At 36.3% G+C, this 894,682-nt stretch overlaps 43 protein-coding genes and 7 long non-coding RNA genes across 99 annotated transcripts; 26 read left to right on the top strand and 24 right to left on the bottom strand.

Annotated features, from left to right (window-relative positions):
* Positions 1 to 14,093: 14,093 nt before the first annotated feature.
* LOC138178148 (uncharacterized) lies at positions 14,094 to 23,924 on the bottom strand. The gene is made up of 7 exons (XR_011172614.1): positions 23,460 to 23,924; positions 23,230 to 23,387; positions 22,034 to 22,183; positions 21,042 to 21,307; positions 18,043 to 18,619; positions 14,931 to 15,053; positions 14,094 to 14,852 (listed from the first exon to the last, which is right to left on the bottom strand). It is a non-coding gene; the product is annotated as an uncharacterized LOC138178148 (long non-coding RNA).
* A 145-nt stretch (positions 23,925 to 24,069) lies between these two features.
* Positions 24,070 to 26,228, top strand: LOC138178147 (uncharacterized). 2 transcript variants are annotated; one of them, XR_011172613.1, is made up of 4 exons: positions 24,070 to 24,084; positions 24,617 to 24,862; positions 25,054 to 25,190; positions 25,853 to 26,228. It is a non-coding gene; the product is annotated as an uncharacterized LOC138178147 (long non-coding RNA). The 2 variants fall into 2 exon arrangements; XR_011172612.1 differs by lacking the exon at positions 24,070 to 24,084 and having other exon boundaries at positions 24,216 to 24,862.
* Positions 26,229 to 28,581: 2,353 nt separating this feature from the next.
* Positions 28,582 to 69,608, top strand: LOC138178287 (protein-L-histidine N-pros-methyltransferase). Its single transcript, XM_069109975.1, has 6 exons — positions 28,582 to 29,228; positions 45,202 to 45,413; positions 64,647 to 64,859; positions 67,438 to 67,825; positions 67,895 to 68,003; positions 68,757 to 69,608. Exons 1-6 carry the CDS (start codon positions 29,037 to 29,039, stop codon positions 68,804 to 68,806), a joined length of 1,164 nt encoding a protein of 387 aa, XP_068966076.1. The 5' UTR covers positions 28,582 to 29,036; the 3' UTR covers positions 68,807 to 69,608.
* LOC138178289 (uncharacterized) lies at positions 62,453 to 64,451 on the top strand. Its single transcript, XR_011172670.1, has 2 exons — positions 62,453 to 63,240; positions 63,594 to 64,451. It is a non-coding gene; the product is annotated as an uncharacterized LOC138178289 (long non-coding RNA).
* Positions 69,609 to 70,304: 696 nt separating the features above from the next.
* Positions 70,305 to 74,075, bottom strand: LOC138178286 (uncharacterized). 4 transcript variants are annotated; one of them, XM_069109971.1, is made up of 8 exons: positions 73,909 to 74,046; positions 73,694 to 73,827; positions 73,144 to 73,386; positions 72,606 to 72,990; positions 72,118 to 72,505; positions 71,837 to 71,959; positions 71,482 to 71,614; positions 70,305 to 71,395 (listed from the first exon to the last, which is right to left on the bottom strand). In XM_069109971.1, exons 3-8 carry the CDS (start codon positions 73,383 to 73,385, stop codon positions 71,347 to 71,349), a joined length of 1,320 nt encoding a protein of 439 aa, XP_068966072.1. In that variant the 5' UTR covers position 73,386; positions 73,694 to 73,827; positions 73,909 to 74,046; the 3' UTR covers positions 70,305 to 71,346. The 4 variants fall into 4 exon arrangements, with proteins under 4 accessions (XP_068966072.1, XP_068966073.1, XP_068966071.1 ...); XM_069109972.1 differs by lacking the exon at positions 73,694 to 73,827 and having other exon boundaries at positions 73,937 to 74,075; XM_069109970.1 differs by lacking the exon at positions 73,694 to 73,827 and having other exon boundaries at positions 73,909 to 74,048.
* Positions 73,993 to 78,970, top strand: LOC138178288 (Golgi to ER traffic protein 4 homolog). Its single transcript, XM_069109976.1, has 7 exons — positions 73,993 to 74,122; positions 75,061 to 75,223; positions 75,309 to 75,387; positions 75,761 to 75,995; positions 76,083 to 76,221; positions 76,310 to 76,450; positions 76,541 to 78,970. The coding sequence occupies exons 2-7, from the start codon at positions 75,111 to 75,113 to the stop codon at positions 76,788 to 76,790; spliced, it is 957 nt and encodes a 318-aa protein (XP_068966077.1). The 5' UTR covers positions 73,993 to 74,122; positions 75,061 to 75,110; the 3' UTR covers positions 76,791 to 78,970.
* Positions 78,971 to 79,175: 205 nt separating this feature from the next.
* Positions 79,176 to 82,884, bottom strand: Shmt (serine hydroxymethyl transferase). 2 transcript variants are annotated; one of them, XM_069109969.1, is made up of 7 exons: positions 82,730 to 82,884; positions 81,732 to 81,914; positions 80,822 to 81,015; positions 80,524 to 80,735; positions 80,119 to 80,443; positions 79,537 to 80,036; positions 79,176 to 79,448 (listed from the first exon to the last, which is right to left on the bottom strand). In XM_069109969.1, the coding sequence occupies exons 2-7, from the start codon at positions 81,894 to 81,896 to the stop codon at positions 79,282 to 79,284; spliced, it is 1,563 nt and encodes a 520-aa protein (XP_068966070.1). In that variant the 5' UTR covers positions 81,897 to 81,914; positions 82,730 to 82,884; the 3' UTR covers positions 79,176 to 79,281. The 2 variants fall into 2 exon arrangements, with proteins under 2 accessions (XP_068966070.1, XP_068966069.1); XM_069109968.1 differs by lacking the exon at positions 82,730 to 82,884 and having other exon boundaries at positions 81,732 to 82,030.
* A 1,548-nt stretch (positions 82,885 to 84,432) lies between these two features.
* Positions 84,433 to 96,585, bottom strand: Usp7 (Ubiquitin-specific protease 7). 4 transcript variants are annotated; one of them, XM_069109967.1, is made up of 18 exons: positions 96,079 to 96,585; positions 94,923 to 95,021; positions 94,323 to 94,595; positions 94,098 to 94,216; positions 93,683 to 93,817; positions 93,214 to 93,408; positions 92,930 to 93,101; positions 92,640 to 92,832; positions 92,389 to 92,542; positions 92,044 to 92,238; positions 89,235 to 89,456; positions 88,659 to 88,953; positions 88,285 to 88,504; positions 88,043 to 88,210; positions 87,446 to 87,950; positions 87,277 to 87,348; positions 87,116 to 87,215; positions 84,433 to 86,947 (listed from the first exon to the last, which is right to left on the bottom strand). In XM_069109967.1, exons 1-18 carry the CDS (start codon positions 96,170 to 96,172, stop codon positions 86,823 to 86,825), a joined length of 3,336 nt encoding a protein of 1,111 aa, XP_068966068.1. In that variant the 5' UTR covers positions 96,173 to 96,585; the 3' UTR covers positions 84,433 to 86,822. The 4 variants fall into 4 exon arrangements, with proteins under 4 accessions (XP_068966068.1, XP_068966066.1, XP_068966065.1 ...); XM_069109965.1 differs by having other exon boundaries at positions 84,433 to 86,926; positions 96,079 to 96,317; XM_069109964.1 differs by having other exon boundaries at positions 87,116 to 87,209; positions 96,079 to 96,317.
* A 3,419-nt stretch (positions 96,586 to 100,004) lies between these two features.
* Positions 100,005 to 105,563, bottom strand: INPP5E (Inositol-3-phosphate synthase). 4 transcript variants are annotated; one of them, XM_069132598.1, is made up of 7 exons: positions 105,489 to 105,551; positions 103,812 to 105,350; positions 102,414 to 102,635; positions 101,417 to 101,726; positions 100,781 to 101,340; positions 100,212 to 100,680; positions 100,005 to 100,140 (listed from the first exon to the last, which is right to left on the bottom strand). In XM_069132598.1, exons 2-7 carry the CDS (start codon positions 104,278 to 104,280, stop codon positions 100,026 to 100,028), a joined length of 2,145 nt encoding a protein of 714 aa, XP_068988699.1. In that variant the 5' UTR covers positions 104,281 to 105,350; positions 105,489 to 105,551; the 3' UTR covers positions 100,005 to 100,025. The 4 variants fall into 4 exon arrangements, with proteins under 4 accessions (XP_068988699.1, XP_068988700.1, XP_068988698.1 ...); XM_069132599.1 differs by lacking the exon at positions 102,414 to 102,635 and having other exon boundaries at positions 103,812 to 105,563; XM_069132597.1 differs by lacking the exons at positions 103,812 to 105,350; positions 105,489 to 105,551 and having other exon boundaries at positions 100,781 to 101,322; positions 102,414 to 103,744.
* Positions 105,564 to 105,699: 136 nt separating this feature from the next.
* On the top strand, positions 105,700 to 116,944 carry LOC138190094 (serine-rich adhesin for platelets). Of its 6 annotated transcripts, none has more exons than XM_069132591.1 (7): positions 105,700 to 106,228; positions 109,352 to 110,560; positions 110,663 to 112,771; positions 112,865 to 113,046; positions 113,149 to 113,467; positions 113,553 to 113,762; positions 114,065 to 116,944. In XM_069132591.1, exons 1-6 carry the CDS (start codon positions 106,216 to 106,218, stop codon positions 113,753 to 113,755), a joined length of 4,035 nt encoding a protein of 1,344 aa, XP_068988692.1. In that variant the 5' UTR covers positions 105,700 to 106,215; the 3' UTR covers positions 113,756 to 113,762; positions 114,065 to 116,944. The 6 variants fall into 6 exon arrangements, with proteins under 6 accessions (XP_068988692.1, XP_068988693.1, XP_068988695.1 ...); XM_069132592.1 differs by lacking the exon at positions 105,700 to 106,228 and adding an exon at positions 107,013 to 107,358; XM_069132594.1 differs by lacking the exon at positions 105,700 to 106,228 and adding an exon at positions 107,395 to 107,562.
* Positions 116,945 to 118,056: 1,112 nt separating this feature from the next.
* T48 (FU domain-containing protein T48) lies at positions 118,057 to 141,127 on the top strand. Of its 3 annotated transcripts, none has more exons than XM_069110574.1 (6): positions 118,057 to 118,307; positions 119,962 to 120,096; positions 138,220 to 138,538; positions 138,622 to 138,774; positions 138,844 to 138,988; positions 139,232 to 141,127. In XM_069110574.1, the coding sequence occupies exons 2-6, from the start codon at positions 120,084 to 120,086 to the stop codon at positions 139,844 to 139,846; spliced, it is 1,245 nt and encodes a 414-aa protein (XP_068966675.1). In that variant the 5' UTR covers positions 118,057 to 118,307; positions 119,962 to 120,083; the 3' UTR covers positions 139,847 to 141,127. The 3 variants fall into 3 exon arrangements, with proteins under 3 accessions (XP_068966675.1, XP_068966676.1, XP_068966674.1); XM_069110575.1 differs by lacking the exon at positions 119,962 to 120,096 and adding an exon at positions 126,312 to 126,436 and having other exon boundaries at positions 118,059 to 118,307; positions 139,232 to 141,126; XM_069110573.1 differs by lacking the exon at positions 119,962 to 120,096 and having other exon boundaries at positions 118,059 to 118,307; positions 139,232 to 141,124.
* Positions 141,128 to 141,319: 192 nt separating this feature from the next.
* On the bottom strand, positions 141,320 to 142,610 carry LOC138178594 (uncharacterized). 3 transcript variants are annotated; one of them, XR_011172747.1, is made up of 2 exons: positions 142,390 to 142,610; positions 141,320 to 142,269 (listed from the first exon to the last, which is right to left on the bottom strand). It is a non-coding gene; the product is annotated as an uncharacterized LOC138178594 (long non-coding RNA). The 3 variants fall into 3 exon arrangements; XR_011172746.1 differs by having other exon boundaries at positions 142,336 to 142,471; XR_011172748.1 differs by having other exon boundaries at positions 142,322 to 142,396.
* On the top strand, positions 141,554 to 156,007 carry LOC138178572 (zinc finger protein 271). 11 transcript variants are annotated; one of them, XM_069110560.1, is made up of 12 exons: positions 141,555 to 142,056; positions 142,811 to 142,916; positions 143,698 to 143,805; positions 143,887 to 144,093; positions 145,336 to 145,847; positions 145,927 to 146,068; positions 146,160 to 146,492; positions 146,567 to 146,811; positions 147,044 to 147,309; positions 149,830 to 150,051; positions 151,503 to 151,888; positions 152,402 to 156,007. In XM_069110560.1, exons 2-12 carry the CDS (start codon positions 142,866 to 142,868, stop codon positions 152,873 to 152,875), a joined length of 2,946 nt encoding a protein of 981 aa, XP_068966661.1. In that variant the 5' UTR covers positions 141,555 to 142,056; positions 142,811 to 142,865; the 3' UTR covers positions 152,876 to 156,007. The 11 variants fall into 11 exon arrangements, with proteins under 11 accessions (XP_068966660.1, XP_068966661.1, XP_068966657.1 ...); XM_069110559.1 differs by having other exon boundaries at positions 141,554 to 142,056; positions 143,698 to 144,093; positions 145,339 to 145,847; XM_069110556.1 differs by having other exon boundaries at positions 143,698 to 144,093.
* On the bottom strand, positions 149,877 to 150,597 carry LOC138178595 (uncharacterized). The gene is made up of 2 exons (XR_011172749.1): positions 150,178 to 150,597; positions 149,877 to 150,106 (listed from the first exon to the last, which is right to left on the bottom strand). It is a non-coding gene; the product is annotated as an uncharacterized LOC138178595 (long non-coding RNA).
* LOC138178593 (gamma-glutamyl hydrolase-like) lies at positions 155,901 to 157,692 on the bottom strand (the record flags this gene model as incomplete). The annotated part of the gene is made up of 7 exons (XM_069110600.1): positions 155,901 to 156,385; positions 156,524 to 156,752; positions 156,823 to 156,929; positions 157,002 to 157,156; positions 157,265 to 157,342; positions 157,413 to 157,463; positions 157,550 to 157,692. Coding segments are annotated over 7 exons (903 nt in total), but the record flags the coding sequence as incomplete, so codon positions are not given.
* Positions 157,693 to 158,228: 536 nt separating this feature from the next.
* LOC138178583 (uncharacterized) lies at positions 158,229 to 162,568 on the top strand. Of its 2 annotated transcripts, XM_069110583.1 has the most exons (5): positions 158,229 to 160,397; positions 160,510 to 160,732; positions 161,212 to 161,623; positions 162,057 to 162,231; positions 162,379 to 162,568. In XM_069110583.1, the coding sequence occupies exons 2-5, from the start codon at positions 160,553 to 160,555 to the stop codon at positions 162,518 to 162,520; spliced, it is 909 nt and encodes a 302-aa protein (XP_068966684.1). In that variant the 5' UTR covers positions 158,229 to 160,397; positions 160,510 to 160,552; the 3' UTR covers positions 162,521 to 162,568. The 2 variants fall into 2 exon arrangements, with proteins under 2 accessions (XP_068966684.1, XP_068966683.1); XM_069110582.1 differs by having other exon boundaries at positions 158,229 to 160,732.
* Positions 162,569 to 162,819: 251 nt separating this feature from the next.
* hoip (NHP2-like protein 1 hoip) lies at positions 162,820 to 164,507 on the top strand. Its single transcript, XM_069110597.1, has 2 exons — positions 162,820 to 163,034; positions 163,258 to 164,507. The coding sequence occupies exons 1-2, from the start codon at positions 163,032 to 163,034 to the stop codon at positions 163,636 to 163,638; spliced, it is 384 nt and encodes a 127-aa protein (XP_068966698.1). The 5' UTR covers positions 162,820 to 163,031; the 3' UTR covers positions 163,639 to 164,507.
* On the bottom strand, positions 164,276 to 166,583 carry LOC138178576 (chitobiosyldiphosphodolichol beta-mannosyltransferase). The gene is made up of 6 exons (XM_069110572.1): positions 166,026 to 166,583; positions 165,491 to 165,833; positions 165,174 to 165,421; positions 164,903 to 165,076; positions 164,710 to 164,824; positions 164,276 to 164,562 (listed from the first exon to the last, which is right to left on the bottom strand). Exons 1-6 carry the CDS (start codon positions 166,300 to 166,302, stop codon positions 164,349 to 164,351), a joined length of 1,371 nt encoding a protein of 456 aa, XP_068966673.1. The 5' UTR covers positions 166,303 to 166,583; the 3' UTR covers positions 164,276 to 164,348.
* A 2,622-nt stretch (positions 166,584 to 169,205) lies between these two features.
* Positions 169,206 to 174,063, top strand: elg1 (enhanced level of genomic instability 1). The gene is made up of 5 exons (XM_069110553.1): positions 169,206 to 170,434; positions 170,526 to 170,836; positions 171,078 to 172,257; positions 172,350 to 172,767; positions 172,869 to 174,063. Exons 1-5 carry the CDS (start codon positions 169,536 to 169,538, stop codon positions 173,628 to 173,630), a joined length of 3,570 nt encoding a protein of 1,189 aa, XP_068966654.1. The 5' UTR covers positions 169,206 to 169,535; the 3' UTR covers positions 173,631 to 174,063.
* On the bottom strand, positions 174,053 to 176,023 carry eIF3l (eukaryotic translation initiation factor 3 subunit L). The gene is made up of 3 exons (XM_069110571.1): positions 175,863 to 176,023; positions 174,331 to 175,791; positions 174,053 to 174,245 (listed from the first exon to the last, which is right to left on the bottom strand). Exons 1-3 carry the CDS (start codon positions 175,881 to 175,883, stop codon positions 174,111 to 174,113), a joined length of 1,617 nt encoding a protein of 538 aa, XP_068966672.1. The 5' UTR covers positions 175,884 to 176,023; the 3' UTR covers positions 174,053 to 174,110.
* Positions 176,024 to 176,300: 277 nt separating this feature from the next.
* Positions 176,301 to 178,846, top strand: LOC138178580 (developmentally-regulated GTP-binding protein 2). Its single transcript, XM_069110578.1, has 5 exons — positions 176,301 to 176,465; positions 176,938 to 177,245; positions 177,329 to 177,759; positions 177,929 to 178,130; positions 178,454 to 178,846. Exons 1-5 carry the CDS (start codon positions 176,402 to 176,404, stop codon positions 178,538 to 178,540), a joined length of 1,092 nt encoding a protein of 363 aa, XP_068966679.1. The 5' UTR covers positions 176,301 to 176,401; the 3' UTR covers positions 178,541 to 178,846.
* Positions 178,847 to 179,544: 698 nt separating this feature from the next.
* On the top strand, positions 179,545 to 181,855 carry Rab40 (RAS oncogene family member Rab40). Its single transcript, XM_069110584.1, has 4 exons — positions 179,545 to 180,084; positions 180,610 to 180,803; positions 180,875 to 181,097; positions 181,166 to 181,855. The coding sequence occupies exons 1-4, from the start codon at positions 179,925 to 179,927 to the stop codon at positions 181,471 to 181,473; spliced, it is 885 nt and encodes a 294-aa protein (XP_068966685.1). The 5' UTR covers positions 179,545 to 179,924; the 3' UTR covers positions 181,474 to 181,855.
* A 139-nt stretch (positions 181,856 to 181,994) lies between these two features.
* LOC138178585 (uncharacterized) lies at positions 181,995 to 185,552 on the top strand. The gene is made up of 4 exons (XM_069110585.1): positions 181,995 to 183,683; positions 184,047 to 184,458; positions 184,555 to 184,877; positions 184,952 to 185,552. The coding sequence occupies exons 2-4, from the start codon at positions 184,134 to 184,136 to the stop codon at positions 185,144 to 185,146; spliced, it is 843 nt and encodes a 280-aa protein (XP_068966686.1). The 5' UTR covers positions 181,995 to 183,683; positions 184,047 to 184,133; the 3' UTR covers positions 185,147 to 185,552.
* A 1,156-nt stretch (positions 185,553 to 186,708) lies between these two features.
* On the bottom strand, positions 186,709 to 189,316 carry LOC138178590 (glucose-induced degradation protein 4 homolog). The gene is made up of 4 exons (XM_069110596.1): positions 188,915 to 189,316; positions 188,188 to 188,355; positions 187,888 to 188,120; positions 186,709 to 187,665 (listed from the first exon to the last, which is right to left on the bottom strand). The coding sequence occupies exons 1-4, from the start codon at positions 189,059 to 189,061 to the stop codon at positions 187,602 to 187,604; spliced, it is 612 nt and encodes a 203-aa protein (XP_068966697.1). The 5' UTR covers positions 189,062 to 189,316; the 3' UTR covers positions 186,709 to 187,601.
* A 455-nt stretch (positions 189,317 to 189,771) lies between these two features.
* inc (BTB/POZ domain-containing protein inc) lies at positions 189,772 to 192,136 on the top strand. Of its 2 annotated transcripts, XM_069110593.1 has the most exons (4): positions 189,773 to 190,003; positions 190,370 to 190,666; positions 190,801 to 190,929; positions 192,046 to 192,136. In XM_069110593.1, exons 1-4 carry the CDS (start codon positions 189,812 to 189,814, stop codon positions 192,073 to 192,075), a joined length of 648 nt encoding a protein of 215 aa, XP_068966694.1. In that variant the 5' UTR covers positions 189,773 to 189,811; the 3' UTR covers positions 192,076 to 192,136. The 2 variants fall into 2 exon arrangements, with proteins under 2 accessions (XP_068966693.1, XP_068966694.1); XM_069110592.1 differs by lacking the exon at positions 192,046 to 192,136 and having other exon boundaries at positions 189,772 to 190,003; positions 190,801 to 191,610.
* Positions 192,137 to 194,336: 2,200 nt separating this feature from the next.
* On the bottom strand, positions 194,337 to 195,521 carry Lamtor2 (Late endosomal/lysosomal adaptor, MAPK and MTOR activator 2). Its single transcript, XM_069110599.1, has 3 exons — positions 195,314 to 195,521; positions 194,937 to 195,099; positions 194,337 to 194,628 (listed from the first exon to the last, which is right to left on the bottom strand). The coding sequence occupies exons 1-3, from the start codon at positions 195,379 to 195,381 to the stop codon at positions 194,479 to 194,481; spliced, it is 381 nt and encodes a 126-aa protein (XP_068966700.1). The 5' UTR covers positions 195,382 to 195,521; the 3' UTR covers positions 194,337 to 194,478.
* A 99-nt stretch (positions 195,522 to 195,620) lies between these two features.
* Positions 195,621 to 198,440, top strand: Tgt (tRNA-guanine transglycosylase). 2 transcript variants are annotated; one of them, XM_069110576.1, is made up of 8 exons: positions 195,621 to 195,808; positions 196,486 to 196,623; positions 196,813 to 196,902; positions 197,030 to 197,183; positions 197,265 to 197,397; positions 197,510 to 197,671; positions 197,743 to 197,911; positions 198,013 to 198,440. In XM_069110576.1, the coding sequence occupies exons 1-8, from the start codon at positions 195,764 to 195,766 to the stop codon at positions 198,355 to 198,357; spliced, it is 1,236 nt and encodes a 411-aa protein (XP_068966677.1). In that variant the 5' UTR covers positions 195,621 to 195,763; the 3' UTR covers positions 198,358 to 198,440. The 2 variants fall into 2 exon arrangements, with proteins under 2 accessions (XP_068966677.1, XP_068966678.1); XM_069110577.1 differs by having other exon boundaries at positions 195,715 to 196,173; positions 196,256 to 196,623.
* LOC138178589 (coiled-coil domain-containing protein 25) lies at positions 198,428 to 200,025 on the bottom strand. Of its 2 annotated transcripts, XM_069110595.1 has the most exons (6): positions 199,851 to 200,025; positions 199,681 to 199,728; positions 199,522 to 199,613; positions 199,303 to 199,441; positions 199,059 to 199,191; positions 198,428 to 198,975 (listed from the first exon to the last, which is right to left on the bottom strand). In XM_069110595.1, exons 1-6 carry the CDS (start codon positions 199,873 to 199,875, stop codon positions 198,894 to 198,896), a joined length of 519 nt encoding a protein of 172 aa, XP_068966696.1. In that variant the 5' UTR covers positions 199,876 to 200,025; the 3' UTR covers positions 198,428 to 198,893. The 2 variants fall into 2 exon arrangements, with proteins under 2 accessions (XP_068966696.1, XP_068966695.1); XM_069110594.1 differs by having other exon boundaries at positions 199,059 to 199,441.
* A 207-nt stretch (positions 200,026 to 200,232) lies between these two features.
* On the bottom strand, positions 200,233 to 202,958 carry Kpc2 (Kip1 ubiquitination-promoting complex subunit 2). Its single transcript, XM_069110579.1, has 9 exons — positions 202,820 to 202,958; positions 202,516 to 202,679; positions 202,254 to 202,447; positions 202,017 to 202,177; positions 201,729 to 201,940; positions 201,544 to 201,641; positions 200,793 to 200,983; positions 200,597 to 200,735; positions 200,233 to 200,505 (listed from the first exon to the last, which is right to left on the bottom strand). The coding sequence occupies exons 2-9, from the start codon at positions 202,548 to 202,550 to the stop codon at positions 200,360 to 200,362; spliced, it is 1,176 nt and encodes a 391-aa protein (XP_068966680.1). The 5' UTR covers positions 202,551 to 202,679; positions 202,820 to 202,958; the 3' UTR covers positions 200,233 to 200,359.
* Positions 202,959 to 203,090: 132 nt separating this feature from the next.
* Positions 203,091 to 204,826, top strand: LOC138178587 (coiled-coil domain-containing protein 28A). 4 transcript variants are annotated; one of them, XM_069110589.1, is made up of 5 exons: positions 203,091 to 203,210; positions 203,645 to 203,801; positions 203,930 to 204,140; positions 204,438 to 204,518; positions 204,589 to 204,826. In XM_069110589.1, exons 1-5 carry the CDS (start codon positions 203,164 to 203,166, stop codon positions 204,786 to 204,788), a joined length of 696 nt encoding a protein of 231 aa, XP_068966690.1. In that variant the 5' UTR covers positions 203,091 to 203,163; the 3' UTR covers positions 204,789 to 204,826. The 4 variants fall into 4 exon arrangements, with proteins under 4 accessions (XP_068966690.1, XP_068966688.1, XP_068966692.1 ...); XM_069110587.1 differs by having other exon boundaries at positions 204,402 to 204,518; XM_069110591.1 differs by lacking the exon at positions 203,091 to 203,210 and adding an exon at positions 203,224 to 203,502 and having other exon boundaries at positions 204,402 to 204,518.
* A 1,151-nt stretch (positions 204,827 to 205,977) lies between these two features.
* On the top strand, positions 205,978 to 211,052 carry YME1L (ATP-dependent zinc metalloprotease YME1L). 3 transcript variants are annotated; one of them, XM_069110568.1, is made up of 12 exons: positions 205,978 to 206,197; positions 206,559 to 206,687; positions 206,759 to 207,178; positions 207,251 to 207,470; positions 207,828 to 207,907; positions 208,031 to 208,274; positions 208,781 to 208,913; positions 209,418 to 209,655; positions 209,726 to 209,968; positions 210,036 to 210,179; positions 210,372 to 210,527; positions 210,617 to 211,052. In XM_069110568.1, exons 1-12 carry the CDS (start codon positions 206,171 to 206,173, stop codon positions 210,806 to 210,808), a joined length of 2,226 nt encoding a protein of 741 aa, XP_068966669.1. In that variant the 5' UTR covers positions 205,978 to 206,170; the 3' UTR covers positions 210,809 to 211,052. The 3 variants fall into 3 exon arrangements, with proteins under 3 accessions (XP_068966669.1, XP_068966668.1, XP_068966671.1); XM_069110567.1 differs by having other exon boundaries at positions 205,979 to 206,197; positions 207,816 to 207,907; XM_069110570.1 differs by lacking the exon at positions 205,978 to 206,197 and having other exon boundaries at positions 206,561 to 206,700; positions 207,816 to 207,907.
* Positions 211,053 to 211,595: 543 nt separating this feature from the next.
* Positions 211,596 to 223,798, bottom strand: LOC138178569 (DNA-binding protein RFX7). Of its 2 annotated transcripts, XR_011172745.1 has the most exons (7): positions 223,049 to 223,798; positions 221,174 to 221,428; positions 220,859 to 221,051; positions 220,539 to 220,752; positions 220,325 to 220,467; positions 214,468 to 220,249; positions 211,596 to 213,964 (listed from the first exon to the last, which is right to left on the bottom strand). XR_011172745.1 is itself a non-coding variant. In XM_069110552.1 (6 exons), exons 1-6 carry the CDS (start codon positions 223,387 to 223,389, stop codon positions 217,676 to 217,678), a joined length of 3,720 nt encoding a protein of 1,239 aa, XP_068966653.1. In that variant the 5' UTR covers positions 223,390 to 223,798; the 3' UTR covers positions 211,596 to 217,675. The 2 variants fall into 2 exon arrangements, 1 of the variants encoding a protein (XP_068966653.1); XM_069110552.1 differs by having other exon boundaries at positions 211,596 to 220,249.
* A 468-nt stretch (positions 223,799 to 224,266) lies between these two features.
* Positions 224,267 to 228,309, top strand: LOC138178571 (presequence protease, mitochondrial). The gene is made up of 2 exons (XM_069110555.1): positions 224,267 to 224,497; positions 224,956 to 228,309. Exons 1-2 carry the CDS (start codon positions 224,475 to 224,477, stop codon positions 228,083 to 228,085), a joined length of 3,153 nt encoding a protein of 1,050 aa, XP_068966656.1. The 5' UTR covers positions 224,267 to 224,474; the 3' UTR covers positions 228,086 to 228,309.
* Positions 228,310 to 228,470: 161 nt separating this feature from the next.
* LOC138178038 (methyltransferase-like protein 25B) lies at positions 228,471 to 230,221 on the top strand. Its single transcript, XM_069109440.1, has 5 exons — positions 228,471 to 228,647; positions 228,746 to 228,964; positions 229,056 to 229,638; positions 229,706 to 229,900; positions 229,974 to 230,221. Exons 1-5 carry the CDS (start codon positions 228,471 to 228,473, stop codon positions 230,219 to 230,221), a joined length of 1,422 nt encoding a protein of 473 aa, XP_068965541.1.
* Positions 228,691 to 232,634, bottom strand: MED8 (mediator complex subunit 8). The gene is made up of 6 exons (XM_069110586.1): positions 232,422 to 232,634; positions 232,115 to 232,286; positions 231,785 to 232,030; positions 230,868 to 231,038; positions 230,608 to 230,725; positions 228,691 to 230,522 (listed from the first exon to the last, which is right to left on the bottom strand). Exons 2-6 carry the CDS (start codon positions 232,277 to 232,279, stop codon positions 230,446 to 230,448), a joined length of 777 nt encoding a protein of 258 aa, XP_068966687.1. The 5' UTR covers positions 232,280 to 232,286; positions 232,422 to 232,634; the 3' UTR covers positions 228,691 to 230,445.
* Positions 232,635 to 233,464: 830 nt separating this feature from the next.
* On the bottom strand, positions 233,465 to 236,074 carry LOC138178582 (uncharacterized). Its single transcript, XM_069110580.1, has 5 exons — positions 235,964 to 236,074; positions 235,246 to 235,461; positions 235,023 to 235,139; positions 234,695 to 234,945; positions 233,465 to 234,618 (listed from the first exon to the last, which is right to left on the bottom strand). Exons 2-5 carry the CDS (start codon positions 235,345 to 235,347, stop codon positions 234,177 to 234,179), a joined length of 912 nt encoding a protein of 303 aa, XP_068966681.1. The 5' UTR covers positions 235,348 to 235,461; positions 235,964 to 236,074; the 3' UTR covers positions 233,465 to 234,176.
* Positions 236,075 to 236,099: 25 nt separating this feature from the next.
* Positions 236,100 to 244,546, top strand: gig (TSC complex subunit tuberin). The gene is made up of 29 exons (XM_069110551.1): positions 236,100 to 236,323; positions 236,562 to 236,698; positions 236,813 to 237,006; positions 237,083 to 237,286; positions 237,371 to 237,545; positions 237,644 to 237,844; positions 237,921 to 238,062; positions 238,131 to 238,279; positions 238,356 to 238,528; positions 238,591 to 238,759; positions 238,839 to 239,060; positions 239,198 to 239,459; positions 239,546 to 239,664; positions 239,727 to 239,891; positions 239,980 to 240,145; positions 240,222 to 240,418; positions 240,505 to 240,621; positions 240,699 to 240,880; positions 240,958 to 241,171; positions 241,265 to 241,696; positions 241,764 to 241,935; positions 242,020 to 242,221; positions 242,327 to 242,507; positions 242,625 to 242,807; positions 242,881 to 243,059; positions 243,147 to 243,495; positions 243,566 to 243,706; positions 243,773 to 243,943; positions 244,125 to 244,546. Exons 1-29 carry the CDS (start codon positions 236,245 to 236,247, stop codon positions 244,329 to 244,331), a joined length of 5,484 nt encoding a protein of 1,827 aa, XP_068966652.1. The 5' UTR covers positions 236,100 to 236,244; the 3' UTR covers positions 244,332 to 244,546.
* Positions 244,547 to 245,126: 580 nt separating this feature from the next.
* On the top strand, positions 245,127 to 251,010 carry fwe (calcium channel flower). Of its 2 annotated transcripts, XM_069132920.1 has the most exons (6): positions 245,128 to 245,330; positions 245,416 to 245,536; positions 245,860 to 246,067; positions 246,306 to 246,413; positions 246,941 to 247,100; positions 247,934 to 251,010. In XM_069132920.1, the coding sequence occupies exons 1-5, from the start codon at positions 245,328 to 245,330 to the stop codon at positions 247,062 to 247,064; spliced, it is 564 nt and encodes a 187-aa protein (XP_068989021.1). In that variant the 5' UTR covers positions 245,128 to 245,327; the 3' UTR covers positions 247,065 to 247,100; positions 247,934 to 251,010. The 2 variants fall into 2 exon arrangements, with proteins under 2 accessions (XP_068989020.1, XP_068989021.1); XM_069132919.1 differs by lacking the exon at positions 246,941 to 247,100 and having other exon boundaries at positions 245,127 to 245,330.
* A 1,020-nt stretch (positions 251,011 to 252,030) lies between these two features.
* On the top strand, positions 252,031 to 276,180 carry LOC138190251 (uncharacterized). Its single transcript, XR_011176244.1, has 4 exons — positions 252,031 to 252,206; positions 252,295 to 252,353; positions 274,918 to 275,696; positions 276,092 to 276,180. It is a non-coding gene; the product is annotated as an uncharacterized LOC138190251 (long non-coding RNA).
* On the bottom strand, positions 252,985 to 269,002 carry LOC138190247 (adenylate kinase isoenzyme 5). 4 transcript variants are annotated; one of them, XM_069132915.1, is made up of 12 exons: positions 268,986 to 269,002; positions 264,316 to 264,912; positions 258,386 to 258,553; positions 257,934 to 258,044; positions 257,511 to 257,653; positions 256,951 to 257,133; positions 256,717 to 256,839; positions 256,423 to 256,582; positions 255,820 to 256,088; positions 255,519 to 255,683; positions 255,040 to 255,325; positions 252,985 to 254,730 (listed from the first exon to the last, which is right to left on the bottom strand). In XM_069132915.1, exons 2-12 carry the CDS (start codon positions 264,335 to 264,337, stop codon positions 254,471 to 254,473), a joined length of 1,890 nt encoding a protein of 629 aa, XP_068989016.1. In that variant the 5' UTR covers positions 264,338 to 264,912; positions 268,986 to 269,002; the 3' UTR covers positions 252,985 to 254,470. The 4 variants fall into 4 exon arrangements, with proteins under 4 accessions (XP_068989016.1, XP_068989015.1, XP_068989018.1 ...); XM_069132914.1 differs by lacking the exon at positions 268,986 to 269,002 and adding an exon at positions 266,299 to 266,660; XM_069132917.1 differs by lacking the exons at positions 264,316 to 264,912; positions 268,986 to 269,002 and adding an exon at positions 263,112 to 263,231.
* Positions 270,814 to 275,176, bottom strand: LOC138190249 (E3 ubiquitin-protein ligase MARCHF3). Its single transcript, XM_069132918.1, has 4 exons — positions 275,022 to 275,176; positions 272,859 to 273,022; positions 272,479 to 272,705; positions 270,814 to 272,089 (listed from the first exon to the last, which is right to left on the bottom strand). Exons 1-4 carry the CDS (start codon positions 275,170 to 275,172, stop codon positions 271,963 to 271,965), a joined length of 669 nt encoding a protein of 222 aa, XP_068989019.1. The 5' UTR covers positions 275,173 to 275,176; the 3' UTR covers positions 270,814 to 271,962.
* Positions 276,181 to 276,575: 395 nt separating the features above from the next.
* On the top strand, positions 276,576 to 279,196 carry l(2)37Cd (general transcription factor IIIC subunit l(2)37Cd). The gene is made up of 7 exons (XM_069109238.1): positions 276,576 to 276,750; positions 276,843 to 277,016; positions 277,112 to 277,676; positions 277,765 to 278,340; positions 278,418 to 278,626; positions 278,697 to 278,880; positions 278,949 to 279,196. Exons 1-7 carry the CDS (start codon positions 276,607 to 276,609, stop codon positions 279,113 to 279,115), a joined length of 2,019 nt encoding a protein of 672 aa, XP_068965339.1. The 5' UTR covers positions 276,576 to 276,606; the 3' UTR covers positions 279,116 to 279,196.
* slf (C-type lectin domain-containing protein slf) lies at positions 279,173 to 296,685 on the bottom strand. Its single transcript, XM_069109239.1, has 4 exons — positions 296,577 to 296,685; positions 294,280 to 294,415; positions 283,590 to 283,769; positions 279,173 to 280,161 (listed from the first exon to the last, which is right to left on the bottom strand). The coding sequence occupies exons 2-4, from the start codon at positions 294,413 to 294,415 to the stop codon at positions 279,779 to 279,781; spliced, it is 699 nt and encodes a 232-aa protein (XP_068965340.1). The 5' UTR covers positions 296,577 to 296,685; the 3' UTR covers positions 279,173 to 279,778.
* Positions 296,686 to 307,741: 11,056 nt separating this feature from the next.
* On the bottom strand, positions 307,742 to 314,420 carry Stam (signal transducing adaptor molecule). The gene is made up of 10 exons (XM_069109037.1): positions 314,011 to 314,420; positions 313,117 to 313,277; positions 312,803 to 313,048; positions 312,449 to 312,524; positions 312,160 to 312,369; positions 311,917 to 312,036; positions 311,658 to 311,846; positions 310,932 to 311,158; positions 310,610 to 310,848; positions 307,742 to 310,307 (listed from the first exon to the last, which is right to left on the bottom strand). Exons 1-10 carry the CDS (start codon positions 314,051 to 314,053, stop codon positions 310,193 to 310,195), a joined length of 1,626 nt encoding a protein of 541 aa, XP_068965138.1. The 5' UTR covers positions 314,054 to 314,420; the 3' UTR covers positions 307,742 to 310,192.
* Positions 314,421 to 314,713: 293 nt separating this feature from the next.
* On the top strand, positions 314,714 to 343,839 carry LOC138177821 (ras guanine nucleotide exchange factor R). Of its 6 annotated transcripts, none has more exons than XM_069109026.1 (14): positions 314,714 to 314,740; positions 315,011 to 315,212; positions 315,349 to 315,650; positions 315,745 to 316,856; positions 316,952 to 318,845; positions 319,627 to 319,768; positions 321,346 to 322,212; positions 335,175 to 336,868; positions 337,156 to 337,715; positions 339,887 to 340,002; positions 340,413 to 340,550; positions 340,992 to 341,193; positions 342,048 to 342,269; positions 342,872 to 343,839. In XM_069109026.1, the coding sequence occupies exons 7-14, from the start codon at positions 322,090 to 322,092 to the stop codon at positions 342,958 to 342,960; spliced, it is 3,144 nt and encodes a 1,047-aa protein (XP_068965127.1). In that variant the 5' UTR covers positions 314,714 to 314,740; positions 315,011 to 315,212; positions 315,349 to 315,650; positions 315,745 to 316,856; positions 316,952 to 318,845; positions 319,627 to 319,768; positions 321,346 to 322,089; the 3' UTR covers positions 342,961 to 343,839. The 6 variants fall into 6 exon arrangements, with proteins under 6 accessions (XP_068965127.1, XP_068965129.1, XP_068965131.1 ...); XM_069109028.1 differs by having other exon boundaries at positions 315,349 to 316,856; positions 316,952 to 317,036; positions 317,725 to 318,845; XM_069109030.1 differs by having other exon boundaries at positions 315,349 to 316,856; positions 316,952 to 318,261; positions 318,718 to 318,845.
* Positions 343,840 to 343,943: 104 nt separating this feature from the next.
* On the bottom strand, positions 343,944 to 346,815 carry Vps52 (vacuolar protein sorting 52). Its single transcript, XM_069109033.1, has 9 exons — positions 346,416 to 346,815; positions 346,105 to 346,280; positions 345,638 to 346,022; positions 345,385 to 345,567; positions 345,181 to 345,306; positions 344,905 to 345,089; positions 344,738 to 344,822; positions 344,459 to 344,662; positions 343,944 to 344,383 (listed from the first exon to the last, which is right to left on the bottom strand). Exons 1-9 carry the CDS (start codon positions 346,647 to 346,649, stop codon positions 343,958 to 343,960), a joined length of 2,004 nt encoding a protein of 667 aa, XP_068965134.1. The 5' UTR covers positions 346,650 to 346,815; the 3' UTR covers positions 343,944 to 343,957.
* Positions 346,816 to 354,837: 8,022 nt separating this feature from the next.
* Positions 354,838 to 853,753, bottom strand: stet (stem cell tumor). The gene is made up of 10 exons (XM_069132627.1): positions 852,961 to 853,753; positions 850,177 to 850,418; positions 849,759 to 849,782; positions 849,521 to 849,685; positions 511,541 to 511,653; positions 459,355 to 459,472; positions 386,731 to 386,873; positions 370,036 to 370,148; positions 356,495 to 356,650; positions 354,838 to 355,316 (listed from the first exon to the last, which is right to left on the bottom strand). The coding sequence occupies exons 2-10, from the start codon at positions 850,354 to 850,356 to the stop codon at positions 355,075 to 355,077; spliced, it is 1,254 nt and encodes a 417-aa protein (XP_068988728.1). The 5' UTR covers positions 850,357 to 850,418; positions 852,961 to 853,753; the 3' UTR covers positions 354,838 to 355,074.
* Positions 643,954 to 798,047, bottom strand: LOC138190111 (uncharacterized). Its single transcript, XR_011176205.1, has 3 exons — positions 797,461 to 798,047; positions 719,247 to 719,301; positions 643,954 to 644,010 (listed from the first exon to the last, which is right to left on the bottom strand). It is a non-coding gene; the product is annotated as an uncharacterized LOC138190111 (long non-coding RNA).
* A 1,170-nt stretch (positions 853,754 to 854,923) lies between the features above and the next one.
* On the top strand, positions 854,924 to 856,916 carry LOC138190108 (soluble calcium-activated nucleotidase 1). Its single transcript, XM_069132628.1, has 4 exons — positions 854,924 to 855,680; positions 855,754 to 855,957; positions 856,037 to 856,194; positions 856,272 to 856,916. The coding sequence occupies exons 1-4, from the start codon at positions 855,056 to 855,058 to the stop codon at positions 856,482 to 856,484; spliced, it is 1,200 nt and encodes a 399-aa protein (XP_068988729.1). The 5' UTR covers positions 854,924 to 855,055; the 3' UTR covers positions 856,485 to 856,916.
* A 378-nt stretch (positions 856,917 to 857,294) lies between these two features.
* On the top strand, positions 857,295 to 866,256 carry LOC138190109 (tetratricopeptide repeat protein 39C). Its single transcript, XM_069132629.1, has 16 exons — positions 857,295 to 858,162; positions 858,506 to 858,643; positions 858,865 to 859,066; positions 859,492 to 859,699; positions 860,226 to 860,426; positions 861,045 to 861,213; positions 861,510 to 861,708; positions 861,783 to 862,034; positions 863,937 to 864,113; positions 864,680 to 864,783; positions 864,857 to 864,977; positions 865,061 to 865,192; positions 865,281 to 865,396; positions 865,536 to 865,703; positions 865,778 to 865,870; positions 865,932 to 866,256. The coding sequence occupies exons 1-16, from the start codon at positions 858,007 to 858,009 to the stop codon at positions 866,052 to 866,054; spliced, it is 2,559 nt and encodes an 852-aa protein (XP_068988730.1). The 5' UTR covers positions 857,295 to 858,006; the 3' UTR covers positions 866,055 to 866,256.
* Positions 866,257 to 894,682: the final 28,426 nt, after the last annotated feature.

Raw genomic sequence — 894,682 nt, 5'->3', positions numbered from 1 at the left:
CCAAGAGGATTCGAAGAAGTATAGCGAATGTGTTGGTGGAGGTCGGCACATAGAGAGAGGGTGATCACCCCTCCCATCCATGGCCACCCACGTGTGGGTGGTGGCTGTTGCGGAAGAACTCAGGCAGAGGTGAGAGAGAGAAAAAGAGAGAGGGAGAAGGAGAGGGAAGATGTTGGTTACGAGGTAGTCCTCTCTTAGAGCATTTCAATATATGGCAAGGGCCTTTGAGGTTGCGGGGGTTAGGGTGCTCGAGGGCAAGAGGAGGCACCCACCTTCACGGTGGAAGTGAGGAGCGCAACGATGGTGTGGGGTGAGAGGCGCTATTGATTCTTCTTTTAATCTCGTCGCGACCCATCCCTCGAGTCGACCTGAGCTGTGGGGGAAAGGGAGGAGGTGGAGATTGGGGTGGTGACGCTAGCGAAGCCGGCAAGAGGAGGAGAGAGAAGGCGAAGGAAACGAAAGAAGAAGGACCTTACGGCCAAGGGGTGGCAACGCAAGGTCCCAGGGATGGGTGCCACAGGGTGAACCTCTCCAAGGGGCGAGGGGATGCCCTTACTTATTTGAATGTGTCGTCGCGCGAGACAAAAACGACGCCGGTGAATCCACGGAATCGATGTGCCATGGTGCCACTACCACCGAAAACCTCTTCCACCCGCATCGCCATTTGGCTGAAATCGTGGAAGAGAAAAGAAAAGTTTGAAGACGTAACAGAAGAATAGGCGACGCACGCGTGTACTGGGTGCACGCAGGGGTTCGTCGGGCAGAGGCCCCGCGGAAGGATGATATTTATGTATCTATTGATTGAGTACCGCCACCACCGGCCACCGCTCCAGGCACTTTTGTTTCACGTGAAATCCACCCCGGTGAGAGGGAGCGGTTTTCTCTGGGACGCTTTGCTCCGCCGTGTTCGCGAATCGATGAATGTAAGCGGTATCGGTGGAGATACGATCCACCGTTGGTAGATTTGTAATATCGTTTCTGTCGCTTTGAACGGTCGACCGTTGCGCTTGTGCCGCATTTTCGGTAGGTTTAACGATTGGTTGTATCACCATCAGGTTTAAAATTGGTAATCGACACGGGTTGTTAGGAAAGCGGTTATTCGCGTGATGATCCAAGATATAGATTAACGATTTGTCTGAATCGTTGAAAAGTAACAAAGTTGTTAATATTTCAGTGTCGTACGTTAGCCGCCATAATCTGACAAATTCTTATTCTCGCTCTTGTAACGGCACATGAGTCAATGGAAGATTCGAATCGGGAGAGACTCGTATTGTTGCGCCTTGAAGTGCCAACGTTTGTTTTGGTTTGCTAGGTTCAAAGGTAAACGAACTCCGGACAAAACATTGTCGCCGTTATTTGTAATCGTCAACCGGAGTTACATTTGAACTTTTTACGATACCACCGGTCTATACAAATAAACGAACGTGCTCTCTAGGACAATCATTATAGCGAATCATTATACAGTGTCATAGAGTCGAATAGCAAGCGTAGAGTTGAACAGTAGCATTGAGCAAGCGACGATTACGACCGGCATACGCTATCTCTGTACTTGTATTTTAATATACACTGACTTATCACTCGTCTGTTTAATAAACCAACACGTATAATAAACCACCTCACTCTCATATATTAAAATCTTCACGTATTCTCCCCCGAAATTTGTTTCGTTCCAATCGCTGTTCTTGCAAAGAAATCGTCACTCGTAACAATATGAAAAAGAGCACGATTTTCAGAAACCGGACTGAAAAGCGCTTAAGATATAACCTCGGCTAAACAACGATTCATATTCGCCACTAATCGCATATAAATTACATCCGATGAAAGAACTCTCGCGATGCAGAAAAAACGTACGCACGCGAATCCCCCGAACCGTTTCTCATCGTCCTCTAAAATACTTTAGCATCTTTATTCGCAGTAGATATCGAAATTGCGAGCGTGTAGCACGTGCCAGCTGGGTATTAAAAGTCCATAAGTATGGGCCGCATGCGGCGTATAAAAATTCAGGAAACGCAATAAGCGCAACGAAATAAAGTCGTGCAGTTTCTTCCGTTATCCGCTATACTTCCCCTTCTTCTCTTCCAGTTACGCCACTTCCCAACTCCGTATCCCATGTGCGCTCGCTACTCTTTCATCTCCCTGTTCCATCTTCCTCTTTCGTCCAACATCTCTTCCTTCGTCTTTACCTCCACCCACCAGAAATACAGCCCCAAAAGGGGGTGGGAAGAGCGACGGAGGGGTAGAGAAAAAAATCAGCTCCGTGGCCGAAACGAGCAGGGAGCGACGACTGGAAGACGCGGGGTTGGATTTTGTGGGATGAGAATCGCTGGTGGAAATGACGAGAAGACGGGGGAGTCACCCTATTTTTTTGTGCACCCTGCCCGGGCTAGGGTAAGATATTGATTTTTTTTATTTTATAATTAGGGGCTCGCACCCCTTGGCTGCCAGAAAAACATGTCACCCCGTGGAAAGGCCGCCGCTACCCTAACAAAGTCCTACGTATTCGGCGATACCCTTACGGCCCACGTATGCTCTGGACCATCCACTGTAAATACCCTAACTCCGAGATGTTCCACGACGCGATAGGGTGGCAATTCGAAATAAGATAAGACTATTTTTAAGCTTGAAGTTTCTAGAATTTGTATCTTCATCGAAAGCAATGATTGGCACCGATGGTTATGCAAATGTGTTGACATAATCTTTGAAATTTGTGTCGTAACATATAGCCGGAAATTATCTACGAAACCAGTATGAATTATTTGCTCGTTGTACGTGATATGTACAGGTACACGCGTATCTAACGATTACCTGTAAAACTAGTACGAATCGAAGAGATTGTAGCGACAAGAAGGCAGCTTTTCGTTAATCGAAGTAAAGTAAGAAATACAAACTCAGAGTCGATCAAAATTGTATCAGATTTTGAAACGTGCTACGAATTCATAGCGAACCGATATCTGTAGCAATACACTTTTACGCTTTTGAAGATGAAACTCGTACATCTTTCTTGTTCTTTCAATAAATACGATTTGATCCTTCGGTTGCCTAGTCATCGCGTGTTAAAATTTCGACGTCGCCAAAAATTGCAACCGCATCTCTAAACAGTTACAGGAGGACGATGATCTCGCTATCTTTCAGTGAAGCGCGTGTAACCGTCGCTTTCGATTCCTTGGAAAGAATCAAAGCCACCCCCAGGAGTGCGCTCGCACCACGGCTCCCGGAATTGAACGAGAGCCCCGGTAAAAATCACAACGCGTCGGCTCACCGCCGTTCTCGTTTCTCCATATATAAGATAGCACGGATTCGTAGAAATTCCAGCTTCGCAGGGTGAGAGAGGAAGCTAGGCTAAGGAGCTGGGGGATGGCTGGAAAGCTGGAAGGAAGGTGGCAGCCTCCACCGGCATGGGGTGAGTTCACTCGCGAGGTGGAAGCTGCCGTGGGGTATGGGAGATTGCAGCAACCCTGCAAAGTACAAAGAACCGGCATAGCCGTGCAACCCCTACCCCATCGTCACATTTCTTCTCGCTTCGCCATCCTCTCTCTTTCTCGCTCCTTGCACTCTCCACCCTTCCACCGGTTCCGTCGGAGGTGACAATTCCTCATCTGCCTCTGCTCACACCTCCGCCCGATTCCTTTGCAACCCCTCTACCACCACACGGACTAACATCGCCTATACATACACGCGAGACACCAGTTCATCGTGCTTAGGCATTCACACACGTACGTACGTACACTCTCGTTCAGAAGTATTAGGACACCTGAGCACGATAATTGTACGATAATTCGCCAAGCAATAACGTTTGAAGATTGACAAACTCCAATTTCGTAGTTACGGACCTATTTCTACAAATTTTCTGATTTTCCATCGATTAGGTAATTTGTAAATTTGTAATTTGTAAAATTTGTTCGTGAAAGTCTGTTCTTTCGTTGGCAAACTCGTTGTTATTACACACGTGCAAGAATGTTTATTAGTAACGGTAATTTATAACTCGCGATTAATGAGATTTTATGGATAACGTCGGTTCGATCGTAAGGCTACCCTGCTGCGCTCGTACAAAACACAAAAAAGATACGTAAGATACCCAAGGTAGAGTACACGTTGCAACGTTTAGCAGAGAAAACGAATCTTCGTTTAAATTCTATTTCCATAACTACGTTAGCAAAAACGTAAACTTGTATAAAAATGCGTGATTGAACCGCATATACATAAACACAATGGTGCGCGCTTAAGTTTTCACTTATGAACGGGTGTGTACGTAAGCGCGGTTTCTCGTTCGCCTAAACGCACCAAGGCGGCCAAACACACACGCAGCCGTACGATGGTGTACAGCACACCTCCACACCTACACAGCGGCATACATAACGAGTCGGCTTGTCACACACAGAGTATAATATGCAAAGACCCGCCTCCGGGTTGCTATGGAAACTCTAGGAGCCGGCGTGAGAGGTAGCCGGTGCAGGGTGGAGGGCCAAGAAAAGGAGATTCGAGAAACGGTGGGCCAGGAGGGTGACAGGGAGAGGAGGCAGACACTCTTGGAAATTTGTATAACTACCCCCAGGAGCGGCGAAAGCGGGTAGGAGAAGCTGGGTGACTCTTTCCCCGTGGAAGGCGGGGGCACACACATCGATCCGGGGAACCACCCCGCGCCCGACGCTCCTTCGTCATCTCGCAGAGCTACTGCCACCCATCCGCCACCACTTCCACCCTCTTGCTCTCCGCCAGGCAACTCCTGCATGCCTGCAGTGGCTCTGCTCGCCGAATGTTTATGCCTTGCATTAGAACCACTCTTTCTTCTCCGATGCCGCGCCAAGGGATACGATATTATCCATATGTGGAGCGATCGTGAATCGCGTTTAAGGGTGAGGTGTTCTTGCATGACGAGCGCCCTGGACGCTGAGATTGCACAGAAGGGAATACTTGATCGAATGTAAATAAGGGGTTGATCAGGAAGATCGTTTGAACGAGGAAGAAAGAGATCGGATGGGTGATCGAGACTGGTTTCTTTCGATCGAAAATCTTTTGCACAACTGGACCGATATTGTTAAGGACATTGGATACGTGTTAACCATTGGACTAGGAATCGTTGGGTTGTTAGAATATTTAATTTTAACTTATTTTATTCTGGCGTTCTATATTTGGATAAAAATTATTTTAACGGTAATTGACAATCTTTGCTACGGATGAAGTACAAATTGTAAGTATAAACTTTAAAATCGAATATCTCAATGTAAATTATGATTATTATTGCTGTGCTATATGAACCAATGAATCGATTCTAACTAGTTTCGTTCTAACTATTTAGCACTTATGGAAATACGTATTCTTCAGACAACAAGTGGACTCGGTAGATACATGTTCGACTTAATTCGATTTCAATGCCAGCACGCTGTTATTCGCGTTGCATCTCGAATAAATTTTGTATGATTTGCGATCGATTATTTCGAAACGACGCACGATATAATTTGTCACTGAAAGATCAACCCGCACGATTCCACACGCCGGAATCTCATAACGTCGACTTCGTAACATACGTTTCTGTGAAATCCCTCCGATAAGAGTAAAACTTTTATGTCAATTCAATTTCCAATTCCACGCACAAAGGTCTAGCGTAAACAAAAACTAAAAGGCATCTAAAGTGTTTCGAAAAGGCTAAAAACAAATTTCCATTGAAATAAAAGCGCCCGGTAGCACGATAATTTGCACGCATTCCAATCGTAACCGCGTCAAACGAATTTCAACACGCTCGTAATCGTAATCACGCTCGACCGAATAAAAAATCTGTGAAATCACATGGAAGACAAAACTAACAGTAATGAAATAACAGTAATAATAACGGTAATGATCGCAGCTTGAGTAACCCCGAACGTTGCACGACGAAACGATAATTTCCTTGTCGGCCTATTAAATCAAGATTTCACGAGCAACGCCAGCCGGGACGGTTGTGTTCCTAAATACGAAGGCCATTAATCCGCGCGAAGGAAACGCAAATACCGTGATCGCGGGGCCTAAAACGCGAAAGGATCGAAGAGAGCCATCAACACCAGGAAGTCCGATAATACAGCGCACGACCCCGAGAAAGGAGATTAGCCGAGCGAGCCTCTCATAATCCGAACGTAAAGCAGATCCGCGATGGAGAGTCGCTCACGGCGAATCCTGACCGCGGTTTATACACCAAGCCGATTCTAATCGAATTAACTGAACTTTCACCCGGCTCCGTAGTCACCTAACGACCGGTCCGCAGCAATTACCAGGCCCTCGTGTTTCGATCATCTCCTTCGTTTCTTCCTCTCCCTGTACCATTTACCCTTAGTATTCTATCGTTACGAGTTTTTCGTCCACAATACATATTTATTCGACGCGTTTCTGCTTCTCTTTACACGTACTATAACGCTCTAAAGTCTCGTTCGGACGAGTCGAGTTGCTTGATAGAATACTAACGATTTAAGACCTTTAAATATGAAATCTGTAAACTGAATGATGTCAAAGCTAAACCTTTCTTTTTCTTTCAATGAATACCGTTTGATTATTCCAGCTGTCTGCGTCCAATAAAATTTGTTTTAAAACGATTTAAGTTACTATCCTATCCTGATACGTCAGAAAATGCACCGCGTACGCGAATACCATTCGTACGTATCCACGTCTATAGCGTGTTAAACCTGGCAACGAGTTCCTGGACAGCTCGGGGCGACCGCTTCTTCGGGCCACTCGGTAATAAGTTTTCGTACCGCGAAGAGGGAAAGAGAAGTACGGCGTCGAGGGAAACGCGTTGCCACGCGGCGACGTGCCCGTGGGTTCCATTGGCTCCGTGGCCAGTCATAATCATCATGACGATAATTATGTAGGTAAATGCGGCTACAAGGGAATTACAAGATGAAAAAAAAGGAGAGAGGGAGGGAGAGAGAGAGAGAGAGAGAAAAGAAGATTCGAGGAGGCAAGAAACGAAGATGGGTCCCGATTCCACCGCTGGCCAGCTGCCTCCTCGTTCGATCCTTCGCTAATTATCCTCGTAAGCACCAACTTAATTGCTACACACACTGCCTCTTCTTTCGATCGGTCCTGCTTTTTCATCCCCCTTCCCAAGCAACCGATCGCGATCTTCTTTCGATTTCTTCCTCCTATCGTTGTCTCACCTTTTCTCTCGCTGTCTCGTTCGATTCCATGCGAACCTCTCACCGAGTAGGAAGTAGCAAAAGTGTAACGTGGGACCCGGGCGTTCGTTGCCATTCGGACGTAGATCGCTCGGAGAATCAAGAGCCTGTCCGCTGAAAGGGATACTCGCCTACTTCCTTCGCACTGGATAATTTTGTTTGTTGTTCTTCCGAGAAATATCAAGAGGACGCATTATGCGATTAGCCTTTATGGCTCGTAGACTCACTTTGTCGCTTTAAATAGATTTCGAGAGTTATCTCGAGATAGTGACGTTTATCGATAATGTAGTATCGTAAATATAATAATGATTAGTTTATTAATAATAGATGGATTAAACAGAAAACAATGGTTATTTAACATGAACTAATCGTAACAACGTATTATAATTAACTAACAACTCTCGTTAACACAGATTCAACTCTCTCTCGACAACGCTAACAACACTATCTCGACAACGCAATCCGCACTCTCTGGCTTCTCAACTCATACTGCTGTTAATTCGTTTATGTCTCTTAACGACCCTTTGTCTTTTGTCTGATATCTTTTGTTTAAGCCCCATCATGCACACGCTCAGCAACCGCTCGTTTACAATTCGCACAACACTACAATAATATCCATGAAATCACGAAAGAAAGTCACGTATAAGACTGACGCTAATTGATATCAATATTAGAAATATTAAAAATATCAGAAACTATAACCTGATACGAGAACACATCGGTATTAATCATTTCAAAGGATATTGAACAATTCTAGAGACGTATGAAATTAAACAACCACAGATTTGCATCGTACGAATATCAAAGGCGATAAATCGTTAACGATAGAGATTTTTTAAAAATCCAAAAATTTCAATACATGTTTAATTCGACTGGAAACTTCCGTCGTTAAATGAATAATTACAACGCTGTAGGTAAGAAGAATTTATGCCATACTAAACGAAACTAAAGCGAAACATCACGAGACGAAATTATATGTACGCGTAATATGAAAAAGGTGGATCGTGCGAACTCTTGAATCAATAAAATTCTTCCCGCGGCGATTAAAAGTGCGCAATCTGTTTCTGACAATCATTAATGTATTTAACCTGACTAGTTATTTTCAACGCGTCACCAGCGGTAACAAGACAAGCATTCATTCAACAATTCGAATCAGACGAGAATGATTCGGCAGATTCGTAATCAAGATCCCTGAGACGCAGCTCCGCGTGCATCGAGAAGATTGGTTCCGATATGTTGCGAGGCATGTGATACAAAGTCAAAGGTATGCATTATAACGTCATACTTAATATAAAAATCATTTTTCGTGTTATACATAATCTTACATCGTTATTTCGTTGTTACATGTACCTACTACTGAAAGTATTATTTTCTCCCAGTGTCCAATGAACTTGGCAGAGTCATCCTCGGTACCTATCGTGTCCCGCTAAAAAATAAGCTTAAAGGAATATAACAGTCGTGGTTTCTTTGACGTAGAACTAACAATGTTACCTTATTTTATCGTAACAAACTCGACAATTAGGCTCAACAAATATAAATAATATGAGAATGTAATATTTATATATGGTAGGCAAAGGATGATAAAACGAATAACGTTCCAACTAGAATATAGAAGGTCCGACTCCATTTTCTAAAACTTTCGTAGTTTCAATATCATCAAACATGCCTGATATCTACTGACAAAAAGAGGACATTTAAGATACGCTTTAAAGTACGAAAAAATAACAATTTCCTGGTGCAAAATTTTCCAATTAATCCACCCCCTCCTACATCTTCGGAAAGCGCGACAAAGCCATCCGCGAGCTTATCTCACGCAACAATTCACGGCGTACGGCGATCATAAAGGTGGAATCGGTAGGAATGGTCTTTTGTGAGCGCACGATCGGTCGTGGAGAAGGCAACGCTAGATAGGCTCGGAAACGGCGCGGCACCTTCTCGTGATCCCTAATACTAGATCGCGCAGGGGCGCGAATTCAAATGAGCCGAAACGACCACGGCACGGTTACCGGGCGCAAAAATGCACGGTACGAGAATGATTACAATGTTACCGGCACGGTAGAACGTAGAATTGCAGAATCGAAGGACGGAAGAAAAGGTGGGACGACTGGGTACAGAGCGCGCCGGGCCAACAGATAGAAAGGGACAAAACTGAACGAACCGTGATACGATAGAGGAAGAGGAAGGAAAAGGGAGATAGACGCGGATACGTGGTGTGTGCGTGGCGTGGGTGGAGACTGCCCCACGAAGCCCTACGGGCAGAATTATCATACCCACACACCGGCACGGAGTCCGATCTAATCACACTCCCATATACATAAAATAACTGCTCTACGGGGCCCTATGGGGCACACGGTGTATACGGGGTCCACGGTGAGAGACCAAGCAGGACGAAAGAACGCCGACAAGAGAGAAAGAGAGAGAGAGAGAGAGAGAAGGAGAGCGAGACCGGAGGAGAGAAGGGGGAGAGAGAGAGGTGGATTGTTTTCAGCTGGGACTCGAGTATAAATTGGCCAATTATTCGGAAATAAGGTAATTATATAAGAAGGGAGTGATCTCCGATCGCGCGGACTCGAGCAGAAGGAGATGAAGGGCGAGGGAGGGTAACCGGGGGTAAGAGAGCGGAGGAAGGGAGGGTAGAGAGCAGGAATCGAAGAGAGAAATCAAAGGCGATTATCTGCCTATGAGGTAGGAATCGTCGGTTGGCGTCGGATCGTTCTCTCCTAAGAATTATTCGCCGTGGGCCCCGGATCGTAGCTCGCGGTGCAAAAGCCCTCGTTCGGAAACGGCAGATGTTTTTTCTAAATGGAGACGAATTAGTCGATAAATAACGATCGATCGTGCGCTTCGCGACCGAACCGCGTATCGCGTTTGGAACGAGCGATTGGTACGAAGAGAGGAGTGGGGGCACCCAAAGACGACCGATGGAGTCAGTCTTCCCGGCTGGAAATCGTGATCGGGATGAAAGACAGTTCCGAGACAGGTCTCGAAGTTGTAGAAATCCTTCGACGTGAACTTCGAAGCGTTTCCGGATAGATACAGTTTGGAACGACTCTTCCGTCGTTTCAGGTTTGCGCTTTTTGTTTAGATAAGATGTATCAAACTCGCGAATCTGTATTTTGGTATCTGTCTAGTTTTTGTTTAAAACGTCGTACTAAATATCCGGGATATATGCTCTACCTATAAAAATTAGGTTCCCCTTGCAAATTATATCTTGAAACCTCTGGCATTAATAAATATACACGCGTCTTGAAAATAATCTCGCGAGAGGACCAAACTACTTAACCTCCTACTTACAAGGTGAAAAACGTTCAAGATTTTCCTGTCTTATTTCGCTTATCGTCTTGTAACGAGAAAGGAAAACTAACGATCGTTCGAATGGCACGACTCGTTGCACGAGAAAAGTTTCCTCTATCTCGAGAAGAAGAAGGAGAAGAAAGAGAAGGACAAAATCCTTAAAAGAAAGGCTAAAATAGAAGAAGAAGAAGAAAAAGAAGAGGAAGCCGGTGAAAATGAATAAGTTGGTAAAGAGGAAGAGCAATCCCCGTTGAAAACCGTGTTTTCGAAAACACGGGGTTCCCGGAACCGCAGGATCCCGATTCGTCTGCGTAGGTAATCCGCTCCGTGGATTATCCAAAGAGCGGAAAGTCACGAGCTGAAATTCTGGCTAAAAACGACGGAACGGCGCGCGGAAGAGAAAGAGAGATAGAGCAATCACGCGGCCATTGGAAGCGCACGTATACCCCCGGAGGTATCCGTACACGGCCATTTAAACTCCCTCGCTTAAATACGATAAAAAGTCCCGAATACCTGGAAAACGAGTAATAGAGGAGAAGAAGAGGAAGGGAGAAGGAGAGTCTCGACGCATTATCCCAATTACACGTACGAGCGCTAATCGTCGACATGAGCCGAGCAAGGGGCGCCTCTACCGGGACATTAACATTCCGAAAAACCGGTGATTCTCGCCGACGGTACCATCGACTCCGGGAGACCTCTATAACTACGAGAGATGCACACCGTCCCTCTACGCTGTATATACGAGCGCTAGTTGCTGGCATAAGAGCTGCTCAGCTGGCTATTAAGGGCTGCGTGGTGGCCCGAGGCCGGAATTAGCATACCCTCGAACCGAACTCCACCTCCGCACCGATATCTCGGCTGCACGAGGAGGAATATAACTTAAGTTCAAGCGGATATTATGCCACCATTCTTCCCTTCCCCCCTGTAATCCGGGCCTCCCCTGACCATCCCTTTTATAACCATATAGGTGGGTGCATCGACTGGACCCCTGAGTGAACAGGCGATAGAACGAAGAAGAAGAGGCAAAAGAGGGAGGATATAGCCGGGGCCTAAGAAGAAGAACCCCTCGACACACGGAGGTCTTCTTCCCTTATCGACGACCATCTCTTTTAATTGTAATTATATGCGGCCCCGTACCAGATAAGAATCGAACGAAAGAAGTCGGGCCCAATGAGTCCTGGTTCCAGACCCACCCAAGCGCGTGCCGTTTACGCCCAGGAATCGACAGGGTTACAACCTGATCTCCGTAACTCTGAATCAACTTACTAGCGCGATTCCATTAAAACGATTCGTTTTAATGGAAGCCATTAGAAAGGAAGAATCGTTGATGTAGCGACGAGCAATTATCCCTCTTAAGTGATACTGACATATGTGTGTGTGCGTATATATATATATAGTAAGTATTGCTTTAACCCGTTTGGGTCCAAACTACGTTATCGTTGTCTTTTTATCTTTTATTTTTGTTAAAAAATGGTTTAAATCCGTTCAAATGGCACGTATTGAGCTATATAAATATTTTTCACAAATACAATACACAATACACCTATGTATAATATACGATATACGATATAACGATACTTACGAGTAACGATGGTTCTAGAAATATTAATCTCATACAGAAGCCATAAAATAACGAATTTTATAATATACCTCCTAGTCGTACGATCGAGAAACTTTCCGAGTTAAAAAAATTAAACGTCTAAAATCAACCTGTAGACCGTGGGTCTACATTTATCGAAACCGATTTATTCCCTTTCCGCGAATTCTATTGGCCGGTTACGTTCTTTTGCCTATAATCCCTGAAACACCCTGTATTTCCGTTTCTCGGTTGTTCAGCGATTATCGATGGATATTTAGGATGAAAATAGGGATTTAAACGAAATACGCGTTTCGCTGGCAAAATGCGGCGACGAAAAATTAAACGAACGTACAATCAAAACGAAGAGCAAGGCCGCAGGCGACGAATCACCGTGGCGCCGAGATTCGGGCATATTAAATCATAGCGTAACATCCTTAAAAGAGGTGTATCGCAGCGTTCGATTTATTTTCGTAATCCATCGATTCCGCCACGCCGTTCGATAGCCGTATTCTCTGCTGGCTGTAATCATCCCACTAAGCGGACTATCATTAGGGGCAACATTCGCGTGTAGCAGACGTTGTAATAAGAGCACCGAATCATCCCGCTGACCATTTAAACACGTTTCCCGCGTTCCAGTCATCGTGCGCGCGTGCACATTCCGTGAAGCGGAGAGAAAGAAAAAGATCAACGTGTAATATTTAAATCGTTGCACGATACGGAAATACCGTTTCGAGATGAGTAGCTCTAATACCTGAGTCGCCCGAAGCCAATACCGATCAAAGTTTGACCAGAGAAACTACTTGGAATCCCTTGTTGATGCAACTAAAGTTTGAGCGAAGGAGCTACTTCAAACGTTCTGTATTAATACGAGTTAACCGTCATAATATGCCGTAACACAAAATTTCATTCGTAAAAATTTCTACCACGAACTTGCGATACGACCGACGTCACAGTTTAGTTGGAAAACGATGTAAAATCTACTTTGTAAAAGTTTCGCGAAAATATTTAGAAGAAAAGTAACGTGGATTAAAGCGTAACTGGATAAACTAGTTGTACAGAGTCCTCCGTATTACAAGATAAACGCTATGATATAGAATCGAATTTCGAAAAATTTCGTCTAAATACTTAGAACAGGATGCACGTGACAAATTTTGTATCGTCGCGCGGACGATTTCGAACCAGCACGAGGCATCGCCAAGGACGGTCGATGGGCCGATAGATTTTATTACGACCGCCACGTCCAGTCGTATCTCCCGCGGCAGAAAATTCTTTTATAGCGCTTTTTCCGCGAGATAGGAAACCGGATACGATTAATCCGAGCCCGCCGGGCCTCGATGATATTATGGCTGATAATTGGTCGTTCAGGTATCTCTGGAACACGCGAGAGAAAGAAAGAAAGAGATGGACAAAGGAGAGAATGGAGAGGCAAAGGATGGACACGGAGGCGGCGGGGTGGTTAACCAGCGAGATAACACGGCGCAACTCGGCCTCGACCAACCCATAACTAAGCTACGCCTTATTTAAGGCATTATAAGGGCCCTAATTAATACAATGTAGGGGTAGGCGAGATTTTTTTACGAGGCCGCGAGGTTTTATCGCCAATTAAGCCACGGTGCGCTACGGAGCCGGCTGCGGAATGTAAGTAGAGAGAACTGGAGAGAGGCTCCAGGCCGAAAGCGGGATGAGGAAGAGGAGGGAAAATTAAAAAAGAAAGAAGGGACAGGAAGATCGTATGGCTAAATGTTTCCCTATAACGCTGTGAAACGATCGAAAGGTATTTAAGCGATACTTTCAGTGGCTTCGTATCGACGTTTTACGCTCTTTCCTCGAATTCGTTTATAGTAGCGCTTGTAATTATTCGAATGATTCAGATATTACAATATAATATCAAGATGTATAGGCAGAAGTAACGATTATTTCTAAAATAAACAAACTTAAAGAATAATTTCAGAGAAGATCAAAATAGAAAGGTATCTGTTAATTTAAAAAGCTCGCAGCTTAAACTTTGGAATTAATATTTTCATTCTACAATTAGATATTTACAAATTTCATTTCAAATATACAGCGAGTAATATTTCCAAAAATTTAACGAACGATCGACGTTAAACGAAATTAATGTTGTAATTCAAGAACAAAAAATTCTAGCTAAGCGTGATATTAAAATTAACGAACGCTTACTCGTCGTACAAAAGGAAGAAGAAAATATAAGACGTTTCAGATATTTTCAGAAATATTTTAAATGAATCGCCGACTGAAAACTTCGAAGACAACCTGGCCTCGGAGGAAGCAATGTTCTCGACGGTAATACTCGAAAAAGAAACATCCGTTGGAATTTAATCCACTTTCCGTTGCATTTCCCGCACCAGCTTCGGTTCTAATCGAAGGCTCGCCGATTCTATCGTGGAATTGATTTCCTTCTCATCTGAATATAATTTTCCCCGGACGATCACGGCCGCCGAGGATAATGACGGAGTTACGCCGTAACACCTCCGAGGCATCTCTCTCCCTTTCTTTTTCTTCTTTTATATACATACATAACGTATATGCATTGTGCTCTGCACAGAGAATGTTCAAGCGTACCGTAAACCAGAATTGTACACCATACACGCCATAGAATTGGCCTGTGTTTATATTAGTGTTCGTACACTCGTATACTGGAACAATAAACTATCATGCTCGACCGACTACTCGAGGTGAGCCTCGAAATTTGACAGACATGACTGTAACGAATTGTAAGATATGCCGCGCTGTTACAATCGAAAGAGATTCAGTGGACAGTTTGTAACATTGCAATTTGCTGCGTGTCGTTAAGACATGTAGTCCATACCTATTCGATCCTAAAATAAAATAAAAAAATGGTTTTGTAGTATAGAGTCAATTTAAAACAAGCAAAATATATGACTTATTACTCGTACCTTTCTTTCTCTACCTTCGCGTGCGTTGTAGAAAAGCTACAAAATCTTGACTCTCACCATCCAAGTCTTCTTCGCTCTTAACACGTTCGTTGCTATCATCGAACCATTATCGATGTACAACAGCTATAAAAAAAAAACAAAAAGAATCTCTTACCCATCGTATTACTCCCTAGCGATCATCGTAAGAAAGTTTCAAAATTCGACTCTCTAAAGCCTTCTTTACCCTTGACCGACAAAGAGGATAAAGAATCAGTTAACGATGCAACAAATTTTGAAATTATTCTACTACGAGAAACGAGAAATAGACTTATCGCGTTCTCTCGTAGCATTACTCGCGTACATACGATCGTCGTGAGAAAGCTTCAGAGACCTAACCACCGAACACTTCTCCACCCTGAAACAACAAAGTGGCATCTCGCGGCGCGTAACCCTTGCCGTTCGTCCCCACTGTCCATCGTAATCGACGTTTCGGATTCTTTACGGAACAACGGACCGTTCTACCAAGATTTATCGGCCGTTCGATCGTATTTCATTACTCGGCTGACCCTCATTGTCCGGCGTGCGCGACATATTTCCATCGGGCTGTAAACGGTCGAAGGAGCCGCGCGGCGACCGCACATTTCGTTCGGTTAGCCTCGTGGCTAATTCCCGAACGTCCAGCCGTGGACGAAGTGCATAAATAACCGGGCAATCGTGGGTGACGAGTTTTCGCGTCGCGTACGACGAGCTTAAATCTCCCCGGGGCCCAAAGTGACGCCTCGTAATGCGGGGTTTGCTCCGTTCGAACGACGACACAAGCGCATCGACGTTACGGTCCCGCATTGGCAGGCGTTTGAAATACACTCGGCTGAATTATGAACCGTAAAAACAAGTATAGCGGCCGGAACGAAACTCCGTAGGGCTTTAACCCGACTGGTAACCGTAGGCCGTAGGTAACCGTATTCACCCTCGCCAAGGGTTATTACCGTGCGTGACTCGGTGTGGTCTGCGGTCCAAACACCTCGCCAGGATGCCTTCTGCAACGTAGAATAACAGAAAGAGAGGTGAACACGGTTAGGAAATGGGAAAGAGAGAGAATAGAACGAGGTGAACACGAGCGTAGACGAAAGAAGAAACGGAATGTGTGGTGGACGACGGAACCACCTCTGGTCGCGAATTCGAGTGGCAAGCGCGCCTCGTTAACAGCTCGTCTCGTTTCGAATACGAATGGGATACCGCCAGTAATTTCTTCAGGGTTAGTCTTCTTTATGTAAGCGAGCATTGTTCTCTTCGTGAGAGGATTTTCGGCTTAGATGTTGAGTCATGCGTGTGGTAAAGATGGAACGTTTGGAATAACGTTATTTCATCCCTTATGGCATACATTTTTTTTACGGTTCAGCGATTGAAACTTGCTCGATAACTCAACAAATAAAATTAATAAGTTACGAGCTGTACCGCGTTTATTCGTTTCTGCGAGGAATCACCTGTGTAGGAATAACAATATCTACTAGTTTCCAACCAAGCCTCGCATTTCCACCTTCAAGAATATATCTCCACGTCTAAAAATTAATAGTTCTTAACAATCGCCAATAAATGAATCGATAAACCTTAAACCATCCAAGCAATTCTTACGCCTATCGAAACACCCATTCTGCCATTTTGTTCACTCAAAATCAATAAACATCTGCCGTTACAAAAATCCCTTCAGAACGCTATAAACAACACGACGTAACGATACATCCATTAAAGATCTCAGTGGACACACGATCCCCGAGGTGCCTTAGAATCGAAACACAATGAAAACAGGAATGACCACCTGGTAACGAGACAAAGAGAGGCGTAAAAAAAAAAGGAAGAAAAAGGCGAAAAGACTCGAAGGTTAAGTACCAATCGAAATAGCCTTACGCGCGTCGTTCGAGGAAGGTTGGAGGCGGCAAGGGCATCGGCTGTTCAAGGATTGGAACGCGAACCGTGTCAAGTATCCTTCGACGTGGAGGTGTGGTGACCAGAAGAAACGAAAGGCACCGGGTCTCGAGAATGAAGAAGAAGAAAAGGAGATGGACATTAGCGTAATGACGTCCAGAGTGAGGCGTAATGACACCAGGGTCATCGAGCGATACTGCTGTGGATCATACGGCGAGGTCGTGATGGCGAGGTCGTTCCCTCCACCTGAACCACCTCGAACGCCACCACCATCACCACCACCACCACGCTCTTTCTCTCTCTAGCTTCCTCTCTCCCTCTCCTCTCCTGCTTATTCTTCCTCCACCACCTCCTCCTCCTACTTCTACCTGACTCCTACAGCTCCTCTTTTCCTCCTCGTATTCGCAAATGCGCCCGCGGAATGAGCCGGCTCGGCCCCGACTTGCCCGCCAATAATAATTCTTACCGGATTCAATTTGAATAATGCCGCGTGCGGTTTCCATCGGCATGCCCGAGCACGCCTTATTATCTCACGTACCAACTCGCCTACTCGATATCCATCGATGGTAGGTATATCCCCCTCCTCGCCCCAGCCACCATTATATTTTTCCCCTCTACATCCACCGACACAGAGAGGATCTTTTCCCTCGATCCTCTTCCATCTCGGATCGCTCTTTCGTTTCTTCTTCGTCCCTTCCTCGTCCCTTCCTCGTCCCTTCTTCTTCCTTCTTCCCCTCTCGGCCCCATTCCGCTAGTTCGCGCGAGTACCTTGCCGATGGTTACAATTCTAGGATTTATCTCTCCTTTATCCTTTCATTCCTGTCTCTTGGTTAATGTCGTCGCGCTCTTTTCTGCCCCCTTCGCCGCGGCCTCAACGCCGTGTTGCTCTCGCCTCGTTTTATAGAAATCCGCCAGGAAAAGGAGTACGTTTGAAATACACGGTGGCTCGATCCAAGTATCGAAGGATAAGAGAAGAGAAGGAAAGAGAAGAAGGAAATAAGGGGCGAAAGATCGCGGAGGTATAAAGTGTTTATACTCCGGAATCGCCCTGCTGGAATCGATTTCCAGTCGATCCCCGAGTCTGACCCTTTCCAACAACGATCGATACATATGTACGTCTATCCTCGAAGATTAATGCGATATTGCGCCAACTTTCGTCACGTGGAATTACAATCCCCATCCCCTTCTAGCAAATTAACCCATACTTTACCGTCCTCGTTTTTTCCTTCTTCGTTTCAGCTACCGATCTCCCTACTTGTTTTATCAAAATTACTCGCGCCTCTTCAAACCTCCAGCAATTTCTACTTGTTCTCTCTGTTTCTTCCGATGTTTCTCGGTCTCGCTCTTCCGTCTATCTGCTTCGTTCTCGCGCTTTCGATCTTCTTCGTACGAGAAGATACATCGGAACCGCGTTAGAGATCCTCGCCACGAAAATTCCCAGGCCATCGGTAGTACTCTTCCTCGTATATGCCATATCGAAGACGGTATGTGCGCCGTCACGGTCCACGGAATAGTCTGTTTTCCTCTTTCTTTCGCCAGTCTGTTCCATCTTGTCGAAGAAATCAACTATACCAACCAAGTGACGACAGATCCTCTTCCCGAGCTCCGACTTTCGACTGACACGTTCAAAGAGTCGATTCACTTATTGTCACGCGTTCTCTTGCCCGTGACTTCGAGTCACGGTTGCCTCTTCTTTGGTCTCGTCAGCTTCACGCCATTTGCAAATTCGTGACACACGTTCCGACCAACGTCTGACTTAACGAGCCTTGTTCTAAGATAATTTGCGCCTGAAATAAGCAATGGATATGGAAATTACGGCGACAGGTTGTTACCCTCGTGTAGTTTTTCATCGTTCAATCAGAAAATTGACAGTGAAGTAAGATGAATTCAATTTTGATTGCGGTTTTGTTTCTTCCGAGTATTTTAAACGGAGATTAATGCCAAATATCGTCTTGTTGAATCACGTTCAATTTGCAATAACAGAAATACAAACATCACATCGTACGATATTGATTTCAAGACAAATGTCAAAAATAAAAAAATGGAACGGTGAAATACCGTCGACTCACACGGTTGATATCTAGTACTGTTATTCGATAGAACGACAGACAGATATATGTAGAACAAAGTTACAGTGAAAAGCATTATTTAATAAAATTGGTTGGCAAAAATTGGATCTAAAAATATTCATTGACTGCCGACACACATTTTAAAAAAAATAGATAAAATGTAAAATAAATGTCGAAAAGTATTGCCCGATATTTTCTTTCTTAAAGTCGCTGCAACTAATTTATTGCTATTTCGACAATGAACAGCTGAAAGCAACGTTACAACATTTTTCATACCGTGGTTAGAGTTTCGTGCTCTAACTTCGTAGACTGCCGTCCCTTTTCTCGCTCGTCGACATAATGTCCTTTCAACCCCCTTTTAAAACCCCTAAGCAGTAACAGTTACAATGTGATAGGGAGCTCTCTAGCCTCATCGACTTCGACATTTCAGTCAGAGAGAAAACTGTACGTGACTGCCATTACCAAGGAACCATCTTCGTCAAAATGCTTCGCGTTTACTTTTAAAGTTGCTTTTTTTGATAAAAAAAATACACGTTGTAGATTACTCCTTAAGTATGTGATAAAATTGTTAACAATATCGTAATTATCATTATTATCTTGACATTTATATTATAACTCTGAATCTATAAATATCTTGCTACCGATTCTAAGGTTGAATCCATTTTACAAAATTAGTAACATCAACGAATATATCGTATCCCTGATCTGAACATTCGGGAAAGTCAAACGATGCGCGCTAATAAACTATATTTATTAGGAGATTCGCAGGATGACAATCTGATGGACGCCAATCGCACAGTTATCGATTACCTGTCGCCAGAATCAAATAGGAGATTGAGCGGACTTGTGGTTTGAAAGAAAAACCACTGTAGCATATGTGTCCCGTAGGGGTGCTTTTTATCGGAACCATTATAAAGGTTTTCAGAAAGTTTTCGACAGCCTACCCCAGCAACATCCACCGCCTGAGAAATACATTGAATGTAGGGTTGCCACAACTAAACCGTTTGCTTAAATCTACGAACAAAATACTTAAAATCTATCGGTTACACGTTAAATAAAGAAATGAAAATAACGCTTAATAAAATGTTTATTTATCGTCGACTATGTTACGTGATAAGATCTATATTGAATTGTTTAATTTTGAATTTTTTAATTAAGAAAGTGCGACTAATAGGCGTAAATACAACGTTGGAAAGCTTTTCTTTCGTGCTTTCACTGACTTTTGAAATAGTCAGATTCCAAAGGCAAATCTTAACGACGTTTAATCATTAATAACGCGACTTCTTTCATGCTATTACTCATCGCACAAGCCTATAATCAAAATACAAACGCCCAACAAACATCCCAGCGAACCTAATGTCCAAATTAAACAAAATCTGTTTATCATTACGATGTTCTCGGTGTCATCTGCTCGAGGGACATAAATACAAGCTGCGGGGATGACTCGGCTGCGCGCATCCGCCGCCTCTCTCAATCTAAAGCTCGTCGGGGGAAATTAAAACGGCCCGCAATCATTCAACAAAATGCCTCTACCTGGTTTTATTGGTCGAAAAAGCGGGATCTACGTGGAGAAAGGGAAATAAAGGGAGAAAAGAAAGAGAGAGTTGCTCGTCCGGAGCTCTGCTCCTTTCGCTGTTTGGCTGTTTGCGATTCAATACGACAGAAACATCGGGCCCTGGCGAGTCGCCGAAAGGAAAAAGACAAAACGAGCCGACATCGGGGGCCGCAGCAGGCTCCACCGCGAGGTAAATCGAGAAGCTGCGCCGCTAGCTGCGAGTCGAGGAGCCGTCCGGGTGCGGACGACCAAGAGGACTCATGATTCAGTTAGGAGGTTTGAGGTTTGAGGTCTGGCCGTCATTATGTCGCCTGCCGCCGTAGCTGGCGGCTTGTCTGACGAAGAACGCCGAGGTGGCGGCGGTGAAGGAGAATGGAGAGGCAGAAGGAGGTGGGGAAGACCTGTGGTAGCGGATCAAGAAGGTGGAGAACGAAGCAACAGCGGCTGAAAGAACAAGAGAAGAAGGAGGAGGAGGTGGAGGTAAACCGAGGAGGGAAGAGGACAAAAACGAGGCATTAGCGCTACCCGTGCTACCGTGTGTTCCATGGTCTGGCTGACCGCCCGCTGATGCCCATTTCTACTTACCAAATTAGCATTATTACCCGGCACGGACGCAAAAATGCAATCAATGTGTATATCCGTCGGTACGTATGTAGAATCGAAAAAAGAAGGTGCCGACCCCCGTCGGACGTCGATGTACCCGCCGCGAACCAGTGTTAACGACCCTGATCCTCACCGTCCCCGAAGACGTACGAGTGTACCTGCGCTCGGGCATCGGTTAGCACCTTCGATGCTTTATACGCGCCACGATTCCCAAAACTTCTTTTTCCCAGGTTTGCTGATTGAACGGCCTGAAAAACAGGATTACCTTAAGATTGGCCATGTCTCGTGTAGAGTACCAGCCACGCACCAAATAAATCTCGAAAACTCGATCGTTATGAAGGGGCGGGAACGTTTTACGTATTACGACTACGTAAGTAAGAGAAAAAAAGATAGAAGGGAAACTTGAGTGATTCTACACGAAGACTACAGATGAAGAAGACGATAAGACACATTTTCTGTTTTTCACGGGCAAGCAGTTCTTGCAGCAAAATTTTGGTTTACTACCTATTTACAAGATTCCCTTTATATTTCATTTTGAAGCTAAATAAGTTTGTACATCGCGAAAAGATGATATAAACAATAAAAGATTCTAACGAGAATTTACAAAAAAAAAAGTATTTGTGACCATCATTTTTCTATATGTTTCAATTCATACAGTTGGTCTTTTAAAAGACTCGGTGAGGAAAGAGAAATGCCTTGCTCGCTTGAGGGATGAACTGACGAGCAGTGTTTAAAAAACGCGATTAGGCGCGATTTATAACGGTTGTTGATGCCCAACGAAATTTTAAAGAACTTTTCCATGAGATACGTTTTCGAAAAATTATGCAGCGCCACTTCAGAGAAATCGACGTACATCGGCTACGCGGCTGAGTTTTCGAGCTACCTCATCCGCTCGTTTAATATGCATACTACCCGAATTTTATGTGTATCAGTCAAGTCTCGCTTTTTAGCTAATTATTTACATCAGGACACACCTCGTCGATTTTAATAACCTTGACATATGTTGCCATTCGCTGCCGTTCGGCCTTAGTTTCCGAGAAATTCATATAAACCTTCAATTAAATTCAGTTTCCATTACATCTTATTCTGGCATCTCAGGTGGCCACATTTTTATACAGCCCAACCTAAATTTAATTGATTGATGTTAATCATCTTTAATATAAATAAAAAAAGATAAATAAATAGTTTGTAGCTTGGGTTAGATTGATATCGCTAGCATGACTCAATTTTTATTTCATTCAATCTAGTAAACGTATCGTAAATTTGATTACTATTTTATTTATTATTATTTATGTATTGTATATCTTAGCATTTTGTTTAGTTCTTTGGTGTTCCTAATTATCTAAACTTTGATGAAAGTCTGATTCGAACAAACGCTAATGTTCCTTTGACTACATAATTAAATCTTAAACTGTTCAAAAAGGTATTAAATTCAAAACTTAATTCTAACCTATTCATACGTTATCTAATTCTTTTTCTCGTTGGTCCAACTTTAAGGATAAATACACTGAAGAATAATTCCAAATTATTAAACCAGGTATCGATACGACAAACCAAAACGCGTGATTAAACGATACTTCGATACCGCGATCGAAGTTAAGAGGCATAATCCGGTGAATTCTCACGCCCCTCTAATTTGTCGTGTGTATAACCTCTGAAACGCCTAGTTTGGCTTCCAAATCGAGCATCGCGCCCACCTCGTCATGTTTTTACGAGAGAACTTTAAAATTTATCGTGCAATTCACCTTCCATCTACGCTCGAGAAACGTACGTTCACGTGGAGCGTAATCACTTTAATCTTCCGCTAATGAGAGTACCCGCGACCCATAAGCAACGAGATTCCATAATTTTTCAACGACGCCTGGCGCTCCTCTGTCGGTCGAGCAAACAACACGAACTCATAAAATGGCGTTCTCGCGCGAGAAGAAGTTCGATTCGGTTCTTCTAGATGCACGCACAGCACGCACACGCACACATGAGCACACGTACGCGTGTCGCGCCACGTGTATGCATGTATGACATGAGCAGCGGAGAAGGCTCGACTTTGGAAGCCTCAGGGCATGTAGACGTATAGGCTCCCCGTGTTACGCATCGTGCCGCACACGGGGCATACATCACTCCACGTGTGAACCCTCACCACCACTAGCAACATCAGCGCCGGCGACCTCACCTTTTAGATAGCTGTTCGTTCCGTGTTGCTGCTGCCGTTGGTTTCTCGGTGTGCCTGCACCGCGGTGTGTTGGTAATTATTATTACGAGGGATAAGAAGAACGAGCCGGGAGAGAGAAACAGCAGGGATCGGTGCGTGGATCTCCTTTCGGTGTTCCCCTGTAATCAGACAGCCGGACCTGACTGCTAGGTAGGAGGGGCAAGATGAAACACAGAGAAAGAGAAACTTACGGAAGACGTATTAGTGTCGTTTCTGATTTAAGCTGCTGCACAGACCGACTTAATTGTTTCTAACTGATCTTTTCCCCACAAGGGAAACTACTGACAATTTGTCGTTAGATTAAGGTTAGGTGGATGTTTCTGTACGATCGGCAATATCGGGTCGACGAACTTTTGCGTATAATTGACGTTTGAGGCGCCGCCTGTTCGGTGGACGAACAAACCAATGACCGACGAAAAGCATAGTCCTTTAAAATTTAAAACATCGATCAGTAAGTCGAAATTGGAAGGGAAAGTTGGTTTCATAAATTAGAAGATAATCATAATAACGTAGCGATGATTTATAAGCGAAGTAGCAACTTTTTATTCGTCGGATAATTGAAACTCGGCAACGCCGGCCGACAAGTCGCGTATGCGTGAAATAAGAAAGCCGCAGCGCCGCGCGCAGGAAATGTACACTCTCGGTTCGGTGCGGGTTAACATCGAATTATCGTTCCGGCAATTATCGTTAGCTGGGTGTAATTAAATTATTTCTCGAAGCCTGCGAGGAATTTAACCCGTTTTACCGCTTTTAGAATATCGCCCGATAGCACGATTGTACACACACAAACCACGGGTTTCAGCTACGTAATTACAGGTACGATAATTCATCGACGCGCGCACACGCATGCGACCTGTTCATCCGCGTCCGTGTCTACGTACGAGTTTCGTTAATAACGGTTTGCACCTCTGCCGAGGCTAATTAACGTTTCCCACTCCCTGTACCGCTAATTACGCGTTCTTAAAAAAATGTCCTTATTATCTTAAACACCGGCTTTCGGTAAAATCTGGATTTGTCGATCGACGAGAACGGCGCAATAAAACCACACAGAGACCGATCGCCTGCGTTTTCTCTTCGAGCCAAACGATAAATTTTCAACGTAGAACGAGAACTTCGGAAACACGGCTGGGGGGCACGTTTCGCGCTGCTTTGTCCTTTCGACTCCTCTCAGCCTCCCTCAACCACTTTCCTTTCTATTTCTCTTCTCTTTCCAACTTACTGGATCTCTCTGTGCGTCCATCCTTCTCTCGTTTCGGCCTCTTTCTAACCTCCTTCCCTACAAATTTACAATGCCCTCGCTTGTAATAAGCGGTTGCGCGCTTCGTTCACGATTATGAGCTCACTTCAGGTACCGTGAGGACTTATCGAGTTAAGGCCCTTCCAACCGTGGAACACCAAACAACGTCTTCTCTCCCTTGAACGATACCCCCTCGGTGGAAAACGAATTTTCACTTACACTTACATTGGCGATTCACGATTCACGCGTAAAGTGTGTAAAATAATATAGAACGTTTTCTTGAAGATTTGAAGGCCCCTTCACGATGAAAGGAAAATAATATAGTAAAAGCTTAATGCGTTTCGTACTGAGAGAAAGGTAAGCAATTTAGCACTTTACATTTAAGGAAAGAGGTTATATTAGAATATTTAATCACGTAGTCTTAGAGACATATAATATACAATTTTAGAAAACATATAAATGTGTGCAAATATTTAGTTTTATGAAGAAAGGAAATGAAAATTGATTCGTCCGACTTCTTTATTATGCAATTGTTTTTCACTTTTTAGGTTCATAAAGTTTCTCATTGAAAGAGAAGGAGAGACAAATAAATCAAGTTGAAGATTTTGCAAAGAAACCACTTTTTTCTAGAGAGACAGATTTATGGCGATGTAAAACAGATGGCATTCTAATTATGTAAAATGAGGTACGTTGATACATTAAGCGGTAAGTTGCAATTAAGAGTTTTAAGTAAAAATAATTGCACGAAAATAATAAATAATGATACCTTGTACCTTTTAAGTATAATTAATTATAAGAATACTCTCTTGCATTATTGCAAATGAATTTCACGTGACATTAATTAATAATTATAAATAACAATAAAAAGTGATAATTTGTATCAATTATAGAAATAACAGATATGATCATATTATATTATAGAGTAAATATTACCTACGTGAAAATTAGTGTGTCTTACATTGTTTTAAAACGAATTATTTTATACATGTAAGCTATTAGTATTCTTACCTTGACATTTTCAACTGGTGCTTTCAGCAGTTACCCCGTTCACATAAACGTTTTAAATCACTTTCTCATGAATAAAGGATTTTAGTTTAATCGTTTCTGATTTATAGTTAACTTAATGTCGTCCAACCGCGTTCACTTAAAAAAATAATAGAATACTTCAATAACATTGTTTAAATAATTTTGAAATTTCGAATTTATGAATAAAACGAAAAGATCAAGGTTTCATATACTTAAAAATAACTTATGAAGTTTTATTCGCATATGCTATAGAACGGTACTAAAAATTAAAACCAGAAAAGTATGATGCAATATTTGATAAGGAACTAATTGCCGTTTCAGATTGCGGTAGCGAAAGTTATGTAAATTTCCGTACAAACGCGTGACATTTGGAACATTTACGGAAACTTGTCTACGAGGAACTTAATCTAGTCAGCTGTGAACTGCTAATTATTAGCTATCGTGTCGATATCCATACACAGGCTATTAATCTTTCTTAATTACTCGACGAGAGATAAATTTCAGTGATATCTTAATACTAGATCAATATTTAAAAACGTTCACTTTTTCTAAACGACAAAACTCTCCATTTCTGCCTGAAAATACTTTTTTTTCTTTAGAATTTAATGCTGTAAATATTATAAACAGATGGTTAATAGAAAAAAATATACATTTCTAATCATTTTTTTAGAATATAGGGAATTTTTTGGTAATATTACAGAATTATAGTAAGATTTATTGAACCTTGTTCCTGTATTGTTAAATTAAAGTATAACAAACAAATTTTTTTCATATAAACTGTGCTGTGAAACTCTGTTCTTTCTTTTTACTCATCAAATATAAGTGAGTAAGCACGATCACTGTCGTGTACATCGTCTTCCTTGGGTAAAAAAAAAATAGAATACAATATCGTTACACTAATGTCCAGCTCCTTAAGTACCTGACGTATGTGAAACTTCTGAATAGCCGGAGGGAAGATTAGGGATTCGAATCGGTGGAATGTACCACGGGACGGTGGCACGGCGTGCTTTGTAAGGGAGACACGTGCACCACATGTTTAAGCTTTAAGTGACGGTCACAGTCCAAACATGTCGCGGACAAGTTAGAGCTCACACAACTCACCGCGGCAGCATCCTTCTTTAACCTTCCGCGATTCAACGCGCTTCGGAATCTAATAAACCACTTGAAAAAAAGATCGTAAAATTAAGTACAGTATTGTACACGAGACGAATAGTTTTATGAGAATGTTGCGATTTTGCTGTACAACTCGAGAACTTTCATTATCTTACATTTTTTGCTCACATAATGATATCGTATTGTCAGTTGTTTAAGAGATTAAGATTATTTAGTAAATGAGATAATACCCTTAAGTATTCGTACTAAATATATCGCACGTGAAGTTTATCACAATACATCAGCTTTATTAAAATTTTTAATTGGATTAATGGATTATTAATTTCGAACTGGTAGTCTTGTATCTTTTTCTTAAGCTTTGAATTTATATGTTATATAACTAATGGTTTACAGATCATTTAAACAAGTATATGTATATCTTTAAAATTATATTTGACGCATACAGTTTTCATTCTGTCATTTTACTTCCACTTCGACTTTTCCTATCTTATGTATTTAAAATGCATTAATATTTAATCTCAGTATTTTTATTACATTTAGTAATAAACTAAAAATCATGGTCATCATAGGTGCAAAAAAAGGAAAATATTTCATATAAAATATATATATATATATCATACGAAACGCATACACATCATTTTGCGTGATGTAATCGCAATACGAAAAAAGAAATGATAACCCCAAGAGAGGGTGTCACAGTGTCAGCTACGGTGAAAAATTTGCCAATTAAAAAAATCTCATTTCTCCCAGTAACGAGGGGCGGCGTGCAATTAATGTCAGCGGCGAAAATGATTTATGGGGTGAGGTGGGAGAGATGCAGGTTGTAGGCGAGAGGCTAGCTTATCATAAATTAATGAATTATCAGTACTCGATATGGGGAGCATAAGGGAGGAAGAAACGTTCGCGCGCGCGCGCGCGCAGTACGTCAATATGGTATTTGAAATATTCATCGATGCACTCCGGTGTACAAGAAATTTTCTCTAAGGCGTATTTATATCACGTAAAACTTTTATGTATGACGGTAAAATTCTTTGGGGTGAGAACACCGATGAAAAACATAGCGTCAAGACGTGTGCTTACAGTAGTTATAAATGGGAGGACCCATCAGCAGTTGTTGAGAAACGCCATCAACGTCATCGTCTATAGTACTCGTTAAAAATTGATAAATAATTCAATTTTATGTAACCATAGATCGTGCAACTTCTAATATTTTTAATTAATTGCTAAAATGACAAGAATATCAATTATAAAATAACTAAAGTGATATTAGAATACATGATCACCAGTGAAATACATTTGTATGTATATGTGTATGTTTATGACTCACAATGCGAACTGGTATGTTTATGTCCACTGTCAAGAACTACGTCGATGTTCCGCGATTCTCCTCGACGCGTTCTTTAACCTCTATTCATTTCACTGTCTTTTTCTCGTATACGTCCTTTTCTTCCTCGCCTTCACGCTTGCATACTTTCTTGTTCTCAATCACTATTCTTTCGCTACCTTTGTCTCATACTTCAACAAAGAGATCGTGCATTCTCTTTTCCACTTAGAATCTATTAAGTCTATTAAGAACCGCATTGAAATGAGATTCAAATCAAGGTTAGGTGTGAATTAAACCGTGCGACTTAAAGGAGTGGAATTTAATTGCGAAGACATTGTGCAGTCGTTAATGTTCTCGTCACCTAAATCTTTTTAATCAGTGTGCTTATCAGTATTTTTTAATAAGTATCATTTGCTATTGTTAGTACTATATTATGCTATAGCTATACTTCAGTCTGTATTGTACCATATAAATAAAGAAAGCATATATAATCATTTAAATAGTAAGTAATTGTCGTTAATAACAGTATAAAAATATAAAATTTTCCAAGGACTTTCAGAAATCAATTATAACGAAGATTAGTTACGAACAATAGTCTCGTAACAGTCGTATAATTGTCGCAATGGTTTGTTTATTTCCGCAGATTTATCGACGTATTATCAAGCACCATTCGTGAAACTCAAGTCTTCTTAACGAATCATTTCAATCGAGAATTGTTATTTTACTTGCGAAACTATTGAAATCGTTTTGGCTTTATATTATATAAATGAAAGATAAATACACGTGTCGAATATCATATTTGGCCGGAAAATCGTCGATGGTTTAAACGTCATTCCGCGTTCCTACATCGTCGACTGTAGCTGCTTACGGGAAACGTAATTCGCTAATCAACCTGTAGTCGTCGCCACCATCGCCAACATGGCCACGTGCTAGACGTGTTTACGTGAACTGCGTCATCTTTCGTATTTTTCTTGTTCATATACCAAAGTGATTACAGTGTTGGGTATGGGGTATGGTTATATGATGCGCGTGTGGTGACTAGCAGTCATTAACGTGCTGCTCGTGGGCATGGCGGGTGCGGACGTGTCTGTACCACGGTGCACCTGCAACGTCAAGGATTTGACTACCTGTTCCGCTGTCAATCAGGATTCACCCACGAGTAGAGCCGTAAGAAGTTATAGGCCACATGGGAGCCTCGCCAGGTTACTTTATGATAAACAGAAGGCGGATGAACAGCTCGAAGCGTACGACAAAACCCAGGTAAATATTAACGTAAATAGGTTACATTTCCTATTCAATCCCTTGCATACATATCTGTACCCAACCCGCGCGTACTCCGTTCTTCGTATCGCCGCCTGAGGTCACGTCAGTGGCCTCAGGACCGTAGATACGTTATAGTGCGTCCAGCTAAAATAACACAACTACATTACATTTTTATTTAACCGATTTTCTAAACATTACTACACTGTTATATTAATTTTACAATGGATTCATTTTCAATGTATATAGATGTATACGTATATATACATATATGTGTGTATTTCAACGTTGTAAGGGAAATTCATGTTATCGCTTCATGTAACAAATTTGGCCGTTTCAAATTCGATACAGGTTTGATCGTGCTATATTGAAAAGTAAGATTTGTTTAGTGGGTCAGATAAGATAGCAAAATTTGGAATGCAACTGATTCGAACGTTTATTTTCGTATTATTTGATGGATAACTAGAGATATGTTCGGTGTCGAGCTTAGTCGCGTTTAATTAAAATAACGTCGAGGAGAAATTTCTTTTTCCGTGAATGAAGGATCTCTTGAATCTGGTCTTAGTAAATTCCGAGTGGCGCACGGGCCAGCAGGGTAATTGGGTTGTCGGGGGAGGAAGTAGCCACTAAGGCGAAAGCAAGGGGGAGAGAGCGAGGAGAGCAGTAATAATTAGTACAATTACCGCACAAGGCCAACCACTGACTGCCCTCTCATTCCGCGAACGACGCTACTCAAGAGTCAAGAGCATGCTCAGTAATTACAGGATAATTACGTTCTCGATATTCCTGAAACATCTTCAAATGCCAGTTCCGAACACCGTCCAGAGCGTCTTGCCTCGCTCTATTTATAATTATATCTTTATGGTTGCCTTCAATTCAACTCCTCGAAGTCACGAGCGATCATGCCGAGACCGTTGATCGCGTTGAATCTATGAAAACGATCACAAGACAAAAGTCTGCCAACTTGGAAGCTACTAACAGCGCTAGTTGCTAGTTACACAACTTCAAACGTTCAATCTATTAATATCGACAACAGCGTGCGATGGTTCGCGTTTCGATTCGTCGTTACTCATGCTACGTGATTACAAGGAACGTTGAAAATAATGGTGTAGTTCGGAAGGGACAGATATTTAATTTTACCATAAAGTAAGATTACAACGTAAAATTCGCTTTTGCGAGAAAAATTGAATTTGGAACTGCAAAAAACTAAGACGACGAAAACATAATATTCCTATGACCGATAGCGGTTGCTTTTGAAATATTTTGAAATTAGCAGTTACGTGTAACGTTTAATCTTCTGTTAGGTAATTTAACGAGACTGTGATAAACAATACTTATTTATAACAGATATATACTCGGTATTATCGTCAGTTCAATGATTGTATTTCTTATAGGAAAGGTATTCAATTTTTTGTAAAGTCAGTTAAATTTAAATGACGAGGTGTTGTTCAATTAATCGTTTGAATTCTTCAAAATTTCCGAACAGACACATATTTTATATAATCTAAGCCTGGAAGTAGAACGCAGAACTTAAATACACGTTCGATTCTTCCTACAAAATTGAGCAGATTTTTCCTTAGTATCGTTCCAAACGAATTTACAAATTTCACAGGAAAGCAACGTCTCGAAGAGTTTTCGCCTACCATTCTTCGCTTTGAACTTATTCTCAGCTTCGAACATGCCTTCGCGCAACGATCTCGAACGCGTCCTTTACATCTATATCGTTTCACACGCGGCCAGAAGGAAAACGAGAAAAAAAGAAACACACCTCTTTACGTTTTCCATTACGTAGCTAGCATAGGTTGGAAATCCGCAGAAAGTCGACTGGCGCGTCCGATCGCGTATTTATTCATCTAGCGGAAGAAAGAAGCTTTTATCGGTGTTTGCGAGAACCTTTCGCGTGCGACAGAGAGCAAATCGATTCGGAGGGCCGCTCGCTCGAGCAGGTGCTCGCAGGAAAAGGGAAGAATCCCATTCGATCGCGTGAAACGAGAAATTTGAAATTCGTGCGGAGGGACGCCCCCGCGAGATTTGCCTCAACCCCCTGCCGACCGAAATCGAGGCGAGACGTCGCTTCACCTTCTCTCTCTCTCTCTCTCTCTCTCTCGCTCTTTCTCTCTCTCTCGCGACCCTTTCCTCTCTCCTTGCGTAGCACTAGGTAGTTCTCTGTGCCTGCCATCGCCTAATATCCCTGAGCAGTCTGAAAACTTTACTCTCAGACCGAGTGGCGTGGATGTGTCGACCCGGTGGTGTTTTAAGGTTTTTAAAAGACTGGCGGCGCCGTTCGTTTCCTCGCGGATCCTCCTCTAAGGAAAGAGATGGAAAAATAGAGAGAAAGAGGGTCGCGTGGAACGCTGCTTTGAAATATTAAGTAACTGATGGATGAGGCTCCTGAGGGGAAGAAAGAGAAAACTCCTGCAACCGAGACAACTACCACCGAAAGACGTTTCCGTACACTTTTACACCCCGTAGCCTAAACAACGTGTCCCATTTCTTAGGAATTTTAACTCGTCCTCGGTGCTGTCGCCAACCAGTTCACGGCAGCTTGCGAAACACGCGTATCTCGAGCTCGCTCGTAATAATAACAGCAACGCTCGTGATAATAATGTTTATTACCTTCGTGAAGTGTGGCAAAGAGAAGTCCTGATTGCGAGCAACTTCGGCGAGGCTAATGACGATTCGCTTTGACCATGTTAAATAGAATTTCTCTGTTTGCTTGATGAGGCCCAACTGGTAACTACGAGACGCGATTTTAAGTTTAACCCCTTTACGGTGCGTTTGCGGTGCGTCGCGACGTCGTCACGAATATAAGTAGATCATTTGGTGTATTATGGATGAAATATTTAACGAATTACACGAATGAAATTGCATGGTCAAGTATGTCGTTCGTGGCCCAAGAGACTTTATAGTAGCTACTGTACAGGTATACGTATCTACTTATGCGGTATTATAGTTGCGTGAAAGTGAATTAAAAATCAAGAAATCTTGACAGATATTTCGTAATAATTTATATCGGAATTATGAATATGGATTTTGAAATTATTAAAAATTTTGGATCAGCGAAAGAGGTTGCGCTTACGCAACATAAGATGATACATCTGTTGCAAGAATGTAAATATTATGTACGATCTGAGAGGAAGATGTTATTTTTGAACGCAAAACACGAAGAGTATATTTTCCAAAGACTGTCTTTTTTTTCTTAAGGTTCGTGTTATAATGATATGTTTTGAAGTAGATGCTAATTTAAACGGAATTGTGTTATGGCGAGTTAAATATAACTATGACGTGTACCATAATGGTCAAGTATCCGAAGAACGATTGCTATTTACGTCCTTTACGTTATCAGCGAAACGTTACTTCACGAATATTAATTGCAAATGAATTTCAAATGATTTTTTAGAACGTAATATCGTATACGATACTACTGTAATTTAAAAAAGATACTCTTCGGGAATATTTGTCCGTCGTATTATTCACGATGGTTCGTCGCGTGCTACATTAAGAATTCTAACAGTAACTCGTCTCTTACGTCAAACTGTAATAATATTTTCTTGTCGTGACACGCAACGTAACAAAGTTTAAAGGCTAGATATCTCGGACAATTTTTAATACAAGAAGACGCTAGCGAAGAGTAATATTCGACTTCCAAGTGGATCGAAATATACGTGCTTATTACGTATATACAACAAAATCTAAACGTTTAATAAAATCATTTATTTAAGTTAATTAACCATCAACGAATACTACATTGTATCGTAGCCCGTGTTGCAATAGTTCGTCTCGATGTTATCTCTGACGAAATCGGACACCGTACAACAGACGAAAAAATCAAAACAAACACGAATGACAATTTACAAAACAAGTGGACGGTCGAGCGATTCGTCATCTCTATCCAAATAGCACAAAAAACCGCAAAGGACAAAAATAAATATACATAATGTATACGCGAGCGCGTATTCATAGCTTCGAAGCGTTCTTCGAGATAAATCTCACATACGATAAATACACACAGACCGGGCATATACGTACACACGTACATACTTAGCAGCGGAGAATAGCACGTGACACGCGTGGCTCAGACTAAATAACGACAATGTAAATAATATCGAGTCGCGATAGTTGTTACGCGACGCAGTAGCAGAGCGCAGTGCAACGAACGAATCTAGAGAGGAACGAAGACGAGTATACCGTGCGTTATCGTTCGCGTGAGATGGTATTGTTTCGAGAAAAGAACAACCAACGACGAATACGACTATCGTTCATGAACATAAAGCGAGATCTAGGATCTTTCGCGGCACTTTCACGGTGAAGAATCGCGAAAGATGTTGTCAGGACCGCGATAAATCCGTATGGTCGGTGGATCTTCGTTTATCAAGTCGTATAATCGCGGGCGTGCGTCGTGTGCGCGAGCATGCGTGCGCAGTGGATCCACCAGCCGAAAAACTGATTTCTGCAGCGTAGATCGACGCTCGATCGACCGAACAAGTCGTATTTATGTCTTTATTCGTACGCAGGATACCGGTTTCCACCGTGAACGCCGATCCATTCGGCAAAATTCTTGTTCGCCGTACACGATACGCTTTGTCGCCGAACTTCTTGCGCACGAGACGCGAGTTGCCGATGCGAGGGGGCCGGTGCCGCCGACCGATTTGAAAGTCGCGGGGCAAAAAAAGGCACGGTTCGAAGACGAGACTCGGTGAAACGAAGGATTTCATTAGGCCCGTCCCTCCCGGCTCTTTTGGTATTTCGCATTTTTGCTGATTTCTTCCGCGCCGGCTTTTCGTCGAGCATAGACCGTGAAAAAGCAACGAGCGATAAGGGACGTTAGCCTGGCATACTTTTCTTTTTTCGTTCTTACTAGAGATTTCTTTTGCATTTCCTACGCTTTGTAACAACGTCGGTGAATCTTTGGCTTTGACTCGAATCGCTGATTTTTGGCAATTAACGACGTACAAGGTTTGACTCGTAATCTCCAGCTACGCGTCGAGGTTAGGTTACTAAAACAATTGTATAAATTATTCGACGGCGAATGTACCTTTCTGTCAAGCAGTTTCCCGTTTTTTTTTTTTTTTTTTATCTAAACATCGTTATTAGAAGATTACAGAAGATTAGAAGATGCTCTTCGATCACTAAGAATCGTTAATGTATCGTATCGTGCCAATAAAAAGTTGCTGTTTGTAACTCTACGCACGTACGATAACTATCAGGCACTCGTTATTGCGCGTCGTTGGTGCCATTGCAAACAGGAATCAATTAGCAAAAAATATCATGTAAACCGGATCGGATCCTGTGTGATTCGGGATCTACCAACAGGCCCGCTTGTACCGCCTTCATCCTGGTCAATTCAAGTTTTATTAACACTTCGTAAGGTGTATCATTTCAACCACTTATGTCTCTGAAATTGTCGATCAGACACTTTACGTCTCACACGCAATAACAACAAGTTGCTATTACCTCGTGAAAGTAGATCAAAATCGACGTGATGGGTATATTTCGGATTCTGCTCGAGTATACCGAATGTGTCAACTAAGTGACGTTTAAATCAGTATTCGATCTGGTAATTTCGTAAAGTAACGATAGATTCCGAGAAATTTTTTCCGATTTTCCAGGGTCAACTTTGACGAATGCCTTTGACGACAAAAAGAATTGCACGCAACTTGTCTTTATCTAAACGTAATTTAATACATTAAATTGAATCGTAGGTAGATAAGAAATATCAAGTGAAACTTGGAATATATGTTTACTCGCGCGAATCCATAAAATAATAACGATCAGAATTTTATTTGCTCGTGAAGAAGGAACGTTACGATCGACCGTCGTTTTCTTCCTTTCTTTTAATTCGAAATTTGAAAATCACCTACAACTCGAAACCTCGATCGACGGTATCGAAACGAATAAACGAATGAAATCAAGTTTGAAGGATACGAATAGAAGGATGCATAACTTCCAGGTAACTTGACGTAGTAAAAGATCAAACAACCATAACTAATATCTGTTTTACTGTAAAGATAGAAAGACACAGGTATCTACTCGAGCACTCCTCCTTTACCTTTAAGGAGAATTCATTATTAACTTCGGTACTCGCTTATCTTTTTACTACCAGGAAAGTGTAATCCTCTCGATCACGGATAAAAGAAAAAATTCAATCTTTGCAACCTTTCGACACGCTAAAATCTGATTAGTCGCGATAATCATCTCGGTATCCGGAGAAACACCGTTTCGTTCTCAGGTTCGCATCTTTGAAACTATTAAACAACCACATGCGCGGTTCTACGTGCGACGATAGAGATTCTGCTCTAGCCAAGCCCGCGGGACCAAGATCAAGATCGAAAAGCAACATTTCGGATCCTCCTCTCGTTAGTGTGGCAGCTTCGACCGATAAACGTAGAGGAGATTCATCGCTACGAAGGCTCAGAGTGAAATAGTTGGTAATACGAAATAGTTGGTGAAACGAGATTGCCGCGCGCAAGGTGTTATCCTTCGCGACAAGCTAAATTAGCGAGTGTACGGAAGATTTTCGCGCGCACCGTATACTTATCGTGGCTTCGACAAAAGCATCGCGATATCGTTCCTCTCAAAGAACAAAGAAGTAAAGGAAACGAAAAGCAAGGGGGGCAGGGGGAAAAAAAGTTAAAAACCAAGAGAAAAAGAAGAACGAGTAAAATAAATATCAACGGCTTACGAACGGCTCGTGGATATCGCGGAGAAAAGGAAGAGATATTATGGATGTACGAGAGAATACGATAGTCCTTTCCGTACGTGAACACGGACCTATCGATGAACCGATGCAAGGGAAGAAGAAGAAGGCTGTCATAAAAGCCGTGGAAAACGTTGGAAAGCCTGTTGAAAAAAGGCCGAGAAAGGGGACGATGAGACGGTCGAGCCGCACACATCGTAATTTGCAAGTTATTTTACGCGGCTATACGGATCGGATAACGAAGCCGCGGGACGGACACAGATCGTTATCGGCTCGTTCTCGAAATATTCCTCTGGGGCACCACCGGTAAGTCGAGGAACGTACAGAGAGTAGATACGTAACCAGAGAGTGCTCTTCCAGCCGTTTCACGCATGATCGATCGCGTCTCGCGCCAACCAAAGGGACTCCAAACGATTATATCGGTTCCATTCGTGTGGGTATACGTACTTGCTTATACAGGGTGTTTCAGAAAGTTATGCCAAACTCGGAAAGTACGTACACAACGCTCGTGAAAAGAAGCGAATGAGCGTTCGGACGTTTGGTCCAAGTATCATTGGTCTTGGTGTCGTGAGACTTTCTCATCGGTGACATTATTATCCGCCGTATGTCGTACGTTTGAAACTTCATTAGCGGTATAAAGAGACGCGACTGTCGCGATAATATCGGTCAAATTTCAAATCTGAAAATGTACATTGTACGTAGTACCTATCTATAGGAAACGTTTGCTTGGTACGTACAAGACATATATATAGTAAAAAGTTAATACGCGTAGCGTTTGTACGAATAGCTGTCTTAAACGTATAAATTAAAATTCCTTTTATGGAGAGTCTTTGGTCGATATCGACGAATACCACGTGCTTCTAAAGTTTGGCATCAACTTTCTGGAACATCCTATACGTAGCTACGTATACGTCTGCACGATGCGCTGTCTGATAACGATCCGATTCATTTTGCATCATCGCGGATAGCGCTTACAAATAATTTCGAATCGACCATGTTCGAGAACGATCGTTCGCGAAATAGTTATAGCTGTTTCCTGAGCGGGAAGACTATGTCCAAGAAGATAGTTGATTGCGATTGGTTTAGCTACCAGTTCGGTCGTGGCTTCGGCGTTGGCTTAAAACGTTCCAAGATACGTACCTATTTATCCGAGAGTATTAGAAATTTATTTAGTCGGACTAGATGTCGACGAATAGATATTATTATTATTTAGTTTGTACTAGATTTTATTTGTAGTTGTAAATGTCTATTATATGATTATACATTTATTTTATGATTACACAGTTGCATAGTTAATTTATATATATTTCATAGAAATATATATACAGTGTGGTTGGTAACTGGTGGTACAAGCGGAAAGGGGGTGATTCTACGCGAAAAAAGAAGTCGAAAATATAGAATACAAATTTTTCGTTCGAGGCTTTGTTTTCGAGAAAATCGACTTTGAATTTTCGCTCGGTACGCGTGCATTTTATCGCGTCTCGTTATGACGGATCTCACTGTAGATCGTTGTCTCGATGGAAAAATTAAAAAAGAAATTTTTATTCTATATTTTCGACTTCTTTTTTCGCGTAGAATCACCCCCTTTTCGCTTGTACCACCAATTACCAACCACCCTGTATATGTACCTATATACGTGGAATTATATAAAATTGTACGCGGAGACAACAAGCGAATAACGCGATAAAAGTCATACTTTGTACTGGAATGTTGAAATACAACGATATTACGCACAAAGACACGAATAATCTTATACAGACATCTACACAGGCATGTGAACAGGACACTTACACAGGTCATACTCACTACTGTATAAAGAGTGGGGTTCAAAGGATTTAAGGGACCATGGATTTGGGGTTTAAGGGACCATGGGTCACTACGTACTGTCAGTCTGAGAGTAACTGGCCAACTGTCAACAAACCATAAATTCTTTGCCTGCACACTTTGTTAATTATACCATATCGCTCACTTATATTTTAAATACATTTGGTTCTGCAATTCTGTTTAATAAATAACACCTAATATTATTTCAACATAAACATTGCGTCTTCCAAAGATTATTTATCTTAACTTTAAGATTAACACGTTGACCGCCACGACACCCGTATTCGGGTGTCAGCAAAGTTTCTGGTCAGGCCACGTAACCCATATTCGGGTGTCGCTTATTTGACTATTTACGAAGAATCGTCGTAGGTGTTTGAAAAGATATTCCATAATAATAAATTGTCAATTAATAATTAATTGTAATAATAGTTGATATAATAATAAATAATAATTAATTGTAATAATAATTGTTATAAAATAAAAATACGAAAATGGTTTATTAAAAATATTATTTAGAATGTAAAACTTTAAAGCATTCTATACGTAGCTGAGGTTGGTCGGGACAATTTGGACAATAAGTTATTGTTTTCTTCAAATTCTTTTCTGCCTTTGTTCGGTCCATTCGACGTCTTTTATTCGCATAACATAGTTTGCATGCGCGTCCAATGCTTCTTCCGGAATCGTTTTTCCGAACGGCGATATTATGCCGACTCCGTCGAAGACAAGAATTTTTTGTATTTTCAGACAACCCTAATAATTTTGCAACTAATAATCGTCTAAATATTCTAATATTTATATTTTCCCTTGTTGCAATTTTGTAAACCGTCAAAGCGTTTACAACAGGAATTCCCAGAAGGAATTGAATGCCAAGTTTTCTGTACCCTCTGATTCCTTTTCTAATTGTGTTGGCATAAGAAACCATTTGGTCGGAATAATCCGTACCACACTTTCCTTCGTTATATTCAACAACAGCTAGTGGTTTTAATGTTGCGAACAAACGAAGCGAAAGATCATTCTTGAGACCACCGCTTGAGCGATTCGCATTACTAAAATATCGATGGGAGCACCTAGCAGAGAACGCTCGGTACTGCTGTACGCGTGGCCTGACGGAGATTTCTTTGAAAACACGCGTGGCAGTCAACGTGTTAAATTCTAACATGGAGAAATCGTAGAACTCAATATGCCATCGATTAACTTCCATGTTACCAAAGCTGTCTTTTTATTTGCTTTTAAAAATACCGTACACGTTTTATGTATTTTTGCTTCTTTAAATTTTTCCTAAATGCACGAACATTCGCAGCCTATTCACGAGATTAGCTTCGTTAGATCTTTGCAAAATTCCATAGGCTTATCGCTACGTCGTTACGTGGATACGAGACGGCACGCATAAAAGCATAAAGACAAGTAGTTCTTCGATTTATTTTCGCAAACGTACGAAAATTTTCGATGTAGAGTCGTCGTTATCGTAGATCGTGTCGGCAGCCTGGAGGATTTAGAAAACTCGAATTGCCTCTCTTCTCTCGCAAACGAACTGATATTCTAGGCGCGGCCAGCTTCGTTAGTCGATCGTCGATCTCGATGAAAACTCCTCACGGTTAGTTACACCGACGCTTTCTGCACACCGCTGCTTTTCCAATCAACGCTCCCCACCCGAAATGTTCACGGTGTGAATCTTCTAAAAAGGGGCACCATCTCTGCATTCTGCCCTTGCGAAATTTTGTTCGGTACTCTCCCAAGGAAACAGAGAAATTAATTGAAATTTTTCCTAATACTTGCTGCTTTTCGATAACGCATAGAAAAGATAATTAGTCTTTGTTATTATTAGAGACCTAACGAATGGAATATTTCTTGATTTTCTGATTTTTACGTCGCTCGATGACTACCGATGACTCGTCGTTCGAATAGGTGGTGCAAGGATATGTTACCGCTTAATCTGTTAACAGCGGAGTTTAGTTTCAAAAATCCTTTACAGGCTACGCAGATAAAATGAAGCGACGACGAGTATATTCGTCGATCGCGAGGTAAATGGCCCCATTATAAATTTTACGAAAAATAAAGCGAAACGACGAAGGAAACAATTAACAATTCATCGTTGAAAAATGGTGTTGTTATTAAAGACTTGAAAATTGCGGAAAAGTAATAAAGTAAAACGCACAAAACGACTCGGGAGGTAGTCGACGCATCGAGGAAAATAATCGAATCGATTTGTAAAAAGCAATATATTTGTTGAGAATTGTGGATCTTCGAAGCCGAGATAATGTTATAGGAACACTAAATTTACACTAACGATTCATGTTAAAATAGTAATATATTTATTTCATGGACGATTCCTTATATATTCATCGATACATACTTGCACGCGTCTCAGCACTTTCTTCCATACTTGACTCTTAACCGACTGACTAGTTTACAGTCATCTGTTTTTTCGGGACGCCGCGCACACACATACCTCCACACACTGACACTCGCATACAAGCATCTCTACTACACATTTGACCCAGTCCAGCACAGAAAATTATACATATCTCAACAATATTATACAGAGGATAATCGATATACCGAAGAGAATAATCGAACGATCAAACTTTCGTTTTTCAAACTCTTTTCGTCTTAAATAAAATACACGATAGTTTCACTGCAAGTATAAAGAAAACATACCACTAAATGTCATTTACGTCACTTTTTACTAAAATTGTGAGTTTTCATAGTAAATGGTAATTTTTTATTTCGAACGACGAGTATACTCGTTGAACTCGGTTAACTAGTTAAAAGTGGATAGCAAATTCAACGAGTTCTGTGCAAAGCAGAATAACTAATTGCCGTGGAATGGAAAAGAAAACGAAGTTTCTTATCCCAAGCCAGCTGCGCAACGATAAACGACAAACGACGTATTCCGTTTGAAATGGTTGTCGCAACAGCTCGATCTCGCTCGCCGAGTCTCGGACCGCGGTTCGACGAAGAAGAAAGGAGCATCGGAAGGATCGATCGATTCGAAAATCCGTAGCATTTGCATCGGCGCGGTTAATCTCGGAGACGTGGCACTCGGTCGTCGCCGGTGAAATCACGAGACAGGTTCGGAAACTTGGAAAGATGGCGTCGATTCTCTCCCACGGCGCCAATATAACGCCTGCTTGGCTCGCGCCCGCCACCGCTGCCGCCTCCGGTATAACATAATGGCACAGGAAGAGAATGCGTTTGACTCGCGATCCAACACGACCCTGGAATTCGAAGAGTTCCACGTACGAGCGACCAAACATCCCCAGTATTCTTCGCGGAAAGCATAAACTGCTCGACGAGCGTTGTTTATCGTTCACAGTTTACCTACGCCAGGTTTACGCGTGCTTCGGGCCCCCTCTCCATCTCTGAATACTGGAGAGATTTTCAGAAAAAGAAACTCGAGGAAACGCTTGCTTCGTTGAGAGAAGCGAATACTACGTATATATCGCGATATCGTAATGGTTGAGAGAGTGAGAAAGGAAATGGAGATTCAAGATCTCGCGATTCGATCTACGCTTGGCAAAATTCCATTTTATTGGACGAACGCCGGATAGCTGCGGGCAGAGACGATCCTACGCCGAGGTATAATCGTTGGACACACAGAGAGACGATATATGTACGTGTATCGCTCTCGTCTTCTTAACTCTTTTCCATGTTAATTAACTTATTAGTAATCCGTCGACGAAAGAAAGTTTGCGGAAAATCGTGCGAACGAGCAATTGGAAGTTAAATAAAGTTACGTTAGGCGAAAACTTTTCTATCGATAGACGTCGAACGACTGATCTTAGTATCGAGGTAACGTTGCAACGAGCAAGCTGTAGGTAAGTAGGACAGTCGAAAATGTCGTAACCTTGAAATACTCTCATTGACGAGGAATAGTAGGTACGGTGCCACGGGTTATACGGCGAAGTTTACGTTTCGCAAGTTCTCCTATGCACTGCAGCGTACCGTCATAAACAGGCACATAACCATTCGGGACGAAGCGCGTTGAACACGAGTCTCGCGCGATGAGGCGCACGGATCTCATAGACTCGAACTGTGACGTGAAACTGTTCTTCCTTTCTTAGCTTAAGTACTGATTATCAAGCACGTTTGTCGCATTGCTTTTTATCTTCATCCTTTTCCGCTTTTACGCAAGTACTTTGTTACTAAGACGTTCGTTTATTACGCTGGTCACTTGAAACCTAACGACGAAGAAGCGAGTCGCATCGAGTATACGTTCATTATGAACAAATTAAAAAAAAAAAAAAACACGAGACTTTTGCTTTATGACACGCAAAATAATTGGAGGAAATATTCTCCTAACGAAAATTACCCATTTTGCTTAGTAAAAGTTCGAGTAAGTACGGCATTCTGCTCTACGATCGATGTTTATAAAGTTATATTATATTTACGCGATATTTTTACATTTATGTCGTCCGACTATATTACATTTCTATAATTATATCTTTTTATACGTGTGTCTCTCTTTTTCATCGTCGCAACGGCCTTCCATAGATCATTTTCGTCTCATTTTAACACGCAAATGCACAGGTCGTACCATCGCATCGTAATACTTAATATGTATACGTATAGAAAGATCGAGGCGTCCGTGTCGTTTGTCGGTGGTACGCGAGACGTTGATTTAGATGAGCGTGATTTCCGAGTTGGCTACTTGTTGTCGGAGTGGAGAGATGCGATTGGTGCGTGCGCTGGACTAGACGGAAGGTGCGCGAATCTGATTCCCTTTTGCTCCTTCCCTTCGACGATTTCGCCCCGTCTCTGTCCGACGGTTGCCTCGCAGAAAGTCGCCACTAATGACACAAAGAGGAATGCTGTCCGGTCTCCGCACGAGCACCTCGGTAGCCATTTGTAATTCGTGGTGAGAAAAAGTCGCGAAAAAATCGCGAAAAAGTCGAATGAAAGTGTGATGACGGAGGTGGAAGCAACGTTGGCTACTTGCAATTAGCGATGCATGCTGCCAGCTATAATTAAAATCGTACGCCACTCCTTCTGTCTGTCTTTCCTTCTCTCGTCCGCGTAGCTCGCGTAGATTGCTGATTTTCAGATTCCTTCTTGGCCACCTCCCCTTTGTCACTGTTCCAATTCAATTACCAGGGAAAAGTCGTCGAGAGTTCATTAGAGTAATGATCGAGTTACATGATTCATTGCTTCGACAGATGCGGCCCCGAGTCGAGCAGTCTCTTTCTCCAGTTCTTCTTCACTTGAGGTTAATTTAATTAAGGCGTTGTTCGAGATGAGTAATCTGGCCGAGGCTATTGTTTCGCGTATTTGTTGCGCTTATTCTCTGCTAAATTCGCTACCTTCTTCTTTCGGTATTTCTATCTTTTCGTCGAAGAACGATATAAACGCATTGCGAAGAAGCTCGATGGCTCGTTGCAGAGGGATACGAGCGGAGTAAAACTTTCCAAGTACAAATTCACGCGTTTCTCCTCTTGAAAATTAAAGGCGTATAGTATGAAATTATTTTCCTTATCGACGACAACAGTTAAATAATTATCTTTAAATCTATTCTACTCTGGATTGGTCTAAAAAATTGTCACGCTTAACGAAATATCCGTCTTTAAAAGAAGAAATACTAATCGAGACATTCTCGTCGTTCTTATAACGACGATCCAACAAAAATTCCTTTTAACATTGTCCAACAAATTTCTTAACATTTCCCATTCTATCTTGCAATCATACGCATTTCGTTGCCTTCTTACGTTACGCCTTCGAACAAACATCGTATTACATACTTGCAAAGCGATTTAAAAACTCAAACTCGAAATGCGAGCGATAGGACGAGAAGAAAAAGGAAAAAGATACGAAAGAAGCAAGAGGAAAGAAGAGATTGGGAAATCAGAGATAGAGCCAGGGCTCTATGGACCTCGACGATGACAGAGTCGACAGAATATTACAGAGGTTTGCCGGGAGTTAATTCCCCGGGGCCGAGAAGGGACTGTTTTAATTAGAGAATCTAATTGATGGCCGCGTACGGTGCGGCTGCCGAGCAATCCATAAACGACTTCTTAGGGCCGCGCACCTGGGCACCACGGCGTTAATTACTCTCCTTCTGTGGCCGGGTCCTTCCATCTCACCATTCCCCACCTACCTTCTTCTTCTTCGTCGTTCTCCTCGTTTTTTCCAGGTCTCTTGACTTGCGAGTCTGAAAGAGGAACAGGGAATAATGGGGTGGGAGAGCAAGAGAAAAAGACGTACAAAAATATAAAGAGTGCGAGAGAGGAAAACGGACGATTGCCTGGTGAGGAAAAAAGAAGGCATGCGTATAAAGAAAAAGAGAAGAGGGAGAGAGAGAGAGAGAGGAAGGCGGAAGGTAGAGGCAAGGTGAGGGAGAGAAAGCAACAAGTGTCCCCCGTCGCGAGGCGCAAAAGCATTCCTAATTACGCCCCTGCCCTTGGAGCGAAACGAGACAAAAAGCGCGTTGATTACATTTTCGTATAATTTCATCGGTCGGCGCTCGCCATTAAGAGCCACCACCGCGCGCAAATTAGATCGATTCCTTAATGCCCCGGGCCGCGTAATTGGTTCTCATTCTCGGAAGCTGACGGTGAAATCGGATATCTGTCGTGTACCACAGCCACACCGAGCCAGACTGTGCCGGTGCTGCCGGTGTTGCTGGTGTTGCTGGCGTTGCTTGGTGCTTAGTGGTAGTGGCATGGTATATACATAGCGATGGTCGGTGGCGATGGTCCGGTGGTGGTGACCGCCGCCACCGATGCTGCCAGCGGAGGACCGGTCAACGTAATTGCTTCTCCGACTGTTTTGCGGTTCCGCACCGAAACCGTTCGCCGGCACCGGAGGAATATCGTTAATGTCGCGATACGCGGCTCCGATAATGAAGCGAGAAACACTTTTTGCCGGACACCTTGCGGGATGTTAATGAATCGCAAGGGGGCCGCGGCTCTTATTTCGACGCATTAACCCACCGCGAAATTTTGCGGAGGCCGCGGTCTCGCGGAACGTGATGCGTGTCGTGATTGCCTGCGAAATTGAAAATATTCCTGCCCGATACTCGAACGTGGCTTTGGATCGTTCCTTGCTTTCTTCGGAGCGACGAGCCTGCCTTTGAATTATAATTTGGTACTTCGTTGCTCGAACGTATTGCAATTATCGCTACGTTCGACCACAGGAAACTCCTGTCGGTAGATTTCAACGTCGATCGAAACGATTACAGGATAGCTTATCGGTAGTTTAATTTTTATACCTAGTTCTTGCGTCTCTATATGTTTCTTAGATTGTCGTTTTACAGACACAGCGTCGCACGAACGTCGTATTAGTTTAACGTTTGTATTCGCTTCTTGTATCCGTACGTTCTTTTAAATTGTATCTATAGAGAAATCTATAGAGAAAAGAAAGAAAGCAGATACTTTTAAGAATTGGTATTTGCATTAGGTTTGACAAATATTTCACACGCACACACATGCACGCGTGCAATTCTTGGCCTTGTTGCAGTGGTACAAAGTGGACAGAACGAAAATCCGGGAAGATTTGCTGCGTTTATGGATTCCCCTTGGAACAGGACCCCAGCACGATCAACCCGACGAAACCGCCGAAATCTTCATAATGAAATCCATCGAGAGATCGGACTCTTTACCATTGCAAGCCTGGCATTCTCTGGCAAGATCCGCTCTGTCCTGGTTCATCAGCCGAACTTCCATAAACGGGTGAGTACTGTAAACCACGACACGAAAGATTGGAGGATCGTCGCGTTAAATGGACTTGATTATCTGCACGTTTAACATCGTAAAAGCCGAATCTTTTTACCGATAAAAATTTTATCCGCATACAAACAGCATGCATCGCATACTAGCAACTAACGATACGTAAAACGAATTGCTCACTGTTTCAAATTCTATATTATCTCATCCAATCGTAAGACACGAATTTATGCATGCCATCGATTTTCAAAATTTGATGTTCCACTTAGACATACGCGCGAGATGTAGGAGAATTTGTTCAAAATCTTCACCCAGATCGTTAGACCCGGAACGAAATTAAACGCACGGTTATTAAAACGCTGAGACACGTCTGTGAATATATCTAGAAAAAGCGTCAACGATTCTGGCCGGATCGTGCGAAGCGCGTGAAATTTGTCTTTCGTATCTTCGACAAGAGTACAGCTTACATCCAGAAGCCTCGGTAACTTTGATAATCTCTACGACTCTCGTAAAACCGTCGGATCTTCCGACGACATCGAACAATTTCTTCTCGCATAACCGGAAGCACAGCCCCCTAACAAATACTCGGCGAGTGCCGAAAATCCACAGGGTCTCTTTGCGAATCTCGTGGCATCTCGCTAGGGCAAGGTCTCGGCCTCGGCCTTGCTAAGGTAGATCGTTTGCGAGGTGATGAAAGGAGGCTTTCCCTTCTCGCCGGTTAATTAATAACCACGCAGATACGATCTCCGCCTATCTGGCTGTCCGATGAGGCTCGACAACCTGGTGGCAAAGGCTCCTCTGCCGGTTGTACCCCGTTGCTGGGTCGGCTCTCGAGCTGGGTCTCTTCTCGGCCGCTAGACAGGATAGAAAGAGAAGGGAACGAAGGGCTAGAAAGAAGAAAGAAAGAGATAGAGACAGGTGGCAAGGGGTACCTGGTACAGGGAGAGGGGAATGGTTATTGATGACCAGCTTTGTTTGCCCCCCGAACCGTTTATTAAAATCCAACGCGGGTGATTAACCTCTCCCCGAGCTACGCGTCGTCCTGGCAGCTACCAGGCGAAACACCTCCGCATCCACTGTGCCGCCTGTGTATATGGGATTGACCGGGGAACCGTTTATTAAAATCCAGCACGGTTATCCGCGTGCTACTAGGCGGGACAGCCTCGCCGGTCGCTTCATGAATTAGAATGATGCGCAGCTTTCTTTTTTCTTTTTTTTTTTTCTTTTTTTCTCTCTCGTACGAATTTTCGAGACCGTGTAGGCAGGATTGAGCAATTAACGCATTATGGGAATACCTGGATAGGGGTACATCGTGGGATGAATTTTTGGCGATTTTCTTTCGTTAGGTTGATTTTGATCGTGACTCGAAGATATATCTAACGTTTATAGAAAGTATTAGGTTGTCCGAAAACTTTCTTTCGTCTTATAAGGAAATAGTAGATGCACATTTTTTGTTTTATATTATTTTATCCAATTACGTATGATCCATTTTGTTTCGATAGAACATATCCATATCTGTCATTTCCTTGCGAAACGAGAGAATCTTTTGGGGCAACCTGGTATATCTTGAAATTTGATTGTACGACACCGTATGTAGACTGGCGTAAATAGCGTTTACGCAAGTTTAGATCTTTATCGGTGGTATCGTTGAAGAAGTAAGAGCTTTTTCGTCGTTTTTTTTTATATGGAAACGCTAGAGAAAACACAGTGCTTTGTCGCTTTCTCGTTAACTCTCGACGTCGTATCGATAAAATCGGTAAATACATTTTGCCCGCGTATTAAAAATTCGATAGTAGACGGGATTGTTTTCACCGCGAACGTTGGAATTATCAATTCATAATACTATGAATTAAACTATGAATTAACCACGAACTATGAATTTAATTGCCAGAATATTTCAAATATTTTTTACGTAATACGGTATACTCGATATTCGTGAAAAACATTCGTAATACCAAGTTGAATTTAAGATGGGTATTATTCGCGACGTGAAACAAGGGAAGTAACTAAGCGTATAGGTAGAATATTCGGCGTTCCAAATTGCATCGCCTTATCGGTTGGCCCTGTGCCGTGGACTATCAAGATAACTTTCGTTTATACCATCCAAAATAGTAATTCCACGCTATCAGATAATTTTCGTTATGCTCGACCTCTTAACTTCCATAATCTCGCAGTTAAGGCTGTTATTTTAAAAATAGAGCCTGTCACGCGTTATTTTCTTCGCAATTTTTCACGTTCTATCGTTACGTGAATACCTACTTTTATATCATAATCCAGGCATATTATCTCATCGGTATGTCCGATTATTATTTTTTACACACACTCCACGTATCTTGAAAAACAAACTCTCGATTAACTAAAAATTTCTCCCGATCATTTCGTTGTACCTGTATATCGTTCTAGTATTCGTTACACTTTCGACATTCTGCTATCCGAATCTAGCGACTTTTCTCGTTCGTCGTTACGGAAATCGATGTCGCTGTTACGAGTGAAAATAGCTGTCGAAAATCATCGATGTTAAATCAAAGACACGGATGATTTTATTTACTAAAGCAAACTCTTTCTCGGACGACCAACTATGTACTAACTCGTTCTCGGAAAGAAACCGGATCGATCCACGCTACACAGTAGCCTAACTCGATACATAATACTAGATGCGCGTTTATTTTGACTCGATCAATCATCGACGGATCCGGATCCCCCTTGTTTCCATAAAGAAACCACTATACCCTCGCTGTTCGGTGCCACGGAATTATCCGTGTTGAAATTCCGCACATACAAAACGAAATTGCACGATAATGATATCGTACCGTAACGAACGGGGCTGCCTTGTAATTTCATCCGTAAAGTCTGTTAACGAATTTCTAAGTTGAAAGAAAATTGTATACGCGCGATACACATACGTATCTCAGAGCCTGTCACTTCTTTTCATTATCCAAAAGTGAAAATCGGTTTGAAACCTCGCTCTTATATGATTTCAAACGATCATTCGATAACGACCGACGATAATAATCGATAACGAACGAATTATTATTTCGCACGAGTGCTATTCGAAGTCCACGAAACGGAGTTCGAGTACGAAGATCGACTTGGACTTTTGCAAACACGCGTCGAACTTGATCCCATCGCTAGTTACGATGACTCGCCACGGCTTAAACAGCAATTAGCAGCCATCGTCCCCGGGCTTTTATTATGCGTATTCACGGCAGAACGTTGGCATGGAAGGAGGAGAGCCTCCAAACTAGGATGAGAAGAACGACGGAGTCACCTGGGTGACGTTCACGTGACGTTACAACGCACTCCCGCTGAGAATATTAATTACATTCCCCCCACGGCTGATCCCTTGCATCTTGGTAGCCGCTGACTTCGAGACCCGTTCGCTCGTCTCACAAATTAATCATAATTAGCGGTGAGATGTCCTCCATCGGTTACCAAGAGAGAAACGGCCAGCGAAGCGAACGATTTCGAGCGAACGAAAGATAGAAAAGACGAAGGAGAGAGGAGGTTAGAGGGGATCGAAAAGCATCTGAGAGGAAAGATACAAGAGAGAGAAGAGGGAGAGACGAAAGAAAATCAAGTCTGGTCGAAGCGTGCATCCGTTCGCTCGCAGGACGAAGGTCTCGATGTTCGCCTTTCTCGAATCTTCGACGTCGTCTTCGTTTTATTTTTCGACCAGCTTGATCTTTCCCTTGGGACACATCGAGTTTCTAACTTTTTTTTCTCAATCTGTGATTAAACAGGTGACTTTTAATACGACGTAATTGAAAACAGAAGCTACTTGTTTCGGACTACACACGCGAGTCTTTCAAACGTAGCCGAGTTGTCGAAGTTTTACGAAAGTGAAAGGTAGAATTATTAATACAAACGATGCCTTAATATCTTCGATAGCTTAGTATCTTAATATCTTTAATATCTTTGGAAAGGAACGAAAAAAGTACACAAAATTTACGACGAATTTTGAATTAAAAAACACTAGTTTTAAGACGAGGAGACAACTGTTTTAACGATATATGTATATATATATATATGAAAAATATACAAATATACGAAGATCAGGCGTACAATACGTTCTCATTCTCTTTCGTTATCTCATCAATGACTGGTAAAGACGACGTGCGGCGATATACAAGTTCGATCATTTCGTACAAAATTCAAGATCGAACTTCAAAACGTTCGATCTTAGCTCGAACAACCTCTACCCTACTACGCTTTTTAATTCTACTCCTGCAAAAACAATCGCATATGCCGTGAAAAAAAAGGATCAGATACTCGGTGTACCTGAAAATGAATTTCAACCTTCGAACGAAATTGCGCGCAATTTTCGAGGGATCCGGGAGCAGGTGGAGACCCACGTCGAGCCGAATCGTTTCGCAGCTCCTTCGATGTCAATTAACAATGATTGCTACATCGACGTGGAACGGCCATTATTTCTAATTGTTCGCCGGAAATGTTCTCCTTGAACCAGCGAGTTTCTGTTATTTCCATGGCTGCACGATTGTATCCAGATGCAAATTCGGTCGTTACTGGCTGTTTGCTCCGCGGAACACGGAATAATTATAGCCCGGTCCATTACCGTTTCACTTCTAATACCGGTGTTCCATCGACGTGCCTGTTGATTCGTGCCTTCGTCCTGTTTATCCTGCCACTTTTGATACGTTCTGCGAATGGTAGAAAAGCGAAAGAGTCGTGATCAAGGAACGCGTAATTGAATGTTTCGCTCTCTCGTAGTCTGTTATAGTCGCCAGGGCTCTCGCTACTGTCGGTTTACCATCGTTTGTACGATAATAATTCGCGATTAAACGATTCCTTGGATAAATACTGAGGAATATCCACAAGGTTTGATCCTTTTGATCTTACCGATGCGGATACGCGTCTAGCCAAATCTATTCTCTCCAACTAACGAACATGATATTTCAGAGAAATTCCATTGCTCGGGTCTGCGAACATCTGCGTGGGTCCGATCAATGAATCGTCCTTTCTCGACACAGAGGTAGTTTTCGTGGTTTGCATCGTTTATTCGCGATCTCTGTAGAGAGACGACAGATTTACGTATTAAGGGCGAACCGATGAAATAACGCGTGAAAGATGCGTAAACGCGATGCTAAAGGAACATGAGAAAACCAAGAAACCTGTATAAAGTGGGTTATCCGTTTAGCGAACTTACTAAAATACGTGTCGGGATAATAGATACGTCACAAGAGACTGTTGCACAAGTCGAACGTACAAAAGAGAATTTCCATAATTGGAAGAAAATTTCGACGTAGCATAAAGTATCTACCTACTGAAATTTCTACGAATTTCTCCGAATTATTAAATGGTTCTCGTGTTTCATAAATTGTTCGGTGTTCGTGGTAACGCTATATTTCACCTACGCGAAGTTCTACGTTTCGTATAAACTGCAGATTTACGTAGATAAAATATCCGGCTCTCGTAAACTAAATCAAGATCGCCTAATACCTATCGATCGACTAACGATGTAAGGAGAAAGATAACGTGAAATTGCGCGAAAGGGAGAGGGTGGAAAACGTCCGATCGATCGTAACAAAGTGAGACAAGGAGGTCCCGACAGATTCCGCAGTCAGACGGAACACAGCAGCCAGTTTTTGTGTCAGACCCCGGAGTGTGCGGAACTTTAGAATGATCGTGAGTATGTACCTGCTGAAGGAGGACGATCGAGGAAAGGGGCTGTTTAGTTCCGCGCGCCACCTGTTATCTCCCTGTCTGCTTTTCGACCTCCCCTCTGTCCTTGTAAACCTGACTTCCAAAGGGTGACCAGGTCCTTATTTTCTCATGGGTATATACAATATCTTCTTGCTTGGCCATACTTTTAAGACGTTCGTTCGACACGTGCCGGAACTTGCACGTCACACTAGTCTCCCCCCCTTCTAAATTTTCTATCCGAGAATCAGGAATTCTTTACATTTTTGTTGTCAGTCGGTTGTCGAGTACTTTTTCGCTAGACTCGACTCTGTTGTTTGACTATTCAAAGCGCAAACCGTAATAAGTTATAGTCATTCTTTTGCACGAGATTAAACGATTCAAGAGCATTATTTTTTAGTATTAATTATTTATTATAAACATTGAAATTTACAATAAACTAGAATTTGGGTAATAAACTAGAAAAGAATAAACTAGAAAATTGAATTTAGTAAATACAACACAAGTTAATAATTCAGTTGTGTGTGAACAATTTCAAAACAATTATCGATACATAATCCGACATCACATTTTCTGCATTCGTATCGCGTGTCGCTCCTTCTCTTATTTTTCGCACAAACAACACATTTTCTTCTTGATAATTGTGTCGTGCCGACACGATTAGGGCATTTTCATGGAAAATGCCTATCGATTAAACGAAATGCTGAATCCTCAGACTTTCTCTTTCCTCCTCCTAACATGCTTCTACGTTGGAAATATTTCCGTAAAATGTCTCGTATCAACGCTAAATGAAATTCACTAAATTTTTGTTTCGAAGCAGTAGATTTTTCATATAAAATATATGCATTATATATAAGGAACGCATTTATATTTATCTCATACAAACGTAATAGCATTACTTCCGCGTAGATGTTCGAAAAAATTGACAAACGCATATACGCGTCCTTAGTCCACACCGATAGCTTTCGCCAGACGCATATATGCGTCCATAGCACTCTAAGGGTTAAGACGTTGTAGATATTAGAGGAAATCGTAATATCCTTTGGTGCTACGATCGAAGACACGTTAATTTTTAAACGTCGTCGTTAGTAAAACCATTCATTTCCATTTGTCGTATACAATGCAAATGGCAAAGTCACGTAAATTTATGGCGTTATAAGGTAAATACGATTTTAATGAGCGAACAGAAGCACGTGAGTCGATAATTCGAGGGAACCAGACCGTGCATTTTCGTAATTACAACGACGCGGCAATGAAATCAGTAATTTTCCGGAAACGATTGGGAAACACACGTTGCCAGGGAATTACGTGTTCGCGATGTTTATCACTTGAAAACACGTCATTACGTCCCACCTCGTTTTTGTTCGTCGCCGGCCAAACATCGATATAATTTCGTAAGTGCTTGTCGGCCTCGGAGAATTAAGTCGCGTCGATTTTATAAAAATCGTCAGATACGGAAAACTAACGAGACAACCGTGTGTCAATTATAGGAGCAATTTTATCCGTTTTTTCCATTAGCCATTTTATATTTCTGTTTCGTTGTTAAACTTCCCTTCGAGTTCATTTAGGATTAGAATTTTTACATAAATACTTGTACCTCGTAAATTAGTAGTCCAATAATTTTTTCAACCTGCAATTTATCTAATCGCCTGTATCTACGTATAATCTTCGCGCTCTTCTAAATTCAACTTGATCGGACGATTCACGTTCTTTTTGCTGCGTTCGTTATCTCGCGTGAGTCTTCTTTGATTTCTCAGCTTTCGTAACAATAAGCAACACGTGGTAGAATACACACTTTTCTGAAATAAAAACGCGTTAAAATATCTCGAGTTTGATCAGAAAAGTACCTATCGAAGTAATTACTTCAAGAAAAACTCTACACCTTTTTCCTGATGACCGCTGTTACGAAGAGAATAGAATTTAGTGAAACAAAGGAAATAAGGAAAGGTCCATATTATTGTGCCCTTGAATATAAATTTTGTTTTGGATTACAAGGTCTAGAAAGAAAAGAACTGTAACTAAATTTTTATTGCTGTTTCTCGTAGCCTTCAGCCACAGCTACAAGATTAGCTTTTTGGTAATGTCCTTTGCTATAAATATTAGGTTGTCCGAAAAGTGTCTTCCTTTTACAGACACGTCTTTTACAACAACGCATCTTTACACAAACATGAAACCTAATCTTGTGATTTTTATTTTGATAGAACAAAATGGATCATACGTAATTCGATAAAATAATATAAGACGGAAAGTGTTGTGCATCCATTATTTCCTTAGAAAACGAAAAAAACTTTTCGGACCACCTAATATATGAACGTGCTTCCTATCATAGCTTCTTCCGTTGCATTGTAACACTGTAAGAGCGAGGATCTGGATCAGCGTACACTATACCTGAACTTATACTTGTACCTTTGCTTATTTCAGTATATTTTTCTATTACAAATTTATCCACTCGTTCCTCTATCAGTCAACCTCGTCAGTACCTACTACTGGTATGCCTGTTAGAACATCTTTGGATAAGAAAATATACAGGATGGTTGGTAACTGGTGGTACAAGCGGAAAGGGGGTGATTCTACGCGAAAAAAGAAGTCGAAAATATAGAATAAACATTTTTCGTTCGAGGCTTTGTTTCTGAGAAAATCGACTTTGAATTTTCGCTCAGTACGCGTGCGGTACGTTATAACGGATCTCACTGTAGATCGTTGTCTCGATGGAAAAATTAAAAAAAATTAAAAAAATAATTTTTATTCTATATTTTCGACTTCTTTTTTCGCCCCCTTTCCGCTTGTACCACCAGTTACCAACCACCCTGTAGATAGGACGTGGAACAGATAAAACTCTCAGTCGACGAGGTGTTACGTCTTCCTCTTCGAAAACCGTCTCGACCGAAAGAAGTCACCTAGGAACGCCCACGTTTGTCGAGTCTCTGGCGAGGTAAAGGGTTAATGAGCAATTAGCAGGGCGCAAACTCGTGGCGGAGGGCGCGTGGCCACGAAGAGGGTGGTATGCGTGCAACGAGCGCCGCCCCTCGTTTATAATTAGTGGCCACAGGACTGGGAACAGAGAGAAAGCCAGAAATCCAGAGGTTTTCGAGGGGTCGACGCCCACGAGACGCTTTTCCATTAGACGCGAGAATTCGCGCCTGCGCCCCTCGATTAATTACGGAGAGGGTTGCCAATCGGAAGGAGAGCCGAGCGCCGCGCAAACGCGCTAATGATAATTACTGACCAACGAGCCAACGTCGTCTCCGTGGACCAATCGCAGGATGCTGACCGAGAAAAGAAACGAGACGAGCAAAGAAAGAGGGAGGGTTTGTTAGGATGTCTGAGGGGTTGAACGACGAAACTCGCGCGCTCCAAGATCGAAAGACTCTACGCTGAGAATTAAGAAAAGTTTGCTTTATTCGGAGACGCGTTATTATACGCGGTTTACCTTTTCGTTGATAGAAGGAGGAATAGCGAGGAAATTACAACGCCATCGAAGTAACGAAAGAAAGTGTCTCGCTTATCTCTTACGGCATCGATCGTTCGATGATAATGAAAAAGAAAAAATATCGATTAGAAAGTATAAAAAGGAAGAAGATAATAAAAAGTCAGTATGATGTAATTCACGAAATGCATATCGCTTTTTCTCTCGAAGAAGAACAAACATGTAAGTTTGAAACGTGTTAGTATTCCAAGAATTGCAGTTGGATATTTACAAAGAAAGAAAATAACAGTGGTTCGTATTATTAATAGGCAGATAGGTATATAACGAGCCTTATTATTTTTATATTAACTATGTCTCCCCAGAAAATATCGAAGTAGAAAAAAGAAAGGAGTCGTTCGAATCACGATTGGAGCAGAGAATTTTAAAATTCACCCTCGTCGCACACGCGACATAGGTACATATGCGGATAATAATACGTAACCGTTTGATGAAACTGAACTGTATGATATTTTATACTTTCCCTTATGATTCATTTATTTATATCGATCTTACAGTTTTTTTACAGGTACATATCATCGTGTAGTTTTACCATCAATTCTACTTTCGATCGAATACTTTAATTTCAATTGGGCGTTTCGATATTCTCGTTTTAATACTCTCGAAACACGTGCACGTAAGTTTGAATTTGACACTCGAACAAGCTTGATATTTTTCGAATTGTTAGCGCGAAATCGGAACTCCGAGACTCGCTATTTTGACAGAATCTGTTCAACGGAAAATTATTTCTCGCTTTCGATTTGCCTGCTCGCTTTGACTCACGAGTAACCACTCTTTGCGATCAATTTTATATTTTCGTCTTATTATTTCAATTGCAATGGGATATTTCGGTATTTTTACGTACTTTGATGCGTTCGAATTCAACGATAGCGATATTCGTCGAATTAGATACTGTTACGATAACCAATCGTAAATAAACGAATCCCGACAATTCGACGCAGTTTGGTGGTTCTAACGTTAAATAGGAAATTATTTCTCGTTTTCGATCTGCTTGCAAACGGGCGACCACCCCGTTCCTGATCGCAACTCGTAATACTCGGTCTACCAACACGCCATCGAACGTATCGAATCCCGCTCGAATCATCTATCCTATCCGATACGAAAATAAACAGCTTGACGCGATGGAAGTTAAAGAGGAAAGCAAGAAGCATCCCTTTGTGACAGCGTATTGGTATCGGCGGTACAGGCGTGACGAACGCATCTTCCCCGTATATAGTATCGGTATAAACCGGTATGTATTTCCACGGGACCAGGGGCAGAGGAAGAATCGTAGACCGCGTAGCAATGGTCCACGAGCAACCCTACGAATTACATATGCACGGGTATCGTTCGTAAAGTCGCGCGTCCACATAAATCGAACGATATGGGGCTGACCAACCAGCCAATCGGAATGGCCGTTAACGTCTAAGATAAAAACTAGCCGTGGCCCCCGCACCATCTCTCGTCGCTACCATGAGGATTCGCCTAACGAACAGCGAACCAGTGTCTTCTTCGATTCCACGTACACTATATAGATATACAGGGTGTTTCAGCCAACTGGGCGGAGCTATATCTTTAGCCACCGTAAATGCAATTTTGAAAGTTACACGCGTAAGTAAAATCGAGATCAATTTGGACGAATACGTTCGAAATCCAGAGAACTTGGATATATGTAACCCTTTTATTTATAAGCGTAGTACGAGTGTGTCGTAATAGATAAAAATTACACCATCCGATGATACATATCGAGGAAGAATTTTCTAATTCTGAAACGTTACAGCGAGAAAACGCATTCCACAGTCATCTTTGTTCGTATCGTGTCTGACAGTACAAACGTAATAATCCTTCGCTATTTATACTTTCCGGTAATGTTACTGCGTGAAATTTGCAGTTAACATCTACTGTTATTCGTTCTTTGATTAGAATATACCACAATTTCCTGATATCGCGATAGTGGGATCGCGTGTAATCTGTTACACGTTTGTCACAGAAAAATCAGAATGAGAGATACAAGGAGAATTAATAATCATCGATACATTCGTTAATTATTGCCAGTTGAAATATCGAGTAGATCTCATCGTCGAGTTTCTCGTTTCGAATAAGCAAAGTACGTACCTCTAAAAGCAACATTATCGTTTCAGAAGGGAAATATTTTCACGCTCTTTCGATAGCTTTTCAAGCAATGTAAAAAATAAATTTACCATCTTCGCTCGATTCCTAATCCCGTTAAACCATTCTGAAAAGCTTGCGGGCAAACTGTGCATAATACACGCTACTGTGAAACCGAGTTGTAACAGCGTCGGTATCTGCCTTCGATCGGAAAAGTTATATCAGAGAATGGAGTGTTACGCTTATTATATATATCGAACACGTTCGCGAGGAACTTGCACTTGGGAAAAGATGTGTAACTTATTATATACGCTGCAGTCGATAGAATGGAAGGTTCCGGTGAGGGCAAGATACATTGACCTTACACACGACGATCGAAGAAAGCTCAGCTTGAACGAAAGACATCTTCAAACGTTATTTCACGTTATTCGATCGTTAGGAACATTCGCTCGATAAAAACGAATATAAATTCGGATAATATTATAACGACACCTGCAAGCTACGATTAAACGTATCTTGCATCGCTTCAACGCAATTAATCTCTGTTGTCACGATTCTTGATTCTTCTCGTATACTTTAGAACGAATGACTTTTATCCGCCACTTATCCTTTGATCATCGATCGCGATCAGGAATACATTTGTAAATCTTTGGATCTCAGCTCCTTTGAATATACGTAGCCGAACATTAGACAGCTATCTGCGATTTTAAACGCTAGTTTAAACGCTCGATTCTTAATAATTCCAATTTGATTTTATACGTTAAGAAAATAATTTTTTTTCGATGCACGCTCCCATTCTTTCTTATACCTAGTAAGCTAGAATATGTAGCTGGTTGGTCGAATCGAGTCTACGCCCGTCCTTCTTTATCTTTTATGGCGCAACAACTCTTGGGGATCGTACTCGAATCACAGTGTTTAAGGCGTCTAAAATTCAGAAACGTCTCCAAGGAAGGGGGGAGGATTTGCTGTAGCTGGCGCCGAGAAGAAACGAGTTATAAAAGCGTGTATTTCCCTCGCGAATAGTCCACTTCGTGCTCCTATATTCTCCCACGACAATCTCGCTGAAAATCGGACGATGTTCCCGAACTTGCGACGAAATTACAAACTGATACGATATCGTACTCTTACAGATTCACCAAGTAAATATTAGAATGCCATTTTATCAAACTATGATATCGTATGGTAATAGAATAAAATAGACTACCGCCGATTAATCGAATTATTATACGGTGAATCGAGGTAAACTAATTCGGTCAAACTACTGTGAAATCGAGGCACGAGAAAGACGTAGGAAGAGAACTGCGTATTTAATCTCAAAACCAAATAAAAATGGTTTTATTCTAAACAGTCGATTCATATTCAAGCATAACCTTTCAGCAAACGCTATTCCTCGATACAACCAACAATAGGAATTCTTTCCTTCGCATACTTCCCTTTTCAGTGCCGACTTATCGCGGCGAAACAAACGGAGCATCGTATCCTTCAAAAATTGACGCGAGGAAACAAAAGGAAAGGATACAGAGCGTTGCGATTTCTTCGCTCGCGCCCCTTTCGTAAAAGCGTCGCGGTGTATAGAGACCAGGGGGAGTGGAACCGCTCCCCCCCTCTCACCGGGAAAGGGTCGAATTGGTTCGAACGGATACGCGACGTGTGATCCACGTCTCCGCGCACACGCTCGCCGACGATATTCGCAGTCGCGACGAACGCAACGCGAACGTTTCGAGATCGCGGACGCTCGCGGAAAAGAGAAAGAAAGATGGATAACGTTTCCAGGGGTGAAACGGGCCTCGAGACTGACAAAGGTGGGGGTAAGGGGAAAGAAGACGAGATACGTGGAGAACAAGGAAATCCAGAAGTATAAAAGAGAAAGAGAGAGAGAGGAAAGTATAAAGGCAACACGATGCAAAAAGGGAAAGAGAGTATGCGAAAAACTCGCATAACGATCCCGTTTAAGAATCGCTCCACATCCCCCTCTCGTGAGACAAACCCTTATCCCGTTTAACTGCTAGGCGAAGCTGAGCGAAATAACGGGCAAACATGCTCACCAGCCACCCACTCAGCCCTCTTCCCCCGTTTCTTCGTTCTTACCCGGCGCGGAGGACAGCATTTGCAAAACTCCGACGTGTATAATAGTAATTATTGTCCACGGATACTCCTATCCACCCTCCCTCCCTATCCTTTAGCCGCCGATCTGCCACCACCACCGCGACTATCGCGGCGTGGCCTCCCCTCCACCGCTCGTGGACAGGGTGGTCCATGTTCCACGCCTACCCAGCATCCCTAGCTCCCGACTACGTCCTCTCTCCCCTCTTCTCTTCTTCTCGCTTCTCTCTTCTGCTTTCCGTTCTGTCTCGCATAGTCCTCGGAACTTCTCGTCTCTCACACCCGCGCTCCAAGCACGACGAACGAGCAGAAGGAGAAGGAACGAAAAGCCAGCTAACGAGATACCGTCGCCGCGGTAGGGGGAATGCTAAATAGACGCTACGTTTCTCTCTGTCTTCTCCGTTCTCGTTCCTCTCGTTTTTCCTTCGAACGACACCGTTTTCCCCTCCTTTTCTCGCTCCCTCTCTTCGTCCTTTTTTTCCCCATGCTATCCCCACTATCGCTATTCCCCACCACGCGCTGACTTCCCGTACACATCAGCGAAGCTAGCTAACCCCCACCACGGTGAACCGGCGCACGAGCGCTCACGAAAATAGTCGAACGAATCCGAAAACCGACTACGGTCTACATTGTCACCGCGGACGCACACTAGCTGCGCATACGCTGTGTCGAGCGCGTCGTTCCTTCTGATTCTGTTTCTGCTTATGCTTATGCTCATGTCTCGTCGCGCTTTTACTAAAACCTAGAGCGTCGATTGTATAATCGTGATTGAAGAATGAAAAGGGGAAGAAGATCGAGGAAGTACAAGAAACGATGACATCGGAACGAAAAACCCTTGGTTCTCTTCTTGTTCGATTTCTTTCAAATAATCTTTGCGCCTTTTCGGTCGTTCTTCTTTCGTACAGTCCGATGACGGCTGAACCGCTCGAATCATTTATTAATTAAATTTAGGTGCTTCCCATCTGATAACGAAGGATTGTTATAAAATGAAAATAACAAAAATATATTTGCTTCTATGATAAGTTTAATTCTTTATTATCTATATTTTAAGCTTATGTGAATCTTTTTGTTCCCTGTGAGAGATCCTTTGTTATCAAATAATTCAAAGAAATACATATATCTTAAAATATCGTCTATGCTTTCGATATCTTCGAAGACACATGATAAATATCGTCGATGCCAATAATGTTTCATAGCGGAAAAGTAGAAGCTGAGTTCAGCGGTTCCGTTCCATTATTGATGTTTGTAGCGAATTGTCAGCGAATATATGTACAATACAGAAGACTCAGAATTAAAAGTTTCACGGTCGATTTGAATTTGTAAACGTAGGAAAAGCTCTCTCGAAGAAAAGTTGGCGAACGATCTGTGAAATTTCTCAAGCCACCGTGATCCCTTTGCTTCTCACCAATTCGAAATACATTTTTCAGTCTGGCAGACATTGATTGAGTGCATCCTAGGAAAGTAATACCGCTGAAATTGACTATTGAATCGAACGAGGAAGTTATAAACATAACTCAAGATCCTTGTTGTCTCTCGACATTTGATTTTGTAATTAGGAAATACAAAATTGAAATTAATTTCTATCAATATCTACATATGTAGTGGGTTATTGTATGTATAAGGGCATTTTTATCAATTATTTTGGTCAATTTATAATTTTATTCATTAGATATGTTGTAATTATTACAGACCACAGTTGATGACAGTTACTTGTTAATTAGACGTCTCTTATAATACAATCTTCGATAACAGTAACGCAATAGTGCGATAGAAAATTGATTTTATTTTCTAATTATTTTATTACAGTACAGTAAGATGAGTAAGATATCCTAATGCTTACAGTCAGCAATGTAAGTCACGAAACGAAAAGTTAGTCCCTCGACGTGGTCGAAAAGCGATCTAGAGCAACAATATGAAAAAGTAATCGGAGAAGGGGAAAGAGAAGTGACATAAGGAAGAATAAAAAGAAGGAGGAGAAAGGTCAGGATAGCGCGTTATGCTCGTTCAGGGCGACAAACGAAGGTAAAGATGACTGGACGGATTCCTTAAGTGTTGCCCCAATCAGATCCCATGTCACTCGGTTCATTAATCCATTCAGGGCGTACTTCGAAAAGTTCCACGTTGTATTACAGTGTTACACCGGTCCCGAATGTAACGACGTGAATATATAATGACGTTCGAAGCTTGAAAAATCTCGAGCGTGACAAGATTGAATCAAATTATAATTGTACCGCATCGATGTAACCTCTTAAAGCGGTTTACGTTGAACCGAAACTTTGCATCCATAAATACAAGCATGTGTTACATTCTCGATAGAATTATATGACCACGTCGAAAATTGAATATGCGATACTACTCTAGTACTCTAGTACTCTAGTACTTTCTTTACAAGTAGAGTAGTTCTTTTTACTTTTCTGACGCCGTTGTTATAGTTGGCACTATGAAAAGTTTCAAGTTACTTGAATTCAATTCGTGTATCTTGACTAACCTAAATCGCACACCATTACTCCAAAATATTTACGTAGCGATATTAATATTTTAAACTGATTTGAACCGTTCAAAACAAAAGTACAAATGCTGGAACCGAAGTTCGATAGTAATTGCCATGTATCATTTACTTCGATCTTCAATTGAGATACTTACAGTTTAGTATCAAACATTTTCAAAAAAAATTTGTTGCAAAGCTTCCTGTAAATTTATGATATCGTGGCATATGCTCGTTTTCCATCGTCCTAGACTCCTCGATTCTCCGAATGCAAACAGCAGAATACTGCAGAAAAACCGAGATACGATGAGACGCATCTCGCGTCTGTGTCGTTAGGTGTGTTTCTGTAATGCTAGCCTACCTTCGATTATTTGCGCGTCCGGTATCGAGAGAAGGACAGATCGCAGGTAAAACGATGGTGCAAAAGGAGATGGAGATAGGTGTATCGAGAGCTCTGCAGCAATCCAGCAGAGAGCAGCACGGCTGAAACGAAGATTTGCAAACAATAGGCCCGTAGCGGGGTGGATTCTTTAGATGGCGACTTGATACGCATCGCATTTACATATTATTGCTATTATTAGGTAAACGGTCCTTCGAGCGCCTCTTTAACACTACGCGCTCGCCCTTCGAGGTATTTTACGAGCGAACGCGAGAGGCCCTCACCGATAAAAGCCACCGAGGCCATAGCGAACTGAACCAGCGCCGCCTGTCGGTCGACAAAAATTCAACCACCGCACCGCCCGGACCGAGTAGGTGGCTGGAATTGTAAATAATCGTCCAGAACCCCTGGAAAAAGATTCTTATCACCTTTATACCCGCCACTGTCCCGTTCCGTGTAGATATGACTCGTAGACTAGCCGTCAGCGCTTCGAAACTTCTTGCAGTCAGTTATTTTTAATCCTGATGATGTATGCTTTGAAATTGCTACATGATTATTGGTATTGATATACATATATAGTTACTTTTATAACACTTTACTGTGTTGGAATCGATAGTGTTTAAATGCGCGCTATGTGCAATTCGTCATTGATATGTGGTAAAACATGATACATATTTGTAGATGTATTTATTAGTAATTTATTAGTAATGAGAATAAGTGTTTTAATTGAATATCGAGTAATTAAATCGATACCGAATTGTACGACTCGTATCGATTGTAATGCAAGTATTAGATTCATAATTAAACTTTTGTATGAATTTTGATATAGAAGATGTGGCCTTAGATGTGTGAATTTAATTATAAAGTAGTATTACATTCAAACTATCTAAATGCATCTTAGCCTAAAACAATTGGCTCTAATTTCTACGTTTTGAAAAATAATAATATATTATTAACAACGTAACGAAACTGCGTGGGAAAGAAATAATGGGCCGATTCAAAATCCGCGTAATAACGCAAGATCGCGAGGGATCGGCTTTTTAAACCTGGCAACGCTGTGTAGCCGCGCGCGCACCGGACTTCTCTAGACCGCATGACGCCAGGGTCGAAATTAAAGACGCGGCTTCGAAAGGTAGAGGTAGGGGGCCCCCGACGACGAAGTTGTGGAAAGCAAAAAGGACGAAAAGAAGGGATCGGAATCGCTCGATAAAACAGGGCGACGTTGGAAGCACCGATAGGCCCCGAACGATTCTCCATTGGGAGAAACATTGCGACGCGGGGTGAAGGGAGGAACGAGTACGTACACACAATGGGGTCCAAGAAGAGGAGCCGAGAGCAAAAGCGGTGAATTAATTGTCGCTCGCGCCGCCGACGAAGCCGCCACGATCCGCAAGCCTGATTTGTGAGCCGCACGCGTGTATATCGTATGTGTATCTACCCGTTCCTTTCCTCTGCTCTCTCCCCCTCACCCTCTCTTTCTCACTGGTTCTTTCGTTTTCTCTTTCGTTGCACGCTCTCTTCCCTTTCCATTTCTTTCATTCTTCACTGGTTGATCGTCTCCGGCGTGCAACAAGGAGACCCGTGTACAGGTTATACGCGACCATGGTGGAGACTGACAATGGAAACAAGCCCAACGGTACGGCAAAGTAAACAGGCACTGTATAAGAGAGACAGAGAGACGGTAAAACAAAAACAAGATGATAATGAAAAGAAGCAAATAATAAACGGAGAAATAAGAGAGATAGACCGTGAATGATCCGTGGAAAGAATAAAGAACAAGATAGAGAATCGGAAAGATGCTACGAAAAATGCGGCAACCGGGTCTCCATGTTCCTTTCTCTTCTTTCCATTCGCTTCTTTTCATCCTCCTCTTCTGCACCTCTTTCCTCTGTCTCCTCTGAAATCTTCTTCTCTTCCTTCTTCTCCTCCTCCTATCTCGTCTGTTTTTCTTTTTCTTCCTCTTTTTGATTTTTATTTATTATTCAATAGAAGCCAGGAGGTGCTCGTTAATTGATGGCACCGGCTATGGTCGAGCGCAGGAAGCGGTAGAGAGGGAGAAAAATCGAGGTGGGCCCACGAAGAAGGGGACCATGAGACCACCATCGCCTTATTTATAACGCCGGGGGTAACCGAATTCACGATCAAAATCCCGCGTTCCGCGGCATTGATGGATCGCCACCGTTGTGCGCCGCGTTGCGGCAGCGCTGGTATTTTCAAATGAACCCGCCCTTTTTCCTCGTGCGTTCAGCCATGGTTCAGCCCTCACCATCATCCGCCGGCTAGTCGAAAGATTCCCTCCGAAACGAGGCATCATCGAATTCTCCCGACTAAACCGAGCCACAAACACGTCGGACCTTTTGATTTCTATATGCAGCTGCCTTTCATCGATCATGGAAGCTCCGTCGACCCGCACAATGAGATGTTGAAATATGTGTTACCGTTGCGTTGATTTATTCGTCTCACCCTTCTGTAGCCGACCTCGTGCACCACCAAATCTCGACGTTTACGACTTTATCTTGTAATAACTTAGATTTACCTTGTCAAAGTTGTTACAGCGGAATTATATTTTGTACGAGACAGAAAATGCGAAAATTTCTATACGTGTTTGTATAGCGTTGTAAACTTTCTTCGCTTTTCAATACTTTAAAATTTATTCACATTTCAACTATAAATATTTTATAATCCAAATGCGATTGTAAATGCCTGCATTTTTAAACAACATTTGATTCGAAAAATTATAATTTTACATAGGAGAATAAAGACAAATTTCTGTACCGATATCATATAAACATATTTAAACGATTAAAACTTATTTAAAAAATATAAAAATTATTATATATAAGGTTATATTTTATTATATTACGAACAGTTATGTGGTAAAATAGTACTTTATCATATTGTATGTTATATAATTCCATCAAAATGGAATCTCATCAATATTAATATCAAATATATTTCTCAAAGGAAAGACAAGCTATTCTGTGTACATATATTCTATGTTATTAATTTTCGCATTTCAACATTGTAAAATGATGATTTCAGGCTGCTAGGCCGCGGCTCCATGCATGTCTTTTCCTGCGAACAGTTTCAAAAATTTATGGCAGCGAGCGGCTTTACAGGGCCGTGGCATTCGTTGGTGGATTTAGGAGCTGGCGACGGTGCCACCACCGCTCATGTAGCCCACCTCTTTGAAAAAGTTTACGCCACAGACATATCAGCACCGATGAGATGGGCTCTGGCGAGAAAGAAGTTCACGTAAGTCACGTTCAATCTTTCGTTCAATTTGCATTCTTCGAAATGAAAGCTTAAAAGGGACAAGAAAATTGAAGGGTTCCTACTTGTAATTATTTAACGAAATATCGATGGGGTAGAAATTTGAAAATTTTACGATACACAGAATTTTCCACATTTTTATTCGCCCATCTATCTTACCTTTTTTATATTAGAATGTCGTAATTCCACCTGTGTTTAAAATATACAGAAGATTAAATTTTTGCTTAAGTATGTGCAATGAAAATTCGTACGATGCTATGAATATTTCAAGTTAGTGTAACTGATGAAATAAAGAATGTTAACTAATTTTAAAATATTCCAAAAATATTTGCAAATTTGTAAACCATCTAAAAATGCAAGTTTTTATATTAGTAGGTAATTAAAACAAATCGAGAGAATTTGACAAACGTTTTAGAACTTTTGTTGAAAATAAATATACAATTTTCTGAATTATCCTATCCTTCTTTTGAATATTGTATTTTAACGTATGAGATATCTATTACAGGTTTCTTCTATACGATTGAAAAGCGATAGATATACTATATGCAATATACCAACTAAAAAGATAAATAATATCTAACAAGAAAAATTCACATCAAAGGTACATTTAAATTGACGTTATTTTACCACTTTGCCCTGTAGACGTCTATTTCTTAAAAACTGGACAAAACCACTAATTTTAGTTCCAAACAGGAAGAGAAAAGAAATGAAAATACATTTCGTTAACAATAGATTTCATGAAAATTGAAACTGATCGTTGAGGTCATTCTTGCAGTATCGATGTATAAATTGATTATTCTTAAATTTCATATCGAACCACCAGTTCACCCTAGAACGAACATAGAATTCTTCACTCATGGAACGTCGACTATTACAAAGGTCCTCGTAGTCGCCTTAATTAAGCTCGTAGATGCTTAATTCAATGGTATCCGAGAGTTGGAGGAACATCTAACGACTCAATGTCGTCGAGGACGGTGCATGTAATAGACCATGGTGCGCTACTAACAAGTTTATGGCACCGAATTGATTGGAGTAGAAGTTTACGGTGGTTTTACACCCGGCCTGTCTCGCGTCGATACGGTTGCAATCCGAGACTATTCGAATTTTAAATAAATGTCCGTAGGGTGCGATGTACCCGTAACCGTTTTATAGAAATCCGTTTGCTCTTTTCCAGACGAGTTTAGAACCCTCCCCCGTGATCTTAGGCGCGAATGAAGATCTTCGAAGAGAAAATAGGAAGAGAAGTACGTGTTAACACTTAGAATACGATAGTAGTTAGAGATGCAGTCACCGTGAAGTAAACAGTAACTTTGATTCGGATCATGTCCAAGGTGTGGCATTATGTGGGATCCAGTTATACGAGCGAATTCGATGCTTGAAAATAATTAAACAATAGGTTTGTACGAACGTTGAGTTGATTTTGCTTCCGCTTTGGAGCTAAGACTAATTTCTTTGTTATCTAATTATTAATAAGATTTTCGTGAGATATGCTTTCAAGGATTACTTTTGTTTTTTTTTTACAGTTTAATGCTGTGTAGTGTTTCTTTAAGGTTTCTTAACTTTTAAATAATTTATAGTATTTGAGTTTATTATTAATAAAGGAAGAATATTTTGTAACATGAATGAATTGAAAAGTCTTATTTTCTGATTCACTAATCAAAATTTAACCAATTTGTTTGGATAACATTTATGTTTTAATAATTTTATTAAAATATTGTATGTGTTTTACTAAAATTTGTAACTTGAAAACAAGTTTGAGTGATTGTATAAACATATTTTATTATTTTTAAGTATTGAATTTATTAAAACAAATCCCACATAGGATGCTACACCCTGCTACAGCATTTATATTTAGCTATAGTATTTAAATTGTAATTATATCATTCTTACTTTTTAACTATTTTAAAATTAGATAAAACTTTGTTAGAAAAATCTAATATCTACTATGTGGCGCTAGATTTTTCGCTGTTTCAAATCTTACTGACAAATGCAAATTTAATTTATCATCCAAATCCAATTTAATTTGTTATCCAAATGTTTGTGTTATTAAAAATAACGAGAATATGAAAATAGGCAAAATAGATAAAATACTTCTTGTAAGAACATAACCGTACCTAAATGGCCTGCATTTAAAATATCTGAATTTACTAACTTCATATTAACTTTTATATTTCTTTTATCCCAAATAAAAAGAAATTATGTAATACGTTCCAAATTTAACAGAAGAAAATCATCCACATCTATTAGAAGAAATATTCTATATAAAATAGGCTACTAAATTTTTATTTAAATTTAATCCTACGCAATCCACAAATCATGTGCATTCTTCTCTTAAAATTAGTTCCTATACCTTTGACCAAATAGCATGCACGTAAATAAAATTCCAAAACATTAAACGAAACATCTTAAACACAAGATGATGAGAGGAAATATTTAACAGATTGTGTGAATTAATTATAACAGCATACTATCACCCCTTTCAAATATCAAACAACATATGACATAATATTTTATGGGAATAAAATAAAAATGGAAGAAAATATACTCTATTATCTTATAGGGTGCTGGACGTAGAAAAATGGCACGAAAGCGGTCCATTCGACGTGATTCTCTGCCTGAATCTGTTGGATCGTTGCGATCGACCTAATACTCTACTTCGCCGTCTGAAATCATCTTTGGCTCCGGGTGGACGTCTGGTCGTAGCGCTGGTTCTTCCCTTCAGCCCTTACGTGGAAGTTGGTGAAAGGGGTGACCACAAACCGTCAGAATATCTACCAGTAAAAGGGAACGGTCTAGAAGGTCAAATAGCCAGCCTCGTCGACAGAGTTTTCGCACCATTGAGCCTAAGGTGTCTCGTATGGAGCAAACTGCCTTACCTCTGCGAGGGAGATCTCGGCCAGGCGTATTACTTTCTCGACGACGTAATATTCGTGCTAGAGGCACAGCCAGTTAGTACACAATCCTGTGAATATTCAATGAAAAATATTTCTAGACACTTATACGCTAGAAGCTTTTAGGATAGCTCGCGATACTCAGCTTCCGAATGGATGGATACGGAACCGTCTGGAAAGGAATGCCCAAACATGTTCGAACAACAGACTTATCAAGAACGGAAATGTAATACAGGCAAGTCACACTTGTAAAAACTTTAATGATTGCTGTTCATCGGTTAGAATTATGCAAGAATACAGAAGAGCAATACTGGCAAGCGACAACGAGCTTAATGTGCAAATACAGCGGTAGCATTGGTGTATTATAATTCATCATTCATTAATCGATTGTCCATTTATGCGAATTGATAAATGAACAACGACGGTGCGCATCTTACAACGATCTCTTACTGTCAAAGTCAGAAGGTGCAGAAAACTTGTACACGGTTCCTATTGATAATAAATATGACGCGAGAGCGATAAAACTTGGAAACTGGATTCTGAACAACAGTTCATACGGCTTGCGACTCTATGTCACATACACCTAAAACGTTTAATTTGTCTCGAAACTCGGTTTTTTGTACCTTTTATCATCAGACTTTGTTTCCGTGCTCCCTCTTACTTTTTTCTTCTCATTTTTTTTTTCGCTTTTTCTCTTTTTTTCTTTTTTTTTTTCATTTGGCATACAAGTAGCGACTTAGTCATGGATATGCTTAGTCGTGTCGACACTTCGACAACAAGACAAACGATGATACGTTTCGCGTTAGTCTCGTAATAGCTACTAGAAGAAATAGTTCCATTTAGTTGTTGTTGCAAATACACTTTGGCGTGTAACAGGTAAATCGTCAAAAATTACTTAGATGATATTGCAGCAGCTTTACTTATAAGATTCATGTCGATTAACAAAAAACAAGGGATATACAGGACTTAAATTTCGGTGATATTTCAGATTGCATGTGTTGCTCAGTGTATAACATTCTGTGTGCCAAATGTGGATGATCCGTAACTGAAAACACAACCTGTACCTGTTTTGTCCACTAATCTCAAGCTTAAATCAGAACACCAGAAACCATAAAATCGATTTGTTCCTAGTAATTTCAACAATTTCACAGACAACGTTGATTTGAAATCTATGTCGATTGTAAGTCCTATTATTAAATTTTATTAATAGACTACAGTTTGCTGGCTTATATTATTTCTCCACAATATTCATTCCAATAGTAAACTACAAAGACAAGATAACAAAATTAATTTAGGATATAGAGAAGAGAATGTCAAATAAAATAAAGGTAAATGGTTTAATGTTTTATCTTTCACATTACTTTTATACTGTTATGTATATACATAATGTGTATATTACACCCACACTAGATACACATGATGAGATATGCTAAACTATCAATAGCATTTCTTCAGGATACTGCTTGAAAACTATGAAAATAAAATGCTTATCTTTGCACAGCTTTTATATATAGTAGCATCCACAATCCTGCAGCCTGTATATGCAGCAAATTGCTAAAAAACATATTTTAAACAATGTACTTAATTTTGAAATATCTTTCATACTTTCTACCTTTTTTCCTAGAAATTTTAACACTCCTTCACATTTTCTTTATTATCTACACATATGTATATTTTATTTTCTCAATTATATTAATAATTTTATTCAACTGAGATATTTTAACATAATAATTGGTACATAGATAATATAGATGATATAAATGAATTTTCATGAATGATTATGTAACATTATACAAAATTAAAATAGAAATTTTTAGTTCACACTTCTAATATTGAATTAAATAATTCCTAAATAAATTGAAATTTTATTATGTTTCATTAATTAATATATATATATCAACAGCAAAAAAAATTATCATTAAGACAATATTTGAATTTAAAAACGAAGTTAACACACAGATGTAAATAGTGGATCACAGAAATCTGAGCCCTGCTAACAATTGATCGACATATTCGCTGCAGATGTTATAAATAAATATACATGCGTTTTATAACAGACACGTTTATAGAAAGATATCTAAACAGAATCACGCGTTCACGCATTCAGATACGTTCATATAAAATTTTGCTATTTGATAGCCGAAACTTTACATCCATCGAACCTGTGTACAAACAAGATTCAGACATTCATCCGCTTTCCAAGCATTCATTACACAAATTTATTGTTTATGTTCGGAAACATATAGTTTATATTTTGATATTATCGAGCGAGAAGGAAACATTTTACCATCGCAGATATGCGTATAACAATTGAGTTTAAAACGATTTTACTTCTACAACCAAAATAAAATGCATTTCATCGAAGAATTTCGATTAAGATAACGCATAATATTTTCTATTTTCTCTTCTCTCGGTTTATCACGCATTTCGCGGTTGCCAGAGGTAATACCGTTTGTAAGTAATAGTGCACAGAGAGAAATTTTTGAGCATCAGTGCAAATCACGCTTCGAAAATTTTCTAATAATGTAACTTTTCGTTCTTTTCTTTTTTTTTTTTTAATCGTATATAGTAACGAAATAATTTATTTCTCGAAAAATATCTATGAATTGACCAATGATTTATTTTTTTATACGTGCACACCGCATGTTACTGCCCATGGAGCTTATAAATTATTGCAAGTTTTAACATTAACTTGTCAGATAATAATACTAGACATAACAACAATATATGTTTGTGATCTATTTTTATAAATAAACAATAATTTATACAAGTATAATTTTTAAAAAATGTATATATATAGTATATAGAAATTGAATATTTATTTTAACTAGATAATTTTGTCGTGATTTTAATTATTTAATTTGAAACAATAGTCCAATAATTATATAATAAATATTCAAAAATTAAATAATGCGAGGTCAAGCGACAACAAGAATTGCAATTGCTTATTTATACTCTCGTATTTAGAATACTTATAACAATATCTAATTAGCAAACCTTTCACACTTACATGCAAGACTGAATTTAGTCTTTACACTTTGTCCAAACTTCCAATACGTACAGAAGATTTACTTATATAACAAAGAATCTTTATAATACAATGTTGATCAGGTAATCATTGGAACACAAGTGGTGAGCTATTAAATCAATGCACAACAATAAAATATAAATGCCATTTTATAATACATTCATAATATGTAAATTATTCATGATGAGGTAGATAATTTAAAATTATCTTACCCCATAGTTTCCAAGTAAGCCCCATAGGCAGATTATAAAAATTCGAAAAAAACTTATAGCAACACGAAATAAAGCTAGTTCGAATTTGAAATAACGGTGTGGAGATTCGATTGACTATATATAAATTTTTTTCTTCGCTACCCACGTTTATCACAGTCCACGCATGACTCGTTTTGTCTCTTAGTATTTTGAAGTCCTAAACGCCAACAACATTTGAGCAATCCTTCGGGTTGTTTAAATACAAAACACCCATCTAACCCATAAACACCACATGACTAGAACATCATAGAGCGCAAAGACAAAACCTTGTCTGCCGCTTAAAAAGCGAAGACATTTGTTTAGTCTAGCTTGCGTTGTTCGCATAACTCTTCTAAACCTCCAGTCTTTCTGCATAAAAATTATAACTCTTTATTTGATATCTCTAGTCATGTAACGAGGGTATACTTAAAATATAGACCATAAGAGATACTTACAATGATGGGAGATAAGGAGTACCCGTATGATCTAATCGATGTTTATCTTCATTTTTCCAGCTTGAAACAGGAATATGTGGAGGTGGCAGGAAACTCCTTAGCGACTGTACAAGCTGTATTGTATCCACCAGCGCTGTAACAAAACCAACACAAAACATACATTTCATTTTCGTCAATGGAGAAAGATTGGCATGATCTAAAAAGTAGTCAAAGAAACACAGTATTTGATATCTAATAACATCACGCATCGATATTATGTAAAATATAAATAATTTATAAGAAGAATCTATTTGTAAACCTAATGGAAATATTATATTAAAAGATAAATCATGATAGATGCTATGTATTTTATTACTTTTTTGCAAAGCTTCTGATTGTTTTCCATATGGCTTGCACATTGCAGGACGTACACAAGCTTTCATCCTTGCCATGTTCTTCATAACTTCTGCAAAAGCCCTTACTATTTTTTCTTGTCCTCCTGTAAAATTATAAGAAAATAATCATTTTTTAAAGACATAAATTAATAAACAAAAATAAGACAAAAATTTAAGATATAAATTAATAAATAAAGACATAAATATAAACATAGTTTCAATTTCATAGATTGAATATTATACATATATATGACCTATTAACCTTCTGAATTTGAAGATGCCCGAGATCCTTTTTCATTTTCTAATGGCCAAGCTCCATTATGTAAGGCTAACAAATCCTTATTTGCATTTCCTATCCCTTGTAAATTTCCCAAACCAAGCCCACTAAGATTGTCCAAATTATCTAAATTCGTTCTTAAGAAGTCTGTTAATTTATGATCAGACATTGGAATATTAGGTATTAAGGATTCATAATGCTGTTTCCCAGTGGCTACTTTTTTTTCTTGTGACACAGGTCTATGTGGAATATTTAATGATGGACGGCTTGGAGGACGTTGAAGATTCATTTGGTTCCCAGCACCTCTCATTTCTGCCAAATCTGCTGTTGATCCTCCTCCCATGTGAGTATTTGGATTAGCACTGCTTAATGTCTATAATATAAATACATCAAATGTAGTTGATTTAAAAATATGTAAAAGTTAATTCTTTTTTTATAAATAAATTATCAATAAAAATGGCTCTTGTGCTTACTGCTTGAAAATCTGTGTTATGAGGAAAACTACTACGTAAGAGAGAAGCTGTTGTTTCATTTTCTTGAATGTAAGTTGGTGCCATATGTCCCATTTTTTGAGTTAACTCGAGTTGATTTTTGTAATAACGGCAAGCAGGATTTGGACAGTTTTGTACCACCTCTATTATAAATTCTTTTTCCATACCAAAACATTCCCGTCCGATAGTGTATGATTCCATAACAGCTCTAACTGTCCCTTCTAAGCCCAGATGTAGTCCATGTGGACCATTCATATGCTTTAACATCACAGCATTTGCAAAATGTTCATAGGGCAATATTATTTTTCCATTTTCTCTAAGCACTAGCCTTCCCTGAGAGTCCAAAGCTATTCTTGATGCCATCATCCTATTTATACATTACAGAAAATGTAATAAAAGGATTGTAAATATTACATAAAAAGTTGTTTTATAAAAAAAACTATACAAACAGTTTACATTTATATATAAACATACAATATAATATATTAATACATAAAGACAAAAGATCAAGCAATCTTACTGCAAATAGGCAGCACTTGGTATCATAGATGCATCCTTGAATTCAGAAAAACATTGCAGCAGTTCGATGCTTGGATTCCAACCTTTATTTTGAAGATAGGCTTGTAATAACATATACATCTTTTCAGTAACATAACCAGCGCTACTTGGTGTACCAGGGTAACCAGATCCTCCACCTGGTGGTCCCATTTCGGTTTGCATACCTTTGGCAACAATGTTTTTCATAGTTTCTGCTAAGTCCATCCTGTGCAAATAAAATCATCTTTTCAAAATAAAGGAAAAGATTTCATATAATTTCTTCAATTAAAAAATTAAAAAACACGTCATAAATATAAAATTGAGTAGACTAAACTGAATTGCTAAAGTTATGTGTAATATCAGTTACAATTTTCGTAGGCGGTAACATTTCTCTTTCTTATAATACATAGAAAATTTCGTTAATTTCTGATGAGTTACATCTCATAAAAATTAATTTACAGAATAGTACACATTGGATAAATTAATTCGTAGAAAGCTATTGTTGAAAATATTAAGATGTACAGTAGCCGTACCGATGCTAATTGACACATGTAATAAAAAAGGGTCAGGAAAATGTGTGTAGGTTGCCAGGGTAGCAAGCTTGGCATTTTAAAAATCCATGCATATTCGAATCCTCCGGCCATTGTTATTTTCGGGATGAAGACGTCTAAAGAAACGATAAAAAAACACTGATGCGAGCCACCGCCCCCCTTTAAAAGCGGGGGGAATGAACGTTTTGGACACTCACCCCGTTACCGAGTACGACTTTCACTCACTCGAAGTGTAACCGGGAACACTACAGGACCCGCTTATCACCCTAATCGCCGCTACTTGGCATACCCTCATTAATGATTCTCTTCACATTTACAAATAACATAAATCGTGATAATTATTTCCGCAAGGATTGTTTGCGCGGCTGGCCACCAGAGGCGCATTGCCTTCACGATTTTTACTGTATCCACGTATGTATGCACCTACGGCATTTCAGCGCTTACGCGACGCCACTTTGCGCATTTATCAATATTACTTTTTGCAATTGCTATCACCTCCGAGACAGCCTTCCAATTTTTCCTATCGATTTAACTAAAAACTATATATTATGACTTTCATCTATATCACGACTTATATTATCTTCTTTGTATTTTGATTACAACGAAATGAATTTCATTTTCTCTCTAATATATTTCATAAAATTTGATCTCTATATTTGATTATACATATGTATATCGTATTTCATTAATATGTATCCCTAATTATTGTTTTTGAAGTAAAACAATCATTTTATATTTCATATGTTAAAAGTATGTGTAATTGGATAGTAAAATGTAGTACATATAAAATTGAATAATATAAGTTATATTTTGAAATAATTTTATATATAAAGCAGTATTTTAATATTGTTCCTATAAATTTAGTAGTGCTTACACTACTCATTCTCGGCTTAGAAATATAATAACAAGTAACATAATTGCACACTGTATGTTTTGTGTTGTTTATAGAAAATTATTTTCTATTTATAAAAACATTGCAAAATTGTAACTACACATGCTACTCTATTATAATTACTCGTTTAATTATTAATGGGGAGTATAAATTATATGTATAATTAACACAACTAAAAATAAAGTTTGCATTCTCAACATTATAATTATATATATATTTTTATAAAACATATATAGATAAATAAGTACAAATATACATTTATGCACAACTTAATTTCTAAAGCTAATTGTATTAGCGATCAGTTTATATTAATTTGTGATATTTCATATTAATATCTACTATAATGTATTATATATATATATTATTTGTAACGTTGTATAATAATGTCCTTTTGTAAGTGAACATACTGAAGTTCATCTTTAGAAAAAATTCAAATTTAAATTACTTACACACACAGCAGTAATACCAATTACAAAAGCAGAAAAAAATATTCCAAAGAGCGTAAACATGGCCTCGCGGTATAATCACGCTATTCAGCGAGTTTTAGCAAAATTAGAAGCATCCATAAATTCGGAAAATTATTATGAAGCTCATCAAATGTATAGAACTTTATACTTCAGGTGGGCCAACAACGTAATTAATCAACATCGTCAAAGAATCGTTTTTATAGAATCGTCGATATGATTGCTTAACCTCTTCTTCCAGATATCTTGGGCAGAAAAAGTATTCGGAACTTTTGGAATTACTATACAATGGTTCTACTCTTTTATTACAACACGAGCAAGTACGTAATCTATTCCACTTTCTCTATTTTTCATTGATTTTACAAATATGTCGCGAAAAAAACTATTTTCAAAATAATGTCATAATACACATTCCTAACTGTTATTTACAAATTCCCTTCTCGAACAATCTATAATTAAGTTCTATTATCAGTTATCATTAATGTCTGTTATATTAAAATGTATTTTTATAAATAAAAATCAAAATGTTGTGGAATATTCTAGAATATTTTAAGACATAATGAGATTATGTTCTATATCAATTGATAATACTATATAACATTGAGTTGTATATAGCATATTTGCAATTATTTATACATATTATACAGATGTATAAAAAAGTATTGTAATATTATTATATTTTATTACTTATAGCATGCAAGTGGAGCTGACTTAGGAATCTTATTTGTAAATGTTTTAACACAATCAGGAACAGAACCTTCTCAAGATTATTTCGAAAAAATTACAAACTTGTTCAGTATAATGAGTCCTTTATCACCTGAAAGAGATGTATTTGTACAATCTGCTCTTCGATGGAGTATAAAAGGTACAGAATATAAAACAGGTCATCCAGATTTGCATCAGAAAATAGCACAAGTATTTTGGAGAGGTAAATTGATTAAGATAATAAACGTCTTTAAATATACATTCATATAATAATAATATTATTAAAGAAATTTGTTATACATTTTCGTAGAAAAAAATTATATAATGGCAAGGCAACATTTTATATATAGTAGAGATGGTTCTGGATGTGCTGCGATGCTTGTCGAGCTCCATGAGCAACGTGGTTACAAAAATGAAATAGATCTTTTTATAGCTCAGGCAGTTTTGCAGTAAGTACGCACCTCATTAATTTAAGCATCTAAATAGTGTTTAAAGTACTTTAAAACAATTTAGAAAATCCTGTTAACTTATTTTTAGATACCTTTGTTTACAAAATAAAACAACTGCACAGGAAGTTTTCAATTCTTATACATCACAGCATCCAAAAATAAACAGTGGTCCACCATATCTTCTTCCTTTACTGAATTTTTTATTTTTTTTATTAAAAACAGTTGACAGGTGAGTACAAATTTTATCTCATTTGTTTAATTATTAGAAAGTTGTAGGAAATTTGTAGCAATATTATATTCTGCACTTCATATTTTTCAGTGGTAAACTCGCTGTGTTCACAGTACTTTGTGAACAATATCGAATATCTTTAAACAGAGATCCATGTTATCGACAGTACTTAGATAAAATAGGGCAATTATTTTTTAACGTTCCATCCCCACGTCCTCGCAATCAAGGATTATTTGGTACACTTTTACAATCATTTTTTAACGGTCTTGAAGATGAAGGTTCAGATGATGAACAAAGAAACACAGCTTCAACTTCACAAACAGCACAAGAGCTTGACTGATTAAAAGTTACACGTCACTGTGCAATGTGATGAAAGTAAATAATGAACTTTATATATATGTATATATATATATATATATATATATATACATACATAATATATATATATATACATATAATGGTGTCCCATATATTTTTAATACACACATTGCGTTGATCTAGTAGATCTTCAAACATTGTATTAAAATTAATTTTCTTAAATGACTTGTACAGATAAACTTATTTAAAATAAAAATATGTGGGATGCATTCCTAGAGGAATTTTTCAAAGTTATAAGTTAGGAACGGTTTTCAAAAATTCATTCATCAGAAAGTAAAACTACATAGAAAGAAGATATTTGTTGAAAATAATGACTCTTTATACATGTCTTTCTTTATATCACCATGGAAGGTCTCTTTTGATACTATATTTGAACTATTATTTGATATGTTGCAACTTAATTGAAACTTTCAAATTATACATATGGAATCTTATTTAAATATCACAATGAAGGTTAAAAACAAACTTGAACTTTGAACAAAATCCTTGTACTAATAATTATCTATATATGATGATGTATGTTCAAGAAAAAAAACATGTATTTGAGTGTAACTGCTGAAATGAAGATTTATTTTATATAAACTTAATCGTGTGACAAATAAACGTTACATTATACACTTATAACTACAGAGAAGGAGTGCTTAATACTATTTGTTGCTGAAATACTAAATGAGTGAAATTAATCTTATGTATGTAACTGTCATAGCGGGAAGTAAAATATTTATTTATCAAACTCTGTACTAATATGATTTATATTGTTTACAAATTTTAGCGGAAAAAGAATATATATTTAATTGTGAAAATGACGTGGCCATGATTTTGTAACAAAGCACTTTTCAGTACTAATAAGAATAATGTACAATTGCTGTGTATTGAATCCAAAAGTACAGGAAAAAAATATGATGAAGGATATAGATTTATAATAAGTATATACATATACAAACATATGTGTATTCTTGTAGTATATATTATATGTATTATGGGTGTAATAGCTTATTTTTCCATAATTTTTGAACACAGCAAACATTTTGCAAATATGCAATGTTTAAATTTGTTACAAACACACATGGTTCCACTTTAAATAAAATAAATTAAAATTTGTTGATAAAATAGATTTTTCGTATAGTACATTGACAGACGTGATGTGTATTTGTTTTTCATATTAATATGCGCGCGAACATTAATATAATTTTACATATATTATTTAGGAAATTATTAAAATTTATACCATATACAAATATTATATATATGAACACATTATCCTTAAAAGATTTATCACGAAACAATAAATAAATTGAAATACAAAACATTGGAATACTGCGTATATAGATATCATACATAATAGTAAACAAAAATAACATACAAGTAGAAATCTTATTTTATTTACAATTGCAACTTAAAACGTCTTATTTCAGGTCCATTTTTTAAATATAACTATACTGGATGTAAAAAGAAATGCAATGTCTCAAGGTATCTCAATTAGAAAAACTAATCTAAAACGAAGCAAACAATATAAAAAGTTAATTCCAATTAACTATTCCTAACTACATTCATTTCTATTGAGCAATAACTGAATATATGATATTATAAATTAGTTATAATATTGTAATTGAGAAAAATGATACTGATTGATAGTAATGCAGGATAATTTATGTGATAATTCTAAATAAATATCAATTATCAATTCGTGAATAAATCTTGATTGTTAAATAAAAATACACAGCTCTAAACAAAGAAACATGAAAATAATCAATATCATAATATAGTTAAAAAAAATTAAGGATTGATTTTTATTAATATTTTTATTTAGAATTGGTAAGCAACGAATAATAGCAATGGGAATATTTAAATGTTGATGATTAATACAGCAACATTTAGAATCTTATAAACAAATATAAAAATAAAATATAAATATTAAATTTTTTTATGTAACAATATAGGAGAAAAACTTTTAATATTCGTGTTTATATAAATGTAATATTCAAATTTCTCTTAATAGTAATTTATGCAACTAAACTTTATTTTTCAAATGAAAATTTAACTCACATACACAAAATATGTTTATATTTAGTTGCAATAATAAATGTACAAAGTTCTTAAAAATTAATGGAGTATGGAATTTATTATACTGTATGTATAAGTAATGCAATATTGTAATTCACATAATGTAATACCTTTTAAATGTATAATTAAAAATTATCTTATATTTAATTTCTTAATGTACCCATAATAAGCATTTTTCAAATAATTTATATCTGTAAAAACATTATATATATATAAATACATATTTCACACAGAATTCATATATGTATATATTTATGTTTCTTATGAATAATTACAAACATAATTCTTTTAAACATATTTTATTCTTTTTTACAAAATTAATAAAAAATGAATGCAATACAAAAAGTTATGTAAGTAAATATTTATAATGTCATAACAAGATTATACCATCAATATTCTTCAAAACCGGGAATAGGAAATTGCCTAGAAAATGTTTCAACTTCTTCTCTTAAAGCTGTAACCTTTGCCTTTATGTTGACATCGGTATTCAATATCCTTTTATAGTCAATAAGTTTAGGACCAGAAATGTTAGACACTTCCTTAGCAAGTAATAGCCCTAAAAGAAATTAGAATCAAAGAATATTTTTTGTACACTTTTAATATATTCAATTCTATTTTAAGATATTATTTTAAAACATAAGCACCTCTGTGTATAAAATCAACAACTTTATCAATATCTTTTTCAACTAAACCACGAGTGGTTAATGCAGGTGTACCAAGTCTGATACCACTGCAATTCAATGCACTTTTATCACCAGGCACTGTGTTTTTATTGCAAGCTATGGAGATACTCTCCAAAATCTTTTCTGCTTTAGCTCCTGTAATGCCTTTATTTCGTAAATCTACAAGAAACATATGAACATCAGTTCCACCTGTACTGATTTTATAGCCATGCTCCTGAAGTCTTGAACATAGTCTCTTTGCATTAGCTATAATTTGTTTCTGATACTGAAGAAATTCTGGTGATTTAACTTGTTTCATTGTTGTAGCTATGCCTGCAATTGCATGATTGTGAGGTCCACCTTGTAGTCCTGGGAATACAGCCTGATTAATTTTATCTTCCAAATCATACATAATTTGTTGACCATCTTTTCCAATTTTTCTGACTCCTTTACGAAAAAATATAACACCAGCACGAGGTCCTCTAGTAATGATAAACAAAGAAATGTTCTTTGATAAGGAAATGAGAAGCTATTTACCAATAAGCAATATTTGCTAACAATTACCTTAAAGTCTTATGAGTTGTAGTAGATACAACATCACTATATTCGAATGGACTAGGAATTAATTTAGCTGCAACTAATCCTGATACATGAGCCATGTCACTAAATAAATAAGCATTATTCTCATCTGCTATTTCCCTGAATCGCTTGTAGTTTAAGCATCTACTATAACAGGAAACACCTGCTATTATAATTTTAGGCTTAAATAAACTTGCTTCCTGAGCTAACTTATCATAGTCAATTAAACCAGTATCAAGACTAACTTTGTATGGCATTGATTCAAAAAATATTGATGTTGCAGAAACCTTTTTAGTTGCAGAAAAAAAACCTAGAAGATTGAAACAAAAAAGTTTAACATCTATAATAGCATAACTTATAATGTTTTAGTATGAAAATTTTATGTGGTACCATGTGTAAGATGTCCTCCATCAGGAAGATCTAAACCCATTATACGACCATGAGGCTCAATTAAACCTGTGTAGACTGCAAAATTAGCTGGACTTCCTGAATATGGTTGTACATTACAACCCCATTCTTCAGGATTTAAATCAAATGCTTCCAAAGCACGTTTTTGTGCCAACAATTCAATTTCATCAATGTATTCATTTCCTCCATAATATCTAAATATATAAGGGCAGTTTTAACAATTGATAAACATATAAATACCTTAAGAGATAATGATAATTGTAAGTTATAAGAAACATACCTCTGACCAGGAAGGCCTTCACTATATTTATTGTGAAGACAAGAACTCAAACATTGCAAAACACTGAGAGATGTAAAATTTTCACTAGCAATCATTTCAAGACCAGACTCTTGCCTCTTTTTTTCCTTTTTCATTAATTCAAAAAGTTCTGGGTCTGTTTCCCAGACATTCTTATAAATTATTTCAGGCATGTGCTATGTAATTAAAAATTCAAAGTTTTTTAGTATCTATTTTATATATTATCAATATACTTATCATTTACTTCATATAATAGAAATAATTTATTGGAGTAATGCTTTACTATTTCCTGAATATATACTTGTTTATTTCTTAAGTCTGCAGGGGATATTGCAAAATAATGTTTAGTTATTAGTCTTTTTATTATCTTGATAAAGTTCAAAGTGTTTTTACCGATAACCTTGTGTATAGCATGACACAATGAGATTTTCTTTATCAAGAGGCATATATGTTTTACATACAAGACTCTCTGATTACTACTCCCTATTAATTACTTATTTATATTCAATTATTTCTATTACTTATCAATACTCTGACTAATATTTTTTAAATCTAAATAAATATAATATAGATTCTAAGAAGCATTTTAACAAATAAAAAAATTGTCCAAAGAAATTATACATTAATAATCAAATATATAATATATAATATAATATATAAATATATAAACATTTTTATACAACTTATTTAATTATTATGCAAATAATAAAATAATAAATTGAATATAATATACAGCGATAATTATAAATAATTATAAAAAAATTTTATATATATAAGATAATTATAAAAAAGACTGCATAAAATATTATTTATGCAAAAAAGTAGCATTATTACTACTGATTGTACAAACAAAGATTAATTATAATGAGAAATAACTTTTACAATCACTCACGAGTTTAGGTGTACGACACGTGGTTGAAAAATGCACGTTAGGATTTGAATCTTGGAAGACTTCTGATAATCCTTGAAGAACACGATCTTTTATATGCTGCGTACGGCTGATTAACAGATTGTCAGCCAATCGAAAACCGTAACGATTTAAATTCGCCCAATTCATTGTTATAACAAATAGTTTCTTAAATCATATATATACAAAAGTTCATGAAATATACAAGGTGATTAGAAATTTCTTAAATTATTCATATTTATTGTAACTGACGCATTTAGCATTTCGCGTAGTTGTATTCTTTAACCTAAAAATTGCATAGGACTTCAACTTCAACGGCTCAACCGTTGATATATGTAATGTACACGCGCGTAGTTTTTAAGTGTAATCGTTTTGTTCAACTATGAGAAGTGATTTAAATGATTTGTAATAATAAAAAATATTTGAAATTGTTAATTTATATGGCAATCTAAAATTGTTCCTCAATAAAATATACAACTTTCAAATAAAAAGTGTCATATTATTACATGAAGATATATGTTTCAAAAAATAAGATTCCTGTTTATTACTAATTTATAAAGAAATCGAATACGTAGTAATACGAGATGTAGTATAAATTTAATATAATAGAAAGCGAATTTTTTTTGTAATTCAATAAAATATTTTAAACATTTTTTTAGAACAATCGAAATTGATTGTAATTATCAAATTGAAATATTTTAATAACTGTTATAAGCGATTAAAAAAGTTTCTTGTTGTTGACCTTTCTTTATAAAGGATATAATAGACCTAGACACTTCCTTGTTGTACCAGTTTAATTAAAATTCTTCGACCATTTAACTTCACTTTATAATTATTCAGTTCGAAATATTTCACTGAATTGCAATGCAACTTAGTACATGCTTTAAATGTTTTTCTAATAAGAAATAATGATAACAGATTTTACAGTTTCACTATGAGCAATACTGCTTTGAAAGTTTATAATTCACTGTCGACATACTTACTTTCTTCGAATACACGCAAGTCTATAGCGTATATATCACATTTCTTAGCGACCAATGCACTCCACACTTTTATCAGAACCGTTTAAACGTTCTTTTTTTATCATATTACAAAAACTTTAAATATTTTCGTTAGATTGATTGTTCTTTCTGATCTTTAATGATAACTTAGCGAACAATAATACTACATCGGGAAATTAATGTTGTTACAATTATGATGAAATTTCTAAGGTACAAACATTTACGTAATTACCATTTCGTAATTGGATAAGCATTATAAACATGAAAATGGTTGCATAATTAAAAAGGCAAACATTTGAAAATTTAACAATTTATTTAAAGAGATTATAATACACTTGTATATATGTACTTTGTAATAATTACTCGTTAATTATATGTTCATTCCAAAAAAATGTTTACAAGTTAATTTCTTGTCGTGATAAACAGATTATCATAACAATTTTATACTCGCACACAGCACTTTTTATTTTGCTTCTTTTTGTTATTTATTATTGGCATTTTAATATTTAGCATCCCTGGAAATTTCCGGTAATTGAAGAAAAATTAAATTTCGTTATATATAAATCATCATATGCTAAGTAAAAGTCGTATTTTTATTCAATACGATTTGATAATATTTGTCCTCAGTCCACTAAAGTAACACAAAGTACTATTGATTGACAAATGCCATTTAAAGACAAATAAAATGTTTCTTCTTTTGTCATTTTTTTTACTATTAAAATAATTAAAAGTAAAAATAATAATAATAAAAAGTAATCCAGAAATATTTATCCATAATATTAATCCAGAAATTTTTTAAGTTTATTTTAAATTTGTATGTTAAAAGAATTAAAGGGTATTTGAAGAAGATATTGATAATATTGAATCATGAAATGATAGAAAATATCTGCATTATACATTAATGTTACTATTAACCTATCTGCTAAATTTAATACCACTTTTAAAAAGGAAAACAGTTTAATTATATACAATATTTATATCCAATATTTTATCTCAACAATGAATTTTTCTTGTAATGTAATTTTTTAATCAAGTATTTCGTACTAGTATCATTATATAATTTTAAATAAGTTAATATAATGTTGAACAATAACATTGTTCTAATATAAATATTATCTCAATCCTTAAAAAGAAAATAATATTAAAGTAAACGTACGAAGAAAAACGAATTGAAATATGTCACACTGAAATCATGTGAAGATAATCAAATAAATTCATAAAATGTTCTTTTTCTTATTTATTATCTTGTTTATGCATTCTGTATAGTCTCGTTTATTGTGTGTATTTTGCTTTTTATTTGCTTAGAAAAAAATTAGTGAAAAATTATTGATGAACTTTACAATCACAATTGAGCAGCTGCTACAATATTAGCTGTACAAAAACAGAAACAGCATTACAATTAATTACAAGCATTATATTATATTTCAGAAGTGCATATTTTCGCGGATTATTTGTTACATGTAAATTTGATATTTTTTTTCGTTTGCTTTTCTCTTTTTTATTATAATACAATAACTTAAATAATTCTTTTCAAATATAACTTTCATATGATTTAGTGCAAAAAATACATAGATACTATTAACATCGTCATAAGTGATATTCATACTATCTCCAACTTTAAAATCATTGTTATTGTTAGTATTCATTGAGGAACATAACAATAAAATGTATATGTATACAACTAATATACGGAATTGATATCTATATTTAATAAAATGTGTAATTTATATTTTCATAATGAATACATATGTTTCCAGGTAAATACATATGCTCTATTCATGACATCCTTTGATCAAAACTTTCGCTTTACTTTTGTCAGGAAAACCAGTTATGAATACTAATATTGTTACAAAAAATAAAACGTTAAGGTTTTGTATATAATTTAATTAAAAGAAAAATGAAATTTTCAATTTTTCTAATGTTTAAAAAATATGTACTTCCTTTTAGTGTCTTATCTTTACATGATTCTAATAATCTTATTAATTGAAAAAGAAATAAAAAGAAAAAGAGAACAAAGAAAGTTCATTTCAAAATCACGTAATGAAATGTGTTATTTAAGAATTTCTGTCTATATTTTTTAACAGAACACATATTAAAATTATTTTCGAAAACAAAGATAAGCGACTGCAAGTTGCATATTTATAACGAAACATTTGCAAGCATATACATGATTAAAATTACGGCTGTAGTTAGTCAAACTAGCTGTACAATCACGTTTAGGTTTACAAAATATTGCAATCTTCACAATTAGCATGTCCAGTCTTCGTAAATATTACTGCACATCGCATAAATTTCTTATGTATTATCGATTCATAGTAATTATTCGTCGATGTTGAAATACGCTCTAGAAAACATGTGACATCATGAATAATACATACTCATTGTAAGAGCTACATTTGACGTATTTCTTTAAATTATATACTCAATCGATATAAATTACCGCTCCAATTGAGCTGCAGCAATTTATTATTCTAATAGACTAACAGCTAATTAGCTCGAATTAAAATCATTAACTTGACCTATTTAAAGAGTTCTTTTAAAGTTTAAAACTCTTTCCTTTCTTTATTTTTTAATAATTGCAACAAACTACTCTCTTAGAAAAAGATTTATTTATTAAATAAATTGAATAAATTGCTCCATCTTTTTTCAACATTTAGTAACATTCTTAGGTATTGTGGAGCCATGGATTTAAACGTTTCGAAGAAAGACTATAATCACAGTTAAGAGAGGAGGAAATGTTGAATAAAAGATGATTCATAAATAATAGGAGATCTAGTAATAACATCGTGGCAAGTTATCGTGCGTAGAGTGTATGCAAAGAATAAAAAAAAAAAAGAACAAAGCTATGAAATAATGTTTAATAAAACAAAAACAAAGGCTTAATTAACGAAATGGTGAAAACATTTTTTTTTTAAACAACAACTTTTATCTTCCAATGCATTCCATATAGTTATGCTCATAGCACAGTGAATTCAACATTCACGATATTTGATGCATTCTTTTTCAGTTTTTTGTTATTTTAATTGAAACTGCTTCATTAATATGTTAGTCTACTGCTAGATATTTGCAAAATTTCATAGAATCCCAGTAAAATATATAGGAAAAGATGTAGAGAACACACACAAAAAAGAATATACTCAAACATAAAAAGATCCAGGGTGTTTGGAAAGCAAATCGAAAATTTTATTTATGAATTATCTTGTAAATATTTTATAATAATTTTTGTTATGCAACAATTTCGTACTATTTAATTACATTCCCCTTCAATTAAAGTATAATAAGCAACGAATCTATAAACAAGATGTTAATGTTTTGCTATTTTGCAAAGAAATATGAAGAAGGTTATAAAAATAATTGTATGGCTGCGTTTCAAACATCCTGAATATAATATAAAACAGGAATATGTAGACAATTCTTTTGTGATAATGGGCGTTAAGTATTACATCACGTAGAACAGTACATAATGTTTCTTTGGGTCTCATTATATTCAGCTACAAAGATTTTACATGGCAGGATCAAATAACCGAGATTTTAAAAAAAATTATACTTTTCTAAACTAATGCGCTATATTTATAAATACCTTACTGTTTCTTGACACAAAAGCATTTTTTTACTTAGTAATAAAACATGCTTTTAAATAAATTCTTGATAGACGTAAAAACAGTGAAAAACACTGCTTTCAAAAATATTTGTTAAATAACTGTTACTGAGTGATAAAATATTTACAAATTTCACAGATAGAATCCATTGTTGCAGTATAGTGGAATCAATCATCAGTATATATGATTGATCCAGCCATTACGTAAAATCCCTGTCGATTCGAAAGGGAGAACTTCCATGATGTATAAAATATCATTGCATGTTCATTACAGTCTCTTAATCCATCGTATACAAAGCGTAGATTTACCTTTTGTTAACATGATCATAATATTAAAACCGCGCACTACCTGGTTGAAGAACCGAATACATAAACGCATTTCCAACCATCCTATGTCAAACGTCGCTTTCTTACTATAGAGTCGTATAAATTATATGAGTGGCTGCCTAATTTCATTCTTCTTCGTGTGATGAAAATCTAATTGTAAATTTTAATGGCCTTTTCGAGGTAGTTGATACGAGAGCGCTTTGGCGCTTTGTTGACGTGTTCTAGGCCGAGCCAAGGCCTAAGTGGCGATGTGCCTGCGTTTAAAAATGGATAAACTACAAAATTTATTTTTCATCAACGTCAATTTAAAGTTTTTACTGTAAAATTATTCGCTACTTCACCTATTTTAATATTTTCTATCAAAACTTTGACGTTTGTATTTATATGCATGTGTGAGTGTATGTATTTTTTTTTATTTGTATCTTTCTTATTTGAACACTTACTTTGATTTGGATGAATACGGAAATCTGCAAGGTCCATGCAGTATTCTGGCGAGTCCATAATAAAGTGTGGTTTACCCATCGTCACCACCGCGAACTTAAACTTCAAAGTTTTTTTATGAATTCTCATAGAATATCAAATAAAATTAGATTAGGATGCCTACCTTTTCAAATTCTTTTTCTTGTACCCCCAACTTCTTCAATAGTCTTTCTTTCATCTTTGGGAAAGGCTCACCCTGTAAACATATAAACGACGAAAATACAAACAATGTAAAATTATAAAATTAAAATATTTACTTGAAAAAACATCTTTTCATATTTTACTACACTTACATGTTTGATTTTAAAGAAAAAGGGAATACCAAATGTTGAAAAAATATCCTTGTGGAAATGGGCAACAGGAACCAACATTTCATCTTCTGCTAAATTTAACTCATCATTTGGAATTTCTTCTATCCTGTATAATTTTGTGCCAGATGTATTTAAATTATCTAAAGGTACATCTTCCCTTGGTCCAGGCGAAAGTTTACTAGAATTAATTTCTAATATCCTTAATTTTCCAGATCCGTTTTCTGATAATTCTACTTGTTTTTTAGCTTCTTCCAGCAGTGTTGCTACTGTTCCATTTTTGTTAGGATAAAGAATAATTTCCTTCTCTTCTTTAAGAGACGGACCAACCCATATACATTTGAACTGCTTTTTGTTTTCGAGTTCATTTACTCTAATACTAAGTTGCTGATAATATAACTTTTTTGCTTTAGGTTTACAATAAGAAACCAAATCTTTCAACGAACCTTCAAATGTGCACTTTAGTGGGTGACCAGGTGAATCTTTGTAGCTGCAAATGTAATAAGAAATATTTGTATATATAATACAGACGTATAAAAGTACATAAAATTGCATAAAGTTATATATTATATATATTCTTACGTTTGACATTTAAAGAATTGCAAAAGATAAGGATCTGTACCAAGTCTCTGTGCCACAGCTCTTGCCATTTGGTCATATGTCATTCTTAATGAAAGTTCCATTGTAAAACCAGTATCATTAGGAATTGTTTTATCACAAAATGTAACTTCCACTCTATGAAATAGGTCTCTGAAATATAACAAAGATTTTTGTATAAAGATATTTGTATAAATATCAAATTTTACAAATGTTTCTCAACTTACTTGAAGTATTCTCTACATGTTGGAAGCTCATACATTTGATTGTCACCCTCTTTTTGAAAAACAATTATATCTCCATCCATTAATTCCTCAAGGACTTTCTCTAATGGTTCTGTTAAGTTGTCTATCTTTTCTACCAAGTTTGGTTTGATTTCTTCGTAAAGAGCCAATTCTGTATCAGGTGGGAAACCAGCTCTTTCATTTAAGATTGGTATAAGTTCCTCTGCACAAAACCGTGATAACAATTATTTTCCACTGTTATGAAGATATAAATCTATTATATTTTATACTATATAAATTTGTTTCTTAATCTCTGACAATAACATTATAGTAAAAAATGAAATTAAGGAAAGGAAGTTATTTAAAATAAAACTTACGGACTTTAGCTGTGACAGGCATATAATGATGACCACAGTAATGAATCTTCTTATTTTTGGGATCGTATAATTTAAAAAATAGCAGAACATCGGTGTCTTTATCGAAAGGTGGCAATGCTGTTAGATCAGAATCTGGAGGAACAAGTTCAACAAACACGTTCCAAACATTTGGGTTCTCTGCGCATTGGTAAATGGATTTTTGTAGGTCATTTTCTAATTCAATTGGCATTGGTCTACAAGTCTGGTTTGAACGCACATTCAACGGCCACAAACGAATTTGTTCTATTGGATATTTCTGTAGGAAAAAATCCCATAAAATTAATTATTTAGATTCTATATTCTTCTATTTGATAAAATAGTTGTTTCACTTCTAAGTACAATTTTTTTAATCACCTACCGTGTTCGTAGATGATCACAATAATATAATATATAACCAATTAGTAGCACATATTATGAAGTCACACCAATATTTCAATATCAAATAATTAAAAATATCGATAAAATAAAATATCGATAGTAGCATATTTTAATACAATATGATGAGAGTAATAGCATGAAAAATTTGTCAACACTTACCAAGCTATCACTCAGCAATTCGAGAAACTCGTGCAAGGTACACTGCTTACGTACGCGAAATACACGATACAAAGCATGCTCTGGATCATATAAGTCATTCCCTTGGTGACCGTCAAAATTATCCTCAAGAAGGACGTTGACGGTTATATACAAGTATGCTTCTGTTCTTTCCTTTCTTCGTATTTGTTCCAGCCTCTTCTCCTCTTGCAGCCTCTCCACCAGCTAGACCAACAAAATTAAAATTATCCATATATGTACTAAATTCATCTCATTGGTAATTTTTCCTCATCTGTCTTCTAAAATTTAAACTTTTAGAAAAGCAGTGTGCTAGTATCATGCTTTTGAGATTCGAGAACAAATAGTATTCGAAACATCAAAAGAATGAATTTTGTTTTGTCCTTTATATAATTTTAATTTTGTTCATCTGCCGCAATACAGACTACTAAGTCAAACAATTACACAATGAAAATTATTCAGCTGTAAATGATGGTTTCATGTAACGTACTTCAAATTAATGCAAACAATTAGAAAGTATATAAAATACATAAAATACTAATAAATTTTTACACAGGGATGATGTTTTAAATAACTAAATAATGATTTATGAAATGTACTAAATTTTTGTTTCATAGTTCTATAAAATAAATTTCTTATTATCTTCGTTTTGTCTACTATATTTTGATTAAAATATAAAACACAATGTTATATTATATATTTCTTTGAAATCAAGAATCATACAATGTTAATAATTGATATTTGCAGATCTTAGACTATCATACCTGTGTGCTATGAATATTTATAAAAATACATGACCATCATTTATGCTAAATAATAAAAAGAATGTAATGTATAACTATAGTAGTGTGGAGATGCTTTACATATTGAATTACTGTCATGCGGATGTTTTAAATAATAATACAGCTACATTTTTAACAAATAAAAAGTAAAAATGGTAACAAATTAACTAATATGATTTTTAGTGTTTGAAATTCTCTAGTATTCAACAGTTTATTCTATATTTTTTCATTCATTTTATGTCTAAGATAAAGAGTAATATATATATATATATATATATATTATATATATTATATATATATATATATAGGTATTTTATAGTTATTATGAAATATTCACTTTGTTCATGAGGCATTGAATTTTTTCTATTTATTAATACGTAACAACAAATAAATAGATAGCATCTGTTGATGGTCATACTGACTATGAACATTGACAAAATTTAATGAATTAACGACTCGATTAATTGATTCAGACCTTATTACAAGGTTCAATATCCTAATTTTATTATTAACGTTGATTCAAAGTGTTAATTCGTGAAAATCATAGATTTAATAATATAAATCACATTTCACCTCACTCACTAAACGATCTTCATTAAATAACAAATACACCTTAGAAGACGTATTAAGGAAGTAGCAGACATTAATAAATCCTACTTATTGTTCATTTTCTCTTTTTCCCACAGCATTATCTATTTCATGAGTTAGAACTCATTATTTTAAATCAGATTTTGAATAATTATCTCACTCTATTAACTAATAAGTCTTTCTTGCCTGTACTTTTGTTATAATTATTCACACATTTCAACCTATTCTGCGATATGTCTGTGCATTTGTTACCCAAAGCTTTAGAATACTACAATACAATTATTTTTTTTAGGTATAATATCATACAATATTTATTACAATAAACATTTCAAACTGATTCTAAGGCTCACCATGATAATAGCCTAATAATCAGATTTTATGTCAACCCGATTTCAATTTTTGTATAGTACCTGAAGTGCAACGCGTACATTAATTATAGCTGTTTAACCTTTAATCAACTAATATATAATTAATATAAAATTTTTAAGTAACGAGAAAAATAAATTAAAAGAATCAACAAAGATCTAATTTTTACATGACTCAATCGTCCATACAAAAAAATCCTCTGTCAAAAAGATTAAAATACGTTCATTTGAATAAAACAAATCTCTATATAACATTAACTAATAAAAATCTTTTGATAATATACATATTAGATAACTGTAATACAACATTTTATATTGATTAACTGTCATTTTCAAACCAAATATCTTTGTATATAGACATCAATTCAATATAATGTAATGAAATATTTTCTTTTCTCCTTTCTTTTTTAAATATGTAATAAATATCAGCAAAGTAATGCGCGCGTAACACTTTTAAGTCACATAAGAGTGACATATTACATACAACATGCTGTATCTGAAAATGGACACAATGTATACAATATCAACATTTGGTGATATAACAGCCTGTAGCTGATAACGCTATAAATTTCTGGTTATTAAAAAATATTAAGAGAAATTTTATAACAAATATTTGAAAATATATATATGTATGTATAGGTGCTAAAAAAAATATTAATTTATTAAATTTAATTTGTAGATATTATTTTCTGATTAATTCACATATCCAAAATATTGAATCTATTCAAATACGTTCCTATGTTATTAAACTTATTTCATCCTTGTATATAACTTGATGTAATGTTTTATGAATTTGATGATTTTATATGTTATGAGCTAATTAGCTCAAGACATATTTAAGAAATGGGAAGTTTTATTGGAAAAGAATTCAACCAATTTCCAACTCTTTCCATCTCTTCAAAAATCATGAATATAGAGATTTGGATTTCGAGAATTTTGCGTGCACGGACGAAGAGTCGTAGTCTCTGTATGTGAGTCTTTGATTGAGTCAGTCGCGTCTTTGTCACGTTCATGGTCGCTCAACTCCTGGGAAAGCTCTCTTTGTAGGACGTTTCTGACCTCTTGAGGTATATCCTCTTCCTTGACTTCTTGTAGGACGTTTTCCAGCTCAGAGTCCCTTATGTACACCAACATATAGGCGTTCGTACAATGTTTGACAGCTATAGACATATCCTCATCTTGACCACCATAATTGTGTTCAATAGCTTCTTGTTTCGTACACCTTGAGACGACATCATCGTCGAATTTGCACCACTGTTTCAGAATTGAGTATACACAATCAATGATATTTGCATATAATTATTTAAAATTATTTAAATAGAGAATGACATTATGTTTAAAAGAAATACATAATTATTTCTAACTAAATTAGAATAAAATAATTAGAATAAAAAATGCACATACTTTTCCATCACCAGCTGGATTGATAAATACAACATAATGCCCACCATGATTATCCCCACTGTGTACTAAGACTGCATGCAATGTATAATCTGCACTTGTTGCTTCTTTATTTTGTAAATATTTGCCAAGGCTTATTTTTTCATAGAATTCAAACCTTAATGAAATTTAATATATATAGACATAAAGATTGCAAATATTATGAAAAAATAGATTCTATGTATTAAGATTATAATTTTTTTGTTGTTTCTTACCTATCATTAAATTTTACAGAACAATCTGTAACTGGATCATATTGAAATCGCATTAAATGTAAATGCAACACTGGTGGAAATGATGAAAAGATAACACCCTTTTCTGCCTCTTGTAATCCATTCTCTCCCGCATCATATTTATTATCACCATCCAGACTTTCAGTACTCACATAATCATTAAAAGACTCATAAACTAAAGTTAATTTTTACATAATATAAAATTTTATAAATAATACGCAAAACATGAAATTTTTATGTAATTAATAAGAAATATTTCTTCGTATACTTACTATTTTTCTTCCCTTTTATATTTAACTGTATATCATAGAAAGTTTCAACTCTAGTTGATTTGTAATCAATATTTTTACATTTGATAAATGAGACCATTTTTCCTTCAAATAATTTTGGCACTGTACCCTCTACACATGTACCTTTCATTTTACTTTCCAACTTGTCTAAAAGCTAAAGCAATTATTAGTAAAGAAAAACTCTTATCATTGATAAATAAAGCTTAAAATACTACAGATTATTGTTAAGGATTTTATAAATAATAGTAAGTACATTAATTCCTTACCACTCGTAAAAATTCTTGTACATCATGTTGCATGAATGAATCCAATGTTTCCCAACCAAAGCTTTTGGTTAATTTTTTTGTACCTACTGGCTTATCAGAGAACTGTAATTCATGAAATACCCTTTGTAAAGCCAAAGCAACACTTTTGCTAGAATCATCACTTTCTGTTGGCATTTTGTAAACTGCTTTACGTAACTAGAAACATAAAGGATAAATACCTAAATATTTATACTACAATCACAAAAAGTTTAAGATCTAGAAAGTAAAGAATATTAATTAGTTTTTAGTTTAAAAAATACAACAAAATTTATTTTACTTCTGTTAATCTGATAATTTCATAATATCCATTACTATCAATGTTTCTTTAGAAATTTGTATTAACATAATATACACAACACATACTCATACAAATGACAATTATAGTTAATATTTAAGTTTTGAAATACTCGAAATGAATTTATTAACCTACCTGATTCGTAAAATACAAAGTTTGAAGTAAAGAATTCATATAGCATGTAGCACCTTGATTTTTTAAGCCTACAAATCCTGTATGCTTTTTACTATCCCAGCTGACACCATGTGGAGCATCAGCCATAACATGAACCTATTTAAAAAAATTAATGTTATAAAAATAGCTATAAACCTGTATGTTTACAGAAAATATTTATGAAACAAGTGGATTGAAACTTAATATTTATATAATATTTCATAAACCTCCTCAGAGAATTAAATTATAACATAACCAGAAAATTGGAAATTTTTTAAAATTTTTGATTGAAGATAGCCTAAAATAAAAGTAATGAATAACTATAAATTTTTACATCAAATTAAACAAAATATTTCTTTATTACTCTTTGATTTAAAAAATCTAATATCACACTAACCTCAAGTGTAATAGAATCATCTTTAATAAAACCTTTATCAGGATCCAGGACATCCTGCCATGTCATAAAATGACTAAATCCCCAATCATTTTCTTTACTATAGAAGAGATGTTGAATTTCTAAAATAAGAATACAGAATCATAATATTAACTAAATTAAAAATTAAATGAAACAAAACAATCTTCTGTAAAAATAAAATATTAGTATATGAAAATATATACTAACTTCTACTAAATGGTTCCTGTCCTTCCTTACAAGAAAGTAATCGAAGATCTGCAACTGCATAACAACTCCACGATGATTCACTTTCTCCATTACATTGCAGAAAAAAACCAAGAGATTTCTGAGGAGCTCTATCTTGTGTCTGACTTGACCTTGGCATTATCATTATTTTCCATGGTAAATTACGAACGTAACATGGAGGTGACAACTGGGTTTCTTTCATTTTAGAAAGATTTTCCACTGTATAACGAAATGTTGCCTCTGATCTTGCTTCATCTAAATAAAAAGATATTGAGATTTATAATTAATGATATGCATTTAAATTTCTATAATTGTAACATTAGATTACATCTCATTATAATATTCTTACTCATCATAACTTATTATAACTTTTATAACAACTTTTAATATATGTATCTATATACCAATTTTTAAGTTCCCTTTAATTGCTAATCGAATTTAATTACTAATAAAATTTAAGTAAGCTGTCACTGTTAGCAAACATTTATGCCTTTTATTAAGATTTTAATGCTAATATTGTGTTTAATTTGTAAGAAAGGTGGTATCAATAAAATAAATTTTTTTTTAATATTTTTCTCCTACCTTCCTCCATTTCTTGATCTTGAACTATACAAGCTAATTCTGATTCTCCGTTCATAGGACTAGTATCATTACCATCTCCTCCACCATCATTTGGTGTTTCTAGAAGGTTAAGACATCTATTACTGCAAAATTTTTAAAAGCTGCTTTTTGAAAAAAGCTTTCATAATTTTAGCAATAAATTAGATGGATAACATTACATTTTACAATGAATTATGCGCTGTTTTGTATATAATATATAAATTTTTGACAGTATTTTTGTATTTTATAAACAGTACCAAAGGAATGTTGTATATTTGAGCTGTTTGAATTGTAGATTATCCACAATACTAATATATAAAAGTAAAAAATTTACTTAATGTTTTATAATAAACTTAAAAAAGTGATTTACAGAAATATCCATGTAGTAATTTATACACATAAAACTTGATGAAAAATGCTGTATCAAATTCCAGTCATTGTGTCATAATTAGAAAACAAATGAATGTTTTCATCAAATGAAGGTCTGCTTATAACCATATATTTATAAGTTGTTAAAAAGAGTATATACATTCACTAACTTAACATTAAGTGTTTAAAGTATTTATATAGATATGTAGAGAAACAAAAAATAACAGTACATTTAAAATATATTTAGAATCTTACTTTTCTTTGTCAAGTTAATATAATTTGCGTGATTATATACAACATACATACTATATTGGCGCGCGCGCATGTGTGTGTGTTACGTATTATACATATATATTAAATACATATCCCATTACTATATTTTCTATAATGAAAATTTTAATAAACACATAGATTTTAATTCTTTTTGAATATATAAACTGCATGACTATGCAACAAACCAATCAAGTAGTATAGAATCAAAACTATCCCAAATGTAGCATAATATAACACAAATTATCGAAATCATATAAATATGTCATATATTTTTAACTCTAAAACCAACATAATTTTTATCTTATATTTTAATTAACGCTATTTTTGACTAAAATACGTACATACGTAAAGAAAGTTCACTGTAAAATGTTCGTATCAACGTATAAAGTTCGAAATAATTTCCCATAACCTTCAAAGCAAAAATCAAAACATATGAAACTAATAGAAAAAACTAGAAAAATCTCAATGAAATGAAACAGATGAGGGTAACGCGTACCTCCTTCTTGTGTATCCATTTCTTCGACTTCATTGACCTGAACCGGTGCCAGGTTGAGCTGTTTAAGATTTTCCTGATCGTTAACGTGGTTCATCGCAATGCCGATATTGATGGTCGTCTTGATTGCGCCGGGAACCTCGGAGGCGGCTTCCGCCGTCGAGGTTACTTCTGAAGTTAATTTAACTGATGCAACTGCAGACGAGTTTCGAGTAAAAATGGACTGTTGTCGTTCGACGGGCTGATTATTCTCGTCAGGGACGGAAGATTTTTGCTCGAGCGAATGTTGCTGATTTAGTTGTTCGATTCCAATCGCAACCGGGCTCGCGTCACTACTACGACTCGAGAACGACGTCTTTTTGCCACTCGACGATGGTTGATATTTACTTGCGATGAGACCAATTTCTGCAGCTCTCAAGTGCCCCCGCTTTTTCGGGGGACGCCCACAGCATATATTCCACCCTTGCGAGATATCCTCGTAATTTCTACGTTGTCTCTGCTCTTGTCGCCACTATTTCTCTCCTTATTCTCGAACCTATCTTCCTCGCACTTTTCACTTTGTACCACCTCGCTCTTTCTCGACCGATCCGAGGAACGGTTTCCGCACCGCGGGACCGGCGCGCTACTAATCGTCAAACTTACGTACTTCTTGCAAACCACCAATCTACTATATTTCGATCTTACTATTTCATCCAGCCTCTGGCAACGATCACCTTTACAACCAAATCTTTCGTACAGTGTTTCCAGCTTTTTAACCTGATCACTGATACACTCAGCTGATCTTTTCACGGACGAAGCAGGACGATCTGCTTCGATGATAGTCTTTCAGACCTCTTTTACGCGAAAATAAACAAAATGGCGACAAACCACACTGTTCTACTGCCTGTCTGTCTGTTCTGCATACAATTCATACAAGTCACGAAATTTTCAACGTCTTTTAGATAGCACACTCGATGCTACCTTTTGTCCTGTCAACGCGGCAAATATAAATAACTACAAACCAGGATTAGATCAATTACGTACTAAAATCCAGTCTTAGATTCAATTCTATCTGTATTTTTTGAAAAATATTACTCTATACCATTGTTCTTATATTTAAGTTTATTGTTAAGTATAGTAAATGATATATGATATAGTACATTGATACAATAAATTCTAAATAAATTATTATGAAAATAATTCATAGTCGTATGTGCTGTTTTCTGTTTATAATATTATTTATTTAATAAAATAACTCTACCAAAAAATGGATAAGTATAGTGAAATATATGTTAAGAATTTCGAAAAGTTATATAATATTCAACTCATATTCAGCCGATGATATAATTTTACTTTATATTTTGAAGATGAAGTTCCAGTTTACAAGATATGATGTCTTTTAATAAATTGTGATTATACAAATAACTTTAGTAATTTATAATAAAATAAAATAAAATTGATTATCATCATCATATGTTACACTTAACAGCTTAACCTACATCTTTGTACTTTATACGACTATGTACATTTATTTATTTAATTATACAACTGCATATAACTAATTAAATCAGTTTTAACAGCTTCGCAATAATATTGTTGTCTTTAGATTGACAAACATTTCTTTTCGAAAATATAACAATTTCATATCATAAATTTTATAGATGTAGGTTGGATTTATTTATTGCTGTAATTCAAAAATTACAATATTACAATTTTATATCATTGTATTATATTTTATGTATTGTAATTTAGAAGTACACACAAGGAAAAGAAGGATACAATAGTATAAATGAAATACTACTGTAAAAAATAATTGAAGGCTACTTGATATTTTAATAAATATTTCTTTTTATGTTTATATTTTTCACAAACAGCAAAAATAAATAACTTAATAAAATGTTCACTTATATTTATACAAAAGCATGTTAGCACAAATCTCCCATAAATAGCGATATTCAATAATATGTATATTAAATCATTAGCAAGTTTTATACACTGTTTGCAAATTATTTACAAATGAGGATTCTACAGTTAAAGTTAGGTAATAGTTAATAGAATTGATAAGCATTTTAGTAGATAAACGTTTTACAATATTGATTCAATCAAACTGAATGTATTATTTGCTTCTATATAAACAGAAATGTATTTAATACATGCTTTTTTATGTTTTTCAAATTAAATATCTTTCAATATAAAATACTTTGTACACATTGAAGCTTTTGAAACATATTGAACATCAGTCTAATTAAGCATATTTGAATTAATAATCACTTTTTAAGTATTTAATTTATATTAGTGCTGCTTTTTGTCTTCCTAGATCATTTTGCAGTTAACGCTTATTTTCTGGTTAATGTTAATCCGTTATTATGAGTATATGTATGTTCTTAAATATATAATATTTATATGATGTATTACATAAATCAAATTCTTATATTAATATATTATTGTTGTACATTATTGTTTAGTATGAGTAATTAAATATATGATACTTGCAATATATATAAAACAAAATGATCACAGTTATATGATAACTATAATCCACTTTTAATAAATATTTAATTACTAATAAAATATGATCATTTGTGTAATAATAATAATAGTTATGCTATGTTGTATATGGAAAATAGTTACTACCTTACAAGCACCAAATTTTGGATATTTTTTTATTATAAATATCCATTAATTGTTAATTGAAAGTATTATTTCAAAGATGATATAATATTGTATTAAAGCAAGATAAATAATATATCTGTACCACTGCTCATCTAAATTTAATTAAATAAAGCACTTCCATAATTATTTAAAAGTTAAAATATTAAACTATTTTATTTGATGCAGAAAAATACACAACAATATCATACAAAAAATGTATATAAAGAAATTTAGTTTGTTTTGAAGAAAAATAATATCAAATGGTTTCAGAAAATAGTAACATTAATTGCAATTGTTTATATTTTTTCATACACTATAGCATAATATTTTAAATTCATTGAACCATTCATTAAAAAATAATTTATATTATATTCAGTAATAATACTGATGAAATTTTTGTTGTTGTCTTATATTATAAGATAACAATTTTGAATTTTCATATAATAATTATTATCAGCATTTTTAAATATTTACAATAAAAGTAGATATATTTAAGTAGTGGTAATTACATATAAGCAAAAACAAACTTTTTAAAAGTTTAACTATGTAATAGGATTTACTTAATGCGTTTCAATTATTCAAGAAAGAATAATTTGAATATCTTCAAATTTGTTTAAGTTGATTACTGTTGAATATAATAAGTAAACTATAAAATTATTATAAGTTATAATAAATATAAAACCATAAACAAAATAACTTATACATGTTTTAATATTATTATTACATCTTGGAGTGTGTAATTTAACATATTTTAGGCCTTACATATTTTTTATGTAAATTATTCAAGTGGAAAATATATTGCAATATGTAATTTTTTATAATGAAAATCACTGTTGAATATTCTTATGATATTCTAGAAATAAAATGCAGTGATGAAATAACATTATGAAACTATTTGTCTTTTATAAATATTTCAAATTTCGAAATAATGAAGCATCTTTTATTCTTCTTTTTTTTATATTTTTTAGAAATGGCACATATATCTATAATATCTAGCATTTTCATTGCTAGTTATAGGAATGGGAAGTCTACTTTATTTTGACTAGACATTACAAAGTGCACATTGTACAGTAACTTGTCCTATAAACTGCACTAAAAAACGGTATTTGATATTCATATAAAAAAGTTATGAACAGTTACAAATTTATCATATATATAGAGCATACAAAAAAAGAAGTGATATTAATTGTAAGAATTGCAATAACTATGATTTCACATTTTGGCATTAAAAAATTAGAATAAATAGAAATATAATGCTCATGTTATATAAATTTCTTAATATGAAATATTTTTTCCAATGAAATTTATATTATCTATGTTTATTGAATTGAACATACTTTTGAAGTTCCATGAGATTCATCCATAGCAGCTGCTCGCCTTTTTATGCCTTCTAGATATATTTCACGATTAAACAAACCTCCACCAAGAGGAATACTGCAATAGATGTTAATTAAAGAATATGATATGTTTTATATAATAAATTATACTATATGAATGGTACATACGTGTCAATACCAGGTCTTATGGTTGTTTTAAAAACACCCCATACAGGTTTATGATCTGAGGTACAAATGCTAGGTACAGAGTCATAAATCAAACATTCTATAACTCCATCTTTATATGAATTAGAACTTTCATAACTAACTCTTCTGATATAGCCTCTTGTATGTCCTTTTCCTTTAAAGAGAATTCTATCAGTATATGCAGGTGTGCGTTGTTTACTACTTGAGTCAAAATTTTGTGTTCCAGGATCATATTTATATGTAGGAGGAAATGTAATTGGTGCTTCTTCAAAACCACGTAAAACAGCTCCTTCACTAAGAATTGTTTTTAATTGGTCTTTGTGCAAATTTACAGGTAATTGTTGTGGAAAGCATGCATCTGTAACCCATTGAATAACTTCCTCTCTTGGCTGAGCTAGCCGAAAGTTTAAATCACCACACCAAAATACACAGTCAAAATTTTGAGTTACATCTAAAAATATAATATTCATTCAATATTTTTATAATATAAGCTTATATAATACAAAGTTTTTATAATACAACAATAGTAATATACATTTATATATCCACACCTTTGCTTTTATGTCTCGTAGGTAACTCTTTAGGAAGATCAAGATTTCTAACTATTCTTTTAATATCATTTACCCTTTCTTTAACTTTATCTTGATGTGCGGTTAAATGTGCAGTAACAAACAGAAAACTTGTGCCAAATAACATTAAAGCTATAGCTACTGCTCCTTTTGTTCTAAAAGCAGTTCCTGTTCTAGTTGAAAAGCTAGCATCTTCATGGATGGAACAGAACCAAATTAGGTCTCTTCTTAAGAAAAGTGCAAGATGTAGTGTTCCTAAACCAGTACTACAGAGTAGTACGTGAGAAGGACCAAGAGTTTCTTGCAAAGCTGCCTCCCATTCACTCCGCTCAGAACAAGATTCTTGTGTTCCAATTGCTAACAGGTCTGGAACAGTTTCTATATCTGAAGGTAACATAAAATCATTCAATTCTTTTGGTGGATTCTGTCCATTCATATTCCATGTTCCAATAAAAATTTTCAGTTCGCGATTTGGTAGTACTTTTTCAAGTTCTACTGGTCCAAGTAGTGAATTTGCAGCAATCCTACCATGAAGGAAATTTCTATAGCAAAAAATCATAACACATTTACAAAGACAAAGACAAGTACAAAATTAAAACTTTATTAAAATTTATAAACCTTTCTCGTGCTTTTTGTGTAGGAATTAGATTAAGAACTTGAGCAGCTAGTAACGCTTGTTTTGCTAAACTGTCCATAGATGCTCCAGTTTGAGATTGATGACGCTCTTTTTTTTTGGACAATGCATCATGAGATGTAGAACGTGGTTTAAGTTGAACAGGTGCACTTTTTATAGATTCTGGACTTGAATGTCTCATAGAATTTGTTGGTGAATTTCCTACTAAATTATCCACAGATCGCCTATGAATTAGTCTTTGCCTTAAATATGTAGGAACACTTGGAGAAATAGATCCAGAGGATGAATTTTCACCTAGAACATCAAAGTAATATAAAATTATGTAGAACTATATGGAAACCTTTTAGGAAAATACAAAATTCAGGTAACACATATGTATTTTAAAGTAATGTCTTGAAGAAATGAAGTTAATATTAGAAAATAGAATGATAAAGGATATTACAACTTGTATCTGTAATGAAACTAAATTGGTTCAATTGCCAGTTATTGTATTCTTGATACTGACACAGTTATTCAGAAATTAGCAAGAATGTGATTCATTTGAAATATTATAATCAAATATTTTATTCTTTTCTAAAGAGACATATCTTATGTAATTAAATATAGTATTGATATATGATTACATATATGAACAAGATTAAAGTCCTTTTAAGATGGAAAATCTTGTCTTTAAATATATATAGAAACATCATAAAATTTATATTAAAAAATTCATTTTTGTACATATAATATAACATAATATAAATTTTCTTGGAAAAAAATCCAAAATAATTACCTCAGAGATTTTTAATCTATACAATATTAATGTCCTTAATAAATATCTATGTTATTAATAATTCCATAGTTTAGATATTGAAATTTTTTTAAGTGGCCAAATAGAAGAAATAATGTAACATTTATATATTAATAAAATAAAAATGTTTGAAGAAGCATGAGAATCAAATTTTAAGCAGCAGGTATATTTCATTTGTTTTATTATACCTTCTTTTCCTGGTCTTTCAGTATTGTTAGTTTCATGGTATTGAACCATACTGTAAACATCAAAAGGATTGTAGAACATCCGTTCCATTTCCAAGAAGAAATAAGTGATATATTTTCCTTTTGTAAAATATTCATCCTTGAAGCTTTTTTCATTTCTTTCATAATCAATTAAAAGTTCATTTTCATCTTCTGATGATTCCTCAAATGAATCTTCTGTTGACTCTGCAGAGAAATCACTATCTTCACTATTTTTTTGTGAGATTATGCTTTTTTCTTTTAGTAAAAATTTATGTGTATTTTGTAAATTTTTTATAGTGCCAGAATATGGTACTAAATTTGATATTTTGACAAAATCAGAATGTGATACTGAATTTGCAATTTTTGAAAAAGAATCAGAATAGTTTGAAGAATCATTTTTATTTTTTAGATATATATTTTTTATATTATAATCTTCATTTAAAAATGCAATTTTCTTATCTAAATTTCTATCTGAACCACATTTATATCCTTTTTCATCCTTTTCTATATTAATATTTGTTGCACTGAATGCCTTCCTATGTTTTTGGATGTTTAATATATTTGTACATAAGTTATTAGGATATAAATTATCATTTTGTTTAGAACTTTGAGTTACATTTTCATATGATGTCACTTTATTGTTTTTAAAATGTTGATTGTCACATGAATTTTTAATATCAATTTTATGTTTATTATTTTCTCTACTGTCAAAATTTATGTCAACATTAATATCATGCTGCAGTTTAGATGTATCTTCTTTTTCACAACTAACATTATGAGATTTAGTATTTAAATTTTCAGTATGTTTTTCAGAAGCTTCTCCAAATTTTAATTTTTGCTTTGTTTCTCTCTCTAGTTTGCCACTTTTATTTCGTTTAAATGCTTTAAACAATTTATTGAAAAAAGAAGTTTTCTTTGCTTTATTACTTGGATTAGACATGCTTAAAACATGATACTTAACACTATGCTTTAGATACGTTTTTATGCCAAAGATCAGGTACTAACTGACTGTCAATAAGAACTATGTCTCCTTGCATAAACACATTAGAAGCAATCTTTGCAGGTATTAGTGTAGAAAAAGATATGGTGGGGATGTGCAAGGTCACTACCTCATTCAGTCAAATTACAGATTTGATAAAAAGAGAAACATCATAAGGAATGTATTAGTTAGTGTTATATATATCTTAATTACCCTTAAACAGCTAATAAATAAAAAATTATTTAGGGGAAACAATTAAACAACCAGTTAATAATTGCTTAAATAATTAAACATCATTTAAGGAATTGACAAATAATTTTTAAATTTATAAACCTAATATATCATCATTAAAATTGGTATAATTTGAAAACTGTTTAATTTTTAATGAAACTAATTCTTACCTTCAATAAATGTACTTTGTCGTTCTTTGCCCGTAAAAACACTATTCTTTCCTATATTTTCTTCAACATTGTGCATACTACTTGCTATATACATCTCCTCCTTCTCTATCGTCACATCTGTTTGACAATTTCCATTAGCAGAAGCTATCTCAGATTTAACAGATGTGTGGCTTAACGTAGTTGGAGATAATCTACTGACAGTCAAACTTTGTGGCGGTGTTCTGCTGCGTTCAGTCATTGCACAGCATAATGAAAGTTTTGTACTAGTATGAGATCCATGTTGTGAATTTTCCAGTTTAGAATTTTTATTTGAATCACCATCTTTGTAAGATGTCTCCAAACATCCAACTTTGGTCTTTTTATTCATAAGCATACGGCAAAGAGATTTTTTCTTTTGCTTTGACTTAGGGGAAATATCTGCCTTAGTATTTGTCACGTTAGATACATCAGCTTCTTCACACTGCTCCATGGTATTTGAAATTTTATATTTTGAACACCATGTAATTAATTCACTATCAATGAATAGAGTACTTTATTATTGCATGAAAAATTTAACGAAGTCAATCTATCATACATGTGACTATTAAATAAATCAAAACATAGGCATTTGTAATTTTGTTATATAATTATAATTATTCTTCTTCTAATATGAGTTCACATATAAATAAAAATTTTGTTAATGTTTATGATCATTTGTAGTATAAGTACTTGCATATATATAGTTCTTATATGAACAGTGTGCAATTATATCACTAATAATATATATTTTATTGTATAATATAGACTAGAATCGTAAAACAAGATATTTATCTTGTTAACATCTATAACACTTTGTTATGTTTATGTCTTTGGCATATTTCTCATATTTAAAGAAATACATTTAATGTTACATTAATAAATAATTGCACTTCAAATATAATAAATTTAACACTTTCATATCGAATAATTTAGGTAGAATATTTAGAGTAAATGTAAATAATACATATTTGTAAGTATAATATTTAGGATGACTATTTAGTTTCTTGATGTTTTTCCTTAGGCATAACATTCATTTTCTTTGCACATGAATATCATTTCATAATTATTTGAAGGAACTTGTAGATGTATATATGTATCTTTCAATTTTATTGTTACAAATCAAATTCGATAGAAAGACATTGTGCTCATTGAAAGTCAGAGGTTAATTGGACTCAAGTTGTATACACTTTTCTTGTATTATTACGAAATTCACTTTGACTTTGAATCTCACATTGACTATACATCTATACATTGACACGTCATTCACGCTAAAATCCATAACAAACTGCATTCTGATTGAAAATACTTGAAGAACGACGATTAACTCTAACTTCCGCCTCCATGTTTAAATAGAAAGTTAAACAAAATACATAACATCTATGTTATATTTTCAAAAATTCATATAAACTTCGCTATAATTATCATTTTAGCGATAAATTGTTCTTATTTTCGGTAAAGCTCTCACAAATCCAAATACCGTATCTCTTCACCGCTTCGGCGCTGATTTCTGAACTTGCGCAGCTGTCAATTAAGCAGACGACAATATTACCATATTACAATATTTTCTATAAAATTTCATATTTTACCGACTAATATTCAGTCTAAACAATATACTGAAATAAGAAATTTCTGATATTTTAGAAAATTTATAATGATTACTTGAAAAAATGATATTTCTTGACCAGTTAAAAGAATAACTGTCAGAGCGAGCAGACGACATTCATTGGCGCCTCACTGTTGGCAAAAACCATCTGTGACGCAATATACTTCATGTACTCGATATACATATGTAAGTATACGAATATATGTAGTAAGTACTTGGTTGGCTCATTTGGCGGGTTGCGTCACTATAATGTTTGTTTACGTGACGTTAAGTGTACGTTTAAAGAAATGCGAATACACAGTTAAATTATGCTAGAAGATACATATATGTCCAACTAGAATAATTATTTGATTGTAAACAGAAAAAGGCAGCTGTTTATTTAAACTTTATAATTTTCTGTTTTGCAAGTCGATCGTGTAAATAACACATAATTGTAAATATAAACAAATAATCGTGGGCGATTAACGAGGGATAGTGTAAAGTAAATATTTAAATGTCGATGATCGCGGTTATTGTAAAAATGATCATTTATATAAATTTATGTTCATGTCAAAGAAGATTCCAGAAAGACGCAGAAGCGGTACTATACACATGTAGGGAATAAATGTTTGCATATAAGTACATTGCCGCGTTTTCCAAACATTCGTTGAATGTTATTCATTGACGAAAGCGATGTAATATAGATTCATCCATCATTGAGACTTGATTAAAGTGAATTTTCTACAGAACTAGATATCAGATACGAAGCATTTTAATAAATATACGAACAAAGTAGTAAAAGAAATGCCACGGCATGGTAAGTAATATTAATGACTTGATTGTAGCTATAATATTTATTAGACTCTACAATATATTCATATACATATCAATAATAATAAATGTATTAAACATCTTTAAAAACATTTTTACAACAAATTTTGACCGTAATAAATATTAGGAAAGTAAAAATAATTCATGTACGAAAAACTGTCGTAAATAATGGAAGAATAATTTCTAAATATATGTATATGTATAGTATATACGAAATTTTTAGAAAGAAGAATAATACATACAACATAAGTCTACGTCAATAACAATTCTAGTCTTTAACAATAACTTGAGTGAAATATATTTTGTCTCTTTTAAGTTATGATCAATGATTACGTTTTTCAACTAAAATTTATACACGCGCTTCTACATGGCGTACCAAATACATGGGCAGAATTCTAATGAAAGAAAATTTCATAGATATAGATTGCGAATGTGGGCGGTGTTAAGGGTGGCTTCAAATTTTCAATCACTTTTTACGATGTTAACAATAATTATAATATCAACAGTATCAACAGAAAACGCGATAGAAAGTGCATTTAAACGTAAAATTAGTATTTAAACAACTATAATTATATGCATTTTACATACTATTGCGAAAAATGTTTTAAAACGCATGTAATCTTCTTTTCGTGCATAATTTTGACAAATAAATAGATTTTAACTTAGATGATAACACTAGCAGTGCAATATTTTTGGTAACATTTCTTTTAACAAATGAGTTCAAAATACCTATGTATATTTTATACAATCAACTTCACTAAACAACTTGCAGTAGACTACACCTAAAAGACTATGAACAAGTAGGAATACATTTTTGAATTGATATCCACTACTAAATATTCCGATAATTGTACGAAAAAAAATAATATTGTGAAAAAGATTGTACATATACGAGGAAGAACGTGTATGACTGTGAACGGGCGAGCGAGAAGGGTTAACAAAAGAGGGAATGGGATAGAAACGTAATTCGCGCCGCCACCGCAAGGTGTCAGCATTGCATGCGGCTCGCTCGCTAGCGGCCACCATTGTTGAAATTCTGCTTTGGTTGATGCCCCGACAATTTTTTGACGGAAAATCGTAAATTCGCCAGCCCCTGGCAAGGGCCCTGTGCGGAAGGTGCGTATCCCGCGGTAATCCTTGGATCATGGCTCCACTATAGCTACCGTCAGTAGCATGTTTAGCGATAAAAAAGGGCCCACCGGGGAAAGCCAGTGAAATCGAGTGTGCCCATCGATTTACGCGAAAGAAAGAGGCACCCATGTCCGTGTCGTACGTCTTGTCGGGGTGTTGGTGTTGTGTGCGCTGCCTGAATTGTGCATGGTACGTGCGTGCATGCGTGCCGGTACAATGCAACGCGTCTGTCCTCGCGCACCATGCAATCTGTCGATCTTAGATTCTGTTGTCCGAAGTGAACGAAACGTTCGATTATCCGAGTGTCCCCGAGAGTGTGAGATATTTGGGCGTCAGGTAGAGATTGTACGAATAATTTGAAAATTTTGAATATATAAGTACACGTTGTTCCGCGTGTCGGCAACACGCGACTCGCGCGTTATCGACGATACTGTCCAGGTGCGGGGAAACACTACATCCCTGCTTCGGTGTTTCGTTAGTGTCTCTGTGTGCGTGTGCGGTATCCACGGGGTTAGATGTCTTCTTTCCACGCTTTGCACGTTGTGCGTGCATAGGCGTGTGCATACGCGAACGCACGTCATTCATACATGTATGCATACGTGCGCCCCTGTGTATTTTCCATGGGTGTATATGCGCGGCTTGGTTAACGTGTTTCATTCGTATATATGCGTGCTCTGGTGCGGTACGTCTACGCACACTGCATGCCATCGGAATTCACGAAAAAGTACATGAACTGTAATCCTGCTACCACGCCGTTGGATCAGCAAATCGAGATACACAGTGTTACACTCGCATGTCCATAGCTCCCCTCGTGGCTAAATCGTAACATCGGCTACGAAACACTTACAGTGTTATTCCTTATATCGTGATTCTGTGCAATACTGTTAGAATTTCACATCGATATTATTGTGACAGTTCCTTTCAAAGATATAACGCTCGATCCATCATGAGAAATTTCCAAAATAAACTGAGCTTGGTGCTTCTTGAATCTTTTCATATATCAACGTTGACACCCTGACAAATACTGTGATTTTTTATCATCATCCTTAATCTTCGTTCACAGATATCGAATCTTTTGTGTTTTATGGATTTTACGTCCTTTATTGTTTAAATATTGTGGAGGGTTACTTCCAATTGTGTCCTATTTGTTGAACAAGTAGATATGTTTGTCCTTTAAATTGCTCTTGTGAACTTTTCATGTTGGGATTATATTATTAGTGTAATGTATCGTATTTTAATACAAATACCTTAAAATTATTGATAATGTGACATTCACTCATAATATTGGATATTGTAAAAATATAAGATAAACACCAGTTAAAGATGTAAACATTGAAACTACAAACCTTGTTGCAAAAAGGATTTGATCTTTGTGAAATATGTGGGTTATATAGAAATATTTTAACAGAAAAGATTAATCTTCTTTCTGCTTAGTATCAAGTCAATCAAAAATTTATACAATTGTATAAAGAAATATTCATTGCCAATAATACTTATATTTATATTTGTTTCACTATTAATACCATTGGAATATTTTAATTTTACATCAATTACAGCTTAACAAAATGTAAACATTCAGTTATTTATTAGTATAAAATAAACTAATTTAAACTAAGCTAATTAAAAATAAACTAGTTTATTTAAATATTTTCTTATAATACTTTCAGAAATAGAAAATATTTGTAATTGCACATTACAAGGCAGAAGAATTAACTTCCAATTTATATAATTCATTAAATAATTATCAATGTTATTAATGTGTACATAATATTAATGAGCAAAGAGTAAATATTCTAGAGCAGCATTATGATGTGAATTGTCAAAACACATGAATTGTTCCTATCAATAGTAAATGTAATTTTTGACACTTTCTTCACATAACTTATTTCAAAGACAAAAAATTATTTTAATTTTTCTAGTTTATTTGAAACAATCTATAATTGTAATCATAGTTTTCAATGAACATGTTTGTTTACAGGGCCATTTATATTTGGAGTTGCGCCAAAATGGGCGCTATCAAATAATTTCATGCAGTGGGATTACATACAAGAATTGGTAGCACATGGTGGTGTGCCTGACGTTTATAATTTACGTCACAAGGAAGAAAATATAAGTGTGTCGGATTTAGATTTAACTTATGTTAATCAATTTATAAACTTCATACAATCAACAAACAATAAAAAGATTGCAGATTCTGATATACAGAAGGGAACAGTTGATAAATGCTTATCAGAATTTTTAGAGCCTGTGCTTAAAAATCGCAAGGAAAGTTATAGTACCTGTCACAGTGACGATAGTAAAATAAAACCATCTAATTTATTGGATACTAACCAAACCATAGGCACCTACTTATTTTGCAAAGACAAAAGCGAAAGTTTATCTGAAACAAAGGAGAAAATTGATCATCATCATAAAATTATTGATTGTGTTCCTTGCTTGTCAGAACAATCAAACATACAAAATACTACACAGTACAAGACATTGTCTAAAATTTTGGAGCAGTATAAAAATATTTATAATCTTTGTGCTTCTGAAGAAGACAAGCCACTTAATTTAGTAAAAAACTTGGAAGATAATAAAGGCTGTTGTAACAAACAAAGTGAAGATAAAAAGAAGCTGTGCAATTTTACAGATATAAAAGTATCTTTAAAGGACTGTGCCATTTCAGATCGAACAAATCATTCCTGTAATATAGAAAATTGCTATAACACAAAGTACAAGGAAATAGACTATGGTTTATTAAAATTCTCAGACCTAGATGATTTATCTCCTAAATTAAAAATTGATAAAACGTTACTTAAAGCTTCAAAACCTAAAATATGTAAAAATTTAGAAACAAAGTTAAATTGTGTACCAAATAAATACTTAGAACAAGAAAGTACTCTTGCTCTTAATAAATATTTGACTAATAAAACTTCAGTGTTTTTGCGTGAGAGGAAGAATACAAATCTTTCTTTTCTAAATTCATCTCTGAATGTCAAAGATACAAGTATTAAAAGTGAATCTTGTTCAGACGAACAGATAAATAAGTCAAAGAACTCGTATTTTGTAAATACCTGCAAACCAACATTAAGTAATTGGGAGGATTTCGAAATGTCAGGACAATATCCAGGTCATAGCCGACCTCCGGTTGGCACACCTCCACCTCAGACAGTTTGGAATCATCTTACAATGGCACAAAGTCAAGGTAATACCTCTCTTCAATTTTTTAGAAAATTTAAATAAAGAATATCATTTTTAATATAAAATGATAAGCATCGTTCTTTTATATTAAAAATGTTTGTCTTAGTTTCAGGGTTGAACATTCATCCAACAGCCTTGTCAGGTGCAGCATTGAGTCCGGCAGGATTTTACACACATCCATCTATGGCAAGAGCATCTCATATAACATCACAACTTACACCACAACTTGCACATACTCAAGCACCTCCAACATGGCATACACCAACTGTTCCATCAAAAACAGTTACTCCAGCCAATACACCAGGAAATCCTTTGTTTAGTTTACAAATGCTGGTAGATAATAGACAGAACCAAAGTCAGTATAGAAACTCACCAGGTTCACAAAGTACACTAGATTTATCATCTACTTCTGAAATTATTCCTGAAAATTATTCTCGCATACCTCAAGATATCCCAATAAGTTTGACTGCAAGGAATGTAGATAAGGGTAGCAGAAATGGAAATATTATTTCTCCTCCAATACCTTTGAATGGAGAAACTTCATCTGATAGTGGAATTAGTTCGTCGGTTCCAACACCTAATTCTGTTAGTGAACCAGTTTCACTCTCAACAAAAGAAGTTACAACACCTAAAATAACAGTAAAAAACTTTGAAAGCAATTTAAAAGGAGTGGCAAATCTTCATGATAAGATTAAGGAGATGAATGTAGATAATTTTACGCAGAAAGTTATAAATTTACCACCTAGTGTTACGATTGAAAGGGTAGTTTCAGAGAAGAAAGAGCCTGAGGTTACGAAAAATAAAGATACATTAAGTGTCATTGCACAAGTACCAAGAAATGTTTTGCCTGTTATTGTAAACCTTACCTCTAGAGTGGACAAAGATGTAACAGATAGTCCGAAAAGAGAATCGTCTTCAGAACGAGATCGAAAGATCGAAGAGACGAATGTAAGATCACCTAAAAATTTACCAAAAAGAGGTAAGAAGGGTGTGGATTCTCTGTTAGAAAAGTTAGAAGGTGGTAATAAAAAACTTGGCAGTGCTGAAAATATTGGATCTGTTATTGTAATGCCAGTAGAGGAAAGAGATACATCGAGTGTTAAAAGCATGTCCCCTGATAGACAGAAATCGAAATCTCCAAATAGGGAAGACGAAGTAGTATCTCCAGCATTCAGTAATGACGATTCTAATGATAATACTAAGCAACGCAGAAAAAGAAAACTAGAAAAGCCTGTACGGCTTAGTAAAGACTCTAAAACGGAAGTAGAGGATATGGAATTAGAACCTACAGAACCAACAGAACCTAGAACAAGTGAACCAATAATAGAAGAAACAAATGCAACTCCAGTTGTCAAATTAGAAGACAATATTGACACAGCAGAACAGAGAATATCTGAAAAAATTGAAGAAAGTGTAGACGAAACAAGTGAGGAGAATCAACCTATTAGAAGGCGGAGGAGTAGTGAAAGTACACCTCCTAGTTCAACTCCATCGAATCAGAGGGTTAGAAGAAAATCTAGCGATGATGCGACTGAATTTTCAAAAGTAACAAGTCCAAAACCTGTAAATAATACAAATCCGTTTAATGAGGTTGAATCAGAACTTGAAAAGATGTTCGCCGGTATTGTTGAGACAGAGACAGATGTCAAAAAGGAAGAATCAAAATCAGAACTTACAGAACCTGAACTTCAATCCGGGAGCACAACGAAAGCCGAAAATTTAGAAAATAATGTGTTACATATAAAAGAGGCGCAAAGTATAAATCCTACTGATGTTTCGTCTACAGTTGATACAAAAATGTCTGGAAAGAAAGGGAAAAAAACTAAAGTACAAGGTGGTAAACGAAAAATATCCAGATCATCTGAAAATATTTTTGGAACTGTGGGTAATGATATACCTCAGAAGGAAATCAAAAAGAGAAGGATGTCTAAGAGTTCAAAAAAGCAAGACGCCTCGAAAAAGACTAAGAAAAATGCAAAAGTGGACGGAATAAGAGAAATGGCATATGATTCTGGATCAAATGCAAGTTCTATTAGGTCTCGTGGGCCAGTAGTTCATGTTGAAGGTCCAAGGGACAGTCCATTAAGCATTCAAGTAGTTAATGCACCACGGGAAGAAGAAGAAGAAAAAAGTAAAGAAAAACGAAAGAGTATTGGAAATGGTAATGCAGGGAGGAGTAAGAGACTTAGTCATCAAAACGATTTAGATTATAGGGGTGTGTAGTTTTAATATTTATATATATTTATATTATATATATAAACGAAAATTTGTATATATAAAACTAAAAAAAAATATGTATTTTATATAGGTAAAGTCAGTAGAGCGGGTCTCTTTAGTTCAACGTTGTCATCACGTTATGACGCACATACAACAGATTCCACATGGGTGTGTGTATTTTGTAAACAAGGTCCTCATTCTGTAATACCTGGGGATCCTGCTCGACCACATCCTAATTTGGCTGGTCCACATATAGCACCTGGAACATACACTGTGCGTATAATATTCTTTTTTTAGCATGTATATTAAATATTTTTTTACTTTATTTTAAATTATGAGTAATATTTAGAAATAACATTCTTTATCAAATTATAGGTTCCAGCTGGTGTTTTGAGTGATTTATTTGGGCCATATTTGATTGGTAAAGAACGTTTAGAAGATGGAATTCTTTCGGCTGATGAACAAGAGATTACTACAGAACAGAAGAAAGGTGGTAAGAATAAAAGGAGTTTGAGGTACGCTGGGTTAGCCGATCAGTTTACTGCAAAAATGGGTAAAAAGAAAAGAAATTCTATTGAAAGTAATACTAATGCCATGTTTACGGGAATGACCGTACTCCCCGGGGAAGAACAACGTTGGGAAGTATGGCTTCATGAACAGTGTGCTGTTTGGGCAGCTGGAGTGTACATGGCAGGTACAATAAAAACAACTTTCTTAGAACTAATTGCAGTAAAAAAATTGTTCTAAGATTCTTAAGAAAAAATTAATTTACATTACAGGTGGAAGAGTAACAGGTTTACAAGAAGCTGTATGGGATGCCGCAAAGTCGATATGTGACTCTTGTGGTTTAACAGGAGCAAATATTGGTTGCGTTAAACGCGGTTGTAAAGCCGTTACGCATTACCCCTGTGCATTAACGAAAGGCTGGCACTTGGATACTAATCAGTATATACCGAAGTGCAACCTTCATCGGGTTACGTGAAACTTCGGTGAGTTCGCCAGTATGCGTTACTATGGAATAAATTATCTGCATTATTTCACAACGTATGGCTTTAATTTGAAGCACCGAATGATGATTAATAATTATAGAAAATTATATCCAAATTTGTTTATAAAAGAATATGTTAAAATTAACAAAGCGTAAAACAAAACATCTTTGTATATTCATATATACTATGAGAAATATTTAACTCTTTAACCTCTTGTTCACTCTGTATTATATATAATCAATATTTTTGTTGAGAAAAGTTGAAATTTTAATCAAGTCTAATAATTAATTTATATTTTTCAGCATTTAACAATTTTGAGAAGTTTTGAAATTACGCTTTGCATCATTCGATGCATAAGTGTGTTTGGAGTGTGAAAGTATAAATGTCAAATGTATAAAGGACAGACATATGGTAATTTGCATACACGAAATATCAATATGCTCGACAGAAATATCTTCCAATGTACAAGATGTTCAAACGAGAATGCTGTTACTGTCTTAAGAATTTCAAATGACAATGGAAATTAACGGATATGAAGAAATGGAAGTTCTTCTCGTTAATTAAATTTAATTAATTTTCTTGGCCTGTGGCCTTGAACAGTGGCCTTTTCGACCTAATGTAAAAGGAAGATTTTTTAATTTAAAATTTGTAGTATAGACGAATCGTTGCTGAGGAACAATGTTAATCAAAAAAGTATTTGCTTTCTTGCTAATATTTATGAAATTTGAAAACGTTACAAATTTTTCCCTAAAACATCATGTACGCAGGAATAAAATATGGGGCATATTGTATTAAAATTTGAACAAAAATCAGAATTCGGCAAGTGAATGAGAAAGCATTAAATTTCTTCTAAGTTGTATGTGTGTATATAAAATGGAATGAATTATTAATCAAGTAATTTAATGGAATTTGAACACGTGTTTCGAATGAAGTGTGGATAAGAAACATATAGACAAGTGTTCTCCTGTGAATGTAAGAAATCATCTGTAAATAACAAAGTTTTTATGTGAAAAAAATTATTATTATATTATTATACAACTTTAATGATATTGCGATATTCTTCATTTTTAAAAATCATACTATTTTAGTAAGCATGTGTAGTTATGTTCTTTATTGCGGGAAACTACATTTAGTGTAACAATACTTATTTCTATTATAATTTTTTGAAGATTAATTGTGACATATAAATCTACTGTAGGTGTAAATAAATAGATTTTCGCTCATATAATATTTCCCTTTATTTCTTAACCTTGTCTATTTTATAACTATGTGTTGAAATCATTTTTATTTAAAGAGAACGAGCTCACATGTTTACTTGAAAAGAGAACACTTGTAATAATTGTAATTATCGTTGTTAATATAACAATAAATTTCTAAGAAAAAGATGGACATTTGTTCCAGAAATATTATCTTCTCTTTTTCCGGCATGTGACAATTATAACTTCACTGTATACTATAATTTATGAATGTGTGAAATCAGTGTTTAAGGTTCAATAGTATATATACAATTCAGTGATTAAATTAATCGCTACTTATTATTATAAAATTTATGGTAATTATTACTGATTTATATTATTTTTTCATATTACTATTATTGTAATCATCTGCGCCGTCATTATTGTCATTGTCGTTTCCATCAAATTTTGTAAGAATATAAAAGAATCAAGTTTTTATAATAACAAGTATAAGAACATGGATAATATTGATTCTCTTAATGTATCAGGGAGAAGTAGTAAAAAACAGGAAAATTGTATAAAAAATATATAGAATAAAATGTACATAATATTAATTTGAGTAGATAAAAAGAAATATGTATATACATACATACATGTGTATATGTATTTGTATATACATAAATCTGCAAACATGTTAAAAAAGATAGTTGCCACTCCTCCTCTCGCAACACAGAGTATGGCAAAGCAAGAGTAATCATTTTTAAACGTTAGTTATATAGATACAGAAATTAAGTTGTCTAAGGAAAAAGATTCTTTGTACATATTATATATCATATAGTAACAAATGTCTTGTAAAAAGGATTCAAAGAGCGTAAAAAAAGCATTTTATTTAGGACTATAGTCTATCTGTTTTAATGTAAGATGATGAATAGTTTACATAAAAGTCAACGTATTTGGGTTTTTCTTAAACTCCTCAAGACATAGCTCGTCACTTCAAGGGCAGTCTTTGTAAGATAAAAACAAAGAAACAAACAGCCAAAAAATATTGCTACTGAGTTTAATAATGAAAATTAAATTGTAAACAAAACGCTTATATTATACAATTGTGTATGAAAGGGAAACAAAATTCTATCTTAGATGAATAACTGTAATATTAATACTTGTGATACAAAAAAATTTCTGGATAGGAAGGTGTGATGAATAATTCCAGTATATTCTTCCTTTAAATCTAACTCTGCGTACATAGAGCACTATCTACATATTCCTGTACAGATCAGCTTTATGATAAGCCACTGTAGTATTGTATACATATATTAGACTATTTGTGAAAGAAAAGTATAAAGCAGGATATTGTCAGAAGTTTTAGAGATTTTAGAATTCTCTTTGTACGCATAGTTTATCAATATGTAACAAATTTTGAAAGTGAAATGGAAGAAAAATGTTTTATTATCTGTCTTGTATAAATGCTAAATTCATTTGGCTTGTAAATTGCGGAGAAAATAATTTAAAGCACTGATGCGCAAACAAAATTTGAATATCACATTGCCTAAATAATTTGTATAAAATATAGATCTGTAAAATAAAATTGTCACATCGTGATGCGTGGTGAGAGAGGTAACGGTAGTAATGTTCGCGAATTGAAAGTAGCAAAAAAAAACAATTATGTAATGTTAAAAAATCAATAGGTATTTTTATTCCTTGCCTTCGTATTTTTTAGGTCTAATTTAGTTTCAGATCTTCCCTTCTCTTTTCTGTTTAGTCCTCTTTCTTTTCTTGCTTTTATATTGCTTTTAAGAGCTACCTATAGTTTTATACAATTTCTGTGACCTGGTTTAATATTAATAATCAATAGAAAAAGAAAAGTATTGGTTTTAATCCATTTACTGATGCCCGAATAGTAGAACAAAATTCGCGAAATGTATTTGAAGTCGATACAATAATACAGCTAAGTATATATCTTTGTGTAATATAAATATAATGAATAATAAAATATGATACAAGTCACAAGTCAGAATAACTACAGACAATTTCAAAATGGCCCTTTATATATTAGGTGAATGTACAAAATTAAAAAAAAAGTACTATGAAGTTCTTGTACCAATTTTGATCCCACTAATCAAAACATAATAAAGAAACATTACGTACAAAAAGTACACAAATTTCGGTTGCGTAATGAAAATTTTTATGTACATGACAAAAGAGATAGTATTATTAATATTTAATTTTTTTTGTTATAAAGCGTAATGAAACGAACTTTTGTAAATATATTTAAATACAGTAAATCCATAACCAAAATATGCAGTTATATTGTGAATTATATACCAATGAATTATAGTTTTTTTTTTACGGCATCTAACAAAATAATACGAGCATTCTATTTTACATGCAATAATGTCGTGAAAAAGATATTAAGAACTAGCGATAGAAATAGATTTAGAATTGTCTTATTCGGTAATCTTATTTCAATTAAAAATAATTTGAGGACAAAAATAAACTGCGAAGAATATTTTTAATAAAAGAGACACTAAATTTTACAGAAATTTTTGAAAACTTTTTTAAAACTGAAATCTTGTAATATAATACATTTGTTTTCGAAAGAGATTTGCAAAATTTTATGTTAGCAAGCACATTATTTTAATTTCAAATAATTTATTTTTACTTTTGATATTTAAATTATAATAATTCATAGTAGAACTGTAGTGCATAATAGCAAATAATTTATGGTCTGTTATATATCACGAATTAATATTCTTTTAATAAAAATATATTACAAGTAATAAAATAAACCTACTTTATTTTATTTTTCATGTTATTTAAAATGAATGTAATAATCTAATTATAGGTGATAATATCTTCGACCACTTTTACTTAAATTTTTTTATAATACAAACGTGAACTAAGCAAAATTTCATGACTTATTACAGAGTCTTAAAATAGTGAAAAATTGTCCATTTACAGGTGCTGTAAAAATAAAATATTTTATTTGAATGTTTGTGCGAAGTCATACGTCGCGCTCAATGCGCCATCTTGAAATTCAAAGAAAGGCATGCAATGTTGTATGTCTTATCCCCAATATATCAGTGGTTTTAATCTTCCTGTCATTGGTCAGGGAACGAGAAAGTCTTCCCACTTCCCACTTTTTAGTAGGATGTAGGATTAGTTTCTTCAGTATGCTACTGACTGCGGTGAGAGATGGACGTGTTGTGTGGTGATTGTATGGTGTTTGAGTTTTCATGAAGTTTTGTAACTTTCGTATCGACATAGAAATTATGTCGATTCAAAATGGGTAATTTGCCAACGCTAGTGAAGTTTAGTGCGGCACTTCTCTCCTGCATTTTGGATTATACGCGGGCTGATAACGAATTACAAGGTAATAAAAATCTTCTGTATATCTATATTATGGTGTTCCAAACATCAAGCACACGTGGTTATCCTGATCTACTTGATTCCTACTGTCGTTTACTGACATTTAATATTTTGGCGCCCTTGCTTTCCATCAAATCCATTTCATAACACTTAAGTTAATAAGCTTGAAAGATAAATTACCTGTTTGTCAACATTGCATACTGGCTGTTATTTTTTAAATGATAATCCATAATTGAATTTTAATTTTCTTTAAAGAAATTTAAATTTGTTCTTTAAATTTTAATTTTAATTAAATTTCCCATGTTACAAAGTATACAATTACATTTTTAGATTGTACTTTTTGACTAAATCTTGTTTATTTAATTAATGAATCCGAGTATTAGTTTGTATTGCATTACTATGCCTATTTCATGTCATGAAAAGTATTCTTTTCCACTGCATACCTATTAAACACAACAGTAATCGAGTCCAGTTCATCTCGAAGCTAATTGTCGTACAATGCTTGCGAGTTCGTAGGCGCACTATACCAGAAATCCTCCTTTCATATCAACCCTGTTTCCTTAGTGTTCATTGTAGTGTTGTCATGCTAACAATTATTCGTAGAATTATTTATTAACAATTATTTTCATAAAAGGATGTTCACATCTAAAAATAATTAAATAGAAATATATGTATTTAAATAAGAATTTTTAAACAATAAATATGTGTAACTTATCTGTATTTGTGTGATCCAAACTGTCGATACATTTTCAATATTTAGAAAAATTCTGAGTAATCTACATTCTTACCTTCTGTTTCCTATTTTATTCTGAAATGTTAACAAAGTGATAGCAAAAAGGTAGTAATTAAAAAATGCATATTACAGTGATAAAGAAATTATTGATATATCAATTATATGATATTAATACGAAATCTCAATGAATATAACTTAGAGTCTAATTCTACGTAAAATATTTATTCGCAAGTATTTTTTGGACATTGTCATGTTTTTAAGAGCTTTCTAGTGTTTAGCAGAATTAATTCTCAGACATTCTAATACACACTGCATAGTAGATTTTATTTCTAACATGTTCAATAACAAACAATCTTGTCATTATAAAAGTGTTGCAGTAAAGCATTTGAAAACTGATGAGTCCACGAGATATTTTAATTGTTTTCATAACTGAAATACCTTTAGATTTTCTATAGAATTTATAGGACGTAAATACATCTTATTTTTATAGGATAAAGTTAGGAAGGCTTAAATCAGCCGAATAAGCGCACTAATCAAGGTGTTCATAACACAATTGTTATCATAATTGTAAATTTCTTTGAGATCCTAACTATGATTATTTGTGAATTATTTCCGTAATGTTTGTGTAAAATTTATGTTATTAACGTTGCTGCAAATTATACAAAAATTTCAGCTTTATAATATTCATAAAAATTCTCTTTTATCGAAGATAAGAATTAAAAAGATTAGTATTAACAATTAATTACAAACAATTAATTAATTACAAATTTGACAAAAATTCTTATCGTAATTGCTTCAATTGAATAATAGCGAATTGTATGTTCTAAGAAGATAAAAAAAAAAGATGTGAAGAAGTTCAGTAATAGAGGTGTGCCATTAATCAAGCCAAATGATACTAAACCGATGTTTGGCTTGTTTGTGCAAGTGAAAGGAGACGAGGATCGTTTTTACGTAGTTGGAACTCGGTTGTGTACGAGCTCTAGGTTAGAGAAGGCTGTGCTCACCGGCCCTGACCAGGACGGACCACCACCGGGCACAGGAGCGTAGATGCAGGGGAAAGGTATAGCCATAGCTCTAGGATGGAAGTGCCTCCGTGAAACCTTCTAGAAGCAAATCGCGGCATTTGCCGTCACTTTTAACATAGTTGTACATATGTCTACTCATTGAAAATTTTCATTTCAATCCTCTACATACCATGAATCATTCAGGAAACCGAGATAAAGTATTTCAAAGAGATATGTACTAGCAACTCTTTAAACAACGTAGTTTAAACTGGTAGTATACCTCTTTGAGGTATAGTTCAATTGTGCACAAGTGTATATACACATACATGAATACACGTATGAAAGTATACTTTCATAAATTAAAAAGCAATTAAATTATTGAATGATAAATTCAATCCAGTGTCCGAATAGTTTCGTTATTCATTCTATATGAGTTCATCAGTCATGCTAATTGTTTCCACTGGACACATACCAATTAATCGGTTGAGCTCATAACTTTCGCTGAATTCCTTAACAGGTTCACGATATTATTTTAAAGATTCGTTATTCATTTCGTATAATGTTCGAAGCTTTCGTAATTCGAATTCTCCTAGTTAATATTTATCAAGCCTAGGCGCGAGAGTGACTTTGTAATTTTTTCGAAGGAATGATGTTTACTTGGTATATACGGTGATGTGAAAGAATATTTATAGTCGATAATTTAATTACGTCGCAATTAAAAATTTGATTATTATAACGAGGAATAAAAATTTACATTTATATACATGTAAGTCGTTTTATTTATTTTACTCGTAAATTTCATTCATAATGGATGTGTGATCGTAATACCTGTATCCTACTTACGTAGAACGTAGAAGAACGTAGAAGCAATGGATTTTTGAGGAGCACGTGAAAACATGCAAAGTAGAAGAGGGATAGTGAAAGGTACGCACGAAAAGTATTTGCACCTACACCAACCTCACTGTTCCAATGAAAATGTTAGTACTTAAAACGCGTAACTATTTCGTCAGATGTGAAATACGGAATAAATTTTTACCTAATTCTATGGTAATATATACGGGAGCGTTAAATTTTCGAAAAGAAATTGGTTACGTAAAGTTGAAAAGGAAAATGCTTATTACGACATAATTATTACGTAATGTATTATAATTTATATTTACGATGCATATTTGTGCAATACAGGGGACATATATTTAATTCTTGTAAATCGCAGAGATTATCGAAACGATTACGTAATTAGGTAAAACATTTGTAAGAAACGTGCTACTGTTAATTAATTATTGATCGTAACATCCTTTCCCTAATGAAGAATAAAAAATATCGTGCATCTTATCTGATGAAACGTTCGTTCGTTTTCCGCGAAGCGTGCAAAAATGAAATTGAACGTTTATTTATTTAGATTTCTCTCTCTGTTCGACTGTTATTTTTAAGCTAAATCGGAGCTAACAGACAATTCTAGGGCACAATGAGAGACGTATACCTTGCTAAATAAAAGATATCTTGCGATTGCACAATTTCTTTTGCCTCGGAGTAATAATTTTTTTCCTTTCTGTAATCTTCTTACAGAGATTTTAATTAACGTCACCCATAAAGATTTTCATCTGTAGATCAAGAGTTACAATTATGTTACATTGCAATATTATGTAATAACACATAAGAAATATTTATAAAATAACGATGCCAAGTTACTTGGTGTCTACAATCCTACCAGTAGCGTCAATTTCAATCGCGTACAATTTTGCCATCTTGCATTAGCTTGTCCGAAAAGTTTCTTTCGTTTTATAAGGAAATAATAGACGCACAATGTTTTTTGTTTTATATTAGTTTATTGAATTATGCACGAACGTAATAATAGAAATATGACGGAATGGATCATAACTAATTCAATAAAATAATATAAAACAGAAATTGTTATGAAACTTTTCGTAAAACCTAATATATTTTTAACAGACATCACTGTTCAGTATTTTTCTTCGCGTCATATTCAATAATTTTCTTGATTAGTTTCATAATAAAATAATTATACTTTAGCGAAGAGTTTCACGCTTAACGAGTATTGCAAATCCTCGTATCCCTTTCTCTATAATCATTTTGCATACTAAATACATAGGTATTTTACTTTATTGCCTTGAACAATATATGATATTTATAATACGTCTATCTGTAGACACAATTGAAATACGAATAAATGTCTATGCGTTTGAAAGGAGACACCTGTATTTCTTAAGAAACGCCACACGTTTATTCAACGTAATAATATTTGAATTTTTACTTAGTGAGGTAATGGTGCGAGATGTTTAACTGCGCGTTCATTGCAAGAATTATAATTAATCCTGGTGAATTTATCGTTATTCTTTCTTAATATCTCTAACGTTGAACGGAGTTTAACATTATCGTAGTTGTGAGGATATTTCGTTTTCCTTTTTTTCTTATGTCTTTGCGACTGTCAGTAGTTATGATGAAAGCGAAACTTGTACGTAAATACTTGCAACTTTTTATATCACATTACAAGTAGAAAGCAGGTACCTACTAGTTACCTGTACAGACTAAATTACTGGTAATTTCTATCGTAACAGTGCTACAGCGTCTAATGCGTTACTAACTAACAAGTTTCATTATAAAGTAATTTTTATGATGTCTAATAATTTAAAGTATATTTTGATTATACATAGTATAGGCTCATAGTAATAAATTTCAAAGAACATTATGAAGTTGGAAAGCAATGACAAGTTTTATGAAAATTGCAATTTAATCTGTTCAATAATTATTATATCTTTCTAAAATAAATATAGAATATTCTATCATAAATCTACTTTCGTAAATGCATAAAAACCTTGTTAAATTATTAGAAATTAGTCAAAAAATTATTTTCGATTCCTTAATGCGCATAAAATAACATGCAATTTCTAAATATTTTCTTTACATTTTTCGTAGTTCATCTATTCCATATATTCCATTAATAGTAAAAAAATTGACGAGCAACGATTCAGGTGACGATTAGCATTAGAAAACTCTCTCTTTGTTGCGTTAAGTCGTTTGATCCCGGTATAATGGAATATCGGATATGCTGTGATCATAAAGAAATAAAATAAAGTACGTATGTAGCAGGAAATGTGTATGTATATATGTAAATGTAATGTAAATAAATGTAAATGTATAAATATATATATATATATATATATATATATATATATGTCGGAGATGAAAGGACATCGGAGCCTTCCCTTTGGAACCCCGGGAAAATCCCTTAACACCGTAATCTAGATTCTATCATAGGCGTAATTAAACAATTGTCGTCTTTCGATCCGATTGTATTTGTTCGAGATTTGTGATAATGAGCTTGGGCTCGAGGCGATAGCCAGTCGCCGAACGTAGCCGCGGTCCCGGGATGAACGCTTTGCCTAACAAAGGTATGAAGTAATTCTATAGCTCTCCTTAAAAGAAATATCTCAGGCGACACGCGACAGTAAACATTCCAACGGTCTCTGTCCCGTGGCTCGCCACACGCAGTCCCTATTTTTCGAGTAAGATGATTGCCAGATGTCGATGTATCTCCACAGTACGTGATCAGCTAGCCCGAGGGCCGTTATAAACACTAAGATCTAGTTACCTAAAGTCCTTCAAACAGACAAACAGTCTTTGTCCCAACTACGGGAAGATAGGGGAGACCTATTTCTTTCAACGAACGGCGTCTCCCACTAGCAACTTTCCCTCGAGGGCGGCTAGCATCTTTTCTAACCACCGATATGGAGATTGACCAATTAGTAGCAACGTTAATTTCCCTTACTTTCTGAACGAAAACTATCCTCGACGAATCCGATGATCTCGTGTCCTTAGACACACCCCATCATAGTTTTCCTCTGCAGCATCATCGCGACGAAAAGTCATTCTCTCGCGAGATCGTATTAGCGACTTACTTAGCGTCTGTACGCTCGGTGGATATTCCCCGTTTTAACAAAGAGTCCGACTTAGATTTTGTGGGCACGTTCATCCATCACCCCGTCGACCGCGGATTCGTTATTGAACCTAGGATCATTATCATTAGTTTCTCGAGTATCTAATTACCACGGTTACTTGTCCAATTCTATAATAATCGTACCTGCACTAGTCAATGTCTTCTCTATTGCTTATCAACAATGCGTAAACCAAACGACGATTCGTTTCACGCCCCTAATCCTAATTCCAATGTAAACCCGACATATATATATATATATATATATATATATATATATATATATATATATCCACGATTGTTCGATATGTTTTGTAATAAAATTTTGCAATAGTTATTCAATTAATGAGCAGGTGTATTTTCCTGGCACATTATGATTCATTCTCTCGTTGGAAAATTATTCGCCCTCTAATTCACCGAGCATGTCCGGGGTTAGCACTGTGCGTTTAGTCTTCCATCGTATACACGTGCCATCAGTGGATCGCTGATAGTCCGATAAGCGGTGGCATCCTGTGAGCGAAGCGTGCTTAATATAGTACCATAGCTATCATTTAGATGAAAAGATTACTCCAGAGCTTTTTTAATTAGCAGAATCATGTGCGACTGTCGTTTCACAATTATTGTTTCATATGCATCGATACTCTCTACGATTCGTTCCTGATACAGAGTATAACCGTAAAAGACGATTCTTTGTATACTTTAATGGTATAACGATCATGTTATCACGTGAATAGAAATGTTGCAAATCTCACAGCTATAGTTTTCTTTTTTAATTAAAAGGATCGATTTTCATTCAACGATAAGTCGAATTTTTCTAACTACTAGAATACATAATTATTTAATGTTCTATTCAGAACAAATTGCCCTTTTTTTAGATTCTCGCTTTGAAATAAACTTTGAAATAAATCGTTCATTCCATTATATTATACGTTTTACGTTTTGAATTTTATTCCACTACACTAAATCTTTACACCACCGTGGTCACTTTAATTAAAGCAATTACGTATCACCAGTTGAATTACTTGCGTGCACCACTGCCGTAGAAATTACATACCCAGTGCAACCAGGTCAGAACTCCTATTTTAAATCAGTGAGTGCGCGTACGCATTTGTAAGCACATAATTCGCGGATCAAGAATAATATGTTGTATTAGGATGGTTATTGAATTGGTTGAAAATTGTCCCTGTATCAATTGATAATATCGAAACGAGAATAAATGTCATTTAGATTTTGTGGGATTAATAAGTACTTTAGACACCGATACTTGCTACTATTACGTTCCGTGAAGTTGAAAGGAAATAACATAAGAAATAATTTAGATCCACTTAGAAATCAGACCAGAAAATAGCTGTAATTTCTTGTACATAGGTCAACGTTGAGTCAGCAAACAAGAATTTTAGGTTACGAAGATTATGAATATTAGAGAATTATGTCATTTATCGTAGTATCGTTTCCTTACTCGATGATTAAACGAAATAAACGTGTAATTATATTTATCAAATGTAAAGATACTTTTGTGCAATTTTTCCTCCTTTCACAAAAGAATTCACTTGTATTACTTTTCCATTGAACTTTCCAATTAATCATCGCTTGACGATCAAACGAAAGGCTAGCCAGTCGTAACTGGAGTTCTAGCAGGTTCGTTAAGGTCATGCGCTGGTTTCTTATCTAGAACTATACTCGATCTCGAAGGCACCGTAGGTAAGCGGAATCTAGACTTTTTCGATGCGGCGAGCTGCTAGTAGAAAGGGAAGTGGGAACAGTAGTCTGTGCACCGAACTACCATTTGATTTTCCAAGGTACCGTTTTCTTCCACGAAACTAGCCTGATCCATCAGAGTCTGGGTGCAGGGCAAACTAACTCCTACCCACGTAACAAGACCCGCATTTTCCAAGTATGTATATCCACAGCTCGTGTACAACACGGAATTCTTCTTTTTCTTTCTCTCTTTCTTCCTTACTGTTCATCTACCCACAGTATATACCAGTACAAGTACATAGTTCCTATGGTCCCGAGTTGAACAAGTGAACAATGTAAATATATTTGAACGTTTATGCGATCGCATGCGACCGACTTCAGCGGAAGTATCACGCATAGTATTCTGGAAATGCAGTGCTGGCAAGTGTGTTCGTTGTTTAGGTGTTCTCGTTGTTCTTTTCTGTGATCGTTGCATTTATGGTGAATTTGTGTTGACTATCTTAGTTAGTGACCTAGTTGGTTGATGATATCTATGTACGTAATGATATTTTAATAATATTTAATTATCCACGCGTTTCTCGTGACTGTAATTTCTCAAATAATATTTAGATTTTTCTTCAGTCTTTGACCTGTTAACTGCGGAGTTTAGTTTCAAAAATTCCTTAGGGGGTGTGCAGATAAAATCAAGCAACGACAGATATACACGTCGACCGCAGGACAAATGCTCCTATTATAAATTGAAAAAGGTAAGCAAAAACGTGGAAGTATTACATTTTTTTTCGATAAAAAGTTAACGATTCATTGTTGAAAAAAAAATATTATTATTAAAAACTTAAAAATTACCAAAAAATAATAAAGCGAAACGTTTCGAGGAATAGCCCATGCATTGGGGAAAATAATGAACCCAATTTATAAAAAGCAATATACAGAACATAACCGATATGCGAAAGAGAATAATCAAATAATAAAACTTTTTCTTTTAAACTTTTTTTTTATTTTATTTTTGTTAATAAAATATATAACAGTCTTCCTGGAAGTATAAAGGAAACATACCACTAAATTTCATTTATATTACTTTTTACTAAAATTTTGAGTTTTTATAGTTAACGATTTTTATAGTAAATTTGGAATGAAAACTTTATCGATAATAAAGTTTAGGATAAGTTTTTGCGCGATAGTCGAATGTAATTCAGCAAATTATCACGATGAAACGCAGTTTCGTAACGGAACATGAAGACACAGAATTTGACATATGTACAACAGAGTGACTCCCCTCTAAAGAAAGCAGTAAGTTTATCATCCAAATGCAGGTTTTTACGAGGCACTGAGGCAGTCTTACTATCGGCATCCGGCCTGACAACTTCCGTCTCGGCTCTGGTAACTCATCGTCAGTGGAACATCTGCATCCTTCTTCAGTCTACCGCTTCGTCATTTTCCGTTCCTCTTATCCTCGGCTATCTCGTTACCTGCTATAAAGAACTTTAATTCGCTGAGAACAGTTTCGAAATACAATACTCGTGCGATGCAATAAAATAACGTTTGCCTCGAATTTCTGCGAAAAATGATTAATCTATGATCTACTTTTCAAGCATATTAACAGGCGATTACCTTTAAATACCTCAGTTTGGAACATAAATTGTAAATATAGTATTTCGCGAACGAAAATATTGTATGCAGGTAAATACATAGTTTGATCTAGTTTTACACAACGCGAAGTAGACGGAAAAACATAGCTTTTACAATTACAATTAGCGAAGAACTCTATCAAATATAGAGTCAGAATCATAAAAGTAGCGGAAAGAAGTTGAGATAGCATACAAATAATTATAATTGTCGAGTATATTCAATAAAAGAAAAATAATCGTATTCGTAAAATGAAAAGTAAGCTATCTATAGAAAAGAGATGTCGTAAATATTTCTCAGTTATACGTGTAAATAATACATATTTGAAATTATTCAAAGTTTACATTTCTGATGTATAGGGATTGATAGTAATTAGCAATATTTTGAATTATCTCTCGTTGAGCTGAGAAAAATATGAGCTATTAAATTATGTATGCATCTATAATAGGTGTTTGCAATTATTATGCGAACGACGGCATTGGATTACGAGCCGATTCTGTTCTGTGAATCTATTCTGAAGATCGTTACCCATATTTGAAAGTACAGTTTAACCGATATTCTGTATACGTGTAACGGTGTCGTGTGAATGGAAGAACGTATACGTTCATTAAGAAATACGTTGTTCTTTCATCGGAATTTTCCTCATAACGATATATTGCTACAAGATATATCTATATGCAGCTTTTCATTCTTTCTTTTTTTCGACCTACAATATTAACATCATCTTTCATTATACTTTCACTAGTATTTTTTCTTCTTTTTTTTTAATTATCTGAACTCAAGCAATTTGAAACCACTTTATCAACGCGTACCTGTCTTTTTTTCTTTATTAGATCATTTGAAATCTTAATGAACCTTTATTTCTGTTTACATTGTTAACTAACTTGAAACATCCTTTCATCCTTCCATCTTTCTTCTCATTAGTCATATCGCTTGACATCAGTCAAGTCGCTTGAATTCAAATAATTAATTTGAACGAGGCTTTAATGGCATCAAGATTCTGATTATGTATTTATGACCGGAAGTACGTATACGTATACAAGTACATGCTTAAAAACAACCGGTAGACACTTTTCAACTCTGTGCCATTTCTCCATAGAAATTTATCTTTACTTACATAACTTACTTGACATAAAATATCTTATCAAATTTCCATCCTTTTCCTCGTAAAGTCTCTTAAACTCGTATAACTCGATTAATCCGAACAAGACTTTAATGCATCAAGATTCTGGCTACCAGAGCGTTTATGCAGGTTCATATCTTTATGAACATACCTGGAAAGAATGAAAGCTAAGCAGTCATCTGTTTCACCTACCAAATATTACGCCGATCGCTGCACTTCGGATATTTTATACATTTCTGCGTATCGTGTCTATCCCGTGCGCTTTTCCACCTGTAAATTTCTCATACACGCATAAACATCTGCAATCTACCGATTACTTATGACGGGAAATATGTGTATGTGAATATCCTCGAATCAGCTGGTAAACATTTTTCAACACCTCCAGGCCATTCAAGCTTTTACACCTGTGCGTTTCCCCTCTCGATTTACCGGCAAGCGGATTCTCGCGTAGCGAGGCAAATACCCGGGGAAAATGAATTCGAAAACGTAAAGCGGGATGCGGATTCATTGTTATGCGGACAACGTTGCTAGGTCACCGGTGCATTTTACGCGACAATGCCCCAGGGTTCTTCTCCTTCTTAGCTTCGACGTCTCTCTCATTCTTCGCTCTATTCCCCTTCCTACGTTTTACTTATTATTATTTCACGGGATCGGGCCACGAGTTATAACTGTACATTTCTGTGGTGCCGGGATAGGTCTTGGCATTAACTAAGTTACGTAATGACTGGTTTTCTCGGAGAATGAATACTCGGTGCGCGACCTGCCTCTTTTTCCCTCTTCACGGCGCGGCATCGAGACCGCTCGCTTCGGGGACCACGCAAGTAAATCCCGATGTACAGTTACTTATTTGTACAAACACGAGAAACTCGAGCGACGATACCACCGGTCAACGGACCCAAAACGCGTCTATCCTTTTACGTTGATCGTTCGAGTGACGTTACGTTGCATAATAAATTAGATCGATGATCTTTATGCATTCATGGGACATTTCAAGGTGCGAACGAACACAGGATACGCGCAATATGCAGAATTTTTATTTGTTATTAATATTTAGTAGAAACGTTAACGTTTAGTAGCTGTAAAGAAAATAACGTAAAAACTAGGTTTCTGTACGTTGCACTTTTAATTAAAGAACTTTGGCCAAATCAGCCATTTTCAACAAAATCATATACGAATGAAAATAATTGTCGAAGGTTTTGTCGCTTTAAAATGATAATTGAACAGTGAGATCCCAATGTACGTATACTGTTATATTCTAGTCATGCGCGCAGTACTCAATCGAGGCTAGCCGACTACAACGACACGATTAGGATTCCGATAGAATTTGGTCGCTTCCTGGTACTACAGTAATCTCGTCATTTTGATGCCAAAGAAATCCGAAAACTAGTTCCTAAGTATCGCTTTACAATGTTGTATCGAGATTTGCCAAACAGAGGAAACTTTGCGTGATCACTATGAATGTAGAAGCAAAAATGATTTCTTACTTGCGTGGTTTTTGTCAACTTTTAATCGACTATATGTAACTTTGTCAATGTTTGATCGACTATAAATCTGTTTACTTTCATAAACAATAACGCCTACACAAATATCGAATTACTTATACGTTTTATATTTTATCGTCTAAAAGAGTTTTGGTTAAAGCGTGTATTATATTTCTACAGTATTTCTACTTTCACGTGCCTAATTAATTTTATGTTCCTTCTGTTTTTGCAAATTTCGATACGATAATCATCTTAACAATGTAGTATAGGTTTGATAAAATCTTCCAGTGAAACGTTATTTTATCAAAACAATAATCAGTGAAAGTTTCGAAAAGCTTCAATTAATGAAGCTAATTTAAGCGAAGGATCCTAAACGATTGTTTTCAGCATGCTTCTGTACAATGGTATTAAGAAGTCAGTGTTCTCTTTCCTCATTAAAAATTAAATTTCTATTACCAGAGGACAATTACAAATTTAAAATTCCCAGTTCTCTTAATTTCACGTAGAAATTTAATAGATTCATTACAATGCCTTTTAAAGACTTTTTGTAACGTAAAACACATATCCAGGTAAAGGCTCATTTTCTTTGCGTTACGTATCTTTTTAAATAGCCCCATACATTTTAATTTCTTTGATACAAGTCATAAACTCTCTCTCTCTCTCTCTCTCTCTCTCTCTCTCTCTGGTATCTTCATAGAACCGACGAATACCTTTACAATACCGATCAACGCGTAATTTCTTCGTCTCTTTTAATTTACGTATCGTTTAGCCGTTTTCACTATAGTACAAAGATGTTACTAACAATGGTTAGCATCTATGATGATTATACACGGTCGTTGCATTGAAACCTTTTGTACGTTTCTACAAAATACAGCTAGCAATTAGCATGGACCGATGTAAATGGCGTGACAGCGTTTAATTATATCAATTCACCAAGTATTTCACAGTCTGGTTGAAGATCTCACGAAGTTTCTCCTGGTTTAGACATTGATTGTCGCACGGTGACCGAGGAACTTCCACTTTGCGAAACGGGAACGGATTCCGCAACGAGGAAACGTTTAGGAGAGAGAACTCGGTTCCTACTTTGGCAATGATGCAGATTGTCGTTCTAGATAGCTAAATTGACCGTGGGTATGTGGAAAGCTCTCGTACGCGGCTAAATGACAATTTCTCTTTCACCAATTGGCCGAAAACGAACTCGTGCACGATCAAAACTGGGTTACTTTTAGCGATGCTCTCTAAATCAATGATCGACGACGTTTGTTAGCTTTCTTTTCTTCTTTTTTTGTTATATCAAGATCACAGTAAAGAAACGCGATAAAAATACTTTTTTGTCGACTTCTTTTACTTTAAAGCCATTTTTGAGTAAAAGGGAACGTTTTTCCAAAAAGTAGTAGAAAGTGAAAAGGGCTTGTTAGGTAAAAAATTGACAAAGTCTTGTGGAAGCTATACCGTTGAGGCAAACGCAAGGCATATTCTAATAACTTTCGATATTTCAATATCGCGACAAGCGATATTTATAAAATTACGAAGAAGATCAAATAAATTCTGAATTCTGAAATTGTTCTGCTATAAAAAAAAAGGATGATTCCTTTTTACTCTTCGTATCAGAAAGCGATTTTTCCTACGACGAGAAATTGTTCAAGCGAAAAGTATATTTCTTCTAAACTAATTATGATACATTTTCTAACATGTAAGTTTATAGTTACATGGAAATTGCGTAGACTGCGTTCCTTGCCGGAAGGGATAATCGGTTAAAATATAAAGATACGGATCATTCTGCAACTAGGCAAAACCGTAGAACGTAGTTCTACGAAATGTTAGCCTGAAATATAAAAGACCAGAACTTTCTCCCAATGCTCACCGATCGTTGATGCGAATTCACATGAAATACTGGAAAGTGAGTTTTACATTCTTTGTCCCAGTGTCACGATACAATTCATCGGTCTGATAAAAGTTAATGAAATTTACATGTTGTCAAAGAACGACGAAAAGCTTTGTTAAAAAGTATCTTTGAGGTATTGAAACTAGTATACGTTACTTGTTTCTGACTCAGTTTAATATAATATAATATAATATAATTTTCTATGTGGCTGTCAAATGTTTGGAAATAAGTTTAACTATTTTTAAATCCATAAAAATTACTTCGATGATCTGCTTCTCTATTTTACACATCAGAAAGTTATAAAAACTTACAAACAATTTCAGTTGTGATAATTCGTTTAATTATCGAATCGGAAGAATATATATTAAATAATCTGTTTAATAATAGAGTATTGTTATTTAAACTATTGACAAAATAGAATAAGTTTCACTTATTTTGTTCCATCGAATAGCTCGTCAAAACTCCTCTTTCATCTTCTTGGAAATTTCTCTAAAAATCTGCTATAATTGGGTTGCATAATGTCTATTAATGATCCGTTTAATCGAAGAATGAAAATTTAATTGGCAGCAACTTGATTATATCTATATGCATATAGCACTTACGTATGAGCGTTCTTCCTTTTTATGTCGAAAGAACACGATGATCGTCAGTCAGATCGCTGAACAAAAGCGTTGCATCAGTGACGTAATGCATTTATGCGATAATACAGTGGCATAAGTGAACTTACCGTGCATGATGTCAGTAAAGCGTAATGACGGTTCAACATTTAACAACGTGAAGTTTCTTAATAGAAATGCTAATTGCTAGGTACAATTTCGAATTTATATTACGAGACATATCAGGACAATGATGCGTTTAATACTCTTACGGTATAAAACAGTGAATCTATATTAGTAAACTAGATATAATTTGAAATTTGTATTATAATCTGCATTTGATCTTTAAAAATATATAACAAATTTAACAAATTAATTATAAAAAGATATAATAAATTTTATTAATTCGATAAAAATTTTTAAATTGTGTCGACGAGATATTTTAATATTAAAAAACGAAGAATCGTTTACAACGACGGCATAAATACATTTCTGCATAAGAAAGAAGAAAGAAAAGTTTCAGGCATATAACAATCGTCTCTTCGAACAATTTAACAATGTAAAACCTACTGTATGTACTTTTTATTTAATCTCATACAACACTTATCGCTACCATAAATTCTTTTCATTGTTAAAACAATTGAGATTTGGGCGGCAATCGTTGATGAACGGTCACGATAAAATGGAAGAACGGCCATTGCCGGATATTTATGGAAAAGATGCGCTGCTGACACAGTACCGCTTGTTCTACGCGTTTTATGTCAGATTAGACGCGTAAACGCGCGTACGCACGCGCCAGTCACGAGCATCTGCTTGCTATCCGGCTCCATTTACCAATTGTGCTCGTTAATTTCACGACACTCCGTTCCTTCGTGCTAATTGGTCGCTTTAATGGATTTCATGCAGGCTAAAATGTCCAAAAACAGGAATAAACCATCTGCAAATTAAACCTGGAATACTTAGTTGCTTAGTTAGATGTTAATGAAAATATACCGTAGACATTATGAATTATCAACTCCATCAGAAAATTCTATCTTCCTTTTGAAGTACAAAATTCCCAAACATAAAAAACTATTAAACAACTATCTGAAAAATTATTCCACCTAATTGTTCTGTTAGTAATAAACAATTCATTTCTCTTAACAAAAGCTTGTATGGAACTATAGACCCCAATCTGATTGAGAAAAAATAAGCACTTTTAAAACAATTTTTAAAATTTCGTTAGTCACGCAAGGAGTTAAAGGTCATCTTATATTAAACTTACTATCTCATTTAGTATGAGAACAGTGGAAGTTATTACATATAACTAGTACGACTTCCTGAACAATTTCTCATAATCTTTTATATTTTATTCTAAAACAACCTGTAATTAAAGGAATCGTTATTGGAATGTTCCATAAAGAAATCATTACACTAAAGCTATTATGCTTTCATTTAAATCAACAATCATTGAATCGTTCCCCGAACTAATGAAACACGAAGTAGTCCGTAGTGAATTCTCGAGTAACCTAATAACACGAATCACGGCCGCAGATTACACACGAAAATAATAAAACCTTAAAACTGTTACCGTAACATCGTATAATTATACACGATGATGTACCTCTAACATTTGAATCGTTCCACATTCTGATTCTCTACTGTGAAAACATCGCGAATATCAAGATCTATCGTAAGAAAATTTTTCTAGTGAAACCGTTGCTCGCGATACTTCCTGTCCCGTTTTTCCTTTATTCCGAATAAAAAAAATATTTGGAATTTCATTCAATTAACAACTACGCAGAAATTTATTTTATATCTGGGAAGTGGGAAAAAAAATCCAAAGGAACATTTAAGAAATTAATCTTTGCATTCTACAATAATTTGTCAAATATTGCTTCTATAATTTCTACAAATTGTATAATTTCTTCTTCGTCGAAAAATTCTGACTTGTTAACTTGGCGTGACTCGTTAAAAAAAATGATGGATTCTATCTATCTTCTTAAAGTCATACAAAACTTGAAATGAAAGTAACGAAAACTTCACGAATTCATCATCTACATTTGAAATTAACAAGTTATTTCGTTTTTCATTATATCATATGAAAATACTTTCTTTTTACGCACCAAATGACATAAAAATCGACGATAATAAACTTTATATATGAATTCAGACTATACAGTAATCGTTTCTTTCGTAGCTTATACGTCTGCTCACAATCGTCGAAGAGCGAATGAATTAATTGGATTTGTCTATAGATTAATTATTAGTTGCTTTCACTTGGTTCTTCGGATCGAAGAATGAAGAACCTCCTTTACTCTTTTGACTTTCCCTCGTGCATCCGGTACAGGAAAAGGCTAAACATTCGAGTTCGCCGATTGCATCTTGTATATCGCGAGTTTCGATTTCGCAATAGACTCATTGCTTTAGCTTGCCGACCTCTCAACGTCCTTGCAGTGACTCTCATTAATATATAATTTCATTCCTGAAATTTCATCATTTATCGGATAGTTCCATGATCGCTTTTTCGACAAATATTTCACTCTTTACAGCGATGAATTCATTGAAGTAGTACTTACAGACATTCGGCTCGTGTAATTTTTTATCATTAAAAATAATTTCACGAAAATCAGAATAAACGATAATTGCATTATTGATTATCGCAGCGTGATATAGCGCTATCAAAATACGAATGCCGCGCACACAGAGGAATAGTTGTAAAATCACTTTTGTGAAAGTAGAAAACACGATGAGTCTAAAAACTACGTTAAAAGTAATAGAGCTGTTACAATATCTGTTATCGTTTTACAACGGAAATCTTAAGAAACTACAGGATAGTCGGCGTAAAAACGTTAGAAAGCGATAATTTCGTTGCAAGAGACTATATTATTTTTGCATTCGAATACAATCGAACATTCCTTAAAAGTGAAAGTACATACGGTTACGAACGATTTGTGTAAAATTCTACGATGTACCGAAAAGGAAAATTCTTTTTCCTTCTTTTACTAGTAAAATTTTTTTGTACGATAGTTTGCACGTTTTACTTCCCTTAGCTTACGCTAATTCACTTTTTATATGGGAGATGTCGGAAAATTGAGAAAATAAAGGGGAGCAAATGAAAAATAAGAAAATAATCGAGGGAAACAACTGATCTTGATCGAACGTCCCTTTCTTATCGTGCATAATAACATTAATGAGTATCTTAATTAATCTCTAGAGGTTGAGAACCTCCTCCAAGGTAAATCACCAACACTTGATGTTACGAGCAGTGCGCCAATAGCAACAAGAGGGGAATGCCGTGCGCGGATCGTTGAAAAGTTTCACCTGACCAGTAATGGTACTTCCTGCTAGTCAGGTGGACTATACGTTGATTCATTGGGGGCATATACCCTTCATTGGATTGCAGTTTTATAGTCGTACAACTTCCACGGGTATACCACCAAGATGATACGCTTAACGCTGCTAAAATCCCGAATACATACCCAATCATATCATCTATTCTTTCTTTTCTTCTTTGTCTATTACTTTGGTTTCATTCTAATTATTTCAATTCTGTTTAAATGAAATGTCTTTACCATCGTTTATATATATATATAAATTACTTAATTATAGAAACGTGTAGAAGAATTTATAAAGATTTGTATATGATCGCTGTGGTTGTGTTTATATTCATAAACATTTGAATGTTTATGAATATAATATGTTCAACTGCTACCAGAAACAAAAATCGAGATAGTGTAAAATATAATCAAATTACATTTAAGGTAAGAAATTTAAAAGCGTATTTGACGGAACAGATTTAAATTTAAACTAAATACAGAATAAAATATTCACGTGTAGATAGGAAATTGAATAACCAAACAAAGGAACTCTTTAATGTTCATCTACGAGAAATTTCCTTTGCTTTACTCCATCTTGTAATCATTTGCATATCAAAGGGATTTTAAAAGACGTTTTCTCACCTAACTATCGGTACAAGTGCGAACTAAAGATCTGTTTGCTTCAGAGAAACTGGTAATACTGGAACCGTTTTGAATTTTCTGGTTTTCTTTCTGCCAGCTTGCGCGACGTGCCATTTAAAATTAAAAATACCTTTTTTAACCCTCTTTGTCGTTAACCCCCTTTTATACGATAAAATTGATGAAACAAAATTCGTTATACATATTTCAATTTTTTTTTTATTATAGCATTCTTTAACGCCTTGGATTAAAGAAAAATAATATTTTAAATAAGATTAATCGGTATATAATTTTCACATTCAGCTTTATTATGTATTAGATATTTTGTATCCATATATAGTGTAAGTTTTCTATTTCTAATTGCTTTGGAATTTATATTTGAATCGTGAAGTTATTGACAAAATTCGGCATTGTTTCTGCACATGCTCGAAACAATCAACTATTGTAACTAAATATAAGTATTTAGAATCGATATGCGTATTCTATGCTACGTTAAGTTTCACTTATTTCATTAAATATCTATTACTTCGTCTATACACTATCATATATAGTAGAAGAATTTTTTGCATTGTTTCGTATTAAATTCTATTTATATTTTTCAACTTATTTTCAATTTATATATTTCATTGTCAAGCATGTCACATATTTATTTAAATTTTCTACAAAGCTATGTAATTTGGAAATATCTTTTAAATATTTAATTTGTTTATCATTGTAATATCGTTACTTGTTAATACATTGTTATACTGAGCTAAATTAAATAAACTAACATAAATTTGGACCAAACTAAATTTTTTATTGAAATGTTATTGAATTTTCATATGTATAAAAAATTAATTTATAACAATATTAATATAATTACGTATACAAATAAATGTATCTTTCTTTCTACTCTGTGTATATTTTGAAATCTTATTTCAAGCGATGTAAACTTTTTGAGTTTATACATCGAATGAAATAAATTTGAGAATTCAAAGTTTAGAATGTGACAAAGGAAGTAGAAACACGAGATAACGTTCTCAACCTAGAGAGAATGTAATCGTTGATCCTTCCGCTACCCTACGAAATGGATTGAACACGTAATCATGAAACCAACAACCGCATTCCTCATATACGTACTAATAGGCCCTCACAACTGCATAAGGTCTACCTGATACGAGGTCTCTGTTTCATTGTATTACGAGTCATTGCTCTTCTTCTTTAGAATACATACCACCACGAAGAATTGTAAAGTTTGCATTAGGTCATCTAATAAGTAATACGGTTTAAAACAATATAAATCACAAACAAAAATTCTAAAACTTACTAAAAATTAAAAAATTATAAATAATACAATAATTAAAAAAATTATGTAATGGAATTGCAATTATAAAGAGAGTTGCGTTAGGGATAAATATATTTCACGTAAAAGACATTTTTGATTCGAATAACGTAATTAAAGATCACTTTATATTAGCATTCCTTATATTTAAGTATATTTAACATTGGTACTTGGCGAGTATGTGTGTCAAGCATTTGGGGCACAGCTTCAGGCTATGGATCATTGATCAACGCAAGAATTCGACTTGCATGTTCTTCTTACGTCCCTCTTACGCGAGATTCATAAAGTGGCACATTTTATTCTAGAAGTATAAAACAGTTCAAGTTATAGTTATTTTTTAATAATATAGCTTTTAGTAAAATGGATAATAGTATTTATATTGGATTATTTAAAATAGAAATATATTAAAAATGAATCGTTAATAGCACTACAATGTAGCACTACAAATATATTAATATCATTAATTAACATTAAAAAAACCATGATATATTTTTGAATTATTTGATTCTTAAATATTTATTATTATATAGAGGAAACTATTGTACATTTTTTATGATTACAGAATGTGTTGAAGGACACAGTGGCTGCAAGAGATGTAGAGATGGAACATGTGCAAGATGTGCAGTTCTTTTACATCAAGGAACTTGTGTCGATACTTGTCCACCAGGTCATATTGCAGATTGGTCAACTAGAGATGAATACATGGGCAGAATTTGTAAAGAAACAGGATATATGTTTGGATTTACTGGTAGTCAAGTAGCCATTTTGGTAGGAGTTGTTTCTGGTGCAACTATATGTATTCTGATAATATTATGTGGGGCTATAATTGTACATAGAAGAAAGAAAAAAGCTGCTAAACTAATCCAACAGTTTGAAGACAGGTATTCTTTGCTATATCTTTAATGTATTGTAAGTGTGATTAAAAATGAATAATATTAAAAATATGATTTAATTTATGTTTTAGTGCAGAGAGAAGAGAATTTTTGAAACATCTTGCAATGCTTAGAGGAGAAGGCAACACGTTTCTTTCTATGCTCAATGACACAAGGAGACAAGTTAGGGAATTATACTATTCAGGAAATAATGGAGATGGTGCTGTTGGAATACAAGCCTATAGGTACAATTATGCAATTAGCGTAAGCTATCAATTGATATATTCTTTCTTTATTATAATTATGATTTACAGACCAGTTTTGCGGGATTTGGCAAGGATACTGGTTCTTATTAATAGGAGAGACGATGAAATACCAATTCCTCCAGATGATTGGCAAAGACTTTTTTCATGGGCTGAGAGATTATTAAGAAGATACAAAAGGCACAGCTCACCTGAAGTAAGCTAATTTCTTTGTTTAAAACTTATATGAAAAACAAAAATTGAACTCCAAAGAGCTTGTTATTCTAAATTTTGCTTTTTTTCATGCAAGTCTCTAAAACACTTTGGTGAGTCATGCATGTTGAAGGAGTAATTACATATGCATGAGTAAAAAAGAATTTCTTTCAAGTGAAATTACATAAACCAGTAAAAAATTATGTATTTTGTATCAAATTTAAAAGATAATATTTTATACTTCAAGGTGGCTCAACTTATAACATTCTTACAACAACCAACAGCATCCGTCCAAATAAATTCAACACAGCAAGTAACAATCACACAATCACCTCAGCCTTATGAAACAAGAACCACTCCAACCAATCTAACTACATTCCAACCAAATGCACCACTTACAACATTTCAAGCAAGCGACAAATCAAGTATCAGCCCTGCAAGTTCCAGTCTTGGATACATAAAAGATAGCCCTGTGAGCTCCAGCCTTGGGCAAAACAGTTCTGGAGCTTATAACGAGAAACTTAGTCCAAATGGATCTAGCATAGGACAAACAACTCCATTAGTATATGATAACCAAAAACGACTGAAACCTTCGAATACACATTTCCAAGAACTTGCCATTTCCACTTTTAATCATAAATACAATACTGGTGCAACATTAACAGAATCCACTTGTGCAATAGATGAATGTGAGGCAAATGGACTCGATCGTGAATTAAATCCTCAGTGGGAATTTCAAAGTAGTACAGAGGCTGCTAACTATACTATTTTATCAGATTGGTCACCTGCTCGTGAATACCTCATTGATGACTTTACAATTCTCGGTTTCCGACCACAAGATGAAATTACTACGGAATTGTAAATAATATATTATGATATACATAATTTATATATTTCTTTATAGTTTTTGCTCATAAATATATATTTTCTATAAATAAAAAAATTTTCTATTTTATAAATAGGAAATATATATTTCATTTATTTCTATTCTTTCATTCATTCTAAAACTGTAATATCTAAAGCCATAATCCAGAAATATCATGCACTCTCATATTATTGGACTAATTTATTCGTATATAACGCATTTTCAGCCATTCTTATAAATAAAATTTTAAATAAATATATTATTTCTATATCATTCTTTAGATATTCAAGTATATATAAAATATTTCATAATTATTAGGTTGATTGAGACGAGTAAATTTTTCATACCAAAACAAATAGAAAAATTGTACCTAAAGCTTGATTTTCAAGAACCAAAAGTAAAAATTTCCAGTATATATTTCTAGCACATGCTATTTCAGGTATTAGATGGTAGAATGCATAAAATATCGGTTTCTCAATGTTTTTTGAGTATTCAAGAGCTGTAAGGAAGAAAACAGATATTACGTTCTTAATTTATTCGTAATCTACTATGTTAATGTAATAGATGTTAAACATATCTTTCAAAATCATTATTCAGATATTTTTTTATCTAAACACATAATGCGCTAATGCGCATTTGATCCTACACCTAAAGAGCATGCACCAGAATTAAAACACTTAAAATCTTCAAACCAAATCTTCGAATTGTACAACTTAATAAAATACTTCTTAATTTCTTTTTGTTTAGGACAAGTTGTTTTTCTTGATATTCCATGATTTTGAAAAAATCTGTATGTGTCTGTATGCATGTATGTATCCTAGTTTGTGTATTATATATGTATGAGTTCTGCGATACAATGAATTTATGATACTATCAGCTAATTGTAAGCGTTTTATTTAAATGATATTCTTTATTTAATTTCTATATTACAAATTAATAATTATTATATAATTTACTGTACTAGTCAATATTTCCTTTTATGCAAGAATATGAATTATGTTATAAAATTATGTCCTTATACTACCAATGTCTGAAGTAAGTCTATAAAAATAGTTTTAGATCTTTAATACAAATATTTTTTTATCGATGCACCAACATATCATTATTAAATAAAAATTGCAAAATATTTACGATATAACACATGTATGTATACATACCTGTATATGTTGTTACACAAAAGACCAGAATGGTCGGCTGTATGTACAAATTGATGTAAATAATATTTTACTAGCAAATATGTAAGATAATTATAAATATAATATATATATATTATATATATATACCCAAATATAATCAATCCATCTTTTTATATTTTTAATTAATTTCCATTTTCAAAGGAACTACTTTTCTACAATTATAACATTACAACAAAATGTTGCTGCGTTTAAAATATTATCATTTTTACAATTCTTTTTGTGCGGTAAAATTATATAATTTATACAAATCCAATTGTTTGTATTCAATTGCCTGTTTACGGAAACTAATCTCCTTTTATTGTTAATTGACTTCTAAGAAAACGTGATACTTCGATCAGAAATCTAGATAAATAAAAATTATTAAATAAAATTATTCACACATTTTAGATTTTGATGTTTCTAATTTGGCGGGTTGTAACACAGGAAGTAATAAAACGGCGCGCGCACCCGGATGCTGCGCGCGCATACTGAATGAATTAACAAAGAGCACTTGACAAATTTCATTTTGCCGTATTAACAATTAGGCGGTTTATTTCCAGAAAATTTCGTTGGAAATTTGTTTTTCGTTATGGCAAGTTTATTTATCGGGTGATTTTTTCATAGAAATCGATGAAAAACTAATCGACTAAATGATGCACCAAACGCGTAAGTTCCTGCGGGGTGGGCGAGGGACGCCATGACAGTCATCGTATTTTCTGTTAACCGCGAGCACGTATGCCCTTGCCAGCGTTTTCGTGAAATTGTTGCGCAGGTTGCTGTCTATCTGGATCAAAATTGGCAAGCTCGTTTCCTGAATTTCGCAGACTTCCCTTGGAATATATTGTGGAGGTGGAGGGCGAGGGCGCGTGGCCATTATCAGGGATTTGCTTGTGGGTACCCGTGGCGAGGTGAGACGTCGAGAGGCGGCGAAAGGCGTCCCCCCCTGCGTCGGGACGCGCGTCTCCCTGCATACGAGACGGCCTAGGGCCGACCAAGCGAGATGCCAGAACCGCCGACGGCACCGTACACCACGTGAGTCCACCCTCCGAGCACTCTTGATTATCGCTTCGGCCCTCTTCGACGGTTTCTAGAAATCCCCTTGCCCCCGTATCCCGAGGAACCTCCATCTTGTAGCCTCTTGTCCTCGTTCTACGAGTCACGATAATTGACGCGTCATATGCCTGAGACACCAGAAGATGGTGCCCGTGAACCCTCCGTTAACTGCGAGGGGATCTGCGGCGAGTCCTGACAAATGTGGAAATATATCTGCGTACTCATTCGAGCCGTTTGTACTTACGCCTAACATTATACCATTTCACTCTATCAGCCTTTGTCGCCTTCAAAAGATGGTATTGGATGACTCACCCTTTCCCGCTCACTCGACAAAGAACTCTTAAATATCTGTGAGGTTAAATTAACTACTTTTCTTCTTTTTGTAACGTGTCGATACTTTTTTCACGATATTAACCTATCCATAGGAGCATTATATAATAATAAGTATCCGCCCAATGCTGTCTCGAGTTCATTGTATTTAGAAAGAGTTATTTCTCTTATTGGTATTAAACCAATTGATTTCGAGGTTAAATCACAAGGTTTATTTTACTAGTCAGTTCCAATGGTGCAAAGGGCAATATAGATACTTTACTAATTATATATCATATCGTTTTCATAATAATACTGATTTCATTAATTTTATTCATTTTACAAGTAATGAATATATGTTATCAGATTTTGTAGAATATTAGGAATTTAGGCAAGAAATAATTTTAATTAAATTATTTTGCAGGATGAGAAATGAAATATATCAAAAACGTTTAATTAGTATCCTTCAGTGAATAAAGATGAACAGTGAGCAGCATGCATTGCCAGCGACTACGCAGGCACAACAAGAGGTAAGACCATTTTCAACTGATATGGGCTATTTACCAAACCACAAATGCGCAACTGATATATTAAATACTACATTTTGAAAATATTGTGTAATAAATTGAGAAATCCCTGTTCATTGAAATATGTATATGTATTCCCTTTATAAATTCTTCAACAAATACTTACTACTATTAGAACTCTGTTATACCTGCTTATTCTTTTGTGCAGTTTTACATAAAATTTATGTTTGGCAGTAGGAAATAAAATTTTTTGTGTATAATGAAATTTTGTATAAAACTTTATACTTCTCCTTTTTTTTAAGTTTTGCTGCTTGTAGTAAATTTAAATGAAGTAGCTTTTGCTTGAATATTTTGTATTTATCAGCTTGTTCTTTTTGCAATATAGGTATTTATAAAGCATATTCTGTATGTTAAAAGAAATGAATTTTCCCAAATATGTGTATATAGTGTATAGTATTTATAATTTTCATTATAGTGTAATTCACATTACACTGTAATATTGGATATAAATGTATAAGCTTTTGACTGTAAAGTATATATTTTGTATAATTTTATATTTAGGTATAGCTATACTTTAATTTCTGCTCAAATATGAATTCTGTATATAAATATCAATAAAATCCTGGCGATGATTGCACGAATGTATTACAAATTAATTTATAGCTTTTGTAATGCTAGAAAAAGGAATTTGAAAACTAGCGCATTTGTTGATTGGATTTGAGCCTGATGCATGCTGCTGCATGCTCTATCAATGTTGTACAAATGTTTGAATGTATATCGGTAGGATGTAAACGCGGGTCAAAGTGGTCGTCCTTCATACCCAGGTGGTTTGGCTACAACAACCAGTCTTGGCAATGTAGGGAGTACCCCGCATTCATCCGCGGACCTGCGTGTAGGTACAGCCGTAGCGTTAGCCTCCTCGGTAGCTAAATATTGGGTCCTCACCAATCTCTTTCCTGGACCGCTACCTCAGGTCTCAGTCTATCATCATTCCCACCACAACTCCTCACATAGGAGTAGTGGAGGTGGAGAGGCATCTTCCAAAGAGCCAGCCTCTTCATTGAACCAAGAAATGGCGTTGACTTCCAGTTCGCATCATCAGTCAACACCTACACACCATCATCACCAACCTTCAGTTAGCAGTAGCAGTCATCATAGTTCTTTACAACCAAATTCACAGGTTTGTTTACTTAGAGGTATGCAATGATTAGTTATTGAGTGTAGCTTAAAAATGACCCAGGTTTAGTATCTGCGTTTGCAGGAATTGTGGTAATATACTGTATTGTATGTAATCTCATATAAGTGTGAGTAGATAACAAAGTTATGTCTTGTAATACATACACATGGAATGCTTGCAGTTTCACATTTATAATTTGAAGTATTGCTTTTATCACAGTTTTTTGTTCCCATTTTTTTGTTTATTATGTATAATTGTATGTTAATTGTAATTATATATATATATATATATATATATATATATATATATATATATAGTGTATCTCATTTATCTGAAAACTTACTTGCATATGTCTCAAAAACTGTGGATGATGCGGAAAAATTTTTGAAACGTACTATGTGAAGGAAGATATGTCATACCAATATTTATTTTATCTTGCAATAATTTCGAAAAGACCTATAAATGTCACATTTATATTTTTAAATGGATATTATATTTTTTTATCCTATATTCTTATAACCAACAACGATGAGTTCTTGAAATGCTACTTACTTATATGTTTCGCATAAACCACTATCGAGATATTAATTCTTAAGAAGGATGGAAAGTTGTAGCCTTTTCAATGGTAAACAAGTAGAAAGAAAATTACACACACACAATTGGCTCTTTTTAGAGCCATCATGATGTACGAAGTCCGACCGAGCAACCTCCCCGTGGTGTACATTGGATAACGCCAATGCCGGCGGCATATCAAATTTGAAATTTAATATCCCGATATTATGTGATTTATGCAAAAAGTATAAGTAAACAGTGGTTTGAAAATTTTTCTATTATGGCTACAACAATATAGAATAAAAAAGATGTTGTTACTATTTAAGACAGTTAAATTATAAACATGACCTTTATAAGGTTTCTCTAAGGCTATTGCACTGATAAAATAAATATCAGTATGATATGTCTCCTTTAGCATCGTACAATATCTGTTCAAAACATTTTTCTGTATCATCTATAGTTTTTCAGATATTTAGGCATTTCCAGATAAATGGAATACACTGTATATAAATAACTGATACTGTGTTTTTAACTGTTATTTTTTTTTCTAGTTTGCAATATGCTAAAAAAACAAAGAGCATAAAATATGTTATTATTAATTTGATGATACTTTCAATTATCTAATTGTTAGAACTATAATTTAGTTATACTGAAAAAGAATGTAGTAATATTTTTTCTTTATATTTTATTTAGCAGATACCAGTTTCTCTACCAGGCCTTAATTTAGACGGGGCACATATACCTGCCAGCGTCAGTCATTTACAAGCAGCACATGCACAAATGCAACAAATGCAGGCAGCACAACAACAACAGCTGCATCAGCAGCAACAGCAGCAGCCCCAACAACAACAGCAGCAGCAGCAGCAACAATCTCACCACCAGATGCAAAATCATCAGAACGCTCAGAACAGTGGACCAACTGCACATAATCAAAACGCACAGAGAGATGATAACAAGGTGAAAGATGAAAGTGGAAGTTGCACAACTGAACGTTGCAGTGACAATCAAGTTCACTGTCAAGTTCAATGTGACCTCCAATTACAAACATCTCAAGATTTACAACAAAGTCTTATGCAACAGCAGCAACAACAGCAGCAACAAATTGGTGTAAACATAAGCGGAAATTCATCGAGTGAAGGCGGAAGTCAAAATAATACAGAAAAGCCTGAAAAAGAGAAAGAATTGCGTCAACTAAATATGACGCAGTACGTTCACACAGTTTATATATCTATCACGTTCGATAATTTTTGTACTTCGACAAACGGTATTATAATTTTTGTATAGGTTCCAAGTGCCAGATTTAAAACCAGGAGGTCATATGATGGATGTAAGAACAGCTGATGGATCAGTCGTGAAAATTAGCGCTGGGAATGAGCAAGATTTAGCAAAAACACTTGGTGTTGAAATGGTGCAAAATATGTACAAGGTGAGAGTTAATGTGGCACATTATAATAGATAATATATATAAAACAATAGTTTTTAACGTATAATTATAAAATTTGTATTACATTCTGCAGGTAAATGTCGAGGACATTAATCAGCTTTTAGCATATCATGAAGTATTCGGAAAACTACAAAGTGAAATAGCAGCTGGTACAACTTTAGTTGGAAGTACAGTTCCTACTCAAACAGTTACCACTATACAAAATGGAACTCCAATTGTACAACAAGTTCAATTAAATAAGTTTGATATTAAATCAAGCGATGGCGAAGCTACACCAGGACCAAGCGCTTCGCCTGTATCAGTTGGAAGTCATGCATGTGAAATATGTGGAAAAATTTTTCAGTTTCGCTATCAGCTTATCGTTCATCGTAGATATCATACGGAAAGGAAACCTTTTACTTGTCAGGTATATAACACGTGTTTTCATATTTTATCTTATATTTAATTTTTATTAAATATATATGAATTTCTTGTTTGTAGGTGTGTGGCAAGGCCTTCTTAAATGCAAATGATTTGACACGGCATGGGAAGTGTCACCTAGGTGGATCCATGTTTACTTGTACAGTTTGTTTTCATGTATTTGCAAATGCACCCTCTTTGGAACGTCATATGAAGCGACATGCTACCGATAAACCGTATAATTGTACCGTATGTGGGAAAAGTTTTGCAAGAAAAGAACATTTGGATAATCATACGCGTTGTCATACTGGGGAAACACCTTACAGGTAAATTCACTTACGCTATTTCACTAAAATTTCAAAAATTGATAAAGATTACTGTAGAAGATATATTAACATTTCTAATTTTTAATTAATGAGTAATTGTATTTTGCTTTTAGGATTTTAATAATATCAGTATTATTTTTATAATTATTGTCTCAAATGTATATAAAATTTTAAAATATTTATGTTTAAGTAAAATCACGATTAAAAATAATACTATTATTTTATATTTTAGGTGCCAGTACTGTTCAAAGACGTTTACTAGGAAGGAACATATGGTAAATCATGTTCGCAAACATACGGGTGAAACACCTCATCGATGTGATATTTGTAAAAAGAGCTTTACCCGCAAAGAACATTTTATGAACCATGTTATGTGGCACACGGGAGAAACTCCTCATCATTGTCAAGCTTGTGGCAAGAAATATACACGTAAAGAACATCTCGCAAATCATATGCGTTCACATACCAATGATACACCGTTTCGCTGTGAAATATGCGGTAAGTACTCTATTTTTCCAATAATTCCTGTGACGTAAAGTATTACACGCATAAAGTATACGAGTACTCGTTATATAAAATCACTAAGATAACATCTAAAGTGAGCCATTTTTTCCATTTCAAGATCACTTTCTTTAACTCGCACTAATTTAAACTTAATGTATTTGTTATGCTAATAATGATAATAAATAACGAATAATAAATAGATATTTAATTATAGAAGTTTAATATTTTTTTAATTAGTCACTAAAGAAAGTAATCTATACAGATAAAATAATAATGTTTAATTATATAGTATTATTTTTATGTGATGTATGTAATTGAAATATAATATAAATGGGACGATTCCAGAATATTTAAAAAATTAATATATTAATGATAAAAGATCACATGTGTTGTAGTTGGAATAGAAGTAATGCTTGTACTACAAAAAACATTTTATGTAACACGTTATAATTGATTGAGTTTACACAATCTACATCTTTTTTATAGTATTTGAGATATTTTGAAGGTAAGTTATATTTTAACTGTCATACATTGATTGACAATAAAATATTTTACATCTGACATATATTTCTTACGGTTTTTACTTAGTATTAGTTATTTTTAAAATTAATTATATATCTTTGAATTAGAATTAGGAAAAATAGGAAACTTACACACTACACAAATAGTTTTCAGAACTTATATCTATCCTTCTTAATATTAGCATTAATTTAATTATTCATTTAACCATTCATTTATATATTTCTTATTCAGAAAGAATTATACAATATTTTAAATTGCTTTCACATATTTATACATTTAGAAAAAGATATAAAGCAACATTAGATTTCATATAATGTAGCACTTTCTTAAAAATATATTTTATTCGGTGTTTTCAAAACTAAGTAAATTAATAATATTACTTCAATTTAAAAGGTTTAGTATGAATGTTTTTTATAAATATATTAAATACAATAAAAAAATATTTGAAGGTTAGAAGATATGAAATAAAATTCGTGAGAATTGATTGCGCATTGTGTTTAGCTATCTCCTGTCACAGGTTGCGCGCATTCCTTTGCAGAAACGTCTTTCTAACCTTCGAATTATCAGTGAGTTCGACCATCGTATATTATTTTTTTTTGTAGCATTGTTATCAGTGACGGGTCACTTACCGTCTTTTCATGCATCTACACTTTGCCACATTCTTCAATGTCACGACTTATTTCGTAAATCTAAGCGGTTGATATACATATTGCGAGCACGTTTCTTTGTCAATAGGTCGCAACAATATTTATTCGAAATATTCGAGTAGATGTAGAGTAGAGTAGATGTGTTTATCTATTTAATTTCAATTTTATTTATTTTAATTTTATTCATATTAATTTAATCCAATTGATTTATTTTAATAATCAGTAATTTAAACAAAATTAATTTCTATTTTTAAAGTATATACAAATCCAAATATTAAGATGTGACTTTTAAAAATTTGAAGTTCATGCCTATTATTTACTTTATTTACACGTATATTTTGCTTTTTTAATACATTTTTATAAATTAGTCCAGAATGTTACTGTCCATAATTACGTTTTGCATTTAAATTATAATGATTTGGATATCATTAAAAATTTCTTAAAAAATAAAAATTTCTTATTTAATAATTAATCATTTTTATTTAAAAAGTAGAATAAAAATTCGTTTTTGATATGTGGGAATAGTAATTTTGCAGTGCCCCACGTGTATTTAACTATTTTGTAGAATAATATTAATTATGAATAAGGGCAAGAAATTTAATGTTAAATCTATATCTTACAAGGACGATATTTTTTCATTTGATTACAAAAATTCCATTTACACGACTGCTACGTAAGTATTTACAGATATTGTGGGTATTGCCTCTACAGTTCGTGTTACTTCGATATTCATACCCATATTCCCATACCTGACATATACAATATTCATACCAATATTGACACGAATATATTTTGTTACCAAAAAATTTAAATACTTCTCTTCGTATCAAAATAAGAAATTTAGTTGAGCAAATTGTATTTTGGAAGAAACTGCATTGAAATTTGTTATTGGTATTGTGCAGCGCCTGGTTTATTCCGCAAATTGATAAGATTAGTACGCGTATATTGAAATGCATAAGAAATAAATATCTCTAATGGGAAATTTTTAAAAATATGATAGTAATACAGTTTATCATTATCTCTTTGATGATAAATGTCTCACAAATTAATTTTTACTTTGAGCTTTAAGCAATAATCTCTCATGTATGAAATATATGAAAAAATTATGCTGTTACTTTGGTTCTTTACCATGAGAAATCAAATAAAATAAATTATCCAAAACATTTTGATGGTCCAAATCAGCATCTCATTATAGCCCAATTTAATCATCTTGGAATCGTCCCATAATGTGTTATACATGACATGTCAATGGCAGTTTAATTACAGATCCAATTGATACTACAGTATAATCAAAGCATTGGTCTTTTGTTTTTCTTTTTTTGGTTGTTTACCGCTGCGAATACAGGTAAGTCGTTTACAAGAAAGGAGCACTTCACGAACCACATAATGTGGCACACGGGTGAGACGCCGCACCGCTGTGATTTCTGCTCGAAGACATTCACGCGAAAGGAGCATCTTTTGAACCACGTTCGCCAGCACACGGGTGAGTCTCCACACCGATGCGGCTTCTGCTCCAAATCGTTCACCAGAAAGGAACACCTTGTTAACCACATCCGCCAACACACAGGTGAGAGCGGTTGGCAGATATCCACTTCACAAACAACCAATTGTGATATTTGTCTCTGAGAGTAGTAGTTTTATATGTGAATAGAGAAATCATATTTAGTTAAGAAATACGAATCTAAGTACTTACTATATCACTGAGTCACCACATTCATGTAACGTATTATGTAACACGCATTACATACACCAAGAAATCGTTCACATCTTTGTCCAAATCTGAATTGATCCATTGTTTCATCATTCACATAAAAGATGATCATTTAAGTGCATATTGTTTCCAAACACGCGTACACGCACATCATTCGGTTTTGCTTCTACCCAATGTTTAACTATGATTTGCATACTTGCATGTGGAAAAAGATAAATGTATAGGTGTACATATCTTCACTTCTTTTTTAATTTTGGTTTTATTTCTTTTTCTTTTTGTTGCCTTTTGTTCAGCCTTTTTTTTTACTCTTTTTTTGATTAATAGCATACTGTTTATGATGATATACCGAGGGATAATGCGTTCGCCATTCGTGCATAACAGTTCACATTATGTCCAACTAGCAATTAGTTTAACTGATCACAATTACCCCATTTCATCATCAGATCCTATAGAGACATTTACTGTTCTGCCTAATACACCGCTCTCATATATGCTTCTTATTAACTATTTCAGAGCCTTCTCGCTAAATGAAACGTTCTCATAATGCCTCTGCATTGTAGAAACGTTTTCTTATTCGACTTATTATCGCTCCCTTTTTTTGTTCGAGATATGTACATAATTCCATTCTCATTTTCATTTCATTTCATTTCATAGCAAAATTTGTTAATGAGATTTCGTTTAATATAGAGAAGATTCATAGTTACAGAATAGTGATTGTTACTTTTCTTTCTATTGTTTCTTTTGATGGTAATGATATATATATAACATTTTCATTGAATATTTATCATTGTCCGGATCTGATTTTTCATCGATGTAACGTAAGGAAATGGCAAGATCAAAAATTGATTTCATAGATGTAAGAATGACTAGCATTGATAATATAGATAATATCAAAACGTAATGCAAAAACTGAGTGAAGCTCTCACAAACATTTAAATCTCGGTATGAAAACAGTATATCCAGTAAATCAGTAATTTATATACAGTGTCCGTCCTAAACTCTTTCCTCTGAATGATATCAACATATTCTACGAATTAAATATAAGAAAAAAAATACGATATTAAAATACAGATAAATATTTTATTAAGAAGTTATAAAAAGATACAGAATAACAACAAAATAAACGCGAGAGATTTAAGACTTGATCACCGTGGTATGTAAAATAGCAATATGTACTTTTAATGTATATCCCCGTACGTTGCATCAAAGAAAATCTGTCAAAACTAAAGTCAAATCGTGTAATGACGATTTAATGATGATTGATTGGGGAAATAAAAGTCGCGATATCGTTGGTTAATGTTGCGCAGGAGAGACGCCCTTCCGCTGTCAGTACTGTCCGAAAGCATTTACGCGGAAGGATCATCTGGTGAACCATGTCAGGCAACACACGGGTGAGTCACCGCACAAGTGCCAGTATTGCACCAAATCCTTCACGAGGAAGGAACATTTGACAAATCACGTGCGTCAACACACAGGCGAATCGCCACACCGATGCCACTTCTGCTCCAAGTCATTTACTCGTAAGGAGCATTTGACGAATCATGTGCGAATCCACACTGGTGAATCACCTCATAGGTGTGAATTCTGTCAGAGAACGTTCACCAGGAAAGAACATCTAAATAATCATCTCCGTCAGCATACCGGAGATTCATCGCACTGCTGCAACGTGTGCTCGAAACCATTTACAAGAAAGGTAGATTCAAGTTATGAATATATTTATTTCAGATGAAAGACATATAATAGAATCATAGAATGGATTTTTTGTATGATTGTTAAGCTGCTCCTCATTGAAGCAACAATGATAAACTTTTATTGCCTATTTTATCTACGTCGAAGCATATAATCATAAAAACATTTGGATTTTGTTTCGGTTTCGAATTGACAGCTGTTCTTAACAGATTGTAAAACAGTTGACAAACTGTACACACTGAAAGGGTATTTGTCATGATGTCTCTTACTTTTGTTTGATCTTTGCTGCTTTGAACGAAAATAGCTAATGAATAGCTCTTTTTGTTACTATAATTCGTCAGAAACATGAAGAAACAATTGAGCAACAATCAACAACTTCTTCAAAAGGCATCGACTAAAAATGCCTTCGTTGTTGTTAGTAAGGACACAGCTTAACAATTGATTTTTTGATTGAGTTTTTTAATTACCGATAATATAAAAAAATTCTAATAAAAATATCTTCAATTTTCTGTTACAGGAACATCTCGTAAATCATATGCGATGTCATACTGGTGAACGTCCATTTGTATGCACAGAATGTGGCAAAAGCTTCCCTTTAAAGGGTAATCTACTTTTCCACATGCGTTCGCACAATAAAGGCAGCAACGCCGAGAGACCATACCGTTGTGATCTTTGTCCAAAAGACTTTATGTGCAAAGGACATTTAGTGTCTCATAGACGATCACATTCGGACGAGCGACCACATAGCTGTCCAGATTGCGGGAAAACTTTCGTTGAAAAGGGTAATATGCTGAGACACTTGAGAAAACACGCAGCGGAAGGTCCGCCAACACAAGTCAGCACGCCCTCTGCAATTCCTCAATCCGGTGTTCTGCCCATTCCGGCAGCAGCAGTTCTGGTCGGCCATCCTTTGGCACCCCCTGCACCACCCGTAGTCCCACAACATACCGTAGTTGTGCCTACTCCTCCAGGTGTACTGACCTCCTACTAAACCAAATGAAGAGAGCAAACATGTGAAGGAAAAACAGAAAAGCATTTTTTCATAAGGAGAAGAAAAAGTGAGTGTATACATGATGAATGTTGTGTTTGTTGACCAATGAAAGTGCGCCGTTAAGTTGTTTTCCTTCTTTTTTCTTGTTCGTCTGCTCTTTTCTCGGAAGAGGAAGAAGAAAAAGACTGTTGAAACTTGCAGTTTCTACAGGCACAGAAGTGGGTTAATTGATAAAGTGTTGTTATGGAAAGATCGTTGTGAATTGTCGTGACTGCAGCGCCCTATTGTTCACGTTTCGAACCTGTCCTCGTCGTAATGCTCTCTGTAGCTACATATAGAAAAAACGAGAAGGGTTTATAATATGAACTTCATCAGTTTTGAACAATTAATCGTGCTGCTATGATCGATAGCAGTGTATTATCCAAAGTTTGAATTACTTTGTTTCTGTCTATTTTCTTCTACTTTTCTTTTTCTTCTCTTCCTTTTTATATGATAACTTTTAATAGATCGTTTACAAGGGGAAAAATATTTGATATGTGTTATGGAGTTAAAAATATAAAATCGATAATAATCGCGAACCCTGCGATTCGATGATGGGCACACATAACTTCGCTATTAATTCGATTACGATTAGAAAGTAATTGCGGTAACAATATGACGCTGTATTAGTTTTATGCAATAATTTCGTATAAAAAAAAGAGAAACGAAATTAATGTATTTGCTAATTAAAAAGAACAAAATTTAGCGTGATATAATGTAATGTATGTACGACATACCTCTGAAATAATGATGTAATCATAATTTAAAAAATTTATCCAGTAGTTTGCTTGGAGTACAAAATGTATTTGTAATTTGAATTATATTCGGTTTTTATCATTTTTGTCACAATTTTATCAAATTGCTCTGTTTGAGCTGAAATAAGAAAAAAGAAATAGTTATTCAAAATGATCATAAAATGTAGTAGCAATTATATTTGCGTCCGTCACGTTGTTCAGCGCCACAAAATTTTTTACGTTAATTATCGCTATTACTCACGCAATAAATGAATTAAGAACATTTCATTGATTTGTTCCACAAAATTATACTTTCTTTTTTTTTCTGTTTCTTTCTTTAGAAAAAAACATAAGTTCGCTTTCTATATATAATTGGCTTAGAGATAAAAAAAAAAATTCTATATAAAATCTAATATCATAAGAATAAGTATACATTTTATTACTTGCGTAAAAAAATTCTGCATAAACGTGACTGAGAAAGATACTATATATTATAATAATGGATCATTTTCGACTTACTTAGATAATTACGTTTATTTTAATTGGCGTGTAGTTTACTTTAACGAGTTTACTTTACTTGCGAGGAATTATATTTCAAAGAAATATTTAAAAACACAATTTATGTTCTTCAATACGGACCCGAATGTCGAATTAAAAGCGTCGCGTTAATTGTCCGTTTTAGTTGTAGTCATTGTTTTCTTCTCCTTTTAACTTTTCTTTTTGTTTAATCGTAATTATTATAATGGAGTGCAATATAGTTTTGCCGATTTCACTTAAGCGTTTATCCGCAGCGAAATGAACTGTTACTACACCAGATTTTAAATAATGAAAAAGCTAAGGAAACAAAAAAAGATAAAAAGTGAACAGACGATAGCAATTCAACACTTTTTTTTATTTGTAGTATATAGGGACGATACTGAATTATTTTGATTTTTAAAATTAATTTTAAACGATTAACGCTATTTACGTTTCATCTAGTTTGAAAAGGAAAAATATTATTAACTCTAGCGATCTTGTAAGGCCATGTATTTCGTATTTACGATTAAGGGTAAAAGATAAAAATATCGTAAGCTTGGTTCTGCGGCAACATTGTTTAGTGTTATAAGTTACCTAGATATATATTACATATTTAAAAGAGTATTCAAAATAACAATATGTATGATCAGTTTGTAAAGCGTAAAACGCAGAAAAAGAATTCACAATTGCATGTTAACGATTGCTGCAGTATCAGGTTTACCTTAATTATGTATAATATTATAATAATAACAACTATTGAATATAGACACGAGAAAGATGATAAATTTATTAACGCGCGTGCATGCGTCACGTGGAGTGTACGACAATGTCCATCACTCCGTAGAAGTCTAGATTAATATATTACGATAAATATATCTAAGTATATCCAAACAGTTAGATATCTCGTATTATTTAAAGAAAAAAGAAAGAAAAAAAATAATAAGGGGAAAATTAATAAATGCCGCAGGTTCACTTTATGAGTGACACACGAAATGTATGTTACATATGGAGCGTAAAATTCCCACATTATATTCGCGTAGAAGAAGAAAAAGAGATATATAGAGAAATGGAAATAAGAAGGAAACACGCAAAGGTACATCTAGAAAGGAAAGACAAATATATATGTATAATATATATTGCTGATGCTTATATACATTATGTATATATATATTGTACACGACACGAAAATAGAAAAAGGAAGAAAACTATGATGCCGTACCGGAGTCACTTGATACAAATAATATTTCCGACGATATTACGCAATATATTCGTGGCATCGCTCCTTGTAATTTGCTAAAAAATCTAACAAGGAATAAATAGAAATAATGTTTATATGAATTATTATTATTATCTTATTATATTATTATTATTATTATTATTATTATTATTATTATTATTGATAATATTATACGTTACAAGAATAAAATTACGAGTTGATTCATGCTTTTAAGAAATTTAGTTTCATGCTTGTTTTAAAAAATAGCAAGCAAGTATCAGATCCAACCAATTCCCTTTAAATCGAAGCGACTTTACGAAGATATCAAGTAGAAAACAGTAAAATGCTAGATGCTACTTTACTTTCTCAATAAGAGTCGTAACCAGTCAGTTTTGTGTATAATTTTTAATAAAATTTCTATCTACATGATCTTATCTTTTTCGGCAATAACAGTTGTTTAAATGAGAACGCTTCGGTTCGAAGTGAAATACGATGGTGAAGGAAAGAATTCAAAATATGGTTTACTTTAGATAGAAGGAAATATGTATAGAACTTTATTATGCACCATTGTAATATTATGTATCCCAGTTGTGACACAATATACACTGGTGTTATGTTAAATGTGAACACTATGTGTCCTGTTTTACATGTAATGATTTCCCATGCTTTAATTCTATTTTGAATAAAATTTTCAGCATAAATTAAAGATTTAGTGATAATAGAATCGGTCTGCAATAAATTTACATTCATTTAAAAAAATTTAGTATTCCTTTTAATATCTATAGAATATATAATAAAATAATAATTAGTAACAATATACAATAAAATTATCAGACCGAGAACTAACTAAACAAATATCAACAGATCATAATGTATTCACTAAATCAAATATGTAAGATTGCATGAATACAGAGTCCCCCAATGCAGTGTAGGTTGGTGAGTAGTTATAAATTAACGTCTGAGCTTCTTCCTCACTGCTTCGAAATATATGATGATTCTTACGCGCTGCACACAAAATAATTTTGATTTTAGATATAATATTGATATAATAATGATTTGATATTGATATTATGATTTGATATTATAATTTTGGTATTGATTTCAGATATAAGATATAAAAATCTTCAAAAAAGACAGATGTACCTTCGTTAACGAAAAAATTAGCAAAATATTGTGCAATTTCAATAGCATTTTTTCCATGTGGAATTTTTTCCCCGATTTTCCATTCGTATAAATTTTTCTCTGGATGAAATTGCAAGCCGTAAAAAGGATAAGTGATGTGTTCCAACGAAGAAATGAATTCAAGATTCCTTAAATCATGATTCAAAGACAATATTCGAAATTTATCGCTTACACCAGCACGTTGTAAACCCTGCAAATCTGTTAATAAGTATCATGATCTTCAGACATATATTATTGTAAAATAAATGAATATATCTTACCGATTTTGTAACACAATTTAGGTGCTGGTTTGATGTCACTTTCTTAGTTCTCAATATGTCTGCAACATTATCTGAAATATCAGAAAACATCCTACCTCTTCTGTAATCTAAAATATACAAAGAAAATTAGATTTTTGTTTTAAGAAACTAGTTAAAAAGGTGACATTTAAATGATGAACCTGGTGTAAATTCCAACTGGAGTGGTAGAGTCTGTGCTCTGCAGCGTGTCCTATGAGGAATACGTTCAGCAACAACGTATGTTAACAACTCAAATCCTAAACATATTCCAAGTATTGGAAAATAATCTCCATTGTCATTCATTCTTTTTGCAATTCTGTAAATGAATTCAAAACAATTAAGAAAATTTTTCATACCATGATTAAGCAAAAGATACTCCTATACTGTTACGAGTGATAAAACTATTTTTATATAACTCTATTACTTGTAAATCTCATATCCTGCATCTGCATACCCCCCACTGCTGTTAGCGAAAGACGCAGATCCACCAGGCCATAGAACTCTATACGAAATGATATAATACATATATTATAATTTATATAATTTTCTATTTTTTCAGTTTTTCATCTTACCCATTTATTTTAGATAAAATATCTTCATAATAATATTCATCCCTTCCAATCCTAAAAAAGAGCATCTTTTTGGCATAATTACATGTATATTACAGTGATAATTCAATCTATTATTTATTATAATGTTACAAACTTACCAAATTGGAACAACTCTTGCACCGGCTCCTTCAATAAATTTTACATATGATGCAGCAATATAACTTTTGGAATGGTCTGGAGACTTCTCTTGTGCTAAAATACCTTTTAAACATAAGATTGAATAAAATATAAGAGAAACAATTTAGTTAACCAACGCGCTGAATAATATATTTTTATATAATCGCAATAAACTAATATTGTTTGAATAAAAAATAAAATTCGCGCTTTGTTTGTTACTAGACGAATCAGACTAATTTTAAAAACAGAATATTTGCAATTTTTCTTACTAACTCGCGAAAAAGAAAAAATTAGCAAAACGTGTAACGTGAATTTTTCCTACAAATGCTTCATATAACATTCTAACTTTTTATATTCACTTGTAGATTATATTACAACAGTTTGATTGAAAAATTGAAGTCGCTCTGATTACCATCGAGTATTATCTTTATATATTACACGATCTATGGACCATGATTATTTGAATATTAATTATTAATTATATATCTCAATCTACGATATAGTTTTTTATGTAATTAAATTTCCATATGCAAACAAATTTTTTATATGATTTCTAAAGCATTAAAAAAGAAGGAAAATTAGCATTATTGATACTTTGACATATACGTGTATATGTAGTTACATATATGCATAAATCAATACTTGCCAATTATTGGTCGATTATTTGGCGTAGGACTTTCACTGTAAACATCAAACTGCCCTAGAACTGTCGTAGATTGTAAAGTAGCAAGTACAAACGTAATAAACGCTAACAACAATATCAACATTATAAAGAGCAGATATTTCTGAATTTCTGAAAACGCAGAAATCGATGCTCAGTTGATTACTGCGTTTCCCGTTGTAGCTCCACGCTATATAAATAACTGCCCTCTTATATACGTAATCATAGAATATCTGTATATGTGATAAACATCGTATACCCATACATTACAAATTATATAAAATAAGGAATTGTTATTAAATCGTAAAAGTTTACACAATTTACATAATGATATGCCTTTAGTATATAAAATATATGCAAGAAATTTTTTAGGGTTATCGCTCATTACGATAAAACACGGGGAAAGCGGGCTTTTCCTAACTCCACACTCGAGTAACCGTTGGTGAAGAACGGCCAATACTCATCAATATTTTCTTCTCCTACATCTCAGTTTGTTAATCAATTAGTTGACATTTAACCTTGTTATCTCTAAAACTCAAACAGAAAGCATCTCAGAGCGTTTTGTGTAAAGTTGTCATAAAAGAAAAGTAAATCATATCAAATTTGACAATAATTTTGTACTCCGTACATGGTGTTATTCTGTGATAAATATTTACCCTAAAAATGTCACGACTTAAAAAAAAAAATAGAACATAGAAGAAGACTGTTCAGTATGCGATGAACAAGAAACTTCAGCAACTGAAAACGGCATAAAAACACATGAAAAGCTATTTATAACCGAATCAGAGTTGAATATTATTTATAAATAACCGTTCACGTCCAGGGCAAAAAGGAAAGAAATTATTGTTGACAGCAAAGAGTGAGACAGATGTAGAGAACCAATGTATGGAGACTGGGCCCGATGAGACAGTTTGGAAAGAAATAGATGCAAGTCCCAAACCTGGCAGGACATCAGTTTATAATATTTTTAGGGATATGCTAAACGGCATATAATGAAAGAACAAGTAAAAACGGAATTTAACAAATACGGCAAATAGATGCATTTATTGCTCTGCTATATGCCCGAGGTGAATATCAGACAAAGAATTTAGATGTTTCATATTTGTGGAATAAAACTCGGAGACCTGCATTTTTTTCAAAAACAATGAGCAGGAATGACTTTGCTGAAATTATGAGGTTAATTTGATTAGAAGAGCGAAAGAAGCCAACATTTACGAACCATTAAATTTGCAATGGTATCTACAGCGTGGGTTAGGTTCTTATAGAGAATTCACAAAATTGTTATAAACCTGATGCATACATTACTTTTATATAAAGAATCGCGGGGAAAACCATGCAATAAAACTATCAACAAGTTTAGATTAATTACTACAAAAAACTTGTCAAATAAAAAATTGTAAAGGTTACAAAATTACGAAAATTTATTTAAGATGCAGGAAATATGTATTGGAAACATGATAATAAGATAATTTGTAAAAAATGCAGCGAAGTTGAATAAGATATATCTCTATATAAATAAAAGTGTAATTTTATTTAAGTCTATAATTGAAATTAAACAAAAGTAAATTTCGACGAAATTATATGAAAGTTCATCATTTTATATACATTTAGTTATAAATTAACCATTATCTAAGTTAAATTATAAAAACTATTACTTCTTTAATCACCGGTCATTTTAACCGCACACGGTAAGAATAGGTATACACGAAGTGTCAGTAGGTTTAGTGTTAATCCCATGATATACTTTGAATTGATATTTATATAAATATATAAATATTTCAAATGCAAAATAATTATTCTTTGAAAATTATTTCCCAAAATATTAAATCACAAATGTTTTTGAAAAATAAAATCGTTATAAAATAATATGTTATTTCAAATATGTAATATTTCAGATAGTGTTAATTCGTATTCATGTTTCATATTCATAATTCAAACTCCTAAAACTGTATTCATATCTCTCCACGTTTGCCCTGAAGCAGATGCGCTGGAATATCGATTTCCGTGTTTTCATAGCCAGTCATTGCTTTCTATCATTTCACATATGTATAGCAAATTCATCAGTCGGTAAATCATTAACCAGAGAAAATTAATTACTAATTTTTAGGATCATGTTAAATTTCTATCTTTGGTCAATATAAATTATCGAAGATCATGCGAATTCCAATGTTTGTATAAACTATTGTATAAACCATTAAAATTAAACAGTTCTATATATTGAACATTTTTTAAAAACTAACTGAGTGATATAATGAATTATTCACATTGATATATCTTTAGAAAATCTATATGTCCAATCTAAGTCGAGAAGTTTCATAAGGAAATGTTAGTAAATTGTACTACGAGAAATACTGGCCCTATACCAGCGTATGGTACAACGAGGTATAGTGGAGTAATTAATTTGGAGGGAAATGGCAATAAATACTTTATCAATTCTCCACGCAATGCGCATATTGGGCTTTTACCACCATGCACGAAGACAGATAAGTGGTCAAAGAAATCGGTAAATAATAATCATTCATTTTAAGTTCTTTTCGAAATGCTCTTTAATAAAATAATTGAAGTTATTAAATGACAACATCTATACTTTTACAATGAAAGTGGCCTATCCTATTTATTAACTCATAACTTTCTTAGATTTGTCGGAATGGTGCGTCATAGATAACAAAATTAAAAGCCACTTTTTTAGAAACAACAGATTTTTTTATCTTTCCGTAAATTTAAAAATGTTTTATCTTTTACTACCATAAGGTTTAGATGCACCTTTATCATGTTTATTCGGCAATGCCTTTTCTTTCTCACTGAATCCCACCATTAATTATTAACTAAACAGAACTTCAAAATAAAAATTATATATTATCGTAATACTCGTAAGATTACTGTACACAAAGATGATGGAAGCCAAAAATTTTAAAACAAGAAAGTATGTAAAAAAAGCAACAAAAACATAATATATCTAGCTATAAATTTACTTATGTTTAGAGAAACAATAGAATTATAGAAAAGGAAGACGGCGTTTGCAGAAATTCCACAGAATCTACTATTCTATCAATTTGTGGAACCATCAGGAAAGAAAGCAGTCATTGTACATGTAAGGACGAAGCGTCATGTATCTGCTTAGAAAACGAAAGAAAATTAAAATCGTTGAGCGAAGACTATTCAGATTGTTGCACGAATTGGAAAGAAATTCAGAAATTGACAGATACTTCTGAAACGAAATTAACAGATTCATTCGAGAAACTGCTTAATTGTGTAGAAAATGGTGGAGACACGAGCATGTATCTAGATCTATTTGAACCTCATCCTAGAGAAGAGCAACGAATAAAAGGAAAAGATTCAGTACCGCTTGGATACAATGTGACTTTAATTCTTCCGCAATGTGTTTGCTTAAAAAGTAAATTGTTAATACTACATAGAACTTTAAGAATCTTATTTTACATTGAACTCCATCATTAGCGGTCATTTTGAAGGCATGCGATTTTTATTCGTGTCTTTTTATAAATATTTCTGTTATATATATATATATATATATATATATATATATATATATATATATATATATATATATAAGTGAAGTTTTTTTTATTCATATTCTGCTACACTTTATTCAAATTAGAATTCATACATGAAGTTACAAGTTCCAACAAGGTACACGTACAATTACGAAACGTATCATTTTTAAATTACAAAATACCTTATATAGGTTAAATATAGTAATATGTTTGTTAATATATACATTGTTTAATGTTATAATTTTTAATATTACATATGCATAGCGATATATTTTTTACTATTTCTTAATATTTCGAGCATGGTATATACGACAGATTATCAAGAAACCAAACAAATCGAAAATGAAAGTGAAGATACTATTCGTGATGAAAAATCTGAAACTATAAATGACTTAATATGTGCGCCTAGTATTATAGACCTTTCGTGGAATATAATGCAATCTGGAATGATTGAGAAAATACCAGAGAAATACACAACCAATATTTTTGAGTAAGATATTACATATTTTATCGTGAAATAAAATGTTTGCATATATATATGTATATGTATTGTTCTCTATCATACCTATAATGTCTGACATTTCCTATGCGAGCGCGTGTGGGCATGTGAATGCAATTTATATATTCTAAATTGCAGGAATGAAAAGAAAGAGCCAATAGGTACAGAAGTATGTTCTAATGTCCAAACAAACGTATGTACAGAAGGAAATTCTCAAACAACATACTGTTTGCATAAAGCATTTTTGGAAAAGATAAACAAATCATATTTTCCGATGTAATTGATATGAACAGTTTATGTATAAACATAAAATATTAATAATGTTATTTATAAAATAATATTTTGCATTGAGATAATTATTTGGTAATGATAAAGAACTATGTATATAATACGCACATGTATATATTAGTATGCATATTATACATAGGATCCGCTATATAGTAACGCTTTTACAAAACGGAACAAATGATTTATTATAATATATTATTAATATATATATATTATTCATCAAATACGTATCCATGAAAACCATTCAACTTTTATGTTTTGATAATATCTCGATACATATCCTCTGAAATCACTGTTGAAATTACTCTTGAGATCAATTTAAATGTGACACTCTGTATAAATAAAGCCAACCGCGATTGGGCTGCCGCAGTTTAAAGCGATTATTTGAGTTCTATCCTCAGTGAAGCGGTTTTTAAGCAAAAATAATCGCGGAGAGGAGCAATTAATTTCTAACAAACTATTCTTTTTAAGATATATTTCAAAACATAATTTGACCAGTAAAAATGGTAAGTTGTTATTTATAATTCATACTTACAATTATTTGTTTTCTTTTATCCACGTGCAACCTTATAGGTTAAGTTTCACACGTGATTATTTACCAACTTTCAGTTAATATAAATGAAAATAATTATAATTATTTATATTTGTTTATACATCGATATTAAGTCAAAATACATATTTTTTCAAAAGAATATTGCTCTTTCCTAATTATTTAAATATCTTTTATAGGGAGATGAAGTTAACCCTAAAGCGTATCCTTTAGCAGACGCTACTTTGACTTCTAAAATTTTGAATTTAGTGCAACAAGCCATGAATTATAAACAATTAAGGAAAGGGGCTAATGAAGCAACAAAAACATTAAATCGTGGCTTATCAGAATTTATCGTAATGGCTGCAGATGCAGAACCTCTAGAAATTTTGCTGCATTTGCCATTATTGTGTGAAGACAAAAATGTACCATATGTATTTGTTAGAAGCAAACAAGCTCTAGGTCGTGCTTGTGGTGTATCTAGGCCTGTTGTTGCTTGCTCTGTGACGGTTAATGAAGGATCACAATTAAAACCACAGATTCAGGCTATACAACAAGAGATTGAACGTCTCTTAGTTTAAATACTTTGTACCTGATTCAGAATCATTCTTTTTAAATTTAAATGTAATCAAACTATCATTTCTATTTTTTACACAGAATTTTGAATAATTTCAAGAGATCGAGCCTTATATATCTTTCATGCAGTGAAATTTATGTATAAGTTATCTTTATGACTGAAAAATGTTAACTAAAAAGTATTGATATTCTGTCTGTATCACAATCCAAAATAAATGTTTTTCATCACATATAAAATTCATGATCTTGTATGACTTTGATAGTTACTTTCATATTGTGTAAAAGAATAAACAACATTTCTCTTAAAAAATAAAAAATCATTTCTTTTTTTTTAGATATTGTAAGCATAAAATATTGAAGTATTGTACTTTCTTTCATTATTTTGGTATATTTGCCATTTATGAGAAAAGCGCTATCAATAATAAAGTGACCACATTGTATACTTACCTACATTCACGATTTAATAACACTTAAAACCAAACTTATTTATTAAAATTATATTTTGTTCTTACCAAAATAATTAGACCAATAGGATTTATCTTTTAAATTAATTACTTTAGACAATTAAAAAAATATGATGACAAATGTTTCCAATTAAGTAAGTAATGAGAAAAATGTAAAGGTTAGAAAAAATAAAACATATAAATTAACGAAATATATATTATAAAAGCTATAATAAAAAAAATATATGCATTAACGAAGTTACAATCATAAATTATTGATTAAGATAAGGTAAGGCAATAGAAGACCAGTTACCATGCCACCGATTTTTTTGAAATTTATGTAAGTCCTCTCGAAATTTTATATCTAATTGGTGTTGAATATCGTTATTAGGAAAATCTTCAAACCATGATTTCAATTGTTCTGCTAGTTCTTTGTCGTTCGAAAAAATCATTCCATTTTCCTTGTGTTTAACAAGTTCTGATAAACTAAAAAACAAATGTACTATACAAAAAATCTAAATATAAAATTTAAACATTTATAGATTCAAAACTTTTCAAAGCATAAAACATAAACTTTAATAAGTACAATAAATAAAAAGATCTAATTATAATATATTATAATGTCCCGCTTACCATTTAAAGTTATATGCACAAACTGGAAGCTCACAACCAAACATATCAATAATTTTCATAGGTAAGTCCAATCCACTAGATGATATGTGGAGACAAATGCCTAAATCCGCACTAGCTATAAACATAAATTATGCTTCTTATATACAAAAATATATTAGAATAAATACAAAATTTTATGATTAGACTTTAGTACCTAACATTTTAGGATACTCTTCACTTTCAAGCCATGGTGTCATGATTGTGACATGTTTCCAATTCTTTAGTTTTATAATAGCCGTATAAAATTCTTTCAAAGGACCTTTACCAGTTATCATACAAATTAAATCTGGTAGTTTACAAGTATCTTGTTCAAATGCATTTTCATATTCTGCGAAATAAAAAATTTTAAATATAACAATAAATAATTTAATAGTAAATGGTAATAATTGATGTCATCAATTATTGATCATAATAATATAACATACCCTGTAATGCATTTAACAATATTGAAAAATCTTCATCTTCTGTCCAACTTGTACTTGATATAATAAACCCAGGCCTTTTAGAGTATAATTGCGCTTCATTTTCTATATATTTCGTAAATACAGTTGAATTCTCTTCAGAACCTTTTAATGCATTATATTTTTCACTTAATTTTAATAAAAATATATGTTTTTCTGTTAATGATATAGGCTGAAATTCATTTGATGGTCGATCATATAATACCTCAGCTCTAAAGAAGAAAAAGATACTGAATTATAAATACCAAAATAAAAATTATTTTATATATGAAAACACTAACTTGATGCCCCATTTCAATTGTAAATCTTCCTTCATTGCTTGAGACACACAAAAATTATAATGTGCCTTAGAACCAAAATATGTTTCAATTGCTTTTGCAAATTTTACAAGTAAGTGGTCATCTTTTAGTGTTAATGCCATAAGAGTATGTGCATAATTATGCCAATCAATAATAAATTTTGAATCAACAACTATGGAATAAAACCAACAAACTGGAATCGTTGGTATTGCAGGTGGATTTTGTATTAATATATAATTTGATATATGTTTAGTGAATAATATCCATATAAGGTTAGATGTTTGCCATATCGTTTTTATTACATAATGAGGTAAACGAGACAATCCTGGAATATTAGAAAAAACTCTTTTATTCTACAAATATATATTTATATACAGTTATTACTTCAAACAAATTGTATCATACAATCATAAAATAAAACATAAAGACAAAAGAAGTAATAAAAGTGTTTATTTTAAATAAAATTAATCAACATAAATTATAAAAGTATTTACTCATTATACAAGTACATACGTACTATCTTCTATATCTGGGGGAGGATGAAGGTAATAAATATGTATAGAAGAATTTTCTCTTATTTCTTTTAAAGGTAATGAACCGGGATAACCTATAAAATCCACTGTGTAACCTTCTTTCGCAAATGACATCGCATGGTATTGCATTCTAGGACTCCTACCCAAATCTCCAAGAACAACAATACAAACATTTTTATGTTCTTTATATAGATTTAAACATAATTGTCTAATTAAAAACAAAATTGGAAAAATCGCAAATAATAAATAAACACTCGACATTTTAAAGCAAAACTTTGGTTTAAAAGTATGATCACCTTACACTTCGTTCACGAAAATGAGTTAGTAAAAGTAGAGAGAAAATTGACTATAGGCAATATGTAAGGACATGAAGATGTAACGACTAATTTGTGTAACCACGTAACTAATCACGCTTTTTATCCATCTTACTTTCATTATTGACTAAATTTATTAATTTTATGAATTTTGATTGTCTTAAAATTTGGTGGATTATATCAAAATGAACATTTCATATTATACTGAAAACAGACGACAATTCTCATTTCGTATCCAGCGAAAGAATGACGAAAAAGCAGGAGAAAGATTAAATGAAAATGAAAGATGAAATGAAAATACAAAATCTTTTAACGAAAATTTAAAAAATAGCCAATTAGAACTCCCTACCAAAAAAATTACTTTAAAAAATATAGAAAATTATGTCAATATTAATATCGAAAATTTCATTTCGGAAGAAAATCGCAAATTTTTATGAAAATTTAATATATTTATGAATTTTTTACACGAAGATACGATAATCTGGAAGAACGATAACACATATAAAGAAGAGTTAGAAATAGTACAAAATGTCAAAATATAATAATTTATTAACAAACAATGAAGAAAATAACCAATACATTTACAAATATCAGATATATCTAATATGTATGGTATCTCTATACCAATAGACCATCTTACAAAGGAAACCCATCCAAAATCTTTAGGCGAGACACTTGTACCTATTCAAGTGTAAACTTCTGCCTTCGAGGAAATCCCAATTGCTTTTTGCCCTTCCTCATAACTCTTGAGACTTACGTCCTTCTTTCTTAATGTCTTCTCGGGCGCAGATTTCCCTCAGCTTTAACGGAAACCTCTCCTTTGGATATTTCTAAAATCATTGAAGGAATTGGTTCTTTGGAAAATGAGAGATACAGAGCACCATTGTTTCATAAGCTGGCTCAATTTGTACATCACAGTTCGTCTGCTGTTCAATTGCTAGTCATTCCATTGAATTCTCATTGTCACAGAATCTTAACGGCACTTTTGTATAGTCCAGCATTGGCTTATTAATAAATAATTCATTTCCTCCTTCTTTTACTTCTCCTTCTCCTGCCTCTTGCCGTTGTTAGTAATGGTAGTGGTGCTGTTGATGTCGTTTGTTTTTTTCTTATTCTTCTTCTTTCCTCATCAGCTGTTTTTTGATTATAAGCTGTCTTTCTTGTACATCTTGTTTTTCTTCTTCATTTTCTAATAAACTTTTGGTGGTTCGAGTGCGGCATTATTCACCAAAACATCTTTTTTCTATTCGTAGTCTATTTTTTGTAGGATTTGATTTGTATATTTCGGGTAAAAAATGATCGTCAAATTTTATACTTTCGCCTTTCCTTGCCTCAGTAGTAAATACCGGGTCGTAAATCTTATAATCGCACGGTGGAACTGACGTATATAGATTGACACAAATTGTCTCTGGATTTGAATTTTGTCTCTAAAATACACTAAAAACTGTTATATTTTAGATGTGATGTCACACATGTGGTGTGACATATGATATGTTATAGTCTCTATTCATCGACTACTATCAGAAGATGGAAAACAAGTTATGAGATTGGCGCCCGAAAACCGAAGTTCAGTTAAAAAATTAAAACATCAAACAAAATAAAATGAAACTGTTTACATTACTGTATATTTTACATTTACTGTATACACATGTTTAGCACTCCAATTGTTCGACTAAAGTGTGTAGACTAAAGTTTGAGTTTTCACGATTCAGTAATGTTTGGTAATTTGAGAAGCATCATAGGAGCATAATAGCTGGTAGCTGCGCGACTCCGGCTCACTTGATTCCTTAGAAACTGACGAATTTATAACATTTTACAACAGTAAATGATTTCATATGCAAGGTCATTGAATTTGTCTCAATAAATGCCATTGTACGTACTAAGGAAAAAAAAGTGGTACCAATGAAAAAATATCCATACCAGTACAATTGCTAAGAGTTAACGTTAAATCTAAGTGGTGTATATATTAAAATTATTGCATCATTCCACCGATCCATTATCGTTTGAAAGAGAATATTCTCTTTTTTCTCTAAAAAAAATATAGTAAACAATTAATTTTTCTTTTTTAGGTAACTTACAATTAGTTTATTTATTTTCTGATTTTGTTATTTTCACACTTGTCTGCTTGGATAGGAAAGTAGACATGAATTTTTCCGTAGAACCGTACAATTAAATAGGTTCTTGTAGCGCGGAACTCAATAGGTTCTTGTCTATGCTAGCGTATAACCAAACGTGGCAGATCCCTAATTTTATAGGATCTTGTATATGCTAGCATATGTCACATTCAGCACTTAGCCACATGATGCAGCACTAGTCCGGAAGCCACCAGAACCATAAACGTGGGCACTCTCATTTCTTCTTTGGTAAAAGTAAACAAAATGTTATTACTGCTGGCTAGTAACACCCGAGTTTCACTAGTAGGCAACCAATAGTTGCAGTAACAGTATTCACATTTTGTTTATGTTTATTCTTTTATCTCGTTGGATAGATAATAGGAATTAAATTCTTAGGTTTATGGATAATACAACAATCTGAAAGCAAACAAATTTTATACAAAATTAGAGATTCATGTTTTATAATAAAATTCAAAAGGTGGACCTGTATTATAAATAACTTTCATATATGCTTGCATACTTACCAGTGAACAATAATTATATAATTTTTTTTACTTAAATGCCTGTAAAATCGTAATATAAAAATGTTACGTTTTTTAATAATTTAATATAAATATTTTCTAAGAATTAAATAAAAAATTTCTAAAATTTTACATTATTTTATAGCTCTTTTTTGTATCTCATAAAATTACTTATATGACTAAGATCACTGACCACTGATGAGAACCAAATAAATATCTTCTATATAAGATAAAATAAAGTACATATATTTATGTGATATTGTTCCGTCGCTTTATTTTATTATAAATTAAAATTTATATGCAAAAATTCGCTTATGAAAAGTAGAAATAACCTAACTGAGGAATTTAATTTGTAATATTGCCAACAGAGTTCTAAAGCAAATGATAGCAATATTATAATCAAATCCATATCTGTAGTATACACATTACACATGTGTCGTGGCGCCAAAATCTTATACTATTGCTGTACAAATAGCAAATTTTATATCAATTGCTTTTACCGTAATTTTCATATTTTCGAAGTTTTTCTCAGGTAGTAATGAAGGATGAGGAATATTACACAGTATTTTGAGGACAATGTACAGTCTACTAATGACGTATCGATACATTCTGATAATGATACGAAAAAAGAAACGAAGTATAGAAAGGATTCTAAAGGAAAGCGTAATCGTGTTAAAATTAAAATATCTCGAACGAATTCTAACGAAAGAGTATGTGATATTATGGACAATAGCAGTGATATGATTGATAAAACGCCTAGTCCATTTGCTAAGATAAATAACGAAGATAAAGATTCATATGAAACACCAAAAAAATCCTTTCCAAAAAGTGTTCGAAAGCCCTCCAAACGAAACAAATCAACAGATCAAGCTTCAAGTTATCTAAATTTAGGAACAAATGATTTGGATATAAAAAATAAAGAGCAAAGTAAAGAAGGTAATGTTAAAACCCGATTAAGCAGTAATAAAAAGTATAGAAAAGAATTGAGTAAAAAGACAAATATTAGTGAAGATGTAAGCATAGACAGTACACTTAAAAGTAGAGAAGTTATTAATGGTATAGAGGTAGTAACTATTGATTCTAATAATGAGATTGAGAATAGTAGGGAAGAATCAAATGCTTTTCAAATTCTAATGAATCGTAATAAGGTAGTTCAATATGTCTCACCAATAAAAGTTCTTCCTCAAAATGAAGAAGTAAATAGCAGAAAATCAGAAGAGTATAGAGAGAAACTAAAACGTTCTAAAGAAAAACTAATAGCGTTAGCTGATAAAAAAGGATATTCTAAAAGAAAACTTGCAGAGATGGAAGAAGGTGAAAAAATAGAACAAATAATACAAAATCGTATAAAGCTGTTTAAAGGTGAAGAGAGAAAGGATAGTAACATGAGTACAACTATTTTAAATCATAAGCAATCAGGTGGTAGTTTATTAAATTATTTCAGGTAAGGAGTTAGTAGTTACTCATTTTTCTCTTGAACTATGAATTTCTTTTGTTTTCAATATTCCTTTTTATGTTTATTTTATACAATATAGCAAAATTCCAGTGGATTTAGTACATACAAATATGGCAAATATGTCCACTATTGTAGTAAAAGCTGATGTACATATGACAGAAAACAATGCTAGATGTGAATTATATAAGTCAGATTTAAGTAGTACGATACAATCAAATAAGAAACCTAATAAATTAGAATTATCTCAAATGGATGACATTAGAATCATAGAATCTGAAAACGTTAATATTTTGAGTAATAAAAAAAAGCAACAAAATGAACAGAATCACAAGCACAGATGGTCGTTGCGAATCAAACTTCAAACTTACGAAAATGAAAATGCTTCAGCAGGTATTTGAAACCTAAATATTACTTCTAATTCATTATATAAAAGATCTGAAGAGAAAGAGAGAGAGGAATAGAGAGAAATACATATGATGTAAAAAAATGTATGGGAGTCTCCCAAAATCAAATATTTTGGTTGATGGCAGTGAGCTTTTACACTTTGATCGCTGACTTTTTATTTTAATATTTTGTTATACATACATTTTATTGTATACTTTTTAAAATAAATTATTTACTTTTTAAATAGGTGATACCAGTGATGAAGAATTATTCTCACCAAGAAGTAAGGTTAAATTAGATATGAAAAACTATAAAAAATGTGGGTCAACTAGAAATCTAGATTCAGAAAACTTATCAACAAAAAATAGGAATGTAAAAGGAATATCAAAGCCAGCAGATGGATATACAAAATTAAAGCTGGAGAAACGTGAACATTCGGAAAGTTCAAAAAATAACAATAAATGTTTAAATAACAAATCTGAGAATAAACAGAAATTTATTAAGTGTGATAAACATGATTCAACTTTGATAAAAAATAGTAACGTAAAGAACTATAGTAATACTAATTTAGAATATACTACAGAAAATAAACAAAGTGAAGAGGATTGTATGATTATCAAAGACAACAGTTTAAAGAGAAAAACATTTGATAAATTAGCTCCTTTATTTACCAAACGGAAAAGGCAAAATCCAGAAATAATTGCAGCACGACGATTGTTTTTACAGCCAGATATGACACATAATAATAGTAAAAATAAAAATCGGAAAGTAAATGTTTGTAGTATATTACCATTTCCACTCATTAGTCATGTTACACAGTTAAATAATTTATCTTGGCATGAAACTAACATTTTTAATATCCCAAAAGAAATCTGTAACAATTATGTTCCAATTATAGATATAAACGATTTTAAATCTTTAATAGATTTTTCCAAGAAAAAATTGAAAGCTTTAGAAAAAATTAACAAACCGAAAATTCAAGAAGTATTAACAGATATAGAAAAACGTTGTTCAAATGTAAAAGACATGTGGGATGTTATTTCACTTATTGTTAAGGAACAACCTAATAAAATAGTATCTCCTAGAACAAAAACTAAAAGAAATAAACAATCGGGGAAAAAAGAAGTAATAGAATACAAAACTAAGGAGGATCAATTTGAATACTGTAGTTGGACTTACAAATACAGACCAAAATGCTCTCAGGAAATAGTTGGAAACGAAGAAGCAGTAGCAAAATTTAGGGAATGGCTGCTTGGGTGGAAACCAATGTTTACCAATGAGGATGTTAGCAGTGGAGATGAATTTTATTCATCTGATAGTTGTCAAACAAGAATTAGTGAAAATAATCAAGTAGCTGTATTACTCGGACCACATGGCTGTGGTAAGACTGCGAGTGTATATGCACTAGCAGATGAATTTGGTTACATGTTAGTATTAAAAAATTATATTAAATTAACGTATATGATTAAGAACGTTATATAATTTGTGTATATATATATAATAAAAAATTCTTTTTTAGTGTATTAGAGTTAAATGCATCATCTAGAAGAACAGGAAAAAAGCTTTTAAAAGAATTAGAAGAAGCAACTAAATCACATCGAATTAAGAAAGATGAGAAAATATCTGTATTTTGTGACCTAGTTTCAGATGAAATTATGCCAAAGAAAATACCACAAAACTCCCTCATTCTTTTAGAAGATGTTGATATTATATTTGAAGAAGATGAAGGTTTTATTTCTGCTACATATCAATTAGCATCAAATTCAAAGCGTCCAATTGTTATGACATGTAGAGACGTTTGTTCCCATCTCAATAAAATGGCACCTCAACAAAACAGAATTTATTTTCAAGAGCCTGTTGGGAATAGAGTTTGTGTTTTATTAGAATTAATTTCATTGGCAGAAACTGGTTATAGACTTCCATCTAATTGTATAACAGTAAGTTTGACTTATATGATGTGTAAGCAAAATTAATATGCGTTATTTTATTAATTTTATAGAGATGAAATTGTAAATACTAAAATTCTTCTTATTTACAGGAATTATTGCAAAGCGGTGATTTACGAAAAGCTATATTACAGTTACAATATTTATTGTTATCTGGCCCACCACGAATATTGGAACAGACCATAAGTTTTAAAAATTCATTTTGGCAAAATATACGGTATTATATACACAAGCCAGCAATTAAAATAACTAAGAAGGGGAAAAGGAAAAGAGTTGCAAGTAACGAAGTAACAAATGATGACAAAAACATACTATATAATATAGCAAATAAATTAGATAATATAGCTTTACTATCATCTCTAATTGAAATAGAAGATTGTGCATTAAATCTGTGGCAAAAAAAAGCACAACCCAATTTATCTTTGGTCGAAAATACTGCTCCATATTCAGCTTCTAGTAATATATGTCTAGAAATAGCTGAATGGATAGGTAGTAAAATTATATGTAAAGAGGAATTGAATGACTACAATGGGACACAATATCAAGATAATATTATGTTAAAAAAACAGTCAAATAAAGGAGTAAATGAAGCCTTGTCACAAACTACATCGTTATTGCTTGACCATCAAATTATAGCTACAGATTACCTCCCATCTGTAAGAACAATATGTAGAGCAGAAGCATTAAGGGCTAACAACAATAATAAAAGAAGAAATCGGTTCTTTCATTATCTTCATAATTTGAAAGCACCATCTACATTATTTCAACCTAATATTTTAGCGGCAGCATGCAAAATAATGCACGATAAAGTTGACAATAATATACAAAGTGAAAATAATAGTGGTCTAGTATAACGATTAATTTTTTGCATTAAATATGTTATAAACATTTATAAACATAGTGCAAATATTATTTTTAAATATATAATAAATCAAAAGAAGCAGTGCATTTTTATAAAACGCTAGAAAAATGAGTGTTATTATTTAATTATATTTTACTTTTTAATCCTTTTTTTTTAAAGAAAATAGATTGTAGATTGTTAGTCATACCTACTTTTATAATATTAAAAACATACATAAATATTTTATATATTAATAATGAAGCAAAATACTTGTTATCTTGAAAAATATTCAGCATTATATACCTTTTTTCTGAGAGCAGTAATATTGTATAAGCATAAAATTAATGTAAAGTTGTATTATACATAGTGCCTCCAAACTGTCTTAGGCTAACAGATTATGTCTTGAATCTTATGATTACATAAATAAAAGATATATTTATTATTAATCAATGTTTTTTATTTTCTTTAGTAAGAATGATATCAATGTAGAGACTTAAATTTTTATATGATGTAACTTGCGATTTAATTCTTCAAATTTTAGAATTTTGCGAATGAAGAAGTCTCCATAACGATGTGCTACTTTCGTGTCCGCAATATGAATCATATCGTGATCTATATAAAAATCCAGCTGTAACAACATGCGTTGTGATTATTTTTTAATGATAGTAAATATAAAATTAAATTAATCAATGTCATATTAAATAACAAATTACCTCTGAGCCAGATTGAAATTTTCCATCTAATCCCGATGCACCTTTTGTCCAAACAATATTCTTCATTTTATGTTTAAAACACAATAGATGAATAGTTAATGCACTGACTTCTTTATCTAAATCCCAGCTCTCATCTGGCCTAGTATTACTACACATAAATGTAGCTAGTTTACTTAATGGCAAAGTAGTATATAATTTTAAATATGAACGAATAGTTGGTAACATCTTTTGTTGAACAACTTCATCCATAAAGACTTGAGTTTGATGCTTAATTGCTTCTCGAACATAATCTTCAGTTGGATTATCAGGGTTTGGTGGTGTAAGAGATAAAAACTTTGGACATGCAAATAGAAAGCATGATTCAAATTCAACTAAATCTCCATATTGCATTTTATACATTTTTTCATGATAATTTTTGTCACGTAACGCCTGTTGTAATCCATCATCTATACATTGTGGATGAAGAACAAGACAGATTGCTAATAAATGATACATTTGCTCTGTTTGCTTATTAATTTGATCATTTTGGTAACTTCTTGTTGCAAACAACTGTTTGGTTCTTTGAATATATAATAAAATACCAGAAAATGTTCTGATTGCATCTGCATATCTCCGCATCATCATATAAGCAAAACCAACATAATATGCTGTTGATATTTGACAACCAGGAACATGTGAGTATGCACTCTTTTTATAAAGTTCAACATTTTCTAATACTTTAATGGCTTGATAATAGTCTCCCAAAAGAGAATGTAAACGTAATAATCCTACAAGAGAAAAATATCCAAGCATTTTATATAAAGAGTGTCTTCCAAATACACCAGCAACAGAATCTGGATCTCCACCACTTGCATATACTTCTAATTGACTTTTGATTTTTGATTTGTCTACTAAATAATGTAAAACATTCAAAACACACAATACATCCCATGTTTTGCTATGTGCATTTAAATTTTCAATTTCTTCAGGTGTTTTATTTGATAAATTAGCACGATATTGAGTAAAAGACTGAAATTGGTAAACAAATTCATCAATAAGCTCCCATAACCATTGATCAGGTAACTCTAATTGAACTGGCGTCTCTGGACGTAAAATATAATTAAAAAGATCACAATAATTATAAAAAGAACCAAGACGTTGTTCTAATGTTGGTCCTTGCATTCGAGCATAGATATGACGATAATAAAGCTCTTTATACAGAGTAAGAAATACTGGATCATTGTCAACTATATGTGCAATTGTTTGAGTATCTGGCCAGGAAGACTTATCAAATAATTGTTCTGAGATTTTCGGGAACGTTGTTTCATAAAGATTTTGAATCTCAAAAATCATTCCTTCATTTATACAATTGCGTAAGAAAACCAGGAAATTTCGTACAACTTCTGGTACTTGACGATAACCTAATCTGTCATACTGGTCACCATGAACATCTGGTGGTCCATAATCGTCATAAGCATCATACTGAAAATAATATAAATATTAATCACTATAATATGATAAAAAATACGAATATTTACTTAAGTAATATTTACCTCGCTATAATCGTCATACATGGTAATTACTTTTAACTAACTTTATATTTTATATAAAACACTTGGTATAACCTATGCGTTAAAGCAACAAGCTAACCAAAAAGATCGGCAGATAGTTCACGAGTTACTAAATGGCATGATCATAAACTAATCCAAACTAAGATATGCCTCTTACAAATTGTATTTGAAGATAAAATTCAACATTAATAGTCTATCCGACGAGACAAGGCAATAAACATGAACAAAATTTAATTACTACGGTTGCAACTATTTGATGCCGTCTAGTGACACTTAAGTGACACTAATTGGCAACTAATAATTGCAAATGCAATAATCAAATTTTGTTTACGTTAACTGCCTTATCGCGTTGGACGAATTATAGATGGCGTAATCAAACAGCAATGAAAGTTCTTCACTATAATTTATTGTTTATGGTAGATGTCTTTAAATATATAAGTATATTGTCACGGACACCACACGTAAAAGTGTGTGTCATTTTTGTAAATGTAAATTTATTGTGTGCTTGTTTGGTATATAAAATGGGCATATTAGAAAAAATATCTGAGATTGAAAAAGAAATTGCTCGGACGCAAAAGAATAAAGGTTCGTACATATCTTAAGATTAAATTGTTTTTTCTAACCTTATGTAGAAATGCTTCTATATATTCATTTATGCATACTCTTGTAACATACGCAAAGAATTACACATAATACAAACATTTGTCATTTCCGATATACATAATTTTGTCCTTTTATTAAAATTAGTATTATTGTTAAAATACTTCAATATTGATAAATCATCTTGAAACTAACTAAATCTTTGCTGTTTTGTATACACTGCTAATTTATTAATAAAATTTATTTTAAAAAATGTTTGTATTTATTATTGATCATTATTTATAATTTATTATATTTCTATTAAGTTGTTCCATATATATTTTACAGAAAACAATATAAATTTATTATTATCATTGCTATCACAATAAATATATATGGTATAAAGATCATATATATATTTTCTATAAAAGTTATAAGTTGAATAATAGTTAACTTTATTTACAAAATTTATTTTCAGCTACTGAATATCATTTAGGTTTATTAAAAGCAAAGCTTGCGAAGTATAGATCACAACTTTTAGAACCACCAAAGAAATCTGAAAAAGGAGAAGGGTTTGATGTATTAAAATCAGGAGATGCAAGAGTAGCTTTAATAGGTTTTCCCTCTGTAGGAAAATCTACTTTGTTAAGTACATTAACACACACAGAATCTGAAGCAGCATCTTATGAATTTACTACTTTAACTTGTATACCTGGTGTTATTGAATATAAAGGAGCTAATATTCAACTTCTTGATCTTCCTGGAATAATTGAAGGTGCTGCGCAGGTAATCACAAGATTAAACTTTATATAATACTAATATATAATAATAGTTTATAAAAATCTTATATTTGTGAATATTTCATTAAGGGTAAAGGGAGAGGTAGACAAGTAATAGCTGTTGCAAGAACAGCGGACTTAGTTCTTATGATGCTAGATGCTACTAAACAAGATGTACAAAGACAACTTCTAGAAAAAGAATTGGAATCAGTTGGTATACGACTTAATAAGAAAAAGCCAAACATATATTTTAAGATAAAAAAGGGAGGTGGATTGGCATTCAACTCCACATGTCCATTAACAAAAGTAGATGAGAAATTAGTGCAAATGATTTTACATGAATATAAAATTTTCAATGCAGAAGTTCTATTTCGTGAAGATTGCAGTGCAGATGAGCTAATCGATGTGATTAATGCTAACAGAGTATATTTACCATGTCTTTATGTACATAACAAAATAGATCAAATATCAATAGAAGAAGTGGATAGAATTGCCAGGCAGCCTAATAGCGTAGTAGTTAGGTACAATTTTTCTATATATTTTTATGTAATATATATATTCAAAAAATTGATTTTCAAATTTTCATATAAAAATGTTATTAATTTCATATAAAATATTCATATAAAAATTTTTGTATCTTAAAGTTAAATATTACAACATTATAAACACTATTTCATATGTTTTTTACAGTTGTAATATGAAATTGAATCTAGATTTCCTTCTTGAAACATTGTGGGAATATTTATCTTTAATAAGAGTTTATACAAAAAAACCTGGACAACCACCTGATTTTGAAGATGGTTTAATATTAAGAAAAGGGGTTACTGTAGAACATGTATGTCATGCAATTCATCGTACACTTGCTCAACAATTTAAATATGCTCTTGTTTGGGTAAGTATCACTTTTAATGTATTAGGTTTTCAAAATATTAATAGTTTATATTCTTACAATTATTTGTTAAAGATTTTGAATCAATATTTTCTCAATAAACTATCTATTTCTATACTTTGTACAATATTCATTTGTGTGACATGTTGTGATAAATCTTCTCATAAAACTGATAAAACATATTTTGTAATAAATTTCTAAAAAATATGTGAAAGAATGTAATAAAGATAATGAATTATAGATAGTAGTAAATTCTCAAGTAAATGTCTTAAAAAAGAAGAACATTTTTTTAGATGGATTGATAATATCTTACATATTTTTTTTAGGGTACAAGTACCAAGTATTCACCACAACGAGTAGGAGTGCAACATGTTATGCACGATGAAGACGTTATTCAAGTAGTTAAAAAATAAAATTTATCTGATTATGTGCATAAATTATCTGTGAAAATCTAAATAGCAAAAATAGAACATTGTATAATTTTGTTTATACATTTTATACGAATTTGCTGAAACGAAAAGGAAGAGATTTTCTTTTAAAATTTACTTCAACTTCTGGGTTTGTTATATTTAGTATAAATATGAAACATTTATACTATATATTTCTTATTAGTTTAAAAACTAAAATTGTTTAAATGCAACTTTTAATAAATATCATTCATATAAAAATAAACCTAAAAAAGCCAATTTTTTATAGTTGTATAATAATCATATATACATACCATTTGTTTATTAAAAATATATTGCGAAAAATAAATATTGTTTTGTATATTTATTTATATTTACGTAACATATATGTTTACATTATATTATTTTTTACATATATGTGAAGAACGTATCCTACATAAAAAAAAATAAATAAATACATAAATTAATCACGAAAGTATTTGATTGTGCCTAAGAAATAAATAAAACATTATTAAATAACCATTACAGTATTTATTTCTTATTTCATTGATAGCAGGATATATAATATACAGAATGGCCTAGTTAAATGGGATCACCTAAATATCCTTTGAAATACTGTAACTTTGTCCTGAGAAGATTTTTCATTTAACAATAAATACGACAAATATCCGATGTAAATAAGAAACTGAACAGTAAATTTGAACTTGGAGAGAGATATTCAGGTACGGTGCGTATTTAGGTGATCCCATTTAGTTAGTCTACCTTTAGTAACTTGTAACCTCAACATTGATATCTTACAACTTAATTTATAAATGTACAAAATTTTATATCCTAAATAATACTAAAAAATCTTAATCTCTCGGTTGTAAAATATTTATTAGTTACATTAAATATTACAATATGATTCTTATTACAAAAATGTTGAGGAATTACAAACTTAACTACGATAGCTACAATTCAGTAATAATCGCTTTACATGAAGATCCACCTTATTTTACCTGGACAAGAATCATTTATTACACAGTTGCCTTAATAGTTGACCACTCGACGAACATACTTGACCTTCGGCCTTCGATAAACTTGACAGTAGACACCTCAACTAAGCAATTAAACATAGGGTAGACAATACAGTAGAAAATGGATTTCATTCTTGTTTTGTTATGATTTTGCTTGAAACTATAACAGCCATCGGTGAAAAATCATCATAGGGAAACGTTGTCGATACGTGAAAGTAACTTCGTGTTGAATGCAACATGGTTTGATTTGTAAAAACGAATCTTTAAAAGAAGTTTATCCGTCCACGGATTCCAAATACAAAAAACGTTAAAGGGGCGATCAGTGCATAGAGGTTTGCCTGCAGTATGCTCAGGGTTTACAATACAGGGATAGTATGGCTGCAGGTGAGGCCAGCACAACAAAGTCTCGTCAAGAAAAACAATACGATTATCTCCTCAAATTTCTGCTGGTTGGTGACAGTGACGTTGGAAAACAAGAAATCTTGAGTGGACTCGAAGATGGTGCTGCCGAATCTCCGTTTTGCAGCGGCAGTGGTATTCTACGATTTTCCTTATCAGTATCTTTTAGCTACCTCTTTTCCCTTTCCCTCTAATTTAAAATAATGCACTTGCATCGTGTTTAATTTAACTTTATTTCATTAGAACTACATAATCAATGTCATAAAATATAATAATATTTGTTTAATTGAGCTAAATTTGATATTTAATCATGATAGTTAATTAAAGGGGCATACCAGAGAAATTTCACTGTTAATTATTTCTGATTTGTTGATATTTGTAATAAACATTAATTTGTTACCTATTTGATAAAACTAGTTTAAAGCTTATGACTTGTAATTGAACATGAAAATATCAATTTAAAGGTTCATGCGAGCAATTTTAAAATAAGATTTTAGAGAATCATACAAAAGCTGAATAAGTACATTATATTACATTATATTCTGTTTATTCATTTTAATTGTGTCATCCTGTAACACTTGTTTTATTCCTAACAATCTGAATTTTCTATTTTCTCTCTTGAACAATTTGAATCTCAAATACTTTGAACCTACTTTTTAGCATATAAAACTACTACTATCTTATTGGATGGAAAGAGAGTAAAATTACAATTATGGGACACATCAGGTCAAGGTAGATTTTGTACAATAATCAGATCTTATTCTCGTGGGGCTCAAGGTATATTTTTAGTCTATGACATTACCAATAAATGGTCTTTTGATGGCATTGATAGATGGTTAAAGGAAGTTGAAGAGGTATATAAAAATTATCTTAAATATCAATTTTATATTATTAAGCAATTATTATATAGTTAAATTTATTGTAGCATGCTCCTGGAGTACCAAAAGTACTTGTTGGTAATCGCCTTCACTTAGCTTTTAAAAGACAAGTGGGAGAACGTGATGCTGAAGCATATGCAGCTAAAAATCATATGGCATTTTTTGAAGTTTCACCTCTTTGTGATTTTAATATTCGTGAAAGTTTTTCTGAACTTTCTCGAATGGCTTTACATCGTAATGGAATGGAAAGATTATGGAGATCTAATAAAGGTAATGCATTTCAATTTTTGCTATAATATTTTTTTTAAATCTGTTACAAATACCAATCTGATTTTTAGTTCTCAGTCTTCAAGAACTTGCATGTCGTGCAATAGTTGCAAGAACAACAGTTTATGGTATTGATCAGCTTCCATTGCCTAAATCCATTAAATCTCATTTGAAATCTTACGCAATGACAACTACATCTCAATTACGTTATAATGGAAATAGATCATTGAGCTCTAGTAAAAGTCTAGGTTCCCATCACCGAAAATTACGTTTTGTTGGTGTAGGTCATAATGGACTATCAACTCCAGGTAGTTCACCTGGTAGTATAACAGATTCTCGTACCAGTTGTGTCGGTCGTAATTCTTGCACAATATCTTGAGAATAATTTTATGATTATAATTGTAAATATATAATATTAATTCTTCCTTCCTGTCTTGATGTAAAGAGTTTTGTTAACATGTGCCATCAAAAATAATAAAACATTGAAATCTTTTTTTTTAATAGTAATTATAGCATGAAATATTAGCAGTAAAATTTAAAAAAATAAAAAAAATGATTTATTTATAATTACAAAATATAAATAATTATAGCGCTTCTATATTTAATTTTATAGCTATTTAATATTACAATTTTTTTGTCATATTTCTTTAGTAGCTTTACAATATTTGAAATAATAATTTAACAACTTTTGTTAATGATTCAAAAATTTCATTATTATTAATGAAAAAATTATGAATTTTATTAAAAGTGTAAAGATACATTAACAAATCAAAAAGTTCTTACTGTCTTTTCTTAAATTTTGATGGACAATGTTTTTTAAAACGAATCTATATTAAAGCAGGAAAAGATGAAGCGAAAAGTACAAGTTCACTAAGTCTACAAAGGTTGTGGTGTAGACTAGAAATAATGTAAGTTGAATAGTTTAGAGCAGCTAATTGGATAATAATACATAAGGACAAATCCAAAAATGTATAATAATTTAACAAATTTTTTAAAATATTATTAGTTTCCATGTTACTAGTATTCTTGTTCAGTAATAATACGAGAAAATTTGTTTTACTGTGTCACTTTTGAAACTGTATTTTAATATGTATTTATATATAAAATCAATTCTAAATTTATATTACACATCTAATTTTTTCTTTCTATTATTCTTTTCTAAAAATTAATTATGCAAAATTGAATAACATTCTTTATAATAATGCAAATATTACACCTTATTTAAATATTTTAATATAATTATATATTATTTTATTTGTACAGTGTAAGTTTCTAAAAATTATGTTGTGTATTGTGTAAATATAGAAGAACTCATTCATACTATACTCATATTTTGATAAATTTCATTACAGTAGATTACTATGATTTTTTAATATCTGTAATACAATAACAGCAATTGTAATCTAGCAAATTCTTTTCTTAACTTTTTGCTCTTAACAATTACTTTAAAAATTCCATGAAAAATAATTGTTATTATTAAACCATAGACATCTATCGTATGAAATTTATCAAACTGTGATAACGATTTATACGATAATTTTTTTAAAGATTACATGATATCAAGATAACATATAAGATGTATTTATACTGTGTAAAATTCAAATTAAATTATATGTGTATATAAAAGCAGCCATTATTAATTAATATATATGATATGATATGATATATATATATATATATATATATAAATATAAACGAAGGGGGAGGGGCTCTTGCTTGTCCAGAGAAATATATTTAACGTACGTATATTATATGATACTTACAGAGTAATATTTGTGTTATTTTAAAATGAAATATGACATTGTTTATTAACCTTTTACCAATTCATCTTTTCTTGCTAATTTATGTCATCTTTTTAATTGTTAATACATATATTTTAACAAAAAGAGATACAATATAATATAAAAGAGATCATTGATTTCATCATTGCTGTATATATATATATCACTTTAAAAGTTTTCATAAATATTGAAATTGTGGAGAAAGAAAGGGGCCATCTGAATAATTGAAATCAAGTAAAAAAATTAGTTTCTTATTTGTTAAATATTATAAGAAGCTTGTTTATGTTTATATCTAATAAATAATTTTGTTATAAAATATAATGTAATATATATCACATATTTAAACTCATTTCCATTTTAGTATTATGTTTTGTAATATTATAAAATGCATTATAAATGCAAAATACAAATTTCTTTCAACTTATTAATCAACATAGTAGAAGTAATTACTTCTAAAAAGATATTGATGCACTTATGGTGGTCACAAAATTGATAAGAATATAACATAATTTGACATTTAACTATCTTATATATAAACAAATATTTTTAAATCACGTCAAATGTAATATTGTGCTAATTTTGTCTCTAATCACAAAGAATTTTGTATTATAATAATCGAATACAATTATACAACAAAAATACGACGATTTAAACAACAAATTATAATTAGAACCCTAAATTTTATATACTTTAGAATTAGATGACATTATATTTTATTATATTTTTTCCACGTATGTACAATATAACATAAAAATGATCTATTTTATAAAATTTAGATATTTGAAAATTGAATATGCTATATTTAAATGTAAGTAATATATTAGACAGTGTTTTAATTTTAGTTTAACATATAACTATAAAAAATACTTACAATTTTAGTTGATAATAAATAATAAATTGTTTTCTACTAAAAAAATAAGTTAAAAATTGTATTATACGTGATAATTTATTCATAGATATTCTCTGGGTAGTCATTATAAAATCAAATTTTGAATACATATTAATATCAATTTCTATTCAATAAATTTATATGAATGAAAAAAATTGCTTTATTGTTATGATGCATTTGACTATCCTTACACAGAGTATATCATTAAAAAATGTTCAATTGTTTGATAAAAGACTAATGCAATCTAAATTTATTTCAAGCATCTATTTTTATATTTTCCAGTTCTTCTTATATAAGCTTTGCAGACAGATTTAATCAATGTTTATTTAAGGAATATATTTGTATAATTAAAAGGAAAATTAGAGAGAAATGACAACAATTGATGATATATCTATGGTTGAAGATAATGCTTCCCTTCCCAGTAAAAGAAATCTCTGTGTTCCTCAACAGTTATCAGAAGTAAATGAATTATTAAAGTCAATCAATAGAAGACTGGAAGATTGTGCTTTAGAATGGCAAGCAGAGATTTCTCGCAAACAATGGAAAATTTTTAATTCTAATGGCATTGGAGTAACTTCATCTGAACGATCTCTATTAGCAAGAACATATTTTACAGAGAAAAATCTTGATGAAGCTTTCCAACATTTACTTTCTTGTAATAAAATCTTTTCAGAATATTTAAAAAATTTTATTGGTAAGTAAATTAAATATAAGTATTTATATGTTTATTAATAAATGCTAATAACAATATGTTATCAAAATTTAAGCTATTATAATAATCTATTATTAGATCTTTTACAAGATGAAGTATCTGTTTCAAATGTCAAAGAAACATGTGATGTACAAAATCAATGTTTTAATAAAAAAAAAAGTTGCAAAGTATTGGATATCAGTAATAGAGGACCAACACAACTTTCTCCACTTTTAAATGGGGAAGAAAAAGTTCAAGATTATATTGATAACATATTAACAGTCCAGAATTCATTTACTGATGTGGTAAAAGCTAAAATTAACTTTGATACAAAATTTTTGGGGTTTGAAGCTGTATTACATAAAGCTACATCTACATCAACTGATGCAGTTTGCCTTTGTCAATGTTGTTCTAGTATTATGGTAATATATTTCACCTGTATTATTATTTACTACTGTTATAATAATATACCTATATATTCAATTGCATATTTTAGCAAGCTACACATGGTACACACAGAAAATTAAGAAGTGTAACTCTTAATCAAAGAAATCGAACAGTTGCAAAACCTAAACGCCTAATTAGGTCTAAAAGAACATTATCCAAAAAGAAAAAAAAAGAAAAATCATCCACAGTAGTTGATAAAATCAACAATCAATTACCACTTGAAACACATACAGGAATCTGTTAATACAATTTTGTTATATTGTACTTATTTCCAATTAGTCATTAAATTTTTGTCAATTTTTGTGGATATGAAGAATTTAAACTAAACAGTAACATATACACACAAAAAGATAATTTCCATAATTTACTAGAGGAATTCATTTATTATCTTTTACATTATTAGTACATTTCATTTTAATGTTAAAATTTTCCTAAATGATAAATAATCACTAAGCGATTCACTATTTTTAATTTTGAAAGCTTTATTAACTTTTAATTAAACTATTGGAAAATTTAAACATTAAAGTGATTTGTATCAATTTTATATACTTCTTATAACTTATAGTTTTGTTTCTATATTAAAGATATCATATAATAGTTTTAATAGATATATTATATTTAATAAGCAATTTACAATACAACAAGGATCTATACACTTTTATGCTTAATTTTGTAATAATGAATTAATACTTTATCATTTGTTTTAATATTAAAGTAATTACAATATACATGAATTCAGAAGAAGCATTAAACTCTACTTTTTGCAACAAATGCTGTTAATATTATGTAAATATCATTTTATTAAACATGTACATGGGTATTTAAAATTCTATTTTTTAAATATTCGCCATAGTACGCCATTAACTGCTAATATTGTTTTGTCTTATTTGCTAATATGCTAATTTGGAAGAAAATATATTGTACAAAAATGTTTTTGGTTTTACATATATATTACATAAAAATATTACAATAATTTGCCAAATAAGGTATATGATTTTATATATTACATTTTCCAAATTTTGCAAGTTGATATTTCAAACAATATTTTTTTAAAATTAGCAATTTATAAATAAATGTTAATAAGAAATACTTATAGAAGTTACAAACATTTATTGTTAAAAATTTCTACCAAATGAATGATTAATTTTTAGTTATATTTAGTTATATTGAAATTAACAGCAGCAGAAATGTATTAATGAATACAATAAAGATATTTTAATGCAAGTTACACATAATTTTTAGATATTTTATCTTGGAGTAAATATGTCTCTATCCTACACTCTAAGTAACGAATAAATCTAAATTCTAGGTAGTAGACAAGTTTTACTATTTTGGTAACATTAAAATTCTTTTAGTAATCATTAAAAGAATAAATTTTACATTCGTAAAAAGAGATTCAAAATTAATAGTATTTAGTTTTTAGTAACTTACTGAATAAATACATCAGTTTAAATTAGCCTAATCACTGCAATGAACCATTATAATGTCCTATGTCTATAACAGATTCAATATTTCATTAACATTACATTACGATTTCTATGAACAGCCAACTTGTATCAAATTTCTTCTTCCATTAATATTATGAATATCCATAAAAGGTTTCTTGTTCACTTGGCTCATTAAAATTGTACCACTACAGGGGAATCTTATGAGGAAAGACTTTCTTTATTTGGTATGTTTCTGTGACTGAGAATTTATTAGCTGCATTGAACATACAAAACAGAATTAATGAGTAAATCAACTGACTCATATGGGTAGAGTAAGAAAATCCTTCCTAATAAAATTCTCCTTAAGTGGAATGATTAATCTGAGTTTACCATTTATTTAATCTGTATCATGCTGATACAAGAGAATAATATCAGCATGAGATTTTGACATCTTAAGATAATATTAAAATTACTTTCATGTTCCAGTTTGATTTTTTTTACTACATTCACTTCAATCCATTCAGTCACCACCGTTATTTCAGTTGAGGCAAACAGATCTCATAAATATATAAATGAGTAATAATATAAGTAAACCTTAAATTTCTACAAATCTATGCAGTCATTACATCATATAAGTAACTCAAATATAAGTATATGCTTTTAATACATTGCCACAAGATTTTTTTATTTCATGTTTTCAAATATATAATTTACTAGAGATTTTTTATAATATGCGTGCATTATTCATTGAACTTAAACAAAAAAACGAAACCCTATTCATACTATAGGGTAAATTTGATTATATATAATGCTAATAAATGATATTACAATCTTATAATAGATAAAAATACCAAATAATTAACAACATTTTAATTGACAAAAAACATCAATTAATTTATTTCGATAAAACATCTTACAGTGAATATTAATAATAACTAATTAATAATCAAGCGTATCAATGACTGCAATCCTTGTCACTTTTTCAATTATGACCTTTCTTTTACGAAATCTCTCTAATATTTATATAAAGTAAATATATAATATGCACCATATATATTATGTACTACTATTTAAAAAAGAACCTAAGAAATACCTTATTGAAGTAGTTTATATATATTCTTTCAAGTACTTTACTTTTAACATAAACAATTTAAAAGTTGTTGGTTATTCAAATCGATTGAAACTACTTCAAAGATTGATTTTTATGAGATCTGTAAGCTAGGAGAGGCAAAATATGAATTTCGAGAGATAAATGTGCGAAAGTCATTGATTTCACCTGAACTCGTAGATTTGTATGCTATGTTCTGGGACGTGTTTCAAATTTAAAGATTGATACCTAAAATAATACAAGTATGAAAGAAGAACAATTTTTTTAACATAATTTTCTATCACACACAAATATTAATTTCTTAATGGAAAATGTATAGAATTAAACTGAAATATTACTTATAATTGTAAAGGTTTGTAGTAAGTAAAGTTTAGGATAGAGGGAAAGAGGGGGAGGGGTCGGAAGAGAATATATTTTGTTACATTATATAAATATATCAAATAATATTACCACTCTGAACTACGATGATAATAAAAGCCTTCAATAGTAGCAGCAGATTTTTGAAAGCAAATATAGTAAAATCCTGCAAATGAGGCACCGTTGATATCTTTTATAGTATGATCAGGAACTAAAAAATGTTCCTTCCACCTCATAAAAACAAAATCAGTTCCCTTCAAAGCCTCGTAATCAAATGTGTCTGAATTAAATGTTTTGGCATACTGGCGAAAAGATTCAAATTTACTCTATAATTTAAAAAAAATAGATTAGACGTCTGTTAAAATAAAAAAAAATATGCAATAAAATACAAACCCAATGTTTTCTATCAACATCTTCATCTGCATCCCATTTACGAGTTAAAAATGGATATTTCTTTGATATAATTTCACCATCAAAGAATGTAGTTAAAGTAGGAAATTCTTCCGTAAGACCCTTAATTTTTAAATAGCCACATAAATAGCTATTCTCTTCATCTACGTGCTGCAATAGAAAAATCTTTATAAAATAATAGTTTGTGTATATGTATGTGTGTTGTATTTTATTTGTAAAATAAAAGAAATACGCTACAAAAGATACATTACATACATTTTAAAATATATAACTTGTATATATATATATTTATACATATACTCATTCTTTGTAAACATTGCAACTAAAATTTTGAGTTCAATCAATATCTATTACTCAAGTGCTATCTACAAATTACCGTTTTATTATATATTTTCATTTTCATAAATTTATTCTAATAAAATAACATTACCTGTCAAACAAAATCACGGATTCTATATTGCCAAGATATTTATAAATAAGCCGAGAAGTATAAGGAAAATTTTTGAAAATTCTCGTAATAGATCATTTTAAATTCAGAACTATTTGAATATGTAAACAACATAGTTAACTAATCCGATTTCGAAAAGATTGTAAAATATTTAAAGGATAAAAGGCATATAATCAATCATTACGCAGTAGACAGATGTCAAAGGTGTAATAGAAATTTGAGATATTTGTGGCGCAATTTCCAGAAAGGGGGAGAACTAACCTGCAAAACTACTTCTACGTCGTAACTGTTGCCTTTAGACTTTTGAGAACCTTGAAATCGTGAACCGTTGTAGAGTAAAGATTTTGTGACACCCGGCTGCTTTGAGTTTGCGGGCGGTGGTGGTACTACGTCAACTTTCACCGGCATTCTCGGCTCAAGTGAACGTTCTTAAAATTTGCCCTCCTTGGGCGACAATTCCTTCATTACAAAACTCTCGCAATGACTGCCGGTAATTTTCAGGACGTAGATGTATTTATGCAAAGCCTCGAACCCAGACACACCCCCGGCCGTAATTTTTACGCGAACGTTCAATTTGACGTCCCTTAAAAAGATCTTACTTTTCCATATGAGTATGGAATTTTAATTATTTTTAATAAATATCAAAGATAACCGTTCACTAGCAAAACAAAAACTAATATTTTCACTTGTTTCGTCAACTTGCACGTATCATGTCCAACAACATTTTAGTTCTATTTTGCCGGATGTATAGATAGTTACATGCTACCTATCAACAATTTAAATATTAGATTTCTTTTATTCATTTAAATCTTATACTTATACCATTGATTTCATTAATATCGGTATGCTACTACCTTATAAAATATACGTACCAGAATTTGTATTTTCAACAAATATAACGAAATTATTATTTATATTTATCTTTTTTCATAAACAATGATTCTAATTTGCTTTCCCGCCATAAAATAACAATTTTGATAGTAATATTACGTATTAAATAGTAGCAAAATGTATTAACAATTCAAACAAAATATTTAAATTTGATCTGAAAAAATAGATTAATGTCACTTTCAATTTCGTGAGCTTAATATTAAGACACTGATTTGATTATGTCACAGAAACCTATGAGCTGAAAGTTGCGTGTGTTTCAAAGCAAATATGGAGGATTTCAGTGACACGAATTCGCACGAAATGACAGAAAATCATGTTCAAAAACGGTGTAATAATCAATGGGTTCGATTAAATGTTGGTGGTACATATTTTTTAACGGCGAAGACTACTTTAGCTAGAGACCCCAATTCATTTCTCTATCGATTGTGTCAGGAAGATTCTGACCTTATCTCAGACAGGGTTAGTTGATGTTTTTAAATAACCGCGAATTTTAAAACATTGTCAAAAATTGTTAAATATTTTCATCTATATGAATATTTTTTTGTGTAATTAATAAGAATATTTTATATAAATCAATTTAAGTAATTATTTTTATAAACCTTTTACATTAAAAGATATATAAACTTGAGTGACATAGCAAATTTTGTTTATTTTCTAATATGATGTGTAGCATATGTGTCATTATATTAAAATAATTATACATTAATAATTCATAATGTATATAAATATTAGTATGAAATCATAATTTGTAATTTTACATGAATTATGTATTGTTATAAAATATGTATCATTTATGAAAAATTATTTGTATACTTCATTGTACAGGATGAAACTGGAGCATATTTAATAGATCGTGACCCAACATATTTTAGTCCTGTTTTAAATTACTTACGTCATGGAAAATTGGTTATTAATAAAGATTTAACAGAAGAAGGTGTCTTAGAAGAAGCAGAATTTTATAATATTACAGAACTCATTCGGCTAGTGAAAGAAAGAATTATCTTAAGAGATACTAGACCATTAAGAGATTCAAAGAAACATGTTTATAGAGTCATTCAGTGTCATGAAGATGAATTAACTCAAATGGTATCAACAATGTCTGATGGATGGAAATTTGAGCAGGTATTTTATTTTATTTAAAATTAAATATATTTTTATTTGATATATTAGTGCTTTATCCTTTTTAACATACATTAATAATACAAAAACAAATAACATGCATTGTTAAATTAAAATTGTACTCTTATTTATTTTAGTTAATCAATATAGGATCTCAGTATAATTATGGAAATAACGATCATGCTGAATTTCTATGTGTGGTCAGTCGAGAATATGGAGCCAGTCAACTCAATAGTAAGGAACAAGAATCAACGGATCGTGTTAAGGTATCATTATTGCATTCAAAATTCTTATGTCACTCTTTTAACCAAAGCAATTATACATAATCTTTGTTCATAATTTTATTAAATAATTATGTTACTTTCTTTCTATTTCTTATTTATTTTGTCATAATTGTAACATGAAATCGTATTACTAATGTCAACAGTTATGTTTATATTTTATTACCAAAGATTATAATTAATAAAAAATTGGAATACATATAAATAAAATATGGAATTATACCATTTCAAAAAAGCGTTTATGGTTAGGAAATTTTTATAGTTTTATGTAAATGAAGTCACATATATTTAAATCTCTATCTATAAATCTTTTACCTAATTAGGCACACGTTATGAATACTTTGTTTTATGATGCAAGATAATATAAAAGTACCTTATAGTTGGTATTAAATATATGCTACTAAGTTTTATAAAAAACATTTTATATTGTTTTTATATAAAAATTAAAAATATTTATAGATTTATCCTTTTTTATGACTTAAATTTATTTAAATTATAATATAATACTAATTTATAATACTATTTATATTCTTCTTCTCAAAACATATCATTAATTCAGGGGCCAATTTGCATGAGCATGTTCTGCCTCTGATATTTGCTGTATGTATTACATCATGGTTTTTTTGTACTGCATGCTGTACACTAAATAAAGAATTTTTTCTTTTATTGGTTTGGTTACTTTCTACCCTGTTGTCCTGCATCATTTATTAATGCATGTGTTTGAATTATATTTTGATAGTATTATATTTACAATAGAAATTTTTTAAATTGAAGGCTTTTGTAATATACATTGAATTTATTGTAAAATATTTTTAATAATTAAATAATTTACAAAATCAGTGTTCATATAATAAGGTTACATTATTTCATTACTCTATTGTATATTTATCAAAATATTTTCTTCAAAATATGAAGATATTGTGTTATTATAATTTATACAACAAAATGCAGAGGCTGAACAATGCTAAAAATAAATGACATTCGCATATTTTACTTAAGGTTTTACATTTATATTTATATTCTTTTTCAATGGAATATAATTTTTAATATGAATCTCATAATATAATCTTACTAAGCTTGAATCATTAAATTATATTTTAGGTTCTGCAGCAGAAGGGTTCTCGCATGTAATCTCTAAATCCGTCCTTTTCTTTTCTTGCTTCATTTAATTAAATCAACTGTGCAGCAACAAGATGAAGACTGTTTTTATTTCTACATATAAAAGTTTAAGTTCACACAAAATCTTCATTGCTTCATTTTTCATGTACAGTGATAATAACAAAAAAGAAAATACAAAGGTATAATACCTTTTGTAGATACATAGTTATTATGCAACAACACAAGGTGAAGCTTTAAAAACCGAAAGTATCACACATTAATAAGTGAATCTTTTCCAATCATAATTTTAATTTATCAAACAAACATTTAACGAGAATGAATATGGATTGTAGTGATAGAAATAGTGCTTAATCATTCCATAAGGGATCATACATTTTATAATGAAAGAAATTAATACTGAAGTAAAACTTTTTATCCCACTTATAATCTGTGACACTCTCCTTTTAAAAAAGAATGTACCAAATATAAAAAATATTAATACATATATACACGCAATCACTAATATTAATATGCTATGAAAAGAAATTGTTATTTAGTAATGTTTTAGTTCACTAAATAGTTTAAAAGACAATAGCATTCATAAAGGCAATCTTTTTCATACAAATTTCTACAATGAATATAAATACTCTCTAGTAATAAATAGTTTATCTTTTTGTAACAAGTTGTATAAAAATAATTTTTTTTCTAATCGTATCTTTGTCATAATATTATCTAAATTACTTACCTTCGCACTGCCGCTATAAAACATAAAATAATATTTGTATATTTAGCATGATACTTTTGATTATCAAATACAAAGTTATAACTACAAATGTAAAACTAATTTTGACATGTAATAACGTGGATGAAAAAAAAAGAATGAATGTAATTTTTAACAAAAGCAATTTATTATATCGTTTATTGATATACGATAATATATAGCGAAAAGATTTGAATACAAAAGTTTAAACCATATGAAACATTTAAAAAGAGCTGAATAATTCTCAGTTACTTAAGTATTATTTTCTATATGCATATAATTTCTATTTCATAATATCTCATTTAATGCAAAGCAATTAGGAAGGTAGACTGTGAAATTATGTATGTATAAAAGATACATATTATTTTATTTTCCTCTTTCTTTTATTTACAGTGCATCTACTTTGTTTAGATAAGAGTTTCCATTTTTATATATTTAAGACTACAACAAATCTCTATTATATAATTATAGAATTAAAAACACTTTATAATAGGCATTAACATAAGCTGTCAATTGTTGAAGGCCTATTAAAGAAGTGTTGTAGACAATATACTTGTATTTAAAAGCATTATTCATGAGAAGAAACTTACACGTAGCACTAAATTGTTATAGGTATTGTTAGAATTATGTTATATATGATATATAATAAATTGTATATTATATATACACATACAATAATTTCATAAAAAAGATTTTTTTCTAAACATATATAAAATAATTTAGTGATATTATTAGTTAATTACGATTCACATTCACAATATGTCACTCGGTAAACATTAATACATGAAAATTTAATTATATAGTTTACAATAAGAAACGTAATATGAACACTTATAATGAAAATTTATTGTTTGGCTAGTAATTATTATTTTATGTACTCAAAATAACAGGAAAATTTTAGGACCAACGTTAGTCATTTTGTGCAATGTATAATGTAATTCAGTGAACTTGTGTTTAACTTATATGATTAATCTAATTGATATTAGAATTATCATATTATACATAGGTATATATAACTCTATATGTAAAAGAGTTTGTACTTTCATAGATATATTTCTAAGTCTATTAAATGTTTGATGTTTATTGTTAGAAAAGAAAGTAATATTTATATGCATCAAAAGTAAGTTTTAATACCAATAAATATTTCAAATTACATAGAAAGAGATTATAGGAGGAAGTATATAAATGCAAATGAAATAAATAAAATTTATAACATACAAATTGTGGATTTAAAATAAAAGCAATTCTATTTATAAAGGACATATACATCTATTAATTATTTTTAACATTACATATGTTTATTGATGTATAGAAATATATGAATTTAATATTTAATTTCTAAATGTTTTTAAAGATTGTCTATGTAGATATTTTACATTATTAAAAAATATATGACATATTTCATCGATTACAATAAAATTAGAACTTCATTTCTATGAAGTTCACAAGAATATTTTTAGAGATGCTACTAACACTTGATTTCGAAGCTAGATTTATCTTCTAAGGGTATCATATTTTTATAAATTTTAATATATAAATGATTACATAAGTGTTTTATTAATTGAAAATATATTATTTACAAGACAGTACCAAGTATCAATCTTTATAATAAATTATAAACATTAAAATATAAAACTAAATTTTACAACACAATTGGGTATATGTTTAAACATTGATTAAGGCATATTTGCTATTGTTTTTAGTGGTTGATCAAGGTATCTTGCTAAAGCTTGTGCTTTTTCTCTTAGTAAACCAAATCCCACATTTTCTTTTGCATACAAACATAACAACAAATTAGCAACTTCGGTAATAACGACTTTGCCCTCCTAAAAGAAAATGTTTCATTAAAAAACATGTTACAAATGTATTATTTCAATATATATATAACATATAACCGTATGTTGTTTACAACTTTTCATTAATATGCAACTGAAATTTCTGAACAATAATTTGCAATAAAAACTAATAACTATATACATATTATTTTACTAAAAATACTTTTGCAGTACATTGCAAATATTTTTATTTGTAATCAATTCATATAAGATATTAATAAAGCCATTTAATTGCATAGAATTTAAGTATTATATAATTAATTACTTGATAATCAAATCTATTAATATTTGATAATTACCACACAATCCATTAATACGAATTGCAATTCATCTTCCTTAAATGCATTTCGTCCATTTTTTTCATAAGCTGACCAAATATTACTTGTAATAGCAGCAGTTACTCTTGCATCTTTATCGCCATAACCACTGTAAGCTAATAAACCACCATCTCTATTTAATAATCTGAAATATATTTTCATTTAAAATATTTGATCACAAACTTTTGTTTTCCTAATTACAATAACGATAAGAAAAATATGTAAATTTATATATGTGATTTCACTTGCATGTTTATTAATATTTATATATCTTATAACATTATATAGTTATTGGATTATATTAAAAAAAACATGCATATAAATCGTGCTTAATTTAACGAAAGAAATATTTTACTTACAATGTATTTTCTACGCCGCCGGTATTAGCTTGACTAAGTACTTGTGTTAATGCTTTTGGTTTCAACATAGTTTCACAAGTAATACAAATTTCTCTTTCTTGTTATCTTCTTTAAATTAATCTCATTAAACTTTATCGTGAATCTAATATAAAACACCAACAAGGTATGAGCATTATTTTTTAATACTTGTATTCTATAAAACAAAGGATAATATCTCTAGGACAAAAAATGTAGAACACAAATTGTAGGATACCAATTTTTCACCAGAGAAAATTAAATTTCTAGCATATGGACTTTTCATAATCTGTAACTATCGTATGAAAACATGTTTTAATATTGATAAGGGTACAAAATAAATATTGTTATTATATTTTAACGCATTGTAATCAAAGACTACACTGATGATGTGATATTTACAACAAGCAGAAGTTCTGCGACAGTGTTGCTATTATGGACTTACTTTGTATATTTAAATTGGTAATAGTGAGCAATTTGGTCAGTATTTCCAATTTCTTTATCAAACTTTGATATTGTTAAAAGGCCTGCTTAAATAAACAAAATATCACGAAAAAAAATATCGCAATCAATTATACATATTTGTAATTTTACTTCAGAGCTAAACCTAAACCTAACCTCAATCTAGGAAAAGCCCTAGAAAATTTCATTTTTATTTTGCAATGTAATGTATAAACATCTTACTATTAGCTACTATTACATATGGGCGTATTTACATAATCGCAAAAGTAAGATAAGTAGCACTGAAATGTGTTCCTTGTACAAAAGTACTTAACGTAGTTAAAAGATGATAATAAATATTATCGTAAGGAAATTGTAGAGTAGATTAATATTACACATGGAAAGTAAGTTGATGAATACTGATATATAATAAATATACATATATATATATATATATACGCGAGTCTTTGAACTGGAATTTTACAGCTATAGTTTATAGTTCGAAGTAAAGGATATTAAGTAATATTGAACAACTTTAGAATTACATATAACACATTTAGAATTACAATAAAACAAATTAGATTATGTTTGATACAATAAGCTATTATTATTATTGTAAATTGTGATATAAGCGACAGTTTTATAAACATTTTATTATGTATATATATGAAACAAAATACATTATTGACATTATTTGCTAAATTATTAAACTGAAGAAAATGTTACAACAACGAAAATCACCACTACTTTTCGAAATATTTTACGAATGTCAAACTACAAAAGCTAGAACTAGTAGGATGACTCTCATTCATCATCATGTGGATACACCAGTATTTATGCCAGTAGGTACACAGGTAAGTTAAATATAATTTAAAAAAAAGATTAATGTTTTATGACATTGCAAATCATATTTGGCATATCATTAAACTTGTAATAAGATTTAATTGTTTATAAAATATTTTATTACTTACAGTCATATTATATATATATATACGTATAAATCAGTCACATTATACATTTTAATAGCAATATTAATGTTTCAGGGTACTTTAAAAGGCATATTACCACAACAATTAGAACAATTGAATTGTCAAATTATACTTGGAAATACATATCATCTTGGAACAAGACCTGTATGTAATATATATAAATATATAAAGCATAAAGCTTTTAATATTTCTTCAAGTTATAAAATAATTGAGTTACTTATATTCAAATAAAGTGAACAAATATGTTATTGATAAAAACTGGATTTTGTAGGGTCTTAATATAATGCAGAAAGCTGGTGGTTTACATAACTTTATGAATTGGAAAAGAGCATTATTAACAGATTCTGGTGGTTTTCAAATGGTATCATTACTAGAACTTGCTAAAATTACGGAAGAAGGTGTCAAGTTTAAATCACCATATAATGGTAATCATTGTATAAGAACAATAGATACTTATATTGTATTATGTAAAAATACAAATAAAATACTTTAATATTACTTTACAGGAACAGATTGCATGTTGACACCTGAACATTCTATACAAATACAAAACATAATAGGAGCAGATATAATTATGCAACTTGACGATGTTGTTAAAACTACATTAACAGGACCAAGAGTAGAAGAAGCAATGCATAGGTAGAATTGCATATATATATATAATTTATAAATAATATTATTGCATTTACGTATATAATATATTATTAATTCCTATCAAAATAATTTTTAATACTCAATATAATATTTACAGAACAACTAGATGGTTAGATAGATGTTTAAAAGCACATCAGAGATCAAGTGCGCAAAGTATATTTCCAATTATACAAGGAGGTCTTGATCCTAAACTTAGATCAGAATGTGCAAATCAATTAATTAAACGTGAAGTAAATGGCTATGCTGTAGGTGGATTAAGGTAAAATATTAATTTAGATGGATTAATTTAGGGAAAAAGAAAGATTATTTTATGATTAATAATATTTCTAGTGGTGGAGAATCTAAAGATGATTTTTGGAGAATGGTACACCTTACTACGAATATACTTCCAAAAACTAAACCACGTTATTTAATGGGTGTTGGATTTGCTATTGATTTAGTTATTTGTTGTGCTTTGGGAATAGATATGTTTGACTGTGTATTTCCTACAAGAACAGCGGTAATTAATTACAGATAATGTGTTTGAATTAAAGAAGGATATACATAAAGTGCAACAAGCCGGTAAAATGAAATCTATTAATGCATATATTACTTTTTTAGAGGTTTGGTTGTGCTTTGGTACGTACTGGTCAATTAAATTTAAAACAAGTTCAATATCGTAAAGATATGAGGCCAATAGATGAATCATGTGAATGTAATACATGCAAAACATACACACGTGCTTATCTTCATCATATTGTAACGGTAGAAACAGTTGCATGTCATTTACTATCTGTTCATAATATTGCATTCCAAATGAAATTGATGAAAGATATTAGACAAAGTATCCAAGAACAAAGATTCCCAGAATTTATACAGCAATTCATGTTAGATTTGTTTCCAAACAAGGAATATCCCTCATGGACAGTTAATGCATTGGAAGCTGTTAATGTTACATTATTATAGTAATAATTATTTATTTTCATAATAAAATATGTTTTGTATAATTTTTTAATGTCCTTTATAGAAATAAATGTTTGAAAATTTTATATATTTTATAGTAATTGATTTCAACTATTAATAATACTAAGGTATGTAAATTATCATTTATATGAATATCTTACATAAAATAAGTACTAACATATTAAAATACATGATTAATATTATATTCATTTACTTACTAATGTATATATTAATATACATATTAATGTTCTTAATAGAATTCATATAAGAGAAACCCACTCAATGTTAAAAATTGTTTTGCAATTTGTGCAAAACTTGTACTTTAATCTAGTTTTAAAAATATTTTAATTAACATTTTATTAGTTTCAACATTACCTTGTTATTTTAGATTTTCGTAATGTTTAATGATAATTTTCTTTTAAAATATCTTCCAAATTTAATTTCGAAATTATATATGCTTTTTGTTTTAAATATATTCATCTATTATTCCAAACTATGGTGAGTAGGCAATCGAATTACAAATAATATTAATAATTTCATCACATAAAATCATCTGAATCATATCCACTATTTTCTACATTTGATGTCATATTAGATGTATTAAATAAAGAATTATAACTTCTGTAAAAGTAGGAAATAATGTTAAGTCTGATGAGATTAAACAATTTATATTTGTAAATAATGTACCATAATTTTTGTCTAACCTCATTTCTGCTTCTTCCTTTCTTCGTTTTTCTTCTGCCTTTTCTCTTTCCTTTTGCTCTCTCAAAAGTCTCTTTTTATCTTCCCGTTCATTTCTGTCCCGTTGTTCTCTTTCTGATCTTAAATTTACTTGTTCTGAACGTTTAGTTTTATTCAATCGATTAACAATAGTATTTATTCGTTTTGCAACATGAATTTTACGAACATCCTTATCTTTATGAAAACCAACTTGTCCTATTTCCATACCTGGTGTTTTTTTCAGATTGGACCACATTGTGTATACTACATCGATATCATTCATTTTATTTCCTTCAATACTATTTGCTTTCACTAATTGTGCTGCATCTTCTAAAACTACGCTAGGTATGTCATCTATTGTTTGACCCTATAAATCATGTATTCATATATAGATATGCATATATAAATGTGTAAAAGAACATGCATGTTTTAATAGAAAATATTTACAAGGCGAAGTCGAAGGTATACATGCGCTGAAGAATATTTGTCAACATGAAACCAAACATCTTCTGGCCAACCCCACTTTATGAGGTCATCATCTAGAAAAATATATATTGAAAGAACGTATCTTATACATTATAATATATTTTAGAATTTTTCACTTACTTTCATATTGATCGACTCCCATAAATAATGTTACCGATGGTTGTACAACTATAATTAAAAATTATAATTATCATTCTAACCTTACTGAATATTAGTTTTTTTAGTAGTAAAATGTATATGAGAAAATTTAAATATACATTAAACATGAAGCCAGTTATAAATAATAATACCTTCACTTGTAAAATAATAAACCATTATTACAAAAAATATTTAGTTGAAACACGTGGTGTGATTTATCTGTCAAATTTCAAGTCGATACTAGCGACAGTAAACCGTACTTCTTGGAACTATTTAACTTTTTAATATGTAATACCAGAGATGTAATACTCTGTTTCATGTATATTTTTCTAAAATTGGAAAAAATATATTATGTCCATATGAATATATACTCAAAATTAAAAATGTAATGTTAAAATATACATATCATAAAATAGATTTTTAGCAATGTTAATAAAATTCATCATTCATGAATATAATAGAAGTCTATTAAATATATCTAATATATTACCATAATAATAGGTTTCATTAATATGTATGCCTATTACAGCATCATTAAAAACATTTAGAAAATCTTCTGCTACAAGCTTATGATATTCATTTATTATTTTATTATAATTTATATTATTATTATATTGTTCATAATATTAATATTAATTTATTTTACAAAATAATATTTAAATCAGAAATCAATTGCATATTGATTGATATGAATCGTATGTTTTTCAGCATGATACATTGATATAATGTGATCCAATACTGGTCCTACTTCAGGATCTCTTATTCGTTCACTTATAGCTACTGGTGATTCTAACAGCGATAAATACACTAAAAATTTCATTTTTACATTAATTATTGTATTATCTAATTATATTAATTTTTTTAAATTTTTATTATTTATTAGGAAAAATAATCTTACCAAGTAACATATTAGGATTTGTAAGACTAAGTTGAATACGTGGATCATTCATGATTACTTTATAAATTTGACTACCTGGATCAAGTTCTTTATCTAAATTTTGTAAACTATGCCTCCTTTCTCCAAGTAACCATTCGCACTGAAAAGAAGAATATATTTGAAGTGTAATAAAATTAAATTTATATAGATTACTCACAGCATTAATTTGATTGTTTCCAGTAACTTTTAGTGCCTCAATAATATTCTTTTCTTCAAATCCCATCTCTGATAGTGATTGTACTGCTCTAGAACTAGGTTTGAAATCCATCTTCCTATAGTAACGGTAACTTTTTAGTAAATGATCTACTATGCTGAGTACATTTTCTTCCTTCTTCAAATTTTCACATCCTACATATAATTATCAATTTATTTGTATACTATTATAAATCAACATGTAATAATAACGTATAATTTATCATAATTTTAATCATTTTCAATTAATATGTTTATTACATATATTATTATTTTATAAATCCAAATATGGGCTGTAAACAAATTTTTAATATTTCTGAAAAGAAATGGTCTCTTTGTGAAGTTTTATTTTTAATTGTAATATGTTTCAGTTTTAACAATTATATGGATGATTTTAAATATGTATGAATTAATATATGAATGTTTTAAATATGAAATTGAATAAGAATATAATTTATAAAGAAAAACTACATTATGATTATATAATATTTATAGTACTTTATATATAGCAAAAAATGAAATGATTTTTCAAAATATATGCTTATCATAATTTAAAATTTTTTCAAGAATAAAATCAAGAAGATTTATTTGTACTTGACTTGTATTAAGTATTATCTAAATAATTAGCTCCTTCAAATAAATCAATACCTGTTTCCCCTAAGACATTTTTAATGTATAAATAGATGAACTGGAAACTGCAACATCTTTATTATTACCTTTTTCAATAGATATTAAATCTAAGTAATCATCATCATCGTCTTCTGGATCACTCTGATGTTCTGCTAACCATTCTAATGCTTCTACTACATTTGATCTGTAATAAGTTAAAAATCAGAGCATAAAATATTACTTGTAATTTATTAATAGTCCTGAACATTAAATTAAATAGCAGATTTCGTACTTTCGTAAGTGAAGAGCTTTCAGGACCTTTTTCTCAGAAAAACCCATTTCTGTGAGAGTTTTTGCAGCATTTGTATTAATATTTGGTTTACATCTTGCCTCTAATTTTTCTTTTAAGATATCATAAAACTTTTGTGCTTCTGGGCTATACAATATAATCCTTGCTGATGCTTTTATAAGTGTAATTAAAATTTTTCGTATTTCATTCTGAAACTATAATATAAAATATATAACGTAAATTTTCTCAATACAGAGAATACAATAATTATACATGTATGTGTATATTTACATCTGCAGGACAAGGAAGAAATGGAATAGGTTTAGGTGGATTACGTATAGGTAAATCTTTTGTTATTTGTAGTACTACTTCTTCATCTGGACCTTTCAAAATTTCTGCAGATAAATTTTCATTTATGGGTATTGGACGTATCTTTATTAACATTAATTCATCTGTAATAAAGATAATCATTTTATTTTGCTTAATATATCTGCTGATGTAGCACAGAATTTTAGCAAATTGTTTTACCATTTTCATTAACTTTTTCATTAATTACATTATGATCATCTATAAGCCATTTGAATTCAGATGTATGAACTAAACGAAAGTTAGTTGGACTTCTTGATTTATCATCACCATAGAAATGTTTTATTGCAATATTTTTTATGTTATTGATAGTCATATCTGACGTCACATTAAACCTCATGATCATTCCTTCAAGACTAAATAAATAAATTATATTTACTAATAGCTCCCAGGAAGATATTGATAATATTTAATAATATTCTACCTTATAATATTCAAAACAAGTTTTGAGTTAGACATTGTATAGTTTTATAATTATTTATTTTAATAAGATGAATCATCAGATTGTCTTTTGCTTGTTTTTGTTAAACTTTTTGCATCCCAAGTTTCACCAAGTAATTCTTGCAATCATAGAAATATTAGTTATATCTATAACATAAAGATATGTTATCATTTCTCTTATTATATATAATATAAATCAACTTAAGTATCTTTAAAGTAGCTTTGTATTTATATACATATATATGTATATATAATTTTTCATTTTATGATATAAATATTATACTCACTTTTAACATGAAATTTCTTAAGATGTGTATTTTAATTAAAATTTCCTTCGCACTACATTGTCATAATTTTCTTGATATAAAGGTTAGAAATGAATTGTAGAAACATTTTCAAGTGTCACTATGCTAAATGTAATGAATAGACCATATATGGTTTTTAATCATATCGTATGTGAAATAGCGTATATGACACGTATTTGTAAATGTTTTGTTAAAAGTTACAACACTTAATCAACATTTTTTATCAACATAAAATTTGAGCTATATAGGTATATAAATGCTAGTTATCACTTATCAGAAATTGCATATAATCAGATGATTTGTTTGTATATTATGTGCATGTCAAGATGTACAAAGTACAATCGAAAATATATAATCATGAAAAATTAATTCTGTAACTGTTTATTTTCATAAAACGTTTCTTTCTCAATTTTTTTTATTCTTTGAAGGAAAAGGAAGATTATACATACAATAAAATATATTTCGTAGAAATGCTTTTATAATTTGGAGGCAATAGATTAAAAACATTACAATACTATGTACTTTAGAAAAAAAGTCAATAAACAAAACAATTACTAATAACATAATTGTGAATGTGTAATAACATGTTTAGATTGTAATAATATTTTTGATGTTAGTGCAATAAAAAATATCAAGTTAAAAAAGGGTTTGGTTAGATCTATTGCGTATGTATATACAAGTATTTAAATATCTTCTTTCTTCTGTTTCTTATAAAATGTCATTTAAATGTTATTTAAATTTAGGTATTCATTGATATATATAAAAATTCTACAAATATCTAAATGATTAAATTAATGAATTTCTCAGGATGACTGAAAAGTCTGGATGTGGTGAATTGCAACAATTGGTTCAAGAAGAAGAATGTGAAGAACCATTAAGTCAAGGTGGAGAAGCTACACCACCTTCCACACCAGCAAGATCTCATCATCCAAGTAAAAATGATACACATAGTTCTCATATATCGGTATGAATTTAGTATTATTTACCTAATTTTGACTACTAAAACATAAATTCAAATGTATCATTTCGAAAAAATGGATAAGTAGGTGATTTAAATAAAACAATAAAAATAGTAAAAGTTTATTATTTCAGCAACAAGTATTATGGGAAACTAATGTACAAACATCACCAATTATTAGTAAAGGAAGTTCTGGTCAGGCAACAAGTCAAGGATCTATGGTTTCTGGCCGTGCTGTGAATCTTTCAAATCATGGTAATCAGTCACGTCTAATGTATATGAATGAGAAGGAAAAGCAAAAACCAAATCGACCAGAACTACCAAAAATAAATCGTCAACATAGAGGTAACTTTGTACTTCATAGTAACATTTAAAAATATTATTTAGAATATAGTAGTAAGTATCCTAAAAATATTTACAACATTTAAATAATATCTTTTTATTCAATTTTCAGTTATATAATGTTACATATTATATTTAATAATACGAAAGTTTATATTTTTGTTAATTAATAATATATTATAATCTTTTCATATATTTTTCTGTTTTAAGTATTGTTATGTTTTCATTATATTTTTTGGTTGTGTTTGGTGTCATTAAATAAAGCTATGGCACCATGCAAACATCATTGCTTTTTGTCAGAGGTTCCTGATGTTCGTCGTATGGAACAAGCTTTATTACAACTTTTGGAAGATTTCCATAGTGGTAATTTACGAGCATTTGGTATGTGAAATATGCTTTTCAATATAGCAAAATAAATATAAAATTGGAATAATATGGAATTGAAATACAGGAAAGGATTGTAGTATGGAACAAATGACAGAAATACGAGAACAACAAGAGCAATTAGCTAAACTTCATTTTGAGTTAGGTCAAAGACAAGGAATTGGTGGAGAACAATCAGGTTTACGACATTCAAGTGCTAATATGAATAATTTGTTGGAATGTCTTCAAGAGCTTAGTGTTTGCATTGAAAAATTACATAGCAAGTAATTGTAAAATATTTATAATATATACAAAATTTATTTAAACATGATATTTGGATAGAAATATGAAAATTAATTAATATAAAAGATAGAATATAATGAAAATTTATGTCCTTTATAGAATGTTTTCGCATTTTGCAAATATTTCACTATACTGTTTTTATATAACCGTACATTTAACTTTCCCAATAATGAAATAATTATATTTCTTGATTACAATGTTTTTATTTAATTTCCTCTTATTATTTTTGTAAATTTAGTTTTATCAAATTTCTTGTAAAATATAGATATATAGTAGTAGCTATTTAATAATATTTAATAAATGATAAAAAGTAAATCACTATGAATTAGTCATATAATCTAGTGAAATTGCATGAAATCTAGTGAAAGTGCATATTTATGTTTAATTATCTATGCCAAACATTTTTTTATAGAAATATTTCATTTCATTTTACTATACATTTTAACAAATTTATATCAGTGCTTATGTTTATGTAATACTCTAAAACTGTAATTTGTGTATTTAATAAAATGACGTAAGTTGTACATTCAAATATACTAAATAATGACAATATTAAAAATTCTTGTTAAAAGTTAGGAAACAAAATTGTTAAAACTTTTCTAAAATTCAATTTTAGTTTTGTATTATCTAAAATATTAATGTAATTTAATGGAAAAAAAATAAATATGGTTTCTGGTATTTATTTGAAAAAAGAATATATCTTTTTTCTACGTTGTATATTATTTATTATATTCACTGTTCCTATAATATATTTATTCACATATATTCTCTGTTAAGAAGAAATCCATTTTAAAATATAATAAACTAATCAAAATTTGTGTATCAAGCAAGTGCATAAAGCTAATAATATTTTCATAATGTATAAGAAAATAGTACATAGGTTCGACGATAAAAGAAATTTATTTAAAATAATACTGAAAGTGTTATGTAAAATAAGTTGTTTTATACATAATTAAATTGTATCGTAAAATAAATGAAGTGAGCACAAGGGTCGCAAAATAGTTGTTTTGAAATGCGATTATTAATCCAACAATCTAACTATAAAATAAAATCTGTTGTTACACACATAATATAATCTCGAATTAGGGAAAATATGTATTTTCCGAAAAAATCTCGATGTGTTTTACGCAATCTTAAATCTAATCTCAATTGATTTTAAACATTCGGAAGTTTATATTGTAGATAGCAGTCATTTCCGTTACCTTGCAGCATTAAAACTATATTTCGTATAGGAGATATTGATGTCATGTAATTTAATCTTTTTGGATATGCAACAAAACGTTATTATCAGTTGAATTTAGTTTTATTTAAAAGTGTTATACTTCCATTCATCTTATTACATGTGTTAAATATAGGGTTGAACTGCAATGTTTTCTTTCCAACCTCACAATCAGGTTTGTATTATCATATTTATATAGCTACAACTGTACAAAAGTTTCCAAAATTCATAGATAGCTTATTAGATAGTCTTTTACATTTGATGACATAACAAGTATATACATGAAATTTATATTGCATGTCTTCCTTAAAAATGTCTTTAAAAATTTCCGTTTTATAACCTTATATGTCTATTACATTAATACAAACTTATGAAATTTTTGTCTATCTCATGTCTTTCTTTAGTAAAAGATAATTTCCTAGATTACAAAATAAATTACTTTCTATATGTGTACATTTTTATTTTATTCAATCTTGAAAATAATTAGAGCAAAATATTTAAAACTTCTTATTTCTAAAAAAGGGAATTATTTCTAGGTGTTATATCATCTGACGCAATTAACTTCAGTAGTTAGTCCAAAATCTACATCATTTTCAGTTAAAGTTAAAAGACAAAATGAATTGAAAAAATCTATGAATGATATCTCTTCCGGTAACTTGTCAGACGTAAGATAATTTGGTAATGTATTACATAAAACCATAATGATGCAAATTACTAAGTTTACTTTTTATTTTAGGCTACTAAAAATTATATTGATACATTAATAGGTAAATTAAACATGTCTAATGTAATTACAATGTTTGATATAAGGACAAATAACGTTTTGGTAGCATTAGATCAAGTTTCTATGAAAATTTTTAAGAGAAATTTAGAAAAAAATAATAAGTGGAAAGTCTATGCATCAGGATTAAATTCCACAAAAAACAAACACAAATATCTATATAAAAGATATATGGAAGAAATTATTTTACCTGCTATGTATTTACCATCGAAACAACATCATACAACATTATGTACCTTTTGTAACAAAAATTCATTTAATCACTATGTACAAATTCGTAGTTTTAGAACAAAACGTAATGTCTCTACTGAATTAGAAAAACAATCATCGTTTATAGATAAATTTAAAAACTTCGTTGGTCATTTCTCTGGAACAGTAAGATCATGTATTATTTATTATCTATATTGATATTTTATATACTTTGTGAATAACTTTCTTACTTCATAGAATACAGGATTAGTACATGCTCTGAAAGAAAAGGACTTGGTAACAATAAAAAATTTATTTAATAGTCAAACATCGACAGAAGAATATAAAAGAATTATATTAGCTTTTATTGAAGGATATGAAGCAGGACTTAAACGCCAAACATATTCAACTTTTGGATGGTTAAAAATACTATGTACTTTCATAATAGGAACTATATTATTAATCTTTTGGTATGGAGGTATGTATTATAGAGGTATAATACAATTTCTATCATTATTTTCTTTGATAACTTTATTTTAATATATTTTTTTGTAGTTACTATCTGTCATTAGCATCTTAAAAAAATATATGTTAATATTGAATATTATCGATTATTTCAAATGAATAGTCATAATAATCTGAAAGTCACTGAAAAATTATTTCACTAAAGAAAGAAGTATTTTTAATATCAACTGTATAATATTAACTATATAATATTAACTATTAAAGTGATAGGGGAACATTAAAGTAGTATTTAAAATATATTAATATGCTTTAGATTATTAATAATGATGTAAATTTTCTTATACCTTTCCTATTGCAGTTTACGTTGTAGGAAGTGGATTACGATTTCCAATGGATGGTGTTAAGTTTAGACCAGAAATAACAGATATAACTTTCAATGACGTTAAAGGAGTAAGTAAATCATTTAAAAGATTCTAATATATCTAAAATCTAATAAATTCTAAAATGAATAAAATCTAATAAGATTTTTCATTTTACTAAATACTGTATATTCATTTGTTTATATACAATTAGGTTGCAGAAGCTAAACAAGAATTAAGAGATATAGTTGAATTTTTAAAAAATCCAGAAAAATTTGTTGCACTCGGTGCAAAATTACCTAAAGGTGTATTACTAGTAGGACCACCAGGAACAGGAAAAACATTATTAGCTAGAGCAGTAGCTGGTGAAGCTGGTGTCCCATTTTTTCAAGCTGCTGGACCTGAATTTGAAGAGATTTTAGTAGGGCAAGGTGCACGAAGAATGAGAGATTTATTTAGTAAGTTATAAACAAAATATTGCGAACACAAAATAAATATTAAAGAAACATTCTAAATCATACATTAAATAAAACAAAAAAAAACTTTTAAAGAAATATTATTAATGGTTTTCAATTTTTTTTCTTCTACACTTTTTCTTTATTATAATTAATATATATTGATTATTTATAAGCCATATTAGTTCGATATATGTACTATATATGTATATTAGGAATTGTACATGCTATTTATAATTCAATGTTATGATCACAACATTCTAATGCTGTCATTAATGTTGTCTATTTATATTCTTTTTCTTATCTGTATCATGATTTAATGAGGAATTATAAAACAATATGCCCTACAAAAGATATTCATTGTTATCTTCATTTTGAATAAAAATTTAAAGAGAAGAAAAGAGAATTTATTTTGATATCATATGTAATTTATATTATGATGTGCAATTTCAATTAAAGTGTCCTGAAAAATTTGTATTATTTATTCATGATCTGTTATTCTTTTTCAGAAGCAGCAAAAGAAAAAGCACCTGCCGTAATATTTATAGATGAAATTGATTCTGTTGGTGCAAAACGAACAAATTCAGCTCTTCATCCATATGCAAATCAAACAGTAAATCAGTTACTTACGGAAATGGACGGGTAAATAAGAAATTTTACCTCTTTATCTTGTAGAATATGGAATAATTTTAAAAATTAATATAGGTTATATGCGAAAGCAAAGGAAATTAATAGAAGAAAAGATAAAGAAATTAATGACTATCTTTTTAAATTTTTTAAAAATAATATATGTATTGCAAGTTCAACAATTTCGTACCACTTTCTTAATGTATTTTCTCAAGATATGTTTCTATCTCATGTGTATTAAAACTAGGAGACTGAATCTACAACATAAACAATATGTATAATATAGTAAGCATATTATGTTTCTTTATATTAGAGTTAAAGAAATGAGTGTAGGATGGCAAAATAGTACTAATTAAGTCATTCATTTCTTTCTCCTATTAATTTTCCTTCTTCTTTTTCTGAAGAAATAAAGTTCAAATTTTAAATTTTGTTACTTATGATTTATAAATTATGACCTTATATATCGATTTTATGTACATTTATTATCATTAATAGTTGTATATCTCTTTGTACTTACAGATTTCTTCAGAACGAAGGTGTTATAGTATTAGGTGCGACGAATAGACGGGATGATTTAGATAAAGCATTAATGCGTCCCGGTCGTTTTGATGTTGAAGTTCTTGTTGATATACCAGATTACTTAAGCCGGAAGGAAATTTTTGATTTATATTTATCAAGAATATTAACACAAGAGGTTGACGCAGACTATTTAGCAAAGTGCACTCCTGGATTTACTGGAGCTGATATAGAGAATATGGTATTCATTTGAAAATAAGCACTAATTTTAGTTCAAGTTAATTTTATTATTATGAGCTTAATTTTAAAAGGTAAATCAAGCAGCTTTAAGAGCTGCTATAAATGATGCTGAATATGTAACAATGAAACATTTAGAATATGCTAGAGATAAAATAATCATGGGTCCAGAAAGAAAACAAAAAATTAAAGACACAGAAACTAATACCATTACAGCATATCATGAAGCAGGACATGCATTAGTTGCATATTACACTAAAGATGCACCACCTATACATAAAATTACCATCTTGTCTCATAGCCATTCTTTGGGACATGTAAGTGTTATAAATTAATAATTGTATTTTTTACTGATATTATATTTCAGTACTCTTTTTTGTATAGACCGCGTTTTTATTTAACGACGAATATCATACAACGAAATCCAAATTATTAGCTCTAATGGATAGTTCAATGGGTGGTCGTGCTGCAGAAGAATTAATTTTTGGTTCTGATAAAGTAACAGCAGGAGCATATAACGATTTTCAGGTATTTTGATATAGTTCATATTTATATTAATAATATCTTATCACATATGGTACAATAATTTAAAAATAAATTACAAGAGCTTAGGAAACAAATTCTAAATACTAAAAATATTCCTAATTTTATTTGCAAATAGTGAAAATTTGAAAATATTACATTATAATCATTGATAATATTGATAATCATATTTCTTAGAGGGCAACTTCCATCGCAGAAGAGATGGTACACAAGTATGGTATGTCTGAAAAAGTTGGTTTTGGTACAATTCGTAGAAATGGTCAAGGGGATGGATTTCAATTAGGTCCTAGCACAAGTGATCTTGCTGATAAGGAAGTGAAGCGCCTTTTACAAGTAAATTTTATCACCATATAATGTTAATTATATCATGTAATATTATTTTTTAACCTTTTACATCAAAATTACTATATTTTCTATCTTAGGAATCATATGAACGAGCAAAACTGACATTACAAAAACATGCGAAAGAACTTAAAAAAGTAGCAGATGCTTTACTTAAGTACGAAACATTAAGCAGTAAAGATGTAGAAGCTATTATTAATGGAGAAAAAATTCCACCTGAGACTTTGAAGAATCAACCACGAATTGTAGATCCGACTGAACATGTATTATAACTAGCATATCGAGATTCAGTTTAAGATGATAAGTAAAATAAATTATTTGGTGCAGTATCGCAATTTACAATCATATTTTATATTACTTTATTATAGTAATTATATTTTACAATTTTCAATTTTACAAATTCAATTAAGATATATCAGCTTTTTCAATTGAGAACTTTGTAATACATAACTTCTATTTCATTATCTAATTACTTACTTCTTTAATACATTAAATTTATATAACAGTTCATACAAATTTATTTTCTGTAATCAATTAATACCTTACAGAGTCTCAACTGAAAATAAATTAAGACAATATACAAATATATCAGAAAATAATATAAATGTGACGAATTATACATAATTACATAAAAATATCAAACTATACATAATTATATAGTAAAACAAAATTTTTACATTACCTAAAATTTGAAGTAATAATCGTACAGTTGGGATTTTTATCAAATATAATTCTGCAAAGGAAATTTTATTTTTCATTTACATAAAATATGTCAATACTATTATTATTGTCACATAAATTTATTGTATGCATTATTAAATTGAAAATATCAATGATCTATTTTTACAATATAATTGTATTCCTGTTACTAATATAACAAAAAATTTTTTTTTTATGTTAGCCAATTTTCGATCTCATGTTGAAAAAATAAATTATTGTAAATTCTGCACCAAAAATATATAGGAAAATATTATAAAGTTGATTATTTTTTATATATTAGAAAAATGCATTGTTTTAGTCGGAAATAAACCATAATTTTATTCAAACTAATATTTACTAAATAATGTTAAACATTCTTTAAAGTATTATATTATTCAATTTTTAACGTGGTTAGCCAATTGTTTGGTTGAAAGAAAATATTTTTATTTGTACAAAATATTCAAACAGATTAATAACATTTAGGCCATATAGCATTAACATTTTATTTACTACATAGATATTATAAATTATACAAAATTATATATGTATCCATATATTTCATATTTCGTATAATCCCTATCTATTCTTTCATCATACGATACAGATCACGCTATTATTATTGCATCTAAATTTACTTCTAATACATTACTATAATTCATTAATGCTTACTCCTTTCGTTTTGTTTAAAATTTAATGACATTGAATTTAGCAATTAACAACGTGTAATATTATTTGACAATGTTTTTAAAATAAAGTTCTATAAAATTCAAATTCAAATGTGTTTTAAATAAACAATTTGCATAAAATATACTATACATATGTGAGCAAATATAAACCACGAAAAATGATCTGTAATATAAATCTATAAGATTAAGATTATATATGTACAATAAACGGATGTACAGGAAAACTCATTTATAGAAGTATTCATACAAATATCACAGTTTACTAACTTTGAGAGAAATCATAACAGTTTAAATTCTCCGAATAATTAATTGGTAATATACTTGATATTAATTGTAATATATATGTGAAAACCAATTCAAAGAAATTCTTGGCTTCAAATAAATTTTTTCAATAAAGAGGTGAATACTATCATTTAAATAATATTGAAGATTGTTATATATTCGATACATCTACATAATAAAATTTTTCTCACTAAAATAAAGTTTTCATACACAGTTAAAACTTAGACATTTTTTCTTAAAAAATAAAAAAGTTACTTTTACTAGCATATGCTGATTGAGTCTTACAAAATTTATATTGATATAATACGAATATATCATAACATAAAACTAATGAATAAAAAAAGAAAATAGTTACAAATATTATTAAAAATACTTTAGTTACAAAAGTACTAATTATAGTAAACATATAGAACCTTTTTAAAGATAAATATTCAATAAGAATAAATATTTTTAACATGTAAGCTAATTTAAAATATAAAGTTCTATATGATATATAAAATTTCATAACATTAAACTTAAAAATGAAAAATATCTATGAAGAATTAATAACGGGAATTTATTGTTATCTTATAAGGAATAAAGAGGGAACTGCATTTGTTATGTTTCTCTTTAATGACTTTTTTGCACCTTTTTTTACTAAAAAAGAATTTTTATTTACAAAGCAAAATAAATTGCCAGTAACACTAGCACACGCAATGGGAATACCGCTTTCCTATTGCTTGATTTAGTCTACCTGACATTCGATCATACAAAATAGGTAGAGAAATTTTTGTTTTTTGTTTTTTCTCATTAACGAAGCAAAAGTATCTTGAAGAATCAAAAAAACGATCCTTCGAAGATCTATAAGCCTCAGAAACGGCATTAGAGCCGCATAATATCGCCAGGTCTATTTTTTTTTCCTTCAATTGAAAGTAATACAAAATCTTTGACAAGAAACAAAACGCAGATCGTTTTATGTGGCAAGATTACGTATATTATAAATATATTTGACGGAAAATAAGCAAGGCGAGTTTTTTCTTCTCTTTTAAAAATTACCAATAAAATCAATCTGCAAGCAACAGTACTTTGTTCACACTTTCTTATTATTTTTCTTTTTCATGGAAACACATTTCTTGTATTTTTATTTTGTTTGGCTATGTAGGATAGTATGTTAATTCATGATGACGTTGAAGAACAGAAAACTCGAAATCAGTAAAATTTGAATGATATTTTACAAATTAAAAAGAAGATCTTTGTGATAATCTATGATCGATGGATCTTGTTTTATGAAAATTATTTCATTCTACGTATTTCTAATCGTGATGACCGATAAATTATTGCATTCTACGATTACGACATATAATATTTTACTGACCTATAAAATTGTCCTACCCCATGCAGTATTGTTAATATTCGAGTAATTATCCATTTGTACTCCATTTTTTCTCCGTCGAAATTTATATTTCAATTCGAGAAAAAAAGATCAATTATTAAACAACACAAGGCAATATTTGTATAAAATTTTTGTTACAAAGGAAAATATATTTCTTTATCGTGATATTAAATATTAACATGGAATATAGATAAATAAAATATCAATAAAGAAAAGAAAATAAACAATTCACAAATCAACAAACTTCCGATGGAGGGAAAAAATACAGTGCAAAGTCAAATTGTATGGTAATTTAGTTATACCATGCCCATTCAAACAATCTTGTCCCATCAGCGTATTTTCATTTTCCATTGAAACAATATAGTATTCAAAATGATGCTCACGATTTCCTATGCAGACAAGATCGCCGTTATTATTACCTTTTCGTTTAAATATAACTATATCTATTGACTGTCTGTGTAAATATGAATGTATATATGTTTCAATATAATTTATTTCCGCTATTTTGTTTTTAATTTTTTTTCTTTTTTTTATAAATCGGTGCTGTTACATTACAGATGTCTAGATACCAGTATCAATTTTAACGCTTCGCATTTATTCTCGTATTATTAATTTGAGCCAATAATTTTATAATATTAATCTTACTGTTCTCCTTTTCTTTGTTTGGCAAATAAAGGATAGTACGATTATTGCACATTGTTAACTGTTTCATAAAAATGTTTCACATATTTTTCATGAATATATCGATATCCGCATCTAGATAAATTCAAATTGTAAATCAAACAGCACAGACAAACCCTGATTACACGATAATATCGAATAATTCCTACCTAAAATCTTTGTGCGTACAACAACAAGTAATATCGTAGTACATATACTTTTTTTTACTTACGAGTTACAAATAGCAGTACTGTTATAGAAATTTCCAAGATCTTCGATCATTTGGTCAAGTTAATGAAAGTCATTTATTCACGTCTAAGAACTTCCTATAATTGCTCGGTTCATATTTTCCATTAATTTTTTCTTTCTTTCTCTTATTTCTTTTTTTTTCTTTTCTTGTCATTTCGCAACCTATGGAAGGTCGAGTCCTCTTTTCTTTTCGTCCATTTATTTAACTGCTAGTTTCAAATCACTACTTGGTTCGTCGAATGATTCTCTTTTTTTATGTTTGTACAATTCACAACTCGCCTTACAGTAAGATTACCGTCTTATTAGTTTTGTTTTAATAGTTTAGAATATTTGAAACTACGTTGTAACTCATTTCATACAAAGAATGTGTTACTCTCGCTGTATTTCAGGCTGCGTGGGAAACTAACGTTTTCTTGTTGCTTATAAATGTGTGATGCAATTACCAGAAATATTTATTAACCTTTTGAAGTATTGCTGATTTCCACTTTTTTCTATATCTTTTTCTTTTTTCTACCTTTTTATTCATTTTATTCTGTTTAAATTTGAATCAATATATAAAAATACGCTTAATAGGCATGCTCGTATAAAGTATCTTTTAATATCTTCCAAGAAATCTCGTTCGATCCTCTATTCTTAATTTGTCATTTAAAAACTTTATGATATGCCGAGAGATTACTTTCGTCGAAAAGTTTTGTTCCTATCTGGGTCATCGTATTGGCTCGATTCATGCTTCAAAAGGTTAATAGAAACGTGCAGGTTACAAATTCAAAACCATGATTACATGCGTAACATTCTAGATTTATGGAATTCGAAATTCTTCGAATTCCCACATACGATTATTTAGTTACGGTATGTGAAATGGCGATTAAAAACCGGTATTAGCAATGTAGTGCCTTTATATGGCAATAGCACAAACCAAAAAACGTATTCAAAATATACTCTGGTCAATCGTAACGTTACGAAAAAATTAGACATACATTCACACAGAAATTACTCTTGTAGATACAAAAACGTAAATTTTAAATAATTCGTTATTTTTTAACTTATTTCATTCCTTCTTCTTTGTATTATTTTTATTGTCATAATAATTGCTTATTTGATTATTAAAATGTTAATCGATTAACAGAAACACGAGATTTGGTTCATGCTATTTAATACGTCAATAGTAACTCTCAAGAACAAGATTTCACAAAAATCATACTATATATTTACATGGTGTTAACATTCGCAACGCCATATAATCCTTTACAGAATGATAATATAGAATTCTTGCAAATGTCGTGTGTTCGTGATCATTTGCGAGTAAATAACGTTTACCCCATATTTTTTATAAAAATCTAATATTTTACGATGTTGAAGCGCATCATTTTAAGACTTCGACGTGAAAAATAATTTTAAGTGATGAAATTCATACAACCGCGATCATACCATACATTTTTGTGTGGATTCTCTACAAAAAATTCTAACTTTTTCTGCTTTGAAAGCTAAGTAATCACGGTAAGTTAGGAATAAAAATCGGTTAAACAACTATCCAATTCATAAAATTCTCGATCAAGAACGCCGTAGAAAAATATAAATTGGCGGTGTATTTATGGTAATTCGGATTTCATTGATGAACAAAACGATATACCAGGAAGACCCGCCATAGTAATAATTATTTAGCAGTATTATCGATGTAGAATCCAGTACGGTACATAAATATGAAATTTTATGTCTTTCGAAGCATTCTTTTTCTTTTCTTTTTGCTTTATCTTTTATTTAAAACAAAAGTGCTCAAACTTCAATTACCCAAATTATTCGAATTTTGATCAATTTTTGGTAGATCATATTAATATTTAAAAATCATATCCAAAGTAACAATTTGAAATCATATTTAAAAAGATGGTAACCGTGAATTTAATAAATTTATTTATATTAATAATAAAGTTTAAAGCACGTGACAGGTCAGAATAAAAGGAAGAGAAATGTAAATATTAACAAACAGTAATAGTGATTTTATGAAGTTTGAATACTTCTGATCTAAAATGTGATGTTTTATCAATCAAACGCAAATTTGACAAATTTATATAGATATGAGGTAAAATAAAACATTTATAAATTTACATACCCGCTTTTTTGCCGTCACTTTGCCGGTCAGAAAAAGCGTACTACATACTGGGTTCAATACCGATTGTTATGTAAAAAGAAGCTCACCAATGTCCAGCAGGTGATCGTAAATATTTCTTAGAAACGCTTGAGTAACAAAGTCGCAATAACGCGTTCTTAAATGACTTAGAAACAAACGTTTCAAAACGACGAATATAAAGTATTTATATAAAATCAACTTCCACTTATTCGAATCTCAAATACTTCACAGCGACGATCGCTCTGTTTGAGCAACTTCTTCGTCATATTTTTCACACTTGAAAACTCAATGTTCCACCAAAGACACCTAAGACTTCACTGAAGACATTTACACTTTTTAGTTTCACTAGTGGCAAATTCAAGAAATATATAATGTTCGAAGATTATACTTGCATCACAGTGATTTCTTTCTCGCTTTACTTACTTTAAAAAATAAGAAATACAAGTCTAAAAAAAATACCATTGGCAGTCACTCATTCTGCTCTTTATATATTGAATTGAATTATGAATACTTATAACTGCGTCAAAATTATGTTCAATTCAATAGTCAATATAGTATTCAACTCTTTTAAAGACATCTTTTTTATATTTGAATTTTCTATCACGAGCTCCTCTCATTATAATGTATGTTAGTATTGTAATTGAGAAGATAAATTAAAGACATTAATTCTGGTATATTTTTGTTATCATGTATGTATTACCTAAGCAGTAAAGATTTATTTAATGTCTCAATAAACGGTAAAAAATGACAAATTCACGTAAATTATATTCATAAATATAAAACAAGAAAGAATTCTTTATTCCAACAAAAACTCAAACTGATGCATCTTTATGTGATCACTGTGACATGTATTATTTGATATTAGCACAAGGAACTAGGATTTAATCGTTAATCCTTTTATACTGCCACTATAATGTTTTGCATATTAAAATGGAATATTTATGCAAATTACTATCATTATAAAATGGAGTCATGCGAACATACAATTTAAGAATTATTTTTCCAACCTTTGGTAGATCACTATGCAAAATCACAAGAAATCCATGAATTACTTTTGTATATGCTTTCAACGATTAGGCTCTGTCACTTCATTAAACAAAGGTGTCAGTGAATCAACATCTTGTAATCCATCAAAATTACCAAGTGGGTCCAAATCATTTGTTTCTGTATCAGTTTCTCCAAGGAAATTGGCTTCAAGCAAATCCACAACATTCCTACATAAACTGCTAGAAGTAGACTCGTTAACAGTTTCATTGTGCAAGTTTAAAGAATTCAGAGTAGGACTTGAGAGCATCGGTTCGTTAGTATCCTGATACGTTTCTTGCGATTGAATTGTATGTAGTGGTGTCGAAGGATATGATCTAGATCCATTACTATCTTCTGTGTAAGATGGCGTATATGTTGATACTGGCACAGGTAATGGTGTATTAGGATAGGAGCGTGACTGTATTATTTTCTGTAATGCTCCACCTACTGGAATATCAAGTACATTTGATGGATCTAACATATCCTCTTCTGATAAGTTTAAATTTGAATTTGGTAAAGCATCCAACACTATTGAATTGTTTTCTATCAAGCCTTCTTCTGCAGGTTGTTCCGGTAAAATTTGCAAGCTTTGAGTTCCTTCTTCATCCAAAATGTTTAATATATTCGTTATGTTTTCAGGTGTAATTTCTTTGTCACCCATTAAGAAATTTTGGTCATCTGATATAAAGTTTGGATCAACGTCATCAAGTAAATATGTTGAAGGTCCTTCTGGTTGACCCATTGATCCAAAATCATTGAACTCACTAGGTACTGGCGTAGGCGCTATGGAACTGCTTGTAGATGGATTAAAACTCTGGCTTTGAAAGGACGATAAGCAATGTTGCGTTGAAATAGGTGACATCAATGCAGGATTAACCATTCTATGTAATGGAACTGATTGTGACCTGTAAAGTTCACTGGTAAATTGTTTATTGTTATGAAACAATTCGCTAATTTCCTGATCAGGTTGACTTTTTTGATAAACGTTTTTAATTTCTTGTAAATTTTCCTGACTTGGATAATTAATGAGTAATTGTTTTTGCGGTGCTAAATCAGAAGATAAAAATGCAGCACACTGTGATCCTTGTCCTTCTCTTTTTGGTGTAACTGAAATTTGCGTTGTACTACTATCCACCTGCACTTCCGACGACTTGGTAGAAATCAACGGTAACTGCGGTGTAGATGACGCTTGTCTAACTAATTCCGGACCACTTGTGGGAACAACAAAAGTATCATTCTTGCTAGTATAAGGCATACTGCAAGATATTGAACGCGATAAGGATTTGTTAGTACGAGCTCTGGAACTACTTGCTTGTAAATTGCTTCTCGACCGTGGCACAGGTGTATTTCGTGGTGAAACGAATGGGCTAGCGTTTGCAGAATTAGATTTGGAAGCGCGACCATTAATAGGTGAATGTGGGCCAGGCGATATTGGCGTAAAATTAAATATTCGACGTCGTGTATTTGGGCTCTGTGGAACTGTATTAGTAATAACATTCGAGTCTTGAACATGTTCTATAACATTCGTTTCAAAACTGACTCTACGTCTGGTATTATTTTGGTTCGAATGGTTTAGTAAAGTTGGTAATATTAAATTGTGCTTTTGAGTGATTTCACGTTTTTCAACATTCTGCCTAATAATAGCAGCAGGTAATACATCAACAGGTGCATGTACAGTCCCTCCTTTCAAATTTTGTTGTAATATTAATCTTAGCTGTGAAACTTTATCAGATCTTGATATTTGTTCATCAATAGCAATGGTATTTGCTTCCACATCTGAACTTGATGAATTGCTTTGTTGAAAATACTGTAATAATTCCTCCTCTTGTTCTTGAGAGTTGTTACCTCCATTCAAATAATCATCTAAAGCATCCGAATCAATAGAGCCAAGTTTCTCAGTTTTACCTGCAAGATTTGAATTCTCTTGCAATAATAGAATCTGGTCTTTAGTTAAAACTGTAGATTCCTCTATTGCATTTGAACTAGATTCAAAAGTGTTGGGACAACCATTTACTTTAATGCAACTTTTGGAACATGTTGATGATTCGTTATCACAGTTTTTAGTAGGCTGATTGTTAACAGCCTCGTTTGTTTTGCACTTGGTAGGCTTCAGATTACTAGCTAGTATCACCGAAATTTTCCCGGGACGTTGTATAGATGTAAGCTTAGGCAACAACACATTGGAATGCTCTACATTCTCTTGTATTTGCTGTTCTGTAAGTTTTGTCTGCTTCTCAGGACTTGTCTCTGATGGTTGATTCAATACAATTGGATTGGCACGCTTTCTGGAATTTTTGGGTTTGATATCTCGCTGTGTATTTACGCAGTTGGTCATTACTACACTAGGGTTGCTATTATTCTGTACGTCTTCAATCGATTGTACCACTATATTATCACAGTTGGATTCCAGGGAGATGTTACATGGCTGACTACTAGTAGCTTTAAAAACTTTCTTCTGCCGATTGGTTACTACAGCAGATGAACTCAATTTCGTTAATGCATTCTGCTGCCCACTCGATACATTTGTACCTTGAGATGACTGATTGGATTTAGTTTTCTTATTTCCCTTATTTGCCCCCGTTTTATTATCGACAGTCTTCTCTTTGTTCTGGTTCTGAAACATTTAAGAAACATTACATTTACTGTTAGTTACCTACATCTTGTTACTTACTAAGAAAATATTTTATACCTGTATAACAGTATCAAGATGACGGTGTTTTTGATCCCTTATATGTTCTCGCTGTTGTAGCTTTCGTTGCAACTGTAATTGTGCTTCTCTAAGCTTCCCAGACTTTCCACTAATAGGTGTTGCACGTATATCTGTATTCGTCTCTGAATATATAAAATAACTTATAATATACAATCAGAAAGAATGCTTCTGAAATATATGACAATCATCAAACCTTTATTTGTCGATGTATTCGAATTTCCTGAAGCACACAATATGCACACAGCAGATAGAGATCGAGTATCAACACACAGACTATCAACAAGATGACGTGCTAAGGCACTCAAAGTTGGAAATTTCAAACCAAGGAGGCTTTCTGCCCATTCTCTGATCAATGTAGATGCAGCTCCCAACATTTCTTCAGTAATATTTTCATCTACTTCATCACCCTAAAAAATTTAAAATTTAATTATAATACAAAATATAGTGTGTGTTTCGTAAAATATAGAGAAAATATACATTATATACAATTTTTAAAACAATTTTGTGTCTTACTGTCTGAGTGCCAGATATATTAGGCAATGTTGGAGGATCCAATTTAACTCTCTTGCGCATTCCAGCATAACAGTAACGTGAATTGCCTCGTGTGCCTAGTCTACGTGGTCGAACTCTTGGATATACTTGTTTCATAACTTTACCGAAATCAGCAGTTGATAAGGGTTTCATAGAATTTCGCATACAATACATACTGTAAATAAATTGAAAACAGAAATGTAAAATAACAAATAACAATAAGATACTCAAAGTTTAATTAATTAATAAAAAACTTTTAGGACAACTTTTAAAACATGTCATATTTAAACTACTTACTTATATTCATCATAAACTTCTTGTTTTGGTAAAGAAACATCTGGATCTTCTTCTAAATGTGTTTTAATCCACATGATAGTTTGATGAATTTCATAACGATTTCCTAATGGATTTAATGGTTGTCTCAAAGGATCAACAGTTCCTCCAGTATTAGTCAATGATAGTGGAAGTTTCAGGTACAACAATAATTTTTCTTCTATTTTCAGTTGTTCAATTTGTGAGAAGATTTCTTGAATACGTGCTTTTGATTCTTCACTGTATATAAAAATCAATAAAGTTGATTTGTATATAATTATGTATAAAACACACTGTATATAAAATTTATCGAATGTACATTGTTTAAAATAATACTTGAATGAAAACATATTTAAAACCATGGTAATATAAAAGCAAAATTTAAATATTTATTCTCCATATATGTGTTTATAATTTACATGTAGTTCTGTTTTAAATACTTATACATAGAATATAATTTTATATTCTATAAAAGAATTATAGCATATAATCAATAAATAATGTTTTTATGCACATATGAAATATGTAATTTTTCTGTAAGTATTAACATAACATGGTAAAATAAATTTAGTAAAGTATAGCTTAAAATAGAATTTGTTTAGTTAGCTTGTAAATTTAAATAAAGAATTATTTTATTTCTATTTCCTCAGAAAATTATATAAATACATCTTTCCTTTTTTTATTATTAGCGAATTACATATATATTTGTCTTATTATAGAATCTTCGATTTCATTTGCATATAATAGCATAAAGTTAAATTAAGTTGAAAATATATTTCAGACACACAATTAATATTAAATTGTTTCAATACTTTCTCAAAAATGTATCGGCTTATGAGTATTTTAGATTATAGATTTCAAACAGAATAACAATGTTTCTCCTTTATTCCTAGTTGCTTGATTTATATAAAGATTATTACTATAAATGGTACTTTTATTTCAAAAGTAAAGCAAAGACATTAAATACTTATGCTAATTTATTTTACAGTATTCATTATTCCATAAAGATAAAAATATATATATTTATACAAAATTTTTATTGAAATACCTTCTCTTCATGTGAAATAAAAATATGTAACAGTGTGATTCTACTTAAACATATATCTCTTATTTAAAACTTTAGGCAATAGTTGAAACTCTGCTTTTATTTATGAATTCAGTTGAAACATCTTTGTGCTCATTATACATTGCATTAAAAAAAGATGTTTGAAATAACTTTAATATTACAGTAATTATTATTATAAATAAAGAGAAATAAAAGAAACATTGTTTTTATTTAGCATGAACATTGAAGAAAGTATGTGTTAACAAAATGTATTAAGTAACTTCAATTTCACAATCACAAACTAAATAAATCATTAAAGAAGAATAAAGAGAAATATAAAAAGAAGCATATAAACAATTAAATTTTTTAATGCAAAATTTCTTTTGGACATTATCACCTAATTTTGTTCAACTTATAATAGAAACATTCAAATAATTGAACAAATCGCAAATTTGGCCAAAAATTCTACAAATTCATTAATGTAAAAGGAAAAAAACATGATACATTGAGAATAAAAAGAAAGAAAAGCCTAGAGGCAGGAGAAGAGAAAATGAGAGAAAAGAACGGGAAGGAGCGAGAGCGAGTAAGCAAGCAAGGGAGGGAGAGAAAGAAAGAAAAAGAGAGAGACAGAGAGAGTGAGTGAATGAATGAGAGATAGAGATAGATAGATAGATAGATAGATAGATAGATAGATAGATAGATAGATAGAGAAAGAGAGAGAGAGAGAGAGAGAGAGAGAGAGAGAGAGAGAGAGAAAGAGAAAGAGAAAGAGAAAGAGAAAGAGAGAGAGAGAGAGAGAGAACAATTGAATTAACCTGATGCTATCTTCGATCATGAGCCGAATTTTGTCGTACTTGGTGGTTGTGCCATGATTTGCCAGAGCCGTGAACTTGGCCGCGATGATATCCTGAAGTAGGTCGTCGTCGTGGAAGCCGTTTGAAAATCTGCCGGCAGCCGGTCGCTGACTCGACTGTAGTTGCTTGTTAGTATCATTAATGCCGGCGTTGATGCTACCGTCACCATTCTCAAGGGAAACGTCAGTTCGTTCCTTCTTAATTCGCCTGCCGTCGAACGCGCTTTCGTCGGCATTAAGCTCGATTCTTGCGGGTGGTTTGCTGACGCAGGGCTTCGTTTGATCATGGTTATCAGTACTCATCGTACCCCGTCAGAGCGGAGGCGCTTCGATTATGTGTGGAAAAATTGATCACCTCCCGTAGGACGACGCGAGTACCCTACCATTTTGTCAGAGTCAGCTGGACTACTTGTTAGCATTGCACTCCCGGTGATTATACATGAGCGCCATTCGAGACCCTCCACTCGCGCGGACCCGACAAGTCGCCGAAGCGCATACAATATGAGAATAACCACCGATCCGTCATACCGATCTCACGAGCAACATTTTATCCATGCCTTTTGGCATAGTTCATTTTGGCGGAATGCTCTTATGCGCAACCCATGACCAACTTTAATATCAGGATTAGTGGACGGTCTACCAGGCACGGAAATCCGAGCACTTTGCGCGTTCTTCAATCGTCATAGATCTTGCGCTTTGTCTTGTGAGTATGTCGCTTCATGTCGCTTTCTCCTACGTGTTAAGTCGTATTCTCATTGAACTTGCGTTTCCCCAAAAAAGATCACCAACTATTGGTAAATAGTTCTCGAAGTTCCATTGAATTTATATATTTTTATCGTATATCTGTATAAATATCGTATGTATTTTATTGTTAATGAGCTCATACAATTTTCAACTTCATAGATTCAACGGCAAAATGTCATTATATTTTTTCTCAACGATCGTTCGTTGCAATTCTACCTATTTTATTTCTTTAATATCAAGTTTCTTATTGGATGTTTATAATTGAATACGCTTAATTATTGGTTGATACGCTATGGTTTTGGAAATACTAGACACAATAATATGATTGGCTAGCGTTAATACTTTGTAATTAAGATAGGTGCGCACCTTTTTTAGTACAAATTTAAACGTAAAATTTTAAATATATCTGAATGAAATAAAAGTTCAAGTATATGAAATAAGTAATTTTATATTCATGAAAAACGAGTTTTTTTCTAAGGTAGTAATGGTTATAAATTTATATCTTAACAATTTTATATTGGTAGTAATTCTTAATATATAGATTTTGCCTGCCTAGTTATTTGTACATAATCAAGGCACCAAAACAAATAGAAGAAAAATCATACCATCGTACCTAATGCCGGGAATGAATATCTAAAAGTTATATGTACGTTATAAGAGCTGATAGGTAAGATTATCGTAATATAAAATTATTTAGTTGATTTTTTACTTTAGACTGTTATATATTTAATATTATATATAACTATTACCTTGTAATTACAATTATATACTATCATGATTTGTAATCTATTATCAGTTACAAAATGAATTTTGTCTTCTGTAAATTTTCGATGTAATCATTATTAATTAATATCATTATATAATTACCATTTAATTAAATAATCTACTATAAATACTAATTATTGGTGATCATACCATTAACATTCATCGTAATAAAAAATCACGTGTTATAAATTATTTTTAAATTTAGAAATTAAAAAATTTGTAAATATTGTTTTAAAAAATTATCTACACACTGAATATCTAATTTTGGTGAGTGATATTTTATAAAATGATATTTTTTTTAAGATCTTTCACTATATGTTATTCAAGTGGCATAAGGTAATAGTGATTAACCTTTTACAGATTGAAGTGCTACAGAATCATGTTGAAGATGTTGAGTTTGTCACAAAATTCTTATTTACGTCAATTTGGATTGAAACACTATTTCAAATATCGCAGTTTCCATTCAAAAAGAAATGTAGCATTTAGTGCTACAAAATACAATAGAAATGTAACAGAAAGTGATGTTAATAAATTTAAAAATGGACAAATTATTCATGGTTTTATAGTAGATGAAATTGCAAAAATAGATGAAGTATATCTAACTGCAGTGAGATTAACTCATTTGGGAACAGGGGCACAGTATTTACATTTAGCCAGAGATGACAGTAATAATGTATTTTCAGTTGGATTTCGTACAACTCCAAAAGATTCTACAGGTTTACCTCATATCCTAGAACATACTACTCTCTGTGGTAGTGAAAGATATCCATGTAGAGACCCATTTTTCAAAATGTTACGGAGATCGTTGGCTACATTTATGAATGCTATGACAGGACCTGATTATACCATATATCCATTTTCTACACAAAATTTGAAAGATTATCGAAATTTACAGTCAGTGTATTTGGATTCTGTATTTAAACCAAATTTAAGAGAACTTGATTTTAAACAGGAAGGATGGAGATTAGAACATGCAGATATTAATGACAAAAATTCCCCTATTATTTTTAAAGGCGTAGTTTTTAATGAGATGAAAGGTGTCTTCAATGAAAATCAAACAATATTAGCTGAAAAATTACTAAATCTTATTTTACCTAATCATACGTATGCAGTAATTTCTGGTGGAGATCCTCTTGTTATTCCTACTTTAAGATATGTTGATCTACTTAATTTCCATCAAATTTATTATCATCCTTCTAACTCTCGATTCTATTCCTATGGCAATTTTCCTTTAGAAGATCATTTAAAATTTATCAATGATCGATACCTCTTTCTAATGGATAAGATAGATACATCTATGTCCAAAGTTCCTTCAGAAAAACGGTGGAACAATCCAAAGAAAGAACATATTACATGTAGGCCAAATCTAATGGCTCCAGATCCTAGTCGACAAGGTAGCATAGCTATTGGTTATTTGTGCAATGATATCACTGATATACAAAAGAATTTTGAAATAAACATTTTATCTCAACTACTGTTAAGAGGTCCAAATTCAGCATTTTTTAAGGCCTTAGTAGAATCAAAACTGGGAACTGCTTTTGGCCCAATGACAGGTTTTGATTGCCATTGTAAAGATACCATATTTGCTGTCAGTTTGCTTGATGTTAAACCAGAAGATTTTGAAAAAGTAGATAAGACTTTTAATGAAACTGTACAGAAAGTTGTTAAAGAAGGTTTTATGGAAGATCATGTTGAGGCTGTCTTACATAGTATTGAGCTTCAACTAAAACATCAAACTTCCAATTTTGGATTGCAATTACTTTTTAACTTAACACCATTATGGAATCACAATGGCGATCTTATACAATCAATGAGAATCAATGAAGCAATTAGGAAATTTAGAGAAGGAATAAAGAACAATCCTAAATATCTTCAAGAATTAGTGAAAGCATATCTAATGGATAATAATCATAGATTGACATTAACAATGCTGCCATATGAGAAATATGATCATGAAAAAGGAGCTGCTGAACATGAATTGTTAGAATCTAAATTAAAACAACTTTCCAAAGAAGAATTAGATCAAATTTATATGGATGGAAAAATTCTTCTTGAAGAACAACAGAAAGAAGAAGATGTAAATGTCCTTCCTACTTTAGAAATAAAAGATATAAAAGAAGATGTAGAACGATATAAATTGGAGGATATGAAGGTAGTTGGTGTTCCTTTACAAGTTGCTACTGAACCAACAAATGGTGTTTGCTATTATCGAGGAATTCTTGGTACACAAGATTTAGCACAGGAATTAAAACCATTGTTGCCACTTTTCAATAATATTATTTCAAAAATGGGTACAAAAAATTATGATTATAGAAATTTTGATCAAATGATACAATTGAAGACTGGTGGTTTAAATTTTATGAATCACATTGTAGAACATAAAAATAACTTATTGCAATATGAAGAAGGAGTATTAATAGAATCTTATTGTCTAGATCGTAATGTAAATGATATGTGGAAATTATGGTTAGAATTGTTCAATAATGTCCAATTATCTGATATTGAGAGATTTACAACATTAGTTAAAATTAATGCTGCAGATTTGATTAACGGTATTGCGAATTTAGGGCACACTTATGCAATGAGTAGTGCAGCCAGTTTGGTCTCACCAGTCACTAAATTCAAGGAAACTCTATCAGGATTACAATATGTCTCAAACATGAAAAAAATAACACAAATGTCAGATTTAAATCCTGTTTTAAGTCAAATGCAAGAAATATCTGATTATATTTTAAATAAACAACACCTGAGATCAGCAATAAATTTATGTACAAATAACAAAGACATGATATTAGAAAGTATCAGTGAATTTTATAGTTCATTGAAAGGTACATCACAAAACACATATACTTTTACACATGGCCAAAATATTGAAATGGAAGATAGCGCTATCCATTATGTATTACCATATGCTGTAAATTATACAGCTAAAGCAATTTTGACTGTACCATATACAAATCCCGATTTCGCACCATTACGAGTACTTTCTAAATTGATCACATCACTTTACTTACATCCAGAAATTCGTGAAAAAGGTGGAGCTTATGCAGGTGGTGCTATATTGTCATCAGATGGAATATTCGCATTTTATTCTTATAGAGATCCTAATTCTACTCGTACTTTAGACTTATTTGAAAAAGCTTATGAATTCTTATTGAAGCATCCATTATCCCAAAGTGATATTGATGAAGCAAAATTAGGAATATTTCAACATCTTGATGCGCCAGTTTCCCCAAGTAATCGTGGAATGATTAAATTTAGATACAACTTAACGGATGATGATATTCAAGAACAAAGAAAAAGAACGAAAAATGTAACTAAAGACCAACTTATGCACGTTCTTACTAAATATTTACAACCTGATCAGAAACATATTAGAGTAGGACGTGCGTTGCTTGGACCAGTTAATCACGATTTATTAAATAGGCATTCAGAAAATTGGAAGGTTCAAAATCAAGAAGAAGAAATTCGAGCAAGAGCAGTCGAATGAATATTTTGTGTTAAAATAAATATTATCTATTAATTATGTCAATCTACTAATTATATTAATTATGAATATTATTATCATATGTAAGCTATTTATTAAAATGAGTATCATTTATGCATATTCATGCACATACACTTATACAGAACAATTTATGTAGTTACCATGAAATGTATTGCAATTCGTTGTAAAATGTTTATATAATAAATGTTATAAAAATTGCTGTCATATATATGTATGCATGCATATATGATGTAGATACAATTATAAAATATAATTGTAGTTACAGGATGATAGTAAAGCTTAAAATATATATAAATTTATATATATATATTTCTTCACATATATTTTTTATATATAGATGGCATATGTAAATAAAAGTATTGCAAATATGTATTTTTTGGATGCATTGAACTTATTTCTTGACACACAGTGGCTTTATAATACTCCAGTTACTGATTTGTTAACTGAAGGAGTACTTGATTTTTTTCCAAAAGAATGGCTGCATGCTTTGCAAATTTTGAAAAATGAAGAACTTAATGATTTTGTTGTAAAAAAAATGACAAAGGTTGGTAAATGGTTAACAGTAAAATAAAACAAACAGTAAAATATAAAATGTACAAATATGTTGATATAATATCACAAATACATTATTTAATTTTTTAGCCAGAATGGTCAAAAACCTTAATAGCTTTTGTTGAAAAGTGTAGATATATTGATCAATTACCAACTATAAACACTGTATTATCAACAACATTACCAAAGGACTTCCAAATAGGTCTTACTTGCAAAAAGCAACATGAAATAATGCATTTGGCACATCTGGTACATATGCATTGTGCACCTCTAAATATTAAAGTTATTATTGATCTTGGTGCAGGTTTGGTAAGAAATCCATATTTATGTAATGCTATTCAGGAAAAATGAAATTTGTATTTCTTTTCTAAAAAATGTTTATGCCATGCTTTCATTCCAGGGATATATTTGCCAATTATTATATCATTTATATGGATATAAAGTTCTAGGATTAGAAAAAAGTCAAGTAAACATAGATAATGCTCGAAAGAGACAACTAAAAAGGTTTCCTGATTCATTAATGCATGTTAAATATAATTGTTGTGATTTAAAATGTAATTCTGTTGAGACAATAGAAACTATTTTAAGTAATGAGTTTCAAGAAAAGTCAAATATTTGTTTGATTGGTTTACATGCTTGTGGAGATCTTAGTATATATGCATCAAAAATATTTCGTGATATGACAGCAGCACGTGTTTTTATTATGGTTCCTTGTTGTTATCATAAGCTTTCAATATCAAAAAGAATAAAAATAAATGTATCAACTGAAAAACAATATTTTAACAATTTCCCTTTATCTAATTGTCTTAAAACTATAATTAATAATACTGATTTTGACATTGGTTCCTTCTTGAGGCAGCCTTTTTTACGACTAGCATGCCAAGAACCAGCAGACAGATGGAATAATATGTCTATTGAAACACACAATGAACATTCCTTTTATGTTCTTGCAAGGGCTGTCCTTCAATTATATGCATTTAAAAGTATGTGTCAATTTTTTATTTCAAATACTATTTACTTAACATTAATGTAAAATATAAAATGTTTTAGATGGATTTTCTCTTAAGAAACGTAAACAAAAAGGAACAAGGAAATCTCAATGTTGCGACTTCAAAGCTTATGTTAAAGATTCGCTAACTAGATACATTTTACAACCACAGGAAGAAGAAGCATTAAAAGAACAAGGTGATATTCTATTAATTTGTCACATTCTAAAAGCTTTCTGTTCTTTTTATGACTCTTTTGGTATATTATATGTTACAAAAATACATTTTCACAAAACTATAATGAATGATTAAGAGGTTATTTTGGTTTTTAGATGTACAACTTAATCTTGATATGCATGAAAAAAACATCATAGAACTATGGGAAAATCACTGTGATAAATTAAAGATTGTAGAAACATATACTGGTTTACAACTGATGTTGCAAGCATCAGCAGAATCATTTGTTTTACAAGATCGATTATGTTGGATGGAAGAACAAGGTTTAGAAGCAAAAATTATTCCTGTAATGAATAAATACTTATCTCCGCGAGCATATGCAATTGTATCACAAAAGAAATAATAAATTTTATAAATTAGCAGTTTTATAAATCGTATTTTTCTATATAATTATAAATTGATCTACAAGTATTATATCTAACTATATCAAATATTTTATCTACATTTTTCTACGACAATAAGTGATTATTTGACTGGTTATGAATTAGAAGATAATAAATTATAATAGAAATAATTTCTAATTTGAAAAATATACTAAGATTAATATGTTCAATAATAAATTATATTTTATCTGTATGGATGAATTTGTGATGCTGCTTTAATATTAGTTTTGATTGCACTTGGAGCTTTACTCATTTGTCCCACTACAAACACATAAAATATATTGGTTGATATTGTGAATATAAACATTAATGTTATAATTAATCAAATTAGAGTGGATTTGCTTACTAGATGGATTTCCTAAAGATCCTTGTCCTGGAGCTTGTTGTTGATTTCCAGGCCTACCTACCATCATCCCACTTGGCACAGAATTTACACCAGATTGAACCATTTGCACAGAATCAGACTAGAAGGACAAAATTATTCCAGATATAATTTCACTCGTCGTAACAATTTTTTAGAACATTCACTTAAGATCACTGGTCACTTTATATGAGATTCGTGTCATAACTAAAGTATTAAAAATATTAACTTAAAAAGAAATTTACCTTTAAACCTTTACCCATACCCACAGCTGCTACAAGAGCATGAGTGTCTGCAGTACTACTTGTCTGGGCTTGAGTTGCTCTAGATCCAGCTTCACTTTCCCATTCCTCACGTGCCTTATTTGCTACATCCCATATATTATTAATGACTTTTGTGTACTGACCCATATGTTTCTGAAAATTATAAAATGCATACATATTTTAAAAGAAAAATAACATTTAGTGTTCCACTCGCTAAATGGACCTACTATGAAATTTATAGTATTTTTAAACCATTAGAGGAAAATTAACTTTTGTATATCAAAATTAAAATGTTTATTAATATCAAGTTGTATTAACATCAACTTAAATAAATATGCAATCTACTACAAATTTACAATAATATTTTTTAAACATAAAAGTTAAGATTTCCTCTAATAGTTTAATGTTAATAAAAAAGCATGTGTTGCTGCAATGTAAATAAATTATAAAATAATTTGTAATTTAAAATTGTACTGAAAAATATGATAATTTAAAGTGCTATTATAGGTAACTAAATACAAAACATGTTAAAATATATAAAGGATATTTTTATGTCTTCAAAATTTGAAAATTATTATATGTATAATTTGTAACTATTTTAATTTCAGTCCAAAGCGAATGGAACTAATAAAAGCTGAAAGCTAGCTGATAGTAGCTTACATTGCAGTCCTAGTTGATGTTTAGTTAGCAGATTAAAAGAGAAATAGAACATCTTATATTATCTTTCGACTTATACAATAAGACAATAGAGAGATATAATTTTATCTCTGTCTTAAAGTACTTTCAAGATTTAAACTCATTAAATCTTCTAATTATTAACAGGAAGTGAAATTTATATAAATATTCATAATTAATTTTTAAAAAGATGTAATATACAAATAAGAAATGGTTTTTCTTACATGTGATGCTTCAAAATTTACATTTGCAGCTTTTGTTTCAAGCTGCATCATTTTTTGTTCTGCTTGAGGTTCCACTTTAGTTCGTAGATAATCTGGTACTAAATCATGAGCAAATGTGGGAATTCTACCTTCGGTTAAACGAAGCAATTCTTCATCTTTCTCTGGACTTAATCTTAATGGTAAAACTGTTAAGTTCCTTAAATGTGGTGCTTTATCATGTCCAAGAATTTTTGAGAGACTGGTCAGCTATAAAAACAGCTTGTTTTAAATTAAATCATTTAAATTAAGCAAAATTGGTTTTATTTAAAAGTTTCAACTACATTAACTCACATGTCCTGAAATAAGTGCAAAATTATCCAAAAAGTTGGGCCAATTCAATGTTTCATATTCATGTTCCAATTTAAATATCATTGCAGCAATTGCAGTCTTTAAATCATTTACTCTCATAATAATAGCCTCCAAAGCGGAATCCAGTTGCTTTTCTTCTCTTTGCATTTTTAATCTTGTTAAAATATAAATAAAAACATATTGTAATATTTTTACATGCATTGTTATTCATCATTATTAAAGCAGCACAAGTAATTGTGTATAAACAATATTATATTTATATTTATTTTATTAAAAATAGCATACTTACTATTAGACGTATAATAATCCAACAAAATTCGTAATTGTTTATTGTGGTATTCTTTTATTAACATCAGTCTTACATTATTACAGCATAAACATTCGTACGCATCTTGTGCATGATCGTTCTCGTACCTCTGATCATGATGGATATTAATCATGAACATAGTAATACACGAAATATAAATCACCACTTTAGGCGTGATGGTGTGGGAAGGGGGGGCACTTCCCGGGAGCGAAGAACATGTCACGTGGTATTTTGCGGTCACATCGGTGATTGGCTCTAGCATAATTGCGCGAAATTTCAAAATGAGATCTCTGATTTGTTTACAATTATAGATGTACGATAAAATATTCTCCGTAAAACGGAGACACGAAGTGTTTTATTTATATATCGGCATACTGAAATGTTAATAGTGTCATATAAATGTTATCGTACATTATTGAGACGTTAGAATTAATTGGCTAAAAGTTAAAATCTACAGATATGAAAAATCTTTGTTTTCGTTTAGTATCTACTTTTGCAACTACCATATCCATGGGCAACTACGCAATAGATTCAGTATGTTTTTCAGTATTATTATGACACGGAGGAAATAAACCCGTTAACCTGTTACGGTAATTACACTGATTTACTTTTATTTGATGAAAATAAAATTACGCTTGCGGGATCACAACCAATCACCAATGCGGTCTCAAAGTACTACATGACCATAATTCCTGGAACGACTTCACGTCTCTTAGTTACTGTTCCGACGTTCTGAACATTGTCCTGAATCTCAATATTCCTATGTCGATGGTATGGTGGAGTGTGTAAATAAAGTCTATTAGACTACTTAATATTTTTCTAAATGAATTAATCAAAATATATTATAGTAAATAATAGTAATATATAAATTTGAGAAAGATTTGATGTTGTACTTCTATTTGAAGTATTTTCATTATTTTTAAGTAAATAATTTTAAATAAATAAATAATATATATATAAAGTAAGATATATATACATATAAAGCAAGAGTGAAATTGCAGAAAAGTTACCTCTCCTTGGATTTCGATGATTTTTCATATGTGTAGAAATCAATATTTAGAAGAACTTTTTCCTATACATATAACACAATGGACGACCAATTATAAGCAGTATTTACTGTAGTGGTATCGACTGTTTTCTGCGAATAACTCGGAAGCTGAAACCGATCATCGGTTAAATGTATAAAAAAAGTTGTTCAAAATGTTGAGTTTTGCAACGTATAGAAAAAGAGGAGGGGAAGTAACTTCTCTGGAGTTTCAACAAAGCAAGTTCCCTTTGCATTTTGACAAATTTTACTTTTAAAGACTGATAAGGAATTATACAAATTTGTAGGTGAATAAAAAATCAAAATTACTAATACAAAGTAAATACAAATAAGCATTAAGAGTAACTCATATGAAAAGTTACAGAAAAGAAGATTTTTTAAATTCAATCACAAGCATAAAAATTGCTTTAAAAAACAGTATTATAATGTTATATATATAAGAGTAAAAATTTTTTATTTAGTATTTATCAAGATCAAAATACTTGGTAAATAACTTTTCACATTATCCTAAGGATATTACTTGGCATGTTTCTAAGTTTAAACATAATTATCTTTGTTATTTCATTTTTATATTTTTTAAATATACTATAATTAAAGCATTATTTATTTTTGACTGCAATAAATTTATTTATAGAAAATATTTATAATCTTTTATTACAACATTTTTATCATTTTGGTGAATTATTGAATAATCAATTTTGAGTGTCACTGTCAGGATTTGCTACTTGTCTTTTAAGCATTATAAAAACCAATGGTGCAACTACTTTCCAGCCAAGTTTTTTAAACATATTTTCAGATGTTGTGTTTCCTTTAACAATAAATAGTACTGTAGAAATCTCTTGTTCTGCAAACTTCTTTGAAAGCATATTTACTACTATTTTTGCATAACCTTTTCCTCTATGTTCCTCTACAGTTTGTACTATTGATAATCCATGCCAATCATTTTGCATGCACCAAGAAACTAAAGAATCATCTTCTTTTAAATATAGTCCTATTCCACCATTCATTTCTACCAGTGTACTTAAGTATTTTAGGGATAACTCTGGGTTTTCCACATCTCTGTGTGGCCATACAGAATGTATTAATGGAATGTTTGATTTATCCAGAGGTTTTATATAACATTCATTTGGTATCCTAAAGAAAAGCAAATAAATTATTGTATATTAGTATTATAGTGGTATACTGATAATATAATAGCAAATACGAATACCAAGTCTTTGTTTTTATACACTCTTCAGCAGACTTAAAATAATAGTTAAATGATAACACTAGATTTGTTTCTACATTTCTCAAATGTTTCAGATTCTCTAGTGCAGTCAGTACACTAGATATAAAACATTCATGAACTGTAACAAAGTTTACTTGTTGATTATAATCTATGACTTTGGTTTCTGTTAACACTTTATTTATAATATCACTGTTTGGATGCAGTGTAAATATTAGTACATTATATTCTGAAAACTATATATATATAGGAAATAATATTTCTTATAATTTCTTTTTACATTTATATATTTACATTTATATAAAATACTTACATTGCTTAGCCCAAGGAAAGTTCCTTGTTCATCATCTCCATATGGGCAATAAATTTGAATAGATATATTTGGATTCCTTTTTTTCCATACAATAGCATTTTCAATCCAGTAATAATACTATAAATAGAAAATTTTATTATGATTTACTGTGGTTTATATATAAGATTTATATTAACAACATTAGGATATGTATTGATTATAAATTGTTTAAACTGAAACTCACATACGCAAAATGTGGCCAGTTATGCTCTGCTTTTTTTTTAATAAGAGACCATTTTTCAAATGGTAAAGGTTGTAAAATATCTACAGCAGAATTTTTTGACATTGTATAATTGAAATTTCTAACCGTAAAATGAAAGCGTATAATTGCGTATAGCTATATATTTTACTACTGTTTTTCAGTGTTACTATCTTGATCTCAACTATCTGAAATGTTGTCCTAGAGTAAATAAAGGAAATGAAATTGATAATAGTCGATAATTATAGAAGTATGTAATATACGATATTAGAACATTAAGAGATATATAATAAATAATAATAATATATATATATATGTACATATATCAATTATCATGCTGTATTCTATAACTTTATATCAAAATTTTAAAATCGTAATAAATAAAAAAAAGTATATTACTATATTTCTGTATAAAAGAGAAAGAAATTATTTCATACACTTATTACATTTATCATATTTAATATAAATAATACTAAATATATTTTAACTTAAAAATTTTATTTATATATAATATATAGTAATCTATAGTAGAATAGATTTAGATATTTAAGAAGAGAAAGAGAGGGAAAAATGATATTTTGCTTGCAGTTTATTGTTTTAGATAAATTGAATTCGTACAAAACAATTGTATTTGACCATAAACCATTAAAATAATAGATCTACAATTTTTAATTTGGGAATTTATTTTTAATTGAATAAGTACTTGCGGGAATTAGTTATTTCTTGTAGCCCTCTAATGGCGAATATCAGAAATATGGTTTAAACATACGTTTAAACTTTATATATTGATAGTCTTCATTAGTGTTTTTTTATAGTTGCAAATTACAGCTGATTGGTGTTTGGCATTCTGGCACCCCATCTCTCTTTACACGGTGCATCTCACTGACATTTCTCTGCTCAGATTTGCTTTTGATATGCCTACTAATACTTATTACAACTGTTTCTGGATATATCCTAGTGTTTTCTTTTGGTTCGTAAAATAAAATGTCGAAAATGAACTCCAAAGATAAAGATAATAAAACATTACATGATAAATTGAAACAATTCTTCCGCATTAACAAAGGTGATTTTATAGAGATTCAATTTTTATAATTAATGATTACATTGTATTATTGATATATTTTGATATCAAATAATGAGACACGCTTTTAATGATAATAAGCTTTTATCTTGTCCTAAGTAAAATAATTCTGTAATTATAATTTATAAATTATAATTGACGATTGCAGTTTATATATTATTTACAGAATGACATTCGTATATATTATTTGTAAACAAATCGATAATAAATTTATTTTTAGGTAATTATAAAAGTCGTGAAGATGTTACATTAACTCATGATCTTGAGAAAGAAATTAGTCCTGAAAGTCCTGTGCATCATCGTACAAAAGTAATTAAAGATTTGTGTGATGCAGTTCTTAATCAACAATGGGAAGATGTAGGTAGATTGTTTATTATAATAAATTTATACTAATATGTCTAACATTATCTATTAAATAATATTTCGTAGTAATATGTTTAAAAATATTATTGATTTCTATCTTTTCATTAGAAAGCAGCTGAAAGATTATGGTATTTGGTACAAGATCTTCTGGAAAAGGATGTGCCTCGTGAGCACAGACATGTGACATTAAACTTTCTGCGATGTCTTGTTCAAGGTCAATATTCTAAATTATCTTCTCTTATGAGAGTGAAGTTCTTTATGGTTGTTAAGGAACACAATATTCCTGAAGATATTGGACCTAGGTAACTATTAAAATGCAATAATTAGAAATTGTTTTATTTTATGAATATTTTAGCTAAGTTGAGGATTATTATGTAGATTGGACCTTTTACAAAGCTTAACAGAAAATGGAAAAGATATATTGCACCTAGAGGAAAGAATGGGACCTTTCTTATTAGATTGGATGCCTGTTGTAACAGCAGGAGATGGAAAAAGGGGGGCTGAGTTTTTATCGCTTCTTGTTAATGTCATAAAATTTAACTCAGCATATATTGATGAAGATATTATATCAGGCCTTGTTCAGTAAATATTTTATAATTTAATATAAGTAAATCAACAATTATGGTAGACATTATAAAATAAATACTTCATATTTTATATTCTTAGGTATATTTGCCATCTATGTTATTATAGCAATAGCAGTGAAGTTGTTTCTGGATGCTTAGAAGCTTTGGATGCAATCGTTTGTTACAGCAATTTACAATCTGATTCATTACAAACTTTTATCATAGCATTATGTGGAAGTGTTAATGTTGAAACATACTGTCAAATAAGTTGGAAGGTACATCACAAAATTTTATGAAGTTTAAATAATATTAATTTAAATAAAAATTATAATTTAGAAATACTTCAATCTCAAATATGTATGACTTTTTGTAGATAATGCGTAACTTATTAGGTACACATATGGGTCATTCTGCACTATATACAATGTGTCGTTTGCTACAAGATACAAATTTTCAGAGAGATGTTCGTTTACTTAGAGGTGCAGTATTTTATGTAAATATGGGTCTTTGGGGGACTCATAGAATTCCAAAACTAGAATGTACTCCTACATCAGTTTTACCTTCATTTTATCAAGTAAGTAATAAAAATCTAGTATAATCTTTATATGTTTTCATGTAATTCACTGTTTATTGCTTTGTTATTTTATAAGGCTTTAAAATGTAATCATCCAATTGTTATGTATGAAGTCACATTATCAATTCAAAGATTAGTAAATAAATATGGTGCTGAGTTATGGGACCCCACATGGAGTATTATTCTTGATATTATTGAAGAAGTTATTTCTCATACAGGTAAAATTTAAAACTGTGAAATTCGATGTAAATATTAGGTTTTTATTAATAATGTATTCTGTTCTTAGAAACTAGTAATCAACCTGCAACCAGACAAGTTTCAGTGAGTTTACATGAAACGATAAATAGCATTGAAAATTTATTGGATAGTAACTATTATAATGGTTGTATTCAACGATTTTATGATCTCGTTGAACGATGTAGTGATGCAAGACCTGTAATTATTATATTTTTAATGTAAATATAACACTAAATATTTTTTCCATGCCAAAATATAAAATTATTTTTTTTAGGAAGGTTCCATTTTGAAATTAATCGAATATCGAGCACGTACTATAGGAGCTACACATCATCTATGGCAATCCAAATTAGCAAATTTGATGGAGCGTTATTATAAAATTGAAACGCGTACTAATGTTAGAATGAAAGTTCTTGATGTTTTAACAAACGTCGTTCAAGTTAATAGGTATATAAAATGACATTTTGTAAAAATTAAATAAATTTTGTAATTCTCGTTTCTTTCAATAGATCTAGATATGAAGATGAATTAATTGAGCGAATAATTGTGCCATATTTTCAACATGTCGATATGGATTCGGATATTACAATTCGTAATGGTGTTGCACATTTACTTGTTGACCTTTGTCTTGAGTGTGATACAAAAAGATGTTTAGAACTTTTAGATATACTGGAGAAGGTATATAATTCTTTAGATATTTATTTACATAAAACATTATTTTTAATATAACATATTCAAATTAAAAATGTATGTTAAGGTAATCAACAAACCATTCACTTCTGACACTCCAGTTACGAAAGATGTCGATATTAAAGATGTAAAGACTGCAATTGTTGGTGTGATAAAAATATTAACATCAAAAATTTATTATTTACCATCAAGTCATGCCATACGTGCTTACAAAGTTTTAGTCAATCATCTGGAGCAACATTACAAAGAACCAACCGTCTTCCATGACATTTCTACCATTCGATACTTGGTAATAAATATAAATGATGTAAATGATGTAATAAATACAAAATATTTTAATCTCTAACTTTTTAGTGGTAATACGTTAACATTTTAGTGTATCTTATATTTTAGTGTATCTTATTATAAAATTATTATGCATTTTAGATTTTTGAATGTTTTTTAAAAATTAGAGCGAATACGCTTTATCATCTTGGATTTCCGGATGCTCAAAATGCATCCGTGATAAAGTTCAGCCCATATCTAGTTTTAGAACATGCAACAACTGAACGAATGAATAGTGGAGGAGGTGGCAGTAGTCCTCCACCAGTTAGTCCAGCTCCATTACAGCATTTATCTTGTCAAATTACTCATATGTCATTGGCACATGCATGTAAAGCGGTTATTTCCTGTATTAAATCAGAAAAAGGTTTATATTATACATATTTTCAATTATTATATAATTATTTATTTATGAAAGTTGGGAGTTGAATTTAAAATTTATTGGTTTTACAGATTGGAAAGTTTTGCAACTTGTATTAAAAGAATTGCCTCAAGTAATGCAAAATAGAGCATTAATATTATCACGACATACAAACGATATTGACTTCTTTGCAACTGCACTTTGTTCCATGGTACATTATCTTATTCTCTTCCTTAAACATTCCAACAAATTTATTTTGATATATTTTTATAGGTCAGTGATAAAAGTTTGAGACTTCCAGAGTCTCTCTACAATGTTCCTCCAAAATTTACTCTTTCAGAGTTTCGCGTTCATGTTTTTCCAGTATTAGCATCATTAGCTTCATATCATGCACATCTGGAACCTAATTTGCAACAGCGTTTGATAAAGTGTTTAGAAGTAAGAAAATAAAATTCAATTCTTAAAATTAATACACTGATGCAATGTTTGTAGCTAGGTAAATTTTTTAAATATTGTCACTTTTTAGGTTGGTTTAACAGCAAAGTGTGCAAGTCAGTGTGTTACTAGTCTTACAACTTGTATTTTAGAAATGCGTGATGCAATGAACAAACTTCTATCTGAAGTACTTTTAAATTTATCAAAAATTTCAGCAACAGTACATATAGCTATACCAATTTTGGAATTTCTGTCTAGTAAGTATTAAAAACTTTAACAACCAATAAGTTTAATCGTGAGATACATATGTATTTATATATCTTTTCCTTGCAGCTCTTACTAGGCTTCCAAAAGTTTTTGCAAGTTTTATTGGAGACCAATACATGTCTGTCTTTGCAATTTTATTACCATATACAAATCCTTTCAAATATGATCATTATACAGTATCATTAGCACATCATGTAATTGCTGTATGGTTTTTGAAATGTCGACTACCATTTCGTAGAGATTTTGTTAGATTTATTACTACAGTATGTACATTATTAACATGCTATTATTAGTCTATTGTTAGCTATTATTCTTAATAATGAAACTATGACTCTTTTTTAATATACAGGGTTTGAAGGCAAATGTAATAGTTCCCTTTGAAGAGGGACATTTAATGAAATCAGATTTTAACTTCATAAATGAAGATTCTTCAAATAGAAAACGTAGTTCAAGCTTAACAGAGCAGGTATAAAAATTAATAAAATTATATTCGTTTATTATCGTTTTTTAATCCATTATTTACTGTTATATTTTTATTTATAGGGTAGTAGGGGTAGGAGAGAGAGACCTATAATGGCTAATCGTATGATAGGAGACAATAAAGTTTCAGATTTAAAGCCTCCAATTGATGAGGCTTTAATGACTTTTCATGTGGAGCTTACTGAAACTTGTATTGATCTTATGGCTCGATACACATTTTCAACTTATTCAGCTCGACCTAAAAGGTAAATTTATAAATTTTCATGTTTTATTAATTATGAAATATATATATATATAAATAAGTATAACTTATCTTTATTAGACTAGCAGCAGCCGATTTTCTACTTAAAGAGGGTCAATCAATGACATGGCTACTTGGTAACAAACTTATTACAGTAACAACAAGTGGTTGTAGCAATAAAGCAATGCGAAATGGACTTTGTGATAATTGTTGGGTTGTATGTAAACCTGGTCCTCAATCTCCTGAACATTCGAAAACATCTCAATCAACTTTAAGACGAGCATCGAGTACAGAGGTATTGTTAACATGCATTATTGATATTATTTACATAATTATTTTGCTATTAGTTACAAATTGTTCTAAAATATAAAATGATAATATATAATAGACAGCAAAAGAGGACAAATTGTCTAGGCAGTCTTCTGGAGGTCATGGGAGCTCTACTGCAAACACAGCTGCAAATTCCCCAACAGAAGAATCAAAGAAAGCATCGGAAGATTTAGATTTAACAAAAAAAGACCATTCTTCAGAAAAAATGGAAAAAGATCAAGCAGAATCATCAAAATTAGAACAAATACTTAATAGTGAGAAACAAGAAGAACATGTGCTCTGTGCTTGTTGGTGTCAGGGTTGGGCTGAGATATATGTACGTAGACCTACAGGTGATATGTCTTGGATAATGAGGATTCAGAACTCTATGCAATTTGAAACAAATGTAGACTTTCCTGTGTATGATATAATGGCTTTATATAGGCCAAATCAAGATTTATTGCAAAAGCAGCAAGAATCTACATCAGAGTGTTCTGGAGATGAAGCAGAGGTAGTTTCAAAATATATTATTTAAAAATTATGTAAAAAAATGTACAATTCTTTCTCTCTTTCTATAGGACACTGCAGATAAAAGTATGGATCAAATACGGTGTGATCATAATATTATGAAATCTGTGATATCTTCTGTATCATCAGGTCCAATCGCAATACCCGGTTCACCGGCTCGACCGAGTCCTTCAAGGCAAAGTTCACGCGATAGTTTAGAGAGTTTAGAGGATGGTGAAGATGGTATGATTAAGCATTATTATACTTTAATTGTCGTAATAAACAAATAATAAAATGGGTATATTAAAAAGTAAAAATTATTGGTAGATTTACGTCGTTCTCGAAATCCCGTACGCAGATCAAATTCTAGTCCTGAAATGAGTGCTAATTGGAAGAATCCATTCTTGAATAAAGAAAAACTAAGCAATTTGCAACAAGTAGACCGAGATCTTTTATCTACAGATATAGAAGTCAAACTTGATGCCGAACTAAAAAAACCTGCGAAAACTACATATGCAAAAGATATGAGGTATTATTTGTTTAACAAATAATAGTGTATTCTATTATTTTAATAGATTTTAATAATAATTTTCATTAGCTTTGTAAATATAATAATAAAGATATATTTATACAGAGTTAGTTGTGAAGCTATACCAGAAGAGATGTTTGGCATGGGTACAACACCTCCATCAGAAAATGCATCAGATCATCCAACTGCATTACGATCTCAACGTTCTTATCCAGGTGCAACACAAGTCACTCAAATTATTACGACTACTAGCAATACTGTTCCTCCATCACCTACTACCATACAGGTATAGTATTATTTTTTTAGCCTCTTGAGCATGAAAAGCCACTTCCAGTTTATGTATTCAAGTAAATAAAGTTTGCAATATGTCTTAATTACAAAAACCTTTTGTCTATTTTTACAGGTTCAAGGAAACTTTTTGGGAGTACAGGGACGCGCAACACAAATTCAGTCATCTGTTGCAAAGCCTCCACAATCACCTACACAAATTTATCCTCGTTTATCTAGTCTTGACTCTGGTCAAAAACAAATGCCATTAGGATCAGATAGTAAACCACCTATTGGACGCAATCATTTAGCTGATAAGGTATCATTGATTATATTTATTCTTAAATACTCTGTTTTAAAAGGAAAATACATATACACATATCTGTTTGTAGCAAAAGGATGAGAAACCTGATCCTTCTATGTTACCTCCTTTGCCATTACCTTTTCGTGATAGAGGTCATACAATTTCTGTAATGAGCCCCGTAAAAAAGTCCCGTGGAGAATGGGATAATATTCGTAGAGGAAACTCGCCACGAGTAAAAGAAACACCTAAAACTAGTATCAATCCGAGGTAATGATACAATACTTTTAAATACAAATATTCGGTAATTATCTTTGTGTTCTAATATAAAATTTATATTTAAATTATAAATTACAGTTTTGTGTTTTTGCAACTGTATCATACAGCACATTTTGGTTCGCCTTCAGAAAAACCTTTATTGGTTCCACAGACAACGGCTGTACAAAGAGCAGTGACAAATTTAGATAGAATACAACCATATGAAACCCATAAAATTGGCGTTCTTTATGTTGGTCCAGGGCAAGCTTCTAATGAAACTGAAATTTTAGCTAATCAACATGGATCACTTCGATATACAGAATTTTTACAACGATTAGGAACGTTAGTCAGATTGAAGGACGTTGATGAAAGTGTGTTTTTGGGAGGTTTAGATCGTAATGGTGAAAACGGAAACTTTGCATATATTTGGCAAGACGATGTTACACAGGTTGAAATAAATTTCTATAATTTTTGTTATTTTATATTTTTGATAATGTAATTTTATATAATTTTATCAGGTGGCATTTCATGTTGCTACGTTGATGCCAACAAAATTAAGTGATCCGAAATGCACATCTAAAAAACAACATATTGGAAATAATTATGTTACTGTTGTTTATAATGAATCTGGAGAACCATATAATATACAAACTGTAAAGGTATGTTTTATTATAGTATCTCATTGTAAAGTATGATATGTACTAATATTTGTGTTGCTTTCTTAGGGACAGTTCAATTATGCATGTGTTGTAATTCAGCCCCTAGATCATGGTACTAATCAAGTTACAGTTCAAGTAAAAGAAGAATTAGTTAAACATATTCGACATAGTGAACCAAAAATTATTTCTGATCAAAATTTAGCTATTTTATCTCGACAGTTAGCTCTTCATGCCAATGTAAGTTTTATAAAAAAATATACTAATTGTAATTATATTGTACTATTCGTATACTATTCAATGTTTTTCCAATATATAAAAAAAATTAAATTAACATTAATTTAATACCGTATTTGTTTTATTATAGCTTTGTCTTAAATTATATTACAATGAAATTTATAGTTTCTCTTCTCTGTTCTAGCTTGCTTCAATGGTTTCATCATCATTGGAACAAAATAGTCACAATCCATATGCTTCTAATTGGTTAGAACGTTTACGACATATTAAACGACTTAGGAATCGTGTGTTGCAAGAAACAAACAATAATCCAGATAGAACAACTGATGATTTATCACCAAGATCGAACAAACGTATTTATATGGATGATTTTACTGAGTATACAACATGATTTGATTTTAATAAAGAAGTTATTTAATAATTGTAATTAATATGATTCATGTTTGTTATTGCGATAATTAAGTATTCTTTCTGCAAACTACAAAGAAGATAATTATTCTAAGTACAAATATTTCTCATATTTTATATTCAAATTTCAGTTAATTCATTAATATAAATTTTTAATTTTGTGATAAATAAAAGAACGAGTATGTAATATTATTCTACTATAATTATGTATTGTTATTTTAATATTCAATATAAAATAATACTATCTATTTAATTTATTTCGTTCCTCAAGATTGTAAATAAATTCGACAAAATCGGTTTCAAACAAATCGTTAGGAAAAATTCACAATTTTAGAAAATGCATTTATATTAGTAAAAATGAATTTTATATTTAAAAATAATAAAAATATTCGCCTGATATTATGAATATTTATTTCATATTGATTGGTAGAAATTTGCCGTAGAGGTTATATTTTATTTTGTAAGTTGGTAATACAAACAGCGCTTAAACCACGATCATATAAACAGGTCTCTCGATATCCATACACTATACCCCAAGCCTAGGGAATATTCTAAAATTGAGTCATGAAAAATTAACATGGAAGACAGGAAGGTCCTCGTTCTATGCATGCGTGAGATGCCATAAATGTCTCAAATAGGGACAGAGATACTCTACTCATCTCTGTCTATCTCGCAAAACGAGAACTTTGTTGTCTTCCATGTTGCCTTTTCACAACTCAAAAGAGGGGTGGTTTTCCCTAGCGAGTGTCTAGACATGATCGTAGTTCAGACTCTAGACCTGTTTATATGACCGTCGCAGCTTAACTATAAAGAAGTTCACGTGAGAACTACGTACAAAATCGTTGACAGATATAAGCGCCTCTGCCCACATAATTAAGAAACTCACGGGTCGATTTTCCGTACATCAACATCCTTATAGTACTGTCAGTCTCGTTTGGTCCTGTCAGCTGGTGAAGAAGGGGAGACTGGAACGATAAAAATGGTAAATGTATTTTCAATTACTGAAACTACAATTATTTGGACATATGTTATGTTTTTTTTATATTGATAGTTTATTGACTTTTTAGTCGTTCGCTGAGAAAATATCGTCGATTATGCAAAGACCAGGACAGGACCCTGTTGCCAAGGACGATGTACCTTGGTGGATGAAGTATGCTGGACGAGGACTCGGCACCGTGGGTAGTATAAGTATGTTTTGTAACATAACATGTATTGTGAGATATACATCATTATGGAATTAACTTACTGTCATTACTTTCTTTTACAGTAAACTTCTTATATTTTTTAGAATTTACATAAAAAAAATGTATATAATAATTCATGTTTTGTATAGACATACAGTATTAACATACAATATGCATTTATGGTTTGTGATTTTTCTATACTTACGACTAATTATATAGAACTTAAACATCTTAAATCATCTATTATTATCACTATAAACATTTTTATTACTTATCTTTATGTTATTGACGCAATAGTTATTTATGATTTTTGTGAATTTGTTATAGTTGCAATTATTCTTGGAGGATGGAATTGTTTATCAATTCTGATGGGTTCGGTAGATTGCCTAATAAGTGGTATGTGGCAAATGGTGGCTGGTTTTATAGTTGCAACAATAGAAGCACCATGTTGCTGTCTATTTATTGATTATGTACAAAACTTAAGTGATTGGGTGGAAAAGAGACCATATTGGAATAGAGCAGCTGGATATTGTATGTAAGTTTAAATTATATTTTTAATGAAATATTTAAGTTATAAATCTATATTTTTTTTCTATAGTGATGTGCATAGATAATTAAATGAGAATGCATCATAATAGAGAAAATTTTAAACCGAGTTTCTTTTATGGCTGGGAGATAGAAAATTAACTATGTTATTGTTATATTATTTTTCTTTCCTTTAATATTAATTTATATTGCTACTGTTTAGATATAATGTATTGTTTTATTTTTAGAATGGCAATTCCTTCAGTCCTCCTTTGTTTTGGAATGAGTAGCTTATTTGGCAGTGGTCTAATATTTGCGACAGGTGTAATATATGGACTAATGTCACTTGGGCGAAAGTAAGTTACATCTGTTTAATTTATTATTTTAAGAGATATATCATTCATATTGAAATTACATATATCATACAGATACACTTTTATAGGTATAAACAATTTATACTAATAAGTATATTGCTTTGTTTCAATTCTAAAAAATTAGTATAATTTTTTATACGATTATTTTATTCAGTTAAGGAAATAAATTGTATGGTGTGTTGTTATCATGTGTGCACATGTTATTTGCTTTTGGGTGGAAGACTAATTTTGTTACATTATCTCATATTTGTTTATATTTATGTTTGAATTTGTTGCTATGGTTTTTGGGTACTATTTATAATACATAAATTAACTAACATAATTTCCATTTCATATTATGAAGTTCCATAAAGTATATATCATTCATACAAAGCAACACAAAATGTATCATTTTCCTTTTATTTAACATACGTTACAAGCTATGTACTATTAAAATATAATAGTAAAGTATATAATATTTGTCGTATGTAATACTTAATTTTTCGTTACTAATACACTAATCATAACAGAGGAACCAGGCCCGACCCAGCAGGAATGACGTCGGGTGTGAGTTCCCCACAGGGTACTGTACCTCCTACTACAGATCACCATACAACTCTCGTGGAAGATCCTGATGTCTGGAGGCCTACATAAATCATCAAACATTCATTGCACCACTTCTCTAACCAGGCAATAATAAATAAAATTTAATGTCATTTTTACACTTGTAGTTTTCTAGATACCACATTTTTAAATACCACATTACATTTTTAGATTTATGGCTAGATTTTAATGTTATAATTATGATCAATGTATTTGACAATATGAGTTTAATTTATCTAATACATTACAATGAAATTGTCATTTCTGTGTGCAATGGTTTTTTCGCTAATTTACTTGAAAAAATTGAATTATTTGATTTAATAATACATATATTATTTTTATTCTATGTAAGTTAAAACTCATAAATTAATTATGCTGCAATGAAAGGCTTAAATGTGTGTATGCTTAAGCTTAAGAATATTAGTTCATAATTTTAAACAATTATTTACCTATACACAAACGTTCTTTTAATTCTATGAAAATAACACACATAGCTTTGGAAAATACACATTTAGCTTTGGATTTCTTGCATTGGAAACACATGTTTGCTTTGTTTTTATATTTTTGAGATATAGTGTATGACTTATATCAATGAGTTGCATGATATTGCCAGCTTCTTTTACCTATAATTTTATATACATTTGGATTTCAGCACATTATTTTCAATTTTAAATACCATCCCTTAATACTTCTTTGTTAAATACTATTCTTTATGAATAGTATAGGTTCTTTTTAGATATAGTTATAAAATGTTTAAAATAATATTGAAATTTTTGCTATAACGTAACATTTTATATTATTAAAGCGTCTTTATAGGTATGTGTTCTATAATACAAAATTTATATTTTGTATATACATATAACGACAGTAATAAATAATAATTAAATAAATAAATAAATTAATAATTTATGAATTTTTAGGGCACCACTTCGTGAAATGAGATCAGCAGCGACGAATATCGAGGTTCCTTCATCGAGTATGCAAGCTACACTTGTTGAAAATGCTCAACCAATGAGTTTTACCAATAGACCAGATAGTAATGTTTAAATTCACGACATTAATTGGCAAAAGAATTCATTTTCTGGTATGAATGGTGATGAATGTTGACTTGGTAAAATATTCAATAATTGAGCCTATGAATATGCATTGTTTGAAACACTTATTATTTAGTCCTACTAATATTCTAATATTTTATCATCTTCAATTTATGATACTGTAAATTGCTTATATTATTTGTGCTGATATATAGGTGAAGTAGTTAGGTCATTTTTTCCTTTTCATACATAATTTTTAATTTAGGTTCAGTTGTGGACTTCGATATCAATAGAGCATTAGTGATATTAACCCATTATTTACTAAACCATTATTATATATATAAAAGTTACATTATTTCAGTTTTTTATTTGAAATAATGCCAAAGTTAAAGACTGCTATAGAAATTATATTCTGATAGTATTCATAGGCTTGATTTCTTGTGCTCCTACTTGTCTATTGTGTGTCATAATGTTCATAAAGAATGAAATTGGTAAGGAAAAAATAATCTTACGTTAGTTGATTTTGGATGTAGTTATCTATTTAAATTTTACATTTTAAATTGATGAAGTGTAATATTTTGAACTAAAATAACACTTCCAAAATCAAAATATCCTAAGACTTTAAGACGAATCATTCATAAGTTATAGAAGGTGGACGAGTCATAACATATAAGCTTTATTTTCATTTATTCATGTATTGTATACATATATATGTGGGATAAGTTATATAGTTAGAACAATCCTCCATTTGTTTATTATTTAGGATAAAAAATTAATCTATAAATTAAGAATTGATCTAAATCCAATAATATTGCACTTCATTTTTTTCTAGAAAAACAGCATTATATATATATTTTATATAAATCAATCTTTTATTTTGTGAATGAAATTTGCAATATTTTGCAAAAAAGATTATTTTGGATAGACTTTTCTTCAAAATTGATATTTGATGGATGCAAGAATTAATTTATATGAAAAATTAAATATATATGTAATTTAAAAAGAGAGACATTGTTCGACTTCGATGTATTATTACATTTAACATGAAAAAGAGGAAACAAAAAGATAGATTATGTAACTTTTCTTTTTATTATTTTATCCTACCTTGAATAAAGAAAATATATATGGAAATATAAGTATATGGATTACTTCGTTTATTTTTTCTGCGAAATTATTTGTACATATACATGTATACATACATACATTTGAATTTACTTCGTAATCGTTTCATTCGATATTTATATTTATATATATGGTATCTACTCCCATATGATATTTTTGATTCCAAAACTTCCAAACATAATTTTTTGTACCTTCTATATTTTTGTAGCTAAATCTGAATGATATATGGCAGAGAGTATTACTGATCAGATGTACTGGTATATTTTAGTGTGTATAATGTAGTTTTTGTTCAAAATTACAAAATTGTAAATATATAATATTCTGATTATTTCGATAATGTTTATATCAGATTTTATTCTATTCAAAATTGTTTTAATCAGAATCAGATGTATCAATGACTTCCTCATTTTTATAGACATTTTGAACTTCTTTCCCTCTTCAATCCATATCATGTATTTTTAATCGAATAAGCATTTATTTCTTAATCGAAACTGTCAAATTACTCGACCATTATCTCTCCCTACATTCCCATTTTTTAATTAATTTATTTATTAAGTATACAAGACTCTAGAAATATTTAACCAGGTACCAATTTTTTAAATCTTTGATGATTTTAGTGTTGCGTTTGCCAAATAAATTCAGTTTAAATCCACTTCTAGACGTATGTAAATTATTGTATTTATATAGTGCGTATTATAAAGTTACTGTTTATTGTGATTTTCGTGTAGCATTTTATTGTGATTGTTTATAATTAAGTAAACTTTTAGCAATTTATGTTCATATATGATAAATAATATACTATATCATACGCAATGTTAATTAGCATGCATTAAAAGAAATAGGAGCATATTATGTAACTTGATTATATCACATGTAGTTTCTGTACTCAATCTGAATCGAAAATTTCCGACTTTCATATTTTATCATCTATGATTTATTTTAAGATTACAAAATGCTTCTTTTAAATTTAAATTACGTATTTTAAAAAATATAATAAAATCAGGGTATACTTACCTTGATAACATCATTAGTGTCAAATATTTTTATGTAATGTTTAATAGGAAAAAAATGATATAAAGAATGTATGATATTAGTGAGAGATTAAATTAGAAGCAAATATTCGGCGCTAAGTGATTTTATTTTACTTTCATTGCATAAATTTTGAAGAATATTTAGTGTTTACACAATGAGAGACGATACTTGAGCAAATTCAACATCAAGAAAATAATATAAAAAGGAAAAAAAATGTTAAAATAAATTTTCAAATGAATGATGTATAAAATGTACGATAAGTTACATGAGGCATTTTATTGTTGTTATTGGTAGGACAGGAATATATTTATAATAATTTTCTGTCATAAGGAAATGTGTTCAAAAGTATATGTCGCATGCGTATTTGACCAACTATTATTGAGAAGGATTAAACATTTATAGTAACATACATTATTTGCTATATAGGTTAGTGGATTATGAATAAATTTTAAGAGTACATACTGTCTTCGAAATATACCAAAATATACATATGTAGATATTCAACTTCCATTAAATAGAAACCCAATCGAAATATTTATAATGCTTAATGCACTATCACGATTTCAAGCCAATATGATATGTATACACGGAAGAAAATAGACTTATTTTAAACATATGTCTATTTAATTAAAAATATCCTGTTATAAATATGTTTAATCTTGGGAGTAGAAATTTATAAATAAAAGGTTCGGATATACACCGCTATGTATGTATTACATTAATAATTACATGAATAAATTAATAAGCTTGATTATTCGTTACATACATGTATAGTAAAATTGTCAATAAATATTAAAATTACATTAAAAGTATTATATTTGAATAATTTTAACTAAAGTGGTAAAATTTACTATAACTAAACCTTTTAAATTTCATTCTTATAATTCTTTTTTTTTCGACCGTATTACTTATGTATTATATTTTACATGATTCTTTTTTTAAAAATCGCGTTTTTTATTTTAGTAAGTAAATTGTAAGTAAATTGTCAACCAATCATAAAGAAGGATTTGATATGACCAATGAAAGTATTCAAAAAATTTCGTAAGTTATTCGTTCTTTATACATTTTGTTCAAACGTGCGAAAATTCATATTATTTTATAAACGTACGATTAAATAAATTTTTTATTATTCAAGAGATTTAATTGATACAGTGTTTTTTTTATGAAATAGATAAATGATGGTGTAGGGTAAAATTCGCACTCAATTTAGTTTAGTTAGTTTAGTTATGGTACGTGGAATAAATAATACGATAACGATATTGTGTAAAATTTCAGTGCATTTGTTTATTATCTCAATATTTGTCTAAAAAAACATCGATATATATAGCAATAATCTAAATAATATAGAACATTATACAACTTTTATATTTTTATACTTTATCGCTGAAAAAAAAGACAATGATATTGTTATTTATAAAATATTATCATATTAATTTAATATCAATTAAAAATTACAATTCATATGTATAGAAACGAATGCTGAATGTGAGTGTTTGTAGCACGAATCGATGTGCTTTGTCTCGAAAAAGTTCCAATAAAATCAAATCGTAAAGGTAAGGCAAAACATAAAAAACTGTTTCATATAATAAATAATATAAATTATAATTTAAATATTCTGAGTAGAAGATGATTTTAACGTTAATCTATATTGATTTATACAATTTATATAAATCCGCCTGCGGACTCAGTTGTATATTATATGAAACTTTGCTTAGATTTATATGTATATTTATAAATTATGTCACTTAATTGTAAGGTTTTTACAATGCATTTAATTGCACGGTATGTCACAGCAATGACATTTTATCCGACAATTTTTAAATAAAATTTGATAAAACTATAAGTTCAAGACATTAAGTAATTTCTATTTTTCGTGCTATTGTTCTTATGATATTGTTTTTTACAGGATGTTCTACAAGTTTTTGTACAAATATTGCCGGTGTCCTGGATTCTACATTTTCAGTGAAAATAAGAGGAAAAGAAGAATGCATTTGAGTTGTATCCTGTAAGTACATTTATGATCACTATCTGTGATACAATTAACTAATGAAACGAAATAAACACATACTGTACATGATATTTTTTATCTATAGTGATCTGTTAAACTCGTGAAAGAAGTTTGTTGAATACCTCACAGGACACCAGCATCGATGTAAGTATTTCTAAATTTATCCTAAAGAGTTGTGGTTAACTACAACTGTTTCAATATACATATGAATCTTTTTGAAATGTTTTTTATACTTCGTGTAGAAAACAGTTTGTCACCTGATTTATGTAAATCTACTTTCTGCATGCATTTAAAAAGCTATTGTTTATTTACAGTTATTTGTCATATCAAAATTTGTCACGATTTGTCATATCATATTTCTGTATACATGTTTTTTAATTGCATTATTACCTGCGTTATCTTACGTATTTACTACCTGCATAATTTTTGAATATTTGGACTAATATCTCTATATCATAATTCGTAACGCAAATGCTTTAAAACGCACGCATAAAAGAAGATTTTATTTTAATAAGGCCAATAAACACATTTTTAGTGAGGTATCTAATGTTTTATTACGTGTAATGTATAAATCCCTGTGATATGAAATATTAAAATGTAAAAACTAAACTACTTAATTATTTATTTAATAATCAGGAGTGATTTGAAGATTTTAGTTTTATTCCTTTATGAAAGAAAATAATTTCAATAATGAAGAACAATTTAAAATTGCTTCATTCATATTTTTTTGTACATATTCCAGTTTCGTACATAAACCAGTCCAATATTATATAAATGGAACGAAGAAAATGATTGATTTTTCATTGAGACATTTTCCATTTATGTGGAATACGACTGAAAGTATATAGAAGGAAAATGAATTAATATAGAACAGAAATTCGCGTAAATAAATAATGGTAAATAATAATGTTAAAGAAATTTTATTTGTAAATATTAGACATAGAAATAAATTATCAAGAAATAATTAAAGAAGCTATTCAAACTAGGTGAAAAAAACGATTATTTTAATATTTTATTAGAATATACAATTATTAAATGTTCTTTAATTAGACTTAACTTATTGATATCTTATCGTGCTTACTATGAGTACCGTTTAGAGTAATAGAAACACGGATAATATTATTCCATCCAAAAGTCCGAAACTAAATTCTTTTTCTACGTAATATGTGCTTGTATCAAGAGCCGTTTAATTTCTTTTGATAAGAGTTCAACGTACAAGCTACTGATCCGTAGTTATTAAATTTGCATAATTTGGTTCAATTTTCATTAGAGTTAAATTTTCATTTACACTCTTGAAATATTTGTTTTCTAGAATTCCATAAAAAATCTTATTTTTATAATCGCGTTTTATTAGAAACGAACGATATTAAATACTTTACTTCGTTATCAGTCTCGCTTGATGTAAGTACTTACTGTCTGTAACGTTCAGGTAAAAAGGAATAAGAAAAACAAGAAAGAAAAACATACGTATTTCATATTACACTTAAACGTATCGTATACAACTATTTAGTCTCGAAACCTCGATATTTGAATACGAGTATCTTAGTCTATATGTATACATTTGCGTATCTAATTTTGCGTTTGGCTTTCCTCTTAAATTCATCGTTTAATCCTATGTAAGTCGTAATGGTCTTAAGGCACGATGAGAATGTATTATTACGTAAGTGGGCTGTTTCCGGATTTTCCCGACAAACTGGGATTATTGAAAATAAGTAAAAAATATAGTACGAAATTGTGTTGAAACTGTTTTGTTGGAAAATTATAAGTTCATATTGAACACAACATAAATCAAGTAACGATTTTTCATTGCTATTTTACATTATGTTTTTCTGTTTTAAAACGATCCCGTTTAATGGACTCTTAATTAGCGAGTTCTGAATTTCGTTTAAAGACTCTTGTAATGTAATGTTTACACATTTATTGAAACTTATCTATGGCATTGAAGTCTTTCTTCTATCATGGCAAAGCGTTCATAAATAAAAATTTCATATAATAACTTCTTCTTATTTTCTCTAGTAAATTATACTTTTCCAGTTTATCAGGTAATGCCGAAAAATCTTCATATAGTATTATTATAATACGTATAGTATACTGCTTATATATGTATGTATGTTTTATCAGAGAGGAACTTCGAGTGTTCGTTTCATTTCGTGATCATTAACGTGATCGATTAAATTTATAAAAAGATAGAACAATATTAAAAATATTCTTTTCTCCTTTTTAATTTTTCGTTCGAACGATGATCTTACACGTGTTTTTAACTACATGTGTAAATTCTGTTGGTAACCTTCGACCTCATTGTACATCTTCCTCACTGCATCTTTGGTGTTGTTCGGCAAATAATTTTGTACTGCCGGTGCAACTTTGTTATTGCTTGATATAATTCCGTTGGCCAGATGTGCAACACCATTTTGCAACATGTGTGCGGTACCATTCGCAATACCGTTTTGCATACGAGCAGCTCCGTTTTTTTGAACCTGTCTGGCGGTATTCTTTAATCCATTTGCGATTCGTACTGCACCTGCCAGTGGAAATTTTGATTAAATCTTATTCTTGTTCTTTGTTTTCAGTAATTATGTTCCATTAAAATTTAACTTATTTATTATCAAACTGCGAATATTTCTATAACTTCATATTTTTGTAAACGTAATTAAAAATGGAATCTAAGCAGAGATTAGCAACCATTAAATACTATATAAACGTATAAACATTTGCAGTGTATATATTATACATATGTACTTAGGTATAGGTAAAGTAAAATAAGAGAGAGAGAGAGAGAGAGAGAGAGAGAGAGAGAGAGAGAGAGAGAGAGAGAGAGAATATTGGTTACCCTGTATGCTGCGTATTCCATTCATATTTTTCGTAGCATTAACCGCTTGCTCGACATTTAATTTACCATCGGTCATCTGCTTAGAAACACCATTTGATATGATCGATTGATCCCTATTATTAAGAACAACTGTATTTAATTTCTCATTGTTTCCATTTTCTTGTACCATCTGTGGTTCAGGATTATGTAGATCATTCTCTTCTTTGCGACGCGTTTGCGTCATTAATTGATAAAGTGCTGCCGCGAATTCTTGTTGCACGCTTGGTACGTCCGTGTCGCCATCAATCTGTATTGAAAACGATTTCACATTTTCGTATTACTACACTCGTACTATCTTGATTAATTTAATATTAATTTTATATAAAATTATATATTCCTTTATATCTATCTAATGTCAAATTTTTATTGTATTATTGGTATTGTAGTATTATATTGTCTGTATCACAAGAGAGGAAGAATTGTTTTCGGATTACACTTACAATCGTTAAGCGATTTTCGTTATCCAGGGTTTTTAACATAGGTAAAGATACTTCGCGAAAGAGTTCCAGCCTCTTTCTAAATGCAGATACGTTATCATCTATCCTTCCTCTGCCAAGTTGTAGTTTCGAGCAGTCTAATAATACTAACGGTGGCTGCTGGCCAAACTAAAAAGTTGAGAAATAATATTGCATATGTTCGTTAAACTTGGATAAAATTGTAAAAACATGAGAAAAGATCTATTGTGTACACCGTTGTGCATTTATTATCAAACTGTATGTATATATGGGCCATTGTAATTACCTTATTCTCAAATTCTTGCACTTGATTCAAGTCCCTCGGATAGCCATCTATTACTATGCCATCCGTGTCGCGATTTAGCATAATTTGCTGCTCTACTACTTGCATGACGATGTCTTGTGGCACCGTTTCTCCAGAGACGATAGCATCGTTGACAATAGTATTTGACGATGCCATCGCTCTAAGTAAACCACCGATGCTAACTTGGACCCAGCCTGGCATATTGCGAACAGCCTGAGTGCATAAATTTTCTTTGTTGCTTCCTGGGCCACCTAGTAAAATAAAAATACCAATCTTAAGTGCTTATAACGTTTTATTAAATTTCTTCGATCTAATTCGTTCGTTAACGTAACTTTGATATAATTAGTTTCAGTAAGTTTTTATTTTTAAGCTCTATATGCTATGCTCCTGGAACCTTTATGCTCAAATCTTACGTGTTCTAACAAGTAGAAAGAAATCATGCATACCAAAAAACCATTCTTTCATTTAACCGATTAAATTAACTACAATTTGGCAAACTTAAGAAATTTGTTAAGGCTAAAAAGATAATACGATTGGATTTAGAATGATTCAAGGAACGATTTCGTAAGGTGTACTTTTTCTTACCTATAACCCAGATGAACGCGGGTAATCCTTTTCTAGACTTGATCGCGGTTTTTACGGGTTTCACATTCACCTCGACAGGTATTTGCGTTAGCTGAGCCAACACTTCTTCCATAGGAGATGATGATTTTGGAATAGATTCTTTCCTCCTCTCGACTTCTACCTGTAATTTCAATATTCTACGTTGGACAGCTTGAATATTAACATTTTCACAGACGAATTTATCAAGCGTTCAGCAAAAGAGATCGTAAGCCGAAGAATAAATACATATCACCGGTTCGAAACATGGAAACTTACTTCTGTTTTTAACGGTTGAGAAGCATTTTTTCCTTGTATTTCATCGTTTGACAAGCCGAGAATTTTGAAAACCGCTTCACGAAAATCGACATAAACCTCGCTCGGATTTCTTTCTCCGTTTATCTGTAATTACCATAAGCGATAATCAGATAATCCTTTAATGATTATCACACGTTCGGGAAATGAAATCAGCATCAAGTTTCAACAAGTATGTAGAAATATTCGCTTGCTTACCTCTAGCAACATTCCACTTTGATCGAAATATTCTGCGACGGGCATAACGTTTCTATAAAAATTATAAAGTTCCATTCTTGCTAGCTCGATCACTACTTGTCCAAGTTGTGCACCAAAATCGATTTGTCTTTCGAGAATCTCCTGTCTCCAGGACACGAGAATCACGCCGTTTACAATTTTAATCTGTAAATGTAACAATTATTTTTGTATCTCTTTATAACATAAAGGATCATTTTTCCTTTCTTAATGTAACAGTTTTAACGAAGTGTCGCAGAAGCTATTCTATAAAACTTATGACACGATTAATTGTAACATTCAATTGTGATTCTCAAAGAAAATCGATTTCTTTTCTACAAACGGGAGTTCAGAAATATTATGAAAGGATCAATCGAAGAGAATGTCCTAATTTGGTGATCGATTTTTGTCCTTTATCTGCTTCGTGCATGTTTCAATATATGTTTTGCTTACATATCTTATTTAAGAATTTGATCCAGATTATTCTTCTCTGTCGTTAGAAAAGGCGTTTTCGAATCAAAATATATCTATATAGAAATACTTACTTTTTCAGCATATTCTACTACGTCGCGCATATTACGTGGATAACCACTAACAAGAAAGACTTTGGAACCTGGAGACATTTTGATTTCCAGCATAAGAACCTCCGCAACTGTTTTACTGCTAAGTTGTCCGAAATCTTGCATATCTACCGTAAAAATAATATATCAACAATAGGATATTTATATATAGGATATAATAAATAAAAAATATTAATATAATAATATACTAATATCGCTTGATTCGCAAAATTCTGTTTTCATCTATCTTACGGGCTTTCATTAGCAATAAAATCATTATAACAATATATTCATTATCAATTTTATTTAGTAATTGTTACATCACTAATATTTATTAATTTACGTGTATAGTAATTATCTATAATTTTTCACTTAATGATCTACTTTACAAATAACGTGTCTCCGTACCATTTCCAAGAGCGTATTGTTGAAGGAGATCCATCATGTTAATATGCGTTATACCCTTTTTCTCTTGCATCAAATTATCACAATGTGTCACCTTTCCACTACCAGGTCCACCTGAAGATCGAAAGTTGTATCATGATATAGAAAAAATGATAAAGCACCATTTCGCACTATAGACAAATATGGTACTTTGCTCGAATAGCAGCTAAAACGCTGATAGCATTTTACGATAATAATCAAATTAACAGAAACTTTCTTATGCCAAAATTTGTTAAAACGTAAAAATGGGTAACAATTTTTTACATTAAACTTTGCATTAAAAAGAGTTGTCCTAATCCGAAAGTTAATTCACATTCTTATTTGCAACTTCATCCGAGAATCATGTACGCAAGGTGCGTGAAAGCAATTCAAATACTTTGCTCTTATTTTTCAACTGAATCGTATATGATACGAACCAAGCACAAATATGACAGGCACTTTTGGAACTTCGAATTTAACTGCACCAACGTTCTGTTGTGGAAAATATCCGCTTGGAGGAGTTGACAAGAGGCCAGCCTCTCCTCGCCATTTCCCCGCGCTTCGAGCATCAGCTTCCTCGAACACCTGCGATCCATTTTGTTGATCTGCGACCAAATTTTTCGTTAAATAACTCGAAGTCGATCGTTAAACTAGATTATTATCGATTGAAATTATAAACTAAGTACTATGAGTTTGGAGAATGATCGGTTTATTCTTTAGCCATTTCGATGTTCAATTAAAACTTTTTAGTAACATTTTGTATTGGGTTGGCAACTAAGTATTGCGGATTTTGTCATTAGGTGGTAATGACAAAATTCGCAATCATTTAGTTGCCAACCCAATACAATAATTGCTTATTGCAAAAGCAATTTTCATAGATTCCGATCGATTTTAATGTCAATTTAAATCTTCCTTCTGTTCTTTACACTTTTCTTTCTTAATTACCTGTTAACTTTACGTTAACTGTAATATTATTTTGTAAAATGTATTGTATTAAAAATTATTATATTTAGCAAGTGATGACGTACTGTGAAGAACATGCTCTTAGAAAAATTATCTGTCTACATAATGTCGTAACGTTCGATTTTTACATTGCATGCGCTACGTAATATTGCGTGGCAATTTATGACACCACGTGCAGCTGCGCTTATGTACATTTAATTTAAATATTAACGATTACGAAGCAATGTCTTCATTAGGTTAAAAGGTCTCCAGCACCTGTTTGTCTCTTCCTTTTATGAGATTTCCTTTATCTCTTGGTTTCCGCTTCGGAAGAAAACGAACGAGTATAGTGATCATATACGTGTTAGCCACCCTTGTTTTCTTTATATTTTTCGAAAATCTTTTCTAATTTTAGTAATTTATCAGGCACCATTGGGATTCTTTTCATTCAAATACAAACACTGCTACGGCCTTAGTTGATAAACGAAATAAAAATGCATCAGCGAATAAAAATATAGGTATAATAATTAAACAGAAATGTATTAAAGTGAGATTCTAATAGAAAAATGTTAAATACGATAATTTTTTTAGCAATTTCTAAACTTTATTTAATGAACGATGAAAGTATGAAAATTGTTATTAACGATTGTGATATGAAAACAATTTTTCCTTTTTTAAATACCAATATTTTATAATATCTGATCTTAGCTAAAGTTTTGTATGTTACTACATTACTATTGTACGGTATTTAATTTATTCATAAATGTTTTAACTCGATCACATAGGTACAGATCATACGCGATATACATATATGCTTGTACATATAGAATGAATTATTCATATATGAGTTTATACTTCTATTAATTATTTACGTACATCTATAGAAATTTCAATAGCTTAACGAAGAACTGCCAGTTTAATTCCAGAAAAGATTTATACATAGTTCAAACATATTATTAAACGTATATGATTATAGAAACTACAAGAAATGAATTGTTTAGACAGAGATAGATATGATTTTACTTAACAAAAAATATTTCATCGTTAAACAAAATTGTGTGAAATAAATATTCAGTAGCTTTATTATTTTTTTTAATTCAATATTTTAATCAAATTTTGCAATCTCTAATCGTTAAATTAAATACACCACTGTGGAATAATATATAATGTTATTAATCAATCAATCATTCAAAGAGGGAACTATGTGATATTAACCGTCAAAAGAGAATGAGATCGAGGAACGATCTTTAATCTTTTTAATTCTTCAATTTGATCGTTCAATAAAAAATCCGAAAAATAAAAAATCATCGCCGCGATTGCCGTCACGTTTGCGCGTCTAATTTTCCGCGTAATTTACACGAGCGTTTTGCACTAATTTGCCGTTTTTCCAGTTAAAAATAACGAAGGCGATACATATAGACGCAGAGAGAACGCAGCGTCAAAAAATCGCTCGTCTGCACCAGACATGAGAATCGCGTTCCGCGTGAACTGCTTCGTATAAATCCACGCTATTCTAAAATGTAACGACAAATTGGCGCGACGGTGACGCTGTGGCGAATCGCACGTCTCCACCGTGCCTAGCTAGGTATCGTAGCTTTTGGTATATACGTATAATATCTATGTATACGTATAAGATCTATGAAACTGGAAACATTTGCACATTCTCGTATGCAATCGAAATCATTTGAATGCCTTTACGTTAACTGTGAAATTTATCATGACCGAACACCGTGTCACAGTGTAACGTTACTTCCACGATATCGATTAAACTGTATACGTAAACTGTGTATAAACTGTGTTCTTGCGGTCTCCTTTCGATTGTAGAGAAACAGGTCTAACGTTGAAGCATCTACGTGTCCATAAAGGAAAGAAACACACGTTACTGCTGTACACGTGGAACGATGTGTTTCTGTGAAAAAGGTGACCACACGTAATGATCGGAGATCATACATTAAAAATTATGTTCTAGACTATAAGATTTTAATAAAGCAGATTCGCACGATTGCATAGTTGCCTTCAATAAACATTTTAATTCATTTTCCAGTAAGTGTAATTTGATGATGATATTTTAAAGCATGTTTTAACGTATCAATTTTCGTATAGGGGATGTGTATTTCAACAAATTAAGCTGAGTTTAATCTTATAGTAATCGTAATGTTATATTCAGGTAATTTTGTTATTATTTTCAATGATAATTGAAATAATGATAGCAGCCGGTACTATATCAAATAATATACGCGATGCAAGAACGATATCTTACTGTTGCTTCAACGTTTATAATCTTTGTGATAAGAATCGCTAATAGAAGGCCAATCGTAATAACTGGTAACGTCCTTTCACGGTAATTCACAACCGTGGTTTTAATCGTAGATATAAAAAAGAAAGAAAGATATAAAAGATTATGTTTAAGATTTGATTCTCATCTTACTGTTTCCTTTACGAAGAAAGGGGTATAAACACTGACTAGCTAACGACAAACGTCATGAACTTATTTGCAATATTGATTTCGTTACGTGACTCATGCCTATAGAAATTTCTTTGTTGCCATCGAGCTATTCATTTCTACGTAAACTATTAACTTTGCGGTAAACGAATCCTCGAAGAGAATATGATACAAAGGAATCATTGTAAACGAAACAAGCGTATCACCTTTTCACGTTGACCATATATACAAAGAAAGCGTTGATTAATCTCGGAAGAAGATTAGATCGCAGTTGATATTTTGCTTAAAGATGAGTTTCAATCTCAAGAAAGTATCAATCTCACAGAATTTATGCCATTTCATATTTTTATAAACATAACGAAACAAAATCTAAGTAGAGGTGCGTTCCATCCTTTAAATACTATAACGACTTCTATACTTTGAATATTTTATACAGGGTGGTTGGTAACTGGTGGTACAAGCGAAAAGGGGGTGATTCTACGCGAAAAAAGAAGTCGAAAATATAGAATAAAAATTTTTCGTTTGAGGCTTTGTTTTCGAGAAAATCGACTTTGAATTTTCGCTCGGTACGCGTGCACTTTATCGCGTCTCGTTATAACGGATCTCACTGTACATTTTTAAAAAAATTTAAGAAAAAAAAAATTTTTATTCTATATTTTCGACTTCTTTTTTCGCGTAGAATTACCCCCTTTCCGCTTGTACCACCAGTTACCAACCACCCTGTATATTTTTCTACACTCGCTCTTTACATCTTTAAATTTCCTATAAATGTACAAACATCCGTAGCACGTTAATTATATACATCAAAATTCTTATTAAGATTTCTTGAATTATAGATTCGTTTATTCGTTTAAAAATTCCAGAAAATTTTCATCTACATTGAAACCGTGAAAAATCTCTTTGTGTCGTAAAGCTTGGAGGAATGGTAAACTGAAAACAATGGAATTTTTCGTGCACATGTTCTGCGCGCTTGTTTAATACATTTTGTAAACTTCCAAACGTATTTCTATTTTATCGTCTTGCATAATTTAAGAAATACGTCGAATTTGTGATAAAAACGAGTTTCTGCTTTTCTTTTGGGAAATCGCTGGAAGACTTATTGATCGAGTAACATGTGTAATGTCAAGTACAAGGTATATATGGGTCACGCGTGTGTCCCGTTCACATTTGTGTCTTAATATTAAAAGCGAAACAAGAAACATTTTCGCAATATATATCGTTATTTCACAGTTTTTCCTCTCGAAAATACCGTTTTACGTTCTATATATATATAAGAAAGATTTTCTATAAAAATCCTACAAAGTATAATCTTCTTTATGATTAACAGCATAAATATAAGAGAAATATGAATCATCGAAACTAATATATCATTAGACATTCCACTTCTCCGTCTGCTTTCTAATATCATCTTTCAGGTTTTCAAATAAATTTCAGTAACATTTTTTGTTTCATATTTTCAAACACGATTGTCTTTTAATCTTTTAATCTTTAAAAATATGAGAGAAGAAATTCTAATTGATTATCTATAGTTTCTTATTGTAAGTGAAAAGTTAACACTGCCGTTTATACTGCTTAGTAACGCTGCTCCTCGTACTTCATTTTCCTCTTTGTTTCTTCTAGATGCTATCACGAATAAATCGTGCTGTCTATTAAATGTTTCTCGATTTTTGTTTGCATCCCTGTCCAGTTTGAATGTTTGTTACCTTTCGTGTATTCACTTTCACAACTTTTTTCTCTGTTGACTCTATTCTATCACTAGCGCTCGATATTTCACTTACCTTTGTTCTTTCACCGACGGTGCCAAGTTCACTAACTAACAGTATTTTATTATTCAGGTATATTTATTTCTGAATTTTCACTTTACACTTGTTTACTTGTGACCGATCGCCTGAAGAGCCTTCAGCTGGCTACTGACTGCGAACGATATTTATTATCCAAAGTATTGCTCGCGTATACCACACAGAGATATTAATCGCGACGATATTATCTCAAGATTTAACTTCGATCGATCGTTTCGGTTGATACTGTCATTAAAAATAAATCGAGTCTCGGTCTACAGCCAATTTCGACGTTTCAATATTTACGCGAGAATTTGACTTTACAATGCCTTGAGATGCTAAAAATAAGAAGGAGATACTAAAACACTAGTTGGACTTAGAGATATGAAAGCTTCATTTCTATCGATTCTAACGAGTTCATACATCCGACAGTCAAACGTTTAACGTCACCTAACGCTTGCCGTGTCTTCTGATAAACATGAAAAAAAAGAAGAAAAGAAACTAGGAAGTAAAACACCTCGTAAAACACTTAATTGTACATAAATTTCAGTAAGAAATTATTATAATAAATTTCACGCATGACGTGTATTCTTTAAATTATGTCAAAGACGATCGACGTCACTGCTTTTTTTAATTAATAAATCTATAACGTTATGTATAGTATATACACTGTAGTATTATGCTAAACGAAAGCTTTTCTTTAAATGAAAATAATGTTATCATTCGTTATTATTTGTTTACCATTAGCATGCGATAATATTTTGCAACATTAACCATCGATATGAAATATCAATTCACATGTACAGAAGATTTTATGATCTAATCAATACCTATTTGCAGTTCAACCTGATAGCGTTGATATTTATCGTTCTTGTTATAGTTTTGATATTTGCCATTTACGAAATGCAAATATGTATTTTTTATTTTTAACTTTCCAGTATCTCTGATAACGAAAGCTCTTTCACAGTGTAATAAAACGATATTCATTCAGAACGAATGGTTCCAAAGATATTGTTATCTCCTCATCCTTGAGGTTTCCTATTTCCCATTTCCCATTCCAGCTTTCCGGTATCACGTACACATACTTTTCATAAGAGATAAATATTAACAATTGCGTTACGCATGATGACGTATAGTTGATGAAATATATACCACTACATTCTAAAGCACAATAGTATCAATAATATTTCCAACGAATACATACCAGTGTCCAGGCAGATGCCCATAGTAGGTCGTTCGAAGGATGCCAAGATCCTGCCACGGCCATTTACTCACATGCTTCCAACTAACTAATTCACTTTTTCTGACACGTTCCTTCGAGAACCAAGTACCACAAGCAACAATTTCCTTCTCACATTAAGAACTCTTTTGTTCACAACGTTTTCGTCGATACTTCTTCTTTCTTCGATTCAAACTACTCGAACTATTAACCGAGTTTTTCACTTTTCATAAACGGTTGCGAATAAACTTCTATGATACTTTATCGTCAGGAGTATCCAGTAGATGTCCTTACAGACGAATAAGATCGATCAAATGAGATTTATGATCACAGTCCAATAGATCGGTATCCAAAAGCAGGAGAAGGCTCGATTCGTAAAGTTTCCCTCGATGGTCGATTAAATCCCCGTAGTTTCTTTAGGAAAATCTTCAGAACGATGGTCAGTAGTAACACCATCCACATCGAGTCGATAATTTTTCGTTCAGCGTACGAGATGCGATGCACGTTGTTTCGTGAGTTTATCAGAGGGCACGTCGTCCATCTTTAGCAAGAACCACTTTCAGCAGCGAACTATCCAAGAATCTGTAATACAAATAATCAGCAACGTTCGTTAACCCTTCGCAAGAATTTTGTTTGCTTATAGAGAGTTCTAGGAGTTATAATCGATTTATATTTCTTACTTCAACTTGGGCTAACTATCGGATCATAGGTAGACCATAAATTTTTATATAACTGTTTAGAAATTTATAGATAATAGAAATTTAAAAAATTGCGAGGAAAATAGAAATTGGCAATAAAGCGTGGTTTAAATAGAGATCAATTTAATATTTAATATGTATCGATTAAGTACCACTTATTTCATATATTCTCTTACCATGAAAATTTAAGTTCATTCCAACGATATCGTTGAACCTTTGCTTTTCATTTTTCAATAATCCTACTTTTTAAAATTCCACCGATTCGCAATACCGCCTTTGAAATTAGAATTTCTCTTTGAAAGTGCATTTCATTTCAACGTAATTCATTTGCCAATATTTCCACTTATAGTCGCTAGATTATTTCAATGTCGAATCGATTAATAGCAATTACTTGATAATGTGCATAGTGTTTATGCGCATATATTCATACTTTTAATTTTATTCGAGAGTTCAGAAAACAACATAGGAATGAAAGAACTAAAAACAACGAGAAGTGCAACTGATCGGAGCTCTCTAAACATAAATTTCTATCCAAATTTCCGCTTTACTGTCAATTTTCTACGGAAATAAGCATTTGCACAAGAGCCTACAATTTAGCAAGATGTAACAGAGTGATAAATAAAATAAAATTTGAATTACGTACATGGCCGTAGTTTAACCTCAAATTTCCACGTTATAGAGAATTAAACTAGAACATTAAACGTATTAAATAAATAAAATAATTTCATATTCATTTTAGTCCATATCGATACTGTATATTATTCGTATGATAGGGATTAGTCAATTTGTAAGCATCTATGTAATACAAATGAAACTTAGTTTCATCGCTGTAGGATAAACCCTGTAACCTTTAAAATTATAATTTATTTTCCATTTGTTATTCCATTAAAGAATGACTCCTCCCTTCTTTCTGAACTTCTATCAAAACTATCAAGCAATCAGACAAAAATAAAGTGCTCGTGAAGAAACGATCAAGCGAATCTCTGACAATGCACAGAGAATCGTGGGTTTTTCGAAGTATTTTCGATTAAAACATATAACATCCACGACCGTGTTCCATCAAAGAAACATCGATTGAGTAATCTTCCAGGAAAGTGAGGCCACGCGACAAAACGGATCACCGCCACACGATTCTACTCTTTGTTCGAATAAATTCTAACCCTTTCACGAATCTCTCTCGATTCTTCCATTCTCTTCAAAAAATGATCGAAGAGGACACGACGTAAGATCACCAAAGTACCAGCCATTAATTACAACCGCACAAACTTACATAATAAATGTCTCTGCGGGAACACTGTTTCTTCTTAGATTTCTAGAAAACTTGTCTTTTTACGTTTTATAACGATGTCGAGCCGTTCGAGAACTCTGTCGATCGTTGTGAATCCAGAAAAAGGAAGCGTGGTCTCAGTGATGAAAAACACAGCTGACACGCGAGGCTTTCGGAACGGAACTTTCACGAGCAGAGGTTTTCTAGTCGCGGCGTGATAACACTGTAATGGATTGTTAGAAACGACTAGAGGTCGTAGCAAGAGTCAATCGTCACCATAGATACGCCCATGCGCACCTAATCCTTTTTCCACCACTGTCCGATACATACATATGTTTTGCATACGTCTGAGTTAATGGCCCCGCTTTTTGCGTTGGTTACAATGTACGAAAGTGTGCGTTGGTGAGTTGCAGGTTCAATGTCAAGTTCTTGCCGAGCAGATGGTTCTCGAACGAGTGAATTAGCCATTGGCGAATTAATTAATCCCACCGTATTGTTACAGCGTTCTAAATCTTCTATATAGCGAACTATGTAATTTAACTGTTCCTCTCACTTGCCGTTTGGTGAACCAATCGACGTTTGTTTCTGACATGGGTGACAGGATTTTAAAGGGTCTTTAAAATATAGTAGGATTCTTCTTAACCGATGACCTATGAGACTGAATCTAAGTGTCTTGTAAGTTATTTGTCACGCGTGATTTCTCATTTCAATCGTATGTCGATAATTTTTTTTAAAATATTAGTAGTCCTTCTCTCGGTTGAAAGTAAAAGTTGAGGCATACAGAATTCGGGGTCTACAGCAGGATTAATTTAAAAATATTTACCGTATGTTATTTACATAAAAATTCAAATACAACGAAGATAACGTCTAACCTAATCACGTAATTATCTCGATTTAATCTCGCTATATTCTGTGTGGTATTTTTAAAATGCAATCTTGGTCTTCTATTATTAAAGAATTCTTTAATTCCAAGGAAAATATGAAAGAATCATTGTTGATTTCTCATTTCTAGAGGAAATGAATTGCAAAGAATCGAAGAAAAGTTTGTGGGAAGAAATAAAATGTTATTAGTTTGATACACGCGTTACGTATGTAAGTTCATATACTATATTTGTACAAATAGGTCCTTATTTTCAAAGTAATAAACATGCGTACATTGCGACTGAAAACTTTCAACAGTCACATATTACATGTGTATTTCATGTATACATACGTAGTATTTGTTGTCTGCCTTATGCGGTGTATTTCTACTGCATGACTACTGTCAGCGTCCGTGTTTCTTCGTTACCTATAATTCACTTTCTTCGTGCCTTACAATATGTATCAAAAATGAAAAGCTTATTTTTGGAAACTACTAAATTAAATACATGATCATGTATTAGGTTTATTTTATAAATTATGGTAAAACTGATTCTGTGAAAAGTGCAAAACAGTGTGTTATAAAAATGAAGAAAACTTTCTCGTACTTTGGAGATGATATTTAAAACGATATTAAAACTTTAAATTCTACAGTTGTTTAAACAGATATATTAGAATTTATTTTTCCGGTACGTTTGCAATCGATTAAGTTTCTAGAATGGCTATTAGATGTGCGCAATATCAACATATACGAACATACATTATATTCGATTAATATCACTAGTCACCGTGTGAAAATATACTCTACTGCAGATATATTATTTTATTATCATCATCTATGCCTATCTGATAATGTACAGGGTAATTCACCTATCCTAGCCATCATAAATAACTCGTCAACTGTTTGTATGAAAAATTCTTTTAAACGAAAGTCGTGTAACATTAACAGGCACACACACTACAGAAAACAATTTTCAACTAATGATAAATTGATTTCTTAAAGGTGTGAAAGACAAGTGTTAGGAGATATTCTTTATATTATCAAAAGTATGTATACAAGATCATTATATTTTAGAAATTAAAGTAAAGAAAAGTGAAAAAAATAAAAAAATAAAAGAATGGAGAATATGTTCTTGCAAAGATAATTGCTTGGGAACAATGTATAGGTGGATCAATTAAGAGCCAGGAGTCAATCAATTCACATTTTCAATTGCTGCATTATGTTACTTGATTGCCTGATGTTGCATCATCCTTGAAAATTTTTCAAAAATAATCCCATCGCGACTTTCACAGAAAGTTTACTTTCATTAATATGGAATGGAATATTACCTATATATTTACAATCCTTTTATTCATTAAAATTTTGTTATCTTTACTAACAAAGATTGCTCATATTCAAGACAATAATTCGTACCAATAACATTATATGTTTTTGTTTTAAAGAGAAAGTGATCCTATCGACCAATAGAAACTTCCAAAAAAATTAGTTTCTTTTCTCTTGATAGTAAACCAATAATTCTTCTCGTAACGTGAAAAGTTTAAACAGCGATCATAAATCTTAGTTTCGTAAATGTCTCTAGCAAGAGCTATTACCAAGAAATTACTACTTGATTCGTAGTGGGCGATTACCCCCGTGTGTCTGCATTATTCGTTATTCAAATGAGCTCGAAGGTATAATCAACCACTCTTCCCCTGTTTCTTCGACGAAAATAATAAAAGCATTCGAGCATATATACTAAAAAATGTCAGTGATAGTTGTGATATCGATTAAATTATTTAGATACCCACTCATACAGCTGCTTAGCTCTCATACATTCATGTATAATTCTTACAAGGTAAGCCGTTTAGGTAACCACGCCCGTTTTCCAATGACATGCATCATCTCCGTGACAACGAATCACTTCCCTGAAAAACGTTTTAATACTAGTCTGTCGTTCGCTTTCCTTTACTTCTTTCACTCTTGTTCGCTTTCTTCTTTTCGCTCACATTGCCCTGAAATTATATAGATTATTTTAATTATAATATATGTACGTATAACGACTCAATATGAGTTTTTAGTATAGTTTACTTTTGTACGTTTGACAAACGATAGATATTGGAGTAATTCAATTAAATAAGTTGTTTCTCGTCTTCGACGAATATCGACGAAGAAAGAACCAATGAAAATGTCATCCTATGAGAAGTTTCGATTAACGTTTAACGTGCGGTAATGTCTCATAGAACTTTCTTTTCAAATGAAACATAACATAAGTTCATTTATCTTTAATGCACAACTTGATTATTGACGTCTCATTGACAAGTAACGAGCAACCTTCGTTATTTAGTCGAGGACATATGACGTCGCCTGATGAATTGTCTCGTTACTTGACTGTTAATAGTGCACTAACGAATGAGATTTTAAAAGGATAAAAGAAGCAAGACAGTTGACTGCGATTATATTGCATGAAAGCAGTTAGAAGAATTTTACATGGTTCAGAAAATACAATTGAATATTTGGATAAATATTGGGTAAATTAAGTGGAAATAATGAATCATTTGGACTCTAACAGGAAAAATAAAAGTAGAATTCAGATTTCATTTTTTGCATATTTTATTACCACAAGAAAATAATAGTTTCGCTTTTAAAAATCTTTCTAGAAATTTTTTAGGATATAAATTTTTAGTTGTGTAATATTTTTTTAAATGTATACTATAACTATTTACAAATTTCTGCGGATCTTTTTCTTTGAAGATCGCACGACCGTTTTACAAATATTCAAGTACATTTATTTAAATTATTTAGTAGTTTCCTTGACCTTGATATTCGATCGTGAAGACGAATATTCGTATGCAAATTTTAAGAAGTACATTCATAAGATATTGCCTTGCATTTAATGTCAGAGAAATATTCATACTGTCCTTCTAAAATTGGCATAAATTGGACTGACAATGTTTTAATATTAAGTCCTATTGCAGAGGCATGTTAAATATATAAAATTGCTAACATAATTCATGTTAAATATTTCATATTCGAGAAACAACATTTAAAAAATTATGATATATTATACACATGCAATAATACATTTATTTATATCTATAGTATAAGAGATACAACAGTGAATTAAATTAAAAGAGTTTAAAGATATTGTCAAATATTTTTGTAAGCATTTGATTGTTGTCTTCGCTTTCACGTTTATCGGTTTTTTAAAAGAATTTTTAACACGCCATTATTATAAATATTCCAAAAGATATTTCCTATATATTGCTGCTATGCTTGTCATTACACTTGTTCATAAACTGTGTCTATGATTTATACAAGCTTCTTAGAAGCTTAAAAGTTGATCGCAGAAAAGCTTACTATAGTTTCTTAACGATTGTTTGCCTGTTAACTGACTAAATTGTCGGAAATGTTCTAACAATTTTCATGAATAATTTAATTACAATTGATGAAATTATTAAATAATATAAAGAGATATATTTCTTATCTTAATAGTATAATTCATATCACAGTTTTTCTCTAATTCAATTAAAAAATCTGTATTTATTGTAACAGTTTATCTGATCTATTTCTATTTTTACCAATTTATATACACTAAATTCTTCGTCCAGAGATTAGTCTAATATCACACTTGATTAGAACGCTAGGATTCTCCTAGATTGTTCCATTATCATAATTGTTTCATGATAATATCAATGTCAAATAAAAATCCATAACTACTCTGCTTAACATTAAATGTTTTACTTATATTTTTCCATGAGGGTCAACTGCATATATCAAACACATAATTGACATAGTTAAACACATTTTATTATTTACAAATTTCATATTATTCAGATATTATTGTAAATAAATTACAAAAAATAATTACAACTGACGCCGTATTCTTTTTCAATGTTTTTGACAAATTTATCTTTACTGTTTACTGATGTTCTTATTACAATTAAATGGTAAGAAGAAATACTGTTTCAAACGCAGTACAAAAATCTCTTATCATTTTAAATGTATCATTATACACATCGAATATCTTGTTACAAAAAGTGCACGTACTAAAATCTTGTGCATTAGTTCATACACCGTTTCATTTTTATGAAAATACGCATATAAATATACAAAATTCGCCCACATACTTCTTTAATAAGTACGTTCTAATTTAAATATCACTCGTTTTAATACTGGAGGCGTATACAAATAATTTATTAAAAATGGTATATAGCATTGCATTAAATTAATTAAATAATCTCAATACAAGGTAAAAAAGACTGAAAACACAAATCAGTATTTTCTCCTTCGAAGAAACGAGATGATAAGTAAGTACATTAATATCACATAAAAACAATGATTAAATAATATTAATCATATATGAACGTTTAAAAATTTTGAGGGAACATTGCCGTTTAATTGATAAATTTTGAAAAACGCATAACTAATTATTCATAAAATTAACGGAGTTATCGATTAAACTAATTTATCTCTCGGCTCAGGTACTTCATTATTTGAACGCTTATTAATATCACACAGTATCGATTCACAATATTGACGCATTCACAATGTTAAATACATCTGAGCTTTAAATTATTTAATAGCACGATATTACATAAACTTGTATTGTTGTACAGATTTGAGCAGACTGTACTCACATCATACCGTATCAATGTACATATTTCAAATGATCGGAAAGCAAATCACTTTAAAAGTATAGGAAGATAAGATTCTTATAATGGCAAATTAAGACGCGAATATGGCAATATACAGATAGTAATTTCGATAGTTTTAACAATTTCAATGAAATTTATGAATTGTAAATTGTTTATCAAAATTATTGGGTGCTTTTAAATCTTAAATTCATTTTCCAAAGGATTTGAGAATTCGATGGTACATGTTTCGGGCTTGTGCTTTACTATTAACTTAACGTCTTGATTTCTTCTGCGCCATTCTTGCCACGACCTATAATGAAATCTAAAAGCAAAAATTTCGAACATTCGGCAAGATTTAAGAAGAATAGAGTTTACATTAATTGATAGAAATTAATTTTTTGTTGAATAACAAATATACATAGATAATCGTGAGCCATCGATCATTTTTAGTGATTATCGATGATGAATTATACAATGTATAATCAGCTAATTTGCTATATTTATCGCTGGATCTCTATGAGAAGTGACTAAGATATGATATTATAAACAAAAGATACACGATTACTTTATCTATAATGTATTGAAAACCTTGATTCGAGATATAAAGCAAGAGGTAGATTTTCTACACTATTTCGTATCAAATAAATTAGTAGCTATATTTTGATAATAATGCAACAAATAAATTTTTCGTATGATGATCATAAGCCATACCTGATAGTGACAATCAACCACAAGCAATAAGTGGCTACCAGCATGCTACAAAGGGCAGTCAAGCCTGTTCCCTCCCAAAAACCAAGCCTGGTATAAGCGGATGCGCCAATTGCGCATAAGTATGTTGCCGCGATACAAAGTGGAGTTAACAGTATCAGACACACTATATCGCCAGTTATACCTTGTGGTCCGTATCTGTTTCTAGTTCTCCACCATTGTCTGAAAGACTATAGTAATTTTTAGTAACGATTAAAGTTGGCCAAATTATAATCGAACCAACGATTCAAATCTTTCTTTAATTCTTTATCAAAGTAACGTGAGTATGTAATTCAAGTTTATATACAAGAAAATTATTTTAAGAAAAATGTATAAAAACTCACCTGTAATAACGGTTTATAGTGTCTCTGTATCTCGAATGACAAGTTACAAATCTCGCAACGATCGGTGTTCGACATGGACAACCATTTTTCCAAACAAGAAGCATGGATTAGGCCCAATGTGCCGGAACATTTGCAAGGATCTATCAATTCTTCCGAACTTTCATCTATGAAACAATTTTGTTTCATTTAATACATGATAGAGGAGAACCCCATTTTGTAACGTTGTAATAGTATTAATGCATTTATGACGGTATTAAATGCAATGACACCGAAATAAAAGAAGAAACAGAAGAAACTGATCGAAACAAAAGGTGTCGTTCCTCAACGATACCTTTAGATCTCGTATGCCGATAAATAGAAGGCGAAAAATGGTGGTTCTCAGCTGAGATATTTAACCACATCCGCTCCAGTCATCAGATATAACATAGTCCCATCATTTCTACATCATTTCTTCTGACCCGTACAAAACCGTTTAGTGAGTATTGCAAAAATTAATTTTGAGATTTATGTTTCGAGATTTCGTCTTAATGCTTATGTATTATGAAAAGTGTTTGATTGGAAAATCTGCTCAAAAATTCGATTTATAAAATATGTATTAATCTTTATATCAAGGTAATTCTATGTTTGTTAATCTTATCGTGCGGCTTCTGCTCGTATACTATTTATATAGGTATTACAATTACGTATAAGATAAGAATTAACCATGCACATGAATTAACATTTGCCATCAATGAAAGAATATTTTAATAATTGCTTTTTACGATTTTTAATTTTGTTTAAATTTTATATTCGTTTGGCCATCACACCGACACAAACCATGTTCCACCACTTTTAATAATTAATAATCAGCAGTCAATAATCAATGATCAATAATAATCAAACATGTAAATAAATTAATAAGTAATACACATTATCATGTCAATTGCGCATTGTCTTACATTACAACAAAATATTTACATGTATCTATCCCTGCATATAAATATGTAAGTAGATACATGTATGTATACAGATATACATACCTATATATGTATAGTTTCGTATTATATGTTGCGTGCACTATAAGGCTTACATGTAAAGTTTACACGTAATCTATGCTTATCGTTTCATCAAAAAACGTAGTACCTGCCACAGAATGTGACTCAGAGAACATTTCGAGACGTCACTGAATTCTTTGTGGTAGTATCGAATCTATGATCGATATCAAGATTTCAGGTACTCGGAATATTAACAAAAATGTATGCAACATACATAATCACCAAAATATAAACAATCAATTATTATTAATAAAATGCATAGGACTAGATGTAAGAGATGTAAAATAAAAATAACGATAAAATCGGAAATATTGTCATAGAGAGTACGTTAACGCTTTCAATCCCATTAATCACGAAACTGAATCACTACCATACATACATATATATGTATGTTTCTCTTTTTTAGGCATATTCCACAAATATAGGCATATTCCACTTTTTTCATTTTAACATATTTATTTTAATATACATATTTTTTATCGATATGTATCATCCGTCCTTATAAGGTTACCAGTTTAAATATTGGCAGAATTAATATTTAAAGACAATTAATCACACTTAGAATCATATCGAAATCATTTGCTATTTCTAACAAAAACTTATCAAGTTTCAACACACACTTCTATACCTTATTTATATTACCTCAAAAAATATTAGTTCACTTGCCAAGAATACCTTGGGTTATTACCTTGCGTAAACTACATCTTGAAACTAACTAGGTTCTGAAAACATTTCGTACGTAATCCACTTTCAAACTTACTATTTAAGCCACAAAAATAGTCCCTGCTTAAATTATACGATCTTAACACTTCGTTTCTAAATCTTCAATGTACTTTTCCCCTGGATCACAAATTTATCATTTAAGCCTGGAGTATATTAGGATATACTGATACATTACACTTATATAAAAGAAATCATAAAAAGATATCATAAACAATCTTCAATTACGTTGTCCAAATCATGAAACCACAACACTTTCTTCTTAGCATCTCAGTTTCAAATTCAAACCACTGAATCCTAAACAGATGGAGGAAACAAAGATCGTGCAGGATCGATGGATCAATATACTTAAAAGTGAATGAAGAAGAGGAGGAAAAATAGGAAAGAAAGAAAATTGTCAATATTGTACCTTCGTGACATATTCGACAGCAATTAGAGCCGGCACTTTGTTTATCGGAAGTCATGTTGTGTCGGTAGAAAGGCGAAGCGATTTTTGGCGTGTTGATGGTCGCAGCGTCGTCGAACGCCGCCGTCGCTGCACTGCTCTGATGAAATTTCATGGGACGTTATCGAGCTATTATCGAGGAATTATCGCCGCCTATGCGTTCGTTGTTGGATGTCGTCGCAATGTCATCCGGATGAAATCAACCGTTTTGTCACAGGAATCGGCACTTTTCGATCATCAATCAAATCGGTGTCTTTAACTTGACGTAGTCGTCACCAAAATGTTTTGATTCTTAAGGAAATTAATTATATCTACTGATATTCAAAAGTTTTGATTTGTGGAAATTAAATAATTGTAAAATTGTAAAAATTGTAAAAATATATATATAATTGTAAGCATTTGAGTATATTTTATTGAGTGTATCATTTATTTTTTAATTTTAATTTTGGTGTAATATTTACTACATAATAGTAGTTAATATGCATAAACATATGTAGTTTGCGCAGTATTTTAAAGTTGTTTAGGAAGGATAAATGAAAGGATGTAAATGAGCAGTTTATTTATATTTGTATTTACAATCTTTAATTGTATTAAATTATTTATAACTGTATAGCAAGGTTGAGCATTATTAAATAGAATGTTAGTAGTTGATGTTCTGCAATAATTTTTTAATTTATTTTCTTTACATATTTTTCTAATATACTTTTCTTAATATTATTATTATTGTTTTTTTAACGAATCTTGAAATAAATTTACACAAGGCAATAATATTTTATTTTAAGCTCAAAAGTTTAATTTTATAAATGGAATGAATGAAATGTTTAATATGTGTATATTATAAGATACGATATTTTTTAACATTCAACTTTATTATGAATATTTATTTTATTAAATGAATTGCAAACTTATATTGTACGAGTATATATACAATTAAAATATAAAAATATTATTATTCAAATTAAGTTACATAAAATATATATTTTTGTATTTCATAGATTTCAAAGTATATGGAGCTTGTGTAACCTTGTTTTCAGTATTCATGTGTTCAGTAAGATTTTAACCTCAAAACAATACGTTGGTTAAATCTAACCTATATTATATTACATATTATTGTAATATTATTTACTTTATTATGAATATTTATTTTATTAAATGAATTGCAAACTTATATTGTACAAGTATATATACAATTAAAATATAAAAATATTATTATTCAAATTAAGTTACATAAAATATATATTTTTGTACATCATAGATTTCAAAGTCTATGGAGCTTGTGTAACCTTGTTTTCAGTATTCATGTGTTCAGTAAGATTTTAACCTCAAACCAATACGTTGGTTAAATCTAACCTATATTATATTACATATTATTGTAATATTATTATATAATTATTATATTATTAATAATTATTATATTATTATATTTTAATAATTATTATATTATTAATTATTATATTATTATATTGTTTTGACGTGATGTTATTTGTAAGATATGTTTTTTGAAGAAACACATTTATGACTTGAGGATGATAATATAAAAAAAGCAACAATGAGTACATCAAGTGGTATTAGTGGTGAGAACTTAGAAATACAGGATGGGAAAGATGAAGATTTTAAGATTGATGATTATCAAAAAGAAATTGATAGTGATGATTCCTATAGTGACATTCCAGAAGCTAGTAACGATGACAATGTAAGACTAAATTAACATTTTATATTTACTTTTGTTCTACTTTTATATTAATAAATATTTAATATACTTTTAAATATATTTAAATTATATAGACAGAAGATAATCAGAACAATGTAGATAATTATCAAGAAAATGAATATGTGGGACCAGTTCTTCCTGGAGGTCATAGGTTTGACAGAAAGTTTATCTGTGTTAAATATCCTGGAAATGTTATTAATCCAGATAAAGCTATAGAAACACTAGGTGGCATTCAAAGCATTTCTACGGTATTATATTATTTTCTCATAAGGATTATAAGATAGTAATATTTATCAAATTAATAATTAACAATCCCCCTAATTAATTATATGTGTGTTAATAGGCAGTAAATACATCAAATCGACGGTTAGAATTAAGATTTAGACCAGACGATATTTTTTGTAAACCGACTTGTGGTGATAGACATAATACTAATGGTTTCCTGCTTAGAATTAGAATTAAAAAATCTAGAGTAAAGAAAGCAGAAGAAGCTGAAGCAAAACAACAAAGGAAATCATCAAGAAGTACTGTGAATGTAAATGATTCTTCGATTGGTGACAATGAAAATACTGAAAATAGTGTGGATAAAGTGAATTTACCACAGACTAGAGACAATAAAGGTCAACAAGAACAACTTATGACTGAATTAATCGATCAAGTACAAAGTTGCAGCTTTAGTACTCCCAATGATCCTGTTCCTGGTCCTTCTCATAGAGTGTATTCTGAAAATAACGAGGATTTACAGGATCAATCATTAGATACAAATGAAGTAAATATATCAAAGAACAAAAAGGATATACCACCAACATTTGATCGAAATAAATATGAAGATCTTTCTGAAGATAACGATTATACATTGCCAAAATTACAAATCTTAGGTCGAGTTGACACAGAATTTAGATTTACAAGTATGTATGGTTTAAAATGGATAAAATCAAATTTATGTAACTTTTTTCATATATCGGAAATAGAATTAAAGAACACAATATTTTTCAGGTCTTTGTGACTTTCAGTATTTACCTATGACACAAAGTAAGGAAAATCCGAAAAAGTTAGAATGTATATACCACAAGGTTTACCCCAGTAATATACCACATTATTCTTGGTTAAAGAATGATGTACCTTACTTCCTGCCACCAGCTGCGTTTAGCAGAATGGATACAGTACAGCAATATGTACCAAAGACAGAAGTTAATTCATACCCGGAAAATATAATAGGAAAGTGTCGAAAGAGAAAGATAGGATTTTCGAATTTCATTTATTTTTCAACATCAGAAGTTCCTTCTAAACCGCCAACAGGCATAGAAACCGCTATGAAAGTTAAATTCATTCAGAGTATACACTTTGAACAAATCCGTCAAATTTTTGAGGAACGACCAATTTGGTCGAAAAACGCAATAATATATAAAACTAAATTTTCTTATGAACGATTGAAAATTTTACTACCAGCAGTCGCATATTATTTTGTGACTGGTCCATGGAAAATTATGTGGGTAAAACTGGGGTATGATCCAAGAAAAGATATTTCTGCAAGAAAATACCAAACTCTGGATTACAGATTAAAATCTATGCGTAGGTATCTTAAGTATTGCTGTTATTAATATAATATTTACACTGAAAAATTGCCTTACTTACTTTGTTTTATTCAGATGGTTTAGGATCTACTGTAAAATGTAAAAGAAATTACTCAGAGTATACATTACCATACAAATCAACATCAGCTGCAAAACAGAAAACAATTGTACAAAGTGTGATTTCTAGTCGAGAGCAAAGTCCTAAAAAGGAACAAGATTTAAGTGAAGACGTGTATATCTATCGAGAAGGAATAGTACCTCCTTCGAAGCAGATGTTTTATCAGGTTTATTACAATTTTCTGATTATTACAAACTTTTAATGGTTCTATACTTCAAGTACAAAATTTCTTTCAGTATTGTGATGTTCTAGTAGATGAAATACAAGAAATGTTAGCAAAGTTACCAGATCCTTTACCTGGAATTAGGTGCGACGAAAAAAGAGGCTGGTTACCAGTAGGTTTTGATGCACAGTGTAGAGAAATTATTAACAGACAAGTTCGAGCTGTTTTAAGAAAACAAATGAACATACCTGAAGATCGTATGTATTAATATTTCTTCGTGTATATAATTTTATACTACATTTTACATTTTATATTTTATTTACAGATCCTACATCTTTACCTCGAAAACGTAAATCTGGAATTAAATTAAAGCTTAATAATCTTAGAGCTAAACAGAGAAAGAAAAAAAATGATTCTGTTTCTAGTGCAGAAGAAAGTGAGGGAAAATCTGATCAACTTGAAACCAATGTTATTGCAGTAGAAAATGAGTAAATTATGTTACATAATTGTATATGTATAAGATTTGGTAAATAAGTAGCATTTTATAAATACCTACAAATAAAGTTTATTCATAAATGTACAGAGTCTGTCTGCCAAATGTCTATTAATAAATATGTTTACATCATTAATTAACTGATACTGTAATTACAAATTAAACAGAATGTAAAATATAATTGATTTCTTTTGAAAAATGAGTGCAGGAAAAGTGCAGCGACGAGACACATTTTAATAATATTCATGAACGCTTAATAAATATTTTTAATACATGTATAACATGTATATATAATTAGTGTAACAACTTTTGTATTACGTTGCAAGAAATAATTAAGTGCCTTTGAAAAATCCTGATCACAGTTCCTCAATAATATCCAAATTTATATAAGCATTTATATGTATATGAAACTTTGTGATCCAAATAATTAAATTTATATAAATTTTATATTCGATGTAAAATATTCCATTTTTTTGCAATCCAAATGAAAGGTAATGCTTTAATGCTGATAGGGAGCTAATTCACATAAATAATATAGAATAAAATGTTCAACGATTATTTTTCATTTGTTTCCTTTTTGTTTTAACTCGTGTTTCGTCTAAGCTGCAAGAGAAACGGATAAAACAGGTGCTGATGACGCGAATTATTCATTCACGAGGCCTTTAAACGCGGATGTTGGGATTGGTACTGGCCACGTAGCTCAAAAGTTCTTCGGAATCCTCGCAGACGAATGGTTTCTGGTGATAGCAAGCCACATCGTGCCAGCTGATTCCATCCTTGTAAACGTTGTTTAGGATGGACATGCAAGACTCACTGGTGCCATTTATGTCGAATTCAGCGTTGTCCGGTTGTCTGACCTTCTTGTGTCCAGTTTGAGACCATGGATTGAAGGACCAACCTTCGGGGATTTGATTTGTTGGCGCCATCTTCTTTCTGTTGGCTGACCAGAACCAACCATAGAGGGCTTTGGGTTCAAGATCACGACGATTCTCGCAGCCTTTGAAGTCGCAGAGACGTCCAGATGTCCAGATGTAAGGAACATCGTCTATGAAAAAATAATAATTTATTAATTTTTATGAAAGAAATGATTAATACATAACTTTATTATACAGACTATGCAATTCTCTGGTATATGTTTTTTTCTGATAGGTAAAGAGCTGTAATCCTTTCCCGAAGGAAACTAATATTCAAGTGAAATCTATACTGTGAAAACTGAAAATTATGGTATAATATTTTGGGAACTTTTTTTTATTTTCAGTTTAAGTATATTCCAAGTATAATGAAATATCGAAAATTTTGCATTATTTTTCTAGAATTTTATAATTTTAGTCATAGATTTACGACTTTTGTAAAAAAGCACTTCTTTCAAAATTTCTGCTTAAATCTTCTACAGGTTAGAAAACAACATAACTTATAAAAGGTTTCCGTTTTCCTCATCCAAAGGACAACCTTCGAAAAAATAACCGCATTTTAATATCGGTAGAAATATTAACATAGACGAGTTTCAGATCATATTACTTCGTGGTAAGAGACATATGCGGTCGAAATGATTGATGCGTTCCGTGATGCAACTATGTATGTATATAAGAAGATGAGATTCCTCAGCCTCAACCCACTTAAAGATCCTTCGTTTTGCCTTGAAGATTCTGTTGTTAACTCGTTAACTCGGAGATTCTAACTTCTCGACAACGAATGGAAATTGTATCTGCACTTGCGAAAGCAATTAGTTGTATGCAAATGAGCCACAAACAAATTTCAACGCGCGCGCGCGCGCGCGCGTGTGTGTGTGTGTGCATTAAATGAATCTTTTTATTGATTCAAATATTTCATCTGTGATGGGATAATTGACCACAGCTAATAGATTAATAGATTAATAGATGATCACTAAATTCTTTCGATCCTTCTTTCTTGTTTCTCGAAATATTTGATTCAATAAAAAAAGGGGGAATTATTTTATGATATTGTTGTAATACTTTTTTACAAACATGTCTACTATAAAATTTAAATATTTTGTTCTTGTTTTTTAAGAGTTTCAAAAAAAAAAAAAAAATGAGAATAATTTTAACTACGGTGAAGTTAATTTGTGCATTTATAGAAAACTTTGAAGCACAACAAATATCCAGAATACGTATATAACATACAAAGATATATAAAATAGCTAGAATAAAATATTTACTACAATATTTAGTCGACGATACAAATCTTTATTTAAATTCTGTTTCTTTAATTATCTCCACAAGAGACACGAATTTACATAAACATACTCAGTCCACATAATAATTAATTGCGTAATTGTAAGATTCGCCTTTATGGTTTGTTGAATAACCAATAAACTCTTCTCGTCCTCGTTCCGTGAAATATCCGTTCGATCAAAATATGTATTTTCACGACATTGTTCTTGTAATAAGTAACCATAAAACTGATTAGTCTTTCACTTTCTTCAATCGTGAGGAAACACTATGGCCGAAGACGCGATGTTACAAGCCACTTAACGCGAAGTCGAAGAAGCATCGTCTCACGGCAATGGATCATTTGTTTCGAAATTTCTATGCTATCTAGCTGGCTAAAGAACGAAAGCTACGCTGGGTAATAAATTGTAAACGATCCTGACTGCTTCTGTGTTCCTTGGTACCGATTTTATCTCCGTGGTTGTAGAACTTTCTAAGCCTGACGTTAAAGAAATGGATTTATACCTTCCTACGCGTTTCTGCCGACACGTAAAATTTAATAACTATGTACATACCGTTGTATGAGATTATTATTAGGTATACTTCTCGTTTAACTTAACTACCGATTATTGCTCAAATTCATGTAATTGGCGGTGGTATTCGTTTCTTGAATCCATCCATGCCGTTTTAAGGCGAACTATGTTGAAACTCGTTACTGGATCTTATAATTTATTTCGTGCAAGCAATTGTTAATCATTTTTGTCAAAATGATTTAACTGAACGCGAAAATAAACGAAGTCGAAACGATGGTAGCTAAAACAAAAGGAAAAGTAAAATTGTCTGCTATAAAATAGATCAATTAGCAAGTTCGTTATATGAAAATCACAAGAGAGAACATAAGTACACGTTTAGCTCTAAAATAAAATAAAATGTACAAGTTACTTAGGTTTAAGGAGAGTATAAAAAATTCCTTGTTGCTGTACGTGATCTTTTGCCTGAACTTTATCCTAAAGTTTCTCTCAAAGTATTAAAAATTTTGTTTACATAAAATATAAGAATTTTATTTGACACACAAAAGTTCGAAGATCGTAGTAGAAAAGAAAACGTAAGTACTATTTGTTGATTTTCTGATTTTAATGTTGCTCCGTGACTAGATAATAGCAGTTTAATATAACAGATTTGAAAAGGAAAACGATCTATCATATGCAGACTCTTTCGAAAATAGCCGATGAGCTAGCACGACCAAACATATTGTTTCGTATCTTCAAAGTATTCGCGAGGGTTTCAAAATTTTCTAATCGAGTTCGAACCTATTCGTAATATATTTGATTTTATCTTCGTTTCAGACGTGACATACGAGAATTACTGTAATATACTTGAACTTTGCACAGCTTCTTCTTCCTTACGTCCCTGCGAATACGCGTGAAAGGATCAGAAACGTTACGAAATGAAAATCACGCGAAAGAGTGACAACAAAGAAAAAAAGCCGAAGAGAAGAGAAGAGAAGAGAAGAGAAGAGAAGAGTTAATAGCGATGCAATTAGGATATATATTGAATCCGTACGAAACAGAAGGTAAACGCGTTTCGTGTTCACGCGTGAGTCGTTCGCGAAACGTGCCTGTGCATCATGCGCTAATGAATCATTTTTATTCTCGTAATCGTTGCCTCGAGATTATTCAACTGATTGAATGGAACACCTCGTTTTTCCTCATGAATAAACAAGTACACGTCGATAGAAATTTTTTCTTCTGCGAATCGATCTTCCTCGAATCATAGCGAAAGAAATCTTTTGAAAAGTCGACTCGAATACGAAGAAATTCCAACTTAGCTTCGAAATGAATTTTTATTTTATTTGTAACGTTTCTTCCTTCTCTTTTCTCTGTATGAATATTAACGACGTTTCAATTGTACGTATATAGGTGTGTATATAGTGTATAATAACGTACATATAATAACTATACATATATGTACATAATTATTGAACTGCAGACTCATTTGAAGGTGCAGAAATGCATATAAACACGTAAAATACTTAAAATATAATATTCGAAGGCGATATTTAGCAAGTAAAACGATTTTTCAACCAGATTTCATTATTTAAATTCTATTTATAAAAGTACGAATTTCCATGAATATCCGTTAATTTAATAATCGTTAGCTATCATGATTTAGAATAGTTTAGAACACCTGACTTCATCTTTTTATTCTAAGCTTTACCTTGCGTCTTTTATTTTATAAAATATTTCAAGAATTTGTCTTAATTATCTTCTACTCGCGAAGCATCTCAAGAATTAAAATCGCTTACTTTGTTGAATGAGTCTGAAGATTAAGTTGTTCTCGTCTTGAGTTTCCATCGACACGAGGTCCATGCAGTACTCCCTGCAGATGTTCCTAGCGTCTAACCAATCCACCCTCTGGTTTGCGTGAGCCGGAACGTGCCCGCTATAGAAATAATTGTGTCCTCTGTAGTTGAATTCTCTCGGTCCTGCGAATTGGAAATAGAAAATTAATCCCCCGAATGAAAGACAAAGGTTTGTGAAGAGATCGGCTTTTATTAATTCTTATCAGATTTTTCCAGGCGACACATAAGTGTGGTAATCTCGTACGATAAATTCTAGCACTTTACGGTATCTTGACGCTTCGTTATGATCCTTTTATCAAGAAAAACAAAAAGAAGAAAAAGAAATGAACTGATACCAAGAATGTTCTTCATACTTTTTGTTAGTTGTGTTTGATATATCAAGATTTGACTACATAGAGTTGCGGATTTTTCTTCGAGAAGAAACAGAAAAAGAGAGAAAAAAAAAAAGGAAATCGTTCACGATATTCAATTATGTTTGTCGTGTATAATGTATATAAACGGCGTGGATCTGTAATCGGGGAATGTGATTATCGTCCGGTTAAATGTCAATGGTCTTACAATTTTTCACGTTACACGTTGATTATGCAGGAATGCCTCTCTCGTCGACGATTTACGACGTGCGTCTCATTATGAGAGCCTAACGTTCTGATTGCGAAAGGGTTGCTCGTATTCAACAGTAATATTACAGGCTGTTGCCTATTTCATCTATGTTCTTTCTCGAGTATCATCGATATTCTAATATTTTCAAATTAACCAATCCGTGATCTCTACGAATAATAATCAAGGCTTTCCACCAATACAATGACCAACTAACTAATAATATTAATGTGTCGACGAGTTACATTCGGATTTCTATCCCATAGATTTACGAGCCATCGCATCTATTGGTAAGCAAATCGACTGTAGTTAATTCGTATAATTTGTAAAATTTGATGTATAACTTTATCAATTTTATTACCACGTCTGTCATCGTTCTTCGAAGGAATTTATCATCATCGAATATTTATAATTCGCGACTCGAAAAGTTTTGCTAATCGTGTTACATGCATAGAGCAAGAGGGCTGGGAAACTTGTTCGAAAGCAATTTTTTCTTTCTTTTTTTGAAATTTAAGCATTCGCTTAAGTACATCGTTTATCTTGAATATCACGTAAAATCCTATAATTTACCTATAAAAGTCGAAGAGCGTTGCTGAAAAAGTCACTAGACCTCGTCGAATTATTGCCAACACTAATATCCTAAATTCTAGCTATTAAAATCGATTATGTCAGAACCTGTTATTTCAGAAGTTGCAGACACACCATAGACCAGTGCGTATGTATTATTACGTATTTACTACGCGTTTCATCGCCTGTAATGCTGCAAGGAGAGGCATGATCGATGCGCGCGAACACGGCTCCTCTTCACCGACGTGTAATCCTGTGTAATCTCATTGTTGCAAAAATAGCCGTTGAACGAGAAGAACGAAAGGGAAAGACAAGAAAAAAAAAAGAAGAATTAACTAAATTACACGTTCCTTCTGACATATCACGGAAAAGAAAAATCTCACGGTGAATGTCATGTGGCTAGTTTCTTCTGAATGATTCTCAAGCAGGAATCAATCGGTTGTTACATTGGGAATCGAGGCTACGACGCGTTCCCCTTTCAGAAACGAACGATGATTCTAATACCTCTGTTAGAACGTCGATTGCCTTAACGTCGAAGTGCTGTCGTGAGTTTTGACAAGAAGTTTCTACAAAGAGATCATGATCTCAGCGACGCCGACGTGGATAGTCGAATAAACGTAGCAGCTATCCTTGAACATTTGGCATTTAACAATTCGTGGTTCCTGAGATTCTTGCTTGACCGTAGGAAACATGGATTTTTAATTGTCGATTAACTTTCGAAACGTGTAGCTTTTTCATAGAAATATAGATTTTGTATTCTGGCAATGTATAGTTTGATCCATATCATGCAGTTTTTGTAAAATTATTATATTATAAACGAACGCATTCTTGAACATTTAGTATTTAGCATTTCTTGGTTCTTAAGATTCTTGTTCAGTTTCAGAGATGGCTCTTTCTATGTTTCGTGTATTCTTTTCTTTTTGGTGAAATTACTACTATTTTATTTACTATATACTATATTTATATTATATTTACTATACTATATTTACTATATATATTGGATTATTTACTATAAAGAAGAAGAGAAGAAGCTCTTCATTAAGTCTACGTTATATCGAACGAAAGAAGACAATTATTTCCAGCGTCAGAGTATGAGTAATTGATATGTTAATTAGATGCCTTTTGAATCACCCATTTGTAATAAGCATATTTTTAAATTCAAATATTTTCTCATCTCGTGACAGTTCGAAAGATGTATCATTTGTATTTACGTAATTTCAGGGAATTTCGTATAACTTAATTGAAATATTTCGATGACGAAACTTGTATTACGCGAATCGTTAATAAATTTTGAATTTCACCGAATTAATTTACATAATATAATAATTTGAACGTATTGCTCGGATCTGAATCGATTCTAAAGAAAACTTAATTCAGCTGATGTTATACTGCGAGAAGATTAAAAATACCACATGTAGAATTTCAAACGAGAGTTGCAAATCAGCAAGGAAATATTGAATTTTAAAGACATCTTGCCTCGAGTTTCCCTTTTTTCACGTGATTTTCTTGCGCTAAGTTGTGCGATGAATGTTGCTAACAACGAACGTAAAAACAATTACGATATCGTATACGATCAAGTCTATTGTAGGTTTCATAATATTCGAGAAATTATTTCCGCTATTTGTAACTCGAGTTTTCCTTCCTTTTAGTTTCCCAATGGCAATGAATTTGTTTCATCTATGAACAATCGAAAGAAACGTTCACCTTTGTACATTTTATTATCATCTCTATCATCTTGACGAGTGTTCCGCCTACCAACATGTTTTTCTGTGTCCACGTTTAAATTCCAATTATTTCGATTGCATCAATCGATATCGATCGAATAGACAAATTTTATTAATAATTATTTGTTGATCGAGATTAACTTCTTTAGAAGACTGATAAAAGTACTTGGCATCGTAATTATCGAATACATGTAGATACGTCATCTAACAAAATTAAAAATCATTCTATATAAAACGAATTAAATTATCAGAATTTTTGATAACGAACTTATTGCTTAGCCTAAAGCAATTGAAAGAATACCAACAAATAAGATGATAAATATTTAACACCGACATATGTATACAGCCGCAAAAAGATGATAAAACAAAGATTAAACAAAAGTGACATTAAACAAAGTGCATTTCACAAGTTGTATTTCCTTGTTTTTATACGATCGTGTGTTTGCATCTGATAGACGTTTACGAGAAAAAAGTTGGTCTCCCTCTTCGTCCTTCTTCAGTTTTCTCCTATACTCGCAATTAACGATCGTTATATCACCGTTCATTAAACATTTATGCGCCTTTAGAAACACTCGCACGTTTCACCATTGTGTCAAGGAACTTCTGACGATAATCGTTTGAATCGTCCGCGCAATTCTGTTGTTTTCGAGTCTACTTAACGGTGTTTCTGCAGCATCAGTTATATATAAAGAATCTATTCCTAAGAATATAAGATCGTAAAAAATATGCTTTTCGAATTGCATATATTACATAAAATATCGTAATTCGTAATTTGAATTTGTTGTCTTCGTTCGTTACTATCGATAATAATATTCAATATTATTCAGTGTTATTAATAATTGCTTTTCGTAAACTGATGTAATAAAGGCTCTATGATAAAATATCTTTTTCGTTGGGAGAATTATACAGGGTGGTTGGTAACTGGTGGTATACGCGGAAAGGGGGTGATTCTACGCGAAAAAAGAAGTCGAAAATATAGAATAAAAAATTTAAAAATTTAAAAATTTTTAAAGTTAAAAAAATAACGTCAATCGAGACAACGATCTACGGTGAGATCCGTTATAACGAGATGCGATAAAGTGCACGCGTACCGAGCGAAAATTCAAAGTCGATTTTCTCGAAAACAAAGCCTCAAACGAAAAATTTTTATTCTATATTTTCGACTTCTTTTTTCGCGTAGAATCATCCCCTTTCCGCTTGTACCACCAGTTATCAACCACCCTGTATATCAAATTATTTCGTTCTTTCGAACGTACTGCGTATGAATACAGATAGATGTAAATATATGGTTTTATTATTTATTTCAAAATGGATTTCTTAAAAAATCCAGAATATCGCTTCTGATCTGATTTTTAATATTATAAGCCTATTTTCCAAACATCTTATACAAGATGTAATTTTTAGAATTCTGTCTCCTTTGTTACGTACTGAAAAGACCATTAGTCAAACGCAAGAAGCGGTTTGTACAACGTTTCATTCATTGTCTAAGGCTAAGCACCTTAATGCATTAACATCCTCGTCATTACCATCATCAGTAGAATGGTAACTCACAAAATTAATTATGACCTTTCTACAGTAAAAATGTATGTGAGAATGAATGGTCTTGCTGAGTAAAGTTGAACGTTAGTTGTTCAAAGTTAATAACTCTGAAACACAATGTTAGTTCGTATAATAGCGAATCGCAATGGTAGATTGGGAAAGATCTAATGATTGATGAACGTAATCTTTCATAGCAAGTGAAGTTAATCAGAATACTACAGCAGTATACTGTTCATACATTAAGAGAAAAATGTAAAGCCGGAACTTCGTTCTAAGGCAATAGGCGAGAAGTGTGTGTAATAAATAACAAATAAATAATATTATTCTAAGGGGTCTAGAATTGAAAATATCCATCGTGAGGTTTTCATGAGAACGTTAATTAAATGTTTGAGTAAAAAAATAATTAAAAGAAGCAGAAGATTTGGCAGGGAAATCTGGTTCCCAAATTTTTCACTATTTGTATATCTTTTTTTGATAAATCTTTAAAGTGGTAAAATATACGAATGACATTAAAAAATATGTATCGTCATCGCAGTACATGCGACTATCCGTTTAATAATAGAAAACAGATTTATATCATTTGGTTGTCAATCATACGCAAGTAAATAGCCAATTTAGGGCGGAGAAAGCGGAATTTATTAATCGAGGGACAGTAGAAATCTGTTATTTTTTACGCCCACTTCCGCCATCACTTATCGATCATATTTGCATGCCAAGTCTTTTGTTCGACACCAATACGATTTACGTTGCTCTTCAAACAGGTATTTTTTTTCTTTTATCTATGTAAAAACTTGTATCTATTTAATTTCTCTTTCTTTTTTATTTTTTTTTTTTTTTTTGATCAGATAACAGCAACGAAGAAGATAATATTTTCAAAAATACTAAAAGATATGTTTTAACGCGATAAAATTTTAATAAAGGAGACGACATTGTACACGGTTTGTCTGTATCGAATTTTATCTTGCGTAACGTTTAGAATTCGCAATAATTGCATCAGATCAAACACGATTCAACATAGCTATTTCAAAATAACATTTAAACGATCGGTAACATCTACGATTTCATGACAAGCTATACACGACTAACTGTGCTATTTGCCTCCTTCGGAATATTTATCCATGGGATTATAAAAAGAAAAAAAAGAAGAAGAAAAATGACGAAAGAATAATATGAATGACAGCAAGAGGCTTCTTGTAATATTTTTAAAGTGGTTCTTGACATACGAGGAACTCCAATGGAATGGAAAGCTCTCACTTTCACGTGTCACGACCTGCACGTGTTTCACGGCAGAGTCACCTAAACGTTTCCAGAAACGTATAATTTATGCCAATGAAATGGTTAATATTTACGGATCGTATTTGAGCGTGACGCGCCATTTCTTGAAAAGGAGAAAAGAAAGCACGTTGGACACGCGTCGTTTTCAAATAAACGTACTTAACGAATTCGATACGAAGGATTTTATGCGTATAGCGAATATCTTATATTTATGATTTTACAGTTGTTAATGAAACAATTGAATAAATTTTGCGATTTTTCTAGAAGAAGAAAATTGACACGGTCAGAAAAGGCTCGGGATACTGAATTTTTCCAAACAAAAACAACACAAAAAGGTATAATATTCTTATAACAATTCTTTGTAAATGACTTTGTGAAGAAAATACGAACGAAGAAGGAAGAGTTAGGAGATTTGAAAAATTAATTTTGGAAATGTTAATCAACTAAAATGCAAGTAGGATGTATAAAACAGTACTTGTAACAAATTTATAATTGTAAAAATGCAATTTTTCAATTTCAATTTATTTATGGAGAAGGTATTGCACTAAGTGAGAAATTAACTTGTCATCCAAATTTCTAATATTTTAGATTTAACATTTCAACACACTGTTAACTATGAATTAAACATTTTCATAATCTATGCGCAATCGAATCTCATAAATAAGTGGTGAACATTGGATATAAAAGTTGTTTTGATCGAAGGTGCGAGGAAAACGAAAGCCAAGCCGGAGGTGAAACTTTTTCTTCATAATTCGACTTAATGGGTGGAGATTACTTGAGATTCGATTCGTTCAGCGACAGAGAATAACAGATTTCCTTTTTCTTCAGCTTCTTCTGCAGCTATAACCAATCGGACGTGTAACTTTGTTCGAAAATAAATTGATAAACGATGCGTGCAATACGACATTGTAATTTATCATGGTTTGCTGCTATATTATTTATTCGATCGGATACGCTGTTATTTGGGGTTGAATAAAGGTCGAGTAAAGGTCAAACTTTTGTGCTCCTTGAAAATATTACGTAAATGTATAAAGTTACTGTTTTGTTATACTTTGCATAATAAAAGATAATTCTATAGAAATAGTACTTTCCTTTATTTTTATAATCTTATAATTGTTATATTTGCATCGATATAAAAATCTAACGTACCATCAAAAATTAACGTACGCATGGAATATTAAAAATTTGGAAACTTTCGTACAATATCGAAAATTTGGAAACTTTCTAGAAAAGAAATTTCTACTCGTGAAATATCTAAAATTTTGAAATTTTTGTATAAAAGGATTTACAGCGATTAAAAAAAGTTATTCGTTTCTTGGAAAAGTGTAAAATAACAGAAACTTTGTATCTTTGTGAGCAACTTTTAAAATAATCAGCTTCATCGACGAGGAAAAATAGAAATATCCCATGTGAATTCACCGAATTGGACATTTTACTGGAAACCAGGATCAGCGTGAAGAAAGACGTGAACTATCGTTAAAGAGCGGTCATTATACGCGGGCATAACGAGCAACAGTGAAATTATCTCTGTGGCATGTTGTTGTTTCGTTTCGCAACAATTCTTGACATTTTCATAGCGGCAGAGCATCGGCCTTTTGTGAGCTTGTCAGTTGGACAATCTTACCAGCTACAATATTACGACACCTGATTGGTCAGCCGTACTGTCATAAGATAATTTAACGACAATTTGTTAGCTGCGGACCAGTAATGTTTCATAATTTTGATTAAGAACCACTTTAATCATCAGACTCCTCGGTTGTGTTTAACGATTCAACTTTTAATTCCCAGTCCGATTAAAGAGCATTTTACACTGTAAGGGCAATGTACAGAGACTTATAAATTAAAAATTTGTTATATTCTGTAAGAATGACAATTTCTTATAGGGGCACGATTGTTATGTGTGTTATGTCTTTTTTTCTCTTTTCAAAATTATTTCATACGTTTACATTGTTTTTACTTTTTGTTTTAATTAAAAATTTATGGTCGCATACAGCATCCAAAGTTATCAATAACCACTGCGAGAATAGCTTTGTTTCTTTAAAAAGAAATGTGTTACACGTGTTATATTAACCACATACTTTACAAATGTTTACTATCAAATCTACCAAATCAGCCAAAATGTCTGATTGAAGATTGTATATTTTTGGAATTATTAAAAAGAGCAAGTAACGTTAAGTTTCGTTAATTATTAATCAATATTAAATTCTCACAGCTAAATGACCTATTGCTCGAGATGATTTCATCGATGTAGCACGTGACTCGAGTCTCTTATTGTTACTAACTTGGAAAGTGGATGCAACTGTAGATAATCGAACATTCCAGTCCAACATTATTATAATCTAACATTACGACACTGATACCTTTCACGTGATTAAATACCGTGGAAATAGGATTACTACGAAATTTCGATCGATATGATCATAAGGGAATAATAACAACCAATACACGTCAAATTAGTCTGTTTGTAGTAAAGTATTTCTAATGTTAAATAACGTGTATTGGAAATGTTATTTAATCAACCAAGGTAACTCGACGTTTTTAACATTGTACTTGTCGCGAGACGTATTAAAATGGTAATAAAATGGAAATTAAATAAAAATGAAAAACTCGCATTTAGTACAGAATAGAAATAAAAATATAACGAAGAATGAACATTTTTACATAATAACGATAAATATATACACGGTGCCGATATGCGTACTTTGACAATATTTAAATGTTAATACATACATAGATGCATGGATACTTTGGCTCGATAATTTGCATTATCTGTTACATCCAATCAAGAGCAAGTGTCAGTGATCATACAGATGAAAAGTTGTAGCAAATTTTATGTCCCATAAAAATTGCCAGTTGGTGAGATATAGCTAACCTCCTTGTAAATGTGTGTATATATATATATAAGCAATGGAGATTGAGATGGAGAAAGTGGATTGTATATTCTCCAAACAGATTTTTCATTCGAGATAAAAAAACGAGATGTACATTCCACTTTCGTTCCTGCTGGTTATCTTTGAAACAGATTACTAGGAACAGTAAAACATAAATTTCTATATGACATTGAAAGATCATTTCAATGAGTAAAATCTGCAGATAGGCCTCAAGTTCCAACCATAAAAAGATTATGACAAATATACAGGGTGGTTGGTAACTGGTGGTACAAGCGGAAAGGGAGTGATTCTACGCGAAAAAAGAAGTCGAAAATATAGAATAAAAATTTTTCGTTTGAGGCTTTGTTTTCGAGAAAATCAACTTTGAATTTTCGTTCGGTACGCGTGCACTTTATCGCGTCTCGTTATAACGGATCTCACTGTAGATCGTTGTCTCGATGGAAAAATTAAAAAAACAAAAATTTTTTATTCTATATTTTCGACTTCTTTTTTCGCGTAGAATCACCCCCTTTCCGCTTGTACCACCAGTTACCAACCACCCTATATAATTACATATAAAACACGCAATTTATAAAAGTTTCCTAAAATTTTTCCCATCAGTGATTTAGTATAATGTATAAATTGTAAAAAACGGATTACCGGTAGCTGATGTTACACAGTTTTGCATTGAACGAATAATTTGCGGGAAACTAGTCAAAACAAAGCCGACGAAACATCCTGTTCAAGATTATGCAACTAGTCCGTCGCGTCGGCTCTTGTTGACCCCGAATCGGTGTCTCTCCCTTAACTTCGTTTCGTTACACGTCCTCTCGCTAATTATCGCGGCGCGATTGCGAGACGTCTGCCGGTTTCTTGATTTTGTATCCTAACCGTGAGAAAGTGCATCGAACGCAAACGAAAGGAGACGAAACGCTACTCTCGCATTGTGCGATCTGTTAACGAGTTACCAACCAATTACAGACTCGCCTGCGCTAGACCTTGTCTGAATAAAGTCCAAGTGATTCTAAATAATTTCAAATAAGAAAAATGTACCTAAATTATGAGAAAGTCTTTACAGACCAGTAACTTATGAATTTTTAGGATATCTATACTTTTATGAAGGATTATTTATAAAGATTATAAATAATCTGAAACCATTATGGATTAAGTAATGAAATAGTGAATAAAAAATATATAAACGTAATATTAATGTACAGTAATGATTTGAAAATCTAAAGGTGCACAAATTTTCACGCTTGAAAATGAAATATTGTGTTAGCGTAACGTTCGTCTTTAATGAATTAAGATAAAAATATGTAAATAACAAGTATCTGTTATTGTATTGTGTGTATACGTCTAATATATTAGTAAATTGGTATTATACTCATATCACAAATGAAAGCAAGTATTAATTACATGTAGACAAATATGGTTAGGTTAACCTTTAGGTGGATGTACATAGCGTTAAAATAAAAAAAGAAATTTAATTATCCAGGTATTATAATCAGAAGAGAATAATCTGATATACACATGTTTGCACAATAGACGAATGCTGTTTTAGGTTGAAAAATATACGATCGTGAGATTGCGCGAGAGTTTTGTCGGCATGTATCGGGCCGGTTTAACCTCAATTTCTTTTAGTTGCCGGAGAACGTGCCGGGGCATCTAAATGCCCCGGATTCACGGAAGAGGATTGTGTTTTGTCCGTCGTTAACATTGTCGCGGATATGTTTTGAAATCGTGATGAGAAATGTTAAACTTTGAGACAATGATCAATACAATTAAAATGAAATTTTATGATGTCCAAAGAATTTGTTTAGCTTATCATTCGGAATTTAGAATTTTTCTTTATTTTCACATTCTTTTCTAGTACATTTACAGTTTGTTTGATGAATAAATTGACTTTTACGTTATGTTTTAGTAGTTTCATTTTAAAATTTGACTTATAATTAGAAACTAAGTTTCAAAGAGATTTATTCGTACGAAATATCAAGAAAAAATATGATCCTAGCGTTTTAGCTACAAAGAGAGCCGAAAGTTCAAAACGAAAAATTTACTCACGGTTTGCACATTTCTGCGGTACAGGAAGAGACAGGAATCTTCCTGGTCTGTTGCTTTGTGGCCGAATTTCGTTTATTGCTGGTTGGGCGTACACTAACGCCGCGAAGAATAACACGGCCAGCGGCGCCAACATCATCTGAAAAACAAATTAACAATTGAAAAAAATAATAAATTAAACAAAGATTAATATACACTGTTTATAAAATTACTTTTAAGAAATATAATTGTACCTGTACTTTCATTTTAATTTATTCATTGAAGACGCTAATTAAAATACTACAATCGATATAATTTGGAATATAATTTTGGAAACAAAGGGGACGATATCATCTATATAAATAATAAATAACATAACAGACAAAGATTAAAGAAATCTATTACAAAATGACGAAAAGTGTTCCAAAATTACATATTTCATGAAGTAATTCAAACCCTTTAATTTCTTATGCAAATTGAAATCGGAATCTCTTAACACATACTACATACTACTTCGACAGAAACATCCTCGTATACATCAATGACAACAGGATGATCTATCGCACCATCTTTCAGTTCAGCATTCGAGCCAACCAGCATCAATATGATCCTATAAGATCGAAGGATCGAAGCGATGGAAAGTTAATTATAATTTTAAAACACCTTGTCGTAGACATATGCAATTGTCGTTCACATCGTGACCAAAAACCGGTGAGAGTTTTGTTGGTTAAAAGTGACACGAAGATAAGGTCGTGATTCCGTATATACCTATTAATACCTATGTTTAGTTTCTATAAGTCAACAAAGAGAGTTTCACTCGGGGAGTGCCAATTTTGTTGAAAGACGAACGTTTTGCACGTGACTTTTTTACGGATAGATAGTAGTATCGCCACTGTCTTACGTGCCAACTGTTACATGTAGTGATCCGGTAATTGGCGGGGACTTTTTCGTTGTAAGCCTGGCTAACGACCGAACGTTCCCTTGTACGGTCGAACGTAATGATTTTCGACGCGTCGAGAGTCGCTTCATCGCTTCCTCCAAGAAAAATGAGATAACGCGTGAAGCAAGAATCTTCTTATGTAATAGGGGATAAAAGAAATTGCACAATTGATGTAAAATTCGCAAAAAGCGAATTGAAGACTGTAGTTTGTATACGATTCTTGTAGTTCATATTGCGATGGATCATTTAGAAACTAGATAAAGGAAAAAATTAAATTTTTATAGAGATATTCTTAGATATCAGTTCTTTCTGTTTATTATTTTGACTTTAATAAAGTGACGCATAATTAAATGCATATAATTCGTTAATTTATATATCTAGCTTATCATAAGACTCTGTTATATTTTTTTTCATTGTTGTACTAATACTATTAATGTTAATATTAATAGTAAATATTAAAGAGAGACTAAATTTTCTTTTTATCATTATTTATGAATGACTTTGATCAGTGATCTTTATCATTTAACAGAACAATAATAAATTAATATATAATAATAAATTAAATTGAACAATAATAAATAAATTATATGTTATAGTACTCACTGATAATTTTTGGATAAAAAATAAAAAGTACGAAACTTTCTTGTTTGTATCAAAGATGTAAACCACAAAGCAACCGTATACTCATTTCTACCTAAATAATATTAATTATCAGATCTGTTACCTTTTTCATTTTCATCGTTATCACATTTTCCCAGAAGACTATATAGTCTGGATACAATGAAAAATCTCCATTCATTCATAAAAATTTATTTTCTTAAATGTTACTTTTAAATTTACTAATGTTTTACTAACTACAATAAATTTAGAATTTCTCCTTTTAAATGTCATCAAATAATCTTGCATTTTTATTTCACCTTAATTTTACTTTAAAAACATTAAACACTTAAAATGTTATTATTCAAAAAGGCCTTATTTTTGTCTATGCAAACGTTTCAAGCAACTTCCATAAAAATCCAATCGAACAAGAACTTACAACCTATACACGAAACCATTACCATCCTCATTGAATTAATTTATCGGTAGTATTCGTCACGCAGAAGCGTGCATTATTCAAGCCTGCGATACTCTACGAGATGTAGGTATATACATACATACATATATACATATATTACATATTCAGTTTGTTGCACTTTTTCTATTTTTATTTTTTCCCGCTTTCGTTTAGCACTTTGCGATTGGTATTCCGTAGATGACTTTAAAAAAATCGTGAGAACTGGAATTCCAAAAAATGAAAGGAAAATAAAACGATACGAGCTCACGCACAGGTATACGTATACTTTTTTTTCTTTTCCTTTTCTGATCATTTCGAAACACTCACCTTGTCTCACTTGTCTTTCTTTTTCCGGTTTATTTCTCGGATTAAAACGGGATGGACGACGAGATCGACGATTAAAGAAACGTGCTCACTGATAGGGTTATGAAGAGACAGGCACCTTCACCGTCGATTATATAGAAATAGTCCCCACCATCTCGTAGATTCATCCCACCCTGGGCTACAAGGACCCATCGAGACTCTTCTTAGCTCGACCTTAGTCATAATTGGCGTAATAATCGAGGGTTAGGTTTTTCGTGATTTTCACGTGCTTTCGTCGCGTTTATTGTTTGAGAAGGTAGGTTAGAATTGAAAAATATCTTTTTAGATACGTTTATGTTACTATATGTTTTCTTTGTTTTTCTGGTGTTAGTAAGTTGGAGTGGATCGGTATTGGTAATTGGTATTCGTGTAACCCGGAAGTCTGAAGGCATAGTTTCTACGAGCTATTTGAATGGTATTTGTTAAGAGAATATGTCGATACAGGTTACAGGTAAGAGAGAATACATTAATTTTGGAGATAAATTTTTGGTTATGATCATATTTGTAGTTTCAATAGTAGATAAATTTAAAGCTAGACTGCACGAAGAAATTAATTTTAATAGAATGTATATGAAAAATGTTAAACTACTTTTTATCTTATGTTCCAAAATGCTTTTTCCTTTAATATCCTTGTTAGTCACATAAATCACTGAAATGGACAAAAAATACTATTTATCTAAAATTCAAAATTTTGAGAATGATATTTATGTAGAATAAAACGTGACAATATCCAATTTCTTTATGTCTCACCTTTTTAATGAACAAGTTAAGGTTAATAATCTTTTTATTAACATTGCTGAGACAGTCAACGTTGCAACTAAAATAATATTTATTCGATATCTCTAAATTTATTTATATTGTAATGTTTAATGCGTTATTAGGGTTATTTTAGACAATTGTAAAATTTAGTAGGACAAACAACAAGATTAATATTTCTGTGGTTTCCTGGCCAATGGTTAGGCGTGAGTCGATAATTGACTCTCGACCCAGAAGAAACGTATTTTCCCTGCATTCCATCACATTTACAAGTAAATGCATTTTCGCTTGTTCGCGTAAATATTCTATGTAACATGCAAACATCGCCTGCAAGCTTTCCTTTTCGCTTAAGTCGTCATATTATCCGTGAAAAATACGCGATAGATTGCTCTTTGTTTCGCTTCAGGTGTGAATTTGAGTTGTTTCTGAGTTGAATTTGATTTGTTTCGAAGAAAGTTGAAACGTTGAAAAAACATGTAGGAAGCAATGAATAATAGATGATTTGGATACTTGACAATTTATGGATATTTACGTAACATAGCACACCTTTTTGTCCATTCAGGAAAAAGCATTGTGTAAATTTTCCTAAATTTTCTTTACTTTACAATTGAAATTTCTAAAATGACTTTAACATAGCTATATATATATAGGTTTCTCCTTTTATTTAACATCACTGCGATGAATAATAAAATAGAACCATATTAGCCTTGATTGGATCTGATTATTTTTTTTTGTTGAATATCAATCTCAAAGAAAATTTATTCCAATACAATAATAATAAAATTTTATTCTAATTACATTAAATTTTACTCATCTTTCGGTAGTTTTCTTTGTACTTTTTCCATGAAATTACTTACATGGAAATGATCACTTTAATTATAGAAATGCGTTAAAATTAATGTTTGTTGCGTGACTGTAATCGTTACATAACGCTGCATAAAAAATCGCATGGCCATTTTAATCGATACTGTATATATTCTTTTTGAAATTCACAAAATTTATGCCTTCGATTCTCCACGTGGGAAGTACTTTATGACATTGTACTTGAATTTTATCGCGACATTCGTGAAATACAAGAGCGTTTCACCTCCACAAGTTAAAGCTTTTGCAAATCAGAGGAATTAATGTTTACATTATGCATCGAAGATTTAAAGATTTCAAAGTAAATAATATAAGATAAAAAAATATATTTTGCATTATACATATATATATATATATATATATATTTATAATAAAAATGAAATTAAACTTTCCTATTTGTGTTTGTATGTTCTTATATATATATTTTCAATATGTAATATCATTTAATACTTCGAAATTCTTTTTCAATATTTCTACAAAATCCCAAACGTTACAAATATATCTTGCGCCATCAACTGACTTCTACATTTACGTATATTTTAAGAACGTCATGTTATCAAATTTGCAATAAATTCATGACATAACATGCCATAAACATCCTCCTTTGCTGGTTACAGTAAATTCAATGCAAAATCAGTCGTACAATTTTTGTACGCTTTTCCATTATGTAACAAATGACACGCTTCGTATCGATGGTCATCCTTGCACAGAATAAATGGAAGCCGATTAATGAAAAAACGGCAGAAGAAAGGAAAGGGAAAGAAATGATAGGTACAAAACGCACGTAATTTGTTACGTAACGTAACGAACCAGATGTTCGTAATTCCGCGAGGATCTCATCATCTTCTCTTGGAGAAGAATAAAATGGAAAAGGTCACTTTTGATCTTGATCGGCTATATGCGAATTTTAGAAAGACTGGACATTGTGTCTCCGTGTTTTGTTCCCTGCTCTCTTCGGCCTTCTTTGCCGGTGACCTTGAGGATGCACCGCCTCGTTAACTTTCACTGTAGTAATCGAAGATACCAACGAGAACAGGATGGTAGTCAATGTCACCTGCGATTCGATTATATTATAGTACGGTATATTTATTGCGTTTTGTTTATTCATCGAGAACCATTCATCGAGAAGACAGTTTGGATGAACATAGTATTTGATGATCATAGGGGAATGACATGATCTTTATAAAGGATATTATAGAGTAACAATTAAAAATTTTGACTGTAAAATTTGTTAATTTCGATACACCGCCAATTAATCTTGTATTAGCGATACTAATATGTATACCTATATTTATTTGCTTTCTGAATTTGGATTTCATGTAAACATTAATGATCTTCAGGCTAATTGTACGATTGGTTTTATATAATACTTCGTCGATGTATCGTCTATTTTTACAAGACTTACACATATCTTTAGGCTAAAGAAATCGTACGATGAATAATACAATTAACATTAAGCAGAAATGGATTTATCATATTTTGCCATCTTTAGAATCTTTATCTATAACGTTGGTAGTTATCCATTGATCATATTGGGTTTTCCCAGATAGAAAGAATAACCATTTATGTAATTTGAATTATTCGTTCTCACGTTAAGAAGATCAGGGTATTCTCCATACCATATCATACACGCATAAAGCTATTATCGAACAACAGTTTGCTTATTTAGTCATTTACGCAGGAGTATGCTGCACGCGTATTTAAAGACGTTTAAACGCACATTTGCAGTCATTGAACGCGTCAGGATACGTGTCAATCACGTCAGATGCTTTATGAACCATACTTAAATAATGTACAACGATAAAACTGGCTATTCTTAGAACTGGTACACTGGTACGCCTATTATCGCGACAAGAAAGAAAAGCTTCTGCTTCCATAATTTCTTTTCTCGTCATTCGTTTGTTATACGTAAAATTTTAAGTGACTAAACAATCTTTTGTTTTTCAAAATGTAGGTACATTTTTGAACAAAAGAGCAGGATGTTTTAAGAGACGTTAATGAAAATAAATTATGGTAAATAGAAAGAGAAATGTCATTTCAAACGAAAGTTATTCTACCGTTATTTGTCTCTTGGTTCAAATAAGAAAAGCAAAGGAAATAGATACGTGGGTTTCACGTGAGTTAAGCGATCTATAGGAGCTCAGACTTAGTGGATATAATCATTCGAAGAAATAAATGGGATCTATTTATAAAAGGTACCGTCTCTTGTAACGAACAGTGAATCTTATGTCACAAGATAAAACTTCCTGAATTGAATGATTTAACAAAGATACATATGCAAGACACATATTAAATTAAAACCACTGTTCCTCGTCAAAACAAACACGTAGTTAGCATTGAATGAACATCTACGGATTTTATCGATTGCAATTTTCTACAACTTGAAACTACTGCAATTACTACAGAGAATGAGTTTGTTGGTAAACAAATGAAAACTAATTTTGTAACACGATGATACAGTTATCGTTTGAAATTTTCAATTGAATTAAATTGAAGTAAATTTTTAATTGAATAATTTCCTAATGACAAACAATCGACGTGTACGGAAGAGAAAGGGAAATTTTCTATTGTAATTTGCAATAACAACGCTTTGTTCATGAATACGTGGAAATGTGATCACCGATTGATGTAATGTTTTCATCGTAGAATAGGTAATTCCTCGAACACTTGTTACTCACCGATACGTGCTCTTAATACCTGCAAAGGGAAACTTTCAATTTCGTGTTTGAAATCCATAAATTCACTTTGGTCCGTCCTGGAAAATGCCGATCGCTGTTCTTGAATTCGAATCCCGCTTTCCTGAATGAATTAAAGACCGTGAAATCGAGATAATTCTTTATTTCCAAATTTAAACAAAAATAAGTAAACAAAACAAGTACGGTCATCGAACGTTTATTATCTTTTTTTTAATTTTTTTATTTTAAAACGACTAAAAATAATCTGTGCAACTTGACAAACGCATAGTAGCATCTACATGCCAGATTCCAAATATGCGGTTTGAGACTTAACGATAAGGGTCGTCGAATAATAAATAATTAATTATCGTTGGCGATCCTTGAATTTAGTTTCTTCGAACGACCGGTTTTGTTCGCGTTCGTGGCGAATGATAAACGAGCGAAGTAACGTTTAAAACTTCGGTAAACAGCATCACGAGATCGTCTCAATTGTCGCCGGGGAGAAAGGCCGCCTTAAGGTCGCATGAAATTACGAAATTCCAGAAAGCATTTGTTTCCGACCCTTAAAGGTCGCCTGTACTTCATTTAGATTAAGTACGTAGCCGACAGGGAACATCCTTTTACGCTTCATGTCCTTGCATGCTTGTGATTTACGCCATTTACGCCACAGTCATGACGCGCTAGCTTAAATAATGTCGCGAACACGATAAACTTGAAATTTTTCAAATGTGTCCGCTCCTTCATCGGATAATTATCGAATACATTGACTGTGATTTATCTTCTAAGGGAAACTTCTATAGTGTCGTTTAGCAATTGATGTATTAGCGTTGACTTACAACTTCGGTTTAGTGATTGTCACGTTAACAGTTAAGTTGAAATAGTTGAGTGTATTTTGAATGTATCTGGTTTTGAAACCAATATTTAATCCTTCTCTATTCTCTCGTATTTAATTTTTCAATAAAATGATAATTAAAAATAGCAATTAAAGGTCAGTAGTGCGATTCTGTCAGAAGTATTTCTTAATTTTAATAATTGTTAGTTTTAATAATTGTAGAAATAAGACGCCAGTAAGTTGCTCGAGCATATTTGTTCTAGAGATAAATTATTATATTTCCTGCTCGTATTATCTATTATTTTGAGTTGCATTAATCTTTGTATCTTTAGAAATCGTTTTAACAATTGTCGCTTAAGAGTCATGCTATTACAGTTGTCCTAAGATCATCGTTAAGTACCTGGCGGTGACTGGTTTTTTCAATAGAACGTAGATGTTGTCACATTAGGATAAAACTAAGTTTCTGGAGAAAAATTACATAAATGGGGAAAGCAACCGAAGAACGAAGCAGTCGAAGGTAGTAATTAAAACTTCATCATCATCATCATTATGAGCAATCTCTATTTAAAAGGTGAATTCAAAATGCTCGTAACAGTGTCCAATTCAATTAATCATTTTCTCTGTTTTCAATAGTTTTCAGCCTCTGTCTAGATGAAGAGATTACAAATAAAAGTAGCAAAGTAAAAACACTCAGAAAAAGAAGTAAAATTTTGTATCTAAATTTTTTTGGTGAGAAGATGCAAAGGAAACAAATTGTGTAAAAGGAGCAAAATTTACATATGCTATGTATACGGGAAAATTATCATTTATTTTCAATTTATATTGAAAGAAACATAACTTAACATATTTTATTATACTGATTTATAATTACTAAAGTTACGTTCGTCTGTCATTCGATGTCAAATACATTTTCGTCTGTCTCTTCTTTCTTTTTTTAGATGAAATATGTAGTGAAGTTGCGTATCTAAAACAATAAACATTGTCTCGAGACAATGGTGTGAATTATTATGCATCTCGATAGCACGATTTCGCCTCGGTACACCAGTTACGAAAGTCAGCGCTACGATGTACGTTTCCTTTTCGCTGCGATCTCTAAAATGACTCGTCTTTCATTGATCTTGCGATTATAAGATATTCGAAATCTAATTTTCTTGCGCAAATGAATCCTTCGGTATAATACACGAAAGGCTTGGCCAATTTAAATATTCGAATAGATTCTCTCTTGTCGTTTTGACAATCGATAGCGCTCGAAAAATAAATTAGGAGCTTTATATCTTCAAATATTCAAACGAATACATAGTGCACGTTTTGCAATAATGGCTTGCTTCTACCTTAGTTATTGCTTTATTTCGAGACTAACACAACTTTTGACCATTTTATGTAACGGTATCTCTGCTTAAAAAATTCTGATTTACCAATAGTGAAATACGGAATTAAAAATAAGTTCCAAGGATAATTTCAGATCAAAGATTCTTCGAATTAAAAAATTGCTTCAGTAGACTGACAAAATGCTTTTATCAATTTCACGCGCATCATTGACGAACACAATAGCACAAAAAAAAACTTCGCTCTTGTGCACTTTGTTAATTATGTCGGATCTTATTAGGTTATTCTCCGTTTCCGTTCTCCAATTATCTAAGCTTCAAACGTTTCACGTTCGAGGATGTATTTCTCACGGAAACGCAATTGCAAGAGAGCCGCTTTGGCTGAGCTACGAGATGATAGATTCTCGAAATTTCTCAATAACCGCCTCTTACTCGAAATTTGTATCGCGCGAAGACGCTGGATCTCCAAACGATCAAATTATAATTTATCTTTAAAAATTTCTTCCCCAAATTGTATTGACCGGTAACAAATTTTAGAATGCCTATCCTATAAATGTTAAAATCTTTGTTAATCATATAAAATATGTACAAAATGTTTCGCAGAAAGAATTTCTCTGTTACAAATATTCAATCATATCTCTTTGACTTATTTTTGTAAAGATTTAAAAAAATATTTCTTTAACGGACACCCTAACTGTTTGTTAATTCGCTTTCGTACGATTCTTATATCGACAGAAGACAAGAGAGATAAAACACATCGATGAACATCTCCGCAAAGATCATTTAATTATTCTTTGAATCTTATAATAGCGCAGCATGTTTTATTTATACAAAATTAAGGATGCTCGTAAAGAATTTTCAAGGGAAATGAGGATTGCTTCTTGTTGCAAATCGAGTTTTTAACGAGAGACGATGCTACTTCCACGAAGCAAGTGATCGCAAGTGATTCAAGGGCAATATGATATATTAAATGTCACAGGAAATTATAGTTGGATTCGGTCATCGCGTGTAAAATTATTATATTCGTTATTGCTATTAAAATTATTGTCCAGATTCATTAGCAGATTTTTATCTGCTGCATAATCTGTGGTTTGACGAACGTATTGCAGCTTCAGTTTTATGTGGGAGTGGCTATCGTGGCATTCTATTATAATGCATTACTATACGATGCATAGAACATCCGCGATAATCCAGTAGACCGCGGAGATTCGTAAAAGGAGAATATCCTGGAATGCAGAGCATCCTTGATTCACGATTAACTGCAGACATCTGACGAAACTGCAACGATGGATGGACTTGCAAAACAGCATTTAACACGAATGTCGCAACATTGTACGTGCGGATGGGAAGATTGAACGATTACTAGATCGATCTTGAACGATCTTCGAAAGATCGACAAAGTCACAAAGGGATACGTCCATCCTTTCTTATCGTTATATCGATTCCATAGAGAAGTTTCATGAATATACAGTGCGTTTTACAATTATAAAAGCCTGAAACCCTAAAATTTTCAATTCTTGTACCGGTATAAGGTACAAAATATGAAATCTGATTAGGAACAAATATCGCAAAATCGAACAATTAAATTCATCGAAAACAAGGGAAGATGTATTACTAAATTACTGTTACAATTTAATTCTATTTTGCTTGTATTCAATTTTTATATAGCAAAAAACATACTGTATGTAAATATGCTGATTTCATAGTTCTCAGACAAAGATAAACTTGTATAGTTGTTCTTTCTTCCAGTGAGTACGATCTATCCTTTCTTGAGAAAACATCGTCTCCTATACGTTTTCCTCTACAGGAGGGTGAATATTAGATATTTCCATCTTGTATCATTCGTTCTTTATTCGTATCGTTGGCCTCGAAAAATTAGGTCAAAACATGTTACTATACTATATCAGGACAGAAGATGCAAAAATTTATCCTGCAAGGACAAGAAATGATTACATTGAGATAATTATTCCGAAGATCAGTATCACGCGATCGTTGATAAAGGTCTTTGTAAAGAATGTGGCACGATCTGAATTTTATAAAAAATGTAAATAATAGAAATTCTTAGATCTGATTGATTCAATCGATAAGTAATCGATAATATATTTGATACGTTCCATTTCTTCAACGAGATAACTATTCAATAACTTAAAGATTACCATTAAGTAACTTATCGTTGGTAAAGAAAAAAAAATGAAATATTTAGAAAGAGATTACCAGAATAGGCAAAGCTGATTTCTCTGAAAGATAGAAGTAACACGAGGTCAACGATCGTTATTTAATGATTGTCCTATTTGACGCGCCACATCTTTGACCTTGTTGCTCGAAAGGTAGGAAAAAGGTTTCTGTTAATTCATTTGGGAAGACCTGCAATTTGGGCAAGCTCGTTAAAGTTGTTGATTCGTGAAATTCTTCTTAATTATTATGAGATTACCTGTATATAGTGAAAGGGATGAGTATGGACCTAAATTTAACCTGCTTCAAACGAGTCATCGTACGTGTTGTTTAATCTCTTCATTGAAACTTACTATTAGTTTAAAGATAGCATTTTGCAAATTTATCCGGAAATATACTGAACGAATTAGAAATTATCGAAGATATCATATATATTTCTATATATTTATTTTGAATTTTAATTAAAAGTGATGTCGATTATACACATATAATGAAATATGGAGAAGTAAAAGTTGAAACTTTTATACTTTTCTATATAAGTACTAGTTGCACGTTCTTTTACAATCTGAGGCTAAAGCATTTAAAAATAATAAACAAAAATAAGAACTATTAATTTTCATATGACATTTTTATAAATAAACTGTGTTTGTAAATCAAACCAAATTGAATTTTGCAAAATCTGGATAAACTGAAGATTTATTCAAGAAGAAATAGGATTCAAAAATCTTAATATTTATGCTAATATACCTTCCCTTGACATTTTAACTTAATGGAACAAAATAAGAAAAACACGCGCATACTCGTGACCATATGCAAAAGATGTTCGGTTTTAGAGAACGTCATATATAAGGTGTCTCATAGGTTTCAATAACGACAGAAATGACAATCTAATAATTTTCTACAAACTCGTTAAACCGAATATAATAAAGATAATCAGTTTCGTGTTACGAAGCCTTTGTAAATATATCGCTTTGCTTTTTTTTTTAATTAAAAGAATACAAAACTGAAGGAAGTAGAATGTTAATGTCAAGGTTGTTTTGTTCATTGTCGATGTAAGATTGCCATTGTCAAGGAAGACGACTCATTATTCTATCGATCTTTGGCCAGATTAACAGTTATGAGGATTCCACGATCAATTATTAATGCATTTATTAATATCCTGGTTCGCTACATTGCAGAAAATCATTATTATGGCGATAAGGTAGAAAAACAATTGTCTGGAAGATTAATTTTGTGTAATCAAATTATCACAAGCTTTGTAAACAATAACTATTTTTGGATGTAATAGTAGATTATTGTATTTAACTGTCTACCCAACATGACTTGAAAGATATACACTTCACTTTTGTTTCATTTGTCTTTTAGTAGTATGTTATACCAAAACCAAATCTCTTCATATTTCTAAATTTCAAATTAAGTTGAGAAGATCTATAACGAATCCTACAATCTATTTCTCATAAAGAAAATTTTTAAGTTGCATATCGTATAGGAAGTTAATTATAATCTATATAATCTAACATTGCATTTAAAAATATTTATTACATAGAAAATTTTTCATAATAATATGATTACACAAAATTAATATTCGATATAACTTTCTGTATCGACTATATTTGAAGATAATTCTCAAATTGCTATGATAAATAGAAATGAACATTCTTATCGCTATTCTTTTAATTGTATTAGGGTGTTGCCGTTTCAGTAGATTCCGGTCTTTTAAATGTTGTCAGCTTTTCATAGAAATGTAAGATGATTTACGACGATGACGGCACTGTAAAATGATACCTTTTTACGATAAATCCACCACTACGTCGACCATAAATCTTGAGTAATGAGTGGATCGTGCGCGAAAAACACGGTGCTGGATAACTGTGTTCAGAGAAGATGACGAGATTTCGAACAATTCTTGGGAATCGCAATTATTGTGAGATTCGATCGTGGTAAGAGCGTTCAGAAGGTCGATAGAGCATGGACGCACCAAGAAGGGAAGATAGTAAACGGTATAAAAGAAATAGAACAAGAGAAGAAAGAATAAAGGAGTAAACGATCCTTAAAGAAATCTTTGCAGAAATACAATTCGAGGCAAAATGTTGACACACTACACAATACATAATAGTACGATATAAAACAATATACACTGAATAAATATTATACTTCTTTTTTCAAAACCATTTTGATGTTATTTATGAATCTATGAGTTTCTATCAAACAAGGTTTTCTTCAAACATCTAACTGCGAACGTTTGATCGTTTCCTGTCAAATCCCACAGAGTAAAAAGTAAAACACGTGATCTTTCTATTTACGTAAATGTCATGAGCAATCTTGAATCGATTTTATTAGGACATTGTGTATATAAGGTGATAGAGAAGAAGAGGGATCTAAGATTTCACTGACTTATAAATATTAGTGTTAGAGTAAATTATTCAAATCCAAACGTATCATTTATTTTCCTTATGTATGACTTATTCTGTACATTAGACGATGTCCAAACTAGATGATTCAAGATAATTCTTTTTCAAATACTAAAAAACTAAACGTTATATTACAGACTTTGAACGATACGGTTCACAAAAATATAACAAAGGAATTCAGCATCACTTACGTAAATAATGAGAGTTTAATGGCAACGTAACATGTACAATGTAAATTACATCTATTTTTCTTCTTTTTTTTTAATAAGACCTATTCCTCTATCACTTTCTATGTCTCTTTTTTCTCTCTCACTCGCTCTCTTTTTTTCTCTAGGTACATATACAAAGTACAGTATACGTTTTTCTCCTCTTCCTTAGTCTTCTTTTTTTCGCTCAATACATCTGTATGTGACTTAGCTTCTTTTTACTGACATTGCTTTACAAGATTTTTACATGATCTTATTTCATTTTTTTTTCTTTCTACACGTTATCCACGCAGTTTATTCCGTTTCTTTTAAATTCCTATGCCGCCCAAGTATATATTGCACTATCGTATCAATGCGCCCTGTCTTTTCTGAGAAACATTAAGGGGGTTACTCAGTGTCTCGAATGAAACTTGAAAAATGATAAAAAAATGCATACTTGAACCTAATGAAAACTTAGAATCTAAGAGTCTAAATGATTGTACATTTTATAAGAATGTTTATATATATGCTTATTACAATGTTCATTAGATGGAAAGATGTCATACTTTACAATGATGTACTTTACAATATTTTCATTAGAAGAAATTCTTTACATACGTTTAATTTTCAATTCGAGTTACAAAGCAACCCCTTTAAGTTATATTAAATTTGAGATTGTTTCCAGCTTTGAATCAAATTCTTTCAAACTTATTAACAATCTATTTTTAGACATGTGTATGTAGATATTTATTGCTTATTAATTACTAAGAAATTAGAACAAAGTAACTTGTTTAAAGAGAAGTTAAATTGAAAGTATAATATACATAAAAAAAAGAAATACTTTAATTTAACTATTTTAATTAGTTCATAAGAAATATATGCTATTTCAAATCAAATAAGAGTGATAATTAGTATACAGATTTCAAATACAGGATTATATACATTTTACTATTAGACTTAATGTAATGTGAGAATTCATATGAATGAAGTATCTTTTTTATTGTATGTTTCATATATGCAAAAAGTAATTTTCATAATTTATCGGGTTTATTACTTTCCTTGCTCATTTTTGTACTTCAACAAATCTGAAATTACAGTCTAAAAGTGATTCACTCGCTGACCTACTAAAACTTTCTCTTGGCCTATAAATTGCTACTAATATCATGTTTTAACTTCGAAATATAAACTTCACTTATAAATATCTTAAAAATAAAGGCCTATTAAAGAAATCCTTGAGAATCACATTATTCTAATTTTAAACCTTTAAATCCTATTTTAATGTAAGTTTAAAAGAATACAGTCGTCTTTTTCCGTATGTTTTTCTTATTTTTCGTTTTTTTCTTTAACACAGACAGGGCCGCTTTCACGACGGTATGAACGCAACTATATGCGAGTATTATGCATTAACAATTCATAAAAAGTTTCTCGCAGATTTCTCGATAAGCAATTAATAGGAAATATGTTTTATTATACACAGTGGACAGACTAGACCAAGTTCAAACGTCTTGTCGTGATAATTGTTCTTAAATTTATATGTACCTCGACAATATTTAATTCGAGCTGCTTCTTTCAAAGCTACTATGATCTTTAACTCTTTCTCTTTCTTTCTGTATTTCTTCTTTTTATTTAAGAAAAGAATTTTCATATTTTAACAATCGTATATCAAGAACCTTTTATAGTTGTTAATAATGAATGATAGTAAAAAACTATAAAATACGGTAGTTCTTTCGATTACAGTCTCCACCATTTTGTCGTGTACAGTTTTTGTGTACTAGCGTAATTATACGTTAAACGGCGGTGCAGTTTTCTTCAGAACTTATTACAAACATACGATAAACTTTATACAACATATTATAAATAAGTATAATAAAATTGTTACGCGATATAATTTCGACGTATGATTAAAAACAATATATCAATATTTATAAATTGATTTTATATTTCAGTATTTTTTTCTTTTTTTCTGATTTTTCTGTGCATTATTTTTCACTTCAACACTTTGAATGTAACGAGGTTGTTACAGTTGAAATGCGAAACGAAATAGCGGTTGCTAACGAATCAAAGGAATGTGTTAATTGAAACTGAATCAATGATTGACACAAACGCTTTTTGAGAAGTATATATACCATAACGGTAATCAAACGTTAATAAAATAATTCGCATTTCGCTTAATGCATTTTTTAGTTATTTCGTCGTGTATGTGCCTGTAATAAGCTTACACGGTAAGTTTCGAATGCAAAACTTCCATCAAAAACCCAGTATCTTTGGCTACTTCGGGTATGTTTATTTAAATAATTATAATATAGTGATATTGTATAGCTTGAGTTACAGTACAGGGTGAATTTGAAACATGTAGCATCCCTTTACATCATGTGTTGCCCATTTGGTGGAGCATATTGAGGTTGTTGGCTTACCGGATGTCCTGTTGGTCCTGGTGGACCATATGGTCCTGGCATAGTACCAGTTTGAGGTGGATATCTGTTGTATATCATTAAATGCTTCTTTATAAACTTTTCCTTTCTAACGTATATTTTCATTAATCCATTAAATGACCGGTTTATAACAATCATAAACTAATGTGACTTTCTCATATTATACTAATAGAAAGAAGTAATTTTTAGTCACAAAAGGGATTAAATATTATATTAATCTCTTCTTTATAAAGCTATTGAGACCTATATTATTAAACTATTTACATGTACTATACATATTACCTCAGAATAAATATATTATAAGCGGAATTTTCAAATATCTTATATCATGTGTATATCAACACATACCCTTGATGTGAGTAAGGTACATTGCTTTGCTCTGGCACAGGTGGTCCATGAGGATGTCCTCCTGGTGGGTGCTGATGCGAACCCGCTGGTTGCACGTGAAAATGTTGTGGTAATGTCATGTTTGGCATGCTTGCAGGACCCATATATTCGTTAGGGGGCATAGTCGCATTATATGGCCCAGGTGGACCACCTCCAACAGGAAAGGAAGTTTGATGAGGTGGAGGTACTCCATTAAATATCTAAGAAATTCAAACATTTCATTTTAACTTAAATAAGAATATCATTTATTGAAAAGAAATTTAAATATATATTAGATTCTTACATGTGGAGGTGGTGGTCCCTGATTTTGAAACTGATAAGGGTTTATGTGAGGTGGCATCTTAGGTAGGGTATAATTTGATGGTGTAGGAGGTGGTGGTTCTCGCATCAATGTATGATACAAATTAAGAGCATCCACCAGATCAGAACTTAACTGAGTTAGCTGTGCATGCCTCCTGTCTACTTTTTCTAAAGCTGCATCTATCAACGGTCCCATAGCAGTAACTTGTTCTAAAATTGTTATAAAATTAATAGTTAATATAAGTAATGATATAAAATAATGTATTGTGGTATCGTGGACAGATTGCCCAAGAAATATCGGGCGAACTATAAATGTTGCGAGAAAGCCTAAGTGCCGACAGGCCGAAAGGGTTGGGAAACTTCAATGGGCCAAGCGGCCCATCAATGTATCGTCAGTCCTTCAGTCGAATAGTTACGTGGAAGAAGGCGTACGTGATCATGATCGCGGTTGGTTATGAAACACGTACGTGGTGAGGGTATGTGGAAAGACAAAGGGATGCTTAAGGGAGAAAGACGAATTAATCGGCAATCGTTAACTGAGAGTCGAGTTGTGAGGAGTCGTTAGTTGAGAGTCGAGTTGTGAGGAGTCGAGAAATAAATCCATCTATCAATAAACTTATCATATAGGATAGAAATCATTGGAATCCCAATTTCTAATATTCCCGAATAAATAAATCCTATAGTACAATATAAGATACAAATACAGTACCTTCCAAATCAAGCATTTCTTGTGGATCCGAATTATCACATTGAGGATCAGCTTCATGTAATAAATGTAAAAGTCTGTCCATCTTTCTTTCATCTATTTCAACTTCAACCACTTCTGGTTCTCTTTTTACCGTTTTTACTTCCACCTCTTCAGCAAACTGAACCATTTTTTTGTTACTGTGTTCTAATTCTATATGTGAATTTATATATAGTACTCATTTTTAACTAACACATAAATAATTTAATATTTCATATCTTACTTGTAAACTGTTCAGGCTCCATAGACAAATCTGCAGTAACAAAGTTAGAGGGAAATAGTCCTTCTCCATTTTGGTTACTGCCTTTCCACCAGTTTGGATCAGAATCATCCAATATGTTAACTAAAATTCAGTTGATAACAATAATTTCATCAGTACACAATAAATTTATTATAGTCACATCTTTTTAGCTGTAATTAAAATATAACTATTTGAGATTAAATTTTAAAAGAACACAAATCATACTTATTTCTCCTGCAAAAAATGTTAATTCATTATCTTCTGCTGCCTCAAAATCATATAGAGCACGGACCTTCCTGCCTTCGGAGTTGCTGGAGGCACCAAGTGCAGAACTTACATTAGGGTATAAACTGGTGTATTTATTAGATGCTGGTGAGCTATGTGAAGAGGATGCTTGACTATGAGCTTTACTTTCCTTAAGAGAAAGTTCTATAGCTAGAATGGAAAGTAATTAATTTAATTTTACAGTTCTAGGAGAAATGTTATTAAATATTCTTTAAAAATTTGAAGGTACCTTTTGCAATGTCTTCCTCTTCTTGTGAATTTGTTACTACATTTGGATCTTTACTTAATACACTTATACGTTTGGGCTAAAAAAAAAAAGAAAATGGATATAGTGAATACAACAATTATTTGTGGTTATAGTTATTTGATGCATACGAAATAATCTATCAATCTATATAAATAATTCCATGTGGTTCAATGGAATAATTATTCTCTTGATGAATAATTGCAGGAAAAACACAGCAGAACGTCAATAAATGATAGTCTTATCTTATTAGTATTTAAATAAAAGACTACATTCAACCATATATGTTTCGCAATAAATAAGAATCTTATATGTGAATTCAGATGGAAGGAAACTTACCGTATCTGATGTAGAAGTAAAGTCATGTCCTTCATTTTTAAGCTTATTGTACAAACTTGGAATTAAATTTAACTGAGGATCAGTTTTGAAATCATTTTCAGCCCATTTCTTTAAAAGTACCTTCATTTTTTCAGCAATCTTTGGTTCAGAATGATTAACAAGCTTCCTCAGGTCATTTTCAAATTCTCTTGATGCAATTTCCAGATGAAATGTTTTTCCACAATTGATGACACACACATCTAACAACTAAATCCACATTCAATGAATATCTGTTACACAATGGTTTAAAGTTACATTTTGAAGGATATACTGACTGTTAATGCTTGCATAACGATGTGTGGATCTGGAGAATATAGTCTTTTAACAATTGACCGTAAACATTCCTTTGCATTTTGAGTAGAAGTTCCCACTTTATCACAAATATCCAACATACTTCCCCATTCTATAGACATATTCTTCTCACTGGTTGCCTTTTCTATTGTAAAAAAATTATAAGAAAGGCATAAGATATGATAAGGAAATTAGAAGTATCAATTTGCTTTATTCCATTCCAATCGCAAATTTCCTAATAAAAAGTACTACTGAATATTTAAATTAGACAATATATATATATGATAACTTTATTCTTTTTGTTCAATGATTTCCTCAAACATATGAACATCATGGAGTATCAATCTCATATACATGTTTGTACCAAACACAACTTCCTAACAAATTGAATAAATAATAAAAGGTGTGAGCTCGTATCAGGCTCGTTTCGCGTTGCAAATTAAAGAGAAATCTGGCTCTGTCCGTGTATGAATTCCAAAAAGAACAGTTAGCATTCAGGAAATTCCTACGATTTGAACGTTTCGAATATTTCTCTACGAGATTTATGCTTTTATCAGAATGAACGAGCATTTTCGTAGACGTGACGGGAGTAATCGGTCGAGGCGATACAAAAGCGAGGTTGAAGTAATTCGCAAAATCTGATGTCTTAATTAGAGGTCAAATGTCAACAACCGCTTAATGCATCCATCAAACGTGGAATTTTGACGTTGCATAAAAAAAAAAAAAAAAATGAAAAACCAGATTCGATGTATGCACAGAGAAACAATAGATACGAGCTGTCATAGGATTCAAAATTTGTTTCCTGGGGTTAAAGTAGCCTGATGCAGGAACAATCGTGTTATAAGTGAATTAAGGCTAGGGAGAAGTCTGCCACTCACCAACGTCAGCGTCGAAAGGCGAGGAATTCTGGAAAAGGCCCATTTTCGACGTGGTTTCTTTAATCGATCTATGTTCGACAGATACGTCCGTTACGCGCTGTCACGGAATTACGTTAAGTTCTTCTCTACGCATCCAGCTGATATTTACTTACAAACACGACACCGAATGACTAATAACATTCTAATCTACCATCGAGGGACATCTTTCTTTCGACCTGCCAAAAAACCTCGATACTATCGAATCATCTCGAGCGTAATGTCAAACGGGAGCGGTTTCGCGTCACGAATTACACGATTAATCGATGAGTTCACCGCGCGGCCACGAAGAATTCAGATAAACGATTCATGCTTTGAAGGATTAAATATGTATAGCGATTAAAATTACTGATAATTTGCGCAATTCGTTCCTTTTCGATAAAGACATTGAAATGAACATCGACAATCGATACATCGTAAACTATTGCGTCCTACTATCTGCCATCTGGCGAAGAACTTGTGAAATTAGTTTATGAAAGTATGATTTATCATATGAGTCCCATTACCGTCTTCGTGCCACACGCGACCTTATCATTTCAGTACATATAACATTCTGTGTGTAAAATGTATGTACATTCATACTACACGAATTCAGAGAGAAGATACATAATAGACGCGACATTGGATATTCGCCGTAGTAGACTAGTGGCAGGGATGAGGTGCAGACACATAGTCAGTGTTTATATAGAAGAAGGTGATCGAATATGACAGAAATTATTACAAAGAAACATTATTTTATTACACACATTATTGAATGCAATTGTATTATCAAAAATTGCAAACAATATGATTCACTGATCGTAGAACACATGGTTAGACTATGAAATAATGAGTTGCGTTTGATTCCATCGCACTTGCTTCCTTTCTTAAATTCATGAACATCATTTGATTCCTCTTCTTCTTTTACAATTCTACTATTTGTCTTGTATTGTGCATATTTTTTGAATATATTCTCTTGATATAGGTATCATGTTTGGCGGTAAGAAATATACCGAAATATACCGAAGATAACCGAAGTGCACCGAAGTAAATGATACCGAAGATGATATAGAGTGAAATTGATGTAATTACCGCCATTTTAAAATTTAACTTGAGAGAATAAGTTAGCGCTATTTATAGCGCTAGAGTTATATTTTTTATGTTCATAGTTTATTACAAAGAATGAGGTAAAGTAAAGTATATTAAGAAATTCTAGAAGACACTTGCATCATATTTGAATCTTAAATAACTTTATTATTTATAATTTCAATGAGCCTGGAATATTATAAATTGTGGTTGCAAATTGAAAACTTTTTCACACAGATTTTTCATCGAAAGAAGATCGAAGATTCTGTCAAAAGCTGAGTATAGAAAACTTAAAGAATAGAGAGATGCGCGGTTTATTACGAAACGACATCACGAAAGAGTCTCTAGTTCATTGTGGTTTCACGAACAATTTTTGCATTTGTCCCAGGCTTCCAAACCTTGGGAATAAACTGCATCACATAATTTCTGCATAATACACTGACAATCAGGCTGTCATCATGTTTGTCAAATTACAATGAACTGTCATTGTGCTTGTTGAAAATCACCTTGACATTATGCAATAACCATGAATTTTGATGGTCTTTATTAGTATTTTGATATCTAGTATCATGAAATTATCATATAACTTTTAATTATATCGATAACTTTCCTACTCTGCATTGTTATTTATAGAAGCTTCCGGGTGCAGTCCTTGTCCTTTTGGTATCGATTGTATATCCAGGTCGTGAAAGCCTCGAAGATTTCTATCTCCATTCAAATGTTTAAATATCACTTTCACTGTTCGATATGATCAAATGATTTATCTACGTTGAATAAAACAAAGCAATGATTAGCATCTGTATGTTTTGTAGTTCTGACGGAATCTGTAATAGAAGCTTCAACGGAAGTGATACGTTGAATCTATTTGAAACATTTGATACTTTCTAAAAGAAACAAAATATAAGAACGGTTTCTATCTGTTTAAAATTGTCAGTGGTTTGAAAAATTTGCTATCGTCAATTTATTATTTTATTTATTGCCAAGTTACAGTATATTATCTCCCAAAAATAATTTTTATGTCAAGAGGGATTGTTTTAGATATCTCGTGATGTTCTTAGAATTCGCAAGAGGAGGAAGAATGCCAGAGGAAGTAGTCTATGAACTTACGTTACGTACATGCTTCCGTTATTAGTTGTAAATAACGGGTGAAAGCGCACATGTGTACACGTTTAATTATTGCAGGACAAAAAGCAATTCTGGGGAGCAATTGGTGAAGGAGGATAATCAATAAAGTATTGTTGCGTCTTGACGGTCCCGTAATGGCGGTTATTAAGTTACGGATGAGAAGTAGCAGCTTCCGATATCGAAGATACACGTAAAGTATTATAGAAAAGTGAGAAACGTTGTAGACGAGAAATTATACAGTAGAGTGAAATAATTATAACAATTATGTTTGAAAGGCAAGGAAAGATAAAAATTAATAATAGTACTTATACTATATGCATATATTAGTAATAGTCTTATAACAGTCTGTAACGATTCTATGTAAAAATATCGTAGTAGTATAGGAAATATCTACAAGAAGGAGAAATTTATGATAAGCATACTTATGTATTTTTCATATATATCTTTTATGTATATTTATAATTTTCCTAACTTGTAATTTATGTAAATTTCATGGTGCATCGAGATATTATTACAATTACATTACGAATACGAGGACAGAAAATTATCTGGACAATTACCCTGTAAGACAAGGGGAAAATTAAGCAGGCAACACGACAGGCAAAATTGTATTGTTTAAGGTAAATTATGTTACTCTGTTTTCTTGCAAACTAGCTACGTCCAGTTGGAAACTTTCCACCTACATTTAACATTGCTTGGTCTTACGAAATGTAAGGTGCTGTGACTTCCATTTTCCGGTTTCTTGCGATGATTTAATTCATAAGACGTCTGTGACAATCGAAACCTGATTCGACAGAGATGTAAGTAATATGAATAATATTTTAACTGTACGATTTATTAAAACTTAGCATTTCTTTTTTATTGAAGCACTTTTATAATTATATGCGAAGTCTATATTAAAGTACTTGGAACCGACAACAAAATTGAATAAGTAATTAAAAAATATTATTCAAATTTAATATGACTTGAAATTTACGTTCTACGACAAATTCTTAAATTATATTATCAGAGTCACCCGAAATAACATGGAACTTGATTAAGAATTTGACTGACACGGGAAGATGATTATCATAAACAAAATTGTAATATTTCAGTATTGTTTTACGTAATCCTAAGGACAAAATTATATCATGTAACCAACTATAGTACTTGAGATTCGGTATGAGCCTCAAACAATACAACGTTACTCTAATAACTGTATAAAGGGGTAACAAGGTTCCTCCTGCGGCGAAGAATCGAAACTACGAGAATATTTTCGTTAAAATTCACTTCCTCTCCCCTTCGTACAGGTGAAACGCTTTTTAATGAGATTCACGGGCATAAAGGAAAGCGTCTTTTCCCATCCGCGATATATCCGTCCACACAATACTTTTTTTCCACGAACCGTCTCGCTCTTCCGAGATGTCTCGTGTTTGATAAACAGTACGAATATTGCGTTCCCTTATGTAATACGGTTCTCTTGATCTTTGTATTGCTGTTTTTCGATAGAGGAATTTCAACAGCAAATCACGATACACAGGTGTACCTGTCTTCTTTTATTTCATCACGAAGATATATCTTTCAAAGAGTATTACAATCTATAAAACACGTTGATCGACGAAAGTGTGTACTCTGATATTTGAGGAGAAAAACTACAGCTTTCCGGGTACAATTTCATAATAATATACCGATATTTCATGATTAGAAACGTTTGCCAAATAAATATTGTTAAATTTACTTCCGTTTGCTAGAAGTACATTAAAAAGAAGGTTTGTTTTTTCTTGAAGATTATTGTATGTATAGAGACGTGAAAGAATGAAAAATTGCGATTATAATTTAGAGTATTCTAGGTAACTTGTTCTATGTAGTATCACGCGAGTTTGATTTTTTATTCTTTGAACCGATGATTGATTCTTTTTATATTACTCGACAATTGTAATTATTTTTGCCTAATAGGAACAGCTTTAGAAGAATATATGAGGTGCTTTACTTCATCGATCGAATTGGGAACAAACGGTTGCTTGGATGTTCTGCACGACGAAGAAAGTAATGGTTATACACTATCGTCCATAAGTTTAGGGTCACGCCTGCAATTCTAGCAATATTACCAGTTTACTAGTACGATATAATATCACATAAATTTGCGAGAAACAGTGTTTTTCAGTTTCTTTTAAAATTCTCTTATATTTCTATTTCAATACTTTATGTCTCAAAAGAGGTACTTGAACGAAGTCTTTTCAAATTGACAATTTAGAAAAAAATGAAACTCCAGAAAAATTTTCTTTTGAAATTAAAAAATTAGAATTACAAGCTAACTTACTCTTAAAAGTCATATCGTAAAAGAATGAAAATTCCTTTTTTGAAATGAAGAAACTAGAAGTTAGGATATAGATGCTTCTTAAAAGTTATCTTTAAAGGACTAAATCATAGAAAGCTTTTTTATAAATTCATTTGTCATACATACTAAACAATTTTGCATGAAACGAAGCAAATGATAGATAGCATTGTACTTCTGTACGATAGTGTACTATAGCCGTGCGAAGGAAGAAAGTTCGGTTCGGGCATCATACAAGGAAGAGCATACATCTCGAGCATTGTGGTAGTCTGAATCCGCTCATGTTCCTTAAAAGGTAAGAAATGGATCGCAAATAGATGACGCAAGGATTAATTAAAGTCTTGAACAAATAATGTTTTATTTCTATAACATAGCTAATCGTAAGTCTTATGGTGAAGAAATTTAGAGAAAGGATATCGAAACATTTTTTGTGCATAGGTAGCATGAAACATCCATCATTTATTTTGCAGTACCTATACCTTTTCTTACATAATCGGTATATAACACTTTAAATTATTGTTAGTAAAATTGATATAATTTATTTTCGATTAAACCTTTTCCTTCTCTTGTATATCAAATATTAATCGTATGAATTTTAAAAAGAATGCATTCGTTGCTTTTACAATACAAAAATGTTTTTGGTAAATTATTAAACGAAGTTCTTATGTAATTTTTAGCAAAACCATAACGAAATTTGGCAGATGTTTAAGGAGGTGTTTAACAGAAAGTGATCGAAACTTTCGCTCAATTCTCGAATCTTACGTCACGACAGTGATCAGTCTTGCAATAATAACCAATCGGTAACATGTATTATAGCAATCTTTAGTAATAAAAGCGTGTACTTTTTTTATTTTATTTATAATTTTTATTATTCTTTTAATTCAGTTTATCATTTCGTTGCTGATGGTTATCTTCTTTATTAATGTCTTAAAAATATTCTACGATCATGTAAAAATACATAAAACAGATTATTTGCAAATTCTATTTCTACTAGCGATTGGTATGTAATATTTTCTAAGCTAGATTAATTGCTTTCAGTGAATCCTTCTTGTAACAATTTTGCAACAATCTTACAGGAAACAGATAAGCAGATTGAAACTCGTTTTCGATGGTGAGCGGAGAAAGGACGAATGGTGATCGCGTTTTCGTTGCCTCGAGCCATTTGAAAAATATTTTACCGGCTAACTACTTACGTAGTAAAAACTAACCGGAAAAGAGGTATCTGATTCCATTTGATCGATGTGCAAATTTGATTTGTCAGTTCTTTTACTTGGTTTCGAAACAAAGTTAATCATTCCACAATGGTATTCCAACATTTAGGTACATGTTTCTTCCAGATATAAGATAGATATTTTGAAATTTCCAATTTACATAAAACAATAGAAAAATAGTTTTATTTGGAAGAAAGATTCCTTGAGATTTTCTCATAAAATTTGAGTAACTTCTTCTCTTCTATTTCATCAATGTATCAAACGAGAAGCTTCCTAAAAAAAATGGTCTAGAGATCCGGGATAAAAAAGAATATTCATAGTTGAATTAGTATGAAAATTGTATATATTTTATAAATATAAAAGGTTCCTTAAGGACTGTTCTAATTAACAATTCGAACGTAGCTAATATTAAAAAATTACAACTAGAATTTTCAACTCAATTTACTAAACTTCAGCATTTTATTTTATGAGCCTTTTCCCAAAATGTTTCTCAATTATTATTCGTTAAATCTTCTAGTTCTAATATTGTAATCTTCTCCAAAAAAATTCCTTAGATTCCAATGTTTTTTCAGTATACGACAGTTGTTCTCTTTCCAGTAGCGCGTTTTAAAAATTAGGAAATCTATTGCAGCGTGCCGGTTCATTTCATTCATAGCACTTCCGCGAGCATTCTAAACGACAACTAAAAACGATTTATTATCGGAAGTAAGTGCCGAAATTGTTTGTAAAACGGTACGATGCGCTTTTGCGCGTTCCCCGGAACGTTCGAGCGGAACTGGTACAACTTGATGCTCGTTCGAGCGTTTCCGTTCGTTTCAATGGTGTTAAGTAACTTTCCGACGTATCGATTCGCCTCTTTTGCCTTTCTGTTCAAAAACTGTTCATGTAATCTTTCTTCCAAGCATTTCACTCTACAAAAGATGTCGATTGATTTGATTGAAAAACCAGCTTGTTATCTTATTATATCTATGCTATTTTCTGTATAATGTTCTTTTTCTGCTCCTTAATGTTTTCTCTGTATTTCTTGGAGTATTAATTTGTCCATTAGAATTAAGAAACTCGTTAATGCCTCCGGAAGAATTAAACATATTTCTTTATTAGAATCGAATGTTGTTTTGGTTTAATCATACACCTCGTATCTTGGTATTTTTATCAATCAAATCTAACTCAATGTGATTCATCGTATTTTAATTATAAAAACAAATTTTTAATTTTAAAGATCGCATAATATGGAATAGCCGATAATGTATAAATATTAAAATTAACTATTAGTATATTCTATAAACGTTTGGACTGAAAAAAATATGTTTTCTTCCTCTTTCCGGTTCTATCGTTCTACAAATTTTTAATGTTCTCTCGATAAGAATACATGACCCGTTAATCACTGTTATTAACAATTCTACATAATACTTATAGAAAGTTTCCTGATTGTTTTAATTTCGATACAAAATAATACGTTCCGTAATTGCACATCCTTTCTCCTTTCTTCTACTAAAAATAATACATTCTTTAATTTGCATCTGAAACGATTCCCTGAATTGGATCTGAACGATTCCTAAACCAACAGACATCTACTCGATACAGATTTCTATCGATTGTTGGCAAAAATCCCAACAAAATAGAAAACAAATGCAGGTTCCAGTTGAGGAAGGCGTCAAGAGAAGACAGAAGTGGGTTCGGAACCGACGTTCACCGTCCTACCTGTTCGTCTCCCACCTGGTCTATGCCTGAGGAACTCTTCCCCGACTGGAGAAGTAAAACTCTCAGACGTTTTCCGATCTCCAACAGTCCCGAACTCGTCCTCGTCAACGTGTGAACTTGTGTCAGCTAAGCAGGTCTGACGCGTCTTCGCTATTGTCCTCTTGTTTTCGTTTCTCCGCTAACACGAGAAATGCTATTCTTTCTTTCGATAAAACGACCCGAGAACCTTATTTTCCCTTAGAACAACGCTTTCGTTTTGATCAACGAAACGATTTCGTTCTCCGAATATATTTCCAAGATATACCTATCTTCCTTTTTTTTCGTTTAATTTGTAAATTATGGTTCAATTTGTAAATTAACCGATTCGTTGTATTTACGAAGAAAGGAAAGATATACATGATATTTGTTTGAGGGAAGTTTATAGAACGAGAAAGCAGTGTAAAATTACTTGGTTTAATAAGCCTGCTGTAGCTTTGTAAGTAAATTTGAAAGTCGACGGATATTGGAGAAGAAAGAAGAAAGAGACGTAGTGGGGTGTCGATGTTCCGGTGGTGAAGTTCTTAGAAAAAGGCAAACCGTGTGTGAACGCTGCTCGATAATCGAAGAGAAAGGAGGATCGTTGACGTAATGAGGCGGAGGAATGTTTTGTGCTTCCTGTGGATCACCGCGATCCTGAGGATACAAGGTTTCGTAGCTGCCGAAGCTGACCCGGCGATTCTCTCAGGGACCGACTTGGCTCAGTTCCAACAGGTAAGAAAAATGCTACCTGATTAATTTCTTCTCTTCTTGATGGCGAAGTATTATTTAAAAAATGTTTTTATCGGATAATACATGATTTTTCCGGGATATTCTTAAGAAATTTCATGTTAATATAGTGTAAGATGCAGTTGCTAAATTGGAAACTACAAAGGAGATATCTTTCATAGACTTTCTTAGATGTGTAGGCAGATAGAGATTTAGGCACCTACTTAGTTTCTTTTAAGAGAGACTCGAGAGATTTTTATAAAGAAAATTTTGACAAAACAAATGCACGATATACTCTATCCAATCTATATGGGACCAGAGTCATTGGAAGGATATTTTAATAACAAAAACGAATTATCAGATGGAAGACAACTACAAGTAACAACTAATGGTGAAGATTAATTAATAAGAAATTGCAGATAAAACAATTGATTTCTCTCCTTCCAGAGGATCAACCTGTCGAAGGTTTCATGCAATTCATGTAAGCGAAGTTCCTTGATTTTTTCCTCTATCTATCGCTTTTCTGTCATGTAAGAAGTATCAAAGCACAAATTCATCGACAAAGGTTCTATCTATTCAGGCATTAAGTAAAATTACGTTTAAATAAATAAAGTTTTGCCGTGCAATAATCTATCTTTAGTAAATAAATATATATCTTGTTCTAGCTTGGAAGGGTGGGACGATATTTTATCAAAGACTTCCGATGTCAGACGTCCGATGGAAAGTACACTTCGTAAAGCATTCGGCTGTGAAAAGATCGCGTGTAGTCGATCAAAGTTTTCCGTAATACCGGCGAGATCGATGTTCCTTTTCCACGATAGTGCAACGCTTCTATCAATCGAATACAATACTAAGCACGGGAGAATTACTTTCGAGAATCGGGATTTCCAAATACGTGTGGTATCTCGATTCAGAAATCGTGGAGATCGTTCGGGAAAAGAATGACCCTTTTAACGATTTGAATATCATTCTAGCAGAAATTACCGTGCGAACGTGAATCGAGATATCACCGGTGTATCTCTCGCAACACGCAAACTATATTTTCTCGGAATGTGCAATCGTCGATGATTTTTATCCACCCATCCTGTGTAGTAAACAAGCTTCCGATGTTCACGCACACTTCTGGGAAACTTAAATCAATACAAAAATTTACAGGATGTACATAGTATGCAAAAATACACGAATAATTCGAAATAATGTTCTCGTTACGGTATCCTGAAGGATGAAAGAAATTTCTATTTACATTCTGTATATTTTTACGCACGATCGCAAAAAGTATGAATTTGGAAGATCTAGCGATAAGTAATACCCGACAACACATCGAGTTAACAAGTTTCAAAAGACTTTGCACGTTTACGAAGCCGATCGTTTCACGTGGAACAATCTAACACGTATCGAGGATCGCTTAGCAAAGAAATTTCCACGTAGCGCGTTTCAACGTGTAATTAAATCTGATGCGAGATCTCTCTGACACGAACAAAGAGCCTGTGTGCACGCGTACGAACGGTGTGAAACGAAGCCATTTGCGATAGGTATGCAGATTTGATGAAATTACTTGGTACTGTTGCTCTCGCGGTTGACGTAATCAGGCCACAGTTAAACATTTCTACCAGTGCCTTTATTACACGTTATATTAGGTTGTCCCAAAAATTTCTTTCGTTTTATAAGGAAATAATAGATCGGTGTTTCAATAAAATGAAATGGATCGTACGTAATTCAATAAAATAATATAAAACAAAAAACATTGTGCATCTATTATTTCTTACAAGACGAATGAAACTTTTGGGACAACCTAATATAATCTTCGATAATCGTGAGCAAGTTTCACTGCTTGGACAGTAAAATCGGTGAATAAATATAGAAATATTACGGTTCACGCTGTGAATCGCGATCGTTCGCCGTTGAAACGCCGCTTCTTTCTCCGTATTTGTTTATACGATCGCGATTCCTTGTACGTTTCCGATTTCACTTATGCCATTTTAACGCCTTCGCGACACGGTTAACACATTCACTTGGATTTTCTCACTTGATCGGATTTTCATGATGTACACCAAGTGTGTGTTCATAGGTATTAGATTGATGCATACGAAATCTCATTTTTCTGTAGCTTAAATTTGGCTTTAGATTTTCGCGTAATATGTAATAATAATACTAATAATATATCCTGATAACACAGGATATTTAAATATTTTTATTGTTTCAATAACAGGAATTCTTTTTACAATGATAATTAAGATAATGGCTTGAAATTCAAAGTAAGCGTTGTACTTAATTACGCACAGTCGCGTTAATTACGTTTCTGCAATCATTCTGAAATGATCCAGCCCCAAGATTTCTCTTCATCATCAAATTCAGTTTTCCGCGTAATAAGTAACGCTCTGTGGAGTTTACCTTCTCTGTTTTTGTGCTGTGTCTCCTCTCATCTTCCATCTTTGCAACGTATCAACGACGTTGATGGACACAAAGAATCTCATTTCTTCATTCTTCTCATAATATCGCAGTCATCTAACGCTACAATTAATTATTCCATAATCCTAATACTAACTTTATGCGGTACTTTATCTCCAAAAGCTTACTCCGGAAGCTTGTTTCAACAAACTGACAGCTTCTAAAGATAATCAGTCAACAAAAAGTTTTCCACTTCATAGTTCAGTTGAATTCGACTTTCAGCAAATTTTTGTCACATTTTTACCTAGCGTACTGCGTTCCAAAGTTTTCCAAAGTTTCGCAATTCTCTATGGACCGTCGATCTAAATGAAAGTTACAAATTCCATGAAGTATATCCGATGGTCATTGATACCGACACAAAGCATGTCGAATAGCGAGTTCTCGGTGCAAGGTTTCTTCAATTCTCGAGAGAAATCCGCCAATTAGAGGAAGATGCCGCTAAGAGGACGCAGGAAATTGATATTGCAAAAGACGAAGATAGGAAGACCCGACATCAGATAGGAGTTTGCGAGTAAAGGTAGAAACAGAGGCCAGAAGTCACTCTGTTAGTGGGTGAATAGTGAACATCTTGGTTCTACTTTCGTACGTTGTTATAATTCCTCTTTTCGTGTCACGATTTTCCTACTTCTTCCGCAGCCAAACGTATTATAAATCTTTGCATATATATTATCACGTTTAAAAGATTTTAGATCAATATGTTAATTACGGTAATTAAAATAATACTCGCTTAGGAACATTCAAATCTCACACCGAATAAAGATAAAACGAAACCGTACGAAACGGAAAAAGGAAGAAAAGAAAAAAAAGGAAAGGAAATAGAAACGAAAGAGTAATATAATAGATTGCTTATAGAATTTCTAATCGAATTAGCAACATGAAATTAGAGGCGAAGCTAGCAGAAAGCTAGCATCTAATAAACGAAAGTAAGGTTCATCACGGCTATCCAATATTTAATGCGTCGCGTCGTAAACTTCCTAACGTACTGAATTTTTATCCATTAAAGGATAAAAACTTTAATAGACATCCTTCGGTTAATCACCGATAAGTTCCACGTTAATATTTCCTTAACACGGCCAAAGATATTACAACAGTATCGGTGGAACGTGACAAATAGATAAATTTCATGCAATTTTCAATTTTCTTTTTTAGAAACGTATCATAGCGTTATATAAAAGTTTTATCTGAGATACAGAAACTATATCTGGAATTTAAGAAAAGAAGTTGAAGCAGGTTCTCAGTGACACAGGGAAGTAAGCTGAAATTACTGGTTTTTTTATCTTCCAACGACAAAGAGGAAAATGGGATTTTTTTATCGCTATTATTTCTCACGCACGACGTTGTAACATCGTCAATTATTCAATATCGTCAACGACAAATCTCGTTAAACACGTTCCCTGCCTTTTTCTGTCATTCCGCCAAACAACACTTTCACGAGCTCGGCGATAAAGTCTAGCACATTATAGCGTTTACAGACATTTCTCCTGTGCGTGACATCCAAGAAACACCGATTATATTTCCCAATAGTTTCTCTTACGGAGAGTTTTTGTAGCTTGACCGTGAGCATACGTAAAATCGAGAGTCACTTTTTTGCCACTAGACAGACCGCGATACGTAAGACCAAGAGGAAGAAGAACCGGAAGTTTCGCCAATAGGCTGTCTTTGACGCTTCCGTTTCCACGCATGGAATGCTCCATCGAGCGCGGCAATTCATCGTTTCTTCCTTCCGACAAACGACGGTGAAAGGGTCTACCGTTGATTTATTCTGGTTTACCCAATCCAATAATTCCAATCGCACTTGAAATAATTTTAATACTGCGCATACTGTTGCGGAATTTAAATTTTTATATCGCGATCTCACAACAATCAAAGTCTCCTAATGTTTTGAGAAAAACTTTGCCACAAAATAGAGACAAATTGCAAGCAGATCGTTCTTATTCTGTGCATCGAAACACCAACATTTATTTAAATTTCTAACGTATATCTTTTATAACTACACGATTTTCATCTATGTGATCCATATCACAATGATCTATGGTAGTTCTATATGATTTTTTATTATTCTTCTATAAAATTAATAAAAAGACGCGCCAGGAGAAGTTAAAATAGAACCGTGACTTTAAAATTTTGTCAAATTTTCACCTTGCCCTCGACATGGGTAACAAGCAGTCGCAGGAAATTCATTTACGATAGCCATTTTCGTTTTCACTTGCTGTTCTTTCAGCTTTTGCTCCCTTCGTCGAAGGATTACGCTGCTCCATTTCTTTTTATCGCATCCTATTGTCGTAACTTTTTTCGTAATTTCAACAATACGTAATTTCTATTTCCGCTCGTTTCTCGTCTAATTTTGCGAAAGAAGAATTCTTCCAATTTGTTTCTTGTTCATTTCGTTATTTCTATGATGTGTGTACTCAACATAAAGAAGTTCCTGTTTATTTCAATAATATTCACCGAGACCTCGAAGAGATTATCAAAATGTACTGCTAAATAGCACGATTCGATTCACCTTTCTCGAGGACACGAAGTGAGATCAAGGCGAATATACGGGACAATAGGTGAAGGTGAAGGATGCCACATAGTCTCTCACTTTCTCCAGAAACCTTGCTGATTAGCAGGCTCTAACCAGCAATATGCTCAATGTAATTTCTAGTTAGAAGGAAATGTTTTCCAGAATGAAAATAAACAAAGATCGAACAGGTAAATCGTCTCTGAAAATGATACGTTTAGAAACTCGTTCGATCGTAGCATTCCTCGCTTTAGGATGCTTGAAATAAAAGTAAGAAATTTTTTAAAAAGTATTTAAACTATATTTTGATCCACGAAGAAGGCGATTTCGGTTAATTAAGGTTACTATGACATTCTTGAAATGCTTGCCCAAATTTGGGCATCATTAAACGACAGAAATTTTCTTAATATGTGTCGCCGTGGCACGGATTTCTCTTAAATTGGTCGCCGGTTGCTACTTTGTATTTTGAAATTAAATACAAAAATGTTTTGAAAGATTAGATTAAATATAATACTAATACATTCAATATATCCTGTATATATATATACTCAGCAAAAGAAATTCAAGAATTTGACCTAAATTTTGTTTTGAGAAGAATTTTATCTTCATCTTCTTCGCCTCTTTTTACTACATTCACAATTCTATTTACTACACATTAGTCACATTTCACACGTATTTACATATAAAATCGTGGTGACGCTGTCTCTGTATTTAAACTTTCACGAATAAAATTTGAATACATCACGCAATTAAATTTTACCTATCTATAAAATTTCACAGGCAGGAATGTAAAAGTTTGTCTGTTCGGTTCATTGTTCAATTAATCAATCTCTCTCGTCGGAAGACACGAAGCAAAGGTTAAAGAACGCCAGGTTTCTGACATACTCTGTGCCCAATGACAAAACCAGCCTACGTAATTGTCAAAGTTGGCCGGCCTATTTTCTTGCAAACAGTTCCTTTTAAATTGATAGGAAGTCTAGTGACGTTAATTGCAGCAACGGTGCACAGCTATCGAACTTCATATCTCAAGGTGCAGGAAGAGAAGAAGTAGTTTCACGACAGTAAGATCGAAAGTGCGACTTCTGCACGACCCTGGGGTAAAATTTCTCTCTTTCTATAAGAAGACGGAGGATGTTAATCATTCTCGGAGAAATTTCCATGTCTGTCCTGTTGACCGGCGAGAACAAACACAATGCTTGAATAATTATTTTAGTAATTTAACTTACATTCGTGTTTAGCAACTAACTTATATCCATAATGCAGTCGTTAGAGTATACGAAGAATAGTAAGGAAAAAATGAGAAATTTCTGGAGACGATTTTATTGAGAAAATCCAGTTTCTATACTTTAATCTACCGGATAGTTTAATCTAGATAAGATTTAGAATTTAACTGTATGCGTAATATACAGCTTTATGCTTTTATTATCGGCTATTGTTCGTAGTATATGTACAATCTATATTTTTTTTATAGCAAGCTACAAGAAAAGGAAGAAGAAGAAATGGAAAAAACGAACAAACGTATAATCGTTTTACGTTACTTTATACTTTTATTTTGTGCTATGACACTGTAGGATATCAGGACAAGAAAAGAAATGTCTATCATTATCTATCATTTATACTCGATCCATTTTAGAAAACAAATGACCGGGTACATGCTCCTACAGCTTTTTTCCAATCGTTCACTCTTCGTGACAGTTGACAACTTGCCATGTTTCTCATTAACATATACCTTTCACCCAGAGATCACTAAATTACGCTTTGCACTATATGCACATTGCACAATGTACAAATATTGATCAGCTATCACGTAATATTTGATTACATATTAGATCATGTTTGACATTGATTCTCTTATAATATACGCAAATATTTTGTTGAGCAATGTTTGCCGTACGACTTGTACCGTCCAATAGCACAAAATGGGACATGTCCGCAAACGTGTTGGCGACTCCCATTAATACTTTACGATAATAAATACGTTAACTTATTAAATGACATTATGCGAAAGAACAAACATAGTTGTTCCACTATTACAGTCTAGGACACCCCGTGTATGAAAGATCTTAGATAAATCGGAGAGATTCTCGTTAAATTATTCCATGTAATTGCTTGCGTTTCTTGCAATGCTGGCATAAAAAACATAGGATACGTGGTACGGAACAAGTATACAAACTCGCGCAGAAGAATCCAGTTAAACGGTTATGTTACAGGTCGTCCTTTCACTAAAATCGAACGATCCCTCGTGCGATCGAAAGTAAAAGCAATCAACTGGTGGTATACTTTCTACGAAGAATGGAGGATAAAAGCATACGTTAAAAGATAAAAGATAGAAGGACACTTTCGCGATTTCGTATTCATCTTTATGGCATGTACAGTCGTTTAAAATAACAGTCGCGCCTTTTAATAATACCTTTTAGAATGCAGATCGAGAAAGTCCAATTAATAGGATTCATTAAAATATCGCTTATAGGGTTTCGGTTTATAAGATTGCGTGAAATTAATGTTATTGCAAATCCTTGTGTCATTAGCACGCAGTTGCTAATCGCTCGTCAAATAGCTTGACAAAACATCGATTAACAGAAAATTGAGGATCCTAAAAGGGATTGGCAAGAATAGAAATTAAAAGATATTTCTATATTTTTATTCGAAACTTTCGTTTCTCTTTAAATAGATTAATATCGGTGTTTGTAAAGTAGTTGAAAATTATCCGAACAGTGTAATATTTGCACGAACACAATGACGAAATACGACAGTTGCAAGTTTCGACTGGATCGGCGATTCGAACGTCTTGCAGTCTCCTTGAAAGTCTCTCAATTACGAAAAAGTAATTTTTCTCCAACAGCGAGATATTTCATGGACACAATAAAATCTACTAGTTGAAGTTTCGAGAAAATTACTGCCACAAATATGCTGCAGCCTCCTTTTAAGTGTCTCAATTATGAAAAAGCAAAGTGTACCAATTCCTCGCGCGCTTTTCCACCGCCAAGCAACCGGGACGTGCGATTTATATATTCGTTAGTAAAGTGACAATTTCATTTAACTAAGACTATTCGAACGTGAGAGAACATATCGAAATTAATCAGGAAGTAACGTCGGTTTCGAAAGTCGTGGGAAGAGGAACAGATCGTTCCGTTTAAAAATATTACAGACTTTCTCTGCGCTTTAATACCGCCTCGTTATTTGCCTTGTGTCGTTGAAAGCACTTTGTCCGCCTGCCATTTATGGATTACAAATTTTATAAAGATCACGTATGTTGCTGTTTGGAAAATAAAAATGGTCGTAGAAACGAGAAAAAGACTTTAACGAACTTCTTTCCTTAACAGAAGTTTCCTTTGAATTATGTATTGGCGTTCTAGATATGCGGTTTCAGAGTCTATATCGTATATAAGGTGTTTAAAAAAAAAAAAGAAAAAATGTTAATTATCAAGATATTTCGAGTGATTAATTGGCAGTTTGTATATTTTGAAATATTTAAGGAACAACGTTTTCAAGTTAACACGGAAGATAAACTACTCCGATTACATAAACAAATTAGGAAGCACTTCAAGGGTTTCAAACGCGATTAATCTGTGTAGGAGTTGTGACATGTAGTAAACGCTCGGTGATAAATGTACGAAGCGAATATTATTACGTATTATTATGTGCTTTAATCCGCAAGAGTCGTGACTTCGTGTGGATTATGTAAACTAATTATGTTACTTATAGATGCCCTGATTATAATATACGTACGTGTCCTGTGTGTACCTTGACATTTCGACTTCCTTGATCTTCGATTCTTCTAATCTTCCGATCTTATAGTTTTCCAAGCATTTCAATTTTTCAATCTTTCGACGTAACGATATTTCAATGTTTTAATATTTTAATTTCTCCGTCCTTCGGTCTCTTCATCTGACTCTCAACCATCCAGAAAGATCCATCGTAGGGCATCACCGACCTAAAAAGCAAAGACGAAGTAAAAGGGATCTCGCAATGCCGACGAAATGCGTTAGAACGTTGAAGAAAAAAAGAAAAAAGACTATTCCGAACGCTATTACCGAATATAGAGATAATGACTTCTGGGCGTTCAGAAATATTCTGCGAAACGGAAGGAAAGCGAAAGGTGGCAGAAATCTTCTGTCCTGTTGAACGCTAGGAACGCCATACTCTACGGGGCGTAAAAGTGAAGGAGCACCCGTTATATAACGGGACTATACCGTGTCCTGTAGTGAATGCACGCGTTTGATCGTGCATGCAGGCCGATTATGCAATCACTGGCATAATAGGGGTAGTGTGCTGGCCGCATATTCCGCGTGGATGTACCTGGCTAAGCTGCTCGAAGATGTAATAGCAAAGAATTTCCTCATGGATATATGTGGAAAGTGAACGTCTTCTTGGAGTTGTAAAAAAGGAAAAAGAGCCAGTGAATGGTTTTTCTGCGTTGATCGTCGAATGAAATATAGCGAAGGATGGTGGTTTAATTAATCGGATGGAATCGTTGCAGTCTGTGGCGTTTTAGGTAACAAGGGATATTGTATAAGTGTCTGAAACACATTTCCCTCTATTCGAAATATTTTTACCAGTTGATCGTAGATTAACTAATATTTGATGCTTTGATGTAATTTGCAGCTCGTAGTTCGTTCGTTTCCCAATTTTTTTTTTATCCAGCCATGTATATGTATATAATATAATATAATATTAAAAGTAAAATATTCCCTGGCGGTCGTAAAATAACGTTAAAATCGAAAATTCGACGAAAATGCACGTGTCGTATCTGTGTTTTTCTGCGATCGTCAAACATCGTCCAACGAGATCCTTACGTTTTAAACGAACACAGATAACAGATTCTATGCAAAATACGAGCAAACCAACTTACACCATAATGACTCTCGATCCGCCACCTTTCTCCTTCGTTCTTCTTCGCTTCCACAACCCCATGAATAGACAGAACGCAACTTCACCGACCATTACTGTTTCCACGTTCGATTTTAAACGATCCGTTCACTACCAACTGCACGTTGAAACACGATCGCTTATAAGGCCTTCTCCTTGTGATATCAGAAGGAAATGCACGATCGTGCCGATCTATAGAACGGTTGTCTGGTCAGTTGATATATCTGGAGATAGTTCAAACACGCGGACGCGTGGATCGTTAATAGAAGAGAGAGATAGGAAGCCGCGCCCAGATTACATTTTTTCCACATCAGCTGTGGGAAAACCGTGGCCAACGATCCGCGGACAGCACTGCAATCGTTGCGCGTGATCTCGTTACGTCAGTGGTCGCGATCGATGAAATCTTTGAGGAAGAGTTTAATTTGCAAAAGCTGAGTTGCTTGACCGATTATCTGCGTTATGTTTGACCAGTAGACTGCGAACTTTTACGCGTTTTATGAGATTCCATTACCGAAACTCTAGCACGTTTAATCGCGAAAATAACTTTGTGTTATATTTCATAATTGCAACTATTATTATAACGATAATTTTTAATGATACGAAACTATGAATATGAATTTTAATTATTGTTAGTCTTATGTACGTATATGTATAGAGGAATAAGTACACGAATAGAATTTATAGTAGCAGCTGAGACACTATATTTCATAAACACTTGGTTCATGAACGACACGCACGTAGTTTGATTCAAAGAGGAATCGCGGTAGAAGGAGAATGCACGAAGTTCGTTATGCTTTCGTGAAGTCATCTGGTTCAAGATTGCATGCAAATAGGTGCAAGAAGCGAAGAATGTTTTATTGTTGACATCATAGGTCCATATAGTTTCTCTAAAACGTCCACTTTCTAAGCCTCAATTACTCTTAACCGGAGACAGAGACTTTTCGCAATAGTAAGCGGGGAAAACTAACATCGCGGTATACTTTTTTCGAGTGAGGTAAACATTGTTATTGCTTTACTAACTGGTGTTGAAATTATCGTTATGTAACACAACATTCTATCCACGTATAATAATCAAATCCTATATGAAGATCGATCGATCATCGGCGTCTATTTAATTAATCAACTTGCAAAATGAAATTAATCGCATTAAACCATTTTATTACTAGCAAAAACTAAAGAAACATAAGGCTATACAAATGTGACAGAGTCATTAATTATATTATATTCTCATAAATAAATATTAATCATAAATTTGTTTTTATCGATAGTCAAATGCTATACATGTGAAAGTATTGTATCATTTCCTCAAATTTGAAGATCCATTTCGACAAAAAGAATATTTGATCTATCGTTTTCGTAAGCAGATCTATCTGCAATACCATATTAAAAAATCAAAAAATTTAAATTGCATAATCATCTCACTACACGATTATGACAAGTTCTCTATCTAATTCTCAAATAGCACGTTCCATTCTGTGTTTATTCTCACGTTTTTCTGGCCTTGGCGAGAGGCAAAAACCTGCTCCAGTTACTCGTCTTAGCCTGTTTATCTTGCTACCAGTTAGTCTATTCAGACACCACGTGATTGATCGCCTTTGACTCACATTTACCGTCAGCATTATTACGAGATTTAGGAGACTACTAGAACGTACTACGGCAATTAGTAGCACCCAACATGACAATGACAGTGGTTTCTATAGATGGCATTGACTTTCGATCGTATTATCGAACATTTCTCTTTGACACGTTGATCGCTGGACCGAATCCACGTGGCCTTCCATTGTGTGTGGCATTCTTTTCTTAAAATTCGACGATTTGCATAGACACCGCTATAATGTCAGCCACCTCTGGGATCAATCCAGGTCGTGACGCCAACGTAGCGTCATCAAAGTAGTCAGCAAAGAATTAACTATACATGGAGATTTATAATCGGTCGACTAGAAAGAGAATGAAACGACAGCTAAAAACAAAATGAAATACAAGTAAGGTAGCAAGCAAGCTAGTTGATAAACGGCCAGAGATTCATTAACTCGTAATTTATGATAATGATATCAGCGTAACTTTTATCCATATTGCTCATCGTATTATAATTTCAAATTTCCTTCCGATCTAATTGCTATTTGCTAAGTAATCATTTAAAAAACATAATTCCAGATCGATCAATCCCCTATCGTAGCTAACGACTAAATAGAAAGAAATTTCCTGTACAAATATCATTTACATAATATTTTTCTTCGTGCGCACTCGTGATAATGTACTTTTCATCGCATGGACTGAAGAGATTCTCTTCGACGCGCAACTCTTGGCACGTAGCTATGCTTTAATTTTAATTTAAAGAGAAAGGTAACAAAGGAACGCGATGGCAAAAGCTTGGAACAGTGTCGCCGCGCGTACCGAGGTGGTAGAAGAGATTTCAATTTAAATTCGAGATCGTCGAACGAGTTATTACGCGAGGACGCTGCGAAATGAAAACCGCGACGGAGTTATACTTTCTCGAAGAGTCGAGGAGATTGTCTCACAGCCCCTGGTACAACAACGACACGGAGAAGGGAGCCTAGAACAATGCCTCGGCTAATTATCGCGATCTTAATTACATCGGGCTCTCTTTCTTTCTTTCTCGAACAAAGCTGATGATTAATCATCACGAATGCGCGCTGGATTGCCTTGCAGATAATTGCAGAATCTATAACCGCCGGTGATTAAACGTGCGACTAGGGTAGATCATTGACTATTTCGCGATTTATGTAAATTCTTGTGCTCATTACACGCCATTTCTTTGTTCACAAATTTGTTAAGTACCCATTAACATGGTAAACAATGTTTTATCTTATTTTTAGATGTACGAATCGGCCAAGAGGTACAATGATCGAATGCATGGAAGAATGACGATTACAAATGTGATTTCTTGCAATTTTCCTTGAAATTTAATTCTGTTTGTTATCTCCTAGAAACTAATTCACGAAAGTGAAATTTCTTAATGAAATATTGGACACCAATTGTGTACCTGGATAATGTGACACTGAGAATTTTATGAAAAATAGAAATAAAATTGATCGATTTGATTTCTCGGAAGCTCGCATGACCAGCGAAAATGTAAAGAAACGTAACATAATAAAAATATAACGAATATATATGTAATTTTGTTTAGAGTCATCCATCGCATGATCCACGGCCGCGTCTCTCAGCTTCTCAACAGGCTCAAATATTGAGCGATGTTCAACAACACCAGCAACGTTTCCGTCGACCCCAAGACGCGACCAATTCTCGAGGATCCTTCGACCAAGTTGCCTCCAAGCCGCAAACTAGCGCGTCTTACCCATCCCTGGCCAAATACAAAGTAGATCGTGCAAAACAGCAACAACTTCAACAGCTGTACCAACAGCAACAACAAGTACAGCAATTGATACAAGAACAGCAACAAAAAATAGCTCAACAACTCAGCAATCCAAACTACTTGAACGCTCAGACACAATTCCAATCTCAACCAGCCAAGCAACAATTTCCACAGCAATTTAGCAGCCAGTATCAGAACACCAATGGCCACTTTCAGAACCTTCAGCAGGACTTGTCGCAACCTTTGTTCAGCGACCGACAGACGTTACAGCTGCAAGAATATCTAGAGAAGCAACGGGAGTTGGAATTGGTGCAAAAGCAAAGGCAACAATTATTATTGGAACAACAGGAGCTACGAAGGCAACAGGAGCTTCTGAGACTTCAACAGCTTCAGAAGCTCACGTCGACTACTCCTTTGCCAGTTCCTGTCACTTCTGCCAGCACGATTGCTGTCAGCACTGCAACGTCTCCTGTTCTCGTATCATTACCAACAGCGAGAAAAATCACTTCATCCGAAACAGATCTGTTCCTGAAAGCGATAGCTACTCATCAGAAGAAGTTCTCTACGACCACACCAATTCCACCCACAACAACGACAACTGCGAGGACCACAACGACCATCAAACCGACCATCGTCACTGCAGTCTCACCCAGAACGTACCAAGAAAAGATAACGGTCACTCCCACTATCCCAGAGAATTTATTGAGCTTGATACAGGAGCAGCAGAATCAGTTTGTGCAACAAGGTAAGCCAAAGCCTCAGATCAAGGTTATATATCAGACTGAGAAGCCAGTGACCTCGAAGACCGTCACGACGAAGACCAGGTCTGCTTCCTTAGGATCGGAAAGAGACGTCTTGTTGAAACAACTGAAGCTGGCTCTGGCTCAATCTATCGACGATGACGTGAGGAACGTCAGTACCAGGGACATAGTTCTTCCTAACGGAAAGAAGATTCAATTAATCGATTCTTCAAGCAGCTTAACGTCTAACCTTCCTACCGATGGATCCACTTTAACTATGTCTACTTTGGCGCTGACTACTTCGACGACGACTATCAAGCCACCGAAAGCTATTTTCGAAGAGCTGACTAGGGGTGTGCTTCCTCCTGGAGCTGACTTTGAGGTTATTAGACAGAAGAGCGACGGAAAGCTGGAGGAAATTGGAAAAGCACCGATTCAGAGTCTACCAGCGAAGAAGGTGACGTTTGTGGTATTGGAAGAGCAACCTGATGGCAGTTACAAGGTGCAAGGGGTGAAAGGGAACGCGGAGAAAGAGGGAAGCGAGGTCGAGTCTATCGTGGAGAAGATAAAGAAAGGAGAGTTAAAGTTGCCACCGAGTTCTTCGAATCCGACGACTGTGACTTCGCTTCAGAGTTTCGGATCCGGTTTGGATCCAAATTCTATTTCGACGAGGCAGAGTGTGACAGCCTCGAGTCAAAGTATTGCGTCTACTAGCCCTAGATCGACTACTCCGAGGTCTACTTCTATTTCGTCGAGGTACACGGAGAGGTACGCGATAGAGCAAATTAATTTAATTCAATAAATTCTTAATTTCTCATACTGCACCAATTACAAATCCTAATCTTCTAAATATCGTTCTTTCACAATACCCTTCAGAATCCAACTACAGTGGCTACGAAAGTATTTACATGGTGTAACCGTAATTACTTACGTATTGTAATTAGGCAATTTCTATGTATGATCCTAATTTAACGTCCACTGTATTCGCGTACAATCTATCGCATAACTATTCGCGTCATTCACGTTTAATTAATCGAAACAACGTCCTTTTTCAGCAAACCGACAGAATACTTCCCTCACGTGACAATTTCACCAAATTCCGTGCCCACGACGGACAAGTATCTGTCCTCCGCATCGAGCGTCACGAGCCACGTGTACAATTCACTTGGAACCGTAAACACAACCCCTAAATTGACTTCCTTGGATCACGATAGTCGAGTGACGTCGAAATATCCAAGTGTAACAAGGAGTCACTTCATCCCGACCATGGCTCCGGTCAATGAAATCATTACAACGACACTTCCATCGGTGCCGACCACTTTCTCGCATCAGTCGACCAATTCCTACATTCACTTCACCACCAGGCCAACCGGTGAAACTTCGCCGACCCTCAAGACGATCCCGACCACCACGAGACCATCGTCCACCTTACACAACGAGAATATAATCTATCAGGACAGCTTTGAAAGGTCCACCATATCATCGGCGATCGAATCACCTTCAACCAGGAGTCAGATACACGAGAGTTTGAACACGTTGCTTAGGAGGGAAGGATTGTTCGCTATGGCTAAATATTTGAGGCAGTCGGGTTTGGACAACGTGTTGAACGAAACTGGTGAGTGACCGATTAGATTCCTTTTGTCGTAGTAAAATCGAAATGAAAATGTTACAGAGACATATGGAATTTTTCAAGTAAAAATTTTGAAATAACTATCATCGAGAAGTTGAACGTTGTAAGGTAACTGATGGATGAATTACTAGATGTTTTCTTGTTATTAGAATAAGATTAAAACGAAATTGCAACCGTAATCTAGCATATGGTGCCTTTTTAATGAAAATTTTGAAACTTGCAGTGTCTTCGTTTAATACGAATGAAATCTTTTGGATCTCGATAAATCACATGGCAAAATTCTTTTTCGTTAAAATACTCAAATTCGAACTTCAACTTCCATATACATTAACCTGGTAAAGAACGAAGATTTATAATTTGTATACAAATGTTTTGCTTCTTCTCGACGTCTAACTTAGCCAAGCAACGTTCATTAGAAAAATGTTCACACGGATTGTCTGAACGTTTCGACAGAACCTGCCTCATCGCAACAACAATAATGGTCGTTACCTCGTTATACTAATCTTTAAATTACAAAAGTCAGCTTAATTGCATCTTACGGTATTGCGTTAATTGACCTATATAAGCCATCGATTTGATCGAACGTTTGTAACATCTCTTATCTTCAATTTATGAATTCAGTCACCGTGTTTGCTGTTACGTTACCTTTATGGCTTTAACAACGAACGACTAATTAAGGTTTATCGAAGAATCGATCGCGGACAAAAACGATACAATACCGAAGAATCCACGATCTGTAGGTCTGATTTATTTTAAGTCTCGTTAGTTTTTCATCTTTTATTTCATGATACTTTTGTGTCGCGTTTCGTGAAATGGGTACAAGGTTGAATTTCTAGCACATTTACTGTTAATACGCTTAAGATGGTTGATCGATAATTGAAGATGCTGTAGGTACCACGATACAGGTTTTTCACGAGGAAAAGACACTTTATGCATCGATGCAGTTCAAATTCACGAAAAAGAAAAGTTGAATCTATGGGAAACCCCGTACTCGCCGCCTTTTAATTGTACAGAAAGCTCAATGCTCTATTCATTTAGATAAAAGCACAGATAGGAGCCGAGAAACAATTAACTAAAGTTTACTGGCGCTTACATTTTTCTCTATAGAGGCGACGTTATGACACCATCTCCAAGCATTGTTAACGACTATTCAGAACATAAAATTGCACTTAAATTCTATGCTACTTCTATTCGCGTTAGTATATAGAACATTGTCCAATAAGAAATCAAAGTTCTTCAAGTGTTTTGTACAATCGCTCTTCATTGATCGTTCTAAAATTTTCTATTACTGAAAATAAATTCGCTTGTAGCAATCGTAAAACATAAACCACGTAACTACAAATCCAACGATTTCAATTTCTTCATTCCGTTAACATTGACGGTGAAAACGTAATAACACGAATATTTTATAAATATACTTATCTATCAAACGTATAAATTATAAATACAATTATTATATAATTATACAACTATAAATACGTTATTAAATATGTATAATTTATAATTTACACGGATATGTTACGCAAGTAATAATCTAGACAGTCGGACAATGTCCAGACGTCTCTGAGGCAATTAAAAACGATTGTGAAAATAAGCGGTGGAGAAACGCGTCGGAGGAGATCGTGCAACAGCCAGATCCAATTATCGACGTGTCAGACAAACGGAAAAACAGTGCACTTCCGTCGATTAAAAAGCAAAGAAGCGTAACGGTGTCCCTTCACGCCGGGCGAGAAACGACCGGATAATAATTATCCTCGTGATTGAGAAAGATGCGTTTGTCACTCTCGTGACGTCTCTCGAGCCAGATCCAGAACAAACGCGCCCTGTCGTAAATCGTAAAATGACGCTAAGCTACAGCGAGTTACACAATATCGTGCGAAACGTAGACGAATACTTGAAATAGGATTATAAAACAGCGAGTCATTCTATCTGAGATTCATCGTCTACGTTTTAAAAATAATCTACGTGTTAGAAAAAGTAGCATGTAATCGAAGTTTGTCTCGAATTTCTTTCGCGACGATCGCTTCTGTTATTTTATTTCGAAACACTTTCGAACCGATCATTTGGACTACCATTTGAATTTAATGAATATGATTCGATGTTACAAGAGAAGTAACTAATGTTACGCTTGTAAAAACTGTTTTATGATATTACAGGGCCGTACACAATATTTGTGCCGACAGACAAAGCTTTCAGGACGCTTTTGGTGCAACTTGGTGGTCCAGAAAAGGCAGAGCAAAAGTTCCGAGATAATCCACGACTTCTTAGCGGGGTACGTCACTTTTGTTCATTTATAACACGGCAACGATTGCTTGCGATATTAATCCCGCGAGAATCATCTTTTTAGTTCCTCACGAGCAAACGAAATTCCATCCTCGAATTGAAGAGTAATTGCACGATACGTTGATAAGTAGTAATTTTTGATTGGATTGCAGAATGTAGTTATATTTCTAAGGAGTTAACGTCACGGTAACATGCCACATTCTGTTGATCAATAATTCTCTCTTAAATAGTATTATGGGTAAAAGTAATTTACCATGATTAAATAAAATTTACATGGATGGAATTTGTATGATTAATTTACAACTACCGCTGTGCCTTAAATGGAATTATGGTCTACTATACGATGATTAAGTAGACTATATCGCTGGAATTTATATGGTTTATATGGTTAATTTGCAGTTACTGCTGCACCACGTGATACCAGGAGCCTTCAGGATCGATTCGTTGCAAGATGAAATGACTGGTGTTAGCTTGGCTGGAACGCAATTAAGAGTGAACGAATACGCAATGCACGACCATGAATGGAACGACATCAGGGTATGTCCCTTATTTCACAGAGACCTCGTAATTCCAGATTATGTTATCGTTGACAATCTCACTGACCTTAACGACAATTTGTCTTCATCGATTCTCATTTTTGGATCAATGAGTCATAACCAGCGCTGCATATACACCGCATTGCTCGATCGATCGTTTCACGTTGATCTAGTTTGTCGACCTTCTGGAAAACATTCCATTCGCTCGTTAATAATGCATAACATTGTGCGTACATAAACGATCGTCCGATCTTTTCTTTTCCAGGGATCCAAAATTGGTAAAGATTGAAACGAATGATCTTTCTTACTGTTGCGTATCTTTTTGACTAACTTTGTGTAATTTTATTTAAATTCTTAAAACGAGTAAAATCAACATTGATCTAAGCAGAAAGCGACGTTAACAGCGCTATGTTTTTTTTTTTTTGTTCATTTTTACAAGCAGGTGACAACGATAAATGGCGCAAAAGTGGCATCGAATAAACGGGACATCGAGATACCACAGGGTGTCGCCCATGCCGTTGATAGGGTGATGTTTCCTCTTCCGGTTGGCGATTTGGTGCAAACGTTGCAGGCTGACCGCGAGAGAAGATTCACCATCTTCCTTAAAATGCTTTACATCTCCGGTCTTCAAGATACTTTATCAGGTAAGACAGATCGAATAAATAATAATAATAATAATAATAATAATAATAACTAAATAATAAAAAATAAATAATAACGCACATTTATGAACGCATAAAATTGCAGGGAACTGTTAAATTACTATCAGCTACAAAACTGACTTATATATCAATCATACCTGATTCTTTGAAATGCCACAAGATAAGATGTAGTTTATGGATTTCTTGTATTCGGTAATAAAAAGGAATTGATGAGAAATTGATGATGATTCAAATAACCGGTACACGTTCGATAACTTATCTAAATCATCGTTTGCGATGCTTCATCATTCGTAGAACTTGTTTACTTTCTGACGAAACTCTTTCCATCGTTGAAGGGTTAATGAGCCTTTACCCAATAACAGTGCTCGTAATATTGTATCTGTTAATGATATAGATGGCTAATAGTTATTTAATGACGTACATATAGCCAGATATTTTATGATTTTCAAAAGATTTTATTTAAAAATACGTGGATATAATAATTCGTAATTCATTAATTATCTGTAACTATATCGTGTAACAATTATGTAACTTGATTTTTGTACATTTTAAGGATACATTTTAAGCAAAGCTCGAAGAGAATGAGTTATACTTAAAGCGTGAAATATGCATTAATAATAATAATCAATAAATTATCTCAAGTCGACTGAATGAAATTTTCAAACTTACTTTAACGAAAGTTCATCAAATTTTCAATAATCTGAACTTCTATCGATATTTATTAAGTCAAATTTAACAGAAGCTGTCATAATTGTCTATGATTGTATGTATGATAACATTTAGGTGTTAAAATTAGAATTATTAACAGTTCAGTAATGCGGAAATAACTTTTGCAGGACCTAAAACTTTCACCGTTTTCGCACCAACGGACTCCGCTTTCGAATCATCTTCGAAGGACGGAGCACCGGTTTGGACGGAAGAAGACGGACCAGAAGCTGCGAAAACGATTGTTTCGAGACACGTGATTCCATCTACCCTATACACAGCTGGTATGAGGTATTATTTGCAAAAGGATACTCTTCGTCCTCAGTCGCCTGTTCATATTCACAAAAATGGTGGTAAGTGAAAGATATTCCGTTATAAAATATAAAGTATTAAGTAAGATTTAATATTACAAGAAAAATATCCTATCAAAATATATATGTTATAATTTTTTTTAAATAACAAATTTAATTGCTTGGAGAAAATATTAACTACTTATGACCAACGAATCTGAATTCCTGATTTCCTGTTCAAAGTTATGTTAATTGAACGAAACATACGTATTGAATAATAATCTTCTAAGCTAGAAAAATTCAAAGAATTTTCTTCCCGTAAAAATTGTAGTCTGGCACGCGAACGGTGAAAAAATAGGCGTCCTAATAACCTATTTGCTCGTTAAGCAGTGATTCCCCCACCTCGTGATTAAACATTCCCTTTCGCCCCATAACGTATTCATTAAAGCATGATATGGAATGAATTTCTTTTTAATGGATGCATACGTGCTGCCCCACCCATCTTTATCCCTTGAAATTGTTCTTTCACTTTCAATGTTATAATTGCTTATAATTATTTTCAAATTAATTGTTTTCCATTTAGTAATTACCGTTATGAAACAACCTTTCAAAGAAGATATTTTGTAACGAAGAAAGATTGTAAACTATTTCCTATGTTGTTCCAGGTCGAGTACGAGTGAACGAGGCACATGTCGTAACACATAATATACCAGCAACAAATGGAGTTTTGCACGCAATTGACGGCATACTATAGCCACTACACATCGGTTACGTAGATCGGTTACATTCAGTTTGAAAAGTTAGGCGTCTTAAGAGGAAATGCACATGTCAGTCACAGTACACGAAAAATATTTATATTCTTATACTTATTACTTCTTTGCGATTTGCTAAAGAAAAATATAATAATAATCTTAGACTAGGTTTGCACTACGTGATAATCTAATAATAATTTATGAATAATATACTAGCCTAATAAACGTTCTGTTTTTAGAAATATGTAGTGATAATGAAGAAAATAAAATTTTAGTAAAAGGAAAAAGAATTTTTAACGCTTAGGGGTTATTGCAGTAAATCGCAAAGAATTAAAGTATTCGTCTCAAAAAGATCGTAATTGAGACAAAAACGTAGGTATCTCGGGAAAGGAAGGAAAGATAAATCTCTAGAACTATCATTAAGTTCAACAATAAGGATAAATCGACAGGATTTGCCATAGATGTTGTGAAATTGCATAAATGTAATGGGGTCTTTTTTAAGGCATAAACAAATAGAAAGACTAATTTATATAACATAGATGCGTGTTAATCGCTCATGTTGCTACGCAAGCTATACGAGCCACTAAGTGCGAAAAATTAATTGCCTAATTGTATAGAATGGTAACGCAATACCATGATTAGTATTATTATAGTGTGTATTATTTTATAAATAAATGTACAGTCTATGTTTTTTTCATAATTAATGTCTTCTAATGTTATTTTCAATATTTGACTAATTACTATCCTTCGTCTTCTCACTTATATGCAATAAATAGAATAGAGATAAAAATTATACAATCATATTGATAATAAAATTATTTTTTATTTTTGTAAAGATAATTTATAAATAAAGTATATAATATTTCCATTCATAAATATATATAACATTTACAATTACATTACGTTCTAAATCGACGAAATTTAATAATAAAATTGATATAATGTTATACATTATTACGATAATTCTGCCTGATTTTAATAAAAATTCTTTTATTCTTTTTAATAATTCGCTTTATATTTTTTCATTTCCACCATTATATGATGGAAGTTCGTTAATTGTGTACGAGCATTTGGCGGTAAGATTTTATGGAATCTGTGGTAATATTGCACTAACTGTGTCATTGCACGTTGTACCAGTGCTGTACCAAGTACCAAACTAGGAAAAGATTTTAATACTTCGTGATTAATTTCTTCTAACGCACGTTTCCAATTATTCGTAAATGATTGTACAAGAGCCAATGCTTTTCCCTCTTGTCTTTTTGATTCATCGGGTTGACCCTTCTCGATCATGGCTTCGGATTCTTTAACAAACTGTATTATACCTCCAAAATGTGGACTTAAAATTTCCTCGACATATTCCGAAGAACGTGCATTTAATTGATCGCGAAAACTTTCTGCTTCTTTTGAATTGTCTCGTGTTCTTTCCTAAGGAATATGGTTACATCTATAACACATTTCTTTTTACGATATTAATTAAGTGCAATAAATTAATTGTTTTACCATTAATACACCAAGAACCAAATCATAATTATTGATGAGAAAAACTAGTTGTTGAATTCTAGTGCAAAATGTAGCTGCCATTCTTAATAGGAAACATTGCACGGCTTCTCGCAATTCCGCTAATAATTGCGTAGCCCCTTCACAAGGAAATCCTTCAACTACGCCAACCATTGCAGCACTAAATTCAGCATATCTTCGTGTAATCTACATACAAATTTCTCGAACTATTACTATTTCTAAAAACTTACGTTAACATATACTTTAATGATATAAACTTACATAATGTGGTCCTGTTTCTTGGGTGAGTTTTAGTGGATCACAGCTTTTTATACTTTGAATATTCAATTGAAAAACGTATTCGAATCTAACGATTCAAACAAAAAATATATATATTTAAACTTCCACTTAAGATATTAAAAATTATATTATTAAGTTGATTTAAATACCTAGGCCAAATTATTGATGTCATGTTATCCCAATACTTATCTAAAGCTGGTACCGCTCTTTTATGACAAGTTAAGCGATATCGCATTACTAAATGTAAACACAAGAATAAAGCGATGGTATCATAGCAATCTTCCACAAAAGATTGCAGATTTTTCACCATTAGATTTATTGTTTTTCCCATTACCTAATTATTAAGTACATGGTAGTATGTAACTTTATATATTCATTTTTGTTCATTTTATTAGAATCGACATAAACAATGAAAAGTATTTTACCTGATTAAAGATATCCATCGCTTGCACACCACGTACTTTAAAAAATTCAGTTAAGAATAAATATTCTCTACAAGCATTATCTACAAGAGCATATTGTTCACTCCTGAACAAAGCTTCGTAATGATACTATAAACACAAAAGAAATTGTTGTATTAATATTTCCATATATGATTTTATCTTAAAAGTGATAATTTCCATATTCACCCTTGTTTTAGATGCAGTATGAGGTACTATAATGGGTGCTTCCAACTGAGAAGTTAATACATCTCCTCTATTACCTATAGAAAATACTGTACCCTTATGCTTTAATATAGTTTTATGAAAAATACCTCTTCCTGCTGTGTCTTCAACTCCCATCATATCATCTTTAGTTGCTCCTTCTTCAAACTATATAATTTAGTAATTAGAAAGAGATTTCGATTATCATTCTATTTAAGATTTGATACTATTATTTTACCTGCAGTTTCATTAGTCTCGAAGAATACGACTTAAAATATGAATAATATATTTTACTCATTGTGCTAATATATTCTCCACAAATTTCTTCAGCTACGTTTCTTTCATTTGCTAAAATAAATTCGAAGAAAAATTTATACTTCAACATATTATTCTGAGGGACTTGATAATTCGTCATTGGTTTCCTGAATTTGTAAATCTGTTCTAAAAGATACGTTCTGATCTTTGCTAGTGCTTTTACTTTCAGTTTCTCTAATATATCTTTCACATCTAAGCATGACTTTGCTTCTTTAAAACTCTGCTCCTTTACAAAATTTATTTTATGATTTAATGTTTGTAGTTGGGTCAAAAATTCTTTTTCAGTCACCGGGCAATCCATTATTCCCCTAATAAATTATAATTACAAATTTAAGAATATTTCTAAAATTTTAAATGAGATATTATCTTTGTATTATTCTTAATTCTTACGCAATAAGAGCTTCTGACACTGTCATGTCTTCGATAAACTGACTAAGAGGTCCTCTAATAATTTGCCTATTAGACAATTGTTGACTCATTGCTACAGACTTACGTTGTAGATAAAGTATTTCTGAACTGATACTTCCTAAATCTAATTGGAAACTCATTAACATTGATTCCATTTTCTGTAAACAAAATTTTTGAAATGCATTTTAAATCATACATTGTGCCTTTTAATATATTTTATTTTTGAAGTCGTAATCAAATTTTAGAAATTATAAATTGTAGATACTGGTAATTCATCCAGATTAAAATCTAACCTCTAAAATATTATCGCATGCAGCAATTTGGTTATGAAGACTTGCAATATTTTCACTTTCTTTTATGTAGTCTTGAATAGATTTATTCTCCACTTCTTTTAATTCTTTTTCAATTTGTCTGGAATATTGACGCAAATCCGTACCAGTCTTCAAAACTTCTTGAACAACATCATCTCCAAGATCTTGAGGTAATTGCACCTCATTATCTTCAAAGATATCAATTTCACCCGACATTTTACAAATCTTCCCTTTCTTTAATTAATTTATTAATTAAATTGATTTATATCGCACAGTAATAAACGCCATTCCTTACTCTGCTGTCAAACCTTTTTCACTTGTAGAACTGTCACAACGGTCACTCACATTCTCATTGGTCTCACACGCGTTACACGGAACTGGGCCATAGATAAAGTAAAGAACAAGTATATCATTACAAATAAATACGTATGTATGGGTAAAAAAGTTTATTTATTTAGGATATAATTTTCCTAGTAATAATTTTTTAAATAATTTAAATTTTATGTGGGATGACGTGGACAACGTGGCATTAATAATATAAAAGAGACATTCATAATATACGTATAATATCATTTCTATTACTAATATTTTACTCTAATAATATGTTAATAATAGAAATAATATTATATTTTTAATGACACTATAGTTATTTTATTATCATTGATATTATATGACAAATTTATTATATTTGTAGTTTCGATTCGATTCGATTCCATTCGATTCTTACCATTTTTGTCACATGCGACATTACCGATTCAGTATATAGTGGTTTGAATTAAAAGTAAAGTTTCGTATGGAATTACAAATAAAATACAATCTTACCATCCAGTCTAAATGAATGAATAAAAAATATTTATTCGAAGACCTTTTCCGAGTACTAATTTCAACAAATAATTTATGAGTGAATTAATTACAATAGTTAAACAATTATTTTAGCTTATATTTATATATAAAAAAATCTGATTTGTTTCGAGGTCGGTATTCTGTATAATATTCCAGAACGAGAAACGCAAAGTCTTAATAATGCCATGTTTAGTTTGCATTTACGTTTAAATGTATTTATCAGCTCACATTGCATATTTAAGTTGGTATGCTTTCTGTTGTACCGATTATCGATCTACCATCTATACCGTAGTTCAACTTGAACCATTATGTCACTTACACTGTAACGTCTTATTTTAGTTACTTTATTATATTGTAAAGCTAACATTCGATTCAATTGATTAATTCTATCGTTGTATATTCTATAATTGTATCAATATCCGAATTTAATATACAGAAAAGTATAAAAAATGTACGAGACAAGTGTAATAGTTCTCTTATTAAAAACCTTGTTAATTTAATGTAATAAAAATAAAGGAATTACATAGTACGAACTATATTAAAACGCAGCTTGCATTCTTATCTGGAATTTAGGGAAGGTAAAGGAAATAGAACGTTCGTTCTTCACAAAAATTTTATTTTCGCACATTTCTCGCGTTCCTTTTACAACTTTTGCTACTTCTTGTTTTTTCTTTTATACAATTTACAAAAGATCCTTTGTCTTTCATTTTCATTCCCCACGCGCACCGGAAATATCCGAAATCTTGCACACGGAGACATCAATGAACGAATGCGACGAAACGAGCTGACTAACGATGACGCTGGCGAGGTTTATTTAAACGATGACGGTAATAAGAATAATTTATTATATAAGTCGATAATAATAATATTAATAATAATAATAATAATAATAATAATACAATAATAATAAGTAACAAGACTACAGCAACGATAATATCAATAGTCGCACGGAAAGTAACCTTTCAGGCCTATTTTCGCTTTTACTAGCTCCGCCTCTTTGGCTTGTGAACGTTTCATGACTGACCGTACATTATCAATGGTATAAATAAATAAATAACGAAGAGAAGATATCCATCGACCATACACTAAACGAACAATGTTTTCCTCGGCTAATTCACCCGAGAGATGTATAAGATAAATGTGTTCAATTTCGTTCAAAGCATCGTTCGGATTGGGCAAGTTACTAGAATTTCTCATGGTCAAGTCAATTGAAGACTATACAGTAAAATTATGATAAATCATACTTCCGCTATTTATAGGAGAAACAATTTCAAAATTCTGTTATACAGTCAATCAATCTCAAAATTGTCTCTTTGTTTGGTTTAAAAATTAAGTACAGTTGTAATAGCTACTATTGTCTTTCTTTCTTTTTTCATGGATTTGGACCAAATTATTTTCTTTTCATATTCCATATTAAAGTAAAGTCCATAGTAAAGTCTTCGTTTAACTTGAAATCATTTGAATTCAAGTAATTTGACTAATCTCAACGAAGCTTAACAGATGGCAAGCTTGTACTTGCCCCTACCGCTCCAAGAGAAACTCTATTCTGGAATTATTTCTTTTTCGTTTTTTTTTTCTTCTTTTCTTATTTTGATTTAAAATCATGATCGCGTTACAATTGTTTTAAACTCGCGAGGAACCTGCCCTGACTCGATTAGGTGAAAGCGAACATTCGTGGCTACAAAATCGACTAATTATACGAAGCTAATTGTATGCAACTGAAAAGGACGTCTTTCCCTTGTACGTGTTGACGTACATTAGACTGCGAATGCTTATGCAAATTCATATTTTCAATTCATATCTTGAAAGCATCCAAATAAATGAAATCTAATAATTAATGCTTTAAATATTATCACGAATACTTTGGATATTTCTGATATTTTTGTACATCACGCGAATTCTGTAAATTTCCTAGATATTTAAATCTCTCATAATTGCACAAATATCCACAGTCCAATTATTACAAAACTAATTAGCGCAATAAAGTATAATCGCCAGAAGATCACAAGCGATCGTTCGATTTCTCGTTCGTTTTCGCTGACGACTATTACGAGCAGCGGCGCGCATTACATAAACAATTTTCTTCGACTAGACACGAATTATTTGAAAATTGTGAATCACGAAATTACACAAAAATTGTGCTTCTTACGATACAATGAAAAAGATACTATTGAATATTTCAAATCGCATGGAAAGAGCGTATTTACGCAGAACTGTTTTAATTCCTAACAGTTTGATCGTGATTTGCCGTCTTACGTTTCTCAAGCTAGATCACTCTCGATCAAACTCAGTCTTGAAATGAAATATATCAAATGTTTCACATGCATTACAATAAACGCTGAATATACTCGGAAATTTAATCTCACTGCTCGACATTTCATATTTTGCAATCATTCTAACGATCATTCGTTGAGTTCCAATTACGCTAGAACTTCGTTTACACGAACTTTTATTTTGTTTACACGAAATTTCAGTCGGCCAATCTCATTTCGGTTGATACGCGATGAAATGAATTTCTGCCAGTTGAATGTATTTACCTGAATACGAATCCAATAAACTCTTACTATAATAATAAATAGCTAATGATAGAGGATTAATGAGCAAATTGAAAAATCTCATCACATTTGTTCCAATTACGTAAATTGCTTGCCTTCCGACAAGTTTGCACAAACGAAGTTCTACTGTATATCATTCGTACGTTCGACAGAAAGGCTCGTTTCAATGATCCCGACGATCTTCGAGCCTCGAGGCCTCGACGCAGCACGCCGGTTCGAGACGCGTGTTCCATAAATTGTTCCATTAAAATTTCGTTTTAAAAACAGCGGTACAGAAAGTGGACGTTGTTCACGGTAGGTACAATTGTTTGGTTCGGCCATCGAAACGTCGAGTTCGTCAAAAAAATTAACTTAAAACCTAAACCTCTCGAGACCGGGAAGAAAAGAAAAACCAGAGAAGATTCCAATTCTGCTCGTTAATTATTCCGCAAACGAGCAGGATGATCCCTCCTCGAAACGTCTGTGCTTCCGTTATCCGAGAGGCGCGCGTTCCAGGAGGCGAAACTGCATCAATTAAAAGCAGAATTCGAAACAAACAATGCCCAGCAACGGTAATAGAAATTAAACAAGAACTAATACTAGTATCGGCGCGCGTGTAGCGCTGCTACAAATTTCGAGGTACGCGAATTCGAAGCCGCTCAAGTGTCGAGAACGAAACGAAAACGCTGTCGTTATGATAGATATCCGCGTATCTAACCACGGATTCTCTATCGATATCGAATATTCGGATTAGTTCGTCGTATCAGATGTTCGATAGCTGGCTCGGGCGCCGCTTAATAAAACGAAATAATAAATAAATAAATAAATAAATAAAAACGCGTGAAAATAATATACGTTGTTCGATGATCTCCCTCTGTTTTCTTCGAGGCTGTAAAGGAAAGGGAGAAACGAGCAGAATCGAACGATACTTAAACGAATTCGACACTTAAACTTCTTCGACTTGAACACGTGTTTTAGTTTCTAACGTTAACACGCGAAATAATTTAACGGATACAACGCGTTCGTGACTGTATAAATCTCTCGTCGTCACGCCTTAATTATGCTGATAGAGTTAGACTATGTCGCGAGCGGAACTTTTCTATTTGCCTCGCAGGTAACATTTTGGCCGGCTCTTCAGAATAAATAAACGTGGAACTCGAGGACTGGCATTAATATTCAATAATAATATTCTGGTGTCCGATTTGAAGTCGAAATCGTTAAGACTACGTGTTTCAAATCGTTGGTGAAATTGGTGATTCGATATTTTTCCATGATTTCTGACATAACGCGTTTCAAATGAAAAGATGAGAAAATTCCATTAATGGCGATTGTCACGATATACGGTGAAAGTTCAATTTTCGTAATTATCGAGTTATCAACTATTGATGCTATTTAACGATTATTTGTAAGCGTAATCAATCGGAAGAAACACGTCAGAAATTTGAACGACGAATCACCACGTTGTTCTAAAGTAAATTTTCGAGCCGTATCTCGCCGTTTCAAAACGAAAAAAAAAAGAAAAAAAAAGAAGAAGGAAAATTGTTCTCCGACAATGTCTTAATGCCTTAGCTGCCTGCTGCCGCTACTAATTGACTAGCATCGTTAATCACTCTCGGTTTGAACTCGTTCGCCTTTTCGCCATCGACTTTTTGGTACGAATTTCCTCCTTTTCCTTTCTCTCGCTCTTTTTATCTCGCGAAACTCGCGCGGACGATTAGTTTTCGTGAACCAAAGGAAACTCAACGTCGCAACGAAATAATTCTCGATTTACTCGTTAATATCTTTCTTCCTAAATTTTCAACCAATCTGGTATCATTTACGTTTAAGAAATGAAAATAGTTGGGAAATTATAACGAAAAGAATCGACCCATAAATGGAAAAGCAAAATAAATTGAGAATATTTCCTCGTGTGTGAGTCGACCGATGGATAAGAAAGAAGAGAAAAAGAGGACGTGGATTAACGAATGGAGCGGACTCGAGGAGATCCAAGTCGCGACGAAATCACCGGCACACCTTTATCGACGAGAAAGTATCAATAAATAGAAGCTTTCGTATTTACTAGGAATATACGCGCGACGAAGAACGAGAATAAGCAAATAAGTTAAGAAAAAGGCGAAAGACACGCGCTTCCAAAGATCCGCGGTACAACTAGTCGACCATAACGCAACCACCTTATAGTTATACGCAATTTAATTACAAATGGGCCTTTATAGAGTGAACACATATGTTTCGTGAAGAACTCGTGAAAATCGCAACGATATTCTTCGATCATTCACGCAAGCTTCTTCGTTTCGCTGTTCGATGATTTTCTTTCTTCGAATGGGCCTAAGCTCGTTCTTCGAAATTCTCCTCGAACGAAACTTGAATTTTAGGTCGACGATAAATCATGTTACTAAATTATAATATGAACAGGGACATAGAATATGGACAAAGCTTGAGAAAGTTGCCCCGCAAAACTCGCGAATCTTCATCGTATCTTCTTAAGCAAATTTTTCTAAGAAAATCTTGTTACTTCGCGAAACACCAAATTCAAAATACTTGATATTCGTTTCTTATTTGTCTCTCTCCCTCTCTCTCTCTCTCTCTCACTCTCTCTCTCTTTTATCGTTCTCATGTTTTATACGAGCAACCACGCAATCTCGCGATTATCAGACTAGACCGCGCGGTCGACCGAGATTTACTTCGGTCCAACGCGCTTATATTATATTCTCGCATTCGTTTTCGCGCACACGCACATACACACACTCGTGCATACACATGGCGGGACGTCCGCCGTTTTGATTATGTACAGAATTATTTACAATGGTATACAGATTAGAGCGCGAATCGATCGCTCGGTCACAAACACGCTGGAGGAGACAGCTTTGATCACATCTTGATCGCACCTTGGTGATGATCGTGGATGTTCGGCAGTCGGTAGAAGATGAAGAACAGAACCAGTTTTTCTTTTTTTTTTTTTCTTTTTTTCTCTCTTTCTTAAAAACGCATCTCGACGAGCACTGCGTTTCGTGATAATTACGTAAATGCCCCGAAGATAACTAAATTCAGCGGCTCGCGGTCGCTGTTTGAATTTCGCGCCTCGAGACGTATTTGAAACGAAGAACGTTGAAGTTCTTTTTCCTTGATTGATCATCGATTTTCTTAATTTTCGTATTAATAAACAAAGATCATCGTGCTTCGCCGGTTGTCGGATTCAACTTCGTAAACGAACGAATTTTCCAACGACCAAGGCAAATCCTTGCGATCGTCAGCCGTAAGAGAAGACACCGGTAGGAGACGTTCGATTCTTTAATCTGCTGGTTTTTTCATTTGCACGGCGTTCCGTTCAATTCTCGAGAAAGATCGTTGCCGCGTTTGCTGCCAGGATCGATCTTCGAATAGCGACGAAAAGACCATTCTTCTTTCGTTTTCCTCGTGACCAGAGAGACGATCGATCGTTCCCCCTTGGTTCTCTTCTCGGTTTCTTGTATCTGGACACCTTGTTTCCCTCGACATCGCGAAGGCTTCCTCCGGAACATCTTTTCGCCTCTATCTCCGTTGTTCTTCGCTTGTCGTCCGTCTTCGTTCGAGAAGTGAAATTGAAAAGGACAAAAGAGGTTGTTCGCTAGGATTCTTTGGTTTTCTTCGTGCCACGAAAGCGGCCGATAAGCGAGAAAATAATCCGGAAAGAAGAATCGCGTCTCCTTCTACGCTCGTGTCGTCCGCTCCCCCTCCCCCTCCCATCCCCCCGAAACGAATCCTTTAAACGAAGATTTTTTTTTCTTCTTCTCATCGTTCTTCTGTTCTTTCCTTATACCATTCCTTTCCATTTCTTTTCTCTCTCTCTCTCTCTTTCTCTCTCACTCTTTCTGCTCGATGAATCGCGAGTTTTCGTGGTTATCGTAATTCGAACGACAATTTGGGTCCCGTAAACGGATTCCCAGAGGTATCTCGAATCTTTGGTTTCTCACCGGAAAAGTAGGAAATTGCTGACGCTCGAGGGGAAGGGATCGGTTGTATCATTCAAATTTTTCCATTTCTTTTATTATCTTCTCCGTGATAGATTCGTTCTTTCGTAGTTGCAATCTTCGACTTGGAGAAGATACGTAGAGTCGATGCGAACCATGACGTGTATGCGCGTAGGAAAGGAATTTTCTTCCTGGTATTTTAATGAATGAATTAATTAATTATCCTATGCACAGTTGAATTTGTCCCGACGTGGGAGAGAGAGACACGAAAGTAATTTTATATTTGTATTGTTTTAATTAAGCGACATTTCGACGAATAAGGGAGCTATCTCGCGAAAATTGTATTCGAAAATAATGAGATTTGCTGTCGCACAGTGTTTTCTTTCCGGTCTGTGTTCTTTGTCTTTCTTGTTTCTGTTCTCTCGTTTTTATTTGTATTTTTCCCCTTTATTTCTTGCTTCTCGTTTTATTCATTCAAGTTTGCATATTCAACGAGTGTCAAATGTCACGGCTCCTTCGAATATCTTCATTTTGCTTGTTCTTTCAATTTGTACTGATGACTAAGTTCGATCAAAGTAGCTAAAATATTCATTCTTCCACTTCCTTTGAATTTTAATATACTTTTAAAAATCTCCTCTTACGCGAATGCCAGTGATTAGAAAATTATTTCTCTTTCTTCCTGTTAGCATTACGTAATCATTAATTTTTCCTTCTAATCGTAGTCCTGTTTTGCTAACCATTTACTTACAGTTTCTCCGAAATATCTGCCATCGCTCTCTATCACTTTCCAAGCTCCCCTCGAAGCAAACTCTTGGAAAGTGCGATTTATCAACAGGGGCTATCATCGATTCTCCTTTTCACTCTTCTGTCTAGCAAACAACGAACCTTCCCATCTAATTTTTCTTCGCCGTGTTCGTTCAAAAACTTCGGTTCGCCATACGCGACTCAAAAAACCGTCCCGTGCAATGTTCAACTTTCCTTCATTCAAAAATATCTTCTTATCGTCTCTTTGCTCTGCACTGCGACCGCCGTGGAATCGGAAACAGAGGTTTCTCTGCATTCAAACTTTCATCATCTTCTTTCTCTTCGTCTTCAAAAAATCCACTAGACGCTTGGAAAAAATCTTCTTTTCTTTTTTCTTCGCTCATCTTCGTCGAGGTTAGAGAACAGTTTCTCTCGACCATCCTCTCGATCAATTCAAACTTCCATGTTTCTTCTCGATTTCTCTTCTGTGTCCTCCTTTGTTAGTTCGACAATTTGTTAGTCAGCTTCGCGTTACGAATTTCGCGGTTGGCCGTACGCGAAGCTGACCTCGCGTCATGGATAGTCCGGATGCATGAGATTGTACATGATCGCGAAGATCGTGCAGGCCGCGTATACGCCGAGGGCCACCCACCAGAGAAGCTGTTCGTGAAGCCGCTGCTCGAAGTTCTTCAGTACCAACAAACCGATCGTCAGACCCGCCAATGCACCCGTCAGATGCGCCACGTAGGAAACTGGCGGGCCTATTTGCTCGGCTGCGTATCTGTCGTAGATCGCGAACCCCACGTCTGCACTCGCTGAAAATGAAAATCGTTTCGTTTTACGTTTCTTCTATTTGCACGTCTATCAAGCTAATTGCTTACATAAGAGGAAGACGTGTCGAGTTGTCAGTGGATTATCGAGTTGTTGGGCGTGCGTTATCTGCTAATTTCTCTACTTAGGACTTTCCTACTTTTGAAACTCAGAATAATTTTAATTGGACAGAGTAGGCAATTGGATATCGAATCTCGGCAAGTAAAATACTGGACTAATTTTGAATTCCGTGTTTCAGCGTTACGTCGAGAATTAGAAAATTTGTCTGAGATTAACAGGATCGAGTCGGCAAGAAACTTGGAAAATCGTAGTGACGTTAAAGCAATACTGTGAAAACTGCAAAGCTCGTTTTACTCGCGTGTACAGTGTACCATTTCCTCCTGCTTCTGTCTTCGTTCCCATGCTACAAACACTTTCCGTACTTTGTCCTCTGTTTTAACAACACCAGCAAAGGGAAACCGGCAAGTTATATTAACACTGGAACTACCACACCAGTTAAATTGACTAGTTTTACAATTTTATTTTCGAATTCCTACTTCATGTTATATTTTGTCCCGTAATGACTTTCGCTACGACAACTAAAAGAATAATATAATGAATTTTATTTTGTTCTTTATGTATCCAAATTGAAAGTAATTTTGTATCAAGGCTATTTAAAGCAATACCAGTCAAAATGACTGGTACTTGTCAAAGTGTAAAAGGTTTTTGGTCGGTCAGGGTGATTTTAAATTCAACTTTTTTCAAACATGCTCAAGGCTTTTATCTTAGATCGCGTTTTAATCGTTTGTTCAATTATATCGATATAGATTTTACGAGCTTAAAGTGGATCTTGTATTATTCCATAAGCTTCTATTTAACGAATTTTTAATTTTTTACCTTCAAGTTATGAAAAAGTTCAGGAGGAAATTAAATCGGTTGAAAAAACTAAGCTCGAAGTTTGGAAAGATTTTTCACATTTTTCGTTCTTCAAAAGCTTTACACGTATGGCTTGAAAGTTTTCTATATAACTTTTTAAAGAAACGTATGAAGTTTTACGATCTTTGTTTTTTGAATATAATATATCCTTCTCTGTTGCTTAAACGAATTTCTCTATCCGTGTTCTAATATCGAAAAAGATACCGAAAGAAAATGTCGAAAACGTAAATTTTGTTCGAAATCTTACCGATTACAAAGATCCCTATTAATCGAACAATGCCGAACTCCATGTTATTATAATTGAGAAGGACGTTGGCTAAGTGAGCCGCGAGGAGGGCGTAAACACCGCCGCTTGCACCAACAAGGTACACGTCCGTGTCGAACACCGAAGTACCCAGAGAACCTGCAAACATAAAAAGAAAATGCATTTCTCGTATCAAATTATGCAAGTTACGGTAAAAATGTTATATTGAAACACCTATCTCATTGTTTGAAACAAACACTGATAAAGATTAGTTTTCAAGAACAACGAATATTTGCATCTCTTTGTAACGTTAATATTATATTTTCTCTTGAAATTCTAGATACGTTATAAAGAAATTTCCATGATATTTATAGAATAAAAAAGAGATTTCATAAAAAGAACAAATAAATGGAGGACTATTACTATTATTTGTTCTTTTCTATTTGCTGACACGAACTTGTTTTCCTTCAACATCTTGAAATCATCTTGTTAAAAATTAAAATCCTTGAAAATCTTGAAGATTCTACAAACTGTTTCGTCTCATGTATAACAAATTTAACACTTTCGCGAAACAAGTTGGCATGCACGCTACTGCACAAGTGTATTCTATTGTAGCAAGTTACACGGTGTAACAAAAGACCGCACGTCGTCGTTTCGCATGCGTGCGAAGCAACAGATGTTTCCGAGTAGGAAGCCGAAGGAAGAGCCGACAGTGGAAAACTGTGCTGTAGACAGCCAACTTACGACTAGTTTCGTCACGAAAATTCATAGTTTCAGGATGCTTACTCGGGACCATAATAATGATGATTAATATCAGAATGTTCTCGCGTCATTTCTTCTAATACGACGAAATTATTCAGGAAAAAGAAATTTTCAGTGGAAGATATTGTTCTACGTTTACTAATATTAAAAACCTCTAAACGAGAAACGATATTTTACAAACGAAATCGTTAAATGTCGACGAGAAATAGACGAGAAATTTATTGAAGAATTAAAGGGATCATCCACGTGGAAAATCTAACAGTGGATGCTTTATACCTCGAGTATGCCATCGCTCTAAAATTAGTAGTATAACACGGTAATAGTCAGACGTGGCGGAACCATCATATAGAAGCACTTTGCTTCATTTCTATCGTCTGGGCATGACTCTGGATAGGAGATTGACATGGAAACAACACATTATAGACAAATCGAAGAAACTCAAGGCTAAACTTAACAAATTTTACTGGCTCATTGGCCGTCGCTCCAACTTAAGCACTCAGAGCAAAATAATGCTATATAAAAGCCATACTAAAACCTGTTTGGACCTATGGGATCCAACTATGGGGAACAGAGAGTAACTCCAACATAGAAATCCTTCAACGATTTCAATCCAAAACACTAAGATCCTTAATAGATGCACCTTGTTATGTCACTAACGAAATAATCCACCGCGACCTCAAGATACCCACAGTCAGAGAAGAAATATACAAGTTCAGAAGCAGATATAACACAAGAGTCAACAACCATTAGTCACCCAACTATTTGACACGACGGACTAGATTCGCAGACTAAAAAGAAAATACCCTTTAGATTGAAGCATTAGATTCAACTAGAATCATAATATAAATATAAATAATATAGAATCATAATATAAACATAATATAAATTATTATACACCAAGTTATTGTACCACGCCAAATGAAGTCACTTAACATTCTCAACGAGAATTGATTGTAAATAGTCTACCAAATAAAAAAAAAATTTCTATCGTGTTCGAAAGTTTCTTTGTCATCTCCAACACCAAAATACTTTCCACTTATCCTTACAGAACTCACGTATCTCTGTAATATTTATTTTTACGTATTATTTTATGTATTATCTTTTTCGATCGTCTTATAGCTCAAGTGTACCGTCGTTCTAAAATCAGTAGTATACTATCGCGCTAGTCAGACATCGCGAACACGTCGTAAACAAACCATTTCTAGAAACTCTTCGTTTTATCTGTATCAGAAAATCAGTTGGAAAAAATCTGTTGGTGAAAGTCTGCTGGTGGTGGGAACAAGAAAGAGCGGACGAAGTGGCCGAAGCAGTAGCCAATTCTCCAGGTTCAGATCATTACAGCCTGCAACAGTTTGTCCGCAGAAATTATACTCCTTAACTTAAGAGCGAAAATAAACGAAAATTGGACAAAAAATAGAAATCTTCGTGCAAACCACGACCAACAACAATACAAAGCGACTCTTTCAAGAAGATTCTTATTCTACCAAGACACGACCAAGTCGTAATCTCAAGAATCCTAATGGGCCACGCGAAACTCGCTCGCCAATATCTTCTCAACAAAGAAGAATGTCCAACCTGCGAACTGTGCGAAGTTCATCCGACAGTAGAGCACATTATCATTCATCGCAGAAGACACGTCATGAATAGACAACGATTCAGCGTAAGATCCAGCTTGAGAGACAATTTAAAGGACAATGAACCGACCCAAAATCTACTGTGCTGCCTAAACCATACCAAACTGTACAACAAATTGTAAAGTTCGCTGTTGAGTCGTTAATAACCAAGGCAAATGCAACGTCGATGCAACAATAAGAATAATTGAAATAAAATCAATTTTCTCCTGATGCTAAAATATCGGAATATTCGATCAACCACGGGGATTAACAAACGTGCAATTATCTCATCCGCGAAACTTTTGGCTTTACGTACTATCCGACAATAATCTACTTCGTTCTACGAAACAACTTTAGAATTTAATTATAAAATTATTTACTAAGCTATTAATTTCACCTGCACTACTCGTGTGTTAGTCTAGTTCGATTGTGAAACATATAGGGAAAGAGAAAGAGAGAGAGAGAGAAAGGGAAAGAGAAAGAAAGGGACAGACATAGAGAATAGTAGCAGTAGTGGTAGTAATTAGCGAGTGACCTGTATCGTTCTGGGAGCTCCATAGGGTAGTGGCTCTGCTCACCACCATAAACCTCGTAAACTACCTGTGCATAGAGTTTCCTCCGGTTGGAAATCGGATATGTGTTTCTACCTTGGCAAGGAAACGTTCGCTTCACATCAGACTGGTTACTATCCGTATTAAGCAAATTACTTATCTCTAATGAATCGACTAACTATAACCGAGTTTCAGAGAAATTAACAATTTACGTATTACATACGTCCGACGAAAGAATCGGGTTTCATCGGGGAATTCGAGTTGGGGAACTTTATTCTTCGAAGGATAGTGCACGTTCGTATTGAATTATCGTACAGCTTCTATCGCTACGTATAATCCCTTATGGAGTTGAAGGTTGGAAGAGAAAGCGCAAATCGTTCGAGGAATTTAGTTTCAAAGTGTAACTTTAGAGACGAGAAGAAAGATAATAAAATGAACGTTGAGATAACTTTTTACGATGTAAATAAAATAACAGAGATAATGCGTGAGAAGGAAAATATTAAGAATTACGAATCTATCATCGAAGTTCCTTAAAATTATCGAAAATTAGAAATTACAACGAAATCTTACGTCAACGGAAATTATGTCTGCTTCGCTAGTATTAATAAAAGCTGTAATAAGGCAATTATGCAATTATTGCAACGTTACACAACCTGATCTGTGTCGCTTTGAAATCTTATTTAAGATAAAGACAAAGCGAAATGCTGCACGTTAAGACAAACAGAGACAAACGAATATTAATCCTTGGCTGTTTATCACGGTATCAAAATTCAGAAAGGGCCGTTACCATTAATCAACAGACTGTTAACGCTGCTAATAATGATAAAATAGTAAATACGATGGTAGTAACAACGGCTGGTTATAATTTACGGTATGTTATCATGCTACATCTGAATATAGATAACTCTATTAAAATTAAGTTCCCGTAACAGGTACCGTGGTTGGTTCCCGTGAGATGAGATGACTGGAGTTTGTCCAGCCACTATACATCGGGATTATTACTGAAAGAACGCCACCATAAAAATTGTCTACCCTTTGGGCTCCACGAATCTTCAAGCTTAATAATGATAAGATTAATTTCTTCGTACGAAATTCTACGTTACTCGACGTTAACGTCGATGAATAGGAAAAGATATCATTTGTATTTTGGCATTTTTACACTCGTACTTCTAACAGTCTGAAAGTCAATAAACTTTGCTCTCATTAATTTACTAAAGACAAGATTCGTGGTTTAGAATCAAGTTTCGTGGATTAGAATCTTAAATTAGAATAGATCCGGATATCGTACCTTCGAATATAAACGTACTGAAATGTTACCATATCCGAGGAAGCCGCGGGATATTAAAAGACGTTTGAAAATAAAATTTCATTCTATCAATGAAGTCGATGGGCGTCGATGCTCGTCAATTTTATTTTTACGCGCTCGAGGTATTATGTATTATTAAACGACTTTTATATTTCCTCGCCTTGTTCGTCTATTTTTTTTTCTTTTCGCAATAATAGTTCTTGGACCTGAAACACGTGCAACAGGTGCAAAGTATCAACTACGAGCGCCGCAACCAATAGCAAAAAAAAAGTATGAAGAGTGTCGGTACTTGGATCGTCCTATGGGGACTCTGCACACACGTGCAACGTCCACGATTGTATTATCGGTTTTCCGTCCAATAGAAAAATTGATAAGTCCAACAGTTTGTTAAGCAGACTATAGAGATACATTAATCTAATGACATATTAACATACGCAAGACAAATATTGTAACATTCAGATGTTCGAAATCATTTAAGTAATCTTTTTGATAGTAAAAGGCGATTTTAACGCAACATCTTACGAAAGAGAAATTTTTACTTACGACATTCTTTTATTTACGGATCTGCAAAGTAAATTATATACTTATACATGTAAAGACTAAAACTGATCTAACTTGAGTAACTAATTTGTCTTTATTATCTATCAGTTCGATAATTATACGAGTTTAACTATTTAACGATGATAGAAGTTTATAGCAGACAGATTAAAAATACACATAAATTGGAAAAAGGGGAAATTCGCTGGAGCACTAGTTTCGTTTAAAACCACGTAATCGGAAGATACGTCTAAACGATAGAAAAAAATGAACCATAGTATGGAACACCGTGCTAACACGAACTAATGATACGAAGAAACGAACGTAGCAGAAAAAACGAGTTCTTCTCGTTGCACTTCGCTCGTTTTCACCAGGGCACCAACGAATCCTATTACCGAATCTGTAAAAGGGAAACGTTTGAAAATTTTCTTACGCGTACCACTCCACCGTCTCAAGGATCCGTGGCTGCATTCAGCCGGAGAACTGTGATACCGAGAGGAAAAATGCGGGGTAAAAGCGGGGTGGAATAAAGAGGAGAAGGAGTTGCAAAGACAGCCGATGCGTCTCGTATTGCTCGGCAGGAGAAAATAGAGCGCGCATTTAGAAGGCGAGTGCAAGCACGTCGATGCATTCGTAAAGAGGGACACGGAGGTAATGGAAGCCGAGAGCTGGGGTCCGGAAACCTGGGAACCAACCCGGAACCTGCATGCCCGATTCCGCCGCAAGAACGATATATTTTAACCTTCAATGAAAATTCCACGAGAATGCGTCTGATTAAACTGGAAGGAAATTTAAATCCACTTTTATTTAATAGAATGGGAATTGATTTTATTGTGATCGATTCGATCGACGATGGATTATCGATTTTGTTCATTAAAGCGCTAAACGCTAATGCAGTTGGTTGTAAGTTGGGTCTGCGACATTTTTACCTCATTCGTGGGCGTTAACGATACTTCATCCATCAACGATCAAGTTAAGTCAAGTCGTTGATTAATTAAGCGCAGTAATTGTGTAAAAATAATTGCGTATTACAACAATAGATACATATTATGGATACATATAGTAGATCGCAGGCACGAAGAAGAAGTTGCACGATTTGAGAAGAGATACTTAGTTACAGTGCTATGGAATATTTCAAATTCTTCGAAGTTCGTGAAATTATAGAACGTAGATGGAAGAGGAGATACTAAGGAAAAAGTTATAGGAAATTTTCCGAATTGCTTTTCGCCATGTGAATTCAATGGAATTCAATAACGTAAAGTGAGTGGGAAGAAGTTACAAATGAGTCTCTTATCCTCTTCCTCCTGATTCTACGGACAAGTCAGAATGTGTAGAGTATGAGCATATTTCCCTCTTATCGTTGTTTCCTGGGCTCGTGGCGAATCGACGGGGACAAGGAAACGAAGTAGTTTTCGAAGTTTGCGGGAGAAGGGAGAAACCAGTGGCACGTAAACAGTCTATAGTCTATGGCTCTGGGGAAAACGAAAGGAGAATGTATTGGCTGCCGTCCGGGACTCCTGATCTAACTGCTCGTAATAAGAAAGAGTAGCGATAGAGGGAAACTGTATTTTAGAGATGTCGAGGTAGTATATGGCGAATAATTTTCTAGTCTTAATAAAAATTGAAGTAATTGTCTTTCGGCGTGAAGGATTTTTGTAGCAGGTACTAAGAAATTAATAAAATAACTCGGTATCTGCATTTAGGTTTTTGAATTCAATAAAAGAAAGATTAAAAACGGGGACACAAGGACGCGAGTCGAGGGAACGTTAACGGGTTTTGGTACGAGGGTTGTACAAATCACTTTCATTGCGAAATCTGTCATTGTCGTTGTTAAATAAGTAGCTAGCGAACGAAGGGACATATTTTCAATGTATTTTTAATTAAAAAAAAAAGTAAATAAGTAAATTGCAAACAGCAGGAAACAACAGAAAGCATTGAAATTAAAAATATTCCGCAGCAAGAAAAATGATCGCTTAATCTTTCTAAAAACCGGAGATACCTGGTAGAAATATAAAAACGTAAAAATAATAGGAATTTTTATTCCATTAAAAACGGGTAGACCAGTTTGAAATAACATAGCATAATATACCTAGCTATTCATATTCTCCCACCATCTATCTTGCAATACGCTCATTTTACCGCACCGAATGTCAAAATTCTAAACTGTATTGTACGCGTATAAGCCAGATGCGACCAGGATTACGAAAGTGATATTAAAGAGGAGCGGAATAAACGGAGGCTGAATACGAAGGGAATTTTCGATGGTGTTAGGTCGTTATCGAAACAACACACACCGAATATTGTTCATCTTCTATAAGCCCCCTTTTCTCTGTTTCTCTTCCACCTTCCACGAGTCTTCCACCTTCAACGTCGTTGTTTCTTTTTCGTCTTTTCATTGTTCCATTTACCCCGCTTAATTCTCATCCCTTTCGCGCGAAACTTTTCCACGTTTTTTGGATTATTTTATCGGCTCCACCATTCGCCCATCCTATTTTCTTTTCGTGCTTTTTAATAAACTTTTATATCGTTTGCTCTATCCGACATTCTTTTTCTTTACGCTTTACGCTTCACATCAACATATTACATTTCATTGCTATAATAATGGAATATTGTTTTCTACTAACTGTACGCCAATTTAACTACATATTCTTGTTAGTTTTCTTATCTACGGTTTTTCTATCCAAATAAGCTCTTCATCCCTCGCTATTTCTCCCATGCTATTCGATTTTCTCGGTTCGTTAGTTCGTCTCGAAGCTTCCCTTTTTAGTTCTTCGTGTCACTTTCCACGGACATGTGTTGTTACTATTTAGATTTAATTATCGTAATTAGTTTATCGTAAACGTTTGAGTAGCAACAAGGAGACAGCTTCGATGTTTCAATCGCATTTAAGCGATAGGTAGATCGATAAATAGGTAGATAGACAGGTACAAATTTTTACGTTTCATATTCAAAAATGCAAAAATTGATTACTACGAATATTGTTTGACTATAAATTTGTAGAACGTTTAAAAAAGCGACTCGACTCGATTGATTTTGAGTTGATATTCGTTGGCTCTAGCTTCTTATCGCAGCGGCTTCTTTATTACATTTTAGCAATTAATTCGATGTTACATAGCAATAACGCATAACGTATTTTACGTAGTATCCGTTTTTAAATTTGTAATTCTACTCTGCTCGACGAATGATAAACATAAGACGAGTGTATAATAAAAAGGAATACGGTATTGACATGGAAGTATGAAGCGCGAGTTACAATGACTCCTCCTCTATCTTTAAACAAACACGGCACAGAGAAAAGATAGCTCGCAACAAAAGATGAAAAACAGCGGTTGCACCGGAGAAAGAAAATAAAATCTACTCGATACGTCGGACTTTCTTCTCCAGTTTCCTGTGCGCAAGTTTATGCCGTTGCTTGGAATTTTCAATTTTACGCTTCCTGATGAGCAAATATCCGAAGTACGATGGAAAATCGATGATGGCGTTCTCCTGGCAGAAAATAGCATAGAGATTCGCCAGCTACTATACAACTGCCACGGTATTATGTATGAAACGCGTTTTGCGGAAGCCTCCAAGCAAACAAGCTTACTTCGAAACTGGATTTTTTTACGATTTACGAAATTTAAAATTCCAAGCTGATCATTCGTTGTTACGATAAAATATTTCTAATTTGACAATTATTCGCTGAATACGATTGTAATTTTTCTTTTTTATCACAACGTCGTAAAGTTTTACCACGTTTTCCATTGTTAACGTTTATTTCGTCTAAGCAACTTAAATAAATATCGTAGAAAGTTCAGGGGAAAAGTTCTGAGAGGATTTACGTCTAAACATCGAATCGATGACGAATTACTCGGTAAAATGCCAAATCCTTATTAAACGAAAATTTCCTATGCTCTGCTTCCACGCATGCATTTTTTAATCGTATTACGAACGTACGTATTATGAATTGTATTTTTGCAAAATTCATTACTATTTGTCAAAGTAATACGGCCAGGTAGTGTGAAACGAAAATAAACGAATTGAAATAATAATGAACACCGATAGCGATAATTAGTATTGGTCGATTAAAAATTCATTATTCGAGCGTATCCCTTTAAGGATAATGAAGCCATCGGGTAAAAGCATGGAAATTATTTTTCGCATTACTCTCGTGTTAATATTATAAATATGACAAAAAATTATGTATGCACAAACGGAACAAAGTAACATTCCAACGGACCCTGCTTTAAAATATTACCGACGATATTTGCAATTCATGAACATGTATTACACACATCGTAGGGGAGCGTAAAAACGAATACGAAGGAGGGAGGGGGAATGGAAACGACGAAACTGCGGAGGAGATTAAAAAGCTCGATAAAATTAACACGAAACGGTAAGGATGACAGGGATAGAAAAAAAAAATTGATCAAATCAACGGGAGCATCGACCAGAATAAAGAACAATAGCGCACGCAAACCGAAAGAAGAAAAAGAGGAGGAATACTACGGAACAAATAGAATGGCATAGGTCGAACGAATGCCTGAAAATCCAATAAAAGAGAAAAGAAGCAAAAGAAAAAAAAGAAAAGACAAAGACAAAGGATGAAATAGAGTACAACGATTCGCTGAGAAAAAAAGGTGAACAAAAGAGAAATAGGGAGGGAGGGGGAGGGAGAGAGAGAGAGAGAGGAAGTAGAAGAACGAAAAAGCGGTCGATTTTCCGTATTTTAAATCAAAATTTACAATCTTTGGAATTTTTCTCGCGATCTCTACTTCGAGCAAATTATATTTCGCTTTTCTAACAGAGAACAAAGAGACCATAAACAAAGATCTTTACGACATTAATTTCCAAAGTTAGTTTCTTCGGAGCTTTTAAGATTGCTAAGATATCTTTACTATACAATTGAGATCGGTACGTACCATATTTTGCAATTTTTCCAATACGGTTCCGCTTTAAAAACAGGCTCGATATTCTTTGAAATAAATGGCTGCCTCTACTTTTTTTAACCAGCGAACGACGATAGAAAAATTTGATCGACGCGTTCCATTTGAACCGCAAATTAATATCACGAGAATATTACGTTGAAAAATTTAATGAACACGTCGGAACGTATCTTGGTTAACGACAGAAACATCACGATCACGGTTAAGCGATATAACGCGTATAACCATTAAAAATAATAACAATAACAAAAAAGAACGAAAATAACGAAATACGTTTCTAAAAACTTGAATCGTCTAATAATTCCATCGACGTTGAATTCAATTTCGAAAAGTCTATTACATCAAAAGCGAAACGGTACCTGCTGCACGATGAGAAAAAAGGGTGATCGAACAGTCGTCTAAAGGGAGACGAGGGTGTAAATTAGCGAAAAGGTAAGCTGGAGGGCAAATAACGGGCACTGAAGGGTTTCGAGGAAGGGAAAGGCTAGACAGACGGCCGTCTAGCATCGGGGATACCGTGGTCTCTCGTTGTGCATGCAAAATGCATCACGCATACGGGAACGTTCCGCGACGACATGCAGATACCGTCGTATAATTGTCCGTGTCACGCAATCGGCACGGCGCCGGTGATTCTGCGACACGAAGTCTCGCTGCCAATTCGAAAGCGGGGCCGTTGACGGAACGAATGAAATTACGTGGAAATTAAGCCGGTTTATCTCGAAATTATTCTCTCGGCATCGCTTTCTTTCCACCTTTCTAAGAATTTCGAATTTCTTTCTTCCATTGACCGGAACTTTCTGGCGCCTCGAGCTTCTTGCACAATTATCTAATACCGTGTTAGTTATTAGCGAAACTGTACAAGTTGCAAGTTAGATTTTATGATACGATATCGATCAATTTTCCTGGGTAACGAGACGAACGAACATCTTTGAGTATTTGTTATCATTTTTATATCTAATCTTTGATTATCGCGTTTGGGGTAAGAGCGCAAAATTATCGAATAATAGTTGGTAACCTATGACGAAGTTGTACTGTAACGAGCCACTCAGTAGATAAATGATAAACGTGTTTGTTGCATAGTATAATTAATTCAATAAAAGAGGTGTTCTCGCAGGCTAAAAAACATTTAATTCCGTAAGGAATGACAGGAAAGCAGGTGGCTAAGTCGTTGGAAAAATTCAAGGAAGCTACCCGGAAAGCTATATTTTACAGTTTCTATGTAAAGTACATCTCTATATAATCTTCATTCTAGAAATTATTCAGAATAATTAAATTATGTGAGCGATCGTACGTTAGACGATAATTAAATTTCATCTATGAATGCATGAAGTGCAAAAAACCTGCAAATTGATCGATCGTAAAGAAGAGTAAGTGAAAAAGGAAAAAAAGGAAGAGAGAAGCGAGGTAAAGGCGATAGACGCCGTTGCACTTGCTTAGTTACAATCGCATTACATCGGCGCGACCGCGATGCATACGAAGTAATCTCGTCGCGGTGGCCTCAGACAAGCTGTCGCCGCCTCCTGTTCACATGGAAAGCTACGAAGGCTCCGGAGAAAGCCAGTAGGGACGACTACTTCAGAGGGGACCTTCCGAGAAAAGACGAACGAGGAACGGTGCCGCTTTATTCTCATTACGCGATTCAATATTCCGAGGTAACCTTCTCGCCTGGTCTATGATTAAGCGAAGCTGCAAAATGAAAATTTCGATAGCTCTGTCCTGTCTGATAAATCCAGCCTTTTTTCCCCTTTCTTGATCGATGTAAATTGAGACGTGGAAAATTGGACGAGCCTCGAAGCGTGAATAGACGTAAACACGTAAGAAGTTCTCTTTGTTAAAGCGAGATTAGAATTTATCATTGAATTTACGATCTTTACAGGATCTCAACTTCTTGTTTCTTGTATGGTTGGATATGCGTTATAACGTAGCTGTAAAATATAGCTTTCCGGACAACTTTCTCAAATTATAGGTTTATAGCGTTAGCGTAGATCGTTTTTTCTTTTTACATAAGAGAAACAAGTTTGGTATGTGACAAAAGCGCGCGTTTCTTCTTGTCTATATCACTTTCGTATTTCCGTCGTATTGTTTTCGAAAGGTTAAACAATTTCCAGAAAACAGGACGAACAACCAGTCGATTTTAATCGTTCGTAACAAACTTGGCATTTTCATCAAAACTAACTATGCGAAAGATACGACGAAACAAACGAAATACGTACGAATGTCTAATTCCATCGCGTACATATGGTCCATCCAATTACACGTCCTTTTTCGCAACTCCAAAAATCCCCCGCCAAAAAATCTTTCCTCGTTCGCTGTTACCCGTTCCTCTGTTCATTTCTCTCTCGTAATTCCGAGTCACCACAGTTGGTTTCGTTTCCAGTTTCCGGGCATAGCGGAACGTTACGATCCCCCGGCATCTACGTTGTCCGATGTATCCCGGACCTCCCAGCGGGAGTTTATTATTCATGCGCCCTATTTTGCAACGTTTTACTTTCATGACTGCTAATAACCCGGGATCCGAGTCTAATCGAATTTATGCAAATGGCAATTAGGTTTACACGAATGTGCGGCCCTTGCTTCTCGTCCTGATACGTGTACCAACGGTACACGCGTTTCTACGGATATACACGGATACACGAGAAACGCGCGTGCCTCCCTTTTCTCTCTCTCTCTCTCTCTTTCTTCCACCCTCTCTCCGTGCTTTACACGCGACAGGGACGAAATAATGGAAAGAGAGAGGAAGGAGAAGAGAGTGAGCGAACGAGAATGGCGACGCAACATGCTCGAAAAGGGTGACAGAGGGGAAACGAGGGATGATCGGAGGGTGGTGAGATGGAGGGGGAGGGGAGAGTAAAAACACGTTCCATGCTGGAAAATCCCGAAACACGGCAAATGGAAAGAGGGACAAATTGTGTTACAGAGAAGAAATAGAGTCGCGCGGCCTGGCAGTTGCAGCTGCGCTTGCAACGGCATTTATATGGGTGAGAATCGCCGAGTGATTTAAATTCAGGAATATTGTTGCCAGCATTCTGTAGCATTACTGCATTACATGCCGGCGCATAATCGCGCGTGCAGCTATCGACAAGCCTCGGCTTGGCGAATGCTCGGCGCGTTAAATGCACTTGGACCGAGGCTCTCGTTTAATCGCATTTTGTTGACAACGGATAACGTTCTCTCGTCGTTTCCTTCCTTTTATTCTCTCCACGCATTCGCTGCCTCTCTTTACATCTATTTTTCGTTCGTTTGCTTCAATTCGAACGATGTGCCGTTCGACGTGCTTCTTCTCTACCTGTAGACGCGTAATTACGATTATTTCCGAATTAGTACGCACGATACGATTTAAATAGTTAGTTTAAGATATCGTGTTTGATAAAGCTCGGACTCTTTGAGAATGGGTTAGCCGACTTTTAGCGATTAAGAGACTGGTCTCGAGATATAACGTTCTTTCGAAGGATTTTATCGTGCAGAAGTATCTCTGTTGGAACTGGAAATATTTTTGAAAAAAACATCCAAATAGTTAAATACAAGATGCTTGTATTTAATCTTTTGTTATAACGATGTCCGAGAATTAATCGAATACGAATGTGACGAATTTCCGTATTATCGAACGCATGAGTTTATATCAATTAATCCGGAGTCTGACAGTTCTGAATAAACTAAACGAGTCGTCAACTATGTAATCTGTTAAACGTATTAAATGAACTGTCAATAATAATTGTCGTATTTACGAACGTTTTTAATCCATACCTAACGCATAGCAAAGTGTAATTTTGGGAATACTGTCGCTAAATCGAGACGAGAAATTCCATTTACCCATAGAAATAAAATTTTGCGATTTGCAACGATTACTTACCGGCAAGAACTCCAGCCATGTAAACCGCCGCGATCCTCAGACTTCCGTGAACCATTTCCAGGGGAAGTCCCACGACCACCTGTACTCCTAAGTTAAATAGTAGGTGAAGCCACCTGAAATTCAAGCGCACATCCTCGTGAGACGGTAAATTTCATTCAGAGTAAAATGAGAGATTAATTACAGAAAAAGCGTAGTGGAAGAAGAATTTGCTTGGTTTCAAAGACGTTAAATTTTTTATTCTAAATTTTGTCACATTTTGCGGAGGTTTAAAAATATGGCACACACAGTGTGTTTATAGACGTGCAATTTTTATGTCATTTATTGCGTAATTTTCAGATAAGACGATATTACAAGATATATCAAATATTGATAAATGAGATAATATGTCTCATATTTAAAATGACATAGCATTAGTATTTTCGCGTGTTTGAAAGTTTTTCATTATGCCTAATTCTAAACCGTGTTATCGAAATACTGGAATCTGATGGCTAAGAGAAATTATAATCTACTTAGCAGGCGAGTCTTTATTGCGAGTAATCATCGGCGTGGCGCAAACCTGCATTAGCAAGATACACAGGTAGCTAAGAGATTTATTTCCATGCTCGATCTTTCTAATAACGCGAACTTTGTTTGGAGAGCAAACTTACTTCCAAATCGAAAACCCGCAATACCACTGAAATTTAGCTGACATTTAATTTATGAATTGGAGGGTTGAACGAACGTTCGGAAAATTTGTGCAAAAGCACGTAAGTTCCTTCGTAAGTTACGAATCTTACGATTAAAAGAAACGCTACATTTTTGAATCGTGTAATATCCTTCTTCGGACACTCTTAATTTTTTTTTGCACTGTAAAAGAAGAACTAACAAAAAACAACGTTATTTATTCTAGAAAAGAATCCCCAAATTATTCTTCAAATTCGGCAGATTCGGATTAATCGTAAATCAACGGTTCCAACACCTCGGTAAGGGCTATACTTGATAGCTTTATCGCCAGCCTAACTCGCTACAAGTGTTAATAGACACTCGCAGGTGATTATTAATCCGTACCTCTTAAATTAAGGGAGACAAACGACTATCTTGGCTCACACTTTACTCGACGAAATGGCGCTCGAGATCCGAGAGCAGCGAATTAAAATTACCCTTCTTCCGAAGGCGCGTACGCAACTTAGGGGAAAGATAAAAGCGGAAGTGGAGCCGAAGGAACGATAGGATCGGCGATGCTTCCTGGAAAATTCGGCTCGCCGTTCCACGACTATCGCAATGACAACGGTGGACGACGAAATTAAAGCAATTATGAATTTTATCTTGGCGACGCCTTGGAAACTTTCGCCGCGAGAAGAGAAGATGATCGAGCTTATCTGCTCCGGTTGGCAGCGCGGGAACGCTGTACGAGATAACATTCGTTTGACGCGATTCACCCAGTTTCCCTTCGTCTCTCATATTCAATTCCCAATTCGACCATGTTGCAATCTCTTTCTCAACTCGTCCGTAGCTTTCGCCAACTAATTACAACGAAAAGACGAACGCGTAATCTCGTTGGAACGAAAGATGCCGGCTACACCGAGTGCCTCGCCAACTCCGTCCGTTTAAAAGATCCTCGTTGTGTCGACGATAACGAACGAAACTATTGCTCGTAAAAAGAAAATCATATCGTGCCTGCACGAAGTACAAGCTTGGTTTGTTACGCTCTGTGAATTATTCGTGTGATTTTCTTCGGTTTATTTATATTTATACAATAGCAAGTTGAAAGAGCACCAGAATTTCTACAAATTTCTTCATCGCGCTGTGAAACGCGTCGTTCTGACAATCACGATTACAGATAATTCGTAATAAGCGTTATACTAGTTGATATTTGTTGCATTCTCAACAGCGCAGTTCTCGAAAGTCGAATAAACAATCGTATCTGTCCTGCTTCTTTCGAAGCTGCTTGTTTCTCATCGTTTTATAAAAATCAGTAACGTTAACAGCTATTTGGACAACTCGCACTATGAAATGTTTGCGACTACGCAAAGTATCGTCACGTAATTTTACAAGCAAGCGTTTTCTTATCAGATTCACACCGATTCACACGAGATTTGATATACGTACTTGGACCTAATTAATTAGTACGTAGATGCTGTAATAGATACAATAGTGCGCCAATGCTTTTCGTAGTGACTGTAGTTGTAATATTTGAAAAATGACGACTGAAACCTCCACCGTGATCGACTCGATCCATCGTTTTACGAGACCTTTCGCTGGGAAACTTGTCGATTGTCGTCGGAAACAGCGCAAAAGCGAACTAATACGTTAAATGTGAAAGTAGGGAAGTTTCAGTCAAACATTTCGTTGATTTTACGACGATACGAAACGTTTGCCTTCTTACCACGGCATATTCCTTCTATATACGTTCTTTGCTGAAACTTGGAACGACTCTACTTTCTCCTGGCACCGCTTTAGTATTTCAAGCAGACCGTTTTTCCGTTAAAAGCCTGTCGGCTCGGCTTTGCTTCTTTCCTATTCGCCGAGTGCGTTCGCGAAGAACCGTTGGAATTCCAGCAGGCGGTTTCGCGGTGACCTAATCACAGGCTGTCTGGCTGGATTTGCGTGGCACACGTTCCGAAGCGAGACGAGAAAACGGCGCCCGTGAACTTGTTCGAGAGCGTCTCGATCGCATTCTTCGGCGCGTCGACCGCGTTGCGAAACTAGACGCGCGACGACGATGCTTCAGACTCGTCGAGGATGCAAACAGCGCGCTTAATAGGCTCACGTTTTAGTCGGTCGACTCGATTTACGGATCAGCCAGCTGAACTCTGTTCTCCAGTTTCTCTCGTCGTAGTTAAGATGCGTTTAGACCAACCGAGCGGATGCTCGTTCTTAGCCCACTTTACTTCGAATTAAAGTGTAAACGAGCGTTCTTTCGCCGTTTGGCAATTGCTCGCCGAATGGAGAATCGAACATCCAAATGCTCTAAATTGCTACAAAAGTACGTGTTCGATGGTCGCGAATAGACCGCGGATTTCTCTGCAAATTTATATTTTCGAGAATATATTTGTAAAATTAAAACCTCGGTAGAAAGTCGTTTTCTCTGCTTCGGTATTACACGAAGCGCTATACTTTGGATTTGGATATTTTATGTACATTTCTCGTAATTTTGCATCTATATAAATTTCTTACAAATGCATAACAATCCGTAGTGCAGTTACAAATGAATTTACGAACAGATTGCACGATAAGCGTTTACGTTTAACGAGCACGTTGGTCGTTTGGTCTGATCGTAGCTTAAACCTTGTCTTCCTGCAAACGTTTCATACGTATTACTGTTTATTAAAAATTTGGAAGCTTTGAACAAATTTAATCAGAACTCATCGCAACGTTTATGAATCTATCCTCGAGTATCACAGGCTGGGATAATAGCAAATAAACGAAACGCCATTTATATAAATTCACAGATATTTCTGCACACGACTAATATTTTCGCGAACCTAAAAGCCGCACGAAATTCCAAACGAAATTCCACCAAACAAAATAGCCAAGCAGAATAAAACATCAAGGAAACGACCTACTTTTTCATCATCCTTTAACACCTTGACTTTTCCACGTTTCAAGACGATTTGAAGAACGTTCGTGGTAAAAATGTGACGTTTCCAGCTGCATGGAACAATTCCACAAATGCACACAGAGAGAAGGAGAGACAGAGAGAGGGAGAGAAAGGGAGAGAGAGAGAGAGAGAGAGGGGTGAGCGGAAGGATACGTAGGCATCAATTCGTCGAAAGTACGCAATCCACGAAATGGAGCATGCAAAAAGGAAGTTGGAAGGCTGTTCGCTGTCTAGGACAGCTCGGATAGAAGGAGGGTAGAAACGATAAGACAAGAGGATAGATACCCTCGCTTTGCGATGGAAGGAAAGACCGCCATCCGTCATTCGTATTCGCGAGATAGAAATTTCGATCAGGCAGGATCATCCTTCAGCTGAACTGAGAGCCGACAATCCGGTGTAATTCGTCCACTAAGACAATGACGGAGAATTCGTCTAATTGCTATCCAATTAACTGAAACCGCTACCCCCTTCTGCGCTCCCTCAACTTCCTCTGAATTCTTCCCTCTTCTGTCTAGAAACGTTTCGTGTGTCGTGACTCGAATAATATCGTCGTTTAAATGCTAAAACGCTATTAACGCTGAAACGCACGGATTTTACGTACTAGTCGATCGCCGTGATTTTCCAGGAATATGAACGAGAGCACGAGAACGAAAGCAACTGTGAAGTTTATAATTCCCTCAGGAACAACCGTTTAAAGATATATACGTACGTACGGCGACTGACAAAATCGATCAAATTGCATCCGAATATCTAGTTATTCTTATGATCAGCCGCGATCAGCTTCCGCGATGTTCTCGTATTTTCAAGCAAACCGTAGTCTGACTTTTTTTTACGTAATCAAGAGTTTCTCTCTTTTCATACGTCGCGTATTCTTGCTTCTCGTTCGCAAAAGCTTTATTTCACTCTCATAGCGAATTATCGGTCGTTTCGTAGTCGAAGAAAACTTTGCTTCAAGTCGCGTTTTATCTTTCGACAAGTTCTTTTAAAATTTGCTCGTACATTAAGCACCGTATCCACAGAACGTTGCATCTTATTCGCGATATCAGAATAATCAGATTTCGGTAATCTTTCAAATTCTGCTTGCTCGCATCGATCCATCGATTTCGCGACCACAAATTATCGCAAATCCTTGGATTTCCTCTAGAACGACTATTTGGTAATATTCAGCGGATAAATCGTCTTGCATTTTCCCTTGGCCAACTAGTCGTCGACGTGGTTGCTGGTAATCAAGGTATCGTGGTCTAAATTGTCCACGATAAAGCGAACACTCGCTGTATACCATTAAGGAAATTGTGTCTTTCTCTGCGCGACTACCAAGCACTCGAAACAACAGTAATTACAGAAACACAGTGATTAATTAGAAAAGTAACTTATAAGTGACTGTTCATTCGTCCCGACCGCTTGGATCGCGCGGCAAATCTTCGGGTTTCTTCTTACGATTAGAATTTCTCGAGGAATACGTAATATCGTGTATTTTACTTCCTTCTTTTAATTCCCTGGACTCTGTAGACAGAAGGAGATACATTAATCCTCTCTTTATGGAAATTTCATAGTGTACGCTTCGATATTCTCTTGTGGATTTCTGGAAGTAGAAACGATACTTAATCTACGGTTTTTCTTACAAAGTACAGATTCCTTTGTCTGCGAAATCGAATATCATAATTTCCTCGTCTACGATTTACATCCTCTGTGGCATTCCATGGTTTTAATCAGATACGATTTTTAATTATCGCCACTTCGATTCTTCGAGTGTCGTTTTCAGTCGATAGAATAAAACAATGTGTCTATTTCTTGTGATTTTAACAAAGAATAAGAAATAATTGAAAATGTTTCTTCCTCATCGTATATTAAAATTCTTTTCGAGCTTGTAATTCGCCACGGTTAAGCTTCGATATCTTCGAACTCTTCCTCTTGCATTTGCTTCGCACGGGACGATTGCTCGAACGATCGAACCGACCCGAAATCGGTATAAAAGGCGAGCGACAAAAGGAGATGGTCGGGACGATTAAAAGGATTATCGAGCGAAATCGATTTGAATGCGAGCTCGCCGCTGAGCAACGGGATAAAGGCGGAAGGTGGAGTTTCAGCAAGTTGACTCGAACGTTCCAGAGTCGCAATGTCGTCAGTCGGTCTAACTACTTGCTAGTAGTTAATTACGTATCGAAAACTTCTTACTTATCGTTGAATCGTGGCCGAGTTTGTCCACGCCGATGTCTCAGCATTCTACGATTTCTAATAACGAGCCGATGCGGCTCGCCTACTTTTCCACGGCCTGTTATCGTCAACTTTCCGCTCCAAACAATCTTCGTTTCGATTCTATCGCTTTATCGTCTAATCTGATGTTCGACCGATGGCTCTGACGATCACTCGATGTTCAACCGCTGACAATTACGAATTGGAAAGCTCCTGTACCTTGGAAACTTCCACGTTTCGCAAATAAAGTTTCTAAGCTTCCTTGGAATTGGATAATTTCTCTTTGAAACACCGTATTACGACGACGATGATTTGACGTTGAAAAATTACTGATTGAAAAATCGTCCTATAAAACTAGAAGTTTCATCGACGATTCCTACTTTGTTTCAGAAGCAACGAGTTTTTGCGAATACGATTGAAAGAGAGTGGACCTAAGCTGGGATTTGTTTCCTGAAAAATGTTATAACCAACTTTCTATGCTTCTAAAATAGCAAATCTTATAATGTTAAAGTATTTTTGTATATTCTTTGTATCCTTTATACGTTTAATTTATATACAAAAGCACAAAATCCCATAGTCTAGCGAAGAGATTCGATTTATAACATCTTCTTCAGATTATACGTACATGGACCAGTGAAAATACATTGGTTTCGAGTAAATTTCTCGAGGAAAACAAAAGCTGCGCATTGCTAAAAAGCGACACAATTTTGCGTATTATATCGCGTCTTAAAATCTTGATAGCAAAGAAACTTGATTCAAAGATAGCAAAGAAACGACGGTGTATGTAGTCCACGACGGGGAAGTGTATGTGGTAGACGTAGCCTAATCTTAATTACCCGTAGCACCCGTTCCTTTAATCCACAATCTGTTCCTTCAAAATCGCCGTATGATAATTCCGTACGTCGGAAGGGCGAAGCAAAAGTTTCCGCTTCCACGTGACGCGTCTCGACGCAAGGAACAACGACAGGGTCGAAGGTATTAAGGACGAGGCCTTCTTTTCTGCATTTAGACGACATTAAACGAGTTTCGCATAATGGTTTTGCTCGTCGGGCATGCATAATGTCTCGCCATTGGGTTGTCGGTGAACGAAGGATCCACGCGGACGATTCGACGGACCAGCAAGATGGACGTCGTTATTTAAATCGAGTCGATGTTATCCTCTGCCGCTTCACACTGTCTTCTTTCAATTTCATCCTCGCAAAAGTCCTGCGATGATCATCGAGAACAGGAGGGTGCGTCCTGCATCTCCTCCAGCCGGCAGACACTTCTTCCCCGAAATGAATTTTTCCAAAGGAATTTATTCATTTCTCGGCGTCTGCCTTGCTTTTCAACTGGCGGTTGCATTTTTATAAGAGGAATATCAACGAAGGGTAGAACGAACACGTATACCTACACCTCTGAGAACTTATATCTCAGTTTCGACAAAGACGGATTTTTTCTATCGTCTATGAGAATTTTATCGCAGCTTCCTCTCGTTCTCTTCTGTTCGAACGTTTCGCGCTATTTGTATATTTTGTACATTTCTATACTTTGGTCGGTATAAACAAATCGTTTGGTTAAACGAGAACGATACCGATACCGAGACGAAGAAGATACGATTTAGAAAATGTAGAAACTGGAGTGAATTATAATTACACACTTTTATTATTATTATTATTATTATTATTACTATTATCATTAGCAATTAGATATTACACGATGTTACAGAGAATTAAGAAATGTTCAGAAAGAGATTCGAACTGAATCATCGAAATCACGTTAAAGCGTAGCATAAGAGATGACAAACGTTGTACGAAGAATATTTTTATATCATTGGTCGAATCAGAATGATATTTTACGTATCAGCCTGTCTCGATTCTATTATCCGCGAATAGATTTACAGAATGTTGAAAAACCTTCAGGTATTTCTTAGGTAAGGATCACGGAAAGGTTTCTATTCGCGAACGTGGCACGGAAACATCCTTTCGACGATACTTGTTCTCTCGCATTTTCGCGAACTCCGCGATACCATTGTCTGTTCCAACGGTGTGCCGTGTTCACTTCCTGCAATTACCACGATTGTCTCGATTTTTCTCGGCTTCAACGTTTCTCACGGCTCGTCCCCTTGTATCTGTACGTCGCAGGTCGCGAAACTACCTGAGAGATACGCCTCTGAAAGACAGGAGACACCTTTCACATTGATAACAAGCAGGTTAAACTCGGTGTTCGGCGGCAAGACGCCTCTGAAACCAGGGGTTTTCGATTCCTTGCCGTTTGGGACGTTTCCTTTCGTTGCTCCAAATGTTCAACGTATTTCGACGACAGTTTAAAAGACATTGTTCGAGTTGGAGGTCGCAGAAGTTTCAAGATTTTACCATTCCATGGAAACTTGCTTTAGACTGAAACTTTCCAGCGGATGGATGAGATTACTTCCGTAATATGTGCGAGCAGGTTCGTTTTTGGCGAACAGAGCTTCGTCTTTTCCACTCACGATCGTTTCATAACCTTTGTCCTTTAAAATAATCAATTTTCTCTTGTACATGTGTGTGTTACACGTGCATATAGTTAACAAATACATTCTTCGAAGTTGCGTTCTTCGAACTTGCGATATTTTCCGCGATAATTTTTCAGATATCCCTTTTGTTCGCAAAAAGAGTGGAATATACAAAAATAGAGTTACATCGAGGTGTTTCAGTATTTCCAAGTATTTCAAAACTATATGTATTCTAATAAATATACAACAGCCATTTCGGGTTATATAGATCGAAGGAGAATTAAAAGGATAAAATTCCAAAGTATTAGCTCTTCGACGAATGCAAAGATATATGGACATGGTAACGCGTTATTTTATCCAATATCACTAAAATATCGAATCACAAGATATCCTGTCGTTTAAGTAAAATATTTTGTCGCTGTAATAGCAAAAATGTTTTTAGTATATATAAATATAAGAAGGAACGTACAGAGAACAGAAATAAAGCACATTTCTTTAACGTAGAACCGATCGTGTGCGTAAAATATCCTTCAATGGAGTATTACGTATATTAGATATTCCAGAGACGTAGACCGCTATAAAATCGTTCGCAGTAATAAAAAACGTCTTGAAAATCGCGGGACGCTTTTCGCATTAATAACGAGAAGCGTTTGATAACACGTCGAGAAGAGGAGAAGAATCGAGCATGGGATAGAGATAAGGCAACGTTAGATAATTTACCACGCTATCTTTTTACCTTACCATCGAATTACACGTAACGGATAGACATTTACATCGGATCTTAACGAAATTTCTTTCTTCTAATCTTCCGCAAACATTTTCCACTTTTTATCGATTCCTCGAAATTTAAAAACAATCTCTTATTATTTATCGTACAAATTTTCTCATCGAAGTTGGTCAATTTTTTTTTTTTTTTTTTTTTTTGTTACATCCGAAAGAAGTGAAATTAACGAATTTGGTTTGGCCGAGTGGCCTGTGTCAATTCCAAAAAAAGATAGCAGATATTAAATCTCGACCATTAGTTTGCCATTAGTTGTTCATACATTGTAACAACATTTATGTATCGTTAATATAAATCAAGTAAAGCGCGGACATACGAACAGCAGTTCGTTCGTTATCGAAATCTTCTTTGCTATCAAAAATTTCTTATCGAAGTTCATGAATGTTTCGTGCAATTGGTAGAATAGTTGGTCGAGAGCTATCGCGGAAGTTGAATCGTAAAGAAATTACAAGGTTTTCTTCGTTACAGTTCTGGTCGATCTCGCGTACTCACACACACACACACACACACACACAGACGCGTGCGCGCATATGCACCTTCTGCTTCTTAATTGCACTTCATTTTATTTTCCGGATATTATCGCGAGTTAGAATCGTTTCGAAACTTCCACGCTCGTTTCTATTCAAAACTTCTCGCGTCCGTGTGTTCTATCTGAACTTTCGACCAACGCGATACGTATTCCTACTTCACCCAGTATGATTTTACGCTTTCTCAAACGTGCCTACAATTGCAGCTTGTTGGAACTTTGATAAATACACCGTGTTCCCTTTTCTTCCGTTAAGGTGATCGACGGTTTCCTTGCTCGGCTTTTTTCCATCCACCTGGTGAGAGTAATCCAGTGATCTCTTTTCTCTTTTTATCTTTTTTAACGTATTTTGCAAAAATGATTGCTATTATCGACGTTATTGGAACCGTGATAGTTTATTTATGACAAGAAATAAAAATGACAGGCTCGTGGCAAAACACGTTTAATCTCTGTTTAATAGTTTCAACCATTTTTCACGCAATTTTCATCGTATCGCATAACTGTTCTAGATGTATCTGTATATATATTGAGTTGGCAACGTGTCGTTAGGTGGTAATGACACAATCCGCAATCATTTAGTTGCCTACTTAATAATTATATCGCTACAGAACATCCACGTTCGTTCGAATAACGAAATTGTAGAAGCGCGATGAACGTTTCTATAAAAACCAGCGACGACAATTTTCAATTTTCATTCGACGACAAGTCAAAACGTATTTGTTGCGAGCTCCTGAATCATCAATGGAAGACGAAGATCGACGAAAGCTACGGATGTCGACTGCGTGATAATTCTTAGAAATGCTACCAATCCCTTGGTAATCGTTCGCTGTTATTTTATATACTAACATCTAAAGAAACTGAACTATTTCAAAGAGCAAACGTCATATTCAATCGTTGAAATCGCACACCACAAGCAGTCAGACTGGCAACACGAACTCATCATATCTCGCGAACAATCCATATTCGCGATGATCCGCTGAAAGTTGTCGGGTTCAGGTACGAAGATGGATCGTGGAGGAGGTTCATCGGGGTGGAGAGATATATTTTCGCGCATTAATAACTAGGATATCGCAATATTCTCGGCAACGAGAGAGGCGGTTTTTGAGAAGACCGATGGCGGCTGAGAGAAGTAACAAAGAGAAAGGAAGAAAAGGGAGCGAGAAAAGCACGCGGGTTCTATGGGGAAACGTCGGGTCACTCTTATCGCTGTTTCCATACGCACGTAGGGAAAATGGTCGCCTTATCTGCCGTTTCCATGAATAATTTAGAGAGCTTCGCTGTTGAAAACTTCGCCGCCAGTCCTCTCGTTCTATCGTTCAGACGTTTCTCGCGTGCGTTACACTCCCAAGAAAGAACTATCGTCGTGGAGAAAAAGCGAACACGGAAAAAAGAATGCTATCGTTTTGGAAGGAGCGCGACGAACAGGAATCGAGAATCGCACCTGCAAAGTTATATTTCTAACGCAGATGAGCTTAAAAATTCATACGGACTAGTATTGCGTATTATGGTACAAGTGACTGGTGGATGAACGTTTCGCGTAACTGTGCCTGTGAACCTGCATTCAACTTATGCATATTTAATGGTTATTACGCGGCAAAGCGTATATGTGAATCATAGAGGGCGACGTTTATACCTTTCATAAAATAACAGGTAGTATTTAAAGGTTCGTAGGCGAGGGAGAATTAAAATGTTAGTCCGCGAATTTCTTCGAGAACGTAACTTGAAATATATTTCTGATATTCTTTGAAAAATCAGTAGGATAACAAAAATTAGACCAATACATGTAAATGATTCGTTTTGACTATGAGTTGGCTGAAAGATCGTTTCGAAATTATTTCACGATGCATTTGCGTGTTGAGAATTGCAAGCGAGGAATTATACAATTGCACGTTTCAACATTATTTCACTCGTGATATATAGTTTTTGAACCTATCATACCACAAAGTTGTTTGAAAAGGTTTATATCGATACTGGTGATTCGATTTTGCTTTACGCGATTCTATATTTTATCTAATTTCGTGCTTTTATCGTGCAACAAATAGCGTAGCGGCGCTATTATAACATACGTTTTCAATATCCGCGTAAAACATCGAAAGAGAAATATTATGAAAAACCGAAACTCGTATCATTAATTCCCTCAAAGTATTGATTATCGCGCACGATACGTCTGATAAACATTCAAAGAGAGTTGGTTGAAAGCTACTTTCGAAACGAATGAATTATTGTCAAGGAAATGACTGATAAAACGAATATTATTTCGTACATTGAAAACGGATTTAACATCCCTTTGTTATAAATTATCTGAAAAGCACATCAAATTTCTCTTCGTAAAACAGTATACCGAAACACCGTACGTAACAATGGGTATTCAAATAATTTTCATCCTTAAAATAATCGACGTCGTACAGTATACACTTTTAGGATTTAATCGATCTAAAACGTTATGAGTTTCTGTTTCGCGTTTCCCCTGTTATTTTACAGCGTCCAGTACGTGGCGCGCGTGTCCGTACGAAGTTGCGTTGTAAATTTATAATTTAGTCGAATAAATTTTGTCGATCATTGACGTTTCTGTTTTAGCCTCGTAAGGGTTGGCCAGAGAAGGGTGAAGCTAGAATATTATATAAGCGTCGAGACGCTTATGTGCGTGTCTTTCAACGCTTCTTTATGCTGCCATTAATAAAATACAATCCCCTTCACCGTACAATTTTTGCTACAGCGGAAAAAAACAGAACAGGACATGACTTCGTACTTTTTGTTTTTTTTTTTTCTTTTTCAACAGAGAAGCATATTTTAAAATTCAGTGCACTGTCGATCGATCCACGTTACCAACATTGTCTTTCTTTCTACTTTTCAACAATGTGTTTTTCCATTCTCTTCAAAATTTTCAAAATATTGCTTATCCTAATGGTTACATCCTCGGCATCTTCGATGATTCAATTGAAATTGACTGATTAATTAAACTTGAATGTTAAAACGCGAATGTTAAAATCAGTTAAAATCAACAACAACGTACTTGCTCGGCATTTTCTCCAGTGATTTTCACGTATTCAATTGTTAACGCAACATCCATCCTCCCTAATTTCGCCTAATTTTCATCTCTAATTTTCTATCCGAATTACGATCCTTCATTGTATCGGTGTAAATACACTTAACATAGGAAGCTCGGACACGTTCGCAAAAGGTATTCGCTTGGACCGTGAAAATGATGGGAAGCAAGGAGGTAGAAAAGGACGATAGGGGTGAGTAAACAGTTGAACGATGTTCTGCTGAAAAGATAGCGAGAGAAAAAGTGGAGAAAAGCGTATTTTCGATGGTGGGAGCAGCCGCGTGCCGGAACATTTACGTAATTCCATTTGACTCGTGGGGCGATTGTTGAATTCGATTCGCGTCGACCGGAGGAGATTGCAACGTGATTCGCTGTCGCCGCTGGGAAGGGGATGGAAATTAGCGTCAAGGATTAACGCGAGAATTGCATCGGGCGTATTCACGGCGGAGGGCGGCCAATCGAGAAAAGTGGCCAGCAAAATGTCCAATTTGTCACGCGTGACACTTTCCTTCTGCGCGCCATCTGAATTTCAAACTGTCCACCCTCACCCTTTTTTTTTCTTTTTTTCTTTGCGTGCGTCAAATCTGTAGTCCGAATATTATCGTCGAATATGATAATACGGTTATAATTACGCCAGATTATGCATTGTTGCCGATTTAATTGGACGATCGGTTTCGTAACAAAACGTTGTTATTTTCTCGTTCTATGCGTTTCGTCCGCTGACTCTTTGCGTAGCCCGGAATCCATCCCTCGGTCGAGGCGGCCACTCGCTACGTCAATATAATTAGTTGGATCGTAATAATCACAGGGAACTGTCGTAAAACTAAACATTTCGATTTGACCGTTAAGTATAAAACACCTTCGAGTCAAGATGTTCCCGGGATTTTCACCCGTAAGCGACCGGTGGTGGGGCGATCAACACTCAGCGAGAGTTTTCCTCTGAGACAGCGAGTGTCGCGTCAGAGACACAAGAAATCACGAAACCGATAGATCGCCTCGGTGATCTCCTCGCGTCGCAGTTCGAACGTTTCACGAATAAAGCGAAGAAATTGAACTTTGTATACGATAATAGAATTTATTATGCAAATCCAACCGAGTGACGGTTCAAAGTGTTTCAAACAGAATGATTAAAGTGTTACAGGAGACTGATCCAAAATGTTTTAACAGACTGGGCGAGCGCCTATTTTGGAGCATTTTTATACTGAGGTTTTAGTCCCTCTGGAGGGGTTGTCGTCTGGTGTATCTCAGAGGCGCCTATTCCGTTACTATTTGGTTATTGTTTCGATGATTGTAGTATGCAAGATGTCTAGCCTATCCTATTACTGTTTCTGAGCGGGTGGTCTTCTCGAGCGTGTGACAACCGAACTTTACTGGATCTACGACTACAGATCAGTCAACATCTCTGCTCTCAACTGGGTTCTCTACTTTATCTCAGTCAACATATGTTCATTAACTATATCTACTTTTGATAACTCATCTAATTAACATATATATATGTAAACTCTCTAAGAGTTCAAATACGGATAAACAAGGGGACTTTCTCTGTTTTACGGACAGCACGACTTCTTTTGTTTCACGGACAGAGCGGCTTTCTTTGTTTTACGGAGAGCCATTTTGAGAAACACGCATTTCCCAAACGGACGCACAGAGATCAACATCGGAGATAGACAAGATCACAGAAGAAAGAGTAATTATTTAAAACATTGAAGATTGACGGAGAAAGATCGGTAGCTCAGGACGTTGAAAATCGATTCTCGATTTTCAGGTAGACATTGCACAGAACTTGCTATTTATTGTTTACTGTTATTAATTGGTCGTTGTTTATTTAATTATTACTGTTATTAATTGTTGTTAATTGTTAATTGTTGTTTACTCTTGTATTTCATTTAAGCATTTTCACAATAAACTCGATTTTCAGAATCGATCCCTGAATTATCCTAGAATTGAACCTTATATATATACAAAAGTATCTTGTCCAGTTAGTTAACCAACTACTTGACACGATGGATCAGATCCGCAGACTAAAAAGATAATACCCTTTAGATCGAAGCATTGGATTCAACTAGAATCAAACATATTATAAACCATTATAATCCAAGTTACAGTACCATGCTAAAAGAATTTACTTATAATTCTCAATGAGAATTGATTGTAAATAGTCTACCAAATTAAAAGAAAAGAAAAAAGAAAGAAAAAAGCATCTCGTCTACAATTGTTGTTGGAACAAAGAGCACATTATAACCTGATACCTCAGCGTTATAATTAATTCAATTACCTCTATTATCTTAAACGAAATAGAGGATCGATCAGTTTCGTGGCGTCGATTGTAATATCGTAACGGGAATTTACGATTCCCGTTGATGCGCTTCCTGGAGATCGCGTCTCTCCGCGAACGGTCGACAATGCACGATGTTACTTGGTTTATGGAAATTATGACAAGAGAGTAGAAATAGTTAGTATGGATTTTGTTTGGGAAGTTGAATAGAAAATTATTTAGTTACTCGCGATAGGAAAAGAGTATAATTCCGTTGTCATGTTGAGTGATGTGAAACTTTTGCAAAAGTAGTCTTATACCGCGTGTGCGTTTTCCAATAAATCAATTTTATTTTAGTCGCGTACTAGACAGATGTTAGAATCGATAGCTTTACTATTTTGGAACAAAATGAAAACGTAGTATGATAAAAAATATTTCGTTCCCTGTTAGTTATTGTTTGGTTTATGAGAACTACAGGGTCGTAAATATTACGTTGTCTGGAAAGTTTCTTTCGTTTCACAAGCAAATATTAGATGCGTAACATTCTTCGTTTTATATTATTTTATTGAATTACGTACGATTTATTTTGCAGTAATAGAATAAAATGCAGTTAGGATTTATTTTGATACGAAAGAAACTTTTGGAACAACCTAATAAATTCGTTAAAAAATGCGAGTAAAACGTTAGTTGTTTAGGATCGAGAACCATAATCTTTCATTACCCTTCTTTCATTATTCTTCAATAATACAAGATGATTTTATTTTATTTTCATATTCGTTTTTATTTCACGTCGAACGAACGAATTAATACAGCAATTAATACATCCTATATCTAATGCTTTATTTTTAAACAAATAGCATATCATTTTACCTTTTTTATCTTCGCTATTTTTACATTTCTACTTTATCAGAAAAATGAAGACAAAAATATGACGAGTTTATCATACGAAAATAGCGCGATATTGAAAGCTGCATTTTGAACGCGACATAACTAGCAAATAAATAACGAGTTAACTCAGCACAAAGGTTTCATACGTCAAAGAAACATAGCCGGCGATTTAAACGATCCTCCTGATACACAAATTTACCCGGACATTTTTGACAAATGCGTCGTGAATTTCAATTTCCGCATTTTCCAATAATCGTCGTGAAATTTCATTCTGCAGTCGAACGTAACGAATATCTACCTAATATTAAAAATAGTATCCTCACGACGAAGCCCGACACTAATGAAACTCGACGGTATATTACAACGCCAATAATTTTATCATTTTATTTCGTTGTTCGGCAAACAACGGCGCTAACATACTGCTGTTTAATCGATATTACAAAGGATACCGATTAACGTCAAAGGAGTTAAGATTGACGAACGATAACACATATTTCGCTGACATTTCGACTCGTTTTTATTAAAAAATATTCGATAAGACCCAGTGTAACGTAGTATCAACGATATCAGTATGATATTCGTGGAATTTTCGTCGTTGTATCTAGCGTGACTTTCAAAGTAGTAGGTCGAACAGATCGTTAAAAAAAAAGTGTTTGTTTCGGGTAAAGGTCAATTTTTGTTTCAAATAAAAATTTTACTTAAAAAAAAAGAAGAAGGAAAAAAACAACGGTATGCTCCGACTTGTCGGAAAAGAAGCCAAGTTCTGTGTTTCCTTTTCAAATAAACTACATATATGTTTCCTAGAATATGACAAAGAATTACAAAAATATGAGACGTAATCGTCGTTTCCTTAAAAATACACTTTATTTCTTAATATTTTTGCGACCAACGGATGCTCTTTTACACGAAAGGGAAAACAAGTTATTCGTTTTTGGAAACTTTGATTTAACTTACCCAGCATGAAGGAACATATAGAACGCGAATCTCCAGAGCTCGAGACGTTTGTCCGGTCTGTAAATGAAAACGCTGTCGATCGGTACTGGCCCCGAAGGATTCACCTCTCCCATCGCCACCGTGTAATACGTAAAGAAACCCAGCTGCAAGCATAGATTCACGAAAGATTAATTCATCGTTTTGTCATTTAACTATCTTATCGAGTAATAAATTCGTCCGCCTCTTACTAGCATGCAAATGCCAATCAAATTTTATTATTCCCGATTTTCGTTTTACATCCAGCCATAGAATCTCTCTTCCGCTTCGCTTGTACCGCGAATTTAGAATCGCCACGTATAGGAAAATTAAGTTGTACCGTGATATAACGTTTCTTTCAGTAATAGCTGTTGAGAATTGTGGATCTTAATCGCCGAAATAAAAGTAAAGGAACACTAAGGTTACATTTAGAATTCATATTAAAATAGTTTTAGATTTATTTAATAAACGATTTCCAGGATCTTCGTCGATATACATTTGCACGCGTCTCAGCGCTCTCTTTGTCTCAGCATCTTCCATACCACACTGCCAACGGAACAATTACATTCGTTTGTTTTTCGAGACGCCGTGCACACACATACTTCCACACACTCATATTCACATACGTGTGTCACTAATACGCGGCCAATCTAGTCTAACACACAAAATTATACATATCTCAATAACAGCCATTATCGACGTTGTTTATCAAACTGGACATCCCTTGGACGTGCTTTCAGGCAAAACGTCGTTGTCCGTTTTCCAAGCCAAAGACGCGTAAGTATATTTCTGGTCCTCGACAGAGAAGGGAATCTTTCCATAAAAGGATATTGCGGATACAGATCTCTCGTGATCTGCCGTTGCATTATACACATTGTGCCCCGGTTCATAACGTTGTATATATAATATATCGGCGATATTGCGCAGAAATATTAGAATACATCGGTCACTACTCGACTTGTCCCTACGTCTAATTCAAAATAAACACGCGCGCACCTTACTGTTCGAGTGTTTATTGCGTGCTTCGCCAGCTTTATCGAAATTAAAATCTCCATTTCTGTCTATAATATAAGTTTATTCGACTGTAAAGTCAGATATGTTATCGGTTTTCAGGAGATATTGTGGCAAGGGTGAAAGAAGATTGAATATGAAAAGGAAGAGCGGATGGAAACGATAGCTATAGATCCAATATCTTTTATAATAAATCTATCTAACAGAGGTCGTAACTTAGAATAAAAGTTTTATATTAGATCGAAGGCCCGTTCGTTGGATTTTCTAGGGCGGTACCACAACATGCGAGTTTTAGGATGCTACTGATGCAGCTTTTGTGTGCACGTTGGTCGATTAGTAAAATCTTTCTATTCGATTCTTGTTTCTATAACGAGAAATTGGAACTCTTATTCGTAAAATTCACTGGTTTTTAATATTCCGGCTACCAAAAGGAATTCCAAATATTTACATTGGATCTTGTTTTGTTAGTTCGTTCATGTTTTCTTCTTTCAATAATGTCACGCCACTTTCACGTATTATTTCAATGCTTGTGAAAAAAACATTCTATTTCAATCGTGAGATTATTTTACTTCCATTACGACGGTTTCGAATTTCTTCATTTAAACGAACGACGTTGCGTGGGGTTTTTAAGTTACTTTTCAAGCTTACCTTTGAGTCTCCTGTCGTTTGTGCCATCTGCTTGTACCGAATAAACCCGCGGAAGCAAGTAATTATTTTTTTCTTTTTTAATTCAACGCCAATGCTGTACTCGTCCAACGAAATTGAAAAATTGACAAAAGAAAAAAGAATTAATTTGTCCCCTTGTAGAAGCTCGTAGCTAAGAAAACGATCGAACGAAGAAAGGGGAAACTGTTAAAAATAGAAATACAAAATTGAAAACACTCTGTCATCGTGTAGTACTTTAAAATCAAGAGATGTTGGCGTGGTCGTGCACTGGCGAGAGATACGAGTGACATGCCGCGTGCTAAGGACGTTTATTACGTCATAATGATCCGAACTGCCGGCTTGCCGAGTGAATGTAAGCGGCTAAAAGAGGAGAGAATACGACACGACGTTGGTGGTGGTGCGTGCAACGTTACGACGACATAGCGGCTGCAAGCGTGAATGAACGATATAAATCAGGGTTTGTAATATCACGTCGACGCCGGTGTGCAGACGCCGTTTAGGCATATTGTTTCTGTAAACGAGAGAAATATAACGGCGCCTGGCTATGTACAACATTTCCCTGGCGGCTCAACAACAATGAGAGTCGCGTCTTCAACAAATTGCCCCTGCGTGGGCTCGCAGCCGTGAAACCTAGGCAAACTTTTCCCTTCGCGTTAATGAATTATTGTATTTTCGTTTCATAGCTCGGAGAGTTTCCACTTTTTGAGCTTCGACGTTACACGAAATTCAATGCGATTGAAACTTCTACGAACTTCTTTTTAATCGTTTCACGGTGGAGCACAAGAGAGCAAGACAGCTAGAGATTTTGCTTTTCAGATTTCTATAATTTCACATATTATATATTATTGTATTTTCGTTTCATAGCTCAGAGAGTTTCCACTTTTTGAGCTTCGACGTTACACAAAATTCAATGCGATTGAAACTTCTACGAACTTCTTTCTAATCGTTTCACGGTGGAGCACAAGAGAGCAAGACAGCTAGAGACGACACATCTTTATTCAAACCAGAGGTCTCGATGGTTAGCTCTACGAATGAAGAAACGGAGAAAAGTGATGATATATATTTCTTTTTCTTCTTTTTTTTTTCAAAATTCATCTTGCTCTTCAAGATTATTTACATATTCCGACTCGCTAAATAAACTTACTGGAAATAAGTAATTTGTCGCGAAAAGACTAATCGCGTGTCTAGGTAATGAAATTGAAAAATATAGAAAATACAAAGTTGATCGATTTGCTCTGTGAGAGTTTCGTTTATTAACCTATTAAGGTCTAACGCGGCGTTACGTAACATTTTATTTTTAATCTGATATCACGATATTATACGTAGCGTCATATTATGCGTAGAGTACTTATGTATCTATTCTACATAACTCTATTATCATCGAGGAAACATTGATCAATGGAATAATTAACCTGGCTGCTCGAGGCAATACGCGTGCATTAACTCGTTAACACCGTTTCATTATTATCTCAAATTGTGCGTCAATTTTCGGTTGCATCTTCGCGACAGCTGTAAATCGCCCGCTTTCAATTAAGCTTCTTTGATTATAACCGTGTCCCTGAACCAGACAAAGTCCCCTAATTCCAATGTTCGAGGACGCGCGTCTGGCGCGTTCCTTTGTGCTAATGGAACAGAGAAATTCGCGAGAACACACCTAAGAATGGAAACCGTGCCTTGGTCGGGCGAGTGGAAAAGTCTTGGAACGCTGAAGACTGGAACAACGACCGAGCCTTCTCTCTTTAAGACGTTTAAAGGTTTAAAAATGGCCGATGGAGAAGCGTGAAAAAAGGACAACGCGGACGAGGAACGAGCGTTACAAAGAAAGAAAGAAAAAAAAAACAACGTGAAAACGAACAGAATAAAAATTGGAATAGCACGCATGTGTAGAACTGTAAAAGAATGTAATAGACTGTAGGAGAAATAAACCAATAAAAAGTTTTTTGAAAGAATAAAAATTTTTGAAAGATATGATCTTCGCTCACAGTCTTTTTGAATTTCAAACATCGATAAAGTTACACGAGCCAAATTAAACGTTTCGTTACTATTCGATACTGGATGATTCGATTTCTTTCTTTGATGTCACTTTACGACTAGCGAGAAACATTTTAATACGATATATTCGAAGATGGAGAGAATTTATTAGCTACTGGCAAACGATTATTTTAATGCTACGACAGCCGACATTTTTCAAATTACGAGGAGAGTGGAAAAACCCGCGCGTAAGCTGAGGATCAAACAGCAAGATGAATCTGATAACAAGAAATTACTTAACAATAAGTCTTGACAAAATTTTCCCTTGTAAAAAGTGGGGAATATCAGATTTGAATATACCAGGTATGTAAATATAAAACCGGAATTTTTGTATAGAAATTACACGTTTATTGTATGAAAATGATTAAAAATATTTTATTCGAAGTATTGCCCATCGCTAGCTATACATTTTTCCCACCTGTCTGGCGATTGGTGGATGCCACGCCAAAAAAACTGTCGCTCTTTTGAGGCAAACCAGTCATCGAGCCATTTTCGTACATTTTCGTAAGAAGTGAAATGCTGGTCAGAAAGTGCGTGTCCCATCGATGCAAATAAATAGTAATCGGACGGAGCCAAGTCTGGTGAGTAAGCCGCGTGCGAAAATATTTCCCAACTGAACGCTTCGATCGTTTCCTTGACCGGTTTTGCTGTATGCGATGGTGCATTGTCACGAAGCAAAATTGCTTTGTGTTGCCTTTTTTGATATTCTGGTCGTTTTTCACGCAAAGCTCGATTCAAATCGATCATTTGTTGTCGGTAGCGCTCGGTATTAACGGCTTCGCCAGGTTTTAACAGCTCATAATAGATCACACCCTTCTTTTCGGTGGTCTTCCACGTTCTTCGTTCCTCGCGTCAAAATTGTCACTTCTGAATTTTTTAAACCACTCAAAGCACTGTGATTTACCAAGAGCATGCTCACCGTAAGCTTCGACAAGCATTCGATGCGATTCTGCAGCAGTTTTCTTCAAATGGTAACAGAAAATCAACGCTGTCCGCAAATCGTAGTTTCCAGGCACAAAATTTGACATGTTCAACGCTATTACAAACTATGCTGTTGTATGAAACTTGTATCGTTCTGAGTCGAAAATATTTGTGAGATGTCAACAAAGACTTTTGGCATCAATGACGCAGTTTAGTGATAACTACATTATCAGTTAGGGTCGTCTATAGGCAAATTCCGGTTTCATATTTACATACCTGGTATATGTATACATCTGCAATATCGAAGGAGAATTCGTACGGAGCGAAATTTCATCCGTGATAGTCTTAAAAGAGTACACAGAATGGAAGAAAAATTCGTAACGCAACGATGAAACACGAGAGAGTGCAACGTAGAACAGTGGACCGTCGTAAAGGGGAAAGAAATAAAAGAGGGAAGAACGTAAGCAGAGCAGCGAAAAACAAGCAATAAAGTGGAAGGAAAACGAAATGTAATGAGGAAGAGAGGGGAAAAAAAACGAGCGAAAGATAGAAGAGGTTGTTGCAGTCTGTTGACAGTGGTTGAGGGTTTCTGGTCGTCCAAAGCACAGAGGAATGCAAATGATTGCAGCCAACTCGATATGCGAAAGAAGGAAAGAAGCCACGAACTAAAAACACAGTGAAAAAAGGGAGAAAAAAGAAAACAAAACAAAAAAAAAAAAATCAGAGAAGTAAGAGGAAAAGTCGACGAGGATAACAGAAAAGGATCCTCGATCGTTCGAGCTTCCTGGAAAAGTATACTCCCGTGAGCATACGCTATGAGCATACACCTGTTTAACGTCGATGCCTCGTACTTTGAAGAGCATTAGAGGGTAATGCACAAGTATTCGCTGAAATATATAGGGTGATAAAGAAACGAGTCTAGTAGTACGGAGACTTATACGGTTGACTATGAAAAGTCAAAAATATTACTGTATATTAGCGTGTCCATTTTATGGAAAACAGACAGCGAAATTTTCTCAACAACGTTACTTTTCGATATCGAGAGCGTATTATAAAGGTTAAATTGCAGATTATTACTCGCATGTAATATGTATCAGTCCAATAAATCGAAAAGTACAGGGAAGCGATGCGTATTAAAAATACTGTTCTTCTTAAATTTACCTTGGGGTTAGGTTGGATTTACCTTGAGAAATTTATAAACTAAGTTGTTCGGTTTTATACCTCTGATAAGAGGGTCGTAACGAATTACAAATTTTCTACAAGCTTTCCTCTTGATGAAAGTTCGAATCGCGAATATGTGAATATATTAGAACAGCGAGCTACGTTTATTTTCGAAATCGTGTATCATTCGTATTGTCTTACAGGTGAAATAAATTTTACGATCAAAACTTTGTAACAGATAGGTACTAGGTTTGTTACACATAGATCTCGCGAGTATTTTGGCTGCGTGCCACGCTACCGAAACGTTTAACAACGCTACGATGTAAAGTATAATATACGTGCAAATTTAGCTGAAGCAGCATATTGCAGAAAATTGTTTGTTTCCACCATACGCACATATCATGATTAGCAGAACTCCCTTGCGAATAACTTTCAAAGAATTGGCACGAAATAATTTAATCCCTTCAGATACGAAAATATATAGTTTGATGGTTCTGTTACGGAACAATATCGAAACGAAACTCGTGTGTAATTTCCCATGACGGTCTATAACGCACAGCATGCCATGACAGCGCTCCCAGCTTTGTAAAGATACATTATACAACGTCTTATATATTATTGTTATTATTATTATTATTATAAATATATCTTCGACGAAGAACGAGAATCGTAAGACCGAAGGTTTTAAGCAATTCGTAAGGCAAGCGTGTACATCGTAAATTTATCTCGTCTCTCGCGGGAGACGTTGGTGGGAGGAAAATGAGGAAAATGAGAAAAAGAAGGAGGGTATGAAGCACCGGCACAAAGGAGAAACAAAAAGTCTACTAGAGTATGACGAGTACCCCTTATTAAAGTCCATTAAGCAGTGTTTCCTCTAATTGCCTCATCTTTTTTCCAACGCCAGCCACTGGTATCTTCTCTTAAGAATTTTCTAAAATTCTAGAATTGAACGACACGGCCATGTATAACTAAATTCTATCGTTCAGTTTTCCTCTGATTGCGAACAACGATGGCGTAGATGGTGTACTACAGTAGGCGGAAATGAAATGGCGTGAATCGGCGTTCCTCGTTCCATTTAATTTGACATATTTTCCAGAAATATGCGAGAACTAGGATAACAGTTATTTTTCATACTATATCGTCAACGACGTGTTAACATGTTCGTAAAACCATGAAATCATAAAATTCGCAATTATCTCGGACAACCGCAACTGAGTAAATCGAACATCGCAGGAGACAAACGCGACAAGTCCGTTTTCCCATTAAAACGCTAATAAAATATACAAAATAACACGCGCAACATATTCGTACAATGTTTGCGCAAGTATTCGAATACTTTCGTAATGTATTTCGCTCACGAAACTTCAATCGAAACGACTACGATGATACAGCGGACTATTTACAAAGGGAAAGGTACATTGGCAAACTTTGAGTTGGAAATGCCAGTAATTAGCTTGTATTCTTTTTAGACCTCGTTCAGTTAAATTTCCCTTTCAGCTGGGGAGAGCTACAGCTCGTGAAATTGCAATATCAGAGCGGAGACAAGCGGTCGCCTACCTTTGAAAACTTCTTTCCTCTTTCTGATTTTCGAGTTTCAACGTTAATCTCGAGGCCGTTGCTTCTTTACCGGTCCATCACCCGGCTACGTGAGCTTCGTAATTAATTAATTCTCTCCCCTTTTAATCCAGCTTTCGTCATTATTGCACTTGCCGCTCTTTTTTATGTTCTTTTCTTTCCTTTGCCACGGATGACCTCGGCTCTGTCTCATTTTGTTTCATCCAACTCCCGCAGGACTGTTAATAATTAGTTCTATCTTCGTCCCCCTATTTTCTCTCGTATCTCTACGTGTATTAAGCTTCTACAATTCCACTTCTTCTCTCGCTCTGTCGTCTTTTTTCCTTTTTTTTTTTTCTTTCCTTTTTTTGTACGAAAGTGTGAAACTGATTACGTTGCGGTGGATCTAGCTAAAAAGAAACGTTACAACGTCCTGTGGTGAAATTGCCGCATGCGAGATGCTGTGATCTTTGTATCGTTGGCTGCTGCTTCTTGCGAATTTTTATGAACTGATGAATTATACGTATCATGTATTATTCTTACTTCGTATTATTGTCGTTTTTAATTCGGGCGAATCTGAGCTTTAGAATTTCATTCGAGTAAAACCATTTAATTAATAAGACGATTGACGTTTACGACCGTGGTACACAAACCGAGACGTTCTCACTGAAATTAGTCGATAAATTGAATCTTTTTAACGATCAGGATCTAACGAAACTCGAGGCGCGAGATTTGCCAAAATTCCTCAAAATATCAAGTATCGAAACATCGAAGTGATTGTACACGTTCGTCACAGAAGAGAGCATCGTACGCCGAGGATAAAAGGATAAAGTATAGGAAACTATTTAAGAAAAGTAAAAGTGACCTAGGAGTCTCTGAAAAAATGTGTACATCGCTTGGAAAAAAATTACTACCGTCACGTACTCTCCGTGCTATAGGATACAATTTTTACAAACAAAATTCTCTCGTATCCCTGAAAACAACGAAAGCGTCGAGAACAAGATCGTTGCCTCGCGCATCGTGTGTCGCAAAATCACCGGATGTCGATCGATCCATCCATCGAACGTGAAATTTTGTTACGGGGACCTTTATCATCCCTGTTTTAGGTGAAAAATTTCATCGACGGTGAGCACGTTGCTTTGAGATTCATGCGAAAACGTCGGTCGTTGAATCGGCCGAGAAAGAGTATAAAAAAAAAAAAAGAAAAAAGGAACGGAACAACGAAACGGCCAACGCGAGCTGGACGGGGGCTGAAAGCGTGGCTTAAAAAAACACAGAAGGAGGGAACAACCGAATGAATACTAGAGCAACAGAAAAGAGACATCGCGTGGAGAACCGACTTTGTAACGAACAACAGCCCATTCCGCATTACTACCTTTGTCGCACAGAGTCTGTGCTTGTGCGCGTTCTTTAACGCAGAACTTCGTCCAACTTATTGAAGGATTCGAGTGAGAACGAGAGATAAATGCTTTGTTTTTACACGAGGATAATAACGATCGTTTATTAGGTACGTAAGTAAGTTCTTTTGAATAACAACGTCAATGGATAGAGCGCGGATATCGATGGAAATTTATATTTTTATCAAACGTCATAATGGGTATTACGCTTTGGATATTTTATATATTGCTGCATATTATGTGCGTTGTGGACATTTTTGGAATTTTATTAATACAGTTTATCAACTTGTGACTACGAGTATTGTAGCGAAATTGCTAGATCGCCGATGATTATGCAAACAAGATCGACGTTTTCTTGGGTACAGTTGAAGAAGCGTGAATCGAGCAGAGATTCGTTTTATCTTCTTCAACGTTAGAACGATTATTTTAGTTTTGATATACATATTTTTTTTAATATTCTTGCGCTCTTAAATTTCCTATATTTTTATGCGTAACGATCGAACTAACTAAAATACATTTCTAGCCAATATAAGCCAATATTCGCACGCTATGATAATTAACTCAAAGTTGGACTAACTTTATAAGCTCCGGAGCTTAGCTTATGCAACACTGATTTTAGATGTAGGATTGATATGAAAATGACATGAAAGTTAGTTAGCGGTCTATTGTATGTGGCATCTATTCTAATAGGAAGTTTGTTCGCGTTATATGCAAAATCAATTATATTATAGTTTGAAGACCATTTTTTCCCACGGCGATCTTCGTACGATGTACAACTTCGAATATCAACGATGAAAGTATAACAATATTAAATGGAATTTAATTGACAGTTTACATGCCACGTTGTTTCTAAAGCCTGAAATACGTCAAAACTCTAACGTGCATCGTTGTTCATTCCACATTCCATTTTACCATTTGAAAACACGTAAGATATCAATAGACCGAGTGTAAGTAGCTTTTAATAGCACGCTTGCGCTCTTTAACGTACGTAATTGTTAACTCGTCGATATCATCTTGTTTCGCCTAATGAAATTGCATTTTTACTAGTCCCGAGCTCCCTCGTTATTTTGTATTTACCTCCTATAATTATCGCTATGTATTTCCATCTTGATCTACGATCGAGTATATGCACACGACACGACGTTACGTTAATAGGATCATTTTATCGCGCTCTGTTATCCTCTACAAAACATACTACAGCAATTTCTCCGTTTCGCGTAGAACAACAACGAACCGAATGTTCCTGTTATATTTCCGAATGCACGACTGTCTATTTGAAAATTCCTCGCTCTTTAACTACCAACGATAGACTATTTGAGGGACGTTTATTTTATTCGTGCGCAAGATTCCATGCTTCTCGGTCCACTACTGTCCGCTAGACAATTTCTTACCACATTCTAACTAACAGTAAGAAAGACAGACTATTTGAGGGATGTCTATTTTATTCGCGAGTAAGGTTCTATATCTTGTCGATCCATCACTGTCCGTTAGAAAATACCTTACAACATTTTAACCAAGAACGACAAACTATTCGAAGGATGTCTATTTCATTTGTCAACACGATCCTACGCTTCTCGACCTATCACTGTCCGTTAGTTAAAATTCCTTACAATATTTAAGTACGAAAGGCCAGACTGTGGTATGTCTATTTTATTTGCCAGCAAGATTCGCTCTAAAAACAGCGCCATAGAAAATGCTACGAGTCTCGGAGGGCAAGCGAGAATTTCACCGCGCCGCGTTACGAAAACAAAAGTTTCGACGATTTCGAATTTCAAATGTAGCGTCGTCTCGCAGCAAGGAAACACGCGTGGTCGGAACGAATGCGGCACACGCGAGGCTAAAGCGAGCAGAAGCAAACGTGGAAGGAATGCAGGCGAAAATCCCATCGTGAGAATAATATTCTCGTTCGCGTCGATTTCCATGATATATTTTACAGGGATTCGCCGGGATTTCTCCTTCGTCAGCGTAGATCGGGATGGCGCGCACGATTTATGCATGTACAGGATATCGTAGTAGCGGCGGACGCAACCGAGGAGTAGGCCGATTCCAGGGGAATCTCTCGATAATCGTCGCCGTGTAATCGCGTTTGCACTCGAACCGACGATTTATGACCAGTCACGTCAGTGCCAAGCGTACGCGTCTACCTTCGGCCGCTGATTAATGCGGCCGGACCTCCACCGTGGAAATAACATACAGAACTCGCGTTTTCAACCGGCACAAACGTCCTCCGCCGTGACGTGACATTTAACGAGCCGTTTGATCGACCAACGTCCCCTCCTTCTTCCGTGTTTTTCCGTTTCCGAAATTCTTCGCAACCAACCACTTGGACACACGACCGAGTCGTACTACTTGCTCGATAGCCATTTTCATTGCGGCGTGTCGGAAAATACGCGAAGGATATTTGGAATACGCGAAAACGACGAAGAAAGTTCGCGTAGAGAAACGAGTCACGGACGATGATATTTTATAGGCATTTTGTATTTTGTCAGAATTACGGACGTCTCGTCCACGCATTTTTACGTTTATTTGTTTCGATTGGTGGATCGAAGAAAGGATAATTTTCCACGTAAGCGAAAAACGAGCCGGTTGTTAAGCGTCTGATTTAATAACGACACGATGTATTTCGCGTTAGTTTCGTTAATTCGTGTAACATTCAACTCCATGTCATAATTCTATGATATGGTAATATGTTGGAGCTATACGAATTTCTTAGACTCTTGCATCGACCGAGAATAAGCTAAAACACGCTGATCGGTGCAATAGTGGTTTCGCTCGAGAAAAAATAATTTACACGAAGAAACATTTAGCGCGAAACAAATAATTAACGCCAATTAAGCATAAAATTTGAACCGAAGCAAAATTGCAAGAAGGGAAAGGCCTTTGTAAAATTATTCCACGTATAAAATTTTAATTGAGAATCATGGCTATTCTCCAACAACTCGTATCAACGCTACTCCGAACGAAGTCGAATCGCACAAAAGCTCAAACACGTAGACTATCCCATTAATGTGCCTGGTGATTATCATTAGGGCGAGGAAACATGGAATTAACGTAAAATCAAAGGCGCGAAAGCGTGTACAGGTTGGCCGGTCTCGCGTGCAAATTTCAGATACAGGCGCGGTACATGCCGGTTATTGGAGCGTGTTGGTCCAGCTCCAATTCATCTCGTTGAGCGTGAACGTCATCGCCGTTGTCGTCGACGCCGACGGTGTCGCTGGCAAAAAGCCTCTTTCACGCTCCGGGATTCCGAGCCATCTTTCTCGGCTTAGGTGCTTTTTGCAAGCCAGTCGTTCGGAAAAACGGATGGAGTGCGATAATACGGGAACTCCTGAAACTACTTGCGAATAACCTGAGAAAACAGCCGCGCTTTTGTCGAATCCACAACGACCTTTCGTTGCGAGCGCGGGCTAATTAAAATGTCGAACTGCTACTAAACCGATTATTTTCCGACTACCGCAGAATTTTATCCGAAGAACGTGCGATCGTTTCAGACGTTTCTTGCGATTGAATTAACACGGAGAAACGCGATAAATTTCTAATATTTGGCAATTTGTTTTTATCATGGAACGAGGTGATAGATAGGAACGTTTCTCGATGTACTGCGCTTCCAACGTGAAGGCAAATGTATGAAAATTGGAAATTCTCTGGGATGGAATTGGGTTTATAAAATTTGAGAGGAAGAACAGCGACAAATTATCGTATTTCGTTTTTCCGTTACTTTAGTAGCGTGTGAAACTGGATATTTTTTCCACGCAACGCGCTTTTGTACAACGAACGTACGAAGATTGAAAGTCCTTTGAAATGAAATGAAATTTGCAGAACTCGACGTGGAGAAGCGCGGTGAATTATGATGTTTAACAATTTGGCAATTTTTCTATTAAACCGAATATTTCTGATTCTACCGCGTTTCAAGTTAATTCGGAAAATTGGAAATTCTCCGGGATCAAGTGGAATTTATAAAATTTGAAACGAATAAAAGCGATGGATTATAATATTTAACAACTCCTCCGTGTGGCAAACCGAATATTTCTCGATATACTCGGCGTTTATCCACATACTGTACGTAATGGAATTACATGAAATTTACTACGTTCGAAATAGAAAACTACGATCAATTCGTAATATTAAAACTCCTTTTTATTATTTTTCCATATTACTGCATTTGCATTATAATTATTATGTTCGTATATTTGATTCGTTTCGCTGTAATGGCAGGAAGTAAAATTTCGTTTCGGAAATTGACGCGATGAAATTGACACTTGCGGGTTTCGTTGCCTACGGTATTGTTTGGTAACACAACTACGCAGCGTATCGATTCCATGTTAATTAAATGAAAAACACGTCAAAGACACGATTCCGATTTCCTGCTTTATCTATGCGTTTTATACCGTAGCGATAGTTTTCAACTAAAAGCAGAAGACGTACGCACGTATGCGTTTATCTACTGCACAAACGTAAGTGGCCAGTTCGTATTGGAAATAAATCGAACATAATAACATTTAACCATTGGTTGGTTAATTGGTTAATTGGTTAATTGGAAAAATTGGTTTCAAGTTACAGTAATAAGAATATAAATATAATGGAAATATTAAAAATACGCGAATAAAGTGGTTTTTAATCTGCCTTCAAAGTAAGCATCGCGCGGAACTCGCTGAAACTGTGCAATAACTGTACAGCAAAAAGAAGAAGTAACTTTACTTTCGACATTTTTACCGGCTTAATCCACGCTTTAAAATTAACAGAACAACCGCAGAAGCTTTTTGCGTGTATCTCGAAGTTTCCATACGTTTAGTTAAAAATTCAGAAAACTAAACAAGGTCGGTGGAAAAGTTTCTGACTGGTGTAAACGCGTCGAAAACTAAAATACGGTTTCTCAGTGTCGAAGAACGGAACAAACTGGAAAAGAGCTTTTACTAAAGGGGAACGTTAATTTTTGGATAATATATACGTAATGTGCTTGCGACGACGAAAGTTGTAACGTAAGGTGAGCTGAATCAAATTTTACATGTTGTTTTCTCCGTAATTACTGTTAAACCTACGACTTTCAAGATTTTTTTTTAAATTCCCTTCGAAATTTACGCTTGCGTTGTATCCTCGCGATAAATAATTTTGTGGAAGCGAATAGGTCGGATTCGTTGCATAAGTCGGTCGTAAGATTAACATTAAATCGAATGGTCGAAATCCAATCGAATTACGTATATTTATCAGACTGAATCAAATTGAATGATCGAATGAAACAGAAAAATAAAATTAACGTTTGATCCGGACGTTGAACATCGATTCAGCTAACGAAATTGAGAAATTTCATAAAAAATGGTATTGGTCAGTTTGGCTTTCGAAAGGGTCGATCGATTCTAAAACGCGTGATTTAGCCGATTTAAACGCTACAACAAGCCGATAAAATCATCATTGAAGAATAAATCCTTGGAAATAAAATTTCCGCTGATTTTATGCTTCTATCGAAACAGACAAATTATAGTAGAAATTTCAAGAATAATATAATACAACGTTACATGGAAGCACATAATCGAACGTTTCCATTCATCGTTTACGATAATACAACAAGAAGAAAAAGCTTCACTGTGTTCTTATTTGTAAAACAATTCGCTTCATTGTTGAAATAATTCCCACTTTAAGAAAAATGGTTTGCTCGAATTACGGTGAAAGAACGTCTCTTCCAAAGGTATCTTATTTTCACAGAGTGGAAACATTCGCGTACGTTGCGCCTCCTTTCTTCTTGGCAACCTACCGCCCTTAAAATTCACCTGTAACCCCGCGAAATGCAGAAAGGAAGCCCGAAAGCTATCGGGGAGCGCGTCTGGCGATATTGTTAGGAATGCAAATTAAAGCATTCAAAGGCTTTGATGAACTTGCGTGAGTTCTGGCCAGCTTAAAAAACCAGCTAAAGCGCCGATGGAAGAAGAAACCACGAAAAAGAAAGAGTTTCATTCGGTTTCAAACGACACCTGAATTCGAGGAGACTTTTGACTAGACAAACGCCAACGCTTGCCTTGGATTCGAAATGTACGCGTGTATCTATAATAGAGAAAATTTAATCATTGTATTAAATTAAAAGAAATTTTCTGCTGTTAATTTCAAATTTTATTTTCTTACGCCGGATTAAAATTTTATATATATAATCTAACGTATACATGTTTTATAATTTCGTATAGTTCGAAAGATAACATTCGTGTGCATGTTGGTTAATTAGATCCGAGTATATCAAGTTTAAGTAAAGTAAGTCATTTAGAAGGAACGAGAATTGTTCGGTTAAAACGGCGGACAAATAGAAAAGAAGTGATTCGTACCAGTAAAGAGCGTAACAGAGCATGAATAATGGTATAACAGCGTAATATAATAATAAATATAATAAAGAAATAATATAATGGTATGTGAATACTTCAATTGGAAATGGTGGTTTCAATTTAAAAGAATTAAGGTACTTTGCTGGTAGAAGGAAACAAAGCATAGAATTAAAAATATAGGACTCTGTTTTTAGACTTAACAAAAACCCGAGGACTACTGTGTTAATGGATTCTTATCCTTTAACGCTTTTAATATTGATGAGGAGGACCGTTTTACCGGAAGTGCTCGCCTTGCTCGTTTCTTCCACCTCAAAGAAGAGAAAGTTCCTCTTAGAAGGGGCGTGCTTTGTATGCTTAATCGTTAACGATTCATACGAGAACCGACTACGGAAAAATGTGGCTAAGAGCGAATATCCCTTGCCCTTTGAACACGCAAAGATTTTGAAAGCAACTTAAAAAGGATCTTTCCTTTCAAACTGAAAATGTACATATACCGGGTGAAAACAGCGTTCCGAACTACGCATAATAAAGAAATTCCCTTCTTGGAATATTAAAATCCTATCAATTACGTGCTAGACGATATTGAATGAACCTGTACAATTTATCTTATACGTATTCATCGAATAAGCTTCCTAACAATCGTCGCAAAGGAAAAGTTGCTCGACGTATAGAAAATTTATCCACGCAAAAATATAAATTGCGATTCACGGGAAAAAGGAAACTTTGCAAAAGAAAAAAAGAAGAAAGAGAAGGAAAGACAGACAAAGTGTAGAAAGAGCAAACAATTGAAAATCAACGACGAAAAAGCTCGGTCGAATGTGCTGAAATTTGATCGAAAATAATTGTCGAGGATTATTCTACGAACATGATTCTTAATCCCTCTGTGCATCGATAGTAAGCTCTGCAGTTGGAGTAGTTAGACAAACCACGACAAAGATATTTTTAAACGCGTGCAAGCTTCGTGTTGTCAAGGACGATCGCAATTTACCGTAGGTAACGGCACTGCCTCGATCGCCGAACGAAAGCTGAAAATTCGTCGACTCGCGATAAACGACGATGGACGGTTTCGAAGTTAAGCCCGGTTGTCGACAGAAATTATTGCAACAGTTAAGATAATCCATCCACAAACTCCCGCTGGATATTAGCCATCCTGTCGAGCATAACGTTATATCGAGTACTTTATGCTTCTTTTTTTCTTTTTTTTTTTTTTTTTTTTTTTCCTTGGTAGAGATCTTGGCAGGGGATGGAAACTGCGGCCGTACTAAATTTCCACGCTTTCAGATATTTTACGCGATCGTGAAAGAGAAACGTTTGTGGTTTACAGGATTTCTGAGAGGGTCAAAAATAATTTTTACTCTCATCTGCTCTGGCTGTGCAAATAAACCTACGTGAGAACGACGTGGTTCAATGAACAGTGGAACGTTCATTGTTACTCGGACGTGGAGAATACTCTCGGATATTACGTGTCGATTATCGCGGTTAAATTATTGGACAGTGATAATAATTCGAAGGAGCTGTTTGACGCAATGGAAATGGCGATGGTGAGTCGAACGTAGCGGTAAAAATAAAATATCGTAACAAGATTCGGCGGAAGAATACGCGCAAAGAAACCACTGTACTTGCAGTGTTTCGGACGAACAACGTCCGATAGAGACGAATTTCGGTAAATTTTAGCAGAAGATAAGTTACAAATTTCTATGAATACATGAATATTTAAGAGCGTTTAACTAACTCTATCGTGCCATGAAATTTAGAATTTCCACTGTAAGCATATACCTTTGTACTTATGTTTTAACAAATTTATTTTATCTCGAACGTACGAATCAACGCAAGATGGTATTAAAAGGAGATTTGTAATTGCATTTCGTGTAATTATTTGTCAATTATAAAATTTCTGCAAAGATAGTCGGTCAGCAAAGTTTCGCCGTTCTTATTATTAACAATAAGTCGTTTATTATATTTTTATTAGAATATCAAACGAACCAAATATACAGAGTAAAATAGCTAACCACTTTATTCGATCTATTCTGCAATTGATCGGAAATTATTCGGGTCGTATAAATGACCGGGGTAACTAGGAAACAAGCGTTCGTAAAATTAGCCAACATTAATTGACAAACTTGACAAAACTTGTACCAACGTTGATTCGATCGGTTACAGCCATTGCTACACATTTCGACTATTCGCATTCAGCGTGTAGCTGTTATGTCTGACCATTGACCATACTCTGACTACTACGAATCGATTTGCCGTATCTAACCGCAGCATTGACACGAGCTACTAATTCAATGGAAACAGAACCAATTCGATGTCCGATTGTTTCGTTTCATTGTTATTTTAACGATGCTTCGTTGTTGCTTCCTATTTGACTTTATTTCTTTCTACATATGCAGCTACGATTCCTTACGCACCGATATTCGTCCAATTGTAAACGGAAACCAGAAAAACACGATCAACACGTGGTTAATAAAACTTCCAATTTAACGAAAGAATTTCATATGCAACGATTTAATAGAAATTTTATAGTCTTCGCCTCGCTATCACTTGGACTACGGGTACGACAAGAACACCGACGATGAAAGAATCTACATCGAATTAACTAACAACAAAAAGATTCGCCAAATTCCCATCAACGAAACGCTTCGGAAACAGGTCGAAATTAGTTTTCCCGGCGTATTTTTTCACGAACAATGCCACATACAAACAGGGAAATTTTGATTTTCATTAGCTTTCGGAGTGAGCTGAAATTCGCGCAAAGCATTCCAAGCATAGCGCCGTCGAACAACGAGTTTCCCGAAGGAACGATCCAAAAGGAAGAGAACGGGTAAACCCGATTAATTAAATCGTAAAGCGAAGAAACAGGGCATGTACGGATGTTAACATGTATCGCACGAAAGATGACAACATTTCGATCGTACGATCTCGGTCGCATTTCGTTGTGTCGCGTTACGTTGCACTTTCGGGTCTCGCTATCGACGTTTGAATTTTATTCCGATACCGCGACAAAGAGTAACAATTTTCCGTTCATCTTTCAGACGTCTTACAAACGAGATTGGTACTCGCGCGATGAAATTTGCGCGAATTAAAAGACGCTTCGCGTCGTCACCCTTTGGTCGGGCAACTTCGCTGACTTTGACCGCAGAAAAACATGGTCCGTCGGTAACTACGACTAAATACAATAACATAAACAAGGAAGATAAATAGACGCGGTGAGAGTTAACGTTTGCGAGCGAAAGGTTGCAGTTACGTGTCCTGCAGCTTGAAACAGTTTAAAAGCGATCTCGTGCAAATTTGTATGCGGTCAAGTTTATATGGTGCGGGAGAGCTGATGGTGTTAGTTTCATTCTCTCTCTCTCTCTCTCTCTCGACGATGTCCTTTCTTCTCTTGCATCGTCAATTTCCTCTATCTATGGTTATCACCGAGCCCGGCATTCTACGGTTTACAGGTGAACTTATGGTGGCGCGCGTGTATGGTCACAGGTGTTTGAACGCGTGTATGCAACTTGCGTGTTTGTTTCACTTGTCTTCTCTACGCGTTTACCTGTGCGATATAGTGGGATATAGATGATGTAGGTACAAGATCTGGCGCGCGACCATGTCGGATAAACGTGACTTGCGATCTCGTGTGGAGATTACTTCTGGTATAGAGCTATGCGTCGTTTCTGCGTTATTGGTCGAGGTTTGTGGTTTCTACCGAAGACTTTTAACCATTTGCGGTATTTTCCAAGTCTCGTTCCGGTTGGTTCGCGTTCATGTCGTTAATCACTGACGTCAAGTCGATATCGCTTAGTTTTTTCGTTGTTTCAATATTTTAGAAGCAAACTGATACGACCACATATTTATATATAGGTGGGTATATAATACAGGGTGTCTGTGAAATCATGGCGCAAGCGATCGGGTGACGACTGTGCATGCAAAAATTAATTGAAAAAAAGAACATCTTTTCGCGTGACGTCTCGCTTTCGAGAAAAATGAGATGGAAAATCGACTGGAAGTTTCTCCTAACGAAATCTCTGTTTCTGATCGTACCGCGATTTGCTTCTTGAGTAACAAAATGTTTGTTAAAAAGTACTACTAATTTTATTCCTATTTATGAAACGATTCAAATTAGATAACAGGAATAAAGAAAAGTAGTAATCGACCTCGCGGAGGTAAGATAACAACGATAACAGGAACCAAATTGTGGAATTATTTGCCTTTAATAATTGAATTTAATAATAAAAGATACGAACAGAAATGGAAGTTTTATAGTTGGAAACTCTCAATTAAAAATCAGATGCGTTTCCAAACTCATTTTTCTCGAAAACGAAGCCTTAAACGAAACAATGTTGTTTTTTATCCTTTTCCACGTATCTTTGCACATAGAACTGTTGAAGTTATTCGATGTGTAAACAGAGAAAACTCGTGGATAAATTGTAAGGCAGAAAATATATTTAGATAGAAGTGTAATTATAAGTAAGAATACAATTTGAGCTGGTCCAGATCCGCGCGCTAGCTGTGTTACCCAATAACTGAAAACCCCGAAGCCAACGTCGCCTGTCTACCGTTTATGGTCTGACTTCGTCGCAGTCTTTCGTCTACGCGCTGTCGATGGCTTCAGTGCTTGAGAAAACTAAAAATACCAGATGTAGAGTTTTCTTATAAGCGGTGACCACTTCAACAAGAACCATCAACCGACCGCTTATACCATGGTTTTGGAGACACTCTGCACATTATAGGCATTGTATTATTCTACGCGACGTCGAGTCACGCTAGATAGAAGATCGCAAACAGTTAATGTACCGTGAAAATAAATTACCAATAAATACCATAAATTAGCAATCAAAAGGGAAAATGGTGTACGAGCGAATATAGAAAGAAAGAAATACACAATTCGTTCCTGTTTACCTGGAAACGTTTCCGATGGATTTTTAGCGTAGTTTGAAGCTCGAAAGCATATAGATTTTTGCAGTAGAATTTAATTCGACTCGTAAGTTTCTTAAATGGAAGATTCTATAATATTGATATGTGCGTGTTTCACATTTTCACCCTTAGCTCGTATAATTTTACGTCGGCATACATCACTGAAAATGCAATGAAACGCAGATGGCCAAACATATTCATACATGTGTGTTCATATCTGCAGCTGTTTATACACATAGCGAAGTGTTTTCGCAAGTGTTTATGCGTTTGCATCCCGCCAGCTTGATGTAGTGGAATAGATTTGACGTGCAGCGCGCCGAAACGAAGAGCACCATTCACCAATTAATTTTATAGAATGGTTTCGTTGCTGTACTCATCGCAATATCGAAACCTCCTATTAACCCGTTAAAGGTCGAGTAGTCTTTTTTATCGAAAGCTATTTCTGTTAACAATAATACGATGGTTCTGTCAAACAATTTATCATTCTTCGTAGTAATTTTACAATCTTGCAAGGAGACATATTCCTCTTTGCGTACACGATTTATTTTAATTTTCCTTTTTGGTACAATTTCGGTCGAACATTTGGAAAATAAACATTCTGAAAAATATTAGGAAAAAGAAAGAAAATATTTAAGGTATATCTATACTATGATATTAATTAATGACTATTATTTCGTTGAATATCTATTTGTCACGTTGTCATAGTACTATGTTAAGTTATGTTTCTCGGATTACGTTGCGCGGAAAAAATAGTTAGAGTTTCCCTTCGAACAATTTCGTCAAAACGTAACGTCAGAAGGAATTCGTAAGTTTTGCTATACGAGACGGAATTGGAAGCATGGCTTGCGATTAGGCTAGAACCATTGGCTGCACGTGCCACGTCGTGGATTTATATCGTGTCAATCGCTATACACCGAAATGCTACAATTGCGTGTGACCAACGGTAATAAGGAAAGTTCGGTGACTTAGGTGACTTATGAAATGGCTGCTAGAATATCCAGCTGCCAGAATGTTCTAAATTTTAGGAAATTATAATGCAAGGATTAATTTATTAAAAGAATACGTGTTAAAATTATTACGATCGATAGACGATTGCTTCTCACATTCAACGGTAACATAAACAAATAAATAAATAAAAAAATCAACTTTGTTTTCACCTAATGGTACGTAATTCGCATATATACAATATCATAGGTATTTTATTACATTTCCCATTATATTTTAGAAAACAGATGTTCCGAATGGAATTTTAAAATGTTTTATATAATGCACGCAATTGAATAACAAAGTTTTCCATAGTAAGCGTTCAAATATGATTTAGTATATGTTATACCATATTAAAAAATGAAATATAGTGGTTCGTACAGCGATATACGAATTCACTGTACGTGAACATGATCCAACGTAACATCTGGATGACGCGATACGCGATAAATAAAAGATTGGAGTCATAATTCAAGTCGAAGAAATATCGCCGATATAACAACGAATTATAGCTACTTTTATTTCGGTTCTTTCGCAAGAAAAAGGTAAAGATACTCGAATGACGAGGTGAATCTGCATGAAAGGGAAGACTCGGTCTCAGGTGTGTCGTACATCGTCCCGGTCGGACATCGAAATGGCTTTTCTCGCCTCCAGGGACCTAAGATCGGGACTGTGCTGCGACCAATATCCATCGCATACCTTCTTGCTCCAGCGAATCTCGATCCAGCCAAGTCTAGACGCGTTATCGTTAAATTAACATCGACCTGAGTCTGAACAAATTTTCAATTTTCTCTGTGCCTATAGGTTTACGTAGCCTCGCTTATCAAGCGGCCTGCGTGACTCGAAAGAATTTCTCCAGCGACAATAAAGATGCCACTGATCTCGATCTAAATCTACCTGATATTCTTCTCGTATATTCTGAAAAGTTTTCTCATTGTTTCTATAGCCTATCGAAATGGAAATTATGGGGTGTCTGTATGGTACGTGGAAAGGTATTTTGTAGCTTTTACCGAGGGATTTTTTATTTTTGCTAACAGATTGTTACTTTGCGTTAGGAGATAACGCTCTTTGTTAGAGGATAAAGTACGAATTATAGGTACATTATTGCTTTTAACGCTGTTTTACTTTTTTTTTTTTTAAGCCTTTTTTGATTCGATCGTAATTTTCTATCGTTAGCCAGATCTTCGAAATTGCTTCGAAAAATTGGAAACTTCAATTTGAACGTTTAATTTATCAACGTTCACGGTAATTTGAATTTCACATTGTAGAAAGGTCATTGACTCGTGTAACCCTAATGAGCATTAGATCGAAATGTCGAATAGCTTTAACGAGATAATAGATTGCCCGATATGTACAAGCCATTAATCGCTCGTGTTTCATTAACGCTGTCCAAAATTTAACATGAAAAACCATTTATAGCAAGTTTTTACTTGAACTCGCCGTGTTACCGAGTAATTAATCAAATATCCACGTACAATGATACTTCAGGCAGAAGCTTTGTAACAAAAAAAAAAAAAAAATAAAAGAGAGAGAGAGAATCGTATACTTGGAAACTAAACTTTTTTAAAAATTATTAAACCGTTACTTACTATTATCTTTGCTATTTACTGCAAAAATAAATAAAGATAAATAAATAAAAAATAAAAAAAAATAAATCCAGCATAAATTTCAAATCTTTCAAAAATCACGTATCTGTCCGTGGATAATGCATTTCCAACGACAATTCCAATTACCAAACAAAATTTCACGTAAATTGAAACCCTACAAATTTATTAAAATTTCCGAATCTCTACGGGTCAACATTTTCAACATCGGCAGGAAAACGGAAAAAGTCAGCGGTGAATGTGCCCTTTATAGGCTCGTTTGTTGATTATGTTCCATTATTACATCATTACCATTAACGCGTACGACGCATCGAAACGATCATTTAATCGTTGCTGCGATTCGATCTGTCCAAATCCGACTACAATGGTTCGCAGGAAATATTATACGATCATTGAGAGAGAGGAAGAGAGAGTAACAACGTTATTCCATCGAATGCAAGGTAATTTGATAATTCGCGGCTCGACTCGCTCAATGGCCAATAGCGTTAATGGATTATGTCACTGGTTATAGTAATTCGCTTCCGTCCACCGTACGGGTATCCTCTCTGCTCGCGCGTTTCGAGAAATCCGATATTAGGCCAGGGACCATTTAGTTTATTCGGAAGATACTGATGATCGTTCGAACTACGAGCGTGGCGATAATTACTAGCAACGTAATTCATAAAGTTTATTTCTAACGAGATTCTATCTCGAACTATGAAATTACGGAGAAAAACGAGGCTACGCGATCACGAAGATTAGGAAGACGAAACAAGTGGATTTTGCTCGTGATGTATCTGTCAAATTTACTCGAGCACTCGTTTATCCGACATAATCTTTGTTAGAAACGCGTCTCGAAATAGCGAAATGGTAATTGGAAAGGGTAGAATGGAAAGTGAGAGACTCGCGTGTAACGTACGTGGAATTAATCATTTCGAATATGCGAGCGAAATTGCATGGCTGTTTCAAAGGGAAGTATTATCCGCGTCTATGTATTAGAATAATGAAACGGTATTATTACATTATTCGAAGATACAATTGGATATTTTAGAGACACGCACAATACGAGACTTGTGCGATCCAAAGATCACAACGTGTAAATGTTGCAATTTACTTGACGCGAGATATCCGACACTCGCTGCATATGCGACGTACAAAATATTCTTTGTCTCGTTACAATGCTAATAAGATTTCAAATGTTTCGTATAACACGCATAATAAATATATTCATAAAAGACTTGCACAAACGTGCAAGTATTTTTGGACACTTCTGCGTGTATATTCGAAGCGTAGTAGGTTTCGAGGTGATTTTCGGGAATTATTAGGATTGGCTCGAACAAGAGAACGCGGGAAGGGGTGCAACAGAAGTTAATCCGTAAGAGGTTCCTGGAGCACTCCTGTCATACGCGTAGGATGGTCATCGTGGAGTTTTAGTCGGTAGGAGTCCGACACTACTCTGCTGTTACGCGATTATTAGAACAGCGGGGTGTCCATGAGGATTTCACCACGTACAAAAAAAAAAAAAAAAAAAGAAGGTTTCGAGGTGATTTAAAAATTGGTTATATTTTAACGAACGTATTGACATAAATGGTTTCGTTGAAAGCCTGGAGATTCATCGGATATCGTTGGAAGACCGCGTGTTCTATCTTCAACGAGAACGTGTACGAGAGGAGCTAGAGAAGAAACACCGGGCGAACGGAAAAATAAACGATTGGGACAAAGCGAGGGAAAGAGAAAGAAGGAAAGAAGAATAGAGAAAAAAGAAGGCTGGAACGTGACGACTGAAATAAATCGACGAAGGAAAGCAAGAGAGGAATCGAGATAGAAACGTGGACACGGTTGAAAGGAACTTTCACCGCGACCTTTCCTTCCTAACAAACTTTCTACTCCCTTTTTGAAAAATAGCCTCAGCCATTTTCAATGAAAGCGCGTGCTATTGCCAGGACCTCGATGAAAATATTTTGAAAACAAAGCTGCGATGCAACAAATTCGCAAGAAACAAGTTCGCTATAAAAAAGAAACAGAAAGAAAGTGGTAAACCTTTTTTCCGCCCATTCACGTGCATCGTTGCAAAGAATAATCGTTGATTTTTAACGAGGCAAAGTAAATGTTTATGAAATGAGATTGCAGGTAGAAAAAATGTATGAAAGCAAGCGGACAAAGAACGAACGAGAAACAGCTATTGGAAAGGTAAATATGTAAATTACGAATGAAAAGAGGAACGATAACGATCTCGCAATGACGTGTGTCTTCTCCTTTTAGTTTTTGTGTTTATAAATATACTGAAACATTTAGTGTCCTAAACATTTTTCTTTTATAGAAGAATATATAAGAAACGACTGTGTCGAGAAACTTTCAAATTGGATTTTGAAGACTTCGAAAAATGATATCGTATTATACTAATACGCGATATATTACAGTACACAATATATAACAATATATAACAATATATAAATAATATCATAATCATATCATAAATATTTTTGGTTTTCTGTCCATTTAATCGGGATAATTAATAGGTGAAAATTCGAAAACTAGAAAATTTAACACATTGGAATATCGTAACTTTGTACATCTATAGTTCATGAAAAAATATTTTATTTATTAAAAATTAAAAAATTAAAATTATTTAAAACAGTACGATCTTACATTCATTCTAAATTGATAATAATCGAGCTATATTAATCGGAGATTTCGATATCATGTTGTGCATCGTGTTCAAGCTTTTCAGTTATTTTTACGAAGCTTCACGGGCCAAGTTCTCGGCATTCGAATGCAGTTTCGCCTTTATAAAATTATAAAACGCTTGTGCGCGTTTACGCACTCGGAACGAAAGTCATTTGCATGAAGAAGGAAACGTCGCTTGCTCGTGAACTCTTTTACGATTCACGGCTGACTGCAGTTCCCTTTTCGCGTTTCTTATTTCGTATTTATTCGCATGATTTGTGTCGCTAGGCTTTTTCCTTGGAAAACCAGTCGTCGCGTCGGTTTCTTTCAGTTTCTTCCAACTTTAAAACTCTACTTTTAATATGCAACGTAAATTCCGATCATTCGCCAATCGCTCCAATTTATTTATTTCGTTTGTTCGTTCAAAATATCTAAACGACGAGAACGTATTTAAAAGTTGCAAGTTTCGTGTCAATGAGAAATTGTTTGGTATAATATATTATCGTTTAAGAAATTGTTATTGAACGCCACCAGATTTATTGCTATGTAGACGTTCACATACAAACAAGAAGAATATTATGAAAATGGTCTTATAGGGAACTTCGTACGAAAAACTTTTTACAAGACTCGTATTCTTATATTCTTTTTATATTCTTCTCAGTGGAGACTCTTTAAGCCACTTCCTCAGTAGTATAAGACCGAATATGTCAGACTATGTACGTCGTTCTCGAAAAATCGCGTTTAAGGGAATTGTATGTGGAAAACTTAGAGGAAATATATTTTCATATATATTTCAATATCTTCTTGGATAATTCAATAATTAAATACAATAATTTTCCAACTAGTTTATAATTGCTATAGATCGTAATAAACGAAGCGATTAATATGTCTAAAAGTAATAGGAAGAATTCAGCGGAAGGATAAATCCGGATCAACTTCTATTTGTTTAACCAGCTGCGTTTTCTAATCCAATTCACTTTTTCATTACTCTGGTTAAACGAGTTTTATTAGTAATATGCGAGAAATTAGCAGGGCAAAACTTTCCGCTCTCCGTTTCGCCCGCAGGAAAATCTAGCGTCAGTTCCCTTATCAAAAATCTCTCTAAAAATAACGTGAAAAATTTCAAGCACAAGTTACACGTATGAAAGGAAAGAGAGAGAGAGAGAGAGAGAAAAAAGAAGATTTTCATCGTCGTGTTTCGCGCAACCATGTACAGCAACATGCTAAACACGATTTCAGAATCGAATATTTTTTAGACTACGGGACAAATTTTATATCTCATCGATTATCGATATTAGAAATTCATTTCTCTCCGCGTCCTTGCCGAGAAAATCCCGCGTACTAAAAAATCGCCAAAATATAATAAAATAATCCTGCGATCGTCCTTTTGGAAAATCGACGGGCATATCCGAACCGTTCCAAGAACTTGCCACGGTACAATGTCGCGTACATCGAACGATAGAAGAAAAACAAAAGGACCAAAAAGAGAATTAACCCGATAATGATCTAAAGGCTTCTGCATTCGCGTAACCTTGTTCACCGATGCGAAAACTAAAGACACTCTCTATAAAAAAAAAAAAAAAAAAATATAAAGGAACCGCTAATCCGGCCATTACTACAAACTCATCCATTAACGGACAAAAAGGTTTCCAAAAGAAGACGGAATAACGTTGCAGAGAAAGAGAAAAAAAGAAAAAAAGGAGAAAGAAAAAGAAAAGAAAATTAGAAACGAAGATCAAATAAGAGCTTGCAAGCATGTACTCGAATGCAGGCTTCTAAGAAGGTCATCGACCTTCGGAGGATTTTAAAGATGGAATTAGCGAAAAGGGGTAGGAGAGGTAGGACGAGAAGAGAGAAAAGAAAGACAGCGAGAAGAGAGGGATGTTGGAGAGGAAGAAGGGAAGACGATGGTTATCCGGTGGCATTTGTTTTTGGAGGGAAGCGAAAAAAGGGGGCGAGAAAGGGGCGAAAGGTAACGGGAAAGGGTGAAAGAGGAAGGAAAGCCCGTATTTGTGTTATCTCGTGAGAGGCAAAGGACGAAGGTGGAAAGGAGAAAACCCGCATTTGTGTTATCTAGAAAAAGGGGCACAAAATGGAACTACCTTAATACCTACTACGGACTTACGAAATTATTATCGTCTCTCTGGTTAAACGAGATGCTCCGCGTGATCGTGGCCGTCCGAACTAGATCCGTAGATCCGCGCGGATTAAACTACTTGGACCTTCTTACTTTTTTCGCCCCTCTGCCTTGCATCCCCGTTTTATTTTATAGGTCAGATAGTGGCCGTTAAGCGTGGATTTCGAATTCGCCGAAAATTCACCGCGCAGTAAATTGCAGCGGCAAACGCGACCACCCTTACGTTTAAACTCCGACCTATTACTTACCCCTTCTGGCCGCTAGGTTTACCAGGATTTCATTTTTCTAGCTAATTCGCTTGCTTCGTTTCTTCGATCGAATCGAGAATTATTTCGTAGGAAACAAGAAAAATAGGATTTTTTCGGGTTCAAATCGCGCGATGGTAACACATGGGGTAGATACGAAGACCCTTTTAACGACCTTGAAATATACATCGCTTATTTAACATTCGTTGTTAATTAATCGAATTTGGCGTATAGATAGGTAAAGCTCGAAGCTGGTCGTTTTTAAATGTAATTGAAATATAATTGTTCAATTTAAACGAAATATATTTTTCGCGTAATTTACATCCACCTGAATGTAGCATTTTATATGGGAGTTTGCATGGAAGTCTAAATTTGCATAAAGCTAATGAAAAGCAATTACTTCTTAAAATATTCTTGATGCAAATGGATAGCATAATATCCAGTGTTAATTGCTACACTATCGTTTGCTCAAATTTTAAGCATCTTGCTTGAGTAAACGGAGCGAAGATCTATAACAAGATCGTGATATTTTATAAATAGATTACGATGATTTTAGTAAACTGTCTTTTACAATAAGATCTGCAAGCGTCAGATCGCACTGACGATACGATTGGGACGTTAAAAATTACGCGCCGAGATGAATAGGAAAAAGTAAGGCGCGGAAAGAGTAGGAGATTTACATACATTATCTGCAGGTCGAGGAAAACGAAAGTGAGAAGACTTTGAGCGGAATAAAGGAGATACGGCGCAAAGAAGATTTCGAGCGGCAAAAGTTTGTTCTCGTGTTATCTGAAGAAGAAAAAGTATCGGGAAAAGAAAGGAGAACAGGAAAAAGGAAATGCTAACCAATGAAGGATGAACAACGAATTGCTAAACTTAAAAATTACAAACGATTGCACAAAAGATTATATTCGCTCGATTATATTTAAGAATAAAGCAAGCGCGGCAGATTTGAATCAGAAGATCGAAGCGAACAACTAAGACGAAGAACTATTCGCAACTTTGAAAATAAGAATTTTTCAACTTATTTGCATTGGAACTTTTTCCTCCATTCGAAGAATACTATCCACCTGTAAAATTTCAATCGCTTCTTTCTTACCATCCGGTGTAAACGATCAAATTTCTTCCGTTGAAAGCTACAGCCGACTCAATATCGATTAAAGTTCTTTCGGATATTGCTTTTGGAACATAAGCTAACGAAAGAGAATAAAATTCTATTTGCACGTGACAGTACTTTTAACATCTCGAGCCCTTCTTTCTTATCACTCTATACCGCAATCTTTCACGCATTAAAGCGAAAGTTGCGCTGGTCCTTCTGTCGATTTTCTTTTTCTCCCTTTTCTTTTTTCTTTTTCTTTTTGTCATGCGGCATTCGAGAGGAAGAGAGGACGCTCCGGCTCTTTACGATCCGGCCTCCGTTTAAGAAGATTAGGTTTACACGGATCTTAGTTTTACTTGAATTTACGAAATCGCATCCAGTAGAAGGTATCCACGGGGACCCCAGAATCGCCAGAGTTTTATGCGAGTTTAAAGCAGAAAGTCCAGGGGTTCCTGATACTTCCAGCTAGAGAGAGAAAGAGAGAGAGAGAGAGAGAGAGAGGAAAGAAGAAGACGAAAAGAAACGAGGACGATTGTTTTCGCTACATTTGTTTCGCGAATGTACACGGAAGAAGGGGAAAAAATACGGCGGAGAAAACGCGTATATACGTGTGCTCGTTCGTTTGGAACAGATCGAAAAGTGTAAGCGGTTCTTAATGCTTCGTAGTACCAGCTCGCTGTTTGTAGAATTCTTAATTCTCTACGAAATTGCACAACTTTTGTCTCGGTGCAATAAACCAAAGTTTTGCCCGTTCTATGTAAATTTATACTGAAAAAGAGGGAGACAGAGAGTACTGAACATAATAAGTTTGTAAACTTTTCAGAAAGTAGAGAGCAGTTTGAACAACGAGCTGCATTGTTTAAGAAAAAAGCAGCCACCCGTTTGGACAACGTGTAATCTTTCCGACCGTTTAGCTGTACAATATTTTTCTTCCGAAGCTACTCGCTTCTAACTCGTATCGTCCCTTACAGAAGACTACGACAGTTTGGGCTGCATTCAAGTTACGTTACTTCGTTTCCGAGTGTTCGTGTTTGATAAAATAATCGACAATTATATAATTTATTGATTATAACACGTTATTGTGATTAGTTCACGTTAAACAACCATCGTTTCCTGTTTAATCGCCTGTTTAATCCATTTATTGTAAATAAACTAATCGTAGTAAAGATACTACAATATTCGATCGTGTCCTCCTAAATACCACGCAGGTATACAGGGTGGTTGGTAACTGGTGGTACAAGCGGAAAGGGGGTGATTCTACGCGAAAAAAGAAGTCGAAAATATAGAATAAAAATTTTTCGTTTGAGGCTTTGTTTTCGAGAAAATCGACTTTGTCACTGTAGATCGTTGTCTCGATGGAAAAATGAAAAAAAAATTTTTATTCTATATTTTCGACTTCTTTTTCCGCGTAGAATCAGCCCCTTTCAGCTTGTACCACCAGTTACCAACCACCCTGTATAACGAAACCTCTACGACCAAACGATCAGGGAAGAAGGTTCTCACATCTCGACTATCGAACAAGTTTATTTTACCAACTTTTATATCTCTGCCATGAGCATCAATTTCACCAATTGCTACCGAATGAAACTTTGAACGAAAGCCAAACAATCGTCAAAGAACTGGCGACTGTGTCAACATCAATCCGCAACGTTTACGAACCAAGCGGTGTTTCAAAGAATTCCCGCGAAGCGACTGTTTAAAAAAATTGCATCGGCAAAAAAATTGCGAGCAAAGTACGTCCAAGGCGATTGGGATTTTAGAGAAATTTGAGGAGAGAAGTCGACGTGGCACGGAACTTGCGGCGCGCGATTCCAGCTTCCCGCTGACACGGGTCTGACTCGTTGATTTTGCATAATTCAGGAGGCAAGCTAGGACCTTGCGGTTACCCTCTGTTATTCCAACCTTATCTTATCCCGTCTTCAGGCTTCCGTTCATCTCACGATATCAGATTTGCGCGAGGCTTCCGGTTCGGAGACCGTAAAGTCTAAACTCTGGTTCCATGCGAACCTCTCGCGTGAAAAATCGTCCTCCTACGAGATGGAAACTAAAGGCGCCATTCTGCCGAATTATCGAACTTTGAGCGTGTTCCAGTCGCTGCTAAGCTTCGTCGAATCGGGAAGCCGCAAAGCGTGTAATTTCTTCGATAATCGAACGAAAAGCAAGGGTCTGAAACACATTAGCGCGTTTTGAGAAAAAGTAGCTTTCGATCATCCGGCCATTGACGATTTTTCTATTCTTCTGTGCAAAATCCCGGGCGAAATTTATAGCGTGTACAGGTTTGTCATTAGGAGACTTTTAACGCGATACAACGATACGTTGAAATAAGTTGGAGGAAGAGGAAATATTTCTTTTCCTTTGGGTTTAACGTCGCATCGATAATAAGGTCGTTATCGATACCATTATGGTAATGGCACATTTGTTCTCCGTAGCTTGCCGCTGTTACATCTCGCAGCATACTTCTGTTTCTTCTAACGTGTTACGTTTCGTACTACGTTTAATTATGTTATTTATATTACATATCATAACGTGCTTCTGGAATGTCAAAGCCGTGCTTGGGTGAAGTCTGTATTTTCGTGTCTACGTTCCGAATCTTCTGCACTCGGACAGCAAGGTGATTCGTCGAACCCATTTTCGTCTATTAACTTACATGTAACTCAGGAACAGCGTGGCTCGTCAACCGAAATCAACCGAATATATGGAACGCGATTTCAATGTCGCCCAAACTGCAAGATCAATTTACGTAACTGAAAACTGGCAGTTCTCTTTTATCATATTTCGTAACATTATCGAACAGCGAAAGGCATAATACGATTCCTACAATAGCGGAAAGCTTTCAAGCGAATACGCTACGCTTTTCCAGCAGACGAAAACGATTCACCGAACTTCGGTCGGAGTGCGGCTCGATACGCGCCACCGATCCCGAACGTCCGGTTAAGAGTTGGACTAAAAAAAATTTCGCGATTGCGCAAGCTGATCTCGTCGAGGTTACATTAGTGCGTTACGTGACGAACTTGCTTGATTTCGCGGAAAAACTTTCGGCTGCAAGAACGCACCGGGAACTCGACGAAGAAAGGCGAAGACACGAAGGAAGAAAGAAGGAATAAGAGAGACAATGAGAGGAGAAAGAGAGAAGAAGAACGGAGACTCGTAGTTTCAGCCAGCGGAAAAAATAAAGTCGGAACAGCCGTGGGGAAAATTGACTACTTCGTCGAGATTTTAGACGATTGGCACCCCTGCAGCTTTCGTATTACCCGGGGAAAATAGCGGCTGTTCTAAAGAGAGGAATTAAGCTGGCGAGTTTTCGCGTCGAAACTTTTTACCTCTCTTTGCTTGCCCCCACCTCCTCCGCTTCTTCTGCGAATTCTTCCTTCCTCGATCGTAGATCAACATCAGGCTACACTGATTTTTCTTTTTCTCGCTCCTTTTCAGCTATGCTTCCCTTCGCCCTTTTCGTTTTGATTCCTCGCCTCGAGAAGAAGCTATTGCGCGAGAAACGCGCTGACTGGCGTTATAAGCTTCTTTTAACTCTTGTTGTTTATTCCACGAATCTTCTTTTTTTTCTTTTTTTTTTTTTTTTTTCTTTCTTTTTGCTATTTCCGCTTCGTTCTTTTCTTCCTGTACAGAGGTTCTCAGTCGGTATCTTGCGAGATTATCGTTCGATGGAGCAAGATATTTCGACGAAGAAGATATCGCTTTAACGCGTACTTTTAATTTAGAAAATTGTCTCCTTTCGCGAGAACAAGCAGTGTCCTGGAATTGATTATATCTCGCTATGCGACGAGGAATTTTCGTTAAAAGCTGCACTTGCTTCCGTCGTACGCGGTACTTGTCGCTATGGTTCATCATAAGATTATTGTTCGAAGCTCCGGCTATCGAGTGGAAAGAGATTTTATACGGCGTTTGTTTAGAAATTTATTTCCTTTTGCAACGCTGTGTTTTCAAGTTGACTGTTCACCTCGCCAACTGAAATTTCAAACAGTTTTCGATCGAAAATTTGTTTTCTTTTGTTGCACAGTGTCTCTCGATCGCGTAGTTACTCTTTCACAAAGTTATTTCGCTTTGTACCACGTTGAAAGAAATTTTATACGATTTTCCTTTAGAAATTTAAGTTCTTTCGTAATATAGTATTCTTAAATCGATTACTGTCCCGAGTTATCTCACTTTGTATCCTTCGAACAGAAATTTCGCACTATTTTACTATCAAAAATCTCCTTTCCTCTGAAATATTTCGCAATCGTTCGACTGTCGTTATTATTGTAAATCTATATTTCTTTAATAGTTTAATAACTATCATTTATCTATAACTATCAGACAGATCCAAGTTACTCCGTAAAGGTCGAAGTGAAATTTTGTACGAAAGTTTCAAAAAAAAAAAAAAAAAGAAAGAAGAGAAAATTGATCGTTGCTGAAAATGACACCGTGAGTTCGTGCTCGCCATCCATATGCAGATGCGTTAGTTACAAGAAATAGTAACTAGAAAATAGTCCTAGTTACGATCGATAAATTTAATCGATAGGCTTAAGATGCTTTTTTTGGCAATAAAGGTTTTTTTGGCTCAGAACGGTGTGATAGGTTTATCCATTCAATAAAATAATAACTATTGTGATCCTACCTCTGAGTATAGAAATAACAACAATCGTATTTTATAATACAATGTTTCTCGATCATGTCGTTACTTTGTTGCAACAAGTTAATTCGAACGAAGGGTGGCGGAGTCTGTTTCGAACGAAGCAAGCGCGAACACGAAAATGCTAGGGAAAAATTTGTAAGCAAAGTTCTTCCCCTGCAGATGCGAGAATACAAGATTGGAAGGGAAAAAGTGTAACGTGGAGGGGTTGCTATCTAAAGGTGGGATCAAATTTATATTTATTTCTGCCTCGTTTTCGCGGCTAGAACTGGACAAATGGCGGCAATATTTCAAAGGTAATTTGCCGAGGGAGAAGGAAAAGAGGAAAAAACAGTGCGCCGGCTACCGCGATATAAATCGAAATTTGAATTCGGATAGTTATCATTATATTGGACTTTTAATTAATTTTCGATCATCGGATACGGATTTGCCGAATTTGTATTCTACGTATCTCCCGTGGTTTCCGTTATGTAAATTTTATTTTATCTTTCTCTGTGGCGACAGAAAACTTTTTAAGACTCGGAGTTTCGATAACGAAGATTCTCTTACTCAAGGTACTTCCAAATTGTTAATATTTATATTTATTGATCAAATGCTTAGCGCGATCGTAATTATTATTACTTTGACGAGATCGTTCGTTCCATTTGTATTATTTAATTTCATATTGTGAAAAATATATAAATGAAAATTAATGTATATTAATATTACTAATACTAATATATATTAATATTAATAATTAATGTATATATACTATGTAGGTATCGTATAATAAAATTTCAAACTGTTTCACATTACGACTAAGATATTTTAAAGAGAAGAAATGGAAAGAATCTCGGCCTGTGTGGTTCTCAATCGACTCGAAAAGTTTGTCTATCTTTAAACAAAAGTCTTCGGCCACCAAATTTTTCGTTGAACCGTCTCGCTCGATTTTACTCCAGGGCAACCTTTAAACTCGCCAAGTTTTAACATTTTCTTCGTCTCTCTGAATTTCGAGGGCTCGTGCGAAAGAAGAAGAGAAAACGAGCTATTGACGCGACGTCACATTCAACAAGTTGCGAGGAAACTGGGACGATACTCTCGCGGAATGAAATGTCTTATAAAATCTCCGATAGAATAAAATAGTCGCATCGAACGACACTTGCTTGAAAATAATGCGTAGTTATAACAACGTTAGTACGTATTAGGTCGTCCGAAAAGTTTTTTTCGTTTTATAAGAAAATTGTGGATGCACAACATTTTCCGTTTCATATTTTATCGAATTACGTATGATCCATTTTGTTTTATCAAGATAAAAATCACAACGTTTGACAGATTAGATTTCACGTTTGTATAAAAATGTAAAAAGAAAGACACTTTTCGGACAACCTAATATTTGCATATACGAATACAACTTTCAGAAGGATGCCAACGTTTAACGTTTAATATTCGTGCAATTGAAAAAATAAACGAGTTTCATTATCTGCGGTATACGCAAAATTAAACAACCTCTGTATAATTTTAATTACAAAATTGAATATTAGCGATATTCGACGAACAATAGTCATAAAACGAATATTAAAGTTCAATTAGTCGATTTACGTTACCTTAAACGATTCGAGTTGACGATTAGGTTAAATCTAAATAATGTCGAACGTATTAATATCGAATTTATTTGGTTTCATGGAAACGATTGCGTTAGAGTTGTAACTAAGCAATATGTACTCGATGGTAAAGCCACGTGTTTAACAGTTTCAAGCACGAAGATCGTTATATTTGATTAACACCAGGCAAGGTATTCCATGAATCCCTATACGAACTCTAGTGCTAATTAATAATTTCGTGATTGTTTCGTTTCAATCAATTCCAGCTACAACGGATCAAAATAAATATTTTTAACTGCAACAAATTACTTCCAAAATATGTTACGTTACGTTCGTTAACTTCGAATTCATTCTGCCTACTTGTAAGATTCTAACTACAAAGATTCTAACTAGTTTTTCTCAGCTACTTTTACCTTTATGCAGCCATGCACTGCTAACTTTTAAGGGAACCAACTCGCACGCGTATGTATGTACATGTACATTCAAGTACTTGGAGTTGGATTATTTAATCCTCGTAAGTATGTGCGCATATCTAAGATTCTCATTTTCCAAACATTATACTTATCTCTCTCTCTCTTTCTGTCGTGAAAATTCTCTGGGTAAACTTTCTTTTTCCACGTAAAATGAAACGTCTACTGCACTAGAAACGCTCCCTTAAGAGCCGTTCCAATTGCCTTTGAATCTCCTTTATGAGAAGCTCGGTGTTCAATTGCGCGTCTAACTCGCGAGAGATTGCGTTCTCCAGCAAATAATCTAATACGTTCGCTTTCTTACGTACGTGTAAGGTGTGAAACTTCTTAAGTTTCTCGCGGTGCAACCGTATGATTTCAGTTGCACAGCAATTTCACATTGACGTGCAGTTTGTCGTTCTTCAGAAACGTGTTACGATACAGAAAACAAATTCATCGAGATTGTTGGCAAAATTCAACAAAAACGGATCGATGACAATTCTTCGTATTAATCTCGAGGTTTTTCTTCTTTCGTTAGAAACCATAAAATAAAAATCTAGTTGCTTGTTAAAACGAGAGGGAAATTTGACCATATAGAAATTCCAGGACTTTACCAGAACGAACTGCTTCTAAAAACAGAGAAGAATTATCGCTCGAAATCGTCTACAAAATCCATCAAAGTTCTCCGGTTCAACGTTAAAGTCTTCTTTTAGAACGTTGAAAATCTTCCGAAAAATTCCAGAAAACTTGTAAACAAAATTGTGATTGCAGCGTAAAAAGAACGAAATTGTCCGTAAGCTTCGTCGAAATTCTTCCGCTTAATGTCAAAGTCTTTTGCCAAACGTTAAACATCATTTTCCTGATTAACGCAACAGTTAACGACGCGATTGGAGCGGTAACAATTCAGCGTTGAAAACGAAAGAGAAGCAAAAAATACGAAAGAATAGATTGGTCGAGATCGTTCGTACAAGTCATCGAAATTGACGTCTCCTTCTACAACGTTACACATCATTTTACCGAGTAAACCAAGACCGTGGATTCGAACGTACAAATTCGAGCACCATAAGAGGAATTACGAGCGAAACTCTACTCTGTGTATATGGATACGCAAGGGAATAATCGAAATTGTCGGTAAAACTCGTCAAAACGGATCGATCGAAATCCAATCAATCTATCGTGGCCAGTTCTTGCGCGTGATACCCGATCGTAGCGGCATCGCACAAACCGGTGCATATTTCTTCGAATGGCGCGTAGTTAAGCCGTACCCACCCGCGCCGCGAGTGTTCCCTTCAACTACATAGGATTTGCGCGATCCTCGACAATCGATTATACTCTAGCAGCGGTGAAATTTGTAGCGGCGGCACAGATGAAAATTTACGCCGATTCACGGTAGCTGCGCGTCCTTGTCGAGCGCAAAAACGTCAATGGGAGCCAACGTAAATTCTGACCACGCCGTTTGCTCCATGTTGCAAAGGTTTAATCGATAAACCTCGTTATATCGCACCCTAAATCCTTTTCTAGCAGCGGTTAAACCATAGAATCTGCATTAATATATTAGGATCTCACAAGGAAAGTAGTTGAATAGGAATTTGAATTTTCCAAACTGTTACGTTTGATTTTAAAAAGAAGCGAAACGTAATTTTTTGGAGCGGGACCAGCTTCCAATTAACGCGTGCTTTTTATAGCGGAGATTCAATGGACATAGATTTTTTCCCTTTTGAGTTATTTCATTTAATTTAATTTACGATACGTAATTTGTTAAATCGAACCATTTGTTCAATTAGCATACGTATTACGTGGGTCGTCGCTGGAAACGCCTGGAATATTTTCCTTTGAATGGGCAGCGGAAAGTATTTAACGATCGTATCGTTATAAAATTCCACGAATCGGATAGTATGCTTTCTCGTTTATTTAAATATTCGATAAACATCTTTTTGGAGGGGAAAAAGAGGGATTTTTTCTAGAGTTGATAGGGACTTTTATCCGACAGGAATTTGGTTGCTGGACTTTCGAGAATTTTCTCTGGACTTAAGAGAACTCTTCCGGACTTTGAAGCACCTTTTAGAACTTTGAACTTCGTAACATTGAAACTGCGAATCCGACTCTCCAGTGCAAATCACAATCGAATTGCTGCTATCAAAATATAGTTCCCTTATATATATAAAATTTCAAACGTATAACTTAGATTTCCGCTGTAGTTCTCATTTTCTTCTCTACGAATTTGCTTGAACAAATCTTCCATCTCAAACTTTCGTGATTTTACTTTCAAAACAAAAATATACAAAAAGATCTATAGAAAGCGTTTTTGTTGTTATTTCTGTATTTAGAGGTAGGATCACAATAGCTATTATTTTATTCTTTGGCCGAAAAACCTTTATTACATTTTCTTACACGGATTAGGCATAAAAACAAAAGAATATCTTAAACCTATCGATTAAATCTATCGATTATATCTAGAACTATCTTCTAGTTATTATTTATTGTAACTAGCGCATCTGCATATGGATGGCGAGCGTGAACTCAAGTTGTCATTTTCAACAGTTTTAAGTTACGTAACACGAATACGATCTTTCCACGTTAGCAAGCCGATACACGATACGTCACGCGATTGTCGTAAAGCAGTTTCAGAAATGAAAACCGCAGGACCCTTCGCGTCGTTCAACTTTCTCCAAAATTCGACAAAGATCGTGAAATCTCTCGTGACCGAGCGAGACAAGTGGGCCAAAGTGGCGTGGTTGAAACATGAAACAGAGAAACTCGGAAAGCGGAGAGCAACGGGGAGTAAAAAAGAAATAAAACCAGCGGCGACAAGTAGAACTGATCGACGATTCGAGCCGTCACGACGGCGGTGAAAATAACGGAAAGTTGCTAACGAGGATTCAGAGAGAGAGCTTTCATTATTGCCTGTGCATCGACGTTTTTCCTGCACCGCCAGCAGTCACCTTCGTCCCCAAGAAATCCTTATCTAGGACTGTTCATCCCCTTGGAGCTTCGTAAATTTTCTGATTCGTGTTCTCCCACCAAAACCAGGAAATATCGTTCAAGAACCGCGTTAAGCCAAAGGATATCGAAGTTCCTCAGAGGGTTTCGCTATTCTCGGTATTTTTTTATCTTCTAACCTGGGTTGGCCGGTAGGTCGCTGATCGAGGCTAAAAGGTCTCCAGATTGCTATGGACCTTCGTTTTCTTGCTACCTTTTCGCCAGCCACTAGCGAGGGATTCGTCGTTTCCTTGATTTTCTTACGACCGCGATGCCTTCCTCTATATATCCTTTAATCCTGAACTTTCGCCCTCTCCGACTCTAACTGTCTTCCCTCACTCCCTTTTCACTGTTTCCCTATTTTCTTGAACAGTGATTCGAAGTGTGATTGGACGGTTACGTTGCGAAGATTATAGCGCATGATTCAAGAGCGACTAAAGCGATAATCATACGGCAACGAATTTTACAATCGCTGGAAGCGGAAATTTGAATAGAAAATTTTGAGAATCATGTAACTGTAGTGGCTAATTTTAGTAATGGGAAGTTCAGAGGTGGTGGAAGTGGTAATCATAGTGGAAAATTTTGGAAATTACGGATGGTAGTGACTTGTATAAGACAACGATGTATCGAACGTTACCTGCATGAGAATATATCGAGTCTTTTAATTTATTCGCTCAACGATATAAAGATCATAGTTGTTACAATTATACTTACAGGGTATGTATATAATAGCAACTAGAGAAATAAAAATATTAACTGAAAGAATATAATGAAATTTGTCACATGTAAAATATTTGTTTTTTTCCTTTTTTCTTTTTTGTTTGTTTAAATGCAATACCGCCAATAAAATTGTTGTAACGAAAAAGTCGTGAATTCAGTGCACAAATGAATTTTATGTAAAATATTTCGTTTTGAAACGAACACTGAATGTCACAAGATATTTTTAACGTTAACATCGGTAATACTAAAAATTGGTTCACTGTATAACCGCAAAAATAGAAGGTGAAATCATTGTATGATATTTTCAATTGAAATTGTAAAAACTTTTCTCCGTTATCTTTCGGCAACAATATGTTTATGTCTCTCGCCCAAAAATGATATTCAGATTATCAGGTGTTTGTCTTCGTTGAAACGCGAAATAACACACGAACGTACCAACACATTGTACAAAGTTGCGCTCGTATTATCTTTATATTGATAATTATCATATAAGGATAACCTTACAAGTCGGATTACAGCGTAATTTTTTACGATGGTTCTTTTATCTCGCGTAATCTATTCTCCCTTCGGTTGTTTCTGTTTCGACTTTTATCTTTACTTCCATCTTTATGTTACGTTAAAACGAAACGAATGCTCCCACGTGCGTTAAAACGAAATAAGGCTTTGTAAGAAAAAAAAAAAAAAAAAAAAAGGGAGCGGCGGAACATATAACCTTGGAATGTTTGAGTTTTACTCGTGAATCCATTAAAAATATTTCTCTGTATAGGATACTTTTATATTTATCGTATTCCTATATTTCTATATAATATCCTTTTTTATTATATGTTCAGCTTACTGTATCCTAATAAATACAGAACTTACAATCCGAAACGCAGATATAAAATAAAGAATTTCTCGTTCAAACAAGAACATATTAGGAGTGTGATAAAAGTTTAGCCTATGAGACAAAAGATATTACTTAATTTCAAAGAGCACCCAAAAGTATCAATTTAGCTTATTATTTAATTAAGATTATTTTAGATCGTTTTCAATGTAGCCAATTGATCTCTATATGAATGAAAAGTACGATATTTTGTACTACAACCATATACTCGTTTCTTATTTTAAATTTTTTTATTACAAAAAATTTAATCATTTTCACTGATAAACAAATTAAAGAAAATCGAAACGGACATTTATATTTATTATTGTACTATATGAAACATATCAAGATCCTAAGATTTTAGAGATAATAAGACAGAAGGTGCGTGAACGTGAAAACTTTGCAAGAAACAGTTTCCAATTAACGTCATTCCGTGGTACCGGCGGAAATAGCGAAAGAACGGTCTAACCTCGTTTGCCCGACAAACAGTTGTAAGTGTACAATGGTTCCATCAGTTTTCGGATGACACAAGAAGCGAGAAACCACGTTTCACCCTCGGTATCAATAATTGTCCGGATGTTCTCGCTAATGAAGCGGGACTTCGACTTAATGACCGTGCTTAATTGGCAAAACTTTCAAGGATCCGTTCTTCCTACGAAGCAAGAACGTGCCACTATCTGTGACCTCCCCTATACAGAAACTGTGTTTCTGGCTGACGCAGCTAAGGGAGCAATCCAAACTCTCACTCCCCCCTTTATCTTACTTCGCCGAATATCCATCGAACTCTCCCTTCGTCCAAATAGAGAATCGTTCACGTTCGACCTTTTATCGCAGGGAAGAAGCGAAAAGTTGACACAAAGTAAAATTGTTCCGTGAAATATCATTTCGGAAAGTAAATCCGAATATATCTCGTCCTTTACAGGCTATTTGTACGATTCGAGCTGCGAACGAAGTATCTTCTTCTGAGCGAAGGTGACGACGAATTTTTAACAATTACGAACTAGCTGCGATTAGATCGTCATAATAGAAACGTTCAACGACGAAACCAACGAAATCGTAAATTCCCTTCTGCTCGAAATATCTCAACTTCCACGAAAACTACCATCTAAGATCTTGCGAACTTACGATGTTCGACGAAAGAAAAACGTCCAATTGCTGTTTGTACAAAATGTACATTGAAAAGAAAAGAATAATAATAAATTGGACTGTTTTTTTAACCGATGTTAATTACAACGAACCCAGCAGGGCAAGTGAAAAATATTCAGAAAATCTTTCGTTCATTCTTATTTAATTACGGACGATCGTAATCTTACTTTTCCCTCGATACGACGAAATCTTCGAAAATCAGGGAAACAGAAGAAAGGAAGTTTGAAGAAATTGACAGAAAAATGAATTTGCTGTTGGCAAATGTTATCGTCGTTCTTCGATAGCAGCTCGTCTTAATTGGGAAAACTTCGCAAGAGATATTCTTCCCCCGGGGAGACAAGAAGTTCACTATCTACGCGTTCTTCCTGCTGGTTCCCTGTGGAAGATCTAGCTCGGTCGGTTCCTACGCTTTCACCCCTCCAACGGTTGGTATTCTTGCGGTGGCGGCGATCACGGTAAGGGTGGCAAAACGTGGCTGGCGTTATCCGATATTCTCTCTGTGGCTGGTCCATGATCTCGGAACGAGGGTATCGTAGGATCAAACGAGGTGCACCAGGGTATATCGAGCCACGGTTCGCCGCTCACCGGTTTCCGGAAGCTTATTGGAGCCACGTAGTTTACACTGTAGGAGGCAGGAAGCGACAGAGGGAGATACGAAGAGGGAGAAGCTAGCTCCGCTTCGCGTCGACCAGTTTCCTTCTACACAGATGCTCCGAATAGCGGGGGCCACCTCTTCTTGAATTATGGTTGCACGTGTATCCATACGCTTATCTAATATTACCTACCAACTATTATTATTCTTGTTATTATCGTCATTAGCGTTCGAAGAGTATCGACGCTCTCGTAAAACCGCGATTTTTCGCGTCTATCTTGTCGTGGCAGAGCCTACGGATAGTGGAACGATCATTTTCCTGATTTATTAAATTTCGTTGGTTCAAGCGGAGATTAAGGAAATCGACTTGTATAATGTTAATAGGCGGGGAGGAGGGAAAGTGGAATAAGAAGGTACATTTCGCAGCGCGGATATAAATATGGATATAAGATCGTGGTAGACGTGTAATAAATGCTATCTATCTAGTAGAATATTCATTAACTTGAGCGAACTCACCGGTGAATTTCTTAAATCTGTATTGATTATTTGATATCTTTGATCTTTCATTACTTCCATCACTGTTATTTATTAAAATTTGTCTATCGATCTGAACGAGATTATCAAGCGAAATATTATGTTGTCGGAAAAGTGTCTTTCTTTCGCAAACGTGTTTTTTGCGACAGTGCATCTTCATACAAACGTGAAACCAAGTCTGTGAAATGTCGCAGTGTTTATCTCGACAGAACAAAATGGATCGTACGTAATTTGACAAAATAATAAAACAAAAACGTTGTGCGTCTATTATTTCCTCATAAAACGAAAGAAACTTTTCGGACAATCTAATAGATCGAACGCTTTGCCCGAAACGTCATTCTGTACAGGTAACGTAATTAAGGTTATTTATTTCAAATATTTAGTACCATTTTTAAATAATTGCATTAAAGCCGAATTTTATATTTCCCGATATTTGTTGCTTAACTTTTTGCGCATATCCGTACGTACAATTCTTAAAAAGAAAAAGAAAGTAGAAAATATTTGGTAAGAATCTACTCGACTTATACTCGGCCAACTTTATATCGTTCGTTTGTGGGATTTTAGCTCGCGACTCTATCGAAGAAACGTTTAACTGTACGGCGAATTTTAACCGCAGTTCTTAAAAGTTTGTCCGCGACAGAAGACGATTTATGTTACAATGACATTGATACCCCGCTAGGGGTAGCCACCCACATGATAATCAAACAGCCAAAAAATTCTACCAAATGTCCAAATTGGACAAATTGTGAATGTAAACAACTAAAAAAAAAAAAAAAAAAGAAAAACAATGACATTGATATTACCTATGAGAAAAGCACATTCGTCGTACGTCCGTATCAAAAGATACCTTGTGCGATAGAAACTCGGTTTACGCAGCCTCCTATTTCTCTTCTTATCTCTGGTGGTTTGCTCCCGGCGCGTAGCTTCTGCGCTACGTAATATAAATGAGCTTTCGTAAACCGGAAACTGTTTAAGTGGCGCGAACAACAGTTTTCAATATTAACGCCTTAAATAAATTGCCAGCGAGACGAGTGTAAACGTACATTCGAAAGTCGCGTCTAATAACGTCCAAACGCAGTTTCTCCGGAGAGATGAATTTCTGTAGATACGTGTGCATGAACGTAACATACAGTGCACTTGTACGGCGCTGCGTCTCGTGCTCCTCGTGGTGTGCCTCGCGAAATATCAAATCGTACAAGGTCACGTACATGCAAATGCTAAGTATATTGAAGTTCGCGGTTCGTTGGCTTCATTTTTGAAATTTATCAACGATATTGGACCTGCTAGCGTTCGACGATCAGCCAGATTAATCACTTACGAGTCATTACCACGTAGGTTTCTTTTATTTTTCGTTGAACATTTTTCCCGCGATCAGAAGTAAATATAAAAAAATTACGACCACCGTTGAAAAATCGAAAGATCGAATGTTTTAGATCGATCAAAGTAGTTGAAAGATTAAAGTAATCGTCGCGAGTATGGTTTGCGCATTGTATTTATTAAAGGCACATCGATCGATACAGTTTCATTTTCCATTTGGTACGAATTGCGGTATTTTTTAAACGTGATACATGATATGTACGCTATAGCGTGAAATACAGAGGACGCGGTAAGTAGGAAAAAGGATAATAGTTGTCACTTAAGAATTTGAAAGGAAAAAGTAGGGAAGAAGGAAAAGGATATGCAACACGTCCGCAAGATAAAGATACTAAGAAGTAAGTTGCTATCTAAGGAAGAAAAGGGATGAAACGAGAAAGCGGATGACAATAATGCGCGAGTTAAGGTGTCGTAAAGTTAAGATAAATGTAAAGCAAATGCAAATTATGTGCTCGTCTGCGTGAGAATAACCGATACGATATTCATTTGTGATGTAAGAAATAAAACACGTTAAACGATTCTGGCACGTCGATCAATTTTCATCGAGAATCTGCTTCGTTCCGCGTCAGATTTCGCGTCCTTCTCCTAATCTAATCGCCGTGTTATCCATTTAATGGTCCGCGTTCCTCCTCCGCGGCAGTAAACTCTTTAATCGCTCGAACCTTTTCTTGTTCGCTCTTCTTCCTGTTTATGCCGTTTTTAACTCGCCAGGAAGACGCGACGGAACAAATAGAGAAGGAAGCGACGAAGGAAGCCGAAAGAGGGATGAAAAAAACGATTCGTCCGGGAGAAAGGGAGAACAACGTAGGGGCAAGGTTCGTGGCGTACTAACTCAGGCACCTTAATTAGACGGACGTGGAGCAAAAGAGAGGGGAAAAAGAAGGGGACAACGAGATGAAAAAAGGACCAAGATTCTCCTAGGAACTGACTTATACTCCCTTTATCCTTTTTTCTTTCGTCGACATCGGCTGGAATGTCGCTCGATAAAAACCACATCGATTTTCTCTGCTTGTAGCGACGAAAAAAATATGCCGAAGAACGAGATGCGAGACACGTCGCGAGAAAGAGAGAAAGACAGAGGCTTCCAACGCGCGGGGGAAACGAGGCTGAAGAGAAAATTGGGAACTTCCGCGTTTTCATGGTTCAATTGCGTGTTCCAAGTGTTAGAGAAGGCGCACGTGCTCGATGCAACGTATTTTTGACTTTTATGAGATGGTTCGACGTGGAGGGTTTACCAATTCGTGGGATCAAGCTGTTTGTCTGTTATTATCGATGCTTCGTTTCTTTTTCTATTCTTTTCTTCCCCCTTTTTTTTTTCTTGCCTCCTTTGAGCAAGTTTCCTCTCTGCGTGCAAGTATTTAGAGGACAATTTGTACAAAGAATAGCATTTAAAGAATCTATTTTTGAAAAATTAATCTGCCACGTATAATTTTAAATTAGTCGTTAATTATTAAACGTACACTGTTGCACAGACAGGATCATTACGCTGCTTGTACATTCGTTTTTATTTCTATTTCTGCTTCTGCTTTTGTAAGGAGAATATTTAACTTTTGTTCTTCTCATATGTTGTATTTTTACGTCGTTAATTTTTAATCCTACGATGAAATTTTCCTCCGTAAACAGACGGTCTAAAGATCTTGCGAACTTTTGCTTTTCAAAATAAGACAGTCTCTTCTTATAAATATGTTAATTAATTCACGCTGCGTTCCTACCGTGCGTAAGCTCACAATACGTATATTCCGGTTTAAAAATATTCAAACGCGATCATTTCTTGTCGCAATATCTTTCGCTCAATTAGACGCGCAAACAACCAACTAGCCGTTTCATCTCCAACATGTGCAGTCATTAAAAGAAAAAAAAAAAAAAGGAATGCAAAGCAAAGAATTAATTCGAGCTTCGCGTAACCCTCTAGCGAAGTAACTTCGGTTGCAACTTCTATGCTTACACTTGTTAGCTTAATTAATACGCTTAAGCGACAAACGTTTAAAAAGCACCGATGAGTCTACGTTGGTTCGTAGGTGACACGGCTTTCTGAATTTTAAATAATCCGCATGATGTGCTTACATACGTCCGTAATTGGAATTGCAAGAGTCGCGAGCATTCCTCGTGCTCTCTGCTGATGTCTACGTTTCAACGAATATAAAAAGTGTTTAAAAAAAAAAATGTAAAATTACACGTATTAGAATTTTCTCATAAAAGGTATAAATTATAAAAAATTTGTATCTTAGAGAAACGGGATAATCCCCCGTTATAAAAAATAATAATAATCCCCCGAAAATAATAACATTCGACGAGTTGTTTTAAGAAAGCGCGAATGAATTTACTATTCAACCAAATACTACGAAGTACGAGGATATAATAATCGGTTTTGCGAATTCTAAATAAGGTCCACTGTCCACGAAGCTTCATAGACGCGAATTAGATGCTAGCGTTAAGTACGTTTTCATACAGTGTGGTCATTGTGAAGTAATCTGCGACAGTACACGAAACTCGCAGCGAAGCGTCTTCGTCGTTACGCGTTTTCGTCATGGCGACTGGCGTTAACGTTGTCGGTAACGAGACGTACGTTGCAGCTGTAAACGAACGTAGCGACATAGGATGAACGCGTCTTCCTCGTCGCCAGCGACATTTTAATAACGAAACGAAACTTATCTTACCGTATGCTCCGTAGACCGAACACCGGTGTACGCCGTATCGTCGCTTCAAATAAACATACGCTTACGCCAACTTCTATGAAGTTTCTTCTACGAAGCGACGCTTCGTGGACAGTGGGCCTTATACCGTAATTGTTAACACTTGTCTTCGTACGTCGTACGTAATAAGAAGAGAGAAGAAGAAAATGCAGTGGCATAGACGCAGACAGCCACGCGGCTGAGAAGATTAAAGGAGAGAGAGAAAGAGAGAGAGAGAGAGAGAGAGAGAGAGAGAGAGGGGGCAAAGGTAAGGAGAAAAAGCGGAGATGGCAAACCAGTTCGGCGGTTGTCCACGTGCCAACCGCGTCTGCTTCTGTCACTCGCCACAAACGTATCGTCCCATCGTGTTGCCGACGTGGAAGCGCGTGTAGAGCCCTTCTGGTGCACACGCGTGCACCATGCACGGCCGCCCCGTTAACGAGCCACTCGTGCAACCACTCAGAAATCGCGCGGAGAGAAACGAGGGATCGAACGGTTTGTTCGAGGCCTGGAGGAGTTACGGGCCATCTGGATCCTGCCATTGGTATTTTACGTTTCTAAAAACGGATCCGACGCGATGCGTTCTTTCCAAATAATCAGACAGGTATGTATTATATCCAAATGATTTTGTCGGAAATATAATAAGAGGATAATTCGAGTGAAGATAACATACGTGGAAGAAAAATGAAATTTCCTCGTTAAAAAATTGGTACCAGTGTATTTTTTGAATAGAAATTGTCGTTGAAATTTCGCACGGCGAATACCGTGAGTAATTACGCGATTGTGAATTGCTAACTCGTTGTTATTGATTTTAATGGACGGTATATTAGCCAGCATCGAAGGATCTTGTGTGCAAGAGGACAAAAATCCTTTGACAGCGTCGCTCGTAATATTCAACGCCACCGTTAAATTAGCAATTAACCATGGTTACGTGTTTCATTTTCAGCAGGTACGTGTAATGCCTAATTACATTTTTAGACTCTTTGCGCTGTTCTTTAATCGAAGAATATATTAATGGATGGATAATATGGAGAATAATATGGGACATAAATTCGTAAAATTTGTGGAACGTTTGGTATTCACTTTTGTGATGTCTCTATTACTACGATATGAAACTATTATTATTATTATAATAGAATTTTATATTGAAATATAGCTACTCATCATTTTTGTATTAAATTACGCAATTAGACCGCAAAATTGTATACGTTTATGAGAAATTTAAAGATGCGGAATGCATGTAGTACGCGAGAACGTACAAAATATAGTAGTCTGTATAATATTCAGTAGATAAAAAACAATTTGTTCCTTAAATTGTATCCTCTTGATTATATTTATGAACCAATTTCTTATGTATTAAACACAAACAGCGCTCTATATGTAATAACGTTACTACGTAGAATTTAATTAAAAAATTTGACATTAAAATTAATTATCAAAAGAAATCGTACGTAACCAAAATTTCGGCGTTCGATCGAAGAAGAAAAAAGAGCAGGAGAAAAACGGAGTGACACGAGACATAAATAGGCTGTTAAAGGGAGAGAAAACGGAGAGAATCCGAGCGTAAAGAGGCGGCAGAAGGAAAGGGAACATCGGCATTCCCATTTAAAAGAGCAAAGGGGCTAGTTTTTTATCTGGAAGAAGAAGCGGCCCAGAGGCGTAAAAGGAATCTATCGGTGGCACGTGACGAGCCACGCGCCCTTAACACCTACGGCTTTATCTCGAGGGTTCAAGCGCGTATCTTGTTCACCCACCTTATTCGAAACTGATAAGAATGATTTGCGATCCCAACACAGTTTGATTCTCTCTGCTTTCTTTCTCTTTCTCTTTCTCTCCTCCTCCCCTTCCCTTTCCTCCGCCTCCCTCTAGCGACTAGACTGCGAATTTTTATGCATTTATGGAAAATTTAAAGGAGCAAGAACGCATAGAATATACATAATACACGAAAATATCTAAAATATACAGGTTGAGTCAGATCATGTGGAAAGTACGGCAGGGGTTGATGCAGCACGCTAAAATAAAAAGAAAATAAGAATATGAACATATGCCTGATACGACCTTGTTTTCGATTTACAACTTATTTTATGACGCTGCACGTTGCTTACATAGATCAACGATTGTCTAGCAGGTGAATGGGTGGTGCTGGCCTTATTTCCTGATCAGCTCGCTCTCCGGACCTGAATCCGTTCCATTATTGTTTATGGAGGCATTTAAAATCTCTTGCGTATAAAACGTCAATTGACAATGTTGAAGCTCCTGATGAACGCGGCGACCAAAGTTGCCGATAAACCCGTATAAGCTGATCGAACATGTTCGACAATCTATGATGTGATACATTCACGCTTCTATTGAAGCTGAACCTGGTCACTCGGAGCAGCTGTTACTCGGAAACAGGGTCATATCGGACATATATCTATACGAGCGTTTCTTCTTATTTTAGTGCGCTGAATACGGCTGCTACCTTATACATATACTTTTCGTATGTTCTGACCTACCCTGTATAAAACGCTATATCTACGCAACAGTGTTGCTGTTTATAATATTTAATCGATGAAGCGACATGTATCAAACTCTGATGGATCCTGATGGATGAACGAAGCTGCGAGCTCAACTGATGCATCTGACGCGACGTGTCTTGTCGATATTTCTTTCTCAGATTTGCGCGAAATATTTAAGAAAATTATGATTAACGATCCTAAAGAGCAGAGCAATCGAGATGGGTTTAGAAAAAGGACGAAACTCGTTTCGAAATTTCTGTCAATACGATCAGCCAAGAATTTGGTTTTTCAGCGCAAAGCTCTCTCGTGAATCAATCGTTACGATCAATCGCTGCAGCTGAGTATTGTAATCTTGCCGTGTCTCTCGCTCAAGTTCGCATAACTAACGAGCTGGAATGCTCGTGCGCACGTAGCTATCAAAACATTGGCCATATTGCATGGCAATGCCCTTTGTTTGATACTCAGAGAATGAAATTAGTTCAACAACCTGCGGAACTGAAGCTGCAACCGAGTATGATTGTCTGCCTCGCCAAACCAAATGTACCTACGTGCAATTATGTTTTGTTGTTTCTCAAGGACCGTAATATTAAAGTAGCAAACGTATATACATGTATATTCGCGATATATAGCGAACAAGTCTGCACAAGGCTTGAAATAGTTAAAAAAAAGACCTTGAATAATTAAAAAAAAAATAATAAACCTTCTGTGGAAGTGCCTAATTTTTAAACACATGTAATGGAATTAAATCTTTTCTTCGTCTTTGAGTAAGCATAACATGGAACGTACGGTTCTATTTAGAAGAATAAAATGCATCAATTCTTGAAGAATGAAAATATTTGAAAGAATACGAATATTAAAAAAAAAAAAATTAACATTGCTCTTTTGTTGATAATACGAAATGAAGCGAATATAGCACGAAACGAAGAATCTTATTCGTTATATCAGAGAAAATCGATTGAGCATTCTAGCAGGACGGATTGCAAAAATGTGTCGGAAGAGAAAGAACGGACCGAGCGGAGGAAAGAAAAGCGGCAAACGCGACTACGAAATGCTTCTGTTGAATTTTTCACGAGCATCGGGCCGAGCTCTCATCTCAGAAAAATCTCGTCTGCATTTCCTCGTAATACACCGCTCGGTTATCCGGCCTGCGAGTCTTTCGCTAGCTGCTCGAGATTTTTCGCGATTAATCATTAAACAGCATCGCGATCCTTTGTATCAACTCTTTTACGAACTTATATACGAAACATGTAGAATTTAGAATGTTTTCTGTCTTCAACCAACCTAACAGCTTGCAGCTTTCGAACTTTTATTTGACCTCGCGATATATTACAACGTAAAAATGCTAGGACATTTTGGTAAGTAAGATGATTAGGTAAAAGGTGTAAATAAGATGATTTTACAACATGGTTTAAATGCAAATGATGTCAGATTTAACGAGTAACTCGAAAGTTGCACCGATCAACTTCAAACTTGAAGAACGAATAAACACTTTTACCTTGAAACTTACCATTTGATCGACCATTATTTGTCCAATCGATTATAATTCATTGTCTTCTTAATTAATATTGCGCCGTTTTTGCGATAAATGAAGTTACGAATATTAATCGTATAGCCGGATAACGAAACTGAGAAACTTACAAAAAGTGGAGTCGATTCGTTTTCTTCTGAAAGGCTGGTATAATATTATCCGAGTAAAGTTATCTTAAGAACAAAGTTACGGCAATAATTTAAGACACAATATAGATAAATTTTATCAGTATAAAAGTATCCATTGCATGCTTATTGTTAAAAAAGTATAAAAGTTTGTTCTTTCTTGTATATTATCTGTTTCTTTACGCGTCTTTCAATTCGATTCTTTCGATACAAATTTTTTATTTTCTTCAAATAATTCTAGTATTATGTCGTGAAATTCCGTATCTAAATATTATTGTTACAATCTGCAAAAATTCTCGAATGGTTCAAGACGTACGCTTCTATCGACAACTAAGTGATTGCGGATTTTGTCAATACCACCTAATGACAAAATCCGCAATCACTTAGTTGCTAACCCAATAAATAACTTAACAGTTTGAGTGCCAAGCAGCGCGATCGCGCTGTTTAGATTTTGCGTCGAAAATCCCAATACATTCGAACGCTACGGACGGCTGACGGTATTTTGTATTTCATTGTTATCTTCTTAATAATTCTTTTACAAAATTTGAAATATTTATATAAGGTTCAATTCTAGGATAATTCAGGGATCGATTCTGAAAATCGAGTTTATTGTGAAAATGCTTAAATGAAATACAAGAGTAAACAACAATTAACAATTAACAACAATTAATAACAGCAATAATTAAATAAACAACGACCAATTAATAACAGTAAACAATAAATAGCAAGTTCTGTGCAATGTCTACCTGAAAATCGAGAATCGATTTTCAACGTCCTGAGCTACCGATCTTTCTCCGTCAATCTTCAATGTTTTAAATAATTACTCTTTCTTCTGTGATCTTGTCTGTCTCCGATGTTGATCTCTGTCCGTCCGTTTGGGAAATGCGTGTCTCTCGAAATGGCTCTCCGTAAAACAAAGAAAGCCGCTCTGTCCGTGAAACGAAAGAAATCGTGCTGTCCGTAAAACAGAGAAAGTCCCCTTGTTTATCCGCATTTGAACTCTTAGAGAGTTTACATTTATAAATTAATAGTACGCATATATAATATTATAGATGTATTTCATAAAGTAACAAATAAGACGAGCGCTATTGCGTCGCTTGTTTCTCTTCGCAATCGATTGAGACAAGCGCCATCGCGCTGTTCGGGATTTTTCGACCCTGTTTTTCCAAAGACTCCTGGGACTCAAAACGGTTACTGTATTCTGGAATGATCATCGTAATTACATATATGTGTAAGAATGTGTTCGTAATGTCGATGAAAAGTTATAAACGACGTAGCTATCGTAACGTATGTACCTACACATTTCTGTCAAGCGTTACTCTCTCGCTCGTTAACAGAGTTACGACTTCGCGAAGACTTCCGTTTTACATCTACCTTCGTCTCCTTCGAGATATCGCTCGAAGAGCTTTCGTCTCGAAAAGGCTTATTCGAGGATTAACAGCAATTCTCGTAAAATTCAAATCCGTTCGATCACCTAAATCTGTTCTCGTGTTTTAATCGCACGGAACTTCGAAGACAGAAACGCTAGCTATTAAATAGGTATCGAAATTATTGATTTTCATTTATATTATTCAGATTGTTAAGCTATATAAAAGTAATAAATAATTTTCTTGAATTCAATTCATTTCCACTTCCGCTCCAATTGATACTTCACTTTAGAAGAGAAATGTCACTGATAAACACCACTTGCCAAGTATATATATATATTGGAAATAATTTATTATCCCCATTCTATAAACTTAATTTACAGAAATATTGCTTGGATAACTAATATTTCCAAAGCTTTTCATTCATTCATTGCCAAGCTTCTTAAGCACCCATAAATGTAAATGATTTTCTCTCCGCCAACTCGAAGTAAGATGTACAAGGCGTCTCCGAAATCGTGGTACAAGCGGTTTGCTGGTGATTCTACGTGCAAAGGTAAGTCGAAAAGAAAGAATAATATTTTTTCGTTGGTGGATTCGTTTTCGAGAAAAGTGAGTTCGAAGATCCATCAGGTGTCCGGGTACTAACTACTCTTGAAACTTACAATTAGTAGAGAATCTGCTAGATTTCTCTGCTTTTATTTCTGTAGATCTTGCATTTGCAAAAATTACACATTCGTAAGTATTCGATTATGAACCACAGAATGTCTCTGAAATCGTGGTACAAGCGGATTGCTGGTGATTCTACGTGCAAAAGTAAATGGAAGAGAAAGAATAATATTTTTTCGTTGGTGGGTTAGGTTTCGAGAAAAGTGAGTTCGAAGATCCGTCAGGTGTTCGTGTACTAATTGTAAATTTCAAGACTATTGGATTGGCAACTAAGTGATTGCGGATTTTGTCATTAGCTGGTATTGACAAAATCCGCAATCGCTTAGTTGCCAATCCAATAGTACCAGGGCACCTGACGGATCTTCAAACTTTTCTCGAAAACGAAGTCTCCAACGAAAAAATATTATTCTTTCTCTTCGACTTACTTTTGCACGTAGAATCACCAGCAAACCGCTTGTACCACGATTTCGGAGACATGCTGTATTTCATAATCGAGTACATACGAATGTGTCACTTTCGTAAATCCAAGATCTATAAAAATAAAAGCAGACAAATCTAGCGGATTGTCTGTAAATTTGACCGAGGATAAACAAAATACGAGATATTGCATAGCGAGGATAATTCGCAAACGTTACAGACAATCGCTGTGTGAAAAAAAGGTACAAAAGCGGAAGGGTAAAGACACTTTAGCACTTTTCTCGTTTGCAAAATATATTTCCCTTCTCGAACAATAAACTGGTTGCAGCGGTTCTGTTCGATATCCGTGAATGGTCGAACGGATGCGGTTCCCTGGGATTTACCGGCTACTAAATAACGAGGCCAATAATGGGCATAATAATGATAGCGCCGATGAGATTATCGAAATTGGAAAGATGCCAAAAGGCCTGCGATGTTTCCGTCTCGCGCGCCAGCACGCGTTTTTACGCGTTCTCCATCCACCGCTTCCCGAACGCGTAATACAAAAAGATCTATGATCGTCCCGTCATATTTTCACCGTATTTTCCGTTTCTGCCTTTCGAATAGACTGCTTGAAGTTTGGACAAACAATGGCAGTTAGAAATTTTAGTATTTCTGATAGACAACATCGATACGTGAAGAATGTCGCTTATGAATAATTTGATATCGCATTAAATTATACAAAGTTTATTCATCTTCAATACGACGACTATGATTAGTTTGTTTGAAGCATAATTTACCAATGGTCGTAACCTTAACCTCATGTAATCTTGTTAGGTTGTAGCTTATATACAGGGTGTCGCGTTTCTATCTATGTATTATTATTTCTATTATTAATCCTTTGCACTCGGCTCCACTTTAGGGGGCGCACAGGTTATATAGAACAAATTTAAAAAATATATATGTTTCATCGAAGCTGCAGTTTCGCACTGTACGAAAAAATAAATAAAAAGAATTGAAAATGTACACAGATACGCCGAGCGTAAATGGTTAATATCATTTCTATTACTGTAAATCTAGTACCGAGTCAACAAAAATATCACGCAACATGCTTTTTGAATTTCCCGTAAAGTCTCCTAGAATGTCATAAAAAAGCTAACGTGTGATCCTATTTATGTTACCCAAGGTGACGTTAGTTTTGTTTAGAAAACAAAGTATTTTTAGAATTTTTTTATCGTCATTTTTAGTACACTAGACACCACTGAAACACGGTTCAAAACACTTTTTTGTTACATGACCGCAAATGGCACAAAACAAAAATAGTGAGCCGCTTTACGCGTGACATCCTATATATTTCGTTATAATAATATTTTATGTATACTAAATATTGTCTGTATGTGTGTGAATATAATATAATGTATACTAAAACTAGCCAATCTTCATAGTATTAAAGACGAATAAATTTTGTGTAATTTAATCTTGTTATCTCTGGTAGCTAGCAACTTATGCACGTAATTTTCAAGTTACAATACCGTCATTTTCAATCGAAACTCGCTAGTCGACGAGTGTGATACATTTACGTTAACGATTTGAACACACACAGTACTAGATTCTGGTTCTTTAAATCAGCTTGCCAGATACGAGTGTCAACATAGCCCATTGAACCTAATACCATTAACCAAACCCGAAGGCGAGTTACCAAAATCTATTTACACATCGCCGTTGTTTAGTGTACACAGTCCCAAGACGTTAACGCAAATTACGCAAGTGCACGTGCGTACACATGCATGCCACAGAGGCTGGCTACAGTATTAGTATCTGCTGACATCAAGTTGATAGATGTTTAATGATAAACAGATTTCCATAATGAGATTTGCCGAGTCTAGTGCAAATCATTGTTTGAACAGCTTCCTCGCCTACGTTCTATGCATTTTTGTCCCCTTAAATTTGTATGATAAATGCACGCATATCAGCAGTTCGATCTTTCAAAGTAACAAAATTAGTACACCGATAAAACGATATAAGAATAGCAAAACTATTCTCGATAATAATTTTAACAGATATGTATACAAAATTTCAGCAGAGTAACCATCATTGATAAAAACATTCTTTCATTCGATTAATTTCTGGGACTTTGATACATTCGCTGTTATCGCCTCAACGACATTCTAAGATCTAAGAATCTACGAATCCAAAGAAAGTAATCGAATCGACGTCGGTAGCGAAGAACGCGTCGAGCAATGAACGACGACAGAAGCTACAGCACGAAATAACTGAAACCTTGCGAAAGAACGTAAAAATGTTTCTGGATAGAAACTGTAAAACGAAACACATAATGGAAACTATCCAGTAGAAGGCAGAAATTTTAAAACGCTCTGAAAAAAATATTCACCGAGAGAAGTACGTTTAGAAACTACGTACATGCGTATTATTCGAGCCATCCGTGTTTCTTCTTCTTCTTACGATCCACGTAAAACGTAAGAAGAAGAAAAATATGTGACAAAAGTCGGTGAAATAAGAAATTCTCGAAGAACATCGGAGCAAAACAGAAATGAAGACAGGAAGAAGTGGGCAATAACAATACGTGAACGCGATTACCGTGGAAGAAGCAGGTAAACGAGCAAAGAGAAAGGTAATGCGATGGAAAGGGGAGAATGGTGAGGGCGTACACAGGTGTAAGAAGCCTGTACAGCCAGATGTTTACGTGCGTTATGGCGGCATGGTAAAGGCGTACGTACGGATGATACAATATCCAAGCGATATCAAATTGATGTTTATTCAAGTGGCTATATGACATGTACTATACGCAGCATCAGAATGCCGGTTCGTGTTCGAGTTGTTTCACTCTTGCGCGCTTTCTCTCGACGCGCCATATGCTGGTCATTTCGATGCAGCACCAACTAAGTATTTACGCGACTATCGATCAACTATTCCGTTTTATTTTATTTGTCCATGCTCTATCCGTCATTGTCACGCCTTAATTTCGCGAGATTTCAGCGGTGGAACGTCTGTCGAGAACTATCTTCGAATTCTCTTAGATCGTGCATCGACGGACGAAGATTTCAACGGAGACAAAATTTCATTGGAAATCAGTTCGATGTAGAAATCGAAGATACTTTGATCAGGAAATAGTAAACGATCGTGTAATATTTAACAACGTTTTAATAAATTCTATCGAACATCGCTATGTTTCTTTTCGCGTGTGGATTTAATCGAATTTATAAATATGCATATTTGGTTGTAAACTTGTTCCGATGTGATCTTTTGATTCGCGAACGGAGAGAACTTCTTGACACTTCGAACAATTCATAATTAATAGCGATAACGATTTTACAGCGACAAGTTGACTTCTTGCAGAGCAAACGTACATATTACTGTACGTAAGAAGTATTAAGAAGATAAAATTAGAAGACATTAAGATTTTGTATCTTATACGATGTAACACGGAGATAATAAAATGGCGTGTAATGGCGTTAATTCGTTCGCGAGCAGCCCTTGTTACGATACGGAGGGTTGGAATGAATCCAGTAGACGCATTACGCGACACAAACTTGGCGCATTTTTATAAATTTTCCGCGCGCTATAAATTACAAGAAGTTTTGAAAAACAACGTGCAACTTCAACACTTACGATTCTGAAGTCGAGACACCATATTTTAAAGGCTACTTCGGCCGCGATACAGCTGTATAAAACTAAATTTAAACTCGCCCGTTTATCATAATTCACTTAGATTCAGTGTGCTACAAATGACATTTTTCTCCTTTCCTTGACATTTCTTAATTTTTTAATTCTAAGGCATACGTGTTTTAACATCATGGGAAATCTGTTCGAAGATATATACGTACTTCTGTAAATTTACGAATGCTGCAGCTACCACTTACGTACATTTCGTGTAATTACATTTGCATATAATCGATATCGTACGCCTGCAATTTAAATAAAAAGTCAAACAATCGAGTGGAAATTGGAAGATGCAACGAGGAAAGGTTTTAAGCTTTATTCAAACGTTTAGCGCTTATTTGATGGAATATTCTTAGAAGTAAGGAACAAGGAATGTTACAAAACGCTTTTACAGCGAAAATTCGATTTTAATACTTTAGCGTACCAGGAGGAAAACAAAGTTCAACGAAGCCTGATCCTCGATTACGCGTCAAAAGTAGAATCAACGATAAAACTTCCGTTCTACGTTACTCTAATTTTTGTCAATCCTTTGAAAACTTCCATACTAATCGCTTATTCGTATAATGAAATTGAGAAACTTGTAAAAAAAACGAATTAAACGTAAAAGGATCGAGTGTAATTCCCATTATTCGTGAATCAATATCATTTCGAGCTGTTAAACTTCATTGGTCAAAGTCCATTCCATTTAGGATGAAATCCAGAGGAAACAGCTAGCGTTCGAGCTCGTTATCATACTATTCCGAACCGCGAAAATAAAACAGCGCGAGCTATTCCAGGCAACGAGAGAACAAACAATTCGTTGGGAAACGACGAATTCAAACTATTTAACGCACGAATGCCAATTATGGTTATTGCAGTACGATCTCTAAAGCCTGTGAGATGTCACTTTTATCAAGACGAGATTCGTTCAAGTAACAATTAAAGCCAACGACTGAATGCACAAAACGCGCGGCTAAACAGAATCGAAAGGCGAGAAGGAAATTATTAGATAAACGGTGCGAACGATTTACGTAAAACGTATACGAAAATTAATGGACGACTATCTGGAAATTTAACGAAATGAAAAATTTTCAATACTTAAGGGTACGATCAAACACGAAATGTTTTATAAAAAAAAAAAAAAAAAAATTAAATACGTACAAAAGTGCGAAACGTTATATTGGAAGACAAGAAAAGATTCGCATATCAGCGTAATAGTTAACTGTCGATATTCCATTTCGACATATTCACCGTTCCTGTCAATCTGAAGGTGACAACGATAAAAGATGGAATTTATTATCCTATTGTTTCATCCCAATGGAGAAGATTTAATACTCGCTTGACGTATCTTTCTATTTTTACAGTTATCCACGCATAAAATCCCAATGGTGTAAAATTGAAGATCCAAGTATCCTTCTCTTTATATTTCGCACGCTTGTTGTAACTTTCAACGAATTCTTTAAATCATCTACGTTCATCGTAACGTTTATCGCTGAATTACTATATCCAATAGGATATGCTGAGAGTAAGTTGAGCTCTTAAATCCTGGGACACCCGATGTACGTAGATACATATACACACACGTTGACAGCACCGTTACGCATTCGCGGATAAATACCCACTTACGTATTCAGATCCGGAGGTTGGCTGCAGAATAATCGTCGTTCGAGTCGCTTCTACAAAGACAAAAGACTACCACCGGATTGTAATAAGTGAAACTGCTGCTTCTGTGTCTACCTACCACTGTTATTACTACGTGGCTGTTAAATTACCAGGGAAAAGAAGCAACGGAAATTTTCTATCCTCTTGCCAGCGTTTTTAAATTTTCTCTTTGATAGTGTAACTTTGCAAACCGAATTCCTAACAATTTGATTTCTTCTATTTCTATCATAGACGTTTGTAACGTATTAGGTTAACCGGAATGTTTCTTTCGTTTCATAAAGAGATGATAATAGACGAACAACAATTTCTGTTTTATATTATTTTATTGAATTAGGTATGATCCATTTCGTTCTATTTCTATTATTACGTTCGTGCATAATTCAATAAACTAATATAAAAGAAAAAACATTGCGCGTCTATTATTTCCTTATAAAACGAAAGAAACATTTCGGACAACCTAATATACCGATAGCGACAAGTCAGCCTATTGTATTATCGTAAGAAATTCATGACATTTCATCTACTAGACTCTTCTTAGATTAGAGTTATAACGCGTAATTGACTACGAATTCCATGATTTCGATAATTTTATACGCGTTTTGACACGCGACAGAAAACCAGCGACATTTCCATTAAACAATAATTCTGTGAAGATACATTGCGTTCCAATGTTTTTGAAATAGTAGCGTTCTGCGTCGATGTGCGCACTGGTTCTTTTAGATCGAATGGGATAAATGCAATCGCATATTTGCATCAGTCATCGAGCATAACATGGAACGAATACCACGACTGATGTTTATCCGGCTAAGTAAGTGGGTGAACGTTTAGAGGAAATTAAAGGAAGTTACGCTATCTGGAGACTACGCGTTACACATTCACGCACCCGTATAGTATATGGGTAAAACACAATTATTGCCAATGGACGATAGATCGCCAAAGTAAAAATATTTCTAAAAAACATTATATACAATACAGGCCACAAATATTAGGACGTCCGTTGGTTACATTTAATTATTGGGAAATTCTTACTTCATTTAATATTTTACCTTAGAAGGCACGTTGCAAAGGGAAAAATAAAATAGCTAAAGTATAAAAGCAGCATAAATGTAACATACATATATAATTTTTCTATATTTTTATATTTTTTATTGCACGTATATTTGAATTTACCCTAAATATTAAACACCAATAGACGTGCTAACACTTATGGTCGGCTGTGTATATAGGTACGTAGGTCTGAAGGAAAGGACGTGGCACGCGAGTATACACACATCGGCACGCAAAATATTCTATGAAAATCCTCGCAGCGATCGAGCCAGATGGAAATTTAATTCCCGCAGGCAGGTTATCTCGGGACCGAGGAGAGCGACTGAAGTCGCGGAATTGAATTTTGGAAGGGCCTGTACCCATGGAAGACCTTCCCGAGGACCTCGATATACGTCGCATCCGCTTTCGCCTAGAATCGAATATTTTCATGAAAATGCCGAAACAACGATGTTCCCGGTCGAGCCTTTCCATATATCGAATTCTGTTTAGCTATCGGGACACCATATAACGTTCTTGAATTGCTCGCCTCCGTTCTCATTGGAGTCATACGAATTGCATTTGTATGTTTTTTTGTTTGCGCGATCGATATTAAAATGCGACAGAAAGAAAGTCGAATGATTTCGGAATATTTATCTCTATAAAATAGTATTTTTCCTCGTACGATGGTGCACTGAGAAAGAAAAAGATATCGTTACATCCTTTTTAATGCAATCAGATGCACGGTATCATTCTTTTTACGCGAGTAAATTCTTCTAGCTATTGTTCGTGCAACAGCGAAGAAGACAGACGTTCGATAAAATTAATAATTTATCAGACATAGAATTTTCTTTGCAAGAGTTTACGCGTGTTATTCTAGATGTCTTGATACGTTAGTAGCGTAAATAAAAGAAATAAACTTGATTTTTATTGCAGATATAAGCTTCGTTATTACAGCCATTCCACCAGGTAAAATGTGCTTTTAATATATCGCATCATGTTCCTATCTCTCGATTAATCTACGAAAATATTGATACGTATGCAAATTTATCGATTAAGGAATAATTCATAAATCTAAATATATCGCGATATAGCAGAAACAATTCAGAAGAATCATCGTCTTATACGGAAACAAAATATCTGGCTATATTAAAAAAGAAAATGCCTGTACTTTTTCGCGTATTAAACAAGATAAAATTCCACGACATCGTCAGTTGATTCAATTTTTTTCTTCGTCACTTTTTAATATCGTTAACCGTATAGAAGCAGTAACCCGTGGCAATAGTCTGACTCAACCTGCATATGCAGCAGCGGAGAAGGACCAGACCAGACAAGGAAATTGTTTGATCTTCGATCGTCGTCCTTATATTGGCCCCTTGCCGTTTAAATTTCCCGTTTCGTAAACTGATGCAGATATTATTTTGTTTTCTCTCTCTCTCTTCTCTTACTTTTCCGTTTTTCAAATAGAACCCTGTCGCTACGACGGTAATAAAGAAGTTTCATCTGTTTTCCGTTAAAAGACGACGCTTTATAGCGTTTCCAATGGCACTTGCGACGTTGCGATTTTAACTTAAATTATTGGCAAGTGCTTGCATGGGGCTAAATGTAAACGTACGAAGGTAAATGTCTCTAGTCGATGGGAGCTACGTTACATAAGAAGTATGCGAGATGTTTAACTTGGCGTTGGCAAATTATATTTTTCTACGCTTCCTGGGCAAACTGGTTCGTTTATATCTCAGTCCATCTTTCATATTCTAAACTTACAAAAATGTGGAAAAAAGTTCTGCGACATTCGGATACTTTCGTCTGTATCACAGACTGCGCAAAGATAACGTTCCTGTAAAAATAAAAATTCGGAGAAAAGAGAAGGCTGAGTGCGAAATTACGCGATTTAAATTATATATTTCCAATATCGCTAAAATTAAAAATTGAACGTCTCTGGTCATACAGCCACAGAGGTGAAAAAATAATAAAACCTAATTTTCGATAATTATCATTCATCTGCCAGTAACTTCTTTTAATTTCATGAAATATAGAAATAACGTCGCGTTTTCTTCTTGTTTCTTGTGCAGTTTCTAACGGGATTGCGATTTTTGTAAATTGAAAATGTTTAATCAAGCCTTTTGGTTTTCCGTGTCCCATCTGGATTCGAGGAATCTTGTTTCTTTGTTTTGCGCAAGACGACCGAGAAGTGCTACAAGCGAACTTAATTTTCCAATTAAATATACTTCGTTCACTGGTCAAACAGTATTTCAAATGGTAGATTGCAACGATGGAGTGACGCTCGTTTCTCTAATATCGTTTCTATGTAACGAGGTTAGTTTGGCCAGGAAGTAGTTAGCTCTGGTTCAGCCTGGAATGTGGAAAACCTTACGAGGCTTTACGAACGAACGAAATAAGCAAGATAGAAGTATCAGGGCAAAGGAAAAGCCATTGAATTTTCTAAGTCTGACATTACTAGAAATTATTCTTATTTATTTCACTTTCTATAAAAGTAACTTTGAATATCGGATTTATCGACAAACGAGATTTTATTAACCGAAGAATACAGAAGGAAGACACGATGAATCATAATTTTCATTTTTTCGTATAAAACCGATTTCACGTATATCGTCAAAAGTTTTATTCTTGTCAAATTTCTTTATGGATTTCTCCTAAAAAAATGATCGATACTGATTATTATGCATCTATGAGACATTTCAAAGTGCGAAGGTATATAGAATACGCATAATAAAGAAATACGTATACAATATGGAAAGTATGCCATTCGTTATAATATTTAGCGAGTGAAACAAATCTTTGCTTAAGTTTTATTTCTTCATTTGTGTTTATAAAACATTCACAGTGTTTAGTCATAGTCTAAATATAAAACAAGATAGGTATTTAAAATTCATAGAAACTCGTAAGAGGACGAGTCCGTGAGTACGTAACTACAGTTACTCGCATAATTCATCCCGCAACACATACGCTCATATCGCACATACATAACAGATCATACACGTATCAACACATGCTCGTTAAAACAGACTAACGTTTTTAAAATAGGACAATTAAACGACCCGAGTATTTTTGAGAAGTTGAAAGGATTAGTTCGTGTTAGACGGCGTGAAAAAGAAAGAGATTTGGAAAAATGGAAAATTTTTCTATTTTTTCGACAGGCATCTAAAGATGTAAGAATCTTTAGATTTCAGGCCGAGAGCCGTAAAAAAATTACGACTTTCGTTAATTTTAACCGTTTGTAGCTCATAGAAACAGCAACCGATTTCGATGGAATTTTCAACAAATGGACAAAACGCGTCGTTTAAATTTTCATTAGAAGCTCAGACAAGAAAGCTGTAACAAGAGGTATTTACTACTTTCCTCGCGATTCCGACCAAACGCAATTTCTTTTTTTTTAATTGTTATTTCATTTAAAAATTCGTCATTCCTATTTTTGTTTGAAAAATTCTTACTGCTGTTTTGTTTCAAAGGATGTTTGGTATAAAAGAGAGGGATAGATCTCTGCTTTGTACGATTGCTTACAATAGGAGCAAGCACCGTTATTGTTAAATATAGAATCAGTTTTTATTTCCGATGTATGTTTTCCCGTACTTTTCTCTTTCACAGATTTCTATTCGCCTTCTTCCCTCGTTCCTCGTTTTTTATTCATATCATTTTATACATCAGAGTCATCTTGCCTTTCCTTTCCTTACCTTTGAATTTCCTTCCAACTTTCTCACTCCGTGAATACGATATTTTTCAAATTTTTCTTCCACCGATCTGTCTACGTCAATCGATACCCAGTCGTTTCGATTGTTTCGCGTACGTTTCATGAAAAACTTGTTGCAGGGTCGTATACAGATAAGTACACACGATTGAGAAGCTATTATACGTCAAATAATTTGCGTGTACCTGTGCATGTAGCATCGAAGTTACTCCGAAATTAGTAACTATATTTACAGTTTTCAGAATGTGACAGCAGATTATAGAAATCTTTGACGAAAACTTTCGAAATTTCGGTATTTTACGTGTTGAGACAATGTACGTGAGTTTGATTATTCCGTGTAAAGTCGGAGCTTGAATTCTAAGATATCAAAGCTTCGCTGAATCGAATAATCCTATTCTGCTCTATAACGAAAGTTCGACGAATAATAGATATGCAACAAGCGTAAATACGTATATGTTCGACAACATAATCTTCTTCTACGGAAAGAAGAACCTGAACTGTTCAAAGTACGCGTATTTCAATGAACCCTGTTTTTCATATCATCAAACCAATATCCTCTATATCTCAGGGACCGACGTATCGATTTCGTCGAATTTTTGCGCTAAACAAATGAATGGAAGTTAATTGTAATTATCGTAAATTTAGTCGGAAAACACAACAGTGTATTTTCTCGAGTGAAAATTTAAAAGTTTAATTCTCCGTTCGGGCAAGCTCTGCTCGCAATTACGCTTGGCGCGCGAGCTTAAATCGCTTTTAAAACTGTTTAATGCAAGGACATCGACATAATCGACGTCGGTTGCCAACAGAGAGCCTGTTAAAACCAGTGATTTTAACTTTAACAACGGGAAGTATCGGTATTTTATTTAGAATCGAGTATAAAAGAATTTAACGAGCTGGTAAACGGCGTGTCTCGCAAACAGGTGTAAAGTTCTTATGCTATGCGTAAAACTCAAACGATATTGTAGATATCCATCTAATATTTCTCTCTTCTGTCTCTTTGCTCCTTTTCCTCTTCCCTTGGTCTGTTTACGGACACAGTCAACATTCTACAGGGTGTCGCAACTGCCTAGAAACGAGTCATTCGGAAACCGCATTGAGGGACTCTGTAGATCGAAAAAGAACAAAGAAAAAAAAAAGAAACAATGAAGTTGCGAATATCGTTTTGTAGAATTTAGCTTGGAATCTCCAATTATTTATGCCGTCTAGTTGCAACGGATAATTAACTCGCGTAAATAAATAATTCGCTTTTCAAGAATGGAACACGGTCAACGTCCAACTTATGCGACGAAGTAGAAAAAGATCGACAAAAGATAGAGTCGGTGAGTTTGGCTTCTGTCCAGATCCGAATATCCTCGGTGTATTTTGCGACAGCCTGTAGAGTATACTCGAGGGTCGTTATACGACCCGCGTTGTAAACGAAAATGTAATTTTCTATGCATTTCCGCCGGTTAATGCGAAGCTGTACGAGTACACGCAATGTCAACGTATTATCTCTAATTGTATTCGAGTCATTAGGATTGGGATCGTCACGAATCGGGCGTCGAATCCATAACTTACAACTTGTAAGTCACGATACTCGACGACGCATTGATCGCATCAACGTTAATAACAGGTCATTAAATTTCTAATTTTCCGCGCGGCGGCCTTAACTAGAAAAAAATTACACGCTTCGATATGGCCGAAAGAACGAAGGGATTCGGACCTCTCACGGAATCAGGCCATCTTGCTAGAATTTACTTTCCTATCAACGATAATGGTGATTGGTGTGCGAAAATTGCACGATCAATTGAACAGATTTACCTTAGACTACTAGTAAAACGAAATAATTTTCATCGGGATTTAGAGCCGAGATTCTTGACTTTCCCCTGGCAAATATTCAATATCTCGAGAATAGTCGAGCGTATGTAATCGTGTTTCTATCTGATAACAGATAAGAAATAAAAGTAAGCGTTGTAAAAATGTTAAGTAAAAATATTTGCGTGCTTTTAGCAATTGGAAAGACGAAATATGCGACACCAGCCTCTTTTACTGGTTTCGTGATAATTCTAGCGTCGAGCTTTATTTCTCAAATTCTTGCCAAATACAATTTTAATTTCCTCTAATCTGGCAATGTAACTTTGTTTCAAAATGATGTACACTGACATCGCAAAAGCATCTGTACGTTAGAAGAAAGAAACGATAGCAAAAGAAATATTTCATTTAGGACAAAAACGATTCTGTGCGCCACGTGAACTCTGTACTCTGTTCAGAGAACTGTAAAATTAATACACTTTGGCAAAATTTCAAGGGATCGAACGATAACATTACCGAGCTTTCACGAATGCCGATTCGGATAATTAATTGAGAAGCCCGTAATAAAATGTTTGTCTCTTTATCAGAGAAATGAAAGAATACTCTAATATTTGCTCGAAAAATACCTCTTCGATTTACGTTCGATAGATTTCAATTCTTCAAACAAAATATTCACGACAATACATAGGTCTCATACTCTTGCATCTTTAATTTTTCTTCCATAAACTTCGCTATCTCTTCAACGACATATTCATCGTTTTACACAATTGCTGCAAATGTATCTGTAATGTCGTTTCAATCGCACACTTCGTTAGAGTTCATAAAATCGAAGATCGTTAGACTCAAGTTGCGTATAATATCTGAATAATTTTTATATCGGCCACGACATTTTTCGAAGATAAATAAAAATCTTTAACGCGATAACAGAACAAATGGTAAAGCAAAGGGTTCAGCTGGCTTTGTGAAACTCTGCGATCTAATTACGAACGTCCAATTCTACCATTAAAAAAAAAAAAAAAAAAAAAAAAATAGAACAAACCGCGTTGAGAATACATTAGACACGCGAAAATTTCCAAATTACGATTATTACTACGACCATAACCGACTAGTATACCCTCCTCTCCTCTCTCATTCGCGATCGATGAGCCGGTGAGCACACGCGTAAAATATCAGCAGTGAATATCCGCGTTATTAATACATGGCGCAAACACGGACGCAAACGCTCGCGCAATAACAAATGCGACAGAGAGTCGAGGATGGACGCGCGAATGGGAACGTCGGGATACGAGGAAGACAGACGAACGCAGAAGGGTACTATTAGAAGGGAGTTATTAGAACGAGAAATAGGAGTAACGAGAAAACAGGCACGTCGGCGAAACACAGGGGAAAAAAGCAAACAGAAATAGGTGAATGAGAAAATGAAACCGCGAGACACAAAGAGAGAGAGTGAGAGAGACAGAGAGAGAAAGAGCGAGGGAAGGAGGGAGAAAAAAGAGAGAAATGCAAAGTAACGAAAGCAGAAGCGGTGCAATTAAAGCGGCGACATGCAGTATAATAGGAAAGGAAAGACACAAATTCTTTCTTTTGTCTACTTTTTTGTGCAACGATAGAGAGGAACTCGATGACAACGTTCTGCTCAAAATGATAATACCAGGGCCACGTGAGCGTTGTCTATTAGTAAACGCGATATACCGCTATTGATCACAAGTATCGGGACATCTATCGGTTACATTTATTGCAAAAATTCTAGTAAATTTTACTGTATTTGGTATTTTACATTGCGAGGCACGCGTAAGAGATTTGCGATAAAATAAGAGCAATTTGTTATCAAGTACGGATAGGTGCTTTAATACTAGTAGTCGGCAATGTAGATATTTACCTGTTTCTTTAAATATTTAGCGCTTTTATCTTGTTACTTTGCGAATGTCCAGAGTTATTGAATTTTCTTCTATATATAACAGACTTTTTTTGTTAAATAAATCATTTTGCAAATTTTATCGAACGTGCTCGGAACTAGCGAAAGAAAAATACATGAAAACGGGGATAGATGCGGATGGATTAGAGAGGAGACGCGTGTAGAGGACGTGAGACGAAAGAATACGTCACAAAGCTGTAAATGATATATGGACAAATAAAGGTGGAGATATTTCCGATAGGAAAGCGAAGGTAAAGAGAGAAGCGGAACGCGATAAATTGTAATTAGATCCGGGGCGAATTTGACAATGTCTGGCGTGCATGAATCATGTATTAATCCAATCGCTAATGGGTATTAACCAGAATCCCGTTTAAAATTATAGCTCCTCTATAGGTATTGCGTGTAGGTATATGTATAGGTAGGACGTGTGTGATGTAACTCTAACAAGTTCTTACAGTAATGCCGCGATTAATATTTTCAAATAATAAATATCGAATAAAGTAAAGTAAAGTCGCTGCACTGACGTTGTGGAGATAAAAACCTTGTTACGTTTTTATTAAAAAAAAAAAAAAAAAGAAAGAGGAGGAAAGGAATATTTATTTTTAATCTATACGCGCGATGCTAATGATACGATAAGCGTTTAATCCTTTTGCAACTATGGACGGGCTGCCTCTTTTAGAATATTTGTTCGCTCATTTTAGAAGATAGATTGTTTCAAAATGTATTTTACGTTTCATCGTGAATTTTCCAAGTAATTTGATAGTTACGTTGTACCGTTCTCTTACCGTGTTTTCGTATTGAACGCTAATGGAACTGTAATTGAGAATGATACACGCGAAAAATCGTATTCTAATTCTGGCAGTAAATTTAAAATAATTAGAAAAAATTGTATAATGCCGAGAGAACCGAGAGAATTAAAATTAAATAAAAAATCAAGTTAGAAAGCTTTCCAATAGGAATTTTACTTGATAAAACATTTTAACATTTTTTCTTCTTTTTTTTTTTTGGTATTTAAATATTTTCCCGATTCATAGGACAAATGTCGTGCAAATTGTCGGGTGAATAATTTTGGAAATTGTAACAGGAAAGGTGTACAAATAATTCATTAACGAATAATCGTATTTAACGGTGACAGATACATTGAAATTTAATCAGCAGGTTGATCGGCAAATCTAACGAAATCCACGGTAATCCATTTTTGTTGCTAAATATCAATGAAGCGAGTAGAGTACTGCGATTTAATTTATCGATTCTCTGTACTTCTCCGACAATGGTTTCCAATAATCGGAAGAACAAAATCAAATACACATAAAACGTTAAAAAAAAAAATAATAAAAAAAAAATAAAAAAAGAAGCATTTATATGATACTTAAGTAGAAACTTTGTGGATTAAACGTAATCGCGTTTAAAGCTAAAGTCGATTTTTTTTCAATTAGTCGTAATATTTTAATTATAAAGCATTAGGAACTTGATCCAGGTTCTGTAGGCGCACATGTTGCTTCTGGAGTTGCGAGTTCACGCCGTGGGGTATTCTTGAAGATTTAATTAACGAGGTGGTTCGATCAGAAAGGATTGCTGTATATCCACACCGCACCTGAGACCCGTGTTTCGTCCCGTATTTAAGAAATTCTGTCAATTTAACTTCTTAACAATTTTTACGATACGATGGATCAACAAACTTCAGCACATTTTTACAGCGAAACCTTTTTGAAACCGAGGATTTTGTCTCCAAAAGGAAATAATTCCAATGTTTCTACATTTACTTGCACACTAGCTTTTTTCCTTTTCTTTTCTTTTTCTTTTCTTTTTATAGGCGACAGAAACAACATTCGTGCCATTCGCAATACGCTACGATGAAAGATATAAAGCATCGAGGAAGCTGGAAAAATTTGCAAAAATCTCAAATGTTGTACCCGATTTATACAATTTGAATGCGGTTAGGAAAAGTATTTCAATGTTTGATCACGTGTTTTCCGACAAATATGAAAAGCAATTTCGCGAGCGCTCCTTCCAATCGTCCAAATATTAATTCGACAAATATCCGCCTGCCGTAAAATACTTTGAAGTTTTTGGTGAAACGAACGATCAACAGATAATTCGATATATTTACTCGAAGAACCGAACGTTTCTGAAAACAGCGCGGAACCTCCGATACAGACTGAATATCGAATATCGAAAATAGAAACTTTCCCAGTTTTTCGTCTGTTCTTCTCATTATAGGTGCAGATTTTTTCCCCTTTGACGATGAATTTTCTTCTCTTTTCTCTCTCTTTTTTTTTTTTTTTTTTTTTTTAAGAAACTAAACCTTAATATGGAGAAGGTTAGAAATGTACGCAGAGGTACACCAGTAAATAATTCAGCGAGTTAAGAATTTTTAAGCGAAATATTCGAAACGTTATGCGATTAGCGCTGGCGAATTGAAATTACCGATGTCGATTATTTCGTTTCCAATTAAACGGCGATGCTCCTACCGATGTAAATCGTTGCAAAATACTCTCGTTAAAAATTCATTGAAATACCTGTATCAAGAGCATTTATCTAAAATTGGTGGACGCGAACGGAGAAAGGGACGTGGCCGGTCATATATTATTTATTTTTGCGATACATCCAAGTGAAATTCTTTGCGTGCGAATTGCTCGCGTAAAAAGTCGATCGATCACGCATCACGCCCACGCGTCAAAAGAACGTGATTACACGTTCGCGTATTATCATACAAACGAGATACCCTTGTAAAGGCTAATTATATCGGTTAATCATTTTCACGAAAATAAGAAAAATAATCAAGGAAATTGATCCCCTCCCCCTTTGTCTATCGCGGTCACTGTAGCATTTCAAATAAGGCTAACCCATGAATAATAGGAGGACGCTACCAACTTAAGAGATAGTCTCTTCCTCCTTTTTTTTCTTCTTTTCCTTTTCTTTTTTTTTTTTTTTTATTTTCGATGATTAGATTTTAGAAGACTTGTTTCGATAACAATTCAGGAAATATAAATATCGACTGAAGTCAGGATACGTACAGGTGAATGATTCAAGTATTTAGCCTTAGGGTAATTTCAACTTTGAGAAGTATGATTCTCACAGTTCTATACGCCATACGTAAAAGCACGTAGAAAAATACATAGCAACGAGCATAAAAAACTACTTGACATAATCCAAAAAATTACTTTGCTTCTCGAAAATGTATTTGTATCGAAAAGCTTAAATAAATTCTAAATATTTGCAATGATAATTTGGCGATGATTATATCAGGCGTTTAAACGATATCTATGGTAAAGAACACGGAATAAATTTAATTAAAGCATAAACACACACGCACAGCTCTGACTAATTAAAACGAGAAGTCGAAACAGCGAGAAGGAATAGAACTTTTTGGCCGATACATATTCGCAAACGTATGAAATTATGGAATCGTTTATTTCGGTTAAGCAAACTCCGGACCGAGCATTTTCGACAAATAAGTACCAGATAAATCAATTTTTCTACTTATTAATGCACGTACCGCGATGCTTGCCTTTGTATATTCTTTATCGTCTCTTCGTATTGGAAATCGAGGGAATTTCGAAACATTTGTCAAAGGAACAGCGTTTAAATGGAATTTCATTGGTCAGCCTATTCCGGATTTTTACTCGATCGAAAATAAAGAAACTCGTATCATTTACGAGGATGTTTAATATCGTGCAATATAAATAACGTAGTTATCGGGCTGCAACGTAGTTCCGCGGGAGTAACCAAGCCGGCACATTACACGAAATAACGACACGCTTACATATAAAAAATATTTATAATATAAAAATGATTATCTCGTTTGAACCGACAGACTATAAACGACTCTTTAATATGTTCGATATCAAAAACGATAATCTCGTCAATTTGATATAACGAAATCAATTGGCTTTTTGTCCATATGAACAGGCCCAGTCACGAAAGCATTTAAATAGTTGTGATAGAAAACTTGCACGTGCCATATCGTACGTGTTATGCGAAACATTTTGAAATTTCATTGGCACCGTAACGAGACACGACTGTCGCGATTATACCGATGAAATTCGAAAACGTTGAAGCGAGTATAAAAATTACCTTCGATCTTCTCGATAGAATTTAGACGAGAGAACTATCAACGCCAGCGCGTGATTATTGCAATTGAAATTAATTACGATTCTTTCGAGTATAATAGATGTAACAAGTTGTTACATTTTATCCGCGTGTATATTTGCATAGGAACTTTGCATGAATATGTATAAAATTCTGATCGATTAATCTTGATTGAATATGGCGTTTCGAAACGACAGTGTATATCGTTGCAGCAATTTCGAATGAAGTCACAGAACATGGTGCGGCATAACGTTCGTTGTTGCCATTTTATACGAACTTTTACGGTATTTTACAGGTTGCCCCGTAAAGTTGGCCGGTTCTCGCGGTCGTTCTGAATCTGGCCGCATAATGTAAACCAAAATTAACGACCTTGCTTTACACACCCAGCCCCTTTCACCCCCACCCCTTCTTTCTCATCGTTCGGACGCGAGCGAAAACAAATTCGCAAGGGGTGAAATTTAATAACGCGGTTAGAGCGACAGCGTGAAAAGCAAAAAGGTGCGGCACACTCTTTCAGAGTCGCGTGAAAAAAAAGACGAACAGCCATCGTCGTCGCGATATTAATCGCGCAACGATATAAAAGTAACGACACCGGTGTTCGAACCGGAGAGGTGAACCAGGAAGGGGAGCATGATGATAGCGAACGCGATAGAGAAAAAGAGACGCGCGTATCAAAGGCATTTTTAATAAATAACAGCGGCACGAGCAGTTCCAGTGCCCTCGTTCCGCTCGCGCTTGTCACTGCGCATCCTTCCACTGTGTAATTTTCACTAAAAATTCATTAGTCAACGGATCACACGGCGTGATCAAAGTCCGCGAATTTCAAATCTCATAGCATTATGGTTGTGTTCGGTAGAGAGACAGAAATTGTTCGAATACGGATCTCCATTCTCTTTCTTTTTTTTCTTCTTTCTCTCGATAAATAAATTTGGAAACGTATGCTTGAACTAACAATGTCAGAGTTCCGATATGTACCTTACGTAGATATGAATCTTAACACTTTGACTGCCACGTTGGTGATATATGACCGGTCACGGTTTCTCCTGTGACGACACGGTGGGTCATTGATGATCGGAGCGCTCGAGCTTCTTACAATTGTCAAAATTGGACGAAAGTTGACAGTTAGGGCATTTTGAACATAACCGATAAATAGAAGATACTTTGAAACAAAAAGTGCCCCATTGAACGATTAAACGTTTTTATTAGAACATCAATAAAAAAAAAATGAGAACGAATCTTGCATTTAACGATGCACTGTGTTAAAACACTACGATTTTAGTCAAAGTGTTAATATTTAACGCTTATAAATTGCGTACGGAGCTCTGCGCGCAAAACGCGCTTCCAGAGTCATTTTTGATCGACACAGAGATCTACCGATGTACTGGCTATATCGACTGATTGTTTTTATTGCTTGGAACGTCAACATTCGGTTGTTTTGCTGATCATTTGTCACAAGAATACGCGAGGCTTCATTACCCTGGTAACATAACAAAAACATTTGTCTCTCGTTGCTTAAGTCATCGATTCGGTCGAAAAAGACATAAAAACGAGATATCTCGTGACCCGGCCACAACGTTCTGCTTTGCTAAAAACGAGATATCTCGTAACCCGTAAGCAATGTGTTAAATACGTTACACGTAATCGATTAGAGTTAAAACGATACGAAGGAAATAAACGAATAGATGTAATTACGTTCCTGTTTCGATAAAAGTAAATCTTCTCGTAACTAGGAACGTTTGTATATTTTTAGTAATTCGACGAAGACGCAAAAAATTTCATATCGTTCATTTTGACTAATTTCGTCGGTTCAGTTTTAACAGCAACGATGCAAACTTATCCTTTTTTTTTTTTTTTATCATTCTATTCCATTTTGAACGACGACGGCGCTAATCACCGCGAAACGCAAGTACAGCGGAAATATAACGACGATATTAAATTGTTGGATGGGTTAAATTACAGAGAATAGTTTGTTCTATACTAACCTCCACAAGGGTGATGAGAATGATGAAAAGAGGCGGCGGACAACACCTGTAATGGTCGGCGTAGTATTTCCGGTCCCTTTCTTCCGTAAGGAATTCATCGCCGATCATGCGGACCATCCTGCAATTAAGAAATTTTTTTTCATCGATTCTATTCTTTGTCTTTGGTTACATTTCTGTTTCTCGTTTTCTCTTCGACACATTGGCGCGTTAATTTTTCCACGTTTAACATTCGAAACGTTGCTTCCGCGGATCACAGTTTAGTTAGCTGTGTTTGCTTCGAGACAAACAAATCGTTGGAATTTTGCTTAGTGGAATAAATTAAGGAAGAAAAATACGTAGCTCAGATATTCCATTTTTGCTCTCGATGCTGTATTTTATTGACTCGAAATATTATTTGCAGATTTTATTGTTCAAGTTGAAGGTATTGTTCGAAGCATTTCTGATTTGTTATATTATCCGTAGAGAATTTTTTAACTGATTTGCAATCCATTGAAACGGTAAAATACATCGATGTATGGAAAAACCAGAAGCAAAAGTTGCTCGCATTTTTCATTCTGTAATATGAATGATAAACAAATCATATTTCGAAAATACTATAACGCGCGTATTGGTAATATAGGCTCGATGAATCGATACATTTACCACGGATGATATTCCAACGCGAAAAATCTATTGACCAACAATAAACTCGTCAACCAATATCAGCTTGAATGCGGTATTTTCAATCGTATTTAAAAATCTGCGATGTATAAAATAAACGTTAAAACATTACAATAAATGTCCATAAACAATGAACGTTACGTAAAAAAATATTGACGAATGAAATACAATAGACGCTGCATGGAACATTGCAATTAGAGATTCGGAAATTTCAATGGAAAGCATAAAATCCTCGTTAAAAGAGGTTATAAGATACTTATAAATAAACTGTGGCTTCTGTACGCTTTTATCGAGAATTCAACGATATTGAACTAATAATGTAAAAAATATATAAAATATTGTTATATTCAAAATAAAAATTGCGATATTCAATGAGTGGAACAAGTGTCTATTTAAGCTGCCTTTTTCTACTCGTATTCGTAAGAATACGAAAGCATCGTAAGCGTGTGCAATCGACTCGCATACGAGAAACGATACGAAAGGAACGCGAGCTTGTAACAAATAGCATAAAGAAAAGCTTGGAGAATTCACAGCTCGCGACTCACACCACCAAGTTCTTAGCCCGCACTAACGAAACAACGGATTTATCGAGGCAGAATTATGAAAATTATCGAGATCATTAAGAGCTTTTTTTTCACCCAAGTATTTGAGAATTAATCTGTCAATGGCCCGGGGATATTCTCTGAACTAATCGTCGGTTTGGAGGAATTTTCACGCGAAGAAATAGTTACGAACGCTCGTTAATCGTCGCCAGGGGTAGCGAAATAACGAGAAATTAATTTTACCGATTTCAACTTCGCCACGAAGAAAAGGAGAAACACTTTCGCGCAATTACGGCTGACTTGTGCCGTCTAGGATTTCTCATTATCTCGACCAGTCGATATCTGACAGTTGTTCCAAGTCATACACCCTTGACATTGTAAGAGAATTTCCACGATAATTAATAATAATTATGATTAACTAATTGCACACTGTTGCATTGACGCATAGGATTTTAATCAAAGAACCTGTGTTCTCGATACCCTTTCAACCTCCATCCAATTTCCTTCTTCCCTTTTCATTCTTTCACCTCGATGGAATAGTTTTTAATGAAATTCAACGTATTCGAATATCTCGCAATGAATTTACTTTGACAAAGCAAAATCAGAAACGCGAGCCACGAGATTCTAAATTAATTCTAAATTAATTCTAAAATAATTCGAATATATTTCGAGAATCTCTGGACTTTTTAACGAATTCACGCGACAAAATAATTATTACAAAATATTTTTAAAATTATTTATTTACTTAGCATTGCTCGTATACTTGTAACAACGAAATAACTGTCCTTTGATATTCGATATGATTTTACGTTCGTGTATTCCACGCGGTTTTATGAATAAAATATTCAAAAAAAAAAAAAAAAAAAAAAAAATGAAGTATTTGAAGAGATAAAAATATCCAAAACGCGAAGAACAACGTTAAGCACGAACCGAGTAACGTCGTACGGTTACTGATAAACGCGTAATTAATAAGTTGATCGATCGTCGAATGAAAATTCGAAGGTAGGAAGATACGAATACCGCTATTTATTTCCTATCGTTCTACCAGAGAAGACGAATGCAAACATTTCCTATTCATTCGTTATTCTGAGGCGATCGTTCAACTGTAAGTCTGTGTCACTGTGAATTAAATCGTCGATCAAGTGGTATTTCATAAACGTTCTTCATATTTCCCGACTGTGCGCCGTGAACCAATATTTCTCGTGGATTTCCTCGCAATTAGCTTGATTGAACATCGAAAAAGGGGAAATCTTATATCTATTGGGCACCGAAGAAATATAGTAACATTTGTTTTTTGAGATTATTGAAAGACATTTATCAAACGTATTTTCCTGAATCCGATAAAATAGTATCGGCCTTGCTGAAGTGGAAAAATTTGATATTTCATTTTGCGTTTTTCTTAATCTTCTCCGCGATATTTTTTAAATCACGCGGATATTTCATTTCTACGAATCTACAACCGTATCATTTACGATTCCACATAATTTGACCGTATGGTTGTTTACAAAATACTCAAATTATATTCTCAAATCTTCGTTACATCAAATCTAAAATCATCTCAATTATATCTTAAATCAATACGTACGTTATGGTAGAAATTCCTAATATTCTATAATATTATAAGATAAGAAATAGCGCGAAATCTAAATTCTACTTGCTAGAACAAAACATCCGAATTCTTATTATTATAATGACAAAAATTCCGAATACTCTATCGTTGAAGACTAATACAAAATCTAAATTCTGAGGTTAAACATTTGTTAATTCACTCACGACAATCGTAGAAACTTTGAATATTAATATTATTATTATGAAAAAAGAAATAATATTATCAAAACAATACGACGTTTCGATTCTACTAGAACGATACAAATTCCAAATACCATCACTGAGACGATAGAAATTTTATATTTTTCCCCGTACCTATCTTACAATCTCCTATAGTATTCCAACGAATAATGTTCTAACGAACGATAGAACAACAAACGGACTAAACGAGACACCAGTTTCTTTTAGAAACTATGGTCGCGTAGATGCTCCGGTGTTCTCGATAGCGATCTTCTGTTCCATGGAATAATTACGAAGAAATATTGGCCCGTAATTCAACGCGCTAGCCATAACACCGTTTATGGTATCATAGATGAACATCTCCTTCGTGTTTCTATCGACTGCGAGACGAAGCGAGGGTAGAGGACGCTCGTACGAGGGTGGACGAGAAAAGAGCAATTAGAGAGAAGCTAGGCTATATGGAGCGTGTTAGAGGAAAGAGAGAAAGAAAAAAGGAAAGAAAGGAGAAGGAGGGGGAAAAAATAGGTAGAGAGGTAAGAATTAACGGGAAAGATGAAAGAAACGTGGCAAGGAGAAAAAGTAGAGCAGAACGAATAAAACAGTTGGTAGTGAGGAAAGGTTGGAGGACAGAGATATTAAAGAAATGAGAACCACGACTAATTACGGAATAATACAGAGATCAAGAAAGCGATGGAAAACGTTCTGGCGGGGTGGCCTGCGACAAAAAAGATCATGGAAATGGGTCAAAATGTGATACTAATGGGAGAAGCAAATTACAAGATGAAGAGGGGCCGACGAGAACCGGGAAATATTATTTTTCAAGCACGCTTTCGCGGTATGGTTGCTTTGTTTATCTTTTATAGAGACGCGACTTCGAGTTGCAGGCAGTATAATACGTTTCTCTTATCGATTATTTACGACTGTATCCATTACTATGATAGATTATTTGTGGACTATTGGAAAATTTAAAGGTACAAAAATGCGCAGAGTACGCGTACGTAAGATACAGATTATTAAAAATGTAGTATGTTCATTAGGATTGAGATTATAGGAGATTTAGAATTGGAAAAATGTAGAAAGTAGACATAATATGCAAAAATACACAGAATATTGAAAATAAGTAAGTAAATTTCTGTTGAAAATGACAACGTGAGTTCGTGCTCGCCATCCATATGCAGATGCGTTAGTTATAAAAAATAGTAACTACAGGATGATCCTAGTTATAATCGATAGATTAATCGATAGGCTTAAGATGCCTTTTTGTTTTTATCCCTAGTTTTTTGTAAACGCGTGCAATAAAGGTTTTTTTTTTTTGCTCAGAACGGTGTGATAGATTATCCATTCAATAAAATAATAACTATTCTGATCTTACCTCCGAGTATAGAAATAAGAACAATTTCTATCTAGATTCTATTTAGTTTAATTAAGTTCATAGAAAGACGAATTTGCATGAAACTCCGCTGTCTAGCTACGATACGTTTAACGAGTGAAACAAATTTCTATCGTTGTGCTTCTATTTGTGCGATGTAAATTCGCGTGGAATACGCAATCCGGTTATTAACGATTCAGTTGAAATCGTAAGCTGAATTTTATCATTTTCAACGACGATCGGTCTGTTTTAAAAATGTTAGCAGCTGCAACGCTGCTTAGATTAAATATTAAAACATGATCGAGCGGCGAACAACGTGTTTGCAAAATGCAGGATATGGCGCAGGGTAATTTTCGTTTTTCACGTAACGCACAACTCTTTTTCAAAACGTCGTTTCCCGGTATTTTAGATTTTTCCACGATAATTATAAAATACTGACACTGGTGGATTAAAGCGATTCGTAAAACAGTGTTATTTAAGACGTTACAGAATGGCTGCGCAAAACAGAGAAATTGTAGCAATTTATGGAAACATTTATGGACTTTAAATTACAAAACAATTAGAAAGGTATACGGTAATAACGAAATCGTATAACAGCGAGTAACTATTTTACAGAGGGAAACAAAACTGTGTGGGCGAGATGGGAGTTAGTGTTTTATGAACACCTAAGTGTTCATGGAGTACGCGAATCGTGACACCGTTTTATTTGTTGTAGTAGCTGCAAACCGCACTGTGCGGTCAGTTACCGGGTTGTGTAGTTACTCGCGTAACAGGAGAACAAATATCTTTTTCTCGTTGTCGCAAATCCTTTCGTAAAATTGCCAGCGTTTTCTTCTATGAAATACGTCGCGAGCCACGATTGCCGCCGGTTATCCCGAAGAAACGCGTTAAATTTATGAAACCTTGGTAAATCATAAAATTCCGATCGTTGATAAGTGAATGAAAATGTTACGTTCTTCACTTTTTGCTAATCATTCGAAATAAAAATAGAAGTTTTCGCAACCATACTCGGAATTAATCTTGCGATCGCTTTTTGCTACGTTTCCAGACAAAGTATCACCAAACGAGATTGTAAATTTTAATCTGTAAAAAGCGAGTTGCGCTATATATAGATATTGTTTTCATTCGTTACCTATAATATCAACGGTACGTTTGTTCAATTTCCACCAATAAAAGACCAAACGCGATCCTGATAACAACTCGCTATACATCCTCTCCGTTCTTGATCAGAGGGTCTTCGCAACATTTCTCTGCGCATCCGTGCAAAACACTTTTCTACCAATTGAAATTGAGAAACGGTCGCAGAAATCGTCGCGAACGTTTCTAAATTTCTATAGACGCTATGAAACGCGAGAACAGAAATAAGAGGAGCTACGAAATTGTTAGTCCTGGTGGGTTGGGTGTCCTTCTCGGTGGGAGTTGCAAGTAGCCGTGAAATAGGAAAGCAAAGCAAGCAGCTCGGTGAGGAATCAGCGAAAACGGAGACGGTCAGATACGCGAGATATGGTCGGTCTGAAAAAAAAAGAAAGAAAGAAAGCAAGAAGGAAAGAAAGAAAGAAAGGGAGAAAAAAGCGGGTGATCTCGAATGCAGAGTGGGTCTGTGAGCGCGGCTGCCAGGTCCGTAGGCTCACATCTAATTGCTAGCGCACCTCGAGACACCGTAGATCGCACGAGCGATTTCCAATTAGCGATGTGACTGATATACCTGGGTTCAAGGAAACGAGAAAGGGGTCGTCTACTCTGTTTCTCTCGCTTCCTCCGTTCGCGACAGCACAGGTGGCGTGCTTGACGTCCGCCACGCTTCTCTGCAACGGTCTCTGCTACAAGATGAGACAGCCTGAGGAGAACGAGCCGAGAGAGACAGAGAGAGAGAAAGAGAGAGAAATACCTGCTTCAAGGATACCGATTAATTGCATCGGTTAGGTATATCGAGCCTTCGTTATTAACCGTCACAATGGCCGAATAGTCAGGCTAATTGATCGAGCACGCGGAAAATCGCCGCGAGAACGAGAACTCGTCGATGCATACTTTTCGACGATTTACCATTTGTCCAAACGATTCTTTAGAAGATAAGTTTCTTTAGAAGATAAATCGAAGTATACACCGAGACGGCAGTTCGTCAACCATTGACAAAATAGATACCTAACGCAACAAAGTTATCGTGTCGTTATCTAAATATTTAAATTTCGTGAACCATATATACTACGTCTCTAAATATCTTCGCTTTTATCGATTCTTTTTACGACCACGATATTGTACGAATGCATCTTCCATCATATACCCCGTGACGCTTCTTCTTCGACTACTATATCCTTTACGCGTTCATGCAAATTTATATCCTTCTAGACACGATGAAGAGAATGGAATCTAAATAGCAGTTCGTTTCGTCCCATGGATACGGTAATTAATGCCTTCAACATCTTGTATATCTTTGTACATTACGCGTGCTCCGCACGCCTGCGCGCTTTTGAATCACCGATAAGCGTACGAATACCTTGTACTAAAACTTCCCTTGTAGATAAAAAATATTTCCTTGCCTCTTATCAGCATACGAAACGTCGTTACATGAATCCATCGTAGATACGTCGATTTCACCAACAATTCACGCGACATGTCAAAATACCTGCTCTTTCATCGACTCTCTTACAACTACGAATTCCTCTGCATCGTGTAGAAAGTTAGAAACACGGTGAGGTTAAAAGGATGAGTCTCGTAATCAAATTAGTTACTCGAGTTCTCCATAAAACGCGGAGATCCGTTGTTCGCGCGACAACCAACCGGAAAGTAAGAAATTGTCCCAGCAGCGGTACAGCTAAGTAAGGACAGTAACGACCTTAACTACTATGTCAACCTGTATCGCCTTTAATTACTCGGAGAGAGTGTTGCTGCTGTCACGATCCCGTGATCGCCAAGTTTCGCTGTTCCTGAAGTTCGCGCAAGCGGAAGGCTTTCGGAAATGCTTTCGAAAGCTTCCCCGTGATAATTCGATTCTTTACTTTTGCCTCGTACGCGTTTTTCTATTTTCTTTTCGTGACCACGTCCGCCCACGAATTAATCGAATCACCTGGAACCGGCGATTCTTGGTTCATACAAACGAGTTTATTACATCGGCGACGATGTTTCACAGGTTTCTGATACAGTAGATCCCATGTGTTCGTAGAGAACAACCGGATAAGTGAAAGGAACGAGTATCATCGAAATACTGTACACGCGTTTTGGTGGATTCGTTAAAAAGTATACGTGATATTGGATTGGCAACTAAGTGATTGCGGACTTTGTCATTAGATGGTATTGACAAAATTCGCAATCACTTAGTTGCCAAACCAATGTTTGTCGATAATCGCGTTCGGAGTTAGTTACGTTATTTAAAGTTATTCGGAGCTTGACTGTATTTCGCGAAATATTAAATCGATCTCGAGCGCAGACTTTATGGTTCACTACGTCTGCGAAGCATATTTCGATTACCGTCCCCGTACGTTCCGTTCGACGAGCTTATTGTAATTTCGTCGGTTCCTTTCTGTACCAATTTTACGCAGCAGATTAGAAACGTAAGGTAAAAATTGATCGGGCTGGTGAACGCGACGCGCGATTTCGAGATGGAAATAAAATTCGAAACACGATATATTCGATGGATGTAATTTCTACGCATATTCTTCTTATTTCCAAAGGTTGACAATTCACTCTTCGTAGAAGCAAATCGAGTGACTCGAAATCAATTTTACAAAGATCAAGTTTACAGAAACGACGTTCCCCGTGCACCGATCTAACATTTCAATATCTTACATTTATTACCATCTTATATTTATCGCAGACTGTCGAGACGATACTGTAACCTCATTTATCGAATACTATCTCTATCTGTCGACAGTAAATATTTATTTACCATAGCTTCCAACGATATTTACAAGAACAGCATTAAATAAAATAAGAAGGCAACTCTTAAAGGATTTGCGAGTTAAAAGGAAAGGACACTCTAAAACGGATATTAATTTCTCCAACTTGTATCTTCGCTGGTACACGTAAATAGCTGATCCAGAGCAAGGTTTATATAAAGCTAAACGGTACAACGAAAAAGCTGGATTTATTGCGAGTCACGTGTTCTTACAGCTTCGTTGTTACGTGCACGCAAGTGCACAGACACATGCGAACATAAAAAGGGAATAATGCTTCCGTAAGAGTCGCCTTCGTTCTTATCCCCTTGCAACTGTACGTTCGTACAAGAATCTAAGCAGATCAGTAGCCCTTAAACCCGATTTTACTGGTCCGCGATCAAAGCGATGGGGAAATCGAATCTCTCGATGATCGTCTAGCTCGCGTGCAGATTTCGTATCGGCGGAATAGAATATGTAAGCCGACCAATACCGTTTTAGCTAAGGCCGCATACGTACAGGCGTGGAAAGTGCATAAAGCGGATCAACGAAAACGTCGATCGTTCAGACGATTTCTTAAACGTATCGATTTTTGAACGTTTTACGAGCGAACAGAATCATCTCCGACAGAATCGTTCCGTCGTTTTCGTACTTCTGCGGGGAGAAAGAATAAAAATGGTAAATCGAGACTACCGAATAAACTTCAGACGTATCGCCGTGCAACATAGAAGGGGCGCTCAGAATTTTACGCGCATCTTTTCATACGCTTTTTACGGTGAGGAGCATCGAGGTTTAATCGAGCCGCTTATTCGGTGAACAGGTTAACACTTCGATTGCCACGGTGGTCATTGGTCAGATACGTAGGAAAATATAAAGAAAGAATAGGAACACACCCAAACCGGCTAGCTGTGGAAACGATCAACACCTCAAACATGGATAGAAGACTGAAAAGGAAACACCCAGCAGACGTCACAAAGGACACAACCTAGCAAACACGAAGATGGTATCCCGCTGGGAGTAGCCACCACATGAGAATCGAACAGCTAAAAAATTCTACGATATGTTCAAACTGGACAAATTGTGCTTTGCAATTAAAATTCCAACATTTCGAAAGGTGGCGTAGGTTAGGGTCAGATACAAAAGTAGTATACAAGAACCATAATTGAAAGAAGCTACGCAAGTATATCGAAACATAAAATCTGCGATTACGAGCAACTTGATATTTCCTAAAACACAATCAAACGATAAGCATTTTGCTTTGTGATGATTCGATCGAAGGACTTAGGGGAAGATTATCTGTCGTACCGTGTTAAAAGATTCCAAAATGTAGAATTCTCTGTCGCGACGCGTAGCATGGTCCACGACGAAGAGGATCGTATTTGAAAGGATCAATATGGAAACCCGATTCGAAGCAGAATACACACGTTCATTAGTTGGTAGCGAAGGATGGAAAACGTTTTTCTTGCTCGAACTAAAAACACGTTTTAAGCAAGAAAAATATGGTTCGCACACAGGAAATGTACAGGAACACAACTGGAATGTTATCTTTTTCATCGTTGCAATGACGTTTCATTTGCGAACTCTGTTTCAAAATGAAATAAATAGGATCGTGATCTTATGATAACCTCCGATAGATATTGAAATCGCGCGAGTAGAAGCTTCTCGATACGTTTATATTTACAAAAATAAAAGGACGGATATTTTCACCGTATATAATAAAATGTTTGGCAACAGGTTCTATGTGAAAGTTACGACGGTTCGCAACGATTAAGGAAGCTACATGATTTTTGGTAATTCAATTTACTGGACGTAAATGGCATTACAATTTCATGTGAAATTTTTATTTCTCCATCTAATATGCTCATGCTCGAAGTTAGCACAATGGAATTCATATTACCAGCAAAATCTTCAAAATTACGAGCTTCAAGTTCCCAATTTTTGTATCCCGTTCGACGAGAAATGACAAACTCGTGGAAGAGCGGAAAATCTACATCTCGTATCGTCTATTAATTACTAAACTATTCTGCAAGAGCATGTGAAATCTTCAACCTGCAACTTGCCCTTCAATTGACAAACATTATCACTTAGTAAATTATTATGCACCAATGAAGAAGAAATTCATCAATTTTGTTCCTCTTTTCTTTCAATCATTCAACATCGCATCCATCACTTGTTACAAGCGAGTCAAGGCTGAGATTTACGGTTTGTTTCGTCCGGTGACTCTTTGCGTAGCCCGGAAACTATCCCTCGGTGGAGGCGGCCACTCGCTACGTCAATATAATTAGTTGTTCCTTATAGTTCCTTATGGTTATTGCTCCATCAGGTAAAAAGTGGGCAAACGCGGGTTTCCCATGTTTCCCGGGATTTTCACCCGTTAGCGACCGGTGGTAGGCGACCAACACCCAACAAGGGTTTTCCTCTACGACAGCATCGACACCGAACTTTACTGGATCTACGATTACAGATCCGTCAACATCTGTGCACTGGGTTCACTACTTTCTCTCAGTCAACATATATCCATTAACTACATCTACTTTTGATAACTCGTCTAATTGACATATATATACACGCAACGAGCGTAATCATCTTGTCTACAATTGTTGTTGCAACAAAGAGTACATTATAACCTGTTACCTCAGCGTTATAATTAAATTCAATCACCTCTATTACCCTAAACGAAATAGGGGATCGACCAGTTTCGTAGCGGGAATTTACGATTCCTTGTTTAATAAGTTTCCTTGAGATCGCGTCTCTCCGCGAATGGTCGAAGAAACGCAGTTTGTTGTACAATGTTTCGCTATGTGCTGCTATGTCTCAGGTAGCGTGGCAAGTTCTCGGTCATCGATTTTCTATCGATAAATAAAACATCTGGTAATTTTTACGTATTATCTAGATTGCTTTCCAAATTGTGTCTCGTTACGGTACTAATGAAATTTCAAAGTGTACCACGTACAATACGGACGTAAAAGCTTTCTGCTTTCCTGTGCCGGCGTATGTACATTCTGTTCGGGTGAGAAAGGAAGGAAGGAACAAAGGGACGAGGGGAAGAAGACGAAGATCTCGATACAGAGTGAAAGACAGAGGGACAGAGGATCGGAAGGACGTTTGATCGTAAAGGGGTTGAGGGAGCGCCGCATGCCCGAGAAAGCATGAAATTGCGCTCAGCTCGGTCGCGGCATATTAGATTATTAGGACTCCGCGCGCGCATATCCGGACGTCGTCCTGCTGTATTCCCCCCGGGAATACAAGGGAAATTTCGCGATAAATCAAACGTAGCCAGGCCACAACTATGCCCGTCGGGGAAACAAGATTTTCGCCGAAACGACCGTAAAGTCGTTTAATACCCCGTGTTTGGAGGATCGGCCACGCGGTTCCACCATCTGTTCACGTAAAATTCACGACAATTTCCGTTCAACATGATCGAACAGCGTCAGCCACAGGCCAGTGACGATAAAACATCATAAGCGTCAGCTTTAGCCAATTATTACAAAAGAAAAGCAGTAGCTAGGTATCTGTTAAACGACCAATTTCTGACGAATCGATGCAAAACTCCTACGGTTTATCGTGTTTGAGTAGGTTTTGCGTTACGTAACGATTATATCGTGTTTGTCGAGATTAATTAAACCAGCCTTCGCTGAATCTACGAATACTGTTGCGTTTCGAAAAATTGTTCACCGATACGTACAAATATTCAGAAGCAATTTCACACATACGATGATTTATGTCATTTGTTTGCGACAGATAAATTTCTATTTTTTTTTTCTTTTTTCTTTTATTTATTTATCAGAGCGAGGCAATGAAATTAAAAAATTTACGAAAAACGGAATCGACTAATTGAACTTTGGACCCTCGACTCCGTTTGGTTTGACTCTCTGAAAGCTTTTCTTATCTACGATTGTTGCAGTTACGAAAGAAGTCGATATATTTCTCGACATTAAGAAAACGGTATCGTGGCTGGCAATAAAATTCCAACTTGATTGGCTACCCGAATAAACAAATACTTCTTTTTAAGATATATTAGTTATTCGTAAAACACGAATAACTAATATATCGAAGATCTGACCGTTTAATTACCAATAACCCACTGAACGTGTCTCTAGCTTCAGCCATTATGAAGATACTCCTAACTTCGGCCTTCGATTGCGTGACCCTGTATAATTACCTGAGAACGACGACTTAATTAGCAAGCTGTCAAATCAATTCGCTGCTTGCTTCGGAGCAATTACAAGTTATTAACCAGAAACGCGATCCGGGAAAAAGAGGCGAGGACAAAACGATTCGTGTCCATTCGAAAATTCGATTTGCCGGATAGTAATAATATCCTCGATAAACATGTCTGAGGGGCTCTTTCGAGAAAGTTACGGTCACCGTGTGTATCAACTGTTCCAAGTATGACATTTAAGAAGAAGCAATACGTTATAGGAAAAGGAGAAAAGAACTTTATGGGGGTGACAGAAGAGAGACGGAATTATTCTCGCAGGTACGAGAACAGGATCAATTGGTAAGGATGAACAAGGAGAAACCAATGGAGAAAAGAGTTTGCCGAAGAAGGAAATTGACTTCTGGCAGGTAAGGACACGTGCTTGGACTACGTGCTACTGTCTGGACCAGTGGTTCTCGATCTCTTACGTGTTTGAAAATGGCATATTCTTTGTCGAAGTAAATATAGCTATGATTATAATGTATAACAATGAAAACAGAATAAAACACCTGCAGATAAATCGTACTCTTCTTGCTGCTTTTATTTTCTAAACATTTCGTTGTAGATCGGTTATTTCGTTCGTATTATAGCTGCCTTATAAAGTAATATCTAAAACGAAATGACATTTCTTAGAGGTTTTTCTATAGATACAACGAGTAAGCGTCGTGATATTTATGGTCAACAGTTTTGTATACGCATCAAGTTTCGTACATCTGGATTACATATATAGATAAATGGGGAAAGTGAAGAGAAACATTGAATCTTATAAAATTATAGAAACTCTGATAACCGATCAACCAGACGACCGTGGCTTACGCCAGATTGAGAACCACTGGCCTAAGCTCTTAGTCTAGGCGTGTCTTTGCACGCACCACCATAAGCTCGTAAATGTATACTTCGTTCGTAAGTACCAGGATGATACTTTGGTCCACCAGCATTAACGATACATGAAGGAATATCACTACAAGTTGTCAAATGTAAGTAGTTTTCCTTATCAATTTGACGATTCCATATCACATAAACAACATATTAATCTACTAAGAAAAAGCTACTGTCCCCTCTTACTTCAACTTTCTTTCTCACGTTCATCCCTTGCAGAATAAGCTACCTACGTTCGCTTTTCTTGCCCTCTCGTTTCCTTTCACTGAGCAAATCGATTGGTATATAAATGCTACATGCCAAACACAGTGGTTACATTCAATGGCAACAGTTTTCGCAGCCATCATACGCATTCTCTATTTTCTGGTTTCAGCCGCTCATTTGCCAGGTCGTTCGACTCTACAACGCTAAAACGATAGAGAAAATTGATGAAATTACGCGAGATAAGCATCGATTAACCGTTTTGGCATTAAAATTTCAACAATTTCGAAGAGCCTAGTTAACCACTTTGGCCTGAGAACACGTTTAGCGCTCGTGGCAACTCGGCCGTATCTGCGTGCCTAATCTCGGTTGACGTTATTTCCATCGTGAAGCGAATTAGTTTTTCTTTTCTCTCTCTCTCTTTCTCTCTCTCTTCCTTTTTCGTCAGTTAGAACGGTGTGTTTCGATTCTAGGAGGAGAGAAAAACGAATAGAATAGAAGGTTACGAGCCTGGTAAATGGATGCCTCACGCGTCTGTTTGTACGAATGGTGATTCGACTACTTATCTATCTACTTAACGTGCTTAGGGGAGTGGTCGGGAAATAGCGTCGCAAGGAGGATAAGCTCGCGCGACTAGGGTTTACGGGAAGGTCGATAAATACGACGCGAGACGTAAAGTTTCACCCTGCAGATATGGAAGAAGCGACAACAGAACGGAGATGATCTATCCTATTCGATTACGTTTAAACGTATATGCGCGCCATAACGTTGGTTGATTAGTCGTTCCAGTTGTTTGAGTTCGCGTGTGTGTTTTATGTTCGACTTTAGAATCCGTTTAACCTTATCGGATGAATAGTATCGTTGTTGTAGAACGTACAGTAGCTCACAAAGGTATTGGATCATTTATTACAGAGACCTTTGATCACGAGTATATCGTGTTTATTATAGAAAGCATTTTGAAATTTGATCGACATTCTTACGAGGTACGACTGTCATAATTACGTCGGTGAAATTGGAAACAAAGTCGAGAACGTACGTAGAAATTGCAAGGCATTTGCAGCAAATGTATGGAATTTATTACAATATGTAATTCGTTTAATCCAATATCGAATTTGTAATTGTTATAATTTGTCTTATAATTCTAATTTATAATCGAAAATTACAGTTAATGTAGAAGATCGATAGAACGAATGATCGTCAATATGCGGAATAATAGCATCCAGTACTAAGTTTCCTACGAGTTAATGTCATTACGCGCATGTTTGTTCGTCGAAATGCATATTCGTGTACGAAACAAGTATCGTGCTCTTCGCTCTGTTTACGCGATAAATTGTTTATTTTATTGGCCTATTTGTAACGTACATCGTTTATGTCATTCGTAAACCAATACAGAGTTTGAAGTAGAATGTATTCCGAAGCTGTTCATCGACCGTCTCGATTTGCTGCAAAAGTCTCGAAATGAAAGTAGAAACAGTACGTTAAAAAATTAATCGACGTAATAAAAGAAGAGATAAAATATATTAAGAAATATCGTAAGACACGCTACGAAATTCAATTAATAAACACAACCAATAGCGTAATTCCAATTACCCCGTTAAGACTTCGATACTTTGCAGGATAATTATGCACCGCACCATAACGTTTAATTTTTGCAAAATATCGTACATTCTAGTTACGTGCTCCTTTTTCCGACCACGTTATCTAAGTCATTCACATCGTTGATAATCGATAAAATTTACCTTACTTTGATCATTTTCGAAAATGTAGTAAAAGACGTGAGTCGCCGATGACCATCGGCGTGTTAAACTGTCTTCAACCGTCTCGGTCAAGCGGAAACGATTCATTTCACGAAAAGCACGAAATCTCGAAGGAATGCTAAGAAAGGATAGTTTCAGCCATTCGATCAGCACCGATATACTATCTGGAAAAACATCGAATCATTGGGACTGGCTGGTACAGAGAACGACAACGGAACAGAGAACGGTCGATAGGATTTTTCTGATTACACTCGGTGTTCCGGAGGAAACGAATCGTACCTCGAAAGAATACGATGCTAGGCAAATACGCGATCCTGAGGAGTAATACTCCTCTATCTCGCGATTACTCCTATCACTCGTGGAAATGAGGGAAAAAGAAATCGAACCGGAACAAATAGGAGGAGGAAGTGGGAGGGAATGTACACGGAGATCGATAGACAGATGGAAGAAAATAGAATGAAGGAACAGGAGGAAACGATATACAATTGAGGAAATGGTAACCGGATAAAGAAGTTCTCTTCAACTTCTTTCAGACCGAATGCGGTATTTTCACTGGAGAATTTGATTTCAGGCATCTCCGGAACTTTAATCCGTCGCGTTCTGCGTTCAATGTGAATATTTAGCAAAAATAGATTTTACTCAGAGCAGAGTATGTTTAACGACTCGTGATAGAAAGAAGGAAAGTTACTGTTTTCTTAAAATATTTCTGTTTAAGTTATCCATGCGATATACGCGATAGACGTGAAAAGGATATAAGCGATTCAGCGACAGTATCTGCTGTAAACAAATTAACTTGTTCAAACATCTTTTTCGAACATTTACGCAATATTCACGTATCATAGGTATAATCAAGAGACTAATAAACAATTAATATAAAAATTGACCAAAATGTCGTACACTTACAAGTAGTAACAATGCACCGTGCGAGTTGTCTGACCGATGCTAGTCGATACTACTTAAATCAAGTCATACGAACGCAAAGAGAAACAGGGGTAGCAAGATACTTGTCACCGGCATAAATACCGAATATATATAATAATAATAATAATAATAATAATAATAACAGTGAATACTCATGATTAGATTGCAGATTTTCATGCATTTGTATATGTCGGAGTCAGGTTGGAATTTTGGGGCGTTCGATGAACCTTTACTTATACTTTACCATCGCGGATGTAGCTAATGTTTATCGGTACAAATGTGGACACTACAAGAGGCTATGAGTAATAGCGGCGATAGGATGGTCGAAATGATGGTGACAACGAATTCAGGTTCGATAACGAATCCACGGTCCACGGGATGACGAGTACAAACGTAATACACGACTCGGGTAACTTTCTCGATAACTCAATCAGCAATTCGTCCAACGACTAACTAACTCGTAATCCAAATGAAACTGCTCTTATATATTCATGTCCCCAATTCTCGGGTCAATCTTTGTTTTTAAGGAGAGCCATATGATCATTCCATACCTCTATCAGGTACACGTCCCTCCCGTGACCGTGGCTACGTCCAGTGACCCGCTATGTCACTTCGAGCCCGAACCCATCGTCATAAAGTCAGATTGGAACGTTTAAACTATTTCTTATTTTTATTACTTAAGTGTAGCTATAGTAAAAGTCTGGACTGGGGTATTGGAGTTTTTTCCAACATTCCAAACGGGAAATCCCGATGTTCTTTCATCTCCGACATATATTTTGACGAACGTAACTAAAGAAATGGAATCTGAACTAAGTTAGAATCTATTAAATATTATAATAAATACTATTCTACGCATTTTATATATTTCTGTATATCATATGCGCTGAGTGAATGTTTACACTTTTTAATTTCCCATAAATGGAATAAAAATTCACACCGTGCTTACGTATTGTAAATTCGCACGTTCGCGGGGAGACGCGATCTCGAAGAAGCGCGCCAATGGGAGTCGTAAATTCCCGTTACGATTTGAATAATCGACGCCACGAATCGTTCGATCCCTTATTTCTTGTGGGATAATAAGGGTAGTTGATTGAAGATAACACTGATATTAACAGGTTATTATATATTTGAATGCTCCAACAACTTCAGTGTGATACAAGAATGAGTATGTGATATGACAACTACGAACGAGTACGACCTGAAACTCCTTTCGTGTTGACGACGATGATGTATGTGTTCCACTTGTAGTTTCTTGCTGGACTTCTGACTCTTGATGTTCCTTGCACTAGCCCTTGACTGGTTCTTCGCCTAGACTGACTGAGATTTGACTGAATATAGACTAGAGCGCAAGGAGACTGACTTGTCGCTCCTATGTTATTACGGAAGAAAGCTCGATATGGGTGTACCCTTTGAACGAAGAACGCGGATTCGTTGTTCACACTTTTCGTTAGGAAAAGTGAGGGTAACGATCCGCGATGTCGATTGGTTATGACCCACGTTAATGCCTGAAGGTACGAGGAGGAAGCCTCCTACCAAAAGCCAGCCTTTTTGTTAGACAAATATTCGTTTTTTCCCAATAGGTGACTACCCGCTTTCTCCGTGTTTGTAAGAGCGTGCAATAGACCTAAGGACTGTTTTAAATACCAGCTATAAACCGAAAATACTTGCAGGATTAAAGGTTCCTGCAAGCTAATAAGATTCGGTTTATGGTGGGGCCTTAGGTTTATCGAGAGTCTGTCTAATGGGGTTTGGGCCTCGACGGTCGGACAATGGAGAACGTCGCACGGACCATTTCACGCGACGTAACACGTATATATACGAATATATAGAACAGCGTGAATAAGTTGCCTGACCAATGCTAATCGCTACTACTTAGTGGAGCCATACCCACGCAAAGGATAAAGAAAAGAACGAGAGAAGGATAGACGCGAATACGGCTGGCTGATTTAACGGATTAGCTAGCAGAAGAGGATCATTCGCGATTTTTAAGCATCGTATGGGAGAGGTTTACTGGAGCGAGTGCGCGGTCGGCGACCACGATGCTTGAATCATTCTGACTTGCTCACCATGTTCGGATAACCGGCACAACTGGCGGTAAGGGTGGTTAAACCGACGCAGGCCAGCCGATGATGTACAGCTCTATGGTAAACCACGCATGCACTAACCGAACCTGTGTCTACCCTCCTAATGGCACTTCTTTTTCAACTTGGGCGTGTTGGTATTTTTGGATTACGTCTCGACCTTCTGAGAAACGTTTCGAACAGAAGAAGCGGTTTCTTTGTAAGAGAAGTAAGAGCTGCTTTAAATTCTCGGTACATTTAAATACATGAAAATGCATCAGACTAGGTTTGGAAATCGAGATGCGATTTTCTTTCCTCCTTTTACTATGCAATAATGTTTTCGTTAGTATAAAAACCTACCGATTTTCTATCGAAAGTTGGCGTAGATATAATATTGTACGATGTTTGTACATACGCGAAACATATTTTTTAAATGTCAATAGAAGCTTCACTTTTCATTTCCATATTTATTCTTGTACTTCGATATCATATAAAAATATACCAATATTCTATTAAAAAATTTAATTCTCTCTTTTATCTTTTATCTACGATGGAATCCAGCAACTTGTTTCTCCTTGCAAACTAACAAATCTTTCTTTAACCATATGTTCTTACGAATTATTGAAATATATATAACAATATTAATATATCAGGTTGTCCGAAAAGTTTCTTTCGTTTAATAAAGGAAATAATAGACGCACAATGTTTTTTGTTTAATATTAGTTTATAGAATTACGCACGAACGTAATAATAGAAATAGAACGAAATGGATCATATCTAATTCAATAAAATAATATAAAACAGAAATTGTTGTTCATTTATTATCATCTTATAAAACGAAAGAAACTCTTCGGACAACCTAATATATAATAAAAGAAACCGTCACTATTTTATGAAACCGCCAAGAAGATAATTTATTTTCAACGCAAATTCTATACAAGTTCCACTAAACGACAATTTGACTGAATCGCAAGCGATCTGCGAATTAAATCAATCTTTCGATACACTGGACAAACATAATAATAAGACCAAGCATTAATACCCCCCTTCGAGTATAATGTCATTTACGCAGCTCGTAAATTGATAATGATACATGACCACGATATAGCCAATAACTGCGCGGATAAGCGATCTTTGATAGATACAGCCGATTGGATAACGCGCAATCAAATGCAATCAATCAAATGACCAAGTCGCCGTGCAAAACCATATATTACGAACGGACAGCGCGTCTTGATGGTCAACAGAAGCTGGATCACGGGAACGGAGGGACTTGTCACGACCCTAATTTAGTAATCTTCGTTAACGGGGCCATAGGTAATTGCTTCGCAAGTATATTATCGTTGCTCTCGATCTTTAGCTATCTTCTCGTCTAAATCTTCTACCTGGAGTTTTTTCAAAAACGGATACCCGTATTGATTAGTTCCGTAAGTAGAATACGAGTAGCACTAGTCGGACAGTGGCGTATGCAGACGCTTACCCGCCTTTGACGAGTTGTGATTTGGTGTTAGAATTATACTAGAAAGGAATAAAGTGCGAGGGAAGTTAATGAGAATACCGTTGCACAACGATGGCGATGTTTTAATCGTCGTAGATGAGTACACGAAACTTTCAAGCGTAAGAGCATGAAATCTTTACACATTCCCGTTGTTTCGCTTGACTTTGCGTCAATATAAATTTCTACTTGCTGAAACATCTAAACAGAAACTCCCGAGGGACAAATTACTTAGGAATAAAAAAACAGGTGAAAGCAGACCTGATGATTTTTATGAAAAAAAAAAAAAAATTACGCATCTAAGTCACTTCGATCGAACGAAAAATCTTGTAAAGGAAGATTCGATTTACCTCTGCGAATATTCCAATCAGTTCCGATAACTATTGCAAAATTGTATTCCACAGAAAGTACATACAATAACTATTTTTCGCGAGCGGAAAGCTCCTAAACGATCAAACAAATATAAACAAAAAATACGCGATAAAGGAAGTAATCTTCGATACCGAAATCCAACTACGTGTGTATATATATGTATATATAAGGTACAAAGATAAACCCATAAAGCAATTACGAGCACAAAACGAAGAGCGGAAGATATTCGAAAATTGCGGAGGATGGCAGAGGGGGAAAATCGGTGCCGATGGCTCGATCTTGTAGCGCGATTAATCGAGGACGATGTGGTACGAGTCGACCGTCGAAATTTCCAAAATTATCGGGATGACACGCCACGAAATAGCTCGCGTCGAGTGGATGAGAGGAGCGAGAGGAGAGAAGCAAAGGGTTGGCGAGGCAGGGAGCGAGGAGGAGGAGGAGGACGAGGAGGAGGAGGAGAAACACTTCGTCGCGAGGAACAATAGCTCGTTTGGGGTCGCGTAGCTATGCAACGTATGACGTATAGCCCAATATCCTTGGTACAGGCCGACCGTATGCTTCTCTCTTCCTCCGTTTCCACCACCCAACCTTCGCCAGCCGCACTCTGACTCCGACCTGCACATAACCCTCTCTCTTCTCCCTTTCATCACACCGTACTCAAATCCCTACCCGTGGCCGTAGTTCCCATCCTTAGTCGCCGAGATCTTCGTTCTCCTCGCCACGAGAAGCTCATACATGCGTGCAATCCCCAACGAGGGTGAACGTGTAATTACGTACCAGGTGGCTAATTAATCCGGCGAATCTGCACGCTCTCCCCTGTGCAAGAGGCCTCGGTGAAAAAGGGAACCGTGCCAACTAGACGAAGACGAAGCGATAGATATCAAATGTATGGGTGAATCATTTACGTCTCACCCCATCCCCTAAACAGACATCGCCTACTAAATATACCTACGTACATATTGACTATAGAACTTACTGCCGTTTGCATGTTGTTATACACCGTTTTACGACTACCGACATTGTTTGTCGAGATTGGTGTTGATTAAGGGGTGTGTCTTCTTTTTTTTCTTTTTTTTTTTTTTTGTTAAGAGTGATGGAGAAGAACTTGAGAGAAATGGTAGGTAGTTAGGTGGAAACTTCTTCTTCATTTGTCACCGAAAGTGGAATTTTTGTACAGATTGACGAAGCAATTTTTCCGAACGCTGTACGCTCGACGTGTTTGTGATTTTTCGCGTCTGAATCGTGTTATTGGTATATCTATACGTTGAGTTTTGTCGCTTCTTCAGGATAGATCCAAAGGCGAATTGGGAAAATTTACGTCTGCCTCGAAGAAGTAAAGCGAAACAGCACCGATGGAAACTCGAAGAATCGTAAGTACATTGACACGTGGCTTCATTTTCTAATGAAACGTTCTTAGCCAGCGTTCTACGTTTCATTTTCATAGTACAAAATTTTCGTAATCGTACCATAGTACTACCAAATAATAGGAAAGTTGATATATTTGAACGCAATCGATGTATTGATACGATAAATGCAGCGACGTGACAATACTTCTTGTAGCCATTGTATGTCATCCAATCATCGTGAAAATTTCAAAACTTAAAACTTTATTCCCTTGATTTCGTTATTACTTGACAAACTCGTCATCGAGCAAATATCGTTTTCTCTAAAAACATAAGCACAGATTTTACACATACATTACGCGTGTTAACCGGAATAACGCCGGAATAATTATCTCAAATAAATATTTATTCAAAATTATTCATACAACGCGTAACGTTGATTTCCCCAGCGTAGAAAGCGGTTGTCCTAAAATTTCGTAAATGCAAACCGTTTCTCGCTTCGACCAAAGCATTACAATTTCTCCTTCTTTTTTTATGTTCGACCAACTAACGCACATTTTTTCCTCTTTTTCCCTTCTTTTTTTTTTTTTTTTTTTTTTTTGTTTCATAGAATTTTGGGAGAATATTTTTCGGCGCGAAATAAAAATCTGGCATTGCTCTGCGTCATGTGGCCACGAGTGAAGGAAAACAATATTGGGTACGCAAAAAGCGTGAGAACCGATTGACAAAACGTTCGAATTTGCATGAATCACGATAACCAGACGAAACTCGCATCACTGTTCGCGTGTACCAATATGTACGAGTAACGTACGCGGACCAGCAGAGGGTAGGTACCGTAATCGCCATCGGTTTTGCCGATCTCGTTTCCAGGCAAAAGTCCTGGATTATTTTTCTGCGATATCGAAACATGTCAGCGTCTAATTGCATATCAAATGTACGATAAAAGGTGGAATATTTCTTGCAAAATTTGCAACCGGTTAAAGTTCCTAATATTGCAATGTCAAGTTCGAAATAAATTTGATCATTTAATAAAACATATAGGAAATAGCGTATAAAAAGAAAGTTCATTAACGTGGTTCGCGTGAAACAGAATTGATTTTACCGAGTAATATTTCGCGTTGTAAATTATTTAAATCTTCCAAATTTCTAAAAATTAGTTCTTTAAATTTGTTAACAATTGTCTAAATATTTATAGAACTGATAGTAGATCTTTAACGATGAAAGGTATTTGCAATTATATCGAATTAAATACGAGCTACTGAACTGGTTTCTTGCGTGTTGACACACAGTAGAATATCCCGCAACTGGCCAGACGTTCGACGATAGATGTACTCGTACTACTTTTAGACTTAACACGTGTGAAATTACTTATTCAGCTAATAACAGAGTATCAAAGGAATTGTCTTTTAAAAATCAAAATCGCTTGCTCTCGATTAAATAACGATCGGAACAAAAAGCAACGTTCGTTTCACTTTTATAACTTCAACAAATAACTTATATTCGATTACTTAATTTCCATTTACGCGTATTTAAATATGTATATGAACGGTTATGAAAGTTTGATATTTTTTTACTGACAATTGATAGTATTCAAAGATACATTGAAACCGCGTTTTGAAAGTTTTAGTCAAGCGACTATGCAATTCAGCAGCGATCTAGATTGGCGGTGTATTCTGAACAAACTTTTTCAGAACGCCGGTATCCAAATCGGTTTTAGAAGTTTCGTTTCGACGAACAGTGAGAAACAAAATCTATAAACAAAATATATAAAAAAGACATACGGAGAAGCTTATTAGTTAGCTTGGTCGTTAAAAAGTTTATCGTAGATGTAAAAGCGTGATTATTTCCGCCAGATTAACCAAATCGATTTAATCCCTGAGGTAACCTGAAAATATATTAACTTTTTGACAGAGTTGTCGGATATCTCGATAAAAAATTTCGATCCGAACTTATGAGTTGTAATTACAAGTTTCGACCTAAATGAAGATTAGCGTTATGAGTTTCTCGATAGCTAAATTATAACGATATCTACAACCTCCGATAGTTGAGAACTTCATAATAACGATAAAGAGTTAACCGTACAATTTTTAAATTAATAGGACGTCTAATTTTCATACCTAAAATTTCTTTAAAAAGAAGAAACCAACGAACAAAGATTGGCGAGAGATAAGGTTAAGAATATTCGTCGCAAAATAGAGCAGCGAATTAAGACGAAAAAAGGAAGCCGATAACCCTGAGGAAACTTTATGGAAGCTCTATCGTGTCTCGAATTCACCCTTGACTTTCCCTGCTTCATAAACGACAAAGTGTACAAAAAAAGACCGGTCTCGCTTTATCCAGAAATTACTCGTGACTGGAGCTGGTAAATCCATAAATACAACGCGCCTGAGAGCTGATTCAGTAATTTCGCGATAACGATACACGAAACAGGCTACGTGTACGAGAAACACAATCCGACCTCGTGTTATCAATACAGGGCACGATCGAAGGACGAGGCGGCTACAAAGCAGTTTTCCTCCTACGATCAGCAAAAATCGTCTTCTACGAAGGGAGGGGACCTATACAATGATGCAACAGAGGGACAGAGAAAGAATATAAAAAAGAAAGAAAAAGAAAAAGATGGACAGAGTGCCGAAGAAGGGTTGAAGGAACAGAGAAAAAGAAAGAAGAACAGGCCACGTCGAGTACCTACATCCACTCGACGTGGTCGGTCGACAGCTTGGACCTTCGACTGGTGTAACCTGCCAGTACAGCAGTCGGAACATCCTCTTATAGACGTACACGTCCATCCAGAAAGTCAACGGCGGCAAGCCATGGCACACTGATCGGTCGGCGAACGTTCGAGTTTCGAGCGTGAACGTCGAGACGCGTACCGAGCCAGGAAGCAGGTTGAAGCCGAACGACCTGACGCTCGTTAGCGCCGGTAATTGTCACTTGTTAGGTGGCAGCTTGTCCTCGGGCCGGTAACCTCCAGTTTTGCGTCAATCTCTCTCCCTCTCTCTCTTTCTCTTGGTAGCACACCACTCGAAACGCCTCGAACGCGGCCGAGAGGTTTTTCAAAAGCGCTTCAACGCCGAAAGCTCGACCGGCCCTTGTCGACAAGTCCTTCTATTTACCCTCTTCTATCGACCACTCCTTTCGTCCCTCGCTATCTCACCTAGAGCCGTGTCCTATTCTTTGCTATTTCGGGGCTCCGCTTTTGCCACCCGCTTGCACCAGCTGTGCTCGTGGCCAGTGCAAAGCTCTTGAAATCGCGCGAGCAACCGATCTGAACGAAAGCGTCGTTAATTGGGGCAAAAGAGGTGGACGCCTTTGGAAATCCGCGTGAAAACTTTGCGGATGAAAACCGATGGAGGATTTGGTATTTGTTATATTGGGTCGTCGGATTGGTCTTCAAGCTTCCCTAGTACGAATTATAAAGTTTGTAATTAAATTACCACGCTTTGTGATGATATAATTAAACCAAATATGCCTAGCTCTGCATGGTAATATATTTCCATCGATAAGACAACAGTTCTGTTTATGTGCGAAACGAGCGGCTACGAGCTAAGACGGGTTTAAATCTGCTTCCACAAGCCAATGTATTTGCATTCGCAAGTGTTAGGACAGTTTCTATTTTTGATCAAATTTTGGTATTTATTACGGAAACACGTTACTCGAATCTTAAATTTTGAATTTTAAATTTACAGTGTGTACTTCGTTTATCGGGTAAGTACCATTTCTTGATTTCTTCGTTAGGTTTACTGTCAGGTATTCTTAGCTCTTTCTTATTTCGAAACTGATATAAATTCCCCAAGATTTTGGAGCAGAAGTGTAGGTAATTAAGAAATATTTGTGGATAATCGATAATTCCGATCGTGTGTGATCGCAGTATTCCCTGTAACTCTTTGAATCGAAGAAGTCCAGAAACGGGGACAGTACAAGAAAACGAAATATTACACGAGTACAAGCTTACTAAATCTAAATTTTCAATTGTGAATAAAGGTCGTACAATGCAAACGTGTCGAGTAGAGTACATAACTGATGGTATAACCAGCAAGGGAGTAATTCTACATGAGAAAACAAATCGAAAATGTAGACCAACACGCTGTTTTGTGTCTGGCTTTATTTCCGAGAAAATTGAGTTTGAACATTCGCCGTATACTACCCGTTCCGACAATTTATAAGTTGATTAAATAAATTGCTTATAAAATGTGTATTTTGTAATATCGTATTTTATACGCACATGAATGGTAAAGAATAATTACAAAAGCTACCTGTAACGATGAAATTAGAGAACGTTTTTAGCTGGATCTTTTTAATGGAAATTTTAATCAAAAATACTTAACAAAAAGACGTTAAAGGGGGAATATCGTAGGAGATAGAAACGCGAGTCAAGTAATTGTCAAACAGTCGACCGAAAGCAGATTTTAATTATCTCTGATAACAGAAATTTAGCGAATTTTCATCGTGTTTTATATTTTAAACGCCAAATGTCTAAAATGAAACGTATATCAACTCAGAGCGTAGGAGTTTCATAAAATAAAAAACTTGATACTCGATATATTATTATCATTCACATTTTTATATCAAATTACCTCTAGCTGAATATCAAAGATATTACATTTCATAATTAATGTATCATCGGATGATAAATAAAAATAAATATTTTTCGAAAGAGTTCACTCCGCTATTTGCTCGTTTAATTCTGTAAATTCTGTTCCTTTTTCTACAAATATTTGGATGGGAAAAAGCAGCGAGGAGTAGATCAGTAGAAAATATTGATAAATATAATATAAGCGATGAATGACATCTTTCGATCTCCCGTAGCCAGATAAAATCACGTCATCGCGCTGAAGATCGTCAAGTGCGACAACGTTTTGTTCGATTCGATGAAAAAATAAAATCGAGGCGCGCGAATGGGTGGCGCGGCGAACAATTTTTACCGACAAAAGGTTGTCGAACGCTTGCATCATCGATCGATTATTACGGGGTTGAAACTCGCGAGCAGAATATCTAAGTTCTTTCATGTTCGTTTCGAAAACATTTTATGGACCTCGGAAGTCTTAGATCGAACGAACTCGATCTTTCGTTTGACGATTTTCTGGATAATTTAACAACGTCGCAGACGTCAAAACGATTCCTTAACCTTTTTCGTTCTTCATTTATCTCGATCATACGACGTCTCAAAGTACGTACCTATAGAACGAAAAGATTTACACGAAGATTTTAGCAGACAATAGACTCGTTCGATTATTTTGTTTAATTTGACAAGTAGTTTTGCGAAGCAAAAAGAAATTATAGCTAATAATATAATATCGAGGAATAAATTACAAGAAACTAAACTTTTAATTTTTAATAAAACTTGCCAAATTCTATTGATACTGCGAAACGATTGAAGAGAAAATTATACACATGTACAGTTTCTGTGCAGAATGAAATAATTGAACTAGGAACAAAGATACGAGAAAGGACCACACGATCACATATGTTTCGATCTTTCAAATCTTTTCCAAGACTGCGTTCAAATATTTCGAGTAGCCTTTGCTCGACGTACAATTCAAAGTAACGTTCTTCTCTTTTCTGATCAACGACCGAGGAACCAATTTTCTACGTCGTATGCTCTAGTTGTTGCCTTTAGCGGATGATAGATTACACGATAGTGCAACGATCGATCCACACGTTCTTAATAATTTCTTACTTATCTTTTACAAGCGGTATAGCTCAAGACGAAATTACAGTCGACGAAAATATTAGATTTCACTGTTGAAATACACTAGTGCGTAAGAACTCATGTAGATTAAATTCCAGAACATTATTAATTCTTTCATAAAGGATATAACCTAACAAACACAAAGATGGTACCCAGCTGGGGGTAGCCACCCACATGATAATCAAAGAGCTAAAAAATTCTACCAAATGTCCAAATTGGACAAATTGTGAATGTGAAATATTAAATAAAAAAAAAAATTATTAATTCTCTAACATTCTATTTTATCTAACGAGTGAACTGTAGATCGAACGAAAATGTTTCGTTAACCGAATTTAAGGAATTCGATCCAAATGTATCCAGAATATGCAAATTGGTAAATTTAACGATTTAATCATTTCCACGCGTTATCCCACGACGATCCTATTCTTTCGATTTCTAATAATCTTCAAAATTTTACGACCATCCATAGACCGTCTCGGTCGGGGAAACTTTCAACGTAAGAGGAAGAAACTTCACATATTACGTAGTCTTTTGTTAAATTTCACAAGATCAGATAAAAGTACGTAGGGTAAAAAATCTTTGCGTAAAGTGTATTTCCATCGTGGTTAAAGAATATCATCGTCTTGGAATGGACGAAGAATCGCGACAGAATTTAAAAAAGGTCGAATGTAACGAGTTCTTCGAAGAGGGAGAATTCTTTTAAAGGTGAATATCGATCGATCAGGCTACTTACAAGGCAGTCTCGCATCCCATGCACACGGAATAGATTTCGTATGCGCCTGACGTCGAAGAAAAACCGCGGGAAAGTCGTGTGGCCGTGTTCATGTTCCTCCTTCGAGGGAATATCATTGAACAGCTATATAAAGACGTAACTAGATTTTATTGTCACCCATATCTCATTTATGACAATCCGTAAAACCAGCCGCGATTCCTACGCACATTGAAATATATCCATTTTATAACCGAGCCCAAGAAAGGGATCAAAAGAAATTCGTATTCCTACGCGTTTCCGCTGTATTGCGAGCAATATCGGATAACGGATACCGTGTTCTTTCCTTCGTTTTATGCGCACAGTATGTACTTCGTTGTTTGGTAATTTTGGGAAATTGAAAGGTTTACAGCCATCGTTCGATGCAGACTATTCTAGCATCGATTTATCGTTCATTATCGAAACATCGTTATCCATTTTTCTTGGAACTTGCGCTATTAGATTTGATTTTATTTGGTAGAAGAATTTCGAATAGTAAAATTTCGAAATTTTGCAAAATTAAATTCACACAAATATACGTAGGATGTCTACGTTTCTCGCGTCCAAAATTTTTCGGTATATTCTATGTTTGTAAATAGGAGAACATTCTCATTGTATAATTTGACTATAATTTATTATTATTCGTGAAACTTGACCATCATCCGTGGAACTTCTATTAATTTATTTTATTTGCTAGATCGTGGGACAATCTCCAATCGTAAAAATTTAGGCTTTACGATAATTCGTAACAAACGAGCACGCAAAGCGTCTAAATTTCTCTCATTTAAAATTCGTCGGTGTATTATGCGCGTATAAATGGAAAAAATGGATAAACTTTTAGAAGAATATCGGCTCGAATGTATTCGAAGAAACGACGGACAATTGCAAAGTTTGAAAAGGGTAAATTTTACGCTTACGTGAGATTGCGTGATACGCGAATTAAAACGAAACCTGTCACGAGAGTTATATAGGAAAGTTAGGGGCCAGGCAAATAACGAAGTAATGTGCATGGTCGTGTGAACGATATCAATTGTCTAAATAAAAGGTTTGAAACTTTTTGCACGGCTATAAAGAGAGAGAAGCGGCTGGTGATATCGATGCCCTTCAATTAAAAATTGTTTGATACTGTCTCTCCTTTGTTTGCAGAGATGTTGGAAACTTTTATTTTCTTGCTATAACGAATCGAAACATCGATTTCACAATGCAACAGCTGAAACAAATTAATTGGCGAAGAGAAGAACGCTTTGAATGAAACGTTATATAAGTATCTTTAATTTGTAATTAATTAAGTAGCCATAATGAGAGAGAAATTTCATATTGATGGTAAATATGTGGGAAAAAGGTACGAGCCTTTCAGAAGACAAGCTAATCCACTCTCTTTATACATTACTCGACTTCATTAATTTTTTTCACACAATTAGTACAATTGATAATACAATAAATGTTTAATTTTCAACAAACAGACGATTTAGGTTTCATAAGTTCACTCGTCGCACGGAAATGCCACAAATAACGGTAAATTCGAAGATGAATTTACAAAATTAATATTCGTAACATCGTTTTTCCTTACGAAATTCCGATTTACGTTAAACTCGATGAACTTTCATCGCTACGAATATTTGGAAAAATTTACAAAAGTAACAACCAAGAAAAATCTAATCCTTTCAGCGTAAAGAAAGAGATATTCAAATAAATATGTAAATCCTACTTCTACTTATCACAGACGTTTCTATGCTACTACATAGTTTGAAATGTTCGAACGTGGATGTGGAAAAATAAATCTCGATTTCGCGTAAAAATGAAATATTTTGCGTGTTTCTGAGACAAGACAAACGAATAAACCAGCCACAGTTTTTATCTTATAGGAGCGTAAGGATAGAGTCGCGTCTGCTGTGTCTTATTTAAATTTTAAAGTATCAATTTAAGCTAACCGCACGAAACTAATCGAAGTTGAAAAACGATGGGCGTGGCTTTAGTTAGATGCCAATGAAACGGCATCGTAGTACTCGTTGTTTCGTCCGTTAACTTAATTAAATCGAACGATACGTCTCTCTGGCTGGCCGTCAGTCAATGACAGGAATTTGAAAAAAGAACTGCGCGCTACCGTAATTTATAGCTTGTTTGCTCCATCCTGCGCGGCCAAATTTTCCAAACTAGAATTATTGCCTTCTCCTCGCTTTCGTTTGTTTTCCACTGCCCGGAAACAAATGGAAAATAGCCAAATAACAAGTCACCGAAGAACCAGCACGTTCCGAAAATGTTTGCAAAATTCAACGGTACGCTTATCGATGGCCCGGTAATTCAAAGAGGGGAAGGAAATACGTATATATATTTGGAAACTGTTCCGTGAAACTGTTCGATCGAGAAACACTAGTATTTATCCTACCGCAAATTTGTTTCCACTTAACGGATTCTACATTAATTGCCAGGAATCGATGGCGAAGATAAACAACGTTTTTATAAAATAACGAAAAATAACGAAATTTATTTATAATATTTAGCGGTAACCGTGGCCAAATATATTTTTTTTTAATCAAACAGAAACAGAAATCGAAGTAAATTGTATATAATCCTTTTCGTGATTTACTGTGAACGGTAAACGCGTTTCAATAAAATTTTGTTGTATCACCCAATATATCGATGATCTTTAATTTTAACTTTCCCCGTTTGAGTGCGGATCATTTTTGTTTAACTTCTATCGCTGATCGTATTTAAAAAAGGAAAAGAACAGAGGCAAATTTGTCGGATTTCATCTGGTAGGAAAACATATTCGTATGTATTTTATAACTCGAAAATCATGATTCTCGATAAAAAAAAAAAATTGATTTTAAAAGTATATTATTTAAACGTGAAACGGAATAACCATTATGGAAAAAACATGTTACAAGAATGTGTATACAGGGTAGTTGGTAACTGGTGGTACAAGCGGAAAGGGGGTGATTCTACGCGAAAAAAGAAGTCGAAAATATAGAATAAAAATTTTTCCCTTGAGGCTTTGTTTTCGAGAAAATTGACTTTGAATTTCCGCTCGGTACGCGTGCGGTACGTTATAACGGATCTCACTGTAGATCGTTGTCTCGATGGAAAAATTAAAAAAAAAATTTTTATTCTATATTTTCGACTTCTTTTTTCGCGTAGAATCAGCCCCTTTCCGCTTGTACCACCAGTTACCAACCACCTTGTATAACGTTAGATACTTTTTACCATTCCCATTAAAATGAAACATCGACTCATCGTTAATAAACGTAGTAACATCGATTAACGAAGAGGTGTAACCAGCTATCAACGTCGAAACATCAACGAAATACTAATAAATATCTATTAATGTCATCACAAACGTCATTTAACACGTTACACCCTAATTCCCCATAAAACAATATTCCCTGCATTTTCTTCTTTCAAATTAATCAATCACGACATTAATCGATAATTAATCTACTGTAGCTCAACTCGTTGCATATTACGTGACTAAAAATTCCATCAGAAACGTATTCTTTCGTCCGTCGTTAGAAATGCAGCCGATGATATTTCAGGAGACCAAAACTCGCAGCTGCGCCATTAAATTTATCGTTATTACGTTAACGGCGCTTGCAAGAGGATTGTAGATATCGGGGATGAAAAGTGTCGAACGATGCCAGCGATACTTGTTTACCGTACGAGCAGCATTAGCTGTTTTATCGTTGGCGCTCGCGCGTGGCCTGTTGGAATAGATAATTAAATACGAGAGGCTTAACACTCCGCGTAGGGCGGCGAACAGGGGTTTGCGAGAGACGGAGGAACAGGGGCAGAGCGAGGTGGTAGCTTAACGAGGCAAATTATTAGGCCGATTAACTCGGCTCGATGATCGAGAGCGTAACTGTAAACACACAGCCACGTAACATTGAAATTCGCAGCTGGATGCGGAAACGCAACGTCAAAGAGACAAAAATGGAATTTCCCGCCGGACGAAAGTTGGAAAGGATGAAAGGGCAGAGCGAAAAGAGAAACGTTGCAGAGTGAAACGAGCGTACAGTTGAATAAAAAAGAGCGAGAGAGTGGACGAGAGAGCGAAACGAAATAAATAATTGTGAGATTAAAACGAAAGATCGAAGCGAAGTATGAAAAAGATGGATAAAGTGGCGGATGAAGATAGAGAGGAGAGAAAGAAAATTTATGTGATAAGATTGAGAAGAGACAGACTACTGTCGATAGGTCGATTTATTACTAGCGTACCGTTCGAGAATTTTTCAAGGATTTATCCGACTTTCGGTAGCGCAGATTTGACGATCCCTACATTTACGACACTCTCGCCTTCTTACTCGAAATTATCTCAACGTGTTTTTAACTTCGCCGATCGTTGACGATTCGTTCGCGTAATTAACATCTTGCAGAGTATCTATGCTGTATTTCGTACGTGGAAATTTGTTTCTCTACCGTATTCGCTGAGTTTGTAGCGAAATTTTGAATATTACAGGTGCGATGTTCATCTCTATGTTCCTCGTTCACCGAATGTGGCATCTACAATTTCGTCGTTATTTATGATGTTTACAAAACTTATTTGAAAGACACAGAAAAGAAATAAAATACTCTAGAAACTTGTAAAAATCATTCGAAGAAATCCATCAGCGAAAAAGACAAAAGATATTTCAAGAAAAGGCTCGCGAAGTTATTGAAGGCAGCAAGCCTAATTCCCAACTTAATACCTAATATGGGTTTCTGCAGGCAGAAGGCAATTTTTCAGTTCCGAACATTCTAGACGCTTGACTTTATCCCGACACAAAGCAATAATGTAATACCTGAAGACAGCGGAATTTCCAACAAAGTGGAACATCTTAGGGGATTTTCATTTAGGACGAACAACATCCATAGCACCCTAATAAATTCGCAGGCAAGCAACGAGTCTCAAATTTGTCGGAAAAAGAGCCATATACATACGTACACACAGAAATATCAGCTTCACTTGGACAGCATGAAAAACTCGATCTCTATGTCTCGCAGCTCCTCCAACGCTGGAGATACTCTTCCCTTTCTATTCTCTCTCATTCCCCATTCGGAATAAAGTTTCGCATTTTCTTCGAGACTACAACCCACAACAGAGCTGCGCGTCCAAATAGAATACTCGGCAAACTACCGGCAAGTAAATACGCGAATGACGTATATTCAATTTGCAAATGCATGAATACCTGTCGCACTATGGACTTTTCCAAGTGACAATGAAGAAATTATTACAGAAAGAAAAATCTTCCCGAGCACATCGTAAATCTTCTCTGCCTACAACTCGGTCATTCGAATTGTTTCTGCGCCTTAATTCGAGGAAAAATCATCGAAAATGGTTCATGCCTCTTTGCGATATGCACTAAAGGAAGCAGAGTGATGTGAGAGGATCTATTGTTAAATAACGTCGAACCTACGCGTAAGCTTTCGATATTTTTTCGATATTTTCCATTCATAAATTATTCGATAAGCAGAATAAGACGTCTCTTTTCTTTTCCATTTACGACCCTTTTTAAAAAGCTTCGTCTATTTAAAACCTTCTAGTCCTTTTTGAATTTCGAAAACTTGCGTTTATTGGCATATAGAATTTTACGGCCTTACAAAAATTGTTCACAGACCGAAATAAACGACAGCGAATGATAACACTGGATGGATGGAAAATTTTGAATCTAACATGATTTTCCTTAGAAAAGAAACTATTTAATGTTCAGCAGTATTTGCTTCAATTTATTAATTTTATCGCGCGAAAGAGATTTATAATAAGCAATTTTCTTCCATTCGAATGAAACACGCAACGGAACCCAATATCGATTGTCAGAAACTTTCCACACGATTTAATTACTTTTGCTATTGAAACTTCTTAGAAAAGTTACGATATGTATCATCCAATTTGATATATTATAGAATAGTTGAAAATTTCGAGCAATTTCTTAAACTACCCTATAAAAGTTGAATCAGCGAAGAAGTTTTTAGCAGTGGCGGAAGCCGCGACAATTTTCCGACGAATCCCCTAACGTTTTGTCTAAATACGACGTAATTATTTACGAGTGCCGCAATGCGTGGGTGGCACGATTCTATACCGACTGAAATGTCGATGGTTTACCGGTAGATGTAGGTCACCGCAATAATTTCTGACATGTTTCGCATGTTGTGCCGATAATAACGTATTGTCCGATGCGAAATGGATCGGTTGGTAAACGACAAATCGACGCGCATAAATGTAATAGATTATTAGTGTCTAACGATTGTCAGCAACTCTATCATTCGCCACCAATATTATCGTAAATATACCAAAACCAGATCACCGATATTACCCCCATCGAAAATACTATTATATTCATTCGCATACAGAACACTCGCGGCTGAATTTTACGACGCTATCTCATTGCTATTAAAATTTTAATTAATCAATTCGAATATTTAACTCTGTCAAATTTGGACAATTTACACGTAGTATTTCTTTAAATGGCACGAAATTATATTTATTACATATAAATAGTTGTGTTAATCTTTGACGAAATGTATATAAAATGTATATAATAGAGTAGAATTTATTAGTATTGAGTTTAGAGAAACTGTTTTCTTCTATTCTTCCTATGGTATCGAGTTTCGACGTTCTAAGATAAATTAAATTGATAGCTACCTGTTTTATAATAATAACATACGACTATATAGATTATACGCGTTATTTCTGTTTAACTCTAGCTTATTTCCTCGAAACATCAGTATCGTGTTTCATAGTTTGATGCAACCGAATCATAGATATATTTCATCTCAGTGCGCTTACCCGAAGCCTCTTTGTCCTTATAAATGATATTCTAACTTAACCTAACTATGGCGTAACAATATGTAATATTTGATAAATTCACAGAAGACTACGACATCTTTATTGTTATGGAAATGTATCCATCACAAACGAACGCGTTTATATACACGGGAATTTCACGACAGTTCGAACAAACAAATTTACATGAAATCGTTACTAGAAATCGTTACCTAGATGCGCACAACATCATTACGCATTGGCGAACGCATCGTCGTCGCAAGGTTCTCATGAGCATGCCGCGCCGTGTAATCTCGTTTTCTTTTCGTAAGATCCCATTGTCCCCGAGACCGTGTCGTCGTTTCATGGAAAAATAAATAGAGTCGGGACCGTCGTAGGACGACCGGCCGTTCCTGCACGAAACACTCGCTTATTTGTCCCGAATGAAACGAAAACACACGCTAAGCAAAAAAGTTGCTCGTTATACCGGCTCCGTATCTTCTCATGCGATGTCTTAACGTCAACCGACCGCTAACCAGTCCTGACTCTGTGACCATAACAATTTTCTCATTACTTTCAGCTTTCTATATATTCTTCGTTTGTCAATTTATTAATCTTATAGATAAAATACAAAGAAAGTTGATCTCCTCTTTAAGTTTGACTCTACACAAAATATGTACTAATATCGAGGGCCATGTATGCACCAAATAACTATATTTACTTACAAATAGTCATGAAAATTATTGGTACATGTGAAATAAACGTTAGACAAATTATCTCTGAAGCGGAACTTTTTTACGAGTATTGAGCAGACAAAAGGCAAATAGCACGTACAACCAATGATACCAGGAAAAATCTGCCAGTCGAAATTCAGTTTGGTCATGTTCCATGGAACACGATAAAGAATCGTTGGCTAAATTGGCACCGCTATCGGACAATAACACTACAAATGCTACTTTACTGCAACACGTGCTGTTCGATGGAATCAAGTTCTCCGAGCGATCTCCTCGACGTACGTACTTACGTACTCGAGATGCTATTCTACTCCCGCTTTCAATACCGACGAGGATAATGAGATACAAACAGAACGAAACAGCGAGATCGCTACCTCGTAACGAAAGTATTACGCGAATGAAATTCTCGATAGCGTTTTTAATCCGAATAACGTGTAGCAAAATAAATCGTCGAAGTTATAAAGACGCGAGGAGCCAATTTAGTTCTCTTTTGTTCTCATTTTTTTCTTTCCCTCTTTATCTACCTTCTTTCCTTTTTTTTTTCAAAAAAAATTCACTCGTTCGTGAAAATGCCGTGTTTGCCCGCAAAAATTTCATTCGGGACTTTTTCGCAAACAAGAACGTTAATCCCCCCTGCGTTACAGGCACGCATTCAGGTTATATTTCCGTTCTAAAAAACTACGAAACCAAGGGGAAAAATGTCGCGACGTGATATTTCGTGACCGCTGAAAAAACGCGATAGTAAAAACGTATCGACGGCCATTTAATCGGTTGTTATTGAGAAATCTGATTTTCTGATTCGTCAGAGCTCTGTACCTCGACGTCAAGTCGTGTTTCGTGGCGCTGTTAGCGCTGAAAACGAACGCCACAACAGAGTATGTAAACAATACCAAGATGATTTACATCGTTACTGGAGGCGCTGACACACGATTCAATATCAATTCACGGGATCCTGAATTTCTGTTAACAATGAACTAACCCTTCCAACACCGTTTATTTTCTACTCTGTGTCAGATTGATAACGTTTAACTTTTCATCTCGGAATCTTCTCAGTACCTAGGTTAAGTTTAGTCGTTCTATTACAAGTACGTCAATTACAAGCTATGGACGAATGATTTATAATATTTCTGATTAATAACTTTCTGCCTGAAGAATTGCAATTGTAGTTAGATAAAGTGTGGTTACAAATATAAACTGACTTTGTTATATTTAGGCCATAATTATGACTTTTTGTTTTTAAAAAATTATCCAATACCATTTGCGTTTCGAGGTTAGTTTATGAATAACGTTTTAATAGGGAATTCCAACCTACAATTTACTGTCTTGCTTTACAATATTCTTGCAAACTTTCTGTAAAACTCACGAAAACGTAGTGATAGTTATAAACAGTAATTTACACATCCAGGCCAAAAGAATGGAGTTTACTTAATCAATTAACATAATTTCAATCTATATTGCCCTGATTTCAGCTACGAGAAAGTAACTAGTATTACTTCTACTTATTCAATTGATATTAAATTATATACATTGTAGTAAAACTCCACAAATTCATCAAAATGTCTAAATAATACCTACGAACAGTAAATTATGGATCCAGACCAAGAGAATAGATCTTATCTAAAATAGAGTTAAAAAGTTAAAACGCCTAATAGATCACGATGTAGCAACACGATGCAGCGAATAAAAAAAAGCGTGCACGCGGTTGAAGGAACGAGAGCAAGCGACGAGAGAAAAAAAAAAGACGAATCGACGCACGCCTTTTTCGTGGCATCTCGATTTTCCTAGTCTTCGAGGGAAAAAAAGAAGATCGTTTCTCGTTCGACAGATGGTGCTGACAGAACGAACGCGTCGAAACGTGTCTAACCAAGGGAATTTTTGGAAGCTGATTCGAACGCGTTTTCATCGATGCGTATCGCTGGATATCGCTTTCTAGTGTCAAAAGATGTCGGCGGATTTCAAATAGCGATTCGTTTGGTTCTTTGGTTCTTCGGTTCGACGAAAACGATATCAAAAGAACGCGGTAGGTCTAAACGAAACAAAACGGTGGCGAGCTCTCTCGTTCATTTATAGACCGCAGAATGACAAGAGAGAAACGAACTGTCGCGTGAAACGAGGCGCGTTTAGCCGGTTCGACTAAAGCTGTCGATGTCATCGTATCCGGGCCACTCGAAACAATATTTTCGCCGGTCGAAAGAAGTCACGCCACAGAGCTCGTAGATAATATTTTTGTCAGCAGCGGCGAGCACAAAGCGAGAGCTTTTGCCATCGAAATAACACTCGCTGTGGACGTGGTCGAAAAAAACCAACGACCACGTGGTCTACATAAAAAATTGCCAACAGGGAGAGGATCGACGAAATCGAATTTGGCACGATGGTATTTCAAGAATTTGCGAGTTACAACGTCGACGCTTCTTATATGTTCTACCATGGTAATGGTAAATCAGAAGCGGTAATTAAAAGGACAAAAGAAAAGGAAGAATATTTACATGATCGACGTATGCTGCGGCCTGTCGGTGTCACCGGCATTGTTCGTGCCCCCCGTTAATCCTTGCACCTGTACGTTGGTCGCGATGCTAGTCCTTGCCGGATGCCTGGCACTATCCTTCAGTATTTTTTTCGCGCTGAGCGGCGTGGCTGTCACGCACATTGTCTTGCGCGGTATCACGATCACCTTGGTAGCACGCACTTTGAAGGAGCGTCGTGGTCGTCGTCGCGTGCACAAAAACAACAAGCGTCGGTCACGATCGGTGATGATAGCTGAGCAGCGAGAAATCGAGCTCGCGCGTGAACGTGGATCGCGAAACAAAGGGAGAGAGGACGCGCCGCTGGGGCATACGTGAAAACTTCGAAGAGAAGATCTTCGACGGGTGAATTTATCCGAGGCCTAGCGCGTGGTCGTTTGTATGCACTGGTGCGATGTGCAGCGAGGATCGACTCGTGACGAGGGGGTTAGTGGAGGGGCGAACGCGTCGATTCCTTCGCGAGATGGAGACTTATCGGTGTGAGAGTGAACTGTGCGCGGTGGCGTACGATTCGTTTGTTCCACGCGAGATTAGCCCCGCAGCAACGGGTGTAAATAAAAACTCGCGTCTCGTTCGTTCACAGATCCCACCTCATAGCGCACCGCGGGCCTACTGAGTGACTGACTGACTGAGTGACTGCCGCGAGCTTCGAGCCACGAGCCACCCTGCGTGGGTGCACACGCGGTCTCACTGCGTGGAAAGGCAACGAGCGCGCCGATTGGCCCGCTCCAGAGGCAGGTCCCCGTGGGGGGCGAGCGTCTACCAATCGGAGCGCGCGAGTCACCACCGTACCACCGAGCAAACTCTGCTTGACGATTTTCCAGCACTCTATCGCGAACCGTTTCGCGGTGCGTGTTGTCTCGCTGTCTCTGTAACTCTCTGTCGCCTTTCGAGAATTTCTTACGAAACGTCCTTCTATTCCTCGCGTCGCATACTCATTTCTCGATCTTCGTTTTTTCTCGCATCCACGAACAATCTCGGGTGTCGTCAGAGGCAAAAGTTTCGAGTAGCTTCACCGTGGATTCTTTCAAGTGTGCAAGTGACGGAAGTTTTAATGGAATTGTTAGTCGCGCGGCTTTAAGTGGACCAAGTGCTATCGGATCCTGCGGGGTGTGCTTTGGGAACGGAAATCTGTGATGAAACGTCGTTACGGGAAAAGTGATGTGCGCGGAGAAGTGTAAACACTTTTTTTCTCTTTTTCGGCGTTCGAAGTTCAAAGCGCCTGGCTATATGGCGATACGGTTTTCCAGATGTTTTCAACGCCTTTTCTGACGGCACCGAAATAACCTTTTTGTGCGATTATTATCGTATTTACGTTGAACAGCTTTGTCATCTTGCGTATCGTGTTACGTAGAAACATCACTCGTATCCTCTTAATAACGTCGTTCCTCGTAGTTTCCAAACAAAAGCCTATATAGGAGACAGACTACTTCAAAAAAAGCAGACACTCGGTAGAAATGCAATTCGACTCGCCCTACGTGTCGCGTGTCACTTGGTGGAAATTAACGAACGTCTGTCACGCGTCGTCGTCGAAAAGCCGAACGTTTGAAATCCACCGAACTTTACCATTGCTGTTACCTTACGTTCTCCGTTAAATTGTAGTACAAACTTTCTTACGAGATAAACTATTTTTCTCCGTCTAATAAATTACGTTTCCAAACTTACTAATCCGTCCCTTCCTCTTATTCAGTTTCACGTAATAGATTACAAGAAACAAAAGAAGGGAAACAGAGTAATATATTGTACACGCATAAGTACATAATATACTGATTATTTAAATTGGTGGATATGTCTTGCACAATTATTGAAGTAGTACCATTAGAGATAGTTTTACAGGTTACCAGCGGTGGTAACTTTTTTTGCGCATTAGCGAACAGGTTTGATAATAAAACACATTAAGTTCTACAAGTGAGTTTTATAAATTACACACAAGCCATAAAGCTACATAATTGCCCTGTTCAGCTTCAAATTATAAAACTATGAAGCTGTTTATGAAGCAGCGGTTTATAACCTATAATTTGTTACTTATCAATTCCCTAGCGTTACTAGTTACGTAGTAAATTATTGTGCAAAAGAACCGTGCTTTTAATGGAACACAAATATCACTACGGATACGATCATAAATCAAAATCTTGTATAATCGCCAATATTTTTGCTTCTGGTTTTACAATCAAATTCCACCATGTCAAAAATAAAAAAAAAAAAAAAAAAAGGAAAGAAAAGGAAAAGAAATATTCTAGTATTTTTTCGCTTTCAAGCAGTAATATGAAACAAAACCTTTTTACACGCGTTATGTAGCCTGTCGTTTGACTTCAAGGTCGTAAGAGCGATCGAGAAGGTTAATAAGCGAAACGATGCGATTTTTCGAAGTGTCGCAGGTACTTTATATACAGGGTTGCATTCCGAAAAGCGAATCTAACGATGATGATATCTGTGAACGTGGAAATTTTCTCGGTTTCGAGTGTGGCTGGCTTCTTGAACGGCGACCAGGTGTGTAGGGTCCTGAATATGGTCATCGACTGACGCACACCTAAGTATTTTTCACGAGCCAGCAGTTTACAACGGCTCCTTTTATGACCTTTTATTAACTGGAGGATTCGTCGCTACGTGACCGACTCGAGTTTCGCCGGATTTGTATTTCAGGACACTGAATAGACGGCGAGATTCGATCGATTTTTCCACGGCTACGAAATTAACGAGATCATCGTGAAAATCGTAGCCGAACCCAAAGGGGCGGGGGCGGGGGTGCCATTCGTAGGCCTAACTGATCCAGTTGAAACGTACACGTATTTGAAATTCAAATACGTGTGGCGCTCGTTTTTTTTTTATGCTTTTGGTTTCTCTATTTTTTCTTTTTTTTTTTTTTTTTTTTTTCAAATCGAACCGAGTACTCGTTTTCCTGTGTAATGTAATCGTCGTTTGATTTACGTGGAACATGTATGTTCAACGTGGTAGATATTTTTTCACGCGATAAGACATAAATTTTATGAAAAATAATCTGTAAGTATATTTTATAAGCGAGTTTCGTTTCATGTTAGTTTCAGTGATATCGACGCGAGTTTTTCTCCGCCAATATTTCTCAACGTTTGCTACGGACAAATATTTGTACAGGGAAAAGTTTTATGAAACATGCTTTGCACTTTCCACAATTTTTTTTTTATAAAAATTTACAAATTTAAGGATTTCTTGCGAAAGTTACGAGTATAAGTCTTACTGGTTTGTAAAAAGAAGAAAAAACCGTCTATTTGTTAGTTCATACAATTCTTTTCGAATTGTAATTGTAAAGCACTTATATTATTATAAGTTTATTATATTATATTATGTTAGTAATTCTAAGCATAATGTGCTGAATGTGTTAAGCACAATAATATATATATATATATTTATGTAATAAACACGAGTGAATACAAGGTGTTTCAAATGGACGGAGAAAGGAATTTATAATATCGAGGTTGAATTTACAATATTACCCAGAACCTCCGCTACGAAAAAAAATTTGATTTCCATTTGAAAAATTAAAATCTTGCAAATATATCTAAACGACAGAAAAAAGTCGAACGATAAGTGCACTGTGTTGCTCTCTTCGAATCATATTCTGCTAGATATATATATTTGTTATTGATTACACGTTTAATTATACAGGGTGGTTGGTATCTGGTGGTACAAGCGGAAAGGGGGTGATTCTACGCGAAGAAAGAAGTCGAAAATATAGAATAAAAATTTGTTTTTAAATTTTTCCATCGAGACAACGATCCGTTATAACGAGACGTGATAAAAAGTGCACGCGTACCGATCGAAAATTCAAAGTCGATTTTCTCGAAAACAAAGCCTCAAAGGAAAAATTTTTATTCTATATTTTCGACTTCCTTTTTCGCGTAGAATCACCCCCTTTCCGCTAGTACCACCAGTTACCAACCACCCTGTATAATCCATTACTTATTCAGTATATGAATCTAAAGATAGCTTCTCACAGTAACCATCCATCCTAGCGAAGGTATTAAAAATCTGCACAATGTACAACGTACACTGTTTGGTAAGAGAAAAAGGAACATTGGCGTTCGCAGTGAGAAACGACGATCGACTTTGTTTTCTCGTAGCAACAGTGGCCGATGAAGCAAATTGGCGCGTTTGATCGAATAGGTAGACAATTACACGGCTGGTAATAAGCAGTATAATAAATGGTGATCAAACAAACCGGCTTCAAAGGCGTTGCGAGGCTCTTTCAAGAGAAATCCCGGAGTTCCGGTAACGCGGTATCAAAGAGCTCCGGGAATTTCATCCGAAGTTCCCTTTCTTCTTTTGCATCGGGCCCGGGCTCGTTATCCCTACAAAGTGCGGCCTAGCAGGGTGTGAAAGAGAAGCCTGAAAAATCTGGCCGCATCCGCGGGGGAAAAGCAAACTTTTACGCCGACGCGGTTTATAATTCCGTCGTCGCGTTAGCGGCAAACTCAATTAACAGATTTTACATTGTCGCTTCGGAGGAGAATCGTAACGGGGCCAACGGAATTTCGTTTCCTTGCCACCTGCACCACTGAAAAATAACCGTACCGTTGCGCAACGGAAACCAGGAAAGATTCCTTTAGCTTTGTGGATCAGCGTAAAGAAAATCTTCAGAGAAATGTATGTTGATTCTTCAAGTAGCTTAAAGCGAAATCCTTGTTTTTACGAAAGGTACATTTATATATCGGCGCATAGTTCTGCTTGAAAGTATTTATGGAGATATCCGCTGTTTTCAATTCAATTTTAGTATTTGCAATTGGATTACCAACTCTCCACGATATATGTATTTGTGTACCGGGTGGCATATTTTTTTAACACACGATGGATCGAGAATTGTAGTAACGAAAGTCGAAATCAAAAAGTTCTCTTCGTTTAAGTTCTTGGAGAATTAATTTGAACGATTACGAAGTTACAGGCTGAAATTGATGATATCGAGTTGATAACCCACTAACAGAGGAAGAGCTCTATCTATTTAAACGTTGTTACATTTTTAATAAGAATAAATATCATCGCATTTACATTTACAAGAATTAGAATCCATATAATTGAAAATTATTCTTATTGATATGTAATTTCACAAATGTAGAAGCTTCTGATTAAAGGAGAAGCCGGTTAACAAGTTCAAATAATCGAACCTCTATCGATATTGGAAACATAATCGGATATCTTCTTTAACTCAACGAAAAATTTTCACAAAAGTCGCATTCTACCTGCTAACTATATTTCATCGAAAAAAGTATTCCTAATCGCGGAAGTAACAGGGACAAAGCCAATATTTTGTTGAAAATGAGCTCACAAATCGCTCTGGTATTTTGTGCTCAACAATGGATCGTAAATTGCAACTAATTAACGGTGTCCAATATCGCACCGCGCACGATACATTAACGTGGGAAAAGTGGTAAAATAGCCGGGACAATGCGAAATATTTTTCGCGGTACGTCCGTGTGTATTTTAATCGTCCCATTGAAACCGGACTGATTAAAATCGACGTAACAAAATTGCGAGCGAAGTTTAGGAAAACGTTCGATTTTCGAAAAGATCGTCGTCTGCGGGCTATGATTAAACGCAGTGGCGAAATCGAATGGAAACGAAGGACATACGTTCACAAAGCGACAGAAACCGTACACCATCGTCTTCGAGCTCTAATTTGCTGTTCTCGTTTTGTCGTTCGAAACGATCTTTGATGGGGTGCGAGAGCGGAGACCCTTTGAGGGTAAGCAGGGATATGTGGGACGATGGCAAAGTAAACCCGTATCCATCATTTCCTTTTCTTCTCTTTTTTTTTCTTTTTTTTTTCTATAGCGATTAAGAAAAATATTTTGATACGAATGACGTATGAGTGCGTGATCGACACTGAGATTATCAAACCCAACAAAATGATTGGTATTAAATGTTTTCTTTTTGTAATTACCGAAAACGTCAGTGTTTACCTTTATTGAGATAGGAATACGATTACATAGACTCGTCTATTTTTACCATATTGCTGTAATTCAAATAAATTATGTGTAACGTATTTAATATTTAGATAGCTAGTTCTAGAATTAATTTTTGTCTCGATAAGAAAGGTGCGGTTGAAAAGTGTGTTTCGTTATTAAAGAATGCGAAAAAATAATTATACGAAGAAATCTGGATAATTTAATATTTTAATTGTATATATACAATGTTAAAAGATTAATAAACTCTACAATCGTTACTAGAATATTTATTTTATTTAACAGAACACCTCCAACATATATCGTCTTTACATATTGTATTATAGGGTTATATCTGTCTCTGTTATCATTTTCGTTTATTATTTTATCTTCGTGAACCATTAATTACGCGATGAATGAAAGCAAACGAATATCGTTATAATCCTTTTGTCTCATAACCAAACAAGTGGTATTCGTCAAATTTCAAGTACTTTTTAATATCGTTTCATAAATCTTTTCGTTCGAAATACATAATATAAATAAAACGACAGCGTTAAATAAATTTTTCGTCTTTTCCTCTTTCCTCCACGCTAGAATTAATTAAAATCCAGGTTTTAATTATTCCTTCATAAAAATTATCATCATAGGTTTGAATCTACATGATTCTAAGCATCTGATGGCAAAAATGACGCAGAACACGCCAGTGGGGTATTTAAATGAAAAAATGCAGGATGATAACATCGAAATTACCGCGATGTGAAATTAATTCAGCTCCGCGAAGCGCGGCGAACGAGAAGCTAATTATTAGAAATTCGCCTTTGTTCCTAATTAACTCATATTGCTTTTCCTTCGTTTCGGGCGAAATTGTTGGCGAGGATACGATCAACGTTCAAGAACAATTCGTCGGCTTAATGATGCTTGTATTTTGACGCTTAATTACTGAAGGAAGTGCAGTACGTGTAAAGTTAATGATTTCCGGAATTCGATGATCAGTTTAAATACGTACGCGAATATTCAAATAAGAAATCCTGCAACACGTTCGTTTCTTTTAATTGTACATAACGAAATGAATCAAAGTTTTGATTTTCATGCATATTATTTAAAATGTAGAATATAAGAGAATTCTGAGAATCGTAAGATTGAAAGATCTGCAGAGTACGCGGCGTGATAATAAACAGCTTCGAATCGACGACGACTTCCTTAAGCTGAAAATGTCGATAATGTCAATTTATGTCAATCGAGCAGGAGACATCCCATCGGTTATGTCAATTGCGTTTCATGACGTTGACCTTGGCACGTTCAATATGTTTTTTATCGTTCCAAAGGTAAACGTCAGAGCTAAGCTAAAATTCAAAATGTTAATTTAAAAAATTCTTTCGTTCGATTTATGACGTTAAAGAATGATGAAACGATATAGAAGAACGTAATTTTACTTACCAAAGTAAACTATTTTTATTTCGACGTATTTTTACATTTTTACACTTTTTCTCTTGTAACAAAGAGAAGACAGACATATTTCTCTTAATAAGAACCAACGATATAAAACGAAGCGAAACTGTCGTTGCATCAAAATTAGTAGTAAATGTGGAATAATAACGATGGTTTGATAGTATGTATATAGCCATAGTTATGGTATTTCTCAACGTGCGGTAAAGCGCTATTTATGGAAACGATATTTTAGTTGGTAGATGCTCGATTAACTAAACTCCTGCCGATTGAATCCACTTATCCGAACGTGAACTCCCATTATATTTGAACGAGAAGTCACATAGGTGGAGGGAATCGGTAAACTCCTGCTACATGAACTCCAGTTATACGAACTGTTTGTCCCACGACGGATTCAGATAAATGGAGTTCTATCGTAACTGTATATTCCGCTAATATATGTAATAATATTCAGTATCGTAGCTAATATTCGCACAATCGAAATATACCCAAACATTTAGAGTTTGACGTAAAACTAAAGGGCCGTTTTCTTTCATTCAAATAAAAGTACCTGTTCCTTTTCCTCCTCTTACGTCTTTCCTCCTTTTTAACGATTTCACCTATATATATTCGTGTACGATCGTTCTAATACCATCGTTGAAAGCTATTCTTTCTTCCAAATTTTATCAAATTCTCGCCGTTGCATCGTGTTGCTCGTTTTCAAGACTAACGTCGGTGAAAGAAAATTCGTAACGCTAACGAATTTTCCTTGCATCAACGGCGTAATATTATAGCCAAGCATCGGAAACGAATATTTCGTATACTTACTACTCGTTATTAACAATGCACCAGAGATTGCACCGCTGCTTACGATAATTTTCGCGAGAAAAATAAACGAACGGCCGGCTATACAAAATATGCGGCGTAAGCAGCATAACACGGTAGCAATTAAAATCACTTTCACTGCGCGAGGATGAAGCTCGCTTTAAGAGGTGCACTTTAATCGAGAAACATTAAGCTCCGACCGGATTAACTCGGAAGAAAAGAACACGGCGAGATCGCCCCTTATTACGCGCCACGGGATGGTTTTTTCACGGTGGAAAAAAAATCTGGCTTGGCGTTTCTGGCCGTTTTCGCCCTCGGCAAATGAAATCACACCTATTAACTGCGTCAGGTTTAACGAAAATTTAAAGGGCGCAGAGGAAGGTTTTTGGATCTTTGTTTCGCGCCTCCGAGACGGATTTGCGTGTTATATTCAGCAGCTTGGCTACGGAGAAAGACTGGGCATCCACCATGTTGAAAGTCAACCGTTCCAGCTACGTTTTCCAACGGGGGTAAAAGAGAAAGCGAGCGCTTCTGTGCGCCAACGATACGAGGAAAATGAGAGAAACGACGCGAGGGTTGGAAAGAAATCCGCAGTTGCTTAGAAGCGTTTGCATACTTCACGAATATACCTTTCGCGAATGCATCACGTGCGTCGTACGATGCATTTTGAAATTTGAACAGAATCGTAACGAAACCACGCTGTCACGATCATACTGGTTAAGTTTGAGATTTAACCGGAAATGCACATATCGTACGCATCGTATAACGCGTTTAGAAACATTAGCACTGTAATGAGATACGATTATCACGATCATATTGATCAAGTTAGAAACTATTGGATTGGCAACTAAGTTATATTGACAAAATATATTTGTTTTGTCATTTTTGTCATTAAGTTATATTGACAAAATCCGCAATCACTTATTTGCCTCAAAACGTATCTGTACAAAACGTTTGAAATCTCCTTAGCGCTGTAACGAGGCACGATTGTCACGATTACGGTGGTAAAACTTGAAATCAATTTTCAAATTGCATATTTCAGAATGTTTTATAAAATACGTGTACGGTTATGTACGTAATACGACGTTTTAATATGTCAATGTATAATATGTTTTGCACGATGCACGAAATATATAGGTTTCCAGGTTGATTTTTTTTTTTTTAATTTTACCAATATAATCACGACAGTCGTTTCTCGTTGCAGTGCTAATGAAATTTCGAAACGTTTTATGTAATGCACACGGTATACCTATACGTAAAAGCTTTCCGTGGCAATTGTTAAAATTGTTGCTTCCCACTGTGCCTTTAATAGCCGTGTTTCTCGAAGAAATTTTCCGCTCTCAGCGCGCTCCACCGGGAAACAGCGATTAAAAAAACGTTTCTTACGTGGTCGCGCGTGCGCGTAAACCGGATATACATGGAAGATGGGAGTTACGGATGTCGAGTTGAGACGCTGGTCTTCGCGCGACTTTCCAATTACCAGAGTTCGTTGCTTCCGGAGGAACTGCTGCTTTTATGGCCGCGGGAATTATCGTTATAGAAGAGCGTAATTCTTGGAGAACGAATGATCGCGTGGTTTTAAACTGAAAGTTTAGTTCGTCCGTTTTGTTGGTATTCCTCTGTCAGGGAGTTTGAGGGCATTTATAGCGTAAAATAAGAATTTGATAGAATTCATAAAAACGCTCGTAATCATATTCGCGAAGGAATTAATCATTAGATCGGTGCAAATGTTTGCCAGAATTCTAAAACGCACGATTTCGAATCAAAGAAGAGGTCTGTCGATTTTGAATGAAAGAAGAAAGAGCTTTCGATGTTACAGGCCAACGTAATACAACCTATTAGCCAATTTTTCAATTAAAATTCACGCTATTTCTTTATCTTCCATCTCGAAAAGAGCCATACGAGGAGAAATTCATAATTCGAAAACGATTTAATCAAAAAAGCAACGGTCCGACGTTTCATCGATTGCCTTAACCGCGCTGCTCCGCATAACAAATCAATGCTCGTCATCGTGCTCTGTTGGAGCTGGTGGCACGTCAGATTCACCGCACCGCTAGCACGAGCACTCGTTGGTTCGCTCTCAGCAGGAGGAATCGCCGGCAATAAAGCATTCTTAGTTTTTTGATGCTCGTAGAGAGAAGCGGCAGGGATAACGGCGTCGCGTCTCAGGGGTGTCGTGCAGCCACTTTTACACCTTCAGCCGATTCACCACGAAAATTTGCATGGCCCTTGGTCGTGGTGGTTGGACCGCGACGAGAAAGGGGGCGTCGAGACGCGTCGAGGCGTTGGGTTCAACAGCAACGACGACATAGAGGAAGAGAAGGGGAGAGAAGACCGCGAGACTTAAGGGCTCTACTCGCATCGAATTCCAAGCGTGCTCGCGCTACCTGCCTGGAATATAGTCTCGTCATATTTCCGTCCGGCCACCCCCCCGTTTCTCTCTTTTCCCTTCTCTTCTCTTCTCTTCTCTTCTTTTCTCATCTTTTCTCATCTCTTTTCTCCTCTCTGTCCGCCTGACGCCTGAGCGATATTTTATTTGCAAAGCGGCTGCCTGCAGGTTGCCACTGCTTCTTCTTATCTTATGCGCGCAGGAATGTCTCCTTGCTAGCTTGAAGATTTCATGCTATCAAACGATGACAGCACCAGAAAGAGGAATAAAGAGAAGGAGAGGTACCGATCAAGTGAAATACATTTTGTTCGATTTTTACTTTCGATTCGTGTCGTTTGTCCGCTTCTTCGACGGTTTTATCTCTCGCCTTGTATCCTTGACCGTTTCCCTACGCCGCCGCCGCTCCCCTTTTTCTTCCCTTTTTCTTCCCTTTTTCTTTCCTTTTTCTTCCCTTTTTCTTCTCTTTTTCTTCCCTTTTTCTTCCTCTTTCTCTTGGTGGAGAGACGCGCGTGCTTCGCCGCTCATTTAACGAGGCAAAATAGAACTTCAAACAGTTTTAATGGAATTTTGAATGCAAGCTCTCCTCTATAACGCGCCGCGGTCTTCGCGTCTTAAGGGAAATTTGGTAGTTTCATGGCTCGAAGGAGAGAATACCCGAAAGTCCCCAGACTTTTCCGTACACGACAGCCAGTTTAATAGCTCGAAATTTTTTATATCGCTTTCGGTAGGCAGCTTGCTCGCGAAATTTCCCGTTTGTTTTCAGGTCGTAGGCCTTTCAAACGTGCTTCGTAAACTTGGAAAGAAATCTTTTCTTCGGGGCAATTATTTATGCGGAACTTGGCTTGTTCGAAAGAATATATCGAAGCAAGGAAAATTACGAGTTCAGAAAGGGAGTGAAAGATTATGAAATATGGAAAAATCAGCGATTCGTTCGATATTAATAGATATGTAAGTTCTATTCAATTCGAATTGAACATCTCGTTGAAACCTTTAACATTTACCAAGCGATTATTATTTCTGTTACGTAATTACGACATTAATTGCTTTTAAAGATATTTCAATGGAAATTACGACGAGAAGAAGTACTGTCGGAATATTAAATAGCACTTAATATGAGTTACATTCTGTTGAAAGTGTTCTGACATTTCATTAGTATTAAAATTTCGTTAACTACAGACGACATTAATATGTATAAAACATGGAAACTTTTAATTGGTAAAATTCTATCTCATAAAAGTTCCTTCCATCTTTCGTTCCTCCTATCTATTTTCATTTTTACATCTTCATTTCCTATTCTACGAACCTTCCATCCCTCGAAAATGAAAAATAAAAACATATCACAGAGCAACTACGATTCTATTGCTATTCGTAGAATCACGATAATTGATTCATATACATTTTCTACAAAACATCGTTACATTCATCCATTTTATCGTAATCCGATCCATCTGACGTTCGAACAATCTTTAACGTTACAAATTAATACAAGTCTTTACATCCGACGTGTTTCGCTTTTTTAAACAGCTACTGTATCAATCTTACCTACCGATCTTCGTTTTTTTGTAATATCCTCTACCAGATACGTACATAGGTTTGCACGTTTAATCATTTATCTTGCTTTACGCAATTTTCTTATATTCTCTTATCCTTCGATCTCTGTGTACACGCTATTTTTCGCATTTCCGTTTCTTTGTCGGCGTTGTTCCTTTTATTTCCTTCTTTTTCTATTCCTCATTTTTCATCCGTCTTTCGTCGTCTTTCTTTAATCGCGCGCACGCGCGTGGGCCCTTTTTCGTATCTACTTTCTTTCTCATTAACTCTCCCCTCTGATCTTTCTTTTTGCTCTTGTTCAACTCGCTCGCTTACTCGTTTACTTATTCTTCGATCCATTCACTCGTTCGTTCTCATCGCGCTTTCATTTTTCTTTGTGTATGTGTTTGTGCTTCTCTCTCTCTCTCTCTCTCTCTCTCTTCGATCTCTCAAGCGGACGCGACGGTACAATGAATTATTTATGAATGGCACCCAGAAACAAGTCGAATCGATCACGCTCGAGGGACCCGGCGCCTTGATACATATCCGTGACTATTAATCTCATCGAGTTACTCACGAAAGGAAAAGTGATTAATTTCGTTGCAATGTCCCCGAGAATGTTGCCGATCGGAATGTCTTTGATTAGAACCGGTCAAACTTTTCTGTCAAACGCTTTAAAGATTACAGGTACGGGATGAAGATGTAAATAGCCGAAGTGTTATCTCACGATATTCCGGTTTTCATATTGTTAAAAACAATGTTAATTCCGCAATTTCGTAAAGATATCTCTTTCACGCGGCTGATAAATTCTAGCGGACCTGTTTATTCGTATTTATAGCTTCGTTTCGTTTGTATTTATTTAGCCGTATTTATTTCTTTCCTACGCGTGTAATTACGAAACTAACTTGCAAATGGAATTTTTCGATATTTATATGGGTCCTTCGTAATTTTTCGATAAATTCAATTTATACGTGGCAGCGAAATTGATCAACTCCGTGGAGGTGGCTCGAAGCTGCAAATTCGAAAAATGTATTTTCTACGGAATATTTACGATAGATTGAATTTTCACGCACGGAACGAAAATCGGTCAACTGCGCGTAGATCGAAAGCTTAAAACTCGAGGAACGAAGCAGTAACGTTAGGTTCGCTTCCGAAGGATTTGACTATCAACCAGCGACACGACGATACGTTTCGTTTAGTGTTCTATCTACGAAGGTGACGAGCGTTTCGTATAAAAATTCTCGACGTGCACCGAAACACGTCGATATAATCTACGCAGAATCGTATCGAAAATTCGAAATCCACGACAGCTCGCGTATTCCACGCGATTCATCGTTGAAGATTACATTTTGTGGAAATCGCGCGCGCACCTCGTCGCGAACGCTTCCGAACCTCGGAGGTGGAATGTTAAACGAAAGAATCGCAGCTGCGACTAACCGTGGAGAAATTTTCGACCGACTGGGAAATCACATCTATAAGCAATGACTGGAAACGCGTTCAGTGCTCGGTATGCCGGATCGAAACGAAAGGCGATATATACAGAGGAACAGCGAGAACGACGAAGAAGTAGTAGCATCCTTCGAGCTAGCAGTAGGAAGTAGAAAGACGTTGATGTTTCACAGGTCGTACGATGTACGTTGCTGTTTTCTCGAGGTTCTCTCGCATGGGTAACGATGCGGAGCATAAAATGCAGCACAGAAATACTGTAAGGAGGTCCTCGTCGTACGGTGTCGTCGGATGTTTCAACGGAATAATAAAACGCGCAACCTTCCCTTTCCTCTTATTTTTTCCCATCGTTCTATCCACTTTTCTTCGCCACCAGGCTCCACTTTCTTTCTGTCTCGACGGATAACTTAATTTTATTCTTTTCCTACCTTTCTCCTTCCTTCATCGATCGTCGAGCTTTGTCTCGCCGAACGTTTTCTCCAGGTTCAATTTGTCCGAAATCTCTAACCTCGTCGAGATGAACGCGAACAATAATATGCACGATTTATAATTATACGATAATAATTTATGCAACGATGATATCAACGATGATTATGCAATTTTGCTTTCGATGAAAATTACGCGTCTATGCTTGTCGAGGCAAACGTGAAGAATAATACGGAGAATGTTCATCGAACGATTTACTACTCTTCTGCGTTTGGAACATTGGCTTTTGACGAGGCAAAAGATGGAAGGACGTTTTATGATGGTAAAAAATTAGATAATCGTACCTGCGAAAGAGAGGAGGTTCGTGCACGAGCAGATGAAAGTCGTTTTCGGAGCAGACTTCACGGTCACGATGGTGAACCGCGCATTTAAAGCTTCTAGTTCGTTTGCCACTCATCTGTAACAGAGATAGTTAATTATTATTGATCGTTGTTCGAAGTCAGTATTTTATTCGGACATTTAAAAAACATAGGTCTGCTGCGGGTTAATAATCGATAAATTTACAGCAACGTTTAGATCGTATCTATTGGAAGAGAAAGAGAAGTTCATATCCAAAAGTACGAAGGTTTATTACTAGGAGCACGAGTCGACTATAAATTTATAGGCCATTTAAAAAAGTTCTTCATTTTTGTTTATTTACTCAAATTACCCAGAAATGCGGCTATCTTGTTACTCATAAAAGTACAAAAACTGATATCCTACGTGCAAATGTCGAAGAACGTGTTAACGTATCACAATAAATTATATCTCGTTGCATAATCTGTACTGTTTTCCTCGATCAAAATGTCCTGCCCAGAAGTTTTCCATTTTCCAAAGTATATTCAAATATTCGAAGCTTCCCATGATTTTTACTTCTCAAGTAAAGCTACATCGTACCGTTACGAAATAATAATGAAATATTTTATATCGAATAGAGAAAAACAAGGATAGCAAAAATGGCAGCATGTTCATTTCAATTTATTTACCAGCCACGAACGTATCCGGAACTGTAAGAACCATAAGAGCGACATAACCGACTTTATGGAGTAGAAGGGAGCACGTCGATGTTTCAGAGAATCTCGTGGCATCAAGGATGCACACGCGCCATTATCGTAGAAAAATGTCGAAAGGACAAGATCCGACGAAACGATCGATTTGACGGGAAGTCAACGACACAAAAGGTGGCTGCAGTTCTTGGCACGATCCTTTGGAAGGAAGCTCGACTCGACGCTGCTCGAGCTGCGGTGTCTGATATTTGGATCAGGATCCGTTAACGCGGTTAGGCAAATGCGAGCAGGAACGCTAGCAAACTCCTTCAGCTAAGTCGTGTACATAGAACGGCCCTGTACCACGAAGACACGAACAAACATCCACAAACACGAGTACCGTCTTACGCGTGCAGTTTGTACCAATGTAGAAGGAAGAGAGTGTGTGCACAGTGGCGTAAGAGCTTCCTACATTACTATCCATCGACCATGGAACCCGCTCGCTATCGTATTTACTGGTGCACGATAGTTGTTTTAGGCTACGAGACCTGTGGGCCAATGAATTTCTCGTCAATGTCGCGAATAATTTAAGTAGAACGATAATCGTTCGTCGAAGAAAAGGATACGAAGAGAAAGCATATGAACGAAGGATGAAGTGATCCGAGTATCTGCCTTTTTTTTTTTACGATTGTACGAAGAAACTACTGGGGACAAAGTTAAACTGTTTCTTTAAATAATAAACAATCTTTTCTCGTGTTTATTTATTTTGGAGACTCGAAGGTCGTTGGTATTTCCTTAAATAGAATCTTACGTATCTTTTTATATCGGTGGATGTGATTTTCTTTTCTCTATACAAATAATCTAAGTACGTAGAGAAGTTTAGAGAATAACTACATACATAGTTACATAAGCTTGAAAGATATTTCGATTTTAACTTGATGAAATGCAGTGGTGCATGGAACGTAAAGGAAACGTTAACGTAAGAGTACCATTTTGCGCCTTTCCTTCTCTTTCGTACGTCGAGTTGCACGAAATTAAGGTTAAAATATCATTTAATCTATTTTCAGGCACAAGCAGCTTAATACTCTTGTACAGGAGAATAAGAAAACGCATCAATTGATGGATAAAAAGGTATAGTACCCCTACGTCTAAGAACGTACCGGTAGCCTTGGAATCTCGCGAAGAAACGACCTTGAGAAGAAATTCTTTCCACCGTTATGTGTGCCCCTTCAAGTAGTTTAACTTTGTCCTGAGAAGTTTTTTCCAGACAATCGTACACAAGGCAGATATTTAAGCGATCTCATTCAGCTGAGACATACTGTACATGTATACTGTGTATGTACAACCTGTGTATGCGTAGAAAAAAGTTGAAGAAAAACTTTAGGAGCATACAGTACTCATCAAAACAAGCAAAAACGTCTTAATAAACATGGGTTCGCAAACCACTAGTTTCTGAGTTACGAGGTGTTTTTGCCTGTAGGACATTACCTTTACAACATATGTTCAATATGTCTCCCGTTCATTTCCACGCACACTTCTACACGTTTTCTCATAGAAGCGCGCATACTGTGAAAGATCTCTGGCGTTTCTTCTTATCACTCGGCAGTACTTTTTCGTTCGTTGTATCAACCCATTTAACGAAGCAGCTGTTTTCCTATACGTCATACATTTATACGTTAAACATTAACGTTATTAACATCTCTTTGTTTTCCCTGTTTCGACCAGTACTGCGTGTCAATGTTTCCCTAACTTTTTGTACATCCATTTTGTTATATCATTTCATATTTTAGACGATGTACAATTTTCAGACATTGTTCGGATGACAGCCTGACGCGTTCGATGCGAGAGGATCTCTAGGGTTGCTATCTTCTCCGACGAAAAAAATCGGAACAAGTTCTTTTATTTGGTTGAAAAATGGCTGGAACACTTAGATCGTCGTCGATGAAATCTCACTTATTTGCGCTCGATAGTAGAAACGAAATACAACCGTACGTCTTTCTCTTCCTCGTAGAAACGCAGCTACGATAAATGTAGATTTCTTATTAAAATAGAATGTAAATCATGTTCTTATGTATATATAGGTAGAGATGCTCGTACGCGTTAAATCGGTGCGAAATTTCGGAGAATTTTCCAAGGCGGCGACAGTGCGCGGTGATGGGCCGAAACAAAGCACGATGGAGCGAGTTCTGGCTGCGCGGAGAACCAGCTGCCGGAAGCCGCAGTGTTTCTTGCTCGTTTGATTGCCAAAAAGAAGCGGTCGCGGAGGAAGAACAGCGGCAAGGGTGCACGCCGATGAACTTCGTGGAACGTCTAGCCGGCCAAGAGAATTAAATTTGCCGTTGCCGTGGAATCGGTATTCCTATTTGCCACGCCTCGGAGCGTATCCCTTGTCCTTTCTGCTTCTTTTTTTCACCATTTCGTTTTGTATCCCCCAGGAAATTTTTTTTACCTCTTAATGACCAATAAATTGTCCTCGTATAATGGTTGATCTCGTGATTTAAACGTCCATTCGTAAGATACTGTAAGTATGAAAATTGGATCGCGTTAGTTGATCACCAGCGTAACACTTTGATATCTGTTAAATTATTTACTTAAATTATCGCTCAATATCCACATTCATATTCGTATCCTTAATATTTTATTTCGTTTAGTCGGTTATTTTAATATTAATAAGTTTCTTAAGAAAAAAATATGTCATATCTTTATCGTTTCCAGGTGATTATAATTATAAAAATAGGTTTAATAATTGCCACCTGTAAACGAGAGAAAAATCTATACGTTAAAGAATCAAGAGTCTCTGTAATCTTAGTTTAGTCCGGTAAAACGATCAACATCGTAAAATTAATCTTCAAACTTGCATTCGTAATTAAACCGCAGATAAAATCCTACCGCTGTAAAATTACCGCCGTTAATCAAGCTGATCCCTTTTCTCGCTAAAAAAAGACAAATTAAACACTTAGGAAATCTGGCCAATGCATTTACAAATCTCCTTTAATCAACCGGCGTACCTCGTACTTTCTAACTCACTTTCGTAATTTCCACTAATTTCCAAGATCAAAGACGAAGAATAGGGTATAGTGGCGTAATCGTAGGACAGTTCGGGCGTTAATGAAAAGGTGGCAGATCGTCGTTTGCCTTTAAATATCCGTTGGTCACGTGTTACATCTAGGAAGGTTTTACCGCGCAATGAAGCAGCGGAGATTCGTTGCCAGCCAGTGTCCGGCTAAGTAAGTAAATCTTCGACGTGAATTTACGGTCCCGGAGGGAGTCGGTTCGTGTGTCTCGTCGCCGTGGCCGGGATCGATAGTATCGCAGAAGGAGCCCAAGGGCTCGTTCTATTAATCTCGATCGTTTGTTCGGAGTTTATCGCCGTGCAGCGATGTATCCAGGATATTTAGAAGAGCTTGGCCACGCTCGAAACACCGGCGAAGCTTTTTGCCGGCGACTTGTGGATTCTAGCATGAAATTTAATCTGTTGTTGGTCTCTTATCGCGAGGCTGGGAACCTTGCGAGCATCGTGTAAGATAAAACCATGGAACCGAGATAGAAAAGCGGAGTAAACGTGCTTACAGCGAGGCGCGCAATTTTAAAATCTACGGGTGTACAAAACGTAAACGTATAAATGTAGTTTGTCGTGCTTTTGGTTTTGCCGGATCAATCGGGAAAGTGCAACGCGTAACACGATTGATCTGAAAAACCAAAAGCGTGACAGCCATCGAGCATCGTGAAAGCTTAAAATCTGAAATAAACGCAGTTACCTGATTGCCAATGATATCAAAGTGGAAATTAAACAAACATAGTTTGCATCTTTTTCTACCATTGAAATACGAATAAACGAATAAACGTACAGCTTCAAACGTACCGACTTGTTTCCTATACGATGCAGCTAAACTAATTTTCTAGTGATATTTTCGTGAAACATATCCTTCATACTAATGAACAAATACCACTTTACGTAGCAATATTTTATGTATCGTACAGAACCATCACTTTCTTCTAAAAATTACCTGTTAAATTAAACCTGTTCACCAAACTAACACTATAGTAAAGCTATAAAGAACTATAATACATAAAATAAAACTATAATAGAAAACTGCTCGTAGGTGGGAAACCCACGATGCTGAAAAGGCCATACGAGAAAAGATCGATACGCAGAGTTTGGACAAAGTCTGGATAACGTTGCTCAAGGCAAATGAGTTCGTGGAATGTCGGCGGTGCTGTGGTTTCAATCGGACGATAACAGAGATCGATGGGAAACGCGTGGTCCGACGCCTTCCGCCGAGGGATGGTCAATGAGGGGCGAGGTACGCGCACGGCTATTATAGCGCGAACATAGCAAACGCAGACCGACGAGTCAGCTCGTCGTAAACACGAGTACAACCGGCCAGTTTAATTCGATTAGGCCGCGATCATCGGACTGCTCGATCGCCCGGCAGCGAATTCCCTTGCTAACTTCGCGCTCTTGCGCGTTCCGCAATCTAATGACGGTCCTATAAACGATACTCGGCCAACCGGCACGAGTTGATAAACGCGTTGCATTCTTCAAATTGTACGGTCCACAAGTGAACACCGAAAATGCAGAGCTAGAATGTCAAATGCCAGGTAAAAATGAAAATTGTGTTTATACGTGGACAAGAAGATAACCGAGTTTTCCAATTGCTGTTTCTAAAACGTTTCATAGTTAATGATATTTGTGTTTTTAACGGTATTCGGAAAGATAAAATCGAGTCTTGGATGGTATTTACGTCGTCGCGCTCGATGTAGGAAGATCGTGCGTATGTGCGTCGATGAGGATAAAATCGAGTGTCTAGGTGGAATTTTTTGTATGTTTTGTGATTAATAGACAGGAACGTTTGTCGGACTATAGAGATATTTTCGTTGATATTTATACGTCTATAATTAGTAAACAGTCTGAAATGTAATCTTTCTCTACATTCTTTTACAAAATTTACATTTTTTACACCGAATCGCACAAGTTAGATAAATACAGTTAGATAAATCGTTTTCTACGATTATTTTATCACGTTCGAACCTTTTCAAGTACAAATATAATTTTTTACTACGAGCCACGTAATCCGTTTGTCGAAAAAGCGTCCAATTATTCCCCAACAAAGGAACAGTGGTAGAAGGGAAATGAAGAAAGTCGGGAAAAAGAAGGATAGGAAGAAGTAAGAGAATAAAAAGGGAGAAAGGCGCAATCAAGGTAGATATCCTCCGATCGTTTTAGGAAGATATGCCTGTACACGTAGGGGCGAATAAGAGACGCAATTCCCGTGGATCCAGTCACGTGTTCCAACCCCTAGGAGGGTACGGTAACACGTATACGCGCGGCTACATAGAGTGAATTTTCCGGAGCATTGTCGAGAAGCACGGCTCTATTCGATTTCGAATCGAATCGAATCGAATGAGCCTGGAGAAGGGGGTGGTTTGCAACGGACGAGCGGGAAACCGACGTTTGCGCGAGCCGGAGAATTTACCCCATTGGCCAGCCTAATGGCACGGATTTCATTATGCCGGGTTTACACGGGGCCGGGCCTACATTACGTGGCAAGTCGGCCCTCCGACCATTTGGAATGCAAAACTGTTGCCTGCGCAAATTTGCTTCCAGAGAATATTGGTCCGTGGAATGGTTTAATCGTGTTGACGGTCCCATGAGAAGAGCCTCGCCTCGTGAAATGTTAAAGGAGTCCACTGTATCGGCTGTCTTCCACTTTTCCCTAGAAAACTCCCGAGATGATATCGTTCAATTATTTAAGACCAGGGCACGGAATAGAATTGCAGCTGTAATTTTCTACTTTACATCCCCTAACGAAGCTTGTTCTTGTAAACGTAGGTCGTATAAATAGCTAAAACAAGAGCTTTTTTATGGAAAAGCAAATCGTTTAATTATTCGAGATAGGAACTTGGGTACAGTTACGGTTATAATTCGTAATTCGTGGGTCCTGAACGAAGGTTAAAATGGTAAATCTTTTTCTTTTTTTTTTATAGAAGTAGAAATGTTTCGTATGTAGGTCTGAGATTGTCGAAAAAATTAAAGCTTGATATTATTTTACATACGGTGGCGTGTGAAAGTTGCTGACTGAAAGTGGCGCGTGAAAGGATTTTAATTGTTCAACGTTGAGCCCAGGAATGTTGTATGTAAAAGATACGGTAGAAGAAATAAAAATGTAGGAAATTATTGGAAATAATATTAAAACGTTGGCAGATTGATCGTTTTTCTAGTTAAAACGAAGTTTTCGGGAAATTTCCCAACGTGTCAATGTAATCGCGTAATTCTGTAAAAACGACGCTGCTATAATTCCGTAGTTACACTTTAATCCAATCGCGTGAAACACTCTGTATTTTCGCCGTCTGCTCGTCCTTTATTTCTCCGCCAATAATCACACGAGAACAGCGGCAAGAAAAATAGTTCCTCAGGCGAAAGGGTAAATCGGAGATCGAGCGGGCCTCGTACAAGTTGAAGAACGTGCGAGATTTTTCAACGAGAAGGATATAGGGGCTTTTTTGCCTCCATTTCTCTCTCACGTTTATGGCTATGATCTCAAAGGAGGCACACATCATTTTTAGGTTTGAAATTAAGTTTGGCGAGATTCCAGCGTATCGACGTGAGAATCCCTCTCTTTCAGTACGCTCACGTGCAAACGTAATCCACTAGACGGTACGCTTAAAGCTTTCACGATAATTGGACTGGTTTATGCGGGCATAAACAACTCACGACAGATTTAGCCCATAAAATTTGATTAACATTCCTCTTTCATGGAATTAATAAATATGATTAAATTTCGTTGCCACGTCTCTTTCGTATTTCTTCGTATTTTTCCTCCCATTCTCTTCCGTTTCCTATCCTTAACGAAGACAGTCGATCCGAAACGATTGGAAACAAACGAGCGCCAATTTTTAACAGAACCGCGACCGACGACGTGTTTGTTCCTTCTCTCTCTCTCTCTCTCTCTCTCTTCTTCTTCTTCTTTACAGAAAGAAACTTTTCCGTGGGCACGTTAAACGCGCGTTAAATAACGAAACAAACCCGTTAAGAGCACCGTATAATTTAAGTCTGTTATAAGCTTGTTTGATAAATTGCGGATCGGAGAGTAAATTGAAGCATTTATCAAGTAATTTTATTAACCCGAGTTTATCGTATGCAAGGCCGAAGAAGGAAACGGATTCACTTCGGCGAAATTAATTCTACACGTTAGGCGAAACGCTCTTTTGCATGGCAAGCTCGTGAAAAAACCTTCTCCATCGCATAATTAGATTCTCGGGGTTTTCCACCTTTTTATGCGGCTAACGCTACGCCTTATACGTATATATATATGTATATCGAACTTGGTGCGCAAATCTGACAGAGGTAAATTGCACTTTTTGTACGTCGGTGATTTTTGTATCAGCGTTTTCACGCGTCTTACTCTATTTTTTTCTCTTTTTCCCGGAACTGCTGAGGTTGTCAATTTTTCTCTGCGCGCGGAATATGCGTTTCACTAGACGGGAACGAAAGTGTACGACTGCAGATTGAGAGTATTTTCAACGCATCTCGCGAGAGCGTTTGTCGTTCTACAATTATAGAATCATTGAGAATATTAGTAAAAGAATTGATACAGCTCGTTAGTTCCTTTTCGTACGATATGTTTCGTACAAATCGCGGTGAATTACATTATGAGAGAAGAACAACGACTACCAACGAATTACACGTAACTCGAACAATTAAATATTATATTTTCTATAACTTTGTTGGAATCTTTTTTCCATTTATCTTACGCTTCTTCGTGGAAATTGTGGAAAAATGAATTAGTAGGAGAAAGACGAAGAAGTAGAAGAAGAAGAGGAAAGTATTATCATACAGAGAAAATGTTGTTTCGAGCAATCGTATTGTCTTATTGTTAGAGGAGACAAATAATTGCCTTATTTCAATTGGTAAACGCATTCAATGGTTATTGCTATTATATACAAAAGTGGTCCGCCGTTAAGAGAATTTTTTCTTTGGAAGATTGCATCAAAAGAAGAGCAGAGTGAGTGGAGGTAAAGTCGACGAAATATTGAAACGGAAATTGCGACAATTCGTTGCAGAGGAAAGAACTGTTTCAAAGAGTAATATTATTCTAAAGGCGTATAAAACGTATAAATTGTATTTCTTTCAATAAATTTAGACTGGCTGTTATTGTTCAAAATATTCATTTTCCATTCGTCAAAAGTTATATTCTCAAACAATTGCTCAAACACTGACTACGTTTTTCTTAATATGTTTTCAAATGCGATATGTTACGTTATACTTTGGTGGCAGAAATGCGTATGTAGGGCTGTAAAATTATTAGAATTTCGCAGACATTTAATGGAAATTTCACTTCGTATATTTCTATATAAAATTCTTTTGCTTTTAAAAAGTAAAAGACAAATGTACGTGTATGTGATTTCTTTATTTCGAATCTTTAAATATCGAACGATTTTATTACGTTGTGTCAGTGGAAAATCCTTTTCCTGAACAAGATTTCACCAAAGAATGTTTGCCGAGTTTTTATACGGGAATCGCGTTCCCTCTACGAATCGATGCAAACTAGTTTAAATTTGATATAAAAATGTCTACGCGCCAGCTACCTGTTTCGTTATTCTGAAAATAATTCACGAGAATCTAAAGTCGGACGAGCCGAAATACGGACAAAATTTTTCACAAATTATTTTTCGCTGAAGCGTAACGCGATACTAATCTCGTTAACTAACCACTGTTTCATAACAGCTGAAACTTTTATTTCCATGTTCTTTCATTTTCTCAAATTGACATTTAACGAGAATAGAATCGATACTTTTATTATAGATGCCACGAGCATTGAAATATTTAACATTAGAAAAATGAGAAAATAATTTCCAAGGCAGACAGGCCATGCAGGGAATAAAAGGGGCGAATCGACTGCAGTTTGATCTATCGAGAGGCGTTCATTGCAATTTTAAAGCGATCGAATCCCTCGGTGCAGTCGAACGACGTTATATGCGGCTTCGTCGACCACGACACAGAATTCCGAGGTTACAGCTTGCCCGCAACTGGTTACCCGCTGTTCAATTAACAATTACGAATGAATATTAATTGCAAGCTCTCCAATTTTCGGAAGTGACGCGACTGAATGTCGACTAGAAACGTTGCCTCGCACGTGATAATGACGCGCAACGCGCTACATAATCGATTAAATGGCATTTGCGGCCCTCCATCAAAATTGGTCATCTTAATGCTCATTAATTACCCATTTCTGACCATACAATATCTTGTTCATTTTTTACATCGGTAGAAAGAAAACAGATACGTTTAATTGCATTTGAAATTGGATGTAGAGATGATTGTGAAAGACGTAATTCGGTGTATTCGTAGTAAACCAACGTTAGCGATAGAGTTTTTTATTAAAAGTATAACAAAGTGCTGGCGAAATTTGCGCAGCGATATTTAAAGAGTCGTCGCAAAAGGGAAACTTGAACGCTGAAATTCACGGTAATTTCAGCCGTCAAAGAAGTTTATTAAACTTCGCAAGTTGTTTTGATTTTGTATCGTAGAATTTTCAAGGAACAACGCGTCTTCGCTTTCTTATCTCGTTCTTTAACGTACGAGTATCTTCGAGGAGAATTAAAGCAACGAAGTAGACGCGGACGTTTCGTTCTTCGAAACGGACCAAGGTCGATTATTCCTCAGAATTTTGTAACAAATCATAGATGAACATCCCCATAAAAATTGAACGATTCATTAATCTCGCCACGCGGTACATTTTCGCCCAATTGAAACGAGAAACAAAATGTTTTCCCTTGGTCATATACACACTCCTACGAATATCATTTCACTTGGATCCAACGTTTCTCTAATCAATTTTCTACTCCACCTAATAACCACCTTATCGACGCACGTTACCTTCTTTCATTTCGCCGAAGCTCAAGCAGATCGAACGAACGATCTGACGTGGTAAACGACGCAATACACGTAAAGGAATCGATACTAATTACCCGAGATTTCGGTGGGCAGACGATCGTGTAAATCGATCTAGTAATACCAATCAGATCAATCGAGATAAGGCTGATCCGAGTAATTCGAATCGAAACTGGCAACTCCAGTTTCCCCTCCCTCTCCCTCTCTGTGGAAGATGTGTTTCGTCCCGTATGGCGAGCTTGCTTCGCTTAGAGAGCCCCGCGTAGTTCGTTACAACCGAGGTCACGCACAGAACGACAATGAGAAAGAGGCTGCGACGGTGAAACGCGAATCAAAATCCGGTGCGCCCTGTTCCGTCTGTTCTCTGGTCGTCTGGGTCGTTACAAAGGATCGTTAACCGTGTTTCCACGTGGCCATCGTGGCTCGTTACCGGTTCCTCCGTGTATTTCGCCGACATCTGTAGCTAGCACGAGCAAATCATAGAAATCAGATAACAACGATATACCCGCCTCTGCGAATTTGCGTCGCCGAGACCGTCTCCCCTTTTGCTCCGCCTTCTCCTGCACGTTCTTCTATTACGAGAAAGGACCACTTCGTTTACATATCTATGCGAGACTTACCCCTCTGGAGCGAGAATCGCCCTTCGACGATCGCCCCTTTCGAAGCACGCGCGCGTCAACGCGAGGTCGCATTCGGTTCCTCGTTCACGCACCCTAAGTCCGCTGCCTGAATCCAAACACGTGCAGGTATACGCGCGTAGAGACGTATATTCGATTTCCAGGTAGCCGGAATTTTCGTCTCGCCCTTTCCATGTTACACGGAATCGGTCGTTTTCAATGGCTATTTCGATTTCGTGCCGCGGATTAGAAATTGCAGCGTTTGGGTCGTAGTACGTCGGGGTGCGCGTGTATACCGCGCGATTCGATTAGGATTATTAGCGAAATTTTATAATTTACGAGTTTAAAGCGTTAACGAATTGACGTGTATAGTAACTACGAGCTTGGCAGTGACAGTGTCACAGATCCATAAGAAAAAGCAAGGGGCCCTAACCAACATCCCGCAGGCCATCGAAACAACAACGTAGAGAGTGTTCCAGTGTTAGAAAACAGTAACAGCATGGCCACCTCTGACCTGGCCCCGGCGACACCCTCTCCATAAGAGGCAAAGTCATAGTATATAAACCTTCCGAAAATCAGCTCTCCACACACTCTGTTCTAACATTCTTAACTGTCACTCTGTTGGATTCACATAATAAATTCTGCCAGGATATCTAAAGTCTGAATTTTTCTTACCTTGCTCGTGAAACGCTTAAACTTACGCGAGATCGTTCGAAGGATCATTTTAATTTCACCGCTCGCCCTGTTTTCGACGTGACAACAGAAACGAGGTTGTACGTGCAAGTTTGTAAATTACAAGCTGTAAGTAGTCGATCACTCGGGTAATAGAGTACTTCGATGTAAAATTGTAAATTTACAAGGAAGAAGTCTATAATCTGTTCCTCGTAACTTTACGATTCTTATCGATGTTGTTGGCTGGTAAACTATTATGTAAGGGTTGCTCGGTAGTAGCATCAGAGGAAACGTTCGTCGACAGATCGTCGAACTTAAATTTGAACGTAACAGCTCGTCTGTGGTAATTTTACAGAGCGACGTCTCTACTTTCGATTTTTCCCAGAATTCATCGAAAGGCAACGAGAGTGAAAGGATCGGCGATTAAACGTTGGAGAATCAACCCCGATATTCGAGCGTCCACCTATCCGCTAACAAAGCCGAGAAAAGTATCTACGATCAGCTGGAAAGTCGAAAAACCGTAAATCAAGATTACTCTCGTTAACGATGGAAATATTCCAGCGTTTCCTCTAACTCTCTGACTAACGCCGTGAAACTTGTAAAACCACTTCCTTGAGTTGTCGAGAGGAAGTTCCGTGTTGCAAGCCAGCGCCAACAAGTGTATCAAAGAGAAACGGAATAACGAGAGACGGCCTGTAAACGAGCAGGCCGGCCATTCAGACATTTTCATCTTATTTTTCTCGTAGCTGCGAAATTCATGGACGCCGATTAGTTTCGTTTAATTCGAGGCAAGCAATTGGTACTTTGAACGCTGCGAGTAATTAGGTAGGTGAGCCCGTTGAAAAGGAAGAAGCGAGAAACGGAGTAGCGAAGCTCTGGAGACCGCGTAAAGGTTCGTTTACGCCTTACGACCGTCTCGAGATTCTATCTTCTAACGACGTCTCTCTTCTTCTATTCCTCTCTTCTATCCGATCTTTCTCTACTTTTCCTCCTTCTCTCTTCTCTCGTAGCGATGCGTGACCGGAGTCAGTATGGCACCGTTAGAAACTGTTCCTACGTGTGCTCACCCACTCGTGGAGAACACGTACCGCCGCGAAAATAAGCTGCGCACTCGTCGGGGTTAAAAGCATTCCCGAGACGACTAAGCTCTCGCGTTTCTTTTTGCCTGGCGCCTGGTCGCAAGTTTCGGGGATGACACACTCCCCTGGCAATACTTGAATATGCTATCCTCTACGACTGCCAGATCCAGTCGTTTATTATTTCAACTTTATCGATTCGATCGTTCGGTATAGTCAGCCTCTATGGTGTCCCACTTTTCGTTTCCAGTTCCCAGGAAATACCGTTTCAGTCAGTGTAACACGACGAGTGATAGGAAAAGCGTAAAACGCGCGAAACAACTTTGTTTCGTTCTGTTTCTCTGGCGATCTATCGAATCTGTCGCGTCTATCGTCTTTCTTCGATCGCGTCTTTTTCTTCGCTCGACGATCGACGCGTATCGTTTACAACGGTGAATTTATAACAGTGAACAACGAAACGATGAATCGTGCATTGAGGATGTGGTACGCGACCGGGTCGGGCGTATCTGTAAAATAACTTTCTTCCTTTTATTACTAGTCTTCCAGACGTTATTTATATTTATATATACTCCTTCCTTTTATATTTCTTTATATTTCGTTTATGGGTGTGTATATCCCTTTCCGCGTTTCGAACCAGCTACATAGTCTCGTCGATATATTCGAAAGCCACAATATTAAAAAAACACGACAAATTATATTCATCGTATTTTTTTATAATTCAATGGTGTTAAGCAGTTTCACATCGAAACCATATTCTCGTTCGATTTTGGGATAATCACCCGCTTGAACGTTTAAACAAATATTAGGTTGTCCGGGAAGTGTCTTTCTTTTACAGACGCGTCTTTTACATCTTTATACAAACATGAAACCTATTCTGTCGAACGTTGTGATCTTTATTTTGATAGAACAAACTGGATCATACGTAATTCGATAAAATAATATAAAATGGAAAATGTTGCGAAGTATAATTTCCTTATAAAACGAAAGAAACACGAAGATTAACATCAATTGAGTTCAGCTTCCCCAAAACTCAAGTTGAATTTTCGTAACGAACAAAAAGTGCGATCATTCTGTATGACCATCCAATACGTTTTACAAGAACGAGCAATAGTTTCGTAGAATTGATTATATTCGTATACTTATTGTAACTTAGTTTTCATGTATCTACCACGAAGATTCGTAAATGGAACATTTTAACCACCGTTAAACTGTTTTTGACGAGTATACTCGTCACGAAGAAATGGAACAATAGAACAATATTTCGTGTGAAAAAGCGTTGTCGGTAATAAAATTAAAAAATAAAACAGTCATTTCGTTGCAACTTTAATTCTGTATTATATCAGGTAGTCCCAAAAGTTTCTTTCTTTTTGTACGTAATTAGTAGATGCATAACTGTTGGAATACAACGATATCAATCGCATGCAGATAAGGTGGTTGATCGTATGGATTCTTCCCTTCGTTGTCCAACGCTATCCCCACTAGTGCGCGTTCGTGAGATGTACCATGGCGGCTAGCATGTGCATGCTCTTTCGAGAATTTGGCGGAAGAAGCTTAAGGATATGGATGGAACATTCTCGATGGGCACGTCAGAAAGAAGGTTCTGTAGCACATGTGACGCCACACAGACACTCACACAGGTCACACTCATTACTGCATACAGAGTGGAGTTCTAAACCTTTTCAAGGGCCATGGGTCACTAAGCAAGCCAGTCTGTGAACAACTAGCCAACTGTCAACATTCATAACGCTTACTTGTATTTTACTTGTAACTTTGTTTAATAAAAATCATATAGTATTGTTTCAATACACACATTGTGTCTTCCACAGTTTATTAATCTTAATTTCAAGATTAAATTCTAACAATAACATATTTTGTTTTATATTATATCCATGTTGTAGTAATAGAACAAAGTGTGTCATATACAATTCAATAAAATAATATAAGAGGAAAAATGCCGTGCATCTATCATTTCCTCATAAAACGAAAGAAACATTTCGGACAACCTAATAACAGCCACACGTACTCTGTGTTTCACGAGTATACTCGTCATCGCTTGCTTTTTCCGACACATTTTAGGAACACGCTTTTCAAACAGGTCGCAACAGCTAACTGGTTGATAGATACGATTTACGTAACTTAATTTGTTACACGCAGTAACATCAAAGGTAACAATACCGTATGCTCGAATGGTATTAGCAGAGTATGTTAGTTGCATTCGCGTCAAAGCCATCGAACGGATTATAGCGAACGGGACACCGCGCCAATTAAACGTACTTATCGAGACAATTATACGGAATCTTGATAACAGCTTGACGCTAGAACTACCTTAACCTTACCGACGTTTCAGTCGCTATAATCCCTGTTAACGAAGGAATTAGGATAATTGTACTTGTTGAGAAATTTGCGATGCGTTTACAAAACAAAAGTTAGCCCATGTTCAATTCATAATCTGACATTCCGAGCGAAATAATCTGAACGTCCAAACGATATCAATTCGATATATGGATTTATTACATCGTTGGATAATTTAGATTTTATGCGTTTGGATGCTTTTGTGTCGATAATCGGGAATCCAATTAATCGAAAATAAATCCAAAATCAGGTACAGAATTATCCATGTGCTTGTCGTTTCTCGTTTAACTATTTTATTTTCTCTTTAGTTGCATGCTTGCTTCTTGAACAAACGTTACTCGAGAGTTCTACTTCTCGAAGAAACAGTATGTTCAACATTCTTTGTTCTATAAGATTCTAATTAAAACGGCAGCTAATTTTTATTTCGATGTTTTTCCTTTATTCTCTGATGTCCATATTTTTTCGCTTCACTATCTTCTTCGCTGTTATGTTACTTAGTTATGTTATCTTACAGCTCGTACGATTTGTGTAAAATTTCTTTATCGAAAAATTTACTGCGAAGAAGCGAGGAAGAAGACAAATAAGTTTCTCACTGTAAACCGATTCTTCGAATCTTGCGTTGTCCGATATAATGGTCATAAAATATTTATCGCGCGATACAGCTTGGAGGAAACAAAAGGAGTAGAAACGATATTTGGAAGAATGATCGAGATGAAAGTAGACATTGTCCGAGGGGCGAAAGCGTCATTTTCCACAGGTGGTTGAGAAACGAGATAGAGATTTGTCATGAATGAGATTCGAGAAATAGAAAAGGCAAGACGCTGCTACCAAGAAACGTCGTTACGTTCGAGACCGCAGAATACGATCGAACACATTTTCTCGACGTCGTCTCGGCAACGATTTTCAGCCGATTCCAAAACTATTTTAGCGAAAAAGGCGAAAGACCAACGAAATACCTGACAATTCTCGAACGAGTTTTCGCGGAAATACTTTCGATTAGCCGATTTTATCGAGAAATCGAATTCCTCGAACTCGTGCCGCGAAAAGTGCATCGTAAGAGAACAACGAGAGTTAGTAAAAATAGGCGAAGATATCTGTTAAATAAAGCAATTGGAAAATGTCGGGTCAGCCTACAAATTATTCCTACTCTGTTAAAAGTTTACTTTGAAATTATTAAATACAGACTGTTGATTAATTCTAACATTAAACACGAACCATAATCATCTTACGATTCTATAATCATATGAATATCGCGTTTCGAATGATAACATTATCGTTTACTTTCCCTTTTCCTTCGATCTTATTCCATAATTCTAACATCGATCGAGCGAATAATTCCAACTACAGGAAATGGAAAATCGCAAAATGCGCACAATACGTAAGAATACCCGAAACATCGGATATTACGATATTCGCTGTACAAAATAAATTTCCACTCGTTTAACACATTCGTCGCCACGTCGTACATATCCATGTGACGGGTATACTTGCGTGGGAAGCCCGTCACAAAGTATGGGTGACGCTCTTCTTGTTCGAGTTAATTAAATATAGGATATTATATATAGAATATACAACATAAAAATATCAAAAACATATGTGGGATGGTGTGACGTCAGGGAAGGACGTGGCGTGAGGGGTGATTGTTTATAAACGTTGTCAAGATATATTAATGTTGTCAAGGAGTATTGTGAGCGTTACCAAGGATTGTTAAGGGAAAAATAAGCGTGGTAAATGCTGTCAGAGTTGAATTTATCGTGGTCGAGAGAAGTTCGTCGTGTGTTGTGACGTAGAATTAGTGAGTAAGAAATACGCGAAACGCGATATTGTATTCGATTTTGCGAGAGTGCAACGATATTGTGTTTATCATACTGTTCTTTCTGTTAATTTATAATATAACATTCCTACACATATTATACCATACTTTTTATTAATTTATATTCCGGATAATATATTACATTACGCTATATCGCGTGGTATTTGTTAAAACGTTCCAAACACATTTGGGCTGATTTTGGGCACTTCGAACAATAGTTGCGGACTCCGTCATCGCCACTTTCCTCACTTTCAAATATATTTTCACACTGTTTACTGAACATTTTGAGGATGAAAAAATCACTGATGTACGTCTCGCAAGTATGCTTCTCGACTAAATGAAAGATCTGAGATACCTGCCATGAGATCCCTCGGAATACTCTAGCTGGAAAGCTTATCGCTTTCTCCACTTCAGAACTAAATAATCTTTTCTTTACAATGAATCGAAGACGATAAACGATGAATCGAAGGCGAATCACGTTGGGCGACGAACGTGTTAATTAAGTTCGTAATAATTCGAGTTCGCATAGAAATCCGTAGTCTGTCTATAACGTTTAGATCAAACAATTAAAGGCAGGTTCCGAAGAACGATAAGAAATAGCCGCGAAATACTTTGTCAATATCTATGGATCTGGTTTCTCGTTATTCCGCTGCCGATCACTCCAACAGAGTAGAAATCAAAGTAAAAAGACGGCAGTGCGGAACGTAATTCCAGTATATCATGTCGAGACGTAATGAAACATAATGGTTTCGCAAAGTCATTATGTTTTCTGTTAATGGGTTCCCGTTGTTCCCGCCAGCTAACATTTTTGTTTGCCGTGCTATCGAGACGAACAGTGTGCACACATGTGTGTTCCGCGCCGTTTCTCGATAGCCTGATCGATTCACGCGCGTGCCACATAAAAAGAAGGAAGAGAAACGAGCCGCGATGGAGCAACGTCCGTTCGCTCGTTACCGGAACTTGACGAGTCAAACTCCGACCTGATAATAACACGCTACTTTCATAATTGCTGATGTAATTAGAGGGGGGAAAATGGGGGAGTAAGAGGGACTCGTGACGGCACTTCCGCCACAGAACGTACGATTGCTTTCGTTCTCTCTTTGGAATAGGCGCGGATCCGCTATTGTTCGCCATTCTACAATTTCGTTTCCATCGGCAGATCGGACGCGTAATCTTTTTCTCTTCGCTATATTATCCAGTAGGATACTCGTGTCCACTATTGTATAATAGATCGATTTTAATCTGTCCGTTTCTTCGAAAAGAATTCAATTTCGCATACCCGAGATATCCGAGTTAAGGATTTTTACATTCGTAATATTTCTTCTTTCCGTTCTCTTCTTTTTTGTTTCGGAAATTCCGTCTTTCGGAATTCGCGAAATTTCATCTTTTATAAAAATACCTAAGTTAAAGATTTTTATATTTTTAGTACCTGCTTTTTTTTACCTTCCTACCAATTTCGTTGAAATTGAATTTCTTATGGAAGTGCTTACGTTCTTAGATCTTCGTGTTCGTTATCTTTCCTATCGATTTCGACGAATCAAGATTTATTAGCATTACACGGAGATTACAGGTTACAGTGATTCTAATCAGCCTGCTTGCTCAAACGTAAAGCGAGTTTAATTTCGTATAAAAATATCGCAGTTGAGGATTTCTACGTCTTTAGTATTCGTTTTCATTTTTATCAGTTTCAGTGAAATTTATCCGGAGAATCAAGAATTTATTAGCGTTACACGAAGATTACGCGTTGATTTCGATCTGTCCGCTTCCTCGAGCGTAAAGCGAATTTAATTTCTCATAAAAATATCTAAGTTAAGGATTTCCACATTTCCGGTATCGTTTTTTCCCTTTCTATCGATTTCGGTGAAATTTAAACAGAAAATTGAGATTTACACGATGATTGTGAAACTCGCGAATGAGGCAGACGGGCTAAGGTATTGGCTAATGTTTGACAAATTCTTCATCAAAGCGGTAATCTTCAAATTCCATGACTCTTTGGCTGATAAGGCTTTGAAACCAAAAGACCAGAGGAATTTAATACGATTCGTGGTTATCGACGAAATTCGTGGTTAAAACTAAAACGCGGTGGGAGTAAAGTAATAGCAGAAAAATGTGGAACGAAATAACAGAGAATAGAAGAGGGGAGGTTGGATAAAAATTTAATTTCGATGATTCAAGGGTGAAAAGATAGGCAGATAGATAGGAATAAAAAATGGACAGTAAAGAATATGAAGTAGAAAAAAGAGAAAAATAATTTGATAACCTTTATTAACCTAGATTGGTTCAAACGAGTATAACGTAGCAATTTGATAATTGAATTTTATATTTATCAAATATAACCTGCAATCGTTACAGAATGTTAAATATGTTACAAAATGTTAGAATATTCTTTATAGAAAATTATAAATATAATTGCTTTCTTTTTTAATTTGTAAAAGACAATAATTAAATATTACAAAGAGAGCGAGTAATTAAGAATCACAAAAAAAGAACGCATAAAAGACTTCTGAACAATATAAAAATCTAGAAAGTTAATTGGGAGATAGCTTGAGACACGCGTAAGTAGAATGAGACGGTACATTCTACTTATTAGCATCGCGTTAAGAAACGTTAGTCTTTGACAGCGAATAAATATCGACTATAGTTTGTGATATTTTTTTGAATTTTTTCCAGTGCCAACGACAAATTTTCATACTTTTCTTTAACGTCAGAAAAATGATTCGAAATGATAAGAATGATATTATTCAGAAAGCAAGAAAGAAAGAAAAATGGAAAAGGAAAAGACGAAGATATAAATCAGACATCAGTGAAATTCAACAATTATAATTTGATTGCCTCAACTTGATATAGCTATGAATCAACGTGAGTTACGAGTTCCGTGATTATGGTAGTTTCTCTGAACCTGCTGTTGTATGCGGTTACATTGTAATCCCATTATCAATTCAATTAAATTCACTGCGATACAAATTGCAACCGCTTCCAACTTCCCGCTGCAAACGAAATTTAGCGTACGTTTATCATTACTATTTCCCTCATTTTTTTTTCCTAATTAATTCTTTCCGTTTTATTTTTGTTACTAATTGCACGACATTCGGAATTTTAACGACTGGCTCGATATTTCCTTCAATTTCGTTTGTTTTTCTTTTCCTCGATAAAACGAATCGCAGACTGTCACTTGAAACGATTAACAGTGCGTTAATTGTAGATTGTTAATAAAAAATATTTCTAGCTTTGCCGTACCGCATACAGGAATTACGGTATAAAATAGGGAGGGAAACAATGTCTGATTTCTTTTTCCAGTTCATTCTTCTTGTCCAATTCCTTTAGGTAGAACGATAATTATCGCTAAGTAACGTCATAAATTCTGAATACCGCCATAGTTTGCTCTTTCTCGATTGGTTTCCTATCCTCCACTGGTTCTTCTGTTTGCCGAAGCAATTAATGCATAAACCCTTTCCCTGTTGATTGATCCATGAAATTGGGATTGCTATAATTTGAATCCATTATGATTGCGTAATCTGAGTATAACGGGCAATTAAAGTTTGTAGTACTTTGGATTTAACCACATGCAGATGTAATTTAAGGTTAAATAAAGCTAAATCGCGAATTTAACGAAGGAAAGTTTCTTTCCCCGCAAACGTCAAATAACGAATTTTTCTCAGGATCTTCGCAAACTAAGGAAATCATATTTAAATATATAAAAAACCCGAAACTCGATCGTGGTAAAAAATTCGTTACTACAGAAGAATAGCGAACGACAAATAAACGTCGAACCAGAAAATTTCTATAATCGGAACTTTGAAATTTTCGATCGACGTAATTGAAAACTCTATTCCGAGCCGTTCCACTGTCTACTTACTTTTCGATCTTCCAATATTCCACGAATGACACACGCGTCACTCCGAAGAAAGAAAGGCGAAGAAACTTGGTGATATTTAAATTACCATTCATCGTTAGTTGGAATTGCCGTTTATTATCGCGCCTCATACCCGTTCCCTCCCCCACCCGTTCACCATACCCGTTTAAGTTTTCTAATTCCCGGTGTTCAACTTCACCGCCGCGGAGGAACGATGAAAATTTGCAGAAGGAAGTAACGTCGTCGACTTAACAAAGTTTTCTCGGCCGTTGCCTCGCACGATTCTCCCTTTGCTCCCTCGATCCGAGAAGGATCGCCGAGCATTCGTGTCGTCGGTTCTCCGAAGCGAGCCCGAGTTACACAGAGAACGAGCGGAATCGCTGAAGAGAAGAGCTGGCCACCGTGCTTTTACCCCGTACTTCGTTACAACTTAATTCACATCCGCAAGAAACTCTTTCGCGCGTCGAGCGAGAAGCGTCTGTCCCTCCTCCGTCTTTAACTCGCGGAAAGTGAAAGTATGGCAAGAAATGGAAAGAGAAAAACGCGAGCTGCGCCAGTTACGTAACGCGGTTGAATCGTTCGCTCGACAGCGAGAAAAAGCGCTACATATTATTCTTCTTTTTGCGTTCTTTGCGTCGAGTAAGAATGTGTCTAGATTGATAGAGAACGTAGCTTTGCATTTCTTCTTCGTTATCGTGAAAATAACTTTGCTGAAAAATAACGATCGTTTTGTCGTTCGTTGCTTTCCTCTTATTCTTCCTCTTCGTCTTTCATTTTTTAACGTCACGTCCGCCAACACGGCCGTTAGCCACGGTTTTGCTTACATCTAAGTTAATCGTCCCACGTGTCTGTCGATTTGAAGAATTTCAAAAGGATTTTCCTACTTCGACACGAATGCCCAGTTCCTTGGGCATTTTGAATCTGTCGCCTGGTTCGTCTTATTTCCTGCGTTTTAGAATTACGAGCTGTACCGTGAGTGCTAGGTCACAAGATTCACACCACGGACAAGTTTCTCTTTGTACCTTTGAAATAGAAATTCGCGTGTCGAGTCTTGTGTGTCCAATTAGCAGTTTCAATAGCTCGACCTCGTCTCTTCCATCGTACGATGGTTCGGGGAAAGATCGAAACGATGTTGCGGAGTTTACGGTAGCTTCCCATTTCTCGAGCAATCTGCGTCCCATAGATTTCTTAATACCTTGGCATGGTGTACCGACGTCATCTTTAAATGGTAGTGAGATGGCTTAGTTTCCTCGTTTCCTGCTGTATCTTGGTGACAGAAAATCCAGGTGATAACGATCGTTCCCTGTATAGTTTCCTAATTTGCTTGAGATCACTTCGTTTTCATTCTGCGAATTTTGTATTGCTGCAATCGCGTTCAAGCAGTCGTCGAAAACGTGGTGGAATTTTTTATTTGCCGATTGTTCAAGTGCTTCGAGCATTGCTACTCCACTGCTTCTGCACTGGAAACGTTTGGCACGAGGTGTATAATAAGTTGAATTTTTTCATTTTGCGTTTGATGCGTCTGTAAATACACATAGGTTAAAAATCATTGACTTTATGTAAAATTTTGTCGAATTTACGTGTTTTCTTGCTTTAAATTGATTTATCCAATTCTACTTCTAGGGCGTTTACGAAGTTAGTAGTTCGTCTTACTTTCTTCTCAATCTTCCGTGTTATTTGATCGAATGGATAAATTTTGCTTTTTCCATCATATTGCACGTCGCTATACGAGGTACATAGAATTAATAGACGAGTCGTTCAGAAGCCATACTGATCGATTTTTTAAATTTACCCTGGAATTCGTTTTTATTTATACCACACTCTTATAGTAGACGAACTAGTACAAGCAAGTATTTGTTATCTTTTTTAGAATCGAGCATTAATCGTGTATTTATGCAGTGGCACGAAGAAACTAATAGAAGACGTAGTTGGCGAGTTTAATTTCCGGGAGGCTCATTTCCCAATCCTTCCAACAGGAACTTCATTGTTTGTTCGTGAAACAACATTGTTGACTTGTTCGTATCGTTTGGCGATGAAAGCATAATATTTTCGATATTCGGGTACCTTCGCGATATCTCAAATAGATTTTCTTTTATGTAACTTTAGAACTTGACTAGTAACTAGAATAAGAATAAGCTGCGTTAGTTAAAATTGTTCAAGGTTACATATATAAAGTGGCAAAGTTTACAAGTAGTAACTGCGAATGTTTGCGTGGGAGGAAGAAAGTTCTTAGAAACGGGGAATTTAGAGGGAAAGTTGCTAGTGAGAAATTAAGGAAAATACTTGTAATTAAAATTTAACTACTTTGCCGCACTTTCAACGCACAACGCACGCCCTCGCACGTTTATATCCTCGCGTTCGCGAGTTTTATTCTTAGCATCGCGCAAATGTTTTACATTATACCCAAGGCGACGGTAAACATATTGTCAAAGAAATTTGAAATTATGAATTTACTTAATCGCGATGTGGTATACATACGTTAAATTAACATTGGCCAGAAAATACAGCATTTCGTACTCATTGCCACGGCATATATATATATATATATATATATATATATATATTTCTTGAAATTAGTAATATTAATATTACAGGAATATCGCGAGTCGTACAAACACGAAAGTACTTTAATCTATGAACTTGTTCCTCGTGTTACACGATCAAACATTATTTCCAAAGATAATTTCAAAATTCTTTGACAATTTCTTACGCCGTTGAAAATCTCTACCTGCGCCCATGTACTTCGTTATTACGTTACTTTGCTTTATATACTCGTCAAACTTAATGCAATAAACGCCCGCTTATTTCACGCGTACGAAGCGGATCAAGTAGGCAACACGCTTTGGTATCCTAATCTGAATAAAAGGAAGAGCGAGTGTATCGGGGGCAAATTGATTGGCCGATCGGATAATCCCTATCGTGTACGTAGCCGGATATTAGTAATTTCGATAAGAAGGATCCGAGACGCGGCGGATCTTTGTGTCGAAGAGAGAAATAAAATTGGCGAGCTCGGCAAATTGGACCGAACGGGTAGGCCAGAAACGTAGATACGTGTTTTGGTAATAAAATTACGCTACATCGGGGGAAAGTATCACGATAGGAAATTGCTTATCGCTCGTAATTGGACCGTGGCAAATTATGAAAATAGAGGGAGGCGAGTGTGTTGGAGGGGCCAGCGCAGGTTTAAGAGGCGTAATTAAAGAAAACGAGAACGCGAACCGTGTGATAGAAGGAAATTGAAAAATTGGCGATCACCTGCCGACCGGAATCGATACATTCGAACAAATAGCGATAATTGACCTAATGAATTACCAAATGGAAATTTCGAGAGGGCATGAAATTGGCGAAACTAATAGTCGAACGAAACAGCTGCAGCTAATTCCGTTAATGCGAGGTTAAGCGGAAATTTCATTAAGTGAACAGGACTAAATTCCTCGTCGCGATTACGATTACAAGCTGATGATAGTCTGATTTATTTCGATTGTTCGTTTGTGTTTAAATTCCTTTGATTATATTTCGTAAATATTATTTTATTCGATTAATTCCACTTCGAGCAGACGAAAATTAATTAAATTAAATGGAAGAAAAATTGTACAGGAAAATGCTGCGCTATCTAAGAAGCTCAAAAACAACACAACACAAAACAAACGAACACAAACGGTATAATTTTGTTTGAAAGTATCGCGATCTTATCGCCGTTTGTCTTCGTGCTTTTAATTGTATTTTAACACGTTTTACTTCTACGCGTCTGTACAATATCGAATCAATTTTTCAACCACTCGTACGTATTTAATTCCACTAAAATTCCTAACGAAGATAAATAGAAAAACAGATTCGGAAAGATATCGCTTCTAATAAATGCAGAGTATATATTGCAAATAATACGGATTATATTCTGTTCGCTGAGAAATAAATAGCTCGTTGAAAAAAAAAAAAAAAAAAATAGCGGGATGAGAAACGGAAGCTGTAATGAAAATCAATTTGCCTGGCAAAACGTTTCCAGTTATACAGGAACAACACACGCAAACCGAGTTCCTGTTGCCGAGTAGTTGAGCGGAAGTTCGTTTAGCGGCATTTTGAGGCTGCGTTTGGACAACATGCAAGGTGGCAAATGCTCAGGCAGGGTCAAAGTAAACCCTTCGACGAACTTCATCGAGACTCCGCGAAACTTTATGCCCGTGACTATACTCAAGTTAGACGAGTTTCAACCGATATCGAGATACGGACGTAGACGTATAAATTCCGCGTGTATACGTATAAGCGCACCGTCACTCACCCAACACTGGTTTACCTAACTTTTGCCACCGCCCAAGACTCGGTCTGCTCTGAAATTCCCGAATTAGCCGCTAAAGTGGTCTCTTGTATTTCCCTCTAGCGAATACGATAGTAATGAGCGACGAGAATGGCTGTAAAGTGAAATACCAACGATTTCACGGGATATTAGCCTGTTAATTCTAAGTTGACCTTCGTTCCATGTTATTCGATGTGAAAACTTACATAATGAAAAGATATAATCCATGTAGAAAAGAAGTCTTCTCGACTTTTCGACAATTGGATCAAAGTTACGTTTAAAAAAATTGAAAATCATCGAAATAATTCCCATTATCGTGGACGACGTTTTCCCATTTTCCGGTAGCTTGCGAATACCATCGCATTTTCGTTCAACAATCGACCTAATTGTTCGTTGACGAATTTTTGAGGACCAGCAGGCTGTGGCCAATTTTTGAATTCGAAATTACCTTTTTTCGGTGCGAACCATTTTACTGACTTCTCTTTCAACCTTCGACAATTGGATCAAAGTTACGTTTAACAAAATTGAAAATCATCGAAATAATTCCCATTATCATTGACGACGTTTTCCCATTTTCTGGTAGCTTGCGAATACCATCGGGTTTTCGTTCAACAATCGACCTAATTGTTCGTTGACGAATTTCTAAGGACCAGCAGGCTGTGGCCAATTTTTGAATTCGAAATTACCTTTTTTCGGTGCGGACCATTTTACTGACTTCTCTTTCAACCTTCGACAATTGGATCAAAGTTACGTTTAACAAAATTGAAAATCATCGAAATAATTCCCATTATCATTGACGACGTTTTCCCATTTTCCGGTAGCTTGCGAATACCATCGCGTTTTCGTTCAACAATCGACCTAATTGTTCGTTGACGAATTTCTGAGGACCAGCAGGCTGTGGCCAATTTTTGAATTCGAAATTACCTTTCTTCGATGCGAACCATTTGACTGGCTTCTTTTTAAGTCTATCTGACAAGGAGATGGAAGGAACCGCGAAATTTCGAACGATTCGATGCTTCAGGTTGATGCTAAAACAGGCCCGAAAGGATCTGAGTGCGTGGCTGTCTGTTTTCATACATTTTTAATTATTTTTCCTTACTATAGTACTGCCGCATATTCTAACAAATTTGCGAATGGCGATTGTAATAAATACGTTTAGAACGTAAAAAATTACTGCATCCAGAACACAATTTCTCTATTAATCCTATTGCGGCCGTTTCCTTGTCAATCTAAAGCATCGAACGCACGTACTTTCGGTAGAGTTCCTATCACCTTACAGTGAGATTAAACCCAAACAGTATGCCGTGCTGAATATATCGCATACCGAGTGTCATCAAACATTTCATTAATTTATAAGATTATGGCGCAACAATTATCACGTTCGTCATATTCTACGAACTCCTCTATTAACGGCGTAAAATCACAAAAGAGCAGGATGATATTTTTACTTGGTCGGCCGTGCCGAACATGTGAATCCAGTTGAATAGAATTCGTTCCTTTATTACTTATTGCGATTAGATCGAACGAATGCCAAAAAATACAGCAATTAGTCACGCTATCCTCTCGCGATTTTGTATTCGTGCGATGATATTCGACAATCTCTATACGGTTCCCACGTACGTAGAGCAGTCGTCGCTCACTTCGTAATGAATCCACTGTCGGCGTTCGACTTTCGGATCGGCAAACTTTCTTGTGTTTCTTTTCTTTTTTTTTTGTCTTTGCGATCGCGAAGAAGTACGAGTCACGGCGATCTCGCTGTCCGTTGAACAGTGTGCACGCGGGATCTCGGCAGATTCTTCGTGCGGAAGTGACGTGCTTTCGAAGGTAGTGAAACGCACCACTTCCCTCTATGTCGCTGTGAACCGAAAACGAATGGAGAAAGTTCAGCGCGAAATTCTGGCCGTAAAAAGGAAGCGGAGAGACGGCGAAGGGATCGCGGCACGAGGAGGGGAAGAAAAATTTACGGGCACGGCCGGCTCCGCCATTGAAATCCGGGACTGGAAAACCGCGAAATCGTTGAAATAACGTCGCGCCGGAAATCTCGCGGAGATTCGATATCCGGCGATCGTAAAGAAACGCCGGACGTGACCGAAAATTACTAAAAGACGGAAATGCGAATTCCACCGCGAATTTATATACGCTGTTCGCTTTGTCCTGCGGCTCTGTGCAACCTGTGTCCTCCTTTTGCCTTCTCCCCGCTTCCCCCCACCCTTTTTTCCATTGTTCCCTTGCTCTTTTTGCACCGGACAATTCCGTTCACTTCCGGTTTCCGCGATATATACTGTCTGCTTCGCGCATCGATGTTTCTATTCGAGGATCCTTTCGTGCAAGGACTTTCGAAAAATTCGAAATTTATCGTCCCGCTGAAAATTGCTCTGTACGCTACGCGTGCGGGCGAGTTTTCGAAATTTTTATCGGGAATTCTCGTTGTACGATGTAGATCGCTGGTCAGAGATATTTCGACGCTTTACGATGTTAATTTTACCTGAACGCTTCAACTATTTTTTATTATAGATCTCTTCGTTCGTTCGTGTCGTACGCGCGTTACAGTCGCTGCAAAAGGTATTAAACAACTGTATACTATATTACAGCACTGATATATCGGTGAATTATGTTCAAGTATATTAAATCTCGTGTCATTTGATAGTAATCGCGTACGACCGCAAGAAATTGATACCGTTGGAATAAAAATTAAGATTTGTCAGATACTTTTTGTTAGCCACTGTATAACGTAAGATACCTATCGAATAAAGCAATACGTATTAGTTAGAGTTTTTCCAAGGTTTCTAAGCTTTTTCCTAGAGATGTCTTAATATTTACGGTCTGTACGTTGGTACGTGCACGTCTTTTCGCAGATGCGGCTCGATCTTTTCCTCGCGCAGTAAATAAATTTTATAGATACGCGCTTTCCTTCGCTCGTAATGGTTCCAATTACGTATCAATTTCTTCTTCGGTCGTTCTATGAATTATGAACTTCAGCTTTCAAGAACTACCCGTCTTATGCAGCAGTTCGAAGACAGAAAAATTTAAAGTAATTGAACGTTGTAAAAGTAGCAATTAAAAGAGCGCCGATTGGAACGTTCAATTAAGTATTTTACCATATTTATGCCGAGTCTCGTAAATTTCTAACGATAGGAAGAAGGCTACAGCCTTAAGCCCCTTTGCCGGGACATCAATTTAATTTATTCGGCGCGGTTCTTAGGGGCGGCGTCGCTCGGTTCCGGAAGATCTTAAGACACGATCGAACTCTTTCGTTCTTTTCCATCGCGTTAATTTCCACTTTAGTTAAGAGATTGAATTACACGGTAGTCGAGCGAAGATAGAAATATTCGTATTTGAAAACGAGAGTAATTAAGCGGAGCCGCGGCGGGTCGCAGCGAATTGCCTTTGCCTAGCACCGAATTGCCTTTGTCTAGCATCTGTCGTTGACGTTTCGCCTCTGCTCTTCTTCTACCGCGTCTTACGATTGCTCTTTCGGCTCGTTATCATCGTTTCTCATTATCGTAACCGTCATCCGGCCAAACAACGAACCGCAGATCTACGGGCGAATCGAATTTTATAGGAGAATGCCACCTCGGCGAACGAGAGGAAATGAAGAAAGGGGTGGCTTTGACTTTCGTCGCCCTTTGCTTTCGCCCTAGTTAGGAACTAACCAAACGACCGGCGCTGAATCGCAGAAGCAAGACAATGCCGTTACCTCGACCGGGTAAACGAAGAATAAATTGTATGCTTTTCACACGGGCTTGCGGTGCTTTAAAATTGCTGCTTTGACTTCTTTTTCTCCGTCTTTTGTCCCTTTGTTCCACACCGCGAAGCTTAATTAGAATAAAACGTGTAATAAATGCGTTGGACCAACACGAACGAGTCCACCTTTATTCCGGCCACTTTCTTCAGCTTTGACGTTAACAATTGCTCAGCTTTTCGCTTTTATCTACGTCACGGACGACGCCCGCGCGTCTGTGTGCTGCGCAAGTTGACTCGCCAGTTTTGCTAAGCGCGTATTAATTAACGAATGTATTACTCGTAGAATAAGTAGCTCGAAGCTTAGCTCGTCTTCCTTTTCGGATTTTCAATATAAGGAATTTATATTTGTCGAGTTCTCATTATGATTAGGGTTAGGGGCGTGAAACGAACCCTCATTTGGACTACATGTTGTTGTTATGCAATAGAGAAGACATTGACTAGCGCAAATACGACTACTACAGAATTTGACAAGTAACCGCGGTAATCAGACACTCGACAAGCTAATGACAATGATCCTAGGTCCAACATCGTTGTTCCATCGAATCCGCGGTCAATCGGTTAGTAGACTTATTTCTTCGTCGAAGTCTAAGTTGGAATCGATACCTAGCGTGGAGATAGCAAGACGTTAGTTAACTCGTCCAAGAGATCGTACACCAGCGAGAGTGACTTTCCGTCACGATGACGCTGTCGAGGAAAACTATGATGCGGTGTGTCTAAGAGCACGAAATCCTCGGATTCGTGGAGAGATGTGTTCATTCGGGAAGTGAGGGAAATTGACGCTGCTGTTAATTGGTCAATTTGGGACAAAGACTGCTTGTCCGTTTGAAGAACCTTAATTAACAAAATCCTAAGGTTTATAGCGGGTCCTCGGGCTAGCTGAACTTGTGCCGTGTAGATGCATCGACATCTGGTAATCATTTTGCCGAAGGAACCGTTGGAATGTTTACTGTCGAGTACCTCTACGGGTATTTCTTTTAATCATTACTCCATACCTTTGTTAGACGGAGCGTTCGTCCCGTTGACAGCGGCTACGTTCGGCGACTGATCGTCGCCTTGAGCCCAAGCTCATTGTCACGAATCTCAAATAAATACAATTGGGTAGAATGACGGCAAATTGTTTAATTACAGCTATAGACTTTAATTACAATTTTACGAATTTTCCCGAAGTTCCAGAGGGGAGGCTCCGGTGTCCTTTCATCTCCGACATATTTAAGAATACCAGGAAATGAGTTACCAGAGTAATTATTTCGGCGTCACTGGTAGCTAACTGTGCGAGGCTTTCCGATATAGCTACAGAATAAATCGCTCGGTCGTCGTCGGCAGAGGAAAACGGATTACATCTCGACACGAGACCAACGGAACAACATTACTTTAGGTGGAGACGTAGAAATTTGTAGATAATGTTAAAATTTTTTTAATAGAAATATCATTTTCTTATAGCAAAATTGCAATATATATCCTTCTAAACGAAGACAATAACATTGACGTAAATCGATATAATAAAATAAAATAATTTATCCTATATAGTAATTAATTTTGCAACAAGAACGAGCGTTCACATTTATCTTAATTATGCACGAAACATTAATCGAGTATCTTCGGTATTATAACGCGTACTTGCATTTAATTATAAAATATTGATCAGAAGTTACATGTTAGCACGCGATATTACTAGCGTTTCGTACACGAGAGTATAATCGTATTTCAGTTAATGTTACTTATATGTAAATAACTGTTTTCTGAGTCGAGCAACCAATCCTTCGCGAATTCAAAAGCACTAACTACTGTGCAAACACAATTATAAACGTCCTCGTCTGAAAAGCCTGTGACAGCTTCTCTCCTCGCTCGGCGTAAATGCACAGGTTTGATAGGGATTAGCATTAAAGCAACACTTCTCTAACATACAACGTACTCTTCAAGGTAGAGTGTAACCGTGATGCCCGGGGAGCAAGTGTTGCGCGAAATTTGAAGTTTAGTAATATACGTCACGGTAATGAAAATATGCTGTCCTTAAATCGAATGCCAAGAGAAATACAGTCGAATAAATAAACGCTCGAGGGCACGTGCAATATAAAGACAAAAATGTGCATCCGATTGCGTGAACTTTGGAACAAATTTTCGTTATATACAAATTTCCCCAATATTATCTTTCAAAGTTCTTTCTTCAAATAAGGAGCAGATTTTCTATTTTTATTACAACGCACACATTAACGAACTCAGCATTTTAAATTTACGTCATCCTTCCGCCGATATTTCTCATATAAGATAAAAATTGTCGATTGACAGTGGCTTACGTACACTTGTCGACACTTGAACGTACGATGAGTTGTTGCGATCATATTGCTCACATTTGTAACGACTCTGAAAATGTATACGGAAGCTACAAGACATTTATGGCAGACATAGGTTTGATGAAAACTTACTACACAGTACGAATAACAGTCTTAAACAATTAATGCTAAGGATGGTTGTACTACGTATTTCCTAATTACATAAATAATCAACATACGTTTTCAGATTCGTTGCAAACTTTTCCTTGCGTAACCGGCATAGTCGTATCTCGTTGCAGCGTTAAAGAAATTTCAAAACGTTTCGTATAATATATACATAAAAGTAAAAATCTTCTAAGAGTATCGCGGTACTTTCGCGGACTGCTGCACATAACCAACGAGAATCTCCAAGCAATGGAGAAGTGGAAAGCTGGAACAAGCAACGTCTTCCAACTATACAGACGCGTCTCGCAACACGAAATCTCATAACGACGCTTCAATAAAGCGGAATCGAAGCTTCGTAACATACAAATGTCCGTGTATTAACCGTTGCCTTTCTTCCTTCGAAGGTAAGAACGGTATTGCTATTGGGGTAAGTAGAAGCGAGAGGGTGGAGAGGCGCAGTTGCAGCAATCGGTAACGACGCGCACCGATTAGGAGCTTACGTGTTCCTTCGAAAATTGTTCGTTTTGGGTTCTCTACTTCCCTTAGGTTATTCGAACGAGTAGGTCCGCTTATATAGGTTCTTGCCCGCCGCGAATTCGGGTCTCGAAGGTACTCGTCGCGCCACCTGAGCCAAACGACTGCCAGTACCCTGGCTACCTACCAAATTAACTTTTACTACCATCTTCCCAATTAATTTACAGGCTCCCGCAGCCGCCTAATTGCGCGCATAAATTATCCGCACCCTCGAAATTGTCCGTTCCGAGCCACTCCAACGGAGATGTCCGACTTGCTTCTTTCCTCTCTTGTATCTCTTCGCCTTCTCTAACGTCTCGTTTCTTGCTTTCTCTAGCTGACACGACTCCTCTTTCGATCCTCCAAACGTTCCGTTCGTTCGTTCGCTGCCACTTAACCTGACCCTTGATTTCACGCTCGTTCTCGTCACCCACTGGATGGTGGTAACGGTACGGTTCCCCGCGACTGGATTTTCTTGTCGAATCTGGCTATCGCCAGCATCACGCAAAACCAGAAGGGGCTCACCGGTTAAACGTCCAGCTGAATTTCCGGCTTTATCGAATACGCCTGGCCGCCGTTCGCTTCTCACATAGCAAGGTGCTCTGTTTAATATCTATATGCGTTTACAAGAACACAGAGAGCGAGAGCATTCGTTTGTGCTCGTTCAGTGCAAATGATCGTGGTGCAATCTGTTCGTAAACACGTTCGGATCAAAAGAGTCTGTTCACGAGGTACGCGAGCGAACGTGCGCACGTAGGGATTACACCGAGCATCCAAAATACTTTCGCAATTGTTAGCGTTTCTCGTATCACACTTTGCTGTTATGATATACAAAGATAGAGTAACAGTTAGGATTTGCTAAAATTCGAGCTACGATACGTATACGCGTGTCGTGTATTATCTTCGTCATCAACATTCAAACACTGGAAATTCAAATATTTCTTCCACATGATACGTCGCGAGTTCTACAAATACCCGGATTATTCGAACGGTCAGATATGAGTCTGAAGCAATGGAGTATTTAAATCGATGTATCAAATGGTCAAAGCGTATAGATTTTCGTTAATTCAGAGAGAGAAGGAAATTCCCTGTAACGACGCGGTATTACGAGGCGAAGGGTTAACGGGATTAGAAACTCGGCGTGAAAAGCATCGCGAATTGTCCCGGTCGAACGTTATTTGACACAATGGCCCGTGGAAATTTAGCCTTGGTTTCGAATAAGATGAGGCAAATTAACAGCAACTGCCTCGGGCGATCGAGAAAGTTTGACTTCGAATCTCGTCGCGATTCACAGGAATTAATTACGTGCCGCAGTTTCTGCTTTCGCCCGTCAGTCCTAACGCGAATTAGTGTACATGGCAAATCGTTCCTTTCGCGTTACGCAATTACCCTTATTGGCCTGCCTCGATCCTAACGAAAACGCTTCATCCCTCATTTCGGTTATCGTAATGAACCGATTGTCGCGATTGCTTTGTCGCGAAGTGAATACGTTTCATCGATGACAAGTCACACCGTCGTCTTCGTTCGAAGACAAATCACACGTCTCAGAAGTTCAAAGGTTTAGAATTAATTCCAACTTTTTATTTTTCATAAAAATGGTAGTGCGTAGTGCGAGCTACGAATTTTAAATTATGCACATCCTTCCTTTTTGGTAAAATTGTCAACATACTGTATTTTCTAGGTCGTACAAGGTATCAAGTTGCCAATCTTTTTACGATCACTTAAATTCTTCCAGATTTTAAGTAAGTCACTATTATATATACACTCTTTGATATTACACGCGTGAAAATTATTCCATCCCTAAATTTCCCACAGATCTACGAACATCCACAACTCTGACACAATAATTGTTGATTGTATATCAAAAATAGTATCGGTAATCTCCGTCGTACGAGACGCGTGATACAAATTAGAACGAAAGATACTGATCGTAGCAAATACGATCGATATTGAGATTTACGATTATATGCAATATTCGATCCATGGTCTTGCATGAATCGTCTATAGTCCAACGATACTAATTAAAAGTTAAGCGCACAATTAAAATCTTAACGTGGATAAATACCTTACATAGATGAAATCTATGCATTCTCACATTCTGAGCTCCCTAATTCCGTGTTGAGAATCGGTTCGCAATTAAAGCTGAACTTTGGAGAAGCGGAATGGCGAAGGATTACGCGAGATATCACGCGGTAGGACGGCGAAGAGCACCGCCGTGATAATTCATTCCAGGTATTTTCCACGCGGATGGAATAAGTGCTACATTTTCGTCGGCGTTGTTCGCTTATATATTCATAAATGCGAATATATCGAGGCAGCTACGTACGCGTGCACGGGATGGTCGAAACGATTTTGCGACGCACCCTTGCAATAATTTATTCGCGAAACCGTACTCTGTCTACCTCTTGGAACTGGCCATCCGATCCACCTTCGCAACCCAGCGACCCAATGAATGTATATTAATGACCGACGAGAATTTAAAATACTCCGTGTCGGAAACGAAGCATTCGCGAATCTTCTGGCTCGCGTCGAAATGGTTGGCGGGTTGAAAAGAAAATTCAACCAACGAACTTGCGTCTGTCCCATGTAATAATAACGACGATGAATATTTGTAAAGGTGTACGAAGCATTTTCATAGGAGTTTCTTTCTATTATATTTTCGGATTATTTTTAGATTTATATGGAGATTGTTTGGAAAGAAAAGTAAAGGAATAGGTAGCGGAATTAGTTTTCAATGAACTTTCATCGAATTACTGTCACTGTTATGTATTTAAGTTTTATTTATTACATTGCCTTATAGTATATAGATGATTTGCTAAATAATCGAAGTTCGTGTTTGCATTTTGGTGTAAATGATTGGAATTTAATGAAACTTTATCGATATCTATTTCCATCAGCTATTCACTTATTTTTGTATGAAAGAATTATTAATTATTCGAAGTTGATCGATGGAGATTTAGATACGTTTGCAATTAAAGAGAAGTGAAATCAATTTATATGACCGTAGAATGAAACGCTGAACGATGACGATGCGAAGGGAAAAGCCAGTTTCTGTAATTGTTCGATTAATTTGGATCTTTACATTGGAGGATTGTTTAATTAGTTTAGATCTCTGATGCGTTGCAAGATAATCTTTATATGGAGGTTCCAATTGTTTCGATGGAAAAAAGATTTCCATGGTTACATACCAGTTTTACTTTCTAACCATTTATTTCAGATTTTCATTGATTAGACGTGTATAGTTCTCTTCTTTCTTTCATGCAGGTAGTTCTATACGGAATAAAAGAAGAAAACACATTTTATTTAAATAATACGGTAATTTCTATGTCTCTAGTTTTATATTCGTGAATGTATAAATATGTAATATTTTGATTTAATTTAAATGAATTTTAATAAATTTTTTCTTTTCATACTAAACAATTCTACACGAGCGGACGTGACTGGCACGATCAATTTTTACACGATTCCCTGTCACTTGGATTTTAATTGCTTAAAAATTTTGCCAAAAAATATTCCACTCTTTTATTGAAAATTTTGATAAGTAATTTTTTCAGCTGTCTATAATAGAATGGAATGTTTGAACAGTTTGATAGTAATTCTACAGCCTGCTGAACAGCTTTATTGGCTCTTTCATTTCCACGGATTACATGTTATGGTACCTGTCCAAACAGAATGTGGGTAATTTTCAGTAGGATTTCGTTCCATTTTTTCAATGATTAGTTTTATAATAGGATTTTCGGAATTTCAATTTTTTTTTCACCGTTGAATATGAACCTTTATTTGAGATTTTTCAAGATTTTCCACCTATTCGATAGATATTATATAGGTGAATATCGTAGGAAAATATTTAAAATTTTTCTTTAACGATTATTTAAAGTTAAGTATATGTATATTCTTATGAGAAATTCTCTATTTCAGAAGATATTTTTAAATCGGTCTCTAACTGGAAATAATTGATTTTAAACGATCGATTGAACGAATAATAACAAAAGATAGTTTACTTTATGTCTAATTTCGAGAAATTCTACCTATTTTTGAAATTAACATTTTATTCCGACTGCGAACGATTCACATTTCATATTAAACTAATCGAATGTACTAATAATAGTAGTAATAAAGTTGATCTACAAATATTATAGAGGTACTAATAATTTTAGTGGATGCAAATTATCAGGTTACATTTTAATTTTAAAAAAAGAAATCGTAACGTGAGTAGGTAACCGATATAATATGAACTTATTACAAAAAGCGTTGGTATTATTAAAAAGTGGTAGTAATTACTATGCATGGTGTTCACAGAGTATGAAGTTATTATTAAGCAAGGTGGTCTATTAGTATTAATAAAAGACGTTAATGTGCAGCTGAAAATGGTTAGAAAGTATAGGTACGTGTTATTCTTATGGAAATGGCTGAAGTGAAATGAATATTGCGGAAGTAGGTTAACAAATTAGTGAGGGAATGAATATGCATTTGTAAAATAAAAAGAAGATGCGCTGCAGAGGGAAAAAAATGAATTTTTTTTAGATGAAAAAATTCATTTTATTAAAAAAGTTCTCTCAATGCCGTTTTGAAGACCAATTACCGGCAATTGCACGTCGCTGCACCTATAAAAATGATGTAGGCCTACAAATATAGTATTCTTTTCGCTATTCTATTTTTACTTCTAATATTTTTTCTAATTGAACTCATCGTTAGAAAACAGCTACGACTTGAAACAATCACGTGTATAATGATATTTAATGATCTGTATATTCATATACATTTATATATATATATTTATTTACTTATTTATTTATATTTATATTTATATACATGTGTTTATATACATATATTCCAAATGGAACATATTACTAATACTCAAGCTTCTTCACACTTATATTGACTTAATTACAATCTTTAGCACAATATATCATATCCACTGCCATCCATAAATAATAAATCATCTTAAATTTACAATAGACACGAGCGAATCGACACGTTACAATTACAAAATAATGTTGATAATTCTTGGCCGCGTATTATATCGCACAGAAAACCGAGCTATACTATGTTTTGAAAATTTTATGACAAATTCATTTTAAAATTGAGCTATACCATGTTTCAACGATTTTATTGCAAATCCGATTTCATTCAAACTATTGTAGGATTTTTTATTTACTTAGAATGGATTAAACAGGAGGCGATGGTCATCTAACGTGAACTAAATACAATAATGTGCTATAACTAAGACAACTAAATAGTTAATTTACAACTCTCGTCACCACGGTTCCAACGCTCTCTTTCACGCGGACCACACACAACGCTGACAACACTCTGACTTTTCAACTCACACTCTGGAGCCCGATAACGCCAGCAACACTAATGAACTCTCTGGCAACACTAAAGCTCTCGCTGGCGACACTAAAAGTCCGACAACGCCGGTAACATTAAAGAACTCTGTCCGCACTAAAGCCCGACCAACGCCGGCAACACTAAAAGAGCTCACCGGTAACACTAAAGCTCTAGCTTGCAACACTAAAGCCCGTTAACTCACTAACCGCTACCTTCTATACCCTGGCTTTGGTATACCTGGCCCGCACATGTCCCATGGTCAAGTAGACCTTAATTGCTCAGGGGTTTCCCCCGAAAATACTACACTATCGTCTAAAGTTAGCAAGCGTTTTCATGTCTTACGGACGCGAGTGTATTTCACTTTCATTCCTCTCTGCGTATTTATCTCGACGCAGTAAATCATCCGAATCATCCATCCGTGATCCACCACACCTATTTCTCTCGAGCACAAATCTCTTATTCCCTTAACCGTTCTATTACCAACACACTCCAAACTTTTTCTCCCCTCCGCTTCTTCGCTCTATGCTTCGTTTCGTTCTGGTATCCATCGATTCGCTTCCGCGAGACGCCTCTCGTTGACGATTCTCGCCTCGCCAGACGAGCTGACTCTTTTTTGTCCTCGATTCTCACCTGTGAATTTCCTCTCGTCCCATTACTTCTCCGGCTCTTTTGTGAAGTTTTTGATTCGAACTAGCGCCACGAGCGGAATCGCGGTACCGCGCGCACTTCACGCGCGTTCTTTTCCATCCCTGTTTTCCGCGCTTTCACGCGACGCGGGTGATAAATCCGCGTCCTATAAATCAGCCGCCATTTTTGGCCGGAACTTTTTGACAAGGCAATTGGGAATTGTTTGGTAAACGACGCCGGGGTAGGGTTGAAAAATCATGAGGTACGCGGTTTCCAGCGTCCGTACTATCCCATTCAATCCATGTCCCCGACCAGTTTCGGTCGTTTTTATTTATCACGAATCGCGGAATTTCCAGCCGGAATTTCCTTCCATCAACGATCATGGACACCGATTTCTCTACCTCCACGTGTTTTCCTCTCATTTTCTCATGATCGTGTCGCGCTTCCTGTGGACCTTAGAACGCTTTTGCCTCTTCTTCGGTGCCTGTTTTTCAGGTAATATGCGATCTCGCGATTGAATATCGAAAATATTGCGAGATTGTCGTTAGATCTCTCCTGTTTATCTTATTTCACGACTTCTATGAATCGTTCTCAATGGATAATCGAAATAATATAAGAAAAGTTGAGATAAGAAAGAGACGTTAAAAAATAATGTTTCGCAGCTCGAACGTTAATAAGACGGGAAAAATATTGAAGTTGCTTTTTATCGGTTTTAATCGAGTAATTTTTTAAATACTTCTATCAGGCGATACTTTACGTCTACACTGTTACGATTTGTAAAAGATTCCGCTAATTATAACCATAATTAATTATAACCAGTAAAACCATGATCTTTTAATCTCGTTCTAAAATTTTTGAATTCCGTCGTGGATTATCTTTCGCCGTGAAATTAATTAATTATATTAAAATAAAAATTTCATATTGTATAAATTACGCGCAGATTTTTCGTTCGTCGATCTTCTTTCGAAATAATAGCATTATCGTTGACGGCGTAAACGTTAATTTTTCAATTTGAATCTCATTGTGTGCTTTCACAAGAGTCGAAAGAACCTGGTGAATCGGGTTTCGTCGATAATAGAACGATAGAACGTGTCGAAATGTTCACTAGGGCCCGTGTATTTTTGCAATGCGTCGCTTACAGCGTAACGTATATTTTATTTCATTCTTATGATAATATCCACGCGAATTTTCTCCGTTGCTTGAATAGATCGTAACAAGCGCGACGCGATTTTATTTCTCTCAATTCGGGGAATTCTGTCGGAATTCGGGCTTCAATCATCGCACCGCGCGATTCTTGCTCGCGCTATATCCAGAGGAACGAAATTTTCAGCTGTTCTTTGTTTCAAACCCGAAGAATGCAAACAGATAACAACGCTATTTTTGGAAGGCCGAGGTAAATTATCGGACCCTCAGGCGCCACCGATTCTTCCTGATTCTGACTGCAAGAGAAATAACGACAAATCTACCAATCGTCCGACCATTGTCGTCTACAATCCGATTTGAAAGTCTCTGCTTTGAGAAAATTCGAAGCTTATTCTTCGGAATATTGAACACGATTTTATATATTTGATATATTTCAGAGAAACGCAATGTTAAATTTTATGTATGTCGAAATATCACGACATATCCACTCTTCTATCTGTACATTCGTTTTAAATTAAAATTGCAAATATATTAAACCATTTCATACGGGTAACCAAACGAACAGCACGAATTGCCTTTTCGACGAAGCAAATTTTTTAATTCTCTCTTACGTATTTTTAGTCTTGAGATTCTCGATATAGTAAAATATAAGAACGCTTGTTCCTATTTTTATTGAAAAACGATATTATTATTCCATGATGTTTTGTATTTAATATTTTTATCAAATTACAAGGAAAGAATCTCCATTACACGTTAATATTGCAGCTCTGACTAAACCGGTTAGCGATACCGATCACAACACGAAGCAAAGAGAATAATATCATTGTATCGTCTATTCGTTTCTACAACGTTAATTTCTCGTCGCACCAACGTCTCCTTAACGCAATTACTTTAAATTTTAATTAATTCGCGTCGTTGGTGAGATGAAACGTTTCTTCGAATTTGCGCGATACACTTTCATCGTCGAGGCGAAAAAGATTTTAGCCTCGTTTGTTAGCTTTGTTTCTCAAAAGTGGGAACGTATAATCTAGCCTGGCTAAAAATACGCGGAAAAGTCGGCTAGAAAAAGGCAGAATGATATTAGTAACTCAATTTACGTTTCGGCGATAGTTTGGAATCCTTTGGAAGACGAAAGACTGGTCGCAGAAAAGAGCGACGGAAACGGAGGGAGGAAGAAAAAGAAAAGAGAAAAGAGAAGGGAAGGAAGAAGAAGATTAGGTAGGTATACGATTTGGGTTAGCGCCAGCGTCGTTGCCAACGACGCCGGCCGACGTCGAGGGTCCGTCACTTGGCGCCGCAATTGCTACGCTATGGCTGCCCCCATAAAGGACAATTCACATCTGCCTTTTCGTTTTCACCATTTTCTTTCAAACAACCCTGTTATTGCCAATTGTACGTATTTCTTAATTGCGTAACGAATTGATTCTTTCTTTCCCTTTTAGACGAACCTTTTCTCTCCGATTTTTCCATCTAGATCTTTGAATGGTTTCAAAGATAGGTCGCTGTTATCTCGGGTTTACAACAATCTACTGCGTGCATTAGGATAAACGAATAGTCGAGCGTTCAAGATTTATGTAGTATCTTTAAGGCACTCTGTTATAGTCGTTACAGTTGATTTTTGCTCGAAACGAGACAAATATCTTATTACGTTATTATTGTTCTTTCTTCAAGCCATTCGTTGTTATTTCACGCAAATTACGTACGAGTAGTATTCGTATTCGTTACTGTAATTCTACGCCGTTATTAGTTATATTTCGGTTCATTGCCAACGTATATAATTCCTTGAACGTTCAAATGCTGGATACAGTGATTCAGCCACCGAAAGCAGGACGCAAAGATCTTCAAGAGAATTCTAATATTTGCACATGTACGTGTTGTATAAAGATTTTACATTCGATCATCAAGAACATGTTGTTCGACGATATGTAATAGGAAAGCTGAAAGTGTGACCAACGATAGACTACACGGAGTCACTTCTTTCTTTAAATCCACAATAACCACGAACTCCGTTTCATCGACTTCCAGATCACGTCCAATCCATCGCGTAAGTGCTAGTACGTACGATAGACACGTTGGGAAACACGCGAATACACGGTTGCTAAGCCCAAGAGGTCCAATTGAAATTAAAGAAGACGAAAGATACTACGTGCTGTATAATTGGCAAAAAGAAAAATGTAGCGAAAGGGACGAAGCTACTTAAAATTAAAGAACAAAGCGTATTACACGCGTGGTCCGCTTAAGCTGAAGAGCATTTAATGTTCAATTAAATGCAACAAAGATCAAAGATCCCGTCAACGAAGGTGAATTTGCCTTAATTCAAGCGACGCGACGACTGTTCTTTTTTTCCTCCTCTGTCCTCATCCGTGTCCATTTTTTCCATCCTCTTCTGTCCTCTCTGGTCTCGAGAGCAAGTCCGCGAAACCCCGCCGCTATAAATAGCGCGGGACCGTCTGACTACGTGTCTGCGATGTCGTGAAATGTACGACGCCCGAGTTCCTTGTCTGCAGAGGCGTCTCGACGCCTGTAACGATACCGATCGAGATAATTCAGTGGGGCAAGCCGCGCCACGACACCGCGTCGTTAAAATTAGCGAAACCACGCTCTCCTCGTAACTACGGTTTCGTCGAAACGGACGTCGTTGCTGTGTTCTTCCTTTCCTCTTTCAGGTAATACTTGCATCTGCGCAATCTCGTTTCCCTTCGACGCCACGTATCAATTTTTAAACTCTTCTTTATCCGCCACTGTACGTACGATCGTTCGTCACCGAGTTATTAGACCGAAGACGTTACAGCGGCAGCGTTCACAATATTAAATATTACCGTCGTAACGCGAATGTTGTAAAAGTTTTTCGCGATAAACGTTTTAAAAGGAAAGAAAAAGAAAAGCAAAGGACAACATACGTTATACATATACGTTGGTCGCGCGTATCACAGCGCTTGAATTTATCGCATGTATCACAACATCAAAGACCACACTGATCTCAACTCGAATTTATACCTGACGTTCTATCCTATATTTCTTCCTCTCTCTCTTCTGCTTTTTCTCGCTATTTCGTTTCTGCGAGATTGATGAAGACCAAGTACGTTTATTATGTTGCTACAGCGACAGAACAACGCATTTATCGATTCTTTTTCTTTGAGGAGCACGTGTTATCCGGGATTTATAGGCCACTGCGAAGCTCAACGTTTGATTGGAAACCATTCGTGAACGGGAGTATCTCGTGAAAATTATGGCCCGTATAATCCTAAGGCAGATGTTTACTCTTTCCTTCTTTTTTTTTTTTTTGTGAGACTTTTATTTAACGTTTGTCGTAGTTGATACTGTGTAAACTACAAATTTTGATGCCGTTTTTGTGAAAATCATTGGCAGCGTAGAAATATATCTTTCGATCCTGTCGTTTCTATTTCGAGAAATTTCTTCTCGCAACGTTTATACAAATACGGATTTCCGAACGTATATTCGTACAAAAATTTGTTTGGAAGTATTTGTATTGAAATAGAAATTACAATATAGGATATGATACAAAGTTTTATGCTGTACTTGGTGCACGTGCAAACGCGTGTCTTTAGTATCGAGTTTCAATACAATACAATGAAACACATTTATTCAATAAATATGATCTTGGAAAATGCTTGTAACGAGTGCAATTGAAAATTAATGTTTTAATGTAATTCAATTATTAAACTACCGTAACCCTGGAAACATTTTAATAACACGGATATCCGTGTTCATTGACACAGCAATTATTAATTAATAATGGTGTGAGTTAATTAAAGAATTCTCTCGTTAATTAGCGGAGTTAATTTTTGTTTATTGTTTATAACGGTAATAAAATGATTACCGCTTCTCGACAGTAGTCCACGAATACCAACGTTTATGCTTCAATAGGTAAAAATAAGGTAATAACGTATTCGATATCTGTTACTTCTAAATTGATAGAATCTTGTTATTTCCACTGTATTAAACACACGTTACATCTGTACATTTCTAGAATATTTATCGATTTTACATACTTTTTCTATATAACAAGAGCAACAGAGGGGAAACAAAAGTATCGGGTATTTATGTAAATAACACGTAAAAAATAATTTGCAAATAAAGTGAAAATTTGCGAAGCAAACGAATGAAAAAGAAAACGCGAGTGTGAAAAGTTTTACAACAGAAATAGCGTATCGTTCGATACAACGACGAAGTTAAGAAAACTACAGAAAAATGAAATAACCGACAATTCGACCAGCAAATTTCTTCAACTACGCGAGCAAAATATACCAATCTATTACATTAGAACGACCATGCGCTTCTTTAAATATCTTCTTCAAGAAATACACGTTTCCATAGCGATAATAAGAACTTATTTCTCGACAGTGGCGGCGCAGCTTGACATGGCAGAAAATAAACTAGCACGAATCGATAGAGACGCGGAGAACAAATCTTGTGGATGTTGGTCGGCGGCGGGCACAAGAAGAAAGTCGAATCCGTTTTCTGGAGTAAGGCGGAAATTAGAATTTTCACGGTAGAGGGAAAAAGAGACGCGGACGAGTCCTCGTGGGATGAAGAAAGCGAATCTTCGGCCGGAACGAGTTGGCGTTGATGGAACGACAAGGGGGTTGCAGGGTGGGTGACTTTAGGCAGGCCGTCAAATCGAGAGGGAAGAACGTGGCAGGGCACTTTTCGAGTTAGCAGAAAGGTCGACCAACCCCTGACTGCTGTGACACGATAAAGGACGAAAGTCCACCTCCATTCTTAACCGTGACAGTATGTCTTATATACGGGCACGTTCCTACCTTCGTTGGAGAATGTGTTTTCTACAGAAAACCTGGCCAGCATCGATTGCTCGTCGACTCGCCGCAATGCGATGTTATCGAATTAATTCCGAACGAAACAAAGAGGCCGAACGAAAATTTTAAAAAAACTTTATTTCGCATCGAATTCAAATTTTATATGGAATATTACGAGAACGAGAAAAGAAATTCGTTCGTTGGTGGAACTTTTGTACATTTGGAAATTTGCTTTATTCGAGTGGGATTCGTAAGAGAAGAAGGCCGCTGGAAAGTGCTAGGTAGAGAATTCAATTTTTTAATATTAATAGAAATAATCGTTTGAAACGTCAATAGTACTGCACGATCTCTGGTATTTTGGCTGGTTACATCAGAAGATATTAACGTACAGTTATTCTAGAATATCTCGAATACGTAGAAATTTGGCTAAGTTGTATAATCGATATGTTCGATTCATAGAATTTTTGCAAGAGATGTGTACGCAGAGAGGGAATATACGTATGACACGATACATGTTGTATCTCGTTCTTTGTAACTATTTAAATTCAGCGAACTTTATATCATGCGAGTTTCAAGTTTCGAGAAACTGTCAAACAGATACTGTCAGACTTACGTAAGATATAACTTATTGTTGCATAAAATGTCTCGGAAAATGATCCTTTTAAGGAAGACGATCGTGTTAGTAAGATACATGTACAGAGTCAAGAGACTCGAACCGATATTATATCAAGTGAATTTCCCTTATGAAATATGCAAAATATGTTATCAAAGGAAAAAGTTCCGAGGAACATCGACATAAAATGTCTGGTTGTAAGAATCGATGCATTTTTATTATTTTTATTACCGAGATACACGATATTTCTAGTATCATATTCCATACGCATTGTCTGTCTTCTTCTTCGTTGTCGAAGCTACTATTACTACGAGAAAGTTTGCAAGATCCACGAATCATGTTCCTCTTCAAATTAACATTAACGTTATATACCGTGTAATATTGATAACGTTAATATTAGTAAGCAAGGTGAGTGGCCGATGACCACCGATAGCAGTCGACACGTTAAACGAGAAACCACGTTGATTACGAGCTACCATTTATTGTTAGGGATCGGAGGAAGTTTCTGTTCCTTAAAATTCAGGCACAAACCAGAACGACAGCATCGGCGGAATTAATTAACAGGCATCTCAAACGACCAACCTTTGACAAACATACGGAAGTGTTCGTCGACTTCCTGGTCGCGTGTGATGCTCCGCAAGTCAACGCGGAGCATCCATAAACTACTTACCGACTATGTTCGTTCGTGAACGAGACCATTTCGTTGGCTTTACCGAGGATTCAAAAATCTAATGCCGTGATTTATCGCAATTACGAAGGAATCGAACCAAGTCTACGGCGCTACGCTTTTATCGACCCTGTTCGACCCTTACATTCTCGTGCTCCGGCGTAATAATATCTTGTCGGGTGTTTGTTTAAGAATTTATCGTATGCAAGAACGTTGAGCCCCGTTTTTTCAAGTTGCTTTATTATCAAAAGTACATAAAATAAACTTTCGACTGTGAACAATTAATCCTATTAACTTGAAATTTTCTACCTAGCACGATATACGCGAAGTTACTGGAAAACTTGAAATTACGTAATTAGACTACATTAGCTTCAGTTAATTAAGGTATACAAGTAGTTAATGAAGTCATCGTATAGTAGTATAATACTTGGCGGAATTATTTTAGCAAAGTTGGAGGGTATACTTTTTAAATTGAAGTTAAACGAGAATGTCCTTTGGTGCATCGATAATTCTTCGGTTAAGCGGAAAAGAAGGGATTTCGGATGACTTTATTACAGTAAAATAGCTTTAGGACCCGTGTTCGCGATAATTATGGCCGTCGTAACGTTGAATTCCGGGGGAAAAATTGAGCCGGCGATTGCTCTGTATAATTTTACGTCCACGTTAATTTAATTTCGTATTTTGACAAATTACCACATTATGAAAGCCCGCGAATCATCTCGAGTAATAGGCCTCTTATTTTCGTCTTCAATTCTCTCCTGTTTTATATTCCGTAACAAAACCTGATGCCGGAGTTTTCTACCAAAAGCTTCCACCCATTATACCTAATTATTCGTATGAGACGTACAAGTATTCGATTCAAACTTCCAACATCGAATAAAGTTGTCGATCTATTTTTCTGAACATTACCAAAGTACCGAAGATGATCTTCCGGTTTTCGTTAGATCGGTAGCTAGCGTTCCGCGGTAACGAAACACGTTGCTTCTGCCGCGATCAACCCGATAACCGACAAGATTCTAGTTAGTCTTTCGCGTAATTCGGTTTCAAAGTAATTAGTTGTTTTTGGTACGCTCGGCGAACGAAGTACCCTCCGTGATATTCGGGTTCTCTTCGAGCGTTCCAACTCTTCGCTAACGTAAACTCATTTCTCGACAGACTCTCCAATGTGATTTATTCGGATTAAACGGCTCCACCCCTTATCTTGATCATTATTAAAGAGCAGCCTGAAATTTTCCTTCGATCGAACTTACGTACTCACGTTCCAACGTTATCGGGGAATTCGAGAGTGAATTCGGTGGAAACCATGGCGGGCATGGAAGGAGACGAGCAAGGGCAAAGGAGAAAAGGGCGTAGAGAGGATGGAAGAAAGGGAGGAATTAAATTACGTTCTTGAGAAAAATTTCCTTCGACGATCAAACGATCGTGAAATAAGCGAAGGAAACTGTGTTTGACAAACAGCCGACGATTCTCCTTGCAGCTTGTTTACAAAAGCGGCGGAATGTGTTTTCCGCTCGTTGTCGAATTTACCTTAGCGAGATTCGCGAAGTCTTTTTCAAAGGGAATCGTTGGATCCGCCGAATTTATTTTATTTCTATCGAAAGGCGCTCGAATTCCGCGCGAGAGAGCGTCAAATCCGACAAGGAAAATTAAACGTACGTCTATCGACGCATCGTCTCTGTATATCGTCAAATAATTTCATAGCTCCATTGTCATTGTAAAGATCGTATTTAGCTCGCAGTTGGAATTATACGAATATTTTATACGCATCGCAGTAATTTATATCGCTGATGTCGATGTAAGATGAATTTACTTTGAAAGATTAGATTTTGTTGCACAGAAAAAGAACAAGTACTTTTAATATTTCTCTACGATCACCGGCATTCTCATTTAAAGTTTCCTTAAAATTTTGGAATTTCATATAAGAATCTTTACATTCTTCTATTACGTCTTTATATTAAAATTTCAGCCTGCAAGTTTAGTTTATATCGCGCATCATTTTTCATTAGAACTTCACCTTTTGACTTACATCCCGTTATCGCGAAACGTTCTCGTTGGTATCCGGAGAAAAAATTTGTATCGCTCCGTCACACGAGCTTAAACAGACCGGCGCATGATGACGGCATAGCTTCTTCTCTCTTTACCGTGTCGCAGAACTATTTTATACTATATTTATCGTGATCGTTACGGGCCGTCGACAGTAAGGACCGACAAGCATTTTCTAGAAATATGTTTTGCCATAATCTTGCCACTACGTACACAACGCAAGCAATCAACCATCGCAATAATGTTCCGTGTCTGCTATTCATATTGTCAAATGTTCGACATTTCTAAGAAATCTACAAGATGTTTAGTAGACACTTTGTTATTTGTCACCATAATGTAAACCCTATATTCGTTCTTCAACAGTGGTTACGAAAAGTATTTGCACGTACATTCGTCCTCGCGAAGAGTTTCTTTTTTTTTTTATCGGACACTACATTTCATTTTCAAAGCATGAAAGGAGGATGATGAAAAAGTGCCAAATTTCTCTTCCCTTCAGCCACCTAAAATTCCGATAAAAATTGGTCATACTTTTATGATATCTTGCTATCCATAAGACGATGCCTTAATAGAATTTTAAGTGCCTAAAGGGGTGTATAAGTTTGATATTTTTTAGAATCATATTTCAAAAATACAAGTAAATGATCCGAAATTACGTATATTTGAACCTAATTGAAGAGTACGTAAATGTTACGACAAATACGATGGCGTGCAAGTACTCTTTTCGATCACTGTACAATATTTCACACGTGCGAGTTATATTGAAAAATCTCTATATAAATGAAAGATAGAAGCTATTTGCACAAAGTATACACTCGTTTGTCATCTTCGAAAGGAAAACCTGCGTTGAGTTCGAAACGACGTACGAAGTCAGTCATTCGATCACTGTCGAACGCCCATGAGATAAGACAGAGGAGCGTAGGCTGAGAAACAATTAGGATAGCGAAAAGATGTCATCGTGAAGAGATAACGTAATGGGGGGACATTAGCTACGACCCTCATAGAGGGTCAAAGTGCTCGTATAAATAAATTACTTTCGCTCTTTATGTTTTTGCCAGCCGATAAACGAGGTCGTTTACAGCCAAAGCAACCGTGTCCCGGGACCGTAATCTTCAGCTTCTCCTTTTGTTTCCGCACGGCATGAGCGCCATTTTCTATTCCATCCCGCAGAACGTTTTCGTTAAGTGCATAAGGGTACGATCTTGTTAATGAGCCAAGAAATGGAACGTGCCAGTGTAATGACCGTTAATTGCTTTCACCTCTCATCGTATCCTTTGACCTATCCTCCAACACGTTTGAGAGAAAAGCTCGCGAATGATACGACTTGGACGAAACATTGTAAGCTTCAGGATCAATCAGAAACATCAAACACGTATACTTTTTTTTTTTAGTTACGCTAATTCAAATTTTAGGTGTTAAATCACCCTCCAAAATTTGGTCCCTTGAGAGATAACCCAGCTAACATGGTAACCCAAGTAACGTGGCTGATGCGAATTATCTAAACGTTTCTGAAAATTATTCGCTGCAGCACTTTCTTCTAATATGTTAGAAGTCAGTCGGTTTAAACAACAAGTTAAACGAGATTTTTTCTGTCTGTAATCGTCCCTAAGTTGGATTATGCTTTGCTCAACGCGTAGCTAAAAAGATATACGTGTTTGATATTTTTGTCTGTTCTTCGAGCCTGCATGGTTTCCTGTAGATTGAAACCGGCTCAGTCGCCATCTCTTTTCGTTGGTTGCATCGCAAATTGCGCGTCGATTTATCGTGAAATTTTCACAACGATACCAACGACCGCTTATATTTAACGTTTGCCGGGCTAATCCGGAACGTCGATGATCGACAACGTAATCCTTGTTTTCAGTGATTACCATTTAAAGCGCTTGCGATAATCAGCTTCGTGTATTTGCGATCGAACGCGAGTTTTCAAATTTCCTATACCGTCATATCGTTTTACTCTTTTTCCATCGTCGTCTCGATACTTGCGATATCTTTTTTAACATTTACAGAGATTGCAACAAGCGTTGGTACGCATCCTTGTTTTCCAACTTTTATGTTTCATTCTTCCGTATTACGCGTGTAAACCAAGTCTATTTCACGACCGCGAGGATGAAATTAAGTAAATACGTAGACTTCATTTTTATAGCGTTTTAAATAATACGAAATGTAATATATCGGCTTCGTAACTAAGTGATTGCGGATTTTGCTAATATCATCTAATTACAAAATCCGCAATTGCTTAGTTGCCAACCCAATATTTGCATCTATTTAATCGGAGCGTAAATGCTGTAATAAATGTAACAGCGCGCCAATACCGTTTCTAACTATTGTACTTTAATGACAGAAATCTTGTAAATTACGAAATTGGTCTGATATCGTGGAAATAGTTATATTATATATCGTTATAACATAGGATAATCATATGCTGCTGTTTCGTTATTAATTTATTTGCATAGTTAAATCTCAACAGCTGCTGTGAAATGGAAATACGGTAATTCTATGGTAGATTCTGCAGGCATAAGTTATAATTATTAAGGCTGAGCCTAATTGGAGATTACGAAGATACTTAGCGTCATGTGTTATTTCAGAGCGAAATTATGACGATGTTTATTACGTCTGGGATACTATGGGACGTCACAGTAGCGATTGGGGATTAACTGGTGATAATTATAAGTAATTAAATTTGATTTGCACGATCATAGTTATAGTATCTAATCTGTCGATGTATCCAATTGCGGGAATCCTACGATCGAATAGCGTACTTACGTACGTACGAAATAATTTCCAAGTAAAAACAGCGATAATAACTAAATAGATTTGTGTAGTGCGTGTTTCTTTCTCTAAGTATATTTCCGCGACATATCTATCAACGATTTAACGATACTAGAAAAAGATTAGCGCTGCGTAAGACAGCAAAAAGTTGGAAATTAAAAAAGTAATTTTAAAGAGGAATAACAAGAAAAGGACGAACGTTCGCGTCAAGACGTATCGCTTTTTTAGAAGATTAAAATCCACGTTTTTCTGACGTTAAATTTAATAAACGAGCATATTACATACACCGAGAAGAGTCGCTATTCGGTAAGTGACACTATCGACACGTATAACGAGGAGTCGAGCAGACATACGCGTTCCGTCGTATCGCGAAGATAAATTTGAACGAAAGCTCTTTGCCAGGTGAGAGTTTAGAGGTACACGAATTAACATTCGAAGCGCGGCGAACAAAAGGCGAGGAAATAATCGCGAAATGATTTATCGCGTGTCGGCGCGCGTTACATAAATCACCCGAGGAGCAACGTTCTACAAATACAATAAGCGGAATCTCCGCCTTCAGTCTGGTAAATCGGTTCGTTCATTTTTTCAGCCGTTGATTCGCACGCGTCGAACCAACGAATAGGACGTGGCAGTGGCAACTATCTCGAGTCTTCCACCCTCGAATCGCGAACGCGTTACAACGCAATGGCATCTATGAATATATACACTCGCGTTCATAAGTATCAGATCGTCTGGTCTCTCGCATAATCGAATTAACATTGTTAATGAAATCTCACGAGTCAGAGATCACAAGTTATTAGCGTTGCGTGATATATTCATTTACGTAATAACAGCGAGCTTGGTAATAAAACAAATGAAATTGTATATGCGGACGTTACAAGCGGCGAGTCGATCGATTGTCTGCCTTGACATTACACAATTACGAAACGAAGTTGTATACGTGAATGTTACAAGCAACAAGTCCATTGGTTACTGCTTTGACAATTAAAAAAGTTATAAGTTTTTAATCACTTTGGAAGTTATAACTTGTCGAGCGAGAATTCAAATTATCAAACGATCAATCGATCAGAATTTCCTATTTGTGCGGTGTACGGTGTATTTATAGAAATCGTAAAAATTTATTGAAAATATTTGTTGTATTTATAGAGTTGTGACGAGGCAGTAGGTGTAGTTTTTATAATCTTCATAAAATTCCATTGTTGTAATTTTAGACGAATTTAAGGGTATATCGTAAAATCACCGCGAGATATCCAAATTCTTGTGGAATAAAAGTCTTACGTATTCGATTTGATAGGAGAAAATCTGACTAGAAGCGTGCAAAGTAAAACGGTTAAACTTATGAAAATTATTGCGCCGATTTCTTGCGTCTAAAGTCTAGCGTTTCAAACGAGGTAATTCCACCTTTAGTTAAAGTGTCTTATCTACCATTTCGAGCCTGAAGAAACCTCAACTTTTATCATTCTCTCTGTGCCATTTTTGTTTTTGCTCGTTTTCAAGCATTAAAGGATACGCGCGCGACAATTTATCGCTCTCTCTCGCATCAATCGAAAGTTCAACTTCTTCTTCTTCTTCTTCTTCGAACAACGCCATATTATTTACGATAGTTATAACAGTTACAAACAATGATAAAGATAAACAATAGTTATAAATAACAATTTATAACACCTATATATATCTAACAACTATCAAAGCGACTGTTCTATCGCTAGTGCGTATCAATCTCTACGATACAAGTTTACTCAAAATATAAAAAGAAAAGCACACGAGACTTGGAACATCTCGATGTATAGTTTGAAAAATAAAGCAACTATTAGGTAGGTTAAATGTTAACTAAGAGGAAGAGACGTTTTAAACGTTCGAATAATTTTCTAGATCCTTAAACGTACTAAAGTTTCTTGCAAATGTCGTAATACTTCTGAACGGGGGTGTACCTCGCTCGGTTTCTATGGTGTGCGCAACCTTCGCTCCATTCGTGCTCGTTTTATCGGGCTGAAACGATGACTCGTCGAGTTTACTCGCGAGAGCGGCCTTTGCCGGAACGGTACCAAAACGCGGAAGGGACGGGAACTCGAAGAAAAATGTCCCCGTTTTTTCGATACAGTCACCGCGACAGAACCGTGGGGCAGAGGCAGGGAAAGCACGCGGCTAATAGCGAGTCGTAAATCAAGCCCGCCGCCAGGAATGCGTTGATTCACCTCGATTTAACTCAACTCCGTCGATCGTGACCATTAGTTTTGACGCGTTTATTATTTTTACGCGATCGGTCACCCTTTTACCACGATCGATACGTTGCGGCAGCATTTTTTTTCTTTTTTTTTTTTTTTTTTAAAAAGAATTAACATCTAGCAACGGTAAAGAATTTTTTTTTATGAAAGCGGAGATATAAAATCGCGTAGGCTAGAACAGAATCCATTGGAAATCGATTTATATTAATATTTTCCTATTTAGGGGTTTATGTAATTTGAAAAATACGTACTTATCCGTTAGTTTAGTTACAGTTTAACCAGTGTTTGAATAAAATAAAGTTTTTTATGTTTGCAATTATCTCTTTCCTGGACCTCGTCGTACTGTGACAAAATGATTCGGTTACGAAATATTTTACGACTATCCAACGAGCGTATGAATAAGATCGAAGATCCAACGTTGCAAACTCCTGCACGAATATGCGTCAAAGTATCCAAGGAACGAGAATTCCGGAGAACAAACCTCTTTGTTAATATTCAGTCTAACCGGATAAAAATTACCAGGTTAAAATTTCAAGAATCTTCGTCGTTTCGTTTGAAGAAAAACGCCGGTAACGACGAGAGAATCGTTGAAAGAAGCGTGGAAACGAGAATCTTATCTACAGAGAGAAATGTACAACACGTTGAAAGACACTTCAAACGCTTTGCACAAATTAAAAGAATAATCGCACTACCAACAATTTCCACAATACCGAACTCATACCTCCACTTTCCTACGATTAATCAGAGAGTTATTCAAAAATGTGGCGCCTTTGACTCGTTTGAAGGCCGCTGTACCGCCGCGTTTCCCTGGTTTTACGCGGAACCACGGATCTCCTATTTAAGTCATCTTCTTTTTCAATTACGGTAAGTAAAGGCGAGAAGCACAATAACAGAGTGGGTTTCGCGTTAAAACGCGCAAGGCGGCCGAGTTTTTAGAAAATTGCCAACGTTCATGCGGTCGACGTCGCGTTGCGGCTAGCGTCGCGTTGCGACGACACAGCCCTAAGGGGTCAGCGATGGCGATGCTCGTTGACGTGTATTTCGTTGACAACGAAGCGTCAATCTGCGGAGCTGCAAATGGTCCGTCGTCCGCGATACAGCAGCGATTTCGCATCTGTCTGTAAACAAAGCGACGATCACTCCGGTAAGATGAGTAGCCAGATACCAGGCCGTGCCAATCAGAATCCGGGTTTCGTTGATAATTCGCCAGATATTACCCCGTGCAATCATCGTCCTTACGAAACAGACGATCACGATCCGTGTGACGTGGTGTTGCAGCGAGTTTATGCGATTGTCGTCAAAGCTCCATGCTTCGGTGATTTGTGTTTTGCTGTATAACGTTGCACCGGCAACAATTTCAAGGATACTCGACGACGTAATGTGTTTATAACGCGTGCTAACCTTTGTAGTTGTTGTTGCGCGTAAGTCGTGACTTACGGTTATGGTTATGCGGATCGTTACGCAATTTCACATTTTCACCATCGTAATTACAAAAATGGAACGTAAATAGAGATTCGTTTCATTCGCTAAGTACTGCAACCAATTTATATTCGCATCTTACTTACATTTCGCATCTTTTACTTAGAAAATATCGAGCGAATAAGCGAACGATGAATTCCAGGGAAGGCGTCGAATTGATAATAACCTGGTGCGTCGATGCAGCGTTTTAATTGCACTTACTTATACGCGAGTTCTATCTGATGCTTCTACGACATTTAAATTACGAACTATGACTGTCGAGAAAATAATCATGAATAATACATATGATAAATAGTAGAGGTATGAAGTGCTGCATACAATACTTGCTGTTCTCTCTATTGTATACCGCGAATCAACAAAGTCTTCTGTTATTATTCAGTAAATTAACCGATCTCAATAAGATCTCAAAATATTCGAATCGTTATAAAACGAAATGCTAGTCAATGTTCAAGATATTACGTAGAAAGAGAATTATTGGAAATTCTCTAAAATATCGTAAAATTGAAATCGAAAGACGTTATAGAAATAAATGGTAGTTCATGAATAAATTTTCGAAATGCTGCGCGTTGAAGCGGATGCTACAACGCTAGGTTTATTCTTCGAAATGACAACATTTCTGTTTTAACTGATTAATTCGTGTGCCCGGTTACATTTCGACGAACAGTTGGAACGCGTCTATCGACAGACTGTTTCATAGTGGAAAATTAACGACGCCATGACGACACGTCGAATTGTATTCATCTCGTGCAGCGTGCATCGGCGCAACTGCAGTCGCATAACCGGTCTTCAGGCTGATGAGAACGTGTATACGGGAATCATGTCAGAGGAACGAGGAGAGAAGGAGAGAATGAGCGGGCGTATAGATAGCAAGGTAGTCTAAATTGTGCCCAAACTGCCGTAGGCGATACGGGCGATTGCTCGTCAAATCGATTCGTTGAATTGGCCGTCGCGTCGTTTCATTTGCAAACAAACCGATCGATCCAAAATCCATTGCTACTAGCCTCGATCGTTTTCCAATTATCTTTTTCCTATCTTCCTTGTTCTTAGAAAATTTCCTACAGCTGTACTCGTTCTTATATTGATCGTAATTGCAGTCTATAAATCGAAGCTTCGCTCGTACTTTGCAATTTGTATTCTATACATTCGCGAACTGTGGCAAATACGATTATGGAAGTAAGTTGTCTGCTTTTGGAGCAGTTGAACGCTAATTGTCAGATTACAGATTCTTTGTGTTATAAATGTACGAATATGTACAAACTTGCATATAACGTGCAAGAGTATTCGAATTATTCAAAGTCAGATATTTATTATACAATCTAGAGAATGAAACAAATCTCTGTTTAGATAGCATTTTGTTCGACGATATCGAAAAATTAGTTTTGAAACGTGAGATAAAAGAACGCATTAGGTCATTGTTTCGCGTTATGGGAATTGCATTTCTCGAGCGTTGAACGTACGTTCTTTATTGTGCGAAAACTAATTAAGTTCGCTTAGATCACGATATAACGTAACAATTGTCTCATATACTGATCGTAAATGCAATCAATTAAGTGAAATAAATACTTTATTTTAGTATCGATTACAGTTATATTTCATACAGTGCAATATGTATAAATATCAATTAATTCATTAGCTGTATAAATTAATGGAAAAGTAAGATCAATGGTAATGAAAAAATAAGATCGATGGCAATCGAAATGTTATTTACATGGATCTTCAACGCGTTTATATTTGATGTAATTACAAGTGACGCGTGATTCTTTGCAATTAAAAGTTGTATAATATATCCAGCAATATGTGTGTTTAAAATATGAGCAGATTATTACACGACGTAAATGAAATTCGTTTAATTAAGCAACCAGTGACGATCTTTAAAAATATCAAACAATAATTGAGTAAATAGTATGATTATGATAATGGGCATAAATATATACCCGGAATTCTGCTAAAATCATTCCACTCTGAAAGATTGTTCGAAGCTAAATATTATATCCGTAGCTATAAACGAAACCCATTAACGATGTTTTTACTCGACATGAAAACTTTATTCGCTTGGAAGCTTCCTGTACGTCTATGTCACTAATTGCACTGTTTATGTAGTCACCGATGTTTCTGTACAAACTGTACAAAGTACTTCAATAAACGTCTGATTCGTTCACACTTAAATAGTTAAACATTTTTCATTAAAAATTATATCTGCATGCGTATAGCGATTTAAATAAAATTTCATATCGTATGCATTGCACATAGGTATAATATGACCGAAAAGTTTCTTTCGTTTTATGAGGAAATAATAGACGCACAATGTTTTTTGTTTTATATTATTTTGTCGAATTACGTACGATCCAATTTCTTCTGTTGAGATAAACACCGCGACATTTCACACACTTGGTTTCACGTTTGTATAAAGGTACGCTGTTGTAAAAAAACACGTTTGCGAAAGAAAGACACTTTCCGGACAACCTAATACTTTACTTTTTTAGTCTTCCGGTCATGAAGAGAGACTCGATTTAAAATTGTTATTTTTATTTGCCTCGCAGTTTTACCTATTTCCTCCCGATACAAATATTTACAAACTTCTTTTATCAAACTATTCAACTATTAATCTCGTTACATGTTGACCTAGTTATCACCTATCTATCTAACTATATGTACTTGACTCTCATTGTTTAGCTATTGTCTGACCATTTGGTATTAACCTAGTTATTCAGCTAACTATAATTACTTACTCTGAATATGCATATACAGGGTGGTTGGTTACTGGTGGTAAAGGGGGTGATTCGAAAGGTGAAAGCGAAAAAAGAAGTCGAAAATATAGAATAAAAATGTTTTTTTTTTTTAATTTTTCCATCGAGACAACGATCTACAGTGAGATCCGTTATAACGAGACGTGATAAAGTGCACGCGTACCGAGCGAAAATTCAAAGTCGATTTTCTCGAAAACAAAGCCTCAAACGAAAAATTTTTATTCTATATTTTCGGCTTCTTTTTTCGCGTAGAATCACCCCCTTTCCGCATGTACCACCAGTTACCAACCACCCTGTATATGTATATTTTACACGTACGTATTATTATCTACAAATTGCTATATATGCTACACGTATTTAAATTTTATTTAAAGTACTGTAACGATCAGAGCAGGGACTTTCATGGAAATTCATAATGCAATGAAAAGAGTAGAATCGCAGCGGTAATTCGATTAACCGAAATATTATAAAGAGTGCTATACTTTGGATATTTCATATATGACATACCACGCGCTTTTTATGCGTTCTAGTATCTTTAAATTTCTCATAATAGCATAAACAATCGCATTTCTAGCAGTAATTATTCAATACTCGCTTTGTATCGTAAAACAATTCCAAAGAGATTCGATACTTCGTACGGTTGAAAAATCGCGTGGCTTGAGAGTCGCTGGTGCGACAAATGCCAAGAAATATCGGTAAAACGCGGTCCACACGCGGCGAGCATGGAATTTTCCTTTTTTACAGTTTCCACGATCGATCGATCTCGCAAGAGCGCAACGGCAGGGTAACGATTCGTTCGACAGAAAAATGAAAATCCGCGTGCGCAGGTGGAAATCAACGGCAAAAGGCGGCTACGTTCCGATGCAGGTGGCCCGTGGCCGCCGTTACATCGTCGATCGTCGTTGAAATATTTGACAAAATTTCGTGAAATATCGGAAAGAGAAAAACATCGTAACGACGCGCGTACAAAACGTACGAAGCAAGGCTATTTTTGAGCCGAAACTGGGTTAGTCAAACAGTGACTGTGCCGCAGAACACTCCCGCCATTATACGCGTCCTTCATAGGGTTTAATCTAGAATTGCTTCTTCTTTTAGCCCGACAGAATTCGATAAACACAGATACGATATCGCCGCGTGCACTTCCGAAAATTACGTTTCCTCTCGTTACCACTTTCAAACAGCGAGTTCTCTCCGACGCGTAGCCATTCTTTTCCCTCCTCCTTCTCTATTTATTTTATCACGATGTTGATGAAATTGCCCGAACGTCGAACGGAAACGTCGTCGGGTAATCTCGTTGAGAACACGATCGATTATGCTACAGAATATTCAGCCTCGTGCTATCTACATTACCCTAATGTTTGGAAGTGTCTGATTACTCCCGTCCGTTTCCACTGACAGCAAGACCTTGCGGTAACAGTAGCTTTTAGTAAAACGTACTAACGAACTGCAAGTCGACGAATTGAAACAGTAGTGAATAAATTACGTGTTTTATTATCTCTGTGTCGAAGAATTCGATAGTAGCATATCGCAATGGAAAACGCTATTCGATCTAAAATACTGCTACTTGAATCGATACAGCTTTTCCCTTAGTTTGAAACGGTCTTCTTTATGTGACTTGTAGCTTAGAAATGGTCGTATATCATAGGAATATAATCATATATTATAAACGAAATATACGTTATTTGTCGATATACGACGTATGATTTTAGATATAATTACTCGAATCGATGTAATTTCTCTATTAGCTTAAAGAGGATCTTCCTTATCCGACATACATAATTCGAGGATAAACAATTTCAACAACAAACAACGAATATCGAACTTGTCATCGCGTATCAACTTCTACAGATCGATTTATTATCGTACGTTAACGTATAATATCCTGCAATGAAAATAGGAACATCATAGGATAAGGATCTCCTATCTGTAATTTTATAATCGGATTACATCTTGTCAGATATAAACTGTAGCCACAAAAACTTTGGAAAACCTCTTCCTCCGATGGATCGTGTAAAGCCTATAACGAATACTCTATTACTTGCCGGATTAATGGTAAAATTAATAGGTGATTACCAATATTTGTAAAATGCAAATACTCGCAGTGAATTAAATTTTAAATGTTAATTTAGTTAATTACTGTGTCGCGCGCGTTTTCGATATCGGCCCGCCACCGCAACGAATTTGTTCGTGCATCGAGTTCGATACAATTAAGGCCGCGCCGTGGCGTCGCGTCGATACGAATAAGCAGAAATCGGAATAGCCACGATATCGGCGAGTAGAACCGGAAAAGCCTCTTACGAGCGACGGGCAGAGAATCTTCTTCTTGTTAAAAATAAACGGCAGAGGTAAGAGGTTAAGCTGTACGCGAGCTTTGACTCAACTGGGACGTCAATGCGCGTCAGAATTCAAGGTATAAAGCGAACAAGCTTTTAGGCAGCTTAAGACGTATCGATTCAAGTATAAAGTAGATCTTTAGGAATTTTTTTTTTAACTTTTTACTTCGACGAATTTCCGTCACACGTTCACTAAACATTTATCGCGAAGAAAATTTATCAGTCGATAGTAAATGTTACAGTTAACTTTCGTTTAGCCTGTGATTCTAAAATCGTTACATGTACTTTAATCTCAGCCTTGTTTTAGCAAATTTAAATAAATGATAATTTCGTGAAGAAATTTTTTACGCTTTGGAAAATATCTTAACGTGAAATTGGAAAGAAATTAGGTACGTCGATGACTATTGTATCGTAATTCTATGAGATTGGAAAAATTATTTGACAAAAGAAAAATGGCTATCGCGCTAGAAAGGACACGGAGACAGCAACAGGGTTAAATATACAGGCTTCGGTTAAGATTTAGTCGAGATTCTTGTTCATAGGTAATTGAATTACTTCACTCGGAATTTTCATTCAAACACATTACGTAAATTCTGAATTGTTTACAAATATTTGGATTTGGTCACGTACGATATCGTTATCGAGAAAATAAAATGTAAAATCAATAGGACGCTGCATCGAATATCAAATAATATTATTGGTAAATTAAAGATAAAGGTTCAACGTACGTAAAGATGAGATAAAATGTTTCAATAAAAATGGAAAAGTAAAGGGATCGATAATTGGGAAAAAAAGCGAGTTGGAAATCGAGGTTAGAGATAATAAATTAGTTGTTAGTTCGTTAGTTAGTTAACAGGCTGCACGGTTAATTTTTTCTAGAAAGTGGAATAGTATTAAAGCAGACTTTTTATTTATCCGAGTTTCGATGGAGTGGCAAAATTTCAAGTACCTTTCTCAGGGTTGCCAAACACTCGAGTCACTTGCTCTTATCGGCAAAATTCGTAGAACCCGACGGTGTAACTTTTCTTGAAGTGGCCACCATCGATCAAACTCGAATCGACCGACTGCCAATCGAATTCAAATCTTTTCGAGGGCACGACTCTATAGATCTATAAATTTACTTTCTATTTTAATATTACGAAAAGAGAAACTCGGCCGCCCTCGTGACTTCCACAAATATTTGCTTTAGTCCCGCACTTGTACAAAATATTTGATAAAGCTTGAACGAATTTAAAATTATACCAAGTATACAAAAATATATTTTTCTATGATATACATAAGTAAGCGCACGCGGGCTAAATATGCTTGTTTACTTTGAAATTATATTTATTTATTGAGAAATATCTTCAATTCGCAAAAAAGGAGTAAGAATAGATGAAAAGAAATCGCATACATCAATAACAAATATATATAATATATACGTTAGCACACATATTTCTCTGAAACCGAAAGCACGATTTTATCAAAACTAACCGAGAGATCTTAACAAGGTCAAATATTTATTAATAATGCAATGTATAAAAGAGCCAATTTTAGACTCCAAAGACTAATTAAGCGTCTAGAGTCTAGACGGATCGCGATAAGGTTATTAACATATACAAAAGTATGAACTATCTTCGACCTTACTTTTTTATTTACGAAGCTTTTTCGAAGCTTATCGATGAAATATTCATGGCTCGTTATTACGTACTGTGATTATCAATTTATTCTGTCAGTTAGTCGTAATTCCCAACTAAAAATTATTTATCATCGCACGATATGATCAACAATTTTTCACCGTACTTCGTAACACAAGTATTTTGTTTGCAATGGAAAAGAAGGAAAAACGAGGAGAAGAGGCCTGATGAAACTTTTCATTACATCAGAATGGAAGATCTGCGAGAGGAAAGAGACTGTGGGATGTGCAATGAGAGCGCCGAGCGAGAGTCCATGGGGGTCCGCGACTGACTGAGACCGCCAAGAATAGAAATCCGTGCTTATAGTTGCTGACTTAAGTCTCGGACTCTGAGTCAGCCATGAGGATTCCGTCTTGAAGCTCGCGCCTCTTGCTCCCTTTCTTTCTACCTTCCTACAACCACCACCTTCGTCATCGCTTTTAAACGACTTTACATTAAGCTACGTTCACGACGAGACCAGAAATCCTCGTGCTGTTTCGCGAGATCTTTACATTTCTGATTCTGGAGACGTTGCTTATTAATTTCGAGCATTAACCACTCGTAGTATTAAACTCTCTTCTTCCGTTAAAAAATAAAACCTCCAAGTAGATTTTTTTACGTGACGAATGAAAGTTCCGTTAGTACCATTTCTATGTTACGCTGTGTACGTTACCTTTGCGCATATAATTTTCATTATTTTTTTGTCACCTTTTCACGTTGCAATATTTCACGTTTCAGTAGCATTTGGAATATTTACATAGGAAAATGAAAATTAAATGTTCTATCTGTTCGCAACTAACAAAACGTATCTCAATATGAAGTTTCTCTCAATTTAGTGAAAATTCATTTCGAACAATTCTACTTAAGAAATAAAGTGCCACGTTTCAGTTTCATCTATTAAGACTCTACCTCTTTCGTCGATACAATTATTCCGCAAATACATTAAGATCGTTCCGCGTTTGCATTAAACTCGCTACTATGCCTCGTAAATATTCGTTTTGTACGAATCAGATAAAATAGAGAATAAGCAATCGAATGCGCTTTGGTAAGCAGCTTAATATACAACGAACCAATCAAACCTTCATTTACCATTGATTATGTTATTCCCTTCTCCGTAATGCATTCTCCATGGAATAAACTTATTCCTATCGCGAGCTGTGCAGCGGAAATAGCAGATAGCTGATGGAACAAAGAATATTTTTCGCCGTTTCAGCGTTTAACGAGCGTGGCGATGATCGTTGGCGAATCGAGCGGCGCATCGTCAAAACACGCTTCCGCTTCGAAAATCCGTTTCTTTCGGGAAAGAGAGTCACGACGACGATTTCCGTAACCGTTCTCGCGCGGCGCATTTAAACTTTTCCAATTCCGTAGCATTTCATTTCCCAAATGGTCGAAGCTACTGTCTCTACCTTTTCCTCTTCTTTCTCTCGTCTTTTTCTTTTCCGTTCGCCACCCCTCTGTTCTGTTTCACGCGAGCGACACGGGAACGCGGACTCTTTTTTTCTGCGTACGCGTTGAATGAGCCGCGAGGAAACGTCAGGAAAGTTTCGGAAGGTCGTTCCCCTAGTGGCCAACGCTTTTTCTCCTGTTTCGTCCGTTCTGGAAATCATTTGCAGTTTGCAACGACGACGACGCGACGTAAGACGTTTGCTCGGTGTGCGAACAGGATGGCACAGTTTGTGAACGTGGAAAATTGAAATTTCATAGGAATTGCAAAATAGGACAGAAACGAGCATATCCGCTTAGCGTGTGAACACGGCGGGGCAGTTCGTGAACGTGAAAAATCGAAATTCCATAGTAATCGTAAAATGTGACAGAATTTCGGATATCCGTCCGATATGTGAACAGAGTGTTGCCATTTGTCAAAATGGAAAATCGAAATTTCATAGAAATTACGAAATCGCACAGAAATGAGAATATCTGTCTGGTATGCGAAGCAGTGTGGGGCAGTTTGGGCACGTGGGAAATTGAAATTCCATGGGAATTGCAAAATGAGACAGTAATGGAGCGTACACGGTCGTTAAACGTTGAGTACATGTGACAATATATTAGTAGAAATTTAATTTGTTATAATTTTATTATTATAAATTTCCCATATGATAATGCGCGTTTTCTATATTTTGTATGAACGAAGCCTAAAACTTTTCGCGTGCTCGCTTCCTCTGCGCGTTTTCCTTTTCCTTTTCTTCGTCTTCGTCCTCGTGTCTCGTTTGGACGGGGTTGTCAACCGTGTCGGAGATTTGGCATTGGCCCTCGGATACTCCAGTCTCGTTTCGTCTTGTCTCGTGGCTTCCACGCTCGAATTTTTCTACTTTCTTCTTTTTTCCTCTCTGCTTCATCCTCCCTCTCTCTCTCTCTCTCTTCCTCTCTTTTTCTCTCTTTTGCACCTTCGAAAATTTCTTTTTTATTGACATTAAACGTAGCCACAGTTTCGTAAATGCAAGTAATTATAGATCGTACGATCTTGACACATTTACCGCGATGGCAATCACTTGTGATCGATGAGGTTGAAGCAGAAAGTTTGTGTTGTTATCGGTGACAACGGCGAATGTTAATAGAGTTGATTGTTTGACAAATGAAATGTAAATTCGAGTTTTCACAATGTTACTCGTGTCGACAATGTTTATTTTAATAATTTTGTTTTTAAAGCATTCAATAATATTTGCTAGGGACAAAAGTCATTAATTTCGCTTTGTCAAAGATGAATTTGTTTTATGATATTCGATTTTGAATTCGATATTCGATATTCGTTCGTCTGTCGATATTCGATATTCGATTCCGAATTCGATATTAGATACCCGTTCGTCAGCCTGTCTTTCGATTATACAACGCTCTATTCGAAAAATAACAGTTGTAAAAAATAACCTTTCGCCTGATGCATCGCGATAAAACGAAACGAACGAATCGAAGGAATAACGAAATATGTTTCGAGTAAAGCACGAAATAACGGATCGAGTGTACTTTTGATCAAATGGCGGTACAGGTTGAAACAATTAAAAGTCACAGCCAAATCAAGCTTGTTGATTTTCATTACGAAACTATGTTCAACTGTTTTCGTTCAGAAAATAACAAAGAGCAACAAAATTCAAAAGTATAAATTCTATACATAAATTGATCAAATAATTGTTTTTATCGCGCATGACTTTTTAAAGTGATTTCTTTTTTTTTAATGTCTCCTTCTTACAAGAAGCTCAGAGGAAATCTATTTCCACCAGTAATTAACAAAAAGCGAAATTTCTTTTTAGATCTGTTCCAAACTTGATCATATTGATCGTGATAGTAGAGTCTCGTAACAATATTAATGAAACTTCTAAATGTTTCATATAATATATTGAGTTCCAACATAAATTCGTCCCGTTTTCACGTTTTTATATTTACGATATACGCTGTGGACCATAAATATCATGGTCACATAATATTACCGACATCTACTCGTTACAATTATTGCAATACTCAAACATATTTTACTTTATTTAGTATTTTATATTACGAGCCACGTATGATGCGAATGAATTTGATTTCAACGAATCGAGCATTGACGACGAAACAATTGAAAAAATAGAAGCAGTCCAAATACTTGTAGCAATATATGTGTTACGTCTATAGAAACCGGATGAATTTATGTTACAATGCAATACATAATACAGGATGTTACCGAACTGACGACACAAATCGAAAGCGGTGATGTTACATGAAAAATAGGTCGAAAATATAGAATCACATATTTTCCTACGAAGCTTTATTTTCGAGAAAATTCAGTTTGGAAATCTGTCAAGTATACTTGAACATGGCTAATTCCGGACTGGCCACAGGTAAATAGTTAATAGGAGATCGTTCTACGCGTGAAAACAAGTCGAAAATGCGTAATAAATTTTGTTCGCAAAACGCTTTGTTCCCGAGAAGAATAAATGAGAAACTTTGTCATAGGCGCGTGGTAGGCCGATACTTAACCGAACGTGTTCGTACTCAATTTTCTCGCGGGAAGATGAGGCGTTAAACAAAAACAATATTATTCCATGTTGTTCGTTTATTTTCGCATTTAGAATAGCCTTCTGCCGATCGTTTACTCGTACCTAGCCGATAACTAGCCAAATTCAAATATATTTGGCGAATCTTCGAACTCGATTCTCTGGGAAACAAAAGTTTGGACAATAAAATGTCACTCTGCACTTTCGACTTGTTTCTCCGTGTAGACTCACCATCTTCTTTCGCTTTGTACCACCAGTTCGGTAACACCCTGTATATAATCGTGAAACGTGTCTACGAGCGTGGAATACTTTTCGCGAGCCTGTGTATTTTTCCTGCAAGAGGCGCAACTACGGTGTAACTCGAAAGGAGAAACATTCTCGTCCTCGCCAAGGTTTCAGCTGGTGCGGCGTTGTCAACCGTTTCGCGGTATCTCGAGTACTTGGCATTGGCCCTCGTCTGGGCCGGTCGTTGCGTTTCGTTTCATTTCGTTTCGTTTCGTTTCGTTTCGTTTCGTTTCGTTTCGTTTCGTCTCGTCTCGTCTCGTCTCGTCTCGTCTCGTCTCGTCTCGTCTCGCCGCTTTTGCAAGAACCTTCTCCGTCTTTCTCTATCACGCGAGTTGCGTCCTCGTTCGTCGTTTGATACACCACGTTTTCGTCGATTTGCATAGCTAACCGAGGCCAGTTTCGTCTCGGCTATTTCCTGTCGCATTTTCCACGGGAATAGAACACCGTGCGCGATCGTCGGCCGCATTTCTCGTGGGGCCGCTTTAAACTTCGCGCCCGGAAATCACCCTCGCCTTGGCGATCTGTCGGCCCGTGGCAAAAAGCACGGCCGATACCAACCACTTATCCGCCGCTTTCTTCACGACCGCTTTCGCTATTCTCCACGACGTTCCCTTCAAAACCGTTCGAAACTATCTTCACCTTTCTTCGATGTCGAACAACTTTCTCCCCCAGAATTTTGCCTTTCTTGTAGTTCTTTTTTTCGGTTTCGTCGCTGGGAAAGCTGTTGTGCTTTCAAGTTAAACGCGAAATGTGTAAATGAGACGAGCTGTTTATGCGAGATGATTCGGAGAAGGAAAAAAAGTTTTTGCAGCGAAAAAAGGTTGGACGATGAGCGTTGTGTAAACTTGTATAATTTAAGATTTTATTCGGCTGTGAGGAATGCAGCTTTTTTTACTTTAATTCATAGTCCGAAAGTTATGTTAACTAACGTGCTGATAAAACACAGTAGTCGACTAAAGCTGGTAGAATAGGCACAGGATAATTCGTATGGAAATGTGTAATAATAAGTGTGATAATTAATTTATACTACGGCGTTAACGCAACGTTTCGTTCTTCTAATTTCCTTTCTTTTTTTCTTCGGTTATTTTGCGATAAGAAATTTCAAGAATTGACTTGCCAGAGTCTTAATCTTATTGATCTTTTTGTCGCCATTTCTATTTCTATTTCTTTTATAGACTACGATTTGTGAGAGATGTAACGTTTACGTTGTCGCTCATGCAAGATGTTGACGTAGCCAAGCAACCATATGGTCGAAGAAACCTGATGAAAGCGGATTTAACATTTTCAGATCGGATGGAAAAAGATTCGAGTGACGAAAGGCGAGTACTGACCTCCACCAGAATCCACAAGCTACTGTCAAGCACGTGGTGATTTGTGGATGCATAGCATTTGGTGGAATAAGAAAGCCGCGTTTATTAATAGTAACCACCACTGTTAACGCCTAAAGAAATGAAATTAATTTGCAAAATCACAGACTTTAATACTATGGATGTATAATTAAACGATAACAAAAATATCTTATATTCCCATAAAAGTATTATTAAAAAGAATGTTCATCCTTTACATTGTCCATACATATTAGGCTTGTGATTATTAACATTTATTATTAACACTTAATACTTTTACACAATTTGACGTTTTATAATTATCCGTCTTGCTCACACGATACGTACACATTTTCTGTCTTTGTTCGTCATATTCGTAACCCGCTTGTTACTTAAGCTTGAGAGCGTAACGCAAGAATAACAATAATAATAAAGTATGAATTTTTTGATCTTATTAAAATACTTGGTACAATTGGAAGGAGTTTCGAATAGAATTTTAAACGCGTAATAGGGGACAAGATGGCGAAGTAGTGTAAGGTTTCATTCCAGAGGTTCGCGAAACGTAAACTGGGAAAAGCGGAGGGGAAAAAAGGATGAAACCACCGTAGGGAGACCTGTGACTTGCAGAACAACCCAATTATGTAACTTAATGATGCAAGATACGCTCGTCTTTTACAATCGTCTCGAAATAATTTTGCTTCGAGCTAGTTATTTCTTTACACTCAAGTTTTTTCCCTCTCACTCGTTACGTTTCTGTACTCTTCGTAGCCAGACTTTTCATACCACCTCTCTTTTTATTGTTAATACACATCGTTATGAATTTTATGATAGACTGGGATACACCAGTTATAAATTATATAACAGAAGGACTAATTAATTAATAATTGTTATAACGTAACGTGTAACGTAATTGGACAACGAAAGTAGGCTAATATTTAATCGAGATGAAACGCAAGAGCATACTTTTCTAAAAAGCGGATAAGCCTGTGGCGGGTAACTTGTTTAGGTAGAAAGTTACTAAGACCAGATGAAAATGGTTAAAAATTACAAGAATGTGGTCCTCTACCTCCAAAATAAATGCTACGCTAAACCAACCTATATCTTCTAAAACATTGAAAAACACTCGCCAATAGTCTACTTCCATGTTATTCGATTAATTGTCATAATTTTTCAGAAAAGTACTTGTTTACTTTTACCCCATCTCTCGTCGCGACCCTGAAAAAGCGTTAAGCGACTGTAGAGCTAGTGCTGCAAAATTTACAACATCGAGAAGAAAAATAACGGCTATTGGGAAATATGACGGCGAACGACTCCTCTTAGTCACGTTCGAGTTATCGTTAACGGGGTGTGATCGTGGTGCAAGGAAGGGGATGGACGAGGAGAGATTCGGCAGATTTTTAGCCGCATCACCGCGAAAAAAGCGCGATCTCCAGGTCGGAAAGAAACTCGTGAAACGTATCCGGATCTCCGGTACGTTCGATTAACGATTTTCAAGGGGTATCCTCTTCTTCCCTTCTTACCGCCCTCTTCTCGTCACTTTCTCTCTCTCTCTCTCTCTCTCCCTCTGTCCCTAATAACCCCCGCGAAATTACGGCCACCGCGTTATTGAATCCTAGAGCTGCGAGCTCGATAAGAAGCGGCGGTGGGGTGATTAATGACGAGGCGGCACTCGAGAGAGTGCCGTTACATTTTCGCTCTCTCGAAAGATTAACGAACTTTCAACGATCGTTCATTTTTTGATTTTTCCGTAGCCGACGTCCTCGTTCCAGCGGATTGCCCGGCCGCCCCGACATCGCCAGATTATTTCACCAATCGAATTTTCCAACGGTACCAGACTGTTTCGTTTATTTCTAATCGAGCACTCGTTCCCTGGATCCGATACCTCTAATCCCATGGAAACGCCGAATCCACCATACGATAACCAATCCGATTTCCTTCGATTATCTCGTCTGCTTTGAGCTCTCATCGACTCGAGATGGTGTAACTCGAGTTTTACGCGAACACGAAATGTACGTTGATCGAAGGCGTGTTTCGATCAGCGAACTGTTAAGTTTAATTTTTCTCAATGTTCATTATGCTTCGTATATACAAAATTAAGGGAAATCAAAGTGACGCGTTATTACGCACAGAGTAGCACACTGTACGCGTTATAAAAATTCTATCATTCGAATACAGTCGTACGTGCAAGATACACTGTTTCTAGTGGTGGTGAAATTTGTTAATTTCTGCCTCGGTCATGAATTTTGTTTCATTTATAAGAACACCGAAAATATCGATATGAGGGTTATATCGTCGGCATATCGCGATGTATTGACGTGTTCGATTCGATACAATTCTCTCTTTAGTCGGTCTCTCTGAAATCAATAATGAGTTTACTAAGATTAATAAAAAATAGAGGACAGAATTTAATATCAGAGTGCGTGGCTGTTGTTTGTCAAAACTGCGTTATTAAATTCCATTTACTCTGGACTCCAGTGCAGAGGATGTTATTAAAATGTACATTCTTATGATGCTAATGCGGTCTGATGCCAGGGTCTTCAGACGCAAGAGATTACACAGATATCGGTTATCGGGGAAATGCGCATTAAATTCAGCGACATTATTAAAATGGTCAGGTTAGGATTATTAGGTTTTAGACGGGCATTGTGCTTCAGATTTAGTATTCATAAACATGCATGAATCTTTCTACGTTATTACCATATCTTGGCGTCCGTTCGAAAGCAAAGGATTCGAAACGTTAGCTAAGCATGAAACTCCTATCAAACGCACCGTGAATAATAAATGTAAGTTTGCTTTTACATTCGACGTAAATGGAACGTAACAACAGCTTGAAAAACATTAAGACAACGTAAAACGAGCAAGTGAATTTTATATACGAAGAATAGGAAAAGAAAAAATTATATTACAAGTTAAATATTTCCTCTTTGTTTTTACTATGATATGAAATAGGTAATTAAATTTTCATTTAACACAAATCCTTCCATGGTAAAATTAATAAATTTGTTGTTTTATTTTCATATATCTAATATTTTAGCTTTATCGATAAAATTATTTAACGATTCACGATATATCTCGTAAATCTTATATTTTGTGAACTTTTCTTCTGAATTTTTTAAATTACCGAGACATCGATATGATAATATTTCACAGAAGCGACGCTTTTCTATGTATCAGAAAGATTTGAGGTTTCTTCATCCAAAAAATTCTTCGCAGTTGCAGGAGAAGAAGTCACTTATGCCTTTTACTTGCACAGAATCTTCGAAAGTTTTGTCATTAAGGGAATTTCAAAGCAAACGTAACAAATGGAAAACTGTCAGTTTAATGTCTCGCGAATGAAAGGAGTCAGGTAGGATTCTCCAAGCTTAACTTGTTCGACTTTAGCCGTGTCGCTATTGTAAGGGATGACGCCTTTGTGCTTCGTGCGATATCAACACTACTTTTTTAAAAGTTCACAGGATCGTTGTACTTACTTTATATATATATGATTAGTCGTTTGTTCAGTACCAAAATAATATAAATCGTCTTAGTACGAAGTATTTCAGGAAATTAAAGTTGATCAACAAAACTAAAATATAATACGTATATATCTTCGTTACTTTTGCGAATATACATTATATCGATATGAAAAATTATACGAATATGTGCTCGTAATAATATCGACTATTTTTATATCCAACTACATGTATCTATATATTTATACTTATTATATTTGCATATTAATATTCACATTCATACCCGATTAATTTACACTGTATCTAAGCATTCCTCTCAATGTTGCAAAAATAACAAAATAATAAAAGCCGCTTACCAACCTGACTAACGAGTAAACTGCGAACTTTTATATATTTGCGGCAAAAATATATAAAATGATATAACGTTTAACAAGAAAACCAAATTCCCGCCTAAAATCCCATTCTCTTAATTACATTTACAAGAATATGAATTCGCGGTCTATCAATGAAATACATTGCTCTAGAAAATTCATCATAGTCCACGAGCCATCTACTGAAAGCTAAGCAAATTACAATGTCAACAGTCACTGAAGCCTAGCATTCGTGATCCACGTTATAACGTTACAACGCGCGAATTATCCAAACAGCCACTTAACCCTCCCTGTCTTTGATACGTGCACACACTCGACATAAACTGCTATCGAACAGAGTCGTTCAAATTCTCCTAAAACACGATCAAATCAGGAGGGCAATTATTACGGGCTAAGAGAGGGAGAGAGAGAGAGAGAGAGAGAGAGAGAGTCGACGTCGAAACGCCAAGCCATAGGACAGCAGCTCGTATGTTATTATTACAAGAGGGAACGACTAAGCGGTAGGAGCCACGAGGACGATTACAGCGACTAGAACGACGAGGATATCGCCGATGGAGAGTCGACGAGTACAAAGGGCACTCGAGATCCTGGGACAATGTGGCGCCGAGTGCTGCGAGCGAACTGAATCGAAATTGGGGTCAGCGGCTTTCATCGGTGAACATAGTCTAGCTAACACCGTATTCGACTCTACCCTCGTTCCTCCTCCCTTGCCTTCTGTTCCCGGTTGACATTGGCCAAAAGATCGCGATTTCGCATCATCCACGGGCACGAGGAAAGATTTACCCTCTTAGGAACCTCTCCGCCGCTCGTTCAGACTGCACATCGGTAGAACGCGTCACGACCAATCGTTCCCCTCGAAAGGTTAATATTTGCCGAGACTCGTAGTCAGAGAACGAAACATGCTTTTTAGCGATAATCGGATCTCTTTCGGAGATATCAAGCTGCTGAATGAAAGACTCGAGAGTTTTATTGCGTCTGCTCGGTCTTCATGTTATAATAGACGAGAGCAGAGGATTACAAGCAGACGGTGGATGTTTATGCGTGTTGACGCTAGGACTATCGGTGCTTCCGCGTGTACAGTGGCGGACGAAAGCAGGTTCACGAAGTAAGAAACGGAAAAGGACACCGTAACTGTAGAAAGTGGATTTATATTTTACGAGGAGCTACGAATCGATATCGGCGATGAATTTCCGAAGCAACGAATTATTCACGTTAGGAGACGGCATAAAAAATGAGAAATAACGTCTGTAATCGTCTTTTACTATCTTATTATTTACACGGTTCATCGATATGGCTTTTAAATTGTTCGTGCAATTGAATATTTAATAATGGAAGTTTAACAATAATTTTGCAATTTTTAGGGTATGTTATGTTTCGCGTTACGATAAATTGCTAGTTCTTCTATCAAATTTGCGACTATCAATCGATGACATTTATGTTCAAAACGTAATATCCAGCATTTTGATTATTTGGTATTTTTAAAGGAATTTGAAAAAATCTTTCGAACTTGCATTTACCTTCCATTTTCTCATTCCATTTGCAACGGAATCGATAAACTTTTATCGCTTTATTTATCGTCGACGATTACTTTTCGTGATTTCCATCAGAAAATGTAGCGAGATGTGGATTAAATGATTTATGGTTTGCCATATATGATTTACATCGTGTGAGAACGTCCCTGCGTGTGTCTCCCATTGGCGTGCTGCGAAGTGCACTTTACGAAATTGCGCGTCATTCCGAAAGTTAATCCAATCCAAAGTCCATGCAGTTTTTGTCCGTTAGATTTGGTCGAATACGTTTCTCAATGCGAGACTTACGCGAGAAGAAGAAAGTGGCAGTGTAGTCACAAAGGAACTTCTTACGAGAAAGAAGAAAATTACAGAAGAGCAACAGTCGACGAACTTTTAAACTTACGCAATTTCTATTAAATTACTAATCTCCTAAAACAAGTAATTTCCAAATATCCAGTTATATATACTCCCTAAATATTATTTATTTATTTATTTCTTACATATAAATTATATATTTCTGTTAAATACAATTTACTTATTCTCCACATACTAAAATACCAAACTCCTTAAAAAAAGATGCCACTACTTATTCTCTACATACTAAAATACCAAACTCCTTAAAAAAAGATGCCACGTCACTTGCAAGCAAAGATCTGCTGGAAAACAATGCACTCGCCGTCAATTTATGTGGAGCAGGGACGATCCTTTACTCGTTGCCAGTTGTATCGGGGCTTCTCCGTCCTTTTCAACTTTCCTTCGAACCTACTTCGATTCCCATCCGTCGTTTCACCCCGCTGCATCTAATATTTATCTCGAAACCCTTCATTATTTTCCGCTGGCTATCGGTCTTTGTGTACGACTTCGTGTTCGCGTCTTTCGTGATTAACGACGCGACCGGGATTACACGACGACGAAGGGATGAAAGGGAGCTTTCGTTCGCAGAGATGCGATTAAAACGACGCCATTGACGTCCATTGATGTCGGATCGGCAGGACGATGAGGACCAAGTGACAGAATAACGAGGACGCGTTGACAGCATCAGGATAATGAATGAAACAGACAAGATATATGAGCCCGGAGAAAAACAACGACGAACCGACTAGACGAATATGCGATAAGAATGTTGTAAGACGAGGATGAAGACTGTCGAGATTAAGCTCGGGATGGGGTTAATAAAACGAGATATCCGCTCGCACGTAAGCGCTAATCAACTTGCTCGTTACGCGCACTCTCTATTATACGAACGTTAAATTAGTCGAATATATTCTATTATGCGTAGATTTTTCCATTTGTAACAATGTGGTCTCGTTTCTTTCGAATCGTTCTTTGGATGTTTCATGTATCGTAGTATCGGTAGTATGGTACCTAGCTCATTTTCGTGTCAGACTGTGTAACGCAATCATTGCGAGTCTGGAACGAATAGATCGATTGCTGGTAAAAAGTTCAGTTAAAGAATAGTACAATAATCCTGTGCGAAGAGTAGCATCTCTTTTTCAATTTTCTTCGGCGCATCTTCTATCTATTACGTTGCATTGCACAGTCAGTCATAAAAATCTAAATACGTACCACTAAGTTGTATCTTGTACTTTACCAATCGCCCTTGTTAACGCGTGATAAATTTTGTTATCTGTTGGTCGTTGCGATGTTTATTAATAACATATATTCGTTATATTTCAAATATAAAAGATATACGGTCTCTTTCACGACTCTTTATTCATATTATTCCCTTAGCTTCCCCTCGCCAGATTGTCAGTACCGTTATCATCGAACAGAGATATTCTCCGACATCAAAGACAATCGCAAGGATGGCTTGTGAAGCAGCGGTCTGGGCGTCAGCACGACACACGTAGGAAACGAAGCCATTAGCGCGCGGCTGACAGAGGCCGAAAGAAAGATGAACAATGGGGTCGTGGATGAAAAAGTAGAACAACGAGATGCCGGATACGATAACAAAGATACCGGAACGGAATCGGACGAACTAATCGGCGGTAAACGAGACACCGAAAGACGCTAATGAAACGGTGAAAAGGTGCGACCAAGTGACGGAAGCGGAGGACACGTCGACGAGTTGCGTGTCAAGGAATGGCGTCACTCTTGGTATTTCATTGTCGTGTGGCCGTGAAAAAAAAAAACAGCGAGAAGAAAGGAAGGAGGTCGCGCGTGACAAAAGGTCGAAGGGTAATACGTCAGTGCGAGGGATAGGAAGAGAGGCCAGGGGGGGATGAACGTTGGGGAAAAACTAATTTCCCGGCGAAGCTGTAGGTGTAGGAGAACGCGGTATTAAAAGCCCTGCGGGCCAAAAGCGGCGGTTCTCTCGGCCGTACGAGTCAGCAAAACCTTTTCGGCGATTCGTTCTCTACCCGCGACCGGAGCCAACGTCGTATAATTTATATTCTTTCATATTCAAGCCGGCCTTGCGAGTTTACGGCCAACCAACGGTTCTTCCCATGCTTGGACATTCCACCTATAAACATGCCGGATATTTCTGTTGCTGGAATATTTTGATAATGGCAACGATTCTCGTGATTTATAAACCGCGCGATTCGATCAACGTTCTCTTCCTTCCTCTCCGATCTCTATTTGGGTTTTTCTGCCTTTTATTTCAAATTTTTCTGTTGCGTCAATTCATCGAAGTCATTGGCAACCACGTTAATTCACGTAAAGATAAAGACAAACATCGAACATTGAATCGAATGAAAGAAAAAATATTAAGACGTTTCGAGAAGTTGGACACGCTTGAGCATCGGTTTACAGCTCGAGTCGCTTCTTTGGGATTTTCGTCGATTTGTTACGACCTTCTTTCGCGTTGGTATTTCGGACAAGATGCGATAATGTGTTCAATCCAGTTTATTTAAAAGTTTCATATGATCATTCTAATATTTCTATTATTTATATCGTTATTTATATTGACGACGATATCCTCCTGTTCGTAATAGCGGGCAATGTAGTAGCCACGGATTTAAATTCAAAGTACAATTTATCCGCCTTAATGTGCCGCGTTTCCTATAAATCAGTGCTTTTCGCATTAAATCCGTCGTCTAGCCAAGGAAATTTTGCCACTTTGCTACTTTCGACTCTGATTCGGTTCATAAACCAACGGGATAGTTGAGCACGGTATAAAGTTTATGACGCCGCAAACCGAATAGTTTCCGAAACATAAGCGCATTACCGTTCGCGGCACGATCTTACTCGACTTCTGCTACTACTTGTAGGGCTTCTACATTCCACTCGAAATTTCGTCCATCGATAGTTTCCAACAAATGCCTGTAATTTTATCGTGTTTATAGAACATTTCGATTTTCGTCCATTTATTTCCTCAGGCGCAGTCAAATAAGTAGAATCTAAATGGCGATTTCTTTCATCCTCGAAACGTTATATCAGGCGTTTCCGCAGCAACCGATTTAAAAAGAAATTTTATTCGGTCGCAAAGGTTGTTGCGACAGTTTTGGAAGCCACTGTATTTGATAAAATTTGAAATACACTCGTCACAACGTTCTTAAACATCGTTCGCGAACTTGCGTCAAACGCTTGTTTCTCGCAACAGTTTCCCAACAAATTCACAAAATCTTGCACCGAGAGAGTCAAACAGAGTCCGACCAGTTTGAAATCAAAGAACGGCAACAGCTTCCGTTGTTGGAAAGTTATTTCAACCGGTGGGATTACGTGAAATTATCAACGAAAGCGTAGCGTTGAAACTTATCGGCGAGTTTCATCGTTCGATGAACAGCACAGCTCGTAACGTTTGGGCCGGGTTCCCAGTGAATTTGCGAATGTATTCGCGAGCGCGGTAACAGCCGCAGGGCAAAGTAAGTACAAAGGGAAAGTTGCCGGTGCCTGTGAATGACACGTGCGATCGCGCAGTTGGCGCATTTTCGATGACAAGCGTCTATTTACCGGCGGCGTTTCCGTGTATTTTCCCGTTTCCACGAAAGATACACAGTGACTCACGAAAGTACTCGAATACGTACCGCAGAATTTTTTAATGAATATATTATGCGCGTCGTACGAAGCTTTTTGAAATTTCGTTGGCATTGTAACGAGACCCGGCTGCCGTGATAACAATAGGAAAATTTTTAACCAATCCGAAAACGTATATGAAGATTACAAGACATTTACCGCCAACGTACACTTTTCATTGTATTGGTAAATCATTTGAAGCGAATCTGAGAATGACGAATTGTACGTATTGCGTAAGATGTATTATATGTTGAAGTATAAAAGTGTACTATATATTGTATTATGCGTACATTGTATGCATTACACGAAACATTTGGAAATTTCATTAACACTGTTACAAGTGGTATATTTACTGCGATAAATATACAGGATATGCCATCTGAAGGAGGCCACTTAAATATCTAGACGTAAATACTTTGAATATTTAATAACGTAAACTTTAAGTTCATATATCATATTAACAACGTCCTAAAATTTCATACTAAAAGTGTAACTATATTATAGTAAAAGTATAAAAATGACGCAGAATGAAATGTTTTACCCTCATAAAATATCTACGAGAAGATACGAAGTTACGGTACTACATTGACACGGAGAAATAAATTTTCCTTTTCTCAGAAACTTGACATTCCCCGTTTTCCCGTAAGCTATCTTCATTACTACATTGGTCAAATTTTCAACGATTCTAGGAATATATATAGAAGATAGAAGACATTTATGGCAAACATACGTGTGCTAAAAGATTAATCTACAGCATAGAATAGTAGTCACGATCGGTGTTAAAGATTGTCGTCTCGCTACGTACCGTGATTAATTCATATAGCGAATAATTGAACGTTCTCTTGGATGAATTTCACCAAGCATATACCTGCCAATAAATATTTTCTAACTTCCGTATAAATTTTCAGGCATGTTTCAAATTTGACCAATATAATCAGGACAGTCGTGTCTCGTTACGACGCTAGTGAAATTTCAAAACGTTTTTGTATACAATATATACGTAGAAAGTTTCTAGGAGTGTTCGAATACTTTCGCGAGCCACTATAACGATAGACGAGAAGCAGAGGGTGAGAGGATTGGCCAGGGTAACCGGAATACTTTATGCTAAACTTAGTTTATGCCGTGAGCGTTATTGAAACTCCGAGTAGGATTACACGGCCTGCCAGAGATACGAGGTGCACCCTTAAGGTCGCGAGAGAAACACAATATCTGCAGGCTTATTTATCACCCCTAACGTACGGTCTCCACCCTCCTTTTCTACGCTTGCACCCTCGCCAGCCCCGTTGCTGGTCGCCTTGTGTTTGGAAACTTGAGGTTCGCGTTGGTCGACCCACCCTCGCCGTATGCAGACGAGGTCGTTGCTTTGAGAATTATTAACGAGTTTAAATTGCGATATACCGGTCGATGATCGTTTACGACGCATTACCTTGGATACGATGAATCTTTAAACGTATACGTTATATATTGAGATACGTGTAATTTTCTATGCTACATTAGATTAGTAGTAGTGACACAGATATATGAGTATGAGTAGTGTGTGAGAGTAAAACAGTCCCGTAAAACAGAAGAATGCAACTATTCCGTTGGTAGTGTGGTAAAGAAGATGGTGAGACAAAGAGAGTGCTGAGACGCGCAAATGTGTATCGACGAGTATCTTGTAAATCGCATAATAAATAAATCTGAAACTATTTTCATATCAATTCTAAGTGTAATCTAAATGTTCCTATCTATTTATTTCGGCGACTAAGATCCACGCTTGTCAACAGGGGGGATTGTCAAAGGGGGTGATTCTACGCGAAAAAAGAAGTCGAAAATATAGAATAAAAAATTTTTTTTTTTAATTTTTCCATCGAGACAACGATCTACAGTGAGATGCGTTATAACGTATCGCACGCGTATCGATCGAAAATTCAAAGTCGATTTTCTCGAAAACAAAGCCTCAAACGAAAAATTTTTATTCTATATTTTCGACTTCCTTTTTCAAGTAGAATCACCCTCTTTTCGCTTGAACCACCAGTTACCAACCACCCTGTATATTAAATCCATAGGTGTAGTGTTTTTTCATACCTTTGTTTAAAGATCGTCGTTGATCGAGTTGGTATTGAACTTTGATTGTGGGAAGGTTGTGGGTAGCACTTGTCGCCACACAATAGGAAACATCACGCTTATACGTACCATGGAAGATGAAAAGAATGTTAGTTTTGTTTCTATTTATTTATCATTGCCATGGTTTAGCCAATATTCTGTCGTCTTAGAGACAAGTATTATGCAAATACACCAATACGTTTACGAATAGTTTTAATAATTTGATAATCTCCAACGAGCGGATGGGAAGAACGAACGACGTTAGAAAACGTATCTGGTTTTTGAAGAGTGAACACAAAGAAGTAAATTGCGCGAATAGTAAATCAGAGATTAACGATAATTAGTAATTTCGGGAAATTATCTACGTTCTAAAATACCCCGCTTAATCTCCCGAAAGACACGAATCCTGCAAACTTCAATTTCAATATCCCGCGCGATTTCAATCACAGCGTCGCCGATAAGCAATCGTTTCGAATTCGATTAAGCGTAATCCTTTTACCGACGATGAGAACGATCTCTCTAAATACTTCCAAAAAAAAAAAAAAAAGAAAAAAATACGTCGAGTCGCGCAAACACTGCGATAACGAGCGGAAAATAGTGCGAGCGAAGATTAAAAGAAAAAAGAGAAAAAGGAACGAAGCGGTGAAACGCCTCTTGTTTAAACGTTAATAACGCACCATCATAATATACCGTTGCCATTATCGTTAAACCGCATTATAAAATTCAAATAGCCGGTTAGATCGTGGGGGAGAAAAAAAGAAAAAAAAAAGAAAAGGACGAGGCTACAGATCGCGAAAATAGAGTTTAAAGCGGACTATAAACGAAGTCTGGGAAGAAGGAAGAGGGCACGACCGAGAGAAGACGCGAGATTGGTCCGCCGCAAGTGTGGTCTTGCACCGTGGATACAGGTTGAATGAGGATGGAAATGGGAAATAGAGGAAGAAAATGTCTAGAGAGCAAGCACGGGAGAAAGAGAAGGGAAGATGGAAGACTCAGAAGGGAAGAGTATCCGGATAAGCCTTTGTGGGGCGAGATAAAAAGCTGCTTCCTTCCGGATGGCGACTATTAAAACCGTACCATTATGGAATACATAGTAGTGTATCCTCGTCGGCGCTTTTATTTCATTACATGGTTTGCGCGGCTAACGAAATTACCGCAATTTCGCGGTGTGCCGGCCGCCACGGAGCCACTATGCTTCGTTGCTCTACAACTCAACCTCCTTCAACCGCTAGCAACCCCTTCGTCCACCCTCTTTGCTCTACTCGCTCGTTGCCGCTCGTTCGACGACTTCCTCTCGAGGATTCCGGAGCACGTACCAAAGCGGAAAATCTTCTCGCCCCGCAGCCATGTCTCGATTCCCGGCCTTCCTATCGAATGCTCGTTAATTACGGTTATTATAGCGAACACGACGAGAGATGTCGGGGGAGCGATGCGTCATGGGCCCCGGACGCACATTTTGACAGTGAATATGCGAATTACCGCACTGATATTCACCGTGAAACACGTACATGCCGATGGTTTCGCATGGCAACGAGTTCGTTTGGAAAAGGAAATCGACCTTTCCAGAGATTTTGCAGAGAAATAGACGCAAGGAGGGGTTATTCCAGGCACCTCAGCTTCGACATCTTAAGATATCATCTTAAGTTTCGCCTTTTCACATCGGCACGCGCTAGAATTCTACTTATTCGTACTACACTCGTCGGCACGAAATTTTAGTCGACGTCCGATTCACTGAACTTTTGCCAGTTCAATTCGCTTATCTGAACGCGAATTCCTATTATGCGAACGAAGAATAGTAGGTAGCGGAGAATATTAGGATATTACGCGAAAATTCCAATTGTGCAAACTGTTTGTAGCTCGAAAAATTCAGACGATCGGAGTTCTACCGTGAAACAAAGTACTATCTCCCGTGCAAATTATATATATTTAAATAAAGAAATAATAAATCTATGGAATATTTGCACTCTTCTCGTTTGCTTATATTACGTACCATATTTGCGTTACCGAGTGATATTTAGTACGTCAAACTTCGATGTGTGTTGGCGAAGAGCGTCCTGATTCAATCGGCCGTATCGCTGTTTTTCATCGGTGGTTGCAGGGTTCTGTTGGACGGTTCCAACCATGCACAAATTTTTTAAACTAGCTGTTGCGAATTTAGAAAAAAGAAAAAACAGTTTTAAAAACTATCGACTGAAAAGTTGTTTGATCCTTTTGTTCGCAAGGTCAGGCCAGTTTGGAATTCCTTCCGTACGGCTGATTGAACGGTAACGCGGAGGAAAGGGTGCAAATAAATTTGGCACCGACGGATGGAGTGGAATATCAAATACCCATCGAGCAGGGCGACTTGATTCAAAAAAGAAATACCAAACAACCAGACAGATGCGCCTTTGAATTTATGTACCGTCGAGAAAGTTGCTGTTCTTTGAAAGAATCTTCAAAGGAACTTCGTGAGTGTATTCCAGAAGTAAGATTTCAAACACAAAAGTCCGAAGAAGGGTGGAGTCGCGTATTAAAATTGTGTTTCCATTCGATATGCAAGTCCCAAGGATTCCTGCAATAGCATTGATAGCTTCACCAAACATATTTTCCTCCATTGAATCTTCTCCTTCGTGTACGAGGCTTTATGAAAAACATAAATAGGTCAACTAATAGAGATATCGAATATAAAGAACGCGCGATTCGTATACGACGAGCCTTTTGAAAATATGCAATAAATCTGCAATGTCCCATAAGACGCCGACAATTCTACTATCGTTGTTATGTGACTTATTAATTCAACCGATATAATTGACGTTTCAGAGACAATCGTAACTAACGTTAGACAAAAACGCACGTATAATCCGAGAATCGAACGCAAAGATAGTTTTAACGTGGAATTGGTTCACGATATTACAAATATTCAAGTTGCTCCTCTACGAGGATCGAAAACTGTGATTTATTATATTTTTCATTTGAAATTTTCAGAGTATATCGAGCGTGTTATATCATTAACGACATACATCAATTATTAGAAAAAAACGTAGATTATTTAAGTGCTAAGTTTTGTACGCGAGTCGATTCAACTTAGCCAAATTGAACGCTTCAAATTGAGAAGAACGCGAGAGAAATAATTTTTCACGGTGAGACAAGGGGGAGATGAAAAGAATCAGTTTCGACACGTACGAGCATCGATACGACAACCTTACGCACGATTTACAGATCTTCGTCGTGAGAGAAGGGAACAGAAATAGCGGGATGGAAAGCGAGAAACAGGCGGCCGCGTAGTATTCCACAACGATGGAAAAGATTTGGAAGACTGGGGAAAACGTAAAGGGAAACGAGAAAGAGAGGGTGTGAAAAATGCAAAGCCATCGACACGAGAAAAACGAATGTTCGACCGTGCGGAATCTGTAGGAGACACGTTGTCGAACACGAGACATTGTCTGCCAGTTCGTGCAGTGCTCTACAATAATAGAATTTTCAAACTTTATTCCCCGTACCAAGGTCTCTATTTCTCCTATCCTATCGAAATTGTTATTTCTAACAGTCTCGAAAAATATTTTTTTATTCGATCGATTACGCTCTCTAACAGAAATTTTTATTGCCTTTTATTACCTAACGTATGGAGGAATTTTCTTCGATTATATAATAATATAATAGCTTGCTATTGAATTGTACGGAAAGTTGGTGGTATTTTTCATCAGTATGTTTATTATGCACTTTTCAAAAAAATCTCGACAAATACTGCTCCCACTTGAACGTGGAACGTGTTCGAAGAAAAAACTCTTCAACGGAAAAAGTATTTTTCACGAAGAAACAAAGATTTCATATATTTCAATTCAAAGAGCACAATCATGCTCAGCCGTAGTTCAACATTAGCGAAACCAAAATAAAGAAAGAAAGAGAGATAGAAACTGCGAAAGATTCATTTCAATTAAATAACGTTAATTTCCTCTAGCAGGCACAATGGCTACAAAATTTATTGCCATAACCAGAATACATACATACGTATTCTGATACTTACACAGTACTTAATTAGATTCAAGCGTATCAAATATCGTACTATTTAAATAACATTTTTCTACGACTACAAAAATTTCACACCATCAAAATGAAATATAAAATCTATCAAAAAGGAAAAGAAAAAAAGAAACGTTTCGTTGGAAAATAAGTATGCGTACCATTTTCTAACCACTGTATAACTACCAAGCTTTATTACCAAATAAGAAAATACTCTTCCTACAAAAGCTACACCTTCTGATAGGTGAGCATTTAGACATTAAAAGCCCGGTCCCATTGGATCGAAGATGAATCTTGGAAGAGTAGAGCGAACCAACGGTCGTTCGCGTGTGACGAGAGGCAATGGAGGAAAATGGAGTTCGTGCATTATTTTGGTGATGCATTCACGCGGGCCACTGTACGCGCGGGCCGTGCACTCTATATGCGAGATGTGCATGGAAGCACGAACGAAGCGTGTTCCAGCGAGAGCATTCGCGTGTACGCCTCGCCGCGCCCAGCCTGTTTTTCCCTAGGACGAGTGAATGCGGGCTATGCATACGGGGTAGGAACAAAACTCGACCACGAAGCCGCGATACGCTTTTCAGAGACGAGCGAGCACGATAAATCGGCCAGGATTTCTCTTAGATGTTTTCCGCGTCGTGATTCCCCGTTATCCGAAAACCTGTCGTTTCTACTGGCACAGATTTTCAATGGCGAGATCGATAGGTTAACCGGAAGCGAGCTTGAAATAAAATAACGTAGAATGATATTCGATGAATTCTGTGACGTCCCGGTGCGATGACCGTCCCTCTCCATCGCGTGGTAAATTTTCCTCTATGAAATTTTTTAGAAGAGAACGCCAAGTTCTACGTTGGATTAATCCAACAACGCGTTATTGATATTTTTCGACATTATCGAATTCTGTTCTTTTTTTTTTTTCTTTTTAATATCGCGGTTGTGAAAGGTAATTCCAAGGTTTCGATCGATAGATTTTTTCTTTATTTTTTCTGCCACACAGGTGATTCTATGATTTCATGAAATTTCAAGAAATGCTATAGTATCTCTGTAAGATTCGGGTATTTGTATTATGATAAATTGCTAGGTTCTGAAAATCACATTGATAGGATTAATCCTGCTATAGTTCTAGATCCTTCGGCCGAATATCTACGAACGTTTCGACGAGCGAGAAGATTTTTAACGTTACAGGAAAAATCTTTGGCATAAAATTGATACAATTAATCTGTCGTATTGTACATTTCCATCGTGTCCATATTGCTACGATTGTCTTTATTTGATTTCATAAATTATTGAAAATATTTGAACGTATAATTGTGGAATTACAGCGTGACGATTGAATTTATCGTAGTTTTACGTCGCTCGTGTATGAAAATGGAAAATCTCGTTTTAAAACAATAGGGGAACGATGCGATTTTAATCGATTCATTCGGATTGAAAGCAATTGTTTGAACGGAATAATTCTAGAATTAAAACGCATCGATTTAAGCCACATTATGTCGCCTATCTTAATTTCATTATTTCGATTTTTCTGCCTGATAATCCATTACAAATTTTCACGACAAACGAACGAATAATAAAATACTTCAATTCCATCTGTCGGAAATTATTTTCGCCCGGCATGAATTTCAGCTTAAGAAGCTTCATCAAGAGAGAGAAGCGGCAAAGTGGCGGAGTGAAAAAAAAATTAAATCGCCATTAAGCGCATCTGGCGGAAAGGCATTTTTCTCATTGAACTACTTAAGGGCTGAAACGTTAATGCAAGCGTCACGAAGGGCTGGTGTTTAAGTGGCGGGCCGCTACGGCGACGTAGACGAGGACCGATGCGCAAATGATACACGTTGCAGGAAACGACGCCACGTTTTGCCAAGGGTGGCTGAGTAGGTAAGTAACGAAGCGTGAGTAACTAACCGTCGTAAAAGCACGAAACAACGTACGAGCGTCGTGCTCGTAAAATGTCGGAACGTGTTCTGCTCTTTTTGGCCACGTGGTAACGCGTTTCGAAACCAACTTGACGAGCAAGATGACGGACTATGCTCGCAAACCACCTCCAACTATTCGAAGAACGACGAGTTTCTCATTGTCTGTGCTCCCTTACGTTCGCTTTGCACGGTAACAAATTTACCCTACGTAATTACACAGGCCTACAAAAGCATCTGAATACTCGAAGACACATGACACGAATATATTTCACACGAAACATTTTGAAACTTCATTGCCATCGCCATGAGAATCCATTGTCACGATTATATCGATCAAGCTTGAAACCAATCTGAGAATATACAGGGTGGTTGGTAACTGGTGGTACAAGCGGAAAGGGGGTGAGATTCTACGCGAAAAAAGAAGTCGAAAATATAGAATAAAAATTTTTTTTTTTTTAATTTTTCCATCGAGACAACGATCTACAGTGAGATCCGTTATAACGAGACGCGATAAAGTGCACGCGTACCGAGCGAAAATTCAAAGTCGATTTTCTCGAAAACAAAGCCTCAAACGAAAAATTTTTATTCTATATTTTCGACTTCTTTTTTCGCGTAGGATCACCTCCTTTCCGCTTGTACCATCAGTTACCAACCACCCTGTATATAGAAGTTACGCTATATTTATTTGCAAGCATGCGCTACACGGAGAACACTGTAGTATTTGACCACTGAGTCATTGTCTATTCTCGTATAATATATAGTGGCACTATCAAAAGTATATATGGGATCTGAAGCATTTGGGATTCTTCGGATTCGAATCACGTTATTAGTACACTGTGCTTTGTACCAACGTTTCGTCATATACCAATTCACTTCCTCGAGCCAGATCTCAAAACGTCTAATTTACGTCGGAACACAGCGCAACGTACAAATAAAACGATCGAAATCCAAAGAGTCAGAAATCTGTCATTCATGGTAAAAATTTCGAATCTAAAATATACAGCCTTTTTATTAAAAGTAAAATTTCGTTGAAATAGCAAGTCAGTCTTATATATACAGCTACGTTGGAGTTACAATTTTGGCTGGAATTTTTATCAGCTATTGTATACGGGGGAAGATAATCTCTCCTTAGAAAACAAGGAAATTGACATGGCGGAAAATAGTTTTACAAATGCGTAATGGATCTTTCGTAATAACTCTATTTACGTATCGCGTTATCGTTCCCAGTAGATCCCACGGATCGAGATACCAAGTTGGTCGGAAAAGGAAGCGTATTACGATGCTTTCGATTGTTAACAAGTCCGTGAACAACAAGGTTAACATGAAGCCAGCTCTGTGGTCGTTTTTCTCTCGACTGCAGGACTGGCCTTCCGTTACCTATTTTCCAGCCAGTCTCGATCTATTCAATCTCGATGCAAAGGCGATCTCACGTGCAGTAATAGCTTGTCAGCCGCACCGAGGTCGTTTCTGATAAACGGCAGCTTCTCTCGGCAATCCTTTCTTAAGGTTCCATAGCACGAATGCTACCTCTCCGTTAGACCCTTTCGTCTCGCTCTTCACCCTCCTGGTTACCGCATAATACGTTTACCGCTACGTGAAATTGTTTGCTGAAACGTCGTCGTCCCCTTCTATTTTTACGTTATCGTAAACGTACGTATCGGGACACGTCATAACAAATTGGAAAATGGATATACACGTGTTCCTTTTATTTTCTCTGCGTTGTCTTTCGGCACATTGTTCGGCTGACACGATAAATTAAATTACGTTTTATTTTACATGGGCAGTCGTATTTTCTTAAGGATAGAGTTTGTAACTTGCAACAGGTTAAAGAAGATTCCAATTTCAATATTTGTTGTTCCGAAACATTGTTGGGCTGACACGATAAATTAAATTACGTTTTATTTTACATGGGCAGTCGTATTTTCTTAAGGATAGAGTTGTAACTTGCAACAGGTTAAAGAAGAGTTAAATTTTATAATAATATTTGTTGTTCTGAAACATTGTTGGGCTGACACGGTAAATTAACTTACATTCTATTTTATATGGGCAGTCGTATTTTCTTAAGGATAGAGTTTGTAACTTGCAACAGGTTAAAGAAGATTCCAATTTCAATATCTGTTGTTCCGATACATTGTTGAGCTGGCACGGTAAATTAAATTACGTTTTATTTTGCACGTGCAGCTGCACTTTCTTAAGGGCAGATTTTGTTCTTGCAACAGGTTAAAGAAGATACAAATTTCGATATTTGTTTAAGGTTTGGCGCGGGTGAGCACAACAAAAAATTACAATTATTATAAAATGTGTTTGTAGATTGAATAAATCATCCTTTAATCTGTCGGTATATCGTGAATATTGTTGCATGTCAGAAACAGGGACTTATAGATTTAGTGTAACATAGATTTTACGTTAAGCTTAAGTTATAATACTTGTTTGTTTAGAAACTTATCGTATAAGGAGAGCCAAGAGCAAGGTACGATATATTATATAACAATGATACGTGGGTAATGAAATGGAGTGATTTTTGCAAGTAAAATTTAATTCACTTGATTCGAACGAGCGTATGATAATGTAATAAAAGGACGATGGAGCTTTCAATTGCATCGCAAAATCAAATATTACACAAGCAGAGTGACGATACGGTATTCACTGAGTAACCGTGATTCGTGAACGCAATGGTAAAATGGCACACTGACTATCGCAAATTATAAGCACAAGGGAGAATTTTAATATATCATAAAAACATAGAAAGAACATTTTTTTATTAAAATCAGAAAAAACCATACCTGAAGCGTGCAACTAAAGAATGTATCTGATGAAAGTCACTCCACGCTATCAAATAATTTCGTCAAGCTTTTTCAAAGACTTAAAAAAAAAAGAATAAAAAAATAAAGAAACGAACAATGGTAGAAAAGAAGAAAAACTGGCAGTTCGCTAATAAATTCGGTGGGCCGAAACTCGGGTGGAAACCGAAGGGAAAAGACGGACTCTACTCGCGAAAGCAATATTCCCGATAGCGGACAAGACAGACGTTTTCTCATTTCCGCGTAAAGACCCTCCGGCCGGAACTTCGTGACCGTTTCTCGTTTGTCTTTTCAAGGCCGCCACGAGGGCCCCGTCCCTAATACCAATTATACATTTTTACTTGGAAACGAAATTTCGTGTGACACGCAGCCAATTTGCCGCGGATCTCTTAGGGAAAGGACCAGATAGCGGCGTCGATTATTTATTCCATTGCGAAGGATTCAACGATGTTAAAAGGATAAGGGAAGAATGGCTTTTTCTTACGTCGAGGACCGTATCGATCCTCGTTTTCGTGACTCTGAATCGTTTGTCTTGACCAGAGGGTGGTTGCTCGCTGCAATTTGATATTGATTACAATTACCATCGAGTACGATGAACGACAGCTGTTGGCAATTGTCCTCCGAAACGTTCGTACGATGTAAGAGCTGGTTTCGCAGAGTAATTGGATAACTCGGATAATTTGAGAAGTGCCACTTTGCAGGTGCGTCGTTCTTCTTTAATTATCCCCGTGGCTAACGTAAATTGGAAGGGCGCGTGCGAGTTATCGGGGTCGGTTCAATCTTTTTTCGCGTCGTTCGAAACAGATTGGCTTATGCTTTTGCGTAGATGAACGAAATTATCGTTTTCCTTCGATTGTCGGAGGATCCGGTGTTGCTGATGACGTACGGAATGGATATAGCGACCGCAAAAGGTATCGGCACGCAACCTTATTTTCCAATGAAGCGTTTCTCGGCTTATTTTTAGAGAATATAATTTTTGTACTCACAAGACAGTACTGCTAGATGATGCGGAATTTGATACAGGTACTTGGACCTAATTAATATTACAATAAATACATTCGGACGTGCCAATACTTTTTGTAGCTTATTTTTAAAGATTACAAGTCGAATAAGAATATTACCGCGTTCAAGAAGATATACACATTGCCACTTGCAATTAGACCGTAGATTTTTACGCGAATTTCTATCTTCGCGAATACAATTAAGAGAATAGAATCCAGGCAGAGATTAAAGAGTATCATACTTATTTTATATGTTTTTGCATATCATTTTATGCGTTTTTGTGTCTTAAAATTTCTCATAATTGGATAAAAATCCGTGGACAGCTTATAATTATTCCAAGAATGCACCTTTTACACTTTGCTTCGCCTCTAGCATAAAATCTAAGGGTTCTTTGCTACTACAACACAAACGATTTTTTGCCGTCTTTCTTAATTAAAATGTTCTCTTTAGCGTTTTTTTCATTTTTCAAGATGCACGTTGAATTATTTAAAGTTCCGCGTGTCTCTTACACTTTAAACGAAGTTACAGTGTACAAGCTGTTCTAAAATGACAAACGCGTATTTTTAATTGAACGAGCAGAAACAAAGAGCGTAGAAAACGACGATAAAACGTCAATTTTCTCGAATAAAACGGCAGCTAGGGTATTTCAATTAAGAAGGTCAGTTCATTGGGAAAATGAACATTGTTTCGATCGTATCATTAATTTGAAATTGTATCCGTTTTAAATTCCAATTGTTCCAGCTACATCGACGTTCCAAGTCGCTCAAATAATTATATGTGGTAATGTAATATGTTAAAACGGTAAACATCGATGAATGGATTATTTTTATTTGCTCGAAAACGTTACACGCGAATGATGAACTTCCACCTTATTAAGGCAATTTTCGAAAACAAGTTTCTTCCTCGAGGCGAAAATAAACGCGAACAAACGCGTGCGCGTATCTCCCCGGCGTTTTTCGATATTACGTCAAACTGATTGGCATTTTAAGAATTTAACGAGACCGGCACGCGAATCGATTCCGGGCTACGTGAAATCTCGACTATTTATCGGCTTCGGTGACGTTAAATCATTCATACTCGTGACAGAAAAGTCTACAGTTATCACGGTTTACGGAAAAACAGGCTCGTCGATAGCTGCGTGCGCTGACATTTCAAGAATATATAAATAGCCGTTGATCGAAAGTTCCGCTTTGAAAAAAAGCTAACCCATCCCCGTACAAGCGTCCTTGCTCGATTCGAGCGATCTAAGCTCCTGATGGTTTCTCGCTCGAGTTGCTTACATTATACAGTAGCTCGTAGAGGTACTCGAACACTTGTAGTAAAATTTTATGAATACATTACGCGTGTAGCAGAAAACCTTTTAAAATTTTCTTGCCAATATAACGAGACGCGAGCGTCATTATTATATCGGTAAAAATTTGAAACCGTTCTGAAAATGTACGTACATAGAAGTTACAAGATATTTAATACGATTATACGCTTGGTAGAGTTTATCAAAATATCCCAACGATCAATTATTCGTTATATTAATAGGACAAAATATTGAACACGGTGTACCGTCTGTAATACTAATTATACGTTTAAGATGACTACTAGCGCGGTGTAATAATTTTCTACTGTGTTCGCTCGTAGTAAATATCTTGTAACTATTTTTTAAGCGTTTTCAGATTCGCTTGAAATTTTATCAAAACAACCTTGACAAGCTCGTCAAGATGAAATTTCATGATAAAAATGATGAAATTTCAAAATGTTTCCTACAATACACCCGATAACATACGCCATATATAATACATTTTAATACGTCGATATGTAGTACGCTTTATGTAATACGTTCAATATATACGTCTTCATATTGGTTTGAAATTTGATCGGTCGATCGCGACAGTCGTGTCTCGTTAGTTAGTGAAATTTCGAAATGTTTTATACAAAACATACGATATATACATAATACATTTTATTAGGTCAGTATAATAGTACGTTTTATGTTTGAAGCCCCTACCGATACGATCGTATAATACCTGGCAGCTGTTACAGTGTTAATGAAATTTCGAAGTGTTTTGTATAACATACGCGCGATATACCTATAAATGTTTTGCACGACAAGAAAGCACTTTGGTGAACCAGTGTAGCAGACATTATGCTGAATGGCGTCAGGCCATATTTCTTTGTGCTTTCCTTTTTTCGTAACGCTTTTTCTTCGTCGGTAAACCATGTCGGGCGTTAAAATTTTAAAAAACAAAGGGAAGATAAAAGGAGAAAAAGAGGAGGGAAAAGAATTAACGAACACCGCCGCCGTGGAAATGTTTTATAATTTAACAATGTTAATAAAAGATGCACGTCCCGGTCGTGATACACGACTATAAAAATGCATCGGCCACAATGTACTTTTATCAGGATAAAACTCGTATCGTATTTAATAACGTAAGAGCGCCTGCGGGTCGGTTAATGTTGATAACGCCGCAGACGTTTGCGAAATAGTTGGCCAGAAATTTGCGTCTCAAAATTTGCCACCGTATCGGCGTCGATTACGAATTTTAATAGCGTCCCTTGTGCTCTTGTCGCATAAATATCGCGTTTCTAGTAGGATTTTGAAATTACGACGAACGAGAAGGAGGACGACACGGCGAAACATTAACGAAAATCAAACTTTTTCGCTTTTGTTGTTCCACTTTCTTATTTCGCTTCTTGCTGTAATATGGAGTAATTATGATTAACATTCGATGTTTCAAGGTTTCATTTTCTCTTCCAAGGTATTCATTGAAATAAAGTTCGAAATTTATAATTGAAATAAATGAGCTTTCTAGCGGCATAATTACGAAGAAATAATCTAGTAATTTAGTAACTTTTCGATGAATTGAAAGTAACGAACGACTATGAATATCGTAAGATATGAAATGTGGATGTTGTGAAAGGTAGGTATATTCAATTGATACTACTAGAATATATCGATATCAGGTGTCTGTGGTTCCATGACAAACCGACGCAGTGATGTCAAAGGGTGTAAACGTAACAGAGGGTTGTAAATCGATTAGAACGGCAGACAAACGATGGTTACATAATCCGTTGGGAAGGGACACCAGCAAGATCGTGTCTCTCTGGTATTGTGCCTCTCTATCATTTTTCTAGTTTGCTGTTTCATTCCGAATTATTTTCTTAGATAATAATCGCTTGTTTCTAAGAAGAGTTTCTTTCTAGGAAAACGCGAGAATAAAGTACAGTATTTATTCAATTTAACTGATCAGTGTTTTAATGAAAACAATAGCGTACAAATACCTTTGGTAGCCACTGTATATTCAAATACGAAGGCATGGAATAAAATTAAATCTCAAAATCCATCACTTTTTCAGCAACCAGGCAGATATTCTGATAATCGAAAAGTTCGTTCAATCATTGTAACTTGGCCGATAGTTATAGGTTCTAATAGGTGGAAACAACTCGATAAAAGCGCAGAATCGATACAACGAAATATACGAAGTACGTAGAAACGTAGCGTGCAAACCAGAAAACGTCACGGATCAGTAATCGAGGTACGTGACAAAAAGCAGCCAAGGAATGAGCTTACCGACGATTAATCCTCGTGGGCGTTTCATCGCGATTATTATCTGCAATTAATATCGCGAAAGTATTAAAAAAAAAAAAAAAAAAAAGAAAAGAGAAATCCGCTGGCTCACGGCGATTGCCACAGTGTAAAAGCGTGATCGATACGTCGTCGTATTTTATAAATTACCGTGCATCCCCCTTTAAGCGTTTAGATCGCCGCCAGGGCGAATATATTCAAGCGGCCACGCTAAACGAAATGGAATGCCGATACTCACGCGACCTCCTATCTTTTCGAGAGCTTATTTCTTTCGTAGTCACGACCGCGTGAAAGTTCATCGCGTTTTCCACTTCGCTCTCGATGAAATTTACATAAAATTACCGCGAGCACGCGACACACGACGTTTTGTTATCGTTTAATTTTGTTCGCTGGAATTCCGTTAATTTTTGGTATCTTCATCGCGAGCCACAGGACGAAAGTCGGTGTACGATTACTTACATTGCCCTTCGTTCTCATACGTTTCGTTCGCGTTTCTTCCTCGTTCAAATTATTTCTCGAAAGACAAAGCCTCCTCTCGGTCTCATTTGCCGCTTCATTTTTTCGATGCACCATTAAGAGACTCGTTTTAAAGGTATGAATATGTTCACGTGTATTTCTCTCATCTCTCGGAAAGTTTTTCCTCATTTCGTTTTCTTCCAGCCAGTTCGGTTCGTGCGTCTTCCTTCGAGAGGCGGATCTCGAAAATGTTATGTTTTCTTTTTAACGTGTAATCTTCGTTCCTCTCGACTCTCCGCTTTTATTTATTCCTTCCCTTGGTTCTGTTATTTCTTAATGATTTCATTATACCGACTGTTGGTAGAGATCGTTATCTCAGAGTTTGCTCTGGTTTTAGATATTCTATGCTTCGTTCGAATACGACGCATGTTTGTCATGTTCAAAGCATACGAAATAAAAAGGTAGCAAGCAACGCGATCACTAACGAGCTGTCGCAATTTCTTTTTAAATAATCAATAATTTCTTATACATACATTTATATAAATAACATAAATATAATAATAATAAATAAATTTGATAAATATACATAAATTCCTCAATCAGATGAAAAACGAGAAATACGCCAAAAACAAAGTTTCCTTTGAATGTACGATCCTGTTAATACGATCATCAAATGAAATTTAGACTTTCAACGCGCTATCGTAATTCGTTTAACGAGATAAACACACAGAGAGTACTTTTTCTGATTACTCGGACGGGAGTAAGATCATTTCAGCCATTGTTGGAGCCATATTATGAGTCACGAGGAGTAGGAATCGTTCAAATGGACAAACTTACTTCTTTCTTTTTTTCCTTCCTTCCTTCCTTCCTTCCTTCCTTCCAGAAGCGTTTTAAGGTCTCGCGCGATGAATGCCGATGATCCTACGCAGCGTTCAAATATTTGGATCCCATGGCACGTACGATCGAAAAGGAGGCGCATTCTGCCCGAGAGAGCGAGTCAAGGAGGGAAGTCTAAAGCAGCAGAAAATTCCGGAATCGTCCCGGGAAGAAGTAAATCGAAGTGCGTAGACCAAAATGTACCTGACGACTCGAGACGGTAATCATACGTGACGTGAGCTTCGTGTAAATCGATTAAAGACGTTCGACTATTTTTATCAAGTGTAATAAATAATTTTCCATATTGGCTTCCCGAGGCAAGCCATCGTGTTTCGATTTCGAACTTGCTCTTTGCGTTTGCATTTTGACACCACGTTTCGCGGACACTGCAATTTACTTCTTCGAGGCAAAATCTGAAAATGTTCAAGCTGCGAGTGCAAAATTCAAACAGGATCGCTTATCGCGAGAATCCATTATGAAAATATATCAGCATCGTGGAAACTTAAAACGATTTCAATTGCAAATTGTGAAGATAATAATTACTCTAGGAAATTGGAATTGGTCTCATTGCAAAGAGTATACTTTTGCCTGAAAGAGAGCCACGAAGAAGTCAGAACTGATTTCTCTGCACTTTGAACCTCTTTTTACCAGGACACATATGAATTTGCCATTATCAGGCCTGTAAGTATGAAACCGGAATTTGCCTATAGATGGCCCTAGCTGATAATGTAGTTATCACTAAACTGCGTCATGGATGCCAAAAGTCTTTGTTGACATCTCACAAACATTTTCGATTCAGAACGATACAAGTTTCATACAACAGCATAGTTTGTAATAGCGTCGAACATGTCAAATTTTGTGCCTGGAAACTACGATTTGCGGACAGCATTAATTTTCTGTTACCATTTGAAGAAAACTGCTGCAGAATCGCATCGAATGCTTGTCGAAGCTTACGGTGAGCATGCTCTTGATAAATCACAGTGCTTTGAGTGGTTTAAAAAATTCAGAAGTGGCAATTTTGACGCGAGGAACGAAGAACGTGGAAGACCACCGAAAAAGACCACCGAGCTGTTAAAACCTGGCGAAACCGTTAATACTGAGCGCTACCGACGACAAATGATCGATTTGAATCGTGCTTTGCGTGAAAAATGACCAGAATATCAAAAGAGGCAACACAAAGCAATTTTGCTTCGTGATAATGCACCATCGCATACAGCAAAACTGGTCAAGGAAACGATCGAAGCGTTCAGTTGGGAAATATTTTTGCACGCGGCTTACTCACTAGACTTGGCTCCGTCCGATTACTATTTATTTGCATCGATGGGACACACACTTTCTGACCAGCACTTCACTTCTTACGAAAATGTACGAAAATGGCTCGATGACTGGTTTGCCTCAAAAGAGCGACAGTTTTTTTGGCGTGGCATCCACCAATCGCCAGACATGTGGGAAAAATGTATAGCTAGCGATAATCATTATCATACAATAAACGTGTATTTTCTATACAAAAATTCCGGTTTCATATTTACATACCTGGTAGTTGCGTGTATATATATATGTAGTTACTATGTCGAACATTAAAGTCAAATTCTCAGAATCACTGGGTCAAACTGTACATTTCACCCGACGATAAGTTGCTGAAATTGCTCGAATAAACATCGAATCCAAATATCAGATTTATTACCGGACGAAATATACGTTTTAATCCACGGATCTGGAGAATTTGACTTTAATATTCGACGTAATAACCACGTCCACGAAACTAAAGGCAAATTCATAGGAACATGTGATTAATATCTTGAGTTTCAAAGCATTGAAACCCTACACCACCGTATGAACCAGAGTAAGTCGAACTATCTCGTATTATACAAGATTTTAGTTAATTAAAGTCGAATTTAACCTCGAACTACATGCAATAGAACGCGTAATTTGATCATTTTTATATGTTAAGACGATACCTATAAGGAAATCGAAGGAAAGCTTCGTAAGATTAAAATTCTATTAAAAATATTATTTTTGACATCGGTAAAAGCGTAAGATTTAACTCGGCATTAATAAGGTAAAACGAAAAGAAAAAAAGGGAAAAGAGGAAGATATTTATATTAAAAACAAAATACAAAATTTATCAAATTAGTCGGGATATCTATAAGTACGTGAGATTTTTCCCATCGATGAACGAATAAATTAACTTCCAAACGGGATGACGTCGGTCTCGTGATATTAAAAAAAAAATATTACGCTGCAAACGGAACGGAAATATTCGCCAGGTTAATCTCGCGTTTGCGATATTTTCCAGAATCGGGAACGTTCTCGGGATATTCTGAAATCTTTATCGATCATCCCGGGGCGGGTACGGAGTAAACGACACGAAATGAATTACAATATTCGGCAGAGTGTTAAAACTCGTCAACCTTACTATCCATTATCCCCTTCATTAACAGGACTTTCTTTTTTCTTCGCGGTGCGAGCCTACAGCGTCGCTAATCTTCGCGCAACAAATAGGTACGCCGCCGCCAGAATATTCGCTGCCTGAATTAAATGAAATTAAACGAAGCTACTTTAACCGCTGTTCCGCGAACCATAGAATCGAATATTTCTTGCACCGTCGTTGTATCTTCGCCTGTGATCGCGAAAGTAAAGAGGACGTTACGTTTCTAGGGATTTTTCGAAATGTCGATATATCAACGATTTCGTCGAGAATAAATGGCGATGTTAAAAACGAACGAAACGACTTTCCTGTTACGCGGAAAGTTGGAGTTGCGTGAAGTATTTCAAGGGCTTTTTCCCTAATATAGTGGCAGGTATCACGATAAACCGACGGATGGGATATGAAGTTGCGTCCGCGGAAATTAACACGCAAGTCAAACATGAAAGTGTATGCACGCTGTTTACATTCAATTATAAAGTATCAAAGTAGCACAGCGGAGCAAGTTATTTAAGAAAAGCAACTTTATAAGAGCAACTGCTCTACATGCGACTGAATTTATCAGTCGAAGCACACACGTCGTTACGTCGGTTAAATTATCTCGTTAAAAATTAAAATTATATTTTACCATTATACAAAGAACGATCATTTGCCTGTCCTAAAAATGAAACGACGGTTTATATCGTAGCTGAGTTAATTGCATTAAATAGAACAATAACGTTAAAGGTAAAACTCATCGGGTATAGTAATTTACATAAAGAATCTTAATCACGCGATACGCGGAGAGGAAACGTTTTACAAAATCGTTGAAATTCTAGAAAATAATGGTACGCTCCTCGGCAAATGGACGTAGCAAACTAATTTCTTTAATTAACTGAAACTAGTTTTTAAAAGCAGGATAAATTCTCGCTATTATATTTTATATTCACCGTCGAATCTCCGTATTTATGTAAATTTAATTCTGTCACGAATTGTCCCCGTTAAAGCTTATTTTCGTTATTACCTTCGTGCAGGAAGGATTACCGCGCGAAAAACGATAGTAAAGTAACAGAGGCAGAGTTTTCATGGCAAATCAGGAAGATTTTACATAGAAAAATCAGAAGTATCGTAAACAGAAAGGTATCGCGAAGGGAATAGGCGAAATAGATCGAAGTTTTATAGCGAAAGCTGTCGAATTTGTTCGGCGAAAGTGATAAAGAGACGAAAATGGAACCCATTGACGGCTTTATTGCGACCGACTCTACATTATTCGAACAATCAAATGTAATCAGGACTCGGCGACCTCGGTGGGCGAGAAACTTTCCCCAACTTCGGACCAAGTTATAATCGAAGTCAACTTAATAGAGTTTGGGGAAGGAAACTGATAATTAGGACATCGGTTCTCGATACTCTGCCACCCCTTAATCGAATGGCACTCAGTTAAGTAAATATTCGAACGATGTGTCAATTTTGCGGGTCATATTGCTCTTCTGCCTCAATTTCGACCATTATTTTTCAAACCGCTCGAATAACAAAAAGAAAAAAAAAAAGAGAAGAACAATGTAACAAATTAAATTTTCTTTACGAGGTAAACACACAGAGGTTGGCCAATTTTTATACTAATTTCTATTGCGTTAATTCGATTCAAGATACGATACAACGACGACGATTCTGTACAAGCGGAAGCAGCGAACGAAAGTGGCAATGAAAAGGTGACTTCTAATGCCAAAGCATTCGTTAACATTCGAAAAGCAGCTTCGATGTTTCGAAGTACAAAACGAACGTAAACCTATGCAGTTACTTGTGTCGACAAAGTTATGTGACTTGGCAGCTAGAAAGATACAAAGTCCGTAGATATTCGAAGAATCTGTCGACTAATTTTAATCCGTTGATACTCGAACGATTAAGATTTCATATCGTAAGATCGATCAGTTCCATTATCCTTGTCTTCCTATTAGTTCGAGAATAAGCGACGCTCTGGTGTATTCAAATTTGTCAGCTTGTAGGCAGAATGTGTCTTCTGTAAAATGGGAGGAAAAGTTTGGTGACGGAAAAGAGTGGTTTAAAAAGTGGTTGTGTTTGTAATTTAGCGCGTAAATCGGTCGCTGCGGTAGACGCGGAAGGTGTTAATGGGAAGCGATCCGACGTCTGCGTCATAGCCGAGGATATATATGCGGGAGTATATTGAAATTGTCACGTGACAGAGTATACACAACAGGCGGCAGAATACGCCACAGGGAGACACGTGAAACGCGGCAGAGCGTGAGTGTGCGCCAGGAATGGCACAATGGCAACGGCACTCGACTGACAATGAGCACGAGTGGAGATGTGCTCTCCCATTGGACCGTCTTGACGTACTACACACCACCGACACTACGAACATTGGGTTAATGCGCCATTGTCCTCCGTGCGTACCTGCCGAGGATTACACGCGCTCGCGAGCGAACGAGCGAGCCTTACCGCTCCCGTAAGGTGATTACATAATGCATATACATGCGGATACCTGCGTTCCACCGGATTCTGCCCTACCCTTTCAGCCGACACACGTGACCCTGGCCTCCAATCGTTGCCGCTTTTGTCTACCGTTCGTGGATTTAGTCAACGAAATTACCGAGAATTCTCTATTGTTGAATTAACCGACGGATTTACAGGAGAAACGGTTCTTATGGAATTTGTTGATTTGTCTTTTTTTATTTTAAAGTGAGAATTTCAATATCCTAGCCAGGATGGAAATTAACGATGAAACGATGCGCGGCCGAGCGAAACGAATTAAGCGATCGTTTTATATACGATACGAAGATACGAATGGATTGATGAAACGAATTAATCGAGCAACTCGTAACAGAAGCGATTCTCGTCAAATTGTTCAATTTTAATATCGAGCTTTCTAATATTCCAGTGGTATTAAATTAACGATAGAGTGAGTTATCTCTTGATTCAGTATCGAAGAGAAATTTAACGTATCTACAAATAAAATTCTCTAGATGCTTTTATAAATTTATCATTTATTTAAACGATAGTTGTATGATATCATTGTAAATTCGTTCAAGGTAATCGTGCGATTTATTTATTCGTGTATCGTGTAAATGTTTTTTTATTAAAAGCTGAAATGTAGTGGACAGATATTAAAGATGTCATTGATCAAAGAACGTGAATAAGTATCTTTCTTGCTACGATACCTTCGATTAGTGCAGGGAGCGAAGATGTGAAAGATATTTAAACATAGTAGCGTGACACAATCACGACCGAATCAATACTCGATCTCCTCGAGGTCGAATAATATTCTTCCTATTCTGTTCAATTTTAAAGTTTCTTGTTTAACTTCATAATTACGATATCAATAAACAAAATAAATTAAATTCCTATTAATCCTGTATGCCTAACAAAGAACACGTATTAGAAGAGAATAGCTAGAATTTATCTAGTTCTTCTTACTTTGTTCAACATTTAGCTTCATAATTACAGTAAGGACAAACTTGATTAGATTCCTATTAATCCTGTATGCCTCAACGCCTATCAGAGAACACGTATTAGGACAAAATAACTAGAATTCACGTGGCTCTTCTTACTCTGTTCAACACCTAATTTCACAGTTACGGTAAAACCAAATTACATTAGACTCCTATCAATCCCGTATACCTGAACGTGTATTAGAGAACACGTATTAGGACAAAATAGCTAGAATTTATCTAGCTCTTCTTACTCTGTTCAACACCTAATTTCACAGTTACGGTAAAACCAAACTAGATTAGACTGCTATTAATCCCGTATGCCTGAACGTGTATTAGAGAAGACGATCGTGATACGGATAGGAAAACCGTTCCGTATTATTTTCAATTAACGGCGTATCCAGCGGCACATTCGTCTCCGTTATCGATCAGCTGTTTCCTCTTCACTGTGCTTTTCTCCGGGACGTCCGGCTGTACGGCCGTCGACGTGCCACGTTTCCGCATTGCGGTCGGGAATAAAGTCGAGCGTCGTCGCGGTTTAAGGAGAAGCTTTCGTGGCTACCTGTCAGAAGGGCAGCTTAATGAAAGAGCAGAGGGGCGTCTCTCCTTAATGGCCTCGACTTATCCTCGAGACAATCTTCTTCGCCATCCGACTGCCCCGACCTTACAGTAGGAGAAGGCACGCGATTCTTTCGCGCTCGACGCGCCCACGTAATGCCATTACACGCCGCGCGATCCTCGATGATCTACAGTCTCATTTCTGGTCCGTTTGCATCGACGGAAAATTGCTGCTCGCGGAATGATCGAGTCGAGCTTTTAGTCTCCACTTGCGAAATCTAAACTATTTTTCTCTCCTATCCCGAACCACTGACCTCGTTTCTTCGATTAACTTAATCCCCAAAGTGATATTAGGTGATATTACCTTCTGGAAGGTAAGGAGACGTCGGATAACGCTGTCGTATTAAGACTCACATGGGTTGGCCCCTTTTACGATTGTTATTACGGTTCGTGAGGGCTTTGCACGTGGCGTACACACGATTACTTATTTTTCGCCGATATCGTGTGAAGAAACTCCTTACATATAATACGTTGTATAAATTGAAAGTTGATGGACAAAATATGGAAACATTTACGACCACAAATTAATAGCGAAAAAACATAGGTCTGCCTGTAAGTACATCTGTAGGTGATTCAACGTTATACAAATCCCATTTTTGTTAAGTGTATGCTCACTTTTTCGCTCTCATCGTATACAAGACATTTGATATTTACGTATTATGAGTCGGTAGTTCTACCATTAATTACTCTTGTATTTAGTTTATTAATTTATTAACACGACGAATTAAATAACGGGAGTATTACGCGGAAACGCAAAGACGTTGAACCGTCCGTCAATTTTTTCTCCAGGCAGGAAGTTGTTTTTACTCCGTCAGACAGTTCGAGTTCCGAGTTTACCCAGCGTAAGCCGAGAACAAGACTCCCTCTCTTGATTCAGGCTTGAGTAAAGACGCGTGGAACTACGGGGCCAGGTGGTTAACTAACTGCGAGCCGGAGCCATTAGCATTTATAGTGCAAAGTTGTTCGGGCGTTAAATCCACTTTACGTTTTATACGTTTTTCTCTTGGCACGCGCGATCCCAATCTGTAATTACCCTCATGGAACACTTTCGAATGACTACCGACATGGACGCGTTATAATTTGAACGTTAAATCACATTGATTAATTTCGCGGCTAATTTCGCTACGGTCGCTGTGACCGCCAATTAACAGGATTTAAGTATTTACAGCGGCTACAAAAGGTATCGGCACGTATCGGTATTTCCCAATGGAACGTTTTTCTATCTGGCTTTGCATTTTGTTTCCACGGTATCGAGTGTTTGTATTCGTATTTTCTGGCCATACGTTACAATTATCATTAAGCGATACGAAATTCGATATACTTGGATTTAAGTGATTAATAAAATATGTAGATGCTATATAGTAAATGCAACAACAGTGTAACTTCTTTTTGCAGGTTTGCGGTATTGTTGTTAATTCATCGATGGAAGAAGTTAAATGGAGATGGAATATGGTTTACAAAGCTCGTATCAATTAGTCGCTACGTTTATGTATTAACACGTTTATAAATTCGATTTTCGTAATCGAATATCATTGATCTTGTTACGAAGCATTGTAGCAAGTTCTATATTATTTAAATTATTTAAATCTACCGGTGCCTTAATATACCGTAATCATAGTAACTTTGTACGAATGAATAGTTTCTATCGATTGGTTTCTCTTGCTTCCGGAATACGCTTAATCTATTTAAGTAGAAAAGGTGCGACCTGTTCGGACGAAGGATAACTGTGATCCTAATAACTATACTACTTACGTGCAACTACAGAAAAAAGATTTTCCAAATACATTCTCAGGTATTAGAAAACTGTACAAGTTGACAATATCGTTAATAAATAATTTTTGAAATGTCATTTCCTCGCTTCAAATAATCTCTCCTTAGTAATATATCGATTTTACACATCTCGGAAAATTATCACAAGTATCAGGTTGTCCGAAAAGTTTCTTTCGTTTTATGAGGAAATGATAGACGCGCAACGTTTTCTGTTTTACATCATTTTGTCGAATTGCGAACGATCCATTTTGTTCCGTTGAGATAAACACTACGACATTTCACACATTTGGTTTCACGTTTGTACGAAGGTGCACTGTTGTAAAAAACACGTTTGCGAAAGAAAGACACTTTCCGGACAACCTAATATATTTCATACGATGCTGTTGCCTAGAAATATTTATTAACGAACGGCTTAAAATTGTTAGTTGCAAACAAACTCTAGGGAAAATTGTTTTATCCGCGTTTACACGCAGAAGAATTTTCCTGCTCAATAATATCGCATGAAAGTGAAAATAAGAAATATATTATTAGCTGTTACATGATATCACGGTGGAAATCTTACTCTGTTCTCTATTTTGAAATCGTCATTTATACAATCGTGACAAACAATAATTTTTCTATTTTTCTTCTTTAATATTGAAGTTTTATCGCTTAATTGCCACGTTTAAATTACATTTGTCTGACTTTATCGAGTCCTGAAACAAGGAAGATATATTTTGAAGTGGAATGTCATTCACGATACTCATGAATGCGACTTTCTTTGATGATAGCCTCTTAGGTGAAACCGGCGAATAATCTTCATTAATATTATATACAATAAAATACGAGACAGCAAACGATTAATCCGCAGAAAATATAAAATAGTAGCCATTGTTTCATTACTTTTAACAGTGTCTCTGCGTGTTTCAACTCGACGTGGTTGTTAAACAATTTCGTCGCACGTCTCTTGTAACGAACTATAGCAGAATTCACACTTGTAACTTTTGATATCGAACGTGCAATCGAACGATTAAATCAACGAACATTTCTACAATGTCTGCGCGCCCCTACCGCCAAATTACGCAGAATCGCGAGCAACTAGAAAGCCGAAAAATGCTATTGGAGTTTGCTGATTCAAGTTTGTTTATTATCCAGAGCGTAATTCGACGAGGACGATCAAATAAGGGTGAAACATGGGCGGACATAATTACGGTGAAAAATTGGCGGGTAGGATACGCGTCCGGAACGCGTCGTGTGTTGCCCGCGAGGGATTTTCACGAGTTCGTCAGCTGTCACATGGTCACGCCTGCTCCTCTTTATAATTCCATTAAAAGGAAACTTGGAAATTTCCCAGCGGACTCGTCACTCTCGGTAACTTTCTGTTTCGCGGCCTTTCGTACAGGGGGAAAACGCCGCGTCCAAAGGGAGAAGCATGACCTCGAAAGCTACGCTCCGCGTTCTGATGCACCCTACGCCGAAATAGAAGCCCGGACACAAAAGTGCTCGAACAAAAGATCCGCTTACAAATACCCGAAATAATCTTATCCGCCTCTTTTGTTCCCTTGTTTCGTCTGGTTCGTGTTATTCATTAGCTTCGATGCTTTTTATCGTCTCGTTATTATACATTAGGAGAATAATTAATTTTCTTACTCAAAGCACGTTCAATGCGAGAAGGTATCCGTGGCGAACGTTGAAAACGATTTTGTTATACCTGGCTTTACTTGGAAGATGTTTGAAACTTACGTTGAACTGTTGAAAAGTGTTTCGAGAAAGTAACGTCGATAAAAATGGTTCGATTTTCCTGACTCTCGATACGAAAACTCATTTGTAGTGTTTTATTGAAATTACTTTTATTTCCAAAGGCTAAGTTACGTTACCTCGTCGTCAGAGTTGACGCATCTTTATAAACCAATATACATGGATCTAGTTTCATTTCGGATTAAATGTTGTAAATATCTTTTCAGTTAAATTATATAATTTTTTAGTATATATCGTTGAATAAAGTTCGAAGGGTTTTCCAGCCGTTTCGTGTCTTATGCAGATTCAAAATGTTTAGTTAAAGCTTGAAGAGCTTAAAAATTTCGTAATACATCGATATGTCGGTTCAGTATTCAAAGCACGTACGATACTAGGTAAGATAAAGATTTATAGAAAGGAAACGTAACAGTCGGTCTGATGTAAGTAGCTTTTAATAGCACGTTCGCGTATTTATATGTAAATAATTGTTGGCTCGTCCATACCGACTTTCATCTCTAATGAAGTTACATTTTTATTAGTCGCGAACTCCTTAATTATTTTGCGTTCGGTCGTTATAGTTAGCGTTGCCATCTTGGCGACATTAAAACTCTATGCAAATCGACTTCGCTGTTAAATATATTTATAAACAGGAATTATTACTCGAATATTCGTACGCAATTTCTACGTTTAATAATGTATGGGAATAATATACGAACGTTAATTACACGGCAGTGTATGCTGTACAATTGTAACAAATCGGCAAGAAGTCTAACTGAAATTTGCAATTTCATGTAAATTTAATCGTTCGGCGCTTCAAGCTTTTAATTAAAACGCCACTTTTTACGTGATATTTAAACTAAATTATATACAATAGAAACGCATTAATCAAAAAGAAAGAATAAATAGAGAGGGAGAGAGATAGGAAGCCAGCACAAACAAATCAGAATTAACACGAATGTAACCGTTTCATTACTAAAACCATGTACTTACTCGGAACCATGCAATTCTGCATCATCAACACGAAACGCCCAGAGGCAACGCTTCCTCCTACAAGCAAAGCATACTCAACCCCCTAGTGTTTCGCTGCCCTTTGCGGCATGTAATGTTCAACGATAAATCGAAAAACAAAAGACGCGACAAACGACACTCGTTTCAACGCGGCGACGCTTAAAGTTACCGTACACACATACACACGATAATTCCTGTGCGCAAATATTTCTACCTGTTATTACAGTTCGCCACGCGAGACGTTACTTTGAAAAACGAATGTATCACACGTACCGCTCGTGCGCCCTTCGACGTGCGTTACGAAAAATAGCGCATTTCGTTTGTACTAAGAAAGAAAGAAGCTTGTCTCGAAAAAGAATAAGCTTTCCTTTGACGCGGATTCCATGTACGTTTCTTTCATCCTCCGGTAGATGCTCGCCTTTAAACCATCGAAAATCTTCTCAGCCGGCTTTTCTTATCGTTAATAAATAGTAGCAGTAATAATAGAAACGTTCGATTTTAGCGAAACATCCTGTAGTTTCTGTCGAGGTTGAGGTTGACTGAATGAAGAGCGAGTGAATGAATTTGTAATAGAAAAATATATTGAAATAATTAAAGGTATAAGTATAAGTTTATGCTGATTCAGATCCTTAGTCTCTTAGTGTTACTATACAATGAAATGATAGGGAGCACGTTCATATATTTATAGCAAAAGGACCAAAAAAGTTAAGCTCATAGCTTTGGCTAGAAGCTACAGGGAACACAAATAGAAATCTGTTTATTATTTTCTTTGTTCCTAGACCTTGCAACCCAAAACATAACGTATATTCAAGGGTACAATAATATGCACCTTTCCTTATTTAGAATATTTCTGCGTAATAGCAGTCACGGTTATACATAAATAAAGATGTAGAGTTTTTCTTGAAGTAGTTACTTCGACAGTTTTAAATACCTGGTTTTACTCATGCTCGTGGGATTTTCAGTCGAGTATAGTGAGATATGCTAAACCAAATTAATTAAGTGGCACTTAAGGATATTATCTGTTGCAGCATCAATTCAGTTAAGTGTACCATGTATTCAGCGATGATTAACAACACCTTTTCCCTGTTTATCACATGTTCGTTCGTTGTAACATTTTCACTTTATTCCTAGCGACTGTTTCTTATAACTTTCGTTTCTTGTACCATTATTCGTTGCAACATACCTTACCGTATTTCTTTTTTCTTTTTCAGGGGAATCTATTATTTTCTGATTGCATAAGGTGCACTTAAGGTTCCTCGTATACGGTGTCTCTTACCTTCTGACTTTTTCTACCATGAGAAATATATTCAGCGTTCGATTCTTTTTTCTTTCACCATCCAGCCATCTCAGCGTTCCACCGTCGCTATACACCGTCAATATTACAGTCTCGATTATCACAGTAAATAAGTCATAAAGGATAAAAACAGAACGTTGACAAAGTACAAAAACGTATTGTAGTATCTTGTACTACTATGTTTATTATAGTTTATTTATAATAAATGGATTAAACAGGAAACGATGGTTATTTAACGTGAACCAATCACAAAAACGTATTATAATTAAGACAACTAGATAATTAATTAGCAACTCTCGTCACCACGGATTCAGCTCTCTCTCAACAACGCTAGCAACGCTATCTCGACAACGCAATTCTCACTCTCTGGCTTCTCAACTCATACTGCTGTTAATTCGTTTATCGTCCCTTAGCAACCCCTTGTCTTTTGTCTTAGCCTCGTATCTTTTGTCTTAGCCCCACCACGCACGTGCTCAGCAACCGCTTGTTTGTAATTCGCACGACACCCCCCAGGCCCCTCGTCCACGATACTACAGTATAGGCAGAAACTATTGGAAATACAAAATCAAATATACATACATAATAAAAGTGCAACTGAACTGCTATATCCATAGAATTATAATAAGCATGTACGCAGTCAGTAGGGAATTGCCACTTACGTACTTGTACTTTGGATTTCTCAGTGTTCGCACCAAGCTTCAGCGCGCTTTTCGTTTTCAACCACCTAAAATTGAACGAGCGGGGGAATGGAAAACATCAACAAGGAAAGGAGAACGGGAAAAGGGTGGATGGTCAAACGACAGCGTCGACACCTCGGTTAGAGCAAAAGCCCGACCTGTTCGACGTCCCAACCTCGAATGGACACCAGTGAGTCGGCAGAGGGTCGAAGAAGATCTGCAGAAAGTAATATTAATAGCTCGATATAAAGGGGATAATCCACGCGGCTCTTCTCCGGCTCGCGCTATTTGTAACGATCAATACGGCAGGGCCGTCCGATCGCTCGTTTTTCAAGCAATGGCACCGGGCATTTTTCGCTCGCCTAATAATCCGGGGGTGGCCCGTGAAAAACTGGCCGGATACCCTCCTTGATTCATTTAAAAGGATATTCATATTGCGCGGATCGAACGACCCACCATTTTTCATCCAACCGGCCTCATCTTTTTTTTTCTCGTTGGCATCACTGGAAGGGTATAGTTCAGGAAATGCGTCAACACGTGCGTGTACAGCCCCTTTTTCAATTTTCTTTCCTCTTCTTTGCATCGCCATATACTCTTTGACGCGACCAACAGGGTAAGAGAGGATAAATTCTACGAAGAATAATTCTAGTATAGGGTAGAATCCTTGGGGGAGTCTCTGGGGTAAAATATATAGTAGCTCGTTATGGTGTTCGAACAGCAGAAAGATTTTATTATGCGTGTTGTATGAAACTGTTTAAAATTTTATTACATCGCGATAATATGCATAGTACACTATATTTACATCGTAATCACGCGAGACGTACGGATTATGCAGGTTGTCCGAGTTTAATCGATTCACGAAAATATCTTCTGCATTGTACGTTATTCGAAAAAGTGTTTCGGATAGAACTTACTTCGTTTCGAGGTGGGACATCTTGCGAAGCTCGCAAATCATCTCTAAGGTGGCTGTTCCTTTGAAATTTCATGGTTTTTTTTTTAATGGAACTACGCGTCTTTTTATAAATCATTCGATGTTTTTTTAATTCGCAAAAAAGCGTTAAGGTACTTGGATCGAGAAATGATTAGTACAGAAGATATTTTAACTTTAATCTTTATGCGTTTATGTTTACGTTCTCCTTGTCTTTTATATACTCAGCTTGATGAAATTAACATTGAAGTACATTTTAAAGTAAGCATTTTCAGATACAACTATAATACCTTTTCGTGGAGAATTAACAACTGCATCGAGTGGTGTACAAAAAAATATAAAAAAAAGTTCCACTCAGAAGAAGACAAAGGTCATCTTAGGATCTCGAAAACACCTGCACCTGACCTAAACTGAAACAAATCTGACGGTCACCATAAGACGTTCCCCTTGAAACAGGACAAGTTTTATTTGAAACCCTTGTTCGAATAATCTATAGTTTAGAAGATACTTGCATGGATCGATTAAAATAACGCACCCTGTATATAATCATATGTTATATTACAGCAATATTCTCTATAAATAAATATATAATATTGTAAAAAGAAAAATCTGAATTTCGAAGCAATTCGAGGAAAAGGGACAAATGCTTTTAGATAAATAACTTGCTAAATAAAAATGCAAAGTATCGCCCAGTAAAATAACTCGTCAGATATAGAACTCTTAGTCGTCATCCTATTGCAGTTATTGTAATATTATTGTTTTACATCTCAAAGTGGAGTGGCGCAATTACGATGAACGAGGCAAGTTTGAAGATCGGCGAAGAATCATCGGTTAAATAAACGAATAGCCAATCAGGCTTTAATCTTTTCTTTTTCGCGATGACGCCGATTCACGTCGATTTCAGACAGCCACGAAACGCGGAGATGTCAAACCAGAGAAAAGATAGCATCTAAAGTGCGCGATATATGAACTTTGCGTGCTGGTACAATATGCCTTTCTACTTTTATATCGAAGGATGTTGCATCTCGTTTATCTGATCGACGGAAGGTTAAGTATAATTACACGCAACTAATTGCTTATCTCTCACGATCGATCGTCGAACTCTTCTCAATGCTGGAATTTATTTCTAGTTATTATAAATAGAGATTATGCAACGTATCTTAATACACGAAAACTCGAAAGTTTATTCTGTCGATCCAAGGTGATAAGATTGTCTATGTTTGCTTCTCTTGTAGGATAATAAAAGAATATTCTAATAGAATCTCTAATTTCTGTTCGGTACCGTTTCGATGGTTTTTAAATAAATATTTTAATTCCTCATATAGAACTGTGTTTAATTAAGTATGTCTCTTGGGAGCCAGACTGACCTAGTCCACTTTTCACGCAGTTATCAGTTTCACGCTATCCAGGCACATAATTAACATTGAACAGCTGAAAAAAGAAATCTTATTTTCATAAATTTGCTTATCGCAAACGGACGGCACGAATAACCACAAATTCTAAGATAAATTAAAAAACGAAATAATATTTGTAATCGTCGTTTTTCTACGCGTTTAAACCGGATTTGATGAAGATGGCCTCCGAGCGATTCAAATCGTGAAGTTATAAAGATGGATTTTATAAAACTATTTAATTTTCATTCGACCATAAGTCAGAAGGCACATCATTTTCAATAATATATCGCTATATCAGCAACCTGTGTGTACTAAAACGACCCACAGATACCGTAGAACGGTATTTTTAATTATCGTTAAGTCAACACCGACGAAAACGTGCCACGGACATTTATTCGAAGTTGTCATAGAATTCTCGCGCGAATCATCTTTTCCAGTGCTTTATATCAACATAGAATGATTCATAGAGAAAAATGTGACGTTACGTTTGCTCGATATCGGCCCACCTGTCGTATCATCGTTTGTTGCTTGATAATATTTTTTTAATAGCACTGCAACGAGAAAAGAAAGTTGCGAGATCGCGATAACACAACCGGGCGAGAGCAATATAACAGTCGGCAGCGATCGTAAAACGAAGTGGCGCGTAAACGACGCCAAGCGCCGGCATATTGCCACGTGGATAATTCGTTTTGCAACGTCTTAAAGGCTACGCCCGCGCCTCCACGCGTTCTTTTTATGCCACCGCTGCCGTTGGCAGAAAATTCTCTCCGGTTAGACGATTAAATCAAAAGAATCCGTGAGACTCTTAAATTGCCGTTTCTAGAAGACCATTACTTTTTTTTTCTTCTCGGCGAGCTTGTTGCTTCTACCTTTCCCCCTTTCTTTTCCCTCTGAATATCTGTCACGAGATGGAAAATCACATTTTCATGTAAATCGTCTGACTTGTTTTCATCGTGTCTTCGAATAGAAAATTAAATTATAAATGCAGGCCAGCGAAATTTGCACGACAGAATTTCGTTCCGCGTGTCTTGCTTAAGCAAGAATTTCTTCGTAGCTATGAGTCGCTTAAATCGTATTGTCGGCGTGCCACTTTTATCACCACTCTTCGCAATTATTCGTAAAACTGAAGCTTGAAAATAAGAAATTAACTATTGCTGACTGAGAGTGCCACGTTCAATCAATGATACTATATTGTTATATCGAACAAGAGCTGGCAATTTCGTATTATCAATTCTTTCAATATACAGGGTGGTTGGTAACTGGTGGTACAAGCGGAAAGGGGGTGATTCTACGCGAAAAAATAAGTCGAAAATATAGAATAAAAATTGTTCGTTTGAGGCTCTGTTCTCGAGAAAATCGACTTTGAATTTTCGCCCGGTACGCGTGCACTTTATCACGCCTCGTTACAACGGATCTCACTGTAGATCGTTGTCTCGATGGAAAAATTAAAAAAAAAATTTTTTATTCTATATTTTCGACTTCTTTTTTCGCGTAGAATCACCCCCTTTCCGCTTGTACCACCAATTACCAACTACCCTGTATAATATACAGATAATATAATATAATATTGAGGAAGATTTCTCGTAAAATACATGTTCCTAAATATAAAGAAATGACGCAGAATATTTGTGTGTTGATTCACGCTGATCACGTTTGAGCGCACAACGTCAATATTAGTTGGTGAAATAATTTTTCCGTAAAAATTGTGTCGGATAGAAATGTTACATCGGGCTGGTATAATAATTCGAAATTTCAATAAATAGGGCGTAAAATGTCGATGAATAAACCGCGGGTCGTATTCGCCGGTATAACGATCGCAGGTGAAGTATTCCACCTACACGAAAATGCAATTAAACCGTCGTATTTCAAAATTAAACGCGTCTAGTCCCTCTAGATTAATGCGAGTCGCAGCGAGATGAAGTTCATTCTCGCGAGCGCTCAAATACGCCGCGAATATTATGCGAATTCCACGACGCGCGTATTTTACATCGGCGAATCGATGTGCATTAACGATCAAATTACTAGGAGCATTTTTTAAATTTCCTACGTTTCGCGAAATCAAGCTTTTCAGTGGCATATCCGCGCACGGTATCTGATATTTCGTATTTAGAATGTATTTCCGCGGTGAAATCGTATCCAACGATGATTCGCAGATAAAACAGCTTTTTATTATCGAAGCGATTCGGATTCCCGCTGTATTTTATACATTTTACGCGCTGTCGAAAGTTTTACTCTTGATGCTGATTTTATTGTATGTGAAATAATCGATCGTTATCGATATCGCGTGCGCGCTTCTTTCGCGTCAAAAAAAAAAAAAAAAAAAAGAAAAAAGAAAAGAATAAGACGATTGATTCGAGGTATAACATGAAAGGTTTTCCCATTTTTAGTATTAAACGAACGAAGGAAGCGGAATGAAATTTTTCGCATCGGGATTTTTGGAAAAAGGTACTAAGAGTAAAATATTAATAATTTTTCGCGATAGAGTTAATATTGAAAACAATACTTGACCATGGCGGTAGTTTTATGTATAGCGACCGACTCGTCGAATTAAAAATATGTGAAACCGTATAAGAAAAAAAAATCTAAAGTAAGTGGAGTTCCGGAAATAGTCTTGAAATCGAGTCGATATTAATAGCCCGAATAAAACGAAAGAACTATTCATAACCGGGATGTAACTGGTAGAAAATTCTGCTCATAGGTTCTGCAATGAATGTAAAATGTTACGAAAAAGTTAATGAATCGTTTCTTTTCGAGCGTTGGATGAAAGATCGTTTTTCTTCTGCTATGACAACGGATACCCAATGGTACGTTAATTACGCAAAAATTTTTGACGCAAGAAGACACTGCCATACTTCATTATCTATTCGCTTAATCTTTCCCCGATTCATTTTCTACGTTGGAAATTTTCTACGGATTTTCTTGAGAAATTTGTTAAAGAACGGAAACGTGACTAAAAGATGTAGATTTCAAAGCGATAAACCTCGCAGTGATAAACAGGCAAAATTTATTAAACGCATCTTCTAATGTTTTACAACCTCGTTCCTGAAACTCGTAGATCGTATCGTGTGAATATGATAAAACATTGTAAAGGTTGTCCGAGAACGAGTGAGAAAGCCTTCGAGAACTTATCTAGCAAGCTATTTTAAGTGAAAAATATTACACGAACGTACATTATATTCTCACTATCTATGTAGTTATAATAGCGTAAAGTTCTACTGTTCCCGTATAGCGAGCTTGCAAGTTTATTTCGATGCGATGTTTGTATTTAAGCTCGGGGGACACATATTCACCATTTATCATAAAACTGAATCGGATATAAATATCTCTGGCCCTTTTATATTCTTTTCATATTTATATTGTATTAAATTTGCAAATTTACTACGATGGCAGCTTGAAATTCGAAACTGTTATATTATAATAGCAAGATCTACGTGACATTTACAAGCTGCGGATCCTTTTAAAAATAACATCCGACGAAATAAAAATTGCTTTCGCATCTTTGAACATCATTCTCTCCTCGATTACGCTTAATCGTTACTTTTGCCATGTATTAATATCAATTTCAAAATTATCGACCTATGACGTTATTTATAAATGTTTATAGGACGTAGTAGCAGCAACGAATGGTATTATTTAATGTGACGCGGTAAATTGAAAAAAATACGAGGTAAGAGCAAGAGATTAAAAAACAATAAAGACGAAAACATGGGGATATAAAGGAGACAAGGGAGGAACACTCTTATAGGTTTATTTTTTCTCATGCCGGAACTCCCATTAACGTCGATCGTCAAACGATGCTGGAGTAATTCGTCCGGCCTTTAATCGCCCTTCGGATGGTTTATTTTATGAACGCACGCCGTTCTAAGTAAAAGTAGATATTGACGCGTGCACGGTTTAGGAAAAGCAACTTTTTTTTTTTTTTAACTTTCCATGATGTTGCCTTTTTCCAACGGTTCAATATTATTAAACTTTTGCATTCGTCTATCAATACGATTTATTATTAATTTTTATTATCAAAAAAAAAAAAAAAGAAACGTCATTTTCGTCTCCTACCCTAATTAAAAATTTTGATCAACACGAATATCATCTCGCTGCTATTATATCTGAGAAATTTTTATTAAAATCAATCTGTGACGCGTTTCAGAAATGTTGATTAAACTCGATTCACAAGCGATCTAGAAAATTTCAAATAATACCTTCAATTCGTAACGCGTAATATGAATTTTCAATCAACTTTATGAATGTTCTTTTAACATAGTTGTTTTAAAAGGAAAAAAAAAGAACCGTTGGCTTCTGTGACCTACAAACAACCTAGACCACGAAGACGAGAGCCGACTACTTTTGATCTCTCTACCGGCATTGAATAATAAACGTTTGGCCGCGGAACGGGTCAAGGGGAATGTATTCCCCTCGGAAGGTGTATTTTTATAGAGAACCACTTGAAGAGCGACAAACGGGCGTGCCAGGGACGTACGATATTTATTTATAACCCTTGTCGCATGAATTTCACGATATGCAGACGAAAGCACCCCAGGGAGCGGGACGTGTTTCCATCCAGACTACCGGCCACTGGGTCGATAAATAGGAACCCGCAAAACCATTCACCCAATCCACTGAATCTTCTTTCTCTTCTTTGTTATTACGGTCGTCGAGTGATCGGTCGACTTTAGTACTCGCATGCGAAATTCTTTATCGAACATCCGGGATTTTTGCCAAACTACGATCAAAATTCAAGAAACTGGATATTTTGACTTTTCTATGCTTGCAGTATCTACGTGTGATGGAAGTGTCCCGTAGATGGAATTTTACTGCGAACAAAGAACGCGGATAAATGTATTTTCTTTGATCGATAGTTTACAGTTGCTTTAAATCATTATAATACATTATTGGCGATCTAGTTGAAATTATAGGTCGTGTTTTACGATATCGAATTTGTTTTAAAAGTCGTAGTAGTTGTTACGTTTGATCGAAGTTCTTCGAGCTACGTTTCGCAGAGAACGAACTAACATTAAACTGTGATATAGCAGGAGAATTGTTTGCATCGAAATTCTTGTTACATTCGTATTTATGTAATTTTCGTTCCAAAATTGCCAATTGTTAGTGGGTAAAAAGATAGTATAGGAAATTAATCGAAGATTCTCATTGATACTTTACCATCTTTAAACACGTTCTATAAATTTGCAACAATTTCGATAATTCCCAAGCTATCTGTCTCCCCTATACGTTAAATAAAGCGATATTCTACAGCAAGAGTAAATAACCATGAATCCGTAAACGTTCGCTTGTCACAATTTGAAAAAGAGTATTAAGAAAGATAAAAATCCCACGATTAATTTATTTCAATTTCACCCTGAACACGAAGTCTTGCGTTCAAATCCATACCGATGTAATATCTGCGTATTTGACGCAGTCTCGCGATTTAAATCGAATTCGAATCGCAGCTGGGATAAAGAGAAAAGAATTTAATATCGAAGCGCACGATGATACTGTATCGTGTTTAACAGCGGTGGCCAGTGTTTCGTGGCAATGCAACGCAGCGAAATAATCTCCCGTTGCTGCTTTAGATCACTTTGCAGGGGCCATCGTGGTGTAGCTAGGTAGCTCGTTTATGTTGCGCATCGCCTCCGGGTGTGCGGTATCCGACCGAAAATCGAGGAACGTTTTAGGATCGTCGGAGAATACAAGCCGATAGATAGGCCTTTATCCGAGGTTGTGCATCGAATTCTCTCGTTTTGTGCCCGCGTCGTTCTCCGCATCGGTGATCAGTATGCCTGCCATTCTTGTGGCGCGCGTTTTATACGCAGGGGGAGAAATATGTTCTCTCCTTCTTGGCATTCACGTGTCGACGCTCCGTTTCTGATTATTCGATTAAGGCCGTTTACACGGCCGTTCGAAGGATTGGGAGTGGTCGATTTTTTATGCGAAGGTAGTCGAATTTTTCTTCGCCTGATATACAAGGTGAGTCAGTAAGAATGACCACCTGAAATAACTCGTTGCCCATTGACTTTATCAAGCAACGCTCGAAATAAAGTTCATCGTATTCGAGAAACGTGAGCATCGGTCGAATATAGTTTGATCTTTTCATTTCTTATATTCTTTGAGATGTTCAGGTGAACTTGTGTTTTTTAAATGGCACCGTATTTTTTTGTGACGTTAGTCGATCCAGCTGGATATTCTTTACACAAAGACCTCATTAACCTGTTAATACCGAAAAACTACTAGTTCAGAACATATTTTAACTTCAATTTGGTCTTCTCAATCCAATCAAATCTGACGTACGAAAGACAAGGAATACCGCGAAGCGGTTCTCTTGTGTTTTTGTCTTTTATACGCTGAACTTGACAAATTTTTCTGCAGAGAATGTCCAAGAGTACGTCCACGTGCTGGGTCGACTAATGTTATAGAAAATATACGACGTCGTTTAAAAAATGTCAAGGTCACCTCAATATCTCGAAAGACGCAATGTATTAAAAGATCAAATTGTACTCACCCTGTAATCGTCCCTCGAATGCGATAAATTTTATTTCAAACCCTTTTTGATAAATTAAAAAAAAAATTAGGTAACGAGTTACTTTAACTGGTCATTCTTATCGATTCACTGTATGTACAGATAATCGACGATACTGACTATATCAATGACCAACTCCGGTTTTTGTCGGTTTTCCAATGTCATTACGTAAATACAGAAATGATGTTCAATTTTCACAAAACAAATGACGCTACCACGAATCCATTTGTTACAAGGAGATGATACAAATAATAGTAAATTCCAAGGTAAATTTCAAAAATGATGTTTGCAACATAGCCGCATTTTTCTGCTTTTCAATTTATGGAGTTCATCAACGTGTCTTCTGAATGGGTCATATTTTTCCTCAATCGATAAATATTTCATTAACGAATTTGTAAGAATCGAGACAGCGGAATTTCTCCCTGTGTGTAGTCGACCATATTGGCTATATATTTTTATTTTATATTTCAGGAATAATTGTTTTTTTTTATTAACCGAGTTAATAAAAAAATATGAAAGAGCGTCAAATAACACTTTTATAAGAGAATATTTGTATAAAGTACACAGTGGCGTGCAAGAGTTTCCAGTTAGATAGATTTCCCGCTCCGCGTTTCATGAATGATATCCAACAGAATTCTAACGAATATTTCGTACAAAGGTATTGCAACTAATAGAAAACGATAGGATAAATAAATTTTCTTATACGATTATACAATTTTAATAAAAATTCTTTAAAATACCACCATCCGATTATAGTGAGAAAAATCTATCCGGAAACTAGCACACAGCCGTAAAGAACACTCGATAATATTAACTATCATTTCCACGCAAGAATAAGATAATCGTAAGCTATTGAAGACGCCACATATTTAACAGATCTTCCATTAAAACGCCCCATCTCAGTACACGCGTTTTCTCACATATCGAGAGAATTACAAAAATCTACGTCCTTCCACGACCAAGCTTCTCTTTCTCGAATTTCCTCTTTCGTAAAAAACCTCATTTAAAACACGCTAGCCGACGAGTAAGAGGAATCCAGCGAACCTTTCAAGCAAGAAGAAGCTTTGTTTCCCTTGGAAAGCTGGCGCTTTAGGAATCTACGTGGCAAAAATTGCAGAGTAAATTTGCGGAAAACGCGAAGTTCGCGACAGAATGGCGGGATAGAAAGGAGCAGAGCAGTGGCGCGACGCGTCTTTGTTCCTTCTCGCTATTTTTGACCGAGCTTCGAGACGAGCTCGTATCCCCTTCCGGTTCACGGGGCCATAGGAGTCAGCGATCGAGCACGTGCTCTCTTCCCATGAATGAGCGTCATGGTGTGCCACGGCGACGCGTTACATTCTTGATGCCTCGATTCTCTGTGCACGGGACGCCTGAATGGCTGGTGAATGAAACGAAAAAGCTACGCCTTCGCGTTTATACACGGCCATACACGCGCAAACGCGAAACGACGATGTAGAAATCGCTTCTCGCTGTTGTCGAAAACGACAGAGGCGATGCTCGGTTCGCGATCACCATTTGGATGTTCTGCTACGTTGATCTGATATTTGCCTAAATGAATTTGATGACTACACGAGCCGTGCATCGTACAACGAACGCCGACAAGTTTTCCCTGATTTTGTTCTTTTTTATCTTTTTCGTTTTTCTGCGTCCTACCGGTCGCAGAGACGCTCAGGGACTTTTCAAAACTCCGTTTTTAATTGCGTTTGCATGTAGAGACTGCGCGTTTTATCATGGATGTGGAAGCGTATGCGGTTGTTCGGTCGTGTTTGGACGCAAAGTTTGGGCGTTCAATGTGTTTGTTTGAAACTTTTTGTTAACATTTGCCACTGTTTGGAGGATTAAGAACGTTTGATGAGAATCTTTTGTTGGGTGAAAGAAACGACTCAAATTATTTCAATTTTCTAATGGACAAAATACGATGTAACGACTGAATAACAGACATGGACATGTTGGAGCTTTCGTATATTTTACATCAGACGAATCAATCGATTATTGTTACGTTACTAACGAATTTAATGCCGACGATAAGGTCGTCAAACTTGTAACGTGTCATTTAAAATTTATGTGTAATATATTCGAACAACGACGAGGAAAATGTATTCGTTGTAAGTGATTTTAGATAAATAAAGAACGTTAAATTATACCGATGTAATTGTACTGATTATTCCGGCCATAGCGTCTGCTCTTACGTTATTAACGTGATCTTTAAACGAACATGCATACGGCTTTTCGTGTGTGTCTACTTTGGTTCGTTTCAGTTACAGCAAGTTTAACAACTTTAGAAACAGGAGAAGACGTCCCAGCAAAGTCCGCATTTTCATATACAGAATTATTGGAGCCCAATAAGAATTTGATACACAAGGTACGGAATACGTTATTGAAGTTTAAACGTGGTTTGAACGCTATTCAGATTCGAAGCATACAGTGTATTATTCGTAGGTCAATCAACGTCGCAATTCTCTATTAATTATCGTCGTATCGGTTTAATTAAACGTGAATTTTGTGTTCTCGCGTGACACGTTGCATTCGCACGTAAAATATTTTTACGTTAATTGGAATGCCAAGTTCAAAAAAGAAAAAAAAAAAAAGAAAAAGATAATACAAATTTAAGCCATACAATCTTCTCTATTTTCGTAGAATCATGGAAATTATTACCTTTTGCGACTTATTTTAAGACTCATTTATTTTTTATTTATTTTTTAATTTGTTATTTGAAAGGTATACGCGAAACAGTTAATTAGTAGGTAAATAATATTAGAAAATAACTGTGGAGAAATGTAAGTTTGCACCGCAAACGGTCGCAGACCTACTATAATTTGCGTAGGAAAAAATACCACCACGTCTAATCACAATTTTGCTAATTGATTTAATCAAGTTAATGTGAACGTTAACGCATTCTATGAGTAACGCAGGAAACGTGTCAGCGGATCGTTTTAATACGGATATATCCACCAACGTGACTTCGTTGTTTCTAGAGATGCGCGACACCTACACACTTCCGGTTCTCATTGCGGGTGGGACGCCCACTGACTAACTTAAATGGGCAAAAATTCCATCGACGATGTTCACCGACCTAAAGCTTTCATATATATAGAAACAAATACGATATAATAATATATATACAATAAATACAAGCAACAAATACATATATATTGATCTCGTTGACAGTGCAATGATTAGTAATGAAACACGATCGCCGTGATTATATTGCTGGAATTTCAAACCGATAGATGTTAGACAAAATTTTGTAAAAAACTTGGTTATGTTTAGTGTATACATCGATGATTGACTATTCAAGCATTTTTTTTCTGTCCGTAAAATATACGTACATTCGCATAATAGTATTTTCAGAAAATTGCAAAATATGTAAAGCGTGATAAAGGAATACTTCATCGGAAGATAAAATACGTGCAAATACGTTTCTAGCCAGTCTATATATATTTACTTGCACTGAATATATTGTAGCTTCTACGTGCTGTATTTTCACAGTTGTTTCAAAGTTGATCAGTAGAATCATTAGACGACGAATTTCCATGTAAATTCATGTATTTACGAATATGACTTAAAAAGGATGGATCTTACCTAGAAAATTGTTTCCTCCTCGATATAATCGTAAAAGCTATTACACATTGAATATTTTATATATTTTCCCACGTTACAAGCTTTCTGTTCGTCTCCGTATTCTTCGATTACCTACGAACGCGTAAAAATCCGCGGTCTAACCATCGTGACGATCGAATCTTGTAACAATACCTGGCGACGAAAGTTCTAAATGTTTCTCATAACGCGCAGAATACATTCGTAAATGGTTTATTCTACTAGAATGTTGGAATACTTTCTGTGAGCCACTTCGACTATAAAGCAAGTATAATACCGCCACTAGTGTTACGCTCTCGGTGAGATCTGGACAGGCATAAAATAGCGGCTTGCTTTCGGTCGTATGGAGATAGTAGAAACTGGCAGAAGAGGGATCAGCGTGAAAATACGCGACGCGTTTTAAAAGCGTTTCGCGTAACAACGGCTTTCACGGTGATGGTGAATCAGCGATAAATCATCGTGTCGGTGATGTGTATCCGTGTCGCGGCCGATCGTGAGAAAAATGATGACAGTGGGCTGGCGGAACGAAGCGAAGCGAAGCCGCGGACTCTGCGGAGGTGTATCGTTCGGTCCGTTCGCAATCTCGCAAGGGCCGTAGATCGATAAGCAAATAGAAGGTGTATCCGCGGCGCGCACGGAAAGTAGCCACGGTCATAAATAACGATTAACGTGGCAGCAGGCGACCGAGGAACGGCGAAATTGGTCCTTCCAACGACACGGAAAGCGAAACTCGATGTGTCTTCGTTTGCCGGTAGATTGGTGGCCGTCTGCCGAAGATGCCGAGTTGTTTGTCTTTTAACGCCGCACGGCAACATTATTCCACGCCTTGTTTCGTAAGTCAAACGAGTTTGTTACCTTCCGGTCGAACTTTGTGCCCTGCGCGGACCACTTTCCATAGAAATGCACCGTTGCTCGCGTTCTTTCTGCGTCGCGTGTTAACCAATTAAGGAACGCGCGAGTGTTGCGTAGACGACGATGTATCGTTAAAATTTATATATATGGATATTGATATTAAAATAAGTCATGATTTGCAAACACGAAGCAAAGATACGAGGAGAGTTTTAAACGAAGCTGCGATTTAAACGATGAGAATAATTTAGCTGTAAATGGAAACGATCGTTCGCAAAGTGGTAACGAAAGGTATTCGCATATTGATTAATTAGATTCGAGTGAATTTTCTGTCACTTGGTGGTACTTTCATACGTATAACTATGGAAAATACATGTGGCTATAGAATCCGATGAAGAAACATTTCGATGGGAAACGAGATTGTGTGAAAATATTATTCGAGGCTTTTTCAACGATGTCTTCGACGATTTACTAAATTCACAGTAGTTGCAATTATTATGTAAAAAAAAAAAATGATTTGATTTTGACTTGTATAGAAACATGGAAATGTACGGAGCTTTAACAAGTAATTCCGGTGTTCCATATAGTCACGATGCAGGTGCTTTCGCGTAATTCCTTTCGCACGATAACAATGAAAATGGATCGAAGCAGAACGTTAAACATATGCGTAGGGGAGGACGTATTTCACGTGTAATTACAGAATTTCTCCCGGAAGGGTGGAAAAAGCTTCCAGCCAATATTCTCTAAATGAATATGTACGACCACTTCCCTGCATCTCCCTCCCTCTCTCTCTCTCTCTCTCTCTCTCTCTCTCTTCTCCGAATTCTTTTCCTGCCTTGTCTTCTCTCTCTCTTTTTTCTCTCGCTTTATGACTCGATAATAGAAAAGAACAGCGGAACAAACGACAAGATCAGGGTATGCAGAAAGCGGATAAATAATTCGACAAGAACAGACATAAAAAGGAAACGAGAGAAAATAGACGAAGGAAGATCGATTTAGCCGGCTGCTTTAATTAAAAGGGATACGTTAGACGTTGTAGCCACCGCTACGGTATGTACTCTTATTAAGATAAAACAAGCAATTACCGGGAGACAGAGGTCAATTCCTCGCTGCTCCCCTTTCTTCCCTTTCCACGTTTTCCACCTTCTTCTTCCCGCGATTTCTACAAACTCCTCGAATACTTTCGTTACGATTCGCGAACAAAGGACGAATCTCGATTCCATTAACAAAAGGAAATTGAAAATTTTTATGACGGCGCGGAGTGCTGCGTAGCTTCGAGCCACATTGTCGTCGTTCTTTCAATCAACTCGCTGCCAGCGGGAACTTCTAATTGGGTTGAAATAATATTTTCCTTGATAAAACATTCAGTGGAGCTAACGAAAGTATTTAAACACTTATCATAGAAAACTTCTACTTGTATATCGTATGCGTGTGTTGTACGAAACATTTGGAAACTTCATTATCATTGTAACGAGCTACAAGTGTTATGATTATTGTTGCGAATTCTCAACTAAATGGCGATCAGTCAGGTTGCAACTGATCGCTTGATATCGCGAACCTTGAACGAGATTAACGCTCAAGGTGAAGGTAAATGAAAGATATCGAGTAGTGGTATGTTTAGTATACACAAAGAGAATCACTAGCACGTTAACCCCTTAACCTACAACTACGGGCATAGCCCGTAGCACGATGATCGGGCCAAATATAATATATAATATAATATACAGGGTGATTGGTAACTGGTGGTACAAGCGGAAAGGGGGTGATTCTACGCGAAAAAAGAAGTCGGAAATATAGAATAAAAATTTTTCGTTTGAGGCTTTGTTTTCGAGAAAATCGACTTTGGATTTTCGTTCGGTACGCGTGCACTTTATCACGTCTCGTTATAACGGATCTGACTGTAGATCGTTGTCTCGGTGGAAAAATGAAAAAAAAATAGCTTGTTTACGTTTTCGGCCCGAAATTAAGGGGTTAATAGGGTTTAGTGTAGCACGAAGAGTATCACGTTCTGACGAAGACTGCGTTAAAACTCTGTTCATACTGAGAAGAAGCTTCAAGAAGCTTTGCCTGGTCCTCATATACTAACTTTCCGTCCCCAAGTTTTCCTTCTCATCATGGGTTTTGTGGGATGGAAATCTATTACTTCAAATATTGTGGTCGTGTACCCTCGTAGGCGCATACCCTCTGGTATTGCTGATTGACCAGCAAGTATCAGATGTTTACTTTAGACCTTAGGCACTTAGGGTGTTTATTAGCCTCTTAATGTGATCCGCATCGTAAGGTTTACAACTTGGGACGAGGAAAATTCAGACTCCCAAAAAAAGGCAGATGTGTTGTTCGAGTCGTAAACAGACGGCCACTTCAAATCCCGAACAATTTTATTGGTCAAATTTCGAACCAATCTGAAAATGTGAATATATTGTGCGTACTGTATGTATATTGACGCGTGGAAGTCTATCATATACGAGATCGCGTATGTTATTCGACGTATTGTATAAAACATTTTGAAACTCCATAGGCATCGTAACGGGACACGATTGCTATCATTGTATTGGTGAAATTTCAAACCAATCTGAAAATGCGTATACTGTACGTATTAAACGCATAGTGACGTGTGAAAATATATCATACGAGATTGCGTATGTTATTGTATGCATTATATAGAACATTTTGAAATTTCATAGACATCGTAATGAGACACGACAGCCTCGCGATTACATCGGTCACGTTTCAAACCAATCCAAAAACGCGTATATTGTACGTATTGTATGAATATATTATATCGAGACTTGTTAACATGTATTATATGTATGTTGCTGTATGTATTGCACAAAACATTTTCAAACTTCGTAAGCACAGTAACGAGGCACGGCTGAAACTGATGATATTGGTCGAATTTCAAATTAATTTGAAAACCTCTGTATCGTACGTATTACGTAAAAGGTATTTATATTACTCGGTACAGTTTATCAACGTTTTAAATAATCCGTCTTCAATCGTAGATCGTTTAAAAACAGTAAATATTATATTCACAATAAAATTTGACGAATTACAAAGCAAAGTTACCTGGCACGACTCAAATAACTTCTATCTTCCTCCTTTCCTCGTATTATTCTCGACTTATCGCTATATAACTTCAAGAAGAGGCACAACAGCGAACCAACCATAGATCCGTTTAATTCGAAGCAGTATCGCGGATTTCGCGCTCCGACTGCAATATTTTCGATCGCAACCTTCTCACGATATCGCCAGTAATTAATAAACGTATAATACGAACCTACGAATCGTATTGTATGAATCAGCGCGAACCTTCAGGTAGGAAACATAAATCTCGTACATTCGTCCGAATTACGCGTATGGACGCGGTCAGACAACGCGAGTGAGAACGATTAATAACCATGGAAAATGGAATCTTTCATTTTTAAATGTTAAACCTCAGTCGGCTATAAAATGGCTGGCCTCTGGCTATCTGCAAGGACACGCGGGTCGAACGAATCTCGAGAAAAGTTGCTGCGCCCGATTCCAGCACTCTCTGACCGTCGCGTCGTTTCGTCTCTTCCTCGGACACCTCGCTCGATCTTTCGCTTCATAAATCGTCGGTTCAACCGAGCGTGAAGCCATAATTCGTGGCAGCGAGAGTCACTGCCGGTGGAGGAGCAAGAGGCAAGAAGCTAGAAGGTGGAGTAGGTGGCGTCGGCGTCGAGGCGTCCGTCTCGTCCTCCGCGTCCGTGTCCTTTTACCCACGCGACTAAACCGTGGAAGGAAGAACTCGATCCGCCGGAAACTAACAGCGTCGTTGCGCGCATACTTATGCATCCCTGCTGGCCTGTTCCTGTCCCATTGTATTTTTCAACGCGTGTGAAACGATCGGTTCTACGTCCAATGAATTTTCTAACGCTCCGTCACCACGAAGTTTGCGTGGCTTAGTACGATGCTCTATTAATAGTACCGATATCATATAGTAAATAAGATTCTAGGTAATTGTAAGATACGTATTTTTACCTTCGACGTAACTACGTTATCGATTCGAAATTTGCAATCATGACACGTTACAGAGAACTAAATAATTGAAAATGTTTAGTAAATTTACTTAACGGTGGTTACGTTGTTTATCGTCGTTACAGTCTGCCTCGAGATCGATCGATATGTATCAATAACGCGATATGGAAGAAATTAAGAAGTTTGTAATCTCGGTTTGAGTATGGATCGCTTTCAGTGTCTAAGTTATTTACGGTAAAGAATGCCTGTGTGTAGAATGTGTGAGATCATTCTCTGTTCACTGGTGCGAATCTCTGAGGAGCTTAAATTATACGTCGAGATTTTATTACTTTCGGTGAAATATTAATCTAATATTTCAGGCGATAGCGTCATTTTTACAGACAAGAAAAATAAGCGTGGGAATGATGGAAGGTAATAGTTACTGCGATATATGAATTCAAATATGAATTTAAAGATCAAAGTTTTTCTACCTTACATTTTTTCCTATATGATTTTATAATTACTAGCGTCGCGAAATTACCATGTTACGAAAGTTTCAAAAATTTCGCGACTTTTCCGCTAATGGGAGAACTGAAACACCATTGCGAAGACGATATGCAGAACGAACCGTGAGGCTGGCGATCAAAATCTGCTGCCTCCTACATTTTCCGTTATGCGAAATTCACACATTTTGCTTCGAACCGAATGCGAAACCAACGAAACGTCGTAGGAGTCGGTTTTTAAATTTCGAGATTTTCGAGTTTGTAGAAAAACCAAAGGCACCGTTTCAAAGAAAATATGCCACGCACACAGCGGCGTTCATCGTCAAAGTGTACTTCTACCTGCTTCTTCCACCGTACGAAATTCAAAAACGTTTCGCTTCGAAGTAAATTGGAGACGAATGAAACTGTACGAACGGAAACGCCGATTTACACTTTTCAATGAAACCTAACGACCGTGACAGAAATCTCGCAAAGTGATCGGAACACTTTATTGCACAACAACGTTATCGACCTACCGCCACGTGGGATTTTTGCGGATGTCAATGCGACAATCCGTGCCAACACCCATATTGCACCCACGTATCTGCAACAATGTGAACTTACGCGTACACCGTGTTCCAGAGAGAGAGAGAGAGAGAGAGAGAGAGAGAGAGAAAGAGAGAGAAAAAAGAGAAAAAAGAAAAACGGAGCGTTTCGCAAAACGAGGTATAAATAAACGTGAAAGAATAGATTGGATTTATCTGTTGCGGGGGCGCGCGACGCGCTGGCTGTAACGGGCGTTTGTAGGATTTTTGAGCGATGTAATCGTTTGTTAAAGGTGATTGTGGAAACCGCGAAACGTGGCGAGCAAAATTCTTCTGGAAATTTTCGGCGAGCCATTTTATCTAGAATTTACGAACTCGTCATTCGTTACATAGGTTCGTTAGCCGGGACGAATAAACGAGATTGCGTTCCTTTTAGCGAAAGCGAGATTTTGTTTTTCAGATAGGCAATATTTATCTTTCTTTTTGACTAGTGGATCGGAGAACGTCGAAACGAATGCAAATATTTACTTAATTTCGCAAATGAGATCTAAGAAATGCTCGAATATTTCTAAAGATCTCTAGAATGACATTCAAGAAACGAAAATATTATTGCGCTAGGATGTTTTTAATGGAAGCCTTTGTCCGATGTTAATACCATCATAATTACATTCAACGACGATTCCCGTTATATGAATGACAAGATACCGATTTCCTTTGAAATGAAAATCTTCAACCATGTACACGTACCGTATACATAGATTAGATATACATATACGTGCTTGCGTTATATTTTTTCATTATATTTTATGAAATTACTTTCCCCCTTTCCTATCCGCATTCGTACCTTGTTTCCCTCTTTCCTACCTTCGTAACGCACAATGCTAGCGAATATCGCATAATCTTATACATTCTTGTTACAAGGTTTATCTTCGCCTAAATGAATTCTCTTTCATTCTCGTAATGTGCCAAGCGAAACGCTACTTTCCACGGGTAAATGCCCTATACCTTTTACATTATACATTTTACCTACGCACTGTACATTATCACTTTCTAAAATGAACCATATAAACGACACCAAATAAAATTAACCACTGTTACGAAATTAAGAATATTCAAGAATTTTCCAAATGGCCCGATTATTCGTCCCTGTTGTATCACGTTCTAATACAACTTGGAAAACACCCTGTTGTATGCAGTATGGAGCGTAGAACGGAAGGGTGGCACGGGCCTAGCAACCGGTATTATACGCGTTTCTCGGCGATGAATCACAAACCGCCTGCCTATTCCCTGACCGTTCTTATCCCGTGTACTCCACGTTGAACTTACGTACGATGTATACGGTTGCACCTTCGTCTACTCGGTCTGCGGCGAACGTAGGTTGGCGCGCGCCGATTCCGCGCCCGGGAAACTGTTGACCGGCGCCCATTGAGCGTCCATTGATGCGGCTCCACGGTGGCCAGCCTTTCTTTCGCCGCTTCGTGTTTACCGTGCACGCGCTCGATCTGCATTCTGCGAGGTCCGCGCGCAGGTGACGGAACCCTGGGCCACGCGTACGTACGCCTTTTCCCGCGTCGAACGCCGATTCCTTCTGTCTTTTAACGCGTGGCCGGATACGTATTTTACGCGCTGTCGCCTCATCCAGGGGTTCTCAGAAGCGTGCCACGTATCGAGCGAACGAGACCTGGTTACTAATGAAACCGGATTGTTTTAGGAAATTTTAGAGAATCGAATGGTAGTTTTGTTCGGTTTGATTGCCGTCATTGTTGCTGACTCTGTTCACTGGTGAATAGCTGATTGCGTATTATTAGCGTAGCGTAGCGTTGTATACAGTGTAATACGCGGTGGTTGTAAAAAGTATAATTCGCGGCTATTTTATTGTTCTATTGTTTAGAAGATTTCTTTTCTTTCCCCTAATGTTAACGGTTAGCTGGTTTTGGTATATCCAGAGTTTTAGGATTCTGGTAGATGTAACGCGATAGGATACGATACGTGTTAAAATTTGACAATCGTACAGTTAGTTGATTGACCATCGCAATTATTGCGGCAACTATACACGTTTCGTTAATTAAGTGCAAGTATATTAAATTACATATCGTTTCGAACGAATTCCGTGGAAAATAAAACGTGCATCCTGATACGAAGAATGCTTGGAAAATAACAATTAGGAAATAAGGACACGTGCAAATACTTTTCCCAGCTGCTATATGTGTGTTTACGCGTGTGTGATAAGCGTCAATATCAAAAGTAAAGTACCCACACGTTTTTATTGGAATTTAAATTAACAAAGGGATATTAAACGAAGAAATTTTTGATACTAATTTAATTTTGCAAATTTGCCCAACTTTCTTCTCTTCTAAAGGCAATACATACGTATTTTAATAAAATTAATTCACAATACCAACTAAGTTTCTGGAATGAAAATTAGCAACTAATAATTATTCCTAAACTGGTCCTCTCGTTGTAAAATACTTCGTTGCTTTGAGAGCTATTGAATATCGAACAGCGACCTAATATCAGATAACAAACTATTAACGTATATGTATATTACTTCGATACTCCCATGATAATTATATCAATAACTAATTATTAACAAATTGTTACCAACTATTAATGTACTTTCGTTACTAAATTACAAATTGTGTAATTAAATTAAACAGATAATCGAATGTCAATTTTCCTCGATGATCTTTCCTTTGATGATTTAAAGTACTGTATCATGAAATTCGTCCATAGTTAATATCGTATAATTTTGATTATAATTTTACGAATAATCTTATACTCTATTTAACACTTTTGCATTCGAAGTGAAACTCCATTTATTTGAATTTATTTTCAGAATAAATTGTATATACAATTGTATATTAATTAGTCTTTAAACGATAACTAGATTCTATCGCCAGAAATTTATTCAATCGGCCATTAAGATTTCATTGCAATAATCTATAAGCGGCTTTGGCTAAGTGAAATAGCGTTGTAATACTCGTAGAAATCTTTCACGTTCAACAGAGCAAAATAAATTAATGGAATACACATAATACGAGGGAAAGAAAATAACGAACAAAGGACACGTGCACCAAGATAATAGAAGATTAGCATGTTGGACGTATAAATTTGGACTTTAAGTCAGAAGAAGCGTATTAAGGAACCGTTGTTCTCGTCGAATGACCGACGAGTAAATCAAGATAGGGGATTACATTCGGCTGTAAAGCATAAATAATATCGAAACAATAAAAATGACGTTGTAGTAATAAAAACGACGGGCAGAAGAAAGGCGTCGTAACCATGGTGGATTTGCATTTAAAAAGGGGCGCAACTCCTACCAAAATATATGGCCGTGGACCGTGTAGCTAGAAATAAAGCCGGTCGAAAGAAAAGGATACGGGAAGGAAGGAAGGAAGGAAGAGGAAAGCAAAGCCGTATCAAAGGAAACGAAACGCAAGTGTATAAGACAAGTGTATTATAATCTGTAACAAGAGAAACGGAAGATGTAAAGGCAAGCTGCGATAAACATGTCGGCGAAGGTGGAGATGAGAAAGGTAAAATATCAGAAGAGTGTAGATTAAATGGGAAAGTTGAATTAAATTGCGCGAACTTCTTCAAATTAAGTTAATATTATATACGGAATTTACTTTAGCGATCTTTTTACATTTAATTATCCGTTTATCGGTTTTGCTTTCGGATAAATCGCAGTCTCTTACCTTCAATTGAAAACCAATTGATGTGAATAGAATCTCAAAATAGTGTGAAAATATTTGAATTCGGAATTTACTTAGTAATTGAAAGATAGTAATTAAAAGAGATTTATATATTTAATCAAGGAAATATTTATTTATATTGATTCATATTTATAAGGATATCTACATAACGAAACTTTGTTTCGACGGGTAGGACGACTCCTAAAATATCTTGCTTTAAGAGAAACACGTATACTACTATATTTAATAACTAACGAACAATCTTCCACTAACAAAAGGTAGAAAAGGAGACCATATATCGAAAAGGCTATCGTATTCATAGCCTTTTTCTCTGCCAAACAAAAGCCGCACTACTAAAGAAAATTTCACTCTGTAACATATCTATACATACACCGTTGTCGCTAAGTAATTCTATTCCAGAAATGTTCAGAACGTAAAAGGTTAACACACAGCGACCCAACTCCGACAATTCGTTACTCCACGGTTTAGCGTGTTTCGCGAGCAACAAACGCAATACTCTAGACGTGACACGCGGCGAGAAGATGAAGCTTTGGAGAGCAGACCAGACAACGGCGCAAGTACAGTTATAATAGCTGGCAGTAATTTGAAAGGGGATGAATCAGAGATGCAGAGAAGGAAGGGAGAGATGAACGCATTGTTGAATACCACAGCAAGGCAAAACTGGCGAAACAGGTAGGTGGTGCTATACGGCCGCCTACTTAGTCGCGGCTACTCTTCAACTAGCAGCTACTCCTGCGAGTTACTCTCTGCCTTGCGGAACCTCGAATACCGTCCGTTGACCACCGACCACCGACCGCCAACCACCGACCTTTGCCCCGGCCGTTTGTTCCGTGTTCGTCGAGAAAATATCGCCCCTGTTCCGCCCACGAAACTGAGAAACGTTTAATCAAATTCCGGGACCACGCGATCGCTCACTTGCTGCCTTTCGCTTTCCTTCGTCCTCGTATTTCTTTCTTCGCGAATCGATGTTCGCCTTCCTGGCGAATTTTTCTTTTTTTTTTCCTTTTACATTTAGTTGCGTTCGTTTTCAATTTTATTGCGATTTTTTGGGGCATTTTATCAAGCAAGAAAGTTCATTTCATCGATATAAGGATGAACGAACTAAAGGAAAAATACGATGTAGGAATGGAAAAAGTATTTTGGCGATAAACGCTTCTGATAAGAAACAAAACCGAATGAACGTTCGTAGCAGTAGATACCGTACGAAAGTGCAACATCGATCTGCGAGCAGCGTTAGTGTGCGTGGCTGATTACATATGGACAGATGCAGACTATATGCAGCGTTCTCTTTCTATTTCCATATCGCAACCACTTACACGATGACGATCGACTATATCGATTTCATTTACACGGATATTTGTACAAATTCATATCCTTGCTAGGATAAATAAAAAAATTGTATTTAAATAGGAAATTTGTCTACCTATTAGATATTATAACAACTACTATACTTTGGATATTTTATATATTTTTGCATATTAGACGTACTCTATGCATCTTTGTATCTTGATTTCTCGAATAGTAGTGATAAGTAGACGATCTATCGAGAAAGATTTGTTAAGCCTATTAAATACTTCAACGAATACTCTAGTTTTCGTATTTTATAGATTTTTGTACGTTCTATGCATTTTTGCACTTTGAAATTTCTCATTAATATGTAAAAATTTTGAATTTAGCAATAACATAAAAACATGTATACAGTTCCTATACAAGCCATGTAAAAAGGGATTCTTTTTAAAGAAATCAATTTGTAAATTACCAGTTTGTAATAATTCTATAAATCGTAGGACAAACTTTAGAATATTTTGCACCGTTCCGCAGCAATTAAGAGAATTTACATTTCTTTTAAATATTCTATTACAAAATTACTTATCTTGTTGAAATATACGATATAACGTCATTGTCGCGTATTAATTACAATGTTATCCCGTTACTGTGAGAAGAAAAATCTTGGAATTTATTGAATTCGTTCGAATCGAATAAATAATTTAGTTACACATGTATACGTTTGGGAAACGTAAACGAGGAGAATGATCGTTTAGGTAACGTACGCTCTAACAAATCAATTTCCTGCGCGGGACGGAAGCCACGCGCATATTAATTAAAGAGGCTGCTCTAACGGGAAAATTTGGCAATTCGAATGGACGGCCATGTAACACGACTCGTTAGACACGTTATTCAACGCGAGTTCTGTTCGCGATTTTTGCAAAATTGTTTCAAACACGTTGCTTTCGTGCAACAAGAACTTCGTGAAAATTAAAAAAAGGTCGCGCACTCTAATTTTTGTATCGTGAAAAATAATGCAATTAATACCTGGTACGGCATATTGATATCGATATTAAATTTCAGGACAATTTACACATACTACATTCGTATTTCTAACCACAAAGTGGTATGAAATTAAAATCTATTTCGGCCTGCGATTCATTCATCATTATCTCACGTATCTCCTTGCCATTTTAACCGTAGCTTCTTCGTTCCATTCCCGTAAAATGATATTCACGTGTTTTTAATAAGCGCATAAAAATGTGCACGAACTTACGAACTCGCCTCGCGTATAAAAAATACATTCGCGACTAATCTTCTTGAATTTTAATTATCAATATTCTTTATCCTCATAAAGAAAAAGTATCTCCTTTTTTTTAGACTCATTAACCGCGCATTAGTTCGGACGTCGTTCTTTAACCAAAATTAATTTCCGAATCAGGAGATTTCTACCTCCAAAATTGGCATCTTCCGATTTCACTTGGAGCGTTGCTATAAAACACGAAGATCGGTGGAAACTTCAAACGTTTCGAAATGGAATTCAGCCGAAGCAAACAGCTTAATCCGAACGATGCTTTACATCGCAAGTGTTACTACTTACATTATCGATGTCACAGGTGTCGTTTAATTTCTTGGTTGGCGTGCATGTTCAATGGGATAAGAAACGACAGGGCGGTAAGACGTGTGCTGGGCGAAATCGAACGACGAAGACCACCGAAATTCAATGGCAAAGCCTCCGCAGAGGCTCGTAAATATTTACAACGCACCTGATCACATTTGCATGTCAAACTCGCCGGGATTTCTAAACGGGAAACATCACAATTGAAACCGCCCATTTCGTTTGGCCGAATACTCGATCGTCGCCCAGAACGATATTGAACGTTTAGGTTTCTATGAGAATATTCGCTTTCCGAGCGAGCTCGTTTTCGATCGATCTATCGTACAGCTTTTTGCGGCTAGCTAATGATTCCCATAAAAAATTACTTCGCGCTATGATAGCACGCTCCTGTATTTATATTTCCTCGTCACTTTCACTTTATTTCTCACGTTATTTCCAACGAATATATTTCAACACCTCAAAACTTACGAATTTATATAGATTCCTATGGACACATTGTTTTTGATCTGATAGCTATAACATTTCGAATATTTTCTTTTTAAATTATTTCCATTAGATTGTCCTTCGGAAATTTCGTTTATAATATTCAGGATATTCCTCGTGAAAAAGACTCGAGCGATACCAGATAGAATTTCTACGTTAGTCACTTCCTTTATTTTAATCGATTGTTCACAGTCACGTCGATCGTTCGTGCGAAATTATTGACCGAATTTTATTATTTTTGCAGAATACTGTTGCTCTTTAAATTTTGGTATTTATCGTCGCGATGTTTGATTAATGTCTTTTATATTATATTATCTGGTTTAATGGATATGTGCTGGCATACAAATGAACGTACACAGAGTTACGAGGCCAATAATTAAATTCTTAGCGAAACATTTATCACCGGTATACGTGGAATACGTGGAACTAACGTTTCATATGAAAAATATTCGCTTAAGTAACAAACTTGTTCGTTTCTCACTTGTATAACGCGTTACTTGAATAACGATGTATTGAAAAAGAAATTAGTTTTAAAATTATCATTATCCATAATCGTTTAACATCCGCGTCGTTCTATATCCCGAGCGATTAAATTAAACTTTATTCAAATAATTTCACATCTTCGATAAATTATAACATTCTCATTAGCGAATATAGCATACGCGAAAACACATGGTCCTTTTTAATGAAACGTCATCGAAGGTAACTAGCTCTTGAAACTTACAACGCGAAGTTATGACAGCATTAAATATGAAACGAAACGATTATCATGTTGAGAGAAATGAATTCATAGATAGTCGACTAACACGCTATCTCGTTCGAATATGTACGTCGCTTTCTATTGTCAGAAATGGTTAAATGCATTTGTGTACCTATACTAACATACGTATTGGATTACTTAATGGAAACGCATCACTCTCGTGTCGTGTGCTTCCAATAAAGCCATTAACCGTTTTCCAAACGGGTATAATTTGCGTCCATTATGTCATGTTTGATATTTAATAGCTAATAATCGGAATATCATACTTGGGATCCAGTTAACAAGTTATTAAACTGATAAGAATTACTTACATTTCTGCTACATTTTGAAGTCGATAAAATTTCCATTCCGGAACATTTGTGCTATCGGACAAGGTACCATTTTGGGCAACTTGTGACAGAAATAGCATAAAAGAACGGAAGGAGGCTAAGATAGGCTTACATAATTTAGTAGAATATTTGCATCGAACTATACATACCAGCCATTTGCCTCGTAATTCGTCAAATTTCGTTACGACCAATTTTTTGAACATCTATATCCGACAGGATAAAAGTAAAATTTCGCCGTGGCGAGTAATCGCTGTATTACGAATGTTTATGCATTCATAGGGAAATGAAATATCAGGAAATACGGTAAAGCGTACAAAATATCGAAGGTAAAATGCAAGTTCCGACATGTACACAGTAAATACAAATATGAATTGAATTTGCATAAACATTCGCAAATAATTACCAAAATACTTATTTAGAATGTTTCATCTTCTGCTATCATTACCTAAAAATTATTCCTCCTACAACGTAAGATAATGGATATAAGAAAAAATGAACGTACCAGTCTTCGAAAATCCCCCTATCCAATCTGCCCGTATCCCTCCATTAAATTCAGACACAGTATGTTCCCCAGAATTATATCGCGCGTACGGTATATATGTATATATAGCGAAGAGGAAGCTCTGAATCTTGAAAAAAGTTTCCATTATAAATGGCCATTTCGTCGACGATTTTTCCATCATGGCGGCGAAACGAGGTCGAAAATTCGTTCGTCCGAACATTTTCTACGTTGCAACCGCACAAGTCGCGTTTAGAAATCACTGTGAATTCCGCATGCAAATGCGATCGAGTGCTTGTTGCGTAAATATTTACGAGGCTGGTTGCCGCGAGAGGGCTAGAATAGGGCTAAGGGAGAGAGAAATAGACGAAAGCATGTATTATTCAGAGGACAATCTTCGAGAGTACTTATAAATGGGCGATATTTAAGAAAGAGAATAATCCCGTGTGATACATAGATATATGGAGAAAGAAATAGGGGAATGGCGAACAGGGCAGACGTTCAAAACGAATTGAAGCTTTGTAGGGAGGTTGCAAAGTGGACACATATATTTATTGTTCACTATGCTTTATTTATTACCTCATCGCGTGTACACTGACCCCCGTGGACGATGCGATCCGAGTACTGGGAAATTAATTTCGTTTCGACTTACCTGAAACAGAAAGGTATAAGGTGATTAGTTTAGCAAGATAATCAGCGATTCTTCGGGAAGTTCTTATCGTTCCATGAGATATTATTGATGTTCGTACGACAAATTAATTTGAATTTTTGTTCGAATAACGTTGACGCGAATATTTTTAACAAGACATTACGGTCTGGCGTAAATACGATTGTTTGAACGAAATAGTTTTATTTTATGAGAATTTACTAAATTATTTGTTTTTATTCCGTTGAATTTTTATTATTCCTCCATGGAGTTTATATTAATTAAAAATGTAACAAACGTACCATGTTATTCGCGTATTCACGGAAAAAAATGTTAATTAGTACAGTTAACATCAGAATCATATAACAGGTAGGAATGTAGGTTTATTCTCATTTCCGTCTTCGTTACCGTTCTCTACGTCATCAGCTATTAGATTTCATTCGGGAAAATATGCCAGTTTTACCATGTGCGAGCATTTTCAATGATTTATTTAATTTCGAATTGTTTTTCTTGCGAGCGAAATTGTTTGAGCAATTCGACGCAGAAATAACACCAAGAAGAAATATAGGAATAAACGAACAGATAGTAATATTTTAAAATACAACTGATTCCTCCGTTTCGTGTCCACATTTGTATCATTTACAATTCCATTAATTTGTCACAAAGTGCCTTTATTTTTGACGACATAGTGTGTATTTGAATACGTTATAATTTCAAATCAAAGCTCGATATTCTTTTAAGATAATAGTCCATAGATATAATTGACATCCTGTGACGTAACAAATCTCATGAATACAAAGCTACAGAATTTCCTGTTAATTTCCGCTTCCATCAGCTATTTAACTATTCACCGTTCCATCTGTGCGTACATTCAAGAAATAAAAATATAATATGCACGTACGTACACACTAATCTTAACGAATATTCATTATTGATTTTCTTTGTTCTCTATTTTGACCTTAAACATTGACAAATCAAGCATCAACGCGTCTCTTTAAATCATATTTTCATGTTCTACGCTTCATTTTCATAGTCATCGACTGTTTCTAGTCGTACGAGTGTACTACATACTGAATGTTACAAAATTTAATGTACTCGGACCTGGTTAATTAGCAGGTCAATTCAAATACAATGGTGTGCCAATGCTTTTTTCCAGCCAATGTACAACCAGGAAGTTGGAACGCACGCAACTAGCTCAGACAGATTCGAATACGATATGCAGACACGTTCTCAAAAGATTGTGAAAAGAGGGGAATGTGAAAGAAGTTGGCGATTACCGTGGCTAAAGGATCACCGAGAGAAGTTAAAGACGAAGAGGAAGAAAAACGAAGGAGGGCTGCGATCCGTCTGAAGCCTTTTACCAAGTCCTCGGGTGGTATACAAGAGACGCGTGTGAATCGTGCGTCGATTCCCTACAAGATCTAGCAATAAGACCGCTGTGCTCGAGACCCGGCAGCCAGCTTTCGCTTTGCTTTTCATCGCAGCCGAGACCCGTGCCTGTTCCGCGTGACCTTTCAAGGCCTATCCTCTCTGCTTCTTCGTTGCGTATGAAAAAGCTCGTATTTCCAGGGGAACGTAATCGCCCCTAGCGAGAATGTGGAAACCATCTTTCTTCAACGTCGCGATATCAAAGACGCCGGCCAACGTTAATTACTGTTTGTTCCGATCACTGACGCGAACTGATTGTAACGCGCAGGAATATCCGACGATTTTTATCTCAACTAGGAAGTTTCATCTTTCGAACAATATTAACACTAGAACTATCAAAGTTGACGTTTGACGAGTTCCTTTCGACGAAATTTCTTACATGCTTTCGACAAAATTGAAATGGAAGCGTAATTATACAGGGTGGTTGGTAACTGGTGGTACAAGCGGAAAGGGGGCGATTCTACGCGAAAAAATAAGTCGAAAATATAGAATAAAAATTTTTCGTTTGAGGCTTTGTTTTCGAGAAAATCGACTTTGAATTTTGGCTCCGTAAGCGTGCACTTTATCACGTCTCGTTATAACGGATCTCACTGTAGATCGCTGTCTCGATGGAAAAATTAAAAAAAAAAAGAAATTAAAAAAGAATTTTATTCTTTATTTTATTTTTTTTCGCGTAGAATCACCCCCTTTCCGCTTGTACCACCAGTTACCAACCACTCTGTATATAGATTTATTTGTTTATGTTATTCGTTTGTTTTTTATATTGCTTTAATTGAATGTACTATACGCGTTAGGTCATTATATATCGATAATTGTTTATTTATTTAGCAAGCATGTTTATGTGTGATCATTAAATTGTTGATATTCATACAAATTTCTATTTCTATGAACACGATAAAAGAAACTGAAAACAGAGATTCGTTTTACTTGCTGAATATCGTAACGTTTATCGAATATCTTATGTGCTTTTGTATACTTTATGCATTTTTGTGACTTGAAGTTTCTCGTGGATGCATAAACACTAGCGATCTAACGACGATCACAGTTGTTTGTTTATTACTTAAGCTAATTTAATCGCAACTGTATTAATTAATTCGATTTTTAAATATTCCAAATTCGAATAATAATTCAGTTTAATCGTATACGTAACACGATCCAAATACCATAATAATTCATTAATTGCGTATCATGGTTATTAAGTAGGTAGTAATTAGAAGGAAGCTTGAAATATATCGTAAACGTCGATACGGTTAAATGTACATAGATTTAAGCCACTTTGAAATTGAAGTAGGTAGTTGCGGGATTTTAAAGTTGCCAAGAGCGGACTTTCGCGATAACACACCCGGCGAATTTTCGAACGAATTCCGAATGCATAGCTTGTATGTAATACGATTTGCAGAAGTGGTATCGCGAACGTAGATAAATTCGCGACAAATGCATGCAAACGTCTGAATACCAATACGAACTTTTGTTCGATCGTGCGTTTAAAAGGGAAGAATATGCTTCTAGATACGTATAATACGTTCGTGAACATATTCTATCTCATATACACACACGAAGAAACATATTTGCATTTATGATTTGTGGATTATGATAAAGATTACAAGTTTTAATATGCTTTTACGTACTTTACAGCGTACAGATTAATTTTATGAATCGTTAAAAAATTTTAACGAACGATCGATAACATTAGAGAAACAGTTGTTTTCTACACGTTGCAATTGAAATCACGATAAATGAAGTAACACAATGATTAATATTTCAATCGATGATCAATTAAATTCACATTGATGTATAAACATATTCGTAATATATTTGTCGCTTGTATTTTGTATATATTTTACATAAATATCGGTAGTTTACTTATGGAACTGGGAAAATACGCGAAGGTAACCACTAACAACTGTTTGCGAAACTTAGAAACGGATCGACGAGAATGGAGCTATTTTATTGTCAGAGAAGCCATACCACCCTCATGCTGGACTGCGTTAACGCCGATAACTGTACACTGCAACGTGTGTGGATAAAACAGACTTATGTGCACCCGCATATACGACCTGCTTTCCAAGCAAACAGTTCATGACCGGTGCAAAGAAACTACGTGTATTTGTGTGGGCAACGCGCTGTGAGAAGATAAAAACCACCATTGTACATACGATAAACGAGGAATACATTTTTCAATTTATACAAATTCATTAAACGATCGACGGATTAACGAGGCGAGTTTCGCACCAATAAAGCGTGATAAAGTACATACGATTTTTGTATCGTTATTTATTAAAGAACAACTTTTTACAATCTTCCGTAGATAATTGTTATTCGTTAAACTAAAATTCTATTTAAAAAACTCACTTTGGTGAAAATTTAACATTGTTCTTTTTAATATTAATATTTTCTTTAATATCCTCTCGGCTTTTATTTCATTCTTTACGTTGTTTAACGGTCGATATAATTTTATAAATCCTCCCACGATTCGCGCAATACTGAAACTCATCTTTTACAAAAAAGGAGAATATTTCAAGAGGAGAAACGATATACGTATAATAGATTCCAATATGTTACGCTCATATCGTAATAGAAGTGAAATTAAAGAACGAACAAACGAATAAAAAGGGAAAATAAAATCGTTCGTATCCAAATTTGCTACAATTCTTCCAAAATGTCGAAAGAACGAAGAAAGAATTTTGAACTTGGGCTGCTCGTGTGCCGGGAATCAAAATATAGGTAATATTCGGGACGAGTTGAGCGACGACGTGATAAAAACGCGGTGCAAATAAAATTCAGAGGTACGCGGAAGAAGCAGGCCGTGGCATTTGTTTATTTGTTTACGCTGGTACTTTATATAGGGCATTACGCTAAAAATTTCGTGAATATTCAAGGCTCGTTGAGGACCCGAAAGAGCTCTCGACGAATTCAGCCAACGTTATTTTCATTTATTCAATGGACTGCACTTTTTTCCATGACGTCAAACTCCCGCCTTCTTCCACTTCCTATTTCTCTTTCTTCTTCTTTTTCCTTCCCTTTGCGCACATTCTAATTTAATTCGTAAAAATGGCCACTGAGATCTCGAGTGTTTTCAGGGCTCTGTGCACGCCGCCCTGGCTCAACCATCTTCACGAGCATTCAGCGTCAATAACATTCTTTCCGGATCCACGAATCCGCGTTACACATACACGGTCGATGGCTAGATTCCACCAGGCAAGGTTTTTTGCACGTCGAAATGCATCGTCGATTTACACGAGCCCTCGTAAACTCGGCTTCTTGCGACTAGAATCGCTTTTGACCTCGTATCTTTTTGCAAAACCCTTTCGCTGCTCTATGACGCGAATAAATATACTGGGATTCCATGGCACGCGTGGCAAACTGGGATTAAGCTGCCCGCAAAATACAAGTCTACCGTGCTAAGAGTCGGCCCTCCCAGCGTACGCATAATTTCCTTTTAATCGTTTGCACACCGACGTTGGCTCATGTGTAAAGTCTCTGTTCTATGGGGCGTCTTAAAACGAGCGCGGAAAAGTTTGAGAAATTTCTGATAGGATATTACAGCGAGTAAAACGTAAAGAAGAGGGTAGATATACGAGGTATTTGTTCCATACCATGTAACAGTTTCGAAGTAATTGAGAGTACGAAGATAATTTTAATAGAGAAACGATAGACGATGATAGGCGTTGCGATCTTCAGAATACTTAACTCTTCAAGATTATTGCATACGGTGAAATTTCATCCCACGTGAGTTTTTATTTTCGTTTCCTCAACTTGCGATAATATCATCATTGTGCGTTATTTATAACCGTTGTATATAATAACTTTCCACACCTTTGTCCTAGCACTGAATAACAATGAAACGTTTAATTCCACTTCGTCTGATTAATCTTTTCACTCACAAAAGATGTACAGTGACACGTATTGATATTCGAACGTTTCGTGAAATTTAAGAATTAATTACCTTGTTAAAATTTATTTAGGAGAAGTATATGCATTGTGAATGAATAAAAAATACGTTTCCACGAACTACGATATTTGTTCCGATATATTGAAAAAAAAGACAAACTAGTTCATAGTTAGGAACGAACGTTTACAACGATAATGTATGCGAATATTAATTCGAGTCACTGCGCTTAAGTAAACTTCCGGCTGTGATAGAGGGAAAACACACGTATACAAACGGAATGTGTTTCCGACTCATCAAGAAATTCGCTGTCGGTTATGTGCATTTAATCCTCGGTAAGGAGAGGCAGGCAGCTATGTACGGGCAGTAGAACAGGAATGGAGAACGAGTAGGACGTGCAGACACGGAACGTTCAGGTAGGAGGGAAAAAAAAGACAAGCGACAAGACGTAAGACGGTAGTATGGAAACGCGGGGGCAGTCGTGCACGTCAAACAGTAATCAACAGAGGCAAACACAACGCGTAAATATGACGTGCCTCCTGTCTGCGAGACTGGAACGCCTCGCTTATCGTTTCTATCCTTCGGCGTAAAAGGAGTTAGACTAAGGATCGACCATTTCCGTTTTTGCCCTTATTTTCTAGTTCCTTTCTAAAAAAAAAAAAAAAAAAAAAAAAAATCACATTTTAGTAGTAAATTATATCGTCGTATTGTTTCTCGTAAAATTCAATTTGTCGGAATTACAAAAGAGATTTAGTCATATTTGGAGATGTAAATCGTTATTTGTCGAGTAATGTAACTCACGAGGGTAGAAATATGAGACATTAAGCTTCTAATCTACACGCAAATATTAAGTACCGATGTCGTTAACGATGGTTGTAAATTAAAAGTTTCAATCTTCTAACTTTACTTAATAATTCTGATAGAATATAGATAGCATAGTTGGCATTCTACCATAAAAATGTTTTACGTTCGTGTCGATTTATGTTAAATAATTTTCGTTATATATTAATCTTGTGAATTGGATACAAGGCCAATGATTTGTATATTACGCTCTATTTGCCATCGAGTATAGAATCGCGCTCAATTATTCCATACAAGTTACTAAACGCTACGTTCCATACATCTTATATGATACGCTACGATATATACAAAATAAAGAATAGATTTTAACACGCCAATGTGTAATACGTTTTGTACAATACGTACGACATATTCAGAATATAGAGCAGATTTTAATACGTCGATGAATATTACGTTTCATGTAATACATATGATACGATACATACACTCTTAAATTGGTTTCAAATTGTGCAATATAACGTCTCATTACGGTAGTAACGAAACTTCATCATGTTTCACATAATAAACTAATTTCATATAATGTACGCGTACAAGTTTCCCGTAGTCGTTTTCCATGATACTTGAGTGAGTATGCGTATACGCAAAACTACTTTTACAATGACGTCGTCCGACAAACCTACAAACTCAACGAAACGCGAAAAGAAGGCGGCTGCCTCGAGTTTTCATGACACATCTCGCCAACGCTTCGAACCTTGTTAATACATTCTTCGACGATCCATTTGCAATTGCGTAAGACAAATGCTTTCCGCAACAAATGCGCCGAGACTAATGTATTTCTCGATGGAACGATTTATCGAAAGAAATGCAACGATTTCGACGATTCCGTTTTATCGAGGAATCGTTGCGACATTTAATATCTAGACCAATCATTAATCGCGAGCTCTATTATCGGGATGCATCGGGCGACGATATTTTGCTACTTCGACTCTCTTTTAGGAATTCGTCGTCTTGCCTGTGCCATCATTCACGAGGTTCGTAGCGAGATCGAAGGAAATGGCTGAAAGTGTTTGACGAAAGTGAAGAAAATTTAACGCTGTCTTCGAACAGTTATAATGCGGATGGAAGATTTGTATCGTTCTTCAAGGTCGAGTATTGCGTCAAGAATACATTAGAATCGAAGGAAAAAGCACTATCGTTACGACGCCGAAAATATTTCCAAGATTTATACGAAACATCGAAGATTTGAGTTTAGAATAATTTTTGAAAGTTATCGCATACTTTCTGTTATATACGTACATTTATTTCCATCGAGATATATTTTAGCAGAGGGCAGGTACGGTTTTATTTTAGTATAAATTCCATTTCTCTGGAAATATTTTTCGGATTTCTCGGCTGATATTTTTCTCGGAATACGAATGAATTTTTTAGTAGCCTGTACATTCCTGATAGCTCTTCTTAAATTTGAGGAGCGAAGAGATATTTACAGGGTTAACTTCTACTGAACATATATTTGATGATAAATACGTAAACACTTTTGGGTGTATTGGTTCGCGCTAATGAGATTTAATATTACGGATTTTATTATTGCAATTTTCACAATTTCAGTATCTGTATCGGTAACATTATTAAAACTTTATGCTTTCTGTTTAAATATTGATCTGCCATATCTGATGTGTGTATATAAATATACGTTGATAACGTTATAATTATTAGACTTAAATATTTATATAAATCCAATATCAATCTATTGATTTTATATATTATAGAGACATCGAGATTAACATTCAGGGTATACGTATGAAATTTAACGGAAGATTTTCGTTCAAGGTATCACACGTTTGATTGTATAACGTATTACAGATACAACTTAAACCATCTGTAATGTATATATATATATATATATATATATATACATACATGTGTGTGTGTATATATATATATATATACATACACACACACACACACATATATGTATATCTCCCTTGTGAGGAGAGCATAGGATATTCGGGTCGCTAATTCGACCTAAATTGTGCACATAGTTAATGCCTACTATCTGTAATAATATGCTGAACGCACGTGCTACACCATTCTAGAATTTTCGCGAGAATATCATATGTAATGTATTATATGTATAAGACATAACTCATCTATCTAAATGTTATATATCTAATATAATTCAAGATTTATTCAAGAAAAAATGTTTTGTTAAAAAAAGTTTATTTTACTATCAAATAATTAATACGATGTTAAGTAGAATAATAACAAAATATACGTTATAAATATACCTAAAAAATAATTTGTAATTAAAAATCATTGGTTGCTTTTATTTGATGTTAAGAGGATTCGTATTATGTATCAAGCACTTGCCTAGAAACAAATATAGTTTTAAACAACGTTATAGCTCAAACGATAGCTTGTACGGTCAATATAATTTACGAATATCTAACATATGATAGACATTAATCAAATATAATCGATAACACGAGAGCCATGTGCAGCCCTTATTAGAGCTGATAGCTTGATCATTATAGCAGATAATATAATAGTAATTCCTTCCATTGATCAATTTCGACATTACCGAATTTCCAGAAATATTTCACCGTCAGACTGCGACCTTTAACCGCAGAATTTTATGCAGAATATAGAATATATCAAGTATCGTAGAATTGATCTACATAGAAATTGTTCAAGTATTCAAGAGACGGATAAGATACGTTCCAGACGCATCAGCCGCGATGGACGATTTCGAATCAACGTGTACTTGGAGAATTTCAACAGAATCGAACGGAACGTAGGAGAGAAAATAGAGGATGACAAGTAGAATCGACGTTGAGAAGCAATCACTTTGCATTTACGAATTTGAACGCGACAGCGGATGGTGTATACCGAGAGAAGTGTAACGTAACAGGTGCAGAAAAAGAGAAGCCAGCCAGTGCTATCTATACATAACGGTGGGAAAAGGCAATCGGATGTACGGATACGCGTAAAATTCCGGCCAACTAAAAGCGTTTTCTTTCTCGTTCTGCGCACAAAGGAGACGAAACTGTGTTTCTATTCCGGCGTGTTTTATCGCGAAAGCGAAACGAGTTAAAAGCTGCGTAAAAATTCACGATGAGCGACGGTAGAGCTCTTTAGCCGGAGTATCTCGCGTAATAGCGCTTGCAATTAATGAGATACCTAACTGTAGGTAGGTGTCCCTCTCGTTCGTAAGAGTTCTCGAGCGGAAGTGCTATTGAAATTATGACGTGACGCCACTTCGCCAAGTGGAAAAGTATTTCAACGTTGCGCCGCTCGCATTCACGCGCTGGATGCTATTGTCGCGCGGGAAAAGAGCTCGCGCGTCATCGAAGAAAGCTTCTCATCCTCTTTCCGAATTGTTCGTTAATCGTATGAAAATCTGACGGAAGCGTCTATAACGTATTTCGAATACGCTGCATCAAAATAGAATTAAGCGTAAAGCGCATGGTTTTACGATTCCTGGTGATCGCTTTAGCACAAGTTGCAGATATTTTGTGAGAAAACGATGTGGTATATTCTCCGCTCTGAAGTCTTGGAGCAGCTGTTACGTTAACTTCAAAATAGCGAAGAATGAATTATCATTAAGATACGGAGAATTTGTATGACGAAGAAATTAGATGCTTCTAGTACCTCAACGATCTTGTTGAAACACGCGCGGAATTAAAAATTCGCAATCAACATCAAGTAGGAAATTCTTATTAAAAATTGGAAATGTGCTACTTTAGGGCGCGAGTGTATATAATTTTATGCTATATTTTATGTTTATGCTGAACTTGACAAGATTAATTATCTTAGTAACACGCTAGAACTCCGTTTCTACGAAGTGCATCTATTTGGACGAAATTTTATCTGCGTTCTGTCTGATTAAATAAACTACTGGCGGTTGAATCTACTCACCGAAACGTGAACGTTATTACGAAGTAAAATTCATAGGTCGTAAAAGCAATCGGCGGATTTGTATTACGCGAACTCGAATTATATACAAACTGTTCGTACTCAGATAAATTCAGATAAATTGGGTGTTCTATCATACTTAACCCAGTTACGTTCTTTCGATCACTTTCGGTCCGATTACATTTTTTCACGGTTTGAACAAAATATAGAAAAAGTCTTACTCGTCATTTTTCTCGTTACAAATTTTTGTTAAACGTTTTCTGACAACGTTCGAAATTCTTATCGTTTGCTAAAATGCGAGCAACTTCAAAATATAAAAACTCCAGGATCATAGGAGAATTAATATACAAATTTACCAGAAGAATCTGGCGTGAAACAACAAACAATTGTCAAATCTATCGTCTCTATCGTCACGTCAAAGATATAAAAATTGAGTCGATTATCCGTTTGACAGGTAGGGTTCGATGAAACCGAGAACCACTGAGCTTAAATGCAGAAATAAATCGCAGCCCCTTCGAATAAAGACATTTATAGCTCTCTTTGTTAATTATATACTTGTCAAGTGTCTGCTATCACGTGGAAATGTCTATCACAGTCGAAGCGTCTGTACGAACCGAACCGATTCACTGACGCAGACTGCAACACGCCGCACACCTGTCACCGAGTACATTTTTGCAGAGAAGCTGTGAGAGCGTCTCGGCTTGATGGTGCATTGTTACAGGCTACGCGAATATAATGCCCGCGCAAATGTGACGTCTTCTCTTGTTACTGGACACTTTGCTCCTAGCCATACTCTGGTTATCTATTCTGTTGGAACTGCTGTTAAACACACGAACGGTATACGAGCTTCTGTTCGTCTCATGTCGAAGAAAAATGTATGGTAATCCTTCCATTGATAATGATACAGCAAGCATTTTATAGAACGTAAAAGGTATTTACGTTTCAAGCGCAGATTAAAAAAATATAAGGAATATACCGAAATTTGCCATTGCTTTGTTTTGTCAAAAAATTGCGTCGTGTTACATTGTATGCGTACGTAGAACTTTGCCGTATCACGTATGTTTTATTATATTATCCTATTTCGTTTGTACCGTATCATAATTTTTAAATTAGCTTTTAAATTAGCATGTCTGAAGATTGGGATTCCTTCTACAATGTTTAAGAATTAGAATTTTATCCATTTCGATTTCATTGATTAGCATGTATTTATTGATTCAATATTCAGTATTATGATATTTCATTGACTGAGATTTTGATATAACGACATCATCGTTGAATAAAACATACGAATATCGATATAGAAATATTTATGTTCGTATTATATTTGTATATATATGCATGTTGCAAGGCAAAAGTATGTTTACGTTCATTTTGTACAGGTTTTCGTATCTTATGCGAATCTGTTCGTGTAAAAGCAGCTTATAAAAAAGATTCAAGTACGTATGTTAATCCCATTTCTCTCCGCTTTTACTCACTAGCTACAAAGATTCTTTCATTGAAAGTGGTTGACTTAAGAATAAGCGCTATACATATTTAGAAATGTGCTCCCCTTTCAGCAAAGAAGTCGTAGACTTTGGTCTAATTATTTCTTCTTTTTTTCCACGCGGGCTAGCGGTTTCGTAAGGAACAGAAATAAGTGTGCTTCCGGTCGACAGACGCGGCTTTCCCTCTTAAGCTTCTTCGTACTCCTTTTCGCTAGACCTCTCTTGAAACCAACCACGGTCCATACATGTGACGAAACCCTTCATTTTTAAATAGAAGCTTCTTCGCGGTACGCGAGCGTACTTCCGGAAAATCTCTGTTTTCCTTTCTACGGTCCGCTCTTCTTGGTAATACGGTTTTCTTAATAACGATATTAGTCTTTTACCTTGGTACTCGAGTAACCAGAAGAACCACCGATGACTAATTCTTTGATTCTGTAGGTTAATTTAAAACGAAGGTTGATACGAAAAATCGAATAATTTAAAATTCCTGAGCTTTCGGATTCTTGCCAAATTTCAACGTAATACTTATTAAAGTAAATTATATCGTCAGATTGTTCGCGTAACGGTGCAACTAAAAATCTTCGAGGAAAACGGTTCGAAATAATCCAAACATCTACAAAGAACACGTTTCTTTTCGATTTAATTAAGAACATTTTTCGCGAATCTTTAAAAGAATATTACTCGTCGTTAAAAAATACTGCTTTGTATCGTGACGCTGGTCTTCTTAAACTTGTAAACAAATATTTTTCTAGCTCGGTAATGGAGCTTCCGTAAAACTTTACGATTCGACATAAACTCATAAGCTTGATCAGCCAGTGGTCGTAAACGAAAAGCGAAGGTCCCCGATGATGCACTGTTCCGTACGCGAGAAATTAAAACGTCCATAAAGAATTGTAAATGACTAGTAGCGTAGTCGTTTATAGGTTTACGAGCTTTCCGCCGCATCTCGACACTGTTCTTATCCACTTTATCTTTTCATCGCGTCTCTTTATTACCTACGTTCCGGCCATCAGCGTATATTCTGACAAATCAGGTTAGTGTACCGATACATCGCTTCAAAACACTACCAATCACACTTTACACCTGTTCATATAATGTTTCTATTTTCCGCTCTATATTTTGCCGAACTGTAGTCTCAGATTTTTCAAACAGATACGCTTTCTACAACATTCTGGTGGTTTTTGAAATTTTATTAGCTAACAGAACCGTAACAAACTTTAGGCGCCTAGTCTGGTCTGCGTCGGAAGGGAAAATACATTAACTACCTACGGCGCATTACCTACGACAACTGTATATATTCAGGTTCGAGGACAAAGGAGGGAAAGCTGAGTTTAAATGGCGAACGTGGATTTGCGAGTAAAGACGGTATTAGGTGTTTCGCCGCGATTATAGCGGGATCTGGTCCTAGAGCGGATTCCCCGTGTGGGAAAACACACTGAAAACGAGCGAATCGGACACTGCTGCTCCAAGGAAGCCCGCTGAATCCTCGTTGGTCGAGAAAGAAACTACAGAAACGTTTTATGCATACGATGCTCTCCTCTTCTGGCGAGTGGTTTCGCGTCGGAAAAAAATGCACTGTTAATAAGCAACTGGCTATTAAGCTTTCTTCGACTACCGCTTCAAGTAGTCGTTAATTAGCCGTTTCTTATTTTACTCGTTTGCGAATCTCCGCTTCGTCACTTAAAGAGGACGTATTCTTTCTGTTCGTCTTTCGTCAGTCTACCGTTTCGTTCTGATCTCGTACAGTGGCTCACGCGAGTATTCCAGCGCTCTTAGACATTTTTTACGTACATGTTGCACAAAACATTTAGAAATTTCATTGGCACTGTAAACGACAGCTGCACGACAGTGACACCATTATCGCGATCTGAAGCGGATCTGAAAATCTATAGAAAAGGTACAAGATGTTTATTCGTAAACCTCGCAAAGATTACCAAGTATTTGTGCCAATAATATAGTAACATAGTAATATGCAGTGAAATCATCTTCAGCACTAATTGTACGTTTAATAGCACACCATTCGTCCTGTATACTAATTTTTCACTAAGCGTATGTTCGCAATAAGCAACTTCTATGTACGTTTTCAAATTCCATCCAGATTTTACCATCGTAATCGCGATAATCGTGTCCCGCTACTATACGGTGCTTACGAAATCTCAAATTTTATTTTCTCCTCGTGTCCTCCGTAAGGAGTCCGCTCAAACTCGCGTGTACGTGTTACTTAAAACACCGTGAGTACAGGATAAAATTATTGAAAATTCTCGTTGCTCGTCGGAATCTCGTTTGAACGGAGACACGAAGCGACGCGTTCCTTTTACCCTATTTGTATACACGCGAATCGTTCGTTGATCCTTCGCGGATCGAAACAACGGAATTTGAGGTCGCGGGCAGCGTCGGAAACAGGCGGAGCGGAGCGGAGCAGAACGAGCCGTGCCACGGTTCTGGTCGGCTTCATCTTTTGAAACTCGTTGTACGTAGGCGCGCACCAGCCCGCCCGTAAATATTCGCCGGCACTAGGTTCTTGCATATTCATTTCTAGCGGACGTACACAGCACTCGGACCGAAATAATGGTCACGGATTCCGTCGGGACACGCGGCCCAATCTCTTCTAATTCCTCTTTGCCTTTTTCCTACCTTTGTCTAAACCCTTCGTCCGAATGTTCCTCTAGTATATTTCGTCGCGATCCTTTTTTCGCGCGGCTTCGTTGTGCTCCGAAAGAAATCGCTGCTTCCACGCCGAGGGAATTATGCAAACCGGAGGCGAGAGAAGAAGAGAAAGCGAATCTATCGAGAGAGCGAGCGACATCGCTATTGTAAAGGAATACAAGTTGTAAATACCATTGAATTTACGTATATTACGTTAATCTATGGAGTGGAAATTTATGCATATTTATTATTTATATTATGTAGTGGAATCTTTTGCGGTGAACTTTTGTAATTGAAAAATATTACACATAGGTATTAGGATAGTTAATATTTATCGGACAATTCTAACAACATGTAGTTCGTTTTGTATTTTGCAAAAAAATTGTAACAATTATTGCTGTATTTAGTATTTGATGTTACGACACGCGAACAATGTGACACGTTTATAATCAAATAAGTAGAATACGAAAACATTAAAGTGGTAAATAGCAACTGGCGTCGTAATATACTTATGGCCAGCATGTACGTGAAAGAGGAATGGAGGAATTACTGGAATCTGAAAGTTGGAACGTGTAATATTGCTAACTATACGTAGCTAATTAATTCTCCTATTTCCACTGTTCCCCATGGCTACATATTTCGAATTACGTAGTAGAATATTACTCTCGTTAGAAGATAATCGTAGAATTGCACACTAGTTTCGTTCTATCCGTGAAAGATCATCTTTAGATGTCAAACTGAGTTTCTTATAATATTGTCTTACGATAGTCATAAAGATTCCAGAGCAACCTTCAATGCCTAAGAACTGGAATTGTTTAATTAAATACATACGCTGATTACCGAATGTAATATGTACAAAATTGTTGAAAATCCAAAAGATGTGCAAGAAAATCTATTACACAGCAATGTCGGTAGCTTCTATAATTTGGCAAATTAATTAAAAAGGAAAGAACCTGTGGAAGATCAGATGCGATATATAATCGTAAATGGAATAAATTCAGGACAATGAAGTATTCAAACATTTCTAGCAATTTCAACGACATAAAGCGATGTAATACTACGTAAAATATTAGCGAGCTACATATGATCACAGAACTGACATTTCTGACGCTGAATGTAATTAAGTGGTGAACCTCAAAGCCGCTCTCGGAAGTTACGCAGAAGCAAAGGACAGGATCGTGTGCAACAACGTAAAACAACGTCAAAATTACTCGAATTAACCTGACGTTTTCACTGAACAACTTACTTACGGATAAATTGTCTTATTCATGACGTGGAATTATGCACGTTGTAGCGAAACAGAAGGATAGCTTCATTTGTAGATAGCGAACAATATAAAGAAAGAGAAATTAATTTTAGGCTACTAACAAACTTACGGCGTTATTCGTTTCGAACTACAGCGAACCGCAGGCTATAATTGCTCCTTGTATTATTTAAATATTACAATAATACCAATGAATTATGAAACTTGAATCGAAGAAATGAAAATTGAAGGTGTACAATTTTATCCATACATTCTCCAACAAAAGATCGTTGAAATGTCCAAAAGCGTATCGTGGTAAATGTATAAAATTTCTATGAAAAATTAGGAATTGCGTACATTTATATAAAAATTATGTACGTAGAAGGATTTCTTTTTATAAAGGAAAATGTACAATTCCATTTGTTCGATCGCTCGATCGTCAATTTCACTTCACGTGTGTCATCGTTTGCATATGTATGCACGAAATAGCTACGGCCAAAGCACGTGTCCTGTTTCGCGTCGCTTTGAGCGAAATCAAATACCGAGACCGATTAATTTAGTGTTTCGATATTTGTAGCCCGTACATAGACACGTGATAATTAAATTGATCAGGCAATTAGTCAAGTTTTCTCCGCAAACAGCCATCCTCCGAACGTTCGGTCGGCCAAGTGTACAAATATTAAACGATTCTATCGCTGCCATGGTGACGCTCCATAACTTTTATCCTCGATAAATCGTCAGGGTTAAAGACGGAATGGTAACGAGTAACGTTACAAATAAATTCAAATCCGATCAGAATTCTTTGAACAGGCTGCGACCACTTGCAACGAACAGATTATACTTTTAAGTAGTTTGATCCAATCTCGACTGGACAGGTATAGTACAATATTAACAGCAGACAGGTTTGAAATATTTACAAGCACTTTGACACGTGTAATAGTAGTTTTAAGTATAATATAATTGAAACTAGGATTCTACTTTAAGTACATTAGTCCAGCCTAGACTGGACAGATATTATGCGCAATATACGAGACAGATTTGAAATATTTAACAGACGTAATGGTAGTTCTAAACACAACTAAACTTTGACCAAGTAGACTCGATCTTTTTAAAAGTATCCTAATCAGAAAATTGATCTGTCATATTCTACTACTAATATCTTTTTCCTCGTAAAATTCGATTCTTTCAGACGCTAAAGTGTTGCATCTCAATACATTCTCGAGCCCTATATCGGCACTCTTCTTGAAGATTGACATTTTTTACGTAGAACGTGCAATCCGAGTACTTTATGCAAACAGAAAAGCAAACTTCGCCTCTCGCGAGTAATAATTAACAACCGAATCGTACGAAGTGAAACGTTTGTTTCGGTATCGGTTGAGGCTTGCGCGTACCGAAACTCACATCATCCCTAGTCGGGATAAAATAATCTAGTCACACGCGAAAAAATAAGCGGGATTACGTGACCGTAGATAGAAATGGCCATTTCTAAAACAGCGCACCGCTCGGGCGAGGCATTCTTCGAAGAGAGCACCGTGCGTTTCTCTTCTCGACAGCGTGTGGATGCATATATCCGCGAAACGACGGAGCATAACGGCATAACGCGAACGCAGCCACATGATGTAAAAAGTTGCGACACGCTTAGCCGGCACGCTCAACAAGGCTAGAATATGGTCGCTGATAGGACCTTTCTCCTTTTTTCTCTGTACGATTTTCCCTTCGTTCCTGTCTCCTTTCTCCGTTCTCTTCTGTCTTTTTTTCCTCCCTTTCGCGGTCGTATAGGCGTAACAACTTCGAAATATCGCTTGGAAACGGTCGACCGCGATCACAGTTTCAATTACACCGAATCTCACTGTCCCGCTTCTTTATCGATTGTTGCCCCCTCGATTCGCCTTTTTTTCCTTTTCTCTTCGTCCACTTTTCCCCCTCTTACTCTTCATTCCCTCGTTCTTTCCGTTCACGATGCTTTATCATCCGTTCTCTATTAATTAAAGGAAAATAGAAAAGTCCGCAACAAGATAGAAGAGTGCGCGAGGTTTTCAGCGGCGTCGGATACTTTCACTGTACGGGCCCCGTTCTAGTTTTCGTTCGAACCTGCTGCCTCCGCCCCTCTCTATTGTTCGGTATCGATTTTTGTTTGCCCCGTAATTGGACGAAACCGCCGGCTAAATCTCGCTTGTTCACGATTCGAGCGAGCGGATGCGCCATACAAATGTAAATTCCCGCGGCGGACGACGATGTCGATGTCAAGTGACACTTTAAAGGTCTCGTGGCTTTCAATTTGCACGCCGTTAATTAACGTCAAGGCGATCTTCGTCCTTGAAAGGGGTCGCAGGGGCGATGAAAGAGGAGGAAGAGGAAGAGGAACGAGAAATAGGTAGGAGGAGCGAAAGGAGGATCGAACCGGCTACCTTTGAGAAAGACAGAGAGAGACAGAGAGAGACAGAGAGAGAGTTTAAGACACGCGCGAGTTAATGTTAATTAAGTCGAGACTGTCGACCGAGATTTAATTAAAAGGAGTTGCAGCCCGCGGGAAGGTGATGCGCCAATCCGTTGAAATAGCCTGCCACTTCTATAACTGTGCAATTATCCGATATTTAATAATCCCATCGAAGAGGCACACTCGAGAAGTTTTTTCAACCACCCTCTTTTCATCGAAAACCTTTGGCTCGCGATCGGCCTTTTTTCTTTCTCGCCGATTATTGCGCCGGATTCGTGCTGTATGAAGATGAGACTGCGTGCTCATAGAGAGATGAGTAGAATTTCAAGTGGATTTTCTTTCGCGATCGTACAGTAATATGGAAAGAATGTGGGAAACGTGGAACCCTAGGATTGCGATAAAGAAAGAAAGCGAATAATCGAAAATTTATACAATTTGTGTATAATAGTTGAGAAAAAATATCTTCGTTTCTTTTTTAATCATTTTCTCAGTTGATTCGGATTAGGTGAGTTACGTAATTTAAGAATGAACGGTTCGAGAGGGCCAGCTTATCGATAAGCAATCGAAATTTATCAAAAATCACCTTAAACGACTTAAACCACCCGCGTTTCTCTTCGTTTCTCAACAATTTTTCTTCTCAGTGAAGTCAGGATTATAACTGGCTGACACGTTTAAAATTTTACATTTGTCCCTGCGATTCGTACACGTCAGAGGGTAATTTATGTAACGTGCGCACGTCTATTCGTTTTAATACGCACGTTCTAAATTGTTCGACTTGCTTCAGACTGATTTACTTTTATCGCTTGGAGTACTTTTCGTCCCCCTCCCTCCCCTTTTTTTAGATAAAGCATCACATCGAATGTCAATTAAGAGATGTTAATAATTGATGAACCTAAAAGCAGCGAGCGTTTGCGTTTTATTGCTCGAAATAAAAGAGTTTTCTTCTCGTTTCTCCTCGAGAATTCGTCTCGTCCGCTTCCATTAATTCCGATTATCCTCAACGACCGTAAGTGAAACTAGAAGAATATAAAACAAGGCGGCGTTGACCTGATTCGATTTCACGAATAGCTGTTTTATTCGTTAGTCTCCTGCCATAATAGGCGATGGGAAATTTATCCTGTAAAAAGTTCCTCTATTTATTTATGTATCTATAAAAGTTAGTGTTACCCAAACAGCATTAAGTTTCCAATTCTTTTAACGAAATCTCACTTAACAGGACAACCTGTTAGAAATAAAGTTTGCCCTGACGATTGACTCAATGACGATAAAAAGTGGCCATTTTTATTTTTCTCGCAAATTCCTCGCCTACGAAAATCGTCCTTGCACGAATATCAAATCTAAATAATAATTCACAAATATTTAAATAATTGCCTATTCTGTAACTATCCTAATACTCACATACTATACTTTTACAAGCATAAGTACCGAGCCTCCAAACGTCCGATCGCTTCTACCCCAAATCTCTTCTCACGCGACTCGCGAATAAAATGTACAAGCTACAAAAAGCGAATGATGGTCGAAAATTTCTCAAAGAAATATACGATATCGTGAGAAAAATGCGGTAGCAGAGAGCACGAGGTCCTGATAGCGCCTTAACGGTGTCTTATGGTACAGTGGCCACGCTCTCCACGCGGAGGCACACGCAAGAACTAGAACGCGTAACATTTTAATAAACACAATTATCCGATCCGACGTCATTTAGGTGTACGGGGCAGGAGGCCGTGCAAGAAAGTTACAGGTAAGTAAGAAGCCAGAGTGGGCGTAGGAGGTGTAGCTCGGTCGCGTCTCGAGAATAATCCACGAGCCACCATTAAGCAACGTATTCAACGGCGTGCAGCCGGGTTTAAGCTTCATCCTGTTCGCGCTATCCGCTCGCGGCGTGCTTCGCGCGAACGTTTCTCGCTCGCCGCTTCTGACCGCTTCTAGCCACGCGTTGTTGCCCGCGCCTACGTCGCTTATAAATAACGTAATTAGTCTGCCTCCTGTGTCCTTTCTCTTCCTCCCACAGTGTCGAGCACAGGCCGCGTCTTCCTTCCTTTATTCTTTGAATCGCCGCCATTTCTTCCTGTCTTTCTTCTCCAAGCGACAAAGCCGCTCCACTGTCCCCGTTCCCTTATCTCCATCCTAATTCTTTCTCCATGCACGACGCCAATTTTTTCTACCTTCACCCTCTCCTATTGTATATATCATCCTACATCCGCCCTCTTCCACCGTTTCTTCTCACATTTTCAATCGATCTCCGTGCCAGACAGCTGTGACCGTCGAACTTCCGCTTCCAATGTACTTCCGTAAACAACCGTACGTCGAGTATCCTGATGGATTTGATACGAAGTTGGAGGTAGGACAGGTTTTCCTGCTACAGGATTTTTTGGATGACGGAGTGAGCGAAGGAACGTGGAACAGTGTTCGAGAAGAGGGAAGAGATTCGAGAGGACGACTAATTCCTTCGAGATGAATTTTGAGAATAATAATAACGCCAATGCGATCGATGTAGACTATGGTTTATTCCAATTGGAAAAAATAAGATAAGTTTATGTAATATTTACAGATATAATTTTCAAGTAGCTTCGTCGTTCGTGAAATTGTATGTTTCGGTAGGTTTCGGTGGGACGAGAGAAATTATAGTAATCTGGTACACTTTTTTGAAAGTTACTTTCGGATATATTGTACCGAAGAGTTAACGTTCACGTGGCAATAACCCAGTTGACGTAGAGATCGAATACTCGATGATTTACAGCCAGAAAGCAAAGGAACAAACAAAACTCGTATTCTTTAGTTCGATATTAAATCGATCGATTATTCGATATAAATTTAATTTGTTTCTGTATTTGGATATTTATTATCAAAGATGCACGCAATAATACATTTGGAGGAAAAGTTACACGCATTTAGAAAATAATCGAAATACGATTAATTCTTACGGTCGAGGACATTGTGGAACGTTTCAAACATTCCGCTTAATTAGCGCCATTAGCGTAACGAAATTCCGTTATGAATTTTTCGACGAGATTTAACACAAAATTGATCGAATAAGATTATGAAATTCAACTGTCGCGATCACGACGAATTTCCAATGGAGGTTAAAATAAATTACAAGGAACAAATATTAAAAGATCACTTTTACCGTCGCCGTAAAATACTGCGAATAAAATATTTCTTCCTCAAGTCCATAAAGGAAATGAACAATTAAAAAAAACGACTAATTATTCCTTCTCATTTTTTTCTACGCGTTAGAAACGAATTACGTAAAGCGTACCACGAAATTTCATTTTTGAACCTTCAGATCTCTTCGGATAATTATCGATTTACTGCAGGCCGCAAAATTTCTACGCGCTTATACTTGGAAATACGTATAATGGAAATACGAACGAACAGACAAAGATTCGTCAACGCTAAAACACGCGACGACTTGCAACCATCGAAATATTTCCCCATAAACGTTCCTCGTTAGTTCAGCTTCAACGTAACAACACAGCAGCACATTTGGATCCCGCTGAAGCGAATAAAAACGTGGATATATCTCCGGCAAGTATCGTCAGTTTCGAGTCGAGGAGCAAAAGACCGGCGGAAGAGAGATGGCTCCGTTAAGGAACGAAAGATCGTGGATTACGAGCTTGAAGTCTGGTGGAAAAGCATGCAGTATCGTTGCATGCGGTATTTTTTCCGGCTCGCGTGCAAAGGACGATGCGCCATTCGAGGTGCTTTTACGCGACCATAACTGTAACAGTGTGAGGACACGGTGTTACGAACATCGTGGCGTAGTATCGTGGTTATTCGAGCCACCTAACTTCAATCACCTGCTGCAACATCTTAAAATTCAATCTTGAACTTTGCACGGAACAATCAAACTTGTATATTACGAGACACCATTAGCCTTTAACGTGATAACTGGGCTGCGGATTCTCACGCAGTCTCGTATTTTTACCAAAGGAAGTACAGAAATAGAACCTAGTTTAGTTCTCTAAAAATTCTTAAGAGTATTTCACTTTGGATATTTCATATTTCTCTATATCACGCATAGGTACATGCTCGTTCAGCGAATTTTTGCAACTTGAAATTTATCATAAGTGCGTAAAAATCCGCAGGATTTTATTTTAAGTCCAGCAAGGGAAACGTATGAAAACCGAGAAAACGATTGGAATAAGCCTACGGTAGAGTAAATCGAATGCTAACACGATAAACGACAAGATAATCTTCAGAAGTAAAGTAATGGTTAACACTGGTTGAACAATCTTCTTTTCTTCGATGAGTGGAGATCACGCGTGCTCTTAGAAACCTACTGTCATCCAGCTGTCCATGTATGTACACGATATATTTTTACCGTTTACTATGTAACAAGTTAAACAATCTGCAAACGTATATCGCTTGAGAATTGTACGTAACCAAATTTGGCGAATTACAAGGCAAATTACTTAGCTCCGCTCAAATATCCTTCTGGCTCGAGTAACTCTACCTTATGCTACGAGCGTGGATCCTACGATCCCAGGATGCCAGGCTGAACACCACCGAACCGGCTTCTTCGCTCTCGGTATCCTCCCTCGTTGGACAACGCGCGTTCTTCCGCTCGATATGCATCTGCGCGTGTTTCGTACCTTCTTACACTTTGTATCGCGGTCCTTTATTGCTTTCAGAACAACCGGTGTACGGTGTCAGGCCGCTTTTAATCGCGCGCTCTAAACCGTTATCGAATTCCTTTGTCTTCGGCTAAGAACGAGGAGGTGGATCGCAACGAACGGTAAAACGTTCGTACGTATCGTTCGTTCTGCGTGTTGCGGTGGCGGCAAACGCGTGCTCGTTCAAAGTGGCATCTCATACAGGTGTGCGTAAGAAAACGCGAAGCTTCGAACATTCGGAGAACGGTTGTTCCGATCTTCCACGTAGGAGGAGAATCGGTTTTCTGACGTAGGAAGAGAGTCGGTTCTCCAACGTGCAAAGAGAATTGGTTATCTAACGTAGGAGGGGAAATTAGAATCTTCTTGGTACCGCGTAATAAGCCAAGAAGATCGATCGTTTGACGAGTGTCATATTCAGAATTATTATATATCGTTGTTATTTCTGTATTTAGAGGTAGGATCGCAATAGCTATTAGTTTATTCTTCGAATAAATCTATCACGCTGTTCTGAGCTGAAAAATCTTTATCGCACTTCCTTACATGGACTAGGGATAAAAACAGAAGAATATCTTAAACCTATCGATTGTATCTAGAACTATTACTGTTACTATTATTTATTGTAATTAGCGCATCTGCGTATAGATGAGGAGCGCGAACTCACGTTGTCATTTTCAATATATATTGCCTTAAGGGGATTTTGATTGTAAATTGATTTCAGTTTATCCTCAGATTTGTATAGTTAACTTTATAGATATTTTCTTACTGCGCGATAAGAAATTGCACGTTGAAGGAGTTTGGAAGACGCGTGTTAAGGCGTGTACAATTTTTTCACGACGTTTTTGGATGTGTGCAACGAGTCAGAGGAGATGAGTAAGAGATGAGTAAGATACGGGCACAATACATATATTATAGTATGCGATACATGATATAACAGTTTGCATACAATATCCACGAACAATGTACGCAGCGGACAATGTCTGTAAATTTGTATACGCCTCGACAAGAGCGTTGTTCGGTTATAATACAATTACGTATTGTCTCGTTGATATTTCTTGTTCATGTTAGAAAAAGGTATTGGAACAGTTGTTAGAGCGCGTGGGAGATTATATGCTGATTCGTCTTGTTAACGCTAGGACTGTCGCTGAACTATGTGGGATTATACATATATAAATCGTTTGTAATTAAACAGATTCCTATAATGTAATCTTGTTTTATTTCTACGAAGGACATTAAGAGATTAGTTTTGTCAGAACGCAGCAGCGTGGTTCTAGTAATTTACATAAACATTTTTATAATTTAAAGAAAATTAGATAAATTTATTGTTAGATTAGACGTCTATATATTTCGGAAAAAAGGCGTAAAAATGTATAAGATACGTAACGCAGAGTAATCGATACGACATTCGATAGACGAACAAAATTTCTAATTAAATTTCATTTCCTTGGTTACGTTCGTAAAGATACGAAATTGCGTAAGCATCGGCAGTTTATTTATCGCATTACGTCATAAACACGTCTCTACGTACGTTTGTCCACAGATTGTCTTTTCTACGAAATTTATTAAAAACTCGCCGCGTAATCGAGCTATAGATAGAATCAAGATCCAACATGACAAAATCGCTTACTCGAACGTTTGCTCAAACAGATCGCAGTACGATACGAGCATCCACGGTAGTTTGTACAAACCGAATGAAGATCCCCACCGAATCGAGGGTTAATTTTCTCTCGTACTTCTCTTTCCCGTCCTCTCGTTGGCTCTCACAGCAAGGGGAGCGACCAGAGGGCAGAATAAACACGAAGACGAGGCTAGCCCAGTAAAATTGCGGTGTAGCAGGACGCAGACTCTCGGCTGGTTTGTGGCGATGACCACAAATTAACGACCGCGACGCTCGAGATAAAATAACAAGCCGCATAAAAGAGCGCCGATACGTTCCGATTACCTCGACCTACCTCCGCGATAGATTTCACTGACCGCCTCCTCCGCTTCTTTTCTCCTTCACGAGGGCCGGGACGAGGTGTGCCCGACCGGATCCTCCTACGAGCCGCCAGGAACACCGACAGATATTCACAGGCGACCGGGAAACTCCTGAGAAATCCACGTCCGCCGACTGATCTCTACTGATCGCTAAAAATGGCACCTTTCGATCGAGCTGTGTGATCTCATGAACGGACGACGATACGACCCTCCTTTGGAAATTGTCTCGAGAAGATTGTTCGAGTGTTTGGGTGAAAGTGGGAGGATGAGTTTAGGCGTCAAAGAATGCTGTGTATTCGTTCTGCGCCGAATTGGATCATTCGGAACGTCGCTAGTACTTCTTCGCAATGGATATTCAGATTCTGTTCCGGGTATTTGGTGAAAATGGAAAAGCTCGAGAAGATGGAACAACGGACCATGTAAGAAAAATTAGAAATCCTGTTTCTTAATTAGAAAGCACGAAGAATTCCACGCGTGCAACTGTTGCAATAATTTATCGCAGCTTTCGAGATAGACGAATAAGCGCTAAGGTGATTCGTGACTGAAAAAGATAGCAGCGCGGTGTAAAAGTAACCGAATCTAGAATATTCGTTGACCTAACTAAATTCGATTAAACCTACCTTCGTTTCTTATTCATTTTGCATTTGATTCTGCGGAGGCGAATAACCGAGAATTCATAACTGATAAACGAACGTAGGTGGTGAAATTAATTTTGCGGATGTCTATGCATTTACGTGAAATTCTGAAAGATTCTTAAAAATACACAGAATATACGTTACACAAGGATATATGAAACATTCAAAGTGCAATAATTTTATTTTAACGGGTGAAATAAGTTTCTGGATGGATTCCATCTTTCCGTTCATAAAAATATATCGTACAGTCGGAAAAGTAACTTCGTAGTTCGTATCTATCGCTAATAGCAATTCCTCGTTCTGACCGCTATCATCAAAACGCAATTTTACCTACTCGGAAGTCCATGACGTGTCCATGGTGCAAAAACAAGAAGCATCGTGGACATCTTTGAGCAAACAATCAAAAGACGAGCTTCTGGAGCGGGCAAGAGCGTTTAATCGAATTACTTCCCCGAAACCGAAAGAAGATGATTCAAGGCACGGCGAGGAAAGGTCGAAGGTACGAAAACCGAGACCTCCCATCTTGGCTCGATCCCCGAGCCACGATCACATCCACGTCGCTTTTCGCCTGGCTCGACTTAATAGTTGCTCCTTTTTTGTACGGTGATCGGCGTGCGGGTGGCAGGTAGGATCTTCGAAGGATCCTCCACAGGCTGGTCCGTTTCTCAGTCGGCCAACTCGCTCGCGACCAAACGAAATCGACTGACTGCCGAATCGAGACATTCCCTTGGCACACACCGATCCAATTTCGAGAAACGGTCCTGGCGAGGGTCCACCGATGATCGAGTATCGAGTAATTGTTCCCGAAGCGAAAATCGAAATTCTAGGACAGACGGATTGCCAGGAAGATTCGGCTTCTCTGACGAGAAAGAGTCGAGAAAATGAAGGGATATCAAAGGGTAGTAGCCGGTGGAAGATTGTTATTTTAGGGGATTCTCCTGTGCTTCTTTGAAGTATTTGCTCGTACTTGCGGTTACTTAAATTATACTTCGAGATATTTCTCTCTTATCTCAGAGATACGTAAACAAGGTGTAAACAAAATTGGTTGAGAAAATAGAGGAATTTGCAGGATTCTAAGTTCTTTATCGAATTTTGAAGCGTTCCTTTCTGCGTACCTAATGAGACGACGCGATAATTCTGAAATAAATCGACGTAATTGTTCACCGTTCGTTCGATTGCACTCGTTAAATTCAAGTTTTTATCAATTCGTGTATGTATTTAGCTAATAATAATCCATGTAAAACAGCGTGTGTTTCAGCGATATATGCTGATCCTATCGGATTATTAGATTATCACAACTATTAGATTCTTTCGCCAAACAAAGAGCTGAAATAATTTCATCGACAGATGAATACGATAGTGACTAAATACGTTAAGGGGTATTCTAGTCTAGAAATTTGAAAAAATCGAAAAAATTTGTTTTTATATTTCCAAAGTTTAGGCATTCAAGAATATGCCCTTGAAAGGATTTTTCAAAATTTCAATTATTTTATGAGTTACAGCCATTTTTGTGACGCGGCATCTGCTCCGGTCCGTCCGGAACAAATGAACAGTAGACGGTAGACGTTGTCCGAGTAAACTCGTCTCAAAACTTTAAACGCGTTTTTCTCGAAACTACTTTTTTCGAGTTGGCGTGCACGATATCTCAAGTTTTAATGAACCGATTTATTTTAAATTTGGTCTGAATGTTCTTTATACATTCCTCTATCGCCTCAACCATGCTCGGATCAAAACTTTTAATTTTACTATTTTTAAAAAATACGGAATTGCGAAAAAACATGCCAAAAAGGAAAATTTTCTTCAAACGCCCGCCATTTTGTGAAAGAATATTGTTTTGACTTTTCCAAGGTTCACGCTATAGCCGCATCTATACTAATTAAGAATCCGTTCGGCTTTATTGCTTCAGATGACCAGAAGGGTTGAAATCATACACGCCAGGACACACTTTTTTTAGCACCACCCACTTTGCCAGCTCATAACTTTGCGAATTTTGAGTTTCCTTTTCGGTGAATTTTTTACGTAATCTTAAGATATCAATAAACAAATGCTAAAAAGAAGAATAGCAAAAATATTTTTTGTTTCGTTTGTACAGAGCTTCAAAGACCGGCCGAAATTCATGCCTCTAGACTAGAATACCCCCTTAAATTGAACGAAGAGAGACAAACGATACGGAGAAAATGATAAAACTTCAGTTTTCTTTAGTCTCGAAATGATGGGATATTTTAATTACAGTGGACGTCACAGACGAATTCAACAACTCCTAAAAGTAACGCTCCTAGAAACTTTGTATCTACATATTCTACAAAAACGTCATGAAATCTCAGTAGCACTGTAACGAGACACGACGAAGCCGAACACTCCGCTACACATCAGCCAATCGTCGTCAAAGTATCTTCTCTGTTTGATCAAAAGATTGCTCTTCGTCTCGAGAATCTCGATCTACGATCTTCGTACATCGTTCGTCGAGAACAGCTAAAAGCTGGCTGCTCGTTTCTGAAATCTATTCCCGGGATGCAACATCTTTCTCCGGCTGTCACTATGTCTTAGTTCCGTCGGTGTTCTCGACAGGCTATGGGCCATAGACTGGCCCGGTCGGGTAGCCGTGTCGGAATGAAAAATCACACCGGTCACCCGGGCGTCGCGTCGCATCGCGTCCCGTCGGCCAGATAGCAGCGGCCGAGCCAGGGAAATCTCATTCCGGCGAACATCCGTAAAAAGTCCGGGAATTTGTAGAGGCGACGCAGGAAATGGCGGCCAACGAAAAACGGGAATGTCCAATCCAATTCGAAAAGTCGGCGAGGTTCGTTTACCTTTCGCTCTTTGCTCGCGTGAAACTTCCGCGTTCCCTCGTCCTCGCCCTTTCCCTCTTTCGCCGTCTCCTCTTTCTCCACGTTCGTTCGATCGCGCTTTAACTCCCTTTTCACCGATGATATCCCGCACACAATGTACAGTGCGCGTCTTTTTGTAGCCCCCTCTGTCTTTAATGGACACCTCGTATCGATTCTCCCGGAAATCTGTTAAAAGCTGCTAGTCGACAGAACGCTGTTTCCGTCGCGACGTTCCTTCCCTGTCGCCTGATCCGTTCAAACAGTGTGTTTCGAATTTAGACGCCTTTTTGCCTTGATGTACGCGTACACGTTCTTTTCGAAGAACCGTCGTGCGCGATAGAATGTGAGAAGAATTTCATAGATAGATCTGTTTTCTTTTCTTCTTCTTTTTATTAATAAACGAAGCTTTATGGAACGATCGACTAGAGACGTTTACTGTGTTTATTACAGTGGTTTGTTAAGAAGCAGTAGGTTAGAATAGTTTGTTGGGATGTAGCGTATTATATGGAGAAGAAATATAAATTAAGAAGTTTCCTAGAAGATAAGCCAATAAGACAAAGCGATGAATTGTTAAATAAATTGCCTTTCAAGTCTTAGTTCTGCTTTCTCAAATTGGTCGCATTTGAATTTATAATTACAACGGCCTTTAAGGAATTTTCTTCTCCTGATACTTTTTCCATTTCTTTGTTTCTCAAGATACGTCGGAATATTCTCTATTTCGTAACTTTTCAGTTAAATTATATTATACAAACTGTTACGAAATAACGATCAAATATCTTAAACCAAGCGAAGAGAAACAAAGATGGCAGAGAGGAAATGATAAAACTTCAGGTTTCTTCAGTCTCGAAATGGTAAATGCGACATTTTAATTAAAATGGGCATCTTAATCTTATGGATCTTCTTACGAAGAGCTACTCCTCCAAAAATCTCAACGATTTTAATAAAATACCTCTTTTAACATTGGCCGTGCTCAGGATCCCATACTTCGTATTGCGTATTCAATTAATTCTACTTTTATCGCCGAGCTATTTTTAATCGAAACGAGTCAGCTAAATATCTGCATGAATCGTTTCTGTTATTTCCATGCGGAATACCACTGCGCGAGTAAACATAACTTCCAATATTTTTGCATAGAGAGTTCGAAATCACGGGATCGATAAATTAATACGTTGAAACAATGATATTTCACGTGTTGCACGTATCGTGGCGATAAAATGTCTATATTTATTTTGAGGAAAAAAAAAAAACAATTACGTTAGTCACAGCACTAAATCGAACGTAGGTACGATTGAAAAATATTATGGATCTTCCGTATCGGCGCTCTGATTGCGATACATATTGATGCGAATGAATTGCTTTATGGAACGAGATATCACCTATCGATGTCAAATCGATCCTACGTTGCGAAAACAATTAGCGAATTAAACGGTGTGAATGATTTTCGCTGTAAAATCACTGTTCAGGACGGATAACCGCCGATTTTCCAATAATTAATGCCGTATCGGCATCCGATGAAATTTTCAAAATTAGATTACATACTTGCAAAATTTCGAGTTCGTTAATGGCCATTTACATTATTAAGTTCGACGTACATAGCCCGGCACTATGGAAAGTGCAACACGTTTATCGATATTTAAAATTCATATCCCGATCCAGAATCGACATTCATTCGTGCAATGAGTATTCCAAAAAGTGTAATATTTAATTGGAAAATATTTAAGATCGTGTATATTTCTACAGCAGAAACGTTTACGTGAAAATATCAAATATCGAAACGCTCCATTAAATACTTGACGCATTCACCGTTACTGATACCTACGTTGTCTCGTCATAATGATCGAAAACTTTGTTACTAGATGTTTATCGATAGCTATGCCACTGACACAGTTGTTGATTTAAATGATTTTCGAATTAAAAAAAAAAAGAGAGGTTTAGAAAAGTAAGCAAAACAATAAGCAGCGAGACTGATACAAAGATTCTTAGCTGAACTAAGAATAGTTTTGACAAAAATACATTTGTCATGAAATTAAAGAAAAGATACGCAGCTTGTGCGGTAAACAGCGATTTTATCGTAACATGGATTTTCAAAGTTTTATCGGTATTATAACTCATATTCTAATCGATTGATCGTGTTCAGGGTTTGCAAGTTGCAAGGTGGTTCGAAAGAGGATAAGCGCGAAGTACACGTGCATGTACGTTATCCATTCATAAGAATTCTTTACCCTCGCGTTTTATATGAAAAGATACAGAGTCCAATAGGCTCGTTCTAGAGGCATCTACAGCGATGTTAGCCATTCTGCAAATCCTGAGAATACCGGCGACAAAGTTCCTAATTAAAGTTGTTGCCTCGGTGTGAAAAGGGCGGCATTCAGCTTTTAATAGGACTACCCTCGAGGCACTAAAACGAAGTCTTTATATTCCTTCTTATAAACGAGTCGAAGATTGTATTCGTGTCGAATGAAAAGTATAGGATAATAAAAAAGTTCTGAATATTTCTTCTGCGTTTTTTAATCTGGCGAGGATTAAACAGTTATTTAAAATCTATCTTCGCTACGCCTCTTATATATAGATCGAACGAAGTAACGTATTTACAATTCGAGAATATTTTGCTTAAAAAGTTGTCTCTACGTGATTGAGCTTTTAGAAAAAATTGGTTCGTTTTAAAAATTGGACGTTCACGATGTTTCATCGAAATTCTTTAGACTATTGAAAAAGAACTAATGTTAAAGTGTAATTCATAGATAGAAGTGCACGATAATTCTATTCTGCCTGCAATTTTTATTAAATATCGGGACAATCGATAATTACGACAATTTTAAATTACAAATGACGAAAGAATAATGAGGAATATATCGTACGATCAGCTTTTCGAGTGCGTAAATTTGAGGGAATCACTTTTTACCGCGATACCTGTGGAATTATCAAAACGGTGCCAATGTTACGTATAATTGTAAATAAAAAATGATTAACGTACGAATGTTGTTCAATGATTCTTTCCACCTGTCGTCCTGTTAATAACTGGTAGTTAAAAATGAACTGAAATTTTGTAACAAAGAGGCAAGACATAAGAGTGATGAAGGAAAGATGATATATCGAAATTGTGGAATTTATTTAAAAATGCTATATCAACATTGATAATTAAGAAAAAAGTAGACTGTCGACGGGCATGTATGCGAGCATCGCTAACGATGCTCTGCACGCAAAGGAATCAAAATTTCATGGAAACTGGCCGTTAAATTACCAGCTCAAAGGTGCTGTGATCAAGTGGCAATTATCAGCGAGTACACGTGCACTGTGTTGCCATGAAATAGCCGAATATGAAATTTCTGCATATAAAATTCATGACATTACGTATGTACTTTTAAGATTACCCAGATTATGGCAAACATCCAATCCGGTACGCTTTTGTCACAAGTAAAAATATACAATTGCTTAAACATTTTGCTTAAACATTTTTTTACGAGCCCAATTTTTCAGCGGATATACTTAAATAATTGTAAATATTAAAAGATGACCGAAAAACGAATATAAAGAACATACGTTTTCCACGGTAGAAGTATAAAACGAAAAAGTATTGTTTTTAATATTTTATGCGCTAGTTTAAGTATGCTTCTTAATGTAAAGATGTTCGTAATTGAAGCAAACGATTGCTGCATATTTATGGCCACAAAAATATGTTCCTATCTTACATACTTTTACGCTAGTTATTACCATAAAATGTTGCATCTCATGGAAGTTAACGATCCACGTACTAAAATAACATCGAAGAATTCATAAAGTCTCCTAGTTTAAATATAGACGACCACGTTCAAGAGTATCTTACGATCATATCATCGTAGATAACTGAATTTGCATACATGGCCAGAAACAAGATAAATACAGAAGAACAGAATACTCCACTGAAAAAGAACCCTCTCAAAAATCATTCCCAAGACAGCGATAAGCTCCGTAAAGCTCTGAAATATTTTTCTTCACGCTGTATAAATAAAAAGAAGTTACATCGTAACGCACACTCGTACGTATTTAAACGCTTACAGGAACGTCTCTAAGACAATTATAACGACACATTCCAGCTGTATAATCGCGGCGACGTACACGGTGCGTCGCAATTTCGTCGGCAAAATCGTCACGTTTTCGACCGCTGAATAAACGTGCACATTTGTCCGAGAACGTTTTCTACCGCTTTATCGTCCGCCGTAAACAGCGCGGAACAGCAACGAGCAAATGTCGAAAGAGCGATCGGTTATCGTGTCCTATCGCGATCAATCAGCGATCGAACAGCACGCTCTTTGAATCGTCGATCGAGGCGGTCGGCCAATCAGGCCAAGTGCATCGATCGAGGAATCGCACGATGAGAGAGACTCGAGGGATGGTGGTTTAAAGAGTCGGCCGGCCGAACAGCAGGTGTTGAAGTAACTGGGAGAAGGAAGGGATAAATAGGTGTGCCAAACTAATATTTTTACAAACTTCTCAACGAGCCTCGATATTTTTGCGGCGCACAGACAGAGTAACAGAGAAAGAGAAAAAGAGAGAGAGAGAGAGAGGACAGAAAAGGGTGGCGGAAAAAGCCGGAAGAGTAAAGGAAGGATGAAGAGGAGCTTCCGGCGAAGTGGATAGGTAATAACCTTCTTGCCGCGGTGAGAAATGATTGGCAATCAAAGTTGGTATTGCCAGAGTGGAGGACTAGCCGAGTGAGTCGCGAACCGAGAGTGCATTTGCTCCTATTTCCAAGAGAAAGGAAGGACGGAGAGAGAGAGAGAGAGAGAGAGACAGAGACAGACTCGTTAACCGACCTCCACTCCTACACGCTCGACAATTCCACCCGTACACTTTCCTTACTCCAACGGAGCTTTCATCTTCGCCAGCTTTTTCCTCGTCGTCGTCGGCGGCGACGACGTCGACGTTGCGAAAGTCGGAACACCTCGACCGGAAACTCGGTCGCAGGCTTTTCTTGCATCAACGACGAACGATACCCTCCCCCCGCCCCTCTCTATCCATCGCGTTATTCTTCCCTCCTGACAGGAACGAAAAGATACAGACGCGGGAACGATCCTTTGTATCGGGCAACGTTCGATCGTTTGCTCGATGAACGAATAGAAAGAAACGTGTTTTTGCCCTGTTCTGTGTTTTGCGCGGAACGGCCCGAGGCTTCGTCGCGCGCCCATCGTTTCGTGCAATACCAGTTAACGCGAAATGAAACGAAAGCGACGCGTGTGTGATTTTTATTCTTGACTTTGCCGCCCGATCTCGCGTCTCCCGGATGTTTCTTCGAATTTGTCTGGGAAAGAAAGTATTACGATGTCGATCGATACATTTTTTTGATTTTCTACATTCGCGACACGGTTCGATACTTCGATTACGAAACTGTCGAAAGGAGCGACTGCGTCCAGAGAGCGGAGATTCTTAATTCGATTTAATATTATTTAGATATACAATTCTCATAAATAGTCGTAACCTTCCGTATCGCGATTTGCGATTGAAATTTCCGTTTCGTATTTGCGATATTACGAATTTTTCGTTCCCCAAATGGTATCTATAAACAGACCACAGACGCTGTGCCGATAATCCTGTGCATAACGAAACCAAAACAAAAACGAAACGAAAAAGAGTTTCGAAATATTCGAGTTTACCTGATCGCGAATTGCGAGTACAAAAAATAATTTCGGTATATGATATGTAGAAAACATTGATTTATTCAATTGTTTGTTGAAACCATCAAATATACTGCGATTTACAAGATCCTTTTTAATTTCATTAAACATAGTAATTGCTGTTACATGTAGTAGACAGATGTATACGTCTCCGAATGTTAGGTGTATCGATTCGAATTTCATGTGTTCGCGGATCCAAGAGATTTGTATCTTCTTCGAATGAAATCTCATGTAACGCTTCAAGCGTACGCCGTGTACGTTCGACTCGCTGTATATTCGTTGACGCAATTCCTCCAAAATCAGCGAATTCTTATTCTTTACTATTCGTATGCTTTGCTATTTCGTTAAGCGACGATATGTCGCTGCTCGCAAAAACTATCTATCAGATTGTCCGAAATGTTTCTTTCGTTTTATAAGGAAATAACAGACGCACAATGTTTTTAGTTTTATATTAGTTTATTGACTTATGCACGAACATAATAATAGAAATAGAACGAAATGGACCACACCTGATTCAATAAAATAATACAAAACAGCAATTGTTGTTCATCTATAATCACCTTGTGAAAGGAAAGAAACTTTTCGGACAAGCCAATACTGTTGATACGCTAACGTAACCAACAAACGCGCTAAAACACCGATGAGAGGCGTTCAAAAGCAATCAAAAATAACGGAGACTGTCTGAAGAAAAACGATATAAAAGCGATACGAAATAGGAAAGACGATAAACTGATAATTCGTTGAAAAGAGAGCGCCGTCTCTTTTCTTCTCTCCTCTCGCAGGATATACTCGATGCAAATAATCGTCGCTGGTCAGGACGCGTTTCCATAGCTCGCAGGTGATTAATCGGCCTCAACACGGCCGACTACCTTATACTTGGGCCGACTTATATACCGGCGCGAAGAAAACAGGACCGACGGGACAGACGGGTGATTATTTTGCGAAGATCGCTCCGTCATCGCAGAAGGCGGCACCTCTGATCTGCCTCCGGTCCAGAGGCTCGGGGGCTTCCCATAATCACCTACGATCCTCTCTCGCGCCGGGAGCGATCTTACCACCATGAAAACAGAGAGAAAGGGTGCCAGAATGGCGAAGAAGGAGCGCAGACACACGCGAGACGAGGAGAACGTCGGCTGGAATCCGCGGCCTCCGTCGCGCTCCGGCAAGGTCGCAAATTCTTTTGCTCGTTTCTTCGCCTCGTCCTCGATCTCCCGTCAGTGTTTTCCTTCCTCCTCATCGCCCCGTTATACCGAAGATTCCTCGTCGTCCTTGTCGCGCTACACTCTTTTGTTTCAGCAGTTCGTCGGAACGTCGTTTTCTCTTACGATTTATTGCCATAATTGAATGGGAATATTTTTTCCTTCTCCTCCTTTCCTTCGGATCACGTTAGATCGATGCTTGTCGTGAGAATAACTGACGTTGCAGGGATGTATAGCAACGACGCACGACAATTTTCATCGGTTCTGTGGATCTTCCGGTTATTATTATTATCAGGGATACTGATGTTGGTAATATCAGTGATGAGTGTTCATAATATCGAAATGTTTCGATAGTTGTAATCGACGGTTAAAAAGATCGATTAGATCATCGAATATAACTAAAGTATATTTTGTCTGTAGTGGCTACCAAAAATGTTTGCTTACGCACTTTCCAAATGAAACATTCTCTTCTTATTACGTTTTATATGCTTCGTTTCTATAGCGTGAGATTTTTGTAGCCACGCCGAAGTACATTTTACCAAACCACGAAGAATATGGTTGCTTAAAATGGCTATTCAAACTGTACATGAAGCAACGAATATAAATTTGCCATAAGAGTCAGAGTTTAGATGTGGTTCGAATTTTTGCCAATATAATCGCGTCAGTCGTGCCTCGTAATAACGTTAATAAAATTTCAGAATGTTTTATACAAAACGCACACGATATACGTATGAAAGTTTTTTGTGATAAGTGCTCGAATACTTGTTTGAGCCACTGTGTATCCTCTTCAACGAGCATTCTAGGTAATTACCTACTTACAGTTTAAAAATACTCAGCTAGATACTCGGGTGTCTACAACGACGAATAAATATCCATTTTCCATTCTGTTTCGTTAATGACCACGTGGAAGTTAGGTCGACTTTGGCCGTGGAATTCGCGAAATCCCCTTTACACGATTTGACGTATAACAAGCAGCCGTTACGAAATGTTTAGACAGCTAGAAGTACACGAACTGTGCTGCTCGTCTGCATCAATGCCACTTGACCTTGTCCTTCTTTCTTCATTTTTTTCAGCTACTAACTTCTTATTATTCTGCCGTCTGCGGCGGCCGTTCCTTTTTCATCTTCGATACTCCACTCGTTCGCTCGGATGTCCTTTTCTGCTCGAAATCCTGCTTCACTGTTTTGTTAGAAGACCACCTTTTTTCTCTTTCTCGTTGCTCTATTTTGACTGCTTTTAGCTGTGTCATTTGAAAGAAATCGTGAACCGGAATGAAAATGATGGATGTCGTGCGCGGCTTCTTTCTAAGACTTTTTAGTTTCTGCTTTGAGACCTTTTCTCGAACTGTGGCACCGTTTCTTGATAAATCGTCCCGTAGAATAACTCTACGTTCAAATCGGACCACTTTTACAATTTATAATTCCTTCGTTGATATTTTATTGCCGTTATAACGTTTCTTCTGTTAATTTGTTATCGTTACGATATTAATAACGTTCTGACGATATTTCCAAACGATTCTTACGATGTGCTGGAAGCTTTTCTTCCATTCAAACGTTCCCGTTTCGTGGCTACGTAAGCTATTTGGCGATCAAAAACACTTCGAATATCTGGAAATCAATTAACACAAGTTCTTCTCTTCGAAACTTTCCAATTAGTTGGAGAAAATTGTTGTCGAAATAGAACCTCGATGGATAAATGTTCGTGGTAGGAGTACACACGTACGCACGTATACACGTTCTCGACTCTTAACATCCATCCTAATTATGCAAATTTTTCATTTTTTCCTAGCGTAACTATCCCCGCAATTTCAATTTCAAATTGTATCTTATCGTTGTACCCTCCGCGTATGTTTTCACGTTTAGCTTTATAATTGCATAATGCGAGTAATTTTGCTACATATACGTTACTTAATAATATGTCATTAAATATTAATTCGACGAGTCAATAACCCGCGTGGCACGCTGTAGCTCACATGTCGCGTAATTAGTTCTTAAACCTAATATACATCCTCCGAACTGAATTGTCTTTAACACGGCGATTATGTTAATTAATAAAAATCATTCGAGATTAAAACATTCGTTTCACAGACAAAACAGAAAAAATATACGCGTTCTACGGGTTATTATCAACGAACCTGGACTGAGAGATAAAAATCTCGTTCTTTCTGCATTCTTAATATTTCATCAAGGTAATATCGTGTAAATAACACCATGAGAAAAGCAGATTAAAATCCAGCCTGTCTAGAAATTTCCCTTTGCGTTGATAGAAACGGCGCAATACTCTCACATTATTGCACGGCAGACGCGTTGCATACCTAAAATGCGGACGGACATGACGAAAAGAATAAACGAGCCATAAAAATCGATTGCCCTGAAATTATTAGCGAAGGTAACGAGCAGATGTATGGAGCAGGAAGATAAAAGAAAGGCCTGCGAGCTCAGCCGTTGATACAACTGCTATACACGTGTACCCAGACCAAATACGGTCTGCTTTACTTTTTAATTAAAGATAATGATTGTTTCAAACGATTTCACACCGATTACACGGTGCGTGTTACTCTCGCCAAGTGCTTATTAATTTGGTAACATTCGGCATTTGCATCGTTTCCACTTCCTTAATGCGCATGAAACACTGCTTTTTGACTTCCTCTACTCGTCCTGTCCGAGAGTAGCCATATCCAGTGGCAGTCGATAACGACCACGGTAATAATAATGCTAACTTGGTTATAACTTGTCTTTTCGACGTTACGAAACGAGTAGTGTTTACACACTGTAATACGATACGAGGTATCAGATTAATTTTCCTGTGAGAAAGCACGAACAACGTAACGCCAACGATTTCGATAGTTTTTGTTCCATTTACAAAACTCGTTGTATCTCATAAACGAAGACAGATATACGAACGTAATTCCTTGTTTTTTAATGTACGATCAGCTGCCGATGTGAGCCCCACGTGTTCCGTTATACGCTGTATATAATCACGATAATCAGTTCGTCTTATGCCAACGAAATTACAAAACGTTTCGCATAATACGTGCGCGTAATATATCGATAAAAGGCGTCTACCGTGTTCGAGTACTTTCTGCCATATACTTGGCTGTATACGAACCACCGTATGTACGTGGCTCAATTTTAATTTTTCTATCCCTGCAATAAAAATCTCCGCTACAGCTCTCAAAATTCTGCGCGACATCCGCCATAAATAAGTAGCTCTCGTATATCTAACAGAGTAGACACATAAATAGACGATGGATAGGTAGACAGGGTTGTCCAAGGGCAGAACTGGTCGTGAAAGTTCTCCCCTGGGTGAAACGACTGATCGTTGGAACTGGCTGGCGCGAACCCCTCACAAGATATTCGACGCTAGAAGCCATGTTACGCTACGATGTCTGTGTGACTGTCTCCTGTCGGTATCGTTCCTCGAACGCCCTTCGTCATCGTCAGCTTTAACCAGTCGGTGGAAGTATCGATCGCGGTGTATCGGGTTCCACGCCGGCTGCCCACGCGACTACTTCCTTTAGTTCTCCTCCTTCCTATCCTTCCGGCACTGAACCAGGCGTCCACGTAGTTAGCAAACACCATGGCTATGGCGAACACGACGATAATCCGATAATAGGCTTGACAAGGTGGTTTATGCGTTTCGGTTCGTTCTCTCTCGCAGACGGACTCGTCCTTTGTGCGGTATAAAGCTAAGTCCACACTGACAGACAGTTGTCCGCGGACACGCGTCGCAGCCAGTCAGCGTCCGCCTTTCGTGGAAAATCCGCGGACAAAATTCAAGTCCAGAGACAGTTGTTGGATGAAAAAAACACGTGCACGCTGACAGACGATTGTCGGCAGACACGCGTCGTCCGGGGGAAATGCCTCGTAAAATGCACGTCCCTGGACAAGTAGTTTGTCTTCCATTGGAACGACAGAGACAACGTGTACGGGCAAATGGAAGACGCTTTAAATGGAATGCGTTCGCGAAGCAAACCGATACCGATGTGCGATGCTGAGATTTATCACACGGTATTTGCTATCGAGGCAAGGAAAGGCGAAAGTAGAAATATTCGAAGATACGTACTGTTCGTCGAAATCACTGCAGTTACGTACCGTCTCTTCGTGAACATGTCGCGAAGAATCGTTCGATAATCGAACAAAGGTCAACTTCATTTTTCTTAACGGAACTGTACATCTTCTTTGTTCGTTGATCGATATATCATGACACTCCTTATAAAAAGTTATCAACCTGTGTATTTATGTTGGAAAACCATTAGTACCGATCAAAGAGATTTTTTTAAAGGATTGAAAAGCACGAATAAAAGCATTACATTCTGGATTTCTATTAAATACGAACAATCAAAGATACGTGTAATATTTCGCGATAGAAAATGTTTTCGGCATTGCAATATTAATTACTTATATTTGTACGATATCCGACTCCACAACTGGACGTACGTATTTATCGTTTAAAAGTCAGAGTTTAAAGTACACGCTATTCTTCTTACTTGAGAGGGACCGCCCGTTTGGTGATCGTCAAAGTTTTCTGCAAAGATAGATTTCGACGATCCGTGTGTGCCATCTCTAACACATCCTCGACTCATCGACATCGATGATATAGAGATGATATAGTGGTTAGACTTAGGCGACTGTCGGTGAACAATGTATGCGGACAATGTCTGTCAGTGTAGACAGGGGCGTAAGAGGATGTGTTTGAACATGGAAAAGAAACTTACGTCCGTGAAAGTAAAAAGAAATGTTTTCGATAAAATTTATATTTGAAAGTAAAATCTGATTTACGCGAGGGTAAGTCAGATTGCAAAAGTAATTAGCTGTAGCTTTAAGAAATTAAGAGAACATTTTATTATCGAATTTTCTATTTTTATTGAATTATGAACTTATCGTCTCTCCGGTTTCTTAGAATTCTAAAAAATGTTCTATTATTTCTGATTGTTCGAGGCTTAGCTTTTGCCTGATACGTTCTTTAGGTATCACGATGCAGTTTAAGTATCGTTTCGAGACGATAGAATAAATCAAAGTGTTCTGTTTTATTGTTGTGTCGTTTGCAGGTAATTGAATGGTTGCTGGTTTTGAGTTAAACTTAACGAGATCTAATTCCATTAGTATAAAATCTTCAGAATCATTTCTTATTATATTGTGAACTATCTATTTCAGATGAGAAAGAAAAATAATTACACTCGCATCAGCTTCAATCACGTGAACGTAGTTGGTATAGTTTTGCGCGGACAATTCTCTGTACACGATGTGGTTCTCTGTCAGAAATTAATTAACAGATAGTGCACCAACAGAAACATTCAAAGTGGTTCGCAGATTGATTAAAATACAGTCAACAGCGAAACGTGAAATATCAGTGGCATTTAGCAAATAGAATATCGAATCTACAATACGTATTTCGACTGAACGTTTAAATATAATCAAATGATAATCAAATATTTTTTACAATTAATAACGAAATCACGAGAAAAACTTTTTCAAGAGAAAATGCGGTTAAACACACTTTCCTCTAACAGTCAGCGCGTTATAATATTTTCTTAATAATCTAAGTTTAAAGAGGCTAGTAAATTCGTACTTGAATGGTTAATTAGCACTAAGACTACGTCAACTAATTACATCACCAATACTTTCCTCTTTCCGCTTCAAAGTTTCGCTTTCGGTTTCAAAGTACCGTTTACAGATTTCGTAACACGTGGAATACGCGAAACGAAATAACGAACGTAAACTTTGTAATATATTAAATATCGGTAAAAAGTTACGCAAAAGCACCTAGCCAATCGCTTAACGTTACAAGATACTATGTATTATTTCAAATAAATTTTAAACATTTCGATTTGTATGTGTATACTATATTGTACTGTACTATACTACACTATACCACTGCGTACACTATACTCTTCAAACATATTGCGATTCGAAGTAACACAATAATTTCTTTAACGTTTAATTTTAACTAAAATCGTTCCACCAATTTGAGAAGTTTATGAAATATTATTATAATAAAACGCAGTAGTGCAGCGGTTGGGAAATTTTTCAAATTTATGTTCATCCTGTTGTACGCGACTACATTTATTTCGAATTTGACTTTGGTGAAAAAATAAATAAAAAGTAAATTACACTTGACATAAAATAAAGCGATGTTTATACGAGTGCAACAATGTTATACATATTTGTTATTTTTCCCTACATATCTGTACGTTATTTCCACGAAATCCGAACGGTTTGCAAATAAAAACCCAGTGACCTGATATCTGGTAGTCTTGAAAATCAGAAAACCAGTCCTCGCACGTCCATTCCATCGCTAATTTCTATTCGACCCTTTCCGAAAAACGAATCAATGAAAATCCGAGCGAAGCGGCCGATTCGATCAAAGATTTTCCACCGTACTTCATGACGTAATTTCTCTCAAAAACAGAGAACGAAAAGATTAAAAGAAAAAAGGAAAAAAAAAAAAGAAAAAATACGAACGATCATTGGCCACAGCGATCCAGACGGCGGTTAGTCCATCGCGACGAGGTGGTGGGCATCGTTTCTCGGCGTCCCTTTTCGTCGGGCAGAAAAAACGAGCCGTAAAAGACATTAACGTTGCCGGCCGGTCTGATACGTCACGAATCGGCCGAATCTCGTTCATCTTTGCTGGTTCCTCCAGATGTTCGCCGGCTTGGGAACCACCTCACGGTGAAATTAGTCGGATTATCGCGGACGTGGGACGACCTCGAACTCCAACGGGGGCAAACGTGGGGACACGCGAGGAGAAAAAAATGAAAGAAGAAGGAGAGTCTGGTGAAAAGTGGAAAGAGGGGAAGAGGAACGCAGGCAGCGTGACCCACGTAGGCAGCAGGAAGAGAGCCACCTTCGAAACAGGTGTAGAGTCGTTCGCCAGGGGGAATTCCTTGCAGCGAGGTTAATGATTCGCCTTTACGACTAACAGACACCGGTTACCCGGCTCGTTCGTTCCTGCGTTCCGTTCTAGAGATGGCTTGGAACCTGATTTTTAGACTCGTCGAGACTCAAATTCGAAACTTTAACGAAACTCTTCGTGGTTCTTCCCTTCTTCCTTGAGAACTATCTGTTCCATCAAGGATTAAAATCTGTACAAATAATTTCATTCCTTTCTTTACGGAGAAATATCCTTTAGTGAAACGTTTCAGGTACGTGGTGAACTATCGACGATGTTCAACTACACAGTAAAGCTATCAATGATCAATGGGCGGGAATGGGCGAAGAAGCGAGGTACGGTTTAGCAAAATGTTTAAGTAAGGTGTCTGTTAAAAGAATCTGTTAAAAGAAAAGTATGATGTACAGGATGTATGATCATTCGACCGAGACAGTCAAAATAATCACATAAAATACGGCGATATTCTTCTCGTGATAATTCAGAATGACCTAAATATTTCGATGGAACGTGAAATTTAAATTTCTCGAAAATAGCGCCGGTAAAATATTAGACCATTGAGTGATCGATCAAGTGATTAATATTAGATAACATATCGGATTTAACATATCGAGTGAAATAAAATTAATCGAAAATTTTCTTACTTTCGGGACAAAAATGAGATTGGGACGTAAAAATTCGAGATGCAGAGTAAAATCAACTTGCGAAAAATAAAACTCTCGCGCTTAGTTTTTTCTCCATACGAACGATTGCAGCGGAAAGATCGTGACTTTCGAGAGATTTTCAGACTTGGAGCATCTCATCCCCGGTTGTTTCTGTTTCGCTGCGCCAATGTGCAGTGTATCCGGCTACGAGTGGTTCGTCTCGCGTTGTAGACCGATTATGGCCTTCCTCCGTGATCCGGAGGAACCGCGTAAGTACCTGGATTTCGCGTGGGGAACGGATAATTAAAAGCGTAACTTTAATCGCCGACAAGATCTCTCGGCGATCACCGGGGAAAAAAGTAATTCGTTCGATCGTGAGTCTGGCGAGTCTCGCGGATCGATCTGCTATGCTGGATGCGCGAGATGCGTGGATTTTAATTGGCGCTCGCGATGAAAGAAAGCCTCGTCTGCTGGTGAGATCCTTACTCGCCAATCGAGTGGTTTATTCTACGGAGATCATGGTGTTGTTGATTGAATTTGAATAGACGATGGGTGGTGAATGGGTTCTGAATTCCAGTGGTTTTTGTAGAATGCTCGTTGTTCCGCAGCTATTTTACTGATGGTGGAAGAAGCTAATGCGAGGATTCAGCTATTTCTATATGTAAGTAGCGATCTTTGCTTGTAAATTCGTCAATTCGTGTGTCTGAAATTTCTGCTATATTAAATTGTCCTTATTTCGTATTGTAAAATATCAATTAATATCATATGTGTACGATGTGATTACTATTATAGTTCGTTGCAAGAATACGATTTATAATTTCCCGTGCTCATAAGATAGAACGTAATAAAACAATTATATTTATTCGAAACTAATATTGCATTTCATTTTAACCTATACGCTATAAACGTATATTTCATGTATATGTTTCATCTAGTCAATAAATTATTATTGTTTGATTAATGTATATATCTATTAATCTGTAGGATGCATAATATTTTTAAAAATTATTCTCACGAAAAATTGATTAATAAATAGATACGAGTAAGAGTTTGAAATGAGATAGAAATAAAGAATATAAGTAGTTTAATTTGAAGACCGCATCATCCTGATTTCCAAGATGCGTTATAAGAAGCCTATAAGACCAGTGATCGTACGTGTCACGATTATAACATCATATTCAATGCACTACTTAGTATAATGATGATGAACTATACTAGCAGTATTACTTTGAAATTATGTTCCTTTCCTTTTTGTTGCAAAATAACCAGTTATCCATTAAAACATTTTCATATTATTTATAAGATTATTTCTTGTTTAGATTCATCCTACTCCAAACTTGTTTCAAACAAGTAAATTTCTTCTTTGAATGATAATTTAAACTCCTAATTACTGTGGCAAAGATACCTTTGCTAATTTCCCCTTATCTGCGTTATCACCCTATAATTAGGTATTTGCATAACAACAAAGTTCCAACATTTTCGTAATTTCTCTAGTTTAATGCTTTTCCTCTCTTCCCTAATTTGATGTATGCGTCCGGTAATTAGGTTCCGTTCATAAAGATCGTATCGAACAACTTCCTTGTCCTGTTTTCTGTTCGTAGTTTTCATGTTACGAACATAGATACGCGAAGATAAATTTTCACGGTACATGTATATCGTAATTTCCCTCTTCTCTCCGTCGTCTTACGATTCTTTTCCTTATCGAAACGTTAAAATTAAAGTGGAATTTCATCGAACTCGAGGCTACGTTTATTTAGATCGAATTAATTAGAATCTGTTGAGTTTAGTATAATAGATCGCGTTAAATACAATTATATCGTTCGAAGTTAGAGCAAGGCAGAGATTTAAGGATGAAATATCTTTACGATACAAAAATATAACTTACAATAATAATCGATAATAAATTAAATGCCCAACAATCGGTCAATAAACTCTATCCATTGTAGATAATTGACGATCATGTAGTCGATATCTAAAATTAGAACGCGACATGTATAGAAAAGGGGCCAAGTAAATAGCTCAAGTTATTTGCAAAATTACATCCGCTGTCCGGCGAATTATAATTAACGTAAAACGATGCAAACTTAAATTACAATTGACGTAAAAATAATAATAAAAATAAGTACCCGAATCGTAATTCAGATAAAAATAAAAACTTGAATTATAATTCACGTAAAAGGCCAATAGCCTTATCCTCTGGATATTTTATTAAAAATCACAAGTAACCAAGGAGGAGCCGAATTTCTATTCCGGTCACCGTCTCCCATCATTTCCACGGATTCAGGCAATGCCGGTGTTGAAAGTTGGCGCACGGCGCGTCCATTTATTCGGAAGCTCTCGAGGGGGTTGGTACCCGGACGCCGAGGTGGCACGATTCCTGGCGCAGAGCAGACGATTGGAATCGCGTCGAACGGTCGACAGCTTCTTTAATCGGCCAACGGGGATAAACGATGGTGAATTGACGGGGATCGAGTCTCCGGACACAGATCGCGGACCTGCTGTTCCGCTGGATGAAGTCGTTCGGCAAGGCTGGCCGGGCGTTAAAATTACCCATCGCGGTAACCCTAGAAAGAGAGAAAGAGAGAAAGAGAGCTGGAACGATGGAGCCTCCTGTAAAACGCGGCACCGACGCTCGTTGAACAAAGATCGCGATGGTCCGACGAGAAAAAACGCGTGAGAAGGAACGACGAAAGAAAGGGGAGAGAGACGTTGACAGAGAGAGACAGAGAGAGAAGGAATCTTTGGTATTAAGTTGGGTAGTGATGGTGAACAGAGGAAAGAATGGACGAGAAGAGAAGAGAAAAGAGCGCAGAAAAGAAGAGAAGAGAAGGGAAGAGCTGCGGAGAGGGGCGGAAGGTAATCGAGGGGAGGAGGATGGGATAATGCGTTGCCGATTTCGCGATGACGCCGAGGAAAAAGAAAGAAACGAACGGAGGGAAGAGGGTGGCTGAAGGGATGGCGAGAAACGGTGGGTAACGACGCCGATGGAAAAGAAAATAGAGAGAATGGAGCGCGGAGCGGATCTTTCAAAGAGGCAATTTCGTAATTACGAGAGAGGAACGGGCTCTGTGGAGCGACCTGCTGGCCGGAACGAGATCGTATCGCGTTTTTCTTCTTCGGCTACGGGACCGAGACCGCACCGCGTCGACCGCGCGCGGGGGCATAACCCTTTCTCGATAAGAATCGTGCAGCGAACCTCTTGTATATATTTTACGCGGCTTCCTCCTTTTTCGTGCTACTTTAAATATCATCGATCCCGGGCCGGTCGCCGGACGATAGACAACGCCACGAGGTTTGCCCTCCAACGACCAATTAACCGGGCATCGGCAGCGTCAACGATTCGACAGTTTTACGTCCGTCACGGTTTCGAGAATTTTTAGCGTCGATTATCGTTAGGCGTTTGCGAGTTCGATTGCTCGAGGAAAGAAAATGTTCGTTGACGCTATCCTTTCGTTTAATTAAAATACACTTACGTATCTTATCTGTTTTAAGACACGCGAGGAAATAGTAGAGTCTTGTTATTCTTCCGTGAATACTTTTCTTCGTTCGGTTCAGAATATTCAGTCGTTGTCTCGTAACGGTCTGTATAATAAAATTTTACTTTAGAAAATGAGAAACTTATTTCAATATGTCTGAAAGAACGAACGATTGAGACATTTTAACCGAGGAGGACAGACTAGGACTGTCAAACTACTCTGTAGTTTTGCAATTGCTAAAATTTGGCAAAATTCATACGGATTTTTATTCAAGTGAAAATACGATTCTATCTACGTATTTATTTTCCTTATATTATAAAATCCTTCGATTATAAAATGCTTCCCGATTCTAGCTGTTTAAATTCGTTGAACAACAAATTGAACAGATATCAGTTTTAAGATAAATATAAATCATTAAACAAATTTACGTCGATCGTTAGAATTGTAGATTTTTCTCGTTAAACTTTGCCAATACGTTTTACAGATGGAAAAAAATTATTGTACAGACATCGGCAGTTTGCAGTTTTATTACAAAATTAACAGAAAGACGGGTTCAGAAGATAGCAGATTCGTGGATACTATGATACAAGATGCGAACAGTTTAGCGAATTGTTTAATCATTTCGAAATGCCAGTAGACAGAAGTAAGTTGATGGAAATGAATTTTGACTTATTAAAACGATATTGTTTCTTTAACGTTAAGCTGTACAGATACGCGGAGATCCTACCACGCAAACCAAAGATTCATTAAAAAAGCTCTTTCATTTCTGATCCTCTTCCCTTTAATACCCGGTAAGCTTTCTATTGTGTTAGGTTCGCAGAATAGTTTCATCATTTTCATTCAGCCGGATATTGACGTACTCGTAATAAATGAGAGAACTTGTAATAAAATTGATCCTGTTTGTGGATTCATTTTAAGGAACCTTCGAGCGATCAAACTCTGTTGATAAAATATCGTAACGAAAATATTCGCTTATCTAATTTATTCGGAGTATTACGTGCGAAAAGGTAGATGCAGAATTTGAAATCACACCTTTTTCAAGATATTGCGTTAGTGTGAATGAGAATAAAAATTTGTACAACGCTCGCACTTACAAGAAAGACAATTTTTACAACGATTTATTGTCAGCAGGATTCCTGTTCGCAAACAATAGCTCTCATAGAAATCAAATCTCGTTCGTCAATTTGTATTTTCCAGATTTTTATTTCTCGCTCTGCTGTCATTCAAAAGATACGATACATAATACACCGACTGTCAGATCACTAGAAACCCACTGCGCTCTGTAGTATACAGAGTATACACGACTGTCGTACTAAAATTTTTGTCTGCGCGTTATATTTTGCGAAATAACTACCAAGAGAAGATAGTTATTTATATATACAAATACGAGTTAGAATTCTTAGTGATTCCAGATTCTAAAATAATCATTTATAAAATAAAGCTCTTAAATATTGTATATATCAGGTTGTCTCAAACACATAACGTTTCTTGTTTTATATTAATTTATCGAATTATGTATGGTCCATTTTGTTCCAATATAACAAGCTCGATAGAATAAAATATTATTCCTTTTGGGACAGCTTAAGACATGATTCTTTAACACTAGAACTACCGCACCAGTCGAATTGAGTGGTTTTACAATTTTATTTTAAAATTCCTACTTCGTGTTATATTTTTTTCCGCAATGATGTAATGACTTTCGCAACGATAACTAAAAGAATAATACAATGAATTTTATTTTGCCTTTTTATGTATTCGAACTCAAAATAATTTTGTATCAACACTACTTATACCAATAGCAGTCAAAATAACTGGTACTTGTCAAAGTGTAAAAGAGTCCTGCAATCTGTTTATCGAACCCCAATTAACCAGTTTCCTCGTTTTGTACAACTTGCCACACGTTTTTAAAATTTCTACCGCGTATCATTCGATACGACGATATCAGTTATTAGGAAAATTGCGGATCGATCGCTAGATCGCTAGATGCTAACACTAGAAATACCATACCAGTCACAATGACTGGTTCCACAATTTTATAAATGTGTCAACCCTCGTTCAGGGATCATGGTCCCAGATGGATTAATAATACCAAAGATGTACTACATAATATGGAATTCCTTCTGTAAGAGAGTAATAAATCAATGAATATAAAAATATTCTATTATTATTAGTATTTTTTAAAGACCAGTCATTTCCTCTGGTTTTGGTAGAAATAGCTTCGTGTTGACTATCGGCAGTTCTAGTGTTAATGCGGTTGATAAGTGACAATAGTATATGATTCAACAAGTAGTATTAAACCGCCAAAGTTAGACTCTGTACATAGGACGTTTTGTATGTATCAGTCTAATATTAAACTGTGAATATAGAACGATCGTATTCCAATGTCAGACTATTTGATAGATGATGCGAAGTATTATATTAAATATCAGAAATTAAATAATGAAATTTCTTATATAATACAATAACTACACTACTTAGCTACTTGACTACTAATCAATTTGTTTGGAACCCAGCCATCTTATTATCTTTTCTTGTTAATCCAAGATTGCACGAACGTACTATACATTTTTACAGCTTCAAATTTCCCATAAATGCATACAAATTCTACCATTAACCATTTTTCATCTTCTTTTTTTGTGATCATTTTATCGATACCATATTACGAATTTCTTTTATCTCAATGCAATCTCCCATGCATCTTAAATTGCACCAGGTCATTTTTCCAGCTTCAAATTTTTCACAAAAGCTAAAAAATTCTGCCACTAATCATTCCTACGAAACAACTTCCGTCGATCCATCAAATTGTACTCGCACACCGAGTACAATCATCTCGACACGTCCCGAAGAATAACCGCTTGTTCTATGAAAACTTGTGTCAATATCCTCGAAGAAATTTCCCACGGAAAAGAAGGAAGGAAATCTCGATCTTGGCGCTAAATTATGCAAAACCGTCAGGCTGCTCCGCGTCGCGCGAAACTTGTTGAATTAACGCAGCTCCAATTCAAAAGTAAAAACGTAAAACATCAGCCGATCGCGGTTTCCAGGATCGCGTAGACGCGCTTCGTATTCGACAAACAGCGAAAGGGGACTTACACGTACGGCTGTTAACGAAGTTTCCTCGTTGAACAGTAAAGGTAACGATCGAATACACATGCAAAGCGGGAAAGAGATATCTCGATCTATCCGGGCGCGGTATCTAGCCAAGCCGCAAAGTCGTTTGCCAGCCAAGTTTCGATGAGTAGGTATACACCGCAGCCGACACACGTAGCAAAGCTGCAGAAACCGCGGCTGTGTACGCGATTAAGCCTCGTGCTGCGACTAGCTGAGGAAGCTGCAAAGCAAACGAAACCAAAAAGGGCGGCCTGCATTAGCTTATTAGCAGCGGGGATCTGCTCTTTTAAATTCCAATTCCATATAATCTTCGCGATTTTAATGGCCAGTGTATCGAGAGTTTCATTTTAGCGTTGTCGTTTGTGTTTTATATTCCATGTTTAATTGATTTTGAGTAACTTGTTCGACTGGAACGGCAGAGTATTACGTTGGCTGCGGCAACTTGCTCGATACTTGCCAGTACAGGATTGAGATTTACGAATTTATGTATAATGTATATTTACATACGCTTGAACGCTTATTTTTGACGCGTTTAACGGAGAGTTTGGACGGTTTCGTTGGTAGGAATTTTCCCGAAGCGGATAAAATCTAATTTTATTTCACTGATATGCCGCTGATGCGATATGTTGCTGTATGTTAGAGATCGATTGCTTCCCATTGCTGTGGAATTATTCGTGATTGTGAATTTTATTGGAAAACGCGTCGGATAGATGGTATAACGTTCGTGTAAATACACTGGGTCATGAAAATATTTGGACATTATCGATGGAAGCTTTTATGTACGTGTTCCACGTGCTACATAAAATATTTCGAAATTTATTAACACTGTAACTTTGAGTATCGTGTTTGTATTATTCACACTTGAAATCAATTTATAAATATATACATATAGGGATTACGATTGAAATATGTTACATTTTCGCGTTACGATCGTTTCTGCGTCTCCCTGTCCAATTAGTAAATTAAAATAAACGTCGTGAGAGTAGATTTAATAAAATTCTAACAGGTTGTCAAATTAAAAATTTCGAAAACTACGCGCAATGAATTAATTATCAGAGATCATTATAGAATCGAGTTTAAATAGCAACACCCTACACGTACTTACGTCACGTCAACATAATTTCACAATTAACTCGAACCTGCATCGTAATGGTTTCTGTAGGATTTAATTTACGCCTGATTAACGAGGATTTCGTTGGCAGGAGTTACTCGACGCTTTTGTAAATTTTTCCAGGGTAATGCGCTCTAATTTTTCGCTCCTGTATTTTCGCGTCCGAATCTGCGACTGCCACATACCGTCCACATAAAACGGATGACTCGTCTCTTTTCAGAGAAGAGAGCTTGCGACAAAAATGGCCTGCTTTTAGGTACGCCCGGACTTTGCAACTGTACCAGTTTTATCTCCCCCCCCCCCCTCCTCTTTTTAGGGTATACTATGTCCATCGCAAGTACCCGCATTACGGGACAATATTAAACGTTGCTCGTGTCATCCCGCATTTTTCACGAATGAACAGTTTGCCAACGTGGAACACGTAAATACTCTTTTAAATGTTTTAAAAGACAACTGGAATAATCGCGCGAATGTTTCAGCGCTATAATCTTCGTGTTACTTGAATTGTACGAAAATTATACTAATACGTTCGTTATAGCGGGTTGAAACGAAATGTTCATCGCTAATTGTTTACAATAACTCGGTACTTTTGCGGATATAATATATTTAGCGATACAATGTAATTTTATCGCAAAGGATAAATATGCGAGATTTATTTTCTTAGCCGAAAACGCGAGTTAGGTTTTTTCTCTTAGGTTTCTTTTCTTTCTTTTTTATTTTTCATAAATTAAAATGAAATCAAAGGTAATTCCAGATTATTTGCTCGAGATTCAGGGAAAATGAAGCAACCGTTAGCAAATTATTTCTCCAGTAACGTTTTTCATACGTGTCGTAAATTTTCAATCGGAAAATACAGACAGAGAGACAGAGGAATCGATATAACTTTTCTTAGAGGACGATAAGCTCGACGTCCCTATCAAGGACGAGAGAATAGCGGACTACGGGTTGAAACTACTACGAGGTATAGAGTCAAGTTGCTCGTAAACTTCGACTTGAAAAATTTCATCGAGCTTGCCCAACCAACTGCAAACTTATAATAAGTGTGATCGTGACGAGGATGAAAAAAGTGGTGAAAAATTGGAAAGGAAGAAAGACACTGTCAATTTGCTTTTAGAATGCAACTTGAAGGATGGATAATCATATTTTATATAGTATATTTTATACAGTACGTACGAAAAGCATTTACACGTGTTCTTTTCTGCCAAGAGTGCGCCTTGCAATCTACATTTCATTTTTATAGTATTAAATTTACAAAGATTTACCAAATTGAAAAAAAAATCCAAAGTAGAGACTCGTAATAATATCGACAATAATTAATGTCAAAAAAATAATAATTTTACTCTTATTTCCTTAACACGTTCGATGCGAAGTCGATCAGACTGAACGTGGGATAACTGACCTATGCAAATTCATATTTCTATGAGGCACAAATAGAAGAGCAACGCCTCGATTTGTTTCATCTACCGATTTTTATACATTTTTTATACAGGTTTTCTATATTTTTGTATATCACGCGCTCTCTGTGCATTTTTACACCCTTCGATTAACCCGTAAACACGCAATACACGTAAATACGTGAAAATTCGTGCTCTACTAATTACGATTAGACGGCGCGTTTCTACGCGTTCATGGGAAATTTGTAAATGAAGAATTGTACAGGATATACGCGATACGAAGAAATATATAAAATATGCAAAGTGCAGCGCCGTTCGTAGTACTTGATAACAGAGAAAACAACTTTTCTACGTAGATTCTATTTCCTTAATTATGAATGCTGAAAACCATGAATTCGCATAAATATCCGCCGTTTAATTACGCTTATTTACGCTGGCTGAACTAAAACACAACGCCCAACAAGGATCAACGAACGAACCAACTGAAACGAACGGAAATCCAACTACACGTGTTGCACCTAAACCGAACCGAATTCGGAAGCTTTTGTTGCCGAAGGGATGTGATAAAAAATTCCATCCGCTTTTCAGCGTTCGACATGAAAGATTCAAGTTCGACTGGTATAACTCGAAACAATGGTGAGAACAAGGAAGGATCGCAGAACGTGTCGAGGGAGCCGGAGGGCTGTTGAAGAGGACAGGGCGGCCGAGGGGAAAGACGGAGGAGAATAGAAATGTCTGGAAGCAAGAGCGAATCATCCGGCACCACCTGTGCGAACTACTTTGAGAAACAATTTCTCGCGGTAGTCGCCGGCATTGCGAAGTCGTTCGACCGTTACGATACTGGTTCGATCGAGTCGTTACAATGTCGCGGTACAATGGCTTCTATTCAAACGTCGCAGTGTCGGATGTCGCGATGCATTGGACAGATGGATCGATGCCCACGAGACGACGAATTGCCTGTCCAGCTGTTTGGATGCCCTTTTACCAAAAAAAAAAAAAAAAGGAAAAAAACAGAAAATCTCGTGGAAAAGAGTCGCTCGCAATTAGGCGAGTCCAGTAGACCGTCGATGTGTTATGGTTCGATGTTATCGTAGGATGGCATGGAAAGCTTTTACGGAGGGTTGAGTGAACCAATCGACGAAATTGTGCCGTAATTAGTCGTTTGCTTGGACTCGTTGTGACTCGAGTTAATTTAGGTGTGAAAATAATTGGCCACTCAAGGTTTCTTTGGTCGTGAATCGACGATACAAGCAAATCCTGTTTTCATCGCGTTGCAGCGTTTCACGAGTGATAAGCGAAGTATAATTAAGAAGCATGTGTGGAGAGAAAAAGAAAAAATAATAATGGAACGATAGCATGGTCGTAGCGAGGTTTACCTTGCAGCTCTTGAAGCATTCCCAATTATTTTCAATTAAACGATTACTAATCAAACTGCCGGTTAACACGTGTATTTATAAGGAATTTAAAATCCAAAATTAAACATCCAAATATATAATAGACTTGTTGTGATATTTCGGGGGTGAAGTAAATTTCTGTTTCAGTTTCATCTCTTTAGGTAGGTTTGTAAAAATATGCACTTAAATACTTGAACATCACACAATCTACTAATAATGTAAGGAAGTACTCGGTATGAACGAGGTTTTCTATTTTCTTTCTTTTTTCTTTCTAAAATAAAATAAACGGTAGATAAAACAGATTCTTTAGTTCAAGATCGCATGTCTATCTGGCTGCCTGGTATTGTTATGGTATATACTGTTTAAATTTAATTTATGATCTTACTTATTCAACTCATCAAGGTACAAATCCAGCGATTATATTTCAAAGTGCAGTTGGGAACGATTAAAACGCTAAAACACCGTGATATTGTCTTTTAATTAAATTAGTTGCTTTCTAAATTTTTAATTAAGGAAGGAGTACCTCCCTCATCGTGAAACACTGCCATTAGCAAGGATTATATTGCTGCAAAATTAGTCGCTCGGAGTATGCCGGGTGTAGGAATGTAAATTTAATTGTGGGCAAATGTAAGAACGGTAAATGCAACGTAATTTAAACGAAATTTGCATACTAACGTGCAAAATAATGTTACCGATTAACAAGATATAACAGGCACTTGCGGATGGAGAATAAAGAGTTGAAATAATTTCAACCACATTCTAACATTGTTATTGTTTAAAGTAATAAGAATGTTTGCTATCTTCTAGAACTGCAAAGTATTCGGCTGGAATGACACTCTTCACGGGTTTTTGAGGTCAACTGAAGTCCAAGACGAGGGTCGTTTTTCAGGGAAATAAGGCGTGAAAAATTTCGCTCTACCTGTTGATGCGTGACGTCCTCGTGGGCCTCGTCGATAAAATTTAGTTTTCTTAAATTTTAATTTGGTGCTCATAACCCATTTTATGGCTGACTCTATTCATTTGAATCGTAAATACCGGATTAGGTTTGGGTTAATGTTTTATTTTGCGGTCAGTCAAGCCGTGATCGCTTGGAACATTAAAATTGACTGTGCTAAAATCAGTCCGGATACTGTGATTTATTTATAATCTGTTTAATGATATTATTGGTTTCACAATTAAACGTCTCATGAAAATTATCTTTTATGAAGACATAGACGTGGAAGCTAATTATAATTGACAGATGTCCTCACCAAATGTGGGTAATGTTATTAGGAGATGTCTTCGAAATTTCATCAATTTCCTTCGTACACTCTTCTAATTCGTTAATATTCCTACGAGATTTATTATATTTAGAAGTGAACGAACAAAGTTAAATAAATAGAGAATGTAATGGGCAATGTCAAGAAATATTTTAACTTTATGTAGAAGATATACAGATTTCGTACAACGAAAGATTTCCCGTCCTTAAGATCTTATTACGTAAAAAAAAGTGCTTCGTTTAATGACGCGGAGTCATAATTACGAGAATCATCCATCACTCGATTAACGTTACAATCATGTTACAATGGCCTTCGTTGACCACGCCGTTCAGCAGCCGGAGAATTGTTCTGTGGGAAGAAACGATATCAGTTTCGATCTCGCGATTTTTTCTTCATTCTTTTCTTTTCTCTTTGCGACGTGAGTCATTTGTAAGAGTCCGTAACAAGAGAGCAATATAATTGTTACCTTTTACATAACAGAAATATTGCCTTGATAATTATTCCAAATAATTCACAGAAGATAATTGATGCCTGAATCGTTTATATTAATATTGTAATCGTTCGTCTATATAAATAATAATATAAGTAATTTCCTGAGAAGCACGCATCCACCCATCGTATATGTATAGGATATTAATATGTAAGAAGCTGGAATTAAAAATGTAGAACAGTATCTCAAGTTTGAAATTAGTTTCCGGTGCTTCGTTATTTATTCAACGAGTGTTAAGAACAGTGACTTTATGTTCACATCAACAGTTACTTGGAAGCTGCCTCGAGTTACTCGTAAAAAATTAATTTGAATCAGCAAGAATCAACAGATCTAAAGCGTGTGAATTAACTCAAAACGGTACACTTTACGCGAACAAACAATTCATTTTTAACAGTACTTTAGTATTGCCAAGAATTGACATCAACTTGCTAATAACGAATCGCGATAAAAATAATATTTCCAATCTTTTCATCGTTATCGTATTGGTACGCACTCTGTGGAAAGACAAAGATTTAATTATTCTCCGAGCTCTCCCAAAGTTTACATTGAACAGTAAATAACTTACAACACGGCAAAAATGACAGTTTCAATCGTTTCAGAATCGACATTGACAACCGAACAAACGAATTTCGTTTCATTGTTAGCTCAGCGTTATATTACCGTGTTTTTCGACGAAAAACAAAGGGAGAAGCCGTATAAATTCTACGCCGAATAATCGTTTCTGCATATAAAACTATTACAACGTTGGCGAATAATGGTTGCAGTTTTTGTTTCGCGGTCACAAAAGCGCGCAACCTCGACTGGCTTCAACAGACAGCCACGGCTAAATGCATTATCCTTTCGCGGATGGTTAAGAGGCTAATAACAATTGCAATTTCTCCCCTGTGTAACTTTGGAACTCGCAGCCTGCGTTCGCGTAAATCCTGCCCAGGTTATTCTCGCGTTTTTTTTTTTACGCGTTCGTGTTATTTTTCACCCGCGATATCGTCACGCGTAAAAAGGGTAACGCACGTTTTATGGGGCTAACTTTACGCCTCCAGTTAACAGCGTTAACGCTCTCCGAAGGTGGCGCTATTTTCAAACTTACGACGTATACTAGCGACATTTTGCCCAACAAATTTCACGTAAGATGCTGAAGTCCGAACACCGCACGAATATCACGGCATATTTGTTCCGGAAGTATTGTTCTTTGTTTACGTCTTGGATTTTTCTTACGGTCATATCAAGCAATTTGTAATATCTATCAAAAAAATCGTAAACAATGATCAAGGTCCAGCAAGGTACATCTCGCAAGATGAGAAGATAACAAAATGAGACTGGCGATTTTCCATTAAATCTTATTGCTCCATATAAAAAACGTTTAAACGCTGAAACTTATCATACAATTTATAGTTTCTATCGGAAGAATCGTAAACGACATTCAAAGTTCATGTACATTCTACAGGATGAAAAGATATAAAGACAAAGAATTTTACACCTTAAGGAAACCTTAAACCTTCTTGTTTCGCGATTACAAGATACAAAAATCATAGCCAATATTCAAAATCTAAGTACACGTGGCAAAATCGGGAAACGAAGAGGAAGAGCAATTTCGTTAAACCTTATTGTTCCGTACAGGAATGCCATTTATACTACGACGTATCGCTCAACGTGCAATATTAATTGCAAAAATCATAGTCAATATTCAAAATCTAAACACGTTTCATAAAGTGAACAAATGAAAGGGAAGACAATTTTTCATCAAACCTTATCGTCCGTACAAGAATGCCATTTATACTACGACATATCGCGAAATTTGTAATATTAATTGCAAAAATCATAGCCAATATTCAAAATCTAAGTACACGTCGCAAAATCGAGAAGCGAAGAGGAAGAGAAATTTCGTTAAACCTTATTGTTTCGTAAAGGAATGCCATTTATACTACGACATATCGCGAAATTTGTAATATTAATTGCAAAAATCATAGTCAATATTCAAAATCTAAGTACACGTCTCATAAAATGAACAAATGAGAAGGAAGACAATTTTTCATCGAACCTTATCGTTCCGCACAAGAATGCCATTTATACTACGACATATCGCGAAATTTGTAATATTAATTGCAAAAATCATAGCCAATATTCAAAATCTAAGTACACGTCGCAAAATCGAGAAGCGAAGAGGAAGAGAAATTTCGTTAAACCTTATTGTTCCGTACAGGAATGCCATTTATACTACGACGTATCGCTCAACGTGCAATATTAATTGCAAAAATCATAGTCAATATTCAAAATCTAAGTACACGTCTCATAAAATGAACAAATGAGAAGGAAGACAATTTTTCATCGAACCTTATCGTTCCGCGCAAGAATGCCATTTATATTACGACATATCGCGCAATTTATACTATCCATTATAAAAATCATAATCAATATTCAAGGTCTAAAAATAGCTGACAGTATGAATAAATGAAAAGGCAGAAAATCTTCCATTAAACCTTATTGTTCCACACAAGAACGCTATTTATACCGGAACGTACGACACAAGCACACGTAGTTGGATTGATTCTTGCATTATAGAAAGCTATCCGCCTAGATCGTCGTCGCGTAGATATCCAGACAAATTTTATTCGCGATCGGACAGTCAGAGGAAATTCATCTTGAAGCAAAACCACGTTAGAGCGAACGAAGCTTCTTCTGCTTAGTCATTCGGCGGTGTGACCCTCCCAAACAGGCGATCGCGTCAAGCGTAATTAGCTCGGTAAAAAATAAAAGGAGGAAGAAAGGTGTTTCTTAAGCGCGACAAACGAAACGCAATTAACGAAGGCAGCGCCGCGAGACCAAGCCGAGTCTTTGTCGATTACACGACCATGGATGCGCTTACGATTAGGAACGAAACGACAATTCCTTTCCCTCTTGCCACTATAATTACACCTGCCGTCAACTGACACTCCACCGCCGTGGAAAAAAAATATTCGCGGCGCGACTGTCTCATTAAAGAGGCAACCGCGCCGCCGGTGCTTAATTTGTCCAACGCGTGAGGCCTCTTTCTATTACCAGACGGGTAAACCTTTCTGCCTGGAATGATAAAACTCGGCGAGATACATGAAAATATACGGCTTGACGAATATTTATTCATTTCGCAACGCGAAATTTTTAAGATACCGGATAGAACTTTTGTCCTCGTGCTTTCAACCAAGTTGCGCGATGAGGTTTTTATTATTCGTTTCTCATTTCGTTGAGGGAAATTTTCATTAATGAGCGAAATTCTGGATAATACAGCGAGAGAAGTGTAGCGGGTGAAGTTACTCGTACATGCCCTTTATTTTCAACCAAGTGTTTTTTGTTAGCAGCTTCCACAAGTTTTATCACACATTTTATTCTTATCGTATATATTCGATTTTTATAGTTACTACGAAACGATGTGAAACTCAACGTACTCGGACTTAATTAATCAGTATATAAACACAAATATATTAAATGCAATGGTTGTACACATACTTTTTTCTAGCCACTGTATGTATTTATTTAATAATCAAATTTTTACCCTGTACTGTCTTGAATTGAATTTATGAGAGTCGTTCGGTTTTTAGGGAGTCGAACGTTAATCGTATATTTACATCCTTAATCGTACATTTAACGAAATGAAGAAACTAACAGAAAGAAAAGCTGAATACCTCGACAGAAATAGATCAAATAGGAAATTAAAAGGTAGACGAAAGGATCGCCTTTGGTTTGCTGGATTACGATCGCGATTAATACGGATATTCATAGCGATAAAGCGACGTAAAAAGAATTGTAACAAATCTATCTATCTACCTATTCTATCCCGATTTATTTGAAATATCAAAAGAATTCCAAGGAACTAAATAATTAGGTAGGTCGAAAGCGGTCACCCGTGTGACGAATTAACTCGTGCTCCGACATTAACATTCTGACACAGAACACGAAGCACGTGAAGTGCAAAAACAATCGGGGCAAACTAAATCGGTAGAAAACGAACGCAGCCGCTGCCGTGAAACAAATTGAACGTCACAGACTCAATTTATTCTATACGATGCGAATTCCAACTCTCGCCGTGCTAAGGAAGATAATTCGAGAGAGGTGGCCGGGAACGGCAGACCACCGAAACACGTTTCCTATGAATTTGCAATGAAATAACACGATGCACCGCTGGTCGTTGGATTCAAGTTGAATACCTCTAAACGTTTTCTCTCTAATTTAGCAAGTACGCGGCAACGTCGACAAAGAAGGAATGCTAAAGCGTGCGAAACGACATCGTTGGCCCGGAGCCCGGCCATTCTTTCCAACGCCTTCTCCGGGCAAGACTCTTGCCGGTACAATACATCGATAGAACCAAGAGAGCCAAGAGAAACAAACTAGAAAGACAAAGAGGAACAAGAAGACGAAGAAGAAGAAGAAGAAGAAGAAGAAGAAGAGGAGGAGGAGGAGGAAGAAGCGTACGCGGATTTCGCAGACTGTAATTATTGATATCGGCAGCGCGATCATCGGCGAAATGTATTCGTCTAGCGCAACGAGGAAGAAGAGGCAAACCGTGATCGAGGAAACGAAAGAGGATGAGCGCAAGGAGGAAAAGAGATGAGAATGGAAGAGACACGGGGATGGGTCAAAGGTGATCTCGAATACTCGACGATACGGCCGCTCGAAGCCAACAAAGATCTCTGCCCACCTTGATTTCGCCCTCCTCCACCTCCTAACCCCTTTTAGTTTCCATCTCTGTCCAACTCTGTCGTCGACTTATACGAATGTAGGCAGGTATGCACGACTGTACTACGACCATATAGGTAGATACGACCGTAAACCATAAAGATCTCATACAGAGGACCGTGGATCGCCCATTGACCACCCACATGGCCTTCCAGCCCCCTCTTCCACGCATCTACCTCTATCGCTCTTGCGAAAAGCAGGAATATTCACCTCTTGCTTCAGATTTCTTCTTTTGGCTTTAATATACGTGTAGTTTTCAGTTAGCTGTCCCGTGTAATTTAAAGGGATTTTGTTGAGCATTTCGGCTCAACGTATCCTTTTTGGACGTTAGGTAATAACGTCTGTGTTACTGCGAGAACGTTGGTTACATCGTCTGGGAGGTTTCGATCTTTTCGTCGTGCAATATTTACGATTGTATAATTTTATTCGAGTTAATTTTACTGTAGATCGCGCGATACGCGTTTGAAATTCGTTTTCTCTTTGTTCCCCGCTAATCATTATTAATCTACGTTGTTCCGAGGAGCTACTTGTACCTTGAAAGTATTAGTTTGAAGAACATTACTCTTCGAAACTCGTCAAATTGTCACAGTGTATTATTCGTAGAACAAATGTTTGAACGATCTTCCACTGTATTTCGTATACATTCCGCTGTTTTCTTCGTGTCGTTTAACACGCGACTTCTCTTTCTCTCTTCCTATTTACAACTTTTTCAGTTTCTAGCACGAAACGTAGCTCGCTGTCTCTTATTGAAAATACTAAAGAGGCAAAGCTTTCTTTGTTTCATTCCGATGCTGCTGCTCAGCTTCGCACAAACGTAGTCATTTTCTCGGAAGTATTTCCAGAGCTGCGTTGAAAATCTATCATTTTGTCTTTCTCAACCACGCTCGTCTAATTGAATAATTTAAAATAATTCTCGCGCAATATCGTGAAAGTTGCAGCGTCTTAAATCCACTGACCGCGAATAAATTGTCAGCTGTCGCCGAACGATAATTTCGGCGGGGTAGCAGGAATCCGATACGCGTCTGCTGTCGGTGACGCTTGTAAAATAAATTGTGTAAAGAATTAAAATGTGGAAGATCGCGGATTTCTATTCGTATTCAACGCGGCCAGGTTACTCGCCAGATAACCGACTCGTATTTCAAGCCGGCGAACAATTTCGGATCGCGGTCGCATCGAAACGTCCCGTTTTGAATTTCATTTGCAGAATCGTAATTTTTCCCAATTCCATAAGATCCCTTGGTGACTGGTCTCTCTCCTCTCGCAGAGGCGTTATTGGTCCACATAGCTAGCCATAGTTCGCCGGATCGTACGATCGGTCGTTTAATGCCTCGTTCGCGCTTCTCGAACGGACGAAAGCCGGTTCGATGAATCGATATATTTCTACGAGGTGTTCGAATTCGTTATAATGAAATTCCGCCGGCAAAACAAGCTTTCAATTAACCTGTCACGTTATTTCAACAGTGCCGGCTGCAATGATCGTACAACGAAGAAAGCAACGAAAAGTGGCCTTCAAAAGACCAGACAAGGCGAAGCTGACGAAAGAAATAGAGGCCGAGAGAAAAGGCAAAGGACTGAGTTTTCTGAATCGACGCTGTTTGATCCCTTTGCGGCGTCGCGTCTCTTCCTCTCTTTCCTCTTCCATCCTCGCGTTTCATAAAGACGGATAAATGGATGTCCTCGGGAATCCTTCAGTTTTCTCGTTCCTCTTTCCGATCTTATCTCGACGCTGGCTTCGAGTCGAGCTCCGCCAATAAACAGGAGAAACCTCAGCTTATTTCTTAGTATTTTTGTGAGAAACGGTTAGGACGTTTGATCCTCTTTGCTCGCGTGTTATTCCAGCGTCTGCGTATATTTATTATTGTCTATTGCAAGTGGCTTCGAATTTCGTTGCAACGTTTCAGACATTCCTGTGCAAAAGTTCCGTCGTAGAATCGTCCATTAAATATCAACGCTAATGAATCCACGCGACAAGGACAAGTTGGACATCGAGGGCTTCTGTCGCATCGTGTAGAATTCACAATTTTACCATTTTACGAGGACAATTAGTTGGCTTGTAATTTGTAAAACTCACTCGCTCGTAGAACTTTGCTTGTTTTATTATTCAACTTGTTGCTGTTATACGAACGAAATGCATCAGCACATAGAGATCGTGAATTTTTCGTAGCAACGTTAGATCGATTCTGTGCAGAAGAACTGTTACGATGTACTTCGAATCTAAAATTCCACAAATCTTACCTCGAAATTCATTTTACACCATTATCTTCGTATTTCTGTATAACTTTGTACATCTGCCGCTGAGACAAAAGACAACATTGGAAATTCATTATTAACCGTTCCAACCGACTGTAGTTTCGTTAAAAGCCGGTCGAACAAAACGCTTCAGAAAGGCATCTTTGAATTTTTAATCATTTCAACGCTTGGTACTTCACCGTTGTCCATTAATCCGTGCCGGCAGGAGAAAAGCCACGGTTTTCGATGAAACGTCCACGAACAAACGATAAAAACTTTCCTAAGCCACTCTGTTCTACGGATATGCATAAAATATCAAGTGAAAATTCATAAATCCGCAGATCCGTCGAGTGGAACTTTCGTCAGTTGGTTTCTGTTGACGAGCTATAAAATCGGATTGAAAGGGGAATTTTCTCGCGGAGCAAGTTGGAAAAAGTTTAGAAATCGGAGAGGAGCGGCGATATTTAATAACGGGGGCTCACGCGAGTTCGAGAAAGAATCGACTAAACGACTTCTCGAAGGGATCCATCCGTTTCGGCGTCGACGATCATTAACCTTTCGTACGTCCATTAGCCTGCACGTCCGGATAAAGTAATTAGCCTCGACCTTTACAGCGGTTCCCTCGGCCCGGCTCCTTTGCCGCATTCTTTGCCCGCTCTTCCTTCCCCAATTTGGCAATTAGCTGCGCGCTAACATTGCTACCGTACTGATTTGTTATCTGCTGCCATTAAAATCCACTTCACCTTCTTAGCGATCGACTATCGTTTCAACGATCTTTAAGGGATCGACTTTTATTCTAACGAGAAGTGTTCGATGAGAGTAGCGGGTCCTGATACCTGAATTTCAATGGTATCGTAGGATTGAAGAGTAACAATAGATATAACGATAAAACAGCCAAGAAATGGTTCTATATCGATTTAGATTATCGGAGAAACTATTTAAAGAATTACATGATGAAAGTTTGTATAGTTCGTGGATTTAATGGTTGTTGTAAAACATTGGGAATAAACGAAATAGAAAATTCGAAGAAACTTACCCAGTACCTGAATTCGAATCAGGATTCAACCGACGATAGATACGATAGAACGACCAAGAAATGGTTTTACATTGATCTACATTATCAGAGAAACAATTTAAAAAAGTCGCATAGTAAACGTTTGCAAGTTTCATTACTTTAAAGCTCGTTGAAAAGCATTTGAAATAAACGAAGTAGAAAGTATCGTATCGTATCTGAATTAGGATCACGATACCACAGGACTCGAGCGACATTGGATACCACGAAATAACCAAGAATTAGTTCCACGTTGACTCAGATTATTATCGGATAAATCATCGATGATAAACCATGATAGAGCGAAAGTCTGTAAACCTCGTCGATTTAAAGCTTTCCGAGAAATATTCGAAACGAGCGAATTTGGAAAATAGAAGAGAATAGAAGAGAATAGAAATAGAAGAGAATAATCGTGATATCGTTGAACTGAAAAGACACCATCGAATAAAATGATTAAAATAACCTACGGATATATAAAAATATTTTTAAACTTCTATCGATCGATCGAAGTTTTCCATCGCAGCGTTTTAAAAATCTATTACCAGACAGATTAATTTCTCTCTGTTCACGCGGACATTCAATTTTCCTCGTGAAGTACGATGGCTTTCAGAGACGATCGCGGAAGCAACCGGTCTGAGACGGGAATTTCGATCGCAGCATGCGTATTCGAGACCGGTGCTCGACTATCTCCCTCTCAAGGTCCAGCGGAGGCTCGAGGCGACCCGTGGGAGCCACGCGCCTGCCGTGCGCCATCTTCTCCCTCCACTCGCTTCGCTCGCTTCCTTCCCTTCGCGTTCGAGCACGCTGCCAACCTTCCTTCCGTTCGCCTTCTTCTCACGGCCAGCTCGAACCTCGACCGTGCGTTCCAACAGCGAAGGGAACGACCGAGCTTACCGATACCCCGTTAATAGGCCAGTTGAATCAGCCTTGGAAACATTCATTTTGGTAAAATGTTTTCGTTTCGTCTACAGCTCTCGTTGGAAGATCGCTGCAACTACCATGTTGCATCGTGAAAGTTACTCTAATGGAACGGTTTAAAAAAGAACAGTTGCAAATAAAACTATTCTCCGATGGCAAATAAAACGGTAGCAGTGGTAACGCGTTGGATCGAAAAACGAGCCTTAAAAGCTGAATCCTGTAAATGCAAACTACATATATTCATTGTAAATTTTGAAGAGCGCGATGAATAACGAACTTGAAGAAATGTTTCGGCTCTACCGGTGTATACACGGTTTTTAAAGCGTTGTTCCGACTATCTGACACATTTTCATGGGAATATTAAAAACTCGTTAGAGAATGATTTTACTTTCAGATTTTCTTAGGAGGAAACCTTATGCATATTAAGAATATTTCTTCTCGTAGAGAATGGCAAATTATACACCCTGCGTATTGCTGATACAATAATCTGTTATTACGAACAGATTATATTTTTTTGTGTTGTGTTAAAGGTTACGTTAAAAAATAGTCGAGATAATTAAGGCTAAATGGTCGTTTTAAGTTTACGTTGAACGCTATTACGCCTTTAACATCGTCGAGCAAATTGACTTTTAAAGTTAAAACTTTACCTCGCGGCGCACAGTTTGATTGCGTTCGACAACGATAATTAACAGGTTGGTTCGATTAAAATGGACTTTTACATTATCCAATTCAAAGTACTGTCTCTTTATTTACACGTGTTCTCGTTTAAATTCCATTAAATCAATTAAGAATAACGTTACAATTATTCAAAGGGACCAGAACGTTAAAATTCAAAAGGTAGCCAAATTTCAGGCGATTTCTTATCTAAAGGAGAATTGTATTTCATCGAAATTTTTTTCGTGAAAGAATCTCACTGGTTACTCCAGCGATTAATATTTAATTCATTAATTTCTAACATCAAAACAGAGAACAAAGAGGATCCACAAAGTAGATTCGTTAAAACTGTCTTACACGCATATTATATCGTTGTTTCATCTACGCTGATAGAACGCTAAACAGTTAAATAGCGAACTGTCCGGAAATTAACAGGAATTTCTGTCCTTCAAAAAAAAAAAAAAAAAAAAAAAAAGAATAGAAGGAAATTCGATCGTGCAAATAAATTCAACGAAATTACAAATGAAAGGTTAACGCGACGTTTTAACGGACCATAATAGCTTCAACTAATTATGGTGAGAATCCAATCCTCAAAATATCCCAAGAAGCAACGATAAGAAACGAGAAAGAGAAGTGGACAAAAAGACGGTGTATCCAACGATAGTAAATGCCATTTCTGCAGTGCAATCTCTCAGGCGCGGCTTATATAAAAACATAGGATTCATGTTCCATTGAGCGGATAGAAATAATGGTAGACGGTGGAAAGGGAAAATCTGGAATCGGCGGTGCGCGCAACAAGAAAAGAAGGAAGGGTTGCGGTGGCCGCGAGGGGGGACGCGACTTCCCTGAAAAATGATGGGATCCAATATCGCGGCCGATTCGAAAGCGAACTGGAGCAGTTGGCTGGACGTATAGAGAGACCACCTTTCGCCCTCTATTTTCTTTATTATCGTCGGACGGGTGTGCACGGTCAATGGACGTAAGAAACGTAACCTGGAAAAGGAAACGTACCTATCTATATCTAACAGGCCGCGGAAGGACCAGGTTCCTATGTCCTAGCGGATCGTTCCACTGGCCACGATTTCAAGGCTGATTACTCGTGCAAAGTGAAAAACTTTCCATCGATTTCATTCTTACTAGCGACACGAGTACGAGGTGTATCGTAAAACGTGATTTTCTTCTGCAGCGGAAGCTCGATTATCCGAAAATTCGAATAATACGGAAAGATCTATCAGCGTTCATAAATCGTACAATAGGTGATCATAGAAATCTTCTGATAGCGTAACGGCGTACATTTAATTCGTTATTTAATCGCGCTCAAATTTCGAAGTAAACGAAGTTATGGCGAAAGTTCAGAGCACCTCGGACAACACGGAATTGCGTTTGAACGAGACCTCTCGGTGTACTTGGTGTTTAGTTTTTATATTTTATTAACGCTCAAACGAGCCGCTCATTTGCTAAATCGACTAACCGCTCAGTTACACGGGATCCTCTTATACGGAATACCGAAACAACATCCACCTACTCGTTGGAAAAAATACAGCAATAAAAAAACAATTTTGACAGAAACATAAAAGCAGGAGAAAAAAAGAAACTCGCATTTTGTGTCCTTTAAACGAGATAGATGAACCTGTCCCAAAAACCTATCATAACTACGACCCATTTGTTAACTCGCTCGGATTGCTCACGCTGCAGCAGCCTAAGTTTATGTCAGATCTAACGTTTATTTACAAAATCACGAACAATCGCATAAATTGCTCTGACATTCCCAGTCTCATCGAGTTTAATGTTCCGTCTACAACTTTCAGGTCCCACCCACCTTTCCACTCAACTCGGCATTCGACGATCTCTGCCCTAAACAACTGTCTTGACCGTATCTGTAAACAGGCTAATCCCTTCGCTCGTAAACTCGATTTCTTTGGTGGTTCATTACCATCGTTCAAGACTTCAGCGAAATCTGCTTTACACGTATTTAGGTCAACAGTAGGTTCGCACCACGCTCGATTTATACCTATTTCGTATTCTCTTGTTCACGTACACCTGTACGTACGTTATTTCCACTTACTCCATTGCACCAAGTACAAAGATGTAACTCGTTAACTAATAAATAAATAAATGTAATATCAAAAAAAAGCTACATGAGTAAAGGAGTGGGAGAAGGGTGCGAGGGTTGAGGGTCAACATTTTTTGACCTGGGAAGACAGAAGTTGCCAGCCGAGTGTTAGAATAAGACGCACGAAGATATTGTAATCAGTTTTTGCATTGGGTGTTGTTCGTTAAAATAAAACTAAACTTCGCTTCGAATAAAACATCCTTTCTTGTCCTTTCTCTATTTCCTATTTCTCTATTTTCTTGTCCTTTCTCTAGACTATTTAGGTACTACATAAATAAAAAGATTGGTGGAATGATATAAGATAAGCATCGTTTAACACTCGATACTACGGTTTTGCAACGACGACGACTTACAGAATTGATAATCAAGCCAAAGGTATTTAGCTCGAACATTGAACGTTTTCTTGCTGCCTCGTCGAGCGACGAAGAAAATCGACCGACGGTTTCATTTGGAACGATTAACGGTTGGTTTTGTATTGTTGGCACTGGTCGACGCGGTTGCAGTCGTATTAAACACGCTGGTTGTTTTGTCCAGCTCGGTAATCTGTTGTGTAATTAACATAGAGTGTCGTGCAAAGGTCCTAGATTAGCTACCAAAATCATATATAGATATAGTTACGTAGATATACGTAGAGTGGATTTACCAAATAATGGAAGCATCGTTTCTAAATTTTGTTCGTTCGAATAGAAACGAAGGAAATTTAGTTCTATATTTCGTATAGTTGTATCGCTCATTCACCCTTGAATCATTATTTTATTATCGATATTGGCTAGAACGTCCAATTTTTTATAATAGCCACTAAGCGAAATTACTCCGCGTAAGTGCAGTAAATGGAAAAAATATTTTATGCATACCGGAAGGAAAATATGACAGCTGCGTCCTATATGCTCTTCACCTCCATTACCGAAAAGGCCGATGAGAGATATCTTTTTTTATTTAGAGCGACAGTGCTTTTAACCTACACTTCGCAGTATTGCGAAATGCAAATTTAATCGAATTGCTTTTTCTCGAAGAAGTATAAAGCTGATGATATATGTCCCTATATATCTTTCATCTGCACGTTATATCCGTACGTTATAATTCACATTTAGAAATTAGAAAATACGAAACGTCCAGGCTTCGACTTTGTTAACTTTTCAATGCTAGTTCCGACTCGTTTCCTGCATCAATTTCCAATTTTAAGATTAGGTCTCGCGGAGCATCGTATCGTGAATTCGACTAAATTGGTCTACCATCGTTTATGCTGTTACTTAGTGTTTGTTAAACCAACCCATAGAAAATAGATTCGAACGTGTCAAAATTCGACGATCCAGTATGCCAGTCGCCAATCAACCAAACATAGTTTCAAGTGAAATTCTCGATCGCGCCATTAATCACCACGGTAATCAAAATCCACTTTCCGTGCTCAAACAACGATTAACAAATCTTGTCTGGATTCGACGTCCACCACCAAATCCAATTAACGATGCTTAGTTTCTGTTACATCAGTGTCCACCTTTATCGCGTCTAAATTAATTAATTGTCCGTTTGTGGAGGTTAATGCGAGAGCGACTTAATTTGTTCGTGACAAGAGACGTTCTAGCCGATCGTTTATTAAATTATGGGATATCGATTGGTACGTTCGCGGAGCGGCGAGTTTATCGTTCAAATGAGAACGAAATGGGAACAAAGCGAGCTGCAAGACAGGTGTCGCGCGGCCAAGTTAAGCGGATGGAAGATACACGGGATGCAAAGTAATGGAAGTGTCAGAGACAAGTGCATTTGTTCTGTCGTTTGCACAAAATCGATTTCTCACAATGACTGCCTCGTGTCCTCCGCGTTATGCTATAGAACGAAGATCCAAACGATAGGTAAATAGGTTCTCGAAGCGAGGGCTGGCTGAAAAACGGAAACGGATTTCACAGTTCCCTGTTCCTTATTGTTCGAGACACACATTTTCATCCAGTCACCTGCAGTACACCGCGTCTTTCATCGTGCGAAACTTCACCAAACGCGATTGCCGGGGACAGATTAATTATGTCAATACTAATGGGTATACATGTACCAATACACACGAAGCCTGTAGGTCAGTCATCTACTTCAAAATTGGGCAAATGTAAGTGATAGCAAAACGATGGTCGTTTATCTTGAGATTGTATACAACAAAATAAGTAACTAACACGTAAAATGGTAATACGAGCAACGCGAGCTAACGTAAAGTTTATAATTTACATAAAATACTGAAGCTTTAAAATGGATGGTAGCCGAAGGTTTTTGACCGGTAGTCAAATGTTCAACGATGATTGGAATCGTGCAAGACATTCTAAAGAAATTGGAACGTTTTCGGAGATTCTTTAGAATGTGAGAGATCGATGTTGAGAATGTTTGACACGATATACGGAAAGAGAAAGAGAAAAAGAGACGCCTCGTTGGTATATTTTCACGAAGACCACGCTTGAACTAATGGAATATTTAAAAATTAATCATGTATGCAAAGTATGAATATCAGGCAATACACAAGACGTACTCCATGCCAAACTCAGCACACAAAACTACAATTTAACCACGATCTAGCCAACGTACAAGTACTAGAGTATTTCTGGAGTAGAAGCAATTCGCACATAAAGCAACCATGTAGATCTCCTTCTCTCGTGTATCTTGATCAGCGGCGAAAGAAGTAGCGGAATAAAGGACGAAAATCATGAATCTATAAACAGCCCAAGAACGTTAACCTCGATCGTGAGATTTTAACCGTATCCTACCTCCCTCTTCAACGCTGTCCACCCTTTTTCACGACCTCTAGCCTGTTCTTCTCTTCGGTTGCTTTCTCTCTATCGCGTCCATTGATTCCCAACTTTCCCGTCGTCTTTTTACGTCGTCTGCGTTCCTCGCGGTTCAGACGGTCGTTTGCTTTTCTCTCCCCTTCTAATCTATCTGCCTTCCTCTCGCGTCTCCGCGTTCGTTTCTTCCTCGGATCGAGAGAGCGCCGCGTGTCTCGCCGGAGTACGAGCACGTAACGCCTTCATTTGGACGGTTCCAGCAGGCCGAATATCTTACCTGGCGATGCTGGGTCCAGGCGCCGGATACAGAGGGGGCAGGCGTATCATCGCGAGACCCTGGGAAATACGCCCACGCACTCGGCCACTCGCCAGATTTTTCTCTTCTTCTGTTTGTCCCGAGCGCGGCGCACTGTCCACGCGTACGCCAGATCGCTTCATCGAGATGCACCGTCGTCACTTTTATTTCGTTCGTTTCGTTTTTACGTTCCGACACGTACGGATAATGGATTCGTAATGTCGATAGCCGTGGATATGTCATGGGATCCGCTCGCCGTTGCTCCGCAGCTCCTTCGCTTTCGCTTTGTAAAGTAACTCTAAGGATGATCGCTGTACGTATGGCAAAGCGGAATTCTTTTTCCTTTCGTCTCGTACAGTAACTCCAAAGATGATTGCTCCGTAATGAACTTTTCAGAGGCTCTCTTTATCCAGTACCTAGTCGTAGTTTCGTTCCTTAGAGAACTTTTTTCATTTCGAGGAGAATACCAAAATAGCAGTCGGTTATTAGCGATTGATGCTTGATCCTTTTATTCCTAAACCATACAACGTGAAAAATATTTCGACCGATTGCGTGAAATGAGCGATTCGTATAATCCTTTTGATGCTGAACGAGTAAGAATTGTTTATCGATGGAATAAAATTTGTTGCAACTTTATAGGTAGTGCAAATCAAAATGTTGATTTAATAATTATTATTCATTCAGATAGTTCGTATACTTCCTTTGATTCGTATCTTGTTAATGATATTTGGTATCTCTAAATTCATGTGTAACATTTAATTATATCTTCTCTAAGCTATTGTTCGTCGCTCCAACGCTGATATCCTATACGGAATTCTGCGATGTAATAAAAATTCCGACGGTTTTACGACGATAAAGTTTATCCAACAAGTCGGTATTTTCGAAGAAGAAAGAACTGTGAAAGACGAAGAAATTACGGGCCACGAGGTAACACGTAAATTATATCAAACACAAAGATGCAAACATCATCCAACAGGATAGTTTCGCAAGTGGAAAGAGAATAAGAGAAACTAATATTTTAGCAAAGGCATACGGGCAGTTGGACATGTGCCAAACGTTACATCACCGGTCTTGCCACGAGCATTGTTACTCGTAACATCATCTCGTTTGTTACATCGGACGGCTCGATGTTTAGTTTTGCGGTCGATTGAAATGCTTCGAGCGACAGGAAGTAGAAAGAAACAGAAGACCGAAAGTTCGACGGCGTCTCGCGGAAGTTTCAACTGTAATTTCGCGGCGTCCCGTGGGAAGAAGAGATTTCTTCTCTTGGCTTTAACCTGGCTCTCTGCCTTTTTCTATCGTCGCAGGCGACTAGATTTAATTTACGAGTTCATTTGCATCGCGCGAACCGTAACGGTCGTCGCCTTTCCGCACGGCGGACTTTCCATTTCTCGTGTTCCCCTCTCAAGACCGTTGTTTGCCTCCGATACGCTCTACAAATGTTCTGCTGGCGAATATTTAAGACTCTCGCGTCTTTTGTAAAAATTTGTCCATTCTTTCGTAAATAACCTTTATCTTTCGTAACATTTTTGCACTTGTAGTTTCTAGAGAAATTTGTTGCTTGACATAGTACGTCAAGGTGGCAGGAGAGCAAGAGGGTTGCAAAGTGTTCGTTCAGGATCGCCAGGATTTTCTAATGTAATGACTCTTCTGGAAAATTTCACGATGAAAATCTTCAACGCATATTTACTTCGATATTCTTCTTCTACGTATAGCAACATTCCTGTAACTCTACTATATCAATATTTCATTATATATTTCTTACTTTTACATAGCAAACAATCCGCAAGAAACAAGCTCCTTACGCTATTCTACTCGTCGTCCAACACGTCGAATCAATTTCCAAGTGATTCGCCTTTCCACAGAAAAACACTCGCAAAATCACATCAAAAGATTCGATTGGAAGAAAGGGAAAGAGTGGAAGGTATGAAATTAATCTGCACGGAATCAAACGCTCTGGATATCTCTGGGAATCCTAAATTCGCTGGCATATCTAAACGAAAAAAGGGGAAGTGGACGAAAGGAGCGGTGGAAAAGGATCGGCGAGAACGGGCAATGGAAGATGGAAGACGAGGAGAAAGAGTTAAAGGGCGTACGGTATGCGAACGTGGGCGTGGGTCCAGACTGGGCGCGTGTCCGGACATTCCCCGTGGGTAGAAAGAAGCTGGAACGAGTTAGGTATACCGGAGAATAGAGAGGAGAGAGAACGTAAGGGACATCGGAGAGACTACCACGGGAGAAAGAAGGCAGGACCGCATCCCGGGTGGGCAGGATCGGTTCGAACTCTCAAAAATTTATGGCCGGCGCTTCGACCTACGAGCGGGAGGTGTTACACCCGGGTCCTACAGGTCGGGACCGTAAGATTTACGCAACGCCGCCAGGAAAGTGAAGAGAAGTACGAGCGGCGCGCGCTCTCGCGCTAACGAAAGAGAGATCGCGCTCGTTAATGTCCGGCTGGATAATCGATAGTATTGTCTGCGGCAGCAGAGATCCGAAACGAGCGGCAGAAACAAACCCAGCGTATTGCGCGTGCTGCGATCTCTTTCGTTTACTTCGAGGCTCGTCAAATTTGACGCATCGTTTGTCGGGCTTCGCGATGGCAATTTTTTCCGTTTGTCGGTTCATTCACCCAGCCGCGAAGAAACGATGCACCGATCGTCTGGGTTAGATCTGTGGCACGGGAGATCGAAACGCGGGAAAATAATCAGGGATACTTCGTAGGGTCGAGCGAATCGAATGGAAAGCTCGAAGCACATTTAACATATTTGGGATGGAAGAACGGTTTTTAAGTTTACACTGTTCCGTACGTATCGAACGTGCGAAGTGTGTCTCGCGTTGAACGCCTACCGACGCGATATCTGCAAGCTGTGTGTATTAAAACTATCCACAGGGTCTGTAGAACCACGTTAATTCAACTTTGACCACAGTGTGTTTATTGGAGGTGCTGTGTCGATGAATCAACTGGCAAACGTCTTTCTCCACTCTGGCCGCACTTCGTATTTCTTATTTGAACATTTTTCTAAACTTTCCTCATTATCTGAATGCCTAGAATAAAAGCCATATAAATATCGTACTGTTTTCTTAAGGCACCCTGTATACACGATGTCCCGGTGTAATCTCCTTGGACAAATATCTCGAAAGAGCTAGAGAACAGATAGCAGTGAGAGATAGCGGTAAAAGATTCAGACGAGAGTTGTGGAATGTCACGGAGGTGGAAAAAATGAGCAATTCGTTGTTCGCTTGAATTATTCATGATCGATTGCATCTTCTCCAAATATTTTTTATTTCTCATATATATACGTATATGATAATGCAATAGGAGAACAAAATATATTAATGATATACTGATATTATTATATCGTACGTTATATTATTCATTGTATTATTCCTTGTTTTCTATATCATTAATTTTAAAGGGAAACTTCCTCGAACTCGAATCTTAACGTCTCCTTATTATTGGCGTTCTCAGTTGGCATATGAAAATTCGTTTTTCTCTGCTAGACAACTGGAATTTCGATTCGTCACTGCATAGAACATTCTTTCAGATTTCCGAGGTCCAGTTCTCATGCTCTCTAGCCGGCCATAGCCTTTCCTTTTTGTTTTGTGGCTTCGAGAAGAGTGGTTTTGTGTGCTGCAACTGGACCATGCAATCCAGCAGCTGCTAATCTACGCTTTACGGTACTCACGGATCATGAGGTTTCACGGGTAATATTCAAACTTCCTTGAATTGCGAAGCTGCAACTCCTTCATTGACGTTACTCTTATTCTCGCATTTCGTGTTCCGATCGTTACTTCATCATCGAGAGAAAACAACATCATTTTCTATTACGAAGAGCTCGTGCATCCGATATTATGCAAATCTGTGATGTTATAGTATAATTACATTTTTTTAAAAGTATAAGTATTATACTATATGGCGGGCTAAAAGATGACAGTATCGAAAGTCGAGATTCTGATAATTTGTTTGCTCCCAAGAGATTCAGTTGATTAAATTTATTGTTAATTTAGCTATAGGACATTATTTTATGAAAAGTAGCAGCGAATTAACATACTCCTCTACGTTTCTCAATCGTCTGAATAACAAGATAAAGTTTCGGAAAACCATTAGTTTAAGAAATTATCGACGATTCCGTGTTAGATAAAAAAAGACGCATTCGGAAATGAACAGTACTCGAGTACGAAAGATCGAGCAACTGTTACAAGAATAGATACGACCACTCAACTGGAAATCTACCACTTAAACGCGAAGGGCGCCAAAGTTCCATTTCCTCTGATTCCTCAGATACCACCTCATTGCCCCTTGGAATGCAATTTATTTTCAAGTTCGCGGCGGTGTGAAAGCTTTTTCTTAAACGTTTTCGAAACTCGCAAAAGTATTCCGTACTGTTGATTTCGATGTGCTCTTGCAAGATTACAGTATCGCTAGATTCAAAGAGAATATTCTATAGAAACGCGGATAACAAATTTATAATGGACATTCAACGAAAAGAGAAACTTTGTTCCGCTGTAACGTTGAAATTTCGATGTTCCCCTTGCATTGGCTGGTAGTGGAAATCATCCCTCTCTGTAATTTTCAACGAAGTGGAAGTTCCGTGGAATTTCCGTAGCGACGTTATATTAACATAAAAAAAAGTCAGTCTGAACGATGACAGCATGCGCGTTCTGAAAACGAAGGGCAGATGGTACCGACATTCTTGTTCACATCCCTCGAGCGAATTCATCCGGAAAGATCGTATTTTCTTTGTTACTGCCAATCAGGCTGACACTTGTCAAACTCTTCAATTTAAGTGAAACAAGAAAATATCGCAAGGATCCTAGGTCGAAAGTTACGAGGAAAATGGATAAGGGGAGAAGAAAAGTGAAAGATATCTGTGTAAACTCCGTAGAAAACTGAATAATTCTCGATGATAACTATCCGAAAGATGTGAATGAAACAGTGTATGACGTTATGATACATTATTTTAAATATTAAATTGCTATGTGTATACGATATATATATAGATATTGGGTTGGTATTGACAAAATTCGCAATCACTTACTTGCCAACCTAATATTATACAATAATAATGGAATAATATTAATAGATGATTAACAAAATATTAATGGATAATAGAGTAATATTTAATAGTATGTATATTGTAATATCGAGCCATATAAGGTAAAGTATCGCAAAATTACGATATATTTTTTGATAAAATATTTTTTTTTTTTTATTTAATATTTCACATTCACGATTTGTACAATTTGGACATTTGGTAGAATTTGTTAGCTGTTTGATTATCATGTGGGTGGCTACCCCCAGCGGGGTACCATCTTCTAAATTACGATATATGCGAATATCGAAAAATTTGTTGTTAAAAGTTTGATAGGTAATTTAGAAAAAGAAACAAATGAAATTTCAGGGAAACAATTGATCGTGAAATTTTGTTAGCTGTGTAATCGTTCCTAGCTTTGTATTCATATCTTTGTTTTCCTCTGACACAACTCAATATATACATTTTCTATGGAAATATGCTTGTATAGAATATCGACCGCAGAAAGAATTGTAAAAACGTGATGTATAATATCGTTGACTTTTTATTCCACGCGTTCAGCGTCGATGTATTCAGAGCAGAAAATGCATTCTAAAGAGCACAGTCATATATTACAGGTATCTGTATCTGTACACACCCCATCCGTGCTTAAATCATTTATCTAAAATTTTATTTACAATTAAACTTATATCTCCGGCTGAAATATGTCCCGTTGGAAAAAATTTGATGTATTAACTCGAATAAATTTTTATGATACGGACAATCTGTTGCAGAGCAGATTACATTGTTACGAACAAAGCTGCACGTATAATCCCGAATACCTGTATTATTTCAATAAATTCGGTATATGTTTATAGGTTCATATATTATTACGATAAATCAAATAATATATTTAGAAAAGCCGAAGAAGCAAATTTTTATTAAACAATCGATAAAGGTTCTGTGGATCGAAGTTCGTTTCACATACACTCACCTGTGATATCACGAGGTATCGTGTGGTCATTCGATAAAGTGTTTTAAAGACTTACCTGAAACAAAAGAAAATAGAATTAAATTCTAGGAACGTTTGCAGAAAATGTTTATAATTAAAACAAGTAAAACGTAATTTCTTGTATTTCTAAATAAGTATGTTTGCCGATCAAAAATTTCGGATCGAAAATTTCTTTCCCAATGCTGCACGAGTATACTGAATTTTCTATTAATTCGTCAGAGGTTTTTGAATAAGAAGTTTTGCAAAGTAATTAACTCTTAAAATTTTCTTGAAATTCTTGACTTCCGACATAGTGACACAGTGACTCGAAACTTTTTCGTCGATGGTGAAGCTTAACGGAAAATGAAATTTGTTCTCCTTTAAAAATTGTATCAACAGTTATCGGGTTATCGCTATAAGAAGAATTTTAATTAAATTTCTAAGTATAGGCGAAAAATTTCTCAAAATCTTATAACGCGGGAAGTTCTCGCATTTACGAGAAATTAAAAAGCGGAGAAATACATAAAATAGAAAATACGCAAAGTTTAGCATCTATTACGATATCTAGTAGATAAAGCAAATCTCCATCGTGAATTTCCACAAATATCCGCGTTCTACTTATCGTTAAGAATTAACAACGTGGTTAAACTAAATTGAAACCTGTCTCTAGTGAGAATAATCCGTAATAGAACGGTGGAATTACTTTCGGATGTGGTAAAGCACAAAGTGAACAAGAATCTCAACTACGAATAAACAATAAAAAAAAAAAAAAAATGAACAGAACTATACAAAAAATATTAAACGATTGAATGTCGCGCCTTGACGCTTTCAAACACTTTCAGCCTCATTCTCAGCCAATAATGGAAGCTTAAAAGATACAGGATTCCACTGTACACCTATTCTAAAGGCGATAATCGCGCGAAAGGAGGAAATCTCGAGCCCTCTAGTCGACTCGGTATCATCGATACTTTGCAATATCGGTTCGCGATAAAAGGCAGCGTGGTCCTCGAAATTCTATCCTGCATCGGCAACCTTTAAAACGGTCGAATGAATTTTGAACGGATTATTGCCGAACGTATCAGGACCGCCTGCAACCCCGCGAAGGAGAAGAAGGAAGAAAGCGGCGAACGATATTGGGAAACGGTAAATATTTCTCGGCATATACGGTAGAACGAGTATAAAAGGCAGGATGGGGTCGGGTGCCGCTGGAATCTTGTTCCACGCCGCGATTATCGCGTGTGCATCCGCGCGAATGAGAAGGAGAAGCAAAGAGAGAAACGAAGCGGAGAGAGGATGAGCGGCGCAGACATTGCGGGCTTTCGTTGCTTTAGCCTGAAATTAAAACGGAGTCGATTGCACGGAAACGCCGAGTTCCACGATCTCTCTTTTCTCTTCACGGCAATTCCGCTTTTGTCTTTCATGGTCTTTCACCCTGGCGAACGCACCGCGTTATGGCGATATTGGCTCTTCTGCTCCACGATTTTCATACGTTCGGTGCGAACGGAATGATTAAAGTCGATCGCTGTATTTCGCTCGAAAAGAAGGATTTATCGTTATCCGCGAATACAGCGAATGATGGTACGCGCGATTGGCAGTTGGACGACCGTGCGGCCTGGAGCAAGCACAACGTTTCGCATTCCACGGTTCTGATACTTAACACCTGCACGACGAGTCTTGCGCGTTTTATTTTGCAGAGATTATCGAATGCGAATGGTCGTTCTTTTTTCTCGCGATGTCCCGCAAACGTATAGTCCTGTAGCGGCACACGAGTTAGAGAACAATTCAAATCATGTTGTTGTTTTGCCTCGGAGTATCAATTTCGTTAGGATACACGTAATATGATAATAAATAAACTCCGGGCGAAACAATGTCAGCGCTACGTGCAACCGTCGAACAAAGACGAATTTGAATTTTCCGACTCTCCCCCGACCAGTATAAATAAACGGACACGATCGCAAGCGAGTCAGTTATTTGACAGTATCTACCAGTATTTACGAGTACTTATCAGCGATCTTATTTTCCGACTTACACACTGTCTTAGCGAATCCGTTGGTACGAGCGTCTTTTCGAACGTTATCTGTAATTATTTATGTATCGTAGGTGCTTAGTCTGTAGATATCGCTGCTGGGTACAGCCGCTTTTCTTCTCATTTTTGTATCGTGGAAGAAAAATCGGACTCCGGTCGTCGGGATTCGAACCGGGGTTCCGAACGTTCGTAACCTAAGGCGCTAACCACTGCTTTTTTTTCAATGATGTTTATTTGACCCAAGATACAATTAATTACATTTTGGTATTCATAATAAACTGTGAATTTTGGTAATGATGTGTTAGGCAAGGGTACCGATACGCGGCGGTACGACGTAGCCATACTATATTATGTTTCGGCTCTTTACATTTTTTGTGTTTAATACAATTTTTGGGTTTAAGCCGCTGGGGAGCGGAGCTTTTATATGATTTTGATTTTTTTTTTTTTTATTTTTTTCTGTCCTGAAAACTTGGTCGCAAAACAGGATGCTTCGGTAGAAACAGGACGCTTCGGTAGTGCGCTAACCACTGCGCTGCCGTCGTCCGACGCTAGTTAGTGTCGAGTGGCGGTATTTGCTATCTAGTGCCGCCACAGGCCTTTGTTTCCACGATACTACATTTATTTAATCATTTTAAATATATTTAACGGTTTCAACAACGAGCAATTTCGTCTTATAAATCCCACGATCAACTATCCTCTACACAAGTCCTCCACCCCCGACGTGAGTTGACCAACTATTCTCTATAGTCCGTTTCGCTGCGATTTTTGCGGAAAGTATAAAAGGAAGGTTTAAAGAGAAGGCGTGACAAAGTGGTTAACCAGTTAGCTGTTGCGACCTCTTGGAAAAGCGCGTGGCTGAAATGTGTGGCGAAAAGTAAGCGACGACGTGTGTACTCGTCAAACACAGAGTATCCGGGGCTGTTATAACGTAAAATTAAGCTGTAACGAAACGACTGTTTTATTTTTTAACTTTATTACCGACGGGGCTCGTCGTAACGCAAAATATTGCCGTTCCTTCGTGACGAGTATACTCGTGAAAAACAGTCAACAAATTGAGAAATACAAATTTAAAGGAAAACGAGACAGAGTTGCGCGAAAACGATTGGAGACTTTAACGCAAGAAATTGCGCGTGTACCTCGACGAGGAAACATAGATACAGTGCGAAATGTCCGGTCGTGAAAGCGTCAACATGTCTCGACGAATCGAAGATTCTTCTCTGTATTCTTGTCGAATCCCGCTACTTTGAAATTTCTTTCTTCCGCGAAACCTCGATAAAATTCCAATAAAAATCGACGACGAATGCCATCGACAGGCGAGGCGTTCTCCGCGAGACGATCGGCGGACACTGCTGAAACGGGTCCAGAATACCAGAAAAACAAATCCTTATATTTCTTCCGTTTCTTTTAACACGTTGACCGCCACGGCACCCGTATTCGGGTGTCAGCAAAGTTTCTGGTCAGGCCACGTAACCCATATTCGGGTGTCGCTTATTTGACTACTTGCGAAGGATCGTCGTAGGTATTTGAAAAGATATTCCATAATAATAGATTGTTAATTAATAATTAATTGTAATAATAGTTGAATTGTTATAAAATAAAAATACGAAAATGGTTTATTAAAAAAGTTATTTAGAATGTAAAACTTTAAAGCATTCTATACATAGCTGAGGTTGGTCGGGACAATTTGGACAATAAGTTGTTTGTTATAAAATAAAAATACGAAAATGGTTTATTAAAAAAGTTATTTAGAATGTAAAACTTTAAAGCATTCTATACATAGCTGAGGTTGGTCGGGACAATTTGGACAATAAGTTGTTGTTTTCTTCAAATTCTTTTGTGCCTTTGTTCGGTCCATTCGACGTCTTCTATTTGCATAACATAGTTTGCATGCGCGTCTAATGCTTCTTTCGGAATCGTTTATCCGAGCGGCGATATTACGCCGACTCCGTCGAAGACGAGGATTTTTTGTATTTTCAGACAACCCTAATAATTTTCCAACTAATAATCGTCTAAATATTCTAATATTTATATTTTTTCTTGTTGCAATTTTGTAAACCGTCAAAGCGTCTACAACAAAAATTCCCAAAAGGAATTGAATGCCAAGTTTTCCGTAGCATTTGATTCCTTTTCTAATTGTGGTGGCACAAGAAACCACTTGGTCGGAATAATCCATACCACACTTTCCTTCGTTATATTCAACAACAGCTAGTGGTTTTAATGTTGCGAACAAACGAAACGAAAGATCATTCTTGAGACCACCGTATGAGCGACTAGCATTACTAAAATATCGATGGGAGCACCTAGCAGAAAACGCTCGATACTGCTGTACGCGTGGCCGTACGGAGATTTCTTTGAAAACACGCGTGGCAGTCAACGTGTTAAAACCAACGAAAAGGGAGTACCAAGAGCAAAAAGAGCGGGCAAGAAAAGGCGCAAAAAACAAAAGAGGAAACGAACAGGTATGAAGGAAAATCGTGGACCAAGTGTCAGCGAGAGAAGGCGAGGGCAATCGGATGGCAGAGCTGGAAACACGATCGTAACATTGGCCTGGAAGAGAGCAGAGGAAAGTGTAAGCGGCGTGGAAGCGAGAGGCGGATGAACAGGATGGTAAACTCGGAAACGCTTTGTCCGGTGGCTGAGTCTGTCTGGCGTCGTTTTCACGCCGGCTTGAACGCGCTTTTCGGTGTAAACCGCTTACGGGCAGGACGTAAACGCGGGCGAAAACGCGGGCTGATCCAAGGCTGAAATAGGGCGAAGAAAATCGAGAGGCGCGTGGAAACGTCGAACTCGGCGCGACGTCTGTTACCAACGACGTCTGTCACGTGTACATTGTACACGTGTGTGTACATACGCGTCACGGATGGAGTTGGATGCTTGTGAACAGAGTGACAGAGAAACGAGGCTCGTGCAGAGAGACGTTCGTCATCGACCAACTCGCAATAACCGCTCGACAAATATTTAACCTGGTTGTATACTCCGCGTGGGAAAGCCGGCTGGTGCCGCGTAATGTGCTTTCGGTGTCGCAATGTTGCCCGCCTGGAATGCCTCTCTCAAGAGATACGCGACGACACTGATTTTTCCTCCTTCAAACGCGTCCCTACTCTCGATACATCGAACGATTCCATCCGTAGGGATATGATCGGTTTGCATCCATTCGCGTCGCGATCGCGTCTAGTCGAAGAATCGAACGCGATGTCGGATGGGTGATGGAACTCGTGGGTTCAGCTTTCTAAAGGATTTCAATCCCTTTCTTCGTTATTCCTGATGCATCTAGCTTCTAACGATATTTTTCATATGGTTTCTTGGCTCGTTCTTATCGTTCGCTTTGCGAAGCGGTGGTAAAAACCAGATACTAAATATAGCGATCGTTTCGTTCCAAAAATAGGAATAGAGATCGATCAGTGCTCGATCGTTGAATTCGGAAGACAAAGTCAAAAATAACGTAGCGTGTCGTTTCGTTCGTATTCTTCTTCTTTCGATTTCCTTCTAGTTTTCCTATTACGTTGCGTACAAGAACGCGACAGACGTATTTCGTGATTCGTTCTTACAACGTAAGAATGAAACGCTTAATACAGCGATCGTTCAGAGGCCAAAATCGAGCAACAAGTTCAACGATCGTTTGGTTAAAAGAACAGGGATAACGTTTAATCAGCTTCTGCTCGTTTAATTCGCGAGGCAAAAAATGGCGCAACGCGTCGTTTAATTCGTAGAATCGTATTACTCTTCTTCCGATTTTCTTCTACTTGCATCGCTATACCGCAACGATACAACGATATAAAATAAAAATTGGATTTACCATTCTCCCAGCTATCGAATATCGCAGGCTCCTACGAACTTCAACGTTTCCAAACGCCATGCCGCATAATCGAATATTCCAGCTGACCGAATTTGCATTCGCTCTGACTGTCGAAAAACTTGAAGATAAATCCAGGACGCTATCCACCGGAGTGCTACTATCGCGTGACGTTTCAACGAGCAACCGGAAAATTTAGTCCTTCGCGAGGGACCTCGTTTCTCTGGCTGCGCTGCTCGCCGACAAATTATCCCCCTGGCCTGGTAAAACGAATTTAGAAGGTCGATCGGAGTGTTTGATTTTCCCGTGGACGCGGCACAATGGGGGTGAACGAAATCACGGCGAAGCTATAGCGATTCTCATTATCGGTGTCTCGATAAGCGTGGCAAACGAGTGCCATTTTTTCCTGCCCGATTGTTCTCTCGCAGTCGATCGCGCGTATAATTTGCGAGATGAACGGGTACAAGTTAGAAGGAAGCTGCTAAAGGAGCAAGAAACGAGGAGGAAGAAACCGAAGAAAGAGTGAAGGATCGAGAGGAAAGTGGATGGAAAAAGGGGAAGCGAGAGACGGTTTCGATAAGGTTGGATCGTCCGTATAGGAATCACCGGAGTGTGTCTATGTTCGTTCGACTGGCTTGATAACGAGAGAAACTATGTAGCTGTAACGGTGGCCCGATAAAACGCTTTCTGGATGAGTCCCGCTTTCGCCTTTTAGACGTACCACAGTTCCGAACAAAGGATATTTCGTCGTTATACCCAGCGGCGGTTTTATGCAAAATCGAAGTCCTCCAGCGAATCGTCTTTTCTTATGAATATGTACAACCTGTTCATAAATATTAAGACAGCTGCTGGTCTCGGATAAAGCTCGACCGCTGATTCGAAATTCTTAGGGAACCGATTAATCGGTCAGAAATGTTGCGTACTCGCGAAATAAAGGGCCCGCTGCGGATGAAAGAAAACGTTAGAGATCATCGACGAAGGTTATGGAAAAGTAGGCAAAAAGTAGGCAAAAAGTAGGCAAAAAGTATTTTGCGTATCGAATGGGTAAGCATGTACCATATTTACGTTTCCAAAGCTTTCCTATAGTTTCAGTTATTAGACAATTCTTTGAATAATTTTATTTTCTGGCTGTAAAAGGTATTTTATTTATTCTTCTAGTCCGACTGTAGATCGTATTTCGTAATATACAGCGATTCTCTTTTTTTTAATTGTTGGCACGCTGTAAAAAGATTCGTTGCACGCTGAATGATCGGTGAACGACTGGTAAAAGTAACGTAATCCTCGATCGGTGTCGTATATGACACGAGCAGAATTTTAATTCGGACAATTTTATTTTACAAGCAAATTTAAATTGATAATCTGCGTCTCTGGAGAAAGTTTTATTTGTCGCGTCCTGAGGCATCGCCATGGAACAAGTTTCATATTTTCAAAATGTATACTCGCTAATGGGCGACTCGCGCCGCAACACTAAACAAATAGAATAGAGAAACTGTGCTCGTGATCGCGCATAATCACGCTCGATCTAGCGATTTATTTCGCTAGACAAGGAGGATATACGTGGATTTATTAAAATTCCATAGAAACTCGGAAATTTACATGTTTCCTCTGGTTACCTGTTCACTGACGCGAAACAATCTCGCAACGTGTATCTGGCTTGTTTGTTATTGGAGTCGCAGATTTATTTCGACAAACATTTGAGCCGTCCATTTTTCGTGAAAGCTGTTTTTGACATCGATTGCGGCCGTTTTGCGAGTATCGCGCCGCTCGCACGCACTTGTTTTACTACGAAATTTACTCTGTTTACTCTGACGTTTAAATGGTTGAGGGTATTTTGTATTATGCAGATCGGCTCTGTGCGAAAACCATGATACGCGAGGCGTGCACGATTCATGAGTCATAACGCCGAATCGGAAACATTCGAGTGCTATCGAAGCGACGGATACTCCAACCGAATCAAATTCGAGTAATTTCGAGGGTCAGTGTTAATGAATCGTTTAAAACATCGTGCAAATCGATGAATATTCTGCCTCGCGTTGCACGATAATTTAAATCGATTGTTTTTTGACATTTTTGCTAGAACAATTATTCGCGCGAAATAATTTTACTTCGGTAATTTTAATCGTAAAATTTCGATCGAACGTAACAAGATAAATTCGACGTTATTAAATCGTGTAATTTCGTCAAATTGATGAAATTATTACTCTCGTTATTCTTCCATGGTACGTAATTTTGAAGAATTTCTTTGCGTTGGCGAAAAACTGTCTCCGTTGTATAAATTCACGGTATTTCGCTGCAGCTGCCCGTAAATAGGCTAATTTAGAGCTTTCGTGTTCCTTAAATCGTTCGTTTACGGTGTTTCCAGTTTCTCTGCTGTACGCTGTTTCGCCGCTATGACTTGCGATTAACTGCGAAACGCCAGCTAATCATTCATTCAACGACTCGCTATTAATTCTCATTTCCAGTCTCCATTTATTTAGCTCTGTTTTTCGAGAAATGCAAAATACTCAGAAATTATGGAAAGTATTATCTACACCGAATACAAACGGAAGTAAAAAGTTACACAGAAAGAAGAAGTTTCAGTTATGAATGAAAACACGCAAACGTTTACATTTTACTTCTGGTACAAAAGTGATCCGACTAAAAAAACCTGGTTACCGGCGAGGAAGCTTTTAATGGAACTTTCGGACCGTATACTGAAAATGATAAAAGAGAAACTCGATTCAGCAAAAAAGAAACGAAAACTTACAATAATTCTAGATCTCTATACGGCCTAAACTATTTTCTCGCGTTGATTTCATTTTTCATAAAAAGTCAGAAATATATATTTCTCATATCGGATACTAAAAACACCCTGTATATGATAAACGAGTATGCCCCGCTTATTTTGCAATAATCTACTGTTTATCCGCTACGTTACGAAATACAGGTACGCCACGCTAAGTGGAAACATCATACGCGTAAAAGCCAAGATTTTGATGCATCGTTACGACTTGGTCGGTTACGAGTTTCTTTTTGTTTATTATTTAATTTGTACTTTACAATTTGTCCAGCTGGACATTCGGTAAATTTTTCTAGCTCAATTGCTAAACAACATGTGGATGACTACCCCCAGCGGGATACCATCTTCGAGTTTGATTATTTCATTTCTTTAGTGAGGTCAATGTAGTATTTTCTTTTTAGTCTTCTTTCTACGAGAGTTTCAGCAGCCAGCTGGTTTGGATGTGTTGCCGTTCTTTCCTTGTATTTTTCTACGTACCTGCCGATTTCTTCTTTGACCGTTGGTATTTTTAAATCTTTGCGTATATCCTTGTTTCTGACATACCATGGGGCGTTGACTATTGTTCTCAGTATCTTCGACTGTAGCAACTCCAGTTTATTTATGTGGTTCGTTGCTGCTGTCCCCCATAGTGGCATTCCGTACGTCCAAGTTGCTTTTATCATCGTTTTGCAGATTTTTAGTTTATTCTCTATGCTGAGTTTAGAGTTTCGACTAGTTATCCAGTACACCTGTCTTCTTTTTATCCGTGTTTTGTCTACAATTGATTTAGTATGTGGTTACGAGTGCCATTGAAAAACCTACATCAGCCATCCAAGACCATCGTGCTCCTGCGCGCATAGCTGAATAATTCCAACGTGAACGTACGACGAATCAATTATGAACGGTGTTTTTCACTGGCACGCGATTATCTATCCGACCTTGCATCCGAAACGTATCGAACCCGATTCTGGCTGGCAGCGAAAACAACGAAGAATACGTGCTACACGGTCGACCAACGATCGTTTTGGAATTCCCACGGACCGATATTAAAAAACGCGAAGCCAGCGTCCAAGTTAAGCGCAATTTTATACCCTACATCGCATTTAGGCGAAACGATCTTATGGGGGCAATTTTGAGTTACACGATCCCTGGACAGATCGACGATATCGAATGAAAACGTTTCGTTGACGGCAAACGCGTAATTATACAGCCGGGCCCGGCTTCTTGCTTACACGCTCGACCGCCACGATCCACCGTGTTAACTTTCAGCCAGAGATCATTCTTCCGGCTATATCGCAATTTGCAATCGGCCTTGTTTACGAGGAATCTCACCCCGAGACCCGGACGAGAGTTCCGCGTCGACGTCCGCTCGTAATTCATACGAGAAATGAACTTTTGCGAAGGAGAAGAAGCACGTTCCACGACCCTCTCTAACGCCGTTGGTTGTGCGAACGTATATGATAGTTTAGCAGAGAAAATTCTCGATAAAAAAAAATGTATTATACGTTATGTGTATTATACCGTGTGTCGTGTAGAACATTTTGAAATTTCATTGGCACTGTAACGAAACACGACTGTTTTATGCTGGTCAGAGTTGGAACCAATCTGAACACGTGTATATCGTACGTATGATATCAAAGATATTATATATCGACGTGTTAAAATGTATTAGCTGAAACATTTTCAAATTTTATCAGCGTTATAACGAGACACGATTGTCACGACTATGTTGATCAAACTTGGAACTGATCTGAATACGCGTATATCGTACGTATCATCTAAAAAATATTATATATCGACGTATTAAAATCTATTAGGTGAAACATTTTCAAATTTCATCAGCGTTATAACGGGACACGAATGTTTTATGCTGACTACATTTCGAAGCAATCTGAACGTGTGCATGTCGTACGTATTACATACAAGATGTTATGTATCGACGTGTTAAAATGTATTAGATGAAACATTTTCAAATTTCACTAACACTGTAGCGAAACACGATTGTCACGACTATGTTGATCAAACTTGTAACCGATCTGAATACGTGTATATCGTACGTATCATATAAAAGATATTGTAAATTGACGTATTAAAATATATTGCATACTACGTATATATTATATGTGTTACTAAACATTTTGGAATTTCATTAGCACCATAACTAGACACGACTGTCATTATTACATTGATCAAACTTTAAACCAATCTCAAAAAGGTACCTTCACGCTCAATGCGTTATATACTCTATGTATACGTAGATAATATACGTACCAGGTATGTAAATATGAAACCGGAATTTTTGTATAGAAAATACACGTTTATTGTATGAAAATGATTAAAAATATTTTATTCGAAGTATTGCCCATCGCTAGCTATACATTTTTCCCACCTGTCTGGCAATTGATGGATGTCACGCCAAAATAACTGTCGCTCTTTTGAGGCAAACCAGTCATCGAGCTATTTTCGTACATTTTCGTAAGAAATGAAGTGCTGGTCAGAAAGTGCGTGTCCCATCGATGCAAATAAATAGTAATCGGACGGAGCCAAGTCTGGTGAGTAAGCCGCGTGCGAAAGTATTTCCCAACTGAACGCTTCGATCGTTTCCTTGACCGGTTTTGCTGTATGCGATGGATTATCACGAAGCAAAATTACTTTGTGTTGCCTTTTTTGATATTCTGGTCGTTTTTCACGCAAAGCTCGATTCAAATCGATCATTTGTCGTCGGTAGCGCTCGGTATTAACGGTTTCGCCAGGTTTTAACAGCTCGGTGATCTTTTTCGGTGGTCTTCCACGTTCTTCGTTCCTCGCGTCAAAATTGCCACTTCTGAATTTTTTAAACCACTCAAAGCACTGTGATTTACCAAGAGCATGCTCACCGTAAGCTTCGACAAGCATTCGATGCGATTCTGCAGCAGTTTTCTTCGAATGGCAACAGAAAATCAATGCTGTCCGCAAATCGTAGTTTCCAGGCACAAAATTTGACATGTTCAACGCTATTACAAACTATGCTGTTGCATGAAACTTGTATCGTTCTGAGTCGAAAATGTTTGTGAGACGTCAACAAAGACTTTTGGCATCAATGACGCAGTTCAGTGATAACTACATTATCAGCTAGGGCCATCTATAGGCAAATTCCGGTTTCATACTTACAGACCTGATATGTCGCGAATGAAATGACAGATTTGCATTAAAGTAATTAGAAAGTAATAGAAGTAAAAGGAATTCTACTAAATCCAATGCGCTGTACTAAATATCATCAGGCGTCGCAATGTCGTATGATCGACAATGAACTCGTACGTATATCGTGTGTATTCGAACGAAACTGAGATTCGAGAACGAACGATCGAGCGTATAAAGCGATCCGACGTCGGCAGAATCTTCTCATCGAATTGGTTCGTGCGCGGAATCTCTACGATCGTAAGACAGGTCCTCGCGTTCTTGAAACTTCCATCAAAATTGTACGCTCGACATTTTTTCGATATTCGAAGATCAATACGATTCCCCGCTGCCGGCAAGTTTCTCGGCTCTTCCGGTCGTTTGTTTTGTCGGGAAATTCGAGAACCGTTTGCGTACTGTTCCTCGTCGCCGGATCGGTTGGTTCTGGTTTATCGAAGAAAGGTTTGTTTGAAGATTCGTGTCGGTTGATCTTTACGTGGGAGCTGCTAGAAGAAGCATCTTCTGGTATCGTTGGAATTTCGAACGATGGGAATCGGAGGATGGCGGAGCCGGCGAACCACCGTAAGAAACGGCGAATTATTTCCCAGCCAGTCGGTTTTTTGTTACACTCTGAATGAAATTCTTCGGACGCTTCTCTCGAATGTGTTCGACGTTTTATAACTAACGTCTAAGAGCAAGCGTTAATTGGCTCGATCGTTCGCGTCTGATCGTTACGATGCTTCGCTTGTATTATTCCTTTAAGCAGAGAACCGTAACGATATAGTTTCTTTAAAACATTTTTATCGTTCGACAACTGATCTTTCTACTCGTAGACTAAGCAGATTAGGCGAAAAATTCGAACGAAAGAATTTCGATGCCATCTATCTATCGTTGTCTGTGGAGTAAAAATACAGACAAGAGTTTTAGATTTGTTTTAGAGACATCGCGTAGAATTTGTTAACTACCGGTGCGATGATTCTGCGTATTTCCTCGCAGTCTTTTCCGACAATTTTGGACACAAGAGTGATATTCCTTTGTCTCTGTATAGTGATTACCGTTCGACAATGTTCTTACGTTTATCTCTAAACGATCTATTCTATTTTAGATAATATCTTACGTATTCCGTCCTATTCGTTCTAAATTGTTTAAACATGAATTAAACATGAAACTTAAATAGCGGTTCGTTGCGATCGCCGTCTGCTCTCTAGTTTTTCTTTTCGCCTTTATGAAACGATCGTAAGTAAGAAAAGATAGAAAGAACACTAATTCCGCAAGCAGAGGAACGCCTCGGTGAGCAAGATAACAAAGGCAAACTAAAAATGTCAATAAACGGGCAACGACGCGTTTCGTTCGCTCGTCTGCATCGCCCCGAATCGAAGACTAAGTTAACCGTGCAGTTTCAATTATTAATTTTTCATCGTTCTTCCAAGAATTCTATTAAACGATAGAAGTCGTACAACGTTCGGTACGAGTTACGTAAGTGGTAAAATTAGCGAAAATAAGATTTTCTCATTCTATCGAATTTCTTCTGGTATTTAAATCTTTTATCGTTTCGATTCTTTAATTTCCGCTCGATATCAACGGCTGCCCGGAAAGTGTCTTTCTTTCGCAAACGTGTTTTTCGCAACGATGCACCTTCGTACAAACGTGAAACTAAGTCTGTGAAATGTCACGGTGTTTATCTTAACGGAACAAAATGAATCGTACGTAATTCTATGAAATAATATAAAACAAAGAACGTTGTGCGTCTATCATTTCCTCGCTAAACGAAAGAGACTTTTCGGACAATCTAATACTTGTCCAATTCTTCACCAATTAATGCACCAATGCACCAATTCTTCGTACTCCGTGTCGAACGCGTATCCAACATTTCGTTATATAAACACAGCTATCGTAGGAAAATTATTTATTAACACGCGATATCGTAGATTCTATAAATAATTTATGAATAAACATTCGATCTATTCGATTCGATGCATGCTAGCAAGAAGATTTCAGTAGTTTCCACGACACCGTAACGGATGAATAAACGAACAAAGAACGAATCTTCGCTTGTTTCGTCAAAATTCGTCAGAAAATTTTGACAGCGAGGTTATTCATTTCCGGTCGGAACTCGCCAGGGACAGTTCGTTCGTTCGTTCGTTGCGTAAAGTTAAATTGAGAAGGACCCGTCTCGCTGGAAAGCAGAATACACAGTTATGCAAATCACCACGGTACCTGTACGAAAAGTGCATAACCACGGAAACGTAGCGCCGCAGGTCCAGCGGCAGTCAAGTCCGAAGGGAAATTGGCGAGAATCGAGGAAAGTGAACCCCAGGGGCGTACCGAAGAGCTCGCGCGTTTCTTTTATGTGAAATGGACCGAGTTGGAAACGTCGAACGATCGATACCAATGTCTTATATTCTCTTTCGACTATGGCTAAGTGTTCGTGCATATGAAACGTCGTTTCCTGCAATATAAAACTCTAGCCACGTGTAGTTTCGCCAAAGTGTCATATATTTGATCGGTGTAATTTCAAAGCGCGATATGTAATTTTATACGTTTTTTTCTTTCTTCAAATTTTATCCTTCTAGATTCGTAAGAAACTGTCCGTTCCCAATTTCAGAATGTCTTGGACCTTGAAGTTTCTTCGAGTCCCTTTATTCGCATACGCGTACGTAGTTTATTCGCTAAACAGTGAATATTTGAAAAAAAAGAACAAAAATGGAAACCAACGGGTGCAAAATCGGAGAAATAGGAAAGTCGTTGGAAAATTTCGTATTCCGAGTCTGAAAATCTCCGTGCTGTCGTATGAGAAAATCGAACCTATGATCTTAACTCGTAACGAGTCGTTAAGAAGTAGACCGCAGTTCACGCATTTGTGGAGAAAGCTGTAAAAATATATAGAATGCACATAATAGACAGAAACGAAGTATTCAAGATGTAGCGGATAAATCTCTTCCCAATTCTTAGCGTTTCTATCTCTTTATCCGCGTTCGCAAAAATTTGCACTCGCATAAACGTCCCTAATCTACCAACAACCTACATATCGACCGATACTGTTATTAACGATCAATAAAAAAAAATACTTTCAGGTCCAAATTGATTCTTACAAAAAAAAAAAAAAAAAACGTACAATTCTATCAGAAAAGCATCATCGCGCGAACCATCATTATCCCACGTCACAGTATCGCGGGAGCGGAAGAAGCCGCAGAAGATAGAAACCGTGAAATTTCCTAAAAGATCATTCGACTATCGTTCTCCTTTGAAACTCATAAAACTAGAAACGACCGCGTTTCGGCGAAACGAGAGCTCTTAAAGGCTGCGAGTGTTGCGGCCGGTTGCGAGGAAGCGTGCGCGTGTTCGCGATTCGCAATTACAATCGTGTTACCACGGTGCGGCGGTACATCAAAGATCGCATAATGAGTTTGAGTTGCGAGAGGGCGGGCGAGCAAGAGATGCGCCGCCGGAATTCAGGGTGACTTGAACAGAGGGGTTAGAGGGGGGCCGCGAAAGAGGTCGGTTCGGAGGGGGCCGACTGTTCCAGCGTCTGTGCATTTTAATAAAGATTCCGAGAGGCGCGCGATCCGCACGAGGCCGTGAAAACCGAAGAGAGCGATAAAAAGAGGCCGGAACAAAGGGAAGTCGTCGGGTGGTCGCGTTATGAGACTGCAGTAATTCAGCCGATGCGGCCGGAAAGAGGAAACCACGGGGGCGGTTCGATAATTTCAAAGGGGATTAGACAGCCGCGAACGTACGTACGAGCTGGCGATTCTTTTTATTTCGATAAGTAATTGGCCGCCTTTTGTCGCGTACGGACAAATCGCTCTTTCTCAGCGACGATCGGTCGATTTTCTTTTTCGGATGAAAAGGGGAGAAGATCCAATCTAGTCGAATTGGTTTAACGCCGAGGATCGTGGATGCTGTTAAGTCGCAGCCTAAAACCATATAAAGCGATAAATGGCGCTGGAGGGATGCTGACATAAAGTTAGCGAAACCAAGAGTCTTCGAACAAAAGTTTAACCGCGCGCAACTGCCTCTTTCGTTCTTCGTACGTTTCAAAGAAACATCGTGTGTTTAATTTGCACGTCACTCGATATTATTTTCTCAAGGAGCAAGCGTCGTAGTCTGGTTATTCCAGATTTAGCCCGAATTATCGCTTCTGAAATTCGAAACTTCTTGAACAAGTTCACAAGTTATCGTATTATGTGGCGATATACGGTGACTCGCGAAAGTTACTCACGAAAGTATTTTAGTTCAGTAATATAGCGAACAATTGACTGCTCGTAACTGATACTCTGTGATCGATACTTTACGTGATATATTCTCGCAGTATGTATCTTGTAACTTTTGTATACAGTGTTGCGAATAATTATAAACTCAAACAACATTTTCTGCGTTACTTTCTAGATTATTTATATTTAAACGGTGAATTGCACGCTACGGGATATCGGAAGACGTTACACGGCGAATTATTGTCTTGCACAACTGAAATAGAAGAGAAACAGACGATTTTTCAATAAGACGATGCTCCTATTCCTACAGACGCCACTACAAATAGGTGCTTCTAAGATTTCGAAATAGAATTGTTACCGCGATACCAGCGTTGAATTCCGATCCGAATCGGATCGAGAACCTGCGGAGAATTTTAGCAAGAAAAATTTACGACCAGGAAAAGGCACCTATGAAAGATATCGCTAAACTTAAAAAGAGAATAAAATTTAAAACGAAATTTCGAATGAGTCAAGGGATAGTATACCCAGCAGATTAATAAAAGTAATCGAAAATAAAGAAAAACCGCTAAATACTGAATGCTGACGTTACAAGATTAACATCCAGTTTATATTACTTCACAGTCAAAAACATAATTTTAAAAAGTATAATTTTCAATAAACTTCGAAAGAAGAAAATTCTTGTTCGTTGTATCTTCAATCTTTGTTTTATATCGTAAAATGAAATTGTATAAACGATGTTGTCAACTTCTGCTTTGACATTATGACAAATCTAAAAATAGGCTGTACATTATAATTATTATTAACACCTTATGACTTTCCCACATAAAATATTACACGAACATGCCATGCGAATTTAACACGTAAATTATATACGAAGATACTATACGAACTTATTATAGAATTTTATAATGCGAAAACTCAGGCAGTATACAAATTTCGTCTCGAGAACGTTGCAAACTTATCTGGCGAACAGCTTGCCTGACAGCCATCAGAAGCACAGCCGCAAGAAGATCCAAAACTAAGATGATCCGAAGCCAAGAAGAGAGAAGGAGGCAGGAAGATCATGTATTACGAAGGAGAAATACGAAGCGCGATGCTAGGTCCCAAGGGAAGAGATCGGCCGAGTGAAATACAGGGGATCAAAGACGAATCGGATAAGGAAGGCTAAACCGTGATACGAAGAAGGGTGAGCAGCTAAACCTCTGGTAAGAGGATCTCGCCAACGAAGGGAGTAACGTGCAACGAGCGACAGAGCGGTGCCACCAGGAGTCGGTTAGATAACCAAGAGAAGCGAAGACGGACGAGGAAGAGGAACACGGAAGAGAGGAGAGCGCACGACGGAGAAAGCAGGGATCGAGCAAGCCACGGAATGTAACTGGAATGCCGGTGTTCATCGCCCGACCATTCGGTAATGGCTACACGTGTACACCATAACGGATACACGCGCCAACCCCTCACCCACGCTATAGCTTCGGCCTGGCCGCATACGCGAGTTATCCTCTTCGCGTGTAAGCGTTACGCGGTGGAACGAAACTGCGAGACCGGCCCTGGCGTGCATTTGATCGCTACGATCCGGAGGATCCACGGAAGTCGATCGATCCATTCGCATATACGTTGCACCCTTCGTAAATATCAGGACGCTGACTAACGCCCGCAGCCTGTTTGAAGGTTTAACAGCGACGCTAGTAGCCTGTACATTCTAACGATCGAACAAAAAATGTTGGATATATTATATAGGTCAGCTTGTGGTCAGCTTGGGGTCAGAAATATCAGGACACTGACGAATATTATGCAGGCTGTTTGAAAGTTTAACAGCCACGCTAGTAGTTTGTATATTCTAACGATTAAATAAAAAATGTTGCATATATATATATGGGTTATTTGAAATTTTATTGGGAAATTGCAATAAAAATACAGAATACGAAGAGAAGGATACTGTGCGTTTGTGGATGGTACGTTTAATCTTCTCCGCTGGCCAGAAAAGCGTTGATCGAGACTGATTCTCTAAGAATTAACAAACATTCTTTCGTTGCATCTTCCTTGTGCGATCTTCGTATAATATTGCAATGAAATGAGCCACACGTGCACGGGCGTGAATCGTTAGTGTCTTCTTAAGAGATAAGTAGTTTTCCCAATAAAAGTATGCTTGTATTACAAACAGATATTCGTACAATACATTGCATCTTTGTATATGGATGATTTAAAAAGAGAGAAACGTATCGTATGGATGGATCGGCTTATTGAAACGAAGAAAAATGAAAATCGATCTTCGTAATAAGCAAGCTGCGGATTTTTACGCAACTACGTATTGTTACGAAGAGAAACGAAATCTCTCTTACTACAAATACATAAAAGTGCTCAGTCCGATAATAATTTTCTCAATTTGGCTTGAAACTGTCGTGGCGTACAGCGACGAGCGAAAGTGTAAACGCCCAAACTTAAACTAACTGAATAATCGGAGTAATTAATATTTTCGATTATTATATAAAGATCGAGTTACTATAACTATCAACTGAATCTGATATATAAAATATAACACTTCATTTTCGTCTACGCTAACAATGTACAGAGCATTATCAAAAATAAGATTCTGACGCAATGTTCACAGTTTTGCACTTTCATATCCTATACATAAGTCGACGTTGTAAATTAATGTTTTATCCATACGATATACATACAACACGTACGATACAATACATACAATATAAAGAATAATTTTCATTATAGTTCGATTTATTCCTAACTTGTAATTAAAGTACATCGTTTGAATAATAAACACGCGTCCAAATACTTTCGAACGTACTTAGGTATACGTAGGTTGGATGGAAGGATAGACACGAATTGGCATGAGCACGGCTGTGAGATCGGACTACCAGTTCGATATTCCGACCATCCAAGTCGTTAGACGTTACGACCGGTAACGCGGCAGTTCGTTGATGTTGCTATCTATGTACTTTCGTGTGTGTACCTGTAACCTCGTACAGAGATCTCACGTCCCGAACGATAAGCGGAATACGAGAGACTCGGAGCGGAAGTTTACGCGCTCGTCACGGCTTCTCCCGCTGCCGCTCCCCGTTATTTTACCCGCTGACGTGATTAACTTGCCAGAAGTGGCTGGAATTTTGAGAGAAACGCTGCTCAATGCATTCGAAAGGTCGGCTATCTCGAGCGCGAATGTTTCGTTCTTTTCATTTAGAATTTTAGAACGTTTGGAGTAATAGTATCGAAGTATAGCGATAGGAAATTTGGACGTGTTGGAAAATCAGATTCTATTAATGTTATTTTCACGATTTTTACGCGCGTGTAAATATCAGGCTGTCTCGACAGTTTCTTTCGTTTTATAAGGAAATAGCAGATGCACAATATTTTCGCTATTTTGGGACAAAATGGATTCGCTAAAATAATATAAAACAAGAAATGCTATCTTACTATTCCTTTATAAAACGAAAGAAACTTCTGAGACAACCTAATATTACAGATATCTGTTTTCTAATATAAGAAAACAAGTATACGTACATTGGTTTGGAAAATTATTTTCATTGCCCGAGGAGACTGACGATCGACTGTCTGTCGACGAGCGTCTCGCTCATCTCACTGCAACGTTTTACGAAGGTTACATAAGAAAAATGTAACGAAGGATGCTGCAAGTTTTTGGAAAATCAGTCTCGATTAACGGTTTCATTGTCAATGGAAATTTTCTTGTAAATGGAGATGTAGTCGTCTGTTTCCGACACAACCACGATTTCATCGAAAGAATTGTTTTCGTCTGCGTAGAAGTGAGTTATTGGCGTCTGTACGTGTCTGACTCATTTCACTACGATATTATATTCAACGTCTGGCTCTTCGTCATTAGCAGGCTGTGTCGGATGCAGACGGATGTTCATACGTTTATGGAAAAGTGAGAGATACGAAAACGCATAGAGTGCATACAATATACAAAACTGTATAAAGTACTCAAAATACAGTGTTTATTGTGATATTTAGTAAACGCAAGAATCTCTGTTTAGATTCTAATTCTTCAGTCCTCTTCATTTAAACTTTGAATTTGCATAAATATTTTCGATCTAGTCGTTACTACCCGAGATCTATCAACAATTTATCAATTAATAACGTTCGACGTAATAAAGACGATTATCATTAATCAGACGATTCGTACCTTGTAAAATTTATTGTTTCATTAACAAGTTTGCTATTTGCAAACAATACATCAGATTGTTATTGAATGGAATTATCGAACAAATTATACAGACTAACCTATCTGCATCTCTAGCTCTAACTACTCACACAAGGAGTAATCGACGTACGAGGTACGTGTAACAATTCCCAATCGAGTACTGATGATCACACGTATGCAGTACATCATGCATCTCATCCCTTACCAAAGGCTCAAACCACGATCGTTTGGGGATCAGTCGAAATTAGGAGACATTACTCCGTGCGGCAAGTCTATCTTCGTTTGAGCAACATACGGTATAATTTCCGTTTACGACAATCTCGTTTGTGCCACGTCGATTGTGTAATTGTGTGATCAGTGATAGTGTAACTAAACTAATAAAGACTTTTTAGATCCAGTCTGTGTCCCATAGCTCATACGTATAGTCCGTGCTGATCAATAATTTACAAGCTTGGACAAATTTCATTGACAATGAAAGTAAAGAGTAAGAATTTGAAATAACGAATCATTTAAATTACGTGGAAAAATGTAAATGATATTTAAGCGATTTGTAAAATTCTTTCTATTGAAATTACGTTTGGCATTACCAATGTAAATTACGTGACGTTCCCTTTCGCGATTAATTTTTCTGCACGACATTACTGGTCGAAGCGCGTAATTACGAATTCATTATTTAGGGTGGTAAATTTAAATCCATGGAAAGTCCTTCAATGGTTTATAATATTACGCGCTATAAAATTATATTTAATAACCTACCTTTCTACAATCAATTTCATTTTATGTTCAGCTTAATATGTTTCCGCTTAAAGCGAGTGTATAAATCGATGCATAAGGATATTTTCCTAAAATCTTTAGTTTGTAATATCATCGTAAGCCGATTATTCGAATATTGCAACAAGGAGAAACGTTCGAACAATTGGTTGAACGAAACGAGATATAGATTTTGCTCCAATGTTTCTAAAATCAAACGGGAGACAAATCGCTAAATCACTAAGACACTAAATATAACTTTCAAGCATCGTTTCGTCATTAAGTCTTCCAAACATATTCTACCATAAATTCCAAACAAATATCGTCGCGTGTAACGCAATTATTAACGTTTATTTTCTACAAAAATTTCAGACCAGATACATATGTTTCGCGTATGACACCAGAGTCGCGACGAATTATTTGTTAATTCACGTAAAATTCTAATATTTCCAATCGTTCGTCGTTTTACGAAAGGGTTCGTTCGCTCGTTTCAAAGTTGATAAGCGCCGGTATAAATCATTTTTAATAACATTCTTCGTATCATGTTGCTTCCCTTCTAACCGCTGGAACAGGTGAGGAAAAAAGTCATTAACTTTAATAAGGGTGGTTTTTGCCATGGACGACTCAATTATTCCAAGCACGTGACAGCCGTGTTGTACGGTTACGTATTCTCTCAGAGAAGCATGCAGCGTCGTGTTTCACGTAACCTTAAGCTTGTAAGTTTAAAGCTGCGAAAGGCGAGGTAAGTTTAACGAGCCTGCGAGTTCTATGGGCGTACGGAAAGGGTTAAATGCGAAGTAGGTCGCGTGAATGGCTCCAGTTTGCGGTGTCGAGAGTAAGATCGGTCTTGCAGGTGGCCATTCTTTTGCATTACGAGCCGAGCTTCCGAAATATATCCGTCGTGCGGGCACAACAAACGGGACAAGCCGGAAAACACCGGACGTTTGTGGACGGCTCGTAAGCACGTATAGCGGACAAAGCTCAGCAGGCCAGAGCGTTGCGTTCTACGGCTCACGATGTATCTTCTCCACCTCCACGCGCGCCGGAAGTAATCGTTTTAACGTGCAATGGCAGCGATCGTTAAGTACCGCGGGCCTCGTCTTACGTCATGGCCAGATCGCGGGAAACTAGCGATGGGAACAACGCGACTCGAGTCGTTTACTTTACTTTCAATTGTCCTTTTCAAGGCACCATAGAATATTTTCGTGTCTCCTTTTTTCTTTCTCTTTTTTTAGATATTGGCGTCGTTGGTTGATACGAGATGGAGTACATGTAGAAATCAGAAAATAGAATTTTTATGAATCAAGTAGGAAACAAATTAGGAAAATATCCGTAGTTTATTTACGTTTAGAAGTTCTTCCGAAGGTACGATGAAACATTTTGATGCTTTTTCTTCGATGTTGGTGTCGTGTTGGTTGATACAAGATGAGGTAAACGCGCAGGTTAGAAAGTAGAATTTTTATGAAACAAAACAGAGTAAGAAATAATTCGATATTTTTTTTTTTAGATAATCATTGAATAAGTATCGATCTTTTAGGCATTAGATAAAAATAGAAAGATAATTAAGGTATAATTACGGGATTAAATACATGAAACGTGTTACGTTAAAGTGGAGCTGCCAGCCGCCGCTGAATACGACTCGTCGACTAAAGTCAATAACAAATATACGCAATCGGTCGCGGCTGTGAAGTGACACTAGACAAGTACATACGTGACGCACAGTTGTCGTGCCGACGTGGATAAGTGAAATTTACCTGTCTTTGTCAGACCAAACGAAGTTACCGATCTATTCGTATTCTCTACCGAAAATCCCAATAAAAAAATATCGCATGAACGTAACTGAAAGAATAGAACTTCGTAAATAGAAATTCATTGTATTCTTAAAAAAATTCTAAGGAGTACCTTACTTTCGATACGCCATATATATTATACATTCTATGCATTTTTGCATACTTAATTTCGCATGAATGCATAAAAATTGTACCCATAAATTTGACTGTTATTTCTAAGAAAAGCTACAAAAGTCAATTACAAAAGTTAATTATCAATAAAAAATCGGGGAACTCGATTTGATTTTTCAATATCTCGAATGCTCGAGTCTCGGTAACGTTTCTAAGGAAAGCTGCGAGCCAATTATTTTAACCAATTGCGCGTTAATCACGCGCGAAGAGTGTAGAAACGCTTAGATCTTGAATTGGATCTCGCGTGACAACACGCATGCGAATAGTTTATAAGGAAGATCGATTTGATCGAGAATGTTGGAGGAACTCGCATCGTGTGCCCATCGCTAGTTACGACCACCCTAAGACTACCTACATACTCGGCTACGCCTCGACACATTGCCTCGACCCACGCGCCATTGTCTTCTCTTTCGGACGACGCTGCCTGATGTAAGAGGGAACGAGATACGTATTCGCGGATACGTTTCAGCGAGAGAAAAAAGAAAGTCTGGTTGGAATTATAGGCAGATAGGCAGATACGTAGGACGACGCCGGGATATCGAGATCCGATGGCAGGACTGGCGTGGAACAGATTTTTCAAAGATGTCAGAGGTTTGTAATTAACGGACCGGGCGGCGTTGTTTGAATTGTTAATGCCGGATACGTTAATCACGACGCTGTAACGTCGCGGGAAAAGGCTTCACGAGGTTGTTAAAGAGTGTACAAGAATATTTGAATATCACGCTCTTAATTTAGCAAAGCGTATTTTTATCGCGGAAAATAATTTCTAGAAAATTTAGTTTTAACACGGTAAGGAGCTATTTTTACAGTTTCATTTCCAAGATCGTAGAATATTATTTAAATACGTATACTTGTACAAAGATATATTGGTGAAATAATTCGTGGAAGCAGATTTTCGCGTACAGCAGAAAGTCGATAGGACAGCGACGCGCGATCGATACGAGTATTACAAATCAAACTTGTTAGTTTGTTGTCTTTAACTTACTATTAATTCCAGCATTATTTCTATATGTATCTGTTTCGTTTGAAATCTCGAGATGCTTTGATAATGGATAGGATTATTAATATTTCGATACTCTAATCAAATTCCATACCGTACGTCGATCAAAGCGTCATAATCGAAATTGTATCATACGTACGACTAAAAATTCTATGTAACCTAAATCTGACAGAAAAATTCGTAAAGCTATTCTCGCGTGAAAACATTGAAAATACACTGTACATCCTTTCTGCGAAATGACGACCAGTTCTTATGTTTCTGACACGGTGGGTCGTAAAAGTTGCAGTTCCTGCTCGATAAAACAAGAGCTGATCCATCCTGGAACAATATGACGCCGCGTGGAAAGTGGCGTCCGGTTAACACGCGGAATAGCTGTTCGAAAACGCGCAAACGGAACGACAGGAACATTCTCATACGAGCGAGGCTGGTATTCCGCGAGTCTCACGACTTCTCCACGACGTGAATCATGCCAGTTCCGGTCCGACCCACGCGTACGTGTCCCTGAAACACCCGCGCCTCGATCTCGTCCTCCGTCTCGACGCATCCCTCCCGTCTCGGCTCGTCTCGATTACGCCTGAATTTATGAAATGCTCTTTTACGGCTATTTTCTTCGAGCCGTACGAAATTCTCGTGCCACGCAATCGCAAACTGGGTCTTCAAGTTCAAAGTACGAGCGACGCGTCAAGACCGTGTCCTTCGAGCTTTCGACTTCGATTCCAAAGCCTCGATTTTTAATACCGTGAAGTTCGAGTTCTTTAAGGAAGCTTTAAAATTCAATTCTAAGAACCGAGTCTTTAAAACTGACGCCGTACAAAGTTTAAGTTCTCGAGAATTCAGAGTTCTATTCTAAAAGTTAGTTGCCTAAAAGAGAAAAAAGTGTCTCGGAGCTTTAAGGTCGAATCTTCAAGCCCGAGGCGTCGGAACTCATGAAAACGAAGTAAGGAAATTAACGGTAATTCCGCGATGTATCCTATCCGTTTTCTACGAACAATAACTTCGAATCTGAATATACAGAAGATCGAATCGCCATAGTTGGCGCCTAGATTCACAGCAATATTCCGATAATTCAATTACCAACTTTTGAAAGTGAAACATCTCGAAGCAACGCGCCCGCCCGTCTCCTCTAATAAATTATACTTCGTTTCCTTCCTTCGCGGGACGTTCGATAAAGTTTAAGAAATCCGCCCAAAAAAATAGAGAATTTCAAATATAAAAATCAACTCTTCGCGTCTGCTGAAAATCTGTTGGCGAATAAAAATCGTTTTGAAGAATCTAGCTTTCACTAGTCAAGCAGCTTGTACAGCTCTCCCGATGCACTCTTACGGTCAACATTTAATTACACGATGAAACACGTGCCCGATGAACTTGACACGGCCATTCACACCGAACAAGCACTTCCTCCGCCAGACGAACTATAATCACTTTCTTGCTCTAATAGATCATCCACGACATGCGCATCCGTGGGAGGGAAGAAATTGTTCTATGCTGTATCCACGGTCCAAAGGGGAGCAATTTAGGATTTGGAGAGTTCATGAAACTGTTCTTCCCTTTATTGGCGCTTAAAGGGGACGAGCAGAGAAACGGATTAATCTTTACTCGTCGGCCATTCGCGCGGATGTACAACGCGGAGGAGAATGATGCGTGTATCGTTCAATTACGAACGCAATATTTTAGGACGCTATATTCTAGACACAGTGTAGAGGAAAACTAATAGAAGGAAAAAAGATTGAGGCGGTAATAAAACGTTTTAGAATGAAACTATGTAAGTGATTAAATATTTGATTTTATTTTATTGGATTGGCAACTGAGTGACGAATAAAAAATTAATGACAATAAAAGATTCTTCGAAAATTTCGTCTCTATCTATATATATATATATGTATACATTATACTATTCAATTTCGCCTCACGAGACTCACTTCCTTCTACAAGCATTATTTTCAGCTATACGACACATTTTCCCGTTGTGAAACTTACCCTTCGCACGCGAGCATTGGTTCACGAAAACGACGATTTTCCATAGCGGTTTCTCACGGAAGCCGATATATACAGTGGCTATAAAAGAAAGTATCGGAACGCATCTATATTTTGCAATGAGGCGTTTCCTTGTCAAATTCTATACAGTACATTTTCATAGTATCATGGTACTCGTAGTCGTATAAGAGTGTTACGAAATGATAGGAAATTTAATATACTTAAATTAAATGCTATAATTTGACTGCGGATTTCTGCGTATTTGTGAGAAATTTCAAAGCGCAAAAATGCACAAAATGCATTCCAAAATGCACAAATTCATTAATGGATGGAATAAATCTTTATGTAGGATCCGTCTCGTTAATTATGCTGATAAAGGTGTTAATTGCAATCTAGCTACGACGAATACAACCAAGTGCAAGTACTTTCTTTAGCCACACCGTATCGTTCACATTTGTCACGCGCACGATACCGTCTCTTCTCGCGAAAGCAAAACCAAAAACAAATCACGGCTATGACCAAGTTGACAGTGAAACGTACGAACGGGTTGGGATTGAAAGAAATCGGTCACTTGGCTGAAAACGAGCGACCGTCGTAAAATGGTCGGTCGCGTTTTGAGAAAGCAGAGACTTAAATGCAGTCGTACTAGAGGAGCACGAAGCTTCGAGTCACGTCGAACGATTCGCGTGGCGACCATCGTCGAGCACGACCGGTTCGACCGTAATCAGAGAACAATCGCACGGCTGCCTACCCTTCGGCTCGATTATTTTATGCCACGCATATCCAAGCTAACGTCTTGATTCCCGCTAGTCACGTGGGCCGCGATTAAACTATGTTCAGGCTAAAGTTCAGAGCAACTTCTCGATGCGAAGTTCGAGCGGAAATATTCGCTACTTTGCGCTCTCGAAAGCGACACTAAATATTATTACACGCGAGTTTGGTCGCAGTGTGACTAACGATATTAATTTCAATTCTTAAAAGAATCGAGCTTCGTACTTATTCGTCGTACCAGCAAGTGCAAAGAAAACGTTGCAGAGCTGTCTATTTGAAGAAGATCCACATTTTTATATAACATAGGTAAATCGCTCTACAGAAAAACAAGATCACGCGATGTCGAATCACGTTGTGAACAAGATGTCCTCTACGATACGAGGTAAAAATTGTTCTTCGTAATACGACCCGAATATCGTATCAACAAAGGGCGATAAAACACGTGGAATTCGAACGAGCAAAATAAAGTACAGAGCTAGCAGCACGAAACTTCCTTCACCAATGTTTCATCAACCCTCGCTCGCTATCACAATAATTACCAAAGGCTTAACCTTTTCCCACCTAACCCTGTTCCACCACGACGAACAATAACACGATTCCATCGGTGAATCTAATTTCCCTTAAAATCGTCTACAGGTGAAAGAAGAGGACAAACAATGGCCGGTGTAAAATTACCATAGATTCGATCTGATTACGAGGCACGTGGTTCCGTTTGTAAGGGGCAGGGGGTGAAAGCTCGAAACGCAAACTCGCCGAACGTGGCACCCTTGGCTACGTTTTTACACGAGGCTATACCGCGTTCTCTAGTCTGAAACGTAGCATCCACGTGACCGCGTGTCTAAGGTGGCTGACAGGAAAGCACAATGTGCAACGGGTGGCTCGATGGGGCACGCGTACCCTGTTATAAGCCCGCACGCCCCCTTTTAGCCTCACACGACTCGTAACACGAGAACGGGACTTTGTGCCACGTAATGCTGCTGTAGCATGAAACTTTCAGCCGTTCCGGCTGATACGTGAACTTACAACCCCTGTGTACACGCGGCAGACACATCCGTGAGCAGGCCGAATCGTGCTCGACCGGAAAGGACCGGCTTTATCTCCCATCCCACTAGCTGATCTGCGAATCAACCTCTTTCTCCATCCATATTTCATCTTCTTTTTCTTCTTTTCCTTTTCTTCTCTTTTTGTTTCTTTTCTTGATCAGATTCGAACGATTAGGAAAGGATTTTGTGACGACTAGAATATGGATGTTTATGCAAATATATATTTCTAAGGATGTAGATGGAGATAGAAACAAGGGTCAGATTTGTTTCACTGATTAAATATTACAAGGAATAATACATTTTGCAAATTTTATACAAGGTGGTTGGTAACTGGTGGTACAAGCGGAAAGGGGGCGATTCTACGCGAAAGAAGAAGTCGAAAATATAGAATAAAAATTTTTTTCTTTTCTTTTTAATTTTTCCATCGAGACAACGATCCACAGTGAGATCCGTTATAACGAGACGCGATAAAGTGCACGCGTACCGCGCGAAAATTCAAAGTCGATTTTCTCGAAAACAAAGCCTCAAACGAAAAATTTTTATTCTATATTTTCGACTTCTTTTTTCGCGTAGAATCACCCCCTTTCCGCTTGTACCACCAGTTACCAACCACCCTGTATATTCTGAGGTGTATTTCCTATCTTACGATTTCTTGTACGTGCATTAACATCCGCAGTCTGCTAACGACGGATACTTTTCGCTCGGTAAATAACGCAACGAGTACACCATGGCTGGAAAATTTTACACGTTTAAGATTATACATGTTAATCGCATTCTGTATATTTTACATCCTGCAATTTCTTACAAATACGCGAGTATCCGCAGTCTAGCAGATTCATTTCACCCGCTAAATGTCGTATCGAATACCGGTAGTTTCAACATTTTACAGTATATTCTGTGTATCCCGCTCCTTGAAACTTCCTATAAGTGCAAGAACATTTTCGCAAGCTTGACGTTCTCAGGTAATTCAATGTCGAAAAGGCGTTTAAAATAGCCATCTCTAGTTTCACTATATATATCACGGAAAAGATCGCTTTTAATCGATTATCAGCCATCGATAAGCTGTCAAAGTATCAGATAGACGCCATTCTACGCTCCCCAAAATGACCCACTGCTATATCTTTCCTCGACTCACCATGATTTCGTTAAAACCTCCAGCAGACCAATCGGATTGTTATCGTAAACGTTCGCGGAACATTTGATTACATAGCAACACGGTGTAGCAGAGTGCGATCAATTCTCAGGTTACGAAGTAACGGTATTGCGAAATGCTGTGAGGGAAGAACGCCGAAACAGAACCGGAAAAGCGGAGGAACGAAATGAGAAAGAAGCGCTACGCTGTTTGCCTTGCGCGGATCGGAGCGAGAGAGCCGATATTTTCTCGTTAAAAGTTTTCAACGTTCTATTAATTACAGGCTATCGTTTCTCGATCGGCGAGAGACGCGAAGCTTTCGTTGGTCCAGCGCCGTTAATTCTGCCCTTTCGGTTTCGAATCGGCTCGTTGATTCGACTCGAAGCGGCAGCTATTTTTCACGCATGCTCGCGTTCTTTCCCGACAACGCGCTGTGCTTTCTCTATACACCGTGATCCTAAATTCGCGTCACGATCGAACCCAGGCAGATTGTATGGCCCGAAATAAGGCAAATATCGAGAATAGCAAAATTACGTGGCACCTTTCGTTTTCGGAAGAAAATTATGTTTGCAAACTCCGTCAGCTGTGCGCGAATTTGCTCGATCGCAAGCAGATATAATCACAGCAGGGATAATCGACAGGAAATTATTCTACGTGAGGACATAATAGAAAAGAATACATGTAGAGTAAAGTTACTTTGTTTAAGGCTTCGTTTTGGACAATGTATTATTTATTGATGTACCAAAACGTGTTATGTATTTGTTTTATACGAAACATTTTGAAGTATCGTTAGCTCTATTATGAGACACTGTCGTGACTGCATTGATCTACGTTTATCACGACCTTACGATTATGGCGATCGTGTTATAGAAAAATATATAATATATCTATACACATTATATACAGGGTGGTTGGTAATTGGTGGTACAAACAGAAAGGGGGTGATTCTACGCGAAAAAAGAAGTCGAAAATATAGAATAAAAATTTTTCGTTTCAAGGCTTCGTTTTCGAGAAAATCGACTTTGAATTTTCGCTTGGTACGCGTGCGGTACGTTATAACGGATCTCACTGTAGATCGTTGTCTCGATAGAAAAATTAAAAAAAAAAAAAATTTGTATTCTATATTTTCGACTTCTTTTTTCGCGTAGAACCACCCCCTTTCCGCTTGTACCACCAGTTACCAACCACCCTGTATATATGAAACATTTCAGTACATCGATATACAATCCTATATAAAGCATATAGGATATGTACATTTTCAGATTGGTTTGAAATTTTATCAATACAGCCACGACGATCGTATTTTCCTACAATAGCAACGAAATTTTAAAATGTCTTATACAACGCACACGATATGTACATAAAAGTTTCCCATGATAAACATTCAAATACTCTGTAGAATCAGCGTAATTTCATTATTCTTGATTTTCGTATTATTTTCAGCCATTCAATATCCTCGATCGACTTCAAATTCGTGGCACGAATTTACACGCATACGCGAGTCGTTATAACGTGATTATCCTTGACTTTCGTCTGATTTTCAGCCTATTAACCCTTAACTTCAAATTCATAGCGCGAATTTCGAATCACGGTGTATGCAGGCGTGTGCGTGCTATCGTACGCTCCTCTTTTTCCACGAAAAACCGCTGATGAAGACGAACAGCCCGCGAGCAACCGACAATGCGATAGACCGTGAAGCCACGATAACGCTGTTGCCTCGTTGCTCCTGTCACGCACTCGCGCGCGAGCTTGCGTAATTATGATTAAGAACGGTAGATAGATCGTTGGATCGTCCGCTCGTGGCGAGCTATACGCGCTCGTTACACCTTTCAGCGGGATTAGCTCGACCAACGCGTGTCCAACAGATCGCAGATACGCGACGGGGTCCAAGGCATGCGTTTTGTTGCGTTCCGTCGGCTATATTTTAGGTCGACGCTTGTTGGCTGCCGATCATTGTTCAGCGGCTGCTTACGGGACACGCGGATCCGTGTTATCGCCACACCGTATCGTACGTTTTTCCTTTGGCAAAAAATCCAGCTGAATGTCGTGGTCAATGGCAGAGTGGAGCGGGAATGAAATATTGGCTCGTTGAATATAGAATGCAATTTTTCAAATAAAATTTCCACTCTGAAATATCATGTGTTTCGACGAATTTTCGCCGCACTTTTTCATCGACGAAGTTATAAGAACGAGTTAGTATTGATTAGATATTGGGCGAGATAATAAATATATATGTCGGAGGTGAAAGAACATCGGGGCCTTTCCTTTGGAATTTTGGGAAAGTCCCCAATACTTTAGTCTAGACTTTTTATTATAGCTGTAAATAGCTTAAATAGTAAAACTTAGAAGTAATTGTTTATGATTTAATTCGATTATGTGTGCCCGAGATTTATGACAGTAGGCTTGGGCTCGAAGTGACACATCTGGTCGCTGAACGAAGCCATGGTCACAGGATGGACCTTTTTGTCAAAAAGAGGTACGACGTAGTTGTATAGCTCTCCTTAAAAATATAGTTAACCCGAGGGGTACAGAGAGGTACAGAGAAGAGTATATAAGCGCAGTTCCACTTGGACTGTGAGAGCTAGTTGAGTTCTACTTGTACTGTGGACAAGTAAGTTGAGCTACACTTGAATCGTGGACAAGTAAGTTCAGTTCGACTTAGACTTTGGAAGAAAACCTACTGAACCTAAGATCATTGTCATTCGGTCCATCCCGTGATCGTGGCTACGGTTGGCGACCCGTTGTGTCACTTGGAGCCTAAGCCTATTGTCATAAATCTCGGGCACACATAATCGAATTAAATCATAAACAGCCACTTCTAAGTTTTATTATTTAAGTACAGCTATAATGGAAAGTCTAGACTAAAGTATTGGGGATCTTCGTAAAAATTCCAAAACAAAGGCCCCGATGTCCTTTCATCTCCGACATGTATATAGAAGGTTCTAAATGATAGAACATGGTGCATTATAAGAATGACTCGTAAATGTAAGACACGTTCAGCTAGCTAAGGTTGTTCTCTACGATTCAGTATTAATATTAATATCCATTGTATAAGGATATCTTGATATCGATTAGAGATATCGAATAGTTAATACAAATTAGAAGAATGAGTTGTAAATAGGAGAACGTTGATTATGTCACAAGAACCAGTTCTAAATGTAGAACATGTTCAGCTAATGAAGGTTCCCGTTTCCATCTCTCTCACTCCCGTATCATCCACAGCGTGGTGTTTCCTCCAACGACCAGGAATCAGTTGAATTCACAAAACTCCATCTCGCAATAACCTTCGTTTAGATCCCATTCCATAAAAAGGATCGTCGTATCCTGTCCCTCGTTACACAAACGTTTGACGCAATGGCATCAGTAGCATCGGTACTATCCACTGTACTTTACATGCAGTTAATTAACGCGCGAATCAAGCCGAGCAGCGTGGAATTAGTGACGGCTGCGAGAGAAGAAAAGTGAGAAAAAAGGGACGTCCGAAAGAGAGAAAGAGTAACGCGGTGGTGGAGGACAGCGGGGCGTGGAACGGTGTAAATTTATGTTCAATTTCGTGGCGGATGCGGAAGCGACGGCCGAGCGGAATTTTCGCACGGGGATTTTAGCTCGCGCGGGCAATAAACCTTCGACCGGCCGGACGGGCAACATCGTCGAGAGGAACGACGCGACGCGGCTTCGAACTTGCATAGACGACCAGCCACAGTTGTATACTGTATGCCGAAAAAACGAGACAACCGCCCGTGTAGAGATCGAAAGTGAGAGAGAGAGAGAAAGAGAGAGAGTGAGAGAGAGGAGGGAGGAAAATCAAAACGAGAGAGGAGGAAAAGAAAGGAGGGGATGAAAGAGGAAGACAGGGAAGTGATAAACACAATTGGAATTGAATATCGAAAAGCACCAAGGGATGAAGAGAAAAGAGAAAGAGAGAGAGAGGAATTTCCGCGCACAAAAGGCTCGGCGTGGCGTGGACGTATTTAGAGCGGAACTGGCCTAACCCGAAATTCGACCCCAGCGTGAAACGCCGCTCCCGACGATTTATGCAGAGACGGAATTATTTGTGACGCTGGTACGGGCCACGGGAAAATACAGGGAGGGGCCATTTAACAAGGGGAATGCGTAGAGAAGGGTCTGAATAATGAAATACGGACGCGGGCCAATTTCGGATATACTCAACTGATTGCGTGTGGTGCATTATGCGATGAAGTATGCTTCTGCGGCCGAAACGCGGAAGGAAACCAAGCGTATCATGTTGTTTAGTATCGGCACCCTCCTGCATAGTTGCGTTTAATAGAAAAATTGTACGAGTTTGACAAATGTGAAATAACAAGTACCTACGCTGCTGAAGACGATCAGACAAGTAAACAGGCCTGCAAAAGATTTAGGTCTGATAGACTGATACGTTGTTCGTATAATAAGATAATAAAAATTGACTTCAGGGAGAAGCACAGTGGAACATCGAGTTATTCGCACTGTTGGAAACAAGGAACGATGATTCAGGAACAGCTGCTTAGTTTCAGTTTTTCGTACATCAGCTCCTCTAATCCCGGCTTGGGCTACGGTTACGGTGGATGCGTGACGTATGCTGACAAAGCGTCACAATGGTAAAATATACGGATTCTTATGGCGTTAGCTGGGGAATTTCATTTGATTCATCGGCACCTGTCTCAACTGTAACTTATAAGAAGAATAGCTAGTGAATCTCCATCGTTGGAATTGTCAAGCGACGAGTATGAAAGTCAAACCGATACGGAAGACCATCTTCTAAGTGCTTTGCGCAACGTATAAATACAAGAAGTATCTAATTTTCTGCTGTCACCAAATATCGCGTGCAAGTAAGAGACCTCGTTAATGAACAGAAACATCGAAGAGACTCTGACGATACCTACGAAAGCGGCGTTAACGACCGAGAAAGGTGTATCTTCTTCTGTTAAAAGACGCGACAAGAATTGCCAAAGGGACCCAAGAGGCAGAAGCAGCGAAATGGAGGAAGGATAATACGAAAGGCGGAAGTATCGTAATTTTCCTGACACCGGCGAAGGATGGTGTATCAAAGGGTGTAACCGTGATCCTTTTCCTTTCTGTTATCCTGCATTAACCACGATCGAAACGAGTCTTCCGGCGAGGTTTCTCCATTGGGCCCGTGTCGACGCTGTTTTGTTCTCATTAAACGCCTATCTTTTGGTTAATGAATCCTTTCCGTAATTAAATGGCAGCGGAACACGATCTCCGGTGACTCCTTTAATTAACGGCAATTACGGAAGAAACGATTACGGAGCGCGGAAGATGACGAGAGGAAACGGAAACGGTGCTGAAGCCTCTTTAACGGCCCGACGAGCATCCACTTTGTGACACTTTCTAATTCCTCCCTTCCCCTTTCCACTAAACCGGGGAAATCGTAATCATTTGGAATATCGTAATCGCACGAGTATAATTTTCTCCATTGGAATTCCAGCGCGATTAATAATCCAACGATTGCGCGAAATAGCGTTCTCCGTCGTAAAATTTATCGATGTAAAAATACGATCGAAATGAAACGCAGAATTGTAAGGAATCTAAATGTGGTAAGGATATTCGTGACACCTAAGCTTCCATATCTTGAAATTCTACTTTTAACTTTGCGACGAAGCTTGCCTCGAATAGTCGAACTTGTACGTTGCGAGTAGACCGCGGGTCTTTGCGCATTTGCAAGAAACAAGGTGTAAAAATGCATGAAATGTACGTCATATGCAAAAATATAGAAACAAAATCCGAGATATAGTACTCGTTATAACTTGTCGTACGTAAACCAACTTTTTGCCCGGCTTCCATTTTGTTTTTTTTTTTTTTTTTTTAGTTACGATCGTAAAGATATGAATTTGCATAAATATCCACAATCCAATTACGACGTACCATTAGTTTTGAATGTAATAGTGGAAGTGAGGGAAAATATCGTTTAGTTTCAGCAGCAAGAAAAAGCATTAAAAACGGTAGAACAACTGGACGAAGGCAGGTAGCCGTAATATGAATTTTATGTATAATAAAGTAATATATAATTTCGTAATATGAATTTTACGCGTTAAATATGTTAAAATAATAGAGAGAAATGACGAATTAAAACAATAGATCTGTAACTCGACCTGTAATATGCCTAGTTCCAATCGAACGAAGATCTCTGAATCGACAAAAATAGAGATTTTGTCATATAAAACGCGGATTTACGCCATAGAGCTAATTTATCGATATCCTATCCTCCTTCCCCCTACTCGGTCTATTTTTTCTTTAATACCAGTGACGATATCCAAGAGGAAAAGAGTAGGTGGTAGAGAATAGCGTGGAGTCGTTGGAAAAAAACCGTGATTTTTGTTAAATTATGAGACCCATCAATTTCTATCCTACGCTGGTAACCGGCTGAGAGCAGACAGGCCGGCGGGTGCACCGGCTATCTCTCAGTGGAGCGTAACAGGGCTGGAAAGAAAGCAAGAAATGGCGGAAACCGTAAGGGAGGATGGGCGACGCTTTATTATACCAGCACAGCCACCCTGTTCGTTTCTTACGGTGTCCCGCAAGAATCGTAAAAGAAGCCACACGGAAGAAATATTACGGCTGCGATTTCGTCTGTTGGGAGACGTTGTCTCTTCCCGTACTCTGATACTGACGATCATCTTGTAGATTTCTAATGCGTGCTGCGTCACGTCCCAAGACGCTGGATTTCTCGTAAATTATCATTAACTGGACGGGATTTTCGGCTACCATAATTATGAATAATTTATGTTTTGTACCAGAAATCTTCACGGGTAAACGTCGAGAACATTTGTACAACTACAATGGCTGCTAAAAGTACTGGCACATTATTGTATTTATGGCTTATTGATAAATTAGGTCCAAGTATGTTAGGGGTGTTTCGATGTAAAATGAGCGATACTTCTTGCAATCACAGTTTGTTAATATTAACCACTATATAGCATAAAGAAGATCAACAAACTGATCTATTAATCATATTTTTCCGCTGCAAACTGCAATCGTGATAACGTTATCTAAGAAACTTTTCTCTCCTTCCATCCCTAAAGTTTGCAGCCCTCTTTTTGTCACCCAGGGTGGTAGAGTGGACGCGGCCTTAAGCGAATTCCTACACGAGGCACGCGCGACTTGAAACGAATAGCGAGACGCTTTCGGGGAGAAGCTCAACGCTCGCGAAGATACTCCGAACCACCGATAAGGGGTGGCGCGCGGCTGGCGTCGTCCCACCGAAGAAACGAACATTTCTCTTCGTGATACGGCGTAAAAGGGCAGAAAGTATGAACGAGTAACTCCATGCAGCGCTATCAAACCGTGTGCATCGTGCGGAGTTCCTCTGAAAAAAAAAAAAGGAAGTTTCTCTCCCTCAGCCACCGCGAATCTCGCGCTTCCCCTTTCTCCAGGCGCCGAAGATATCGCGTGAGGAAGGGGCGAGAAGAGGCAGAAAGAACGAGAGTATCCGAGTCCCGCGAAAGCCGTAAAGTCCCCTTCCAAGCCGACTGGAAGACGAATTCGCCAGAGGACGAGAGCATTTTCCAGCTGGACGCACTTGAAAAGTGCATCCGGACGCGGTCGAGTGTGAGACAGTTCGACAGGTGTTTTTAAAAATCCCGCCCTTCCGCGCTCGCCCCTCGATAGCCTATTCCTCGTCTGTTTCCGTCCAGAATGGATTTCGACCGAGCTTTTTCTCCTCCTCTCTCAACCTCCTCCTCCCCCCATTTTTTTTTTTTCGTTACTTTTCCAAACTATTAACGAGAAAAGTAGCAGACGAAGTGGACAGGAACAGGGATTCGCTTATTACGGGTAGTCCAGCGTTTCGTCGCGGTGGTTTTCAATTAGCGAAACCGGCGTAACGAACCGTTCGTTTGGCACCGGAGTCGAGAATTCGGCCACGCTAAATAGCTGCTTGGATTGATACATCGATGGGACGAATACTTTACTCAGCGAGCTTCCTGCGTCGTTGTGTTTCTACCGTGCATCGTATCTTTGCAAGTTGATACGAAGTTTCGCGACAGTTGGCGTTTCCTTTTTCTTTCCCTTTCGTTACGTTCTTGGGATATCGCGATCTTTTTATTTCGTTAATTCATCGATTTTAAAACGTACCGGCGGTTCTTTTGCACGATGTCTTAACGACGAATGATATTAGCGAATCGACAAGTTACAAATTGTTAGAAGTTTGTGGCGGCACTCGACGCCAACTAGTGTCGAACGACGGCAGCGCAGTGGTTAGCGCCACAGAACTCAATTCTGCCCCTGTATAACACAGGTGTAATCATTGTAAATATTGTAAATCTTGTAAATGAACCTATTGAACATCCACCTCCCCCTCTCTATCATCCCGCCTCTCCCCAAAGTTATACAGCACCCAAAAAGTAGACTACCGAAGCGTCCTGTTTTGCGACCAAGTTTTCAGGACAGAAAAATCAACCAAAAACAAAATTGCATAAAAGCTCCGCTCCCCAGCGCCTTAAATCCAAAGATTAGATTTTAACACAAAAAATGTAAAGCGCCGACACATAATATAGTATGGCTATGGCGTACCGTCGCGTATCGGTACTTTTGCCTAACACATATTATCAAATTCATAGTTTATTGTGAATACCCAAATGTATTAATATGTAGCTTGGTTTAAATAAACGTTATTAAAAAAAAAAAAAGCAGTGGTTAGCGCCTTAGTGGTTACGAACGTTCGGGACCCGGGTTTTCGAATCCCGACGACCGTAGTCCGATTTTTCTTTCCACGGCATCTAATTAAGAAGAAAAGCAGCAATATCCCAGCAGCGACATCTGCACCAGCAGCAGAATCTATCTCGGCCTCTACACCAGCAATAGCACTATCACCCACAACTGTATCTCCACCTCAAGTTTATAGCTTTATAGTTACAATTTACAGTGGAACGGGGTGTTCAGACGACCGGTGATTTATAAAATTCGCTACGGAAATTTCGTTCGCTTTACTACCGAATTTGTTGTATTATCTCGTGCGACAGGATTTATTAGCGCTAATAACTCGTAACCCGTGACTCGTAAAATTTCACTAGTAACGCTGGTTGAATTGTGCGAGAGGACCGGGATATCATTCGTTTCTGCGTGGGATTTTCTATCTTCTTCGAAAGGTAATTTTAGCGGAGAGCGACCTAAAATTTTATCGAACCTTTTAATCCTCGAGCATGGAACCTTCCTACTTCTGCAACTAGCTTTTGGTATTAGCCGATGTCCTTGGACGGAATATCCGTAGCTTGGAAAGTCGAAGTATCACAAAACTGTGGAAGTAATTTAAGAACGATAAACTGTCGCGAGAGTGGCCACTCAGCAAAGCGGGCCAAGCCGATTTTCCAGGTGGACTAAACTTTTAAAGTGCATTGCGAAATTGTATATTACAATCGTGAGTTGACCAAGTGATTTCGAAAATTCAACGAGAAAACTCTCGCGTAATAATGTCCACCTTCGCGGCGTTTCTTTGAAAAATTTCCCCAAGTACTTACCAGCGAACTGTGCGAAAGAAAGGAAGAGAAAGAAGGGAAAGATATAGATTTGCTTCCTACGGATCAAATTTCGAGACGTAGAAGAGCGGCTTTGAAAATGGAAGGAGTTGCAAACGTTTGCCGGAATAAAACGACTTCGTTTCCCGTACGTTCAAATTAATTACAATGTCCGGCGATCGAATTAGAAATCTTGCCTCGCTGTTCATTATCTCCGTAAATTGAAAAACAAGAGAAGATCGAGCATCGCGCTTTTTAAAGAAATCCCTTGGAGAATTTGCGCTTACTAGCGTCATTTTCCTCCGATAGATAAACTTGCGCAAGTAAATAATTTGTTTCTTCGAGAAGTTCAATGCTATGATATCCAGATAATGAAATTGAGAAACTTAGAAAAGCTGGGACTGATCGGTTCGGCTTCTCTCGCAAGTTCAATTAATAAACTTTGTTAATTTAACTCGATGTGTCGATTTTTCTGAAAAAAAAGAAAGAACGAAAGACAGTATCCATCTTGGGAAGTTCGCAGCGAGTGCTAATTCGACGGCCAGCGTCTGACTGTAGGTCGATAATTGAGGCTGATAAACGAAAGTTGGAAGAAGAATAATCGTTAAACGGGAAAATTGAATCCTTCTCGCGGTGAATGTGCTTTCGCGACAAGCTTTTCCACGTGAATCGATATGAAGCTGAGTTTCCACGGCCTCCGTATTCAACCGCGGCCAACCCCCGCGTTTATTCCGCTATTTTTCATACTTTAGAGGCTTAATCCGTGGAATTTATGAGTTCCACGCTCGCCGCGCGGCTTCTCGACGTCCTTTTTTTCATCCTATTCCTTTTCTTAATGTCACTCATACCCGTCGTTCCCAAGTTTATAATTCTCGAACACGTGTTCATGGATGTTTCTTACGACGATCTACGACGTTGCTACGAGGATACAGAATCTCTCTGTTCGTCGATCGATCAGATTTTCAAATGAGACGGTACAAATGAGATTTTCAGGAAGAACCAACAGCTATTCGACAGCTTACGCGAAAATTATTTACTCGATTTGTATTGTACAGGTTGCTGCGAAACAACGATATTTCAAGTTGAACGAGGAGGAACATAGTTGATGGAACATCGGATTTCTTCGGTTTCGCTTTAGGGTCACTTTAACGGAGGAGGGCAACGTAATTTTTCGTAGCTTTTTAGCGTGTGAAAGGAAATTTGAATAAGTCATTTTCCAAATGGTATACGTACGCAATTACGTTCAACTTGTAGAGGAAAATTCTCGCATCTTTATATGAACAAGTACGTGATCCGGTTACGTTTCAAATTGTGCTACGTTTTATGTTTCGAGAAGGGAGAGAATCAAATTTCTTCTTCACAGACAAGTCTAATAATAACATTCTATCTATATTATATGAGAAAATTAAACGGATAGTCTTCTTCGGTGACGGTTTAAAATAAAATTCGATTAACTTTCAATTAGACAGTAAGCTAACTTTTTGCACGTCGCGCGCACCAATATAGCGAAACGGATTGAAAAATTCAGCAGAAAGTTTCAACCGGCGAGCGAATGAGTTGATGAAGGAAAATTGAAGTGGATAAATTTAATCTTCTTCTCGAATTAAATAAACGCCACCGTAGGAAAGCGTGTTTGCCAACAAATTATATAGACAGTTTCGATGATTAGACTGAAATTCGAGAAATGCTTAGAAATTAGAAACTATAGAAAAGAAGAGAATTATATGAAATGAAAATTTGCTGATAATTGTTTGAAATTTCGAAATTCGGCTACTCGTTAACGTTGAAACAATTACAAAGCGGGACCACGAATAACTTTTTGGAAACGCGATACATCGGAAACTTGTAATTTAATACGAAATATTCCCGATTTACCATGTAAATTGCGATAGTTGGCTTACGTAACTGTTTAGTTTCACAGTTTCAACGTATCCATAAAGTAAGTTCGAACGAAACTTTCCATTCTCGTTCGAAAAATGCGAAACTCTAAGTAAAAGTAAAATTCTAACTCTAACAGGTCGATATAAAAATTCGAACGATACAACGTTTCAAAAAGATCTTAAGCGCTTTGCAGCGCGTGATATTAGAAACAAAAGACCTGCATACGTTCCAATCGAAAATCCTCTAGCGAATTTCGAAAATTACCGCTGAAAAAGAGAGAGAAATAAAAGAGAAAAAAATGTTACGACGAAACGTTCGTTCTATTTTCAATTTGATAACTCATCGAGTTTTATCTTCGCGCTATCTTCCAATGGTCCATGATGGATGACGAAACGTGTCCGGTGGTTACGACCGAGAAAATTAACAAGAAATCAACCGTCCGAAACGAGAAGGATAATACCGATCCGACCTGGCTGCTCGCTTTTTCATTTGGAATTATCGCGGTACGAGTTTTTGAAAAATTAGCTCGCACCTTTCCTCCCGTTCTCGTTTGGGATTAACGTTCGACTTTCGTTTTTTTCCTGTGCGCGAGATAAAAAGATTCGGGTGGGAGGGGACGATAAATGGCGCAAAATTCGGGGGACACCTGGTCGGTTTCGTTCACCGTTTTCTCGTTACCATCTCTGACAGACTTCGAACGAAGATACTTAACGCTGACAGGCGTCGTTCGTCGAAAATAGAAATTACGGACAACTTAGGATATTCCGCGGAACGATGGGTGTGGAAATATTTTTTAAATATTCCATCGCGATATCGCGAGCTTGAAAATGTTTTGGATAAAAATGTAGTAATCGTATCGTACGAATAACGTTTCGACTATCCTCGATATGAGCATGACTATATAATATCGAAGTGGTCACCACTTCTAAGAAAACTCTACATCTGGTCTTTTTAGTTTTCTCAAGCACTGAAGCCATCGACAGCGTGTAGACGAAAGACTGCGACGAAGACAGACCATAAACAATAGACAGGCGACGTTGGCTTCGGGTGTTTCAGTTATTGGGTAACACAGCTAGCGTGTAGACCTGCACCAGCTCAAATTGTATTCTTACTTATAATTACACTTCTATTTAAATATATTTTCTACCTTACAATTTATCCACGAGTTTCTCCGTTTACACATCGAATAACCTCAACATATAATTTTTGAATTTTTCAAGCATACGATTCATAAAAAGCGATTTATACAGAAAGATGTACAATCGAATTACGAAATGATAGGGATGTTGGTAAAAACCTAATTATTTCTACGACTCGTTTAATTTATTTACCGCAATTTATTCTATCTTTCGTACACAAAAAAAACGATTCATCGCTATCATTCTAACTGTGTGTTTAATTCGTTTATATGGAAAATGTAATATATCGTTTTAAAAAGCGAGCCACGCGAATTATGAAAAAGATATTTCACCTTCCACGTTTCCACGGTCTGCTTGGTTTTAATAAACAGCACTTTATGGCCAACTAGTTAAAAAGTTTGGAATTTTTTCTGCATATTAATCGAAGATTAATACCTACGGCTCAAAGTAAAAGTTACAATCGTAATATAATTGCTTCCTACAGAAAGGGGCTACGTACTTGTGAAAATATTTCCTTGCGAAGGAATCTTCCTTTTTAATCAACCGATATGACAAAGGATACGAAATCACGTAAATTCTAAAAGTATATTCAATGTAATTTTTATTAGAAACAACTCGAAATCACTACGAACAATCCAACACGAGGAAATATCGATTCTCTTCCGCTCGAATTGTTCGATGGTATGCAATATCTTCGTTATTGCGCGTTAACGCCAGCTGCATATGGAGATACATATTATAGAATATTGCAATTAAATTTAATGGCTACTTAAGTGCTTCGATTTATTATCTCGCACGTTCTTTAGAAAGAAGCGCGAATTAACATCGAAACGTTACATTCGTTATTTAAATATCAAACCTACGTAATTTAAATTTGACACGTACAGGTTTATAATACATTGCAAAACAGATGAATTCAGATTGATGCGATTAATTACGAGCAATTGTTTATCGTAAATATACGGTGTCTTTCGTTTCCTGTAACATATTTAATTGCCCGATTATATTTCTCACGTGTTTCCGTATATATATTTTTCTTCGTGATTACCGGACTTTATTCTTCCACATCCATAATTATCATTAGTTTTACAATGGAATTTTGTAATTCTTCAAGCAGTGCTTTCAGAGTTTCGTTGCAGCAAAATAAATTATACGACGTTCGTTAATTAAATATTCAAAGAAACGAAAATTTATGGACGAAAGGCGAGAGGAATGGATTCTATTCCTCAGGAACACCCTGACGATCTATTCGTCTCTAACAATCAATTTAACGCGTCGTCCACCACAATGGTAATCGATGAACCAGCTTTTAATAAACTTTTCTACACTGACTAGAATAACGTAAACTTCACTGACTTCCAAGTTTTCAACAATGTAAATTATATCAGCGGTTTCTAGCCTGTGGTTCGCAAACTCCCGGCGAACCATAAGTGCACACACACGCAGGGATAAAAAATATTTGCTACGGGTATTTATTTACTTATTTTGCAAGAAGTCTCTCCTCTTCAAACTTGAACATACACTAGTTACTTTTAAACGTAAATATTTGCCACACAAGAGATTTAAATTTCGCGGTATGTGCCGGCGGTCCGCGACGAGAAAAGATCATTCGAAGGGGGTCGGTTGCAAAAGAATGTGAAGAACCATTGTCAGAGACAACTCTGTCGAGAAAACTACGCAAATATAATACATTGCAAAGATCAAATGTTACGATGTACAGTATATTTCGATGCATCTCGGTCCCCAAGACAAAACGTATAAAATTGGGGTAGCAGCATAGGCGACGAAAAATCTAAATTGACCTTTGCGCGAACCAAGTTCATTATCGTGCCACTGTTTGATCGTTGAAACTATGATACGGCTGGTACTCGCGTATTCCGATCGACGAATTAAACGTCCCCGGGCACTCTTCGACACGATATCGGTTCACGATATAGCTGAAAGCTTCAGGAGAGGGGAAAACACAGGGAGCGATCGCGCGGATAATCTGGAAAACGAGAGACGACGATGACGATGGTTGGCAGTGGGACCGCGTTATCGTAATCGCGATTACCGGCGGCGCGCGGCCAGTCGATATTTTACTGGCGATTTGGCGATCGGCCGATTCCATGCGGCTGATTCGCTAATTACGACATGCCGGTGATATCGCGCGGAACGAGAAATTTACCGGGCTCGCGCTTTAAGAGTTTTACGGGAAAGAGAGACGCGCGAGCAATAGCGAGAAACAGAGTCGTAATGGAACCGGCTGGCTGGCCGATGGCCAGGCTGCCAGTTGATATCGAAACAACCAGCATCGCCGTACCCGGAGACACTGACTGGGAATTCATCGACATCCACGACCGGATATTACGCTAAATTAGGATCAGAGGATCCTACCTGCGCCAAATAGAAATTCCGCCAAGCTTTAGGTTACGAGTCCACTAAACTTTCCCAGATTTTTCCAGCTAGATTATTCGCGTTTGCGTTCTCTCTTGCCCTTTGCGCGCCATCGGTTCTCGTTTACCACGAATTTATGATAACGCGAATGGTTGTTTTCCATTCGATCGAGGGAAATTTAATTGGGAGAATTTTTTGACTCGATTCGCGTTAGCGGGTGTATTGAATTAAAACGTTAGGTTGCTGCACGTGAAAAGTCCGACTAAACGTAGGTTGAATATTCATGAAGCGTGCGAGTATATGTTTAAGCTCTAAATGAGATATTCATAGGAGAAATATCCCGGTGATTTTTTGACGGTCTGCGGCAGACATTATACGCTATGTATTCACTTTGAAGGGTATTGTGTAGAGTTGCGAGCAAGTGGATGAAAAATTGTATAGCGTGCAAGTTGCTGTCATAAACAGACAGATTAGAAGAATCATTATGCGAAGCGCTTCTACAATCGCCTTATTTCTTAGATTCCTTTCTAATCGTCTGCCACGTATTTACACAGGTATTCGCATCGTTCTTTTAATAAGAAAACAATCGGATGATAACGAGATAATAAAGAAAAAAGATAAAATGCTTTCGAAGAAGTCATTCTATTAAAGAAAAAAAAAAAAAAACAAAGATTTCGTCCTAGCAAGGATACATTTTAATTTTAAAATTGATCGCTCGATGACTTCGACAAGAGGTAAAAAGAGAAGAAATTTGGGGCACGCGTATAAAATTGAAACCAGCGACCGAAACGATGGAAATAGCATTTTATCAGTCGTCAAAAGGGGTTAAGTATCAATTTATTCGTGGATATCTAAGCTCGCGAGTGATCGAAACGATCAGTTCTGTAAATACAGCTTACGCGGAAATTACGCTGTGTAACAGAGCCTCTTATAGTGGTAACGGGAGAAGCATTTCGACGTCGAAAGAAGTAAATACCCAGCGGTGATCCTCGAGGGGAACCTCGCGAGGGGATATAATTCAGAAATCCGGCGAAATAAACGTGGCACGAGGATGCTGTTGAGAAAGAAGCTCTCTTCCTACGGTTACTGTGAAAAAGGAGGAAAGCTGAAAACACGCTTTATCCGCACGCTGAGCACGCGGAAATCCTTAACACTCGTAAAACAATAATCGACGGCTCAACGTGGCTTCGATTCTGATCTCCCCTAAGTACCTCGAGAATGAATTCCTTGCGTCGTTAGTTGGCTGGCGAAAGATCAGCCGCGATCGTTCCTGGATTGATTAAAACGATCGAGACGATCGCGTTGCATATAATATTAAATTATTATACAGAAGATATTTTATATATTTTCGCTATACATATATTAAGTTGTAACTAAAATTCGTCCTGTTTTTATACGTATCTCGATATGCACCTTAATTACATAGTATTTATTATTTAATTAGGTAGTATTTTTATTGTATATTATATATTTGATCGATTACATAGTAATGGAAGGTATTAGATGCACTTACTTGATATCCACAGTGGCTCACGAAAATGAATGGCCGAAATGATGTGCATTAAAGTAATTTGCTTACACGAGCAGATGTCAATAGGAAGATGGAAGTCTTAAGATTGTGTCAGTAAAATTTGAAAAGGATTCAACAACGTAGGTAGGAGTTATGGTGCATTTATTAGAAACACGCATTGCAAGTGACTCACAAAAGTATTTGAACGCTACATATATCAGGTCTGTAAGTATGAAACAGGAATTTGCATATAGATGGCCCTAGCTGATAATGTAGTTATCAATGAACTGCGTCATTGATGCCAAAAGTCTTTGTTGACATCTCACAAACATTTTCGACTCGGAACGATACAAGTTTCATGCAACAGCATGGTTTGTAATAGCGTTGAACATGTCAAATTTTGTGCCTGGAAACTACGATTTGCGGACAGCATTGATTTTCTGTTGCCATTTGAAGAAAACTGCTGCAGAATCGCATCGAATGCTTGTCGAAGCTTACGGTGAGCATGCTCTTGGTAAATCACAGTGCTTTGAGTGGTTTAAAAAATTCAGAAGTGGCAATTTTGACGCGAGGAACGAAGAACGTGGAAGACCACCGAAAAAGATCACCGAGCTGTTAAAACCTGGCGAAACCGTTAATACTGAGCGCTACCGACGACAAATGATCGATTTGAATCGAGCTTTGCGTGAAAAACGACCGGAATATCAAAAAAGGCAACACAAAGTAATTTTGCTTCGTGATAATGCACCATCGCATACAGCAAAACCGGTCAAGGAAACGATCGAAGCGTTCAGTTGGGAAATACTTTCGCACGCGGCTTACTCACCAGACTTGGCTCCGTCCGATTACTATTTATTTGCATCGATGGGACACGCACTTTCTGACCAGCACTTCACTTCTTACGAAAATGTACGAAAATAGCTCGATGACTGGTTTGCCTCAAAAGAGCGACAGTTTTTTTTTTTTTGGCGTGGCATCCACCAATTGCCAGACAGGTAGGAAAAATGTATAGCTAGCGATGGGCAATACTTCGAATAAAATATTTTTAATCATTTTCATACAATAAACGTGTATTTTCTATACAAAAATTCCGGTTTCATATTTACATACCTGGTATACAGTTGTTGTGGACTTACTTCTATTCACAATTCCGGCAATCTCGTTTTATGTAATCGGAATATTATTTCTCTTCTACACTTTTTTATTTCAGTCTTTTTGGCATTCATTTTAAATACCATTGTGCACACTTTTACTTAGTAGCTTAGCTTTTTAAGTAGGTTTTTGTTCGCAGATCTAGATTAAGTTAATTTTGAGCCTCATTGTTGGACAGCGAGGGACAACGAGCGACTTATCCTTTGTTTCAAGCCGGTTTTAAACGTTAGCCTTAAACCTTAATCTCAAGCCTTACTTTTACGCCTTCATTTTAAACCTTAGTTTTAGTATAACCGTGGAAACCGATATACTCGATTGATATCCCATTTAGCCACAGAAGTAACCTCCTGGTGAGTTTTTTGCTCTTTTCTTTGGACGTAGTTCGTCTGCTTCGTTTATCGATAGATCTCGTTACTTAATTAATTTCAGTTAATTGATTCGAGAACACAAAGATGAAGATAGAAAAGATTAAAAAATTCGCACTTTCACGCTTCGGATAACGCGAAATTATATTTTTATTTGAAACTGATTAAACGAATCGTTTAACTATTATTGTACAACAATTTATTATTTTCATAGCGCGTAACGCTTTTTGAAATAGCTACGTATAACTATAGAAGCATAAACTTCTATAATTCCTTGCGATTATACAATATTCTACTCTATATTTTATTCATAATTTCGTACAAGATATTTGCTTTAATTGAATACAGTACCATCGTGAATCGATAACGTCGCGTGTGACACGAAAATGGCAAAGTAGTCAGGTGATTGTCAAAACGTAGCTCACGAAAAAGCATTAATAATGTCACGCCTATCCTCGTCTGTGATGTTATTATTAACATTCGCTACAATTGACTGCTTTAGAATAACCTACTCTATCGAAGGATCATGAAAAATGATTATTCGTTTCATAATACACAGCGACAATGGAAAATTACTTATCTTCCTTGCTATTATTATCGTTATTCGCTTGGCACACTTGTTACTCGGCAGAATATTCGTGGCTAATGGAATTAAAATGAGAAAACAGCGAGCTCGAAAGAAAAAATAGACTTAACGGAATTCTCTAATTATCCGTAACCTTTTTCGACTGTCATTACATAATGTAAAAGTACTCTAACGAACGCGGGCCACTGAAACGTGGAAATAAACTCATTAGCATGTGGAGTCGGTCTGATTTTATAAATTAATTTTTAGCCGTACGCGTGGAATATTCGAGTTATATAATAACGAAAGTGGCATAACAGAGCCTGTGCAACGAAAACAAAGTAGAGAATGTCGGCAACGTGCAAAATATTTACGGTAAAAACTTTGTTATCCGAACTTTCGTTAGAACGTTATTCTACTAAAAAATTGTATTACACCGCATCTTTGTCAGACAGTCTACGCTAATTTTGTTCGTAGTTAATTAAAACGTAAGATAGTGGATGCAAATGCTGTACCAGAGACTTTCTAGTTTCGCTTCTACCCAGTATATATTTTTGTAATGTAGTTTTCGATCGCTACATCAACTTCAAAACAAAAAGAAGAAAAATATAAAAACCGTGAAGCTTAAAAATATTTCCGCGACAAGATTGGGGTCTAGGGAAATCTCAAACGTTACGAGCACTTTCGTAATTTCGCTATAAAATATCGGTAGATTAGATAGAGCCTTGTAATTACAAGCTACAAGCGAAGATTAGATTTTTTCATTCAGATAGCACAGAATCTCGTTAAAATATCAATATACGTACACGTTTCTATCTCGCTGTAACAATTCAGTGATATTCCTGTTCTATTCGCTAGAAAGGTTTTCATGAAAAATAAGCGTCAAACGTATTCCGAAACAATTCTCTAACCAAAATGTTACAACTGATATCTCCGTACATTTACGCGAAATTCATATTTTTACGAATGTAACAAGAAGAAATGAAATTTGGATGGAAAATTATCTTGCTATATGTAAAAATGTGTCTTTCTTTTACAGACCCGTCTTCTACAACGACGCATCTTTATACAAACGTGAAACCTAGTCCGTCCAACGTTGTGATCTTCATTTTGATAGAAGAAGATGAATCATACGTAATTCGATAAAACAATATAAAACGGAAAACGTTGTGCATCCATTATTTCCTCATACAACGAAAGAAACTATTCGGACGACCTAATACACACGCTCTACCTATTCATTCTCGCACCTTTTAAATTCCCCTTAAATGCGTAAGAATCTACAGTCTAATCTTCGCGAAAACTAATATAACGATAGAAAAAAAAAAAAAAAACAAAGATAGAAAATCCCCGTGGCTATTCGACGAGGAACATCGATCAAGCCATGTTGGTACGCTAACGCTAAGAGCTAGAACCGTAGAGTGTAATTGTTAAAGGTTGGGATACGCTGGCGTAACGGGAAACTAGACAACAATAACCGTATCAGTGACATGGAGCAAAACGCGGCGGGGAAGGCAAATTACAGGAAACATTTGAGCCGCATAAAGTAATGGAATGCATAGCGACATCCGTGATCAAAAAGACGGGAGGGTAAACGGGCGCACGGTCGAGCAGAGCGAAACACAAAGTGAGCCATGCATACTGTATCCGTCCATTTCATTTGAAACCCAATTTCGTGCCAGCCAACCCGGCTCTCCCTACGAGAGAGATCATCCTCCCTCTGGCGTTCACCCTTGCCACGGGGCTATTGTAGAGAGCGAACGGGCCGCAAGCATTCTACGCATCTCGATCCTCAATTCTAATTACAGCCCCGTTAATTAGCCGCGGACCGACCCTTACGTTCATTACGATCCGAGCTCCCGTCTTGCTACGCGGGATTTTGTTCTTGCTCCGATGTTCCGTAATGCGGCGTATCGTCCTGTTGCAATGCGGCGGGGCACAGAGGGCGAAGAAAGGGATTCATCGTGAAACTTGAGCGTCGGTGAACCTCGTTCCATGGCTTACCGGAACGATTTGATCGCGAACGATCGCGCACGAAGCTGGCTCGTTACGTTTACGCGGAGGGTAAAAATGCATTTTAAAGCGGTGCATCGGTGGATTGGAGGTTGCAGGGATGCTAGTTCCTCGTCGCGGTCTAGCAAGATACGACTAACGCTTATTTACGTGTTTCTCAGTGAGCAGACTGTGGGTAGTTTATGATAATTTCTATTTTTAGGAGCATGATTTGAAAAATCGGATCTGGCTGGAAAATTCTGTCGGATAGCGTGTAACGGTTACTACATTTTGGATACTTTATGCGTTTACGGATATTTCTACATCTTTAATTTTTTCATATGTGCGCGGGAATCCAGTGGTGAACACTGGAGATTGTGGTCAGTTTTTTTTACTACCGATCTGTTCTCTTCCGGATTTCCGTAGTTCGATTTACGATTTCCCACGGTTGAAATAATGTCGTTAAGGAGGTTTTGCGAGTCCTGGGTTACAGGTTGCACAGTGCGAATGTATCTGTTGAGAATTTTGGATCTTAATAGCCGAAATAACGGTATAGGAACGCTACATTTACACTTAGAATTTATATTAGAATAGTTATATATTTATTTGATAATCGATTTCAAAGATATTCATCGATACACGCTTGCACGCGTCTCACCTTCTTCCATACCAGACTGTTAACCGACCGAACAGTTTACATTCCTTTGTTTTTGAGACGCCGCGCACACACATACTTCCACACACTGATATTCACATACAAGTATTACTACTATGCAGCTAACCTAGTCCAGCACATAAAATTATCTCAATAGTATCGTCTTGTAAGAGGATCTTTGTAGCAATTTTTAGTTGCATTTTACTTCTGTTTTACTCTCAACTGATATTATCGAGCCTTCAGAGGATCGTCAAAATTTATTTGTTTATTTTCAATCTTAATCTATGTTTTGCATTTTGCACGATAGAAAGAATTCACTTTAGAAAAAAGGACGTTTCTGCTTTAACCCGAAGAAAATAATTTTTCGTTAACATAAATTCCGAACAATATCGTTTGATCTTTAAAAATGACTAGACATATATCTATTGGAATGTTTGTATTACATTTCGTCATAAAGTATTGCAGCGTTATACTCGACGATTAATATCCTCCTTGTAAGTTCCCTTCGCTAAAGTTACTCGTAGTAGGTAAATAGGCAACGTTCATTTAACGTAATAAATGGCTAGATTAAAATTGGCGCATCTTTCTTCTCCTTCAACATCGAAATAATCTCTTTTAAGTGGTTTACTTCTTTCTACGCATCGACTAACGATTAATATACAACGATACGAGCCATGTTTCGCAAAACAGGTTAATGGCAATCTCCGTGCAACGTGAATACTAAATACTTCACTTTATACTTCGCAGATCTAATTACCCGTTATTTTAACAAATGACCGAACGTTCCTCTAAGACCGTACTCAAGTAACGAAATAAGAAGACGCGAGGTATAAAAGCAGAAAGATGAATATTACAGAAATAGCACATATATAAAACGCGTTAAATTAGCTTGCAAATTAAGATCGTTGCTATACTTTCAATATTTTCCACGTTATATTATCTTTCCAGTTAAGATTGAAACGTGGTTTGTGTCTTGTAAATATACATTTACATACCCATCTAACGATACATTTAATCGTCGATAATTATGAAAATACTACCATAATGGCGTAGTAATGCTAGAACAAAATAAATTAATTACGTGCCCCACGTTCCCCGTAATCACCAAGTTAGATATCGTATAGTACGATCGTATATGACGTAAATACGATATTAATTAAACATATACAATTATTTTAAAGAGAATGAGTTAACGTTGCAATGCAAATAAAACTTATGTATATCGATACAGAGAACGGAATAATATAATTCAGGATTGTTATTTCGAAATCGATATGCACGGATTTGATAATCGCGCGAGCGTAAGTTGATCTGACGATGAAATTGCTACGTTGCGATGATTGAAAGCGATATAATTTCTTGCTATATTGAAACTCATTGTATACAATAATTTATAATATTCTAGTTTTATCCAATTTTAAGTTAAGGCGCTTTCTTATCCTTAGGCAAAAATTCCTATAAATTCCTGTACGTTATATTCAAAATATTGACGATATTATGCAATAGAGAATCTATATGGAGCTATTCTTGTGCTTATAACTTTTCCTCGGTTTCACACGTTGAACCCAGCTGTTCAAATTCTTGCCAAATATTAAGAAAAACCTTGCACCGGCTATAAATTTTCTGTTTCGTTCCCTGCGACTACTTTACGATAAAGGTTCGATTCATAAAGAAGGCTTTCCCAAAAAAAAAAGTCCCAGTTGCGCTTAAATCAGCCACGCGCTTCCAACATCTACATCCGAAAAATTCCTGGAAAAATGGGATTGGTAGTTCGTTTACCCCGCGTACGCGCGTGGTTATTCATGGGACTTTGGGAAGAAGAGAGGATTCGAGTCTCATAAATACGTCATACCGGCTTCGGATCCAAGCTTTTTAGTCTCGGCACCATCGTCGAAACCCTTTCCCCGCTATTTCCGGTCGGCCAAGTTCCGGAATTATCGGCAGAACTTTTATGCCTGAGATGAAGAGGCCGATCGCTCTGGGGAAATCTCCTCGGAGCTTCCGACAGGGGAGAACAATTAGACCGTTCTGTGTTCCATGCCACGGCCAGTTAATCGTCTATATCCATTTTTAGTACGCCAACTTATATCGAGTTTCATTACCAGTCCCTTCTCCCTTCTCCTTTTTTACTTCCCTTTCATCGTCCACTTTTTCCCTGACCTTTGGACCTTGTCGAGAGATTGGATAGAAATAACAATCAGAGGTTTCGCATCGGGTTAACGACTAAGTGACTTTGAGTCTGGTTAAAAGCAAACTCAAGTCACTCGTCGACTTACTCGTATTTTTCGAAGCGTTCGAATGGAAAAACGAAATACATACAGAGTTTGATGAAACAGAAGTGAAGTTTCCAGCGTTGATCAAACTTCAAATCTCGTTGTTTTAATTAACCGATCAGCCGTACCGAAGTATCTTACGAATCCCCGTTAAAGCTACTTTTCAAATTGCAACTCCTTCGAGAAGCTCGGCTTTCGTAACAAGTGGAGCTTCTCCTAATATCAATTCTCTTAATATCACGGAACGTTATTAAAAGATAAGTAACGTGATTGGCGAAAGAATAACCGACTCTGACTTATCGATAACGAGAATAACGCGAATTACTCGATACAAAGGACTACTTATAAATAACATTCGACTACTAAATACAAAAGTTAATAACCACCGGCAACCGAGTTATAAACGTTTAACGTACGATATGAAATATAGTGAAATAAAATTTCACAAGCACACGACTGTTCATTCTCCCCGGTGAAACGTAGCAGAGGCCGATTTAATTAAAACGAAGCCTGGCATCCGATTATCCGAACATCCTCTTATTAAATAATTCGAACAATCCACGCATTTATTAATATCGCATGATCAACAACATTTTTAATCGCGTATCCTGCTGATTAAACCGTTCATTCCGAGGCAATAAATAGCCGGTATCAAGCGTGACGAGTAAATTGAAGACCGTCACAGATAACGTAACTTATCCCCGCGTATATCGTATTCATGCGCCGTGATTCGCTATCGAAAGCGGGCTCGCGATACGGAAACCCGGCCGCGTACAAATAATTTACAGATAATTTTCGTGATTTTAATTCGATCAGAACGACTGCTATTAGTAATACAAATAATTTCATAGGACAGGCATAATGACGGGCCGTTTGGCCGGCTGCGACTCGCCTACTATTCGCGGGATAACGTTGCCAGCACGTATTTTAACTTTGCGTAGGCACGCATGCTGCGCGTAACGATCATACCGGAAATGGATGAGCCGCACGGAATAATTTTCCGAATGACGTTTAACAAAATATCGCCAGAGTCGATTAATTAACTGCCGTGAAATCGATCGTCAATGAACGAGATTGGTACGCGAACGGTTTCGGTATCCAATTCGAATAAATATTATCGATTTTTTAATATTCGATGATATATTCAGGGAAGTTAAAGAGCAGGTTTGCGGTAATTGTTGCTACGATTGTTGAGATGGGCATTGTTTGGGAAATCGATGTAACGATTGGTAAATTTGTCGGCGAATAATTATTATCGAAGGATTTGCAGTAATTCGATCGCGAATGTCTATGCAAATGAGCATTTTTACGAACGTTAAATAGGAATTTATTTCGCTTGTTAAATATTACGTCTCTGATGCACGAGTAGTTTGATAAGCTTTTCCTTTTTAATTATTTGGCAAGTATTAGCTTGTCCGAAAAGTTTCTTTCGTTTTATAAGGAAATAATAGACGCACAATGTTTCTTGTTTTATATTAGTTTATTGAATTATGCACGAATATAATAATAGAAATAGAACGAAATGGATCATATACAATTCGATAAAATAATATAAAACAGAAATTGTTGTTCATCTGTTATCATTTTATCAAACGAAAGAAACTTTTCGGACAACCTAATACAATTACGTTTTGTCTGTTAACGAAGCCTCGCGAAAGCTGGTGTTATATGAAAAATTACTTTTCAATGCTGCGGCATACATATAACAGAAAATGTAAAATATATAACGAGCGGATCTAAGGATGAAATAAGAATAGTCTCTTCTAAAATTTTCTATTGTAAGCGAAGCGCCGTGTGTTTAGAACATAACAACTTTCGTATAATAAATAACAGAGCACCACGTAAAGGGGCGAACTAACTCAGAGAGAGAGAAGGAGAGATCGGAATAATTCCCATCACAATTAATCAACCTCCTACTCGAACAAACGCAACGCACTATTCTAGTCTCAACAATGACAAAACACCTTTCTCCATAATTAATTAAATTTAATTAAACACTTTACCCGACATCATACACCCCTCAGGATCCCTTTATCAAACTCACCGGTACCTAACAAAATAATCTAATACGGATGTCAGAAAATATTTATTGCCTCGAATTATCCGATTAATAATATTCCAAACAAAAAAACGTTTGGAATAAAAATTGCGGAAAAAATGAAGTTAAATATTTGATCGATCGATGCAACTTTTATATAGTTCTTCTACAGCCTCTCTATACAGTTCTTTTTTCCTATAGCTTTTTGGGGCCAGAAAGTAGCTACATTTATCGAGTCTTAGGGTGTTCGTAGCGTAGATTGATTTTCTCACGACATGTTATTTAGTGCGTTACCTATACGCGATCTAATTTTTACACAGCCTAGTTTCAACGCAGATATTCATCTTCGAAGCTGCAAGTTAACGCTTAACATTTCGTGTTAACGTTTAATTGAAACACCCCGTATAGCGAGCTGCTGCCAAAGGACTTTTTGATTAGCCATAGAAAAAATCGTTCCCACGGAGTCGTTAAAAAGTTAATACGTTACGTAAAACGCTTAGAAGAATCCTTTTTAACAGACAAATTTAGCCCTAGCCTCGCCGCTCTCCGATACAAGTAACGTGAAACACGTAATTTCGGCGTGCAAACTGCAGTGTATTATAACGCGATGTTATATCCATAACTGAATCATTTGTTAACACGCGCTCATAGAAAGTACAGGCAGTCGAGAAATTTGTTCCTAGAGGAAGAATCTGAGACGTGCGCGAAAAAGATGATTCACGAGTGTCAGCGTGTTTCGCTTTCGAGGGATATTGTCGCTCTACAGATTTCTCCTGTGACGCCAGCCACGGAGGTCGTCGGCGACCGGAGCGCTTCAACTTCTTACAATTGTAAAAATTGAATGAAAATTGACAGTTAAGGCATTTCGAATATAACCGATAAATAGAAGATACTTTGGAACAAAAAGTGCCCCATTCAACGATTAAACGTTTTTATTAGAACATCGATAAAAAAAAAAAGAGAAGAAATCTTGCATCTAACGGTGTACTGTGCTTGCATCCATAGCTTTGAGGGGTAATCTACGAATATTATTATAAACACAGCTTAGAAACTAATCGTAAATGCTGCTTTATAATCGTATAATTGAAGTTAGAAGTGTGCACATACCTTACTATTATATATAGAACGAGCAAATACCGTTTACTAATATCTTGTACACGTTCCAACGATATATTCTGCACGTTTTGCTTACGACGAAATAACGAATGCGAATGATTTGTTGAAATAAACGAAGCCTTGTTGTAATACGTCGCTATCAACTGTTACCAAGGCGCCACGGCGGTCACCCGTGACCACCAATAAGATAAACGGTCCATTGGGGAAGTACGTTGTCTCACATCGTCGATTTATTATTATTTTGCCATTGTATGCTTTGAATAATAGAAATACTCCCGTGACGTCCTGAGCGAAACATGTGATTTTGGCGTGGCAGTCAAAGTGTCAAACGATTTTATCGCCATTCTATTCGCGGATAAAACGCTTATTTACGTCATCGTGGCAGTTCTAGAATTAATTTCATTATAGATAGGAAATTCGTTCGATCGATTTAAACGCGCCTTTACGTAACTACGGACTGTACTTCTTTCCATCGAACGGCTATCGACCAAAGCATGGAAAACGCGATTGAAAATGCGATTGAAAATGCTTCTCTCGCCGCGAAATTTGAACTTCCGTTTCTCCCGGGCGACAGCCCTTTCACCGGCTCGATTATCGACGTTTCGCAGCGCCGCCGGAAGCGGCCGGGTCAACGGCGTCCCTCGGCCCCACCGGTGCCGCTGTCAAACAATGATATTTTACACAATGCCGCCGGTTGAGCGAATCGACCACGTTCGCGGCTCGCTCCAGCTTCGCGCGGAAACTCCACAGCGAGTCATCCGGTCCACTCCGAGCAATCTCCGGAAGTTTCATCAGTTATTAAACAATTTTGTTGTATCTAGCGATCGTAGCTTCGTATCAACAAGTTTGCAACACCTGCCTGGTGTTTTACCTGAATCGCGAAACTTCTTTTGCGTGCGTTTCCTTTCATGATCTTCTCGATCAACGTTTCTCCCTTTTTTTTTTTTTTTTAAATAGAATTTTCGTGTCATTAGGAACAATAACTTTTGTGTGATTTAATACGTTTGTCCAACGATTCATTGGTTTCGTTGTATTATTTGACATTTAGAAGGATTATTAAACCCTAGAATTAAAAAATTCTTTAAGTGGTGCTGTTACAATCTTTTTGGCTAAATTAATTCTGTATTCTATAGACTGTTCAATACCTTCAGCGACTCGAGTATATTTTTCGGGTTAGACTATGTACCTTGTTTCGAAGATTCGCGCAGTTGTATCGAAGTTCATTTATTTAAAATAAAAAAGACACCGAAAATTGGAGCAACTCAAATTGTAACGAAGGTTTACCGTTTCGTAGAAAACTTCGTTACTCGTGCAAAGCATAAGCCAAGAAGAAATTTTCCTTCTTTCTGTCCTGACCAAATAAAGATACTTTCGTTCGCGTAGTTGGCCAGTGCTTCTCCATATTAAAAGCACTCATATACGATATTGTATTATTATAACGTAGAAAAGCCAAAAACAAATTCGTATGCGTAACGAACCTTCCAACGTTCATTAACTTCGTTGAAGTCAAAATATTTTTTTTTAATTACCGTTGCCGTCTCGTTAGCGAAACACGTAAATTTTTCAGCCAGTTTGATAAACCGAAGAAACTGCGAGTTGTCGAGGTTTCGCGCGAATCACGCGAACGAAAGTTCGCGAGGAAACAATAACGCGTAACGACATAGAAAACGTAACGTCCCGGGTGCCTTTTCGTTTTGTCCACTGCGAATAAAATGGCTGACATCGAATCAATATGCATCGAGTAATCCGCGCTTCTGGAAATGCGTCGGTGAATACCGATGCAGCGAACACCGCGTGATAACGTTCGCGATGAATGACGGATCAGAGTAAGCTGCAAACAATTTTCTGAAAAAATTAACCTGCACGCGAGCGAAGAGAGTTGGCGAGTTTTGCTTCGCGCTTGATGCTTCTATTGAAACGAATTAGCAATCGGTATCAGCGCTGCGCGTTTGTCCGGATTCGTATAATAGCGTGATCAGTGTTTTCTAAGGATAGAAAGTCACGTGTGAGGCTGATTGTAATATTTAAGAACGGGAAAGCTCTTCAGAATCGTGAAATATCGTCTATTTCGATACTGAATTGAAATAATACTTCTTACTTATATTAAATAATAATTATTTAGAACGATAAATGATTCCTAGAATTTTATATTTCACGTTCCACCAACTTCACATTCGATTTTGGTTTTTCATACACACATATTTATTTATTTATTTATTTATTTATTTATTTTTGGATACTAAATAAATGTACATTCGTAAAGAATAAACGAGATAGAGGATTAACTGTTTTTATTTCTCACCCTCTGCCTAGTTCTACCATCCATAACGATCCGAAGGGTCACCCTAGGTGTACATCCCTCTTCATAAATATTAGCACACTTACTTAATCCACTCGAGTAGATAAGAAGAATCTGTAGCGGCACATGAGTTAGAGGACAATTCAAATCATGTTGTTGTTTTGCCTCGGAGTATCAAGATCTTTAGGATACACGTAACCTGATAATAAATAAACTGCGGGCAAAACAATGTCGCCGCTACGTGCAATCGTCGAACGAAGACGAATTTGAGTTTTCCGACTTTCCCCCGATCAGTATAAATAAATGGACGCAACCGAAAAGAGTTCAGTTGTCGAACAGTTATCAACGAATTATCAACGATCTAATTAACGAGTCATTAGCGATCTTATTTTGCGACTTATACACACTGTACGAGCGTCTCAGCGAATATTGTCTGTATAATAATTTATTTAATTATTTTTAAATATATTCGACGGTTTCAACAACGAGCAATCTCGTCTAATAAATCTAACGATCAAAAATCCTCTACACAAGTCGTGCACAGATCATTAGGAATCGTCGTAACAATCGTGCTTCGTTACAATGCCAATGAAATTTCAAAATATTTTAACACGCGTAACGAAAGTTGTCCACGCGTATTTCAAGAATTCTATTCTGCTCGACTAATGGTTAATCGTTGATTCGTTGATATTTTAGATTATTTGACGTGTTTTACACGAGACCAATAGGTGCACTAATACTTACGAACGAGAGTACATATCAATATTCAACCCGTATCTCGGACACTGGAACGCGTAAACCAACACCTGACCAAGTTCTACTTCAAAAGCCAACTCTCGTCATTTTAATGAAATTCGCCAACAATCCGAAACTCATAACCACTCCATATCGCCTGTTACACACACGCTCGGCCCTTCACTGGTCAGAAAGTTTCGTCGAATTTTCATTTGATTTCCTCGATCGATGTTGAAACGAGATAGACGAACCGCGTGAATGGAGAAGTGCCGAATGAACGTAGTTTGGCCAGGTAGTCGCCGCGTATTACTATGCCGGTGAACACGCCGGATGTCCGGTGTCGGTGCAGGAAAACGCGTCTCGTCGATCAGGAAAGGTAGCCAGCCAGTGCACCGTGCAGGCTTTCACGGGCACACAGGTATGTACGAACGAACAGGTATGTGGCGGGCGTAGCTGGCGAGCAACGATCGTGTCTGTTCACTTCCGCTTCGCGTTTCATTCACAACTCTTTCGCCTTCACCTACGCGCCACGCGTTTCCTTCGTTCACGGCGGATGATTCATCGAAGAAATTCTCCCGCCTCCCACGTTACTCGCCTCGATTCCCTGCTCTCTTCCTCTTTTGGTAGTTGACGTAATACGACGATATTCTGTAGCGCGTTTAATTCAATTTTAGGCTTATTACGATACTCTGATATTGTAAGTTTCGTTTTGTTTAGGATTTCACATCGTAGGATATTTATCAAAATTAACGGCTGATTGGGAAGTAAAAGCAGTGGAAAATATATTATATTTACGTACGAGCGTGCAAAATCCGCGAGTGGAAAATCTACGCGTGCAAGATTAACACGCGTGAGATCTACGCGTACAGAATCGGCGCGTGCAAAGTCCACGCGCGCAAAAATTAACACGCGCAAAATCTACGCGTGCATAATCCAGGTGTGCGTAAATTCTACGCGCGAAGAGTCGGCTCGTGCGAAATTAACACGCGAAGAATCTACGCGCGTAGAATCGGCACGTGCAAAAATTAACACGCGCAGAATCTACGCGCGCAGCATCGGCACGAGCAAAAATTAACACGCGCAGAATCTACGCGTACAGAATCGCTACGTGCAAAATTAACACGCGCAGAACCAACGTGTACAGAATTGGCGCGTGCAGAATCCACGCGTACAGGATCCGCGCATGCATGATCTACACGTTCAGAATCGGCACGTGTGGAGTTTACGCGTGCAGAATCCATTGGTACAAACTAGCGCACGCAAATAATGACAGCGATGATAAAACAGCTTATCAGAAACGAAGATACTTCCTACGTGCAAACCAACGAGGATTCGTTATGCTCTTTTTCTTTTCTTTTCTCATCCCATTAGCCTTGCCGCGAGGTAAACGCCTGTTTGGAAGTTTCGTCACCGTAAAATGGTCAGCGGATACGGTACGTTCGATGGAACACGAACGCTTAATTAAGGGTTGTCTTTGCTCGGTAGATTAATCATCTCTGTTAACGGCCTGTACTCGATGCTGTCCCGTTACCTGCTAATTTTTCCAGACTTTCGCTGTTTGCTTTTCATTATCTTTTATCGATTTGGATGGTAGAGAGATCGGCTTTTTTTCTCGTTCGAGGAGCACATTATTCGTCAAGTGCTAGGTATCTTTGGATTAATATGGAACGGTAATTTAATAGGAAATTTTTAATAAGAAATTTTATCGCGTGAGATCGAATTCGTATACAAGCTCTTTTATCAAGTTTCCAGTTACTGTTACCATATTATTATAAGTCGTATAGCCTTTATATTTTATTTCGATTCTATGCTAAAAGGTGAGCACGAGTTCCTTGGTATCGTCGATCCAAGTGATTCTTTATTCAAGCAACGCGCACTATTTCCATCGTATTATTATTTCAAAATTATAATCATCTTAAATTTCAATTATTCAAGCAACGTTCATCGACTTTCGAAGTGGTTCAAATAATTACGAGCGGAGTAACATAAGACTGCCAGGAATATTATTTTCGTATCTTATTTTCAAATTACGCGCGTATTTTTTAATCAGCTTCTGCATTTCATGGCATCAAATTTTTGAACTCCTATAAAAGTACCACCGAACGATTCTTACGCGCATCTCCTCTACATGTATGTGATCATGTATTACGCGTGTATCACTAAGAATCAAAAAAAAAAAAGAAGAAAAGAATTGCAAAAATGAACCCGTTCCGAAAATTATATAATTCCCAATGTACCATAAATCATCGACATTGACACGAGAAAAGAAATGAAAATGGCGAGAACAAAGGGAAGATGGATTAACATTTCACCCTCTTTTATTTAACTTTCGAGCAGTGCAAGCTGAATAATTTTTCGGTGGTTCATCCACCGGTAATGATTTATCGTCGTTCATTTGGTAGTTAATGCGAAAACAATGGGCCTGAACGAACGTGGAAACAAGCTGACTGATTTCCGGGGCAAATCTGCGGATTCGGAACGGGCCAGGCCGACTAAATAGGCCACGGACGTCGATCGGCTTCCCTTCGTATCGTCGATTTCCCCTTCGACCCTCTTTCATATGTAGGCTCACGTATCGCGTTAACAAGCTGTCGTACAATGGCTATTATTGTTCGGTAGAAAAGTACGATTGTAGACCGTGCGTTTGCGTGTTCGAAACGCGTATTCCGCTGTGAGTCGTGCCTACATGGATCTACCTACGAGCTACTCCTTCGAAAGCAAAAGTAAACGTAGTAGAGATACTCGCTACGATCTTTGAATTCTTCATGGGAACGAGACCAACGGGACGACAATAGAATATCGCGTTATAGCGTCGATATCATTGCCGGCTGCTCTATATGCAAATAGCGACAGTTTCCGACTATACGCGTCGGATACTTTTAAGGCTACGTGGAAATATATTTTTAGGAACATAGAAAATTATATAGGACATTTTGAAATTTCATTGGCATCGTAACGATCGTCGTTATAGTAAATGGTAAAGCTTGAAACAAATCTGAGAATAAACATGGAAGTTAGTAGATATTTGTCGTCGACATACTTCGCAGAGATCGCAGAAATATCGAAACAATCGAGTGGATCTACATGCTGATAATAAATCAAACTGTTCAGTGGAACAATTGTAAATATTTGTCGCGTGCTTACGATGCTTGTGGCTCGTCTTTTCGCTAAATATCCGCTAAATATGCATTTCGCAACGATCAGGACTTTCGAAACTTTTGAAATTTCACTGGCATCGTAACGATCGTCGTTATAGTAAATGGTAAAGCTTGAAACAAATCTGAGAATAAACATGGAAGTTAGTAGATATTTGTCGTCGACATACTTCGCAGAGATCGCAGAAATATCGAAACAATCGAGTGGATCTACGTGCTGATAATGAATCAAACTGTTCAGTGGAACAATTGTAAATATTTGTCACGTGCTTACGATGCTTGTGGCTCGTCTTTTCGCTAAATATCCGCTAAATATGCATTTCAAAACGATCAAGATTTTCGAAACTTATCAAAAGTTTCAAGAACTTTGAGATTCGAATACACATACATATACAGATCGGAAGCGTTTCCAAGTATTTCAGATTGCTATCGCTATACGTGAACCACCGTGTGGTTATACGGTGTACGAACGAGTCTGCTCAGAGTTCAATACGAATGGAGAGCGTCGACTGGGGAGTTTACAGAGTTTTCATTGTAATGAACGAGCATACGTTGTGAATAATAAGCGGAGAAACGAGCTGCGTGAATGCGTGAATAAGTAATCACGGGGATAAGTCGACAGAAATAAACCCGGAAATACGATACGGGGATTAAAACGAAAACACGAGTTTAGTAGATTCTCATTCAGTTTTAGAAAAAACTTACGAAGCTAATTTATTTCTTCTTTTTCTTTTTCCTATTTCGTACAAAATTGTTTCTCGTAGTGTACACGGTATCGGTGTGCTGTTTGCTGGAACACCGTGCTTTACTCTATCTTTGACTTTAAATCTGAATTATTCGAGCGATGTTAGTCATCTAGAGATAAATAGGTCGTTTGTTGCTATTACGTAACGATGTATCAATAAGGTGCAATTTGACAACGATAAGCGAATATAATAAGACGAAAAATAAAACCGTACGGATATGAAATTTCGAACATGTGTAACTTCACACAGGCTTAAAATACAATATCATAGCGAATCAGAAATATAGTATAATGTAGCATCCTGTTGCGGTACGTGCACAGATAATTTAATATGCATGAATGTAACCGTTCACATGCCATTGTAATATCGTCAGTACGGAAACACGTATTGCTGCTATGCAAACATGAAATAATTGAGGGTCTCCGAAATGGAAAAATGCAACTGCATTAGCGAAGAATTATGCTATCAACAGACCGATAATTCTACGCTTTATAAGAAGGAATTTTTTCAAATACCATCTAATCGAACATAAGCGTTTGCTTGGTATTTCCCTGCGTATTGTACATACTTTGGATTTACATGTTACAGACGCTATAAGTGATAAATATACGAAAAAGAAGAAAGACAATCGATGCAATAACTAACCTTATGAGAATCGTTCAAACATTGTTACCACGAATACTTTGTCGTAGACAATTTTTCAAACAAAAATTATCTTGTATCTTCATAGATCATAAACAAGTGACTTCACCTGCGAACGACATAATTTACATTCACGAAACGATACACAACGATACACGAACGAAAGCGTTCAAAATGATTTTCTATTATACAATCTGTTGTTGTATTAAATAATTTTTTATAACAGCATACACGTTCGCAAGACTTGCTAGCAACAAGCATAGAGAAGTTGCTCAGACTTATCGGAAAGATTCTTCCGATTCGATATTCGTTGAAGAAGCGAGACACCTTTGCACGTTGCTGTAACATGTTTCGTGCGAGGTCGCATAGTCGAGCATATTGTCAGCGAACTGGAAGGTCCCTGGATCACCTTGCCACCAAAAAGCATATCTACACGGTGGAAGAAGAAAGATTCCAGTCACGAATCCTCTTCAAGTTGGAACGAGGAGTCACTTTCGCCTCGACAGATCGAACGAGCTCGACCGTTTTCTCCATTCTCAAAATGAAATTGCACGATTACCCTTCGTTTCGCGCTTTTCCATCCAGCAGTTCGTATCTTTACCTTATCAACCTATCGATAGAATATTCCCCAGGTTTCTAGGTGAAAGAAGTTCCACGATTTTTCGTTCTTCTATCGGAAAACAATGTACGCTTCTTTATAATGGAAAATCCGACGATATCGTTTCTCCACTGTTCTTCCAACTCTTAGCTTACGTTTATGTACAAAATGTATTAGAAATATTTTGTGACTGCACCGTGACAGCTGAATCGATCAAACATCCACACAGACTGCGCTTCATTCGTGTAACGTTTTACTCCAAAACCTTTCACCAACGATTCGCAACTTCGTTTAATCATTTTCGAAGAACTGTTGTCCAACGATTTCACACAATGACGTATCTGTAATTCGCACTTTGTCCTGCAACGAAGAACGTACGACGCACCGCAGAATAATTTGTCGCTACAGATTCAAGCCGCATGAATAAGAAAGAAGCTTCTGGCCGAGTTTCTTTTCAGATATTCTTGCCTCGAGGAATATCTAAAAACTGTAAGTATTGGATATATCTCCTGAGTCACTGCAGACTCGCTGTAAACTGTAAGATTGTGACCAGTCGTATTTATGCGACACTTGCAATACATTGTATTACAGAGACTTAGAAAAAGATGGTGAAAATTTTCACGACCACCCAATAAATTATGCTCGCGTGTGAAGAGTGTCGACCTAGGCGTGGATTAGAAAGTAAAATTTCGCGTGTATCCTCGCACGTAACTACGCATCACGATATTACAATAACGCGTCTGTGTGGCCGCTTGAAAATTCATACGGCCCCTAAATAGGCGTCGTATAACCATCCTGGTCACTTGGAAATATCATCATAGTGGTCGCAGCTGATATCGGCTCTGGCAAATCGTATGCTTCGGTGTGCGTTGCGGTCGCACCTACAAATTGCCAATTAACGCCGTTCAAACACGAATTATCAAGAACGCCTTTGTATCGAGAAACTTCAGGTACCAGCGTCCATTTTTTCTCTTTCTCTTCTAAAACTTTTCAATCTTTCTACTGTGATGTTACAGTGTCCTAGAAAATACTACGTAAGAATACTAATTAATTGAAGTACGAAGAGAATTAATCGGATCTATCTATAATTAAAATTGGATCATTCCCGAAATGTGTTTAAAATTTGCAGAAGAAAATTCTCTATAAACGAGATTTCATATTTTTGTCAAATTCAATGGTCAGTATAACAAATTATGGCTTTCCTTGAAAGATTGCAACAAATTCTTTAGAACAAATAAGTTTTCTTAACGGATAAATAATTTTGTTGATATACAGTGAAAAGGACTAGTATTTACCAAATATTCTCTATGTACGTTTACATTACGCATGAATAATATTAGAAACTCTAACTGAACGTGAAAAATATTAAAAGTGCGAATTTACCGACTGCAACCCGTTAAATGGAGATTTATATTTCGTATACGCAGCTCGGAAAAGATACGTATACGGGTATTGAAAATATTGAATAGTTTTCTAACAGTAATACTCATTTATTGGCGATTTAAATTGAACGGCGATAAAAGAACAACATATTTATTAAGCTACGTTCGATTGAAATTTGCATAATGGAATAAACGTATTGTATCGGTTTAAAAACGAGAAAGGTTCGTACGTCAATTAAATATCATGTGGATGAATTGATACAATGAAAATGTAATTTCTACTGGTGCTTGAAGTATCTTCGTTTCATGGAAATTTAAAGGATTCCATTATTGGATTTTATAGCTCGAAGGTAGATGCATTCTTATTTATATTAAATTCTTGGGTATTCAAGCCATAATTTCTTTCTATTTGGGACACAATATCACGAAAGAAAGAATTTAAGTTAAAATTCTTCCGCGAAATGCACGTAAAGATAAATCTATTATTATTTATGAATAATATCTGTAGAATTATATTTGGAAAATGTAGAAATTACAGGGGAAATTGTCAACAGGAATAACATATTATTATGTAAAGCAAAGTAATAATGTACAATTTATCATGGATGTGTTACGAATAATTTGTAAATCCATTGAATGAGAAAAATAATATTATTTACATAATAATACCTATTATGCTGTTTTTTTAATTAATGTCACAAATATCAAAGCGACGCCATTATGCTTATTTTAAAGTAATCTAATTGTTTGCCAAGACATCCAAAATATCGCGTTAATTAATGAATTTCATAAAATAACGAACGCGTGAAAATATAAATCACAAGCGAAAGAATGAAATATATTTCAGGTTTGTAAAATCCAAACTCTTGTCGATCTCATAAAATATTTTTATCAAACTAATACAACAAACCATTGAACAAACCAAACGAGTAAAATTTCCCGCAACGAAGACAACGCAAAATTTGTAATAGACCACAAACACTTGCGATCGTGTCTTTTTATAACAATCGTCGTTAACAATCGTACGAGTACAAATGACACGATAAACGTGTACTTAATAAGATTATTAGAAAATTGTTAACTATACTAAATCATTAGCCTGAAAAACACTAAAAAGTCGCAAGGATCGTAACAAAATACACGTTGCAAAGTACGTACTCTCTAAATTTAAGCAGAATCAACACCTTCGTGAATAAGAAAACATTAACCATAACTTTAATTCATCGATAAAAAAAAATAATTAAAAAAGAATTTAATAGAAAAATAGATACTTTAAAGGTTCCAAGGTGCAAGGCTCTTCTTACTTCTGACGAACAACGAGAAAACGAGGGTTCGGAGGGATAATCAGGCTGGTTCTTTTGAGAGCGCGCGTAAGATTCTTCATGCTTTCAGGCTCGCTGTGAATCAGTGTCTAATTATGTCGTTTAATTTTCACGCGATAACGTGGCTCGACGTCGGAACTTGATCAACCGTGAAGTCCTATTGATACGAGACGTGGTTAAGAAAGGGGAGCAAAGGAGCCGGCGACGTGGGAACCAGGAAGGACAATGCCGCTTTTTTTAACTCCCTTTCCGTGATCTGTTTCGAAACTGAACGCCTCGATGACTGCGAAAGATCTGCTCGCGTTCTAAGGCCACTCGCAGCTTTCCATCCTTCGTAAACGCTGATCCGATAATATCATTTCTACGACTCGTTATTGCACAATGCATAGGCATGCGTGTACATACTTACACTCATACGTAATTCGTAAGATTCGTTATTGGCTAAGAGAATATACATAGCGATCGTAAGAATCTTCAACTTAAAGCATCGAATGCAGTGGCGATGAGATACCAACCCTTCAACGACAACGTCCATATCGTTCTTTTTTTTATATATTTTTCGACCATCTAAATAATTCAACGTTTCTTCCAGTAAAACCAAGCAAACAACGTTTTCTTCAAGTTCGTCGCGGGGAATGATCGTGCCGTAACAGAAGAATAGCGATTTTTATAAATTCGTTTAGAATTGTACGAATGAAGCTATCAGTCTATGGCAATGTCATTATTGAAAATCGTACATAAACTTTCACAACGTAGAAGTAGATTTTGCGCGAAAATTATTTATCATACGGCAACTAGAATGAACCAAAAGGCAGGTCAGAAGCAAATGTTAATAGGTGTGCTCTTCACCTTCGGCAAAACAATTCCGAGCACTTTTCGGACATCGACATCGAAAGTACATAACGTGTGGCGAAAAAAGAAGGCGTAGAAACCGGCGTAGAAAGCTCGAACTAAAAATGAATTTCTGTGAAATAAAGAACGACCGCCGCAGAGATGTTCATTAACCGGGGCAGCATCGGATTACACGCTTCTCCAGCTTGACTTTTTTTTTCTTTTCTCTGCTTCCTTTTCTTTCCCCCCTTTTTTTTATTCTTCCTCCGGTCTCTTCACGGCCGCGTTTCGAGCTGGTACAAAGTAAACTTTCCGCGTTGTATTTCCCGGCGTTGCTGCGTCCTCTTGGAAATCGAATTTCCCGCAACGAGTCGGAGATAGAATTTTGAAGGAGAACAGCAGAGATAGGTGAACGAAAAACTGTATTAGCCACTTATCTCGTGGCGAACGTACGCGCTGGTGAGAACGAGACGAAAACGAAATGGAAGAATGCTTGGAAAACCATTCTCCTTCGATTTATCCTCTCGACCGAACGGATCGTGACCTAACAGTCGCATCTTCGGCTAATGGCACTTGGTTCAGAAAACAAGGAACGCCGAAGAAAAACGCCCAAGTCTACGAGGAATGGTTAATGTAAGCCGCTCAAACGAAGGTTGTGAACAGTACATAATTGCACAGGCTGTGGATCCGAAGAAACCTTGATGGTTTTCGATATTACCGTTGCGTATCGCGGATACGGTTTTACCCAGCCACAACTTAAGAAGAACAAATTTTGCTCCATCGAGTAGCATATCTCAACTTTCGAATTCTATTCCCAACATTTTACGCTCGTTACGAGGACATTTAACGAATATAATTTCGATTACACGATCAGTACGTCTGAAGGATCGTCAAAGGCCGATATCTTTTTACTATCATAAGCCTCGTTTGCTAAATGACCTAATTAAGTCAGTGGCAAATTCGAATAATAAACAATAAAAAGGAAACTATTATTAGCCACTGTGTTTAAACTGTTGAACTCTATCTTTGTTATTTTATGTTCGTTACGAAAGCGTTTGATAAATATAATTTTCATTGCGCAACTGTCGAATAAACCTTAAACCTTCCTAAGGTCACGTTTTTGCTCAGAAACAGCAAAAACTCCATACGGATGGAACAATAATTATCGAACGAAATGCCACGTATTTGGTATAATTTGCCACGTATTTGGTATAATTGCATCGTCGCAGGGTGTTGAAACGAAGTTTGTACGTCATAGTAAACTTCGAAGGTGAATTAAACAGTCGTAGAGTCTGTAGTTGACTAGTAAACTACCCAGAACCTCCAGTCGCACACGGTTTTGCGCTGGTATCCCGCGACATTGGGAGTATCAAAAACCGAACTAGTCTGTCGCTAACGATCTAGGAATGAACGCGACGTAAAAGCCACAGCACGCAGCAAAAAAGCACTTGGCTCGTAATTCGTGGAACAGCCGTTCGTCGTACGCGTGATCTCCGAACAGAGGATAAGGCAGAGTCGAAGAGGATGATCGATAAAGAAAAGTATTCGAGACAGAAGGGAGGCGAACGAGGGAGAGTTCTGCGGATATTAGGTGAAGTGACCGAAATGAGCACCTGCCGATCGAGGTGTTACGGCGTGGGAGGTCGACATCGGGCTGGAAGAAGATAAATATAGAATTTCTCGTCCTGCTTCATCCCTCTATGTTTCGAAAGAGGACTCGGCCACGGAAGAAGAATAATCGCGTGAAATTCCTACGGTTCAGTCGAGCGCGTAGCATCGCGAGGCTAGCGCCGTGCCGGGAATGATATATACTCTCAACGAACCGATATGGGACCGTTTGCTCTATTCTTTGCATTCTGGAATGCATAATCGGCCAGCCATTCGTTATGCGCGACAGCGAGCAGCTCGAAGCGTGCTAATAGCCACGCTTTTTCCATCCTGGCGTTCTGCCCCGGCATTCCAGGAATCCGGAAAAGAAATCGCATAATGATCTCTCGTGTTGCGGGAACACCGTCCACGAACGATGAAATTGCGGTCGGCCGACGAAACGGATGAGTCAGAAGTGGACGACTAGGCGTGACAATGAATTGACGGAAACAAGAAGGCGCGTAAAGCCGGGGATCCACCGGAAACCAGAGCTAAGCTACAGTAGCAAGCAAAACTGAACACGCTCTTCAAAGCGGAATAACTTGTTTAAAATTCGACCAAACTACTTGAGGTTTTGTTTCGTTCTTTTTTTTTTTTTTTTTTTTTTTGAGAAGTTAGAGGGATTGGAGGTTTATTGGATGACGCGTAAAAGAAATTTTCGGAACATTGCAACTGGTCGGAATGGCAGGGAGAGAGACGATAGGTCTCTTTTTACAACTCTTTTATGCGGGTCTGTAATAAATATTTGCGCAACACGTTGTCGATGAATTGAAGAATTTATCGATCAAGTGTTAGCTAATTTCCAAGATGTTGAGATGAGGTATGATATCGTGGTGAGTTATGGTTCGGAGAAGCATTGGAAGTACGTACAGGGATTAAAGTTGATCAAAGTTTAATACGAGTAAACAGTAAACGTATAATTGAAAGCTATGAGAGAATGTATGGAATTTTCCTACGTAACTATCAATAGTAATGTTTCATAGATACAGGATGTACAGCAGAGCTGTTACAAAAAATTGAAACCTCGTGTATACTCGAAACATCGAAACGCAACGAATAAAACGCGGTGAAAAAGTATGATGGTTCGTTACAATAAATTTTACTCTTTGCGCTTCGCGTTTCACTTTGCAACAAGAAAAACAGACGTGCAAAAATAGTTAGGCTACGAGAACGTATTTCACAGGAAGGGCGTCGTAATTTCTCTTTTAGCAAAAATAAATACTATAAACGCGAATGTGACAAAAAGAAACCATGAGTTATATATATATATATATATTTTTTTTTTTTCGTGGATGGAGCACGAAGGATTTTTCATTCTTAAAAAAATGAAAAGGAGAAGAATATGAAACAATCGACTAACGATATCGCGTGAAACGTGCTTTGAATAATCTCTGATTTAACGTGTAAATATCGATTTTGTTACATGTATTTGCAAATGTTTATGCATGATCAATTATTCTGTAATGATATCAAAGTAAATTATGCCACGAAATACGATTACCAAGCGACAAATATGATTTCGATAAGCGTGTAATTCATTTTATTGTCGTGTCGTATTATATTCTCAACAAAATTAATAATACCGATGTTAAATCCACGCTAATATCTTTCAAAATCAATGCTGTACGAAAATTATGTTTGGAGATTGCACGTATTACAGATGTGTATACTGTAGTATCGGAAATTTAAGATATAAATTTTTCCCGATTACTTACAATTTATTAATAGGACAGAAAACGACGTTTGTTTAATCGAAACTAAATGCGATACTCGTCACAGCGATATAATACTCTCTCTCTCTCTCTCTCTCTCTCTCTCTCTCTCTCTATCTGTCTGTCTCTCTGTCTCTGTCTCTGTCTCTCTCTCTCTCTCTCTCTCTCTCTCTCTCTCTCTCTCTCTCTCTCTCTCTCACCACAACTCTAACAACTCTACAACACTGACAACTCGATCAACTCGATCGTTTTTTCTTATACCTCTGTAAGAACTAGGTGACTTTAGTCACATAGGCGCTCTTCTTATTATGTCTAGTTATAACCTTAGCCACTGCACCAGTAGTTGCCGGCTGATCCTGTTCAGAATCAGTAGCAACTGGAAAATCCAGCACCTCACTTAGAGACATTTCACTAGTATTATCAACAGAAAAGTATGTATCACTAGATTCGTCATCAGTAAAGGAGCTGTTTCCAGTGATGATATCTTGGCTCCCGCTTCATTCTCTACTAAAACCAAGAACATCAACAGTAGCCCTAGTTACAGTTTCTAGTTCCATCTTTTTCACCTTTATTACTGCATATGTTCTTTGTTCAGTGTTAATTAACTCACTAATGCTTTCATATGGAAAGTCTGATGGTACACCACCAGTTGCATATCTACTAATAATCCTAATTCTATTTTTATCTGGTACATGTCCTTGAGTCATGTATTGCTTGATCATTTTAATTACAAAACTCTTTTTCAAATTCTCGTCTTTTACATTTTTAGTAGCAGCATAAGCTGCACATATAGCAATATCAACATCACTATTAGAGAGATAATGACCTCCATCTTGAGTACTCTGATTTATCATCACTACTAGCATACTATGCTCCACACCTAACTCTTCTGCAAGTGCACCTAAATCTTCTTTACAGAAACATGCTCTAGCCAAAGGTGTCATTAATAATTTATTTTTACGAAAACCATATTGCACTAGCCTTGCTAGTGTTTCATGTACTAACAATTCTGCTTGTTTCAATGATAAAATCATTATATTACGTGTGTTTTCTGGTTCAAATTCAGCATCCTCCTGTCTATATCTGGCTATAAAAACATAATGGTTCTCATCACCACTTTTGAAGATGAACTTCCATACTTTATCTCCAGTCCCTTTCTTAAATTTTCTGCATTCAGGGCCAACTTCATAAATCACTTTTGAACAGAAGTCAATTGCTTTTGACTTAACATCTTCCTGTAATTCATTCATATAGTCATCACAATGAGTTTTGAAAATCCTACGTAACTCAATTAAGTTGAAATCCATTCCTGTGGGTTTCTCCAGAAACTCTTTTGCAGTTATTCCAACTATCTGGAATTCTTGGGTCATAGTATGGGCTATCAAGACAGCTGGCTTGCTTCCACTGACACTATAGCTCGCTGTAACTGCACGTGTAGTCATATTGCTTACCTATGTTAAAGAAATTGGTGTAATTGAACAATGAATACTCAAAAATATGTTGTAACTCTGTCAAACTACCTCCAAACTGTTGTAAAGCTAAAATAACTTGTCCACTACCATTTACCTCAGGTAAGGTAAAATAGTTATCGATATGGGAAAGTACTTCGGTCGCTGCGTGCTGCTGCTGCAATGACGTTCTCTGTTTTATTCAATCCCGGAGGGGCCCCCACTTGTAGTATCGGAAATTTAAGATATAAATTTTTCCCAATTACTTACAATTTATTAATAGGACAGAAAACGACGTTTGTTTAATCGAAACTAAATGCGATACTCGTCACAGCGATATAATACTCTCTCTCTCTCTCTCTCTCTCTCTCTCTCTCTCTCTCTCTCTCTCTCTCTCTCTCACCACACTCTAATAACTACAACACTGACAACTCGATCAACTCTCACGACTCTACTCTTCGACGACTCGATTAACTCTGCCCTTAGCAACACACTCGCTTTGAGAACCGAAACCGTCTTTTGTTCTAACGCTGTTTATCGCTTTTTCTCATACCTCTGCAAGAACTAGGTGACTTTAGTCACATAGGCGCTCTTAAATACAAACGCAACACGGACAGACGACATACACAGTTTTTTCTATTTTCGACCGATCTAAAATTAAACTCCTTTTATGATACTACAATACTTGTGGCCTTAAATAATTTTCAGTGACTGCAATTAACTCAATATTTTCAGACACTCTTCAAGTACATACTATTCAGGAAAGCTGTTCACCGCTGAAGAACGAAAACATTAAATGACAGTACTCGTGTACGATCTTTTTGCCTGCGATCCAACATTTTCTCCAACTCATTATAGTCCCAATATTTTTCTTTTATTCAAGCTTGAAGTTCTTGATGCAAGCTATCTTCTCGTTGATTCGGATAATCTTACGGTACGGATCTTGATATTCTTTCTTGCTGAATCTAAAGCACCGCGATACTTTGTTCTTATCGTTAATTCGTCCTTCTTAGTTATTGGTCGACTGTCACGATGTGCTAAATTTTCCAGAATGATCGAAACGAGGTAAATTTCATAGACTGCAACAGCGTGAATCTCTGATAACATTGCCAGGAAGAGATGCAAATATAATATAACATGAACACGGTATAATATTTTAGAAAAATTGTATGTCAAACTATCGCGTTATGCAGGTTGAGATACACAGGGTGGTTGGTAACTGGTGGTACAAGCGGAAAGGGGGTGATTCTGCGCGAAAAAAGAAGTCGAAAATATAGAATAAATATTTTTCGTTTGAGGCTTTGTTTTCGAGAAAATCGACTTTGAATTTTCGCTCGGTACGCGTGCACTTTATCATGTCTCGTTATAACGGATCTCACTGTAGATCGTTGTCTCGATGGAAAAATTTAAAAAAAAGAAAAGAAATTAAAAAATATATTTTTATTCTATATTTTCGACTTCTTTTTTCGCGTAGAATCACCCCCTTTCCGCTTGTACCACCAGTTACCAACCACCCTGTATAAAATACACTCGACAATCAAAGCGTTAAAAATTAGAATAGCGTCCCGTAGCATACACGAAATTCTATCGACCTATGCAAAGTTCAAGCTCGAATTGTCGAACGTTGATGTTTAGCTGATCCAAAATATCTCCATCTTGCTTCGAGCCATTCTTATTCGCTATATAATCAACGTCCCACGAACTACATTGGAAAGCTCACGAGGAACGCTAATTGTTTCACTTCGCTTCAGTAAGCAGGATCTTGCGTACAATTGTTCACCGTGAGAACGTCGAAACCCCGGAATTGACCGCGATACGAACGTCGGCGAATTACGTAAACCGTCCTCGTGGTGGCGCGCTGCGTCAACGGATCTTGACCTTGATCTCTTTGTTCTTCGAATCTGGCGTGGATCAACGACGATCGAAAATCCGGGTCTACGTCTCGGCAGGTGGCATAAAAGTTGCGCCGCCAGTGTGGTTAAACACCGGTCGTTCGTGCCGGAGGTTCGTCCGCCCGATCGAAATATAAGGGAGGAGGCGGTCTCGTTAAAAACATCTGCCACGGACCGCTACCGTTACCGCAGCCCAGCACGAACGATCGAAGAAGAAGAACCTTCGTTCTGGTTTCTTCGAATGCAATTTCAATGGGATTAGTTTGTCTCTGGATGATCGACCGCTCTTTGATCGATACGCTCCCGACCTGATACGTCTCGGTTTCACGCGTTAACACTTTTGTTCGTGCCGCTTCGAAATTCTCAGATCTTCGTCTTTTTGTCTACTCTTCTCGTCGACTAGACGCGGTTGCACGTTCGCAGTGTTAGCTCTTCGATCGATAACTGTCAATGATCGGGTCGATGTACATATGTATGTAAATGGTATGTAAAAGAGTCCTTCTCTGTGGAGGAGTTTTTTTTCTGAGGAAGAGACCATAGAAGAAAACGATGAGTCCGGTAATTACGTTTGGTTCTAGTTTTTTAACACGAGCTACGTTTCTATCGATTGTTATACGACTATGACCGCTCTTTTTGTTCTCTTTGTATTTGCAAAGTGAAATTTTGTGACTGTTAATAACATTGTAGCCGTTTACCTGTGAAACACGCTACAGATTTATAAGATTTATTTCCGTAGCATTTATGTATAATTAGTTTGTTAGATTAATCCGAACTCAGTCAGTCTGTGTATCTCGGTGACTCTGATTCTAATCCTTTGACATCCGAAAACCGAGCACGCATCCGCTGCAATAATTAATTTCGTTAGGTGGTCCGAATTTGATCAGGAAAGAACGAGTTCCTCCACACTAGCGTGTCACCAGTGCAGCTTACTGGAATAAATTCGTGCTACAAACTCGTACTCGGAGAAATTGCGGAGCAGAAATTGGGTGCAGAGTTTGTCCTCGTATTATCTTAGCTCGAAGCTAAATTTATTTCAAAATTTCCAGAGACTTTGCAAGACGAACGAAACGAAGCGAATCAAAATTTCGCACGATCACAAGCGTTTAAATCGAAATACAACAGATGCGTGCGAACACGAAAAAGTCATGGAAGAAGCGTTGTCTGGTGCATCACCCACTACACTAAACGTGTAACGGGCAGAATAGGTCCAGCTGGTGGCACGTGCGGCTTCATCGACAGGTGGCGAACGGATGCACGTGAACTCGGCCCCGTCTCGCACACGGAGGATTCTGTCTGCTCGATCGCTCTAATTTAACCTAATCTTAACGAACGCGCTTCTATTCCCCGTGCCTTTCGAGGTTAGACCAATTTCTTAATAATTTGATCGTTATCTACGCTTTAGTTCATAAAGGAGTTCTTATGCGGTTATGGGAAATTTAAAGGCAAAAATCTGCAGAACCAGCACGATGTGAGAAAAAAGATATAAAATGTGCAAAGTACTCGTTATGATATTTATTAAGCGGAATAAATTTGTATTTATAACTGATTTCTTTAGTTGTATTCGGCAAAGTAAGAACACGTATAACATATCCGCAGTCTGATAATTATCATAACACAACCGCAATATAAATTATCACAATACATAAGGCAATCTTAACGTTATCTTTACAAATGTCTGGAAAAATGAGTAAATGAAATTTTGGATTAGACTTCTCTCTCTCTCTCTCTCTCTCTCTCTCTCTCTCTCTCGCTATTAATCGATAAAATAGACCACACACTTAAACGAAGATTATATTATTTCATTACATTGATTGGCTAAAACGACTCTTAAATTATTGATAACAAATTAGAATCGTAGGAAGAGATTATCATTAAAGTACATTTATCCCACGTTAATGTAATCGAAAAACAAATAAATAGGATCGTTCCGAATTGTTTCGTGGAGAAATTGCTCGATCAACAATTTTACGAGGATTTCAACGTCTTTACGACGTTTCACGGACGATTGGATATCACTTTTCGTTCGGTCTACACGAAAACGCCACGGTCCATTATAATACTTGTTACCGGCCGCGGTGTTCGCGTGTTGAGCAGTGATTTCCTTTCGCGAGATTTAACGTAGCGTCACTTTCCATTTGCACGAATGTCGATAAATCTTCAAGGCGATTCGCACGCCTTTGGCGAAAAAATACCGAACTTCGGACAGTTACTGCCAATGAGATCCCGGCAAAAAGTACGTGAGACTTCCTCTCCCGCCAGTCTTAAAGTTTATTTTTAATCCTGAAATCGATCATCACGATCGATGCAGCTTTAAACGAAATTTCGTTTAACAAGATTTTTCTATTCCTCTATCGTCTCCTTATGTTTCCAATGCTACGAGGTAAAGTTGATCTCTGTCTAACAGCTTTGTAAAAATCGATACCGAATCAAATTTTGAACGAAATTTCTTTTTTTTTTTCTCCTCAACGTATCAATTTTAGTCCGTTCATCGAAGACGATGAACTAGCTGATCATTTGGCTTTCCAATCTACGAGGACGTAATAATAATCGCTCCACGATGATTAACACTAGAACTATCGATAGTTAACACGAAGCTATTTCTACCAAAACCAGTCTACATGGCTGATCTTTGAAAAATACGTAATAATGGAATATTTTTATATTTATTGATTTATTACTTTCTTACAGAAGGAATTCCATGTTATGTAGTACATTTGTCGTATTATTAATCCATCTGGGACCATGATGCCTGAACGAGGGTTGACACATTTATAAAATAGTAGAACCAGTCATATTGACTGATGTGGTATTTCTAGGGTTGGCATCTAGCGATCTAGCGATCGATCCGCAATTTTCCTCATAACTGATATCGTCGTATCGAATGATACGCGGTAGAAATTTTAAAAACGTATGGCAAGTTGTACAAAACGAGGAAACTGGTTCATTGTGGTTCGATAAACAGATTGCAGGACCTTGTTACACTTCGACAAGTACCAGTCATTTTCACTGGTATTGGTATAAGTAGCCTTGATACAAAATTAGTTTCAGTTTGAATACGTAAAAAACAAAATGCAATTCATTTTATTATTCTTTTGGTTATCGTTGCGAAAGTCATTACATCATTGTGGAAAAAAATATAACACGAAGTAGGAATTTTAAAATAAAATTGTAAAGCCAGTCAATTTGACTATTGTGGTAGTTCTAGTCTTAATTAACAATTCCTTTATTTATCTTCCGCAGTGTATTTTAATTTCACAAACGTTCGTATCCTATTCATCATCTTCGACTGAAACCATAAACCATCGACGCTGAAAATAAAGACAACTTTCGATCGACGAAGATTCCCACCGTTGAAAAAACAATTCGACTTCATGGACAACGAGCTCTAGCCATAATTCACCATTTCACTGCGCTTCAATTGCGCTTGTTACGGTTCGCTCGACTACGACCATGCCCGCTAAAGATTCCGATTATCATAATTATATTTTCTCCGAGCGGATGAGTCAGCGAAGAAGTAGAACGTGGAGGAGGATGAAAGAGGATACCTATCGCTATAATCGAGCCAATCCGCAGAAGATTGACCAAGATCACCGTCTGCATCCAAAGACCCTGAAGAGAAGTTTTACGCGCTGGTTATCAAGCAACTTTGTCAACCGTGAAGTTCAAACTTTGCTCGTTATTTCGTATCAGATTAATTTCATCGGCGTGAAACGTCGTCGAAGGAACTTTCAACGTCACACTTCACGAATTCTGCGATCAAATATTGCCTACGATTTTATTCGATTTCGATCTGGTTTTATATAGCTTCAGCCAGACACACGAAATAACAGAAACTATTCAAATTTGTTGGCAAAAGATCATCGAGTGAGAATTAATTTCTGTTTAAACGGAAGGCAATCGTGGCTAGATCTTAAAGAAATGTTTCAAGAAATAAAAGATCGACAAAAATAAATTAATTCTCGACTGTTCTGATTGCGAATAAACATTTTAAACGATTTAAATGTTCCTTGGCTATTGGTAGTAGTTATTGATACAGGAAATTGTTTCTGGTTACGAATAACCATTCTCCAAAAACAGTTTCGGTCATCGATAATGGTTGCTAGTAACAAAAAAGAAAAAAGAAATTTCAATCACTCGGAATGTTTATTCGTCGCGAAAATCATTTAGGCAAAGACGTTATTAATTCATAAATTAAAAATTTGTTAAAAATTTGGATCCTAACGATTATGGTCTCTGGTTTCACCAATAAATATGGAAACTGGATTGTTTCGAAGTAAGAAATTGGAAAAAATCATTTAAAATTTGACCGAAAGAAGCATTCAGACTTTAAAGTAGTACGCAATACATATAAAAAAATATTTTCAATGCTTGGAAGAAGAATTTTATGTTGAAAAATAAATAAACAAAATTAAACGCGATTCGTTGACAAATTCTCATTGTTGGATTTTAGTTGAAGATATTCGCGCACATAGACGTACTATCACCTTGAACAAAACGTAATTTTCTATCTGACATACTTACGTATCTTACATCCCCGTGTTATGAGAGACTCATCAGCATGCTTCACACTTGGCGTTAAGTTCTTCTGATTAAATTCTTGACCCAGTCTTGGTAGTGCCACTTTTCTCTTTTCAGTGCTCAACATCTCAAATTTGCGCTCGTGACTAATAATTACGATATGACAGAATTCAATTATTCTGTTGACACACTTTCTTACATATTCCAATCTTCATTGATTTCTGCCTATCTAATTTATTCTATCGCGTATTCTCCAACACTCTCTCGTCGCGTCTTACAGAAACGACTATTTATATCAACTACGAATTACTCGTCCATCATCGTAAATTCCGACATTTTTATATTTACTGAACCAATCTTTGATAACGTACAAACGAAGCATTTATGTGTTTTATTAACAATTATTTACCGTATTTCACAAGTCTTATTATTAAATATAAATATTAGGTTTCCCAGCAACGATATAGAATCTCGTGTAATATTATTATCAAACGTAATCGTAACGACAGCGTGTATGTATGTACAGGTAAATTACAATACTTTTACATTACAATGATATAATTCTGGACAACGGATACCCGTTGACGACATATAAACATGGCTCGGTAGATAAACATAAATATTTCGATTGTAAATTGAAAGCGATGATATTACATCTCATATGTATACATACATGTATTATTTATATTTGTTTCGTAAATAGTTGACAGAGAGGATTTATTTGTATTCTCGTTCCCACTTTGCGACGTGCAGAAAACTATACGACTCCGATAAATACTATGAAACTAACCGCAAGATCTTTCAACTATTGTAACGAGAGAATTTTTATCAACATTTTACGCTTTTTCATTTTCCAGGCGAAAGATAAAGAAAGTATCAATTATGTGATCTGTCGCGTATTTTTACACGAAGAAGCGTACGATTATAATTTATAATACGTAGGTTAAAGGTTTGGAATGTGGAATGAAGCGGTACATGTAAATTTCGAGCTGACGATGCTTATAGAGAAGCGACGAAGCATATAAGCGGGTCAGAGGCTGGCGCCACGACGGACATTATCCAATGAGGCGAACAAATTATTCTATATAGCATAATCGTTTCTCCTACACCGTCTCTTCCTTCAACCTCCATCCGGTCCATACAGTTTCTTAACAACACGTGACCGCTTCTCAGAAAACCATTATCTCTTTACTCAAATCAACTAATCGATTCCATGATTATTTGCTCGTTAACAGACTCCCAACTGTTGTCTCTGTTAGTTTCCTCCTTTGTCGTCTTTATTTCATTTTGTGCTATTTATCCAGGCACGATAAGCAGATACCGATTTATCGTTGCATTTACGAGAATTTTGAAGATGCAAACACTGACACAAAATGCGTATAATATGCAAAAATATATAACATATTCGGAATACGGTATTCCCTGCAATACTTGGCGGATAAAACGATTTTAAGCGCAGTTCTATTAATTATATTTATAAAAGAACCTGCAAGATTATCCGCAATTTAATGGCAAATAAGTTTCATTCTTTTTGCTGCAACTTTACTTTAATTTTCATACTTGATATCCCTGTAATGCCAACGTGCATGTAAAATTTAGTATTTATGAAATAATGCTAGATTAAAGTAGCCTTTACCGTCATTTCATTACGCATTGTAATAAACGTAACATTAATGCAATTCATTATATTTTATATTATAATTAAATTTACTCTGTCGTGCATCACAATAAATAAACATAATACAAATGTACGCCTGGCCCATTGAAACGGAATGTAAGCTTAAATCCGGCTAAATTTCAATCTCAATTTCGTGATGAAAATGTAAAAGATGGATATAATCCGTTCGTGTAGTAGCTTTGTGGTAAGTAATTTGCATAATAGCATTCTATATATACGTGTGTATGCGGTATAAATCATTCCACAATATTATTCTGTAATGTGCTATAATATATATATAACAACGAAAGATACGATTTTCTTGTGGTATCGTGTTATTTTTCAGACAAAGCCTGATAACCCTGTGGTAACAAATTCTTAGAAATTGGATATACTTTGCATTACCACCTTTCTTAATTAACTTTTACTTTTTACAGTCATACACCTACAATACGTACTTTCAGATAATAGAAAACGTAATATTAACATTAATGTTAGAAAAATGTTTGTACTCTGTTTTCTTGGCTATATGGAAAAATGCAACGTCGTGTATACGTTATTTATGTTTGTTTGAAAAGAAGACGTGAACCAATTTCCATCAAACGTCGTCAAATAGACAAATAACTTGTCGCATATCGATCCTTTCAAATTTAGCAGTTTACCAAGCTGAGAAAACAATTAACCGGAAAAAGAAAGAAGGAAAATCATAAAAGTAGGAAGTCGGCTTGGATGAAAATGGCAAAGTTCGGTCGAACACATACGACAAAGTAATACGTGCCTCCAACATACTAAACGATATCAGACGCACGCATATAAAGTAATATAGACGTAATATGGGCAGAAGCATAGGGGCTCTATCGGCCTTTAGAGGCGAATTACGATCGAGAAACTGCGGTCGATGTCATAAAGCTGTACCTACAGGCGGGTACTTCGTATCTGACCCGATGCTTTCACAAGGGTTCTCGTTATCTCTATCATTGATTTCGAACGCGATCTAACTCGTAAGATCCACCATGTCGTTTCAAGAATTATGGCTGTTACAGAGATATGTTCGTTAGCCGAATTCGATCACCACATTTATGACCATTAATTTAGCGCCGTTAATAATTCATCACCACTACTATTAAACTAATGGGAAAGTTCTGTCATCAAATTTTGCACCTACGCTTGAATACAATTTTATATTTCGAGGATCAAATTCAACGAGCGTATTTATATATAATAACACTATGTGAAGTTCGACTCGACGATTATATTTACAATGTTTTACGTTCGCGAATGGCTCAGACGAAATGTATTTATGAAATTAAGGACGAAAATGCAGGCTATGAAAAGGTTTATGCAATATCGCCGGAGAAGTTATCTGTTATCGTAGATTCGTCCGATGAATTGTTCTGTAACAGAGTGTATTTTAGACAATTTACAGATAAAACAATTTTCAACGGAGGCAAGTTCAAAGCCTTTGTCAGATTCATTTATAGTTCGATTAGATCTTCGTGAAGGTAAAAAAGTTTCAAAAGCTCCAAAAGACCAGAAAAATGTTCGATACTGCGAATCAGACTGTAGAGACAGAAAGATATTTCAACGGTAAAAATGAAAAATTTAACAGCGACGGGATAAATGGATCGTCAGACAGATGAGAAAGGATCGCGAGCAATGACGAACGTTATATCAATTACTAATGTTAATTAATAACTTGAAAATTCAGTTCAAATAATTTGCTTCTTTTCTCGCGTATAATGAGAAACAAGAAACTTTCTGATCCTACTGTTCTCGTACCTAGTATTTCCTCGCTCTTACGACGAAACTATTTTTTAAATATTTTTTACATTTCGTAAGAAAACATATTTAGCAAAAACAGACAAATACACGAACTAACCAAAGCCGATATTACGGGCAATTTCTACGAAAGAAACGCTCGTTCCTTGCAAAGAAGAAAAACGACAAAACTTTTCGTTCGATCTAACGCTTTATACTTACGATCCCATCGTAATTCCATCTCTACGTATCAAAAGCAGCGTATATTCTTAGAATACTAAGGGGCAACGTACGGCAGCCGCGTGAATCAGGCTTGAACGTCGCGTTTCCAGAAGCCTAACCGGCCAACCGTATAGAAACACATACACGGGCACGCAACTACCCTGTAACTAACGCATCGAACGCGATTTTATCAGCGTAATCGAGCATAATGCGCGCAGATCTCCGCGGAGCGTAATTCTTTCCGCGAGCAGAGGCGCGAGTGCGTGTACACGCGATCCATCGTTTATCGCGATAGTCGCGATAATGAACGTTCGATTAATAACCGCGACAGAGGCCGTGCACACGATACGAATCGTTGAAAAATTCGTCGCCGTATCCACGACCCGATCATTTTTCCAACATCTAAATTCACTTTGTTTTCGCGCGTCCTGCAATTACAGCTGCTAGCTTGCGGTCTATGTTTATGGAAATGGAGCTAGCTCCGTCCAATTCGACTCATGATTTTCGCGTATCTGGTACCATATTGTATTGCGGGACGTGTATTTATACGGATACAAATGTTCTACCGTTCCAGTGTTCTATTATCTGGGGTCTCTTGTTCAATTACCAGGAAAATTTTGCAAATTGCAACTTCTGCATATCGTACCACGTATACAACTCGCAATTACCTAAATATTTGAATCGAGCGACGATACACTCGTTCCAGGTGCTGTTTAAATTATTCCCTTAAGTTATAAAACTTGTTCGAATCAGTCGAGCTATCTGAAACCAACTTACTTGACCAAACTTGCTTAACTCGAAACATCGTTTCTATCTCGTTACTCGATCTTTAAGTATCTCTCGTAGATTATTTTTAACGATATTCCTGTTAGTTCGTTCTATGATAAAAATACAAAAAATAAAGAGAAACGGGAAAAAAACCTTTGCCAAATTCTAAATTTATGTTTCGACATTCTGAACAATCGATACTCTCTTAGCTACGTTTTCTAGTAAACCTACGTTTCGCGTCACTGTTTCTGCGTTTAAATGTCGCCCAAAAGGATAACAGATCTATTATAGATCCGGTTAACATTCAATGCGCGCATTAGCGCTGTAAGTTTCGTTTTCTTCAAAGCGGGCTCATAACAATGCTTCATATACATGATTCTAATAGAAATCCTTTAAAACCCTTGCTCGTACCCTCGTAGAGATGCATGGGGCGTCCCGTGCGTCTATTGAAACCGTTCAACCGTTCGGAGATAGCGCCACTCAATATGCTGTTCAGTTTCTGAAGAGTAAATATGCAGACCGGGTAAACGGAAGGCAAAAAAAGTGTCGGGCGTAAGTACCATCTTCGAACGGTTCCCAAGTGCGGATACGATCTAGGACCTTCGCCGAGACCGACGCCTGGCCACTGGTTTTTGCTCTATCTGGCTGAAGATCGAGCCGCTGCGGAGAGAACAGGACGCAACGATTTACGTAATTTCTATGGAGAAAACGACAGCGGCCGCGGAGAAGTTATAGCGTCGTTTTGCATACGAGTACGAGGGATCCATCTTAATCGAAAGATGGCAAACGCGACGCATTCAAAGTTTCCATGCCCGTACGAAAAATAACGGTCGAGACGGTGAAGGGATGAGTTACGGTAGCTCTTGTAAATTTATTGCTAATTCTCTTGATTTATTACGCTGTAGAAGGTGCAAATGGGAAGTTAGGGGAAGGGGGGATACTGTTGGCGTACAACGTGACGTGTTAATGAAAGTAAAAGATTCCGATAGATAGAGAAGCGAGTCGAGAAGGTATTCGAGCCCTTAACGTTAGACTGCGCACTTTTATTATTTTATTTATGACTAATAAATAAAAATAAATAAAGTATCTAAAATACAATGCTGCTCGTGATATTTAATACATGATACGTCCCATTTTTCCAATTATATTCATAAAAATATGAATTAGCATAAATATCCGCGGTCTACTTGTCGTAGAAGTGGATATATATATATATTGTGTACATTTTTAGCAACATGATTTTCATGATCGTACGAGTAGAATTTGAAACCAGCCCAGAAACGTATATGGAAGGTACAAGACGTATATTGCTAACATGCACTTGGTTAAAAATTACGTATATATAAGATATATTAATTTATATATACAATTGTCAAATTAAACAAGCATCTTTACTTTCAAATAGTATGTTATCGTTGTTATCGGGTAAGAAAGCCAACTGGAATAGAATAGTAACTTTCGCAAGCTTTTATTTGGAATAGACCGGTAAACCCTTTCAACGGTAGTCGTGGTAAACAGGTACCTGAAGTGGTAAGCAACGCAATTAGCAGTCGTTGCGTGTCGAGTTCACAAATAAGTACAAGCCCTGTTCGAAAATAAACTTAAGCGAAAGAAAGGGGCAGACGAATATCCTATTAGCTATTAGTTGCCAGATACGCTATCATTTACATTTTCGTGTGCTTCTTTCTCGACGATTTTTATTAAACACCGACGTTTCAATTTTTATATTTTCCGCGCAAAATCGTTACGTACAAAACGACATTATGAGAAATCTAATTATAAAAGAGGGAGAAGATGTTCGATATCTTTGTATATACAGTGCTTAAATAAATGTACCATTCGATGGCAATGCAAATATCAATTTGAAACTAGACTGATAAACAAATATACAGGGAAACTGCAGACTGTATTTCTATGCCAAGAGAATTTTTTGGCGTCGAAGTATACCGATGTACTTTTAAAATACGATTATTTCAAATGCCACCGTATGCCTTTTTTCCGTGAACTAATTTTCCTCGTCGGTATTATCTCTACGTAAACAATCCGCTAAATCGATCTTAACTCCTCAAATTTTAGAACTGTTAATAAGTTATAATCGTGCCATTAATTTTTCACGCACATGTATCTCGAAGCCCGGCGTAGCAAAAATGATATTATCCTTTTTAATTCTAAAGCAAACACGACAAAGCTCTTATCAGAATAATCCGTTAAAACTACAGCTGCCGCTTCGGACTGTTCATTCCTCTAAAAATTCATTTTAAACGTACTATACCCCCAAGCAAGAGACACGCGTGAAGTTTTAATACCCTGCGCAGATGCGACACGGGACTGTGCGAAGAGAACGCAAGAAAGAACAATACTTTTAAGTGTGCTCGTAAAAAGCTTCAAACGAACGATAAAAACCGCGACAATCGTTTCTATCCATTGTTTCGCAAGCCGCGATAATACTGTACATATATGCGAGATATCAGTATACCGTTTGCTATAAGTACTAGACGATTGTAGAAAATAAAACGAGTGAAAATCGTTCAATTCGTGCTGGATATCGCCAAGTACCTGTACACGATCAGCTATATACCTACGCACGATCGTCGTATTTACCAATGCTTACTAATACTTCTTCGTAGTAAACCTGAAAGCCAGGAGCAATTTTCCCATTTGTCTAGCATATTGTAGGCCAGATCAACTGCGAATTTTTAAACATTTATGGAAAATTGATGGATGCCAGAAACCACAGAATGCGTATAAATATACAGAAACGTATAAAATATTGAAAATATAGCACTTGCTGTGAAGTAAATGAAACAACTGTCTATCGTGTTCTCGTTTTATAAATTATATTCGCAAAAATATGAATTTGCAGAAATATCCGCGATCCAATAATTGGAAAAGTGGAATTTTCCCTAGAACTTCCACACATCGATTTATATCAATCGGTTTCGGCATCGACATTGTTTCGGTACTATTATTAGGTTGTCCGAAAAGTTTCTTTCGTTTTATAAGGAAATAATGGACGCACAATGTTTTTTGTTTTATATTGGTTTATTAGTAATAGAAATAGAACGAAATGGATCACACCTGATTCAATAAAATAATATAAAACAGAAATTGTCATCTATTAGCATCTTATGAAACGAAAGAAACTTTTCGGACGACCTCATATATTCGTATTATGTGTTCGTCGAACGGTGGCATCCGATCAGTCAGTCGACAGAAAGCGATTCGTAAATGCATACAATATCGACTAAAAATGTTTCTCCCTTCAAGCACGACGTACTATATATATAAATATATATCATATTTACCAGATTGTGCTAATTTCTTTGCAAATTCAACCCATACTGCTTCTTATTCCTCATTATCACTATACTTTGTATCTGGCTGGTCATACAGAAAGATCTGATCTTCAACAAGTTCGACAAGTCGTTCAGGATCCATCGTTAATGTCCTCTTGCTGTCACGGTTATGTGCGAACTGAGTCGAAACATATGCACACTGTCAGCACCGATGCTTTTCGTCAAATCCCGATGCGTTCCGTATCCGACAACGTAGATGTTCTTCGCGAGAATGTCGAACAGCCTGACCGACGTCGCACACGTGTCATCGACCTTAATTCGCGCTAATCAAGGACCGTAGAAAGTGAAAGGAGCGAAAAGCATATAATTTCTATTAAATATCAGCAAGTGACCTAACACTTCTAGCCGACCGTGTACGTACGTATTCACAGGGCGATCGAGTCGCCGTATTAACGCGCGAAAGCTCGATTTCCCCCGGCGAAGGGCTTTAGAAAACGCGTTTTAATGAGAGGCTGGCCCGTCCAATAAATCCCCCGGGAGAATATCTCTTAACTACAGCTCCCCCGCTCCTCCCTGGTCGGGTATTTCTTTTTCCAGGAGGACCCTCTCATTATTTATCATGCACAGGCAGCTTACTCCGCGAGCAAAAGTAAATCTCCATTCCCTTGCGTTCCTCTTAATTTCACGACTCCCTTGAAAGTCGAGCCAGCGGACGCGGCAGAGAGAACGAGAAACACCGTGAGCGAAGGACGAAGAGAAGCGGTGGAAGAAGAGAGAGAGAGAGAGATACCGGTGGTGGAGAACGCAAATTCCCCGTGAGAAATTCCACCTTTGATTGCGTCGCAGCTTGGAGGAGTTGAACGGATTTATGTCGGACGCGTGTGCCTCTGCCACGAGGTCAGAAACGCAACCTCCGACCAATCAGAGATGAACGAAGAGAGCGGAGAAAGACGGAAAGGAAGGAAAGGAAAGATGAAACGTAGTTCTGTTGCTAAATAATTTAATAGTTAGTAATATCGGTGAGTCGACGAGAGACGAGTTCTCTGTTCCATCGTACGCTTCTAATTCTTTTCTAATTCTATGTCCGATAGACTAATTAGTCGACGCGTTTCCTGAAGTTTCCTCGTTCAATGTTATTCTTCTTGGGATCGAGCGCTGCGATCGGACACGATCTTCGTGATTATGTATATTGGTAAATTTTTCGACTAGTCTGAAAATATGTATGTACGTAAAAATTGTAGGATATTACAGAAAACGTATATTCAGCGAGATTAGTGTACGATATGAAAAGACAATTCGAATATACGGTGTATAATAAGCGTCAGAAATATTGCACCGAATATTACGAAATTTACGAATGTAACGAATAAACGACTGTTAAATATATCTTCAGATTCGTTTGAAACTCGATCGAGTTAATCGCGATAATCGGCTACTAGCTTCAAAATATTTCATAAAATATCCATCAAATTATTACCCGAAGAACGAATATCCCTACACGGTGTGTCCGTAAAACGCATCTACAAGTACGGAATACTATGACGATCCTGTGAGTAAACGAATTTTCTAAAATCTGTCCGATGATATCGGTCGAATCGTGCGAGAAGAGCCCCGGAGAAGTGAAAGAAACGCGTATCCCGGGAAGAAGGGGGAAGAAAGTAAGCTAGCAAAAGGGAGGGATAGGCCGAGCGACGACGAAATAACGAGAAAAAAGGAGAAGCAGCCGCGACTCGTCTCGGAGAGAGAAAACATTAAAGCGCGAGGATGAAAGAAGCCTCTTTGTGTTTCCCAGGTGAGCGTTATAAATGAGCTCTCCGACGGGAACGAGGGTGTCTGGGCCGAGGGTGGCGAGCCGGAGGACCGCCGCCCGACCACACCTATGCCACCAGAAGTCACCGGAGGACCACCGTTGCGACAAACGACCAAATCTGCTTTGCGGATGGATCGCGTTTTTCTTTCTCTTCGTTTCTTCCAGCCGAGCCACGCTATCGCTTTTTTCCTCCCCGTCGCGTGCTTTTTAATTACGCGGGCCGAGAGTCGCGTTCACGTGTCGACGGTTAATGTCTTAATTAATTAGACGGGACAGGGGTAATATTCTTGATACCGGAATGCTGTTTCGTTTGGCCTAAGCAAGCATCGCGGGCAGAATTTTTTATCGGATGCCACGAGTGTGGGTTCTTGGACTTTCGAATGGTATTTTTGCGTGGTCGATTTGTCTTGGATATTTCATTGCCGAGCCTTCTTCTATGGCAGTTTACCGACTAATTATTTATTGGAGAATTAACGAGTTTTAAAGGACATTGGCTATACGTTTCTTTTCTTCCTTTTCTTTTTTTTTTTTTTTTTTTTAAGGATTTTGCCGTTTTTCGTTAGATAGGTTCGTCAGATAACTTGCGAATCGAAGGATTTACTTGCACAATTTCGTTTGTTTTATCTCCAAATTTGTTGATCTCGTGCAAGAGCGTTTACCGATCCTGTTGGCTTGTGGCTTGCAATTTGTAAAATTTGGCCAATAATATTTTGTCTAAATTATTTGAAAAGATCGCTACGAATGGATTATTTGTAAAAATTTCTAGGTAATTTTGTAGGAGTATTGGTAAATTTCAGAATAGAGATCTTTGTTAAGTTTTTCAAGTTAGATTTTGAACTAATTATTTCTCCAGTTCTAAACTAATTGTCCCCGATATCCAAGGCTTTCAATCGTGCTATAAGTTTATGAATAGAATAGTGTAATAATATCCGATTCAATCTGTCGCTCTCACTATATTTATGTTACTAAAGACTTTATGGTAATATAGAAGGCTTTTAACATAATTTAAACAGATTATGTAGAAAGCTCGTCCGCTTCGTATTAAAGCAATTATGCTTTAATTAGATCCCCTTAGAAATAGTTATTCGAGCAAATGTAACTACCAATTCGAAGATGTACATTATCGCGTCTACGCTTATCTTCGAGTCCAAAACACAAGACCAAACATAACAATGCTGAAGTTCTTTTTTAATATCAAACGATACGTCTCGATAATTGAATCTTCCTCGAAAATGTTATATAAAATGTTAAAAAGAAAAAAGCCAGAAAATAAATGTTCTCGCAAAGGATAGAAAACACGTCATAAAAATATCATGTTCCACGTTTCTCAAGACAATCCGAACGAAACCAGAATTTTCAAACTACGATCCAATAAAATCAAAGTCAAAATACATCTTCACCGCTACTCAGCGTTCAACAAGCGGACACCGAGAGCAAAATAATCCCCGAAAGCAAACATCTTCTTCATTCACGGGCTATTTAAATACAACGGCGACTCCTCCCAGCCTTAATCCGTAATCGTACGATCTAATTCCGGATAAACGGGTAATAAGATAATCTACGAAAGCCCCCGGAGAGTTTCAAAATCAATTTATTCCGGGCCAGAGGGAACCGGTCGCAGAAAACGAAGCGGCCGCGGAACGAAGTCTCTCCCGGGCCAGACAACGAAATAAAGAAAAAAAAAAAAAATAAAAAAGAAGGAAAAGAAAAGAAAAAGAAGAAAACGAAAGAGGGAGAAAAGAAGGCCTAGGTATATAGCTAGGGTTGTTCTCGCGCGATCACGCGTGATGCGGTCAGTTGGCGCTGACGCGAATATAATGAGGCACAGTGGCAATTTGGAGGTTAGCTAGCAAAAGCCTGGCGCAAGATACACAAAAACCATCTGATCGAGGATTATCCTTCCAAAAGGCTTTTGCCACGGCTTGCGACCGGTCTACACGCTCACCTTGCCGAATGTAAAGTTCGCGAGTTATATTAACAATGCTCTTAGCCCGGCGATAAAATGGGTCGGTGCAATGGGTCGCTGAATAACGCAACGAGAGCTTCGTCGTTGTGGTTACGCGGTTTTCGCGCCGCAACAATATGCGCCGCAATAATATGCGCTGCTAGTTTTCTGCTGGAATTTTATGAATGTATTTTGCGCCGGTTCCGAGCTTTAGTTGCTATTACGTTGAAACGCAGAAAAGGTTCGTGGCTTTAAGGTAGATTTTTAAAGGCTTGATCCGTTGACAGAAGGTTGCGTTATAGCTGTTGTTATGGTCGGAGAGGTCAGAAGTATCGTGATGTTGGTTACGGTTTATTAATTCCTTAGGATTTTTGTAGGGTAGAAATATATATTTTATTCTCCTTCTACGTTTTTTTAAAATTTCCATTCGAGCAATCAATTTTGTGCGCGGTACAAGTCTATCGTGGGAGAAATTGGTTAACGTAATAACAAATTATCAAAGGTAATAACAAATATGCGAAATACGGAGAAAAGTCATGCATTTACTCTACTATCATTTTATAGCTAGATTTTTCTTCGAAATTGCGTTCTATCGCGAATACAAATCCTTTCTTTGACAATGCTGATTAATATCGTTCGACAATTGTTTTGGATTGATGAATAACGATCAATCCCGATCCTACAGAGTTTCCATATGCATAGAAGCATACCCCACGGTAATTTAATTGCGACTACATAATTTGCGTCTAATCATTCCATTATTTATTTTATATCCCCTAAATGCAACATTATGAATACACATATGAAATAATACAAGAATTGTGCGATACTGTGAATAACAATAGCGTATTGTCGCTGCTAATTAATTTATCATTAGGTCTATTTATCGTTAAGCAATAACTATTTACTGTTAATTAATCAACGAATATTCTAACGTCAACGAACTCGCTAGCCTACAAAAATCTCATTTTACGTATAAATTCCATTCGTATTTGTATTCGTTACATTCAAACATCACCCAACCAATACAAAATCGAAAGAAAGAGAAGAGAAAAATTTAATAGAAAATAGAACGAAATCGAACTGTGTGAAAGGTGCTTCTCATCAAAGAGTATAAAAGAGTAGAAGAATCGTACGGGAGATCGACAGATTTGGATGTGAGTCACGCGAGAAACCAGCCCGCCGAAAATTCGTCGATTTCTATCGAAAGCCACGATACTCTTCCTACCTCTACGTGAACTCCGATAACTATCTTTGTGGCCCGTCTTATTCAGGATCGAGCAGTTGCACCCCGTGGTGCATGAGAATCGTTGAAATCGACGTCAGGACGTCGCCTTCTCTTCTCGCGTTCTTTTCGAAATCCTCGTTGATGGAACCTGCTGGCATTTGGTAGGATACACGTGGGCGTGGACCTGTCTTTATTTGACTCATTGTCAGAACTAAGTGGTTCCCTCTAGCCTATACTATACGATCTACCTTATTTGCTGCTGGATTAGAATAGCCCAGTGACCACCGGCTACGCTTGCTTCTTGTTTACATACGCGAGTTGGGAACGGAGAGCGACTATCTCCTTTCGCGCGATACGTATATCGTTCGACCAATCTTGACATTGAATTATTTTGTCAAAGCGTGTTGTTTTGTTAGAGCAAGTAGAGTAATTCTCGCGAGTATCCTTCGAAAAATGAAAAACACTGGAATTTGAGGGAGTATGGTGGCAGCGAACGTCTTGTAACTTTTGCATAAATTATCAGATCGATTTGAAATTTTGCGAATCAATGGCATACTTGACACATTCGTAAAACTTTTCTATGATGAATTTCGACCGATCGATTGAGAATGCAGCTGTGTCGTACTAAGTATATTTAATAGGTCGGAGAAGAAACGTCGAGTGGAAAATCCTCGGCGATGATGCTGCAGGAACACGATAGCACGATGGCACCAGGTTTTCGCAAAGCTTTCTCGGATATTAAATTTCGTGGAATGCTCGAGGAACGATGGGTAGAGAGCAAAACAACGGCGAGCGTACGAGAACCTTATTCCGAAACGTGGTGCGCTAAGGTACACTACTCGCGTACACCGTGTCTGCTCTCGAATAATGTCTTGAGAAGTCGGCATTAAGCGAGAACACGCGACGTAACTCACCCGACACGATTGCAACCATCGTGGTTGGATCTTTGCTTCGGAAGTTTCGTGGAAAAGTTCTCGTGACAAATCTGACTATTTTTTTAGGAAATTGTAGACGTTGTTTCGTGAAGATGCACACGCGATTAAAAGTACGAAGACACTTTCTACTTTCAAACGCATGGTAAGAGGCTCGTACTTTTATGTCCAACAAAAGATTCCGTGGACAAGACAAGTCCAGTAAACGACATTGCAAACGTGCAAGCAGATATGGCAAACATGTCCAAGACGACCTCAAATATCTGTTCATTTTATCTGCAGAAATTTACTCGTAGACGTTACTCGGATGTCATAAGGATACTCGAGACAGCTTCAAAAATTTATTCGCTTTACCTGCGGATATTTATTAAACATTGACACATCGAAGGAACGTACTTTCGAGGAGACAAAGGATTATTCCAAGTACGATTAGCGTTTGAATTAATGTCAGCTAGGTTCCAGTATATTCTTATCGTTTAGTAGTACTTTCGCGTAACTACCAAAATTTGCTGCTGCTTAAACGAAATGCGTAGAATCTGATAAAAAATGCTTCGTTTGAAAAATAATAGTACGTGCAAATAGCTGTCATAGCCTCCTTTTGTACAGCCTGTGTATGCGTCTGCGGATCGAGCGAATAAATTTTTCCAGAGCCGAGGGGGTTAATTCGAACGATTACTTCGAAAATCTCAGACCCTAATGAACCAAACAATCGATGAAATAATGGTGGAACCACTGGAGGAGCAACACGATCAACAGGCCACCTCAAACAATACATTTCTCGAGCCACAATGACGCGAGCTAAACCGCATCCCCCGTGGTCGTTGAATAAACAGTGATCATCCCGGTGCAAAGGTCTGACAGGCGAAAGTGAAGGCTAGACACGAATATTATAATCAAGAAGATGTTCCTCTGGAGTGGAAGGAACAAAGGGGAAGAGCGCAAGGTGAGATACAGAGGATGCGTCAAAGAGATGTTTCGAGGTCTCGCGACCTTCGAATCGGGCGATTTTAAACTCGCAACTCGTAGCCCGAGGCGAGCACCGGCATTAATACCAGTAATCGAAGAATCGAGAGATGCTCGCGTGCGCTCGTCTTGCACATGTTCCAACGAGCTGCCGATTCGAACTACCGGCCATTTTCCTTTAATCCTCCTCCTCATTCTCCTTCTTCTTCTTCTTCTTCTTCCTCTTCTTCTTCTTCTTCTCTCTCGTTGTCGAAAGCGTGGTGGGTTCGCGCCGCTATCCGCTGTTCGTCTAAAATTCAACGCGCCGACTAGAAGAGAGAAGCAAACAAACGAACCGGGCCGCCGTTCAGCAGACACATCAGCTGTGCGCATGCAAATTACAGCCGAACGCGATGCAACGCGTCCATATGGTGGTCCACCATTATCCGCACGCTCGCGACCGACGAACCGTCTCTCGTGGCGCCCTCTGAGAATCCTTACGTGTCTTCATCAACGGTACCATTACCCTGCAGACTTGGTTCAAGAGTGTTTGCCAAGAGTTCGAAGCTATCGTAACGTTAGCCTCGAGAGATAGCGCATGGAAGATTAAAATGGCGATCAAATAGCCGCTTGTATCTTCTATGAACGTATCTATTTACTAGAAGAGGAATTGGCTAGAAGAATGAGACATCTCAGGTGTCGTCAATTTGATCTGAATTTGATCAAAGTCTATTGGTTGCTTTTGAGTATGTTGTCCGAAATAGCGGCGAGTGGAAGAACGACGAGGATCGAGTAGTCGCGTGTATCTTCCACGAGTTTTGTATCTTCTATTTCTAAGAATTTGTCAGCAGAGCGAGATATTTAAAAAAATCGTCGATTCGATTGGAATTCGATCGAAATCGATCTTTTGCGTATAATCTTGTTTGCGAGGAGTCCGAAGGTATCGTGATAAGTTCCCCAAGGACCAAACTATGGCACAACTGCTGTTCGAAACGTAGCAATTTCTTGGATGATTGTCAGAATGAAATTCGTTTCAGGATGTCTGGAAAGTGTAAAGCATAGAATTGCAGAACTACCATATTCCAGTTGGAATGCTATCAGCTCGATCGTACCAACGCAATTGCTACAAACAATAATTCCACATAGCGGAAATTACGTTTAAAATGTCAGCTGAATTTACTTCTTCGATTTTCGCAAGTCACTTTCCCGTTTCTATTTTACCGGCCCTGATTTTACTTCCAATTAGGATTTGAATAAATTTACAATTACGATAAATAAATAATCTAGTGCTTCATTACGAATAATGGATTCTACGATGGATTCTACGTACATCGTAGTGACGTTAAATAATTCTAGCAATTATTAACGTGTTTTTCGTCATTGAAGCACCACTGAATCACGATATATCGAAGATCTGTTTCTTGGTGTCTTTTAGCATTCTGATTCCGAATGAACCTATCGATAAGCAAATGAATGATTTATAATATCGACCGTATAACCTGCAAAATCCGTACCAGCTACCTAAATACTTTAAAACTCTGTTTCCGCTAGACTTCCACCAACAACGAGCTTCGCGCAAACTCTCAAACGCCAGGAACAACTATTTTCCAAATCAAGAAACACAATCCAACTACAAGCGGTGCGTCATTTCCCGTTTCAGAGAATACCAACAGTGATCCGTTCCATTAACATTCACACGAGTCCCTTTCTCTCGAAACCAAACGATACCAAACTACAAATTTATCTTTGATCTTCGCAACGGCTTTGATCTTCGGACGAGTCGCGACTGCGAGTTTAACCGCTGCATTTGGCACGGATGAACAGCACCGAAGCGCGCGCAGAATTCTGACAAAAATCAAAGTAATGCATTTCCAGAGAAGCGTCTATATTTGGGATAATATTGGGACGAGAAAATGGAATCGAATGTAGGGAAACTGAATCTCGAAGGACGCGACGAAATCTCGGCGAAGATCGAATTAAACGATCCAGGCAGCGAGATCCAGCATCGTCTTTGCACAGTGGAAAAAAGAAAGGGCAGACGCTCGAATACCTTCTCCTCGTCTGTGAATTTTTTCATTTTTTTCTTTTTCTTTTCGATGCAAAATACGCAAGGTAGCAAATCGTTGGTTTATTGACGGTTAACGATGAATTTGTAATATTTATATATCGTGTAATTGCGTTCTACATATATCTTGTTCCGTATTTCTTGGCTACCTTTCGTTGTTGCACGTTCCAAACGATACCCAACAAACGTCAACTGGTAGAAACATTTTGTCCGCGTTAGAACAAATTTGGATTTCCTAGCAACGCGCAAATGCACTGTGAAACAGTGAATAATCCGTGCACGCCAAAGTGCGTGTATTTTTCTCAACAATCTTTTTCCGTCCTCGACAACCTCGACGATCTTTCTCTGTCGCGACGCGTTGACGCGTGTTTCTTATTTCCCTTCGATTCCTACGAACGTAAATAGGCAACAAGTAACGACTTTCAATACAAGCTACAGAAGGACGAAGAAACACGAAAAACATTGTTGGCCGATCTAGCAACTTTTTTTAAGGAACATCGATAAAATCTTTATGTTTGTCGCTTGAGCGAAGGCAAAGTTTTAGGAGAGCGTGAAGAAAAAAGATTTGTCGTGGCCTACGGCCCGTACACAGGGAAACAGGCGAGGGTTAGTAAAAAAAAGAATAGAAGAAAGCTAGCAGCAGCGAGGCTACTGGAAGAAAGGGAGGGAAATGTGAGAAGAATAGGGAAAAAGGAGTGGTGGGAAAAGAGGAGAAGACGTAGCGCGACATGTAAATGCATGGAAGAAATTATTCATGGAAGATGCCAAGCTGCGGGCGCAATGAGACGAAACGAGATTCACGAGACAGGTCGAACTAACGACACTCGACGCGACGTCCTCGTTCTCATCCTCGACGCGGCGGCGTCGCTGGCTTGAGATACGGATCGGTGCTAATGCCTTGCTTTATGGGTCAGGTTGGCTCGGCTACGCAGCGGTCACGTAGCGGCAAGGTTTGCACGGAATTTCAAAAAAACAGAAGAAAAAGGAGCGCGTTGTCACGTGCTGGTCCCGAGATTCTGGATGAAGAAACCATCAACGTGCTCTTTCATCGCGCGCGATATTCACGAGCGTCCGCTTCTCCTTCTTCTTAAGGTTCATTTTCACCGGTGAACGAAATTCTTCGACAGTTCGTCGTCTATTTGTCGTTTGCTGGCGTACCGTTCGCGCAAACACGTCCGTGAGACGCATAGAGTGGCATCACGTAGGAAGCGATCCATAAAATTTTACGAGCGCTATGCGCCAACAGCGAACTGTTACAATGTTCGTGAACAGTTCGCCGGTGAGTACGCGCCTTTAGAAGGAGGACATCGCGGTCCCTGCTCGGCATCCGGCAACTATTCACGCGTCTTCCGCTTCTCTCGATCCTTATCCGCGTTGGCCCGCGATCTTATCGCTGTTTTCTACCGATCATTGCACAACGATGCGCTTCACAGATACATCGGCCCGTCGTGTAACCGTAACTGGAAGCGCGAAAATTGCGTATTGTTTTCTCCGCCGAAACGTCGTATTGTTCTTCTTCTCAATCTCGGAAAGCAATCTGTTCGCTTTGACACCGGTATAAATTATTCTCCGCTCTCTGTGTACGCTTAACCGCTCGATTTACATGTTACTTTCTGTCTGCTCTCTGTTACGTTCTTTCAACGACACGAGTCTCCCGTCGCTGTATGTATTGTTCCGTGTTCCGTGTGATTAATGTCGCGATTCTGCCTCGTAGTTTTATGAAGTATGTATCTACAGCCGAGTACGTTGGACAGGCTGCGCGTTCTTTTCCAATCTTCACTGTTGATGCATTATTGACGATTGTTTGGATATAAATGGTAATTTGTGGATGATTTACGTTGTTGCGCGTTCCAACACGATGGTAATTAAAGGGAAGCAATTTAACGTAAAATTAACCTTTTAAATAATCCCTCTGATCTATCGCATCTCATAATCAAAGTGGTAATCGGTTTCTTCTTCGTGAAACAAAGTTATTATACGGAAAACGAATTGTTTCGTACTGGTAAGCGACATTGATCGATCCCATAGACTGAAAAGCAACGATATTTTCTAAATTCGTCTTACAGTTTATCATCTCACTTGTAACATCTATCGAGATAAATGTCTTTGTCGAAATATCGAAATTCGTCTCGTAAGAATAGAATATGAATCGCGTGCTCGCGTAAAGAAGAATTAAGAAATTAATAAAAACGTCAGGTTGATTAGTTCGGCTTCCCTGTAGTTCTAGTTTAGCCGAAAGAGAACGATCTTGCCTCTTAATGGATCAAGACAAGCGAGCACTAATTTTGACCGTTTACACAGAGGACTGCATCTCGGAGCACGAAGTGACTATCGCAGGAAGTTAGAACAACTTTATCACTGGCTCAGAGGTTTGATCATCCAAAGTCGGTAAATCTGGCAAGAGTCGAAGGAGGACTAGCCTAATTCGAGTATCTTTGTGGATCCTCCCCGACGAACCTAGAATTTGTTCAGCGGTAATTGTAGCCAAGAGCACCAACAGACGCAGTCGTTCCAAATTAAGATGCACATTTTTCCAAGAGACAAGCATCATTTATACGCCATTTGATCCACAAATTCCTAACGAAACATCGTAGATTTTTCACTTATTTTTAAAACCTTTTGCATCTTCGAGTTCGGTTATTTCACGCGTTAGTGCGCTTCTTTTTAAGCATCGAGCGACATAACGACAAAAAGATCAACAAAATTGAAATTGTTGTTTATCTTTTGCAAAGTGGTGTTGCATGGAACGCGAGAACGAAAATTTTAGGTTTTAACAAATTGCGAAAGAGTTATAGCAGTCCCAGCAACTGTACGATGATGAAATGACCTGGAGACTCGTCAAAGGAATGACCTATCTTTTCCAGGCAGCGAAAGCGCTGAAAATCGGCTTTCCGCGTTTAAACCGTATTCGCGTATTATAACTATCGAGGAAGTAAATCGTATGACCGCGAGACTCGCGTTGATCCCTTCGTTCCCTCTCTCCTTTGCAACAACTTTTCCCGTTCCTGACCGTCTGGCGGCTCGTATTGAGCACGCAGACTGCCTTCGGCTACGGTTTAGATTATACATTACGAAGCACGTGCCTGCACGCGACATGTTGCACGCCGTGAAGCCGGTCAACCGGAGTCAAACGGTGAAACTGGCTGATCCTTAAGAGACCGGAGTAGGGTTAGCTTATTTGCGATTTTGCAGGTTGATTATAAAGTTTCAGCGAATTTTTTTCAAAATTGAAAACGTATCGTAATTGTTCGTTCGAAAGGACAAAGGATGCGCAATGTGTTGGAATCGCCAAGAAAAGAAGTAGAAATATGTATTAAGCGAAATCGTGTTTCAGAGATATTCGAAGTTGAGATTTTTAGACTTTGAAATATTCAGAGACGGAATTTTGAATTTCGGATATATACAGCGTAAATCTTGAACCTTTCGGATATTTGAAATCGAAATTTCCCTTCCTTTGTAGGATCATATCGATGAAAAAGAATACGAAATAAATTTCGTTCGTTCGGTATCGAATAAAGTGAGAGCAAAAAGAACGCTTATCGTCGAATTCGTTAGAAGATGACAAGGCATTCGAAAGATAATTTTGGACGTACTTTTTTCGCAGCAGACATAAGTTGAAAATTTATATGGTTGCTCGTAAAAAGAAATCGTACTTTGGTACTTTTGACACATCGTGTGCCAGTTTAGATTCTCGAATGTTTCGCTCTTAACCTTTCAGGTAAAGGCCTTTGTATACGACACGAGTAGATACGGCGAAGTCACAGGATCGGAAGATCAAGGATACGAGGATTTCTACGTAGAAAATCGACACGAAATGCTGGAATGCAATTATTCAGCTTTGATTGAATCTTTGACTGTAGAGAAAGCCAATCAACAGCGTCTCTGCCGATTCGTACGCGTAATTCAATTTGATCGATCTTGCCCTCGCGGAAGAATTGAATTTTATGATGATGAGCCCGGTGCTGCTGGCTTTTTTTAAAAACTTTTCTTTCACGTGTTCCGAGAAACGTGTTTAATGATGCAAGCCTTTTTGTCGATTTAAATGAGAAAGGGACGAATGAAATCTTGAAAGAAATCTTTCATCGAAGATCGACGACGCTTCGCGCAAATTGATTTTCGTCTGGTAAAAAAAAATTGCTTTGAAGTCATAGTTTCTTTCTGTAATTTCGTATAATCTTTTCCAAGTCAGTATCGATACAATAAAATTCAAATTCATTATTTATGCGTATAATTTGTAACGTTAAAAGATGACGAGTCAAAGTCACCGACACAGAGTTTCTTTCGAATCATCGCAAGAGAGAAAGATATTTGAACGAAGAAAAATAATTCGCGCGACTAACACGCGCTTCAAACTCGCAGTTTGCTTTATCTCGCAATCGAATTTATCGAAACAACATTAGTTTCCCTCACCACTACTCCGTTGCCTACGGTTCCAAATTGGATAAACGTACGAAATAATCTGACGAGAAACTAAAAGTACCGTCATCGTCCTACACGTTCCTCTCTATCCTCTCTATCTATCCAAAGCAAAAAAGGAAATCACAGTCCGCGTTTGAACACAGGATTAATTCACCGTTTAATTCAAAGCCAAGCTTCTTCCAGCGGCATACTAAAGACGCTGACAGAGGATCCTTCATTGAATCCTCGGCGGACAAAAATACGTGTAAATAATCGTTGGCGCGAAAACCCGGCGGGGGGAGGGGGCGATTTTAATCGGGGCGTGGTACAATGTAGCCGGTGCAAAACCTGGCGGCTAATCAATCCTTTCAGGTGCACGGGTGAAAATAACGCGGCTGGGGCAAAAGATGCGGCCATTTGGTCTCGCGAAGGAATAAAAACCGGCGAGGTAAAAGCGCAAAGTCGAAAGCAATTTCAATCGGCTGGCGGATCCCTGCGCGACCAGGTAAATGTCGGACGTGAACGTTCGAAAACGAAAAAGGAACTATAAAAAAAAAAAGAAAAAAAACAGACCGACAGATAGACAGATAGATGGAAAGAGGATGGGGGGAAGAAGGGTAGAGAAGAGACAGAGGATCGAGAAAACAGAAGGGAGGATAGAAAAATAAAAAAAGAGGCAACTGGCTGCCAAAAATCCAAAGCGAATCCGGCGAGAACGAGCAAGCCTCCCAGCCGCAATTTCACGCGATCGAATCGGGCCGAAGCAAATTAAAAACTAATCGTTTTCCCGCACCCTGCTGGCACGCGCTTTACCTCTGTGGCTCGAGCCACGTAACCAGAGACCTCCCCGCGTGAAAAAACACGGCAGAAACGTGGTGCATGACCGTCGTATCCAACGCCATATACCTACACGAACGATCCCAACCGTTTGACCGACGCTTGATCTTACCAGGGCGAGACCCGTGGCCGACAAATTGTTTTTCCCTCCTCCCTCCACCTACCTTCGTCTGTGTTCTCCGTTTTCTGCTGATTGATCTTCCGTTCGGACCGAAGGGCCACGAGCTAACCCTGGCACCCGGCGATTCGTCACGGGAGACCTCGTCTGGAAACACTGGACTTTTCCTTGGACCCGTTCGACTTTTGTGTCTGTTTATAGGATAGGAGCGAGCAAAAGTTTTTCGTCCAAGCGAATTTTTTTAGTATACAATGCTGAAGCTATATCTGCAAGATTTCTTAGCTGCTGTCGTTGTAATGATAGAAGGTTATTGGAAAGGAAAACAAGAGATTGCCGCGATAGAAATCAAGAGGATTGTAGATAATTCAGTGTACGAGAGACATTTCAGGTAAAAATCTGTTATAGAAAAATAGGGAATAATAGGTGTTTCGATGTAATAGTGATCGAAATACGTTTCAAGACTATAATAGTTGTAACTGACTAATAATTATCTTCTAAAAACGTAGAAACACTGTTGTGCGCGAAATTCTTCGCTCAAGCGGATTCTTCACTGCATATTCGTCGTATTCCACCGTATGAAACTAGCATACAAAAATTGATAAATAGTGATAAACGATAATTATCTGTAAAAAGTGTAAAAGTATAACTAAGTGCAGTTGAGTGTTTAATAAAAACTCGGCAAATAAACTTCCTTTCGATAATCCAAAAGAGCGTAATTTATGTAATTGCAATATTTGTAAAAGGAAGCTGCAATTTCCTTCAAGTTGCTACTACGTTTCTATTCAATTTTTTCGCAATTGGCTCTCAAGCGTTCCCTTACTTCAGCAGCTGGTTTCTTTTTAGTTGAACCAAATCGAATTATTTCGTTTCTCGATAAAACCTTCCAACCACGAACCTCGTGGCGAGTACTTTAGCGATCTCGTTTGCAACGCTTCGGAAGAATACCTCATAGTTGCACGTTCCAAAAAAGAAAGAACGCGTTAACTCGCTGATTCCTCGAGAGATGGATCGTTGACCGCGAAAACAGACTCGTTTGAATTTCCACTCTCAAGGGAAACGAACAACTCGGCTCGGCTTGTGCATTAAGTAATCGAATCGTTCGAAGCCATCGATGGGAATTGACTGTTGCACGAATACGCAACACTCGTGTGTGTAAAATAAAAATAAATCTTAGTCGACAAAACAGCCGTTTGAAAGCTTTTACAGGTATAAAAAAAAATACCTGTATTTCGTTATCGTGTCAATTAAATACAATACGATAAAATTCTACGATTTCGTTTCGCATATTTCGACGTAAAATTTTCATCGGAAAAAGTAGATTTTATTGTACGCTTTCTGTACAAGGGACAGTGAAAGAATATTTTAATCTTTGTTACACTGTAAGGTGATTCTCTTAGTTCCGTTCGAAACTATCGTAAAAATGTTTTATGACTCCCCTTTCTAACTCTTTTAGTGCCAACATTTAGAAAATACTGTGGAGACATAAAGTTTAGAGATTTTCTTCAAAGAGCATCTTTTATTTCTCTTCCTTAACCTACGAGGTATAAAATAGTTATGCCATTTTAGCAGCAGAATAAAAAGGATACTAGAATGTCATGGTTTGATTCTACTCCTCGTAACAGCTGAATCTAGGTTTTTATAGCTAAGGAAATGCTCTGATTGGCGAACATATATGCAGAGTACTTGTACCAAATTCAATTTAACATAATCTGTAAGTATCGTTCATTCTCCATTATCATTCATTTATTTTCAATATAAATTTGAGACCATTCTATGCTCCTACTACCTCAAAGTACTTCGATGTATCTTTAAATTCTATACGATAGAATAAATAGAATATACAGGGTGGTTGGTAACTGGTGGTACAAGCGAAAAGGGGGTGATTTTACACGAAAAAAGAAGTCGAAAATATAAAATACAAATTTTGTTTTTAATTTTTCCATCGAGACAACGATCTACAGTGAGATCCGTTATAACGAGACGCGATAAAGTGCACGCGTACCGAGCGAAAATTCAAAGTCGATTTTCTCGAAAACAAAGCCTCAAACGAAAAATTTTTATTCTATATTTTCGACTTCTTTTTTCGCATAGAATCACCCCCTTTTCGCTTGTACCGTCAGTTACCAACCACCCTGTATAAATAGAATATACAGAGAATTCTATACTATCGAATAAAAAAGTGGAAATACAAATTTTCATGGACAATTAATCGAATTTAAACTAAGCAAACTCTGGGACGAACAAAATATTTGTCCGGTTTGTCGGGTTGGCGCTAGTTTTAGGGGCACGTTGCGTATCTTCATTAGGACAAGCCATCGTAGTCGTTCAATGAGGTTTATATTTACAATTATGTGTACAAGCGTTGATTTAACAAGGTTTAATAATTTAACGTGTTAATTAGTCACTCTTAAAGTAAAGACAATGTTCTTAGGTTCAAACGAATCGGATAACTCTTTGTACAATTGAATATGTTTTGAAACTCAAAATGACGTTAGCTGTGACGCACGGTATCTTTCTGACTGATTGACCTGACGTTGTGAGTAAACACACCAAGGAGATCATAAGAATAAAAGACTGACACGATCACACTTGTCAATTGCGTATTGATCGGGGTTATCAACAAAGTTCCAGGCGCCGTTACTAGGCAGACCCGCGTAGAGCCGTCACAGCTTCTGCCTCGGGGCTTGTTTGTTAATACAGCGTGTGTCCCTCAATATTTGTACTTCTACTGTTAAGTAAAAACGTTCATCCCGTGACCGTGGCTACGTTCGGCGACAAGTTGTGTCACCTCTAGCCCAAACCCACTGTCACAAATCTCGGGCAAACGTAATCAAATCGTATCACAACTGCTACTTCCAAGTTCTATTATTTAAGTACAGCTATAATGAATAGTTTAAACCAAAGCATTGGGAATCTTCCCAAAATTCCAGAAGAAAGGCCCGTTGTCCCTACATCTCCGACATATTAATACGATCTTTATCATCTATTTTTATTCGTTGGAACGATACGAAAAACCAGATTCTCGAACCGACTATGATCTCTGTAACCACGTCCTATCGAAAAAATACGACGTTAAAAACGATGTGATTGGACACAATGGCAAGAGGATGAGAAAACAATCGTTGATCGAGCTATCGTCTGTTACCATTTTCGTTGCTTGTTCCAAGTAAAGTTCGCGTCATTGTTAGCAGAGGTGCGCGAGAAACTCGCCTCCCAGAGGGTTCCGGAAGTTTCGAGACAGCGTCGCGTCGCGGTCCGCGTCCACGGCGTGATCGGAATAAAATTTTACCATCGAGAGACGTTTACGTTCACGTTGATGTTCTCTGCAAACAGCTGAGCCGTTTAGAGCAGAAGTCAACGAATTCGGTTTATTTCAATGGAATCGTGGCGTAACCACTCTATGCTAATTCGTACGCGTAGCACCGGAAATGAATGACACTCGAAACTTTCCCGTCCGGTAACGATGAAAATAGTCGGTGCGCATCGCGAAATGCGTTTTCACTGTAGCCGCCAGGCCATGAGCGCACGCGATGAACGAGCATGCACGCATCCATGCACGCGATATCATACCGTGCCTGTCGTGCCCGGTTAATTACAACAATCGATATCGTTTAAATTGCAGGTTGCGCCTGCGTGCCATTTCGCGGGGCCGATGTAAGAGCACGCCGTGTACGAAACAGAAGGAAAACTGGCGAAGGAAGGAATCCAACTACTGTCGGTTGCATCGTTTTTCGATACGTAGTGTGGTGGATAGCTACAGTGGCGTACATTTGAAAAATTAGTGCCGCTAGTACACATTTTTCTTCCACTGTACTTTTGTCTTCTACCCTTTGTTACTCGCTGTTTCTATTGGGTTGGCAACTAAGGTGGTAACGACCACCTAATGACAAAATCCGCAATCACATAGTTGCCAAGCCAATACTATACTTGCGCATAATGGCTGGGTAGGGGTTCCCCGCTGTTATTAACACATACGCGACTCGTTTATCGAGGCGACGAACGATCTTTGGCAATATTATTGGTTAGAAATTGCACGTGTTGTTCAATTTTAATTGGTCGAACGATATTTAGTGGCGATTCGTGTGATTCGAATAATTATGAGCGTACGTACGCGAGAAGCTTATGAAGAGTAGTAGATTCTCTATAGAATTGCCAATAAAGGTGTTCGTGCGCTTTATGAAAGGAGTATGTTCATTTACACGAAGCGTATACGTACAGCATCGTGTAATAACTCACATATAATTCGAAGTATATAATTCCCATAAAAACGGTTTGCCTATAGAACAATCAATTTTATTTTTAATCAATTCGAAGATCAAATCGAAAGACGTTTTTGGTAGCACGAGATTAGACGATTAGTTTCTCTATAAAAGAATATTTCCTCCTCCTTTAACAGCGAGCAAGAAAAGGACGAATATGCCCAAATGAGAAGACAAGGTTTAACACGAGACTAAGTATGACAGTGTATTAAATTGCAAGATTGGTTTCCTACAAAAGGCAGTATTTCTCTTTTCTCGTTTAATAGCAAGCCAAAAAAGAAAAAAGGACAAATACACTCTGTAATGAAAAGACAATTTTTGGCATGAGATTAGGTGTGACAGTGTATCAAATTGTAAAGTCGCTTCTCTACAACGGACAAAACTTTTCCTTGCTCGTTTAATAGCATGTAAAAGAAGAACAAATATAGTAATAACGTCGTAACGATAATTTCGAAGAGCAACAGTTATTACGCCACTGGCAAATGTCATGAACAAGCGTATAATCAAGTGTGGCGGCGCGTGCCAAGCGTACCGGTGTCGCCACCTGCCGGCATCAGACCACGCCAATTGTTACATTATCCCTCACCAACGACAACAGCAACAACACGAATATTCCAGCAGGAACATTGTCAACTCTATCGTTGCACGGTCTACGTTGTAGTCTCTCTCTTTCTTTCTCTCTCTCTCTCTCTCTCTCTCTCTCTCTTTCTCTCTCTTCCCTCCATTTATCTCTCACAATTCTACCTAACCTCTCGCCGAATCCCACAATCTCATGACCTTTTCCCTCTTTCATCTCCATTTAGACAAACCGTCTTTCTGTTTTTAAAACGTACCTCGAAATACCATAAAACAACACGACTCTACGATACTTCCACGTTTTGGTGGGATTTAAATAATTTACTCGCTTTTAACGGATTCTTTCGACTCAGGGACACGCAAACGAGTATTTGCAAGCGGAAACGAGCAAACGTTTTGCTCATAAGTATCGTTAAACCGTAAAGAAACTTTTGACGACTGCCCATGACGGAGGAAGAGGACTCCGAAGGAGCTTGGTTTTCGCTTAAAAACTTAAATTGAAGTTAAATTTTCATGTTCGATATCGTTCGTTTCCCCTTGAAAACACGGCTCGAAAAACCTAATATGTTCTTTACATTCCCTACTCTGTATATTATATCTTTATTCTCTGCGGTAAATAGTAATTGTTCAGGGGACGAAATTCACGTAGCTATCGAAGAAGAAAACCGGTTAACGCGAAACTTAATGTACAACGTGGTGTGTAATCGTGAAACTTTAAAAGCTCGACGAACGATAAACGTTGCATAGGCGCCGACTGTATCTTTAAGCCCAATAGTCGAATTATCACATTTGCTTGCAATATTGTACTTTTCACTAGAAATATTCCTGGCATTATCTCTACAAGAGCAGAGTTTTGTACAAAAATTCAGATTAAAACGTTGTCCAAAAGATTTATCCAATTCGTCGTTTCATATCACAGCCTGTTTCCCAAGATCTTTCCACATTACCATTGCGCGAATACGATCGTTCTTAACGCTCACTTGATTAGCCACTGACGACCTGACAAACCAAACAGTTTGAAGGTAGAAAAAAAAAGAAAATAGCGAAATTCGATATTTATTTGAAAAACTTGATCGAAGGAAGGAGGGAAAGAAGCGAAGCTGGAAACACGAGGAGGATAGTGTCGCGTGAGTCTGCGAAACAGGAAGGGGAAGAAGGAGAAAGATCAGACAGGAAGCAGCTGGTCGTCGAGTCGCGTGCCTAGCAGGAAACGCGGATCGAACCTACCAAGGAAGAGTATACCGTTGCTTTACCCTCGAGCATAGGCGGGGGAGGATCGAGTGGCTCCGAAGAGGGCTAAAGTCTGAAGGGGCCTTTATTGCTATATAGAGCCACGTCCTGACACGTGCTCCTTGGATATCTTCGTTAAACGTTTACCAACGGGACTCGTAATGGCACGCGACGACATCCTCCAGGTGGTCCAATGTCTCCACCGTGTACATAGTTGCAACGCGTGGTAAGACGGCGTGCGCCAGCAAACAAAGGACTCGTATAACGTCGCCGGAGCAAAAGGCGAGATTTTAAGATCGAATTCGATAAGTAAACGGGCATTCGTGGAAATTGCATGGTTTTAAAGAAAATTTACTTACTTGATTCGTTTCTCAGTTGTCGTTATTTTCCTATTGTTCGAATGATCTCTAAATTGTCTTTCTAAAGGGTAAAAATTAGAGAAGGATTTGCTCTCCGCGCTAAGCTTATTCTAAAGTAATAGAAGATCGCTATTATTTTCTGATGCTGGACGAATCATCTTTGGGCTTTTCTCTTTTTAAAGGAAAATTTAAAGTCACTTTTTGGAGCTCTTTCTGATTAGGGAAGAGGTAAATGATACGTTGCCATTATAATAAAAATAAAAATAAGCTCGGGTCTTATCGAGAAGTTTCGTTGATAAAGAAATACTTGGGAAATATTATTATATAATTCTAATCATTATGTATATGATTATCGCACGTTGTTAGAAAACTGTGGATATGTTCATGCAAATATCTATATGTAGATTCGGCGTATTTTGTTTTCCACGTAACATTATTCGTACAATCAAATATTCGCGTAATAATCGAACATTCGGATGTGCAGATAATCAAGGTCCTACTGTATTGTAGCAATTAGTGCCATTTCATTAAATCCTTGTCTGTTTTCGTCTAAATTTCGTTCCATTGAACCATTATGCAAATACATATTTGTGTGGGAAATTGGTAATAAATTAAAACCTGAATAGACATTTACCCGTTTGGAAAATTTTTAACCATTTCGCGTATTCTACGTATTTTCTATATCCTGTACGCTATTTCTACAAATACATGCGAAAGTAAAACGAAAAGGATTCGTTTCATAATGTTCCACTGTCGCTATATTCTCACGTAGAGTCTACGATTTTGTTTGGAAAAATCCAAGTATACGATACACTATTGCTTGGTCCTTGATGGATTGCTCGGTTAATAAAGATGGCTTTTATGAAAATACAGTTACAAGAACGATCGAACGAAAATCTTGGATCAGCGTGACGATCGACGTATCGTTCCTAACAAATAGAACAAACAAATCAAAGGATACCTATCGGATCGCGATTTTTTAACGTTGAAGTAATTATTTCTAGGAAAACTCTACGTATTTCTTTTGTATACCCGTTACCTGCACACCGTCGCTACAAAGGAAATAGAATTTAGTGAAGTAAAAAAGAAGAAAAAAAAGACAGGTCCATATTATCGTGACTTTGAATATGAACGTTGTTTGGGTTACAAAGAGCTATAAGTAGATTTTTATTGCCGTCTCTTGTAACTTTCAGTTATAGTCACACACCAAGGTTAACTTTTTTGGTAATGTCCTTTGCTGTAAATGTATCAACGTGCTCCCTGTCACCTTCAATTGTAACGTAACACTGCCAGTGTGAGAATCCGGATCGGCATACGCTGTTGCTGTACGCAGGTATAAACCTGAGCCTATACTTGTACTTATATTTCTATTACACATTCATCCACGCGTTCCTCTATCAAATAACCTCAACAGTTAATCGTGCCGCAAGTCCAATTACGTAATAAAAGTGGCTTTTACGAACACAGAAGTGGAAGCAGACAAGAGAACGAAAATCTTGGTCGGCGTGGTCGTTTCGCTATCGAATTATCGAGTGGGTCGAGGATGGAACAGGGAGGAAAAAGGAAAAGTACTCGGCCTGTAGACGGAAGAAAAAGGAAGAGGAGGAAACGGGGCACGTGTTCGTGTGGCTATCCGGTGAAATAAGAGACCGGAAGCATCTGTGGGGAAGCCGTATTGTTTGTTCGAGTGCTTTATTCGGTCGAGCCGCCCCGCGCTATTCCAAGTTTCACCCGTCTACGGGGTGACTCGAGCTAAACGAACGCAATCTCGAATCTCAGCGACGCAATACCTTTCACCTCGTCCCGTTGCCTCCGAGACAAAGCTGCGTGAACCGTTCTTTGTCCGACGTTCGTTAGCTCGATTGCCTCTCCGTGAAATAGAAGAATATTCGCTGTACGATTTACCCTGGTTAGTACCGTTCTGAAAATTGGAACGCCACTCTGCAATCGACGTAGCTGGTATTTTAAAGCCGTCTTCCACGTCACTTTCTTAGACAGTGAAGCTACTTGGACACTTATTATTAAGTTATTGCATAAAGAACATCGTTCTCCGACGAGATCCTGTTTCAGTTATTTCAAGAATCATAAAATATTCGACGATTGTTTCGGAGGTTTTGATACATCGCATCTATTAAATCTTCATTACTTCGCCGATGAGTATTCTCAAAGCAAGTACGTTCTGTTTCTTCGAAAGTACACAAACTGTGCGTCCTATTTCTTTCAACGTGCAAAAACACGATTTTCATTTCTCTTCGTGCGTATAAGCTCGACTAAATCGCCAGGAAACGATAAAAAGGTCGAACTATCGCGACATTACGTCAATGTAAAGTTACCCAAACGTTTGTTAATTCGTCTGGTCTTTGCTTCGATCTAAAATTTTCAAATAAATTATACGAATTAATACATCTATTACGCGATAACACGATGGTGGAAAAAGATGCATCGATCTCGGGAAAATCGTACACGATTCAATTCAGCAAACGCGTCACTCTGTTTGGCAAAAAGAGAGAAGCGAGAAGGTGCGGGTGCTTTCGAAATTTAAGAGCTGGAGAACATCTTTTCAACCCTTCTCACCTGGCAACCCTAATGGAGTTCAAAACATTCAATCGAACCCTCGTCACGATTTCTTTGCTCCGTTCACCGCCCACCTAGTCTGTCTGAGGATCTGTAACCAGCCAGCGTTGTATACAATGTATACAAATTCGATTCATCCAGTGTTATCGAGAAACGTATCGCAGAAACAGCATTATTCCACAGAAGATTGAAAAATCGTTCAAGTTTCCCCGGTTGGAAAGCAAATTTATTATATTACGGATCATCTTTTTCAGCCATTCGTGATAAAGCATTTACCTTTGTTTAAACAAATGTACTTTTCGTTCGTAGGATAACAATATTGATTTTTTTTTTTATATTACCGCGGAGAAAATAAAAACGAATGCAGACCATAGTAGGTACCTATTGATATGCAAACAGGTATATTTTATTTCAGCACACGTTCGAATTATACGTCATCCACCATTCAATATTCCACTGTTTTGCAGAAACTAATTTCATATGAGTTATGGCTATCAGACTGACTGGATTTATAATTTAAGTACTGCTATTCTCACTGCGGATATTACGTAATTAAAAATAACGTCTTTTTAACTAGCTACAGGTTATCCGTCTGAACGTTTGTTATAGAATATTATGGAAAATATTATGAAAAATATTTCAAAATTTTACCGATATCTCAATACGCGATATTGCAACCTAATAATATCCGCTTGATTATATCGTCACTCGATATTCGATATTCAATGAAACCTATTCACCACTCGTATATGCTAATTTTTGACTAAACGTACATTTACAAAATAATTCAATGTACATTTTCGGATTAGTTCCAAGTTTTGAGACGGTCGTATCTCGTTATAGTGGCAATAAAATTGCAAGATCTTTTGTACGACACGTGAAATATATCTAAAAAGGAAACAGCCAACAGATCTCATAAAGGATATAATCTAACAAACACGAAGATGGTACCCCGCTGGGGGTAGCCACCCACATGATAATCAAACAGCCAAAAAATTCTACCAAATGTCCAAATCAGACAAATTGTGAATGTAAACAACTAAATAAAACAAAAAACGTGAAATATATGCGTTAAAGTTTGCTATGGTAAACGTTGAAATACCTTCATGAACCACATCATGGGACGAGTGTACGGAACATGCCTTTGCTACTCGTGCCAGATGTTCCTCTCGATTTTGGCTACAGGAGGCAAGAACGAATTGGTCTACATTTACATTAGCATCTTCTCCACGGTTTTCGAATGTTTCACCGGGTGAATTGGCTGGGGGCGCGGGCCTCTCCTCCCCGTAGAATAAATGAAAGATACTTTAGAGAAGCGATTATCGACTTTCCCGAGCCGTTCGCGGAAGTTTCCTTTTTTAATTAGTTTACGGCCTGCTTGCGAAGTCACGCGTACTGGCCACACCGTGAATGGAAATCAGCCGATTAAACAAGCAGCCAGGCCGCGTTAATGCAATGGCTTTCGTTAAGTCGATCGGTTATTCCGTTCCACAGTTTCAGCCAGTTTTTAATTAGATTATTTAGCGCGTGTAAAAATTTGATGAAATTAATAAACCGTCTGGTAAATCGTGCCCCGAATAAAAGTAACTTATCGCAAGTAAACTAAAATACAGATTAATCCTTTGACATGTTTTATCCATCGGATACTGTAAGATAGAAAATCGCTTTCTCATACTCATCTATCACTCTTCAATATGATTTTTATCGCGATAACCGGTTCTCAAATTCGTATCGTATAACGTACGTGATAAAAAATATTTCTCCCCCGGGCGTCGAATATTTCCGAGCGTAGAAACAATTTCGTCAGCCATCGTACGTCGTTTTGCCTTTTTTCGCCTCGGCTTACTTTTTTCTCCGAGCCTTTTTTCAATCCATCCTCGATATCTCGTTACCAACAGCAGCGAAACCACCTGGACTGCAAAGGGTTACGCGTACCAGCAGTAGCCCCTTGCGATGCTCTTTCTGCCAGTTTCTCGTCAGGATGACGGCCAAGAATTTCTGCGTTGCTCGAATGCGTGCTGTTCATTCGCGAGATAAATGTTCTCTCGTGCGAAGAGAAGATTTCGAGCAAGCGATGGGAAATGTACGCGGAGTATGCGATGCAAAGTTTTTACGAAGCGAAGAATTTCAAAGATAGCAAAGGAACCGATGCTTCAAGGGCCTTTGCGTGCTACAACGTGCACAAAGGATGTAAAAGAAGACTTTCAGTCTTTAAGGGTTGATAACGTATGTCGTAAGCAGTAGAAGATGGCTAACGACGATTCCCTGAGAAATAGCGAAATATAATTTCGCGGATTACCGTGAAGATGTGTTGGAATTTGAAGAATCGAGAGTACGTACGTGTAACGAATAATTCATCGTAAACGCGCAATTGTAAAAGTGGGAAAAACGTAGTTGGGAAGTAACTGACCGACCGACAAACGAAATAACTTCTGCCAATTTCTCCAATTATTTTTGAACACTGTAAACGAGTATTTAGGTGGATAAATGAATAAAAATGTAGAACTTTTGGGAACAACCGAGAGAGTTCACGAATTTTTATTACTCTGCGAAACAAGAAAAGGTAAAAGTAATAATTGGTCTACGATACTTGTTACCCTTTCGAATATTATTTAACGAGGTGAAATGTATTTTCATCGAACGTGACATACCCCGTAGCAGTTATTACGAGTTATCAAACAATGAATAGTTACTTTTTAACGACCCATGAAATAGACTACCGCGAAATTTACCAACCAAAAACATATCAATATATTTTACCAACAAATAGAACTTTCTATTCGTTGAAATAAAATTATGAAAATTGTATTCTTCAAAAAAAAAAAAAAAAAAAAGAATGGAGATATAATATCGTAAATTTATGCGTCGAAGCTTCGTGTACGAGCGAGTAGAATTCTTTTACGAAGAAAAGAACAATCGATAAATGATACAATCGATTGTAAATGACTAAAATTCTTCCGCTGTATGATATATAAAGAGAAGAAAATCGTTAATGCCGTAATAACTTACAAATGACTAGAATTCTTCTCTTATTAAAGAAAAAAGAAGAAAAAAGAAAGTCATGTAGCGGAGCAAATGAAGCGGAAAAGAGGATGGACGATGGATGCGTTGAATGCATAGAAAAGTTCGATAGAATCGATTTCGTAAGCAAAGAGAGGAAAAAAGCACGACGGCTGGTTTGCGGCAATATGCCAATATGGCAATAAAGCGGCCTCTTTCTTTCTTCCTCTCTCGATATAAACAGGGGTACAATGTCGGTGCAAAAGTGCCGACAGATGGGATTCTTCTCTCTTTCTTCTTTTTATCTATGCCCCCTCCCCCCTACCTACCCCCTTACTCGGAATCCTCTCGAGTACATATGAGACTCCTACAAAACCACCCACAATGTTCTCTTTCATGGAATTTCATCGTTTTTCGTTAGTTTCCCGATACACCGGGCGTGCATCCTCTTCAATTGTACCCGGAGAACAACGCAATATGCTCCTCCCCCCTGCCTCTAATATAGACATCGTTCCTCTGAATTCAAAGCATAAAAATGCTATAACGCATATCGAATCAGCACGTATGCGATATTTTTCTTCTTTTGGTTTTACTCTGTCTCGTTTCAGTCGTCCGTTTGTTTATCTGTATTATACGCCCTCGATATTTTATTTATCACAATCAGATATTCATTAACATCCTTCAGAGCGTATATATTACGTACGTTTCTGCCTTTATTCGACTTTGATTTAATTATTCAAAACGAAATGTTTACAAGACTTTTTGTCGCCAGCTGATAAATATTTAGAAATTGAAGTTTTTACGGTCGTGGCGCATCTTCGTTCTTTTTCGCTCAGTTTCAAATACTTAGCTGTTATTCGACAACAGCATCTGTAATAGAGCATCGCTCAGAAGATAAAAAACAAGAGTAACCTCAAATATTTCAATATCTAGGAGGAAAATAAAGCGACAAAGGAATATTCGAATATGTATATCGAAGGTTTTTTTTAAATTCAGAGTTATGACTATGCAAAATAAACGTTAAAATGTATGAATACCGCTAAGTGCAACGAACCAACAAGTATCGGTGTACCGTATATGCATGTTCAATGACAGGAACGAAATGATTGTCGCTGTTTTCCGCCACAGAATATCAAGCGTACAAGTGGCGCAATTTTAACGGACCCGCAAGAATCTTCCTCTTCTCGATAAACTTCCATAATAGGCGTAAATAACGAAGAAAAATTTATTATAAATATGTAATGGATTTATCGCATAAAAACAAGCGTTATAAACACCAGTTACCGGACAGTGAAATCTCCATTATTCGATCGTAGCTACCGTATAATGGTCCGTTCGATAAATACTAAAATCTCGTTGAAGCTGATCGAAGAAACGCAAATAACAAACAGAATAGCACAGCGGTATATAATAACCAGGCGGTTAACAGATACAACGTTAATTTTCAATAAAGTGAAAATTTACCGATAAACTAAAATTGGTAACAATCGGTAAACGGTCATTTATCAAAAAAAAAAAAAAAAAAAAAAAAATGGTACAAACGAAGCGAGACGTTAAACACGCAGGATTCTCGCAAAAATGTAACCATTCGGAGGATTTGGACGACGCGTGACACGAAATGTTCGGATTAACCGTTCAGAAGGTGCACAAAATCTGGCTGTCACGAGGCTTAAAGATGCAAGTTCGCGAAACAGCTGTACAAGCTAGCGAATCTCGGGACAAACGGCTTGCTAGAGGAAAAAAGAGAAAATATGGAACACGAGGGAGTGGAAAATTTATTCTTCGAGCGGTTTCGTGGGCTTGATCAAAGGAAAGCGAGTGCTCGAAAGCCAGCCAACCACACCGCCAAAATTCTATTTGGCTGTCTAGTTGTTATTGAAATGGCATTCGCAGCTGTTTACTCTGTCGTGCATGCAGTTTCCCGTTGACAAAAGGGTTGTCGCGCTGGCTGACAATTTCCTCAAAAGCGAAATACCGGAAGAAAAAGAGAAGCGAAGGTTGCTACACGACGTACCGTGCGCGATGAGCTATTTTCGAGACCAGCTGTCTTCGTGCGCAACTTTGTCCGCAGAACAAACACCTTCGTACGAGACTCGACTATGGAAAATGGAAGATGATGATACTTGTTGGGATCGGATGGTTAAAGCGAGACACTTAGTCTCGTGTGAGACTAGCAACGAACCATCGAAATAATTTGAAACCTGCGTGGATCGAAGATTCTTAGTGGCTGCGGATAACTTTGAAGGATACTTAAATCTTCATCGTGCGATTTTTCAACCAATTGTCTTTTTATATCCTTAAAATGTTTTTGAACTGTATTAGAAAGACGAAAGAATCGCTATCGTATAACATGCGCAGTACCTGCTTTTTATTCTGTCGTAATTGCACGGAATAAGCCTAAAAGGAGGAATTTACCTGCAGAATTCAGCACTACCAGCTCTTAAACGTAACGATTTAAAAATCTCATTCCTTTGCTTATTTAGTAAAAAATATCGTCATTATCGTCAATCACTTCGAAACTAATTAACATCTTCTAACGCGTCTTGTCATTACTCCAAATTCTTTTTTCTACCATCTACATTCGAAGCTACATTTTTTACACATCCAATTAAACACGTGGATAACCCAAGCGAAAGCGAAATGCCAGAGAAAGATACGGACAGGGAGAATCATCCATCGAAGGAACAATGATGTAGAAGCGAAACGATAGAACGTAGACAGAAGAACAAAAAAAGAGAGAGAGAGAGAGAGAGAGAAATAGGAGGATTTTGAAGGCAATGAAACTTTTACCGTTCCGTCGATAATTACGGGTTAACGAGGCGGCAGCAAGTACCCACTCGTTCGAACGATAATTGGTCGGTGATCGATTCGTGCCGCGAAACAACCCGTAGCCAGTTCGGTTGCAAATGCGAAATCTGCTTCGTCTGTTTCCCTCGTAACATTCGCATGGATAGAAGGCACATACTGGCGAACAAAAAGAAAAAAAGAAAGCGAAATAAAATGGTGCGTAACAGTTTCGAACACTTGCTCCAATCTTTTGTCTCGATAAATCGCTGCGGAGAAGCGACGACGATCGTTGCCGTTCGATTTTCTGCCCATTTTCTCAACTACCAGTTACGCGAGCAAAAATTTTAAAATTCATCTTCAGCGAAAATTCGATCAAACTTGTTTCGATTTTTGTTCCATTTTTTCTTTCTTTTTTTTTTTAATAAATCGTTTACATGGTCCTCTTGCACGATAACTTACTACCTGACGGTATATCAGTGAATTGACAAGTTTCGAGTTGTACATTATAGATTGGTATTGCTGGAACAGTTTCGAAACATCGTGCAATTTCATGTAAAGTCTAGTCTTAAACGACAGTCAGCTAATCTGTACTTTGTAAAATTCGCTGGTAGAAGTCCATTTATTCGTTGAATTATAACACGTAAGGATTACCAAGCAAATAACAGCCTGTTTACGGGTAAAAGCTCCATATGTTCCCTAACGTTAGTGCCGGACGTGGAGTTATAAATAAATTCGAATAAACAATCCAATTTGTGTTTTGTAAAATTCGCTGGTGAAACTCAATTCATTCGTTGAATTATAACACGTAAAGAGCATCGAACGAATAACAGCCTGTTTACGAATAAACGCTCCATACGTTCTCCAACGTTAATGCCGAACACTCCGACGTTATAAATAAATTCCAACAAAGAGTCCAGCAGATGTTACGTGTTCGGCTAACTGTATCGCCAGATTACGATATTACTCGTTCAACACTCAACAATGACGAACATCTATCAACTAATCTATCAAATATCACCTAAACCAAGTTATCGAGCGTAGCATCCAAAGAGCCTGGAAAGATGCGAAATAAACAGCTCCAGTAGCCGTAAATCCCGCAAGATACCTGACAGGTACAGGTACTCTCGCGCCTCCGTACGTCTTAATACACACGGTGGGACGAAGAAAGCGAGAAAGAGAAGGAGAGGGACGATAGTGCGCGCGTGTATATGGATTTCAGATTCCCTGCAGCGTCGAATCCTGGCTAATCCTGAAAAGCGTGCAACGAGCACGCACGGCATTCTGGCAATTCTCACGATTTCCTCGTCACCCTTAGGTCAACCGAAGCCCTCGTGCTTATACACATCCATCGGTTCCACCCTCGATCGTGTCCACGTTCACGTAGTCCTAACCCTCGATGCTCTATAGCTCAGGTGCACTATTCTCTCTCTCTCTCTCTCTCCCTCTCCCACCCTTTCTCCTTTCATGGTTCTACGTGTTTCTGCTAGCGGCAGCTTTATCCAGAGCGGCCGTAAGGAGCCCACAAACGACCAAAAACGACTGTAGGTAGAGATCCTTCGTGTCCCTGCCACGCAACCCCATGAATGGTCGAGCAATTTCTGACCTCGACTTGGTTCTGTCTTTTTTCTCCTTACGCTGCTCCATTCAACGAACCGTTATAAACATAAATTTACAAACTAACCTCCGCAAATGCGATTGTCCTACCGCTACACCGGGTTTCGTCCGACACACCTATAAACCTATAATGGTCGATTCGTGATTCGGAATAAGTTAAACTGATTTGCCAGTCTAAAGAAGAAACCCCAAGTTGCTATACAGCTACTTTAACAAGGCGACAAACCAGCCCACCTCATGGTCAGGCACAATGCCTGCTGCTGGTGCCTCTACTGTCCCTCGATCACCGCCCCTAAATCTTTCCTGTAACGACAATCAAATTCCATCATCTTGGAACTTTAGGTACGCAAGAGCAAGAGGTTTCGTGTGTAAGAAAGTTTCTTTCGGTGGGTTTGAGAGAAAGTCTTCTACGTTTGATTGTACGGTATTTTCACGTATTTGTTCTCTTTGTGCTTTCGTGTCGCTTCGATTTTTACATTTTTGGTGGTCGACATAAATTTCTATTGAAACTTCGTTTCTTTACCTCCGCGCAAATATATATTTGTAGGAACATCGGTTTGTGAGATAGAACCGCCCATAGTATACAACGATCCTGTAATTGCTTCGAGCAGTGCGTTACGTATTATTACGTAAACCGTATAAATAATCTTCACAGATGATAAATATTAAATATATTAAACAGAAGCATGTACGTTTCGTGCGTATAAGTATTAACCGAACGAACCATACTCGTTAGTACTTTCAACGAGATGTGCTAACAGTTATGCGCTTCGATCGTTCGATTGTTACATCGTTACTGCCGTGCGGACCAATTTAGTTTACAACACGAATACGTACACACGTGCAATGAAATAATTCCAAAATACAAATTCGAAGCTGTAAATACCTGTAAACGAAGTTTCAGTCGATTTAAACATCGTTGACAATTTTACGAGCCGAACAGATGCCGATATACCATAAATGATGACAACAGGTAACGAAAACCTAATGAAACGCATGAAACGCGGTACAAATGACGTCTGTTACAGAATTGGACATTTTTCTGCGAACGAAGAAAATGCAAGAATCGTAATGGTCTCGTTGAAAATACAATTCGATAAAACGCGGTGTACGTGAGCGTGCATTTCGACGCGTTTTCCCTCCAAGATATTAAAAAACGGAATTTATTTGAAACGTTGACACCGGTTCGCGTGACACAGTAGATTCTTTTTTCCTTTTTCTTATTTCCTTTTTTTCCCCTAAAAACGTAGGGTATTAAACGAACAGATTTTTTACGCCGAAATTAACGAGATGCTTTTTGAGATTCTACAACTGTTTTGTACCTTTTCTTCTTATACGTAGAAAGTTATAGAAAAGAAAATTATACAAAACATGTAGAAAAGAGTACAGCGTGATATATAAGATATTTTTAATCCTTGTAATTTAATGTTCTTTTTCTCTTTTAAATAAATTATAATAAATGATAGTAAATAAGAGCAAATTTTGTAATACAATGCATCTATTATAGGTACACATTATATATGACCAACTAAACGCGCCTGTTAATTTTCGACGTTATTAAAAAGTCACGTTCCATATTCATTTTTTCTAAAGAACTCTCGATCTTACCACGGATTATACATTTCCCAGTACAACACAGTTAACGTTAGTGTTAAACGACGTTTTCGTCGTATCGTTTGACGAAATGCAGGCGTTGCTTCTGCTGAATAATTTAGGCAAACGATAACGAAAAATACGACCTGTATCGTTGAAGACAATTTCAGAAAATTATAAAACGTGACTCGTAAAACTCGTTACTAATAAAATATTTAAGAAAATCATAGGATACTATCCGTATTATTAATAGAATAAGAAGATGTTTAACAAAATTATAAGCATATTATATTACCATCATTTCGTCTGTAAATTTTCAGGCCAGTGTTTCATTCTCGATAATGCAAGGTTATCGTTTAATTCGATATAAAAGCGTTACACGTGAACGAAATTCAATCGAGGAATCGTGTAGATCGTATATAAAAGGAGGGAAACGCAAGAAAGATTAAAAGACTACAAATAGAGCGTGTCACTTGAGTGGAAGAATTATCGACTAGCCGTCGAGGATGCTGGGCTTCCATCTCGAGGTTATAAAGGAGGCCAACGAGTAGTCGGTAAGAGGGCGTAAATAGAGACACCAAACGAGGGGAGAATAGGAAAGTGGTAGCTATGGGCCGTGCCCTCCTCATCGTGAAGTTTAACGACGGTAGGCGTGGTAGAAACGAGCCGCCTTTGTCCTCCACGCCGGACCAAATTATGTCGAGCGGGCCCAAAATCACCCCATAATTGGCAAGCTGTTTGTTTTGTCACAGACCGCGCCGACAACAGATGGCCCTGTTCGGTCTTGCTTCACAGCCCTTATTACGATTTCCTATTAACGGTTCACCGGACAAAATCGATTTCACCGTGATATCCAAGTACATTGCGAGCCAAGGAGCAGCGTTACACGCCAACGCATTTCGCGATCCCCTGAAATAAGGCGGAACACGAGCGAAAGACGAATTTGCGATTGGGATTTCTAGAGTTTTACACGTCCATATACTTTAAGTATTTCTCATGTTAGGTAGTGTTTGTTGAGAATTGTGGATCTTAATTGCCGAAATAAAAGTAAAGGAACACTAAGGTTACACTTAGAATTCATATTAAAATAGTTTTAGATTTATCTAATAAAGGATTTCCAGGATCTTCGTCGATATACATTTGCACGCGTCTCAGCGCTCTCTTTGTCTCGCCATCTTCCATACCACACTACCAACGGAACAGTTACATTCGTCTGTTTATCGAGACGCCGCGCACACACATACTTCCACACACTCATATTCACATACGTGTATCACTACTACGCGGCCAATCTAGCCTAGCACACAAAATTATACATATCTCAATAGAGTTTACGGATCATCTTACGACAACTTCTCACGCTTTTCGTGATTCGTTCAACAGCTGATAATATCTAGCGTGTTGGTATTCGATAGCTGGTAATCAGATCGCCGCTGTTAATGGATTTATGGAAAACTTGAAAGGTGTAAGAATGCACAGAAGATGCATATAATATATCAAATTATGTAACATATCGGTTCTATTGATTAAAATATCAATTTGTCTGCGTGTAGCAATCTAATTTTAGATATATTTAGATATGGTACGTGAAGATAGCTACGTAGTGGCGTTAGTTGCCAGTTTATTTGTATATTCTGTTGCTAAAATTTGGTTGCATATTAAGTTGCTAAAGGCGCATGAATTCAGTTTGCATGAGTACGATGATCTGACGAATGTTAACGCGTGACGTACGTAGTCGAGAGGATGTGCGGATCATTGAATGGCGAAGACAACGATAAATTTCAATTTTAAAGCAATTGACGAAAGAGGAAATTTTATACGAGTCAAATTTAACTATGTATTATGTACATTATACCGCAATGGTAATCGAACACCTGTGGAATTGCGAAACAGAAGCGATTCTAAGGTCAGGTGTAAATATAACGTGGAAAAAAATGAAAATCGCTGGAGGATCTCTCACAGCCTTCGCCAGTGGGCGACACTGTACAGCCCTCGAAGTTTGTAGCAACCACCCATCAGGTGGCAGCACCTGTCGATCCGCTCGACCCGATTGATTAAAAACTGACAAACTTATTTTTATATTACACATTTTTGGAATTAGCGACGTACGAAAGAGATATACAAAATACCAAAGATACAAATCGATTTCATCAAGTTATGCTCTATATAAATCATTTTCAGTACAAGACACAATGCTCCCAATTAATTTATCCATCATAGTGCACTTAAAACCAAAATTGTTTCTGCTAGTAAATCTAAGTTTAACCAACTACACATTAAGTACCAATATTAGTTGCAAGTTAAAAATTAGACATTAGTCGAAATTTCGTATTAAGAAGATGAAACAAATTTTTGGATAAACTAATTAAATATCCTTACTCGAGGCTATACATTCCTTCGAGCTTTATCACGAGAAGATAGATTTTATTGAAAAAGAATGAAATTAGCTTTCGAATCTTCCAAATCACATGTCTACGAAGGAAATACATACGTTAGACAACCTTCGTGTACAATTTTTTATTCGACATATAATTTGTAACGATTAACGCTATATAAAGCGGATTTCTCTTTGTACGTGTGAAGATATTAATTTTATTTTGTACAATTATAAAAAAAGAGATTCAATATCCCTCGATATCCTTATAGGAAATGAGAAGAGCGTTCGACAGGTTAAATTACTTCAATGTGTTATTCGATATAACGTATCTAGCCTCTGACAGCAAGTTCCAGGAGCGAAATAGGTGAAAAGGAGTCGACGAACGACGGGTATCGATCTTGGAAAAGGTGGAGCAACAAGAATTATTGAACGATACACCCAACTGTAATTAAGCAAGCGTCCTGTCTACCTTGTACAATCTACCTTGACGAGGACTGTGTCACAGGATCGTGAGACCGAGATAATATTCCAACGACGTCTCGTCCTGCCGGCTCTTCTACGTTATTTAGTTGCCTCACAAATAACTCGGCGATGCGCATATGACGCGTGTAAATTGTAAAAGAAAAAAAAAAAAAAGAACGTAACTATCGCCCGAAGCGAGAACTGAAACGATAAAATAAAGACGAAACACGATTTCACGGGATTTTATTAATTTTCATCCGACAAGATGAAAACTATGGTAAAACGTGAAAAATATTAATCGATGTTCGTGATATTACGTATGTAAAGTATAATATCCAGTAACGTAGTTTCATTAACTTTTTGCTGAGAATTTGCAAGTAACTTGATATTATAGTAATAGTTTAAAGGCACCGAATATTTCAAAGCTTCGCTACTTGAATTTATTATACGAATACGCAATTGCAACGAGTCCTAGCGCCTGTAATTTATGCATATAAATTGCAACCAACGATTTACTACGCGAGATTGGTCGTCAAATTAATTTTAAAGAAATACCGCGATAAATACCGCCGGCTAATAATTGGAAGATAACGCGAGAAATCCTACACCCTAATAAAGTCTCTCCTTAAAATTATTTTACCTTAAACTCATCCTTGTAAAATTTCCTTCTTATCTCCACCATTTCCAACCATTTCCAAACAATTTGCAGATTATATTTCAATCTAACACTTTATCGTACTTTTTAGCAATTTATCTTGTATGACACGGTAACCATCAAAGACACCGCTAACAGATAAAACCATTTAACTGTAGGACGGCTAATCCTAACGAAACAAAATTGATGACCATTCCTATAAACAAGAAAAAACGGAGAGGTGGGGGAGGGGTGGAAAGGAAAAAGGAGTACAAGAACGAGGAGGAACGGCGAGAACGAAGAACGTTATCTTATCGAGTGGCTCTCGTCCCGAGAACTGGTATGCGACTCGGCAGATCGATGTTCTCTATCTTAAACGTTTCTACGATTGGGCATATTTTGTTTCGACTGTCCCCTAATTAGAAGTCGTCTGGACTTTTAAGTCAGGCCAAATGAAGTTCGAGCGAGGCCGATCGTGAGGTACGATAGGATGAAAACGAAGGAAACGTAACGATGACCAAGATACCTTTTTCTTAATTTCACGGTCCATTCGACCGCTAGAGAATACACGCGAGAGTCGAAGAACGCCTTCTTTCATCCTTTTTACAGGTTGCTTCAGAATGTTCGTGCCAAACTTTGCCAGCATTCGTTCCAACAAACACGAATAATTCTATTTGATTGCGTTGATTCTAGTTGATGGACACGATGGTGGTGGAACGATTAAAATAACATTCTCTTCAGTTTCGCTACGCTCCTCTGTTATTCCTTTCGATTCTATCGTACGTGCTATTAACTCTTCCGTCGTATTCGTCATTTGGTTCGGAATTTTACCTCGGATTTTAAACGATCTTTTCCGTCTTCTGCGTCTAAATCATTTCTTTCTTCAACGAGATCAGAGAATTCTGGAAACCGGCGTACGATCGTTGATTCATCGCGCGTGTCTGTAATCCTATAGTGGCTCTTACGATTTCTTAAAAATCATTCTTAAAAATTTCTGCATCGTAGTCTCAGGTATATAAACAGAAAATTCCAATCGAACAATCGCTCGCTTGAATATCGATTCGACCGGTTATCTTCTCAGTCGTCGTCATAAAATCAGAAGGTGTTGTAATATTTAAACGTACTGATAAAAAGTCTAACAACTCGAAAATTAGTGACATTTTCGCTTGGTTTCACGGGTGCTACATGCTCCTTTGGCATCGAGTTTCTGGAAGAACCTGTACACGCGCTGGAGTCGCCTGAAAGTCTGGGTGGTGCGACCACCGGATCCTCGTGAAAAACAGAGACGAGGCGACGAGTCAATGACCATGAAATTTTCGATCCACATAGATAGCATCGTGTATTTAAAAATGCTTTTAACAGAACTCCGTCAGCCGATTGTCCCTAATAGGGGAACCTTGTCCTTGCCTCCGCTTGGCGTGGTTCACGTTCGCTAACCGGCTATATACGAAACTAACCGGACAATTAGTTAGCCGATCGTGACAAATGTACGGGCTGGAAATCGTAAAGTTTCAAGACTTTCGCTCGACTCGCGGGCCAACGAAATATCACTGCAACTTTGCCTCGCCCCGGTAAATAACTTGCGACGACGTATTTAGTGGGCCGCTTTGATATTCGTTCGCGAGAACACGGAAATTGCGTACAACAGAGGATTTTCACTTGCAAATTTCTTTAAGAATTCGTTAACTAGTTCTACCCGGCTATAGCCGACTTTAAATTTCCATTCTCGGCCGAAAAGTAGATTTTCCCGCGCAATTATGAAACGAGCAAATCTCTCGAAACTGCAATGCACGTGATCTGTTCCTCTCGTTTCGTATAACATGCCATTGGTCGACGATTTTATATGTTACAAGCGTAACAGGCAAACGTGTCTTACATAGGAGAATAAGAATAGATTAATAAATCATTTAGAAATATCAGGGAATGTCCGAAACTTCGAAATGGAGTTGATCACAACGGTGTCTCGTTACCTGAATATTTCACACCTGGTTTTAATTATTCCACTTTATTCTTGAACCAAGCTACAGAGTAGATCAGTAAATATTGCTTAAAAATGAACTTCTAGCTATTTTTCTCGCCACTAAAATACATAATTTCAGACAAAGTAGCAGAAGTAGAACTCCATTTATTCGAACTTGGGAGACAGAAAGCCTATATACAGTGGCGGATAGAAGAAAGTTTCAAATTGATACACTATGAATCTCGGTAAATCGTGTGCTATAAGTTCTTGATCATATCGGCGACAGTCGTCTATTCTGTGTTTTATATTATTTTTATTCGTTGATCTTATCAGACATAAATTCACATTGTAAAATTATATTGTCCATTTACGCTTCGTATTTTACAAACTTTATTTTGTCCGCCACTGTACATAATCGAAGCTCTATTACCTATTTACGTAATAGAAACTCACATCCGGATAAGCGAACTGAAATGGCAAAATTTAATCGGACAGATTCATCGTTAATTAACATCCACCCTTGTTTTCCAATGAGGCGTTCCATTTTAACAGTATGAAATTTTCGTAGTCGTACGAAACGATACGTAGTTTAATATACCTGGACACTAATGATACTAATTAACCAGCGCATATACCTTTATGCAAACGCCTGTGAATCCTGTGCCAATGTTTTTTGCGCAACCACCGTAAATCTGCTTCTAGCGCTCGTTAAATATCCAACGACGCTTAAATACTCGTATCCGAAAAGCGACAAAACCTAAAGGCAAACACGGAACCGAAACCGCGCTCGAAACCTAACATCTAAACAGCATAAACATTATCATGGTTAAATAACGGAGGAGCGTGGCACGAATCGACCAGTCAATCCGTAGCCGCGCAAACACCAAGCAAACACGTGGACGGAGCGACGTTGAAATTTTCATGGAGCTGTGTGCAGCCGTGTTCTAGACGTGACGGCGCGGCGGCCGACGACGCGTTACGAAAATCAACGGCTCGTTAATAATAGCCCCGGCTGTGTCATGCCCAGGCAACAGACAAAGGCTCATAAATGAGGCAAAAGTATTCACAGTTTAAATCAGCGGTGGATAGAGCACGGCATTGGGCGATGTAGGGCCTCGCGCGAGCACGAGTCAAGTCGGATGTGTATACGAGGAATCGAGATATACAAGGCTGCAACAGAAGAGATGAGAGAAGAAGAGAAGAAAAGGGAAAAGAAGAGACGAGAAGAAGAAAGAGGAGAATAGCGGAGCCTGAAAGGGATCGGGGCGCGCCTGAGAATGGAGATTTAAGGGTCCGACATGGGTGTGGGTGGCTGCAGGGTTTCTGCCGATGGCGTCGTCCTCATCGTTGTCGCCGCATCGTTACATTCGCCGCCAACGTGACGCCCCTGCGCTTGTTCGAACGGGGCCCCCCTCGCGTATATACGGCCCTTCTACGTGGCATTTACATTATTCGGCCCCGACTCGAATCTAATATTATGAATCACGCGCCCTGTCCGAGCCGTGCATAATGGGGTCGTAGGTCGGCACCGCCTCGCGCGGAATTCTTCTACGCTCTGTTGTTCTCTTCGGAGGAACAGCAATGGAACAAAGGGTTCCAGACCCTTTTCAAGCGGATGAATTTTCATAATGGATAATAACACTGTTGCTTAGTTACACTTAATAACGTCGCGGACCGGACGTTTCGAGCACGGCGACGGGAAATTCGCCGCGGAATGCCGACGATCTCGCGTAACCGCACATGCAACGGATACACCGTGCAATTCTTTCGGTCTCGGAGGTCACGAGAGAAAATCCAGAAGCGGAGACACTTTTGAACTGTTAAATACGTGGCGTTGCTAATTGCCAACGTAGATATATTTTTTCACGTGGAAGCACGAGCTTCCTTTCCGACTTGCGTTAACATTCTCCCAAGGAAGGAACAAGTATCGTAAGCACGTAATATACTTTTCATAAATATTACACGTCTATCTGTATCCTTCCCTCTCCTTCCATTAACAAGTTACGATATAATCTTCTATTTAGTCGGATTACAAATTCTCGATCAAGCTGTAGAATCGAATACGAAATAGCGATAAGTGAAGAAAATATCGAGGTAGAAGGAGAGAAATTACTCGTTACGAATATAGTGGGAGATAAGGTTGGTGGAAATTTATAATTGTTATACGACAGCAAAATATCGAAGGATACACAGTACGCTGAAAAACGATGAATTCTAAGGCGACCAAGCGTAGATCAGAAGCTCGATTGCACAAGAACGATACTCGTACCAAGTATGATACTCGATCAAATTCTAAAGACAATCCATTTTCTAACTTTCTGTCTGTACAATCACACGCAAAGCGAAACTGCCAATACACAAACGAAATCGATCAAACCTAAAGCCATCTTTCGTCCATAAAACATCAACGATACGAAACAGCTGCCGCGTTAACGTACATGGAGGCGAGACTGTCTCAAAAACAGCGAATAACTCAATGAAAAAGTAAGAGAAGAAGTCGGGTAGCTTTGGTAAATAAGTTTCCCCGTGTGGAAGACCGACAGTAGAATGATTTATCGCGAAGATTTAGGAACAAGAGGGGGGTAACAGAGTGAAGGCTATAACGAGACGAAAGAGGCAAAAGTGGAGGCGAAAGGAGAGGAGAAAATTTTCTTAAATTGCACTTTGTAGCTCCTGAGAGACCTTACACAGGGATTTCGACGCCCACGGCGAGGGATAACGAGGCGAGCTCGGGGTCCTCCTCCACGTGGAGGTGAGACACACACCGGTAGGTCTTTCGTAGCAATGCACAAGGCCCACAGGGACATAATTGATATCTGGGAAGAGCAAAGGAGCAGAAGAACCGAACCTGGAGATGGCTGGAACGTGGCGGAGAGCAAGAGGAAAAAATTACCTTACGAAGAGGCGACCGACACGAAACGAAGAAGGACGGAGGACCACCGAGATCGTGTCCAGAATCGCCGACTTGCCGAAACTCTGGCAAAGGCCACCTGAGCGCCGACCACGTATGCCTTTCTCCTTTTATTTCTCTTTCCACACCGATTTTCGATCCTTTTCTTTAATGGCCGGTTCAGCACTACGCAAACATCGAGTGACCACCTTTGTCCGAGCTAATTGCTAATCGCAGGTCAGCCAGCGATCCTCCTTCGGGTCCCTTTGTCTCGCACGTTCTTACGTCTTTCTCCGATCGTGCACAAACATTCATGCGTTACTTCGATAAAATACGATAGTCGAATAGACGCACCCATGTCCCGTACAGTCGCTCAAAAGATACTCGGACACTTGTCGGGAACTTTCATATTATTTAAAATATTTTGGATGTTCATTATTAAGTTCATTAATAACACACGACTATCATGATTGTATTGATGTTTGGAATATATCTGAAAACGTATAATATAACATAATAGAAGCAACGCATTTGCTAAATGTCACTAAATGTCCCAGACAGTAGCCTCATTTTGATAATTAAAATTTCGAATAGATGTCGTTTCCAAGTTTCGCAAAAATTGTATAGACATTCTCCAACTCGGAAGCACTCTAAATCCGGACAAATTACGTTACAGCATAGCGTTAACATAAAATTAATTGAATGTTAAAATTTCATTATATATCGTTTATGCATTCCCCCTTATTAATTCGTAGAACACATCCTCTTTATCCATCCCTCTCTTTCATCGTGAAACCTTCTCGAAGAACTTTTCCGTGTCGATTAATCAACGAGATAAGAACGTCAAACAAATTGGACGATCCAAACGTTACGGTAGAGACTGTGTAAATCACGCGGTGGATACCTTGAAAACTCGAAACGTCGCAATAACTCGAACAATACGGAACCCCTTTGCCGCTTACGAACGTTGATATTAACGAAAAACGCGGAAACAAAGAACGCAACAGCAAATGGCGAAACAAGAACGGACAACGAGAAACGATAACAGATTGCGCGGTAATTGAAAAAGTACCGGGCGAAATTTTCAGGAAATACTGTCCCTATTCTTCTATTCTCATTGTCAGAGACTTACGTGGCGTAAAATATGTGCACCGTCAGTCGCACGACAAACAAGATTATCATGTTCGTTCGTGGTCGTGTGAAATAATAAGTATGCAAGCGTTATATAGTGCAACAAGAGGGAGAGAGGCGCATGCACGGAAATCCTGGTTACCGTCGTTCGATCCCCGGCGACCATAAATCATACTACCGTGTGGAGAATGCTTGCGATTCCGTGCTCTTGAATAATTGCGTCTACCTTTAACCACCTGCGGGTTCAATCCTATCATACTGTGTCGTCTCATCGAGGTAAAAGAATGGAATTCCTGGTATTCAACTATGGATAACAAACGCGAAGAAACCGAAAAGGTATAACCATACGCTTGCCACTGCATTTATCGTGAAAAGCGTCGTAACTACCATGCAAATAAATCTAGCCATTATGTGGAACTTATTAAGTTGTATGGTAAACGAAATGAAGGCATGATGCGGTATTTTGTCGAATAAAAATGACTGAATGGCTTGTTGATGATTGGTAGATTACTGGGAAGGTAAATTGCGTCATTTTTCTTTTGCCGATTTTATTACAGGTGGTGTGATAACAAAGTTTAGAGAATATATCTATTTCCAGCAAAATTGCTATGGTACGATTATTTACGAAAGAAGGAAATAATTTAAAGCGTCGATAACCATCTATTTGTAATGCATAGATATTTGTTATTCGGAAATATTCTTTCAGTACTGAAATTAAGTATCGAGACTATCGTTTTTGACAAAGGAAATAACTACAGAACACGTTGGACTTGAAAGGGATTTTGAGATTGAACAACAAATTCGACTATCTCAAAGGGCTTTTCTTCGAAAACGAAATCTTTTTACAGAAGAAAAACGTTTGTATACCGAAGAGTAGAAAAATTTCAAAGGCTTCTTCCCCTTTGCTGAAGATATTTGCAAAGCCCAGATTTATCGATAATCTTCAATCCGATACATAATACAACAGTAACCCAAGTAAACCAAAAAATTCAGACGGATGGATTAGTTTCCGACAAGGGAGATTTAATTCGTTTCAACAGCAACAAGATAAAATAGCTTATAAAATGTATCATCAATAGCGAATACATTTGCAATAACATTGTTTAGTGCGTATGATTATTATTAAAGTAAAGAACTATATGACTTCAACACTCTTTCATGTAAAAATAATTTTAATGGCTTTAGTCGGTATTTATTTTATCGATGGAATATTTTCATGTTAAAGCACAGTAAAAAGAAAAAAACATAGCAAACATGCACGTAGCGGAGTTACTTTGATAAATGGCAAAGTCAAAGGAAAATCGAGCAAAAAAAAAAGCAAAATAAAAAAATATTAAACATACCGGGGTTTGTCGATTTTTGTCAATTTTATCGAGGAAAATACACAACGAGGGTCGAGATAATTTTGGAGAGCACAGTATATAGGTACGATCTTTACGGAATGTCAATACCAGCATCAGTGTACGCGGTTTAGGATCCCTTTACGTGTCGTTTAACCTATGATTTGAATCACTTCGGTTCGTACACGGACAATTTTCTGCCACTCAACGTCAGATCTGCTTACCTCCGATGGAGATCGTCGAGAAAAAGGCGAGTAGGGGAAAACCGCCAAAAAGTTGTCAGCAAACTCGAACGCGAACAAAGAGCTGGCTGCCGTTGTATAGCGGTGCCTTTAAACGGCAAGATTATCATTCTTTCGATATTTATCTAGCAGTTTTTCGTCGCATTCTTCCTTCTTCTCCCACCATAAGATTTTCCCTTTTTCCTCAAACCACCTCTTCGCTCTCGTTCTAGTCCCACGGAGAACGAAATTCTAGGCCGTAGCCGCATTTTTCGGATTGACAAATAAAACGGACAATGAAAAGTTCCGAGGTTTGTTCGTCGAGCAGAATAAGTCTATTTAACCGCCGTAAACCTACCCCGCTTTTCGTTTCGTTTCGTTTCATTTCGTTTCGTTTCCCTCCTGTTCGTGCGAGTCGAGCTTCCAAGAAGCTTTAGATTCGCCCTCTTTTCAGAAAAACCGATAAAAATCTGACGCGTGTATTTGAATGTCGTCTTCGATTCGCTCTCTTAAACAGATTTCAACCGTACGGGATATCTTGATGAATTAGCTGCACGGTATAACGTACGTACTTGGAAAAAAACGGAAAAGATGTGCTTTGTATGGACTTTGACGGATTTGGAAGATTTGAAACAATAAGAAGACAACTCCGATATTCAAATTGTATTCATTGGTGGAAAAAGTAAGATATAGGAAAATTTGATATTCAAAAATACAAGAGTTTGTTACCACGACTACTAGTCGACTGTGATTCATTTATAACAAAAATAAAAGCTTCAAAATGTGATTTGATTTTGGGCTAGTTTTCTGTTAGTTTACTCAAATTACTGAAAAGTGATAAAATGTCTTCTTATTGCTTCAGCCTCTTCATTTGTCTCACGCGGTTGTTCACATGATTGCGATAGTTTAATATGAATTTCTTCTTTTAAACCTATATACGATTACGTGCATGTATGCTGTCGTTCAAAGAATAACAAGGCAATTCTGCTCCTCCTTCGGAAAACGTGTTATAATTTTAAACAAGCACGAATATTTTCTAACTATGTAATGTTTTATTGAAATCTGCTTGCATTCACTCACCACATTCACGAAGTCCTGGAACGTCACCGCTTGAACACGTGATTCCTTTGCTCTGATAAGGAGAATATGTCGTTTATTCGGTGGTATCTCAGCCTCCCATTCGGGACTTTTTAAAGCCGCTAAAAAATCCTCCACCGGTATCTCACCAAAACCCTCGGGATCAAACTAAGGGAAAAGATTTAATTACGTTAGAGATATCGATTAAGCTGATTTTTTGCTGATAGATACTTGAACGTACCTTATCGAACAGTATTCGCCATTTCTGTAACCAAAAAGAAAATAATATCAGAATACAATACTAAGATAACTAACTAATATGCATTGGTTAATATAATTACATTAAATATGATCGAGTGTTTTTTCTAAAATATCATTTTTTTATACCACTATAAAATACAGTATACATATATAATAATTAGACTGTGGATTGTTATGCAATTTCATATTTCTATGGACGTTGTTGCTAAGGAAATAAAATCTATATAGAGATTCTATCTACATGAAGATTTTTAATCGGTACTTTATTTCCCATATTTTGTATATCTATTTTTGCATATTATACAGGTTTGTACGCTTTTTCCAACAAGTTTCGCATAAATGCGTAAACATACACAGTCCAATAATAATAGTAACAATAAACGTATAAATTGCCGTACGTCGTTAAGAAGTTCCCGTCTATATTCGGATTCGTCGATATCGATTTCGGAAGCAAGATCGGTATGATCGGTAACATAGCCATCGTAGTGTGCGCTATTCGCCTCGCTACGTGCATATTCTTCCTCCTCCTCGACGGTACCGGCGATAGTCGGTATCGAAGCACCGCTTGCCAGTAGCATTACCACGCGTGGCACGAGGTCACCGGATAAATCTCCTCATTCCACCCTCTTTCGTCCGTTTCCTGAAACCCAACCATATTATTGCATTTCTACCGGTACAAATGCATTCCTACACATAAATTTTTACCAATTTCTATGATGGTATCCTTAACAGTAACATTGAAATAATATGAAGTTAAAAAACGATGATCAATAGCCGCTACTTTTTCAATATTTTAGACGAATTAGAACTTAAATAAGCCATGTCGTAATACTTGATACGAGTGTTTGATATATCTTATAATTATTAATAATTATTTGGATTAATTAGGTTGTAGTATCAACTTGTTGAGATAATTATACGATGAGTATTGATTGTTCTTATACTATTCTACACATGCTTAAAACGTTGTCCTTGGAATTATCTGTACAGATACGCAACGAACTATGCACTATAATTCCGCTCGCGCGACGGTACCGTTTCCATGGCAATGCATCGTCGATAGGTCTGGCTACACACTACCTATCTGCTGTATCTTGCTATTGTCCACCAAGTGCATTCAAGGTTATCGTTTCTAATTAAATGAAGCTTTCTTATCTCGCCTTATACTACGAGAAAAGCTGAATTTCGCATTTAAAGAAGTGAGAAGTTCCATGTTTTAAATATCTTTCTATCAGAAAGAGATTTTCTTCTCTTACGAAAAAATACTGTTTCATTAAAATAGAAAAATGTAATATATTTAATGTTATATATTATATGTAAATATAATATAAATGTTTAGAAGATATTAAAAAGAGACTTTATAATTCTATTGTCGCATGTGTGTTATAAAATTCTAAAAATATTATACATGTACGTGTATTATGTCCAACGAAATGTAATATAATTATTCTTTTATTATAAATTAACGAGTTCTTAAGTAAAACGAGAAGCATGAAGGTATTATATTTATTATTATATTTTACCACAGAAATAGGTCAGGCTGTAAAGCTTCCATAATTCTATTAACGTCCCTTCCTAGGTAATCAACTTTATAGAAACATGCAATAAATAGAAAAAAAATCCTCTGTATAAAGAAGTGTCCGTCAATTTACTCAAAGTAGACGAACATATAATTTATTTAGAAAAAGAGAGCAGAATTATATATCCTGATAATTCATAAATAAATTTCAGACACGTCTTAAATCTCTTTTCCAAATATGAACTATTTTTATTCGACTCTACTTATTTAATTCACATATCATCTCACGTTGAAATTCATAACGATTAATCTGACTGAATTTAATATTATCACTTGTATATATATATACTCTTTGAACAAATCCAGCGTATCATTACCAAACAGCGAGAGACGATAATTAATCGTTAAAATTATCAATGCAAATTACCATTCTTTTAAACGAAATATATTCGCAATTATGGAAATAATTGCCTACTTAATAAAGTTACAACGGTTCGACGAGTTTTCGATCTAAGATCTAATACGATACGTAAACCTATAACCGCGATGCAACCGAAGCGTCCACGCGTCCGCTCGTGCCACCCCTCTAGTCACTTTCCCTTTTCGCCCCCTCTCCCGCTTAACCTCGTCCCTCACCCCCAACTCCTTTACATCCACGTTCATTCGTTACCCCCCGTTTTGGCACGGCGTCACTGAAACTCACCCACATCCACCCCTCCCTTCACCCTCCAATGTCGTCGTACCAACCCCACAAAGTCATCCTCTATTCCACTTGCTCCATCTCTTTTCCGTCCTCGTTTACCTACCCCCCTTCTACGCCATCTTCTAAGCGCAATTACGTCTCGCCCAAGCAGATCCGTTTCCACGAGACGCTGTTAAGGTCGACGACCTTGAAGAATATCCGACGACACATCGTCATGGACGATGCTTCTTACGTATACCTCGGTGTCTTCTTACGACCAGCCCTACCTGGCGTTAGATTACCTCGAACCCTTTCGTGATGCACGAAACGCCAGGTTTACACCTTACTTCATTTACCTTATGTATAGTTCCTATATTATATGCTATTATTTTGCGCTAACGATACTAACTAATATCGTAATAACACGTGTTAACTAATTATCGTTTCTATGTATACGTCTATATGCATGAAGGTTCGAGAAGTTGGCAATATTTTGACATCTTTATCGCGGGAAGTTTTGAAACCGTCTTATCGAGAACAGGTTGGTAATAGCATGAGCCAATATGTACTCTGTTTCAGGATGTGAATGTGTAGACTATTTCTTTGGCTGTTAACCTTTCACACGACTTCTGCGGCTATCTCAGATATATAGCACAGGCTTACTTTCACTGTTTTGTCCAGGGAATGGTTTCACACTTGATAATACGTAATACGCATGAGTGCTAATGACATTGCTTTTATAAAGAATAGAATACATTCTCCTAATGCAGGAATCGATGTTTATATAATAAATGAGCAATAATAATAAAAATATATTCGTATGGTTACTTGTATAAATGTATATACATAGTCATAACCACTATATGGGAAATCAATCGCATTGCAGTTATTTCATTGGCGAACATTGTGTTTTATTTGTATACCCTTACTTCTAATAATTAAAACAGTAAAAGTGCAATATTAGTAAGACATACTGTTTACCTTTTACAACATGGATACGATGATACTGGAGTAGTATTCCATGAGTGAGTATTCACAACCGAGAAGAAGAAGACGTTAAGTAGAAATACTGTTAGCCATAACACCATAATCTCGAGGAACATTCATTCACAACATTCACGTTTTAACAAAATCACTTACATCACATAGAAGCACAAATATGTTCTATATTTTTCAAAAATTTATTCTAACTATTCTATCGTTATAAGCACTGAGTCGAATTACTATAAACAATACTGACTTTGAAATGTTCGAATATTTACAGCGTGGTAGCAAAAGTAACGCTTTGTTCTCCGTTTTGGCGCCACATTGGTAGTCAATCGAGATGTAATCGAGAGTATGTAACATCGATAAAACAGTTTCAAAATCGATTGGAGATCACTAAAAATACAAAGAGATTTCAAAGTATTTTTAAATCATGATTTCATCGAAACATGAATCTATGAAAAACAATACTCAACTGCTCCCGTATTCGTATATTCACTTCGTTATGTCAACAATTGGCACAAACAAATGGTTAATGTTTTCAGCAATGCGCGAAACGTACAATTTGAAATGGAACATGGCGGTTGGACAGAAATTTTCACGTAAGGTGTATATAGAGAGAAACGATGTTGACAGAGAACGTCGTTACAACGTAGGAAATACAGATGTAACCGCAGTGCGGAAAAGAAATCGGAAATCGAGCCGAATCGGCACACGTCGTTGTCACGTTAACACGAAGACGATAGTGCAGTACGTGTGATAGTGGTGGCGGTGCCACGAGTAACTGCGGCAACGTGCGCAAAGCGCGTTCGATCGATAATACAGGTTGCCGCGGACCTGCGATAGCCAATAGAAATCAGATCACATAAGACACACGCGAGGAACACGTGGAAAGTGGAAATACGGTTGTGGTTTAACGTATCGCCAATATAACCGATGCTGTCCGCGGGAAACGCGTCACACGACTGACGAGTACTTTACCACCCTCATAGACTCCCCTTTCCACCGCCCCCTTTTTCCACCCCCTCGATTCGTTTCACCCCAGACTCGTTCGTTCAACCCCAACGTTTAAGAATATGCTGCGGATGCTTGCATCGTTATTGGCACGATACAAATTGATACCTTTTCAACAGAAGAAACTTCTCAACCTCCATATGTCCTTTCTCTTTGTAACGTCAATGTCAATACAACATCGTAAATTGTGTTTCTTCAATTATTTGTACTTTACGATGGCGTTATGTAAGATTGGTAATATGTATAAGGCACTTCCTTAATCGTTCAATATATTTATATATGAGAATATTTTTATTGATATGTATAAATAGTTATCAGGTGTTTTTGAAAATCATGCAATATTTTTGAACTATCTTACTTAGTCGAAGTGTTGATTATAATATCGAGTAAAGTTATTGAAAAGTGTAAACAAATATTCGATATCTGTGACAGATATACTGTACGGATACACTGTGTACTTAGGTGTAGAATCTGAAACTACTTCATTATGAAAACCAAGTTAAAATGTATGAAACAGACGACTACTTTAGAAATTGCAATAGCAGATAAGAATAAAATCTGTATTTTGTATTTAATTATTGCATACGTGTCATTATATCTAATGTTATTTCACATATAAATTGATCGTTCTGAAATAAAAATTTGTATCATAGAAATGTTCAAATATTTATAGCCCTGAATAAAATATATATTTAATCCACTAAGTATTATTTCCTGCATTCTTTACGTCGCTTAGTTTATAAAATATAACTGTATTATTTCTATTCTAAATATTAAATAATTATACCAGGTAAAGAATATTCTTCATGAATATATTACTTACCACATTGTCAAATGTTCCACTTAATATTTAGATTATATGATATTAAATAGATAGTTACGAAACTTATAACATTTTATGGTCTTATTTTTAATGCTATTTAAATCCCTTAATCCGTTCAGGTGGCGCTGATGTATGTGGCTGTTTGCATTCCCCTTTCACCACTACCTATTAAGGTGGAACAAAAAGTTAGGTTATGTTAGGTTAGATTTTAGTTGACACGTATTATAAATTATTAATTTTTCAATGTAATGTGGTATGAAACGAATGCGAATGAAGAACGGGAACACAGAAACGATGTCATATCTACGTGACTGGAGGCAAGCATTGCGTGCTCCTCATGTCTACAGAGTTGCTAACAGTACATTTCGCATTCAGAGCCAATATTTGGCTTTAATTTTCCTATTACTATCTATTCCTCTGTTCCTACTTGGATTACCTTTGCTGCGCGGAGTTGTACATTCGTCGTCATCGAATCAATTTTTGTCACAGTGTAGATATTACAAGTACAATAAGACATACCCTTTGTCAGCTCCGATCAAGACATCTAAGGGTATCACTTATCGTATAGCAATAGTAAGTGATCTTGACCACAATTCCAAAAGTTTAGATAAAAAAGATGTGTGGCACAGTATTATGAAAACTGGAAGTCTCTTTTGGAATCCTAGCACAAATTTTCTTTCGGTTGTTTGGGATGATAGAAACCACATGTTAACATCATCTTTAACTTTAAAAGGACGTGGCATGGAATTGTCTGAACTGGTTACATTTGATGGACATTTATTGTCTTTTGATGATCGTACAGGAATTATATATTTTATTGAAGGAGAAGAAGTTTATCCCTGGGTTATTTTAATGGATGGTAATGGTAAAAATTCTAAAGGTAAATAGTACGTTTGATATCATTAGGATCAATAAAATTCTATGTTGCATTTCAACTTCTATGATAATTTTAGGATTTAAATCTGAATGGGCAACTATTAAGGATGAGCATTTGTATGTTGGTAGTATGGGTAAAGAATGGACCAATCCTTCAGGAGTATTTGAACATAATAATCCCCTTTGGATAAAAGTAATAACACCACGTGGTGAAGTTCAATCTGTGAATTGGATTTCAAACTATAAACGATTAAGACAAGCAATAAATATTGAATATCCAGGTATAAAACTATATATTTTATACACAATTTAAGGAATTTTAATTTTCATTAAAAAATGTTGTATAATATTTTTACACAGGCTATATGATTCATGAATCAGGAGCTTGGAGCGATATACATAAAAGCTGGTTCTTTTTGCCAAGGAGATGTTGTCACCAGCGCTATAACGAAACTAAAGATGAAACAATGAGTTGCAATATCTTACTAACTGCAGATGAAAATTTTGTGGATATCAAGGTATTTTTCTATTCTTGGTTATAGAGTTAATGTTTAAATTAAGGAATATAAAAACGTTAACAATATCTTATTTTCAGGTTACCAAAGTTGGTAATTTAGTACCAATCAGAGGTTTCTCAAGTTTCAAATTTTTACCAGGCTCTCAGGATACGATTATCATTGCCCTTAAAACTGAAGAATATCAAGGACAGACAGCTACGTACATTATGGCATTTACAATTGATGGAAACATCATGATGCCTGAGACTAAAGTGATAGATAAAAAATTCGAAGGTCTTGAATTCATATGACATTCCACTTAAGAATATTCGTACTAAATTTAAACGATGTAAATAAATGTACAGAGATTTTATAGTTCCATATTACCGTTATACAACATGTAATGATCGTGTAAACTATTTTACACAGTTCCTGTTCAGTTGAACCTTTTATTTTACACAGTTTTACTCTATCACCAGTATTGTTCTTTTTCAAAATGTACTTTTATTTTCATAATAATGGCAACACGTTTACTGTATACTGCTAAATGCGTCAATTGTAAATATAATGTACATACGAATGTACAATACTTATTATAACAATTCTTATTATAAAATGAAACGGAATGTTACGTATAATTGAACTCAACGAGATATAGAGATTATGAAATAGAATTAGGAATTTAATGCTTTGTTTTATACATTGACCATTACAAGTGCAATAGAATAGAACGTTCCAATCTATTTTATTTCATTCCTATTCCCATACCTCTTCTGCCTCTTAAAGTTATTATGATAAAACTTTTGTTTAATACTGTAATGCGTCTTCAGGGTCGTAATATACATAGTCTAAAATCAATATCTATATATGAAAACGCAAGGTGGTGGCAGCACCATTGCGCTATACTGACAGATACTTTAGTCAACTTGTGGCACCGTAGGTAGAAAGCTCTGTTTAGTAAACGTCACGTTTCAATTATTTTCTTAAAGACATAAATTATTTTTTCAATCCTTTTTGCTTAGAATATTGGTGATAATGTGCAGTCTCGTATGACTATCTTTGAAACCTGAGGAAACACCGAACAAAATCTTGCACGCATTGCACTTCTATTAACATTATTTATACAGTAAAAAGGAATGTAAATTCATTAATAGAAAGAATGGCAAAAAAGCGCGTAAAGTAAATTTTAAGGACTAGAAATTCGAAATAAAGATTTCGAAGTGCCGAGCGAATATTTGAATTGACTTTGCAAGTAAACACTCGAAATATTCACGACTAATTACTGCACGAGTTTATTTTTCCCCATATGTTCATATGGGGAAATTTCCTTACATAACATCTGCAATCAGCGTGAATCTCCCAAACACACAAAAATTTTCGATGCGACCGTGTAATGTCATCCAGTTCCAGTTTTTCGAAGAAGCATTCAAGATGCGATTATGATGAAGATTTCCAGTTTTAACATTTCCCACGCGCGATGCATTTCAACGAGGAAAGTAAGCATGCAGGAAGGAAGAATATTTTGCATACTTATACACGGTAATATAGTAGTACCGCGCCTAACAGTGCCGTGACGCAAATTCGTCGACAACTGTACATATTAGTGTTGTTTCGAATTACTGAATTGTACTAATATTGAGAAGAGCATTAAAGGAGTACCGCTATCGAGCTGTTTGCCCAAGAAAAGCGGAAACATTCGTTTTAACGGCCGCAGAAATGTTTCTTATTTGACGGACACGCGACATTCGCGACGAGCATATTCCTTATCGGTCCGATTTACGAAAATATAATTGACTCAGAACAAACAAATTTCGTTCACCTGAAAAAAGAATTATGGCTACAAAATCAGACGGCACGAAGGAGTGGAATACCGCTAGAATGGGTATTTCTCTGCTGTTGAATAACAAAACGGAGGAAGCGGAAGCCTTATTTACCGGACACCCGCATAGTTTTCACATGAAAGCAGGTCGCTGTTTTGTCTTATTCATGGTATGTAAATAATACATCGCAACTGTTTTACTTCACTGTAGAAATTAATAAAAAATTGTTCGAGATTGATTTTAGTTAAACTTTTATTGAAGAATAAAGGAATCAGGGAATAATTCTCTTAAGATATTAAGTGTAAGGGAGAATCTTTTTAAAGTAAAGTTTGTTACATCATTGTTACGAAGATTTATTGCTAGTAACGTAAAAATAGCCTGGATAACGTATCGCGTGCTAGCTTGCACGTTTTTATTGACCGCAATCCTATTTCGAACAATCTTAATAAGAGCCCATGATGTACGCTCTCGATATAGGAACAGAAAGGAATAATCGTTGAATAAATTTTTAGAATGCACTGATGACCTTTGAGAACGATAAGCTTCAGCAGGCTATGCTACTGCTGAAGGATATGGAAAGGGAATGCGCGAGTGACATTGGATGGTTAAAGTCTATGAAGAGTAAAGTCTTCAAAGCAGAAGAAACAGGCGTAATTATTATCTTCTAATTAAAGTTTTTTAATAAATTTTATTTGTATTAACACGTTCATTGTATACTTTAACGCGAGACTAGATTTTTATATTGTATAAGAGTTATTTGTTAGCATATACATAATGAAAGTCCGGTTAGCAGTGAACGTGATGAAACAATGTAAAAAGATTCATAAATACAGCTAGCGAAGAGATGTTAATAGGGAAATAAATGTTTTAGAAGGACTACGTGAATAAATTGGAGAGGCAAATAGTTCTCGCAGACTCGCAAGTTTGTTCGGCGATATTAACGTTACTACAACAAGAACTCACTGGTTACGTACGTGGTGGTTGGATGTTACGTAAAGCTTGGCGAGTTTATCAGCATGCACACTCACAAATCTTGCAGTTATATCAGCGCACATTTGGTTCTAATCCATCGGGTATGTAACTGTATCGAACTATTGAGGAATGTTGTCTCAATCTATGCTGTGATCAATAGCACGTGCTCAAGTCGATTATAATGTTATTTAAGTTAAATAAAAATAAGAATGACACTGTTTAATATGCAATTGTATTGTAATTTCATTCCGAAGAAAAGGTGGTTGAATTAAGGCAAAAGACGCAGATTCAGATCATTTTGATAAGAATATATAGATAGCAAATACTAGCAAATATTATTTTAGAAATAAGTAAATACTTGTTGAAGTCCTCTAAAAACCTTTTTCTCATCAGAATATTTATTCTGATCTTCCGTTTGCGAGAAGAAAGATCCGAAATGATTAAATCAAGAATATTTTTCGTTTGATATCAGAATAAATAAAACTAATATAAAAAGGGAAATGTTTCGTAATTTTGGTTTGAATAGGATTCGACACAAGATGCAGCACTCCTTCGTGTAATGGCTCCTCTTACTCACTGCAAAGTCCACATAGTCCAGGTTCCTCGGAATGGTCTATACCATCTTGCAACGGTTCAACAAACAACCCGACACCGATCTCATCCCCCTCAGGTCTGCGAAGCTCTCTATCAATGTTCTTCTCGCTCACTGGCATCACGTCCGAACAACAGACACCGTAATTGTTGTTTCTTCTTACAAACATTTCTCGATCCTCGTCGTCGAACCCTTGCCTTTCTCTTTTACCTGTACACGAAGTAAAATAACAGTGAATTTTTTTTTTCTTTTTTGCTTTTGTTAAGCATATACATTAGGGTTACTCTTTCAAACGACAAACAAATTTCGTGAATGACAGCACATTCTTATACTTGAATCGTTGTTTAACCCTTTCAGTGGTACTATCATTTATCTAGGTTTCAAAGAGTATCATTGTCAATTAAAACTTATCAGAGAATATAAAACATCAAGAAAAGAAATTTTCCATGACTTACTAAACAAACCTTACTTAATTAAATACGTACAATTCTAAGAAGTGTTTACCGTTGAAAGAGTTAAGATCCGATTATCGATACACTGAACGAAAAGCTAAACGATGTGTGCGCATTGATGACTCAATTTTTTTTGAGAATATTGTGTCTTTTTGTAACGAATTGACGCTTTCCCCTTTAAAATTGACAGAAGTGGAAAAGTGACGTGTTTTGCAGCTTCGTTGAACCATCTGAGGTCTCCCGGTTGATGTCAGCGGTTAGTTTTGGTTATGGGATTTATCAACTCTGTGTCAGTTTATTGCCGCCTTCTCTTCTAAAAGTAATTCACTTTTTGGGCTTCGAGGGCGACAGAGAAGCAGGAATCACTGCGCTCATGTATGCACGGCTTAGCGAAGATATGCGTGCTCCTCTTGCCACGTGAGTTTAGAAATAATATACATATTATGTACAGGGTGACTCGTGTAACTCGACATGATATCTTCTATGAGATTGTATAGGGCTTTACGATAAGTTCAAAAAGTATATTACATGATATTTTTATCAAAAATCAATACTAAGTTTACGGTACACTGTGCAAGTTGTTCAAACTGCACACCGTCCTCCGCAATACAACATTCTGCTCTTCTGTAAAAGTCTAAATGAGTAAAATAAATTTTGTAAATTTAAATAATTCTATCTTTCTGAAATGTATCAACGAGCAAAATATTATTCCCACTAGTATCTATAAAAATATCATGCAATATGCTTTTATGTGAAAAAGCAACATAATATGATGGTCCAGATGACCTTACTTTCATTATAAAAGTAAAGTATTTTCGGATTTTTTTTTATGGTCATTTGTAGCACACTTGACACCATCTATGTACGGTTCAAAACATTTTTTGTTACATTGTTAAATGGCAGAAGGATAGTGGGCCGCGTTACGTGAAACGTTCTTTAACTCTGTGTATATATATATATATATATATATATATATATATATATATTTCGTTTATACGATGAGATATTAATTTATCAATTTTCCGTCCGTTTTAGCTTATCTCTACTCTGGTACCACACAATTGCACGTCCATTTTTTGCCCTTGATGGAAGCAATCTACGGGCTGGTGTAAATGCCGCGAAACAATTAATCGCGGAGTGTCATTCAGAATTTAGCAATTCGGCGCTCTTTCTATTTTTCGCTGGTCGAATAGAGAGGCTCGAGGTAAGGATGCATTTATGATTATCTCAACACTTTTCTGTCTTCTCAATATGCTGACGTTATGTACGATGAATAAATATTTTTAAAAATTACTTTGATATAACTTATCTTCTTCGCTATTTATTATTTATGATATAATTTAATATTGAATTAATTCTGTCTTACAATCTTTCCTATTTTCTTAATATTTTATTATTACTTTCGATAAGTATTACTATTTCTTAAAATTACATTATTGTAATCAACGTTTTTTGCTATTTATGATTTATAACTTACGTAGAATTAATTTCGTTTCACAGTCAAACGTAAATGGTGCTCTGCAAGCATACGCGAAGGCTGTCGAAGCTTCGAGTCAAAGAGAGATCAAATTATTGTGCCTACACGAGGTGGCCTGGTGTCATTTGATTCGTTTAAGTTACGAAGAAGCTTACCGATCTTTGACACAATTGCATCAACAATCCAGGTGGTCGGTGAGCTTCTACGATTATTTAGCAACTGGTATAAGATATTTTTTTCTCCTTATTACCTTTGTCATCTTTCATTTTGGTTACATCTTAAATATTTTTTCTCAGTCTGTTGCGGGGCGATTGGTAAATTCGATATCGTGGCCTCGTCTTATCGAAAGGTCCACCATTGTGACAATCGAATGAGTAAAGAGACTCAACTGGGTTTGTTCGTTTTGCGTCGAACTCCTAAACTTGTGGATCTGAAAACTGGCCAGCCTTATACCGTTTTGTACTACAGACTGCTCGTGTATGAATTATTGTATTTGTGGAACGCAATGCCATCATGTTCTGTGGACTCGTTGCAAGGAATACTTTTAGGTAAGAAGAAATGCATTCTTTTGAAAAATTAATTTAGAAATAATATATTATTAATGATATGATAGCATAATATTTTACATTATTACATGGTTCAATAACGCTTTAATACCTATTTCTTTGTAAACTTTTAAGCCTACTAATCATTTGATAATTTATTAATAATTATTCTTTTGACAATTAAATTGTTAGAATGCAAAGACAATCTTTCGGACGAACCGATGGTTGGATTGGCCAACTTGATTGAAGGAGCAGCCTATTTCTGTCTCGGTGATACTCAAGCAGCGATTGAAAGTTACAGAAATTGTCTAAAGCGTCGTTATCCGATCAACGATACGTATGATCAACATGTTAGCGCATTTGCACTCTACGAGCTTGGCACTGCGCTGTGCAGTATCAACGTAAATGATAAACATTTGAATAAACGTCCAAATAGATTCTAAAATTAGGTATTAACGCTACTTTATGTATATTTTATTTCAGAATGTCGAAGAAGGAAAAATGTTCCTTTCGAGGGCGCAAAACCAGTACAAGGATTACGATTTCGAAAGCCGGCTCAATGTACGAATACACACAAGCTTACACAATTTTAACTGACGAAAAGTGAAAATCGAACGGTTACGTCTTCATCTGCTACAGAATTTACCTATGGAATCTAAAGTGCGATAACGATCAGGCATCGTCTTATCCTATAAAAATTCCGTCTATATCGATATAAATCGGAAAGTTTATCTATGTACATCGACGATCGGAACTGAAGAAACTCGTTCCTGTAAAATAGTTGTTCTAGAGTATAATAAAATCGTTACAAAGGTGATCGTTCATTACTCTCTGTAATACGTAGAAATCGTAATAATACCAGCTGGTTGCATTTAACTGTACGAATGCAGAAAATATCCCATTGTTAAATACGATGTATATAGATAAATTTATCCATGCTGTTATTATGTGTATATACATGTATGTATATTAGAACTACATGACATGTACGAAGAAGGAAGAAACAAGGAATGCCAAGTTATAGAATACCTTTATTGTTTCTAATTAAATATAGAAGGTAATAATAACGAACAGTTTAACAGTCCAAGTTGTTACATTAAAAATAGACATTCCATATTTTTCTCCCTTATTCTTTATATACTTATACAAATACGCTGCAAAGACATACCTCCATAAATTAATGTTAAGAACTAACTATTGTTAACTATTGTTGCTTTACGAAGTTTCTACTGTATTTATTCCGTTGCTTACGTATCTTATCAGAAAATTATTATGTATTTACAAAAATTCGTTAATATTAGACAATACGTTGTATTATATATGTATATGTTTTATTATTTTATCGATGTTACAGTTGCTAGAATAACATGTATAAAATTGTTAATCGAATTACAACATATGGTATGTTTTCTATCTGAATATTTTAAAATTTTGTAATGAAACTTTCATAAGCAATGTCCATTTGTCGACTTGTACAATGTACGAGCATACTTCGAAAACGTAGATGTGTACAGTCAGAAAACTAATTGATAAAATTTATCGAGATCCGACGTATGTTATATTACGAATAAAATTATTTCATTTGAAAACATATCTCCGTTAAATATTTATTGCGAGGATACTCTATATTTTTATAGAGTGTGCTTACCTACATAAGATGTATAGAAAAGCAGACTTCAATTTAGCTAAAAAGATAATAAAATCAATCTAGAATAGAATTATCAATCGTAACTAATTTTTATATTAGGAAACAATTAGCAAATATTCTTCAAATAACTGTTCCAAACATCTGAGATCTCGCTCGTCGTTTTAACGATCTGAAGTTTGTTTTGAAATCTACTAAACGGAATTTAGCAATTAGACAAGTTGAAGGAACTTTGACAAAATTACAAGAGGTTTGTTCAGACCCTTCAAAAGATCAAACCTGTGATTATGAGTACGATCCGATGAACGTTCGAAACACGTACTGCTGTGCAAATGGAGGAACCTGTCCAGCTGCTATATTGAATTCCTCTCGCCAATCTCCTTGGTACTGTAAATTCATCAAACCATTTGTATTTTGCATTATTACGTCGTTATTAGGTACGTCGATCTATGGTTAACTTGCAAATTTCAAAATTTTTAATTAATCCGTAACTGGACGATTTGGAAAAGAAAAAACGTTCTACGTAGAAAGCTTCGTATTCAATTCGTTAAAAATACTTCATGTTTCGAGATCAATTAGACGAATATTAAAAGATTTCTGTGTTGAGGGATATTTACTGTAATCTTTTCCATTTCTGAAAAATGTACAATTACTATATAGATCTAAATTAGAATGTAAATTCCAGTTACGAATTTGAAATGTTAATACGTTTCGTACCACATTGTCCATATAAATTAGTAACAACTTAAAATTTTATTATATTTTGTACTTTAACGTCGAAATATAGCAGACACGAAACTGAAATAAAATCTATGATATTTTCAATCTTTTTCCTAGTTTAACGATGTAGAGAATATTTTCAAGATTTGATATTAGATAATTCTCGAAAATTTTTTATTTCTCATACAGCGGAACGTATTAACGATTTTATGCTTAGCAAAATTTTAGAATAAATAAAAAATGAAATAATTTCGGATAAAATGCTTCGTGTTGAACGTTTCAGCTATGTCCGTGTCTCATTTGTGCGACAAATACTCAGCCAGTACGACGTTTAAGATAATCAGATCCGACTTGGTAAATCTGCGAACGCATTTGAATACCCTTTCGGTAATTACTGTACCGTTGTCTTGTTCGACAATTAAACGATATTAAATCACGATTTTAAACGTCGTTCGCTTAGATGGAAGTAAAGAACGTAATGGAAACGCGAGACGATTTAAAGAGTAAGTTGAAAGAGGTTGGATACGTGATACCAAAAATGTCTGAGGCCATTCTCTATTTAAGAAACGAAGTGTCCGAGGGTAAAAAAGATATGATGTATCGATTACAGCATACACGTTATTCTTTTCCGGGATAGTTATAGACATTGGTTTATTTGAAATAGGAATGGAACAGCATACGAAAGCATTGTTGAAGGTTATGTCCCCAGAAACTGTCCGAGAATTGGTGAAGAGCGAACTGCAAACGTACGACGCTGACAAAACCGGAAGGACAGATTACGCGCTCGGAACTTCAGGTTTTAAATGGAAAAAATATATTTTCTTTATTTTAAATTATTTCATTGTCTGTCTGTTTCGCTGAAGATATTATGGAAATTGTCATAGGCGGAGCAATCCTCTCGACGAGAAAGACAGAAACGTACTCGGCTGGTGCACCGGTACTGAAACTTTTTGGGATACCAATTTGTCAGCAACAAAACACACCTCACGCTATAATTCAGGTTACTGAATATTACTTTTTAATAATTCATTTATCGTGAAATGCGAATAACGATTATAAATAAATCGCTATTCCCGAAAAGGATAAATAATGAAATTAATATTTCCTTTGAAATACATCGATCAATTTTCATTATATAGACTAGTGTTCTTCCGGGTGAGTGTTGGGCATTTAAAGGCAGCAGTGGAAGCGTTGTTATACAGTTACTCGGTTTTGTACATGTGTCTGGAGTAAGTCTGGAACATATTCCACAGTCGATATCTCCTACAGGGGAAACGAGCACCGCTCCAAAACAATTTTCTATTCTGGTAAATTTCGGAAATTTAATGTACCGTAATTTAGAATATCGTAAACGAGACAGATATACGTTGCATATTTGCAGGGTTTAACCAGCGTAGATGATACAAATTCTTTCTTTTTTGGTGAATTCACGTACGATAATACTGGTCCTCCTGTACAATATTTTGAAGTTCAGGTAAAGTAAAGTTTACCGATGTACATTTTATAAAACATATATTATCACTTGTAATTTACAGAACAAACCAAAGAAAGCATACGAAATAATCGAATTAAAGGTTCATTCCAATAGTGGTAACAATGAATACACCTGCATCTACAGAATAAGGGTTCACGGTACCCTAAGTAAAAAGAGTAGGTAATTTTCCCTTAAATAATTATTTAATGATCGAAAGAAGAAATTTTGGGATGGTATTTGCAACCAAAGGGACTTGGCTAGATGAGAATTCCAAGAGATTATCGACATAGTGTAATTGTTAATATAATATCGATTTGGATAAGATTTTCGTATGTAAGGTATTATATATACTTTATTATATAGTAAATAAAGACATATATAATTTTCATATTGTTATCCTTCTTCTTTTTTTCATTTTTAACGAAATAGAGTGTAATTCTAATAATTTCATTAATTAATAAGAGTTAATAATTGTGAGATAAATATAACGTATAAATACTGTTTTAATCATAAACTGTCATGCGATATATGTAAATTGAAACAATTTTAAATCGAAAACTAATACCACAGGAATATGAAGCGTGCATTTAGTTTTAACTTGTAAGAAATATTAAAATTATAGAAATGATTACTGTAATAAATTGTGGGTGGCGTCAATTTACAATAAAAAATAAAAAATTATTAAATTTGATTGCGTTATAATGAAAAAATCACTTTTTACGATATTACCAAACCGTTACTATTCAGTCAACCTTCCGTCATCTTGTCAAGTGTAAGAGACTCACGCGCGAGCTCATTTATCTTATGACTCCCATACCGTAAAAATCGAAGAAGATCTGCTAGGTATTAAATTATTAATTTATAACGTTTGCGTTGTTTATTTATAACTTCAAAGCCACTAATTCACAACATTTAAACTATTATTTCATAACATTTAAGCCATTAATTTATAACATTTAAGCTATTAATTTATAACGTTTAAGCTATTAATTTACAACATCTAAACCATTAATTTATAACATTTAAGCTATTAATTTATAACATTTAAGCTATTAATTAATAACACTGAAGCTATTAATTTATAACATTTAAGTCACTAGTTTCTAACATTTAAGCTATTAATTTATAACACTGAAGCTATTAATTTATAACACTAAAGCCATTAATTTATAACATTTAAGCTATTAATTTATAACGTCTAAGCCATTAATTTACAACACCTAAGCTATTAATTTACAACGTTTAAACCATTAATTTACAACATTTAAACTATTACTTTATGCATTTAAACCATTAATTTGTAACATTCAGACTATTAATTTATGACATTTAAACTATAAATTTAATATATTTAAAACTAATTTATGACAATTAAACCATTAATTAACAATATTTAAAACATATATTTATAACATTTAAACTATTAATTAACAACGTTCAGAACATTTATTTATTACATTTATAACATTAATTTATAACATTTAAACTATACATTTATAACATTTAACCTTTTTTTAGTAGTAGACAGTAGCAGAGCAGTGTCGGATTCTTGCCGACTAAAACTCCACGATGACATGCCTACGCGTGTGACGGGAGTGCCCCATGGTTTTGGTCTTTGCGAATTACTACCAGCGCACTCCCCGCGGCCCGTTCATCGAGATGGTTCTAATATATTGGCGCCAGTGGAGGCCATTGCCCTTGGCGCTATCCTCCCTGCTAGTCGCGTCCCATTGGCGGCGGCGGTGGAGCGGCCCTGTGCGCTACAAGGGTGAGAATTTCTCTTTCTCCCCATTTCTGTCCGCTCTTTTACGAGCATAACTCGCTCGCAGAAGAGGCGGACAGCCTCGTATTCCTGCGGCCCGGTCAGCATCGCTTTTACGGTCGCCGAGGGGGTCGATCTCTAGCCTATAACGAGACGCAGGGTGTAGCGGGGCAGCTCCCACGCCGGACAAAACTCCAACGTGTGCTGTGCCGTATCCCTGCCCTCTCCGCTATGGTGACATATGTCCGTCGTCAAGCGTCCGATTTTCATCAGGTACTCGCCGAACACGCCGTGTCCCGTGAGCACCTGGGTCATCCTGAGGGACAGCAGGAGACCGCGGCGGCTCCTCCATGCCTTCCAACTTGGGAGGACGGCCTCGACGGCTCGATGTTCGCCTCCCTCGTTGATCAGTTGAGACCGCCACCGGTCTCACGCATCCTCCTCGACGGTTCCCATATCGTCTGGGGCCGTCTGCTCGGCCGCATTCTCCCCTGAGCCCAACGCTCTCATGCGGGAGTATCTCCGCTTGAGTACCAACGTCCAGATCTCCGACGGGGTATAACACTTAACCTATTAATTAATAACATTTAAAACATTAGTTAACAATCAAACCATTAATTAACAATATTTAAACCATTACTTAAGAACAATTAAAGCATTAATTTATAATATTTAAGCCATTACTTAATAACAATTATACCATTAATTTATAACAACCCAACCAATAACTAGCAACATTTAAGCAAATAATTAACAACGATTAAACTATTAATTCATAACAATTGAAACATTAATTGGCAACATTTAAAACATTAATTTATAAGAATCAAACCATTCTTCGAGGAATCAATAAGTCTCCCGCTAATAGCCTAATAGATCGACAGATTTAACGAAGAAATACCTAACCGCGATTACAGCCAATTAGATCATATTATTTGCTACATAATTAATAACTGTATCACGTACTGCGATGCAGGCGGTATTGGAGAATAAAAGAATTTTTATGTTACAACTATGACAAGTATATTTACTCGTTTAACGTTAGAGGAACTAAAAAGGTGTTTTAAACAAGCATTAAATAAGAATTTTAAGTATCGCAGAGAGTGAGTAGGTGTCATTCAAGAAAAAAGAACATTTTATTTTTTAATTAGCACGAGTAAATGAACGAATATCGATAATATAATATAACGCTTAATATGAATGTTATCTGTCTGATTATTTAATACCTTAATTAATTTCACAGTAACGTTATCGACTGCCGTTAGGCTTTTTTTCCCCCTTTCGTTCAAACTAATTGATAGCCGAAAACTAGTATTAAAGAAGTGTGAATTTAGTCTTAGCTTCCAGAAACTATTAAAATGATAAAAAAGGATATCGTATTAAATCGTTAAAGACGCCAATTTACGATAAAAATTAAGAAATCGTTCAATTCGATTTTGTTATAATGGAAAAACCGCCTCCGGCTATGTCAAAAAATCGTTACCGTTTGATTAACAAACCGACGCCTTGTCAAGGTATATAAGGAACACGGAAGTCGCGCGCGAGCTCTTTTGTGCCTGAAATTCCGGAGAGTGAACATCGAAGAAGAATATAAACATAAGGTAAGTAAAAAAAAATATCAAACAACAACATTGTAACCAGTAACTTATAACGTCTAAACCATTAATTTACAACACTTAAGCTATTAATTTATAACATTTAAGCATTTAATTTATAACAATTAAACTATTAATTTATAACATTTAAGCCATTAATTTATAACATTTGAGCTATTAATTTACAACATCTAAGCCACTAATTTACAATATTTGAACTGTTATTTTATACATTTAAGCAATTAATTTATAACATTTAAACTATTAATTTCTAACATTTAAACTATTAACTTATAACATTTAGGCCATTAATTTATAACAATCAAATCGTTAATTAACAACATTTAAGCCATTAATTTATAACAATCAAACCGTTAATTAACAACATTTAAGCCATTACTTAACAACAATTATATCATTAATTTATAACAATGAAACATAACAATGAATTTAATTAACAACCTTCAAACCATTAATTTATAACAATCCAACCAATAATTAATAACATTTAAGCAACTAATTAACAACAATTAAACTACTAATTTCTAAGAATTACAAACGTTAATTGACCACATTTAAAACATTAATTTATAACAATCAAACCATTCTTCAAGGAATCAATTAGTCTCTCGCTAATAGCCTAATAGATCCTTTGATAGATCTTACGAAGAAATACCTAACCGTGATTACAGCCAATCATATTATTCGCTACATAATTAATATCTGTATCACGTACATCGATGCAGGCTGTACTGAAGAAAAAGGCTATTTTATATTACGACTATAACGAGTAAATTCACTCGTTTAACTTGAGAGGAATTAAAAAGGTACCTGACCTTTAAATAAGAATTAAATAAGAATTTTAAATATCGCAGACAGTGATGTAGGTGTTATTCAAGAAAAAGGACATTTTATTTTTTAATTACCACGAGTATATGTACGAATATCGATGATATAATATAACGCTTAATATGAATTTGATCTGCCTGATTATTAATACCTTAACTTATTTCACAGTAACGTTATCGACTGCCGTTAGGCCTTTTTTCCACCTTTCGTTCAAACTAATTGATAGCCGAAAACTAGTATCAAGGAGGTGTGAATTTAGTCTTAGTTTGTAGAAACTATTAAAATGATAAAAATGGATATCGTATTAAATCGTTAAAGATGCCAATTTACGATAAAAATTACGCATTGTTAAGTTATATAAGGAGCACGAAAGTCGCGCGCGAGCTCTTTTGTGCCTGAAATTCCGGAGAGTGAACATCGAAGAAGAATATAAATATAAGGTAAGTAAAAAAAAATATCAAACAACAACATTGTAACCAGTAACTTATAACGTCTAAACCATTAATTTACAACACTTAAGCTATTAATTTATAACATTTAAGCATTTAATTTATAACAATTAAACTATTAATTTATAACATTCAAACTATTAATTTATAACATTTAAGCCATTAATTTAGAACATTTAAGCTATTAATTTACAACATCTAAGCCATTAATTTAAAACATTTAAACTGTTATTTTATACATTTAAGCCATTAATTTATAACATTTGAACTATTAATTTCTAACATTTAAGCCATTAATTTCTGACATTTAAACTATTAATTTATAACATTTAAGCCATTAATTTGTAATTTTTAAACTATTAATTTATAACATTTAAGCCATTAATTTGTAACTTTCAAACTGTTATTTTATACATTTAGCCATTAATTTATGACATTTAAACTATTAATTTATATCATCTAAACCATTAATTTATAACATTTAAGCCATTAATCTAAAACAATTACTCCATTAATTCTTAACAGTTATACCAATAATTTATAACAGTTGTACCGTTAATCGGAAGTAACTCTACATTCGTTGATTTAAATCAATACCATCAATTCGTAGTGAGTGAATTAATGATTTATTTTGTTTTATTTTATTAATGGAATCTATCAAGTCTTTGAAGTGCTATTTTATTTCTATATAGCATTATTTTTTAATTTTAAATACAGTATTTAATCTCTCATTTCATTATTTCGTATAAAACCTGTGGTAACACAGAGTGTAGTTTTAAGATGTAATTTTCCATTTCTGCTCAAAACCAAGGACACAACACCATATTCATGGAATCAAGGAAGCAAGTGCAATTTAACCGAAGGCAACAACATCTTATCATTTGTCCATACGCGCTACAATTTGCACCTCGCATAGTTTCGTTTCTTCGATGATAAGTTCAATATTCAAGTACGATTATCCGGATCCACGTACTACAGCTATTCCAATTAATTAATTTCAATACACGCCACTTCTTTATTATAAAATAATTTTACATCTCTGCTTCCAATGCTTAGAAACTCTTTATGTAAATGGGACCCGAAAGTAGTTACCTCCTCGTGGTGGGTCCCGGTAATTGGTATCGTTTTCCAAATAATAATACACCAAGTACTATTTTGAATATTAGTATTATCATTTGAAAACGATATCAAGCTAAAAACTACATGAGTATAGTCTGGTCTTGATCATCCAAAATAGTTTTGGTGATCTAGACTGGACTAATAACCCCCCGCGGGGGCACCGTGGGACATCGTGGGACATCGTTGGACACCGTGGGATGCGAGCGTTTTAGCCTTAATTAAACATAAGATAGATACCTATGTTATGTGCATTGTAAGCTCATTCTGTACAAAGATACATATCTATCTTGGAACGAAAAATAAAGATCTCGTCTCTCTTGATCCCCTCGCTTACCACACTGAAAAAATTGTTCCCGCGATATATCGGTTCACGGTCGCTCAGTTCTTTCAAACCGTAGCGTGTCGTACTCGTTCGCGCGTATTCCGGGTACGTGCGGGTCAACGTGCACTGGACAAATCTTTGGATTCGTAAGTCGCCCCAAGCACACCTCTGTGGTTAGTAACTGCTCGAAAACTGCCCGTCGTTTGCCTCGAATCACGGGAGTTGTCATCGCACTGGTGATGCCAGCGATCCGCAATACTGTCCGATTGGTACTTCGGTACTCGGGCAGAGACCTGCATTTCACGTCCTCCGTAATCCTGTTTAAGTGAAAAACTCGCGGGCGGGGGGACCCCACTGTTCAGTTGGGGTAATGCCTTCGTAATCCTGTTCAGCGGTCCATCCTCGTGAGTGGACCCCACTGTGCAGTTGAGGCCTCTTGCCTTCGTAATCCTGATCAGCGGTCCCTCCCCGGGTTCTCACTTGTTTCAGTTGGAGTGTGTTAAATTGCAGGCCTGTTTGCTGGGTCACTAGTATCATCGGTCGGTGCCATCGACCGTGATAAGATCCAGACGACTTGACAGGTATCGAGAGAAGGTCAATGCTTGGGCTTTCCGCTGAACCTTAGAGTTATCTGGTACACGGGAGTACGTCGCGTAGGTTTGTTAGTTCTTTCGAGAGATCGTGATTTCGTTTGTTCCGGGCGCGCCGCGGTTTTTCTTTCATCGTCTGATTGTTGGGGCTCCTTTTCCATAGTAGCCTTATTTTTTTTCTTTCGTTCCAAGTTAGATAAATGTGTCTTCGATACCGAATGCTGCCAGTAGGCATGCGAATTATTGTATAATATTTGTACTGATCGATGTAATCGTTGTATGTGAGATAAATGTTGCGTTGTGTGGGAGATAGATGTTGCGTTACGTATGCTTTGTTCTATGTTTGTAAAGATTCGTGTAACTGCTGCGTAGGAGATAGGTGTTTCGCGGTTAGGCTACGAAGCAACTATTTCTTTACGCAGGCCCATGGTCAAGTAGAGTCAAAACTGGACATTCTGCCAATAGGTTGAATGTCGAGATCGATGTGTAGTGTTAAATAACCCATGGGCGGGCATGCGAGCGTTTTAGCCTTAATTAATCATAAGATAGATACCTATGTTATTTGCATTGTAAGCTCATTCTGTACAAAGATACTTAACTATCTTGGAACGAAAAATAAAGATCTCGTCTCTCTTGATCCCCCCGCTTACCACACTGAAAAAATTGTTCCCGCGATATATCGGTTCACGGTCGCTCAGTTCTTTCAAACCGTAGCGTGACGTACTCGTTCGCGCGTATTCCGGGTACGTGCGGGTCAACGTGCACTGGACAAATCTTTGGATTCGTAAGTCGCCCCAAGCACACCTCTGTGGTTAGTAACTGCTCGAAAACTGCCCGTCGTTTGCCTCGAATCACGGGAGTTGTCATCGCACTGGTGATACCTGCGATCCGCAATACTGTCCGATTGGTACTTCGGTACTCGGGCAAAGACCTGCATTTCACGTCCTCCGTAATCCTGTTTAAGTGAAAAACTCGCGGGCGGGGGGACCCCACTGTTCAGTTGGGGTAATGCCTTCGTAATCCTGTTCAGCGGTCCATCCTCGTGAGTGGACCCCACTGTGCAGTTGAGGCCTCTTGCCTTCGTAATCCTGATCAGCGGTCCCTCCCCGGGTTCTCACTTGTTTCAGTTGGAGTGTGTTAAATTGCAGGCCTGTTTGCTGGGGCACTAGTATCATCGGTCGTTGCCATCGACCGTGATAAGATCCAGACGACTTGACAGGTATCGAGAGAAGGTCAATGCTTGGGCTTTCCGCTGAACCTTAGAGTTATCTGGTGCACGGGAGTACGTCGCGTAGGTTTGTTAGTTCTTTCGAGAGATCGCGATCTCGTTCGTTTCGGGCGCGCCGCGATTTTTTCCTTTATCATCTGATACATCGGGCATCTTCTTGTTTTCCCATTTTTAAGGGAAACTTATTGCAATCACGTTATATAACTTTTCAATATCTTCAATATCTTATAGCGTCGCAAAAGTAGAACGTTATACAGTTTAGTACAGCGACTCGTATGTCCCTTCTGCAAGACACGAAATGGTATATACAGTGTCAGTAGCTTCACTTCCTTCCTTTCGTTCCAAGTTAGATAAATGTGTCTTTGATACCGAATGCTGCCAGTAGGGATGCGAATTATTGTATAATATTTGTACTGTTCGATGTAACCGTTGAGTGGGAGATAGATGTTGCGTTACGTATGCCTTGTTCTACGTTTGTAAAGATTCATGTAAGCGCTGCGTTGGAGATATGTGTTTCGCAGTTAGACTACGAAGCAACTATTTCTTTACGCAGGCCCATGGTCAAGTAGATTCAAAACTGGACATTCTGCCAATAGGTTGAATGTCGAGATCGATGTGTAGTGTTAAATAACCCATGGGCGGGTCTCGTGCGTAGTCACCTCCTCGTGGTGAGACCTGGTAATTGGCATCGTTTTCCAACAATTAATCAGTCGATTAATCTTAGGAAAACGATACCAAGCCAAGAACTACGCAACAGTCCAGTTTGGATCATCAAAAGCCTCTAAAAGCGTTTTGGATGATCTAGACTGGACTGCACCGTGGGACATCGTTGGACACCGTTGGACACCGTTGGACACCGTTGGACACCGTTGGACACCGTTGGACACCGTTGGACACCGTGAGATATCGTGGGATGCGAGCGTTTTAGTCTTAATTAATCGTAAGGTAGATAACTATGTTAATTGCATTGTGAGCTCATTCTGTACAAAGATACTTATCTATCTTGGAACGAAAAATAAAGATCTCGTCTCTCTTGATCCCCCCGCTTACCACACTGAAAAAATTGTTCCCGCGATATATCGGTTCACGGTCGCTCAGTTCTTTCAAACCGTAGCGTGACGTACTCGTTCGCGCGTATTCCGGGTACGTGCGGGTCAACGTGCACTGGACAAATCTTTGGATTCGTAAGTCGCCCCAAGCACACCTCTGTGGTTAGTAACTGCTCGAAAACTGCCCGTCGTTTGCCTCGAATCACGGGAGTTGTCATCGCACTGGTGATACCTGCGATCCGCAATACTGTCCGATTGGTACTTCGGTACTCGGGCAGAGACCTGCATTTCACGTCCTCCGTAATCCTGTTTAAGTGAAAAACTCGCGGGCGGGGGGACCCCACTGTTCAGTTGGGGTAATGCCTTCGTAATCCTGTTCAGCGGTCCATCCTCGTGAGTGGACCCCACTGTGCAGTTGAGGCCTCTTGCCTTCGTAATCCTGATCAGCGGTCCCTCCCCGGGTTCTCACTTGTTTCAGTTGGAGTGTGTTAAATTGCAGGCCTGTTTGCTGGGGCACTAGTATCATCGGTCGGTGCCATCGACCGTGATAAGATCCAGACGACTTGACAGGTATCGAGAGAAGGTCAATGATTGGGCTTTCCGCTGAACCTTAGAGTTATCTGGTGCACGGGAGTACGTCGCGTAGGTTTGTTAGTTCTTTCGAGAGATCGCGATCTCGTTCGTTTCGGGCGCGTCGCGATTTTTTCCTTTATCATCTGATACATCGGGCATCTTCTTTTTTTCCCATTTTTAAGGGAAACTTATTGCAATCACGTTAGAGTTTATAACTTTTCAATATCTCCAATATCTTATAGTGTCGCAAAAGTAGAACGTTAAACAGTTTAGTACTGCGACTCGTATGTCCCTTCTGCAAGACACGAAATGGTATATACAGTGTCAGTAGCTTCATTTTCTTCTTTTCGTTCCAAGTTAGATAAATGTTTCTTCGATACCGAATGCTGCCAGTAGGCATGCGAATTATTGTATAATATTTGTACTGATCGATGTAATCGTTGTGTGGGAGATAGATGTTGCGTTACGTATGCCTTGTTCTACGTTTGTAATGATTCATGTAATCGCTGCGTTGGAGATATGTGTTTCTCTGTTAGACTACGAAGCAACTATTTCTTTACGCAGGCCCATGGTCAAGTAGAGTCAAAACTGGACATTCTGCCAATAGGTTGAATGTCGAGATCGATGTGTAGTGTTAAATAACCCATGGGCGGGCATGCGAGCGTTTTAGCCTTAATTAATCATAAGATAGATACCTATGTTATTTGCATTGTAAGCTCATTCTGTACAAAGATACTTAACTATCTTGGAACGAAAAATAAAGATCTCGTCTCTCTTGATCCCCCCGCTTACCACACTGAAAAAATTGTTCCCGCGATATATCGGTTCACGGTCGCTCAGTTCTTTCAAACCGTAGCGTGTCGTACTCGTTCGCGCGTATTCCGGGTACGTGCGGGTCAACGTGCACTGGACAAATCTTTGGATTCGTAAGTCGCCCCAAGCACACCTCTGTGGTTAGTAACTGCTCGAAAACTGCCCGTCGTTTGCCTCGAATCACGGGAGTTGTCATCGCACTGGTGATGCCAGCGATCCGCAATACTGTCCGATTGGTACTTCGGTACTCGGGCAGAGACCTGCATTTCACGTCCTCCGTAATCCTGTTTAAGTGAAAAACTCGCGGGCGGGGGGACCCCACTGTTCAGTTGGGGTAATGCCTTCGTAATCCTGTTCAGCGGTCCATCCTCGTGAGTGGACCCCACTGTGCAGTTGAGGCCTCTTGCCTTCGTAATCCTGATCAGCGGTCCCTCCCCGGGTTCTCACTTGTTTCAGTTGGAGTGTGTTAAATTGCAGGCCTGTTTGCTGGGTCACTAGTATCATCGGTCGGTGCCATCGACCGTGATAAGATCCAGACGACTTGACAGGTATCGAGAGAAGGTCAATGCTTGGGCTTTCCGCTGAACCTTAGAGTTATCTGGTACACGGGAGTACGTCGCGTAGGTTTGTTAGTTCTTTCGAGAGATCGTGATTTCGTTTGTTCCGGGCGCGCCGCGGTTTTTCTTTCATCGTCTGATTGTTGGGGCTCCTTTTCCATAGTAGCCTTATTTTTTTTCTTTCGTTCCAAGTTAGATAAATGTGTCTTCGATACCGAATGCTGCCAGTAGGCATGCGAATTATTGTATAATATTTGTACTGATCGATGTAATCGTTGTATGTGAGATAAATGTTGCGTTGTGTGGGAGATAGATGTTGCGTTACGTATGCTTTGTTCTATGTTTGTAAAGATTCGTGTAACTGCTGCGTAGGAGATAGGTGTTTCGCGGTTAGGCTACGAAGCAACTATTTCTTTACGCAGGCCCATGGTCAAGTAGAGTCAAAACTGGACATTCTGCCAATAGGTTGAATGTCGAGATCGATGTGTAGTGTTAAATAACCCATGGGCGGGCATGCGAGCGTTTTAGCCTTAATTAATCATAAGATAGATACCTATGTTATTTGCATTGTAAGCTCATTCTGTACAAAGATACTTAACTATCTTGGAACGAAAAATAAAGATCTCGTCTCTCTTGATCCCCCCGCTTACCACACTGAAAAAATTGTTCCCGCGATATATCGGTTCACGGTCGCTCAGTTCTTTCAAACCGTAGCGTGACGTACTCGTTCGCGCGTATTCCGGGTACGTGCGGGTCAACGTGCACTGGACAAATCTTTGGATTCGTAAGTCGCCCCAAGCACACCTCTGTGGTTAGTAACTGCTCGAAAACTGCCCGTCGTTTGCCTCGAATCACGGGAGTTGTCATCGCACTGGTGATACCTGCGATCCGCAATACTGTCCGATTGGTACTTCGGTACTCGGGCAAAGACCTGCATTTCACGTCCTCCGTAATCCTGTTTAAGTGAAAAACTCGCGGGCGGGGGGACCCCACTGTTCAGTTGGGGTAATGCCTTCGTAATCCTGTTCAGCGGTCCATCCTCGTGAGTGGACCCCACTGTGCAGTTGAGGCCTCTTGCCTTCGTAATCCTGATCAGCGGTCCCTCCCCGGGTTCTCACTTGTTTCAGTTGGAGTGTGTTAAATTGCAGGCCTGTTTGCTGGGGCACTAGTATCATCGGTCGTTGCCATCGACCGTGATAAGATCCAGACGACTTGACAGGTATCGAGAGAAGGTCAATGCTTGGGCTTTCCGCTGAACCTTAGAGTTATCTGGTGCACGGGAGTACGTCGCGTAGGTTTGTTAGTTCTTTCGAGAGATCGCGATCTCGTTCGTTTCGGGCGCGCCGCGATTTTTTCCTTTATCATCTGATACATCGGGCATCTTCTTGTTTTCCCATTTTTAAGGGAAACTTATTGCAATCACGTTATATAACTTTTCAATATCTTCAATATCTTATAGCGTCGCAAAAGTAGAACGTTATACAGTTTAGTACAGCGACTCGTATGTCCCTTCTGCAAGACACGAAATGGTATATACAGTGTCAGTAGCTTCACTTCCTTCCTTTCGTTCCAAGTTAGATAAATGTGTCTTTGATACCGAATGCTGCCAGTAGGGATGCGAATTATTGTATAATATTTGTACTGTTCGATGTAACCGTTGAGTGGGAGATAGATGTTGCGTTACGTATGCCTTGTTCTACGTTTGTAAAGATTCATGTAAGCGCTGCGTTGGAGATATGTGTTTCGCAGTTAGACTACGAAGCAACTATTTCTTTACGCAGGCCCATGGTCAAGTAGATTCAAAACTGGACATTCTGCCAATAGGTTGAATGTCGAGATCGATGTGTAGTGTTAAATAACCCATGGGCGGGTCTCGTGCGTAGTCACCTCCTCGTGGTGAGACCTGGTAATTGGCATCGTTTTCCAAAAATTAATCAGTTGTTTAATCTTTGGAAAACGATACCAAGCCAAGAACTACGCAACAGTCCAGTTTGGATCTCCAAAAGCCTTTAAAAGAATTTTGGATGATCTAGACTGGACTGCACCGTGGGACATCGTTGGAAACCGTTGGACACCGTGGGACACCGTGGGACACCGTGGGACACTGTCGGACACCGTGGGATATTTCGAATCCATTCTGAGCCCATTCTGTACAATGATACTTATCTGATTTGGAACGAGATATAAAAATCTATTCTTTTCTTTCACTGAATCTTGCAGTTATTTTGTGCACAAGAGTGTGTTACGTGAGTCCATTGATTCTTTTGAAAGATCCCGATGTATGAAATTATTCTCTTATTTCAAATGAATTTTTAACGTATTATCTTATTGTTTCAAATTGAGTTAGAACGTCATAAACTTGCAACTTAGTAACAGTTAGATTCAAATACATCGAAACAAGGTTTCGCGTGCGTTTGTGTAGTATTTTTTAAGTATATTTAAGTGGCAAACTTTTGAATTCTTGCAAATAGTTTCCAATATTTATAACACGCGACCATAGTATATTAGTGGAATGTATATTTCGTATTCTAATAACAAAAATTCACGGTATATATTCTAATTGCGAACAGTATAATTCTTGCAAGCGATTGCATTGCACTTACGGTATTTGTAAGCATTTGTTCGCTATCGAGAAATATCTCACAATTTTCAACTAAATAATATTTTTCAAACTTGTTCCAATTACTTAATAATAATTTTTAAGTGTAAATGAATAGCAGTATTTTCTAAATAAACGTTCGATAGGAAAAAGAAGAAAATTGTCGAAACGACGTTTCGCTTCTTCCTCACCCCCCACCCGCCCTTAAACAACCACCATTTCCACCACTGGACTTTACACAGTTCCTGCCTGATGTTAATGTCCCTGATGATATTCGCTGGGATGGCGCAGCATCCATGGTACGTCCTCTGCTTCTCCGCTTCGAACGGTGAGTTGCATGCATTTCTGTTCCTCCGGTCACCCAATCATGTCGTAGGATGAAAGGTCCGAATCGGCACGGGTGACTGGTTGTATTACGTAGAATTTTTTGCGAGCATAGTGACCGCGGGTATTTTTTATACCCGTGAGTAGTAACATTCTTTTTTTAAATTTATTAGTTTAGGATAGGTCTTCTTGCACAGCGCGATTATAATAATTAATTTTTTAATAATTAGTTTAAACATATACACTTGAGAATATATTCGTGTTATTTATAAATGTGCATATTAATATTCCGTATGAATATTTGCAAATGACAAATATCTACACGAATATACCTGTTTGACATAAATATACTTGATCTTAAGCAATGAATTAATCGTGACAATATTAAGTCACGTTGGTTTATTTCACTTTGGCTAGAATTTAAAATATGAGTTAAAATTCATTTTTTCCCGTACAAGAATGTAAGAAATTTTACGTGCAAGAAGACACTTCGCGACAGGCAGATTTTTGAATCAAAGCAATAATTTTGAACACTGCTTCTGCACTTTCGAGTACATGCTTTGATAAAGAGATCGCCTGAGATTATTTCTTTCTTAGTAATATATTTAGAGTCAATTATTCCATTTGATCGAGTCTCAGTCTTTTTCAATTAACGCTACCTTTTTTGCAATATTAAAATTTTGTTCTAATTTATTAAATTAATAAAGTAGAGTTACTTAGTTACTATTAAATTAATAAAGTAGATTGAATCAGAAACGAAGTAGTAAAATATAAAATTAAAGAACGTTAGTCCGTTAAATAAAAATTACACAAACTAATCATCTTTTTAGATCAGGATTTTCAGGTTTAACCCTTTCCGTGCCCATTGTCAGGATCTCATTCACGTGCCCAGGTGCTACTTGAATGGGAGAGAGACATTGGGCACGATGATCTAGAATTAAGTAATGTAATAATTTCTCAGCGACTGACGATGTGTTAGTGTATCGTGCACGACGTATTTTCCACATTATGTGTGTGTGTTGTTAGGCCGTGGAATTGCGTCGCTTTCTCTCATTCGTTAAAACTTCAAATATTAAAAATGTCGAGACATATATCGATTCAATTTACGTCTCGATACAATCGCAATTTGTGATCATATCACCCACGCGATTAAGTGTAACCACGCATGTAATATTGCCGTAAATTACAATTATAATTCCAAGTTTACTTACATTTATTTTAATAATATCATTTCCTCAGACGTGTTTTATCGCGTTTTACGCAATGGTCACTAGCCTTCGTCAGTCGATTTCAGGAAAACGGTACGTACCTTAGAGTGTGCATGCTGTGTGTTAAGCTCGGGTGTCGGAGGCGTCCCGGGACGTCCTCTCTAGTGTAGGACCTTTGCGCCCGAGCGTTTGTGTGAGAACCGTGGAGCGAATGTGTTGGTGTGCCTGTTTTGCCATTTTTAAATATAGCGCTAGGTAGGATAGGTAGTATACTTTCTGGTATGACTGTTAATTATAAGTAGGTAGGGCCGGGCAGGTTGGCACAGTCTCTGGTCGGGTAGGCGCGTTTTCGTGTGACCAACCTGTTTCTGGAAATCTAATTTGAAAAATCGACGGTGAAACTGGCACGGGTAGAGCATGCTCTCGTCTCTGGTTTTGCCTATCGATTTTTCGAATTTCGCGGTCGCGGTCGCGAGTGGGCTCGAAACGAACGTTTATCGCTCGAGCACGCACATGCGAGTGGGCAACGATCACTGCTGTGATCGTTGATCAATCCATGTGCACTTCAATCAGCTTCCGCGGTTTATATTTTTATTTTATAAGTTTTTTTTTTTTTGTTTGCGATTTAGAAGTCTCGAGCTTAGATTTAAGTTTCAGCGGGCATTGCGCCCGAAGAAAGAAGAGGCTATAAGCCGAAGAGGCCCGGCAAACTGCCACTCAAGAGGGCAACTACTAATGGCTCCCCATCCTCTGGATCATCCAGAGCATGGGAAGTCATTATTGTTACTACTTTGTCACTATGCTCGATTTTAGTATTTGTAGTAGTGGTAGTAGTAGTTTGCTTTTTTGGCCGATGTATATGATATATCGGTCCATTGTCCCATTGGGCAAATCGCGATTTTTCTTATTAGTGTTGCGACAAATTAATTACGGGTTGTATTAGAGTTGCGAAATAACATCGCGGCTTTTCATTAGTGTGGCGAGAAAATGATTATCGCGTTTGCTTTAGAGTAAATAGTAATTTTTATTAGATTCATTAGAAGAGTTAGCGTTGCGATATTGTTCCATCGCGAGTTCTGCTAATTTTTCCTGTTAACGTTGTGATAATGAATGATCGCGTTTTGTTGAGTAGAGTTGCGTTCACAAACTACCCCAACCCTCCGACTGCAATTGTCGGACACTGTTCCTGGATCACACGTACAGCTGCAAGAGCTGTGCAAGTGTGATCGTTCATCAGCAACCTCTTAAATGGTTGCACTTCGATCTCTCGCTATTAGTATTGCGTATTGCTTAAATACGAGTGCGTAGATTTATACTTATTAGCGTTGCGTATCAAATATCGGGAATTTTCAGACTTTTCTTTTTTTTTTTTTTTTTTTAATGGTAGATTAATAGATATTGCAGATATAACAAAGCACTCATCGCGTTTGATTTTGAGAATTTTCTGTTTCATAAATATTAGTAGTAAATTAGCGTTGCGAAACAAGAATATTCAGTTCCACTCTCGGCGTGTTGATCGGGTTTACCAATAGAGTGGAAGACGATTGAATTTTAGTAGCCCTTCAGGCTACTGCTTTGTTTCTTTTTCAGCGTCCCTTATTAATGCGCCCCTTATTACTACGTTTATTACTGAAAATACTGCTATAAGACATATTCTTAAAAGTTAAAAGTTAAAAGACAACGCAGGTGATTTTATAATAATCGGGGTTTCCCTTATCTTAGTTATTCCAAATGAACTTTCCAATTTTCAATTCAGTTTAAATTCAATTACTTAAAATTCTTGTTTTTAACGTAACCCTAGTTTCGATTAAAAAGATTCAAATGATTCTCTATATTTGCTAAAATTTAATCAATAGTAATTTGATCTATAATTGACCATTATTAGTAGTTTATTTTTCATTTTTTAAATTGTTCTCGTTTTAAAGATGCCTGTTTCTTTCATATAGAAACCAGAAAATGAGTTTGTTCCAGATTTATCAATTTACAGAAATTACATTTCAGTTACATATACGAACATTTCATAGCATATTAAATATGTATACTAGATACTCAAATGATTTTTGTTTCATTGTCTGATTGTTCAGGATTCTTCCCGTTTCCACATTTTTAAAAGAAGCATATTGCGATCACTTTGGAGTATATGACTTCTCGATATCTTCATAAGTTTAGTACAACGAGTCGTATGTCTCTTTTGCAAGACTCTAAATTGTATATGCAGTATCAATAATTTCATTTCCATTCTTTCGTTCCAAGTTAGAAAAATGTATCTTTGATACCAAATGTTGCCAGTACGGTTGCGAATTATTGATCAATGTTTGTACTGATCGATGTAATCGTTTTCGCAAATTAATCAGTTGATTAATTTTTGGAAAACCAATACATCGATAAGTAAAATACAGTCCAGTTTGGATTACGAAAAGCCACGAAGAGAATTTTGGATAATCTAAACTGGACTGCAACGTGGCACGCCGTTGGACACCGTTGGACACCGTTGGACACCGTTGGACACCGTTAGACACCGTTGGACGCCGTTGGACACCGTGGGACACCGTTGGACACCGTTGGACGCCGTTGGACACCGTTGGACAACGTTGGACACCGTTGGACACCGTGGGACACCGTGGGACACCGTGGGATATCGTGGGATGCGTACGTTTTAGTCTTAATTAATCGTAAGGTAGATACCTATGTTAAGTGCATTGTGAGCTCATTCTGTACAACGATATTTATCCACCTTGCAACTAAATGAGTAAAATCTCGTCACTCTCCACTCGTTTACCACAGTGGAGGTATTGTATTCGCGATTTATCGGTTCACGGTCGCTCAGTTCTTTCAAACCGTAGCGTGACATACTTGCTCGCGCGTATTCGGGGTACGTGCGGGTCAACGTGCACTGGACAAATCTTTGGATTCGTAAGTCGCCCCAAGCACACCTCTGTGCTTAGTAACTACTCGACAACTGCCCATCGTTTGCCTCGAATCACGGGAGTTGTCATCGCACTGGTGATACCTGCGATCCGCAATACTGTCCGATTGGTACTTCGGTACTCGGACAGAAACCTGCATTTCACGTCCTCCGTAATCCTGGTCAAGTGGCGATCCCGCGGGGGTGGACCCCACTGTTCAGTTGGGGCCTTGCCTTCGTAATCCTGTTCAGCGGTCCCTCCCCGGGTTCTCACTTCGTCAGTTGGAGTGTGTTAAATTGCAGGCCTGTTTGCTAGGTCACTAGTATCATCGGTCGGTGCCATCGACCGTGATAAGATCCGGACGACGTGACAGAAATCGAGCGAAGATCAATGCCTGGGCTTTCCGCTGAACCTTAGGGTTATCTGGTACACGGGAGTACGTCGCGTAGGTTTGTTAGTTCTTTCGAGAGATCGTGATTTGGTTTGTTCCAGGCGCGCCGCGGTTTTTCTTTCATCGTCTGATTGTTGGGGCTCCTTTTCCATAGTAGCTTCATTTTCTTCATTTCGTTCCAAGTTAGATAAATGTGTCTTTGATACCGAATGCTGCCAGTAGGGATGCGGATTATTGTATAATATTTGTACTGATCGATGTAATCGTTGTGTGGGAGATAGATGTTGCGTTACGTATGCTTTGTTCTACGTTTGTAAAGATTCATGTAAGCGCTGCGTTGGAGATATGTGTTTCGCAGTTAGACTACGAAACAACTATTTCTTTACGCAGGCCCATGGTCAAGTAGATTCAAAACTGGACATTCTGCCAATAGGTTGAATGTCGAGATCGATGTGTAGTGTTAAATAACCCATGGGCGGGTCTCGTGCGTAGTCACCTCCTCGTGGTGAGACCTGGTAATTGGCATCGTTTTCCAAAAATTAATCAGTCGATTAATCTTTGGAAAACGATACCAAGCCAAGAACTACGCAACAGTCCAGTTTGGATCACCAAAAGCCTCTAAAAGAATTTTAGATGATCTAGACTGGACTGCATTATTAATTTACAACATTTAAGCTATTAATTTATAACATTTAGACTATTAATAAACAGCATTTAAACTACTATTTTATAACATTTAAACTATTAATTAACAACATTTAAACTATTAAATAACAACATTTAAACTATTACTTTATAATATTTATGCCATTAATTTATAACATTTAAAGTATTAACTTATACATTTAAACCATTAATTTCTAACATTTAAACTGTTAATTCATAACAGTTAAGCTATTAATCTATAACACTTAAGCCATTAATTTATAACACTCAAGCTATTAATTTATAACATTTAAACTACCAATTTCTAACATTTAAGCCATTAATTTATAACGTCTAAGCCATTAATTTATAACATTTAAGCAAATAATTAACAACGATTAAACTATTAATTCATAACAATTGAAACATTAATTGACAACATTTAAAACATTAATTTATAAGAATCTAACCATTCTTCGAGGAATCAATAAGTCTCCCGCTAATAGCCTAATAGATCGACAGATTTAACGAAGAAATACCTAACCGCGATTACAGCCAATTAGATCATATTATTTGCTACATAATTAATAACTGTATCACGTACTGCGATGCAGGCGGTATTGGAGAATAAAAGAATTTTTATGTTACAACTATGACAAGTATATTTACTCGTTTAACGTTAGAGGAACTAAAAAGGTGTTTTAAACAAGCATTAAATAAGAATTTTAAGTATCGCAGAGAGTGAGTAGGTGTCATTCAAGAAAAAAGAACATTTTATTTTTTAATTAGCACGAGTAAATGAACGAATATCGATAATATAATATAACGCTTAATATGAATGTTATCTGTCTGATTATTTAATACCTTAATTAATTTCACAGTAACGTTATCGACTGCCGTTAGGCTTTTTTTCCCCCTTTCGTTCAAACTAATTGATAGCCGAAAACTAGTATTAAAGAAGTGTGAATTTAGTCTTAGCTTCCAGAAACTATTAAAATGATAAAAAAGGATATCGTATTAAATCGTTAAAGACGCCAATTTACGATAAAAATTAAGAAATCGTTCAATTCGATTTTGTTATAATGGAAAAACCGCCTCCGGCTATGTCAAAAAATCGTTACCGTTTGATTAACAAACCGACGCCTTGTCAAGGTATATAAGGAACACGGAAGTCGCGCGCGAGCTCTTTTGTGCCTGAAATTCCGGAGAGTGAACATCGAAGAAGAATATAAACATAAGGTAAGTAAAAAAAAATATCAAACAACAACATTGTAACCAGTAACTTATAACGTCTAAACCATTAATTTACAACACTTAAGCTATTAATTTATAACATTTAAGCATTTAATTTATAACAATTAAACTATTAATTTATAACATTTAAGCCATTAATTTATAACATTTGAGCTATTAATTTACAACATCTAAGCCACTAATTTACAATATTTGAACTGTTATTTTATACATTTAAGCAATTAATTTATAACATTTAAACTATTAATTTCTAACATTTAAACTATTAACTTATAACATTTAGGCCATTAATTTATAACAATCAAATCGTTAATTAACAACATTTAAGCCATTAATTTATAACAATCAAACCGTTAATTAACAACATTTAAGCCATTACTTAACAACAATTATATCATTAATTTATAACAATGAAACATAACAATGAATTTAATTAACAACCTTCAAACCATTAATTTATAACAATCCAACCAATAATTAATAACATTTAAGCAACTAATTAACAACAATTAAACTACTAATTTCTAAGAATTACAAACGTTAATTGACCACATTTAAAACATTAATTTATAACAATCAAACCATTCTTCAAGGAATCAATTAGTCTCTCGCTAATAGCCTAATAGATCCTTTGATAGATCTTACGAAGAAATACCTAACCGTGATTACAGCCAATCATATTATTCGCTACATAATTAATATCTGTATCACGTACATCGATGCAGGCTGTACTGAAGAAAAAGGCTATTTTATATTACGACTATAACGAGTAAATTCACTCGTTTAACTTGAGAGGAATTAAAAAGGTACCTGACCTTTAAATAAGAATTAAATAAGAATTTTAAATATCGCAGACAGTGATGTAGGTGTTATTCAAGAAAAAGGACATTTTATTTTTTAATTACCACGAGTATATGTACGAATATCGATGATATAATATAACGCTTAATATGAATTTGATCTGCCTGATTATTAATACCTTAACTTATTTCACAGTAACGTTATCGACTGCCGTTAGGCCTTTTTTCCACCTTTCGTTCAAACTAATTGATAGCCGAAAACTAGTATCAAGGAGGTGTGAATTTAGTCTTAGTTTGTAGAAACTATTAAAATGATAAAAATGGATATCGTATTAAATCGTTAAAGATGCCAATTTACGATAAAAATTACGCATTGTTAAGTTATATAAGGAGCACGAAAGTCGCGCGCGAGCTCTTTTGTGCCTGAAATTCCGGAGAGTGAACATCGAAGAAGAATATAAATATAAGGTAAGTAAAAAAAAATATCAAACAACAACATTGTAACCAGTAACTTATAACGTCTAAACCATTAATTTACAACACTTAAGCTATTAATTTATAACATTTAAGCATTTAATTTATAACAATTAAACTATTAATTTATAACATTCAAACTATTAATTTATAACATTTAAGCCATTAATTTAGAACATTTAAGCTATTAATTTACAACATCTAAGCCATTAATTTAAAACATTTAAACTGTTATTTTATACATTTAAGCCATTAATTTATAACATTTGAACTATTAATTTCTAACATTTAAGCCATTAATTTCTGACATTTAAACTATTAATTTATAACATTTAAGCCATTAATTTGTAATTTTTAAACTATTAATTTATAACATTTAAGCCATTAATTTGTAACTTTCAAACTGTTATTTTATACATTTAGCCATTAATTTATGACATTTAAACTATTAATTTATATCATCTAAACCATTAATTTATAACATTTAAGCCATTAATCTAAAACAATTACTCCATTAATTCTTAACAGTTATACCAATAATTTATAACCACATTCTCCCATTAATTCAAAGTAATTATGTTCTTAATTTATAACAGTTGTACCGTTACTCGGAAGTAACTCTATATCCATTGATTGAAATCAATACCATCAATTCGTAGTGAGCGAATTAATGATTTATTTTGTTTTATTTTATTAACGGAATCCATCAAGTCTCTGAAGTGCTATTTTATTTCTATATAGCATTATCTTTTAATTTTAAATACAGTATTTAATCTCTCATTTCATTATTTCGTATAAAACCTGTGGTAACACAGAGTTCAATTTTAAGATATAATTTTCCATTTCTGCTGAAAACCAAGGCGACAACACCATATTCATGGAATCAAGGAAGCAAGTGCAATTTAAAAGAAGGCAACGACATCTTATAATTTGTCCATACGCGCTACAATTGGTACCTCGCATAGTTTCGTTTCTTCGATGATAAGTACAAAATTCAAGTACGATTATGCGGATCCACGTACTACAGCTATTCCAATTAATAAATTTCAATACACGCCACTTCTTTATTATAAAATAATTTTACATCTCTGCTTCCAATGCTTAGAAACTCTTTATGTAAATGGGACCCGAAAGTAGTTACCTCCTCGTGGTGGGTCCCGGTAATTGGTATCGTTTTCCAAATAATAATACACCAAGTACTATTTTGAATATTAGTATTATTATTTCAAAACGATATCAAGCTAAAAACTACATGAGTATAGTCTGGTCTTGATCATCCAAAATAGTTTTGGTGATCTAGACTGGACTAATAACCCCCCGCGGGGGCACCGTGGGACATCGTGGGACATCGCAGGACACCGTGGGATGCGAGCGTTTTAGCCTTAATTAATCATAAGATAGATACCTATGTTATGTGCATTGTAAGCTCATTCTGTACAAAGATACTTATCTATCTTGGAACGAAAAATAAAGATCTCGTCTCTCTTGATCCCCTCGCTTACCACACTAAAAAAATTGTTCCCGCGATATATCGGTTCACGGTCGCTCAGTTCTTTCAAACCGTAGCGTGACGTACTCGTTCGCGCGTATTCCGGGTACGTGCGGGTCAACGTGCACTGGACAAATCTTTGGATTCGTAAGTCGCCCCAAGCACACCTCTGTGGTTAGTAACTGCTCGAAAACTGCCCGTCGTTTGCCTCGAATCACGGGAGTTGTCATCGCACTGGTGATACCTGCGACCGCAATACTGTCCGATTGGTACTTCGGTACTCGGACAGAAACCTGCATTTCACGTCCTCCGTAATCCTGTTTAAGTGAAAAACTCGCGGGCGGGGGGACCCCACTGTTCAGTTGGGGTAATGCCTTCGTAATCCTGTTCAGCGGTCCATCCTCGTGAGTGGACCCCACTGTGCAGTTGAGGCCTCTTGCCTTCGTAATCCTGATCAGCGGTCCCTCCCCGGGTTCTCACTTGTTTCAGTTGGAGTGTGTTAAATTGCAGGCCTGTTTGCTGGGTCACTAGTATCATCGGTCGGTGCCATCGACCGTGATAAGATCCAGACTACTTGACAGGTATCGAGAGAAGGTCAATGCTTGGGCTTTCCGCCGAACATTAGAGTTATCTGGTGCACGGGAGTACTTCGCGTAGGTTTGTTAGTTCTTTCGAGAGATCGCGATCTCGTTCGTTTCGGGCGCGCCGCGATTTTTTCCTTTATCATCTGATACATCGGGCATCTTCTTGTTTTCCCATTTTTAAGGGAAACTTATTGCAATCACGTTATATAACTTTTCAATATCTTCAATATCTTATAGCGTCGCAAAAGTAGAACGTTATACAGTTTAGTACAGCGACTCGTATGTCCCTTCTGCAAAACACGAAATGGTATATACAGTGTCAGTAGCTTCACTTCCTTCCTTTCGTTCCAAGTTAGATAAATGTGTCTTTGATACCGAATGCTGCCAGTAGGGATGCGAATTATTGTATAATATTTGTACTGATCGATGTAACCGTTGTGTGGGAGATAGATGTTGCGTTACGTATGCCTTGTTCTACGTTTGTAAAGATTCATGTAAGCGCTGCGTTGGAGATATGTGTTTCGCAGTTAGACTACGAAGCAACTATTTCTTTACGCAGGCCCATGGTCAAGTAGATTCAAAACTGGACATTCTGCCAATAGGTTGAATGTCGAGATCGATGTGTAGTGTTAAATAACCCATGGGCGGGTCTCGTGCGTAGTCACCTCCTCGTGGTGAGACCTGGTAATTGGCATCGTTTTCCAAAAATTAATCAGTCGATTAATCTTAGGAAAACGATACCAAGCCAAGAACTACGCAACAGTCCAGTTTGGATCATCAAAAGCCTCTAAAAGCATTTTTGATGATCTAGACTGGACTGCACCGTGGGACATCGTTGGACACCGTTGGACACCGTTGGACACCGTTGGACACCGTTGGACACCGTTGGACACCGTTGGACACCGTTGGACACCGTTGGACACCGTTGGACACCGTGAGATATCGTGGGATGCGAGCGTTTTAGTCTTAATTAATCGTAAAGTAGATAACTATGTTAATTGCATTGTGAGCTCATTCTGTACAAAGATACTTATCTATCTTGGAACGAAAAATAAAGATCTCGTCTCTCTTGATCCCCTCGCTTACCACACTGAAAAAATTGTTCCCACGATATATCGGTTCACGATCGCTCAGTTCTTTCAAACCGTAGCGTGTCGTACTCGTTCGCGCGTATTCCGGGTACGTGCGGGTCAACGTGCACTGGACAAATCTTTGGATTCGTAAGTCGCCCCAAGCACACCTCTGTGGTTAGTAACTGCTCGAAAACTGCCCGTCGTTTGCCTCGAATCACGGGAGTTGTCATCGCACTGGTGATACCTGCGACCGCAATACTGTCCGATTGGTACTTCGGTACTCGGACAGAAACCTGCATTTCACGTCCTCCGTAATCCTGTTTAAGTGAAAAACTCGCGGGCGGGGGGACCCCACTGTTCAGTTGGGGTAATGCCTTCGTAATCCTGTTCAGCGGTCCATCCTCGTGAGTGGACCCCACTGTGCAGTTGAGGCCTCTTGCCTTCGTAATCCTGATCAGCGGTCCCTCCCCGGGTTCTCACTTGTTTCAGTTGGAGTGTGTTAAATTGCAGGCCTGTTTGCTGGGTCACTAGTATCATCGGTCGGTGCCATCGACCGTGATAAGATCCAGACTACTTGACAGGTATCGAGAGAAGGTCAATGCTTGGGCTTTCCGCCGAACATTAGAGTTATCTGGTGCACGGGAGTACTTCGCGTAGGTTTGTTAGTTCTTTCGAGAGATCGCGATCTCGTTCGTTTCGGGCGCGCCGCGATTTTTTCCTTTATCATCTGATACATCGGGCATCTTCTTGTTTTCTCATTTTTAAGGGAAACTTATTGAAATCACGTTAGAGTTTATAACTTTTCAATATCTTCAATATCTTATAGTGTCGTAAAAGTAGAACGTTAAACAGTTTAGTACAGCGACTCGTATGTCCCTTCTGCAAGACACGAAATGGTATATACAGTGTCAGTAGCTTCATTTTCTTCTTTTCCTTCCAAGTTAGATAAATGTGTCTTTGATACCGAATGCTGCCAGTACGGATGCGAATTATTGTATAATATTTGTACTGATCGATGTAATCGTTGTGTGGGAGATAGATGTTGCGGTACGTATGCTTTTTTTCTATGTTTGTAAAGATTCGTGTAACTGCTGCGTAGGAGATAGGTGTTTCGCGGTTAGGCTACGAAGCAACTATTTCTTTACGCAGGCCCATGGTCAAGTAGAGTCAAAACTGGACATTCTGCCAATAGGTTGAATGTCGAGATCGATGTGTAGTGTTAAATAACCCATGGGCGGGCATGCGAGCGTTTTAGCCTTAATTAATCATAAGATAGATACCTATGTTATGTGCATTGTAAGCTCATTCTGTACAAAGATACTTATCTATCTTGGAACGAAAAATAAAGATCTCGTCTCTCTTGATCCCCCCGCTTACCACACTGAAAAAATTGTTCCCACGATATATCGGTTCACGATCGCTCAGTTCTTTCAAACCGTAGCGTGTCGTACTCGTTCGCGCGTATTCCGGGTACGTGCGGGTCAACGTGCACTGGACAAATCTTTGGATTCGTAAGACGCCCCAAGCACACCTCTGTGGTTAGTAACTGCTCGAAAACTGCCCGTCGTTTGCCTCGAATCACGGGAGTTGTCATCGCACTGGTGATACCTGCGACCGCAATACTGTCCGATTGGTACTTCGGTACTCGGGCAGAGACCTGCATTTCACGTCCTCCGTAATCCTGTTTAAGTGAAAAACTCGCGGGCGGGGGGACCCCACTGTTCAGTTGAGGTAATGCCTTCGTAATCCTGTTCAGCGGTCCCTCCCCGGGTTCTCACTTCGTCAGTTGGAGTGTGTTAAATTGCAGGCCTGTTTGCTGGGTCACTAGTATCATCGGTCGTTGCCATTGACCGTGATAAGATCCAGACTACTTGACAGGTATCGAGAGAAGGTCAATGCTTGGGCTTTCCGCTGAACCTTAGAGTTATCTAGTACACGGGAGTACGTCGCGTAGGTTTGTTAGTTCTTTCGAGAGATCGTGATTTCGTTTGTTCCGGGCGCGCCGCGGTTTTTCTTTCATCGTCTGATTGTTGGGGCTCCTTTTCCATAGTAGCCTTATTTTTTTTCTTTCGTTCCAAGTTCGACAAATGTGTCTTTGATACGGAATGTTGCCGATAGGGTTGCGAATTATTGTACGATGTTTGTACTAATCGATGTAATCGTTGTATGTGAGATAAATGTTGCGTTGTGTGGGGGATAGATGTTGCGTTACGTATGCTTTTTTTCTATGTTTGTAAAGATTCGTGTAACTGCTGCGTAGGAGATAGGTGTTTCGCGGTTAGGCTACGAAGCAACTATTTCTTTACGCAGGCCCATGGTCAAGTAGAGTCAAAACTGGACATTCTGCCAATAGGTTGAATGTCGAGATCGATGTGTAGTGTTAAATAACCCATGGGCGGGCATGCGAGCGTTTTAGCCTTAATTAATCATAAGATAGATACCTATGTTATGTGCATTGTAAGCTCATTCTGTACAAAGATACTTATCTATCTTGGAACGAAAAATAAAGATCTCGTCTCTCTTGATCCCCCCGCTTACCACACTGAAAAAATTGTTCCCACGATATATCGGTTCACGATCGCTCAGTTCTTTCAAACCGTAGCGTGTCGTACTCGTTCGCGCGTATTCCGGGTACGTGCGGGTCAACGTGCACTGGACAAATCTTTGGATTCGTAAGACGCCCCAAGCACACCTCTGTGGTTAGTAACTGCTCGAAAACTGCCCGTCGTTTGCCTCGAATCACGGGAGTTGTCATCGCACTGGTGATACCTGCGACCGCAATACTGTCCGATTGGTACTTCGGTACTCGGACAGAAACCTGCATTTCACGTCCTCCGTAATCCTGTTTAAGTGAAAAACTCGCGGGCGGGGGGACCCCACTGTTCAGTTGAGGTAATGCCTTCGTAATCCTGTTCAGCGGTCCATCCTCGTGAGTGGACCCCACTGTGCAGTTGAGGCCTCTTGCCTTCGTAATCCTGTTCAGCGGTCCCTCCCCGGGTACTCACTTGTTTCAGTTGGAGTGTGTTAAATTGCAGGCCTGTTTGCTGGGTCGCTAGTATCGTCGGTCGGTGCCATCGACCGTGATAAGATCCAGACTACTTGACAGGTATCGAGAGAAGGTCAATGCTTGGGCTTTCCGCCGAACATTAGAGTTATCTGGTGCACGGGAGTACTTCGCGTAGGTTTGTTAGTTCTTTCGAGAGATCGCGATCTCGTTCGTTTCGGGCGCGCCGCGATTTTTTCCTTTATCATCTGATACATCGGGCATCTTCTTGTTTTCCCATTTTTAAGGGAAACTTATTGCAATCACGTTATATAACTTTTCAATATCTTCAATATCTTATAGCGTCGCAAAAGTAGAACGTTATACAGTTTAGTACAGCGACTCGTATGTCCCTTCTGCAAGACACGAAATGGTATATACAGTGTCAGTAGCTTCACTTCCTTCCTTTCGTTCCAAGTTAGATAAATGTGTCTTTGATACCGAATGCTGCCAGTAGGGATGCGAATTATTGTATAATATTTGTACTGATCGATGTAACCGTTGTGTGGGAGATAGATGTTGCGTTACGTATGCCTTGTTCTACGTTTGTAAAGATTCATGTAAGCGCTGCGTTGGAGATATGTGTTTCGCAGTTAGACTACGAAGCAACTATTTCTTTACGCAGGCCCATGGTCAAGTAGATTCAAAACTGGACATTCTGCCAATAGGTTGAATGTCGAGATCGATGTGTAGTGTTAAATATCCCATGGGCGGGTCTCGTGCGTAGTCACCTCCTCGTGGTGAGACCTGGTAATTGGCATCGTTTTCCAAAAATTAATCAGTCGATTAATCTTAGGAAAACGATACCAAGCCAAGAACTACGCAACAGTCCAGTTTGGATCATCAATAGCCTCTAAAAGCATTTTGGATGATCTAGACTGGACTGCACCGTGGAACATCGTTGGAAACCGTTGGACACCGTTGGACACCGTGGGACATCGTTGGACACCGTTGGACAGATTGCGGATTTTGTCATTAGGTGGTATTGACAAAATCCGCAATTACTTAGTTACCAATCCAATACTAAATTCAACTTCGAAGAAACATTTCGTATGTCGTTTATCGATAACATCACGTTAACACGTTACGTACAATTTAGTAGCATTTTACGTAACG

Source organism: Bombus flavifrons, chromosome 3, assembly GCF_040668555.2.
Source record: "Bombus flavifrons isolate JBK064 chromosome 3, iyBomFlav1_principal, whole genome shotgun sequence".
NCBI lineage: Eukaryota > Metazoa > Arthropoda > Insecta > Hymenoptera > Apidae > Bombus > Bombus flavifrons.
The sequence above is the reverse complement of the archived record's forward strand: the minus strand, read 5'-3'. Positions and strand labels throughout refer to the sequence as shown.

Coding starts and splice junctions, on each gene's coding strand:
- LOC138178287 (XM_069109975.1), top strand. CDS start 29,037: ATGGCGGGTGCGGACGTGTCTGTACCACGGTGCACCTGCAACGTCAAG. Junction 67,826..67,894: donor TCGTGCTAGAGGCACAGCCA/GTTAGTACACAA, acceptor AGAAGCTTTTAG/GATAGCTCGCGATACTCAGC. Junction 68,004..68,756: donor AGAACGGAAATGTAATACAG/GCAAGTCACACT, acceptor GTGATATTTCAG/ATTGCATGTGTTGCTCAGTG.
- LOC138178286 (XM_069109972.1), bottom strand. CDS start 73,385: ATGGACTTAGCAGAAACTATGAAAAACATTGTTGCCAAAGGTATGCAA. Junction 72,506..72,605: donor ATAACACAGATTTTCAAGCA/GTAAGCACAAGA, acceptor TTTATATTATAG/ACATTAAGCAGTGCTAATCC. Junction 71,396..71,481: donor ACTCCTTATCTCCCATCATT/GTAAGTATCTCT, acceptor ATTTTTATGCAG/AAAGACTGGAGGTTTAGAAG.
- LOC138178288 (XM_069109976.1), top strand. CDS start 75,111: ATGGCCTCGCGGTATAATCACGCTATTCAGCGAGTTTTAGCAAAATTA. Junction 75,996..76,082: donor AGCACAAGTATTTTGGAGAG/GTAAATTGATTA, acceptor ACATTTTCGTAG/AAAAAAATTATATAATGGCA. Junction 76,451..76,540: donor TTATTAAAAACAGTTGACAG/GTGAGTACAAAT, acceptor CATATTTTTCAG/TGGTAAACTCGCTGTGTTCA.
- Shmt (XM_069109969.1), bottom strand. CDS start 81,896: ATGAATTGGGCGAATTTAAATCGTTACGGTTTTCGATTGGCTGACAAT. Junction 80,736..80,821: donor GAAGGCCTTCCTGGTCAGAG/GTATGTTTCTTA, acceptor TTATATATTTAG/ATATTATGGAGGAAATGAAT. Junction 79,449..79,536: donor TGTTGATTTTATACACAGAG/GTGCTTATGTTT, acceptor AATTTCTTTTAG/GGCTATTACTTGCTAAGGAA.
- Usp7 (XM_069109967.1), bottom strand. CDS start 96,172: ATGAACCACGTTAACGATCAGGAAAATCTTAAACAGCTCAACCTGGCA. Junction 95,022..96,078: donor AATGGATACACAAGAAGGAG/GTACGCGTTACC, acceptor TTAACCTTCTAG/AAACACCAAATGATGGTGGA. Junction 92,543..92,639: donor TCTGTAAAATTTAATGATAG/GTAAGAAACAAC, acceptor AATTTCATTAAG/GTTTGAATTCTATGAAAAAA.
- INPP5E (XM_069132596.1), bottom strand. CDS start 103,371: ATGTCTAATCCAAGTAATAAAGCAAAGAAAACTTCTTTTTTCAATAAA. Junction 100,681..100,780: donor TACGAGACATAAAAGCAAAG/GTGTGGATATAT, acceptor TTATATTTTTAG/ATGTAACTCAAAATTTTGAC. Junction 100,141..100,211: donor ATAAGACCTGGTATTGACAC/GTATGTACCATT, acceptor CATCTATTGCAG/TATTCCTCTTGGTGGAGGTT.
- LOC138190094 (XM_069132589.1), top strand. CDS start 108,004: ATGCGCGGCTTGGTTAACGTGTTTCATTCGTATATATGCGTGCTCTGG. Junction 113,047..113,148: donor TAGCACCTGGAACATACACT/GTGCGTATAATA, acceptor ATCAAATTATAG/GTTCCAGCTGGTGTTTTGAG. Junction 113,468..113,552: donor AGCTGGAGTGTACATGGCAG/GTACAATAAAAA, acceptor TTTACATTACAG/GTGGAAGAGTAACAGGTTTA.
- T48 (XM_069110573.1), top strand. CDS start 118,220: ATGGGTAATTTGCCAACGCTAGTGAAGTTTAGTGCGGCACTTCTCTCC. Junction 118,308..138,219: donor GGCTGATAACGAATTACAAG/GTAATAAAAATC, acceptor TTATGATTACAG/AATGTGTTGAAGGACACAGT. Junction 138,775..138,843: donor GTTGGAATACAAGCCTATAG/GTACAATTATGC, acceptor TATGATTTACAG/ACCAGTTTTGCGGGATTTGG.
- LOC138178572 (XM_069110556.1), top strand. CDS start 142,866: ATGAACAGTGAGCAGCATGCATTGCCAGCGACTACGCAGGCACAACAA. Junction 142,917..143,697: donor CTACGCAGGCACAACAAGAG/GTAAGACCATTT, acceptor GTATATCGGTAG/GATGTAAACGCGGGTCAAAG. Junction 151,889..152,401: donor CGAAACCATTTACAAGAAAG/GTAGATTCAAGT, acceptor TTTCTGTTACAG/GAACATCTCGTAAATCATAT.
- LOC138178583 (XM_069110583.1), top strand. CDS start 160,553: ATGTTAGTAAATTGTACTACGAGAAATACTGGCCCTATACCAGCGTAT. Junction 161,624..162,056: donor GCAATGTGTTTGCTTAAAAA/GTAAATTGTTAA, acceptor TATATACGACAG/ATTATCAAGAAACCAAACAA. Junction 162,232..162,378: donor TACACAACCAATATTTTTGA/GTAAGATATTAC, acceptor TCTAAATTGCAG/GAATGAAAAGAAAGAGCCAA.
- LOC138178576 (XM_069110572.1), bottom strand. CDS start 166,302: ATGTCGAGTGTTTATTTATTATTTGCGATTTTTCCAATTTTGTTTTTA. Junction 165,422..165,490: donor CAATTGAAATGGGGCATCAA/GTTAGTGTTTTC, acceptor TTTCTTCTTTAG/AGCTGAGGTATTATATGATC. Junction 164,825..164,902: donor AGAGTATCCTAAAATGTTAG/GTACTAAAGTCT, acceptor TTATGTTTATAG/CTAGTGCGGATTTAGGCATT.
- elg1 (XM_069110553.1), top strand. CDS start 169,536: ATGAGGAATATTACACAGTATTTTGAGGACAATGTACAGTCTACTAAT. Junction 170,837..171,077: donor AAATGAAAATGCTTCAGCAG/GTATTTGAAACC, acceptor CTTTTTAAATAG/GTGATACCAGTGATGAAGAA. Junction 172,258..172,349: donor GCAGATGAATTTGGTTACAT/GTTAGTATTAAA, acceptor ATTCTTTTTTAG/TGTATTAGAGTTAAATGCAT.
- eIF3l (XM_069110571.1), bottom strand. CDS start 175,883: ATGTATGACGATTATAGCGAG. Junction 175,792..175,862: donor TGTATGACGATTATAGCGAG/GTAAATATTACT, acceptor TATTATTTTCAG/TATGATGCTTATGACGATTA. Junction 174,246..174,330: donor AATTTCAATCTGGCTCAGAG/GTAATTTGTTAT, acceptor ATGTTGTTACAG/CTGGATTTTTATATAGATCA.
- LOC138178580 (XM_069110578.1), top strand. CDS start 176,402: ATGGGCATATTAGAAAAAATATCTGAGATTGAAAAAGAAATTGCTCGG. Junction 176,466..176,937: donor TCGGACGCAAAAGAATAAAG/GTTCGTACATAT, acceptor ATTTATTTTCAG/CTACTGAATATCATTTAGGT. Junction 177,760..177,928: donor CCTAATAGCGTAGTAGTTAG/GTACAATTTTTC, acceptor TGTTTTTTACAG/TTGTAATATGAAATTGAATC.
- Rab40 (XM_069110584.1), top strand. CDS start 179,925: ATGGCTGCAGGTGAGGCCAGCACAACAAAGTCTCGTCAAGAAAAACAA. Junction 180,085..180,609: donor TCCGTTTTGCAGCGGCAGTG/GTATTCTACGAT, acceptor CCTACTTTTTAG/CATATAAAACTACTACTATC. Junction 180,804..180,874: donor GGTTAAAGGAAGTTGAAGAG/GTATATAAAAAT, acceptor AATTTATTGTAG/CATGCTCCTGGAGTACCAAA.
- LOC138178585 (XM_069110585.1), top strand. CDS start 184,134: ATGACAACAATTGATGATATATCTATGGTTGAAGATAATGCTTCCCTT. Junction 184,459..184,554: donor ATATTTAAAAAATTTTATTG/GTAAGTAAATTA, acceptor ATCTATTATTAG/ATCTTTTACAAGATGAAGTA. Junction 184,878..184,951: donor AATGTTGTTCTAGTATTATG/GTAATATATTTC, acceptor TGCATATTTTAG/CAAGCTACACATGGTACACA.
- LOC138178590 (XM_069110596.1), bottom strand. CDS start 189,061: ATGCCGGTGAAAGTTGACGTAGTACCACCACCGCCCGCAAACTCAAAG. Junction 188,356..188,914: donor ACGTAGAAGTAGTTTTGCAG/GTTAGTTCTCCC, acceptor TTTCTATTGCAG/CACGTAGATGAAGAGAATAG. Junction 187,666..187,887: donor TATCATCGTAGTTCAGAGTG/GTAATATTATTT, acceptor GTATTATTTTAG/GTATCAATCTTTAAATTTGA.
- inc (XM_069110592.1), top strand. CDS start 189,812: ATGGAGGATTTCAGTGACACGAATTCGCACGAAATGACAGAAAATCAT. Junction 190,004..190,369: donor CTGACCTTATCTCAGACAGG/GTTAGTTGATGT, acceptor TTCATTGTACAG/GATGAAACTGGAGCATATTT. Junction 190,667..190,800: donor ATGGATGGAAATTTGAGCAG/GTATTTTATTTT, acceptor TATTTATTTTAG/TTAATCAATATAGGATCTCA.
- Lamtor2 (XM_069110599.1), bottom strand. CDS start 195,381: ATGTTGAAACCAAAAGCATTAACACAAGTACTTAGTCAAGCTAATACC. Junction 195,100..195,313: donor GGCGGCGTAGAAAATACATT/GTAAGTAAAATA, acceptor AATATATTTCAG/ATTATTAAATAGAGATGGTG. Junction 194,629..194,936: donor TCGTATTAATGGATTGTGTG/GTAATTATCAAA, acceptor ATTTTCTTTTAG/GAGGGCAAAGTCGTTATTAC.
- Tgt (XM_069110576.1), top strand. CDS start 195,764: ATGGACTTACTTTGTATATTTAAATTGGTAATAGTGAGCAATTTG. Junction 195,809..196,485: donor TGGTAATAGTGAGCAATTTG/GTCAGTATTTCC, acceptor ATTAAACTGAAG/AAAATGTTACAACAACGAAA. Junction 197,184..197,264: donor GTTTAAATCACCATATAATG/GTAATCATTGTA, acceptor ATTACTTTACAG/GAACAGATTGCATGTTGACA.
- LOC138178589 (XM_069110594.1), bottom strand. CDS start 199,875: ATGGTTTATTATTTTACAAGTGAAG. Junction 199,442..199,521: donor TATACCTTCGACTTCGCCTT/GTAAATATTTTC, acceptor CATGATTTATAG/GGTCAAACAATAGATGACAT. Junction 198,976..199,058: donor AAGGAAGAAGCAGAAATGAG/GTTAGACAAAAA, acceptor CTACTTTTACAG/AAGTTATAATTCTTTATTTA.
- Kpc2 (XM_069110579.1), bottom strand. CDS start 202,550: ATGTCTAACTCAAAACTTGTTTTGAATATTATAAG. Junction 202,178..202,253: donor TGAAAAAGTTAATGAAAATG/GTAAAACAATTT, acceptor TCTTTATTACAG/ATGAATTAATGTTAATAAAG. Junction 200,736..200,792: donor GAAACAATCAAATTAATGCT/GTGAGTAATCTA, acceptor TCTTCTTTTCAG/TGCGAATGGTTACTTGGAGA.
- LOC138178587 (XM_069110587.1), top strand. CDS start 203,164: ATGTACAAAGTACAATCGAAAATATATAATCATGAAAAATTAATTCT. Junction 203,802..203,929: donor CACATAGTTCTCATATATCG/GTATGAATTTAG, acceptor TTATTATTTCAG/CAACAAGTATTATGGGAAAC. Junction 204,141..204,401: donor AATAAATCGTCAACATAGAG/GTAACTTTGTAC, acceptor CATTAAATAAAG/CTATGGCACCATGCAAACAT.
- YME1L (XM_069110567.1), top strand. CDS start 206,171: ATGTTTTCTTTCCAACCTCACAATCAG. Junction 207,179..207,250: donor TTGGTCATTTCTCTGGAACA/GTAAGATCATGT, acceptor CTTACTTCATAG/AATACAGGATTAGTACATGC. Junction 210,180..210,371: donor GAGCATATAACGATTTTCAG/GTATTTTGATAT, acceptor CATATTTCTTAG/AGGGCAACTTCCATCGCAGA.
- LOC138178569 (XM_069110552.1), bottom strand. CDS start 223,389: ATGAGTACTGATAACCATGATCAAACGAAGCCCTGCGTCAGCAAACCA. Junction 221,052..221,173: donor GAAGTTTATGATGAATATAA/GTAAGTAGTTTA, acceptor ATTTATTTACAG/TATGTATTGTATGCGAAATT. Junction 220,468..220,538: donor GAATACATCGACAAATAAAG/GTTTGATGATTG, acceptor TTATATATTCAG/AGACGAATACAGATATACGT.
- LOC138178571 (XM_069110555.1), top strand. CDS start 224,475: ATGTACGTTATAAGAGCTGATAG. Junction 224,498..224,955: donor TACGTTATAAGAGCTGATAG/GTAAGATTATCG, acceptor AACCTTTTACAG/ATTGAAGTGCTACAGAATCA.
- LOC138178038 (XM_069109440.1), top strand. CDS start 228,471: ATGTATTTTTTGGATGCATTGAACTTATTTCTTGACACACAGTGGCTT. Junction 228,965..229,055: donor TTGATCTTGGTGCAGGTTTG/GTAAGAAATCCA, acceptor CTTTCATTCCAG/GGATATATTTGCCAATTATT. Junction 229,639..229,705: donor TCAATTATATGCATTTAAAA/GTATGTGTCAAT, acceptor AAAATGTTTTAG/ATGGATTTTCTCTTAAGAAA.
- MED8 (XM_069110586.1), bottom strand. CDS start 232,279: ATGCAAAGAGAAGAAAAGCAACTGGATTCCGCTTTGGAGGCTATTATT. Junction 232,031..232,114: donor TTGCACTTATTTCAGGACAT/GTGAGTTAATGT, acceptor CTGTTTTTATAG/CTGACCAGTCTCTCAAAAAT. Junction 230,726..230,867: donor GTATGGGTAAAGGTTTAAAG/GTAAATTTCTTT, acceptor TTGTCCTTCTAG/TCTGATTCTGTGCAAATGGT.
- LOC138178582 (XM_069110580.1), bottom strand. CDS start 235,347: ATGTCAAAAAATTCTGCTGTAGATATTTTACAACCTTTACCATTTGAA. Junction 234,946..235,022: donor CTTTCCTTGGGCTAAGCAAT/GTAAGTATTTTA, acceptor ATATATATATAG/TTTTCAGAATATAATGTACT. Junction 234,619..234,694: donor TGTATAAAAACAAAGACTTG/GTATTCGTATTT, acceptor GCTTTTCTTTAG/GATACCAAATGAATGTTATA.
- gig (XM_069110551.1), top strand. CDS start 236,245: ATGTCGAAAATGAACTCCAAAGATAAAGATAATAAAACATTACATGAT. Junction 241,172..241,264: donor GACGAGCATCGAGTACAGAG/GTATTGTTAACA, acceptor AATATATAATAG/ACAGCAAAAGAGGACAAATT. Junction 243,060..243,146: donor AAAACTAGTATCAATCCGAG/GTAATGATACAA, acceptor TATAAATTACAG/TTTTGTGTTTTTGCAACTGT.
- fwe (XM_069132919.1), top strand. Junction 245,537..245,859: donor CGGCACCGTGGGTAGTATAA/GTATGTTTTGTA, acceptor AATTTGTTATAG/TTGCAATTATTCTTGGAGGA. Junction 246,068..246,305: donor AGAGCAGCTGGATATTGTAT/GTAAGTTTAAAT, acceptor TTTTATTTTTAG/AATGGCAATTCCTTCAGTCC.
- LOC138190247 (XM_069132915.1), bottom strand. CDS start 264,337: ATGGGCATCTGCCTGGACACTG. Junction 258,045..258,385: donor GCCTGTCATATTTGTGCTTG/GTTCGTATCATA, acceptor TTCGATCTTCAG/GTGGACCTGGTAGTGGAAAG. Junction 257,134..257,510: donor TAGTAGAATATGCTGAAAAA/GTAAGTATTTCT, acceptor TTACATTTACAG/ATTAAAATTGTAAACGGCGT.
- LOC138190249 (XM_069132918.1), bottom strand. CDS start 275,172: ATGAAATTTCATCAGAGCAGTGCAGCGACGGCGGCGTTCGACGACGCT. Junction 273,023..275,021: donor CTGTCGAATATGTCACGAAG/GTACAATATTGA, acceptor ATTGTTTCATAG/ATGAAAGTTCGGAAGAATTG. Junction 272,090..272,478: donor TGGTTGATTGTCACTATCAG/GTATGGCTTATG, acceptor TTTTGCTTTTAG/ATTTCATTATAGGTCGTGGC.
- slf (XM_069109239.1), bottom strand. CDS start 294,415: ATGATGTTGGCGCCGCTGGCCGTGTTATTCTTCGCGGCGTTAGTGTAC. Junction 283,770..294,279: donor ACCGCAGAAATGTGCAAACC/GTGAGTAAATTT, acceptor TCCAATTCGCAG/GACCGAGAGAATTCAACTAC. Junction 280,162..283,589: donor CTTCAGACTCATTCAACAAA/GTAAGCGATTTT, acceptor ATTTTTTCATAG/ACGATGTTCCTTACATCTGG.
- Stam (XM_069109037.1), bottom strand. CDS start 314,053: ATGGGCCTTTTCCAGAATTCCTCGCCTTTCGACGCTGACGTTG. Junction 312,037..312,159: donor ATTTTTTGCAGGAGAAATAA/GTATGATTTGTG, acceptor ACTGAATTTTAG/TTAACATATTGGATGATTCT. Junction 311,847..311,916: donor GGAGCCTGAACAGTTTACAA/GTAAGATATGAA, acceptor ATTCACATATAG/AATTAGAACACAGTAACAAA.
- LOC138177821 (XM_069109026.1), top strand. CDS start 322,090: ATGAGGCGGAGGAATGTTTTGTGCTTCCTGTGGATCACCGCGATCCTG. Junction 337,716..339,886: donor CAACGTGTTGAACGAAACTG/GTGAGTGACCGA, acceptor ATGATATTACAG/GGCCGTACACAATATTTGTG. Junction 341,194..342,047: donor TCTTCAAGATACTTTATCAG/GTAAGACAGATC, acceptor TAACTTTTGCAG/GACCTAAAACTTTCACCGTT.
- Vps52 (XM_069109033.1), bottom strand. CDS start 346,649: ATGTCGGGTGAAATTGATATCTTTGAAGATAATGAGGTGCAATTACCT. Junction 346,281..346,415: donor CATGCGATAATATTTTAGAG/GTTAGATTTTAA, acceptor TTTTGTTTACAG/AAAATGGAATCAATGTTAAT. Junction 344,823..344,904: donor ACATCAATAATTTGGCCTAG/GTATTTAAATCA, acceptor TTGAATCGTTAG/ATTCGAATACGTTTTTCAAT.
- stet (XM_069132627.1), bottom strand. CDS start 850,356: ATGCTACTGGCAAGCGGTGCTTCGATACCGACTATCGCCGGTACCGTC. Junction 386,874..459,354: donor TTCTCATCACCCTTGTGGAG/GTTAGTATAGAA, acceptor CTATGCTTGCAG/CTGGGTTTCTTTACGTATTA. Junction 370,149..386,730: donor TATATGTTCCTTCATGCTGG/GTAAGTTAAATC, acceptor CTTGAATTTCAG/GTGGCTTCACCTACTATTTA.
- LOC138190108 (XM_069132628.1), top strand. CDS start 855,056: ATGAAACGAATGCGAATGAAGAACGGGAACACAGAAACGATGTCATAT. Junction 855,958..856,036: donor AATAAATATTGAATATCCAG/GTATAAAACTAT, acceptor ATTTTTACACAG/GCTATATGATTCATGAATCA. Junction 856,195..856,271: donor AAAATTTTGTGGATATCAAG/GTATTTTTCTAT, acceptor TCTTATTTTCAG/GTTACCAAAGTTGGTAATTT.
- LOC138190109 (XM_069132629.1), top strand. CDS start 858,007: ATGGCTACAAAATCAGACGGCACGAAGGAGTGGAATACCGCTAGAATG. Junction 858,163..858,505: donor GCTGTTTTGTCTTATTCATG/GTATGTAAATAA, acceptor ATAAATTTTTAG/AATGCACTGATGACCTTTGA. Junction 861,214..861,509: donor GTCGAATAGAGAGGCTCGAG/GTAAGGATGCAT, acceptor TTCGTTTCACAG/TCAAACGTAAATGGTGCTCT.